Source organism: Leuciscus leuciscus (assembly GCF_965113295.1).
Source record: "Leuciscus leuciscus genome assembly, chromosome: 24".
Taxonomy (NCBI): Eukaryota; Metazoa; Chordata; class Actinopteri; order Cypriniformes; family Leuciscidae; genus Leuciscus; species Leuciscus leuciscus.
The window spans coordinates 15249890-16141678 of NC_138723.1; the positions used below are offsets into that span (position 1 = coordinate 15249890).

At 38.3% G+C, this 891789-nt stretch overlaps 28 protein-coding genes and 3 long non-coding RNA genes across 72 annotated transcripts; 17 read left to right on the top strand and 14 right to left on the bottom strand.

Moving 5' to 3' along the window:
- Positions 1-34705: 34705 nt before the first annotated feature.
- On the top strand, positions 34706-73843 carry kdm6bb (lysine (K)-specific demethylase 6B, b). 6 transcript variants are annotated; one of them, XM_082158349.1, is made up of 22 exons: positions 34706-34939; positions 35540-35713; positions 50999-51081; positions 51185-51308; positions 51443-51523; positions 59913-60096; positions 60204-60416; positions 61680-61814; positions 62035-62391; positions 62696-65199; positions 65655-65781; positions 65989-66094; positions 67441-67646; positions 68006-68112; positions 68220-68288; positions 68436-68584; positions 69188-69302; positions 69419-69606; positions 69718-69859; positions 69946-70072; positions 70162-70332; positions 72166-73843. In XM_082158349.1, the coding sequence occupies exons 4-22, from the start codon at positions 51190-51192 to the stop codon at positions 72187-72189; spliced, it is 5124 nt and encodes a 1707-aa protein (XP_082014475.1). In that variant the 5' UTR covers positions 34706-34939; positions 35540-35713; positions 50999-51081; positions 51185-51189; the 3' UTR covers positions 72190-73843. The 6 variants fall into 6 exon arrangements, with proteins under 6 accessions (XP_082014475.1, XP_082014476.1, XP_082014474.1 ...); XM_082158350.1 differs by lacking the exons at positions 34706-34939; positions 35540-35713 and adding an exon at positions 38690-38840; XM_082158348.1 differs by lacking the exons at positions 34706-34939; positions 35540-35713 and adding an exon at positions 42692-42925.
- Positions 73844-82713: 8870 nt separating this feature from the next.
- On the top strand, positions 82714-87320 carry tmem88a (transmembrane protein 88 a). Its single transcript, XM_082157549.1, has 3 exons — positions 82714-83030; positions 85116-85526; positions 86592-87320. The coding sequence occupies exons 2-3, from the start codon at positions 85146-85148 to the stop codon at positions 86871-86873; spliced, it is 663 nt and encodes a 220-aa protein (XP_082013675.1). The 5' UTR covers positions 82714-83030; positions 85116-85145; the 3' UTR covers positions 86874-87320.
- A 152-nt stretch (positions 87321-87472) lies between these two features.
- Positions 87473-92987, top strand: LOC309488843 (uncharacterized protein). The gene is made up of 2 exons (XM_082157259.1): positions 87473-88456; positions 92290-92987. Exons 1-2 carry the CDS (start codon positions 88216-88218, stop codon positions 92442-92444), a joined length of 396 nt encoding a protein of 131 aa, XP_082013385.1. The 5' UTR covers positions 87473-88215; the 3' UTR covers positions 92445-92987.
- Positions 92988-97168: 4181 nt separating this feature from the next.
- On the bottom strand, positions 97169-104113 carry pcolcea (procollagen C-endopeptidase enhancer a). Its single transcript, XM_082157503.1, has 9 exons — positions 103959-104113; positions 101064-101172; positions 100709-100967; positions 99860-99984; positions 99540-99676; positions 99103-99425; positions 98930-99010; positions 98100-98270; positions 97169-97975 (listed from the first exon to the last, which is right to left on the bottom strand). Exons 1-9 carry the CDS (start codon positions 104045-104047, stop codon positions 97845-97847), a joined length of 1425 nt encoding a protein of 474 aa, XP_082013629.1. The 5' UTR covers positions 104048-104113; the 3' UTR covers positions 97169-97844.
- A 7180-nt stretch (positions 104114-111293) lies between these two features.
- Positions 111294-124754, bottom strand: per1a (period circadian clock 1a). Of its 3 annotated transcripts, none has more exons than XM_082157484.1 (20): positions 124601-124754; positions 122358-122816; positions 121359-121612; positions 121153-121274; positions 120858-121059; positions 119450-119644; positions 118643-118721; positions 118447-118553; positions 118201-118354; positions 117770-118013; positions 116986-117094; positions 116758-116899; positions 116461-116579; positions 116108-116275; positions 115670-115987; positions 114625-115580; positions 114355-114544; positions 113983-114166; positions 113240-113390; positions 111294-112896 (listed from the first exon to the last, which is right to left on the bottom strand). In XM_082157484.1, the coding sequence occupies exons 2-20, from the start codon at positions 122660-122662 to the stop codon at positions 112696-112698; spliced, it is 4200 nt and encodes a 1399-aa protein (XP_082013610.1). In that variant the 5' UTR covers positions 122663-122816; positions 124601-124754; the 3' UTR covers positions 111294-112695. The 3 variants fall into 3 exon arrangements, with proteins under 3 accessions (XP_082013610.1, XP_082013609.1, XP_082013608.1); XM_082157483.1 differs by having other exon boundaries at positions 116758-116896; positions 120813-121059; XM_082157482.1 differs by having other exon boundaries at positions 120813-121059.
- Positions 124755-126965: 2211 nt separating this feature from the next.
- On the bottom strand, positions 126966-136165 carry vamp2 (vesicle-associated membrane protein 2). Its single transcript, XM_082157554.1, has 5 exons — positions 135897-136165; positions 133152-133251; positions 132302-132460; positions 132021-132072; positions 126966-131291 (listed from the first exon to the last, which is right to left on the bottom strand). Coding segments are annotated over exons 1-5 (330 nt in total). The 5' UTR covers positions 135899-136165; the 3' UTR covers positions 126966-131274.
- Positions 136166-139223: 3058 nt separating this feature from the next.
- and3 (actinodin3) lies at positions 139224-143131 on the bottom strand. 2 transcript variants are annotated; one of them, XM_082158370.1, is made up of 5 exons: positions 143032-143131; positions 141151-141205; positions 141034-141075; positions 140739-140893; positions 139224-140037 (listed from the first exon to the last, which is right to left on the bottom strand). In XM_082158370.1, the coding sequence occupies exons 1-5, from the start codon at positions 143035-143037 to the stop codon at positions 139399-139401; spliced, it is 897 nt and encodes a 298-aa protein (XP_082014496.1). In that variant the 5' UTR covers positions 143038-143131; the 3' UTR covers positions 139224-139398. The 2 variants fall into 2 exon arrangements, with proteins under 2 accessions (XP_082014496.1, XP_082014495.1); XM_082158369.1 differs by lacking the exon at positions 143032-143131 and adding an exon at positions 141505-142991.
- Positions 143132-143163: 32 nt separating this feature from the next.
- Positions 143164-148516, top strand: ap4m1 (adaptor related protein complex 4 subunit mu 1). The gene is made up of 15 exons (XM_082158368.1): positions 143164-143373; positions 143797-143882; positions 143988-144094; positions 144338-144434; positions 144536-144646; positions 145702-145782; positions 145868-145930; positions 146023-146089; positions 146183-146236; positions 146901-147007; positions 147088-147179; positions 147470-147514; positions 147655-147705; positions 147794-147911; positions 147987-148516. The coding sequence occupies exons 1-15, from the start codon at positions 143316-143318 to the stop codon at positions 148176-148178; spliced, it is 1329 nt and encodes a 442-aa protein (XP_082014494.1). The 5' UTR covers positions 143164-143315; the 3' UTR covers positions 148179-148516.
- A 1876-nt stretch (positions 148517-150392) lies between these two features.
- On the top strand, positions 150393-157674 carry arrb2a (arrestin, beta 2a). 3 transcript variants are annotated; one of them, XM_082157514.1, is made up of 16 exons: positions 150393-150517; positions 151043-151073; positions 151150-151210; positions 151302-151346; positions 151867-152063; positions 152654-152713; positions 152856-152923; positions 153576-153711; positions 153786-153870; positions 153994-154066; positions 154270-154407; positions 155182-155265; positions 155682-155705; positions 156603-156679; positions 156795-156849; positions 156943-157673. In XM_082157514.1, the coding sequence occupies exons 1-16, from the start codon at positions 150495-150497 to the stop codon at positions 157028-157030; spliced, it is 1245 nt and encodes a 414-aa protein (XP_082013640.1). In that variant the 5' UTR covers positions 150393-150494; the 3' UTR covers positions 157031-157673. The 3 variants fall into 3 exon arrangements, with proteins under 3 accessions (XP_082013640.1, XP_082013642.1, XP_082013641.1); XM_082157516.1 differs by lacking the exon at positions 155682-155705 and having other exon boundaries at positions 156946-157674; XM_082157515.1 differs by lacking the exon at positions 155682-155705 and having other exon boundaries at positions 150394-150517; positions 156943-157669.
- On the bottom strand, positions 157094-160338 carry LOC309489034 (autophagy-related protein 16-1). The gene is made up of 6 exons (XM_082157548.1): positions 160200-160338; positions 160063-160114; positions 159835-159922; positions 158804-158877; positions 158459-158710; positions 157094-158376 (listed from the first exon to the last, which is right to left on the bottom strand). The coding sequence occupies exons 1-6, from the start codon at positions 160285-160287 to the stop codon at positions 158256-158258; spliced, it is 675 nt and encodes a 224-aa protein (XP_082013674.1). The 5' UTR covers positions 160288-160338; the 3' UTR covers positions 157094-158255.
- Positions 160339-160512: 174 nt separating this feature from the next.
- Positions 160513-161990, top strand: med11 (mediator complex subunit 11). 2 transcript variants are annotated; one of them, XM_082157552.1, is made up of 4 exons: positions 160513-160631; positions 160847-160930; positions 161352-161482; positions 161589-161990. In XM_082157552.1, the coding sequence occupies exons 1-4, from the start codon at positions 160553-160555 to the stop codon at positions 161730-161732; spliced, it is 438 nt and encodes a 145-aa protein (XP_082013678.1). In that variant the 5' UTR covers positions 160513-160552; the 3' UTR covers positions 161733-161990. The 2 variants fall into 2 exon arrangements, with proteins under 2 accessions (XP_082013678.1, XP_082013679.1); XM_082157553.1 differs by having other exon boundaries at positions 160600-160635.
- Positions 161991-162135: 145 nt separating this feature from the next.
- rnasekb (ribonuclease, RNase K b) lies at positions 162136-163842 on the bottom strand. The gene is made up of 3 exons (XM_082157555.1): positions 163663-163842; positions 163191-163273; positions 162136-162721 (listed from the first exon to the last, which is right to left on the bottom strand). The coding sequence occupies exons 1-3, from the start codon at positions 163738-163740 to the stop codon at positions 162577-162579; spliced, it is 306 nt and encodes a 101-aa protein (XP_082013681.1). The 5' UTR covers positions 163741-163842; the 3' UTR covers positions 162136-162576.
- A 157-nt stretch (positions 163843-163999) lies between these two features.
- On the top strand, positions 164000-169735 carry bacc1 (BPTF associated chromatin complex component 1). Its single transcript, XM_082157551.1, has 6 exons — positions 164000-164263; positions 164346-164440; positions 164572-164673; positions 166192-166421; positions 166531-166632; positions 167186-169735. The coding sequence occupies exons 1-6, from the start codon at positions 164243-164245 to the stop codon at positions 167248-167250; spliced, it is 615 nt and encodes a 204-aa protein (XP_082013677.1). The 5' UTR covers positions 164000-164242; the 3' UTR covers positions 167251-169735.
- LOC309489036 (P2R1A-PPP2R2A-interacting phosphatase regulator 1) lies at positions 167887-173971 on the bottom strand. The gene is made up of 9 exons (XM_082157550.1): positions 173074-173971; positions 172591-172675; positions 172441-172497; positions 171601-171647; positions 171468-171525; positions 171316-171383; positions 171129-171184; positions 170592-170676; positions 167887-170494 (listed from the first exon to the last, which is right to left on the bottom strand). Exons 1-9 carry the CDS (start codon positions 173157-173159, stop codon positions 170377-170379), a joined length of 660 nt encoding a protein of 219 aa, XP_082013676.1. The 5' UTR covers positions 173160-173971; the 3' UTR covers positions 167887-170376.
- Positions 173972-174987: 1016 nt separating this feature from the next.
- On the bottom strand, positions 174988-177003 carry LOC309489023 (P2Y purinoceptor 3). Its single transcript, XM_082157513.1, has one exon. It carries the CDS (start codon positions 176697-176699, stop codon positions 175425-175427), a length of 1275 nt encoding a protein of 424 aa, XP_082013639.1. The 5' UTR covers positions 176700-177003; the 3' UTR covers positions 174988-175424.
- Positions 177004-178453: 1450 nt separating this feature from the next.
- Positions 178454-182973, bottom strand: LOC309489033 (schwannomin-interacting protein 1). Its single transcript, XM_082157547.1, has 7 exons — positions 182631-182973; positions 180917-181149; positions 180638-180768; positions 180465-180552; positions 180244-180357; positions 179176-179296; positions 178454-179048 (listed from the first exon to the last, which is right to left on the bottom strand). The coding sequence occupies exons 2-7, from the start codon at positions 181112-181114 to the stop codon at positions 178948-178950; spliced, it is 753 nt and encodes a 250-aa protein (XP_082013673.1). The 5' UTR covers positions 181115-181149; positions 182631-182973; the 3' UTR covers positions 178454-178947.
- Positions 182835-191472, bottom strand: LOC309489022 (uncharacterized protein). The gene is made up of 8 exons (XM_082157512.1): positions 191064-191472; positions 190653-190873; positions 189757-189895; positions 188476-188615; positions 188120-188172; positions 187847-187971; positions 186349-186666; positions 182835-186256 (listed from the first exon to the last, which is right to left on the bottom strand). Exons 2-8 carry the CDS (start codon positions 190862-190864, stop codon positions 185924-185926), a joined length of 1320 nt encoding a protein of 439 aa, XP_082013638.1. The 5' UTR covers positions 190865-190873; positions 191064-191472; the 3' UTR covers positions 182835-185923.
- Positions 191473-191555: 83 nt separating this feature from the next.
- Positions 191556-228029, top strand: LOC309489014 (uncharacterized protein). 3 transcript variants are annotated; one of them, XM_082157495.1, is made up of 4 exons: positions 191556-191671; positions 197342-197455; positions 197894-197976; positions 223720-228029. In XM_082157495.1, the coding sequence occupies exons 3-4, from the start codon at positions 197968-197970 to the stop codon at positions 225514-225516; spliced, it is 1806 nt and encodes a 601-aa protein (XP_082013621.1). In that variant the 5' UTR covers positions 191556-191671; positions 197342-197455; positions 197894-197967; the 3' UTR covers positions 225517-228029. The 3 variants fall into 3 exon arrangements, with proteins under 3 accessions (XP_082013621.1, XP_082013620.1, XP_082013622.1); XM_082157494.1 differs by lacking the exon at positions 191556-191671 and having other exon boundaries at positions 194913-197455; positions 197894-197942; XM_082157496.1 differs by lacking the exons at positions 191556-191671; positions 197342-197455; positions 197894-197976 and adding an exon at positions 217939-222727.
- A 4479-nt stretch (positions 228030-232508) lies between these two features.
- LOC309489044 lies at positions 232509-235762 on the top strand. Its single transcript, XR_014202324.1, has 3 exons — positions 232509-234882; positions 235180-235247; positions 235644-235762. It is a non-coding gene; the product is annotated as an uncharacterized lncRNA (long non-coding RNA).
- A 5187-nt stretch (positions 235763-240949) lies between these two features.
- slc25a1a (solute carrier family 25 member 1a) lies at positions 240950-246715 on the top strand. Its single transcript, XM_082157517.1, has 9 exons — positions 240950-241305; positions 241868-241975; positions 243411-243510; positions 243591-243729; positions 244171-244255; positions 245261-245365; positions 245464-245579; positions 245672-245745; positions 245820-246715. The coding sequence occupies exons 1-9, from the start codon at positions 241062-241064 to the stop codon at positions 245932-245934; spliced, it is 1086 nt and encodes a 361-aa protein (XP_082013643.1). The 5' UTR covers positions 240950-241061; the 3' UTR covers positions 245935-246715.
- A 186-nt stretch (positions 246716-246901) lies between these two features.
- nle1 (notchless homolog 1) lies at positions 246902-258250 on the bottom strand. Its single transcript, XM_082157502.1, has 13 exons — positions 258148-258250; positions 257868-258008; positions 256360-256577; positions 256177-256256; positions 256006-256082; positions 255814-255911; positions 254858-255050; positions 254617-254752; positions 254107-254153; positions 253819-254021; positions 252751-252910; positions 247458-247528; positions 246902-247351 (listed from the first exon to the last, which is right to left on the bottom strand). Exons 2-13 carry the CDS (start codon positions 258000-258002, stop codon positions 247339-247341), a joined length of 1431 nt encoding a protein of 476 aa, XP_082013628.1. The 5' UTR covers positions 258003-258008; positions 258148-258250; the 3' UTR covers positions 246902-247338.
- Positions 258228-281502, top strand: ltn1 (listerin E3 ubiquitin protein ligase 1). The gene is made up of 30 exons (XM_082157481.1): positions 258228-258333; positions 258897-259103; positions 261529-261627; positions 261932-262162; positions 262284-262336; positions 262528-262708; positions 263056-263229; positions 264145-264335; positions 264577-264724; positions 264796-265530; positions 265976-266017; positions 266136-266325; positions 267519-267758; positions 267920-268073; positions 268194-268341; positions 268470-268677; positions 269160-269319; positions 269441-269545; positions 270151-270293; positions 270392-270527; positions 272596-272740; positions 272999-273209; positions 275380-275617; positions 276318-276398; positions 277236-277422; positions 277632-277803; positions 278323-278543; positions 278633-278827; positions 279887-280054; positions 280543-281502. The coding sequence occupies exons 1-30, from the start codon at positions 258292-258294 to the stop codon at positions 280603-280605; spliced, it is 5268 nt and encodes a 1755-aa protein (XP_082013607.1). The 5' UTR covers positions 258228-258291; the 3' UTR covers positions 280606-281502.
- Positions 281503-320174: 38672 nt separating this feature from the next.
- Positions 320175-821124, bottom strand: cadm2a (cell adhesion molecule 2a). 3 transcript variants are annotated; one of them, XM_082157509.1, is made up of 12 exons: positions 820644-821110; positions 591429-591446; positions 418918-418944; positions 405800-405949; positions 369476-369628; positions 364120-364257; positions 350756-350917; positions 349764-349854; positions 348288-348466; positions 342302-342412; positions 331712-331831; positions 320175-324827 (listed from the first exon to the last, which is right to left on the bottom strand). In XM_082157509.1, the coding sequence occupies exons 1-12, from the start codon at positions 820702-820704 to the stop codon at positions 324709-324711; spliced, it is 1329 nt and encodes a 442-aa protein (XP_082013635.1). In that variant the 5' UTR covers positions 820705-821110; the 3' UTR covers positions 320175-324708. The 3 variants fall into 3 exon arrangements, with proteins under 3 accessions (XP_082013635.1, XP_082013637.1, XP_082013636.1); XM_082157511.1 differs by lacking the exon at positions 342302-342412 and having other exon boundaries at positions 820644-821124; XM_082157510.1 differs by lacking the exon at positions 418918-418944 and having other exon boundaries at positions 820644-821094.
- On the top strand, positions 434564-470882 carry LOC309489029 (C-type lectin domain family 10 member A-like). 11 transcript variants are annotated; one of them, XR_014202321.1, is made up of 7 exons: positions 434627-434949; positions 435049-435342; positions 435520-435647; positions 435752-435858; positions 435962-436199; positions 436301-436647; positions 436752-437996. XR_014202321.1 is itself a non-coding variant. In XM_082157534.1 (6 exons), exons 1-6 carry the CDS (start codon positions 434772-434774, stop codon positions 460968-460970), a joined length of 879 nt encoding a protein of 292 aa, XP_082013660.1. In that variant the 5' UTR covers positions 434625-434771; the 3' UTR covers positions 460971-462147. The 11 variants fall into 11 exon arrangements, 9 of the variants coding, with proteins under 9 accessions (XP_082013657.1, XP_082013665.1, XP_082013658.1 ...); XM_082157534.1 differs by lacking the exons at positions 435752-435858; positions 435962-436199; positions 436301-436647; positions 436752-437996 and adding exons at positions 443226-443332; positions 443433-443467; positions 460834-462147 and having other exon boundaries at positions 434625-434949; XM_082157536.1 differs by lacking the exons at positions 435752-435858; positions 435962-436199; positions 436301-436647; positions 436752-437996 and adding exons at positions 443226-443332; positions 443439-443467; positions 460834-462147 and having other exon boundaries at positions 434625-434949.
- LOC309489046 lies at positions 457824-458580 on the bottom strand. Its single transcript, XR_014202326.1, has 2 exons — positions 458452-458580; positions 457824-458269 (listed from the first exon to the last, which is right to left on the bottom strand). It is a non-coding gene; the product is annotated as an uncharacterized lncRNA (long non-coding RNA).
- LOC309489032 (CD209 antigen-like protein C) lies at positions 472894-475875 on the top strand. Its single transcript, XM_082157546.1, has 6 exons — positions 472894-473115; positions 473159-473585; positions 473711-473947; positions 475148-475293; positions 475361-475467; positions 475636-475875. Exons 2-6 carry the CDS (start codon positions 473429-473431, stop codon positions 475760-475762), a joined length of 774 nt encoding a protein of 257 aa, XP_082013672.1. The 5' UTR covers positions 472894-473115; positions 473159-473428; the 3' UTR covers positions 475763-475875.
- On the top strand, positions 479131-489144 carry LOC309489027 (uncharacterized protein). 4 transcript variants are annotated; one of them, XM_082157521.1, is made up of 6 exons: positions 479131-479330; positions 482347-482852; positions 483690-483941; positions 484122-484249; positions 487591-487697; positions 488716-489070. In XM_082157521.1, exons 2-6 carry the CDS (start codon positions 482696-482698, stop codon positions 488891-488893), a joined length of 822 nt encoding a protein of 273 aa, XP_082013647.1. In that variant the 5' UTR covers positions 479131-479330; positions 482347-482695; the 3' UTR covers positions 488894-489070. The 4 variants fall into 4 exon arrangements, with proteins under 4 accessions (XP_082013647.1, XP_082013648.1, XP_082013645.1 ...); XM_082157522.1 differs by having other exon boundaries at positions 479132-479330; positions 482728-482852; positions 488716-489069; XM_082157519.1 differs by lacking the exons at positions 479131-479330; positions 482347-482852 and adding an exon at positions 482878-483628 and having other exon boundaries at positions 488716-489144.
- Positions 502693-524677, top strand: LOC309489031 (uncharacterized protein). Of its 4 annotated transcripts, none has more exons than XM_082157543.1 (5): positions 502693-502888; positions 507503-507796; positions 507985-508112; positions 511492-511598; positions 524530-524677. In XM_082157543.1, exons 1-5 carry the CDS (start codon positions 502732-502734, stop codon positions 524660-524662), a joined length of 819 nt encoding a protein of 272 aa, XP_082013669.1. In that variant the 5' UTR covers positions 502693-502731; the 3' UTR covers positions 524663-524677. The 4 variants fall into 4 exon arrangements, with proteins under 4 accessions (XP_082013669.1, XP_082013668.1, XP_082013670.1 ...); XM_082157542.1 differs by lacking the exon at positions 524530-524677 and adding an exon at positions 511702-511895 and having other exon boundaries at positions 502704-502888; XM_082157544.1 differs by lacking the exons at positions 502693-502888; positions 524530-524677 and adding exons at positions 507301-507427; positions 511702-511895.
- On the top strand, positions 514314-776128 carry LOC309489028 (C-type lectin domain family 17, member A-like). 11 transcript variants are annotated; one of them, XM_082157524.1, is made up of 5 exons: positions 514314-515268; positions 515365-515649; positions 515790-515917; positions 555612-555718; positions 775442-776128. In XM_082157524.1, exons 1-5 carry the CDS (start codon positions 515007-515009, stop codon positions 775608-775610), a joined length of 951 nt encoding a protein of 316 aa, XP_082013650.1. In that variant the 5' UTR covers positions 514314-515006; the 3' UTR covers positions 775611-776128. The 11 variants fall into 11 exon arrangements, 8 of the variants coding, with proteins under 8 accessions (XP_082013650.1, XP_082013651.1, XP_082013649.1 ...); XM_082157525.1 differs by lacking the exon at positions 775442-776128 and adding an exon at positions 571576-572253; XM_082157523.1 differs by lacking the exon at positions 775442-776128 and adding an exon at positions 555822-556268.
- LOC309488844 (uncharacterized protein) lies at positions 659248-666504 on the bottom strand. The gene is made up of 5 exons (XM_082157260.1): positions 666448-666504; positions 664983-665200; positions 663785-664855; positions 663518-663686; positions 659248-659898 (listed from the first exon to the last, which is right to left on the bottom strand). Exons 2-5 carry the CDS (start codon positions 665191-665193, stop codon positions 659772-659774), a joined length of 1578 nt encoding a protein of 525 aa, XP_082013386.1. The 5' UTR covers positions 665194-665200; positions 666448-666504; the 3' UTR covers positions 659248-659771.
- On the top strand, positions 817849-853190 carry LOC309489045. The gene is made up of 3 exons (XR_014202325.1): positions 817849-819674; positions 829827-829892; positions 852611-853190. It is a non-coding gene; the product is annotated as an uncharacterized lncRNA (long non-coding RNA).
- Positions 853191-891789: the final 38599 nt, after the last annotated feature.

Below are 891789 nucleotides of genomic sequence, written 5' to 3' on the forward strand. Positions count from 1 at the left end.
ATCATTTAGTAGATGCTTATTCAAAGTGACTTACAAATGAGGAGAACAATAGAAACAGTCAAACCAACAATAGGGCAATATGCAATTGCTGTGACTAGTCCCAGTTAGTCTAGCACAGTACGTGAATAGAATAGAATAGAATAGAATGTTAGTATTAATGGGTCAAGTGTTGAAAATGGCTAAAGACTCGGGTTGAGATAGACAGGTCATTCCACCAGCTTTGAACAGTCCAGGTAAAGGTCTGTGAAAGTGATGTTGTGCCTTTTTGAGATGGCACCACGAGGCGACGTTCACTTGCTTGCAAGCTTCTGGATGGCACGTATAGACTGGAGTAATGAGTTTAGGTATAGGGGAGCAGAGCCAGTGGATGTTCTGTAGGCAAACTTCAGCACCTTGAACTTGATGTGAGCGGCAATTGGAAACCAGTGCGAGTTTATGAGGAGATGTGTGACGTGCGCTCTCTTCGGCTCATTAAAGATCACTCTCGCTGCAGAATTCTGGATCAGTTGCAGAGGTTTGACAGTGTATGCTGGAAGGCCTGCCAAGAGAGCATTACAATAGCCCTGGATAGAACAAGAGCTTGGACAAGGAGCTGTGTGGCATTCTCCGATGGGAAGAGCCTTCCAAATGTTGTATAAGGCAAATCTGCAGGACCGGGCAGTTCTAGCAATGTGGCCTGTGAAGTTTAACTGATCATCAATCACAACTCAAGGTTCCTGACTGTCCTGGATGGAGTTATGGTTAAAGAACCTAGAACCTTGGCTAAAGAATGGAGAAGTTGTGGTGAGGTTGGCTGAGAACAAACAAAGTTTTTATGTGTGAGCCTGACAAATGGATTGGTCGTACTGCACATTATAAAAAATATAGAAAATAATTATTTGCAAATGGCACTCCTTCTGTGACTCCAGTGGTAGAATTTGTTTTGTTGGTGTGCGATTATGAGTAGAGAAGATCATTTTGTGTTTACGAATGTCCACATGTTTGCATGATGTCATACCCACATCTTGGTAAAATGAGGTTGGATTGGCATCTGTTTCCAGTTAAGTACACAGTCTTGTACCTTGGTCTTTTTCAAACTTTCAGTTACGTCGGATCAACATAATGAAACTTGAAAGTGGTTGATTTGGTTCAAGGCTTTTTAAATGTTGAAAAATAGTTCCAGAACCAGGCTGCTGTATATTCTATACTGTCAGGCTCACAATCAGCTTTTTGCTGATGCCGTTAATCCAAAGGTTGGGTGAATTCTCCTCATATAACCTACATGTGATTAGTATCCCTCGGCTCACTTAGACAAAGAATACAGTCTAACATACACTCTCTCTCTCTCTCTCTCTCTCTCTCTCTCTCTCTCTCTCTCTCTCTCTCTCTCTCTCTCTCTCTCTCTCTCTCTCTCTCTCTCTCTCTCTCTCTCTCTCTCTCTCTCTCTCTCTCTCTCTCTCTTTCTCTCTTTATATATATATACTATATATATATATATATATATACCCCTCTTTCTCTACCGAGCTGGATTTGAGATGTGAATGAACTTCACCCGGTCCGTCCCTTTCCTTTTTAACTCATTATTGTGCTTGTCGTGGCCTTTGACCCGGGCACCGTGTGGAATGTGTGTGAGGGGTTTAAAGTGGCCGAGAGGCGGTGCGGGTCAGGGAATAGGGGGTCGCTTTTTGTTATTTCTCTTCACAAAACAAAGCCTGGCAGCCCTCAGACAAAAAGATACACGGAAGACTGTGCACAGAGCCAGTGAACCATGGCCGCGTCTGCGTGTGTGTGTGTGTGTGACAGTTAGAGAGAACATTTGTTTTTGAAAGGGGAGTTTGTGGCAGAAAGAGCGGGGATTTATGAAGGTAATAGTTGTGCGTGTTTAGATTTGGAGGAGTGTAGAGAGGCTTTTGGAGGTGAAGAAACTGTTAATGACCAAGGAACTTGCATAACTCTCTCCTCGCACACATAAAAACACAGACTCTGACTTCCTTAGTGTCTCACGCCCCGTGTTTTCTGAAGCCTGAGTAGGAACGTAAACTTCGGATTATAAATGTCACTGAGGGCAGCTGAAGTTGAAAAGTGGATTAGGTTTTAAGTGTAGATCTGGTTAAAGGGTTAGTTCACCCAGAAATGAAAACCATCACTTACTATCATTCCAAACCCATATGACTTTCTTTTATTCTTGGAAAACAAAAAGAGATGTAAGGCTGAATATTGAAGCTCTTTTCCATCCAATGACATCGAAAGGGGTGTCAAGCTTCAAAAAAAAAAAAAAAAAAAAAAAAAAAAAGTACCAATGTTATTATAAAATTACTCAAATATACAATATATTGGAATCATAACAGTTATTGGTCAATAATATAAATATATATATGTACATGTATCTATCTTTAAAAGAATATCTAATAACTGAATTAAAGTAATGTAATTAAATCTCAAAATGTTCATATTCAGTGTTGTTAACGTCATTTTTGTTAATTGAAATGAAGCTGAAATATAATAAAATATAAATATGAGATTAGAAAAAAATTACTGAAAATAAAACTGAAATAATTATAAATTAAAGCTAATTAAAAAAAAAAAAAAAAAAAAAAAAAAAAAAATATATATATATATATATATATATATATATTTAATGCATATTAAAATGAGAAATGAAGATAATAAAATTACTAAAACTTGAACTAAAATTAAAATGGCTAATTCAAAATATGAATTAATAGGCTAAAAGTCCAAAAATAATACTTTAACACTGTTCATATACTGTGCATTTTAGTTTGATGTTTAAATTCATATGGAACATTTAAAATTATTTTAGTTTTATAATTTATTTATTTGTTTGTTTTTAGGCTTTGTTTGTTTTATGATAATTTATTGACAATAATTTTCGCCTTGCCATATTTTATTCGCTAACATTCTCTCAAAATCGAATTTGAATTTATAAAAACTTAATGGCAATTTGTCTTGTAACTAATACACGTCAACAACTTTGAGTAGGCTATTTGCGGCAAATGTTTTCTTTTTCAGCGAATGAACTTCAGTTGTGGTCTTTTCATCACAAATTTATCATATTGTGTCATTAAATACTTTTATGAAGCTTTTTTCACTTTTTTTGGACAACTTCTTTGACAGCATAGTACGTAGCCTACACCTGCAGTAGCCTATGTGGAAGCTTGTTTCGAAGGGTTGTTTCCCCCACGGAATATGAATATATATATATATATATATATATATATATATATATATATATATATATATATATATATATACTGTATATATATATATATATATATATACATAGGCTATAACTGTGACTTTTTATCTTACAATTCTGACTTTTTTTCTCAGAATTGCAAGATATAAACTCGCAATTGCGAGAAATAAAATTGTGATATAGAAATAAAGTATTTTTCCTCAGAAAGAAAACACACAATTGAGACTTATATCATGCAATTCTAAGAAAAAACAGTCAGTCGCAAGTCACAGTTTTTTTTATTTAGTCAATGGCGAAAACAAGCTTCCATATGTTTCCACCAGGGAATAAATTTTTTTTTAAAGATAATTATGACTTTTTATCTCACATTTCTGACTTTTTTCTCTCACAATTGCGAGTTCATTCGTAGCCTACTTTATATATCCATCTTACTGTATATTCAAAGAAACAAGGAACTCATATTGGTTTGGAATGTGACGGCGAGTAACTGTTGACAGAATTTAAATTTGAGGGGAAACTACTCATCTTAAGGTTGGGAGGTTTGCAATGCGTGGCACAAACAGCAACAGCACACTAGGGCAAATACCCTAAACACACGCACCCTTCCCCACCCAGCAAAAGAGATGTGGTGTAACTCAACCCTCTAGACATACATTGGACACAGAGACTCACATATTTGCTGACTCTTGAATCTGAGCTGTTCAAAGGAATCCCAGCTGTCAATGACTGACTTCAGAGTTCCACACACACTCTTTCTCTTTCCCTTTTTTTCTCTCTCATTCTCTCTAAAAGGTCAGTGTTTCCCATAAGCACAGAGTACCAATCATGCTCTGTGTGACATTAACACTGTTTGCATGTATTATTGGTCCAGGCTGAATGTCCCTCTGGAGTCTCCCATCTCTGTGTTGTCTCCTGTGTCTCTGTTTCCCCTGTCTTTCTGCAGTCTTCTGTCTCCTCGACATGCCCTGCGTCTGTTTTCGCAGTCTTTTTTGAAGTTCTTGCCTCTCTGCAGTGTGTTCATCACCTTCGCATATATAGTGCAGTTATTTTTTATTTAAGGTATGAGAGGTGCTATATTGTGAAGTCTCACCCGTGACTATATTCACAATCAGTCTTGTGCATCATGAGTTCGTCCATTTTGGACAACAAACCAAACTTTCACTATATTACTCTCAAAGGTTACACATGTGAACGCATGAACTGATGCCTACAAAAAATAATGATTTTAGAGCTTTTTCCACTGAAAAACATTTTAGTTATGTGCCTATCCAAACAGGGCTGTTGTCAATATGACATTTGTTGATATTTTGTTCTTCATACCTTGCAAACATTTGGTTTTCTGTGATATATTAAACTTTTTGGTTACAAATTCTGCTGATTTGAATTTATCACCAAGGTAATTTTTTTAGTAGTTGATTTATGAGGTTATGTTGAAATAGTCTTGAAGTAGAAAATCACAGCATATCATCTTCCAGTTAAAGAGTTTTTTTTAGTTAAACATCAATTTACATTGACTTTAATGTATTTTTTCTGTTTAGATATTTCATTGCTCCGTTTATGAATTATTTCAATGTAATTTGGGGGCTTTATGGTATGAGGTCTTTAAAGAATAACTACTTCAATAAAGTATCATCACTGTGGGATATAGCTGAATGTTTTATTTTTAATATTTTTAGTTATCTATTTTCAATAAATGATGCGAGCTGGAATGATGTGCTGCTGTTCTTTGAACAGAAGTGTTATGTCAGGTTAGCTTCTGTTCCCCACTGAATCCGGTTTGCTGTTGCTGCTTCAGTAGTTTGTCCAAATGCATTTACATCTCTTGACTTGCGTGAGTGGTGTGTGTGTGCGTGTGTGTGCGTGTGTGTGCGTGTGTGTGCGTGTGTGTGCGTGTGTGTGTGTGTGTGTGTGTGTGTGTGTGTGTGTGTGTGTGTGTGTGAGAGATGGACTAATGATTTCTGCTCATGGATCTGTGTGTGTGGTGTGTGTATACATGTCTGTGTGGATTTGTCTTTGTATGTCTGAGTATCCTCTCTCTGTCTCTCGCCTGCCGCTCTCTCTCATTAGCACTGTGTATTTTATTTTGAGGATGAGATAAACACATTCTGTGTGTGCGATTGTGTCTCTTTCCACATTAGGAGCGCAGGGGAAATTGTGGATCAGATGAATGGACCTGGGAATTTGGAGAGTGTAAAGATAAATATTTACACAACAGACAATCAGCAGTCCATGGATCCCAAGAAAGTTTACTTGTGCGAGAGGTCTTGTGTGTTTGTGTATGTTTACGCCAGCTTGGTAGGTGATTGTTAATGTTTGTTTGTTTGTGTGAGAGAGTGTGTGGCACGGATGCTCTGGCACCAGCTGCCATTTGTATTTAGTGAAGTGGTTGTGTGTGTGTGTGTGTGTGTGTGTGTGTGTGTGTGTGTGTGTGTGTGTGTGTGTGTGTGTGTGTGTGTGTGTGTGTGTGTGTGTGTGTGTGTGTGTGTGTGTGTGTGTGTGTGTGTGTGTGTGTGTGTGTGTGTGTGTGTGTGTGTGTGTGTGTGTGTGTGTGTGTGTGTACTTGTACAACTATCTTTGTGAGGACCAGTTTGAGTTTTAGACCATTGGAGTGAGGACAAAGAGAGTAAATTGAGGACATTTTGGCCGGTCTTTACTTTCTGGGACCCCTTTAAATGCCTGTTTGAGGGTCAAGATTTGGTTTTAGAGAAAAGGTTATAATTAGGTTAAGGGTAGGTTTAGGGTAAGGGTTCGGGTTAGGCACTTAGTTGTGATGGGTAAGGTTAGGGTAAGTGGCTAGAGATTGCATTGTGGCAATGAATGTCCTCATAAAGATAGATGTACAAGAATGTGTGTGTGTGTGTGTGTGTGTGTGTGTGTGTGTGTGTGTGTGTGTGTGTGTGTGTGTGTGGTGGTTCTGGTTTGGAACTTTGTCCTACATTTAATACTAACCCAGTTCAGTCAGCTGGAGTGTGTTTCTCTCCCGCGGCACATCAGCAGAATTAGCCAAATGTACCCAACTACTCTCAGTTTTCTCTAAACTGTGTCAGTCTATCTATCTATCTATCTATCTATCTATCTATCTATCTATCTATCTATCTATCTATCTATCTGTCGTTCTTTTTTAAGCTATATTTGTGGTGTTTAATGAACTTATTGGATAGGACAGTGTGGAGATCAGAATGGAAAGCAGGGTGGAGAGAGGGGAACAGGATCGGTAAAGGACCTCAAACCAATAACTGAACTCGGGTCGCAGGAGGCAAGTTAGGCAGGTGGTAGAGTGTTCCTGGTGGTTTCTAGGGAGTTGCTAGGCGGTTACTAGGGTGTTCTGGGTGGTTTCTAGGGAGGTGTTGTCTATTTGACTGTGTCTGTCAGGTTATCTGTCCTCCCATCCATCCATGATGCCCTTTTTCTGCTAGGTTCCTCTGCTGGAGTGAGATGGGACTGCACTTGTTTTCTGGGAGAAATATAGAGGCAAATTATGATACAGAGTTCTGAATGTTAGAACATAGGTTTTATGCCATTTGTCATGAAATTCTTTAAAGTAACAGTTCAGAAGAGACAAATCGAGGTGTTAAAATTATGAAATGAATAGAGAGATAGAGAGAATGAGAGAGAGGATAAATAGAGAGAGACGCTGATAGAGAAAAAGTACAATTGAACCGAGAGTATAGGGGTACAGCTGGAGATTCGTATCAAATACTAAATGTACATGATGTCTGAATTCTAAGACAACCAGTCACCTGGCAACGAGATAGACAAAAGATTGGTTACCTTGGAGACCAAATGTGTCTGTCTCTCTCTCTCTCTCTCTCTCTCTCTGTGTGTGTGTGTATTCTGTGTGTACAGAATTTCTTTCAGTAAAATGTTTGAGTCCCTGCAAAGCAAGCAACTCTTTTTTCCAGTCTGCATTCCTCAGTTGTCTCATATGAGAGTCTCTAAACTGTAACTCATTCATTGAAGTGTTATACGAGCAGCGATTAGACTTATGCTAATGTAAACAAATCGGTTAATAAATACAGTCCTTTACAAGTTCCACCTCATTTTTAAGATGTTTAATGACAACAATACATCAGATAATTTTTTCCACTATCGGACTCTACTAACGCAGCTTTGTTCTGGTCTAAGGAATAAACAAAAAAAAGTATTGCTTACATTTATATCCTGACCAGGCGAATAAGGCAAGCAATAAATTGCTTTTCACTCTTATAAATTTGTCCTAAACATGAGAAACTGAAAATTTTATTGCAGATTTATGTTGAAATGAAAAGCCCAAACATACTGAAACTCCAAGCACCACTCTGATAAGCTTTAAAAATGTTGCCAAAGTTGTGCCTGCACACCAATTTCAGATATTAATTATTACAATTATTTAAATTACCGTTATAAGTGCCTGTTTTTTTCTAACTATATAACTATATATATTGTGTCGTCCTTTTTTAATCAATTTAATCAATTCATTAACACACATTCTCAACCTGAAAATGTTCAAATTAAACCAATATCAATACGCTTTGCAATATATATATATTTTCAGTCATTTTCAGTGGCACTTTTCCCCTGATCCCCTATTAATTTGACCATGCTGCACTCACTGAAAGCTTGGAGTATTTCCTGACCTCAAAGGATTTCAGAAAGAGTTGCATTCATGTTCTGAGACATGATCTCTCTTAACCTATCAACAGCATGTCTGTCTTTGATTTCCATAAGTAGTTGCTCATCCACAAAGGTCAAAGTTTATTAGAGATTCTTGCCAAAAAGACCAGCTGAACAAAGAGTTGGTGACCTTCAAAGCTGTTGACTGAATTAGGAGCCATTCAAATATCTGTTATCTGTTTGAACAGAGTGGTATTTGGAGATGTTGTGATGACGGATGAGATCATGAAGAGCAGAGGGTTAGTTTCAGAGGATTAGGTAAGAAAGCACACAAGACACTTTAGAGCAGGACCTTCACTGATTCTAGCTTTATCCCAGGCCTCACTTTTCTTTGCTTCAATCCTTGAGGCAAAGTTCCCTGTGTTGTCAGATAGTACACTGTCAGATCTTAAATAGACACATACAATTCAATCTTTGCATAATCCTTGAAAATTTAAGTGTTAAATTTACTATATAATTGGGGTGTAACTACAGAAAATTCGTACCAACATTTTTCAGTATGGGTCTTTCGGTTTGGTAAACATGGGAATTGAACGAGTGTGTGTGTGTAATTTCAAACTCTGAGTCCTCCAACCAAAGGATGAGACAGTTTCATTTATATCGATATATTTCTATGTTTCAAACACCTCAGAAAAACTTTGAAGGACACAGCTGATGCTGGCCTTAAACATGGGTCGTGCTTTATATTGTTCACCCAAAAATGAAAATTATCCCATCATTTACTCACCCTCAAGCCATCCTATGTGTATATGACTTTCTTTTTTCAGCTGAACACAATCGGAGTTATATTAAATAATAACCTGGCTCTTCCCAGCTTTGAAATGGCATTGAATAGTGTCCGAGTTTTTGAAGCTCCAAAAAGCGCATCCATCCATTATAAAAATGATCCATACGACACCAGTGGGTTAATAAATGATTTTAAAATGAAGTGATGGGTGTTTATAAGAAAAATATCCATAATTAAACATATATTGTATAGTATGGCTGTTGCTGGAAGCCAGCGATTATAGTCTATAAAGTGCCCCTATTATGCTATTTTAAAGGTTCCTAATTTTATTTTTGAGGTCTCCTACAACAGGTTTACATGCATCAAAGTTAAAAAAAACACTTTAATTTTCTCAAATCATGCATTGCACATCACCTCATTTGAAGGTCAGAAGATTCAGTCTCTAAATCCCTCCTTTCCTCAAGCCTGCTCTGCTCTGATTGGCCAGATGGCCCAGTCTGTTATGATTGGTCGACCACTTACAGTGCATGTCGGAAACGATACGGCCATTATCATAACTGAATTTCAGCTCCGGAGGCTTCCTAAAGCTCTGTAATGATGATTTTACCATATCAATACGAGCGTGAGTACGATGATGAAACATTAGAAGAACTGGTTATTCAACCCGAACCTCCATCGCAAAGACGACTTTGCATGTAAACCAAAGAAGTAAGAATAAGAGAAAATCTGCATTGATAGACACAGTTTTAGGTAATAGTGGGCCCACATCTGATTAGCAGAACTATTTCAGTAAGACAGTGATAACGCCGGTTTGCCGGAGACCTAAAGCTGCACTGGGTGTACACAATATAAAACACCTGGTAGAAAATGTATACATCAGTATTTAATCCTACAGGTTGTGATTCAAATTGGTCCAAATTAAGAGGATACTATACCATCTTTAATGGATAAGCGTTTTGCAAATCCCGCGTTGACCTCACAGAGATTTGAGAAACAATCGTCAAAAGATTATGCTGTTGTATCGCTGTGGTATTTAACCACTGACTCTTCCCATCCTCATCTTTTGGAAGTGTAAACAGAAAGAATTTGCTTTTGCAGTACAGATAACAGCATTATCTCGACATGTACACAACACGAACCAGTGTTTGAGGGCGGGTCAAAGTCGAACGTATGAATGTTACTGAAGTAAGACTGGAATTACCGATGACTCGTTTCAGCAGTTCAGAATCGATTCTTTTGGGAGACAATAACTTTATTTATTCTGCGCAACTTGGCAGACCTTTTGCATTCACAAAGAGCTATATTACACACTACATGAAAGGTAATATTTGAAAAAGTGTAATAGGGGCACTTTTAATATGGATATTTCTCCTACAAAAACCCATTGCTTGGCTTTATAATGCATTTATTAACCCACTGCAATCATATTGGTTACTTTTATGATGGATGGATGCGCTTTTTGGAGCTTCAAAAACTCGGACACTATTTAATGCCATTACAAAGCTGTGAGTCAAGATATTATTTAATATAACTCATATTGTGTTCGACTGAAAGAAGAAAGTCATATACACATAGGATGGCTTGAGGGTGAATAAATTATGGGATAATTTTCTTTTTTGGGAGAACTGTTCCTTTAAGTGCTTCAAACTAAACATACATGGCTTGCCCTGTCAGATGCATGTGTTGTTTAATGCATTTGGAACGTTTTCCTCAGCGCATGTTATCATGGCTATACTTACCTGTAAATGTTACAAATTCCCGCAAGTATTTCCATTTCGCATAAAGGATTATCCTCACAGCTTTATCCAGAATCCACATTTAGATTATCCTGAGTCCATGTTTAGTTTATCCTGAGTCCACGTTTAACTTCGCAGACTTCAATGAACAAGTGTCGGCGTGTGCATGCGCTTCAAATAGATGGAGCGAAATATTTTGCCTCCAAAAGTGCAAGCACTTCAAATCTCTTCTCCCATTTACAATAGCACCATATAATAGCACCAGTATGTTGCTGCCAGATGCAACAAAATGTACAGACTTTTTTTATTTACAGACGGACATCATTTGTTCAGTAAACCACAGTTTAATAATACAAATAAAAAAATAAAAAATGGTTTATTATACTGAAAACGTACCAAACTGCTATACATGGCCAGTTTGTGGACTGAAAAATTGTGTGTAGCACCTACGGCTCTGCATATCCTTGCGGTTATCCATATCTGCATATCCAAAGAGGTTATTGAATAGAGCTGTGCAATATTGTTGTGCTATTCACTTGTTAAGAGAACCCTTAGGTTTAAAGGCACAGCAGCAAACAGAATGATCTATTTAATACCAAGGGTCAAAGAATGGTAATGAAATACTAAATCATGATTGGTTTTGGTGCAAAAAAACTTAAATTACTCTATAAGTGGCCTTTATGGAAAACCTAAAATGATGATACGAGCTCTTTAATATAACAGTTGACCCTTAAGACTACATCCGCTTACTTTAAATCAGTCTTTCAGTCAGTCATGAGAGCTTGTATATTCTGGGCTCTCACATCACATGCCTAACTTGACAGATTAAAGCAAATTTAATCACTAGGGAGTTCACAATAGACTCTGAACTACTAAATGCTATTCAAGTCATTCTTCATACTTCTCTATTTTGTATGAAATCCAGTCTAACTCTCAGTTTTAGTCTCTTTGTTCTCGAAATACTAAAAATTATTCCTTAAATAACTGTTGAAAGTCAGAAATACGTTAACCATTAAAAAACCTTAACCTTTAAATCTGAGAGAAACTCCAGAAGATTAAACGTGCTTTAATCGGAGCAGTTAGGAGCTTAAAACCCCCATCGTGAGTGACAGTTTATATGTGAAGTGTAAGCTTGTGTACATGAATAATGGCTATATATTGAGGACTAGCATTGAAAAAAAAAATATATAAACTGCTTAAACAAGCCTAGGATGGTCTTCCAGCTTGTTCAAGCTATGTTTATCTGGCCAGCTGGTCTTCCAGTCAAAACAGACCAGCTTAACCCACTTGGCCATGCTAGAAGAGCCACCTCAGGCTGGTTTTTTTTTTTTGTGTGTGTGTGTATTTTTTGCTGCAGTGCTTTGTAACTGTGGAGTTTGCATATGTCTTGGTTACTGTGCTTCAAGCTGTCTGTTTTGCTCAGCCCTTGTTGTAAAACTCAGACACATTCATGTCTGTGTCTTTACTAATGTCACTCCTGTCAAAACAGTGATAAAACTGACAGGGACAAACTCATGGTGTGTACTCTGCCGCAGATAGCGACTCTCTTACCCCTGAACTCATCAAGTCAAACAGAGAATGGCGTATAAAAGAGAAACAAATGGCAATTTGCTATTTCATTATTTCTCCGCCTTTATCTGGCTGTATTAAGTCATTATTTACCTCAGAGGAAAAGGCTTGAGATTTCTCACGGATGGAGGGAGGTGGGGAAGCGTGAGAAGGTGGTGTGAACAATAGGGGAAAAAAAAAAAATTCATTTAGCCCAAGCTTTAGAGAGTCAGCTTTCATTTATTTGTGGTGACTTTCTCCGGGCCAATTAAAGTGGCACCCGGGAAAAATGTTGCTGGAGAGATGAATGTCAATATTTGCTCTGCCATACCAACACACTTACAACAGCGCACACACTCGCACATCAAGACAGTATTTCCCTGGCAGAATGATCAGGTCAATAAACTACAAAACCTGCTGGGCCTGCTTTAATACACATGCACACACACACACACACTCACAAAAGAACTTTGTCGATTGTGTTGTGTTGTTTTTTTGGCAGTAAAATGGATTGCAGTAAATGTGTAACTTTTTGAAATCTTGCACTTTTTTGTTTCAAATCTGGCATTTATGATTCTGTTTTCAGTCAAATCCAAATCCATAAGACTTTCTTTCTTCTATGGAACAAAAAAGAAATGTTAGGTGGAATGATCATGCTCCATTTTCCATTCAATGAATAGTGAATAGGGATGTACACTGTCAAGTACAGAGGCCGAGAGATCAACGCGCTGCAACTGAAGAATAGAAAAACACCAGCAAATTAAGAAAACATCATCATCAGTTTGACAGCACATGTGCTACAAATACTCACAACGCAACCAAATACAATAAAATGGACAAAAAATACCACTGATGAATAGACACTGAACAATAAACATGTCCCAGCCATGTTCGTCACTTGTCGGGGTACCCTTGTTTTGGTCTGTGCAATTCTGTATTTGGTTGCATTGTGAGTATTTGCAGCGCATGTGCACATAGCTTTGCTAATGCGATAGCTAAAGCTAATCCTATAGCTTCGTGTTTGCAATGAAGATTAAAGGTCGGGTAGGCAACTTCGGAGAGGCTATAGCAATAACACACTAGCTTTGATAGCATAAGATCCACCCTCCCTCTCTCTCAACATGGGCCAGAAGAGCTGTCAGTCAATAAATGGGAAAACAAAGTAACTTGCATTACTTATTTGAAAAAGTAACTCAGATATGTTTAATGTAAAAGTAATTTGTTACTTTACTGATTACTTGAAAAAAGTAATCTGATTACACAACACGTTACTTGAAATGCGTTACCCCAACACTGTTAAATATTTCAAAATGAATATTCAATACTGCACATTATAGAATTGGGATGCCTAAATGTACTTATAGCATTTAAAATGACTGATTTTATTTGTATTGTTTTAGTTTTAATTTATGTAGATTAGATGGTATCGAATTTTTATATCAGTCTTAACCATAGCATAAAAATTTTAATCGACTTATCTGTATCAGACAGAATTGTAATGTGTGCGAAATTGCGAATCCCTAGCAGTAGCAGTTTATCCAGCAAGAATTATAATATTTTTGTAATGTCTGTATAAAAAATGACAAATATTAAAAAAATTGAGAGAGAGAAGAAAGAGGAAAAAGAGACAGAAATGTAGAACTAGTGTAAATTCTTTCCTCACTGCTCAGTTATCTCATCTGCCTGAATAAAACACTTATTCAACCGAATCTCTTCGACACACTTCACTGCACACAAAAACACTTTCACCTTTAGCACACGGCGGGAGGCACAGTTTCCCAAACACGACACTATTTATTTCTGTCTGTAAAGGAGCCGAGGGCAGCTCCCGTAATGATTGTGTTTTTAATTAGTTTGCCGTAAACTATTAAGACGGCACAAAACCCCAAATCCTAATCACAATGAACAGAAGCTTAAACTGCCCTCAGTCCATTAGCGCTAATAATGTACACCTTTGGAGAGGCTTGTTGTGGAAATATGGAGAACTTCTGATTCTTTATCTGTCTTTAATTAAAGTTTTTTTTTTCTCTCGTTCTGATTTCTTGGTGGTGGCTTTACTGGAAGCAGCATTAGAACAAAAAAGGAAGTTTCCGTGTTAAGAAACGTCATTTTTACATCATGTTTGCCTGGAGTTAATTAACCTTTAGGTTTGACAGATATCAGTGTGTACAACATGCTCATCCCACCAAGTCTTGGCTCGGCTGCAGAAATCTATTCTTTTCTCCAGGGTCTGTTGCTGGGAACATTAAGATCATTTTCATGTCAATTCATCGCTTGGATTGGATTGAGGATTTGTCAGCTTGTCAGCTTGTCAATGTTAGGTAGGCATGATGCAAAACAGATTGTTTGGGTTAAACCACGGTGAAAACCCAGAGTGTGAAACTCTCCCCCCCCCCCCCCCCCCCGAGAACAGATAAAACCTCTGTTGTGATTATTGTTTGTTTTGGCATTTTATTGCATTTAAAATTACAATGACAATGTGTCAAGCCGTCGTTATACAAGAAAATGCATGTCGAAACCGTTTCCAAATTCATTGCTTAGATACAGTTGAATAGAACTAAACAGAAGCATTGTTTGATCACAACGGTGCACCTGTCTGGTTTGCAAACCTGTCTACCTGCCCGTCCAGCTTCAATAGGTCCAGCTGCTGTTGATTATACACAAACCTTGTCAAAATGTTCAAATGTTGTGTTGCAGAAGATACCATGTGAGTGGAAGGAGAGAACGAGAGAAGAGAAAGGACACGTAGGCAATTAAAATAGCTCTGGCTAATGTCAAGTAACTTCTTAGTCTTTATAAAAAAGTACTAATCATAAGACATGTCAATCTATAGTTCATAAATCACTCTGTGGTAGTGGTTGAAAATTATGGGTTTCTATGGGTCACGCATCAGTTTATTTCAACTCTTTATTATGGTCTTGTTAAAGGTTGTTTACTCCTGAGAGTGAATGTGCATTAGCAGCTCTTAAGAAAAGAATTCCTCTTAATTGTATTTGAATATGCACTTCTTGTGAACTTCAAATCTTAAAAGTATATTTGTAACACTGTACTTGCAGATATTATAGTATTAGTTAAATAAATGGCTACTTGAGTGAACTTAAAGTACATTTTAAATCATTGTTAATCTCTTGTTGTTTTACAAAAGTACTCTTATTTTAATGTGTTGACTAACATACCAAAGCACTCTTGATTATTTTTAACTGTGTTATTTGATATTAATATATTTTAAATGTACTAAATTGCAACTTCATCAAATGTGACAAATGTGTAAATGCAAATTTGCCAGTTTCGACAGTACATTTTAGCCATATAAAAAAAAATATGCACTTCGTAACGTTCAAGTACTTGCATGAGATTAAGTGTCCAATAACGATGCATTCAGTTCACACTTAAATATATTATTTTCCTTTAAACTGTATTTTGTAAAAATTACTCTTTTTAAAAGTAGCCTATGCTGTTTACTTGTTTTTCCACAATGAAGGACCAGCCTGAAAAAAAATAAAAATAAAATGTTTTTAGCATGATTTGAGCTAAAGAAGCAAAATTGCCAGACGTAATATCTTGAAATGTAATCTTGACAAAACTAATCTCGGATTTTGAGGAGCTGTACGTATATGCCTTATACTTATCCATAGGGGAAAAAAAACTGCCTAGACGTTTTCAAGATGGCCGCCGAGTGAACTTACTAGGATTTTTCTTGTAGCAGTAGGAAAGTGAATACACACATCTTTACACCTTTCTCAGGCTTGTGTTGGTGTTGTTTACTTATTCGTCAATCTCCGTCTTTTATCTGACATGAACTATTTAGACTTCCTGTCATGACAGCGTTCAGTCAGGATTATCGCAGTTTGAACATTATAGAAACACAACAAATAAACTCCTACGCACATAAACCTACAAACATTCCTGACTTTGAAAGGTACCCAGAGTGAATTCTGAAGTAAAGTGTGTGTGTTGAACTTGTGTTGAATGCATAAGGTGATGCTTGAGCACCGTATGGACCGCAAGCACTTTGTGAAGCCTATGAACATTTCAGCTGCCTTTCATCTTCTAGAACAGAGTGAGAGAAAAGAAGGGAGAGAGACAGAGAGCGTAAGAGTGAGACATGTCATACCTGATCCAGTGCTTGGTAAAGATGTTTGTGCATACAGAGGCTGGTGGTTCTTGAAGATGAAGAGATTGTTCTCTGCATCCTCCAGATGAGCTGCTCCTCATCTCTCTCTCTGTCTCTCTATGTATGAGGGAAAAACATTGAGATGAAAGGCTTGCTGAAGTGTTTGAAAAATGGACTTTGAAATAGAAAAGGTCCTGGCTGGCCTATGTAAGAGAGATGAGAGCGAGGATGAGAAAAGAGAAGGATGCAAAATGAGAAACAGATGAGTAATGAAGAAGATGATTGGACAACACTAGCAGTCCATTAGAAATGAGCCATTGTAAAGACTAAATGGATAGAGAGGTGGATATGAGTTGATCTACTACTGATATCATCCTGAGTTCCTATCCATTTCATTTTTGTCCACTTGATTTTGTGTTAATATCTCAGAGGATAGAGCCCTGGTTCATCCAGAAGAGGACATATTGGGCTTTTTTGTGATTTCAGATATTTAGGGGTGCATGTGACCAGTACTATATAATATCAGTGTTATACACTATACGTATACATACATATACATATCACTATACATATCAGTGTATTATTTATATTCTGTTTAGTATATGTATTAATATTTTAAATAAGGTTTTATTTTTATTATTTGAGTTTTCATTTGAATTTAAGCTTTAGTAATGTTGTTGTGCTTTTTTTTTAATTTAGTTTAAAAAAAATAAATAATTATGTCAGTTTTAGTACTTAAAATTATGTATTTAATTTAGCTGCCAAGGCCACATTTCTAATTGTTGTATAGTAAAAAATTAATTTAAAAAAAATAAAAATCTGTTACTGAAATTTATTTTTAAAAGTTTTAGGTAACATTAACAATATCAACACAGATAATATTAATAGAATGGTCCAAAAGACTGACACCAATAGTTACAATAGTTTCTAGAAAAAAATAATAAAATCCATTACAAATGGTATTATCATCATTTGAGTGAATAATGTAAAAATATATAGAAACATTATAAAATTATAATAAAACATTGTTAAAACTTTTTTTCAATTATAATAAAAAAAACGTGAGACTTTAGAAACTTAAATCCAAGATTTTCAATGTGGTATTAGACTTTTCAGACCCCACTATATATGTTATAATAGTGATGTGAAATACCAAAAGGAAATGTCAAGAAAGCAAATACTGTATATATACATATATTTTTTTAGATAACACTTAAGTCTTTGGTTTCTTCTGCATCAGCACCACAATTGTTGTTGTCATGGCAATCGAAATTTCCCTCGCACTGAAATGACTTTTCCATGCAGGCTATTGGATAATGTTAAAGGTAATCCTACAGTATGTAACATTTTTCTTAAAAAATAACCAAATTTAAATAAGTCAGTACTCGTAATAAAACCAGAATCAACATTGGGTTGGCTTTTCGGAAATGAAGAGAACTGAGGGATTTGAAATGTTGTAAAAGCGAAGCAGAGATGCCATTTTTATTACTCAACAGGAGAGTAAGGTATTTTATTGAACAGATAAATTGCCACAAGTAGCTCTCTAACACATAATTCATTGTAAAGCATTATATATTGTAAATATATAAATAAATAAATCTGAATAACTTTCAAAAACACATTCTGTGTAATGTTTTGTGTGCTACAAACACTGTAATGGTGTTAAAAAAAATATGTAAATGGAAACTGTTTCGCAAGGTCTCAGGAGAGGAGAATATGACGATACTGCAGTGTCCTTCCTCAGAGCAGTGAGTGCAGTACACATCTGTTTCTCCAGTCACCTTCATAAAGAACAGAGAAACAACACCACAACAGACATCTCAGGGGGAAAAAAAACATATAATCAGCAATGAAAGTAAGCCTTGGCTGGAAAGATTCATCAGATTACAGCAGTGAACTTGAGTCCGTTCTGTAAACAGCAATCACATAAAGAATCAGAATGGCCAAATAAACGCTTCTGATCTCCCACTCTTCCACTCTAGTTTTCTCGCTCATTAAGGAATTCCACTTGAGTTTGCTATGTGCAGTATTCTTTGCTAATGCCCAAATATCCGGTTGGGTCAACGGCATAGGAGTGGAACTCAAAGCTAACAGAATGTTAGGGAGGTTATGACAAGGGCAAAGCCTCTTTCCCCCTCCGGGTCAGAGGGGATTTAAATAACGATTAAAGTAAATAACTCGGATAGCTTTCTCCACATTTAAGACATTTATTTGCGGATGAAAGGGCATCTAATCCCCTTGTGGCCACCTCACCTGACCGAGACAACGGTCCATCATTAGAAACTGTCACAATTTTCTCACAAATTCAGTTTGCTGCTGTTTTCTATGTCAGAAATGTACTTTTGATGCCTTTTTTGAAAGTCTTGAATGTATAGACTAGACGGGTAAATAAAAATAAAATAAAAAAATGTCAAGAAGAATCTATTATGCAATATGCACATTTTTATTTATATATATAAATTAAAATGCATGAAAAATAAACGTGATTAATATATATATATATATATTTTTTATTTTTATTTTTATTTTTTTTATCAAGTTTATTTTACATGCATTTTGATTTCAGACTTAATGATTTTCAAATATTATAACATTTTATAGATTTTTTCTGCAACGATAATTTAGGGGGGGGAATGTCACCATTAAATCTTAATGGTTCTAAAACCCAGCTGCATTTTCTTTCTTATAAACCAATTATAAATATATATTTGTTGTTTGTGTCTTATAATTTTGGAGTGAAATACAAACCGACCATTTTTTCACGAGGTTCACCGTGAAAAATAATTTGGCCAACTAAATGTTGGCATATATCCTCAGGCAATGTTGATATTGAAATACACTTCAAAACGCTCATAAACAAACAAGCAGCTCTCATATCTGCCAACCAATGTGGTGCTTTATTGTTTTGGTTGAATTATGCTTGCTTTTTGAGTGCTCTCATATGAACATTTTAATTATCTTGGAGAGTGACCGTGGATTGGACGAGTGGTTATTTTTGTCTCCTGAATGCAGGGCTGTATAGTTACGGCTCTAAGGTGCTTGTGACTTCATGAAAAGAGAAGGTCGTAAAGTCAAGCAGGGACTCACCACTCACTGACAGTTCTCACCGCGCAACTGTGACCTCCCTCCACCCAAGCTTGATTTGTGGTCAACTGGAGCACTTTTAAACCCAGGCTTTATGTGTCTGTCCAGAGACTAGGGTGTGTGTTCAAGGTCAGGTGGAGTTCAAGCATCCAGACTGCTCTGGTTTTCACAAGCATCTGCTGCTGTTCTTGGCAGTGTTACTGCAGTGGTCCTAAAGCCACTTCTGTCTTCAGTTCTGATCAGCCGTTCTGTGCCTGATATCTGCTTTTTCACTTCCTCCCTCTCTTTCCTCACATCTCAAGTGGAGACGCGTTCATCTGTCTGCGGTCGTCTCTTGACACAGGGCTTCATCATTATTAATCTTTTGTATCTCTAAACCAAACACTGAGGAATCTGCAAACACATGTCTGCAGTCTTGGATTATTAATTTGCAATATGTAAACATGTCACGGTATGTTTGAGCAGTGCATCTCCTTTGACTCGCTGAGGTTTATCCTGGAGTTGTGCGGCATCGTGTGTAAATTCATTTGCATGATGATTGAAGTCCCTCATCTGTGATGATACCCGGAACCCACTCAGGTTTTTTCCCTGCTAGATTGTGCCAAGATTAATTAAGAGAACATTCGCATTTGTGGTTACTGAGAGCTGACAACAAACAGACAAGCACATATGTTCGAAACAACATACTACAAACTATTTTTGAAGAATGTAGATGCAGTATGCATACAATTAGCAATTATCTATGTGCACGTAATACCTGAACAAAAAACTGATTTTTGAGAAAGAAACTAAATTTATCTCATGTAGATGAACATGCACGAATCAGAATGAATTACAAAAGTCTTTTGAATAAACCAGGAGAAAATCAACAAGGCAACTATACTTTAACATAAACAAGACTGAACCAAGTGAGGGAATTAGCTAGAACTAGAAACAGGTGTGTGATAAATCAGAAACCATGGAAACTAAAGCCTTGTTCAGACTGTCAGTCCAAATACGTTTTTTTGTGCATATCCGATTGAAACCCGATCAGATTTAGCAAGTGTGAACGGCAAAAAATCCTATGAATTACAATTTTTTACAAATCCGTTTCAAGCAACATTCACATGTGGTTTGGAATCCTATTCAAATCGCATTTCTGAAAAAAAAAAATTTGCGATTGGATTTCGCGTGGTTTATTGACTTTCTCATGCACGTAAAACGTAAATGTCAGACTTTGTTAGAGGTAACATGCTGAAAGTCTCTGCAGAAACAAGGTTGTGTTGTTGCAAAGTGCTAAACAGACTCAGAAATAACTCTGATACATTGTTAGATTCTATTGGTAATTTGATGTGTATTTTTGCAACAGAAATGTTTGAGGTATGTCAGTTTTCTCCATTCCAGTACAGTTTGTTAACATTCTCATTAAGTTATGAAAATATTATTTCTGAATGTTCTCTTAACATACAAACCTTTTTTAAACATTATGGGAATGTTAGTTTTGAATGATCTCTGAATGTTCTGAAACAAAAAAACAGACATCCAACCAAAACGTTTCAGAAAAAAACAATGCATGAATAATGTCTTTTTGCTAACGTTTTAAGAAAGTTAGATAGACCAGACCAGATAACTCTGAACGAAAATTCTATTAATTTTACTGGGAGAAAGTTTGATCTTAACTTTGAGAAAACCTTTGCTTAGATGGCCGTAGAGTAAACTGAATAAAGAATAAAAATGTAAGCACGTAGTATTTAAGCAATATTAAACAAGCAATTTTTCTGTTTTTCCAAATATCGGCATGGCTGTTATTACATTCGGCACTCTGCCGTGCGGCTGACTCTTTTCGGAAATGCAGTACACTTGCTCGTTTGATATTTCAAGTGTGATATTGCTTATATACAACATTTCAATAAACAAAATACAATATCAGGCTTATGTTTAGTGTTCTTTCATATTCAATGTTTTCATTCATGTGCCTGTGTTTCTTCCTCGTGTTTCCTTTCAATTTAGTCTAGTTTCGTTAGTTTCCATGGTTCCTAATTAGTTACACCTGTGTCTCATTTAGTTCCCTTGTGTATATACAGTATACTCCATTTTGTAAAAAATGTTGTCGGTCATCGTCTTAGGACCTGTTTACACCTGGTCACTTCATGCGTTTTCTTTGATCAGATGGCTATCTGATCGTGAGAAGACCAGGAGTAAACGCCCTCCAAAACGCTTTCGTATTTAAATCCAATCACTCAAACCACTTCAGGTGCTCTGAGGTGCATTGCAGACGATGAATCATGTATGTGGACGAATCATTCATTGACTCACTCATTAAGACATCATTTGACACTTACTGGTGTAACAATATAACCTGTTTAAGTGACGATGAGAAATTCATATTTAAAATATTTACATATAATGTGGCATCGATGTAGTATAGTACTGTTTAAAACATTTTTGTTGTGTAGTGCATAGTTTCACAAAGATTTTATATAGCAGCCAATTGTTTCCAAAGTCACTTGTTTCTGTTTCCAAAGTAGGAGACAGATGAATGTGATATTAACTAAAATGAAATAGTACAATACCAAGGTTATAGTGTTATAACAAAAAAAAAAGATAATTTCCTTATAGTTGCACTGTAGTTTCATCATTGTTCTGCCTATATTTATGCATAATATCAACAGGGTGAATCTGGAATAAAGCATGTCCAGGACATATCATCCTAAAATCAAAAGAAAATAGTGTTGCATGTATTTTACTTTATGGTGTGCAGTAAGCAGGATCCTATTATTCCATTCTTCACATTTACACACACTGCCTTCTTATCCCTCTGCAGAAATGTTTCACAGTCGTAATTACTCATCATATAGTGTCCAACAGCTGAGGAACAGTTGCAGTGTGAAGGATACAATCTGAGATTAGACACAACATGCATCTAATTCAAAACAGAAAGTGTGTGAGAGAAAATACGATTCAAATGCGGTCAGTCATTGGTTCTCTGAGGACTCCTGATTCTAATCACTGCCTTAATGAATCAAAGTCCGTTTGATGTGCATCTGCAACGCTAATGCGGCTGTGGCCTGAGGTTCTTGTGTGTGTTTGTGGGTGGGATTGTGCACTGTTCTTTAGTAACCTTTGTGTGACCTCTCCGTCTGTCGCTGTCCCTTCTCTCTGCTCCTCTCCTCCTCTGTCCCTCCTATCTAATTACACATCTACTGTACAGTTGTCACGTAGTTCACCCATCTGATGACCTGAATAAAAGCAATTAAATACAGAGCACTCACTCCCATTCCCTCCCTCCTGCGCTCTCTTCTTTCTTTCGGTGCCCTCCTTCTCTGTTTTTACTCAAATGTTAATAACTTTAAACTTGGTGAGAAAACAGGGCTAATGATGTCATTTCAGAAATGTCATTACCTGTTCTCACCCCTGGTGTTTCGTGTTTATTTGACAGTTTTAACTGTTTCCACAGTGGGAAACAAATGCATATAATATTAAATCTAAAAATAAATATTAATTTGACACCAAGATAAATGTGCAAACTGTATTTATTTTTGTACTAGTTGCATTGTGGTTCCATCACTGCTTTGCCAATAAATGCACTAATATTATAAGGGTAAGTATTACAAAAGCATGTCCAGGTCAGATATCATATGGAAAATAATAAAAAAAGCCAATTGTAAGATACATTGAGGCATTTGAAATTTTAGATATATAAAATAGCCAGTATTACTGTCATATTTTTTTGTTGTTGCCCCCCCCCCCCCCCCCCCCCCCGTAAACTCATTACCGTAATGTATATTAAATGTTGTACTCATTAAAATTATAAATGGTAAAAATGCATGAAAGCTGGTAAAACAAATATTACTGTATTTGCTACTGTAAATTCCTCACATTCACTATTGTATTTACTACTTTAGATAAATAATTCCATATTGGTAATGATAATTCACACTACGGTAATATGAATTGAATGGAGGAAGTTGTGTAAAAAAAAATTTATAAAAAGCATAATTTATACACTTTAAAAATTATATGATCAATAAGTTATGACAACATATGTTTATACATTGCTTTAAACTTAATATGTTGTTTATACACAACTTTTTTGTTACACAAGATTCAACTCACTTTTAAGTAAATTTAATGTAATTTAAGTTTAAATTAAACATCCATGTTGATAATACTTAAATAGATAAGGTAGCAACTTTTTTTTACAGTGTTTGATTTCGTGTTGAGTGTTGAATTTTATTTCGATTTTGGGTTGTAATATGACCCGAATGTGACCCGAGCAGGTCCATAAAGGACGAATAATAATATATAATACTATGTAGGACGGTTTTCTTCACTAGACAGACATCTTGTGTGTTCCTCTCTTCAGTATCTCATTCCTTCGGTCTTGTCTTGAAGCGCAGCAGATGGTTCATTCTTCATGGATATCAGGTCACATGTGCGACATCCCTCCTCCAATAGTCTCTTCATCCAAAATGACTATTGTAAACCCATTATGACTAAAGAGCCTGCAGTTGGCAGATTAAAGGGGCACCTGCTCGCCCTCCGAGCGCCGCAGCGGGGGGAAGCTGAGCCGTGCCCTCAGAGCGCTCTGTGCCCGGATGGCGGCAGAGAGACAAGGACTTGACCTTCTGCTGAACAATGAGAGAAATTCGTTAGGAAAAAAAAGACCCGAGAAATAATTATATCAGCTCTCACGGCCAGCCCAAGTGAAAATTGAAAAAGATGGTTGAGTTCGTCTCCTGACAAATCCTGTAGAGTAAAAGAAAAAAGACAGAGAAAATTGGCCACGTTCAAATAATGGAACAGATTTGAAAAGATATTAGATTTGTTTCATTTTGGTGTTCTACTTTTCTCGTCTGCTAATCACCCTGATATGTCTGTCTACAGTGATTTAAATCAGTCCAGAAAAAACAGCGAGGGAACTTTTCCAAATATAACCAACCGTCTAATAAACACATTTTCCCTCTTGTCCTTTGTTTACTTTCCCGTGACAGGCAGTCGTCAAGATTACTAATTAAATTACATGACTGAAAGAGAATGTTGTCACACACAGCTATTATGAGGGTGTTATATATCCACCCCACAGCTGGCTTTTGAACAGGAGAAGCATCTGAGGCCGTGAAAACATCCTGCTGTAAATGCATTTGACTGGATCAATATCATCTCTGTGGTGCTGGAAAGTCATGTAATTGAAGTTACACTTTGTGAGGTTGGGTGGTGGAGATCAGGGGGTTTTAATCAGCTAACCAGCCCGTACGGTCTCAATCAACGGTCTCAGCCGCCAAATGATTACTGAAATCACTTTCTGTCCATCCTGCGCAGTCATGGAAGGGCTCTTCAGCACCGCTTGTTGTTTTATCGCCTCGTTTGTGACAGTAAAAACACTCACAAAAGCACTGTGAAGCGTAAGTCCATGGAGTATTCGTTAAAGCTCCTCAACAGCTGGATAAAAGAGCCTGTGTGTTTTTTGCAGCTGCATCGGAGAGATTTGGGACGTTGGAGCTCCATAAGCTCAAAATTCATCCGTTAAAGTCCTTCTAGTGAACTCGAAACATCCAAGGTTATGAAACCTGACAAGGCAAGGTTACAAAAACCATCTTTGATGTTTTGAGAGCACAATTTCTGACTTGTCCGCCGACCTCCACTTGATAATTGGATAACATGTCTTGGCAAAAACAACATGTCCATGTGTGGCGAATTGAGTGAGATTCAGAAATTGAATTGGGGTGAATTGGCTAGTGAGCTAGTGTCATATGTCATCTTCTTTTTTTTTTTACGCTCAGACTTCATGGACCCAGCAATCTAATATCAAAAGGAACTTTTCTTAAAATACTTGGTCCAAAATAATAATAAAAAAAAAAAAACACGCACACAAACAAACTCTAAACACTGTGGTTCCATGGTGCTTTCAAAAAAAAAATTCTCTCCAACATGTTCTGTCTCAACCAATGGCGTGAGTTTGGGGTGGTGGTTTGAAAACCATTTTAGAAATAATCAATAGTGGTGCTTGCTGATATCTAGGTACCAGACTATCATAGACCAGATTTTTTATTATTATTGCATTGTGCATAATATTTTAATTTCAGGTGTTCTATTTAAAAATGTGTAGGTCAAATTGATAAATTATGCATTTTATTTTTAATTTGTCCTTTTAATAACAACACTGTAAAAAAATGTTTAGTCCAATCTAAAAATTTTGTCCAATCTAAATTTTTTAGTCCAATCAACTTGGATGTTTAAGTCATTTAAACTTAAATTACATTAAACTGACTTGAAAGACAAGTTGAATATTGTATAACTTATAAAAAAAATTAGTTAAAGCAATGTGAAAACATATGTTGTCATAACTTATTGATCATATATTGTGTTATTTTTCATAGTTTTTTTATTTTATTTTATTGTTTTCCATTTGTTTTATCGTTATTATGGACCCTGTTCACAGAATATGACTCTTTTCCAGTTAATAACATTGCAAATCTAGCAAAGTTTTTTATATTTTATTGTTTCTTTTAATTACTGTGCAGTTATGACAACTATAACAACAAACACCATACTTTGAGTTATATTACCTTGGCATAAATTACAGAAAACTATGATAACTACTGCTTCTGAGAACCCTGGAAATATGAAAAGGATCCATAGCTTTAGTATTTTAGAACTGCCAAAGTCATAGTGTTAAACTAAACTGGTGCAAAATAAACTAGTATTATTAAATTAATTAATTAATAACAATTTAATTTCTCAGCAAAATCCATTGTTATTGCTATCCAGCGGTATTTTAATGTTTAACGCTGATGCGTTGTAAAAGTTAAGTTTTAAAATATACCATGGATCAGAAACTTAAATTGATTTATTGTCATTATTATTTAATTTTAGTTAGGCCTACTTCTGAAGTCATAAAACATTTCAGTATAGCTTCATTCTTTTATCAGTAATATTAGTATTTGGTTTTAATTTTTATTTAGTTGCCAGACGTCACTGATTATAGTAGCCGCGACACCCTCGCATTGTGTAGGTAACTTTTCCATGGTCAATACACTCAAACTTTCCTCCGAAAATTGTCCACTCTAGTTATTTTGGTGCCGCTAGTGGTGCAGAAATGACACAAAAAAAGGAAAAAGAAGTGGAACAGCAGTCTAAATTTTCCAGTACAAATCACACTTCAGCAACTCAACACTTTCTTGATGTTTGGGCTTCAGGTCCTAAGAGACCATATATTGCTTGAGGACCGCAGACTGCTCACAGAACTCCTGTCGTCGGCTCCTCAGAGCTGAGGACGCATGTGATGATCGAAGTAAACCGCTTCTTCCTCTCACGGGCCTCTCAGCTTTGCACAGGAACAACTGTGTGAGGGTGTGTGTTGAGAAAGCTGACCTAAATTTTTCTGGTGTGATAGAATTAGCTTGTAAACAGAAATTTTCTCTAATTATCTGTGATTATCTCTGGGTCTGGAGGTAGGAATTCTGATGCCTTGCAGTCTTTCTGGCATGCAGTTTCAAAAGAAAACAGTTTATGTGAATGTCTGTCATAACCTACAATTATGTGGTTAGATAAGGAAGAACACCGTTTATAAAGTGCAGTCATTTCTTTTCAAGTTCCTTTCTTTATTTGAACGTTTCATTATTGCTCTGTCATGCTGTACTAAGCAGAGATTAAATCAACATTGTCTCTAAATTAAATTTACATTGGAAAAGGAAAGTAAAAGGCCAATTGTTTGGACCATCCCGAACTTAATGTGTGCTATAATTTGATGACAGGCGCATGTCTTTCTCTAAACTACAAACTCATCCTCATTTTACCATCCAGATAAGCCTCACTCATCTTTCAGGTGCCCTATATCTATTCATTTTTTCCCCCATTCTGTTATCGTTCATCCTTTTATTCAGTTAACCAAGATGGATGAAGCACCTGTTGACCTTTTATATCGATCGTTTTATTGACATTGAAGGTCTCTGCTTCTAAATATGTCAGTTTTCTTTTTCTTTTTTACCTGCACATAATCTCTCTCTAGGTCTATTTCTTACTCTCTTTTTACTCACTCAACTTTGATTTCTTCTGTAAAAACATATAGTGGATTTTTAGCATGTTAGAAGAATGCTAAATGATACAAGAGTCAAGAAACTACCACACCTATGTATTATATTATATTATATTATGAAATTTATATTTCATATTTTATTATCAAAGGTGTACCTGAAAACAATACTTGAGTAAAAGAACAGATACCTTACAGCAAAAAATTACTCCATTACAAGTTACAAGTCACCAATTTTAACACGACTTAAGTAAAAGTCTTAGAGTATCTGATTTTAACAGTATTTTAATCATACTGAATGTAGGCTCAAAGATGTGCTAGTCCTCAACACCTAAAAAACATGCCAGTGAAAAACAATTATGAGGAGAGCAATCACGTGTTTATTTTCTAAAATAAAAATAAAACTGAACACCTCAAAATTGCAATAAATCAAGGTCGGCACAACAGCATCTTAAATGTCTACAAACACTCAAGTCTTGGTTAAAGGGATAGTTCACCCAAAAATGAAAATTATCCCATGATTTACTCACCCTCAAGCCTCCCTATGTGTACATGACTTTCTTCTTTCAGACAAATATAATCGGAGTTTTATTAAAAACATATCCTGGCTCTTCCAAGCTTTATAATGGCAGTGAATGGAGGATGAGATTTTGAAGCCCAAAAAAGTGCATCCATCCATGAAAAAAGTAATCCATTTGGCTCCATGGGGTTAATAAAGGCCTTCTGAAGCAAAGCGATCTGTTTGTGTTAGAAAAATATCCTTATTTATAACTTTATCGACTAAAAACTAGCTTCCGGCAGACGGCCTAAGCAAGTCGACTTACGCCAAAAGAGTAACACTTGAAGCTTTGATGCCTCTCGCGGTTCAAACAAATAGGGCTGGGCAACAAACTCCTCTGACATTTCTCTTAAAAAAATTATCATTTTAGACTTCTAATTCGTGACCGGTGTTCTGTTTTGCTCTGCGCTTCGGTAATGCATCAGGTCAAGGGTTACTCTTTCGCCGTAAAATGATGCGTACGACCATCTGTCGGATAGTTATTTTAGTTTCTAAAGTTATAAATATTAATATTTTATTAGCAGAATAAACTGCTGCAGAAAAAGTTAGGTGCCATGTGACTGCATTATTCATCACAAATGTATTGGAGTAAAGATTACATACTTTTTCAAAAATGTGATTAGAGAGTAAAAGTTGATACTATCTTTGATACTCAGTAAAACTACAAAGTAGCCAAAAAGACACTTAAGTAGAGTAATTACATTTGCTCAAATACTTTACACCACTGTTTATTATAACATTTTATATGATATTATATTATGACATTTATATTAGGCTACATATTATTATATGGTTAGTTCCAGTCCTTGATTCTGATTGGTCAATAGCTGTTTAATTCATGATAAAACACGGCTATAACCGCTTCACACAACGGTTCACTATATAAGTCACGTCAGAAAGGATAACAGCGCCCTTCAGCCGTGACTTATTCACGATACAGCGCCACCTCTCATACCTTATTGCTTACATATTTTACTATAAAATTTAGCTGTCATTATTTATTTAACTTCAGAATCAAGTATTCCATGCAGAGTTAGTTTACTGTAGATGCCACATGGCAAACATTAATTTATGATAAATCTTTTTATTTAAATTTTTTACATTATCCTCTCTCCACCTCAATATTTATATAAACCCATTCCAGAATAGTTCTATTTTTAGGCCTACATTATTTAGTACGATTGAAGCTGGCTGGTCCCCACAATGTAGTTGACTCCATGTTTTACTATCCATGTGGGGAAATTTGGTCCCTATAATGTAGGTAAAACCTAACCCCCACATAGACTTGGACAGATTAGCACAGTCATTTTTCCCTTTCAAGCAGGGTGGGGTGAACAGGTGCTTCGGCTGCCATATCTAAGCAAACAGGGCGAGCAACAAATCTCTCTAAGAGATCACAGCTCAAGAAGATCTCAGATAACAAGCCACTAGAAATCAACCTTATAAGTCACGTAGTTCAGTATTCGGCCTGTATCATCGCACACTTTAGCGCGATTATACCAAAATGTTCAAATCAACGTCTCAAAATAGTTCTCCTCGCGAAACAAGCACATGTGCTAATCTGACACAGCCGAATGCGGCGGGACCATGACAGGATCTTGCAGCTGTTGGGGAGAGAGAGCTTCTGTCTCTACGGAATCCTATATGAAGAGTCTGACTCACTCCAAAATTTCCCAGACTTCCCTAAGATTTTAGTCCTGAGGTGAAAATCAATACCGGTGCTGTCTGTGTGTATATATCTCCCATCTCCCCCTCTTCATCTCTCCGAGTCCATCCTCATAGTGTTTGTTTTCTACATCTCAGCATGCCCGTCTACGAGATCATTCAAAGACAACCAGCGTCTCAGACAACACTCCTCGTCCCTCTCGTCTTCCTCTTTTCTGCGAGGGGGTTTACATTTGCTGAGCTTTCAATAATACGGATTTGTCAGACTCCTTGAAGACAGCATTTCAAAGGCAGCGGCCACACACACATACGCTGGGATCTATCAGACATTCCCCGTGTGTAACAGGTCTTCTCTGAAATCATCAGGCCGGTATTTAAGACGGATTAAATCAGTCAGTCAGATTCAAATGGCTCCTCTCTGTGTGGAATGCAGACAAATGAGCACCTCAAATATTTGTAGAAAGAACTTAGCTTACAACCGCAGGGACAACTAGCGCTCAAACTGCTGAGCAAGATGCCAGCCGGAGACAGTAAAAGGGAGATACGGTTTTAGAGGGACAGAGAAATTGGCCGAGGGACAGTGCTGTGCGACATGCTGGGGTTATTTGGCCTCTAATGAGGAGTGATGGTTGACATATCGCTTTCTGCCTCCCTCGAGTGTGCACTTTAAAAACACAGCTCTCAAGGTTGGCGATGACCTGTGTGATGCACAAAGTGTGACATCTAATCTTTTATATATCTGTCAGTTGAATTGCGAGGTATCATTATCAATCTTTGTGCTAGCTGTCGGGCCATCGTTATTATGGGATAAAGACAGCTTTATAAGAGAGAAACAGAATCTTAGTTTTTAGGCATTTGGCTCAATGACAGATAAGGATAAAAGATAATGAAAAGGAGAAGGAAGATTAAAAATCTAAAGTTTCAAAGTCTATAACCTTTGTTTTGTGTTGGTGTTATCCCATTTTCAACAGATTTTTTTTAAAGCATAATAAGTGATGTAACCATTTAGTAATATTTTCAATTTTCTTAATCACTATTTATTTAAAGTTTAATAAAAAAAAAAAAATCTGAATGACTTTTAATTCAGAAATTGAAAAGTCATTATCCTGTATGACGCACATGTTTATTAATGTTTTAAAGCCTGACATTTAAAATAATAGTCAGAAAAATCAAGGTTTTTGAAATGGAACAGTGCATTGAACCTTTAGACAAAATATTTCTTAAAAAAAAAAAGTTTTGTATCATATTTGATACACCAGGCTTTTATATATGTTATAGGATAATATAAAGCTCATTCTCGAAAGAGGAAAAAACAGACCCAAACTGAGCAAAAATATGCAATTTGGTGCAGATGGGGATGTATTTTAATTTTTTAATACTTTTTGTTTTATAACAGTACAGCAGACTAATTACATAAATATTATATACAGTAAATATCGGTTGTCGCTCATATGTCTTAGTAAGATGATATTTCAATGCTTAGTTTTATGAGCAAAGCTCTGTAGTTTCGATTGTGGAGGAAAAATATATAATGGAGAGCAATATGATTCAGAGATGTAGAAATAAAGATTATGTACAACAGGTTTTTCAGCAAAGTGTTGATCATGTTGATAATTTAGAAACTTTAGAAGATCATGTGTCAAATATTATACATGCTTTAGGGTTAACTTAATAGATCTGAAAGGACTTTCATATCATTGACCCATCATGTGGAAAGATTTTGTGGAAAAATCTTTGGAATGGATTTAAACATGTTAAAATATCTTAGCTGAGAGTAGGTACTCTTATTGGTAAATCAAAGCTGTATTCAATTCATTTAAAATATGTAAGAATCACATGGGAAGCATGGAATGTGTAGCATTTTATAACTGACAGGCACTCAAATCCTAAGTTCTGTGGGTGCAGATACGTGTGGACCCAGCAATCACTGTCCAATATTACTGCGGCAGAAACTGTTGGAAACAAGTGATACAGTATTGCCACATCTTGCCACATATTCCCCTCAAACCACGACCCTCGTATGTCAGTATGATGTCTCGTTTGGCTCACATCTCAGGCTCAGAAACTTTCTGTCAGCATGTTGTGGAACAAGGAGAGAGTTTGACCTCAGCCAGCTGTGTCCAGAAAGCTGATGCGAGCCATATGACCAGCAGCAGAAAAAAAGCAAAGCTGATGTGCTTTCATAACGGCTTCATAATTAACAAACATATGGTGCGCCTGTCAAACATTTAGAAATAGAGCGTGTTCTGTTTTTTCATGTTCTATCATGCGACTCGGGCTCAGATTTTCAGCCATTCATTCTGACAGCCTTGTTTATTTTTATAGCGGCTAAGTGTGTTTACTGAGATTTTAATTAGGGTAATATATTATGGTTTTAATTACAAATTGTGACAATGAAATTCATTAAAAATTAATTAAAAAGTTAAATTCTAAACTATGCATCTATGCAGCACCATAAATATATTATCACTTTTATATAACTGTGATATGATATGAAACATCACAATATGGGCTGAATTTGCTTGACGACAGTAGACTTTCTAAAGTGACATACTTGCTAAAAAAAAAGGAATTTTGAGAAGAATGTATATCAGGATTTAGTCACATTTCAGACATAAAGCATGATTTTTTTAAACTTTATTTTTATTGCTAGTTGGTAATGTCATTGGTATTAGTGGGCAGGACGTTCTCATTATAGAGCATCTGATTGGATAAAAATCTTTGTAGTGCAGGATGAGTCATCAATTTTTCCCTCAGTTTTCCTGGAAGAGAAAGACCGTAAATTTTAAATGCGTATACATGCAAAATGCGACTCAGAAAGTATAAGGACTTTAAATAGCTGTTGTATAATTCAGTGGCTCAGATAATCTATAATAAAGGCATTTAAAAATACATCATGCACAGTTATAAATTTGTAACAAAGCCATAATGAAACATTAATGCAGGGCTATGGATGATGTCCAGTAATATAACTGTATCCTCACTGGTCTGCATATTTTCAGCTTTTAACTGACTTCAAATCTGATTGATGGATGACATTACACTAGGTTTAAGTGAACTATAATGATCATGTATTTCCTGTTGATGCCGGTAATTGGTGATTTAGAGCTGGGCCGTAAACGAAGTGTTCTGTTGCCCTCTCAGTATGCTTTCAAACAATTTACCCCCATTTCTGTTATATTTTTAATGTACATTAATCAGCTTAAAATATATATTTTGATGAGTCTGCATTTTGCTCTTTTGAACATTTTGAAGTAAATAAACCAAAAATAAATAAGCAATTTGCAACCGCAGCAGGGTCAGACTGAACTTGTTCAATCTGCAATTTTATTTGTATAACGGGAATTTAATGCAATTAAATGGAAGATATTGATCAACAGACTCTCACCAGCATAGAGTCGTAGCTCCCCCTAGTGATTGATATGTTAGTATGTTTATTTAAATTTAATTTAGGAATTCTCTGGGTGTTTATAGATTTTTTTATAGATGTTTGTCAACAAATTAAAGTGTGTGTGTGTGTGTGTGTGTGTGTGTGTGTGTGTGTGTGTGTGTGTGTGTGTGTGTGTGTGTGTGTGTGTGTGTGTGTGTGTGTGTGTGTGTGTGTGTGTGTGTGTGTGTGTGTGTGTGTGTGTGTGTGTGTGTGTGTGTGTGTGTGTGTGTGTGTGTGTGATCGCTCTCATTGGTTCTGAAGGTCAAGAGCTTGCATGTCTTTTGGAGAGGTTCTTCCTCATTTCCTGAAACGCTTGTACTTCTCTTGCCATGCACTACCATGACAACAACATCTCAACAAGTGAAGAAAACCAGCTGCCCTTGCTCTGGTGGCCTAAGTGGAACCCATAAATGCTGCACTGAATATTATTATTAAAAAATTGTGAAAAAAACCATAGATTTTATTCTTGTAACTTATTTACAATTTGGATCTCTTTAATTTATATTACATTCACTGTATGTATCAAAAAGGCAAATTTTTATTTAATATAAAACAATAATTAGCAGTGTACTACATTTTACGTGCTGCCATGATTTTCCTTCATAACAAATGTTATTATATTTTATTATATTTTTATTTTACACCCCAAAAAAAACAGTTTTCTATACAGCATGATGGGAAGACATATGCTATAACTTATCTAAATCCAGTGGTAATCTGGACTTTTATGCAATTCAATAAACTATAAGGGAAAGTGATTTTAGGACAATGCAAATGTCGAGAACAGAACTTGTCATGTCAGTACACACAAGTGATTGTATATGTTAACTTTCGCACTTACAAGTGAGTGAGCTTTCCTCCACTGCTGACTGGTCTGCCCGCCAATGTAAGGTTGACTTGTTGCCATAGTTACCTAGTGGGTGGTCTGCATCCCACTTTTTCTGCTTCCTTTGGCCATAGAATCGACTATGTACGTGGATACCATATTCGACCGCTCTAGACACGTCGGCGCACCCGCCATCTTGGAACGGTCAGCGTGTCGACACTCGCTGTAAGAATCAATGATGCCACAACATTACGCAGCTTCTGGTTGTAAAACCGCAAGGATTTAAATTCCCAAAGATATGGGATAACCTCTCACAGGTGAGAATGTGATGTTTTGTGTTATAATGGGCCTTTGTATTAACTCATTATTACAGGTTTTTGAACTATGGTAACTTTTTATTGCCATGTTAGCTGACGCCTTCATCTTGTTGTATTGTGTTAGTTTAGCATCTGCTAAAGTCTATTCCAGATATAGATAATCATACATGCGTCTAACTACGGCTGCAGACCGATCCAATGTGGCGGACGGCTTACGTACGTTTATATACTGTCTATGCTTACGTATGAGGCATCTATGTTTAAAATCTAAGCCTTTGGCCACTACACTGGATTGCACTGTGGGGATAACACAAACACAAAGTATGCATAATTCACAAATTCATGTGCTATTTTAGGACAAGTGCAGGAATGAATTACTGAACAACCTCAACAACAATATAAAACATTATTCATTTCATGTAAACCTTTATCTATGTTTACTTGACTAGAACTTCAGCCTATTCTGGCTGTTTTTTTGCTAACTTATCTTTTTCCAGTATATAGAGGACAATAAAATATCCCGAAATTCGAGCAGACTTTCTATCTCATCCAAATCTTTGTCTGTCTTTTTTTATGTACAAGGCAGGCAAAACTTAAAGACAATAAATTCCAGAGAACAATTACATATCAACTATCTAATGAAAGTTGTATGTATTTGTCTGTTATAAATGTATTAGCTACCAAAACTGCGCTTGCAGTGGTGTTAGCTTTAGCAAACTAAAAATAATCTACATAAAAAAATGTATTTAAACAAAACGTGTGATGTAGTGCTGCACGAGCTCCATCACGAGCCCAAGTGACACTCCAGCGCGTGGGATGAATTGCGCTGACGTCACTTAGTGACTCAACCACCGCTCATCCTTAGCCTAGTAAAAGTAACGCAGCTGTGAGAAACAAGTCCTCTAGTCTCGGCTCATCAGTAATTAAGCTCTGATGGAGGGGACATGTACAGATGGCGGCGTTACAGGTGGAGGAAGACTCTATGGGGCATTCTTGAATTAATTTAAACTGCGCAACACTTCACCAGTAGCTCATACACCCGGGAAGATCGGTTTCCATTCATTCCGCAGGTAAGATGATGAACATATTTAAATATAGATGGGTTATGAGAACTAGTTAGTTATGTTATTTTTTTTAAGATACTATAATGAGTAAGCCAGTCCAGAGTCACACTCATAAGATTGTTTTTTAATGTTCGTCACTTGTGCGTCTCTTTTGTATTTCTAAAACACACCACTAGATGGCACTGTTTGAATATAAATGTCTAAGCTTGCATGTGTTGTTTTATATGTAACCTCCTTTTAACATACTCATTTACACCCATTTTAATAGTGTTTATGTATTATTTGCTGATTGATGTAGACTGCCTTTCTATTGTATTAAAAATCTCAAATTTATTTTGAGATCTATCTACTATTTTGTGGTTCAGGCAATCTGACATCATGACATCTGGTCACCTTTACTGAAACTAAACATTACGAAAATTCTCATTGGTTGAATCTTTGCTTCCTAGTTTATAGAATAACGGGGGATAAATGAAGTACTATGTACACTGGATGATAATGAATTTGATGTTTAAAAGAAAGCTTTTTTTATGTTTTGTGTTTATTTAAATTAATTGTAATTCAACTCTCTCATCATAATCATCATCATCATCATCATATGCACAGCTGTCAAGCAGCTGGGATTTTTCCTTCATCCCTGCAGTGGGATGGAAAATGGTGTCAGTGATGCCGATGCATCTGCAGCCAGTAGAAATGTGCCATTGGTACCAGTTTGTGAGGAGCTTCTTCCTGATTGAACTGAGATGAACAGCACGGAGAGCCAATCATCATGGAGAAGAGGTGGGTCTTTAAACTCTCTCCTGACCAATAATCATCATGGCTTCATCAGGGTTGAAAGATGATGACACTGAGCATCATATTTCATGTGTGTAGCATGTTCAGACAAGGCTGCTCCCAAGCAGAGAGCTAGTTCTCATAGGTTATGGATTTTCATCTAGTTGTTATCTAATTTTTTATTTATCCTGACACAAATTGTTAGATTGTAACAAATTTCTTATAATTAAAGAAAAAGGTGCATGAAATTGAAATTATTTTTGTAATATTGATTATTTTTGCATTGTCCCACCCAAATTAAATATCTTTAATTTGATGTTTTTAGGGATCTCAACAAACCCATAACACATAAAGTTGGTTTTGTGCTATAGACATGAATGACATGACCTTAAATAGTGTAGTATGCTAATGAAAGGAGTGATTGGGCTTATGATTTTCATTTTGTTTTTTAATAATGCAAGCTAAAAATCTCATAGAAATACATTGCAAAAGGACTTGAGACCATGCAGAAGGACCTATAACACCCTAAAAAATCAGTCAGAATACCATAGCAAACACGCAGCATGCTCAGAATGCAACTCCCTATTTTGTGACGTCAACTTTTGCACATGCAAGCTTCTTAAGATCTAGTTGGAATAATAATTCAGAACCACAGATACCACACTGCTACTCAAAACTAGATTAATCTTTTATGGCTCTGTAGCATCAGTGGAATTCCAATAAGCTATTTCATGCACCACTGTCCAGTATGAGTCTGTCTTCTGTGTGTCCTTGCACTACCATGAACACATAAACAGTGTTGATTTATGACATTTTCTGGTTTTTCTCTTTGCATGGAGTCAGCGGTCACATATGGTTCATGGATGTCAGAATTCCATGTTTGACTGACTCAAGTGTGTAGTTCTGTAACCATGGTGAGCACGGAATCCAGCTCAGCCAGACAGAGCGTCTGATTGGCTGGCGTGCCGACATTGGTATATCATGCAGCCGGCTCCCTCGCCCAATGGAGACTGTGCAGCTCTGGAGCTGTTGCTATGGGCAGTCAGACAGGAATCTGTCGTATATCTTATGGTCTGTGTGTTTCTGTGATGAACCGTCTCTGTCTGTCCATCAAATAGTGTTTGTACTCACCATGAACACTGTCTTCTCTCCTTATTTAAAAGGATGAGGACAGGGCAGATGGGGTACGTGGGTGCTATGCACAGAAAGTCACGTAGGCAAGACCCCCTCCTCTTTTCTCCCTCTGCCTCACTGCCTCAGTCTCAGTCAGAGGCTGTGGGTCTATCCAGCTGTAACCAAATATTTTCAGGAATGCTCTGTTCTTCTATCATCTTTTATCCTCTCCTCTACTATGTCATCCCATACTATCCTATTACTCCAGTCCTATAACTATCATATATCCTATATATATACACCTATAACTATTATGTCCAATCCAATCCATCCATCATATATTTTTATCAGCATCTATTCTCATATATCATCTATTCACCTCTCCTGTTGTTCGATAGAATTCTGTCCTATCCTCTCGGATCCTATCATCCCATCCTGTCCCATCCCATCCCATTCTATTCCTATTCTTTCATTCCTTATCATATCATGTCATAAATTATAACATATCCTATTCCTTTCCTATCCTATCCTATCATATCCTATCCCATTCATATTCCTATTGTTTCCTATTATTTCCTCTCCTATCATATTCTATTCTATTCTATTCTTTCCTCTCCACCCTGCCCTGTCCTATCCATATTCCTGCTCTTTCCTATCCTATCCTATCCTATCCTATCCTGTCCTATTCTATTCTTTCTTATCCTTTAATATCCAGTCCTATCCTATCATATTCACACTCTTTCCTATCCTATCCTATCCTATCCTATCCTATCCTATCCTATCATATTCACACTCTTTCCTATCCTATCCTATCCTATCCTATTCACACTCTTTCCTATCCTGTCCTATCATATCATATAATTTGCATTTCCTGTTCTTATTCCAATTGATGTTCTGTCCTGTCTCCCCTATCCCTGTTCTGGCCCATCCTTTCCTATCATACCTGTTCTATCCTATCCTATCCTGTTTAATCCTGTCCTGTCCTATCAAGTCCCTTGCATTTCTTATTTTTATTCATATTGCTGTTCTCATTTTATCCTGTTCTGTCCTGCCGTATTCTTTGCATTTCATATTCTTTCATATCCTATCCCTTGCTGCCTTTTGCTCCTCTCACTCATCAACTATTAGTGCCTATGATCTCCTATCACCTAATGCAATAGACTTACATTGAACAAGCAACCAAAGCCTTATTGTTGCATGGGAATAGTATATCACAGAGGCTTGTGATGAGCTCTCTTGATTTGGGATGGTATGCAATCTCCTAGAACGCCCAAACATTGCCCTAGCAACCACTTTTACAACCGCATAGCAACAACCTGGTGATGTTATATGTATCAGTATTACGTTGAGCTCAGAATTGTAAGTAAAGTATCAGTGCAGCCTTTTGGTCTATTTAAACCTCAATAGCAACTGTAGCGAGCCCATCCACCTCTACGTCTAGAGACCGTTACATCAAAATACCATCAGAGACCATAATTATCCCATGATGAATTCCACGATTTCATATTTATTTAATAAAAACAGATTTAATTGAGTATATAGATATTTTCAAGGCTTGGAAATATACCCGAGTCTTTCAGAAAATGGAGTCTTTTGCCACCCTACAGTGGGGTTTAAAAATAGCACATAGTGTGTTGGCCTTGTTCCAAAACACACACATACATGGCAGACACACTCTCTCTCCCAGATTTTTTTTCCACAAATTTCCCACCTCCAGGGCTCATATTCGCTGGTATCCCTTGACTGACACAGACTGCCCTCTTCTGATTGGCTGAGATGATATGATTGACAGCTGAGTGCAGGAACAGCAAGCAGTGGCCACGCCCCCAGGCTGTGCACGTGCATGAGTCTGCTGTGAAAATCTGAGAATCGGAGAGAGGAAAGGAAAGGAGAGGGGAAAGAGGGAGGAGAGAAGTGGGGAACAGGCAACAGGATTGACTCTAGTAGGAGAGGAAGGGAGAAGAAAGGTTTGGAATTGCTTTGAAATAAAAAGGAGGAGAAAAGGGGGAGAGAAGCGGAGGTAAGCTGAAGATTTGAAAGAAAAGACCATTATTCAAAACATCTCATAATAGTTAGGGCTACATGCATGTTTTTTTTTGGGGGGGGGGGGAGGGGGTTTGGTGCAAATTAGTATGTGCATGCAGTTCCATATAGGTAAATGTATTGTATGGTAATGGTTGTATTACACACACATTGATCAGCACTAAAGCAGTCATTCATTATTCTGACAGCAGTGTGTGTGCATGTATATGTGTATGTGGTTGCATTACAAATGCATTGCCTCACATCATCGCCGGCAACTGTAGTTACTGGTATCGCTTACATTGGCTCTCTGGTTCCGTGCAATGAAATAAATGCCATCATGATATCACAATCCAAATGGCATGCTAATTTTCATCATATAAGAAAATTTTTTTTTTTTCCAAAATGCACTGGTGGTTTTTACAAAACGGCATCCCCTGTCATGCATGTCAACACATAAAGGAATATGGCTCTTGAAATTACTGTTTACTTAGAAACAATCCACAGTTTACTGTAAACGTTTCCAGGATAAAAAGCATTGGAAGGCTATTGTATGCACAGTCCTGCAGGGGGCTTAATGGCTCACGTGCCATAGTTATCTCCACATACTGACCTACATTCACCAGAGCTTTACCACAGGCAGACAACTGTGAGCTGCTGAAATATCCTTCCAAAAATAGAAGCTTAACCCGAGTCATTTGGTAGAGCTGTAATGAATGAAACCGTGATGTCAGTTAAATGAGATCAGTTGTGTCTTGTAACCTTGTACACTGAAATTAACCTAGAAAAGCGTTCAAACACAGAAACAGGAAGTGTGTAATTGCAGAATTAATTGTTTGTGAGGGCAACTTGGATACTTGAGTCAGCTGTGTTTTTGGAGACCATGTTTGCCTGTTAAAGCACAACCAGATTTGTTTATCCTCACATAGTTACGAAGCGTCTCCTGAAGCCTTTGGAGGATTGTTACTACAAGAAGTCTTGAAGTGCATAGTCTAGTGCTAAATATAAGCAGAAATATTGCAAATATGTAATTATAACACTCTCAAAACATAAACACAAACCATCCTGTTTTAAACTTCTCATGCGTACTGTACACCTTTTACAGCTCTGCAGTAGATTGAAACATTATGCTTAGTTCTGGTTTGGACCACGGTGGTCCAGCTGTGCGAGTCGCAGTGGTGGTGGTTATTATGGTTTGGGAGTGAAGGAAACTTGGTTTTGGAAACATCTTAAAGTTTTGCCAATCCAAGCACTTAAAGACCTCATATGGGAATCTGTGGTTCTGAGGAAACTGTCATTTCTGGACCACCATCGTTTTGGAGCTCTTCGGCTTGCTGTGTACAGTTGTTCTACCCTGTGTCGTATCTGCTTCAGGACTTCTGACAAAGACAAGAGGTACTTGCTGAGGCAGGAATGGTTTACTGTCAAGCTGCCAAGTAACTCCCAGATTAGACAGTAGTCTGATCTCACCAGCCTGAACACAAATTTACTATCTGAAACTTCTGCTTTTAACAGACCTGATCTGCAAATTTCAATTTCAGCAGTCTGAGCTCTTCTAACCTCAACAGTCTGATCTCAAACATCTATCTCCTGTCTGACCGTAACAGTCTGATTTCAGACTTCTGATCTCAAACCTCTGATTTTAACAATCTTATATCAAACATCTGATCTCAAACTTCAAATTTAATTCAGTTCAATTCAAATATTGGTTGCTAAGGCAACAAAGTTTATTTGTATAGCGCTCTTCACAATACTTATTGTTTCAAAGCAACTTTACAGAAAATGCTTGTTTCATTGTTACAATTAGTTATGAGTCAGAGATTAATGTGTCAAAGGTCCATATGACAGTAATATACAGCTATAATGTACATGTTATGTGGTTACTTAAAGTGATTTTCAACACACTTTGTATTGTTACAATGCCAGTAGTATGTAAATAAACAATGTTTACTTTTTCTTCGTGTTACGTGGGCCGAGAAATTCACGTTTATTTATCAGCAAAAGTCCAGCAATTGACCTTTGAGAGCTCCAGGGCTTTCGTGGAAACTACAGATTGTACTTCTGCATTTTTGTATCCCTGCGCAGGAACAGTCCGATTGACAGAGGGTTATTAACAAAACAGTTATTGTAAGGGTAGTTTATCACTCAAAATTGTATCTTATCGCTGCAGCTTTTCGTTTTTACCTGTACACGACATGTTTTGGAAGGTTGGGCGGAACGGACAGAATGGCCGTTTCTTTCAGCTTTTCACCTCCATTTCATTGTGTTTGTGGTCATCCAGTTTGAAATGTTGACTACAAACACACAGGTTATTCCGATTTTCCATTGCGGTGTTCTCTTCATATTTACGATTCATATTTGCCACTGCCTACAACGCACAGGATCCTTTACCGGAAATAATTAATGTTAGCTAAATGTTTACTCTTTGAATTCTTGCACCCTGGAACAATACAACACCATTATGACTAGACGTTTTTATTAGGAAGCATTTCCTAATAAAGCAAGGCAGTCTTTGACTCTGTGTGTGGCCATAGCAGATTGGTGGGAGGGGCCTTGGACTGCAACATACCCAGTGCATTATGGGTGTTGAAGTTTTTTTACCAATATGGCAAAAGGGAAGATAACAAGCCTTTTTTCAATTTTTTCTAGCAAGTAGCACCTTTTTCCAAAAAATACTCGCCTTTCTACTGCATAGACAAGTTTTATTGAAAGTTTGAAGTTTTTTTAAGTACCCCTTTAACTTCGTGTATTGGGTTAAGCTAACACAATGAAAGTGTAAGACAGCAATTACAATTCATAATGATTACAATATAAGGGTGATATTACAATATTTGGATCATTTTTGAAAGTTTTGCCTGTCGTTCCTGAAGTTGCCACCATCTGATATCTTTGCAATTGTCGTCATCACCTGAAAACATTGCAAAGGCTGGATCCAAACTTGAGCTGGCCAATATGTAGCTCCAAGATGGGCCTCTCAAGGCAGAAACAGGGAAGCAAAAGGAGAAGAATGTGCGTAGCTGCTGTTCAAAGCATTTTAGGCCAAAGTTGATCATGTGTATTTGGTACTATTTCCTCAGATATAATTGTAGTTTGCATCTGAAACAGGTAACATGCTCCGTAACTATGTTTCTTAGGTGGAAGAACGCTGTTTTTTGTAACATGGGAAATATGATTTTAAAAAGACAACAGATAACAGAATTTTAGATCAGACTTTTATAGGTTTTTGGAAATACAAAATGACAGTGTATTATTTCAAGCAGAACACATGTTAGGTTCAGTGTTAATAATCCTTTGTTAGCCGTCAGTCTACAGTGATTCCTTCCGATTGGACAGAGATTTATTATTTACTCTGCTGGAGTTTGCGTGTGGTACATGCTAGAGCAGGTAAGTCATCTAACAACATGCCAATCCTCATACAGTATCTGAAGTCACTCAACGAATAGCAAAATAAACTGGGCAATGCAAACCAAACAGATGAATCTTATTAGTAGCCATGCAAACGTCTCAACATAATCTCCCCTTCAGGAACTCCCGTGCTCTCCATGTTTGCATGTGTTTTTTTTTCTCAGGTGAGATCGTTGTTTTGCACTCAGAATGTCTCCTGTAATGTTAAACTGGTGTGCAATGAGCAGAGTTTATGATCGGTTGCCTTGGAAACACATACTGTACTCTTTAGCTGTAGAGAGAGAGAGAGAGAGAGAGAGAGAGAGAGAGAGGAAATGAGGATGGAGTGAAGGAGAGAGAGGCGATGGAGGGTGGGGGAGGGGTCGTAGAGGGAGAAGCAAAAAAAAGGAAAAGAAATGAATGCAGACTGGCTGGTAGAAGGGGGTTGGGCTATTTTCTCTCAGCACCACTCTCTCTACCTCTTTCACTGTCTCGCCCTCTATTTCTCTCTCTCTCTTTCTGCTTTCTCGTACCATTCCTTTCCTCTCTTTGTCTACTGAAGGAGAAGGCAGGAGAGGAGGGTGCAAATGTAAGAGAAAGCGAGAGAGTGTGTGTTGAGAGAGGAGACGGAATGGATCAGACACACTCGGTTTTTTGACAATAGAAGCTCACTTCCTGTCTGTCACTAGCATTTCGTGAGTAAGTCGTTTAACTCTTTTTGTGTGTGTGTGTGTGTGTGTGTGTGTGTGTGTGTGTGCTTGAGACAGAGCGTGTGCACATTTTGTCAGAAGTGTCATCCGGTGCATTTATAGGTAAAGGTTAAACATTTAAAGGGACATTACGCTCCAGCACTGGGCAAGCAGGAAGCAGTGTCCTTCTCTTCCTCTGACCTGCAAGGTAAGAACGCTTGTGTGTCTCAGGCGAGAAACACTCATCTCTTCTCTCCGAGCCACTTAAATACCGGCCCCATCCAGCTCACTTTCTCTGTCGTTGTACTTCATGCGGTTTCTTTTCCTTTTCTTTGTGCTGTAATGTGACTGCCTGTGAATGTTTTGCAATAACTCCCATGCAAGCCTCTACAACTCAAATTGAATTGTGAAGTAAGCTGCAGAGAAGATCCTTCTGTACATAATGCAATTGTGTGTGTGTGTGTGTGTGTGTGTGTGTGTGTGTGTGTGTGTGTGTGTGTGTGTGTGTGTGTGTGTGTGTGTGTGTGTGTGTGTGTGTGTGTGTGTGTGTGTGTGTGTGTGTGTGTGTGTGTGTGTGCGTGTGTGTGTGTGTGTGCGTGTGTGTGTGTGTAATATAATAGCATGCTGGTCTCTATTGAATACTTTTATACAGGAAGTATGGTTATTATAGCCAGCGATCAAGATCTCTGCCATTACAGCTCAGCACAGATCTAATAAAAGACACCGCCTCGGTGTGTTTGTGTCTGCAGTGAACTTTCTCAGACAACCTCCCCACGAGCAGTATCACAGATAACTCTCTTTGTACAAGAGAGATTTCTTCAGTTTGTTATCTGCCAAAGAACACATGCATGCATTACGTTACCCTCCTTCGGGCCCCATGGTCACCTGTCGTCCCTATTGGCCCAATTCATTAGCAGCACCTGCAAATGAAGATGAAATGATAAAAGTGAGAAGAGAAAGAGAAACGGAGACCGAAAGATTGGCATAAATACAGCTGTTGTATTAGTTGTAAAGGAATTGAGTTGAATGAGTAACTTTAAAGGGTTAGTTCATCCAGAAATTTTATTTGTGCCATTAATTACCCTCATGTCATTCCAAACCCATAAGACTTTCGTTCATCTTTGGAACACAAATGAAGATCTTTTGATGAAATCTGAGAGCTTTCTGTATTCTCCATTGACAGCTACGCAACTACCCCTTTTACACTTCAAAAATTTCATAAAGAGAGCGTAAAACTAATCCATATGATTTGAGCTGTTTAGTCCAAGTTTTCTGAAGAGACTCGATCGCTTTATATGATGAATATTTAATTTAGGCTTTTATTCACATAAACATTGATCAGTGAACCTCATTGGTTCTCGCACGTCAAGCGAACATGCTTTAGCTTCGGTTACCACATCTGATGTGTGAGTTGATGAATGTTTATTATGTAAATAAAAGCCAAACTCATTCTGTTCATCATATAAAGCGATCATGTCTCTTCAAATTTTGACTAAACCACTAAAAAACCACAAAATTCATATGGATTCGTTTTATGATCTCTTTATGAACTTTTAGAAGCGTCAAAGTGGCAGTTGCGTAGCTGTCAGTGGAGGGACAGAAATTGCTCGGATTTTATTAAAAATATCTTCATTTGTGTTCCGAAGATGAACGAAAGTCTTACGGGTTTGGAACGACATGAGGGTGAGTAATTACTGACAGAATTTTCATTTTTGGGTGAACTAACCCTTTAAGATCTCTGAACAAATGTGCTTTAGTGAGTTTTACATTTAATGGGACAGTTGACCTGTAAAATTCTGTAATGATTCTATGTAACACAAAATTTATTTTGGAAGAATCATGTCGCTCTTTTACAAATACATTATGTTGACATGGGGATGTAAAGCTCAGAAAGTGACAAAAAGGTGTCATAAAGGTACTGTCATAAAGTGTTATGTTGGACTTGTACATCTTCTAAAGCCATAAAGTAGGTTTGTATAATGAAGTGACTGAAATTTCAGTAAATTTTCAATGAAAATCTCACGCTGCACCAGCTCCCAAATTTGTGCTTGCACATTTTCAGATGTGTCTCATGAAGACATGTTGAGCTAGAATTTATGTAAGTGACGCCAAAAACCATTGATATGCCAAGAGTGCATGATATTTGAGAGCTACAACAGTGAATAATGACTTTGATCTGTCTCTTCGAGTTTTGATCTGTTCTTCACACAAAATCACACAAAACTTATCATGTGGCTTCAAGAGGATTGTAATATAGTGCACAAGCCATATGGAACACTTTATGATCTCGATCGAATGTCATTTGCGCTTGTATTCAAAATTGGTGCATGAAGACGCATCAATACAGTTTTGACATGTTTTTGAGATTCTCTTTTCAAAACTGTAATTCTTCTTGCAACCAATTTTTGTTTTGAGGTCCATTATTCCTTTAATAGTCAGGGGTAAAGAGTGCCTATGTGTGAGTGTGTTTGAAAAGAAGACTTCTTGGAGAGTATGTGAGTTTGTATGTCTTTTTTCTCACATGCTTCCTTTTATCAAAGGTATTATCTATCAAATTAGTTTGTTCCTAGCTGTCCTTTGGTTAATGACCTAAATCCACCCCTATGTGTCCGGCCTGTTACAACACACATTCCACAAACTCTTGATCTGATATAAGCCTCATGTGCGAGAGCTAGTCTCTGTCTCTGTTTATTTAGAGTAATACGAGATATGTGTACATGTCAATATCTGCCTCTCAGATTGGATATCAACTCGTAAACCCACCAACTGTGACCCTAACAGCTGCAATAGCACATCGAGTTTTTAAAGACTTGTCAGCATCAATGGCACTTCTACCTAAGCGTGAAAGCTGAGAATGAGAATGTGAGAATGAGACATAGAGACAGAAATCCCTTGAGAATTACTCGCTGAGAAAATGTGGCTGATCATTCGACAGCGTAGTAAAGAATCACGTTTGTGCGGTTACGACTAGGGTCCCACATCAGCGAACATTGTCTGTTTTACGAGACCGTTGTCTCCACAACAAAGTCCCGCTTGATGTTAAATACGAAAATAAAATGTTTCTTACAGTTTGTGATTTCGGTTTCATCTGAAACTGAAACTGATCAACAAAACCTCAAATCTTCCTGCGTGATCTGTGCTATTTTAGACAGTTGTCTATTTTTTGTCTGTAACACCATCTGCGCTTTGCTTTCAAAAAAGAGACACTCGACATATCTAATTCAGTTGTTTAAACCGGAAACCCCTCATAGCTCGGCCTAGCTGCTTTTGTTTACGTCTGCAGTGTGCGTGTTTTTTCCCCGCTGAATATCGAGTCTGAATTTCTCTCATATATCAGTCAGTAACACAATCTCGATGCTCCCGACAGCAGTGGCGCCCCTATCTTTTCCCTACCCACTCTTCCTCTCCGTTTGATTCCTGCTGTTGTTCCCCTCTGCTCTCATGAGATATCTGTTTCAGATGGACAGTCGCCGTAGACTCTTTGTTTTCAACCAGATTCATGGCTTTAGTTTTGTGAGGAATTTGAGTCTGTGTAGAGGCTATAATAGATTTCAATGTGGATTCTAGACTGTCATACTTTGTTTTTGGTTTTTTAAAGGGGTCATATCATAAAAATGTTCTTGAACTTTAAAAAAGAAAGAGGTCTGAAATGGGCATTCATTAAAATTAGGCATCCAAAATGGCTTATAAAATTTCAGATGTCAAATGTCATTCAATAATTGAATGTGGAAGTAAAGATTATTCCTAAACAACAGAATAAGAAATGTTAAAGAGTAAAATGTGGGAAAGTCTGACCTTACCAGACCTTGTGTTCTTCCTGGCTCTGCATATCCTTCCCAATATTAGGAAAAAGGGCAGAAGTTTATGTTTAACAAGATCCATAAACATTTCAGATTTTATCGCTAATGTGGTTCATTTCAGTTTCGGTCACATTGTAATGTAGGCTCTTATTAAGAAATAGGAAGTGCTAACTAAATTAGAAATCATAACATATACCTGATGTATGTGCAAAAAGACAGTTTACATAGTATTCTTAAAGGAACAGTAGCAAAAAAATGGACCGTTTAATTCAGACAGAGAGTAGACCATTCACTAAACATACACAAACTGAAATTATGAGAGTTTTTGTGCAAAGAATTTAACATCATAAGTATGCCTCAGAGAGAAAAAATATCATGTGATCCCTGTAGACTATGATGTAAAATCAGAATTACTGTGGCTACTGATATGGACACGATTAAATTAAGGAGAGCAAGATATGGGAGGAAAAGAAACAGTGCTGGGCTGCCTTAGGTCCATTATTTTTCTAATGTAATCTCTCCTTAATCTAAGTGCATGTGTGTGAAGCTGGAGAGGCTCATGAAAGCTTATAGTAAAAGGAAGATTCGCGAAGGGAAGCTCTTCTGATGATTCTCCAACTGTCTGCCTGAATCGCCCCTCATTTGAATGTAATGCAAAGAAGCTGTACTCATCCATGTGTGCGATACAATGAGGCCTGATAACAGCCACAATCACAATCCACTTAAAAACATGAAGGGAAAACATTTTCATTCGTAAAAGTGAGATATTTTTCAGCAGTGTGTATATGAGGTCACAACCACAACTGCACAGCAGAGTTACGTTTTAACAGGAAGTCAGAACCACTTCCTTTCCAACGGAACAGTTTTCTGGGTTTCTATGGCTACCTACTTAAGCATTTCATAAAAACGTTGGCATACACAACCCACTCGTGCACATCAGTCTTGCATCATCGTGTTTTGTATCCTCGCTGGTGGAGGTACTGTACACTGTGACAGTTGGACTGAACAGGTGTGATATACCTTGATAGGCTTGTGTAATCTGATACAACTCAACCTGTTTGACAGTGCATTGTTGATCTGCTTTGAAATTTGATTACAATGGAATAGGACGCTTACATGAGCGTTGGCAGAACAAAGGAAATTGCTCTTTCATAGCTCTTCGTTGAAGCATCACCTTTGTCGCTGATGTTTCTTCTAAATTTCCTTATGACAAATAAAAATAGAAACAAATGAGACCATAGTCGGCTATAGACCTTATGTAGCCCCGCCCCTTTTCTGCACTGCGCTTGTTGTCTTTTGTCTTCCGGTTTGTATTTTCCACAGCGATCTTACGTATATTTATGAACTAACTTCTCGTTTTAAAATCTACCTGGTCTACTGACATTTGTTAAGACATGCTTTAAACATTATGATGCTCGTGATAACTTTTGTTAACTCTACAATAAGTAAATCCACTTCAACAGCCAATTACTCTTGGACAGCGATGCCATAGAAATATACAGAGCGACCGCAAAACCGGAAGTTAAAAGACAATTTTATAAAGATGGCTGCACGCTTATTTCTCTGGAGCATAAGGTCTATAATAGCTATAAAATGAATGAGGATTGAATAGCTGAGCTAATTTGATCTAAGGAGATTGAGAAGTTTTTGGGTTTCTATTATTTTTAATTATCAACAGTTTCCGAATTTTATTTAAAGTCGCAATGAAATGGTGGTAGCGACAGATCTTTTCTTCCATATTTAAGTACATCCAAGTGAAAAAAATTAAGGGGAAGGGACTTGGTTGAATTCATCAGAACAGTTCGCTGGGTTTCTATGGCAACCTAGATTAGCATTAGCATTTTATATTGCTGCAGATGCGAGATTGTACTTGTTCCAGCGTTGCAGGTTTCATCTTAGCATTGTTACTGATTGTACAGAGCCAAATCTTAATGCAATGTCAATTGTCGGAACTATACGGTTATCCGGACCACACGTGTGTCTTTTAGTCCCGTATAGTACGTATAGTCATCCCTGATTGGTCTTAACCCCGGTGACGGGTAGGTTTAGGGGCGGGGTTAGGGGTAGGCCATCGTGTGGTCCGGATAACCGTATAGTTCCCAATTGTCTGTCGTTTCACTGGAATTTTGAGTTATGACATTTAATTAAACAATTAAACCTATGCATGGATGAATCATTCACAAGATCAATATTATGCATTTAAAAAATAAATATAGGGTACATTTTTATGTCATGCTGACTTTAAGCAAAAAATCTCGAGTATCGCAAAGACAATTTGTGAATAAAGCATTTGTCATGTGACATTGATGCAGTCACATGACTTATGATGCACATCTAAGAATTTATTCGGTAACCGTGTTTCCATCGTAGTTTATTACCTCAACTGAGCGTGTTTTTATGCACGATTTGGAAATAATATTCACAACCTGGTATTTTTTATGCAGTATTGCAAAATTCGCATAAAATGATGTGGATTGAAATGCCTATTGTTTAGATCTCTTCTGAAATTTCAGAGGAGACACATACGACATTTCTAGGCAAAATGTCTCCATGTGTTCTCCATTTAATCGGTTTGCTGATTATGGGAAACAAGAGCTCTCAATATAAAAGATGTTGTTTGTGTTTTTATGTGCTACTGCAATGTTGTGTATGTGTGTGAAAGAAGCATGCAAATGTTTATAATGCAAAGTTCAAGTGTGTGTTTTAATTAGGTGTGTTAAATTATGAGCTGCAAATAAGAGGTGCAACATCCTTTAGCCAACACAAATAGCCCGCAGTTGCTCTGTTCTGATCTGAACCAGGATGCACAACTGGAGTTATACACTACGAGAGTTGAGCTATTCACATACCAGAAAGAACACAAATGTCCTTCTTTAACCTCTTGTTATGTTCTTTCCTATGATAAAGGACAGTTGGTGTGGGTGGAGTGGAACGTGGGGGGCAGAGATAAAACGAAAACGAGCCTGTGGATTGCTGCAGATGCTTGAGGTTGAACTTGTTCCAGCGTTGCATGTTTGATCTGTTGCCTTGGTCAAATGTAGAGGAAGCGTTAGTCAGGTGCTAAACAATCTTCAGAGATATGTTAGGTGTGGTTGTTGTGAAGATCAGAATTAGATTTATTTTTTTCTTTGACAGTTAAGGATGGACATTGTGTTGTGTTGAGTTATGCATGCAGCACATTATGCATGGTAGCCACTAGCATGCTATTGAGTTAGCATGCTTGTGGCTACCAGAGAGCCATGTTGTCTTTTATCTCAGGAAACTGATATTGACCATCATTTACAAGAGCACATCCTGAAGATTTCCTTTCTACTCTCCCCTCCCTCACTTGCTTTCCGTCTGTCTTTATGTTTCTAGCTTCCTGTGTACTGTACTAAGGCAAGCATTACTATTACTATTGCTCACACTAAGGGTCTGTTCATTTCCCTAAACCCTAATCATTATAATTAAACCAGTAACTTGTCCCGCATTGTTTGTGCTACAAGTTGTTCTGTCATTTAGGCCAGAGAAGAACTTGTTCCCCCTCCAACTGAGCCTGGTTTCTCCTTTTTTAATTTTTTTTATTTGTAACCTGATGGAGTTTGGGTTCCTTGCCACTGTCGCCTTTGGCTTGCTGAGTTGGGGTTAAAAGACACTTGATATATTTACTATTATGTTCGATTTGACTGTACTGACACCAACGGATGTGAACAAAACTTGAACTTAATTGAGCTGAATAATTACACTGTTGTCTTCTGTAGAGCGTCTTCTTTATAGCTGAGTCGAATTTGTTTCAGAATTGATCAATTTTGCTATGTTGACACTGTCATTGAACTTATTTAAATCTGCATGAAACCCGACTCATATTTAATGAAGTTTGCATCATTGATTCTGCTATTTATTACTGTTAAACTGTTTTGAAACAATCTGTATTGTATAAAGCGCTGTATAAATAAAGTGACTAGACAAGAGCAATACCTGTTGGACAATAGAACAGGCGAAAAATCAAATAGATTTACATTAAATGACGATCCGAGTCATGGATGATAATATCTACAGCGACTTGAAGGTGACTTGAAGGCTCTTTTGACCAGAGAGCATCCATCTAGCGACCATGAAGAATGCCCTAGCAACTGCATAGCATGACTCTATGGTGGCGAGTTTTGCATGGAACATGACCGCAAATTTTCTTTAAAAAATGTAGAAGATTACAAAAAACAAGGCATTACGCTTATCATGTCAAATTATGAAAGGATGCTTTCAGTTTTATTTATCCTTGTTATTTTATTCTCTTTTTCATACAGAAAAGCTTCAATTGAAAGCGAGGGAAAGTGTAGTGATCTCTGTTGAGATCTGCAGTGGATGCTTTCTCAGACTCATCAGTGTGGTGAGTATTCACAGGACGCTTCCTTCTCTCCGCAACAAGGTACAGCACAAGTGAACAACTACAGTAATTGCTTTTGTATGTGTGTGTGTTTTTCTTGCCTCAGGCTGAATGTATCACATAGCAGACCAGTATTCTGGACGTAACTCGTGGGACTCCTTCCCCTCTTCTGGGCCGAATCGAGCACCATGGGCCCCAGGCAGCAATCGGCACTGGGCTCCTCCATCCAGGTCTTCTATCCTCCACATACATTTAAAAGCATAACATCTGTTAACTGAGCACTGTTTTATTATGTATATCTTACATTTTCTTTTTTACTCAATGAGTATTACAGTTTTTAAATCCTCAGTTCTTCTATTTTCAGGTGCAGTGGAGGGAACTATCAATCCCCATCCCAAAACTACACAGCAGGAAGAAACTACCCAAACAAACCTTATAACAACAGGTCTATCCTTTTTTTCTGCTATAATAATACTGACTTGTAAGCTGAATCCCAATTTACATAGTACGTATGTTTAGCACTGATAATAGTCAACACGGTCAATGATCTTCTGAAACTGCACCACTTGTACACTTGTTTGATGTATTTTTGCACACACATAGTTTGATTAATTCATGTATTATTATTTTTATATATATATATATATATATATATATATATTGTTGGGGAGACTTATAAGGACTGTATTTTATGCTATTGCTGGAACTACTTTAGTGTGGTAATCACTCTCGGGTGTCGGTCAGAACACATGAACCAGACCAAGATCTGAATGAATGGTGTTTAATAAACTGTTGCAGTAGACATGGGCATACAGTCTTCCATTATGCATTTAGATGAGTGTATGTGTGGTTCTAAATGGAAACAAATAACATATGAATAACAGCATATGAATTAACTATCCATACATTCAATACTAGACAGTAACCGATGCTATTACCATTAACAGTCAGATGCATACGAACCGCCGCTAGGTGGTGTCACGTGTACAGAAACGTGAGTAGCAATAAAACATGTAACAGATTATACTGAAAATAACTACTTAAAGGATTCAAAGTATAAAACGATATAATCCACAATATAGATAATAATATCTGCACTGAACGCATAACGTAAATATACATGGAGAGTAATGAGTAAACGAGGTGATTAGTACCATAACTCTAGCATCGCGTCAGTCAGACATTAGTGATAGGCTAAATATCAAATATAACCCACAAACACGATTATCTTAATCACTAAATAGCAGATGAAGACAAAAACACTTACTATTCAGCAGTGACGCACACAATATTATCTAAACACTCTCCAAACGGAGAATAATCTCAGCCGCGTCGTCCTGTCACACATCTGCTTCAGAATCGTCCGTGAATCTGCGCAGAAGCAGAGCGCTACTCATTGCGTGCGCTCAAGGGTGCGTTAGAGCACATCAATATGCGTCAGAGGTGCGCATACTCGACTTTACAGTCATCTGCGTGACCTTTCTTACAGCCGCCCCCAAATGTGTGCAGCACATTTGTTTCTGAATAGGTGATCAGTCTAGTATCCGGGAACAGGCATAAGGGCTTAGTTATCATCTTCATCTGGAACCTCTGGTAGAACTATCAATCTGGCTACAGGTCTAGTGTAAGTTCTGTTGTTTATCCTTACATCCACTGTCCTTATGTGTCCATCTGCACTTGGGTAAACTTTGGTGACAAGACCAACCGGCCAACATGCTCTGGGCAGTTGAGGGTCCATCATCAGTACCACTGATCCTAGGGTCATTTCCGTAGGGTTGGCATTCCATTTCTGGCGGGTTTGGAGGTTCGGGAGATAGTTCTTAATGAAACTAGACCAAAACTGGTCAGCCAGAATTTGGGAATGTCTCCAGCGACGTCTGCTCAGAAGCTCAGATTTAGGATAGACAACTTGGGGCAGGGACCCGTCCCGCCGCCCCATCAGCAGAACATTGGGCGTCACCGGATCAAGGTCCTTAGGGTTGGAGGACACATATCCCAATGGTTTAGCATTCAACATGCCTTCCACTTCCAGGAGAACAGTATGTAGCACTTCCTCTGTAACAGCTTGACTGCCCACCACTCGGTACAGTGCAGTTTTCACTGAGCGGATTTCCCTCTCCCACGCTCCGCCGAAGTGGGGTGCACCAGGTGGGTTAAAGTGAAACTTAATCTTGTGTTTGGCAAGCTGGAGTCTGAGTTCTGGGGATAATTCTGCAAGGGCCTCCCGCATCTCTCTTTCTCCTCCACGGAAGTTTGTTCCCTGGTCAGAGAACAGCTCGGCTGGTGTCCCTCGCCTGGCGATGAACCTCCTCAAGGCCATCAAGAAGGAGTCAGTATCCAGATTGGTAAGGATCTCTAGATGTACACACCTTGTTGTAAGGCACTTAAAGATAATTCCCCACCTCTTCTCAGTTCTCCTACCCACCTTCACTATAAAGGGCCCAAAACAGTCCATGCCTGTCGAATAGAATGCTGGCTTATACAGGCGTAGGCGTGCTACAGGTAGGTCTGACATCTTAGGAACTTGAGGGCTTGCTTTCCATCTACGACACTCTGTACAAGCATGTTGATACCGTCGAACTGCCTCTCGACCTCGTAAGATCCAAAACTTACGACGGATCTCTGCAAACACTCTCTCAGGGCCAGGGTGGCAAAGCCGGGTATCATAGTCTTGAATCAGAAGCTTAGTGGTAGGATGGCAATGATCCAAGACGATAGGATGCATAGCAGCCAGGTCTAAGTCTTCAGATTGGCGCAATCTGCCCCCGACCTTAATGAGACCATCTGTTTCGTCCAGCTCTGGAGACAGGGAAAGTAAACGGCTACTTCGTTGGACTGGTTTCCCATTTCGCAGTAGTCTGATCTCCTCTGCAAAGCTATCCAGTTGTGCCCCTCTCAGGATAAGAATCTCAGCTGTACGGTAGTTGTCAGCATTAGGGTTCCCACTCTGACCTGCCGCCCCGTGAAGCGTCTGCACTGTGACCTCTAAAAGTTCCTTCCAAGTGGTGTACTGATGCACATTGGGTATGTGCTGCTCTTCATCAGGTGTGGTCGCGACTCCACAGAATACAGACTTGCGAATTTCTGAATGGCACTCCTCAACTACTGTTGCTGGCAGGGTTGGCCATTTATCTGAGCTTTGGAGGAGAAATGGTGGTCCATGGCTCCAACGATTAGGCTTAACCAGCTCCTCTAGCTTCTTACCTCTAGTGAGATCATCCGCAGGATTATTCACAGAGTCAACATATCGCCATGAATGTCGATCGGTGAGCTCCTGTATTTCCGCCACTCGGGTGCCAACAAATACCTTAAACCGGCACGACTCGGATTGTAACCAGGATAAGACCGTAGTTGAATCGGTCCAGAGGGTAATCTGGCTTATTGGCAGGGTAAGTTCTTGCTCCATCAACCTACTGAGTTGGGCTCCGGTGAGGGCAGCACAAAGCTCCAATCTGGGCATTGAATGCAGTCGTTTAGGTGCAATCCTTGAACGGGCCACAACAAAGGAGAGATGAGGCTGATTTTGACGGTCTACTGTCCTCAGGTAAGCGACAGCTCCATATGCTTGCTCCGAAGCATCGCAAAACACATGTACCTCATGAGTAATGTTTCTCTCATCCATGGCAGGAGGTACATATGCTCGGGGAAAGGAGATTCTTGGCAGGACTTGTAACTCTCCCTCCCAGTCTCTCCAAGCTTGCAGCAAATCATGGGGCAGTAGGGGATCGTCCCAGTCCCTGTGTTTGTCCCAAAGCTGTCTCACTAGTATTTTGGCACGAGTGGTATACGGCAGAATAAACCCGAGGGGGTCATACTGACTGGCTAAAACCTTGTAGATGTTCCGCATGGTAGGAGCATCATAATTTACTGGTCGATGTTTGTACCTCAGTGTGTCTGTGGGACAATGCCAGCTGAGACCCAGAGCGGATTCAGGATTATCTGTTAGGTCGTGAGCAAACCAAAGTTCTAGACTGTCTGATCGGGCTTCTTTAGGTAGATGGCTGATGACCTCTGGCTTATTGCTGGCCCATTGGCGGAGTTCAAATCCACCAGAGGCTAGAAGCTCCCTTAGCTTATCTACCAGTGTCCGGGCTTGGTCAGGGGAGGAGAGGCTTTGCAGACAATTATCGACGTAGAAGCATCTCTCAATAGAAAACCTCACATTATCCTCTGGCTGGCTATGACTGATAACGTGGTGCTGCATGGCATAGGTGGCACAGCACAGGCTACACGTGGTACCGAAGGGCAGGACTTGCCACTCAAACACTGATGGACTTCGGTCTACTTCCATGTCACGCCAGACAAATCTCAGAAGGGGACGATCTTCAGGGAGCAGGCGGACCTGGTGGAACATGGCTTTCACATCACCACTTATGGCTACGGTGTGTTCCCGGAACCGCAACAGCACTCCTAAAAGTGAAGGTCCTAAGGTGGGACCAGGTAACAGCCACTCATTCAAGTTCAGACCTTGGTACTGATAAGAACAATTGAACACAATTCGGTTCTTATTGTTGTGGGTCACCATGTGATGTGGGATATACCATGATTCCCCTGACTGTGTCAATTCATGGGAACTCAACTTCTTGACAGTTCCTGCCTGGGTCAGTTTCTGAATTTCAGCACTGTACGCCTTGGCTCGATCTGGGTGTTTAGCGAGGCACCGTTCAGTGTTCCGGAGGCTGGGAATTACCATTTCCTTTGAGGCTTGGAACTGCGGCATATCTTTATGCCTAAGCAGAGGGGTGGCATAACGTAAGACTCCGTCCACCTCAACTCGGGTAGTCTTCGATTCAAGCATGTTAACAGCATATTGGTCTTGTCGAGACCTGGTGACCTCCTTTTCGTTCCTGAAGGGAAGTACGTCAACTTGCCACAGTTTCTCGACGTTCCTGAAGAGCTCTGCCATTTGGGGAATGGTGGAGGTCAACAAACACTGCTGCGGGTGAATGGACTGCTCGACAAGTCTAGTGGGACCCTGCAATGTCCATCCTAAACGTATCTTAAGAGCTGCAGGTCCTCCAGGGGGTCCTAACCTTACTGGCTTGATTGGTGTAATTAAGTGAGGGTGGTCAGCTCCAATGAGCAGCAAGGGCTGCACCTGCTCGAATGACTGTATTGGAAGGCCAACAAGGTGCTTGTACTTCTTCTGCAATCTGTCCATGGGGTAAGAGTGAAGTGCAAGACCCAGTTGTTCTGCGGTGAAGGCACCAGTGATGAGGAAGCTGTGCTGAGGCTTTTCGGCAGGTGAAATACGGAATGACACCATGGACCCATGAAGGATTTGAATGTCATGACGTATAGTCCGCAGAGCAAGGTCTTCTGGCTCCCCTCGGAGGCCCAGGTGGCGTGCTGCAGCCGGTAGGAGCATAGTCCGTTCTGAGCCATCGTCCAGGATGGCATATGTGCTCAGGGTGTGCTTGCCATGGTGGAGTAATACTTGAATAACCTTTAATAGCACACGACTGCCATCTACTGGTCTGTCCACATACAGCACGTCCGAAGGTGTATTCACCAGACAGCTCTCCTCTTTGGTTGTCTTGATCACAGTCTTAGGTGTCATGGAATTAACTTCGTGCAGTACTGGTAAGTGTTTACCTTGACAAATGCTGCAGGGTTTCCGCAGGTTGCACTGCGCAGCTTGGTGGTTTCTAGCGCATCGCCAGCACCTTTTATTTGTACGGATCCACTCTGATAATTGGCTCTTTGTCAGTTTTACAACCTCTGTGCATTGGCTCAAGAAGTGATCTGAGTTGTTACAGAATGGGCAGTAAGACTTAATTCTGTTCTTGACAGGGATATTCGCAGGCATTGGTGAAATTTCTCTCTCCGTCGCCTCTCTGGCTCCATGCAAGACGGTGGTGGTCCACTTCTTCTGGCGATGTTCCTGTCTAGGCCCTTGTCTCTCCTTTGGGATCTTCACCTGCGACGTACCATCATATTCCTGACACCAGGACTCATATTGCAGCCACTCCGAAAGGTCAGTCAGGGTATAGGTTATTCCTGGATGATGGACCTTGCTGCGCCGGAATTCAGCTCTCATCTCTGGCGGCAACTTACTCAACAGACGAGCTACGTGAGATCCACACTGTAGCTCTATCTCTCCTTGGGAGCCAAGGGATTTAAGCATACCCACGAGTGCCTGGATCTGTAGGGCGAACTTCTCGAAGGCAGCTTGATCACCGCGTCGAATATCAGGCGAGTCCATAACACTGGCTATTTTGTTCAATGCCATCTGATGGGGTTGGCCGAACTTCTGGTTAAGAGCAGCCATGGTATTGCTGTAAGGTGTGGGGGAGTTCAGATACGAATCTGCTATCAGCCTTGCCTCTTCCAGCTTCAAGTGATCCACTAGGATTTGGTATTTAAACAGCTCTGTCCCATCTGGGGGTAGTAAATTCTCCAAAGCTATCTTCAATCTAGCAAACTCGCTGGGGTCTCTGTGACTGAAATGGGGGATCGTTGGCATTGGACCTCGGTATGTCGGCTCAGAGAGTGGGACAGTCTGGTGGTGAAGATCAAGTGGGGTTCTTGGCTGAGCCCTCCTCTGCAGGTACGGCTGGGAGATTGCTGCATGCTCACCTTGAAGGTTACTCTCGTACTGCTCTGACTCATAAGCTGGACCGGCTCTGAGAGGTGGCTGAGGATGAAGGCTTTGTCGTTGACTTGAACGGCCCATATGCATTCTACTTGTCTGAGGATCTGAAGGTCTGGAATCTATGACAGGAAGACTCGCTGATGGAACTGCAAGAGGTCTACTTGGATGGCTGACAGCTTGCTTTAATACTTGCAGTTCACTCATCATCTTCTCCAGAATGCCCATGATGGGAGCATCGCCAACAGACCGTGGCTCCTCTGGCTCTGGCCAGGGTGGAGGGTCAGGCCAGTCTACTTCGTCGCATTCGCTGACTTCATCCCTGTCGAGCTCAGAACAAGGAGGAGGCACATATCTGTGGTCTAGGGGGGAGGTAGGGAATTGAGCAGGCATAAGTGGGTCCGATGTACTGGAATGAGAGTGTGTTATAGCTAGTTGAGGGGTCTGCTGAAGACTGCGCACCTTCTCGGTGAATAACTTCAGCTCCGATCTAGTCTGTCGGATTTCTGCTAAGGTGGCACTAAACTGCTCTTCACTGCTATGTAAAGGGTCTGCTTGGGAGGCTGGAGACAGATTTTGCAGTGCCGTAGACCAGACACGTGGTGCTGATTCTATACTCCTTTCAGGATGTGCTCTTTTTGGGTACTGTTCAACTAGCTGACTCTCAGGACCAGGTCTGTAAGTACGCTGTCTCAATTCAGCATATGGGTCTTCTTTTGTATAGCCAGCATCCCTCAGTGTCTGATGGTCGCTGAAAGGAGAGGGTGTCATCTTGGCGGCTCCCTCCTCATACGAATATAACTCCTCTTCTTGCCCATGCCTACTGATTCTTAATTCAGATGGATGTCGTGGTGGCAGCACGTACCCCATCTCATACTCGTCATAATGGCGTGGTGGATAAGTCTGACGCTTAGGTCTGGTTGAAAATCTATCATCCATCTTCTAGAGAGAAATTACCACATATCCGGCTCGAAGGACCATTTGTTGGGGAGACTTATAAGGACTGTATTTTATGCTATTGCTGGAACTACTTTAGTGTGGTAATCACTCTCGGGTGTCGGTCAGAACACATGAACCAGACCAAGATCTGAATGAATGGTGTTTAATAAACTGTTGCAGTAGACATGGGCATACAGTCTTCCATTATGCATTTAGATGAGTGTATGTGTGGTTCTAAATGGAAACAAATAACATATGAATAACAGCATATGAATTAACTATCCATACATTCAATACTAGACAGTAACCGATGCAATTACCATTAACAGTCAGATGCATACGAACCGCCGCTAGGTGGTGTCACGTGTACAGAAACGTGAGTAGCAATAAAACATGTAACAGATTATACTGAAAATAACTACTTAAAGGATTCAAAGTATAAAACGATATAATCCACAATATAGATAATAATATCTGCACTGAACGCATAACGTAAATATACATGGAGAGTAATGAGTAAACGAGGTGATTAGTACCATAACTCTAGCATCGCGTCAGTCAGACATTAGTGATAGGCTAAATATCAAATATAACCCACAAACACGATTATCTTAATCACTAAATAGCAGATGAAGACAAAAACACTTACTATTCAGCAGTGACGCACACAATATTATCTAAACACTCTCCAAACGGAGAATAATCTCAGCCGCGTCGTCCTGTCACACATCTGCTTCAGAATCGTCCGTGAATCTGCGCAGAAGCAGAGCGCTACTCATTGCGTGCGCTCAAGGGTGCGTTAGAGCACATCAATATGCGTCAGAGGTGCGCATACTCGACTTTACAGTCATCTGCGTGACCTTTCTTACATATATATATATATATATAAACAAAAGTTTTTTATTGACATATACGTAGGTCTATAACCAAAAACTAACATAAATCTTAAGAAATTAAAAATTGTAAATGTAAAAAATAGTTGTCTATGAACATTATAAAGAACATTACTGACCTGGTACGAGATAATGCTTCTACTCCTCTTGCTGGGACAGTCCTCTCGTGTATATTATGTTATATTTTATGTTATATATATATAATGTTATATTTTATAATACAATTATAATAAAACTATTATTTCATAGTTTTAATTTAATATTTGTAAGATAAATATTTTGAATTTTCAAAATACCGTGATTTGACACACTAATCTTATATTCTAAATAGTACAGATAATATGCAAATTTTCTATTTGAACACTGCTTTGTGACATTCATGGTTCATATTCCTCTTCGTTCATGGACAGACCTCCAGGTTTTAGCAGGGACAGACCCAGAGACAGAGGCATCGGAAAGGAGCAGAGGGTCCCGAGGGGCTGCGGACCAACACAGAACCAGCACCACAACCCAGAACGTTCCACCCTTAATTACAACTCAGGGTGTGGAGGACACCTCTCTAGCAGCAACAATCACGGCAGCCAGCCACACAGGGTGAGGGACTTTCATTTAAATATATAAAGTTTCAGTGCTGTCAGAGATGAGACAAAACACAAAATAACTTAATTTCCTGTCTGACTTGATGATATTTCCTGTCTTAGTATGGGGGTCCGCACCAGCAGCAGCGTTCCACTGGGCGCCCCCCACAGACCCAGGGAGAGAAGTGGACACAGTCAACTCAGTCCAGGACTTTCCATGGGCCCTCTCTCAAACGTCCAGCACCTCCTCACAATATCTCACCAACCCTCCGTGACCCATCCCCTTCACGAGAGGACTGTCCCAGCAAGAGGAGTAGAAGCATTAGCTCGTACCAGGTCAGTCACGTTCTTTTTAATGTTCATAGACAACTATTTTTTACATTTACAATTTTGAATTTCTTAAGATTTATGTTAGTTTTTGGTTATAGACCTTCGTATATGTCAATAAAAAACTTTTGGTTAAAACACTGTAAAGGGGCAGTAGTCTTTAAAGGGGTCATATAATGCCATTTTTGTACAAGCTAATATGATTCTTTAGGGTCTAAATTAAAAGTTTGTAATATACTTTAATTAAAAATTCTCATTAGTATTGTAAGAAAACACTCATTTTACCTGGTCAAAAACAGCTCTGTTTTCAGCACGCCGTTTAAGTGCATGTGTCTTTTAAATGATAATGAGCTTTGCTCACCCCGCCCCTCTGTTCTGTGCGGACACCGTTTGAAATAACACAATAACACAATAACCATAACGCGTTGTTCATTATAAACGTGGGATTATGAATTATATTGAGAACGTCGTACATAGAAAACGTGCCGTAATGTACCCTGAGTGTAAACAGTCGCATTCATCGTGAAGCGTGCTAGCGATTTGCAAAGATTAATATAAATATTAATATAAAGGTTAATAAAACGTTACACTCACTTCTTCTTCTGGAGGTGCAGCAGGAACACGAATAGTTGGTACCGATCCTTTTTTCAGGAGCAGCTTCTTAGCAAAACCAGCTTTACTGACCCTCGTTTGTAAAGCAGTCTGGTGTGTGAAATTATTCGTGCAAACATGAAAGCATTGACGTTGATTGTGGGGAATATTCCCTTCGAAAACAAACTCAGCCACTGCGTCTTCAGCGGTTCGGATTGAGGAACATCAAAATGACTGCTGTGTTCCTTATTACACCCAAGAACAGAACACCACAATCGCTTAGACGCCATTCTGCTCATAGACAGTGCTCCAGCGTATCAACAATGACCGCGTCAGTCCGCGCTGACTATGATTGACCGCTCGCTCACGAGCGAGGGCGGGTCTGTGTTGAAACGCTGCTGTCAATCAACAATCGTGGGAGGGGCGTCCGACCATGTGACGTCACACGGTCGAACGGCTTGATTTGAGAGAGGGGAAAACATATAAGGAGATTTTTAAAAAATCACTGGATGGATTTTTATCATTTTATGATGGTTGTGTACAGGCACTGCCAACACATATTTCAGTACAATCAACTTGTAAAAGTGCATGTACCATTATATGACCCCTTTAAGCATCATCTGCTAGTCGGAATGAGAACATCCTTAAGATGTAATGCTTCATTCCTGATAAATTCTGCAGAATTTCCACCCGAGAGATAAATATTTCATCAACCGCCCACCTCCATCACATCCACCTCGGCCCTGGAGCCCAGCATACAAAAGCTCAATGCCCTGGAGCCTGTCTGAGAAGAGGTCTTCCCCCTCTCGCTTTCAGGTAGACCAGTGGTCTCAGGTTTTTTGTGTAGTTGATTTTCTCTATATACTTGGAAGACAGCAGCTGTTTTAGAAAGGTTTATAACACTAAACACACACATGTGAATTAAGACTGTCAATTTATTAACAGCCCTAATCACAGACTCATTACTTTAAATATATAATTTACAATTATATACTTTGTTCTGCTCATGATCGCCCTTCTTTCTTTTGTTTGAAAGGAGTCCAGTCATTCAGTCATGAGAGATCACATCTACAGACCATATTCCCTTCCATCACCACCCAACATTGCCCTAAGCCAGGGGACCCACAGCAAGAAACCCACCAAACAGGGGCCACCCCATCATCCGGTCCAAGATCATCCAGGCCCCCATCCCCGTGGGGCCAAAGGGGGCTGGGATTGCCCATCACCAGCAAACCTAACCAGTGTGCCTTACTATCAGCAGCACCAGCTCCCCCCACCACAGAGGCACACTGGCCCCTCCAGCAGCCCAGTCACCTCAGTACCTCAGCCCAGATTCAACACAGCACAGCCTGGCTGGAAAACACAGAGCCGCTCGGGAAAACACGGCAACAGCGTGAGTAAACAAAGGAAGAATTTTTATTTCTGTGACAACTATTCCTTTCAATGTTATGGCCTGTTTACAAAGAACTAGTCTCAGCCTCAGACAACACACCCACAGACTGTCTAAGTGGGCGTTCTTGGCCTGAAAGATTTTCTATCAATAGTCAAAAGTCTAGCAGTGTGAGTCAACCAAGTCCATATAAATTAACAGTAAAAGCAAGAGAAGATTACATTTCAAAAAGCAAATCATGTGTATTAAGGTGCTCTTTCATATAAGTTTAGACTTGAGACATGTTTGGGCATTTGTTTCTCTACAGGAGATGGGGCGTACCACCTCTAGCCTGGAGTCCCAAAAGTCTGAGGGTGGGGACAGAAAACGTCCAAGTGCATCCAAACACATAAGCCGCCAACGGAGTCCCATTCAGCCGTACTGCAGTGCTGAGGGTAGAGTCAGAGATTGCACAGAATGGAGGAACCCAGAGACTGGGTTAAGGAAACATGATCAGAGAGACTCAGATTCTCCTTCTGAGCCCACCACTCAAACCTCAGACAGGGGTCTGAGGGCACAGAGGTCAGAAATGAAGAAGAGCAGACACTCTAAACACCAGACTGAATTCAAATCCACCCACAAGAGCTCCCTCAGCAAGCTGGACACTGAACTCTTGAAACACATTCAGGCCAAGAGGAGGCACAAGGAGCGTTTAAAGAGGAAGGAAAGAAAGGAAGAAGGAGAGCTGTTAGACACAAAGGAAAGGATAGAGAAAAAACTGGAGGACAGGAAAAAGAAAAAGATGAGGGAAGGAAGAAAAGGGCATGATAAGAAAAACATACATCAAAATGGGAGGAAGTTGGGACAGATGAAAAGAAGAGCAAAAGAGGAGAGAAAACGAGGAATGCATAAAGACAGGAAGAGTGAGATGCCCACTTCGAAATCAGCATCTCCCAATTTAGGAACATTGTACCCTATTGATTCTGGACCTCTCCTGGATGACCTACTGTCTGAGCCACTTCATCTCAGTCACAGAGAGGAAGAGTTCTCTCAACATACCTCTGGATTTATCCCACCCTGTAAATCTCATGTCAATAATAACCATTGTTCTCCATGCCAGTCAAACCACAAAGCCAATACTAAAGCCTTAGAGGTTGACAACCAATCAGACTCTTCTGAGCCTGACCATGTAGACACTACCGATGATGACGGTATAGAGACCCAAGATGTTGGTGGGTCCAAACCTACTCTTCCTGATAAGCAGAGGGTTTGCAAAGAAGAACCCATTAGAAACAAGGAGAGTGTCCCAGGGTTGAATAGTGCCCCAGACCTTCTCCCGGCTCACTGCACCTATAGCGAGGAGCTCCTTAGGTTGGACCCACCAACAAGCCCACCTGTTCTGAGCTGGCAGGGCTCTCCAGTGTCGGACTTCAGTGATGATGAAGAAGGGAAAGAGGAAGATATGATTGGAGTTCTGAGAAGGCCAGTGCTACAACCTAGTCCAACACACTCATCTCCACTTAGAGACTCAGTGGAGATCAGCACTGGAGTTGACTATTGCCACAGCGATTTGGCCAAGTTGTATGGCATTTCTGAGTCCTCTAAATCCATGGACACTGAGGAAGAGGATGAAGAAAAGAGAGAAGGAGAGCAGAAAGATAGTAGTCCTAATGCATCAAGCAGCTCTGAGCCCAACAAACCGCACTTGCACCAAATGGACACGTTCAAATCAACAACCTCAGCAATGGGCAGCCATAGATACACTTACAGGGGTGGACCATTTGGTCGGCCTCCCCCAGGTTCTTTAGTTGGGGTGAAATACTCATCATCTCTATCCTTGGGTCCCGAGATCCACCCTCCAGACCAGCATAGTCCACCTGCCACATCTCCAACAACATATATCCCAGATCAGGTCATACCACCACAGATCCAGCCCACAGAGAAGGATAAAGAGAGTCAAACAGAGGAAGGGAGAGCAGAAAATGAAGGAAAAGAGGAAGAAATTGCAGGAGAAAAAGAGGAAACTAAGGTGCAGAAGATGTATGAACAAACAGAGACCAAAGTAGCTGAATCAGATAAAGACCCAACCTGCACATCTCTGGAGGAGAAGGAACCTCTGATGTCTCATGCCACCCTGCAGGCAAAACTAGTTCACAGCTGTGAGCTACTACTCACTCAGAACTCGAGGCCCGTGTCAAAGGCCATGAAAGACAGCGGCCCCATTTCTACTGAGAGAGAAAATGAACGAGACAGGGTCAGACACAAAGATCAAGTGAGGTCTCAAAGAAAAGTTGCTAAGAGCATGAAAGGAGAAAATCGTGAAAAGAGTGAGGGAGGAGAGACTAAAAAGGAAACGGTGAAGAAAGGGATAGAGATAAAGGATTCCTTCTCTAAAGGTTCATATGAGCAACTAATGGAAATCAGGACCAAACAGGTTGTCCCAAAAAATCAACAAATTGACATGAAAGATGGAGAATCAGAACTCAAAGAAGTCAAGAGAGAAAAAGAGACAGATGTTAAAAAAGGGACTATGAAAAAAGACACAGTAAAGGTTGATACATCCTCCAGAGCATCATCCACATCTGCCAGAACCAGCACACAAACCTCTGTTACTGTGAATCTCTCCGACAGACCTCCAATTCTAGACCGGGTCAATCTCCTAAATCTGCAGGAGTTGTCTAAAATTCCCTTGAAAGAACTGACGATCCGTTTGGTCAAGGTTGAGAGCGGAAGTCGGCAGACTTTTATCGCCTCGGAGATCGAGCAGAAGAGCATGCCACTCAATGCCATCAACATCAGTAATAACGCAGCTGAGGTCATTCGAGCCTGCAAGTGAGTTCACGTTTAACCTTTAGACCACAAATGATTCTGATTGACTTATTATTAGTGGTGCTTGCTAAGGCTAAATGGCCAAAGACTAAAAGTCTAAACGCCTTGAACTGACTGACTGAAGGGACCTTAGCCATGTCTAAGAACCAGAACATAATCGGCTGTTTTGATTTGGGGCCAGTAATCAACCACCTAGCAAAAACTCAAAATACTTTAGCAAAGCATACCAATGTGCTAAAAGCCACTCAGAACACCTTAGCAGCCACACATCGCTACCCTAGCAACATTCACAACATGCTACCATCATAACAGCATATTTACCAAACTAATCTAATTGTTATTATTATAATGACTTTGATGGGGAATATGAATCGTGTCTCTTACTTTAGTTTTTCTCTGTTCTTTCTTACTTCTTCCTCAATTTACACATACATCTACTCTCTCTATTTCTGTGACAGAGGGGCAAATATCAACAATAAGTTTCGGGAGTCGTACCTGCTCCCAGCGTTTTCAGTGAAGCCTGTCCTTTCCAGCGAGACTCCTATTCCCAGAGAGAAACTGAACCCTCCAACGCCAAGCATTTATGTGAGTTCAGGCCAATCAGTTTTATTGATGTAATTTGTTGATAATATGCTCTGTCAGACATTAGTTTATATGGATATGTTAGAGCTCTACATGAGGAAAAAAGGCAAGATTGTTGTTGTAACAAAAAACAACAACTATTTAAGCTGTCTGTTTGATTGTGTCACAGTTTGCTATTCTTACTTTGTGTGTATGTTTTTGTATTTTTAGCTGGAGAGTAAAAGGGACGCTTTCTCTCCCGTGCTGCTGCAGTTCTGCACAGACCCTAAAAATGCTGTCACTGTCATCAGAGGACTGGCTGGATCCCTCCGTCTCAGTGAGAAAACACAATCTCTCAAACGCACACACTCGTTTACAGACCAAAGACAGAAGAAAACAGGAAGAACTTTAAGAGACAGCAACTTACCAGTAAAGACACTGTCACAGCAAAAAAAAGTCTTGGAAACTTTAATTAATAAACAAATGAATTACAAAAGTACAGAAGTTAATGTCTTTTACATTTATTGATTATATAATAATTGTAACATTTTTGAAAGGCTTTTATAATCACCGAGGCGAATTCATTTTTTGGTGCTTAAGAAACATTTCTTATTGTCAGTGTTGAAACGGATCATAATGTTTTTTTTTTTCAGGATTCTTTTATAACATTATAGCTGACTTTAAAGGCACAATATGTAATATTTTTTTTATTAAAGTATCCAAAAACCACTAGAACAATGTTTAAATCCAGAAAAATCATCAATTTTATCTAGTGTAACGGCCCTTGTCTTTACTTCGCCTGTCAATGACGTCATACCTGCATTATAGGTATGCCTGCGTCATACCTGCATAACAATTTTCAGTTTTACTTGCGTAAAAACCATGGAAACACCAAGGACGCTATAATATATCATGTTTTATTAGACAGTTGAGCAACTGTTTGGATACATTTATCGACAGAAAACTAATCATTGTTATATAGCTCAACAACATCTCGTTTTCTTGAGGTGAAGATGACAACTGCCATGATTCCACGCTCATTCACGGTGTCATCAAGCTTTTTCTTTGTTTTGAATAAGCAACCTCTAGTGGCCAAACTTACATACCGCGCCTTTAATATTTTCATTCAGCAAGAACGCATTAAATTGATCAAAAAACGACATTAATTTCTTTAAAGGGATAGTTCACATTGAAATAAATTTTTGGTATGTTTTAGCTTACCTCAAGGGCATCCAAGATGTAGGTGTCTTTGTTTCCGCAGTAGTTTCAATTTTGATATTTTTAGGTCAAACCGTTCTTGTCTGTCAGTCATATAATGCAGGTCTATGGTCACCACCTCAAAGAGCATGCACAGAGAAGTCCAAATTAAACAATTCCCCATCGTAAGTACACATTGATAGCCTAAGACACGAAACGAGCGGTTTGTGTGAGAAAACGAACAGTATTTATATAGTTTTTACCTCTTGTACACTTTCCGGCGCTTGCGCAGACTTAAGCCAGAACGTGCGCACACGTCACACACCAGGATGCGCGCGCGCCCTCAGATCACTTGGACGTGGTTGTGTAGAGGTAAAAACGATATAAATACTGTTACTGTTACTAATGCACATCCAATTCATGATAAAATTCTAATAGGAATCTTTTAGAATTTTTCTGACCATGACTTTCTTTTCTTTCTGGTAGACCTGGGTCTGTTTTCCACTAAATCCCTGGTGGAGGCCAACTCCGAGCATGCAGTGGAGGTGAGGACTCAGGTGCAGCAGCCGGCGGACGAGAACTGGAACCATTCAGGATCCGCTCAGACCTGGCCCTGTGAAAGTAGCAGATCTCACACAACCATTGCTAAATATGCACAGTACCAAGCATCCAGTTTCCAGGAGAGCTTACAGGTAGGCATGGTTACTAAGACCGCCTCAGCGATATCAGAAAACAGTGCTATCTCACACTTAACTGGAGTCACGTCTCCTAAGTGTGAGAAAGTCTAGATGGGAAAACACCGTGATGACGGCAAAACGGTGTGCCTCACCCCAAAAAGTCATATTCTATGAAATGACTAATGATTACGTGTAGTGTCCCTTCTCCTCCCCCTAGAGGAAGGGTATTGCAGTTTGATGGTGCTGAATGTCCAGGCAATCGCCTGGAGGTGATAGGTACCCACAGCCACAGTCGCTATAATGACACAGGCACACACACCCCACTCAAAACAAACAAATTTAAGATGAAACTAACATTCTTTTTTCATTTTTAGGAAGAGAAAGACAGTGAAGATGAGGATGAGGAAGACAAATCGGAGAACAAAAATGTGACAAAATCCAACTTACAAGTCAACATTGGGTCTTCTATCACCACAGCCAGGTAAAAGGTTAAACTATGGTTAAACTATCACTCAGCAATGCATAGATTGCTATTACCAGGCCCAGATGGAATTGTATTTATTTATTTTTATGTTATTTTTTTAATAGCTCAGAGCAGAAGGCCGTTGGAAAAATCATAAAATTTGGGACCAACATTGACTTATCTGACCCAAAACGGTGAGAGAAGTTCACTTTGATATCACTGGTACATTAGTTGACAATCGTCCATTAAATAATGTTGGACAGATTCAGTATTTTTCTTTTTATGAGTGCCATTATGACTTGCACTGGTGTGAGTAAAGGATTGTGGGTACTTGTCTTCAGATGGAAGCCGCAGCTGCAGGAGCTGTTGAAGTTGCCTGCGTTCATGCGAGTGTCGTCCAGCACCAACATGCTGAGTCATGTTGGCCACACTATACTGGGTATGAACACAGTCCAGCTTTATATGAAGGTCCCTGGCAGCCGCACACCAGGTCAGTGTACGCACACATGATGTGTTCGTGAGACTTCTCTAACCCTCCCTAACTTGTTTAGAAATAGGACATTATTAAAGGGATAGTTCACCCAAAAAGAACCAAACAGTTGATGGTCCCCATTGACTTGCATAGTATGGGGGAAAAAATACAATGAAAGTCAATGGGGACCATCAACTGTTTGGCTACCCACATTCTTCAAAATATCTACTTTTGTGTTCAGCAGAAGAAAGAAATTCATACAGGTTTGGAAAAATGATGACAGAATTTTTGAGTGACCTATCCCTTCAAATGGTATTTATCAGGTTATTTTCCTTGTGAAGTTTTACTGTTTTTCTGAAGTTTGGTCTCGTTGAGAATAAAAAAAACCTTCTCACACTCTCCCAAACACACACAATAGTATCATAGATAAATATTTGTATTTATTTTTTTAAATAGACTTCATGTTCATTACCAGTAGAGTGCAGTGATTTTTCATTATTATGCAAAATATGACTTGCAATATTTTGTGAAATGTGACCTGGACTAGTATAGTATAGTATAGTATAAAATAAAACAGCACAACCCTTTTAAAAATAAATAAATTATGATTTCTCTCTATAGGACATCAGGAAAATAATAACTTCTCTTCAGTGAACATCAATATTGGCCCTGGAGACTGTGAGTGGTTTGCTGTTCATGAACACTACTGGAAAGCCATCAGTGACTTCTGTGAAAAGTAAGTTTTGGATCACACACACATTAATTCAGATATTTTATGGCTTAGGCTTAGTATGACATTTTAGATGACTAATATATTGAAATATAAAGCTATGTGTCTCTTCTGTGTGTTAGGCATGGCGTGGACTATCTGACAGGCTCATGGTGGCCGGTTCTGGAGGACCTGTACCGTTCAAACATCCCAGTGTACCGCTTCATTCAGAGACCAGGTGACCTTGTGTGGATCAACGCTGGCACTGTGCATTGGGTCCAGGCCGTGGGGTGGTGCAACAACATCGCCTGGAATGTGGGCCCTTTAAACGGTGAGTCAGTAGGAGGCGCCAAAGACATTTGTTAAGCATTTACTTTAAATATATTTGACACATGCTTCATATCAGGACTTCGTTTTCATTATATGCCCTTTGTCTTCCCAGCCTATCAATACCAGCTGGCTCTTGAGCGCTTTGAGTGGAACGAGATCAAGAAAGTCAAATCGATCGTCCCTATGATTCACGTGTCCTGGAACGTTGCCCGCACAATCAAGGTCACAGACCCAAACACATTCAAGATGATCAAGTGAGTGCGGTGTTGAAATTGTTATATCAGGTAGACCTACTTTAAATGATTTTATAGTTCCACCTCCTTCTTGTCTATTCTTTTAGACATTGTCTCCTCCAGTCCATCAAAAACATTCAGATTTTGAGGGACCAGCTGGTGTCTGCAGGGAAGAAGATCTCCTATCAGAGCAGAGTGAAGGATGAGCCAGCGTATTACTGCAACGAGTGTGACGTGAGGACCACAAGACACAATGACGGCAAATAATATCCTGTCATGACACATTGCATTTTCTTAATGTGTCTGTACGCATGTGTACACAGGTGGAGGTGTTTAACCTGCTGTTTGTGACCAGTGAGAACAGCAGTAGGAAGACGTATGTGGTTCACTGTGAGGACTGCGCCCGGGAGAGGAGCCACAGTCTGACCGGGGTGGTGGTGCTGGAGCAGTATCGCGTCGATGAGCTGATGAACACATATGATAACTTTACTCTGGTAAGACAAACACTCTCAGACACAATTATACACATGTGTAATATATAATCATATTTTATTTATTTTATATATAAAAAAAAGGCTTTTTCATAATGAATTTTGTAATATTTTGTGAAATAATAAAACAACCAAAAATATGTACACATATATTAATTTATAAAAAATTCTAAAATGTGACTTGGACTTGTTTAAAGTGCCCCTATTATGGATTTTTGAAAATGACCTTACATGTAGTGTGTAACATAGCTCTAAGTGAATGAAAACATCCTGCAAAGTTTTAAATCTGAAAGTTCGCCGTATATAAAGTTATTGTCTTTCAAAAGTAAGAGTCGACTCTGAGTCAATGAAATTAATCGTTTTTCAAACGAGTCATAATCCGTTTCGTTGTGACATCGAGAGACGAAACATTTAAAAACTTTCAGGAAAACTTGAACCTCAAACACTACAGCTGATTCCTGTGGATACTGGAAAGCATCATGTCCAGAAGACGCCAGGCTCTACAGTGTGAAAGTAAAGCCAGTTTTTTTTTCACTGCCCAAGGACGAGCATGTGAAGAATCAGTGGTTAAAATGAATCTTTACCATGATATCACAGCAGTATAATTAATGTCTATTAATACAGATTGTCTGTCGTTCTCACTACTTTGAGTAAAGATAAAGGATGGAGCAAGATTTGTTTTACCAACCTTTGTTACAATCATTCACGCTAGAACTCGGCTAATGTATACACTGTGACTGATACAGTTTCCACCTCAATAAATTAGAAAAATACTAAGTAAATAAATAAGTATAAGTAAAATAATCGGTTTGTTGATGGACATACACTTGTTAATGCTGATGGTGAGGAATTACAGTTGCAACATCTCATAATGTACCTCAAACTGAGTAGTGAATCACTGAAACGTCCTGCTAGAGTTGTCCTTGCGATGGAGGTTCGGGTTGAATGACTAGTGCTTCCAATGTTTCATCATCGGACTCGTGCTCGCATTGATATGGTAAAATCAACGTCATTGTTCGTTACTGTGTTTAGTTTACGGTGTAGGAAGCCTCAGGTTAAGCAGAGCTGACGTTCTTATGGCAATGGGCATGTAGACCAATTGCAACAGACTGAGTTGGCTGGCCAATCAGAGCAGAGTAGCTCGCAGAAAGGAGGGATTTAGAGAGATTGATTCATCTGACGAGAGAATCATTGAAAATGTGGTGATGTGCAAATGTATATTATGAGAAAATGAAACCTTTTTTACCTTTGATGCATGTAAACCTGTTGTAGGAGACTCCAAAACAACAGTAGGAAACTTTAAAATAGCATAATAGGGGCACTTTAAAATAAAGTATATAATGAAAAAAAAAAAAAATTTAAATGGACTTCATTTTCATTATGCTAAATAGAATTTATAATTATTTCTAATATTTTTGCAACATATGACCTGGACATTTTAAATAAAGTATCAACATGTAATGATTTTTTTATATTATTTTTAATGATTTATTTATTTATTTTAAAAATAGGCTTCATTTTCAGTTCTCAAAATGATATTTACAATGTGTTTTTTTTAAATGCTCATAGAAATGTTAATAATAAAATAGAAAATCATTATATATAATTTTATTTAAAAATAGGCATCATTTTTATAATGAAAAATATAATTTATAATTTTCGGGTGTGACCTGGTCCAAATGTGAACCTGACATGTTTAAAATAAAATGATCCATCAACGACTGCTCTCTAGATATCAGCACTTTCACTGACCACTATAATACCATGTACATTTTACACCTGTAAATTAAAATTATTTTCACATACATTTCTAACGCACGGTTACTCTCTTCCCAGGCTCCCGTTCCGTGCTGTAGGTGAACTTGATGTCTGAAACTACACAGCCATAACCAAATCTCCCACCTTCCTGCCCCAAATCAGCGGCACAAACCTTTCATTCTTTCTTTTTTTTTTCACCAAAACCACTACTGCAGACTTACAGAGCAGCCAATCAAATCGCTGTTTACTTCACATTGTTTACAATACTATCAGCAGATGTCTCTCCAGCTCAGTCGTCTTCCCCTCAGCCAGCTACTGACGGGACATCTGATAGTTCTCATGTTCCTGATTATAGAATGACCAGGGTGGTGCTACATCATTGGACTTAAACAATAACGTGTAACTTGGCTATCAGGTCACCCATCCAAAATGGATAACTGCTGTGATTCCTTTTATAAAAAAAAAAAAATTGTCAACTTGCCGAACATGTGCATTAATTCAGGTACTGATGTAGTTTAATTTTTTTATGCAAATGGAAGACGATTTCACTAGTCCAGTTATTCTTATGTCTGGTTTATCAGAGTGGTGCTTTGATACAACATATATAACAACATGGGATTCATTTCTTTTGGAGCTGATGACCATTGCAGTGGCATTACATTTTTATTTTTATTTTTCTGTTGTTTCGGTCGTGTCATATTTACTACAAGTCTGACCTTTGTAAATGGTATTTGCATATTTTACTGGGTGCTATTTTTTTTTTTTAAGTTGTCAAAGGTTTTCAGAAAGAAAAAAAAACAACTTTTTTAACAGTCTAGATTAACACCATTTGGGCCTTGTGATATGCATTTAGACAAAAGGTGATTTAATGGTATTTGATTAAGTAAATAATTAAATTTTCTTAAAGCATTAAAATAACAGTTTTTCCAAAAAGAAATACGGGTTTAATCTAAAACGTATTTGATTGCATTTGTCTGGAAAACCTTATGTGTGTTAAGTGAATCTTTTCTTGTACAACTCGAGAAAAAAAAAAAAGAAAAAAAATCATTCCTGCAAACTTGTGGCTTTTGATGCATTTCTCAATCCGACTGATTTTATCCTTTTATTTGATTTTCTGAATTAGAATTTCTGAATCATAATTGAATTATTCTGTTTTTTATTTATTTACTTGACTTTTCCTTTTGTATTTATTGATTGTTTGTGATGCTTCATGCGTATTTTGTAATTCTTTCTGTTGTGCTGATGTGGTGAGGCTTACGGGGGAACGTCTGATTCAAAATGGTGCTGATCCCCCTCTCCCTCCCGGGTCTCTCTGTCTGTATAAATGATCTGTAGGTTTGAAAACATGAATTTAATCTCACAAGTTGGTGCTTAGAACAGAGTCAGTACACTTTTATGAACTGAATGTCTTTGTACTGTATATTTAACACATTAAATATGTTTGCTTTACATGAGGTACAGGATATTGTGACACGTGTATGATTCCAGTCATCCTAGCTGTTATATGATTATAATGAGCTTTGATTCGTATCATTATTGATGAATTTCAGATTGTTGAGAGTTTTCAGATTTGCGTTCCATCGATACCTCTCAGAGTTTGTTTTCAGGTTCATTGACATTTTTGTTTGTTTTACTGTATAAAAATAAAAAACATTAAGGATCTGAGCCAAACTTGTCTAAAACATATTGTGATTTTTGTGTGTTATACCTGATATAATGATAACTATAAAAAAAAATAAACATTCTGATAAATTCCCATCTGTTTATGTGTCGTTATTTCTGGATTGTGTGTGGAAGTGTATTAGAGGAAGGTTACAGATTCACAGTCTCCTGTCTGTCTGCGGAGTGGAAGTGGAGGCCTGCAGAGGTCATGGGACAGGAGTAATGTTTCTGCGACACCTCAGCGCTCTCTGCGGACTTTACTGCGGAAATCCTGGCTCCAAGGACAGGAAGACAGGTTTTCCTCTTTTATGGCTCGCAGGATATATCTCGTTTTCCATCGTCTCTCCACACTTAACTTGTATATTTCACCAGCGCCCCTTTTATCTCTCTCTCCTGATAATCCACTGCTGTGAATAAACAAATAAACAACTGTAAATAGTTTATTTACTTACAGATAAAGTCGTCATCCTGTTTTCACTCCTATGAACTCAATATCTTATCCAGTTCACTCACCAGTTCACAGGTCATGGGTCGTGACCTGAAAATGTTTTGCTGGTCTGTTCGGATAAAGTCAAACAGCTGGGAACAAAACAATGTTGAATGCGAATAATAATGCAACTAACAATGATGTAATAGTTTATTATTATATTATATTTTATTTTATTTTATTCTTCTGCTAAACTGAATGCTTGTTTACTAACAACATAATGACATTTAAATAATTAGTGAATACATCATCAATCCTTCTTTCCAAAACTTAGTTTATGTCTTACCCTGATTCACTATGGTAAGCCTATTATAAGTGTTTATATTTCAGACCTAGTAGAGATTGTTTTTCACGGGAAATTGCGTACATACATACATGCGTGTCTCGTCATATCCGTAAATAGAGAAGAGTTGCTACCAAGGGGGCAGTGTTTCGGAAAACATTGAAGCTTCCCCAGGCGCCGCCATTGATTAGCAGCCCCCCACCTGCTGTTAGCATTCCATTGACTCCCATTCATTTTGGCGTCACTTTGACAGCGAATAACTTTACATCTGAGGTGTTTAAAGACTCCATTTGTCCATTATTTATTTCTAAAGAAACATGAAAATGTATAAAAGGCTCCATTACCTTGTATCTTACGTTATGGCCCCGTAGATGCAGTTTTTGTAAAAATAGGCTAACGATTGCGTCATAACCACGCGACTCTCTGTCGCACAGTAGAGAATTACCGTATGGACAGGAGGAGAAGCTTGCGGGCAATCGGGGGGACGTGGAGGCAAAATGACAAAGTAATTAATCAGAATACTTAGCAAAAGTTATTCCTGCTCCTAGCTCATGGACACCTACTCACGCTCTCCGCCTCTGCAAGATTTGGAAGGGAATGATTCAGATTTCTCTTGGCACAGCTACTAGAAGACAGACGGGTTGCTCACGTCACATCTACGTCATCAAGCTCAGTTTGAGGCTGCGCAGTACGCTCGACCATCAGGAAGTGAGAGCTTCTAATTGACTTCACTTTTCTCTGTTGAAACCTATGGGGTCGCTGTGTCCAGTTTATATACTGTCTATGGTAAATAGAGAAGAGTTTCTACAGCATTAGTTAGTTTTTTCCATAGACAGTATACGAGCGAGAAGCTTGACATGGAGTACGCTGACGGCCAGATTTACTTAAAGGACAAGTTCGGTATTTTACACTTAAAGCCCTGTTTACAGATCGTATCTGATGAAATAGAACGGTTAAGATTAAAATTTGGACACATGCTGCTGTCCCGAGAATTTTAGGTTTATTTCGCTTCCCCCCACCACCCCCACAATGGTTGTCTATATGCACTGGAAGATTCCGTCCTAAAAACACATTAAACTTTTGTTTACAAAGACGTGAAACTCACCGAGTGGTCAGGGGGTGTTCACTGATATGTTCCATCAAAAATCGCTGAAAAAGATGCATTCCAACAGGTTTTATCGTAGTTTTTGTCCAACTCCATTGACTTAATAGGACGTGCTGTGAGACCGCAGCACCTTTACGATATTACTCCGCCGCTTCTTCTTCTGCTTCTTCTGTGTATTCAATGAAATGCCCGTGGTTTGCTTGCAATTGGCAAAGGTGCATTATCGCCACCAACTGGGCTGGAGTGTCTATTATTCAAGCTCTCAACGGAAGAATCACGGGTGTGACGCGTTTGGCAAAATAGGTCCACAAAAGCGAAATAAACCTAAAATTCTCGGGACAGGAGCATGTGTCCAAATTTTAATCTTAACCGTTCTATTTCATCAGATACGATCTGTAAACAGGGCTTTAAGTGTAAAATACCGAACTTGTCCTTTAAGAGGGTGAATTAGCGAGAGAGCGCAATAACAATAAAGTGCCGATAGGAGTGGAAAGTTCAGCACGTAATATACTGACGACACGAAATTAGAGAACTCAGGCGTAGCCGGATCATTTCCATAATGACTAACTTAATCTACCAATAGCAGCGCAAATTAGCATCTGGTTTAAAGCAACACTGAAGAACTTTTCCTCTTCGGTCGCCCTCACTATGGCCCTACAGGTTGGAAGCGGAATTGTCCATAACCGTTGTCGTAAATAATTTAGCCTATCGCAGCCTACTGTCACACGCACGCTCGCTGTTTATCCAGCACCGGCTTTGGAAATAACGATGTCCACAGACAAGGTAGAGTTTGTTACATGATTTTATGAAAGTATGATGTATTGCGACATCAGAAACGAAGAAAAACAAAATAATGACAATTGTAACGCTTGCCGTAAAGCAAATCAAATTTGTAGTTTCTTATGTCTCACTCGAACTACAGAAACGCTACCAAATCTGGCAAATTTGCATAGTGGATTATGGCAGATTGTCACATGCCTGTCCTGTCTTGTGCTGCACATGGGTGTTTTGTTATTTTGGGCCATGTGCTCGTGTTATTGTCTGATCCCTCCCCCTTGTTATCTGATTATTGTTTGAGTTCATCCACCTGTTCCCTCCTGATTAGTTTCCCTTTATTAGTTCCCTCTTGTTTGCAGTCTGTGTCGGTACGTTGTCTTCTGTTTCCTGTTCCCCGAGATCTTCCAGAGTGTTCATAGTCTGTTATTGTTTTTGTATTTACTTAGTTCTGTTTTCCCCCTCGTGGGTTTTGTTTTGTGTTTTTATTAATAAATACTTATTTCTCCAGCTTTTGAGTCCTCACACCTTTTGTTTGTAGTCTGCCGTGACAGAACGTACCGACCATTATGAGGACTCAGCGGAGAAGAGAGGCGCAACCAGTCTGTCCGCAATGGGAGCGGATTCTCCGGTTTCAGGAGTTGGTCTCCCTCCGTCAGCAGGGGATGGAGGTGAGGGAGTTCGGTCAGAGGTTCCGTCGCGCTGCTGAAGGGCTGAACCTGGGCGAGGAGGCTTGCAGGGATCTGTTTAATTATGCGCTGGATGAACCGATGGACTGGCTGATCTGTAGAGCTTTTGATCATGTCAGTTTTGAGGCGATGGTGGAGGGTTTCATTCACCATCGGGAGAGGATCGCCAGGGGAGTGGTCTCTGTTCCGGTGATCCCAGTTCCGGTGATCCCAGTTCCGGTGGTCCCAGTTCCGGTGGTTCTGAAACGGAGGAGGAGAAGGAAGAACCCCTCCGTGGCTAGTCCGGTGGTCCCGAGTCCGGTGGTCCCGAGTCCGGTGCTCCCAGTTCCGGTGGTCCCAGTTCCGGTGGTCCGGAGACGGAGGAGGAAGAGAAAGGCCCCCTCAATGACCTCTCCGGTGGCTCCTAACCCGGAGGCCATCCCGGAGGTGACTGCCATCCCTGACGCGTCGCCCTGGTACCTTGCCCTGCCGGTCTCGTCCGAGCTGCTCGCCCTGCCGGCCACGCCCAAGCTGCTCACCCTGCCGGCGCCACTCCAGCGACCTGGCACGTCTGCCGATCCAGAGCCTGTGTCTTCGGACAGGATGGCCTCCGCCGAGCCTGTTCACGTCACGCCAGCCGAGCCTGGGTCTTCGGACAAGAGGGCCGCCGCCGAGCCTGTTCACGTCACGCCTGCCGAGCCTGTGTCTTCGGACAAGATGGCCGCCGCCGAGCCTGTTCACGTCACGCCTGCCGAGCTTGTGTCTTCGGACAGGATGGCCGCCGCAGAGCCTGTTCACGTCACGTCTGCCGAGCCTGTGCTTTTGGAGAGGATAACCGACGCCGAACCTGTGGCTTCTGAGCCGGTGGTGCCTGTTCCTGAGCCGGTGGTGCCTGTTCCTGAGCCGGTGGTGCCTGTTCCTGAGCCGGTGGTGCCTGTTCCTGTGCCGTGGCCGCCCGAGGGGTCATCTCCGCCCTGGCCGCCAGATGAACTGTCGTCTCCACTCTGGCCGTCTGCACAGCCTGCTCCGTCCTGGCCTCCCGAACCCTGTGGGCCACTCTGGTGTCCCAAACATTTTGTTTCTCCCGTCCCGCCCTGGTCTGTCCCGTCCCGTCCCGCCCCGTCCCGCCCTGGTCTGTCCCTCCCGTCCCGTCCGGGTCTTATGGAGCGTCTGTTAGCCGCTCCGTAGGGAGGTGGTAATGTCACATGCCTGTCCTGTCTTGTGCTGCACATGGGTGTTTTGTTATTTTGGGCCATGTGCTCGTGTTATTGTCTGATCCCTCCCCCTTGTTATCTGATTATTGTTTGAGTTCATCCACCTGTTCCCTCCTGATTAGTTTCCCTTTATTAGTTCCCTCTTGTTTGCAGTCTGTGTCAGTACGTTGTCTTTTGTTTCCTGTTCCCTGAGATCTTCCAGAGTGTTCATAGTCTGTTATTGTTTTTGTATTTACTTAGTTCTGTTTTCCCCCTCTTGGGTTTTGTTTTGTTAAATAAATACTTATTTCTCCAGCTTTTGAGTCCTCACACCTTTTGTTTGTAGTCTGCCGTGACACAGATATAGGGCCGCAAAGCGAATGCAGAAGTGCCTTTCACCCTGTTACGACTTGATGAACCACCGAAACGATTTTGGAAACATTAATTTAAGGTAAAAAATTATCTTTAATGTTGCTTCAAGACATGCTTTTTGGGCGGTAAATAACGGCACAAATACCAGTAAATTGACTAGTGCAAACCTTAGTAATCACCTTGCAAGATTCCTCCCATAAATTTTGCGTGTGAAAGGGAAACTGCTACAAATGCATATGCAACAAGATCAGCCACAAAAAGAGAGTCTGCTGGCAAGAAGAGAATGAAACACAGCTCATAATAAAACAAGAATCAATATTGGCTTGGCTTTTCGGAAATGGTGAGACCTGTAAAAGTGACGCGGAGATGGCAGTGAGTATGATTTTTTATTGAACAGATTACCATAAGTAGCTCTCAAACAGAGTTGATTGTAAAGTATTATTGTGAAGGGTCATTTTGTCACAGGTCGGGGTGGGCCGAGCCAGACTGCACCCACCCCTGGAGACCGGGTACCACCTCGAGGAACGTGTCAAGGACCAGACAGACAAGGGAATAAAGGAATAACAGGTTTCTTTATTAAGTTAAGAGCAGTAATTTGAAAGATCCTAATTAAAATCTTCTTCTTGTCACCAGAGGGAATTCGATGGCCCCCTGGACCGTAGAGGGGAGAACGATCGGGGCGGCCCTGCAACTCGTTGGAGAGGGATCAGAGGGAAACTCACACCGTCTAGGTAGGTCACTGGGTAAGTACTCTTTACAGGACTCAAGAGGAAGTCGTGGTTATACGGACCCCATTCGGACTGGAACCTTGGACAACAGGAAGACACTTCGATTTGAGGCACGTGCCGCAGCTATTCCTTTTCCTTCTCAACAGGGGCAGCGGCTTGCAACGTAGGCATGGAGGGCTTCTCTCTTTCTGAACAGGGCGGAGGCCTTCACTGGGGCATGTGGGGACCACCAGGCGGACGAACACTTGGAGCGAAACGCTCCCTTCGGCTGTGTACTGCAACAATACAACAGGGTTCAACGGTTCAACGGTATACAAGCACTCGACAGTGATACCTTCTCTCTTTCTGAACAGGGCAGAGGCCTTCAATAGGGCATGTGGAGACCACCAGGCGGGGAGGACACTTTGAGCGAGACACTCCACTTCGGCTGTGCGCTGTAACCAGGTAGCAGGGTTTAACTATTCAACAGCATATGAAACATTCAGTTGAAATACCTTCTCTCTTTCTGAACAGGGCGGAAGCTTTCGATGGGGCGTGTGAAGACCACCAAGCGGGGAGGATGCTTTAAGCGAGACACTTCACTCCAGCTGTACACTGTAACAATGCAACAGGATTTAACCATTCAACAGTAGATGAAACATTCCGCTGCAATACCTCCTTTCGTTCTGAACAGGGCAGCGGCTTTCGATAGAAGCGTGTGGAGACCACCAGGCAGAGAGGATGCTTTAAGCGAGACACTCCGCTTCAGCTGTACACTGTAACAATGTAGCAGGGTTTAACAGTTCAACAGCATATAAAATATTCAGCATTAACAGAGCCGGGCTGTCTCAAAATGGTAAGTTGGGCACTCGATATATCAAAACCTTCCTTGGAGACAGCGGGTGAAAGACTGTAAGGAGAGAGTGCACAGCAGACTACTATTACTTCTCCACACGATGAACTTCACTCCATAACACAAACCGTGTGAATCGTCACTTCAGGCACTGCATTCCACTCGCACACCGTGCATTCGGGCCAGCACTCACCCACCGGTCTTTCTCCCACCAGATCAACTCTCATCTCTCACAAGGGCTCAACTTCTCTCCGGAGACAGCAGAAGACGAGTGCAGCGATCGTCACATTCAGCGAGGAGCGGGCAAAAGTTGGAGACGGATCAACAATTCACTCGGTGTACTAATTCACTCGTGCCGCACACTTTCCAAACTCTCAACACCACTTCAGTGTTAGTGCATATAAACAACGGATCCAATACTCATCACTTTGCGTCTTTCCCACTGCTGACGATATTCCTTGGGTTTTCGCTGACAAATACTTCACTCTCTTCTCTCTACTTCTCAACTTCGATCTTCGCCCGCTTCATAGCCCAGCCTCAATAAAAGAACAACCCGTCGACAAAAACACAGTATCTCACGGGAGGAGAACCCCCAGGCGGGGAGGAGAACCACCAGGCAGTCTGCTTCCTCTCTATTTTTAAAGCCCCATCTCAATACGTGTCCCTCTCACAACACTCTCTGTAATTACTCCACACCTGCTGTCAATCGGGCAATTGGCCTTGCTGCCATGGCAACAGATTCGCAGTGCAATAGAGACGGGTGTCCACTGGAGGTCTCCACAACAACACTGCATCACAAGGACTTTAGTCTTTTCTCGAATTTTTGTCACACCGTGACAATTTCATTATGGTTGTTGTAGCACTGTGCTGGAATTTTTTTTCAAGGAAGTACTATGTGTATTAATGGGTGTAACTACAGCATACGTTTGCAGATACACTCCAAAAAAAAATTTTTTATGTTCACTTTGTTTAAACCATTCATTTTGATTTAACACCATTGTATCAGGTTTCGTGTTAAAAGAAAAGCTATGTTTAGGTTGATAGTATATTATTTTAACTCTGTGTGTCTATTAAATAGACACAAAAAAAAGAACTCTTTGGCTGAAAATGATTTTAATCATGGACAGTGGTTCCACATGACGGAACCATGTTATCTCAACTCAAATACTTCATGTTGGATGAACTCAAGCGAAGTGAGTAAACTTAATTAAAATTAGACACGTCCAAATAATTTGATTCAGTCGTGTGAATCATGTTCAACCAAAGAGACATTTTTTTTTGAGTGATATAGTCAGCTTGAGATCCTTTTCAAACTGGTTATATCTCTTAAGCCTAGTGTTTTATGAGCAGTAGAATAACCATATTCATCCACACAGTCACGCAGAACCGAAGAACAACCAAAACAACGTTCTTCCGCAAAATGCATGCACTTCTTTTTAACCACTGGAGGGCCATAGTGTACCTTTAAGTATTATCTATCTTATTTTCTTACTTTAGTTTAGTTTTATCTGATATTATATTATCATATATGAATTATTGTGATGACAGAATACTTCCTGATTATAACATTGAAACATTTAAAGCTGCATTTATTATGTAAAAAAAAAATAATAATTTTGTACTCTAAACTAATTTGATCAGCATTTGAATTGGCCCCTGAAGAAAAAAAACTCCAATATCTCACTCAAAAACAAAACCAATCTACATGCCCTCCGCTGAAATCTCGAGAAAACATCCTCCTGGAGCCCTGCGTCTTGACAGCTCTGACACGTCCTGAGAGATATTGAACAGACATGAACTCCCCTCGCTGGAGCTGCAGCTGAACTCAAGTGAAGTGGGAAACATCATACAAAGGGCCAACTGTTTTAGAGAGCCCTTGGTGGTATAGACATAAGTGTAAGCCTTTACTAACTTTATTTCATATTTGTTTTATACTTTAACTCATCAGGGGAAATAGCTTTCTTAATCTTGTTCTGTGCCACTGGAGTTTCCTCGATCTCTTTCATATTTCACAGTTTTTTTTATATGCCCCTTAATCGTGTCAAATATTTTCTTCAGGACATCAGGAGTCCTTTTATTGTGCTTGAGATGCTTGAGTGTCTGATGAGTGTGATGAAAATACAAAGTTCGTGATGTGTTCTTTAGGTAACTGTTAAATAGTAAAATATTTGTAGGATGACGTGCTTCTAAAGATCTTTCCAGTGGACTTCAAAGCACAAATAAAAATGCAATTGCATCAGGAAAAAAGCTTTTTTTTTATTGGAGAACATTTAGCAAGAAAATACTATTTGAATCTTTCTACTTCAAATAAAAAATAGCTAACAATTTCTGAGAGAAATTTGTTTTAAAGTAAACACTCTTTTGTGGAGTGTGTAACATAAGTCCAGGTCATATTCTCATTGGGCAAAAAAAAAAAAGTACTCCTGGATAAGACTACGCCGCCCACCCATCACCCCAAAATGCCCCAGCCAGAGCAGTGTGGGGCCAAAAAGAGAAGTGGGAGTGGAGAGATATAACTGAGTTACCAAGGCAGGACATCTTCGTCAAAGGAAGGAAAGAGCAGTGCAGGAAAGGACGAAGAGAAAAGGCTGAAATAGAGGAGTGACCGTTCCACAGAGGTCAGTTTCACACAGAGCCAGTGGAGATACTACAGACGGACATGAAAACTAGATAAATTGACATATAATAAACATTATAGACCTATATAATCGTCTCAGCCAGTCTTTGAAGGATTTGTCTGTTTCGTTGAGGAAAGAAAATTATAAGTAAAGGGAAAAGTTGTTCTGCAGGAGGAAAGGTGGTTTTTGAGGGAACGAACAACCTACTCTATTACACGAATGTAAGTATAGAAGATTTTGGACTTTTTTAACTTGTTTCATGATTTTTAAGCATATTTGTAAATGTACATTTTTTTATATATATATATGTATGCATATTAGATTTTGGACTTTGTATTGTTTTTGAACTAAAGAAAATAGCACTGTTTCATGATTTTTTTTTAATGCACATATTTTAATATATATGATTTACATGTTTATTTCTGTTTGCATATTTAAATATGCAAATACATAATGTGAATTTTTTTTATCATACAGGCTTTGGATAAATAGAACACAAAGTTATTTCAGTATTTTGCATTAAGTCCTGGTATCTTGGAGCCATGTTAAATATTTACATTTAATCATTTAGCAGCCGCTTTTATACAAAGTTGGAGGAAAAAACTATAAAAAATATAGTCTCAATCTAAAAAGTGTTTTCAATACACCAATGATAAACAATGCAATTCATAGATTAGCTCAGTTTATGCTGTTCTTTTTTCCTGGCATATCTATTGACTTTAATTCCCTAAAGACGGTCTATGTCCTGTCAAAATCCCCTTGATATATTTTGTGGAATTTCCTGATATTCGGAATGTAAGAACAGTCGTGGTGGTGATTTAATCTTGGCAAATTCTTGGACGAAAATCACTTCTAAAAATAAATTATAAATAAAACATTTTACTATTAAAACAAAATACATCAATAAAATAAATTCAATATTAAAATAACTTTCCACCATCACTTGAATTAATACCGTTTGCAGAATTAATAAATATAAAGAATATAAATGTAGAGTCTTTTGGTAATATTGTCACTTAATAAAAACACAAGTGATGTAAAGGTGATTGTGTGGGAAAGGATTTTAAATCAAGGTCTCGATAACATCTGAACTATTAATGGCAGAGTGATATCATACTTGTATTCACTAAAAATTGGGCCCACTCCAAATAAACAACATCTGTCTCTAACATCTGTCATCAATGCTACTACTACTCAGTGCGTATTTTTGATCAAAAGGACTAAACAGCGTAAATCAAGGGAACATTTATATTTTCCTGACATTCACTTGCTTAAGTGATCGTTGTAAACCTGTAACAAGCTGTTAAGGGCTCTTTATGAATGTTTCTTTTTAGGATGTTGCTCTTTTGGCGTTCCGCTGTTTTGTAGGATTTGTGATCTATAGTCAGCATTCAGGGTTTCCTGATGAGCCCGTTCCAAAGTTATTGTTTTGTATTTTTTGGTATCCTGGAGATCAGGGTGGGGTCAGCGGCTTAATTTCCTGATCTTCAGTATAAGTTATCACCATTTACTTTCTATACATTTCACCAGAACTTTTTTGAGAAATACAATCCACACTTTTTAAATGGTTTCCACCAACAAAATCACCTTTATAGGAATATTTTTGGTTGACAGCACATGTGGTATAATGCTGATAACCACAAAAATTCTTTTTCACTTGTCCCTCCCTTCTTTTTTATAAAATAGAGCAAACATTTTCAATAGTTTAGCCACAGGACATAAACATTATCCCCTGGTTTCACAGACAAGGTTTGAGAAGGCTAGTCCCAGACTAAAATGCATGTTTGAGCTGTTTTAACGAAAAGCAGCTTGCACTGACATATCTTAAAATATCTCCAGATGCACACCGGTAATGTTTTTTTCTAGGGCACGTTTATAAAAGCTACTTAAATGTCCTAATTGAACTAAGGCCTAATCCTGGCTTAATCTAAACCCATTCTGTGAAACCAGCCCTATGTGTGCCTATAGTCCTAGACTAAAAATGCTTGTTTGAGCTGTTTTAACTGAAAGCACGCCATTGTTTTGTGTCAACATTCACACTAGTAATGTTTTTTTGGGCACGTTTATAAAAGCTATTTAAATGCCCTAATTGAACTAAGGCCTAATTCTGGCTTAATCTAAACCCTGTCTGTGAAACCAAGCCTAGATGTTACAAAAATATTATTTGATATTCCCTAAACCCTGTCTGTGAAACCAGGCCTAGATGTTACAAAAATATTATTTGATATTGATTAATTTCATTGTTTGTGGCCATTTTAGCCATTACTGTACCATTATTAACCAATAGCCCTTATCTATCTATCTAGACAAAAACTGGACTATCATACCCGACAGGAATGATGAACGGCAAGATGAGTCTTTCCCGTAATGGTTCCTTGGAGAAACCCATCTCTCTTCAGTCCCCCACAGATCGGGGGGAGCTCGAATCCCCTCACCCGCGTCTCCATCACACCGGTTCCATCTCCTCCAGTACTCCAGCAAACCTGTCCAGCTCAGGTGTAGTGGTTCCTCCTCCGTACTCAATAGAAGGCAGTGCAGTGAACGACTCTCCTCTGGAGCTGAGGGGCTCTTTGGACTGTTGGGCCTGTTCTGTTCTGGTTACAGCACAGAATCTGGTCATCACCGCGCTCAACGTAGGTTTGGCTGCATTTATCTTCGGCCTCATCCTCTTGCCAACACTCATCATGGTTGTTTTTGGCTTCCTCTGCCATTCAACGGTAATGTTTTACCTTGTTACGTTTGTATAAGTAATGTTGTCTTAAAGTCTTCCAATCAAAATGCACCATTTCTTTTATAATGTACATTCCTAGTCTAACTGTACGTGATTCAACAGTGCAGGTTAGTACAAATAAAAAAAAGAGGGTAAGATTTGAGCAAAGGAAACTACACAGTTCAAAAGTTTGAGTTAAGATTATTTAAAGTCTCTTCTGCTCACCAATGCTGCTTTTATTTGGTTTAAAATACAGTAGAACAGTCATGTTGTGAAATATTGTTACAATTTAAAATAAGTGTTTTCAATTTTTATATTTTTAAAATACAATTTATTCCTGTGATAACAAAGCTGAATTTTCAGGATCATTACTCATTGCTGCTCAAGAAAGAGTAATGTCAGTGTTGAAATTGGTTGTGCTGCTTAATATTATGCATTTTTACTTTCATATTTCAGAATGATAAACAGAAAAGTTCAAAAGAACAGAGTCTATTTTAAAAATGAAAATATTTTGTGACATTATAAATGTCTTCACTGTATTTTGATTCTTGATGAAGTGTTCATTCCTTTGAAAAATAATCTTACTCTGAACTTTTGAAAGGTACTGTGTGTGTGTATATATATATATATATATATATATATATATATATATATAAATATTTTTTCTGTACTTGTCCTCACATACTGCAGTTCCACCCCAAATGGGTTTCCAAATCACAACTCTCTTCCCTCGAAGGACATTAAAACGTCTTAGATTACTCTAATGTCATCCAAGCACTGATGACTAAACTTCCTATATTTCAGCGCAACTAACACAAAACATCTGGGTAATAAAACTCTCACACATAATACTCTCTTATCATTTCACTGAATCAGTGATAAGTTAACTATCTCCATCTGAGCTGTCAGTCGACTCCCACTGCCTCACCATATGGATACTTTTTTATTAATTATCGCAGGTCAATGTATTCATGCTCTTATCAGATCAGACAATATATTACAGGCACAATTTGTACAGTACTTTGCCCTACCTCTCTTTCTTGCTAACTAACTCTCCCCATTTGTTCCAAAGGTTCAACGCCACGGTACTTCCGTCTACTGTTCAGATCTCTTGGACGATGGAGGTTGTGTGGCTTTGCTGGTGGTGGGGTTCCTGTTGCTGGCTCCGCTCCTGGTTCTTGCTCTGGCCGCTTATTGCAGGATGGCCCGCCACCTCCAGCTGGGCCTGTGCTTCATCCCCTACAGCCGGGCCGTCTACAAGAACCTGCCTGCATCAGGTCATCGAGGCCTGGGGGGCTGCTGTGGCCAGCAGGGGGCAGGAGAGAGCGAGGGAAAGGGAAGCGTGTGGGTTTGAGCAGCCTGAAAAACTTAAAGAGCCGCCTGGTGAATTTAATGTGAATAGCCATTGCAATAGGTGACACACAGAGCCCAAATAATACCAAACAGATGACGATACAAGCAGCACCACGTTCTCAGCAGATTTGTCAAAATGATTTTTTTTTTTTTCAAATTGTGCATTTATTCAGTGTCAGTCTCTTTTCTTTCTTTTTTTAGCTCTTTTTAAGTGATTTTTTTTTTTTTAAACTGGCTCAACCTATACAATAGTGATAAGAGGTGGGACTATTTTTTACAAATGTTTAATGTTGTTTCTTTGTAACATGTTTTTGCATTTTTGTAGGCCTATTTTAGTGAATTTCCGTACATTTAACATGAATAAGAAACTATGAAGTCTTTGTAAAAATGTTTATTACTGTACAAACACCTCTTACTAATAAAATAAACAAAACATTCCAACAATGAATGTATGAATTCAATTCAATCAATTCATTTTCACTTTATTGTTGGAATCTCTTCCAAAAAATGGTCTCGCATCCCACAGCGTTTACTGTCTCACATCAATACACATCCACATCAAATAATAAAACACAATACAATAAACACCACTTGATACAAAAACACATATAAGTATGTAAATACACAACCAGCTACAGTGCATTGACTTATTGCTTTCTATTTTACAGGATCCTAAGGCCTTAAACCTGATTTATTCATTTTACAGACTGATGAACAACATTTCTGTAATCTGTTCATTCTAGCGTATGCTACTCTAAGTCTTCTGTTTGAAGGCAAAAGTTAATATTCTTCATACAAAATATGTCAAAAATGGTCAATGTGTGGCAAGCTATTTAATAATTTTGAGTGTTGATATGCCAGTCTCACATTACACAATCGCACACACACATTTTTTACGCAGTTGCAATGAATTGTATTTAATAGGTAAAGCAGCTGTAAATGATTTCTGTAGCACCAAACAAAATTACAAAAGTAATTCTTTCTAGAAAGAAAAAACATGGTGCCGTTTCCAAATTTTCTGATTGGCTAAAAGGCGCTGGCCGCCATTAACAGCGGTTTTGCACTATTAATTACAATTATATAGTCCCTAAAAATAGAGTTCTCACTTACAATTTCCATGATAGGCTATCTTGTCAGACACAAGGGCAAAAAAAAATCCCTAACAGCTGGTTTAATGTCATTAAAGTGTTTTATGCGTTTATTGCATGCACTTTATGAAGGTTTGTTGTGGCAGCTTCCTGAGAGAAAAAAAATGTAGCCAACTCAGTCACTTCTGAGCTCAGACGCTTTTGTTGTTGCTTTCAGGATTAGTTATTTAAAGCCTCGGCCGGTGGAAATTTCCCATGTCGTTCCGCGCACGCTCATTCAAAGCTTTAATACGCAACCGAGGTAACAGAACAGAGGGGCAGATAAGAGTCAGGACAGCATCATCAGACATTATCCGTCGGGAATGCTCGCTGCTCGCTGCCCTAACACGATCTCTGCAGGGACCAACACGAGCACAATCTCATGGAGCCAGAGTTTCAAACGAAGCAAATCAGTCAGATCATTGGATGAGACGCGCGCCACTTTGTTTCTCTACAGGTACGTTTGGAACAAGCGCTGTTTGAAGTGTCTTTAATTGGAACGTGTGACGTGGGCAAAGTGTTTTGAAAAAAACAACAACTTTTGAACTTATATGCTGTATGCAGAAATGTTTAAGTGCTTGGCATAATAATAGGCTTATTTGAACTAAAATACGGTATTATGCTACTTTAACGTGCACATTTTCATTTCCTGTTACCCGAAATTTTAATGATATAGTACAATGCAGATCTACTAAGTATTTTAAGAGTTTATTATTATTTAGAAGTCTACTATATTTTACTAATTTGTATGTTATAAACCATGTGTTTCTCTCAATGATGGGCTCATGTTTATCTGGATTTGCACCATTTGATCTGTGATGTCACAGTCGCTCTAGTTTGATTTTCTTAAATGAGGGATTAGCCTGTCCTCGGTGGAGTTTTATGTAAGATACCTTTCAGAGAACGACAAAGCATCTTTCTCCTTCATCTCTAGGCTGTCCGGTGCTTAAGGGATCATCGACCACTGGAATGTAAAGGGTCTTGGCTAGTTTCTAACTGCTGATGTCAGGGATGTACACACACACACACACACACACACACACACACACACACACACACACACACATATATACATATATATATATATATATAGATATATATATATATATATATATAGATAGATAGATATATATAGATAGATAGATATAGATATGACATCCCTGACATCAGCAGTTAGAAACTAAATGAAGAGTTCAGATGCAAAAGCCTCGAAGTGCCATCTGAAATTTTCTTATAGAATGATCATTTTTATCAAGTGAAATTACTGAATTTAAATATACAAGCTTGATAAAAATTATCATTCTAGAAGAAAATTTCAGATGGCACTTAGAGGCTTTTGCATCTGAACTCTTCATATACAGTATATATAGTACTATATATATAGTGGCATGCAGTCGTGTTCTGAAAGAGGAGGCAAAGTTCTCAGTTTCTTTTACTTTTGTTTATTTTTTAATCATGTTTTTCAGCATTTTTTACATTTATTAAAAAAATTATAAGGCAATAAGGCAGTAAAATATATTTTTATTTGTGAACGGATGTTCAGCTGTTCTTTTTAATAGAACAAATCATTTTCAGATCATCAGTCATGCTCGGTGAACACAGTCTGTCACAGACACAAAGATGTTTCTTTAATTTCTCCAAGCTGATTGCTCATTAAAAAAAACACACAGTCATCATGTTTTCAGGCCATTTCAAGTTTGATTTTGAAGTGACATAAAGCAGTGGTATCTAAGTGGGTTAGTTGTTTACTTTTTGATTAGTTTTCCCATTAACACCATCATTTTGTTCATTCAGGCCAATTCGAGAACGCACACGAAAACAAGAGGCAGGATTTATCGCACGAACCAATCGTATTCAATCATATCCAATCATTGTGTGATGGAGGCATTGCTCCTTTCCCCCATTCATTCTCAATTACCCCCCCATCAAACTAACCGCACGCTTTAGGGGGTCTGTTGAAAGTCAATGGGCTCAGAGGAGGCAAGAGAGACACAGACTTGCGCTGGAAATTTACCTGCTGGTGTCGGTGTTGGACAGTGTCATTTTAGAAAAACAAGTGATTGCGTTGTTTTATTTTTGTAAAATGGATTTTCTCATCAAAATTTTTGAGGAGACATTGCCTCCCTGGCCTCCTCAGAGGAAACATCCCCTGACATACACTCACCTAAAGGATTATTAGGAACACCATACTAATACTGTGTTTGACCCCCTTTTGCCTTCAGAACTGCCTTAATTCTACGTGGCATTGATTCAACAAGGTGCTGAAAGCATTCTTTAGAAATGTTGGCCTATATTGATAGGATAGCATCTTGCAGTTGATGGAGATTTGTGGGATGCACATCCAGGGCACGAAGCTCCCGTTCCACCACATCCCAAAGATGCTCTATTGGGTTGAGATCTGGTGACTGTGGGGGCCATTTTAGTACAGTGAACTGATTGTCATGTTCAAGAAACCAATTTGAAATGATTTGAGCTTTGTGACATGGTGCATTATCCTGCTGGAAGTAGCCATCAGAGGATGGGTACATGGTGGTCATAAAGGGATGGACATGGTCAGAAACAATGCTCAGGTAGGCCGTGGCATTTAAACGATGCCCAATTGGCACTAAGGGGCCTAAAGTGTGCCAAGAAAACATCCCCCACACCATTACACCACCACCACCAGCCTGCACAGTGGTAACAAGGCATGATGGATCCATGTTCTCAGTCTGTTTACGCCAAATTCTGACTCTACCATCTGAATGTCTCAACAGAAATCGAGACTCATCAGACCAGGCAACATTTTTCCAGTCTTCAACTGTCCAATTTTGGTGAGCTCGTGCAAATTGTAGCCTCTTTTTCCTATTTGTAGTGGAGATGAGTGGTACCCGGTGGGGTCTTCTGCTGTTGTAGCCCATCCACCTCAAGGTTGTGCGTGTTGTGGCTTCACAAATGCTTTGCTGCATACCTCGGTTGTAACGAGTGGTTATTTCAGTCAAAGTTGCTCTTCTATCAGCTTGAATCAGTCGGCCCATTCTCCTCTGACCTCTAGCATCAACAAGGCATTTTCGCCCACAGGACTGCCGCATACTGGATGTTTTTCCGTTTTCACACCATTCTTTGTAAACCCTAGAAATGGTTGTGCGTGAAAATCCCAGTGACTGAGCAGATTGTGAAATACTCAGACCGGCCCGTCTGGCACCAACAACCATGCCACGCTCAAAATTGCTTAAATCACCTTTCTTTCCCATTCTGACATTCAGTTTGGAGTTCAGGAGATTGTCTTGACCAGGACCACACCCCTAAATGCATTGAAGCAACTGCCATGTGATTGGTTGATTAGATAATTGCATTAATGAGAAATTGAAAGGTGTTCCTAATAATCCTTTAGGTGAGTGTATATATATATATATATATATATATATATATATATATATATATATATATATATATATATATAACATATACAGTATATTGTATTTACAAAGGAATATCATCAGTAAAATAAATTGTGCTGCGCATATATATATATATATATATATATATATATATATATATATATATATATATATATATATATGCGCAGCACAATTTTTTTTACTGATGACATTCCTTTGTAAATACAATACATTTGTCACATCTTGAACATTTTAATGATTTACAGATGACAAAATAAATCATAGTCCCATTCTGCTAAATAAACGGGTGGAGCTGCTCATTATTTACGTAACAGAAGTGTTCTATTATATAGCGGTTCTCTTCCTGTAGTTAAGATTTATGTGTTGGACTGACATTGTGGCTAATTGTGGAGTCAGAGCTGGTTGTTCTTGCTCAGTTGTTCCAGCCTTTCAGAGTGGGCCAGGGAACACAACTCTGTGCCCCGCTCAAGTGATATACCGTAAAGTGCAAGTCTCAGACATGACTGAGGATTAATCCTCTCAGGATGAATGAGTTCTTTGTTTCTTTGAGCCATTATTAGCAATCTCCTGCTTTCACCTCTCGGCTAATGTTCCGGTCGGAGAAGCGAGATAAGCTTGAAGAAACAAACACAATGGCATTGAAACTCCATGTTCTTCATTCACTAGATCTTATACATTATGTTCTCTCTCCAGAACTCTAGATTGGGTAAACCATGGGTAAAAAAGTCTTGCAGTGTTTTCCCTGGTACAAGCGCTGTAAAGACCGGGGTAAAGGCAGGCTGTGCCCTCCTCCACCTGGTAAGCTGCATTGTTGACCAAACTTAATGAAGGTATAAGTCAACCCATCTTTCAACACTCGATATTCATTTTCTCTCTCTCTCTGCATTCACAGTGCCATCTGTTGAGGTGCAACCTGGCTTCTCTCCAACAGTCTCCTGGGGTTACGACGGAGAGGAAAGCGCCTCACATCCCGTCTATTTTTCCCACAAAGCACGAGTAGTTTATCGCCACCAGATGGATGGCAATATTATCGATGCCACCTGCTGACCTCTGGGCTCCTTTCCCAGAATCCCTTGCCTTGTACCTGTAGAACTCCAGAACTGTGTAGAGGAGCGTCTACTAGACCCTTTCGTCATGTGTAATTTAACGAAATCTTTTATATTTAGTAAAGATGTCACAGTGTTTCCTCTGGTTCCTCCATCCTCTTGCCAGACCTGGCATTCACCTGTCTTGTACTTACTGTGTTGAAATGAAATGAAATGTTTCAAGGGAGACAGAGTGATGCAGGCCACGTGGAACTGAAAAACAAGGACTGAGCTGGATGTTGTAAATGAATACAATGTATGTGCATTTTGTCATGATATCTGGTCCTGAATGTATGATTTCCTGTTGTTTTTTTAGATGAGAAAATGGGGTTTTCAGAGGTTCATGATTGCATTCAGGAAAAAGATAACATTTTGTACTAATCACTGGAATTCTAATATAAAATGTATGAATGTTTAGTAATTATTATTATATATTTTGTTTTATTGTTCTCTGATTCTGTTAAAGGAGATTGAGTCTTGAATAAAATAGTTTAGAGTGAATATACATTTATTGTTGATTTTTGTCATTGCAGTTTCTGTTTTGGGGATGAATATGTGCTTAATTGTCATAGTTTTTTTCTAAATGGTACAAAAATGCTTTATTCTCTTTACGCAAAATATAATGTCCTGGATATGTTCTTGACAGGCTTTGTGAGATTTCAAATGATAATTTCAAGTTTTAACTTAAGACTACATCAAATGTAAAGGTAGCGATGTATTTTGATGACTAAATACCAATCGATGCATGAGAAAAGTAGCAAATTTGATATTCCAAGATGATAATGTTACCAAATTAAATAATCTGCATTTAGACTGTACTAAATGAAATTATCTGTAAAATGTTTACTTAGTATAACCACTATGAGAGTAATGTTAGATGTATAAACCTGATAAAATAATAGCCTCTAAAAATAAATATTGAAAATAAAATAACTTATTATATAGATATAAATATTCTAATAATAATAAATAATTTTAAAAGTAGGACTACTCTATATGTATCTTTTGGCCCCAAGCGGTTAAATAAACTGCATGTTGATTCTCTTTCCATTACGAGCTCTGTTGACATCTTTTTAGAAGACTCCCCTCCGTTTTTTTTAAACGGGTGATTCAAGTTTCGAGATTTAGCGTGCTCGCATATAAACCTTTCTCTCGCTTGTTGTGACAACCTATGCCACTCCCACACCATACACGCGTCAAAGTAGCAGGAGCAACTTTTCTCTTTTTACAATTATGAGACACGTACGAACGAGTGAAATTTGTTGTACGTAATTTCCCGTCAAAACCACCCCGACAGAAAAATATAAACACTCAATATAGGCTTAGCATAGTGAACCAAGATAAGACACAACACATTTTAGATGACTGATGATGTATTGACTAGTTAAAGGTATAGCGGAGGATCTTTCCAAATTTTAGATAAGACCCGCCCTCTCCACTTTTTGAAAAGTTTGATTGATTCACCAGAATGATTGACAATTAGGAGGACCAATAGTTTAGACTACCCACCAGGAAGTAAAACATCCTCCGCTATACCTTTAATTTTGAACACAAATAGTTATATTGTGTACCTTTAACTGTACAGTTTAGCGAGACCAATTTTAAAAAAGAAAGATTATGCAAAAAAAACATTTAAAATAACTGTTTAAAATTTTACGTTTAAAACATGACCTTGACATTCTCTTTACAGATTTTGTGAGATTCACCCATTTAATTGTGTGTGTGAGTCTGAGTGTGTTTTGCTACATACATATTCAAAGACCTAAATCAGCCATAGTGACTGCTGTGTCTGACTTTTAACTTACAGTAAGACATTATTTGTTTAACCTGTCAGGTCAATGCTTCAAAATAAAAGCCCTCAGACAACAACAACAGGTTACATATTATAGTCTGTGTATGTGTTTTTAAATTATAATATAATAATTTGAACTTTATTCTTTAATTATTTGTTTGTATTCCTATCATTTATGAAAACACAATATATGAACTTATATATTCTTTGCTGGTTTCATCCTCACCTTTAATCTGCAATGTATTGACTCAAGACGAAAGATACCTTGGATGTTTTGGCGCTTCTAAAACGTTCTCTTCATAATCCTAAATCCTGGGATAAACATTAAACTTATCTGGCTGGGTATTTACTGTCATGCAATATCCAATGTTTAATTTCACAGTGTAAACACAAAACCATTACCCAGAGTTCCAATAAGAGTTGGCAGAGTGGCCCTTTGTCGTCAGGGAGGACGCAGAGAGGGCAGACAGGATATAAATTCCCTGGTTGCCAGACATAGGACGCGAATTAGCTTCATTGTGCCTTTGCAAGTCATTATCCGCTTTAAGTAGGTCTAAGTGACGTTGATGGATGTCTCTAAAGCATCTGATGTCTGTGATGATAGGCCTGTAATAGCCTATAACCTCTCTTAAGATTGTATGATGCATATATGAAGCTGACATGTTATTTTTATGCAGAGCTGCAGTTATAAATTGCTCTTTAATAGAGTTTTTGAGTCCAAATTTCAGACACTAGGTGACGCTACAAACCCATGATTTTAACTTGAGAGAGAGAAACAGAAAGGCTATTTAATACTGGGGTACTGCTTTTTGCACAGTAGGCAACATTATGTAACCAGGTACTTTTGCTGTTGGGTTTGTAGAATGATGGGAATCCTTCACTGCCCACAAAGCCTGCATGCATTTTGTTTTGGTTCTGCTTCGACTCTGTGTGACTGACTGTGCGGATGAATATAACCTTTAATGAACTCTGTTAAAGAGCTACTGATGGCAATTAATCTGTTATAAAATAGCCTACTTTACTCTCCTGTTTTGTAATAAACACGGTATCAAACGTCGCTTACAAATCACTCAGTTCTCGTCATCTCCGAAAAAAGCCAAGCCAATGTTGATTCTCTTGTTATTACGAGCTCTGCCGCGTTCTCTTTTTTTGCCAGAAGACTCTCCTTTGTTCGACTATTTTCTAAAAACAGACGTTTGAGATTTTGGGTACTCCACGTCAACCTTTCTCGCTAACAAACCATGCCACTCCCACACCATACACACGTCAAAGTAGCCAGACCAACTTTTCTCTATTTGAGAAACTATTTGAGATTACATAATACGGAAACAGCACTATTAAAGGTAATAAAGGTAATTTATCAGTTTTGGATCTAAGTGCAGCATTCGACACGGTTGATCATTGTATCCTTTTAAACAGACTGGAAAAGCTTGTAGGTCTCTCTGGTAATGTTTTAAATTGGTTCAAAACATATATTACAGAAAGGAACTTTTTAGTTAATATAGGTGACTGTGTCTCAAAGACATATATTACATGGTGTTCCACAAGGATCAATTCTTGGGCCAGTTTTATTTTCATTATACATGCTCCCTTTGGGCATGCATAATTCAGAAATATGACATGAATTATCATCTTGTCATATCATCTATATATCATCTACTGATGATATACAATTATACATTTCAGTTGAGTTCAGAGACTGTTGTATTAGAGAGGTTGTCTGACTGTCTGTCCAGCGTTGTAAAGTGGATGAACACATTTTTTTTTTAATTGAACGAAGAAAAAACTGAAATTCTTATTGTGGGCCCAAAACATGAGCGGGAGAGGATAGAAGCTGGGTTGGGCTCCTTATCGCTACAATCTAAAAAATAAGTTAAGAACCTGGGCGTCATTATTGACTGTGACCTTAGTTTTAAGTCTCATATTAATCAAGTGACAAAAACATGTTTTTATCATTTGAGAAATATTGCCAAGATATGTCCTTTTTTATCTTTGGATGATGCTAGGAAACTCATTCATGCTTTTATCTTCTCTCATCTTTATTATTGTAATGCTATACACTGGCTTACTTAGCGAAGTTGCAATTGATACAAAATGCAGCAGCCAGAGTACTAATGAAATTAAAAAGGAGAGAGCATATTACACTGGTTTTAATGGAATTGCATTGGTTACCAGTTCATCAAAGAATTGATTTGAAGGTTATTTTATTAGTTTATGAAAACACTGCACAATCTGGCATCTCTATACATTTCAGACTGTCTGTTGAGATATGTCCCGAATCGTATAGTTTAAGATCCTCTAGTGCTAGCCTTCTTGCACATTATACAGTAAAGCATAAATGATCTGGTGGTACTTCTTTCAGCCACTATGCTCCAAATTTTTTCTTTTTTTCTACCAGATGAAGTAAAAGAGGCTACTAGCATTCATATTCTTAAAAAGCAGGTTAAGACATTTAAAGTTGCTTATCAATATAACAATATGGTGTTGTAATATAACAAATTTGTATGTAAGTCAGTTTTATGTTCTATTTTACCTTCTATTTTTTTACTCGTTGTTTTATTTTTTATTTTATATTGATATTGAGGTCAAACTTTATTGCCAATTTACTTTATTTTATATGCTGAACCTTTATAGTTGTTTTCGAATATTTTTATATTTACATTGTGTGATTGTTGTATTATTTGATTTTATGCTTGTGAAGCACTTTGAGAAGCATTCTATGTATGAAAAGTGCTATACAAATAAATGTTTATTATTATTATTTACGGATTTGTCGAGACACTCACTGTGACGTACACAATTTCCAGAGAAAACTATCCAGACCTGATCCCGACAGGCTAAAATACTTATAATAGGCTTACCATAACCAGGGTAAGACAAAACACGTTTTAGGATTGATGATGTATTGATTCTTTTAATTTTTTTTAATTTTGAACAAGCTACAGTACCTTGAACAGTACCAACACAGAAGCACATTAGGCTAATATATAGGTAATTTGGGTGTTCTATGCATAAAATAAATGAGCAAAATGACCATGCTACAAAATGTATGGTAGTAAGCTATTCTGAACATAGAAACAGAGAATGGGGAGCAATAGAAAGAGATAAGTGTTATTTTTACCACATCATCAGATTAGTATGAGCTCATAGTTTAAGTCAGTGTCAGTGTATTCTGGTCCAAAAGCAGCTTTCAGTGAAAGGAAAAAGCCCATCCCAATAAAACAACACAGTCTCAATGCGTTAATGTGTTATATAAATCCTGTATTAGAAGACATCATAAATTAGAAATATAATTTGTGACATCTCTGTGTATATACTGAATTGTATGAAAAATATCCTTGCTTTATATAATTCAGTTCTGAGCTGAAGTTTGAATTGCGCCATAGTTTAATGAAAACAGTCCAGAAATTTTGTGTGTAACTTCCTGAGCATTATTTTACAATGACAAAAAAAATACCTCTTAACATCCAAACTAGTTTTGGGCCGTTGTCTAATCACTGTCCTTATGCATTGCATTACATCGAGTGTCTTTGCTTCGAAGGCTGCTTGTGCAAACATGGGTCTGAGCGATCAGCATGGCTGGTTGTTGATGCTGGCCAACATCTTGTGGTGTGGAGTTTTGTACAGGGCAGTGAAACTACCAGGATTGAGAACACCACGGCCTTCCTCGTCCACCTGACCCATCAGGATGTAGTTTTGACCTAGTGAAGAGACAGTTTTTTGTCAATAAATAGATCATTTGCAGATTTGTAAGAAATTAATGACTAATGAGCAATAAAGACCAAATAATTCATATTGGCGATGTGTATTTATGTGGCCATATACCTCTGCGCAGCAAGGGACATTTCTTACAGGGCATCACAAGTTTGACAGACATAGTTTCTCCAGCTTGGGTGATTGTAAGACTACCAGTCTTATAGGCCTTAATTAAGGACACTGTGGCTTGCACACTTCCTCTAGGTCCAGAAGTCACTGCTGTCAGCGTACCGGTGATCACTGAGAAATAGAGAGAAATAAAAGGTTGCTCTTATAGAATGATAGATAGTTCAGCCCTTTACAAACTCTACATATTATATTATAGATCAAAAAGAGGAATTAAAGTAAATGATGGCAGAATTTTCTTCTTTTTTTTGGTGAACTGTCCCTTTAAGACATATACAGTAGGCCTGTACCATTCAGATAAAAAAAAAAAAAAAGAAATTAATACTTTTATTGCATTAAATTGATCAAATGTGACCGTAAAGACGTTTAAATTGTTGATCAATTCTGTCTTTCTGATGATAACAGTTTTAAAATGTTTTCAACACTTACCCTATTAAAAAAATAAATGTTTCTTGAGCAGCAAATCAGCAAATTAGAATGATTTCTGTAGGGTCATGTGACACCCGAATACTGGAGTAATGATGCTGAAAATTCAGCTTTGCCATCACAACATAATATTTAAAATAGAAAACAGTTATTTTAATTTGCAATCATATTTCACAATATTACTATTTTTACTGTATTTGTAATCAAATAAATGCAGCCTTTGTGAGGATAAGATACTTTTTTCAAAAACATTAAACATTATAGACCCCAAACTTTTGAATGGTAGTGTAAAAGTTCCCTCTGTGTGCTTTATGTTTTTTTAATGGTTGTTGTATGAGATGACTTACCAAATTCACTAGCACAGAAACTGGCCTTGATGGTTCCATCTCTTTTACATGCCCTTGGGCACAGTGGGTTTGTGTTTGTGGCTGCAAAAAAAAAAAAAAAATTCTACATTGTCTAACAAGTTATGATCAACTGTAACCATCATAATTTGTTACTGTTATCTTTTCCGGCTTACAGGGTCTGGATCTATCTGGCTCTGGTTTACGGACTGGAGGCCTCACAGGTTTGGGTCGAGGCTTTAGCTCAGGAGCTTTTGTAGTAGTGGTTGTAGTGGTTGCTTCTGTTGTCAACACAACAGGTTTCTCCTGTTTGACTGGAGTGAGACGGGGTTTTGTGGGTGTGGAAGACACTCTAGGTCCTGTCGCAACATCGCCACCTACAGTCGGAGTACGGAGGCCACGTGGGATGCTGTTGTATGACGCCATGAATCCGTCTGAAGTAACACTAAGGTCAGATACGAACTGCACCAATAACACATTGCTATTGGTAACAATGTTCCTGTAGGTGGGACACAAAAAACAGAGATGAATGAATGTGTGTGTGTGATAGTTTTTTTCATAGAAATTATATCAATAATAAAACGACAGTGAAAGAGAATGAGAGATAACTGACTGAGGCGAAGTGTCTCCGCAGAATTTTCCGATGCGCCTCGAATCGTCGTTCTCTCCTCCGTTAAAGAACGCCACATAGTCGAAGCGGCAGTACGTGTCAGACTCCAAATCAAACTTATCGAACTTCACCTCAATCACCTGGAACACAAAACCACAACACTTTACAATAGGGTCCCATTAGATAGCCTAAGTCAATATTTCCCAGCAGACCTATTTCTTATCATTTAACAGGATGCAAAAATGTCTGGCGTGCCGCCACCAATTCAACATTGAAATAATAACTGAAAACCATCACTGCATGTTTATGTTTTTTTTCCTGACCATTTCCGGCTCCACTGTTATAAGCCAGGAACAACTGATGCCCGGTGGATAATTTTTCTCCGGCCAGTTGGGAGTTTTGATTGTGCCCTGAGACTTTGTGAGCTTCCCGCCACAAAACTGATGCTCTGACATAAAGAAAAAGAAAAGAAAGACCATTGAGGCTGCAAACATTCAACTTCTAATATGCAAAACCTTAAGTCAAAACAACACGTTTCCAGCATCAAGTTATTTGTCTGAAAATGAAAAACCTAAACGAACGGCACAGTCAATCGCAAGCAGTGTTGGGGAGAGTTACTTTTAATGCATCATAATAGTGTTACTCTCTTAAAAGTAACGAATTACGTTACTTAGTTACTTTTTATGGGTAGTGATGCATTACATTACTATTGAGTATATATTTTTCTCACCTGGCTTAGACAAGTAGTAATGCATTAAGTAATGCATTAACGCAACCTATATATCATAGCCTACACCATTTTTCATCTTCAAACACATTTAGAATATTATTATTCTGACCACTTAGATATTTCCTGACTGCTAGAGCTGTGTATGCCATACAAAAGATCTCATAACATTACAACTTTTACTGAAAAGTAAGTAATGTGTTTTGTTACTTTTATACATTTTGTCAGTTCCAGCGCATGTATGAGTGTACATTTCTAATTGATTATATTATGGAGAAGAGAGAATTTTAACTGAAATATGAATGTGTAAATGTATAAAGTAATGCGTTACTTTTTAATGCGTTTACTTTTAATCTGACTACGTAATGCGCATTACTTGTAATCCGTTACCCCAGCACTGATCGCAACACATTTGATGTTTAATATTTAATATGTTTAATTTCACCATCCACATGTGGCTTTCCTCCATTGAAGTAACCCAGGAACCCTCTCCCTCCTGTTGCTGAATCTGATACCATCTCTACCATCATGGTGTTGGACGTGGAGATTAGAGCCCCGGGCCGGAACGTTCCGCAGAAACGCCCGAGCTTCTGCACCATGTTAGAGTGTCCGTTGTACACATCCACATAGTCGTAGCGGCAGAGAGGGTCAGCCTCCAGGTCAAAAATCCTGAAGGAGAGCATGACCACATTGCCTTCTGGAACCTAGTACAAAGAGACAGAGACACTTAAAGGCTTTTACTCTGTGATACAGCCCCAGGACGACGAAGAATCTCGAGTGTGAACTCAAAGTGAACTCACTGTGATGTACCAGGTACATTTGCTGTTGGGTTTGTAGAATGATGGGAATCCTTCACTGCCCACAAAGCCTGAGTCTCCAGTCAGATCACCGCCACAGTTAAACACAGGCCTGAGAGAGTGAGGAAGAGTGATTTCTGGTGACTATAATAAAATGCTGATGTGAATGTGTTTATATTGCACAATAAATTGCACAGTGTTTATATCATGAAGGCGAGTCAAAAGCTTGACCAAGGCATAGATTGCACAAGACATATCTCACAAAGTACAAACAGATGCACATAGATGAACCTACAGTACAACAACTCAAAAACTTGAGTTATGGCAAACATCCAGGATGAAAATATTATGCTAACCAAAAGCTATTACCAGTTTTACGATATTATTATTATTCACTACATATAGGCTAAATAAAAAGTCAATGTTTATAGCTTTCATTTTTATCATGAGAAGCATTAGTTAAACTAGATAAATGACTGAAACATTTACAAAATCAATTTAAAAAGTGCTTACAATTGTCCCATAACAAAAATAGTAAATCTGACTGGTTGATGCAATTAGCCATCAAACTAATGTAGAAAACAGGTTTTAAAAGGAGGCTTTTAATAATAATAATATGAATAATGAATTGTTTATGTACAGTATTTCTACCTTTTTAAGAGCAACATATTACTTTGTGCATTTTCAACTCGGTTATTTAAATTAGAATTAGCTTTAGTGTAAATTGATCTGTTCAGGTTGTGGAATACATTTTATCTTTTAAGATGTGTGTGACCATCATATGACAGTAAAAGAGCACACACAAACCTTATTCTAATATGGAATTGTATTGGAAGGGTAAAGCGTGTTGGTACGTGACAGGAGGGCCTCCACTCAAGGATAAAATATGATAAACAAGTCTAAGAATGTTCCATGTTTGGTTGAAAATACCATCATTAGCCTAGAAAGATAACATTCTGCAGTCAAAACTATAAAGGAGGAAGGATGCCCTCCCTTCAGTGTCACACTGTGACTGTGTGACTGCTGGCCTTTTCTTGCAAGAAAATAAACCTCATCAAAGACTATTGGAAATGTTTGTCTCTTATTCAGTGATATAATTTTGTTTGCGACCACAAGGTTTAATGTAATCACCCTAATTATTCATTTAAAAAACTCCTTTGTGCCAGAAAGCTGCACAAGTGATATAAATTACATCATGATAGTTGCATTAAATAGATATTGTCTCCAGTCCGTAGCTTCCAGTTAGTGTTGCTAAGAACTTTTTTTCCAAAAGAACAGTTTGACTGTAGTTTAAATATTTAAAATTATGAGCTTGGCTGGCAGAGAGGCAGACATTTTTATTCAGTGTTTACAACATCACATGCAGGCAGTATTTCTAAGCTCACTGACAACTTAAAATCCCTTTTGAATGTTGAGAAATGTTTCAGACGTCTAGAGCAACATGTTTATAGACTTAAACTCTATGACACTGCAAAATAAAATACAGCTCTTTTGTAATGTAATGGTGCAGAGCCAGAACTAACAAGCAGACCAAAAAACTGTCATTATGCAGTTACTCCCACAGCCCTGTCTGAGACAGATTCTCTTCATTCAGCAATGGGGATGTTTACGGCTTTTTTTATTTTTTTATAAAAATAAATGCATTTGGTTAAAATCACACACATTTAATCCTGCCGCATCATGGTCGAGCACACAAACAATTTGTCATGATTGTGAAGCAACAGTGTCTTTGACTTTTTGTCCTTTTTCAGTCTTTTGACATATTATAGGACTTTGCATAATTAAACACTGGATTGGATGCATAGTTTTATTTGCAAAATATTAATTAGTGCATTGTCAACTAGGATATATAAATTAAAAAAAAATTTTTTATTAGCATTTAGTGTAAACGTGCCTGTTCGAGTTAAAAAAAAAGGTTTCCATACTAAAGTAACATAAAACATAAATGTGTTCCATTTGATTAAAATTATTTAATCACACCCCTTATAAAAAAATAAGTATACCTAAGTAAAGTTGAAGTGTATTTTTAAGTGTACTATTTCGATACTATAGGCTACTTGAGACTAAATTGGCCCTTTTTAGTGTATAAAAGTATACTTTTAGGAGTAATTTAAGTGTAACAGTGGTAAACTTTCACTTTTAAAGTAGTTTATAACTACATTTTTCATTTAAAATAGAATGAAATAATAATTTCTTATTTTTAGTTTAAAAGAAGTACACTTGAAAAAAATTGTTTTTTGCAAGGGATGACATGATTGGACACAAAATTAGATGTTTTACGTTGTGATTGTGAAGCGCATGTTTGGTTTTTTGTACCTTTTTTTAACCTTTTTTCTATTTAATTTCATGATATGGAAAAGAGCAGCATAAACATTCTACTGAATTTCTCCAATGAAGTCAGAAAGTCATATGGGTTGACTAGAAATTTCATTCTTGGCTGAACTATTTCTCCAACAGCCTACATAGCATTAAAAGTTTTCCAGAATTCCAGACCACGGATGTCATAATACTCAGTCTAGTCATTATTTAGAAAATTATCCATCTGTTTTCTTCAGAAAAAGCAATTGCGCTCCCAGCAAAGGAAAGCTGGACCTGATGCAGGGTAAAGCGACCTGATTCACCTTAAAAAACACACTAACTCAAAGAACTTCCATCTGCAACCCTTTATCACTCTTTAATCAATACATTCATCATTATTGAGAATTCATACACACACTCCATGCATTTAAAGAGTATAAAAATGACACTTACAACCAGACATAAACACTTAAAAAAGATAGAACGTTTAAACAGCTCCTGCAGTAGAAAAGGTTTGTAAAAAGAGTTATTTATAGCAGCAAAGAGCTGTCTTGACATGCACACTTAGTTCATTCTCACCCAAAGCCCTATACCGCTCACCTAGTATAGTTGGTGGTCTGACACAAGGCCCCTCCAAAACTCAGACATAGAAGAACCCCCAAATTCCACACAGCAGCCAAACGCTCCATATTCCTCAGCACTGAGATCCACACATGCAAATGCGGCCACGGGACACATGACACAGAGAGGAGGGGGTATGGAGGGAGGGATGCTGAGGAAAGAGAAGAGGGAGTGGGAAAGTGACGCTATATTAGGGGGGGAGGTTTAAATTAGAGCCAGATGTTCAGAGCCAGAGTTAGAGTTAGAGCCAGTATCAGCCTCATTCACTTTGGCCAAAGGGAAGAATGCTGCATCAACAAAATCAGGATAGAAAAGAAATGCAATGCAAACTCTGTAAGGAAGCCATTGAAAATCAAAGCCATTCTAGTAGATCTATGAGTTTAAAGTCGTTTTAATTTTTGGAGAGAAGCTATCCATGCTGCTCTGGTTGTCAGGTTTTAAGTGTGACCTTCAGGCTGCTCCATGTGCTATCATGAAGCGCCAGAGGCTCTTCTGTAGAGATCAAGAGGATGTGTTTACAAACCTTAACAATTGTACTCCAATTACACTTCCTTAGGATATTAGCATATTTGATTATCTCAGCTACAAAAAAAAGTTCAAATATTGTTGGTCGGTTGTAGGTGGTATTGGTGGGAGTAACTAGTATTCTCATTCGAGAATGGACAAAAATCTGTATACAATTTTAAGGAAATTTTCCGTTTTTAAGGAAAAAATAAAAGCAAGAAGGTAATTGCGACTTAAATGTCAAATGGCGTTATTAATGTCAATTTGGCGTTTGATTCTGAAATCAACCTGATTTTCATTTTCAACGTTGGGTTTTGGTTTTTATTATTAATGCAAATGTTGTAATTGTTTTGGAGCACACTAGCTTATAGATAACAGTGAGGCTAACATATTCATACTAAAAGCCAAAAAACTTTAAATAGGACACTATTTGAGGGAACAGCCATTTGGGTGTCTGACACCATTGTGGACGTTATTGAGTGCACATATTCAATCTCACATTCAGTCCCACTACTGGAAATGTGTTCTAGAAATAAATTTGGTATTGATATGAGGGTAGGCAGGCAGGCATAGATTCTTAGGCATAAGGTACTGTATTACATACAACAATGCAACAATAATAAAACAATGCATTGACATTAACTTTTTTGATACTTATACTAAGCCAAACAAGTATTTATTTTACTTAAGTAAAAATTGGTCTTCACAACTTTTACTTGTAACAGAGTAATATTTGACCAGTAATATCTGTACTTTCACTCAAGTAAGGAAGTTGTGTACTTTGTCCACCTCTGAACAAAACACATATGGGCTATTCAAACGTTTCAGCAATCAGACCTCACCAGTGCATCATACAGTGAAAAAATATTTAAAAGAGTGTGAGTTCAATGATTACCAGGTGTGTTTCTCATAACAAGTGTTTCCAAACCAAGTCAACACCAAAAAACAAAAAACTTAAACAAAATAAACAACATACATCAAATCAACAAACCACAAAATATTCAACACATCAATTACAACACATACAATTCATTACAAAAATTACAAAAACCTTAAAAAAATTGTGTACCCTGTAAACAATTTCATGATTTGTTTTCACAACGTTGTATTTTTTTGTCAAATCAACTTAGATAATGAATGTGGTTAAAGGGATACTTCAGGATTTAGCATTAAGCTTTGTATTAGTAGAAAACCCGAAGTATTTTCAAATTACCGTGCTTTCCACCCTCATATCCCCCTGAGATGAGAGATTTATGTATTTTTTGTCTGGAAAAAATCCTCCTATGACGCAAAAATCGTAATTTTGCATAATCGGAGGATTTTTTGGCCAGAGGCTGAAGACTACAGCCAGTAGGAGGGGCTGTCCCGGATGTTTTCAACCCGCCCATAGGAGGTGGGATCTCACTCACAGAATGTACACATAGTGTCAGACGTCTTTCTTTGGAAGCTAAGCTAGCAGGCTCTTGTTCTGTGGAGAAAGCTGAGTAGTAAGGGTTACCATCCTCTTTTTCCCAGACATGTCCGGCCGTCGAGATCGTCAAAAATGTCCGGGATTCGGCTTTTGGTTTCTGCAGTCGCCATTCATTGTTTACATGCAAACCTTTTGTTTCAATCTAACTGAATTCATTCCGATTGGTGAATCTGAATGTAGTGTTTACATGAACGCTAAAGCCCTCAGCCTCGTCCTGCTCGCCACAGTAAACATAATGAATGGCGACTGTAGAACGCAAAAGCCGAATCCCGGACATTTTGGGCGATCTCGAAATACCGGGCAAACTCGTCACGGAGTCTCACTAGTAGCCTAGCCTTCTTGTTTTCAACTGCGCTTTCTAACCGGTAGGCGTGGCTTGGGATTGGCCTCCTAGGGCAGCGAAGCAAGTGCATTCTGGGAGTTGTTGTCTTTCCTCCACATAAGCCAAAAACATTTTTTCTGGCTTTTCTCAGTCTAGAAAGCTCCAAATTCAAAAATAATTTCACATTTCTTCTACATAAATGACCTATTTTAAATACACTTTCATCTTTCGAGAGGTGAAGTATCCCTTTAAGAAAACATAATATTTTGAGTTAATATTTATTAAACCAATCTCCATTGTATTAACTCAAATTTTTTATTTCAATGAACTCAAAAATGTAAGGCAACCAGGTAACTTACCCTTTTAAGTTAAACCAACATATAGTATTTTACAGTGTTTCTTTTGTTTCTGTTTTAGTAATTTTAGTACTTTAACTTATTTCAATTAGTTTTCCATGACAACATTTCTTTAAAGTTTTACATTTTATTTGATCTAATTCAGCCAATGATCAGTTAACAAAAACTATATTGTTAATAGTTAGTTAACAATAACAACATGGAATCCATGTTCTTTGAGTCTTGAAACAGCATCAGAAACTGATGGATGACTGATATAATTGTCTTCAACAACACAGATAATAGATCCAATAATCCAATAAGATCAACAAGATCCAATAATCTTTACTTAAACCCTGAACATTCCTTTAAAATTAAAAGGCACTTCTGGTTGTAATTAGGATAAGTGACCTCAGTGTTGTGAACACATTCATGTTATCTATCTGTGTCTGAGAATGAGTCACGTTGTTTGAAGAATTCCCCCCTTATGGTGTTCTGTTTCAGCTCTGGCCTTTCGATCGACATTACAGGGGCCTGTACAGGGGAACATCCGCATAAAACCTTCAGAAGAAATATAAATCTCATAAAAGATCACAGCAGATCATCAGTTCTAAAAGCAGAACAGCATAAAGATATCTAGTCACCACCATTTAATATATAACAAACAATAAAAACGATCTAAAGCAAAGGATTGTTTGCAAAGTACAAATCCAAAAATATGCGAACACATTCAAACTGTATCATGTGAATCTGTTGTAGATGCTGCTAACTCTGTGTTGTGCTTGGATTCTGGTTGCGTTTGTTCTCTCTGGGATGTGATTGGAGTTGTGATGACAGGCAACAGCACAAGAATGTGGTGACGTGGGACTTTGCTGGGGGGTGGAGGACTGTGAGGTCTGGCTTGAAGACCCGGAGGAAGGTCAAGGGTATCAAAGCAAAAACAATCCATCAAAATGTATTGTTGTCAAAGGGACAGTACAAAATTAGAAACTATATGAGGAATCATTTGAGACAGGGAGGGACTGGGGGGGAATAATAGCTTTGGAAATAATTAATTTGGCAGTAGAACATGGATTTAGAAAAATGGCTTTATATATGCTATTATGCTCCGACTTGTTAAACAAGGCTATATCAAGACTTGTTAAACAATTAGTAATCATTTATTTACCAATAATGTCATTCCAAACCTGTGACTTACTTTCTTCTGTGAAAGATAAAAAATTAGATATTTTAAAGAATGTTCATGTTGCTCTTTTCCAAATAATAAAAGTGAATAGAGATGGTTGCAGCTGAGCTCCAAAATGGACAACAAATCACAATAAAAGTATGTGCTATATTCTGGAGTTTTCTTTTAAGTGCTGAAAAAGAACATAAAAAAGGGAAGTTTATGGTTAAAAAAAAGGCAGCTGTGGTTGCCAGAACTTTACCATAAAAAAATACAATAGAAACTACTTACGTTTAACACATTGAACTTCAATTGCAGTTAAACACACAAATACACACATGACACTAAAATAATGCAATAAACATTAAAGGTAGGGTAGGCAATTTCGGAGAGACTAGCAATAACAAGCTAGCTTTGAAAGCATAAGATCCCACCCAGAGTCTGCAATGCGCCGTTAAATGAAATTAAATTACCTCATGTCTAAAAGCACATAACATACAATAATAATGACCGTAAAACAAGTACAGACCTCTTACTTGTACCACCTGACTGCTGCAGATCAATCTCGGCATTGATAGTGTTGACATAGAAATGCATAAATCCGAGTCTGAGGACGTGAACAGATCCGGAAAGAATGTCATGGGTTGACATCTCGTAATTACGGTGCGTGAACGCAGCACACGCTCGTTGTTTTGGTTCAGGAGGAACTGTAAAAGGCGGCTGCTGTTTGTTTGTGGCACTCGGTGGCTAGGTGCGCGGAGGTGTGGGAATACATATGTTGACAATCAGGTAGGACATCGTATCATTGCATTCAGACCAAGTGCAATGATTGGACGAAAATGTTTTGGTCCTGAGACTTCCACAGAAGATATACGTACATGTTTTGTATAGTTTCAGTATAACAAAAAGTGTTTATAAACAATTGCCTACCCTACCTTTAATTTAACAACATAAAACCCTAATGTACATTATTGATAACAAAAAAGGTAGCATTTTACAATAACTGGGTAAAAGGTACTATCCCTGAACCCACTCCTAAACCTAACCCTAACCCCTGTAGTTACCTTATATTACCCAGTACTTTCTTAGGCAAGTACACATAAGTACACACACTGTAAAATAAAGTGCAACCCAAAAAACTATAGAAACATAATTATTTAAATGAAAAACTATCAAATGTGAGGTGTCACATAGGGAAATATGGAAATGTCAATTTATGTTTTTTCACTGACGAATTATCCTATGAAATGTCCTGTTAGATTTATTATAGCTTTTCACAGTATAGCTACTTACTGTTAACCAATTAGCAGGTTTTTATCGTAGCATTTTTGCAGTTTTATTTTAAAAATTATGATCATGTTTTACAGTGAACAATTGCTTTGTGTGAGGAACAGACATATGTAACCGAGTATGTCATTATTGACAAAAAATATATATATATAGGGAGAGACCGGGGACAGTTGCAACAGGGGATGGTTGCAACATTTCATTTTTCTCCAATCAGAAACAAGCTAGAGTGATGACACTTATACTGTACATGCACAGTTAGACCCTCCACCCACCAAGAAGACAGTAGACATATTCAACTTCTGCTGCTGCATTTATTGAACAAAACTTGTTTTGGAGGTATGAAAGTAAATCTTTTCATGAGATATATTTTTGTCATACTGTCCTGAAATTTTGTATGAATTAATCAAAACTTACTTCGTTTGAATTATTGTTTTGTTGACTTCTAAGTGCCATGGTTAGCATGTGTCAAAGTCAGTGTGTCTAGCAGGCATATGATGTTCTGTCATGGATGATAGGGTTGGGGACGGTTGCAACATGTTATAAATTGCATGTTTAATAAAAGTTTGTTGCATTGCAAATTGTTAAATTCTTCCTGTCTGACACTGAAATATGGAGAGATTGAATACCATCTGTAACTCCTGCACACTGAATCTATGTAGGCCTATGTTCTACACATGAACAAACAAAACTCAATAACTGTTATTTGATAAATATGACTAAATAAATAAATAATAGGCTACAATAATATTATTGAAATAAATAATACTATAATATTATAGTAGGCCTAAAACAGTTCATATTTTCAGAATTCTTTGCTCATTGAGACAAAAAGCTTAAGTTAATTAATGAAATTTAAGGTATTTTTAACATGTTGCAACCGTCCCTGGATTGTGTTGCAACTGTCCCCTGGGTCGGGGTCAGTTGCAACATCTGACTTCTTCCATTCAAATAAATACTGTGAACGATATGTCATAAATAATCATCTTTAAATGGTATGGGTAATTAGCAGACAGATGCAAGTTTAATATATACAAATTTGGTTGGTCTAGTCCAAATAGTCTCTGAGTAATTGAGAGAAATGCAAAAAGTGTTGCAACTGTCCCCGGTCTCCCCCTATGTTGCAACCGGTTTCAAATTTCATAAGTGCTTCAGAAGATTAACTTATATTCAGTAACAAAATTTAAGAGCCAATGATGTTTAGTGTTACTGATGTCAAATATGGCACCATGTATTGACTTAAGCCGGGGACACAATTAACGACTGTAAGGCAGATTATTAATGTAATTTCATACTTACGACTGATAATGCCCAAACGCGCTGAGTCAGAGACAGTTGCGTTCAGTCTGTGTTAACAGTCTGTTTAAAATTTGCTCCAGTCATTGGAAACAGTCTGTAAGAATGTTTCAGCTAGTCGTTAAGTGTGGCATTAGGGTGCCTTTTGGAGCTTGACACCTCACAAGCTCTTTCGTTGTAGGAACAGCATGAACATTCTTCAGAATATCTTCTTATGTGTTTAATGAAAGAAAGAAAACAAGTTTGGAATGACATGAGGGTGATCAAATGACATTAATGGGTGATCATTTTCTTTAACATATGTCATGTAATTCATGAAATTCATTATATTAAAAATCTGTTAAAAAGAGTGGATATGAATGAAACACATCATACACAAACAGCTTGTTGGAATGTGTCATGCCACTACAGACATCTCCTCTCTCATTATGGTTTGAACATGAAACCTTCTATCACACAAAGTCAACAACAAACAGCTCATTGCTTCTCTATATCTCAGGTTTTTCAGAGAGTTCTATGTAAATATTCATAGAGATCAACAAGGAGAGCTTACAGAAACCTGTCAGTTTTGCTAATCTGGAGATATGGAGACGAGAGCCATGAGACAGTCTGAACTGCATTCTTGAGCTGGAGAAAACTACAGATTTAAGCTTTAAAAAGTAGACAGGAAAAGTGGAATGCTTTCTCCTTATGTCACCTTAGACACATATTTCAGTTGGGCTGTGAAAACAGTTTTCCTTTGGAAAATGAAAGAGGAGTCAAAATCTTGGAAATATTTGATTTGGGTGAACATAATTCAAAGCAAAGCTTGAAGAGACAATTGTGGATGTTACCAGATATGTTACAATGCGCCCTCTAGTGGCTATGAAGATCAATTCAGTCATGTTACCAAAAAAATTAATAATAATAATAATTAAAACATCAGATGGTCAAATCAGATTACTAAAAACATAACATGTATTTATTTAGTTTAAAAGTAGAAAAATACAATATTCAAGCATGTTTGAGTAAAAAAATTTGAATCAAGGACTTGGCAAATGTACAAAATCAATTGACAATTCCTGCACATTAAACAGAAACTTTAAACAGAACTGTACTGCATGTAAACTGATTGGGCCTGTCTGCTTTCACAGAAAAGCTTTTGAAAAACCCTCGCTGACAAATCTGAGGGAAACAGAAAACGAGGGAAATAGCTGTCTACAAAATTCTAATTATTATATATATTTTTTAAATATATAATAGAGTCCTGCATTTGTTGAGGAACTGAACAAGACATTGGATGCAAAAAAAGGTACACATAGACTATTCTTGTGCTTCTATGGACCATCTAGTGAAACAAAGGGATTGTCAAGCTCATCCGTGAGGCTTTTAGAAGTAAATACATCTCTATTCAAAATCCATTAATTTACATTTTATGGACTTAAAAGTATCAAAAGCACCTTCGAATACATTGTTTTGTAAACCATATCCAGTTGTTTGAATATGAACAAATAAATAAATCTTAACACTACCAGTAAAAAATGTTGTTTGTGATGGACTGGTGATGTGAGCGCAAATGCTTTTAGCTAAGGAAACTTAATTTTGTGTGTTATTGTATTTTGATTGTCTAAGATTGCAATATATAAACAGACATTTGAAGGTAAATATCGTATAACGGGACAATGGACTTGCAATGCATTGGCAACTTGGTTAGAGAATGTTTCTGGCCATACCTCTTTTCAACCAAAATAGTTTGTGTTTCGGTGCCATAATTCCTGGGAATCGTTCAGAACGGTTTGAGAATTGATACACAGTGTCTGTAAAAAGGGCTATGAATGTCAGACTGTCTTATTTCAAATTTATGTGAAATCAGTAAATTCCTGGTCCAACTGTTCATAATTCTATAAACTCAATAACTCATGGTTAGAAGAACTGCCTGTAATAGGAAGAGGTCACATGGTGTCATGAATAATTCTGAAACAACGCCTGTCATAGGATAAGTCCAGGCAGGCTCATGAATAATTATAAGAACCTGGAAGCAGAATATAGTGCAACAATGTACTAACATCCACCACGTGCAACAGGTTAACATCTCAAAACATATTCCTTTTAAGCTATACAAACAAAAAGAAAGTCTTTCCCTTCTTCTCTCTATTGTTCAGAATGATATACTGATTGAACTGACATCATCTGAGAGGATAAAAGTTCATAAATCTTTCACACTTTCAGCTTGGTCCAAATTCAACTTGGTCCTAAAAGTCTATGAGGCAGCAGCACAACCAATCACTGTCCAGCAGTCAGTAGTCCCTCTTCACTTTCGCTGATTATGTCACTTCCACCTCCTCCATGGCCCACTCCTACGTGCTCGTGCTGGCCTGATTGTCTATCTGTTCACAATCAGATGAAGGGGGGCTCAAGGGAAAGGCTGTTTCTGCAGTGATAAGTTTATCTTGTTGTTTGGCCTCTTCTCTCAAAACCATGCTGAGATCCATCTCATGAAATTCCAATTCGAATGGAGGAGTCAAGAAATCTGGAGGAGTTGCACATCCTGTGCAAGACTGTGAAGAAAAGTGTGAAGCACATTAGAGACGTTAAAGATGTTAGCATGTTGCTAAGCTAACACTCTAAAAGTTAGAAAAATGCACTACCACACAAATGTTGGGTAAAAGTCTTTTTTTTTTCAGTACTTCAGAACACTATATATTTAGAGTTGACATTTCCTTCGTACACCATCTTGAATTAAAATGTTGAATGAGCCTGTTGCAAGGCATTCTGGGTAATTACCTCATTTGTGAAAGATACATGCAGTGAGACCTGCATCAGAATCTGACCAGAACTAGAAAGCAGCAAAATGTTGGTACAGACTTTGCGTCATTTTTGTTAAGAACTCACTGTACTCACTGTAATGTTGATGGCTTTTGGTAGGCAGCCCGTTTGAATCCAGGGGTGGACCTGAGTTAACTCTTTCTTCTGCTCTTCAGTAAAGTGAGGCTGATGGTTCTGAACAGCTTTCAGGGCGTCTCTGTCTTCTTTCAATACTGAGTCTCGGTCTCTGTACACATACACATTCAAATGAATGTACTCTATCTTCTTGCAGAGTTTAAGCTACACTTAAAGGTAAAAAAAAATCTTTGTCAGGGAGGGAAAAAGGTAGAAAAATATGAAATTGCCCAGTGAGTCAGTTTTATTCTCACCAAATTTGCTTTGTAATTATAGTAACGAAACTCATAATTAAAGGGTCGTTCACCCAAAATTTTTTATTCTGTCATTAATTACTCACCCTCATGTCGTTCCAAAACCGTAAGACCTTCATTCATCTTCGGAACACAAATGAAGATATTTTTGATAAAATCTGAGAGCTTTCTGTCCCTCCATTGACAGCAACGTCATTGCAACTTTCAAGGCCCAGAAAGGTGGTAAAGACATAGTAAAAATAGTCCATGTGACTACAGTAGTTACGGGTTTGGAACGACATGAGGTTGAGTAATTAATGACAGATTTCACATTTTTGGATTAATTAACCCTTTAAGGACTTTTTTTTTTTTTTACCTAAATTAAATACACCACAACAAGCTAATCATGGTATATAAGAGACAAAGTTGTAAGAACAGGTTTGGAAGTAACTTTAGTAAAAATGGCCTTACTTGATGGGAATCTGGTATGTCATCATAACCTTTTCATCTGTGTTAGCCATGAGGAGCCAGATGGGGTCCTGCAGGACAAAATTTATGAACTGTTCCCCTCCCAGATCCCCAGGTGCTGGTTTATGAGTGTGATCATTCTCTGACGAGTCAATGCTTCCAAAGTACTTGCTTGTATTACTGCTCCCTGAGATAAAATAAATAAATAAATTGTAACTGCATTGAAAAGAGAAACCAGTACAATTCTTAAAAATGTCTTCATTTTTGTTCACAGAAGAAAAGTCATACAGGTTTGTAAAGACATGAGGGTGAGTATTGGTGAGTTTGGGTGATCTATAACTTTAAGAATGAAGCATACATGAGTAAATTACTCACTAGTGCCACTTCCAGATGTGCTACACCCATTTGATCCAGAGGCAAATGACCCAGACCCAGACCCAGACCCTGAAGACCGAGAGCCTGAGGCGGCGGAGCCAGTTCCTGAGCGGGAGTCCTCTTGCAGCAGTAGGTCCAGCATGTCACTGGAGGTCGACATGGAGTCCTGGTTTGACTCATTGACTTCATGCTAAAAGAGGTTAACTCAAAGTTAGCCAAGAAGCAAGGTAATTAAAAACAAATGAGTTTAAAACGGTTCTTAATTCTTACGCTGTTATTTGGTTTGGCATCTTTGGTGTTGCTGCGATTGCAGGAATTCGGCACCACAGTCCCACCTACTTGTGTTGTGCCTACTCCTGGGGGTGGAGTCTGTAGCGTAGCATCTGTTCCGTTGCTTGGCAGTTCCTCAAGTTGTAGAAGATTGAGTGGGGAGGAGCATCGGGACTGAAAAAGAGGGGATCCGGTCCCTTCTCTCTCGCCAGCCTGTTGCCCGGTGGACTGGGGTGTGCTGGAACGAGACTGTCCATGTAGTGTAGTGTTGGAATTTCCTGCTGGCACTGATGGAGAGTTGGGGAAAATGAAAGGGGGATTTGGGTTGTAGAACTGCTGGGGAATCACTGCAGGCATAGTGGGATTCATTTGAGAGCCCAATGGATGTAACTGCCCTACTGCAGGATTAAACAATGGTATACCCGGGTTCATTTGAACAAAAGAGCAAGGGAACTGGCCCAAGGGGTTCATCTGGACAGGCAGTTGCCCACTGAGCTGCAAGTTGGCTGGGTTCAACTGTGGTCCTGGATTACCAAGTTGTGGAAAAATATAGTTGGGCATCATGAAGGTGACTGGTGGCATCACTGGAGGAAAGCCTTGCATGGGGAACCTAGGAACTCCTGCTTGCAAGGAATGATCCATTCCCATCTGGGGCATCAAGAAAGGTGACGAAATGGGAAACATGTGCATGTAGCCTGGTGGAACGGAGGACATCACGGGAGCACCACTGGTCTGCGATGTCACAGATGGTTGCCAAGATGTGGAAGAGTGCTGAATTGAGGGAAAGTCAGGTCTTATTGCTGCAGGATTAGATCCACTATAGGGGCCAGATCCAGAGAGGGAGGGAATGTCCGGAATGTTGTCTTCTATTTGGTGTTTCCGTTTTTTCCCACCTCTGCCATGCCGACGACTGTTGCTGTTATCTACAGAAGGATAGTTCTGGGAGCTATTCACTCCTAGACAGAACAAGCCAAATAATAAGGGCGTAAGTAAAGGAAGTCAGACAGACAAATGCAACCTATTAACAACTATACAATGCTGTTACCTTTTGTCCCAGGTGTAGACGTGCTTCTGCGCTGTGGTGGCTCGCTGGGTTGGACCATCCGCAGCTGGCTGATGTCTCTAAAGCGGTTGAGGAAGGCTTGCTCTTCTTGCTGGGTGTGTGTGGATAACATCGCCTTTGTGAGGCCCTTTCCTGCACTTCCTCCACCTCTTCTCTCCTTCTCCTTTTCTTTCTCGGGAACAGCAGCAGTGGGGGACGGGGTCTGCTGAGGGTTCACAGGCATGGCAGAGGCAACAGCAGAGGGTGGAAATAACGTGGAAGGTGTTGGGGTGGTTGGTGGCTCCTCCATCATAACAATGTCTGGATGTAGATCGAACAGAGGAGATTGCTTGCTTTTGCACAGTCTGACATTTAATGAAATATAAGACATACCATGTATAGGGCGGTGACAAGAATATACTGGAAAAAAAGTGTTCATACCTGATTCAGGTGGCTTCTTATCACCAACGTGAACGATGGTGCTGCTGAAACTGCACTGGGAAGTGGCAGACACAACGCTTTCTGCCTTACAGTGCAGAGCCAGAGGGGTTAGGGGGTGTCCTGGTGCTGCAGGGACAACCTTTGACCCCTCAGTCACCACAAGAGTCTCTGATATGTCAAAAGAGAAGAGTGAACTTCAGCTACACAGAGAACATTCACAGACATCAGTTGACACGGAAAGAATTCCAATAGTGATCGATTGTATGAGTCTTCCTCTCCGTCCCTTACTTTCTGAATACTTATAGGATGTTTTGGGTAAATATCCCATTACCCTTTAGCAATCCATTACTCACCTTCGGTTGCTCCAGCTTCTTCCCTTTGTTTATCATCGTCAGAGGTAGAAGAGGTTGTATAGGAAGATGAGCCACACTTCCTCTTCACTGTGCCAGGGACATTAAAGCTCTCCAGATATCTGAACAACACAGTGAAAAACATGAGACCACAAATATCCAATAAACAAACTTCAAACATAAACCTATAAAACATCTTTTGTCTCTTCAAATAAGATAAAATTGGAGAAATAAAAATAAATTCACACAAAACAAATCCCCAAATCCTGGTACAAGCAGAAACATAAGTGAGAAAATCACCGTATGATGCTGTCCAGACAGTTGATCTGCTGGTATGAGTAGATGGTGGGCAGCTCCTTCCTAGGTGGACTTGACAGTGCTAAACCTGCCAGACCTTCTCTAGCAGAGGCATCTGCTGTGTCTGCTGCCTTTGCCAGTGCTTCTGAAATATGACAGCAATCATGTCGTGACCTCAGACTAAAGAGATGAAGTCAGGTCATTATTATTTGACATATTCGCAATGTTTACCTAAGCTACCCTGTTTGAGAGCTGGTGGTCGGTTTCGGGATTCAATGAAGACTTGCTGTCCGCTGGCCTTTACCATGTGCATGTCTTTACAAATCTGCTCAAACGTCATCTAGGAAGAAATAAATGAGGAAATAAAGGTTGACATGGTGCATTCTATACAAGGGTATATAATAACATTCATACAAGTGAAAATTATAAGGAATTTCACTAGTCCAAATAATTTTGGGGATAAACATGTACACTACCATTCAAAGGCTTTTTTTAAGTAATGAATACTTTTATTCAACAAGGACACATTAAATTGATCAAAAAAAGAGAAAGAAAGACATTTATAATGATAAAAATGTTTTCTATTTCAAATGAATGCTTTTGAACTTTCTAATAATCAAACAATCCAGAAAATAATGTATCATGGTTTCCACAAATATATTAAACAGCACAACTGTTTTCAAAATTGATCATTTTGTTTCTTGAGCACCAAATAAGCATATTAGAATGATTATTAGAACAATATTAGAATGATAATGGAAATTCAGCTTTGGCGTTACAGGAAAAAAATACATTTTAAATTGTAATAATATTTCACAATATTACTGTTTTTACTGTACAATTTACTGTATTTTTAATCAGCCATGGTGATCATAAAAGATTACTTTCAAAAACATTATAAAAATTGTAAAGACCCCAACCTTGTGAACGGTAGTGTATGCTTGTTTTTATTTCATTATGTAATGTTAAATGCTGTAACGTGTATGTCTGGATTGATAATGATAAACATTCTCACTGGTTTCCTGGGCTTCATCTGGTCCTCGGAAGCATGTCCGTTACTCTCAGAGGAGGAAGTGGCACCTTGCTGGTGCTCGTGTGAGCCGCTGCTCCCCAAGCTGCCGTATCCCTGTGAGCTGCCGGCATGAATGGGCTGCACCAGGTACCTGTGGATCAACTCGTTCAGCTGCGGCACATCTGGGGACATGGTTCTCACCTCCCCGCCCTCCAGGGCAGTGAACACGTCCTCGTTCAATGGACTCCTACAGAAAGGAAGAGACGGTAGACAAGCTTTGTGAAACCACTTAACAGTAGATTAGCTCGTATGAGTGCATGCCCATGCAGAACATACTATCATCATGCCAGAGGGCGTTGCTATGTGGTTGCTGGGACTTAGATTTTTCCTTTAAAGCTGTATGATTTAAGGAGAAAAACTGTGCAGCCACTTACGTTCGAACTTTGTGGCGTCCCACTATGAAAGCCACCTTCCTGCTCCAGGGGTTGATGAAGGATGACCAGCTGGTGTCGAGAGTCAGGTACTCCCCACTTTGTGCACGCATACGCAGGGGCGAGTGGTCAAATGGCTGCCCTGCAAACTGGATAACTGATGAAGAAAGGACGAAAACTAGATCAAAGAATTCCGCTGCACAAATATTCACCATTGAATTGTGTCTGCGTCTAGAATGACCGACTCACTTTTCTTGTGAATGGCAACCATAAGGAGTCTGTCTTCTGGATGCAAGTAAATAAGCACCGGTTTCCCAACCAAGTCCTGAGGCATGTAACCAAGTAACGGCACTGCCCTGCAAATGAGAGAGGAGGAGGTTTATGTAACTGTTCAAAAGAGACATGGCTGGTAAAAATGTGAGACAGCTCTAGGCAAAATGCGAACCTTTCATCAATCTCTTGAAAGAGACAGTTTGGGGTGTGACTGGTGGTAAAAATTCTCTTATCTGCTGGGATACGAGGTGCTGTCATGTGAAAAACAGAAAAATATAAGAACAGACACAAAACAACAGAGAGCACATGATTATTTTATCATGGTGTGTCAATATTACATACTACATACAGTAAGGGTGATTTTTCAATTAAGGGCATTTGACAAGTAATTACAGAGACACATTTTAAATGTTTAAAGCTATTATAATCTATCAGACCAGTTTCTCGTCAACATGCGTAGTGTATTTAAGTGTTAAACTTAAGATTAAGCTTTCATAACAGTGAGATTGGGTTCCACACAGTAAGTACACAACCATTCAAGTTTGAGGTCTGTAAGATTTCAAGACTCCATTTATTTAATAAAAAATACAGTAAATATTGTGAAACATTATTACAATTTCTATTTGAATATATTTTAAAATGTAGTTTATTCCTGTGATGGTAAAACTGAATTTTCAGTGTCGTATGATCCTTCAGAAATCATTATAATATGCTGAGCTGGTGCTTAAGACACATTTCTTATTATTATCAATGTTGATAACAGTTGTGCTGCTTAATATTTTTGTAAAAACCATGATACATTTTTTCAGGATTCTTTGATGAATAGGAAGTTCAAAAGACCAGCATTTATTTTAAATAGAAAACTTTTGTAGCATTATAAATGTTGAATAAAAGCATACATTTCCTTAAATTTTTTTTTTAAACCTTACTGACCCCAAACTTCTGAATGGTAGTGTATTTGACATTGACAGTGTCTTACCCTCGTAGCCAGAGTGAACTCTCTCAGCAATGAGGAGGCAGCAGGGCTCAGGTTGGGATGTGTCGGAGTCCCTCAGGGTTAGCTGATATGGCGTGAGACGGAAGGGGTAATACTTCACTTCATTACCGTCACTGTCCCTACCTCTGCTGATCCGACAAAACATTGACTTTTCCTCGGCACAGTCCACCTGTGAGGCTGTACAAAAATGGAGCTTTAATAAATACTCATTTTTCCCAGTGTAAAAACATTACAGCCAATCAGAACTTGCTGTTTAAAATTATTGATGCTTAAAATGTACACTTAATTTCTGAGCTACTGCCATCTGTTTGTGTCAACAGCAGTGTTGTTTTAGTATCTTTGATATACTAATAGTTATTAATATTTTGAATCTATTTTTATATATATATATACACATATATATATAGTCATTTTGTTGTTTTTGTCATTTTATTGATTTTTATATCAGTTTTAGTTTGAGATATTTTAGTATTTCAAGTTAAACTAAATGAAAATAACAAATGTTGCCTAGGCAAGATGATATAAAATAAGTTTAATATTTGATTTGATTTCAGTTAACGTTTATTTTATTTTAAGTAACGCAAATGTTTTTATGGTTTTAGTTTTAGTTAATGATAATAACCCTGGTCAGCATCCTGGACTAGCGATGTTTGCCCGCATCAGGGCAGGAATACCTGGTTGGAAGAGGAAGGGTGGGGGTGGAGTATTTGTAGAGACCTGTTATTATTTTCTGTTACCAATTCCATTTGGTACCAGTAGTGATATAGAAATTACATACTGCACCTTTAAAATACACCTTTGTGGGACACGATATTGTGTGAGACAGAGTTCAATTAAAAATAAGATAATATCGCTAAAATGTCAAAAAGACAGTCAAGCATATATTCATTTTTCATATCCGGGAGTAAAGCTGATGGTGTTTCTGATCAAAAGAGATAATGAGAAGATGGAACTACACCACTGGACAATTCTACTAATACTAATCAGCATAGCGGGAGACACGAGCAACGGGTGTTAGATTAGTCAGAAATCAAAGAGGCGACGACGTTGTTGGTGAGAGAGAATATCACTGATCAACTGAATGACATTTGGTCTCAACGTAGCTAAATACGTGACAGAATAATAAAACAGGCTGTAGTTAGGGCCATGCAGAAACTTGTGAATGATGCTCTTATTTAGTTGTGCTAGTACCACCATTTAGTGACGTCATTGTACGTTTGGGGAAATCTGAAGATGTATGGTAAGTGTCGGTCAGAGTGCCTTTTAAATGTTGTTTTTGATCAGGCAATTATTCGTTTACAAATTAAACACTGTCTGTAACTGATTTACAAAAGTTTCTACGCACTCTGCTTGGTCACTATGTTCGCACAGTCAAAAAACTTCGACATACTGGTGCCCGCGCAGGAGGACCACGTTGGCAGGCGGCTGGGAGCGGTGCTGCTGTAAAAGGTGCTGACGTCCTGAGGCGCGAGCAGCTCCGAAAACAGAGCCCCCTGAAGCCTCTCGGGTTTACAGCGCAGCAGAGAGGCCGCCTGGGATGTGATGTACACAACTTTACCAGAGAGGAATGACACTGCCACAGAGAACGTGTCCTAGGATGGAATAGAGAAAAAATAAAAGAAGTTCATTAGATTCTTCTAAAGGGTCACAGCCTGATGTGTACGACGTAACCTGTCCAGTCTTACCGTGTTTTGAAGGGTGTACTCTGATGTGATGTTGTCTAGCTCTTCGATAGTAAACGACGACAGGTCCAAACAACAACCATGGCTCTCTTCAACACTCCACTGATGGTAGTACTCTTGATTAGCTACAGAAGGTCACAACGCACCCTTTCATTGGCACACATTCCAGAACAAGGAAATGCAATTTAAGTTTTTGTTTTCTTACTCACCTCTCACTTGCTTGACACAGCTAAGCGCATACTGCAGGGAGGCTAGGGTGCTAGATCGGCCCTTCCTGTGCCGTTCCGCCGGCGTGCGGACCTTTAGCTCGCGCAGGGCCTTCAGCAGCTCTCTCTGGGTCTGCAGCCGGGCCGCCTGGTCACCGCTGGCTGATAGGGAGGTCGGCTGATCCTGCTCCGAGCTGCCACTCAAAAGACTGAATGACACCGAGCTGCTAGGAGGGGAGGGACTGTTTCCATTTGAGCTGAGGAGAGACATTTTTAATGAGGGAAATTAGCCAATATTTTTAAAACCAGTCTGTTACTAAAAATTATATAAATGATTTAATTCTGCCCTGAGCGTAGCATCCTTGTGCCTCGACCGGTTTGAACAAACAGTAACAAGACAAACCTAAATGCTGCAATTAGCTTATTAAACTTAATGTGTGAGCTATTTATATATGAATACTCCTCCCCACAGTTTTTAGCTCTTTGCTGACTAAAGTGGTTCAAAGAGAAGTAACACAGGTTTACACTTGTACATTTGGCTAAGACACATATATAAAGTGACTTTGCAAAGGCATTCAAGCTATTTTTTTCGGTATATATGTACACCCACTGTTCAAATGTTTGCGACAGACATTTATTCGTTCAAAAATACAGTAAAAACTGTAATATTGTGGAATCTAATTACATTTTAAAATAACTGTTTTCTAATTGGCAAAACTGAATTTTCAGCATCATTACTCAAGTCTTCAGTGTCACATGATCCTTTAGAAATCACTCGAATATGCTGATTTGCTGCTCAAGAAACATTTCTTATTATCAATGCAGAAAACAATTGTGCTGCTTAATGTTTTGTGGAAACTTATTTGATGAATAGAAAGTTCAAAAGCCAGCATCTACTTGAAATAGAAATCAATTTTCAACTTAAAATATTCCTTTAACCACCTGCCTACCATATAAAAGTCATTTTGAATAAATTGATTAATTGATTTAAATATCACATACCTCTTGCTTTCTGTAGTCTCTGTGGTTGAACCCTTGCCATTGTGAGAGCTGCAGGTGGATGTTTCTCGCCCCATGTGTCCTTCGCTCTCCCTCTCGGTCGAGTCATTCCCGCTGGAATGGGCATCAGTGTCGTCCGAGTGTGTTAGCTGGGGTACTGTTAGGATGTCCAGTCCGGGGCGGACGGACTGGCTGTCAGTCATTCCGGGAGAAGCATTACTGTGGGTTTCCCTTTCATCCTTATGTGTTCTTCCCGTCCCTGTACTAGTGGTACAGCTCACAGGTGTTTGGAAGTTGTCATTACTCATAATGAAGCAGAATAATTATATATATAACATCTGTTTTGTGCATCTGTAAGGACTTTCTGACAAAGCATGGCATGTGAACTCCTAGGTTATCCTAAATATCTGCTGCCCTAGTCCTGGATGTATCCGCATAATAGATCATAAAGTTGCAAACCATCTGGTGGGAAACAATAAAAACAGGATAAGCATCAACAGAACACTAAGAGATATGAATTTCAACTTTGATTTCAAGAAGAACACAGAGAACAGTGAATAAAAACAAGGTCTTCAGCATTGAACCCCTTGGTGGATAGTCAATGAAATATTTACTTTACTGAACTTTAACTTCTTACAAGTACTGTACATATTCATAGTAGCCTATATTGCACATGTGTGTTTTGATGTATTTTGTCAAAAACATTACATGCAAGTTCATAAGAAAAGTGTTGTTTTGTTTTCTAGAAAGACTATTTATAACAGGTGGATAAATGTATATTGGAAAGCGATGTGGATGGGAAAGCCATAATGCCAGAATAAAGGCCTCTGAATAAAAACAAAAGAATAATAAAGATTAAGTCTCATACCCGGCAGAGGTGGGAAAGGTTTGTCGAGTGAGAACAACAGAAACATGAATGGGAAAGTTTGCCACACCAGACATAGACAACAGACTGCAAGGGAGCAATCATTTTTTTATTAGCCTTCTCTAAAAACACACATGACATGGTCTTAGAAAATGTTTAATAAAATTCCTAGCTTTACAGATAACATCCTCAGATTTGAAATGAAGTAGGAGCAGACTTGTGGCTTCAGTTGCGTGGAAAGGGGTTAAATTAATATTTATGTTCATATATATATTAACCTTAACCTAAGAAGTGTTTATGGCTCTCTTTTCTTTCTCTGGATCATGCAGAAACTATTTCATTGCCAACACTGTGTATCCTAAATGTAAATGTAAGAGGTTTTCAGTTTAAAATTCATTTTAATTTGTAAATAAATACATAAATATTTAATACATTTGATTTCATATGTTTCTAATTAATATTAAATAGTGATTTTCTCACTGATTGTCATTTATAAGTCTAAATTAAAGTGTTAGGATTTGTTTAAAGGCTATAATAAAAAATTCAAAATGATTTTAAATATACCATGGAAACATATTGTTGTAAATAATAATTAAAATCACTAGTAGCTAAACAATTATATAACACATTCACTTCTGTATGGTATAAAAAAGATAAAAGAGTGTGACCTAAAAACACAGGATGTGTGGGAATATGCATGTGTCTGAGTTGAACTATTCAGCATGAAACTGAAATATTAGTAGTTTTCCCCCTCTTTATGTATTGTTTTTCTGTTCTCACCAGTTTTTCCTTACCCTGACAAGTATCACTTCTGTGCATCATGCATAATGAAGTAACCTTTTTGGAATGGCGCTATAAATACAACTTTATTATGGATGGAGTATAGTAAATACAATATTTAAAGTTATCAGAGTTATCTTTACAAGACTCCGTATCTTTCCTTAACAGATTTAAATATATGTGCTTATTTGAATGTGAGTCCTCTACCTGTAGACCTGTGGAATTACCTGACATCATATAAACACTGATTGGAAACGAGAAATATTTTGATACAGTCAAGCACATTAAAACCATACATAGCCTATACTACATATTTGAAACAGACAATCAAGTTAGTTATTAAAATATGCTCAAGTCAAATGACCTTATATACAATGATAATCCCAAGAGCATTCCAAAAATAACCAAATATATATATATATATATATATATATATATATATATATATATATATAATTTATTTTTTTACCAATGATCAGAGCTCCTGTTAAAGGGTTAAACGTTTTTCTTAATAAAATATTAGATTAAACTGACACTTATACACATCCAAGACTATCAACACAATAAGCAAAATATTATGACAACAAGTAGCTTTTCTTACCTTGTTAAAGTATTTCTGCTCATCCGAATTGAGGTTTAAGCTGCTTTTCAGAGCTTGTATCCGAATGACGCCAGTGCAACACAGTAGTTCAGTACAGTAACTATCTTCTTGACGGATATATTAACAACCCGTGTGCGGACACCACTATCGTTCTTGTTTTGGGAACAAATTTCACGTGTTACCAGCAACTCTCTAAACAATCTTTCGTTGGCTACTAGACTGCCATAACTCCGCCTACTGTGCATAAACCCCGCCCATCAACTTGAAATTCGCGCTGCTATTGGACATATGGGCGGGGCCTTGATTGTTCGGCTCTCCTTTGTCACGTTGTAGCAGAGCTTCCCTCTTTAACTGTGTGGACGTCGAGACGGAATTTGCACTTCTCCCAACCGTAATAACCGTTGTAGAGGCGCATGAGGGCTTTTTACTAATGCGATACATGACTAACACATTTCAATTTTTTTTTTAAGTAAAAAAAATAACCCTGAAAGTCTGTGAATAATTCTGTATGCATCGTATGCAAATTATTTCTTGCATTCTACCGTTTGTTTTGCGCGTCTTTTATGTTGATTACAACATCAACACACTCGCGCGGAGCCGTTGTCCCTCGTGCTCGTGCGGTCTGTTCAGTGTCCACCTGACACATGTGGGCGTGTGATGTCTCTCATGCACTCAGTGCACTCCCTTCGTTTGCTGCTCAAAATATACGGTGAGTAAGTGAATCACAGTTGGACACATTTGTGGACAACGTGTTAAACGTTGATCAAATAATCTGATCAATTTATTATTTTATTAATTATTAATAATTTCACATTTGTTCCATGTTTACTGTTTAGGCTGACTTCATAACCCTGACACCCTTTTCAAAATGTTTTATAGTGGTAGGTAGCTATCAGATTATAATACCTTGGCACAGGAGAATGTAGTCATTATCGCAAAAGGAACCCTGACAGGGTCATAAGGTTTTGTATCACCCTAAAGAGGTTATTTTACGATAATAAACCATTTGCTCTCTGTGCAAATGGTGGGGATTTTTCAGTATTGCAGGGTATATTTACGTCAGTAGGTGGCGAAAAATAACCATATTTTGTGTATCAGTGGGTCATTAAATCTAAACCGGGGACGACTGTAAGGCCGATTAAATGAATGTAATTTGATGTACGACTGATCGTGCCCAAACGTGCCATTAACGGATTTATTTATTTATTTATACAAACAGCTGTTCTGTTCTCGGAGACGCGCGAGGATTCATTATGATTGGACAATTTTAAAACGGAGATAAAGATATAATTATGACACACAAAAAATGACAGGGATTAAGTAATCTTTATCTAACTATTTAGATTTTTATGTAATTATAGTTTTGACTTGCACTCATACTCTTGGCAGAGTCGTAGCTTATTATTCTGTTCTGAATTCAGCATTTGTGTCATAATGTTGACCTTTTTTCTGTCTTAATTTCGACTTTTTATCTCCAAATTTTGCTTTTTAGTCTTACTAAATCATGATTTAACAAAAAATACAAAATTACTGTCAACACGTTGTGTCCTAAAGGCAAGTTAAAGGAATAGTTCACTTAAAAATGAAAATTCTGTCATAATTTTCTGTTGATAAATGCATTTCTTCTGCTGAACACAAAGGAAGATATTTTGAAGAATGTCGATAACCAAACAGTTGATGGATCCCAAAATATCTTCCTTTGTGTTCAGCAGAAAGAAATTCAAACAGGTTTAAAACTTGAGGGTGAGTAGGCTAAATGATGACAGAATTTTCATTTTTAAGTGAACTATTCCTTTAAGGCTCTTTATTAACTTGAACTGTTTTATAACAGCAGTATCATACATAAAACGAATACTGTTATTCATAATAAATATTCATGTAAAAAGATATTTGCATAGTTCAGTACTTTACTTCCACCATGAAGCATACCAATACAACTATGGTATTAGTTGTACCGTGTCCACAAAGTACCACTGTACACTTTGGTAACTTTTTTGTTAGTGTTAGTCTTTGTCTCCAAATCTTAGCTGCTTTTCTTGTATGTAGAAATATTTTCATTAAATCCTATGAGGGTGATATATAGTGAATAATTACTTGGCTTGCATTTTTACTGCAGTATAAACATTTTACCTCAGGATTCATTCTGTGGAGGTATAGCTCTGCTGTGCTTATTCACTTTTTCTCCACTCCAGTTTCTCTTTATAAATCTGTTGAGCACTGTGTGATCATGAGGGACGACAAATAATAGGTATAGTGAATACATACTCTCCAAATGCAGGAGCTGGCCTTGTTTTATACTTTATTACAAAAACACAGCTTATGTTCTTGCTCTTAAAAATAATCTTAATATACAATTAAGAAATAATATCTTTGATACATCAAATATTTTATTAAAAAAAAAATCAACACAGACCCACTTTTATTATATATTTATTTTTTTATGTTGTCATTGTTTTCAAACACACACACACATTTTAATTTCTAACTTGGAACAATAAACACAGGTCATCATAACTGTCATTTTTTTGCAATATATATATGTATATTTATATATATATATATTTTCCCAAGATGTTCATCCATATAATAGACATTGACAGATTTACTCTACAATTGGTTACCAAATGGTTTCCTGTTACAATGTACTTCGTTCTGTTTAATGCAGTCCACTATAACTTATGACACAAATAAATACAAAATTAAATAAAATAACATAAAGTCAGATTGTGAAGATCGCATTACCCATTATCCTCCGGCCTAGTCCCTCCAAAAAGGCCAGACAAAAAGGGGTAATTCCTCCCCAAAAAAACCTCCATAAATCAAATAAATAAACAAATGAATAATTATCAATACAGCAACTTGGCTCTTGGTTCGATGCATTTCTAGACCTCCACGAAGCTCTACGGAATCGCCCCCACTGGAATTCTGCTTTTTTATACTCTTTATTCAGTCCCAAAACCCTTCGAAAATGATTTAAACTCTTGTAAAACTCCATAACTTTTCATTTAAAACATCTCTGAACTAATAGCAACCGATTAAAGTTGATATTTCAGTCTGTACAAGCTTTCTGAAAAACTCTTGACACGCTAACCTATAATAAGGCAGGGTTCAATTTCCAGTATTAGCTACTCGGATGTCTTAGGTCACTGTTCTTATATTTAAAATTAAATTATAGAAAGAAAAAAAAGACTAAGCACAATGAAGCTGTGCTAAAGAGCACCCCTGTGAAGCCTTAACTAATTTCTGCTTAAAATAAAGTAAACAACTGAAGACTAAACAACTGTACGATGTGAGGAATGGAGAAATCACTGTCCGGTAAAGTTCTGCGTCTTCATTGGTTCCCTCCCAATAAAGAAGAAGCAGCATCTTTAACAGGCTGGTGTGACAAAACTACTCCCACCATCCCTCTCAACCCACACGGTTTTGAACAAAACATACAGTAAGTGCCAAGACAAAAGAAAATGTCTTCATACACTCACAAAGAAAAACAGTATAGAACATACATTATTTATAGTAGTCCCATATTAGAATCCTTTGATTAATTTGTCATGTTTGAGTCCTACCCCAATGGGTGTAGTTTATTAGTTACAGATCCCTTTAAAATGTTTACAACCCCCGGGAGAAAAATCTTTATATTTGCCTAATATAATATAGAGATTCTCTATTTTGATATTATTAACATCTTATTCTAACTCCAGATTGTTTATGCCTTAAATGTGAAATCTAAAAAAAGGCCCCCCTTCCCCCAGATGAAGCCCACACTACAACACAAAACAATACAGATTTGTTTTTTTTTGCTTTTTTCTTCTTAAACAGCTACAAAGTAATAGTTTCATTTTTTAATACTCAGCATTACGTATACAGACCTAAAGGAGAAGTTGTGCTATCATTGTTTCAGATATCAGGCCTGTGATTTGTCAGTCGGATCGTGGTTTCAAAATCCTTATCTTGTTAGCAATCACCGTCACTTGTTTACGATACTAAATATTCTAGTCAAATAAACATAGAAAACTATGCAGAGCGATAGGGGATTTCTTGAACTTTTGCTGGATGAGGCTTTTAAAAACCAGAGATCTGGGGAAATGTTGTCTCTTAACCTGTTTTTGATGGCAATTGGCAGTATAAGCGAGATATAATAATATGGTCTTTGGTCATTTTTCATTAAAATAGCTCGACGCGAGTGGGACATAGGAGTGAATGAGCATGCAAAGATGAAAAAAATGAAATGAACTAAGGCTATCTCCTTTTAAAGAAGAAAAATGAATGAAATGAAAATGAAACAAGTCGCTTGTTTGTTCAGAAACCATAAATTCTAAATATTACAGTTAAAGGGATAGTTCACCCACAAAATGAAAATTCTGTCATCAATTAGTCACCCTCATGTTGTTCCAAACCAGTATAAATTTCTTTGTTCTGTTGAACACAAAAGAAGATATTTTAAAGAATTAGGGAAACTGAACAGTTCTGGGGCACCATTGACTTCCATCGTATTTTTTTTCCTACCATGGAAGTCAATGGTGCCCCAAAGCGGCCTGGTTACAAACATTTTTTTCCATAATATATTCCTTTGTATTCAGCAGAACAAAGAAATGTATAAAGGTTTGGAGCAACTTGAGGGTAAGTAAATAATGACAGAATTTAAATTTTTGGATGAACTATCCATTTAATTCTGCTCTAATCATCAGGCTTTTCCATAAACACACCAGTGGAATCATTCCTCTAGCCCCACCCCCTCGACCCAGTGGCTCCGCCTCCTGTCACAATCAATCTGCTAATCTATGCCCTCCCCCCAGGTTGCCATGTGAACAGCCTTTCTTTACCTGCAGAGGTCTAAGCAGCCTAATCTCAAAGGATGAAGCTGAAATACTCCACACACAAAATCTATTTTCAGCAACGGGCAGCTAGAGGCAGAATCAAAGTGCGAAAGGAGGAAAGCTAATGGCGCTAACTGAGAAACGAGTAGGGTGGGGGTGTTCACGTGCAGACGCACACTTCACGCCTGGCTCGCTTCTTGTCGACAGATTGGGCGGATGAGACTGAAGGGTGATGCTGATGGAGGCGTAGGCCTATATGTGTGCGAGAGCAAACCGAGAAGGGCACGGTGAAAAAACAAAAACACATAAAGAAAAAAACCGTGCCCTCAGGTGCTTGGCAGTGTGTAAACTACAGCTGAACTCAACAAACAGGCACACAGAGAGGTGGATAATAGCGAGGGACACAAAAGTGCTCGCTGTGCACACGGCAGCAGCGTCAAGTCCTGAAACGACGTGGTCCCTTTCCTGCCTGCTTCACACACAAAAATATAATTTACAAATCTATTACTAAAATTCAAAGAAAGACTAAATAAAAAGGCAGTATCTAGATATAAGAGAGAGAACCACAGCTGTTGAAACTAGCTCACGTTGAAGTAGTAAGATCAACCTGTGTGCTTTTTGAAGGATGAACTCATGCATCGGTTTGGCAGTAGTTCTGCCGCGAGGAAGTAACACAGCGCATGGTTCTCTCACAGTCGGACCTGCAGTCTAACCAGTTAAAAAGCGACATCGAAAACAAGCTTTTTGTGCATGATACTATTTCCCCTTTTCGGTCAGTCCCAGCCCCACACTTTGTATGGAGACTCTCTGGCCTTGAAAATCTTTACCAGCAGAATGAATCAGGTCCTGATTTCGTTTTGTTTCATGTCACTTACAGCGCAATTGAACCATGTGATTTTTTTTTTTTTGTGCGATTAATTACGACCATTCATGTCAAAACATAGTTTGACTGTTACAAATACTTGAGGTTGTTTAAGACCTGTTTTGGAATTCTTTAAGACAAATACACTTACTCTGTTTGATAGACAGCATAATTCTACACTGCTATTAAGGAATGTTTAAGAGATAAGACACTAAAGACATCAAATTAAGATAAACATCTACAGTCATTGGTCTAGTCTGTTGTGGCAGTTTACTAATAGAGTAGGTACTGTTGGTAAGAAAGAAAGATAGAAAGAAAGAAAGAAAGAAAGGGGGTTGAGGGGGCAACGTGTAGGTCTGAGATAGAGTGGATGTGACTTAGGAACAATTTGGGGATAATAATTTAGAACCTCGGTTAAGAGAGTCCATAGCTTGTGCAAAAATACACCAATACTCAGTTAGCAAGAAATAGTGAAATAGAGCGTGCAAGATACAAACATCCAGATTAAGAGGCAGTAGTTTAAACCTGAAGCAAAATAAGTCTTACAAAACTTAAAAAAATATACAAATGCACACTCACACACAAACTACAAAAAACCATTATATCAGAATAAAACTCTACAAAGAACATTTGGAATATATACTGTATAATCTTATCGTATTTTAAGGGTTGTAATTTCTTTTTTATCGGTTGTCGTTGCCACAAGTAATCAGGAGTTTTGAGTATGAACAGTATTTCAGAAAAGCCGGAGGTATTTACAGAGGATACATGGCCACACACTCACTGACAGGACGAACGAGGAGTGACAGGGGCCCAGCTGTGAGGCAGTGGAGGCAGGGGGCAAGAGGGCTCGGGGAAGGGGCTGATTTAGGCTCTTTGAGGGCAAATAATTTGATTGTTGTGAGAAGTCGTTTTTTCTCATCTTTTTTGGGAGGGATTTCTCTGTGGCTTGGAATTGGGCGTTCATGAGCTCAGAGTGGGGTGGGAACATTGCGCTTTTAGGTGCTGAAGTACACTGTGAAGAGAAGGAAATAATTTATAGTCAACACTTGAGAATCACAATAAGAAATATAATTATATAACATGAGTCACTGTGGCCTGGTTTCACAGACGAGGCTTCGTCTTCACAGACGAAGGCTTCGAAAAAAAACGTTTTTCCTTTAAACATTTTTCACGTACAAATCAATCCCCGTTCACACGGATCCACAAAAACATCTAAAAACGCTGTATTCTACTGCCAGGCCAGTAGTTGGCGATGTCGCTTTATAAGGAAACAATACGACCCTATAGACTGAACACGTAACATACTTGTGTATGACGTTAACGTTTTCACAAATTCGCGTTTGTAAAGAAACTAATAATGTTACTTGCACCCTGTTTCCCAGATTATTTGTCAGCTCCTTTGGTTAAAACTACAGATCGTATGTGCGCATTTTTATATCCCTGGATATGCCAGATCGAGCCCAGTGCAGTATGGGTGTTGAACTTTCCCTACTTTTCTGGCGAAGGAGAACACCATAGCCTCTCTCTGTTTTCTCTAGTCGTGTAGCACTTAAATGACCTTTCTACTGCATATATAACCAAATTGTATTTAAAGGCCATCTTGTCAGCGGCAAACAACCCCTTTAAATAAAACTATGGAATACATCTTTTTAAATTACAAACTAAGTCAGAATTATTTTCTGTGTTGTATTTAACCCAGAACATTCCTTTAAAAATGAATGAGAAGATTTTCATTGCTTACCAATGATTATAATGAGGACAATCACACATATCACCCCCAGGATAATCATCATCTAAAGAAAAGAGTTAAAAAGAGGGAGAGGGAGTTAAAAGTAGATTATTATACATGTGATCCAATAATGTGTTATTGGCAGGTACTGTTTTCATTTAAATATTATTTATTATTTCAAAACAGTACACTGATATAAGGTTTACTGTTAGCTGTTTGCTTGATTTAGATGTGTTGTTATGAAATACATTGCCATTTTCAGTCTTACTCAAGGCACTTTGTGTGATGTTTACCTTGGCATTCTTCCACCAGTATTTATTCTTGAGCTTGGCGGCGCTGGTCTCGAACTGTGAGGCTCCAGCCTGCAGGGCATCAGCCCGATCATCCAGTTCTGACAGCTTCTGGTCCCTCTCCAGAACCTTGTCCACGTTCACACGCATAATGTCCACCACCTGAAAAACAATGAAGGGGACTCTTAGTAAAATGTTCCATTTACTGCGTCTGTTGTGCGGTGGTGTTTTAAAATGAGGAGGCAAAGTCCTCACATTTTTATATATAGTCAACTTTTTTTCAGCATCCGTCAAGCTCGGTAAACACTGTCTGTCACAGACACGAAGATGTATCTTTAATTTCTCCAAGCTGATTGCTCATTCAGGCCATTTCAAGTTTGATTTTGACATGACATAAAGCGGTGATATCTAAGTGGCTGAGCTGTTTACTTACTTTTTAATTAGTCTTCGCATTAACAGCATAATTGTCTTCATTTAAGCTGATGCGAGAATGCACACGAAAACAAGTGGCAGGATCTATCGTACGAAGCAATCATAACCGATCATATTCAATAATAGCTCTCTCGTGACTTTCCCCCATTCATTCTCAATTACCCCCCATCAAACTCACTGCATGCATTGGGGGGTCTGTTAAAAGTCAATGGGCTCAGGGGAGGCAAGCCTCCCACTGTAACATTACCTGCGGGTGTCGCTGTTGGACAGTGTTACTTTATAAAAACACTTTTTAATGTCACATTTTGTAATATTTGTGTTGTTTTATTTTTTTAATATCGATTCTTTTCTCATCTAGTTTTTTTTTAGGAGACTGCCTCCCTTGCTTCCTCGGAGGATAGAGAGATGAGGGTCAACTCACCTCATCCACCTGAGCCTGTGTCTGCTGTAAGCGACGGTTGCTGGTGAGGTTAGGAGGTGCGTTAGCTCCTTCTGGAGCACCGGCAGGGGCTGGAGCAGACCTGCAAATCAACATACATAACAGTCACTCCTCTATGATACAATATTACAGTATTACTTATACTACATAATAATACATGTTTGTATTAGTACAGTGATTTATATAACTTATATATGAGGAAAAGAGGACAAGGATTGTCATAAATTTTGCTTGCATTCTTTTTTTTTTAGACTAGAGTACCAATTTGGAATTTGTTTTCAAATTGCAATTTAAATTTAAATTCATTACTAAATCAATTACAATAAAGAGCTATGTGTACAGGAAGTTATGTCTTAATCGTCATGCAAGCAAGATTACATACACAATATTTATTGCACACTCATGCAGACTAGCTGCTGCTGTTCACTCTCTCACCTGCCATTTTTGTAAAGTAAATTAAATGTATTTTAATAATTGTTGTAATTACATTAAAATGTTCTGCCTTTCACTAACAGAAATTAGAAGTTTAAGAAGTAAAAGGATATTTCTGAATAACTCTCCTTGCTAATGCCACTCTCATCCACCAGAGGAAGACAAAACTCTGTATAAAGGTCACCTCTGGAAGATCCCTGGATCTAATCCCTGTTTGCTTTCCTTTCAGGGAAGGAAATACTTTTTCTTACTGGGGATCTTTACCAGCCATTTTTCTCATTCTCATTTACTTCTGCTCCTTCTAATTTACAACAGCCTATATTTAGACATCAATTCTCGGCTCCTCTCACCTTCACTAACAGGAAAATATTTAATTTCAGTATCAGCAGAATTGTTCTTATGGCCAGAATATTAATGTAACATTCTGGCAACTCAGATTTATAAACAAATTAAAACAAATCATGATTCTTTGTAAGTCGACTTTAATCAATTCAACAAATCAGAAACAAATGTATTACTGCTTGTTTTCTGTTTTATTTCAAATACATCATAGGATTTAAGAACAAATAGTCTGTGATTCACATTGAGCCATGATTCAATTCTAAATTAGCAGTAGTCAGATTTAGGTGTAGACAAAATCCTAGTAGTTTCATTATCTGATGGCTGCGATGTAAATATATTAAGTAAAATAAAATGTGTTATGTGTCATGCCTTGACTGATGTTATGTGTCATGGATGAGTTTAATGAAATGACACACCAAACATTGTAATGTGCCATCAGAAAAATTGCCTTGCATAACCTGGCCTTTTTTTCTGGTGCTCACTGAAAAATTCTAATTGTGTGAGTGAGAAAAGCATTGTACATTTACTGTAGTTGTACATGAATATGAGGTTAATCAATTGTTTCTGTGCTCTTCCTTGTACTTGAATGGTAAAGGCAGGGTCATATGAATGATGGGGAACATCCCCACCCCCACACAAGGCCTTCATTAAACGCCTACCTGTATCTCTGTCATCGTTGCGTCACGATCAACATTTTTTTTTTTTTTTTATAACAGGACCAGATGTTTACACTTGCTACCAAATGACATTTATCTATTTTTACATTGTGTAGGCAAATGCTACAACCTTAATACAACAGTAGGCTATTAATCCAAAATGTTATATCAAAATATCACATTCCAGACCCAGTGATGCCTTAATAAAAGTATCCAATAGAGCAGGGACTGACAACATATTATAAAGATGTGCGCCATTTACAGCCTCGATTATTTAAACCAGTTAAACGAGCGTGCCTAGAAAATACTAGTATACACGGCCATCTTTCCTGCAAAGGAACACCTGCGCCCTTTGTGCCAGTCTAACCAAATATCAATGAATATAAAGGCCTGGTTCCATAGAAACGTGCTGAGTGGAATGGAATAAGTGAATAATATAACAAAATATAACAAATTGTATCGCCCCCTTTGACTGAACGCGAGCATATGACCGTCCGTTTACCAACCCCCACGACTCGCGTGGAATATCACGCCTCTAGTTTACTGCCAACGTAAAGGATGTTTTTTTTTTTTTTTTTTTTTTTTTTTTTTAACCGTGTGAGGTATATTTTTCATCATCTTCATCTAAATGTCATTTGTGAAAAAATAGGCCAGGAATGAAATTCAGTGGGCCTTGGGCTAATTGAGACAAATTCCTTTTATTTTTATTTATTTTTTGACATCGAAATTATCATCTGGACAGAGATTAGGGTGGACAAATAGCCTATATTAATTGCAATAGCTACATTATGTTCATTCATAAATGCTTTTCTTTCTAAAAGCGCGCGACCAATTCCAGCCAAACCAGTCCAATCCGGTGTCTAGGCGTGATTCTATCGCTGTCGCTCACTCCAGTCCAAACACCAGAATAAAGCGAAAGATATCTACATTATACTAAATAATTTAGTTCCGTTGTAACAATTGAATAAATAGAGACACATTTAGTATGCCAGTAGTAGCAACTGAAATGGAAAAAAACATTGGCCATTGGGAGCCTATAGACTATATTATATAGCAAGCGCGCTCGTTAGAATTCAGTGGGTCTCCTGAAATACGTAATAGATGTAGAAGAATGCGTATATGCAATCAAATATAAACTCACAATAGACTAATGAAGTATGCTTATTTGTGCATACATGTATTTACGTTTATGTTTGATTAGCCATGGCAGCATAGTAATAACTGAGAAAAGAATGAGGTTCTAAAACTTAATCAGATAATTTAAAAAATAAAATAATTGTAGTGAATTTGTACTTACATTTTAACCGGGTTTTATGTGCGTCTACAAGAAGTGTGGATGAACGCGCTGCTTCAGGCGTTTCTCCCCGTCTCCCGGATAAATAATGCACTCTCCAGGTTATTCCAGTAAAGAGGTATTCCTTGTATATTTGTTAAGGTTTGTATTTATTTATTTCCACCGGTGTGCCGCGCCTCGCTATTATTCCTTTTATAATAAGGGCGCTCCACCGCTACTCGCTTCTGTCACTATGTACACATAAAAAATAGATGCTCGGATTAGGGGAACAAAGATGGCTCGTTGACGTCACTCGTCATCCGGGAAGCTGCAGGTTGGAAGCACTGACCATGAGAGACAGGAGATGGAGGATGCATTGCATGTTGACAGTATGACAAGATGGGACAGGTCACATTTATGCTATACGTGTGGAACGCATTAAGACTTATATGTACGAGGACATGGGAGGGGGTCCATGGATTGTATTTGCACAACATGCCCTGTGTTTAATTTATTTATAAGGATTGCTGAAACAAACAAAATGGCGGTCTAAGAAGGGGGTGAATGGGCTTCGGGCTGCGTATGGTCACTGGTTGGTTACCTTTTGGGGAAAATGGAAACATTTAGATGTCACTTTAAAACGTTGGAAGCGGTATAGTATTATAACGTATCCCAATAGCACATGGGTCACCAATGCAATTTCATTTTAGCACTAGAATTAGTGAATGTTTCTTAATATTTCGGGTCTACTTATTGTGCCTTGCGATGGTATCTACTGTATGACATATATATGTCTTTAAAATGTAATAGTACAAAAGAAAATATGAAAAGTGTTTGGCAGCGGTGGGATTCGAACCCACGCCCCCGAAGAGACTGGAGCCTTAATCCAGCGCCTTAGACCGCTCGGCCACGCTACCATTGATTGTGATAGATAGTCCACTACTGTAAAATATGTAAACATGTATCGATATGTTATATCTTCAAAAGTGTTTTAATTTTGTTGTATATTCAGGCGTATATTACTGTTATCGTTCTTATCAGCCATAAGGAAAAGTACTGATAGTCGTTGTTTATTATAGCAGTCACATATTATGATCATGACACTTACTTAGCAAAGTGACAACATCGCTCTACAGGTTATAATAAAATAATGATAGAATGTATCCTTAATTTAAAATAATACGTGGACACGTTTCAATAACACGATAATTTGGTTATTCGACCACTAGATGACGCTATATGCAAATATAATACTTGCCTACAAGAAAAACGTTATTATAATACAAATGGATGTAACGATAACATAAATGCAAATTTACCATTGTTTTTAAGACTAAAAAATATTTTCACATCATATAATGTAATAGAACGGTGCTTCTACACTCATTTCAAAAAGTGTGTCCTTGATTAGTTCGTCAAGGACTTTTTATTAACATTTAAATTCTTGAGAGTGACTCACTCAGCTTCCGCCTGTGTGTGAACACCCACAGCCCGTCAGCCCCTCCTCTCCACTCATGTTAACTGTTCTTTTTTAATTAAATACACGCACATTTTACGTGTTTTATAAAATACTTTGATGTAAATGTGAAATATTATATGTGTATGTATTAATTTGATGGGTACACGAATCTATTAGTGAATAAATAGCGAAATGACCATCGATTTTAAAATCTACCAATGGGATCGCAAGAAACGCAAGCATGTTAACATGAGAGCGGAAAGAAACTGAATTTAACATCTGTAGTTTACCTTTTAAAAATCACAAAAAGCAATTATCTGCTACTATTCATGAAATGTATGATGATGTACTTGTTTTGTATTTTGAATACTTTAACTGAGTTAGAATCACAACCATGATTTAAAACACATGCTTGGTTCACAAAACCATCTCGAGATCGTAATGGCAACACGTCAGTGAGGTACATCCTTACCTGTTACCTTAGCAATAAGGTTTCAGTACATGATGATTGGATTCTATGAATACGTGATTATTTTCCGTGTTTGTTAAGAGTTGCAACCTCTTAACGAATCCTTTCTGATCCTATTTAAATTAGTAGTACTAAAGTCAGAAGATTGTGTTTTAAGATTGTAATATGTATGCTGATTAACGTAGTCTTGTTGAAAATAATGCTATTTTGTTGAAGAATATAATCGACAAACAACTGCTTTTGCGATTGACCAATTCAAACATATTTTGTATGTGTTAATATCTATTTTTATAATATTTTTGTGAGTCCAGATAGGCGTGTAGACGAGGTGGCCGAGTGGTTAAGGCGATGGACTGCTAATCCATTGTGCTCTGCACGCGTGGGTTCGAATCCCATCCTCGTCGAATTATTTTCAGGAAGTTGTTATGCTACGTGTAATCAGTATCAGGTAACCGGAAAACGCAATGAGTGAGAATGTTTTCCAGCTATCAGTTTCCAAGGTTTATCGTACTTTTATGAAAGGTACACATTTGGGTTTGTGGGAAATCCAATTTGTTCCTGTTCATGTTGCTCTGGTAACCTAGCTGCTCTTGTCACTGATTAAACCACAAATACAAATCTAAAACAGGTGATCATTATGTGTTTTCAAAAAACGACCTTATACGGAAGTGCATACAGGCGCCGTGGCTTAGTTGGTTAAAGCGCCTGTCTAGTAAACAGGAGATCCTGGGTTCGAATCCCAGCGGTGCCTTTTGAATTTCGCTAACCGTGTTTCTTGTATAAGTTTGTACGAAATACGAAACTAGAAAAAAAGACACCAGTAATGCGTTTGTTGAGAACGCAAGATATACTAGGATTTTGTGAAAAGTTGACCAGTTAAAAAATGTCTGAAGACATATGTAAAAAAAAAACAAAAAAAAACTGCGTCAAAGATATGGCACTGTTTGAGATCTGTGCTCTGCAACATGCGTAGGTTAAAAGAGTCAGGATAGCCTCCTAACTTTTGAAAAGATATTTGGCAGCGGTGGGATTCGAACCCACGCCTCCAGAGAGACTGGAGCCTAAATCCAGCGCCTTAGACCGCTCGGCCACGCTACCCTATGCGGCCATCTAGAAAATGGTTAATAAATACATACAATATTCTATTTCCAGTTCTTAGTAATTGATTTACGAATGACCACATGACCAATGTGTTTTGAAATACTAAAGAATCTGTTTTTCTTCCTCTCCATGACATGACCTGATGGTGTCAGTGTCCACATATACTTTTCATGTAGGCTTAAATAGCCTACATATGAAACAAATAAACAAAACGTATAAATAATAGAAATAATTAAGACAACAAATCAATGTTGTTTTTATGTTAAAAAAAAGAAGAAAAGAAGAAGAAGAAGAAGGTGAGCATGTAATAACTTGTGTCCATATTCTTTATTCTGGCCTCCACATTTGTTTTATTTAAATCTAACATTAGCTAGCCTACATATTTTAAACAAGGACATGGTTTACTTTAATTTTAGAAATTATACATCGCTGTGATTAAAAAAAACATGAATGTAAGGGTAAATTAATAAATGCAACAAAAAAATTCGATTTGAAAATCAAGGTGCTGCATGGCGGAATGGATCATATAGATCTTGATTGAAGTCATATGGGTCATAGGTTGGAAATGGAGCATTTAGGATTTCTTTGTTCCCTGTTTCCGGTTTTAACTTCTCAGCTGGGAGCACTGGTTGCGGTTCGATCGTCTTGACTTGCCTGGGAGGACTGTCGATGAGGCAGTCAGGGTCCCAGTAGGGATCACAGTCATACTCCATTCCTTTGATAATTATTGGAGGAGGAGGAGGAGGTGGAGTGGATTTTTGTGGAGGAGGAGGAGGAGGAGGAGGAGGGGCAGACGTCACTGGCTCTGAGGCAGTTACAGGTGGAGACGGGGGCTTCTGGACAGGGCTAAGTTTACAGTTTGGGTGGTAACGTGGATCGCAAAGTACAGGTACCCCACCGGCGGGAAGGTACACAATATGTGGCTTGCATTGGGGGTCTTTTGAATTACACAGGTACATGACATTCATCTTGGAGACCGGTGGTAAGGTAGGGGGTGGAGGCTGGGTTGTGGGTGGAGGCGTAGACTTAAGTTGAAGACCGAGGGTATTCTGGTATTTGGGTGCATCAGGGCCATAAGTGAGCTCCAGATGTCGCATCTGCTGGTAAAGCATTCGAAGTTTGTCTATCTCATAGAGCTAGAAGAGAAAAATGGAAGGTTGAACCAGAGAAAATAAAGCTCTTTTGTGCATTTCAGTAGACAATACTTCTATTTTTACTTATAGTGTATATTGCTGGGTGAGGCAAAAGCTTAAAGGGACGGTTCACCCAAACATGAAAATTCTGTCATCATTTAAATCACAAAATCACAGAGTTTGGTTGATCTTTGAAAACTTAGAAGATCCAACACGGAAGATCCAAAACTTAGATTAAACTGCTCAATTTGATGGTTTCTTTTTGTGATGCCTTTATAACCTATTGGATCTTCTAAGTTTTGGTTACCTGGACTTTCAATAGAGGGACAGAAACTTTTCAGATTTCATTAAAAATATCTTTATTTTTCGTTTCCAAGAGTAACCAAAGTCTTATGGGACGATACAAGGGTGAGCAAATGACATCATTTTCATTTTTGGGTGAACTATCCCTTGAAGTATCGATATAACTTAAAGAACTCAAAACAATATTTTATCAGTTATCAGAATCATAATTTGAGGAAGAATTATTCATATTTTACTAAATGAATATAACTTTGGACTTATTTGATTAGATTTAGACCAATTTATTTAATAGGCGTCATTCATTTGATCAATAACAGCTCTTTACTGCTAATACTACCAGTGGGTTTTTTTTAAATCAGTAATAAGTTATAAAAAAAAAAAATAAAAAAAATTCTTCTTACCCCCTCAGTGTGACCAATACTGCTGTAGTAACGATAGTAGGACTGAAAGTCTGGATTTTTGCGATACCAGTTGGGGTCAGTGGCTCTTCTCGGACGGGCATGTGCCAGAAAATCATGGGCTTGTTCAGAGTAAATGCTGACGGCTGGATTAGATGCTGCAAGATAAATTAGTAATAATGCATAATTAAAATAGCTATTATGATAGAATAGTCTAGAAGACAATTTTCATACGCGAATGGTGTTGCACTGGCAAAAGTGAAGGGACTAAATGTGATTTGAGATATTTCAATCTTACCTATGTCCTTGGAGACTTTTGCTAGAGATGTGGCCTGTGACACTGCGAAAATATTTTATTTAATATATATTTAGCTGAATATTCATTTCTTGAGGGTTTGGATATAAATAATCATACCTGGCAGAATGAACAAGCAGTGCAGAGCCCCAAAAAGGCACAGCAGACATGTCACCTGAAAACAGTTTTTTTTTGTGCTATTAACAATCCTTATTTTACCATACAAACATTGAAATAGATCTCCTACAAAATTTCCTCAACTGATTAGTCTGATCTGTTGAAATGTACTACTAGTCGATGTTAATATAAAAAACATGAACTACATATGTGCACTGCTAGATTAATTGGAATACATACTAATTGCTAAAACAAAATGGCAGGTAAATTAAGGTTTATACATCTAAGCATTTGGTTTTGCATGTAATTTACTAACTTCTTAACTTTGAAAACTGAAAGACACACAAAATCACTCACCTTCTGTCTCATCTTTGGTCTCTGTCCACTGTCCAGATATGAGAATTTCAAATGGCAAAGCCTTTAAATACAGGACTCAATACCAGCAATTGCATCCTTACATTTTATTGGCTGTGGAGATCAAGAAGCTCCTCCCTCCTGTTTTACCACCCAGTTTATTTTTACTCACACTTTAAAATCATTTAAAACTTGTCCCCTACTTTGTGGGCCAAAAAATAAAATAAAAGCTCAACTGAACCTAAAGGTCAAAAACTTAAAACTTAAAAGGTCAAATGTATATTGTGTGTGTTCCCCCTTTTTATTTACAGTCTCAGTTACCAAATAGGTTTTACCAGTAAGGTTTTACAGAAACTTGTTAGAACAGATACATCTGCATTTTGTTTGATTGATCTTATGGCATAAATCACACCATTAAGGGGTCTATTATGTATATGACATGTTGTAAATTTGTTCCCTCAGGCGTGTTTTTGGTACAGGGTCGAGAAGTCATTGCTTCAGCACAACATAGTTTCAACATCTCCGCTGTCTGGTTTGAAAAATAACTCAGATGTGTGTGTTCAGGTGATGATAACATAAGCACCCCTGTCTTTAGAGACGCCGCACAAAATTAAACCTTTACTCCAACAGAAACAGCTGGAGCTCTAATTTTGGACTCGAGAACAAAAAATACATATCTTGAACCAAATACCTCTTGAAAATACCAAATCTTCAGAACTTTTACACTGATTTAAAAATTAGGTAAAGGTTTAATATGTTAATTAAGGAAAGGGGCTATAAGTCACATCTATGTTTTTGCATTTCAGTTTTTTTCCATAATGTATTATGTTGCACATGTGGCGGCAGAAGAGAGGAAAGGATCAGAACACTTGAAGGCGGAGAAAACTAGAGAGCAGTTTGCCAAACAGGTGTGATCGAACAGAGCTGGAATCTGAGATATGCAGGAAAACAGAGGGTAGCTGATGATGATAATGATCAAATAACAGCAGGACTCGGCATCAAGCTGTTATTGCACACAGGTCCTGTACATTCAGCCTCTGTTCACTCTCATCTTCATGAGAAATAATGAAAAATTATCCTGTCAGTAAACCCTATTATTCATCCATTTTTTACATTCACACTTCAGTGCAGTCATTGAACTATCACATGTCTGTATTTGTCAAAAGCAAGATTCAGATTTAAGTTCTGAACATTTTATCTGAAGACAAATGTAATCAACATTTACAAACACTACTGACTCAGTCAGTAGTGTAACACTACTGAGTCAGTAGTGTTTATAAATGTAGTAGTACATTACTTGTAATAGCCTAAGTGTAATAAGTACTACTTATAAATATAATAAATACTACTACTTCCTCAGTAGTGTAAGAACATCGAGCAAGTAAGGCACATTGCAGTGTTTAGTGATTTTACCTGACTGACTACTCGTTCACCTACTACGCATTGTGTGCCACCTATAGACTTTAGAACCTTTCTTCAACATCAAAATACATTTATAAAAACATAAAAGAACTTAAAATCATACTTTACATTCATTTGCTGTTAATTTTGAGAGTAGCTTCAGGCTTTTAGGCGTCGTTGTCGAGGAGCAGTTCATGCTCCAAATCAGTAGATGGCAATAAACGTTCCTGTCAGTACGCGAGAGTTAACGAAGAAGAACAAACCGGCTGTTTACAGTCATAAAGCTAGCAGTGATGAAACATTTGAGCAGTTAAACGGGTTAATGTTGTCCTATTTCAGAATACAAATGACGGCGGAAGAGAGAGCAGACTGATTTCTAATAATATGAAAAAGAATCGTGTGTGCTGAAGAAAATGATAAGTCAAATTTTCATCTTGTCATCAAAGGGAGATCATCTCATATATAAAGACTGTATCCTTACCACTGGCTTATTAATTTGTGAGATGTAATGTGTTTAACGTTACACTACAGGTCAAACATTTGGAATAATTAAGATTTTGTAAATGTTTTCGAAAGAAGTGTTCACCAAGGCTGCATTTCAGTTGGTCTAAAATAAAGTAAAACAGTTAAAATATTTTAAACAATTTAAAAATATAACTATTTGAATTTAAAATGTAATTTATTCCTGTGATGGAAAAGCTGAATTTGCATCATCATTACTCCAGTCTTCAGTGTCACATGAAGATGTTTTTAATGTTTCAAAAACATTAAAATAATATAATTATTTGAATGGTAGTGTGTATCTCTCTGGTTGGCCTGTAGTGCTTTTAAGAGTCATATGCCAAAATCTTTAATAATTTCGACACATTAGTTTTTCTTAATTCTGTGTGTCAGTTCGAGGAGAGACCAGTAAAGACTCCATCAATGTATTCTATGAGATGGTCACAGCTCTTAGTGGGGATCAGCCTCCGGTTGTCATGGTAATGTTTGGGCATCTGATGTCTGACTAATTTCTGACTAAGTTTTAAAAATAGAATGATTTAGCAGTGCATCATTTTGACTTGCAGTTGTTTATCTTGTTGCAGACACACAAAGATCATAATTTCATCCATGTAAGGCAGGGTGGGCTTTACTGGGTAGCGTCCACCAAGACAAACCCATCCCCCTTCACCATTATTGAGTTCCTCAACAGGTTAACAAATCTTTATTTTACCAGTTATGCCATATTATTATTTTTATTATTACAACTATTTTTTGCTCGATGGTGTTTTTAGCCCCCAATGGCTCCTTCCAGGCAGCTAACCCTAACCTCAACCTTAAACCTACCCATCCCCTCGCTGCCTGGAAGGCGCCGTTGGGGGCAAAAAACACCAAACACCCTATTTGTTACCTGTGTAGATGGCAAGATGATAAGCAACTGTTTTATGTCTCTCAGATTAGCAGCTCTTACAAAGGACTACTGTGGCAGTTTGTCAGAGAAATCAGTCCGGATGAATTTTGCTCTAATTTATGAACTGCTGGATGAGATGGTGGTAAACGTTCTCATTCTTTCTTTTTTGTTTTTACATTAAACAAATATGTCTTAAAAGCACAACAACACTCTATATCCTTCCTCTATGTCTCTGATCATCAGGACTTTGGCTACATACAGACGACCTCAACTGACATACTGAAAAACTTCATTCAGACAGAAGCTGTGTCATCCAAACCCTTCAGTCTCTTTGACCTCAGTAATGTTGGTCTGGTAAGTAAGTTATTAACATCATCTTGTTATGTTATGGCATCTTGCTATTAATTTTTGTTCTCTCTCACATGTTTTATTTCTAAATTAATTTCAATTTCCAATTTTTTTTTTTTTTTTTTTTTTTTACAAATAGACTGGTCTCCATTATAATAGTTTATCTTACTTTAAAGCAGTGGTTCTCAACCTTACTTTTATTTAGGAACCAGGAGTGGCAATATATTAAATAAAATCATTAAAATCCATAGTTCAAATAACAATGTTTTTTACGATTTACACTTTTGATTACCAATTAATTTACATGACTTGATTATAGCTTTTTTTTAAATATATTTTTGTACAAATAGCCATTTCTACCCAATAAAATATTTTAGAGCTTGACAAAATGTAAAAACAGTTTCATTGATTAAAGTAAAATAAGATATACAAAAACTTAAACTCATTTTATTTCAGCTAGTGGTCAAAGCAACATTTCTCATTTTAATTTAGTTTTACTTGGGGCACTAAAATAACCTAAACTAAAATAATAATGAACAAAAACTATATAGAAATATTTTTAAAAAACAAATACTAATCAAAATTACTAAAAGTTTAACAAAATTAAAATGAAACTAGAAAATATGAAAATAAAAACTAATTCAAAATATTAATAAAAACTATAATAGTATCTAAATGATGCCAAAATAACACACACACACACACACACACACACATACACACACACACACACATATATATATATATATATATATATATATATATATATATATATATATAAAATGTTCATGACAAAAAAAATAAGTTTTTTTGACTTTTCTTTAAGAAATATGATTTCAGCTTAAATCTTGATTTTTAGCTGTTTTATCATTTTAAATCTTGATTTGTCTTATTTGAATACATTTTAAGCCACCTTGGAAGTGTGCTGAGTCCCCATAGTGGGCCCTGGCCTCTTAGTTCAGAACCACTTCTTTTTAAGGCATTGGTTATTCACCAAAATTAACCATATAACTCTTTTTAAATCTTAATAAGTAAAACATTTACATTTTTATATTTTGTAGTTTGGGGCTGAGACACAACAGAGTAAAGTGGCCCCTAGTGTTGCAGCGAGTCGTCCTATAATGTCCAGTCGAGGAGAGCAGGTGGGTTTTCCTTGATTCGTCAGTTTTACATTATCTGTGATAATCTTAGGAAATTAGTATGGAGTTTCTCTCTCTCTGGCTGCAGGGTGGAAAGAATGAGATCTTTGTGGATGTGATAGAGAGGTTGTCTGTGGTTATTGGCTCCAATGTGAGTACAACTTGAATTATGTTTTAAAATAAAACTTCTAATTGCTTTCTTCAGTTAAATCGCTTATCTTTTACATTTATGCTTCTTTTAAGGGAGTTCTAATGAAAGCAGATATTCAGGGAGAGATAAGAATCAAATGCTTTCTTCCAACCTGTTCAGGTGAGTTGCCTACATCTTGCGGCCCATGTTAATGCATATTGTGAAATGATCTTCCCCTTCAATGATAGTATATTTGTTTTCTTCATCCTGTAGAGATGCGGATTGGACTGAATGAAGAGCTCAATATTGGAAAGTCCCAGCTGAAAGGTTGAGTGTGAAACACTGATCAATACACACACCACACATATCTTTCATTAATGGTGCAGGAAGTGATTTTTGAGAAACGCTGTTGAAAAGTGGGTCGGAATGAACACCACAACATAGTTGTAGCCAATCAGCAGTAGGGGGCGTGTCCACTCAATTCAGTTCAATTCATACACTCATGATGGGTGAGGAGAGACAGTGACTGTAAACAGAGAGATGGCTGAGAGACATTACAAATGAGAAAAGTCAGAGGAATATCACTGGAAAAGCTTTCCAGTGCTGAAGAGACACAGAGATTGCGTTGTTTCTGCTCCATACGTGAGTAACATTGGTTTTGCTATGTTTCTCAGAACCAAGATATGCTGTTGTTGTAATGCTAGCTATTGTAACAGGACAGTTTTTAGTGTCATTGTTTGTCTAGCAACAAACTCTTCCTTGTCATTCGTTATTTATCTTCGCTTTATTTTTTCACGAAGCATTATTTTGCTTCATCTCAGCTATGATAAAGAGACATCCACCTTGCATTGCTCTTTTGTGCATTTTGGGGGTAGTGCAATGAAGGGAGGGGTGTGTTTGTTTGGGCTGATTTCGAATATCAACAGTGTTTCTCAGAAATCTCTTACTACACCTTTAAAAGTGATTAAATCTGTTTCTTTCTATTCTTCAGGCTATAGTTCAGCTGTGCGCGTAGATGAATGCAGATTCCACCAGGCTGTTAAACTGGATGAATTTGATACTTTCAGAATATTGAAAGTTTGTCCCAGCCAAGGAGAGGTAAATTGTCGCTACACACACAGAATTGCACTTTAGTGAAATTCCTGCATGGATAGTTAGTGATGTTTTTTCCTCTTCAGCAAACAGTGATGCAGTATCAGCTGTGTGATGAGCTGCCGTGTGCACCACCATTTCAGTTATTCCCCTCTGTAGAGAAGGATTATGTCAACAGGTCTGTAAACTGATGTATATTTCATACCTAATGTATTCAATTTAAATGAATTTTAATGCAATTGCGAATTAATTTGAAGTTAGTTTTAAATTAAATGACTTTAAATCAAAAATAATATTAATTTAATATTCAGTCATTTATTTTCATTGTGAGTTGGAGATTTAATTATTATTATTAAGATTTGAATTGCTCTATTTATTATAAATTAGTGACTTTGTCATATTGCATAAACACCTCTGGAATGTGGTACAATAACTGTAATTATTGCTTTAATAGATTTTCCTTTGCAGGGTGTTGATCTTTCTTAAACTTCGCTGTGATCTTCCACCTAAAAGGTTAGTCGACATGCTGCATAGTGCATATAATAAGCCATACGTTAGATGAGTGGGGAAAATGGCATAATCAATCCATCAAACTGTATGAATAATAGCCCACAGTATCATCACAAGTAATGTTCTTTACTTTTTTTCTGCAGTACGGCCCTTAATGTTTCCATCACCGTGCCTGTGCCTAAAGGCTCTGTAAGGTCAGAATATGCATCGCCACCATGATTATTAGTGTAATTCCGTTTTATGGACCATGTATAACCTCTCATGCTTCACCATCCTGTACAGTATGTCTCAGGAGCTCAGTAGTCCTGACCAGACTGCGGAACTGCAGCCGAAGAACAAAGCCCTGCTCTGGGAGATCCCACGTTTTCCAGGAGGAGCGCAGCTGTCTGCACTGTTCAAGGTGATGTTATAATACGAATATTTGCTTGACGCAAATTGTCATCAGTCACTGATAATGTATATTCTGATCCCACAGGTGGACGTTCCTGGTCTAAGCTCTGCCTCTTTATTGGAGGTCGGCCCTGTCAGTATGTCATTCGAACTGCCCAAACAAACCTGCACGGGCCTTCAGATCCGCTTCCTCCGACTCTCTCCAACTCAGACAGGACTGTCACAACGTTGGGTTCGATATGTCACTCATTCTGACTCCTACACCATACGGATCTGACCTAACCAGATGGAACAAACATTTAATATGTACAGCACATCACTAGGCATTGAAGAAACCGCTTTTTGCCTCACCCATCCACAGAAGTTTATTATTATTATTATTATTTTGTTGGGAAATCAAATCAGTGATAATCTATGCATATGAACAGATTTACAGGTTTGTTCCTTTTATTTTTTTGATTTGAGAGAGAGTGAACCAACACATCTTTGGAGGTACAACAGTATTGTGTCCAGAATAACTAAATAAAAAGTGAAACACTGTCCATTCCTGTGTTTTAAATAAAATAAAATAAGCCCATTGTGTATAAATATCAAATAAATGACTAAAAACGTTTAGTTTTGTTGTCGTATTTTTAATTAAACGTCATGCAAAAGCAGGTATAAGAGTGTATTCATGATGATTAGAAGCTAAAAAAAAGTCAAAATTATGAGATTAAATTCATAAAGCAAAATTATAAGAGTAAAAATCAGAATTAGGATGTCATATCAATGACTTTGTAAGTCAGCAACTTTGTCATTTTCTTCTCATCTCAGAATTATGACTTTCTCAGAATTTCTCATTACTACATAATTTCACCATTTAGTGTATTCAGTAAGACTTTTGTATCTCAGAATTATGACATTATATCAATTCCTATATTTTAATCTCACTTATGACTTAGTATCTCATTATTTTGACTATTTTATTTGTCAATTTCATCTTTTTATGTCATAGTTATGACCTAGTATGACTTGACTCAGTATTAACTGACTTTTGTATCTTATATTTATTATGATTTACTAAGGCATGTTTTTCTTATTTGGCAGAAAAGGGCTTCATAGTTTCACCGTGAAAAAGTGGATGGTTTGTTTCTCTCTTCGTTTAGGCCTAAAATGCAGTCTGACATCTCATCTGTGTGCAGATCTGTCAAATTCCCTCATCAGTTTAAACCAGTTTGTTGTGAAACCTTTGCAGTGTTCTACCTTCAAACTATATAATTATAAAGAAAACACAACCATCTTCCACATAAATGTCATTAACAGTTTTACTCACTTAAAAGGACTTTGTTGCACTATGCTGGAGTAAAGTTCATAAATGATCGTTCTTTCCCTTAGGATTTTGTGAAACTATGTTGGGTGGACCTCTGTCCCTCTAGGTGGGTTCAGGGGCATGCTCTCCCGCAAGAAAATGTTTTACATAAGGTTAAATGCATCAATCTGGTGCACTTTGAGAGCTCAAAATTAGGAGTTTTAACCGGCTTCAACCCATGAACTATGCACATTGAACAAAGAAAAACCATTGACTTGTACCTGGACATTAAAGAGGGCTCAAACATCTTTTTAGTTATGAAATAGAGTCTCATGATATAGTCTTATGATATAGATAGAGTCTACATTACATTATCACTGGTGTTTATTTATATAAGTATTCCAATCCATATAGCCTATAAATGTAGTGTACTGTTTAAATGAAAATGAATATTTCAAAAGTATATTTTACATTACACTATAGTATAGGAAAATTACAATACTTTTGTCCTAATTTCTTCACTTGCAAGAAGTAAACCATTGAGCTTTTATTTTGGAGAAAACACCAGATCACCATGCTGATCGCGTGAGCAAAGTGCGCACTTCTCTTTAAATCACGCAGCACAAACAGAATACCTATATAGGATACTTAAAGTCTTGTGCTGTTTTATAAAGGCACAAAGCCATATCACAATTTCAATTTTAGTTCGTAGGCAAAATATAACGCTAGAGACCTTTATGTTAGGCTATACATTTTTGGGAAAAGGGAGAAGAGCGAGCGAGTTCGGCAAAAGGCGTCAAAAGCTACTTTAAAACCATGTTTAAAAAACCTCACGACCTATGCCACTTCGTCTTTTTGACAAAAAGACAGGCACTAAGTATATATATATGCTTCGTTATCGGAAATGTAAAAAAATAAGTATTTTCCTTGTGTATCAAAGCTTGGAAGTACCTCACCATTCTCACTGCTATATATTTTAGTTTGGGAAAAAAAGATATTGTGTGACTATACTAAATATACCATAAGTATATAATTAATCATAAAAAAACGTACTTAATATAGTCAATACAAATAAATAGATATGATTAATAAGTATACTTCAATAAGTATATTAATAGATAAATAAATAATGCATTTCTTTACTGTGATTCTGAGCCGTGTATCTACTGCTGCAACTCACGTGACCCGCCCGTAGCTCCGCCCACCGCCAGGGAGTGATTGAACACCTACAGGAGCTTCTGTTTACACTCTGTGCCATAGCTGTGTTTTCCTCTACAAATTCCCACAGCCAATTCCTCCCTCATTATGGGGGACAAGGCAGGCACCCGGTGAGTATTTTTTAAAGCCTCAGGCATAAAAAATATATTTTGTGATCATAATTGTTCAAAATATGAAGCGAACAGTAGGAAAGCTAACGTTAATACTAGCTGGATTGTAAATGGACGTGGTTGGTTAACCTGACTGAGCATGATGGAGAAACAGCCCCTAATATGCACGTTTATTATATTAAAAATGTTCGTTAGAAATGTTTTTTAAGCATTTCCAAAGTCTTCATTAGAAGTCAGTTCATCCTTTAGCACGCATGTGGAATAGCCAGGCAGCTAACAACAGCTGCTCATGTAAGGTCTATGCAGAATTCTCAGAATTATTTCATGAAAAAAACTGTATTATTAGTATTGTCAAGCATGATCGTAGTATTACTGGACTATACGAGCAAGCAAACAAGTTCTCCCATTATGCCATTTGTTGCTCTCTACCATTTGTTTGCTATTTTGGTTCTTGCCATCTGCTTCACTTGATCAACTCTGATAATGTCTGTGATTATTCATGCATACTTTTTTGTTTTTCTAAAGGGTATTCAAAAAGTCCAGTCCTAACTGCAAGGTAAAACCTTTCTCTATCACACTATCACAGTTTTGGTTTCCACAAGTTGTAGTTACAACCCTGTCTGTTTTCACAGCTTACAGTATACCTGGGGAAAAGAGATTTTGTGGATCATCTTGATCATGTAGACCCTGTTGGTCAGTGACTTAAGATAAAAAGTTGTATTTAAATGTAGAAGTAAAGGTATTAAAGTTCACTGACATACAACATATTGTCCTTCTGCCACAGATGGTGTGATCCTGATCGAACCTGAATATCTCAAAGAAAGAAAAGGTGAGCCGGAAAGCATCTTTGGCTTTGCAAATTACAATTCTGACTGATACCGATAAGCCAATAATTATTTGCATGTCATGGCCGGTAACCGATAAATCGAAGATAGTCAAATTTTATATTGTTTTGTCTAAATAATAAAAACCTAAAAATTAAAATCAATAAATAAGTGCTTCAAATGAATTTTTAGCATCTCAAACATAAAGTACAGTATGACAAATGAAATTTGTTGTCTAAAGTATTAATTTAGTAGTGTTTTTAAAGATGTAAGTGAGCATTAGATGACGGCAAAGGTAATCTATATGCAACTATAGGGAAATGAGTGTGCACAATTAAATGATATGATACTGATATATTGTGCATCCCAACTGTTAAGTTTTCCAGTTGCTAAGTTTGTAAAGTCAATCTCATAAAGAATGTTTTTCCATACTTATCTCGTGTTGCTTCACATCATATGCAAATGATGTCCCACTTGTGGTGTTTCTGTAATAATCCCTAATACTTTATTCGATCCTTCTTCCAGTGTTTGTGACTTTAACCTGTGCTTTCCGGTATGGCCGCGAGGACCTTGACGTTTTAGGGCTTTCCTTCCGGAAAGACCTTTACATCTTCACCTTTCAAGCCTATCCTCCTATTCCAGAGGAGTCCAAGCCCCACAGCCGTCTGCAGGAGAGACTTTTGAAGAAACTGGGCCAGAATGCTTATCCTTTCCATTTCACTGTGAGTTTCTCCCTGCCTTTAAGAACACAGGCTATTACTGCAGTTTATATTTGTTAGAGATGTCAGAGATATATTAATAACATATTCATTTATATTATATTATAAATATATTATAAATTAATAATTTAATAACACTGCTAAGTGTTATACTTATTAGCAAGTATTATACATTTTTTTTACATACTGTTAAGATGCATGTAATCTTAGTTAATGTTAATTTAAACATTTACAAATACAATTTTAGGATCAATCGTTGTATCTGTTATAATATTAATAATGCACTGTGAACTAAAATAAACATGAACATTTTTATTAACTAACATTATCAAAGGTTAATGAATGCTGTAAAAATATATTGCTCATTGTTTGTTCATGTTAGTTAATGCATTAACTAATGTTAACAAATTAGACCTTATTGTAAAGTGTTAGTATTGGCCATTTATCAGTAATCAGCTGTAACATGAAGATAATTATGGCTTTTTTTCAGCTGGTAATTTTAATATTGGTACAGCTCTCCTAAATGGGAAGTATTTGATCAGAGGGTGTGTGGAGTGTATATATAAGTGGAAATATATTTTTCTGTTTTCCAGATACCTCAAAACTTGCCATGTTCAGTTACCCTGCAGCCCGGGCCTGAGGACACAGGAAAGGTATTATCACTTATACACAGCTCCTTTTAACGCAACAAACTCCATCTAACACCTTCAGATTTGTCACCCAATTTTGCACACATCCTGTTTGTGAAGCTTGGAAAAACTCTTCCTTTGTTTACCTCCGTCTTTCTCGCTCCAGGCCTGTGGGGTGGATTTTGAGATCAGGGCTTTCTGTGCCAAATCGATGGAAGACAAGAATCACAAAAGGTTTGATTCTCTGCAGTTTCCTTCCTTTTTTTGACCCATTATCATTTGTTTTTAATGGAAGCATTTGTTTCTCACAATTGCTATTTATGTCACAGTTCAGACTTTTTTTTTTCTTACAATTGCGAATTTACAACTCAGAATTGTAAGGTATGAATTCGTACTTGCAAATGTATAACTTGTTTCCTCAGAATTAAACGTTTAAAAAAAAAAAAAAAATTCTTAGTTCATGTCTCGCAATTGTTTTTTGTTGTTTCCGCCACAGAATAACAAAATAAAAAACTTTTTATCACAGTTGAGAGTTTATAACTCATAATTGCAAGGTATAAATTCATATTTGCGAGTTTACATCTTGAAATCCAAATTTTTTCCTCACAACTGTCAGTTTACTTCTCAGAATTCTGAGTTTACACTTCGCAATTTTGACTTTTTTTCTTCAGAAGTTTGATTTTATATCTCGCAGTTCTGTTTTTTTTTCTTCTGCCATGGAATAACAAAATTAAAAAGGTCAATTGTGACTTTTTATCTCACAATTTTCGCTTAATTGCGAGTTTATATCTTGTGGCGGAAACAAACTTCCATCATTTTCAGTTTAAATCATTTTAGAAAAGAAAGTTTAGATCTTATTTGAATATTATTATTTCTTCCTCAACAGGAATTCAGTGCGACTAGTGATTCGTAAAGTCCAGTACGCCCCTGAGAAACCCGGCCCACAGCCGATGGTGGAGACGACGAGGAGTTTCCTCATGTCAGACCGGTCTTTACACCTAGAGGCTTCATTAGATAAAGAGGTAACGCTGTTTAACACAGATCAGTGCTAGTTACAAATAATTAACCTGTAATTAACCTCTATCTTCTCACACAGCTGTATTATCACGGAGAACCCATCAGTGTTAACGTCCATGTTACCAATAATTCAACCAAGACTGTCAAAAGGGTTAAAATATCAGGTGAGTCACAGCCATCAGCCCATCTATTGTTGTTTTTAGTTTGACATTTGTTTCATATCAGTCTCATCATCTATGATCTGTTTACATATTATTACTGTACTATTTGCATTTGTGTCTCTACAGTACGACAGTATGCTGATATCTGCCTCTTCAGTACAGCGCAGTACAAATGTCCAGTGGCTCATATAGAGGCAGAGTGAGCATATTTTATTTAGACTGTATAGATGTTGGTGTTTTGAAATGCTTATCTGAACTTTTAGTTGTCATTTATTCAAGATTTATGATTAAGATGTCATTGGGATAACAAACCTGCCCAAAAGTGACATTACAAAAACATGTCTGTTTGCTGACTTTCTAATGATGTGTACATGGGTAACAATGCATATCCGTGTTCTGCAGCGATCAAGTGGCATCCAGCTCTACATTCTGTAAAGTGTACACACTCACACCCACTCTCAACAACAATCGAGAGAAGAGAGGGCTGGCGCTGGATGGAAAACTCAAACATGAGGACACCAACCTGGCGTCCAGTACTATGTGAGTATTACTGTACTTAACCAGCTCATTTTACCCATATGCTCACTGGCTGGCTACTATGAAAAAAACGTATAATCTTATAAAATTGTAATGTTGTAGAATTACAAACATGCAACATGTTATTAACATATACAGGCATATGTGCAAACCGAATGTTCACAAAATGAAAAGTTTCCTAAATTCTAAAGTATATGAGAGGTAAGAAATCAACTTGTGGTTATAGTCTACTCTATACTACCGTTCAAAAGTTTTTAAAAATGTTATAAATATTCTCACAAGACTGTATTTATTTGATCAGAAATACAATAAAAACAGTAATATTGTGAAATATTATTACTATTTAAAATAACTCTTTTCAATTTTAAATTATTTTAAAATGTATTTTGTTCCTGTGATGGCAACACTGAATTTTCAGCATCATTCCACTCTTTAGTGTCACATGATTCTTCAGAAATCATTCTAATATTCTGATTTGCTGCTCAAGAAACATTGTTTTTTCTCATCCGTGTAGAAAATGTGCTTAATGTTTTTGTGAAAACCGTGATCCTTTTTTATTCAGGATTATTTGATTAATAGAAAGTGCTAAAGAACAGCATTTATTTGAATTAGATTTTTTTGTACCACATGACCCTATTCACTTTCTTAATACACCTTCCTGGTCTTTTTGTATAAAATTCATCAGTCCTTTATTTCAAGAAAGTAGGTTTCGTGTTGACTTGAATTCTTTTTAGGATTGAGTCGACTGACTGATTCTGTTTGTGTGTTTGACTGCAGTGTGAAGGATGTGAGTAATAAGGAAGTTCTGGGTGTCCTGGTGTCCTATCGGGTCAAAGTCAAACTGGTGGTCTCTCGTGGAGGGTGAGTCATGTGTCACACCTGCTTCCTCTCTGCAGTCACACACACTGGGGAGCAGTTTTGATTGGTCTGTCGGACAAAGACCGTTACATGTTGCTGCTGTTTTAGAAATAATAATCAAACAGTTTTTATCTCGCATGTAGTTCATTGTGTATGTATTACTAGTGTAGGTCGACTAGTTCATCTAGACTTTTTTTTCTTTCTTCTATAATTTTCTTGGTTTTGATATTTTCAGCGGAGGTGCTTTAATTAGTTTAAAACTCTCTTCTAGGATGCTGTGCGAGCTTTATATTCCCTCCCTGATCTCTCGCCTCTCTGTGCTGCTTCGTTCTGGTTATTGAAACATTTTGTCACTCTCCCATTGTTTTATGTATCTCTCTCTGTCTGTTTCCTTCCCCTCCATCTGTCTGTCACGTCAGGCTTTTAAGCAGCTTGCTGGAGAGGTAAATACATCCATTGTGCATTCTGATGGCTTGCTGTAGTGTCTCTAGGTTTGCCATTAAAAAGGAGATCTGCATGGTGTTCAATGTTCTGCTCAACTTGACCCTGGTGTTTCCTGTCTGATTTCGATAGTTCGAGCACTAATCTCAACACACACATGACACGCCATGAATGGATGAATCTCACTAAGAAATGTCTAGGTCATATTTTACCTTTAAATCCAAAGAACTACATGTTGTAATGTAAATAGCCTATTTTGGGCCACTGATGAACCTACATTACATTGATCCTGTGTAGAATCAATATTATTTTGTTTACTAAAATAAACAAATTAAATTATGTAAGGTACTTTACAAATGTTTTTAATATTTAAATCTAATATTTGTTTTATTATTATTATTATTATTTATATGATAAAACCCCTTCAACATGATGATAACTGGATGAAATGTTAAGCATGGCAAATTGTGATTTCCAAATTGCAAATATTAAAAAATCAACTTTCCCCTTGAGGATTACAGTATGACATTTTCAATGGAAGTGAATGTGGCTTAATTGTCATGAAAATTTTATAATCTATAAAATCGTATTCACGTATTTCATAATTTTTTCATGATTCTTGAACCGCATCTAATTGAAATAGAAATATTTTGTAACATAATTGCCTTTACTGTCACTTTTGATCAATTTAATGCATCCATGCTGAATAAAAGCATTCTTTTCTTTCCAAACGAGTATGTATGTATACATACATACAAGCACATTACATATTAGTTTTGATTTTGTTGTGAAATACGGCCCAGTCAGTTCTTGAGAGATTTGCCCTCTTAAGAGCTCTTCCACGCCTCAAGTATTTCAAATAATGGCTTTGATGGTTTTGTTTTATCTCTTTCATTCAGGGATGTTTCCGTGGAACTGCCTTTTGTCTTAATGCATCCAAAACCTACAGACTACACCCTTTTCCAGTCAAACTCTGGTTTGTGTCAAACACAAAACACCAAATTGATTTCACTGAACTAGGTTGTGTGTAACTCTCAAAGTCATAACACCTTCATTAATCATTTAATAATAATACTCTTTTTGTTTAACAGCTGCTCCAATGTTGGATCCACCGATTGACACCAACTTGATAGTGTTTGACACAAAGTAAGCACGAATTTTTAATATCAATATCAAACTTAATGATCAGATTTCCCTCTCGTTTTAAGCTTTGTTTTTCCATGTGACTCTTTCTAACAGCAGTTTAACCCCAGATGACGACATCGTGTTTGAGGACTTTGCTCGCTTGCGGTTAAAAGGAATAATCGACAAGGAGGAGGACTGCTGAATTTTTATCATCTCATTCACCAAGAACAGAAGCGCTTCACATCAAATCTCATCTCTTGTCTCCTTAAGGGTGTAACAGAAATAATTATTTTCATCTCATTACGATTCAAGCAGTATTTGGACATTTAACCGGGGGAAAAAGTGGAGAAAAGTAAATGACTTATTAATATACCTGTCTAAAGCTAAGGAGGGGATTCCAGGGAATTTCATACCTTTTTGAATAGGCATGTGATAATTATACTCTATTGTGCCAACTGTTATGTTATGAACAGCAAGCCAATCTGTAAAGATGGCTAAATTGCTCCATATTTATTCCTTTACAAAGACCGTCTTGATTTTCCTGTGATCTGTGTACAATAATAACCCCTGTGCATCACACAAAGATGGACACGGGCCATGCATGTCTCTCTGTGCTGCTGTGAGGATCATATGCGATTGAGCAAATATTGTATTTCTGCAGGTTGTAAATATATGAAAGTGCTGCTTTTAATTTGTTGGGCTGCTGCATTTGGTAAAAAAAGAAACAGCTAATGGATGTATAGAGATTTAACATCCCTCAGGAGAAAGGAAATTTGTTGTTTTAATAGTTTTCATAATCACAGGATACACTGTTTGCCATTTTCTTTTAAATCTGTTTTTTTTATTTAATTTTTTTAATAAAACAAATAAAATACAAAATGGCTGTGTTATTAAATATGAGGTATTAAGAGTAAGCTTTATTACTAACTTTTGAATTTAGCATTTCGCTAAGAAAATTAAAGGTTTTTGCTCTCGCACTGCAAAAGATGATTTTCTTATGGTTTTCCAGCACAAATAAACATTCTTAAATCAAGACATTTACTAGAGAAGCAAAAATACTTAATATCTCAAGTCTTGTTTAATGAACAATTGATCAAAATGAAGAAAGTTTGTTTAAAGCAAGAAAAAACATTGCCAATGGGGTCAGATTTTTTTCCCCACTTTGAATTAAGATTCTTTTTCATCCAAGACTTGATATCTTAAGATATTTTGCATTTAAAGTAAATGTATCTTGATTTATGAATTTTTAGATGTCTGTACTGAAATACAAAAAAAAATTACAATAATATATATAGTAATTTTTTTTGCGGTGCTTAAAAGCTTACTGTAAAATTATCTCCAAGAGTGTAGGCGGAAAACCAACAACAGAAACATCATAAAATTCACATTCCTACTAGATAACTACGTTTGTTTCAAGAACGAGGACGCTAAATGTTCGCCTCAGTCGGTTTGATATCTGAGCTGTTGTTAGTGTTTGCTGCTACACACGGTGGAGGGCGAGACTTGCCTCGATACCGCTTCTTCAGTCGACCAGCCAAACGTTGCCACCTAGTGGACGATATAATGAATTGCAAGTCATTTATGAGTAAAAGCAATGAAGAAGCAATAACAATCACGGTATAACATTCACCTTTCTTGTGTTGCATTGTGCTTATTAATCCTCTCTGCCTCCTGTTTTTTCTCCTCTAACCAGCGGTCTAGGAGTTCCTCCTCCTGGAGTTTTGTGGCAGCCATCTCCTCTGTCAGTGTGCTGTGCTCCCGTCTCAGTGCTGTCAGTTCCTTTGATTGACACTCCAGCTGATACTCATATTCCTCCAGATCTGACTTCAGACAGGAAGCCCCCTGGGCCAACAAAACCGCTTCGGTCCTGTAACGGGCAACTCTACAGCAGGAAGACACGATAGAACCCTATTAGGACTGCTTGTCTTGATGAGTTTATCATCTGTTTCAAGATGTAACTGGCTGTTTGACCTACTGTGAGTGACAGTATTGTAACTCTGCCTCCTTCAGGTATATATTGCTGGTCAGATCTGAGATTTTCTGCTTGAGCTTGAAGAAATACAGATGTGGAAGGGTATTCCATGGTTAGTAGTGAGAGACTGATGTATATATCACGCACACACACACACACACATATATATATGCAAAAGTTTGGAAACAATAATATTTTTTATGTTTTTGAAAGAAGTCTCTTATGCTAATCAAGCCTGCATTTATTTGATAAAAAACAATGCAGAAGAAAACAGCAATATTGTGAAATATTATTACAATTTAATATAATGGTTTTCTATTTGAATATACATTAAAATATAATTTATTTCTGTGATCAAAGCAGGATTATTTGATGAATAAAAAGTTTATATAAATATATATATATATAAGCATATAAGCATTTAAAATAGAAATCTTTTCTAACAATATACACTTCCGTTCAAAAGTTTGGGGTCAGTATTCTTTTTCTGAAAAAATAATAATACTTTTATTCAGCAAGGATGTGTTAAATTGATCAAAAGGTGATATTAAAGATCTACATTGTTAGAAAATATTTCTATTTTGAATAAATGCTGTTCTTTGTAACTTTTTATTCATCAAGAAATCCTGAAAAAAAGTATCAACTGCACAACTGTTCAAACAGCACAACTGTTTCCAACATTGATAATAACTGAGTATCAATTATTAGACTAGAATATTAGAATATTAGACTTTCTGAAGGATCATGTGATACTGAAGACTGGAGTAATGATACTGAAAATTTGCATCACAGCTTTGTATCACAGGAATAAATTATATTTTAAAATATATTCAAATAGAAAAGTTATTTTAAATTGTAATAATATTTCACAATATTACTGTTTTTGTTGTTGTTGTTGTTGTTGTTGTATATATATACACACACACACACACACACACACACACACACACACACACACACATATATATATACACATACACAGTTACACACACATACACACACACATTTATATATTTATTTTTTATTTCTCTCACCTGTTGATTAAGAAATTCCACCTCATTCACTCTCAAATAAAGTGTGCCGCCTTCATTTGGGCATCTAGAGCTTCTATTTTCTTTGGAACTGAATCAAATATAACAGCACACAAAACATAATAAATTGCGATGTGTGTCAAGTACATACACCAGACATGCATAATGTAATTCATGCCAAATAATTCAAGAAATCAAATCAGTAATAATAGATGTCACGCGTTGTGTTACCTGCCTTGCCAGAGTTTGATATGAAAGTCCAGCATCTCCTCCAGCCTGGACACTGTCAGAGCATCCAGTCATTACTTAAGCACAGCAGTACTTATAGCTTGTTTATGTACATTTGACAGCATCTGTATTAAACTCACCTTTATCAAAGAGGCCAGAGAAAGGGTCTCTCTGCCTACAGTCTCTGTGAAACAACTCCGCGCGCACGTGACTCTTCCAAGACTCCATGTCTGCTCGAGCTCAGATGGACAATTCACCTATTTCTCACTTTTTTCGAGTCTCGTCTAATGTATCATTACAGCGTTTTTCACATTGAATGTAACTTGCAGCCCTACGCAACCAATATCCGTGGAAGATTTTCTTCAGATGTAGCGCAAATCGCTTTAATTAGTAGTTAAACATTTCCTTGTTTAGTTTTCTCTACGGTAGTCGGCAGATTTCGCGTTTCTATTTTATTTTATGTTCTTCTGCGGCTTCCGTACTTCCCAACATAATGATATACGAGTGCTTTGTGTATTATTACAGTCAGTGGATTACATATCTCGTCAAGCTTTCGTTGCTTAAATATACATGTAAGTAAGTAGACTTAAATTATTTTACAAACATACATTTCTGAAGTGTGTTTTTAATTTTTCAATAATTAAACTCGTATAGCTAACGTAACGTTATGTGTGTGGTGTTGTCTGTTGCAGTTAATAATTCTGCATGTTCAGGTAACGTTAACTGTTAAGAGTTGAGCGCTTGTCTTTTGTATGTTTGTGCTTTATGTTTTCTCTGTATTCTGTAGGTTGTGTGCTCGGAATGGCTAACGACAGGCTGAGAGCGTTAGAAGATGTGGAGAAGGAGATTGCTTTAGTGCTGCAGAGCGCAGGTTTGTGTAATAAACCTGGTTTGTTAAACCAGCTTAAAATAGTTTTCTAGTCTTCGCTGATTTAGGCTAGTTTCCTAGTCTGGCCAGTCTGATTTTAGCTGGTTTATCTAGAAAAACTAATTTAAACCTGCTTTAAACCCAGTAAACTGACCAACTGGTTTAGCTGATTTTAGCTGGTTTAGCTTGGAAAAACTAATTGAAACCTGCTTTAAACCCAGTAAACTGATCAACTGGGCTAGACCTGGTGACTAGCAAACCAGCTTTGGCCGACACATTTTTTTAATTAGGGGTTTTGTAACTGTCTGTCATTATAAATATTCCTGCTTAAACCTCAACATTACAGCTTTACAATGTTAGGATTTATTCTTTTGTATATGTTTAATCTAGTATACAGTTTGAATAGTAACAATCTGTCTATCAGGAACTATTGTGCTGGAGCTTTCTAAAGAGAAGGCCAATGCCAGTTTATTAGACCGACAGCTGAATCAGTTCCAGACCTCCATCAACAGAGTTGAGAACGAACTGAGTGCACAGATCCGATATCTGACACAGGTGTGTATGTGTGTTACATCTATAAAATTAAAAATTAAAAAACGTGAAAAACTTTGACTGCCTCTGTGATGCACTAACTTTTTTATTTCTTGTTTTCGGAGTAAAGGTGGCAACAGGTCAGCCTCATGAGGGATCGACATACTCGGCCAGAAAGGACTGTCAGATGGCCTTAAACCGTGCAGAATATGCCCGTGTTAAACTGGGAGAGCTGGGACGTACCTGTGAGATAATGCTTGATCCACAGACGTAAAGACACATTAAATGGACTGTTACTTTGTAATATTTGCCAGCTGACTTTATAAGTTTCTATATGTTTCATGACCTGTCTGAATACCATCTACAAACAACACTTTTTTTTCTCCATAATCTTAGGAAATATTGTATGACAAACCCAGTGATTTGCTTTGAATATCTTCCCTGTGTTGTAATAGCACCAACGCTTTTGTCTTGTTGAGGAATGTTATAGGTGTGACAAAAAACAACAATAAAATATATTTTTTCACTAGTATTTTATTGAAGGGAACATAAGACTCTCCATTCACTTATATTGTATTGTTCATCACCGTTGTGATAATATCAAGTATACAGCACAAGGGTTGCAGGGTGTACATCAATAAAATAATAGACATTTATATTACCACACACACACAGAAATTGGAATTCAAAAAATGTCCACCATACACACACATTCAACATGAACACAAGCTACTAACATTGACCCATTGTGTTTTGTGTTTTATAGCTCATTAAATCAGAAGACAACCATTAAAGTGAAGACCTTCAGCTTGTTTTGTTTATTTATTTAATAGGGAATGTGGAGTCAAAGTTCCTTCCCTTAATGGTCTTAATATTTCTGGAATTTAACAACACATAACATGCGTATATGCACACAGCATGTATTTGTGCCTGTTTACTGTATGTCTTGGACACTTTGTCTTCATTAGAATATCAATATATCTAGTATTTAAAGATGAACTTCCAAATATATCAGTTTCAGACAACATAACAAAGCAAAATCTCTTCCTAGGTTGTTGAGGTCTTTTAAAAAATAAATAATTAGGAATAATTGGAGTTGAATTTGAAATGGTCTGGGTTTATGTGACCATGTACTCCTGCCGCTTGTTAAGGCGAACCTGACACAGAGACACTGCGCCAACACCTACGTAGATGGCAGCGGCAATGAAGCAGTTGATTCCAACTTGGTTGTAGAGTCCGTAAATTGTCTGTGGTGGATTCTTACTGTTGAAGAGAAGACACATTCATGAGGAAACATGCATGTAGAAACGTCATATCAGCTCAGGATCTGCCAGTTCTCATTCTACACAAGCAGCCTATTCAAAATGTGAGCCCTGATCATACTTATTATTATTTGATCAAACATATAGTAAAAACACTAATATTGTGAAATATTATTAACATTTAAAAATAACTTTTTATTTTTATTTGAATGTATATTTAAATCTAATGTAGTCCTGTAATGGCAAAGCTGAATATTCTGCTATCATTACTCCAGTCTTCAGTGTCACATGATCCTTCAGAAATCATTCTAATATGATGATATTGCTGCTCAAGAAATATTTCTTATTATCAATGTTGAAAACAGTTGTGCTGCTTAATATTTTTGAGGAAACAGCTATTTTCATTTTTATACATTTATATCTATAGCTATCTGGAACATTATATTCAAAGATAGGGGAGAGAAACTCACTCATCACGGATGTCTTCCTCAGTAAAGGGAACATCTTCGATCAGCACAGCAGATTTTGCACTGAAGAAGATTCCCAACATTGACTGAAAAAAAGAGTGCATAATTATTAAAAACAGGGTTTAAGAATATTTAATATTAAGACATTAATTGTGGAAGAGCACCCAATATGATAGGACAGAAAAAATGGTCAAGTGAAGGAGGTAAAGAATAGCTATCAAGGCCTTTACATCCTATGATCCCTACACCTGCTGTTTTCTGATATATTCTGCTGATAAATAGGTGACTGAACAGATATCTTTATGCAAATGTATAACTACTTTACGCATTTATCTTATCAGGGAAGATCCAAATACACCAATATTTACTATTATGACCTAACGTTATATAGGCACAATATTCCTGTCGTTGGGGGTGAATCCCATTAACGTTAGCTACAACTAGCAAGCGATGTCACGAAGACTATAATCCTTACCAGCATAACGACACCCCAGATGCTTAACACGATCCCACAGGCGGCCAGTTTGGGCCCACAGAATAAAAGCGAAGGCATTTTAACTGAAATCCCCCACAGATTCTTCCTCTCAAAACTGGAAAAAGGATGCTACATCCAGTCGTCATCCAGGATGACAGCCTGCCTCTAGCCTTCTCTCGATCCAATCGACTGGATGTACATCGGCGGCACTCGGGTTTGTTCGACTAGTTCCGTAAGCTTTTTCGGCAACACTCGGCTATTTTCGTACGGATGTTGCGCAGATCGTTTGAAATCATTTGATTGGCCATGGGCTGACCAATTACACGCCTCGTTTTCGAAGCGCATTGTATTCTGGGATCTTTTTAGTTCGAACTAATATGTTGCATTCATGCTTATTATAGATACTTTTTGTTAGATATATAATAAAGTTAGCATTGTTTTTTCGTACACAAGGTCGCTGAATGACTGCAGCGGTCATTTAAAACCGGTAGTTTCAGCTTTTCAGCGCCGCTGATTGAGACTCTACTAGATTGTTTTTGTATTTGTGTCAGTTCTTTTTATTTCAGCTCATCACTCCAGCATGACTTCGGCCTCCACAAAGGTAAAACAATTGCGTCGTTCTGCATCATAAATATTTTTAAGTAATTTATAAATAATAACGAAAACATATAAATGTCTATCAGGTGGGTGAGATCTTCTCGGCTGCAGGGGCGGCATTTTCTAAACTAGGCGAACTGACCATGCAGCTGCATCCAGTGGCTGACTCTTCTCCTGCAGGGTGAGATGCTGAAACGCTGCTGTGTTTCAAATCTATTCTTTGCTTCTCTCCTGTTAAATAGTCGAATTAGTTTCGTTCTATTGTTTAAGTATAGTCAATGTTTTATAAATGACTAATTTTCCTCCTCTCAGAGCCAAATGGACCGACACGGAGATTGAGATGCTGCGATCTGCAGTTCGCCGCTTCGGTGAAGATTTGAACAGCATCAGCTCAGTCATAAAGGAGCGCACAGTGTAAGTGTGTATTAAGTTATAGTTGTGATGGAGTTATAGCTGTATAATTGTCTTTTTTATTATTATTAAAATAAAATATTAAAAAGTTCTCATTTTAATAATAAATTGAATATGAAATACAGTGTTTAAAAAAAGAATAAGTGTTGTGCAGGTATCTATTAAAACATTGTTAGGGCAAATAATAAATGCACTGGGTGTCAAAAGTTTGGAATAATTAAGATTGTTAATTTTGCTAACACCAAGCAACACTCTTATGCTCACCAAGGCTGCATTTATTTGATCAATATATTAATATAGTGAAATATTACATTAAAAAAATTTATTTGAATATGTAATTTATTTCTGTGATATCATGCAAAGCTGAATTTTCAGCATCATTCTTTCAGTCTTCCCTGTCACATGATTCTTCAGAAATTATTCTAATATGATGATTTAGTGCCCAATTATTGATTTATGTTTTATTTGCTATGAATCATTAATAATGGTTCTTAATATTATCAATGTTAAAAATATTTTTTCTGCTTAATATTTTTGTGGAAACTGATTGAATTTTTTTTCAGGATTCTTTGATAAATAGAATGTTCTTTTAACAACATTAACAGTAACATTATAAATATATTTACTGTCATTTTAATCAAATGTGGTGTAATAAAAAAAAAAAATCTTACTTACCCCAAACGATTAAATGATGGGGTATCTTAATTTCAACAAAAATATGAAGCAGGCTAAGCAGCCCAACTATTTTGAACATTGATAATAATAATAAATGTTTCTTGAGCAGCAAATCATCATATTACCAATGGTGTTACTGTGGTGTTTATTCTTTTTATCGTTTATATTTTATATATTTTTTAAACCTGATGTTCTTATTTTGTTTTAATAATTTTATATTAATTGTTTTGTATGTTCTGAGTCTTCTGTGCAGCACTTTGGAAACTTTGTGTTTGTAAAATGTGCTATAGAAATAAAGCTGATTGATTGATATTAGAATGATTTCTGAAGGATCATGTGACACTGAAGACTAGAGTAATGATGCTGGAAATTCAGCTTTGCATCACAGGAGTAAATTACCTTTTAAAATATATTCAAATAGAAAATGCTTGTTAAAAATCGAACATTTGTATTTCACAATATTACTGTTTTTACTGTATTTTTGATTGAATAAATGCATAACATTGCACCACAAATCTAGTCAAGTCACCTTTATCTATATAGCGCTTTTTACAATACAGATTTTTCAAAGTAGCTTTACAGAGATAACAGGAAAATAATGCAACAAAGTTTGTTTCGAGAAGAAAATAGCATCACAGTCCAGCTTAAGGAAGCTCAGTGATGTTTCATTTTTGTTGTAAAAAAGTTATTAATTTAGTTCATTTACATATATATATATAGCCGCTCTTGAGCTCTGGTTCAGCTCTGTTCAGTTCTCGTATAATGGTGCTAATAAAGGCAGATCAATAATATTGTTGAATATTAAATGTCCCCAACCACTCGCTCTTTTTCCTTGTCTTCTTGTAGTGCCCAGATTAAGACCACAGTAAAGAGGAAGCTGTATGAGGACAGCAGGGTTCCTCTCACTGCAGAGTCACCAAAGAAAACTATGAAGAAACCCACAGTGACGCTGGCACCGCCTCCTGCATCCGTGGCCCCCACCGTGATCACTGTTCCGACCACGCAGGTTGTCGTCACAACTGGATTGCAGAGTTCTGCATCTTTACAACCAGCAATAAAAACCCCTAAACCAGCAGGTGACTCACTTTCGGAATACAAGGGATGAAAAATGAAAGCAAATATCATTAACAATATCAGTTTACAAATGCGGTTATGTCTGTTAATGCACTGGCTCTCTATTATCAGATGTGACTCTGAGTGCCCTCAATGACTCCGATGTGAACAGTGATTTGGTGGATATTGAGGGGCTTGGAGAGGGCTCCACTAAAAAACCGAACTTCGACCAAGGTGAGTCCCATTTTAAATGCACTGAAAGGGATGATTACCCAAAAATGACATTCTGACATCATTTATTCGCCCTCATTTCGCTCCAAACCCCCTTTATTATGCTTTTGCCTCAGTTTTGAAGCTTGAAAACTTCCATTCAATGTAATTCTCAAAGAAGAAAGTCATACAGCTTTGGAAAGAAAGGAGGGTTGGATAAATGATGACAATTACATTTTTTGGGGGAAATGATTCCTTTATAGGTGAAGTATGTAGTTTTACACTATGAAAACAATCCGGTCAGATGTGTTTTCGACTACCTCTGGAAGCGGTCGAAAGTGGACAAGCTCAAAACGGTTTAGACCCCATTTACACCTGTATTTTGTGTCGTCCACTTGTGATGCGATCGACCAAAACACATCTTAATACCAGGTGGAAGCAGAGCCATTGGACAATGAACAATAAACTGGGTTAAGATAATGTATTGTAACATAAAAAATGTACATCACCTTTAACAAGTGGAAAAGTGTGTTGCTGTTGACAAACCTTTCTTTTCCTTTTTTTTTTTTTCTGGCAGAGAGCTTGAATTTGGACTCCAGTCTAATAATGAACTCCAGTGATTTGCCCCTGCTGTCCCGCTGATTTTCATTGGTCAGTCAAAGTGATATTCAGGGCAACAGGGACAAAGATCATTAAGGACAACACATGTAAAGATTCTGCAGTTTGATGGTGAGATATACAGAATGGTGAAAGCAGCAGTTGGCACCTTATACCTTTTCCACTGTGGGTCCAAATTCGCCCGACCAAATCTCTTCTACATCACCAACCATTCTCTACCCATTTCAGTGAAGAAGTATTATGAGTATAAAAGTAGAGTTTTTTTTTTTTTATCTAATGGAAGATGGAAAATGTTTGTGTGATCTGCTTTGCCCGCAGTTGAAAAAGGGTTCACAGGACAGTGGTGTCAAACTACTTGTAAAAATACTTTTTATTTGATCTTTTTTGTATTTTAATAGGCCCTTTTTAAATATTTGTGAAGTGACATAAGATGACTGTAATGTAAAAGTTGCAGCATGCAATCAAAAATAGAATTGTACTTTTTTTTCACTGTCACTGTATGCTAGGTGCAGCTTCTATTGTATGTATATATTATTTTAACATTAAATAATTAAACGGGTCAATTCAACAGCAAACACAAGACATACCTGTTTAAATTGTATATGAACAAATCAGCTTGATATACAATGTCTTAGCTCAGCATCAAAGACAACATGCAAATCAATAAAATGAGTTTTTATTATGATCTTGTTCATAATTAGAATATATGGTATCATATACATTTCATTTAATGATAAATGATATTTCTTCTCTGATAATTGGACATTCATCTTGGGTGATGGGGAATAAATGTACTTTTGCTACTAATACGTCAAAAAATATCCATCTTTCACTTACATTTTTTTTTCTGGCTTTTAGAATATATTTACAACTTGAACAACAGATTCTGACTATCGGCTTTGGCATTTCTTTACATTGTTTTTCGTGTGCTCACAATCCATTTAGTAACAGCACTCAATCATTTGAGGAAAACAAAAGACAAATCATGACCATCTCGCACACAGATACAACAGATCTTATGGCAAATCTGAAAAAATAAAAGACATTGTACATATTGAAGGTACTAGAGGGAAATTAATTAAAAAAAAATGATTCAGAACAAACATATCTCAAGTCTTCCCTTCAGGTTCTTGATAAATACATGAAACTGATTATCCCGATGAATGTGACAAATACTAATTCCAGCGACATTAATGCATATTGCACATTTGTAATCACTTTTAAAGACCCATATACATTGGCATCAATCTTTGAAATTTCAAGGACCTTGACTGGAAATTGCTAAATTACAAACAGTGCAAGTAACTTTGGAATTAAAACTTCAAGACTCAAAACCTGTAAGGCATTGTAATCACTGTGAATTAAAATCTAAATGAGTAAAAATACAAGGCAATGACTTTATAGCGAAGAATGGGCCATATTCCTCCTGATATGTGAATATGGAAACAGAGGAACAGCTTCAAATGTCTGACGTGCAGCTTTACAGACCAACAAGCTGCCGGTGTCGAGAAAATAAAGACTTTGGGAATCAAGAATGGTGACATATATCTTTACACTGATATTATATGTACTGCAACCAGAGCCTTTACACATCCATAAATAACAATATTACAGACGCCACAAGCAACATAATTTGCATAACGTTGTGAAGTATCATGGGAAACTTGCTTCCAGTTAAATTAACTTCAGCATGTGACTTCTTCTGGATAATATAATCATATTCAACGAGCCTAATAAAATCCATCCAGCTCAAACACCAGAATTAAAGACACAATCCAGAGCTACTGCATCTGATACTTGCAGATACACAAAAGTAGATCAGCAAGATCAAGCTAGAGGAGAGTAAAAAAACAAGTCAAATCCTTCTTGTGAAGAGCACATTACGATGAAGCTCTCAGGACAGACTGTTCTCGGCTCACTCCAAATGAATGTTTCCCAAGTGAAAGGATTCAAACAAATAAACCTTATGCTTTACAATCAAAGTAAATATGATCCCACTCATGTAACAGCAACTTTGATATCTAACACTGTGCAAATAGTACAAGAGGAAGAGTATGATATCCGCTGAAGCTGTGATTGTATCAATGTAGAAATGGTTAATCGTGTTTTGTAATGCAACAACCCACTTGCATCTCAAATCCTCAATTTCTGTACATAATTCACAACTTAAGGGTCTGGAAAAACAGTTTGACTAATGATTTTCACACTGAATAAAGCATCTTGCCTCAGACGGGATACATTCTCAGGCTCAAGGTCAGTTTTCGATGTGGACTTCTCAATGAAAGTGCTTTGCCTATACGCCAACACTGGATTCTAGTTGCGACGTGAGACGTCTAGTCTTTACAGTACTTGTTTTAAGTAAGCGAATAAAAATGTGGGAGGTATCATTTCAAATGATTTAAAGAATATTTTTCAAACTTAAAAAGTTCAGTCTGAGCTAAAAGCTATGTGGAAAAATAAACATATTTACAGATATCAGACCCCTCGGATACAAGAAAAAAAAAAGAAACATAGGATTAAAACCTACCAAAATAATATTCGATTATTCACATATTTGTACACATTTATACAAAAAGTTGACCTCTACGGCCAACTGATTTTAATACTCTCTATCCTTAGTCATTTTTTCAATGGATTCTGGACATTTTACCAGATTGTTGGACCCCATTAATGGAAGCTGAAGATGTACCAAAATACAAAAGTGTTTTGCCACAACATAAGGAAAGCAAAGAAGAGCAAAACTGGTCTGTACACTGAGGAATGGGTCTTTGTGTCCAGATTCGCCACTTTGATTGCAGCGTGTTATTGCAGATACTATTTCAGATATACAACACACTATTCTGTAGGCACCGAAGATCCATAATTATTCACAAATCACATCATAGCCTGCAGCGTCCATGTTGTCATGTCAGAAACATCCTTGTCTTCTAATATTGCATCTTGATTTCCTCTAAAAATCAAAGTCACAACTAGGACGAATTTCCTTCAGAAGTGATTCAGCTGAAAGACTCATCAAAGCACCAAAATAAAAAGCAGGAAAACAGGGAGAGAACTGAGTTAAGGTTGACGTTTGGTCTTCATTTAACAACACCTTGAGTCCAAAGCTCTATAAGTTGGTGATCTGGACTCTGGTGTGATGAATACTGAGGTTTAGATGCCGGGGTGGTGTGAGGTGAAGGGGGGCGGGGGGGAGAGGGACAGGGGGCTGGCCGGGGTGTTTGAACCGACAGGAGCGCTCCCAGAGGAAGAGTCCACTGACTGGGAAACACTGTATGTGTGAAGAGAGTCATTAAGCGCTGAAGTTGCTACTCATGAGGCATGAGATTCTGTTCAGTTTATTATTGAAACATCTTTACAAGACTCACCTGACTGTGTAACTGGTTATGTGAGCAGGGTCTGTGACACCAGCAACAAAGAGCTTTTTAGGCGGACCGTCCGATTCCACTCCACCTGAGTGGAGAAGATGTAAAGAATAAATAGATCTATTAATCTATTAATAATAATAATAAGAAGAAATGTTTCTCGAGCCCCAAATCAGCATATCAGAATGATTTCTGAAGGATCATGTGACACTGAAGACTGGAGTAATGATTGCATCACAGGAATAAATGACATATTTAAGCAGGTAATATTGTAATAATATTTCATAATATAAATGTTTATTTATATTAAATAAATGCAGCCTTAAGTGAGCATAAGAGACTTCTTTAAAACATTAAAAATCTTACCGATCCCAAACTTTTAAATTATGGTTTAGTTACTCCATGAAAAGAAAATGTTGCTAATAAAACATTCAAAAGTGCTAATAAATTGGAATTATTTCGTTATAATATATATATATATATGTTCTTTTGCAAATGGCTTTTAGAAAAACAACAGGTTATAATTCAGAATATTACTACCTTTCCTTTTCAAAGGTGCAACCGATGGCCATCTCACTCCAGAGCTCACAGATCCTCTGTTCAATCAAAAACACATCAAAAACTTTGTTCAGAAAGGATATTTCTATATCTTACATTTCGAAACAAATAATTATGAGACTTCTGAAGGATATACATTCTAATACTGTGGTTTTATTCACCAACTTACCCTCGAAACCTTCGAGTTGGACTGGGTGAGGAATTAGGAGTGACACCGCTGTCCTGGGAATGGAATCCCTGCGTGGGACATACAGAGAGAGATGACTGAAAAGAATGACAGCGGATAGACACGGATGAACCTGAAGTGAGAGAAATACTCACTGGAGACAGATGGCCATGCCAATGACTCGCAGGAGGGAGGGGAACAGCAGATGAGGCACTAAGATGAGGGGGCACAGAATCAGTTAAAAAGATAATTTGATAATAAACTGTTCATTAATGTATATCTAGCTACCTTAGTCTCTGTAAACTCCCTCTCAAAGTGAGCTCCATGTTCTCAATCTGGAAGAAAAGCATTGCACAATAAAACCTCAATTGATTGAATATTTCTCATGCTCTAAAAAACTTCCAATGCTTATGTTTAAATGCTTGGAATTAAGTTTTGTAGACAAATATAAATTGTCTACTGACGAATCTCTTTACAAAACTAAAATATAGGCTATATAAAAGATCTTTAATATTCAGTTGGATTTTGACCCAGTCTCACTGGTGTTGGGTATCCCTAATGGACGCAGTTTCATCTGCTAATAAGAAATTGTCTAATATTCTATCCTTTGCTGCCAGAATTTTATTTTTATTTAATTGGATCAGTGATAAATCTCCATCTCTTAAAGGTTGCCATAAGGTTATTTTTGAGTTGATTCCCCTGGAGCGTCTTTCCTATGTATTACATTACATCAAAAAGCATGCCCATATCCCCATATCTGGACTATTTGGAAACTCATCTTCGCCCTATTAGATTACAAGGAATAATGTAATTGTATAACTCTTAGGACATTGAATTGTTGTCCTCTTCTGCATCTTTTTGAAATATGTTATTGTTTTATTCTCTAATCTGTTTTATTATGGTGTAGTTCTATATGCAAATATGAGCTATTTTATATTTTATTGTATTGTTTTTTGTGATGTCTTGTTATATTTGTATTATAATGAAAATTCAATAAACATAATAAACATATATATACATATATAGGCTATATAATTTTGTCATTCTTAAAGTAAAATCAGCCAACAAGATACATGTGAACTTTGCTACAGATTAAACGAGTCGCAGTATCGATTCTTTAGTTCTCACCTGTCTCTTGTGTTCGGATCTCTCACATGACAGGGAGAATGGGGACAGAGGGAGGGTCTGCAACACAAATGTAATGGATTGTTTACTTCTTCAAGGTTTTTTTAAAATAAATGTCCAAAACTGATATTCACAGACCATCTGAACACTCACCCGGGAGGGAAAGCTCGGATTTACAGACACGCTGCTCCGACGATACCGAGCCGAACTATTAGAGCTAAACACTGTCGTCCCATCACTGTAGTGCCAGAAATGAAAAGTTAGAAATTTCAAAGAATACATTTGTTTTGGGATCAAATTATTTTGCAGTGTATATTACTATTTTAAACAGCATGGCCCGGTTTCACAGACAGGGTTTAGACTAAGCCAGGATTAGGCCTTAGGTCAATTAGGGCATTTAAGTAGCTTTTATAAACGTGCCCTAGAAAAAAGCATTACTGGTGTGCATCTGAAGAAAAAAACAATGGCACTGAAGATATGATATGATATGTCTTAAGATATGTCAGTGCAAGTTGCTTTCAGTTAAAACAGCTCAAACATGCATTTTAGTCTGGGACTCGGTTTAAACCTTGTCAGTGTGAAACCGGGTGTATATATTCTGTTCCATTCCCTCAGCGATGAGTGCAGTTCCCTCACCTGACGTTCGTGATCATGGGGGCGCTGTTCGACCTTCGGAGGGCTCCTCCTGCGCCTGCGCACTGGTCCACCTCCATCCTCTCCATAGCTCGTCCTCTGGCACCGAGGCTGTGCGTCACTCACGGCCGGGCTGAACGCCCCCTGAAGCGGCCAGAGCACCAACTCTCCCCCGGCAAAAGCCCGACCAGCAGGCCTCACGCCAAAATACCCGATCCAATTTAACTGGTTGACTGCTTTCCCGTGTCTATCGCATTTTGTTGAAGTTTAAAATGAAACACTGTCAGCTTTGTACAGTAATGTGATGAACAGCTGTGAGCTCGCGCTACAGCTGGTTTATCGGTTCGCGCACAAACTTGGTATAAACTCCTCAGGTTGATTTCGTCGGCGTAAACATGAAGCTTATACAGTTATTTCTGTGCATTAAGGAGATTTTTCCTATTCAGACCATTAGTTTAGTACATTCAGCGCTATTTTCAATGCACAGCCTATAACTCGACAAGGTCCTTTGGCTTTTTAATCCAATCCAACTTATCCAAACAGAGTAAATAAAACATCGAAAAGCGCAAACAGCACATAAGCGAATTAACACAGATCAAAGTAGTCCAAAAATAAGCTTTCGGGTCTTTTCGGTCAAATGTCGTGATAAAGGTGAAGCTTTATGCCACGGCTTATTTATCAAGTTTACCTGCTAGATTTTTAAGCAGTCGGAAAAATGACATAACACAATCCCGATCAAACATGTGATCGCCGGCTCTGTCGGTGAAAGCATCCTCATCTGAAAGTGTCTGCTGATACAGTCCGAAACACGGGATACATTAAAAGTTTTCCGGTCATTTCTTAATTTAGAAAATAAAACATATTTCCCGCAACCAAATAGAGATTGTGCGTCCCCTTGTACAACAGCGCCTTGCTCTGGTAGACAAGAGAATTGCACATAGAGATAAAGCACTGTGCTCAGAAGTGAATATGTGGCTTACTGCATATTCTTTTGCCAATTATTTTGCCTTGTTGCAAGATATGTAGAGTTTGCTTTTCAGATTAATCTTTTTTTAATTTAAATTAATACGATTAATGAAAGGAAAATTGCAAAGATTTAAGGTTGTTTTCATTGAGGATTAATCCAAAAGAGTCACCTTGGGTGATGGTGATGGTCATAGTAAGCTATAATACATCAGTAATGCTCTACAAAACTGTATTTAAACTGTATTACAGTTAAATTAAGCTTTTGATGTATGTAAATAGTACCATTTTGAAATACGGTTTCATTTGTTAACATTAGTAATTGCATCATAGCCTATTGTGAACTTTAAATATTTTCACACTATTTATTAATTTTGGTTAATGCTGATTTATAAATGTGCTATTGTTCATTCATGTTTTAAAAAATAATAATACATGAACTAAATGTTAAACATGTATTATGAATGCTATAAGAGTATTTTTCATTGTGGTTCATGATACCTAATGCATTAACCCATTTTAATGAATGACATTTATATACAATAAATATCTGGTTTTCATTTTTAATGAATTCTTATGAATTTTACACTCTTACATGTTCAATATTAACCATTTATAGTGAATCTGTGTATTTTCTTTCAGAACTGTATTTAAGGCAAACATATTTAACAAAATAGAATTATTCATGAAGTTAATTATATTGTACCATTAAGCAAATATCTGGTGTTGCTTATGTATTGGCGAATGCTGAGGAATTACAAATTCAAGCATAAATAAAGCATAATCAATTACAAGGTGCTGAAAGCGTGTGGGCTTTTAAGGTTTCATTTAGACTAAGTGTGTGATTTTATCTTTGAGATGCATTAAAATGACTTTTTATTCACTCCAGGCCTTAAATTTAAAAATACTAAAAATACTAGGGATGTGCAATTCAACCGTTTCAGGATCTCTACAACACACAGATGCCTTGCTATTAGTGTGAGCGAATCAGTTTTATTGTCACAAGATGTAAATTAGTAACTTTTTACTTCCTGTTTATTTTGTTTATTATTTTGGCCTGTTAACAGTACTTCACTTCTGGTCACTCAGCAATTAATAACTTATTTTGTGCTTGAGAAATGCCAATTTCATACTTTGATGAATTATTACTTTATTAATATTTACTGATTTTACATTTTTACTCACCAAATATCCATCACAAACAAACAAACACAAAAACATAATGTTTAAAAGAGGTGGCTGGTTATAACTGCTCGGTCGCATACTAGCATTAAACATGCTGTAATACTCAAGATTGTGTGAAATTACTCAGTAATATTAATGAATAATAAATAATATGAAATCTGGAGCATTTAAAGTAGGTCTGTCCCTTTGTGCATTCCCAACCTCATCTATGTTATTCCTGACGATTTCGAGTCACTTTCCTGAGCTTCGTCTGCTTTATGTGAATTGCCTTGCTCTTGATCCTCAGCCTCTTTCTGTCCTCCAAGAATCTGTAAAGGCCAGAGAAGGTGGGTGTTATGACCGGCGTCGGACCGTCCACAGCAGGCTAAGCTTTTGTCTCCTGTTAAGAAATAAAGGAGCGCATTGAGCCACGAATTGCAGGAAGCCAGCGGCCGAGTGATCTTGTAGCAAATGGAAACCATCCGCATGGTTTGGCACTCGACGGCCTTCGTTTCCTTGAGGACCAGGAAGAGCGTGCGCGTAATGTGAAAGGGCAGAAAACAAAGTGCGAACAGGATGGTGATGGCGATGATGGTTTTGATGGACTTGCGTCGCCTGTTGAGGTACGGCGCGTGTTGAGACCCCGAGATGGACACGGACGCCCTGTCCTTGACCCCTTCCACCCCACCACACATTCCCCCTTCCTCCTGCACCTGTGGCTGGGAATGTAGCGTCAGGAAAATGGTCCGCACCACCTGCGAATAGCACCACGCGATGACGATAAAAGGGAAAAAGAAGCCCAGAAGGTGCAGAACGATTCCATAAGGCACGTATTCGGAAAACTCTGTGTCTATTGCGTCATCCCAGCAGTTCCTGTAAACCTCCACCTTGACTTTTCCAGCATCACCGCTACCTTCCGACCAAGAATCGACTCCTTCATTCACTCCACCTCCTAGTTTCCTCAAAACATCCCCTGTTTTGGCAAACCGGACGATGGGGCACGTAAGTATGAACACTACGACCCAAATGGCAGCGCAAATGCCTCTAACCACCCGCTTGCTCTCCAGGGTGATGGTTCTGATTGGATGGCAGATGCCCATGTAGCGATGGACGGATATACAGGTGAGGAAGAAGATGCTGCAGTACAGGTTGAAGTAAAACAAGAAACGCACCAGCCTGCACATGAAGTCTCCGAAAACCCAGTGGTCACGCATCACGTAGCTAGCCACGAGGAACGGCAGTGAGAAGCTGTACATCAGATCCGTGGAGGCCAGATTGACCATGTAGATCAGCGAAGTGTTCCACTGACGGCCACTCTTGCACCGGTAGGACCGCAGGAGGACGGTGGAGTTCAGGACGAGGCTGAGCAAGAAGGTCAAGGAGTAGCACAGAGGCAAGATGACATACTTGTAGGACTCGTCGATGCTACAGCTGTGCAGCGCGCTGTGGTTTCGAACATCTGCCTGCACTGATGCGTTGGAGACTGAAGCCGTGGTCTTCATGATCAGCTGTCCTTGATCTCGTAACCACAAAGCCACATCACTGTCTTCTCTGGACCTCTTCAACTCAATCTAGAAGCACCACATTCTTCAACCTTCAGGATATCCTGTGAGGACATCGCTCCGAGATAGAGAAAACAGATGAACGTTACATATTTTTACTGTGATTGCACTGTAAATCTGAACTTTCGTGTTTGCAGTCCGTCCTATAGTTTATTTCCAAGCAAACTGCAGGTTGACCAATGACTCAGCCCTTCAACTTTCTCTGTCTATAATGCTGATTCGGCCTCTTCTGGTCTATTGCCCCATCAATCAGTAACAAACCGCTCCGTAAACCCTTCATTCATCTCTCCATCCCCCATTTTTTTGTGTCCCATGTATTAGACAAGTTCTTTTGCTTTGCGGTTTGTCTTTGCACAAATTAAGAGGTATCAACACGCGTCACTTCCTGACCTAACTGACCTCGTTTGCAATGAAAACTGTGTTAAGAGTACCTAATTTATGTCAAGACATGGCTGATGCATTCATCTATATGCATAGTACCTACATAACATGAAGCACTAATGACAATGTCCATGTTTGGTTCATGAATTACTTGAGTTTGTTTCTTAATAAATATTCCTGTGTACTACAGAGGCAGCTTTGGTATTACAGTATCATGTGTTCTTGCAGGTATGTTCCAGTAAATAATTAATACTCATTCATTCAGACAAGAATCGCTGAGCGGAAACCCAATCCAGCGTACAGTTCAACACAAAAGTGTGCATATCAATTATAAACACCATGATTTGAGTATTAAAAGTTTGAAAATGTAAACTAGAGAAATTTGAAAGTATTATTGAGATATATATAAGACTATATAGGTCTTTATTAATTTAAAGCAATCCCCCCCACCCCCACACTAAGTATTAAAGCAATGTTTGTTTTGATAGATCTTTATGAAATATCTTACCTGTTTAAAGGTCAAGGAAAAAAGGTAACTCCAATGTGCAGCCAAAATGCATTAATTTCTTCACGCATCTGATAAAAGGTCAGGATGAAAAGTTCAGTGCTGTGTACGTTTTGCTGCACTGCATCTACAGTCTCTGATTACAAATTACTTTATCAATTTACTATCCAGATCTGCAAAATTTTACTAGTCATGTCTCAATCAATAATTCTGTGTGCTTCCTTCTTTTCTGTCTCACCTCTTTGCCCTCTCTCTCTCTCGCCATCCACTGTGCTTGAATGGTCAGTCAGCAGAGCTGCATGCAGTTGAGTACATTTATGTTCAACACAGGTTCGTTATGTAAAACTTACCAGGGCTAATCAAATCCGTACAAATCATTTTAACAATGTATAACAAGTATAACTTCTTTTGTTTTATTTACCCCCTCAAACCATAATTTATTTTGCAATTCATGTGGCCTTTTTAATCTTTAATCAAACTTACTCTTGCTGCGACATCTCTTCTCTGATGACTCATTTATTGCGTGAGGGCGGGACAACCTGTCATTCACATGAGATCGACCAATAGCAGACCACAACCATCCAATCAATTCCAGATGGACAAAATCAAGCCCCGCCCTACATTTTTTCTTGTTCGAGAAGCAGTCTTACCTGTATATAAGTCACAATAGAGAAGAAAAGACTATCGCAACCTCCGTTTCATACCGACTTTAAGTATCATTTAAATTTTTGCAGAGTATGAATAGCATAACTGTCATGATTCCACTACTTGCATTTCCAATTCCACAAAAAAGGCTGACAACTCTGTATAAAATACAAAATAAATGATTTATTAAATTATTGTGAATATTTAGCACTGAGATATTCATTCTCATGTATAAGTTCGATACACAGGAAAGTTGTAAGGCACATTCATAATTCACACCATTTATATTCTTATGATGATTACTAATACTGTATTTCAATGGAATGCTTATTGTAACGGATGATTAATACATCACAGTTATTGATCACATATGGCTTTGACAGCAGCTTGTTATATTCTCTATTTACAGAAGCAAAACTAAACCATAAGTGATGAGACATGAATCAGAGCCATTAGGGTTTGTTATTAAGGCACTTTTTCCACAATAAAACTTGTGACTATAATCAATGTGACTCACATTTTAGCAAAAGTTTCTTTGAGGGCTACATTTCTTCAAGAACAAACAGGATATTCTGGCCTTGTTAGTCCACAGGATGAGTAACAGTAAATTACTGCTTTCAGAAAGTGCCAACGCTGAACTGCAGTTATGAAAATCATTCACAATGTCGTCATATCCTGTACATCCAGGAGCAAAGCATCTTGCTTATTCCGAAGGTGGTCTCGTACTACAAGATGTTTCACCAGTTCTGAGCTCAAATCTAAAAGCACAAATCAAATTGAGTGGATAAGTGTTTAAAGAAGCATGGAAATTATAACACATTTGTGAGTGGCATTTTTTATTTAAAATGCTGTTCTTGCAAACTGTACGCTTGAGGAAAAAGATACCTTGAATGTCTTCATTCAGTGAGGCCCTGAGCGCATTCAGCTGCAGTAAAGAGCATGTCTGCAGATCACTAAGGCTAAGAATCTTTCTCCTTATGTTCACGTTACTGTGGGTGACTTCTTGCTGAAATTAAAACAAAAATATGAAAAAAAGAAATACGAGAAAAATGAATGACCACAAAGACAGTCGCACAACCCACACCCGACTTGGGTGTTTTAAAATTTTTAAAACGTGATGATACTAGCATGTCCCCTTAGCATTTTGAGCACTTTTGAGCGGATTCTTAAACACCTCTGATTGGTCACTGTGTTCACGCGCTCAACATATATGTCTGTGATTGGCTACAATGATCAACGCTTCAGAAACACACAGGAGCGGTTGAAAGCAGGTGTCTATAAGGATATATTAGGGATCCGCTGATAGACGACTGCCTTCAAACGCTCCTGTGCATACCTGTGTAAGTGCTCGGTTATTAATTAAAACATTGATATTTGGCGCCAGCGTACCGATTATCGTATCGCACGAAGAAGGACAACGATATACCGCCCTATCGATATTTTGACCCACCCCTAGCAATAAATACCATTTTTAAAATAGATTAAAATAGAAAACAGTTATTCGACATTGTAATAATATTTCACAATAATACTGTTTTTGTTGTAATTTTGATCAAATAAATGCAGCCTTGTTGAGCATAAGAGATAAAATATTGCTATATTATATAATTCAAATGAAATGTGACTCATCCCAGAGCTGGTTGGTTTGGTTCATGACAGGAACTCTTTATTGAAGTTTTTTTTTTTGAAGAAGAACATGAAAGAGAAAATTACTTCTGGAAACAAGGCCACTTTTCCGTCATCATCTACTTATGTGATCCTGTCTAACTTTATACTGTGAAACACAAAAGTAGATGCCTTGAATGATACTTTTATGGTGCTTTTGAATCAATTTTGAAACTTGAAAGCTTCAGTCCCCATTACAAGCTCCACTTTTAAAACATCTCCTTTTGTGTTCCACGGAAGACAGACAGACCATACTTTTAGCTGAACTATGCCTTTGAAACCCCTCACCTCTTTCTCTTTCTGTTCGGCCAATAGCTTGTCTCTGAGAGCCCTGAGAGCTGTTTTCACTTCCTGTTTTAGTCCCAGAGAGCAACTCCCACGTACCTCCGCCTCACATGAGCTCTGAGGATGACAAAAACCTAATGCTTTTTTGCAGCGTCATAAATCATGACCTGAGATACAACTTTAAAAAACTCAGCGAAGCTACTATCACGACTATCTGCTCCCACCTCTTTGCTAGATGCTCCTTCGTCATCCTCGCCCTCGCTCTCACTGTTGTTGATGAAACAGAGCTGAAGATTTTTAGGACTATTAAATCTGTTTGATGGAAACACAGTGCACATTTGAATAGAAACATCAGAACAACGCGTCTCAACATTATGAACCTGCTCATGCGTAATACCGCGAGGTTATGACAGGAACGCGGCAGGGACTGTAGTCGTTCTCATCTGCCCATGGCTCCCGGTGGAGTGAATGGTGTTTTGACCCTGTCCAGCATCCAAGTATTCTGTCTCGTTCTGATAAACCCAGACTCTAAAACACAAGGAGGTCAACACTGATAATAATAAAAAATATTTTACTGTATTTTAGGTCAAATAAATGCAGCAAACATTTAAAAAAAATCATAATTATTCCAAACTTTGTGTTGTAGTGTATATATAAAGTCCAGATAAAATGTTACCTCTGCCTTTGTCCTTCTTTCCTCTTCCTGCCTTTCTAGTTCTGCAATCCGTAAACTTAAATCCTCCCACTGCATGATGGGTAGGTCGTGATCACCCAGGGGGGTGTCCTCACTCTTCTGTTTGGTCCTCTGGCCGGAGGGTGAGGGGTCATCTGTGGTCCTCTCATAATGCCTGTCGCTGTCTGGATTCTCCTCCATCCGTTGGAGAGTTATGCTAGTCCAGCATAGACAGGCTAAAAGCACATCCATTTCCACATGCATTTAATGCCACAAAATGAAAAACATAATTAAATAAAAAGAATTAAGATCATTTCCAAAACATTCATAAAGCTAAATTATTTTGAAATATATTATATAGACATACTAGGTCAAAAGTTTCAAAAAATATATATATATATATATTGTTTTTGAAAGAAATCTCTTATTCTTATCAAGCCAGCATTTATTTGATTTGAAAATACAGAAAAAACAGTAATATTGTGACATTTTATTACAATTCAAAATAATGCTTTTCTATTTTCATTTATTTTAAAATATAATTTATTTATTATTAATTTATTTACTTCAGTCTCCAGTGTCACATGTTCCTTCAGAAATCATTCTTATATGCTGATTTATTATCAATGTTGGAAACTGGCTAAAATAGTACTGTACATTTATCTGTTATCCCTCCACAAAATGGGTAGGCTTTTGAGCCTAAAAAAAGTTATTTTAAAGATTTTTAAACATCCTATCAGAAAATCTTTAAGTGATAAAGTTAATTGGGGCAATTCAAGATTTAAAATGTAATAATACGCTATATTGTTCAAAAGTTTGGGTCGGTAAGTTTATTTTTGTTATTGGGTTGTTTTTGAAATTATTTTATGATCACCTAGGCCACATTTATTTGATCAAAAATACAGTATACAGTAATATTGTGAAATATTATTACAACTAAAAATAATGATTTTCTATTTTTATATATTTTATTCCTGTGGTGCAAAGAAGAATTTTCCGCAGGATGATCCTTCTGAAATCATTCTAATATGCAGATTTGCTGCTCAAGAAACATTTTTTATGATCAATGTTGAAAACAGTTTTGCTGGAGCTTAATATTTGTGAAAACTATGATACATTTTATTTATGCATTTAAAAGTTAGGCCTTTAAATGTATGCCTAAAGCAACAGGGTTGACAGTTTTATAGCAAATTTGAAATTTAGCAATCAAACTGGGGCAGATGTCCTAACACGGGAGAATTTGGAAACATGGCTGGGGACATGCCAAAAGAGTCCTCGAGGAGACAGAAGGGGAAAAATACATTTACCACATTTTTGTAAAGTTACATACATAGGCTACAAGAGAAAATGCCTGTATTAACACATAAAAGTTGGTATTCTGCCTTTCATTGTTCGTGTCATTGTTTACACATCATGAGGGACAAAATTAAGACACTAAGGCACTTAATTTCATTCCAGACCTTTAAAGGAAATTCTTATTTTCAAAGAAAACAACTCAGCCCAGTCACATTAAAGTGAAGCAACTTTTCTGTTTGCTTCGTGACGCATGACTAATACGTGCATCTTTAAACACAGATCTTCGGGAAGTGTTTTTTTTAAAAAATATCAATCATACACTTTATACTTAATTTTACAAGTGACAAAGTTGGATCGCTGCTGAGCCCCTCCAGTTCCTGTTTTATTTTCTGAAAGATGTTGATGACATTAATTCACTCACCTTTTATCGTAAAACTGGTGTCGACATCGCGACTGTCACCTAAACGTCAATGTATTTACACTTTTCGCGCAGTTTAGTGAATTATTTCTCCCTATTTCAATGTTTCCTCTGCTGGAGAGGAAACACCCCTTTGGATTTGGCTTTCCACCCGCCCTCCGTCCGTGTTTCTTCTCCTGTTTTCTTAAAGCGCAAGCTAACGGCGACTTTTTATCAATGTCGATCTTCTGAACTTGTGGAGTCAGTTGCTTCTGTTAAAGTTTGAATTGCGCGAATGTTTTGGTATAGCCTACTGTTGTAATGACAGCTGGAAGTGCAGATAAGAAGTTTGGGAAGGGTTGAGAAAGTAGGTGTCCGATTTCACATGTTGTGAGATGAAGACCGCGAGCAGATGGGAAAGTCTGCGGGACTGTGTCGTGTTCACACTGCTGATGAAAGCTGTGATGCAATGCTTCAATTATGTAGAAAATCACATCCTCTTAAACCCTAACATAAACTTCACATCGCATTTCTATGGAAATATTTACACATATCTGGAGGCGCTCGAGGTTGTTGATTTGCCATATAAGATGCAGTGAAAGTAGTAAACTAAAAACATAAAAAAACACACATCAGAAATCATTTTATTTTGCAGGATCAAACAGTAAAAAATAAATAAATAAAAGGAATATTAAGAAAAACTTTAAAAGGTTTAGTGACTAAAATGTAAAGTTGTGTTACCATCAAGTAAACAGTAAATATTTTTCACTATTGACAAAATGGTTTTACTGACTTAAAAAAAGTATAAAAAAGAGAGATTATGAAAAAATTTTTTCTAGCAATATCAGCCTTTTGAGACCCATTTATTTGTTTTACAATCTCTGGACAGTTACATGGACATAAAAAAAGTAGTTTTATGTCACTGACCAATTTATGTTGGCCTACATGTAGCCTAAATGTATAGGCTACGGGTTAGTGAAGGCAATGATCGACCTTAATGATTTATTTATTTTTTAGTCAGGAACTATAAAGTGTGTCTGCTGTATTACTTGCGTAGTTCCTGCGCTTGTATGCTGTCTTTAAAACAAAAGAAAAACATAAGTAGAAAATACTAAGAAATTTTTACAATCAAATGTTTCAATTAAACTTCAGTCAGTGCTAATATTTTATTTCTATTTGTTATGCTAATAATAAAAGAAAACAAAATGGATATAGATTTAGACATAGTAAATTATATACAAACACTCAATCATGGCCACTTCATTAGGTACACCTTGTTAGTACTGGGTTGGGCCCCCTTTTGCCTTCAGAACTGCCGTAATTCTTGGATTTTGGTCCATATTGACATGATAGCATCACGCAGTTGCTTCAGATTTGTCGACTGCACATCCATGAATCTCTCGTTCCACCAGATCCCAAAGGTGCTGTGTTGGATTGAGATCTGTTGAGTGTGGAGGCCATTTGAACTCACTGTCATGTTCAAGAAATCAGTTTCAGATGATTTGAGCTTTGTGACATGGTGCGTTATCTTGCTGGAAGTAGCCATCAGAAGATGATACACTGTGGTCATGAAGGGATGGACATGGTCAGCAACAATACTCAGGTAGGCTGTGGCATTTAAACGATACTCATTTGGTACTAAGAGGCCCAAAGTGTGGCAAGAAAATATCCTCCACACCACCCCTAGCCCCTTGTGATACAAGGCAGGATGGATCCATGTTTTCATGCTGTTTACATCAAATTCTGACCCATCTGAATGTCGCAGCAGAAATTGAGACTCATCAGACTAGGCAATCTTCTATTGTCCAATTTTGTTGAACCTGTGCGAATTGTAGCTCAGTTTCCTTTTCTCAGCTGACAGGAGTGTCACCCGGTGTGTGTTCTGCTGCTGTAGCCCATCTGCTTCAAGGATCAATGTGTTGTGCGTTCAGAGATGCCCTTCTGCAGACCTCGGCTGTAATGAGTGGTTTTTGAGTTACTTTCTATCAGCTCGAATCAGTCTGGCCATTCTCCTCTGACTCTGGCGTCAACAAGGCATTTTCGCCCACAGAACTGCCACTCACTGGATATTTTCTCTTTTTCAGGCCGTTCTCTGTAAACCCTAGAGATTGTGCGTGAAAATCCCAGTAGATCAGCAGTTTCTGAAGTACTTAAACCAGCACATCTGACACCAACAACCGTGCCACATTCAGAATCACTTAAAGGGATAGTTCACTTTGAAATAAAATTTTGGTATGTTTTAGCTTACCTCAAGGGCATCCAAGACGTAGGTGTCTATTTTTCCGCAGTAGTTTCAATTTTGATATTTTTAGGTCAAACCGTTTTTGTCTGTCAGTCATATAATGCAGGTCTATGGTCACTGTCTCAAAGAGCATGCACAGAGTCCAAATTAAAACAATTCCCCATCGTCCAAATTAAACAATTCCCCATCGTAAGTACACATTGATGGCCTAAGACACGAAACGAGCGGTTTGTGTGAGAAAACGAACAGTATTTATATCGATTTTAGCTCTTATACACAGCCATGTCCAAGTGATCCGAGGGCGCGCGCGCATCCTGGTGTGTGACGTGTACGCAGACTGGTGCATAGATATATATACACTAGATGTCGCCTTGTCTACGGCAGTTCATTGGAACGAATGTCTTTAAGGCGACATCTAGTGTATATATCTATGCACCAGTCTGCGTACACGTCACACACCAGGATGCGCGCGCGCCCTCGGATCACTTGGACATGGCTGTGTATAAGAGCTAAAATCGATATAAATACTGTTCGTTTTCTCACACAAATCGCTCTTTTCGTGTCTTAGGCCATCAATGTGTACTTACGATGGGGAATTGTTTTAATTTGGACTCTGTGCATACTCTTTGAGACAGTGACCATCGACCTGCATTATATGACTGACAGACAAGAACGGTTTGACCTAAAAATATCAAAATTTAAACTACTGCGGAAAAAAAGACACCTACATCTTGGATGCCCTTTTAGGTAAGCTAAAACATACCAAAATATAATTTCAAAGTGAACTATCCCTTTAAATCACCTTTCTTCCCCATTCTGATGCTCATCTTCAGCAGATCATCTTGACCTACATGCCTAAATGCATTGAGTTTCTGCCATGTGATTGGCCAGATTAGTTAATTAGATAAAAATTAACTTTGATCTCAATTTTTTTTGTATAATTATTAAGAATCATTAAGAAAATTTTCTTCCTTCAGTATTTCTACAGACTTTCTTTTCCTACAAAAAGAAAGCATCTCAGGTATGACAGGAAAACTGTGTAATTCAATTCATTTTCCTCAAACTCTAGCTAAACTCAATCAGTCTTTTCTGGCGAAGCTTCCGAAAGCTCCCACTGTGTGGCATCAATGAGCCTATAGTTGGTCTGTCTATATTTCTGTGGGTCTTTTTTCCTCTGTCTGCCAGCCTCTTCATATAGACTCCGAAACACTGGCTGAGGGGGTGTGAACCGGGCCACCCTGGCCAGATCCAGATAATAATCCCACTGATCCTTGTCCAAATGGAGCAAGTGCTTCACCTGCACACCTGCGTCTAGTTTTTTTTGCATCTCTCTCTGCACCTCCTTCTCCATCTCTGCCTGGGTGGGCAGCTTTACCGAGCCATCCAGCACAGCAAGAGCAAACTGAACCTATGGATAAAAATTATAATGTTACAGTGAGAATGAATCACATTCACTATTCAAACTGTAATCAAACCATCCAGTTTTTTCTCTCTGCTCACCTGACAGTCAAAATGTATGAAAGGGCAAATAATTTTGCAAATGCCAATAAAAAACATAGACGGGAAGCCAGGGGGCAGCAAGTACTTGTAGAGCGGAGTCACAAAAAGTGCCTGTATGTCCAGGCCTAGCTCTGATGGACAAAGGAAAGGGAAGTTAAAGTTGTATCCCGTACAGAACAGAAGAATATCAGCCCGGGTCACTGATCCATCCTGGAACTGTAAAGATCCATTCTCCAAGACCCCAACAACAGAGGTAGCCTGCTGGATACCCAGAGGCAGAGGTAAGGACATAGTAGGTGTGCTATGACTTAGAATCACCTAAAATGAGAAAGAGAGAAAACTTTTAGCAAAATTTTTAGCACAGGCCAGCTTCTCTTTTCACTCCTTACAGATACTAAGACCAGTTCCAAGTGTTTAAGATTATACATTTGAACTACCGATATGGATAGGATGGACAAATCCTAAACAAAATTAGATTTAAAGGGATATGGCAACCATAAAATCGTTTTTATTAAAATGTATTTACCCTCAAGTTGATCCAAACCCATAAGTCTTTCTTTCTTTTGTGATACTCAAAGGAGAAAAAGTCATGCTGATCTTTTTGATACAATAAAAATGCACAGCGGGAAGGTTTAAAGTAGCGATGAAACAGATGTTGTGACAGATCTTTTCTTTATTGTGACATACATCCGAGTGTAACAGATTATCAGAAAAAAAATATCTTTCTTCTGCTGAACACAAAAGAGTTAATGAGCCCATACATTTTTTGATATCTTTTGTGTTCAGCAGAGGTTTGGAACAACTTGAGGGTGAGTAAATGATGACAGAATTTTCATTTTTGGGTGAACGAACCCTTTAAACACTGCTCTTTATACTTTTATGACTTCAAAAGACTTTGAATCAGAGTTATTATTAAATAAAACTAAAACCATAAAAAAAATGTGTTGCTTGAAATCTAATAAACGTTAACTAAAATAAAATATAATTTAAAAAAGAATTTTTTTATTTCAGCTAGTTGCCAAGGCAACATTTTTCATTTTCATTTATTTAAACTTGAAGTACTAAAATAATTCAGATTTAAATAAAAATGACAAAAAATTATATAGACATATATAAAAAAAGAAACTAATAAAAATGACAAAAAAAATACTAAAACTTTAAAATTAAATTGAAAACAGGAAATATATATATATTTTTTAAATTCAATATTCATTAAAAAATATATAATAGCATAGAAATTATACTAAATAACACTGCTTTAAAGGACTTGAATGGACTTGCTTTTGGTCATTTTTTGGAGCACAGCATTTGTCATCATTCAGAGCTGCACAAACTGACATCTTTTGTGTTTCACGGATGAAAAAATAATACTTCGGCGGGATAATGACAGATTTTCATTTTTGGGAGAACAACCCTCTAATTCACAACCCAAAAAAGCCACTTAAAATGGTTACGTAATATTGTTAAAAAAAAGAAAGAAAGAAGTTAAGCCACAAACCCGAGCATTAACTTGGGCTAACTCAATGGAAATGTCCACACCAGATGCTCTGGCCCCCAAGACCACAACGGACTTGTTGGCGAAGGGCTCTGGATAGCGGTACGAGTGACTGTGTAAGACTTTCCCTGCAAAACAGCGGCGGAAGAAGGCGAAGATAAATGTAAGAAGATGAAAGACCGAGAGAAAAAAGTGGAGATGCAGGGGTGTAATGAGACTAATAGTTGGGGCTTTTAGGGTTATGCATTTGTAGTGATCAGTGATCATTTGTTGTACCTTCAAAATGCTCTATTCCAGGAATGTAGGGCAGGTGGGGGTCGGAGTAATGCCTGCAGAAAGAGGAAGGAAATATGAGTCAGCGCTGAGATGCTAAGGGCTCCTGTGGTCTTCTGAATTCCCTCACACAAATGACACATGAATGCATAACATAATACCCATTCACATCACCTCTGAGAGAATTCAGCGAGATAAAAGCCTTTGGGAATATTATAGGGTAAATGAACATGCCACTATTTGAATAATGCTATGCATTTAGAACATCGCTGCGAAGCTGCAATTGGAGATTAGATGCAATTGTGTCCATTTGAGCATGTCTGGGAGATAAAAGGACTCTTTAAGATGGCATTCCTCACCCGTTGCAGACGAACACTGAGTCGAACGTCTGCGTGTTCCGGTCTCCACATGTGCGGTGTGAAATTACCTCCCACGTCACTGCTCCCCCCGTCTCCGTCTCCATGGAGACGGGCTTCACCTTTTCCACCGCGGTGTTGAACTGTGAGGGACAAAGCAGTCTGTCATAAGCAATATTCTTGCTTCTGTTGGTAAGAAAAATACTAACACTGAGAACGTTTCTACTGTGGCTTCTAGACACACTTGAGGGGTCTTTCGATTTTTGTGGTGATGCTGATGTCTTTGTCTGACAAGCAGAGGTCAGCGGCCCCTACAACCCTGATCAATAGGCAATCAGTATGATCTCAACTTTCTGGCCACTAGTTGATGAACAATTTTACCCTAATAGCTGTTGATACTCAACTAATACAGTTTATATAGAGTTTTATGTAGGAGGACTATGATCGTGTTCCAGCAACTATGAAAAGAGATGTAATACCAGACATTTTTAATGGCATTGCTTTCTCAGACTTAGAATACATGGACACATGCCTTTGTCACCTGATGATTTATCCATATTGTCTGTTAAATGCCACACTGTGTGAAGAAACATTACTATTAAAGGGTTAGTTCACCCAAAAATGAGACTTCTGTCAGTAATTACTCACCCTCATGTTGTTCCAACCCCGTAAGACTTTCGTTCATCTTCGGAACACAAATTAAGATATTTTGGATGAAATCTGAGAGCTGGATCAAAATCCAAAAAGTATTCTCGTCACTTCATAAACTTATGGTTGATCCACTGTAGTCACTTGGACTATTTTAACGATGTCTTTACTAACTTTTCTGGGCCGGCAAGTTTCGATCCCATAGAAGCCTATGGAGGAGTGATCCAGCTCTCAGATTTCATCAAAAATATCTTAATTTGTGTTCCGAAGATGAACGAAAGTCTTAAGGGGTTGGAACAACATGAGGGTGAGTAAATACTGACAGAATTTTCATTTTTGGGTGAACTAACTCTTTAATTTTGTATACTATACTACCCATACCATCAGTTCTCATACTCAAATATTCAATACTCAAATATCTAGAGACATTATGTTTAGGTCTGCAAAATAAACAGTCATAGGAATGGTGATGGACTGGTTTATAACAACACTCTGGATGGTTTGTCTCCTGGTTTAGGCTTTAATAAATCTAAAAATGTATTGTCAACCCACATTTCTTGCATTAAAAGAAAAAATCAGCAGGAGACTGATTAAGTTTCATCAGACATAGAATTTATATTAAAGACAATCACATACCTTGATATGACGGGTGATGTCATGTCTCTCACAGTATTTTTCCAAATACCGCTGAACCGACGTATGGTGCATAAAAGAAGGGAGGTGGTCATCAAAGGGAAATTCAGGGAACATCATAACCTCCTTAGGCAAATTGGTTCTTTAAAACAGATATGGGATTTTATAGTAGGCCTACTAAATGTATACAAAAATAAATAAACAAATAAACAAATAAATTCCCTGCTCAAAATAAAAAGACACATCTTAAACCTAGACTGGTTTGCTGGTCTGTTCTGCCAGCTTGGTCTGTCTATTGCTGACTTTGTTTTGTTGGTGTGCGCTTATTAATAGAGGAGAACATTATTCTGGTAGGATATTTGCTTAAAGTCACCATGAAATCAAAATGGACAATTCTTGTTTTTTTTATGAAATATTTATTATAAATGATTCATCCATGCACATCCTTATTTATATATTTTTAAATCACGTGCCCTCATAATCTTTAATCTTTTTTTTTTTTTTTTTAAACCACAAGAGTCAACAACTGCAATCCAACAATCCAATCAATTACCGATGGGCAAAATCAAGTCCCGCCCTACATTTTTTCTTGTTTGAGAAATTGTTTCACTTGGAATACATCACAACAGGGAAGAAAAGGCTGATCAATACAGAGAAAATGGGTGGAGCTTGACAGTCCAGCCACACCTTAACTCAAGCTCCACCCATTACATCCAAAGAGGGGGAGTTGGAAAACTATTGCAACTTCCATTTCATGGCAACTTTAATAGGGTTCAGATTGTCAGTCTGGGAGATCAGACAATCTAGACTAGTCTAAACCAGCTCAAAAGTGATGAAAACCACAAGGTTTAAAATGCCTTTATTCTCAGCAGGATTATGCACAATTTATTGCTCTCTACCTGAGGTCCCTATACATACTGCTGTGGATGGGATACACATTGTCATGTGGGCCAACTTGTTCCTCATAGAACCAGGTCCCACCAAAATGATTAGTCATTTCATAAACCACGGGTGGATCAAAGGTCTCGGGCCTAGACAGGATGTGTCGAGCGGCGCAAAGCCCTGCCGGCCCTGCCCCTATCACCGCTACACGAGCTCTCCTCCGCTCCATTCTCCAGAGCTACACGAAAACCGACACAGAAATAAACAGACAAAAATAAATGAAGTTTCGGAGTGAGTATCCTCCAATGTTATATAATTTTTCGTAATTTATATAAATAAACAAAGATTTTTATCTTGACAAATGTGCGCATGCGCAGTACATTTATCAGCAAACCTGCAGGTCTCATATGAGTCAGAGAAGCAATTACCTGTTCTGGATCGGAAAACTCACCGCCGGTAATCACTCACACACACTACACACACAAAGCTGTTTACTGCGGAGATTTAGCGAGCATAATCCCCCATTTAGAAGGCCTTTCGAAAAGAAATGCTTGGTCACCACAACAGTTGAATGAATGTGTCACTAATGTGAACTTCGGTCATGTCTTTGAGTCAGCTGCCTCCAATCATTGTGGATTTCTCCTCTGTTGTTTGCTGTGGGAAGGCTGCATTGGCTGAAAGGAAAATCTTCCGGCATGCTCACTTTATAACTGTCCGTTCGTATCAGTAACGAGACACACACTCACACTGTATACGCCACTGCCAATTCTTTAACAGTTTCACGATACCAGCAACGTTCCCAACACATTTCCCTCGTTTCTTTCAGTAGCCTAATGATCTGACTGACTGTAAAAGCGGGGCGGATGATATAAAGCACGTGCAATGAATTCAAAATAAAGGCACACTTTCACTTTCACTCTGTCACTTTTAAAACAACTAATTAAGTTACTATATCTAAAAATTCGATGAAACAGTATAAACATCTCTGAAACTAAGAGCGGTTACCTGAAGTACTCGTAGGTTGACATCAAGTTAAGTTTGTTTGTTTACATCAAGTTAAAGTGTTTTTAGCTAGGCTAGGCTATGCTGGTGCTCTAATGGTATCAGATATGATATTTACATGGCATTTAAAAAGTTAGTGCCATTGTACTTTTTTTGTTAGTGAATAGCCTATTTGTACAATAAGACACTCTTTGTGAATTTACTGAATACAAACATATAGTAAAATGGGTAACACTTCATTTTACAGTCCTGTTCTCCATGTACATAGTATACTATAGGCCTACTTATTATAGTGATTACAATAATGGAGTAATAATTAGGTACCAACCCTGAACCTACCCCTAAACCTAAACTTAACCTATGTAGTTATTACCCAGTACCTTCTTGGGTAAGTACACTGTAAGTACACGTACTGTAAAATAAAGTGCAACCGCAAAATGTTGCATCAGGAGTGTCACTTGGCCCTGTGAAATACTGTGACCCTGTAAAATATTAGTACTGATAAATCCTTGTCTGACGGTGGACAGATTACCATACTGACCATTCAATACTGACATAATCATTTCCCCTGATAATAGGCCTATTTTGTGAATGAAACACTCTTTTGATGTAACGGTTAAAGGGATAGTTCACTTTGAAATACAATTTTGGTATGTTTTAGCTTACCTCAAGGGCATCCAAGATGTAGGTGTCTTTTTTTCCGCAGTAGTTTCAATTTTGATATTTCTGCGAAACCGTAGCCAATGCGACATCTAGTGTATATATCTATACCCGCCCGCGCTCTCAGATCACTTGGACGTGGCTGTGTTCAAGAGGTAAAAACGATATAAATACTGTTCGTTTTCTCACACAAACCGCTCGTTTCGTGTCTTGGGCCATCTATGTGTACTTACGATGGGGAATTGTTTAATTTGGACGATGGGGAATTGTTTTAATTTGGACTCTGTGCATGCTCTTTGAGACAGTGACCATCGACCTGCATTATATGACTGACAGACAAGAACGGTTTGACCTAAAAATATCAAAATTGAAACTACTGCGGAAAAAAAGACACCTACATCTTGGATGCCCTTGAGGTAAGCTAAAACATACCAAAATTTAATTTCAAAGTGAACTATCCCTTTAAACGGGTTTGGGAAAATGTAACGATTCAGACTGTTCACTCACGCACCGAATCATTTGATTTCTCACTTCGAAATGGCAACGGGATACTTTAGGACAGAAAACAAAAAAGAATGCTGGATGAGGTTATTTACCAAATATCCAATGTAGGAAACCAAACTTGTCTTCTATCGTTTCAACAATGAAGCAGCTCTTTATTGCATACAAAGTTTGTCATGGATGCTGTACTAGAGGTGAAAACTATTTATATCCATATCCATAACATTATCAAAAAAGAATATCAAAATATAGGGACAATTCTGAAACACTCCTGGTTGACAGGACAGTGTAACTGATCAGATTGGCTTTTGATGTGGTGGCTGTTGTTGGGCCCTGTTATGAGTGGGGCTTATATCGGATCAGTAACTGTAAACGTTATATCCGTGTTCTTTAGCATTCATAATACTCCGTTCTTCACTTTATATAAAAACTCCATAACTGATGACTACTATTACTGAATTGGATATTAGCACTGAGTGGAGCAATGGATGATTACATTGCAAATCACCATAAAGATTATGTTCAAGTTAATTATATTTAATTAAGTTTAAATTGCATGATTATAATTATGCAGAATTTACCGCAGGCGTTTAGTCTTTTTTGTTGTTGTGTTGGAGTATAATAGGCCTGGCCTATATTATACAAGACCTTCATGAAAATGACATCTAGCAAAAAAACCTATAAACATCTCTACATTTACTACTTGCTAATATTGATGTTAACAGTCTAAAACTTTACTGGCTATAATTGATTGGAAAGCAAAAGTTGTAGATACAACATCAATCACTAGTAGGCCTATACGTATACTTTGAGGTTTATCTTTTCTGTCAAGTACAGAGTTCTTCTGTTTTCTGCCTCTAAATATCATCCTGTTCTTTTATCCAAAGTTATGTCTTTGACTCGAGTAAACTTGGAGTTTACTGACATTTATCACGCTCACTGATCCGATGGTGGCATTTTACCAGAGCTTCTCTGGTCTGAATGTCTACAGAGCAGGATGGACACAGGCCTCACAGATAAAGATGATAAGCTTTATTTCTGCTAATCATTGACATGTTTATACTAGGGGACATTTAACTATTTGCCCCACAGTTATGGTTCATGAATGATTAATCTCAAATAGCTGGTTCAAAATAGTCAAATGAGATTGGAAACGTATAATACCAGTCTATGCTAATGCAGTAGAGTCTCCAAGGCCGTTCATTTTTAGATATTAGCTTTAAAACCTGTGTAGAAAACTATATATGAATATGTGAATAAAACGGAAGTAAACACTGTAACAGGGCACTCAGTAATCTGGTAATTTTGTGCGTACTGGTAATCATATTTTTTTTTAAATAAAGACAAGGTAGCCTAACGCTAATTTTACAAACAGCACACAGTGAAAACAATATGAATATGACACAGTGGGCAACTGGATATAGCACAGCATATTTAAAAATGTATATTTTATAATTCGCACGGACCGACCGTCACTCAAAGTAACATGTTAATGCAGGCTACAAATGCACACTTCACAATATATCACGATTTGATTAAATCTGCAAGCTTTGTGAAATTAGATGTTTGTTAGATATTCAGAGATTTATTTAAATGATTTAGATGTGCACTTGCTGAATATTAACGGTAAATGAGAAAGGATTTTAGCCTGATTGTTTGCCTTTTCTGTTACAAATAATATAAAAGCAAACGCTTTACTTTTTCGCACACTTTTCGTTTATCAGTTCTGTCTAACAAAGTATTTTCTCAATCTTCCATGTAGTGAAACGACAGACTTCTCTCTGGTGACAAATTTCTGAACTTCTCCAAACATTTAGTACAATTAAACACAGCCCCACTCACAATCCACTAAAACATCACATTCAGATCTGCCCCCATCTAATCAACAACTGTCCCCTTTTTTTTCTTTTGCAATATTCAATTCACTCTGATGTACGGCACAATATGGAAGAAAATAACTTTTTCTACTTCATCGATTTTTATACCGTAGCCCAGCGGTTCTCAACTCTGACCCTTGAGGCCCACTTTTCTGCAGAGTTTACACGACACCGTTTTCAACTAAAAACCGAAAACATTTGATGTGTTTTGGTTGTTCATTTACACATCAATGGCATTTTGGGGGCCTGAAAATGCAAACTTTTGAAAACAGGTTTTAAAGTGCAAGTTTTTGAAAACGATACCGTTATTGTCTCCATTTAAACGTAAAATATGCGAATTTGTGAAAACAGTGACGTCATACGCATGCGTGTTACATGTTCAGTCTATTGGAGAGTAGTGTTTCTTTACAAAGTGACATCGCCAGCTACTGACCTGACAGCATTATACAGCGTTTTTAATAGTTTTCGCGGATCTATGTGAACGGCGATCGTTTTGACAATGTTGTCACCTGTACGCGAAAAACGTAAAGGATAAACTTTTCTGTTTTTAATACATCGTTGTTGAGTAAACATACCCTTGAGGGCCAAAGTTGAGTAGCCTCAGGCAATGCATTGTCTCAGTGCTGCTCAAACCTGTCCTGGGAACCCCCCACCACTGTACATTTTGTATGTCTCCCTCAACTAGCACACCTGTTTCAACTCACTAGCTCACTTGTACAGACTGCAAGACTTGAATTGGGTGTGTCCGATAAGGGAGAAAATATGCAGTGGTGGAGGGTCCTCAGGACGGGTTTGAGAAGCACTGTAATAGCTGACCGTCCACTCATCTGATGCTATTGCTCACAAAACTGGTTAGCATTTTCTCAATATAGCAAGCTCTAATCTGATTGGCTGACTTCACCAAACTTCCAGGAATATTTCTTTTCTATATGTTTTCTATATGCGGTTTGGCACACTATTATCAACTCATTCCCGACCAATGTTAAATATTTAAGTTGCTAGTCAGAGCCAGCATTTTTGATCATTTTCACAAAACTTTTATGTCCCTCAGAATATTTTGTTGTATGAATATGTAAACAGTCAATATATCTAAACAGAGCCTCTGCTTTAAAAATCAAAAAAAATTTAAACAACCAACAACATTTCAAACAAAAAGCACGTTTTTGTCAAAGACGTCATCCGGATCGAATTCAGAACAATAATCAAAACACCAACACCCCTAAAGCTTGCACAGTCCTATACCTCTTCCTGGGCTCGACATTTCTCTAACTTTATGCAAATTTAATTTATCTTTGCTTTTGAATGTTTGGTGATCGCGTTAGCTTGATCTTGCATAAACAACTTATATCCGCTCCTGGTTTATGCAGATCTTCTTCTTTGGTTGTTTTTGGATTTGTTTTTGGAATAACATTAATTGCCATTCTTTTTTGTAGTATAATCTATTTGCGATAAACTTGTCCCTTACTGTCATGTAAAAGCAAACTGTGATTGGCTGCTATACATGTTGATTAGGCGTCTATTCTTGTCTAAGTGTGCGGTTTTTAACCAGAGTAAGCTGTTTTGTGGGCCTTATGGCTTTTGTCAAGAATCGGCTGTGTGTTATTAGTACTGTTAGCCTGGTAATACCAAACTCTGCTACTTGCGCTTGTCTGAAGTTTAAAATCATTGGTTACCCGTAAGCCAATCACGCTCATCGAACTTCCACTGTAAACACATGTATGATGCGAAAACAAAACCATCGAGTGAAATACCGGAGTGAACATGGCTGTGAACGACTTTTGCAGATTATGTGAAGTAAATCTACGCATCCACGGTCTACGTGGATGCGTCTACGTCACGGCTCTAGGCCCGCCCTCTGTTCGTTGATTGGCCGGCTGTTTTGAGGCCGGAGGAAAACTGGGAGATAGGTCGCTATCTCAGACTGAGTACAGAAGCGAACTGAAATTGAGCGGAAGTACGAAGTCTGACGTAGTCAGGCTATAGTACTGTAACTATAACTATAACTTATTAACATTGTGCCAATGTTAATGCTCAATTCTTGTCATCGCTACAGAATGATCCTGCCACCCTTGTGTAAGCATGCAGCCCACATCCTGAACCATTCAGCCACCACAATCACATGTCCATATATATATATAGCATTAAAAAATTAAAAAATCAGGTCGTTCTTTAGGATTTAAGTGAATGAGAATGATGCATAGAGAAAGAGAGATAGAAACATGTGGTTGCATTACAGTACACATTTTCATTTCTAACATGTATGTTTATTTTAGAAGACGCCATGACATTTTAATTAGTCTCAGAGGTTTTGTTCAAGGGCTTCTTGATCAGCCATATCCGATGAAGTATAAAAAAATCCCCAAGAGGATTAGGAGTCCTTTCCCACAGGCACGTGAGAGCCAGGAACATAAAGTCATTTTTAATCCAGATAACATATTCTTGTCACATCTCTGGTTTGCATTTTTGTTTCTGAAGCATTAATCTTTCCACCTTTCAGATATGTATCAAGATAATGTCCTCAGATTAGGCAGGATTAGCGTCAAGCACATATGCCAACATTGTACTTAACCTGATTAACCCCACTGGGAAAGATAAACCTCCTGCGTCCACCTCCTCAGTCAATTATGTACTTGACATCCATAATCATTAATGTTGTTTACAGACAGCCTACCCCACTGCTGGAGAGTGTGTTTACTTGAAACCTTGTGAGACCAGGTTATTGTCAACGTTTTACTTTTCTATTGAGAAAACGAGCAACAGCTCTGGGATACCTGAAACCGGTAAGTGCAGTCTCTATTGCTATAAACAAAAATTATTATACTTGCTAAAGGTAATTGCGTCAGAAAGTGAAGTCATCGTGTATTTTATCAAAATTAGTTTAAAATAGCCCACCATATCTAAATGAACTATAGGTGAATCAGATAGGAAATAGATTATAAATTTTAATTAATCCAGATGCTGTTTTGAACATTCTAATGATTTTCTAGGGATATGGAAAACGCAGCACTATTATGCCTCCCTCATTTCCATGTTGTACCCAGAAGAGTACAAATAAATTTAAAAATAAAAGATTTTTTTTTAAATACATGTGAGAATAAAAGCATAAATAAATATAAAAAATAATAGAAAGTAAAATAAATAAATACAGAAAATAATAAAGGTAAAAAAAAAAAAAAAATTTTTTTTTTATTTATCTTAATTTTTTTTTATTTCTGCAGAATTGGGCCTCCATACACTTCAGGTCCATTGTGAAACGTTATGCAACAGGTTAGTTTCCCCAGGAGGCCACTTGATGGCAGCAGTAAGTCACCCTCTCTGGTTTGGCGCCCTAAAGCGTGATGACGGGCATTGTGTGTGGTGTTTGCAGCGATAGGCTGTGGGTTGTCGGAGTGGGAGATGTAAAAAAACAAACAAATATGACGATTCCTTTCTCCCTCCGTTACTTGCCAATCAGAGATAAGATGCTAGTCTCCGAAGAACGCGAATAAACTCTTGCGGGGGTTCGAATGTCGTTCAGAGGGGGAGGAACGGAGAAAGAAAAGGTGTTTGAGAGAGACAAGACAGCCGGTGGTTCATTCAGCCCACCAGCATACAGTGGCGTGGCCCCCGTGATACACATGGCGAGGGGGCGCAAGCGAAGAAAATCGCTGTATGACAGGACATGTAGGTGCTTCATTATGGCACAGTGTCCCAAACGAAGTAGGAGACAGCGCAAATCCTTAAAAAGCAGAGAAATGGATCTGTGCTAGTGCAATAAAAACATAAAATTGAGTAGAAGGGCAAGAACGGCGAGAGGAGGGAGGGGGTGTGGGAGACTGAAAAAGGGAGAGGCAGAGAAATCGGAAGAATAGAGTGAATCAACCCTATTTTCCCCCAGTCTTTGTGTTTTACATTCAGAGCAGGTCGCTTCCTGGCACTTCATGGTTTCGACCCAGCCGTATGACGCACCGCTCCCAGATGAAGGGGACCTGCTGCTGCTCGGGCTGATAATGATAATAGTTATGATGATAACAGTAATAACCAACTTCCCATGTCGCTCTCGTCCTGCCAGCTGCTTACGTGTTAGGATTATCAGCCGTTCTGACACACTGCAGTGGAGATGCTGCGGTACACTGGGGCGTGAGCGCGTGTGCGTTTCTGTGCGTTCGTGCATAAGTGCGTGCATGTGTAGGTGTTTACGTGGTGATGCCCTCAAATCTGTCCCCCTTGCCTGTATTTTCTGCTGATTACACTCTTGCCTGAGGTTGGTGGCCCATTCATCTGTAAGTCCTGTTCTGATGATGCTCAGGAGTGGGCAGTTACCCACTCGCCCTCTCCACATTTAGAGCCCCTCTCTGTTGGACATGTGCATCTAAAGGACAGATAGGACAGGTGGTTTGGTTGATACCCTGTTCTCAATGGCTCTTTGATCTTTTATATTGCTAAATTGCATTTATGATAAGAAAGCAAATGTTTTACCTAAAGAAACATGAAACACTCTTAAAAATAAAGGTTCTTTATTGGCAATGGTTGTTACATGAAGATCCATAGAACCTTTTCATTCCACAGTTCTTCATCTGGAAAAAAAGGTTCTTCTGATTGTTAAAATGGTCTTCGCTCTAAGAAAAAATGGTTCTTTTAAGAACGGTTGACGGTCTGTCTATGGCATGGAACCTTAATTTTTGACGGTGTAGAAAATCTGTACTTGACCAACCTTATTACACCAAAAAAAAAAATCCATAGTAAATAAAGATTATTGGAGTACATTTTACAAGAAAATACAATTCTTGTCTTTCAAATTTCATCATTTGTTACATGCAGTTTCTTTGTAATTATGTGTGAAATTTACTAGCAATTTATAAGTGAAATTATTACAAAGTAAATCCTATACACCAGTTTTTTCTGGTGTAACTATGTAACTGTAACTGAACTTAAACTCACTACATGTTTTTTCTTCAGAGCTGCTTTGGTAAAACAATTGCAACCTTATTGCAAATATAATTTAAAGGGGACCTATTATGCAAAATTCACTTTTACATTTTTTTTTTACATAAATGTGTGCGCAACCAATGGTAAAAACCCACCCATGCAGAAAAACCCACTCATCCTCTTTTTTTTTAACCCTCATAAATCATAAGCAGTGTCTCAGAATAAGCTGTTTGCAGATTCTAGCTTTTGTGATGTCACATATGCTTAGGCCCCGCCCACGACTGCTCTGCCCTATTAGCATTGACTCCGCCCTGAGTGAGCTGTACACAGTCCGCCATGTTTATTTCCTCGCCAAAATATTTAACAGCAGTATTCCAGTAAGAAATTCATTCAAGAGTAGTGAGTGATTTTCTGTTTTACTTTTGTTGTTTGATTCATGTTGACTGCATATACAGCAGTAGGTACTGTATTTCACCGATACACAGATCTAATATACACATGCAATTTCTTTATTTGCTGTTTACGTTCACAGACATAACCGACTGTGTTTATGTAAACTTTGTGTGTTTTTGACATAACCCTGTGTGTATTTGACAGTTTAAGCGCAATAAGACGTAAAAGAGAACTTTACTCCGCGTGACAGCCAGCTTTCTGTGCACGTGCTTTGGATGTGTGCGCTCGGAAAACCATACATCAGAAGTTAGACTGATATGGCTTTAAAACGCATGCAGATAATACACTTTCATGATGATGAAGAACTGCAATGTCACGTGAGCGTGACTGTGATAGAGATGATAATCAAAACCAAACAGATGTTTTAGTTTTTGGCAGAGTATCCAAGGCACGAGCTGTAAAGGCTCCGCCCTCTTCTGGAAAGCAGTGCGGGGAGCAGCAGCTCATTTGCATTTAAAGATACATGCATGAAAACAGCATGTTTTTGTTTGCACTCAAAACTTGGCATTTACAACATGGTATAATAAATTATATGTGGGGTATTTTGAGCTGAAACTTAAGACACATTGTGGACAACTGAGACTTATATTACATCTTGTAAAAATATGAGGTCCCCTTTAATAATTCAACACAAGTTGTTAAAAAAGATTGTTGGTGTTGTAGCTGCTGTATGCTTTGTTTTTAGAGTCTGACTCATGGATACACTTCTGCCTCACTTCACATTCACAGGTGTTTTTGTCATGTCTCATATGCTGATGACTATGACGCTCTGACTCAGTAACTAAAAATGACATCCTTGATTTGTACTCGCACAAATGCGCAGAAAGGACTTCTGGTCTGAGATCATACTAATTTTGAGGTACGAAGATAAGCAATTAAGTCAATTAGCTGGAAGTTAAGCTTCTATTGAATTCCAAGAATAGAATCTAAAAATGCTGCCAGTGAAATGACATGTGAACGCACGTTGCTTGATGGCATTTCGTGGCGAGAATGGCTCTTGCTTTCGTAATTAGCTTTCTTTGAATATGTAAATAAGCAGATGTTACTTTTAGTGAGTAGTTAGCTGCCAAGAATCCCAAACAGGTGTAATCCAGAAAATGTCAATTTGATCTCAATACAGGGATCTTTGTTTTAAGGTTGTCTTTTCATAATGTGTTCATATAAAAGAATGAAAACAATATTGAATATATTATATTATACTCTTACTCTTGTGTGGCAAGGTCACTGATGCTGGTGGAGGAAAACGTTTTCAAAAATATTTTAGATAACTGTGCAGACCATGGGAGATGTTCAAATTCACTTTCATGTTCATCAAACTATTCTGTCACACAAGTCTTGCTGTGTGTATTGGTGCATTATCATGCTGATACACGGCACCCCCTTCAGGGTACACTGTTTGAGCCATTAAGTGCAAATGATCCTGCAGAATGGTTCGGTAGTCCTTGGCAGTGACGCGGCCATCAAGCACAGTAGGGAATGTCCTGATATTGCTGCCCAAACCATCACTGATCCACCCCTGTGCTTCACTCTGGGGACGCAACAGTCCGGGTGTTAAGACTCTTTGGGGTTTCTCACTTTCTCCACACCGTAACTCACATGGATGTGGATAAAAAAAGTGAATGTGGACTCATCCACAATACAAAACATGTTTCACATTTTCCACAGCCCAAGATTTGCACTGTAGGCACCAATGAAAGTGACATTTGGCATTGGCACAAGTGACCAAAGGTTTGGCTATCAGCCCGACCATGAATAGTGAATCTGCTGAGGTCCTGACAAACAGTTTTGGTGGAAACAGGAGAGTTGAGGTGCGCATTTAACACTACAGTGAGTTGGGCAGCTGTGGTTTTATGTTTTTTTGGATACAATCCGAGTTAGTACCTGGACTCCCTTTCAGACAGCTTCCCCTTGTATCGGCAGTTACTCCTGTTGGATGTGGTTGGTGGTTGTATGCCAACATTACCCTGGATACCATAGCTCTCTTGATACAGACTTGCTGTCCTGGCCACAGATGAGCCAGCGAGATAGGCACCAACAATTTGTCCCCTTTTGAACTCTGATATGTCTCCCATTATTTTGTGTGGATTGGAATATTTTATGTACAGCTGTGTTATTGCTTTTGCTAATTCAACTTTCACACTCTGCTCATACTGCTGGAATTTGAAATTGGTGAAGATTGGACACCAGGCTGCGCACATAGGCATGAAACCTTGAACACTATATTGGCCAGTGTTTCAGTTTCATTGTCCATCCGCTGTGTGTGTATAGCCCATATATACGTACTGGTCAAAAGTTTGGAAACACTGAGGTTTTTTAATGTTTTTGAAAGTAGTCTCTTAATCTCAAGATGGATTCATTTGACCAAAAATACAGTAAAAACAGTAATACTGTGAAATATTTGTGTGCGAAATAAACTGTGAAACCAGAAACTGGATTCTGTTGTAATATATTTTAAATTATAATTTATCACTCTGATGCAAAGCTGAATTTTCAGCATCATTACTCCAGTCTTCAGCGTCACATGATCCTTCAGAAATCATTCTAATATAATTTCTATTCTAATATGATAATCTGATTTGGTGCCCAATAAACTTTTCGTTAAACACAGTTGTGCTGCTTAATATATTTCTTTCAGGATTCTTTGATGAATAGAAAGTTCAAAAGAACAGCATTTATTATAGATACAACTTTTTGTAATATTTTATAAATGTCTTTTCTGTCTTTTCTTATCAATCTAATGTGCCTTTGCTAAATAAAAGTATAATTTTCTCTCTTTTAAATCTTAGTAACATCTTAACTCTTTTCAACATTGATAATAATAAGAAATCATCTTAGAATGATCATCTTGAAGGATCATGTGACACTGAAGACTGTAATGATGCTGAAAATTTTGCTTTGCCATCACAGGAATAAATTACATTTTTAAATATATTACAACAGAAACCAGTTCATTTAAATTGTAATCATATTTCACAGTATTACTATTTTTACTAAATTTTTCATCAAATAAATGCAGCCTTGGTGAGATTAAGAGAATACTTTCAAAAACATTAAAAAACCTTAATGTTTCCAAACTTTTGACCGGTAGTGTATGTATGCATACACACACACACACACACACACACTGTGTATATAATAATATATAATATATATTATATTATTTTACTAACACTATAAGACTGCATGTTTGACTGTTGTCCCAGGCAACTGATTTCCTGCATATTCCTTTCAAATTCCTCATATTACTCTGTGTTCCTTTTAATGAAATAATTTAAATTCAAATGAATATTAACACACATTTGTTAAATTTGCATTTCAGACGTTAAATGAAAAGTGTAAACAAACATCTTTTATAGTAATATTAACCTAGAAATGATTATTTGTTATAGACTGGATCGTTTTGTTTGAAGTGATTTAGTGTTGTGGCAGCATGCAGTCCCCCTGGAGGAACCCGAGGTTAAATGCTTTTATGATACAATTATCCTCTTGAGACCCAGCAATTCATTTTTCTGTCCATTCGAGTGGACTTTTTTGTTGTAATATCTCTAAGACTACTCTTTTCACAGTGTTATATTATATAATAATATAATAATATAATAAAATAAAAAATATAATATAATGTAGACCAGGCTGATTGCACATTATCCCACTTATTAAACAGCTATTTAACATACACATTAAAAATGCCACGGGGAAAATCAAACTGAATCCAGATAAAAGATGCAAGCACATTGTGAAATATTTGTGAATTTCTGAATCTGCCTCCACATCATCATGTATCACGGCTGTAGTCCCAGGTGCTTTCTTTTTTTATACAGTAATTAAAAGCCACGTTGTATGAGCACGACATAATTAATTGTAAAAAATTGGGGCTCTTAGTGTGCAAATTTGCCTTGAAACAACAGAGACTTAATTGCTGGTCATAAATGAAGGAAAAGACCCAGTGCCATTAGTTGTAGGGTGACGGGCACCAGGGCCATTAGTGAGGGGCTAAATTGGGCTAATTTTCAGCGAGGGCCATGTGTGTGATGGAGTGATGGAGAGGGAAAAAGGAAGACAAGGAGAGGGGGAGGAGGAGAGAAAGATGGGCTTTAGATGGGGGCGGGGGCTCCATCAGTTTGGAAATGGTGAGTAATGAATCCGCAGCCAAATTAAGTGTATGAGTCAAACATTTAGGAATTAGATGTTCTGTAAATTAAAGATGTTTATCATGACTGCTCTGCTTTAAGCTGCCTTTAAGCGTCTTTCAAACATGTGCCAGTGTTTCATTACGGAGTCACATCGCCCGTCTAATGATAAACATCTGCTCAGTGGGACAGTTCTAATTTATGCACCTTTGTTCTGAAGGATTACTGCTTTCCTGTGCTATTTTTGAAAATCTTGAAGGATTATTTATGTACACCCTACTCTGGCAGTATTAAAACCTCAGACGATTTTATCAGAACATTACAGTAAAATTGGTTGCAATAGTTAGACACCCAAAACCACTAATTTGTCATTTGTATTTGACAAAATACCTCTATATTATATTATATTATATTATATTATATTATATTATATCATATTATATTATATTATAAATTATAAATAATACTTATTTATTACAAATATAATGATAAAAGCAATAGTGACTTTATAAATAAAATAAATTGTATGGCCTTTTTAAATACCTCTAAATATAATATAATATTACATTATCTTTAGATGTATTTAAAAATGGCCATGACACTTATTTTTATTGCTGTATTTATTATTATTATTATATTTTAGTACAAATAATATAATATTATTGCTTTAATATTACTTATTAATAGCAATAGTAATTAATAAAAAACAAACAATAAAAATAAGTCTCATGGCCCTTTTAAATACTTCTAAATAATTATAATATATAATTATTATTAATGCTTTAGATAAAAATGCTAAAAAACAACAATACAAATAAGTTTTTTTTTTTTTTATGTATCTAAATAATTATTGAAACAATATATTAAAATTAAAATATAGTAATCAAGATTAATAGACAAGAAAAAAGCCTCGTACACAAATCCTAAACCTCACACTTTCACATATGAACATGCTTGCTTCTTACATGGTCTTGTCGCAGACGGGCACCTGTGCAGCCAAACACGCATGTGACAGCACTTGCTCGTCATCTCGGCCTCCCAGATAAAGACTGTGCACGCTGTGATAACGGCCATCGTCTCGGCTCTAGTGCCCTTAGGGTTTTAGGCAGAATGGGAGAGGCTAATCTCAGACACAATAACCAGCAGAGATGACAGACCAGCACACTGCAGCTGTGTCACGCCACCATGCACACCACACATTAACCATTCACCGAGGGGGAGAGGAGAGAATAAAACCTCTGTGAATACCAGGATTTGCCAAATGGCTGACTGCTTACGTGTGTACGTCTTAGTTTATACTTTAACATAAACTATAATATAAATGTCTCTCTTTTTTTCATGTTTGTGTCCATTTATGTTATCTTTCAGCCCATGACGGTTAGATTGCCGTGTGCAAGCAGCACGTATGATTATTCCTTTATTGTGGTCCTTTCTGAGACAATTTTCTCCAATCACACTCCTTTTACATCTGTCCCTTTTATGTGCTCTGCCTGATAGGGGACTGTGTGTGTGTGTGTGTGTGTGTGTGTGTGTGTGTGTGTGTGTGTGTGTGTTTGTGTTTGTGCTATAGTAACGGTTTTGTGTGCTTTAATCCTGGTTCTGATGCTATACCTCAAAGCTTAGGATGACAGACCAACTATATAAACAGTTTATGTGTGTATGTGTGTGGGGGGGGAGAGGACTAAGATACCTCTTTTTCATCTCCTTTCATTCTTTAAACCTGTTTAACCTCTACATTTTTGATCCCTTACATCAAAAAGGCTCAGATGAAAGCAAAAATATGTGTGTGTATTTATTTATATATGTGTGTAATTATATGTTCTGTGTTTGTTTATTAACTCAGCAAGAAAGATTAATATGTTAGATCTGTTAACCTCCACTTCAAAGTGTTTAAGCACTGTTGTACGACAACCGAAACGATGACAATGAATGTTTGTCATCAAAAAGCAAATTCCCACTTTGTTGTTTTCGACCGTTGTTTGCTGGTGACTCACCTGCTTCATGCATATTTCTTTGTCTCTTTGTGTCCCCGTCTCTTTCTCTGTATCTGTTTTGTCTGTCTCTTTCACTCTCGCTCTCTCTAAATGTAAAATGAGAGCCCGCCCCCAATAGGTCACTTTACTAATGTGAAAAGACACAATTTCACATGCGTGTTTAGCATCGGAATAACCCGCCATCCAATCACCGGACAATACACATCACCCCTCGCTCTGTCATGATGATGTCACAGGGTGTGTAGAGCGTGTAAGCGTGTTGCGTAGCGAGTGGGCACGCGGCAGTGCAGAGCATCGGCTCAAATCTGAGATTTATTGTGAGTGTCGCCCAGGACTCTTTTAAAAAAAAAATTCTTTCCCACTCCGCCCTTTTTCCATTTAACGTCACATTGGCATCAATCATCACTTTTCTCTCCCTCATCCATCTCTCTGTCTTCTCCATTGCGATTTCTTCTCGCCGTATCAGTCTGTTCATCCTCCCTTTTCCATTTGTCACGTCTACGTGATTGTTATTGCTCATTTGCGCTCTGACAGTATTAAAACACCTCAGGCTTACAACAGCTTGCTGTGCCATTTCATATTTTTCATGAAAACACTGGTGCCTGAAACAACGTGGAAGTGGGAGAGCGCAAAAACGAAAACACATCATAAATGCCACGCGCTACACAGGAATGAAACTGTCAGACGAGTAAGGACTGTGTGCCAGAGCTGCTGCGTGCGGGTCTGTAATCAGCTTCATTATACTTGTATGCTACTCGTCCTTTTGGTGGTCCATCAAGAATTATTTTAAAAGGGCACAAAATGCCTTTATTTCATAGCCAGGGGTGATTGCTGAAGCGTTTCAAAGCCATTTGACTGAAAATGAGTGCAGCTCAAGCGTGGAAATGGCAAGCTGTTTATGATGTCACCTAAACCCTGACTCATTCAGTAGGTTTCTATTCTGTATTTTCTGAAATTGCATGTCGGCCTGCTAGAGTAGATCTCTTTTGAGATAGCGGCAATTAAAAAGTCATTTTCTCTCCCCCCCCCCCCAAACAATTCATAGCAAAATCTGCCTGACATTCGTTCGCCATGTTTTCAGTGACGGAGCCAATAGCTTTGCACTCAGTTCACTCAGTTCTGATTGAACAGTGACCGGAGTCTCGCTGTCTGAGGTCAGTTCATTGGGGTATTTATACCAAAGCACGACAATCCCTTCAGTCCAATCAGCAGCTGCCATATTAGAGCTGAAATGAAATGGTGGTGTGTTATGTTTTGCTCTCGTGTTCTTTGAGAGTGCGCTGCCGCATTGGCCAATCATTGGCGCAGCGTGCAGTCTCTTCCGTCTTTGTGATTTCTTTGGAATGCTGTTGTTTGCTTAAATTGCTCTCTTCTTGCACAAGAAAGCCGGAACAGAGCGCACGGCTCGAGAAAGGGCGGCTGATTGCGGCTATTGTCTAGCGAGTGTGGCTCATGGGCACTCACGGGGTAATTGCCGCTCAAGGAGGCTGAGGCGTGCACCAAAGGGAGAGACCGTATGTGTGCGAGAGTGAGTGCGCTGTGTGTTTAGGAGGATGAGAACAGAGCCGATGGTGTCGAAAGGGTTTCGCTTTATAATTTATGATAATTTTTCCCAACAATGCCCCCCCCCCCTACACTAGGACTCTTAAACTAGCTGTACTAATTCACGCTCCCATTGTTTCACAAAAGACACAGTTTGGAAATGAGGAAAACCAATCTAATGGATTTTATACCAGTTTATTGTGTGCCAAGACTACTCTGCGGGTTATAACCTGAAGTCCCATCTTTCACCGTGATGTGTGTCTTCGCCTTGCTTGAAGGCGATGTCAGCGAGATGGAAATGTTCAGAGAATAGTCTGCGCCATCAGAGCCCCGGAACCATCATGATTTTTAAAAGACGTTATCTGTTAATGCGATGACGATGATCTTTGAGGGTTCATTCCACTTGAAGCACGACTTTTGTCAGATGTTGTTTTTGTACTATCACACAAGATACATTTGCCTTTAAAGCCATTGCTGGGATGTGTTTGCCTGGCTTTCTCCATCCATTTCGTTTAATTTATAGTGTGACACCTGGAATTGTGATGGTTTACATCCTTGTAGACACTCTCTGTCTGCATCTGCATCTCTTTTGATAAAATGCCAAGCTGCCGGAAATCTACACTTGCATTGATGAGTGGTTTTGTGTGCACATCAGTGTGAATGTAGAGATTTTATGGCCTGAAATACTGTCATGTGTATAGATGTGGGGGTCTTTGAACGCTTATGTTATCTTATGTTGGCATTATAGGGGGACAGCAAGGGGAAAGAGAGAGAGACAGAGAGAGAATGTGTGTGTACACTGTATATAAATTGGCAGGTTGTAATTAAATGTGCAGACCTCTCTACTATCTCCTCCTCCAGCCCTGCGCCAGTGACGCACAAACGGCTGCAGCAAAGTGAGTCATCCAGCCCTGAGGATCACCAGCCCTCCCTCTATCTCTATACCCCCCTCTTCCCCAGTCCCCCCTTGTACCTCTTTCTCTTACCCTCCTCCATTCAGTCCCTGCCACTCCATCCCTCGTCTCCTTTCCCCAATGTCCCCCCTGATTTTTCTAGTCACGTTTTTTCACTTATTGACCGATTCCCCCCATATCGCGAGTCTCTCTGCATTTGTCTTTCTGTCTCTCTCCCACAAAATTTTACTACTTTTTCCACTATTCTCATCTTCCATCCTTTTCAGTCACTTTATCATTCTTGCATTCTCTATTATATTTTTTTCCATTCGCATCAAATCGATTGAAATAAAATGGATGCTTTAGATGACAAAGTCCAGATGGTGGTAAGTTTAAGAAAGAAAGTAACATAAAATGGAAAAATGGGAAGGAAGGAAAGAAAGAAACGAAGAAGTCAAAAGTGGATGTTTGTCTTATATGTCCTGCATCAAAGATGCGTCACAAGAGGTGATATACAGGTGTGTATGTATACTGGCAAGTTACCTTATATGAGGTGATCTGCCAAGAATGTGATTGTATGTAATAGTTACCATAAAAGCTAAACAAATGCCTGACTCAATATATGACTCATTTTTAATCACTACGTTATCCAAAGTTGACAGCTGCAACCAAAACAAGCAAGGAGCTGATGCACGAGTAATTGCGCAAACAGAAACGGGTCTATAAATCGATCAGAAGGTTTACACACATGCTTGGTGCTTTGCTGCTGCTTAAATTACAGTATTGTGTAGATTGTGAGGTCATATGCTACTATTCTGTCCTTTTAAGAATTTTTGGAAGAAGTGGGAAGAAGGCCGATCATGATCCATGAGTCATGTAATTGTGAGCATGCCCTGGCTGGCTTTGACTAAAAAAAGAAGTTCATTGCCTAAAAAAAAAAAAAAAAAAGAAGCAATTTAGCACCTAACTTGCCGTGGTTATCCAATTAGCTTCATCTAAAACGCGGATATGCATGGGGAGCAACATACTGATGTAGCCATTTAAACGCTCTCAAAGATTCTGCTGAAACAATCAAATGAAATCTATTCTTTTATTAAAATAAAAGTGGCTGTAGAATAATGGCTGAGTGAGCTGGCTACCCATATAAATAAAGAGGAACCGGAAATTTAACTTTTCAAATTCTGTGACTCATTCAGTTTGCTCAGCCATTGCAGATGTGCCATACCCTAAAGAGTCACACTAAAAACGTTTGACTTCCCAAATTGTCTCTACTCACAATAATGCATATTAATTTGTTTTAAACATGAACAAGAGCGTACATCAACTGTAGGATATTATATTTTGGTTACACTTGTGATGTAATAAAGAATAGGGCTGGTTGTAAATTACATTATATAATCAATATTTTCAACTTTAAAGTGATGCTTAGTATGTTTTGTTTTTGCTCTATGATGTTTTAAAAGTAAATTTTTCTTTAATCGTTGCTAAGTATATTCAAGATGTTCATTGCTAGTATATAATAAGACTCTAATTTGCACTGTTTCTCTAAGTAAACGCAATGAATAATATTATTTTCGTTTACATAAACCAAAAATATTGTCATAAAAAGTGATTACTTAAACATTTTGATACATGAAAAATGCCTCATATATGCCAAATGAGACTTAAATCATAGTGAATACATTGTGAGTTTGTGATATATTGCCTACATCTGTTCATTTAAATATTGCGTGGTTTTGAAATCTGGTCTCCTCATCTTTAAGAGAGGTTCAGAATGGAGAGGCAGTGTGGGCGAGTTAGCGGAGGCGATGGCGTGATGTAGGGGAGCAGGTATGTCCTTATCAAAACATTATCTGGGACAGCAAGGTCGTTGCTTGCCAGAGGACACCTTTCTGTACTTAAACACTGTTTAAAAACCACCCACCAAGATGCAGCTTACAGAAATAATCCGACAGGCAGCCTAGTTGATTCAGACTGTAAGAGAACACAAATGTATTTTGTGTCATTATCTATGTGTGTGTGCGTGTGTGTATTCATACACTACTGTTCAAAAGTTTGAAAGTAGTCTCTTATGCTCACCAAGGCTGCATTTATTTAATCAAAAATTCTGTAAAAACAGTAATATTATGATATATTATTGCAAAATAAAATAACTGTTTTCCATTTGAATATATTTTAAGGATTCACATGATCCTTCAGAAATCATTCTAATCTGATTTGGTGCTCAAGAAACGTTTCTTATCAACAGTGTTGGAGGTAACACAATACAAGTAAAGGGAGTTATTATTAATCATTCAAACTTAAAGTCAGTGCTACCGAAATTTCACCAGCATGTTTCCTGTCACACCAGAGGAAACAAAACCTTAGACCATGTTTACACAAACATGGCTGGAGCTTACGTCGCGACACCCCTCCCCCACCTGGGACAGTCAGATCACCTTTCTTTGTTCCTCACCCCCAAATATGCACCTCTCATCAATCGCGTGAAGCCATCAGTGAAGACCATCAAGGTGTGGCCTGTGGGGGCAGATTCCTCACTCCAGGAAAGGTTTCTACACACAGACTGGAGTATGTTTGCTTCTCAAGCCACCAGTGGCTCTCACACGGACATTGACTGCTACACCTCCTCTGTACTGGATTATATCAATACCACCATTGACAGTGTTACAACCCAGAAGCAGATCACCACATACCCAAATCAGAAGCCATGGATGAACAGGGAAGTGCGACTCCTATTGAAGACACGCAACACTGCCTTCAGATCAGGAGATGCACAAGCCTATAGCACATCCAGAGCAAATCTGAAAAGGGGCATCAAAGAGGCCAAGCACTGCTACAAGCTTAAGATAGAGGGACACTTTTCCAACGCTGACCCTCGGCGCATGTGGCAGGGCATTCAGGCCATCAGTGACTACAAACCCACTCACTCCACCCCCGCAGCCACTGATGTCAACTTCCTGAACGAGCTAAATGACTTTTATGCTCGCTTTGAAAGAGACAACAGAGAAACTGCCACCAAGCTCAAATCCTCAGCTGACCACCCGCCGATCACACTCTCCTCCACAGATGTCTGCAATGCACTGAGCAGGATCAGCGCGCACAAGGCTGCTGGACCAGACAACATCCCTGGACGCGTACTCAGGGCATGTGCGGAGCAGCTCGCTGGGGTTTTTACAGACATTTTCAACCTGTCTCTTGCCCAAGCAGCTGTACCAACATGCTTTAAATGCACTTCCATTGTGCCAGTGCCAAAACACTCCAGCCCGAAGTGCCTTAACGACTACCGCCCTGTAGCACTCACACCCATCGTAATGAAGTGCTTTGAGCGGCTGGTCCTGGCACACCTAAAAGACTCTCTTCCATCCACATTGGACTCACACCAGTTTGCCTACCGTAGCAATAGGAGCACAGAGGATGCAGTTTCCATGGCACTGCACTCTGTGCTCACACATCTGGACAATAAGAACACTTATGCACGCATGCTGTTTGTTGACTTCAGCTCAGCATTCAACACTGTCATCCCAACTAAGTTAATAGCCAAACTTGGAGACCTGGGCATCAACTCCTCCATGTGCAACTGGATTTTGGACTTTTTGACCAACAGACCCCAGAATGTTCGATCAGGCTCCAACTGCTCCACGTCCATCACACTCAACACTGGTGTACCACAGGGCTGTGTGCTAAGCCCGTTTCTCTACTCCCTCTTCACCTCCGACTGCAAGCCTGTGTACGGATCTAATTCCATCGTCAAGTTTGCGGACGACACTACGGTGATTGGTCTCATCAGCAACAACGATGAGACTGCCTATAGGGAGGAGATCAAGCACCTGGCCACATGGTGCACTGAAAATAACCAGCTCCTCAACACCACCAAAACGAAGGAGCTCATCGTGGACTTCAGGAAAGTGTCAAGAGGCACACACGACACCATCCACATCAATGGAATGGCTGTTGAGCGTGTCTCCAGTTTCAAGTTCCTGGGGACCCACATCTCGGCGGACATGACCTGGACAACCAACACCTCCAGCCTGGTCAAGAAGGCTCACCAGCGCCTTTTCTTCCTGAGGACACTGAGGAAGAATCAGCTTTCCTCCACTATCCTGGTGAACTTCTATCGCTGTGCAATAGAAAGCATCCTGACCAACTGTGCTACAGTGTGGTATGGGAGCTGTTCTGTTGCAGAGCGCAAGGCACTGCAGCGGGTGGTGAAAACCGCCCAGCGCATCACTGGGACTCCACTACCTGCCATCGAGCACATCCAGAGGAAACGCTGTCTGCATCGAGCTCGCAGCATCCTTAAGGACTCCTCTCACCCAGCCCACAGACTGTTTTCTCTCCTGCCCTCCGGCAGGCGTTTCAGGTGCCTCCGGACCAGGACCAGCAGACTAAAGAACAGTTTTTTCCCCAGAGCTGTCTCTTTATTAAACTCTAACCCTCATTGATCCCACTCCCCTCATATACTGATTGACTCTCCTCTCCCTCCTCACACCTGCCTCCATTTTGTTATTTGCAATACTATAATGTTCATTTGCACTGCTGACTGTTATTACAGAAACAACTGTTTACATATGCATCTTGCACTACTACCTTGACTGGAATATGCTCAATTTGCACTGCCGACTGTTTATTTACAGTACCGACTGTTTACATATACATTTGCAATACCGTACTTTAACTGTAATATGCAATTACTTCCACTGCACTTTCACTCGGATAGCTTCTGTCCAAACTTTATTTGCACTACTTTAAATCCATTGTTATACTGCTCATTTTAGCCTAACTTATACATATATCTATTTGTAAAATTCTGTTTATAGTAATAGCCATCTGTATATTATGCTCACATTCTGTTTATAGTAACACCCATCTGTATATATATATTCATAGTACATATCTATCTGTAAAATTCTGTTTATAGTAATAGCCATCTGTATATTATGCTCACATTCTGTTTATAGTAACACCCATCTGTATATATATTCAGTACATATCTATCTGTAAAAATACTGTTTATAGTAATAGCCATCTGTATATTAGCCATCTGTATATACATCTGTATATTATATTCAGTACATATCTAGCTGTAAATTCTGTTCACAGTAATAGTTATCTGTATATTATATTCATAGGACAAATCTATCTGTAAATTTTTGTTTATAATAGTATTCAACTCTATATTTATTCAGTACATATCCATGTTCTGCACTTATGGAACCACTGTATATCCTGCACTTGCTGCTATTGCACTTCTGGTTAGACCTAAACTGCATTTCGTTGCCTTGTACCTGTACTTGTGTAATGACAATAAAGTTGAATCTAATCTAATCTAATCTTATGTAATCAAATTACTTTTTCAAGTAACTATAAAGTAGTGCATTACTTTTAAATTTACAAAAAAATATCTAAGTTACTCTTTCAAATAAGTAACGCAAGTTTTTCTGTTTCTATGTTTTCCAATTTATTGACTGACAGCTCTTCTGTTGTTGAGAAATTGAGAGTAAAGGTGCAGAGAGGCGTTGTGTAGTAGTTCTAGACTAAATGTGAGCATACATTTATTGCTTTCACAATGACAGATTCAGGATTCCTCATTATGAAAAAAAACAGTAAAATGCAAACTTATAATTAGATATGTTAAATAATACAAATATACTTGATGAATTTAATCTATTAACCAATGTCTTTACTGCTGACCTTCGATGATCCAATTTAACTATACAAATAAGCAAAAAAAATCACATTTGTGTTTTGTTTTTATTGCTGAAGTAAAAATTTGGAACTTAGAGGATTGTTTGAGCTGCACCTTTACTGTAGAGGCGTGAATTAGCATTTCTTTCAGCCTGAGGACGCTTATTCATTTCACTTTTTGTGTCAAACGGCCTTTATGTTTGCCAAACATAGATGACAAGCAAGCCCAGCCCAGGTGAGAAAAAGTAAAACAAAAGTAATGTAACGCATTACTTTCCATTACATGTAATCAAGTAACTCAGTTACGTCTTTATTAAGCAATATTGTAATGTATTACTTTGAAAAGTAACTTTCCCCATCGATTATCAGTGTTGAAATGTTGTGCTGCTTAAAGGTGAACTAAGTAACTTTTTTTTACCTTAACTGAACAGCTTCGGAGTCATTGGAATGGTTATATTACTTATTTCGGGTTGAATAGTGGTCGTTTCGCACCCCCCTGGTGCCCGTGAGCGGAAAATACGCACTTGCAACTTTGAGCCGGCGGGCCGCCGCGTCAGGAAGTCTCGCGTGATATCAGGTCTCGCGATGTAAACAATTGCTTTACGGCCAAAAGAAATCTGCTAAAATGCTGTCATTATTGCGCTCCCTCACGCTGTCCGAACCCGAATGAAGAAGACGTTTTAAAGAGCGTCCCATCTGCTTTGATGTCGTTGATCTATAGCCTCTGGTGTCTGAGAATCACCAACGAGTTTTTACGACAGTGTTGTCAAATATCTATTCCGAAGCTGTGGGGGGAGCTCTAGAGAGAAACCTGCGAGCAAAAAGCAAGAATACAGCGAAGAAGTCCCGAAGCTACTGAGTGCAAGCGGGAAGGAAGTCGACCGGAAGTTGAAGCCGGCCGCGTGCCACCATCTTGTAGCAGAACTTCACCTGCTGTTAGCATCCCATTGACTCCCATTCATTTTGGCGTCACTTTGACAGCGAATAACTTTACATCTGAGGCGTTTGAAGACTCCATTTGTCCATTATTTTTTTCTAAAGAAACATGACAATGTATAAAATGCTCCATTACCTTGTAGCTTACGTTATGGCCCCGTAAAAACAGTTTTTGTAAAAGTAGGCTAACGAGTGCGTCATAACCACGCGACTCTCTGTCGCACAGTAGAGAGATTACCGTATTGACGGGAGGAGAAGCTCGCGGGCAATCGGGGGGACGTGGAGGCAAAATGATAAAATAATTCAACAGAATACCTAGCAAAAGTTTCTCCTGCTCCTAGCTCGTGGACACCTCCTACTCACGCTCTCCGTCTCTGCAAGATTCGGAAGGGAATGATTCAGATTTCTCATGCCACAGCTACTAGAAGACAGACGGGTTGCTCACGTCACATCTACGTCGTCAAGCTCAGTTTGAGTCTGCGCGTCAGGAACGGAAGTCCTAAAAAATCGCTGAAAATGGGCTTCACTTGCCTCAATTGAGTTCCAATGAGATGACTCTGTCCATTTCTTATACTGTCTATGACTGAGTGCTGCTTTAATATTTTTGTGGGAACAGTGATTATTTGATTAATAGAATGTTTAAAGGAACAGCATTTATTTGAAATAGAAATCATTTGTTACATTATAAAAAGTTTTTACTGTCACTTTTGAATTGAATGCGTCCATACTGAATAAAGGTTCAAACCCACTGCTCTCTCTCTCACAGCTTTATGTTTGCATCAAATATAACTTCCACTGTATGGTTGATTGATATGTACCTGTTAAAATGGATTATATGAGCCTATAGCCACAGATATGCTATCTCTATTTCTTATTATTTGCTTACCTATAGCTCCTACTTTCTATGGCATTTGCATAATCAAATAAATCATATCCAGTGAGGCTGCAAGGAATGTTGAGAAGTCAGTGATCTGAAGACTGAACATCACTAAACATCACTTGCAGGAGAAGCAAGTAGCCTAAGCTAAGCATAAAGAGGATTATTCTGGACATATGTTTACAAATCCTAAGACTGAACACTCTCCTATTCACACAAAGTAATAAAAGAGACTATAATACCTTTGGATTGTGGAGAGGAAAGCCATTATAAACTGAGAGGCAATATTAACGCAATGAATGCAGATGGAATATCATGTTTTATAATGCGGCTCTTGCACAGTTGATGGGTGATATTCAGTCAACAGATGAGACACAAAGGCAACAACAACTACATTCTTTCATCCTCGCAGACGCCGGCCACCGTCTGTTTCATCCAAATATCCTCAATGAATCTTCCATCCTTGTGCCGAGGCTTATGCGCTAATCTCCAGTTATAATAGGCCTCATTATTAAACATATTGCTGTAAACCAACACAGCCATCTGGCTCACTGAGTGGAGCACTGAGTAGGACAAGAGCTACTGTTTCTTTCATGTCACCTAGTCGTAGCACACTGTAAAAACACAATCTGGTACGATGGCTGGTTGGGGGTTGGGGGTAGTGCGATTTGATTGACGAGGGCATGAATGACCTCATAATGTATGAATTTGTATGAGGCGATGCAGAGAGGGCTTTGATGGACTGAATCAGCTAGTGGTAATTAAACGATTAATAGTACTTAGCTCAACTCAGATCATCTCCTGCGCTGGCTCCCGTGGGGCCCGTCATCATGTTGAAATTACACAGATGTTATCGCTCTCCTCGCCTGTAGACAGACACGCAATCAGCGTTTGGTGCGGAGGCTCACTCACGTACGTCCGTACGTACGTATGCCTATGCCACACCAATGTCAAATGAAACAAAAACAGATAATGGTGATGTTAATGTGGTGCCGTCCTCATTATCTGATCAAGTCAACTCTGTATGTGCCATTTCGCAAAGTCTAAAGGCAACAAACATTTTCCTCACACTCTTCTCCACTGAGAGTCTGAGACATCCATTGTAACTGGGGGGCATTAAGAAATATCCATGTTGTTTCCCCTCACACACAGTTTTTGGGAGATTTGCCTAATCAGTTGTCCATGCTTTTATTGCATCCCCTCACTTTTCAAATCGCTCCTGCTTCCTTTACAAATCAATATGAAAGTACACGTATTGCTTTTGGGCAAGTACACTTTTGGAGCAATTTGATCAATAAAACACATTGTGACTAAGTGTAAAATACGAATGCAATACGAATATCAAATTCCTTAGTTGGCCCACTTAGCCTACAGAAATGCATGACATATTTCATTGACGTCTGTGGTCATGTTCACATGTAATAATAGTCTTTAAACATCTGGATTATCAGACATTTGGGGTGTAGAGAACAGCTGTCTAGAGCTCATCGGTGAATTTGAAGAAAACGTGACTCTACATTTCGCTGTTTTAATGTTTCTTTTTTGGCTCAGGGAATGTATCGCATACTGATGGTGTGCTTCCATTCATCTTTTTGCGTTTTCTATCTGCCTCGCTCCCTTTCTCTCTCTCTCTCTCTCTCTCTCTCTCTCTCTCTCTCTCTCTCTCTCTCTCTCTCTCTCTCTCTCTCTCTCTCTCTCTCTCTCTCTCTCTCTCTCTCACAAACACACACACACACACACACACACACACACACACACACACACAACACAAATTCGTTCCCCTCCCTCCCATTCGCTTGATCAGAGGCTTGTGGGTGTCTTGGATGAGTCATATCAGCAATTTACCCAGTTTAAAGTATCTTTCAAATTACTTCCCTTCCAGTTCGGTACCGTGCTGATAACCGATAACAGTTTTAGTTTCTACAAGGAGATTTGGAGGACACTAGTGCGATCGTGTCATCGGGCGCGCGTGTTTATGGCGCGGTGCATGCGTGTAGTGTTGAGCTGCGCATGCGCGCGTCGCGTGCTCCGTAAACACCGAAAGTCATGGAACATGTGGCAGAAAACAGTGACGAAGACGTTACCCTGACCTTCAGGTTTATAAACGGATTACTCCACTCATTGACACTGTCGGGTCTAAATTAATTGAAGGTGACTTAATTTGTGCGGGGGGAAATTGTTTATTTTGAATCATGCGTTTTTACTTGTACAAGGCTGCCTAACTGTTGAATGGCCATAACATTTTCTTGTTGTTGACGTTTTAGACCGCAGTTATCTTTTGTCTTATCTTTATTTTTATGATACTTAACTCGGTCGTTTGAGTATTCCATCGACTTTAATCTTCAAAAGGCTTTATCAAAAGACGCATAGCCTACCTTATCTTTTTCAAATCTCTGGAACGATGAAAACAGTTTGATAGTCTCTCTCTCTCTCTCTCTCTCTCTCTCTCTCTCTCTCTCTCTCTCTCTCTCTCTCTCTCCTAATATTTGCCTTTATGCCAACTTTAAATGTGAAATGGGCAGCAGCATCACAGAGGAGCCATAACGCTTGGTACCACGTAATGTTAGCGCCCTCTACTGGATTTATTTCCAGGAGATGTACACTCAGACAAAGCAGTTTAATAAGCACTCTTGACTATAGGCTACACTAAATTGACTGTTTATTAAAGTCCCTAATGTAGGCTTAAAAGCGGTCTTCATGGAAATAGAAGTACAATTTTGAATTAGGTCTAGCTATATAATTCAATACGTACATTCCCTGACATAAAAATATCAGCATTCCGTGTGGTGTCCTTTGTCTTGCAAAAATGAGAAACAAAGAAAAGAAAAAAGAAATAAATTGGGCTGTAGGCCCATATGACGAATCTACAAATATGTATGAACTCGTATTTTACACTAAATTTGGCAAAACATAAGAGATCTATATTTCTATATGAGTCACTTGTCTTGCCGACTCCATGTCACTGTTTCTCTCCCTCTTTTTATAAATATTATTTATAACACACATATTTTGAGATTTTTGCTAATATAGTCTATGTTTTGAAATAATTTCCTTTTTATTTTCGCATTTATTTAAAGGCTGATCTTTATACATTTTGCGAGCTCATTGATGATTTTCCCTTAATATGCAGGCTAATGGATTTTTCTGTTATATTCTGTTATTTAAGTCTGTGCTAATAGGCTATTCAAAACATATATATTATTGGTAATATAGAGTGAAGACCAGTTAACAGAGAAATGTATTTAATATTTTGTAAGAGGGGACCACACAAAATACGTAAAAGGATTTAAATGTGTTGACTTGTCTCTTAAAATGTCGAGACATCACTATTTTTTAAACTAACTGAACAAATGTAAATGCTTTTATTTGAACATCGCTTGCACCAAGTCCAAATGTTATGGGCGAGCCGATCCATCCTCTCTCCCCGTGAAAGAAAGAGAGATTGATGGCAGGGAACCGTGACTCTCGCTGATATCAATCGGCTCATTAACTCCAAATACGAAGCCAACCTCCGACGTAATATGTCACTGACTGACCAAAGGGATTCATCGCACAATTCGGCGAAAAACAACAACGCACGAGATGCTGAACGTAAATACAGCCTATAAGGAAACGACAAAATTAAGTTTAGAATGAATAGCCTAATATTATTTATATTTTTTAAACAACTGCCTTTTAAAAAGCACAACTGCTAAGCGGGCAACATATCGACTGGATATTTATTACAACGCAAAATGTCGTTTTCTACCACAGAAAATAATGAACATGTTGGTGGTATCATGACCATTTATCCATTAAATATTTTAAATGACAAAAGGGCTTCAATTAACATCGCGACAATACCGGTAAACACTTTTGGTTAACGTGAAGCGCGCGGATGTTACGAACGGATCAAACTGTAAATATTGAGATATTCCAGTCTAACACTCCCCTGGGTCGACATTTTTGAAATGGCACTCCGCAAAGAATAAATAAAGCGAACAGATCATTGCTGCCCGCAAGTTATTATACAGTGACAATGGTCAAAGAGCGCGTGCTGACACAATGAACTGTCTCGATGGGGACGGTTCTTCATTGTCAATATTTACGTGTAATTTTAGCCCACATTGTTGAGTTTGACTCGTCAGCCTCAAGTGATTAAATGTGCCACGGGGCTCACGGACTGAGGCACCTTTCAGTCAGACATTTTCGACAAATCCGAGCCTATAGCCTCAAGAGAGCAGTCGCTTACGAGAATTTGCCATCAAACCAGATGCGATGCTCGTGTGTGGGCGCGAGGCTTGGGCTACACACCATTACGCTCGAGCCGCAGCCGAGTAAAATGTGAAATGGGAGAATTAATCGATCCCAGGACGATGCTTTTTTTCAGTCTCGTGGGAGTATGAATTATTTTATTCATGAGCGTGTTATGTCACTTCCATTAGGCTGTGGACATTTTTTGAGTGCATCTGAACATATATTTTCATAATTGCAGCCAACGTGTCTACAGAACCCTCAAAGTCTTGACGAATCTTTTCCTTGTGCAGGTGTGAACAATAATTCCTATCATCCCATATACCCAAGAAAAGCTTCAAAGGCGCTTTAATCCACTATTTTGGCCATTTCTCTTTGTTCGACCTAAGTTTTAACATATAAAGTATTCATTCTCTTCTTGAGTGGGCATTTTGGGTCCTGTATGAAGTGCATGGGCAGTTAGGAGGAGGTGAGTCAGCGCGGGGGATGGAGAGCGCTGGTTAAGGGTCGCTACTGCGCTAATGCTGAGTGGCAGTCGATAATGCCAAGCCGTATCAAAATCTGACCCTTGGCCCTTGGAGCTCTTAAATTATTCGCCACCAAGGTAGAAAGGACACGCATTCACACTCATAGCCATTCGCGCTTTCCTTTGAAACCTTTTGTTGGATGCCGCATTTTTCTTTAAAGAATAAAAGGTCATTTTCCCTGTAAACTTAAATAACAAAAGTTATTTCTCGGCACTGTATAGCTGTTGAAAAATATTTATACCATCAGGGCGTGCTCGTATAGCCTACCTCTCTGGAGCGTAAAACGCACCATTTGTTTTATTTTTAAGCGCCACCCTTAAAATTATGGTTCTGCATTCATCATTTTAGTTTTCGCAAAGTTGGCTGGTTCTTGGTATGGTGATATGGTTCTTTGGAAATGTAAAGTGTTATTTTTTATGTTTCATTATAGATTCTTTAGATCAGTGTATTTGTTTCATTAACGCTCCACATAAAAAGGCAGGCTACTTACAATTTTAAAAAGGTTGCAATGACACCAGGTTGCAAAGTCTTTTGGTTCTAATTTGAACCTTTTTTCATCAACCTGATTAAGTTGGCTACTTGGAAATAACAGCAATAAAATGAAATAAAAAGCAAACATACACAATAATAGGGTTAGGAAGGGTCTTAACGTTTCACGGCAATTCAAGAACACGATTCTATTGGATGCAACCTTTGAAAATATTGAAATAAGGTTCCCACTCTATAATGAGACAGCTTTGATGCTGCCATTTCGAGTGTGGCTCGTGGGACTTCAATATCCGCACTGCAACTAATCCAATTACACGAATCATAAACTGTGATTGGCGGGATTGCTGTTGGCTCCAATGCCACGCGAGCATTTTTCAATTAGGCCTATTCCTAAAACCTACAGTATTCATGTGAAGGTTCTAAACCACGCCATATACGGAATTCTTATCTCGCATAATTGCAAGAGAAGACAGAACCCCAAAGTATAGGTTGCTCTTGGACACGTCTTGACTGTTTCTGGATTGTTGGTTGGTCAAGGGAGTAACTGTGGCTTACCTGTACAGTGTACACTCATATAATTAAAAAAGACATGTTAATGTGAAAACATGAGAATGACGTAAGAGACAGATGGATGAAAGTCAGGGGCGGCAGGAGACAAAGAGCGGAAAATTGAACGAGCTCGGGAAATTGAGCGGAAGTAGAGCAGTGAAGCTGAACCGCCTGCGTCACGGTGGGTGCTGGGTGTCTCTCCAGCTCTGATTAAGGACACCTCACAAACTATCAACAGGCCATAAGGGTCTGCTAAGTAACTGACAGTGTCAATTTATAGGCTGCTGGATACATAGTATACCCTATAAATACGTCATATGTTTTGTAAATAAACTGATTTTAAAACTTAGATCTATAATGTTCAAAACAGTAAATCGTCTGTTCAATCAACTCCTAGGTTTAGTTTCTGTTTGAGTAAATTTAGCAGTGTTTTCACTGTGTACCACAGGGCTCTGTTTTTAATGGAGAGACTGTTTCATTCATGCAATCTCTGTTCATTCATCAGAGCACCGTAGCGTACCCTCCGAGTTCAAACGAGACACGAAATTCTTATCAATGGAGAGTCTGACGTCAACAGCGGAGTTATGACTCGTCGATCACGTGTCCAGACGCGTCTATACAAATGGGAGTTGCGCTGTCCGTGGTCCTGAAAAAAATACACGCTTCGCATTCATCTCTCAACAGTGCAAGACAGACCGAAGTGTGTTTCGAATAATTGTTTTGGGAAGATAACTTACTTTAACTCAAGTTATAAATGAATTTAAGGATTGCGGTTGTTTCCGAACCTCATCCAAGAAGCACAAGGTTTTGACTTCCAGCTATTTTGTTCGTGAAATCAGGTGAGTAAGTGCACTGACTTTCTTACATTCACCCAATAAATTGTTGATAGTTCCCTGTAAAAAAGAGAGGCTATAAAGGGTTTGAAATAAGTTTCCGCTGATATTTACTTTTGAGATTGCATGCTGTTGAATCTCAGTCATTCAAAGATATAACGTTACAGCTCAACCGATCAACAAGCGTTTCATTCATAAATTTCTAAACGCCTTTTTTTGTTGTTGCAAGAATTCAAGATCCGTATCTGTATCTTTCTGACCATATAAACTTGATATGTGATGTCTATGATTTTCTTTGTTAAACAATACAAAATACTCTATGATTTTGTGCGTAGATTTTAAATAAATCTTAAGGCTAGTTCGCTCATAGTTAATACTTTGAAAATCGAGAGAAGAAAACGGTAGGCTAGTATTCCTTTTATCCAAATCATACTGTGTTTATATGAATGAATAAAAAGAAAATAATTATTGCTTGGATTGACTGACATGGTAGATTTTTTCTCTCTTGCTGCTTACATTTTGAATTGGTGAGAGCACAGGTGAATTTATAATGTTTCATTTATATATACGTTCGAGTCTAGAATTTGTTCAAGAAAGACAATTTCAACTGACAGTGTAGTTTTATATTATTTACCAGATTCAGGCTTGTTGTGGTGCTTCGCTAATCCGACTCAAAAAGTGATCGGTGAAGAGGCATCCAGGGAATCGTCTCGATCTTTCCTTTATACGTGGTTTCTGTTTGGACTCAATTTAATTAAAGCGTCAAAATTAATTTGATTTAAAAAGTGATAATGTATTTTGCTGGCCACGTAGTGCTGTAAAACAACTGCACGATTTAATATCTGATCGTACTAATTAAGTTAAGCAGATTTCCGCGCACGCACGTTGTGCTGCTCTAAATGTTAAAATATAAGACCAATAAACGGTAGTCTTGTTAATGCTCAGAAAAAGAAAAACCACAGAGATTAATCAAATTTTTTTCTTTTTATCTTTGTAAGGTGCTCCCCTCTCCCCCATCCTGTCCTCTCTGCATGGTCATGTTCTGCTGTTGCTACCCCTCCAGCACCTCAGCTCTCCTGTTAGTCCTCCTCAGCCTCACCCCCCTGCTGGCCCTGGCTGCCCCTGCACTTCCGCAGAGATCTTCAGTCAGCAGCAGCATCGATGAGGCTCTCCACTTGGCAAAAGAGGACCCGGGGGCAGCAGAAGGAGCTGCATGGACACATAGGAAAGTGGACAGCCTGCTCCAGAAACCCTTGGGTCAGGAACATATCTCAAATATGGACTCTGCCAGTGCTCTAGCTTCAGTTCTGCTTGAGGCTCTCGACCACCCAGTTAGAGAGAAGATGACCCAAGGGGATTCTGAAGAAGGACTCGCAATGGAGGCAACAAGGAATCAGGGAGACCTTGAGCAGGACACAGAGAAATCATTAGAGGCAGTACAGCCAGGTGAGGAAAACGGAAGGCAAGAAAAGCCAAAGGATGAAAGTGAGATTGAGGAGGAGGACGAGGTGAATGCAGCTAAAGACTGGCAACTGCAGAGTCAGTCTAATGTGGCCACACTCCAGCGCAAAGCCAGGGGCTATTTCCAAAACATTGACCTCGGGCTGCAAGACAATGAGATCCTCCCACCTCTAAAAGGCTACAAAGCCTATAACCAGCAGTTGGCCCAGGCGACCAAGAAGCTTAAGTGGCAGGAGGAGCGAACGAGAAACCCATCCCAGCTCGACAGAAACTTCATGGATGGTTTCGATTTTGTGGAAGAAGAGGAAGAGGAGATTCTGACCGGCAAGGAAGAGGAGGCACAGGCTCGAGCAGAGCAGGAGGAGGTGAGTCGGCAGGAGGCGGAGGCGCAGGAGGCACGTGAGGAGGAGCAGAGATTGGCGGACATTGCCTCTGATATGCTGCTGGAGTACATGGGCAGAAAGCAGAAAGCATCGTCCTACATGAGAGACATGAAGGCGGCGGCTATTCTAAACAATGTAGCCGAGGACAAGCGCTCGAACGAGGTGGAGGACAGCGACGATGACGATGAAATGGATCCCCAGACCATCGACAAGCTGATCGAGATCTCCAGCAAGCTGCACTTGCCTGCTGACGATGTGGTTGAAATAATCAGTGATGTTCAGGAGAAGAAGAAAAAGAGGAAGGATTTACCCCCGAGTAACACCCCTCGTTTCCGCCCTCTAGTTCCTCTCAAAGCCAAGCCAAGGCCTCAGGCGAATCAATATCCTAAGTCACCTAAGAAATCCTCTTATAAAGTTGATCCATATAAGAAATGGTATAAGGAGAAAAACCAAGGCAAGCTCAGCAAGCAGGACTACTGGTTTAAGCCGCAGAAGCAGTTTCTGGCCTATCCCTCATTCCCCTATTATCAGAAGCCATATCGAGCCTATTACCCGGTCTTCTTCCCGCCCCCAAAGCCGCGGTTCTATACAAATCCTGCTCTGTCATTTGACTACAACTTTGGGGGCTCCATGGGATATGGCCTGAAGCCTCCAAACCGTAGGTATAGAGACAGGCCAAAGGCGAGGGACTGGAAATGGGCGCAAGCCCCTCAACGCTCGCAGAGCCAATACCCCCAACCGGGCACTGTCATATCTAATTACATTCTACCCCATCCCCGAACTTACCAGGCTCTCCCCATGCCCAAACCACGTTCTCCTCCAAGTGGGAGAGCACCTTCTTACATCTACCCACCAGACTATGTGTACGATGAGCCGGAGTCCCCGCAGGAAAGTGATGAAGAACTGGAGAACTTCATTGAAAAGATTTATTACAACCGTAGGTTATTTTAGTCTGTCGCGAGTTCAGGATATTCTTAAGCGATGAAACAAGCGATGAAAGAGTGAGGAGAAAAAGCTGACAGGGAATTTGAGTGACAGGGCTGTGAAAAGACAGTTAGGTGTTTCTTCTCCACTCTTGTGTTTTGATACATTCCAAATCAGGAACGGAAGAGACGGTGCTGCTATATCAGAACCTCTCTGCGTGCACTCATTTGGTTTCTCTCGCAGTTTACATTTTAATTTGGTGAGAGAATACACAGGTGAATTTGTAAGGTTTCATTCAGGTATGTTTTTGATTCTCTTGCATGTAAAAAAAAGGACAAAAAAATACACAAAAGAGAAAACAAAAAGAAAACAAAAACAAGCAGACAAAATGGTCAAATGAAAACATTTTCGGTGCCAAATGCAAGAGACCCATGTTTATACAAAGATTTATTTTCTTTAGGAAACACTTGATTAATTGAAAAGCAAAGCTTGTGGTTGAGATCTTGACACTGCAGGGCGCAGTAATAATTGCTATGGCACTAATTACACAAACAAGTTACTGTCCAATTATTACAGGCTTTTCCTGAAGGTCTGTTGGATTGTTTTGATCAATGTTCCTATTGCCTTAATACTGATCACTGTTTTAGCTCATCCATGTGCATGCAGGTCTTGCACCACAAAAAAAAAAAAAAAAGAAAAAAAAAGAATTCTGTCATGCAGGCTGTAAACAATGCTTGAGAGGAAATCTTCCATTTTATTCACAGAAATGCAAAATCTTTGCTAGGTCAGTGCCCTGTCAATCTACTTGGTGGAATACCTGTACACATGTGATTTAATGTCAACTTCACATCTTGACAAAATTTGGAAGACATTTTAAAAAAGCCCCTGTTACTGTGGGCTACCTCCAATGTACAACCACTGAGTACAGGATCTTTGTCTTGGGAGCCAACAGAACGCTGTATAGTATAATGTTTGTTCCTAAAAATGAGTTTTAAAACGTCTGAAGTTTGTGAGGAATACTCTGAGGGTGAACAGTTTGCACGTCTATCTGTATTTGCATCTTTAAAAAAAAAAAAAAAAAAAAGTCTGCCAAATTTGGGGAAAATTTCCTTGATCAAACTGTGATTATTTTAAAAATTATTAATAAAAAAAAAGAAAACAAAGAAAGACAACTCTAATTACTATAGCAAGTGTTTTCATCAGTGAACTGTCTTGTGAAAGGAATTTGTTGTTGTCAACTTTCAGATTGTAAGTTGTACAGTGTCAAATAAACAAATGTGTGTGCAATGTGTAAATAACAGCATGTTGATTACTAGTTTTGCTATATAACAAAAATAAAAGCAATTATTTTATTAAAGTCAGTTTTTTTTAAACAAATGTCTTATTGGAACGTCTTTGATCAGATCCTGAGCAGAAATTAATACATTTCTGTACCACAGAGAGTTCTCGCTAGGACAACATATGCCGTTTCTTATCTCACCTGTAGCAGAGATTGCATTTGACGTCACAGAGAGTTTGAACCAGCATGCTCAGTACTTCTTAGAATTTTATCTGTATTTTCCACAAGCATTTTCTCATGCTGTATTATAACAGAACACTGAAAACACAAACCGATTGACTATAGAGTCACATTTTATTCTCCAATTACTCACATACCTATATGTGCCTGATCTCTAATGAAACAAATAGATATGCTTCTCTATGATTCTTAAAAACCCTTATAAGTCATGACTGCATTACTCATGTTCCGCAACAAACATGTTCATTTGAACAAGTTCTGATTATTAAGATAGAATATATAGAATATAATTACCAAACATAAGACCAAAACATGTATAGAATTATGTGAAAGAAGATCTGAATGCATGCGTCTTTAACTAGCAAAAAGCAAATCCGTCTTTTCAACCTCCTGAGAATGATGCTGCTCAATGAGACGCTGCTAGATGAAAGTCATTCGCTAATAAAAAGAACTTAGAATAATAAAAGGAGAGTAATGTGAAGGGAATAGACATGGAGACACACTGAGACCAAATGAAAGAGAGGGGTGGGGAGAGAGAAAGCTGCAGTGATTAATGAGTCACATGATTGACGGGTGAGTCATCTACTGCCATGCACCACTGCAGAACCTCGAGCACTTATACCCTCTCCCTCTCTTACACACACACACACACACACACACACACACAGGCACAAACACCAGCCCACTCCCCCCACACCCTGACTTTGGACACAATGCAGAACTCAATTATGCTCAAAAAACACCTGCATTAGGCAACATGCAAACACACCTTGCTCTCTAATTCAAACTACACTTGCATTTGGTTAAGATGCTATTAAGACCTTACGCCGGGCAATAATAGTGGGATTTAACCCCAAACAGACGTTCATTATCGTACTGGTGCACTCTAAACGTCTGTGGCTTTCGCTCCATCTGCCTTTAGTGGTCAATCCCACTGCAAATTAACCATTGCGACGGCAGACGACCGCTTGAAAATTTTCCATTAGTGACCAGAGTGCATTGGCTATGGGGGACAGTCGTTTATGAGCCTCTGATGTGTTTCTCTCATTTCTTTCTTTCAGCTTTTGTGTTGGAAAAAACGCAGAGGGCCGTGAATGAGCATAAGTGTGGAGAAGTCTCACGGCGCTGCTGTCGGAGGCTGGTGAGTCATGGCCACTTACGTTCTGCCTCAACCTCCATTTTGAAACAGTTTCATTGAAATATGCAAAGAGTCTGTTAAGTTACGCCGGTAATTACTATAAATGGAAGCCTGACTGTTCAAAACCTTCACACACGAAACGTTCCGAGTCATTAATGTACACTGCGGCCCCATGTTCTCCATCTGTTGCTCGTGATCGCACGCATGCAAAAATCAGGCATAAACACAGCCTGATGCACTGATGACAGTGGCGCCAGTACTTCAGAGGTAAAAAGTGCCTGATAATGACTGTGACTCAGACAGCAGCTCTAATGATGCATTCTGCCAAGCCAAACCGAACAACACAGCACGGGAAAAAAACACTCTCGGATGAAACTTTCTCCGTGACACACGCGCTTTAAGGTGCTTCAAAGTGCCTTGAAGCTCTCTGCTGCCTTTGTAGATAGACAACCCCCATTTATGCCCTTCCTGGATTTCAGTGATTAGCCATAATTGAACAGAATCATTTAAAATCTCGGAGAGGTTGTAAAAAAAAAAAAAAGATGAAATAAAAAATTCCTCTTCCCCCCGATCCTTTTCTGTATGCCAAACCTTTATGCATGATGATAATTACCATGTAATTACCATTCAATTATACCCTCTGCTCTCGCCGTAAGAGCTGTCAGTGTGTCCGTTAAGAGCTGATTGCCAGTGTCTGCCGTTGTGTCTCTTGGGATGTTTTTGCATTTACGCCAGTTTCTGGCATCAAACAGCATTTGTCGATTTCAGATGTAGCTGTTCTGTGATGTCGTAATGTATGGCGGCGGATATGTGGGCATACAGCTTTAATATGTCACGTACTAGAGGTTTCATATTAAAGACCGTGTGAAATTATTTTCTTTCGGAATCAATTCAAAATGTTCCATTTCAGCCGCCGGGGGGAGAATGCTCTTTGACAGCACTGGCAGGGGCGCACAGGCGTCGAGCTCTCGGCTCCCAGCATGCACCAGCACTCATGTTTCCATTAAAGAGCTTTGAATTCTCTGACAGTAAAACAAGAGGAATGCCATAACTATTAAGTGATGTCTGATTAATGTCGCTGGTTATCTTTTCCGAAGTGTATTGATGTAAATAGAAGTATAGAAACTGTGTATTATGACTGTGTCTGCTCCACGCAAGCTAATAGTACCCTGATTCTATTGAAAAGTGTTGATCACGATCGGCTCTGCAGAAACACCTGCAGAAGGTTAACTGTGAGTGGAAAAACAACAACATTTCATTCATCTGCCGGTTGGGTTGGTGCCTGCCGCATTTAAAAAAGAAATGGGGGAGGTGAAGAGGGTTGAGGAGCTGATAGAGTCAGAGAGAATGGAGGGAGCGAGTGAAACCGAGAGAATAAAGGTGGAGGTCTGAGTGACTCACCCTCTATAAGTACTTTTCCAGCAGCTCTGTAAAGTGGTGGACCACCTTCAGTGTAACAAGCTCATTGCCTGCCTCCTCTAGCACTGAACGCTCTCATATACAGGGGTGTTTCTTCAACCCATGTCCCAGGGGTTAAAAAGTAATAGATTTCAATGTTTACTTTTTTGTCACAAAAAAAGAAGAAGATTTTAACGTTTTTAATTGACCCAGACTTTCAGTCTTAAAATACGTTTTTAATGACCGTACTAGTTTGATTAAACCATCAAAGTATGAGTAAAATATTTTATATATTTTTAAATGAGGGAAGGAAAACATGGAAGGAAACTCGATGCATTAAGAGCCAGGGGATGAAATGAAAGGTAAATTGTACCTAATCTTTCTTCCAGGAAACATGTAAGTATATTCTGTTGCTTCCGAAGGGCATTACAAAAAAAAAAAAAAAAAAAAAAAAAATTTGGACATCTTCATCCGGTTAAAAAATGGTCACCCCCTGGCTCTTAATGCATCGTGTTTCCTTCTGGAGCATCTGTGAATGTTTGAAAATGTTTTAGTTGTGTTTGAGTCCCTCATTTGTTCTCAGTGTGAAAAGATATGAATCTCAAAATCAAACAGTTACTGAAAGGGTTCAAATATGCAAAAGATGCTGGAAAACTGAAGAATTTGCAGGACCTGAAGGACTTTTCTGAAGAACATTGGGCAGTTTATCAGGACAGACAAGGCAAGAGGAACAGAACAAAACAAAACCAAACCAAAACACAATGAAACTAAACAAATATATACAGTAGTCAACGTTTGAAGAAGATCAAAACCTTTCATCAAAGTTATACATGAATTTTGAACAAAACCCGTTCTTGTCTTAGGACAACTTTGATCAACTTTTTTGATCCACTTCAAATGTTGACTACTATATATACTATACTATATATATACGCTGTAAACCCGAATAAGTTAGCAGAACTCAAAAAATTTAAGGCAATCGATTGCCTCAAATTTTTTAAGTTTTGAAATTCAAAGTTTAAGTAAGCAGATTTTAAGTTTGTACTTAAACATTTCAAGTTAAGAACAATTAAAATCAGAGTACACTATTTCATACAGTTAACTTAAAACCTTAATGTAATCTCAACGTGAACACTTTCATTAGTATTAACTTATAGTTTTAACAAGCTAGTTTGCTAACATGTTATCATGCTAACAATAGTATGTTATACAGCACTTTCTGTATGAGTACAACAATATAAAGATTTTATTTGCTCTCAAATCAAGCCGCATGCACCACTTGTCACCATGATGGTAACTATCCTAAACTATTCTTCTAAATTAGCATAACAAAACATTAATCACTACTAAATCTCCCACTTAACATTAATCTTGCACAAAAAAACCCCATTATATTACACTTAATTTTAGCATTTACTCTCCCATTCAAGTGACATCGGCAAAGCATGCTGGGAAATAGACATCGCAGCCGTTTCAGTTAAACTTAAGTTTGTTTAAATAAAAATAAATCATTTCATAAAACTCAAAACAATGAAACAGTTCAGTTTACTTAAAATATATCAGTTCTGTGAACTTGAAAGAAAAAGAAAGTGCTAAATACTCATAAAAGTTAATTTGAATGAACAAATTAGTTTAATTTAAGTTTGTCCTACTCAAACCAATTAATTATTTTGTGCTGGATTACAAAGAACCAAGAGAACTAGGGGCATAAATACACAGGGTATAGGGAGCTAAATAAATTGCTAACATTGGATTTGGACGTGCCTTGATGCCTTACTATACATACATACATTTGACATAATTCTTTAAATTTGTATGTGTTTTCTAAGATAATCAGATAGATTAATGTATTTATTTACCAAGGTATGTACTCAATATTTTAAGTAATTTTAATAAATTATGTGAAAACTACTAAATAAATATTATTTAATTGGATGTATTTAGAATACATAAAAATGTAGCTATTAAATAAAATGACACTAATTAAACACAATCCATAATATATACGATGTGACGGATGCAGAACAAATGACAGAATTCTTTTGTGAGTTATGCATATTCACTGTCGGACATTGTTAGGAGACAAATGAAATGAGAGTGTTAAAGTGTGGTTAAAGAAAATCTATTTTCTAAAAGCCCACAGGGACAGACAACACTTGAACACACACTCAAAGATATTGCTCCACATGAACCCACACTCACTCTTTGGTACTATATTAGGTCCACACTGTGTGTGCAAACAGACCTCTTGTCTCTAGGGCGTAATCCATTTGATGTTTACATCAAGTGCTATTGTGGCAGATGGGGTAAAATGTCCCTCAGGGGTGTTTATCCTCAGCTGGGGAGTCCAGACTGCTGACTGACTGAGGCAGACGAGACCTGACACCTGAGCTCCACTGCTGTCACTCTTTACAGCAAATCTGCTTGTGAGCCATTGAGATTCATCAAATATTGAATAGCCACAGTTTCCGTTTCGTTAGAAGAAGGGGTTAGAGAGAGAGAGAGAGAACTAGAGAGCGGATAAAACAAAAAGAGGTTGTCCCACGGAAACGGGAGGTCAGTGAGATGGCGGGGATGGTTAATGACGACCAAGCGGCCCAAGTGGGGTAAGTGAGCTCCACAACACTTAATTGCTGATGTTTTGGCTAGTGTCAGAGTGCGTTAAAAGGTCTCGGCTGGGGATACTCAAGCCTCTTGAGTGTAATTCGTAGACAGATGGATTAATTGATAACCTCCCGGTGAGGGGTAAATAGTAGGAATTGAGACTAAACCGTCTAGGCACTGTGTAAGGAGAAGTTAAGCCATGTGTTAAGGATTTTATTCAAATGTAAAAATAAACAAAAACAAACAATGTGCTTTTAATCTCTACACTCAGTCTTTCTTACACAAATACAGAATGAGTTCGAGTGATCACAGCAACAAGGAACAAAACTCTCCACAGGATCAACAGCAGCAGGTCAGAGTTGTTCTTTATCAATGGACCAATCAGTACAGAGATTAATCATGATAACACTAAGGGATTTTCATGTAGCAGTTATTCTCTACATTATATTAGTTGTGTGTGTGAAAATATTTCACTTTCAATGATTATAATTCCATACAGTTTCAATTAAGATTAACCTTTTGACATTGTTGCTTATTACATGGCGCTGTAGAATTCTTGATTCTGATTGGTCAGAGGAGCATATCACACAGAATGCGTTCTGGCCTCTATATGGTGCTGGCGTTTAAAAAACGCGAAACTCAGCGCAGTGAAATGGAAAAGAACTCAAGGTCAGACGCGTTTTAAACTTTAATGTTAACAACGTTAAACTTTTATTTACTTAAACTTCACAGCGCGCATGTATAGGCTACATAAAACTAATAAAAAAAAATTTTTTTAAAACGCGAGAAAGCACAGTGAAATGGAAGAGAACACAAGATCTCGAGACTCGTTTTAAAAGTTGAACTTCTTTTATTTATCCATGTAGGAAAGACCAGGTATGGTATTAACACTTTTTGCATCTGTAACTCACTGAATTTTTGAGTGCTCAAAGCTTAATACAAAATAGCCTATCCACATTTGTTTACTACAAATGACACCAATTCAAACCTCTGTAAGAACATCACAGCCCTTTTGAGTTGATGTCAAATACATGGTGTGTTTTTGTTCAATACCAGGGTAGGATGTAGGCTAAGTAGTAACAATTCAACTAAACAAAAGATGCAAAAACTGAGGCCACATTATGCAATATGTTTAACAAAATATGTTTAATGATACAATACAAAACAATGTCTCTTTCTCTGTAACTGAACACAGTGTGTAAATGGGTCTAATAGGACAAAATTCCTTAACAATATTGATGCTTAATGAACACTTTACTCAATTGCACCTATGTAAAAAAAACACTGTCAATGTGTGAATCTGTGTATCTATGTGAATATTCTCAAAGTCACAGTGGTGACAGATGAAAGTTGTTAATCCTGGAGTGCAGTTTTGGTGGGCCCAGAAACTGCATAGGGTACCCACATTTCCTTTGGATTTGAGCTGCCAAATGGCTCCATACAAACAACACAAGTTTTCATTGTTTAAGGTCTCATAATTCTCACCACTGGCTTTCAGAATTGTCTTCGCAACTGATCTGACTGCCCTTCTTTGAAACCTCATCAATTCCTTAAAAATAATAATAATATCTATATATATCTGTCTTTATTTTTCATTTTCTAGGAATTCGGTAAAATACTATTCACCGAAATCACATACTTCCCTACTAAATAGGTGAAAAACATTACGTGACATAAAACTCATAAAAGAGTAGGCAAAAAGTACCTGGATGACCTACTACTTCTGGTGAGATTCTGAAGTGTGCATATGATGGACACTTTACTATCCCATGAGGCCACGGGAGAGGATTTGGGAATGGCAGTGAAGCGACACAACTGACACCGTAGGTCACATGATAATGAGAACATGGCGAAAGTAGTACATCCGGATTACATTCATACTACACACACTCATACTATATAGAACGTACTTTTTTAGCGGTCGTCAAGTAATTATAATTATTTATTCAAAATAAGTACCTACTCGAGAGTATGCGATTTCGGATGCAGCCAATCATTATGGGATCCGAGAGGAAGGTAAACACTGAAATGATCATAGGACTCCTAGTTTATCCATGATTGGTGGAATTGGTTGTGTTGTGTTACTCTCCCCATTTTACAACAATACCCTGGCTGAAACTGCATACACACGGCCTTCTTCATGGGATAGTGAAGTGTCCATCGAATGCACACTTCAGAATCCCGCCGGAAGTAGTAGGCCATCCGGGTACTTTTTGCCTACTCTTTATAAGTACTATGAATTTGGACATACTCATTTGTCCTATACTGTTCTTCGCCTACTATCTAGTAGGGAAGTATGCGATTTCGGATGCAGCCCCCGTATTGCCTATGTTTATTGATTTTAACTTGGCGTCTTAAAATGCGAGGGGCATGTTTACATAAAACAATAAAAAATCAACGCAAAATGCAAGACAGCGCTGTGAAATTAAGAAGAATTGTATGGTCGCGAGACAAGTTTCAAAAGTTCAGCTCATTTGTTTTTCTTATTTTAACTTTGCGTCTTTAAACGTCTGAAAAGCATCAAGTATACATTTACGTGGACGCAAAAACGTGTTCTGTGTTAACTGTCCCTAAACTATGCTAATCCTTCTCTTTCTTTGTGCTGCTTGACAGAGCGTTTCCTGCGAGGAAGGGAGCTGTTGTGTTAGTGAGAGTGTTACACAGGAGAAACCTGAATCCGGTCAGACCCCAAACATTACACAAGCCTTGGCAGCGACTCCTGTACACACACAGAGTATGTCTAAACCTGTCACTGTTAACCAGCTGATAAATGCTTACACTGATAATACGGATAAGGAACATTTAAAAATGCTGAACAGTTTGTCCTTGTGTAAATATTCAACCCTGAAATGCAAATGACATTTACTCAGGTGGTGATGGGAAACAATGGCCAGTACACAGGCCTAATTTACTTTTGGCTATTTTGGGCTGTTTGTTCTGTAGTAAACATAAAACTATAGCTAGAGCTAGTGAAATATTGCTCAAATATCTTGTTGGCACAGTAAGTTAATGAGTGTGCACTTCTCTACAGGAGTTGCCCTTGAACTTTGTTGGTACTGCTTGAAATCTCAACCCACTGAAGACCTCAATATTCCTCAGGTACAGTGACAAGCTCATGTTTTTAATATGTGTAAATAGGGCATGCTGTTAATAGATTAATGATCTAGTTTGTCAGCCTTTTTGACACTAGATAGACTCAGGGGTTAGATTTCATTTGACCTGTCATGCTTTCAGGATCTTGTTGCAACCAACTCAGCTGGTTGTAAATTATGTAGCTGAGAGAGTTAGCTTTGCAAAATATAACGTGTCATTCCCGTATCTGTACACTAGATGGGGCAGTTCAGTAACAGTTTTGTTTTAGCTGCAGGTGAACAGTGAGGGTCTAACACTGCCCCCCAGTGGTGAGCGCTTGAACTACCAGCGAGACCCTAGGCCTCATTTTGGAGTAGCCCACTCCTCTCGCTCTGTATCTTTTCCTCTGTGGGACACTGATAGGCCAAGAGAGATGAAGAGGGGGGAAGAGGAGGAGGAGGAGGAGGCCATGGATTCTGTCAGCTGTTGTCCTCACTGCCATCTTGGGCTGCCACGTGATACACTGCGCTGGCATGAAGTAAGTAGACACACTACTGCTTACTGTATATTCATTGCATACTGCAGACTTTAATAATAAATAAATAATATTTTTTTGCTAAAAATAAAAATCATAAGTCATATTTATGAGATGAAAAGTCAAATTCAGACTTTCATAATTATAACATAAGAAGTAAATGCACTAACTGGTCACTTTATTAGGTCAACCTTGCTAGTAATCCTTTAAACAACGCTCAATTGGTACTTAGGGGCCCAAAGAGTGGGGCCCTCCACACCATTACACCACCCCTAGCCTGAACTGTGATACAAGGCAGGATGGATCCGTGCTTTCATATTGTTTACACCAAATTCTGACCCTACCATCTGAATATCACAGCAAAAACTGAGACTCATCAGACTGTGCAATCTTCTATTTTCCAATTTTGGTGAGCCCGTGCAAATTGTAGTTCAGTTTCCTGTTCTCAGCTGACAGGAGTGTCACCCGGTGTGTGTTCTGCTGCTGTAGCCCATCTGCTTCAAGGTTCAATGTGTTGTGCGTTCAGAGATTCAGTTAGTTAGTTCAGAGTGATTGTTGCCTTTCTGTTAACTCGAATCAGTCTGCCCATTCTCCTCTGACCTCTGGCATCAACAAGGCATTTGCTCACAGAAACAGCCGCTCACTGGATATTTTCTCTTTTTTGGACCATTCTCTGTAAACCCTAGAGACGGTTCTGTGTGAAAATCAGTAGATCAGAGCTACTCAGACCAGCCCGTCTGGCACCGACAACCACGCGGTGTGTTTTTTTTTAATGAAATGATTGCACTATATTTTAGTTCGATAATGTTTTTTATTAAATATTTTTAGGGGATTTTATGGTACTTATTTATTCACTTTTTGAGCATAGACCTGTGGGTAACTTAAACTGTGGTAAATCTTGAATGCTTAGAGCACAGACTAAGATGGCACTTGGCAGATTATTGCTATTTTAAAAAAAGTTACAGAATTTTACGTTTATTGTTATGAATAATGCACAAAAATACTATTTTCAATTTTTATATGAAATATATATTTTCTAAAACTGCAAAATCAATGCCCTAAACCTAAACAAGTTGTGTTCCAAATTTGAGGTTGATATCTAAAAAATTTTGCTTTCAGTAAGATTATGTTTGGCCGCAGTACCAAACGGTTTCACTAGATGAAATTCGTCTTCCATTTATTTCCAATGCGGTCATTTTTGACACAAGTGACTATTTTTTTCAGGACCATTTAACCTTTTCGAATCATGCCCAAGATTTATTTTTGTTTTCACATAGCAAGTGCCAAAACCTTTACCAAGTTTCGTACCATTCCAATGAAGTAAAAAAACAAAAAAAAACTAATGTATTGTAGTGTACCTAATAAAGTGGCCGGTGAGTGTTATAACCACAAACACTTTTTGTACTCCTTATTTTACTGAGTTTGCTTCAAGTTATTCTTCATTTAGTTGTTTATGATGTGCAGCGGTTATTGGACACAACATAAAAATAGTATGGTGCAAATAAATGTTCACTATTGTGTGATTTATATAAGAATTGTACATTTTATTGACTTTGCTTGCACTGTTGTTTGATTTCTGTCTTTTTGTGCAGGTAAAATGTCTGTTGTTTGATGAGCAGAGAAACAGTTCATCTTAATAAAACTCCAGTAGCTGTCCCTCCGTCTGTTGATGGAAAACGAAATAAGCTGTGAAATTGTTGATATTTTACCTAAATCCTATTTATAAATTTTAATATATTTTTTAGTAATACAGTGTTAAACAATTTAAGGACAGGACTGTGTGAAATAATATAATTGTATTTCAATAATACAGTATTACTGTTCTTTGAGGTCAAAAACAACGGTCAACTGCTTCACTGCTACCGAGTGAAATCCAATTATTTATTTCAGCATTATATTACATACTTTTTCATTTGTCAGCAGTGAGGAAATCGAATCTTTCAAGAGTCATGGATGTCTTGTCTTTACTCTTCACTGCAGTGCTTATTTTATTCATACTATTATAAGCTTGAAATTATGCTAATGCATTATGTGCAATGTTGTCAAATTGTATTTACCAAGTATGTATGTCAAAAATATTAATATTACATATACATTAAAACTGTCAACAATGTTAAGAGTCTAAAACAGTTTGTTTGTATTTTTATTTAATAATGTTTATTTATTAATACTTAAAAACAGGTCTTGAGGAGGACTTATTGGACCAGATGTCACTGTTTTATGGAGTCTGGCCAGACTTGGCTTTCTCAGTTAAGTAATCTTTATTTCAAGAGTGGTAAACCGATAATGGATTCCATAATCAATGCAGCCTGGTGATTTATATATCAGTGTCTGTTGTGAGTTGTTGAGGCTGGAGAAGTTTGTATTCACTGAACTAAATGTATTTAAATATTTATATAGATCAGAGTTCATATCTCAAGCACAAACCTCATGTTTCAGGTGTTATCTGAGGCAGCCAAAACCTGGGTGACTCAAAGTTGCCTCAAGCTAAGAATTCATACTTGGAGAGAATTGTCAACATGGTTGAGTCTAGCAACATTCTGAAGCCAGAAGTGTCCTATTGGCTTATATGAGGCAAAACAAGAATAACAGCCAACATTAATTTAATTCAAGACAGGACAACTCAATTTCACTTATAAACAAGCCTGCAATGTATTATGTTACAATTAGCATTTTAAAGGGGTGGTATAATGCCCCTTTCACAAGATGTAAAAATAAGTCTTTGATATCCCCAGAGTGTGTATGTGAAGTTTTAGCTCAAAATACCCCACAGATATTTTTATATAGCATATTAAAATTGTCACTTTTTGAGGGTGAGCAAAAACGCACCGTTTCTGTGTCTGTCCCTTTAAATGCAAATGAGCTGCTGCTCCCCGCACAGAGGGCGGAGCTTCAACAGCTCATGTCCTTTTACCTCACACAGATATGCACTGAAAATTTCAAGAACTTTTAGCCTTTTATGTTCAAACCGGAGTCAAACAATGATGGAGAGACTCAAGAAGAAGTGACAACATACAGAATGCAACAGGCCATTTCTGAATGGTTAGTTGATGAATTTATGTAGCTGATGTGGAGTTAACCATCTTCTAGTCATTGATTAGCATATTCTGTCATGACAATCTATAAATCGTGTTCCCGGGGGCGGGGTTTATGTAAATTCTAGGGTTGGTGATGTCACTAACCGTGGAGGAATGTTGTGTTGTCCCTACCAGTCGTTTGTTGTAGTCCTTAAAAAACGATTTCTTTAAAAGCAAATATCTTCCTTTGTTTTGAACTTTGAGCGTTGTAACTTTACAGATGATGTTTATACTCAAACAGCAACATTACACACTAACTAAAGTTAGAAAAATTAAATCATAATCAACGACCCCTTTAAAACCAAGTAACATCAATTGATTTGGAAAGCCATATTTTCTAGGTTTCTTCAAGCGTCTTGGGGACATAACCGCAGTTCTTCTGGATTTAGTCCGTCTCAGTTTTTTCTGTTTCTCTATGTAATGATGAATTGATGAATGGATGAAACAAACATTCAGTGACAGGAATAACACTAGAGAAAGTATAGGTTTTCTGTGAAAAATCCAAACCAACCAATACCAACTATCTATATCAAGTGTGCAGAGTAGCAGTAAACTTAAATGGAGTCAAAGTGAATAATACCTAGAGGCATGTTCGTTGTTTGAATACATTTAGGTGCAAGTTAGATAAACAGGAAAAGGAAGAGCAGTTAGAGGAAGGTCTCAAAAAGTCACATCAAATAATTTGATTCTGAGCTCAAAAGGTCCTGCAGCCTCAGTGAGGGTGCAACAGTAAGATCTCACTGCTAAGACCAATACGTCAAGGTTTCATTTGGAATAGAATACAGATTCCAAAATCCAGAAAATCATATGGAATTGTGTGTGAAACATTTTAAGATAACAGAAATTGTTTGGGTGCATGTGTTATTCAAAGTTTAATTAAATAACTACCCACATGCAAACAGTCTGAAGAAAATCATATAGGAGTTTTAAATTGCTTGACTTAAATACAATTCAAGCCACCTATTCAGTTCTCTTCTCCATCGTAATTTAAGCTCTGCTTCAGTTGATAAAATATAGTAGAAAGATGTCCTTTCACTTGGAGCGACAGAGCAAAACCCGCCTTCATCATTGTCACCCTGGAGCTCTTATCTCCAGTCCTGGTCCTGACTCTCATTTGGCCATGAGATGGGGTGAAAAATTGGGAAATTGCTGGCAGCATTTGAGGGACCTGATCTGCGCTTCATCACCGCAACCACATTCATGTAAAAAGTATCCCTGAAGTATCCTGTTCTGCATGGAGCATCTATACACTACTTTTGTATTAGCTGAATAAACTGTCTCTGTGTCAGTTTTGCATGTGTGTGCAACAAACTTGCAAACAAGCTGAAAATAAAGCTTGCACTCCACATTCACACCGATTATAGCCTCCACCCAACACAAACACCCACAACATTCACACCCTAACACGAGACCAAACCATGTCAAGTAATATAAGAACCATGTGGGACCATAAAATGGCTACAAATGTACAACACAGTAAATGAGGTTTCATTTTCAGAAAATTATAACTAAGCCTTGCTTTCATGAGTTTGCCAATTTCTAGCAAACAAATAAACAAACAAGCATCAGCATAAAAAAATATATATATATATATTTTTTTTTTTCAAACTACTCCGGAATGGGTAACAGGGCCTATTAATAAACACATATTTCTTTGATCATTTGTCTTACCTATAACTTGGATAATAGGATTGAATGGTCGAGCTTGACGAATGCTGTTAACATTTTAGTGCTTAAAATTAGTTATTCGTTTAAAAAAAAAAATTTATTCATTGAATTAATGTAAATTCAACATATTCCATTATTGTTGCATGGTTTTAATTGTGAGATACAGTTCAAGATCTCTGATACTATGCAAAATGTCCTGTTTTCTACAGTAAACTCAAACGTTTTCTGATCAAACATTTATTATTATTATAGTTTTTTAAAGAAACCGCTTGAATGTGGGTGTGGATATAAGGTAATGCAACTGAACCAATTGTTTCGGCTAAAACACATTATTAATATTACATAAGATGAGTAGAGTAATAAATTCATCAAATGTTTAAAACGGACCAATGACTGAGCTCGCTGCATGACCTCTATATTAATATTCATGAGCTCCTCGCCGCGCCACGCCTCGGAGTGGTCTTCCTGTGATTGTGTTGTCTTCGTCCTATTGGGCAGACGCATCCTGCGCGTCGTCACACAGCACAGATTTTCACTTTGCGCTTAAAACATCATTATATCATGTCGTCTTTGTATAAACCGTTTTCTGTTTCGGAGGGACCGTGCAAAGATGCTATACTGAGACGAGGATGCACACCGCAACAGCATCCTGAAGCGCTAACGTTAACCCGGATTGCCTCCGCTGGCGGGGGCTCGACGCGTACTTTTACCCCAATTCCCCAAATTTATCTAGGCCAGAGGAATCTAGCGGCCGCTGCAATCGGAGGGAGAAGAATCACCCATCCGTGGAAGGCTATTCTTGCAGGTACATGCGTATTTGTGTTTGTGTTAGAAGCACACAAGCGCTAAGGTTTGGGTGAATCACGCGATACCCTATTATGCGCGAGCCCACAATAACAGTCATGGTGAATCACGCGATACCCTATTATGCGCGAGCCCACAATAACAGTCATGCGTGACCACGTTGGCACGTCCCCTTCCATACTTACAGTCTGCCATTACTGTGAAACTCACTCTCAGTCCATGACCTGCATGTCTTTCCTGGGTCAACCAAATGGTAGCTTCCAGAAATTTCATTTGTTTACTAATTTGTTTAAATAGGTTTGGACAGTTAAAACAGTATGCTTTATTAATATAAATATCAACTGAGCTACTTAACCATATTCCAACATTCCAACAAAACTAGTTTGGTTACAGTGTTGCATACATTGGGCTTTCAACTAAAACAACATGACCTTATATGAAACTGACTTGTCCTTGATGAAAGTTAAACAACTGTAAGCTTAAACAAATCATAGATTGCCGCTGATGTCACTGAATGCAATATAGGCACGCTTTATTTACTGATGATATTATTTTTTACCCAGGTGGCATTGCAGGAGGCATTGAGATCTGCATCACATTCCCAACGGAGTACGTGAAGACCCAACTACAGTTAGATGAAAGAGCTAACCCTCCTCGGTACCGGGGCATAGGTGAGGGCAACTGGCATGAAATGAAAAATCACCAATATCATTTCTAAAAGCATGATACTGTGTAAATGTTTCTTTTTATCCTCCTAATGTTTAATCATAACTGGACTTTTAGGTGAAAACAACAGATTTCTCTCTTGTTACTTATGCAGGACTTCTCCAATAATGAGTAATTTTTCTCATATGTACGTGACGTCACAATGCAGAAGAAAGATCTGTTGCTACTTTTGTTTCATTTGTCCTGCTTCTGTTACGAGCGACAATGCGGCTGACATTAGGAAATAGAGATATATTGACTAGCATAGGTCATGATTCTTGGTTGGATGGATTCCAGATGTAGTTCTTTTAGCTGCTGGAGGTTGTTGGCATGGTCTTGAGTCTTTCCTCTATATAGATCAGCCCTCCATTTTGCACTGCCTGGGTCCAGGAGTTAGTTGGTATGCTGAAATCTGTCAGATCTCTTTTCAGGACATCTTTATACCTCATTTTTCATCTACCAGCAGTGCGGGAACCCTTCTTGAGCACACTGCAGAACTGCGTGGTATGCTTGAGGGGGGGCATTCTGATGACATGTCCATCCCATCTGACGCAAATTAATTTTAGGTTGGAGGAAAGTGGTTCACTTTTGGTCACTTTGAACTAGGCTCGCTGCGATAGTCTGTGTTACCAGTGTTCAGCCACACAGGTTACATCACTTGCCTACTGCAGCACCGGCCCCCACTGTCGTTTAGATTTTTTTTATAGTAATACAAATTATGTAGTTCAGTTAGAGAACAGACACTACAGTTAAAAACTGAACGACTGAAACTTCTGCTCAGTTCAGCGTGAGCTGAGCGAGATTCGCAGCACAGATCAGCAGCAGGAGTCAGATTTCATTTATCACTTGATGAGAGTGAGGCGAGCTGACTGACAAGACTTGATGGCGGAAGATTTGGTTTCAAAGCGAAATGTAAAAACGCCTATTTGCCAATATTTTGGATTTAAACCCAATGCTCATAGGGAACCTGCAAACATTAATTAGGCAATCTTTAAACTTTGCCTGATGAAGGTGATAGCATCCGGAGGTAACATTTCTAATTCACACACACCTTCAAGCGCACCACAAGAATGAGGTGTTTTACTCGTGTTTGACCTCGATGGACTGAACAGAAGGAAATAACAGAAAAAAAAAATAAATCACGTCAAAGAAGGCGGAGCCCCAGAGCCACATCTACTTATGTAATCATCACGGACCAATAGTAGCTTGAATAATTTTACTAGCTGGAGCAAGCTTTTCCAGAAAGTTCACTTTGGCAAACTATACTCCAAATGAACTTAATTTTGGCCTGATATTGTTCGAAATGACATCACAACTGTTCCTCCTTTGATTTTGCTTAATGTATATAGGGGCCTTAACTGAATATGTAAATAAAATTGTGTAACCTGTATTTTGGCGCAGGTGATTGTGTTAAGCTGACAGTGCAGGATCATGGGTTGAGAGGTCTGTATAGAGGGCTTAGTTCACTGCTTTACGGATCCATCCCGAAATCTGCAGTACGGTAAGAAACATTGGTCTTTACCTGTTTTAGCATGAATAGTGTGTCTTTTGCTTACGCTTTTGTTTTTGATGTTATGGCAGGTTTGGAACATTCGAGGTTCTTAGTAACCCGATGAGGGACGCCACAGGTCGGCTTGACAATAAAGGAAGTTTACTGTGTGGGCTTGGAGCGGGAATTGCAGAAGCGGTGTTGGTGGTCTGTCCAATGGAGACAGTCAAGGTGGGACTGTAACTAGTTATTTTGGTTATACATTAGGGCTGGAACGACACGTCGACATAGTCGATTACGCACTGTTTATGTTCATCCCTAATACCCTATCATGTTTCACACAAAACAAAACTCTAGAGCAAATACTAGCTAGTGGCTAGTATGGCAGCACCATCATACGGTTGGATTCATACAGCATTTAGTTTTTTTATGAGCATGACAGCCTCATTCTTTAACCAAACTGACACTGCACATTTTCAGAACTGCATTCTTGACAAACCTGTGCTGAATGAACAGATCCGCAGTGGACAACTAGTTGTCTCCCACATCATACTGTATATTGTGAGAGCCACAGTGTACTGTATAATCATGACGGATTTACTCGCAGAGAAGGAAAAATGACATTCTGATTTCTGTATCTTAATCAATATATCCCATCTGTATCATTTTCAGGTGAAGTTCATTCATGACCAGTGCTCTCTGAGGCCACGCTACCGAGGGTTCTTCCACGGCGTACGGGAAATCATCAGAGATCAAGGTACTTATGGACCAGTACAAACGTATTTATTAACAGAGACAGTAGGAGGAGATGGACCATTCATAGAAAAATGAATGGGTGTTGTAGAAAATAAAATATAAAAAACTATAACGATTAACTAATATATATGTATGCATGTATGTATATATACATGAATGTGTGTGTGTGTATATATATATATATAATATATATATATATATATATATATATATATATGTGTATACAGTCGTGCTCAGAATTAATCATACCCCTGGTAAATATGATAATATGGCCAACATGGATCTGGGAATCTGGAGAGATTCTGTATGGAGGAATGGTCTCTGATCTCTTGTCAGGTGTTCTCCAAACTCATCAGGCATTATAGGAGAAGACTCAGAGCTGTTATCTTGGCAAAAGGAGATTGCAAAAAGGTAATAAAAGGGTACCAATTTTAATATTTAATAAAAGGGTACCAATAATTGTGGCCAACGTGTTTTGGAGAAAAACATTTATTTCATAATGTGATTTTCCCCCCCACTTTCAATTCTTTTACTTAAATGAAAGGTTCGATTTTTGCTAATTTTTTGAAAGAAAGATCAAAAGGATAAACGATGCAGATTTATTTTTTACAGCCATTTTTGATCATATTTACCAGGGGTATGATTAATTCTGAGCACGACTGTATGTGTATATATATGTGTGTATATGTATACACGTATATATAATATATATATGTGTATATATGTATGTATGTGTGTATATATATATGTGTGTGTGTATATATATACATATAACTATTAAAATATAGTATAAACAATTAAAATATATATAAAAAAGAAATCATTTAATAAACAAAATAATATATATTTTTTAATGAAATATAAAAATAATGCATAAAATAAAAAGGTTTTGAAAAATATGAACATGTATTCTATTTAAAATAAAATTAATCGGTTTTGAAAAATCGAACAAATTTTTTTTTTGTTAAAAAAAAAAGTGTGTAATATATTTATTCCATGTTTGTAGGTGTTCGAGGGACATATCAAGGACTGACTGCTACACTTCTGAAGCAGGGTAGCAACCAGGCGATACGCTTTTATGTTATGAACTTGTTGCGCAACTGGTACAAAGGTGAGGATGAGATCCAACAATAATATAAATATATAATAATATAAATAATTTTAAGTATGGGTGTTCAAGAAAACTGATCATCTTGGCTTTATCTTCAGGCGATGACCCCAGTCGTGACATGCACCCGCTGGTTACAGCGATGTTCGGAGCGACAGCTGGGGCGGCTAGTGTTTTTGGGAACACACCACTTGATGTGGTGAAGACTCGAATGCAGGTTAGCAGAAGCTTCTCAAATAATTCATTAAAATGAATACAAGAAAACTATTAAATACCATTTGTTGACATTTTATAATCCATTTGTCTTAGGGTTTGGAGGCTCATCGCTACAAGAGCACCATGGATTGCGCATTCCAGATTTTGAAGAACGAAGGCCCTCAAGCGTATGTTTCCTCATAAATATTTCTTTTTAACTTCCTTTTCTTCTTCCTTACACTTTTCTTGCTTTGAATCGCAGGTTCTACAAAGGCACAGTCCCACGATTGGGCCGAGTGTGTCTGGACGTTGCCATTGTCTTTGTTCTCTATGAGGAAGTCGTGAAGCTACTGAACAACGTCTGGAGAACAGACTGAAGATAGAACAGGGTGTAGAACTGATCGAGACAGATTGAACTATCCAAACACAGTTGGCCACGTCAGTCAAGTTTAAAGATCCAGACATGAACCGTGACCTCTGGCCCAGAGGATTTAAACCATCCATCTGTGTCTGTATTGTTAAAACCAGGGCCTTAAGCAATGAGAAGGAACCTGTAGCTTACAGTATATTTATTGATGCGCAAAAATATTGATGGATGAAAAGCATATCATCAGTTTGCTCTCTTCGGTAAAATCGTGCAAGTGTCTTCTCACCACCACCATGCTTTTAAAGAGATTGTCGTGAGACAATCCACTCATGTGGCATGAAAACATAAAAGCACTACCAAGTACACAGAAATATCAATGTAATGCTCATGTTTTTTTGCCCTAGTTTACGTGCACAGTTACACTGGAAATGGTTTAAATGTGCTTTTGTAAGAACTTGTATCTTGATGTTGTCATACATCTCAAAACCGGTAAAGGCCAAGACATTCCTGTTGATGTTAAATTTGCATGCATAAATGGCATCAAGACCAGGATGTTGAAGCTTGAGTACCGAGTCAATATAACTCATGTTTCGTTTGCGTTTTTTATAAAATGTAAATGGCAGCTTTTTTTTTTTGTTATTTATTTATAAGCTTTTTCATTAAGACACATTTCCTCACAAAGGTTGCCTGTTCTGTACTATTTACGCTTGTTTGTGTCCCATATATAAGCTGTGCTTCTTCAAAACAGATCCTGAATACGTCACACAGATTCAATAAACCAAATAGGTTCAGTTTCCCGTCCTTGTGACCTTATTGAGTAGCCAATATTGATCAATTGATCCAAACTCTTTGAATTCTATCTTAAGGTTCTTAACGTCATATACCTGTTGTGCGATAACAACAAACTGCTTTTGATGCTACAGTTGTTAATTCAAGATAAGAAAGTCACACACACACACAACACGGACCCATAAAAATCCTTTTACTGCTTGTTTAATGAGAAAACGTCTCTGCTGACGTAGTGCGGTCCACTGTGACGATGCTGGTTATCTCTCGGCACTGGAACAGACCCGGTTAATGCCGCCTGTATCGCAGCATTAGGGATTAAGTTAATTACAAAGAATGTGTGTGAGAAAGATTACACGGATTAGACTGGGTCAGATCGCCTGCACTTCCACAGGGCAGTTGCTCATTTGAGTGGTGTATCGGGCGTTTTATCTTCCCGCTATCTGGCCCGACAACATCAGAGAGCATTATATGTCAGCTATTGTGATGCTGTCAAAGTGGTTTCGTTGGACAAATAGGCTAAGGCTTAGTGCTCCAACACTTGCTGTTCACTGTCCCGTGGGGGTGATGCTTCGAGACGCCTGATTGGCTGTTGCATGCAGAGCCTGGGGCCGCTGGTTTCTCCGGGTTACTTCCTCCATCTAATGGAGAAAAGAAGATAAGACATGCCAAGTGTTCCTACCAGGTGGTGTCGCGCACAGTATTGTGCGGGCATGGAAATAAATCATCTGTGCAGGAGTCACTTACATTCTTAAACACTTGTCTTTCCCACCGCTGGCCACTCTCTGTCCATCGGGACTCCAGTCAACCGCAAAAACCTGAGCAATAAAAGAAAATAGATGAGTGGTGTTTGTCTATGCATAACATGCAGCTCTAACACAAGGGTGGTTGTTGCCAAGGCATTGCTATGCTGTTAAGGTATTCAGAGTTTTTGGCACGTTATGTGGTCGCTAGAGTGTTCTGGGTAGTTGCTAGGTGACTGTGCTTAGAGACCCAAAATAAAGTCATTTCTAAATGTGGGAAATTAAAAAAATTTACAAAAAAAAAATATTTATATTTTTTAATCTTACTCTACTTTTACATGCATTATATATATATATATATATAAATATATAAATAAATAAAAATAAATGTCCATAGTGTTTTAAAGTTAACAACTGTGAGAATCCTAATATTTAATTTTAAAGCTAGTTTTAGAAAAAAAAAAGAAAAAAAAAGTTGTTAGGTTAACTATTTAAACAATTAAATTTAAATTTAAATAAAGCTGATATAAATTTTAGATGAAAAACCTAAATGAAAATGAGAACTTTTGCCTTGTGAACTAACTGAAATAATTAAGTTGAAGTACTAAAATTCCTAAAACTGAAATAAAAAATTGGAGCTATACAGAAATAAATAAATAAAATGAATAAAAATAACAAAAGCATAACAAACTTACTAAAACTGAAATTAAAATAAACTGAAAAATATAAAAATAAAAGCTAAATTAAAAATACTCTATAAAATCCTATAATAGTATATTCAATATATAAATAATACTATAATAACACTGATGTGGCTGTACTCAATAAAAGTCGTTCTAAATCCCTGGTCCTTGTGTAATGCCTGGCTCACACTACAGGAGTTTTAAAATCCTAACCGATTGTGAAATCTGGTTGCAGCACACACTTAAGGAGAATCTTTGCAGATTTTCTTCCCTCGAATCTTAATTCACTGTATGCTTATTTACTGTATTCCCCAGAGTTTTAGAAAAAAACTCAAACTGAAAAAGAATTGCTCAAACTGGCCGTTTACCTCCAGTCTTTGTGCTAAGCTAGGCTAGCGATGGGTGCGTCAGACAGAGTTACGGCACGCACGGAGATGAAAAGGGTATGTAAGGACTTCTCGAACTCTGGGTGATGTGGTGAATAAGCTAAATTCTCAAAAAGTCGGCGTGTTCCTTTAAACATGCTCTATAGATAATGCCATCTTTGTTATCTGTAATATGTATGGGTTTAACTCACACACTATGAATAATTCCTTTTTCACTGACATTTCTCTTATTTTATCTCAATTGCTGAAAACAACCCAAATGCTAAGTTAATAATCGTGGGAGATTTTAATGAAGTCCCTGATGATTTAATGGATAGGTTTCCAAGTAAAGTAAGACCCCACTCTCAAAGCTCTAATATTGATTCCTTATACAAAGATCTATCTTTAGTGGATTCGTGGCGCTACTTTAATAGTAATTAATTTGAATATACATGGAGCAATGCGTCAAGGTCTTTAAAATCGAGAATTTACCTATTTCTTATTTCATCCAGTTTGCTACAACATGTTCAAGATATCACCCATCATCATGCTCCCTTTTCAGATCACCTTCTGATTGAGTTGTCTTTACAGACTGCTCGTAAACCCAGCTGCCTCCGTGGATATTGGAAACTTAACAACTCTATCTTAGAAGATAACATTTTTACAAAAAATATTGAAACGTTAGCCACCAATATCTTTAATTCAGAGAAATCAGATTATGCATCTAAATTGGAGTTATTTAAATTCAAATCCAGGGAATTAGCTATTATGAGATGTAAGGAATTAAGTAAGGACAGAGATTGCATAGAAACAGAACTATTAAACAAAATTGATTCTCTTTGGAAAGTTCAGACACAGGAAAGTGAGCTCCAGTCCTTAAAACAAAAACTTGATGACTTGTTTACCTGCAAGGCTAGTGGAGCTTTTGTGCGTTCAAGAGCTAGATGGATAGAAAAGGTAGAGATGAATACAGCCTATTTTTTTTTTTACCTTGAAAAAAGGAATTAAGAGAAATTCTTTGTCTGCATTATATATTAACAACACCTTATGCAAGGATCCCAAACTAATTTCAGATTTTGTCAGCTCCTTTTATGAAAAACTTTATCGGACTAATTACATTCAAGATTTTATTCCGTTAATTAGTAATGACTTCAAAAACCTTTGTGACTCCGACCTTAAAGGGTAACTCTCGCCAAAATGCAATCTAGGGTCTTTTTGTTAATCTACCCGAGGTAAACAAAAAGCCCCTGGTGATACTTCGAGCAAAGTTTCATGTTGTGTCGAGCCTTCTTAGTGTTTTAAAAATTGCGATTTTTGATGCCATCATAGAAGTGCCCCAAGCACTCCCATTCAAAAGGCAATTTTTTGGTCAATAAGAAAAATTTGGTGGAGTTTCCATTCTAATTATGCTTTTAAACGAAAGTTTGCTTCGGATATATTAACAAAAAGACCCTAGGTTGCATTTTGGCGAGAGTTACCCTTTAAGAAGGAGGAATTACTATCAGCTCTCCAATATATGAAAAAGGGTAGGAGTCCGGGTCCAGGTGGGCTTTCAACTGAATTTTACCAACACTTTTGGAAGGTATTGGAAGATCCCATTTTCTTATTGTTTAATTAATGTATATAATAATAAAATAAAAAAATTGGTCAACTATGAAACAAGGATTAATCTCCCTGATTCCTAAACCAGATATGATGCCCAAAATATAGATAATTGGAGACCTATCACTCTATTAAACAGACTATAAATTGTTTGCACTAGTGTATGCAAAAAGATTCAAATCCAGATTAAATGAAATCATTAATGAGACTCAAACAGGTTTCATGAAAAAGACACACATTAGTAATAACATTCGCCTTATAATTGACCTTCTAGACTATTCTGATCAAATTGATTCATGGGCTCTTATTGTGTTGTTAGATTTTTGTAAAGCCTTTGACACTATCGAACACGGCTTCTTACTCCACTCGCTGAAAGTTTTTGGTTTTGGCAATAATTTTATTGATATTATTGATATTATAAAGGTTTTATAAAGATATTAATAGCTCTATCATTCTTAATATGGGAACCTCTAAAAGATTTGGGATCCATCGTGGGATACGCTAAAGCTGTCCAATCTCTCCCTTTCTGTTTTTATTAGTTTTGAATAATCATAACATTCTGGGACTGAAAATATTTGATAGAGAAATCAAAATTTCTCAATTGGCAGATGACACTGCTTTATTTCTAAGAGATAAAAAGCTATTTAAAACTGCCCTGGAATGTATATCCAAATTTTCCAAATCCTCTGGTTTAATGTTAAATTTAAAAAAAATTGAAATATTATTTATACACGATTCTATAGATCTATTAGTTGAAAGCATACCAGTAAAGGACTCTGTTAAATACCATGGCATTCATATTTCTAAAAATAAACATACACGTGAACATCTGAATTGTATGGCAAAATTTTAAAAACTAAAAATATTCTGAATAACTGGTTACAAAGGGATCTGACTTTGTTTGGGAGAGTTTTGCTTTCCAAAGCTGAGGGTCTTTCCAGATTGGTTTACCCAGCTCTCTCCATTTATGTCAGTGATACAACTTCCAAAGAAAACCTTTCTCGACTTTATTTGGAAAAATAAACCTTGCAAGTTAAAAAAGGAAATTATATCAGGAAATAGAGTTGATGGTGGCTTAGAGATGTTAGATTTTTTTAAAAATATTAACAATACTTTTAAACTTAGGCTAATTGGTTAAGAAACTGCCAAAGAAATGAAAATTCATTATGGTTCTTTATTCCTCAGTCCATTTTCAAAAAGCTTGGAGGCTTATCTTTTCTACTGAGATGTAACTATCTGCCTGGGAAATTACCAATTAAACTATCCAAATTTTACCAGCAAGTGTTATTACAGTAGCTTGGAAAATTGGTTTCCATCACAATTTTTCTCCACACAAAATGCTTCTCTGGAACAATTGTCTCATTACCTCTAGGAATAAATCTTTATTTTTACACAAATGGTTTGAAAAAAAAAATATATACTTTGTCATGGATTTGTTTGATGAAAATGGAAATGTTTTGTCTTATGAAGTTTTTGTTTATCTACAATTTCCCAATTCCATTGAAAGAGTTTCAGCAAGTTGTAAAAGCTATTCCAAATGGGTTGAAACATTTGATGAAAAGTCACCTTGCTTTTGGAAGTAACGAAAGGAAACTTCCTGAGTTAATAGTTAATGGTATCAAACTATTTTCTCATTCCTGTAATATCAGATTAATTTTTCAATCCAATCATAAAATATCTCCTAAAGAGAGGCATGGTTAAATCCATATAAATTTTGTATGCTGAAAAAAAGTTAAAGAGGTACATTTTAAAATACTTCACAAAATCTACCCATGTAAAGCTTCGTTATCAAAATTCATGGACATTGACAACAAATGTTCTTTTTGTACTGTAGACGAGGAAGACTTGGCTCATTTGTTTTACAACTGTGATTTATCTTTAAAATTTTGGTCTGATGTTAGTTCTTTTCTTTTTGCCCCAAGAAAGGTGAATTATAAATTCTCTCTAAAAGATGTTATATGTTCTTTCACACACAGAAGCAAAATGTTTGAATATGTGGTGAACTTCTACATTTTGCATGGTAAATATTACATCCATAAACAAAAATTTGCAAAATGCATACCTAAACGTAATTTATTCTTAATAGAGATGGAATCGCTGAAGAAGTCATTAAAGTTAATAAAAAATAAAAAGAACGAAATTTTGTGAAACTTTATGGAGGAATTCTTTATATTGTAATGTCCCCACTGTGTTTACCAAATTCTATGAATCTTGACCGTGTCAATAGGAAAAAGGAAGAAATATTTAGATTTTTTTTCCTTTACCATTCCAGATTTTTTTTCTCTCTCTTGTTGTTTCTTTTTTTTGTTTGACTTGTTAATTTGTTTGAGGATATGTGATATCTGTCCTGTGAAGCATTCTTGTTGTATGCTGAAATCAGTGATTTGATTCATTTGTTTCCAAAAAAATAAAAAAATAATCCTAAATATCAAACATGTTTGATATGATCGGGGCGGGCCCGATTTGTGTGAGAGCAGATCGGCAGGTGCAAGATTCGATCTGTGAATGCCTCATTACCAGACAATCAGAGGTCCTTGACAAGACTTTTTCCTCAGATTCTCGGCAGGGGAAAATCGGCCTAAAACTCCTGTAGTGTGAGCCAGGCATAGGACTCTAACCTCTGAACAAAATCCATTCACGGTCTTACCTCATCAGCGTGGCCAGGCAGATCAGCGTTCAGTTTGCCCGTCTTGATGTCCCACACCTTCAGAGTGCTGTCACTGCTGCCACTGACCAACAGACGGCTGTCTGCAGACCACGCCACCTGGTACACCGGCCCGACATGACCGCGAAGGGAGGTCAGGTACCTGGAAAACATAAAAAAAAAGATCTTTAATAGACTTTCACAGGGTCAGAGAAAACAGAACGACATATTGTCTGTGCACTGTGTATACTGGCTGGCTGTGTTGTTGCCATGTGCAAACAAGCAAAATATGCCGTGATTTGCTGACGTGATCTGAGTGCCTCCTAGTGTACACTACTGGAAGTACACTATGGTTCTGTGCCACCATGAATCCGTTTACAAAGGCTGCATCTGAAATCACACACTTCTGTACTACATGGTTAGAGAAAAACATTATGTGAAGAGTAGCATTTCCAAATTCACAGTTTACATAAAACATAGGGTCGGAGAGTACCTGAATGACTAACTATTTGCGGTGAGATTCTGTATCCAATTCATATCCAATATACGCTTTACTTTCCCATGGGGCCACAGGAGTGGAGTTTTGAATTGCAGTGAGTGAAGCAACTTCAACAGAGTACATCCGGATTACATTCATACTATACACATTCACAAATACTTTTTTTAGGTTGTAAAGTAATTCATTATTTAAGTACCTATTCAGAAAGACTGTGATTTCAGATGCAGCAACAGGCTGTTTGGAATGGAATACAAGCTTACTGCATACTATCTTGTAAAATGTATATGTGAAGCAATAGTTGATATGTAATTTCAAACAGTAGTTTGTATTACAATGTCATAACTTTTGGAAGTGCATTGCATTGTGGGATACCCAGTGAAGTGAAATGTATTAAGTCATTCTTGGCATATATAATATTCGAATACTAGTCTATGCACAAACTTTACATACAACTATATATACTTATATTAATATAAAATACTGCAGTTATAATACAAAAATGGTAGTATGCTAATCTAAACATAGCCAAAGTCTCAAATCAATCAGGGATCTGTGACCACCACCCTACTTACTTTCCTGTCTTTCCGTCCCAGATCTTTATAGACTTATCAAAGGAAGCGCTGGCGATCAGTCGCGTGTTCGGGGAGAATAGCACCTCATTGACCAGCGCTTGGTGACCTGTCAAACGGGCCACTGGCTTCTTCTCCTCCGCTGGGTTCCATAAGAACATTGTGAAGTCGTCTGATCCTGACACCAGCCTCTCATGACCTTCACCCTTTAGAAGACCAAATGTTTAGTTTTTTTATACATAAATCCCATCTCTCACAAGTCGATACTGCATGTAAACTGGTCTCACTCACTCTGACGTTGTTGTAGCGCTTCAGAGCCTTTTCCTTGATTTCGTCCACTGCGGAAAATTGATTTATATTTACAAAATGATCCTTATTACATTCACTACCATTCAAAAAGTTTGGGCTCAATACCATAAAAAATTAATAAAAATACTTTAATTCAGCAAGGACGCATTAAATTGATTGAGTAAATTGAGTAAAAACATTTTTAATGTTACAAATAAATTCTGTTCTATATTGAACTTTCTATTAACAATTCTGAAAGAAAATGTGTCCGTTTCCACAAAAATATTAAGCAGCACAACTGTTATCAACATTGATCAAAATAAATATTTCTTTTACACCAAATCAGCATATTAAAATGATTTCTGGAGGATCATGTGACAAAATAAATCACAGGAATTTTAAATTGTAATAATATTTCACAATATTACTGTTTTACAAAAAAAAAATCATACCAACCCCAAACTTTTGAACAGCAGAGTATAATAATAAATCCATTGCTATGCTGAAACCTACATGATCCAGTGAGATCCTGAGGGTTTATAGTTGCGGTAGCTGGCTCGAACGCTCCTGTGCGCAGAACGTAGTCGGTGCTGAGGGCCAAGGTGTTGACCCAGTGAGCGTGACCTTGCAATGTACGACACTGAACTCCCTGCGGAAAAGATGAGTGCAGATATTCACACCATAATTCAGACAAAATCCCTAGTAAACATGGTTTTAAGTTATATTTGATCCATTATGAGTGGAAACATCTTACATCTTTGGCTCTCCAGACTTTAATGGTTCTGTCCTGAGATGAGGTGTACAGGAGACCATCACCTCCCCATTTTACACACGTCACAGACTGCGTGTGACTGGTTAGGATCTTATCACAACGGCCCAAAACCGTATCCCATATCCGAATCGTACAGTCTTTACTGGAGCTAGCCAAATACCGACACTCTGGGTTTCTGTGATGGAGTGAAATTTGATACAATTTGTTATTTTGTTATGACATTTCATGAATTATAATTCAATTCTTAAATAATAAACAATAATTTAATCATTTTAAAACATAATTAAATGATAAAAATACAAAAAATTATCATTTTTAATAAATTTTAATGAATTCACTGTAGAGCTAAAATAAAGTAAACATGCAAATTAACAAATATAAAACATAGACATGTATTAATACTTTGATTACAAGTAGTGGCGATATCTTAGAAAGCAGGCTGGCCGATATATGATATCATTCCATTTCATTTAAAAGATAGTAAAAACACATGCATAACAATTGCTGAAATTCAAAATAAATATGAAATACAAAAGCACACCTCACAAGATCTCACAGCTGGATTTACCAAAGTTTGCAAGATACGTGAAATTAAATGTTTATTAAATATTCAAAGGCCTGTTTAAATTATATAAATGCGTATTTGCTGAATGTTGAAGGTAGATGATAGTGTATTAGTGTTTTCCTTTCTATTATGCATACAGTTGAATTTTTTGTTTTTACAGCTTTGTCTAATAATTTATTAGACAGAACTGTTAAACAGAGATATTTAATTAAAGGTAGGGTAGGCTTTTTTTTTTTTTTTCATAAACACTTTTTGTTATACTGGTTGAACCTCTCTTCACATCCTGATCTTATCGGCTGATGCAGATAATAAAAAAATGCCAAATATTGTCCGACCGCTAATTACAACTCCTAAATGATTTTTCAAAACTCACAGGTGGAGAGGTTCCCAGCATAGCCAGGTGATCCACTTTGTATGTCCCGTTAAAGTCTTTCCAATCTGACTTCCTGTGATCGGATCCCACAAGAAGATCTGCAAAACATCAGACACAAAACAACATCTTAGACCTAAATAACTTATATTACACTGGAATTTCAGTGACTTAAAATGAACATGATATGCTCACCTGACTGTTTTTGCACCCTGATGCTAATTTCTTGCCATCTGGAGACCAGGCAATGGATAAAACCCAGTGTGTGTGGCCTTATAAAACATGACGGACAGAATGTCAGATGATTGGTTTAACTTACAGGAGGACTGTATTTAGTAACATCTAAAGGTTATGTGATAAACTGACCCCTAGCAGTGTGGTGTGGTGTTTCTGTGCTCAGATCCCAGAACCTCACTGTCGTGTCTCCAGATCCACTGGCCAGATATCTGAATAAAAAAAGCTTTATCTGGATGCATACAGTCTGATATGTTATATATGTATCTGTCTTTATATAAATTAGCATATAATATTACTGTTTAATCTACTTACTTTCCTGTAGGGCTGAATGCCACAGAGATGACAGCCTCTGTGTGGCCCTCCAAAGAGCTGGTGCATCGAGCCACGGCCCGTACACGGAATACGGCCTGCGGCTGGTACACAACTGGCAGCACCTGCTCAGTCTCCAGGCCCAACGCCTCCACACAAGTGCCCAGGGACGACACCACCTCTGCATCCTTAACAAAGAACAGGAATGGCACAGGCTCCTCCTGTAGACAGACAAAAAGATAGGGGTTATGAAATGATAAAAGCTGCATGATTCATAACCAGCCTCTAGTCATCCAATGTAATGCAAAAAAATAGTTTTCAGGCAAAAGCTATACATAAATCTGTTTTATTGTACAGAATACTCTGTGCAAAAAGGATGGTTATTTAACAATGATTTGTTGATTTTAATTGGTAGCTGACAATTACTTTTTTTAATGGAATATTGCAGTATTTATTATAAATGATTAATCCATGAACATGATTTTTTTTTTTCAGGTTCCCTCGTAATCTTTAACCAAAATAAATTTAGAGGGAATAAATAAATAAATAAATAAATAAAGAGGGAGGGGCCCTCTTACAGCGACATCTCTTCTCTTATGACATGTTAACTGGCGTGAGGGCGGGGCAACAATGACATCACAGCAATAGCAAACCACAACCATCCAATTAATTCCCAATGAACAAAATCAAAAACTGTTCTCTTCCAACAAGCCTTTCACTCAGATATACGTCACATTAGGGAAAAAAAGACTATCACAACTTCTGTTTCATGCCAACTTTAAAATGTAGGAAAAAAGGCAAACTACATTTAACATCCCAGCTAACAATTTTACGTTCTGGGAACGTTAGTTTTTGGTTCCCAAAACGTTCCCATGAACATTCCCTATTGGTTATCCAGGAAAGTTTTCTTAACGTAAATAGAACGTTCCCTTAAGGTTAGGGTAACGTTCCATGAACATTCCCTTTAGGTTATAAAAATAGAACTTACAAATAACCTGCAGGGAACGTCCCCAGAACGTTCTCCTTAGGTTATAAAATTAAACCTAAAAATAACCTATAGGGAACCATACGGGAACGTTAGGGGAACGTTCTGTGTTTGCTGGGATGCTGGTTACGGTTTCTTTTACATTATAATTAACTTTTAGTTTTTTGCAATTCACTCAAATAGTTCAAAGAGACTATACTCCAAGTAACCAATATATATTTAAACATAAAAAAAAATATATGTAATCAAACGTATTTTTTTAGTATTACATTATTTACTATGCAAAAATTTGAAGTATTTTAGAAGTTTGAAGTTTAGATGAAGTATGCCACACTACTATCACATGTTATGTCAAATACACAAATACAAAATGAACATATACAACACATTAGGATACCGGTATATAAGTGTTGTTATACTTTATAGATTGCACAAAACTACGCATACAGGACAGGTATACACTACAGTTCAAACGTTTAAGTTCAGTGAGATGTTTGAAGCACACACTCCAGTCCATCCTTCCTACCTTCTGTAACAGTGCGTTGCAGACCAGCTGTAGTTTGTCTGGGCTGATGTCCAGCGGCACATCGAAGGGGGATCCGAGAACCTCACCGCTCTCATCCTGGAGCTGGATCAACACACGCTCCACGTCCACGCTCATCCTTCCCTTTAAACCCCAAACACATCGACATTAACAATATCAGTTTTAAAGCAGTCAGTAAAACTATTATAAATGTAAGGAATAAACAAGAATTCCATATGTATATACATAACACAACACTATCCATCTAGAAAAACAGAAATACCTGTCGATATTGATCACAACTGACTTCACGTGTGCAGCTAACAGTATTTTGGACGCACGCAAACTGCGTGTGCGTGACATCATAACCGCGCGCCTAGTGTGACTGTACTGAAGTCGGAAAAGCAGACGCTCAACCGACACGAGAATGGGTGGCAAAAATAAACAGAGAACGAAAGGAAATGTTCGAGTAAGACAAATGAAAGTTATTTAATTACTAATCTTTTCTAACTACAAGTCAACTCGAAATGATCTAAAGTCAGTGTAGTTGACTGAATAACAGGCCAGTGTTGTAAACTGTGACAGCATGACAAACTGTACTGTAGCTCGCTAAAACAAATCGTGATTATGTACTTGCTTTATCTTATTGTATAAAAGTAATGTTTATGAAACATTAGATTTGGGAAGATTTTTGTTGTCGTGTCTGATATATAAACCTGTGTTCCTGTTGTCCTGACGTCACGTGTTTGTCGTGTAAACAGGCAGAAAGTGAATTAGTTATCATTAAAAATAAAAACTAGGATCCTGCTGGACTTAGTTGATAAGTTCTAGTTCTTCTAGTTCATTAATTATTCATAAAGCACATTTTAAACAGTAACGTTACTTTAAGGACTGAGCAATGTGCAGTGCATTAGTTGAGCAACCTATTATGATGATGATTACCTGACTATACCATTGGGCCGTAGTCACATGACTATAGATATGAAATGGTCATGAATGTGTAATGACAGCCCTGTGTTTTCTCTCTTTCAGCCGTCCAGCAGTGGCAGAGCTGCTGATCTGTTGGCCAGGGAGAGTGGTGTTGTACCTGGGTTTGTCGGATTCGGTGTCTCAACCTCCAATGATCCAGGATATGTACCTGCAGTACAGGGGGCTGAGGAGATAGACAATCTAGTTGATGCAGACTTCCGCATGGTTCTACGGAAACTGTCCAAGAGAGATACAGTCACAAAATTGAAGGTATCATTTGTTGTGATTGATTGGAGCACTGTTTCACAGTCTAGTGTCACAAATAAATATTGCCTAGAGGGCAAATGTTTGGCCATTGTTTGATCAGGGATAATTAACATTTAAAAATGTGGATCACTAAGGGTCTCCCACACATATTTTCATAGCCTGTTACCTCTCACTGTCCTGATAGTGGGATATTTAGCACACTTTTCAGTCAAAAACAACCCTAGATACCGTTTTGAAATTGAACATGCCGAAACTATTGGAAAAGGTCATTTAAAACCTTTTAGCGTGCTTTTTGTAATATGAATTTCAAATTTGGAACACATCTTAGATATATGGCTTTGATTTCCTATCAATTTTATTTTGTATAAAATATATATATGTTTGAGCAGTAGGCAGACCTAATATATCTATAATACAACAGTATGTTTGAGCAATCTAATACAAATTGTATATCTTTCTTTACATTTTTGCTTAAACTTTTATATATTTTTTGCAAAAATGCTTTCACTTCTGAGTGTACATTTAAAAAAAGAGACCAACCTTAGGTCTGTATTTCAAACCATTCATGAATTTCAACCATTTAAGTTCAGATCTATGCTGTAAAAGGGGGGTGACAGTTAAAGGGGCTATAAGCAATTTCTGAGAAACACTGTTGATATTTCAAATCAGTTTGTTGTCAAATTGTTGTTAAGCCGCGTTTCCACCGAAATTACCTGGAACAATTTGTCCCAGGAACTTTTTTTGCCCCAGACCGGTTGCTTTCTGCGTTTACACCGCGGTCTAAAGTACCGGGAAGGTAAACTGCGCGCAACTGCTCCTCCCAGTCTGCGACGGACAGTAATCAGTTTTGAGCACCACATTTATAATAAGTATGGAGGAGATTCAAACTGTGCTGCAGTTATGTATTGGTTTACTAACGAGGTAATTAACAAAACAAAATAGACGAGCACTGATACTAAAGCGTGTTCAGAAAGCTCGTATGCGTATAAAATTAGACAACGTATGTTATCATTTATTGTGAGATGCCTGGGATGAACGCGCATAAATTTCCTCTTTCGCAAATACGCTTAAAAAAAGCCTGAACCCCGTCTATCAATCATAAATAGTGACAGTCTTGTAAATAGTTGTTTGTTACTAACCTCAAAGCGCTATTTCAATCCTGTTATAGTAAATTTGTAACATGGTTTGGAGTGCCTTGCAATAGATGACAATGTGTAAACATAATGACTTAATAATAAAAGCTGTGGCAGAAAAGAGACGAGCACTGATAAAGCGTGTTCAGTAGCTCGTAATGCTAACGTTAGATATAAAATTAGTGTTATCAGCTATTGCGGACATTGACCGTGAGATGGCTGGGACGAACGCGCAGAAAGGTTCCTCTTCCACAAATACCCTTAATAAAGCCTGAAACTAGTCGCCAGTCCACCAGTTTTTTTTAATAAATTCCATATTTGCAGACAGACAACTCTTACTGCATGAAGCCACGACACGAACCGCAATAGATTTTTTAAAAAGGGAGATTAAAAATAAATAAAATGCTGCGTGGAGTCATCCAACCAAAATGCGGCGTGAGCACAACCAATCAGCTTGTGCAGCGCACAAGTCCCACCCCTGAAAGTTCCTGAACTTTGAAAAAGTACTACCTCATGAGCAGGTAATATCGGAGGGGGAAATATTTACCCGGAACTTCATTTAGACCCTAGTTCCTGCGGTGTAAACACAGAGTACCAGCCCAAAGTTCCTAGTTCCTGGGGAAAGTTCCTGCGGTGGAAACGCGGCTTTAGTCACCAGCAGCACACCAGCTCCAGACAAACAATGACACTAAAAACTGTCCTGTTACTATAGCTAACATTACAACAACAGTATATCTTCAATGCCACTCATGTATGGAGCAGAAGCAACGCAACCTCTGCGTCCGTTTTCAGGCCTTCCTTCTTATCTCTCTTCAGCACTGGAAAGCTTTTCTAATATTAACGCGGGTCCTGAAGCTCTTGCCTGATCATAACCCTTCTTTTTCCAGTGATATTCCTCTGACCTTTTCTCATTTGTAATGTCTCTCAGCCATCTCTCTTTCTACAGTCTTTCTTCAAATCTCCCTCTTACTCACTGTCTCTCCTCACCCATCATGAGTGTATGAATTGAATTGAACTGAATTGAATTGAATTGAATTGAAAGGAGTGGACACTGCTGATTGGCTACAAGTGTTTATGGTGCTCAGCCTGATCCACTTTCAACAGCATTTCTCAGAAATCGCTTTTAATGCACTTTTAATAGGTTAAAGGTTGAAGACTGTGACAAGGTTACATGTAATGTAGTGAAAGAAAGAATGCCACAACACATTGTTTTCCAATATCAATTTATATAAACATTTCATTTCACTGACTCAGAAACTGAATGTCTCATAAATGCTGCTAAATGTGTATTTCAGGCAGTACAGGAGTTTGGAGCAATGTGTCAAGAGCGACAGCCTGATGTTGTAAAAGGTGTCCTCCCATATTGGCCTCGGATATACTGCCGAATATCATTGGTAAGAGAACAATGACAAGCCTGTCGTTATATATGTATTTGTATAATTAGTTTATTTCGATATTTTATTTATTTATTTGTAATATAATTTTTTATATTTGTGTAAATGATAATGTTAATTACATAATTGAATAAAATATTTTTGTATTAAATAAAAAAAGTTTCTAATTTTTGCATGAAATGCAACTAAATGCAAATAGAAACTTGCTTGTCTCAGATTTTTGGACCCCACTGTATTTAGAGGCAGCCATTTTTTTTCTTCTGTTTGCTGAACATAAGTATTTATTATTATATAATTTTATCAGGACCACGACCGCCGTGTGCGAGAGGCCACACAGCAGGCATTTGAGCAGCTGGTTTTAAAAGTGAAGAGGAATCTGGCCCCCTACCTGAAGAGCATCATGGGTCACTGGCTCATCTCTCAGTGTGACACATACTCTCCTGCAGCCTCAGCCGCCAGCGCTGCTTTCCAGGCCGCATTTCCCCTGAATAAACAACCAGAGGCCATCAGCTTCTGTAAAGATGAAGTCCTAAATGTAAGATAAAGCTCATCTTTACGCTTATAGTCAGACAAAATGACACTCTGCAGAATTTTTGATGCTTGTACTTGTACATTGCTTAGCTACAGTTTTTACATACATCCTCTGTGATTATCAGGTACTCCAAGACAATTTGCTGAAAGAAACGGCTAACACTCTCAGTGACCCTCAGTAAGTGTATGATATGTACTGAAATATCCTGATGTGACAGTGGTTTTGTTTTTTTTGGTCATTTTATGATATTTAAAAAATTATACACTGTGTGCGCCTCCCGGATAATAATAGTTTTAGTTTATATGTTGAATGTATATGTTAATTATGTTTAAATATGTATTTTCAGTGTTGTTGTTTTTTTTGTGCAGGAGTGTGCCAGAGGAGGAGCGAGAGGCAAAGTACATCCGTCTGTTGACCAGCTCTCTGCTGGCCCTGAAGAGACTTCTGAGCGTTTTACCTGAGCAAGACAGAGAGCTGCTAAATGAGCGGCTGATCCAACTCATCACACAGGCCAAATTCTGGAAGTACAGCAAACACAAGAGCCCACAAGTGAGCAGTGTAGGGTGTATCTTAAACAGCTGCGACCATGACAAACAACATGTGACAAGACATTTTGTTGTGTATTTAGTTTTTATTTATGATACTTAACACTCCATTACAATCTCACTGGCCCAAAATCCCCCTCAACATAGCTGTATATTAAACAAATATTATCTTAATGGTTGTTAAAATAGATACGCACACTATTTTGCTTTCATTGAGGATCGAAAAATGCAATGATATAAAAATATTGATATTTTTTGTGAGTTATTCTTTGTGCTATTTGTTAGCTGTTTTCTTCATGATTCGCATCAGATGTTTTAACGGGATTCATAGCTGTCTTTTGTTTGTTCTAGGTTCGAGGGGCGTATTTTGAGCTGATTGCCTCTATGTGTGAACAAACACCCCAGCTCATCCAGGCAGAAGCGGCCCGAGCGTGTTCTGCTGTGCTGTTATCAATCGACGACACAGACCCGATGGTGCTGCCGCCTCTGTGGGAGGCGGTCCTCCATATTCTGTCCTGTGTTGATGTGAGACTCATATAATAAAAAATATTACATACACTACCATTCAAAAGTTTGGGGTTAGAGTAAGATTTTAAAAAGAGAAATTAATAAACAAATATAGAAATTAACTTATTCAGCTGTGATCCATTAATTTGATAAAAAATTACAGTAAATACAATTAAAATGTTACAAAAGATTTCTATTTCAAATAAATGCCGTTCTTTTGAATCTTTCTATTCATCAAAGAACCCTGAAAAAAATAGTAATCCCAAATATTAAAGGGATAGTTCACCCAAAAATGAAAATGCTGTCATCATTTACTCTTCCTCGAGTTGTTCCAAGTTATTTTTTTTCCTACTATGGAAGTCAATGGGGTCCATCAGTCGTTTGGTTACCGACTATCTTCAAAATATCTTCTTTTGTGTTCAGCAGAAGAAAGAAAGTCATACAGGTTTGGAACAACTTGAGGAAGAGTAAATGATGACAGCATTTTCATTTTTGGGTGAACTATCCCTTTAACCAGCACAACCTTTCTGAAGGATCATGTGACAATGAAGACTGGAGAAATGATGCTGAAAATTAAACTTTGCCATAACAGGAATACAAATAATTGTATTACCCCCCACCAAATAAATGCAGCCCTGGTGAGCGTATGATACTTTCAAAAACATTGAAAAAATCTTACCGACTTCAAACTTTTGAACGGTGTAAATAAATCATTTTTATATAAAAATGTATTTTAAATAATAACAAAAATAATGTATAATATGATAGACAAATCTCACATTTTAAAGCTCTATCATAAACCCACATTAATTCTAAAATCAATGTGTTAATCTTTTGCCTTCTAATAGAAATGTTATTGCACCTTTAGGCTTTATCTGTTGTCTATTGTCAGTGGTGATTCAATTTCATTGCCATCATGTGAACTCTGTGCAGAACTGTTGGACGCATGTCAGTGCCAGGAAAGGCATGATGCCGAAGCTCTGGGTGCTTCTTAAAGAAGGAGGTCGAGGTCTTGCAACATCTCTGCATCCAAACCTGCTGCCATTTATAAGCAAACTGCCAGCAGAGGTCACACAGCCCGACCTGGAGTTTTCCAGAACATTCCTCACATCCGTCATTCAGGGGTAAAGAATGTCATATTCTTATTTGTATAGTCATTCATTCATGTAGTCATGTCATTGCAATTTGCAGCAGCTTAATTGCCTGCTTAAATTATGTATCCTCCCATGACCCTTAGTATTAAACGGGATGGTGTAGTTTTATAAATGCAAAATGTTTTTAATTCAGAATACATAGCATTAATTATTGTGCTTTGTATTTTATAATTACACTCAGTTTTTATTTACGCTGGTATGTTTGGTCCAGATTGTCGAGTGAGCGTGCCACGTCCAGTCCCTCAGAGAGTGCAGCCATCATTTTTGCCACGATGGAGTGTCTGCGGTTTATCATCCTCCAGAACGCCGGAGACGAGCAGGAGCAGAGAAGCATCCAGAACATGCTGATCTCAGAACAGGTCTGTGGGTCACAAGCAAAATATCTCTCTTAACATGCTGATGTCTCATGCATTGATCTCTTTCTCCACAGCTCCTGCCATTGATTGACAGAGCTCTGGGAAACCCATCGCTGCAGACGGGTCCTCTGTTTCCTCAGGTCTCAGATATGCTGCTTTCCTGGGAAAAGCGGATAGATGGAAAAGAGGCTTCCACCTTTCAAAGACTGATGTCAGACTTCTGGGAGGGTCTGGGTCGTTTGTGCACAACTTGCGTGGACTGCGAGGAGGCCGAGCGAACTGCCCTTAAGGGCATTGCATCGCTCCTGCAGATTATGCATAACCCGAACAGTGCCAGTAAACAGACCAAGAAGAAGAAAACTGTGAAAATTTGCATCACAGACCAGGAAGAAAGAGGCCAAGGGGAGGAACCTCCGATGGAAGCTCCAGCGGTGGAGGAACAAGACCGTCCCTTGAGAAATGGACACCTGCTGGATTTGGTGTGCCAGCTGGCGGAGCTCAACATGGTGTACGTGAGTGAACGAGAGTCGGAAAGGCACCTGCGGTTTTTGTCTCAGCTGCTCGGGGCGTTCCCGAGCCCTCAGGTGTTCCAGGTGCTGCTGAGGCCAGAGGAAATGAAGCCTGAAATGGGGCCGGAGCTCAGGCCGCTTGCTGAGAATGCAGCTGTCCGCTTTCTCCTGCAGAGAGTGGCTCTATGGTTAAAGCAGGACGGCAGGAAGGACACTGACTTCCTGGTGGACATGATTTTCAGTTCCCTGCAGTGCTGCAGCTCCAGTGATGACAAGACACTGATCCTCAACCACATCAGTGTAAGAGACCTACATTGGGATGCTACAGGGATAATATAATATAATATAACTTAATATAACATTAAACATTTATACAAGTATGGCTTTTTTCTGCTTTACCAGACTTAACATACATTTTTATTTTTAGAAATGTATGTTTATATTTGCTAAAAAAATTACATTTACATTGCCGTTAAAAAGTTTGGGGTCAGTAAGATTTAAAAAATAAATTAATACTTTTTTTCCCATCTGGAATTCATTAAATTGACCAAAAGTGACAGTAAAGTTACAAAATATTTTTATATTCAAAATATACTTTCTCTGCATCCAAGAATTCAGACTGTTTTCAGTTATTTACTGTCCCCAAATATTTTTAATTAAATGCCAAGCTTTTTCTTCCATCAAGAGACATTTTCACTTCTACATATGTAACATCAATAATCAAGTATTTGTCTCTTCATAACAGAGGGATTTGAATTGGAACGTGACTCTTCAACTTATTGAAAAGGTACGTGTTTTTATTAAAGGGTTTTTTCAATTAGGTTACATTTAGCTTTACATTTAACAGTGTTTTTTTTATATACTTTTTTTTTTGCTAAATATTCTCCTGACTTTCATGACACCAGGCATGTGCAGATCCTGTCCGTTTGGAGGTGTGTATTGGCTGGCTGAGGGGTCCCGTGTTAGGGGAGAGGTTGGTGGGTCTGGCTGGAGAGCTGTGTGTGATGGGTCTGCATGGATCCCCTTCTTCATCATCCCATCATGTACACGGCTGGCCTCTCATCAGCCTCGCTCTGTCACAGCAGCACAATAATGGTAAGTCTTTATATCATTACTACTCAATTACTACATCCTGATCTACTACCACCTTTTGGAGTTAAAGACAAAATTGACCCTATTTACTTTATTTACTTATTTATTAGAAACATAAGTTTGGGGTTGGTAATATTTTTAAATATTTTTGAAAAGTTATTATGCTCACCAAGGTTGCATATATTTCAACAAGAATACAGTAAAACATTAATATTTATTTATCATGAATACATAATACTATTTTTCAGGATCATTATTCCATTCTTCAGTGTTACATGATCCTTCAGAAATCCTTCTAATACTCCGATTTGGAACATACAAATAAACCATGGTAGTAAATTATCACACTGATTGACAAATCAATATAAAATAATTATTTTAAAGCTTGGCCTATTTTACTTCAATAGGTAACACTATATATCCCAATAATCATTGCAGTGCTGCATTCTAAACAAACTATATTATAAAATGAATGCAGTCAGAATCTTTTAAGGTCTATGTCAGGTGTAAACCATTGCTGTAAAATAGTTTTTTTTGCAGCAGCACTGAAGCCAGACATAAACACAAAATTTGTCTTTTCTGAACTAATGTAAACTCATAAGAAGATTTATCATTGAGCATGAGCAACAAAAGATGAGCATCGAGGTCAAACTGCAACTTTGTGATGTTGTTTAGCACTTTTACTACATGTTTCCACAAATGGGATATTACCAAACAATCCCAAAACATGTGCAAAAAAGTACCTTTAGAATTATTATTACACAAACTGGAACTAGGATTTGATGAGAGTTTCATCAAGTATTGCTTATATGGGGTACAATGCATTTTGTGTATCATTTTGTAATAAATAAGAATGTGCGAGGGGTTTTTGGAGGTGAGGTAGAGATTTAACCAAACTGTATTCCAATCAGGACTATAACGTTACCAGGAGACTTCTCTCTCCCATACAAAATGGACAGAATTTATTTGAAATTAAAATATTTTGTAACATTATAAATGTGTTAACTGCCATTTTTAATCTATTTAATGCATCCTTGCTGAATAAAAATATGAATTAAAAAAAGAAAAACATACTGACCCCAAACTTTTGAACAGTTGTCCATGTCTCATTATGGGAATTAAATTGACATAAAAAGACTTTTTCAACAGATGTGTTTCTTCAAAGAAAATAATACTGTTTCACCCTCTCTTTGCAGAGCCTCTTATTGGTAAGGTGCATGTCGAGAAGATCATTGACAAGCTTCACGCCACCCTGTCAGAAGCAAAGGGCATGTCTGACGCCGGAAACATGGAGCCGCTGGTCACATTCATCTCTGATGTGGCTGCCACCTTCTTTTCTTCAGTTAAGGGCTGCCTGCTGCTGGCGTCTGCAGAGGAGCTGCTTATGACTGTTTTCCAGCTTTGTGCACAAGACCAAACCATCACTCGCCTCTCAGGTGAAGACTGAAGAAAGCGTTTAATTGTAGTCTGTGTGAAAAAACAGCTTTAACAGCTTCTGAATGTTTTAATGAATTCTGAATACCTTCAAATATTACACAATGTTGTCTTCCCATTTGTGCGCATTTCTTTTAAATGCATGTGTGGCGTTTTCCGGCAGATGCTCTTCTTCTGAAGCTTCAGCACGCCTACACTGCCGGCATTCAATCGCTGATCACTCACCTGGGCGCAGGGGTCACAAAGGGTACCTTCCTCCACAACGTTGCTCTCTGGGTTAAGAGTCAGTTGCTCACCACACCACTGACTGTCAAAAGGTTTGGCCTTCTCTAACCATCTGTAGATAAATGTGCTTTCTCCAAAAGCTGTTGCTTTTGTGGTTTGGATGGCTGAATGAATTGTGTGGTAGCTAAATCTCTTTTTGTTATTGATGTCAGTCTGCAGATTCTGGTGCAAGCTGTAGAGAGTCTGGCTCAGACCACCGCCTCGGCCCAGAAGACCAGCTGTCTCCTGTCTCAGTTTGTCTGCTGTCTTACTCCTACCGAAGAGGAGTGGAGCCGCATTAGACGGGCCCTGCCCCCTCAGGTCCTCGGACAATTACAAATGACATTCACACATTTTTAGTGGAAATAATTGAAGTATAGAAGGTAGTTTCTCAACATACAATTTTTTTGTCATTGTTTTTATGTAACTGTCTTCGTGCATCTCTGCAGTGGGTGAGACGCCCTCTGCTGTGTGGTCGTCTCAGAGTCACTAGCGAAAAACTCTGCATGGACGTGTGGAAGTTCAGGGCGTCTAACCGGCTTCCCACGCACCTGTGTGTGAGTGCATTACTGGGAAAAATCATCCTCACTGCAGCTTCACCTGAGGACCTGCAGGTGGAGGCAGACTTCTTCGAAATTCCTGATCTCAAACACATAGGTGAGACTCATTTATTTGTCTAGCTCTTGGTTGCATTGTTTTTGTAAAATAAAAAATGTAGAATAATGTATATATAAATGTATATATTTTAATACAGTAAAACAACAACATATTGTAAAATATTATTGCAATTTTCCAATTGAATATATTTTAAAATGTAATTTATTCCTGTGATGCAAAGCTGAATTTTCAGCATCATTACTCCAGTCTTCAGTGTCACATGATCCTTCAGAAATCATTCTAATATGCTGATTTAATGCGTCCTTGCTGAATAAAAGTCTCTTTCTTTCTTTCTTTCTTTCTTTCTTTCTTTCTTTCTTTCTTTCTTTCTTTCTTTCTTTCTTTCTTTCTTTCTTTCTTTCTTTCTTTCTTTCTTTCTTTCTTTCTTTCTGTGGTAAAATATTTAGACTATTTTACAACTAAAACATTTTTGGACTGAAGAATTCATGTAATCAGTTTTTACAAATATTTGTTTTATGTAGTTTCAGAGATTTTCTATGGACTTCAGTGGTGTGAAGAAATGGAGCTCTCACCCCTCATGGTTTCTGAATATCATAAACTGCTGCAGTCCTGGAGTTTAGAGCAGAGCATCCTCAACAACAGCCTGATCAAAACCACTCTTATAGACATGCTTTTCACAAGGTGAACTCATTCATGTGTATTTTTTATATATTTTGGATAATGGCCTAGATTTTGTATAAATGTTTAATTTGTTTTTTTAGAAAGCAAAGTTTTAGACCCTTTTATCCTTTTTTAATCACAGGTCACAAGAAGAAGGCTCTCTCTGGTCACTGTCTCTGGCAAAATATATCCAGAACAGCGAAATGGACCTAAGTGACATCAAGGGCTTATACGGTAACGTAGAAAGGTAGGAAATTGTTTTTGTTTTTGAAAAAAGTCTCTCATGCTCACCAAGGCTGCATTTATTTGATTTATTATTTAAAATGTAATTTATTCCTGTGATGCATAGCTGAATTTTCAACATTATTATTCCAGTCTTCAGTGTCACATGATCCTTCAGAAATCATTCTAATATGCTGATTTTGTGCTTAATAAGAAAAAGACATTTCTTATTATTATCAGTGTTGAAAGTTGTGCTGTTTAATGTAACCAAAGATAAACTTTTTGGTCAATTTCATGCATTCTTGCTGAATAAAAGTAGTAGTTCCTTTAAAATAAAACGGTAGTGTCTGTAACTGTAATAGCTGATTCAATATTCATAGCACTGGCCTCTGAGACAATTCTAGTAGTTTCTCTTGGCTGTTGCTGCAGCAGTAATGTTAAATAGCATACGTTGTTGTGAGAAATGTGTGAATATGACCCTTCTCAGGACCCAGAGGAACCTCAGCCAGTCAGCTTATACATATACACATGATTACTGCTGGCCATTACCACTGATGTTTTGGTGAAAAATGTCAGCCTAACCAGGTTGTAACGTTCCTGATAATTCTGTGGCTTGTTTGTGTGTGTCAGTTTCTTTCCCCTCTCAGAACACAGTGTGAGTACGGTGCAGGCGCTGTGTCCATTTCTATCCAGTGAAGAGAGAGAATCCCTCATCGCCTTGTGTGTCGCAGAGCTCCTTAACTGGCAGGATGGAGAGCAGGATTGCATTGATAGTGAGATACAGATTATATCCATACTGCACATGATGAGTCACATAGGCTGAGCAACACCAATCTCACTCACATAACTGATGTGAAAAACTAATGTGTAGGTGTGCGAGGCTGTCTGGCCGTGCTGCTCTGCTGTCTACAGGCCGACACGGATGTGGAGGAAGAGATCTTGCTGGCTGTCGTAGACACAATTGCAGAATGGAGGAACAGTAGAGAGGAGTGGTTTCTCTTCAACAGGTGAATCCATGCCTCAGCTATGTGTATATCTGTAATGAGGAAGACGGCAATGGCAGTCATATTTATTATGTCAGAGCTATGGCCGTGATGCTCATGGGTGATGCAGGATTCAAGACTCATTCCCTTTCTGCTCTTCTTTCCACATTTTTTCAGTAAAAAAAATGTATATCTTAAAAGGGGTTATGACATGGATTTTTATTTATTAATTTAATATATTCCTTGAGGTTTACTTATAATGTTATGAAGTTTATTGCACAAAAAACAAATATATATCCAGCTTATAGTGCGATTATCTAAAACTATTTGTAGATTTTTTGCTCTAGAGGCAAATGTATTTGCACACGTGTGACGTCACAGGTTACCCAGTATCAAAACAAGCTGTTTTTGGAGCTTGATTAAATAAATGCTTTGTTTATAATGAGGAGGACATTTTAAAGTGTCCATGAAATCAAAATGGAAGTTTTTGGCTTTTAGTATGAATTTGTTAGCCTTACTGTTATCTATAAGTTAGTGTGCTCCAAAACAATGACAAAATTCACGTTTAGAAGATATAAACATTCAAAACTTAATCTTTCACTTCCGCCAATATGGAACAATGAATCTGATGACATCACTTCAGCTTCTCATCAGATTTTCTGTCCAATCAAATGATCTCTAGGGATAGGGAACGATTCAGACACTGTAAATATGCTTTTGGGGCGAATGAAATCTGGTTTCACGTTAGTGTCACGCGAAGTGCCGCAGCGCGCACATAGTCTGCTCCCGTCCAGAGACATGATAGCACAGAGTGGATCATATGCGCGAGTCGTCGCAGACCAGTAAACGTATCGGACCCATTTGAATTCTGCACAGAGTGCTATATTTTAAAGCGATATGGAGGAGAAACGGTTAGAGATTAGGTGGAAACTGCAGCTTTACCAAGCTCAACAGCTTTGGGCGAGCTGTGATATAAACAAAATGCTATTGGCTATTTAAAAATAGGGGAGGAGCTGTTCGATTATGTCCCACTCTGTCTTTCTGTTTCAGTGGAAATTACATCAACACGTTTTAATGTTTATGCTTTAATGGTTCAAAGACTTCTTATGTGTCAAAAGATCAAGGCAAATTTGATTTTTCATGTCATGGCCCCTTTAAATAATGCATAAAAAATGTGAAATGTGTGTGTGTGTGTGTATATATATATATATATATATATATATATATATATATATATAAATTCTCAAAATGCTTTCAGAAAAATAACATAATGCCAAAAACAGAAAAATCTACAAAAATTAACTATCCCCTTTACTATATGTTTTAAGTAGAAAATTAAAAATAGAAAAATAATTAGCAATAATAAAAACCGCTACCATAACAATTTTAGATGTATCAAGAATGTGATGCAACTTGAAATGATTCATAATAATAATATTCATATAAACATTTTGCTCACAATGCTTTCAGAAAAATAACATGAAAAATACTGAAAAACGGGAAAATCAAAACTATTTCCTATCCCCTCTTTACTAAATCTTTAAAATAAAGAATACAAAATATAAAATGAATTATACATAAATATGTTAATAACATTAATATGTAATAAAAAAGCTATCATAATTTTAGATGATCAAAAATGTGAAGTAACTTGAAATAATACATAACAATGTTGAAACATTTTGCTCAGAATGCTTTCAAAAAATAACATTAATGTAGAAAAACAGAAAAATCAACAATAAAATTCAAAATAAAGAATGAAAAATATAAAATGAATGAATTATATAAAATTAATGCGTAATGAAAAATAATAGCTGTCATCAAAATGTGAGGCAACTTAAAATACAAAATATAAACATTTGGCTTAGAATGCTTTTAGAAAAAAAACAAAAAACAGACAAATAAACAAAAAATATATAATTTTTTATATCTTTCAATATAAAATGAACAAGTAATACAGTATAAGTATAAAATAAATGCCAAAAAGCAACAAAAATCAAGTTCATTGTTTTTACAGTCTTATTTTATATCCATTGATTCAGATAACGCAGGGCCTAATAATCTATTCTCCTTTCTTTGTGTCCATTTGCAGTGACCTTGGAAAAGTTTCCGCTGCAGGGCTCTCATTGGCAGTAGAAATTATGCGCTTCCTGTGCTGGATGGTGGATCATTCTCCCACAGTCTTCAGAAACACTCATTGGGATCTCCTTCTCTGTTCAATGCTGGCATGGCTTGAGGTGATATTTCTCTTTCCATCTTCATTCACACTGTTTTGTGCAATATACAGACTCAAAGTGACACACTCTTTGTCCCGTCCAGATATTTCTACCCCAGAGAAAAATCAAATCTGCATTTTGAACAGATCTTATTTTAACGCCAGTTGTAAATAAGATCTGAGATGCTTTATGGCTGACCTTATAATTAATCACGCCTAATCTGAGAACCGTTCTGCATACGGATGACAATCCAAGCAAATGTTTGTGTCTTTTTCACAGACTGCCAGTGAGAACACCGCTGTTTTCTGGAATCCTTGGGTACAGCTGTTTGTGTGTGCAAACTGTGAGCTGATTGTGAGGTTGAGTGAGTTTTTCACATCGCCCCCTGCTGGTGTGGAGCAACTTCTTCCAGAGCTGACCTCAGAGTGGAAGGAGTTCTTTTTGGAGGGAATTCACAACCTTCTGCTCCCACTGCTTATTAAGATCCCCAGTGAGTCACCTTAACAGGAACCTTTATGTTATGTTTGTAGTTTAATGACTTTTTTATTTTTACACTACCATTCAAAAGTAATTTTGTAAAATATTATTATCATTTAATTTGACATATAATTTAATTTAATTGTTTTATATCTTAAAGGGTTAGTTCTCCCAAAAATGAAAATTCTGTCAGTAATTACTCACCCTCATGTTGTTCCAACCCCCGTAAGACCTTCGTTCATCTTCGGAACACAAATTAAGATATTTTTTATGAAATCTGAGAGCTGGATCACTTCTCCATAGGCTTCTAAGACACTATAACTTGCTGGCCCAGAAAATGCATTAAAGAGATCGTTAATATAGTCCAAGTGACTACAGTGGCTCAATCTTAAGTTTATAAAGCGACGAGAATACTTTTTGTGCGCAAAAAAACAAAAATAACGACTTTATTCCACTATTCATTTCCTTATCTCTGGGCCTCGAGTTTTTTCACGTAGTGTTTTAGCGCAGCGCGTCTGTGTTGTATGTCACACGTAGGCTCACTATTGGCCGACGCTGGTCATGTGTGATGCGTGTGACGTGCAACACAGAAGAGCTACGCAGTTACACTACGTGAAAAAACTCGAGGCCCAGAGATAAGGAGATAAATAGTGGAATAAAGTCGTTATTTTTGTTTTTTTGCGCACAAAAAGTATTCTCGTCGCTTTATAAACTTAAGATTGAGCCACTGTAGTCACTTGGACTATATTAACGATCTCTTTAATGCAATTTCTGGGCCAGCAAGTTATAGTGTCTTAGAAGCCTATGGAGGAGTGAGCCAGCTCTCAGATTTAATCAAAAATATCTTAATTTGTGTTCCGAAGATGAACGAATGTCTTATGGGGTTGGAACAACATTACTGACAGAATTTAAATTTTTGGGTGAACTAACCCTTTAAGTGTCTTCAGTCACATGATCCTTAAAAATCATTATAATATGCTGATTTGATTCTCAAAAAAAAATATAATTATTATCAATGTTGAAAACAGATGTGCTTCTTAATATTTTTGGTGAAATTGTGACATATTAAAAAAAAATCTTATCAAAGCCAAACTTTTGAATGGTATTGTAAATGTTTCATGAAATTCATGTATTAGACATGCCATCTCAAAAAATATGACTGAAAACATAAAGATGAAACTTTTCATAGAAGATTTAACCGTCTAAACAGCTAAGGCACAGCATGCTATCACTATAAAAAATATCCTGTTTACTGTAAAAAACGTATGTTGCAATAATGAAAGTAAGGTGACAATCTTTCTGGGATTACAGGATGGCAAATTGGTGTTTACAGGATGGTATATTTTACAACCTTTAACTGTATATTTATTTCTTAAAATGATAAAATATTAATATACCATTCTACTTGAACGAGTTTTTGCCTTAAAATGTACTGATAACAATACAGGTGGAATAATAAGAAACCCACATGATGAACTGTAAGCGGCCTTTCCATAAAACATGCTGGCGACACTTTACAATAAGGTTTAATTTGTTAACATTAGTTAACTTACATTAGTTACTGTGAAGTGAACTAATAATGAACAATACTTCTATAGCATTAATTATTCTTAGTTGATGTTAATCTCAACACATTTTTAGGATCAAAAGTTGTATATCTGTTATCATTAGTTGATGCACCGTGAACAAACAAACATTTTTATTAACTATCATCAACAGGTAAATCAACACTGTAAAAATATATTGCTCATTGTTAGTTCATATTAGTTAATGCATTAACTAATGTTAACAACTGCAACCTTATTGTAAACTGTTACCAACATGGCTAATACTTGTGTATATATTGATGGATTATACGCAAAAAATCATCAGGGTAACACATATGACACTAAAATACTGCAATAAATATAAGCTAAAGAACACAAAACATCCTAAATTCTAGGAATGTCCTCATGTTTTTCATCATAAATTGTATGGTTATTCATAGTTTCTACTTGCAAAATGCATACATTTGACAGTATTTTACCGTTAAATTGTATATAATGTTAGAATAAACCATTTACAGTTTTTCACAATACAGTTGATGGTAAAGTAACTTACAGTTAAACAATGAACTCCCCCATCATGGAAACATGATGTCTTTTGGTTAACAGACTACTTGAAATGTCAAACTTTTGTCTCAGCGGACTTTACAGAGCCGGATGACCCTTTGTTCCCCCTGCCGGTGTTGAGGGCGATGGGGGAGGCTCTTACCTACATCCCCGTGGAGCTGCTCACTCAGAATAAACTTCCTCCTCGATTCGTAGCCGACCAGAGGAGCAGTCTGCCAGAGCCCCTCCAGACCCTGCTGAATACCCTCTCGCCCCTGCTGCTCTTCAAAGCCCGCCCGTTACAGCTCGCTGTCTACCACATCCTGCACAAGTACAGACTCTATTACCTTCTTTAACTTAAGACTTTAAGACTTACTTTTAGCTCAACATAATACATAGATATACCTTTCACATGATCAGCAACTATGAGCACATTAGCATATGACCGAAGTCTTGAAGGTACAGTAGCAAAAACAACCCGTTTAATACTAAAGGGTCATGTTAAACTAAATAAAAACTGTTTGTTCTGCAAGAAAACTTGTTTAACATTATAATTGGACTTTAGGGCAAAAAATAAAATGCTAAGTGTAGAATACCGCATTAAGGAGTCAGTATGTGTCTTACCACCTAGACATTATCTTTGTTTTCTACCTGTTCTGCAGCGTCTGCAGAAAAGCTATAATGGACTTTCCTGTAAGTTGCTTTGGTGGGAAAGTGTCTGTCGAGAACATAATTGTAAATGTAATTGAAATGAATACTCCAAGGGACGGGCAGTTTTTGCATAGCCTTAAGGTCATATTGTACGGAAAAAGTTTAATCCACAATGCGTTACGCTTTGGCTTTAATTAAATATGCTTCATTGAGAGCACAAGCCTCTGGGAAAGAAACAGTTTTATATTCCAGGGGGTTAGCTGAGATCTCCTCTGTGCTGTTGCTGTAATGCTATGTCCATTACAAGCCTTTGAATGAGCCTCAGCGATGACGTCAAGTCGTCTCAGGAGAAATGTGAGTGATGTGTTCGTGTCTTACAGGGTGATGCCTTTGTTGCCGGAGAGTGACAGCGAGAGTGCCAGCGCTAAATCTGAGGATGAAGATGGAGAAGAACCATGCTTGTAAGACACATGACGACACACACACACACACACACACACACACACACACACACACACACACACACACACACACACACACACACACACACACACACACACACACACACACACACACACACACGTACACGTACACGTACATTGGGTTTTCATGTTTTATGGGGACTTTCCATAGACATAATGATTTCTTTTTTTTTTTGTACTGAAAAAAACCATCAATCTGTATGATTTGTAATTAGTTTTCCTCATGGGGACCAAAAAATGTCCCCACAAGGGCAAGGATTTTAGATATTGCCCTCTTTGCCATCCCCATAAAACAGGGTTTACCTGAACCACACACGCACAGTGGCCCCCAAAAGTCTTTGGACATTTAATGCTAAATAGATGCCATTTGGTTTGATATTTTGACATCCATCCATCCATATTAATATTATTATTATTAAATTATTTTTTTATCAGCTATTTATTTTTTAATTAGTTATTTAATCATTTTTATTGTTTATTAATGCATTATTTATTTATTGTATCAACTAAAATGTACAATATCTAAAATAATGCAATAAAAAATATCTAAATAAAACAAAACACCCTAATGTACATTTATTGATAAGAATAATAAAGACATAAAATTGTTTATATAAAGTATAATCATATGTGACCTCTGGTAATGTCCTTTTACTGTTTTTCACTGTAAATTTATGTTTTTATATTATTATTATTATTATTTTTTTTATATTTATTTTATTTATTTATTGTGTTATGTAATCATCTATCCATCCACAAGTTTTATGGTTGCCCATGTCCCAGATCTAGGAGACTTAATGTGTGCTCTTCCTGCAGGTCTCCTCCGGCAGCGTTGATGAACATCATTTCTGCCACAGAAGAGCTACTGGAGAATATTCTAGGTGGTGTGCAAGTGGGTGAGTTTGCAGTGGTACAGGCCCTCAGTATGGAGCACTGCTGCATTCTGGGATATCTTCTGTCCTGGAAACTCCTTTTTACCTTCTTCAAGGCTTCATCATCTCATGTGAGTTAATTATCAGTGATAATGCTCTGTAAAGCTGTCAATCATTGCCTCATCATTTCTGATACACTTCTAACACAGACATTTTCGAGGTTAAATTGACGTTCAGACATGCCCATTTGATTGTAAATGTGAAGAAAGGCTACAGTACTTATTTGTAATGCAAGCAAGATGTCTTTTGCATAGCGAAAACATCTATCTTTGTGTTTCAGCTGCGAGCTCAATACTCTCTGCACCTGAAAAAGACTCGTTCTCTTCATAAACTACTGCTCCACCTGTTCCGTCTGATGCCAGAGAACCTATCAGTACCCGGACAGCCAGCAGAACCCTCCAGCAAAGAACCAAAAACCTTCTTCACTGAGACTTTGTCTCTCTCCCCTCAGAGTATGTTGCAGATCATTAATAACTGTGGTTCTCACTGCCAAAATTATTTATTGCAAGCAAAAATGTTGCTAAAATCGAACATTAAAATGTAATAAATATATGAATGAAAATGATTTTATTTAAATGATTCATTAAAAAATAAATGTATTTATTTAGTATTGTAACTAGGCGCAATTATTTTATTGTTTGTAAGTATTATTTATATACTATTTTAGTATTTATAAAAAAAAAATGGTTTTCATTTTTATTTTAAAGTTTTAGAATTTAATCTTATTTGTGTCAGTTGTCAAGGCAACATTTCTAATTTCTACATTTTTATCAGTTTGTTTTTCATCAATTTTTATTTTATTTTGGCTTTATTTCAATTATTGAAAACAGTTTTAGTTAACGATACCAACACAGCCTGCTACCTGCGACCCGATCAGAACTGACCAACAGATCAGTTGACATCCAATGATTTATTACATTTATGCATTTCTCTCATATCTGAGATCATCTTACTAAGTGTGTGTGTTGTAGAAACTGAAGGTCTGCAGCTTGAGGTTCCCCATCTGGCGTGCTCCGTGTACTATGGTGCGCTGAAGGACTTGCCCGCAATGGTGCGTCTGTGGTGGAACAGCCAAGAGAAACGTGTCTTCAGCACGGTGGATAAATTCACCAGCAAGTACGTCAGCGGCGTCTTGTCTGCGCAGGAGATCGCCTCTGTGCAGTCCAGCACCCAGACTTTTGAGAACATGATGGTAAGCCAGGGTGGAGAGTTTAGTTCACGAGAAGGATGTGATCTGTGCTTAAGTGTTTTTTTGCATTGTGATGTGTTTTGTGTTCACAGGTGAAAGCACGTTCTACCACGCGGGAGGTGATCGCTACTTACTCTGTCGACGATATCTTCATCGAGCTGGTGATTCAGTTGCCTCAGAATTATCCCCTTGGGTCTATCTCAGTGGAGAGTGGGCGGAGAGTGGGTGTGGCCGTTCAGCAGTGGCGCAATTGGATGCTTCAGCTCAGCACGTACCTCACACACCAGGTACAGGAAGTATAGAATGTCCTCTGTATAAACCTTTTAATAAAAACGGTAATAACATTTAGTTTAATAAAAAAGATTTATAGACTACCGTTGAAAAGTTTGGGGTCAGTAAGATATATAATTTTTTTTTCTGAGGTTGCATTTATTTGATCAAAAATATAGTAAAAACAGTAATATTGTGAAATATTGTTACAAATAGAAAAAAAAAATTTTTTTCCTATTTGAATATTTTTTAAAATATAATTTATTCTTGTCATGACAAAGCTGAATTTTTAGCATCATATCTCCAGTCTTCAGTGTCACATGATCTTTCAGAAATAATTCTAATATGATGATTTGCTGCTCAAGAAACATTTCTTATCAACATTGAAAGTAGTTATGCTGCATGTTTTTGTGGAAACCGTACATTTGTACACCTTGTAAAAAGAAATTCTGCATCATTTGAATCATCATTTCAAAGTTCAAAACAACAGCAAAGAAAAATGTAATTTAAATTTAAATGCAATTTTTGATCAATTTAATACATCCTTGCTGAATGAATATGATTAATTTCTTTTTTTTTTAAATCGTAATGACCCCAAACAATTGAACCTGGTGTATAAAAATATCGAGAAACATTTGGGAACATTTAAGAATTAATTAATATTATTATCTCAGAGTCAGGATATTGTTTTTTCACCTATAAATATTCCTACTTCATGCAGAATTTCACCTTCAGTTTCCTAATTTGACAACTTCTGAAAATCTTGAAAAACAAAACAAAAAACAACTGGCTCTAAAACACTGTCATACTACAAGGTAGTGCTGTTACAGATAAGCTAAAATAGCTTCCCTAAAAGTACAAGAAGGACATCTAAGCCACACAAATTTTTTTTTTTTTTTTTTTTTCTTCAAGTGTCCAAATACTTTTTGAACCCACTGTAAATGTTGCCTTATCTCTTTAGGTTGGAATTGGCCAAGTTGGACTGGTTTATTAGAGAAACAGTCAAATAGTGCTTAATATATGAATGATAACTGAAGATGGCCAAACTAATTTAGATGATGTGTTGTGTCTGGTAGAATGGCAGTATTCTGGAGGGTCTGTCGCTGTGGAAGAACAATGTTGACAAGCGTTTTGAGGGGGTGGAGGACTGTATGATCTGCTTCTCTGTCATTCATGGATCCAATTACTCGCTGCCAAAGAAAGCTTGCCGTACCTGCAAAAAGAAGTTCCACTCTGCCTGTCTGGTGAGTGCTGCATACACCATCTCTTGCTCTTCCATTGTAGTTATTTTTAGATGAATGTTTTTAAACACTGAGAGTAGTAAGTGTAGTTTTGAACATTTAATGTTGTTTTGCGAATTTCCAATTTACATCACTATCTAGAATATCTGCAGGTCAACATGAAACCCGTTTTACTTCTGTAATCTGACTTGCGTATTTCTGAGTCAAACAGGATATTCAACTGTATTCAGAAAGTAAATGGACTCTAAAAAAAAAAAAAATCTTATTTGTACTTTGACTGTTTCATATCAGAGGTTTAAAACCCTATAGAAGGTCACCAATGCTCTTGAAATCGAATCATTTCCCCTCCGCATTGAAGTTCTCAATCCATCTCCATTTATTACTCCATTTCTGTGGATATTTCAGAATCAGCTAAATCTGCAGCCTTGAATGTTCCTGTGCGCTTCTCGTTCCTCACTGACTGGTTGTTTCCATTTTCTTTCATTCCACAGTATAAATGGTTCACGTCTAGCAACAAATCCACGTGTCCTCTGTGCAGAGAAACGTTCTTCTAAGCTCCGTCTCCATGGACACGAATGATAGGTGAATGACGTCCATGGCGAACAGCTGACTCAAAAAGAAATGTTCTGTTTGTTTGTTTTGTACATATGATTTTTGCAGTGCTGCAAATTACCATGACCTTTTAGTTTCTGACTCTGAAGATGTATCCAACAACATCCATCACAAACGGCTAAATCAATGAATAAACAGTCGGAATTCCAGAAAACAAAGACAATAAAGGCTGAACAAACATATTCCTGGCCTTAAAGGAATAGTTCACTCATAATTTGACATTTTGTCATTATTTAATCATCCTCCTGTCGTTCCAAACCCGTTCATGTAATTTTTATTTCTGTGGAACACCGAATTTTGAAGAATCTTGACACTCTTCTCCACAACACATCTGTCAAGCTCCAAAAATGAACATCATTAAAATAGTCAAAGAATGATGTGTTATATTTAGAAGTCATATGACAGATTTGTTAAAGCAATGGCCCAAAATTTAGGTTGTTATTCTCTGAAATAAATATATTTTTTGCACATATAGAGTTGGAATGATCTAGATAAATAATCACAAAATATTCGTTTTTTTGGCATATGAACTATCTCTTTAAATTCAATTTAAATGTCCAAGGTGGGAAGATGGTTTTTCACAAATCTGATGAAATCATACTGCTCATAGCTTCTGCTAATGTGGAAAATAATGTATTTTGCTCTGGTAAATGTGGGACCATATGGATGATGACCTGTGTAGAAATAATTGACATAGTTTTGGCTTTTAATCTTAGTTTGATTATATTTTGTATGATGACGCAATGCTGTATGCTGCAAAAAAATTTGTTTGCTAGATCTTCAGTTGTCATGGATTGTGTTTGACAATCTGTGGTCCAGAAATACAGATGTTTATCATACTTTCAGCCTCACTGTTTATCATATGTTATTTTATGTAATCTGCTTCTGTCAGTCACTCTGTCACATTATCTGTGCGTGTGTCTGTTCCTCAGAGTCATGGTAAATGATCTATTGATGCTCTTGGTCTAGCTGCAGTTTGCATTTACGCAGGGAAGACATATATTGAAGAATAATTTCAGAGGCAAAAAAGGTTGGTGATCAAAGCACATCTAAATCCATCTGTTGCTCAGCTATTAATATTTAATAGACATTCCCACTGAATAGCCACATAATATTGCATGATGCAGAGCACTGCCTGAAACAAATATGAACAAACCCATGTGTCTCCTCTAGCCATGTTTAAATTTTAACGTGTTCATGTTATTGAAGCTTTTGTAAGTATATGACAAGCGGGACAGGCGATTCCTTTGATCCGCAATCCCATATGGTTGTGGATTTCCTCTACACAACCATTGTGACCACGCGGTTTACACATTATGTTGTCAAACCACCACATGACTTTTAATTGGAATATTTTGCGTTACAAATAAGGTTTGTTATAACAGTCTCATAACAGTGTAATTAATCTGTAATTACATTACAACAATCAAATATCTGCATATAGATTATTGTAATGTAATTACAGTGTTGTATGTGTATATGTATGTGTATATATCCATGTACTTAATAATAACACAAGTATTCCCATGTATTTCTTAAATGCAAAGCCTGCACTAGCTGCTATCAGTCATCCTCATTCTGTATTGTTGCCTGTATCTGTTGCCCTATACGCCGTGACTGAGGCTTTTCTCCTCAAGAGGATGGGGCAGAGGTCCCCCAAAACCAGAAAGAAAAGATCACTTTCGGTTGCATGAGAAGGAAGCTAATGCTTCTGGGTGCAGAGAGGAAGGATTTAGAGCTCTCGGGGAGATTTAGTTGCCTTATCTATGATAAAAATCAATAGCGGTAAAGACTACAATGAGCACTGGGGAGACGGGATTGTCGGAAGGCTCAGGATATATTACGCGAGGAAACGCATACGTTTTTGTCCCTCTTATGTGCTGAGAGGACTGCCTTAATGGTTAACGATGTATCAGAGAAAAGTCAGCAGTAAAAACGATGGAATGAGAGGAGGAAGAGAAAAGGTCAACATTCTAGAATTAGTGGGGAAAGTTTCGCAGAGTTCACACATATAACGAGCACTGTCACAACAACCTCTCTTGATTTCCTCTTGCAAAAGCCTTTTATTGGATTTATTAGGCCCAGGATGCCAATAGCAATTTCAGTGTTCCTGTAAAATGCTAACACCATAGCTGCTAGTTCTTGGAAACAGGACCAATTATACGGCAACTGCTGGCGCCAAAATGGCAGTGGTTCTTAGGTCTCAGTTCTGACTCAATTGGCATTTGAGTCATTTATTGTTGTAATGGAGAATTTGATTCTATTACATGCTTGTTTGGAAGTCATTAGGTAATTAAACATGACAGATGCATTCAAAGATGTGGTCTGAGATGATGTGGTGTTTTAAGACCTTGATGTTTAAAAAACTGGCCCATCAGTGTTCATAAGCGTCAAGTGTTCAATTCCACTACCACTAGGTGGCAGCATTAGATGGTGTCAATGTAAGTTTGCCTGGGATTTGATGCTTTTTTAAATCCTCTTTCAGAGATGTTTTATTCATTCCGCTCAGTGTCAAGAGATGGTTATTGCTCTAAAAATGGTCAAACCAAAGCCATCAGCAAAATGTAATTTATTGTATCCTTAATCCCAGATTAATGACTTGTATTGGTAGGTATTGGATGTGGTAGATATGGTAGTTGGTATAGATGGATATTTGTGTGGAGATAGATAGATAGATAGATGGATGGATGGATGGATGGATGGATAAAAATTTAGTAGCTGAACTTTAATGAAAATTAAATGCTGACATTATATCTGAATGTGAACTGAGGGTTGAACACACTCGGGATCATATTGTTCAAACTCCCTTTGTTAAAGCCACAAGGTCTCAGAAAAGTCTCTTCTCTACAGGATATTTTTATAATCTTAATGCAATCAGTGTTCTTCCTGCCTTTTCATAAAGTGTGTGTGTGTGTGTGTGTGTGTGTGTGTGTTACAGAAAGCGTGGGCAGGGCCAGAGCTGCATGTTCAATTTTCAGCATAATGCTGCTGCAAGAACTAGTGCGCAGGGCCTAGTTAATATTCAGTCCATCCTGACCCATTTGAGGACGTCTGGTACTTCCAGAGTTGTCATGCCTCAGTTCAGTGCTGTAGGCTTCTTTTCAGCTCTCTAAATAGCAGCATGTCACTGGCTGCTCTGCCAGTACAATGAAACCAGGCCAGCTCTCCTCCTCCTCCTCTCCACTTTCATTATTGCCATTAAAGTAGCCAATTTGCATGGCCAGTGGTTTGGCTGACCCCTAGTGGAGACCGGCTCTGCTGTTCTGGCTTTCTTTTTCTTTTTTTTGTCTGTTTCCACACTTGGCTATATTAGAAAATTCCCTTGTTTGACGAGGAGGTCACTTTTCCAGTCAGATTTTTTTTTTCTACCCACTGCTGGCAGGGGAGGATTTATCCAATCTCCTGGCTATTGACTGGACAAGAATTAGCCAGTTGGAAGACTTTCAGCTTGCACTAAATTCAGTTATTGATTTCTTCTTCAAAACAAAATATCCTCTGATCTGCTAATGCAGTCAAGTCAGGGATATTTAATGATGAAAAAGCTTTCAATATTTCATGCAGTCACATGGCTCTAGCTCTTAAATCTGATTGGACCAGCCATGTTATAAGTTGCACGGTGATGCACATATTATGTTTTGCCGCATTAACACCATGCCGTTATTACGGTAGATTCTAAATGACAATCTGAGATGTTCTACTCATAGCTGTTCACATCCTCTGACTCAGAATTATAAATGTGTTGTGACAACACTATACAATACTACAAAGTAGTGTAAATGCATTATTGTTATTATATAGTTATTCAACTCCGCTAGATTAAATTGTATTGCATGTCTTTTATTTATGTTCAGATTCTTGCACAATTAAGACAATTATTAAACAAAAATATGACCAAATAACTAACTACATTTTATTGCCGAATCCACTGCCATTTCGAGCATTTCCAGATGGCGTTACATCGATCAGGTGGTTCAATTTAGAAAATTAAGAGTTTACAAGTTCTAATAACAGGTTTAAGGGCATCAGTGCTTTTAATGAAAATCTCATAATTATGGCAATTCTGACATGGTGTGAACCCTTTGTTCTAAATATACATATTAAGCTTTGCCTTAATAATAACACAAGTATTCCCATGTATTTCTTAAATGCAAAGCCAGACTCGCTTGATACTTCAACCCATTGGGTGTAGGTATTGGCACATTTTTCCAATGTTGTGTTCCAACCTCCCTTAACTGTGATAATGCACTCCATGTCTTATTGCTTTATTACAGTTGTCTTTAAATTCTACATGCATTCTGCCATTCTCACCTCTCACTGCAGACATCTTTTTCAGTACATACAGCCGGTCTCCTTTTCTTTCTGACTGGAGGGCGGGAGGAAACCGGGTGGAGAGGCTGCAATATGTACCCAGATGGCTTCTCGCTGTGGCTGTAGGCCGACTCCCATGTGCCACACTCTTTAATCTCCCTCAGCTGTGAAGCCGGGATATCTAAATTAGAGAGGAGAGGAGAGAAGAGCTGCCATTCTCCATGCTTCAGGTTGTTTATTTGCCGTGACTGGGCTGCGGAGGTAGAACAAATGGAGAGCCCAGGGAGAGGCTTAGGACTGCGACTCAGCTAAGAGCCTTTTAAGAGAGGGGTCATTAACGCCAGTCCTTGGCTAAACCAGCTCGAACGGCCCGCCACGTGAAGGAACGGACACGGGCGGGAGAGGATAGGCTGAGGCAAATGCATCATTATTTACCCTAGTGGATTTGTAAACAGAAAACCGGCCCCAGAACAACAACGGTCCCCTTATTCCAACCTCTATTCATTACGAGCAAAACCTCGGTGCCGCTCGCCGTTCAGTGGGTGAGGACGACCTCTGCCCGTATCATCCGCTGTTTGTGCCGAGCCGGGCTGTTGTTTACGGAAAGCGTAGTCTGTTTACGGGAGTATGCTAATGAGGTCATAGCCTCTAGGTCTTGAGATCAGAGAGGCTCAGCGTGGAGCAGGAGCCCGAGGCGGCCGCCTCGCGGGAAGCTGAAGGGAGAGAGTGTCTAACATGACAGTAATGCTGAAAACAATTTTTATAAGGCCCTGTTTATGACATGCTCGGTGGCAGAAAGGCTGTTTGCTGTCGAGACGATTGGAGTACGTATCGTATGAGATGCTACAATCAAAGTCAGCGAGACGGCTGGGGTGGGGGTTGCTTTCTTTTATTCCGAAATGAGAATTATTAGGGTAATCTTAGTAACTTTGTTTTTGTTCTATACCATTAAGCAAATCCTAATTGCCAATTACCTTGATTTATAATCTAAAATGCTCCTCAAGAGTTCATTTAATGGTGCATTGGTAATTGAACATGGTAATTGCTTTCTTCTCAGGTTGTGTTCGGGACATTTTGACCTGGAGAAAATGTTCTTTTTCCCCAAAATACTAGTTAATGTTATCGCATTGGACTGAAACTTAGTGACTTTGTTCACAAAAGGCGTAACTAATTCTCAAAATGTTTTTTGTCAATTTTCGTTACACTTCGTACAAAATAGAAGTTTTTCAAAACAAACTTCCTGAAACATTAAAGTAGACTAGTGTGATCAACAGTGCAATTTTTCTTCTTCTCATATTTTATTTAATATTGTGAAAATTATTCATAAATAATGCTTTTTTTTACTCAAAAAATGTGATGCCTACTCTCAGATAAATCAGGCCTACGATTAATCAGATACAAATAGAAATATAAAACCAGTCCTATTTGAAAGAAAACAAGTTGACAAAAAGATTGAATCCAATATTGGGTGATAATATAGCATAACAAGTGATTTATAAGCAATTTTTTATAGTACGGTCATTTTTGACCGGGAACACCACAAGTGTTATAGGGTTTTGAACGCAACCGAACAGAGGTGTCTCTTTGGTTTGGCACATTTTTCTTGGTTAAACACCAAGAATTAGGAAATCATAGTAGATTCTGGTAGATTCGTTCATTTATTTAGAATGTTATGTTTCACACAGATGAATAAATATGTCTAATGTCTTTTTAGAGCAAACTGAAATCTCTCAAACTGCCAAAATGAACTGAACTTGCCAAGAAGTTCTTTGAATTTCAAGTGAACCCCTTAAAATTATGTTGCCATCATTAAATATAGAAACAAAACTAACAAAAATACTCCTGTATGATCATAGTTTGAGGTTGGTTTCATCTTTTTATATACATGTCTCTCTTTGCAGTTTTTACGACTTGAAAGTGGATGTCTCACTTATAGATTCTAACAAGGTCACAGTTGTCAACAAGTGGCAAGGCCGCAGAGTGATATACTGTGGCCTAAAGCAAACAACATTTCTCATCCTACTGGAATGCTTAGTGTACGAGCGGCCCAGGAAATCTGGACGCCCATCTCTGGGTCGAGATCCAAGGTGCTCCGAGCTCTGTCACAGGCCAACTCATTCTGCTGATATACGACTGGCTCAAAAACAACCTTCAAGCTGTAAGGTATCCAACTATTTCTTTCTCTCGCTGCCTCTTTTCACACTTTTAGTGAATTGTCTAGGTTTAAAAATACATTTGGGGAAATTTGCCATGCTTTTCCCTGTCTAAACGAAAGGAATACAAATGGAAGTCTTTACTGATTACTATGCTGTCAATAGATTATTTTCATCACGATTAATTGCACGCTTTTGATGAAATACATCAACACTTATCATGAAATAAAGTATACACCATTTATCTTGTTTAACACTAGTCATCATTTGCTATATCCAGCAAAGTAAACCGTCAGATTGAACGCTGGTTTGCTTTATCCAGCCGAGAAAAGTAGTTTGCATATCCTCTGGCCTTATGGCGATGGGATGTTTAGATGTTCCGTTCAGTCTGCTTATATGTGAATAAAAGCCTAAATTCAATCTGTTCATCATATAAAGTGATCGAGTGATCGACAATTTTGGACTAAACTGCTCAATTCATATGGATTCGTTTTATAATCTCTCTATGAAATTTTTGAAGTGTCAAAGTGGTAGTCGCGTAGCTGTCAATAGATGGACACACACACATATATATATATATATATATATAAATATAAATATAAATGTTTTATATGTAACCTGTAATTCTATCTGACATGTATTTATCAAAGGAATGCAATTAGTAAAAAAGTCCATGGAGGACCTGCATACTTTGGCACACACCTGAACATAGAATCTCAACAGTTGTTTCCTTGCCCAGGTACATCCCTCTCCCCAGGTCCTAATTAGTTTTAACGGAAAGCCATTATGCCATGACAGTGTAGACGCACTTGCAGGTGGCTGGAATCACACACTAATTGAAAAACAGTAATTAAAACCCCAGGTAGCTGGCCTCTGTGTTCACCAAGAAAGCCAGGGTGATACAAAAAGTTGTGAAGTTGACAGGAAGACTGTCACAAGTTGCTTCGTGAAAAAGAAACCTGTGCCTAAAAGCCTCACTTTTATAACCAGTCTGATATTACTTTGTGTAATTGCCCTCAGCTCAGGAAACCCGGCTGTTTCCAGAGAAAGGGATCAGATGGAGGACGAAGTGGTAACTTCGAGATTGATGGAAGCCAGACAGGCACTGGACTCTACGGAATGAGAAAGTGTCAGTCAGCCAGTTTATTGGTAGTCATTATTGAAAAGTGAGTCGCTCTTCTGCGCTGATTTACAGTTGACAACAGCACATCAGCTCCAGTCACATCCTGTCTAGCAGGGTATCAGCTGTTCTGCGAATTCATGGCTTTTGGAGCTAATGTTTCTCGTCTCTCGTGGCTGAAGTGATGAGGTCTGGACCATCTGATCACGTTGTGCTGTCTTTAGTTGTGTGATGTCAATGGCAGACACGGTTCTCACGTGGCTGTGCTGTCAAGCATCTAAAGTCTCTAAACCTCAGGGACTGGGCCCTAAATTCACAGCCCATATGGTGTGAACGAAGTAAATAATTTGCTCAGTGGAGTGAAAAAGTATCATCGGAGCAATCTGTTGTTATTAAAGTGTGAGCACAGGGTTGAACAGCTATTTTCGCCTTTCAGAACTATTTGGAGCTATTGAACAAAACATGATGTGCTTATTCCACATCTGACATTATAATTGCTAGAGCCAGAGGTTGAACTATAACAATGAACAACACACTGTGAAGTGATGCGATGACTGGTTCTCTCAGATCATTCATTGGTGGCCGGAGCAATCACAGCCAATCGAATTCTGCTCCTTAGACTCTAAAACTGTGTTCAGAGGCTGCATTTACAGTAAGCATTTGTTCATTTTCCAGTAATAATGCTGTGAAAACTACAGAAATTTGTTAGTGTATTATGCAGTTAAATAACTATATCATACACTAGAGTTGTGTGGGGTGGGAGTAAATTAAGCAAGATCTGCTGTGACATTACAATCTTGTTGCATTGTGGTCTTTGGGTCTGCATGAAGTGTACATATTGAGTAGAAACCGAGGGGTCGAGGGTATGTCCAAATAAACTTCCTTCGCCCACTTGACGAAGTTGAACTCACTTTTTAAAATGGCGATGGGGATTCTCCCAATAGTGCAGCAGATTAGTAAAAAAATCGTTCACTTTGGTATAGAAGCATGAAATTTGGCACAGATACTCTCTAAGGGCCACTATTTTGGAAAAAGGCGTTGGCCACTCAAAAATTCAATATGGCGGCCATTTTTCAAAATGGCCGCCATTGCTATTCAATGCTTATTATATCAATTATTCAAACAGTGATCCAAGCATAAAATTTTATACAAATACTCTCTAAAGGACATGTTAATAGAAAAAGATGCTTGTCCCTCAAAAATTCAAGATGGCCGCCATTTTTAAAGATGGCCACCGTTCCTGTCGAATATTAATTATTTCAAGTGTTCAAATGGTGATGCAAGCATAAAATTAGGCAGAAATACTCTTCAAGGAACACTCTTTTGGAAAAAGGTATGTGCCACTCAAAAATTCAGGATGGACACCATTTTCAAGATGGCCACCATTTCTGTCAAATAGTCATAATGTCTGCTTTGTCTGCCTCCTCTCCTTTGACCTGTCCAGCTTAGTTAAACTTGCCAGGGATATAAAATCCCCACCGGCATAGGTCTCAGGTTCATTGGAGTACACAAGCCTCTCCACCACGGCAAGGTGTAGTCCACAGAGAGGAAGTGCCACTGTTAGAAAAAGGATACGCTGCTGGTACAGGTTGCACATACAGTGGGGAGAACAAGTATTTGATACACTGCTGATTTTGAAGGTTTTCCTACTTACAAAGCATGTAGAGGTCTGTAATTTTTATCATAGTTACACTGAAACTGTGAGAGACGGAATCTAAAACAAAAATCCAGAAAATCACATTGTATGATTTTTAAATAATTAATTTGCATTTTATTGCATGACATAAGTATTTGATCACCTACCAACCAGTAAGAATTCCGGCTCTCACAGACCTGTTAGTTTTTCTTTAAGAAGCCCTCCTGTTCTCCACTCATTACCTGTATTAACTGCACCTGTTTGAACTTGTTACCTGTATAAAAGACACCTGTCCACACTCTCAATCAAACAGACTCCAACCTCTCCACAATGGCCAAGACCAGAGAGCTGTGTAATGGGCTACAGGACAATAGGCAAGCAGCTTGGTGAGAAGGCAACAACTGTTGGCACAATTATTAGAAAATGGAAGAAGTTCAAGATGACGGTCAATCTCCCTCGGTCTGGGGCACCATGCAAGATCTCACCTCGTGGGGAGTCAATGATCATGAGGAAGGTGAGGGATCAGCCCAGAACTACACGGCAGGTCAATGACCTGAAGAGAGCTGGGACCACAGTCTCTAAGAAAACCATTAGTAACACACTACGCCATCATGGATTAAAATCCTACAGCGCACACAAGGTCCCCTGCTCAAGCCAGTGCATGTCCAGGCCCATCTGAAGTTTGCCAATGACCATCTGGATGATCCAGAGGAGGAATGGGAGAAGGTCATGTGGTCTGATGAGACAAAAATAGAGCTTTTTGGTCTAAACTCCACTTGCCGTGTTTGGAGGAAGAAGGAGGATAAGTACAACCCCAAGAACACCATCCCAACCGTGAAGCATGGAGGTGGAAACATCATTCTTTGGGGATACTTTTCTGCAAAGGGGACAGGACGACTGCACCGTATTGAGGGGAGGATGGATGGGGCCATGTATCGCGAGATCTTGGCCAACAACCTCCTTCCCTCAGTAAGAGCATTGAAGATAGGTTGTGGCTGGGTCTTCCAGCATGACAACGACCTGAAACACACAGCCAAGGCAACTAAGGAGTGCCTCTGTAAGAAGCATCTCAAGGTCCTGGAGTGGCCTAGCCAGTCTCCAGACCTGAACCCAATAAAAAATCTTTGGAGGGAGCTGAAAGTCTGTATTGCCCAGCGACAGCCCCGAAACCTGAAGGATCTGGAGAAGGTCTGGAGGAGTGTGCCAAAATCCCTGCTGCAGCGTGTGCAAACCTGGTCAAGAACTACAGGAAACGAATGATCTCTGTAATTGCAAACAAAGGTTTCTGTACCAAATATTAAGTTCTGCTTTTCTGATGTATCAAATACTTATGTCTTGCAATAAAATGCAAATTAATTACTTAAATCATACAATGTGATTTTCTGGATTTTTGTTTTAGATTCCGTCACTCACAGTTTTCACAAATTACAGACTTCTACATGCTTTGTAAGTGGGAAAACCTGCAAAATCAGCAGTGTATCAAATACTTGTTCTCCCCACTGTATCTGCGAGACGGAAGGCGGAAGGACCATCAGAATTGAGACTGGTTTCAACAATATAGGTGACCAGTTCAGAAAGAGCCATAGGAAAGATGGCTGGTTGAATCGTTTCACTCTGTGACTCTTTCTCAAGCCTTCTGAGGTTTCTCTCTGTTGTAAAGATGAATGAGACGCAATTGATGGTATTTCAGCTCCTGTGCAATGGCATCAGCACCACTTAGTTGAGACAATAATTTAGCATCATTCAGTGTTTGTGCACATTCATGTAGTCTGTCATTCAGTTGCAGTGTCATTACCTGACGTAGGTCAGATTCAGGAGATATGTTATCACAAAGAAAAGCAAACCTGATCATCTAGACTTTTCTGCATCATGGTTCTGCGATGCTTTGTTTGGCCTTCATCTATCTCACTACATTGAGCATCGGATTGTTGCTTCTGGGCACGAAGTAACTTTGTGTTGTTAAACCGAAGTCGACAATTGTAGTGATACTTCGCTTGGTTCCTTCTCAAAGCTTCTATACCACCACCTTCATCCAGTCGTTCCAGGTCCAGGGTCATTGGCATTTTGTTCATCTTGTGTAAGAGTGGAATGTTGGTGGCAATCAATTTATAGCCATCATGTTGAGAAACATGATGGGTAGGTGGTGATTGGAGGGGTTCCTTTGTGTCTGTCTGACAAAGACAACATTTCTTCCAATCAGTTGGCCTCTTGGCTGACATGGGATTTTCATTTGCCATTTTGGGGGTTTGTTGTCTGATTAAGGCCGAGGGGTTATCCTTTTACCACCTCAATCATAGACATAGTACACATTCAGGTATGGGATACAACTAGGTACGGGTCACCTACACCTAGCCCGATCATTCATCCAGTGCCATTTAAGTCCCGTGTGATCTGTACACCTTCCAGGTAAGCATACATGAACAAGTCATGTATTGCCCCGCTTACCCTTGGCTCAGCTCTCCCGCGCTGGCACAACCTGTCAATTCAGGTGCGGCTATCTAACTACATCTATTACTAGCTAATTGATGAGGGGCTGGTAGACAGCATTTGGGACACTAAACTTAGCTATACTGTTACTACTAGTCAAGAACTACAGTGTAAGTAAAACTAGATCAGCTGACACTGAACCCCATGCTGAGTTCCACAGCAGTTAAGTCACCAGTGTGCCCTGGTTGTGTAATGACGTTCACTCTATTAAACAAAACCTTCCTTAACACATTAAATTGAGCTCTGACAGAAATGGTGGCCATCTTGAAAATGGTCACCATCTTGAATTTGAGCGGCACACACCTTTTTCCATGATAATGTTCCTTGAAGAATATTTGTACCAAATTTCATGATAGCAGCACCATTTGAAAAAAAGATGTAAGGATTCAAGAGAAATGGCGGCCATCTTGAAAACTGGTAGCCATCTTGAATTTTTGAGGGACAAGCACCGTTTTCCAAAAAAACATTCTGAAGAGAGTATTTTCACAAAATGTTATGCCTACATCACTGTTTTAACAATTGACATAATGAGCATTTTACAGAAATAGCGGCCATCTTGAAAAAATGGCCGCCATGTTGAATTTTTCGGTGGCCAACGCCTTTTTCCCAAAAAGTGACCCTTAGAGAGTATCTGTGCCAAATTTCATGCTTCTATACCAATTTGAACGATTCTCTTGAAATATGCCATTAATCTGCTGCACTACAAGGGGAAGTGCTTAGGAAGGTTCCCGAGTGTATTTCGAGTTTTCAACAGAGCATACTTCGGCTACGTACAAAATCACATACTATCTGAGACTGGACATACTATTCTTTAGCTTCAGATGCAGCCTTTTTTTAAATGACTGTATCTTAGTTAAAAGCGTTGAAACTGACCTTCCATTTCCTCTGTGATAAATGAATCACTATTGTACAAGATTCTGTTCTCCTTCCTTAATGGCTGATCAAAAACTATTGTGATGATGATAACTATGCACTATGCTAAGCTAGTAGACTAACTTCTGATTGAAAGGTAAGTGACATGCATAAAGGAAAGGAATGTTTAATTTGATCATTGATAATATAATGTGATAGGTAATTTAAAAGTTATTAATTATCATATTGTCATGATTTAAGAATAATACATCAGTGACTTTCTAACATTTCTAATCTGGCACCCCATACCCATAAAAAGTTGTATCAGCAAATGAAATGGCTTGTTGAGTTAGGAGTATAGGATCTTGCATCGCATCTAAGGGAATATTATCTTTTTTGAATACTGTTTGAAAAATATATTAATTATGCAGAATATTACATACCATTTATTTTATAAGCTGTATTTTATGAATATTTCTGGAGCCAAAAATAAAAGATTTACCTGAAAATCTTAACATTTTAATATTTTATTTTTGTCAAAACGTTAAATATTTGTATATTTATTAATAATAATTAATTGTAATCAAAGTAACTAATTATTATTATTATTATAAATAATAATGATTAATTAATTATAATTAAAGAAACACATTTTTTATCTTTTATTTTTGACACCCAAATATTTACAAAATACCAAACATAAAATGCCAAAAATAAAAGATTTACCTGAAATACCCAATATAACTTTTTAATCTTTTATTTTTGGCACAGTTATTTCACACAGGCCCAGTCATTTATTTTTGTAGCAAAATGGGTCCAGTATTTTTTTTGTCCTGCCCCTGTGGTGATCTCATTTATCTACGAGTGAAAGATGTTTTTTAATAAAAGTCCTACTGGTTTCCTGAACTCTCTTGCACCGTTTGAGTTCCCGGTTCCCGTTCTGCGAAGCGCTCCGAGCAATAATGCTACCGTTGTCAGGTGATTTACGGAGACCGCTTCCAGAAAGCAGGATTAAGTAAGGACACATATTCAGCTGCTGGACACAGATAGCAGCCTCTGCTGTGTTTATGGATTCTTCTTAGCAGTGGCTCAGGAATAGTCAGAGACTCTCAGCTTCACAAGTGCACAAACACAGCACTGAAGTGTAAGCCATCATGTCCTGCTGTGTTACACAGAAATAAAAGGCCTCTGTGCACCACAGATTACAGAATTCAGTATGAGTCTGGAAGTGTTATGGAAAGGGATGAGAAGTGTAAGGAGTTTAACGATTGGTTTCAATTCAGATTCCTAACAGATCTAGTTTGTTAATGATTACATTAATGATTCTTTTATAACTTTTGGGAAAGAAATATATGGGAAGGACATTGACAAGGTCAAATCTTACCTGACCCATAACAAGCACCTTTGTTGGTCTAACCTAGTACAGACACGTTGGTTCAGTGACGTTAAATATAATTTTTTAATTATCATTAATTAATTATAATTAAGGTAACTCACCAGACACAAGTTGTTAATCTTTTATATTTGGCACTAGGATATTCACAAAATACTGCTTACTGTGTAAAAATTACATGTGAAATCATGCACTGTACAATGGTACACAGAATTACCAAGAGCTTTTCGAAAAAGATGTTTCAAAGGGGTGGTATAATGCCCTTTTCACAAAATGTAAAATAAGTATTTGATGTCCCAAGAGTGTGTATGTTAAGTTTTTGCTCAAAATCTTTTCAGATTCATTTTAACAACTCTAGTTAGTTAATGATTCCATTAAAGATTATTTTAGTTCTTTTGATTTTGAAGATGAAATGTACAAGGACACTGAAATTTGAAACTTGTTTTACATATAATGTCAGTTCTCAGTTTCAGACAGATTTCATCTCCAGAACTGACGAGAAGGATCACTTTACATCAATTAACATCAGCATCCCCTATCAACAGTCTTCGTTCTCCATTGACCGTGATGGCAACATTTTAAACTTTCGATTCTGTTCAGGTCAATGACTTTTGATTATTTGACTACACGTTGAAGAAGAATTGATTTTGGAGATGGATGGCTGGCAGGTGGTCTCTTGACTAAACGTCTAACTACTTTTATTGTTCCATATGCCAGGTGGTACTTGTGCCTGCACCCAGAACATTCATACTAATTTGGCTCAGATTTTGGAGTGGGTAATGGTTAGACCCTTGTGTGGTGACTGCGAATGCGCATGTGGAAACCAGCATCCGCACCTGCTACGATTCCCACCCAGTACTGTTCTCCCAACACATTCAAATCTGATTAACCATATTATGATGAATCCACATCCTTATCCATGGCAAACATTTCCCAGATTTTCCAAGCTGCTGTGTAATTTGATTTCCTGAGGCAGTTGGGAGAAAGTTAGAATGCACATGAGGGTAAACCACAGGTGTCATGAGCCTTAAAACATTTTCACTTAACCATTTTACAAAAATGCCATATCCTTTTTCAGAGGTCTGAAGGACTGTGAAGTCAAACAGAAAGACATTGGCTGGAAGGAGCGAATGGCCCAGTTCTCTGTGGTTCTGTCACCCGAGCAGTAAATGTGGACCCCGCTCCGCCTGGGGGGCCTTTAGCCGTATCTGCGCCTGCACGGACCGGGGTGGCCACGCTTTTCCCCTTAGCCACTGTGGAAAATGCACATTTTAATTGAGTCCCTGCTGAGTCTCGGGAAAGATATTCAGACTCTCTTGCTTTAACAGATGGTGCACTATTTTTACCCCCACCTGCTGTTACACTCGGTGGGGAGGAAGGCTGCTGCTTAATGGTCTCCCATGGGCTTCCTTTCTCTGACACGGTCCATGGCAGGTTTGAGCACACCTGGAGGGAGAGGCTTCAGTTGCAACACAGCCCGCTCAGTAACCCAGAAAAGAGAACATGAATCTCAGAGTGTGCTTTAATTGTTCGAGAAAATTGTCGACAGTCAGCAGAAGACCTGGTTATTGTACTTGTTGTGGCGGTGACGGCCGACCAAACCCATGCGCCCATTGACTCAGAATGGAGACGGGGTTGAGAACGGGCTTTATGAAAGCTGAGCGGTGCATGTTCGGAGTGCTGTGCTGGAACTTACTTGACAGCTTAGCTTCAAGAAGTGGATTAGATTTTTGCAATTTGATTCCTTCGAACTTTTTCGTCTCCTTTTTAAGCTTTTAAAGGGATGATTATGTTGGAAAAGTCTAATGCTGCTTCCATCAGCTTTCATAAGATTTCACCCATTTGTAGGGGTTTTTTATTTGATTTCTGTCCCTTCATGCTTTGTAAGGCATCTCTTAAAATATGCGCACAGCTCGGAGGCCAGAAAATGACATAAGTGGTATTTTTATTCATTTCTATTCATTCACGCTGCATGTTCAAAGCAGTGTGTAAGTGAAGAGCAGTATGACTGTAAGAACACATGACTATACTGAAATACATTGCTATAAATCTTTAAGCAACTGTCATTAAATATAAAATTGGAGTTGCTTTGAAAAGTAACACAAACTTGATCATCATGAACTATTTTTTAGAAAAATATTGCTTCATTATCATAATACTGCATACAAATAAATTATGATTAAAAAAAAAGTGACACTGAAGACTGGAGAAACTACTGCAGAAAATGTAGCTTTCCCATCACATAAATAAATTACATTTTAAAATATATTGAATATTTACTAATTATTGAATTATTTCACAATATTACTGTTTTTACCTGACTTTTGACCCCAAACTTTTGAGCGGTAATGTATATCTTATAGTCTAAAATCATATTTACTGTTTTACAAAATTGAAATCTTTCCAAATACCGCCTGAAACCTGATCAAGTGCCTCCAGGACTGAAGGTACTAATAAATAGATGTGTGTGTTGAATCTATGGATATTTAAAAGTGCTTGGCAATTCTCCTCTTAGATCCCTTTATTATTATATGCACCTCGTTCATATTGTTCTAATTTCTCTAACAACGTTTTTGGCATGCATTAAGATCCTTCATTTATGTTGCATTAGCAGGCTCTAAACGCTCATTATTTAGACTTCCAATACTGCTATGTGTTTAGAGAAAAGACATCTCCATCTCCAGTCCTTTTTAATACATTAAAGTATGAGCAACAGATTAAAAGATTCGTGACATAATTTTTTTCAATCTCTGCAAGTCCAAGAGTCCAATTTTTTCTTCGAGCTCTGGGTAGATCAATACAACGCATCAAGAACATCCATCACCATTCAGGAAGTTCGGTGTCACTCGAAATTAATAAAGCAGTGGCAATAAATCAGAGACATGGGGGTGATGGGAATGTGGTAAAAGAAAAAAAGATGGCACGATGGAGACCATCAGCATAACAATCAAACTGTAAAAGATTCAGGGCTTTTCAATTATGAACTTTGCAGCTGAAATAAGCTTACCTATGACTTTCAGAAAACCACAGTCAGCTGATGTTTGATGGGACACTTTAGGTAAAATAGTCTAGATTTTGATTGGACCAGATGTAATGAAACCGAATTGATTGGTCCATGAGATTCCAGCTCTCTGATCTGAAGTAACACTCTAGGCTCTTAGGCTTTACCTTTGAAACCAAATTACTGAGGTTAAACAAGAGCTGTTTACAGATTATATGGGTCTAGGACCCCCATTCATGATCTTAATAGGACATCTTCTATAAATATTTACAAAGGCCATCGGAAGGCCATTACCGAAACATTACTTTCAGATGACTTCAATGCCCTTTGAAAATCCCTCTTGATATGGATCTGAATAGTTATTAGACCATGAAAAATGATGGACTTTTGTTGGTCAGTGCACACTGTCTAGCATGCATCATTCAAAATGTTTACCTGGACAGCCCCTGGTAGAACTACACCATTATGCTAGCAAAAATGTATAAATTGCATCATACTCTATATTTTATTTCATCACTTAGTACCAATGGACAAAGATTCTCCCGGGGCTGCATATGGCAGCCAAACAACCGCCACTGAGATGAATGGGAATGCTAATGGATGGCTTTCTACAGGTATTATAGACCTCTTTGGATTGATGTGGGCAGCCAAGCATTTTTTAAAACTTTCCAGATGACCACTTCTGTGGGAGATCTTTTATTCTCCATTCTCCAAATGCATCAATTGGAGAATCATCCTGGCTGCCCGTTTTCCTGGACAGGTTTCATACTTCTCCCAACACAACAGACGTCAATGGCGAATTATTTTAACTAAGCAGCCAACTTGTTTGCATTCCAGACCTCAAGTCGAGCGGCGTGCTTCAGTCAATAAAACTTAATATCAGAGACATTTCATTCAATCTCATCTCTCCTCCTCTTCCTCCACCTTCCTCCCTTTGTTGAACGGATCACACAGTCATTAATCAGCCAGTATCAACAGAAGCTCAGTGAAGTTTGCTGAGGCTAAATTTGGCCCATCCATCACCCCGCTGAGTTGTCTCATAATAAAAGGCTGCATACATTTTTCTTGTGTTCACTGTGGCAGGCCCTGATAGGATCTCTTTGTAGAGTTTGGTCCACCCCTGATTCATTAGCTTGCAGAGTAGTAGCGACAGAGTAAACGCCTGCTGGATGTAGATGCTATCGGAGCGTGATAGATACCCCTGCCTCTGAAATTAGGCAGGTGGACACAGAGAATTTAGAATGAAGCGGATCTCAATTGTGTGCCAGTCATTCTAACTCAGATAACTGTTGGAGACACTTGAGAAGGGAAATATGACAAAACCTACACAAAAAAACAGCCGATTTAGAACATGTGGTGCAACATTGTTTATATATATTGACTGTACAGATGTGATACAACATCATGGTTTCTTTATTAAATCTATTGTAGATGTGGTACAACATTATGGTTTCTCTTTAGAATCTACTGTATCCTCTTGTTAAGTCTGATGTCATGCATCAGTGCTTCCAGGTCCAAATACTTTATCAGGTGCCAAACGCAAACAACAAACGGTGCTAATACACATTCAAGGTGCTTTAATTCTGCCAAAAATATACTAATCCTTACCTTTATCTCCATACCAGAATCTCAGATAGCCAGACAGTGATTCATCTTTTATGAATTGATCAAATATAGTCAGGGACGCCTGGAAACAACAGTTTTTTTTGTTGTTTTTTTAATGTATGATATGAATAAATAACGCTCATAAACGGCTGTTGAGGCTTGGACCCAGAAACAGTATTCCTTATGTCATGACTTAAAGGATTAGTTCACTTCAAAATGAAAATTCTGTTATCATTTGATCACCCTCAAGTTGTTTCAAACCTGTATGATTTTCTTCATTCTGCTGAACACAAAAGAAGATATTTTTAAGAATGTCGGTAACTAGACAGTTGATGGACCCCATTGACTCCCATGGTATTTTATTTTCCTACTATGGAAGTCAGTGGGGTCCATCAACTGTCTGGTTACTGACATTCTTCAAAATATCGTCCTTTGTGTTCAGGAGAAGAAATTCATACAGGTTTGAAACAACTTGAGGCTGAGTAAATTAATTTTGAAGTGAACTATTCCTTCAATGTGGTGCAACATCATGGTTTCCCTATATCATTTATTATATAGGTGTGTAGCTGTTTTATGCTTTCTGTCTAGAATCTCCTGTCATTTATTTTTAAAGTGTATTATTTTGCATATTGCATTTTTTGAGGCATGAATCTCATACCTTCACTAATCTTCTAAAAGAATATGTTTGATTGAAAAGAGCCTTTCAAACCATAGATGGCAGTAACTTACCACAAGCCTGTGCTGACCTGCAAAAAAAAGGAGACATTCCCTAATGGTTTGTGCAAAAGAGCTATGTCAAATGAATCGCTTATTTCTTCTAAAATTGCCGTCCCAACCCACCATGCTTTGCATTAAGGACTCAAAGAGCCGTCATTTAGTACAAGCAATGTAATTACATGCAAGAGGGAAAAGGGTCTTTCCACATGGAAATGACTTATTTGTGCAGGGTATAAATATATAATGGTTTGATATTTTTTTCAATGATGAAATTACATTTATAAATATATAAAGTATCATTTAAGTGTCCAAAATCTTGGACTTTTTATTTTTATTTACAAGTCAATGTTTTTGTCTAAATAATGATTTATTGAAATTAAATTTATTTAAAGAACTGGTACAATTAATAGATACAATTCAGCAAAATGTGAAATGAATGTGTTACATATCTTCAGGGTTAATTCCATGTGCTACAGTAGCAACTATACACAAAAATAGCAGAATCATTTACACCAGCCTGAACTAACACACATGGCTGTCCAAAATGAACTAACATGCTATACAAAACCATTAGTTCCCAATGAGGAAGCAGCAAGCCCATGATGAATTAGGAAGAACTAGAGAATAGTTTAAATATAGAGATGAGGGGATGGAAGTTCTTCATCTTGTTGACACCACGAATAAGAAATGGAAAATCAAGAGGGAGGATCGATCAAACTGTGCTTGTGTAATTCCAGCCGCCCTCTCATCAGTACGGCTTAAAGGAATGATATTTGACTACTTTCTGAATAATGCCTTGTATACACTGTATACCAACTTCTTTTAAAAAATAGAGTGTGGGGTGATTTTTTGTTGTTGTTATGACATTTTGCTGATAATATTTCAAACCTCACATTACCTTATTTTAGAAATGTTTTATTTATTTATGTTAATTTATGTTGCATCATTATTATTTTTCATTTTAATTAAATTCTATGTTAAATTGTTTTAGCTCTTGGCAGATAAAATAATGAGTGGAAAAAGTATGGGACTAAAATGTCCAATCGAGCCCATTGCATTGTGGGATATTTTGTGCAGTGTGTTGTATAAACTGTATATAGCAAGGTTATCCAGGTATTTGCATTCTGTGAAGATATATACTCCAGAAATAGTTAGCTTAGTATGTTAGTATGCTGTTACAAACATAACCAATGTCAATGATTTGATTACTCACACTGGAAATGGAAAGTACAGAGTGCAGCAGCCATGTTTCAGAGGTAAAATTAATTATCTACGCTTAGACATTTGTGTATAGGTACACTGTGTGTATATAGGTATACTGTATGTATAAGCCAATAGGATAACTATTTGTATAATTACCGTTGTCCGAATTTCAAATACTTTTTTGCTTCAAATCAAAGTTTAATGCTTGTTTCACCTCGTATAGCTGGTTGGTTTTGTTCATGGCTAATAACACGTTAATGAAGACTTTAAAAAAATCCCTATGCGAAAAATATTTTATGAGCCAAGGCCACTTCAAAGGTGTACAGGCACTGGGTCTCATTCGCTTAGCATGCGCACAAATTTGTGCGTGAAATGTGTGTATGAACGATTTTAAGAACAATCACGATTCACCAATTTTTTTCTTTCTAAATTACAGAAAAATATAGGAACAACTAAAACCACATGTAGGCCTACACAAAAAGTACTTGGGGGCCATTCACACAGAACACGTTTTTCCATTCCAACGCACTACTTTTCCATTGTTTTTCTATGTTATTACTATAACTGTTGCGCTCGCGTCTTGTGTCTTTTGCAGCGTCTCCTGAGCGTACAGATTCGAAATAATCCATGCAATTATTAGTGTATGAGACCCACTTTTTGCACTGTATAGACCCTTTTACTGTTTGTACACAATGATGCCGTATGCGCGCGCACATTGGCAACGGAAGTATGGCGAGAATCAACAGCGTGTCAAGCTACGCGAGCGGATTAAACAACAGACGCAAGCATTTTTTATTATGTCCTCGCTCCAATCAACACGTTTAATCGCCTGCAGCCACTCTTCTGAAACGGCCGTGATCCTGTCGGAATAATATAAAACTTAAGCCCCTTGGTGGAATATCGATTAGGGCAACCGTAAACGCAACAACCAGACATTTTGATGCTGGGAAACTGTTTTGATAAACTTTCGGAGTTGCTAACACGTTAGAGCCAGTGGGAGAAACACCACTTCCGTTGCCAAAATGCGCGCGCAGCTATTTGATCACGTGGGCTGTAAAAGGGTCTATAATCAAGCATTTGTGGGATAGAGTGTTCTGTACAGTTTTGGATATTGCATATTTTGGCAATTGCTGTAGGTCATCCAGGCATTCAATGCATACTAAAAAAATGTACACTGTGCACAGTAAACACTTACCGCAGAAACAGTGCCTTTTATGTTAGTATACTATTTTAGTCAATGGTTTACCGGCATTAAAATAGAAAACAGGAAGAGGTTTGAAAGAAAAAGGGAGAAAATAAGTCAAAGGATAATGTGTGCTGGGAAGGACGGCCAAAATGAGGCTTTTCACATTTATTCCCCTGGGAGGGCAATGACTTCCCAAACGTGTGCCGAGGTTTCTGGCAAGCTTGCGTGTTTTGCAGTGCAATGACAGAGAACCGAATTATATAAAAAAGTAAAGGATGGACAGACATGAAAGACCGCAAATAGAGGACGTGACGAACTGGTTTCAATTTCACATAGCGCGGTTTTTACCAGCTTCATCAGCAGCTGTTTACTAAAGAACAAAGTGACTTTGCTTGTTTCCCTCAGGCGAAAAACTAGTTAGATCGATGCTGAATCAACAGCAGTTATTGGCGCATTATCAATGTGAATAAAACGGGTAGAATGGATGCTGAAATGACTTTCGATTGAACACCGGTGGTAGGGAAGGTTAACAAGCATTAAAGCCACTCTGTGGTAATTGATTGAATAAACCCCTGCATGCTAAACCAGCCAGCCAGAAAGAGTCTCCAGCTCGCATCTTGAAAAGACAGTTGAGAGAGTTCAACGCTGAAGGTCACGTCTGGGTTGGGAGTGTCCGACTGAGAGCGGGCTGACACACCTCGGCCTCTGCCAATACTTCCTGCAGGGGGTCTTGTTTCAGGAAGTGATATTCGTCAGGTAAGGGTGTGAGGTGATAAGAAAGGGTGACAAGCCGCCCATATTCATACAGATACCATCTGCTCAAGTCTGACATGCCATACATAAAAATGTAAAATAAGACACTGGCTCCCTAGACAGGCCCAAGGTGAATGAGGTAGACATACGCTCGATGGAGTTGAACTGTTTTAATATTAATGGTTACATCTCTTACGCCCTTTAGAGGGTAATGACTGTAACTGCCAAAATGGCGTCAGTCGGATGAGAGGATAAAGAGAGTGCACTAGATAGGTTTTCAGATTCATCAATGGCTCTAGGGACTACTATGATAAAGGAATGAAAAATATAATAACTTCATGCTGTTTCAAACCCATTTGATCCCCGCTTGGGGATGTTAGCTTGGCTTGGCTTTATTTCAATAACTGAAAATTATGTGTGGAACACAAAAGGAGGATTTTGTGCTTGTGACGGGTCGCTCCTTTCCATCCAATGGGAACTTGAGCTTTCAAGCTTCAAGAAGGACAGCATATATCAGAAAAGTATAATAAAATGTCATAAAAGTTTTCTGAAGTCATACCACAGATTCAAGATCAATTCAGAGTGTGTAAAGTCCTCCTGTGATGAAAATCAAGTTTTTAATATTGTTTATAATTCTGTGGGTGTTTTTAATAAGCTTTAAGACAAACCATGTGTAAATTCATAAGTCAACATCATTTCTTAGTATTTTCTCTTTAAAACAACAGTGAACCAAAGACAGTCTCAAAAATGCGGTTTGAAATTGCTGGTGTTTCTGACGTCACAAACTACCTTGTAACCAATCACGACAACACGTGATCGTCAATGTATGGATCTCTGAGCTGGTGTGAGTGAGTGGAGGCGGGGCTAATTTGCATATTCATAGAACCATGTATACTAAATGAGACAAGGTGTAGAGTTACATTCAAGCTATTTTAAGTTATGAAGAAATAAAAAAAAATTCAAGTAAAAAACGAATAAATACTGTATGTTATCAAAGATGAGTTTTAAGTTATACAATTATTGACTACAGGGGGACTTTAACTAGAGCAAAAGGATCACTGAGTCAGTGAATTTAACGAACCGAATCAATTTAATTAGTGAACAAATCATTCCATCTGATTTTACGATGATCAGCCGATTCATCTGAATCAAAACTACTTCTACTTCTCTCATGAACGTGTCATAGAGAACAACTTATATTTTGCTTTGTTATGGAAACTTATTTGTGCCACGGAATACAAATATAAAAAAAGGTAAAGGTAATAACCTCACAAATTTGACAACATAATTCTGAGTTTCCATGTCGCAATTACCCCAAATATCTAGAGACCTGACCTGACCGCATTCAGATGCAGAATTCTGAAAAAAAGGTAAAGATTGTGAGATATGAACTCGCAACTGTGAGGAAGAAACGTCAAAATTGTGAGATTAAAAAATCGCAATAACCATATATATATATATATATACAGCCCCAGCCCTCATTTAAATTCAATTATGTTGAAAAGAGTAAAAAAATTTGTGTGAACTATCCTTTTAAAGAGTTTTTGTGGATGAGGGAAAATATCTCCACCATGCAGCCTGACATAGGGACACAGCGATGGTTCTTTTTTTTAGCGGAGGATGAATATGTATGACATCATCTCTCATCATGTGTCTGTGCATGTATGGCTGTTTATGACTGAGCAACAAGACTCTGTCCATCTCTTTTATTTATGTGTATGGCGCTCGTTGCTTCAAGCTCAGGCTGAGGGAACATTTCTGGCAGACACACGACTGCATTAACATAGAGTGCAAAGGCAGGCAGGCAGACATTCCACAGGAGACACTGTTAACTTCATGTGCGAGTGAATGTATTATCGCGAGAGTCTACAAGAATGTATTGTCGCGTGAGTCGGCGAGACTTGTTGTTCTTCTATGGTTTTTTGTCTCGTGGGAATGGAGAGTGTGGAGTAATAAAAAAACTTTCTGTGGAACTACGTTGTATCTTTGGCTATTTTCAATGGTAGCAGAGGATGGTTTCCAACTACAGAGTACCGCCTAAGCTTGACGAAGCCCGACCATACGAGTGCTGGAAAAATGAAGTTAGTATGTGGAGACTTGTTACGGACTTAGAAAAGAAGAAGCAGGCACTCGCGGTGGTGCTGGGGCTCGAGGGGCGAGCCAGAGAGACCGCTTTGGAAATACCCGCGAACGATCTGAACAAAGATGACGGTATGGAAACCTTGCTAGCTAAGCTGGACGCGATATTCTTGAGAGAAGAAAAAGACCGCGCTTATGAAGCATACTCTCATTTCGACTCGATTTCTAAAGACAGTGCGGTGTCCATGACGGACTACATCATAGACTTTGAGCAGAGATACAACCGCATGAAGAAGTACAACATGACCCTGCCTGACGCTGTGTTAGCGTTTAAACTCCTGGACACGGCTTGTCTCGAGGAGAAGAGTAGGCAGCTAGCACTAACAGCGTGCACGGATCTGACATTCGCATCCATGAAGTCAGCGTTGAAGCGGATTTTCGGAGGAAAAACCAGTGGAGCAAGCGGCGGCAGCGAGACTCAAGATGCGGCGTTTTTCACGGAGCAGAGGCCACCGGACAAATTCAGACGGAACAACGGCCCGTCACAGAGCAGACAGCGGCAGCCACAGCAAGGTACAAACCCACTCGACAAATATGGTAAGAGAACAAAATGCGTCATTTGTCAGAGCACGTACCATTGGGCCAAAGACTGTCCTCATCGGAGAAATGAAGTAAAGCTAGCAGAAGATGTGGAAGAGTGTAACATTACACTATTTACAAAAGTCATGACGGACTCTGAGATCTTCCTAACTGAATCACTGGGATCAGCTATCATTGACACGGCATGCACACGTACAGTTTGTGGTGAGAAGTGGCTGGATAGTTACATGAAAGACCTGAGCCAAAGCCAAATGAGTAAACTGCTGCAAACAGAATCTTCAAGCAGCAGACCTTTCAGATTTGGTGATGGTCAGGTGGTACACTCCAACAGAAAGGTGAAGCTTCCTGCTAAGATCGGACAAACAAAATGTCACATTGAAACGGAAGTTGTTCCTGTTGATATTCCTTTACTGCTGAGCAAAATTTCTCTAAAGAGAGCAGGAACTGTTTTAGACATGGAGAATGACAGAGTTGTCATGTTCAAACAACCAGTGCCTCTTGAGCTCACTAGTTCGGGACACTATTGTGTTGACATTAGAGATGGTAATACTGAAGCGGACACCAATGAAAGTGAAATCCTTGTCGTTACAGCAGAGATGTCTACAAAAGAGAAGCGTAAAGTTCTCCTGAAGCTTCACAAGCAGTTTGGCCATGCCTCCGCAGACCGGCTGCAGAGGCTCATCCTCAGCTCTGGAAATACTGACAAAGACTGTCCAGTTATTCTGCAAGAGATCATCCATGACTGTGAGGTATGTCAAAGATACAGCAGGACCAAGCCCAGGCCTGCTGTTGGTTTGCCTTTAGCCTCAGAGTACAATGAGACGGTGGCAATGGATCTACATGAGCTGGAACCTGGCGTATGGTACCTCCACATCATCGACCACTTCACACGCTTCAGCGCTGGAAACATTGTGAGAACAAAGAAAGCCTCGGAGATAGTCAACTCCTTCATCCACTCGTGGATAAGTGTTCATGGTGCCCCTAAACGAATATACACAGACAACGGTGGCGAGTTCAACAATGAGGAGGTAAGAGAGATGGCAGAAAAATTCAACACTGAGATAAAGACTACAGCGGGATACAGTCCTTGGAGCAACGGGTTGCTGGAGAGACACAACATGACACTGACTGAGATCCTCCTGAAGGTGAAAAGGGAAAACGGGTGTGGCTGGCAGACTGCTCTAGACTGGGCTCTAATGGCCAAAAATAGTATGATCAATGTGCATGGTTATAGTCCACACCAGCTTGTGTTTGGTCACAGTCCTAATCTTCCCTCCGTTTTGGTTGATAAACTGCCTGCTCTAGAGAGCACTTCTATGAGTACTAGAGTAGGACAGCATCTAGCAGCATTGCATGCTTCCAGAAGAGCATTCACAGAGGTGGAATGCTCTGAAAGAATAAGAAGAGCTTTACGAAAGCAGCTCAGGCCTACAGATGAAAAGTATGAGACAGGAGACAGAGTGTACTACAAACGAGCAGACAGTACAGAGTGGAAAGGCCCTGCTGTAGTTATCGGTCAGGATGGCTCTGTAGTGTTTATCAGACATGGTGGGATTCTTGTCAGAGTACACCAGTCCAGGCTGAATAAAGTCAATGCACAGGATGAGGATAAACCTGTACTACCTGATATTTCTGAAAATAGTAAAGAAAATGAAAATGTAATACACACGGATGTGTCAGAGAATTCAGATGATGAAATGAGTGTTAATGGAGACGTGCAAATCCCTGAAAACACAGAAACAGGTGATAGAGAAGACATGAGACAAACTGATGAGACAGAGAGTGATGCTACTAATACAGTGGGTTCCACTGGTGTCAAACTGAGAACAGGTCAGACAGTGACATTTACAAACAGAGATGATGGTACTAAGCACACTGCCAGAGTTTTAGGCAGAGCAGGAAAAGTAAAAGGGCAATATAAAAACTGGTACAATGTGCAGTATTTTGAACCAAATGGCAGCGAGGGCCAAAAGGAAGCTTTAGACATGTCACAAGTTGATGATCTTCTCACTGAATGTGATAACACCGATGCTGATGTACTCATTACCAAAGACATCTCTTTTGATGCTGCTAAACAGCAAGAGATTGAAAACTGGCAAAATAATAATGTTTACGAAGAGGTCACAGACAAGGGTCAGAAATGTATTTCTACTAGATGGGTCTGTACGTTGAAGGAGACTTCTAATGGTATTGTTCCCAAAGCTCGCCTTGTGGCGAGAGGTTTTGAAGAAGTCAATATTCATGAACTACAAAAAGATTCTCCCACATGTGCATCAGAGTCACTCAGGCTGCTGTTAACTGTTATTTGTCAAAACAAATGGAAAGTAAATTCTATGGATATTAAGTCTGCCTTTTTGCAGGGAATGGAACTATCAAGAGACATTTACATTCGTCCTCCACCAGAAGCAGGCGTGGACAATGCATTGTGGAAACTAAAGAAATGTGTGTATGGACTTGCAGACGCTTCCCTCTACTGGTACAACAAGGTCAAAGAACTCATGCTGAACAGTGGTGGTAAAATGTCACGGGTTGATCCTGCAGTGTTTTATTGGCAGAATGAGCAGTCTGAGGTGACAGGTGTACTGGCATGCCATGTGGATGATTTTTTTTGGGCAGGTTCAGAGCACTTTGTAACTAATGTCATCCCTGTACTTAAATCTGCATTTCACGTGGGTCGTGAAGAGCATGACAGTTTTTCATACGTGGGGATGGACATTGCTACTGTGGGTGATGTAGTGCAGGTGCATCAGCACAGTTACATTGAAAACCTACAACCAGTTCACTTACAGGCAGCACGTGCTGTACAGAGAGAGGCTCCACTAAACGAGAAAGAAAGAGAACAACTCAGGTCCAAAATAGGACAGATTCTCTGGGTTGCTAAACAGACAAGACCAGATGTTATGTTTGACACATGTAGCCTAGCATCCAACATTAAGAATGCTACTGTTCAGTCCATACATGAAGTGAACAAAGTGATCCGTAAACTTAAGTCAGAGAAGGTTACACTTAAGTTTCAACACTTGGGCAACAGTGATGATTTGAGTTTGGTGGTCTTCAGTGATGCTTCACTGGGCAATCTTCCAGATGGAGGTACACAGGGAGGGGCTTTAATTGCCCTCATGGAAAAAACAGGAAAATTCTCTCCCCTGTTTTGGCAATCTAAGAAAATCAGACGTGTGGTAAGAAGCACGCTGGCAGCAGAAACCCTTGCCATGTCAGATGGTATTGACAATGCTATGTTCTTGGCTATGCTCTACTCTGAGCTTACCACTGGTAAAGCTGATCTTAATGCTCTCCCCCTTATTTGTGTTACTGATAACCATTCCCTGTTTGACGCTCTTAAGTCTACAAAACAGGTCACAGAGAAGAGACTAAGATTAGAAATAAGCGGTGTCAAAGAGCTCCTACATGCTAACAAAATCAAAGAAGTGCGTTGGTCAGAAGGCAAGTCACAACTTGCTGACTGTTTGACGAAGAAAGGTGCTTCCTCACTTATGCTTCTTAAAGCGCTGTATGAGGGTGTATGGAAACTGTAATATCTTCACTATTGAGCATTTATCTTGGTACAGTTTTTTTTGTTTAAATACTCAAGCTCATTTAAATGTTACAGTGTTCTGAAAATCGTTTGTATTTGGTGACGATGTTTAATATGTCAAAGTCCCCCGTTCATTTTTTTATTTTAAGAAGAGAGGGAGATTGTTAACTTCATGTGCGAGTGAATGTATTATCGCGAGAGTCTACAAGAATGTATTGTCGCGTGAGTCGGCGAGACTTGTTGTTCTTCTATGGTTTTTTGTCTCGTGGGAATGGAGAGTGTGGAGTAATAAAAAAACTTTCTGTGGAACTACGTTGTATCTTTGGCTATTTTCATTCTCCACCCTGCTTCTGTGGCACAACACAGAGCGAAAGAACAGAGAGTGCTGCAACGCATGAGAACATTAGCTTTCATGCATGTTTATGTCGGAATTCTGAATTCAGTGTTGTTCTGTTCATTTAAATGTGTTTAATCAAAAGCTGTTCTCACATGCTATGTCAGACACATGCCTAGACTACTAAATCAATGCATACATCCATATTGAAAGATGCTTTGTGCTGCTTGGGACACCATATTTAATTTCAGTCAAGTAAAAAAAAATGATGTGTTGAAAAGACTGCCTGAGAGAACAGCGTGGGATGATTGATTGCTTTGGTTACTGAATAGGGCACTGGAAGTCTTTTGTGGTTAAAGGGATGTGACTTCGCTGGGGTCAACTGGTGAACTGGAGCGATATTGAGAGATCTCTATCACCATTGTGCCCTTGAATTAAGCACTTTCCAACAGATTTCTCCAAGGTGAGCACTCCCTGTAGTTAGTGTAAGATGCCTTAAAGAACTGAGAAGTTACAATCACACAAAAGCCATATGCATTTAAAGTGCTGTATTTAGCAATAGATTCAATTAATAAAACCCTAGGAAAGATATGAGGTAAAGATTTTGATGGTTCCCTTTAGACATTCTTTTGACACCAGTACATGTCAACTAACTCCCATTAGAGTATTAGTAGACTGTCTGCTTAATGTCTGCTAACACTTTCATTTGATGCTCCACCAACAGACTTTAGACTGACTAGGTAACTACCAACCCTACCACTAACAGTCTATAATAGTCAACTACACTGCTAAAAAATGCTAGGTTGTTTCAACCCATGTTTCGGTCATATATGGACAAACCCAATCATTGGTTTACAATTTAAAAATAATTTTTTTTGTCCATATTTGATCTAAACATGCAACCCAGCATTTTTTTAGAGTGTAATAGTCTAATGAGAGTTAGTCAACATTATTGCAACATTACTCATAATCAACAGAATGAAAAGGGACCATCAAAGTAAAATGAAACCAGATAGGATCCTATATTATATTTATATATTCATATTTAGTCAATATCATTTTAACACCACACAATGTAAATAAGTATATAGTGTTTTTGAAATAAGTCTATTTTGCTTACCAAGGATGCATTTATTTGAGGAAAAAAAGATAAAACAGTAATATTGTGATATATTATTACAATTGAAAATAACAGTTCTCTTACGAGAGGTCTCTCGTACTGCGTAAGATATCTTACGCTAGGGGAAAATCCTTTTCCGCGAGATATTGAAGCCAAAAATTATCCTTAATTTTGTAATAATGCAAAACGCGTTGCAGCAGCAATGCAGACATAGGCGAGACAGCTCGCGCGCCTATTGGCTGCTCTGCGGCAACTGCAGCAGCCTATCGAGCGAGGCCTGGCGTGACGTCAGACCCAATCAGGGCACTTCGCGCCCGCTGCGTCACGTCCCGCCGAAATGGGCGTGGTCTAGGCCTATAAATATCGCTCGCAGGCAGCTATTATCTGATTTTTCATCCTTCAAGCGAAGCACACGCATCGCTGGAGCTGGAGAAGAAGCCGCGCCGTCTGAAAGAGAGCACCTTCAGCGGGACGAGTCACTGAAGTCGCTGGCCGCGCCGCCTTCCTTGCCTTCCTGCTGCGCTTTCCGGCATTATATCCTTTCTCTGCTACTGTGTTTATGTATGTGTGTGTGCTCGCCGCCGCGACACACACTCCCATTGCACTAAAAGAGCTGGGCGTCTTTTTCAAGACGCCCCTTTTCCTGATCACGCAGCTCTCGCACTCGCTGACGGCGACTGCCCTCACTGCGAGTTAGGTACTGCCTATGGTGACTCTGAGGACTCACCTGGCATCCTTCTCCGAGACTGCTCCTCCGCCCCCACCCCCCCCCCCCCCCCCCCAACCCGCAAAGCTTGCCGGTTCGCCCGCTTGCCTTGCCTGCTTGGGGGACGATACCTGTTCTCCCTCTGTTCGAGCCGCGCACACCGCGCCGCTCACAGAGGATGTCAGGAGCGGGCGGTCACGGGGCTAGCTTTCTCTCTCCCTCTGTTCAAGCCGCGCAAACTGCGCCGCTCAACAAGGGAGGCTGGAAGCGGACGGTCGGGGTTAGTTTTTCTTTACGTTATAAGAAAGCTACCCTGCCTTCTGCGCCCCATTCATGCGTCACTCACCGGCGAAAGGAGAAAGGTGTGTTTTTAGTCCCTCCGAGGATGGACTGACCTTCAATTTCTCATACATATTCCCAGTTCCCTGATCATGCGACTGGAAATATCAATATTGCAGCAGGCGAGCCTGTTTTAATATAAGCGCGCCTGCAAGCATACGCCGAAGAAAGCATGTGACGCTCTTATATGCTCGTGCATCCGAAAACCTTTGCGTTCCCCCCCTGTGGCTCAGTGGCGGAATCATTGGTTTTTCTCACGAGAGACCGGAGTTCGAATCCCGGTCTAGCGGCAGTTAAAATTATGCCGCCAATGCTTCGCTCTGTCAGTTCCCTGAAAAGCGACTGCAGACGTGCATTTTGCAGCCAACGAGCGCGTTGCACAACCCGCTCGCCTGCACCCAAACACCGTTTCTATGGTTTCCGTGCGTCACTGGCGAAAGGAGAAAAGAGCGTTTTCTGGTCCCCCCGCGGACGGACCGACTTCCTCTTTCTCGTACATTTCTCATTCCCCTCTGAAGTTCGGGCGACTGGAAATGTCAGTATTGCAGTGAGCAAGCCTGGTGTAATACACGCATGCCTGCAAACAAATGCCAGCACGTTGACGCTCTCTTATGCCGTCAATGCTTGCTCTGTCAGTTCCCTGAAAAGGCGACTGCAGATGTGTATTTTGCAGCCAACGAGCGCGTTGTACAACCCGCTCGCCTGCACCCAAACACCGTTTCTATGGTGTTCCGTGCGTCACTGGCGTAAGGAAAAAAGGGAGTTTTTCTGGTCCCGCTGCGGACGGACCAACCTCCTTTTTCCTATACATTTCCCATTCCCCTCTGAAATTCAGGCGACTGGAAATGTCAATATTGCAGTGAACAAGCCCGTTGTAATGCACGCAGGCCTGCAATAAACGCCAGCATGTTGACGCTCTCTGTTTCTATGGCAACTTCTCGCTCGTTCAGTTCCAGTAAATGTGACTGTTCCAGTGTATCCTGCAGTAAACAAGTCGGTTCTGTCACCCGCTTGCCTGCACACAAACGCCGTTTTTACGGCTACCCAGATAAATCCCATAAGTGTGAATTTTTCTGGTGTCCCGGCCACGGCCGATGGTGCTTTATGTGTAAGAAGAATGCCCACTGCCCAGTGCCCATCTCTACACACAAGCACAGCCCGTCACACAGGGCTCGCGCACATGAATCGGCTCAGACCGATTGCGCTTCAAACATGGTGAATGTGCCCACTACCCAGTGCCCACTAACACCACGTTATGCATGTCTCACGGTTTCTGTAAAAACGAAACCAACGTGCACTCGCTTCACGCAAGCGAACGATGCTTTCGGTGTGATAAATGTGCCCGCTGTCCCGCGCCCACATCCACACATAGACATGACAGTTCCCACGGGAACCGCCCAGCCCTCCCCCTCGCGGTTAACCACCGCAGAGGAGTCGAGCGCTGGCAATCTGCCCGCTGTCATCAGCGCGCCCCATGCCTCAAATGTCACGAGCGACACGCTTGTGTTGCAGCACACCGAAGCTTCTCCATCGCTGAGCGAGCGGAGCGCGCTTCGTATTCGACCCCTAGCTATCCATGCAGACGCATGGGCAAAGCTACCCGGGGTTTCGAAGTGGGTGCTGAACATTATAGAAAGAGGCTATTCGCTGCAGTTTCGCCGACGCCCTCGTCGCTATGTGGCGCGCGTCGAGACCACGGTAAAAACAGAAGTAGCACATCTACTTCGAGCCGAAGTGACGAAACTATTGAGCAAAGGGGCCATAGAACCTCTCTCTCAAGATCAGAGCGAGGGAGGGCTATACAGCAGATACTTCCTGGTACCGAAAAAAGACGGGGGTCTCAGACCCATACTAGATCTAAGGCAACTGAACAAAGTGCTTGTGAAGCGACAGTTCAGGATGCTCACGACCAGGCAAATCCTTGTGCAGATTCGCCAAGGAGATTGGTTTGTGTCAATAGATCTGAAAGACGCGTATTTTCAAATACAGATAGCGTCACGTCACAGGCGATATTTGAGATTCGCCTTCGAGGGCCAGGCATATCAGTACACAGTCCTGCCGTTCGGTTTGTCCCTAGCACCCCGTACATTTACGAAGTGCATGGACGCGGCGCTCGCACCCCTCAGAATGAGAGGCATGCGAGTGCTGAATTATTTGGACGATTGGCTGATTCTAGCGCAATCTCGCGCAGTGCTCATAGAACACACGACCATTTTACTCGATCACCTCGAGGATTTGGGTCTGAGTGTCAATTGGGCGAAGAGCTCCCTGTCACCCAGTCAGAAAATATCTTTCCTGGGCACAGAACTGGACTCACTATCCATGATAGCGCGACTATCACAACAGCGCGCGGTAGACATTCGACGCACAGCGAACTCTTTTCGCTGCGGCGCGTCTGTCCCGCTCAAAAGATTTCAGAAGATGCTAGGTCTCATGGCCTCAGCATCGTCAGTACTCCAGCTGGGTCTGCTCCGCATGCGCCCGCTGGAGTTTTGACTGAAAGCGCGAGTCCCACGCAAAGCGTGGGCACCCGGTTTGCTTCGCCTCAGGGTCAATCAGAAATGCGTTACAGCTCTGAAACCCTGGAAAGCGAACGACTGGTACCAATCAGGTGTAAGCCTGGGGACTTCCTCGAGGGTGAAAGTGGTGTCCACGGACGCGTCCACCTCGGGATGGGGAGCGCTGCTCGAGGGCAGACCGTTCTTCGGCCAGTGGTCAGAACGGGAGAAGCTCCTGCACATAAACTGCCTCGAAATGCTGGCAGTAGACAACGCGCTGACGCGTTTTTGTCCCCAAATAAAAGGTCACCACGTCTTGGTCCGTTCGGACAACATGTCTGTGGTATCCTACATAAATCGCCAGGGCGGCATCAGATCCGAGAAACTGTACAGGCTGGCAGAACGCCTCCTGGTATGGGCTCAGTGCAACCTGCGCTCGCTCAGAGCAGCGCACGTGCCAGGGATCATGAATATAGGACCAGACAGACTGTCCAGGAACAATGTTCCGGCAGGCGAATGGTCCCTACACCCACAGACAGTCCAACTGCTGTGGAAGAAATTCGGCAGAGCGGAAGTGGACCTGTTTGCGTCTCAAGAAAACGCTCACTGTCAAGAATTTTTCTCCAAGAGCAGGAGCGCGCTGTCCCATGTGTGGCCCCGCCGCCCGCTCTATGCTTTTCCCCCCGTCTCTCTCCTGCCTCAGGTGATAGAACGGATCAGGGAAGAAGGATGCTCAGTACTGCTGGTAGCACCGTTCTGGAAAAACCAACCTTGGTTCCCAGCCGTGATGCAGTTAGCAAGTACTGCCCCGTGGCCAGTACCAGTGAGGAGAGATCTCCTCTCACAGGCCCGCGGCTCGATCTGGCATCCTCACCCGGATCTATGGTCCCTTCATGTCTGGGCCATCAACGGGTACATGTTGGACTCCCTAAAGGAGTATTAAACACGATCACGCAGGCTAGAGCTCCGTCTACAAGACGACTCTATTCTTCGAAATGGTCAGTGTTTTCGGGCTGGTGCACAGCCCGTGGTGTGTCACCCACAAATTGTGATGTGACGGAGGTGCTTTCCTTCCTACAAGAGCTGTTGGATGGGGGCAGGGCCCCCTCCACGCTCAAAGTTTATGTGGCGGCTATAGCAGCGTTCTCAGAAACAACGCTTGGTCAGTCAATAGGAAGGAACGATTTAGTCATCCGCTTCCTTAAAGGAGCTAAGAGACTGAATCCTCCCAGACCTCCCTCAGTCCCCGTATGGGACCTTTCTACGGTTCTGGAAGCCATGAAAGGTGCGCCATTTGAGCCTTTACAGTCAATCGATTTGAAACACCTGTCTTTCAAAACGGTGTTTTTGCTGGCTCTCGCTTCGGTGAAGCGCATAGGGGATCTGCACGCGCTCTCTGTGAGCGCGGCGTGCATGGAGTTTGGGCCCAATGACTCAAAAGTTATATTCAAACCTAAGCACGGTTATGTTCCAAAATCCCTCAACACACCGTTTAGGGCGCAGATTATCTCTCTGTCAGCCCTACCGGTCCCTGATGAGGAAAGAGACGCGAGCCTCCTTTGCCCAGTCAGGGCATTACGAGCTTATGTGTCTCGCTCGTCTGTTTTCAGACAGACGGAACAGCTCTTTGTTTCGTTTAGCGGACGTTCTAAGGGACTAGCCGCGTCGAAACAGAGCCTATCCAGATGGATAGTTGATGCTATAGCGCTGGCATACGCCTCCAAGGGCATGCAGTGCCCTTTGGGTGTCAGAGCGCATTCCACAAGAGGCATGGCCTCTTCGTGGGCTTGGTCAAGTGGGATTGCCTTACAAGATATTTGTATGGCGGCAGGCTGGGCCTCCCCGTCTACATTTATAAGGTTTTGTAACCTAGAGGTTCCCGCCCTGCAGGCCAGGCTGCTGTCGGTCTAAACTACCAGTATTATCTGACCTGATGCGTTCAGCTCAGAATGCTGCGTTTACTGAGCACAGCTCAATTTTCGACAGTTTAAAGCTGGGCAAACTGTGTAAGACCCACATTTTTTCCCATCAGTTCAGGCCGTACCCCGCCCTGTCTGTATGATGAAATTTGCGTCCCTTCAACGCTACTTTATGTGGAAAAGTGAGGCTGCACCCCTCCTTCTTCCCGGACTCTCTGTGAGTTCACTGAGTGATTGTGCACTATATGTACCCCGGGCTTTCGCCCTTGGGTCTTTGGTGTCAGATCTCAGCATGCACGGCGTTTTACACTGGGTCCCCTAGCGTAAGATATCTTACGCAGTACGAGAGACCTCTCGTAAGAGAACGTACTCGGTTACTAACGTAACCTCGGTTCTCTCTAGAAGAGGGAACGAGTACTGCGTATCTTGCCGTGCATGCACACGCTCTGGTTGCTTCGATGATGAAAAACCAGATAATAGCTGCCTGCGAGCGATATTTATAGGCCTAGACCACGCCCATTTCGGCGGGACGTGACGCAGCGGGCGCGAAGTGCCCTGATTGGGTCTGACGTCACGCCAGGCCTCGCTCGATAGGCTGCTGCAGTTGCCGCAGAGCAGCCAATAGGCGCGCGAGCTGTCTCGCCTATGTCTGCATTGCTGCTGCAACGCGTTTTGCATTATTACAAAATTAAGGATAATTTTTGGCTTCAATATCTCGCGGAAAAGGATTTTCCCCTAGCGTAAGATATCTTACGCAGTACTCGTTCCCTCTTCTAGAGAGAACCGAGGTTACGTGAGTAACCGAGTACGTTTTCTCTTTTAATATATTTTAGAATGTAATTTATTCCTGTTATGGCAAAGCTGAAATTTAAGCAGCCATTATTCCAGTCTTCAGTGTCACAATAAAATACAAAATGATTTCTGAAGGATCATATTACATTTTACTTACTTTTCTATGGAAGTTACTTACTTTTCTTTTAAAGTTGGTACAACATCATTCCAAATCCAATTGAACTCCTGCTAACGATTCAATTCAGGATTCCACAGGAAGTCTCGTATATATCTGCAGTCGAGGGCTCCTTTATTCCAATCTTCTGAAAGATTGTGGGTGTCTTAAACCCCTTTAAAAGGTTTCTTGTCATGGATGGCATTCCCATCACTCCAAAGTATCAGTGGAGAAGGTCACATGTCCAGTGAATGATTGATGGGAAAGGTGAAACTCTCATACCTCAGACAGTATATCATTCACTTCTCTCACTTCTGACACAAAACGCATTAAGCTCTGCCTCCATATTCAACAGCATGAGGAAATGCTCTCAGAACAGGCATGAATGCATTTAGAGTTCAGAGTCCTTTAGGAAGACATCTTATCTGGTATTGGAAATTAGACAGGTAAGCTGTCATTTAGTAGATTTAATTCCAGAAATCTTGATGTAATTTACTTTAATTCTACTTTGTCGATTTCAAGGAGCATTATGATTACTCACCCTTACAACAATTATTTTAAGTAATTAAGTTCATTCAACTTGCCTAATTAAAAAGTAGTTGCTTCTCACTCAGATAACAGTCATTATTAAAGCAATCTTCTGGGTTCAAAACAAGTTAAACTCTATCAATGGCACCTGTGGCATGATGTTGATTTACCACAGACCACTTTTGACTCGTGCCTCAGTTTGTTAAAAAAGTTTTTGAAAACCTTGTTCAGAAGTGGAAACGGTTCAGGAGGGGTTTTAAAGCAGAAAAGCAAAGCTTTTATTTGCGTTTAAATGCTTTTATAAGTGATGAGTTCTTATGCACAAATCTGTTTTTTTTTAGCAATAATTTACTCGCAGTAATAATAGATGTTTTTAGAAGAAGATTAACTATTGGTTATGTGATATACAGTGGTGCTTGAAAGTCTGCCAACTTTTTTGAATATTCTGTATATTTCTGCATAAATATGACCCAAAACATCATCAGATTTTCACCCAAGTCCTAAAGCAGACAAACAAATGAAACAAACATGGTCATTTATTTATTCAGGAAAATGATTGAATATTACATATCTGTGATCCTTAAATGACATATTCATGCAGAAACCCGGACAGCAACATAATGTCGGCCCAGATCCGGTACATGTGGATTCACTATGTTCTGGGAATATAGAAAATTCTAAAGGGTTCACAAACATTCAAGCAGCAACATCCAATCAACAGTAATTCCTGTCAATTGTTTTATATGTAAGCAGTCTTACATGTACTCAAACCTACAGAGTTTATAGGCTTACACAGTCATGCGATATTGAATATTTGCAAGATAGGCTAAGTGATTTTTGAGGTGCAATACACTTCCATTGTTCGTGCATTACAGTAAACGCCATTTCTGTCTAAATTATTTTCTGTGGTAATCGACAAAATGCTGTCCATAAATCTTTAATTGTGAACCTGGAACATTCCCTTATGTTGCTATAGATCAGTGTTATTGTTAATTATAATAAAATGAAAATATTTTAAATTAGAAATGTTCGCATTTAAATGAAATGTTAAATTACCAAGGCCTGGTTTCACATACAGGGCTTAAATTAAGCCAGGATTAGGCCTTAGTTTAATAAGGTCATTTACGTAACATTACTGGTGTGCATCTTGACACAAAACAATGGCATTGACATATTTTAAGATATGTCAGTGAAAGTTGCTTTCAGTTCAAGCATGCATTTTAGTCTGAGACTATAGGCTTAAGCTTCATCTGTGAAACGTGATATGTAGAAAAAAAGGGGAAAAAAAAGAATAAAATGACAAGTTCAAGTTCAACTTAAACTAAAATTAAAATGAAAACTGAAAATATACTAGCTATTTTGAAATATTAATAAATACTATTATATAGTATATATTTAATACTAAAAATAACACTGCTGTAGATATTAGAACATAATGTATAATGGTGTATGATGTCACATTTGTGTCTTTGTGGTTGTTCTGGATTTCAAAATATGTCTCATGATAAAAACTATTACAGCAATTGTGTTTCTTTACTCAGCTAAAAATATTGTTTGGCTGTTGTGTGAAGTCTTGATCTTCCTAGTCATAATAGACCCGAGCTATGAGGCAGTTTTGAAATGACAAGAGATGGTTTTTGTGGTGGGCTGACCTCGGTGTGTGTGTGTGTGTAGGAGTGAAGACACGTCCCCTGTGGTGATTTCACAATGATCACGGTTTCCTGCCCTGAGGGCTGCTGTCTCTCTTCCCCTCAGGGCTCTGGTGCAGTCTTTATCTCTCATAGTTTGTATCTGTCTCCATGATAGCAGCCATGTCTGTGTTCTATTACATTCCAGAACATCCTGCAGCTCAGACAAACCTATGCAGTGAGTATGCAAAAACAACATGTTTAAGTCCCGTTTCACACCAAGAACGATAACTATACAGATAAAGATAACTATATTAGCGTCCACACCAGCGGACGATATCACTTTGTTTATTCACACTGCAGATTTGTTGCCTGCCACTTTAAATACTCAAGCTGAGATTGTATACTCAACAATATTTCTCTGGTCTGTTTTAGTTGTGGTGTGGTCTCTGCTGTTTTTTTAATACTTAGAACGATTTTTTAGAACTATCCGAATCATTCTAGTTATCGTTCCTAGTGTGTGAACTGGCCTAAAAGCTTAAGAAAAAAACTTTAGCCATTCAAGGGTGGTTGTTAGGGTGTTGCTAGGCAGGTCTAATTGGCTGCTTGTTGTTATGGTGTTCTTTGCCTGTTGCTAGGGTGTTCTGAGTGGATGCTCGGGTGCTGATAGGCAGTTCTGTGTGGTGGCTTGTTGCTAGGGTGTTGCTAGGCTGGTCATTAGTGTGCTGTGAATAGATGCTTGTGATAAGGTGTTCTGGATGGATATGGTGTTTGGTTTTGCAGATATATGGACAGACATTAAGAAATGAATGGAGAAAATCCAGATTAATTGTGTTGTATTTAGACAGTAAGAAGAACAGACAGGACATTTTGGCATTTATTTATTTAACAATTTCATTCCATACATGTGAATTAGGCTTAAAATTTAATTTCGAATCAAATGAATACACCAAGGAACACATTTAAAAAAAAAAAGAAAAGAAAAAGAAACCAAATGAGGCGTTTTCATTTCAGCTTGCTACAAGAAGCACAAACCCTTCGTGTTCTGAAGTCACTATCATTTCAAGAGCTAGAGAGGCCGATTCGCTTAGAAACCAGGTACTCGATCTACCAGTGCACAGTATGCTACCCACTACATCTGCTTCACTGGCACGCATAATTGTTTTGCAACGTGAGAGGAACGTGGTGAAATTTAAATAGCGTTTGTCTGTTTATTTTTTACAATTCAACTACAGACAATCCTGGAACAGTGCGCATTGTGGTGTCGTCGGTGCAGGTGCTAAATCTAGCAAGGTCATGTGAAAAACTGTGAAAACACCGTTTCCTTCAAACTATTTGATCTTGACCTACATGTAGTGTGTCCTTACTATGACAACAGCCCTCTTAGTGTAACATATTACTAGCTAAATTGGTGTGCATCTTTTTTCTGGTCTAAATTTCACAACAGGTCGTTACAGCAACTGGACAGCTTGTTTAAACAATATACAAGCTTGTGTGTCATGAATTGGAGATATGTGAAGCAACAAGCATATATACACATGAAAAAAGTAAGAGCATCAAATAAACAGTATAATGATGTTGTAAATGCAGTATGATTAAGCAAATAGAAATACATTGGTATGAGCTACCTGCATGATATTAGAAAAAACAAACAAAAAAAACATTTGATTCATACCTGAGATGCAAAAAAAATTATAATATGCAAATTATTAAAATGATGTAATTGGGTGACATAAACTAACAGTTTTTGATTTACAGTGTTACTGTTGTTTCTCATAAACTTGGGGTTTGTTAAAAGAGACTCTTTCTTAGATGCACAAATGCTTTAATTTCAGTCTATGAAATATACTGAACCTAAACCTTTTTAGTAAATAAAAAAGAAGGTCGATGAGAGTGAGTGCATTTTACTATTTCCACATATCACTGTGATCATAAATGCTGTATTTTAGATGGTTCTTTCTTAGGTAAAATTTCAGTATTCTGCCTTTTGATCTGTATGCTAATTGGTATAGTCTGTATTTTTATAGTCTGTCAGGAGGAGAAACAATGTGAACATAATGGAACCTTTTTTTTTCCTCCTGATCATAATGTTCAGTGACATAACAGTTGTACATGAATATTGTTGTCACTTGCAGACTCCAAAAATAAAATATGAGCTCTGTTCCAAAACCTAGTGAGCTGCAGACATAGGCAGCATCATAACTGTAATGGAACCTCATACGTTACCAATTTAGAACACTCAACATTGCCAGCAATTCAGTTGATTTTTAATAGTTTGCAGTTAGCATGCTGCTAAGCTAATGACGTGATACTCTAATAAGCATTAAACTTACTAGTGCAAACAAATATTTAATAAAAAAACAATTTTGTAATTAATTTCAATACTTTTCACCAATGCAATATTAAGTTTATTTTGCATTGGGAACATGTTAACTACTAAGAGTTTTGATAGTCCTTCCACACCAACTACAGTAAATAAACTGGGACAAAAATGGCAAATTGTCACTGATTTACTGAATAAATCCCAGGTGTTATCCAAAACTTTAAATCCAAAAGTTTTAGGCCATCGTTTTAGCTATGAACCATTCCACTGCAATCACTAGCTGAACAAAAAACATCAAACTGGAAATGCATTCTGGTGCATTAAAATGTGAATATGATGTGACAATATAACATGCAAAATGTACAAAGGCAAGTTTGAGGGAAAAGAAACAACAAGACAAGAACCCGCAAGAGCTGAAGTGACAAAACAACATGAAGCTCCCACTACAAACACAAAGGCAATTATGGTGATAAAAGAAGCTGATTTATTAGTTCTTGAAAAGGTTGAGTATGTTCTGTAACGGGTCAAAATCTGAGCAAGTGAATATATTTTCTTGATAATAGCATGTGATTTACTGATCACAAAGGCAGAATTAGGTCAGTGTCACGATCAGACAGACAAGTACCAAACATTAGCGGTTATTATGCCAGACAGACGGCATTGAGCCAATCCACAGAGAGAGAAAGTAGCAAGAAAAGAGAAATAAATGAAAGGTAATTGTGGCTTGAGAAGCACGTCAGCACGTTTCATTTCATAAGGCTTAAATTGATTCTGTGAGCACTGATGAACGGTTTGGCCTTAAGTCGTTTGCAATCTGACTGTTGGCTCTGTCAAAGGATACCATATTCCTAGCCATTAATATATTCACACATATTAGGGATACATGTGACAAGACAATTACATTTGAGTTACATACGTGTATATGGAAGTGATATGTGTCAATGTGGAGCATTAGGACTAAAATGAAAAGATGTTTTCGAGATATTACTATCAAACATGTAAAGCTTGACCATCTGTTGGTTTTATAAGCTTCACTGATATCTTTCCTTTGTGAGAACGGAGACAGACTGCGAAAGCAATGCCAAGTATGAACAATAATCGTCATCATTTACAGGAAACGAACATCAGATAAAAATGTTTTCATTCGACAAATACATAGCTTTGCCATTTTAACAAGTATCCCATTGCTGTCACAATTACCGTCATACTCATTAAGTGGTTTTCAATTAAGCAAAATTAAATAATTTACAGTCAAACAAAAAAAAATGATCTTTCAAAAATGTTTCCCCAAAACGTGATACTTATACAGTATATACATGCCTTGAGCTATAGCAAAGGTTGTGAAGTTGTGAATAATCTTTTAATGACAAATAAGATGAAAAAGAGTTTTTTTTTTCCCCCACCAATATTTAGATCAGCTAATATACAAACTTGATGGAATTAGGGATCCCGAAGTCTAACAACGATTTTCACTAGTTACCACATTTAGCAGATATATTATACAGCCTTAGCAAGGTTGTCTATTCATCATAGAAATCAACAAAAGAACCGAAAAAAAGATACTGTTGTTTCAATAACACTTCCAACCATCAACATAATCCATGACTTTAGTGTACTGATGTCTAGTCTGGGTAATGAAAATCAAAGTTCGTTATTTTTACGTCATGATTGTTGCATTAGACCTCATTCATGAGTTGTTTTGTGCTTATTCATGTGTTTGGCCTAAACCTCACGCTGTGGAATGAGCAGGTGGGTGACACTTTATGAATGTTGCATATCGGCAACGTTCTCTTAGCATTGTTACATAATGTATGTGTAATGTTCAGGTTTGCATACAAAGTTTTTTTTTAGGGATCTTTCATGAACTGTATATTGATCTGACCAATGACATGAAGGTTCAAGAGCACTGAAATAGTAGCGCACTACTTATTTATGTTCCTTTTAAAGTATCACTTTCTGTTTCGTGAGATATCTTGTGTTCGGCACAACGGTTGTGTAAACAGCTGAAGGATGACGTTACGGATGTTTCCCGCCTCGATCGTGGATCTGTTGTTATGGGCCGATCAGTGCAGGAATACAGAAGCAAGTGTCATAAGAACCAAGCAGTGGAGATGCATCATCATACTACACAAACACACACAACTGGGCTTTTTCTTTCTTTCTTTGCCTGGTTGCTAATCCACTAACCCACTATGGTTTATTTGGTAACCAGGGCTGGTTAACCTAACTGCTTATCCTAATTTTTAAAAACACAAGGTGATTTTCGCTGGAACACACTGAGACCTTCTGTGGAGCTATTCATTTACGTACCAATATCTACAGTTCAAGTACAAAATACTGATTTTAGCCATAGTGTGAGCTGTCGGTTTCACATCATGTAATGGTCTTTTGGAGAATGGAGCGTCTCTACGTACCGATAACATTATTAACACCTAAAAATCTGTAGAATAAAAAGGGAACCTCCCTCACTTCAAGTCTGAGTATATTTTCACTACTGTACATCGTTTTTTTTTTGTTTTTTTTGGGAGAAACAGCACAATAAATGGATTCAGCATGAATCACAACCAAAACAAAAGTAGAAATGAATTAAAACAATAACAGACCACAAAACATTTTTCAAAATCATACCGCTGAAGATAAAAGCAAGCAACCAATCAGAGGCCTGACAAACGAAGGCATTGACTGAAATTCAGCGGATATCTGTATATTTAGGCACTGTGAGAAGATGAAGGGCGAGTCCTTACTGAAAGATGGCTGCAGACAATTTTCTTTTCTTTTTTTCATATTTGGAGATTTAGACATTTTTGGACTACTTTGTGGGTGTTTTACAGCTATATAATGATTACAAAAGGTGACATCTTCAGCAAATAAGTTGCTCGTAAAAAAGTAGCAGGTGAGCTGTTATTGAAAAAGGCAAAAGAAAACCAAACTGAAATGAAAAAACAAAACAAAAACAAACAGAATGGAAAAGAAGGGCGAGAAGAAGCTTCCGTTGCTGTCTGAAGAAGTTCCTACACTGTGCAGGGAAGGAGGGAAGGAATAGGAGGAGAGAGAGGAGCGCAGTGCCACTTGCAGTCTAAATGAAATACTCTTTCTTTTCTTCTGCGTGTGCGTGGTTGCCGTCGGCATTGATGATGGCTGTGTCTGCGTCCGGGGCGTCATCCGCTCCTTTGGCCTCGTTTGTCAAATACGTGCCTGAAACACACACACAATTGCTTGATTTAAAAAACAATGTGATTTTCAAAAACTTCAAAATGGCAAGTTTATGTAGGAAAAATAGGTTACACTTTGTTTGAAGGTGTCCGTGTTAAAGTGTAATTATATATTTATGTGAGTAATAATAATTAACTACTGTATGTGTACTTACTATAGGGCTAGGGTTAGTTGCATGTAATTATGCATAATTTATATTTATTACTACATTAGCTACATGTAACAAGGACAGTAAAATAAAGTGTCACAGAAAAATACTATTACTATTATAAGAAGTGATATTAAGTCTTTCAAGTAACTTGAACCTCACTCTATATGCACTTGTGTCCAAAAGTCTGAGACTACTTGTGACAATGCTAATAATTTGTATGCACTACTGATAAAAAAGTAAATTAAGATATTATTGTGAAATATAATTAAAAAATAATATTGAAAACAAGTAAAAATTGTAAAAATAATAAGCTGAATTTTCAGAAGCCATTACTTCAGTGTAGGGTATATATATATATATATACAAACACACACACACAAGTAATGCGTTTTTTTAAGAAAAATATCCATAATTATAACTTTATAAACTGTAATCACTAGCTTCCAGTAATGTCCATCCTTGCGTCGCATGATGCACAGTGCATCCGGAAAGTATTCACAGCGCTTCACTTTTTCCACATCTTGTTATGTTACAGCCTTATTCCAAAATGGATTAAATTCTTTATTCTCCTCAAAATTCAACAAACAATACCCCATAACGTGAAAGAAGTTTGTTCGAAATCTTAGCAAATTGATTGCCTTTGCCATGACACTCAAAATTGAGCTCAGGTGCATCCTGTTTCCACTGATCATCCTTGAGATGTTTCTACAACTTGATTGGAGTCCACCTGTGGTAAATTCAGTTGATTGGACATGATTTGGAAAGGCACACACCTGTCTATATAAGGTCCCACAGTTAACAGTGCATGTCAGAGCACAAACCAAGCCATGAAGTCCAAGGAATTCTCTGTAGACATCTGAGACAGGATTGTATCGAGGCACATAATTGTGGAAGGGTACAGAAAAATGTCTGCAGCATTAAAGGTCCCAATGAGCACAGTGGCCTCCATCATCCGTAAATGGAAGAAGTTTGGAACCACCAGGACTCTTCTTAAAGCTGGCCGCCCTGCCAAACTGAGCAATCGGGGGAGAAGGGCCTTAGTCAGGGAGGTGACCAAGAACCCGATGGTCACTCTGACAGAGCTCCAGCGTTTCTCTGTGGAGAGAGGAGAATCTTCCAGAAGAACAACCATTTCTGCAGAACTCCACCAATCAGGCCTGTATGGTAGAGTGGCCAAACAGAAGGCACTGCTTAGTAAAAAACACTTGACAGCCCACCTGGAGTTTGCCAAAAGGCTCCTGAAGGACTCTCAGACCATGAGAAAAAAAATTCTCTGGTCTGATGAAACAAAGATTGAACTCTTTGGCCTGAATGGCAAGCGTCGTGTCTGAAGGAAACCAGGCACTGCTCTTCACCTGGCCAATACCATCCCTACAGTGAAGCATGGTGATCACAGCATTATGCTGTGGGGATATTTTTCAGTGGCAGGAACTGGGAGACTAGTCAGGATAGAGAGAAAGATGAATGCAGCAATCCTTGATGAAAACCTGCTCCAGAGCGCTCTGGAACTCAGACTGGGGTGACGGTTCATCTTCCAACAGGACGACGACCCTAAGCACACAGGCAAGATAACAAAGGAGTGGCTACGGGACAACCAGGCTTGGGAGGGTTACTTTAAAAATGTATTCCGTTACAGTTACAAATTACTTCATAAAAAAAGTATTCAGTAACGTAATCCAAGTACTATAGTATGAAAGTAATGTAACTGATTACTTTTGGATTACTTCAAGGTCACGTATATAAATAAAGTCAAGCAAGAAGAAATATTATAAAAAAATATAAAAAAAAACTTTTATTTATTAAGAATTTGGTCCAGTGTACAATATTTTCAAAATACACACACAGACAAATTTATGTAACGGGCTATACAGACATCTAGTGGCTAATGTATGGTATTACAGATTATTTTGTTTTATTTTTTAACTTTTTTAACTAAAAAATTAAAACACAACATTTAAAAATTTTACACGATCTACATATTAGTTTATTTTAAAATAGGCCTACATGTTGCCTAAAGCCGTGATCTTTCTTAATTTGCCTGACTGAACTTGGGGCGTCGGCAGTGGGAGTTCCCCTACGTTACCTAGACAGCGAACTTCCCCTTACGTGAGAAAAGATAAGAAAGGACATTTTTGGTACTAAAAAAGCTACTCCCCAAAATAGCAGCGGAATTTCCATGAATTAAAAGCAATTTTACCCACTGGCAGCATCGTTTCTACTAGCAGCAGTGATTCAATCTGCATCTGAGGAGATTGTAGAAAGCTGTTATTTGCACATGCACCAGCGACCGGGTCGCACACGTGAGTCATTACTGTCAACAGAATCAGGAACTACTGTATAATCAAGCAGCGCTTCATATAGTGTTATTATGCCAAAATACTTATTTATTTAGTTTTAAATGAAACCATTGTAATCCTGAAAGTATTCCCTCTTTTTTCAAAATGTAACTATAATCTGATTACTACGTTTTTTGACGTAACTGTAACGGATTACAGTTACTGGATTTTTGTATCCTGATTACATAACGCCGTTACATGTATTCCGTTACTCCCCAACCCTGGGGACAACTCTGTGAATGTCATTGAGTGGCCTAGCCAGAGCCCAGACTTGAACCCGATTGAACATCCCTGGAGAGATCTGAAAATGGCTGGATGGAGCTTGAGAGGTTCTGCAAAGAAGAATGTTAGAAACTGACCAAAAATAGGAGTGCCAAGCTTGTAGCATCACACTCAAAAAGACTTGAGGCTGTAATTGGTGCCAAATGTGCTTCAACAAAGTATTGAGCAAATACATGTACATGAGATTTTAAACAAACTTCTTTCACGTTGTCATTATGGGGTATTGTTTGTAGAATTTTGAGGAAAATAAAGAATTGAATCCATTTTGGAATAAGGCTGTAACAGAAAATGTGGAAAAAGTGAAGCGCTGTGAATACTTTCCGGATGCACTGTAGGATATAGGAGTGGCGTAAGCTTAGCTGAGAGTAGACGCCTCTCGCGGATCAAACAAATAGGGCTGGGCAACAAACTCAAGCTTCTCTGACATTTCTCTTTAAGAATTCTCATTTTAGACTTCTAATTCGTGACCGGTGTTCTGTTTTGCTTGTTATCCTCTGCACTTCCGTGTTAATCAATACTTCATGAGTCGGGTCAGAGTTCACTCTTCGGCCGGAACTTGACTCGCGTACAGAAGCCAGATTCTAGTTTATAAAGTTATAAATATTGAATTTCTGGGCTTCAAAATCTCAAGTGCTATTCACTCCTATTACAAAGCTTGGAAAAGTCAGGATATTGTTTAATATGACTCCGATTGTGTTTGGCTGAAAGAAGAAAGTCATATACACATAGGAAGGCTTGAGGGTGAGTCAATAATGGGATAATTTAAATTTTTGGGTGAACTAACCCTTTAATTTTACATTTCAGAATCAGAATCAGAATCAGAATCAGAAAGAGCTTTATTGCCAAGTATGCTTGCGCATACGAGGAATTTGTCTTGGTGACAGTAGCTTCCAGTACACATACAATACAAAGTGACAAGACAAGTGACAAGTAACAGGTATAAATAAAAAATAAAATAAAAAAATAGAAAAAATAAAATAAAAAGATTATAAATTATAAATATATATAAAGTTATAAGGTGCTATAATGAAATGTCTGAGGGAAGTATTGCACATGTTTGTTCCACAGTAGGGGAACATTTAAGTGTTCATGAGGTAGATGGCCTGGGGAAAGAAACTTTTCCTGTGTCTGGTTGTTTTTGTGCTCGGTGCTCTGTAGCGTCGACCAGACGGTAACAGTTCAAACAGAGAGTGTGCTGGGTGTGACGGGTCCAGAGTGATTTTGCGAGCCCTTTTACTCACTCTGGATGAGTGCAGTACTTTGAGTGTGGGAAGGGTAGTGCCAGTGATTCGCTCAGCAGTCCGAACTATCCGCTGTAGTCTACGGAGGTCGGTTTTGGTAGCAGAGCCGAACCAGACGGTGATGGAAGTGCAGAGGATGGACTGGATGACAGCTGAGTAGAACTGTACGAGCAGCTCCTGTGGCAGGTTGAATTTCCTCAGCTGACGCAGGAAGTACAGTCTCTGTTGGGCTTTCTTCACAATAGAGTCTATGTGAGTGTCCCACTTCAGATCCTGAGAGATGGTGGTGCCCAGGAACCTGAATGACTCTACTGCAGTCACAGTGCTGTCCATGATGGTGAGTGAAGGGAGTGCAGGGGGGTTTCTCCTGAAGTCCACGATCATCTCCACTGTTTTGAGCGTGTTCAGCTCCAGGTTGTTATAACTGCACCAAAGAGCCAGCTGCTCCACCTCCTGTCTGTACGCAGACTCGTCACCGTTCCGGATGAGTCCGATAACAGTAGTGTCGTCTGCAAACTTCAGGAGCTTGACAGAGGTGTCTTTAGAGGTGCAGTCATTTGTGTACAGGGAGAAGAGCAGTGGTGAGAGAACACATCCCTGTGGAGCACCGGTGCTGATGGTGCGGCTGTCGGACGTGATTTTGCCCATTCTGACTAGCTGTTGTCTGTCTGTCAGAAAGCTGGTGATCCATTGACAGATGGAGCTAGGGACAGAGAGCTGGGTCAGTTTGGTCTGGAGCAGTGATGGGACGATGGTGTTGAAGGCAGAACTAAAGTCCACGAACAGAATCCTTGCATAGGTCCCTGGTTTGTCCAGATGTTGTAGGGTGTAATGCAGTCCCATATTGACCACATCATCCACAGACCGGTTTGCTCTGTAGGCAAACTGCAGGGGGTCCAGCAAGGGTCCAGTGATGTCCTTCAGATATGCTAACACCAGTCTTTCGAGTGACTTCATGGCCACAGATGTTAAGGCAACAGGTCTGTAGTCATTGAGTCCTGTGATCTTTGGTTTCTTCGGGATTGGGATGATGGTGGAGCGTTTAAAGCAGAAAGGGACTTTGCACTGCTCCAGTGATCTGTTGAAGATCAGTGAGAAGATAGAGGCCAGCTGGTCAGCGCAGGTTTTCAGACAGGCTGGTGAAACACCGTCTGGGCCTGGTGCTTTCCTTCTCTTCTGTTTCCTGAAGATCTGACGCACATTATCCTCACTGATCTGAAGTGCAGGGAGGGAGGGGAGGGGGATGGCTGGAGGTGTTGATGGCTGTGTAGAGAGATGGTCAGGGCGGGTATGGGGTGTCTGATCGGGGGTCTCAAATCTACAGTAAAAGACATTCAGCTCGTTCGCAAGATGCTTGTTGCTGTCGATGCTGGGGGATGGTGTCTTGTAGTTGGTAATGTCTTTCAGGCCTTTCCACACTGATGCAGGGTCGTTGGAGGAAAACTGGTTTTCCAGCTTTTTGGCATAGCTCTTCTTAGCCACTTCAATCTCCTTTGTCAATGTGTTCCTGGCCTGATTATACAAGATCCTATCCCCACTCCTGTAGGCATCTTCTTTGACCTGACGAAGCTGTCTGAGTTTTGGTGTGAACCATGGTTTATCATTGTTGAATGATAAGTAAGTCCTGGTAGGGATGCATAAATCCTCACAGAAACTGATGTATGATGTTACAGTCTCTGTGAGCTCGTCCAGATCGCTGGCAGCAGCTTCAAAAACACTCCAGTCAGTGCATTCAAAACAGGCTTGTAAGACCTGCTCTGTGTCGTTGGTCCATCTCTTTACAGTCCTTATTACTGGCTTAGCAGTTTTAAGTTTTTGCCTGTAAGTTGGTAGAAGATGAACCAGGCAGTGATCGGAAAGTCCTAGAGCTGCTCTGGCGACGGAGCGATATGCATCCTTTGTTGTGGTGTAGCAATGGTCCAAAATATTATTGTCTCTGGTGGGGCATGTAATGTGCTGTTTGAATTTAGGCAGCTCACGTGTGAGTTTTGCCTGATTAAAGTCTCCGAGAATGATAAGAACAGAGTCCGGGTGTTGTTGTTCTGTTTCTGTGATCAGATCAGCCAGCTGTTGCAGCGCCGTACTCACGTGTGCTTGCGGTGGAATGTAAACACTGATGAGAACGAGCGAGGAAAACTCCCGCGGCGAGTAGAACGGCTTACAGTTAAGGAAAAGCACTTCCACATCAGGACAGCACATCTTCCTTAACACAGTTACATCAGTACACCACCTTCTGTTGATGTAAAAGCATGTCCCACCACCGCGCGTTTTACCCGTTGACTCCATATCGCGATCTGCTCTGAACAGCTGAAAGTCCGGTAGATGTAACGCGCTGTCCGGAATGGCTTCGTTCAGCCAGGTTTCCGTGAAACAAAGAGCAGCAGAGTTGGTAAAGTCCTTGTTTTTGCGTGAGAGCAGAAGTAGTTCGTCCATTTTGTTAGGGAGAGAGCGGACATTCGCCAGATGGATGCTAGGCAGCGCCGTTCTGAATCCGCGCTGCCTGAGCTTAACGAGTGTGCCGGCTCGCTTCCCACGCCTGCGCGTCTTATACTGTTTCCACAGTGCAGCGGCGCAACCGACGACAATGTTCCGCAAAACGCCAGAAGAATCAAAAACTGGTTGGTGATCAGTTGGTGTGCACTGCCGAATGTTCAGCAGTTCGTCCCTGGTATAACTGATAGCGTATGACAAACATAAAACAGGACAAACTAACAAAAACAGTGTAACAACTGGAGAGCTCAACACCGAGGCAGCCATCCGCGGCGCCATCTTGGATGTATTCTGGGCATTTCTAGATCTAGATCTAGATTTACATTTCTGTATCTAGATTTTACAGACAGTAAAGGAAAATCGTACCTTTATGCCGTGCCAGGTAGCGTCCCAATACAATAATTAAGCACAAAGTTGCAAAAACGACAACAGCGACTACTCCTCCGATTAGAGCGTGATCTGGCACATTTTTCTGGGCATTAGGATCTGTAAGAGAGTGAGAGAGAGAGAGAGGAGGAGAAAGCATTGTTGGTAACCTTTCTCATTTATTCATACTTTTAACTTTCAAAATATCAGAAGGTTGACAACAGATAGTTTGGACTAAAGCTTCAGCCCTCTCCTGTCTGCTCAAGGAGTTTAAAGTCTCTGAACCGACAGATCGAGCCATATGGGGGTTGGACAGGGTTTTATGCATGCACAGAATGAAAGTAAAGAGGAAGACATGAGCCATAACAAACACAGTGTTTTCCAGTCTGTCATCAGCTGCTCGTAACTAACACAAATACACTGCATGGTCAAAAGTCCTTTCAACGGGGTCACTGATGCTCCAGGAGCAAATCTCCCAGTGGAACGTCCTCCCAGAAGTGATGAGTCGTTCCTTAGTGTGAAGAAACCCTTTTCCACTATAATAGATCAACTTGTTCATCGAAAAGTTTCCATGGATGTTAAAGGTTAAAAACCATCAATGCTAAATAAAGAACCTTCTTTTTTAAGGGTGTAGTGTAAATTGTAGTGTAGTGTAGTTGTAGAAGACAAGACCTGCTGTTCAAATTGTGGGCGACTTCATTTCATCCCGACCAGAAAACGCTCTCGAACCTCGAGCGTATTGTTAATTTAAAAGATGGGCCCGTCTCCTTTCTCTCTGTGAGCTGTGGTTCTTTATTATTTCCCCGCTTAGTGCCATTTGGAGTGGTATATTATAATTGACAGCATGCGTTGCATCTGCCCCAGCGTGTGCGTTTAATCCGGGCTGTGCTTTGTGCTGCGGGAGCTTCCTAATCACTGCCTGCAATTACAGTATCAGCCGCACAAAGCCGGGATAAACTCAGGGCCAGAGAGCCATTCAAACAGTCCATTTCAGTAATGGAGAATCCCACCTCGGATCGACATCGGCTGGGCGCGCCGACTCCATCCCTCTGATTGACATCTCACAGTCTCTCTCTTTCTCTCTCTCAATAATAGCATTTCTTCTCTTTGTTGTGTTTACAAGAGGAGTATAAAACCTACAAGCTGCATCTGACTTCCCCGTGACAATCAATCACAATAAAAACACAAAATATGAGCAGATCTCTATCACCCTTTTAGCGGCTCGCTGAAATATGAAATGTGGAGCGGCTACTCATATCTGACAGCACATGTTTCTGAATTTCCAACAGTGAAAGGCTGTGGTATTAAACTCTCTCAATTTTTACGACATCAATAAATCAAACTTAAGTCCCAAAAAGTATTTCACCACAGGTGTGTGTGACTTCAGCGTTCGGCTATCAAACGGACTCAGCTTTTTACCCTTTTTCTACCAAAATGGTAGAGAAATCACTAACACCTGTCTAACTAGGAGAAAAATAACAAAGTAACAAAACAAATGCTTGGCATTGCTATTCTAAATCTCTGTACTGGTACGTGTTCAGACACCTTTGTCCCTGAACATTAGACTGTGAATCTCAAGTACATCTCTTGGTGTTGTGATAATTAGCCCTTCTCTGTCCTCGCTCTATTTTTATCAACGCTCAGCGTGGGGTTGCCATGCTGAGTGCTGTCCTAGGGCGAGTCCATTGACACTGTGAGAGGCCTGGTAATCTCTAACTATGCTATCACAATAAGGTTTCATTAGTTAACATTAATTAACTACATTAGTTAACTAATAATGAACTGCACTTCTACATTTATTAATCTTTGTTGATGTTAATTTCATAATTTACTAATACATAATTAAAAAATCTAAAGTTGTATTTGTAAACATTAGTTAATGCACTGTGAAGTAACATGGGCGAACAATGAACGATTGTATTTTTTTATTAACTTTTATTAACAAAGGTATTGCTCATGGTTAGTTCATGTTAGTTAATACATTGAAACCTTATTGTTAAGTGTTACCCTAACTATATTAAGGATCATTTCTACAGTTAGAGAGAAGGAGTTACATAGTTCATCTCATTAGTCAATAACTTTCTAACAATGACTTTCTTTTAAAAAGTAATTTTACGGGGTGTAAAATGAAAGTCATTGTTAGAAAGTATACACAATATACAAGTATAAACTTGTAATACATCATTTATGATAAAGTGAAGGTATAATTTTAAGAAAACTACCCCCCCCCCCCCCCCCCCACACACACACACAATAATACAACTTATTAAAAAAATTCTTTTAAAAAATATGATCAAAATCCCTTCAATTTACTTTTTAAAAATGTAATTTTTTAGGCTGCAAAATTTTAAGGTTTGTATTATGCAACCTGTATCACCTTGTAGTATCCATAGAGTCATTTTTTGTAACTAAATACAAAAGTATACATATTATATTTACAATAACAGTATACATATTGAAAAAAGGCTGCAAAACACAGCAAATGAAAAAAAAAAAAACACTATATTTATACACCACACATTTATATTGTATACATTTTAACCACCATCTAGTTTGAAGCAAACCCCATATTTTTATTAAGTCATGTAAACGTAATTATAAAAAGGCATTTTTATTCCACTAGGGTCAAAAATATGTACAAAGATATAAATCTGTACAATTAAAACTATTTGGATACGTACTTTCCAACTCATCTTTTGTTTTTACTTCCTTCAGTTCATGCTTTATATTCCTCCTCAATCCCCTTATTATTTGATCCTGCTCTTCTTTTTATGTCAGTTTCTCATTTTCTTTCCTTGTGCACACAAATTGAACTCATCGGAGTGTTTGTCCATAGACATGCACAACATAGCGCTTAAAGTAGCGAGATCCACCAGCAGAGAAGTGATATGTTTCCTCTCCCCCAGCACACATTATCTTTTAATAAGGCCTGCGACAGTCCTTCCCTTATGATTTAATATTGAAGCACAGCACACACATTCCTAGTTTAATATTCACAATTGCTTTGCCTGGCCCCTGCATTGTGTGGCTCTGGCAAATGTAACAAATTAACGGCAGTGAAACCACACCGCTCTGATGGTGTGGGATATAAACTCACCAGCGGCACATCTGAGAAGTGGCTTTCAATCCGGCTGTGGCTAAACAATGCTGAGAATGACAACAGCACCCAGTGTGTGAACCCCTGCGGTCACATGAATTCTTAAAGGAAACCGTTTCAGAGGAAAAACATGCAGGAAGCACTCTTTTAACAAACCCACGTGGTAGGGGGTTACGAAGAGGCCTCGGGGGGGGGGGGGGCAGGAGCAGCAGGGGTGGTCATGTTGCGCTCTTGTCGGGATGACATTTCAAGGTGAGCGTTACCATTAACTCCACATGCTAATTCGAGAGACCGGCACATGCTGTCTAGGAGATTATTGTTACGGTAATCTTGATATTTGTATAAATGCCTTAAATGGCGACTGTGAGTGTGGGCTGGGTGTAAAATGGATGTAGGAAAGCGAACGTCAACGCTTCGGTGGTCTTCTTTACATTGGTGGGCTATTGAAGGACAGCGACAGAGAAAGTGGTGAACTGGAAAGCTTCACCTTCATGGTAGGCTACAATCGAACACTGGAAATTAACATTTACAGGGCAAGTACTGATGTGCTTCCAAATTGAAAGGTGCAGAAAGACGGTCGGCCTACCGAAAGAAATGTAACATATCAAAACACCGCCCTCATTCAAAGCACGAGTCTATGCGGAAAGCCAATTGAACGGAAACCTCCCAATAAATCACCTAATATGAAAATCCAGCACAAGCTATTCAATGGCATTTATGATTTGATTGCTGTATGCATGATTTGCTCTGACTCTTGGATTCAAATGTTCCACCACAATCAACCAGAAGCAAACCAAATTACGCATAAATTGTAAAATGCAGTGGAATGGAAAGATGGCGTTATTAACCAAATTATGAGTTTAAGTGTGAGCTCATTAGACTTGATTAGAAACTCGGTTGGATATTAAGCTGTTTACAATGAGATACATCAACATTAGTCCTCAGTGTCTGAGAACATCTGCAAACTTCCACATTTAAATAGATTATTTACAAAATAATTGCTAGGCTCAGAAAAAGGTTTACTTATTTTGCTTAAACATTTTAATATTTTATAAGTTTTTATTTTATGTATGCAAATTTTTTATACAATATGTATATGCAAAGTTTTATACAGTATATATTGAAAAGTGATGTACAACATTTTTGTTACATACTTTTGTCCTATATTTAATTTAAAGGTGCTGTATACTAAAGTATAAACATACAATAATATGTTTTCATATATTTAGGAAAAATGCTAAAAAAAACAATGCTACAGCCAGTTATGCTGCTTTGAAATGTGCGTTCCTTGTCAGAATGTTTGGATTTGTTTTGGTCTGTTTGATTCCGCACACTGCCAATTTACCCAACAGTATTTTGACATCCCGGGTTGCCAGTTGGCGGAAAACACAGCGTATTGTAGCCAGGGAAGCCAGCAAACAAACTAGGTCAGAGATCGCAGATTCTACCCGACTAAAAAGCCTCGTCATCCATCCAAAAAGCTCAATGACCAGAGGCATATTAAAACACGGATAAATCAACTCATCACCTTACGATGTAAGTCTCCTTGGCTTTTATTGTCAATTGCATTTGCTCCTGTTGCATGTTCTCAATCTGGCAACCCGCGTGAGCGTTGAATCTGAGGAGGAGGGGGCGGGGGAAACAATATTTTGTTTTCTCTCCAATATTTTGAATTTGAACTGCAGTATCCATTTCGACGCAAGCTGTCAATATTACATACTGCACCATTAATATGCAGTGATGACTGTAAGCCATTTATTAGTACATTGACTCCACCTGTGGTGTGAGGTTTTCTGTTTAAACAACCGAAGGCAAACAGAGGCGGGAAAGTAACAGTGATTATTTTTGCATACAGAAATGCACATAAAAGTTTAAAAATGGCATATAAAATAAATGCAAATAAACTTTTAAATTTGGAGGTTTGCACATGTTCTATCAGAAACAGAGGATCAATGTTGACATATCTCATGGTAAACGTACTGTACTCTATATGATAATTTGGATAGGTTTTTTGCTTGTTCTGTAGGTAAAAAGCATTTTTTTTATCCATTTATGACCATTCAAAAAGCTACATGAGCTGAAAAACTGCCGTTGAGATGAATGGGAATGCTAATGGTTGACTTTCTCTAGGTATTATAGGCCTTCTTGGGACCCACAAGCCAAACAGGTCAATAAAACATCCTATAAGTATTTCATGAGAATTTTACAGTCTCTTAAACAATCTAAAAGCATAGCTTTGGCTGATTTCCCAGTTAATGGACAGTGTCTTTTTTGTCTGGGAGGGCATATGAATATTCTGCCTCAGACTTAAAGATCCTATAGTTCTTGTTCTCTTCCTGCATGTACATGCTCACTTCTCTTCATAACACTGGCAGCCAGCCAATTAAATTATATTAGAGGTCTCTGACTAAATAAATAAAGACGAATAATGGCTTAATGCACTGTTTAATATAACTATTCCCCATTTTCTTCTGGGATAGAACATTTGATAATTGTGTCTAATGGACATTTTTTACCAGGAAGAAATGGAGGCTGTTGTATTTGAGTTGTGGCCCTCATGGGGGCCCAATCTAGGAAATAAACGTTAAACATTAAATCAACCATTCCATCCATTCTCCATCCACGCAGAAAGGAAAAAAAAGGCTAAATGCTCGTTGTCCATCTTTCACATCCCTTTGCCCAGCACAGCAGCCACTTAAATGACCCGTGAATCTTTAGAGGGCTGATTTACATACCGGATGCTCTTGAGAGTTGATCTAAAGCCAAACGGGGGCAAAGGTGACCGCTGAGTTGGTCAGCCCGGTTTAATTAGATTTTCAAAACAAATTACAGCTTCTAACTGTGCTTGAGTCTGGAGAGAGACACAATGATTGAACCCAAATAGGGTGAAAAAGAAAACAAATACAGGTGTTCTCCACCGAGAGGCACGAGCAGGCAAGATACTGAATGATTTGGAGACTTTACAATGTAACATTCATAATTAGGCTGTCATGCTTCAAACTTGATCTGCAGTGAATGCTGGGAAATGGCGAGAGTGGTTATTTCGGCAAATTAAAGCAGCTCAAGGCTTCCAGAGGATTACTTAAAGTGTCTCCTTTCCACGGAAACTAAATGAATGAAGAGAGTCTTATTCGTAATTCATATTCGGTGGCAGAGTTTAATGATTTTTCTTTTTTCCTTTCCTGTTATATTTTAAATTGTTACCATAAGTCTTCCCTCGACATGACTTAATGTGACAGATCATCAATAACCGTGCCGCGTGACCGAGGAAAAAGACCTTTGTATTACATTTTAATTCCTCCTGTGTTGTGTCATTTTCAGAAAGGAGAGAAAGGAGGGCGCTCAGGACTCCAGTCTCAGTATTTAACTGACCCTCCAGGGACACGGCAGCTGAAACAGCTGAAACTTTGACTTATCCATTTAAACAGAGACCTTTTTTTTCTTTTTTTGCTGGTGTTCTCTGGCAGCCCCTCTGAGGAAAAGCTTTTTCATCCTGGAACACACCTTTCTTGGAGTTCAAATCAATAATTCTAAGATGTTCATTGATATGAAGTTCAAAATCATTTTAATCCTTCTATTGAGAATAAGCAGCAGGATGAATGATTTCCAAGATGAAATCCTCACTCTACACTTCTAAAACCCTATTCGGGATTCGTTTTATGGATATATGTCTCTAAAGTAATTGTCTGTAATGATTATCGTCAATTGAGACAGGATAAGTAATGTCTGTGAAACTGAAGAGATGGATTATACCCCGGAGCACTGCAAATATTATAACGCTTTTAGATATTTCAAAGTGTGCCCCCTCCACTTTTTGGGAAATAAAAATGATATTTTAAGAGTTTTAAGATGCTGTGCCAAGAAAGAAAATTGCAGCCACCTACAATTTAAAGACTTTAAGATCAAGCAAAGCCTCTGTGTAAGTGGTAATTTACTATAGCGGTCACTTTCCTGCTATTTAGCAAGGACAAATGTTAAGTCACCTAACTAATATTAATGATCCAAGCTGATAAGGTCCCTCCTACATTTCAGATTGTTGCTGCACCCCTGGATGTGTACACTTTGCCATCACACATAACGGTCATATCACACATAATTATTTTGTTGTGCTAATTATTACGGCAACATATTTGAGATTATCTGGCAAAATTCATTCAAATTTCAGAAAAAATATAACCAAACTGTTGATATTTGCAAACCTACATTGCACTAAAATACTTCTTGTTCTTAGTCCCTTTTTCAAAAAAAAATTGTTAGGAAAAAAAGTTACAGTATACTGTAATTTCTCTCCATCACTTTGCTTCAATCACAAAATTACAGGCTTGTGCACTTTTTTTTTTGCTTTTTGCTAACCAAACGAAAACACAGTCCTTTCAATCTCGTATACATGGGATGTCAAACGCATTAAGGAACAATATAAAATTACTAATATTAGGTTTAAGGTTGTATGCCATGCAACATTTTTCACTGGCACAGTCTATAAAAAGTCATGAAAATCATCAGGGCTCGTCTGTAATTTTAATCGCGCTGAATCGTGATAACCATTGTCTTGCGATTCACACACTCCAAGTGTTCACATGACTTGAAGAAATAACTCAAGCATCTAAAACATGGCTCTAGACTTCTCATAAAGCACTAATTGGATGAACAAAGCTTTCCAAGGCGAAGGCGGCATGCATTGCTTGCAGACCAGGAACAAAGTGTTAGAACTTGCAAATGATTCTCTGAGGATTGCTCATTTGTTTGCTTCTTACTGGGACTACAGCCCATGAACGAGGCAGTATCCAGGCCACAACTGACAGGCCCACGTCGGCCCATTATGCTCCTGCGGTGTGGCCATGTTGAGTAATTGCTAGGCTTCTGGTCAACGCTTCAAGAAACATATGTTCCACTCCACACTGAGAGACTCCTTGCAGGAGGCTAGTCGTTTCCATGTATAACGTGTCTCCTTTGACAAAGGGTCTTGGAGGAATCCACAGTAACCTACAGCGGAAATAATAGGACATAATTCGAAATAATTGGGTTTTTTTTCAAGCCAACATATTTCAAAGCTTCAAAAACTTCAGCACTTCCACGATAGACCCTTCTCTGTTTATGTCCTGGAGTTAAATCCAATTAAGCCGGATAATTCTTGGCAGACGCTGGACAAGTTTAAAAGTTTTGTAATAATTTTGCAAAACTGCTGCGCTTTGTTGTCCTCTCTTGGCTAATGAACCTAAACCCAGACCCTCCCTAAAACAGATAAATTTCTGCACTTTCCTCTCCCTGTCCAAAGACAAAAGGCATGACCAATCATTATCCCTGTAAAAGTGTCTCAGTGGGACAATAATAGCGCAGGGGTCTACGGCAGGGCGCTTTCATGCTGATTATGAAAAGTGAGCTGTAAATATTTTAAAATTCTCAGCATCCCCAGTACTTTATTCAACCTTTCAGCTTCATAAGGTCAGAGCTAATTTGCAAGCCACAAAAACGCATTTGGCAGATTTAACAGGGACGGGAGGCGCACTGATGGCATCGTCAGGGCCCTCTGTTTCTTTGAGGAAGAGTTATTATTCCCATTAAGCCCGGCAGAACGATGAGGCCAGAAATTCGCCGCTGGTACGCCCCCATTGATCGCAGATAGGAGAATGAGCTGCTAATGCATTTAGAGAAATAAGATCTGTTAACACTGCAGACGTTCAGCATTACAAGCTCAGAGAAAAATTTGCTTCGATGGAAGGCATACGTATGTGTGGTATTTTTTCACAAATAGCTGATTCCATTCTGGTCGACTCTGGTTGTAAACACAATGCAGTTAAAGGATAATTCCAGCATAACCTGGCATATAACTTGGATATCCTTAGGAATAGTCAGCCTGCTGATAACATACAGATGCAGGATAAACTTTAATCTTCTACAAAATCCCATGTTTAGTTCAAATAATCGTCAAATTTAACCAGGTAAGCCTCTCTGAAGAATGGAACGGTGATGCTATCGTGATACAGTACAAACACAGCCATTTTGTTTTTGTGCAGAAACTTCCCTCAAAGTTGCACCAACAGGGCTGTACCCCTCACAAGTAGCACAAAAATAGGTAGACATTCAAACGACCCTTTGTAGAGTCCAGGGGGATTGCGAATTTTTTTATTTTTCGCCTTATAAATCACACTGTCTATATTTAGCTGAAGCATTCATAAACAAGAAACAAAACAGACCCTGATACCCCTGAGACCGGACATTCACGGCTAGGATCTAAAGAACACTTATGTCACATGGTATATGCCTCCAGGCTTGCTGTCTAGGTACTTAACTGATGGGAACCGTTGTCCAGATCCTCTAAAGATGCACAAACTCCAGGGTAGAGGATAGTTAAGGTGACCATTTACTCACCCCCAGAACTTGTCCCAAACCCATATGCTGTTTGACATTGTGGTATACGACATGTAAGAACCAGTAGCAAGGCTCAAAACTCGCATTTGCGACTAAAAATAGATGTGTGGAAACTGTAAAATGTATTTAGGAGCATGTGTGCAAAAGAACCCGCAGGTCATAAAAATAGTCTTAAATGGTATATCAAACGTCTGAATTATTATTTTAAGAGGGCTTAAATTTGGGAATAAAAAAACGTGAATCATGATACGGCCTAATGTGATTAAACTTCAAAAGGTTATGATTTCATCAAATAAATGCGAGCAGTAGCACTGTATGTTTCAAATCAAAATGTATTCTACAGTCTTGTGGTTTAAAATCAATTAATACCATGTGTTTATGCCAATAGATTGCTCGAGATCTACAGCTGATGAATTACGATGAATTTTGATTGAGCAGCCGGCAAAACATTATTTAACATATTATTCAATATACTGTATAGATTTTATTAGTATTGTACTAGTATCTGTTTATATCACTTATTCTATTTGATAATTATTTACTGCACCCCTAAAGTTTTTAATTGCTCTCCTAAATGTTTCAACTTTTCACATGTGCTTCTTGGGAAAAAAGTAAGCATCAAGCCCTGATTGGTATTTTGCTTTACCAAGGTGAAACCAGGCTTAGATGTACTGGAGTCTAAACAACTTTTTTAAGAGCTTCAGCAAAGGGGAATTTCTGTAAAGATTCTTAAATTCTCCTTTTTTGTTCAATGGAAGAAAATAACAGCATACAGGTTTGAAACGACACTAGCATGAATAAACAATGAAACATTTTTGATTCATACCTTTAATAAGATGGGTTGAAAAAAGATAAAGACACATAAAGGCTCAAACTGTCACAGTTGAGATGCTATTCATAGTTAGAACACAAGTGAATGGTGAATGGAAGAGATATGAACTAAGCGAGGACACACAAAGGTGCAGAGAGACTGCAGGGTACAAAAACACTTCTCTCCAGATGTCCTTGGAGCTGCAGACTCGAGTCAGAGGAGACCAGCTTGGGGAGAAGAAAGAGAGATATAGGCATGGAGAGGGAAGCGCGTGAGGAGGATGAGGAGGAAGGGCAGTGGGGTTGTACAGTACCTCTGTTACCGGTGACAGCAGAATTGAGATTCTTGGAGTCTAAGGGACCTGTAGTGTCTGGGAGGGTGGGTGCAGGGGAGGTTGTGGATGGTGACGGTGTGGTGGGGGCATCTGTCATATACGCAACAAAAAACAATGACAACAAACATGTAAACAGAAAGGGACGACAAAAGACAAAACAACAATGACAAGGGGGAAGAAAACATTACCATAACAATGGAACAAATGAAACAATAGTTGTATGCTGACACAATGCAAATAAAAACTGAATGGGTTTAATTTAACAATGCACACATGAATAAACTATTGAAAAAATGTACAGAACATTTCAGAAATGTATGTCTTTCTTCATGATGTTTATGGATAATGGGTTTGGTTTGTGTATAATATATCAAGCCATTCTAGATGATGGCAAAATGACAGTTTTGCTCACAAAAATGATAGAAAAGAGAAAAGCATCAATATTTGATGTGATATCAAAAGCGGGCTGCACTGCTGAAATGATGGATAAAATGTAAAGAACAATCACCGTAACAAGCCTTTTGTTCCTAATAATATATAATGGAAAAAGAGCAGATGCCACTAAAACTGTCTGTATACCTGTATACTAAATACCTATCTGTATCTGTATACAGCATATATATATATACTAAGTAAAGGGGGCCAGGCTAAAATGCAAAAGCAAAGTTCACTCATAATCTTATATAATTTCAAGGTGCAGTTGAAGTTGAGTGATTTATGCTTTTAAAACAGCATGTATCATTTAAGCCTCTTGAATGCGACAGGTTCAACAATCAGTGTAATGCTGGCAGCCGTTATGCATGCATAAGGCATATTTAGTGCAGTGATAAGGACAGGAGAGGAGTTTTGGGCTCAAGTTGATAAGCTAAATCACCAGTCTGCCTTCATACTAATGGACTCAAGCAGACAAGCAGAGTAATCTAACTGATACAGTAGCTCAAAATTGCACAGCAGCCACCAGCTCTGGCTAACTATAAATTAGACAGTGCACAGGTTCCAGGGCAGAGATTAGTTAACAGCAGCTCATGGCTAGACTTGTGCATTCTCTGAGGAAAATTTAAGTGATGTTGAGCCATGTGAAACTCAAGGCATTGCTAGGCTGTTGTCAAGGTGTCATGAGTGTTAGAGCATTGTCATTGCTTATTGGTTTCCTATGAGATTTGTTTCAGCTGGTTTATTGTCCAATCACACAGGTATCATTCACATTTGTTGCATAAATGGTGCAGGAAGACTTTCACATAAAACTTTAATTCTTTCAGTATTAAAAAGGGTTTGTTCATATGTATAGGTTAGGAATATCAACAAAAGCCTAGCTCTAAGTAAGAGCAATAGTAAAAGTTTTGCCTTATCAAACACCACTACTGTTGGCTTGGCTGGAGCCTTGGGAGGTTTTTTTTTGGTTTTTTGAAAAGGATCAGATAAAGTTTGTCTTTGTTTCCAAAGAACATTATTTATAATGCATTTAATAATGAACAAACAAAAGATTTTTCCCTCTGAAAGATAATTAGCACATAACAGTATATTCCTGCTCAGTGATATGGAGAAACACTTCAACTATACAGAGAAATGTGAAAAGATATTAAGATATTATTATCATTCTAATAATAAAATCCGGTGCAAAATTACTTGCTCTTCTGAAATGATCTGCTAGGTACATGTTCAGCTTTACCACATACACACAGCAGCTGATAATTTCTCAAGAGCAAGTCATTTGGCACAAGATTCTATTACTAGAAAAATAATGACTCACAGATGGCAGGGTTGTAAGCATTTCTCTGTATGGTTGAAGTGCTTGAGTGATGTTTTGGATGTTAAAAAAACAGACTACATGTAAATCATTCATTGGCTGATTTCTCCAAAAAGCAGAGGTGGGAGTAAGTCACACATGTGCAAGTCACAAGCAAGTCTCAAGTCTTAACCTTCAAGTCTCAAGCAAGTCCGAGTCATTTTTGTGAAAAGCAAGTCAAGTCAAGTCACTGCTTAATGTCAAGCAAGTCAAGTCAAGTCGTAGCTTGGGTCACAAGTCACTGGCAAGTCATACAAACGTTTGATGATTTCACTGAATTTATATATTAAAATAAGTTAAAACTACATAAGCTGTGGACTATGGTTTTATTTGCAACATTTTTTTTTAAATATGCATTTCCACATACAGCTGAGTGGTTACTACAATAAAAAATAAAAAAATAATAAAAATTTAAAAATTTGAAACTACATAGCCTAAAATGTAAATGTAACTGAAATTAGGCCAACATTAAAGCATGAAAAATAAATATGCCTCAAACATTGCAGAAGACCATTAAAAGGTATTAAACAATTCACAATTCAAGTATAATGGTTCCTATGCCACCAAATGGCATTCTTCAAACTGGCATCCCCTTTATGGAACATGAACACATCCCAACAAGTTAGATCTTTCCTTTTTAACAAAAGAATAACAAGAAAAAAACAGTAATAATTGAATTGACACAAAACTTACACCTGTCAATCAGGTGGATTGACTATTGTACATTATTAATCTGTGTGAGTGAGTGATTTATTAATATTTGTGAATGAATGTGTGTGCATGTGTATGTGTGAAAAGTGTATTGTTTGCATGTCCATGGTTGTGTTTGACTGTGTGTGTGTGTGTGTGTGTGTGTGTGTGTGTGTGTGTGAGTGAGAGAGAGAGAGAGAGAGAGAGAGAGAGAGGTGATTTGATTGAGTGTGATTGATTCATTAATATTTGTGAGTGAATGTGTGTGCGTGTGTATGAGTGAAGAGTGTATTGTTTGTTTGCATGTGTGCATGGTTGTGCTTGCAAGTTTGAATTTTTGTTTTGTGTATTTGTGTATGCATGGTTCGGTTCGAAAGTCTGTATGTTTTTTTTCTTTGTGTGTCGGTGTCTTTTTACAATCTTTTAGTGGTATTAACTAGCGATTTCTTTTTACTTACTCTATGACCTATATACTAGCGTTATAAGCTAAACAGTTTTTAGAGATAAAACTCTTTACATTCGATTATCATGAAAACAAATCCCAGAGAACGGTAGACTGTACCAATGCATTATTAATTATTATTAAATTACAGTTACATTTTTTTTATATTTCTTTTAACATTCAAGTCAACCCTGGGATCATAGCAGACTATATTGGTAGCATATAACTAGACAGTACAAAGGGATGCATGCAGGTAAGAAAAACTGGAATATGGCATATTTTAACCCGATTTTCATTTTCATTTTCAAGAAAATATTTTTTCTCTGTGCTTTTGTATGTAAGGGATTATTCAGATCATTAAGAAAATCATTAACCCAAGGCACTTGAATATTATTAAAAATATATAGAAAGCCTTTATTTCATCATGGCTTTAATATTTTAAAATCAGGTGACAAGTACTTGCACAACTATGCGTTGTGGCTAATGAGCCTTTGTCAGGGTGTGTGACCAAAGCCCCTTTCACACAGAGATTCCGTAAAATACACGGATAAAGTGACCCAAGATTTGACCCGGGTTCGTTTGATATAGGTTCATTCACACTGCCAGTCTGGCAGTGCCAGTGATTTCCCGGAATCAAAGATTGCGTTCACACACAACCCCTAAAGACATGTAATGTCTTAGCAGCGTCTTAAGTTTGCTTATGAGCTGCGATCTCTCTCTCTCTCTCTCTCTCTCTCTCTGAGAGAGAGAGAGAGAGAGAAACCACGCTTGTGCATTTTTTTCTTCTTCTCTGATTCGATCATAAACTTGCGCATTACGTACCGTTTCAAAGCTGGCGAACGATCCCGGGCTTCAGCGTCATCACTACGACACTGCATTATCACGGCTTTTGTTCACACAGCGCGCGTTCCTGCTGCGTCACGTGATTGTTGCGGTGCGTTCAAATACAGATATTTATTTTTAAAAAGACAAGTTATTTCGAGTCATTTACCTCAAGTCCGAGTCAAGTCTCAAGTCATGAATATCAAGTCAAAGTCAAGTCAAGTCTTTTATTAATATTTGTCAAGCAAGTCTCAAGTCCTAAAATTTGCGACTTAAGTCTGACTCGAGTCAAGTCATATGACTCGAGTCCCCCATCTCTGCCAAAAAGTATAACATATAGTCTCTGTTGCTTTCAAAACATTGCTTTGTTTATTTGATCATCCGGCCAGCCCAACATAGCAACACTAAATCAACCAATGGGGTGAGTTTGGGGAGTGGCTATTTGTTTAAACAACCAATGATAGATAGTGGAAGTGTTTGGGAAACTTTTAAAAACATTCATTATTATTTTCTGTTTGATGAGCTAGTACTGCAGAAATTCACCTTAGAAAACCTTAACTTTATAGCAAAAATTGCACTAATTTTAAAAGTACAGCTTATGGAAATAGCAAATCATGAGATTTTGGCTCTTGGCTTTTTTAGTTGGGGGATATAGAGAATTATTAAAGTGTTCAAACCTGTTCAAACAGTCTAGATACTATTGGCCTGCTCTAATATCTTATTTAAATGTCATGGCCCAATTTTAATTAAGGGTGAGATTTGAATAATAATATTGACTATACCTACCTCTCAAGTACCCCACTGACATGGCAGCCCTCTGCCTGGAATATCAAGCATTTGGCTGCATATTGAACAGGTAATATTGCATTTGGAATTGGCACAATACAAGATAGGTGATCTGATGAAGGATAGTGACCATTATATTGCTCCGGGTTCTGTGCTAATCACTGATGGAAGGACGGCATCATGTTTTGCCATTTAAAAAGACAGTAATGAATTCAGACATGGTGCTTTATATTTGTGACACCCAATTAGCTTTTTATTCCTACAGAGAAGGTGTCAGTTTTATAGTATCAACATCATTAAAAGCTTTGGTTCTCCTTGTTGTTATAGTGTCCTGACATTTCAATGAGCCACTGACTGGACCCCTACACTGCACCATAACGGCTAATTAAATCTTCTTAAGATGGCCCGTGGGAGGATACAAAAGCCGAGGTAGAAGGAGAAAGTGAGAGAAAAGTAACTTCTCAAATGGAGAGCCTGAGGAAGAATTTTCCGGACTGGAGGGGTTTAGTGTCAAGAAGGCAGGAGAGACTCTTCCGCTTGATGCTCACAGTCATATCCGTTCTTAGCCTGTGAGCGTTTCCGCACAGCTGCCTCTGATGAAAGAGATGGCAGATGTGGACGCAGTGTAGCCTCTGAACCTCAGGCTGTATCGAGACCCATCATGCTTTACTGTCATGCTAAGTGTGTGAAACTCATTCTCTTAAGTGAAGTCAGAGAACGACAGAGAAAAGTGGGTTGCTGCATACGTACACTTCTTTTGTGCAATATTTATGATGCAGAGGTGATCATACGTCTTTGAAAGATTATCACTAAATTACAGGAATATTTCAGTCAAAATTTAAAAGTCTATCATCATTTACTCATGTTAATAATACCAGCTTTTGCCCATATTATAAAAATCAATGAGACCCAAAAAGTTCAAGTTCCATAAACGTCATACAGGTAATGTGAAATGAATCCATACGACTTGTATGAAGTCTTCTGAAGCAATACAATAATTCTGAATGACGAACGGATTGAAATTTAAGTCTTAATTCACTTTCAAATCAAATCAAAACTAACTTATACAAGGACTACATCAAATACGGCGACAAAAAGTTTGGGGTTCAATTAATTTCCATAATATGAACCAAAACAACTGACATTCTTGAAAATATCTCCTTTTGTGTTCTGCACAATAAAACGTCATATGAGTTTGGAAAAACATTAGGGTGAGTAAATGAGTAAATTATGAATTTTCATTTTTGGCTGAACAATCCCTTTAAGCTAGATATGGTTGATCTATCAAGCCAGCAATCATTTCAAGGCATTGCAGCTTTCAAGTGCTTCACTATAAAACTGACAGTTACTAGCAGGGTAGAAACGTAGGTTTGATTAGCGATGCAGATGCTTCCTGCAAGGGCTGTGCTTGCTTAACATGTTTCTCAGATGTCACTCACCATAAATAACCAGCTTATATTCAGCATGACTGGTGCCGAGGTGATTGGTGGCTTCACAGCGGTAGGTGCCGTTATCTGTTTTGTTCAGTGACGTGAAGGTGAGTTCTCTTCCTTCGACAAACATATGGTCCAGGTCTGGCAGCTCTCCTCCGTCTTTAGTCCAGAGTACTGGGTCTGGCCTGGTGAAACACTGACATTTAGCTTCTAATAAAAGGCATTATTATAGCTTTTTTATAATTTAATGAATTTTATTTTATTATTTATTATAGTTTATTATTTATTTCCCATCCTTTGATAACAACATTTTGCACTTTAGGATCTACAGAACTGTAGATGCTACACACAGCCAGAAACAACACAAGGTTTGGCAGACATACTGTAATAGCATCTATTCTCGTTCCTCATTCTTACATTACTGTGACTGAGTATCTGAACACCAAAAAGGCGTTTTTTACGTAAATATGAGTGGTCATGTGTTTGCATATATTCAAATGTATTTGTCTGATATCGGAATCCAGTATATGGAAATACAGAACAGGCCATTTTTGCAGCTTAAAGAGATAGTTTACCCAAAAATGAAAATTCTGTCGTCATTTACTCACCTTCAAGTTGTTCCAAACCTGTATGCATTTCTTTGTTCTGTTGGACACAAAGGAAGATATTTTGAAGAAAGATTGTAACCAGGCTGCTTTGGGGCACGGACTTCCATAACTTCCATTGAATGAAAAAAAAAATATATACTATTGAAGTCAATGGTGCCCCAGAACTATTCAGTTTCCCACATTCTTCAAAATATCTTCCTTTGTGTCCAACAGAACAAATAAATGTATACAGGTTTGGAACAACTTGAAGGTGAGTAAATAAAGACAGAGTTTTCATTTTTGGGTGAACTATTCCTTTAAGTGGAAAAGTTTTTGAGTTCTGAAAGTTAGTACCTAGTACAATGAAGACTTTTCTCAAAAGATCTCCTCCTTGATCTCAAAAGATCAAGGAAAATTGGATTCCTTATGATATGACCCCTTTAATGCTACAATCAATGGAAAACACCACCACAAAGTTACAGCAATGGCTTTGAGAATACACAAATCATAGAGAGAGTTTTAAAGTTTTCAACTTCAGTTTCAAACATAGAACAGTTCTAAGCTATCTGTATTATCAAAGTTTATCAAAGATTTGTCAACCCTTTTTTTGGGAAATAATATAAAGTATTGGCCTTATTTTAGCTTCACTTGTACCAACATATAAGAGCTTCTTAATGTTGTTTTCCATGTGAATTTATGGTTATTTATTCATAGCTGTTCACATTTATGAGTCATCACATTAATGCAAGCATGTGGTTATAAGCCGCTAGCTGTAGGCCTGCCCACAGGGCAATTTCTCCTTGGTGCAGTAGATATGCAACGCATCTTCCCAAAGCTCTTTGCAAACAGCAAACATTATAATTCAGCGAGATGCTGATAATTTGAGAATGCTTACGAGGGGTTTCCTTGAGGTACACATTCCAGTTTCAGGTACTGCCCCTCCTGTGGGAGGGTTGCGGAGTGTATGATGTTTACAATGGGAGCATCTATAACAGAGATAGAGAGACGAACAAAGAAATATTGTTTCAGACAGCATCCAAGAGGAGGAATGACACTCTATGGAGATCAAAAGGTAAGTGATGTGACGTTACTCAGGCTCAAATGCTCCACTGCGTCTCACTAGATTGATTAAATGTCAAAGCTTCAAAGAGAAACTCTAACTGGTAAATGACATTTTTCTATAATCACTGTGCATAGTTTTTGCTTTACCACCATATATCTAGTTTAATTAGTTAACACCCAATGAACGTCTATTAGTACGTCTTTTAGCTTAGATACAATTTTACTCCTAAAAGTCAACAAAAATAAACAAATACATTTTTAACATTTAAAGTCTTTCTCATTTGGGAAAAGAAATTATACCTTTAATATGTCTAGTCCAAACGTCCTGTTTCAATAGAAATTTCAACATAAGACAGAAAATTGCTCTCATTAAGCATTTTTATGGGGTCATCATTCACTCACCCTCATGTTTAATTTAGGCTTTTAGTCACATATAAACATTCATCAACTCACACATCAGTTGTGCTAAACGGAAGCTCAAGCATGGTTGCTTGACGTGTGAGAACCAATGAGGTTTATTCTCATCATACGCAGCAACTGCTTGATTCATGTGGATTATCTCTTTATTAACTTTTTGAAGCATCAAAGTGGTAGTTGCATAGACTGTAAATGGAGGGACAGAAATCTCTCAGATTTAATTAATCTTCATTTGTGTTCCAAAGATGAACTAGACTTACGGGTTTGAAACGACATGAAGGTGAGTAAATTATTACAGAATTTTCATTTCTTGGTAAACTAACCCTTGAAGGTTTATGTTTTATAGTAAGGAATATGGATGTGAGCATCATGGGACGCTGGCTTGAGTTGGGACCCAGCCATACTCACAGTGGACCTCCAAGACCTGCGTAGTGTCTTCGTGGGTGGCAGTCAGGGCCACATGGTCCACTCTACAAGTGTAGGCCACACCGTCATCCTGCCGGTCCACCTGGAGCCGCAGGGAACTCTTCACTGTGAATGTCTTGCCACTGGCATTCACCTCTTTGGCACCTGAGAGAAGTGGATATGAACAGCATAACAAAGATGAAACGTGTTTTAGAGCTTCACATACATTACAGTCAGAGTTACAGTGAGAACTTGAAGTACTGTGGAACACAGGGGTTCAGAAAGATGCACCACTCTTTTTTTAAGACTTTACGTTTCAATAGAAAACTTCAGTTTTGTGAAGACAGAGTTGAGTTGCATTCATTATTTCCACCCACTGACGCACATCACTGTGTTTGGAATGCTCTTGAATCCTGCCTCTATCTTCTCTCACATCCAAAACTGGATAAAACTGGTGAAAGTAAAACTTTAACTCTTATCTGACTCCGTCAAAGTTGAAAATATTGATCCAATTCTTGTTTTTTTGCATTTGACTGAGCTGAACTCTCATGGCAAATCAAGCAGGATTTATTTTTGCAATTGTGACAGGTTTATTTCATCGGTTTAAAAAAGTAAATCCTCACTGGACGTTAATTAAATTAGCCTACATTTTCTTCTATAGAATTAGTGTTGATGTATAGTGCTGCACTCGAGACATTTATCAGAGCAAAACAGCTCCCCTTATTTTCTCCTGAAAACTCCATTAGTTGAACAACAGATTGTGTTTTGTTTTGTTTGCTTCAGTGTGATAATGACTTCTGCGTTTATAGGCTTATGCTGCATACGTCGCTGTGTAGTAGCACTGACAATACAAATCCAGGGCAATTAATCCACTGCATCTCAATAGGCTTAACAAATACTCCAAATTTCTCATCAAAAGGATATTATTACATCTTTAAGAGTGTAAATTACATATTGTAAATTCACTATTGTCAAACAGTTGTTCAAATAAATGTAAGGACCACAGAACATAATCATGTTATGCAAAACCAAAGAGTATCTAAAATCAGATCTTGCTCATTGAATCACAAGATTTTACAGCGATGCTGTAATTTCAACACTCTTAGGGGATGTTCACAAAGAACACATTTTTGCATTCACTGCGCTATTTTTCCATTGTTTTTCTGTGTAAACATGCGCAAGACGGATGTGTTTGACCATTGTATTCGCATCTTGCGCATAGCACGTCGTTCTAGAAAACGTGCCGCTCAAGTTAGTAGTTCAACTTCACTAGTTCAACTAGTTCAAAAATATATGTATATAGACCTTGTGTTTTTTTTCTGTTCCACTGCCACATGTCATGTATTTAACAGAAAACTTGGTTCTACCGAACTTTAAAGGGATCTATAACTCGCATCATATTTGGAATCAAAATCTATAAAGAACATTTGAAAGATTTCAAAGGATCAAAACAACACAGGATGCATGATCTACCTAATTTTCTTTTCTTTAAAATATAATTTTAACAGTGCCCAAACCAGTTCCCAAAACAGGGAAAAAGATTAGTGGATCAAGAAAATCATGTTTTGTTGATTTGTGTTTGTGGATTTAAAGACAAAATCACAAAAGACTTCACTCCTTCCAAAACCTTCAGATTTAGGTCCAACCGTAAGTACAAATCCACACAATTCTTGTCTATATGAATCATCTTATTCTTTCTCTCTTTCCATTTGCTCCCCCTCACTTTCTCTACTCCCAGCATCACTCCTGCTATCACTGCCAAGCTGTCAATCAGCTTCCTCTGGGGGTGTCGCCACCCGCTCAGGAGCATTTGAGCATGCAGAAGATATCATTTAGAAACCTGAAACACACACACACACACACACACACACACACACACACACACACACACACACACACACACACACACACACACACACACACACACACACACACACACACACACACACACACACACACACACACACACACACACACACACACACACACACACAGAGAGAGAGAGGAAGGTACAGTTCTATGGGTATTCTTTCTTTTTGGGATGCTTATGGGATGCAGTCAAGAGGTTGGGGGTAAATGTTTATTCCAGATATACAACTAACAAACAGACAGATTGTTAGTCTGTTCACAAGAGCATTCAGATGAATAACACAGTATGGCTGTGAACGGAGAAAGACAACTTTCATTTGAGAGTTGACAAACACTCTCAGCAATTAGATGTGGATAGTTTGTTCCACCCCATGGTTAGAGCCAGTGAAGATTCCCAGCATGCTTTAGAAGTTTCTTTAGATCAACTTAAGCGCATTTTACAGTTGGAACAACTCAGTGGCAAGTGGTGGTCTTCTGAAATGCGGAAGCAAAGTCCCCTTACTGCGGTTGAGAATTTTAGTACAACGAAAATCATTCTCCCTGTTGTAATGATTATGCAACCGCCTTCTTCAAATCCCACCAGAGATATTCTATAGGGTTCAAGTCAGGTGACTGTGATGCCACTGTAGAATCTTCCAGGACTTCTGCAACCAAGCCTTGGTGGAATTTGAGGTATGCTTAGGATTCATTGTCCTGTTGGAAGGTCCAATGATGCCCAAGCTTCAGCTTCCTCACTGACGGCATGATGGATTTCCTGATACTTCAATGAATCCATCTTGCCTTCCACATGCTGCAGGTTTCCAGTGCCAGAGGATGCAAAATGGCCGCAAAGCAGACCCAGAGTTTCACCGAGCCACCGCCATGCTTAACTGTAGACAGAGTGTTCTTTTAAGCATATTATTATTATTATTTTCTCCAGACATACTGCTGATCCATAGGGCTGAAAAGTTCCAGTTTTGTTTCATGGCTCCACAGAACAGAACCCTAAAACTTCTGTGGCTTATTTATATGATTTTGAGCACCTTTCTTGTGCTTTTGGGTCAGTAGTGGTGTACGTCTTGGAGTTCTGGCCAGGAAACCAGCATGAGTTTAGTACTCGCCTTACTGTGCAAGCTGAAACCTCAGTGCCAGTTGCCACCAAGTCTTGCTGTCTTCTCAGAAATTTGATTGCAGCGGTTGATATATTCCTTTTTCTGCTCCATCCAGACAGTGTAACCACTGTTCCTTTAACTTTAAACTTGCAAACTATGCTTTCAACTGTGTCTCTAGGAACATTAAGTGCCTTCGCTATATTTTGTATCCTGTTTCTTGTTTGTGAAGGGCGATTATATCTTCTCTTAACTTTTTGGACCATTTTTCTAACATGCAGTCAAATGTGACACTCAACAAGCCTAGCCAGTTCAGATATTTCATGTGTTCTAGCTCAAACACACCTGGTGCAACTAATGAAGCCCTTGATTAGTTGCATCAGGTATGCTTGAGACAACATCTTTTATTGCAAATTTTTACTGTTGTGAGGGATTCTATTCAGGGGGTTGAATAATCCTGAGACTGTAGAAGTCATTAAAAGTAGTATTTTCAGTTGAATTTGGGGAAACCACTTAAAACGTTTGTTGTTTTGAGCTTTTTCCATTACTTTTGTTTGATTTGTTCATTGCAAACAGCTGAACGTTTGTAAATTTTGTCAATACACCTGATTTGCAATGGGGGTTGAATAATTTTGAATAATTACACCTGTATATATTATACCAACCAACATCAAAGTATGTTGTTGACACTCCTGATCGTGTTTTTTTTTTGCATAATAACAGCCATGGAGGTGAATCTTTCATTTAACATTTGTTTGCTTAAAAATGTTTCACTGTCAGATTCTGATTCCCAGGTGGTTTAGTTTAGTTGTTTCGTTTTTATTTTGTCAATTTCTACCAGTTTGACCTATTCAGACCAATTTCTGTTGTGAAAATTATAGGCAGCTATTACTGAACTGACGGTAATCAGCCAATCACACACGCCTTCTCTCATGGGATGTTAAACTGAATTTTGATGCCCACGCCACACTTTAGGATCTCAACGAAATGAGAACATCATCTGCTTTCAACTGATTTGATTGCCTAAATATATTATGCCCATTCACCTACATCATCTATTTATTCATCTACTCATCCATTCATTCAACTATCTTTCCATCCTGGAGGAAAAAAACAGCATAATGAGGGTTTGTTGGCACTGTCTACTTCTATTGTCCCTCTCAGTAAGTTAGTGAGTGGGTGAGAGGGGAGAGCTTTTCCAGCAGACAGAATTGAAATTAAGGTCAGCATGTTTCACATTAATATTTATGAAGGCAAACCAGTAATAGAAACATTATCACAGATGCACACTCACCACAATCTCTGATTTAATGCACACAACAGCATTAAAACTGTATCTAATCTTTATTACACACACATCAGCATGTGTAATTACGTACATAGTTGGACGCAATTCGACGTGACGCAATTTAATGTGAATTATCTCTAATTTTTGGTTTTAAGGCTGAGCACTTTGCTCCTTCTGGAACCGGAATTCTTTCCTGGAACTCTGCGATAGCTACGGCATATGGTGAACCCAGAGAGCAGCGAGAACAGGAAAGAATAAAACGTGGGGTGAGATTAGCATTTCATTTCAGCTGTGAGCAGTTCTGAATTCAAATGCTGTTTTCCACCTAAAAGAGAGGTATTTAGAACAACAGGAGGCACAAAGGTGTGCAGCTCATCTCCGGCGCCTCTACCCCATTCTGCAAGCCCATTAGCGAACGCGCAAGAGGGATATAAAAAGAGAGAATGAAAAAGATAGAGAGAGGGGGAGAGAGCAAAGGCGTTCTTTATCCGATCACCGCGAACTGCTCTCAGGCTAAACACAGTGGTCATTCCTAGTGGATGGAGGGATATTTATGTGTGTATTTGACTGAAGTTAGCTGTCGGGCTGTGCGTTTGCATGGCGAGAGCTTAAATTCGAGGTAGCGGTTTTGAATTTCCTCACAAAAATTGTCAGTTTGTGTTTATTTATGCGGCATAATCTTTCTGCCTGTGGTGAGAGACTCTGGAGTTTCTCCACAAGTGAGTGGAGCTCTGCAGTGAGCAACTGAACGCCTATCTCATCTATCTACCGCTAATCCTAATGTCCCAGAGACATGAGAACCGATAACGACAACATTATTTCAACAAACGCCCCCCAATCCCCAACCAGGATCACTATAAATATCAGTTACTCATTCTGCACGGCTCTCCGCCATGGCTCACTGTTTAAATATCTTTCATAAATGGTCAGTGTGGGTGTCAATGTAAAAGCTCCTTCTGGTGCCGTGCAATTTTATCTCTCTAATCCACGCAAACAGTCTCCCTGCTGGCAGTTCTTTCACTCGGGTCAAATATGCTAGACTGAGATGGGATTTGTTGATGCGATTGTCTGAGCCTGGTTGGAATTAATGCTCCTGTTCTGACACACACATACACGCTGTCTGACTGCTAACAGTGTGATGATATCACCTCCACTAGGACGCAACTGCACATTCACATGATAAGCTGTTTTATCAGTGTCATTGCTTTGGACTCACCACAGGAGACAGAACTCACCTTGCAGTTACAAGCCCCGCCCCCAATTTGTTCAAAGCCACACCCTGTAATCTGTGTGAAGCCCTTTTCAGTTGTCTGTCAATTGTCCCACCAACAGAAATCTGTTAACAGACTTGGGCTGCGTCCGAAATCGCATACGCTCTTGAGTAGGTACTTATTTTGAACAAGTAATTACATAACAATCGCTAAAAAAGTATGTTCTATATAGTATGAGTATGCGTAGAATGAATGTAATCCGGACGTACTACATTCGCCATGTTCTCATTATCATGTGTTGTGTCGCTTCACTGCCATTTACAAATCCTCTCCCGTGGCCTCGTGGGATAGTAAAGTGTCCATCATATGCACACTTCAGAATCTCACCGAAAGTAGTAGGTCATCCAGGTACTTTTTGCCTACTCTTTTATGAGTACTGTGAATTTGGACATACTTCTTTTGTCACATACTGTTTTTCGCCTACTCATGTAGGCCGGAAGTATGTGATTTCGGATGCAGCCTTGGGGTGCATTTCTCAAAAGTATCATAGCCAAGTACCATTGTTCCTTCAATATCACCATATCATCACCAACTGATATTAATTGCAATCTCGAATTGATTCGTAATTACTTGATAAGAGTAATAACGTGACATCATTAATGACAGTCCTATATTTTTTAACCAATGTGAATCAAAGGACCAAGGTTAATTACTTAATTACGTAGCTAATTGCGTAGCTAGTTAATTACTTCAATGATGCATCATACTAGTGGTTAAATAGCGAGTTACAGTATGCCATTGTAGAAGAAACGCACCCCTGACCAGTAATCAAACAAAAGCCCCACCCATAGTAATCTACTATTTTTAGGGTGGAGATAATGGCCATCCCTTGCCTGTCATGAGCCCAGTCCAGAAAAACTGACTAACTGCTGTATTTCAAAAATGCTCTAGTCTGGTACATGTTTATAATCATTTCACAGACACACTGCATCTTATCTTGAAGTGTCTGATGTAGGCCGTGTTGATCAAATACACATAACAAGGCAGACTTCACCGTCTGAATGACCTCTCTTTCTTCACACGTTAGAGATTATCCAGCTCGTGCGCCACTGTGAAGTTGGACTCTGATTCCCGGCCCCCGCAGCCAGGATGAAAGAGGGAGCTTAAACAGCGAGGAGCGCTGTGTGTTCATACTCAGCAGCTACCGTCGGTCTCCCTGCCTATCATAAGCAGCGCTAAGAACTTCTCTCTCTCTTGTTCAGCTGTGAGCTTTTATCTAGGCACCTGGGCGTTTGTTTTCACCAGCCAGGACTGAGCAGATGTTTTGTGTGCAACTTAGTTCTAAAGACAGTGACCATTGTGAAACAGGCAAAGAAAGCAGCTATTTTATTCACGCACACTATGCAATGTAGTTTCAACTAGATTTTTACTTTTTCCAAAGGTCATCTAAATTGTTGTTAGCTTGCATTTGCTAGGGCGTTCTGCTGGTTTCAAGTCACTGTGAAATCAAATTTCTTATTTTTTTTTATATTGCAGTATTTATTATATGAATTATCCATCATTATAAAAAAAAAACCCTGGTGCAAGGGCGGGGCAACCTGTCACTCACATGACATCACAGCAATAGCAAATCACAGCCATCCAATCAATTCCTACGGGACAAAACAAGTTCCGCCTTACAGTTTTTTCGTTTAAGAAGCCTTTTCAGTTGTAAATACGTCACAATAAGGAAGAAAAGTAAATTGCAACTACAGTTTAATGCTGACTTCAAGGCAAGACACCACAGGTGAATAGGGTAAATTTATTTTTACGAATCTCCATACTTTCCCAGTTGATTGATTACATTAAGAATTCTTGGCATTACAAGTTTTCTAAAATGTTATGTTTAAATATGCCAATTATAGTTTTTATAATTAAATACGCACAAATTTGCATACATTCCCAGAACAGAAATCTGAACATTGGATAAAGCCAGGTTCAAAACTTGTTTTATTGTGTTGACATATTAGAGTCAAAGACAGACACTTTTTACAAAGGGGATATTGGATATCTCTTTTTATCACTTAATAGATCAGAAGATTCACTATGTTTTAGGAATTAAATGTTGTATAAAATCAAGCAAATTATATATGAACAAACCCCTCTGTACAAAACTTCTGAATATAGATAGGAATAAAATGGAAAAGTCAGGTGTGTGTAAGAAGTAAATATTTCTGGCTCAGTGCACGAGAAAAAAACAATGTTTGACCTGTACTGTCTTGCCTTAAGAGCTGGATGTTAGTGCATTGTTATGCAGCTACTTTTGTGCTTTATTGAGTGTACATACAATAAAATCATAAGATAATAATAATTTGTAGTCGAACAGTGAGATGGTATGAAAGAGAGAGTTTCTAGCCGAACCCCCGGAGGAAAAAAAAAGAGGATGACTCTCTCTTTCATCTGCTCTGGAGTTTTTCCTGTCGGCTAATCTGTTACATGTTCTCATAGTTCTCCTCGGGGGAGTTATCCTCCCTGAAGGAGGTCTGGGGATGGACATGCACCCTTATCATCCCGGAGGAGGAAAAAAGAAACATTCCCACAGTTCTATAGGAGCTTATTGATATCAGCATAGTGTTTGTAGCCTACTCTATTTAATCACATTTTTTTACAGTAATAAAATCTAAAAATCCTTAAAACAAGATTACTTTAGAAGATAAACTGCATTAGATAAGAGTTTTATCTTGAGTTAATTTTTCTTACCCCATGGACATTTTCTTCTTCTTGTTTTAAGTATAAAACTCACTAAAGCCTCATCTAACTATCTTAGATTTATGTTTAAAACAAAAACGAACAATTTTCCCGAAGGCAAAGAAAACTAAGGCTAAGCAACTTTGCTTTTCAAGTAAATTTATCTTGTTTTAATAACATTAGATATTTTACTGGAAAATAAGAGAATCATTTTGCCTAAGAAAAAGATTCTTTGCAGTTTCTTTGTAAACACAAAGTACACTGTGAGACTTTGGGAACATGGTGCTGTCAGAGGTTTGGGATGAGGGCTGATGGGGGCTGATGGAAAATGTCGTTAGAGAACATGTTTTATTCATGTTTCTGCCAAGACACAGGAGGCATTTTAGAATTCCATTTTTAATGACTATTGATTGATTGCACTCAACATGATGTAAGAGAAAGCTGTGGGGGAAAGAAATCAGCGCACAGGCTACATGCAAATACCTGCACACGTTCACATTATATACATATATGTAGATTTATTAATTTGATCAAAAATACAGTGAAATATACTGAAATATTGTGAAATATAACAATTTAAAATAACTTTTCTATTTTAATGCATTTTAAGATGCAATTTCTTCCTGACATCTGATTTTTCAGTCACATGATCCTTCAGAAATCATTCTAATATGCTGATCGGGTGCTCAAAAAACATTTCTTGTTATTATCAATGTTGAAAACATTTGTTGCTGCTGTGACCGTGATGCAGTCTTTTTTCAGGATTCTTTGAAAGTTCAAAATAACAGCATTTATTTAAAATCTTAATGTCACTAATGTCACTTTTGATCAATTTAATGCATGTTTGCTGAATAAAAGTTGTAATTTCTTAAAAAAAAAAAAAAATCTACTGACCCCAATGATCCATGATCCATTTGACGTAGGGTGTTATGGTGATTCGTAAATTACAATGGGCGTCAGGATGCAAGAATCGATTGTTTTATATATATATAGCAACCCGGTGAGTACTGAAACGCAGTTTCGGTAGCCATTGTTTATTTACGCTCTTGTTTCTAGAAGTCAGTTGCTAGTTCCGCCTTCTTGATGACATCACACACGTCATTAAAGACGGTAAGCAATGATTGGTTGGGAAGCAACGAGTAGTCTGACATGTTTCTTGTCCAAGACAAGAATTTAGGAGTCAAAATCGCATAATCTGATAGTGGCCCTGTTTAAACCTGGTATTAAGATGCGTTTTAGTCGATCGGATCACAAGTAGACGAGGGAGACACATACTCGTTTACACCTGGTATTTTAATCCGTCTCTTTTGTCCACTTTCAACCACTTGTGTCCTAATTTTTTCGAGGGGAGGGTTTATGGGTGGGTATGTATGTTTTTTTTGGTTGCAAAATTGACATATCAACGTGCCCGTGGTGAGAGAACACTTTGCTTAGTACGTTTTTTGTCTTCAAATCAAACTCGGGTCTTCAGTCAACAAAGACTAAATCCCGTCTGGCTAGCGCACTTTTCATAATGTTTACGCATTAGGTCATTAGGTAATCTTTTGTGGCTGTTCGAACACTTTCGAACACAAGAGCATTTACACTACAAAAGCAATACGGTCGAAAGAGTTTTCGACAACCTCTGGAAGTGGTAGAAAGTGGACAAGCTCAAAAGGTTTTAGACCCCATTTACACCTGTATTTAGCATCGTCCACTTGTGATCTGAATGAATAAAATGCATCTTAATACCAGGTGTAAACAGTGACTCATAACAGACAAAAATATTGTGTAGTCTGAACCCAGCATAAGACATTCTAAGCTTTTCAATTCACCTTTTTTCCCTCATATTGTTATGCTGATAATATCATTTGCAATTCAATATTTTTATTAGAAAAATGCAAAATAAAAATACAGTGGTATCAGACTTTTGTACCCACTGTATGTGCAAATGATGCATGGACTGCAGAGAAGGTGGCTGCTAAGATGAGGTCTATGTAAAATATTTGCAGGTTAGTTTAACATGCAATAAACAGATGCCCAATTTTACTCAAATGATGAGAATAAGGAGTCAGAGAGGGGGAGAGGGAGAGAGGGGGAGGGGGGAGAGAGAGAGAGAGAGAGAGAGAGAGAGAGAGGGAGAGAGGGGGGGGGCATGAGAGAATGTGAGAGGTGGTGATATTGGATTCCATTACAGCTGTCAATTTCACACACACAAACGCAGAGCATCTTGGGCTCTGCATACTCGGGGGGAGAAAGTGTGAGATGTCTTGCATCCTGGAGACCAGCACAAATTTAATACCGGGCTGAGCGTTGTTACAGTCCCAGAGATCCCACAATAATGCAACTGCTATTCCCAGTCCATGGTTCCAAAATAAATGCGTTTATCACAGTTCAGCCTCACACGGCGGTGGAGAAGTGCGGAAAACAGCGATGACAACAGCTGCCACGGCTCACAAACACAGCGACAGGAAGGCCGCAAACACAAAGGCAGACAGAAAGAAGCACAACAGGGAAACAACAGGCCGACTAACTGGAGTGAGCAGAGCCAAAAAAGCAATATCCTTTCGTTTACTTACACCTCTCTGCCATGAAACCAAGACAACCAGACTAAAAAAACTGAGCTAGAGTCACTCACATTACCGAATCGTTCCCTGTTTTTTCCTTTGTGCTCAGTATTTTATTATATGTAGGGCTTCAATGTGTATAATTGAATATGTATAAATATATATAATTGAAGTGAAGTCTTAATTATAAGTCAAACATTTTGTGATTTTATATATTATGTGTTTTTCGTCTCTCTGGGGTCCACTCTTTTTCTTGCATCCTTGAAATGTGTTCTTGTCTTATTGGATCCATCCATCACAATACACATTCATGATGAAAATATCTAAGACTGACACTTTGCAATCAACAGAGAGGCTATAATCTTCACACTTTATGAGACTGTGGACTGACGAGACTCAGAGACACCTTAGCAAACCCCTTCCTGAGTTCACGGTACAGGCTACATGCTGCATTATCTAAATATATTTACCATATGCTTTCTCGTTCAAACCACCTGCTCGCAAATCTGTGTTAGGTAATGCTATTCTTGCATTTTTGATGGATGAAATGTCTTTTTCACACACTCGCATATGATAACAGTGCACCTGCATTACAAAACACACCAAAAAAATGAACCGGGGGTCTCAGAGTCGGACAGGGAGCGAAAATTTCAGTGTTAATGGTTATATTAATCTCTGACCTCACAGCCGGAGAAAAATTTAGCTAAATTAATCAAATACCTTCACAGTTAATTAAAAGAAAACAACTGAATTTTGAAGTAATGTGAAGAAATGAACTCCAACGCAGCAAAACATTAAAGATTTCCACATCTATCAAGGTTAAATGCATCTCTTCTTTTATACAAATCTGTTGTTTTGATGCTTTAAATAATCACTGTTAATTAAAGAATACATCCAACCTAGCCTAAACACCACGATTGTTAATGAATACGAAGATTGTATCATTAATCTGGGACTACAGCGAGCCTGAGTCACGCGTAAGGAGATCAGGTATCAGTTTCTTAAAGGAATCTCAAACAAAGCAGCTTACGTTTCCGCCGTTCTCATCTGAAACATCACTGATCCCTTAATGAAATGAAATAAGCTCTGAAAATCCTCCCCTGCCCACAAATTCTGTCTGTTTATCAAATGACCAGAGGGACTGACCGCAGATGTAATATCTGATAAGGAGCCAAATCAGGATCTCAGTTCGAAGTCAAAATTATAAAAACCCTTGACTAGGTACTGATAAGAGGCTAAACTGAGGCTTTAGGTAGGCCTACTTTTCTTATTTCTTTATTTTGGTCATAGATTAAAAGAGTAGTTCCCCGCTAAAAGGAAAATGGTTTTGTTTTTCCAAAACCATATCACTTTTTTTTTTCTTCTGTGGAACCCAAAAGGTGATTTAAAAGAATATTTTGCCCACTTTTTAAGTAATGAAATTCAATGACAACTTAAAAAAAAAAAATAAAAAAAAAATAATCCAAAACAACCACCACAAAGTATGTAAAAGTTCATAAAAGCATCACATATGTTGACCACACAACTTGTGTACCATATTCCAATGCTTTCCTTGGAACATTAATGAAAGTAGTAGCGAATCTTTTAAGTCAGATCTTTTCAGTGAATTAGTTGATCTGGTTCACAAAAATGGTCTGAATGATTTGTTCATTCTTTGATTCGATTTGGTTGCAAAAATTTACTCTGATTAGGGGGAAATTATCTGTGAATATTAACTTAATAATAATATCTGTCCATGACACAAAGCTATCTTTTGACTTAGTGCACAAGTCGTATGGATTTTACATCCTTTTTAAACCTAGAAAGCTCTGGTCTGCATTTGTAGTGTTATTGCACAGAAAAGTGTAAGCAATGCAATATTTATTAGGTTAAGAAAACAAAACAGAATTAGAAGTTATTCACACCGAAATCGCTTTGGGAAAACACGAGAAAAAGTTGAAAAAGTAATTTTAAGAATACCATATTTTGAATGCCATGTCAAGTGTGAGATGCTTCAAAATACATACGAGTGCAATGGTTAAACACATCCGTCTATTGCAAATTTGCATAGAAAAACAATGGAAAAGCAACGCAAAAAAAGTGTCATGTGTAAACAGCCCATTAGGGTAGTATTATTAACATTCATTCAATTTATGATTGCCGTTTAATACAAAATACAGCAATTTACAGATAAACAAGCTAATCCCTGCAAAACAAAGTCATTCCAAAGACACTAAAACTGTTGAGCCATGCTTCATCCTTCGGGGTTCACGTCTTCCTCACTGTAAAGGCCTCTCCCTAAGGTTCCGTCCACCAGAGACACAATAATCAGTCTGCGTGGGAAACGTCGCCTCCATGCTAATTAGAACCGCTGTATTTTTAGAAAATGCAGCAAACACACAAGTCACAACAAAGGCACTCAATGCCATCTGCATCGCACGCATGCTTTCATCCTCTCTCTTCCCGTCTGACTGAGGACATTGTTTATAAGGTGATGGATTTGTGGAGAAGATGCTACACGAGTCGTTAGCTACATATTTCACTGAGCCTAAGCATTCTTCCATACTGAGCTTGAAATATATGCACTCAAATGTAGGAAATATTCATTGTGATTTGTCTTACAGTGTGTTAATGTGAGTTTGATCATAATATTCCTTACCTTTGATCTCCTTCTCATTTCTGAACCATCGGACATCAGCCGCAGGTTTGCTGCCAGAGGTCACACAGGTCAGAGTGATGAGATCGCCCTCCTTTGCAGGCTTGGTGAGTCCATTAATCTCTGGTTTCTTAGGCACACCTAAACATGGAGGGAATAAAGTGACAGAGAGAGAGAAAAAGAAGAGAGATAGCTCAGCACTTTAACAGAGTTCAAAATATTAACAGTAGGAAAGTGTGAATTTAATGGAAAAAAGATTAGAGATTTTATTTATCATCTTATGAACTACTCCAGTCCTTTTATTTTGCCTGGGGTTTTTTTGTCGTTCACTAAGGTTAATTTAAATTTAGACCCTTTTTGTCAGTGGTTATTTGATAATATTATTGCAGAGTTTAACTTTTCCCTCACCACTGATGAAATTTTCTGTCATTATTGAGACAACCCTTTCCCACCATAGAACTTATTCACAGCAGCGCCATCTTTGATTTTTAACTGAAATGAAAGGCTGTGAGGGATAGAAATACATATATTCAGTGGGTTGTACTGTTATTTAATGTGCTTTTAGATTATTCTGCTGATGAAACACTGCAAAAATATCTTTCAGATAAATTTCAGTAGGCAAAAAACTAAAGGCAACATGAGCGGTGGAAAATTACAAGTGATCTAGGAGCTTTATACAGCTTTTTACAGCAGATTCCATTGAAAATAAGTTGAGTCTATCCCTCACAGCCTCGCTTTCATTCATTTGATTTTAGCCTTGATGGCGCTGCTCTGAATAAGGTCTATACGGCAGGGGGCGCTATTTATGTATTTTAAAATGTTAATTATTCAAAGGTGAATTTTCAGCATCATTACTCCAGTCTTCAGTGTCACATGATCCTTCAGAAAGTCTAATATTCTGATTTGGTGCTCAAGAAACATTTCTTATTATTATAATGTTGTAAGCAGTTGTTATGCTTAATATTTTTGTGGAAACCATGCTACATTCTTTATAGGATTCTTTGATCAATAGAAAGTCCAATAGAACAGCATTTATTTTAAATATAATGTTTTTGCAGCAAATGAAAAGTCTTTACTTTCACTGTTTAAACAATTTAATGCACCCTTGGTGAATAAAAGTAATAATTTATGTAAAAAACAACAACTTTTGAATGGTAGTGTATCAATATGAAGTATACTGTCTGTCATTGGCATGCAATCAGCAGCAATTCATTTTGCAATTGAGAAGTCAATCTGTTAGTAGACGTAAGGCTATTCACACAGTATATGTGTTGTTGTATTCCCTCTCCAGTATTATTTAATTGATTTAATCTATTTATACAAAAGTTTCATGCGACACGTTTCAAAGCAATGGTCATAACATATCCTAACATCATCACTTGAAAGAGAAAAGTGAACCTCAAACGCTTGTTTCCACGTACAAAAGCAATCAGCATTTCAATCTTACGAAATTTCAAACACACAGGAAATTCTGTGGCCCACAAATACATTACTGTGTCAGGAGCTTCCTCTCTGAGGTTGTGGGCAGAGACAAAGAAAAATCAATAGGGAACATTAGTCAGGAAAATTAGATATTGGTTTCGCCTTGATTGAAGATGAGATCAGACGTTTGGCATTCAGTTCACAGGCCTTATTGCTCCCCTGAGTAAGAGGCCTTAATCACATTCCTGAGAAATAAATCAAAGCAAAAACAACCACAATGTACTATGCATTAAAAAGCAACAGAGTAAATACATCAGTCATTCTAAAGCAGCGTGACCTGTAACCTCTGCTGAGCGCCATGTTGTTTTTTTAATATTGTCCCAAGATGACAAGAAACCTGAAGATGCCAAGCTGTCGTTTCTGGCTGATTCATTTCTTGATATTTAATACACAAATATTTTAGACAAAACCACTTAGGGTCAAATTCACTTTTTCCACTTTGCTGTTTCATATTTCAGTGTTTGTGCACATTTTCAATTGATCGTGGAAGCTGTAATTCATCAAATGATAGATTAATCGACGTTTAGTCTATACAGTAAAGTACGTTGGGCTGCGCTAGAGTGCTCCAGGGATGATGTCTTTTTTTAGGCCAAAACACAGAAACAAGTTAGCATTTTAGCACTTCTAGTTCCATTGTCCCGAAATCAATAGGTTTCTTGAATGGGTTATTGCCTCTCGAGGCTATTACTTTTAAAAAATAGCTACTGCACGGTGTTGCCATATGGCAACATACCCTTTCTTTGGACATTTCTTGAAATTTGAAAATAAATATGAGCTCTGATTGGTCTTAAATTCATGGTAGAACCTGGTGGTAAAAAATGATATGATTTGATGACATCACATGACACTACACACCCTTGCACTGTCATTCTTTTCACACACTTTTGATGACTCCAGTAGCTGAAGAAGTGCTCGTGAATATGTGAAGATTTTCCTCAATTTTTCATATTTCTTCAGAATTTAAAAATTACATCAAGCATCTGGGATAAGTTCTAATCTTTTTTCAATCATTGTCACATTGTTTTGATACTACTATTACCTTTTTATTCAATAAAATAGGTATGTTGCCATATGGCAACATTGTGCGGTAATGGAACAATATTTTGCCCATGCTAATGCAGAGTAGCTTTGTATGAATGACAATGTATGGATGCACTGATATAGTTGGATGGTTGTATTCTACTCATATATTTATATATATTTGTATATATTTATAAAGTAAAGTAAAAGTAAAGTAAAATATATATATATATATATACGCTTATTTTGTTTAGAAAATTAAGCCGCCAGTGTTCTATGGCAAGGCTGAGAGGAGGGCTGAAATGTACAGGGTACAAGTGGTTATACCATCTCATGAAAGTGAGGATGAGCTAGGGATCAGTGACGAGGAGTATGAGAGGCAGGCAGAATTAGGCCTAGTAGACTCAGAGGATGAAGAGACAGGTATCTATTCCGGTATGTTCAACATTCAGGTTACATGTCGTCCTTTGCACAGTGTTGAGCTGATGTTGGGAAAGGTGTACAGTAGATCAAGAATTTGAGGTTTTTGTCATTCCAAAATCTGTATGGTGAACAAAAAATAACCACATACACAAGTCGCTGTGCAGTCCCCATGCACATGTGCACGCACGCACACACACACACACACACACACACACGCAAAGGCATAAACACATGCATGTTCTATCATCTATGAATTTCATGTCTTTTGGGAGAAAACACATCAGGCTGTTCCATTGTCGCACAATGTTGCCATATGGCAACGCACCCAAAAGTACCCCCCAAAAAATTAAAAAATATAAAAAAAATATAAATATGTTAATTTGAGTCTATTTTATATATAAAAAAACACTGTAACATTTTTTTCCATGATCGCATAATAATGCGTGCAGTAGAGGGTTAAAGCTTCTACTTACTAACAAGTGCCTAAATGGGACTACAATGGCAGCCTGGAAAATCAAACGCCATCACACCGAAACGGTAATCTACTCACTAGTTCGCTATTCTAAATCAAACTTTAAGGATTTTTTAAAAATAATAATCCAAAAGAAAAATCCTATTGGGCTTTTGACGATAGAACCAGGGTGATGCTAACTTGACGGATTGGCCAACAAAAATCATCCCAGCAGCTCGATCAACAAAGGATGTTCATTCTGGATAGGAACTTGTGTTGTGAAAATCACAACCCACAATATCTATTATAAATGTGACAAACATAATATCTATAACAACAATGTTATCAAATATAACAACCATGTAACAAAATGCTTAAATAATAAATAAGCATTGTGTATATTATTGAATATTTTGCCTAGATATTAATTACAACACGGAAATTAATTGCATCCATTTGTGTATTCACAATGAGCAAAACATTATGTAAGGCAGACTTGTTGACAGAGTGTACAACTGAAATGATTTTAATGTTGTACGCCAACTAATTAAAATGAGACTAGCTAATTGGGCTCCTAATTAATGCAGAAATATGGCATTAAGCACTGTTTGTGGACTGTCACAGCTGACATTAACTCTGGTTTGTTTGGGACTTGATTCAAAGTCTGGTTGACTTTTGATTGACACAAGTAGTAAAAGTTGATAGAGGAAACTAATTAAACTTCTTTCTGTGTCATTTCTCAACACTGTTCTGTGATCATCTGTGTCTTTGTTGAAGGCGACCGGGTGAATCCATTTAATTAAATCCTGATCCAGGCCAAAGTTAGATTTGAAACGCCTCCCACTGAGGTAAAATTCTAATTATCTATCTACTTTCTGGAAACTACAAATTTTGCAATTTTCTTTCGACTTGTTAATAAGAGTAGCTCCTTTAAAAGAATCTCAGTGTAATCCGTTTTAGACTGGTTGCAGACATTTAGTAACGATGCAGCAATATTTCTGTCCTCCAAAAGGCATCCATACACATACATACTGTTAAAAAATTGGGGGAATTTTCAGCATCCGGTCTTAAGTGTCAGAAAAATATCCACATTTAAAACTTTTACAACTATAATCACATGTGTTCACGAGAGAGTTGAGTTCCGGAGGAAGGGTGACCTCTGACCCAACATATGACGTAAGACGTACGACGTAGGACGAAGGCGTAGCGTAAGCTTGGGTGAGAAAAGATGCCTTTCCCGAAAACCACGTAACTCTCTTGTGAACGCGCGCGCGGCCTTTGCTAGAAGCCAGTGATTATAGTTTATAAAGTTTAAAATATGGATATTTTTCTAACAAAAAACCATCGCTTCACTTTAGAAGGCATTTATTAACCCACTGAAGTTATATGGATTACTTTTATGATGGATGGATGTGCTTTTTGGAGCTTCAAAAACCAGGGCGCTATTAAATGCCATTACAAAGCTGGTTGTAACATTTATTCTGTTATCTGTGTGTTAAGTTTTGTTTTCATGGACTTTTAGTTTGCATTCATCAGTTCCTGTTTTTCTTTGTTCAGTTTTCCCACTTCTCCTTGGTTGTTATGGTAACTAATATGATTTGCCATCACGTTCAGCTGTGTCGTCGTTGATCACCTCGTATGCCTGTGTATTTAACTTCCTGTGTTTTCAGTTCAATTTGTCCGGTCTCGTCTGCGTTATGCTGAAGCTACCCTATGTTTGAATTACCTGTGTGGCGAATAAAAGACTTTTGGAATCTTCATCTTCGTGCGATTATATACAGCACATGTGACACTGCGAAGAGCCAGGATATTATTTAATGTAACTCTGATTGTGTTTGGCTGAAAGAAGAAAGTCATATACACCTAGGATGGCTTGAGTAAAGTGATTTTTGGGTGAACTATTCCTTTAAGTCTAAATGACTCATCACTCCAACTGGCTGTTTTAGGATGTAATCCCACACGGTATGTAAAATGATGTCTTACCCAGGACGGTGAGGAAAGCCTTGGCTGTTTTGACAGGCATGGTGAAGAGGGAACAGGTGTACAGCCCTTCGTCTCCCAGCGTGACCTCGCTGATGCTGATCGTCAACTCCTGCGCCGTGGCTCGGACCAGCTCAATCCGGTTATCTCTCAGCGCTGCGGGAACAAACAATCAAGAGAGCACCATTTAATTATGACACCTTCATTAGCATTTGCCACACACTAAAGAGCGGCAGATTCTCGTGACATTCCCTCTATTCCTGAAAATTTTAATGCATGAATACCAACCAAAAGGGAAACATTTTTAATTTGACCAAAAACAAACAAAAAAAGAATTAAATCATTCTATGATTATGCTCACATATTGTGCTGAGTATGAAGATCAATTCCATTGCTACAGGGAAAAAATATTTCATGATGGCTTTCAGTCAGAGGGCAAATTGAATATGGATCAGTCAAGATTCAAATCCAACATCACTTCAGTCAATAGTGTTCAGAATGAGCATTGATCGATTTGAAACATACATGCTTGAGCTCTCTAATCCCCATTTACAAACTCTGTATTTGTACATTTGCAGGTTCTTTACCCAGTCGAGTATGAATAAAAGTAAAGTTCAAACTTATTATGAGTGTGACCTCTGTGCGAAAGAGGCCTAAGGATACGGTTTCAGTTATTACACCTTTTAGAGTCCGTCATCACACAGACCTAATGAAAAGGTTAAAGTGCTAATGCAAAAGTCAAAGGCTAACGTCAGAGACGGGCTATAATTCCCGAAGCATCTTCAAAATGCTTTGTTTAATGATAATGACTACAGCAGGAAAAAGTCTGGTAGATCATAAGATATTTGCCATGTGGCGGCACAGTTTAATCAACGGAGACAAGGTCACTAGTTCTAACCTTCTGTTTTCCATAAAACTCCCTCAGACATTTTGAGCCTCATTGACGCTCTGTAACAACCTGCCAGAATATTCGTGGATGAGCTTTATGGATCTTTTTCCCCAGGAGAATAGAAAAAAACACATTCTTATGGTCAATCATAAGTGTGACCTTTCAAAGCTCTCTTAATAAAAAAAAGTTGGTCAATGCCTTAGCCGTTAGCCTTGTCGTACCACCTGAAAACTTTAAATTGAATACAGCAGTGCTAGAGAAGATACTTTAAAACTGCAGATTCCCAAGCTAAAAATCTACTAAAAAAGTAGTTTAACTACAGTCAAGGTTCTCTATTTTAAATAATACACGCTACTAATGAAACTTATGTACTGTACATCGAAAGTATTAATATTTAAGGGGCAATATCTGTTAAATTAATTTAATTTACTTTATTTTTTCATACATAAAAAGAGTATATATGTATATTATTTTGAATTTTTTAATCATCTTGATATAAAATCTTTTTCAATAATTTTTCAATAAAGAAAATAACTGTACAAATGAACTGATGCACTAAAATGAATTAGACTTGCCAAAATCCATTTTAGGAGAGTGCATTTTATTATTCAGCGAGTTTATGTAGTTTTAAATCTGTGTCACAGTTACAGTGTGACCAAGACATATATATTTTTTCAGGTTTCTTCATGTTACTCATTGGAAAAATATTATCACAACAGTAGTCTCACTACTTTTAGTTACAGAAATTGACAAAAATTCAGTCATGATTATCTAAATAGAAGCTTCACTGAGATGAATTTCATTATGCGATCACAGCAGGTTAAAGCTCTCAGCTATACACACCAATTACAACGTTAAAGGAACTTAAAAAGAAGTGTAAAGTGGAAGCATGCAGGCACACTCCGGGTATCCAAACAAGCATCCCACAAACCCACCTCCACACCTCAGCAAGGCCTCTCGTAGCTTTAATGAAACAGCCTAACGGATGTTGTGTGTCAGCATGTGTTTTCAGACGCGTCTCCCCAGAGGTCTGAGTGCAGCTCCCTCTGGACAGCAGCATCTCTGAGGTAATTGAACATAATGAGGTTCATTACATGAAGAGAGGCTTGCCAACGCAGCAATGAAAAAAAACTTGCGGTACACGCTGTTTTTAATGCCTTCCTGTCGTCTTCCCTAAATTAAGGTCATTGTAAATAATGTGACCAACCATGGCAGTGGTGTGTGGTGGATTATGTTAAAAGAAAAAAAGTTCAAAAGTTCAAATTAATTTTGACTCGGACTTGAAAGGGCTGGGTAAAAAAAATAATTGATTTTTAGATGAATCACAATCTTTACTCAATATCAGTTATTAAACTCCCAAGATTGACCTTTTAACTGCACAGCTATTTTCAGAACAAATGACTCTAATAACTATTTTTTTTCTTTTTAGTGAATCAAATACATACAACATGAACAGTGTTGCAGTGTTAATATTTTTTTCACTGACGAAAATGAGCCGATATCTAAATAAAAACCAAATACACACAAAAGTGGCGAGTATTCACGTAACAGTCGTTATATCTTAAGTGAACATAAACAGTAGGGAAATATATTGGATATGTATCAGTGTATTGGATCCGTGCATTCAGCCTTCAACTGACACCAGTCTAATACCCACTGTTGTCCGTCATTAATGTTAATCAAACAACAAAAGGAAAAGAGAAAATCACTCAATGTTCTTGACTGAATGACTTTAACAGCTTTAATAAGGATTAATCTATATTTAATTTATACAAATAAATATGTCTGCTTGAAAGAATGAAGAAAGATGTATGCAAGTTGTTATTAAGAATGCATTTATCTTTATTTAAATCTGTGTCTGTTTTGCATGTTCAAACCTTAATATCATTCATATTAACAGGTTAATATACGTTTTCTCCACGAGTGTATAATACGTTTTCATTACAATTGAACTAAACCCATTTGATCTAGTTTTAGTCAACTAAATATCACTAAATGTACAGTAGATTTAGTGGACTAAAATCTTATGATATTTAGTTGACTAAAACTAGACTAAAACTAAAACAATTCAGATGACTAAAATGGCATTTTAGTCAAAAGAGTATGACTAAAACTAAATCAAAATTATCTGTCAAAATGAACACTGCGATGTAGTCCATCTCTACACACCCATTTCCATTCCCCAAATCCATTTTTTATATTTTTGAAAGAAGTATTTTATGCTCAACAAGGCTGCATTTAATTGATCAAACATACAGCAAAACAGTAAAAAAAAGACCATTAAACTATTAAATTGCTAAACCATTAAGCTATTACCATCTTAATATATTCTTAAATGTGATTTATTCCTAGTCCTACTTCCATTTTATGAATAAATGACTATTATGAACAGGTTCATTTAATCAGAAGTTTAAAAACATCTGTTACTGGTTTGAATCTATCTGAAACACTTCATTTACAGCATTATCAGAAATGAATCAATCAAATCGAGCAAAACTTTTATTCAATGAGGTCGCTGCTGGACAGTTACTTAAGAAAAAATTGTTGTTTACAATCTCATATTTCACTATACTTGTTTAGTTATATTCTTGTACAGTCAAATTTTCTCATTCACGTTTTTCTTTTTCTTTTTTTTGGAGGCACAGCTCAAAAAACACCCCTTGAATAAACCCAAAGAACAGACTTTCAAAGACACCAAAGACGCACACCCCAACACTCTTCAGAATTCAAACCGTAGCATTTCTGATATTTGACTCTACATGAGTTGAGGCGTAAATGCTCTCTCTACTGAATCTAATGCATCACAAGTATTCAGTGGAACGAAGGCTTTGCTGGGCATACACATACATATTGAACAGACTCTGAATTGTACACATGGTCAGATGACCATTGTTCACTCCACAAATATCTGGAAGCTTATGCTGCTTATTCTTGGGCTCTAAGCCCGATCCCACAGCCTGAATCCGACTGCTGAACAGAACTAAGAACTTTAGGAAAATGCCAGTTACTTCTGTCAGTTCTGGAAATGCCAAACAAACATTCTTTTCCGACTGTAAGCATCTCAAACTAAAGCTCTGAGACAGAAATTTTCAATCTTCAAGATGTCACGGACCCCAAAATATAATCATTCTTGTGTGTGGGACCCCCATCCTAAAATTTAAAAGGCAGCTATGTATTTTCATGCATAAAGACCCAATATATACCGTGAAAAAACAAACTTTTTCTGTCTGCTTTTTGCTGTTGGATATTAACAGTATATTGAATATTTCATTTTGAACTGATCATTCCTTGAGATCTAAACTGATCAGCTGACATGGAAAGATGGTCCTGCACACTGCAGAAATTAGAAGTAAACTTCACCATCAAACTTCCTTCAAAACAAGGCAGAAGTGATCACATGTTAAACTGCATTTTAATGCTGCAGCCAAGCTCAGCAAATCAATACACGAAAACAAGCTTGAATCTATAATGATGCTTATTTATCAAAATATAGGCATGCGTTGGCACATCCAGAATGACAGCATTCGACATGATGTGTGTACGCTCACAAGTGATGCCATATTGTCACACCAACCGAGGTGAACGGATAGACAGGCATCTGCGATCTCTCAAGGGAGACATCTGTTTCATTTATTGACACTGTTGATCTTGTAATATTCATGAAGCAGTTCTGATCTTTCAAAAAGCCTCTAATACACACATGATCAAACCAACACACAAAAGGTTTGACCAAAGATCTGGTAAAAATTAGAGAAAACACAGATGCCCTTTGATTAAGACACAGATCTTCCCAAACCGGCAGGGAAACGGTGTCAGCTTGCTCTCCGGTGGATTTCACACTTTGATGAAGTTTCCTGTCGAGTCTCTAAAGTGCTAATTTTGTTGCACCAAAGCCATTAATTAATGACGCGTCTCCTCAATTTGCTGTGGAAGGTCATTAGAGCCGGAGTAAAATAAGACAAGTTGAAGAATGTCTCTTATAATTGATAATAAACTCTCGTAGCATAACGAAGATGCCAAACAAGCCAGTTTTTCATCTACAAAACCTCTCATCAAAGACTGCACAGTTCAAACAGACAGGATTACGGAAGAGAAAGCCGACTGAAGTGAAGAAAAGGTCCTTCGTTCCTCCCTAGAGCTGATGGGAAGCTAAGAAACGCACTTTACAAACAAAAAACAGATAATCTATGCTTGATTTTCATTTCATTGGGGCTAGTAACTTAAAAAACGACTGTTTATTGGTGTGAAAGTGTCAAACCTTTTCATCTTGGAAAAAATTAAACAAGGCGCTGATAACCATATTATATTCCAGCTCGGAAGCACATGGCAGAAATGTGGAGGAATTTAGTCTGGGTGCGATAATGACAGAGGAAATGATCAGAGTCTATGTGAAGTCTGACAAGCCGTTATCATAAAGTTACACCCATTCTTTCCCCTCATTAACAAATGATGTTCGTTAGAAAAATAGTGCCATCCATTCAGCAGTGATTGAACAACCATCTAATTATCATGTTTAATTATACTATAAATCAGAGCATGATTGATAAATAAGTACCACCCTCAGAATCGCTAATGAGCTCTTTCATTACATCTCACTGTATCAAGCCTCTTTTAGAGGAAATCCATCCTGAACCGTGCGGGATTTAACTACAGCGCTGACACGGTCAGAAGGATATGGGAAGTCAAATAGAGGAGGAAGCCTCTTTAACGTTGTATCTCATATTTTCTGGGCTGTCTCACTGACACAAAAGCTCAGGCCTTCAACTCTAACCGCAAGAATCTACCTGTAGCTTAGAACTGTCAGATACATGTCCTGTCTTTTTTTGTAAATGGTTTTAACAAGAAATGATCTTTTATGGCCAATATACATACCATATTATGCAATGAATCCCTTCTTTTATACTAGAAAACTTTTTAGATCTCGCAGAAAACCTTTTCAGATCTCAACGATCTGAGCATCCAGTCATCCTTAAAAACAGGCTCTCTATCACACTGTAAAAATGTTCATCTCCTCCTAACTTCATGAACTCACATTTAATTTCCTTAATAAATGTTACAAGAATATTTTATTCATTAATTGAGAAAGAAATGTATATTGTTTCAGGTTTATTTGAAATTTGATTTAATTATTCATGGTTACTTGATTTAATATTTCTCAATATATTTCTTAATTCTGTTTCACTAATTTCACTTATTCACTTTCGTATTTTCAAACACTTCTTAATTATTAATGCAATTATTTTGCGGCGCTAAATACACGCAGCCATTATGCTATATACAGTGATATTGATATATATATAAATAATACTAATAATAAAAGTACAGAGCAGCAGCTATATATATATATATATATATATATATATAGCTGCTGCTCTGTACTTTTATTATTAGTATTATAATACTAATAATAAAAGTACAGAGCAGCAGCTATATATATATATATATATATATATATATAGCTGCTGCTCTGTACTTTTATTATTAGTATTATAAATGTGACCAGAAGAATCATAAGTACCCCCCTTCATTGTTTCCATGTCTCCCAGTGTCCCTTCTCACAATAAATTCACTACACTAACCTTCCCGGCTCTCCCTGGTCAGCCTAGCTTCTAAATCTCATCTGACGGGACTCTTCCCAAGGCCGTCACATCTCAGTAACTCTAACTGACATCTCAGCAGCCCCTCCACAGGGAAAAGCACCAGGCTTCAGAGCCACTCTGTTTTTATGAGGCTGCCAGTCCAAACAACAGAATACAAGTATTGCGCCTTCTTGCTCTCATTCTCTCTCTATTCTCTCTTGTGGTCTGCCATTCTGCCTACCCATCTTTTTCATTTTTCTTGTCTGGATGACAGACTATATACATATATAGGGTCAACATTATGTGGTTTGCTTAAAACAGAAGAGGATATATTGATTTAGCTTCATAATGACTTTCGCAAAATTATCTATATTGACAATGAACCAATGAACCTACAGTACCAGTCAAAAGTTTGGACCACATAGTCATTTTTCTCTCTCTCATCAAACCAAAACTGTCTTACAGTAAAACGTATTTTCAAAGTTGAGTACCTAACATTGATGGACTTTTTTATTATTATTACATTTTTTGTTTCGTACAAAAAATAAGCATTCACACTTATAGACACAATCTTTTGATATTCAAATTCTGTCAATCTCATCAGGAAATGCCCTTTTAAATGCTCTTTAATGTGGTGCAACATTGTTATAGCCAAATATCTGTTCAAGCAGAAGTGCGGAGGCACACATGAACTGATCATCTCTCCCGCTTTACTACTAGTTACAGCACAAAATAAATATGAATGAACATCAGAAGATATGTTGAAAAATACAATACAACTTACTGAAATAGATCATGCCTCAAGTAGTCATGTTTACACTGCAGAAAGATGTCTATAAAACAGCTTAAGAACAATGACACTGTAGTGCTTTACCCCAGGAAAGCCACTCAATGTCCATAAACTCGTTACTGCGCTAGAGAAATAAAAATTGCACCTACTTGAATTCAAGTTCTTTACTTGTTTTCAACTCATTTTTAGTTGAAAGTTTAAATGTGTATGCTAATGACATGTCCTGAGGAATTCTGCAATAAAACTTAAGTTGTGATATGTTTTGGGTTTAACAGGTAAATTTGCAAATAATCGTAGATATCGTTTCTTTTAGCTTATAGTCAAAAATTCATATTTTGACACCCCTGTTTACAATTTACTTCTACTTATTCCAACCAAGTTTTAGGATCCAGGGTCTCTGAAAGCTATTTAGAAAAAAGCTTAAAAATAGCAATATAAAACATTTAAATTAAATTATATGATATTTTTATTTTTTTTTCTGAAATTTTATTTAATTAATCCTTGATTCAATTATACAACCTATATAAGTCATTACTAGTTTTTTTATATTTCTAACTATTTCTGAACATTTTAGCTTTTTTTTTTTTGTAAAGGTTCAAAACCCTACATCAAAATGCTTTAATATTCACGAGAAACATAATTTCAGTCCAGTGCATCCAAACATTTGACTGGTAGTACATTAAAAACAAGAGTTGCCAACAAGTTTTTCCCAGCATCACAGGCAGTATCATAAACGTTCATGGCCGTTAGCAGGCTGCAACAAAACACAGACGGTTAATATTCTGTTCCAAAGTGCGACCTTGCTCTCTGAATCCGTGCCAACACATCTCTTTGAAAATGACCAGCTAATAGTTTATATTAAATCAATTTCCCACGGGGCAATAGAGATTGCGGCTATTATTGTTGCGGTAAATTATGTTAGCATTGCTGAACTAGCTCTTAGCATGGTTTAATGGTGATTTGTATTCTGTATGCATTAAGCGACGAGTTTGCAGATTGCTCCGGAGCAGAATGATGCTGCGAACATCTCCCCAGCCGAATATGCCTGCCAAACAACCGAGAGGTAATGTTGTTACACGCACTATCCATCAAAGTGCACATGCTCTATATGCACAGACGCATGACCTCAAACACACGCGCCCGAGACGGCAGATCCAGTGGCCAGGGAAGACAGCAGGTGTTGTGGCTGATACCTTGCAAGGTTGAGTCAGGCTGGCAGGGGAATTTACTGCACCATTGGCTGTAATGATGGGGTGTCACAGTGGGATTTGGGTGTCATTCAAAGAGCAGGCTTTGTTAGAGCCTTTCAGGATCGCCTTGAGAAGACAAGCACCACGCTACGCTCCACACTGGCCTTAGGCCATAAAATCTGACAGTACATTGGCCCATTACGATGTGGAGATATTCCTCCTGTGTCTGAGGCTGTTTTGAGCCCGTCGTTTCCCTAGACGCGAAGGATTGGGTGCGGAAGGGACAGAAATATGACATGCTCCTCAAGTTGAGAGACTTCAGAGAGTTTGCTTTTTAAAATCACATTTCATATATGAGAGGAGCCCAAAGTGATACTCAGTTTTTCAGACCGCTGCACTTTTCTGTCTGAGTAAGGTTTAAATAACATGTTTGATGTTTAGTTGCAGTGCACTGAGGCTGTTGAAGTGTGCTAGCGCTGTGATCCCGAATTAACTGTGCTCGTCTTTCCCCGCTGGGCATGCTTAGTTAACCACAGACAGGCTAGCTGGAACTCCGCTTGCCTGTAATGCATCCTGAACATGAGGACGAGGTGAAAAGTTTAACTCTCATTAATAGACTTGAGCTCAGCAGAGATCATATGGATTACGTGGTACATACTGGAAGCATCGTTTGTCGTCAGATCGGCACTCGTTTTACTAACCTGACAGTTAAACGGTGGATTAAAGCGGACATGGGGACAACATTAAGATGCCGTTGTATTAGCAGTGTTAATCGTGTGAAATCAATTAGCCAACAGATGAAAATATTTTTGGACAAAGGGTTTTTTGATTTTGAAAAAATATATATAAAAAATGCACTAAAAATATTTTGAAACTGTTAATTAGCTCACTCAAACAGACCCTGCATATAGTATATGATATTAATTAGCTATATACAAAACATAAAAACAAATATTTAGCTTTTTTTGCCCATACAAATGGAAGTCAATTCTAACCAAAATAAACTAAGATATCTTTTCTTGGGGGGGTTCCACGTTAGAAATAACGTTTTTTACAACATAAGGACTAGTAACTGTTGACAGAATTTAGATTTTTTGGGGGTGAAATACCTTTAACATTAGCTCTGTTTCCATCCAAAATTGGCAATTTAACTTATGCGCAAAACTGGAATATCGCATTAAAACATTTGCAAATAAAGCAAGGTTCCATCCAATGTGTTCAAGATAATAAAATGGTCACTTCCAAGGAAATTCACACAAAATATTTGTAATAAAAATGGAAGTTGCTGCAATCGGAGAAGCCACTGTGGCTCTTTTTTCGTACCTTGTGTCTCAGAGTGCACAGACTAAAGGTCATTATACCCAATCATTCTGATGACAGACTTTGGTCAGGGCATTTCACAACAACTAAAGCAACATTTGAGATGCTGTGCAATGAAATTGGTCTGCTGGTTAGTCCAGTTATCCAATCACACCCTCTGCTGAGAAACATCACATGCAATCTATTTTTTGTTGCACATGGAGGGATTTATTCTGTAAACGTGTTTGCATTGTAGTTTATGCGCATGTCTTTTTTTTTATGAAAAACGCAAGACATATTATTTTTATGAACATTTCTAGAATTTATGCACATCTTGGCGTTTCCAACCAGCGTTTTTTATGCGATAGCTACAATTTTGGATAAAAATAGGTGGACGAAAATGGTGAACATATGGCTACACATCAATGAGTCATAAAAAAGTTTTATTTGGTATTTAAAGACTGATATAATTGTCAGATTGCTCTTTTGCTGAAGACAAACATCATTTTCTTTGCAAAAACATGCTGAATTTGGAAAAATTAAATGAATTCATGTATACACTACACAATCCCAGTTCTTAAACCCATTTAATCTCATGAGCAGACTCACTTAGAGCACAAGCTGCTTTATTTATCCTGTAAAGACCCCATAAAATGGAAGCTGGGGAAAAACCTGAATTCAGGTCGGTGGGAAGTTATCCCTACAACTTTTCTCCAAGTCTAAAAATGTGCAAAATAAACCGCCAGGACTAGATTTGCCTTGGGGAGTGAGAGAGAGATTTCCCAGCAGTATGCAGTGTGTACGTGGAGCCAACACTGAGAGCTAATGAGGCCCTGTCGGTAAGCGTGTCTATTGCAGGGCCACACAACACTGTCAGGAAGTCAAGGAGAAAGAAAAAGAAGCTCTTACTGCCATCACATTATGCTAATCCATATACTTACTACCCAAACCTGTGAGACATTTGAAACTCTATAGGGCCAAGTTAGCAAACTCGCAGTTCCATATTGGCCGTTTAGCTGACGGTAACAAAAAGAGAAGTTTTTCTCCTTGTCTTTCGTCCTTCATACATTGATATGAGGTGAGGGTCGCCATAAAACGGTCATTTAATTTTTTCATTTATCTTTCTTTTGCACCCCTTTTGCGACTGTTTTACAGCCCTGGCTGAGACGAGGGCTTATTTCGCATGCTGAGAGATTTATAACAAAACTAATGCTGGCAAAGTCGAGGCTAAGACAGAGACTACGTCTTTTTAAAACCACCATAAAGAAAGTGTGGGGAAATATACGATAGTTCTATCATACACATGACAGCCAACGTGTCCGGTTTCCAAGTTTTTAAACTTTTGGAAGGGACACTCTCCAACTCTGTTCAGGCAGAGCAAATTTTAAATGCATCAAAGGCCTGACTAATAGATTTCTGAGCAGGATTCAGAGCGCAGAGAGCTGCAGCACAGGGAGATTGATACAGTTGAATTATATATTAGCTTTCTGAAGAGTTTCATATTCAGAGGACTGCTTTGTGATTGCATTTGAGCAGTAGCTTGACCACGCATCTCACTGGTCATCCGTAACTCAAATTCCGATGGTCTGGTTGTGAGAAATATACCATGAAATATTTCAATAAATCTGCCATGACTCACCAAGGGGAGATGCTCGCGGAGGTGAGAGACAGCCAGGCTATCTCCAAATGCATCTATGAATAAAACCTCCTCACCTGAGATTGAAGGAACGTAGAACCGCAATGCAGAGAGACTTTTATCGGAAACAAGGTATAACAAAAAAAAAACCTCAGTGAAGTCGAGCTTATTGTGATGCTTCTCATAACAGTCAAATGCACAAGACTAGACAGAAAAGAGATTGGGTGATTTCGTGGAAAGTTCAGTTCAGGCAAATCTTTTTTGTCAAGACAGGCTCGAGTAGTCTGACAGCTTGTAGTCTGATTGCTTCTGCCTGGGTGCTGTTTAGACTTCTGGGATTGTAGGAGTAAGAATATTCCATCGATCCTTCCTGGTGCTGCTGGTCTTCTTTTAAAATCTTTATTTATCAGCACACAACTGGACACCAGGTATTCCACAATGATACACCACCTACTACAGTTCAAAAAGTCAATGCTGTCAGGTTTACCTCTTACTAAGGCTTTTTAGGAAGAGGACGAACTGTTGTGCCTTTTTCACAAAGCAGTTGGTGTTCAAGGCCCATGAAAGGTTGTCAGTGAAATGGACACCTAACTTGAAGCTATATGTTGCTTCCTCCACCAGACCACTGATGCGCAGGAGACGGTTTAAGGCTTATCATAAGTCTATCTGAAGTCAACAATGATCTCTTTTGTTTTGCTGACAAGTAAAGAAAGAAGATGACAGCCGACATTTCGAGTTTTTGCTTTGTAAAACTACAAGGAGCTTCTTCTAATTGTTTTAAATAATAATGCTGATAATGGTGATACCAATATGGTAACAGGGTTAACGTTTTAAGATTGGCATCATACTCATTGTACATTTTTTTATTTTTTTTATTTTTACATATATGCTACATTTGAAAAGTTTGGAGTCAGTAATTTTTTTTAAAAAGGAGTCTCTTATGTTCTGCATTTTTTCATCAAAAAGCCTACAGTAGAAACATTAATATTGTGAAATATTATTACAATTTGAAATAACCATTTTCTATTTTAATATATTTTAAAATACAATACATTCCTGTCATATATATTACTCCAGTTTTCAGTGTCACATGATGATCTTTCAGAATCATTCTAATATGCTGATTTGGTGGTCAAGACACTTTTCTTAATATTATCAATATTGAAAACAGCTGAGCTCCTAAATACTTGTTTGGAAACCAGGATTCTTTGATGAATAGTAAGATCAAAAGAGCCACACTTATTTATAACATTGTAATGTCTTTACTGTCACTTTTGATCAAATTAATGCATCCGTGGTGAATAAAATAATAATTTCTTACCCTTCACATTTTTTTTTTACCCAAAACCTTTGAACAGCAGTGTACTATATGTATATAAAGGCCAATTCACACTACACTACACAAGACATGACAACCAACGCAGACAATCATTAGATTACAGTACGTCCCTTCTCAGACATTCCAAGACCTGACAAACAAGTGCTGACCAATGCCAATAGATACCGGCGTCTGTTGTTGCAATGTGAATTGTCCTTAAAAGACACAAATGACATGTGTTTTGAAGAATGCCCCGTTGAATGCTAGTCTGAGTCCTCAGGAAGTCTAGGACGCAGCTGCAAAGTGAGGTACTTAGACTAAGTGAAGATCATTTGTTAACTAGGGTCTGGGGTATGATTGTGAGTGAAGTCAATGAGCAGCATTATGATATACGAGTCTTGATGCCCATGTTGTGGAGTGCCACATGGATGGCAGACACAATGGCATCATCTGTGGAGCAATTGTAATTTGGGAATACTGGTCCTCTTCAAATAGGCTAGTTAACTAATGTAGTTAAAGGTAATATTTAGTCTTATGAGACATGAAACGGAAATTAAGAGATGCTAGTATAGAAATCTCCGCTATGGCCGTTCCCAAGCACGGATGCGAAAGGAGGAGGGTTGAGTGAGGAGCTAGCAACCCCTCCCCGTAAAAAACACTGCCGCTACAGAAACGTCAACAAGAAAATCAAAAGACATCAAAGCCCTGGGGAAGGATAGATCCCCCGCCGGAGAACCTATGACGCCTGATAGTAAAAGCCTCCTGGAAGCTATCAGGCCGACGACCATCTTGTCTACCAGGACCACAACTACCATCGGAACATGGAACGTCCGCACCATGTTCGAAGCGGGAAAGACGGCACAAGTAGCAGCCGAGATGAAGAGCTGCAACCTAACGATGTTGGGAATCAGCGAGTCCAGATGGAATGGTGCAGGCCAAAAGAGACTCGGCACCGGAGAGCTAGTGCTGTTCTCACACCCATGGAGTAGCTCTGATGCTGTCCAAGACTGCCCAGAGAGCGCTCATTGGCTGGAAGGCACATGGACCACGGATCCTAGCAGCTTCCTTCAGAACCAGGATGAGGAGAATCAATATGGATGTCAGTGCTACGCTCCAACGAATGACAGCGTCGAAGAAGATAAAGAGGACTTCTACAGAAGACGGCTCGCCATCATCCAGAACCGTCCGAACAGAAACATCATTGTAGTTATGGGCGACTTCAACGCACAGATCGGCAGTGACAACAGAGGATACGAGGAGATCATGGGACAGCAGGGTATTGGTGTAATGACCGACAATGGAAAGAGGTTTGCAGACTTCTGCGCCACAAGCAACCTTGTCATCGGAGAAAGCTTCTTCCAACACAAAAGGATACACAAAGCTACATGAGTGTCACCAGATTTGTCAACAGAGAACCAGATAGACCATGTGTGAATTGGGAGGATGTTCAGACGGTCACTTCAAGAAGTGAGAGTGAGACGAGGAGCAGCCGTCGCCTCCGACCATCGTCTCTTGGTTGCCCGATTGAGACTGAAGCTGAAGAGACGCTGTACAGCTGAGACCTGCCGACCACGATTCAACACCTCACAACAAGGACACAACAAAGCTACAAGAGTTAAAGATCACACTCACAAACAAATTTAAAGTCTTGAAGGAACTGATTGAGGATGAGATCCTAGAAGAGAAGTGGCAAGAGGTGAAGACAACAGTTGTATCAACGTGTCAGGAAGTTCTGGGCCCAAAGAAACACAATCACAAGGAGTGGCTTTCAACAGAGACTCTGAAGAAAATAGAGGAAAGAAAAAGGAAGAAATCAATAGCCATCAACAGCCATACAAGAGCAGAAGAAGTAAGGGCACAGAAGGATAGCAGAAGCATAAAATCAGACAAGAAGAATTATGTGGAGTCCTTGGCTGAGGAAGCAGAAACAGCAGCCTATAAGGGGAACATGAGGGACCTGTACAGCACCATCAAGAAGCTATCCGGCAAGTTCAATAAGCCTGAGAAACCAGTGAAGAGCAAAGATGGGCAGACCATTCCCGAGGAGGAAGGACAGAAGAGAAAATGGGTAGAGTACTTTGAGGAGTTGTTAAACAGACCAGCGCCACAAGACCCACCTGATATCCAGCCAGCGGACAGGCGCTCAAGCCCAAGAAAATGGGACTGTCATGGGGACAACTGGAGAAACTGGCCCTGGACCAGAACTGTTGGAGAGCTCTTGTTGACGGCCTATGTCCCAAACGGGACTAGAGGCGAATGATGATGATGAGTAATAGAAATCACACCAACTTCGCTCAACTTCACCCAAGTAAACAAGTCGCACTGAACCGTTAAATCACTGTAATAAAATGAAGTTTCAGCGTAACGATGTTTGACTGGAGCTGTGAGTGTAGTGCAACAGCTGCTGACTGCTGAAATCAGTGCAGACTAGAGATCAAGCCTTTAAACTGGTGCTTGATGGTTAATTAGCACATGGATGTAGCTAAGAGTTCTGGGACTCCTGCACTGGGCTCTTGAGTCTGACCTGAGTTTCAATATTTCTCATTTTTATCCTAAAGACTTGTAGCAAAGTTTCCACTCTGTTTAGACATATGGCACTGAAGGCTCTTAAAAATTAAGTTTTAATATTGGAATCCAGTGATCCATGAAAAACCTTCAATGCACAAAGTTATTTATACTGGTAAAAGGTTCTTTAAAATAGTTCACTGAAAGGTTATTTGAGGAGCTCAAGATGGTTCATCTGGCATCACAGCAGAAAAAAAGTCTCTCTACAAATTGAAAATAATTTTTTATTACATATTTTGACTTAAATGTATTTGATGTACTGGATTGTACATCCCTGCATTAAAAATGACAATAATAAGTTTGTAATGTAATATTTATTGTATATGAAGTCCACATTCTTAAAAAAATAAATCTTACAAAGGGTTATAAAGAAGCCTTTGTGCATTGAAGGTTCTTCATGGAACCATGGATTCCAGTTAAAAAACTAAAAAAAAGTTATTTTCAAGATATGCTTGTAGTCTGATATTTTATACATCTAAACAGAGGTAAATCTTTTCTATAAGCCATTAGGATAAAAAATTCACACTTGAAATATAAAGAGCGTCTATATTCTGTGACCACAGCGGTGGAGAGTGTCTATCGCTGCAAAACAGCCAGTTTCGGAAAACATTTTCATCTGCTCATGCATGTAGAAACTGAGAAATTACATGCCACTCAGAGAGGCTACACTTACAGCAACCGAGCAATTGTTTCTCAATAAACAACGCTATGCGCATACAGAGGAAAGAGAGAGAGAGAGAAAATGTTGCTCTCTCTGAGTCACTCAGAATTCATGAATGCCAAACCTGCCTGTGAAGAGCTAGCGGGCATTTGTGTAAACAAATCACATTGATAGCACATATCTCTCATACACACACAATACGTATTAAACATGTACTATAATGGCTAATACCTCATTCAATTCCAATACATTATTCATTCAAAAGTTGAACCCGTGAAAAATTATTCATAAGGATGTTGAACCTTTCAGACAGAAAGCTGCTATATAAATGCATGGGCATAACATGAATAGAACAAGCTCTTGAACATACACATCTGCCCATTTAAATCTTCCAGGAGAGCACTTAAGGGGGAAGATTTCAAGCACAAAATGCATTTCTCTATAATCTGCAGACTTAAAGGAATATTCTGGGATTAATGCAAGTTAAATTCAATCAACAGCACTTATGGCACAATGTTGACTTGTCCCTTGCTTTCTTTAAAAAAGCAAAAGTCAAAGTTGCAATGAGACACTTGCTATGGAAGTGAATGAGGTCAATGTTTTATGGATTTAAGAGCAGAAACGTGAAGCTTATAATTTTGCAAAAGCTCTTACATTAATTCTTTTTTGTTAAAACGCATGCATTATTTAAGCTGTAAAGTTGTTCTCGTCATTTTTACAGTTTTAATGTCTAAAACTTTACACAGAAAAGGTTAGTAAGTGATTTCTCATGCTAAAATAATGTTAACGCATTGTTTACATCTTCAAATAATGACTATTTTAACATTTATGAATTGGCTCCATTCACTTCCCTTGTAAGTGCCTCACTGTAAGCTAGATATTTTTGAAGAAGAAAAGAAAGGATGTGTACATTATTATTGTGGTAATCAACATTATGCCACAAGTGCTGTCGATTAAGCTTAACCTGTATTGAACCCAACACATTCCTTTAAATATTTATAAATGTGAGTAAAGAGTTGCTATTTCTATCAGTAAAGTTTTGTTAGAGAAAGTGACAGTTATTAAGTGCTGGAAAAATCGAGTTTCATAACCTTACTAACGAATGCAAGGTATGCTGCAGAACAAAAGCCAGAAAAAAAGAGTAGGATGCGAGGAAAGAAACAACAAAACCAAAACAAACAAAAAAGAAGCCAACAAGCGCACCCACACACACAAAAAATCTACAAAAACAGGTTGCTCATGAGGATGTGGCAACTGTGGATATGTAATTATTTGGATAATTCATATTTCATGCACTTAAGTCTTTGATAGAAAAACCTACATGCATCGAACTGTCTTTGCATCATCCTAAAACAACTTTTCAGCCACAGTTGCCATGGTCACAGAAAGACATCACAGTCCTGAGCAAAGGGCCTTATGGGTAATTAGTCAGAGAGGCAGCGGCTCCGGGGGATTCGGGACTTACGGATCTGCTACCCCTGACCTGAAAGAGTAAGGAAAAGGTAAACAGTGCTCTGCTCTTTCATTCTTTCAGTTTTTCTCTCTCTTTCACCTCTCCCATGCAGCTTTGAAGGTCAGTCAGGCTTGGATGGGGGACAAAGACTGAGAAAGTGAACATGACCATTTTTCTGACCCAGAAAAAGTCACTATAATTAAATTCAGCTTTATTCAAAAGGTCACAGTTGAATATAAAACCAAAATTAAAAGATCCATAGAACCTTTCCTAAGTCCAAGTTTTTATGGTGTTCTGTGTGCTTTTTGCATGGAAAATAGCGACCAGCATATTCTTCAAAATGTCTCTTTTTGTATTTTACACTAAAGTTTGGGCTCAGAACGTTTTTTTTTTTTTGTAATGAATACGTTTATTCAACTTGGAGGCAAAAGTGACAGTAAAGACATTTAAACAATTTCTATTTCAAATAAATACTGTTTATTTAATAAATATCACATTAAGCAGCACAGCTATTATCTGTAACGATGCATCTCTGTGGCTGTAATGAAGCGCTTGAAGAAAGAGAATGAAATGAAACAGTCTTTTAAAAATATTCAATGCTAACAGGAACATTAAGGAGATCTCAGGAGTAAAAGAGCAGAACATAACAAAACATTAACACTAACATAACCTTAAACAATCCTGGACACTAAACTAAGGAAACGCACGCTTAAATACCAGATGAACGTATCAAGATAGAAACAGAACAGGTGTGTGGAAGTAGAGACTATGGAAACAAATTAGAAACTCAGGTAAATGGGAACAGAGTGAAAACGAAACTAAAACATCAAACATAGGACATACGTGTTGCATTATCAAGATTGATAATAATAAGAAATGTTTCTTGAGGATGAAATCAGCATATTAGAAGGATTTCTGAAGGATCATGTGACACTGAAGACTGGAGTAATGATGCTGAAAATTCAGCTTTGATCACAGGAATAAATTACATTTTAAAATTAAAATGGAAAACAGTTGTAAAAAATATTTAAAAAAATTACTGATAAATGCAGCCATGGCAAAAATTTGAGATTTCTTTCAAAAATGTTCAAAAAATCTTACCGACCCCAAACCTTTGAACAGTAGTGTATATAAGAAAGCCGGTCATTTGTGACACAATATTTCTCTTGCACACTTTATTTCAACAAGTTTAGCCTTAAAGAATTAGCATTTATGCTAATGTAAAGAACATCCTTGCTCACCCTGCCACGTGCAATTATGAAACACATGACAGACTAAACAGCCCAGATTCCCAAAGCACAACTGATTTAATAAGGAAGAGCAGGAAGCACATGAGCGCAAACTTTTTCCGCAGGCGGCCTTGTTTAACCACGTTTGTTTATGGGTGCGAGGCAAACGCATTAAATCTAGATGGCTACGTTCCAAGAGAAAATACTGCAAATGTTTCAATGCTGCTAACACCGTTGATAACAAATGCTCCTGCTAACCTTTGCAATTATTTTTTCAATATCGTGCTCTGTTGAGCATTTTTAATGAACGCATAACAGAAGCAATTAGGTGTGTGATGGCATTTTCCTTTTTAAGGAGCTAATTAAGGCCTGACTGTAGATGGTAACCTGTGCTATCGAAGGTGAATGGCAGATGCTAACACAGACAACAACGCATTAGAACGATTACAATGAAAAAAACAGGAAATAAATAAATACAATCACTAAAATGGGAACAGGGAGGGAAAAGCACCAATCTTCTGTGCCGTTCATTATTTTCCTCTAAAATTACATGCATGTGCTGTGCATAAAATAATCGTGAAATGTAATTTAGATGGCATAATGCAGGGTAATGTGAGAAGAAATTGAGGACGAACCGTGAGTGAGGTAGCGGCTAAATAGGAGGCAAAACATGTGACTATTAAAAGGTAATTCAGCTTGGGATATTTGATTTATCACGGCCACATTGGCGCAGGTGGAAAAGTCCCAAAGATGGGAACTGGGTGCAGATAATTATTTTCATGAATTTCATTATATAACAAGTCTATCAAAATACAACAACAGTAAGGAGACAATGCAAGAAGAAAACCTGTGGACATTTGTAAGGTGACGCCTTTGCACTTGATTTTCAAAGAGCAATCGCATAAGCCCACTGCTTATTAGCATTTAGCATAAATTCCAAATTCCCACATTTCTGATTGATGGAATAAGGACAGAATCATGTACTTTAGGGGTAGCTTCATTTGAAATTCAAACAACCTTGGTGCCGTTACAGGAGCGGCACTGAGGAAAATGTCAAAAATAATTTTCCTCAGAGCAAGCGTTTCAAACGCAAACCTCGCTCCCGACATCAAACGTACGAAATGGAGGCAAATTTCTCAAATAACCTGTGATGAAACTATGTCACTGCAAATGTCTCTTTAGCCTGCTCATAAAAATGTATCGTTTAAACAAGCCCTATTAGTTACTTCAGCAGACTGTAGGCAGAGCTAAGTTGTAATCGATACTGTCTCAGGTGACAGAGTATAACATAGACTCATTCAATAACATTAGCACGCAAACGGCTGATGATGGCAACCGGGACCATTTTTCATTCTTTGTTCTGCATTATCAATTATCAAGGCAAGACTGTACTTTCCTGCAAAAGACTGTATGCCAACTAAAGCGTTTTTTCTCCAAGAGTTGAACATTTTTCCACTTTTTAAAAAAAATAAGTGGTTTGAAAGTGGTTTGCCGTACCTCTGTGATTGCAGAAAGCAGACTTTCCTTTGGTTCCTCAAGGCTCATCGTAATAACAGAGGGAACAGACTCGTCTGTGGTTGTCTGTGTTATTACTGAATATAATTTGACAGGGTCTAGAACAGCCTCCACTCTGTTTGAGAGCTGGAGTCCATGACTGTCACTTCTCATGAATAGGGCTTTAATGTCAAATCTCTTCTGTTGTACCCTCTTCATCAGCACTGTTCCCCAGCCGCCGCCGAATCCCAGACTTCGGCTTTTTAACTTAGCTGTCAGCCGTTAAATGCTGCAGTATTTCACTCTGTTCTTTCCGAATGTGACTCGGAGGGCAGAGGAACGTGATGACATTCGGGCCTTGGGGTATCTTACAAGTGACCAGAGAGACTCCAACTTCAGAGAGCGGCTGAACAAAGCTGAAAGAGATTTTCATACCTCTGTTATCACAGAACATCATCTGCCACCTGAAATACACACACACTCTCACTCTCTCTCTCTCTCTCTCTCTCTCAAAAAAACAAAAAAAAAACATTATGAATTCCATCACCTGGCTACAGACCCCATTTCACACACTATAACATTTGGATGTCACGAAAGTGCGTATCTCATTTTCCTTCTCTCTCCACTGGGGTAATGGAAAAGACCGGAAAACTTTTCATTATCTCCGTGTGTCGGGCACAGCAAACACACAATCTACTTCTGGACTTCTTCCATAGTGTTGGTATTCGACACTGAGGTAATACGCAGGATTTTTTTTTTTGCAGTCTCCTCTCTTGAGACAATATTACTGAAAAGATATGACTGCGTCTTTTTTGGGGGTTTTGGGAACTCAATATTTGCAAGTGCGCTGATCCCAAGAGACTGAGACAGTGCGAGAAAAGACAAAGCTGGCTGAAGACAGTGTTCTAAGGACACAGACGCATGTTTTAATGTCAAAGTATTCTATGCTCACCAAGGCTGCATTTATTTGATCAAAAATACAGTAAAATCAGTACAATTTTGAAAGATATTTTTTTTACAACTGTTTTCTATTTACATATTTTTCAAAATGTTATTAATTCCTGTGAAACAATGCTGAATTTTCAGCATCATTACTCCAGTCTTCAGTGTCACATGATCCTTCAGAAATCATTTAAATATGCTGATTTGGTGCCCAAGAAACATTTATTATTATTATTATCAATGTTGAAAATAGTTGTGCTGCTTAACATTGTGATATATTCATTTAGGATTCTTTCATACATAGAAAGTTCAAAAGCACTGAAATATATATTTTTGTAATCAATGTAATAAGTTTAACTGTTTTATATATATTATCATTTTAATGCATCCTTGCTGAATAAATGTATTAACGTCTTCCATTCAAAGAAAAATAACAATGATCTTAAACTGTTGAACAGCACTGTACATTCAATGTGTACAAGAAAATGCAACATTCAGAATGTTTCCTGTGATTGTGATTCCATATACAAATACTTGGCCATTAGTATATATATATATATATATCATGAAAAGTCAGATTAAAGGAGACATATCATGCTTTTAAATTGTTCCTTTTTACATATAAATCATACATTTGTAGTCTATATAAAGCGGAACTGCAATGCTTGGGTCTGAATTCCTCATTATTATAGCTCCACAGGCCCCTTTTTCTACCCCTTTTCTAATGTGCTTCTGAAAGCAACTCGTTTTGGTGCGGTCTCTTTAAATAATATTGAGACACTTCATACCCCGCCCCCTCTCCAGGTTGTAGCGGTGACACTCGGTTCAACTCCACCCCGTTCGGCCATTTTTGTAGTCTGGTAGCAGAGATAGGATTATCTAGCGCACAGAAACTTTTATACACACGTTATTAACAAAATGTCAACAACGGAAGACTTGTCCAGCCAGCCTTACATGTTCGAGCCAGAGCCGGAGCGAGATGAAAATGAAGACGACGAACCTGCAGAACAACGTCTTCATATGGATGTATCGCAATGGTGTGTAAGTTACTGTATTTACACATGAAACTTTGGTCTTCCGACCTTTTACCACCGTGTCGATTTATTTTGATTAATATGTCCGAGGGAGAGAGAGCAAGACAGCGTCTAGTTTGGAGACGGTGATGTCTTGTTTACACTTTCGCCTGGCTCTGAAGAGAGAGAGTGAGCGCGCGCGCGACCGGGTCTCTCTCTCTGCTCGTTCTTTCAGTTAAACATGCTCCTGTCACAAGCGCGGCAGTTCATCTAAATTAGACGGTGTAATGAAGCGTGTGGGTTAAGTTACTACATCCAACAACCGAACATTTTAACTTACCCTCTCGTAACTTCTGCATCCTTTAGCTTGGACTACAAAATTGCAGCGAGAAATAATAATGGCGGATTGCTCGAAGTGTTGGGCCGGAAGTCAATGTCCTTATTTGGCAGTTCCGCTGCAAATACTGTGACGTGATAGTTCAAAAAACGTCATAGATAACAGAAAAATCTGAACCGGTTGAAAAATATGACCAAAACAGAATATAAAGATATCAACGAAGCACCTGAAGAGAATAATTTCATCTTTTCTGTACTTCTAAACACTCCAAATATACAACAAAATGCATTTAAGGGCTAAAAAAGTGCATTTAGCATGATATGTCCCCTTTAAATCTATATTTCAATGCAAGTGACTACTATTACTTCAAAAACAGCTAACACCCAAATGGCAAAATGGTAAATTGTTGGCATCCATGTATCTTGTTAACAGTCATGCTAATTTAAAGGATTTACTCCTGCATTCAAATGTGGCTGTCACTTCCAAATCCCTGCAGTGTGCACCTGTCTTAATGGTATTTTAAGTTACTGGGAGAAATAAAGAAAAGACTTACGGCTTTTATTCTAGAGATGTGTGCCAGGTGCTGTGACAACAGATGTGATGCCCAACTGTCACTTCTTTGAAGCTTTTCAGCATCTCATGACTTTCTAAAGAAGATCCCTGTGTGGTGGAGATTATGCCTGACTCTAACGCCATGTGCTGGAACGACATCCACAACAATCAATCCTGCCCTAAACAGAGATGACCATGATTCAATTAAACTAAAACGACCATGGTAAGACTCAGGCAAAGAGCTGTAGTTCATTTCAAACATTGATATGGCACCATAATAAAGCTAACTTGCATAAATTCCCAGAGCAGTTTATTCAGACAGTTATGGGTCGCAATGATTCAAGCGCTCACATTAAACTAATACAATGCGTGCTGGCTTATTATCCGATACATTTCGAGGTGGTGTATGCTGATCACAGAGATGACTGTGTATCTAAACAGGCAGAAATGAAAGAAGATGGTTGGGGAACAAGTTTACTATGTAACATAATGTTACAGTGTTACTACTTTTGCAGAGTAATGCAAAAACACAGCAATAATGTTCAATATGACCCAATGTTCAACAATGGGAATAAATGCAATTTTATTTTCTTCACTGAAACAAATACAATAGTCCATTGCAGTTCTCATTTGGATATTACTTTCTTTCTCTATTTCTTTCTTGACTTAAAATTTGACTTATTGTTTTACGATTATATATTACTGTATCTAATGAAATCAACCAACCAACCAACACAGAACCCTGGTGAACCTCCTTTTTTATAGAATTGCCACTATGACACAGCTGAAAATACTCATCAGAAATCTAATAGAACAGAAAGGCAATCATAATGCACTGACATGTCAGCTCAATGGAGCGATACAGAGAAAGAGCGAGCAAGGGAGGGGAAGATTTTTTTTTTTGAAAAGAATCTGGAGAAATGAGCCATTCAACTGGTTTGGAACTGTTTTAAATAACAACCGTAATTCGAGATGGCACAACAAAAATCACTTTCATTTAAGCTCATCTTGTCCTGTCCATCCAGTATGGACTCACTTTGCATGACGGTCTAGATCTTTTAGTATATTTTTTGTTTTGTTTCCATATATTTATCTTTACCTATAAAATTAGCATGCCAATAGCATTGGTTGTTAGACAGTTGTGCCTTTAAATATGCACTTTAAAGAAATGACACCACGATCATACAAATTCAAACAGATGTTTCAGACCATTCAATCTTGTCTCATGCTATTCCCTTGTGAAAAAGAAGTGTGCTTAATTTGATTGAATGTGCATTTTTGTTGTGTTTAAAAATAAAAGTATATTTAAAAAAGTGCTTGCAGATAATATAACATTAATGAAATAAAAGGCCACTTACGTGTATTTATAGAAAGTACACTTTCATGACTGTTTCTGGTTACACTATGTTAAGGTGTAATTGTTACAGGGTAATTCTATACCCATCACTTATTGAATCGTAGGCTATGACGCAAGATATTATAGAAGAATCAAATGTCATCAGCAGGTAGCTAATGGTAAACAAATAGAGCAAGATTAATCGCACTTTGGCAATCGTGGTTTTTATGTGTGCTGAGAAAAGAGGAGAAAGTGAAAGAGGAGACTATGGACTCGGTCATGGCTCGGGAAAAGAGGCCAAATTGGCATGGCAATTTTGTAAGTACAGCTTGAGGTAAGCAGTTTTAAGTTTAAGCGCCATGTCGCGTTGATCAATACGTCATTTCATGTTAGATTTTTATTGGCTAGTCAGTGGACCTAGGTTGTAGCAGCAAACACACTGTGATCATACTAAATTTCTGACACTGTCAGAAAATTAACGCAGGCTATCTTTGGTCACAATATATTGAGTGTGTTACGGTACTAGTGTTTATGATATAAAAGTTATCAGAAGTTATGGCTGGCTGTCACGTTGTCCTCCATTAGAAAGGTTATCGTTGTACCTATTAAACAACAGAACATGTACGACATAGGACCACCGTTTAGGAGTCACGACCACAGAAATCGCCACACCATTGGTCATCTTTCGCCCTTCTTAAGTGAGTCAAAAAGCACTCTTAAGTTAAACCAATCGCATTTAATATCAAATTAAACTATGATTATTTTTTCCGTTTAATTCTTAATAACATGCATTTTAGTGTCCTGAAACATTACATTCACACCCAAGTATAATCTTTTTAAAGCATATTATTTCCATAAGTACTCTTTAAAAGTACACTAAAGTGTCATTATTTTTCACAAGGGTTAAAAAAGTATATAAACTAGTTATAAGTTGATTGTTCGGTTTTGAAAAATAGAATAGTTTTACAATTCACACACTAACTACTGGATTTATAAATGGCAGTCAGTTAAGTGCGACAGGAAGTACAATTCATACGGAAACTGTTGCTGGGTTGGTTAAAAACAAGCATGCTGCAAACTCTTCACTCCCAATTCTCCCTCTTTTACTTCATAACTGACAACACCAATGAGCAGCACCGGATGATGATGACTTCATAGGTAGACAGGAAGTGTGAATGTTGTCTGAGTGTGTGAAGGGGAGAGTATTTTTTAAGCGAGATGCATGCTGGTTTTGGCCCGCGCTCCTGAGGAACAGTTTGTGACAGTTTGGCACACACTGTAAGAAAATAACGAATTCCAAATATTTTTCTCCTTGTTTGCCTGATACTGCGAGCTGACAGGTCACTTCTCTAATAAGATACCTGTGACTCAGGCCTGTGTAACAAGACGTTCCCCTCAATCATTTTCAAGTGCCTCGCTTCCTGGAAGAGAAGACGCAGGGGCTTTATGCCCCTCATTTCAGATGTAACTTTCCCCAATCTCACACTCAGAGTGAATCTCTACATCCATACACCAAAATAAATGATCTGAACTTTAACTTCTTAAAGGGACTATATCCTACAATTATAATTTATCAGATATACATTATTGATAATTTCAGATATAGACAAATAAATAAATAAATAAATAAATGTAACGGTAAAGACATTTGTAATGTTAAAAAAGATGCAACAAATGCTGTTCTTTTTAACTTTCTATTAATCAAAGAATTCTGAAAAAAATCAGTTTCCAGAAATATATGAAGCAGCCTGACTGTATTCAACATTGATAATAATAAGAAATGTGTCTTGAGCATGAAATCAGCATATTATGATGCTGAAAATTCACCTGTGCCATCGCAGGAATAAATTACATTTTAAAATATATTCCAATAGAATACAGTTATTATTATTATTATTTATAGTTCATTCTGTATCACGCATCATCCTTTGAAGTCTAATATGTAGCATGTGACATTCACAATATTACTGTTTTCCGTTTTTCTTTTTTTACCAAATAAATGCACCATTGGTTTGCATAAGAGACTCATTTGAAAAACATTTAAAAAATCTAACTAATCCCAAACTTTTGAATGGTAGTATATACACTTCAAATGTCTTTCTCTTTCAGGAAAAAATTTAATAAAAATTGGTGACTCCAGCACTACACAGATTTTTTTGTTTTGTTTCTAAAAACATGTATGACTTTCCTTTCCAGTAAAACACTAAATATATTGTAAAACGTTTTTTTTTTTTTTTTTTTTTTGTCAATACAATGAAAGTCCAGAGTTGTTTGGGCTTCAATATTCTTCAAAATATCTTTTGTGTTCTGCAGAAGACAGAGTTACACAGGTTTTGACCGACAAGAGGCTGAGTAAGTAATGACAGTTTTCATTTTTTGTGGAAACAGTCTCTAAGTAAAATGAACATGTTTGTTTAAGCTTATCTTATCCTGATTATTAAACGTAAATCAAAGAATTTTTTTTTATTTTAAAGTCTTTTCAAAAGACACATTCATAAAGAAAAATCAAAGCAACATTACCCTTTCAACAAACCACAAGTTGATGCTAAATGCTTGTGGCGATCATCGTGTTGTGGTTGCCATTACTCTGAACCAGCTCATCCCAGCGTGAACTCAGGGAGCCACTTTTCTTCCATCGATCTGTGTGTCTGACTGTGAAGAATAACTGCAACAAACACCTCAAACGCACCATCATGGAGAGAAGTTACTTCTTCACCAGCGTGCCAATCACATTCAACTACTGAAACAATTGGATAGGTCAGACGAGATGAGTCATCAGTGTAAAGTATGACTTCTATATACAATTGTGTTCTTTCATATTGATGAAAGACAAGGCAGGATGAGGTCCACATTTAAATGAGCTCATGGACACATTTTCGCACATGGTTAATGGGTATTCTGTGCATTATTCCTGTGTAATATGCCATAACACTTATTCTAAATGAGCTAATTTGTTGGTCTGGTGAGCACACAAATCCTGTTAAGGTGTAATTCGAGAGTGGTCAGACTGTGCAAGCTCAAAGGTGAAGAGAGCGGGAGGAATTGTGGGTATTGACGGGCTTTCAGCGAGCAGAAATATTGAGCAGCAAGAAACTGCTGGAGCCCTTGAGAGAACTATAGAGATAGCTGAACTCTCCGTGAGATGCTAAATGTCGAATTAAACAGTCAATCAATTTCAGGGTGAATAAGAGAGGGGAAAAGTGAGTGAGAGAAAGAGTAAGAATGCATCGACACAAGTCAGGCTGGAAATAAATGAGGTCTCGGCTCATAATAAACTCATATTTGTAATAAACAGATGCTGTAGAGCCATAAAATTGTCTTTTTAAATGGAGAGGGATTTGGCTGATGATGCACCATTACACACAGTGTTAATGCCCGACAAGGCCAGGAAGGGCCAGATAGATAGATGAATAGAAAGATGGCACGCTTCTTTCTCCATCACACTTTCCTGCTCCCGATCTCTTTAGGTCCCTCGCTATGGAATGAACATTGAAGAAAATTTGTAGCGAGAGAAGCTAATTTTATTCATAGGACTGAAAGATGGATAAAAGAGAATGAAAAAGAGAGGGAGAAGGAGAAAAGGAAGAGAAGTCGGGAGAAAAAGACAGACAGCCAGAGAAAAAAAGCAATAAAAGATGTATTGAGATTCAGCTGTGTATCAATGCTGCCACACACCACAGAAACAGAACAGCAACAGCCTGAAGACAATAATGCTACGCTAGTTACACTAATGCTAACAAAAAATGACATGTTTGAAGTTTTTACTGAGAGAAATTCATTGTGTAACCATACCCGTGAATAAAGCTTTACAAAAAAGACCCTCAAATATGATGATTCCTTTGAGAGGACCCCCTTCTATTTTCCATGCATAAAGTAGGCTATTTGTCATGCATTATGCTATAAATATATATTGTGATTAATCTCATGATTTCTGATCAGTTTGTATAATGTAGAATGGAATGATACTAATTTCAAATCTACCAATGATCCATCCATCCATCCATCCATCCATCCATCCATCCATCCATCCATCCATCCATCCATCTGCACGGATCAGCTCTAACACCATGACGATATGGTATTACCAAAGTGTGAGGTAAAAGGACATGAGCTGTTGAAGCTCCGCCCCCTGTGATGGGAGCAGCAGCTCATTTGCATTTAAAGGGACAGGCACAAAAACAGTGTGTTTTTGCTCACCCTCAAAAAATGAAAACTTTTAACATGCTATATAAAAATATCTGTGGGATATTTTGAGCTAAAACTTCACATACACACTCTGGGGACACCAGAGATCTATTTTACATCTTGTGAAAAGGGCATTATACCACCCCTTTAAACAGTAGTGTATTTTGTGACGAGCAGGGCGGTGGAGTGACGGCTAATGAACGACACCTGTGAATCACACCGGTCTTGATGTCCGCCGAGGGGCATCTAGTGCTGCCATCGGGCATCTAGTGCCGCCATCAGGCACTGCGAAGAAGTTCTCCCAGCTGGTGGAGGACCGGATGGCAGTGCATTCTGGGAGCCAGCAACTTTAATAATAAAATAAACATAAACAACAAAACAAGATTAAAGAGGCAGGACTGCCGCATAAACTAAAATAAAACGACAACATAAATGTCCCAGGCCTGGTCCTTTCTCGTCCTTCACTGTCATCACTACTCATTTGATCCTTCCGGAGCTCCTCTGTGGGACTAGAGGCCGGTGTGTATCACAGGTGTTGCTCATTAGCAGGGCTCTCAAGTGTCACGCATTGACAGTCACTCATTTCGGTCTTTTGTCACGCACTCCCGTCACACATTGTATTTCTCACGCGGAAAAACTATTTATAATATATTTAATATGTCGCAGCGCCCAACATTTCTCTGGCCGCGCCGCTCTCACAATCGAACCGGCAGGAATCAAGCGCGTCTCCCCTGGAGTTCTTATTCGAGCCTGCCACTTATCAGCCAATCAAAAAAAAAAGAAAGGGGCTACACAATAGCCAATCAAAAAATAGCACAATTGTATCTGGGTAAGATTTAACGCAACAACCAATGGAAAAAAAAAACATATCCTGGAATTGTTCACGTAATTCTGCCCAAAAGTTTAGTTTACCCATAGAGGAAATCACTCCGAGCATCACTTTGAGCACAGAGTAAGTCATGATCTCCTGTTTTAATGTTACTTACAACAAATTCACAACTTGTTTGACACAAATAGTGACAACTTGACTGCTGTTAGAGAATGTTTCCCAGATAATTAGCATCAGTTTTTCATGAGTGTCTGTAACTTAGCCAACAGTTTTACAGCCTGTTCACTGACAACACCTGCTCAGAACAAGTAGTCTAGGCCTAGTCATATTTTCGTTATCACACGATGACTGACATATTGTCACATTATAAAAATCTCTCACCCAAATAGGCTTAACATTTTTATTAGCACGGTAACACTTTACAGTAAGGTTCATTAGTTAACTACATTATTTAACATTAACTAATAATGAACTGCACTTATACAGCATTTGTTCATCTTTGCTAATGTTAATAAAATACTTTATTAAAATCTTGTTAACATTAGTTAATGCACTGTGAACTAACATGAACAAACAATGAACAGCTTTATTTGTATTAACTAACATTAACAAAGATTAACAAAAACAGTAATAAATGTATTGCTCATTGTAAGTTCATGTTAGTTAATACATTAACTAATGTTTAATAAAGGAACCTTATTGTAAAGTGTTACCATTAGCACTAAATAAATTAAAGTGCATTGCATAGTCTATGTTATAGGTCACTTTTAAAATCATGTCTTTTATAATTATATCCTGGCCATGGATGCATTAATCATTGCATCTGTCTTTCTCTTTCAAAGATGTCAGGTAAAAAGCAATTAAGCATCCTCTCATTCGCCCTGAGAGGAGAGTCTCCTAAAAAGGCCAGGTTAGAGGATGCTGGCCCAGAGAAGGTGGCAAAAAGGGTAGGTCCATTAAAGGAGGAGACAGAGGAAGATGTGGAAGGCAACAAGTCCAAAAAGGCAACAAACACTTTCAATAAACAACACCAGTCATAATCTCTCTCTCTCTCTCTCTCTCTCTCTCTCTCTCTCTCTCTTTCTCTCTCTCACACACACACGCGGAAATTGAATAAATACTTTGTATTTAGTATATGAGCAATTATTAATAACAACAACAAAAACACTAATACTAATATTATTAATGAAACACCCCCATTCTCGCGACCCTTACAACCCCCCCCCCCCCCCCCTCTTTGACCCCATAATTGGGGTGGGGGGATGTCACTCTTGTCTGTCTTCAAAACTTGAGAGCCCTGCATTAGCACTCGCTCCGCTCACACGGCTCTCGGCCCCACCTTGCTTGTCACATATAGCCAGACCCCAGACTAAAAACCTGGTATGAGCTCTTGGTCTAGCTAATTGTGGCAGCCAGACCTCTTTAGCTAAGCTAATAGACGGTTGGTTGAGCTGGTTAACCATGTTTCCAAATACAGCTAGGCCTGATTCACCACTTTAAGCAGGTATGTCCTGTTTTTTTGGGGTTTTTTTTTTTGCAGCAAGGCCTGCAGTTCTGCCCCAAACAACTCGTTTGGAGGTGTCTTATTTCACATTGCATCCAGTTACAAACCAAGAGCCGTGCACACACGCAAAGCAAGTAAAAAATGGAGCAGAAACACAAAGAAAGAGATGCAAGGAATAATAATGTGAACTGGCAGTGGGAGAATAATGGAGCACCTGTAGATGCCAAGAGGAATTATCCTGCTCGTTTTCTCTCTGTTCTGTCTGTTTGAGAATGTGGCAAAAATCAGCGCCGTGGGATCGAAGAAAGATGAGGAGGTCTGTATACAGCCACACTCTCTTTACTCTAGTAATTACGTCCCTTTCTCAAGGGCACCTTGTCCTCCAGCCTCACATTCGAGTCAGAGAGAGTTGTGGGACGGTGTATAACCACACATGTACAGAACAAAAGCGTAATTGAGGCACCACAGTGATTAGCCTCAATGCCATTCGTTGAGAACGCACATCTGCACCTGTGCATGGACTCTATGGGCCTTCACTGGCAGATGATAAAAAAAAAAAAATAGCAGCTGTAAATATTTCCCACAAACCCCCTTTGGCCACAAAATTTCTGAAATCTCCCTTCCTCCCTTCCCTCATTCTCACTTTCCTTGAGGCTGCAAAACTATCCAAAACCTGTAAAGAGCAGCACAATGGAGCACTTTTCCCACACATGCACTTCACACACCCATCACTGAGTGACATGAGAGAGGGACACAACTGCTGGGAGACCAACGGACAAACTTTAAAAAAGGGCTACAGGCTATATTTATTTATTTTATTATTTATATTAAGATTGTAATATTTTATTTAAAAAATCATTCATGATTCATGACTTACAAATTGCCATCATTGTAACAATTACCTATTTAAATTTAGACTTAAAAGACATCTTAAATTGTGCCTACTAAAAAGAGCTCTATGCAAATTGTTTCCTTTGTTTACACCCTTTTTATTGCTCGATATTATGTGCTTCAGTCAGGTTTTCTGAATGTGCATAGAGATATAAAGTGCTTGTTGCTAAAAAAAATGTGACAACATTTTGTATAAACACTCATGAGTAAAAAAAAAACACTCATACAACACTTAAATCACCATATTTAAACAAGCTCAAACTACTCTTTTGAGTAGAGGAACAAACTCACCCTGACACTTCAAAATCAGGATTTCCCCCTCGGCTTTCAATTAAAATGAAAAACTCCAACACAATAATAATAATAAAAGTAAAAAAATTAAAAAACGTAATCCACTTATATTTGTAAAATAGATGTTTACTTAATGCATTTATGTTGGGACTACATGAATCATTTTCTTTGGCATTAACTGAAACTGACCAAGGGACTTGCTTTGCATGAGAATGGATAGGGAGAGTAACAGTTGAAATGAAGTGTTATTTAATATGTTTTTGTTTAAGATGAGACAAGAGGGAAACTGCATGTTCATTTTTGATGTTCTGTTATGTTGAGATTTAGAAGAGTCTGTTATGTTGGCATTTTTATATTTTCCTTAAATTCTAAATTGTTTTATTTTACAGTGAACTATTACAATAGTAACATTTCTTATTTAGTTTTTATTTTAATATTTTGTATCTTTTATTTATTATTTTCATTTATTATTATTATTTTATAGGCATATTCATAAATAATCCCAATATTTTTTTCCAAATTGTGCACAGCAAACCTGATTTTTTTTTTTTTTTGTCTTTTTAATTGCAATCACAATTTTTATTCATAAAAAAATACAATTAGATTTGCCCCCAAATTGTGCAGCCATACCTCTCCGTACAAAAATGTCTTTGCATTGTCGGCTTATGAATGTATGTGATGGTCTGAACTTAAAATGTTTATCGCACGGAACATTCGTCTTGGTATGAACATGCTTTATTTTCTAGAACTAAGAATAATTTTTTTATTTTTTTTGCAAAGAAGAGCCAAATCTGAAACACAATGATCTACATGGCGTAACAGACAATTAAATTTGTGAGTACTTTGAGTGATTGATGTTTTCTGTCAGGACTGAGATCAGATAGACTGACAGCTTGCAAGGATAAACTATTCAACCAGCTCCTGGTACAAACTAGAGACATTTCCTCCTGGTTCAGCTAGATTGCAGCAAGCTCTAAATCAAATCAAAAGCCATCCCTAGCAGGCGGATTTCACAACCCCCCCCCCCCTTATCGCCTCCTCTCCTCTGCTATGGATGTGTTTCTTATTAAACTGTTTCCCAAACGTGAAACTTTTTTAGTCGTATCTGAAGCTCATAGTGTTAATAATTAAGCCCTCGCTCTGGCATGAAAAGCACATTCTCGCGATCGAGTGACTTAGTCTACACACCTTTTTTGCAGTCAACACAGCATATCTAAACAACCGTCCTCTCCAGCTCGGATAAAAACACACATGGACATCCTCGCAGGTGCCGCTCGGCCAATCACAAAGTTCCTCCCACAGAGCCTGCTTCAGGAGAAAGTAATTGTAGGAAACGCTGTGCTGGCACAGCATGAGAGCATATCTGCACAAATTAACCATAGACTGATGCAGAAAAACAAGCAGGTGTGGATGAGTGCTGGGCCAAGGTGAGGAGTTAAATTACAGTAATCATCTGTGACACAAAATATTCAAGCGTTAATAATCAGTGTGGTATTACAACAGCTAATGAAAACATATGGAAGTGCAAAAGAGACTGTCATATCATTTTCAACCGCAAGCCTGAAATCTAACTTTCCTTAAATTAAAAGGTTCATTATATGCTAAGCTCAATCAACAGCATTTGTGGCTTAATGTCAATTAACTCAGACAATTATCTAAATTAATCTAATCTAATCTAATGTGAGTTACATCATAGATTTGTCCCAAACCAGAGTACAGTATGTAATGCATTTGATGAAGAACCTATGGACTCTATGGGCCAGACGTTTGGGTCTGACCTTAAGAACAGTTATAAAGTAATATGAATACAATAAGAACAAACTATGGCCATTTTTGCATAATATGCAATATAGGAATTACATTGGTAACACATAACCAGTTCATCCACATCAGAAAACAATAAACAATAATAATTCATGTAAGTGTTTCAACAAAAAAAAAAAAATTGCTTCAAATGTCTGCTTAAAAAAACAAGAGAGGCAATAATATAATTATCTGTGGTAATCATCATTATGCCAGAGGTTTTGAAACCCCAAACCTAGAACATTCCTCTAAGAACTTGGGTATTATTAACTTGCCCCGCCCCCTGGGAAATCTCATTGGCTAAATTCATGCTTCACATTGCTGCATATTCAACACCAAATATGTTCTGATTGGCTGTGATTAGGGCTGCATGATTTGGGGAAAATTCTAAATAAATTCAGATTCAAAATGCATTAAAAAATAAATATTAAAAATGCATTATTATTACTAAACAATTTTCTTTTTAAATCTAGTCAATAAAAATATTTTTTTTACTTTACAATTAGTATTAGATTAGATTAGAATACTATAAATTAAATTACAATATTAATACTTATAATACATATAAAAGAACACAGTGCCGTGCTTCACTTTGCTTCAATTTCCACTTTCATTGTGGATGTACAAACTACTTGTCGGTGGCAACTTCCGAATACTTCAAACTGTAATCAGAGTGTGTTTCACAATAGAAAAGACATCCAGTTTTGGAACGACATGGGGCCGATTAAATGATGACAGAATTTTCATCTTCTTAATGTAAAATTGTTCAAGACATCAACTAACAAGCCACAATTCTTTCTAAATTGGGGAGAAAATTCTAAATCACTCAGTGGGATTTCATGTTTCTGTCTGCTCTATATAGAGATGGAAGTCAGCTGCCTCTGAACACAAAGTCACCACCTGAACGCATAAATCAGACATTCAAAGCTAATTGTTATTCTACTTCCATGTATTCTCTGATCACGCCATACACGTCAGAGTCTGTGTGGGCCAGGAAACACTAAGCTATCTTTGACACATGGATCTTTTATAAATCAAAGGACATTTATTATCTCCATACAAACAACCTGGGGAATTCTCAGATATGGAGCGCCACAATATCATTATAAAATCCAATCCGCCGGGTGTATCGAATACGTCCCATGATTACTTCCACACGAAAAGCTCTGCTGACATAATGAATGGGGCATTTGCCGAGCCTGTGATAACGCTCCTGCTCTGTATTGATCTGATCTGGGAACAGTAGATATCTTTAACGTTGCAGTGGAGAGTCCCTTAAATGGCTCACCTCCCATACCTCATTTATCAAATGTAATCTGTTAGTATTCCACAACATTAATCAAGCTGCTGTCCCACTTTCCCATGTATGTGCGTTCATGTGCTCTCATGACTGTATGTGTGGGTGTCTGGGAGATTGTCTAGTTGTTGATTTTGCGTCTGCTCTTGATTAAGGGTGTTTACAGGTAAAAGTGTGTCTTATAAAGCTTTGCTGGGCCTAATATTGATTCTCTACAGGGATTTATAGCCAAGCAATCATACAAAAGGTGAACACATAGCCATTTTACAACAACCAGCCCGGTGTGGAAGAAAATCCAGATGATGTATCCACCCTTTAACTCAGACAATGAGATACAGTTGTAAATCTTTGTACATACAAATGGGATTCTGAAGCTTTCTTTCAAGACCGCCTACATAGCCAGCCACCTTCAAAGACAACACCCTAACTGTCATGGAACTTTATAAGTGACCGATCAGGAACACTCTAGATCGGTCCAGCTTACAAATAGAGATTTGGGACTCAATTCAAAGCTGATTTCAAGAAGCGAGAGAGTACTTTAATAAGCTTTGTTGCAATCTTGGTTTTACTTATTATTGTTACTGAACTTACTGTACGTATTTACCATGTTGTATTTAAGTTTTCACTGAGCTTGTCCGCCATATTGGATTACATTTTTTTCCCTCAGTTCTTCCGCCTTCTTGGAGTTAGCTTTTCACTAAAATTGTCTGACGTCTTGAAGTTATTCATTTATTTTTTCATTTATTTTTTTACTGAGCTTATCCATCATGCTGGATTTATGTTTTCACTGAGCTTGCTCGCCATTTTGGGCTTATTTTTTTCCCTCAGTTCATCAGCCATCTTGGAGTTAGCTTTTCTCTGAACTTGTCCGCCATCTTGGATTTAATAGACTTAAAATAGTTAGGCCGAAACAAGGTATCTTACGACTTAGTATATAATTTTAAGGCATCATAGGGGGATTCCTGATATAAAGGCGGTTTCAAAAGGAAGTTAAGAGCACACTTTGTGCACCTATGGTGCCTTAAAATGCTTAAAACAGAGCTGACTAGGTTTTGAAACAGAATTCACACAGTTTATACAAGATTTTAGCAATCTCTCATCACAATCTTAGCAGTAGTAAAAGAGCGCAATCCCTTAAAGTTCCTCCATTAAAAATCTCATTCAGTTGAGGTCCCTCGTCCACCTGATAACACCCAAGACAAAGATACGAATCCCTGTGAGTTTAGTGGCAATCACTCACTCACCTTTCTTGTCCCCAAAGAAGAGTGTCTGTTGTGCAGGGTTTGACCACTGGAGGGAGGTGTTGTCATTGTGTTCCACACGGCAGGTCAAGTTGGCTATCCCTCCTTCTGTCACAGTCATGTTCTGGACGAGAGGGAACTGGCCTTGGGCTCCTGGAAGAGAAAGATGAAACTAGGTGAGAGACAGTTACAACCACAGCAACATATGGAGCATTCAAACTTTAGCAGAAGCACTCAACATGAAGCTATGAATAGAAAGAATAAAGAAGAAAAAGCCAAAACACGCAAAACGCAGCGCTTGGGAAGAGAAAACAGCTCTTTTCACAGAAGTTCTTGTAATATTAATGCCACATAAAAAACTACCAAGCTAAAAACTACCTACTTTACTGACGGTTAAAAATAAAGAATGGCGGAAAAATACAATCCAGTCAGTCAAAGTGACAGATAATGATTATTTGCAACTCCTGGCTAAGATGTGTTTTTCTGAAGCCCAGATCATGTGGTTTGGTTTGTGGAAGAGCTGCTCCAGAAAGAAAGAGTGGAAGGTAGCTATTTACATCTAAACACTGGTGAAAAGTACAGAAGGCGATGAAAGTTACGTGCATCATTCAACACTAATTTAACATAATCTGAACCAGACGATGAGAGCAAGCAACTGCTAAACTCTTGCCTTCAGAAACACAAGATCCGTGAAGGAACATTTAGGTCTATTTTTAAAGGCGATAAGATGACAATAAGCAACTTTTGTGATAGGAATTCTTTCTGGAGGTGTTATAGGAAATGAGGACTCTTCAGAAATGAGAATACATTTTTGTTTCAGACAGCAAAGTCGGCACCATGATGTTAAGGTGTTGTGGAAGCCCAATGTTTTGTAAAAGCCTCCTTAATAAATCCATTTCTTATATACATTATTTTTTTTTTTCATAAACAATAGACTGAAGGCACACATTTTCACAGGCAAAATTCTGCCATTTCACTAAGAATACTATTTTTGTTTTTTTGTTCTCTTGATATTTCGCAACGGGGTTCAATTTGGTCACACTGATTCCATTTGTTGACCAAGCTGCTTGGTTTGAAAGTAACTTCTGTGTGAGCTGTGCTTGAAACATCAATACACCACTGACAACAGAAATTGGACCTTTTTTTCCCCTGCAATATTTCACCAAAATGTGAACTAAGAATGTCACTTGAAGAAGTGTAACCTAAATACCTAAAGACAACAGATAAGAGTCACTCGTGAGCCCTTGCTCACTACGATCTGAGCAGAAGACTGAATAAAGGTTTAGCTCAGTGAGAAATAATTCACAAACTGACATCCATCACGGCACCCCAGGGTTAGACAGGTAATAACAGATCACCTTGTGCAGGGAGGGGACTCATAGGGGAGCTAATGAAAAACTGTACACACACACACATATATAGACAACCCTGGAGAGGACATGATAGATGAATAATCTGTATTTATTTAAAGTGAAGAAGTGATGACTCACAGACCAGAGGTCAACATCTCCAGCACCAGACAACAAGACTTCAGGAGAGATGAAAAATGTTAGAATGTGATGTAATAGGTAAAGGAGAAGGACGATGGCAGGATGGAAGAGAAATGCATGTCCTAACCAGTCAAGTTTCGAGAGTGAATTCATAATTTAATTCTATCTAAAAGGGAAATGATGAAAATAGCAACAAAACACCCAGAGAAGTCATGGATTAAAATGTAATAGATGTGATTTAGCGCATGATTAGGACACGGTGCAGCACAGATTGGTGGTTGATGAGAGAAATAGAGATCGACGGGTATCTAGTTCGATTCAACTCTGCAAATTTAGCATTCTTTTCTGTTCGCTGCTAATTGCAGCGTGTCACAATTAGCCTGATTTGAGGGCCTGTCCAGATATGGTATATTTTCATAAGAGAACCAGGACTACAAGAAAGAGTGAGAGACAGAGACAGAGAGAGAGATCTGCTAAGGGCCTCTCCACAGGCTTCCTGACAGAATAGCACATCGGCCAGCTGTGGTGCTTATTTCTTTTCCGTGCCTCTGGCGGTCACATTACACGCGCGCACACACACACACACACATACTGAAGAGCTGTTGATTTGGGATTTATTTAATTTCCTCGCTTGTTTTAGTGAGACAGAAACACTTGCATATTCCACAGTCATGATTATTACTATCACGCTGTAGCTTAACACTGTAATGCTGATGATGCAACTCAAAAATGATTTATTTGCATCAAACTTGAGGTTCATGTATAATAAAATGTGAAAACATGAGCTACGTTTTTTTGACAAATATTTGGCAAAATGGTTTGGCACGTTCACACAGGAGCTAAACACAGTTCAGTTGTGAATTCAGTTCTGTTTCAGTGCAAAATCTGGATTCTGTAAATGAACCGACTCCCTTGAATTCAAAAGAACTCAAATGGGATTTTGAGAGTTTAGTAAAGCAGAATCGTGATATTTGATCTAGTGGTTGACCAAAATGATATAAAACCAAATTATACTCTTATATTATATATATATTATACTCTTAAAAATAAAGGTGTCAATAAAGTATTTTTGTTTGAATGCAGAAATGCATTAGAAAAAACATTTCAGGTTCCCCCAAACAGTTCTTAAAATACAAAAATATTTCTTTGTGTGAACAATATTTTAATAATCAGAAAACACTTTTTCCATTATAAACAACCTATTGTGCATGGGAAAAGTTCAATGGATGTGAAAGGATCTACATAGAACCACCGATACCAATAACGAATCTTTATTTTTAAAGGCCAATTCACACTGCACCGACCGACACTGACCAATCACCAGATTGCATTATGTCATTTCTCAGATATTCCAGGACCCAACAAACAAGCGCTGACCAACGCCAACAGATGCAGACTAAATCTGACAAAGCGTCTGTTGCCGTCTGTCGGTGTGTTATGAATTGGCCTTAAAAGTGTGGTAAATAGCACATGCATAACAATTTAGGCAATTAAATTCATATTTATTGTAAATAGTAATAAATATATTACATATATATATAAATCTGCACTCAAGTGCTGGTGTTCTCAGCACTGTCAACATAAAAGTCCGGCCAAACAGAAAAGCTTATGCTGATATAAAAATTTTAAAAAGCCAAATATTGGCCCATATATTTCGTCCTTGGCTATGTATAACCAACCACTATTTTGAACACAATTTTGAAATCTGCCATATTTGCTTTTAAGAAAAAGAATCAGGCACTGGTATTTATTATAATAAAATGAAATATTAGGCAAAATTTTGAATGGCCGTTAGTACAAAAGAACTTTATTGGTCCAGATGGTATAGTTGCAGCATGCTAACTAGCCAAAACATGACCCCATGGTTCGTCTTGGCTCAGGGCACATATGAGACAGTAGAGTAGGTCATTTACTACCTGATTAAGGTCTCCAACAATCCACAGCATAAGAGGAGGAGGAAGAAAGAGTCAGAGAAATGGATCTGTATTACTCTAGGTAGGCAGGATACATTATTCATCTGTATTTTGCATGAAGCATGGCCTGCCAGCCCCTGTCTCTAGTTCTCTCTCTCTGCTTTCTTGATCTCTGCCATCTTCTCCTGCCTCATTTTCTCATCCCCATCCCTCATCACTCTTCTCTCTATAATCAGGAGAAAGGGTCAAGATCCATGGGAAATCAGTCATGGGAAACAGCTCCAAAACTGTAGGTGCAAATCTGGTTCTATTTTTACACATATGTGGTTGATGACAAACATTTAAGATTAATGAAACGTGTCAACTTAGGAAATCCCAAGAGGGCCCAAAACTGTGTGAATGCAAAGATGATCACTGAGGTGTCACCATTCAGGAAAAATAGTAAATAATAAATAATATATAAATAATTAATATTAATTACATAGGCCTATATATTATAGTAAATTCTAATAATAAATTGCACAGTAGTTTTAGGCCTAAGACAGGCTCTTCAAAGTCCTTCATGGACAATTCATGCTGTTTCCTTCCTACTCGCTCTACACTGAAAATATGTTAAGTTTTGGACAGGTCTACTATTAATGCAAAGAGTATTTTCGAGATGTGCTTCCAGCTATTCAGAAATGTCTCTTATTTTGCATATTTCCTGCTAAGAGCGCTTATGAATAACAAACTGCTGAGAGACACCTAAAACTACCCACAATGCCACAGTCATCAGCACTGAAGCGGAAAACATAATACTTTAAAACATACACTGGAAAAAAAGGTTTCAAAATGGAGTCAATCCACCAAAATATGCTCAGCTGAAGTTAAAAGTTCAACCCTGAGGTAACTCGCAACACAAAACTTGAAGGAAAATGAATAACGAGTAAAGACGTAAAGCATAAAATGTGCATTGCAGCATTTCAATTCATACAGGAAGTTTCTGAAAAGTGAAAAGGTTCACATTGAACAATGAGCTATTAATGAAGTTTAATTCACTAATTCACTTATTCTGAAGTAGATTTATGAAGTCGGATCATTTTAGCCTTTATTTGACCTCTAAACTTCTTTGTTAGACATTTTTTGGAACAAAAATTTAATTTAGGTCAAAGGATTAGATTTTAAATGTACTGTACAAGAATAAATGTACTTTTTAATGTACATTCCTGATCTTACTGTAAATAGTAAGCTTCACCCAATACATCACATTGCAGAAGTAAAATGGGTTACAAACAGCAATTGACGTTGACTACTTGTACCCTTTTTTTTTTTAAATGAGACAAAATCATATAATTTAATAAATTGGTCCAAGCTTCTTTACTCTGTAGGCTAAAAGGTTATCCAAAGAGGGTCGTTTTTATATCTATCTTCTTGTTCTTTTTGTTTGGTGATACTGCTATTGAGACACTTTGTGTGTGTTGCGATGATTTGATCAAAACCAGCAAGATCATATGTGCACTTAATAGAGCGAAGAGGTGAGTTCCTTCCTCTGTGGTCAGTGGCGTCTGATGGAGACGGGTCTCTCCTGGGGTCTGGTCTGTCTAATGAAAGTTGAGCTCTCTCTCTGTATTTATGTCTCCCATCTCCTCTTCTCCTCTGTTTCTCCTTCCTGTGTGTACATCCCTCCCTCTCTCTAAGCTCAACGAGCAAAATATAAAATTAGCTCCAGTCTCTCCTAAACCGTCCTCAATAACTCTCCCACTGAGAGGTAGAAAACAAAGAGAGAAAAGTCTCATGTGACGTAAAGGAACTGACAAATGAAATATTTCCAACATATTAATTGTGTGAAATCTTAAAGGAATAGTTCTAAAATGAAAACCCTGTCATTTTTTACTTACCTCTTTAAATATGTGAAAACTTTTCAAGTACAAGGTTGAAATCTATTAAAACAATAGACAACACCTCACTTCTTCTTCCACAACATAATTTAAGACACACTGACATTTAGCAGCTGTTTTTTGCTTTTTTGTTTTTCCCACCCTCACTCTGCTAATGTTTAGAGGCTCTCACAACATTTGAGATGACGCAAAACATGAATCAGTTGCATGAGTGATCTGTCTTGGCTCGAGGCCACGTATCTCTGTAACCTTTCAGCGGAGAACTGTAACAACATGACCTTTAGGAAGTTTGCTCTTGCTCGCTGAGACGCCGAGGCCAGCCTGGAGGTAGTCATGCCCTTGACCTTTAGCCCTGACCATGCTAACAGAAGACAGGCGGCCCACATTTTTCAGCACAAATCAGCCATCATAACACTTTTTGCACATTTAAACATATTTAACCAAGTTGTGCTCTCCACAACTCTCTTTCTGTACAGCATCATGAGTAATGTAGCTTTTCACCACAAATCCTGCTGTTAAACATGATTATCTTAAAAATAAGTTGAAATTAAGTGAACGGATGGGATGGCGTCAACAAAAGCATTTACCATCAATTAACAACCTCGAATTTCACAACAGGTCTGTCATTACATGTTAAGAAACTTGCGGTTCTGTGTATTCCTATTGAAATGATTTAAATGCGAATTTTAGCCTAGTAAATGTGACAGCATTTTTACTTTTATCCAACAATTAGTCCAGCCCCTTTTTTTATTTCCAGGAACCCAACTGCTGTAGCCTATAAACACTCTTGGAATACTGCTTGACCAATCAGATTTGAAATAATTTCAATATAGGACTGGGAGGTTTGCATAAGAGCGGAAAAAAACAATTATGCAAATTTTGCTCGTGTTCAAGTTATGTAAAATCACCACATTGATCAACAGAAAGCTGACTTCTGTGTTGCTATAATACGATAGTCCTTTTTTCCCCCGCAAAATTTCACTAGTGTGATCGCACCACTGTATGTAGGTGGGATCATTCCAATATGGACAGTTGCTGATGGAGAAAGAACTAATTAGGGCGTTTTGCCCTGGCACATATCCTCCAGTGTGATACGACACAAATAGAGCGTTAAAAATCCTGTCATATATGTGGACCAGCTCTGTCAAGACAGATGCCTGAAAGTTTGGTTTAATCAACTAGACTCATTCAATCTCATCATTAGCCAGGATTTGAGGACAAACCAAACAGACTAATTCAGGTCTGAGGTCTACCAGACAGAGCAAGCCCAAAAAAGCACATCCATTTGAGTATGATGCCAAGTGTATGTTACCAGGTTGCTGTTTGCCAAACATGAAGTGCATAAACAGGTGCCAATTTGGCAAGCCTTGTCAGGTGCTGACAACGCAATCCCAGACCGATGTACCCAAAATTCAACCTCTGCATTTTAAAATGTGCTGACAGTGTTTCACGGTGACAAAACAGCAAGAACACAATTCAATTAACATTTATTTGTATAGCGCTTTTCACAATACTGTTTCAAAGCAGCTTTACAGAAAAAGCATGTGTCTAAATTACCCTAAATTACACTTTAGGGTAATCTGTTATCAGAGGTGACTGTGTCTAAGTTATGTATTTCAGAAATGTACATGTACAAACATAGCCACGGGAACATATTTTATCAGGGGGGTTCTGGGGGTGTGACTGGACTGGACTGTGTATGTACTCTATGGTAGAGTATTTTAAACAAAATCCTAATATTAAACAGCCCAAGCAAAAAGGTAAGATTAATACATTGAGTTCTCATCGCTGTGGGTGGGGTCTCACTGCTTCCTCCCAGTGGGCATCAGTAGGGGCACTGGCGAAAATGGAGGTGCTAATCTTTGATATTCTTTTCATTCAGCACTCAGAGTCTTTCCCTAGGGCTGAGAATAATGTTTGAGGAGTTAATTAGAGCTGTGGGACACTCTGGTACTGAGCAGAAGAGGATGAAAGACACAGATTACAAATTAATAGTGCGACCTAGCTGATTTCAATACACCCTGACTGCTTTAAACCGGATTACTGCTCTTAAAAATGCCCTCATGTCTGTTTATTTTGTCATTTTGGGTAGTGTTGTGCCTGTCCCTGTCATGATTATCCACCAGTATGGCCTGGTAAATCTGCAAATGTCGCTGTCTAAGACACATTTTGGGGATTGTAAAGGATTTCTTTCAATGAAGGGCAGTCTTAAACTGCTTAGTGTGTCATGCTCACCTACAGAACATTAATTGCCTTTGTCAAATCTTAGACTTTCTTAGAATCTTATCTTCGAATTTCTGGGAAAAATGTAGGTCACAGTCCTGTAGTGTGACCTACAGTATCCTATGATGGCCATCCAAATGAAGAACCAATCAACAACCAGGAGCACTGCCATTTACACAGTCTGCCTGAGGTCAAATTGAATGTGACAAGCAACAATCGCAATGGACAGAAAAAAATTACAGGGTCAGCATAAAAGACCATTAAGATAATAGGCATCACTGAGAACATACTTTGATGAGATTTGACAAGGAACAAACTTATACACTACGTTGTTCTGACTTGGAGTGAAAGTCTCTAATGCTCACCAAGGCTGCATTTTTTTGGTCAAAAATACAGCAAGAAAGTAATACTGTGAAATATTATTACTATTTAAAAGTAAATTTACTTTACTTTATTTGAATATATTTTATAGTAGTTTATTCCTGTGATCAAAGCTGAATTTTTAGCAGCCATTACTCCAGTCTTCAGTCACATGATCCTTCAGAGATCATCTGATTCTGTTAAAAAAAAAAAAAAATTCTTGTTATTATTATTGTTGATGTTAAAAACATTGTGTTTTTTTTTTTTACTTTTTTTTTTTTAAATAAATCTTTTGTACCATTATAAATGTCACTTTTACCAAATTAATGAGATGTTGATTAATAAAAAAAAATACTGACTTATTTTTGGACATTCTGATCCTACAGCCAAAAACATATTTCAAAATTCAGAAGGCATTTAGAATAATATTCTCACAATAAGGCCAAGAACACTAAGAACGTTTTTTATTTACTTATTTATTTTTATGTTGACTTTAAAGATTAATTATGTTATTTCTTTGTCATGGGCGCCAAAAAACTGGCACCAGTTTTTCCAAATACTTCCTCCATCTGCCATGGGTCAACCGAACAGATAGTCCTGCCCCAAACGCACACCATTTGAGAAAACGTTGCCGTAATGGGATGGTTTACCACAGAGACACATTTTTGAGTAAACCATATACAAATAGCTTTGTTATAGTTGTTTCTGCATATTAAGCTGGGAACAGAAAAAGTATTTAACTTATTAAATTACACACATCACCTTTAACCAGTCATAGCACTAATTGCAAAGTGTCTAATGAGCTGGCTGTGCACATCATGTGAATCAAAGCAATTAAACAGAAAAGAGACAAAGCGGATGAAAAGTTTTGAAGACGCACTGCAATTTCTGATTTAGGGAAATCTAATCAATTAGCAAACAACAAATGAACTGGCCTCAGCGGTTCCACTTTCATTTGCACAATTAGACCAGTGTGCAGCTGCTCTTGCCATTGTAAACAAACACCCCAATCACAGTTTTTTAATTGTGGCAAGTTGTTTTTCTCTCTCTTTTTAATGCTGTAATTTACTGCGACAAAAGGGAACAGGAGCGATGCCTATGAAATTGTCGTCGACAAAAACAACTCTGTTACTTGCCGAGCACAAACACACACACACACAACCAAGACGAGGCTGTGCGCGGAGCAGGGAAGGGTCCCACTGCAGGCAGATGGCATGCAGGTAAAATTGCCATCTGAGGTGAGTGTGTGAATAGTACATAGTCTCGTGCATTATTCATGAGGAGAGCAGGTGGTTTAGAGGAGTCAGTCGCTGATAGCGTCTCACTCATTCTGTACACATAGGCCTCATTTCATCTACCTGACTCCAAATATTTGCAGTGATAGTTTTTCTTCCTCCCAAAAAAAAAGAAAAAAAAAGAAAAAAAAAGAGTCAGACCTTTGGGAGAGCTAACAAATGTCACATTCAGATCAATTGCACAGGCAAGATTTTCATTTTTGCGCAGTGTTGGGAGAGAAAGTAACTAAACACAGCAAAGCTGTTCTCAAAACTGTCTAGATTTCTCATAACAAGCTACTTTTTACAAGTAGTGGTATAGTATTACACATAAATACATTGGTGTAACATTTTTATTGTTCCCACAGCTTTTTAACTGTCAAATGCTGCTTTTGCAACAATGAATACTTGGTAATCAGCTGGCTAAAGTGGAGTTGAATGGGGTTTTTTTATCTGATTGATTGTGCGTGTAAGTATTTGTTTGTGGGAAATCAAGGAAATCTCACTTCTCTGTGTCTTAGGCAAGTCTTACAACCTCTGTGAACTTCCCCTTATAAATATTTCACTGCCTCTCTCTGAACCACTTACGTGAAAGTATCTTTTAAATTTAATGTCTAACTATGTGGCAAACAGCAACCGTGAAATTATACAGCCGCATCTGAAGGACACACTGTCACAATAAAGCGAAACGAATACAGCCGTAAACCACAGGGTCAGGTTAATGCTCAGCATACAGTAAACATCTAAGATAAAATGCCTTGTATTTTGACACAAGCACAGGCGATGGAGATCAATCCTTAAAATGGCATGCATTGTTGATTGTTTCTTCAATGAAAAATCTTTCCTAGACACGCATGCTGCTTTAAAGCTTAAACTTTTTGGCATCAGCTAGATCTATGAAATGTAGTTAATATAAAATTCACAATAATTGATTATGCTTAAAAACAAAAATTATTATAATTTTTTTAATATATAAGAATAGGCAAGGTCTGCACTCTCGCAGGACTCGCAGTGTGAGAGGGAATATTGCATCCGCTGAAAGCGGGAGAAAGAAATTATTTTCGGGACTACCGAAAAATATTTCCTACAGTACACTGTAAAAAAAAATATATATATATATGATCGATAAGTCCTGACAACGTATGTTTTACATTACTATACAGGCCATTGCACACCGAGTCCGAAATTTTCGTATGCGTTTTTTCGTGTTCGTCAGCCTTAAAATTCGTCACGCACAGAAACCTTGCACACTGAGTCCGATGCGTATTTATTAAACCTTTGCGGGAAAAAAAACGCACAAAATACAAAATGGATTCGTCAAGGGTAGCAGTGGGGATGATTTTGTTGCCCTCTTTCTTCTTAAAAAGAGAAAAAGAAAGAGGAAATATTGGGTCCACCCAATACTGAGATTGCGCCGAGAGGAAGGAGAGTTTCACCTCCTTATCAAGGAGTTGCGAAATTATCCAGAGCGATTCAAAATTTACCTCAGAATGTCAGTGGAACAGTTTGATGCTTTGCTAGCGATACTGGAGCCACATATTAAAAACAAGACCACCAATTTCCGTGAACCAATCGATCCTGAACAGAGACTGGCAGTATGTCTAAGGTATGGGCGCGCGCGCACACACACACGCAGGCGGCCGGCGGAAGCGCTGGGCAGACAGAACAGCTGTATACAGGTTATATTTTATACCCAAATAATACATGATTAGTGATCGAATTGGCTGCTAAATCCATTGTGGATTTTGTCGTTCGCTTTTAGTTGTACGGTGGCTCTGAATTGTGAAAAAACCTCTCAAAATACTGGCTGTGGATGCGAAAAACGCAGAAAATCGAACCCGATCCGAATTTTTTTATTACGGACGAAAGTTTCGTAGACAGTGTGCAAGCGTGATTGACATAATGTGAGGTCGAATTTTTTTTTTAACGTGCGAAAATTTCGGATGCGAATTTCGGACTCAGTGTGCAATGGCCTTACCTCATCAAAATAAGGTAAGCAATTTTCAAATGATTGAGTTATAATTAAGTTATAAAAGATTCAACTCATTTCTTTTAAGTCAGTTTAATATAACTTAAGTTGAAATGTAGCCAAGTTGGTCGTACTTACAACTTCTTTTACAGTGTAAATAACTTCAAAGTTATAGTATAAAAGTTCAAAAATTACGCGATAGCTGCTGATAATACTGAATGGACCTTATAGAGATGCTGTGATAGGCGTTGTATTCCTAGATAGATGTGGATCAGATGAGAGTCAGCTAATGCAAACTTGGCTGACGTGACCTGCCAATACTAATGCTATGCTTGATTTATGCAATTTAAATATGTATAACAAGTTAATATTGAGTAACTTCCATTTTAGACACAATATTGCCATTTCCTTTGTTATTGCTCCGCCAAACAAAGTCACAAAAGAACCGCATCTCTGAGTAACAAACGGATAGATCAGCGATTCAATGGCCCTGTCCCAAATGGCACACTCCGGACTTGTGGACTTCCTCAGAGTCCACACTTTGGTGACGTCATGGAGTGCAGACCTATCGGGCCCTTGGCGCGAGTCCACGAGGGCGCATTGAGAGGTATTTTTGGGACAGACTCGATCGGCATGCCGGAAATAACGGTCTGGTTGTTGTTGGACAGGAGAAATCACATTTTTGCGCTCCGACGTCTTATCTGCATGTCCACTACACAGCCTAATTTTACAGTTCTATATTTTGATATTATGCATATCACCTGGGCATTAGACAATAGATAAATCATGCTTATTTAAATGATGTATACAGTTGTACATAATAATACATAATGTTCCATTTGAACTAAGATTACAATTTTAAAACATAATTTAAACATATTTTTTTCAATTTACAGGTTTCAATATTCATACTATGTTTACATATGACTCAGTAAAGCCCTGCCATTCAGTTCTATTTATTTAATGAATCATAATGCGATCGTATTATTAAACACGCTATTATTATGTTTGAGACATCAACCACTGGTCGATGACCATAATGTTTGTATAAACTGTAGGTAACAACTGGTAAAATGTACATTTAGGTCATAAAAACAGTAATATTTTCTTCACAGCCATGTCAACAATTATCCGTGAGTGAAATCTCCTCCCATCTGTTGTCTGATTGGCCTTTCGCAAGGATTCCTGGGTAGTTAAAGTGCGTGGAGCCTGCATCTATGCGGGCTTCGTGGAAGACCGCTTCAAGGGTACAAAGGGGGCGCTGCTGAGCACACTTCAGAGCGGTAAAATGCTGAATGGGACGGCCTACGGACTCGTAGACTCAGCGAGCACGCGCAATTCAAGTCCACGAGACCGAAAGTCCGCATGAAGTGCGCCATTTGGGACAGGGCCAGTGACTCACTCATATATGAATGAAGAAACTGAATGGTTCTCTTTTGTTCACTTTTGAACAAATAGGTTGAATGAATGATTCATTGACTCGCTTGCATGAATGAATCAGTGTTGTGAATGAATTATTCAGTGACACTCTCATAAAGACACTTATCGCCACCTACTGGTGTAACGACGTAACCTGCAGAGAGAGAGTCACTGAAAAATACAGACTGACAGTCTGTCTGGAACAAACACAGACAAACCGAGTGATACACAGTGATATTGTCATATTATGTTTTAGAGTCATTTCACACAAAGGTTAGCCATGCTGCAAGTCACTACATGCGACTAAGCTCTGTGGAGCATTGAAGTTCAGAAACTTTCTTGTTAGTTGGAAAAGATGACAAGGAAGAAAGGATGGCAAGGGAAGTAAAGCAAAGGGAGAGAAGGAATAGTTTGAGGAGGGCTAGGGTAGAGAGGGGTAGTAAATAGCAAAAATAATGGCCGTGTGGATAGGAACAGGATGGTGGTACTGCCGGCCTGGCTCATAGCAGTGATAAGGCAGCTATCTCAGCTCAGCTTATTTAGAATGGTGTCTCCCCATTTATCAAACAGCAGGGAAGATGGAGGATCCAACTCACCTCTCACTTTGTTTTTCGTTGCCGCCACTGGTATTGCAGAGCGTGATGGGGAGGGGAAGGATGGAGGGAAGGAAGAAAGGAAGACAGGGAAGGACAGACAGGTTCAGAGGGAGAAAAAGAGAAGGACAGGAGGAGAAAACATTCAGTTAGAACAGGCCAGTTTCAAGAGGGTGAAAAATTTTTCAAACTAGCATACTAATCTTCCAGTTGTGAAAAATCTCATTCGTATCTGTCTGATTCACAACAATGAGCCACTTGAACTAGATGCTTGTCATTTGCAAACACTATCCACTACAGACCACTAAGGTTCACGATACACTGCCGACAACATTCAGCTGCACAGACAGGCCAATGCTTTTATATCAAGCATAACAGCTCATCTAATATTCCACAGAATTGTCTTTGATAACAAGTGTTGTTGCATAAGAGCAAATTTACAACTTCCTGTTACACTCATATGTGACACTCTCTCCTAGCATACATTCACAGCACTTTCCACCAGTAAGGTCCAAAACTCCTTTTCTTTTACCAATTCATCAACCTGAAGGAGGTCAGATTACATATTATATGCGAAAAAAATTAAACCTTGATTTCATTAAATGAACATCAAAAACAAATAAAACTAACAAACAAATAAAAATAGAATGGGCTAGATAATGTGGGGCCAATGGTTGTTTTATAGCCTAGTTCTAAGCATATTTTCCACAAATCAATGAAAAATATTTAATTAAAATTATTTATATTTGTTGTTGATCAATAATTTTTTCTTACAATAACTGAATTTCAAAACTACCTGTCTAAAAATGTAGAAAATATTTTAATTCACTTCTTCGTCTCTCTACTTCTCAACATGTAGAAAATGATGATATACTTCTTGTGTAACAATTTAAATGGTCATTTTATGAACAAAATTATATTACATAGCATACATAATATCATAATTCTTAATAAATGCATAAAATGCAGCCTTTTGTCAATCTTTCAAATAAAATAAAACAAAATGAATCATAATAATTAATACAAAACATACTGATCTTCTGTTTTGGTATACGTATTACAATATAGCATTTATTGTAAAGGAGGGAATCATGCAATACAAAATAAATAGCATTGCATACAAAGCTAAATATAATGGTATTTTGTAATTACAATTACTGTAGTTAAGCTAAATATTAGTATTTTTGTAATTGCAATTAGTTAGTAATTACAATTTTCAATTAAATTCAACAGATTATGTCAAAATGATGACACTGCATGGTTAGATACAGTCTAGAATGTCGAGACCTCTGAGGCAGGACAGGCCAAAACATCAATTTTAAAGGCAGATGCAGACAAACATTTATCTAACATATGTAATTTTTCTAACCACACACACACAAAATGATAGTGTGCATGTAAAACAAATACCGTGCTTTTTTTTCTTCATGGAACACAAAGTGTGCAGTATTGGTGGAAAACCTGCTTTTGTAAAACTAAGATTGACAGCGCTATGAGCACAAGAAAGGTGTTGGACTGTTTTGCGGAATCTGTGTGGGTCTGTCTCAGACGAGTAGAGCCACAATCCTCTGTTATGTTATTGCTTGGTGAATGGCTATTGATCAGACCAAAGAGCTCTCTGCAACAGACTCCCAATTAGCCAGACACAACAAGCTGTCCGTGCCCGCTGAATGACTGAACAAACAAACCAGCCTAATTCAGCCCATCTTCTGACATGTTTGTGCACCAAAAGCATCCACTCAAACAAAGCTATCCATTTACCATTAAGGCTGAGTGCTTATAATGCACAATTATTGTATACAACAACACTATAACATGACACAATACTATAGACTGAAGCTGGAAAATGGCTCCTAAAATGCACAATTACAAAAGCACCTGGCACCGTGGCGTATTTCTATACATTCAATACGTGTTTCTATGAGTTTGACAGACAGTTTGGTGGGGTTAGGGGTCTTTCTGGTAATTGTTGCAATCAGGAGGGAAGTGAGCACTCTTTGAAATTCGATTAGCATAGTTCAAAGACAGGCAGATGATGAGACTTGAACCCAAGTGTGTGCTAAAAAGTCTGAGAGGAAATAAATCAGAAGGAAAGAAAACTTCACAAATCTTTCAGCTTCGCCCTCTGAGCAGAATCCAGAAGTGGTGAAATTCACCTCACAGTGAACTGTGAATCATTTGTTAGTGCTCTGAAGGCATAAATACATCAATTGGTTCTACTTGCTTACTAAAACTAGAAGTAAAAAAAAGACAAATAGTCAGAAAATGTCACCTTAAATTCAGGTCCCAGGAATCAAATTTATCTTAAAGTCTGACCTAGTGTCAATAAACATCCAATGCAATGTGACCTGAACTTCTATTTGATCGCCTTGTATCATCACAATCTCAGGGCAATTCATAATTATTTTACACTTTAGCGAATTGGTGGCAAATTCATATGAATTTGAATGATCATACTATTTCACACAATCTGCCTTACGCCCCATTGACAATTATGACCTTCATGCTAATCTTTTTCTAAAAAATCTAATCGTACAAATTCACACAAAATCACCACATCGTAAAATAGTTCGATTTTCTCATGAGATTGGGTTGCTTGTACACATTCATGAACAAAATGAAGATTTGGTTAGTTTTTGGTCTTAAGTTGGAAATATACAACCCAAATAGTCATTACAACTAAAAGTGGCTAGAAAATGAGGAAGTGAGATTTGCTAAATGCCTTCCACTTTAAACCCATCGTTTCAGGCCAGAAATTGTGGCAAAGTTTTGACTGACACCGACTAAGCAGCATCCTCCAGGGATGCATTACCCAAGTCTGGTTGTGTAGGAGGGAAAATAGGAAGGAGTGGAAAGAGAGGAAAACGGGCCACCAGTCTCCTTCAGCCGAAAAGCTGACAAAAATCCCAGTATGCCATTTTGAGAATTCTGGCCATCAGTTAATAATTCAACACACCTGCATTATTGATGCTGGGAAAAGCTCAGATCAAGAGGGCCGAGATCTTCGAAACAATGCTTGACAACTTGTGGTTGAACAAATATCTGCCATGCACAATACACACTACACCAAACACACAACAACATCCACACACATACACACACAAAAAACAAACAAAAAAACAATAAAGGATGTCCCGGTTGGGCTAGTTTGTGTGCGGGTGATTTATCCACTCAGTTGTGAGCCCTAAACTTTTGTTTTAGTAGGAAAGACCACTCGCTGAATCCAAGCAGTAAATTCTGCTGTCTGTAATACCATTACAATGATTGAACAACAGGAGGAGAAACAAATGGACTTGATTTAAGCCACGTTTTAAAGAAATCACACACCATTGGTGTACCACAGAACGGAACTCATTCCTTAGACGACGTTCCAGAACATTCCTGCGGAGGCATTTTTTTGCTGATGTGAGATCAGTTTTTGAAGTGACTGAGATTTCACGCGGAGCAGACTGAGACAATGGAAGTGAAAAGGGTTGATTAATCTGTGGAAAAAGTTGTGATCCAAAACCAAATGAGTTGCATACCTAAAGCATTTTAAGGCATCATATAGGGACATTTGAGATGTGACAACTGCTTTCTAAGCTACATCATTTTGGCCAGATCCTATAGACCTTATGTAGCCCCGCCCCTTTTCAGAGCTGCGCTCGTTGTCTTTTGACTTCGGGTCTGTATTTTCACAGCGATCTTGCGTATTTATGAATGAACGGCTCGTTTTAAAATCTTCACGGTCTACTGACATTTGTTAAGATATCTGCTTTAAACATTAGGCTACATTCCTCATGATAACTTTCGTTAACTTTACATTAAGTAAATCCACTTCAAAAGCGAATTACTCCTGGACAGCAATGCCATAGAAATATACAGAGCGACTGCGATAATGGAAGTTCAAAGACAATGAGATGGCGGCGCCCTCGTTTCTCTGGCGCATAAGGTCTTAGCAGTATAACATAAATGGTAGGTGGATCCTGTTGTAGAACGAGAAAATCCATGTCCAGGCACTCACATAGTTAGACGGGTAAAAAGCCTTTATTGTAAGACAGGGCTACATCTTAAAATCCCACAACGTCAGGGTCTGTTTGGGCTGATACGCAATAGTGTATTTTAAGATATAGCCCTGTCTTACAATAAAGGCTGTTCTACAACAGGATCCACTTACCATTTTTGATGTTTGATATTTTGTTCCCCTTCTGGAGCACCCATAGTTTTGTTTATGAGCACCAGATGCGCCCTTGGTTGAGATCTTTTCTGTGATTATGATATAGCAGTATAACAGGTTTAGTTCAATCCCAGAATGCACTGCTAAAAACTAAGTGGGGATACATATTTGTGTCCTATATCTTTTGTATGCTTATTCGATTATGTGTGTTGTTATTAACTAAAATAAAAAAATGTTAAAAATAGGTTTCTCAAACACACTCTCCACTTGCTATTGGTTGGCTAAATAGATAGCCCCGCCCCAAACTCAAGGCATTGGTTGAGCTACAGTTATGTTCCCATGATTACATGTTTTTTTCTGGAACTGTTTTTCTACAAATGCTTTCCAATGGAGTTTGATGTTAGCATGTTGCTAAGCTAATACATAATGCCCTACAGTGTTAGTTGAGCATTATTTATATACTGTTATAGTATTTATTAATATCTATGGGCTACTGGGTGATGTAATCTCTCTTTCTCTTTAATTCTATGACTTATGACTATACATCTATTTCGATCCGGCATTTTTTTCTCCTTTGGGCCCTTTAAATATTTAAAGCGAGGTCCTTTACCAACATCATGCCACATGCGGTGCAAATCGCAAGCAGAAGTCAGCGCTCTGCACCTTTCAATTGCTTGAGCGGTGGCAGCGTGGCAATAGCTCCTGATTGCTAATACCCTGTTTGTGCTGTTTCAGAATGGTAATTTGGCAATTTAGCATAGCCGCAAGCACTCGCCGCGCTATAGCGCCCCGGTGAGAGGGAGAAATAAATAGCATAAAATCAAATGAAATAACATGAAATAAAATCAGGAAGAGCCAGCATTTAGGGCTCATTACTTCTCCACTCCTGCAGAGGTTTCTGGTGAACCTAAATGAGGCTAAATAAAATCAGCCTTACACACACACACACAGACACACACACACTCTCTCTCTCTCTCTCTCTTTAAAGATCCACTGTCCTTCCTAGAGTGAGAATATGAGCTGCTATCACAGTTACAAGACTACTGGTACAGACGTGACATCAGACAATACAACTCACAAGATCAGGATGCATTCACTTGTTCAGGATAATTTTTTATTTTTATTTTTTTTAAACGAAGAAAATATAAAAATATTTTTTTTTTTATCATTTTAAAATGTAAAAAATGGGAAGCATCGGCTTCAACTAGGGGAGTTTTAACCCCAAATAATATCCCTCTTCCTCTAATCACCTTGAATAAAACTAAAATAAATATATAAATATATATATATATATATATATATATATATATATATATATATATATATATATATATATATATATTATGTAAAAATGTCTCTCTCTCTCTCTCTGTATATCTGCATAATCTCTCTGTGATCTGCAACATTAATTCTAAACTAAATATTAAAAAGTTTTAACTTAACATTTGACAAATTAAAAAATAGAATTTAAATTATGGATAAATCAGGACAAAAAGGTGTTTAGGAAAGTACTATGATGTTTTTTTTGCCCTTTATTTTGTTCCTTTAAAAAAAAAAATAAGTTCTGAGAAAGTTTTGTTAATGTTTATTTTTTATTTTTTTGGTTATACAAAAGTTTGAGAACATTCCATTTCATAATTTTGCAAAAGAAAATATGGGAATGTTACTTTTGAATGATCTCTGAACATTCTGAACATACCCCTAACACTTTTCAGAAAAAAAAGTTCAATGAATGATGTATAAATAATGTTTATTAATGTTACTGGATGAACATTTGTTCAAAACATTGAGAAAACCTTGCAGAGAGAACCAGAATGTTAACCAAAGTCCTGAGAATGTTCCCTGTTAGTTAGGTTATCATTATACAGTACTGTAAGACAGAAAGGAACTATATAAATAAGAAAAATGACAATGTATATGCTTTATATTCTAAATATTGATATGCTACAGTGATAAAGAAGCATTTGATCTGACGGATTCTCTTTCATTTACTCTCTCTCACACACAAATCTGATTTCCTTTGGTTATATTCTGTTTGTACTTGCATCTTCAGTACCATTCTCATTCTTTTATCCTTCTCTCTCTCTCTCTCTCTCTCACACACACTTCCTCTTTCCATATTTCATGCTCATAATCAAAAGAGAGCAGTGCCTGACACATACAGAGTGTGATTTGGATCCAGGTTCATCCCAGTCACACACTTGAGCTATTATAAATGTCACACGAGGGCTTCTCAAGAATTGCAGGGCTTTCATTTAACCTTGTGTTTAAACGCACATAAATGACACGCTTACCTAAATATGATCTCGTTTGAATCTGCCACCATCCATGAGAAGGAAAAAGTCATTTTTATTCCCAGATAAAATGACTGGAACCAGTGAGTTACATCATGCTAACAAATATTTCTTTAAGAAATATATTTAATGATTCCCATTAGGACTTGCATTAGCCTGAAACTGATCTGCTAGTGAAATACCGCAAAACCTTTTAAATCTATTTCCTGCTTTCAGCCAAAAAAACATTGCAATTTACAGGCAGCAGCCAACTGTTTAAAGGGCAGAAGTAAAAACATTCATTTTCTAATAATAAATAGGGTCAACCGCACCAAAAAAAAAAAAAAAAAAAAAAAAAACTTCTACACAAACTTCTCAACATTCCTAATTAGTTTTTATTGCATTTTTGAAAATGGTTTAACAAACCCGAAACCAACTTCAAGAATTGTGGAATTAAAATGATGTTGTTTCATTGATGTTAGCAATAGTTCACCCAAAAACACAATATATGAAAAATGTCTCATTCAATAGAAGTCATTCTGCAAAATATGTTCTGCAGAAGAAAGAGCGTCACCCATGTTTGAATAATATGAAGATGAATAAATGAAGACAGAACTTTCATTTTTGACTGAACTATCCCTTTAATGGCTGTTAATATCCTTTTCAGAGTGACTGTTTGTAAAGGAAAACCTGATAGGAGGTATCGAATGAAATTATTAATACAATAGGCCAGCTGAATTATAAATGATTTCCTGGAAAATGCTTCTGGCACTTTGATTCAGTTATATTGCAATATCTTTGCAGTAGGTGCCATTGGTTAAACAACGGATGTGTTATGCATAATTCCATTCAAAAACTAACATATTTTGCCACATGGAGCAGCAATTAACATAATTGGACACAAATAAAACTAATTGGATGTGAGCAGGTTGATTCTGTAACAAACACCCCCCACAGCTAACCAATATTCTGGCACCATCCCTGCTTCCGCCCACCTGGGACGGCTGATTTACCGGTACGGCAACATAATTCCTCAAATATTCTCATCTTTTCATCAAATCTTTATCAAGTTCATACATTTAAATTCAGTACATGTGACCTCTTGGAATTTATGACCCCCTACAAGTAATGAATTCAAAGAATATACACACACACATTCTGAGTCAGTTGCTGTGATAAGAAAGCAATATTAATCACTACAACCTAGCTGAGGTTTCATGTACATTTTGCTCACGGGCAAAAAAATAAATAAAAAACCCACTATAAACGCAGAATCTTGTTAAACCTTAATGCACGGTTTGGCATTTTGACATCTGTATAGCACAACACAACTCATCCTGTCAGCATCTTTTCACTCGGTTACATATAAAAGGAAGTCTGTGCCTTAAATATATCCTTTGACCTCAAGATCATGATTTTCATTGGTATGTTAGCATGCTATCACAGGCCTAAATGATAGGTAAACACCCAATATCTGAAGTTTAAAAATTAGATCAAGCGCAATCACATCAATTGGACTGGAAATTATTTCATCTGGGTATTTTCATGTTTCATACCCATGAGTCATTGCTTGATAGGCAAACGGTGACCATCTTCATGCAAATGAGCTAATAAATCTAATCACGCCCACTTAAACGAGCTTTTTCCGAGTCCTCTTTATTACATCCCGTCGAATCTACCTTGTTGTCTCACATTACAAAGAGGCACTGTTGTGTTTGTTTTTCATTTAATCGTGAATATTTGATTTACCCTTCTTAAAGTGATTACGCTGGAATTCTTCGGCACCAACCTGCTCATCATTTAAATAAACAAAAAGGCCCAGCTGAGCAGTAAACGCAATCACCTCCGCACACAATACGTGACTGTGGGCGCTACTATGCAAATCATTTCCTGGATGAACAAGAAAAGTTTACTTTGACCCTACAAATAAATTCTATTCAAAACCAGAGACTTGATTTGAGGCCAATAGACGGATCAAACTTCACTAACTGTCAAAAGGCCAACTAAGAGTAAATGAGGCTTAATGGTTGACTTTTTAAGTGAGAGCACCTCTAGTCTCTCGGATTTGAGCGGTATGCTGGGAAAGGTCACGTCTGCAAAGTATGAGTATTAAAACCTTTCTGACTTTTTTCCTCAAATCAGTCTAAATCAAGAAGGTAAAGAATATGTTAGATTCATCTCAGTGGTAGTCGCTTGACTCGAGTCCTCCCTCTGTATATAGAAAGTATTTCCTGTCCATTTCTATTTTTAACAATTTAGTGATAAAAAAAAATGCCAGAGTGAATCAGGAAGCAAATGTTCTTTCAAATGTATTACTATAAGAAACAAGAAGTAAAACAGATCTGGTTTGTCTCATAAACAAATGATCACATAGAGACCTTCCTCTTTGTGATATAGTCACTTAAACCAAAGTCACACTTTCAAATGTGTGACCTCTTTTATCCGTGTGTAAATGTAGATTGAACTTTAACTAACCATGTATGTGCATGGCTTAAAAAAAGATTTCCTTTTTTTTCCCCACTGGCCCCACAACAAAATAGGACATTTTTATATTGTATATTGTATATATATATTTAATAATAATAATAATAATAATAATAATATTATATATATATATATATATATATATATATATATTTATTTTCTTTCCAAAATTTAATTAAAAATTCTAAAACAATTCTAACAATGTAAGCAGAAAAATTGCAAATGACTAGATATAGTAAAATATATTGCAATAAATTAACTGAGAACAAGTAAATAGATGAAGCTAAATTATAAAAGAGAATGTTTCTGACTCAACAAATGACCAATACAATACACACTCGCACCATTTTACCAAACATTCTAGTCAATATGCAACAATTCAGCCCGAGGTCACAATGTACAAATGCCTCAATCATTCACACATTCTGCCACATTTCTCTTAAAAGACAGAGTGAAAAGGATAGAACTTTGATCTTTAAATATTCCACCCGTCTCCCCAGGCCTTGTTTCACACAGCGGTTCAGTGAAACCCGGGACCCCCTACAGCAACTGGAGCAGTCGGCAGCTCTATAAAACACTGACACTTTGGACATTAAAAAAAAAATCTCTTATGTGCTGGTGTTACATTTTCCAATTTCCAGTAAGCTGAAGGATATAGAAATCATGAATCTTTCAAACGAGTGGAGTCAAACAGGTACTGCTAAGAATGACAGACAGCTGGGGCATGCCCATTACTCAACCACATATATTTTTTCCCACACATTTCGCTCTGTTTCTTCAAATGAATAGTTCTTGTGATCTTGTGAATGATGGATGGATGGATAGATGGATGGGGGATGGGGGGTATATGCAGCATATGCAGAGGCTCGTTGACTATAAAATATAATTTTTCTGCACATCAAGGATGGGAGATATCCACAGACACAATCAGTGTAATAAAATAAGAAGAACCGAAAATAAAAAGTCATTAATTGCTCAAAGAGGGGCTCATTCAGGCTGAATCAGAACAAACCTGTTCAAAAAAGAGATATTTATTGTAGCTATTATTCAAATTATTATATTGTATTATAATTTCAATTAACAAATTATATATATATAATTTTTTATCCAAAATAAAAAAATATTTATTATATTATATTATATGTATTAACATATATTATACAGTATTTTTGAACGGGTTTATTCTGATATTTTGAACAGGTTATAAAAAGACATGAGGATAAATAAAAAAAACTGAATTTCAGTGCACTATCCATAAAAATAAAAAATAAAAAATAAACTATCCCTTTTAAAAAGTTTCTATAAATATTGAAAAAAATATAAGTTGGTTCATAGTGAATGCCAGTAATAGAAAAGATGAAGTGTGGTGTATTCATCTCTTTGGATCTAAAGAGGAAGGAAAGACAGAATGAAAACACAGACCATACAGAGCAAATGTCAGACTGTCAATATTTCATAACAAGACCTGGCCTCTCATTTTCAGGCTACTTTTATTTCTTTTCACTGTGTCACTTTGTGGAAACTCGCTAACAAAGACTTCTGAGCGCAGTTTTGAAGTTTGACGACTCCTGAGGGAAGGCTCTTCATCAATGACCGGTGAAATCGATGCCGATAGAGCAGCCGTGCGACTGTGTGTCGGCTTTTCTGTAATGAGGATACCGTGAAGCCCTCAAAGGGAAAGACAGAGACGGAGAGAGAAAGAGGGAAGATGGTCCGTCGCAGGAGGGAGGTGTTTTCTAAGAAAGCGTCTTTTAGATGACAAGGAAAAAAATATCTCTGCCTTTCACCTTCCATATTTACCATAATAAATTGCGGTTTGTCAGAGGAAGGATGAAGGGGAAGTTTATCCGCCTTCATCCACCCCAAGGCCTGTTTGTATAACTCGTCCATATTTCCCCTTCCACTCCGTCTATTATTCATTTCCCACACAGAAGCGCAGGCCCTCGTTCACGGCACGCGATCCACACACAGAATTCATAAATACATAAGGGGCCACTTGATAAAGCAATTTAGTGTGCGTCTGACAGCATAAAGACACCTGGGATTTGTGCATGAGGATGAAATCGAGGTCAGCAGAAACATCTTTCCAGTCATACTGTAACCACACGCAGTGTCGCTGCGAAAACGGACCCCTCGGATTGTGCATTATTCAGGACATCCTCAGTCTTTTACCATACAACATTAATCACAGCAGAGCAGTGTTTTCAGGCCAGTCTGTGTGTGGTTACTTGCCAAACACTTCCTGAATGGATCAGGCTGATCACACATTGTGATGTTTGGATTGTTTTTTAACATTGTTTGGTCCCACACTTCAATTTGTGCTATTTCACAGGTTTGATGACTTCTTTTATTCTTCTAAACGGCATAAAATAGCAACAGGCCTGGTAAAAACGTTTCTCTAGATGCTACAGCAGGTGGGCTGGAAATGCTGGCGTACTGTTTTCGTGTAAGGGTGGGTGTCTGCAGGCAGCGCTGGGGGACTTTTAATACTTTAAAGCAGATGAGACTCGGTCTAACACTTGATTCACTCTTTTTAGCCTGCAGTTTCAGTTACTGTAGTCTATGGGGCACTGCTGTTTCGCTGACATCTGATATTGCTTTCAACTATGGCTGGAACAGCAGTACTGACTCAGGCAGTCCAGTGAGGCTTCACTTTATGTCTAACACTTGAATTATTGGAATAAAAGACTTCAATAGCTTAAAGTAATATTCAATTGTTATTGCACACTGTGTGCTGGAGAAACATATTGCACCTTTGTGAAATATAATATTTGATTATATCAGACTTAAGAAGAAGCTGAGCATCCCATTATAACACAAGTCATTATAAAGGAGCTCATTAACTGTATTGCTTTTAACTCATTAACAACAACTTCATGTTATTGGTTTGAGTGTTATTACCGATCTGACATTTACGGACAAGTATTAATGATTTAAATTTGTAGGCAAAAGTTCACTGCTACAAATCAGCCCTTCAATATTCTTCAGCACGAACACGCAGTGACCTTTTTGCTGACGTTAAAGGACACTTTGTTTATCAGTTTACCGTTTCGTTTTCTTTTCCAGATGAGTTCTGACCTCTTCAACTCATATACTCATATAAGAAACAGAGTTTTCCATTCACTGACTAGATGTTTATTGCTATGAGATATGACACATCCTCCACCATTATGTTTCCCACAATGCCTTCGTCCATTGCTATATTCTCGTCTAATCGTTGGTTTATTGAGGCAGATTTTTGATCCGGAAAATTACAACCCAGACTTATGAAAAATATGCACCTGTGTCAACATTTTAGCAAATTGATACAGTAATATGTTGCTTCTTGCACGTGTTGTGTGATTCTCCATTGTGTGGCACTCAAAAGCATGTTCAAATTTCTCCAAAACAGATAAACGTGACTGTGCCAACATTTTGTTATGTTAGTTCATGCGCATATCTCAGTAATTCAGAAATGAAATGTCTGATGAGTGGCACTAAAAGGTGAATGTGAATAAAAGGTCGCGTTTGAAAACAATGTGCCCAACCTTAATCACAACCGATAGTGTTCACAAAAGAAACCGTAAGAAAAAAATAAAATAATAATTTGCTGGAGCAAACATGCTATTTTACCTTGTTTCTACAAGTTTACTATTTCAGAAAATGTTAAAATGCATATCTGTCATGACAACTCTCGGAGTGATTGGCATGGTAATGGGTATGACAATGTTGTATGTTGTATGTTTACAGCTTTGTGTCTTGGAGAAGTGCATGACAGTATTACTTTACAAATCATCCACTATGCTAAAAGTGTTTTGAGGTGCAAAGAACTGCGTGAAAATGCATTAATCAATAATCCCCCCCTTTAATCATAATTTGTGTGAAAAAGAATAAAAGTTTTGGCTGTTTTACAGTCTCTAGTGTACATTTCAGTTGGAAACTGCTGTGAATTGTATGCAGCCTATTGTATGTATAGGAAGGTATTTGGAGTTTTGCTACAATTTTGGTAGAACCTGGGCTGGATAATTAGCCACTAATATCTGGGGAAGGAGGCTATGCGATCGGTTAACATTTACCGGTAAAACGCACCGTGTTATCAGATGTTCGTGAGTTGAAAAATCTGTTCTGAGCAACAAAAGCAAGTAACTAAAGCCGCAATGAGTAAAATAATTAATATAGGGAATAAAATGTGTCTCCTGCATTGAGTCCAAACAGAAGCCAAAGCCGTAACAATGATGGATGGCTGCCTGCACCCTTGGCATTTCACATCAGCATAAAGCTCCCGCATTACGCGTGCACGGGGACCCGCTGGGACCGCGAAACTCCCTCTTGGGGTCCTGCTGAAGAGAGCCTGTCTCATCACTTATGTGAAACGCTCTCTCCAGTTGTGTAAAAAGAATGAGAAATAAAGCTGAGGTCTAATCAAGGACCCTCATCAGTGGAGCCGGTGGCATTTTTCCTGCTTTCGGCAAACGAAACAAACTCAATTACCATTAGAAAGCTGCCCCTAATGCGGGCGAACAATGGCAGGAGCTTGATGGATCCACGCGGACTGTTAGCGTCTGCATTCCTACACCAGTCACTCAAACTTCGGCGTGCGGGCCTTCTAATGGCCGCGATAACGGTGACTCATTACAATGTCATATCCTTCATGCCTGACTTCTTGTCAACCAAGACAAAGACCTGATACACGCTCCAGGGTAGCAGCCAATCAAATTGTTGGAAAATAAGCAAGGGGCATTTTAAATTTCCTCTCTGTATAGACAGTGTTTGAGATTGACTGACAGTGAAAAACTGTGGGAAAGGACACTGAATGTATAATTCGGAATAGCTAACACCACACCTCTTAGATTCAACATATTCCATTGAATACAATTTGGTACCGAATGGTAAGATGTGACAATATAAATCCTCTTACGATATTGTTTTCCTATTAGAAAAACACTGTATGAGAAATAGAGTCCTTATCATTTGTAAACAATCAGTCTGTTGTGTACATTGTGAATGGTGCCAAGATCAACTTCCTCTAATTTGTGGTTTACTGTACATAAAGTTAGATCTTATGCAAATACTAGTGAAAAGGGGAAATTGCACTTCTGATACCGTAATATTTTCATGAAATAACCTAATTATATTAACCACATATATTTTTTGAAGCTTTTCACTACATCCTAACTTTATCTAAAATACAGAAAAACAGTAATATTGTGAAATATTATTACTATCTAAAATATGTTTTCAGATTTTTTATTTTTTATTCCTGTGATGCAAAGCTGAATTTTCAGCATCATTACTCCAGTCTTCAGTGTCACATGATCCTTCAGAAATCATTCTAATATGCTGATTTCCTGCTAAAAAAAACATTTCTTATTATTATCAATGTTTAAAACAGTTGCTTAATATTTTGGTGAAAACCATGATGCATTTATGTCAGGATTATTTCATGAATAAAAAGTTTAAAAGAACATAATTTATTTTAAATAGAAATCTTTTTACCAATGTAAAAGTTCTTACTGTCACTTTTGATCAAATAAATTTGTCTGTTAAATTTATTTAAAAAAATCCTTATAACCCCAAATGTTTTGAATGGAAGTGTATACTACTGTATATCACTGACGATTAAAAACCTGCAAATTGTCAGTTTTATTATTTTTGTGCACAGTAGCCATCTCAGGAACCCCAAATATAAAACATAAATAATGCAATTCTCTGATTGTTTATATGATCAAAATAAATAAATAAAAACTGGAAAAGCTTCAATAATAGCTGTCAGGTTATGATTGTCAAGGGAATTATTAAAAAGTCAAAATAAGAAATTAATTTCAAAATTACTATTGTATTTTTCCACATACATTCCAAAAAAAGCATAATACAATAAGTGTTTTGGTCTGTTTAAAGCACAAAGCTTAAAACATAAAGCTTTAAACAGACTAAAAACACTTAGTTCTTGTTTATGTAGATATTGTTTTAAAGACATTCAGATGTTTTACTTTAAAATTGATTAATAATCGGATTTTTCACAATATAGCTCCTTAAGAGACATATAACCCATATGAAGGTGATGACTGAAGCAAAGAGCGCATTTTTCAGGAAGATTACCTTTAATGACTGGGAAGTGTAGAACAATGCTTTTCAGTGACATGCTAATTGTTGGGCCTGTCTTTTGCATACAAACATAATGGACCACAAAATGACTTCTGTCACGTCGCTTCGGTTGCTCCGACAATTAAAACCTCAGGTGGGAGAAATTGCTCTGAGAGACGAAGAGAAAGTAAACGACAGAGAGGAGGGAAAAGTTGTCTGACAGTTTAGCAACATAATAGTTTTAGCTGGCTTGCCTGCTGAGTTTAGCTTTTCTGAAGTCGCAGAACAAAGCGACCATGATGAAGCATCTTGACAGCCGGTAGTTACAGCCATTCTCTAATATAGAAGAATGTCTGACACTGTGTGCGTTCAATATCTGTTTGATTTAAATGAACCCATGAGTCACATGCCATTGAGCAATTGAATAAAAGAGAAATTAAGAGCATTTGCTTCACCAAAATCATAATTTGAGTTCATCTGTCTTATGTGCTTGATCATCTGACAATGGAATGAGAAGTTGTGAAGTTTGTAAAGTATTTTCCCCTGATTCTGATAGACAGCCTTAGAGAAAGTGTTACTGTATATATATATATATATATATACAGTATATATCACATCTGTTAATAAAAGGTGCTGCACAGCCACACTAAAAATGTCACTGCTTCAAGTTAACCAATCCCATTGCAGAAAATTGTGACATTTGCGTTAACTTCCTACATGTTGCAAGTTCCTTTTTACATAAATACATGAAATATTACCAAAGACACACAGACAGACATCAGGAGCACAAAAATGCACTTCGGGTGAGATATTAGTTAGTTAGATTTGACTTTTATAGATTTGAGCTTTAATACTTCCAATACATCCAAACTGCACTAAGAATGTCTGGGCTTGTGAATGATGGTATGGATAAAGGTTCAATGATGGAATCAGAAGACAGAATAGAGAAGACAGTTGATATCTACATCACTGCTGAGGCTGTAAGAGACATGAAACATAAGAAAGACACGGAGGACTTCGACACCCAAACAGCGAAAACCCAAACACCTCAACACACAGGTAACTGAAATTAACTGCTAATACGTTTACTCATAAAAGTTGATGTAAATTGTTTTAAGTGAAGAAGAAAATAGATAGCATAATATCTGCCATTTTCAGGAAGTGATTCTGTGAGAAACAGAAGCTCCAGAGCAGCTGCAGTGTGTTTGGTGTTGCTGTGTGTTCTTCTGCTGACTGCAGTCATAGTGCTGTGTGTTCACATCCATACAAAGAGCACAAACTACACAGAAGAGAGAGATCAGCTACTAACCAACATTACCAACCTCACAGAAGAGAGAGAGCAGCTACTGACCAACAATACCAGACTCACAGAAGAGAGAGACCAGCTAAGCATAAAGAACAAAAACCTGACCAATGAGAGAGACCAGCTAAGAAATTATCTTCAGAGTTATAGTAAAGTTTCTTTAATGTAGTTATTTTCTATACAGCAGACATTTTTTAAATATGATGTAGTTGGGTTGTGCAGTAACATTCAGTGTTCATAATCTATGAGTTTACTATCTGTTATAAGTTACTGATAGGTGAGTGTAATGGGAATAAAGAGCTAACAGCTAAACTGGTTGTTTACAGATGGATGGACTTACTATAAATCCAGTTTTTACTACATGTCGAATGAGTCGAAGAACTGGACTGAGAGCAGAAGATACTGTACAGAGAGAGGAGCAGATCTGATCATCATAAACAACAGAGAAGAACAAGTGAGTGAAAGATAGTGTGTGTGTGACAGCTATAAGAGATGGACAGATGAAATGCATCTTTTGTCTGTTTATGATATAAATGTGCAACTGTTTCATTTGTTCAGGATTTTGTTAAGAAAATGACTGGTTCTGCTGCAGTCTGGATTGGTCTGACTGACAGTGTTGTGGAGGGAACATGGAAATGGGTTGATAACAGCACACTGACCTCTGAGTGAGAAAACACTGAACTGATTCATATCTAATAAATAATTCTTACAGTCAGTATCATATCACACAGAAAGTAGCACTGAACATCTAATGCTGATCTGTTTCAGGTTCTGGGGCAATTTAGATAAAGCTCAAAAAGAGCCTAATGGAGGTACAGGAGAGAACTGTGCTCTGACTGCGTATCATTACCCTACGTGGTCAACTTTAACCGGATGGCTTGATTTTAAATGTGATTCAGCTTTTCAATGGATCTGTGAGAAGAGTATTTCACCACTCACACTGCCATAGGAACATCACACACCTTTTTGACACATTTAACAGTACAACACTTCTGTAATAACTAAATCATCTAAAGCGTTTTTAGGCTTTTCTGCCTCAACGGTCTAACAGCGCTCGTCAATGTCAAAATGATGGACCAATCAGATCAAAGAAGGCGGGGCTTAATGTTCACTGAAGATTAATGTGAATTCCAATGAGACACTTTTAGTTTTTAAAAGTGAAAGAGTGTGTGTGTGGCAGGATATTAGTAGCTAAACATTTAATATCTGACAACAGGTTTAAGATGGATGTGTTTAACGATGCAAACTTTTCAACTTTTTAATGCAATTTCACCATTTTGAATTGAAAATATGCAATCATTTAAATGATGTCATTTATCACTGAATGACGAGACAACCTTTATTTTATTTATTTTTTTACATATTAGACATACAAAAAAGAGTGAATGTGTGCATATTTTTAAATAAAATATTATTAACAAAGAGTTTAGATGGATTACTTCACAACTTTTTTTGTGATGTTTTTGTGATTTCTTTTTATTTAAAGAAATTAAATAATTAAAGGATTAAAACATACTTAATGAAATAAAGAAGAAATAATAACGGTAAAAAGTTGAAGTCAACAATTGAAGTGGATCAAAAAAGTTCATCAAAGTTGTCCTAAGACAAGACCGGATATTGTTCAAAATTCATGTATAACTTTGATGAAAGGTATTGATCCATTTCAAATGTTGACTACTGTATATGCCATAATTAGACCTAGAACTTTTTACTGTTATTATTTCTTCTTTATTTCATTAAGTATCTTTTAATCCTTTAATTATTTAATTTCTTTAAATAAAAAGAAATCACAAAAACATCTTTATGAAAAGAAATAAAAACATCACAACAGACATCAATCTCTCAGTTTAGTCCTTTTAAAAGAGATGATTATATTAATTAAATTAATAATACATTTATATTTAAATAAATATGCATGGATAATTTCATACACATGTATTACACAAACATATGGTAATGTATATGTATTTGTACATTTTGAATATACCACATTTTTTTTTAAATGCAAAAATATTGTACAATTATCCTATATAGAGAAAACTATATCTAATTATTTTATTGAGAAAATGTGCTTGTTGATGTTTTGAAAACGTTGTTGTTCTGAAATAAACTAAATTTAATATAAAACATCTCTTTGTTTTGAATACACACATCTACTCATTCATTATAAAAAAAAAACAAAAAAAAACGATATATATAATCAAAACTTTTACAGAAAAACATGATTGTGAAAAATATTTTTAGAAATTATTATTAGAGTGAAACTCCAAACTCTTCCCACCATTGCCTGGTTGGACTAGATAAATTGAAAAAAGACACAGAGCTGATAACTAGAAGCCTGACGTCGTCATACTCAGATTCTAGTCAGAATGTGAGTCTGATACTGCTCCATTGGGCTGTGATTATGGGGCGTGTTTCAACCGAACCAGGAAAGAAAATGCCTCTGCATATGGCGAGTGGATAGTGCCACGGATAACCTTCCGAAGGAGACAGTCGTGTACTTTTACACGAGAGAAGGGGTACGTCACACCGCAGACGCGTGACACCAACGTCGCTGAGAAGTAGGGCTACATTGTACCACAGATGCAACATGTTGCCACAACAATAAATTAATATCTGTTAATACCCACTGTTTTTTCCCTAACTTTTCTTATCTTTTCTTTGTTATCTTTCTTATCAATCATTGTTTGTTTTATTTTCTTGTGTTCTGATGACATTGCATATATAATTGATACAAATTGTGTATCGTATACAACAGTTTTGTACGTCATTTATGTCATCTCTGAATTGTTTACAAACATAATTTTAAAAAATATTAAAAAATAATTCACTCACTTTCTCCTGGAGATGAGGACTATGCAAATTATACACCATCAAAGTCGCAATTTTATGTCATTTACACAATTTTTAACAACAACTTGTTGAACAGATACATTCATTAATTATAATCTATAAACATAATATTCTGGACTGTGTCATTCTGAGTTTTTACTTTTGATGGTGGTAAGAATTTTAATTAACACAGTTGACCATGGCTGAATACACAACATGAAACTATTCGCCAAATTGTTTTCAGGGGAAGGTGACAAGAAAGTATTTTAATAGCCTATTATTTTCAAGAAATTAAAAATGACTAAATATAAGATAGGAAAATAGTCTGTCACAAAATGCAAAACAATGTAGGTGCATTTTCAAATGTTTTAACTAGGGCTGTCAGTAACAATTATTTTAATTTATATATTTTTTGGTAATAAAGATAGATCTAAGTGAACAATAGCCTTCAGTATGACTTAAATACATATAACACATGAGGCAATAATAATTGGTTCAAATAAAGTATCAAAAGTGATTAAACATATTGTTTTATTCAACAACTATTAAAATACATGAAAAAATGTATAAACAATGAACTTATGTATATTAGGCATTATAATATGCCAGCAGAGGGCGCCAGAGGCCTGACGATTGTTGTTACACTTTACATCAAGAGCAAACCATTGTTTATCTAATGTTTAATTGCACTTAATATGTAATGTTTGGCCACATCTTTGATAGAAATGGTATAGCCAACAGTTTGATTTTGAAACCTCAAACATCAATTTGCATATTTAGAATTATATTGGTTCATTCTCGTGTTGTTGGTGTATGCTTTTACAGTAAGTTGCTAAATCAGTTCAACAGCAAAAGTTTCGTCCATATTCCCAAATGCACGTTAATATGGGGATAATACGAAGCATAGAATAAAATAATTGCACTCAATTGGATAGACCTACAACCAATCAGAGCAATGGAGTGAGTGACGTATGTTTAGCGATGCATATTCTCAACTGCACGCACGCTGGAAAAAGTAGAAGAAGAAGATGAGTGTAAACGATAGGGCTGCAGCTGTCGATTCTTTTTGTAATCGATTAATCTAGCACTTAATCGATCGATTAATCGGATAAAAAATGTTTGTGTGTTTTTAAACAACCAAAACAAATAATGCATAACGAAAATGATGTGGCTGTAAAATGATCAAGCATTTGGCTTTTATTTCTCAAAAAAAAAACAGAGGTATTTATTCCAACTCCAACATTTGGCTCCAAAACTAAGCCTATTTATTGCAATTTTTACCCATTTAGTGTTTATAAGTGCCAGTGCCAACAATTATATAACAATACAGTTAAGTCAACTTACTGTAAAACATGTATAACATGTAAAACTATGAATACAAACTTAAATAGTAAAGGCCATTTGGAGTTCTTATTTCAGAGTTCTTACTAGATCAAGAAAATATGATCATATAACACCAATTTTATCATCACTACATTGGTTAACTATAAAGCTCCGTATTAATTACAAGGTATTGCTACTGACTTATAAAGCCCTAAACGGCTTAGCTCCAGTCTATTTAACGGATCTTCTATCGCCCTATAATCCATCGCGCTCTTTAAAGATCACTAAATTCAAGGCTTTTGGTCATACCTAGGATATCCAGAACCACCAAAGGAGGGAGAGCTTTTTCACATTTGGCTCCAAAACTCTGGAATAGTCTTCCTGATACTGTTCGTTGCTCAGACTCGCTCTCCCAGTTTAAAACTAGATTAAAGACGCATCTCTTCAGCCAGGCATTCATATAATCCTACAGTTCAAACTACAATCCGGCCTCTATCCAATGCCAGAGGAGAACTGGCCCCCGACTGAGCCTGGGTTCTCCCAAGGTTTTTTTTTTTTTTTCTCCATTAGGTCACCTGATGGAGTTTTAGGACACCATTAGGTCACTTGATGGAGTTTTTCGGTTCCTTGCCACTGTTGCCTTTGGCTTGCTCAGTTGGGGATATTTGGGGATATTTAATTTAATTAATCAATCAACAATACTATTTATCAGCATTACCAAACGTGGACGTTTTCCACTAGAAACAAACATTGATGTATTATTTTAATTTAATACTGTGAAGCTGCAAAAAAATATTGTTTGTTATTTGCACAGTGTAATTAGTTACTAATGTTTTCAGTTAGTGCAAATAGCATCTGCCTATAGAAATTCATATGTAGATACAATTTACATACAATTGTATGTACATACAATCAGGCACAATTTATATTTATCTACAAAGATATCTTTATTTTTTTTTACCAAACCGTTTATAGCTAAAACAACCAGCTGCTAACTTTTGGCATATCAGTAATAAAATAATCACTAGATCCTGAGAACGGATCCCTATAGTTCCTTCTATGGTTTTGGTTTAAATATATCAATCACCTCAGAAGCCTTTCACAACAAGAAACCCTGTAACCTTGTGCATATCAAACGTATACTCACAATTCAATTTAAAAATACTTTTTCACAATTTACTTCCATACAATGCCAAAAAACATGTTTCACGTTCAGTTACTATTCAGTGCTGATTGATCAAGCAGTGTAAAACAGGGGGGGAAACACATACCACTATATCTGTAACCAAGGGCATGGAATTTAGTAGGAATGCTATGGGACATGTCTCTATATCCAGCGACTACTGGTTGCACCTATAGCAATAACTGTGATTAAACAATTAAAATATATTTATATGTAACCACTGTTGTTGTAATTTTGGCCGCATCTGAACACATGCTTTGAAAACATCCATTGACATTACCCGAGAAGTCAAAGCAAACGCTTTAGAAAACTGCGCTCTTTCAAGGAAGTGTATTTAGTGCGTGGATGGAGTAAGGGAAGTGTTTGAAACAGTCTACATGACCAGTTCAGCTGAATAATAAAGTTTACCCTCTATAACTTTAACCTAATGTACAAACTGTAAGCTCAAATTAAAAACAGCACTGAAATAAGAGCGCGCAGTTTATCTGTCAATCAGTTACGCATTAAAGTTGTGTTTGTTTCTCCAGCAACAGTAGACTACCGGTCGTATTTCTTTTTTAGAATCATCATTGGTTCAGTAAATTTTTTATATAAAAAAAAAGTGATGTACATCAAGAGTGATCTGACAAGCCAAAAACCCTGTCTATTTCGCTATATACATTATATGTATTATGCTGATATGAGAGTTGTTGACACTGTGGACAGAGTAATGTTAAAGTTAAGCCTCCTTATCGTCATTACCTTTAACTTAGAACATTACAGAACTGATTAATTAAAGACAATATAGACTATAACCTTACTGTCAATCTTTGTTTTGTTTTTGTTTTTTAATGAATGCTTGTTTAAATAAAGTACAGAAAGCTAAATTGTAATGTTGTTGGTTTATATAATCAAAATTATATTATGAGTGGCTTGGATACTATATCAACAATGATGTCTTCAGATGACTCTTTTTAATTAAAAAAGTATTTTAGCCAACTGCACTAGGAACACCAAAAGATTTTTTGGTTTGGATGACCCTAAACAGATATGAATAAAAAGGTATTGACAGTAGTTCTTTTAAGTCTACCTCCTTGAAAATCATCAAATAACTCACAATTATTGAATAAAAAGCAGCCGCTGCTAAAACCATAAACTGATCACCAGTCTGGACTTTTGATGTACCAGCAACAATATAAACATTTAAAAAGCTGCAGAAGTTTTCCAACGGCACCCACTGTCAAAATGAACAGGAATGAATTGAAACAAAGATATTGAATGATTTCTCTTTAATATGTGTATTTAAATCCCATTAAAATGAACTCAAAATCCACATTGTTGAGAAAAAAATTGTGTACTTCTGTGATGGTTTGAAGTTCCTTTCTGCATAAATAATAGAAACATTTCTACAAATAAACAGTTCCTTTCTGCATAAATACTTGACATATAAACACAGATGAGGAACAAAACACAGTCCACTCCAGGAGAGAAACTAGAGTTAGTTCGTCGGCATCTAGACGACACTGAAACTGTCTGAAAGTGTAAATAAATATATAGAAAGGAGTACAACCAGCAAAATGCACAGAAAAGATGGACAAACCACTGATAAGGTCTACGAAAATGATGACTTTATTAAAGGTATAACTGGAAAAGAGATCACAGACTCAACGCAAATTAAACCATCTGAATGCACAGGTACTGAGATTAATAATCTACTTCGTTTTTTAATACTTTCAGTTGATGTGTGCTGTGTTAAATTGATAAAAAAAAGAAAATAACATCATATCTGTGGTGTTCAGGAAGTGATTCTGTGAGGAACAGAATCTCCAGAGCAGCTGCAGTGTGTTTGGTGTTGCTGTGTGTTCTTCTGCTGACTGCAGTCATAGTGCTGTGTGTTCACATTTACATTTACATTTACATTTATTCATTTAGCTGACGCTTCTATCCAAAGCGACTTACAATTGCTATATATGTCAGAGGTCGCACGCCTCTGGAGCAACTAGGGGTTAAGTGTCTTGCTCAGGGACACATTGGTGTCTCACAGTGGATTCGAACCCGGGTCTCTCACACCAAAGGCATGTGTCTTATCCATTGCGCCACTACCACCCCGCCACTACCATCCATTGCGCCACTACCACCCCTCACATCCATACAAAGAGCACAAACTGCACAGAAGAGAGAGATCAGCTACTGACCAACAATACCAGACTCAGAGAAGAGAGAGACCAGCTAAGCATAAAGAACAAAAACCTGACCAATCAGAGAGACCAGCTAAGAAATTATCTTCAGAGTTATGGTAAAGTTTCTTTAATCTATGTAGTTATTTTCTATACAGCAGACATTTTTTAAATATGATGTAGTTGGGTTGTGCAGTAACATTCAGTGTTCATAATCTATGAGTTTACTATCTGTTATAAGTTACTGATAGGTGAGTGTAATGGGAATAAAGAGCTAATAGCTAAACTGGTTGTTTACAGGTAGATGGGCTTACTATAAATCTAGTTTTTACTACATGTCGAATGAGTCGAAGAGCTGGACTGAGAGCAGAAGATACTGTACAGAGAGAGGAGCAGATCTGATCATCATAAACAACAGAGAAAAACAAGTGAGTGAAAGATTGTGTGTGTATGTGTGATAGCTAAATAAGAGATGGACAGATGAAATGCATCTTTTGTCTGTTTATGATATAAATGTGCAACTGTTTCATTTGTTCAGGATTTTGTGAAGAACATGACTGGTTCTGCTGCAGTCTGGATTGGTCTGACTGACAGTGATGTGGAGGGAACATGGAAATGGGTTGATAACAGCACACTGACCTCTGGGTGAGAAAACACTGAACTGATTAATATCTAATAAATGATTCTTACAGTCAGTATCATGTCACACAGAAAGCAGCACTGAACATCTAATGCTGATCTGTAGTTTCAGCTTCTGGGCGTCTGGAGAGCCTAATGGAGGTACAAGAGAGAACTGTGCTCTGACTGCGGATCGTAACCAAAGGTGGCCAACTTTATCCGGATGGGCTGATGTTCCATGTAATTCAGCTTTTCAATGGATCTGTGAGAAGAGTATTTCACCACTCACACTGCCATAGGAACATCACACAATCTGTTTAACAGAACAAAACTTTTGTAATAATTGATTATCATCTAAAACAGTGTGTCTCAACCTTGTTCCTGGAGGACGCCCCACTGATTTATATAAATGACTGGATTGATGTCATAAAAAGTGAAGCCACCATCCAGCCATATTAGTATTCCCTAGTATTTTAATTCACATTCTATTAAATTAAAAGGAAATCATAGGATTTTAATGAGAAAACATTACCTAGCGAGTATCCCTTCTTACAACGCAAACATCCTAAACATTTAAATGTTTTTTTTTTACGTTTATTAAAAGTTACGTTCATCTTCATTACAGTAGATCATTTCAGATCAGCTGATGGACGAGACACCTCAACATTTGTTTTGCAAATAACAAAATGATTCTTCAGAAATCACAGATTTATGTTTTGTAGGGCATACGCATACAACTTAATTCGCCATGTACAGTTATTCACTAGGGTTGTAATTATATGTAGATGTAATTATGTTGTGTGATAAAATATAGGCCTAGGTTTTTTTCATACAATACCTGTAACTATAAATGATTCAACAGTGTTTGCATTAACAGCATGCATTTCGAAGCAGTAAAGATAACGACTTAAATGTGGGTTAAATGGAAAATAAGATAGAGCTGAAGTCTTCAGGATAGTGACCATCCAATAGAGCCCTGGCCACTACCACTGAATTTCTGACCATTACCGCCCACTCCCGCAACATGTGTGCTCCACTCGCGCTCGCACCCGCAACATTCTGTTACAGCTTGTAGAAATTGTGAAAAAATGACACAAGTCATTTTTAAATTAAAAACGTTTAAATAAACTGACCATAAGGTAATGTAGGCTAATGCTAGTCCAAATGACAAACGCATTCGGCCAGCTTTTTATTAGCCTTATAAAACTCTATCAACTGTTAAAACAAATTTAAACATATGTGTAACAACTCACACACAACTAACCATAATAGTTCAACTCTGGTAACCTAACAAGGCACAATATTTCATTGAATAACTTATAAAACAAATAAATATGAAACAAATGAAATATAAAACAAACTAAATAAAAAATAAAATAAATAGGAAATAAAAACCTCCTAGATATCACAGGCATTTATGTAGCCTAGATAATTAACATAGAGCAAAAAGAAAATAAATAATACTAAAAAACATGAATCAATTGGCCTAGCCTGCTATGAATGTTAAGAAAATTTTTACTAATTGACTGAGGTGAACTTTATTTGTTGACTCCTTTCTTGTTAAGCGGAAAATCGCAGGACCAGCCTTGTATTATTTGATCACCCACTTCCACCTGCAGCAAAGGTAAAACCACCCGCTCTCGCCAGATTTGCGTTGGGTCTCAATAAAGCCCTCTACACTCTAGGAGCAGGACTGGGCACCCCTGATCTAAAGTAAATACAGTGCTTTACAAACACATCCTTTACCTGATAAACATTAAAGTTCATCTACAAATAAAAATTGAATTTGAATGGTGATTTTTTTTTTTTTTTTTTTTTCAGATGCAAACCTATTATAAAAGCATCATCATACATAATGAACTATCTCTTCAAGTATTGTGTTGAGAAAATTTGCTTGTTGAAGTTTTGGCAGCTTTTTGTTTTATTGTTATTCTGCAATAAATTTAAAATAAAACATCTATTTTATTTGAATACACATATCTACTCATTGTTTATTACTAAAACATTTTTTTCCCCCACATTTTATAAGAAATCAAGACTATGACAGCACACAAATGGAAATGTGATAATTATTTAGTAACTCCCCCCACCAAATGTAACATATTTAAAACGGTGTGTGTATATTTCAAATTCAAGTTCAAATAGTTCGACATACACTCACTCTGTCCAACTGGTTGGACTAGACAAATTGACAAAAGATACAAAGCTGATAACTAGTGTGAGAGTAAGAACAATGGATATTACTTTTGACATGACTGACCAGATTCAAAAAAAGTTTGAATCTGCCTTTTACCAATTTCCTTCAAAAATCAGCTTGGAGATATGTTTATATATATATATATTATAAACTTGAAGAAAATATTCAAAAAGTGGAAATAAATTGCTCTATTAAACAGTAATTTAATAGAGTAGACCAGTGGTTCTCAACCGGTTTGACCATGGGACCCACTCTTTCCCATGGTCAAGCCGTGACCCACTTTTTTAGGATATATATATATATATATATATATATATATATATATATATATATATATATATATATATATATATATGTATATATATATATATATATATATATATATATATATATGTATACACAGTATTGTGCAAAAGTCTTAGGCATGTTAATTTTTTTCTGTGTGTTGTTTAATTTAATTAGTGATTCTACATTTAAATATTGATGATTACAAGTTTGGGGGAAATGCGATTAATTGCGATTAATCCCAGCAAATTGTGCGATTAATTAGTTAATTTTTTTTAATTGATTCCCAGCACTAATATATATATATATATATATATATATATATATATATATATATATATATATTGATAACTAGGCTGATAACTTTGTCTAAACAAAGCAAATTTATTTCACAAAAATTGTTGACACACATACAAGTACCGTCCCCCTTTACATACATATAAATTGTAAGAATATGAATAATACTGATGAATAGCCTAAACAGTATGCCTATAAGGCAAGGCTTTAAATAGCAGTCCCAAATTAGTTTCTGTTAACACAATGTTGGTATGAGCCACCACAGTCATTTATAAATATGTGAAAATAACATGGCATTTTGGGGTTATGGAAACAGTTGTCATGGTGAATACACAATACTAACAAGAACTGTTAATGAAACCTGCATGCAAATCCTTCCCAGCTAGTTAACACACAATTTACAAGTAACGGGATTTATTAGTACTTTACTTTCATTTCATGACTTACTAATTGACAACGTAACTTCGACGTTGCATGCTCGTCATAGGTTGCGATTTATATAGTGAAGCGATATACAGCGCGCGCCGCCGCATTTGCGCGTGCAATTGAAGAGTGAGCTACAGTGTTGCTAGACGTACGATAATTATCGTATTTTTGTACGATAACTTTGACCTCTGTATGATCAATAATGAAAAAAATTCCATAATGTACGATAATTTCAGAATTTTGTGACACTTCAAATGATGGTTGTTGTAATAATAGCGCTTCTATACTCATTGATCTAGCTGTGGATTCTACTTCTACTGTCATGATTGTGAGGAATGTGAACGTGGTGTTACACATGTCTTCCATCCCATCTCACGTTATGCCTTCTCGGCCAATCACCGTGTAGAAGGACTCATGAGCACAAGTTAACGTTCCTTTTGTATTATTGTATACAAAGTTGTATATCGTAAACATGTTATCTCTGTATGTTTTGCAAGAAAAAAAAAGTATAACAAAAAATTAACACTCCTGCCATGACGCTTAGGTCAGTTCTTTCCAAGCTGAGGTCGATAGTTAAGCAATAAAGTAATTTGCACGTCGTGTCAAAAAGTTTTTGGTCTAGATAAATAGCTGTATTCTGTACTTTTGACTCGTGTACGATCATTTTCTTCCAAATATGATAATCCTGGTAAGATACTTGGACATTTCCAATCTGGCAACATTGGTGAGCTACGAGCACAGTATAATGTCTGACAGGAAAATAAAGTTTGTTTTTCTAAGGTGAGAGACTTTGTATTTCTCTCTCAAAAAAAGAAGCTTTAAAAAAAACAAAACAATAGAATTAAAGCTGCAAGCAGCGATGAAAGGGCCCTCGCACCCATGCCATCAACACTCGGTGGCTTTAGGAAGACAGAGCATGGTTGGGAAATGTACATTTAAGGAGGTATATATAGTAAGAGTATGTCAAAGTCAGTTACAAAATGTTTTGTATAATGGTGATAATAGCATGCTTCATGACTCAGCTAAGTGTTGCTAGCATGTTTAGTCTGTTTCTAGCATGCTTAGTAAACAATAATTATGTGGTTAGTACTGCATTACTGTGTTAACCATGTCAGTTTCTGTTGCCAGTAGGTGGCGTTATGACTATAACTGAATATGACCATGGATGTGTGTTCAGGACAGAACTCTTATCAAACGTGTGAAGTTTGGTGCAAATTGGACATTCCATGCCTGAGTTACAGCAAATTCCTATTTAATTGCAATAATAGCATGCTTTAGCACTTAGCTAAGAGTTTGCTAGCATGTTTTAGCATGTTTGTAGTATGTTGTTAGCATGTTTAGCACTTGCTGGCACTTTTTTATATGTTATTAGGAGTCCATAACAGTGTTAAACATGTCACTTCCTGTTGCCAGCAGGTGGCGCTATGACTGTAACTGAATATAAGCATGGTCATGTGTTCAGGACAGAACGCTTATCAAAAGTGTGAAGTTTGGGGCAGATTGGACATTCCATGCCTGAGTTACAGCAAATTCATATTTAATTGCAGTAATATCATTCTTTAGCACTTAGCTAAGTGTTTGCTAGTATGTTTTAGCATGTCTCTAGTATGTTGGTAGGATGTTTAGCACCTACTGGCATTTTTTTATATGTTATTAGGAGTCAAGAACAGTGTTAAACGTCAATTCCTGTTGCCAGCAGGTGGCGCTATGACTATAACTAAATATGAGCATGGACATGTGTTCAAGAGATAACTCTTATCAAACGTGTGAAGTTTGGGGTAGATTGTACATTGCCTTCTTGAGTAACAACAAAGTCCTGTTTCATTGAATTAGCATGCTTTAGCACTTAGCTAAGTATTGCTAGCATGTTTTAACATGTTTCTAGCATGTATAGAACTCAATGGCATTTTTAACATGTTGCTAGAACGGCATCAAAGTGTTAAACATGTCACTTCCTGTTGCCAGTAGGTGGCGCTATTACTATAACTGAATTTGAGCATAGACATGTGTTCAGGCCATGATTCTTATCAAATGTGTGAAGTTTGGGGCAGATTGGACATTCCATGCCTGAGTTACAGCAAATTCCTATTTAATTGCAGTAATAGCATGCTTTAACACTTAGCTAAGTGTTTGCTAGCATGTTTCTAGTATGTTGCTAACCTGTTTAGCACTTGCTGGCTCTTTTTTATATGTTATTAGGAGACCACAAGAGTGTTAAACATGTCACTTCCTGTTGAAAGCAGGTGGCGCTATTACTATAACTGAATATTCTCATGTAGATGTGTTCAGGCCATGACTCTTATCAAACGTGTGAAGTTTGGGGCAGATTGGACATTCCATGCCTGTGTTACAGCAAATTCCTATTTAATTGCAGCAATAGCATGCTTTAGCACTTAGCTAAGTGTTTGCTAGCATGTTTTAGCATGTTTCTAGTATGTTGTTAGCATGTTTAGCACTTGCTGTCACTTTTTTTATATGTTTTTATATGTCCACAACAGTGTTTAACATGTCACTTCCTGTTGCCAGTAGGTGGCGCTATGACTGTAACTGAATATGAGCATGGTCATGTGTTTAGGACAGAACGTTTATTAAAAGTGTGAAGTTTGGGACAGATTGGACATTGCCTTCTTGAGTAACAACAACATCCTGTTTCATTGAATTAGCATGCTTTAGCACTTAGCTAAGTATTGCTAGCATGTTTTAACATGTTTCTAGCATGTTTAGAAGTCAATGGCATTTTTAACATGTTGCTAGAATGGCATCAACGTGTTAAACATGACACTTCCTGTTACCAGTAGGTGGCGCTATTACTATAACTGAATATTCTCATGTAGATGTGTTCAGGACAGAACGCTTATCAAAAGTGTGAAGTTTGGGGCAGATTGGACATTCCATGCCTGAGTTACAGCAAATTCCTATTTAATTGCAATAATAGCATGCTTTAGCACTTAGCTAAGAGTTTGCTAGCATGTTTTAGCATGCTTCTAGTATGTTGTTAGCATGTTTAGCACTTGCTGGCACTTTTTTATATGTTATTAGGAGTCCATAACAGTGTTAAACATGTCACTTCCTGTTGCCAGCAGGTGGCGCTATGACTATAACTGAATATGAGCATGGTCATGTGTTCAGGACAGAACTCTTATCAAAAGTGTGAAGTTTGGGGCAGATTGGACATTCCATGCCTGAGTTACAGCAACTTCCTGTTTCATGGCGAAACATCGAAATTTGTCAGGCCGCCGAGGACCCGCACTTCGACGAAAACTCAAGATCTTCGCAATTTAACGTCGCAAAGGCCTGAAGATTACACTCACCAAATTTGAAGATGATCAGATTAAAACTGTAGGAGGAGTTCGTTAAAGTACGAGGCCTGAAAATGGCAAAAACTGCACAAAAATCTGAGAGGAAGTTCAAAATGGCTGACTTCCTGTTGTGTTTAGGGCTACGCTCCAAGAGACTTTTTTGTAGGTATTAGGTAATTACATGTATGTACCGAATTTCGTGCACGTACGTGGAACGATGCGGGAGGCGCACTCCGTTGAACTTTTATAGGTGGCGCTATCGAGCCATTTTGCCCCGTCCAATTCTGAAACCTATATCAGATGTAAATTTTCGCCAGTTCTGACGTGTGTGCAAAGTTTCGTGAGTTTTCGAGCATGTTTAGGCCCTCAAAAATGCAATTCAATGCGGAGAATAATAATAATAATAATAATTAAAGCTGCAAGCAGCATTTATCGGGGTTCAAGCATTTAAGGCCTTTAAGCACATAAGCATCAAAAGTTATTAAGTTTTATTTAGCAAGCATGTAACCACTGACATAATAGATGGAAAAGACCATTTACAGCAAATACAGGCAATGTACCATAGGAAATATATGGTTTTAAAGCTTTTTATAGGAGTTATAGTGCCATCTATGGACCGATCTCCATAAAATTGTTTACTGTGAACTCAAATTGAACCCATACACAGGTGTACTGAGTTTGGTGAAGATATCTCATTTACTTCTTGAGTTATAGCCATTTTAGTAAAATAGGTTCCTCCCACAATAATTTACCACATTCTAGTATTATTTACTATGATTCTAGCATGATTGACATAGTTTACCATGATTTTATCTTAGTTTACCTTGATTTACCATATTCTAGTATGATTTACCATTGTTTACTGTGATTCTAGCATGGCTTACCATAGTTTATCATGATTTATCATAGTTTACCATGATTTACCCTGTTCTAGCATGATTTACCATGATATACCACATTCTAACATGATTTACCATAGTTTATCATGGTTTACCATGATACACCACATTATAGTATTATTTACTATGATTTACCATGTTTCTAGCAATTATGTGAAGTGTCAGTGCAAATGAAGTGATAAACACTGACAAAATCTGATTGTGTTATAATAGTTATTGTTATATAAGTGATTTTTAGAGTCTAAATATGAATGTTAGCACATGTGAAAAGCACATGTGAAAAGACTTCATTAATAAGTAGAATGGCCAGCAGAGGGCAGAAGAAGACCACTTATTGGCTCACTTTCACTTTAAACTTCATGATTTTCACCAGTTTTCTGGACTAAAGCAAACCAGTTTTTCCATGTTAACTCAATAATGCTTCACACACACACACACACACACACACACACACACACACACACACACACACACACACACACACACACACACACACACACACACACACACACACACAGAAATAAACATACACAAATACAAATATGTTTTTAATGTTTTGGAATATGTTATTGAGAAAATATATGTATTGGTCTATTAGAATTCCTTTGTGATCTAATAATATAAAAAAGAAAACAAAAACAAAAAAAGATTGCTTTTTAAAGCATTTGTTTGTTTCCCAATACTGAAAACTAATGAAAAGGTCATGCGTAATCCTGCTGCTCCCTCCAGTGGACAGTGGTATTACAGCTTCCATATTACAATTGAAGTGATTGAATGAATTAATGAATGGGAATTTGGTTTTTCACTTATATCTCGGGAACCAGAAGGCGAAAAATTCTGAAACTCAGAGCATAGATAGTGCTTGAGGAGCCCTGTTGAATGAGACCATCAATTATTTACTATGATTTACCATGTTTCTAGCGTGATTTACCACATTACTAGCAATTATGTGAAGTGTCAGTGCAAATGAAGTGATAAACACTGACAAAATATGATTGTGTTATAATAGTTATTGTAATATAAGTGTTTTCCATGTTAACTCAATAATGCATGCTTACACACACACACACACACACACACACACACACACACACACATATACAAATATGTTTTCAATGTCTTTAGGATGTGTTATTGTGAAAAAATATTTTAATGGTCTAACCATTTCATATATTTCATTGTGATCTATATTATCAGTCCAATAATAATAAAAAAAATAGCTTTAACCATTTGTTTGTTAGCCAAAGCTGAAAGCTGATAAAAAGATTAATACTATGTGTAATACTGCTGCTCCCTCTAGTTGACAACAGTGGAATTACAGCCTCCATCTTACAGTTGAAGTGTTTGAATGAATGAATGGGAATTTGGTTTTTCACTTATATCTCGGGAACCAGAAGGCGAAAAATTCTGAAACTCAGAGCATAGAGAGTGCTTGAGGAGCCCTGTTGAATGAGACCATCAATTACTTACTATGATTTACCATGTTTCTAGCGTGATTTACCACATTACTAGCAATTATGTGAAGTGTCAGTGCAAATGAAGTGATAAACACTGACAAAATATGATTGTGTTATAATAGTTATTGTAATATAAGTGTTTTCCATGTTAACTCAATAATGCATGCTTACACACACACACACACACACACACACACACACACACACACACACACACACACACACAAATATGTTTTCAATGTCTTTAGGATGTGTTATTGTGAAAAAAAATATTTTAATGGTCTAACCATTTCATATATTTCATTGTGATCTATATTATCAGTCCAATAATAAAAAAAATAAATAGCTTTAACCATTTGTTTGTTGGCCAAAGCTGAAAGCTGATAAAAAGATTAATACTATGTGTAATACTGCTGCTCCCTCTAGTTGACAACAGTGGAATTACAGCCTCCATCTTACAGTTGAAGTGTTTGAATGAATGAATGGGAATTTGGTTTTTCACTTATATCTCGGGAACCAGAAGGCGAAAAATTCTGAACCTCAGAGCATAGATAGTGTTTGAGGAGCCCTGTTCAATGAGACCATCGCGGTGTTTTTGGGCGATTTAGTTCGGGAGTTATGACTGTTCAAAGGCATGTCTTTTGAGGCTTTTATCTCTGGAATGCCCAGGGCAAATTACACCAGATTTGAATCGAAGCTAGCCAAGGACAGGCCCTTTCCAACGAGCTCTCACACAAGGTTCAGGGTGGTCTGGGTCGGGAGCTACGGCCGTTCAAAGTCGGGGTTTCGCGGTCTACCGATCGCCGGGGGGCGCGCTCCCGAGGCCCGCGATGACACGTTTCGATCAAGAGCGTGGAGAGGACCTTACCATCAAAATTTGAGCGCGCAACGACTTTCCGTTTTCGAGTTATGAGTGAATTTGTACTGGGGGGCGTGGCCTAAATGCCGTTTTACTTTCGTTTTCATGTTAAATGTTAAAATAATGATTTTATAAAGTCTAAATATGAATTATATAACAATATTAGGGAGTAGTATGATGAAATGACAGCAGGGGGCAGTAAAATACCACTTATTGGCTTAATATGGTATTCATTTTAAGGCTACATATTGAAGTGACCCTATTATAGCTATCCAAATGAAGTAATTCAACTTTTTCTGACAATTATTGATCTAGTGAGTCCAGAGAATTGTATTGCACTAGTTTTTAACATTATGATATGAAAATTATATGATCATATATGGAAAAGACCATTTACAGCAATACAGGCAGTTTACCATAGGAAATATATGATTTTAAAGCTTTTTAACAGTTATAGTGCCACCTATGGTCTGATCTCCATAAAAATGTCCATGCTTCTTTAGCATGTTATGTCACATATGCTCATCAATTTTTGTGAAGTTCTGAGTTTTTATTTATGATTTATAGGCGTTTTAATGTATTTTGCCACGCCCCTTTTATAAATTACCCTATTACAGCCACCCAAATGCAAAAGTTCAACTTTTTTTCGATAATTATTTATCTAGAGAGTCCAGAGAATTGTCCTAGACTGGTCTGGTTCCGATCGGGCGAAAAACCAGGGACTAGTTCGCAAAAGTAGGTTTTTAACATATTCATGAATATTTAATGAACGGTTTGATTGACAGCAATGGTTCTTGAGGCAAAGTTGTTCAGCATGAGCAGATCTATCAAATGATATGCATTTTGTGATGATAAGTGTAACACCACGTGATTACAGAGCCATAAAACTCGTTAGCGCCAACTAGTGGCCGATTTCTTTCAAAATTCTTACAGACCTCTAGGGGCTTGAGCCGAACATGCCCACCGAGTTTCGCTCCGATCGGACTTCGTTAACGGTGCTCAAATTTCATTGGCCAATGGCGGCCATGTTTTTCGAGATATGCCAATATCCTTTTAGACATACATGGCCCCTTGGGCCAAGACACTGCATACCAAATTTCAAGTCATTCGGAAAAACGGTCAGGTGTCTATACGTTTTTATTGTTTTATAGCGCCACCATGTGGCCAATCGACGCAATTTTTTTACTGTGACCTCAAATTGACCTCCTACATATATGTACCAAGTTTGGTGAAGATATCTCATTTCGTTCACGAGTTATAACAATTTTAGTAAAACTGACTCCGCCTCCTTCGAACATTTTGGCACCCCATAGCGACCTTGAATCGAAATTTCAAAATTTTTTCGATACTTATTGATCTTCAGCCTCCAGAGAACATTTCTGCACTGGTTTGGTTCTGATCGGACAAAAAACCACAGACTAGTTCGCAAAAGTAGGTTTTTGACAAAATTCAAAATGGCGGAAAAATTTGCATACCGGAAATGAAATCGGAGATATACGTTTTGTCCGTCTTGAGCCAAGGATTACAGTGATATAAGACACTTGAGTCTACGACAAACCGTCTAGGAGTTATTAGCGATTTTATACTTTTGCTTACTATAGCGCCACCTATTGGCCAATCGGGGTCATAATTTGATAACCTCTCCTCGATTTTTGTACTACCTTCTGGCAAAGTCTCAAGTCTCCAGCACTTACGGTTTGGGCTGCACGATGCGTTTTACGGCAGAATAATAATAATAAAAATCCTTACAATTACAATAGGGTTTCAGCACTTCGTGCTTGAACCCCTAATAATAATAATAAACAGAGCAATTCCAAGAGGGTCCTCACACCATCGGTGCTCGGGCCCTAAAAATGACACTGACATCTAGACTGACAACATCTTATCTGACCGCAGATACTGAATCGGGACAACGTGTTTTTCTCAGGCAAGTGTCAACACACGCACGTCTTTCAAAATAAAAATCAGAAAAACATTTAGAATTACGTTTTTTGTTGTTGATGTTGTTTCTTTGCATTGTACACCGATTTATGAGTTCAGTTTTGGACAGATCAGTTGTTTTCAATCAGTCATTAAAGTGAATCGGTTCAAATGAATCATTAGGCTGCAAATTGGACATTAGTTCTGTGTGAACTACAAATCCTGGCTGTTAAGACATCGCGAAAGATTTGTGTCAACACAGAAAACACTTCATCACTGGATATATTTTTTTTCCGTTTATTGAACATGTGGTTTATGTCAGCTGCATGTGTGGACTGCTTGTCAGAGAACAGGCAAGGTTTTTGAGCACAATACACACCCAGCGGTAATTCAGGAAAAAAATCTCAGAATGTGCCACGTGCAACATGGATTCGGTCATTAGACCGTCAGTTAAGTTGATTTTGATTACGGTAATATGTGCGAGGGACAGAGAGCAAAGACAGTGCTGCTTAGTTTGAAGACAGAGAGTGCATGCGTGGAGGAGGGTCTCTTTAGGCCCTGATTACACCAAACGTGTTTTTTGCAGTGAGAGGCATCTTTTTTAATTGTTTTCCTATGGCAGTGAGCGTTCTGCGCGCTATTTATGCGCCCCACGCGCCTCACGTTTTACCGCCTGCTGCGCCTCACATTTTTGCAGTTGAAAAAAAAGCAACTCCGAGCGGAAAAAGCGCCCGACATCATCATGTTTTTTTTCCACTGTCCAATCGAATGCATGGAGAGGTGGGCCTTCCGTTGTAGTGATGAAAGCTACAGTTGCTTTGAACGCCCGGAGAGTGCGATGATGGAGGATAAACTTGTGGTGCTCTTGCGGGTTACCAGGAGCTTAACGACTTCACGAATCGTAACTACCACAATGTTAACAGAAAGTAAATAAAGTTAATAAAAGGCTGATTTAACGTTTACTTGACTGACAGGACAGCTGTTTCGGTGGTTGCCTAGCAACATAAAAAACGCAGCGCACTGCTCGTTCTGTGTGATCGGGGCAGTGTTGTGCGCCTCGCGTTTTCGAACCTGAAAAACGCGTTTTGTGTGATCGGGGCCTTGCTCATTCTCTCCCTCGGTTAACATGCGCCCTATCACAAGCACAGCAGTCATCACTCATAAATCATAATGACTGATCAAATAAGGCTTTGGTGGAACAAAAATTTGTTATGGCGGCCGCCCAAAAAATTTCAGCAGTAAGTGTATGGGCAGCAGTAAGTGTCCGACTTGTCGGTTCCATTTTCAGTTCCGCCCCCGACTGCAAGTGGCAATAGGGTGCTTCTCATTTCTTATTTGTGCATTCTCGTTTTCTTCCCTCACTTCCTTTCCTCGCATCTTAGCTCCACCCATTTAGGGTGCAAGGAAAGGATACACCGGTGTATCCTCGCTTATGACTCCTCGGAAAGCTTCCTCACTCCTCATTGTGTATCTGCGGTCACTGCCTCCTTGCGGTGCAATTAGAGAATAGAGATGTTCTTCAAGATGGCTGAGTACGATCAGTTTCCGTGTCACAGGCTGGAGGACGAAGGAGCGAGGAAACGAAGAAGCATCAATTTGAGTATTGAGAAGCACCCATAGGCTATGTCTACATTTATCCAGATACATTTGAAAACAGCGTTTTCGTTTAAAAACGCTCTCCATCCACACTAGCGTTTTCCGACGTTTCAGTGTGGAGGAGAAACTTTTGGAAAACGCTAAATTCACCTCACTGCGCATGCGTAAAACCTCACAAAAGCTCACTGAGATGATACAGACGGAAAAATAAATGATAAAGTTATCGCGGAATTCTTCTGACAGGATAATTTTATTTAGCAAAATATCTCACCATTCACTGATGCGTCCACGTCGCACTCACTCACCAAATGTTTGGACTAAAAGGCAACTGCTCTCATGTATTGCCGCAGGACAGCAAATGTGAGTAAATTTTCTGTAATCTTTGCAGGACTGTGATATGAAGAGTGTGCAAAGTAATATATTTTAGAACCAGTGTGAAAGTGAATAGCACATAACAGTCACAATACCGGTATAAACATGGATATCTATTGGTACAAAATGCACAGTGGCGTAGCGGACAGGCAAGCAGTGTTGGGGGGGCCCCGCGAAAACCCCCGTGCCAGGTTGTGCCGATAGACGATGATCAGCTGACAATTATATTCAGTTATCAGCATTGATATTTTAAAATGTAAATATTTTAATTCAATATTGTGCGAAAATTTCCTTTATCAACAATTGCTAAGAAAATGATGGATAGAGATGGATTTACGCTACGCCACTGAATATGCGTCACATGACTAAACTTATGTCATCGTTTTTAAATACCTCTGTTTTGACAGTGCACACTACAACAGCGTTTTCAAATTTATCCACTTTGGAGAGTGTTTTCAAAAAACTTTGTTTTCATTAATGAAAATGCCGTCTCAATGTGGATGGAAGGCCAAAACGGAGAGAAAGATATGCGTAAACGATATGTCAAACGAAAACATATTAGTGTGGACAAGGCCATAGTCTGCAACCATCAGGGAGTACAATAAGGAACACATCTTCTGCACATCTTTTCATTGAGAGATCTGATTGCTGCATGATGTCACTGTTGAAACATTCAGCTGACAGACAGTGATGGACCCTAAGGCATGAAGTTTTTTTGTACAATTTGACCTATAAAAGTAAAAAAAGTACTATTTTATATTGGAGTATTTTTGACTCATTCTCCAGTATAAAAATCTAAACATCCCTAAAACAAACAAGATGCATTTCTTTTTATTTAAAAATACTAACTGCACTAGGGACGCCAAAATATATTTTGGTTTGGATGTACCTTAATAGATTTGGCCCAAAGGTTTCTGACAGTAGTTCTTTTAAGTCCACCTTTTTGAAAATCAACAAATAACTTATGCGCAAAATATCGCATAATAAATGCAGCCGCTGCTAATACCATAAACTGATCAGCGGTCTGGACCTTTGATGTACCAGCAACAATATAAACATGTTAAAAGCTGCAAAAGTTCTCAAACAGCACCCACTGTCCAATTGAACAAGCCCCTGATGCATTGAAACAAAGACACTGAATGATTATGCCTTAACTGCATTAAAATCCTATTCAAATGAACCCAATCCACACTGTGTGAAAAAAAAAAAGGAAAAAAAAGGGTACTTTTGTGGTGAGTTAAAGTTCCACAAAAACAGTTCCTTTCTGCATAAATACTTGAAATATTTCCACAAAAGAACAGTTCCTTTCTGCATAAATACTGGGCACACAGATGAGGAACAAAACACAGGAGAGAAACTAGTTCGTTGGCATCTAGACGACACTGAAACTGTCTGAAAGTGTAAATGAAAATATAGAAAGGAGTACAACCAGCAAAATGCACAGAAAAGATGGACAAACCACTGATGAGATCTACGAAAATTATGATGCTATAAAAGATAAAATTGGAAAAGAGATCACAGACTCAATGCAAAGAAAACCATCTGAATGCACAGGTACTGAGATTAATAATTCACTTAGTTTTTTAATACTTTCAGTTGATGTGTGCTGTGTTAAATTGATAAATAAAGAAAATAACATCATATCTGTGGTGTTCAGGAAGTGATTCTGTGAGGAACAGAAGCTCCAGAGCAGCTGCAGTGTGTTTGGTGTTGCTGTGTGTTCTTCTGCTGACTGCAGTCATAGTGCTGTGTGTCACGTTCACTCAAGAGAGACAACAGCTAATATCCAAGAATGAAAATCTGACCAATGAGAGAAATCAGCTAATAAATAATCTTAAGAGTTATGGTAAAGTTTCTTTAATGTATGTTATTTGCTACACAGCAGACATTTTTAAAACATAATGTAATTGGGTTGTTCTCACAATAACTTTCATTGTACAGAATCTACAGTATGAGTTTACTATCTGTTATAAGTTACTGATAGGTGAGTGTAATGGGAATAAAGAGCTAACAGCTAAACTGGTTGTTTACAGGTGGATGGGCTTACTATAAATCTAGTTTTTACTACATGCCGAATGAGTCGAAGAGCTGGACTGAGAGCAGAAGATACTGTACAGAGAGAGGAGCAGATCTGATCATCATAAACAACAGCGAAGAACAAGTGAGTGAGAGAAAGAATAAAGAAGTGTGTGTGTGTGTGTGTGTGTGTGTGTGTGTGTGTGTGTGTGTGTGTGTGTGTGTGGCAGCCAGGGCTGGACTGGGACAAAAAATCGGCCCGGGCATTTTGGCCCAGACTGGCCCACTATATGATCATAAACACCACCCATCTTTGCACGTCCTTAATTATATTCATACCAACTCCTATTCCATAAAACCACTAATGCCATGTAATGAGTGAGTATAGGAACGAGTGAAAATTTGACATTTATTAATTAATAATACAGTTGAACTATACTCCACAGTGATGAATCCTAAAACAAGCTATAAGCTGCAATGGCATAGCAATATGGGGGCATTCGGGGGCATGCCCCCCCGAGAGAAAATTTTGTGCATTTTAATGTTAAATTCATCAATCTGGTGCACTTTGAGAGTTCAAAATTAAAAGCTCCAACCCATATTCAGTGTGCAAATTAAACAAAAAATTCAAACCTCTTTTAGTTACAGTGTCTATTTACATTACACCTACTACATAATAATAGTTATAATATTAATCCAATGACAGTAATAGCCATATTTTGTAAAACAAATACACTAAAAAATAAAGGAAACTTTCATAATTAGTTTCGTACCAATTTCTATACTTGAAAGAGATAAGCACATGATCTTTTATTTTGACGCAAACTGCATCAAGCTTTTATTTTGGCAGAAAACATGGTTTACAAACGCCTCTCATTAAATTTCTAGTGAATTGCGGTAATCGTCAACTACTGTATGCAAAGTGGAAATAATCTGTAACTGGGTTATGGGTTCCTACACTCGATCATGACATAGCTTAAGTGTTTTGAAAGTAGTTCTGCTTACCGCAGGCTCTACACTTTCTCGTCTCTCTCCTGATCCTCCTCACTATCATCATCATCACTGGAGCTGATGAAGGGCAGAAAACATATATTTTGACACATTTTACAGTGTCTGCTTTAAGGGCCTGGTTCTATTTTTTCAAGCTATTTCTCTGCACAATCCTTGCGTTTCTTCTCCATCTCGCAGACTATTTTGACAGATACACACTGACACTGCTGCACGCTCGCTCACTCGTTTAAAGTTGTGATTGGGCAAGCCCAGTGTCAATCAAGAAAAGAACCAATGGGCCACTGATCTACGCGTTTCATGGGCTGGTCTGTCAGAAAAAAATAAACTAACACTGACTTTTTTTTACCACTGCATTACACCGGCACAAACCCAGCGCCGCCAATTAAGCAAAACAAAACAAAACGAATGGGCCGCCGATGTACAAATTTTATGGGCCGTTAACATTTTTTAAAATAATAATAATAATAATAAAAATTATGTATGAGTATGAGATGTATCGGCCCAAAAAGCACGTCGGCCCACCGGGCAAATGCCCGGTATGCCCGATGGCCAGTCCAGCCCTGGTGGCAACTAAATGAGAGATGGTCAGATGAAATGTGTCTATTATCTGTTTATGATATAAATATGCAATTGTTTCATCTGCTCAGGATTTTGTTAAGAAAATGTTTGGTGGTACTTCTATCTATATTGGTCTGACTGACAGTGATGTGGAGGGAACATGGAAATGGGTTGATGGAAGCACACTGACCTCTGGGTGAGAAAACACTGAACTGAACTGATTAATATATAATAAATGATTCTTACAGTCAGTATCATATCACACAGAAAGCAGGACTGAACATCTAATGCTGATCTGTATTTTCAGCATCTGGGGGTCTGGAGAGCCTAATGGAGGTAGAAGCGAGAACTGTGTTGTGATTGTGGATCATGACCAAAGGTGGCCAACGTTATTCGGTTTGCATGATGTTGAATGTAATAGAGTTTTTCAATGGATCTGTGAGAACAGTATTTCACAACTCACACTGCCATAGGAACATCACACACCTTTTTTGGTGCAAGATTAACTGAACAAAACTTGTGTAATAATTGATCATCTAAAGCAGTGTTTCTCAGCCTTGTTCCTGGAGGATGCTCTCAACAGCACATTTTCAATGTACCCTTTGTCAGACACCTATTTCATGTCCTGGAGTTTCTTGTAAAGAGCTGATGAGATGAGTTAGGTTTATTTAATTAAGGAGAAATACAAAATGTGCAAAAATGGGACTACAGTAAATGCTTTCCAATCGACCAGAAAGGACTTGCGAGTGAACATCACAAAGTATTCTGTCATATCAAGTGAGATCCCAGTCTGAAGGGAGTGAACATCTTCAATATATGTACATTATTCAGTTCTACAGTACATCACCAGTCATTGCGCATCAGTCCAGTACTTAAAATAAAGAAGTTTGAATAAAATAAAGGTGTTAAAAAAGATTTTTTGAGTTATTATTGAGTTTAATTAGTCCAAGGTGTGGCTTGTAAAGATTTTTTGAATTTTTTGGGTCTAAAATGCGGACTGTAACGAGTATGTTCGTTTCTTTGTGTTTTAGTTTGGTTTTGTTCTGTTCCTGTTCTTCTGTTCCCCGGTCATTAACTACATTTACCAATAATGCAATTTTTTCTAATAATCAGAGTAAGGTCTTAATCACAGTAAGATGTTTACATGACACGAGCAGAACTCTTCACTCCAGTTTACATGCAATTTTCATTATTCTGATTATTCGCCAATAAGTATGGTTCTACCACACTCAGAATAGGCATTCAGTATGCATGTTACCGGCCATTGTTTTAATCTACTCGCATCAAATTCAAAATAATTTTTTTATGGACGCACTGGATATTATTCGGTGCTGTGATGAACATTGCAATACCAGATTTGCTTACGCTGTCGTCACGTTTTTTTTCGCACCGTCTGGATGAAGATACGGAGGAGAAACTGCACAGCGGTTCATTCATGAAGTTGTGTGAAACGCAAGGTATCCGTGTAGAACCGAGCACATGCGCAGTTTGGTCAGAGCAGTAATAATGTGCTTAAGGTGTTTACATGCCTGTTGTGATTAAAATCAGTGTACACCACATATTTTAATGCGAATATGGTTACTACGATAATGAGTAGTTATCAGACAATGAGTAATTAATCACATTAGTTTGATCGAAGTTTTATGTTTACATTTAGCAAAGCTTAACACACTTTCATGTTCTATTCAGTTTAGCGTTTATTTTCACGCACCGCTTATACTGAGACTTTTCTCGGTGATTTGCAGTCTTTAAATACATATGATTAGTGCTTTCACTGATGGAAAAATCGGTTTAAAACAGTACTTGTAAAAGTAAAGGAAGAACACAAAGTAACCCCAGTTCCCTTTCGTGGTCACTCCGAGTTACGTCGGATGACGACGATTGGGGTTTCGCTTAGAAGCCTATCACCTTCGAGTATATAAAACGAGCCAATGGCAATGAAATGCCATGGGTCTGCGGAATTTGCATAGCGTAACTCCGCCCGCCGCAGGGGGTATATAAGGAAGTACGCTGGCACAATGCAGATATGTTTTCGCTTCGGAGCCGAGAACTTCTCCACTCCTGCAAGCCAAATATTCTGAGTTAGTCTTCTCTTACCTTCGAGACGAGCGAACTCTCCGGTGTTGGTGTGACGGCGTTTTCAGCGAGTGCTCACTACCCTGCTGATCTTGTCAGTGATCTGACAGATAGTGTGTTTCTCCCTGTTCGCTTCAGCATCCGCGGAGTTTTTCCTCTCACAAAAAGAGCATTGCACGTGGCACGTCTTTTTAAAGATGCCTCGCCCGTGCACTTCTGGTTGCGGTGGCGAGATATTTTTCTCTGATGGGCACGATCGCTGCTTAACGTGTTTGGGCGTTGATCACGCTAAAGCAGCGTTCGTGGATGACTCATGTTCTCACTGCGGGAACATGACCATCTCTATGCTGCGGTCGAGACTCAATGAGCTCACTAGAGCGAGAGTCCCCCTACCCACACCCCGATCTACTGGTCCCGAGAGGGCTAGTACTTCGGCTGGTGGCCGGGGTGACCTGAGGGTGACTGTGTGGGACATACCGCCGACACGTCCACGGTCCACACACCCCTCTCCAGCATCAGCACCCGCGAGTGTTCAAACTGAGACCGCTGGTCCCTCTTCGGAGCCCCAGCGCGTCTCGTTTGGAGCTCCAGAGGAAGATACTATGTCCATCGCTGCATCACAAGGTGGGCGCGAGTCCTCGGGAAGTGAGGATTCGGCTGTGTTGCCGCCCTCGGGCGTGCCAGCATTGCCCGAGTCTGATCCCGAGCTGACCGCCATGCTTTCCCGGGCAGCCGCGGCCATTGGTATTGAGTGGTCCCCGCCACCTGATCCAGTGCGCTCGCGGCTGGATGATTGGTTTTTGGGAGCGGCCGCTGACACCCGTCGCCGCCCAACCCCAATACCATTCTTCCCGGAAGTGCATGAGGAAGTCACGCGGTCCTGGAAGGCTCCCATGTCTTCCCGTGATCGTTCGACGGCTTTCTCCGCCTTTCCTCCCCTCGATAGAGCTGATGCTTGTGGGTACACTGGGATTCCCACGGTTGAACGTTCTGTCGCGATGCAGCTGTGTCCGACAAGCGCTTCATCACGTGGTGATCCTAAGCACCCGTCCAAAGCCTGTAGATTCTCGTCTACCATGGTGGCGAAATCTTACAGAGCGGCGGGACAGGCAGCTGCCTCTTTGCATGCCATGGCCATCTTACAGGTCTACCAGGCCAAGATGCTTCGTGACATGCACGAGGGTAGGACAGACCCAGGGCTCTTCGATGAGCTGCGCGCCGCCACCGACCTCGCTCTCCGGGCGACGAAGGTGACCGCGCGCTCCCTGGGTTTGGTGATGTCCACAGCTGTGGTCCAGGAGAGACATCTCTGGCTGAACCTGGCTGATATGCGTGAGCCCGAGCGGACTCGTCTGCTTGACGCTCCCATATCCCAGGCCGGCCTTTTCGGCGGTGCAGTCGAGGACTTTGCCCAACAGTTCTCGACTGCTCAGAAGCAGACTGAGGCGATTAAGCACATTCTGCCCCGACGCTCTGCTGCTCAGCCGTCGGTGCAGAATCCTCAGCCTGCTCGCCGCCGAGGGCGCCCTCCCGCGGCTCCCGCCCCTCCCGCACGGCCCCAGCAGCAGCCTTCATCTGGGCCGCGTCGTGGAGGAAGCCGTAGGAAGGCGCCACAGCCCTCTCCAGCCCCGCAGCCCGCTAAACGCCAGGCTAAGCGGCGCTCCTGAGACGGGCAGCTCAGGATTGGCTTTCTTTTCGCTACAGGAGGTGGTAGCAGGGCCACTCCTTCCCCCGGTGGAGGGCCGGGGGAGAATCTTTTGTTCTCCACTCCCCGCTGCTCGTCTCACGACGGGCAGCACCCTAATGTGGTTAAAGAAAGAATCGAAATCCCCAATCCTGAGCCTACAGACCCAGAGGGCCGCAGTGCGCGCCACCCTCGGGTCCCGCCACTGCCGCCCTCCTCTGTCCCAGAGGTCTGGGATGACAGCACGCGCCGCCCACGGGCCACGCTCCTCTCATCCCCCTCTGTCGCCAGACCCCTGCCAGAGCACGCCCCCGTGGGACGCGCGCCCTCCCCTGGCCTCCTCTGGCAGGACGCGGTTAATGACCGTGCCCCCGCACAGGGCCGCGATGCCACCCTCGCCGGTGCCGGTCATTCCGCCTCGCTGCCCCACCGACGGTACGTCTGTGGTTCGTATGACCCCGCTGGTGCACTTTCTGGAGGCCTGGCTAGAGCTTCCCAGACTGTCCCGCTGGGTCGCGAGAACCATCAGGCTCGGCTACGCGATTCAGTTCGCGCGATCTCCTCCCCGCTTCAGCGGAGTCCGCTTCACTATGGTCGGTGGCAATGCCCCTGTCATGAGAGCGGAGGTCGTCACCCTGCTGGCGAAGGGTGCGATCGAGATTGTCCCTCCAGCCGAAATGAGGTCCGGCTTCTACAGCCCTTACTTCATTGTACCCAAGAAGTCCGGTGGGTTACGGCCAATCCTCGACCTGCGCGTCTTGAACCGCTCCCTTCACAGGCTGCCGTTCAAGATGCTAACGGCCAAACACATCCTCCAGTGTGTGCGGCCGCAGGATTGGTTTGCAGCGATCGACCTGAAGGACGCCTACTTCCATGTCTCCATTTTACCTCGACACAGACCATTTCTACGGTTTGCTTTCGAGGGGCAGGCATACCAGTACGCGGTTCTCCCTTTCGGGCTAGCCCTGTCTCCTCGCGTCTTTACGAAGGTCGTCGAGGCAGCCCTTGTTCCCCTTCGGGAACACGGGGTTCGCATCCTGAACTATCTCGACGACTGGCTTATCCTAGCTCACTCTCGAGACCAGGTTTGCGAACACAGGGACCTAGTGCTCCGGCACCTAGTCCGTCTGGGCCTTCGGGTCAACTGGGAGAAGAGCAAACTCTGCCCCGTGCAGAGGATCTCTTTTCTCGGTATGGAGATCGACTCGGTCGCCATGTGCGCGCAGCTTACGAGCGAGCGCGCGCAGTCACTGCTGACTTGTCTTCGTCAGTTCGAGGACAAGAGTGCGGTTCCACTGAAACTTTTTCAGAGGCTCCTGGGGCATATGGCATCCGCAGCCGCAGTAACGCCGCTGGGATTGCTTCATATGAGACCGCTTCAGCTTAGCTTCGCGATCGAGTCCCGAGGTGGGCATGGCAACACGGCACGCTCCGAGTCCCAGTGACTCCAGCCTGCCGTCAGACCTTCACCCCGTGGGCGAACCTCAATTTTCTACGGGCCGGAGTGCCCTTAGAACGAGTTTCCCGGCATGTTGTTGTGTCAACAGATGCCTCCAACACGGGCTGGGGCGCCATGTGCAATGGTCATGCTGCCGCGGGCTCCTGGACAGGACCCCAGCGCCTTTGGCATGTCAATTGCCTCGAGTTGCTGGCTGTACGTCTCGCCCTGCACCGCTTCCATGCGCTGCTCAGGGGCCAGCACGTACTAGTCCGATCAGACAATACCGCAACAGTAGCGTACATCAACCACCAGGGTGGTCTACGCTCCCGCCGTATGTCGCAACTCGCTCGCCACCTCCTCATATGGAGTCAGAAGCATCTGAGGTCGCTTCGAGCCATTTATATCCCGGGACACCTGAACCAGGCGGCCGACGAGCTGTCTCGAGTTCGGCCTCTCGCTGGAGAATGGCGACTCCATCCCCAGACGGCCCAGCTGATTTGGGATCAGTTCGGCGACGCACAGGTAGACCTGTTTGCCTCCCACGACTCGTCCCATTGCGACCTGTTTTACTCCCTGACCGAGGGCACGCTCGGCACGGATGCACTGGCGCACAGCTGGCCGCGGGGCCTACGCAAGTATGCGTTTCCCCCAGTGAGCCTTCTTGCGCAGACCTTGCGCAAGATCAGGGAGGACGAGGAGCAGGTCATTTTGGTTGCCCCGTATTGGCCCAACCGGACCTGGTTCTCCGAACTACTACTCCTCGCGACAGCACCTCCCTGGCCAATTCCTCTGAGGAAGGACCTCCTTTCTCAGGGACGGGGCACCTTATGGCACCCTCGTCCCGATCTTTGGAACCTCCATGTGTGGCTCCTGGACGGGACGAGGCAGGTTTGAGTACCCTACCACCTGCGGTGGTGGCTACCATCACTTCCGCTAGAGCATCGTCCACGAGACATGCCTATGCGTTGAAGTGGAACCTCTTCGTCAACTGGTGTTCTTCTAAACATCAAGAACCCACGAAATGCCCGATCAGTGTCGTGCTTTCCTTCCTGCAAGAAGGGTTGGAGCGAAGGCTGTCTCCCTCCACCCTGAAAGTGTATGTTGCCGCCATTGCCGCACATCACGAAGCAGTTGATGGTAAGTCTCTGGGAAGGCACGACCTGATCGTCAGGTTCCTGAGGGGAGCGAGGAGACTAAATCCTCCTCGTCCTCCCTTCGTACCCTCTTGGGACCTCTCAGTGGTTCTAACTGCCCTGCAGAGTGCTCCATTTGAGCCTTTACAGTCAGTGGAGCTTAAGTTCCTGTCAATGAAGACAGCGCTCCTGGTTGCATTGGCCTCCATCAAGAGGGTAGGGGACCTGCAGGCATTTTCGGTTGACGAAGCGTGCCTGGAATTCGGGCCGGCTAACTCTCACGTGATCCTGAGACCCCGGCTTGGATACGTGCCCAAGGTTCCTACCACACCCTTTCGAGACCAGGTAGTGAACCTGCAAGCGCTGCCCTTGGAGGAGGCAGACCCAGCCTTGGCACTGCTCTGTCCAGTACGCGCCCTCCGTGCTTACGTAGACAGAACGCGGTGTTTCAGGACCTCAGACCAGCTCTTTGTCTGTCATGGTGGGAAGCTGAAGGGAAAGGCTCTCTCAAAGCAAAGGTTATCCCACTGGATAGTGGATACCATTGCTGTGGCATACCAGCAGCAAGGTCGTCCGTGCCCCCTTGGTGTGAAAGCCCACTCCACACGTAGTGTGGCTTCCTCTTGGGCTCTAGCGCATGGCGCCTCGCTAACAGACATTTGTAGAGCTGCAGGCTGGGCGACACCCAACACATTCGCGAGATTCTATAATCTCCGAGTAGAGCCAGTTTCTTCTCATGTACTCGCTTCAACCAGCCGGTGCTAGATTCTGCTCAGGTGTCTTCGCTTGCTCGCCATTCCTCTCCACGGACGGGATACGTGCGATATTTCTCTCAGGTGAGTCTGATAAGCTCTGAGTTTCCTCCAGCACTGGTTACGTCAACGCCTGAGTTATGCCAATCTGCCATAACGCAGTTTTTGCGCTTGACTAGGTGCCTCCATGTGCATGGTTCCCCCTCTGGGCGACCCCCACATGTGTATTCCACTGTAAGTCTCCTTGTGAGCGTGTGTCTTTCCCTTGGCAAGCCACCTTGCCACCCCTGGGGTTTAAAATTCCACCTGCGGCTGGACACCCCAGTGATTTTCCATATGCAGCCCTCTGGGTCATATGTGTATTCTAAGTCCCCCCCATCAATGGCTGGGCATAATTGCATATTTCTCTCTGGAGATATGCTTCCCAGTGTACCTTGGTATCCCTGTGTTAAGTAGGACTCCTTCGTTCGTGCTAGTCTCACAACAGGGAGCTCAGATTTACGCAGGGCACTGGAAGACAGCCGAGGTGGCGTGATTAGACTGGAACCCCAATCGTCGTCATCCGACGTAACTCGGAGTGACCACGAAAGGGAACGTCTCGGTTACGGATGTAACCCTCGTTCCCTGAGTGGGAACGGAGACGTTACGTCTTCCTGCCACTTCCGCTGTACCGCTGAAAAACGCCTGGGGCTAGTCTCGGCTCCTCAGCGAAGACATATCTGCATTGTGCCAGCGTACTTCCTTATATACCCCCTGCGGCGGGCGGAGTTACGCTATGCAAATTCCGCAGACCCATGGCATTTCATTGCCATTGGCTCGTTTTATATACTCGAAGGTGATAGGCTTCTAAGCGAAACCCCAATCGTCGTCATCCGACGTAACGTCTCCGTTCCCACTCAGGGAACGAGGGTTACATCCGTAACCGAGACGTTTTGCGTGGTGCAAATCTGCGTGGTGGCGCAACTGTTAAACCGAGTGCGCTTGTGTGGCAGCGAATGTACATTTATCTGTTCCCATTGTCTTAATGATGTTCTCCGGATAAGCGAGTTACTGGTATACTGGGGTGTGTCAGTAAAATGCCAGTAAAAGGCAAATTCTTAAGCTATACCATTATTTATAAAGATTACTTTATTGTAACCTATTTGAAGCACACAATAATGATGATATTAGCATACTTCACGTTTACTTGAAATGCCATTGCAGTGTTTTTAAATCACTAAAAGTTTGTTATTAGTATACTATTAATGTATGTTCAACAATCTTACAGTGTAAATGAATTGCAATTGTAATGTCACCAAAATACATTTGAAGTTTATGCTGAGTGAATCCTGCATTTCAAAACTTAAGTACACTTTAAATATACTCTTGTATTTAAGAATACTTGGAATAGTTCCACTTTAGCACAAACAAGTATATTAAATACAACTTTAGTTGAACTTCAGCACTGCTTTTGGACAACTAAAATGCATTTAGTACAAAATTAGTAATCCAATTTAACAGACTTTAAGCATAGGTTACCAATTTATAGTGTGCCACAAATACATTTAGTTATACTAAAGTACATACAAATAAATTGTGCTTATTTTTTTCACTAGGGGTTACACCATGGCTGCGTTCCAGTCCAAAGTTGTCATGCCCTTCACTTGCTAACTTCCCTCCGTCTCGTTCACTCGGATGTACGTCATTGCGAGTGCCCACTACTGGCGGAAACTGCAATGGGCTGAATTGGAACATCCTAAGCCCTTGATCACTTGGAATCAGCTATGTAGTTGATTTATTATTTACATTTTTTTTTCCTTTAAGAATTTGTTTAATGCAGCATCCAAATGTTTGTGTGTTTGGGTTGTTTAAAAAAAAAAAAATATATATATATATATATCATAGAGTTGTCTATTGTGGTGGTGATAAAACGAGATCTGTGGTGACGTCACAATCGTACTGCATTGTGGGACATATAGGTGCCTGCAGTGTACATATGAAGTAGACTCGCTCCCTCGGTCAAAATCGAGGGAACGAGGGTCTGTCCATCTAAACTTCCCTCGTCCACTTCACGAAGTGGAACGCACTTCAAAATGGCGGCAGGTATTCCCCCGAGGGGAAGTGCTTAGGGAAGTTCGCAAGTGCATGTCTAAAAGTGGACTGGAACGCAGCACTGGTTTCGGGGGAGAGGAGAGAATTATCAGATATCTTGAAGAGACACCACAGAAAAAAGAGAACAGTTTTCAGTCGTTCTCATAATACCAGTGACTGTAATAAAATTATACCATTTTACCAATCGCACTTAGACATTTAAAATGATACCAAACATGCAAGGATAGATATATTCTCAGTGAACTTTTAGTGACTTGAATCAGGGGGAAAGGAAGGGAGGGGGGAGAGGGGGATGCACAGATAAGCAAGGAAATACGTTTGGGCAATGTCTGTTGTCTGTTTATGATATAAATGTGCAACTGTTTCATCTGCTCAGGATTTTGTTATGAACATGACTGGTTCTGCTGCAGTCTGGATTGGTCTGACTGACAGTGATGTGGAGAACACATGGAAATGGGTTGATGGAAGCACACTGACCTCTGGGTGAGAAAACACTGAACTGATTAATATCTAATAAATGATTCTTACAGTATCATATCACACAGAAAGCAGCACTGAACATCTAATGATGATCTGTAGTTTCAGCTTCTGGGCGTCTGGAGAGCCAAATGGAGAAGAGGAAGACTGTGTTTTAACTCATTCATCAGGATTGGCTGATTATCCATGTAATGATGAGTTTAGATGGATCTGTGAGAAGACTATTTTTTAAACAACACATTTCAATAAATATGTGCTATGTGCATATTAGCGAACTACTGGATGCATATGATTTATTAAATTGTTAATTAGCATTCAGCTTTGTCAGCATTAGAATTCCATAATTGTCAGCTGTTATTCTGTAATCGCTCCTGCTATTGTCAACACATGAACACACCTGTTGCAACTCATAAGTCAAAATGTAATAATGCATAATGTAATATCTGCAGATAATGTATTAAGTATTATTAATAAAAAAAAACAAAAAAAACATTGATATTCCCTTGCCATATTTTTAAAATCCTAATCTTAAGAAATGCACCAGATTTAAATATTCATGAAATTATTTATCATTATTATTATTATTTCTGTACATTACTTATTATACATAACCCCAAAACATCTGTATAACAACCTGTGAAGAACTAATGTTGCATTTACTTCAGAAGGATTTGGCCAATAATGTCTTTAGCTCATTAGTTCTATACAAAAAAACAAAAACATCATCACTAAAAATATCACGAATATTATAAAAAATTTTTTGTAGAAGTTAAGTCTTTATGACAAACATTTTAATAACTATATCTCAAAAATGATTTATTACACAGAAAGTAAAAGCTTTATTTTTTAATTTAGTGCATACAACTTTATGAAATTGTTGAGTACACAATGTAGTCTAATAAGCCGACTTTTTTTGTAATAGTTTATTTGATAACATTTTATTTTACAATGTTTTAGAATGAAATTATACATTTAGGCCTAAGTACTAAGTAATATCAATTAACAACATGTACTTTCTATATGGCTGGGAATAGAGTTTGGTTTAGGGTTCGTTGCATGTATGCATAATTATGATTATGAATGCATTTAATTATGGATAATTATAATGATGCATAATTTACTGTTATAGCACCATATACATAACATGTGTAACAAAGACACTGTTAAATAAAGTATTACCGCTTGTTTTAGATAAAACTATTATTACATTTGAGCTCAAATTTACAATTAATAACACATTTATTTCCTTATGAACTGTCATTACATTATAATTCGCTATAGTGTGTTCATATACATTTTTCATACAAAAACATTTCATTATGTGAAAAAATTATTACATTGAAAAAAACATTACATGAGCTCAAGATTGTTTTTAGAAAATGACAATGAAGATTTTAATACAATAATAAAGTAAAACTTATTACATTATGTGCATTTATTACATCACGCTTAGTTATGAGTTGATACAACTCCTAAATAAGCCTGCAAAGTCACATTTATTGTGACTTAACACATTCATGTTATTGATTAAAAGGCACCTTTCTTTATTATGCTGTTCTGTAATAAACTAAATGTAATCTTAACGCTTTAAAATTAAACTACCTTTATCACAACAAACTTTTATGTGCTAAAATATGAGATGCATAGTCATTATTAATTAATATAAATCAGATGTAAGTGTATATGACTTTAAACTTTGCTACTATGTGTAATTTGACAATAATTTTATGTATGATTAGTTCCTATTTCACCCTACATCTTCAGAGACTATTTAGTTTTTTTCTATATTACATATTAGTTCCACATGTCTAGTTTACTTTCCTTTGTTCTACACCTGTTTATAAAGCCCTGTGTTTCAGCTGTTCTTGTTTATTTCTCATTTATGCATTGTGTGGTCTGCGTTATTATCCTGCGTGTTCATTCACAATGTTTGGATTATTAATAAAGCATGTTGTGTTTTTGAATCTCCTTAGTCTTCGTGCCTGCTGACCACATCATAAAACCTGACATAAAAATGGCGATAATGTTGCAATATCGCGATATTGAGCCACTCAAAATCTCTGCAAGGGTTCCCTTCACCGTGACCGGCTTCAACCCTAAAAAACACTGTTAAAATCTTAACTTAAACCTTGAATGTATATTATTTAACATCCCTTATAACGTCTTAAAACCCCTACATAACAATTTTTTTATCTCTTTTACCCCCCTGCTCTATATTGACTTTTTTTTTTATACTTGTGTAACATGCCTGTCCTCTTTGCTTTAAATGTATAAAGAAGGGAGCCAATCACCTCAAAAGCCTTTCACGACAGGAAACACTGACAACCTATAACCTATTGTACATTTCACCCCACTTGTATATTTAAATACACAAACGTATCTATCAAGAGATAATATTTCACAAGATGGATAATATTCACTGAGACTTTTTACAATCAACTTTAATAAAACACTATAAACATGCTTGATTTGTATTGTCTTTTATAAAACGTATCAATGTTGACTAAACATGCAGCGTGCAACAGGAAGTAAACCAGACCACTATGTCTGTAAGCTTCAGGAAGATGAAAAATGATGACCCACATTATTAGCAGTGTGAAGTGACATCACATGCATCATTGTGTTGAAAGCTTCAAGTGCATGCTGATGAAACTACTGAAAATTACAAAGGACGGAAAACCATGGACCCCAAATGAGATTGCATGAAGGTATGATGTATCATTTTTAAATGGTTTTGTTTTACATTTCAGAAATATGTAAAATCCGTTATATACGAATTTTGTCTTGTTTTAAGGATGTTTAGATATTTTTACTGGAAAACAATTTTTTTTTAAAAGCACGTTTCAAGATAATTTTTGCCTTGTATCAGCAGAAATCAGCTAAAGAAATATTTGAGCATATTAAGTTAATTTGAATTGATAAACATGTTTTGAACAGAAATCACCATATAAAAAAAGTTTGGATGTTCATGCACATACAAAAAAAAAAAAAAACTTAATTTCCCTAGTTTATGCTGGTGCTGTGCCATTTACAAAGTATCCTGATGAAACTGTTGAAACTGGGAAATGAAGGAGGAAATACAGAATTTGGGAAACATTCAGTAATTTTACCTATTTTGACCTCATCAATTTGTTTTCAATTACGTTTTGTTCACAGGTTGGATGTCACATTATCTGAAATTTCACACTTTTTACTCTCACCTCTTGGAAACTTAAAATTTTAATTTTAATTTTCCTACATTCATAGTGTCAAAATCCATTCTCTCTAAATCAATGATATGAATGCTGCTGGGAAACTGAAGATGGCCAGAGAAGATACTGATGAGATGACCATGGTTATATTTGCTAGTACAGATACTATAGACCTACCACATGACCTTAGAACAAAGTTAGATGACTTAAACCATCCCGGAGAGGAACAGACACAACAAATACGTAAGATTGGGTGCTTAAATGCGCATCTGAAAGTATCATCTTATTTTTAAGATCTCATCTTATCTTGTTTCCTTTATATCTCTGCTGTGGTAAATGGAAAATAAATTAAATCATTACATTTTCAGGAAGTGACTCTGATGAGAAAAAAATCTACAAGACCACCGTGGTGTGTTTGGGGATGTTGTGTGTTCTTCTGCTGGTGGCCGTCACAGTACTGTGTATAAAGTTCACAAAGGAAAACAACATGTTCCAATCTGAGAAAGAGGCAAACTATTGGCTAAGTCTGAGTAAAAACTTGACAGAAGAGAGAGAAGAGTTAAGGAAGGACTTGGCGAAACTCCAGGCCAGGCTTTATGAATACGGTAATCATTCTGTAGAATTCCACAAACTTAAAATGTGCACACAGTAATTTTTTCTTAACAAATTAAAAAAAAGTTTAAGAAAGTTTTACACGTAAAGATTGTTAACTGAAAACAATGGCTGAGTCCGAAAAGTTAAGCAGCTGACTTGTTGCCTCGCTGCCTATTCAGGAAATGACTTTGCAGGTGTTTGTGCATTAAGTACCTCATAAAATACACTGAAAAAAAGTTTTTGCACAAATATTTTTAAAGTAAATTTCACACGCATATTTTTAAAGTAAATTTCACATATGTAATTAAGTAAACTCTACTTAACTACAGTAAGTTAAGTGAAAGTAACAAAGAAAATAAGTAATTTTAACTTGGCTAGTAAAAGGTTGAGTAATATTTATTTAGTTGAAGTTTCCTTTGCAATACATTTCACTCAAACAATATAATATTGAATTAAGTATATGCTTTACTTAAAAATACCTAAGTAATAATACAATAGATATTGTGTAAGACAGCATATATTAGATATTAAGCATTACTTGAACGCAGAGACCTCAATACTTGGTAGACAATACACAATGACGGTAACATTTGATGGATCGTTTTTGTGTTTGAATGTGTCATTTTGAGTAGAAAATGAACTCCAAATGTCACAAAATGGCACGTTACTAATCCTAACAACAAAAGCAATGATGAAACAGTGTAAATACAGTTTGAAAAAAGTGAAAAATCAACCTGATTAATTATTCAAGGCCCAGTGCATGATGGGAACACCAGTATAAGAAAAGTTGAGTAATTTTACTTAATTTTATAACGTTGATATTTACGCTTTCATTTCTACACGCTTGAATTGAGTACTAATATAGAATTTACTTAATTTTTTTTAACTCTTGCCTGAACTAACTTTTTCATGTAAATTACGTTGTTTTTTTTCTGTAGTATTTACTTTACCACAAAATCATTTTGATCAGTGTAGATTTTTGTCAGACTTCTGAGGCAGCGTAATGATTTAATTCTTCAGCTTTCGGGCATAACCTATCCACGACTGTCATATCGGCTAGTGCAATAAAAATGGCTAGCGCAATAAAAAAAAAATTACAGTCTGCTCCTTATTAAAGTAAATAGAAAAGGAAGGAAATTAAAGGAAACTATTTATTTACAATGAATTAGTTGATTTTTCAGGTTTAAAGAGCTAATATCTAACATTAACAGATCAGTGCTTTGACAACCCTAAATGGATAACGCACAACTTCAGTTCCTACTACATTTCCTCCGAGTGGAAGAACTGGACTGACAGCAGACAAGACTGCTTGCAGAGAGGAGCACATCTGATCATCATAAACAACAGAGAGGAACAAGTGAGTGAGAGATTGTGTTTGAATCTGAAAACTGTTTATGATCTATATGGATAATATTTCATTTTAGGAATTTATCAGAAGGGTTACCAGTGGAAATATCGTCTGGATTGGTCTGACAGACAGTGATGAAGAGGGAGTCTGGAAGTGGGTTGATGGCACCACACTGGACTCTGGGTGAGCCGCTTGTTCATACTATTGTGTGTGGAAAAGTGTAGATAATCTAAACCATAAACTCTTCTCAAGCAATATCAAAAACAGTTTCTTGCATTAACTTCCAACATTTAATCACTTGAGCCACATATATTATATGACACAAACTGTAATGTTAATCTGTTGTTGTAGGGTTTGGGAGCCTGGGGAGCCCAACAACAAAATAGATGAGGACTGTGCTGTATCACTCTTTGATTGGGCTGATTATCCATGTAATTACACCTTTGTATGGATTTGTGAGAAAGATTTAGAGGTTTAATGAAACTGTCAAAGCATCAAATCTGTACATTCAAAGCAATGCAGTAACCAAAGTTAGTTTCAACCAAACCAAACATGATGGTTTGATGATATTAAAACAATCGGAAAATCTAATTTTGCACTCATTTGTCAATTATATCTCTTGTGTGTAATGTTTCTTTATTTCTACTTTTATATTATAGTGTAAAATAATATTTTGATTTCAATATATAACTTTATTTAGCAACACTTTCAGTTCTGACGAATATAAGGAATATAAGGAAGGACTTGGCGAAACTCCAGGCCAGGCTTTATGAATACGGTAATCATTCTGTAGAATTCCACAAACTTAAAATGTGCACACAGTAATTTTTTCTTAACAAATTTAAAAAAAGTTTAAGAAAGTTTTACACGTAAAGATTGTTAACTGAAAACAATGGCTGAGTCCGAAAAGTTAAGCAGCTGACTTGTTGCCCCGCTGCCTATTCAGGAAATGACTTTGCAGGTGTTTGTGCATTAAGTACCTCATAAAATACACTGAAAAAAAGTTTTTGCACAAATATTTTTTAAGTAAATTTCACACGGGTGTAATGTTTCTTTATTTCTACTTTTATATTATAGTGTAAAATAATATTTTGATTTCAATATATAACTTTATTTAGCAACACTTTCAGTTCTGATGAATATTAGTTCCCTACTATTTGGATCAGTGTTAAAATACTCCAACCACTTCAATATACAGGTACTGTCACAAGCAGACTGAATGCTGCTGCACCCTTGACATACAAAATAAAGGTTCCAAACGGGTGATTTCTCATTGATGCTACAGAAGAACCATATTTGGTTCCCCAAAAAAAAACTTTCAGGCAACAGTTCTTAAAATTCGAAAGAACCTTCGTCAGCTATAAACAACCTTTTGTTTAATAGAAAAGCTCCATAGATGTTAAAGGATCTTCAAGGAACCATCGATACCAATACAGAACTTTTATTTTTAAGAATGTACCTCGACATTCTATGATAAACTCGGACACAACTGAGTTTATCATAGAATGTTACAACTGGCACCTTCTAAAATTAGAGTGCCAAAAGCAGAAGAGTTCTGAGCAGATCGATCGGCGGACCGCAGCGGTGGCCTGTTTGATGGCCCGGAGGGTGAGATCTGTGGTGCGCCACAACTCAGCCACCGCGCCTGGGGTTAGACCCTGACCCTGGTCCAAGTCCCTCAGCAGATCAGCCTGGTACGCCTGCAACACAGCCATCGTGTGCAGCACAGCACCAGCCTGACCCACCGCCGCGTATGCCCTGCCATTTAGACGTGAGATGGTTTTCAGAGGTCTAGATGGCAGGGCCGGAGTCAATGTCTCCCCCACTGAAAGATAGCTCGCAAATGTCTCTTCAATAGGGGGTATCGACACATATCCGTGCTCTCGCATTCCCTCCACATTCGCATAGTTGGAATGATGTAACCGGTGAATGCGAGAGGAGTACAGGTTCTTCCACGCCTCAGCGTGGAGGTCGGGAAGGAATGGAAGGCTCACGGGAGCTGGTAGATTCTGGCCAGCGAGAAAGCGATCGCTAAGTCTTCCACGAGCGGCTTCCCCTCTGGCGCGCTGCCATGGCAACTCAAGCCTGGCGGTGGCGCGCTCCATCCCCTCCACCAACTCAGCATATGCGGGGCTGGGCGGGTTCAGCCATTTCAGCATCTTCACTCCAACAGCCTCCTCCTGCTCATCCTGGCTCGAAGCCAGCAGAGCACTGGCCGCTGGACCAGAGGACCTGATATGATGATGCATCCTCGCCCAGCAGCTCACCCTCGTCAGCCGCCGAGCGTGAGAGGTTTACACCTCTCTCAAACTCATCGGGGAGCTCCATCTGAGATCCCCACGATCTCAGTCTCCACTCCACCTCAGCGCAAGCAGGATCGGAACCACGGGGTGCAAATGACTGTCCCTCCTCCCTCAACAAGAAGGACAAACGAGAGCGGAGCGCTCTGATAGATAAACGCTCACAGTTTGCGCACACAGCCCCCTCAAGGGCTGAGCTCCTCACCCAAACAAAACACGCACAGGTCGTGAGTGTCACCTGGTGTAAGATATCTCTTACATGGGTCAGCAAACTTCCAGAAATGCTTGTCGCTTGCCATGATAAAATATCTCAATTCACAGTGCCAGCAAAACAGTCCCTGAAGACAAAAAGAGGATGACATGTTCTCTAGGCGCCCTCTTATACTTCCTGGTCGCACTGGCGGTGACGTCATGGCTGTCACCGGCCAATACGATTGCCGTGATTATACAGTACTTCAGTCATCAGTCACGCTGAGGCGTTCCCCAAATGTGTCTCAGGACGCAGTGTGAGTTCCCTTTTGACAGGGAACTATAGTTTTATACAATTGATTATATAGGCTGAAGCCTCGAAAGCAAGATCGTTCCCTTTACAATCACTTAAAAGTTGTCGATTTGTCAGTGTATCGCAATCTCACAAAGTTCCGTTATGATCAGTGAAGCTGCCAACAATGTACAATAAATCTCTTGCATCGTGTTTATACTTTGTTTGTTAATGAGAGGTTTCACAAGACTGCACAGCTCAGCATCACTGAATAAAAACTCTGACTAACTTGAACACCTCTGATTGGCCATTGTGTTCAAGAAATCAACAACTATGTCTGTGATTGACATTGATCACCGCAGAAAAAAACATGTTGAAAATAGATAGATTAATTTGACGTTCTCCAGAGCGCAAACACAAATGCATGGGAGCATTAGCCAAATCTGTTTTGCCAATATATTATTACATTATCAGCTGAGGATGCTCTTGCTTGAGTACCCGTAGAACCCGTCAACCCGTAGAACCGGGACTGGCTAAAGCTGTGTGTAAACAAGGCTTGGCTGCAGAGTGTGAGTTGCTCCGAAGGAGAGAAATTCTCCGGTACAGAAACAGAATTGATTACGTCGGAGCTTATCTATACAACGCAGGCTACTATAATAATTTACCCAGTGGGCTCGTTACCAGGTTTCGTCACGTGTTCCATTACGTTGGTGGAGCAAAAATAGACAAAGTAGGCCTAACTGGCAATACTGTGTCTAAAATGTAAGTTTCTCAATATTAACTTCTTGTTTTTTTCAACTGTTGTTTGAACATGTAGATTCTATAAGCAAATCTTTTATATTATAATATATTCAATTTGCAACCTGTCACTCACAACGATCCAATGTTCCAATCAAGTCCCAGCCAACATTTGTACTTTTTCAAGAAGCTGTTTCACATGAATATAGATCACAAAATGAAGAAAAGACTATTTCAACATCTTTTTCATGCCGACTTTAAGGATCTGATGCAAGTTTTCACATATTTCACACAAGTTTGTTTGCCACTAGTGTTCAAAATAAGATGAGTGCTGATTACTTAAACACACAGGAACAAAATCATTCAATGTGTGAAGGTATATATGATGATGTGATCAAGACTGAGTCTGAGGGAATGAAGATACAGTAGAGCGAGTGTAGATTATGGTGGAAATGAGAGTACAGATTGTGTGAGAGATCATGACTTCAGGACAGAGACGAACACACACCAACCACTTTAGTGTACAGGTAATTATATTAATTTCTTTGATTAAAAAACAACAACATTTGTGTTCTTCTGATACCATTATAGAATTTTAAACTAAAGTTACAGACATTAACTGACCATGTGTGTATGTTTTTTGAATAATCATTACCCTGAGTCGTCCTCCTCGTGTTTATTCAAGTTAGGATGGTCATAATTTAAGGATTGTCATCTAAAGCAGGGGTGTCCATTCCTGCTCATTGACAGCTGAGTAAAGCTCCAGGCCAGTGTTATTTTAGTATCACTGATATCCTATTATTGTTTTTAGTAATATTTGAAGTGTTTTATTTTTATATTTTCCAATTTCATTTACATTTTTGTTAAAGGTTTTGACTACATTATAATTTCTGATCAGAGGCGGTCCTTACAGCCTACAACAGCAAATTAACCATCCAAAACATGATGTTTTGGAATTAGCAGATTTGGGATGAGATGCGTACACACACAAACACACTATGACCACTAGGTAAAAAAAAATACTGAATTTAACTGATTATTCAAAAATGAGTTCTTAAGTTATTAATGACATATGATTCACAGTCATTGTTGTTTCAGAGCAGATGTAGTGTTAGGCCTCGTTCAGACTGTCAGTCCAAATCTGATTTTATGCAAATCCGATTGGAATCCAATCTAATGTTTGACTGTCCACACTGTGTATCGCAACTGTTCAGATCCGATTTGTGCATCCATAATGCTCTTTAGTTTCTATGGCAATGGTGTTGCGTTGGTAGGCATACGCCAAAAACAACAACTGCAACATGGAGGGGTTTGCAATAGAGATGTTGTCTTATTTAAATTTTACAATGCCGTTGCGCTAGACTATGCGTCTTCTGAGGCAGCGGCAGAACCGGAGGCTGGTATGTACATTTTTTTTTTTTTTCACACTGTTTCAAAATATGTCTCCGTTATATTGTCATTTTCTGCTCGTCCGGCACTTTGCAAACACACAGTATTGTTTCAGCAATGACTTTCAGCATGTTTCCTATAACGTCTGACTTTTTTTACGTGGCGTGAGAAATTTCAAACATATTAATGTAGCTTCAAACAGATTTGTAAAGATTGGATTTCAGGACTGACAGTCTGAACGAGGCCTTAGACTTCCACATTGTCTGTCATTTCCGGACAGGGTTGTGAAAATTCCGTCATAATCCATTATTAACCGTCATTTCAATTTTCATATACTGTATGTTAATGATAATAAGCCATTTAATAGGCTCCGTTTTTGTTCACATTTTCATTTTTATTCACAAATTTACAGGACAAGCATAAAGGCTATATTATGAGACTGTGGGTCACTTTTCAGGTTTCATCATGAATGTTTGTCCAATAAATCGCAATAAGCTATGTGCTTTGCTACTTTTGATATGAAACAAAGTTTCATCTTACAAATTTAGTCTATTTTTATTGCATAATTCAAACAATCAATACCTTTCTGGCGCTCTTTAATGTGATGTGAGAGATCACTGTAGAGCAGTTCAAGCGAAGCGGTGCACGATTGAACGAAATCATTATTTATTACATTACAGAACAAAATAAAACAAGAATGAACATCAGATTGAAAGATACAGTCCGACTTAACGAAATCCGTATCATGTCTCTCATGTAATCCCTCAATCACTGTTTCAACCGTAGAAAGACGTCAATAAAACAGCTTGTAGACAATGTCCCGTAACTCAGAAAAGCCATTCATTGACCATTAAAGGGATTGTTCACCCAAAAATTTTAATTAGCCCATGATTTACTCACCTTAAAGCCATCCTAGGTGTATATGATATTTACACTAATAATTATGATATTTAATTAATATTCAAAATAATGAATGAAAATGAGTGAACAAATTCAGACACTGAGTGGGCTAGAAGGGCTGTGGATGTCGTCATCTGCCAGGAAGCAGGGAATTCATTCAACACAAATCTCATGGGTTTCTCTAGCTCTAAAAGTTGATTGTACATTGGTTGTACATCGGTTGCTATTGTGGAGCATAATGGAATTAAATGAGTGCACTCGATAATGTCCACTATGGTTTTGGACACCACTACAAATGCCACTCCCCTCAAATAGTGCACTATAAGGGGCGACACAGTAAGTGAAATCTTAATCCATATATTTGCTCAAAATCAAGGATTCATTCAGGAACGAAACACCACTAATGTGTGTTTCTCTGAGAAGCGGAACGGTTTATTCTGTTTTGGCTTTATTTGGACCTACTTTTGTTGGCGGAGAAAAAATAGACAAAGTAACAGTGTCAAAAATGTAAGTTCCACATTATTAACTTATAGGTCATTCAGCTGTTGTTTAAACATGTTTGAATGCCTGTATCTGATGTTAATCTTGAACATCAGCTATAATGCGTGAGTATGATCTTTTTATCGTAGTTTAAAGGCTGTCATTTATTTCGTGAGAAGTGCTGATATCATATGTCTGGCACTTCTGTATCTGTGCTGTGTGAACAGTAATAATGGCAAGAGACATACTGAACATCATGTCTGACGTGTTCAGGAAGTGACTTCAGGAAGTTGCTGAGCAGCTGCAGTGTTGTTGCTGCTGCGTTCTTCAAAACATCTAGCAAATGAGAATGACATGGTCAGTCAAGACGGTGATGACAGAGGAATGTTTATTAACATCCTTCAAATTCTTCATCATTTCTATCAATTCTATTCACACATTTTTATATTATAAGGTTCATTAAATTATATATAAGACATATTAAATGTACATCCACAAGCACACCTACCCAGGCACACAACACTAAAAGTGAGGTGGCTTTCATTATAATTATACAGTTTAAAATGTCTGTATTGCAAAATAGTCATAGTCATTTTTTTTTTATAAACGTGTATACAGTAGATGTTCTTTACAGATGGTTCTAAACTTAAAGTCACCATGAAATCAAAATTGAAATGTTTTATTTATTATAAATGATTTATTTACACGCATCTTTTTTTTAATGCATATGTCCTCATAATCTTTAATCAAAATAACTTCGCCTCCCTCTTGCAGTGACATCTCTTTTTTTCTATGATGATGTGTTAACTGGTGCGAGGGCGGGACAACCTGTCACTCCCATGACATCACAGCAATAGCAAACCACAACCATCCAATCAATTCCAGATGGACAAATCAAGTCTACATTTTGTTCTAGCTTGAGAAGCCGTTTCACTTGGATATACATCACAAAAAAGAAGAAAAGACTATCGCAACTATGTCAACTGATCTAATGTCACACGTTTTTGTTTTCACACGTTGACCACATTTTTTTTTTTTTTTTTTTTTTTGTCTGACTACTTAAACTCATCTACACAGGAACAAGGGAAAACATTGTTTAAAGTTTGACGGTTAAAGAGAAGAAATGTCTGATAATATTTATGATGATGTGATCAGTGAGTCTGAGGGAATGAAGACAGATAGAGAGGAGATGACGGTAGAAATCTATGAGAGTGCAGATTGTGTGAGAGATCATGACTTCAGGACAGAGACAAACACACACCAACCGCTTCAGTGTACAGGTGAGTACATTCATTTAATTTTTTTTTTTTTTTATCAAAACATCAGAGTTCAGCCATTTAACATCATATCTCCGGTGCTCAGGAAGAGATTGTGTGAAGTTGCCATGTTCTTCTGATGCTATGATAGGATTTTAAGTTAAAATTAGGCAATAACTAACCATTAGTCAATGTTTTTTTTGGATAATCACTAAACCTTCTCATAACTGAAAAAGGAGCAAATATGTTTACTCCATAAATCTGATATCTGAAATGGTTTTATTAACTGACCTGTACACTGACAACCTTAAACACTGAAGCACAGCGTCAGTCCATTGCTTGCCCTTTATCAATGTAGCAAACCTCAGATGAGGTCAGGTGTATTAAGAGTGTCTGCTCAAATCAGAAAAAGAACTACAGAGAAACATCCAGCATTAGTGTGGTGTTATCATAACTGTTTCATGGAGGACCTGAGGCCTTCAAAGAAATGTTCATGAGAATGCTGCTGTATCTTTGTGTTCACACCACCACAATAGTGCCCTTTGTTGTTATGAAAATTAATATTAACAGACAGGATGTCACATGCTCTTGTACTGTGACGTACTTTGCCACACATTGCCCTCATGTACTAAAAAGCAGAGGACTACAGAGTACAAATGCACACAGACAGTTGTCGTCATTTACGTCCATGGCGAAGCAAGCAAACATGTCTCAAATACCTGTTTATGGAAATATAAACACTGCTGGATCGAGGGGTATGAACAGACAAACAGAGATAAACCAATCACCTCAACACACAGGTACAAAGTGAAGTTTCTGTAGAAATTAAGAAACATTTATTTTCATGTCTGCCATTTTCAGGAAGTGATTCTGTGAGGAACAGAAGCTCCAGAGCAGCTGCAGTGTGTTTGGTGTTGCTGTGTGTTCTTCTGCTGACTGCAGTCATAGTGCTGTGTGTTCACATCCATACAAAGAGCACAAACTACACAGAAGAGAGAGATCAGCTACTAACCAACATTACCAACCTGATAGAAGAGAGAGATCAGCTACTGACCAACATTACCAACCTCACAGAAGAGAGAGACCAGCTAAGAAATAATCTTCAGAGTTGTGGTAAAGTTTCTATGTAGTTATTTGCTATACATCTATACTTCTTTTAAAGCATGATAGAGTTGGGTTGTGCTCTCAGTAACTTTCAGGGTTCATAATCTATGAGTTTACTATCTGTTATAAGTTACTGATAGGTGAGTGTAATGGGAATAAAAAGCTAGCAGCTAAACTGGTTGTTTACAGGTGGATGGACTTACTATAAATCCAGTTTTTACTACATGCCGAATGAGAAGAAGAGCTGGACTGAGAGCAGAAGATACTGTACAGAGAGAGGAGCAGATCTGATCATCATAAACAACAGTGAAGAACAAGTGAGTGTGAGAAAGAATAATGTGTGTGTGTGTGTGTGTGTGTGTGTGTGTGCGTGTGCGTGTGTTTTATAGTAAACTTTTTTTTTTATACACTGCGGAAATATAACTAATATGTAGTTATAGGGTAAGTGGTGCTTGTTTACATCTTGTTCTATTCCAGGTACAATAAAAATGCATAAACACAATCTGATATCACTTACTCTGAAACCTTTATTTGAAAAACAACCTTTTTTTTTTCTGTTTTTTTTTTTTTTTTTTTTTACAGATTTACAACATTCATTTAAAACTTTTTTTCTTTCTTTTTTTTCTTAAAACATTTCATTTCATTTCAAATGCTGAAGTCCTAAAAGAAAGTAGCCGGGTTTGTCCCCATTTAATTTTTTCGCTTGCTTGGCTCCTCTTGTTCCTTTTCTTTTTCTTTTTTCCACTGATTAAAGGTGCAGTCTGGAAGAATGACCTAGTGGTGGAAATAGTTACTGCAGTCCAATTCAAAATATTGGAGATATATTATATAAATATATGATTTATTATTATATAAATATCTGAGTCTGCTCCTCAGACTGGACGGCACTCACACGGGTTGCCAGTTTCAGCACACGAACAGGAACGAGCGCAATTCCAGCCTGGAAACACACATTTCAAAGTAAAATAACTGGCTGTAGAAGTGTTTTTCAGAGAAACGAGTATGTGAACTTAGCATGTTTCCACAATATGTGCAAACATATAATGGTATTTTTATACTTTAGTAGAATGAAAAAGTTACATACAGCACCTTTAATCTTAAAAAGGAATCCCATGTCTCTTGCTATTCTGTATTATGTATTAAACCCAGAAATGTTCTCACCATTTAATCATCTTTTACCCTCATGCCATCCAAGATGGATACAGCTTGCTTTCTTCAGATGAACACAAATGAAGGTTTTTAGAAAAATAATGTCTGGGAAATTCCCAGAGATAATTTATCAATAAAAATGTTTTTAAAAAGAAATTAAATTATTAAATAATGTAAAATAAAACTTTAGCATTTGACGAGAAATGTTGTATTCTCAGTGGAAATACATATAATGCAAGCTTATGGGTTCCTAAAAGTTGAAGCATCAAACAGCCCACACACCAATAAAGACGGTAATCCATACGACTCCAATGAATTAGAGGTCTGCAAGACTGTATGAAATATTGTTATATGGATAATATTCTAAAACATTACACATCGCCTACACAATACGCGATTACGCGAGTACGACACGCGTGCAATGCTTTAGCATACAACTGACAGTCGACCATGCAGAGCATCAGGGAGAAGTTGAAGTGGAGTTACTAAGGCTACGTTCACACTGCAGGCTGAAACGACCCAATTCCGATTTTTTTGCCCCTATGCGACCTGTATCTGATCTTTTCATGACAGTCTGAACGACACAGATCCGATCTTTTCAAATGCGACCCAGGCCACTTGGGTATGTGGTCCCAAATCCGATACATATCCGATCTTTTCAAATGCGACTTCAGTCTGAACGGCCAGGTCGCATTTATCCGACCCGCACGTCATTGATACGCGAAAAACGTCATAATCCTGCGTTGAAGTAGTCGTCGGTTTGAAAACGGACTGCATATTCGTCGAGCTGAGGTAAATCTGCCGAACGGGTCGACCTCGACGAGCCCGTTAATTTAAAAAAAAAAAAAAAAAAAAAAGCCCACGGCCATTATACGTCATGTTAACTTATTTGTGCTGAATCTGATATTAGATAGGTCAGCGGCTGCTGTCTGGCTCTTGTGTAACGGTCGCTGCGCGCGCTCGTGTGTGTGTGTGAGAGAGAATCACAGTTAAAGTTTAGCTACTTCCGCAAACAAAAAGTGACGTCGTTGACCGTTGAGTACTCTTCTGCGCATGCGAGTCACTTCTGGGTCATTTCACGTTCACACAGGAGATCACAAAAGGTCGCATTTAATTGGAAATGTGAACGGCCTTGCAAAAAAATCGAATTTTTTCAAAAAATCGGAATTGAGCATTAAGCCCTGCAGTGTGAACGTAGCCTAAAAGTTCCCAATGCTTCGGGAAAAACTGCATTTTAGACGAGTTTTGATTTGATTACCACAACAAACAATGAGCCTGAAATCTTCAACAGTGGATGTTATTCTTTTTCTTCACAACACTCGTGAATAAACAGTGAATGATGACCAATGTACATGTAGCATAACGTCACTCAGTTGAACGGAGTTTTTAAATCTTTGTTTTATTATTGTTAATATAACGTTAGCCAGTTGGCCAAGAGTTCTTTGAAACATTGTTCTTCAGTAACTTAACATTTAAAAAAAAAAAAGGTAAATCTTTTTTTTTTTACATCTTTATTTACTTTTTTGGTGCTGGATCACATAGCTTGGCTATATAATATTCTCTACTGCATGCTTATACTTCTCTGTAATGGACAGTCTATATTAATATTTGTGGGCATTATTGTCAGTGGTGGTAGTTATGTTTGAGGCCTATAATAAAAGTTTACCTCTTAATTGTGTGTGTGTGTGTGTGTGTGTGTGTGTGTGTAGCAGAGACAACAGGCATCAGTGAGAGCTTAAAATGATATTGATGTCGGTCTCGGGCCAGACTCCCATTCATTTTGGCGTCACTTTGACAGCGAATAACTTTACATCTGAGGCGTTTAAAGACTCCATTTGTCCATTATTTATTTCTAAAGAAACACAAAAATGTATAAAAGGCTCCATTACCTTGTATCTTACATTATGGCCCCGTAGAAGCCATTTTTGTAAAAATAGGCTAACGATTGCGTCATAACCACGCGACTCTCTGTCGCACAGTAGAGAATTACCGTATGGACAGGAGGAGAAGCTTGCGGCAATCGGGGGGACGTGGAGGCAAAATGACAAAATAATTAATCAGAATACTTAGCAAAAGTTTCTCCTGCTCCAAGCTCATGGACACCTCCTACTCACACTCTCCGTCTCTGTAAGTTTCGGAAGGGAATGATTCAGATTTCTCTTGGCACAGCTACTAGAAGACAGACGGGTTGCTCACGTCACATCTACGTCGTCAAGCTCAGTTTGAGTCTGCACAGTACACTCAGCCATCAGGAAGTGAGTGCTTCTAATTGACTTCACTTTTCTCCGTTGAATCCAATGGGGTCGCTGTGTCCATTTCTTTTACTGTCTATGCGTGCAACTAGTCTATTAGGCTAGCGTTAGCGTTTCAGGCAGGACAGCAGATTTCACTGTTGTGTGGGGGTGAAATATCATCCTCAAGGAGATGATTTTTGGAATATAATAATTTCCCTGGTTGTTACCCCTTTATTCCCTAAACTTTACATATTGCAACTGTTTCATCTGCTCAGGATTTTGTGAAGAACATGACTGGTTCTGCTATAGTCTGGATTGGTCTGACTGACAGTGATGTGGAGAACACATGGAAATGGGTTGATGGAAGCACACTGACCTCTGGGTGAGAAAACACTGAACTGATTATTATCTAATAAATGATTCTTACAGTCAGTATCATATCACACAAAAAGCAGCACTGAACATATTGGGCCCTATCTTGCACCCAGCGCAAGTGACTTTGTACACCAACGCATGTATCATTCCTATTTTGCACCCGCGCAAAGCGGACTTTTCCCTCCACAGAAGCACGTCGGTTAACTAAGAAATACACTTGCGCTCCCGGGGGCGGATCAGCGCAAAGAGGAGGCGTGTTCCGGCGCAAACGTTCCTTCTTGCTATTTTGCAGGTTTAGAAAACAATTGCGCCACTAACCAGGAAAAAATAGTTTAAAGTCAGTGGCGCGTTGCGCATGTTATTCATAGGCTATTTTAAGGGCGCATGCTTGGCCATAATCAATGTAGCGTGTGCACAACGCGCACTTTGATTCTCTCATCTACACAGAAGCAGCAGTTTTCATTTTTGCAAATCATACATTATTACGATAGATAGATAGATAGATAGATAGATAGATAGATAGATAGATAGATAGATAGATAGATAGATAGATAGATAGATAGATAGATAGATAGATAGATAGATAAACAATTTATTATAAAAGCATACATCTAGCTTACACATTTACCCAAATTAACCGAAGTTAATTTGGGTGGGTTTCTCCATTTCAATGTAACTTCTCTCTTTTACGGCCGTGACGAGAGCGTTGCTCTCCTTGGCTGTGAACCGCTGCTGGCGCGCGCCTGGCAAATCCGCCGTTACAATAGCAATCCGCTATGGAAAAAGCGCATCTGCTCTTAAAGGGAATGTGAGATGACGCTCTGATTGGTTTATTTCACGTTACGCCCAAACCACACCTATGAATAATGAAGCTACTTCAGACCAACCCATTTTAGATTTGCGCCTGGCGCAAGAGTCATTTATCCCGCCGGGAAAATAGCAACAGCGCCGAGACCCGCCCACAAAGTTACTTGCGCTTTGACACTTGCGTTTCAGATCGTTAAAATAGGGCCCCTAATCTGTAGTTTCAGGTTCTGGGGGTCTGGAGAGCCTAATGGAGAAAGAAGAGAGAACTGTGTTGTGACTGTGGCTGTGCCTACATTGCCAGAGTGGGGTACTTTAGTAGGGTGGCTTGATATTGCATGTAATTCAGCTTTTCAACTGATCTGTGAAAAGAGTATTTCACAACTCACACTGCCATAGAAACATCACACACCTTTTTTGATGCAAGTTTAACAGAACAAAACTTTTGTAATAATTGATTATTATCTGAAGCAGTGTTTCTCAACCTTGTTCCTGGAGGATGCTCTCAATAGCACATTTTGAATGTCTCCTTTGTCAGACACCTATTTCCTGTCCTGGAGTTTCTTGTAAAGAGCTGATGAGTTGTCTAAAGTCTAAATAGAGAAAATGTTATTGATGTTTTGACAGCTTTTTGTTTTATTGTTATTCTGTATTAAACTAAATTTAATATAAAACATATTTTTGTTTTGAATACACACATCTACTCATTCAATATTATTAACAAATTACAAAAAAAAATCACATTTTATGTACTATGACAGAACACATCCGATTTTTGGTTCATTTCGAAGTCCATGTTGCATTCACATTTCCGTCTAACTGCGCCAGAGTTAGTTTGGAAGCGGACCGAGACCCCCTGAAAAGAGGATCCACTTGTTTGGTGATTCACTGTAGATATAGCCTATATCAAGTTAGTTCTGGCAGGTCACATTAGTCAAGCTTGCATCAGCTGACTCTCAGCTGATCCACATCTACCTATAGGAATATGACGCCTATACATATATAAGCTCTTTCAGAATTATCAGCAGCTATCGCGTTTCTCAGGAGCTAATTAAATGGCGAAATTCGGCAGGCAAGCAACATCATCAAGCAACATCATCTCACAAGGAATCGTGCAATCAGGAATTTAGCTAGAGGAATTCGATCCCCACAAGGATTTCACCTCAGATTCATCTTAAACTTGAACTGGAACACGAGATTTGCCGCATTGATCATAAGTTGCCTGATTTGGAAGTGACCTCAGTCTGCATTGCTGCTCGCATCGCTGCATTAAGGACTCGACGTGATTCATTCTCCATTCATCTCTGAAAGTCTTCACAAAGCTAAGCTAAGTCCTTTTTAATACTCATTGTTAAAAGCTATCATGGTATTGGCAACATGCTTGTTGCTAATTCTATACGTGTGGCTTGGGCTTATCTAACTTAGTCGTTTTCATTAAAATGCTCTTGCTAGGCTTATGCGATCATATTGGCTATGTGCGTTACTATGTGTTGTCATTGAATCAGAATAAATTCTCGAATTATGTTGTAAAATCTTGAATTAAATATATTTGCAAACATTCATGTTGTTTCTATTCTGTTTACCCTAAGGGGGGTTATTGCTGCTCTCCCTGCTCTTATCCATGCTAGGCTGCATGGATGCGCAGGGAGTTCTTGCCCAGAAAGGAACCATACCGCCAATCCAAACTGTATGATTTTCAATCGTATTTGACGGTAGTGGTCCTGACAGAACTACACTAGTGGCAGTAAAAATTGTATTCCTTCCTTTTCACACAAATTATGGTTGCAGGGGCAGATTATTGATTAATAAAGATTTATTTTTGAGTAGTTCCTTGCAAAATACCATGTTATGACCTAAAAACACTTTACCAAAATATTGTCTGTATGAACAAATAACTGAATTCAAGCCCCTTTACTATTCTCAAGATTTGTTGTAAATAATGGCAGTAACTATTAGGGGTGTGCATTGGCACTGCCCTCACAATTCGATTCGATTACGATTCACCAGGTAACGATTCGATTCAATTCGATTCTACGATGCATTGTGATGCATCAAAATTCTACTGCACACAACAAGGCAAATTTTTCATCAGTCATGAGGCAATACAAGCAGTCAGATATTGAACAACAGATTTTATTGGCTGCTATGTGTGTATTATCACTCTCCTGTATCTTTGATATAAATGTCATTAAATAAAATAAAATTGAATGGTACAGGGTATTGGATATGGCATTTTCAAACCTGAAAAAGAAAACAAATCACTGCTGTCAGTGCTTTGAATGAGACATGTTTCTCTTCTCTCTGCTTGAGAACCATTTGAAATTAAATTTCAACTTTATTGTCCAACTCGAGGCCAGAAAATAAACAGTGTAGGGGTGTAACGGTTCACAAAATTCATGATTCGGTTCAATACGATACACTTGTGTCACAGTTCGGTACGTTTTCGATACAGCAAAAAGAAAGAAATGCCAGAGAAATTTCCTTGATTTTTTTTTTTTATTTTTTATTTATTTAAAACTAACATCATAAAGTATGATATTTTTTTCTTTGAGCAATGATGGAGCTATAATTGACTCTTCTTAGGAGCATCCGAGCATATAAAACAAAACAGCTCCTTGGAAAAAATTCAATGTAGGCTAATATTTTGTGCTTATAAACAAATGTTTATTTTAGTTCAGATTAACATTTGAGGGCAGCAATGTTATTCATAATGTCGAAATAAATCCGACATAACGTTACTTGAAAGCATTATAGCCTACTATTCCTGCCAAACTTCCAAAGTTGCAGTTAGTGTTACTACAGTAAATCCATGGTGAATGTTGCTGATCTGTGGACACTGTATAGTTCATTCATGTCACAATGTTTCTTCCTGGTTTCCACGTCAGCGCAGTTTGATCTGTTAATAACGGAGAAATGTAAATGTTTCTCATTAGATCTCGCAGCGATGTTATTACTTTAGTGGCGAATTCAAATGCTTTCCTCACTGGATCTCTTAGCGCTGTGTAGTATAAGATCGGCTCGCGCTGCTTTGGTCCAAACTGATAAACAGTCCGTCACGAGTAGCTCAGTTTCGTTCCGCTTACATTGCGTTTGCCATTTGATGTTGTGGTCGCGCCAGCGTTTACATTATGAGCGCGCTCGCGACGCGCTTACATTTGAAATAACCGTTCGGTTTGAAAATGCGTGCCTTGTACCGAACGGTTTAATACACCCCTAAAACAGTGACATAATCGATTATGGCACTTTGCCGCATCGATGCCGAATCGTGCATGCCCCGCATTGCGATGCATCGCCGAATCGATTATCGTTGACACCACTAGTAACTATAGTTAGAGTTAAGTAAATATAAAAGTCGACCTTGATTATCTTGTCACAATTAATACAACATGATAAAAAAAAATCAGGAAATAAGTATAATATATATATATATATATATATATATATATATATGTGTGTGTGTGCGTGAATCAGTACACTAATACTTTTATTGCTATTTTACAAAAGTTTTCTTGTTGTTGTGAGTTTACACAAATTAAAGTAGTTGCGACTGATGTATTATTATTTTCTGTATGACCAGAAATGATGGAGTATTTTAAGTTGTTTCCACAGGAAAATGCGAGTGATGGCACCGGCGCCTCCATGTCATGCAGTGCGCGCTCCACACCCGCACAAACACTTGGATATGCGCTTAATGATAGCGAACAATTATAGGTTAACATTAGAGCGAGCAGCCATGCCAGACGGATACGTCCTCTTCATGTTTAACAAATCAAATTCTGTTGCATTTTCTTGCGCCAGTTTGAAAAGGGCGGCTGAAACACTTGGCCTATACAGATAAACGCCCAACGCTGGTGTTTTTCTTTAAATAAATTCGTTTAGGCTTTAAGATAAATATTGTTTGTGGGCTAATTAATGCCACAATAATTTGTTTATTTTATTTTTGTTTTGCATTGTGTAGGATTTGAGGGCGAATCAAACACAAATGAATCTTCCAGGTGATTTGTTCAAACATAATTCCACACAGAACTCAACATTCCAGACCCCAAATCACCAATCCAGAACCATAAAAGAAGGCTCCAGCCAGTCTACCTAAGAACTTTTACGGCCATGCAAACGGAAGAACTTATCAATGTTAGATGGTTTTGAGAAGACTGATTGGTTCAGAGATGGCACCGCTCAGTGCTCGATCAAGATAACAGCAGAAGCTGCTGACCCCCACGACAGATATACAAAACAGACCCATTCTTCTTAAGGACCTCTGAATGACCCAGGGTGTAAAATCTCCTCAAGCCACAGAAAACTGAGATTTTACCTATAACAATACATAAAATCACCCCAGAAATATTTTCAATGGACTTATAATCAAACATCATGCAACTACATAATTCTATGTTGTTTCTACCATCTATGTGTGTCTAATATGCTTAGATCCCATATATAAGTCATGATTTGTTATAACTGTTAGATGTTTGAATGAAAGTGTGTCTTGTTTCATATCAGTATGATCGTATGTGCTTGATTCAAAAGATGGCTTGATTGAAATCTGTGTAAAATGTTTCGTATTCTTATAATACTAATGATGTCTAAACTGTGGCATCTGTTCTCTCTGTTAGTATTGGAGAGCAAGGAGATCACAGATAACGCATGATTTACGATAAGAAGTGAGTAAAGCCACCTACTAAATTAAGCCAGTGTCTAATTGGTCAGATCTCTCTTAGGAGGTTGGACAAACATTTTGAGTTTAAAATCTTAGACCCGAACAAAGCTTTGACAAGAAGAGCAGAAGAGAAAATGAAAAAGTAGATTCGAAAACCATCATGGAGAAGCCATGACGGAGTGACTAGACAGACCAGTAACCATGTAAACACGCAGACGAAATAACCCAAATCAAGATCAGAAGAACATGGGTTAAACAGCTTCACTCAAGTCATCATCTACTCTCGTCTCAATTTCCTTTCTTTTCTTAGTTTCCTTTCTTTTCCGTTGTGAGTCTCGGTTCTAAGTTAAGTTTTGCGGGACAGTTTTGGTCCACGATTCGACTTGCAAAGCCTGCTTTCCAGCTTCAGAGACTTTCATTCATCCGCCAGCACACCACGTGATTGGCCGCCCCAGACATCCATCCCAGCACGAGGACACCCAACTAACGAACTCGGGAAATCTTGAGTTCTCTTACGAGAGGTTCTCTCGTACTGCGTAATAGCTTACGCTAGGGGAAAAACTCTTTTCCACGAGATACTGAAGCCAAAAAATTATCCTTAATTTGTAATGTTGTAAAACGCGTTGCGGCAGCATGCAGACATGGGCGAGACGGCTCGCGCGCCCATTGGCTGCTCTGCGGCAACTGCACCAGCCTATCGAGCGAGACTGCTCATGACGTCAGACCCAATGAGGGCGCTTCGCGCCCACTGCGTCACGTCCCGCCGAAATGGGCGGAGCCTAGAGCTATAAATACAGGCTCGGGAGGCTGGTCTAGCTGATTTTTCATCTCTTCAGCGAAGCTCACGCATCGCTGGATCCTGAGAGGAAGAAGCCGTGCCGTCTGATAAGCCTTCTGCGGGACGAGCTTTCTGCCTGAAGCAGCTGGTCGACTACTCGCCGCCTTCAGCCACCGTTCCTGCTCCCGCTTTCCGCCGTTTATATCCTTTTTCTCCGCTGTGTGTGTTCGCCGCCGCGACAAACACTTTCTCTCTATCTAAAAGAGCTGAGCGTCTTTTTCAAGATGCCTCGCACATCCTGTGGCTCATGCTGAGCTCCACTCAGCGACAGGGACCACCATGTCATCTGTGTTTCCTGCCTGGGTGAGGATCATGCAGCTCTCGCGCTCGCTGAAGGCGGCTGCCCTCATTGCGAGCTTATGCCTATGGTGACTCTGCGGACTCGCCTGGCATCCTTCGCCGAGTCTGCACCATCGCCCGCTGCGTTGCCGCGCCGTTAAAAGCGCCGCGCTCAGCGGGTCCCGGAACCACTTCCATCCCGCGAATGCTTGCCGGTGCGCCCGCCAGCTTCGCCGCCCGCTTCTCCCGAGTCCCTCACTGCCGGTCAGCGGCCGCGGTCCGCCGCCGCTTCCGCCACAGGAGACTGCGAGGAAGCCGTGTGTGTGGAAGAGGATAGCTGCTCTATCCTAGCTTCGGGCAGTGAGGATTGGTCGAGCTCTGCGGATCTCGCACCTTCTTCTCACCGACCCTCTGGGAAGAGAGCGAACATCGAAGCAGAGCTCATGCGTCTGCTCGAGCAGGCCGTCACCAGCCTCGGCCTTGAGTGGTCGACGCCCCCGGCGCCTGCACACAACCGACTGGACGGTTGTTTTCTGCAAGGGGACCGTGCTTCGCCGCCTTCGAGACCAGCGCCCTTTCTTCCTGAGCTTCACGAAGAAGTCGCTAAGTCCTGGGGCGCCCCCTTTTCAGCCAGAATGCGTACTTCCACATCTGCAGCATTCTCCGCAGTCGACGGTGCTAAAGACTGTCATGGCTGTCACCGGCCAATACGATTGCCGTGATTATACAGTACTTCAGTCTTCAGTCACGCTGAGGCGTTCCCCAAATGTGTCTCAGGACGCAGTGTGAGTTCCCTTTTGACAGGGAACTATAGTTTTATACAATTGATTATATAGGCTGAAGCCTCGAAAGCAAGATCGTTCCCTTTACAATCACTAAAACGCTGTCAATTTGTCAGTGTATCGCGATCTCACAAAGTTCCGTTATGATCAGTGAAGCTGCCAACAATGTACAATAAATCTCTTACTTGCATCCTGTTTACACTTTGTTTGTTAATGAGAGGTTTCGCGAGACTGCACAACTCAGCTAGCCTGGCAAGCCAGACCTACATCAAGATGTTAGGTCTGGCAACTCACCATAGACACTGCTCAATCCGAGGGGCGGGATAAACGGCTGTCTTTCAAATTCCCTCTGCACGCAATAGGACAGCGCTTCAACCAACCTGGCTGCAAGGCATGGCTGCAGAGTGTGAGTTGCTCCGAAGGAGAGAAATTCTCCGGTACAGAAACAGAATTGATTACGTCGGAGCTTATCTATACAACGCAGGCTACTATAATAATTTACCCAGTGGGCTCGTTACCAGGTTTCGTCACGTGTTCCATTACATTGGTGGAGCAAAAATAGACAAAGTAGGCCTAACTGGCAATTCTGTGTCTAAAATGTAAGTTTCTCAATATTAACTTCCTGTTTTTTCAACTGTTGTTTGAACATGTAGATTCTATAAGCAAATATTTTATATTACAATATATTCAATTTGCAACCTGTCACTCACAACGATCCAATGTTCCAATCAAGTCCCAGCCAACATTTGTACTTTTTCAAGTAGCTGTTTCACATGAATATAGATCGCCAAAGGAAGAAAAGACTATTGCAACATCTTTTTCATGCCGACTTTAAGGATCTGATGCAAGTTTTCACATATTTCACACAAGTTTGTTTGCCACTAGTGTTCAAAATAAGATGAGTGCTGACTACTTCAACACACAGGAACAAAATCATTCAATGATGATGTGATCAAGACTAAGTCTGAGGGAATGAAGACCCTTTCGAAAAAGAAGTATACTTCAAGTTCATTTTATGAAGTATATTTAGTAATGTTCAAGTATATTTTTAAGTATTGTAGCAACAATGACTATGACATCCTGCCAGATGGGTTCTGCATCAAGTGAATCATGGGGTTATCAAACAGACCCCCTCCTCAAAATCAACAAACCACACCACGCGGTGAGCTTCAAACAAATACAAATCACACATCGGCTCCAGGTAGTCGCAACAAATGGTCGTTTCGCGACACTTTATGGCCCTTTTGAGGGTAACTAGATACAGGACACCACATCCCCCAGCCTTGCAAAGTTTCTGCATTCCAAGCCCCCATTTCTCTCTATGTGCAAAGTGATAACGAAACTCTATGCGACATTCCAGACTGAGAAGTCACCACACATAAACGCACAAATGTCCTTTGTATGTAACTCAGATGTTCTGAAGTAGCGAATCATGATTTTCATACACAACCTCTTTTGTCAGAGGAGAAGACAAGAGCTTCTGTTTTGATTTGTATTTTTATGTGTGTATAATTAGCCAGATAATGTCTGAGGTATCTATGCAAGGTTATTATGATAATCAAAATCACTATGCTAGTGATTATGAGGAAATTATGTAACCCTGTATTTCTTTCATGCAAAAACGTCATTCGAGGTGTCAATGTAATGGGAAAAACATGTCGGAGTCGAATCTTGACTGCAAAGTACAATAATATGCATTTATTCCAGGAAATACCATATTTCTAAATATGAATGTTATTTTCGATCTCTCACATGACAGTCAAAGTGGGCGTTTCTTCACAAACAAAGAAACCTCTTCCCGCTTCAGATCAGAAGATCCGATTCGCTGTTGCCATGAAAAAGGGGACGTGGGACACCGCTCACGGGACACTGATAAAAGTCCAAACTTTCAGTTTGCTCACTCTCTCAACTCTCAGCTCTCAACCCTCATCTTCCTCTTCTCCACGCGCAGTGCTTCTCCTCCCAACGCAACCAGCTGGACAGGCCTTGGCTTCTCCTCTGGGACGCATGCCCGCGTCATGTAGAAGCTGCCGTTCTTTTGCAACTAAGTTCCTGCTCGCCTTTCCCCTCCACAAGGGAAATTATCTGAACTTTCTTGGTAACGTTAAATTCAAGTGAGCCTTTACATCGTCTTGCGAAACGACCCAGAAGACGAAGCTAGACGCAAACCAGCCGGACACGCGCACACGCGCGCCCCCTCTTCAGCACCACACTGAAAGAGCACAGAATCTTGCAAGTAACGTTATCTCTCTCTAAAAGCTGATTTCAGGTGTCCAGCTCTTAGGTCTGTGAATTAAGTTACCCTCTGTCTCTTCTCTCTATTTCTTTCTTTCTTTCTTTCTTTCTTTCTTTCTTTCTTTCTTTCTTTCTTTCTTTCTTTCTTTCTTTCTTTCTTTCTTTCTTTCCTTCTTTCCTTTCATTTTATTCTCTCTATCACGTTATGTTTTATGTTTTTGTTTGGTTAAATGTTTGTTTGTTTTACTGTTTGCATTTTTATGTACGTTTATATTGTAGCTCATATAATCTCTCTAGTTTACATTTATTAAAAATCCATTTATACTTTAACTGTCTCTGTGTTTGAAAACCCACCTTGTAAGTCAATGAAATCAAAGATCTAAGCTACAAGCTCGATATTGACTACCTTGAGTAGTTTTAATTCATAAACTCAGAAAGTTTGATGTTCGTGGCCAGAAGATGAAACTTTCTTGGAGTTTGTAAACAGGGATACTCCTTCTTAACTGATAATCTTACATTTATTCGCTGGACGAATGACTGATGACGAGACCAGTTACAGAACGAGGTATTTCCGAAAATTGATAAAGTAATGTATATGCGATTTATGAATTATGACCATGAGTTATGATTAGTAATATTTCCCAAATTCCCTATATTCTTGAGCTAATTCGCATTGACCCAGAGTCGTTTACGTTACAGTATACATTATGCAGTAAGTATACTGATGTCAATATGTACTTGTAGTAAACTTGTAAGTGTACTATTTTAATACCGCTTGGGGCTAAATTGGCCCACTTTTAGTATATAAAAGTATATGTTTAAGTGTACTAAAAGTGTAACAGTAGTAAACTTTAAGTGCACAACTAGTTCATAATTATGTTTCTCATTTGTACTGGAAGTAAACTTATGGGTATACTAGTAGTTTACTATTTTAACACTTAAAAAAAAAAAAAAAAAAAAAGTTTATGTAAGTACACTTTGAAGTATACTTTCAGTAAACTACTAGTTTAGTAGTTTTATACTACACGTTTTCTTTAAGTGAACTTAACATTATACTTGTAGTTTACTAATTATATATTCTTTTTGCTCCTTTAGTGTACTCTCAGTAAACTACTAGTTTAGTAGTTTTATACTACACGTTTTCTTTAAGTGAACTTAACATTATACTTATAGTTTACTATTTATATACAGTATTATTTTTTGCACTTGCAGTAGGCCTAGTCTGTACCACTATGTTCAAATTGTATTTTTTATACTTGAAAAATACCTTTAACTGTAGCCTACTTTAATTTTAAAAACATTTTATTAGCTTCATGCATCCTTTTTTATCAACACTTGAATGTTGGTGAGTTTCATAAAGAAAGGCAACATTTTAAACAAAAAAGTTTAGAAAATCAAATTACCCCCAAAGCTTCACAGTCGTTTTCTCTTCATGGGTTACGCTTCATTTCATTTGGAAATATTAAGCAGTTTTGATTTACACACTGTTTAATGTTTGATGATCACGTTATTTTACATTTGAGTGAGCAATCTTCTATCACTTGTTTCAGCTTCTTCTTCTCCTGTGTTTTGATCCGGAGATTCTATACTAGAAGATGTCATATTACCGTCTAACAGTGAAAACATGGATAGCTGGAAAATTCAGTCAATGGCGGGGGAAGAGTAAAGTAGAATTAAAGTAAATTTCTATACACTACCAGTGGACTAGCCTAAACAAAAATTCTGATACACAGAATTACGAACATATCTGTTTTATATCAATATTTTAATCAATGTTTTTAAACAATGTAAGTTTCATAAGAAACTTACATTGTTACACCTACACCTAACCCTACACCTAACTCTAACCCTAACTCTAACCCTAACCTAACCTAACCTAACCTAACCTAACCTAACCTAACTAACCCTAACCTTTAATAAGCTACTCAAAAGAGTTAACACAACTACAAGCCAAGTATACTATGATTTAAGTATATCTCGATCAAAAGATTGAGTACAAGTACAGACCAAATATACTTGGACTTTTCTCTCAGTATAAGTCAAGTGCACTTAAGTGTAATATTTCTGATAAGTACATAAAGTATATTTTTGAGAAGTATATAAAATGTAGACTGAAAGTATGCTTTCTTATTTTTAGTTGAAAAGAAGTGTACTAATAGAAAACTTTAATAAACTTTAAATTATTATTATCGCTGTACACAAGATCAGGTTCAGTTCCATGCTCATTTTATTTACTCTATAAGCTATTCCACGAAAGCTTGTTACTATATAAACATGAACATGTTAGTTTATAAGACAGTGTGTAATATTATGTTTTAAAAAAAGTATTTAATAAGCTACTCAATCAAAATAGTAAACACAAGTACAAGCCAAGAATACTTAGAATACTTAATTATACTTTTAAGTATATCTCGATCAACAAGTATAGGCCAAATATACTTAGACTTTTCTGTCAGTATAAGTCAAGTGCACTTAAGTGCAATTTGAAGTATATTTCTGATAAGTACATAAAGTATATTTCTGAGAAGTACATAAAAAGTAGACTGAAAGTAAACTTTCTTATTTTTAGTTTAAAAGAAGTATACTAATAGCACACTTGAATAAACGTATTTTTCGTAAGGGGATACAGTAGAGCGAGTGTAGATTATGGTGGAAATGAGAGTGCAGATTGTGTGAGAGATCATGACTTCAGGACAGAGACGAACACACATCAACCACTTGAGTGTACAGGTAATTATATTAATTTCTTTGATTAACCCCCATTAATTAAGGATTGTCATCTAAAGCAGGGGTGTCCATTCCTGCTCATTGACAGCTAAAGCTCAAGGCCAGTGTTATTTTAGTATCACTGATATCCTATTATTGTTTTTAGTAATATTTGAAGTGTTACATTTTTGTTAAAGGTTTTGACTACATTATAATTTCTGATCAGAGGCGGTCCTTACAGCCTACAACAGCAAATGAACCATCCAAAACATGATGTTTTGGAATTAGCAGATTTGGGATGAGATGCGTACACACACAAACACACTATGACAACTGGGTTAAAAAATTACTGAATTTAACTGATTATTCAAAAATGAGTTCTTAAGTTATTAATGATATATGTAATGATATTAGCTCAAAGGGGAAATATTAATAATAATCCATAATTACCAATTATGATTAACTAATAATATTTGGGTCAGTTAATTAGATTAACTTTGAGGTAAGCTAAATTAAGATTACAATCAATTAATCAGTTAACTCTTTGATTATTCATTTATTCTAAGAAAAGTGTATCTTTCATGGTCACTGAAAACATTTTTTTTCTTAACATGTACAGCGTAAAAGGGACTTTGTATGCAAGCAGAGACACTTAGAAACCAAATCCATATTGTGCACAAGTTTTATTAACTAACTCACAAACATAACTAACACTAAACAAACATACATACATTCATACATGCATAGGTACAGTATCAGCAGAAGCAGTGTTGTAGTGAAGTTGTTCCTCTGTGGTGAAGATTTATAACGCTATCTCAAATCTGCCTTACCTCTTTTCTGTTCATTAATACTAGATATAACAAATCCACACTTCATTCTAAGAGAAGGTGATGTACATCAAAGCGTGAGTCATCAAATGAGGATTAATTAGATAGGAGACATGATACAGGTAAGGTTACATTGACCGTTGGTTGTATAATACAATACATACTATGGTGTATACATAATAGGACACAAAACATCACAATCATTCACACAGTTTCTGGGATGCACGTTCATTTCTAGATCAGTTCGTTTCTGATTAATGCAGTGAAGTCTGCATGGAAGATTGTTTCTGTCTTCCCATTGTCTCTCTCTTGCACATGCGGCCACAGTCCTTTGGATCGTAAAACTCTCTGTGTTTCCTGTAACAAGACACCGTCCTGCCAGTGTGTTAGCTTCATTTGGGATGTTAGTTTTTGGTGAAAGTTTCACAGTGAGTTTCCTGGATTATTCATTAAATAAATTACTTTGTGTGTGTCCGATTGGTCCAGACGCTACAATATGAATCACAGTCATTGTTGTTTCAGAGCAGAGGAAAAGCTTTAGGCCTCGTTCAGACTGTCAGTCCAAATCTGATTTTATGCAAATCCGATTGGAATCCAATCTAATGTTTGACTGTCCACACTGTGTATCGCAACTGTTCAGATCCGATTTGTACATCCATGCTGCTCTTTCGTTTCTATGGCAATGGTGTTGCGTTGGTAGGCATACGCCAAAAACAACAACAACCGCAACATGGAGGGGTTTACAATAGAGATGTTGTCTTATTTAAATTTTACAATGCCGTTGCGCTAGACTATGTGTCTTCTGAAGCAGCGGCAGAACCGGAGGCTGGTATGTACGTTTTTTTTTTTCACACTGTTTCAAAATATGTCTCCGTTATATTGTCATTTTCTGCTGTTGTTCAAACATGTTTGAATGCCTGTATCTGATGTTAATCTTGAACATCAGCTATAATGCGTGAGTATGATCTTTTTATCATAGTTTAAAGGCTGTCATTTATTTCGTGAGAAGTGCTGATATCATATGTCTGGCACTTCTGTATCTGTGCTGTGTGAACAGTAATAATGGCAAGAGACATACTGAACATCATGTCTGACGTGTTCAGGAAGTGACTTCAGGAAGTTGCTGAGCAGCTGCAGTGTTGTTGCTGCGTTCTTCAAAACATCTAGCAAATGAGAATGACTTGGTCATTCAAGATAGTGATGACAGAGGAATGTTTATTAACATCCTTCAAATTCTTCAGCGTTTCTATCAATTCTATACACAAATTTTTATATAATAAGGTTCATTAAATTATATATAAGACATATTAAATGTCAATCCACAAGCACACCCACCCAGGCACACAACATAGTGTAAAAGTGAGGTGGCTTTCATTATAATTATAAAGTTTAAAATGTCTGTATTGCAAATAGTCATAGTCATTTTTTTTTATAAACGTGTATAGATGTTCTTTACAGATGGTTCTAAACTTTTTTTATTTATTATAAATGATTTATTTACACACATCTTTTTTTAATGCATATGTCCTCATAATCTTTAATCAAAATAACTTCCCCTCCCTCTTGCAGTGACATCTCTTTTTTTCTCTGATGATGTGTTAACTGGTGCAAGGGCGGGACAACCTGTCACTCCCATGACATCACAGCAATAGCAAACCACAACCATCCAATCAATTCCAGATGGACAAATCAAGTCTACATTTTTTTTCTAGCTTGAGAAGCCGTTTCACTTGGATATACATCACAAAAAAGAAGAAAAGACTATTGCAACTATGTCAACTGATCTAATGTCACACGTTTTTGTTTTCACACGTTGACCACTTTTTTTTTTTTTTTTTTTTGTCTGACTATAAACTAATCTACACAGGAACAAGGGAAAACATTGTTTAAAGTTTGACGGTTAAAGAGAAGAAATGTCTGATAATATTTATGATGATGTGATCAGTGAGTCTGAGGGAATGAAGACAGATAGAGAGGAGATGACGGTAGAAATCTATGAGAGTGCAGATTGTGTGAGAGATCATGACTTCAGGACAGAGACAAACACACACCAACCGCTTCAGCGTACAGGTGAGTACATTCATTTAAAAAAAATGTTTTTAGCAAAACATCAGAGTTTGCACGTTCAGCCATTTAACATCATATCTCTGGTGCTCAGGAAGAGATTGTGTGAAGTTGCCATGTTCTTCTGGTGCTATGATAGGATTTTAAGTTAAAATTAGGCAATAACTAACCATTAGTCAATGTTTTTTTGGATAATCACTAAACCTTCTCATAACTGAAAAAGGAGCAAATATGTTTACTCCATAAATCTGATATCTGAAATGGTTTTATTAACTGACCTGTACACTGACAACCTTAAACACTGAAGCACAGCGTCAGTCCATTGCTTGCCCTTTTTTAATGTAGCAAACCTCAGATGAGGTCAGATGTACTAGAGTGTCTGCTCAAATCAGAAAAAGAACTATAGAGAAACATCCAGCATTAGTGTGGTGTTATCATAACTGTTTCATGGAGGACCTGAGGCCTTCAAAGAAATGTTCATGAGAATGCTGCTGTATCTTTGTGTTGGTGGATAAAACCACAGACCATAAACAGTTTTTTCAGTCTCACCTTTTTCCGGCATAGTGCTTTTAGTTACAATCATCAGCTTCTGTGGTGCACAAAAAGGCAATGTTTTGAAGATTTCAAAACATGGGAACTTGAGAATTCAAGCTTGAAAAATGACACAAAAGCACCATTAAATATATCATAAAATATTACCACATAACTCTGGGGTTTATTACAAGTCTTTAGTAATCCTACAATAGCTTTGTCCAAAGATCAAACTGAAATGTGAGTTTTCATTTATTGATAATGTTCTCCTGTGAGCTGTCAAATGCTGCAACTGAATCAGAAACAGAATGACACAACACAAGGAAGCTTGATTTCAATCTTTGAAATAAATTGAAAAAAGTAGCACAAATAAATACAATAGAATAAAGATACAAATAAAGTTTAGAAATAAAGAGAAAAGTGTTTTAGGTCTAACACTAGTATTCAGAAATACTACAGAAACTGAATAAAGAAATCAAATGTAAAATAAAACTGGATAGTATTTTAGTCCTGTATAAATTACATACATAGGCAATCTTTATTGCTATCTTTTGTTGTTTTATCAACACAAATGACAGACACATATTAGGCTGCTGTCACTTTAAGAGCTAGTGTCACTTTAAAAGCTAGTGCACGGATCCATTATACTGTTTTCATTTTGTTGAAGCGTGTTTTCTAGGGACGTGACGAGATCTCGCGAGACTAAAATGTCACGAGATTTCTCATCGAGTGAAAAGCTGTCTCGCGATATCGCCACCGCTACATTCACCACTGTCGTTTTGCTGTTTTTATAAAAATAAAAACTATTGCAATTGTGCTCATACAGCACGAGTTGCACAGTACAATGATCGCGTGATGATAGCAGAGGATTCGTTGCACAACAGAGCCTAAGTGTCTGATAAATGTCTTATCTTGTAGAATGCACTCAGCACTGCCGTTCGAGGTCTTCAATCAGAAGTTCTGGAAGCTCATAATTCATTTCCAGTAAGGTCTGAAGAGACTCATGTGAAATCATCCAGGAGAGAAGTCAGTCAGTTGAGTTTGCGGCAATACTTTTTACAGTGCTTGTATATTGTTGTCTTTCAATGCATTTGATAATTCATACTCATAAAGTAGAGCTGAAATAACATTCATTACAAGATTATTAGTTAAAACATTTCAAAATGCACATTTAGACTATTTTTACGGTCATGAAATTTGTCATTGAGGATTTCTATAAAATAGTTGTCGTGAACCCAATGTCGTGTCTCGTCTCGTGAGATAAGTGTCTCGTCACACCCCTAGTGTTTTCTCAGGTTACTGATGTACTTACACTGGTTTATGCACTATTGTAACCTAATTTTCCTAGCATGCACATTAAGGAAATTATATTTTATTTAAGAACAACTTTTTCAAAAATTAATGCACTTTAAAAAGTGAATGTCATTTCATTTCAATAAAAGATGCAATGCTTGATTTGGTTTATATTTGCTTATTGTGCTCGCTTGCACCCTCTTGTGGGCATATGAGACAATACAGTGCTTTTTTCCTGTAACATAAGAATTGCCTTTAGAATTCGAATTTTGCTAATATCTAAGAAAGAAATTTGAATTGAGCTTTTCAGCCATTTTGACAGCCCTACTGCGGAGGAGCGCTTATTAGCTATTTTCACTGCCTAATATACATTTTTTCACTTGTTGAATATCTTCTTTTTTTTTACTGTTGAATTAATATTAAGACATTATGAATGCTTATAATTAAAGCTCTTTTATTATTATTATTAAGCTCAGTGCTTTATTGTCAGCCCCACAGTGCTACCAAACACTTTCTGTAGAATTTAGTGGCTCCGGTGCTGCTGCCCTCAAATGTAAGTCTGGAATGGAGCCCTGTGAACTTTAAAATAGAACTGCACATTGTAATTTCTTTAAGTTAAGTCTACTTATTACCAAGGTATTTGTCTGTAATACAGTCAAAAATCAAGGTACTGATTCTTGAAGCCCACACACACACACACACACGCGCACACGGAAGAATAACACACACCAATACAGAAAAGATAGCACAGGACAGGAGCGATGGCAACAAACACACTTGTGCCATCTTTGATCGAAAAAGGCACATAAACACTTTAATCACATGTTTATCCCACTCTGGTGTGCATGTGCATTTTTGGGGAGCTTAAGAAACTGAGTTCATGTTGACAACGTTACACGACATGAATATATTCATGTCAAAAACACTGAAATTGAGAGATTTTAGGTAGAGCTGCACAATTAATCATTAAAAGATTGCGATCTCGATTCAAACACCCACGCGATTTCATTCCTAAATGACAACGATTCCGCTATGTGTATTACGGCGTGTGTCCACTGGCGCGGAGCGAGCGTGAAGCTCAACTTCCATAGGAATGAATTGCGTCAGTGGACACGCGAGACCTGTTTCACATCGCAAGCATCAGCGGAGTTCAATTATCATTATCATTAATTATCATTAATGATAATGTGTGGTTGAAAAGACTGTTTGTGAAGTGCTGTTTCATACTGTACGTTTACATGGCAGCTGCTCTCTCCGGATGAGTGGCAGCGCAAACACAGATTTGAATGTTGCTGTGATTTGATGTCATTGATATGGGCAGCGACAAAACACGAGCTGCTCACGCTCAGCTGACGCTTGAGATGTGAAACCGTTTAAATCAAAGACTTTAGGGACTTTGGTTAACCTTTGAGAGTACGATGATCACACTGCAACATTCAAATCTGTGTTTGCGCTGACGCTGATCCGCAGCTGCCATGTTAATGTACAGTATGAAGCAGCGCTTCACAGACATTCATTTCAACCACACATTATCGTTATTTATATTACAAACATTCAAAATAACAGGGGATAAAAGTGCCCTGGGATAAAAGTTTGGGTATTTAAATGTCTACGGTAGAGATCAAAATAAGAGAAATTCATCTTTTGAAAGTATTTTGACACATAGTATTTGGCCTATGTATAGAATTAAGGCAGGAGGTGGCAACGAGTGTTTGCCATTGAATCGTCCATTTAAAATATTTATTCACAGACGCTGATTAATCCAATAACAATAGGCCTTTATGACTGAGACATTGACTCCATTCAAATTATTATTTTTAATTATTTCATTCACATTAATATATTTTTCAAATAGACTAAAGCAATGGACATTTTGTCAGAACCACTAGTTTGCATGTTAGCCTACTTTTTTTAATTTTATTTATTTTTTAGAATCATGGGAGAATTGCAATCTCCATTTTACACACACACACAAAAAAATCTTAATTCCCAGAATTGTGCAGCTCTAATTGCTTCATTGAAAAAATTCAAATGAATTTGTGTGCGCTGGAAGAGTTTGGCCAGTCACACACATACTGTGAGTTTGTCATTTGTGCTGTGCACTGGGATATGTAAATAATGTAAATGTAAATGTAAAACTTAAACTTATACCGAATTTGAGGTGTATTACTGATTGTACATACTCATCGAAAGTGTCATTCTGTATCAGCCTCATTTTGTTAATGAAGTTCAAAACCATTATAGCTTCCTAGATCATTGCACCTCACGTGACTTTACACAGTGACCTCAGATCAGTTCCGTTCTCAGTGGCATGTGAATGACATTTAAAAGAAGCATCGCAACCAATAATTCAGTTACATTTTCTGATTAATTTAAGTTGAATTAAGACTTTTCAATCATGTATAATTTTCCTGTGCTAATTTGAAACCACACTACCACAATAGTGCCCTTTGTTGTTATGAAAATTAATATTAACAGACAGGATGTCACATGCTCTTGTACTGTGATGTACTTTGCCACACATTGCCCTCATGTACTAAAATTAGAGTCTCAAAAGCAGAGGACTACAGAGTACAAATGCACACAGACAGTTGTCGTCATTTACGTCCATGGCTAAGCAAGCAAACATGTCTCAAATTCCTGTTTATGGAAATATAAACACTGCTGGATCGAGGGGTATGAACAGACAAACAGAGAGAAACCAATCACCTCAAGACACAGGTACAAATACAAACACATTTTCTGAAGTTTCTGTAGAAATTAAGAAATATTTATTTTCATGTCTGCCATTTTCAGGAAGTGATTCTGTGAGGAACAGAAGCTCCAGAGCAGCTGCAGTGTGTTTGGTGTTGCTGTGTGTTCTTCTGCTGACTGCAGTCATAGTGCTGTGTGTTCACATCCATACAAAGAGCACAAACTACACAGAAGAGAGAGATCAGCTACTAACCAACATTACCAACCTGATAGAAGAGAGAGATCAGCTACTAACCAACATTACCAACCTCACAGAAGAGAGAGATCAGCTACTAACCAACATTACCAACCTCACAGAAGAGAGAGAGCAGCTAAGAAATGATCTTCAGAGTTGTGGTAAAGTTTCTATGTAGTTATTTGCTATACATCTATACTTTTTTTTAAAAGCATGATAGAGTTGGGTTGTGCTCTCAGTAACTTTCAGGGTTCATAATCTACGAGTTTAACTTTACTATCTGTTATAAGTTACTGATAGGTGAGTGTAATGGGAATAAAAAGCTAGCAGCTAAACTGGTTGTTTACAGGTGGATGGACTTACTATAAATCCAGTTTTTACTACATGTCGAATGAGAAGAGGAGCTGGACTGAGAGCAGAAGATACTGTACAGAGAGAGGAGCAGATCTGATCATCATAAACAACAGAGAAGAACAAGTGAGTGTGAGAAAGAATAGTGTGTGTGTGTGTGTGTGTGTGTGTGTGTGTGTGTGTGTGTGTGTGTGTGTGTGTGTGTGTGTGTGTGTGTGTGTGTGTGTGTGTGTGTGTGTGTGTGTGTGTGTTTTATAGTAAAAGTGCAGCTGTTTTAATTTGGGCTTCTATGTTTCATGGCAGGTAAAACTAAAACAATTGCAACTTATTTTTTTTATTTTTTTATTGCGGAAATATAACTAATATGTAGTTATAGGGTAAGTGGTGCTTGTTTACATCTTGTTCTATTCCAGGTACAATAAAAATGCATAAACACAATCTAATATCACTTACTCTGAAACCTTTATTTGATTTTTTTTTTTTTTTTTTTTTACAGATTTACAACATTCATTTAAAACTTTTTTTCTTTCTTTTTTTTTTTTAAAACAACATTTCATTTCATTTCAAATGCTGAAGTCCTGATAGCCGGTTTTGTCCCCATTTTCTTTTTTCGCTTGCTTGGCTCCTCTTGTTCCTTTTCTTTTTCTTTTTTCCACTGATTAAAGGTGCAGTCTGGAAGAATGACAACTAGTGGTGGAAATAGTTACTGCAGTCCAAATCAAAATATCGGAGATATTACATATATATTATATAAATATATGATATATTATTATATCAATATCTGAGTCTGCTCCTCAGACTGGACGGCGCTCACACGGGTTGCCAGTTTCAGCACACGAACAGGAACAAGCGCAATGGACAATGAAAATTGTCATTTGGCGTGCAGTATCACAGACCAAAACAAAAACAAACATTCCAGCCTGGAAACACACATTTCAAAGTAAAATAACTGGCTGTAGAAGTGTTTTTCAGAGAAACGAGTATGTGAACTTAGCATGTTTCCACAATATGTGCAAACATATAATGGTATTTTTATACTTTAGTAGAATGAAAAAGTTACATACAGCACCTTTAATCTTAAAAAGGAATCCCATGTCTCTTGCTATTCTGTATTATGTATTAAACCCAGAAATGTTCTCACCATTTAATCATCTTTTACCCTCATGCCATCCAAGATGGATACAGCTTGCTTTCTTCAGATGAACACAAATGAAGGTTTTTAGAAAAATAATCTCTGGGAAATTCCCAGAGATAATTTATCAATAAAAATGTTTTTAAAAAGAAATTAAATTAAATAATGTAAAATAAAACTTTAGCATTTGACGAGAAATGTTGTATTCTCAGTGGAAATACATATAATGCAAGCTTATGGGATCCTAAAAGTTGAAGCATCAAACAGCCCACACACCAATAAAGACGGTAATCCATACGACTCCAATGAATTAGAGGTCTGCAAGACTGTATGAAATATTGTAATATGAATAATATTCTAAACACAATACATCGCCTACACAATACGCGATTACGCGAGTACGACACGCGTGCAATGCTTTAGCATACAAGTGACAGTCGAGCATGCAGAGCATCAGGGAGAAGTTGAAGAGGAGTTACTAAAACTTACCAATGCTTCGGGAAAAACTGCATTTTAGACGAGTTTTGATTTGATTACCACAACAAACAATGAGCCTGAAATCTTCAACAGTGGATGTTATTCTTTTTCTTCACAACACTCGTGAATAAGCAATGAATGATGACCAATGTACATGTAGCATAACGTCACTCAGTTGAACAGAGTTTTAAAATATTTGTTTTATTATTGTTAATATAACGTTAGCCAGTTGGCCAAGAGTTCTTTGAAACATTGTTCTTCAGTAAAGTAACTTAACATAAAAAAAAAGGTAAATCTTTTTTTTTTACACCTTTATTTACTTTTTTGCTACTGGATCACATAGTTTGGCTATATAATATTTTCTACTGCATGCTTATGCTTCTCTGTAATGGACAGTCTATATTAATATTTGTGGGCATTATTGTCAGTGGTGGTAGTTTAAGGCCTATAATAAAAGTTTACCTCTTAGCAGCGTGTGTGTGTGTGTGTGTAGCAGAGACAGCGCGCATCAGTGAGAGCTTAAAGTGATACTGATGTCGGTCTCGGGTCGGGTCGGGTTTGGGCTGAAAAATTGCAGACGTTGTCGGGCTGGGGTCGGGTTAGGGCTTGAACAACACGGGTCAGGGCCGGGTTAGGGCTGGATTTTTTGGCCCGAGCAGAGCTCTACAATAAATGAATCAATGTCTTCTATTTAACTATTTAACAAGAGGGTCTCAAGCACCACTTTTATTTACAGCCCGTGGATATCACACTTACCCTGTAACTTCATGGAACAAGTGTATATTTTCCAGTAATTAAAAAAACAATAGTAGTAATATTAGTAGAATAAGTATCCCTTAGTTCTAAAATACCTAAGGCATCTTTACACAAAAAAAGCGACACAGAAACCAAATCTGAAGCGGCATAAAATCACAAAATGTGCTTTTACACAGATTTTTCATTGCTTCTCTGAAACGGCATAAATACATTTACACAGGAATTAAAATTACGGGAATCAATGTTTTGAACATTATTATTTTAAAACTACAGTTTTAACAAAGTGTTATAAAATATTTAAAAAATAATTTTAAAAAGGCAAAAAAGAAGTGAAAGAAGAAATTATGAAGTATTACACAGAGTAGATCACTGCAGGAATAAAAGAGGTTGAAAGTTGTTGTTTTTCAAAGATCCAGAAAACATGAACAATTCTGCTAGCGTTAGTGTTTCAGGCAGGACAGCAGATTTCACTGTTGTGTGGGGGTGAAATATGACGTCAAGGAGATGATTTTTGGAATATAATATATCAATGCACAATTACAGTGACGCCAAATAAGCATTTACCGTATCTGAGAGAAATGTAGCAGCGCGTTGATCTGCCAGTCTCTTCAAAGAAAGATTACAAACATTGAAAGCCAATTGATAACACACATCGTCAACTCTGTTATTTTGGTGGTTTGCTTCACTATGTGAGTACAGGACTCTTTTACTTTATTATCACTTGTTGACTGACTTTTTTTTTTTTTTTGGCTAAAACAATATTGAGCTTGGCCTATATGTTTTGTCTCCCTCTTCTTGATTCTCGCACCACTTGAGCTGACAGGTTGCTTTATGTTGTCATGACAATGACGTAGTTTAGGGCGGCACAAGTTTGCGTTCATTTACACTGAACCAAAACAGTAGCAGAGTCGCCTTTGATACTAAGGGGCTGAGGAGGGTGAGACCCAGCATATTTTAAGTCTGCTTTTATGCATCATTGTGTCTTTGCACAGAATTTTGAGCAAACACAGAGCCGCTTTAGAGCAGCCTTAACTCGACTGTGTAAAGATGCCTTTACAGTATAAATAATGTGTTAATTTTCCTGGTTGTTACCCCTTTATTCCCTAAACTTTACATATTGCAACTGTTTCATCTGCTCAGGATTTTGTGAAGAACATGACTGGTTCTGCTATAGTCTGGATTGGTCTGACTGACAGTGATGTGGAGAACACATGGAAATGGGTTGATGGAAGCACACTGACCTCTGGGTGAGAAAACACTGAACTGATTATTATCTAATAAATGATTCTTACAGTCAGTATCATATCACACAGAAAGCAGCACTGAACATCTAATGCTGATCTGTTTCAGGTTCTGGGCGTCTAAAGAGCCTAATGGAGGAAGAAGAGAGAACTGTGTCGTGACTGTGGCTGTGCCTACATTGCCAGAGTGGGGTACTTTAGTTGGGTGGCTTGATGTTGAATGTACTAAAGCTTATCAATTGATCTGTGAGAAGAGTATTTCACAACTCACACTGCCATAGAAACATCACACACCTTTTTTGATGCAAGTTTAACAGAGCAAAACTTTTGTAATAATTGATTATTATCTGAAGCAGTGTTTCTCAACCTTGTTCCTGGAGGATGCTCTCAATAGCACATTTTGAATGTCTCCTTTGTCAACACCTATTTCATGTCCTGGAGTTTCTTGTAAAGAGCTGATGAGTTGTCAAAAGTCTAAATAGAGAAAATGTGATTGATGGTTTGACAGCTTTTTGTTTTATTGTTATTCTGTAATAACTACACTTAATATAAAACATGTTTTTGTTTTGAATACACACTCATTCAATATTATTAAAAAAAAAGTCCACATTTTATGTACTATGACTATGACTATGACAGAACACACATGGAAAGTGGAAATGATTTAATAACCCCCCAAAAAACAAAAAAAAATAATGTTGTCTAAGAATAAGTTGGACCAAATTTATAAATTATCTATTTACACTAACGTGTGTTCACACTTGTAGTTCGGTTTACTTGGTTCTTTTGGTATGGACCAAAAAAAGGGAAACAAAGAAGATACATTTAGTCCTGGTTTGCTTAGTGTTTACACTATCATGTTTAACACCAAACCCAAATATACAAGCATAAACAACTTTTATGAAAAAACAAAGCTTGTGTGTGGGGCTAAATGTGCTTGTTGTATGTGTGTACATTACATATGGTAAGTGAAAACTCATGTAAAGCTTATGAAACGTGTAAAGGAGTCAAAACAGCCTAAGGAATTCCTCTGTCACACACACAAACAAAGATCTGCTGCAAGCACACAGGGTTCCAATGCCTGTACTGAACTGTAATAGGTTGCATCTTGTGAAACAAAATGCGTCTGTATGAACAAATAACTGAATTCAAGCCCTTTTTTATACTCATGATTTTTTGTAAATAATGGCAGTAACTATAGTAAGAGTGAGTTAAGTAAATATAGAAGTCGACCTTAATGATCTTATCACAATTAATACAACATGATTTAAAAAATGAGACTAAATGTGAAGTTTATCAATCAAATCTTAATTAACCAATAACAGCTTTAACCAAGACCACAACATGAGTAGCTCTGGTGGAAGACAAAAACATAAAACCTTCAGATGACACAGATGACACACAGCTCATATACCGAAGACTGACCAGATCAATACAGTGAGAGACTAGTTCAAATGTCAGAATCAGGAAACAAGTATAGGCTAATATATTATGAGTGTGAATCAGTACACTAATACATATATTTTTACATTACATTTTAAAACTGCACGTCTTTCTCTCTCATCAACACCAGAATCATTTTTGCCAGTACTACTACATGTTTTCAGTAGTTTACAAAGTCTAAATTAATTTGGATTAGATTGTTTAACCATTTAAACCCAAAATATACAGCCGGTGGCAGTTTGCTGTTTGTCCTCTATCTATATTTTTTGTAAGTTACTATGTACTGAAATGTGTCAAAAACATCACACAGCTCAAATAGTAATGTGTTTTATGTCATTTGAAAGTTCTCATGGAGTAGACTACAACCAGCATAATTGTTAAGCATAATTGACTAAACGTGAGCGAGTTGTTGTACGCGAAGCCGCGCAAGACCCATATATATGGAAATAATATACGGATGACACGTTAATCACGCTTTCGCTTGTAACTTCATGAAACATGCTCAGATTGTGGAAAATGGCATTATTTTCACAAAACATCATTTACAACGGATTCTCATGATTACGATTGAATCTTTCTTTATCTTTCCTGATAAAGCAGCGTTTATGAGCGTTGCTGTTTGTGTACAGCCGTTACCGAGGAAACCACAGTTTCTGCCACTCCTAAAGCGCCTCCTGCTGGCAACTCTTTGTAAACAGCCTTGCAAACCTGTATTTATACTACGTGGATTTTTTATACAATATTTACTTATGACAGTAAAATAGGGCATTCTAAATCAATCTACAGCAGTATTTCCTCTCTCACTCAGTAGAAAATGTGGTTAACACCCAGTCATGCTTGGAAACAAAAAACAAAATACCGCCATAATACCGTGAAATCGGTATAATTTTGAAAAATACCGTGATATGGATTTTTGGTCACACTGCCCAACTATATGACCAAACTGTCATAAGTAATACTAATTACTTATCATTACTTAAAGTGGATGCTCCCGTTTGAAATGAGTCCAAAATAAACATAATCCATTGTGTCGATCACAAGATATTCTTCATAGAGTAAAAAAATGCCCATTAGGGAGTGTCAAGGGCTAAACAAAAAGGCTACCTGGGTTACAAATGCGGTAACTTTTGATTACTTTATGCTATCACCACAAAATCTGACACAGATGCAGCACACATGTAGGGAAACTTCACAAATTCTTTTTTAAATTTTTTTTATACATTTCCAAACATTGTTTTTGCCATTAATTGTAATAATCCAGTGAGATAATTACAGCAGTTTCTCGAGAATGTACAAATGTAAAATGTAAAAATAGAAGATTTCTATCAAACAATATCTACCTTTTGACTCTCCTTGCTATTGTTTTGGAGTTATGAGTCTTTACTTTTGAGAATGTCACTCAAAAATAAAAATAAAAATAATCTAAAAATGCCTTTAGGGCTGAAAGGGTTAAGGCTCAAATCCTGCAATCCATCTCCTATATCACATGGACCTTTAGCCCCATCTAACTGCAGTTTGGACCAGCAGAAGAAAGTAAAATTGTTCTAAATTGTTTTGGTCACACCTTAGATTACTAACTATTAGAACTAACTATTAACTATGACTTTTGCCTCAATAAACTCCTAATTACTGCTTATTAATAGTTAGTAAGGTAGTTGTAAAGTTTGGGTAGGATTAAGGGATGTAAAATGGTCATGCAGAACAAGGCAATAATATGTTTTTCAAGTAAATAACAAAAAGCAACTAAATAATAGTAAGAATTGGACCCTAAACTAAAGTGTTACGGACGGACGGACGGACGGATGGTCAATCCGATAAATACATTTCCAGACAGACGTATAGATGGATTCACACTGTAGTGCAAGTAAGAAATTTAAATGAAATTGATATAAAAGTTAACTTACAAGAAAAAAAAAAAAAAAACTTTATCTGTATCCTTCACCAAAACATTTTTATATAAGCAGACAGGATATGACTGCTCAGTGTGGTCACATTGCTGTAGATAAAGTTCAGCTTCTAAAAGCATCAGTACACAGCACACGAGCAACTTACACAATGGACTCTAAAAGACAGAAAATCTGCAAGAAGACTCATGTCAATAGTGGCATTGAAGTACGAGAAGATGGTGAGGAGATGATCACTGATGCCAACAGAGACACAACAATCCATCATGATCTCAGGACAGAAACAGAGAACTCAGACACCGCAACACATCAAACACTTCAAGACACAGGTACTAAGACTCATTTCATTATTAACATAACTAAAATGCACATTTAAGTCTAATGAGTGATTAAGAAATATTTATCTTCATATCTGTGATCTACAGGAAGTGTTTGTGTGAAGATCAGAAGCTCCAGAGCAGCTGCAGTGTGTTTGGTGTTGCTGTGTGTTCTTCAGCTGACTGCAGTCATAGTGCTGTGTGTCGAACTCAGTAAAATTATTGACCAGTTTAACATCAAGTACAGAAACCTCACAGAAGAGATAAAAGAGTTAAATGGCAGAAAATCAATCTTGGACGAGAATATTACGAATTTATCAAATTATAATAAAACCCTGATTTTACAAAAACAGAACTTACAACAGGAAATGAGAGAACTTTGGCGTGAAATGGGTAATAAAAAACTACACAAATATTCAATATTAAAAGAATATAGTTTATATGTTTTGGGTATAACCTGTTATAAGTAAGTTGTGTCAGTCAGTGTGGATGGGGGGAAAAAGGGCTAATTGTTGTACTGGTTGTTTTTACAGGTGGATGGAAGTGCTATCAATCTAGTCTTTACTTCATCTCCAATGAGCCAAAGAACTGGACTGAGAGCAGAAGAGACTGTACAGAGAGAGGAGCAGATCTGATCATCATAAACAACAGAGAAGAACAAGTGAGTGAAAGCGAATGTTTGTTTGTGACCATAATCAAGTACTAAATTATAGTTTGCAGTGACAAAGTCTGAGAAAACCTTCAAGGTAATTCTGAGTAGAGTATGCAAGCGGTGTGACGCTCCGCTCAATCTTCAGCTCTATGCCAGTGCGCTCCACTTAATCGCTCAGAATGATCACTAACAGACTACACCGCTGCAAAGTTATTTCAAAATTCGTTTTACCCCTAAACAAAGAAAGAAAAATCCTTTCGCTGTTGGTGTATCACCAAACGGATCTTTGCTACTCTTTCTCCACACTCCCTTTCAATTTCTTCCTCTTCATTCTTAACTTTGAAGATTACTGTGCATTTTGTTATATAAGGTATACAACTTAATTAAAACAATTTGAACTCCATAACCTTAGACCTATTCACATATTCTCGAACCAGCACAAAGATCATTCTGGGTTGAGAGAGCGAGCATATTTATGTAGAAAACTGATTCATAAATTAAACAAACACTAAAACAATAAGTTTTCATTTGGGGGTATGGGTTTTGGTTATAAAGTATATTTGTTGATTCATTAGGAGTTTTTAAAAAGAGTTCCTGGTGGTACTGAAGTCTGGACTGGTCTGACTGACAGTGATGTGGAGGGAACATGGAAATGGGTTGATGACAGCAGACTGGCCTCTGGGTGAGAAAACACTCCTCTAAAGCCACATCCACCAAACTTGGCACAGGCTTACAGCCTGTTCTGACTTTGTCTGTCTGTCTGTCTGTCTGTCTGTCTGTCTGTCTGTCTGTCTGTCTGTCTATCTATCAGCCCTTCTGTAATCTTTCCATCCAAAACCACCAACTACAAAAATACTGGAAATGCCTGAGCAACCACATAACATGCCTTGGTAACTGATCAGAACACTTTAGCTACACCTTTGTAATCACACAGTACATCATACCAACCAACTACAACCACCCAAAACACCATAGCAACCACCTGGCAACACCCTAGCAATGCCAAACAAACAACTTGAGCAACTACGTACAATCATTCTGTATATCTGTGTGACTGTACGGCCATTAAAACTATAAATCATTTAAAACGGTCAGCATCATATCACACAGAAAGCAGCACTTAACATATAATGCTGATCTGTTGCAGGCTCTGGAAGGATGGAGAACCCCTTGATAACACTGGCGATGAGGATTGTGCCATAAATCAGTCATCAGGGTTGGCTGTTTATTCATGTAATAAAACTTCTAAATGGATCTGTGAGAAGAACACATTTTAATTTTAATTGCTATAAGTGTTACAACATGTTTGTCTCATTTCGCTTTTTGTTCTGAAACACAGTTATACAAGTTCCCAAGCAATAAATCATCTTTATCATTAAAACAATGAGTACATTTATTTATGATTCTATTATGTTAAGTGATGTGTGCAGCTTCTCATCCACCAAAATCACAATTAAAGCTGAAGTGTGTTAAACGGCCTCACATTACTGAATGTGTTTATATACATTAACTCAAAAAATGCCTTGAATTCTGTCTGGTGAGATTAGAAATGCAGAGACTACACACTTCACATTTAAAAGGAATCAATCATTTGAACCATAAAAAAATAAATAAAAAAAAAGTGAAAAAAATGTGATTGCATTTATATCAAAAGCCTTAACAACATGACTAGTTATTCTAGTTGTCAAAAAAAAAAAAAAAACACCTTTATAAGTGATTCATTATCTGCTATGTATATATATATATATACATATACAGTGGGTACGGAAAGTATTCAGACCCCCTTACATGTTTCACTCTTTGTTATATTGCAGCCATTTGCTAAAATCATTTAAGTTCATTTTTTTTCTCATTATTGTACACACAGCACCCCATATTGACAGAAAAATACAGAATTGTTGATATTTCAGAATTGCTGAAATATCACATGGTCCTAAGTATTCAGACCCTTTGCTGTGACACTCATATATTTAACTCAGGGGCTGTCCATTTCTTCTGATCATCCTTGAGATGGTTCTACACCTTCATTTGAGTCCAGCTGTGTTTGATTGGACTTGATTAGGAAAGCCACACACCTGTCTATATAAGACCTTACAGCTCACAGTGCATGTCAGAGCAAATGAGAATCATGAGGTCAAAGGAACTGCCTGAAGAGCTTAGAGACAGAATTGTGGCAAGGCACAGATCTGGCCAAGGTTACAAAAAAAAAAATTCTGCTGCACTTAAGGTTCCTAAGAGCACAGTGGCCTCCATAATCCTTAAATGGAAGACGTTTGGGACGACCAGAACCCTTCCTAGAGCTGGCCGTCCGGCCAAACTGAGCTATCGGGGGAGAAGAGCCTTGGTGAGAGAGGTAAAGAAGAACCCAAAGATCACTGTGGCTGAGCTCCAGAGATGCAGTCGGGAGATGGGAGAAAGTTGTAGTAAGTCAACCATCACTGCAGCCATCCACCAGTCAGGGCTTTATGGCAGAGTGGCCCGACGGAAGCCTCTCCTCAGTGCAAGACACATGAAAGCACACCTGAAGGACTCCAAGATGGTGATAAATAAGATTCTCTGGTCTGATGAGACCAAAATAGAACTTGTTGGCCTTAATTCTAAGCGGTATGTGTGGAGAAAACCAGGCACTGCTCATCACCTGTCCAATACAGTCTCAACAGTGAAGCATGGTGGTGGCAGCATCATGCTGTGGGGGTGTTTTTCAGCTGCAGGGACAGGACGACTGGTTGCAATCGAGGGAAAGATGAATGCGGCCAAGTACAGGGATATCCTGGACGAAAACCTTCTCCAGAGTGCTCTGGACCTCAGACTGGGCCGAAGGTTCACCTTCCAACAAGACAATGACCCTAAGCACACAGCTAAAATAACGAAGGAGTGGCTTCACAACAACTCCGTGACTGTTCTTGAATGGCCCAGCCAGAGCCCTGACTTAAACCCAATTGAGCATCTCTGGAAAGACCTGAAAATGGCTGTCCACCAACATTTACCATCCAACCTGACAGAACTGGAGAGGATCTGCAAGGAGGAATGGCAGAGGATACCCAAATCCAGGTGTGGAAAAACTTGTTGCATCTTTCCCCAAAAGACTCATGGCTGTATTAGATCAAAAGGGAGCTTCTACTAAATACTGAGCAAAGGGTCTGAATACTTAGGACCATGTGATATTTCAGTTTTTCTTTTTTAATAAATGTGCAAAAATGTCAACAATTCTGTGTTTTTCTGTCAATATGGGGTGCTGTGTGTACAATAATGAGGAAAAAAATTAACTTAAATGATTTTCGCAAATGGCTGCAATATAACAAAGAGTGAAAAATTTAAGGGGGTCTGAATACTTTCCGTACCCACTGTATATATATATATATCAGCAAAGTTTGTACTATTTTATGTTTATTTTAATAAATAAAGTACATTTATTTTTGTTTAATAAATATATATCATAATGTGCGTGAAAGACAAGAATGGTCGACGACTATATGGTAGGCAGGGCTGTGCGATATGATGATATATATCGTATGGACGATATAAAAAGTATATTGTTTCATATTATGCTCTATCGTTTATATCGTGGTGTCGCAAAAAACATTGTTTATGACAAAACGTTTTCATCATTTGGATGACTGCAATCTTACACGCAACCACGGGGACGCAGGCAGAAACATGAATAATGGCGAGTGAAGGGGAGACAGAACCGGGTGGCTCCGAGCAGGAGGACCAGCCAAGACAAACCGAGGAGCTCGTTCCTAAACGAGGGGCTACCTCTGTAGCATGGACATGGTTTGGTTAACTTTCTATATGTTTGGTTGACTATTTTATTTTGATAATGAACATGGTGCGATGTCAAGTTAGCAATGCTAGAACGTGTGCGCGTGTGAGGCGTCGGCGCGATCACAGGATTTGTTGTCCTTCTGAGGGACCTGTTACTCCGTATGGTCATACGGATAGAAGCAACAACAAAAAAATGATTCAAAACTGTATAGTTTTTGTAAAATACAGAAAACAAGCACGATGCCGTTTTCTGCCCTCTCGGTTTCCTTTACGTGAACTTTGGATCCCGTTGCATGAACCGAGGCCAGCAAAAATGTTCCTTTCGTTTTGTTAATCTGTAATTATTTAAGTGCAATAGCCTATATTTTGCCTATAGGCCTATATATTAGTTTTATATATTTAAGTTTTATTCTGTTTCCTCCGTTCACAGAAGCGCTTTAAGTGCGTGATGTGACATTGTGTGAATCAATGTTCTACACTATCCTGCAATTTTCGCTGGTTTCAAAAACAAAAAGTTGCAAATTACCTGCTATTCATTTTCACTGAAATGTAGGCCTAATTGTTTGACATTTGGTGACATATACAGTAGCATACATCCTCGGGAAAACTAACGCCAGCGCATTGCCATTGCGACTTAAGCCTGGAACACACCAAGCCGACGGTCGGCCGTCGGGCAGTTTCCGTGCGTCGGCCGACTAAATCTTCTCAGTGTGTTCCGCACCGTCGGCTGAAATTGGTCCTCGTCGGCTTTGTAACGGCCGATTCGACATGTTGAATCGGCGTCGGGCCGTCGGTGAAAGAGGGAACTCTGATTGGCTGTTCAGCTTAGTGACCGAGTCAGTGCACGAGAATAATAGCAAAATAGCGAGCAAAGTCAAAACGGTACAGATAGAAGGCTGTTCTAATGATATGTCATCTTATCTGAGTGTTCCTTGGCGAATATTTCAATATTAACACGAGAGGAGTGGAATAAAGACAGTGTTTAGCAGGATTGATATTCAAAACGGTAAGCACGCACTGCTTTGTTTACGGTTTGTGTAACTGCAGCCGGCAGCGCCGGTTTCCCTTTTTGAATGACGAATATAGACGAATATATCTGCAGAAATAGACAGTTGTCTCATTTACACGCAGGCGCAGAACGCGCATTCTAGCTGACAGTCGGCTGTAGTTCTCTCGGTGTGTTCAAGTGCAGCTTTTTACCCCGACGCGAGGCGACAACACAGTCGGCTTTCATCAGCGCTAGTTCGTCTGCGTCGGCTTGGTGTGTTCCAGGCTTTAGGCTACCTACTCTATGACTTGACAACTGAGCACGGGCATTTCACTCACGTTGATATTGGCTATGCGTCAATATCACATTTGCACAGTAGCCTAGCCTACTATTTGAATTCGTGATTGGTTGACTGCCAAATTAAAATATTTAACAGAATTATCAAATAACGTTAATAACCGGTTAATGGCCTTTTCAAATAAGTGTGTCTGTGAACGATTCAATTAGATTTTGTTTCCTTTTCTGGTTATGTTCCTGTCAAAATTTTGTTCGTTTGTTTTCGTTCATTGAACAGATTCTGAGAATTGCTGCTACATTTTAAACTTGAAAGTACAATGTTTACATTTGGCATTTTATATATCAATATTTTATGTTGGGCCTGCAATCATTTGTTTTTGAAAACATTTGCCAAGAAGTTCTAAATAAAGGGAGAAAAATAATCACATATGAATGAGTAAATTTTTGAGTACATATTTATATTATATACTCAATATATAGGCTATATATATATATATATATATATATATATATATATATATATATATATATATATATATATATATTAGGGCTGTCAAAGTTAACGCGTTAATAATGCGTTAACGCAAAATCATATTAACGGCACCAATTTTTTTAACGTGCGATTAACGCAGCGCGTATTTTCTGTTTGACCCATGGCCAAACTTCTAGTTGGAGAAATGGAGATACACAGTGTTGCCAACTTAGCGACATTGCAGACGCCTTTAGCGATTTTTTTCCCTTCAACAAAGCGCCCAAACCTTGTTTAGTTTCTGAGAATCTACCGGTACCGCCGGTACTGCTCTCTCGCTCTCTGGTTATGTCTTAATGGGTCGCGTTTCAGTCACCATTTCAAATTCATTCCGTTGTTTGACAACAGAAACAGTAAAATATACCAATGAAAACAGTTTTATTGAGAATTTAGCTTCATCAAAATGGGCACAGAGAGAGACAAACTACAATGTAATAAATAATAAATGTACATTTAGCATTTTCAGAAGAGCTGCCCTGTCATGCAAAAATCTAAACATGTTTGTGTTAGTAAATTGCTCAGTACAAAGAAAGAGAAGTAATGGTAACCTGGCATTTTTTTGTTCTTTCTACATATGTCTAATAGACATGAACAAGTTCTTTGAAAAACATCTATGACCTTTGAAACATGTCTCGTCCTTATGCTCTATATTGACTATGGTTTCAATAATAAACATACATTTGCATAAAGCATCTATATTTATCCATGCCCACATTGATTAGAGTATTACAAACTTGAAAAGTATTAATTTAAGGTACATTTAAAAAAAAGTGCGATTAAATGCGATTAATCGCGAGTTAACTCATGACAATCATGCGATTAATCGCGATTAAATTTTTTTATCGATTGACAGCCCTAATATATATATATATAAACTATTATTTTAGTTTATATATATATATATATATATATATATATATATATATATATATATATATATATTAAAAGAAAGTATTTTCCATGTGGTAAATATATAAACTATTAATTGATTGAATTTATAGAAAAGGTACTATATCGTTATATTTATCGTTATCGGGATATGAGATGACTTATATCGTGATATGAGATTTTGGTCATATCGCCCAGCCCTAATGGTAGGTATGAGATCTTGAAACTGGCAAGACTATTTCAAGGAAATATCCAACATCGAATTCCCACATTTGCCGATTCCTGAAGGCATCCCAAATGCCGGCCCAATCCCTCGTATTACAACTCAAAGCATGAACTCCAAAGCACCAGGCTTTGACAATCTACTAGTGGATTTTTGGAAAGTGAAGGAAGCGTGTCACCATGATTGAATGGCTAGCAACCTTCTTTTATGCTATCATTGACTTTTGCCATGCACCAACTAACTGGACCACAATCATTACAGTCCCTATTTTCAAGAATAAAGACAACCCAACAGAATGTTCCAATTACTGCCCTATACCCGCCTCCTGAAAAACTCATTAACTGGGTTAAAATGCTCTATGAGAACACCAGCAGTCATGTGAGATGTGCAACTGACATTTCTGATAGCTTTCCTGTGAAGGTTGGTGTACACGAAGTGCTCAGCAGTGTCGCTCGCTTCTCTTCACCCTGGTCATGGACACCATCATTCGAGACCTGGAACAGGGTGTCCCATAGGCCCTGCTATATGCTGACGACATTATGCTGGCTGCCACCATCCGAGAAGAACTGGAACACCAAATCCAGGTATAGAATGACCGCCTCAGCAAATATGGCCTCCGCCTCAACATCAAGAAAACTGAATATTTGGAAACCAATCCTTCTGATGGCAATATCCTGGTCAGTAGCGAAGTCCTGATAAAGAGAAACAGCTTTAAGTACCCAGGATTGCACCTGTAAAGTGACGGTGGTATCAATAGCGAAGTGTTTGGGAAGGTGAACGCAGCCTGGATGGACTGGAAAGAAGTCACTGGAGTTTTATGCGATAAACGTATACCAATCTGTCTCTAGTCAAAAATATATTGAATGGTAGTACGTCCAGTTGCGCTGTATGGAGCCAAATACAGGCCAGTTACCAAAAGCACTGAGCACCCTCTCCACGTTATGAAGATGTGCATGCTCGGCACCGATTACTGATGCGTCTCTCCTTAACCACAGCTGTAATGATACAATCCGGTGGCAAATGGGTGTTGCACGAATTACGGAGAAAATGAGGCAAAGGCGTCTTTAGTGGTATGGCCACTATACCACTGTCGCTAACACCACCTACCACTTAATGGTGGATGGGAAACGGCCACATGGACGACCAAAGCAAAGATGCCGGGGTACAATTGATGGAGATATGAGGATCCCCAAATTACACCCGAACCGGGCGCTCAACCGTGCAAAATGGCATGCCAAGATCCGAAGTGCGGACTCCACACTTGTGGAAAATACATTAGGATGAAGAAAAATATAGATTAAAATAAATATTTAAAAAGTAAAGAATCTGAAAGGTTTGAAGGAGATCCCATAAAAAATGTAATATGGCATTACAATAGTAATATTATTATATAATAGTATATAGTATATCTTTTTTATGATATGACTAATATAATATTTGTATGATATTTTATGTGGCAAGTTTTGTGCCATCTAGTGGTTACAAAGAGAATAAAATCAACTGCGCATTTAGCACCTTTAGCCCTGTTGTACCTTACTTATATATCAAAATGAATCGATACTGAGTAGAGATCAAAATCGAATTGCAAGCTTATAAATCTAATCGTGAATCCTGAAAGTGGAAAAGCGGCTACTGATTAATTGATTCAAATTCATGATTCATTTACTTACGTGTTAGGTGTTTTGTTTTTACATTTTACAAAATGATTTCACTCCTATTCTATTATTAGGAGTTTTTTCAAACTGATGATGGAATCTGGATTGGTCTGACTGACAGTGATGTGGAGGGAACATGGAAATGGGTTGATAACAGCACACTGATCTCTGGGTGAGAAAACTGAACTGATTAATATCTAATACATGATTCTTACAGTCAGTATCATATCACACAGAAAGCAGCACTGAACATCTAATGCTGATCTGTATTTTCAGCTTCTGGGCGCCTGGAGAGCCAAATAGTTACATGGGCAAAGAGGAAGACTGTGCTATGCTGTATCCAACAGGGTGGTATGATTATCCACGTAATGATGTTTTTAAACGGGTATGTGAGAGAAAAGCATCTTAAAAGGCTCAAAGATCGCCGATGGCCCAAGATTATTGTTGTTCAACATCCATTACTATGTGTTATATATCTATCTACCTTATACATTTAAAAGTTATATTCTTAATATTTTTATTTTAGTTTTTTTTATGTTTGAGCTTATATACAGTCTCTCCATATTAATAACAGTCTGAGTAATTCTGAGTCTTGAACTGTAAACTCTCTAGTGTTGACTTTCGAAATATATGTTGGCTATGTGTCGATTCAGAATGACTTATGAGCAGCAACCTCTTTATGTTCGGTATATCATTTATGCCCCATTTGCCAAAATGGGGGGGGGGGGGGGGGGGGTAGAGTAAGGGGTTAAAACAAAATATGATAAAATGTGATTGCTAATAGGAAGCATGTAAAAAATTGTCTGTAATTTTTTTAAACTTTTTTGTAAGCTACAAGTTCTGCTGTAATCATCTTCATTATTAAATCATTAAGCAGAATAATTTGTTTCTGTTATATTTTACAGTTTCATGTGTGTAGATTCTCTGCAGTTTTCTGTTGTTTTAATATGTATAGGCTAGAAGCGTTACTCCACATTTATAATAAAACTGTTATACTTCCGATATCTCAATACCAGTGATGCCAAACGACCAAACGATGAGCTCCAACACATATCAGATCAAGAGTCTGCAGCCTCACACTAGGAACAACAGACTGATGTTAATGCTAGGCTAACGGCTAAATCTGGCTAATATTCACTTCCCAGACAAAAAAATAAATAATTTCCTATGACGTTGTTTGAGGACACAGTAGAAATTTAGGGAATGTTCAGTCTTTATTTCCACTGATACATGACCTGAAAGCAGTTTATCTCTTGATAATCACTTAGTGTGCTTTACAACGACATCAGTCTGCTTTTAACTTATGGCTACCTGACATGAGCATGCAAATGCTGTGATATAGTACTGACGTCTTATGTGAGGAAATGTCTTTTAGTTATAGAAACCACTTATTAGTTTCACATCCTCTAAAAAGTTTTTTTTTTAGTTTTTTTTTTTAGAAATGCTCGTCAAAAATGTTTCTCTTAAAGATGCAATCTTTTTTATTTATTCCGCATCCAAATAGAGAATTTTATAGAGAAATTAATATTATTTTAAATGAGTATTGTCCTGTGTTCAATAGGGTAGGCCTACTCTTGTAAAAAAGCAGCAGTGACTGGGAAAGACTTTAAAATGTCAAATATTTACAATGTTTTTATTATTAAGTATCAATTAAATATAAACACAGCCTGATTCTAATAAAAATGACAGACAATGAATGAAGCTATTTTTCGAATCAACAAATGTACATTTCAAACGAACTATGTTGGCTGGAGAAGGATGAACCTCGAGCCGGGACTCGAACTCAGATCTTTTAAAGCGCAGTTGCGCCATGTGTTTTAGCGCAGCCCACTGGGCCATTGTCTTACCACTGTTAATACTCCCATGCAAAGCTATACTCATTATTACAAGAAGAAAATAACATAATAAATAGGCCTATTACAGTTTTTTCCAACTGCTTACACACAAAATCTTTTCATGTCACACGATTTTTGAAACCTCTCACTCAAAGTGCAAAACTACATACCAAATCTCCAAAACCATAAGCTATTTCTCAGCCTTTGACTCAGTTTTCAATTGCATTAAACACTTTTTTCAAAACACTACACACAATTCTGTACCTAAAACACAAAAATCTAACAGGAAGTGACTTGCTTTCCTTTTCCAAACACAACTAATCAAAATGCTACACTTATTCACCAGGTCACACACACACACTCCTCATATGTGCAAACACTAATTGCTTACAGTTTTTCTCGATTGTTAACACACATTTTCTGAAAGCATGCCTCAAATTCTCAGAACTCTACACACAAATCCAAAAAAACACACACAATGGGCAAAACCCCTCAATTCTCCTGCAAAATTAAACTTTACATTCAAAACAATGTTATTTCTTCTCAAAATGGTATTTTGTTTTCAAATGACACACACAAACCATCATATGAATAGACATTTATAAGAACCAGTTGAACACTGATGTGCTCAATGTAAACACTATGATGAATGGAAAACACTTCTTCTCCATTCATCATAATGACTTAGGCCTTTTTTGGTTCAGTGTTACACTTACTACCGACAGTACATACATAAGTGTGCTGTAAAATATTTGAGAATATTGTTTTTATACTCAGAACACAGAAATACATGGTAACAAATATATTTTATTTTTCCCACAAAAACAATGTACACAGTGTACATCCCAACCAACACAAAGTTGTACATACAGTGGTCTACATACAAAACAACAGAAGAATTAACTGTATATCGTTACAGTAAAAAAAATTAAAAATCCAATGTTGGCATCCATTGCTCCATTGAAGAGCTCACCTGTTGCCCTTTTATGCTAAAGCTCTGATTGCTAATTGTAAAACTGTGTGACGGGTGTTTGCCCATGTGATGAGTCAGTGTGCATATTTGAATGGCAGTGTGTTCCTTGTGAAAACAAGATATTTTCTGCATGAAAATTGTGCCAAAAGCAGAGAATTGTGTGTAGTGTTTTGAAAAAAGTGTGTTTTAGAAGTACAAATTGAGTGTAAAGCAGGAATTGTGCTTGTAGTTTAGCAGAATTGGTTCAGGGGGTTGGTGAATGAGTTACATGTTGTGGTCATTGTGTCTCAAGTACCAGAAAATGTGTGTAAACAATCGAGAAAAACTGTAACTGATCACTAACCAATCACTGCTTTACTGTAGTATAGGCCTAAATAGGTCAAAGGTCAGATGATCTGTTTTGAACAATGGATTCCTGGGATTCATTCTGACTTGTGTTTATGGCATTTTGAATGCAGTGTTACATTTTGAAGGAGATGTGAGGCATTTTGCATTTTGTGTGTGCAGTTTGGGGAATTGTGTGTAGAGTTTTGAAAAAAGGAGACATAGTTTTGAAAACGTGTGTAAGCAGTTGGAAAAAACTGTAAGTATTAGTACTGTATTAAAGCGCAGTCCATGAAAAAGTAAATACAATTATGATATTTACTGTACTGTTTGAATTTGTTCAAAACAGCAAATGACTTACATTTTCTACAATTGGTTATGTGAATGTGATTTACAAAAATCTTATAGATAGTAAATTTTTTTATCTCCACATGGCGCAGTTGACTGCTACTCTCGAAAACGAGCTGTGACACGTCTACTCCATAACATTTGAAAATCTATGGTTATAGCGCCACTTAGCGCTTAAGAGCAGAAATGCATTTCCCGCCACAACTGGTACGGTACCCGCGGCGGTAAAAAACACATTCTGGTTGAGTACCATCTGTAAGCGTTTTAGTTCTGTGACCTAGTTTTCAGTTCATTGCTATGGCTTCTCATTGATTTGGTTATGTTACACCTGTTGTTAATTTGGTTTCATTCATTTGTGCATTTAAGCCCTGTGTTTCTTTCTGTTTATTGTATGTTCTCATCATGATTACACCGGTTATTCGGTTTCCTAGCTCCTATAGAGTTCAGAAAAATCATTAAAATGTATATATATATATATATATATATATATATATATATATATATATATATATATATATATATACACACATATATATTAGGGCTGGGGGAATTAACGCGTTAATCTTTGCGATTAGCCTAATTTGAGATGTTTGTGTTCTGTTTGATGTCTGTGTTCGGACGCAGCTTTCATGAGCGGGTCTTTTCCGCTCCGTGTTTGCGCCGCGCTCTCCGTTGTGTGTTTGTTTGTGTGTGTGTGAGCGCTGCGCTCTTTGATCAATGTTCTGCTATGTCGTTAACGGCCCAAACGCTCGAATCATGTACCGATCACGCACTGGAAAAGCAAAGTCCGCTCAAATAACGTGAAATGTCTCAGTAGTAGACTTCTGTTTGCAATAGCCCTACTGAGCTGGTATAGTCATGCTGGGCAACAATGGTACAATTACCTGCTCTGATCACATGCTCTGGTAATAATAGCTTTGTAGGACTATATTTTATTTGGATAATTAGTTAAAAAAAAAAAAAAAAAAAAAAAAACTGTTTAATTGATTATGTTGATTGATTATTGAAAAAGAATAATATATTGATGTTTAATATTATTTTAATATAGGGCTATTTTCTGTTCCTTTTTTTCCTGTGTTGTTTAATTTAATTAGGTGATTCTAAGATTAAATATTGATGATTACAAGCTTGGGGGAAATGCAATTAATTGCAATTAATTACAGCAAATTGTGCAATTAATTAGTTAGTTTTTTTAAATCGATTCCCAGCCCTAATATTTATATACATATATATATATATATATATATATATATATATATATATATATATATATAGGGTGGTTTTGTTCACCATAATAAATGTAACTATTCCTTAACTAATGATTTTGTTATACAAAGATTATAACTGTAGTGAAGGAGTACATTTATACAAGAGCAACTTTTCATAATGATCAGCAGTAAATGAGGACAAGTACAGTTATTTGTCTAGTCAGCAATTTATTTATTTTTGCACGTTTTTGTTTTCTAACAGGATATCACGTGTTCTTGACCACAGTTGTATAAAAGTAAAGGCTCAAAAGCAGAAGTGCATAAGGGTGCAGTCCATTTGAAGAAACAACTAATAATAATCTCACATTCAACACAAGCAGATTGAATATGTCTTTTTACAGCAATATGAAGATTCCTGGGAAACATGGGATGGACAGAGAAGATGAAGAAGAGATGAATATCTATTCTAATACTGATCCTATAATTAGTTTTAATGTCAGGACAGAAACGGAGAACTCAGAAACCAAGAGTAATTCTGTGAGGAACAGAAGCTCCAGAGCAGCTGCAGTGTGTTTGGTGTTGCTGTGTGTTCTTCTGCTGACTGCAGTCATAGTGCTGTGTGTTCACATCCATACAAAGAGCACAAACTGCACAGAAGAGAGAGATCAGCTACTAACCAACATTACCAACCTGATAGAAGAGAGATATCAGCTACTAACCAAGATCAACAACCTCACAGAAGAGAGAGACCAGCTAAGAAATGATCTTCAGAGTTGTGGTAAAGTTTCTACAGTATGTAGTTATTTGCTATACATCTATACTTCTTTTAAAGCATGATGTAGTTGGGTTGTGCTCTCAGTAACTTTCAGGGTTCATAATCTATGAGTTTACTATCTGTTATAAGTTACTGATAGGTGAGTGTAATGGGAATAAAAAGCTAGCAGCTAAACTGTTTGTTTACAGGTGGATGGACTTACTATAAATCCAGTTTTTACTACATGTCGAATGAGAAGAAGAGCTGGACTGAGAGCAGAAGATACTGTACAGACAGAGGAGCAGATCTGATCATCATAAACAACAGTGAAGAACAAGTGAGTGTGAGAAAGAATAGTGTGTGTGTGTGTGTGTTTGTGTGTGTACTCGTCTATCTATCTAAGAGGGGACCTTGGTGTCGTTACACACTCACTAACAGGGGACCGTCGAGCCAAGTGGGGACATTTTTCAAGTCCCCTGTTGGTCATGCTTTAAAACATGTTAAAATCAGCTAAAACACGCTCTGGTTAATTTTTTACATTTTTGACCAAGTGGGGACTTACATGTGTGTGTGTGTTTAAGTCCATACTCAGCAGCGCTCCTGTAGGCTGGAGCAGGAACTGCAGTGGCCCATTAACACACGTCGTTCACACTTCTCTATTGTCTGAATGGCTGCTGTCCTAGAGAGGCTCTGAGCCTGTAGAGCTGCTGTTTTACTGCTTAGTTCAGGAGCTTTCAGTAACACTTTATAATAACTCCACGCTATTAATCATTAGTTAAGCATTAGTAAACAGTTAATTAATTTATAAAGCATTAATATACACTAATAAGCAGTATATAAATGCAGTTATAAATGCTTTATTCCTGTTTTAAAAGCATATCTATAATGTGTTTAATAATTGTATTTTCATACTTTATTAATGATCAATTTATCATTTCTAAATGAAGTATAGCATCATTTACAAAGCAGTTATTTAGGAGTTGTCAGTGGTTCATAAGATCCCTTAGAAAGTGTGAGTAAATGATTCAACTATTTCAATGTACATTCATACATCATACACTTATTATTCAGACATATAGTAATAGTTACTTAGTGTGTTAATAAATGCTTTATTAACATGTATTTCTACTGTAGTTCAGGTAGTTATAAAGCATTTAGTAGAGGTCAGTTCACTATTTTTTGTGAGCTCATCTAAAGTGAGGACTAGTTATGCTAGTTATGTAGGAGATTTAAAGGCTGTTCATATTTCTATGTTCTCTATCACTGTGTTGTGTTGTGTGTGTTTCCTTTTTCTGTTTAGAAGATAAATTAGTCTTTAAATCTCCTTTATAAATGCTTTAGGCATAACTAGTCCTCACTTTTGCTCACAAAATAGTGAACTGACCACTACTAAATGCTTTATAACTCCCTGAATCTACTAAATTTACTCTCTAAGTGATCTTATTAATCACTGACAACTCCTAAATAACTGCTTTGTAAATAATGCTATACTTCATTTAGAAATGATAAATTGATAATTAATAAAGTATGAAAATACAATTATTAAACACATTATAGATATCCTTCTAAATCAATAATACAGCATTTAAAGCTGTATTTATAAACAGCTTATTAATGTCTGCTTTATGAATTATGATTTAACTGTTTACTAATGCTTAACTAATGATTAATAGGATAGTTATTATAAAGGGTTACCATATATATTATATTATATTTTTCATACTATAACTTCAAATATGCATTTTTTTATATAAAAAAAAAAAAACATGCCAAGAGGGGATCTGCAACTAAATGTCATAATTATAATGTAATTATTATTATATTATTAAGATATTAATAATGTGACTGATAGTATTGGCTGCCTATTAATTAAAACATAATTTCTACTCTTAAAAAAAATCAATAGACATGTCCTTATTTTTCTGTTTCCTTTGTTTCTAGGATGTTGATGTACAGAGATATTCAGTGTTTGAAATATTGCTAAATTTAAATGCAACCAAACATATGTCGTTCGTTACCATCCAACAGTGGACCTTTCTTGATCTAATTCAAAACTTTTGAGTTGACTTGCTGCATCTGGTCATTTTGAAGAAACAAAAATGAAATACACAATTTTCTTTTAAGGTCTTTTTTCATAATATAACTTCAAATATGCAAAAAATAATAATATTTTAAACATGCCAAGATGGAATATCATCTCTGAACGATTTCTACCTATACAAGAGGGGACTCGCAATAGCCTGCAATGGAACTGTGTGTGTGTGTGTGTGTGTGTGTGAACAGTTAAGTCTGTCTTTATTTTGTAACTATAGTTACAAAATAAAGACAGACTTAATTGAATTGAATTGCTTGAGGAAAGACCATTTAAATCTACAACGGGGTAAAAAATACAGACGGTCCGGCAGCAACAGTTCAAAAGCAGAGGCGAGAATATCCTCTTATCATTCATAATATAATTTTTTTACTTTCTATGCTTGGTTATGCAGTCCCTAACAATTTACTTGCCATTGTTATGTGTCATTGCACACACACATACATATCTATATTACTAACAGACCAATGTCGCTCTACACTGGCCGAGAGGGGACTCTCGGAACGATCTCTATCTATACAAGAGGGGACTTGGCTGCAATGGAGCTGTGTGTGTGTGTGTGTGTGTGTGTGAACAGTGAAGTGAACTGGCAGTGAAGTCTGTCTTCATTATGTAACTATATATATATAGTATATTATATAATATATAATATATTACGCCTTTTATCATTCATAACATTATTTTTCTTATTTAACGCTTATTTTCTCTCTTCATAGATACTTTCTATGCTTGGTTATGCAGTCCCTTTAGGGTTTATAGGATTAATCAAACAGAAATAGCTCTTTAAGGTAACGATTTCAGGTCACTATAGTGACCTATATTTAGTATAGCGTAAAGCATACTTTATACAGTGAATAATGATTTTATTAATCAAAATGAACTTCGCGTCCCCAGTTGGATGGTAAAGAACGATACGTGTTTGGCTGCTTTGTACATTTCTTGCCATCACAAACACACTGTAAAGATTTTGGAGGTCAATCTCAAAATGTTATGTCGACTTGCTGCACTGAACATTTTTAGTTGGTTCAGTTGAAATATATGAAGTAGGGATGTTCATTTAACATTTTGTTTTCTGACTGAAAGCTGATGGTTGTTAACCAGTCATCATCAGTTAACTGACATGATTTGAAGGTTAGATTAGAATTAAATGGACTTAGAATAGATAGGTGTCTGTGACCAATTCAAAAACCTAAAAAATGTAGATTTACATGTGCAAATAGCAGCATAAACAACAGAACATGAGGTCCCGCAGTGCTTCTGTGAACACAGTAAACCAGAATAAAAGTGTATATATAACTGTATATATAATAAATAGGCCAACTTAAATGAACAATTAACAAAAATAAAGTGCAATAAAGAATGGACACTTCAGGACATAATTTTCAATTTTCACCTGACAATGCAAGCTTTTGAAAACGAGTTTCAAAGTGCAAGGTTTTGAAAACGATGCCTTTACCATCTGCATGTAAACAACATAAACGTGAATTTGTGAAATTGGTATGTCATTCCAACCCGGTCACACTAAATGTGTCTCTATAGCACACATTGTGTTTTTTGTGCAATTTATACGCGAAAAGGAGTTTCTGTGTGCATATGATACGCATGGGTGGGTTTAGGGTAGGTTTAGTAATGGTGTGTAATATGTAATATGTATTATATGTTTGGTTAGGATTAGTGTTGTAGGGTGCATGACATGTGTATTCACCTTATTTTCCACGAGGGTGACGCCATTACGTTCGTTTTGTCATCTTACTTTGGGCTGAGAGGGACCTCAACTTCCGTCTGAAAGGACGCTAGTTTCTAGACGTAATTCTATTGTTCTAACGGTAAAATATGTCAAGTATTATATGGTCAGTTAGGGGCTGCCATAACAATTGGATTAAGAGGATAGAACAATTTAACCAACAGTGTTACGAACACAATGTAAAGCGATCGGAATGTTGTGGTGTACTTTACGATTTACACCCGGATGTGCCGTGTCAGTTTAGCGGAAGTCGGATGACAAATTGCGGAAGCGCAAAGTATTAAAAGTGGGCGGGGCGGAATAAGGTGAATTACACGCAATAAAGTGCTATCATATGAATGTATTAAATGCATGAATAAGCCTTTCTGCATCTGACAGGGATAAAGAAGTTTGAATTCTGGCAATATTTTTAAGATGGAAAAATGCAGATTTTGAAACCATTTTGATATGGGCATCAAATGACAAATGCGGATCAAAGATAACACCTAGATTTCGCACTTGTGATGCTGGAGACAATAATTCAGAATCAGAAAACAGACTTAGACAGTTATGTTTGTGCAAATCTGTCAGCATACCAAAAAGTAACAGTTCCATTTTTGATTTGTTAAGCTTAAGATAGTTGTCATGCATCCATACCTTTATTTCTTCCAGACATACGGTAAGAGCTGTAATTGCGAGATTTGGATCAGGGAGTGAGCTAACATAGATCTGCATGTCATCAGCATAACAAGGAAAAACCCCGTACCGTACTTTCTAATAATGTCACCAAGCGGCAACATATAGATGCAGAACAAAGTAGGTCCTAGTACTGACCCCTGCGGGACGCCCTGCTGTACTAATGTTGCCTCCGATTTGTTCTTCCCCAAATAAATATACTGCAAAGAGATGCCAGAGGTGCCTAACAAAACACGCAACCTGTCAAGGAGGATGATATGACATATAGTGTCAAAAGCAGCGCTAATGTCTAGCAGAACCAAAATGCTGCAAGCACCCATATCAGCAGAAACATTAGGCGTTTCTCAATAGCAAGTACGCACAGTTTGGACTTGCCAAGTCCAGCTCAGGAGAATGACTCCCGAGGACGCGAGTCCGGTAATTCTGCTAATGGAACAGCACGTTCTTCAAAGCGTCAGTCAGCTCGCTCTGCTACTCCGGTTATCTCTGTATGTACATTTTAGGCAACAATAAAACAAAATATGTTATAAAACACCACACTGCCTCTTTTCGTTTTCATGTAAAGAAATCTTAAACATTATAGCCACACAAATGGTGATTGCCTGGATCAAATTTTCATAAATCTTTATAAATAAACCACAGATTTGAGCTTTAAACAACTACATTCTCGCCTGAAAAACTCTTAAATTTACATTTCGTGACACAGTAACAGTAGTATTATATGTCAACTGTAAATTAAAAGATGGCGCTTCTTATGTTGTCATTCCCCTTGTAGCACGCGCAAGTGACGATTCTCTGTCAACCAATCAACGTCCTGCAGTTAGTCTAGCTCCACCCTTTAGTACCATACCACTGTGCTGGTACCCCAACGGAAGGGTACCCAAAAAGTGTTAAGGTTCGGCTTTTTGGTACCATTCACAACTTTTGACAGTGGAAACGGAAATAAATGCATACCGTACCGTACCGTACCGCTCAGTGAAAACAAGCCATTAGAGATTAGAGTCGAATCTTCCCTAACAATTTTTAAGTCTCTTTTAAAAAGGTATTTGTTTTCTCTGGCGTATTGATTTTTTTTTTTTTAAATGTATATATTATATTATATTTTTGTGTATTAGAGTGTGTATATTTAGGATACGTATTTAGTTGTCTTGTACAGCACTTTGGCCAGTCTTGTGGCTGTTTTAAATGTACTTTATAAATTAATTAAACTTGAAACCACTGATTGTAATAATACATCAAAATTCTTACTGTCAGTTAACCGGTTAGTCATAGTATTCTCAATGTATTTTAACACTGGCACTTTAGTTGAACCATCTGAATATTTTAAATGCAACAATCAACATAAAATTGAGTTTTGACCTTTGTGTATTTTTTTTACAGTGTATTTTTTAGGGCAATAAACCCAGACAGCAACATAGTGTTGGCCCAGATCCGGCCCACATCCGGGCTGTGTGGATTCCAGATGTGGGCCAGATCCGGGCCGATACTATGTAGCTGTCTGAGACTGGTGTTTTAGTGTTATTATGAACATCGCCATCACATTCAGAGATACTGCTAAATGTAAAAGCAATCAAACGTGTCATTCTTTATTATCAAACAGTGGACAAAATAAGTCAATTTGTGTAATGAAATGAATATAACATGTGCATGCATACTGCTGCTGCTTATCTTTAGCATGTACACTAACTTGTGTGGAAATGGGCATGGAATGGTGAAAAAATGCTGACCTAAAAATTGTTACACTTAATTTAAGTGATATTACTTAACATTAATGAACCAACATACAATAAAACTACCAAAACACATCATTCATGTCTCAAATTAAGGCATTCTTTCAGAACTCTAGTGAAGGTTTCAGCCAACAAACATAAATTAAATATACAAAACAAAAAACACACAAACAACAGGCAGCAATATGCACTATTTTCTGCTGTTCAGAATTCAATGCACTTTATGTTACATGGTTCATGTTTACATTAATGTACAAACCTTTTGTATAGATGGTGATGAAAATGAAAGACTAAGACTTGTGTATGTGTTTAGCTACATCTTATTTTTTCTGATTTAAAAAAAATAATATTTCAGAATAATATATATCAATGTGGTATACGGTAGAAATATTACACATTTCAGTCTAGCTTAGGTTTTTAAATTAAATAACACAGTCTTGGAAATAATATGTAAGCATGTGCAAATAAGCCTGTATAGTAAATCAAGTTCTGTTGGTCTTTGTGTTTAAGTGAGAAATTAATTCATTTAAATTGAAAGATCTCAATGTTTATAAGATCTTTCAATTATGTTTAACAGTTTTGAGTGTATAAAAGAGTGTATAAAAATGGGCTCTGAGTTTTGGCAGTGGTTGTGTCTAAGTGAAATATGTAGTTTGGAAGATGTAGTCACTGAATGCATTAATACAACATTGAATGACACAGACATTTGCAACACTTCTACAGTAATACCGTAGTAAAATATATTCAGAATCTAAAAAATTAAATACTATCAAAACAATTAGATGTAGCTGAACACATACAGGTATTAATCTTTCAGTTTCATCACCATCTATAAAAAGGGGAAACTTGGGGGAAAATGTGTACTGTACTGTAAACAATGACCATGTAACATATAATGTTGTGAATTCTGAACAACAGAAAACAGCAGAAATATTTTATAATGCTTCCTGTTATTTGTGTTTTTTTATTTAACGTGTGTTTTTTGGGGGTAAAACCTTTTCTAGTGTTCTGGAAGAATGAGTTGATCTGACACATGAATGAAGTTTCAGTGCATTTTGAATGTGAAATGAACTGCTGTCAAGCTGTAAGTTGGTTTGGAGAAGATATCATGGTCTTTTAACCTGACATCATTTAAGACATCATTTAAGACTGTGGTATAAATGATTGAATGATTTAACCATAACTCATTACTATCCTTGATTTCTAAAATAGGTATTTTTCATGTGTATGTAGACTAGGGTGTGTGAATTGAGTTGTTGCACTTCCCCCCCCCACACACAATTTACATATCAATGCAGGAAGGCCTTAAAGGCCAGTGTTTGTCTCAGGTGAGAGCCAACAACCCCCACAGTCCTGTTACCAATATCTGTGCAACTTCTCAAATACACTAGAATAAACTAGAGAAAACGCTGGGATTTACCCTGCCAAATTAAATTAAATTACAGGTTTTTACAATCACTAGGACACATTTCTCAATATTTAGGTACATTTTCAAAACTCTTCACTCAGTTCTCCTAACCAACTTACAGCTTGACAGCAGTTAATTTCTCATTCAAAATGCACTGAAACTTCATGTCTCAGATCAACTCATTCTTCCAGAACACTAGAAAAGATTTAACAACAAACACACTTTGTCACTCATAAAACAAAACAAAAAACACAAACAACAGGAGCATTACACAATGTTTTCTTTTGTAAAATGCTTTCATAAAACAAGAATGACACTATCTACTGTTTATAATTCACTGCAGTTGATGTTACATGATCCTTTTTGATTACAGCCCAGTTATCATCTATGATAATATTGAGCAGGTGGATACCTATAAGTATCTAGGTGTGGTCATTGATCGTTCATTTACTTGGAAAGCCCACATTGATTATCTTTGTTCAAAATTCCGGCAACGATTGTATTTTCTAAGAAGACTTAGGCTGTTTGGTGTAAATCAGAGAATTATGCAATTATTTCATTATGCCGTTTTAGGTAGTCTTTTAAATTATTGGATGCACACTTCATATGGCAATCTTTTGGTCCAATTAAAATCACAGCTTGTACGTCTTGTGAAAACTGCAATGTAAGTTATGGGTGTAAGAGAGTACTCATCACTTCAATCAATTTACGAATCGTGGATTTTAAAAAAAAATGCACAGACAATAGTGAGTGATTCAAGCCATGTTTTATTTCCAATGTATCAGCTTCTGCCATCAGGGAGAGGGTATAGAGTCCCACTGAGTAAGAGTAACCGTTACAAAAAAATCATTTATTCCTGTATCTATTAATATGTTAAATAGCAAGATGTAGTAATGCCGTTTTTTTAAAACTCTTTTTGGTTTGTGTGTGTATGTATATGTTGTGTACTAATGCAGCTTTGAGTCCAAGACAAATTTCCTGAAAAAGGGCAATAAAGTAAAGTATACTAACAAACTAACTTTTTAACTTTACTGTACTAAAATATTCCTAAGTTTCCCCTTTTGTATAGATGGTGATGAAACTGAAAGACTAACACTTACATCTAATTATTTTGATTATATTATATTTTAGAATCAGAATATCTATTTCAATGTGATTGAAATTACTTGTTATTTTTAACAGTTTAACAGTACTATTATTATTAACAGTTTTAAAAAGAGTATGTAAACATGTGCAAATTAGCCTGTATAGAACATAAAGTTCTGTTGGTGTTTGTGTTTAAGAATAATGAATGTAAATGGAACAAAATGCATTCAATGACATCTTTCAAAGCAGTGATCCACAGTTTAGCTCACATAGACGGAAGGTGTGATCACTGTGTGAAGAGAGTTTTGAAAAAGTGACTTTAGAATTGGGAAACTTACATTTTATTTGTGTTTGGAATAATCATTAATTTAGTTTCATTGCGAACATAGTGCTAAACAAGTAAACAAGATTTTATATTTAAATATTATATTATAATATATAATACTGATTTCAGAAAATCCCTGGGAGTGTGAATGAACAGAAATCAAACAATCGCGGGACAAATTATCAGTGTATTTTCCGGAATCTCTGTGTGAACGGGGCTTATGTGAGCCAAACTGTGGATCATTTATTATTGCTTTGGCAAATTTTTTTATTTATTTCTCACTTAACACAAACACCAAAAGACATTTATGTTGTATACAGGCCAATTTGCAGATGTTTTAAATTCTGAATCTAAAAAAAACAAAAACAAAAAAATTATATTTAACTAAACACCTATACAAGTGTTAATCTCAGTTTCATATTTTTGTACAGTATTGTAAACGTGGATAATGTAACATTAACTGCAGTGAACAGTAGATAGTGTAATTCTTGTTTTATTTATTTTTTAAATACATTTTTACAAAAGAAAACTTTACAAAATAAATTTGGCAGGGTAAATCCCAGCGTTTTCTCTAGTTTATTCTAGTGTATTTGAGAAGTTGCACAGATATTGGTAACAGGACTCTGGGGGTTGTTGGCTCTCACCTGAGACAAACACTGGCCTTTAAGGCCTTCCTGCATTGATATGTAAATTGCGTGTGGGGGGGAAGTGCAACAACTCAATATCACACACCCTAGTCTACATACACATGAAAAATACCTATTTTAGAAATCAAGGATAGTAATGAGTTATGGTTAAATCATTCAATCATTTATACCACAGTCTTAAATGATGTCTTAAATGATGTCAGGTTAAAAGACCATGATATCTTCTCCAAACCAACTTACAGCTTGACAGCAGTTCATTTCACATTCAAAATGCACTGAAACTTCATTCATGTGTCAGATCAACTCATTCTTCCAGAACACTAGAAAAGGTTTTACCCCCAAAAAACACACGTTAAATAAAAAAACACAAATAACAGGAAGCATTATAAAATATTTCTGCTGTTTTCTGTTGTTCAGAATTCACAACATTATATGTTACATGGTCATTGTTTACAGTACAGTACACATTTTCCCCCAAGTTTCCCCTTTTTATAGATGGTGATGAAACTGAAAGATTAATACCTGTATGTGTTCAGCTACATCTAATTGTTTTGATAGTATTTAATTTTTTAGATTCTGAATATATTTTACTACGGTATTACTGTAGAAGTGTTGCAAATGTCTGTGTCATTCAATGTTGTATTAATGCATTCAGTGACTACATCTTCCAAACTACATATTTCACTTAGACACAACCACTGCCAAAACTCAGAGCCCATTTTTATACACTCTTTTATACACTCAAAACTGTTAAACATAATTGAAAGATCTTATAAACATTGAGATCTTTCAATTTAAATGAATTAATTTCTCACTTAAACACAAAGACCAACAGAACTTGATTTACTATACAGGCTTATTTGCACATGCTTACATATTATTTCCAAGACTGTGTTATTTAATTTAAAAACCTAAGCTAGACTGAAATGTGTAATATTTCTACCGTATACCACATTGATATATATTATTCTGAAATATTATTTTTTTTAAATCAGAAAAAATAAGATGTAGCTAAACACATACACAAGTCTTAGTCTTTCATTTTCATCACCATCTATACAAAAGGTTTGTACATTAATGTAAACATGAACCATGTAACATAAAGTGCATTGAATTCTGAACAGCAGAAAATAGTGCATATTGCTGCCTGTTGTTTGTGTGTTTTTTGTTTTGTATATTTAATTTATGTTTGTTGGCTGAAACCTTCACTAGAGTTCTGAAAGAATGCCTTAATTTGAGACATGAATGATGTGTTTTGGTAGTTTTATTGTATGTTGTTTCATTAATGTTAAGTAATATCACTTAAATTAAGTGTAACAATTTTTAGGTCAGCATTTTTTCACCATTCCATGCCCATTTCCACACAAGTTAGTGTACATGCTAAAGATAAGCAGCAGCAGTATGCATGCACATGTTATATTCATTTCATTACACAAATTGACTTATTTTGTCCACTGTTTGATAATAAAGAATGACACGTTTGATTGCTTTTACATTTAGCAGTATCTCTGAATGTGATGGCGATGTTCATAATAACACTAAAACACCAGTCTCAGACAGCTACATAGTATCGGCCCGGATCTGGCCCACATCTGGAATCCACACAGCCCGGATGTGGGCCGGATCTGGGCCAACACTATGTTGCTGTCTGGGTTTATTGCCCTAAAAAATACACTGTAAAAAAAATACACAAAGGTCAAAACTCAATTTTATGTTGATTGTTGCATTTAAAATATTCAGATGGTTCAACTAAAGTGCCAGTGTTAAAATACATTGAGAATACTATGACTAACCGGTTAACTGACAGTAAGAATTTTGATGTATTATTACAATCAGTGGTTTCAAGTTTAATTAATTTATAAAGTACATTTAAAACAGCCACAAGACTGGCCAAAGTGCTGTACAAGACAACTAAATACGTATCCTAAATATACACACTCTAATACACAAAAATATAATATAATATATACATTTAAAAAAAAAAAAATCAATACGCCAGAGAAAACAAATACCTTTTTAAAAGAGACTTAAAAATTGTTAGGGAAGATTCGACTCTAATCTCTAATGGCTTGTTTTCACTGAGCGGTACGGTACGGTACGGTATGCATTTATTTCCGTTTCCACTGTCAAAAGTTGTGAATGGTACCAAAAAGCCGAACCTTAACACTTTTTGGGTACCCTTCCGTTGGGGTACCAGCACAGTGGTATGGTACTAAAGGGTGGAGCTAGACTAACTGCAGGACGTTGATTGGTTGACAGAGAATCGTCACTTGCGCGTGCTACAAGGGGAATGACAACATAAGAAGCGCCATCTTTTAATTTACAGTTGACATATAATACTACTGTTACTGTGTCACGAAATGTAAATTTAAGAGTTTTTCAGGCGAGAATGTAGTTGTTTAAAGCTCAAATCTGTGGTTTATTTATAAAGATTTATGAAAATTTGATCCAGGCAATCACCATTTGTGTGGCTATAATGTTTAAGATTTCTTTACATGAAAACGAAAAGAGGCAGTGTGGTGTTTTATAACATATTTTGTTTTATTGTTGCCTAAAATGTACATACAGAGATAACCGGAGTAGCAGAGCGAGCTGACTGACGCTTTGAAGAACGTGCTGTTCCATTAGCAGAATTACCGGACTCGCGTCCTCGGGAGTCATTCTCCTGAGCTGGACTTGGCAAGTCCAAACTGTGCGTACTTGCTATTGAGAAACGCCTAATGTTTCTGCTGATATGGGTGCTTGCAGCATTTTGGTTCTGCTAGACATTAGCGCTGCTTTTGACACTATATGTCATATCATCCTCCTTGACAGGTTGCGTGTTTTGTTAGGCACCTCTGGCATCTCTTTGCAGTATATTTATTTGGGGAAGAACAAATCGGAGGCAACATTAGTACAGCAGGGCGTCCCGCAGGGGTCAGTACTAGGACCTACTTTGTTCTGCATCTATATGTTGCCGCTTGGTGACATTATTAGAAAGTACGGTACGGGGTTTTTCCTTGTTATGCTGATGACATGCAGATCTATGTTAGCTCACTCCCTGATCCAAATCTCGCAATTACAGCTCTTACCGTATGTCTGGAAGAAATAAAGGTATGGATGCATGACAACTATCTTAAGCTTAACAAATCAAAAATGGAACTGTTACTTTTTGGTATGCTGACAGATTTGCACAAACATAACTGTCTAAGTCTGTTTTCTGATTCTGAATTATTGTCTCCAGCATCACAAGTGCGAAATCTAGGTGTTATCTTTGATCCGCATTTGTCATTTGATGCCCATATCAAAATGGTTTCAAAATCTGCATTTTTCCATCTTAAAAATATTGCCAGAATTCAAACTTCTTTATCCCTGTCAGATGCAGAAAGGCTTATTCATGCATTTAATACATTCATATGATAGCACTTTATTGCGTGTAATTCACCTTATTCCGCCCCGCCCACTTTTAATACTTTGCGCTTCCGCAATTTGTCATCCGACTTCCGCTAAACTGACACGGCACATCCGGGTGTAAATCGTAAAGTACACCACAACATTCCGATCGCTTTACATTGTGTTCGTAACACTGTTGGTTAAATTGTTCTATCCTCTTAATCCAATTGTTATGGCAGCCCCTAACTGACCATATAATACTTGACATATTTTACCGTTAGAACAATAGAATTACGTCTAGAAACTAGCGTCCTTTCAGACGGAAGTTGAGGTCCCTCTCAGCCCAAAGTAAGATGACAAAACGAACGTAATGGCGTCACCCTCGTGGAAAATAAGGTGAATACACATGTCATGCACCCTACAACACTAATCCTAACCAAACATATAATACATATTACATATTACACACCATTACTAAACCTACCCTAAACCCACCCATGCGTATCATATGCACACAGAAACTCCTTTTCGCGTATAAATTGCACAAAAAACACAATGTGTGCTATAGAGACACATTTAGTGTGACCGGGTTGGAATGACATACCAATTTCACAAATTCACGTTTATGTTGTTTACATGCAGATGGTAAAGGCATCGTTTTCAAAACCTTGCACTTTGAAACTCGTTTTCAAAAGCTTGCATTGTCAGGTGAAAATTGAAAATTATGTCCTGAAGTGTCCATTCTTTATTGCACTTTATTTTTGTTAATTGTTCATTTAAGTTGGCCTATTTATTATATATACAGTTATATATACACTTTTATTCTGGTTTACTGTGTTCACAGAAGCACTGCGGGTGCTTGATGTGTGAATCCTCATGTTCTGTTGTTTATGCTGCTATTTGCACATGTAAATCTACATTTTTTAGGTTTTTGAATTGGTCACAGACACCTATCTATTCTAAGTCCATTTAATTCTAATCTAACCTTCAAATCATGTCAGTTAACTGATGATGACTGGTTAACAACCATCAGCTTTCAGTCAGAAAACAAAATGTTAAATGAACATCCCTACTTCATATATTTCAACTGAACCAACTAAAAATGTTCAGTGCAGCAAGTCGACATAACATTTTGAGATTGACCTCCAAAATCTTTACAGTGTGTTTGTGATGGCAAGAAATGTACAAAGCAGCCAAACACGTATCGTTCTTTACCATCCAACTGGGGACGCGAAGTTCATTTTGATTAATAAAATCATTATTCACTGTATAAAGTATGCTTTACGCTATACTAAATATAGGTCACTATAGTGACCTGAAATCGTTACCTTAAAGAGCTATTTCTGTTTGATTAATCCTATAAACCCTAAAGGGACTGCATAACCAAGCATAGAAAGTATCTATGAAGAGAGAAAATAAGCGTTAAATAAGAAAAATAATGTTATGAATGATAAAAGGCGTAATATATTATATATTATATAATATACTATATATATATAGTTACATAATGAAGACAGACTTCACTGCCAGTTCACTTCACTGTTCACACACACACACACACACACACACACACACACAGCTCCATTGCAGCCAAGTCCCCTCTTGTATAGATAGAGATCGTTCCGAGAGTCCCCTCTCGGCCAGTGTAGAGCGACATTGGTCTGTTAGTAATATAGATATGTATGTGTGTGTGCAATGACACATAACAATGGCAAGTAAATTGTTAGGGACTGCATAACCAAGCATAGAAAGTAAAAAAATTATATTATGAATGATAAGAGGATATTCTCGCCTCTGCTTTTGAACTGTTGCTGCCGGACCGTCTGTATTTTTTACCCCGTTGTAGATTTAAATGGTCTTTCCTCAAGCAATTCAATTCAATTAAGTCTGTCTTTATTTTGTAACTATAGTTACAAAATAAAGACAGACTTAACTGTTCACACACACACACACACACACAGTTCCATTGCAGGCTATTGCGAGTCCCCTCTTGTATAGGTAGAAATCGTTCAGAGATGATATTCCATCTTGGCATGTTTAAAATATTATTATTTTTTGCATATTTGAAGTTATATTATGAAAAAAGACCTTAAAAGAAAATTGTGTATTTCATTTTTGTTTCTTCAAAATGACCAGATGCAGCAAGTCAACTCAAAAGTTTTGAATTAGATCAAGAAAGGTCCACTGTTGGATGGTAACGAACGACATATGTTTGGTTGCATTTAAATTTAGCAATATTTCAAACACTGAATATCTCTGTACATCAACATCCTAGAAACAAAGGAAACAGAAAAATAAGGACATGTCTATTGATTTTTTTTAAGAGTAGAAATTATGTTTTAATTAATAGGCAGCCAATACTATCAGTCACATTATTAATATCTTAATAATATAATAATAATTACATTATAATTATGACATTGAGTTGCAGATCCCCTCTTGGCATGTTTTTTTTTTTTTTTTTATATGTAAAAAAATGCATATTTGAAGTTATATTATGAGAAATATAATATAATATATATGGTAACCCTTTATAATAACTGCATCCTATTAATCATTAGTTAAGCATTGGTAAACAGATAAATCATTATTCATAAAGCAGACATTAATAAGCAGTTTATAAATACACCTTTAAACGCTGTATTATTGAGTTAGAAGCATATCTATAATGTGTTTAATAATTGCATTTTCATACTTTATTAAATATTAATTATCAATTTATCATTTCTAAATGAAGTATAGCATTATTTACAAACCAGTTATTTAGGTGTTTACAGTGATTAATAAGATCACTTAGAAAGTGTGAGTAAATATAGTAGATTCAGGGAGTTATAAAGCATTTAGTAGTGGTCAGTTCACTATTTTGCGAGCTCATCTAAAGTGAGGACTAGTTATGCTTTGTAAATAATTTATAAAGGAGATTTAAAGACTCAGTTATCTTCTAAACAGAAAAAGGGAACAAACACACACAGTGATAGAGAACATAGAAATATTAACAGCCTTTAAATCTCCTTTATAAATGCTTTACAAGGCATAACTAGTCCTCACTTTAGATGAGCTCACAAAAACTCGTTTTCAAAAGCTTGCATTGTCAGGCCCCCAAAATGGCATTTTCGTTGAAATGAACGGCCAAAACGTTTTCAGTTTTCAGTTGAAAATGATGTCGTGTAAACAGACCCTAAAGCGTGTATTATTTATTGCACTTTAGTTTTGTTAATTGTTCATTTAAGTTGGCCTATTTATTATATATACAGTTATATATACACTTTTATTCTGGTTTACTGTGTTCACAGAAGCACTGCGGGACCTCATGTTCTGTTGTTTATGCTGCTATTTGCACATGTAAATCTACATTTTTTAGGTATTTGAATCGGTCACAGACTATTCTATTCTAAGTCCATTTAATTCTAATCTAACCTTCAAATCATGTCAGTTAACTGATGATGACTGGTTAACAACCATCAGCTTTCAGTCAGAAAACAAAATGTTAAATGAACATCCCTACTTCATATATTTCAACTGAACCAACTAAAAATGTTCAGTGCAGCAAGTCGACATAACATTTTGAGATTGACCTCCAAAATCTTTACAGTGTGTTTGTGATGGCAAGAAATGTACAAAGCAGCCAAACACGTATCGTTCTTTACCATCCAACTGGGGACGCGAAGTTCATTTTGATTAATAAAATCATTATTCACTGTATAAAGTATGCTTTACGCTATACTAAATATAGGTCACTATATGACCTGAAATCGTTACCTTAAAGAGCTATTTCTGTTTGATTAATCCTATAAACCCTAAAGGGACTGCATAACCAAGCATAGAAAGTATCTATGAAGAGAGAAAATAAGCGTTAAATAAGAAAAATAATATTATGAATGAAAATAGGCATAATATATAATATACTATATATATGTAGTTAAATAATGAAGGCAGACTTCACTGCCAGTTCACTTCACTGTTCACACACACACACACACACACACACACACACACAGCTCCATTGCAGCCAAGTCCCCTCTTGTATAGATAGAGATCGTTCCGAGAGTCCCCTCTCGGCCAGTGTAGAGCGACATTGGTCTGTTAGTAATATAGATATGTATGTGTGTGTGCAATGACACATAACAATGGCAAGTAAATTGTTAGGGACTGCATAACCAAGCATAGAAAGTAAAAAAAATTATATTATGAATGATAAGAGGATATTCTCGCCTCTGCTTTTGAACTGTTGCTGCCGGACGGTCTGTATTTTTTACCCCATTGTAGATTTAAATGGTCTTTCCTCAAGCAATTCAATTTTTGATAACTGATGATGTTCGTCATTCTTTTCTTTTTTTTACTATGCATATTGTGATCTCTGATGCCTAGGCCTATAAATATATATTTTATTTTATTTTATTTTTTTTGCATATTTGAAGTTATATTATGAAAAAAGACCTTAAAATAAAATTTTGTATTTCATTTTTGTTTCTTCAAAATGACCAGATGCAGCAAGTCACCTCAAAAGTTTTGAATTAGATCAAGAAAGGTCCACTGTTGGATGGTAACGAACGACATATGTTTGGTTGCATTTAAATTGAGCAATAATTCAAACACTGACTTTCTCTGTACATCAACATCCTAGAAAAAAAAAAGGAAACAGAAAAAAAATGGCATGTCTATTGATTTTATTAGAGTAGAAATTATGTTTTAATTAATAGGCCACAACAGAGAATGAATTTCTTAAAGCAATAACTTTGCTGTAATGTCCACAACATAACGCTTCTGATGTTTTATAGTGCTTTCATTGAAAGTGTGAAAATGAAAGAAAATGAAAAATATCAAATAATATTCTGTATTATTTATTGGTATGGAACTGCTACTGAGGTACAGACGAAATTATTAAGAAAAGTAGTAACAATAAATTGTTAGGGACTGCATAACCAAGCATAGAAAGTATCTATGAAGAGAGAGCGTTAAATAAGAAAAATAATATTATGAATGATAAGAGGATATTCTCGCCTCTGCTTTTGAACTGTTGCCGTCGGGCCGTCTGTATTTTTTACCCCGTTGTAGATTTAAATGGTCTTTCCTAAAAAAAATCATATTTTTACATTTTTGATAACTGATGGGTTATATATACAGTATATATATACACATATATATGTATATATATATATATATATATATATATATATATATACACATATATATATATATATATATATATATATATATATATATATGTATATATATATATACATATATATATATGTATATATATATATGTATATATATATGTATATATATATATATATATAGTTACATAATGAAGGCAGACTTCACTGCCAGTTCACTTCACTGTTCACACACACACAGCTCCATTGCAGGCTATCAAGTCCCCACTAGTATAGATAGAGATCGTTCAGAGTTTCAGGTCCCCACTTGGCATGTTTTTTTTTAAATAAAAAAATGCATATTTGAAGTTATATTATGAAAAAAGAGCTTAAAAGAAAATTTTGTATGTCATTTTTGTTTCTTCAAAATGACCAGAAACACTAGTCCCCTCTTGGCCAGTGTAGAGCGATAGTCCCCTGTTAGTAATATAGACGTGTATGTGTGTGTGTGTGTGTGTGTGTGTGTGTGTGTGTGTGTGTGTGTGTGTGTGTGTGTGTTTTATAGTAAAAGTGCAGCTGTTTTAATTTGGCCTTCTATGTTTCATGGCAGGTAAAACTAAAACAATTGCAACTTTTTTTTTTATATACTGCGGAAATATAACTAATAGTTATAGGGTAAGTGGTGCTTTTTTACATCTTGTTCTATTCCAGGTACAATAAAAATGCATAAACACAATCTGATATCACTTACTCTGAAACCTTTATTTGAAAAACAACTTCTTTTTTTACAGATTTACAACATTCATTTAAAACTTTTTTTCTTTCTTTTTTTCTTAAAACAACATTTCGTTTCATTTCAAATGCTGAAGTCCTGATAGCCGGTTTTGTCCCCATTTTCTTTTTTCGCTTGCTTGGCTCCTCTTGTTCCTTTTCTTTTTCTTTTTTCCACTGATTAAAGGTGCAGTCTGGAAGAATGACCTAGTGGTGGAAATAGTTACTGCAGTCCAATTGAAAATATCAGAGATATTATATATCATATATTATATAAATATATGATATATTATTGTATAAATATCTGAGTCTGCTCCTCAGCCTGGACGGCGCTCACACGGGTTGCCAGTTTCAGCACACGAACAGGAACGAGCGCAATGGACAATGAAAATTGCCATTTGGCGTGCAGTATCACAGACCAAAACAAAAACAAACATTCCAGCCTGGAAACACACATTTCAAAGTAAAATAACTGGCTGTAGAAGTGTTTTTCAGAGAAACGAGTATGTGAACTTAGCATGTTTCCACAATATGTGCAAACATATAATGGTATTTTTATGCTTTAGTAGAATGAAAAAGTTACATACAGCACCTTTAATCTTAAAAAGGAATCCCATGTCTCTTGCTATTCTGTATTATGTATTAAACCCTTAACTGGTTTTCATGCTAAATTTTTTTACCAAAATATATAAACTAGTATTTGTCCATAAAAAATAAAATAATATTATCCTCTAAAAAGTATAATATATATATATATTATCCTCTAAAATATAATATTATCTTTTTTATCGCCTTTTTTTATACATCACATATTTTAGTAGTTATCATAAATTAGGTATCATTCGAAAGCTTACAAACTCAGAATTCATCCTGTGAAAACCAATTTGAAATTGGACGTTGCATTACCATAGAAACGGTACTCTAAATTATTTTATCTGGCCTCTCCCCTTTTGGGTGTCGTCATGTTTCATAATTTATGATCAAAACCTTTTCTAATCTTGACAAAACACATTGTCAGAAAGGTCTGAGTCTCAAGGTTCCATATTTTGTGATATTTGGACATAAATGTATTAATTTGTTAAGGCAGAATGCATAAAATTAACTTCAAGGGAATGTATGTCACCCAGTGGCTATTTTTGGTACTATGCCTAAACAAAATCTCATGGAAACTTCAATTTTTGTGATATCAACTTCAAATTTCGAACACAACTTGGTTAGATATATGGCTTTGATTTTATAGTAATTTTATAGTAAAAAATATTTTGTAAAATACATATTTTATAAAAAAGAAAAAATATTAAGTACAGTATAATTGATTTACTGTAAGTTTAAACTTCCATAACATTTTCATACTTACATTTTTTATAGTGCTTTCACTTCAGAAATACTCTGCTGAGTGTTTTCTTTAAAGGTCCCATGACATGAAATTTTCAATTTCTGAGGTTTTTTAACATTAATATGAGTTCCCCTACTCTATATATGGTCCCCAAGTTTCTAGAAATGTTAATCGGTGTAAATCGAGCTTTTGCTATCTTTCTCTGCCTTCGAGAAAATGGAAGCTCAACCAGGCTGATCTTGAATCTCCTCCTTATGACGTCATAAGGAGAAATGTTACCTCCCCTTTCTCTGCTTTGCCCGCCCAGATAATATTTTCAGCCCATGAGAAAATGAGCTAGGATGTAGGAACGCGCGCGCACGATTTTAGTTTGTCCACGAGAGAGATATCATGGCTTTTGAGCGAGCAAAGCATAATAATTGCTCAATAACTGGATGTACAAATGAACACTGAAGGGTCAATACAGAGCTGGGCTTGCTGAACGTCTGAAGCTAAAGTCTGGATCAATATCAACTCTCTTTGGCTCAGCTACACACCTCTGACAAGTAAGTCAACTATTATATAAGTGTGTTGCTTTACTGTTTATGGTTAACTTACATAGCTTGTTACACGTAGAATGTGGCTGTAACATTAGCTATGCAGTTACTTGCGCTAATGTAAAGGTAGACAGCATCAAGTATGTGTGTGAATACACACACTGTAACGCGAGTGTTGTATTGTACACTTCTTTGTTATTTGGATAACCGTTTTCCTGTTGGTTATATGGCGCGCGCGATATCCGCATTTCAAGATCGCAGAGCTTGATGTAATTGTAATAAGATAAATTACAGACGTTACAGATCTCTCATGAAAAGGCAACAGTAGGTTAGCGTTAGCTACATGATAATAACTGTAAACCATCCGAATAAAGTACCGTATTCAGACATAATATTTTAAACTAACCATTCGGAAACGTCCTGCTGGAGCCGCTGAGTTGCAAATTCTTCATCCGCTGCTTCTCCATCTGGACCAGATTCTGGGTCAAACTGAAATGCTTGAACGACTGCGTGTCTTCGTGCCATTGCAATATATCCAATGTAAACATGCGCGGTACCGTTGCCGCAAGATGGTCAAGGCCACACCCATCCTCCACCTTGCGCCGCCTTTCTCCTCCTCATCAGCATTTAAAGCTACAGACACCGAAACGGCCCGTCTGAAGAAAGCTCATTCTGGGACTGGCTTGTAGTGGCTATAATTCTGCACCAAGGCTGAATTTTTGGAAAGAGATTTCAGATACAGTACTAGGGACCACTAAGGCCTATATTAAAGCCTACAAAAAGTAGCATGTCATGGGACCTTTAAAACAAGACCAAACTTAAGTCTATATTCCAAAGCATCTAAACCATTTAAGTTTGAATAGTGCACTTTAACGTCCATTCTCAAAAAGGGGGGTGACAGTTAATGTTCTCACCATTTAAAGGAACCATATGTAAGAAATGTATTTCAATTAATCATAAAATGGCCCTGATATGTCACTAGACATTAAGAAATCATGTTCATTTCAAATACTTATATCACTGACAACACTAGTCCGGCCAGGATATTGTCATTTAAAAGTGAAGTTGCAGCCCTCAACTGATGTTGATGTTGTCATATTGTGTTTTGGCCTGATGCTCCACCCTCCACCTATCTACCAATCACGAAGTCAGTAGTGTTTCGGCATCCGGGTTGCCAGATCTGCTCTAGTTACCACAGCTGCAGCTACAAACGAGGGGAAATTCCCAGAGATAATTTATCAATAAAAATGTTTTTAAAAATAAATTAAATTATTAATTAATGTAAAATAAAACTTTAGCATTTGATAAGAAATGTTGTCTTCTCAGTGGAAATACATATAATGCAAGCTTATGGGTTCCTAAAAGTTGAAGCATCAAACAGCCCACACACCAATAAAGACGGTAATCCATACGACTCCAATGATTAGAGGTCTGCAAGACTGTATGAAATAATTGTTATATGGATAATATTCTAAAACATTACACATCGCCTACACAATACGCGATTACGACACGCGTGCAATACTTTAGCATACAAGTGACAGTCGATCATGCAGAACATCAGGGAGAAGTTGAAGAGGAGTTGCTAAAAGTTCCCAATGCTTCGGGAAAAACTGCATTTTAGACGAGTTTTGATTTGATTACCACAACAAACAATGAGCCTGAAATCTTCAACAGCGGATGTTATTCTTTTTCTTCACAACACTCGTGAATAAACAGTGAATGATGACCAATGTACATGTAGCATAACGTCACTCAGTTGAACGGAGTTTAAATTTTTTTTTTATTTATTATTGTTAATATAACTTTAGCCAGTTGGCCAAGAGTTCTTTGAAACATTGTTCTTCAGTAAATTAACATTTTAAAAAAAGGACATCTTTTTTTTACATCTTTATTTACTTTTTTGCTGCTGGATCACATAGTTTGGCTATTTAATATTCTCTACTGCATGCTTATGCTTCTCTGTAATGGACAGTCTGTATTAATATTTGTGGGCATTATTGTCAGTGGTGGTAGTTATGTTTGAGGCCTATAATAAAAGTTTACCTCTTAGCAGCGTGTGTGTGTGTAGCAGAGACAGCAGGCATCAGTGAGAGCTTAAAGTGATACTGATGTCGGTCTCAGGTCGGGTTCGGGCTGAAAAATTGCAGACGTTGTCGGGCTGGGGTCGGGTTAGGGCTTGAACAACACGGGTCAGGGCCGGGTTAGGGCTGGATTTTTTGGCCCGAGCAGAGCTCTACAATAAATGAATCAATGTCTTCTCAAGTGAAACGATAATTGTTTGTCACCTGCACTGAATGTGAGGGTTGAGTTCAAGGTTGACGTAAATGAAACATGAAGCGTGACAAAAGTATGCAGAGAAACTCATGATAAAAGTCATGAGGAAGTCGGATGCCGTCAGTTTTTTAAAAACAGAAATGACAAAATACAAAAATTAACAGATAATAACAAAGAGAAAAATCACAAGAAACCAAGAATGACAGTTCTACCAGAAAGACTCAGGAGGCAAGAGAACGTATGAATAAGATTTAATTAGCAGTTGTATGCAAATTTGAATCAAATAGGTGAAATGATAAAGTTATTTGGCGTAGCCCCCCTCCGTAATCCAGATCCAGAGGGTAGCAGACACTTGCAGTTCCTGCCAGAAGATGAAGGCAGGGGCGGAGCCTACCCCCAATGGATGGACAGGGACCGACCTGGTGGTGGTGGGGAGGATGGGAGTGAACGCCGCATCAGTGTCTGCGAACGTAGTAACGGGTGTTAACCGGACTTATATACTCCATACGTCCAGTGATGATTGGCTAGATCTGTGGTAAATGAATGACGTGACATCTCAGTCTTTCCGGTAGATCTTGCGCTAGAGCTCCCATTTCTTACGTGAGTTTCCCAGCGCGCTTAGGTCAAGCTTATGTTTACATCAAACGTGAACGGGACTCTCATGCACGTGCTGGTGACAGTTAGCAGGAAGCGAAAAGATGAGTAAAGTACGAGAACATTTCTGGGTGTACTTTATTTTCTTTTAATACATTGGCTAATACAGAATAGCAAAAGACATGTGATTCCTTCTTAAGATTCATCATTGGAAATAATGAGAAAGAAGAAGAGGAACAAGAGGAGGAAGAAGCCAAGCAAGAGAAATAAAAAAGGGACAAAACATGCTACTTTCTTTGGTATTTTTATGAAAAGTTGATTTAAAATTATAATTTTTAAATGAATAAGTGTAAAAATCTGTTTTGAATTAAATTTTTCAGATAAAGGTTTCAGAATCAGTGATATCAGATTGCGTGAATGAATTTTATTGTAGTTACTATTTAACTTCATGAAACAAGAGGGTCTCAAGCACTTTCATTTACAGCCCGTGAATATCACACTTACCCTGTAACTTCATGGAACAAGTGTATATTTTCCCAGTAATAAAAATAAATAAAAATAGTAGTAGTAATATTAGTAGAATAAGTATCCCTTAGTTCTAAAATACCTAAGGCATCTTTACACAGAAAAAGCGACACAGAAACCAAATCTGAAGTGGCATAAAATTACAAAATTTGCATTTACACAGATTTTTTATTGGTTCTCTGAAACGGCATAAATGCATTTACACAGGAATTAAAATCACGGGAAACAATGTTTTGAACATTATTATTTGAAAACTACAGTTTTAACAAAGTGTTATAAAATATTAAAAAAAAATTATAAAATAGGGCTGGGCGATATGGTTGAAAACTGTATCACGATATAAGTATTTCATATCGGTCAATATCGATAATTATATATATTTTTTATGACCTATTTAAAATAAGGACCAGGAGACAAAAATATTACATTGTATTACAAAATTACAAATATTTTAAACTGATTATAATCCTCCTCTGATTATAATCCCCTCAGTTATAAAGGCAGAAATGTCAACACAACCATGATGGAAAACACTCAAATAATTCAAATGTAAACATAAGTCTAAAATCACAATGAACACTTAACAATTTTCTCTTAACATTAAGGTGCAAAATTTAAAAATACGTAAGAAATGCTTAATAAAGTGTAATAAAATTGTGCAAAGTGTTAAATATAAACAGAGAAACCGACGACGGTCTTGCATAATTTGCAGACGACATTGGTCTGACTACGGTCAGACTTATAAAATCCCCAAAACTGCCATACTGGCGAGCCGACTTTTCCTGTTTTATCAACAATCGCTGCGGCGCTCATTTTCCACTTATCACTCCAAGCCGGATCTGTTACTGAAGAATCCCAACACGAGACAACAATATGGCGCAACCATACTGTTACATGACCAGCTGTTAGTGTGTCACCCCCTACGTTGCTAGGTTACCAGAGAGTGAGTGCCTTTGTTCATGCAACCAAACTTGATTCGCAACCTCTGGTTTCTTCCGACGAAGAAGAAAAAAAATTATAGAACGTTTTATCGAACGCATTTTTTATTGATATTGATTACGTGTCTATCGCGATACATATCGTTATCGTTTTATCGCCCAGCCCTATAATAAAATAAAAAGAAAGAAGTGAAAGAAGAAATTATGAAGTATTACACAGAGTAGATCACTGCAGGAATAAAAGAGGTTGAAAGTTGTTGTTTTTCAAAGATCCAGAAAACATGAACAATTCTGCTAGCGTTAGTGTTTCAGGCAGGACAGCAGATTTCACTGTTGTGTGGGGGTGAAATATGACGTCCTCAAGGAGATGATTTTTGGAATATAATATATCAATGCACAATTACAGTGACGCCAAATAAGCATTTACCGTATCTGAGAGAAATGTAGCAGCGCGTTGATCTACAAGTCTCTTCAAAGAAAGATTACAAACATTGAAAGCCAATTCATTACACACATTGACGACAATGAGCTTGGCCAATATGTTTTGTCTCCCTCTTCTTGATTATTTTAAGCATATTTTAAGTCTGCTTTTATGCACCATTGTGTCTTTACACAGAATTTTGAGCAGACACAGAGCCGCTTTAGAGCAGCCTTAACTCGACTGTGTAAAGATGCCTTTACAGTATAAATAATGTGTTAATTTTCCTGGTTGTTACTCCTTTATTCCCTAAACTTTACATATTGCAACTGTTTCATCTGCTCAGGATTTTGTGAAGAACATGACTGGTTCTGCTATAGTCTGGATTTGTCTGATTGACAGTGATGTGGAGAACACATGGAAATGGGTTGATAACAGCACACTGACCTCTGGGTGAGAAAACACTGAACTGATTAATATCTAATAAATGATTTTCACAGTCAGTATCATATCACACAGAAAGCAGCACTGAACATCTAATGCTGATCTGTTTCAGGTTCTGGGGGTCTGGAGAGCCTAATGGAGGAAGAAGAGAGAACTGTGTCGTGACTGTGGCTGTGCCTACATTGCCAGAGTGGGGTACTTTAGTTGGGTGGCTTGATGTTGAATGTACTAAAGCTTATCAATTGATCTGTGAGAAGAGTATTTCACAACTCACACTGCCATAGAAACATCACACACCTTTTTTGATGCAAGTTTAACAGAACAAAACTTTTGTAATAATTGATTATTATCTGAAGCAGTGTTTCTCAACCTTGTTCCTGGAGGATGCTCTCAACAGCACATTTTGAATGTCTCCTTTGTCAGACATCTATTTCATGTCCTGGTGTTTCTTGTAAAGAGCTGATGAGTTGTCAAAAGTCTAAATAGAGAAAATGTGATTGATGGTTTGACAGCTTTTTGTTTTATTGTTATTCTGTAATAAACTAAATTTAATATAAAACATATTTTTGTTTTGAATACACACATCTACTCATTCAATATTATTCACAATTTTTATTTATTTTTTATCCACATTTTATGTACGATGACAGAACACACATGGAAAGTGGAAATTATTTAGTAACCAAAAAATAAATAAAACAGAATAATGTTGTCTAAGAATAAGTTGGACCAATATTTAACATATTGAATATTTAAGATACATTTAGTCCTGGTTTGCTTAGTGTTTACACTATCATAAAATACAAGCAGAACAACTTTTATGAAAAAAACAAAGCTTGTGTGTGGGGCTAAATGTGCTTGTTGTATGTGTGTACATTACATATGGTAAGTGAAAACTCATGTAAAGCTTATGAAACGTGTAAAGGAGTCAAAACAGCCTAAGGAATTCCTCTGTCATACACACAAACAAAGATCTGCTGCAAGCACACAGGGTTCCAACGCCTGTACTGAACTGTAATAGGTTGCATCTTGTGAAATCCCATCCGATTTTTGGTTCATTTCAAAGTCCATGTTGCATTCACATTTCCGTCTAACTGCACCAGAGTTAGTTTGGAAGCGGACCGAGACCCCCTGAAAAGAGGATCTACTTGTTTGGTGATTCACTGTAGATATAAAGATATATCTACACTAGTGGCAGTAAAATTTGTATTCCTTTTCACACAAATTATGGTTACAGGGATAGATTATTGATTAATAAAGATTTATTTTTGAGTAGTTCCTTACAAAATACTATGTTATGACCTCAAAACACTTTACCAAAATATTGTCTGTATGAACAAATAACTGAATTCAAGCCCCTTTTCTATACTCAAGATTTTTTGTAAATAATGGCAGTAACTATAGTAAGAGTGAGTTAAAGGTGCAATGCGCAACATTTCATGTTAAAAATACCCGTTTTTCTAACCCATACATGCTTAAACAATTGCCTGATGGGCTGAATGAGCCCTTCTCTGATCACTGCGATTGCCTCTATAATCCTGTACAGTAAAATAAATAAGAGGGATTCGGGACGGAATGACCGTGCACACCTCTAGTTGCAGTTTCGCTTGTCGCCAGAGGGGGCATAGTTCTGCAAAAACTCAGAGACTTGCGCATTGCACCTTTAAGTAAATATAAAAGTCGACCTTGATGATCTTGTTACAATTAATACAACATGATTTTTAAAAATGAGACTAAATGTGAAGTTTATCAATCAAATCTTAATTAACCAATAACAGCTTTAACCAAGACCACAAAAGCTGTGTAGTTCTGGGCTGATCCCTCACCTTCCTCATGATCATTGATGCCCCACGAGGTGAGATCTTGCTTGGTGCCCAAGACCGAGGGATATCGACCCATATGGAAATAATATACGGATGACACGTTAATCACGCTTTCGCTCGTAACTTCATGAAACATGCTCAGATTGTGGAAAATGGCATTATTTTCACAAAACATCATTATTTACAGCTAGGGATGGGGCCGATCCGATCCAGTATCGGTATCGGGACCGATACCAGCGTAATTCACGTATCGGATTTTCCCGATCCAACCTGCGGAGATATCCGATATCCTTGAGTCATGTCTGCGCTTTAACGTTGTCTGCTGAAATGACTCCAAAAGTGATTCCCGCCGGCTAGTCTGCTAGCTGGCTGCAAACTGCGGAATGGATTTCCTGAACGGAGGCGCGGCTCAATGAGACACAGAGTTATGAGACACGCCACCGCTCAGGAAATCCATTCCGCAGTTTGCGGCCGCTGTGTGGAAATACTTCACACTGGAAACACCGCAGAGCAAGACAGCAAAATGCAATGTTTGCAAAGCCGTAATTCAGAGCTCGTTGAAGCTCCCTCGCGTCGTACAACACAACGAATGCAATCAAACATTTGAAAAAGCACCACGTTACTGTGCGTTCACACTAAACGCGAATAGCGCGTCAAATTCGCGTCTGCCGCGTCTAGTTGGACGCTTGAATATTTTGAATCCATTCGCGCGCCCAGAGCGAAATTGACGCTCGTAAATAGCAAAAGTTTGAAGCGAAATTGACGCGCGTCTGAGGCGAAATCCGCTTGTCTGTTTGCACATGGCTGATGTTGATCGAGCATTCATCGAGAGAGTTACAGCATCGGAGCGAGGATCACCCTTTAGATAGTGTGTGTGTGTAAGATGTTTACACTTGCACTTTTCTTATATTTCAAGACTCAAGTATTTGACATTTTGGGAATGTAATAAATATTGACATGACCTACAGTTGCATATTTGTTTTCAGAATGGGATTTTTCCTGTTAACAGGATTTACTGTTTTTCTGACTTCCTTTTCTGACCTTATACTTACCATACATGCATAAATATGTAGGCCTACATATCATACTTGCCTGTTGAGAGGAGTTTATTTCAGCATCATATAAAATAAACAATAATGATAATAATAATATTAAAGCAAACACAGCTCTGGTATCGGAATAGTATCGGTATCGGCCGATATCCAAATTCAGGTATCGGGATCGGATCGGAAGTGAAAAAATGTGGATCGGTGCATCCCTATTTACAGCAGATTCTCATGATTATTACGATTGAATCTTTCTTTATCTTTCCTGATAAAGCAGCGTTTATGAGCGTTGCTAGTTTGTGTACAGCCGTTACCGAGGAAACCACAGTTTCTGCCACTCCTAAAGCGCCTCCTGCTGGCAACTCTATGTAAAAAGCCTTGCAAACCTGTATACTATGTGGATTTTTTCTATTTACTCATGACAGTAAAATAGGGCATTCTAAATCAATCTACAGCAGTATTTCCTCTCTCACTCAGTAGAAAATGTGGTTAACACCCAGTCATGCTTGGAAAAAACTAAATACCGCCATAATACCGAGAAATCTGTATAATTTTGAAAAATACCGTGATATGGATTTTTGGTCATACTGCCCAACTATATGACCAAACTGTCATAAGTAATACTAATTACTTATCATTACTTAAAGTGGATGCTCCCGTTTGAAATGAGTCCAAAATAAACATAATCCATTGTGTCGATCACAAGATATTCCTCATAGAGTAAAAAAATGCCCATTAGGGAGTGTCAAGGGGCTAAACAAAAAGGCTACCTTGGTTACAAATGCTGTAACTTTTGATTACTTTATGCTATCACCACAAAATCTGACACAGATGCAGCACACATGTAGGGAAACTTAAATAAGGCGGTCAAAACGGAGTGGAGTGTGGGAGCATTTCAAATTAATTAATGATGACAAAGACGCCCAATGTAAACTCTGCGACGATTATGTACAACAGCTCTATGAGTTCGCTAAGATACCACCTTCATAACTTGCATGCAGCCGTGTTGCAGGGAGGAAGTCTGTCGCCTTCACAACCTACAATCGCTGCTGTGGTGGGAAGGCGAGTATGTGACCACAGGAAAGCGGAGGGCATTACTCAGAGGATTTGCAGCATGATCGAAAAAGATATGATGCCAGTTAGCACCACTGATGGTGAGGGATTTCGGGAGTTAATACACTTCATGGAGCCAGGATATAATATGCATATGCGCACAGGACTTACTCCTGACCATGTTAATATGCTTATTTTCTTGAACAAAAATATAGGGGTCTAGGTCAGGAGCCTATTCAAAAGACATTGAGACAGGAATGTTTTTGTTTCAGGAGAGGTAGCCTATATCTTCATTTGACTGTTCTAAGGGACGCCCTCTAATTTTACTGTCACCTTCCTCAGGGATGATTTAAGTTGTGTTCAGTTCTATATTTGAAGTTTCCAGGTCTAGTAATCTTACTGTTACCTTTCTCAGACCAAGGGGGATTATAAGTGCTGCTGCTAATGTTTCAAGTTTTTCATACAAGTAGTTTACCAGATAGATTATTATTTGTAGGCTTAATATAGTGTAGGCTAAGCCTACCCATATAGATTTTTATTTAAAATGTATTTTATGTTGCTTAATGTTTCACATGCAACAGGTGAGCCAGTGCACAATTTTTTTTATGTATTTAAATTTTCTGTGCAGAATTTATTTTGTTAAACTACATAAATGCCATTATCTGTACCGTATCCCAACTTTTACAATAAAACATCAATTGAGCAATATAACATGTATTTTTATTCAGTATATAAGCAAAATTTTGCTTTTTATATTAAAGACACTATTGATACCGTGAGAAATTTACATTCTCAGGAAAATAGCCGCTTATCAGTTAATCGATCGATAAGGTCAATCAACTAATGATTAATTAATTAATCGATCATTTGCATCCCTAAAATTACACATATACACATATACATATAAGATATAAGGGCAGGAGAGAGAAAGAGATCGATGACCTGGTGGCAAGCAGAAGGCAGCTTCGCAAACGTTGGAGGAAGGCAGAGGAGTCTGAGAAGGAGGGCCTGAAAGCTCTCTGGGATGAGATCAGAAGACGCCTTGCTAACCTCCGGAGGGCAGAACGCATTAGAAGACGGAGAAAAAGGAAGGAGAAGGAAAGATCGAGTTTCTTCAGGAATCCATTTCGGCATGCACACGGGCTCCTGGAGGAGAAGACAAGTGGAACCCTGGATATCTCTAAAGAAGAACTACAGGAGCACATTCGCACTCAGTACAGTGACCCAGCAAGAAACAACCCCCTAGGCTCGCCAGGGTATGTGCCTAGACCCTCAGAACCATCAGCCCTGTTTGACGTATCACCACCCAAGCTCAGCGAGGTCAGGAAGGTGATCCAGCGGGCAAGATCTGCTTCAGCACCAGGCCCGAACGGAATACCGTACAAGCTGTATAAGAACTGCCCAGGAGTGCTGAAGCTGCTATGGACCCTGATGAGAATCACCTGGACTAAACAGACCATACCATCCGAGTGGCAGAGGGCAGTGGCAGTCTCTATTCCCAAACAACAGAACGCCAAGACCATCGAGCAGTTCAGGAGCATAGCTCTACTGAATGTGGAGGGGAAAATCTTCTTCTCCGTGATGGCAAGGAAAATGTCCATCTACCTCATGGAGAACAACTACATTGATACCAGCTGCCAGAAAGCCGGGATTCCAGGTTTTCCTGGCTGTGTGGAGCATGCTTCCATGATTTGGGAACAGATCCAGACCACTAAGAGGGAGAAGAAAGATCTGCACGCCATATGGCTAGATCTATCCAATGCCTATGGGTCAGTGCCACACCTGCTCATAGCCTACGCTTTGGAATTCTTCTACATCCCAGACAACATCAGGACCATGATCATGAACTACTTCCAGGACATGCACATGTGCTTTGCACTGAAGAAGTTCACCACTTGCTGGCAACAACTGGAAGTAGGGATCGCAATGGGATGCTCCATTTCCCCCATCCTCTTCGTGGCAGCATTTGAGGTCATCCTGATTGGGGCAAGGCAGGTGGTGGGTGGGGTCCGGTTGTCTGCAGGCCAGAGGCTCCCGCCCCTAAGGAGCTATATTGATGACATCACCTGCCTCTTACGAACCGCCCCATGCACATCTAGGCTACTTAAGAGGCTGGATGAGCTGATCACCTGGGCCAGGATGAAGTTCAAGCCGCAGAAGTCAAGGAGCCTCTCATTGCGAAAGGGGGAGAGAAATGACAGACTCACCTTCACCATTAGCGGGGAAGACATCCCCCGCATCGTGGATCAGCCCATCCGAAGCCTAGGAAGACCTTATACATCTGGTCTCTCAGACAAGGATATGGGGAAAATCATCCTTCTGCAGCTGTCAGAAGGCCTATCCAAGATTGACGCAAGCCAGTTACCCGGAAAGTACAAGGTGTGGTGTTATCACTTCACCCTGTACCCAAGGGTGATGTGGCCTCTGAAGCTGTGCGAAGTCACCTCATCAGCCATAAGCCGGATGGAGGCAAAAGCCAACTCCTTCATCCGTAAATGGCTTGGCCTACCACGGTGCTTTTCAGCTGCTGGCCTGTATGGATTGAACTCACTCCAGCTACCCCTGAAATCCATCACCCTGGGCTATAGGCAGGAGAAAGCAAGGCTGGTGATGGAATTAAGGGACTCCTCCGACAGGACAGTGGCTGATGCAAATGCCAGAGTTGAGACTGGAAGGAAGTGGAGGGCCAAGGAGGAGGTGCAGAAGGTGATGGTAAGACTGCAACATCAACAAGTCGTGGGCATGGTCCAGACAGGGCGGGCAGGCCTTGGATGGAGCAAGCCACCCATCCCATGGTCCAAAGCAAGTAGGAAGGAGAGGAAGGACCTTGTTGTTGCAGAGGTCACCAGGATTGAGCAGGAGGAGATCAGAGTTAGGTCTGTGGTACAGGGGCAGCAGGGGCGGTGGACAACTTGGGAGGGTGTTGCGAGCCGAGCAATCAGCTGGGCAGAGTTCTGGAAACTGCCACAGGCTCGGCTCAGTTTCCTCATTAGGGCAACATACGACACCCTCCCGAGCCCTAAAAACCTCCACCAATGGCTTGGAACAGAGCAATCCTGTGACCTCCGTGGGACCATCAATGCCTCACTCCAGCATATTCTGTCGGGCTGTAAAACAGCACTGACACAGGGTCGGCTCAGATGGCGGCATGACCAAGTGCTCAGGAAGCTGGCAGAGGTGCTGGAGGAAAGTCGACAGGAGGCAAACAACCAGAGTCCATCAGGGAGCCAATGCAGGATCCACTTCATTAGGCAGGGGGAACACGCAATGCATACCATCAAGAGACAACCCGCCAAGCTATTAACACCAGGGGTGGTGTGGAAGATGGAAGTAGACTTGGGAAGGCAGCTCCAGTTCCCACAGGAGATATGCAGCACCACCCTAAGACCAGACGTGGTGCTGTGGTCTGCAGCTGTGAAGTCAGTAATACTGATCGAGCTGACAGTGCCATGGGAGGAGGGACTGGAAGCTGCCTATGAAAGAAAGAAGGCAAAGTATGCAGATCTGGTTGCGGAGTGCAGGGAAAGTGGATGGAGTGTGAGGCTGTACCCGGTGGAGGTGGGAGCCAGAGGCTTTGTGGGCAGATCAACATCACGTCTGCTCAAGGACCTGGGACTACGGGGAGCCACATTGAGCAGATCCACCAAAGAGCTCTCTGAGGAAGCTGAGAAAGCAAGCCACTGGCTCTGGCTGAAGCGACGAGACAAGGCTTGGGGTGTAAGATCTAATTAGGTTTTGCTGCAGGGGGTGTCAGGGAGACGTCCCTGTTCACTGCCCCGCCACCATGAGACGTTCTGGGTTAAGGGGCGAAACGTCAATGAGCGGTGGTTCCCAGCTGAAGACCCTGCAGCAAAAACCGTGTGGTATGCGGACAGGTTTAGGCCTGCCTCAGAGAAGAGGATGCCTCTGCCATGCATAGTCCACCAAAAACACCGTTGGAGGTGCGACAGGCCTAAGGCCCAGCAGAAAGACCATCTCGCTGTAATGAATTAATTTTTTTTAAATTTTTTTTTTTTATCAGCAGTTTCTCGAGAATGTACAAATGTAAAATGTAAAAATAGAAGATTTCTATCAAACAATATCTACCTTTTGACTCTGAGTCTTTACTTTTGAGAATGTCACTCAAAAAAAAAAAATCTAAAAATGCCTTTAGGGCTAAGGCTCAAATCCTGCAATCCATCTCCTATATCACATGGACCTTTAGCCCCATCTAACTGCAGTTTGGACCAGCAGAAGAAAGTTAAATTGTTCTAAATTGTTTTGGTCACACCTTACATTTACATTTATGCATTTGGCAGACGCTTTTATCCAAAGCGACTTACATTGCATTATCCTATACATTTATGCATATATGTGCAATCCCCTGGGATCAAACCCACAACCTTGCGTTGTTAACGCAATGCTCTTACCACTGAGCTACAGGAAACCTTAGATTACTAACTATTAGAACTAACTATTAAAGGACAAGTTCGGTATTTTACACTTAAAGCCCTGTTTACAGATCGTATCTGATGGAATAGAACGGTTAAGATTAAAATTTGGACACATGCTCCTGTCCCGGGTGGGGGGGAAGCGAAATAAACCTAAAATTCTCGGGACAGCAGCATGTGTCCAAATTTTAATCTTAACCGTTCTATTTCATCAGATACGATCTGTAAACAGGGCTTTAAGTGTAAAATACCGAACTTGTCCTTTAACTATCACTTTTGCCTCAAACTCCTAATTACTGCTTATTAATAGTTAGTACGGTAGTTGTAAAGTTTGGGTAGGAAGAAATTTAAGGGAAATTGATAAAAAAGTTAACTTACAAGATAAAAAAAAAAAAAAACTTTATCTGTATCCTTCACCAAAACATTTTTATATAAGCAGACAGGATATGACTGCTCAGTGTGGTCACATTGCTGTAGATAAAGTTCAGCTTCTAAAAGCATCAGTACACAGCACACGAGCAACTTACACAATGGACTCTAAAAGACAGAAAATCTGCAAGAAGACTCATGTCAATAGTGGCATTGAAGTACGAGAAGATGGTGAGGAGATGATCACTGATGCCAACAGAGACACAACAATCCATCATGATCTCAGGACAGAAACAGAGAACTCAGACACCGCAACACATCAAACACTTCAAGACTCATTTCATTAGTAACATAACTAACATGCACATTTAAGTCTAATGAGTGATTAAGAAATATTTATCTTCATATCTGTGATCTACAGGAAGTGTTTGTGTGAAGATCAGAAGCTCCAGAGCAGCTGCAGTGTGTTTGGTGTTGCTGTGTGTTCTTCAGCTGACTGCAGTCATAGTGCTGTGTGTCGAACTCAGTAAAATTATTGACCAGTTTAACATCAAGTACAGAAACCTCACACAAGAGATAGACGAGTTAAATGGCAGAAAATCAATCTTGGCCAAAGATATTATGAATTTATCAAATAATAATGAAACCCTGATTTTAAACAAACAAAAATTACAACGGGAGATTAAAGAACTTTGGCAGAAGATACGTGAAATGGGTAATAAAAAACTATACTAAAACTACACAAATATTCAATATTAAAAGAATATAGTTTATATGTTTTGGGTATAACCTGTTATAAGTAAGTTGTGTCAGTCAGTGTGGATGGGGGGAAAAAGGGCTAATTGTTGTACTGGTTGTTTTTACAGATGGATGGAAGTGCTATCAATCTAGTCTTTACTTCATCTCCAATGAGCCAAAGAACTGGACTGAGAGCAGAAGAGACTGTACAGAGAGAGGAGCAGATCTGATCATCATAAACAACAGAGAAGAACAAGTGAGTAAAAGCAAATGTTTGTTTGTGACCATAATCAAGTACTAAATTATAGTTTGCAGTGACAAAGTCTGAGAAAACCTTCAAGGTAATTCTGAGTAGAGTATGCAAGCGGTGTGACGCTCCGCTCAATCTTCAGCTCTATGCCAGTGCGCTCCACTTAATCGCTCAGAATGATCACTAACAGACTACACCGCTGCAAAGTTATTTCAAAATTCGTTTTACCCCTAAACAAAGAAAGAAAAATCCTTTCGCTGTTGGTGTATCACCAAACGGATCTTTGCTACTCTTTCTCCACACTTCCTTTCAATGTCTTCCTCTTCATTCTTAACTTTGAAGATTACTGTGCATTTTGTTATATAAGGTATACAACTTAATTAAAACAATTTGAACTCCATAACCTTAGACCTATTCACATATTCTCGAACCAGCATATCACAAAGATCATTCTGGGTTGAGCGAGAGGCCCTGAGCGAACTGAGCGCCGCTTGGCTCGTATGCTCTGATTCAGAGACATATTTATGTAGAAAACTGATAAATTAAACAAACACTAAAACAATTTGTTTTCATTTGGGGGTATGGGTTTTGGTTATAAAGTATATTTGTTGATTCATTAGGAGTTTTTAAAAAGAGTTCCTGGTGGTACTGAAGTCTGGACTGGTCTGACTGACAGTGATGTGGAGGGAACATGGAAATGGGTTGATGACAGCACACTGACCTCTGGGTGAGAAAACACTCCTCTAAAGCCACATCCACCAAACTTGGCACAGGCTTACAGCCTGTTCTGACTTTGTCTGTCTGTCTGTCTGTCTGTCTATCTATCAGCCCTTCTGTAATCTTTCCATCCAAAACCACCAACTACAAAAATACTGGAAATGCCTGAGCAACCACACAACATGCCTTGGTAACTGATCAGAACACTTCAGCTACACCTTTGTAATCACACAGTACATCATACCAACCAACTACAACCACCCAAAACACCATAGCAACCACCTGGCAACACCCTAGCGATTCCAAACAAACACCTTGAGCAACTACGTACAATCATTCTGTATATCTGTGTGACTGTACAGCCATTAAAACTATAAATCATTTAAAACGGTCAGCATCATATCACACAGAAAGCAGCACTTAACATATAATGCTGATCTGTTGCAGGCTCTGGAAGGATGGAGAACCCCTTGATAACACTGGCGATGAGGATTGTGCCATAAATCTGTCATCAGGGTTGGCTGTTTATTCATGTAATAAAAACTTTAAATGGATCTGTGAGAAGAACACATTTTAATTTAAATTGCTATGAAGGAGTGTTACAACATGTTTGTCTCATTTCACTTTTTGTTCTGAAACACAGTTATACAAGTTCCCATGTAATAAATCATCTTAATCATTAAAACAATGAGTACATTTATTTATGATTCTATTATGTTTTGTAAGTGATACATGTGTGCAGCTTCTCATCCACCAAAATCACAAAAGCTGAAGTGTGTAAAAGGCCTCACATTACTGAATGTGTTTATATACATTAAAGCTCCAATATGTAACAATTTTGTAATAAAATTTCCGAAAATAACTTGTACAGTGTGATATATTTCCTCCAGTTGTGTACTTACAATATCTCAAAAGTCTCCAAAGATTTTTTATTTCAGAGAAATTCCGATTTTAAATAACTGGCCGTCCCGGAAAAGAAATGTCGCCTCTCAGTGACGCAATGTCCGCTTTTTTCCGGTGTGGACCATGTGATATTCCACCACACCGGAATATCACATGGTCAAATGCGGAAGTGGTGGTTATGGGTCCGAAATTAACACCCGCCAAGCGCCAAATGTGGGTAGATTTTCTGTTTGGCTAGTAAATCTCAAAAGGCTATCCACCACACTGGCGGGTGAATGTTCTTACCAAAAATGAAATTAAGCGTGCACGCGCTCTTCTGCCTCTAAGAACGAGCACACAGAGATAGCCCCGGTTGCGCGCGCGCACTCACTCACTATTCAGAGCGGCCAAGCTTCCCCGTACTTTTTGACAAGCGTCCTTGACAGGGCGGCCAGAGCTTCTTTGCAGCTCAAGTCGGCGGCGGTGTGTACGTACAGTTAACGCTCTATCTGTTGACGGCGCTGAGGAAAAAGCTCCCGCCACCGGAAGAAGCTGTCGCCGCCCATTTGTGTCCTGCGCACCCATCAAAGCCGTGCAGAACGTCTTCAGCACTCGCGGGCCGTGCATACTCCGCCGCTGGCCAGGCTGCTTCTGCTTTACACACCATGGTCGTTATTTTCTCGAGAAAAGGAGTTTTCTCATAGCGTTTGCAACCGAGGTTAAAGTAACTGAGTAGCTCTGCCTTCCCTTCCACATGATCGAGTCAGGTAACAAAACTGACAAAAAATGTTTTTTTATTTCACCCCAATGATACCCCGACAATCTTGGACTTGACAGAGACTCTGCTCTCGCGAGTGTATTGATAGACAGGTAAGCAAATTATTTTTTTATTTTTTTTTATTGTACAAGTAACGTAATAGTTACAGTAAAGATGATTTTAATAGATATGAATTAGGCTACACCACATGCCTGTAATAATATAGCATAACATTTCACGTTCCTTGTAGTTCATTAATTATGATGACATAAAATAATACGATCAGACATACAGGTAATACAAAAACGAATAAATTACCTCATCCGTGATCATGATTCATTAATTCCGTTTAGATACATCACTAGATGGTGAAAACGCATTAAAAACGACATCTCCCATCGTCACCTCCATAGCGTCATCAAGCTTCGCCTTTGTTATTGTTGGAAACTGCGCCCTCTTGTGGTGGAAAAATATTACATATTGGAGCTTTAACTCAAAAAATTCCTTGAATTCTGTCTTGTGAGATTAGTGATGCAGAGACTACACACTTCACATTTAAGAGGAATCAATAATTTGAACCATTAAATGTGAAAAAAATGTGATTGCAGTTATATCAAAAGCCTTAACAACATGACTAGTTTTTCTAGTAGTCGAGTATATAGGTTCATACACATTTTAACCAATACTTTTCCATGACTTTTCCATAACTTTTCGGCACATTTCCATGACTATGTATTCCTGAAAATGTCAGTCGACATTATAAGAATAAAAATATGTGTTAAAGTTTACCCTCAGAGGTATTTTTCACAATTAATTCACAATAAAATGGATGACAATTTATGTGGTACAATCCAAAATAAAGTGAAAGATCTTTGAAGGACACAGGATAAAATACATGTACAGTGTCCTCAGTATTAAAGGATACTTTAAATATGAAACTAAAACCACCAGTAGGTGGCGGCAAGTCACTGTCTTAATAAGCGAGTTGTTGGAGTCATTTATTCAACCGATTTGTTCAAACGGCTGATTCAAACAAGTGATTGTTCATTGAATCGTTCAAAACGCGGATTTCATTAAATAAACTAAAAAAAAATCATCGATGTCTGTTGGACTACGGCTTCATTATGAAATTCTCGTCGGCGATATAAAGTGAAAATTGACAATATTGTGTCCAAAAAGTAACTCACAATGTTAACTTTATTGTTAATTTAACTGTTGTATAAAATAAATAGCACATTTGCAATTATGCACAGGAAAACGGCACTCTTGCTCATGTGATATTCTAATATGACAACATAATATAAATATAAGACAAAAACTCATTTGGGGACATCTATAACTCCACTGACACATCACGCAGTGAAAGCAAGCATGAGAGACAAACGCGATGCCAGCTCGCACTCGCAGTGCCTCGTACATACAGTTAAAACAATGATTACAATATCATAGTTCATAGACAATATCGCACACACCTAGGCACATAAAGAATGAACTTACAATTGAACTGACATTTCTCGTTTTCTTCTCTCCTCTCGCGTGCTGGAGACATACGTAGGCTTTTATGCTGCGTATCCTCTTTCCGCTACGTTAACATTCTCGACCCACCGGTGCTTGCAAAACTTTAGCATGCTCGTGCCACTTTCCTGGCATTTCAATTAAATTTCTGTCAGCAGAACTTCGCCTCAAGCAACATCGCAACAAGTGAGTGAATCGGAAGTGAACTGAACGTTATGCCGCCCGAATATAAGGACGTTAAGACAACGCAAAATAATTTTTTTTATTAAACAGTTTTAGTATTAATCACATATTATGCTGTGTTAAAAAAAAATTCCATGACTTTTCCAAAACTTTCTGGGTCTTTTTATTTTTTCAAAACCTTTCCAGGCCTGGAATTTGCATTTTTCAAATTCCATAACTTTTCCAGGTTTTTTCAAAACGTACGAACCCTGTATATATATATGTACTGTATGTAGAAAGGATATGACTGCTCAGTGTGGTCACAGTGGTGTAGTTAAAGTTGATCTCTAAAAGCATCAGTACACAGCGGCGTCCACACGAGCAACTTACACAATTTGACTCTGAACGACTGAAAATGTGCAAGAGGAACAGCACAGGTATTGAGATTAATTTCATTACAACAACAACTAACACACACATTACAGTCATCTGAGTAATAAGGAAACATTTATCTTCATGTCTGTCGTGTTCAGGAATTGGTTCTGTGAAGAACAGAAGATACAAAAAAGTGACAGTGTGTTTGGTGCTGCAGTGTGCTCTTCTGGTTGAGGCGATCATATTGCTGGGGCTCGAACTCAGAACAAAGACTGATGAGTATGAAAACAGTGAGGAAAAATTCATCCAAGACAGGAAAAACCTACTTGTTGAGATCCAAGACTTGTTCAAAAAGAAGGATGCATTAGTGAATAATAATAACAACATTACTAAACAAAATCACCAGTTAAATGAAGAGAAAAAACAACTGTCAAAACACCTTCATCAAATGGGTAATCTTGAACTTCACTACAACTACACAAATGTTTAGATTTCATTAAAATGAAGGAGTGTTTCTGTTGTGTGTACCAGCTGTTATTAGTAAGTTTCAGTTTAGTGTAGAGGAGAACAAACAACTCATAATTAAACTGGTTGTGTTACCAGATGGATGGAAGTGCTATCAATCCAGTTTATACTATATTTCCTCTGAGCGGAAGAACTGGGCTGATAGTAAAAAAGACTGTTCGAAGAGAGGAGCTGATCTGATCATCATAAACAACAGAGAGGAACAAGTGAGTGACACATAAGCCGTGTTTCCATTGACTGTGCAACTGAATATGTATGCATTTTCTTTTGTTATGTGAAATGACAATTACCAGTTTGATTCAGTGATTGATGTGCACTCCTGACACAAATGAACAAATTACTGTCACTGTAACATTTTTTATTGTAAAACATTGGTCAAAATCTTAAGTCTTTGTGTAAAGACCAAACATTTGCTGCTGTCATGCTCATTTTGCCTTCTAGCTAGTTTTCAGTCAGCTGGTGAAATGGTGGGGTTGTGTGACGCAGGGTTGATAACTCACGCATTCAACATGAGATTCAAGCAATTGACACTGTTCTCCCGATCTCACGCCACACATCCTTATCTGACACAGTGAAAAAACATTGCGGGGCAAAGAGGACACGGTCAATGCACTAAATCACTAAAAGTCTTAGCTTTCCAATTTTTCAAGTATTTATAATATGTTGTAACAGATCGATGTAGCACCTCAGATCAAGTGAATCGGGAATGCACTTGAACCAATTATCTCTTCCGTTTTACTACTTGTTACAGGACAAAATAACATACATGAACATCAGAAGGTATATTAAAGAACCAGTACAACTTTCTGAAATGTATCATGTCTCATGTAATCGCTCAATTATTGTTTCAATCGTGGATAAAGCAGCTTGTAAACAGTTAATCAGGATTTTTTTGAATCCCGAAAGTGGAAAAGCAGCTACTGATTAATTGATTCAGATTCATGATTCATTTACTTACATTAGATGAGTCTTAGGTTTTTTGTTTTTACATTTTACAAAATGATTTCACTCCTATTCTATTATTAGGAGTTTTTTCAAACTGATGATGGAATCTGGATTGGTCTGACTGACAGTGATGAGGAGGGCACATGGAAATGGGTTGATAACAGCACACTGATCTCTGGGTGAGAAAACACTGAACTGATTAATATCTAATAAATGATTCTTACAGTCAGTATCATAACACACAGAAAGCAGCACTGAACATCTAATGCTGATCTGTAGTTTCAGCTTCTGGGCGTCTGGAGAGCCAAATAATAACATGGAGGAAGACTGTGCTATGCTGTATCCAACAGGGTGGTATGATTATCCATGTAATGATGTTTTTAAACGGGTATGTGAGAGAAAAGCATCTTAAAGGCTCAAAGATCGCCGATGGCCCAAGATTATTGTTGTTCAACATCCATTACTATGTATTCTACATCTATAACACAGACATGATATTATACATTTAAGTTATATTCTTAATATTTTTATTTTAGTTTTTTTTTTATGTTTGAGCTTATATAGTCTCTCCATATTAATAACAGTCTGAGTAATTCTGAGTCTTGAACTGTAAACTCTCTAGTGTTGACTTTCTAAATTTATGTTGGTTATGTGTCTATTCAGAATGACTTATGAGCAGCAACCTTTTTATTTTCGGTATATCATTTATGCCCCATTTGCCAAAATGGGGGGTGTAGAGTAAGGGATTAAAACAAAATATTATAAAATGTGATTGCTAATAGGAAGCATGTAAAAATTGTCTTTGTAATTTTTTTTAAACTTTTTTGTAAGCTACAAGTTCTGCTGTAATCATCTTCATTATTAAATCATTAAGCAGAATAATTTGTTTCTGTTATATTTTACAGTTTCATGTGTGTAGATTCTCTGCAGTTTTCTGTTGTTTTAATATGTACTGTATAGCAGGGCTGCCAACTCTCACGCATTGAGCATGAGACTCACGCAATTGACACTTTTCACACGCTCTCACGCCACACATCCATTTTCTCACGCACAGAAAAATTGCGGAGCAAAGAGGTACTTTTAATATTAAACTAATTATCAGCTCTTAGATTCCGTCAATTTTATTACGAAATTCAGACAAAAATACGTTTGGCGCTTGTAAATATGACGTGACAGATCGCTGAGCGCCTCAGTTCAAGTGCACGTGAACCGATCATCTGTTACCTTTTTATTTAAAGATGCAGTACAACTTACCAAAAGTATACATAATATCGACCAATTAGTGTTTTTCAACCACGGAAAGAGGTCAATATATAATAGCAGGAGAACAATTATGTCACATAACGTTACATTTACCTCAGGAAAGCCATTTAATGAACATAGCATGTTAATTGAATAGAAAAAATAGCTAGAGAGGAGTTTTTGCTGAGCACTATATTAAATATTTATTATATTTTTACTTATGTCATTAAATAATTGTTATTATAACAAAAAAAATTATAATTTCATTTGTTATTTTTAACCTTTAATAATACCAGCAGATTGGGCCCTCTATGTTTACAGCATTAGGCGAGATAATTTTTTTAAATAAAATTTAAAATAAACATGTATCCAAAGTAGTCAATATTGAATCAAAATCGGAATCAAATCACAAGAATGGAATTGAAATCTTGAAATTTTTGTCAAGCAATAATAAAAACTGTATCCTACCAGTCATTGTACAATGTAAACATTGTAACATGTTGTCACTAAACTTCATAAAATTCTATTTAGTTACCAAATGTTTTGACAATCACAATTACACTTATTGTGATGCAATATTTGTTTTTACATATCTCCCCCCCCCCCAAAAAATATTTATTTTATAATAAAACTGTTATACTTCTGCTATCTCAATTCCAGTGATGCCAAACGACCAAACGATGAGCTCCAACACACATCAGATCAAGAGTCTGCAGCCTCACACTAGGAACAACAGACTGATGTTAATGCTAGGCTAATGGCTAAATCTGGCTAATATTCACTTCCTAGACAAAAAAATAAATAATTTCCTATGACGTTGTTTGAGGACACAGTAGAAATTTAGGGAACATTCACTGATACATGACCTGAAAGCAGTTTATCTCTTGATAATGCACTTAGTGTGCTTTACAACGACATCAGTCTGCTTTTAACTTATGGTTACCTGACATGAGCATGCAAATATGCTGTGATATAGTACTGACGTCTTATGTGAGGAAATGTCTTTTAGTTATAGAAACCACTTATTAGTTTCACATCCTCTAAAAAGTTTTTTTTTTTTTTTTTTCATGCTCGTCAAAAATGTTTCCCTTAAAGATGCAATCTTTTTTATTTATTTTGCATCGAAATATTATAGAGAAATTAAAAGTAATTTTAAAATATTTTACAAATCATGAGATAAAGACTCATACAAGTATTTTAATCATATAGTCTGCAGCTTCCCTAGGCACAAACGGTCTGACTGACATGTACATACTCATTTTATCAACACAAGATGTGAAGATACACAACTCTGCTTCCTGGTTGACTTCACCGCAGCTTACAAGATGGAGATATTGTGAAATTCATGTTAATTTTTAATTCATATTTTACTTTTAGATTGATATCATTTGTAATAAAAACATAATAAACTAGAATGATCAAACTGAAAGCTTAATTAACATAGTCATTCAAGAAAATCAGCAGCATTGCAGACCATCAGCAACATCCAACACGTTTGATATTACCGCTCATTGACCAATGAACTTTAGCATGATTCAATCTGGCTTGTTATCGTAACAGCTCTATCCAGTGTGAGATCAGTTTCTAGTGAAAGTCTCTTGCGCATTCGTGGGCTAAGCAGAATCTATACTAACTGATCACAAATCATTTCATCAATACTGGCACCAAACTTGCATGAAAAAATAAGCTCTTGCAAAGCAGCAATGTAGTGTATAACTGTCTCGTGAGGCGCCTGACAGCGTTTACAGAAGGCACGTTCAGTTATGTTAACTTTTGGCACAAAGTAGGCTTTCAATGTGTTAGGCAATGAGTAGAAAATACCCTGTGTGCCAAGGCAGTGAAGCAGTACAGCTCTGTCTTTCATCCAGCCAGGGATCCCCTGTATCATCAATAACTCGTACTCATAGGTCATTTTCAAAGATCTGCAGCACACTCTGGAAAGGCACGTTAGCAACAGGCATCTTCTTGACCAACGATAGTGAAAAATGCCTAATCATCGTCAATTTGTGGTATCTGTCAGGAGTTAATAAACAAACCACACGAGATGACATCATATTAAAAAAGAAAATCACACATAAAAAACTTGAATTGCTGGACCTTTATAAGGAAACAGTAGTATGATGAGCTGACTGTTAACTACTGAAAAGGGTGTTAATGAACTTCCATATGTTGTGCATTATGCAAAATGGCTGTCATGGCACTATAAAATCAGACGACTTCCTGTAGATGCTTGTTTTAAGAAGAAAAAACAGACAAATTGACGAAAATGACCTATTGATTATTGCTGAGCATACATAAAAAAAATATTTCACCAAAAACAACACTTCTGTCATCATTTTCTAAATTTTTTTGGGTGAACTATACCTTTAAGTTGAAGCTTAAATAAACTCTGCTCTGATCTCCTGACTTCCTTCAGCTATGAAGGTCTTTTAAAGAGGCAAGCATTCAGATGAGACTAGAGCTGTGCGATGGTGTCTCAAAATAGCTTACATTGTTTACGGCAAAACTTTTTCATCATTTGGATGACTGCAATCTTACACGCCACCATGGAGATGCAGGCAGAAACGTGAATAACAGCATGAAGTGAAGGGGAGACAGAACCGGGTGGCTCTGAGTCCGAGCAGGAGAAGGATCAGCCAGGACAAATCGAGGAGCTCGTTCCTAAACGAGGGGCTACCTCTGTAGCATGGACATGGTTTTGGTTAACTTTCTATATGTTTGATTGACTATTTTATTTAGATAATTAACAGGCTGTGATGTTAAGTTAGCAATGCTAGAATAAGTTGTGTGCATATGAGGCGCCGGCACGATCACTGGAACTTTTGTCCTTCTGAGGAACCTGTTACTCTGTCATTTATGGTCATCCGGATAGAAGCTAGACATGATTCAAAACTGTAAAGCTTTTGTAAAATACAGAAAACAAGCAGGATGCCGTTTTCTGCTGTCTGTTTCCTTTCTGTGAACTTTGGACCCTGTCACAATGAACCGATGCTCAGCAAAAATTTTCCTTTCGTTTTGTTAATCTGTAATTATTTATTATATTTTGTTTTTATTCTGTTTTCTCCGTTCACAGAAGCACTTTAAGTGCGTGTGAATCCATGTTCTACACTATCCTACAATTTTCGCTGGTTTCAAAACACACAACAAGCTGCATATTACCCGATATTCATTTTCACTGAAATGTAGGCCTTTGTTTGACAGTTGGTGACGTATATCCTCTGAAAAACAAATGGCAGCGCATTGCCATTGTGACTTACCTATAATGACTTGACAGCTGGATAGGTTATGTGTCATTATCCCATTTGCACAGTCTGTACTATTCAAATTTGTGATTGGTTGACTGACAAATTAAAATATTTAACAGAACGATAAAATAACGTTATTAATTAATTGTTTACATTTGTCATTTTATATAGCAATATTTTATGTTGGACCTGTAATCATTTGTTTTTGAAAATTGTTGTGTTTCATTCATATTTTATATTTCTACATTCTTAATCAAACATTTTCCCAGAAGTTCTAAATAAAGGGAGAGAAATAATCACATATGAAGGAGTAGGCTATATACTTTGAAATGATGTAGAAAATTAATAGTCTTTTCTAGGGCCCTATGAAATCCATTTTATTTTTTCTCAAATTCCGTTTTATTTTTTTTCAAATTCCGTTTTTTTGGATTTATTTTTAGCCCTTTCGGATTTTTCGGATTTGCTTTTTTTCTTTTCACTTCTAAGCAGTATTGACCTTTAAAATTTCAGTTACACAAACTCACAATTCAGCTTTTTTATTTAAACTGTTAATATATTCAGCAAAGCACATTCAGAATTCTCAAAATTTCAGCCAAACCTTCAACAAATCTCTGGCCAAAAATAACAGTAACATGAAGGTAACAGTTACAAGGTAGTATTGATTAATATTAAATTAAAGATTAAATGCAGCCATGCTGCAGGGAGACAGAAACATTGAAACAACGATATGTGCCTGACAGAAAGCCAACACAATGATATATTACAGCCTAAAAGTACAGTGTTAACCCATCATCATCAGTGACCCCTCCATGTAAACAAAAAAAGATAAATTACTGACATTTACAAATACAATGCACATTAGCTTTTTTTTTTTTTTATAAATAGTAAAATTCGGTCCGATTTTCCCGTGGCGTCTGTCGTTGCTATGCAACCATGCACTGCGCTCTCCACAACGACAAAGAAGTTTTAGTAACTTAGCTAATAGATTTCCACCACCGAAAAACGCTTGCTGTAGCTCTGCTACAAGATTTATTTACGGAAATAACAACCGTAGTGTTTGTGGTGCACCCACATCCTTTATGTTGACTGAGATTTCAATGTTGTTATGGAAAGGGTGAAGTTTGTTGGTTCTTGTCACATGACCTGTGGTGCGCTTGCGGCATTCTGAACAGTTGAGGTGTTTTCATCTCGCTGCGCCTGGAAAAAACGAGTGCGTCGCTTCAATTATGAGCGCGCAAATGCCGTGCGCCTACATTTGAAATGACGAACTTGAGCGCGCAAAAGACAGACATGTGAACGAGCTTGACGAGCTCGCTTCGACATTTTTTTTCCTTACGCGGGAACGTCAGGACTTATGGTTACTAGGCAACATGTTTAACAAGGCCACGGTTTAGGTAGAGACCTTTCTACGTTTGTTGTTTTAAACTGAAAAAAGGAAATAAAAAAAAAATCGTTTATTTAATATGTCAACAAAATATATGCAAATTCCCTTGCGATTCCGCGCGTATAAGAGAATTCCGTTTTCATGTGTAAATTCCGTGATTCCGTCCGCGTTTTCCGCATCACGGAAATCATAGGGCCCTACTTTTCCATGTGGTAAATATATATAAACTATTAATTGATTCAATTTACAGAAAAGGTACTATATTGTGATATATATTGTTATCGGGATATGAGATGACTTAGGGTATATTGTGATATGAGATTTTGGTCATATCGCCCAGCCCTAGATGAGACTGTCTCTCCCAATTTGAGACAACCTAAATTATATTTTGAAGGTCATTAGAATGAAGAACATGAAATAAAATATGCTTTTGTATGTGTCTTGGCCAGCCTACAGACAGCTGGTGTCTCATAGAACTGCAGGTGATACTAAGTTTCTTACATTGTAAATCTGTTCTGAGGTCTTAAGCGTTATGTTCTGGAAACAAAGACAGACTGAAATATCAGAATCAATTTCAGGTGACTGTTTACAAAACTGTTAAATACATGTATGCATTAAAACACCTGAAGAAAGCCTGCAGTTGACTTCATCATGACACACATAATGAAAAATATGCTCATTATATCTCTGAAACCATTTGAAACTCATCTAGTCGACTCATTGGGGAAATATGTAGTGAACACACACATTTAATGTCAATACCCAATCAAGTCTAAAGGTAATAGAAACCAGGCACAAGTATTTGGGGCCATGGAAATGCCCTCTGAGGCCCTCACCTCTCTGCTTCATAAATTTACAACCTTTTCCAGGACTTCAGCAACCTTTATTGATTTCCCACTTTGATACAATTATTGGATATTTGTCCTGTACTTGAACTGAGAGACATTCAGGAGAGAAGGGTTCATAAATGGGTTTTGGGACAAAAGAAATTTAGAAATGGCACTAAGGATGGAGGTGAAACTAATACACCAAAAACTCCTGAATATTAAATACATGACATGATAATCAGCCACTAGTACTAACTGAATAACTACAAATAAGTTGGTATGTACAAGATAGCCATAATAGCATTACAGCTTACAGTTGCCATGATGAGAAAAAAAAGAAAGAAAGAAGAAACAATAGAGTTTTGCAGGTATGACATCACTTTGTAGGCCAAAACACGGAAGCGAGTTAGCAATTTAGCATTTCCGGTTTCATCGTGCCAAAGTCCATGGTTTAAAAAAAATTAATAATGTTATGGGTTTTTGGTTAAATGGCTGAAATGTGGAGAACACAAGCTCTTGACACTTTCACATTTTATTCTACAACATAAAATACATCAGTATAACCCCACTCGTGATTTTTTAAGCTGTTACGTGTCTTGAAAAAGGCGGTTGAAAATAAGTGGCTAAATGGGACTACAGAGGCAGTCAGGGACATTAACGTCATCACGCCGAACAGGTTAACTCAGTCCGCTTTTACAGCCTCGATATGCAAAAAATTGTGCTCTTCTCAAACTTTCAGGGAAAATACTTTTAGATAAAAAAAACGATTGGGTTTTTGTTGAGGGAACCAGTGTGATGCTAACTGCCGACTGACTCTATAAAAAGTAAATAAAATGTATACATTTAAAAAATCTTGTTTCTTAATTTAAAAAAAAAAATTACTAAATATTTGCTTCCAAATTGTTCTACAAGAAAAATGTTGATAAAAAATAATAGTGATAAAAAATAAGACTTCTTTAAATACAATAAAATCAAATAAAAATGTTTCCAAAAGACTCTAGAAAAACACTGTTCCTTACATTTTTTTAATAAAATAATGAAATAAACAACTAATGCTGCTTTAACAAAAAAAAAAGAAGAAAAGAAAAGAAAAACAACAGGGAAAAACTAAATACAATAAATAAATAAATGAAACCATACAATTTAATAAAATTGCCCAGGTTCTAAAACTTTGCTTTGTTTGCTTAAGAAACAAACAAATGAATGAATCGATTAATTAAATAAATACATTTAAAAAATCATTTTTGCCTCAGGGTCAGTAAAAATATCACCAGTGCAAGTCAGAATCTGAACTGCTGGCTCGTTTGGGGTGGCTGAAAAAAACACACACAAAAAAAACAACTATGTTGTGATTGTCGAGCCCTGACAAGGTCACAGCAATCAGCATGTACATTCCTGCAGCGTTTTGTGTAATCTTCTTAACCTGAAACAATTTCCGACAATAACATGCGACCATAAGCCAACACTATTAGAGATAATGAGACATTTATTCAAATGTGATTGCATGACTCTCCAACCTAATCTGGGTTAAATACAAACACCCATTAAAAGGCCTTGCAGTGGCTTTGTTTGAACGAGATTGTGACTATAGTGACAGAGTGTGTTGGGTTAATTATGGCCGTCGTCCACTATTAGCAGTGACGAGGCCACATTCCACCGGTCTGTTCTGATAACTTTTGGCCGTCTGTGTAATGAATTGCAATTCAGTGCGGAGAGGAAGCTGTGTATCAAAAACAATTAGACTCGATCACACTGACTCATAATCACCCTAATTATCTGTATTTGCATCCTGATTAAAATATTTATCTGCTATGATAAGATGCCACACCGTATTTATTTGTGACGGACTGCAGCGTGCGGTTTAAGACAGATGGAAGATGGCTAGATAAAGAGACAAATGAAGGAATATCAGGAGGATACAATGACCCGGCAAATCCGGGGAAGTTTTCCGAGGCCTCTCGAGCCCTTGTTGGCAATTACTGACAGCTAAAACACAGCCTGACAACAGGAAATCCTCTTGCCAGATCATTCAGTGTAACACCTCATGATTTGAGATGGCCCGGTCACTTTGTGTCATTCAGTAACTGTCAAGTTCAGACCAAGCAGCCACAGAAATTACTATGGGAAAATGGCATGGACCAAAAAAAAAATATAAAGCTCAAAGAGGAGAAACTTGATTCCATCAGAAAGAGGAGAGATAAATGGATTCTATGTAAAGGTTGTTGAGAGTGAAGCGAGAGAGAGACACGCAGATAAACAGCAGCTCGTGTGTGAGACAGACAGAGTGAGAAAAACAGGAAACGCCTCTCAACTCTGTGATTTAACGGTCCGGAGAGCCGTGCCCGGCGGCAGACGGGGAAACAGTTGGCATGCCTCTCATTACGGTGTCATGCTAGTGTCCCTCTCTCTCTTTGCCACCTGTCCAGCATACCTAATGCCACCCTGGCACTCTGCCACCTCCATTGGCTGACATCATCAAAGCGAGCGAAGGTGGGGCGTCACCCCAGACTGGCAGCAAAGAGATATGAAGTTGTCTACTGCCATATGTTTTTGCCCTTCCAAACCACAGGTCATTACTGCCACTTTTTTTAAATTATTTAAGTTTAATTAACCCGTCTATGTGGTCCCTCTTATGGGCCAATAGCTTGATCCTGACAGAAGCCGAGGGTCTTTAGAAGTGCTAAGCGTTTGTGAGATCACAGAAAAGCAGTCTGTAATCACACCGTCTCCACAGAATGCTCAACACCATGTCTGACAAAACTGTTGGACAGCATCAAACCCCAACAGCTTGACAAAGAGACTGTTATAATTAATGTTGAGAATTGAGAAGCAATTGATTTTCATTACATACTGTACAGCAAATGATTCACATGCAAAAGTCTTACGAGCAGTTCTTTTAAAGTGAATCAAAAACATACATTATGACGAGTAAAGTCTGTTTCCCAAGTTAATTGTTTTACTTTAAAATTTGTATTTTTAATTAATCAAAAGCATACAGCAAATCTGATTCCTGAGTTAGAGACTCTTACAAATGGATCTTTTTTAGGAATCATAAACATTCATAACAACCAGTGAAGTCTGATTCTCAAGCTAATGGCTGTTAAGAGTTGACTCTTTTTAGTGAATCAAAAACATACCTAACTCAGACTCCTTAGCGAATGACTTATGAGAAGGGGTGGGACAATATATCGATAGGGTGATATATCATTGTCCTCCGTGCGATACGAGAATCGATACGCTGGTGCCAAGTATCGATATTTTAATTAATAAAATAATGTGCTCTAAATAGATTTCTCTGCTCCCAGCGTCGCTACTTCACGCTCCTCGAGGTGGCGCTCAACACATAAATGAGAGAAACGTGAACATAAGTTAACTAGCCTAAGAAAAATTGTTTTTTTTAACAGGATGGCAGACAGCAGTGGGAGTAAAATAATACATGCCCCAGCCACGTTAAAGTTCAAAGACTGGATGCACTTCGGCATTTATACCATTGATGGGACAGACATGTTGTAAATAGACGTCTCTGTCGCTCTTCACCGAGCACTTATACAGGTAACCACGGAAGCGTTTGAAAGCAGGCGTCTTTCAGCGGATTCCTAATATATCCACTGACAGACGGCGCTTTCAAATGCTCCTGTGTGTATCTGTGTAAGCGCTCGATAAAGAGTGTCAAAGACAACATGTTTTTGAATCGTTGATCATTGTAGCCAATCACAGACATATAGGTTGAGCGTGTGAACACAATGGCCAATCAGAGGTGTTTAAGAATCCACTCAAAAGTGCTCAAAATGCTGAGGGGAAATGCTGGTATCCTCACATTGTTACAATTTTAAAACACCCAAGTCGGTACCTTTGACAAAACTCTTCCCAGATTTATTTTAAGGAAGCTGGTAAACACTGAGATGTTCCCAGGTTTAAATAAAATAGGTTGGAAAATTTTAAAATGTACCAGGTTTATATAAAACAAGTTGATAAGCAGTTAAATGTGTCAGTTTACACACAAAGTTTAAGCTTAAGTTTAAGTTATAAGCATAAAAGGTTTAATTTACTTAAAGTTAAATTTAATAGACTGAATAAATTAAATGTACAGACTGAACAACTTTTTGTGCTGTTTTATAACAGTTTGGACTTGAATAAAGAGGAAAACCTGCAATTAACTTGGTTACAGGCATTTTATTTTCATTGACAGATATCGTGATGTATCATTATAGGATTGTCTAGCAATATATCGATTATCGAAGAATTTTGAGCCGTGTGTGGCGTTTTGATATTGTGAGCCGTGTAACGAATTCACAAACAAATGTTTTTTTGTTTTTTTTTAATCATAAATATTCAGCACAGCCAATGAAATATGATTCTGGAGTTAATGGCTCTCACTAGCCAGTGAAACCACTTTTAATGATTCAAATTCCCAAGCAAATCACTCTTACAAATGGTCCATTCAGCATGAGCAGTTAAGTATGATTCCCAAGAAAATGAGCTTGGCTGGTAATAATGTACATTTTTGATTCACTAAAAAGCAAATCAAAAATCAAGTGTTTTTGATTAGCATTTTAGTGAATACAGCATAAGCAGTATAGTCTGATTCCCAAACAAGTGACTCTTATGAGTGATTTTTAGTGGTGCACGATATATCGGCCGCCGATATAATATCGGCCGATATGGTCATTTTTTTACACATCGGTATCGTTCCGATGTCAAAATATGGCCGATGTGAACAGGCCGATATTTGACGTGTGAAGTTGAAGATGAAGTTGACCATGCTGACTCGATCTTAGCAGTAGTGAATGTGCCTGAGATAAATACACATTTCATATAGATGACATAAGCAGAGAACAGTCTGTTTTCTTTCGTTTTGAATTGTTCTGTTTAAAAATAGACATTTCAAGCTTTCTATATATGTCTCCGGTCTGTGAGGCAGGTAGATTTCGGTTCATTTATGAGACGCGCTCCACTCCCTGATTAAATATTTTCTACTATACTTCTTATTTAATTCAATCCAGGCAATTGGTTGATGAAACATTTATCAAAATTAAGATACAATTAATACAAAACGAAATTAAATTTAAAGACAGGCTTTTTGTGCTTTCTGTTTGAGGTCTCTGTGAAAGTTTAAAAGCAGTGGCGTTTTCAGAGCGCTCACGTCAACTGTCCCGTCCGTAACATTGTTAACGCAGTCCAGTGCGACTTATGTTTTTTTCCTCTTCATGACACATTTTTGACTGATCGTTTTTTGACTCGTAGATATTTGAATATATTGCTTGATATTTCATACCCGTTCGAATTAGATTTTTCTCAAAAGTGACAGCACGTGTGATTTGTGGATTACTGATAAGCGCGAGTGGAGAAACAGGCGTTTATTGATTCATTCTCAGTGTTGAGAAACATAGCCTTCATGTGTTACGTTATTGTATTAATAATAACTAAAGTAGCCTACCTAATTATGTTACATATTTATTTTGTATGAAAACTAGCGCGTTCGTTACTTATGGATTAAAAAGTAGGCTACCGTTGTATCAGTGCTGCGCGAGCTCTCTCTCTCACAAACACGGACGCGCGCGCACACAGAGAGAGAAGATAATTGTAAAATGAAAAATTGACGGGCTAAGTTTAAATTTTGTTCTTGCTTGTTTTTTTTCTGTCAAAATATCAGAAAGTATTTTGTATTATCCATCCGTGTTTTTAAAATTCGTTAAATGACGGACGTTTTACTGTTAACACAGCCCATGTCGGAATTGTCTTATAGCCTAGGCTACTTGTTATTATTTTTAGAATGATTCGTTATGCTATTATTGGACTCCTGTCTATTCATTGTCAACTGTTTTCTATAAATATGTTTGTATTGGCTAACATTTATTCAGTTAATGAGTGTCCTGTTTAAAATGTGCAATGTTCAAACGCAAAGACAGCACGTCACAAATAGAAGCCCTTTTCCCTGTGGTATTTTTTAGTATCATATTTGGATATTGGAATAATAAATAAAGTAGCCCATCTTAATTTTACACAATGTTCCTGTTTTTGTTCTGTTTTTTTTTTTTTACTGTTTTCTAAGGGTTTCTTAATTTTAGACAAGTTGACCAGCACACATTACTGTATATGCAATGCAGTATAATGCATGTGTGTCGTATGTGACATATTTTGCACACAGGTAAAGGTGCCCAATATCAGTCATTTCTAAAGTAAAAAAAAAAAAAAGAAAAAAGTGTTTTGGAAAATAGCTCTTTATTTGATAATCATTAAAATTTGTTTTCTATACAGAGATATCGACATCGGTAAATATCGGTATCGGTATCGGCCATAACAGCAATTTTAATATCGGTTATCGGTATCGGCCACAATTTTCACATCGGTGCATCACTACTGATTTTTATTCCCTTCCCTACAGAAAATATAATACATGGAAAAAGTTACAGATACCGTAACAAGATTCAGCCAGTCAACAGCAGGAGCTTGTAATCTAACACTAGCGCAACCTATTAATAACCTTCCCACAATCAATATGCACATTAGTACTCCTGTATAATTCAATACAAATATAATTCAATACGTCCCTTGCACTAAAAAGCCCATATTAGGCTATATTAAGAAGGATATGAAACCATATCATACATTTCAGTTCTTAAATTGCACCCCCTATGGACATGAACATCCAAACCTCCATGTAATTAGAAACTTTTTTGTTTGAACTTTCTGCCATGACCTTTTGACAGCCCAGTAAACAAATGAACAAGCATTCCCTCCCCTCCACTATTCCCTTGCAGCAAGGCCTCTTGGGTGATGTAGTCCATACTTGTAATACTGAAGAGCCTGTCTTCTCAGGTGTACATTTTCTTTTTCATTCTCTACAATACTCTGTAAGGCAAAGCTGTCCTAAATGCAATTACTGTACACAGCAGAGCGGAGCGGAGAGTGTCCGCAGGGATCGCTGGTAAACAGGATGCAGTCAGGGGGTGCGGGAGTTCTGCTGCTACCTAATTTAATTGGCGCAGCTACTCAGCTAGCCCCAGGTGACCGCTACATGGAATCTTTATAAAGAATATGGTTAAATCACCCTAGGCTATACTGATACATCTTTTTTTTTTTCAAGATCCCTTCGTGCTGAGATTTTGTTTCTTTTTTTTTATTGCTTTCGCTCCATCCCAGGGAGGAACTGTTGTCGGCATGATGAGTTTATAAGGAAGATATTAAGAGTGTAAACAGTGATGGTACCGCTGAGATGAAAAATAAAGAAGAGAAATGGTTTGCAAGGAAGAGAGAAACCATGACAAAGAAAGAGAGGATGGTAACTGAATCCAAAAAGCCTGCTGTTATTTCTTAGTTGTAAGATGCGGATGAAAAATTATTGCACCAAGGCAGCTCATACTTCAAAATCTTTATGAAGAAGAATTTAAGTGTTAATCACTCAAAATTATCAAGTATAAAATTAAAGCTGTGGGCAATAACTATATACCCTTACATAAGTTGACATATTATAGCTGCCATTAAGATTTTTTATATATAGGTTTAAGCAATTTAATTGCTTATGTTGTTTTTTTGCAGTCAGGTTTTGTGTTGTTTCCTGTTGAATTCAAGCCATTTATCGACATACAAATGTAAATATCTTACAAGTAACGTTTAAGTGTTAAAACAAAACCCTACAAAACGATTATATAAACAACAACAACAACAACAAAAAACATATATTTGGATGTTCTAACAATAATAAATAAATAAGCAAACAAACTGTTCAAAAGTTTGGGTTCAGTAAGATTTAAAAAATAATAATTTAGAAAACTGTTATTCAGCACGGAGACTTTTTTTAAAATAAAAGCGACAGACATTTCTGAAGGATCATGTGACACTGAAGACTGGAGTAATAGTTGCTGGAAATTCAGCTTATTTTTTTATCAAATAAATGCAATGTATGAATTGTACACACACAATCCTACACATTGGTTTGGTTCACATCTATTTACACACACAAAGAGCTTTGTGAACTTTTTAGTATACAATTTCTGAGATCCTAATAATTCATCTTCAGTAACCAACGCAAGTCCTGCTCTTCAGATCACACTCACAGCTCTGGAGAACCTTCATAATAATAATAATAATAATAATACGTTTATTTTATATAGCACCTTTCAGAATACTCAAGTTCGCTTTACAATTAAGTACAAATAAACATGATATAAAAACGATACAAATAAACTGAGATGGATAACATAATAGATAGAGGTACATATTAGACTTGTAGTCAAGACTGCCTAAACCGAGACCAAGACACTACCAAGACCAGAGGGTATTGAGACCAAGACAAGACCAAGACCAAGACCAAGACAGACCAAGTCAAGACCAAGACCAAGACCAAGACCGAGACCAAGTCGAGACCGGAGGGAAAAAAAAACAGACTAGTGTTGAAGCTAAGCAACTTGTATGAATTCAAGAACAGCAGCATACTAGGGTTCAGCCGCAGTTTACATTCAATACATATTAGACGGTATTACTTCAACTACATAGGCAGAACAATACAGAGACAGACCATGTCATGTGTGTGACTGTGAGCTCACTGTAAATGTTTTTGCAGACTGGGTGAGATCAACTATGTGTAGCAATTGCATGACGGCTGTTACTGCACTATTAGAGGATTGAGACTCCCTTAACTTTTGTGTACTGTTGAGGACTGACATGACTGGTACTGATGGTTCATCTGACAAAACATCAAACACCTCCAACACCATCTTGCTCCTCCAACAACTGTCTAAAGAATGAGAAATATGTAACCAATTGAAATTATACTTAAAGGGATATTTCACTTTGAAATTAAATTTTGGTATGTTTTAGCTTACCTCAAGGGCATCCAAGATGTAGGTGTCTTTTTTTCCGCAGTAGTTTCAATTTTGATATTTTTAGGTCAAACCGTTCTTGTCTGTCAGTCATATAATGCAGGTCTATGGTCACTTGTCTCAAACAGCATGCACAGAGTCCAAATTAAAACAATTCCCCGTCGTCCAAATTAAACAATTCCCCATCGTAAGTACACATTGATGGCCTAAGACACGAAACGAGCGGTTTGTGTGAGAAAACGAACAGTTTTTATATCGTTTTTACCTCTTGAACTCAGCCACGTCCAAGTGATCTGAGAGCGCGGGCGGGTATAGATATATACACTAGATGTCGCCTTGGCTACTGCGAAACCGAATTGTTTAATTTGGACGACGGGGAATTGTTTTAATTTGGACTCAGTGCATGCTGTTTGAGACAAGTGACCATCGACCTGCATTATATGACTGACAGACAAGAACGGTTTGACCTAAAAATATCAAAATTGAAACTACTGCGGAAAAAAAGACACCTACATCTTGGATGCCCTTGAGGTAAGCTAAAACATACCAAAATTTAATTTCAAAGTGAACTATCCCTTTAATGTGTAGATGAAATCGTAACATCAAATTAAAGATACACAATTATAAACTTGGATAAGGCCTAATGTTTAGTCAACACAACGGAGATATGCATATGATATTTAAAAGACCATTTATTTAGTCTAACACCAACCATCTTAAATCCAATACTGTAATCAAACAACACACACACACACACACAGAGATATCAAAGTCACAAATTCATCTAAGCAAATGCCTGCCTATCTCTGCTGATTTCGGAGTCTCCAAATGAATCCATTCTGCAACTTTTAAATACATAATTCAATTTTTAAAAACGAAATTATAGGCTTAAGTGCAGGATCCGAACGTTGGTCGTTTTGTCGCTATGGTTACACACACACACACCGTTGGCGGTGCGCTTAAAGTCATCTGTCAGTTGTGCAGTTACCCAAAATCTCCTGAATGAAGTTAAAACCCATCATGTCACTGATATGTGTTTTTTAAATCAAGTGATCAAAAAAAGTGCTCGTTGCCGCTGCGATCAGTGGCGCGGATAAAGTGTTTCTGGTGTGGCTCGCGCACACGCCGCACTTTCACTCGGACGCGCGCTTCAATCCGTTCCGTTGCGGATAATAATGTTGCATTATCGAACGTTGTGTCGTCGTGGATATTGTAGTATTGTATTGCTAAATTCCCCGACCACTATGTCGGTCTGAGACAGCGAGACCTAGACAAGACCAAAGACCGTCAAGGCCGTGACAAGACCGAGACTACGTAAAAGTGGTCTCGAGACCGGTCTCGAGACATACATCACTAGTACATATACATATAGCAGTAGCAAAAATATATATTTTAAGGTGGGTTTTGAAATCGTGTAATGATGAAAGGTCGCGGATGTGTTGGGGAATAGAATTCCAGAGTTGGGGCAGCGGTACAAAAAGCCCTTTCACCAAACGATGATAGTTTGTGCCTACGGATCGTCAACATAGAACTAAGTGTGCAAACTGGGGAGTAGGTATGGATGAGATCAGAAATATAGTTGGAGGCAAGACCATGGAGTGCTTCGAATGTGATAAGGAGTATCTTGTATTGAATACGAAAGCGAACGGGTAGCCAATGAAGTCTGCGTAAAATCAGAGTAATGTGGGAAGATTTCTGAATATATTGGATCTCATTTCTTGATGAATTGGGTAAGCCATAGAAAAGAGAACTGCAGTAGTCAAGCCGTGAAGTGATGAAAGCGTGAACTAGGGTCTCAGCATCGCTGATATTCAGAAATATGACGAAGGTGAAAGAAGGCAGACTTAGTGAGCGAGGAGATGTGGAAGGAAGGAAAGAGAGGAATCAAAGATTATACCAAGGTTTTTGACAGTGGTGGAAGGTTGAACCAAAACTCCAGCAATTTTAACATTGTCAACACAGAAACGGGATGTAATTTGAGATGAACCAATAAGAAGTAGATCTGTTTTATCAGTGTTGAGTTTGAGAAAATTACTGGTCATCCAAGCATTTATATAATCAATATAAGCTAATATGGAATTTGTGGGGAAAGGAGCATTGCGTTGAGAATGGATGTGTAGTTGGGTGTCATCTACATAGCAATGGAATTTAAAGCCATGATGACGGATGATGTTACCTAATGGGAGCATGTAGATGATGAAGAGAAGAAGCCCAAGAACAGAACCCTGGGGAACACCATGTGGGACAGAGGCAGTAGTGGACTTAGCCTGGCGAATAGAGATGTAATGCTGGCGACCAGACAGGTAGGAGGTGAACAGAAATACCAAGAGCAGAGAGTCGTGAAATGAGAATACTGTGAGAAATTGTGTCGAATGCAGAGGAAATGTCTAGAAGAATTAGAATACTGGTGGAGCCGGATAGCCTAAAAATCTAGACGCACCCTAGCGGCAGCAAATTTTATTTTGCAGCCAGGCTAGTCTAGCAACTCTCTGTTGTCTTTCGAGCTGGAAAAATCAAACTCTAGTTAGGCCAATCACATCGTTTACAGAGTTGGTGGGCGGGCTTAACACAATGATGACAGAGTTGTGACGGTTCCGTGTGAATTCCCTGCTACTTGAAAACAAAGAATGGCTGCCGCTGCTGCCGAACAGCAATCTTTCGAATCGGCTTTGGCCAGCTTTTCTTTGAGAAAAGAACAAAGAACGGCACTGAAGTCATTCTTAAAAAAGGAAGATGTGTTTGTAGTTTTGCAGACCAGATACGGCAAAAGTTTAATCTATCAACTAGCTCCGCTGGTGGGAAAACGCTCTGGTTGGCTGTAGCGCTATCTTATTGCGTGCAGAGGGAATTTGAAAGATAATTGTTTATCCCACCCCTCGGATTGAGTTGAGTTCCCAGACCCAACATCTTGATGTGAGTCTGGCTTGCCAGGCTAGGAGCCGGAGTCAGTGGCCATAAGGAGATCATTGACAACCCTAAGAAGTGCTGTCTCAGTGCTGTGGAGGGAGCAAGAACTTTCATAGTGGTTGTTTAGATGTCAAATGTGTTTGAAGTTGAGCAGTGACCACTTTCTCAAGCAGTTTTGAAAGAAATGGTAGATTTGAGATTGGTCTGTAGTTGGCCATGTCAGAAGGGTCGAGGCCAGGTTTCTTTAGGACAGGAGTGACAGCAGCCGTTTTTAGTAGTTTGGAGATGAGAAGTGAAATCGGCAGTGAAATAACAGGTGCACATTTTTTAAGTAAAGCAGTAGGAGTGGGATCAAGATGACAGGAAGATTTGTTTGCTTTTTTGATTAGCTCAGAGATATAAGCAGGGGTTGGGGGGTTGGGGGCAAAATCAGTGAGAGTACCAGATGTAAAAGCAGAGGGGAAGTCGTGTGTGGATACAGGAGAGATCATAGATGGGAAAAGATTATGAATGCTATCGATTTTATTTTGAAAGAAATTCAGGAATGACTCACAGAGGTTTGCTGAGTTACTTATGACAGGTGCAGGAGGGTTGGTGAGTTTATTGACAACAGAAAACAATGTTTCAGGTCGAGAGAAATAGTAGAGTAGTAACTAGAGCGTGCAAGTATTTATAGTAGATTTGTATAACTGAATATGGTCAGTGTAAGCAGTAAGGTGACCAGTCAAACCAGTTTTCCTGTAAAGGTATTCAAGACAACGACCAGCTGTTTTTAGATTGTGAAGTGCAGGGGTAAACCAGGGAAACGTGTGTAGAAGGTACAAATCTACTTTTAAGAGTGGTGTGTAAATCAAGGGTTGTGGAAATACAGGCATTATATTTGGTAAGGATATCGAGGGAGCTAGTGTGTTCAGTAATATCAGAGAGATGAGTTTGTACAGATTCAGAAAACAGTAATGGATTAACAGAATTGAGGCTACGGTAGGTTATCATGCACATTTCATCCATTCTAGATGCCACAAGAGCAAAAGCAGCTTGATTGTCATCAAAAACATTTACAGAAAATGCTTGATAGAAGTATTAATGATCATCAGCCAATGTTAACATTTTTCATAATAAGAAAAAAAAGAAGAAAGCAAGCTAGACCAATAAGTAGTGCCAAAATGTGGCCACAGAAAATCAGATCCTTTAAACCACTGGCACCAACTAATTTCCTCATCCATCAAGTCACATTCTTCACCAACTACATGCATCAATTCATCACACAAAAAAACTCATTTGTTTAAATTTTAGAAAACTTAAAAAAGAAGAAGAAGAAAATCCTCACACGTACGTTAATCTCCCTGACAATGAGATTCAAACCCTGGAAATAATCTGGCCGTATTCTGAGCAGGCTCATTAGCTGATTCTCTGATACATCTAAACGGAATCCGTTCACGTCTCATCTCGAGGCAGTGTTGGCCGTCACACAGTCGTGAGCCCACACTCATCGCTGGAACATTCCAATTACCCCAACAACAAACTCATCGCTCACATCGCCAACTTCCTCCAATTTGAGGTATTGCCAGATTAGCGCTTGACTTCTTGCCTTCCTTAAGTGGCATTCGTAACACAGTTTAAAACCAGTATAGACACAATACAGCCTCAGCAGATGAAGTCTGATGATGTTTCAGCAGGATAAAGGAGGATTTGAAAATGTGCTTACCTGAAACGGCGAGAATATCTGATCAGCCAAACAGCACATGAGAAAAAAGAGAAGGAGAGAGAGAAAGAGATGGTGATTAGACCTGAGGTAATCAATCAATCTTAAACGATTATCACCATTAGATTTAATCACCGTTAAATCTAATTAACTAGCTATTAAAGGGTTTCTTCAGGTGGTCAGCATTCCTGAGATGAAAACTGTCACACATTACAAAAGTACATCAATTATTCTTTGACAATAACTACTTCATTCAACATATAGGAAAAGGAAGACTGCTGCTAATTATTCATGGTGGAACGATTATTTAATTTAATGAAATTGAACATTATTTCCTCTGGAGCGTTATTATTTCTTTTTAAAAAATAGAATCTGTAGATAGGGATATATAAAACTGAAGTTCATCATATTTCCTGCAAAAAGATCCACACTCCAAGTTTAGATGTTGAGACGAATAAGCATGGAAATATGCATGCTGACCCCTTGTGATTATGCAGATTGCAAATTGAATTTAGTTTGCTCATTAACAGAGGTGAAGTCAATGTGCATCTGTTTGGATTAGGGTTAGTTTATGGTAATTATAATTAGCAGTATTTAAATTTTGTTACGAGCGATACACACTTATCAGAGGTGGATAAGTTGAGTCACAGGAGGACCGGGGGTATGTTTCCATTGTGTTTACACCATGTCATAGCCTATTTACCATAATTAAAAGATGGCAACCTGTGACGTTCTACCCGTAAATGTTCGCGTCCTCAGACTCAGAATTATGCATTTCTATGTCAACACTCAACACTATCAACACCTAAGTGAAGCCGCAGCAGTCAGGTGGTACAAGTCAGAGCTCTTTAAGCTGTTTACGTTGTTATGTTATGTGCTTTGGGACATGAGGTAATTTAACGCTGTCTCTCATGAGTCATGACGCTTTGCAGACTCTGCTCTGACTGTGCGCATTCATGTGTTTTGAAGAAGGCATGACTTTGAAGAGCACTCTGAAGGGAGGGTGGGATCTCATGCTTTCAAAGCTAGCTTGCTATTGCCAACCTCTCCGAAACTGCTTACCCTACCGTTTCATGGCCTGTTAGTGACAAAAACTGATGGAAAGAACTAAGGGTGGCATTTAGAGGGCAGGTGGGGGTGGCAACACCAGGACATCAGCCTTCAGGGTAGCATGAGGGAGTCAGTAATCAGGTGGATAAAGCCTGTTTTATGCTTCTGCGTCGAATCGACGGCGTACCCCCGCGGACCCCTCTGCGTCGACGCGAACCTCGACGCGACCCCTCCGCCGTAGCTTGACGTGCACCTCCAAAAAATTTTAACTACGCGTCGCGGTGACGCAGACCGCAGGGGCTGTGATTGGTCAGATTATACATCATTTCCGGAGTAAAATATATTAAAATAGAAAACAGTCATTTTAAATTGTCATAAAATATGTTTTGTTTTATTGTTTTTTATATACTAAACACAGCCTTGGTGAGCAGAAGAGACTTCTTTTAAAAACATTAAAAATCTTACCGATCTAAAACTTTTGACCGGTAGTGTATATGTATATATTTATATATATTCTTTTCTTTTTTTGTTGTTGCTAGAAATAAACTTCAATCAATCAAATCAATGTTTGTTTTGAAAAAAAGTTTGTTGTTTATTTACAATACAATGTTCACGGGTACATCATGGATATCAAGTAATTAACCAAGTCTGCCACGGGACACTACATTATCCTGCCATGGCACCGTGGTCGAACCCATTTTGTAGCCCAACCCGGTGATCTTTGCACCCGAAGATAAAATCTTTAAAGTCACTGCCAGTCTCTGAGCGAGGTCAATAGGCATACTGTGTGTAGTCTGATGCTGTATTAACGGCTTTAAACGATGAACAAGATCGTCAAATCGACCTTTCGACATCCGAAAATACTTAAAGTGCATTTCTTCGTCCAAGTCCCTCAGCGGTCGAACAACCGTAACATATTCGCCAATCCTTCCCCTGTCTTCGTGCACTGGTCGTACAGACCACCTTCGCTGACGTCTTTTTCTTCTACGATTAAACATTTGCAATAAAATCATTTGTTGATTAGCTCCAGCTGCAACAACACTCTCTCTCTTTCGCTCGCCATTGTCGGAAATGAAAAAGCGGAACCGGCGCATGGAACCAAAACAAACTAGGAAAGAGATTCGCGAACCACACCACCCCCCTAGCGTTCTGGCGGTGAAATGCACCGCGATGCAACGCAACCCGACGCAGAACCATAAAACGGTCACGACGCCGTTGGAGTGACGGCGTAGCTACGCCGTGGAGTTGACGCAGAAGCATAATGAGGGCTTAAGGGTAGAGAAAACTCTTTGGTTCTGCAGGATGCCTAGTCCACCAAAAGTTGTGCCCAAAACACAGGGCCATGTGCCCTGACACAGCAATTACCACAGCCATGATTAAAAAAAAAAACAGACTAAAAACTCACTGATGAGTGCACTGTGATGCATAATAATAGAGATGCAATGATACTAAATGTCTCCACCAGTATCGATAGGCAGGGGTCAAATTGGTCCAGGGCTGAGGCACACCAGCTTACACTGGTAAACTCATCAGTGGACTTTCCTCGTACATTTTCAACAATATAGTTTTTTTTGTTGTTGTTTTTTTTACACCTTTCTCGTTCTTACTAATTCAAGCAATGATTCAAGAGCATTGCCTTTTATGGCCCTAAATAATGGACAAGACAGCATGCAAGTAAATGACAGCAGTGTGAGCACAGTGTAAAAGCTTGCACGTAAAATATAAACCTGCAGAAATAACTAACCCCAAATTCGAGCACAAAAAAGATGATCGTGCACACAAATCAGCATGTTGCGAGGAGAAATAACAAAATCACAATCCTTGTGCTACACACAGCCTACGACGTAGCTATGGTGTGAGTTTGACACAGAAGTATAAATTGGGCTTTAGGCTACTTGTGCCTGTCTCAGCTGCAACACGAGTTTCTACTTTCTTGTAGTCTGCCTGGCACAACCAAGCGGCAACCTTCCGATTTCTCTCTTGAAACCAACACGGAAGTGACTTAAACTGCAATTCATCGACTGGCCACTAGAGACAGGCTTCAGAGAGTCAGTCCCATGGCATAGCCCCCCATGTTAAAATGCCCAACTTTACAGCAGAAAAAAATAAATAATATTACAGCCAGGTACAAAAAGTGGTATTGGTCAATAGGTAATTTTGCCCTTCATGACAACTATGAGGAACTGTGTTCTGTATAATTAAGGGCGTGGCCACTTGAGTGACAGGTGGATTGCCGCTGCTGTCACTACTAGCCGTTTGTATGCTGTCTGTTAGCCGTCACGTCATCTCAGCTAATCCCGCCTCTTTGCCCATTTTCGGTTATCGGGGAGTGATGCATGGTGACGCGCTGCCAAGATGCAGTCAGCAAAACAGACAAGTATTGCCTAGTTTTTTCAAAAGGCAAATAAGCTAAGTTGACATAAATTTTATACATGCCCAGACTAGGCCCCTATATGAAATGCCGATTGTCATCATTCCCCCAGATGCCATTTTAGCCATGTTTGTGATGGCCTTAAATTCTAAATGATTTAATCAAAGAGATAATCGTTTAAGTCAGTGGCTCTCAAAGTTGAGTACCTCTAGTGGTATGCAGAGGAATCACTAAATTAAATATAAATTAATGTTAAAACACAATACATTTTAATTTAATCTTTTAGGTAAAACGCATTGTAATTTAATCATTATTTAAGTTTTTTTATTTACCTGTATGTAAGCACAGTACAGTGTTAATGTTTAAACTGTGTATTTACAATGTTAAAGCGGCTGACAACAATAAATATTCTTATTAGGAATAAACTCCCTTGTTTTTTAACTGTGCAGGGCTGTAGCTGAATAGTTAGGCCTACTACGCTAACTATTAAAAAATCCAAAACCTTTTCAGGCATAATCTTAACTAAATAAGTCCTTAAAGCTGCAGTTGGTAACTTCTGTAAAAATGTATTTTTTACATATTTGTTAAAACTGTCATTATGTCCTGACAGTAGAATATGAGACAGATAATCTGTGAAAAAATCAAGCTCCCCAGGCTCCTCCCAGTGGTCCTATTGCCATTTGCAGAAATACACCGCTCCCGGTAAGAAACAACCAATCAGAGCCAGGAGGAGTGTCTTAGCAGTGTCAATCATGCTTGTGTACGCGCTGATCACCCCCCTCTCTCGCACAGCGCCTACAGTCGTTCAAAATCAAGATAGCCGGTGTGCCGCGAAGCTGTGCTAATGGTGGAAAAACAACTAAAACTGCCAATTTCTCGAGTGGCACCAGCTCATACAACAAAGACAGGTAAACGGAAAAAGACCGATGACGATAAACAAGCCCGTCGGAGCCCAATGACTCAGTGTCAAAGCTCTAGCCGCATAGCATACAGATAAAATGTCACACACTGTGCAAAGCAACAATAGAAACCTGCTAATTCACTGGCTTGTCATGTTGCTGAAATAATGTACTAGCAAACCTTATTTAGCATTACACATCGCTAGAATAATTACTTAGATACTGTAACGTTACCATTATTATCTTGCTAGCTATTTATAACTTATAGAAAGAGTGCAACGTTATGAAGTTACATTACATGTATTGCAAAATACGTAATGATTTGAGGACCAAGTTTGTAGTCAAAGTATGGGCAGGCCATAGTCAATGTAAAACATATTGTTGATGTTTCGTCCCTACCAGTGAATGTGCGATAACTGTTTATCCGCCGTCATCAGTGTCTCTGCATGTTTACTAGCCTGCGCGTTCATGGCAGGCTCAGCTGTGGAGGGAGGGCTCCTCTCCGCTCGTCTCAGGTAAATAATGCGTCTTCCAGCTCAGCGGTCGGAGTCGCGCGTTCATGTGTTTTGGGGGCGTGGCTTTGGAAGGAGCCCAGAAGGGAGGGGGTGGAGTGAATGGAAATAATGAGCTGTCTTTAAAACAGTCGTGAGAGGTCTACAGACACTCGATTTTTATACTTTCTTTTTCAGAGTACTTACATTTTAATTATGTATTGATATATAAATATGATGTAGAAAAAAAACAACTTGCATCAGGTGTAATTGTGATTGTCAAAACATTTGGTAACTAAACAGAATTTTACACCATTTTCACGATTTCAATTCAATTCTTGGGATTTGATTTCAATATTGACTCTTTGGATAAATATTAGGTAGGCTACAGTAGATAGCCTACATGTTAATTTTTCTCAAGAAAAAATATATCTCACATAATGCTGTAAACATACAGAGAGCCCTGTCAGCTGGTTTTATTAAAGGTTAAAAATTAACAAATTAAATTAAAATATAATTTGGTTTTCATTATAATAACAATTATGACACATGTAAAAATATAATACAAATGTAATATAGTGCAGTGGTTCCCAATCCTGGTCCTGGGGACCCACAGCTCTGCACAGTTTGCATGTCTCCCTCATTTAACACACCTGATTCAGATCATCATCTCGTTAGGAAAGAGCTCTGAACTGAATTGGGTGTGTCAGATAAAGGAGACATACAAACTGTGCAGAGCTGTGGGTCCCCAGGACCAGGATTGGGAACCACTGATATAGTGCACATATTAAGCAAAATACTCCTCTCTATAAGTTAGCTATTTTTTCTAGTCAAACTAACAAGCTGGTCATTAAATGGCTTTCCTGAGGTAAATGTAACGTTCTGTGACATAATTGTTCACCTGCAGTTTTTATTGACCTCTTTCCGTGGTTGAAAAACACTGATCGATATTATGTATGAGGCATAAATACCTTTCGGTAAGTTGTACTGTATCTTTAAATAAAAAGTAACAGATGATCGGTTTACTTGAACTGAGGCGCTACAGCGATCGGTCACGTCACATTTACAAGCACCAAAACGGTATTTATTGTCTGAATTTCGTAATAAAATGGACAGAACCTGAGAGCTGAGAATTGTTTTCATATCAAAAGTAACCTGCTCTGTCTAGTCTGTCGGTGTCAGTGTACTCTTTGCTCCGTGATTTTTCTCTGCGTGAGAAAATGGATGTGTGGCGCGAGAGGATGTGAAAAGTGTAAAGTGCGTGAGTCTCACGCTGAATGCGTGGAGTTGGCAGCCCTGCTTTTAGAAGGGGGAAACATCGTCGGCAGCATTCCTCCTTCCGCCATGCTCCTTCTCCATGTGAGGATTCATTACATTAGACTAGAGTGCGCACGGCGCCGCATGCACACAGTGCTTCTACATGTGGGGATTGTTTACATCAGAGTGCGCACGTGTTTCGCGCAGCATATACGCAGTGTTTGTTTAAGAGGTTGAAATGTAAAATAAATATCTATAGCAAAAGAAAAAGCAATGCTTTAACAAAACAAATAAAACATACTTTATGCAGAAGGGTGCAGGCTTTTGTGTTTTATATTCAGAAGACATAGGACACCAAAAACAAAGTACAAACACATGGTCAAAGAAAAAAAAAGTATACAATTAAACAATATAGAGTAATATGGGCTAAAAAGACATCTAATAAAGTCAGATTTAAAATAACACTGCATAGTTTATTATAGATAGATTAAAGCTTATATCATTCAAGAGCTGCGACTGATTTTCTCTTTGCCTTTTGTTATTTGATTCACATTAATGGAGCAATAGTCAAAAGAAATCATTTATTTGAAATATAAATATTTGTAAGTGTTTTTACTGTCAATGCTGCTTAATAAATTTAATCATTTCTTCTTTTTTTTTTTTTTACTTGAACAGTAGTGTCTTATATTGCTAATGGATATATTCAATAAATAATTTGTTAAATAAAATAAAAATACACCATTTATAGATTTATCAAATTTAGAAATGCCAATATTCATGCAAGTGTTTTTATTAGTATATGCAGAATTTATTATTAAGGTTAATAAATACTGTAAAAGTTTTGCCCATTCATTTTCATTGGCACTCCTTGGTCTTAATTCTTTCTAATTACAGGTCAATTTGAGTTGCATCTTTGGTCAATTTATTTCTTTATTTTTGAAAAGGTCAACATTCAGTTTGACTCTGTGTAGGATTTGAGGGTGAACTAGACACAAATGACTCTTTCAGACTGATCAAGAAGCAGAATTCCATAGAATCTCCGACTCCACACTCCAGACCCTAAATCAGACAATCAGCCATTTGGGACTCCATTCAGTCTAGATACCCCCAGCTAATTACTTTATAGCCACGCACGCTCGTCAGAGATGATCCTAAATAAAATGAAGAACGTTGTCAATGTTAGGCAGTTTGTAAAAGACGGATTGGTTTGGAGGTGGCGCAGCTTTAGCCCCACGAGGAAAACACCAAAGAGGGTGTTTGTTCCCACAAAAGATATACAGCCTTCTTCTTCTTAAAGACATTTGAGCGACCTCAGGGCTGAAATCTCTTAAAACCACAGAGACTGAGACTTTAGACATCAAATCACATCAGATCATCCCAAAACAATGCCTGACAGACCTACAATCAAACATCGTTCTACTGCATAATTCTATATCAAGTCTACAACCTATGTGACTATTATGCTTAGATCACACATAATTCATGCAATTTTTATAACTATTGAATGGTTTACTGAAAGTGTTTATTGTTTCCTATCCGTATGATCATATGTTCATAATTTAGAAGATGGCTTGATTGAAATCCGTGTAAGATGTATCTTATTCTTATCATGTCTAAACTCTGTGCTGAGAGTGGGAAGTTAAGAGACCATCAGATAGCAATTTATGTGAGAGGAGGAGAAACAGCCACATCTGAGCTAAAGACAAGGTCTAATTGGTCAGAACCACTCCAGGGGGCTGGACAGATACCTCAGGTTTAAAATCTCAGGACACGAACAAAGGATCAGAGTGAGTCAGATCAAGATCAGAAGAACATGGGTTAACAGTTTCATACAGTAGTTACAGTGTTGATAGTTACGGCCCATTCAAATGAACGCTGGACGAGTCATTTGCTCTGCCATAAAATAAGTGACTCTTTCAAAATTCCCTATAAATTAATTCATAATTCCCTTTGAGCTAAATGGACCTGTTTCCGTAACACCTGTATAGATGACTGTGCTCTGCACACAATGGCAGTGGTGTTTAGGTCTTGACTGATATTTCTTCTGACACTAACCATATAATCACACATATTGAGAATAAAGGAAATGACCCATCATTTCTGTGATTGTGCTGCCATTTTCGGACGATAATTCAATTTCCTGTGAACTCTCAAAGCGACTGATCACACACTGAAGAAACGGCTCATAATGCCCAACAGGTGGTCTTCAGAATAACACAAGCTCACAGACATCAGAGGCAAGTGATAAAAAAAATTGTACACGTACTCCATTACTCAATTCTCAACCAGTTGGTTACAACCCCTGGTTTGGGTAGTGTCACAGTCAGCAGGTATAAAACAATACTGAATGCAAATAATAAAATACAACTAACCATATAATTGAGGTTTCAAAAGTGATCAACCTTTGATCTTTCCTTAACACAGAGGGAGAATTCAAGCCATATCAATCTCCATTCCTTTAAACCACACACATTCTCTCATACCGTACATTTCCTTTCTCTTTCATCCCTGGGTCCCCATCATTCCTATTGGCAGAGCCATTACATTGGGCTGGCAGTGGAAACAGCGGATTTTGGCTGTTACCAGACATTTCATCAAGACCAGCAGTGATTCTGAGAGGGTGAGGCTAAACTGCCCATTTCCCACCATGAGCTGGCACCACTTTTAATGCAAAAGGTCTCTAACAGGCGGAACCTGCGCCAAAAGGGGTCCATTGGAGTCCAGGAACACTGAGCGAGAGGGGGTGAGGCTCAGTCCCACAGAACACAGCACCTGCTGGGCACTGGGTGACCTTTAAGGGTGGAGATCCATCACAGCTGCTGGGTACGCAACACTAGCCGCGTTTCCATTACAGATTTGCGCAAATGTTTTGCGCTATTATCTAAATATCGATAAAAAACTATTGCGAAATGACGGCGTTTCCATTAACCGATGTTATGCGACTAAAACGTCTTTTTTTCTCTCGCGATAAGTCATTCCAAAAATCACGGCAACGGACGTTGGTTATAATATCACAGCCACCGCATTAGACATTATTATTATTATTAATGGAAGGAGACGTGGCGTGTTATCCAAGCATTAATGGCAGGGAAAGACCCCCGAACGACACATATAAGGAGTTTCTGGGTGTTTCGCCCTCATTTCTGCTCCGATTGTGGCATTTCTTTGAGATTTAGAATCCAGTATTCCTATAGGCTAATTATTGTTTCTTTTATGAATTTAATAAATAATTCTGTCTCGTGTTCTGTCCAAATGATCCATGTAGGCAACTTTTGTGTCTATTTGTTTTTCCTTTTTTAACCCCTAATTGAAAAACGAAAAATGAACGGTTGTTGTCTTCTTAAAACAAGTTGAACACCAAAATTTTAATTTGAACTGGCTACACACAACTGCTGTGCTTTATTTATGACTTTTTGCCCCTTTATTAAACATTTAAAATATTCACAAATTAATATGGAAAACATGTCGATTTTACTGGTTTTCTAAGGCCAAATTAGAAACTGGAATTGATGTATTTCCCGCAGTGCTGAATGAGAAGAGCCATTAATATAATTAATAAACTATTGTTTTCTAAGTGTCGGCTAAAATCACATCTCCATCTCCGCTGTTATCAGATGCGCTTTTAGAGAGAAATGCAACTTTCATACGGATTAGCCTACATAATCAGAAGGTATTAGCTTTCGATTCGAATTTGTTCGTTTTAAAGTGGACATTTCAAGCTTTAGCCTACACAGGCTATATTTTGTTTCAGTTCTCGCGCCCCAGTTTACGGAGATCATGTGCGTCTGATTGTTTCTTTTATTTTACAAAAGCACAGCATTTTCTTGTTATTGTGAGTTTACACAAATAAAAGTGGTTGAGAATAATGTATTATTATTTTCTGTCTGACCAGAAATGATAGAGTATAAGTTGTTTCCACTGTTGATAGGAAAATGCAAGTGTTTGCGGCCGCGCCTCCGTGTCATGCAGTGCGCGCTCCACGCTCAGCTTTGTTCCTTTTTTGCATAAAAGCCTCTTCTAAATATAGCCTATTAAATGTTATAATAAAATAATATAAAATTATTATTATTTGCGTAGCTATACATGGACTTCAAACACACTGCGTCTTCTAAGTCAGGTGACTGTAAATGCGCAAAAACTGTTTCCATTGCAGTTTTGCGAAATATTCATTTTTCGAATTGCCTGAAAAACCACCTCATGAGAGCGTAAAAACTTTTTTGCGATAAATGGGAGTTTTTGCGAAATTGACGTGTTTCCATTAAGCGTATTTTCAATTCGCAATTTCAATTTGCGCAATTTGAAGGGTAATGGAAACGCGGCTACTGATGCATTATTTCAAAGAGAACATATAAAACATCAACCAATCCAATTTTTAACTAAGTATCCTAATACAAAAAAACTACAAAAAAACAACAACAACGTTTTATAACAATATGTATTAAAATAAAAATATTAAACATTCATTTCACAATATAATAAGAATAATATGTATATTAGATTGTGAAATTGTAAGGAGTCAAATTTCAGGTTAGATTTCAGTTTTTGTTTTAGGGGTGCTCTTAACAGCATTATAAAATAACAATATTAATATTTAAAACATAATTCATTAAAACTCAACTGTCTCCTCAAACCTCTTTGCTTGAATATTAATTTAATTTTGAATATATTAGACATATGAAAGGGTTAAAGGGGTACTTCACCGCCGGAAAAAATGGGCTTTCAATAAAACTGCCTATACAAAAAAAGCAATTTTTTAATATAGAAAACATGCATAAAAAAAAAAAAAAGCTGCTGTCTTCCCTTTTTCCAAATGAGTAGGAAAACTTCAACACCCATAATGCACTGGGCATGTTGCAGTCCAAGGCCACTCCCACCCGTCTGCTATGGATACCACAATCAAACCCCACCTTGCTTTAGGAAATACTTCTTAGCTAACTTTTAGTCAATATTGGTGTTGACTTGTATTGTTCCCGGGTGCAAGAATTCAAAAAGAAAACGTTTAGCTGAAGTGAGCTTTTGGTTTCCAGTTAAGGATCCAGCACATTATAGGCAGTGGCTAAAGGATGCAAAGAATCGCAAATGTGGAGAGAACGCAACACGAAAAATCTAAAAAACCTCTGTGTTTGTGGTCAACATTTCCAACTAGATAAACACAGTGTTTTATAAGCTGCTGTAAAATATAAAATCATATCATCTGTAGTTTCTTTCTGAGCACTCGATGTGACGCCTCATTGATGAAACAGTGCATGATATGATTACAAAGACAGATCTGATATTCAAGCTGACTTTATTCATAACAGTGTAAACAGCCACGGCAACTTTTCAAATACACTTTCAAAGGTTGTTTGGGAATCAACTGAACCCCAGTTTTGAAACGATACACAAAGATGCACTGCAATTTAGTCATTCAGAAATAAATAATGACTCTTGAAGCATAGAAAAACATTATACGGAATGTGATAATTACTTAATTGCAGGTTTATAAATGGAAACAAATTGAGATTTCTATGTTTGTATGCTTTTTTCTTTCTTTCTGGGAACCAGGGGCGTTCCAGTCGAACGATTGCTTTAAGTGCACAGTTATGTAATCTCTCTAAATGACCCTGCATAACAATAATTAAGCAGCAATGTCATCGTTCACATTTCCCAAGGCCGAGGACACAGCAGCACGGGATACAACCACACACTACCAGAATGAGTCATTATAATAGCACTAATTAAGTTTACATACAATCGCAAGATAACTGGAACGATCATTTCCACTTCATTTCACAGGTTTAATGATCTAGCTTTACAAGAAGTGAAATTTGTCCTTTAAAATCAATAAAAAAATCAATAAAAAAAATGGGTTCAATATGTTGCAATATGCAATATGTTATATCATGTCACATGCTATTTTTTGTATTAAATTAGAAATGAAATAATTGGAGCACAAATAAGTGTCCATTTGCATTGTACAGAAACTAGAAAACAGAATAGTCAGGACAAAAAACTAAACAAAACAAAACAAAAAAGACAAAAGCATGCAGATGTTTGAAGATATAAATAAAATGAAAAAGTGATGCTCAAATGTTATTTCACGACAGCACAAGAGTGCTGAATGTTTGCATCCTGGTCACAAAAAGTGGAATTTTCTTGTGGAGGTTTCCCCCACATTTCCAGAATCTAATAAATACACCTTCCGGAGTCATAACAAACCTTAATGGCCAAACTGTATTTATGATGAGCCTGCATCCCACATACTGATAACAAATCCCACATAAAAAATGATCCATCAAAATGTCTAAGTTGCCAACCATAAACAAAACAATTGTTCACGTCAAAGCACCAGACTGATGTTCTCTTTTTATCACAGCAAAAAATGATTTTGCTAAAGCCGAAGAGTTGAGACGCATAATAGATTTGCTTCTTTCCGCCATCTTTCCATTTGCAACAGAAACATAATGGGTTTTGTGAACAACATTGCAAATGGGGAATTACATAAAAGTTACTGAACGACAAACAAACGGACTAGCAGGCAGACGAAATCTCTTTATTTATCAAAAGATTAGAAGGACTGAAAAAAGCAGAGGGGATCCAGATTTATGTTCTGTTTTCAATATCTAAACCGCACTAAATACAAACACACTCTGATTTCAGTGGCTTTAATGGCTTGTGGGGAAACAGGTCTTGTGTGTTCAAACATGCTCTGTTTAATTGTATTGACTCAGGCGCTACTTTTCCATTAAGGACATCTCATCTCTGTATTCTATTAGTGCTGCACGGTTGGGCTGGGTCGGGGTGGAGGATATTACTTTTGGGCTGCACTGAGCAAGACATGCCACATTAGTAGCAATCAAAACAACATTTCCTTGAGATGTGTGGAGATGTGCTTCAGACTCTGTGGATAAATCCACAGTGTTACATAAGACAAAAGTGTTGAACTAAACAAACAGAGACCAGGGACGATCTTCAACTGACTAATCACATTACTGGCTGATGTCAAGAGACCAGAGAACAGCGCAGGAGAATCTCAAGCTGTTGTAGTTTTGGATGATGTTTGTATATGCCTTTGTAGACTGGGCCTGTTCATTTCAGCTTCAGAACACTTTATAATGTCAGTTTAGATCAGCACCAGATTCGCTGGTGTTCCTGCAGTGAAAAGGGTCTGATGAGGCTGAATACAGTCCAAAACATTGGTTAAAGGTTAAAAATGGTTTTTGACTGTACTAAAGCATAAAAAGACCATGATATATTTGCAGACATTTAGGAAACATGCTGTTTCTCTGAAAAACAATGCTACAGTTATTTTACTTTAAAATGTGCGTTCCTTGTCAGCATGTCTGTTTTGGTCTGTGTGATTCCGCACACTGCCAATTTACCCAACAGTATTTCGACACCCCGGGTTGCCAGTTGGCGGTAAACACAGTTTATTGTAGCCAGGGAAGCCAGAAAATATAGGTCAGAGATCGCAGATTCTACCCGATCTAAAAAGCCTCGGCATCCATCTAAAAATCTCTATGAACAGGAGCATATTAAAACATGGATAAATCAACTAATCTACTTACAAATGTGTAAGTCTCCTCGCCTTCCATTGTCAATTGCGCTCGCTCCTGTTGCGTGTCCTCAAACTGGCAACCCGCGAGTCTGAGGAGGAGGGGGCGGGGGAAACAACCCGTCCAAAATTTTGAATTTGAACTGCAGTACCCATTACAACCACTAGCTGTCAATATTACATACTGCACGTTTAATTGTTCACTCAAAAATTTTATTCTGCTAATATAATTTATTAAATAAATTAAATGAATAAATAAGCAAAATAGACATTTTCACTAGTGGTCTCATAATTCTAGAGCTTTCTGTATTGTGGTGTTTTTCCACTGCATGGTACGGCTCGGCTCGGCTCGGTTAGCTTTTCCACTGGAGTGTAGTACCGCTACCACAAACAAACGCACAACACAGGAGCAATGGAGCATTTAAATGGAATGGTGTTCTTGATTCTCAATGTTTTTTCACTGCAAGAAGAAGTTTGTTTGTTCGGGTTTGGTGTCTCGTGTCGCAAATCCAATGACGCTGGTATAGTGACGATTCTCTCTGACCAATCAGTGATCTGCAGTGTTTACACGTCACAGTTTAGTATCGGTACGGCTCGTTTGGAATCTCAACCATGGTGGTACTATTTAAGCGAGGCATATACTGAGCCGTACCATGCAGTGGAAAAGCACCATTGGATACTTATAAAAATTTTATATGCACTATTGTTCAAATGTTTGGGTTTGTAAACATTAAATGGATCAAGTTACAGAAATATTTGTACACTGTTACAAAAATATCTTACTTTGTAATATATATATATATATATATATATATATATATATATTACTGTATTTTGATCAAACAAAAATGCAGCTTTGGTGAGCATAAGACTTCTTTCAAAAACATTACAAGATCTTTGCAACAGTGCAAATCAAATAACATAAACGTTGTATTTCTAAGCTGAAGTATAGAATTCAATGATTAACTATGAATAAAAAATTATAATAATCTTGTTAATAATGCATACACCTTTGTATGTGTGTGTGTGTGTGCGCGCTTATGTGCAAGCATATGAATGTTCCCAGACACACCAGCGCACACAGGCTGTGAGGACAGGCCAGGGGAACAGACGGACAGGGCAGAGGAGACCTATTTGCTGGGGACGCTGCCAGGTTCACCCACCGCTGAGACACATGGAGCATTTACTCTGACGGGGCTCCATCCTTTGATACCACCATGTACTTTTTCCATGTGCTGGGGGTTTGCATATGTCAAAAAGGAATTAATGTGGACGGTTGGGCCGCATGACACCTGCACCAATTTGCCAGTGTTGGCAGGTAAAGCCGATCTCGGCTGGGGCTTCCTGCATGCGAGCGCTATCTGTGACTTTCTGCGACCGCGTTAATGTCTTCATAATGTTCCTGTGCTGATTAATTGCACTGACACTATAAGACAAAGCCCCAGACCAGAGGCATATCAACTTTGGAATTGCCAAATCTAAATGAGTTTATGAAATACCAAATGCCAGAATGGCTTTGGATTTCTCTGTCCTTTCAGAAAGGGCCCTCAGATCCATCATTTTCTCCTATGGTTATTTCTCTCCTTTTCTGTCTCTCCTTTTTTCCCTTTGGTCTGTCCCTGAGGGAAGGAAATTAGCCACAATGATTTACTCCTGTCATGTCTCCAGGGCTATTCTGCTTCTAATGGACTCATTTACCTTGCTTTAATCACAAATTCACAGCTTGGTCTCCTCAGTCCCTTGATGCACTACAACTTTCATTGCTTTGATATTCTCCAGCCTGAGAATGGTGGGATAGGACAGTCTCTCTCCCACTGAGAGCTGGAGTCATCTTCATGGGCTTTTATAAATATTCGGAATTAAAGCGAAGAAGATATTATAAGTTATAAATTAGCCCATCTTGTTTGCCTTTGCGTGTTCAAAGTCAATAATAATAAGCTAAACTAATTCGCTTTTTTTCTGATTGTACACTACCATTAAAATGTTTGAGGTTCGTAAGAATTTTAAATGCTGTTGAAAAAAAAGTTTCTTATGCTCACAGTAAAAAGAGTAATTTTGTGACATTTTATTACAATTAAAAAGAACTGCTTTCTATTTTAATATATCTTAAATTGTAATTTTTTTCCCATGATGTCAAAGCTGAATGTTCAGCATCATTACTCCAGTTGTCAGTGTCACACGATCCTTTAGAAATCATAATATGCTAATTTGGTGTTCAAAAAACATTTATTTTTATTATTAATGTTGAAAACGGATGTGCTGCTTAATATACTTTTGGAAAATGTGATGCATTTTCAGGCTTGTTTCAAACAGATTCATTGCTGCACTGTTCATGATCAATTAAAGCCACAGTGCATTGTTTTTGGTAAAAATACACCCGAGTTAAAATTTTACCATAAAATCAATCAAGTGAGGAGTTCCATGTTTCAATCACCATTTGACATTCTAGTGCTGCAAAAGAAATACATGAAAGCACATAATTGCCAGGAGTTTTTGCCCAAACTTTAAAGGCCTGTTTAAATGATTAAATATTGTATTCAGCCTTCATATAAGCTCATAAACCTGCATGCATAATAATGATAAAATAACTAGCTAAATTATGTTTACTGTGGTTTTAGATGGAGTACACTCCTCCACATGCCTCTGAACATCACTCTCTGAAAAAAAGGTCTGATCAGGGCTACTTCTCCTGATGGTAGTCTTAACCTGAACTCACATTTCAGCTTACGAAACATAAGTACAAGGATCCCGTGGCAGGCTGCAAGATGAGCGATGTTGACGTGGTGTAATTCTCAAATAAAGCTACATGGACAGGAGGAATCAAAGGCGGGATTTAATGTAGCAAAAAGCTTCGTGAACATCACTGCCGGATAACAGCTGCCTCTGACCTTTTTATGAAGCGGTAGGCTAGTATGCATCAAGGCAAAATCTTTGTTTATGTCTCCTCACAACACAGTCCTTTTGGTAGCCGACAGCATTCACATGTTAGACATCAACATGATGACTGAATAGAGGCACGAAGGGATTTTCTGAAGGATCCCAGTTAAGCAGGGGATCACTGCTAAACCAAAACAGCTTGTCAGCGCAGGGCTGTATTTATATTCTTTCTGGCACCTTTATGAAGATGTCTGGCTGCATGATTCACTCCATACTGCAGGAATGGACGCCTGGATTCCCCAGTAAAATATTCTTGCGGACGATACTTGATTTTTTATTAAAATAATGGTGTGTGGTTTGCTGTTTTCTTGAGAGAAAGAAAGAAAGAAAGAAAGAAAGAAAGAAAGAAAGAAAGAAAGAAAGAAAGAAAGAAAGAAAGAAAGAAAGAAAGAAAGAAAGAAAGAAAGAAAGAAAGAAAGAAAGAAAGAAAGAAGAAAGAAAGAACAAATCAACAAAAGAAAACGAACAAACAAGAAATAATGACCAAACAAGCAAACAAAAAAGAAAAGAAAGAAAGAAAGAAAGAAAGAAAGAAAGAAAGAAAGAAAGAAAGAAAGAAAGAAAGAAAGAACAAATGAATGAATGGAAGGACGAATGAAAGAAAGAAAGAAAGAAAGAAAGAAAGAAAGAAGAAAGAAAGAAAGAAAGAAAGAAAGAAAGAAAGAAAGAAAGAAAGAAAGAAAGAAAGAAAGAAAGAAAGAAAGAAAGAAAGAAAGAAAGAACAAATGAATGAATGGAAGGACGAATGAAAAAAAGAACAAACAAACAAGAAAGAAATAACAAATAAAAGAAAAAAACGAACAAAGAATAAACAAACAAGCAAAAGAGAAAGAAAGAGCAAATAAACAAACAAAACAAAGAACAAACAAACAAGAAAGAATGACCAAACAAGAAAGAAAGAAATAAATTAACAAAAATAACAACTGAACGAACAAAAGAAAGAACAAACAAACAAACAAACAAACAAACAAACAAGAACAAAACGAAGAAAGAAAGAACACATACGAACAAACAAGAATTAACAAACAAGCCATCAAGAAAAAAAGAAAATTAACAAACAAGAAAGAATGACCAAACATGCAAACAAGAAAGAAAGTGGGAAAGAAAGAAAAAGAACAACTGAACAAACGAAAGAAAGAACAAACAAACAAACAAGAACGAAAGAAAAAAGAAAGAAAGAAAGAAAGACAAACGAGAATTAACAAACAAGCAATCAAGAAAAAACAAATAAACAAACTAAAGGAAAAAGAAAACAAGAAAGAAAGAAGGAAAGAAAGAAAGAAAGAAAGAAAAAACAAACAAAAAAACACACGAACAAACAAGAAAGAATGACCAAACAAGCAAACAAGAAAGAAAGAACAAAAAGAACAAATGAACAAAAAGAACAAATGAATGAACAAACAAACAAATAAAAGAAAAAAATTAACAAACAAGAAAGAATGAGCAAACAAGCAAATGAGAAAGAAAGAAAAGGCATGCAATCTTTCAACAGCATTAGTCAATTGCAAATGTTCTTGTTCTGATGTATGTTACTCTAGTGAAGCAAACCTACATTCAGACATGATTTCAAATCAACAGAAATGTGATTTTCCCTTCAGAACCAAGTTACTACATTTATCCATAATAAACGTTCTTAGGAGAATGACAGGAACATAAAACACACCATGGCACAGTGTGCTTACAAATCTAATGTGTCATCAAATGCTCTACAGTCTCAGCCAATCAGCAACATAAATCTGATTCATGAGCTCTGATTATCATTTTACCCATATTTCACAGAATGATTAACAAATACAGCCTGTGTCATTTTATCCATCTTTTTTCAGCCAACAGCAAACTCTACAGCATCTGTCATGTTTCTACTGATAAAACAACAAACATCTCAGATTTTGTATTCATGATTTTGTATAGCCTCATTTTACAGTAAAATGCTTTTGGACTATATAAAAATATATATATAAAAAAGAGGAAAAACATATATCAAACCTTACTTCAAATCATTTCTTTTATGAATTTCTTTTATTAATATTGTGCATTGTTTCCCTAGGACCCTCTGATGCAGTGAAAAACAGAATTCTAGGTAATAAAGTTCTTTGCATTGCATTTAAATAAATAAAAAAATAAAAAAAAGCCTTTCAATGCCTTTTGCCTTGAAAATCAAACTGCTCTATCTGCCTTCACACTGAGATAAACCAAGAGCACGCTGTGGAAAATGACTTCCCAGCATCCTCTTGCAAACCACCTACTGATATCTCATATATGTTTTTTCTAAGAAAAAAAAAAGAAACACTTTGAGGCGAACAACCACTCATCTTTTCCCTCCCCTTATAAATGATTGAATAAGCACTTTAAAACGGCCGTCCCAACATGTCAGGCCAGATCTGGTCACTGCGATGAACACAGAGGAACTTGGAACTTGAACATATGATCTTGGATAGAACTACTGGAAAATTTCAGCTCTGTGTGGTTTCGGGTTGTGTTTTATATCCGTGGTGAAACTGCAGTGCCCCTAATTACAGTGTCTTGAATTCACTAGCATGTTTCCCCAGCCAATATTATCATATACTACAGCTTTTGGCTTTGGACAAAGAAACAATTGTGAGAGGAATGTCCCTTGACAGAAGCAAACAAGACTTTGCGGATGCTTGTTTTGTTCAACGAGAAGAACTAATGTGAAATTGTGTCTCGATACTAATATTAGTCTCGGGTTTCGCACCTCAGCCTCTGCGTATGAAGGGGAGGAACTTTGCGACCGAAACCGAAACCATCAGCTCTCGTTTTCAGCCAAACCAAATTTCACTTCTACGGACCGGTTCTGGTAAACAAAACAGAAAGCCAAAGCCACAACTTGAAAGAGCAGATCATCATTTTGCGAATGTATGGTTGGTGTTTTTTATTTTCAAGAAATGTCCGAAATGCTAATTACACAGCAATTTATCGTTTCGTTACAGAATGGTTTGCCCCTTTTAGAATCTCATAAATAGTCACAATATAAGCAGCAGGGCAATAAATATTTCCAATCTCATTTCAATGGCAGCGTTCCAGGAGAGCACTTTACATGTTCATTAGCTTTACATGTGTACTGAACAAGACCATTACCACCTCAATGTATTTCCCTTGTCTTAATACAGTAACTTAATGGCAAGACAATAATAGCACTACATGAGGGTTTTAGTATACGGCTAATTAGTTCATAAGTCATGTCTTAAGATCTCTCATGTCTGCTCAAAACAAGAGGTTGAAGTCAGATTACTGCCACCTTTATAATGAGGCAGGTGGCTATTGGTCATTATTTTCATTTAGACAGTGTTAAACATGATTTAAGACTTAAAGTCCCCCTGTAGTCAATAATTGTATCCCTTAAAACTCATCTTTGATCACCAAAATAACACATTTAAACGTTTTTGTTTGTTTTTTTCTGTGAAAAAAATGTCTCCATGCCTTAAAATAGATTGAATGCAACTCATCACCCTTGCTTCATTTAGTATTATGCGGATTCATGTATATGCATATTAGCCCCGCCTCCACTCACTCACACCAGCTCACAGATTCACTAGGCCAACTTACTGAGGTAAACGCTGCACAATGGTCTCGCTCTTTACAGCGTCGGACACATAACAGTAATTAATATGATTAGCCTGTTGCTTGACTATCAAACAGCTAATAATGTCTTGCTAATGTTATGCCAAATATGTTCCCATTCACCATCTCAGTCTGCCTTCTAACAATCATCAGAAATGCTTTGAACAACTCAGAATGTCAGTAGAGAACGGCATATAGTTTATCATAACATCCTAATATACATCATACACCCGCTATATTGCTAAATCTACCCGATTTTACATATCAACAAAAAAATATATATATACCGGGATAACCTGGCATCTCTCAAGAGTCCCCTGCTAGTTCTCTGTTAGTTATATGCTAAAGCCCGCCGGCACATTGATGTGATTGGTTGCAGCTTGCAAGGTAGTTTGTGATGTCAGAAACTGCGTTTTTTCCATTCATTGTTTGTCTGCGTCTTTTTCTCACTGCAGTTTTAAGGCAAAAATACTCAGCAATGGTGTTGACTTATGCATTTGCACATGGTCTTAAAGCATATTAAAAAACACCAAATATAACATTAAAAACTTGATTTTCACCACAGGGGGACTTTAACAAAAGCCACTAAGGCGCTGCTCTTCTTAGGAGGTTAATGTTTTTTTTGTTTTTTTTTGACTAACCTGGTCAGTTGGAGCTTATTTTACTCTTTATTTCTATTTATTTTTTGCAATGGAGAAGGGAGTTTTTACAGGGGTTGGACAATGAAACTGAAACACCTGGTTTTAGACCACAATAATTGATTAGTATGGTGTAGGTAGGGCCTCCTTTTCACTAAAATTCTATCCAGGATCTGACTGGATGGATTAAATGGTTTAACATGCCTATCCAAAGACTAGCATCATTAAAAGAGACATAGGGCCAGATTTACTAAACAGAGCAAATTAGCGTAAGAGGAGAATTCCAAAAAAATGCAGATGAGAGTGGAAAGTTAATTTACTGATGACACGCAAATTAAAGGAACACTCCACCGTTTTTTGAAATAGGGCTTATTCACTTTCTTTCCTACATTTAGATAGGTGGGCAAATGCATTTTTGTCTCAGTGCATGCATTGTTTTAGTTTGACAGGGTCGGCGCTAGCTTAGCTTAGCACAATGAATGGAATCCTTTGTTGCCAGCTAGCATGTCCTGAGTAAAAGTGATATAAAAAATGTAAAAAACCCACCTAATTACTTCTTGTGGCCTGCGTATTCACAACAAGTACTAATAGTGATGCAGATTAACACTAGGCGATTTCCTAGGCAGATATTGACTTATATATTAAGGACTATATTAGGGGGAAGCACAGGCGAAGCACTGCTACTTGGGCGTGATATCTGTGCGCCCAAGTAGCAGTGCTTCACCTGTGCTTCCCCCTAATATAGTCCCAAGTCAATATCTGCATAGGAAATCGTCTAGTGTTAATCTGCATCGCTGTTTGTACTTGTTGTGAATACGCAGGCCACAAGAAGTAATTAGGTGGGTTTTTTACATTTTTTATATCACTTTTACTCGGACATGCTAGCTGGCAACAAAGGATTCCATTCATTATGCTAAGCTAAGCTAGCACCGACCCTATCAAACTAAAACAATGCATGCACTGAGACAAAAATGCATTTGCCCACCTATCTAAATGTAGGAAAGAAGGTGAATAAGCCCTATTTCAAAAAGCGGTGGAGTGTTCCTTTAAAGAACACAGACATTTCCATAATGACTATCGAAATCTACCAAGAGCAGCGCAAATTAGAGTCTGGTTTAAGACATGCTTTTTTGAGCATTAAATAATGGAGCAAATACCAGTAAATTGACTAGCGCAAACCTTAGTAAATCAGCTTGTGTAACTGTCGTAGGCCAGTAAGAGTAAATACTCTCCTCTAATAAATTTTGCGTCTGAAAGGGAAATTCCTACAAATGCACATTCAATAAGGTCAGCTGCAAAAATAACACTGTCCACGCCCTTTCAGCGCTAATTTTTCATTGCGTGTCTTTAGTAAATCCTGACCGTAGTTTTGACCAAATGAGGATTTGCACTGGCGCAAACTGTAAGTAAATGTGGCCCATATAATGTTAGATTGGCTCTGTTTCAAAAGCCACAGTCTGCGATTTGTGAGGAAAAGCAAAGGCCTCTTCATGATGTCTTCTTTAACCCATCATTACAAGGTCATGTTCACAGGCCAGCACCCTGTGCGACAGAGTCAGAAATAGATCATGTGAAAGATGATTAAACATGGATTAGCTGCAGTGTCACGCTGGACCGCTTCATACCTCACGCCGAGAAGATGAGAGGAGTGAGGGAGAGAGAGAAGGTTGGTCAATAGAAAAAACTACAACTAAAAATCACAGCTAGGTCAAAGGAAGAGGAAAGGCAATTTTTCGATAACTCATTCTGTTAGACTAATGTAAGCTGATGATTAACAGCCGAATTGTGTCTTTGTTTGTGTAATAATCAATCAGCATGTCGAAGCAGTAAATCAACAGACGGCTGCTCGGATTCAGCCAGAGGGATATCAGAGGGAAGAAGGTGTATGGCACTGATGTGAGTTTCACAAGTAAACGATTGATCACTAGAGACAATGTGCAAAATAAATTAATAAATTAATTAATAAAGTGATAGATGGTATATAGTAACTGAACAGTAAATCTACACTAAGAAATTTAAAAACTATGCATGATGAAAAAAAAAAACTATCTACAAGTCTCTGATACTGTACATAGTCACATAACTTGTGACTATTATTTTCCAAGCAATAATAAGATTAGATTGGGCAGGCTGAAATTGGGCAGGCTGAAATGTCCTTAACTCATTCTGCTTCCAATCACATCATTCTATACACAGGGGTTTTCAAAGTGTGGGGCGATGAACGCGAAATATGCTTGATGCTAGCTCTGCGATATAGGCCTATGCAAAGTTCGCAAAGATGCAAAGATGCAAAGATCATCACCATGATTTTGAGGTGGATGAGGACGAAAAGTGCCATCATTGCAGCCTGCGCATATGCTTCAGTTATTGTGTGCGAGAGAGATCTCAGGACTGGTGGGAGCATATTCTGTTTAAATATTGGCTTTAACAAGGAGCAGTGGGTCTGAAATTTTAGGATGGGCAAGCCAACCTTTGATATGTTGTGTCAAAAGGGAGGCTCACCGTCTTAGACTTTGAAAACCCCTGTTCTATAGGGCACAGCTGATTGGTTCCTGCTGTATCAGTAGCTAATGAGCTCACTGCTCAACCTTCAAAAACCTGGTCAGCATTTGCTGTAGCAGTTACAGTATGCTTTCAAAAACAGAGAATTGTAATGACAGAAATTTATTTAATTTTAAAATAAACCATGAAAGAAAAAAAAAATGCAAAAATTTATAAAATAAACTTTTTATTGTATTTATTTAAAATATATATGTATTTAGCATTATTAAAAAAAAATTATCGGATGGTTATTTGCTTTTAAAGCACATATGTATACTGAAAAGAAATTGGTGTACGTGTGGATTTACTTTGAAATTTTCAAATCTGATTTTTTTCAATAGACAGTCTAAAATAGAATTTTCTTGTAAAATGTACACTATTTTATTTACAACTTAGAGATTTTTTTTTTTTTTTTACAGTGTAGCAAAACTTAACACCCTTGTGGTAGCACAATGGATGATAGACAGCTGAAAAGGTGGTTCTTCGACTGTTGTCCGGGACACATCTATGTTTATACTTGACTACCTCTCTGTGGTTTTTAGTGTTCGGATCACAAATGTATATTATACCTGTACTAGAGTAAACCACGCCACACAGTAATACCAGATACGTCAAGCTCAAAAGAAAAGTGAAGATAAATCCAAAAATCCTGTCAACTTTCTCAAGGAAAAGTGTGATCCAATCTGTTTTTCCTCAGAGGAGAGTCTGATACAGCAGGACTGTAGCTGCTCAAATCAAAAGTATTTTTAGGTCTTGTGAAGAGATGTTTTGCTAATTTGGCATTTAATAAATTATGCTTTCCGCCTTCTAAATAAAAATAAAAACGGCTTTTCATTGGACTGTAGTCTAGCTCCAGCTATGCGCAAAACTAAGTTGATGACAACCTAAAAACAAAGCACTGGTTTTTCCAGCACATAACAGCTGTACTGCACTAGTATATTTAAAATGCCCCTATTTTAAAGGTTCCTATAATGTCTCCTGCAATAGGTTTACATGAATCCAAGTAGGGGGCTTCATTGGGATTGGGATCCCACGGGACCCAAAGCAAATCTCGTGGGAGCGGGCGGTTTTGCCGTTGTTGTGGGTGGGAGTGAGCGGTCAAATACAGCGCGAGTCCCACGGTCCCAGTCTCCGAATCACAGCCGTGCTGATATACAGCCCTATCACACTCCTACTCGTGTGATATTGCTCATTTATATCATAGTAGTAAACTGCTAAAAAAACTAACAATTACAGATATTTTAATGTAAAAATTTTTGGAATAATTTTCAGAGAATGTGTTTACTTTAAGCACAATGAAAGAATAAATATTGTGCGGAAGCAGGCCTGGCTAAACCGTCTGCTGTTCTGATGGGTGTGTAACTGCAGGAATTAATGCGAGATTAGAGTGTTTTAACTCAGCAAGGGTGCAAAGAGGACAAACCTCTTGGTTCCTCCTTGCTGATGCCTCTCTGCATAGAGTGCTATTATCTCCATTAAGAGCATTAAGCGCACTGTCATCCATATACATGGATTCTCACTCCATCATAACACTCACATATACATATGAGCAATCTGGGTCAAATATTATAGCAGAAATATTCAGTTTATTCATAAAACCAAAGAAAGTTTGTTCAGTGTGATACTTTTTCTTTTTCTTTTATGAACAGAATGTTCAAAATAACAATATTTACTAGAAATAGAAACGTTTTGTAGCATTATAAATGTGTTTACTATTACTTTTGATCAATTTAACGCATCCTTTCAGAATTTAAATAATCCTTACAGACCCCAAACTTTTGAACCGAATTCTTTATTGACATTTTCCTTACATCGGGTGGTATGAAAAGCTCTTTAAGATATACTTGTTATCCTCAGCTACTGAACTGTAGTTCTTTCACAGTGATTGTTGGACTCAATGGCTTGTTCGTCTGGTGTTCTGAAGGACGACCTTGTTTGGGTGATTTGATAGAGCTTCCAGTTCTTGAGAAATTTAACCAACAGAGTCCACTGGGAGTTGAATCTCATGCTATACTTGTTTGTTTACTTTATCTCTGACTTCTTTGGAATGCTCTTTCGTTTTCATTTTTCACAGCAGTCTTGAATAATAATCCTCTAACCATGAGATGTCACTGAGAAAATGAAAGTTATTTTAACAATTTGCAGGTAGATGTGTGTAAACCTCTTCAGGGACTGAATATTTATGCCAACGGCACATTGTTTTTATTTATTCGGAATATGTGAACAAAAATCATTTTAATTAGTTTCCATACTTGGAAAATAAAACATATTTCTCAAAAAAAAAAAAAAGAAAAAAAAAGAATGTTCAGCCACTAATGAGGTAATAAAAGGTTTTAAAATACATAGTTTAAAATCAGAGATATTCCAGAGTCATCTAGTCCACTAGTTAGATTAGATGAAGCACAATGGAATGGAACACAATGCAATGATTTCATGACGACATCTTAAATATGCAACATCCACAAACATCTGTGTGAATGAAGTCTATTCAAATTTGAATAAAAAAAGATGAGGTCATAATGCACAGAGCCCCTAAACCTAAAGGGACATGGTAAAAAAAAAAGAAAAAAGAAAAAAGAGAGATGGAGGAAACATTATTTGTCAACGCTTTTCCGTTCTCTTGCAAATGCAGTTCCCCTCAGAAACCTTTGTGTTCCCGTTCCCCCGAGAAACTTTGCGTTTCCTCGCAAAAACGTTTGTGTTCCACCGAAAAACTGCGTTCGCTCGCAAAGGGCTCAAAAGGTTTTGTGAGCGAATGCAAAGTTTCTAGGTAGAAGGGAAATGTTTTGCGAGAATATGAAAATATTTATTGGGGTGAGTTTATTTGTGAGTGAAAGCAAAAGCATTGACTCATTGTATTTCCTCCCATCTCATTTTTTTTTTTTTTTTACCGCCATCTCCCTTTAGGTATGGAGCCCCAAAAGGGACATGGTGAAGAAGAAAAAAAACGAGAAGGGAGGAAAAATGTTTTGTTTAAACTTACTCGGGGGAACACAAAACATTTGCGAAAGAATGCAAAAGCACTGCCAAATAATTTCCCCTCCCATCTAATATTTTTCTTCTTCATCATGTCCCTTTAAGGGCTCCATACTTTAGGTGCTCTGTAATAATAACATCAAAATAGAGTGTTTTATATCTTGTAGACTGAAATGAGAAAATGTTCTTTCCCTTTCTCTGTCGCAGATGCCTGTATCACGTCATGATGCAAACAAGTTAACTTCTTCACCATCTAAATCGACCACGCACTTGTGCCCATGAAATATAAATTCTTTTCTATTTCCAAACTCACTGAGTTCTGATGTTTATCAATAATACATCTGTCTGCCTCTCCGAGCTCACAGATGTAACACTCGAGACGCTGTGAGAGCAGACAGGTCAGTGGTTCACTTCTCCAACCCTTTTCATTTTTACTTCTATGTTGAGCTGTATTCTTCAGGAGGAAACCAGATCACATTGCCCACTCTCACTCTTAGAGTTACACCCACTTACACAGAACATGAGCAAGGTTTTCAGCACAGTTTCCAGAGCTCTTTTATGTGCTCAAACCGGTGGTGTGAATGCCAAGACCTGCAGCATTCCCATAAAAAAATGTCACAATACATATACAAGTGCATTTACAATGGCATTTAAAGGCTTCAAAATTGTAGACCACATGCACTACAAAGCAGGTTACGTCTCTGAACATTTTAACAGAAAACAGAAGAATAAACCCCAGTACAGAGTAGATCTGCCAGCAGTGTTCAGAAGTTATTTGTGAGAGGCCAAAACTTCACACAGGAGATCAGATTCACTTTCACCCCATACCTCACGGTCTAGTGTTGTAGAGAATACTAACAAATGTTCCTCTATCCCTTTTCCACTAGTTCTTTCCTCTCGCTCTGTCGATAAAGGTGTGTTAGAAAGAAAGAGTTGCCACTGGCTGAATTACATTATTGACTTGACGTGGCAGTGCAAAATGTCCGAGCAGCGAGCACCGCTGCTGTTTGCCAATGATCAGAGCTCTGTTCTGTGCGAATCAAACAGCTATCGATTTGTCTTTTTGTATTCCTTGCACTCGTCTCACCTTCAGCCCCGTTCCCAGGAACAAGCGCCTCTCAGACGAGGCGGATCCTGCGACGACAAACACGCAGATGTTTAATGGATAATCACTGTGCAATCACAACAGCGGCAGCAAACTATTTGCAAATTCCAGTCTGAGGTAAATACCAGCTAAATCAGAACGGCGACACAAGACTGAGTTCTTATCTACGTCATCTTATTATCTCCGTCAGCTCAGTTAATGACTAAATTAGCCCAGCTCTGAACCCAGAGTGAAGGCCCGCTGTAAGGCTCACGTTCGTCTCCCTCGAGACTCCACTGTAGATGTTATTTTCTCCTAATGAAGATGTGATTCTGGCACTTGGCTGAAGGCTGGTGCATGGAGACCAGGCTGATCCACTTACCGAGTGCTACCCAATGTATGTCAGATAATCCGAAGCTCTTCGTTAACCACAAATGAGCCTATTCCAACATCTGGGTCCCACTGGGAGTCTAACTTATTAGTGTCCGCTGAGTGTTAGTTCCAAGAAGGAGACATGCAATCAGCCTTATGAGCACCCATTGTGTGAGATCTTATGAGGAGATTACAAGAGCATTTGCTCAAATAATGTGTTCAGAGGGGAAACTATATTGATTTGACCCTATATAAGCCACAATGCCAGAGATGTCTTATTAGTGGGAGGTACCATCCTTTGTGGCTCCACCATTGGAGAAAGTGAAAGTGTGCGCTTTGATAACCTATCACATTACAGCCTTGACATCACTGAATTTGAGCCAGTCAATCACTGTTTATGGATAAAATCGGCCCCTATACCCTCATTTACTATTCCCTTCATTAGTCCACTAATATAGGAGGAGAGAATGAAAACGAGGGAGCGAATTCAGACACAGAGTGCGCCGGAAGGGCTGCCGCTTTTGTATAGTTTGAGCTTGCTGTTTAATAATTATTTGAAACTCAGCAAACTGGTAGCTCCAGTAAGATTTATCTTGAACTATGTCATGGAAATGTATGAACCTTATTAAACAATTTAATAATCAATTAAAGGACAAGTGGTTGGACCAGCGGTTTGGAAAATGGATAGATGGATGATTCAGCTGCGGGCCGGGCACCATCAGGAATTCATTCGGCGCGACTCTCACAGTGCATTATGGGAATCAGAGGAGGGTATGCATTATGGGTATTATCTAGCCATTGAGTGTACATTGGTTGTACACTCATTATTGCGGTGCATTATGGCATTGAAGGAGTGCACTTGATAACGTTTTGGACACCACTACAAATGGCTGTCCCCTAAAATAGTGCCCAATTTAGTATAGGTAGACTTCTGACACAGCCAATAAGAAGAGTCATAAACTGAATTCTACCTGTCATAAAATTGTTTGTGACTGGTCTTATAAAACAGCATTTTTGATTAGGTATTAACTAAAAATAGATCAATCCAAATTTAATGTTTAATGGAAAACGTGTTGAAAATTAGCCTATAGGCTGTCAATTCAATAAATAAGCTGATTTTCCACAAAAGCAGTTTATTCAGTGTACAATAAAGTAACTGCATAACGCAGCTTTAAACTTTTTTTTCCGTAAATCATGAAGGCTTGCCTTAAAGTGGCTTTGACACAATTATGCACAATGGAGGACTTAAAATAAACTGAATTTTTTAAATATTTATTTACAGATATATATTAATTACCTTTTAATGTAAACAGTGCATATAGAAGTTGCAAATGGATTCAGGAAAAAAAAGAGCAATTTAAAAATTGTTGCATGTTTTGTTATAAATAAATTAAATTCATTTGATTATAGTTTTAAATATGTCTGACTATTTGAAACATAAATTACAATATCATTTATAAAATTAATAAACTGTTATTTTTTATTATAATTATGTAAATTGTGCATAAATCACTAAGTTGGCCAATTATTTATGACAATTTAAAAATGAAAAGTGTTATTTTGTTACACAAATTACATTGTCATTCAATTAAATGTTTGTTTATGTCTATTAACAGTCTGTTAATAATAATAATAATAATAATAATAATCACTAAGTCATACATATAAATGTATGGGCCTCTGTAAAAAGAGATATATCAGGTCTTTGAGCGAGAAAACTCTCAGGGTCATTCTTTTGCTTTCAGCAATCGAGACTTCTCATGAACTGTTCAGTGATTCACCGACCTTCAAACTAACTCAGTGCTCTTCAAGAATCAGCAAAAGCATGTTGATAATTTCATCATAAACCATATTGAATGTGGGTCACAAAGAGAGGCCATGTATATGCATACACAAATGGTCTCACCACAGCTCATGATAAAGCATGCTGATTTACATATTCAGGCAGAGATTCGTATGTATGAGACACTTTCAGGGAGATAAAACTCAATCAAAGCCTTTGTTGACTAATTGCTGTCTATCACTGAATCCTCAATGTAAAAGTGTCCAGCAACAAGGATTCTCAGTAATTGGCACCATTGAATAGAAGGCCTCGTCAGGCAAGGAGGCTTTATTTCCATACAGACGGCTCATCTGTTGCTATAGTTTCAACACAACTAGCTGCCTCTTCTTAAGGCTGAGGAAAAAACACAGGCAGTGTCCCTGAGGATGTCTTCTGAAGACGACAGGAAAAAAGCAAATATGTTTGCTCTGTCGGAGCCGGGACGACTCATATAAAAGTCAAAGGCTCTCAAGGATTCAAAAGACCAAAAATGAATACTTTGATAAGCCGACACAGTCCACTGTTTTTTATTTGTTTTGTTTTTTATCAATGTGGCTGATTCTAGACAAACCACTAGGCAAAGACACCTATAGTGTGGAAATAAAAGGAGGAGAGTCTTTAGAAAGCCAGACATAACAAATTCAAACAGAAATCTAGATTTATCAACATTTTATTTATCAACATCTAGATTTATCAACATCAATGAACCACAATTTCACAACAAATTTTCATGATTCTCAATACCCTTTTCAATACCACAAAAACAGTTTGAAAACAGTTAATGTGAATCTGAAAAAAAAATCATAATATAATTATTTGTTCAAAGCAATAAAAAAAAAAAAGTGATGTAGCCACTAACTTAATTAAAGTGAAAAATATTTTTAAATTAGGGTAAGCTTTTAATTAACTCTGATCATCGTTCTGAATCAAATCCAAATGTAGTCTTTTTGCTCAAAATGTTTTTTTGTTGTTGTTGTTGTTTTTATGAAACTTACCCATATTCAGTTGTTGATAAAAAATTTTTTTTTTAAAGAATGCAAGAAGCTAGAATACATTTTTTGTTTTGTTTTTAAAGCAGAGGGTCTGTTATTTCTTTAGATATATTGCATTTTCAGATATTCATACAACAAAATATTCTGGGAGCCATGCAACTTTTATGAAAATTATCAAAAATGCTGGCGGTGGCTGGCAACTTTTTTTACGCTGGCGAAAAAAAAAAAAAAAGAAAAAAAAAGTTTCAATTGTTTATTTTAACAGCAGTATCATATAAAGACCAAATAAACTAATTACAAGGAGAAACAATATTAACAACATTATAGATAGTGTCACATGTATATTATTTTGTGCTGAAGTTCTTGTCCCTGTGTTTTGGTTTGACCTAATTCTATTTGTTATCAGTTTTGCTGCCACTTGTTTGTTACTATGGTTCCTGATTAGTCCTCACCTGTTTGTTGTTCTGTTGATTTGGGTATTTAAGCCCTCGGTCTGTTCAGTCCTTTGTCTTGCTTTGATGTTATGTTGATAGTGTTATGCTAGTGTGTAACTCTGTTCATTAAAACTCCTTTTGTTTCATTTCCTCTCGTCTTTTGGATTATCTACACAGCAAATATGACAGATAGAAGCAGGTCAATTAGTTTAGATTTATGCTGCAAGAACTACTACACAGATCCACATTTTGTTCATTTGTTTAAACTTACTTAAACTAAACAACATTAAAGAGAGAGTTTGCCGGAAAATCTAAATTCTGTCGCTAAATAAAATAAGCGCATCCAAAGTTTTAGTGCAAGCCATGTGAGTGAAAGGGATCTTCATCCTCACAATTCCTTATTTAACAATTCACTTCAGCTAATGCCCTGTGCCATGTCTCCAAAGGTGGCAACAAACGAACTAAATGGAAATGGAAATCAATGCTTCATCATGACATAATTAGAGGGGAACAAAGCCACGGGAGTTAAATGAGGACGTGATAGGTCAAATGCTCAATTGAGGAATAAAGATCATTGATATTCAGGTTTGTCAAACGCCTCATCATCGCGTCTGGTCGCCTCCCACAAATTGCTGGAAAACACGGCGGTTGCTGTTTAATGGCCTCAGGGGATGCAGTCAAACAAATGGAGCACGGATGTCACACTGGGTGCATGCATCCAACAATTAAATACTAAAATCATAATCAAAACACTGGTGATGAGTAAGTAGCACATATATGGCGAGCCTGAAAATGTCACGTTATTTAAGACAGAGCTCAAACGTTGACCTTGCCTTGATACAGGCAGTTATAATTGCATTTGAGCTTTGTAAAGGAAATTGAAACAGATTTCTGTTGATGTTTAGACCACTGGGTGAAGTCTCATTACATGGCTATTATAATTCATAAGGAGAGCAGGCTTAAAGGAGTGTTTGAGAGATTAGTTAATGACACCAGGCACTTCGGACCGCACTGATCCGTAATAAACTGACTGAACGGAAATCTGGAGCCATTAATGATGTTGATGTGCCCATTTCCCAAAGTTCCCCAAGGCAATGTCTGGTATGGTAGCATTGCCCTTCGGAAATAATCAAATGAATAAAGGAATTAAACAATGTTTGAACAAAGCTGCACAGTTACAACACCCTAGTAGATTAGTAGACTATTAAGCTAGGGTTGTGTGTAGGGTTTGGGTTAGTAGAATAAGTTAACATGTACTTGCAAAGTCTGTTGGTGTATCATCAAAATAAAGTGTTAGCAGATACCAAGCAGACAGTCTACTGATACTCTAATGAAAGTAAGTTGATGTGTAGTTGCAAAATTACTTATAGTTAGTAGAATGCCTTAAGTAGACAATCGAAATAAAGCGTTACCCTATTTTCATTTCAGAAGTTAAAAGTGCACTTTCAAATAGTGTATAATTAAATGAAATATCACCATGATTCCTGGATTTTAGTTAAGAGTGTATGAACTGAGCCACTACAATTTTGTACAAGTGGTTGCGGCTTCTATATCACTAGCTCTTACAAAATAACCTTAAAATGATTGACTCTTCACTATGCTTCGCCTCCTTGGTTACTGTCACTCACTCACACAAGCTTTGCTGAATTGGAGATTTCCATGAAGAGCATTATTTACAGAAAAACACTCATAAAGTAATACAAACATGATTATGAATGATTATTCTAACGTGACCTAGAATAAACCATGTATTTCAAAACAAATTAATCTTTAAGGGGAAGAAAAAAACTGCAAAGATTGCAGTGTTATTTTAGTATTATTAAAATAACACTGCAATATTTGTTTATTTATAATATTTTATTATATTCAATATTTATAAGTTTTTTCCCCCTTAAAGATTAATTAAAACTGCAAAGATTGATATATATACACACAATACTAAAATAACACTGCAATCTCTGTATTTTTTTCCCTTAAAGATTCATTTGTTTTGAAATACATGGTTTATTCTAGGTCACGTTAGAATAATCATTCATAATCATGTTTCTATTTAATATATTTGCCGTATTAGATTATTTGCAGTTTTCATTTTTAGTCATTTTAGTCATTTTGTTGTGCTTCTGTCATTTTTTTCTCTATATTTTTATTTAGATTCATTTTTATTTCAACTGATGTATTTTTATTACGTTCATGTAGGTGAACAAAACTTTTCCTAGCATTTCTACAACCCAGCTATGAACTCTTTAATCACTAAAATGACCTGAATCAATATGTAAATGAAAAGTATGTGAGCATAAAGTAAATGTAACATTATGTGAGCAAACCTGCTAAAATTATGTGCTTAAGAAAACAATGTTTCAGAATATTTTTGGTTAATATATACAAAGTTCTGTCATGAACCTCTAGATGGCGCAGTCTTAACTCTTATCTGGTTGCAATCACATCATTCTCTATAGGGCACATCTGATTGGTTCCTGCTGTATCAGTAGCTAATGAGCTCACTGCTGTTCAACCTTCAAATACTTGGTCAGCATTTGCTGTAGCAGTTACAGCACGCTTTAAGAAACCCTCCCTCTTCCCCAGCTCCACCTGTATAAATCTGCTATGGGTAATTCAAGTACACTATATTGTACAGCAGCAGCATGTCTTACTTGTTCACAGCAGTGTGTTGTGTATGTACTAGCAGTAGCAGCAATAACTTAAGCAGCAGCAGAAAGACCGAACATATATTCCACCAAGACCAAACATATCAACATTGTCATATCCATTACCATACCAAACACCCCGAGAGTTGTCATGGCAGAACTGTAAGAATCTCCTTAAAATTATTCAAACACACAAATACTGCAAACTTACTTTATAAAAGAGTAAAATTGTACCTGATAAAATGAGCAAGGCAACAGCAAGGTAGGATAATTCAGTATTGTTTTTTAGGCCGTGCTAAATGAAGAGAATTTATGATATACAGTATAACAGTATTATATTTACAAGACAAAGTATGCATTTCCACATTAAATTGTATCAAGCTATTTGCTTTTTGTAAATAAAGTATTAACTTATTTACAGTGAAAACAAGTGAGCCTTCCCTGAAGCCCGTATGCGACTCATTCATCATTTGTTGATATTAATTTAAATACTTCCTTGTTAGTTGTTATTAGTCATGTACCTCAGGGTGTATCTTATGTCAGACAGTTAATGTTTATTTCATTATATTTGTTTTGTGCATTACCCTAATGTTGTTCTGCATTTGTTTATAATTACAAACTGTAAAATATACAGTACGGTATACCAAATGTCATGCAGTGCCGGCACATATGCTGTCATTTCACTCTTACTGTACAGTTCTGTCAAACACAGCTGGTTTTATACAGTAAATTTAACAGCTTTTTTTTCACCTACAGGATACAAATCATGCATCATGTTACATAAAGTGAGAAAAAGAGTCCATGTTTTACCAAACAGGGAAAAAAGCAATTGCATAATTGCCTGCATTGCCTGTCTCAGCACTTAAACACAAACATAATTTGGTGGGTGCTATTTTCTTGAACTCTGCCGTAATGTTTTTAAAAGGGTTTAGTTGCTATGGTGAAGTGAAGGTGACGAGAAGAGATAAAAGAAAGAAAAAAAGAGAGAACTAATGTAATTTCAGTAGCGTTTCCTTTGAGTGATGTGTGTTGTAATGGGGCGGTAATTGAAGAGGCCAGCTCTGAATCAATAGCAAAGCGGAGCATGCGGCATGAATCAGCCAAATCGTCCTTTATGACACGGCCACCGGTCTTCATAATGAACGAGCAGCGATGCTTAAATTGGCAACTGATTTCAGCTGTTACGGATACAGAGTACGCCTGCGGTGTATGAAAGTATGGTGTGTATTGTACACAAATAGGGTAAATGAATAGAAAAGAGAAATAGAAACCACAAAAGAAATCCCCACATGAGGCGTTTCTCCTACATTCTGCGACAGAGAGCAGAAGGGATGTACAGTACTGAAAATCTAGCCCAGACTGCTGGTGGTTCATATTAAGCCAATGCAAACATTATTTGTCTTTCTGTTTGGAACATGAGCTGCGAATGAACACAATGCATTGTTCTGATGAAGTTTAATGCAGTTAGCTCCTGTTCTGTGAGCTTTCTCATCCAAAACTTCCGTCTGTTGATATCATGTGTTCCTCCAAATCTATTTAGGAACAGGTGGCTGCTGTTAAATCAGCATCTCATCCTCTCTGACTGGCAGACACCAATCAGAAGACAAATTAAAAGAGACTACGAGCGCAGTGAGAGTTAGGCCATCTGTAGCGGGTCAGTTTTGTCATCCCCTCCTTGACTGGTCATCTCTGGGTTTGATCAACTTATTGCCAAGGTGAGAAAAAACAGGCTGTTAAACATGAATCCCGTCAGAGACGTTTGACTATCAGCGTTTCAATGCTTGACATTTGAATTGACATGACATGCTTGGCGAAATTTCTTAGCCATAATCCAGTTAATTCAATAGGGATCTGCAGGATTTAAGTTCACCACACAGATTTCTCTCATGTTCAAGTTGGTCAGACGAATTTGAATTAATTGGTTTGAAAGTGACTTCTGTGAACGGACCTTTTTTTGCCTGCAAAATTTTGCTGAAATTTCATTACACGACTGCACCTTTAGAGAGTTTTACATTATGCAAATGACTTTAATGTTATGCAAATCATACTAGCAACCAATAACAACTCAATGTCAGAGTGAATGCTCCATAGCTCCCAGAAGTAGCCAACCAATCAGACTGAAATGTGAATGTATGTAAATTAGATGTAGATTTCATCTGAATATGTTCATATACTATTATTTATCCATCTCCCAAGGACATCAAGGAGGCTGATCGCTCTGTCATCTTTAGAACTGGAAGATGTCTCTGCTCGCGCAGCTTATAACCCAGAACTTTAAGACGGGAGATATCTAATTAAAACAGGAAGCAAGATCTGGGACTGAATCATATATCAGCCTTCGGATCTAAGAGTGGTCGTTTCATTGGGCCAGTGGCTAATGGTAACCCTGGGTTGGACTTTCACTCAAGCGTGAGGGGGTAGAGAGTGAGAACACATTTTTTTTTTGCCCCTTCAGATATAATTGGGAAGATAATTCGCCACGGTTGCCAGTCCACTTGGCCTTGCCGGGGTAATTGCTCCACATTAGTCATCTGCTCAAAACTGTAACTAGGCTCATACATTTTCAGAACATATAAAAGCCTGAGTTTGTGGCGGGTGCTGTTTGATGGGCCAATGGTGGACGAATCACGAACACATGACTCAAATGAGCAGATGCATTTTAGTGAATCTAAAGCAGAGGATAACCAGTGCGGTCCAATTCATAAACAAACAGGCTGGTTCTTTTAATAAAATTAAAAAAGACTAAAACTCAGAAGGTATCATTTGAAATCATTCACCAAATGAACTCACTGAATCCAACAGAGTGGTTACTGAATCAATATTAGGTTATTATTATTTTCAGTGACTTAATAACATATATCCAAATGCAATACACTATAGCAAGGACCTATTAAACTGATGAAAATTAACTGTAAGGATATTTATAATGTTACAAAAGATTCCTGAAAAAAAGCAGAACAAATCTTTTCAACATAAGAATAAGAGTAAATGTTTCTTGAGCACCAAATCAGCATATTACAATGATTTCTGAAGGATCATGTGACACTGAAGACTGGACTAATGATGCTGAAAATTCAGCTTTGCCATCACAGGAATAAATGTTTAAAATATATCAAAATGGAATACAATTTCACATTGTTACTGTTTTTACTGTATCCTTGATTAAATAAATTAGACTTCTTTCTAAAACATTAAAACGTTTTACTACCCCTAACGTTTTTAGTCAAAAATAATTTTTTTCTAATGTGCCAAATTAAAATGTTCCCTGTATAATTTGAGAGAGAATATATACTATTATGTACAAAAAACTGATTTTATAACTGAAATATCCTTCAATGACTCACTGGAACAAACTGAATCCAAATCAGATTTGAATCCACTCGTGTGCTTGTGAATCAGAATCAAATTGGGTTTCCACGTTTTATGGGGACTTTCCATTAGGGCCGTGGACTTGGGAACACTGGAGTAAACGCATCTGAGTCAAGCTGATAAATGGTCCGTGTGGCGCAGTTCAAATGAGTAGCACGGTTTCGTTCCGCTTTTTATTACCCAGCCCTACTTTCCAAAGACATAATGATTTTTTATAGGCCTACTGTACAAACTGTATATTCTATCCCCTAAGCCTAACCCTAACCCTACCCATCACAGAAAAGTTTCAGCATTTTTACATTTAAAAATGTATCATTTAGTATGATTTATAAGCTGTTTTCCTCATGAGGACAAAAAAAATTAAATAAAATCCCAAAAAGTAAGATTTACCAGGACCACACACAGAGCCACATTCACAAACACACATTTAGGCTCTCTCACCTCACTAATAACTTCCTGAGGAGTAATAGCCTCTCTGAAAGATTTACAAAATGAGATATCTCTTTATGTCTCAATTGCCGCTCTTTATCTATCCATCCATCGCTCTGTCGTTCCCGTCCATACACTCATGCCACTAATCTTAAGCTAAATATGAGAGCAAAATGAATTACAGGTGTCATCTTGGAGCTTAAGACCCATGTATTTCTCATCTAGAGTACAGCTCCATCAACAGATCACACTGATGCCTCCAAAATGTCTAACTACAGTTCATCATACACCACCTGCTAATAATTCACACTCTGAGAAAGAGGTATTAGTTGCTACATCGCTTATATACTGCTTCTGTGTGCGTTGTGTGAAACAGAGTGTTACGTAAGATTGGTTCACATGAAAGATGATGCTTATCTTGTGATGTGAATCTCCTCACAACTGCATCCGAGCCCTTTCTGTCCTCGCCAGCAGGGGCTCGCAGCTAAAACACTAAAACAGCACGTCTCAAACATGAGCTCTCCAGCACTCAAACGTTGGGCTCAGCAGGTCAATACCAAGAGCTCTTACCTGTCAAGACAAAAGAGAAAGAAGAAAACCACAGTCAGGCACATCATAACTTCAACTTTTGTGATAATTATGAAGGTTTTACTACAAACTAGGGTTGCATCAATACCAACTTTGATGAATAAAACTGGGGCTGTCAATAGATTTAATAATTCAATGTCAATAATTCACAATTAAGCTATTTTAATCTTAATTCTAACTATTATAAATGTTATTTTTCATATTATCCATTTCTAAAACTGCAAAAAGGCAGGAAATGCACACATTGTACAAAAAAAAAGCAAACAATCCAATGAAAATATTTCCACATAGATAGAAAAGTAGTTATAAAAATTCAAAATCTGTTGAGGTATCTTAAATATCCCACAGACAGACAGACAGACAGACAGACAGACAGACAGACAGACAGACAGACAGAACAATGAAACCTGGTTAATTTTAATAAATCACTCAAAAAGGCTTAAACACATAAATTACACTATGAATCGGTCAATCCTTCACAAATGCATTAATTTTAATAACCACACTGCCAAACTGTGCAGAATAACAACATTGTTGTCAAGGTCAGGTACAAAATTTTACCAGTAGGTGCAACCCCTTACAAACAGAAATTTGAAATTGGAGTAATTTGTATTAAAAAATAATAAAATAAAATTCCACTCTCAAAAATGTATTTCTGCGAAATGCTTTTGTAGTTTAGTGCATTCCAATACGTCTGCTCTTTGTGTATGTGTGTGTATGAGTAGCATAGCAAACACACACTGTGCTCTCCGGGGCCGCTTTAGCCCTCAGGACAGTCCTCATACAGCACTCCTGCTGCGGTCACTCTGTGGAAATGGTGAATAATGACCCTGAATTCGGTGCTGTTATCACAAAAACCTCCCCTTCTCGGCATGATTATAGGCTGTTCCCCTCGCCCCAACAGCAGACATTAAAAAGAAGCGTGCAGCCCCTTAATGAACAGTGACTGTCACAGCGGCCCGTGCATCCAAAGAGCATGCTAACCCTCTGGCTGCTCAACAATCCTCCCCGCCAGGCTGTCAGTACGCCTGAGACCTTATAAGCGCCACTTTTTTTTTTCAATACATAACGTCACATTAAAGCTTTGTAGGGCGAATGGTACCCACACTTATCAGGACTTGGCACGCCAGCTAGCGGGAAGCCTCCGGACACGGAGGACACCTATGGCATGCATTTTTAATGCGCTCATAACTGCCACCCAAAGCCATGGAGTGGGTCTGGTCCTCTGCTAAGCTGAAGATTTACAGCCCTACCTTCCGTTCGCATGCTGGAAATAACTGCTTTAACATAATCCATAAAGAAACACCAATAAAGGCAAAGTGGTAGCCTGCATTCTATTACTTATGCATTTGCCTGTAAAATTTTGTTATTTTCATTGGTTGCAGTAAGAGGGATGATGGGTTATTAAAAAAGCAAAACAAACATTAAAACAGATATAGATATATTATGATAAAAAAGAATTATCTTTATTATTTTAAACCAAAAGAACCTAATATATTGCTTAGAAAAATATAAAAAAAGGCAAAATGTACATTTACAAAACAAGTACACCAATAACTACCAAATGGTATGATATCCATAATTAAATTAACATGATGATGATTTAATTATTATTATTTTTTAATATTTTTGGCAGATATATCATGAGGAAAAAAAAATTATTTGCTCTTCTGAAATGAAATAATATATATATATTTTTTATTATGGTTATGATACCACAGTGTACCTATGATGAAAATTAACATATGACCACACATTTTTACATAAATAGCTAGAATAATGAGCAAGTGTAGGAAATATGACAGCACAGTAAGCACACAGATGTCAGCCAATCATAACAGAGGTTATTTACATATAAAAGTCTTAAAGGAACAGATCACCTAATAATAACTCACTTTGTATTCCACAGCCATTCAGTTTTTGAAAGACTTGAAAGTGGAAAAATTATCAATTATGAATTAATATGAAAAACATATCATTATAAAATAAATTAAAAATATTGATAAAAATATATATTTTTTAAACATCTGAAAAATGATCCCATGGTAGCAGTATGTGCAATTCTAAGGGTCAGAGAGGGGGTGGGAAATGGTCATGTAAAACTAAATCACAAAGTTTTAACAGCAACTGATATTATAAATGTGCTTCAGGCAAAATAACAAAATGCTACAAAAGGGTAGCATATGGCCCTTTAAAAGTACAGAAGGCATTTTGGCTTTTTGCCATAGGACGGCATGTTTTCTAACAGGGAGAGGATAATCTGCAGTTTGTGCACGATGTCCTTCTCCTGGCTTTGCGGATAGCTTTGGGTATATCGATCGAGGGGTGTTTTTAGATGTTTGGGAGCAGGCTGTGAGGAGCCTATGAAAGGTTATGTGTTGGAAAAGGTCTCGGCACTAGAGTGGAGCTGCAGGTTTGTTTAGCTATGCTCGTTGTGAATGCTAAAATAAGAGGGGAGGCTGCAGCATTCCTGGAGTCACTATCAGTGCTGTCAGACCCGAGGCACTGCTGGAACTCTCAAAGTGTCTGTGCTACACGAGCCAATACGCAGCAAAAACAAGCACACGGCTACATGCATATACACATGATAGCTAAAATTCAAACTTCAAATACTTAGTTCAAATGGTTTGATGTGCAATTCTATCCCACCTCTACAGAAGTATTGCAGCAAAATCCTGTGAAAGTACTGCAATGAGCAAGCTAAATCTTTAGAGATTTTCCCATTTTCTGCCTTCATCCAGAGTCAAGCCAGGCACACTTAACATGAATACATCAGCATGAACTGTGCCATAAGCAGGGGTGCACATAACTTTTTTTTTTGTCTGGTTCTCACGGGAGCACCTGAAGATTGTGCTTGGTACTCACACTTTATACGGCACACTTATCCTACAAGCTGTAAGTCATTACTTTCTTCCTGACAGCTCTCCTCACTATAACACTTTGTTCACTGTAGAAATTAAATATAGGTTCAAACTGTATTTTTATTTATTTTATATTAACATTAATGACAGACAACAGCAGGAATATTAAGCTGCTGTCACTTTAAGACTGAATGCACAGAGCTAATATACTGACACACATCTGTTTACTTTTTCAACTGTTCACTTATAACGTAAGTGAGAGAATACTTGCCGAGACGGGTATTTTGACATCATTTTGTGTTTATGTGTCCGTTCAAGCACAAGTAAATGCAAAAGAGGAATCAATTCGCAATTTGATAAATTCTGATATTACTGAAGATTGTCCTTTTTGTTTGCAAAACAAAATGTGTTCATGCATTGTGAAAGATTGAAACCTTTTTTTAATAAATTAAGCTTTTTTATTTACTTTGTGATTTTTCAATTAAAGTGTTTATTTGTGGTTTTAAATATGTAAAATCATCTGACTTCTCAATTGTTGTCTCAATTTCTTGTTAGGTCAAGCAAAAATGACAATTTATACCACTAGAAATGAAAGAGAGCAAAAGAGCAAAATGTCTGTAACAGTTTAGAAGCTGCTCTTGTAAAACTAGTACAATCTAGGATTTTGATTTATTATTATACATTAATACAAAATATTGTATGTAAGAAAGTATAAATGTGATCCTTTGTGAAATTGTTGAAGAAGAGTTGTATTTTTTTCCTTTTTGTTAAGGTGATTCTCATTTTATTTTAATATCAAATGGGTGTTGTTTGATGAGTTTGTTCTTTTTTTAATTTTATTTATTTTTGTTATGTAAATTGTAATAAAAATAAGTTTTGTATAATCAAATCTCTCTCTCTCTCTCTCTCTCTCTCTCTCTCTCTCTCTCTCTCTCTCTCTCTCTCTCTCTCTCTCTCGTAGAAAATGTTAAATGGATTAATATAACTAAACAAACTGAGAGTTTTCTCTTGGTATTATAGACGTCATTTCTATAGGAGGCTTCTAGGGTACTAGTTATTCTGCATCGCCCCCTGTGGCTCAGTGTGGGCGTTGCATGATATTAGCATGCACACAATGAGCCAAAATAAATCTCGTGCCTGCCCTGCTGTGTAACACCCTATAAGTATTAGAGCAGTGTAGTTGTGAGCCCTCTAGAGATGGACAGACTGTGAGGTACTGGGTGAAGGACATTCTGAGAACTGAAATTGCTTTCTTATAAGACTGGACTCAAAGCAAGTAGCTTTGGAAAAATAACTACCATCAACGTGAAGAAGTCTGTGAGCTGTAATCTCAGAAGTCAAATATGTGTGCTCAATCCCGAAGAGCAGAGAGGTCATACTGGGTCTCCTTTATCAATCTAACGTAGAAACGAGCACAGAAATCATCTTACGACAGGGTTCACGTGAGATTCATTAAACATTTGTATGCTGCCAATCTAACATATGATAAATGTACGAATGATCGTACGTTGATAAATGTGGCGGCTGAAAACGATCATCATTTGAATATCACACCCCCTAAAAATTCCCGGTCTAGGAGCCTTGCCCCATAGAGTTTACGACATGAAGAAACGTAACCCTGGCCTTTCTCTAGAAACACCTGTTAACCTTGTAATTTCAAACAATTAAATTAATTTATATAAATATATAAAAATACCGGTAACTCAAACGAAACATTTACAAACATTATAAACACTTTATTACACAGCTCTGTGGAATACTTGATTCTGATTGGTCAATCGCAATGTTGAGTACAGTTATTTAATTACGTCATCCATTATCAAGGACTCGCTCTCTCGTTTCATACAAACTCATCTGCAGCCATTTTGCGACTATTGTTTTATACACTGTTGGATTATAAAATTACAAACAGGTACGATTTTAAAAGTTTCATCTCAAATCTCTAATCCCCATAATTATTTATGGCGACATGCTGTGTAATACGTGGTGTGACTGTACTGTATCCCTTAAATGTCCATCTTGTTTGAACTTGCCGCGCTAGCAACTGCTCCCATTTGAAGCTCATTTGAATTGAATTGAGAGAGAGAGATGGTTTGAAAGATAGGGTTTGCAGGAGATGGTTGCTGTATCTCTTTCAGACACATCGGATAAGGGTGTGAAATGGTTTGCTTGTCTCTTAGCACAACAAGCTCTAACATCTCAGATATTTCATTGCCTCAAGTTTTTTTTTTTTTAAGTGGTTTCTTTTTCTGCAGTTGTGGTTGCCATAGCAATGGTGGGGATGAAGAGTAAGGGAGGATGGTGTGCGTAGGGGGGATGTTTGGAGAGAGTGATAGTGGGATTGCCAAGGTGCTATAAACGTAGGTAATTTCTGCACCTGTTTTAAGTGATAACATACGATCCGAACACACAAACTTGCACATGCTCACATTTTGGCACGTCTGAAACAGAAAAACTGAATCTGAGGTAGCGCCTTCACAGGTATTCCCACTTGCCTCCGAACTCCATGGATTTCACAACCAACCAATCAGCTTAGCTGGAGGAGGCTGGATTTGCTCTCGATAGAAAATCAAAAGTCATGAAATAAATACATTGAGTTGTAAATAAGTCAGAGGACATCTAATCACACGACATCAACGAAATACATTAAACTACAAATTGTGTGTGTTTTTAATATTGTTATTCATGTCATACTATAATAGCGAGAAGAGAAGACAAGACAACAAAAGACAAGGAGGGGAGGGGAAAAGAAAAGAAGAGTAGAGACACGATGATGAGAAGAGAGGAGACAAGATTAGACAAGTCGAGACAAGAGGAGAGACTTGGATAAAAATGTTGAGGAAAGAGACAAGAGATGAGAGGAGAAAGACAAGATTATAGAAGACAAGAGGAGAGAGGAGAGGGAAAAGAAGAAGAGAAAAGAGGAGACAACATGATAGCAGAGACATGAGGAGAGAATAAAAGAGAGGAGGAGATGAGACAAGATTAAGAAGACGAAAGGAGAGAAGAGGTGAAGAAAGCAAAGGAGACAAGACTAGATGAGAAGAGACAAGAGAAGAGAAACAGATGAAACAGTTGAGGAAGTAGAGGAGACTTAAAGAAGACAAGATGAGAAGAGAGGAGACAAGATAAGGCAAGACAAGGAATGAGTTATGAGACAGGTCGAGATGAGGAGAGACATGGATAAAAATGTTGAGGAAAGAAAAGAGACAAGCGATGAGCGGAGGGAGAAAAGGCAAAACAAGAGGAGACAAAACGAGATGAGACAAGAGAGAGAAGAGAAGAAGAGAGAGAGAGGAGACCTACAATAGATAAATTGATAGGAGAAAAGATGAGCCATAAAGAGATTAGAGGAGAGGAGACGAGAGTATTCTATGCCATTTCCATTTAATCATTTAGCAGATGCTTTTATCCAAAGTGACTTACAAATGAGGAGAACAATAGAAGCAGTTAATCCAACAAAAGAGCAACTATATTTAAGTGCTGTGACAAGTCCCAGTTAGTCTAGCAGAGTACACAGAGCAACTTAGGCAGAAAACAGTCAAGGTTATATTCTACACTAATTACTCTATACATACAACTCTCCCTATAATAGTTTCAGTTCCAATACTTTTAAACCATTTACCATTTTTCTTTTTAACTCGTTTGTATCTTTTAGAACAATTTGTGAGCTGGGTGGGAGGTGGTATCTATTTTTAGTTTTACTTGAGCAATTATTTTACTGCACCACAGTACAGCGCGTAGTCAATAAACATTAGTTACCCGCGCACAAATATAAACATACAGAATCCTTAGAACATATATATCACAAAAGCCCTGAACAGTGCTTTTGCAGCTGATCAATGTGGCAGAGAAATTTTCTCTCTATAGTCAGAAAAAGCAATTATTTCCTAAAAAGCAGCATTACAGAAATAATCACCTATTAGTCACAAAATACAAGACTGTGTTTTATACAGACCACTGGGAACTGATCCTCCGTAACTCTTTTCCATAATTAGTGTACGATGGCCAAAAGTGAGTCTCTCTCTCCTCATCTCACACAGCCGCATTTAAAGCTCACCACCTGAGACACAAGACAGCTGACCGCTCTCAATGCTGAGAGCGAGAGAGAGAGAGAGAGAGAGAGAGAGAGAGAGAGAGAGAGAGAGAGAGAGAGAGAGAGAGAGAGAGAGAGAGAGCGAGAGAGAGAGAGACAGAGAGAGAGAGAGAACGCTGTCCTGGCACACCGGCCACACCTGAGGCCCGTACACCTGAGTCTCCACACCTGGGTCACACATTCTCACTTATACTTGGGCTGGCAAGGACAAATGGAGAACAGGTCCAGAATGATCTTCCATGATCTTCCATGAACGACCGGTTTTATTAAGGGACAGCTTTTTTTATATACTTTTGTGAGGATTATTCTATCAATAACTTATTTTTTGTAAGACTATTTAACAATATAAATCACATTGTGGCACCCATTTATTTAAAATTATCTTTAGAAATGAATCAATTGCCTGAAATTAATGATCAATTATCAACAGTTACAACCCTCTACATTGTGAGTAAATCACTCAATTTTTTTTTTAAAAACTAAATTTTGCAATAAGCAACTAAATAAAGGGCACCTAAACTAAAACACTCTGATTGAGCATTTGACTTGGGAAAAAATGCGTGAGCTCATTAAATGATGGCGTGGACAAAGTCATTCCAAATGTAAATAAAAAGGGAGTACAGCGTATTGGACTGGAGTCGGTTAATTTGTATCTCTCTGTCTTGACAGCGCACTATTTTCATTGATATCAAAGCATTTGCAGTTATTACCCTCTTATCACTATGGGGGGAGTGTATTTACAATTAAAATATTTCTGTGGCACTTTTGTCCCAACCACTAGTACATTTCTGGACCTAACCACATTGGTTTGAGATGTAATTTACATGCTCATCACAGCACAGATGGTTGATAGCTACTACCATAAAAGTGAAAGTGAGAGAAAGAAGGGGGCAGAAAGAGATAAACAGAGGCAGAGCAACCGAATGAGAGATAATGACAGTGTCTCGCACCCCAGACTTCCCTACAGTATCAACTTATGTGAGTGTCGACTCCCCTGAGAGCAATCAGTGTCTAAAGAACACATATAAGTGCAAAATCGTTCTTCCTCAAACAGCAGGGTGAAGGTGATACCCGCCATTTTAGCCTACACTGACATCACTGTAATCAGACACTCTTGAGACCTGCTCTCAGACCAGTCATTTTCACATACAAAAAAAAAAAAAAAGAGCCAGTAAACATACCCCCTCCCCTACTCTCTCATTCTCACACACACCTCCTCTTGTCAGGAACTAACACTTGCAGAAAGCCAAACCACACCACATCTGTCAAGACCTAAACATTTGCATTAGCCAATAACGTCAAACCACAGAAAGTAAAAGCTTTGTCCTGCTGTCTTCCGCTGCTTGCACAACAGGCTGGAAAAGCATTGAATGTAATCTTGTTAATCTGGGAAATTCCTGATCTGTTGGCTCTGATAATCTCATCTACAGACACAAACCAAATTTGGCTCAGCCCTCCTCTGTTAATTCTGTTATCATCACAATACCACAGAATGCAGGCATCCAAAACACAGCATCAGTGTACATTGCCTGAGATCTTGATATCTTGCAATGCCGCAGTCCTGAAATGTACAATGTTTTAAGGTTTCTCAGATTAGATTGTCCAAAGTACCTTAAAAAAAAAAAAAGGACTGCAATTTGGTAATGAGTGGCTCTAAGTGAAATGACAGAACCTTTCCATAAAAAATGTAGTAGCAAAATTTTTGGTTTTATGGATTGCACTTACATTTACAGTACAACTGTAAAGTAAAACTCATTAGAACTCATGATGTCAATACACCAACCTAATGAAGTACTAAAACCTGTTTTGTATCTGAGAAACTGAGATAAATACTAGAAGGTGCACAGTATCCTGTACACACAAACACTATCATGATAACAGATAACACCAAAATAATGCAATTAACATTAATTTAACAAGATGTAACATAAAACTCTAATGTACATAACTGATAAAAACAATTAACAGGGTTTTACTTTTTTTTTTTAATTCTGTATTTTACAATTAAAATTACAATCTTTTTTTTACAGTCAACAATCCAGAACACCCTCACAAAACAAAATGTTTAAACTGATAATCACAAATATTGTAGTCAATAATATAGTCAAGTCTCATGTTTAGATTTATTACAGTACATCACTGAGAAATTTTGCTCACTGATTTAGCAGCAAAAAGCACAAGCAACGTCATAAACGTATTACACTTTAATTTAAAGTCCCCCTAGTCAATTATTTTATTGCTTAAAACTTAACTATGATCAACAAAATTATATATTTAAACTTTTTTCGCTGTGAAAATAATTTCTTCAAGCCTTGAAATGGCTTGAATGTAACTCTACACCCTTGCTTCATTTAGTATAAGAGGATTCATTAATATGCATATTAGTCACCATCTCCACTCAATCACATGAGCTCAGAATACCTGACTCACTCAGCTTTACTGTAGTAAACGCTGCAAAATGGCAAGTGGAAATAGTGGTTTAATTCAGACATATGTGTTTGAACCAGAAATTGATTCAGAAGTAGTGAAAGAGCGAATTATGTAGGGTCGTTTTCAACTCGATGTATCATAATGGTAATGTGTTTTATGTATCTCTATCTATATTGCTAAATGTATCAGCAGACAAATATACCGGGATAACCTGGCTTATCTTGAGACTCCACGGCCTTTAATAACAGCAGTTAATGATATGCTAAAGCATGCCTGCAAGATGATGTGATTGGCTACAACATGTTTGTGACATAGAGAACAGGGGCGATTTCAAACCGAGTTTTTGAGGCTGTCTTTGATCAACTGCAGTTTTAAGGAGAAACTACTCAGCGTGTTGACGGATGAATTTGCTCATGGTTTGTCTTAAAGCATATTAAAATCACCACATAGGCATACAAACAATTCAGATTATCAGTGATTTTGAGAGAGTATGTCTGCACGGTTGCCAGTTTGGAAAGATTAAGAAAAACACAAATTTATCCATTTAAGAGTAAAGATCTAATTGGAGGATTTCAAATCTTCACATCTGGAAACCCCAAGCATTAAAGCGTGTGAAGGCTTGTTACCAATGCAAGATAATGGATTTTTTTATTTATTTATTTTTTCATATGAAAGGAAAAAAAAGTTTTCAGGATAAATAACCAGGGGGACAATATCGCAGACAATTATGCTTGATTAATCGAGAGAAGTAGAAATCGAGATCATGATAAAAATACGATTAATCATGCAGCCCTAACACACAGAACACCCGCTGCCATTTTGCAACACCCTAAAATAAATACAGAACACTCTACCAGCCAAACAGTAAAGCCTTGGAAACCATTAGTGAAATTCACCAAATCTGCAGGAAAGGTGGAAGAAAATAAACAGCTTATTCCAGATTTATCTGCTGTAGCTAATCTGAGCCACGTCCCAATGCCAGGGGAAATATCCTCTTCCTGGCAGAGTTAGCACTTTCACACAGCAGATTGGAAAGCTTGGCATGCATTTACACACGTCGATATCCTCAGAGAGTTTCAAAACACCTGCACACAGTCAAACAGGTGACAGTCATTTGGCCCTGTGTTTACAGGTGAGGTCAGTAGATACGTGTGTGTGTGTGTGTGTGTGTGTGTGTGTGTGTGTGTGTGTGTGTGTGTGTGTGTGTGTGTGTGTGCGCGCGCGCGAATAGAACTGGGTGATGTACTGAACATTCACAATGAATTTGCTGGTAATACAAACTTAAGCAACATGATCAATATTATGATTTTAAATAGCTCGATGTTTGGCCATAAGTTTCCTGTTAGACTAGTTTTATGGTCCTTCCTTTATTTCATGAATGATAAATATCAGAGCATTAAGGCAGATATGTTGTAATTGTCTTTGTTTGAAATTCCAGTACACACACACACACAAAAAAAAGAATTTTGTTTAATTAATTTCTGTTAATAAATTCATAACTCTGATTAAATCATTCATTAGCATCACTGTGCTAATGATTAAACTGTTTACAACTCTTTTACATATAATAATACACTATAACATTTAAATGTTTAGGGTTGTTTTAATATCTTTTAAAATGTCATTTATTCCTGTGATGGTAAAGCTGAATTTTCAGCATCATTACTCCCGTCTTCAGTGTCACATGATCCTTCAGAAATCATTCTAATATGCTGATTTCCAGCTCAACAAACATAATAAACAATGTTGAAAAGTCTTATGTCTCTGAATATTCTTTTGGAAAATGTGATTTTTTTTTATATATATTTTTAGGATTCTTTGATTAATATAAAATTCAAAATAGCAGCCTTTATTTCAAATAGTTTTTTTTGTTTGTTTGTTGTTGTAACAACTATAAAAGTATTTTCTGTCACTTTTGATCAATTTTGGATCAACTGAATGTGTCCTGAATAAAACAATGAATAAAATCATAAAAAATAAATAAATAAATAACTGATCCCAAACTTTTGAAAAGTAGTGTAAATATCAAGATATCAAGTATTGCTTGAAAAATATCATGTAGATATACAGCCCATCATGAGTATATATGCAGCAAATATGTTTGTGTGTTTCAGGTTCTTCATAAGTGTAAGACAGACTGTATGTTTGCTTGTATGATGAAGCTGCCAGTGATTGTTTATTTGTGTGTGTGTAGTGTCTGTGTATTTGTGATTGAGCTCTCTCTCTGTGTGTGTGTGTGTGTGTGTGTGTTTGAATGTTTGTATATGTGTAGAGGTTCTCCTCTCCTCGGTGTACATACTCGATTTTAAACAGCTGTCTGAGGTGATGACTCTGAGGAAGATGGATGTGGTTTAGTGCCAAGCTGTCCAGCAGCCAATGTACACAACCGTGTCCCACAGCACCTCACGCACACACTGAAACAGCTTGTCTGACAGCTACAGGCCTTCACTGGACAATGCAACACTACAGAGGTTTGATAGTCTGTGCTGCACGGCACCCACAAAACTGGCTGCGTTCCAGTCTGTGAATGCCTGCGCACCCACTGTAGGACACCCATATGTCTTTCTGCATTGAGAGACTACAACAGGGACCCGCGTCCTGAAGGAAATCCATTCGCCATGATGAAACTCATCAGTGAAGGGTTATAACGGGCAGAAAGAGAGGGGTGACGCAAGCCATGCTGAATCAGACGCCTGCCAATATGTGTATCTGTGTGCATTGTTTAGAGGGTTAGCGGGGTGAGAGTGCTAGACAAAGACAGGGAAAATAAAGGAGAACGTATAGAAGGAAATAAACGATTTGTTTCCCCATCTGTGGCTTTGAACAGCTGACGAAATCTGAATGCAAATACAGTTCTGTCTGTTTTGGACGTGATTTATCATTATGGTGATGGTAGTGCTTGTGGCACGGTAAACACATGCCTTTCCTTTTATTCATAGGTAAACTGTGGACAGAAATTAAACGAAAGAGGATGAACAACAGAACCATGGCTTAGTACATTGACTTGTGGTCAAGGTTCGAATCTGGCTCAAATAGTTTCTGACCAATTTCACCATCTGCTCGCAACTATTATATATATATCATATTTTTTTTAAATGATGTTTTAGACAAAACAAAAACAAAAATAAAGATTATTGGAGTTTTACTTACTATGTAAAATACCATTTTAGTCTTTCTACATCAAAATGTCATGCTTAATTCAAAATGTTGCTTACTTTGTAATTACTGTAAATTTACTAGCAATTTCTAAGTGAAAATTGAGTAAGACATTAGAGTCCTATTCTCACTATTGACTTGCTCAATAGCATGCATATTACTAGGATATTGGCTGTTTATTAGTACTTATAAAGCACGTATTAATGCATTATTCTGCATGGCCATATTCTACATCCCCTTAATCCTACCCAATTATTAATAAGCAGTAATTAGGAGATTATTTAGGCAAAAGTTAATAGTGAGAATTGGACCCTAATCTAAAGTGTTACCGAAAATAGTTTTAAAGGAAATCCTATACCAAGTGTAGCGATGTCCAATAAGTGAATCAATTGATATTTTGAGTGAAATCTTCATAAAACGTACTCGGTTACTAACGTAACCTCGGTTCTCTCTAGAAGAGGGAACGAGTACTGCGTAAGATATCTTACGCTAGGGGAAAATCCTTTTCCGCGAGATATTGAAGCCAAAAATTATCCTTAATTTTGTAATAATGCAAAACGCGTTGCAGCAGCAATGCAGACATAGGCGAGACAGCTCGCGCGCCTATTGGCTGCTCTGCGGCAACTGCAGCAGCCTATCGAGCGAGGCCTGGCGTGACGTCAGACCCAATCAGGGCACTTCGCGCCCGCTGCGTCACGTCCCGCCAAAATGGGCGTGGTCTAGGCCTATAAATATCGCTCGCAGGCAGCTATTATCTGGTTTTTCATCATCGAAGCAACCAGAGCGTGTGCATGCACGGCAAGATACGCAGTACTCGTTCCCTCTTCTAGAGAGAACCGAGGTTACGTTAGTAACCGAGTACGTTCTCTTACGAGAGGTCTCTCGTACTGCGTAAGATATCTTACGCTAGGGGACCCAGTGTAAAACGCCGTGCATGCTGAGATCTGACACCAAAGACCCAAGGGCGAAAGCCCGGGGTACATATAGTGCACAATCACTCAGTGAACTCACAGAGAGTCCGGGAAGAAGGAGGGGTGCAGCCTCACTTTTCCACATAAAGTAGCGTCGAAGGGACGCAAATTTCATCATACAGACAGGGCGGGGTACGGCCTGAACTGATGGGAAAAAATGTGGGTCTTACACAGTTTGCCCAGCTTTAAACTGTCGAAAATTGAGCTGTGCTCAGTAAACGCAGCATTCTGAGCTGAACGCATCAGGTCAGATAATACTGGTAGTTTAGACCGACAGCAGCCTGGCCTGCAGGGCGGGAACCTCTAGGTTATAAAACCTTATAAATGTAGACGGGGAGGCCCAGCCTGCCGCCATACAAATATCTTGCAAGGCAATCCCACTTGACCAGGCCCACGAAGAGGCCATGCCTCTCGTGGAATGCGCTCTGACACCCAAAGGGCACTGCATGCCCTTGGAGGCGTATGCCAGCGCTATAGCATCAACTATCCATCTGGATAGGCTCTGTTTCGACGCGGCTAGTCCCTTAGAACGTCCGCTAAACGAAACAAAGAGCTGTTCCGTCTGTCTGAAAACAGACGAGCGAGACACATACAGATGGTGGACAACCAGAATGCCTATTACCGCCGCGCCAGCTGCCGCGGCGAAATCACCGCGGCAAAAATAAACCAGCCGCATTTCAAAGTCGTTCCCGAAATGACCGCCAGGTGGCGCAAAGGGACATTGTGCAAAACAGCAGCAATTGCCGTATTTTAAAATGTAAGTGGGTTAAATATAAAACCCTAAGCCTAATAGGCATATTGTTCATATATATAAATAGGCCTATTAGGCTACAACAGAATAGAACCAAAGATAGAATCAATTTTAGAACTGAAAAAATAGAATCAAAAGTTAAAAATAGAGACAATATTAGGAGCAATGATGCTGAATATTTTTACTATTCTATTGAGGAATTAGATAAATGAAGAGCTCTCGTGAGCGATACAATTGCATAGTAATTTATAGTGATTTCAAAAGCAGTCGTTAAAAAAAAAATACATGGAGTAGTGTGGCATAATTTTTGAGAGATTACGCGGAACGCGTTTTAGTTAAGATCCTGGTTTCAATGCCCTTATAGGCTAGGCTACTGCTTTAAAAAATGTCACAACGCGTTTTGAGATTGTTTTGAATTAAAAATTGAAGTTTAAAATGTAGTGTTTTGGCACACCAGGTCGAGTGGCGTTACGCATTGTTCAAAAATCAGGTTTTATTCTGGCATGTTGAATTAGCGTTAGAATATTTTTTAGATTTTAGATTTCGTTAGATTTTTTTTCTCATAACAGCTAAAATAACTTAATATATGCCTTGTCTTAATATGACTTAATATAGGCAATAGGCATATAATAGCCTATATAATAAATTAGCAAAACTTGGCCACTAAATATTTAATTTTCAATTATTTTAATTATCACAATTAAAGTTTTAATTTTATTAAATTGAACAAGCAGCATTTAATCAAATATTCTAAAAGATGTATTATTAATAATAATGTTATTTCAACATAATATTTCGTTTTTTCGACATATGTGCGTGCAACAAGCAAGATGTGTATTTGTAAATCCGGTGATGCGTGCATTGATTTTTATCAATAAACTAGTGTTTTCTGACAGTGTCGACTGCAAAGATGAAGTTGACGATCGCCATATTTGTAGTGAACGCACCTAGAGAGAAATGCACGTAAAGACATAATCAGAGAGTAGCCTTTTTCTTTTCGTTTTGAATTATTTCGTTTGAAGACATTTCAAGCTTTGTGTATTTGATGTATTTATCATGTCTGTGTGAGGCATACGCTGAGTTTCGTTAAGTTAGGAGGATGAGATGCGCTCCAGCTGACGTGCAATGCAAGTGACCGCGCGGGCGCCTCCATGATTAGTGTCTGTTATATTTGCTTCTCTTACTTATCTCTTAAATCCAGCAATTGGTTGATGAAAAATTGATTAAAATTAAGATACAATTTATAGAAAACGAAATTCACTTTAAAGAAAGGTTTTCTACTAAACAAAACTTAATGAAGTGGTCAAAATCATGTCTGACCCACTCCATATCCATCTCTCGATATAATGCATCCTATCTTACTCGTGCTGTTCACTTTTCATATTCAACATAGATGGAAAAAAATAACATTAGAATATTTTAACAAATATGATACTAAATGAGATTATTTAATAGCTACAACAGTATAGTAGGCCTATAGACTCTATTTGTACAAATTGCTGCACATTAATTTAATTAAATGAAACCTTGTAACGAATTCACACTGTAGGGTAGACTGTGTACAGTTGAGACACCTTAAATAACTTGCGTTCGCAGCAAGCACAAGTTGTGATTTTTGCTGTGCACTTGCATATTAGTGTCAGCTGGGAAGGAAATATAGAGACCAGACCTCTTGGAACTTTAATTTAATACATAGCGTTGGGAAAGCATACTGAAATTACATCCCTACAAATTTATTAGGCCCTATACTGAAAATAAATGTATCGAATTTAAGCAAAGTAGCCTAAATGTTAAGACTGTAAGCCCTTTGCTTTTTTACGTAGCCTATAAAGGATTCTTATAGCCGACTTTGTGTTAATTTAATCTGTAGAGGATTTTTTAACTCAAACATTAACACTGAAATAAATTAAACTAAAGTATTGTAAAATTTTTGGCACGACGAGTGGCGCTATGCATTGTTCTAAAGCCAGGTTTTATTCTAGCATGTTGAATCAGTGTTCGACAAACGCGGCGGCGCGTTCATTTGAATGTAGAGCGCTTCTCGCTCGTGTGAGCGAACACACACTCGAACGTTAGGCCATGTCGCAACGAGTGAATCGTGGCCGAGTGGTTGAACTTACGTTACGATCAATTAGATGACACGGGTTCGAAACCCGAACTAACTGAGACTATTGATATTTTTATATTAGCCTATTAATGCATTTTATAGTCTATTGTTGATGCAGAGAGATTTGTCTATAGTTCTAAAACATAGTTTTTTGCTTATAGCCTATTTACAAAATAAAATCACCATGCATTTCCATTTTACACCAAGGAACAAATATTATACAATGACTTTACTTCTGTAACCAATAATAATTCCAATCGTAATTTCAAAAGCAGTTCTGTTAAAAAAAAAAATATATATATATAGGCTATACATATATTATATATATATGTGTGACGTTTAAACGACAAACAATAAAATCAGAACCAGTATTCTGTTGCGTTAATGGTTCCAGTGTGGCAGTAATGCATCTACGGCTTTTCAAAATGTCACAAAGCGTTTTGAGATTGTTTTGAATGAAATATTGAAGTTAATAATTAAGTGTTTTGGCACACCACGACGAGTGGCAAACTCTTTGTTTTGTTTTGCAAACTCAGCTAGCCTGTGGGGGGTTTGGAGAAGGCAATAGTTGCTTTATCGTGGGGGTGCAGGACAGAGGTGTTAATGTTCCGTCTTTCATATGGAGAGTGTCGGAGCCAGCCTGGCAAAGGCAAAATTCTAAGGATTATCTCAAAATCTCAAAAAGTCCATAGCCTATGTACAGTAGGCCCTATATCTTATAAAATTTTATATTGTAGTTTTATTGATTGTATTTAAAGGTTTTCCACAAACAATTTCAATTTAGCAGCTCTTTAATTCGCGACCCACCTCGTTTTATTGTAAGGTGAATTCAGCAAGGCATGTTGTATCTTTGAAGGAACAAAAGCTATTTGTTACAGTTTTTTCTTCGTGATTTGTGTGGATGACACACAGCGACATATACAGTATTATCAGCTGTATGGTGGTTTTTTTTTTACGCTGAAATGCTTAATTTCGAGAAAGACCCGCCGCGCGCAGTGAGGGAGACCAAACTAACTAAAAAAATATCCAGCGCGAGAGAGGCAAAGAAAAACGCCTGTTCTTAATTTATGTTGCTTTTAACTTTTTTCGTTTTGTACCGTTTTAATTTTTTAATTTAGCTGCAATTTCTTTGACAATAGAAATTTAAAATGTTGCAAGAATAAGATTCTGTGTTTCTTATTTTGCATCACAAAGGGAATAAACTATCGATGCAACCCTGTTTAAATAAATAAACTGTCCCGACACTTTATTCATAGCCTACCTTGAAATGTGCGATGGGTTTTCAAACTTAATTAATTTTCTTTTACATTTTCATTGTTTATTTTTTAATTGAAAGCAATACTGTATTGAAAGTATTTTTCTGATTTGTTCGATCTGTTTTGAAAAATGTCTTCCGTTGCTATGGCCGGGTATAACTGTCAGTCATCTCAATCTCGTGAATGATTCACACACACACAAAAAAATAATTTAGCAGATTTATATTTTTACATATTCAATCAGTCTAATTTTTGTTCAAATAATGAAATATATATATATATATAATAAACAGATAGGAAACTTATCTTTTAAAATGCCGCAGTTGCTGCTGTTTTGCCCTGTCACTTGCGCCACCCGGTATAGTCATTTCGCGAACGACTTTGAAATTCGACTGGTTTATTTTTTCTGCGGCAGTAATAGGCATTGTGGTTGATTATTTATTAAAGAATTCAATTGATAATCATAACAACAAGTAAGCCTATTTAATTCTGAATATAACAAAGAATGCTTAAACCGACTAACATCGGTTAGTAGCCTAGCCTAACTGCAAGTCCTGAAAATGTTTTAATTTTACGGTAAATTATTTTAATTTATTTCACTGTTATGTTTCAGCTAATAAATCTACAAACACATTAAAATACCACGAAGTAAATGACAAGTAACCTATTGACATAGCCTTTCTAAATAATAGGAAAACTGGGCACACAATGTTAACGTGTGTCTACTTTTTTTAAATTGAATGAATTTGAATTCGTTTAACCACAAGATTTATCTTAAATTTATCTGTGACCTCAGATCAGATTACTGCCGCGGCAGATTACGTCATTAAGAGAATAAACTGACACTTTTCAAAGTCTGTGATTACAGCGCCACTCAGCGGTAAAAGGCAGCAAATACACATCCCAATTTTGCCGCCGCGGGAACGGCGGCGGTAAAAGTCTCATTCTGGTTGTCCACCATCTGTAAGCTCGTAATGCCCTGACTGGGCAAAGGAGGCTCGCGTCTCTTTCCTCATCAGGGACCGGTAGGGCTGACAGAGAGATAATCTGCGCCCTAAACGGTGTGTTGAGGGATTTTGGAACATAACCGTGCTTAGGTTTGAGTATAACTTTTGAGTCATTGGGCCCAAACTCCATGCACGCCGCGCTCACAGAGAGCGCGTGCAGATCCCCTATGCGCTTCACTGAAGCGAGAGCCAGCAAAAACACCGTTTTGAAAGACAGGTGTTTCAAATCGATTGACTGTAAAGGCTCAAATGGCGCACCTTTCATGGCTTCCAGAACCGTAGAAAGGTCCCATACGGGGACTGAGGGAGGTCTGGGAGGATTCAGTCTCTTAGCTCCTCTAAGGAAGCGGATGACTAAATCGTTCCTTCCTATTGACTGACCAAGCGTTGTTTCTGAGAACGCTGCTATAGCCGCCACATAAACTTTGAGCGTGGAGGGGGCCCTGCCCCCATCCAACAGCTCTTGTAGGAAGGAAAGCACCTCCGTCACATCACAGTTTGTGGGTGACACACCACGGGCTGTGCACCAGCCCGAAAACACTGACCATTTCGAAGAATAGAGTCGTCTTGTAGACGGAGCTCTAGCCTGCGTGATCGTGTTTAATACTCCTTTAGGGAGTCCAACATGTACCCGTTGATGGCCCAGACATGAAGGGACCATAGTTCCGGGTGAGGATGCCAGATCGAGCCGCGGGCCTGTGAGAGGAGATCTCTCCTCACTGGTACTGGCCACGGGGCAGTACTTGCTAACTGCATCACGGCTGGGAACCAAGGTTGGTTTTTCCAGAACGGTGCTACCAGCAGTACTGAGCATCCTTCTTCCCTGATCCGTTCTATCACCTGAGGCAGGAGAGAGACGGGGGGAAAAGCATAGAGCGGGCGGCGGGGCCACACATGGGCCAGCGCGCTCCTGCTCTTGGAGAAAAATTCTTGACAGTGAGCGTTTTCTTGAGACGCAAACAGGTCCACTTCCGCTCTGCCGAATTTCTTCCACAGCAGTTGGACTGTCTGTGGGTGTAGAGACCATTCGCCTGCCGGAACATTGTTCCTGGACAGTCTGTCTGGTCCTATATTCATGATCCCTGGCACGTGCGCTGCTCTGAGCGAGCGCAGGTTGCACTGAGCCCATACCAGGAGGCGTTCTGCCAGCCTGTACAGTTTCTCGGATCTGATGCCGCCCTGGCGATTTATGTAGGACACCACAGACATGTTGTCCGAACGGACCAAGACGTGGTGACCTTTTATTTGGGGACAAAAACGCGTCAGTGCGTTGTCTACTGCCAGCATTTCGAGGCAGTTTATGTGCAGGAGCTTCTCCCGTTCTGACCACTGGCCGAAGAACGGTCTGCCCTCGAGCAGCGCTCCCCATCCCGAGGTTGACGCGTCCGTGGACACCACTTTCACCCTCGAGGAAGTCCCCAGGCTTACACCTGATTGGTACCAGTCGTTCGCTTTCCAGGGTTTCAGAGCTGTAACGCATTTCTGATTGACCCTGAGGCGAAGCAAACCGGGTGCCCACGCTTCGCGTGGGACTCGCGCTTTCAGCCAAAACTGCAGCGGGCGCATGCGGAGCAGACCCAGCTGGAGCACTGACGATGCTGAGGCCATGAGACCTAGCATCTTCTGAAATCTCTTGAGCGGGACAGACGCGCCGCAGCGAAAAGAGTTCGCTGTGCGTCGAATGTCTACCGCGCGCTGTTGTGATAGTCGCGCTATCATGGATAGTGAGTCCAGTTCTGTGCCCAGGAAAGATATTTTCTGACTGGGTGACAGGGAGCTCTTCGCCCAATTGACACTCAGACCCAAATCCTCGAGGTGATCGAGTAAAATGGTCGTGTGTTCTATGAGCACTGCGCGAGATTGCGCTATAATCAGCCAATCGTCCAAATAGTTCAGCACTCGCATGCCTCTCATTCTGAGGGGTGCGAGCGCCGCATCCATGCACTTCGTAAATGTACGGGGTGCTAGGGACAAACCGAACGGCAGGACTGTGTACTGATATGCCTGGCCCTCGAAGGCGAATCTCAAATATCGCCTGTGACGTGACGCTATCTGTATTTGAAAACACGCGTCTTTCAGATCTATTGACACAAACCAATCTCCTTGGCGAATCTGCACAAGGATTTGCCTGGTCGTGAGCATCCTGAACTGTCGCTTCACAAGCACTTTGTTCAGTTGCCTTAGATCTAGTATGGGTCTGAGACCCCCGTCTTTTTTCGGTACCAGGAAGTATCTGCTGTATAGCCCTCCCTCGCTCTGATCTTGAGAGAGAGGTTCTATGGCCCCTTTGCTCAATAGTTTCGTCACCTCGGCTCGAAGTAGATGTGCTACTTCTGTTTTTACCGTGGTCTCGACGCGCGCCACATAGCGGCGAGGGCGTCGGCGAAACTGCAGCGAATAGCCTCTTTCTATAATGTTCAGCACCCACTTCGAAACCCCGGGTAGCTTTGCCCATGCGTCTGCATGGATAGCTAGGGGTCGAATACGAAGCGCGCTCCGCTCGCTCAGCGATGGAGAAGCTTCGGTGTGCTGTAACACAAGCGTGTCGCTCGTGACATTTGAGGCATGGGGCGCGCTGATGACAGCGGGCAGATTGCCCGCGCTCGACTCCTCTGCGGTGGTTAACCGCGAGGGGGAGGGCTGGGCGGTTCCCGTGGGAACTGTCATGTCTATGTGTGGATGTGGGCGCGGGACAGCGGGCACATTTATCACACCGAAAGCATCGTTCGCTTGCGTGAAGCGAGTGCACGTTGGTTTCGTTTTTACAGAAACCGTGAGACATGCATAACGTGGTGTTAGTGGGCACATTCACCATGTTTGAAGCGCAATCGGTCTGAGCCGATTCATGTGCGCGAGCCCTGTGTGACGGGCTGTGCTTGTGTGTAGAGATGGGCACTGGGCAGTGGGCATTCTTCTTACACATAAAGCACCATCGGCCGTGGCCGGGACACCAGAAAAAAATCACACTTATGGGATTTATCTGGGTAGCCGTAAAAACGGCGTTTGTGTGCAGGCAAGCGGGTGACAGAACCGACTTGTTTACTGCAGGATACACTGGAACAGTCACATTTACTGGAACTGAACGAGCGAGAAGTTGCCATAGAAACAGAGAGCGTCAACATGCTGGCGTTTATTGCAGGCCTGCGTGCATTACAACAGGCTTGTTCACTGCAATATTGACATTTCCAGTCGCCTGAATTCCAGAGGGGAATGGGAAATGTATAGGAAAAAGGAGGTTGGTCCGTCCGCAGCGGGACCAGAAAAACTCCCTTTTTTCCTTACGCCAGTGACGCACGGAACACCATAGAAACGGTGTTTGGGTGCAGGCGAGCGGGTTGTACAACGCGCTCGTTGGCTGCAAAATACACATCTGCAGTCGCCTTTTCAGGGAACTGACAGAGCGAGCATTGACGGCATAATTTTATCTGCCGGTAGACCCGGGGATCGAACGCGGGTCTCTCGCGTGCAAAAACCTGAGAGTCTGCCACTGGGCCACAGGGGGAGACACATTGTAACTCAGTTAGCGCGAGTATTATAAGAGAGCGTCAACGTGCTGGCGTTTGTTTGCAGGCATGCGTGTATTACAACAGGCTTGCTCACTGCAATACAGACATTTCCAGTCGCCCGAACTTCAGAGGGGAACGAGAAATGTACGAGAAAGAGGAGGTCGGTCCATCCGCGGGGGGACCAGAAAACGCTCTTTTCTCCTTTCGCCAGTGACGCACGGAAACCATAGAAACGGTGTTTGGGTGCAGGCGAGCGGGTTGTGCAACGCGCTCGTTGGCTGCAAAATGCACGTCTGCAGTCGCTTTTCAGGGAACTGACAGAGCGAAGCATTGGCGGCATAATTTTAACTGCCGCTAGACCGGGATTCGAACTCCGGTCTCTCGTGAGAAAAACCAATGATTCCGCCACTGAGCCACAGGGGGGGAACGCAAAGGTTTTCGGCTGCACGAGCATATAAGAGCGTCACATGCTTTCTTCGGCGTATGCTTGCAGGCGCGCTTGTATTAAAACAGGCTCGCCTGCTGCAATATTGATATTTCCAGTCGCATGATCAGGGAACTGGGAATATGTATGAGAAATTGAAGGTCAGTCCATCCTCGGAGGGACTAAAAAACACATCTTTCTCCTTTCGCCGGTGAGTGACGCATGAATGGGGCGCAGAAGGCAGGGTAGCTTTCTTATAACGTAAAGAAAAACTAACCCCGACCGTCCGCTTCCAGCCTCCCTTGTGAGCGGCGCAGTTTGCGCGGCTTGAACAGAGGGAGAGAGAAAGCTAGCCCCGTGACCGCCCGCTCCTGACATCCTCTGTGAGCGGCGCGGTGTGCGCGGCTCGAACAGAGGGAGAACAGGTATCGTCCCCCAAGCAGGCAAGGCAAGCGGGCGAACCGGCAAGCTTTGCGGGTTGGGGGGGGGGCGGAGGAGCAGTCTCGGAGAAGGATGCCAGGTGAGTCCTCAGAGTCACCATAGGCAGTACCTAACTCGCAGTGAGGGCAGTCGCCGTCAGCGAGTGCGAGAGCTGCGTGATCAGGAAAAGGGGCGTCTTGAAAAAGACGCCCAGCTCTTTTAGTGCAATGGGAGTGTGTGTCGCGGCGGCGAGCACACACACATACATAAACACAGTAGCAGAGAAAGGATATAATGCCGGAAAGCGCAGCAGGAAGGCAAGGAAGGCGGCGCGGCCAGCGACTTCAGTGACTCGTCCCGCTGAAGGTGCTCTCTCTCGACGGCGCGGCTTCTAATCCAGCTCCAGCGATGCGTGTGCTTCGCTTGAAGGATGAAAAATCAGATAATAGCTGCCTGCGAGCGATATTTATAGGCCTAGACCACGCCCATTTTGGCGGGACGTGACGCAGCGGGCGCGAAGTGCCCTGATTGGGTCTGACGTCACGCCAGGCCTCGCTCGATAGGCTGCTGCAGTTGCCGCAGAGCAGCCAATAGGCGCGCGAGCTGTCTCGCCTATGTCTGCATTGCTGCTGCAACGCGTTTTGCATTATTACAAAATTAAGGATAATTTTTGGCTTCAATATCTCGCGGAAAAGGATTTTCCCCTAGCGTAAGATATCTTACGCAGTACGAGAGACCTCTCGTAAGAGAACCTGATGAATCAGATAGAATCTAGATTAGAACTGAGAAATAAACAAGTAAAATGTACTGGAAATGGGTTCATGACCTAATTCAATAACGATTAAAACAGTAAATATTAAAAGAGTTGTTTTAATAACTTGCATTTTACAAATCAAGTCAAGTCAAGTTTATTTGTATAGCGCTTTTCACAATACAGATTGTATCAAAGCAGCTTCACAGTATTAAATTAAAATAATACAACAAAGTTTGTTTCAAGAGGAATTTATTGATTGATAAAATTAAATTAAATATCCCCAAAATAGCAAGCCAAAGGCAACAGTGGCAAGGAACCGAAAAACTCCATCAAGTGACCTAATGGTGTCCTAAAACTCCATCAGGTGACCTAATGGAGAAAAAAAAAACCTTGGGAGAACCCAGGCTCAGTCGGGGGCCAGTTCTCCTCTGGCAAATCAGCCAAGAGTATTTTAATACAGTTTAATAAAAATTTACATTCTGTAAATTTCGGTTGTAAATTATGTTAAGCTAAATCGTGGCTGCAACAAACTGAACTTATACACGTGAAATTACAAGAAAACAGCCTCATTTATAAAGCTTAATAAAAATATGCATTGGCATGGCTTTATTGGACCCACAAGACCATTATGGTACAGAATCAAAACCTGTTTTGCTTCATACAAAAAGAGAATGTTTTCTGGGAAATGAACGGTCAGCTTAAGCTGGAAACGTTTCTATATATTTTTTTTTTTTTCCTGTCAAAGCACCGCATGCATAATGATGAGTACAATACAGACCCCATTAGATGCAGATATTGAATTATGCATCTTTTAATGTGACAGCTCTGTGTAAGGGAAAATCACGTAGGCAGCAGAATAACAATGCAATTAAGTTCACATCTGAAGGGGAAAATACATTGACATCAACACAGCTCTAATGATGAAGGCAAATGGATAATATGAAGATAAGGTAAGCCTCAACACTACAGAAAAGCCACGGAGAGTCAACAAAAAGACATAAAGAACACTAATGGAATTATAAGTCCCCAAATCCTTCCCTGAGGAGCACAACTGATCCCAGATCAACTTTAATATGGTGGTCTGATAAACTACAGCAGAACAAATGATGTAAATGCTAAGAGTATGTAGTAAAGAAATCTCTGATTTAGCATTCAGATCCTAACTCCACTTAAAGTGAAGGGGTATCAATTTATGAATGCACAAACAAAAACAATGTTTTTTTATTTTTTTAATGATAAATAAATAGATATAATTCATGTTTAAAAATGTAGTTAATTAACTGTAAAATTATAAATTAAACCCTTTTCAAATTGACAAACAATATTAAAAACAAAAAACAAAAGCATTTTAAACAAACATTGATTATGCTTTTTAAATTGTTTATTGTCTGGTTCCACATGAACATTTAACAATTTAACACTCTCTTGTGTGTTGTGTATTTTATGATCTGGCGAATTTGCCTAATGTCGTACAATCTCATTTGTACATTTTTGTATGAATCAAATCATAACAAATTAATACAAAAAGAGTTACACATGAGATCGGGTTGATTGAAATTAAGTTTTTTTTTTAAATGTAGGGTAGGCAATGTTTTTCATTAACACTTTTTGTTATAATGGTTGAAACTCTCTTCACATCCTGATAGCAATCAATAATAGAAGTGGTCTAAATATATATTCTGAGGAAGTCTCATTCGTCCAATCATTGCATTCGGTCAGAATGTAATGATAGGATGTCCTACACCTGCCTGTCAACCTATGTATTTTCATACCTCCGCACACCCTGCTCGCGCAGACATCACACATCATCAGTGCGTTCCGTAAGCACTGTAAACAATTTCTAGCCTCTCCAAGTCAAAATTTTCTAGTGACTGATAACATCTAAAATTTTAAATTGGCCCAAGTGCAATTCTTGTTGCAATAGTCTGTTAACATTGGCTCAATGAGAAATAATGAGAAATAATACGTCAGACTAATTGAAAAATTTAGATGTAACCAGTCACTAGAAAATTTTGACTTGGGGATGTAATTATTTTTTTTACAGTGAGGCTGTACAGAGTTCACTGACACAGAACGCCGCAAACAAAGAGCAGACACTTTTTTACAGTTCCTCCTGAACAAAAACTAATTCATAATTACCGTGATTAAGAGAAGAAAACCAGTGACTTTCTTCCTTGGAGCTGTTCATGTCCTCGGACTCAGAATTATGTTTTTCTATGGCAACACTATCAACGACAGAGCTCTAAGTTGTTTACGTTCATTATTATTGTAATGTTATATGCTTTTAGACATTTAACGGCATTTTGCAGACTCTGCTGACTGTGTGTTCATGTGTTTTGAAGAAGGCGTGACTTTAAAGAGCGCTCTGAAGGGAGGGTGGGATCTCATGCTTTCAAAGCTAGCTTGCTATTGCTAGCCTCTCTGAAATTCCCTACCCTGCCTTTAAGGCAAGGCAAGTTTATTTATATAGCACATTTCATACACAGTAAAAGTGCTTGACATTTCATGCATTCAAAGAAAAAAAAAAAAAATCATAAAAAAGTTTCATAGAAAATAAGTTTATAAATTTAACTCAAAATAGATAACGAAAAGTATTTAGCAAATGGATAAATGTTTTATACAAAGCAAAAACACTGGGCTCTCATAACTAAACTAAAGTGTTGAGCTGGTTAGCCCTGATTTAGAGTGGTTCTGTGTCCTGCTGTGGTAATGACCGGCCACTGAGAGATCAGCGTTAAAGATACTGTTGACAGAACAGACGGAGACATACCGAAAATGACTGAATCAGTGTGCAACGGTGCACTGTCCCAGTGCCAAAACACACATACACACTTCGACACACTTCTGTTGCTTGGTTACATTGCGAGTGATATCCCAGCTTGCTGTTATATGGCTGTGGGATATTTTTTCTTCATTAAGCAACTGAAACTGATAACAATGACAAGAATACCAAACCATTATCAGCTATTCCACAGGAAGACACTTCTCACAGAGGCACTGTGGTACACACGAGTGGAGTTCACGGCTGTGAGTTTGTTGATGGAGCTCAGACGTGTCAAACGCTGTGGGTCATGTTCTACAATTATGCAAACACATTGTACCTGTGATTTTGTTCTGCTAATGAGACAAAATCAGCACATCGCTCTGTCAACTTTTGCAGATACTCTAGCAGTCAAACATTCTAACTTTTGTTTCTTGTGATCTAAAAAAAAAAGCATTTTTTAACTCTATTTGACTATGCAACAACTTTACAAAACAGAATGAGTTGATACTGAAAAGAATGCAGCCAACAAGTGGCCAGCATAACACTTAAAAATTAAATGATGGAATCGACTCAATTTCTGAATGAAAAATTTACACAAATATCTTCAAAGCGACAAATAAATAGGCATATTTATTTGATTTAATTTCATGTCTTAAAATGTAGTTATAATTTAACAGTAAAATAATGAAATAAATTGAAATCTTCAAAATAATTTAAATCTTGAATTCTTGTTTAAAATGTTAGTTAAATATAACAAAAAATGAATATGTAAATTATGTTTTCATACAAACCAATTGTGCAAATTCGTACAGAATTGTAAAATAGCTACGCTTTCTTATTAGACTGGTTTGGTTCAATTTCACTTTTAACTCTAAATTAATAAAGAAAATGATTTTAAAATCGTTTATTGACTGTTCCTTTGAATGAACTGTCCAATTCAACACAACCCATGACAATTTGTATTTTATGTTTGGCGGACTGGTGCCAAATTCGTAAGATTTTTTACGATATCATTTATAAACTTTTGTACAAGCTGCTTACATTCTTTATCCCCTATTTTATTTTATTTTTTTTCATACAAATTAAATGTGCTAATTCATACAAAATTATCAAATCGTAAAATGTTTTCTCATTAGACAATTCGTAACTATTTCACGTTTTGGCGAATTGGTGCCGAATTCCTATTACTTTGTGCATTTGTATGTTTTTGTATGATATACTTAGTTTTAGGTTAGGATCTTCATGCTTTTTTCCCATAAAAAGTATGTTTTTATACAAATCATTTGTGCAAATTCACACAAAATTGTCAAATTGTAAAATAGTTAAATTTCTCTGGAGATTGCTTTGGTCCAATTACATTTTTAACTCAAAATGGATACAGAATAAAATCAAATGGATAAATCCAATAAAAAAATAAAAAAATTAAAAAAATTAAACAAAAATGATTTATTCAATGTATTATTTATTGATCATTTTTATTCACTGTAAAAACATCCCAGGATGATCTCATGATGCACCTCATGAAGTTTGATGACACACAGGGATGGACATTAGTCATTCTGTCTACTCAAGCACAACAGATAAATATGCATCAGATTACACATCATTTTAGTGTCTTGTACATTCAAGTACAAAAACAGCTAAATGAAAACATAAGGCATCATATTTGGTCATAATACAAAGACTCACTGGGCAACTCAATTAACACAAATACTCTGTCTGGCCTCCTTTTGTGATGCTGAAAGTTTGAGTGAAATTTCTCACCAGCATCCTCCCGGCTCTTTCTTTCTCTTTCCATCACAGCGTTCCCTCTCCTGCCATCGATATAAAGGCCATCTGTCTTGTTCTGCAGCGATTTATTCTATCCAGATCAAGTTAAGGAGCCACGTGGCCCTGGCGCCCTCCTTTCTCTCCCCATAGCGCTCTTGTAAGGGGCTTATTTACAAGCCAAACAACAAGCTTCCTTTTTTCGATTCCCTATAAAGCACACGAGGGGCTAGATAAGATGGCGCATCAGAGATAGGACGAAAGAATAAAATAAATAATGATACAAAAAGGCTTTAAAGTGTGTGCTGCTCTTTTCGGTACACTCTGAGGTCCAGCGAGGGCCAATCAGATCAGAGGAGGTCGGGGAGCCTTAGAAAACTTTCCACAACGAATAAAAGGTGGAAGCTCAGAGAGCCGCGATGCCCCGAACTCTGCGCACAGCTTTATTCTGTAGCTTTTATCTGATGACCCCAATCTGCTAGGGTCGAAGGTTAATCAGGGTCATTTGCTTTTCTAATTACAGATACAGAACTCATCTGCCCAGACGCACACACAGGCCAGAGGTGCCAGACACGCAGGTACACACACGCATAAACACACTTCATTGGCACCTCTAGAAGCTCGGGTATTACTGGAATGGAAAATGCACCCTGTTCTTTTCTTTTGCTCTGATCTGCATTCATTTACATTTGCAAATTAGCTTCTGTCTTTCATCACCTGTTTGTGGCATTGAATCTGTGAGCGTGTGTCTCCCTCACAACCAAGAGTGCATCTTTCGCACAGGGTGGCACTGTGTAATAAGCAGTACAAAAGATGTTATAATTTTTAAATGATTTGTTATAATTTTCTGAAGTAATGTGTACCTGTGAAAACCTCGCTAGCTTAAGTGTAATACTGTGACAGTTTGTGGGTTTGTGACAGATAGTAAGATTTTCTTTTTTAAGATTCAAACATATTCATCAATGATTTAAAAATTATTATTTTTTTACTTTCTATGAAGCCCATGCTTATAAATAAATATTAATGGAGAATTAATTCATTGCATAATTGTATCATTGTACATTGTACACTGTAAAAAAAAAACTGTTGTTTTTACGGGAAAACTCTGGCAGCTGTGGTTACCAGAGAATTCCTGTAAAAAATACAGCAGCACCGTAGATAACTTTACGGACGAAATATGTAAATTGATTTACAGTGAATGAAATGACGGCTGAATCACATTAAAAAACTGTTAAGTCTACAATTTTTGTTTGTTAATTTCACATAACTGTGTTGTATATAAATAGAAAATTTCCTGTATTTTTTACATGTAATAATTGCTTATTGTGCATCAATAAATGATGAAATTAACAGGGAAATATCAAACAAAAAAATAATTTAAACTGGTAAAACAACAGTAAAACTTTGCATTCTAAATGGAGATGTCCTGTATATTATACATAAAATATCCATAATATGCAGTATTTTTATGTTTTAATAATGCAGTGATATTGTGGTAAATTTCAAAAATACACCTTGAAATAAGACAAGAGAAGAAAATATCACTTTTGCAAAATGTATTTAACAGCCATCAAAATAGTTGTAAACAATTGGATGCATTTTCATTTTTCAAACTAAGTTTGAAAAGGTTTTTATTTAATTTTTTTTTAACAAAGTTTAAGTGCCAGGCACACAACAACTCAGTTCACAACAACCCACACTCTCCCTGTCTGGAATGTTCAACAGTATGGCATACAACTACAACAAACAACTAATCTCCATAGAGACAATCAGGTGATGCCAATAGATCAAGTTACAGGTCAGATCTGTGGAGAGGCGAGCCCCCTTACAGTAAGAATGCACGTTGTTTAAGGTATTTTTTGGACATTAAAAACAGTTCTAATTGAATAAATGCAAGATACCTACGTACCCTCTAACAGACAAAGTTACAGTGCACCTTTAAGAGTTTAAAACAAAATTACATAGTGCCTTACTTAACCATAATACACATTGTGGATTTAAAGTGAAAACAGTACCTCTTCTCAAACAAACAGTCAGAGTCAACAGAAAGAGTCCACATTTAGGCTTAACACCACTCGTGATCGGAGAGTTGCTGTATCAGGGTGAGGACTCGAGGGTTCAAGTTGAGAGGGCGCTTGGAGTTTTTATTCTGTACCTTGGTTCCCTTTTCTGGGTTTATTGAGAAAAAACACCTGTAGAATAAAAGTATATTAAGCATTTTAGTTGATCAATAAAAAAACCACAGTATGTACTGTATGCGTGTGTATATATACACTGGTGTGAAAACGTGCTTGCCCCCTTTGTAAATATGATCAAATATGGCTGTAAAAAATAAATCTGCTTTTTTAATCCTTTTGATATTTTATTCTAAAAATGTGCAAAAATCTAACCTTTCATTGAAGTAAAATAATTAAAATTGTGTGTGGGGGGGTGTCACATTATGAAATAAATGTTTTTCTCCAAAACACGTTGGGAAAAATTGTTTGCCTCCTTTTATTAAATACTTTTTGCAACCTCTTTTGTCCAAGAAAACAGCTCTGAGTTTTCTCCTATAATGCCTGAAGAGTTTGGAGAACACCGGACAAGAGATCAGAGATCATTCCTCCATACAGAATCTCTCCATCCTGTTATCCGTTATAAGATTTCTAGAACAAGCGGTCAGGTTTAGATTTTTTATCTGTTGGTATTTGATCGAATCCGTGATGCCATGTATCTGAACAAGATGTCCAGGATGATCTCTTGTCAGGTGTCCTCCAAACTCATCAGGAATTATAGGAGAAACTGTTATCTTGGAAAAAAGATGTTGCAAAAAAAGTATTTAATAAAAGGGGGCAAAGTTGTTTTGGAGAAAAACATTTATTTCATAATGTGATTTTCCCCCCCACTTTCAATTATTTTACTTCAATGAAAGGTTAGAGTTTTGCACATTTTTAGAATAAAATATCAAAAGGATAAATGCAGGTTGATTTTTTTATAGCCATATTTAATCATATTTACAAAGGGGGCAAACACTTTCACACCACTGTGTGTGTGTGTGTGTGTGTGTGTGTGTGTGTGTGTGTGTGTGTGTGAGAGAGAGAGAGAGTCTGTCTCTCTGTCTGTATGTATGTGTCTGTCAGTAATCGGCATGTATATATGAAGAGTTTGGTTCCAAAACGCGATAAATCCATTTTGATTAATTTGAGTAAAAATGTGTTTTCTTTACCAAGAATGTGGCAAGATGAAAACCACTATTTTCTGTTTCAAACTTTCACATAGCATCTTTAGGTTATAATAACAAAAAAAATTTGTTTTGATTTCAAAGATTTATTATAAAAACTGATAATTTTCCCCCCAAAATGCAATAAATTCATGACACTTTTTTTAAAATGCAATTAATCCATTGAATCAATATAAAAGTTATTTTTCATATTGAAACTGTTGAAAATACACAACAAAATAAGTTGATCCACATATGACAGCCTCTGAACTCGGTCAATATCTTATTACAGGCACTGGACTAAAAATACATACAATCAGCCATCGCTAGGAAATACCTCCTGAACTTTTTTGACGGCGATCATCTGTAAAATGGCTTTTCCTGCTCGGTTTTCGTTGACTGAGTAAAACAATTGAACGTTTTTCAAAAGATCCCCAGGGGTTAACGTGTCAGCGTGACTGAAGTTTGATGCTGTCGTGTCGTGTGAGAACAAGCAACAGCCGGCATTTTTCCTCCTCCCGCGTCTTCTTAATCTCCCCACGTAAATGATTAGATTCCGATGGCTTACGTTTCTTCCCTACCGCAGAAACCACCACAGGTTCATCAATGCCGCCAAAATTATACACATTTTTGTTTGATTGTTGATCAAAAAGTACAAAGTAGATAGGAAAAACTAGGATGCCGGGTGTATTCAGAGCGCCGCCGTTACGGTTTACAATGCGTGGAATGGTGCGCTGTGATTGGTTGAGCGGATTTATCGCATTCTGCAGAGAAAGGAGACTGGCGTTTGTCGCGGTTTGGAAAGAAAGGGAGAAAACATGAGAGAATAACACGGCGGATATCGCATTTTACGTAAAATTTAAAACGGACTTTTCAAATGGCGTTTATCAAGTTTTGGAACCAAACTCTTCATATGTGTGTTTGTGTGTCTGTCTGTCTGTGTGCATGTCTGTTTGTGTGCGTGTGTCTTACTGTCTGCGTGCCTGTCTGTCTGCGTGCCTGTCTGTCTGCGTGCATACATGTGTCTGTATGCATGCATGCGTGTATGTGCCCGTGTCTGTCTGTGTGTGTGTGTGTGCGTGTCTGTCTGTATGTCTGTGTGCTTGCCTGTCTGTATGTGTGCGTGCCTGCCTGTGTGCATGTGTCTTGGTCTGTGTGTGTCTGTCTGCGTGCATGCCTCTCTGTGTGTCTGGATGCCTCTGTGTGCGTGCCTGCATGTGTCTGGATGCCTCTGTGTGCGTGTGTGCCTTTCTGTTTGCGTGTGTGTCTCTGCGTCTGTATGCATGTGTCTGTGTATGCACGCATGTATGCATGTCTGTGTCTCTGTCTGTATGTAAATATGTGTGTGTCAATGTGTGAATGCATGTGTGTGTCTGTTTGCATGCATACATGTGTGTCTGTGCATGCGTGCATGCCTTTCTGTTTGAGTGTGTGTCTCTGTCTGTGCGTCTGTATGCGTATGTCTATCTATGCGTGTGTATGCATGTCTATGTCTCTGTCTGCATGCATACATGTGTGTCTGTATGCATGTGTCTGTATGCACGTATGTATGTGTATGTTTATCTATGTATGCATGTATGTCTGTCTCTGTGTGTGTGCGCGTGCGTGTTTGTGTATGCATGTCTGTCTGTATGTATATATGTGTGTCTGTCAGTAATCTGTATGTATATATATATATATATATATAAATAAAGAGTTCAGATGCAAAAGCCTCTAAGTGCCATCTGAAATATATATATATGTGTGTGTGTGTCAATGTGTAAATGTATGCGTGTGTGTCTGTCGGCATGCGTGTATGTATGTGTGTGTCTTGTGTGTATACACGTATGTATGCGTATATGCATGTATGTGCATGTGTGTCTGTGTGTCTGTCTGTCTGTATGCGTGTGTGTGTGTGTGTGTGTGTGTGTGTATGTATGTATGCGTGTCTGTCTGTATGTATGCGTGTCTGTCTGTATGTATATATGTGTGTGAATGTGTTTATCTATCGGTCTGCATGCATACATGTGTCTGTATGCATGCGTGTATGTGTGTGTGTCTCTGTCTGTATGCGTGTGCACGTATGTATGTGTGTGTATGTATGTGCATGTGTGTCTGTCTGTATGCGTGTGTGTATGTATGCGTGTCTGTCTGTATGTATGCGTGTCTGTCTGTATGTATATATGTGTGTGAATGTGTTTATCTATCGGTCTGCATGCATACATGTGTCTGTATGCATGCGTGTATGTGTGTGTGTCTCTGTCTGTATGCGTGTGTATGTGTGTATGCATGTATGTGCATGTGTGTCTGTCTGTCTGTATGCGTGTGTGTATGTATGCGTGTCTGTCTGTATGTATGCGTGTCTGTCTGTATGTATATATGTGTGTGAATGTGTTTATCTATCGGTCTGCATGCATACATGTGTCTGTATGCATGCGTGTATGTGTGTGTGTCTCTGTCTGTATGCGTGTGCACGTATGTATGCGTGTGTATGTATGTGCAATGCATGCATGTCTGTCTGTCTCTCTCCGTGTGTGTGTGTGTGTGTGTGTGTGTGTGTGTGTGTGTGTGTGTGTGTGTGTGTGTGAGACTAGACCAGGGAAAGTAGTAATAAGAAAGCCATGTTTACTCACCTTTGAAGAAACTCCAGAGTTGAAGCCAGCTCAGATGGATAATGGATGTTAAAACAGTAGTAGCTCCCGAACATGAGGCACAATGCAGAAATGAATGAGGAGATGTTTGTGTTGATTAGGATCTGATCCAGACTCAGCATGTACCTTGTTGTGGAATAGCAGGACTGTCCTATGAACAAATTATTTAACAGGTTATATCATTAAGCTCTGCACTTCAATCTGCAATTCTATAAACAGTGAAAAAAAAAAAAAAAAAAAAAAACTTACCACAGACAATAACAGTGGGTGTCAGAGGCACTTGCTCCAGTTGGACCTCTTCTGCCAGACATCCATCTTCTACATGGAAGAACATGGACTTCTCCTCCTCCTCAAAGTAGCTGAGCAGAAGCAGGAGCATCTCTATCACATCATCTGAACAGCCACTCTGCATTCCCCGCATCCTCTGAAGCCTTCCATAATTCTGAAGGAACTTCTTGCTCTTGTTGACACAAACTGTGGTCAAGTAGTCGAGAAGCCTTTTTCCTTTCAAATCCAAATTTCGTGTGAATGTCTCTTTGAGGTCAATTCCAGTGAGTTCCTTGAAGTGGACTGACATGCCAAGTTCATCAAACCAAAACGGCCACTCCTCTCTAAGGCATTTGATACTTTTTCCCTGGTTGACATGTTGACGCTGTGTGTAAAACGTGGACTTCATTAGGCATTTTACCTCCTCTGGATTGGCATCTGAGTTTTGGAACATCACCTGGAGTTTTTCCATCTTGTGCTGCTGGCTCTCTTGAGTTTCTTCAATGGGCAGAAATTTTACATTCCATTTGATGCATCCGTAAGTGTCCTGCATTGCTGCGGTCTCTTCTAATGGGATCTCGTCTGTCTGGTCTGAGACATCAGTCTGATGTTTTCTTTTTCTTATTTTGGGTGTTGAAGTGCGCCTCACATTTTCAATTCTGTTTTGCAACTGTTTGACAAGGGAATGGTAGCCTGTTCCAACAATATCGCCCTCTATTACATCTTGGAGAGAATTTTGATATTTTGCCACCATTTTTGTTGCAACATCAGTTGAATGCTTTTTACCTACATGAGGGCATTTCTCCATCATCTCAGCGACAACAATCCGGACCATTTGCCGCCTCAGTTTTGTGCCGGGCCTTTTTCCCCTCTCCAGAGAATCCATCACTTCCTCAGGAAATTTACCCCATGGAATTTTGAAGTTGTCATCCCACTGTGTGTCAAGTCCTGGGCTGCTGGAGGAGGTTGACGATGAAATTTTGGGTGAAACGGATAGCGATTGGGTAGGTGAGGCTTCAACAGATGATAGTGAGCTGTTCTCTGAAGTGTGGTCTTTAAATTACAAAAAAAGAAAAAAAAAAAGAAAGATTATAATTATTCACACTGTACAATATTACACAATGTCCATGTCTGCTTTTGATTCTGAATAGTTTTGTGGTGGTGTGTGGTGTTTATTTACATTTCTGTTTCCAAACCGAAAGAAGCTTTCTGGCTTGTACAGGTCTTAATGCAGTCATCAAATCAGCCTCCGTTACGAACTTTAGATCCTCATACGTCTCGACTCCAATGGACTGCAAGTGCTCTTCCAGGATGTTTTTGTTTATTGCTTGAAGTTGTGGTAGGACTTCCATGATGGCGACATCTAGGAAGGTTTGGTCTGAGTCACTCATATTTGCTCTGAAGAAAAAAAATGCCACCTTCAAACAGAACAGAAAAAAATATATATATATAGTACATACGCTTAACAGAGCAGGGACATGCATCAGGTAACACTTATATTGATGTCAAACTATTTACAGTGAGAAGTGAGCTTTAATTGGACTTTATTTTGCCACAATACTGTGTTTTAGTGGAATGACTTGGTATCCATCAAGAATGTATGATACCAAAGGATAGAAATCAGGCAGGTCATTAATGTTGATGCACTGTAACCCAAGACTGTCCTTTGTCACAGAATACAGATGGTATTCTGAGAGGAAGATGCCTTTGTGGATATCCATCAAAACATACACCGATGTGTCATTTTGAATCAAGATGAGTAGAAGTTCACCAAACTCCATATACTCATCATTTCCGTACACAAGAAACTGTCCTTTTTTATACGCAGTGCCCTTGTACTGAATGTCTGTGGTAACTGTGGTATTGCTTTCTGAAAAGGCTAACTCCCTGACTGCATGTTTAATAGCGTTACTGTAGAGGTTGGGATAAAATGCACAGCTGTCTTTCACTTGCAGTAGTTTACTGCATTCTTGACCAGCTAAAAGATATGCCTGATACATCTGATGACGCTCTGACAAAGTTTGGCAAATGTTTTTGAAGTTTTTCAAGTGTCTGGCACATCTTTTAAAATAGCTGTGTTTACTTTCAAACCTGAGCGTCCATAATCTTATCAATGGACCAAATTTCAAAAGCAGTGCTGAATAATGCCGCAAATAGTGGTGCTTGGGTTTTAGTTGAGTTTCAGGAAACAACATCTTTCTCAACTCCAAATATTCTTGGATCAAAATATCAAGATATGCTATCTGGGACAAGGAAATGTTCTGAGCACAAATAAGATCCACAATGTCCTTTAGCTGGAGAGCTAACTGCCATACTTCATCCTCGTGGTTTTGCACTTTGTCACCAATCAAAACTGGTAGCAATCTCAAAAGGTTCCAGTTTTGAATGGCTTGCCCTGATAACTTGGCTCCGTCAGGGTTGACAGCACATGGCTTTGTGAGTGCTTCAGAACCTTTATACTTAAACTGTTTGATGCGCCTGTTTAAGAGTGAGTATGTGAACCATTTTTTCTTTTTTATAATGTCCTTCAGGTAGAGTGCTAGATCATATGACAAGACTCCTTCAAAGAGGTCATGACCTAAACAAGGCGGGAGACCAGGCTGGGATACGTGAAAAGACTCAAGGGTATTAAAGATAGAGTTTACCTTTATTCCTCTGACGCTTTGAATGTTTTCAGCCTGGAGATCAGCAACAGCCGCGTCATATGTCACTGGGGTGCGTGGAGGACCACAGACATTCGGATCAGCCTCAAACTCGCTTCTTGTGATTTCACAGTACCTGCAAAAATAATGAGAGCGGCTGAAGTTCTCTGTAAACCCACCTATGCAATGAGAACCCAAGTTATCCCCAGCAATGCAGTAAAGACCCCCTTTTACTGTTTCTCCATCTACATTTATTCCATCTTTCTCCAAGGATTTTAGATCTGCTAACAACTCTGAGAAAACTTTGGCTACTCCAAAATGCTTAAGGTCATTCTCAACACACAACAAGACTAAAAACATATTATCAGTATTTGAACGCAAATGAATGGGTAAATTTGCTAATGAAAGATAAACTGCAAGAACTTTGTGTGTCTTTTTAGCAGAACCCAGGGGATTCACAATTTCAAATGAATCTTGGTACAAAATCAATTTGAGGCTTTCAGGGTTTTCATTAAAGAACTGGTGACATTTGAAATTTTGTCCATCATATAAATCCGTAAAAACCTCTGCATCAGGATCTCCAAACTGTTGTGACTGTGTATTCCTCCCTAAATGTGACTGTAAAAAGCTCTTCAGAGTTTCTGTCACTGGTATGTAGTAAGCACATTTTTGTGTCATGTTTTCATCCATTCCCAGTGTCACTTTTTGGGGTTCCGTGTATTTAAACATTTTTGTGAATGTCTGATTTCTGGAGTATGTTGTTCTTAATTGTCCCTGATGACAGGCAGTGAACAAATCTGACTCTTTAATGCAGTCACATATTTTAGTGACTGTTTCATCTGACAGGCTCATATCATTTTTTAAAAAAGAACTTACTTTAGTTATTGTAAAGGCTTGACCTAACTCGTGCACATTTTGCATTTCCTCAACAATAGTCTGTATAGTAGAGGCAGGAATCAGCAGCTGTCCTTGCAGTTTAAGGTAAAAGAGACAAATGTTTCTAAGATAAGAATGACTATCATTCTCTTGCATATCAGTGGCTGCACTAGCTGTTGGCATGGCTTCATCTGTGTTTTCTGAATCATCTTTACTGGCAATGACAAATGGGGGCTGACGGCGAGTTTCCCTGTACATGTTATCAATACCATCTGGGGAGCATGCTTTATGCTTCCTACACATGTGGGAAGTAAATGATGACTTTTTTGTAAACACGATCGTACAACCACTTACTGGACATGACACAGGCCTGCCCTCTCCAATATGATCATTTAAGTGAGACACTAGTTCTTTCACCGTGTGAAAATGGCGGGAACATAATGAAATGGCGCATTTTAAATCCGCAACAACAGCTATAGGAGCAGCTTGCGGTGCAGGTGCATTGTGTACACGATAATAATGGCCCTTGAAAGCAGAGTAAGTGGTAAATGTTTGACTACAGTTGGCGCCAACACATTTGAAAATACAACGGGGCTCATTCCTATGCACTCTGCAATGTAGTACATACCCTCTTAATGTATCCAAATTCTTTTTACAAAAGACGCAGGTGATCATTTTTAGGGTTTCAAGTGTTTGCCTGTGGTTTTCAGCTGAACTAAGTTATCACAAACTGATCTAGCTAGCTATCTTAAATATCAACTAGTGCTAGCTTAACTGTTAACGTAACTTAGCCTAACGTTAACGTTACATCATTATGGGCTTTCAGCACACATTTTCACTTGGTCTCAAAAAAAGTAGACTAAATGTGAATCTTACCGTGCAAACTTTAGCTTTTCTGGATGAACAGCAGCAGGTCCTCCAAAAAACTTGTTGAAATCGTAGATTTGTCCTAAAAACTTTTAAAATGATTTTGTCCGAAGATTTTCTGCTGCGCTTGTTTTTTGTCTAAATGCAGCTCTGTCGTCTCGTACTTCTCCCGCTCTCCTCCCGTGATTATCCAATCAGAGACGAGCTTCATATATGCGCTATGAAATTCAAAATTAGGTGGACTCAGAGCACAATGAGAAGAACAAAGAGAATTAGAGGCACTGTTAGGTTGTTAAAAAAATAATAGAAAACGTATATTCAAATTTAAAAACTGAAAGAAACATAAAGTGTTCCGAAGATTTCTGCTGCGCCTCTGTTTTTTCTCTAGCAAATGCAGCTCTGGCTCGCTCGTTATTGACGTCACTCCTCCCGCTCTCCTCCCGCGATTATCCAATCAGAGACGAGCTTCAGCTGCGCAGTGCGCACTATGAATTTCAAAATTAGGTGGACTCATTCAGTGGTGCACATTGAGGCACTGTTGGGTTGTTTAGCCTGCGATATAAAATGCTAAATTTTTTATTTTATTTTTATAAAAATAAATAGAAAACCATTAAGCTAAGTATTACATTAAAATTGAAAGACTAAAAGAAACATAAAGCATACAATGATTATGGTTGGGAGTGGGGCTGAAAAGTGTTACTTTGGCCTCAATAATTTAATAATTTTATATAATTTACTGGCATAAATAATATACTGGCATACAAGTATACTGGCATAAATAATATACTGGCATAATTTACTGGCATACAAATAATATAATTATTATATAATTTATATAATTTAATTTATTTAATTTTATATAATTTAAAATATAAATAATTTTAATTCCTTATACACATAGGCTATAAATACAGTATGCTGTCGTTCAGTATGCATACAGTAAGTGAAGGCACTGTTCGGTTGTTTAGCCTGTGATAATGACACAATGCTCAAATTATTACACATAGCATAGGGATTACTGAACAGAAGTATTGCATATCAATAATTTTAATTTATTACACACACACACACACACACACACACACACACACACACACACACACACACACACACAGTAGGCTACAATATGCTACAAATAGCCTAAATTATAAAAACAATATTATAATTGTAGTCATATTTTATATAGATAGGCAACCTCTCAGGTTCACAATTATTTTATTTTTGTGAAGAAAAAATATATATATATTACCTCAATTTTCTTAGTTTCATCAATCATGCTAAAAATAGACTATAGCATATAGTTTTTACAATATTTGCATGTCAAATTAACAAAATTGTTTTGTTATGAGTATTCCAGTATTTCTCTGTTTTTGATACCAATATTTGTAATTTTAACAAATCATTTTGATCATAATCACATATAGTTATTGTAAATATAACAAAATATTATGTTAAATAGTTTACAAAATTTCACTGTGATTTAAACAAAAAAAATACGTTTTGGGGTTTACAATGCTTTTCTGTAGGGATTTTACATAGTTTTTCTGTAAATTTCACGGCCATTTTTTACAGTGTACAAGTATAATTACTATTTTATAAATATATTTATAAAGAATCATTAAGACCTATACTACATTACAAGAACAGTTACAGTTACATTTATATTATTGTTTTATAATTAAAAGTCATGCATTTGATTTTTTTAATGTGCGTTCTCATAATCCATCATACACTGATTTACAAATATAAAATAGTTCCAGAGACACCTTGACCACTTTGCTGTACCAATTAGTTATCAATTATGTCTTTAATGGCGGTCATGGTAATTGCATGGTATTGCTTAAAGCAGTTTGAAATTATACTTTAAAAAGTACTTTTGCAGTGTTTTGTATGTAACATTAAAAAGGATTTGTTTTTCAACTGTTTGATTGAATGATTTTTATCCCCTCATAATTGTATAATACTTTTACTGTTTTACTTTATTTTTGATCAAATAAATCCAGCCTTGAGAAACTTCTTACATAAATCACAAATCTTAATACCTCACATTTTTGAATGGTAGTGTACAGTAAATAGACTATGAATGAATGGAATTCCATAAATCATAATACATATTAAATTACATGAACACAAGCAAAAACATGCCCCTGCTTCTGTTTTGAAGAGGGCATCACTCCAAGGGTCTAGATTTCTCTTTTCATTTAATAAAAACGACATTTTACTGTACGGATCTAAATAAGTTACTGTAACCACACATCCCCCATAACATTTGATATCCAACATAAAATAAATTCACAATTCAATATTATCCAATGACACACACCCACAAAAAAAACAAAAAAAACAAACAAAAAAATTATAAAAGCGACTTTGTGTGGATCTACACTTAGTATATGTTTTCTGTAAAATAATGAGCTCCATTAAATGGTTGGGTTCTCTCTGTATGCTGACTGTATCTGTGAGATACATATAAGTATTTTAATTATCACACAATTAAATGACAAGTTTTATAATACAAAATTTGACAGTCATCTTTCAGCTTGAGCTCATTTGTCTGCAGGCATAGTGTTTCATAATTATGAAATTCATTAGCATTAAACTTCTCACAGAATAGCACTCATGATTCATATTTGAGTACATTTTGCTGTTATACAAATGTTAGGGTTAAGACGTGACTATGCAAATACATAAATGTTGATTTACATAAATGCAAATGATTCAGTCAACACAAATTGGAGTTCACATGCTGTCCTGTACCGAAGTCTTGAAATAAAATAATAACTTAACAAGTATATTTTGCATTCTGAGTGTTGCCACAAGAGGTGCTACAGCGAGAATTAACATAAACTGTATTATTCTTTTATGATGGCATTTCCTTGAATAGGCTTTTATACAATATATTGTGCTTTCTTTTTGTTTATTTGGACTCTGTCTACGCTTTTATTTTGGACAAATTAAAGGTAACACATAAACGCCACAGAATGGGCTCTCAGGTGAAATCAGATGTTTTATAGTAATTGCCTTTTGCTCAGGAATCAGTCTCGCTGGAGGCAGTGAATCTGCTTTCAGAACTGGACTCTTTGTTTACTGCTCAGCGCCTTTCCTGACCTGGTCTAAAGATCAGCAGACCTCTCTGTGATTTACTGCTCGTAGTGTCTTCACACACACACACACACACACACACACACACACACACACACGCAAAACACTCCAGGCCTCACATCCGTAATCTCACTCACAGACACTACAAAAGACAATCTGATTATTGCAGAAAGCCCTGAGCGTCACAGGAAGTAGGCAAATCAAATGTAGTGGGCCCAATTCTCTTTTCTGATTCATGGCAGCCGTAAAAGAGGCGGGTGAGTGTGTGTGTGTAATCTTTTTTTTTTTTTTTTTTCTTATGAGGCTCTTATATCAGGCCTGCTCAGGAGCAGGAGACATCAAGCAGGGTAGCACAAAAGAGAACAGCCTATACTAGTTTCAGTATATTTGAAAATGAAATGAAAATTCTGCCATTGGAAACCATTGTGCAGGGCTCAACAATAATGGGAACTGATAATCCATTTTTCTTGCAAACGTAAGCATCTGGTTTCAAATGATGTAATGTTCTTTCATTGTTATTGCAAAATTATCTGATTTGTCACCAATAAATTGTAGTCAAGCTGGCAACAGATAAGGTTTAGTTGAAATGGCAGAAGCAGTAATGTTTTACATTGTATGGCATTGTTTTTCAGCAAAGTATGCATTATAGCATTGTTTTTTTTCCTTTATAAAACTAATCTTATCCACTTTTTGTACAAATACATTTTTGAAATATATTTGGGATATCATGAACAACCTTCACAAGAAAATCAAATGAGTTTTGCAATGACACGAGGGTGAGCAAATTATGCACAATTTGTACATTTGAATGAACTAATCCTAAACAGTCAACTACATACAAAAGTTAACTAATACGTTGGCGATAACTGCCCTCTGCTTCCAGCCATGAAATAGCTTAAAAAAATAAACGTGTCCACCTTTGCAGGCTTGGTATCGCAATCCCCTTGGGGGTACGAACACACAGCGAGAGAACATCTTGTCTATAGCAGCGAATCGAGTGCACTGCCAAACCACCAGGGACAGCTGAGTGAAGTAACCACAGCATCCAGACATCCCAGCTCACTCTCCCCAGATCTGAGCACCCTACATGGGCCACTGAGATTCTTAGAGGCCATGTCTGGCTCCAAGCACTCCTGGAGGACAGGCTGCAAGCCTCTTCACCATAATAAACCCGTGATGAAGAGAACAGGGCACTAGTGCGACTTTCAATCCAAGAGCACATTGAAGATTTCCCTCTACGAGCACCCCTGAGCATCTTTCCGGCCTAGAATTCCCAGTGTTTTCTGTGTTGTTTTCCGGCACAGGGGCCTGCAAGGTGAAATCGGGCTCCCGGGTGTTATAAATCTCAACCCCGCAGAGCAGGAGGTCATCGCTAACGCTGTTATTGCCTGTTTCATATCGAGGAACCATTTTGTGCTGTTGTTTACTGGCAGAGGAGTAGTTTAGCTTCCTGCTGATGGAAGCACTTTAAAAACACAGCACTTAAAGCGAAACAAGCTCAGGTGCAGAAGAGTAAAAGACTAGGAAGCTCATGACTCATAATACTGAAGGTCTAGTATCGGGGTCAATGATGTGGCCTTTATTTGGTCCATTAAAAGTAGAATACAAAATACATTTATTAAAAAAAATAAGAAAAAAATAATTAAATGGATGAAATTCTTCAACAAAAATTAATGTTTAAATCAAAGTTTTGCATGAGGTGCAAAAATACTCTTTATCTTAAATTAATTAAAAAACTTAATGATTAAAAAAATACTTGTCCACAAGATGTGATGAAAATGTTATTATTATTATTATTAGTTTTTTCTTGGTTAAACACCATATTTAACGTTTTGAAGTTATATGAAGCCAAGAGTCAGTTTCTTTGAATGTGGCACGTTTTAAATTCGATTTGACCTACAGTATTCTTTATCATAGACACTCTAATACATCAGTGACCCACCAGCCCCAGTAGATAAACACCATAATAACAAAAAATAATCACTCACATTGCAAATATTTACTCATGGAATGACTGACTTGTTTTATGTACACACAAACAGCCTTCACAAACCAGCTCAGGGCATTGACATTTACAGAAGAGATGTACGGCACATCCGTCGGTCATAATCGACGTAATTCCCTGCAGACGGAGATTAACACAGTGAGGGGTTTAGCATTACACCCTTTGAACCGGCAATAATTTAAAAACATTGATGAAATATCTGATGTGATTTCTATTTGTTTACTGACATTTATACAATTTGATCTACAGGCATTCCAGTTCAGAAATATTTGGCCGATGTGACCGCTCAACACGGCTGGTTCAATTAGCCGAACATTGTAAATTTTGAATGCACACAAACTCAGGGAGGTCACACAATGTCATGCGGTTTTTCCTTGACTGTATTCTGCCATGCATATTCTGCTCCTCCACTTTTACTGCCTATAGACATCAATCAAATTCGGCAGTTTCAATTATCCAGCAAATGGAATCCCATTTTTTTCATCATTTCTGATGGTGCCAACGGAATATCTCAGAACATGCGTTCAAGGTGCTAATCAAACCTGGGACGGGAAGGCAGACACGGTCGGTGAAGAAATGAGTAGGCCTACCTCTAGAATTTACGTAAGAGCTGGTTTTCATAAAGCTTTACATTACGGATGCCAATGCATACTAAAGTCTGATGAATGTCACCCTAAAGAGTCTTGGGAATACATTTGAGAGACAGATAACTTGTAACGATAGACTAGGAAGACAGGCTGTCACTATTCAAACGAGAACAGAGGTTATGAAAGCATTTGGGGTCGTCATCTGTTTTCGACTGAACAAAACATTTCATTATATAATTTATTTGGCATCTTGCCTCACAGAAATGCACAGTGCCAATGAGAGAGCAAGAGCGGCAGTGCAAATGTGTGTGGCCGTTTTGCTGTTTTCCTGATAAAATGGGTCGTGCTGAGCGATGCCTTCAGCGGTACTGACAGTTTCTCTAATCAGACATAACGGTATTATATCATATGCTGAGGACGGAGTCTATAATTAGAGCACGTCTCTGTAATGGTTCTACACCACTGTCTCTCTGACATGCTTTATAACAAGCTCTGACATAGTAGCGGCTGCTGCTGCAGAGAGAGGCTTCATTTATACTCACACTGATCTGAGCGGCCATTACGAAGGATGTTTGTTCAGGACATCTCATATGGTGGCTCAAAGAGACAGCAATAATAAAGAGCAAACTAGCCGAGGCATTAACAAATCAACTTAAGATAACTGAAAACGCTTCACTACTGTATATACAGTTATTGGTGTTATCACCAAGTAAAAAATGTTCCTGGACCAACGTCTTTGTTGATCCTGGAACAACATTCCAATCAAAACCAAAACCATTGGAACCAAACTGAACAATTAGTTGTTAATGACATATTTAAATGAACAAGAGATATGTTTCTCTCTTCTGTATGTGCAGAGCAAGAAAATCACAAGGAAAGAGTTATGAGTCTTGACTCATTTGTGTTGCCAGATCTTGCTAAAAAACAAAACAACAGTGAACAAGAACAAGCCCATAAAGACACGAAATAAATCCAAATTCTAAAATAAAAACAAAATATTTAACTTTAATTACTCCACAAACTTGATCGTTTTATGAGCCAAAAATTGGTTATAATAAATGGACATGGCAACATTCACTCTGTGAAGCAGCCTACCAGCACACTATAGGGTTATGGTTAATACTGTATATAGTAATATTGATCATGTGGCCATTAAAATAAAGTCTCTTAAACACATTTTTCACACTTCCGCAAGGTGATGGATCATGTCAAATTATGATTTTTCTTCTGCACATCATGTCTCATATTTCATCTCAAGTTCTTCCCTGACACTGTTGTCACCCTGTAAAAAAAAAGTAGACTAACTTTTAATTACACTTTATAAAGTAATAATGAATAATAAGTATGTTTGATATTATTATTTGTCAGGGTTATGTTTGCTTTGTGTTCTAGTCTTGGTTTTGCCTGCCTGACAGACTGTCTGTGTGTTTTGAGTTGTCATGGTTACTGATTTAGTTACACGCCTGTTCTAAGTTTTGTTAATTGACCCGTTGTGCATTTATAGGGCAACTTCCAGTTGAAAGTGAGCAACCCTATGCCCTACTCACTCTGAAGGGCAGAGCATGACCATAAATTAAATTACTTTCTTGAAGGGACCAGTGCATGTTCCCTTTGCTAACGTACCTGTGTAAGGGCCCTTCGAAGGGATTCAGATGTTCATTTTCATTTGGAACACTCCTACAAATGGAGCAAAAATGCTGTTTAGAATTCGCCCAAAGCCTTGGTTTTGGTTCAGTCCTTATCTGTTCTCTTCTATATATTTGGTTGTTCTGTTCCAGTGTTTCATGTCATATTTTAATGAGTATTTTGTTTCTTTTGAGTATGTTAATAAATTGACTGCTGCAATTAAAACATGCTTTTTATTTTCGTGTTCGCAACCCGTGACAAAAGCGTTACATTATTATTATTATTTTATTGTTGTGTAATTTTAATTTGAGCAAATTAAAGAATATGGTTTAACCACAAAATGTTTATATGCACGTTGTGATTAATCCATACATGCCAAGAAACATAATAAATTATGAAAGCATAGTAAAAAGTTTGAGATGATAAATAGTTGAAGTAACACCCTTACATGGAACTGACATCTTCGGATCGGCATTCTCATGGAACATTACGCACAGGCTCATTCAAAGGTGTTGAGCAGGTCATACCTGCTTTATCACAGGACAGCTGCCCATCCATCTCCAGACTGCTCTAAACAAATTAGCTGGCAATTGGGACTGAGGCCAGACACCTGCAGTGACGGATCTCTGAAATAGCAGTTGACACTTCCCACCACATCTCAAATGGAGCATCTCTGAATCATAATGGGGTCACCGTGATATTTTCAAGTAAGACATGTTGATGGATTAAAATATTTTGTTCATCCTGTAACAAAATTCCTGTCCCTAAATTTAGTCCTAACCCTATCCTACCCCTAAACCTAACCCTACCCATAACTCATCCCTAAAATCAGAGAGAAATGATAGGTGAATAAGAATGATGTAGAAGCACCTAACCTGTGGTTGTAAGCCTAAACTTGACAGAAACTGTAAACTTGTCCGTCAAATCTGATAGGTTGATTGGAATGTTGTTCCAGGAAAGTTTTGCTGGGAATGATGCAAGAATCATCACAGCAACTAGAAGGTTGCTCATCTCTCTCGGTTAGGGCATTGTTAGGTGTATAGTTAGCAAGCACCATACTGTATATAAATCCTATAAGCTTCAGATCAATTTAAAAACTGACCCGCTGCTGTGTTCATCTGCTCTTGCCTCATAATATTTCTGTGGTCTTTGGAAAGCAGAGTCTATCCCTGCTGTGCAGCTCTTGGGTGATGTACCTGAGTCCTGATTCACATCAAAGACAAGAGCAGATCCCCAGGACCGAACACCCCAGTGTGCCCTAATCCCACAAAAGACCTCGCAGTCCTGCTTGTGTCCTGGATTCACGTCACACGCTCCATCTCAGCAGGACCTCATGGAGAACAGTCAGATGTTCAGTTGGCTCACAGAAACAAATAAGAAAACTGAAAAAGTGTGTAAACTGAAAAAACTCATCCTGCAGCGTTTGTGCTACGGATATGAATAATACTTCAAAATAATGCAGCTTGTTAAGAAATCAGAAGTTTTTGACATTACAACGGTGAATAAGACCTATAGATAGCAACCATGTAGCAATGCCCTGGCAACCACCCAAGACATGTCACATAGAAACATCCTGGAAACCACCAGTACACCATACCAACTGATATAAATAAACATGCTATAAACACTTAGATCCCCTCAGTAACCACACAACAGCATCTTAGCAACCACAAAGAAATACATTAAAAGCCTTTTTTAACATCGTAGAGCAACACACTAAAAGCGCTAAAAAAATGTACAGTAGCAACTCTCTGGCAACCTCCCACAATGCCTTACCAACCATCTAGCAATGTACCTAAGCAACCACAATTCAACAGCCTGACAGTAGAAACATGCTAAAAACACTCAGATAACCTTACCAACCACACAGCAACATCTTAGCAACACCCCAAAAGCCGCCTAGAACACGACAGTCCGTGCAATGTCTGCTTGACGTAATTTTCATCATCAGGAGGGTCTGCGGATGTCCGCAGACACTGTCCGCGTACTGCCCAATTTTTGTGTCTGCGCGGACAGTGCGCGTACAACAGTTCATGTGTGAATGACTTGTGCGCTTGAGAACAACGTTCACTAGATAGTGCGCACGAATGCCAAATGTGTCCAGGTTCACTGCCAACTTGTACACTCAACGCGAAAAATGACGTATGAAGCACAACACCTTACCAACCGTACAGCAAAGTACTTTTAGCGACTCCATAGCAACGCCCCGGCCACCAATCAAGCATTTCTTTAGAATATATAAAGGTCTAGTTTATTTGTAGAGCAGCATTTAATGTGAAATCACACACATTTACAAAGCTGCTGGGTGTGCCACCCATGTGTCTAATGATAATTGCCTGAGTAAATACATCTGTAGTGAGGGTCTCTCCTCTCCCACCCTGTAGGTTTGTAAACCAATTTGTTGCATGCAAATGCATCTGCGAGTCTCAAAAGGAAAACAGTACAGGGATCCCCACCTGAACATAAACACACCTCCCCCATTAAAGACTTCACCGTTCATGGGAACAGATGTCATCCTGCGCACACAAGAAGATCTCAATCAATTATCAGCCAACAGTGTCTGCAAGCGAACATCATCAATTTCCTATTACGACATGCCACTGAGCTGTCAATCAAGACAAATTACTGCAGGAAATCACATGTCCCACCCAGAACACCTCTCATATCCAATTGCTTCCTATCACTTGATCTGTATTTTTTTTTTTTCCTTTCTTGTCTGTCACTAGTAATCGTAACTGCATTACATGCATCTCTCACACACGTAACGCTATTTCTGAGCCAGAATCCCTAGACACCATTTCAAATTGCAGCTCTACATTACTGTGTGACATAAACATAACCTTGCTGTGAGAGAGCAACCAAAGCTCACTGGCTCCCACTAGACATCAGCCTCTGACAGGATATGACACAACCTTTCTGGCAGATATTAAAAGCTGTCATTAAGTCTTAATATGGAGCATTGTTTATAGACAGTAATAAACAGCAGGGGTATAATCAGATGAAAATTAGTGTTTCCTGCTGTGGTCGATGTCACATTGAAATGACAAGTACAAATTTCTGGGAGCAATACCCCGAAGGGATGGCATTCCGTTTGATATCAGCCATCAAATATCTTCCCCCTCATTAATTAAAGCCTCTCATGCACAAACTTTTCTTAAAAAGAAATGATGCAGCCAGACAAACGGGAAGCAAAAGCCACACATGCATATAGGTTGCTTCAAGGTGAACAGTACCACTGGTTGAGGACAGCTTAAAATAAATTATTATTAAAAATGTATTTAATCAAAATATAATATTTTAACTAAACATATCACTGTCCTCATAAAGGAAGTATGCTTTTTTTTTTTTCTGGCAGTAATTAAATTGAAATTTATCGTTGAAGTCAGTAGACGTGTTCCACAACCAGTGTTTTGATAGTTGTAGCGGCTGTGTTTTTAAACAGGATGAATTTAGAGTTTACCGTAGAGACAGTCTTACAGCAAAACATGCTGTCAGGATGCTAAAACTCTCTCAGAGAAGTTGTGCCTCTGAATCCATCTCCTTTAAAAGGCAAAATCACAAAAACTAGTCAACAACTAAACTACAAACCACCAAGAAGCGGGCTAGCAACACTCAAAACACCTTAAAACAACGTACTGCCATACTGCCGCACTGCCTTGGCATCCTGGCAGCAAGTTTTGAACTGACAGGGACCACCTTCATTTTCATCAGAATAAACTATACTTGTTTAAGGTCAGAGCTAAGGATCTAAAAGCAGACACAGCATGCAAGATGCACTTCACCTGATACACACAACATGAAAAGTGGCTATGTGCTGTGAACATCCACCACTGTTCTGCAAATAAAGCCAATAGTTGATATAATATCTGGGCTTTTTGACATATCTGGGGTGGAAGAAACAAAAAGAAAGAAAAAAATCCCATCTGAAATGTGATTAAGCAGCTTGTGTGTTATTCTTTTCTATTCCATTTTAGACAAAATAGTGATCTTAGAGTCAATAACAACCACTCTTTTTTCACAGTGTGTTTCATATATACTGTAATGCAACACTCAGAAATATATAATGGAGTTAAGTGGTTCCCTGCAATGATACAACATGGCTTAAAAAAAAAAAAAAAATCACATACAAAATTGGAACATCTCTTGATATTATGGGGGAGAATAATCAATGAACTCATAATAAAAGTGAATTTTAAAGCACTTTGTAAAGGACCCAGTTAAAGGTACACTATAACCCCTTTCGCACTAGGCAGTTCTAGGAACTTGGTTCTAGGAACTAGCCATCAGGGTGGTTCCCCGAGAACTAAATGTTCCCGTAGGGCCATTTTCCTGGTTGCATTCGCACCGCCAGTAGGAACTCTGAAGTGATGCAAGACAAGCTGGTTTCAGTAGCTTTTACTTTGACGGCGCTGAGAGCGCCAGAGTCTGAGCACACAGCGTTCCTTTTCTCAGTCATTATTTTACGATCTGTTTACCAGTACTCTAAGTAGACAGTGTATGAAAAAAGTATTAGTGTTTGTCGTGTGGTTGATGCCAAATGTCGCTAGCTGAGCAGAAATACATAATCATGTTTGGCTTGGCTTACATAATCATCCTCAGCATAAAGGTTAAGAGGTCCATCTATCACTGTTTTCCATGTTCCATGTTTCCCTACTGTGAAGTAGTAGCTAATCTAGTTCCTCCAAAAGGCATTACTAGAACTAAAATCATTCCCAGTTCCTGCGGTGCGAACATGTCAAAAGCAGGTACTTCCGCCATTAGTTCTAGGAACTTTGAAAAGGTTCCTCCGGTGCGAAAGCTCATTATGTCACTTGCATTTTGCAGAAGAACATTGTTTTGGTTGTGCTTCAGCACTGCATGACTATGTGGATGAATACGACCCTTCACAATAATGCTTTACAATGAACTCTGTTAGTGAGCTACATTTGACAATTTATCTGTTCAATAAAATACCTTACTCACCTGTTAAGCATTAACACACCATCTCTGCATCACTTTTACAACATTTCAAATCCCTCAGTTCTCATCATCTCTGATTCCTGTTTTATTACGAGCTCAGTCGCGTTCTCTTTTTTCTAGCAGTCTCCTTTGTTTGCCGGGTGATTCCCTGAAGGTTCGAGATATAGCGTGCTCCGTTCTTGCTCGTTGTGATACCACTCCCACACCAAACACGCATGAAAGAAGCCGGAGCAACTTTTCTCCATTTACGGATAGGATGAAAAACGCACGTATGTACGCAATGTCCCGTGGAAACAATTTTGACAGGTCTAAAATAGACTATAAACACTTAAAATAGGCTTACCATAGTCAAGTCAAGTCAAGTCAAGTATATTTGTATAGCGCTTTTCACAATACAGATTGTATCAAAGCAGCTTCACAGTATTAAATTAAAATAATACAACAAGGTTTGTTTCTAGTAAAATTTATTGATTGATAAAATAAAATTAAATATCCCCAAAATATCCCCAACTGAGCAAGCCAAAGGCAACAGTGGCAAGGAACCGAAAAACTCCATCAGGTGACCTAATGGAGAGAAAAAAAAAAGAAAAAAAGGAAAAAAAACCTTGGGAGAACCCAGGTTCAGTCAGGGGCCAGTTCTCCTCTGGCATTTATGAGCTAGAGGCCGGATTGTAGTTTGAACTGTAAGATTAAAAATATTATCTGAATGCCTGGCTGAAGAGATGCGACTTTAATCTAGTTTTAAACTGGGAGAGCGAGTCTGAGCAACGAACAGTATCAGGAAGACTATTCCAGAGTTTTGGAGCCAAATGTGAAAAAGCTCTCCCTCCTTTGGTGGTTCTGGATATCCTAGGTATGACCAAAAGCCTTGAATTTAGTGATCTTAAAGAGCGCGATGGATTATAGGGCGATAGAAGATCCGTTAAATAGACTGGAGCTAAGCCGTTTAGGGCTTTATAAGTCAGTAGCAATACCTTGTAATTAATACAGAACTTTATAGGTAGCCAATGCAGTGATGATAAAATCGGTGTTATATGATCATATTTTCTTGATCTAGTAAGAACTCTAGCGGCGGCATTTTGGACTAACTGTAGCTTGTTTATTGAGGATGCAGGACAACCAGCTAATAAAGCATTACAGTAATCCAGTCTCGAGGTCATAAATGCATGAACTAACTTTTCTGCATCAGAAACTGATAGCATATTACGTAGCTTAGTAATGTTTCTAAGGTGGAAAAAGGCTTTTTTTGTAACATATGAAATATGATTTTCAAAAGACAGGTTGCAATCGAGTATAACACCCAGGTCTTTTACTGTAGAGGATAAAGTAAAGTAGTGAACCAGAAGACAAAAAAAAAAAATGGATTGATGATGTATTGACTCATTTTGTACATTTTGGGACAAATAAATAAATACACATATATAATATGCATTGCACAAAGTTCCTGAGCCTAGTTTTCCACAATGAAGGTGCATAGGCTCTATGAAACACCATCTGTTCGGATTTCACTTCTGAGAGCTCTTCACTTTTATGTAGGTGTCAGCCTAGGCTCAACAGCGCAAGTCCATCTGCGCACACACATAAATGTAGGCATACAGAGAGACAGGTAATTATAAGTAAGCAATGAGAAACCTTTTGTAGATCACAAGTGAAATGAGAAGTGAAATCAGCATGCACTTCCTCTGCACTAGCCGCAATGTCTCATTTGGCCGCCCACTCCCTCTCTGAGCCTGGAACCAACGCACCGGCTCAGCGGAGGAGGAGAGGGCAGCACTCTGAGAGAGAAACAACTTAACAAAAAAAACTCATTTATACTTTTGTCTTCATATACTGTTTACACTCCAACTAAACCACTTAGCCATTAAAAGCACACTCCATTATGGTGCAAAAGTCAATATATGGGGAAATTGTGTTATTCTGAGTCAGCATAACTGATAATGCCTAAAATTTGAACAACACTGACAAAATAATGTTGAAATTGTAGCAGATGAAAAGGCCCCCCAAAAGTTAATTATAATAATAAAGTATAGTGATATAATTATACTGATATTACTTATAAATACATTTAGCAAATTCAGTAACTGCTAAGCAGTTCAGCAAAATGTGTTTTACTATTCTGCATGATTTATTTTTATTAAATTATATATGCAAACAGTTATGAAAACCTTTATATACATATAGGACAGGTGTTAGGAGAATACGTTGACATGCAAAGTTACACATAGTCAGTGGAATGTCTGTTAATGGAGCATCAAAATAAAGTGTTAGCAGACATTAAGCAGACAGTCTACTAATACTCTAATAATGACTGGTAATTGACAATTAGTTGCAAAGTTACTTATAGTTAGTAGAATTTTTAAAGTGGACCATTGAAAGTGTTACCAAATTATTTTCTCTAGTAGACTAATTGATTTTAATTGTTTACATACAGACAATCATTTTTAGAATTCAATTTAATTTATTGTTTTATTGACACGGCAAAGCTAATTTTAATTTAATATTTGTTCATTTTAGTTCCTATAAATGCAGCTTTAATTTTAACAAGACATATTCTTCCTCCTTCCATCTACCAGTAGTTTACACAGTTGCGCAGCCTCCTGGAAATCAGCAGCTGCCACATTTGTGACATTTTTCTTTCCTTCCCGCCCGTCTTCATCTACTCATCCTTTCTCAATATTCTAAGAGGCCTCCAAGGTCACGGCGAAGCAGCTTGACGCCGCGTCTCGTCTCATTACTGAACATACCCACTCATCACAACACTTGAAATATGAATCATTATCCAAAGATGTACGGTAATTATTACTAAGGAGGTGGTATTTTTAGCTGGTAATTAGCCACTTGTCCTAGCGAGAGCCCAGCATGATGCTTATCTATCAAGGTGGGATAGAGAGATGATGCAAGGAGAGAGGAAGAAATTACTGTCATTGGATGCAAAGTGTCAAAACAACATTATGTCACACTTCCAAAGTTATTCACTGACGCTCAACAAAAAAGCACATGGACAGAGGTTTTATGAGCTTAAGTTAGAAATTACTATGTTAAAGCAATTACACGATTATGTCAACCATTATCAGCTGTTCTGCGAAGAATTTCTCCGGGATGGATTTGCCGTATCGCTGCACACCGCTATCTATAGCGAGGACTGTAGAAACTCTGTTGAATAAACACTGATTCAGACTTTATGGATGTGTGTATGAGTAAGTGTGTGTAAGCGAGAGCACGAGAGAGCGTGTCTGCATGTCCTGTTTGCATTAGCATGTCTATTTGTGAAGATGCCACTTATCACTGGCTGCAAACATCTGTGAGGACAGGCACACTGTTTTTATGCATTCCAGTCAGATGAGGTTAACCACTTATGTTCTGCTGAGATTGACAGTGATGCTTTTTTATGATTGGTTCCCCAAAGAAAAAATAATAACATTAATTTCAAAATTAGCATTTTTTTCTTCTTCAAATGATTCTAATAAAATCCTCAGTTCTAAGCAAAATTCAAAAGATATTATTTTATCTCTCTATTTTTCCAAAATTAGTGAAGACTTTTAGCATAACACATTGTAGAAAACACATAATAATATTTAATAGTAATAATAATATTTATTATAAAAGTACAATTATTAATAAAATAAAAATGTATTAGTTTTATTATATATAAATAAATGTAAAAAAATTAAGCCATAAGTTTAGTTTAGTCTTTTTATCTGTGGTCGCTGAGACCCCAACATGTGTAATATTTTTAATGAAGGGTGGTTGGAGTGCTTTTAAAAATGTAATTAAGTTCATAAAGTTTGGTTTATAATCAATTCTAATAATAATAATTATAATTATAATACTAATTGTAATTATTTATAAAATAGTAGTATTATAAATACAAAAATATAAAGAAAGAAAGAAAAATAATGATAAAGAACATTAATAAAGTTTATACAGTTTTGATTATAATCAATTCTAATAATAATAATAAATTACAGTATATAAGTAAAGACATGAAGAATCAACCTGATACATTTTCCAAGCTATTAAAAGGATCCCAGAGCCCAAAAAAGAACATGAGGGCTAAATAAATCAAACAAAAACAAATAAAAAGCCCCTTTCACAGTGTTCTGTCTGGCCTTGGCAGTGGGAAAGCGGGGCAGTTTCATGTGTTTGGCTATAGGCCTGCAGACAGGGGGATTCTCCAAAATGTTGGTGTGTTTACAAGCAGAAAACATGCTGTTCCCCAGCAAGCTGCAGCAACATGAGGGCTTAGAGTTTCTCTCAAAATAAACCCCCAAACAAAACATTCACACGGATGTTGGAGGTCAACGTTCCTTTTGGTGAACTCACATTACTTTCAACCTCCTGTTGAAAACAGAGAGACAAAGCATTATTATTAATATTATTTTTTAATAATAATAATAATAATAATAATAATATATTATTATTATGTACTGATGTATAAAATAAATAAATAAAAACATTGTTAGCATTATGATTTTGTTTTCTACACATATTTGTTTTAAATATTAACAATATTTGTTTATAAATAAATAAACAAATGAACAAACAGGTCATTGCCATTTCAAATTTTCTTTTAGTTCAAGTTTTTTCCCCCTCTAATATTTACGTTTTATTGTATTTCAGCTTTATTTCAATTAACAAAAAAGTTTTCACCTCTTCTCTCTCATTATTTTCTATCTTAACTACACTAACTCAGAGCCGTGGCCGAGCGGTTATGCACTGAAACATGAGAAATGGTGCTTGTGCGGGGAATGATAGTTTAAATATGACTTTCATTTTGTTCTGTTGTTTTCTGTCATCCTTCTTGTACACATTAAATATAAAAAAAGCCCATACGTTCTGACACCTTGAGACACATAGTGAGTTTCAATTTCCCATTCCCATTCCTCAACCTGACAACTTGTTCTCAAAAATGACAAACCTGTTACTAGTTAACTAGTTACATATTCTAGATTGTTTTTTGTCAGTGTTGCAGTGTTACACGCTTTAGATAATTAAACAGAAATGAGAAATATTATAATGCAAATAAGGACAGAGGATGACCATCCCATGATAACTCCAATCGCTACAAGGCTGTTTTCAAAATTCACCCAAGAATCTATAATGTGAATAATTATCATACAGAGTATTACACGTTTGGTCATCGTTTGAAATGTCTCAGTGCAACTGGTACAAAGGTCTCATTCCCAAAGAAGTAAAACAAAAGGTAATAAGGTTTTTAAGAGTTTATAGATAACTGGCACACAGAGGAGGGTGGGTCTCTAGACAAATGGTCTCCTACTCCCAAAAGGTGTCAACTCTGAATGTAAATTCCCATTGTTAGCAGATGTTTCCATGTGAAAGAAGTTTCTGTCTATATAATGAAATGCAACTAGAGGATTCAGCGCGATTCTGTACCTCAGATCAGCCTGTGAATGCTGAGAGCCGCCGGGACTCTCAGCATCATGTATTTCCTAATGTCGGGTTCGCATCTCTTCTCTTTATTCCAGAGCACTTGATGTTTTGTATTGATTATCTTTGAATTGATTATGTAATTGGCATGATACATTTACCTGACATAATAAATTGTAAACATTTGATTTTATTCAACGGACTCTGGCATTATTTTCAGTAAAGAGTTAAAAAAGGATAGTCAAACATTCGCTCACTTTTAATGATGCACAGATATCATTAAAACATTTTCATTTATGGAGTCAGATGAAATAACGAGAAAATACATATGAGAAAATGTATCTAATTTAAAAAAAATACTTTGCCACGAGAAAAGACAGCAACACACAGAACCTTCCCCGCTGACCGGATGCCTCCATTAGGCCGATTTAGCGCGGGCTTACAGTAGGTTAAGAATAATTCAGCATAATTAACAAGCAAAAATCCTCAAAAGAGCGGGCCGGAGCATGGAGGTCAGGTGGAAGAGCGAGGTACCAGCGTTCCTGCCTCCCGGCTGTAACTTTACTGGTCAACACAAACCTATTCACCCTTCCCCTCTTGCCACCCTTCACACCTCACCTCTAACCGCTCCATATTTCAGACGTAATTTGGCACACGGGAATACAATTATCCTTGTGTTCCGAAGCAGAAACAGTGAAAAGGGCAGAGAACAGATAATTGTTAACAAATCTGACTTGCGTGGAGTGTGTTTTTCCTGGCCCGCTGCGTTCCGTCGTGCCGATCTCTAGAAAATCTGTCTATGCTTTGGCAGTCGCCCCAGAGCAAGCATCTGTCAAAACAAATGCTTCTCGTGTTGGCAATAAATAAATGAAAGAATAAATGAATAGATAACACAAGGGGGGAAGACGACACATCAGAGACGGGAGAGAAAGAGTGATCTAATGTCATTATTTAGGAAGTCTAAGAATTAAGAAAGAGTCCTGTCAGGTTAAGCACGGTGACAGTATTAATTCACAACATGCCATAATGACGATGTCTGAACAAAGCCTGTTCATAGTCAGCGCCTCAAATATGAAGTCAAATTATATGAATAACTCGATTTTTACACGTTTCGCTTTCAAAAGTTCATGTTCTAAGTGTGCCGCACAAGTCCTACCAAGTGAAGCCAAAGCATTTCGATCGCCCCCTGGTGGCTGGCTGCAGTATAGGTCTTAAACCCTGCCCTCTCCATGTAATCGAATGAGACACAAGCCAAATAATTTTTTTTTATTACATTTCAAATATAATTTTGGGGGATTTAGGACAGATGGTTTCGGTCATTTTCGGTAGTTCTCATCACACAGATGTATGTTCAAGTGTTTGTTTTCCCAATAAGTTCGGTTTTAGTTACTTTTGGATGCTATAAAAACGGCATGATTGACAGCTGTGCTTGCAAATGGAGTATGGGGTCTCTGCGGAACAAACGTGGCCGTTTCTAAATTTGTGGGTGTTTTCAAACTGGTGGGTGTTTATAAATCATGCAGTTAAAATGATATGCAATATAAAATGAAATAAGATGCTCCCATCTTAGTGAATAATGCATAAAGCTATCGGAGACGCCTTTACAGTGCTAGACTCCTCTGAGTCATTCAACTCTGCGGGTGAGGATCCTCTTTTGATCTAGTTAAAACTTCTATAAAACACATTAGTTATATTATTCATTTGTCTGTCCGAAGTGTGCTGTTTGAAGCTTTTGGCCCAGAAGAATTAGCATTTCATGGCTAAATCAAAAGCTGTGAGAAAAACTATAAGGGAACACTTGTGATATCAAATTGAGGGTAGCATCCAATTGCATTATTTATACATGCCCAAATGATCCAAATGAGTAGCTTACACACAAAACACGACAACACCTAAACTACAGTCACTCCATATGCAATGAGCTGACAGTCAAGAAAACAGCCAATATGTTACACTTTAGGCAACCAGTTTAAGGCCAAGTCAAGCCACCTTTATTTATATAGCACTTTACACAATACAGATAAGTAGCTTTACAGTGACAACAGGAAAATTATGCATTTCAGCTGTTGTTCAGCTGAAGTCAGTTCAGTCATGATTTAGTTTCATTGTAAAGCTCATCAATTATTAAATTAGTTCATTTCATCTATAAAGCAGTTCTGCAAAAAATTATGTCATCGTCCAGCTCAGTTCAGTTCTCATACAACAGTGTCAGTACAGTCATATCTATAATATTGTTGAATATTAAAGGGTTTGTTCACCCAAAAATTATTGTCCCTTAATTTACTCACCCTCAAGCCATCCTAGGTGTATATGACTTTATTCTTTCAGCCAAAGACAATCGAAATTATATATATATATATATTAGGGCTGGGAATCGATTAAAAAAAATTAACTAATTAATTGCACAATTTGCTGTAATTAATTGCAATTAATTGCATTTCCTCCAAGCTTGTAATCATCAATAATTAAACTTAGAATCACCGGAAAAAAAGGAACAGAAAATAGCCCTATATTAAAATAATATTAAACATCAATATATCAATGTATTATTCTTTTTCAATAATCAATCAACATAATCAATTTAAGATTTTTTTTTTCAATTTTTTCTTTTACTAATTATAAAAATAAACTATAGTCCTAAAAAAGCTATTATTACCAGAGCATGTGATCAGAGCAGGTAATTTTAAAGGAATAGTTCAGTGCTCTGCGCAAAGAAATAAAAATTCTGTCATCATTTACTCTTCCTCAAGTTGTTCCAAACCTGTATGACTTTCTTTATTCTGCTGAACACAAAAGAAGATATTTTGAAGAAAGTCGGTAACCAAACGACTGATGGAGCCCATTGACTTCCATAGTAGGAAAAAAAAATACTATGGAAGTCAATGGGGACCAGCAACTGTTTAATTACCAACCTTCTTTAAAATATCTTCTTTTGTGTTTAGCAGAAGAAAGGAAATCATACTCCAGGTTTGGAACAACTTGAGCGAGAGTAAATGACAGAATTTTCATTTTTGGGTGAACTATCCCTTTAACATTGTTGCCCAGCAATACTAGCCTAGAAATCTAGACGCACCCTAGCGGCAGCAAAATTATTTTGCAGCCAGGGTCAGTCTAGCAACTCTCAATAGACCTTTTTGCTGCAAAAACCTAAATTGGGTCAGGCCAATCACGTCGTGTATAGAGTAGGCGGGGGCGGGCTTAACATATGACGACAGAGTTGTGACGGTTCCCTGCTACTTGTCTTGAATACAAAGAATGATGGCTGCTGCGGATGGAGAACAGCGGTCTTTCGAATCGGCTTTGGCCGCAACTCTGGAGGACTTGGAGTTAAGTTTTTCTTTGAGAAAAGAACAAAGAACGGCACTTAAGTCATTCTTAAAAAAAGGAAGATGTGTTCGTTGTTTTGTTGGCCAGATTTAAAAGTTGAATCTATCAACTAACGTTAGCTCCGCTGTTGGGAAAACGCTCTGGTTGGTTGAAGCACTGTCCTATTGTGTGCAGAGGGAATTTGAAAGACAGCCGTTTATCCCACCCATCAGATTGACCGAGTCTATGGTGAGTTGCCAGACTAAACATCTTGATGTACGTCTGGCTTGCCAGGCTACAGCAATACTATACCAGCTCAGCAAACAGAAGTCTACAGAGAAAGTTCACCTTATTTGAGCGGACTTTGCTTTTCCAGTGCGTGATCGGTACATGATTGGAGCGTTTGGGCCGTGAACGACAGAGCAGAACATGCAGCGCAAACACGGAGTCGAACATTGAGCAGAGAGCGCAGCGCGCCGACACCTATGGCCGACACACACACACACACACGCACACGCACACACAGAGACAGACACACGGAACGGAGAGTGCGGCCGCGCACACGGAGGGGAAAAGACCCGCTCTCATTAAAGCTGCGCGAGAATGAAACCCGATCCCCATATTTTCGGCTTTTCAATAGCAGCCGCAACAGGAAATCATTAAAACGAGGCAAAAAAAAAAGTGCTGCGTTAAATGCGTTATTTTTTTTTTACGCGTTAAACATCTCAAATTAATCGCAAAGATTAACGCGTTAATTCCCCCAGCCCTAATATATATATATATATATAATATCCTAGCTCTTCCAAGCTTTATGATGGGAGTAAATGGTATTTTTTGAATACCCAAAAAAGTTGCGTATTGATGAACGCAGAAGCGCAGAGGATAGAGCAAAATAAACACCGGTCACGAAATAGAAATTTCTAATTTCAGAGGAGCTTGAGTTTGTCGCCCAGCCCTATTCGTTTGATTCTAAGCTAAGCTTACGCTACTCCTACATCCTACGTCATGCGTCGGGCCAGATGTCAGATGCCGGAACTAGACTCGCGCACGGCCTTTACTGGAAGCCAGTGATTATAGTATATAAAGTTATAATATGAATATAATATGAATATCCTTGCTTCAGAAGGCATTTATTAACCCCCTGGGGCCGTATGGATTACTTTTATGATAGATGGATGCACTTTTTGGGGCTTAAAATTTTTTTACCATTCAATCCCATTATAAAGCTTGGAAGAGCCAGGATATTTTTTTTTATATAATTCTGTTTGTATTTGGCAGAAAGAAGAAAGTAATTTACACTTGCTTGAGGGTGAGTAAATAACAGGATCCTTTTCATTTTTGGGTGAACTAACCCTTTAAGTGTCCCCAACTAAGCAATCCAGAGGCGACAGTGGCAAGGAACCCAAACTCCAGAAGGTAAGAGAATGGAGAAAAAAAAAAAAAAACTCAGTCGGGGGGCCAGTTCTCCTCTGGCCAACGAACGAACAAGGGTGGATTATGATTCAGGCTGCATCACAAGTCAGAATTAAGGCCTTTTTTTTGCCTCAAATGGTTAGACATTTACATATACGATGCCTCTAAGCCACTTCAACTTGGTGAGGAAATGTGTCCTGTCTTTGCTACCCATGACTATAGTATTGATTTAGTCCAATGTTAGGTTAAATTGACTGAATATGACTAACTTACATTTGCTGCTCCTAAAAGACCTTCCTGCTTAATCAAGCTCTGCTCACTTAAGACGTCATTACAAACGTCATTACTCTATTCTTAAACAAAATTATCATTTAACAAAACAATTTCTGTTCTAGTGGGTCAGACTAATGACTTGTATGTCAGTGTGACTGCAAGTGACAAACACATGCTAGGATGAGCGACAGAACATCTTATAAAATGAAGAATAGGTTGGAAGAGTAGATATTAAAAGGTTTTTATGATGCTCTACAGGTCAATGATAAACAATGAAGTAAATGATGATGAAAATAAAAAAATATATATATCTTTTTAAAAACCTACTTTGCGTCAAGTTCATAGAATCATGTCAGTTCTATAAGGTTTTGAAAACAAAGATTTTATATTAATGCATTTAAATTCATCTTATTACATCTGACAATTTAAATCATTCAAACAATTTCAAGACAATTATACCAGCCTGACATTTTTTACAACCCACAAAAATATCAAAATGAATTCTAATTTAGAAACTTAATGTTGGGATGTCAGCTGGCAAACGCCACAAAACACTGTTGATCTGCACTGGAGTCTGTTTGTTAGCTCATCAGCTTTGCAGAACTTGAACTGACCTCACAACATTATGCAGATCCAGCTGTTTAACATCCTCTCAAGAAGCTCAGAGAAAACAATCATGCTAGCTTGCAACTGCTCTGTCGGTTAATATAGGAAACTTGAGAGCAGTTTTGAATAAAGTACCCACAATCAGCAGCTTCAATCAATGCCGCCCAGAAAGAACAGCCCATGGAACCTCGTCTTGCTATAGCACACAACAGATCAAATACACAAATAAAAGGCTACATACTTTGACCATCAGGCATTTCAGCAAAGGGCATCTCTTACCTAAAAGAGAGAAAACAGAAAAGAATGAGTCCATAAAATTCAGACACCAGACTTCATCTGTACAAGAAAAGGCACAGAAGAACAATGGAGACGGTGTGAGACGTCTCCTCTTAATTATGAGTCCATCACAGCCGAAGACCCGTTTGACACGCAGGAGAAAAAAGGATTAAAGATGAATTAATCTTGCTGATCATTTCCCTGACCGGGAGTGTGACGGCGTGTTAATAAATGTGGACTCCTGAGAGGCGGTGGACCCAGTGCCACTCTGAACAAGAGAGGTCACTCCTCCGTTTCATACCCATTCGTCACGTCTCGCCACTGGCTCAGGTGTGCCGGCGTCGCGGAGGACCGCACGCAGATGTCTGCTGAGTAAGACTGATATCGGAGATTTTCCAGTCAGCTAGTTGTAAAGTAGAATACGAGGGGACAGCAGGTCGGGGACGCAAGCGCGACGGGACATGATTAAGGCGGAGGTGAGAGGTGTAAGGGTCTGCTGGACGCCAGTGATAGATAGAGACCACAGGACTGTGACGGCAACATGGAGCTTGGAGTCTCACAAGTTCTGTTCTAAGACTGACATGATTTGAAACTGTTTTAAAACAATTTTGTACTTCCATAAACTTGTTTTTCTCAATTATGGAGACATTAAAGTTTATTGTCCATTAATAATGCCATGAAAATGTCTAACTCATCTCAGATCACCTTTTGTGTTTAAAAGCATTCTGTGGTGGAAATGATGTTGTGGAAATGACATATTTTTTTTAAATTTTTTTAAATTGGGTATAAAATGGCTTTCAAACAATTAAATAAAATGTTATATTTTTCCCCAAAATTACAGTGTGAATTTATTTTTACCTTGATTTTCCTTTATCCTTCCTTTTTGACAATAATAATTTTTGTCAAAAAAAAATTGAAGGAATGATCAACTTTCCAAGACATTTTAATGTGACCTTTGTATAATAAATAAATAAATAAATAAATAGCTTTTCCACTATGTAAAGTGCCATTCACACTGACAGCGATTTTGTGGCCAAGTAGGAACATGTTCAAGCAAGCAACAGCACAGAGATTCTATGTAATCGGTACAAGTGTGATCGCCACTTAAGTGTAACATTGTTCTCATCTTCCTAAGCAGCAGGTTTCAAGTAAAATGATTTACCCTCTCCGGGGTGTAAGACTCATTCTCAAATTCACTTCACTGGTGTGTGTTCACTGCGGGGAATTTCGGCACTAGATTATAAATGGACCATTGGATGATCCATCTCTAAAACTGCTCATTTCTTAGCCTCCAAGAGTGATGACTGATGTCTTCTGCTCTATTTGCCCCAGTAGGGTCATACAGAAAAATGGCACTTTTCAAAAAAAGGGCCACAGATGTTGCATCTCTGTATCCAACAACATTATCACTAGCCAAATGTTGGCCTGCGAAAAAAAGAGCGAGACCGTGACGTCTAGTCAGAACATAAACTTGACTGGAAGAGAGATTTATATCAGAAGCTCACAGAAAGTGAAGCTCATCTGAGATAAAAACACAGATTTTGTCTAGAACATGAGACATCACATATGGTTCTCCTAAAGCTTATAAAATGTGTAATTCTTCACCCCATATTGCTAATGCTAAAGCTAATATTGCTTTCCTTCTAAAAAGATGCTAGAAGAACAGTGATTTATCACTTCTTGAGACTCATTTGTAATGTTCAAAATTACTTTCTAAAGGATCGTTCCAGTTGAATGCTAATGAGAACAAAAAGACTATTGGAAATAAGGAGCTCAGCTCCAACAACGCTAATTCGACTCAAATCCAGGTTTATTCCCAGCGCCAGAGGTGTGGCGTTGAGCGTCCTAACATTTTGATTCTGTATGCAAGGTCATGTCTGCCATCTCCCCCTCCTGCCGTTTTACACCTGCCATACTTTATTTGCTCCCACATTAACTTTGCCGCCGAATTTCCCTTCCCATCTAAAACGCATTTACAGGTGGAAGAAACGTAAACAGGCTGGAGCTGCCTCATTAAACAACAGCACACACTCTCGCCACCCACACAAACAAACTTTTATTCCTCAATCATCCCCTTATTCTCTCGCCTCCTGAACTCGTTTGTCCTCCATCCTTATGTCTATGTGACCTTTCGGGAGAGCTCTGTAGGTCAAGCAGTGGGCTGATTCTGATTCGGCGAGCATAGGAACATGTGAAGTGCGTCTCGCTCGACCACCTTCCCCCTTCCCAAAGGGGGCCCGCAGATAGTGATGGTGTTCTGACCAGATAACCTTCCCTTTGCTAGCCAATACTTTCAAGGATAATTGTGTTCATGTCAGCTGAAGGCACAGAAAGAGAGAGAGAACGAACATTGCAGACAAATCACAATATTACGTCTGCACTTTAAAAAGAGGGCCTTTCAGATTCGTCCACCCCCTACAATTTGCATTTTGCCCTTAACGTGAGTGACTAGCTGCTAGCGTGTACATAAGTGTGTCTATACATCCCTGGCTGGAGTGTAAAAGGCCGATTTAAGTGTATTTTAATGGCAGTGTGATACAACGTCAGCTGAAAGAGTCTCTGTGTTGCGCTGTGGAGATGAGAAAGGGAAAGAGAGGGACATAAGGAGCTTTAATGGTCTGTGACAGCCCCAAACCCCATCCTCTCTCTCTCTCTCTCTCTCTCTCTCTCTTGCAGCACATTCCCTGCTCTGCACAGTCTTTTACCCCTTTTCTTTCTCTGTTTCTCTGACAGGAATCCATATAGGCCTGCCTCAGTCTCAGTAAAGGTGTCAACTATAAAGCCACTGAGCACCTTATCTGCCCCCTGCGTCTGTCAGTGAGGATTTCTGATCGGTTTCTTCTCACACTTTAGAGCAGCTCAAAGCCACTTCATCTCTTTGGCTGAGAAAAACAGGCCTCAAAACTTCACACTGAGAGTAGGGCCCTTTTTTAGCCCCCAAAAGCCAAATTAAGCCTCCTCATGACTTTCTCTCAGATACGTGTCTAAACTGAAATGTTTCTCAGAAGTCTTACAATCTATCATTCTGTTTGTCCATCCATCTATCCATCCATCTGTTCACCCATCCAATGAGACTCACCCATAATACTCACTCTCACAGTGACACGTTGAGGTCATCTAGTGGACTCCAAAAACTTGACAAAATACACTCACCTTTAGCAGATATACTGTATTTTTCACTACTGGGAAAATTTATCAAAACTATTGATTACTCATCCTGAACTACACATATTTGTTTCCAATCAACAGTTCTCCAGAATAAGAATGTCCCTCCCCTAGTACTACCTCGTGCATATTATATAATGACTCATGTACGATAACTTAAGGCTATTTATTATTATTATTATTATAAAAAATAAAAAAAGCCACTCAAACTACCTGTTGCAAATGGAAACATATGTATGTCATTTTACAATGTCTGTTTTTGCAAAAGGTACAATATTGTACCTAGTAAGTACACAATTTTCACATAGTTTTGCCAATTTTCAGGTCAAAGCAAAGCAATAAAAGTTTAAAAACAGTTCAACTGCATAAAGAGAGCTTTTCCTATTTCTAGTGCGTCAGTTCTTGAACTAATTTAACGGCACCAAGAACATCCTGTGCAGTTTTGTGAACCCACACAAGAGTCCTTTGTGTCTCTGTATGATGCATCACAGCAATCATCACTTTTTCTGTTCTAAGCTCAAATATACTTCCCGCTTTCCTGCTGCCTAGCAACCTAGTCAAATTGTTATTCGCTGAATGCATGGGTTTTGTGGAGGTTGAAGTCCTGTAAAATCCTGACACAGCTCAACCCTATCTCTACAATATAACAAGCAATTATTTCCTGATAAGAGTGATGCTTCAAAACCATCAAAGTATCCAAGAATGAAAAAAAAAAAGTGTCACCAAAACTGTTTGGTTACCAACATTCTTCAAAACACCTTTTGTGTTCTGTAGAAGAAAATAATTCATACAGGTTTGGAACAACACGAGGGTGTGTAAATGATGACCGAATTTTCTATCCCCTTAAACTTGCAAAAATCCCATACATCCATTCATGTTTTTTTTTGTTTTTTTTTTGTTTTTAATCTATTCACACTACCCAAGTTCAAGCTATTCTAGTTTGTCTCAGACTGACTCACTTGTCAGATATTTACAGGAGAGCCACACTCAAATCAACAAATTCCTGAAAGACTTGTAAACTTGCGCGGTTGGTGGCCTAATCTGAATCCCACCACAAATTGAATCCTAATATATTCTCCCTGGGGCCAGTATTTTTTTTGTTTGCTTGTTTGCTTTTGGGAAACCACTTGATTAGACGAGTGCAACAGGCAGATAAGGACCCATGAATAAATGGATATTAATGTCTGTGGTCTTGCAATTTCTAATATTTCCACATTTTAGGCTGCTTTTTTGGTAAAAAAAAACAAACAAAAAAAACACAGTGTTGACTCGTATTAATTCAGCCTTAGAGCCTAATTTTCACAGATGACCACCAATATTGTGACGCTATTTAAATGGACTAAAGCAAATAATTATCCAGGAATTTAAACAGGCCCCCCAGATGACATAACTTGCCTCCCTAATATGGTCATTCAGCAAATTTACTATTGAGAGCAAAATAACTTAATTCTGTGGATTTGGCCATTCTATTCCATAACGACACGTCTTCAGCAGCATTTAGCTCACAGGAACACAAATCTCTACAACAGCAACTTAAAAGAGGTGGCATAATGCCATTTTCACAAGATGTAAAATAAGTCTCTGATGTCCCCAGAGTGTGTATGTGAAGTTTTAGCTCAAAATACCCCACAGATATTTTTATATAGCGTGTTAAAATGGTCACTTTTTGAAAAAACGCACCGTTTTTGGGTCTGTCCCTTTAAATGCAAATGAGCTGCTGCTCCCAGCACAGGGGGCGGAGCTACAACAGCTTGTGTCCTGAAAATTTCAAAAACTTTTAGCCTTTTATGTTCAAACTGGAGTCAGACAAAGATGGAGAGTCTCAAGAAGAAGTGACAACATATAGACAACATTTCTGAATGGTTAGTTGATGAATTTATGTAGCTTATGTGTAGTTATCTTCTAGTCATTGATTAGCATATTCTGTCATGATAATCTATACATCGCGTTCCCGGGGGCAGGGTTTATGTACATTTTAGGGTTTGTGATGTCACTAACCCGGGAGGAATGTCGTGTAGTCCCTACCAGCCGTTTGTTGTAGTCCTTAAAAAGCTATTTCCTTAAAATAAAATATCTCCCTTTGCTTTGAATTGTGAGCGTCGTGACTTTGCAGATGTTGTTTATCCTCAAACAGCAACATTACACATTACTTAAAGTTAAAAAAGTTAAATCATAATCAACCACCCCTTTAAATAACACATTATCGTCAGAAATATGAATCAGAAATTAGTCGGAGCATGTGTAAGGTTGGACTTAGTGTCAAATTTTCTCATTCAATTGCCTAATGCTGCTACTATGAAAGCTTGTTTCCACCAATGAATAATAATAAAAAAAGGAATTTTTTTTTTTCACAATTGCGTATTATAAAGTCAGAAATGTACGATAAAAAGTCGCAATTAACTTTTTTTTTTTTTTTTTTTTTTTTTTTTTATAGCGTAAAAACAGTTCCATAGAGGTAAAAATTACAGCTTTTTAATGATTATAAAAGGAGCGCTCTATTATAGGCCCTGAATTAAAAGTTAATGACTGACCTTGTTTCAAATGAATATCAAACAATCTTAAAAGATTAAGGCCTGATTTCACAGACAGGGTTTAGATTAAGCCAGGATTAGGCCTTATTCAATTAGGACATTTAAATCGTTTTTATAACCATGCCTTAGGAAAAAAAAAAAATTACTATGGCAAACAGAAATAAGGTGCTTTGCTAAAGGTGATACCAAATGTCAGGACTCTTCAGTTCAGGAATCCTCCCCTATTGAGGATTGAACCTGCAACATTTGTGTTGTTAACCTAGATGCTTAACCACTAGCCTGTTATCACCCTTCAAACACTGATTTTTTCCCCAAGTCACTGCCATCACAGCTATATACTCAGAGAACACAACCGTTTCTCGATGTCCATCACAGGCGAGTGGGCCGCTCGGGTCTAGATCACCCTATTGTCAGAGAGCTTTTATACGAATGAGAGTCCACCTTCTCAGGCCCTGCAGAGCAAATAGAAACTCTCAACAAAGGCTTTCTGCTTTTCCCCCAAGTGAGAAATAATCAGCCCCTGATCCTCAGTGCATCTTCAACTCAGCGGGGTAGCAAAAGAAGTCTTGTAAGATGAATTACGTATGGTGAGAGAGGAAAAAAAGCACTGGAGAGAGAATGTGCTTCTTTTTTCTCAGAAAGCATTTCTCTAAGATAAGAAGTGGCCATATCCTGACAGCTCTCAAATCAGCCATTCTGGTTTCCCCTGGACACTGTTACCATGTCAACCGCAGGAGTGCTCTGACCTTGTACTGGTGTTTACAGGCACCAATTAAAAGTCGACATAACGACTGAGGCCCGCGATAGCCTGGACAGGTTGCTGAGTCAGCACAACTCAAGCTCGAGAAGAAAGAAATAAACAATGTGAAGTATAGCCATAAGTTGATAAGTGGTGTTTTGATTTGTATTTTACAAAATTCAGTTTTATTAACAAAGTTCGGGAGGAGCACGTTGAGAATATCAACCCAATCAGCGCAAGATCAGGCTTATACATAGAGCCGACTTCTGTTCCAACATCCCTCCTCCACCCCAACTCTTCTCTCTCAGATTATTCCTATCCCAGCCAGAAATAGGGGGGTGGGTGGCGTGCTCTGGGTTTGGGCATAATTGTGCAAAAGCCCTCTCTTCAGACAGCACACCAAATACACATATTTTATACTATATCTGGTTATATGTGTGAACTCCTGAATAGTGCCAAATCAACAACTAAAGCTTACAGAAATGGATTTCTAGTGTGAAATTGCTTTCACACTGGAACATTTGGAGCCTGTTGTGTTTGATTCATTTTCACTCGGTTGGTGTAAAAGCTATTTCCAAATGTGGACCATCAATCTAAGTGCGCTTAAAAAATTGATGAAAACAAGTGGAACTAATAAGCACAGCAGGAAATGCTACAGCTCTTCCATTTTCAACTAATAATAACAACGGTTTCTTAAAGGTTAGTTCACCCAAAAATGAAAATTATGTCAGTAATTACTCACCCTCATGTTGTTCAAACCCTGTAAGACTTTCGTTCATCTTCGGAACACAAATTAAGATATTTTTGATGAAATCTGAGAGTTGGCTCACTCCTTCATAGACTGCTAGGTAATCAATATGCCATCCCAGAAAAGTCAGTAAAGACATCGTTAAAATAGTCCAAGTGACTACAGTGGTTCAACCTTCAGTTTGTCAAGCGACGAGAATACTTTTTGTGCACAAAAAATTTAATAAAAAAATAACGACTTTATTCAACTATTAATTTTCTTCTGTGTGGGCCTCTGAGTGAGTTCACATAGTGTAACAGTGCAGCGCTTCTGGGTGGTACGTCAGAACGTAGGCTCACTATTGGCCAGCATCACACGCATCACACACATGACCAGCGTCGGCCAATAGTGAGCCTACGTTACTGTATCACTGTAATGAGGATACACACACTTAAACTTAAGACATGTAAAAAAATAAAAATAAAAATAACCACTTTTCCCTTAATAATAAACATAATGAATGTTATTGTTGTTTTCATTGATGTGCAACCTATACATATCTATTAACATCTTAAAAAAGGACCGTTCAAGACCCTTTAAAGCAGGATGAGTCATCAATATGTTCTGTCCGGTCCTGGAGAAAGACTACACATATTAAATGCGTACAGTATATCTGCTGAAAGTGAATTGAGAATGTTTAGGAGCAGACTACCTTAGAGATGACCTCAAAGCTATAGATGTGAACTAAAAGCCACAAAACCCCAATTTTGATTCCTTGGGGTCTTAAACCCAATCTAACTCCAGTAGTACCCCAATCAAAGACATGGCCATTCTGCAGAGTGGTCATTACAGCACGTTGATTTATTATGCTTTCGCCGTGATGTGACGATCTCCCATTTCAATACTTTGTGAGTGAGATTGATGGGTTTCTGCTGCGGTCCCTGACAGAGAGATTTACTGCCTCTGATCAATCCTGCAGGAACACCCACCTCTGTCTACTGTTATTGCACTCTGAGGTCTCTCAAAGTTTAAAATAAATTACTCCGGAGATGGGCCAACCAGCTTGTGTGTGTGTGTGAGGGAAAGAGAGCGAGAAAGAGAGTGTATTTCAGACAGACCAATTACTTGTGCCATATATTTACCTTTCCTAGTGTTTTTGTGAGTATAAGACCCATCAGTCCTTGGCTTTGTGTTGTGCTCCATCTGTTAGTCGGCCAAACTTACAATCCACCAGAGCACTTTCTCCAAACTCAGTCAGAGTGCACTGACATAACCTCCATGGGAAAAAAACATTGAACGCGAGCCAACAGGAAGTCCTAATCTAATGAAGCATGAATGCTCAGCCAACAAACAGAAGCTCGATTCAGACGTCATAAGATAACCTCTCTTCCTGGTTCATTATATTCACACAGTGTGCTGAGTAATTGGCATTTAAGCCAAGAACACTCCCACTTTCCCATGGAAGACACGATACTCAAACTCCCACTTTTACTGACCTTGCTCTGGACAAAAACACACAGCTCACTGTATGTTCTGCTTTTTGTCGCCTTGTTTTTTTCTCAATTTCTTTCTCTTTCTCTGATCCTCTTCAATTTCCTTTAAAATGTCAAGACTGCATGATGGATTCACAGAACTAAATGCATGTCAGAGAAAAATAATGGTCCTGAAAAATTCTGTGAACGAAAACACAGATCAATGTGTTGATTGAAAAGAGAAGGCAACTACAACTAAGTTTCGATTTCACATGTAGAACAAATGCTTTTCAGACAGAATAAGAGTGCAGCTACACCCAAAAGGAGTTGAATTACTTTAGAAATACTTTAGAAACCCACTTATTCCTATAACCTTCCATTATCTGACAGACCTGTGCTGCAGTAAGAAGGTTTCTCAGTTACTCTTTCTCAGATGCCTCCAGACATTGAGAGGATAAGCTGCTTTGAAGCTGCCCAGTCATGTGAACTAACAGAGTAACACAGCAGTTTTGGGGAGGACAAAGAAATGGGATCTAAATATGTGGAGAAGCCATGAAATCTCAGAGATGAAGAGAGGTAAAAAAAAAAAAGTTAAAAAAAAAGAAAGAAAATTGAGATGGATAAAAATAATTACCTAATGCTTATTTTGCTTTTCATTGTGGTTTATTGCTCAAGCATAGTAAGTAATAAAATATAATAATAAAATATTTTTGTATGTGCCACTACACAAGCTTCCTGTACACAGAAACATAGCTAGACAACATAAAATAAAAAAATAAAAATGAACAAACTTTAAATAGTAATATACTTTCAATATATTATTTAAATATTGAATATTATTTAAATATTTAATTTCCATTTATCTGCACTCTGAGAAAAGTCTGTAAAAATAGGGCGCAATGTACTGTGTTAATAAGAAGGAATTTTCTGTATTGTTGTTTTTTTTTTTTTTTACCGTATTTTCAATTGCACATTGCATTGTGTCATGTTTTAGGGTTAAATGCACAAAATGACCTGTACCTTTTCTGCTTTTCTAGACTTTATTGTACTAGAAGTACTAGAAGATTATGTAGTAGTACAGAAATTATGCACTTTTAATGTATGTGTATATATGCTCAACATGCATTGTGCCATCTGGTGAATTAATTCTGGGCTATTAATATTTAACTTAGATGGGCCCTGCAACAGTATATTCATTGAAACGAAAGCTGTGGGCACTCAGAAAAACCCCAGACAACCCCTCTTTCCTTTTCCCCACAGCTGTACATCTGTACCAGCCAAAGGTGGGAATGCTGACATGAGTCCCAAATGAACGTGGTCTTAGAGAAATGGATGGAGCACTTATTAAATTATTGCTTCATTTGGCTTTGAGATTGATTGGATGTAAAATTCAGCGAGAGAGCCGAGAACTCCCGTTTAAGTGGCCATTAGTGTAAAGACACACTTTGAGTTAATCTTTGTCTCAAAGACAGTCATCAACCCTTCTATATCTGTCCTTTATATTTGCTTCATTTCATTCTCTGCTATTCATACATCCATTCTTTGCAAACACACAGGTCATGCATCTGGTACAAGTACTATAATCAATAAAAAAGACCTTTGAAGCACTTGGTGTGTGTTGTAAATCTCTATTTCAAAACCTACTGCATACATAGACAGCTGCATACTAAAGTTGTGTTCACATTTACTGTTGTTTGGTACATTTTCGCAGTCAATTTCCAGTGATTTCAATAGGAATCCAAGCAGTCTGGAATGTCGCATGTGGGTGAAAGATTTCACCATTCAGAGTTTGCTGCAAGTTCAAGTTGGTCACATAAGTTTGCTATATTGACCAACAGAAAGCTGCTTCTATGTGAGATGGTGAAATTACAGTAGCCAAAATTTTGCAAGTAAAAAAAGATCCATTAGCAATAATACAGCGAGGTATAAAGCACAGCTCACACAGAAGTGATTTTTAACCAAAGCAGCTTTCTGTTGATCAACGTGGCAAATTCATGTGACCAACTTAAACCTGATGCAAAATCTGCAAGGGGAAGTATTTCAATTCTCGTTAGCATGGATTCCTATCGAAATTGCTCGATTTAGACAGCAAAAATTCACTGACCTATGGTAAATTTGACTGCATCTTAATTCGACATCCTAACCATCAAGGAACCTCATAAATGTCTAATTTGGAATACTAGAAGGACAGTAACTTTATAATGATATAGTGAAGATCTGTTATGATCTGTTGGGATTAAAAGGGTTTCTGTTGAGTTTTGTGGGTCACCATTGTTGCTTTATTTAAAGGCAGTGACTGTGTAGCTGCTATTACAATTTTGGTTGAATGTTGCAACCAAAATTGCCAGTAAGTTGCTGTTCATTTTACAGTCATTTTTTTACACTGTAGAATTGAGCTAAAATGGAATGTCATAGGAGGCAGTTTGTCGGGAGTTTGCATATGATCCCTCAAAAAAACTAAAAACTAAAGGTGCCTCAAATATCCTGTAGGATACTCAATGAACTTAAAATGTAATTTAAGTGCCTCAAAGCTCTTTCTCCTATAGTAGGGTTACTGGTGGAGCATTGACAATCTTTGCGGTTCTTGCTGGAACTTATGGGATCCTTTAAGCACTTTGTATTCAGTTCAGAGGTTCTGGACTGGAGTCACCTTTTCATTACCATGAGACCTCGAAGTGCTTTGGGGGAAATTAGAGGAACTCGAATTCTATAAAAGGGTTATTGTAAGATCTTTTAAGTGGTTACTGGAAGATCTCTTATGTTAAAGCCAGCATCTAGAGGAACCCAATAGTTGTGAGGCCACAATAAGATTTGTATTATCCTATTATTATTACATATACATTTAATCATTTAGCAGACACTTTTATCCAAAGCGACTTACAAATGAGGAGAGCAATAGAAGCAGCAGAAATGAACTAACGACATGACAACAATAAGTGTTGTGACCCTTCCCAGTTTAGTCTGACACAGTATACGTTTATTTTTTAAAACTGATATAAAGTAGAAGAGAAGAGAAAAGAAAAGAAAGGGTTAGTATTAATGGATCCAGTGTTTATATTTAAGTTTGATTCAGCATACATAGGCTTACATTTATTTAGTATATTTTATTGATTAATTTAAACCTTAAACGACAACAACAATAAATAGTAATAATACTAATAATAATATGAAGAAGAAGCAGGAGGAGAAAAGTTTTATTCTGTAACGAAACTGCTGCTATTCCTCTGCTGTCGTCGCTTCAGTGATCCTCACACTGCTCGCGCGCAAACAAAGCTCAGCTGATCATCATCGGATTTGAAAGTAACGGCTCCTCTCATCAAAGCTTCCGCCGTTTGTTCGGCTCTCCGTCACAAGGTTTGTAAACTCTGCCAAACAAATATATATACAGTCTACTCACTATATATTCAAACACATACATATATAAACTAAATGTAGCCTATTATACATCGCTACATAATGCTAACTAATATAATGAATTTTATGCCACAAATGGAAATCTTTGACTTATTGTCTTAGATTTTTTAGTCATTCAATTCAATGTATTGTGTACAACTGTGTCTTCAAATTGCTGATATAACTAATTTAGCTGAATCCTGCTGTCGTCATTGGCGTTTTTTATGAATAACACAAGTGGTTAATATAGTTTGGTCTGTTTTTGTTTATTTACTACAGGTGCCATTATTCTCTCAAATACCCCTTTAAAGCCCTTTACTGGCCAATAAATATTATGTTGTGAATGGATATAATCAGATTTGTTCTTTTGTTTCCCCAGAACAACCAGTAGGCCTACATTTCTAAAATAATCGGAACATTTCAGAGGCAACATTGAATTACAGTAAGTTACCTGCACCACATGCAAGTACTTTATTACTATGAACTTTTCTGTGTGAAATTGTATTGTTTGACTGTGTACTTGTGTTTTTTTTTTAATCAGTTATTCTCTGAAAATCTTCCCTCATACTCTCAAATCTCATTCATGTTATTTTTACATATAAAATAATATCACAGGTTTGGCAAATTGGCACCAATAATGCTATGCATTTTTTCCTTATACCTTAATCATTTGCATTTGAATATAAGGCATTTGAACTCTGAATTATAACTTCAAGTTTAGTCTTTTTAGATAAAAAAAGAAAGAAAAAGAAGCTATTATATGGCTTCAGAAGACTTACAACACAACCCAAAACACATGAGTTGTGGACTCATTTGATTATTTTTAGGATCTTTTCTGGGACATTTTTTGGAGCTTAACAGAATATTTATCCATTTTTACATAAATTGTACATTTATTTATGACAAGTGTACATAAGAATGGTTTCATGAATGATTTACAAAAAAAAATTTTCTGCCTGTGTTTCATGCAGTGAAAGCGAACGGTGACTGGGGTTGCATTATGCCTGAAATCTGCTTTTAAGTTCCACAGACAGAAAGTCAAACAGGTTTGGAATGTCACAAGGCAGAGGAAATCATTTTAATTTCACAACTATCACTTTGATAACATTACTAACATTACTAACATTATTTGAACAAGAATAAAAACCTGGCCTGGACCATCCACCAGAAAAGAGGAAAAACAAACAGAAACTCGTTAAGAACCTCACATGTCCCTTGTGAAGATTTTATTATTGATTGCATTTTATGTTGCAGCGAGTAAAGGTGTGGTCACATTTGTGAATTTCGTGAAATTACACAGGCAAAAAGGTCTATTGACCATTGTCAGCAGTGTAGCGAGTTAATGTATGAAGCACAGCTCACACAGAAGTCACTTTCAAGCAGCTTTCTGTTGGTCTGTCAAATTCCAGTGACCAACTTGGTCCCGTAGTGAAATTTTTGACGATTCAAAATAGCTCAATAACTAACCATCTGAGATTCCGGTATACAGATAAAAGTTAGGATCATAATTTTCAGGAATATTACAGCACAATGAGTGTATATTAGCACCGTTTGTTGTTTGTTTTTGGCATCTGATAGAGCTGTTGGATTTGGAAACAGTGACGTCAGACTTAACAAGCTTAACAAAACTTAACAAGTTAAGTGAAGATGCACATTTTTTTTTATCATTTTTAATGTTCATGTCAATTTTTTTTTACATTGATTTATTACATGGAACATGTGTTTCCATGCATTTTGTTGAGATGTCTTTCGTTGTATAGTCTATTGTACATACTGTACATGGTTGATTATTCATGTTGCTTATCTATTATAAAAATGTTTTGTGTGTGTATTCTATTCATTGATAACCATAGTAACAACATGAAATTAATAATAATAATAAAAAAAAAGGTTCAGGTTCCTGGAGGCACCTAAAATGGTTCCACACAGTGCCTAATATAAGAGTTCCTCAGGAAACCTGTGTGGTTCCTCAGAGAACCACCCCTTTTTATAGGGTGCCTAGAGGATCTACAGACGGTTCCGCCAGTGTGGCAAAGTGATGAACCCCAAAGGGTTCCTCCAGGCACCTTTTATTTTTGAAGTGTAGGTTTTGGAACAGGGCTTATTTCCTCAGTATAAGGTCATTAGAGAGAGGAAAGGGAATTATGGGCAGACAGCATACATCAACATATCTAGAGCTAGGTCACGGCCAAACTGCAACACACAATAAAGACTTTCAGCATGTAATACATCTATAACAATGACTAGCGCCATCTCTTTTGGGACTTGTTAAGGTGGTACCGTCAAAGTCTGAATTGATTCATTACTACCTGAGGTCTGAACACCTTGTGGGAACCATGGGGAAATCTAGACAAAAAATAAACAAACAAATGAAAGGGACAAACTTTCCATTTGCTGAGCACAGCGGTATGATAATTGTCATGATTCATTTCATGTCACCAAGAGAGAGGTGACGGGTCCGTCCTCCGTGTAATACTTGTGCTTCTGTTCAGCGGACCATGACAGAGCCACAATTACTAAACCCACCACACTAATTTATTCAACTTTGTATGGGGACTAAATCAAATACCCCTTTTGAAAATGTGAATTGAAAAGCTACATATGCAGGTTCAACTGAAATAAGAACCATGCAACTCCTAGTTTTTAGTAATGAGCTTTAGCTGTGCCACTAACAGAAGACATTTGGCCTCCGCAGGTAATTACAGAAACGCATTACATTACCAGCATGGATAGTCTCTCTAAGCTTTCAGCCCTGTCAAATTGATAAAGAAAAGCAGAGAAAAAAGAAATACGAGGAGGGGGAAGAAAAGCAATAAACGCCCAAATAACTCTTAGCATGGTGTTTTGCTTCGAAAGCAAATTATTTTGCCTAAGAATTATTTACTCCAGCGCAATGTCATAGCCTTGAATAAATAACATACTGTAAATTAAGATGAATGCAAATAAGGCCAGAAAATAAATATTGAAAACAGCAGAATTCATTCATCTTCGGATAGTCTGCTGTCTCGTGATTAGCAGCTGCTAGCTGACTCAGATACCCATGAGATGTCCATTTCAACAACAGAGACTTGTGGGAACCGGTAGAGTCATACCAACCAGCTAAAATTATGTGCAAAATTTAACTCTGCAACAATCTTATACTTACAAATTGATAAAAAAGGGAGCAACCTGAGGTTAGTGCTTTCCTCAAGGACACAATGATAATGGCTAATGTTTACCAAGTTGTAGAGTTTGAAGCTACGCCATATTGGTTACCAACTTAGATCACTTAGAACACTAGATTACACCACCCCAATGCCAATTATCTTCAAATATGAATGTTATTTTGCATTTCAGAGCCCTGTTACAGTTCAGAGCAGAATATAGGCAGAAGTCAACAGAAGACACGTTAGCATAAATGGCCATTAGCACAACAGGGTTTGATCCAAGATGAGTCCAAGATCCTATTTTCATGGTCTAAGTCTTCGTGTCCATGTCCAAAGCCATATAGTCATGAGCATGAAAATATGGTCTTGGTCTTGTCATGGATTCAGTCTTGACTCAAACTTGACCCTCTTCTGGACTTGGTCTTGACTCTGACTCGAATGAGCTGGTCTTGACTACAACACTGCTTTAGACACTTTCAAACGGCATATTAAAATCAAACTGCAAATGCACTATTTAGCCTAGTCGGCAAACAAGTTACTCCCTCCGGAATGTGTTCCAACTTGACCACTTACTGTATGAGATTACACAAGGGAACAACCTTATTGCTGCCCATGGAATCAGTTGACTTTGCCTGCAGCTATAAACCTTTATCTTTCAGATATGTCATGTATAGACCTGCACTGTAAAAATAAAAGGTGCCTGGAGGAACCTTTTGGGGTTCTTCACTTTGCCACACCGGCGGAACCGTCTGTAGATCCACTAGGCACCCTTTAAAAAGGGGTGGTTCTCTGAAGAACCACACAAGTTTCCCGAGGAACTCTTATATAAATCACTGTGTGGAACCACTTTGGGTGCCTCCAGGAACCAAATTTCATTTTTTTAAATATTTAATTTCATGTTGTAACTATGGTTACCTTTGACTTCTATTATAATAAAAAAATTGAACCAAATACAAAATAAATGTTTATTACATATTTTATATTCATTTTTATACATACACTTCCATACACATGGGAAAAAAAGCTAACTATAGATTAATATCAATGAATACACAAAAAAATTGTAAAATACATAAGCAACATGAATAATCAACCAAGTATATGCAATAGGCTATACAAGAAAAGACATTTCAACAAAATGCATGGAAACATGGATCCTAACCTTTATCTCTATACAGAAATCTCTGATGATTAGTTATTCAGCTATTTTGAATCATAAAGTGTTGAAGTCTGGGATGCCGTTAGACTGGAGACTGTAATGTACACTATGCCTTTTGAAAAGCTTAAATGTGTGACTTGAATCAACAGTGTTCATAAATGGTTGTTGAGTATTCTCATGAAACAAGATACAGGAAGTAGAGGTAGAGATAGAGAAGTAGAATTCCAGTCATTTCAATAAGAATCCACACGATCAGCAATTTCGTTTGTGGTCAAAAATGTCACTATGGGACCAAGTTGGTTACTGGAATTCACTAGATTTGACCAACAGAAAGCTGCTTGAAAGTGACTCCTGTGTGAACTGTGCTTCATACATTACGTCGCTACATTGCTGACAATGATCAATGGACTTTTTTGCCCGTGTAATTTCACGAAATTCAAAAATGTGACTGCACCTTTACTCGCTGCAACATAAAATCCAATCAATAATAAAATCTTCACAAGGGACATGTGAGGTACTTAAAGAGTTAGAAAAGTGAAAAGGTACAGCAGATTCGTTTTCTGTTTGTTTTTCCTCTTTTCTGGTGGATGGTCCAGGCATTTCAGTGATTTTCGGGTCTACAGGAGGATTTTTATTCTTGTTCAAACTTGTATTTCAGCTTACCGAGATCCCTGCAAAGTACAACATTTACTGTTAATAAGGTTATTAAAGTGATAGTTGTCAAATTTAAATAATTTCCTCAGCCTTGTGACGTTCCAAACCTGTTTGACTTTCTGTCTGTGGAACCCAAAAGCAGATCTCAGGCATAATGCAACCCCTGTCACCATTCAATTTCACTTCATGAAACAAGCAGAAAGAAATTGTGTAAATCATTCATAAAACCATTCTTATGTACACTTGTGTAGTTCAATTCAATGCAACAATTTATGTAAAAATGGTTAAGCTCCAAAAATGTCCCAGAAAAGATCCTAAAAATAATCAATGAGTTCACAACTCATGTGTTATGGGTTGTGTTGTAAGTCTTCTGAAGCCATATAATAGCTTTTTCCTCTTTTTTTTGGCGAAAAAGACTAAAGTTGAAGTTAATTCAGAGTTAAAATGTCTTATATTCAAATGCAAATGATAAAGATATAAGAAAAAATGCATAGCATTATTGGCGCCAAACCTGTGATATTATTTTTCTGAGTAACATGAATGAGATTTGAGAGCATGAGGGAAGATTTTCAGAGAATAACTGATTAAAAAAAACACAAGTACACAGTCAAACAATACAATTTCACACAGAGAAAGTTCATAGTAATAAAGTACTTGCATGTGGTGTATAGGTAACTTACTGTAATTCAATGTTGCCACTGAAATGTTCAGATTATTTTAGAAATGTACTGGTTGTTCTGGGGAAACAAAAGAACAAAGCTGATTATTCACAAATATTTATTGACCAGTAAATGGCTTTAAAATGGTATTTGAGAGAATGAGGGCACCTGTAGTAAGTAAAGTTAGGCTAAACAAAAACAGACCAAACTATATTAACCTGCTTTTGTTATTCATAACAAACGCCAATGGCGACAGCAGGAATCAGCTAAATTAGTTAGGCTATATCAGCAATTTTAAGACACAGTTGTACAGAATATGTTGAATTGAATGATTAAATCAATCTAAGACAATAAGTAAATAATTTCCATTTGTTCATTAGATCAACGTATCTAGCATCGCGGCTAAAACCTTCATACCATACTGTGCAATAAACGAGTGGTAAACACTGTAAAAACGTAGTATTGTATAATAAATTTAGTTTATATATGTGTGTGATTGAATATATAGTGAGTAGACTCTGTATTTATATTTATTTGGCGAGTTTACAAACCTTGTAACGGAGAGCCGAACAAACGGCGGAAGCTTTGATGAGAGGAGCCGTTACTTTCAATTCAAGCCCGGTGACGTCGATCAGCTGAGCTTTGATGCGCGCGAGCAGCGCGAGGATCACTGAAGCGACGACAGCAGAGGAGAGAGCAGCAGTTTCGTGACAGAATACAACTTTTAACTTAAAACTTTTCTCCTCCTGGTTCTTCTTCTTCATATTATTAATATTATTATTATTTAGTGTTGTAGTTTAAGGTTTAAATTAATCAATAAAATAGGCCTAGGTAGGCTACTAAATAAATGTAAGCTACCCAGGTGAAAAGACGTAGGCTACTGTTAAATGTATTACAAATGCATTAAAGTATATTTGTATTGTAGGCCTATACTAAAAACACACTCAAGTACATTTTTAATACATGTAATAGTAGCCTACGTCTTTTTCACCTGGGTATGTATACTGAATCAAACTTCAGTAGCCTATAATAATAATAATAATAATAGGATATTAATAACCTTATTCTGGCCTCACTGAACCATTGGGTTCCTCCAGATGCTGGCTTTAACATAAGAGATCTTCCAGGAACCACTTAAATGTTAAAAGATCTTCCAGTAACCCTTTTATCGCATTCAAGTTCCTCTATTTTCCCCCAAAGCACTTCGAGGTCTCATGGTAATGAAAAGGTGACTCCAGAACCTCTGAACTAAATACAAAGTGCTTAAAGGATCCCATAAGTTCCAGCAAGAACCTCAAAGATTGTCAATGCTCCTCCAGTAACCCTACTATAGGAGAAAGAGCTTTGAGGCACTTAAATTACATTTTGAAGTTCCTTGAGTATCCGACAGGATATTTGAGGCTCCTTTAGTTTTTACAGTGTGGCTTAAGGTTACTCTACCACACTCATTTCACCTCACGTCCACACAGATCTTATGATTTAGGGCGAGGAACCCCAAGGTTTTTTATTTTTCATGCCCGGTGTCTGAGCTGTTTCACAGAGCCACCATGCTCAGTGCTTCCTGATCAGAGGCACATGGGATCGAGGCACTGCCTCCATCTCTTCTCTCTTGCAGGTGAGTGTGGCATTCACAGAGATGCCTGGAGAGAGAAAGGGATATGAATATTTTCACGGCAGACAATGCATATTTCTGACACATAGCGCTTCGGCTCTCTGACACGACTGACAAAATGGAAGAGGAGAGGAAAGATCTGCCTCAGAACTGGGCTGTAAATGAGGAGCCCGACAGCGTGAGCTCACACACACACACAGCCTCGAAAACCTATCTTGCTCATATCAGAACACAAGTAGAACTTTTTATCAACTTTCTGATTGGAGGGAAAAGAATCTCTGGAGAATTCAATGCTTCACTCAGGTCCACTTTTACATTCTGAATAGCACAGCGAAAAAGTTTCTGAATTTCAAATGAGGGGAAGAATTTGAATTAGAAACACTGGATGAGCCATATTCAAATAGCCGATGTATTGGTGAAAAAGGGGAATAAAGTGTCCATGAGGATAAAAGTGTCCAAAATAAATAGGGGATCTGGTATCCTTGTTGTGCTGGGGTACGCGCAGGGAAGGTAGTGCTTAGATGGGTTGGTCCAGGTAAAGGAAGCGGGGTCCCGGCAGCCAGACGCGCCCCCCTTTTCGGTCCTGAGGCACAAGGGGCAGCAGCTTTTCCAGCGGCTCATCTTCCCAAGGGCTGCGGTGCTTGAGGGGAAAGGTGGCCCGGCCATTCTCAGCCTGACTGCGGCAAATCATAGTTTGGCAGCGCTGGAATACCATCCCACTCCCCTCCTGGAAAAGAGACGCGCTCTGCATTTAACAGCGACGTGACGAGGCTCCATTTGATTCAGGTGTGCCTCATCACGCACCGCCAGTCCTGGTTGTTACAGCGCCGCTCTTCTCTCTCACACCCACTCCAGTCGGAAGCTGATGAATTTAAGGGATTCGAGTGATGGGGTGGGGATGATTATAAGGGGGAGGCAGCCGTTCGGTCACAATATATTTGTATAATGTATAATTACTAGTGGTGGGCCGTTATCGGCGTTAACGTGCTGCGTTAACGCGAGACTCTTATCGCGCGATAAAAAAAATATCGCCGTTAATCTGTTCTCCAAGTTGGGTTGGGAGATGGCTCTATACTACACAAGCTATGATGACGCAATCTACCCGCGGCCGCGAGGTAAACCCGGCTGCAACGCATATTCGTCGTCATCTAAGTAAACACGGCTGAAAGTGAAAGCTGGTGAAAAAGATCGGTGCAACATCCATTATTTGGACTTGGTTCGGGTTTAAGCCGTCAGACGAGCAGCAGCAAACTATATACAGAGTGTGTGGGGTAACAGTTCGGTAAGTTAACACACGACTAATCCGTTCTACCACCTCAAATTCAAAACGAAACATGATATCACTGAATACCAGCGCGCGCGTATTATTCCCATTCCAATATATCTTAGTGGTGTAGCACATAATCTCGATTTTAAGAATCGTTGTTGTGTTTCTTTTTAACTGAAAAGACATCAGTTAGACAATATTCTAATTTAAAATTTGGGGTTTCATAAGCTCCAAGCCATAATAAACATTAGACCTACTTAAGTCTCTGCAGCTAGTGTACTTAAATTTTATTTATCTGCAAAATTATGTTGTATACTTACAGTTTTGCACAATATATGTTCTCAAAACTACATACACCCTTTAAAAAAAAATACATTTAGCAGTTGTTTAGCATGGGTCTGTGTATTCTGTTCTGAAATGGTTTTATTATAATATACTGTATATCGTTATCGCAAGAGGCTGCAATGTATATCACAATATAGATTTTAGGCCATATCGCCCATCCCTAATTGATAGCCTATAGTAGTTGATAATAACATAGGCCTACCTAATGTTGCCTACGGACGGTAACAGTACAGTAGTAACCTTTTACAGTCTATGAGTAGAACAGCTTTCTCAAGCAGTTTGTGATGCATTTTGGAAACAGGAGATGAGCCCCTGGTCTAATGTGCCACCTGGCTTGAGAAACCCGTTCTCAAAGACTTCCTTTTATAGTCATTATTTGGGTAGCACACATATTCTGAATGCCTTCGGCAGAATTCAAATGAGCCATTTTAATCTAGATTAATCTAGATTAATTTCAAAATGAATCTAGATTAATCAAGATTAAAAAAATTAATCTATGCCCACCTCTAATAATTACACATAAAAATAAATATATTAAATATTGTTAGCATATCGTCACCTTCCTAAAATAATTGCCTAAGTCATTTTTGCAGGTTTCTCAGAAAACACAAAAAACTGAACCTAACTTTAGAGGTTGAGTAGATTTTCGTTCTTATTGATGCAGCTGCCATCTTGAAAAGCTTGTAAAATTGCCTAAGTCTTTTGACTTAGGCAAAATAAAACGGCCTAAGTCAGACTCTTGACATAGGCCATTATATTACAGGGGTAGAATTGCATGATCTGTTCAACTGAGGATGTGGGCGATTTTACCAGAGGTGGCCAGCATCATGAGGAAATGACTTATGCAAAAAATCATTTTTGTCAAAAAATTACTTAGCCAATTATTTTAGGAAGGTGACGATATTTTGCATTACAGTAATGACAAATTGTTGGTGAAATAAGGTAACATATAATCTAGGTATGTTCTTAACAGATTCACACATACAGTATATCTACACCTCTCACTGTGCGTGTTGAATTCTATATCAATGTGCCAATTATCTCACCTCAGTGACCAGCCACAATGTTGTTTTATTGCACGAACACTCTCAATATAAAACACTGTCCTGCTATTTCCTATTAGACAGAAAACTTGTACAACCTTGACTGAAAAGGCAGTTTTGTTCCTCTTTTTACAATGTTTCCGAAGCACCAATGGGGGCACTAAAACACAGAGTTCTGACCTTATAAGAACAAGCTGGAAAAAGCAAACGACCCCTCACTTCACGGTCCACACCTCACGGGAGCTAAACCTCCATAAAACTCCTGTAAAACATCACGCTACAGAGCACAAGCACTGTGCAGTCAGCGAGAAGAGAAGGGACTCGGAGGCCATAATGCCTCTCGAGTGGAGACAGGGCATGATCTTGGTGTGCTAAATATTTAAAGCAGCCTTGGTCTGCTCCAGGCTAATCTGCAACAGACAGGAGCAAACAGACATTAGTGGCAGTGTTATGTGTTTGTGTGGGCAAGGGCCAAGCTTTTATAAGTCCCACAGGAAAGTCTGAATGCTGTTCTGACTGACATTACACCCTCCATCAAATACCGAATCAGGGGCATGAGATGAGAGGGCAGCATTGTGTCAGACTCACAACAACGAGACGAAGAATTGCCTTATGACAAAACAGAATGATAAAGGCTTTTCGCGTGACTTGCGTCAGGCCTTCAAACACACCTCTCAACACTAGTGCCACTTTGACCTCCACATGAAAAGTGCGGTAGATATGGCGTCACGGAAGGCCGGTTTTACAAGGTTGCTAGCAAGAAAGTGATAAGCATAAAGTAACTTGTTAGCCAACATGCTTCCAATAGCAATAGCAATCAATCAATATGAGTTTTCCAAAGACTGATTCCTTAACTTTTAAATTAGATCCTCCTAAATCTTGAAGCTCTACTTTGAATGGGGAAAGACAGAAATCTCTGAAACTCAAAAAAGTTTGAAAATACCTGGTCTAATAGCATTTTTAAGTGTGACTTGAGCTAAAGATACATATATATACACATATAGTGAAATTATTGAACTTAAATATACGAGCTTGATAAAAAGATCATTCTAGAAGAAAATTTCAGGTGACACTTAGAGGCTTTTGCATCTGAACTCTTCATATATATATATATATATATATATATATATATATATATATATAGAGAGAGAGAGAGAGAGAGAGAGATTTAGCTCAAATCACACTTTTAAAAAAAACATAAGAAAAAATTAATAATGAAAAAAATAAATAAAATAGAATATATAGCTGTATGTTTTCATGTATAAAAATACATTTCTAAATTGTGTGATTGCTGAAGGTGAGCAGAAGGTGAGCAGAATGAGGGATGGGGAAATGTAGTGCTAGATGGGGACTGAGCTGGTGAGAAAACCAGTTATGTATACAATGTACAGTCCAAACACAGAAGAATGTTATTAATTAACTTCTTAAGAGAGCCTATTGTTTAAGGAAAAGCATGCAAAATAAAAGTTTTTAACACAGTGCCGCTGTCTTATTACAAGACACTGTAAGAAAAAAATCGGTAATTACAACCATGTTCAAACAGTGTCAGAAAAAGAAATACATACAAGAATACAAGAAATACATGTGGCCTGTGAGAACAGAAACTAAAGTCCCAATTACAGGATCAAGGAAACCAATTAGCTCAACAAAGCCAAAGTGAACACTAGAGCAACAATGATAAGTAATTAACATTCGGACGGTAGGGGTCAGAGATCACACACAGACACGGACTCTATACCGTAACGCTGGGAGGGCCGACAAGAGAGACAAAACGAGAAAGAGAGGGAGAGAGAGAGAGAGAAAGAAAGAAAGCAGAGCTAGAAAGAATAATCTTTCATTTCCTGTTTGATGAAAGACCAGAATAATTACCTTGACATGAAGGCTAAACTCATTGAAGTAGGACCTGATACACACGCAACTAATACCTCACCCGATACGCAACAAGCCGGCGTCTCTAAATTACTGATTTACTGACACATATTGCAAATGCAAATTGAGAAGAAAAGGCTGACATCTTCGCTCAGTGCTTCTCATAAAAAACATAATGGCCTAGATACACATATATAAATATTCGCTTGCCAAGCACATCCGTCTTAATGGACATCTCATATGCAGAAATAAGCCATAAAAATGCATGACAGAGCCTTGTGTGCGAGATGAGGGAGTGGATTAGCAGATCTCAGGTCTGGGAGAAGACAGGCTTGGACTTGGCTTAATGTAAGCAGGCAGGTGGAGAAAGTCCATAGATCTTTCTGAGAACTTCCGGGAAACGACTGATTGAAACATTATGGAGAGTTGTTTGAGTCCTTCATTCCTGATGTCTCGCTTTCTTTCCTCATGAGATGAATATAGATAACCTTATCAACCGGTAATAACCTCAGTACTTTTCAATGTTCTAGCTCAGAATCAACTGTCTAACTCAAAAAATTCGTAGAATGCAAGTGAAACGAAACGTCTCATTTCATCATCGGCGTCAATACATGCACACAACGGTAGGCAAGCGCTGGATGAATGGATAGACGATGGGATGAATGGATGGATGAAGAATGAGTGAAGATGGAGTGGTATTTAATCTATCATAATTCCACGGGCGCCTGGGTTTATTGATCACAAGCTGCTCAGACAGAGACACCCTTTGCAGAGGGATCAGAACAGATGTTGAACATGGAGTGCCGTGGTAGGGAACGCTTTCGGCTCACACCTGTATACTGTAACAATCTGTTGGATTGTTCAAGATCATTGCATTTCCATCACAAGGCAGAGAAGACTTGGAGGATAGCAGTTAACACATTCTCAGAATTTAATGTCTATCAACTTGAACATTCATTGGTTTAGAACCTTTGAAATTTGAAATGTAAAATATGTCAAACAACAACGTGGCAAAATACTAAAGCTTATACACTTGTACAATCATGAAACGACCCTTTGCATCTTAAGAGGCAATTACATGGTGACTTTTTTACTGATTAGATAGCAATCTTATCAAAAATTATCAAGTGTTCTAAAACATGCTCTAAACGATGCATATAATAGCATCCTCAGGAAATGATCAAAGACGCATAAATGACATGACACTCATCCCAAACAAACCTATAGCAGAATACAGTTTATGAAGCCCAAAGTCTACATGTGAGCAATCAATCACACAGTAAATTAAACAAAAGGATGAAGAAAACCACAAACTCTAATTGCCATATGAGATGAGCATACAAATGTCATTGCCTTGCATTAGCATAATCACATAAACACCATTTTATTTGCATATAAAGCATGAATAGTACCTCAGATTTTTATCAGTTTTGCAAAGTGTAAATACAATGTGCACACCCAAATCAGACCAATCAAGACACATTAATTAACTAAATGTAAATAGGCCCAGTGAATAAATAAATAAAATAGTACTGGACTACAAAATGACCCTTCAAATCTCATTGTACTGTAAGAGCAGAGAAGACCTGAGACTGTATGTGGAAGCGCTTACCTATGCATCTGCTGAGCATATAGGCTTTTGTGCTAGTGTGTATGAGTGGTGGGTGGATTACCTCAAACTCTCTTAGCTCCAGCGGTAACCTCTTCACAAACATCACTTCAATGTGGACAGGAGCAGCGAGTGGGTGGTTGAGAACACAGCCAAGTGCAACTCTCCCTGTCCTACTTTAAAACTTGGGCAAAAAATGTGTGTGTGAGGGTGTGTGATAACAGCAGTACTGCATCTTAGTCTGACTGTCTGCTCAGGTAAATCTTTCTCCAGTACGGATTCTCCAGGTTCTCCTGCAAGCGAGCCCCATGGGGCTTTACCAGCCAGACCCACACAGGTGTCAATCAAACCGGAGGCGCAAATCGCTGATAATGGCAGATCTGTATTGCAAGTGGGCTAGAAAAGTGAATGAGGAGAGGGGTAAAGAGGTACAGGGTGTCTGAGTGTCCTTCAAAGACCCCCAGACACTCCAAAACAAACCCACAGCATTCATAAACACAACAGAGTGATATTAAGATTGACATGCAAGCATGAGAAGGTTGAGCAGTCAGGACACCCATAATTCTAGCTGCTCAAAAAACAAAACAAAACAAAAAACATACCAGTACTATTTGTGCAGTAAGTACTTTATCACAAAATGTAATGTGCTCAACCTAACTTCAAATTTGTAGTTTACATAGAATGTGCTCATCTAATCAGACTGATCAAGACAAATTATAATTTGTACTGTGATGAATACACCAAATTGATAACTCTTACTTTTGAGATTTCGATCTCGAATCATTATTTGCTCGGAACACTTAATAAAAAAATAAAATATTAAAACAATAATATGCATTAAAAATATAGCCATAATTTAAATAAATAAATAAATAGTGATACAAATCTTTATATGCATTTTTTTTTTTTTATATTGGGAGTTATTATTGTTATATTTTATAATATATACTATAAATTATATAATACATCAAATATATTTTAAATCTAAATATTTTCAAAACACTTGTAATCTCTTACAATCAAGAAAAGAGATGTTTAAATGTATTTAAATGTAAATATATACAGAAAAGTTGTCCAATAAAATGAGTTGAGAAATTAAAAAAAACAAAAAAAAAACATATTTGAAGCGTTTAACATAGTATATCACATATGCATATTGCATAATGTTTTGCAAACTTAAATATTAGCTATACAATGTATATTCATTATGCATATGTGAAACATATATATGCATTCAAGAAACACTGGAAACTTTTACAGATATTTTTCTCGTAAGGTCTATTTTTGCAGTTTTGGCAAAAATGTGACAAGCATTCATTTACAAGCGGGAAGGTATGTCACCACTCATAGCAAATGTGTTTCTATGAGCAACATAATGTGAAACGCACATGCAGCAGGTATGAGTCAATGCAGAAGATGTGAAGCCTACTCTGACTTCCTTAGACACAATCATGCACAAAAAGAAATATAGCCAAAGGCAACAGATGAGTGTTGTATATCCCGCAAGGTGTACAGGAGAAAAAAAAAAGTAGGGAAAGAAGCTGGAAAAAAGTGTCAATAACAACAGACGTATAAAATCAGCAGACGTAATAGCAGATGTACTAAAACAAGTGAAAAGCATGAGACGTTTGTACAAGCACACAAGTGGCGAGTTCACTAAACAGCAACACCAATTTTGTACACAATATTGCAGATAACAACCCTCAATCGTTTAACTAGCTTATTTAAGGAAAGTCATTGTCATCCATCCATACATTGTACTTAAATTACTCACAAGATCATTCAAATTACGTTCAGCACAGGAGCTACAGCAATGCAGGCAACGTGTGCCAATAAACAACGCAACGGAGAACAGAGAGTCAGAATTAGAAGAATAAGAATAGAGCAGGGGAGGAAGAGAACGGGATCATTCTTTTAATGCATTGTCAGCCCAGGCTTATGTCCTGACAGACCCCACACTGGGTGAACAAGACCGAGCCCCTGTTAAAAATAACTTCCTTCATCTCTATTTCTTCCCCTCTGTGTCTGCTCCATTCCAGCTAATGCCTGAAATGGATTTGAAAGCAAAGAAACAAGAGAGGAGGAGATTGTCATATCTGCATGCTGCTTGTGAATGAGATTCATATCGGGAGCTTGCTGTGTAAATATCTGCTTTATTTGTAAAGAATGTTCAAAGTGCTGTGCGAAATATTGAATATCTCACAATATTTGCAACTTGCAATTTGCAACGATTTCATAAATATATGCTAAATTTAAAAATATTATACCCAAATAGCTTCATTCACAAAGTAGTCACTAAGCCATACTGCTCTAGTTAAGTTCATAGTTGTAAAAAGCATATTATCCTCAAAAACATTTAAACTGCAAGAGATTTACCCACATAGTGTTTATTTTTCATTTGACGGAACAGAAAAGAAAAGAAAAAGAAATACAATAAAAGATAGGCAGAGGCCGAATGACAAAGTGAAGGTATGAGAGAACAAAAAGGAAAAATAAAAATAAACCCTCTGACAAATCCAATTCCAAAGGGCCAGGCAGACGGCATCCGGACAAAGCCAGATTAGTATTAGTTATATCATCCTCGGCACCAGATCCATCAAGTCCAGCAGTGGAAGTGAGAAGAGGCCAGCCAATTCCCTGCCTTCCTCGCCCCTCTCGCTCTGCTTGTCATCATTCCGGGCATTTTCACACTGGCTTTCTCAGCCTGAAACCACCCGGGGGTTGAAAAGACGAACGTTTTCATGTTGAAATTTTTAACCCAAGCCAACCTCGCATTCTGAGTAGAAAATGTAAGCCTGTATTGACCTGGGCTGAACTTGAGCTGAGGAAGTACAAGAGCCCAGCGAATCACATTTTGATTAGTGACTTTATGATAAATGTGTTTGATCACAAAATCCACCGACCCTCTTGCAGCATAAATAATGAAAACAGCTAAGCATTTCAGAAAGACTAACTCCCATCTGGCATTAACGAAGGGTTTAGGTTTATACAGTTGTGCTCGTAAGTATACATTTCCCTTGCTAGGGGTTTAACGACTAAATCAACATTTAGTCGAGTCGATGTCGACTAGTCGCTGATTGTGTCATTAATGAACAAACAAGCCTGAACCTCGAGCTGAGACTCGAATGCGGGTTGCCTTGTGCACAGCTATGCAATATGACACTGCGCTGCCCACAAGGCTATTGTTCCTACTGTACATAACAGCTTTTATCACTTCTTTTGTCTTTGAGTTGTTATATTTCTCACAGATTTCTGCTCATTCTATATAAGATACAGAATATAGCTGCGGGCAGCAATTATCGGGGTTCAAGCGTTTTAAGGCCTTTAATCACGTGTAAAAAGATTTTATGTTTTCTTTAACGAGCCTGTAACAACCAAGATCATTGAGGGAAAAGACCATTTACAGCCAATACAGGCAATTTACAGAGGAAAATATGGGTTTATAGCTTTTTAACAGTTATAGTGCCACCTATGATCCAATCTCCATAAATGTTTGCATGCTTGTTTAGAAAGAAGTGTTGCATGTGCTCACCTTATTTCACCAATTTCTAAATTACCCAGCTATAGTGCACAGGCCAAAGGCCTAAGTAATAATTTTTTTGGGGTGGGATAAACATTTACCAAGAGAGTGCCGAGAATTGTGCCGCAGTGGTTTTATCGAGGTTGAGCCAAAAGCCTAGGAGTAGTTAGAGAAAGTTGGTTTTTGAAATAATCTTCAATATTTAACAAATGATTCGACTGACAGTGGCGGTCCTAGAGGCAAAGTTGCTGGATGAGTTATACCATGCGGTTTGAATGTTGTGGGTGTGTGCCAAAAATCGCGTGGTATACAATCCTTTACGGATGTGAAAAACACGAAGGTGAATGACAGATTTGTACCATTTTAAACAAAATATTCATATAAATGACTATGACTATACCATTAATAAACATCAATTAATAAACATCATATGGTGTAACCCAGCGGTTCCCAACAGGGGGGTCGCGGCCCACAAAGGGGCCTCAGCGAGCTCTGTAGGGGGTCGCGTCATATTTTGAAAAGTTTTGAGCAATGAGCATTAAATAAAATCATTAACTTTTTTTCTGTTAAAAATGTACAAAATTTATATAATGAGCGAGTTCATCATGAATCCATTTTCCAATCCGTATTTTTGTCTTATCCTGAACCACTATGGTACACCTATAATAAGTGTTTACATTGGGACTATTTAACACTGGTTCGGCCCCAGACAGCAGTCATTTAGTAATAGCCTATATATATATATATTTTTTTTTTTTTTTACCTACACACCAGTATGAATATTTTTGTTATTGCATTTCAAATAGGGCCAATTTATAGGCTACTCCTAAACCTACGTTTTTAAATTACAAAGGGCCTACTGATGTTTTTGTTATTGTATTTTCAATATTATAGGCTATTATTTGTGCATAAGCATATCTGGTTATAGTAAACATACCGTTTGTTTGAAAACAACATATTTTGTCATCCTTGCTGCAAGCTTACAAGAGCGATGACATCATTAAATGTGAAGGGGGGCCCTAAAATATTTTCTTGGGGAAAAGGGGGTCTCAGACAAAAAAAGGTTGGGAACCACTGGTGTAACCAATTATTTTAAAATAAATATCCTCACACTTTGAATACACACATTTAATTATTTTAGAAATTAAATTTCAGAGTAGACATCAAAAGGTAATTTTTGAAGGGATATTTAAAGGGAAAACTAAAAAAATTTACTCAGCTTTTCGAATGATATCATGATATCATTAAAATTTCTTGTGTTTTCTTTACAAAATATCTAATATTCAAAATAATCGACACAGTCAAGAGCATCTACATGGGCCTACATTAATTTTGAGGTTTTGTATTGCTTTTTAAATGTTTAAACAAGTAATTCATGATTATGCCAAACTAGGCCAGTTTTTATTTTTTTCAAGAAAGCCAATCAATCAATCAATCACATTTATGCATTTGGCAGACGCTTTTATCCAAAGCGACTTACAGTGCACTTATTACAGGGACAATCCCCTGGAGCAACGTGGAGTAAAGTGTCTTGCTCAAGGACACACTGGTGGTGACTGCTGGGATCAAACCAGCAACCTTCGATTTACCAGTTCAGTGGTTTAACCCACTAGACCACCATCTCCACAATCATCAATCAATCAATCAATCAAACCGTATTTGTCTAATCTATCAATCAATCAGAATATTCTATGATATGACAAAATATCCTTTTTATTTAAAAATAAAATACAGATTATTTAAGGGAAAGGTAAACTTATGAGCAAGACCGTATTCAGAGATCTAATTGTATGTAGCTGCAAGTTGTTTTTTTACCTTTTCCTCTCCCTTGTTGTGGAGGTTTTCTGTGGCCCCCAACTCTCACTCTCTTTCAACCTGCTGAAAAATCACTAGCCATCTCACACGGCTCATGGTCAACAATGAACCAACACCCCACACACAAACCGTCACCCTGCAGACACATCACCCACCCACCACAGATTCATGCTTGTTGAAGTGAGCATCAATCTTTTATTGGAAGTCAATCAGGATTACTGAACCATGAGAGTCCACGGAGCTGATGTTTGTAAAAAACACACAAAAAAACAGTGGAAACAGTGGGGCACTGCTTGGAGTTTCTTTCAAGTATTTCAAGGTCAGCAAACTGATGTTAAATTCCAGTCTAAAGTGAACAGGAGAGTGCAGTGCAGTTAAATATTTATAATATACATAAAACTGCATATACACTGCCCGGCCTAAAAAAAGTTGGATTTAAATAGGCAAATGCAATTATTATGCAACAACCATGTAGGAAGACATGGATTCCAGGATGACAATGTCAAGATTCATCAAGCTCAAATTATGAAAGAATGGTTGGGATGGAGCATAAAGAATCATTTACACACATGAATTGGCACCTCTGAGTCCTGACCTTAAATTTGGGATGTGCTGGAGTAGACTTTAAAAAGTGCTTGACTCTTGCATTGCCAATACAAGATCTTGACCAAAAATCATTGCACCCCTTGATGGAAATAAATGTTATTTCCATCAAGAGATGCATACATTTTGGGTCAAGATCTTGTATTGACAATGCAAGAGTCAAGCACTCTGTAAACTATGCATTACAGTCTTGATGTACAGATCAAGATTCATATAACACCATGTGCAAGGCATGAAGAGGTGTGGGAGGTGTGGGATGCGGCAGGGCAGAAAAAGACAATCTGTTCCAGGCGGAGAGTGTGAATAACCCTCTTCCACCACTGTAACTCCATTGTCACTCAGAGCGAGGTGCACAAAATGCATGTTAGCTGCCACAGACAGACAGCAGACATGTTAACAGAGCAGTGAGGACAGGGCTGAATGCAATGAGAACTTCTGCTCTACTGTCTTCATGGGTTATTTCGACAAACTGCCTCTGCCCTTTGTCTTTTGGAAAGACATGCGAGAAAATGCAAAACATGGATACACGCACGCACAAACACGAAGAGTCCATCCATCACTGTGGCTGAAAGATCTGATCATGAGGCATGGAGTGAGACTAGTATAATGCATACACTAGCAGTACATTAGCATTCATATTTGTTTGTCAGGGTGGAACGAAGACACAAATGCATGTACAAACACAAAGTATTAGCCATTTTTATAAACTCCTAAACATTCTGGCTAGGCCTTACTGAACATATTTTTGTTGTTATAGGTTTTGGTGCTAGATTGAGGTTTATTGCACCATGGGACCACCCACATTTGAACCACTAACATCAGCAAATGCACTGTAGTTCAAAACTCTAAAAGTAGACCAGCAGGGCAAGCGGAGGACATGCAATTGAAGTCAGATTGAAACGCAAGAAGATGTACCAAAATTATACTTAATGGGGCACTATTATGCTTTTTATTTTTTTCATTTTAGCTTTCTTAGTGTGTAATTAAGTCTAGTAGTGTGTATTAAAGTCTGCATTAATATATTTTAAGATGTAATTTCTGTGATGGCAAAAGATGAATTTTAAGCAGCCATTACTCCAGTCTTCAGGGTCACATGATCCTGCTGAAATCTATGTCAGCCATTACTGAAACTGTATTGGTTGCATGCTGCTTAAAAAAATAAATACTTATGCAAAAGTTAGAAAGGGTTACTTTTTACAGTCAAATACTCGCGCCAGCTCTCACTTCTCTGTCCTCTTATATACACGCAGACTAGATGTCCCAAATTCACCATTTAGAAGCCCATCTGATGAACCACAGTTAATGGTGTTGCGTATTTGCCGCCATCCTTGTGCGGTGACAATCAGTGAGTTTTAAAGGAATTCTCAGATGCAAGGACAAGAGGACAAGGTTTTCCTCTTAGCTTACTACCGGTAGGTCTTTTTTTCTCTCTCTTTTCAGAAAGGAATGCACAACACTGGCTTTTTTTTCACACTGGCTCTCACATAAGGTTTTGGTCACCTTCTCCATCAGTAATACTTGAAAGACACCTAAGCAGCTCATAGAGAATGAGCTAGCAAAACACACCAAACCTTGCCCTCATCAAATCGAACTTCAGCCTGCTGACTTTCTCCAGAGACTGTGTTTATCATCATCGCAGACCACTAATGAAGGCTAATCAAATCCTTCATCCATCTCATTAGCTTTTATAACTCTCTCTGTCTGCTTGTTAACTCATTAGATTCATCAATTCCCTCCCAGCTTCACTGGAAATGAAGAAATATCCCATTATGTTTCAGCACTGTCAAAGGAAGCAACATTTAAAATATTTACTCGACTTCAATCAAACATCAATCTGTGTGATAAAGAGTCACAAGGCCATAATTAGTTGATTATACATTATAAACCTTATAGTACATCCATCCATTTGTCTGTCAACCCAGGCTACGTCTATGATACATCTGAAAATGAATAATTTTTCTTTACGTTTTGCATTCCCTCCACACTAAAAGAGCTTTTTGAAGACACTCTCAGGTGGATAAATTTGAATGTTGTTTTTCGCGCTGTAGTATGGACTGCGAAAATGGAGGTATTTGAAAACGATGACGCATGTTTAGTCATGTGACGCATATTGTACCAATGCTATCTGCTATCTGCTATGCGGTGTTCACATTCCCAGTGTTGCTAAAGATAAATGTTACTTGGTACAATCTTCAAATTACATTCCTGACGTCCGGTATTGTCGCAGTGAGCCTTTATTATGTTTTGCATGTGCAGTAAGATGATTTTAGAATCTTTCAACTTTTTAGTGTGGACGAGAATTTTTTGTGTGGACGGTAAGCGTTTTGAAGTGAAAATGTCATTTTCAAATGTAGACGTAGCCCCAGTTCCATCTTCTCGAAAGTTTTCGAATGTGAAAGTCCTTGAGTGTGTGTCCCTGGCGGCAGTGACCCGGTGTGGTTGGGGGACTGCGGGATGCTGCTCAAGTTAATGTTCACTTACAGATGGATTCCCAGTTCTCTCTATTGAGCCATGAAGGTGCTACCACCCCAGCCATAACGCACCTAGAGCAGAAAATTAGCACGAGCCACAGCTTTCCCCCGAGGTACAAGAAAGGTGGGAAAACTTCTTGAAAGGTAGAACTCTTGATGGAAAGAGCCAACAGTTTATAACAAATTACATTTTCATGAGGACAACCAGAAACTTTTATAGAAGAAACTACGAAACAACAACCATCCTGCTGGCACTCGATGGACCATGTCTAAATTAGTTCAAGCTCATTTGAAGGGTCCCAGTCAATGATCAACTTTCTTTAAATGTACAATATGAACTAAACTGTATTAATCTTATTTCTGCAGTAACCCCTCAGTCTGTGACTTTCACACTGCTTCACAATTTCCTTCTGGCTGATGGTTATTTCTCCTGACTAGATTCTGTTTTATCGATCTGCTAAAGGGCACTGGCAGCCTCTCCCAAAATGCAATGCAGGCAATGGCCATCTCACAGAATGAACATACTGTACTTAGACAACAAATGCAAGTTGTCTTTGTACAGAACTCTACACCCCACTGAATGAAAAATAAAAAGTGAATGGTGCTTTTAAAACTTCACCACAATATATATATGCAAACTGTAATCTTTTCGTTTCAGCATCATTACTCCAGTCTTCAGTGTCACATGATCATTCAGAAATCATTCTAATATCCTGATTTGGTGTCCAGAAATATTTCTTCTTATCATAAAATACTGTGGAAAAGTTTTTTTGTTGTTGTTGATTTTTTTGGTTTTGTTAAAACAGTGTTGTGTGATAAATAGAAAGTTCAAAAGAACAGCATTTATTTGACATAGAAATCTGTTTTTAACATTATAAAACTACATTATAATACACTTTTGCCAAATTTAATGCATCCTTGTTGAATAAAAAGTATTAATTTCTTTAATAAAAGAGTAAAAAATTCATAAAAGGAGCCCAAACTTTTGAACTGTGCAAACATTTTCAAAATATTATAAAAAAAAGTGCACGGATTGAATACAGACTAGCGCGTGTGTCCATTTTACGAGAGCAAATAAAGCCATCTTTAATTTCTATTTGTAAATAATAAAAAATATTTTTTATTATTTTTATTATTGAAATATTCCTGCAAAATGTTGTAACAGCAACTTTCGCAATAAAAAAAAAAATCTTAGAAAACACTAAGCTTGACTGTAAAAATAATGTATTGTGTAAATAAAAAAGTATTTTTATATGTCTTGTGTTTCAAAGTTGTTTTTATATGTGTTGTGTTTCAATAATCAACTATTAAGAATTACAGTAAATAAAAATGCAGGGTGGTACATTATTAATATCTCTTCATTAATATTTGTATCAGATTACCCTTATAGTGACATTTTTATGTGATTATCTGTTATTCAACATGATCCCCCCACGTGAGCAAACACACACACACACACACACACACACACACACACACACACACACACACACACACACACGGAAGGGAAACTTCATTACAAAGAAAAAGCTGTTCTAAATAGTGTCAGCTAAAAATATCCTGTTTAAATTTGAAAGTTGTGGTCAATTTCACCCATCTGGTGTGGAACTGCAGCGCAACACACACTGCCACATTTCCCTCTCTCCAAAACAAACGACCCCCCTCCCAAACAGACTGCACCATATCCTTCAACCACACTTGCTTTGATCTTCATTATATTTCCATCTGTTTCACATCTGGGTCTCTTTAAAGACGAAGCGAAGGACATATTAATGCAATATAGAAGCACAGTACCCATGCCAGCTCTAGCCACTGACTGTTTTCACTCCCACTCCCCGAGACTGTGGCTTTATTTGCTCTTGTAAAAATGGAGTTTGCGAACGCTATAAATACACACACATGCACTGCTGGTTATCTGTATTCGATGTGGCATTTTGAGCTTGGGAAGTGAATCTCATTTGAACTACTAGTTAACAGCCCTGAGACGCTGGAGACTGTGGCCCCTTATGAAATCGTACGCAGTGTGTGTTCCAACATAATCGTGGTTATTTGTCTCTGAGAGAATATGGGACACGCTGACCTCTCTCCGAGGGTCCCTGCTGCTACCCTGAGGGCAAACGGAATGACATCATACACCACGTGTGGTGTGGCTCTGTCTAGGCAAGATTTCTGTAAGGATTATTTTCGAGAAATATGATCGGTATTTTAGGTGGATGACAATGTGCGCCACATTCTACCGACTTTAAGTGTCATGTTTAAGCCTCAGACATGATTTTTGATCATAAACAATGTCTTTGAGGCAAACACCTGATTTGTATTGACCATATATTTATTATACACAATATAATAACATAATACATCAATATGTAAAGTACCAAAATGGCAAAAAATGAGAAAAAAGAAGACGCACTGTATGATTGTAGCGGAAAACCACTTTTCAAGCTTGTTTACTCATAGTGTTAGTTATAGCGTGCTTTTGCAATTCCATCCCTGAATGAGGAGAACAAGGCAAGCGTAATGCAGTACATTCCCAGAGAAGAGTGCATTCCCATCCCTCCTCATAGATTAGGTGTGCTGCAACACTCTGCTGTGTGTGTTTGGACTGAGGGAGATGAGCTGGAACGCCGTAATAGACTAAGCGCTCATGGATCTGGTGTGAGAATAGCAGAGCGGTTTACAATTGTGTGGTGATCGAGTACTTTAAAATGACTCTTTACAGTGTCGGCCAGAGCAAAAAAAAAAATCACTTTTTGCCACACCTACTAATGATGGGTGAATTGGGGAGGGGTAAAACTATATAAATATAATAGAAATTTATAATCTATTTAAATATTTGTAAAAAGCCTAATAATTTTAAATTATATAAAATAAAATAATACTTCCTATATGGCTAAACATCTATATAAATTTAATATAGCTATGTAACTTATTTAAATATTTATAAAATATATTTCTGAAAGCCTAATAATACAAAATAACATATAACATGACATGACATAAGACATGACATAAAACATGACATGAGACATGACATAAAACATGACATAAGACATGACATTAGACACGACATGACATAAAACATGACGTAGCATAAAACATGACATAACATAACATAAAACATGACATGACATAACATTAAATAATATAACATGCATAAAATAACAGCACAGCAAAATAGAGTACTTATATGGTCAAACAGCTACAGTATATAATATAATGTATTATATTATATTATATTATATTATATTATATTATATTATATTATATTACTTTATATGGCTAAAACCTCATATAAAATTTAGGTAAATATAATCAATTTAAAGATTTATAAAAATATAAGCCTAATGATACAATATAACATAAAATACAAGTCTCTGTGAATAATTATTGCAATTTTGTTACTCATTCTTTTGCTTTAGTATTGCTCAATGCAAAAAATTAAATAATGTGTTGCAATACCGGAGGGAAAAAAATAGGCATCCTAAATAAATTTTCCACTAAAGTAAAAGAAGACAGGGAACGGTCTGACAGATGTTTTGTTTAGTAGATGATTTTGTCTTTGCTTTGAGTTTAACACATCTCTCACATCTGCAAGTTAGATTATTGCTCTTAAAATTTGATTTAAAGTTTATATTGCTGTTCCTAATAAAGTTTCAGACACAACACAAGTAACTCAATTTTATTATCTCGCCAAATACGATTTTATTCGCTTGTTGAGTGTTACTTTTGGACCCATGCAGCTACAGCTTACAGTCCCTTTGTGTGTGTGTGTGTGTGTGTGTGTGTGTGTGTAGAAGAAGAGGCTGGTGCTGGCTACTCTTTCAGACAAACTTCATTACTGTATACTGTCACCTCCAGCAGATTGAACACACTACTCTCCCCGAGCAGCAAGGATGTGAGCCTGTTTACTGTTTACCCGGCAGATGAGATACGAAGATATTGATTCAGAAACACAAAGAAAAATGCTGCAAAAATATGGCTAACATATAAAAGTCAAGGAAAATGCAGAGAAAAGCAGCCATATATTTTCACGCCTTTGCTACGACTGGAGGCTTTATTGAAGCACAAAATACTTGTGCTCATCAATGGGAGAGAAAACAATATTTCTCCCCGGCCGTTTCATCAGCCTGCACTGCTAGAGAGACAAGCCTATTGTTTAAAAAAGCATCACGATATCCTTTACGAGGCAGACGGCATTTGGAGTCATGAATCAGAGCTGAAGAGAGTCAGAAAATGCAGAGATTTCCCTGAGAGGATTAGAGGCACATAATGGAGATTATCTATTTAGAAACTCCTACTAGCTGAAGGAAAAACTATGAAGTATGGAGGATACTATACAGACTTGCTCAGATAAACAGCTTTAGAAATGATCCTTTGCTTATGATCTGTGTTTGTGTGTATCTGCAAGAGTGTATTATCGTATTTGTGGTGTGTAACTTGCACCATCCTGCCTATGCCATGTTGAGATACGGATTAATGAAGGAGAAGGCTGTGATTGGTTGAAACATAGGTCAGAGGAGGGGCCTAAGAAAAGAGTTATGTCATGAACAAAAAAAGTCTCATGGGATGAAGGAGAATTTCAATGGGCTAGTTGAATTACTTTTATTTGGGGCAGTTCCGTTACAGTTTGGAGTTGCTTGTGCCTCAGAATGTAAATTAAGGGTCCGTTTATTTGGGCCACTCGGGTGGGACGTCTGACTGCAGATAAAGTAACAGATACTGAGGATACGTTTGGAATAACATATTAGTATACTAACATTTTTTCAAGCACTTAATAAGGTCATGTGACAAACTTAACTCTATAAAGCCTACTGTGTCATATTTTATATGCAACTTTTTAAGGCCTTTAAATTATCAAAGTGATCATAATGTTATTGAAAAACATGCTATACACAATCTTCTATTTGTCTTCTGTCACTTGATTGATAGTTTATACTTCTTTAACAATTAAAAGAGTTTAGTATTAAGAGTATGTAGTATATTTTAAAAAAATGGCCACCGTCAGGTTGTGGTGCATGTGTCTTTTTAATTTGAAATCTAGATTTTTATAAAGTAAACATAAGGATGCATTTTATATTGTTAGCCATATTTCAGGATGAACACTTACTGGACTGAAGCAGCTTAGGTTTATTTGAATATCCATAAATCATCGCTAGATAAATCATGTTAAAACTTTAAACTTTAAAATAAGATAAATCAGGATTTTAGGGTACATCTCTAAATCGTCATTGTATTGCATTGCATTAAATGTTTTGCCCCTCAAAATAAAATTATAGAGCTTTGATCAAATATCATCTTACTAATACATATTATTGGGAAATATAGAGTGATATTTATATGCATATTGTAAGTAGTCGGCTATACTGTTATAGAGATTTAACTGATTTACATTACAAGCTATCAGAATTTCATCTTACTTTTTGGTCATATAAATTTCAGCAACTGTACCAAATTCCAAAACTTTTGATAAGTTTGTGGATCTGAATAAATTTGGGGTGTTTTTTCTTCCTTAAGTATGAGCTACATACTCTCACTATATCATATTATATGAGTCTTAAAACCCTGAAGTAAAAAAAATATATATATATATTCAACAAAAAACACACACAACTTTTTTTTTTTATATTTTTTTTTTAGATTGCCTAAAGATTGAATAAACAGATTTTTAGGACTATTATTTCACATCAGGCTTTACACGAGTCATGCGATAACTGGTAGAAATATTGACCACTATATAATGCATACTGTTTCACATACTATTTTTATTGGTGGAGAGTGTACATTTTATAATGCATAGTTTGCAGTAGGCAGTGTGCTAGTATTCCATTCCAAACAGCCATTTTCTAGCAGAACATTACCAAAAAAAACATTGTTTTTTGGACTTAAATCCAGTCAGTAACAAATTACACAAAGGCAAACAAGTCACAGAGGGGGGCAAACTTACAAGGAAGCCCTCGCCTCTGTGGACGACATTGATCAAGTCTTTAATTCTGATTAACAGCCTGATTCATGCCCTTTGCTCTGTGCTAATTAGCAAGCACTAACAGAGTCAAAGCGGTGCCAATCAGCACAATAAAACAGAGAGGGCTTGAACAATTACACACAGCAATTGCATGTGCTATTCAAGCCCTGTCTGCATCAACAAGGTCAATGAGACAATGGCGTCAAACATATTAAACAAAAGCACTCAGAAATTACGGAAGGTGGATCATAACTCAGACGGCAGATTGATAGGGACTTTTATCACCTCATTCATCAACTGATATTACACAGGTCAATGCCGACACAAAAAGCTGCTCAGAAAGGGCATTTATGAAATTTCTGACATGGTAGCAACAGTGCACAACAACCAATGTGTCTCTCCAAGACCATTTTAACAAGCTAATGACACAACTCTGAATCTGAAAGTGTCATTTAAGCAAATCAAATATTTAACAATAATTTACTTTTTATATAATTAATCTTTAAAATTATATCTATAATTAAGTATGTGGCAAAAAACACCAACCCATATAATTGTTACTTATTTTATACTAAACAACAAATATAAATACACAAACTACTCAAAAGTTTGGGGTAAATAGAAAAGTTATTTTAAATTGTAATGGTATAGTATAATGGTATATTGAATACTTCACCAAAGAAATGCAACCTTGGTGACCATAAGATATATACAGTATATATATATATAACCAAATTCAAACCTATATTACCTATATGAGCACCAAAGCTCAATATGTCTTGAAAGCATTTACTAAGCCCTAGCTCACAACTCTATGAACATTTTACTTTACTACTAAACATTTCTTACTGGATTTTAGGAATGGCTTCAGTCATGGATGGATAGCTGGATGATGGATACAAGACAGATGAATGGATACATTTGAGCTTAACTAATTTTGTGGGGTTATTTTAAGCCTCTGAATATACTCTCCAAGAAACAGATGCAGTACCACATTACTAAATCTAAAATGATTTCAAGCATAAAAGGAAAATAAACCACAGAGATCGCTCTTTCAGAGCATGACCAGTGTCCCTACGCCTGCGAGCAGCATACTAAAATGCCTATAATAACACGAACGCATGTTCAGTGTGAGACGTGGACCTCTGTAATTGTGTACCAACACAAATGTAATTTTAAAAGACACTATCAACTGAAAGGTGGAGGTGAAACTGTTGTCGGGTAAAAAGACTGAGTTTGAGTCTTCTCACAGTGTGTATATGTGTGTGAGGGGGTTTGAGTATGCCTTGTGGCACCCTCTGCCCACTCATCCATCACTCTCTGGAAACAGCCTTGCACTCTAATGAAGCCACAAGGGCAGACACCTACATGTACACACACCCCGTCTGGACCTCCAGTAACTGTACCCTTGGTGGATGGCAACCTCAAGCCCCCTAAAAAATTCAGCAGCAAACACATGGATGAGGATCAAGTTGTTCCTTTCATCTGTGATTGAGGCGGTCCAAAGGCACGACTGATCAGTTCCAGAGGAATGAAAGCTTATGGTTGCGGCTTTTCAAACAGCCCTAGAGCCCACAACAAATCCCTGGAAGGGGCTTCGGTTCTGGGTAATGTGAGTTACACTGGAGCACGGGCAGCCTGCATTTAGAATGTGGTCATGGGAGGAGAAGAGAGAGAAACCGGCATTCAGACTGCCATCTCATCGCAGGCCCCCACCCCAAATTAGATCTGTGTGGTTGGGGAGCGTTCATGGAAAAGAAATGCAGTCCAAACCCCAAGCATACCAACTCAGCCTGTTTTAGAATATGAAAACAGTTCAGGCCTTAACCTCCAAGACATTGCTGGAAATGTCTGTTTCACTCCCAAAAAAACAAGGTTCTTGCCACTAAGAAAAAAATGTGTCTTTTAAGAACTGTTGGGACCCCAATATATATATTTGGGTGTTGTTTTAATAGTGTAATAGACTATCTATTTAACAAGTCATTCTAAAAGGTGCATAGTGTTATTGAAGGTACATTCATCAACAATGACTACGTTTACATGCAGCCAATAACCCGTTCAAAACCGGGATATTAGCAATAACCCGGTCGCGCACGGCCATGTAAACACCGGCAAAAACCCGGATATGCTCATATCCCGGTTTTTAAAAACCCGGATATTATACCTGGGGTACCCCCTTTCTAACCCGAATATTTGGTCATGTAAACGCGTATCGGCATATCCCCATCAAAAGGGACATTGATTTGTGTTCTGCGCATGTTCTATTCGCAAGGAATCTTGGTCTTTTGAGTAGGGACGGCGCATACAGAAACCCGCGTGCAGTATACCGGAAGTAAACAAGAAGTAGAGGTAAACATGGCGAGACGCAGCACAGCACCACACTTTTGGAGCGAAGAGGAAAGCGCAAACAAAGGCGATCGCTATCTGCCCCGAACTATTCATTATCCGCGTGCTGCTGCTGCTGTTGTTGTCTTTGGATACAGGAAAAAGAATCGGAAATGACGCATATTGCGTCTTAAGGAAGTCCGTACGTCCAGACGCTAACCGCGCGTCGCCGTTTACATCGGGATATTGTAAATTCCATGTATACAGGACGGTGCTGATCCACTTGTCCGTGCGACACTTCTGTCGCGCCGCGCTCCACTATATTCCTATGGGTGACGTCAAGCGACTTTGTCGCACCCGCAAAGCATTCCGGGAAGGCGGCGCTTCATTTGAAAAAATGCTGCGCGTCAAAAAGCTGGCCGATGCCCATCTTTATGCAAATGAATTCCGTCAGACGCGACGCGTCTATCCAATAGAAGTAGAGCATATGGAGACGGAGGGAAGTCTCTCGCAGGTCCTCTGTTCTGATACGCTACATTTCCCGCTGGGTCAAAACCACGCCCATAGCGGTAAACCCCCATCAACGTACCAATGTGGGGAGGCGTCGCGACACCACGCGACAGTCGTGTCGGACAAGTGGATCAGCGACTCTCTCTGCTCACGCATGTAAACGCGTTATTCCGAATGTTTCAGAAACCCAAATAGTGACCTTAACCCGACCATAACCCGGATATTGGCTGCATGTAAACGTAGTCATTGACACTGAAAACCAAACACAACCTACTACACTTAGAGTTATGTTGACACAGTGACTACGTTTACATGCTGTCAAATATCGGGTTATGGTCGGGTTAAGGTCACTATTTGGGTTTCTGAAACATTCGGAATAACCCGTTTACATGCGTGAGCAGAGAGAGTTACTCCTGTATACATGGAATTTGTAATCAACTGGCAATATCCCGATGTAAACGGCGACGCACGGTTAGCGTCTGGACGTACGGACAACGTTAAGACGCAATGTGCGTCATTTCTGATTCTTCTTCCTGTATCCAAAGACAACAACAACAGCAGCAGCACGCGGATAATGAATAGTTCGGGGCAGATAGCGATCGCCTTTGTTTGCGCTTTCCTCCTCGCTCCAAAAGTGTGGTGCTGTGCTGTGTCTCGCCATGTTTACCTCTACTTCTTGTTTACTTCCGGTATACTGCACGCAGGTTTTTGTATGCGCCGTCCCTACTCAAAAGACCAAGATTCCTTGCGAATAGAACATGCGCAGAACACAAATCAATGTTCCTTTTGATGGGGATATGCCGATACGCGTTTACATGACCAAATATTCGGGTTAGAAAAGGGGTACCCCAGGGATAATATCCGGGTTTTTAAAAACCGGGATATGAGCATATCCGGGTTTTTGCCGGTGTTTACATGGCCGTGCGCGACCGGGTTATTGCTAATATCCCGGTTTTGAACGGGTTATTGGCTGCATGTAAACGTAGTCAATGACAGCACAAATTATCCCTTGAAACAGTTGATTTTTCGCCCTCATGCGAAATTTCAACTCCTGTGGATTACTATTGAAATGACTGGACTTCTGTGTGATTTGTGCTTCATGCCATCGTGACACTATTGACAATGGACAATCGACCTTTTTTGCCCAAGAAATTTCACAAAAATGTTGCCAATGTGACCACACAGTGATGCATGCTGTAGCAAATACAAATAAAAATAATCTAAAACTACCCAAACTGATGAAAATACCACATTAATGAAATTGTAACACAGTGTGCAAATGTGTATTTGCATTGGCAGTGATTAAATGTCCATGAGCATGATTATGCAGGAGTCTGGCCAAATAAACTTTTAGTTTTCTTAACTTTTTGGAATGAATTCTTCAATGTGATGTTGAACTTCATTAACAGTCATTTCACACCGGTCACTCCAACTTCCCTACTTCCCCACTTCCTTTTCTTTTTCTACCTCCTGAGGGGCAACTTTTAAAACACAAGACATTTCATCTGGCCATTTGGCAGACTGTTTCATTCTAATAATAGCATATTAATAACTCCTATTACAAACAGCACAGACACTCTGGGTTGATAAGTGTGGTTTCACAGTTGCAGTATAACTCTCACAGGAAGTCTCTCCATACAAAATGTGAAAACAAAATACCTGCCAATGTTTATAAGTCTGAGTTTTTCATTTAACACAGTGTTGGCGGAGGAAGGCTCAGAGGAAGAGGCATTGAGGATTTTTTTTTTCGATGGATAGACAGGGAAGGGTCAGGAGAAAGGTCATTGCAATAAGACAGTGGACTGCTAAGGTTTATCTGTGTCAAAGATTCATTATGGCCAGGGTTTCACAGAAAAGACCTCTTAGCTAGCTTTGCCACACAAATACAATTATGTGTTCGCCAAGACAGTCATAAACACAACAACACACAATTCAGTAAGCGTAGAGTTCAAACCACCAAGCCCTTTGTCTACTCTGAACGGAAAATAGTCACACATGCGTACACACTCTGACGCCACAAACTCTCTTCCCCGTTCAGTCTGAGAACGATGGCATTATGTACTGGCACAGCAACTAACAAACAATATTTAAGCAGTCCAAAAGTAGAAAACGACAGGTTATCATCATAGCTCATTTTAATTATAAATATTTTTTCATTGTTTTCATTAGAAAGGACAAAATGTAAGAATGTAAACGTAGAAATGTAAGAAAGAAAGAAAGAAAGAAAGAAAGAAAGAAAGAAAGAAAGAAAGAAAGAAAGAAAGAAAGAAAGAAAGAAAGAAAGAAAGAAAGAAAAAGTACTAAAGACTCACTACACAAGTACCATGTGATGCTTCATAAATCAGTCTGTACCCACCTAAAAAAGAAGAAAGAGAGAAAATCAGGCTTAGTGATCATTTTCAAGGTAAACAAATAACAATATAACTTAGATAAACATTTGATTTCATACAATAATTAAACAAGTTTAAGGTACTTTTCTGGTACTAATCCAGCAAAACATAGAAATTCCTTTTCACAATACCCAATAACTTCTGAAATATCTATTTTCCATCAAAATTCTGTATGCAAATGAGTGTAAAAAAGATGGCATTGCTGGCAGTACAACCTGGGATGCTTTTAAAACAGTGTGGAAGGAGTTTACATGTATGTGGGCACTTGTTGAATACTTGTGATTAACTATCCAGTCTCACTCATCTTTTAAAATAAATGAATAAATAAATAAATTCAGATGCAAGCACTTTATCTTTGTCTACAAAACTAAGAAGGACAAAAATAGAATTGAGGAATATCAATCCATTGCTGCCTTGCAAATACTGTAACAAGTACATCTCCAAGGCTATAAGGAAAATATTTAGTCTTTAGTATAATTTTATATCCCATACAACCAAGGAAAAAAGCATAAGGGAAAAAACGTCACTCTAAAGGGATGGTTCACCTAACAATGAGTGTTCTTCAAATTCACATATTCAAGCTTCTGTTTCCCGTATTTGATGTGCTCTATGTATGTGCATTGATCCTATGTGTGAACCTAAAATAAAATCTCTTTATCATATAAAGCAATCTTGTCTGTTCACTAGACTTGGATTAAACCGATCGATTCATTTTGATCACTTTTATGATGTCTTTTTATTCCTGTTGAATGCTGAAAATGTTGCTTGCCTAGACTGTCAATGGATGTACCAAAAATGATGAGAAGAAAATAAAAAATATATCTTCATTTGTGTTGTGAAGATGAATGGAAGTATTATTGGTTTGGAATGACATGACAGTGAGTAAATGACAGATTTAAAATAAAATAAAAAGTGTTTTTTTGTGGGGGGGGGGGGGATGTGGGGGAGGAGGGTAAACTATCCCTTTAATAAGGCCCCCTGGGAAAACGTATACATCCAGAAATGTCGTTTGTGCTTTCGGCAGAAGTTTTTTTCGGCAAAACATTTTTGAGTGTAAAATGAGCAAAACAATAAATAAGGCTGTGATTGTTTACATTTCACCAGGCTTTTGTTTCTTCCACTCGTAGCTGTTTATAGTGGCACAAACTCTATTAAACAAATAAAGCACATAAAGAAACTGAGATACAGTGTCATACACCACAATCATAATTGTATCATCAGAGTAAAGGCCTGTCATGTGTTATGAATTGCTGCTCCTTCTAACTCCAACAAACTGATGAAACGCATTTAAAAGAAGACCTTTCTTTTCCCTGAGGGTTTAGTTATTATGAGTTATATCTGCATTATTGTTTTTATTGTGCTCTTCATGCTCTGTTGATATTACCACAAACAATGACTTCCAAATACAGATTTAGCATAAATATCCAAAACACATACACATACACGAAGGTCCACCCCTAACCCCACCCCTAAACCTAAACCGTCCGTCAGTGGGGCGTAAGCCGATCATACGAAAATGTACAAATGATAACATAATAATTCAAACAAATTAGCCACCAATTTGCTAAACTGTAAAATAGTTACAAATTGCCATGAGAGTGTGCAAAACAAAACAAAACAAAACCAAAAAATCAGTTTTATTGAGCACATTTACATGCACCCTCATAATCCAATTATAATGGTATTTTAGGAATATTGTGCTGTGCATTGGGGTATGTGATGAATGGCAATACAAATAACCATACTTCTTAGAAAAATAATAGGAATAATGAAAATTTGCTTGTAAATGGGAGTGAAGAGTTTTGAATCACATTATTGGACAAAATTAAAAGTTTGATAAAATGTGGCAGCGCCACAGAATTTGTGGTACGAGTCTTAATTTGAATATACTGTACAATAGTATTTTTAACGCTAGCCTTAGCAAGTAGTGCTAACAAACCAATCTTATTTTTCGAGAAGGTGATGAAGGTTAGTGAGCTCCTTGGCTATATTTGAGCACTGCTCGTCGCGCATTTACAAAATGAACATGAAGACTCTTTTTGCGGCAAAGTGATTTCCCCTGAGGCCCTGGCTGAATCCCTGGTAGTGATGTGTTAGCCAACCAAACAATCCAACCTCTCTGCCTGTTCTGATCACACTAACGACAGTTCATTGTGTCCTCCATATTGGAGTCTGCAGAGGGGTCGGCCTTTCGACTCCCTGATTAATGTGACAGCATTCTACTGCAGGAGTTTGAGTCTGGGAGCCCCAACTCTCCTAGATATTCCATTGATCTGCTGTCACCTCGGACAGACTTCTTTTCACACAGCCTGAGCTTTGTTAATCTACAGAGTACAGTTGCAAAATAATGTCGGAAAATCAAATTAAGGTAACTTTGACAAATCATAATTAGATTTGAACTGCCAAATTAAAACATTTAAAAGCATGGGTTATTCAAAATTTAAAATCATGATGTTCTTTCAAACCTTTATTCTGTGGAACAAATATATATATATATATATATATATATATATATATATATATATATATATATATATATAAACAGCATAAACAGGAAAAAAACTGCTGAAAATGGTTTAAAATATCATATTTTGTGTTCCACAGAGGAAACTCTTATAAGAGACGTGGTGAGTAAATTACATTTGATTTATTGATTTATTGGATGAAATATCTCAATATGCTACTTCAATACAGGCTAAATAAATACAAATACATAAAACCACATTCTAACAACAGCTTTCATGTTAAACCAAATTTAATGTTAGTACTTCTCAAACTTGTGTCCTCTTCAAGGTCCAAAACTGACGCCTTTTAAGTTAACCTAAAAGTGAGTGGAAAACAATCAAGTTCTCTTTGCATTCACATTGTATCTGGATTTGAAAGTGAACTCAGACCTTTTAGGTCCATTTAGGTCCATTTAGGTCCAACATATCATTATATAATATAGGTTTCACATTGTAATATTACACAGAATTATGCTCTGTGGATGGGAGTGTTGCAGGAATGTATTACCATATCAAGATTTCAGTTTGATTAATTGTGCAGCCTTACTTCAGAGGAGAGAAAAGAGAGGCACAGAGAGGAAAAGAGAGGCACACTAGGTAAACATCCCCTCTCTCTTAAATATGCAATGCAATGGCTTGACACTACAAAGACAGTCTTCTGCCTGAGATCTGCTGTGGCCGGCAAGCAAATGTAATTACAGCCGGTGGCCTGGTACACACAATGGGCTTTAATTGTGTTGCGGTAGAACAGCTGCTGAAGTGAAGCCGAGTATCAGTCTTCCTGCTGTTTGGACATTACAGAGCCAGCGGGTGAACCAGGACCTCCCGCCAGCCCCAAGTCCCATGGAAAGACACTGTCTTCTGTGCCTCTGGTTCACCCTGAACCTTCCCTGTGCCATCTGCCTGTTGATGGGAGCTGGTTTTTAGACCTCAAACCAGGGCTGTACAATAGATTTTATTAAAGAGGAAAAGACAGCTATGCCCTAAGGACGCGACCAGACCGAAAGGTGCAGAGCGAAGGGTGTTTGGCACCTCATAGAGAAGTTACTCTTGTTTTGTTTTTGTTTTTTCACTGCAAAGATTGGAAATTGGCTTTGAGGTGCTGTTGGCATGTGCAGCATGTTGAAAATCAATCTTTTGATCCCAGGGACCTATAGCATATTAAAATTGTCTTTGTATCTATGGGTAAATAACAGGTCAGTGTCCATAATAAGTAGGTAAACCGATATCATCACCTCTGGCATTGACAAGACCTCCCCTTACAGGCGAATGTGGTGTTATTTCGTATGTTGACTGACATCGTAAGATCTTGAGCCCAGCAGACACTCAATTAGACTCTCTAGGAAACGGAATCATTTCCATAAATCTGCCCGACTGCTGTAGAGGACAAATTATTGGACCGTCAGAGTCTGTGATGGCGACTGCTGTCGGAGGCGCGTGGGTAAACAATGAGGGTCTCTGCATTAGCCAACCATTTATTCAGACCTGTCAATACGACCTGAATGCTGAGAATGACTGATGCGTCAGGCCTTTCGCTCGATGGAAGACTGTACACAATTAGGACTTGGGTCAACAAACTGCCCAGCACCAGAGACATTAATGTGTTTGCCCAGGTCGAAGAGGACACAAGGTTAATGCTCAGCACAGGCATTAATGTGCTTACTTAAGAAAATGGACAGACTTTTACTCTAATGTGCACAAGGCGGCAAGAGTAAACCTAGCCAGCCTAATATTGCGAAATAGATGCAGAGAGAGAGAGGGGGAAGGTGAGGAACTACAGAATCTGTGGCTTTCCAGAGGTGCAATACAGTTTATTCAGCAAGGATGCATTTGTCACGATCATGTCCTGTTTAGTTTCGTTTGACACTGTTTTGCCTGAGTTCTAGGCTGCATCCGAAATCACATTCTTCCCTACTATAGAGTTGGCAAAAAATAGTATGTGACAAAAGACATGGACACTTTACTATCCCATGAGGCCACTGGAGAAGATTTGTAAATGGAAGTGAAGCGACGCAACTGACACTGGTTGATCACATGATGACAACATGGTGAATGTACACACATTCATACTATATAGAACATGCTTTCTGTGTTCATTGTTAACGGTAAATGTCTAGTTACTCTCACTAAAATCTCCGTATTCCTCGTTCATTATGCATTATGCTCTTTATTGGATTAAAACTACACAGCCCTATGATTGCATTAAATTGATCCAAAGTGACAATAAAGACATTTACATTGTTAAAACTATCTATATTTCAAATAAATGCTGTTATTTCGAACATTCTATATCACAAAAGCATTAAGCAGCACAACTGTAACAACATAGCACACAGCAACACAATATTGATAATAATAATAATAATAAAAATATGTGTTTCTTGAGCATCAGCTTTGCCTTCTCAGAAGTAAATTACATTTTAAGCTACAGGTATTAATAAACATAAATATTTTAATGTGTGTCATTGCGTGTCATGTGTCATTGTTGCTTTCAGTTAAAACAGCTCAAACATGCATTTTAGTCTGGGACTAGATTTATTAAGCATTGTCTGTGAAACCGGGGGATAATTTACTATTATTTCATTGTAAGCATGTTCAATTTAGAGATATACAGACTCTAAATTGCAATTACAAAAAACAAATATCATGAGCATAATTCTTTGCAAAAGAGACAAAACATATACAACTAGTATATATCATCAAAGCAATAATATTATTAGCGCTGAGGAGGGACAAGGGACAGATAACATTTCTTATTTCTTCATTTATTTCAGACTGGTACGCATGCCAGTGCCGTTCATCTAACAGAAGTCAGGCCCCTGCAGGCCTCTCAGACGGAGACCCCTGACAGTCAGACGTCCCGGTGCACTGGCCCCATCGGCCTGATCCTTAATCCCTCCTTAGCTTTGACTAACTTCTCACTCCAGCTCGAGATGTTTAGCTTCATTCTGGCTTATGCCTGGCACTACACAGAGACAAATATGACTGAGACCACGCAGATGCAACTATCATTTATCGGACACAGCAACATCTGGTGTGTCTGCTTCACAGCAACTGCTGATCTACCATGCTCTCAGTGGGAAACATGTGACAAACACTAAAAACAACCATATTTATCAGTTTATATACATGCAGATAAAGTACCACCAAAACAGCCATGTATGCTTACAAATTAAACGGATGAATGAAATGAAATAGATGGGTTACATTTATATCATACTATAATACATGTATAATAATACACCCATCACGTCTCGCTCAGGCCTATTATAAAAGAAAGTCATTTGCATTCCGTTCTTTGTAAAAGTCTAGTATTTATGGATATAAATATGAGATATCAAGAAGAAATATCAAACATCTTTCATGCTTTTGGTGTATAATGATTTCCCACCAGAGAATCTGTAAAAAAAACGCCTGATTTTATCATTTATTTTGTCCTCTAGGCCATATTTAAACAGCTGTATTGTGTGTGTGCCTCTTGTTTTTGTGCATTGTGCGATGCTCTATGCCTCCTCTGGCTCCTCAAGTCAACCTCAGCAAGCAACACAAAAGCAATTCCCAAGTCCAAAATATATCTAAAATAATTGCATCCCTGAAACCATTTTTGATGTTCTCCGCAACAACAGCAACAGGAAAAAAAATCTCTTTGTGTTGCTTTCAGTTTAAGGAGTTATTTTCTCTTCCGAGATTCCTCACATAATGACCATGAGTGTTGTCTGGGTCTCTCCTCGCCTCTTCAAAAGGCAGCCCGGCTGTTTGAAGTCTAGTTAGTATCCTGGAAAGGCTTCATAACTCTCCTCACGTGAGCGACTGGGCAGTGTGACGCGTGACCCTTTTTGTACAGTTGAGAGTGGAATGATCAGTAGAAGATTTAATTTAAAATCCTCTGTAAATAAATATAGAGGCCAGCAAAATAAGTACGCTATAAAATATCAGTTGTAAAATAGTCAGTATTCTTGAAAAAAACATTTATTTAATTAGTTGTTTCTTTAATTTATTTGTGCATTTTTATTTTATTCATATTTTAATTCAATTAAATGTAATTAAGTGTACTAAATAAACACATAAAACCAACAGAGAAAGTGATTTAATGTCCAGAAGCAGAAGACCCAATTCTCTTCTGTTTGCTTGAGGCTATGGTCAACACAATCAAAAAATAAATAAATAAATAAACCACCACATGGGTGCACGCACATGTGTCTGCTCACACATCCGCACGGATGGAGTCCCTCCAGGGGGAAACTGATGGACACATGAGATGACAGATGATTGTGTTTGTTTGTGAGTTCACATTCACTGCTTCTTTTATCCTCAGAGATGCATTCTTTGCAGACATCTTCTAACCGAGGGACAACATTTTTGGAGAAAAACAAATTCTATTGCGTCTTCAATCATAAAATCAATGCAATGTCTAGAAATACAATAATGGAAAACAATACTGACTGAATAGCATTTAATTGACAACACTACAGGAAGACAAATAATAGAAAAAATGCAGGCATTATTGTGTGTTTGTGTGTGTGTTCTTGTATATATGGTTCATGAGGACACAAATGTGTAATGACATGGGTATTACAACGTAAGCATGGTTAATGAGGACATTTTCTTTGTCCTCGTAAACCAAATAGCTTAAAAAAGCACAAACAATGTTATAGAAAGTGTTCTGTGATGGGTAGGTTTAGTGTAGGGGGATAGAACATACAGTTTGTACAGTATAAAAATCATTATGTCTATGGAGAGTCCTGTAGGTTGCGAGGCGGAGCCGCCATGGATCAAACTTGTAGGTCCAGCACATCCAACAGATGCTCAATTGGACTGAGAGGCCAACACTTCGAACACCTCATCATGTTCCTTAAACTATTCCTAATTTTTAGGTAGCTGGCACGTGTCAAACTTTCGTTCACATGAATGACCGGACCCAGGGTTTCCCAGCAGAACATTGCCTAGCCCTAGAGCATCACACTCCCTCCATACTTGTCATCGTCCCACAGTGCACTTTTCTTCTCCAGGTAAATGGCACGTGTGTATGCGGCTGTCCACGTGATGTAAAAGAAAATGAGACTCATCGGACCAGGCGACCTTCTTCCACTGCTGCAAGGTCAAGTTCCGATGCTCATGTACTCATTGTAAGTGTTTTTGAAGGTGGACGAGGGTCATCATAGGCACTCTGATATGTAGCAGAGTGCGATGCACTGTGTATTGTGACACATTCCTCCCATAACAATAACTAACATTTTGTGAGACTTGTGCCACAGTAGACCTTCTGTTGGCTCAGACCAGATGGGATAACCTTCGCTACCCTGGTGTTTGTGGTTTGTCCCTCCTCGGACCACTGTTGGTAAATCGGGATCTGAATCTGCTGATTGGGAACAACCCACAAGCCTCGCCGTTTCAGAGATCTTCTGACTCAGTCACCTTGCCATCGATTTGGCCTTTGTAAAAGTCACACCAATCTTTATCTGAGTCCTCATGATATATTAAATATAGCGTATTGTGCAGAATATGCGCATATCTGGCTTACTTGAATATGCACGTCACTATCCAAAAAATAACGGCGCGCTTGCTTATTTGCATTGAAGCAATAGCGAAGATTAAAAAGCATTTGGTTAACAGAAAAGACATTGTCATTTTCCAACATCCTACTTTTTTTTTTTGTTCTTTGTACTGTATTGATCTGTCCACCTAAAACACATTTTTGGTGAAAAGGATGAGGATGAAAGAGGTAGGAGGAGATGGCTGGATGACAGGATTTTGTTTGAATAAGAAATGAATATATGAAATCTCTATGTATATAAGCATAAGCTGTGACGTAATTAATCTGGTTAATAAAAAAAATTAAAAAAATGTGGCTAGTAGAAGTTCTGAATGGTCAGTAACTTAAAAATTTAGAAGCCAAATTGGCCGGTGAATGAAAAAGGTCATTTTAAACCCTGATTATAAACACTTTATTATTGGCCATGCCATAAAAATGTAAATTAAAATCACCATCAGATTTTTTATGATTCCTAATTCCCAAAATCCAAATTTTACCTGTTACCCTAATGGCTCACGCTTCCATATTTTACATATAGATGCTTAATAACCAGTAGGGGTGCACGATTCAGAAAATTTCACGATTCGATTCGATACCGATTTTTAGTCTCAAGATTCGATTCAAAATCGATTTTCGATTCAAAAACGATTCTCTATTCAAAAAACGATTCACAGTATGTAAATGTAGTTGACTTTTTCCTGTGTGATTGCAGTAGACATACAATTTAAAAGAAAATAAATAACAAATTAAATGAAGTTTGATATTACTGATAAAACTTTTGCAACTAAACAGTGCAAAGTGCCAAGCTTTGGCCAGCTTTCGAATACATTTAATTCAAGTTTAAATTAAAACTTAAATACTTTTTTTTTTTTTTTTTTTACATTTAGCTTTAAAGTGCTGTAGTCAGATTAAACAAACAATACTGCTAAATGTAGTTTAAGGAGTAGGCTATTGACGGCAAAATAGGCTACAGAATATTTCGTTCTGTATTGACAGGTGCAATTTTTGAAAATCGAAAAAAAAAATACAATAAGCCTACATTATATCTGCATTTATGTCAAAACCTAGACTTTCAAACATCAAAATGTCGTTTATTAATATGAATATTCGTGTCAAAATGACATATAAACATTCTATTTTGCCTGGAAACGCTTCCAACACGCTTGCGTGTCGCGAGAAAAATAGGCGTCGGTTCTATTTCTAGCATGCACACGTTTTCCGCACGACTCGGGCCATACCTGAGACGCGTGTGTCACGCAGGCTGTGTGCAAGCTCTAACCTGTTAACATGGGAGCCGAAATAAAAACAGACACGCCACAAAGCCAGCCAGCCAGCCAGCCTTCCTTCTGCTCCGCTTCGCTTCTGCTGCACTTCTTCTTTTGGCTATGACAAGAGTGTGCAGGCGTAAGTGTGAATTCGATGCAGCGCCATCTATGGGAATGGCAAGCTAAACTCATTTCAGGACAATACCAAAAAATGTATATTTCAAAAAAAAAAAAAAAAACAAGAATCGATTTTTGGAATTCTATGAATCGATTTTGAATCGGTAACGTTTGAATCGCGATTCATATGTGAATCGATTTTTTTGCCCACCCCTAATAACCAGTGTGAACTATGCAGGTATGTGGAGGTTAGCCAATAATCAAATTGACATATTATTAAAAGTACAGTAGCAAAAACAGTCCATTTAAGGGCATAAAAAGGCCATTTAGAACCAAAATTGTCTGAAACTTGTTTGAGCTCCATAAGCCATCTCTTAGATAAAACATGGCCCTTTTTAAAGAACAGAAAAAAGGTGAGAGAAGAGTGCAATAGGCATACGTGACTAGAAAAGCTCAAGCACATGAACCAGACTCTAAAATTCTGTAACATGTAGGAGTAATTTCAAAGCACAGAAAGGCCAACTCCTGTCCTCAGCTGCCCTCCACAGATCCTCTCCAACAGAGCAAAACGGCAGGAGTCTTGAGCTTCATTTCACTACGTTACACAAAATGGTGGCAAGTGAGGTGATGTCTCTCGCAGTCAGTGGCAGGTGTACATGCTAAGCTCAGTAATTATTTCCCTTTATCCGAGCAGCAGCATTTAAATGAATTCTCATTCTGTCTGCCTATCTCTGCCTGCCGTGATAGACCTCAGCTTTCCCCTTAATTATGCCTTCAGACCCAACTGTTTACTGAACGACTCCCTCTGACTCACTGCAGTGACGAACACAGAAGAATGCACACGGGCGGCACCGCAAAGCGAAGTCCCACAAATTTCAAACAGGGGTAGATCGTGTGTGACAGCTCGGACAGATCTATTGCGCTGCGAGAGGCTAAAGAAACAACACACTTGCTGTTCCTTGGGATTTCAGACAGTAACTCCCAATTTTATTTTTCAGTGAAAATTGCCTCGTTCTGTGTTTTTAGTATATTATAGAATCATTGAGATCCTATTATATAGTTAGACAGACAGACAGACAGACAGACAGATAGAAAGATAGACAGATAGATAGACAGAGACAAAGACAGACAGACAGACAGACAGATAGTAACTATAATAATAATGGTCTAATGCACTCTGAAAGCATTTGCATATTTTATGATATGCAAATTAGATGGTGTGTAAGCTCAGACTGCACTCACCATGGTACACAAATAATATGCTTATTAGATAGATAACAACAAATGGGGAGGGTTTCAGATAAAATGTTTAAGGGTTCTTTTCCACAAAATTTGACCAACGAGCAGGGCAAAGAGCAGTGCCATTCACGAGTGTGCCATAAATAACAGACGGAAAAAAAGACCGAAAAATGAATGAATAAAACTGTTGCACAGGTGTATCAGCAACATCTGTCTGAAAGGATTCAATCCGTTCAACTGGATCATTCAGATTGAAAGACAGTGAGAGAGAAGGGCAGTGTAGCATGGCCATCTGACAGCAGGTGCTCGGCAGATCAATGAATGAAGGAGAGAAAACAGCTCATCTTTATGACAAGACCCGCTGCGACACACATCCCTCCTAACACACTACTTTAATTAATCTAATCACATCCAGCCACAGAGAGCAAGGGTGAAAAACAGCCCAGCTCTTGTCTCTCCTTGTGCCTTTCCCTCTCTTGCCATATCTGAGTAATGTCACCCATGTGTCCCTGGAGTAGATGAAGAACATGCTGGTGAATTAATCATTTAATACACCTTATTCTCTCACTTTCTGTCTATGAACATACACGCACATTCCGAAGTAATGTTATACACATAATGAAAACCCTACAGCTATGATAACTGTATGTAGAGTGTTGTAAATACACAAGTACGGAAACTAACCACAGTTCTTGATGTTAAAGACAAAAAAAAAAAAAAGGAAAACTTTTGGCTGTGTAAAAAAAAAAGGAAAAAAAGGAACACTACATTCACCAAGTTTCGGGCTGGTAAGATGTGTCTTATGCTCACCAAGGCTGCATCTATTTGATAAAAAATACAATAAAAACAGTAATATTATGAAATAGTATATATTTTTTTCATTTACTATATTTCAAAATGTAATTTATTCATTCTGTGATGGCAAAGCTGAGTTTCAGCATCATTACTCCAGTATTCAGTGTCACATCTTCAGAAATCATTCTCCCCCACACTATCAGTACTTGCAAATGAGTATCAAAATTTTATTAGCAACGTTTCGGTCTCACAACCTTCATCAGGCATATACAAACATTGAAACTCAATCCCATTTAAAATAATTTGACTCCATTCTTTCCTCAATTAATTCATATACGGAGAAATAGCGAGATAATTTAAAGGAGACCAAGTTAAAGAAATATAAACGAGATACGGAGGATTATCTTCAGAATGAGGTATACCCATGGGATATCAGACCAGTAAATACCACGTCTAACATGAGTGACAGCGTGTACCAGTCCGTGGACCATCGGGTTTCTTTTTCAAACGCTGCCTGGTATCGGTTGTTGGTATCGGAGCATTTTTACGAGTACGAGTACATGAGCTCAGTATCGGCCCGATACCGGTGCATCCCTAATATATATATATATATATATAGGTCGGAGCTGTGGTGTTGTAGTCGCCACATTAACCGTGCTCACTTGGGTAATGCAGGTTCAAGTTCCTGATTACAATTTCCCCCATCTCCACTAAATTCCCATCACTATCCACTTTTTTGTCTCATAAAGAGGCAAACGCACAAAATTGGAAATCACTAGTAGAACCAAACTAAATTGCAAAAATAAATGACTAACTGAAATCAAAACTGACCCCATTAACTTTCTAAATAAACATTCCCAGGTCTGTTTTGAATGATTCATCTGTGAAATAATTTTGTCATAATATTCCCTCAAAAACTTTTGGCTGACATTACAAAGTCTTATGTTTCAACCTCTCTGTCTGACCACCTGTCAAACAGAGACAAATAAAATTGTGATTTAGGTATACAATTCTTAGGTTCGATTTGAGGATGTCGATCCGTGATAGGACTATTTATTAAAGGGATAGATCACTTTGAAATTAATTTTTGGTATGTTTTAGCTTACCTCAAGGGCATCCAAGATGTAGGAATCTTTTTTTCCGCAGTAGTTTCAATTTTGATATTTTTAGGTCAAACCGTTCTTGTCTGTCTGTCATAATGCAGGTCTATGGTCACCACCTCAAAGAGCATGCACAGAGTCCAAATTAAAACAATTCCCCGTCGTCCAAATTAAACAATTCCCCATCGTAAGTACACATTGATGGCCTAAGACACGAAACGAGCGGTTTGTGTGAGAAAACGAACAGTATTTATATCGTTTTTACCTCTTATACGCAGCCATGTCGAAGTGATCTGATCTGACGTGTACGCAGACTGGTGCATAGATATATACACTAGATGTCGCCTTAAAGACATTCGTTCCAATGAACTGCCGTAGACAAGGCGACATCTAGGCAAAATATCAAAATATCAAAATTGAAACTACTGCGGAAAAAAAGACACCTACATCTTGGATGCCCTTGAGGTAAGCTAAAACATACCAAAAATTAATTTCAAAGTGATCTATCCCTTTAAAGCATATTTTAGAAAGGGGTGGGATCTTGTGAGAACTCAATTCTTGACTCTTCCAATTTGAGGATATACTCAGATTGGCCTTGTATTCTTACAAAGACTGTAAACTGTGGAACTTCCACAACTCACATATCAGCATGCTCGCGATTAATAAATGCAGTTGTGATTAATAAAATCACATACAAACAAAAAACGAGAAACAAACAGTGTGGAAGAGACAGATTAGACATAAACGGCATCAAATGCACAGCACACCGCACCCCAATTAGAACCCCGCATGCAAATGCAAGAAACAAGTTCACGCAACAGACCTCAGTAAACATCGTGGCTCATTCACAGCTTTCTGGTTAAATATAGCAGCTCTGCCCTCTGGCTTTCCATTTGCTGTTGCAGCGTGTAAAGTCGTTTCACAACAAGCTTCTGACATTACACCAGCACAGAGGGGCGCTGATGAATGGGAGCTATTTAAAGGGTGCAGCCGCAGGTACAATTGAAACCATGTAAAAACACAAAAAGTGTTATGTGGTGGAAGTTGAAACGCAGGAACTGTGTACATTTGGGGTCGGAGAAAGCGCTTGCTCTTCCATTCTGTGAGAAGATATTTTGGATGTCGTGACATGCATGTGGGTACATCTGCCTCACCTCACCACTGTTCGTTACCTCATTTACACCTTTCGTTCGCCCACGGCAAATTGCGACACCATCCTTGAGAGTTTTTCAAATGCAGGCTGCTGGGTAGATGGAAAAGAGAATGGGAACGGTATAGGATGGAAGATGTCTTTAAAGGAAGGATGAATTTGAAGGCTTCGGTTTTACTTTTACTTTTTACAATAATCAACAGAAGCAGAAGCAGCAGCGGAGCAGATAGTCCAACAAGACCAAATACATTAACTTTCCATATTCATTAACATGCTAAAACAATTTCAAGAGTTGTCATGATTAAAATTGTAATATCACTTGTTAAAAATAAATATGTACTGTAGGACCCATATAACACCACAGTCAAAAGTATCATTACTCACACTGATCCACCGATTCGTGAAGTGCATTCAGGATAAACATTCTATCCATAGGAATTGCACCCATGAGCCTGGTGTTGCTAGTGCCATGTTATACAACTTAAAAGTTAAAAAAGCTTGATGATGGTGCAGTAAAAATACACATTTTGTTATGGCAAGTGGAGTGATTACAGAACTCACATAGTCTGGTCAGCAAGCATCCCACCAAAAAAGAAATCTAAAACCAGTCCTAGTCCTCTGTAAAACACGTAATTTCTCACAATTCCAGGATATGACAAGAACAAGCTCCAACTGTCAAGCTCACTGTCATGGTGTTTGGATTTGACACACCGGTATTGGATGTGTGTGTACACAGAGGAAGGACATACATGTGCAGCAGAGAGACCGTGCGCTGTAACCTGACAGCCTGAAATGTCTCTATGGGGATCTGAAGCTTTGAAAGCAAAACTAGCAGGCAGACGGTCAGCCAAGTGAGACACGGTCAGAAGAGCCTTTACACTGCATCCTGTTATGGGTTGACAAGTCGCATGGGACAATACAAAATGTCTGGACACTGACACCAGTAAGGGAAAACCGGGTATCTTACATGGAGCAGAAGCTGTGAAACTATTAGACCAGAGGTGAAGGTGATTTATGAAGTCTGTGTGACACTCCAAAACTTGCTGAATGATTTTTTTCAAATGGGACCAGTAGTGGATTAACCTCGAGTCTGATGGTTGTCCAATGCTACCTTATCTATAAGTTCAATTTCTACCAAAAAGCCTGGTTTAGGAAGAATGGAGTAAAAATGAAATAGGGGAACACGGCCTTCCAGAGGTACTTCAGCTTTTCAATCACATTGCCGGAATGATTAAATGGAAGCGCAGGGATGATAATAGCTCAAGTTCTGCTAAATATAGGCAGAAATGAAAGTGTAAAAGAGTGGTAAGCTCTAATATGCCATTATTATTTCATAATATCTCTGGCAAAGCAAGTAAGTTCATGGATTTAAACAAACCAATCGTGGCATTCTGTTTCCATGATGTCAACATAGATGATTTAACTTATGAGCTCAGCTGATTTCATGCCGTAATTCTCACTCAATCTGTCAAATCTAAACCTTGAATTTTACTGAAATGTGAATGATCAGTGGTTTCCCTACTTCACTTCTGAAAAGTTTTTACAAGAAAAACCATTTATGAAAGTAATAAATTATAGTACATTACAACTTTCTTTTATTTTTAATACAAATAATATATATATATATATATATATATATATATATATATATATATATATATATAGTAATGATGCTGTATTTCAGATACATTTAAAAACCTGTCAAATTGTCTTGAACTACCAGAGAGATGGATAAAAAGGATTTTTTAAAGGTTTTGTCAATTTTCACACCTTAAAAAGTGTGAAAGCCACTGGTTAGTAATGAATGTGGCAGAATAAATTCCCTTTAGTTTTCTTTCCATCCTTCTGTCTTTCTTTGTGTGACTTTTCATTCATTTCCAGCCCAAATGCCACATGCATCAAGTGTCTGAGTAATCACTGCCGCGCTTACTGTGTTTCTGGGCTGAAACTTGGACGTCATGGGGCGTATTGAGACTGTCACTGATTCATTCAGTTATATTATAATTTACTTATTCTTGAGCATTAAGAGCGATACTTTTCATAATTAACTCAACAAATGGACCTTTTACACAGACTGTGATGACACGTTTTAACGGTCATCAGCATCGTAAAGTTAAATAATCCAGTAAAGTTTTATATATATCTTCTTTTTTTTTTTAAATGTACATTTAGATTGTACACTTTGTATTATATTACATTTGCATCAAAAATATATATATTAGGGCTGTCAATCGATTAAAAAATTTTATCGCGATTAATCGCATGATTGTCATGAGTTAACTCGCGATTAATCGCAATTCATCGCACATTTTTTATTTGTTCTAAATGTACCTTAAATTTAAACTTTTCAAGTTTGTAATACTCTAAATCAACATGGGCATGGATAAATATGGATGCTTTATGCAAATGTATGTTTATTATTGAAACCATAGTCAACATAGAGCATGAAGACGAGACATGTTTCAAATGTCATAGATGTTTTTCAAAGAACTTGTTCATGTCTATTAGACACATGTAGAAAGAACAAAGAAATACCAGGTTCCCATTATTCTCTTTCTTTGCACTGAGCAATTTACTAACACAAACATGTTTAGATTTTTGCATGACAGGGCAGCTCTTCTGAAAATGCTAAATGTACATTTATTATTATTATTATTACATTAGTTTGTCTCTCTCTGTGCCCATTTTAATGAAGCTAAATTCTGAATAAAACTGTTTTCTTTGGTACATTTTACTGTTTGTTTTGTCAAACAACGGAATGAATATGAAATAGTGACTGAAATGCAACCCAATAAACATAACCAGCTCTCCCTTCCAAGACGTTAATCTGCACAAAAATCCTGATAATCGAGCCGTCGTCTGATGGAATCAAATACACATAAGATAAAGACAATATTTGCGTTGTGATTTCGGCTATACTTCCATGTAAAATTAGAGAAGCAACATAATATCTGTGTTTAACTGAATTAAAGCGCTGCTCCTCTCTGCCGCGCGCGAACGCGCGAGAGAGAGAGAGAGAGAGAGAGAGAGAGAGAGAGAGAGAGAGAGAGAGAGAGAGAGAGAGAGAGAGAGAGAGAGAGAGAGAGAGAGAGAGAGAGGTGCGCGCGCGTGCTGGGAGAGCAGTACCGGCGATTCTCAGAAACTAAATAAGGTTTGGGCGCTTTTTTGAAGGGAAAAAATCGCTAAAGGGGTCTGCAATGTCGCTAAGTTGCCAACACTGTGTATCTCCATTTTTCTACCTACTTCATCTAATTGAAAAAGCATATTATAACATTTTCTGGGACAGCGAGGATTAGACATGGACACTAATTTCATCCAATACATGATACATCTTTTCATATAGTTAGTAGACAATGCAAATCTACCCAGATCGCCCAAAACAGCTACATTGCTCACACTTGTACTGATACACAGTTTACACAGATACAGAGTTTTTTACAGAAATATAATTATAACATTTTCAATACAATCCAACTGGCTCAAAGCCCAATATCGCAGATACATAATACATTATGGGTACAACTGTGTGGTCGAACAAATACGAAGCTTGGCTACAGCTACTTTTAATATGCTAACGAAGAAACCTTAGTAAAGAAAGCATTGCCTTCGTACCTTGGCTTGTGTTGTCGGGTTTTCCACCATGACAATTTCGGTGTAAACCACACACCCAGATATTTATAAGCATTAACCACTTCAATCTGCTCACCAGCAAATTACCATTTTTCATTCTTATTTAAAGAGCCCCCTCTTCTAAAAAACATAACTTTTGTTTTACTTAAATTCACTCTCATAATGTAAAGGTTACAGAATATTTCCAACTGTTCAATTTCCTTATGTAATTGTATCTGACATAATTTGCCATATCATCAGCATACAACAAGGTCTGCATAGCACAGTGTAAGAGATCATCCATCAATAGCCCTGGTCACCCTTTCATCAATATCCGAGAGTCTGCGATTGGTGTTTTCAGACAAATTTCCTCAAATGAACAGTTCATTCTGTCACCTCTAACTATCGGTGCATCAAAGAGAAGCTATTTTATGCCAACAGTGAGTACATCCTTAGAGAGCCACAGTTCATCCGTCGTAACATGCTTTTGTTCTTTATGATTCTGTCAACTACCTTTTCTGCAGTTCGATAAAAATAATTTTACATCAACATGCAGTTTTATCCACAAACATGAACATATCATGCCATAAAAAAAATAAAAAACATATCTCTGTAGATGTAATTTAAAAGATTTATTTATTGATGTATTTACCGAAGTAGTAGCCATAGTACTTATAAGTAGTAATTTGCTTATTTATATGTTTACTTAGTTACATTTACATCACTTACATTCATTCATTCATTTATTCCAACACGCTAAAAATAATCCACATCTTATATATTATGTTACAACATTTTGAGGCTGAATTATACACAAACATCAAACCTTGAGCCCTATCTTACACCTAGCGCAAAAGTGTTTTTTTGCTAGTTTCAGTCCAACGCAGTTATCATTTGCACGTCCTGCGTCACGTTTTTTTAAATAGCAAATGCATTTGCGCCCATTTGAGCGCCCATGGGCGTGCTGGTCTGAAAACAAGGTGTGTTCTGGCGCATTGTTGGCGCGTTGCTATTTTGAGGCAACAGAAATACATTTACATTTATGCATTTGGCAGACGCTTTTATCCAAAGCGACTTACATTGCGTTATCTTATACATTTATACATAGGTATGTGCAATCCCCTGGGATCAAACCCACAACCTTGCGTTGTTAACGCAATGCTCTTACCACTGAGCTACAGGAAAGCTAAATAGACTGCGTCATTGACCAACTGAAATCTGGTCTAAAGTCAGTGGCGCAATATATATATATTTTTGTTATTTTAATGAGCGTGTTAGTAATGTGCGCCTATAGGCGGGTCTACAACGCGCGTACACTTTGCTTATTAAACACACAGGGATGCACAGCAGCACACAAACATGCCAAATATTTAAAATAAAAGGATTATAATGTAAAAGATTGTGTACATAAAGATATGGTGGAATCCGGCTTGTCCCGTAGATGATCTCCTTGCGCACTTTTACCTCGCGCACGAGCAGTTCCGTTTGCCACTATCAAATTCCGTCATATAAATAGCGAATCTGCCATGGGGCAAGCGCAACTAGCATTTAAAGGGAATGGGAGATGAGACTCTGACTGGTTTAACGCAAGTAAATCCCAAAACACAGCCATTACTCATTATGAGAATAGGGACAACCCTTTTAGACCATGAGCCTGGCGCGCCGACCATTTTTCCCGTCGTTAAACTAGCAAAAGTGGATTCGGACACGCACTAAGTGCACTTGCACCATGCGCTTTCGACCATGCGCTTAGATCGTTAAAATAGGGCCCCTTATGTTTTATTGTAAGATCAGACAAGACTATTTTTAACTATTATCATAATCAAAAACACACTGGCTTTTAGTGCAAAAAGTTTTCCCTTTACTGCACTTTTATTTACCTACAGAGGCTAATTTTTCAGAAATGTTTCTCATTCACAGAAAATACCTTACTTCCATGTTGTGAAATAAGGTGGGTTACCATGATATCCAATCACTCATACCACAATATACAGTACGTGTTTGGTCATACCACTCAGTTATCCAGTGGCGAGATGACCTGCGAAAACACAGCCGAGCGAGCGGCTGCATCAGCAGGTCGTCCGGCCCACTGACGGCAGGTGGTTTGACCCTATACAACCCCGGAGAGAAAGAAGCCTGGGCTATATGAACACTTCTTCTGCCCAGACATGGGCCACAGGTCACACAGGCGCAACGGAGCAGAAAATAGAGGAAAAGAAACTCAGTGCACTGCAGAGTTCGTCTTTCTCACCCTTCTTGCGGTTATCTTTCTCTCTTTTTCCTCATACGACCCTTGCGATGTCTGCCGGACAATACAAGAGGAAGCAGGAATTACACAAGTGAGATGGAGGTGTAGAACGCCAAAACAGTACCCTTGTGGGGATGAGTTTAAAATGTGTGTTTGGTTCTCTGAAAAGGCATGTGCTTTTATCTTTCTTTGATTGGAAGTAAACGCTGAGTTTATGAAGTCACAGAAGGCTGAAAAATAGCCTACTGCAACAAATTATCCGTTTTTTTCCCCTCCTTCACATCATAATTCTTTTATTAATATTGAGCAGGAAAAAACGCATTAAAACTCAATAATATACTCCCACAGCTACACAAAAGACACTTCACAAGTCGAAATATTGGCTCAATGTAGTATTGCAGTTCATTCAAACTGCTATTTTGACAAATCTCCAGCATGAGATTTTAATAGAATTTAATTTAGAAATGATTTATACAAAAATAAAACGTCTGTCATCATGTCGTTCTAAACCCATATGACTTTTTTTGCATGCACACAAAAGAATACATTCTGAATAATGTATTGTACTACAATGAATGAACACTTGAAGCTTTCAAACTTTCAAAAAAAGACACAAAAGCATGAACATAAAATTGGTTCATACTACTAATATTTTTTTGTATTTTGAAGGTGTGGGGAACAAATCAAAATTTAAGTCATTATGCACTGATAATCCTCTCATTCAGTGAACTGTAAACAGCTTTGACTGAATTCACAACTTGAGTCTCAATCAGTCCGATTCATGAACAAATACTTCAAATACTGAATCAACTGATTCACTGAAAAGCTCCAACTTAAAAGTATAATTTATTTGTGAATTGTACGTCACTACTTCTCTTTGGTCTGTTCCTCACAGACCATGACTTCAAAAAACTTGGAAAACACAGTACTTTGTGTTTTTAGTCATTTTGGAAGATGATTATTCATTTTGTGTGAACTATTCCCTTAATATTTGTGTAAATAGAAACCTGTTTTGTTTGTTTGCTCATTTCAAAAGCTTAAATGAAAAGACGACAGCTATTCTGCCAAGCGAGAGAGGAAACGGTGCAAAAGCACACACAAAGGCCCATTAGCGGGTCAGAAAATTCTAGCAGGGTGCACGCCAAACACTGTGTTCTTTTACAGGCTAAAGTGTCTGTCGGAATTACATATCAGCAAATTGCATGAAATCGGTGTATCCACTGAAAACAGACTCATCAAAGAAAAGAGCCTTTTAAAACTCTCTACAGCATGATTGTTGTTCAAGGTTACAGATATTTCCAAATCCATGGGGGAGATAACTATCTAGACACCAATGTGAAGCTCTGAAGATTTTCAGTGAGAAGAAACACAGCCATGGTGAATTATGGGATATATGGCTATTGTTCAGAACAGAACATGTACAATGAGTATTTAGTTTAATCATATTTGAGTGAACAGTGTCTTGACAAACACCTTATTTTCAGTCCATATTAACAGCCTCAGGATAAAAACTAACTAAATCAACAATGACAAAATATTGGCCAATAGCCTATACAAGAGTTTTCAAATTTATTTACCTTTAAGATAGAGCTGCACGATTAATCGTAAAAGATTGCGATCTCGATTCAAACCATGCAATCTTATTCCTAACTGACAAAGACTCAGCTACGTCTATTACACCTTTGACAAGTACGATCACGACAAACATTGTTGGCGTTGACGCTGACATACAGATAGCAGTTATCATGTATAATGTAGGTATGAAACAGCTTCACAAGCAGTCTTTTCAACCACACAGTATCATTTTTTATGTGTTACAATCATTCAAACTATCACAGAGTACTGGGATAAAAGTTTATAGTTCAGATGTAAACACTGATGTCTACGGTAGCGATCAAAATGACCGTGTCGTTTTGGGTTTTGGTTATTTTGCTGTTGTAGGCTGTAAGGAACTAACTGATACCATTTGGCGAAGTGATATGGACATGGAATGCATGTACTTTAGCTGTGCGTTTTCCTGAAAATAATTGCACACCTTAAAATGTTCGTCACCCAACCAGATTCCAGCATTCAACAGCCCTGTAGTACAAGATTGTATCAATTACATCTTTACACCAGTAGATGGCAACAAGGGACTGTTTATTTGTCATTGAATCATTCGTTCAAGAGATTCCTTCAAAAAACGGTGAATCATCCAGTAATGAAACAAGTGAAGTCTTTATGAGTGAGTCATTGAATCATTCATTCAAACAGATTTTTATTAATAATAATAATAATAATTCATTAAAATTTATTTAATATTTTTAAATAGACCGCAGCTATGAACTTTTTGTCAGAACCTCTAGTAAATTACATGTTATTTAGTTTAGTTGTCTATTCAGAATCATGGAAGAATCGTGATCTCTATACAGAAAAGCAGCTCTACTTTAAGACAACACTTTTTCGGCAACACAGAGGGAACCATTAGACACAATGGGATGGAAGTTCCAGTAAGACTGTTTATACATCACCTGCAGAGCCAATTCAACCAGAGCCCAGGCCTGAATGCACCATCAGATCAGATGTAGCACCAGATAAATCACTTTGAATGAGACTGAACCAGTGCTGGATGCTGGCACCAGGCCCGCCTGTAAACGTTTACCAATAGCATTAGGGGACTGTTTCAACACCACTGTGATATTGATTAGTCATTTTTCAAAGCAATGGCCATCGTAATCAGCGTCGACGGTGCTTACGGGAGGGAGTGTGCGCGATGATGCATGGGAAAGGAATAATGCCACGGATAATGAAATCAATGTCACATGATGCCGTGTTGAGAACCCATTGACACAGATCTCACTAACAAGTATGAAGAACATTTTAATAATCTAAAGACATTTTGTCCACTATAAAGAACCTTTTGTGCAATGGAAAAATTATATGGATGTTAAAGAATATTCATGTTATTTATATACATTTTTGTAGTATGTATCATTGTCAGAGTGTAGTATGTATCATCACTATACAAGCACCCTTTGAGTAGCCAGATCCTGACCCTGGATCAGAGGGAAAGGATAACTCCTACACAAAAGCAAAAGGCAACACCGATTGCCTGTAGATAAACTGACGTGCCATTTTGGACTCCATCATTCTTTCACACTCTCCATTGATTCACAGTAAATATGAAGGGGGACCTGACATTTAGTGCCGGCTGTTTCGAGACTATTGACTGTCTGGCTAGATGAGCAATTTTATTTCCATTGATCAAGTGCTGCTGCAAAAAATCAAAATTGCCATACAAACAAGAGGACGAGTTGATTTTAAGCTTCTTATAGTGTGCAGAAATGGAAACTTGAAAGGTGGTTTCAGCCAGCAGCCATGTCACCCTGTAGCCCAAGACTGGTTGCCCACTGAAGCTAAGCAGGGCTGAGCCTGGTTAGTACCTGGATGGGAGACCTCCTGAGAAAACCAGGTTGCTGCTGGAAGAGGTATTAGTGAGGCCAGCAGGGGGCGCTCACCCTGTGGTCTGTGTGGGTCCCAACGCCCCAGTATAGTGATGGGGACACTATACTGCCAAAAGAGCACCGTCCTTCGGATGAGATGTTAAACCGAGGTCCTGACTCTCTGTGGTCATTAAAAATCCCAGGATGTCTTTCGAAAAAGTAGGGGTGTAACCCCGGCATCCTAGCCAAATTTGCCCCTTTGCCTCTGTCCATCATGGCCTCCTAATCATCCTCATATACTGATTGGCTTCATCACTGTCTCCTCTCCACCAGTAAGCTGGTGTGTGGTGGGCGTTCTGGCGCAATATGGCTGCCGTCGCATCATCCAAGTGGATGCTGCACATTGGTGGTGGTTGAGGAGATTCCCCCCCTTCTATGTAAAGCGCTTTGAGTGCCGAGAAAAGCGCTATATAAATATAATGAATTATTATTATTATTATTATTATAAACAATAAAATGTCTTTTTGTTTGCTATCCACAGATATACCCACACATTTATCAAACTTTAGCTACTTATGTTTTATACAGCACTCTATGACCTCTTTAAAATGGTATAATAATGTATTGTTGAGTTAAAGTTTGTAAACTTTAACAAGTTTAAAAAGCCACTTGAGGTTGTGCATCACATTGATTTTACCACAGTTACAATGCAACTACTTTTAATCAGGTTAAATGTAATGAAACACATCGTCTCAAAAGGCTTAAAGAAGAACATGGTAATTGATCAAATACACTGTGTATTCTGAGAAAATTCTGTCAAGTGTCTTACTGTGTTTGTCTTCTCAATAAAGAGAGAAAAGTCAACCCTGTTGTTGGGAGGTCAACTATAATTTACCCTAAATTATATAAAAAAATAATAATAAAAAAAAAAGTTGCCACAGTACTCCAAGCAGTTATTTGTTCTATTTTTAGATATTGTTGATTTTGCTGAGCTGCTGCGCCTGCCTGTAATTGTTTTGTCTGTTTTCAGTGGAAGTTGAGAGGGGGGTCTCGGCATAGATGCACACACACACACAAGCATGCACCAATGAATAGTTTTAGCATGCTAATGAATATGAAAAGTTTATGTATTTGGTCTTGTTGGACTAGATCTGCTCCGCTGCTGCTTCTGCTTCTGTTGATTATTGATTCTGCTGCTGCAGAGCAAGTAAGGACTTGCTACTGCTAACAGATAAACAGACACACAGCTGTGAAGCATGTAAGATATGCTGATGCTGCATAAATACACATTCATGAATCCCGTAGCAGATCTAGGCAGGTGGAACTGGGGGAGGTGGAAGGTTTCAGAGGAACTCTGATAGTGCCCTGCAGGACAAGCAAACACTGAACCAGACTATTTAAATGTTGAGCAAGCAATCTCATTGGCTGCAGGATCAGCATATATACACGCACACGCACCATGGTCTCTCTGAATAATCAATTCTGATAGGCTGTAAGGTGCAAAAAAAAAAAAAAAACTTTTTTGATTTTAGTAAACTAAACTTAATTTGTGTGTTTCTGTGTTTGTCCAATTGATTTGTCCAATGTATTTCAATTGGCAAAAAAAAAAAAAAAAAAAAATAGCCCATGCAAAAAAGAAACAAAATATAATGAGTTGAGACTTTTAAGTGTGTGCATTAAAACTGTAATGCACAGGTAGTTCCACACACACACACACACACACACACACACACACACACACACACACACACACACACACACACAGAAATGGGAGATTGCTTTGCACACACACACAAACTTGCCAGGTTCCCAGAATGTAAGGAAACAGTAACCACTGTCAAGGTGTCATGAGCAGGCCTATCAGAATAAAAGCAAGCGACGAATTACACTATATAGCATCGATTTAGAACACAAGGCTGTGGCATTCTTCAAGTGAGATGGGCTAATTTGCTCATTTGCATAAAAGATTGAAAAGTGACAGCACTCTGTGAGCGTTTGGAAATGAAGCCATTTAAATGCTTCAATTAGAAATGCAAATGAGAGAGAATATTGGCAGATGTTTTCATTTCCTAACTCTGTCTTCTGAAAACTTAAAGCAGGATTTAGAAGTGTTTATATTCCGGCGCGTGTGAGGCGGTGACTTCTACAGCCTAAATTAAAGGGAAAAAGAAGCTTCATGATTTTTTACAATAGACATGATTATCAAAAATAAATAAATAAATAAATAAATGTGCAGAAAAAGGATCAGAGGGAAATTCAGAGCAATGCATCTATTTCAAAATTCTACAAAGTTAAAACTGATTTGTGAAAAGTTTCACTGTGTGTATGTGTAAATATAAACATGAAAGCCCATAACGAACATTATACTATAAACAAAAACTAAAGAAAAGGCTATGCAAATGACAAATACAGATAAAAACAAAGGGAACACTGTTGCATAAGCTTTCACTTACATTTTAAAACTAACTCAGACAAAAATCATCCAATACTGGATCTGTCAGAAAAAAAAACAGTGGTAATTAGTCTGTCTGTTGCAGATGCATTCATGTGATTGCATAAGCAAAGCAATGTGTTAATGGCTAAATTAAGGACATAATGAGAGTCTGAAATGAGAAAACATGTTATGCAACAAACGCCCATTTTTCTCCAGCCTCGGAACTCGTCTGTCCTTGACAGCTTGCAAATATCTGAGCAAATGTTATTAAAGCGTATTTATCACAGAATCTGTAACAAATCACTTGCTTTCAAGACAAAGCTAAAGCTTGCATATTATGAGTCGACATTAGCCGAAAGCTCATTCAATGTGCAGTTTGTTAAGATTTATGAAGCAAGTGGATTTTGAATATAACTTAGTACAATAACAACTACTACTACTATTATTGTTGATAAAAAAAATATACAAATAAAAATCATCTATCCTGTTCACAAACTATATGACAAAGGATATGACCAAACAATTCACTAACTATAAGATGCCTTAATTTAATTCAGTGCTGTTACAACATTTGAGCTGTCAACTCTCTCATGGTCTCAACAACGACGACGTGTTACAACCACCACACTTCAGCATTTTATCCACCCGACTGACACATTGGATCTCTCGGGTTTTTGCAGCAGACTGTAACTGTCTACACACGCTGTCTATCCATACGGACCCCAGCTTCACAAGGTGACGGGGCCCTGACCACTGTCTGTCTGACTGGAACATCAACTGAACTCCTCAGAGATTAGTTACCCCAGAATAAACCCTCATCACACAATCTCTCATATATCAACATCTGTGAGACTGAGAATGAGAGTGAGATTATGCCGTATCATCCTGATCTAAACCAGAGCTAAGAAATTGTACATGTAGGGGGTGGTATAGTAATATCTATGGACAATTTTGTCTTTGGCGCTACCCTTGTAATTCCATTCCAAACTTTAGACTGCTTGCAAAGCAATCTTGTCAAGTTTGCCCATTTCTTTTGTTCTTTCCCTTACTTTTGGAGAGTAATTCAAATTCTGATAGTTTCGTTTCTAAGTCGAGATTAAATTAATTTTGTGAAGAGGTAGACTCAGAGAGACACATAGAGAGGATCGGAGAAAAAAATCAACAAAGGAAGACATAAAAATCAATGGTAGATAAAATATATCACAACTCCTACAGGAAGGTCAACAGGATATGATTCTCCACAACTCGAGCTCTTTTCCTTGCCTTGAGTAAGTCGCATTGTTATTCTGGTGAGGTTGAAGCTGGTGTCTCGGAGCAGGCCTGTTAAGAGGCGGCGTCTCCTCTCACGCATGCTGATTCTGCTCGCTGTTAAAATCCAGCCTCAGCGCCCCCATCTGTACAGGCCAAACTTGCAGACTTAGTATGGCTATGAAATATGAAATAGATGGGATCCTCACGTCTCGGATGACTGTACTAGAAGGTACTGTAGATCAATAAGAGGTTTTATTGATAGGGGTAGGAAAAAACAAGTATGGGGAAATGACACAACAAGCCATTTTTGACCTGAGCACCACTCGTCTATTAACTTAAAGGTACAATATGTACGATTTTTGTAATAAAATATCCAAAAATCACTTGCTCAGTGTGATATATTTCCTGCAGTTGTGTACTTACAATATCCCAAAAGTTCCCAAAGATTTTTAATTTCAGAGAAATTCTAATTTTAAATAATGGCTTGTCCCTGGTCATTGTCGCCTGTCAATGATGTAATATCCGTGTTATCCCTGTTTTCCGCTCTTACTGCCATAGTAACCATGGCGACAGACATGGGCAACTGCGTTACGTCTAGCGGCACGCTCATGCTGTTGTTGTTTCGTTCAAACATTATGGACCATGGCAAGCAGACTTTGAGACAAAAGGAGAACTAAAACAAGGATCAATATCAGCGTGGCGTTTTCGAGATGCCAAGAGCTCCACGTCCGCGACTAACTTCGACTTGACAGAGACGCCGCTCTTGCATGTACTTTATTAAACAGGTGAGCAAATGTACATAAAACAAATCAATGTTATATAGCTCAACATGATGAAATGTTAGAATATGATCAGTTTGTTATTATAATGTTAATGGGGGAGCACGAATAATGACGTTGCTGTCAATGGAGGGACAGAGAGTTCTCAGAGTTCATCGAAAATATCTTAATTTGTGTTCTGAAGATGAACGAAGGTCTTATGGGTTTAGAACGACATGAGGGTGAGTAATTAATGACAGAATAAAAAATTTTGGGTGAACTAACCCTTTAAGGGATATAATTATTGACTACAGAGGGAACTTTAATTTTAAAAACACATACAGCCTACCTTAGAAAAGAGCCATAAAAAAGACAAAAGATGCTGGTCAAGAAAATCAGATAAATCATTTCTATTTAGTCAGAAATTAGTTTTTATATCTATGGAAAACACAGCATATGGACAAAGCTGTCTACCTGAAAAAAGTGCATACTGTTTTTTATATGATTATTATTTTTATTAAAAAAAAATATATATTTTGTTATATTATATATATCAATACTACTACTACTACTACTACTAATAATAATAATAATAATTATTATTATCATTACTACTACTACAACTACTACTACTACATCTATCCTGTTCACAAACTAAATAATTAACACTTAATATGATAATATAGATAAAATACTGCAATAATAAGTAACAAATGTGCACAGCAGCAGATGGGCAAAAGCTGTCCATCCAAAAATACGGCAATAAGTATTAATATATGCAAGTCATTTATATGGCTGAACTCACACACAGAGACTTAATTGTTTGTTTTTATGTTAGAATTTTGTATAGTTTTTATTTTATTTATTTTTTATTGTGCATATTAAATAATTATTATGAGTGAGTGAGTGAGTGAGTGAGTGAGTGAGTGAGTGAATGGTCTCAAACAAAACTGACAAAGGAAAAAAAAAAGAGGTCCCTGAAATGAACTCTTTTCCCTCAGACATTCCGATTTTTGTGGAAGTGTCACTGGACGTTGCTGCTAACCACAGTGCGGCTGAGTAGATTTGGGACTTTGGCCAGGGAGGAGGGAATGGCACTACATTAACATTTAATATGAGTCAAAGGAAGTTAGTCACGCCACACTTAACTTGGCTCTCCTTTTAAAAACAATCACAAAGGATCATTTAAGAAACACAAACTAAGATCAATTTTAAAAGGCCCAGTAGTGAATTATGGTTTCCTGTAGGAGGCCGGAGGCGACACTGCGTTTGGCCTCTCTGTCCTGAACGTGGCACCACATGCATTTTTAATTGCCAATCTCAGACGCCATCATTCAATTTTAATTCATAATCAGGCAAAAGTGGGTCAGCTGACAAACATGTCACAGCTGCTCCCATCACCTACAGACAATATTCTTTTAACATTAATGTTTCAGAGGTGTTTAGAAATGGAGGTAACCTGCCACAAAATGGAATTACAGACTGAAGTAAACAAAAGATGAATTTACAAGTAACAAAAAAACTAATGTAATGCACAAAGATGACAACGGCAAATGCTTGATACAAAACAAGCGATAAAAGCTATCTCTATTCGTGAAATCTTATTGATCTGAAATCACGCTTCACAGCGTGGAAACACAAATTACTTGTCGCTGGAAACATCACTCGCATCGTGCATAGTTAGGACACAGTGTCTTGCTGGATTTTGTTTGCATATGGGACATTTCTCATCTTCAATGATCATAAAGGTTTGAGGAGGAGAATATTAACTTATTTCCTGTGTGGAGAATAACCATGGTCTGTCTCCTACAGAAGCAGATGTCAGTCTGTTACCCAGCATGCAATCAGACCAAAAACACAGCTTTACACACACCAAACAGACTTCATCTGTCAGTGGACTACAACATATCCACCACATCACTAACAAAGCACACACAGAGAGAGAAAGAGAGACTTAGGGAAAGGCAAAGAAAGAGAAAGACAGATTCCTTCCCGCTGCCATTATAATATATTGGAACACCAGATATATGTTGTGAAGGCTCAAAGGTTCAACACTCTGAAGAACACTTGGATAAACTAAAATGCTAAATTACTTTTATACTACTACTGATCAGACTTTAAAAACAAGTATTGTGGTGCTGATATCAAGCAAGCAGGGTGGCTGATATACTACTTTATTTATTCATTTAGATTTAATAATCGAATGATACAAATTATTTTATTTTTGATGGCCAAATGAGCACAGTTAAAATTTCATCAAATAAAAATGATCAAATATTGACTGCTTAGAAAGCCTGTTAATAAATATTTACTGAGCAGTGTTGGGGAAAGTTACTTGGGGAAAGTAACTAATTATGTGACTTTTTTTTTGTGCTGTGGAACAATTAATCGCAAATAATCGCATCCAAAATGTGTGTTTGTGTTTAGATAATATATGTGTGTGTACTGTGTATAATTATTTTGAAGGCTATATATTAATACACACATATGCATGTATATATTTAAGAAATATTTGCATATAATTTATTTATATTATATATAGATAAATATTTTATATATAAATAACACATTTTCTTAAATATGCATATGTGTGTATTTATATATTAAAAAATTATTATACACAGGACACACACATATATTATGTGAACACAAACTTTTATTTTCAATGCGATTAATTGCGATTAATCGTTGCCCAGCACAAATTTTTTTTTTTTTTTTTTTTTGAAAGTAATGCATTACAATACTTTTGCATTACCTTTTCTCACCTGGGCTGGGCTTGCTAGTTTGTTTTTTTAATAACAAAAAAAAACGTTTTGGTAAATATAAAGGCCATTTCTATAAGACTCATGCTGAAGGAAATGCAAATTTACGCCTGCACAGAAGAGGGCGCAGCTCAAACAAACCTTTTAGCTATGTTGCCATTCAGGATTGCAGAAGAATAGGATGCAGGAGAAGAAAGTGTTATGTGAACATCATTATGTTCACAACTTGTTATAATTACTTCAATGAGCCTATTGTTTATGCCATAAATTAATACATTGTTAGCTGACTACGTAATTTGTATATGTGCATTTCTGAAATACATTACTTGGACACAGTCACCTCTGATAACAGATCACTCTAAATTATAATGTGTACACATGCATTTTCTGTGAAGCTGCTTTAAAACAATATGTATTGTGAAAAGTGCTAACCATCATGTTTACACAGTGCACACAACACCGCCGCAACTCACTCTCAATTTTTCTCAACATGGGGACAGGAGAGGTGTCAGTCAATAAATGGGAAAACAAAGTAACTTGTGTTACTTGTTTGAAAAAGCAACTCAGAAATGTTGTTGTAAATATAAAAGTAATGTTACTTTACTCATTACTTGAAAAAAGTAATTTGATTACTTAACTCCCGTTCCCTATCTGTCGGTCACTTTAGCATTATATCAAATTACAGACACTTGGGGTCGCTCTTGGGAGCCCCAAACACCTCTGACATATTCAAAAAAGAGAATTGACAAGTGGAATTTGCATCCCATCCACTCCACCGTACATATGGGTATAAAAGGAGATTGGTGTGCTCCACTCATTCAGCTTTGTTCTTTGGAGCCGAAAGCACTGCGTCTCTTTAGAAAAAGAGATGTAAATTTCTATTCACCTCTACGGACATGCTGCTGTATGCTGAGCACATTTCAGTGGTCTATCTCTCGGTGTAAGCACAGATAAGCGCAAGGAGTTCCCCAGGGTGCTTCAGAAGTGGTCTAGAAGAGCCAATTTCCTTACAGATGGGCCAAATTCCTCTAAAAGAGCTACACGGCAGATTGTGTCTTTTTAAAGATGCCTTTCCATCGGTGTCCTGGGTGTGGTCGATTTCTCTCTCCCTCAGATGGACACGATCACTGTCTTTAATCTCTGGGCCGTGCTCACGCTAAGACAGGATCTGCAGGTGGTGTATGCTCTCACTGCAAAAGCATGGCCATGCGAACGTTGTGGTTGCAACCCATGTATTTTTTCAAAAGGCAGAGAGTCACATCAGCCTTTTCCCGTCTTGGTCCTTCTACCTCCGAGTACAAGGCCTCGGCGACGAGCACTGAGGGCGATCTGGGGGTTACAATGCTTCTGCCAGGTGAATCCCCGCGAGTCGGTCTTCGCATGTCACATCTTGACCGCCATATCCTCCTCTGGAGTTAGCAGTGACTCAAGTTGCTGCGAGCCACTAACATCCCAGGCAACCCCAATCGCACAGTGAACTCGTATGCTCTGCAGAGAGTGGAGACTCCATTCCCAGGTGGTCCAGCTGATATGGAGTCGATTTGGAGAAGCACAGTAAGACCTGTTTGCTTCCCAGGAATCTTCCCACTGTCCCCCTGGTATTCCCTGACCGAGGCCCCTCAGCACGAAGACACTGGCACACAGCTGTCACCAGGTTCTGCGCAAGTACACATTTCCCCCAGTAAGCCTCATCGCACAGACACTGTACAAGATCAGGGAGGAAGAAGAACAAATCCTAATGGTTGCACCACACAGGCCCAACCAGACTTGGTCTCACGCTGATACCATCGGCTCCTCCCTGGCTCCTCCCCCAGAAGAAAGACCTTCTTTCTCAGAGGCAGGGCATAATCTGGCAAACATGCCAAGACTTCTGGAAACTCCATGTCTGGTCCCTGGATGGGACATGAGGAATTCAAAGGGCTATCACCAGCAGTGATAGATACAATCAAAAAGGTTAAATCTTTTGAGACCCTGCCTCATTCCCTCTTGGGATCTCTCCTTGGTCTCACAGGCCCTGCAGAGCAATCCATTTGAGCCCTTACAGTCAGTTGAGCTCAGTGCCTTCTCCATTAAGAGGCCCTCCTGACTGCACACCTCCATCAAGAGGGTTGGGGACCTACAAGCCAAAAGTTCCCACTATTCATTTCAGGGATCAAGTGGTGAACTTGCAAGCGATCCCTCCTAATGAGGGAGACCCAGCCCTATATCTATTGTGCCCTGTGCGAGCCTTAGACAATCAGCTTTAGGTGATCTGAGCAGCTCTTTGTCTGCTTTGGAGGTAAGCAGAAGGGGAAGGCTGTCTCCAAACAAATACTGGCCCACTGGATCGTGGATCAATAAACAAATAGAGCAAGATGAATCGCACTTTGGCAATTGTGTTTTTTTATGTGCGCTGGAAAAAAAAGAGAAGAAAGCGAAAGAGGAGAATATGGAAGCGGTCATTGCTAGGGAAAAGAGGCTAATTTGGCATGCCATTTTTGCAAATAGAGCTTGAGGTAAGTAGTTTTCAGTTTTAGCACCATGTCGCGTTGATCAATAATACGCCAATTCATGTTGGTTTTTTGGCTAGTCAGTGGATGTAGGTCGTAGCAGCAAACACACTGTGAGATGATAAAATCGCAGGCTATTTTGTCGCAAGACCGTAACAACAACCATCTTTGAACCACTCTCATTGTATGATAGGGCCGCCGTTTAGGAGCCACGACCACAGAAAATGACACGATTGGTCGTCTTTCGTCTGGGACAGCCCAAAATCACACAATGTGTAAAGGGCATTATGTCTGGGAGAGTAGCTGGCATGCAGATTCTACCCGCCAATTCTCTTTGGCCTTTTCTGAATATGTCAGAGGTGTTTGGTGCCCCCAAGATCCCAATAATTTGACACAACATCTCGTTCCCTCCATTTTTTCTCAACTCTTCAGTAAAATGGTCACCAACTTTAACATATAGCAAAATTATCAGCTAAAAACTGTTACTAAAAAGTATTTTTGAGCATGATACATGAAGCACACACACACAAACACACACACACACACACACACACACACACACACACACACGAATAACACACACAAATACAGGAAAGATAGCACAGGACAGGAGCGATGGCATGCCAACAACCACAATTGAGCCATCTTTGATCGAAAAAGACATAATAAACACTTTAGTCACATATTTATTCCACTCTGACAAAGTACGCATGTGCATTTTTGGGGAGCTTAAGAAACTTATGTTGACAACGTTGCACGACATGAATGTAATGCAGTAATTGATGTCAAAAACATTGAAATGGAGAGATTTTAGGTAGAGCTGCACAATTAAGCTCAACTTCCATAGGAATTAATTGAAAACGAGCAATCTGTTCCGTCCCAGTGGACACGCGACGCCTGTTTCACATCGCAAGCATCAGCGGAGGATGAACAGCTCGTGTTTCACTGCTCATGTTATGAATGATTGGGCTGGTCGCACGCTTCCAATGTGAACGCTCTCATTCATTATGACACTTTTGTAACGAGTTAGCTCAAAAGGGAAATATTAATAATAACTCATAACTTGTTATTATTACAGTAATTATGAATATTTGGGTCAGTTAACTGAATTAACTTGATGTAGCTAAATTAATATTACAATCAATGAATCAGTTCGTCCAACGAACTCTTGATTATATATTTATTCTAAGAAAAGCGTATCTTTCATGGCCACAGAAAAATTATTATTTCTTAGCATGTACAGCGCTTAGAGCATGTAACAAGATCAAGATCGTAGAGAATCAGAACCAAATACATATTGTGCACAAGTTTTATGAACTAAATCACAAACATAACTAAACTAAACAAACATACACACATACATAGGAAAAATGGTGAGTGATAGAATGGAACCGGAAGCAGGAAATGGAAATGAAGCTCTAGCATAAGTTCTGCCGGGAAGACTCAATTGTTACGTCACTTATTACTTTCTCATCTATCCAATCATATTCCTATACTTGTGGTATAAAAAGATTGGTACTTACACACGTCTGAGTTCGCAGATGCTGACGCTTCAATTCACCTCCATCCCCCCCAACACCACCAGGATGGTCTCTTTCCTCCATCCACCCCACCACCACCAGGATGGTCCCTTCCTATACCTTGCAGGGGGTCGGCTGTGCCCCTGCCTTCATCTTCAGGCAGGATATGCAGATCCGGACCCTCAGATTGCAAGCTACGGACGGGGCCTACGCCGAAGAACTTGATTGATTGTTGGGCTGTTAATAAATGTTAACGTCCCGGGGGGGTCCCATGAATCCATTGTTCAAAACAGATCATCTGACCTTTGACCTATTTAGGCCTATACTACAGTAAAGCAGTGATTGGTTAGTGATCAGTTAAGCAATTAGTGTTTGCACATGTGAGGAGTGTGTTTGTGTGACCTGGGCTGCGTTCAGCCCCGACAAAACGTTGCACGTTTTTTAAACAGAAACGGTGATGCGTTGAACACACTGTTCTGATGACGCAAGAGTTGCAACTATGGCAGCTGAGAAGGCGATTCTTTGTGAAGAATTTTCGGAGCCTGATGAAGTCGGTATAAGTATGTGTTTAATACTACAAAATATGCCCGATGTTACAGTTACTGCACTTGCCGCCCAGAACAAAAGAGAACATCCCAGTCGAGTGAAGGGATTGCTGAAACTGAAATGGAAGCACACATCTTACCTAATTCAGACTAAAACACATCTATTTAGCCTCACATACTGACTTTATTTGTAGTTCATACTGTTTTAATACCCTGTATTTTCTTTCTCATTTTTAGGAAAAGCACTTAATTACCATTGTTTATTTCTATACCAAATGTCATACACTTGCAATGAAGCTAAAAATATAAACAACTACATCATTATGTTGATATCATATATTTTTACAATAAAACTTACGACAAACATGTCTTCTAATATCCTCAGTTGTTGCGTATACCGAGCTGCATCAAACACATTTGTAAATTACTTTCCTTGAACCCATTGTGCGAGTTCACTTTAATACCGCGTGCTTTATATACATGTTGCTGCTGATTGGACTGCAGTTCTGACACACCCACCAAACAAGAGAAAACGTATCTCAAACCCCGTTGCACACCGGTGCACGCCGCTTCCAGGAAACATGACGTTCAAACCGGAAACCGTAGCAAAACGTTGCGCACCGTTTTGAACTTGAACATGCCCCTGGTAAATAAGTGTAGCATTTTGATTGGTTGTGTTTGGAAAAGGAAAGCAAGTCACTTCCTGATAGATCTTTGTGTTTTAGGTAGAGAATTGTGTGAAGTGTTTTGAAAAATGTGTTTTATGCAATTGAAAACTGAGTCAAAAGCTGAGAAATAGCTTATGGTTTTGAAGATTTGGGATGTAGTTTTGCACTTTGAGTGAGAGGTTTCAAAAATCGTGTGACATGAAAAGATTTTGTGTGTAAGCAGTTGGTAAAAACTGTAACAGACAGGATGTCACATGCTCTTGTACTGTGACGTACTTTGCCACACATTGACCACAATTTAAATTAGAGTCTCAAAAGCAGAAGACTATAGTACAATTGCACACAGAAAGTTGTCGCCATTTACGCCCATGTCGAAGCAAGCAAACATGTCTCAAATGCATGTTTATGGCAATATAAACACTGCTGGATCGAGGGGTATGAACAAACAAACAGAGAGAAACCAATCACCTCAACACACAGGTACAAATACAAACACATTCTGAAGTTTCTGTAGAAATTAAGAAATATTTATTTTCATGTCTGCCTTTTTCAGGAACCAAGAGTGATTCTGTGAGGAACAGAAGCTCCAGAGCAGCTGCAGTGTGTTTGGTGTTGCTGTGTGTTCTTCTGCTGACTGCAGTCATAGTGCTGTGTGTTCACATCCATACAAAGAGCACAAACTGCACAGAAGAGAGAGATCAGCTACTAACCAACCTTACTAACCTGATAGAAGAGAGATATCAGCTACTAACCAAGATCAACAACCTCACAGAGGAGAGAAACCAGCTAATATTCAAGAACAGAGACCAGCCAAGAAATGATCTTCAGAGTTATGGTAAAATGTATATGTAGTTATTTGCTATACATCTATCATTTTTTAAAGCATGATAGAGTTGGGTTGTGCTCTCAGTAACTTCCAGGGTTCATAATCTATGAGTTTACTATCTGTTATAAGTTAATGACAGGTGAGTGTAACAGTTTTTTTCCAATTGCTAACACTTAATTTTGCAAACTAGGCTGGTTTTATCAGAATACTTAACACAATTCACAAAACCACACACCCAAACTGCAAAATACCTAATATACCCTGCAAAATGAAGCACTGCAACCAAAACTACATATAGCATTATCAAAATCAAACTTGTCACAAAATGGCACACATTTCATTCATATTACCAGATTTTTGTCTAACCAACTACACACTGTTGGGCATAATGAAAAGCACTCTCATCTTTAGTATGCTTTGCCATAATACTAAAATAGTTCAAATTGTAGACAGTTCTTCAGATTGTTCACATGCACAGAAATATTTGCAGATACACACACATGCTGTTGAAACATTTATTTATTTTATTTTTCACCAAACAAGTCAGTGAAACATATGCCCAGCAGATATATTTATATTGGACTGAACAAAAATATGCTCACAAAAAACAGTAAACTGTAAAAGATTGAAGTGTTAACAATTAACCATTGAGGTGTTTGGCCGTGGCACATGTATTGGCCAATTAGTTCATGTAGTGTCATTTTGAATGGCAGTGTTTTGAAATGGCAAACATGTGACTTTGTGTCAGATTGTTGTGTCTTATGCAGAGAACCGTGTTCAGTGCATTTGGAAAGTGCCATTTTGAATTGCAAAATGTGTGTAAAGCAGAAAATGTGTTAAGACTTTTGGAGACTTGAGAAGAGGTTTTGCTCTCTGTGTGTAAGTTTAAATAATTGTGCTGTGCATGTCATTTTAGTGTGTTAGCAATTGAAAAAAGCTAACAGCTAAACTGGTTGTTTACAGATGGATGGACTTACTATAAATCCAGTCTTTACTACATGCTGAATGAGAAGAGGAGCTGGACTGAGAGCAGAAGATACTGTACAGAGAGAGGAGCAGATCTGATCATCATAAACAACAGAGTAGAACAAGTGAGTGAATGAAAGAATAAAGTGTGAGTGTGCGTGCGTGCGTGCGTGCGTGCGTGCGTGCGTGCGTGCGTGTGTGTGTGTGTGTGTGTGTGTGTGTGTGCGTGCGTGTTTGTAGGTATGATTAATGATTGATGTATATATTTTCTTACACAGGAATTAAAATCACGGGAAACAATGTTTTGAACATTACTATTTTAAAACTACAGTTTTAATAAAGTGTTATAAAAGTGTATTTAAAAATAATTAAATAGTAAACAATGAAATAAAAATATGGAATTTTAAAATTAATTTCCTCTGCGTGGTATATCTCGCACTTTAATGTTTGTCATAATTCTGTGGTATTATTTTCTATTTCTTAATAAAATTGTTCCAAATGGAACAAATGCTACAAAGAAATTATGAATTATTACACAGAGTAGATCACCGCAGGAATAAAAGATTCCTTTTTTTTATTTTTATTTTATCCAGAAAGCATGAACAATTCTGCTAGCGTTAGTGTTTCAGGCAGGACAGCAGATTTCACTGTTGTGTGGGGGTGAAATATGACGTCCTCAAGGAGATGATTTTTGGAATATAATATATCAATGCACAATTACAGTGACGCCAAATAAGCATTACCGTATCTGAGAGAAATGTAGCAGCGCGTTGATCTGCAAGTCTCTTCAAAGAAAGATTACAAACATTGAAAGCCAATTCATTACACACATCGTCAACTCTGTTATTTTGGTGGTTTGCTTCACTATGTGAGTACAGGACTCTTTTACTTTATTGTCCCTTGTTGACTGCCATTTTTTTAATTTGGCTAAAACAATATTGAGCTTGGCCTATATGTTTTGTCTCCCTCTTCTTGATTATTTTAAGCATATTTTAAGTCTGCTTTTATGCACCATTGTGTCTTTACACAGAATTTTGAGCAGACACAGAGCCGCTTTAGAGCAGCCTTAACTCGGCTGTGTAAAGATGCCTTTACAGTATAAATAATGTGTTAATTTTCCTGGTTGTTACCCCTTTATTCCCTAAACTTTACATATTGATCCCTTATATCTACATGTACGTACTTTATAGGTACACTGTAATTACAGAAAGGTACGCTTTAAATTTGTTTTACTTTCGCAGTACTGCGGGCTGTAATCTAAAGTGTTACAGAAATGTGCAAATGTTTCATGAAACATTGCAACTGTTTCATCTGCTCAGGATTTTGTGAAGAACATGACTGGTTCTGCTATAGTCTGGATTGGTCTGACTGACAGTGATGTGGAGAACACATGGAAATGGGTTGATGGAAGCACACTGACCTCTGGGTGAGAAAACACTGAACTAATTATTATCTAATAAATTATTCTTACAGTCAGTATCATATCACACAGAAAGCAGCACTGAACATCTAATGCTGATCTGTAGTTTCAGGTTCTGGGGCACTGCAGCTGGATCTCCAACAGAGCCTAATGGAGGTACATCAGAGAACTGTGCTCTGACTGCGGATCTTAACCAAAGGTGGCCAACTTTATCCGGGTGGCTTGATATTGCATGTAATTCAGCTTTTCAATGGATCTGTGAGAAGAGTATTTAACAACTCACACTGCCATAGGAACATCACACACCTTTTTTTATGCAAGTTTAACAGAACAAAACTTTTGTAATAATTGATTATTATCTAAAGAAGTGTTTCTCAACCAGCATTATTATTGAGTTTAAAGTGCCCCTATTATGCTATTTTAAAGGCTCTCAGTTTGAGATACATTATGAGATGTTTTAACTAATTCCTCACCATCAGCATTAATAAGTGGTGCACATTCGGTGCATTTAAGTGCACATTTAAGTGCATAAATTAGCCTAGCACTAACGTGACGTGAATGACATTTTGCAATGTAAATAATGATTAAGGTTAAATATGATAAAATATACATCTGATGTAATACAACCAAAATACATTTATTTTCATATCAACCATATGTATATATATATATATATATATATTCCTTTAAGTCTATATAGAGAAAATTTGCTTGTTGATGTTTTGATGACAGCTTTTTGTTTTATTGTTATTCTGTAATAAACTAAATTTAATATAAAAACATATTTTTGTTTTGAATACACACATCCACTCATTCAATAGTATTAACAAATAATAAATAAATAAAAAAATTTATAACAAATATATATATATATATATATATATATATATATATATATATATATATATATATATATATATTAATCAAGACTATGGCAGATCACACATGGAAAGTTTAAATAATTTAATATCCAAAAAATCTTTTTCTAAGAATAAGTTGGATATTTATAAATTGTCTATTTACACTAAGGTTGTGTTCATTGTCATGACACAAGTGCCCCCCCTTTGGGCTGTTTGTGCTATCCCTATTGGACTGTACACACTTCATAATCAAATATGTCAAAGACAGTTCCCCCAACAAGGTTAATCGCTTATTGGTGGATGTGTCGACCAAAAAGTATTGTATATAATATGAGGCAATCAGACACTTTAACACTGCAACAGAGACTTGCACAAACTCTCTATTGAGCATAAGATAGGGGCCCACATCTTTTAAGAATCTGTGAAATTAGTCAGAGCTTTCATAATGTGACTAAAGAGGCCAATGTCAGGCCTTTTCCAGTCCCAAAAACGCACACACACAAACACGGACACATACAATCACTGACTATTCTCACTATCAGACGGCAGCAAAAGATCAAGAGACGTTGGCAAAGGTTCATTACAGCCCCATTTAAGCCCAATGAAAAGACGAGCAAATGATATGTAATTTAGCAGCACTTCATGCATCAGGGCCTCTTAAAGGAGCGAGCAGGTCTGCTTCCCGACAGACTATCATACACAAACACAGCTTTCCTCCTCGAAAACGGAGACTCATTGGAGTTTGGAGATAATAAAAAAAGATTTAGATGTACAGAAAAAGATTGTGCCTGTTAATCTGTATGTGGAGTCTGAGCCACCTACATATTGATGTACTTTTGCATGTAAGTATGTGTACAAAATAAAATGTGACCACACTTTTACACAGAAAGAGAACCTGGAGCCATATTTAGGGTCAATCAATAAGTTAACCATGACAATTAGTTAACATTTTGCTGAATTTGTGGCTAATTCATTTAAATCTGTACAATCTTGTGTACATTTTCGTACGATGTGCTTATGCCCAACTGATGGTTATGTTTAGGGTTAGGGGTGGAAATTCATGCTTACTTTTTTTCTAAAAATCACATGTTTTTGTACAAATGACCTTGTTAAATACTTATTGGATCTTTTGATACGGGACAGTAAACAAACAACCCAGAACATCTTAGCAAATCTAACGTGCATCCTATTTAGCATTATACACTATTCAATGCCATTTTGTAGTAATTAGTGTGTTCACACTGTGAAAAAAGCAGCGAAATGTAGTTCAATTAACTTACCTATAAAAAGTGTGGGATATTGGACAATTTATTCAGTGAAGTGGTAGAGAGATAGAAGCTAAACATGCTAAAGCTAACAGCAACTCAAATGCATAGTATACAGTATGTGAACAGTGTATAGTACATCATTTAACTATCACAAAACTGCTCTGAAACACAGTTTTCGTGAAGCTATTGTTTTACCAATGGAGTCAGATAGAATAGAAACAAATGTACAGTGAGGAACATTTTTTTCAAGAACAATCACTAAAGGAGATGACGGGGACCTGAGAGGATAAGAGCAGCGGCCACGGCAAATATGGGCACTCACCTTTAACAAACAAAACAAAACAGCATCAGGTGTGCATGACTGGATGAAATGATTTAAGACAGGAAGAACAAACGATGCTGACGTCTAACAAATCCGCAATTGGTATTCAGCTCACAAAGTGAGAAGGGAGGGTGAGAGGCAGAGAGAGAGAGAGAAGAAAAAAATACCAATCACTGAACACAACAGCAGAAAGCAGCCAATAAAGCGGCAAATGAATTGGTGAGTGTAGAGGTGTACACTATTGTGTGTGTGTGTTGACTGCAACCTACATCATAACATCTCTCTCGTCCAGCCGGATCCTGTCTATTGCCGCTTGATGAGTTCGGCTGGCAGGGCCGTGAAGTAACCTGCGTGGCTGCCCGGGAGAGAGGAAGCACGGCCCGTCTGGGATGGAGAGCTCTCGTTCACAATGGAGCTCAAATGGGAAAACAGAGCGGCATGCCAGGGCCACAAAACCTAATTTCTGCTCTCAGGAAAACAAGTTACGTAAACGCACTGAGGGATCAGAGGACAGTAAACAACCAACAGTTTTTCACATGAGCTGCGATTATTAAAAGCATCTCACCTATATCTGTTTGGATCATTATGTAGAATGTATACAACTGCATGTTTGCGCATAAACATACCCATGTGGTTCTGGGATAACAAGTTATCCCAGATAACTATCCCAGAAAAGTAAACAGCAACAAATTCTCCACCCCAGTGCCCATCAATTACCACTTCATAATGGGTGGAACAAAACAATTACAGCAGCCGTTTATGACAGCGTTCTGGATTATGAACCTTAATTAGGAAATAAACACGACTGTTCATCACACATCTAGCGGAGAGGCAGGTTTAAAACACCTGATGATCCGCAATGAATGAGAGCAGATAAAGTTTCGGCAAAACGATGTATGTTCATTGCTAACCTCCCCTGAACCTTCGCTATCAGTTGTTCCAAAGAAAATATTTGAGCTCTAATCCTCCCCACTCGACTCACTTAATCACTTTCCCGCACATTTGTCTTACCACCTGTCGCCAGAAACCCCAAAACACACATCTCGCCATCTGAGGTCTCGAAATGATAAGAGACTCAGTTTGTCTGCTGTAGATGTTAATTCTTGGTCAAATATTAAAACACTGAGGTTTTAGGGAACAATACTAACCTGCAAAACCTTGTTGTAGATACTGTAATATATAGATGCATATATATTAGGAGTGTCAAAAACGGTGCGCTAATTTCTATGATTAATATTTTCTATTCAATACATTAAAAATATTGAAAACAATTAACACAGCATCCATTTTTTTCTTCTCTGGCATCATTTGGCTACCCTTGCAGTTTCACAAGTTCACACTTACATATAATCAGATAGACTAAAAAATAAACTCGTATTTGGCATGCTGTCCGAGGGGAGGGCTCCGAGCTTGGAATTTGGCCCAAACCCGGAGTAGCCGCTTCTCAGACCGATTTTGAGTTCTCGAGAACTCTTTTTTACAAAATGCCTGTTTTTGGCAAATATCCTTACTTATCCACAGTCTTAAATTAGTTGAAAAAGTTTAAATGAATGTAAAGAGTTGGGACCATAGACTGTAAAAAAAGATGGACGACGCCCCTTCGCTCTCTTCCATTGATGAGAACTGAAGCCGCCAGTGTCCCGATATGGCGCTGACATATTGGAACTTGAGTCTGCGCAGTAGCGATCTCGGGACCAGACCTGCGCAGTAGTGAGCAGGAAGTAAAGCCGCGAAATCAGCGCTCCGCCCTCACTCTCGCAGAATGCACTCAGGGAGAGTGGATTCTGCACACTTTTTTAAAAATTGATTGCAGTACGACAAGAGGCTTGTTAAAATAAAGTAAATACAATCTCCTCAGTCCTCCGAAGATCCCGAAAAAAATGTCCGTTGGTGCTTCAGTGACTACTTCGCTCAGAGAACCTGTCAATCACAGCTGTCAATCATGACGTTACACCACCGCATCACGTAACTAAAAACCAACTTATTTTTGAAACAAACACTTGAACTTACATCAGCGTGATAAAAACGACAGCAAATGAAAGAAACCACCTTTGGAAAAAAGATATTTGAAGTGTAATTTAATTGTTTAGTTGGTCTCACGTCCCGTTGAATAACACGGGGAGGCGGGACTTATGACCTATACTAGGACCAGTCACCGGGGGGCGATCGAGACGTTTTGGCTTCACTTTTCAGGGCTTGTGCGGCACGCTTGGTTGGGACTAAAGTCGTGTCAGATATGCGTCATGTGCATCAGGTCTTAAAGTGACAGCACCCTAATATACCTTCTACAGTCTATGTCAAAACCATCAAAAGCAGAATAAATATGTAGAAATATGAAACTCGTCATGGCCGCACAGAATAGCCGGCAAGTATCAGTCCGGTTCAAACCCTTCAAGCGCACTGACTGAGCCTCACATCATTTAAAATGACGGCACAGATCAATTAGTGACAGAAAATCAAACTCTAGGTCACAGAGCACTACTGTAGGTCAGACAGAATAGAACAATTAGCCATGTGCATTGAAAATAGACTTGAGTGATGAATTCTATTTAGAGGTTCGGTACAAGAGACACTGCTTGCACTGATTCGCACGCAGCAGTCAGGCTGTAGGACTCAGCAGCAGCTGCATGCAGCCACTTGCCATGATTTCTCACATGGCTGCATTGGTGATTCATGCACCACATTAATACAATTATCTGCCCTGTTTGCACAGGTAACGGAAGAGAATAAAATAAGATAAACGAAGACGTGGCAGATCCCCATGAACACAGGAAGGGCAGCAGAAGGACAGACACTATAAAAGCCTACACACAAACGAAGAGTACAAAGAGTTACGGAGGGAGACAGCGAGACCACAGAATGGACTGATGTGATTATTCCAGACTGCTGCGAAGAGTTAGGGATCTCACATGTTTAACAGGGTCATCAGAGCTGGTCATTATCAGTACTACAGAACTATAGGCTACATTCACACTACAGGCAGACAGACAGATGTAGACAGACAGACAGACAGATAGACAGATAGATAGATAGATAGATAGATAGATAGATAGATAGATAGATAGATAGATAGATAGATAGATAGATAGATAGATAGATAGATAGATAGATAGATAGATAGATAGATAGACAGACAGACAGACAGACAGACAGACAGATAGATAGATAGAAGACTTACAAAAATGAAAGTGGACAAAAGCATTGAATCTGATTAAAACATTGGAATCGAGCTTTCCAGCACATAAAGTCAATGTAGCCATAGACACTATCCTGCACCACACACACCACAGCAGGTGCTCTATGAACTAAGAGGCTACACATCCTCAGTGACTGTGCGTGTGTGTATATCATGTGTCGATCGTTTCTATATGATCGAACGTAAGTTGTCCACCAATCATTTATCCCACAAAGCCCACATACTGAGATATTGTTTCCCTGCCATTTTCAGTCTGAATGCAACGATCTTGATGATCTCATGAGGTAAGCTCGGATTAGCTGTCATGCCGATGGTTTTGCACAATGATGATGAAATTAGATGGTGTGTTTTTTAGTGTCACAACGTCAAAAATGAGCTTTCCCTCTTCAGCAAGTGAGGTCGAACAAATCTGCAATGCAATAACAGTAAGGCAATAAACATAAGACACAAGCCTACTATTCTTTTTGGCAGAATTTATCATTATAATCAACTTAATTATTTCCTGGATTTTGTATCACCATAGTCCCTAAATGTATGTAAATGCAGGAAATGGGATTCAAATCGAAAACATTTTCCTCCATTGTGTGTCCCCCCCCCCCTTCTCAAACCAAAGTTACACCCTTGACTCGTAGCATCTGACGTCTGGATATATTTTCTTCATCTTTTTGCAATGAAAACCAACAACATTGACAATAGACAATTATATAGAAAGTAAGGAATCTAACTAGCAATCAACGCTGGTTAGAAAGACTTTGTGTAAAACATTAACACAGAGGTGTGAAGTAAATATAATCGAGGAAGGGCTTTACAGCTTGATGATGGTGGTTAAGCCTACAGCGAACCTACAAACCTCTTCATATCGAGAGGCACTTAGACGACGGGGTCTCTGTATCTCAAAGCATATGAGATGTAAATGTGTAAACACACTCAGCAAGACATGCAAATCACAGTGGCGGCATCTGCATCACACAAACAGAGGCTGCCAAAAACGACTCTGAGCAGGTCGAGAAGATCCGCCCCACTGAATTTGTGTTAGAAGGCTGCATGGAACCCAACAGATACCCAAAGCTGACCCAGTCTACACTGTTTTACACCAAAGATAAAAAATAGCAGTCCATGAATTTCCCTTTCCCTCACTTACTAATTCATACCGCCCCCCTGAAAGCCTTCAAGTGTTACTGCATGTCAAAAAATAAATAAATCTTTCCTGACTCAGACCTGAAAAGGACAGAAGCCACATCTTTGTTTGTTTCATGGATTCTTTTTTGTACTAAAATGCCATCGGCCTAGACACTGGGGAATCTGATATGTCTTTATAAGGCTTCTGCTCTGCTGCTGTGCCCAAAACAATTTATACGGCATATTTTTTTCAATAAAGTGCTCAGCCCAGCTGTCCTGTCGGCAACGAGTTTCGCCCACCAGAGAAAGCAGGTGTTAAAGGGCTAAATGGAGAATAAGGCCCTCTAATCTTCTAGGCGGGCAACCTGGGGATAGCCTAGCGGTGGTCCTGCCGAGCAGGCAAAAAGCTCAGCACGATACATGGTCACGCGCTTTAAATTAACTATAGTAACCTTCATGCAAGTTAAGCTGCTTTCTAACATGTGTGTGCTTTGACAAAAGAAGACTAAACAAAGTATTTTCTGTTTCTCAGACCCATAACATCCTTATTTTATGAACAATAAAGATGCAGTCACATTTGTTCAGTAGATTTCTGTGGAAGAAATCCAGTCATTTTGAAGGTACAGTAAATTATTTCTGGTAAACACTGTTGATATTTGAAATCACCAAAACAAGCACGCCCCTCCCCAAAAGGATCACACCCCTGTATTCATGCCTCCGCCCTCACATTCACATACACACTATGCAACACGGGCAACGACTATGGCAGAATCTGCTATGCCTGCCACCATAGGGTATGATGTCATCAATAAGTGAAAGCAATTTGTGTTACTATGATAATTCAGGTTGAATGTCTAATTGTTATTTAGCTCCTCTACTCTTTCGATGGCAAAGTCATCTTTCCATCCCAAAAACACAAACACAGTTTTCATCAACAACTCCCGACATAACACGATAGTCCAAGTAACTAATATAGTACAAATGTGACAAGATTAAGGGGTTATAGCGATCAATAAAAGAGTAACCCAAAAACACATAGGAAAAGACAGCATATCTTAGTTACGTGAAACACAGCAAAACAACGTTACTCATATATCGAAAAGAAATAAAGCAACCTCGGCATCTGTTTTCAAAAAGTGACTTATATAAAAGTATGTTTCTGGTCAAAAAACATAATGAATCAATCGTCATAACAGAATGAGTTTATACCCCTGTAGAACTCCAAACAATAAGCAGGTTGTCAGACGTGCTGTTCTTTCATCCTTACTCATCATGATTGGCTCCGGGCTTTGCCTGTCAAAAGTTAAATCCTCAGCAACAGGGAATCCTTCACACACACACCAACAAACTGTGTGTGCATCCTGGTATATCAGCGTGTTGATGAAAGCTCAACTGGGGAACTGGCATGACAGAGGCATGCAAGTGGCATTCTTAATCCTGTTACATGGATGTAATCAGATATTGTTAAACTGATATTAAAAGAGGCTGGGGACCACCTGCTGAGACCCTGGAGAATGACGTCACACGCTGGAGAGGAATCATATGATTGAACATATAGGAAAACATGTTCCTATGCCAAGCAGTCATGTTGTGACGTATGACAAATCAAAGACAGACATAATTATTTTGGTACTACAAATCTGATGTTTTTAGGGTGTTCTAATGGCGCGTTTCCACCGAGCGGTACAGTACGGTACGGTACGGGTCGGTACCCTTTTATTTGCGTTTCCACTGCCAAAAGTTGAGAATGGTACCAAAAAGCCGAACCGTACCGTACCACTTTTTGGGTACCCTTCCGTTGGGGTACCTAGCACAGTGGTACGGTACTAAAAGGTGGAGCTAGACTCACTGCAGGACGTTGATTGGTTGACAGAGAATCGTCACTTGCGCGTGCTACGACGAGGGGAATGACAACATAAGAAGCGCCATTTTTTAATATACAGTTTAATATAATACTACTGTTACTGTGTCACGAAATGTAATTTTAAGAGTTTTTCAGGCGAGAATGTAGTTGTTTAAAGCTCAAATCTGTGGTTTATTTATAAAGATTATTTGTTTTTCCCCGGTTGTGAGATCCATGCGATCAGCGGGCGCTCGGCGCTCATGTTTCCCGGCTGGATGAGCCTTTCCTCGGCTAAGTTCTTCTGACGTTCGCCGATGACTCCGACGGTAGTGGTTAAACATGAGATATAATAATTCGTCTTGTGCAGACCTAACGGGCGATCTTTGGTCTCGTGAATATATAATTCGTTCCCTGTCAATCGTTTTGGCCGAGGGCTAAGTTTAGTTTCATATTATAGGCTATTTGTATTTAACTTTACTGTTGTAATGTTAGATTAGAGCGCAGCATTTGGACATTTGACTGAATTGTTTGCTTTATTTCTTATTGTATAGCTTCTTGTACCTTTTACTTAAACTTTTATATTGGCTATTATTGATAAAACTGAAATTTTACAAAAAGAAATATGGTTTCTTGTCATTTTCTTATTACAAGATTAACACTGATGTTTATTGCAACATTTGTACAAATGCATATATTGCCTGTAATATGTGTAATTATTTGTATTATTTAAACGAAAAGAGGTAACGTTAGGGTTGTGTTTTAAATTTCGTTTTGTTATAACGTTAAATAGAATAACGTATAACGTGCAGTGAATAATCAATATGCGTTGTGCATGAACCACATTTGTGTCCCTATAATGTTTAATTTATTTAAATGAAAACGAAAAGAGGCAGAGTAGTGTTTTATAACATATTTCGTTTTATTGTTGCTTAAAATGTACATACAGAGTAACAGAGATAACCGGAGTAGCAGAGCGAGCTGAGTGACCTTTTAAGAACGCGCTGTACCATTTGCATGTAGGAGTCGCACATGGCAAGTACAAACTTTGCGTACTTAATATTGAGAAAAGCCTAATGTCGGCGCTTGTCTTCTTGTGACAAACATGTCGAGGAGCAAGAACAAGATCTGCTGTATATGTCATCCATTGTAGTTTACTATGTTCTTCTTCGCGCGAAAATGACGTCGATCGAAACACCACGCCCATCAAGTAAGGGTACTGTTGGCAGTGGAAACGCTAGCCAGATCATGGTTAACAGACCCGAACCGTACCGTACTGTACCGTACCGTACTGTACTGCTCAGTGGAAACGCGCCATAAGTGGTTACTTAATCAAATGTCTCAAATGTCATAGTCAGGTTTCAATTTATATATCTTCATGCTGCTTGGGAACATTAATAAATGTTTCAATGATATGTTTCAAGAAATACAATTTTAAAATATTTATTCAGTAAGAAGTCAAACTATGCTATAACTAAGACAGAAACATATGTACTAAATAAATTCTTAAATTACTAAATTGTTTTCTGTAATATTGCTATTTTTACGGTAGAAAATGCTGGATGGAAACATTAATATGTGAATACAATTTCCTAAATATGCATTTCAGACATTTATTCTGTAAGGAGACAAATTATGTTAAAACTATGACAGAAACACATTTATCAAATACATTCTTAGAAACTTTCTTAGATAGGCTACTTTTTTTTTCTTTTTTTTTTTTTAATACAGAAATGCTGGATGGAGACATTAAGATGCAAAAAATAATAATAATCCAAATAATTGGATTTGGAAATAATTCTAATCAAATAATCCAAAATGTGCATTAGTTAGATTTACAGAATCAATTCTAATATTACCTAACTGTTTTTGCAATAGTAATTTTTATTTATTTATTTTTTGGTACAAAAAAAAGAAATGCTGGATGGAAACATTATTATGCAAATTAAATGTCCAAAATGCATATTTTTACTTTTTAGTCTGTAAGAAGACAAACTACTTAAACTGTGACAGATCCAAGTCTTAGATTACCAAATTGCTTTTGCAATATTACGATTTGAACGATTTGAGCTTGGTTCCATACTGCAGATATTGCTTGGGTCTCTCCTTTAATGTAACTTTATGGTATTTTTTCACCCATTATTTTTGGTTTAGAGGCTAGGAAAGTTATGACACACCTTTCCTCAACATACCACACGATTTGAGTGGTTTTCTTCAAACCCCTAAACAGTAGCAGTGGAACTTGCTAGTAATCGGCTTGGCAAAAACAGTTCATCATGAGCTTTTAATTCACACAGACTGAAACAGTAACTCAGTTAAGCTGTACAGAGCTCACACACTTGCCGAGATTAAATTAGCTACAATCACATTCAGATCAAAAGATATGTTAACCAGGAAAGACTCATTAAACTGCTACATAGCATACTTTGACACCGCGATGTAAAATACACCAAGACTTACCTTTGATCAAAAACAACCTTTTCATACTGTACATCTATATGCGCAGCATTCACTACAAAATCAGTCCATCTGAAGGCCTATGAATACATAATGCAGATACAGAAAATCTCAGCTCAAACTGTTAACACAAATATGCTAAGTGCAAAAACTCTGTAAATTAATCTGACACCCACATTAATATTCCACAAGCATATGCTTTTATATTAGAAAAAGAATGAAGCCTATTTGGAAAAACTCTTCATTTGGAAACAAAAATTAATGGAAAGAAAGTGACCAAACACCCTTGATGAATTTAAACGAACTCCCATTTCATTGCAATTCACAAGAATACACACAAACACACATATTGCAACTTTCACACACACATGCGTATAGGTCAACTCTGACTTTAAGGGAAAACAAATGTCCAAAAACACCTGACTCCGTTTGCATTCAAAGTCAGGTGTGTGACGGTGGGCCTGACGTCTCAGACAGGTGGCAGGTAGTCAATACGTCTCATTGAATAATGGATGAGCATGAGTGTAGGATTGCACACACACACACACACACACACACAATCTTAGGATAAAGATCAACATCAGTGTTCAGTGGCAGACTATTGCCGTTCTAGAACGAAGACTTGTATTGATGGATTAATGTGGTCTGTGAAGGCACATTAATGTGGAATGGAAAAGACCAGCAGACACAGATCATGACTTATTGCTTCTGCAAATGACCTCTTTGCTAGCAAATATGTTGTAAAAGTTAACAACATTGCAAAGTTGTTAAGATGAATATAAGTTTACGGCACTTCATGAGCCTCTGGAGATTCACACTATCACATTTCCAGTAACCAGCATACAACTTGATCCCACCACAGCACCATCACCTTATGTGCTGACTTCTGACACCCTCATACATGTCATCTGTGGATGCCGTGTCAAATATGTTTATATGGTACATGCTGTACATGTACAAACAAATGCAGCATTTTCTAAATATACACACACATACAAGTGTTGCCCTACAGATATATCATATATATCATATACTCCACTTGGTCTGTGTCAAATTGGTTTATCAGATGTACTGCTCATTCTTGGATACTCTCACTCACAGTCCATCTGATGCTTTTGGCGCACAAAACTGGAATGCACTTTCTCGACCTGGCAAACTATAATCTGATTGGCTGAATTACGCAACTTCCATGGGTAAGGGCAGATTATCAGGCTTTAAGAAAGAACAAATCACTTGATTTGCCAATAAAAAAACGGTCAGAATAAGTGCCATTTATATTCTCAAATATTTGGAAATGTATACAAATATTATACATTTCTGTCCAAGTGGCAACGAAAAGGCTACACTGTGTATAAGACCTTTTGCTGTTTATGTCCAGCAAGACTAATTTATGACAGATAAAACAGTCTTATTCTGCTTAAAAACCTGAAGAAAGAGCAAATTACTCATTTAATTCACTGCTGTAATTGTAAAGAGTAAAATCACGTCAATCATTTTATGTCTGGAATAAAAGCTGTTCATATTTTTTCACAGTAAGTCATGTGATCCAATCATTAAATACCTTTTCTCTAGCAAGGACCACGCCACAACCAAGAATGACTTATTGAAATGATTTATTGAAGAGAGCTGGGGATGAATAGGGAAAATATGCAGTGGAAGAGGAAATGGGGTGGTAGTCAGGTTGATCTGTTATTGAAGAGAGTTGGGGATGAAGAGAGTTGGGGATGAATAGGGAAAAAGGGACGGTAGTCAGGTTGATCTGGGTGTCTGGTGTTGGCGGCCAGGAGACTCAGAGTGGGGGCATCATCTCAGTTCAATGTAGACCAAGTAATTAGGACCCCCCGATACAACCTGGAAGGGAAGAGAAGAGGGGATGATATGGATGGTTGAATGGATGAGAAAAAGGGTTGGGTAGGGAGGGGTCGAGAGAACGAGCCAAACAGCACTGTAAGGGGCAGCCTGATATAAGAAGGTTTTGAGAAGTCAGGTGACTGGTTGAGGCGTGGCCCCGCCTTTGACTTGCACCTATTCATATTTGAAGTCACATTAGTTATTTTAAAAGAACATTCAAGCATATGCCCGTCTTTCTTCATAAATGGAGACCTATCCATAATAGATTAAAAAACAACTTATTGTGTAATAATGCTAGATCCTTTTAAGCATGTGTCTATTTGTGCGTATACATGCATTTGCAATCGATAAATTCATATTCAAACCCAGAGGAGTCTCACAGTCGCATCTGAGCTCAAATTTAAATCCTCTTCAATGAGTTGCATTTTCCTTCATAAGCCTTAAAACTAAAGGTTCGATGGGGACACGCAATTAAAGTGCATCATCTGCTCACAAAAGCACAAGCCTCAATTCCTGTAAAACATCGTGTGCATTTGTCCATTAAAGCATTTGAAAGGAAAAAAAGATGAAGGGTAGGCTCATTCTGTGCATGGATGTTTAAGTATCGATTAAGTCAGAATGCAGCCGTCTGGTGATATGCACAGTGCCAGCTAACCTTCAGGATTCCACTGATATGTGAGATCTACTGTATCTGAATCTATCTGAATCTACTGAGGTTCTGTTCTCTCTCTACTATGCTGCTGGAAAGCATGTCTGGAACCTGGCTGGTTTTTAAATCAGTAGACATTTTTACTGCTGTGAAATTTTAACCAAAAGTGTGGTTATTTTAAACTCTAATCCAAAATGATGTATTACATTGATTGTACAACTAAATATTCTGAATCTGAACACATGAAAAAAATGGGGGAAAAAATGACAAAAGAAACTATTTATAACATTTTCTTTAACATTTTCTTTTAAACTCCAGAGCTATTTTCTGTTATTGACAGTGGCGGAACTAGAGTTTTATACATGGGGTGGCCAGGGGGTAGCCACTGCTACTTTCGGGGGTACACAGTACACACACACACACACACACACACACACACACACACACACACACACACACACACACACACACACACACACACACACACACACACACACACACACACACACAGTGGAAAAGCTTGTGGAAGGAATTGGGTCACTCTGTTTGTGTCTATAAGTGTTGAACATCCAAAATATTTGCAGAAAACAAAGCTGAAGCACCAAGGAGATAAGATACCGCATGTGTCTGTTATGAACTGCTGCGTTTATTTACAAAAAAACTCACATTTACAAAAACATTTAAATGTTTTTTTTTATTTTTTTTTTATTAGATATAGCAGGCATCAAGCAGACATGTCCTTGAAAAATGTAAACAATTGTATTGCCCATCGAAAATTTTATACAACATAATTCTTTCTTTATAATAATTCTTTCTAAATATAATCATTTAATTTATAATTATTTTTTTGTTTTCATTTTTGGGTGAACTATCCTTTTAATCTGGCAAAATCATCTCAACTTAAATTCCTGAATTGGGTATGTGATTGACTGCCTGTGTCTGGTAGATGCTCTGACCTGTTGCTGGTTCTGAAGTCTGACTACACTGACTCTGACTAGCCAGTGGTGATGCAAGGGCTGGGGTCTGTTTGCACCTGATCTGCCTGTTAGTCCAGTCATTTTAAGCCAAAATGGGGGTCAACCTTGAACAAATTGCAACAGAAGCAAACTCAACCGATTTTGTATCCTCAATATGTCCTGAGTAAGGAAAAAAAAGTCCAGAAGAATCCCATTAGGGGAAAGTTTCGAAAAAGACCCAAATATAGCCTATTCATACGCCTATTCATTCTTCTTCTCACGTGAATGGGGTAAAAATTTTAACCTTCAGATATCACCATGACAATTACTGAGTTGATTACTTACATCAAGACAAACAAAAAATGTATTCCAAGTTTTTTGAAATTGTTTGTTAAGATGGACAAACGGTGCATAATCTAATTATGTATGTGCTAATTTGCATAAATACCACCACACGATCTAAACATTGGGTGTAGCCAGGTGAAAATGTCTTGTTGAATCTTGTTGACACATAACAGTAAAATACTTAATGTTAAGGTCTGAATGGAACCCATTTAGGCTACCCATGAGCATTACTACATAGAGGCAGGAAGAAGTACTTTAGAAACCAGCCTTTATTAATTATTAAGAGATGGGGTTTGGGGCTGGCTCTGTGGGACTGTTTCTGGGGGACGAGTCTGAGGGAAGAACTGGAGACAAGGGTAAGGAGAATGCAGAAGACAAAAGGCAGGTAAAATAAAAAGTAAATCCCCAGAAACAGTTTTCGAAACTTTCCCCTAATGGGATTCTTCTGGACTTTTTTTCCTTACTCAGGACATAATGAGGATACAAAATTATTTGAGTTTGCTTCTGTTGCAATTTGTTCAACCTTTTTTCATAAAATGACTGGACTATGTTTGTGCTTATTTAAAAAGAACTTTGATATCTCTCCCTTTCTTTTCATGTTTAATTGAGCCTGTTCAAAAATATGACAAATTTAAAATATGATTCCAATCATATTCATATTCTAATCATCCAATTACCAAAATTTTTATCTTAACTCTCTCTCACAAGTATAAAAAAAAAGAAGGTGTTTTTGGTAATTTTGTTGTATGAATATCTGAACATACCAAAAGAAAGAACAGACCAAAAAAAATAATAATAATGTTTTATTCTAGCTTCGTGCGTCTTTTTTTATCAACACTTGAATGTTGGCAAGTTTCATAAAAAGCAACATGAGCAAAAAGCTGAGAAAATCGCATTTTTATCAAAGACTACATCTAGATCAGATTCATAATGATTATCAAAACACAGTAGATCGAGTCCATCAACACCCTACACCCATAAAGCTGCATAGTCCTATAGTGATCGGCGCTGATCGCATTATGATATCGCTTGTTTCTGCTCTTCTTTGCCTGCGTTTTGATCTCCTATCCTCACATTAGCTAACATTTGTATACTGTAACCAGTGGCGTAACTTTGTTTTAAAAAGTGGGTGGGACAGGTGGGGTGGGGTGGGGTGGGGGGGTTGCTAATAAAATGCTAAATCAGATATATGAACAATAACATTACGATGACCTTCAATCGATTTAAATAGTAGGCTACATGGGGTTTAATTTGTCGTTTAATGAGATGTAACCTGATATATGTATCCGCTGCTTGACTAACGTGTATCTTAATGGTCCAGTGGTAGAACTTTCGCCAACCGTGTCAGAGGTTCTGGGTTCTAATCTGCTCTCGCATAGTTTTTTTTTTTTTTTTTTTTCTTTTCATATAATTTTTTTTTTCTCATCAAAACCGTTTATGTTCATCAGTGGTTGTATATCAAGCAGGGGCACGTTTGTGTGCATTATGTTTTGTGATTTCACCAGAACGAATAGAGAGTATCCGCAACGGACTGAAGCGCGCGTCCGAGTGAAGACAGTGCGGTCCACCGAAAACACTGTATCCGCGCCACTGATCACAGCGCCAACGAGCACTTTGATCACTTGATTTAAAAAACACATTTGAGCACTAGATCGTCTTTTATTTAAAAAACGAACGAAATGAATGCTCTGCCAGTTAACTGGAGATGTTTTATTTATTTGTAGAATTGGTACATTCGTGCCGCGAGATGTTTTAAAAAGTGATGGGGACAATATCGACCCTGGCAAAAAGTGGTGGGGACATGTCCCACCCGTCCCACCCGCAAATTACGCCTATGACTGTAACGTACACACGGCAAGGTACTGTATGTGCGTGTATTAGGCCTAATGTAGGCTATTCGGAGCAAACCACCCTGATGCTAAACCTTAAAAACTTATTTAAAATATGATGTTTTCTTATTCGGTGAAGTTCGGTATCTTGCAACCATCTCTCGTCCCCTGCTCGTCCGTTTGAAAACTGCGCGCGCGCCGCGCTGCCGGCGAACGTCATTTTTTTTATTTATTTTTTTCTATCAGCAACTGCCAGTAGCAAATAAAATTTTGGGGTGGCACCCAGGGTGGCCACCCCGGACCCCCCTCTAGCTCCGCCACAGGTTATTGATCCCCATGTCTTGTCTGGACCTTTGCTGTATTTCCTGTCCTAGTGCCATGTTTTGTAGTCCTTTGTAGTTTTTCTTGTTAATTAGTTATTTGATTGTTTCCAGGTGTTTTGTTTACCACTTGTGTATAATATATCCTAGTGTTTCTCATGCCCCTTGTAGTTTTGTTTGCCTTCCTTGCCCGTGTCTGGATTTACTTTTATTATGTTTGTTTGAATAAATGTTTGCTGCATCTGGATCCTACTCTCGTTCCTCTGAAACAGCCACTGTTACATTTTCATAAACACACTTTAATTGGAAACGATGGTGCTTTCTTGTAAAATTCACACAAACCTAATATTTTATCTAGATAGAATGTGTTACCTAACCTTTGTATGTTAAATTGTCAGAATTCTCAACAACTCACTACACCACTGTAAGCCAAAGTCTGGAAAATGGACTAGAAGTCGAGCCGTGGTTCTCAAATGTCTTTATCAATAAAAATGAATTTGGCTGAAATTAATCAGATTTCACTTCAGTTGCAGTCACAGAGTGTCATTCATATATATATATATATATGACAAAAACATGTTGTCTGAAACAACATTTCGTCTGACAAAGTAAATAAGTGTAATAATAATAAATAGAAAAATGTAAGGTACTATACGGTTATCCGGACCACACGATGGCCTACCCCTAACCCCGCCCCTAAACCTACCCGTCACTGGGGTTAAGACCAATCAGGGATGACTATACGGGACTAAAAGACACACGTGTGGTCCGGATAACCGTATAGTTCCAAATTTATTTAAATAAATTATTTAGACAGACAGACAGACAGACAGACAGACAGACAGACAGACAAGATAGATAGATAGATAGATAGATAGATAGATAGATAGATAGATAGATAGATAGATAGAGCCATAAAGTTTCATATCAAATACTTTCTCTTTTCTGTGTAAAGACGCATGTGGAAGCTCAGAGCCATTAGTCTTCTCTGCAAATGCTGGCTCAAAGCCATTTGTTTATTTATTTTTTGACAGGGTGTCAGGTAAAAAAAAAAAAAAAAAAAACTCAAGACCCCTGCATTCTGTTCCATTCGGCTGCACCAAATTCAGCCCTTTTTTTAAAAGCAATGTCACATGCTTCTGTGCATTTGAAGCAGCAAAAGGACGTCATGTTTACTTCGTCACTGCCGTGTGTGTGTGTGTGTGTGTGTGTGTGCGTGCGTGCACGTGTTTGTGAAATGTCACCATGGTTTTCCTCCCATTTCGGCATGAGACAGGTGGGCAGAGTGGATGTGGCAGCGGCTCCAAAGTCGTGATGTGGGCTGAGAGAGCCTCTCCTCACCTGCCACCATCACTTTCTGTGTCCCGTATCTGACTCTACATCCCTCTCAAAAACATCTCCAACTACAGAGACAGCTACGCTTTCTACACTCCATCTCTGTCCTTCAACATCTTTTCATTCGAAGCTGATTATATACTGCTCCATCTTTCTGTGAAACGAATGAATGCATTGAATATAAACCTTTAAAGAATTTAAAGGTATAAAGCCCATTCGTGATAAATAGTTTAAATAATGGATTCCGTTAATGCTAGGAAGACTAGACATGCTCTGATGGTTGTTACTCTTTGAAAGAGCTTTTAACTACAAGATTCTTTTTTTCTCAACTTCATCTTTATAACCTACCACGGCATCTTGGTCTATTGTGTGGCAAATCGAAAGTCAAAATGTCAGCCTTTACTTTAAGGCCAGACGGGCGACATTTCTGAAAAAGAATCAGAAGTAAGGAATATAAATGACTGATATGTTTCAAGGTCTCTCTTGCAATAAAGACAGACACGAGAGAAGATCATCTGACCTTTTATCTAAAAGTTCGAGCGATTGAACCACAGGGGAACAATGGGAATGTGAGGACACACACTAGAGACGGCCCATCTATCGAGCCGTAATGACTCTCCCATGGCAGCCATTGTGTGTCTGGACAAAGGCAGTTACCAGGTGCTTTTGTATTGGTCATTCTCTTTGGGTGTAGCTCTACCATCTGCCGCTCTGTGGTCGTGACATTCTCCACACTAGTGAACCCTCAGTCCAGTCCTGTTAACGTTTAGGCCAAACGCTCCTCATTTCTAAGAACTTTGTCTTAAAGACCTTCTGAAAAAATACAGCTCTCATAAACTTAAAGGGATCGTTTGCACAAAAATGACAATTCTGTCACCCTTTACTCATCATTTATAGCCTAATGTAGGTCCAATCCCATAAGACTTTGGTTAATCTTCAAAACACAAATTAGGATGAGAAACTATCTATTGAAAGTCCAAGTAACCAAAACGTAGAAGATCCACTGGGTCTCATATATATATATATATATAAGATACAAAAAGGTCATAAAGGCAAAACAAATTCATATGAATAGAGCGGTTTATCCAATATACGAGATACGATCGCTTTATATGATGAACATATTAAATTTAGATTAACAGATTTAACTCATTGATTTGGATTAAACCACTCGATGCATCTACATTTATTTTCAGACACCTTTATGAAATTTTTTAGGATCTTCCACGTTATGTTACATGTACTTTCAATGGAGAGACAGATCATTAAAAATAATCTTAATTTGTGTTTTGAAGATTAACCAAAGCCTTATTGGTTTGGAACGACTACCCCTTTAAGTCTTATCCTGAACTACATTACTATACACACACAAATGCTTTCTAAAAGAGTAAATCAAGATGTCACACTCTGACCCGACAGCATTTAAGAGGCGCTCAGGAAGCCGGCAGGTCAGCGCAAGGCCGACTGGAGGTGTTGTCGATTAGGTTCAGATAACATTATCTCTAACTCTAACAGCTCCTGTCCTGGCTGGTGATAGACTATGAGATTCCTGTATATATCTGTGTACAGTCTTCTTTGAAAAGGAAAGAGAGAGACAGGGAGATACCACACGAGCCGAGCACAGGATATTACATTTTTAATTAATAAAACTAACTTCCTTACCAACTGCACCATAGTATATGAGTTTTAGAAATACGCCTAATTAAACATTTAAATGTTGCTTTATGGAATATTTTGCATTTCATTTTGCATTAGAAATACATTTTTGAGGCATTACATTAAATTTGTGCTCGTTCTCCTTTTATCCTGGACCTCTGCGGTAAGACTACAATAATCATTTATATTCAGAGCAGGAAATGACTGACAGGAAATGTCAGTCTTCCGTCATTGGTTTCCTTTTGTCATGATTTAAAAAAGTACACTTATTTTGATGCATTGACTAACATACTAAAGCATATCTAAATGTACTTGATTATCATTTTAACTCTAATTTGGCAGACCAAATTAAATAAATGTAATTGTTACATTTAAAGTTTATTTATTTTAATCATACTTAACTGCAGCTTCATCCGTACAAATATGTAATTACAAAAACATTTAAATACATGACATACAATTTCAATGACAATAAAGTATATTTTAGTTTATCATAAACAGTTGTCAGTACATTCAGCAGTACACTAACTATATTTGGAAGACCACAGACGTGATTATGAAATTACATGTAAAGTGTACTTAAGTCCTACTTAAGTGTTGTTATCTTAAGTCCTTATGTTGGTAAAAAAAAGCATTCTAAATTTCAGCCATTTAGTTCAGCTTATTAATTTAATTCTGTAAACATTACACTCAGTTCACACTTAAGTATATTATTGTAAAGTACTCTTTTTAAAAGTATGCTTATGTGTACTTCCTTTTCCCAAGATTTGCATGCGTTTATAACAAGGCAAAGGGGGAAAAAGTCCGGCTATGGCAGCAGATATGCAGCTTCCCATCACACTCCATTATTTCTATACGAGCACAAACCAAACTCAGAATGAGCTCCGTGGGTCCAGCATATGAAAGAGAAACAATTCAACAAAAGATTTTCAATAACTACACATTAAACAAAGAATTATCACAACATTATCATATTCATATATCATTTCAGCAGGTCCCTGCTGATTCCCATCTCTGTTAATAAGTCTAAGTTGCCTTTTGCCCTCCATTTCTGCAGACATCCTCCTCTAGTGAGGTTGCCAGGAGATACAACACAATCCAATTAAGCTAAATTTATATTTCTTTGATTTACAGTGTTTGATATACGTGGTCTGAGAAATAATCAGCAGTCAAAGGTAGTAGCCAACCAAATGACAACAGATTCCTTGTGTTTTACGGCTGTATTTGGCTATGCCCATCTGCAGTCACCGTAATGATTCATGGATATGCTCACAGACCCAAACAGACAGACGGTGATCAGACTCCCTGAGCACAGCACAAGAGTCCAGCTCTTGTGGAAGCTTCAGACAGACACACACACACACAAACAGAACAGGAGTTACTGTCTCTCCCGGAGGCTTCAACATTCCATTCGAACAACTGGGGCAGAAAGAAGCCAGCCACAGACACTCAGACAGAAAGAGAAGAGATCAGAAAAAGATGAGAAATCCCCCCCCCCCCCCCCCCAAAAAAGCATACACAACCAACAACGCGTGCCGCTTGGGAGATAAACAGAAGTTTTTTCTCTCTCTTTGATTCAAGGTTAACTTGGGATATACTCCTCATTACATTTTCAAAGGCCAGAAATAACTAGAGTTTTAAAACAACTCCAGGACTTACGCAAGATTTTGTGTACCTTGTGGAATGCTGATATGGAATTTACATAAGAGGAACGAAGTGGGAACAAAATATTGTAGGAGTAAAAAAATTGTTCCTGTCCAAACTATTTTAAAAAATCAGCAGAATAATTACAGTAAAACTAATTGTATCATGATGCATAGATATTGCTTAAATTATTTAAAATAATAATAATGTTGAACTGAACATGTTATTGTTAGGGTTCACCCACAAAAAAAGTACAAATAATTCAATAATTCAAGGAACAAACTAGAGGGCTAAAATGCTAAACTGTAGCATATTGATCCTTAATGTAATGTTTAAAACATCTGTAGTTTGCCTTCATGCAAACCACTCTGCTGGGTCACTTGCGACATCACGTGTGTGGAGTGTGAGTAAAAGCCCAGAACTCCACCATGACCACAGATGGCGGCAGGAATCAACCCGAGCAATATCTGTCCACATCCCTCTGTCTTAAAACTCACTGATGCATATTTAAACCTGAGCTGCTTTGCATTGTCTTCATAGGTGAAACATTATGGAGAAGCTTCCGGAGAACTTCGTAATAGGCCCCAGTGTGTGCGATCACAGTGTTTTTGCTGCCAACCATGGCAGATGGGTGACTGTAATGAATGAGCTGTGTGTGTGGGTTGTGTGTGTGTATTTGTAAAACAGGCTGTGAAATATATTTTTTTTTCTCCATTTCCCAGTCTTTGTCGCCTTTTCTTTCCCTTTCTGAATGGCTCTGTCGTCTACGTGGTTTTTAACCTTGGCTTCATTTAATACAAGCCACTCCAGACAGGGAACAGACACACTTCAGTTTTAATAGTGAAACGCATAGAATGGGTGTAATTACACTTGGGTTTATAATGTCCTCACGATGGGTGCAGCTTTGTTTTTAGATGCTGGATTTCACAGAGAGCAATATATCAACTCAAACATATTGCTCTCTGCAATTAAAACACTCCATAAACTTTTAATGAAATTACTTTGTCCTTATTTTTCTAACAGACAAACTAACCCACAGCATTTAATAGGACTATAAAAAGATAAGTGCGTGAATACAAGGCAATATAAAGAATTCATTAGACTTCGGCAACAGCAAAAAAATATATATAAATAATATAGCCTACACCATTTCAGATTTATGTTTTTAAAAGAAGTCTCTTATGTTCACCAAGGTTGAATTTATTTAATCAAACATACAGTAAAAACAGTAATATGGTGACTATATGCTGATTTGCTGCTTAAGAAAAATTACTTATTATTGTCAATGCTAAAAATAAAAATATCAAAACATTCCAAATTTAAGAGTTTTTTTAAAGAAAGAAAATATTTCTATTTCAACTAAATTATTGTCAGTGAACTTTCCATTTATCATTTCAAAATTGATAATAATAAGAATTGTTATTAATAATTGAGCATCAATCGAAGGAATAATTTTTGAAGGATCATGTGACACTGAAGATTGGAGTAATGGTTAATGAAAATTCAGCTTTGCCATCACAGCAATAAATACATTTAAAAAACATTTTAAATTAGAAAACAGTTATTTTAAATTGTAATAATATTCAACAATATTACTGTTTTTACTGTACCTTGAGAGAGAGAGAGAGAGAGAGAGAGAGAGAGAGAGAGAGAGAGAGAGAGAGAGAGAGAGAGAGAGAGAGAGAGAGAGAAGAGAGATTCTGGATCCAAAAGAAGGTTCTCTATGAGGGTGGCAAGTAAGTAGACAGGAAGAGGAAGTGTCAAAGCACCAGATTGTAAAAGGGATTCAGTCTTTATCAGAGCTTTCAGACTGAACAGATAGAGTCGGTGGATTGATTCTGAAGAGTGGGGAATTAATTGAAGATGGGGTGAGGTGCCGTCACAGTCTGGGCTGCTCGGAGAAGGGAAGCTAAAGGTCACAAGGGAAATGGTATTAGCTCTTCACCTTGAGATTATAGAGCGATCTACCCTATGATAAAGCCAAAGCGTTCTTGACTAGGCTGGGGATGGAGATAGAGATGGCATGATTGAGCAAGATGGATGATAGAGGGAAGATATATTAGTTAATTATGGAAAAAAGAGATGGGGTTCACATGCATTGCATATTAAATGAACAGACATGTTATGAAAAGATCTTGTGAGGTTGAGGCCAGACTGACAGTGTGGGCAAATGAAGAACTGTTGAATAAGTAAATGGAATGCTATACTCTTTGGAAAAAAGAATGAGAGCAGGGCGAGAGGAAGAACTAACCCGGCTCATACCCAACACACAGAACAAGATTGGCCATTTCAATCACTTAGTTTAGTTTGTTTACAGTCCTGCAGTTTTCTGCATTCAGAAGTGCAGGAGTCAACAGCCGGAAAAACAAATGATTAATAATTACAGCTCGCTTCGAGATGTCTTCAAAGTTTGCCCTTGGGGTTAAAACAGCATTCATGAGAAAGACAAAGAAAGAGATACACAGTCAGACTGAGGGAAAATTGTATCAGACCAAATCTCATCTTGTATGCTCTTAAGTCATCAAAAAGGAATCTTTCCTTTCATTTTAACATTTTGAAAGGAATAACGCTGATATTAAATTCTAAGTGGGTAATTTTCAAGCTAATGACATTCCTCAATTAAGCCTGTGAGCTTTAACCAAACAACTACGATCACAGAGTGCAAGAATCAAGTGTTGCACAAGTTTGTCTGAGCCCCCAACTCCCTTTGCAACAAAGAAAAGCTATTGTAACTTTTAAAAAAGACGAAAAGATGTGGATATATGGCATTCACTCTCACAGCCTAGCAGAAAAAGAGCATTTTTAAATTAAGCAGCAATCCAAGCCTCTTCACTTCTCAGAGAGTTTCTGCTTGAATTACTGAACCAAGGTGAGTGAACACACAAAAAAAGTGTTCGGACAAATGCATAAAAGGTGTTGTGTGTGAATGAAAGGACCACAAAGTGAATTTTGGCTGGGGTTGTTTAATTCATCAGCAAAACCTTCCCAGCCTCTACAACCAAGCTATGGAGCTCATATGCCAATGTGTGCCAGTCAGAAAAAAACATTTCTGCCAATCAAGCTGGGCATCCCTCAGGGCTACAAGAGCGCCTGGCATGAGTTTTTCTGCTGCATGTGTGTGTGTCCTTAAAGGGCCTTTGAACATAAATCATCACAACACCTTGAAAATGGAACAGCATGCTTTGGCGTAATAAGAGTGGCAATAAACAAAAATCAATTAATGGTTCTATGAAATGTATCAACCAAAAAAAAAAAAAAAAAAAAAAAAAAACCTCACAGAGAGCGAGTGAGAAAGAGACAAAGAGGGAGTCGAGAGCTGTCTGGCAGTGCGGTCACGTAAACGTTGGCTGAGCGCTGGGCCTCGGCGGGGCTGAGCGAGGGAGAGTGTGGCTAGCTCAGCTCCTTGCTCAGTTTAATTTAGCCAGACGTGACTCACATGAGGGCGATGGGTGCGGGGTGGTGATTAAATCTAACCTGCTTCATGCCTCAGCCGCGGAGACGGCAATGAAGATCACAGCGGCCAGGCAAGGTGCTCATTTGGTTCAGATTAGGGCTAACCTCCTCATCCTGGGGGAGAGATGACACAGTCACCCCCAGATCATCTGCTTCTCCGTTCTGTCTTATTAGGTTAATGGGGCTCCAGCCGGGAAAGAGGGAGAAAGGGTGGACAAGAAGAAAAACGGTAACTAAAAGTGGCGGTGGATGGAGATTACAGAATTACAAATAAAGAAAGGTAATCCAAATATTTTCCGATACATAAAAGCTCTGTTTTCAGAACTCACATGCTGCCTATCTAGTGGGTTACTAAACAGTGAGCTGCCTTCTAATGGGGTCGTCTCGCTACACTTCACAGACAAGTTTTTTTTTATTTTTTTTTTTTTTATATGTAACATACATTTATAACACTATCCACCTTAGTTTTAAAGTATGAGCAGGTGTGGCCATTTGAAACTTGAATGTGCGAGGCTTCTAGCGTCATTCACTAGAATGACAACAGAGTATCCAAAGAAATTTGATGTGCTCTCAGAGTCTGACCATGACTTAAGGCAACATCCCAACTCAAATGGAACTGATCTGGCATGCTCTATGTTGGTAGGAAATCTGCTCTGGAGGTTTGCGTATCATAAAAATAATGTTCCGTATTAGTGAAATTTAAATGAAAATAAAATTTTTCCATTATATTTTTCAGTTCCGAATGAATAATAAGTGTGTCTAACTGATATTTCCTGCATTGTCCATCATATCGGTCATAATTTGATATTGAGTAACCTCTGTCTCTGAAATAAAGCCAAATTTTACCATTCACTTACAATCAATACAAAATCAATCAATAACAGACAAAAACAGTTTATCCCAGAAGGCACCATACCTTGAGGAACATCTGTTGTGTTGAGACCTATGATTTCCACAACTTCTGCCTATGGAGGGAGCTCACTAGGTTTTGGAACAGAGCGAGAGAGCTGGAAACAAGCCGAATATTACACATGTGCAAACATGCATGAAGGAGAAAGAGTTTGAAGCAGAACACAGAACTGGAGCGACAGAGAGAGAGAGAGAGAGAGAGATCCAGAAACATTTGAATTGGTGACTCATGCAGCGGGGACGGTATGGCTCTTCCGATCAGCAGGAAGATGTTCCGTTGGCAGAGATGTGAAAGAGGAATATAATCCAATTACTCTTGTTATCAACATGAATCTGCGCTTTACAGCAGAACCAGCAGGGAGGGATGTGGATTTACCCATCATTGTATGATCCACTCCCTTTTCCCCCGCTCTCACAGGCACATTTACCATCTGATTTATTGACAGAAAGCAGCTCTGTGTCGTTTTTAAGTGGATTTGACTTTCCCTGATTTCATGTGACACTGATGTCAGGTACTGACACACATGAGAAATGTCAAGGTAAAAAAGTAGGTAAAGGTAAGAAAAATGCTTTATTTTGGAGAAGTGACTAAGTCAAAAAGGCAAAAAGCCCACAAATACAATTATATAGCCTATCTTAATTTGTGCCTTAAGGTTAAAAAGGAATCAGATATTAAAATGGGACTTGATATATTCACTGAAAAAAACCATGGGACAAATAAAAGAAAGCAAAATATAAAATAAAATAGAATGTTAATTTAAACAAATCAATATTTGTTTGCAGATTGTTTGCAGAAGTTAGGAAGTCTGTGTCCAGTGAATGTTGTGTCCAGTGAATGTCGTGTTTTCTCGTCATTAGAACGGCTGCATCTGAGGCAGTCAGTCCATCACGTCACGTTTTCATCATCTTAAAGGTTATGAAGATTATTGTAGCTGTAGCATTGTGGGCGCTCGTTTTTTTCTGGTTTTAATCTCACATTATAATGTAGCAATACCCACAGGCTATTTAGGCTGACTCGACACAAATGCAAGATGCTCTTCTCTGCTCCTCAAATACATAAAAGATTACCCTTTATTTATAAAGTGTTACTTAAGTAAAGAAAACACTGTACTTATTCAAAGAACCAGTTCTTTATTTACCCTTGCATTGTAAATAAGCGGAGATGCTCCAAACTGCATGTGGCACTTCATTCACGATAGAGGGGTGGAGTTATGAGGTTTGACTGACAGATTGAGGAGGCAATGGAGTTATGAGATTTGGTCCCAAACTCTTTGTAATACTTCTCATTGGTTAAATATTAGCAAAACCCACAGATAGACGTAAAGGGTGACCATTGTAATGATTTATGTAAAAAAAAAATATAATATTTAAAATTGTATTACATAGTTTTAGCATTAGAGTGAAATAATAATAATAATAAAAAAAAAAAATCTCCTCATTGAAATTGGGCCACCCCTGGACGTGCAAGCATAGGCACGTGTCTAGAATGCCTATGCATAAATCCGGCCTTGGTTATATTAAGTATTAAATCAAGTTATATCCTGCCATGTCTCCTGTTCAGAAAGATTAAACTACAGATTTAGATCTATTCTGTATTCTCTTTCTCTGCGTCTGACCTTGGCCTGCCTTTAAATGTTGCTAGGGCTCTCACAGACGGAGCAGCCCCATAAATGAGCATGCAGAATGAATCTAATGAGCCGTCTAAATGAGCTTTGGATCCTGCTTTAAAGAACATCAGCTTTGAAACGCCACTGGACCACTTCAAGTCCAACTGACAAAAAGATTTGATGTAGAAAATTGACACGACATGCTTTAAATATTTGACTACAGAATGTGATCTATTAAACAAATCTATGAGATTGATCTCTTTAGGGCTTAACATTTCACAACATGTACAAGCAAAAGTTTGGTTAAAAAACACATCAATCTTCCTGTTCGAGCACACAGTCGTGCCTCAGTCGTGCCTCGATGTGCCTCGATGCCTAGGGTGTAAGTATGGTACTTGCGAAAGTCATTACTGATTAACTTGACAGATAAAAGTAAAACCTCATTGTTAAGTTGTAATATTGCACCATTTGATAAGCCCCAATGTAATGAAGCATTTGCATGAGTGCGCAACAACACTGCATTCCAGATCATCACCAGGATACCCTTCTGCTCTGCCCTCCCCACATCTCTCTTGAAAGAGAACCGACTCTATTTGTTTAAGCGGAAAGCTGTTGAAAGTGGGAGCTTGATTTGAACATGTGACATGGTAAAACCCTCAACTAAGGCATCTCCACCCACTGAGTGCCGGTTACCAGCCATGAAACTAAGGAATTCAAAATGTATGTAACGGTTTTTAATTAGGACCCTCTTCCGTAAACCCGGCTGTTGGTCACACACATTAGCGTGGCCTCAGGCTGATGCCAAAGAGCTGGATAAATGACAGAAGACGGCCACGTGAGCCGTAAACGGGGGGCCAGAGTTCGAAAAGCTCATCGAGAGTTCATGGAGACGCAGTGAGGGCCTCTGCTTACTCACGCATGGATGCATCTCAATACACGCCAACACGCTTGCCCTCCGTTGGCCTGGAAACCACCTTACATGCATCAGGATATCTGGAGGGAATCCGTGAATGGTTGAGGGAACTCCAGCAATGTAAGACTCCAAAGCTCTGCAAATCTGGAAATGAGCTTGGGAATTTATATACACATACTGAAAAAAGATGCCACTTTAATTCAATCAAATATAAACTTACTAAGCTTAATGCACAATGACAAACAGCCTGAATGCTGTATCTTGCTGGTCAAGTGACAAATCGTTTTATGAGTCACAGAGCACATCTTTTATGAGTCAACCAGTGAAATATAACAGTGAGTCATTACAACAAATAAATATCAGCAAAGACAAAGTAGACAAATGAGTCAGAGTGAGAATCTTAATAATTAAAACTTAGGGCACAAAGTTACAGCTGCACCTGAACTACGGATTGGGATGATATAAAAAATTCTGTCTGCAAAGTTTATTAAAATATTTAAAAGTTTATTAAAAATTAAAATAATTGAAATGCTACAAGTGAATGTAGGCACCACAACAGTATACAGTATAAAAATGTATATTCATTTTGGGATTTGCTAAAGACAAATTTAATTCACATCTAACAGTGTCATTTAATTAGTATTTTTAAAGCGAGCATTAGGAAATTTGAATGTAAAACAGGACAAGTGTGCATTCACAATTAAATGTCTAATAATTTTCAAAAAACAACAACAAAACCTCTAATATCGGCCAATGACCAATATGGTACCAAACCTATACGGTACCCGGTTCCATCCCATATGGTACGGGCATCAAACACAAACCCAAAACAATGGCTATGTTTTTTAAAAGCATACTAAAATACTATTACCTCAGTGTATAATATGTATACTGTGCCTGTATGACAACAATGTAGCATACTACTGTCTCATAAAATAATTCCTACCATTTCACAGGTAAGGAGTTTATACACTGCTCTGTATTCAGTTAGTAGTTAGCTAGTATTGCATTCTAAAGAAAGCCAATGGATCCAAACTTGTACTTTACAATCCCACTGGACAAATCCTGATGCACAAGATTCCATGAAACATGAGCATTGATTTGTCTCTTCTGCCACGACACGTACTGGTTACAAGAGTCACTGATCGAAGACAAAACAGGAAAACAAGATAAAGTGAGAATGAGCCAAACAGGAAGATCTAAATAGGAATTCAATAATAAAAAATACCTCCTAAGTATTCATGTCTACCAGGTTCATTTCACATTTTCAATTATTTAAGGATGCAGGCACTCTTAACTCAACAGAGAACAATTTAAACCTCTTAAATCTATGTGAAAATCTCAAATTGATTGTGGAGGTAAATAAGACACATTTATCTTAATGAGAATACATCAAACACTAAAAGCAACCAATGATTTATAAGCAGGCAGACCCAATTTCACATTCCCTGCTCGTAAATGAAGCGACACATGTTTATGGAGAACAGGGTATGCAGAGCAGCACACTTTGCAGGTCTTCTTGAGGGAGACCTATGAGCGATGGTAAAATCCATTAGCATTTCAACAGAGATGGCAGAGGAAGTTGTTTATTATTTATTGAATAACATATTGATTGACAACTGCTCATTAGTGGCTATACGAACGTCAGCCATGACATCTGAGGTAAGCAGATACTTTTACCTCAGCTGGGAACTAGTACAAATCAGTTACAGTATATCTATTTGGGTCAAGAAGAAAAACACAAGAACAGGCAGGTCTGTGGTTAAAACAGAAAACCCTCTGTTGCCAAAATGTATTCAACATCTGACTCAGATAATTATGGAAGGAGTATGTTAAAGCTCTTCAGGGCTGTTTGGAATAAGATGCATCTTGTGCTTCTATCTGTCTGTCTCCCTCTCTCCGGAGTATCCGGAGGTAAGAGGCCATCAAGACAAGACCAAATAAAATGTTTGCATAACATCCTGTCATCTGAAATGCAACCATCTGATCAATTTTGAAAAGCTGTGATAACTCACAATCGCAGTGCATGAAATTTGGCATCAAAGAAGAGTGAATGAGAGTGGTTCAGAGCAGATAATGTAAACTACCATTCAAACTTTTTGCGGTCAATCAATTTTTAAAAGAAAGATAATACTTTTATTCAGAAAGGATGATGTTTTCAACATTGATGATAATATTAATTTCAGAATCACCAAATCAGAATATTAGAATGTGTTAAGGATCATGTGACACTGAAGACTGGAGTAATGGAGTAACTAAAAAATTATATTTGCCATCATTGGAATACATTATATTTCAAAATATATTGAAAAATAACATTTTAAATTGCAATAACATTTCACAATATTACTATTTGTATCATTTTTATCAAAATAAAATAAAATTCAGCCTTGGTGAGAAAGGTTTTTTCTTCTTTTAGAATGGTAGTGAGAGTGGGATTAATTAATGGGAACTATTAATTCAGATGTCTCTAAATCTCACTTGAATTTGTTCTAGATAATAGTGTAGTGAAAGAAGCTCTAAAACAAGTTAACAAGAGGTAGCTAACTTCAAACAAAACACAATCTGGCCCACATGGAACGTGTTCCCGCAAGTAAGCTCAGTAAATTTACACAACATTCAAACGGCTGACACATCATCCCATTTGTTTGTTTAAATCAGCAAACATTTTTTTTTTTATGCAACAGCATTAAAGCAACAGCTCAGTTTAACATCTTTAAACATCTTTTTTTTTTATCATTCCACTACTTTCCCTCAACATTCAGTTTAGAAAATGCAGAAAACAGTAGCTCACTAAGCAGGAAATCAGCTGCCGTCTGTTTTGAACGCACCCTACGTCTCTCCCTCCTCATCATGTGCCTTCTTCCCAACCTCCATGACGAAATCTAAAATGGTCTGCTGCAGTTGCAAGCTTGCAGACTGCTGCAAGAAGCAGAGATGGGAGTCTGATAAATATGCTCTGTCCCTCATAATTCCATTCACCTGTGGAAGATGCACAATCCCTGACCCTCATTAGAATAAAGTTGAGCTCAGCAGTTTGGCATTGCTGTGGCCGATGGTACAGCCACTGGACCTGGCACTGAGGACACATGGTGAAGAGAAATTCACTCAGCTGATTTCTCATTGAGTATGTTTCCGGCACTAATGGAAAGGAAGCTGTCGCTTTTTACCGGTGGACACATATATCCATAATGTGACCCTTATAATCCGTCCATCTGACAGCGGCAAACAATTTCCTCCTCAATCTCTACTAGAATTCTCATAGTGTCTGTTTCTCGAGACTCGCTCTCAGCATCTCGAAGGCGTAGCCTGATCTGAGCATCTGAAAGCAAAAGAGTGAGTGGTTTCACTTTAAAAAGGAACAGCAATCTGCAATATATGAAGAGAGATTTTTTGCTTGGATATAGGGTTTGATTAGCAAGCAGAGACTCATAAAAATGGCCTGGATTAATTGAGGGTCCTGTTAATATTGCAGAGCTAAAATTCACCCACCTCCTTTAGGTCCTTAAGAAGCCCTGGCTAACAGCATTTCCACTTCAACCATTTCTATTAATTTGTGATCATTTTCTTTCATATTTCTGTACTACATTTTTATATTTTCTTCCCGTGCTTAATATTTTGTTAATTAAAAGGTTTGATATTTGAAGCAAAGGGAGAAGGACATATACCAGTGTAATTTCCTGTGCTGCAAGAGCTTTGAGAAAGAGCTCAAATATCTCTCATTGTAATATAAAAAGTATGTTCCCGTCTTGCATTATTCAAATGCCGTGCCAACCTGGCAATCAGTCTTGCTTGATGAACCATCGGAATATATCATGACCGTTGTAAGAAATAAGAGCTCGTCAATCAAATGACAAGACAGATTTCAAAACATAGCCCTAAAAGTCCAAAACTTGCCACAACAGAACAAGAAATGATTTAATAACTGAATGTCATTTTACTTCTAACAATCTGGAATCTTTGGAAAATTGTTCTTGATAGTTCATAATAATAATAATAATAATAATAACAACAACACATATTAATATATGTTTTATTATATTTGTAATAAAATGGTAAAACTATTATATTATATTATACTTGTCCATTGTCCCTAATTTCTTCTTCTTTTTTTTGTTTTTTTTAAGTCAAGTAATTGACAAACATTTAAGTGGAAACTGATATTTTTTTTATTTATTTTTTTATCATTGTTCTGTTAATCTGCTTTGGTTTTATATAACACCAGTTTGGTGTGCCAGTGGAGTAGTCCTTATTTGGTGGCTTAATACCCCAAACACAAATCACACAAGCAGATAATACAGCCAAACGCCACCCCCTCCATTCCCTCACAATGCGGCCTGGGGTCTGAAAAAGCGCTGCCCACACGAAGACGACAACTTTCATTTGTGGGGTGGCTTCACGTCAAGCGTGATCCCTGGGGCTGCTGCTGTGATGAGACGGAAACAAACAAACAAGTGTTCAATCTTTCTCCCGCTGCCACCTTTCTTATACCGCTGAGGAAAGCACTGGAAAAGCATGGCAACTCAATTCTGAAAAAGAAAAGAGAAGAACAAGGAGTTTCATTTGTTTCAAACAGCCAGTGAGCCGGGTCTGTCTCTCAGATCCATGCAGAACAGGGGGAGACAATGCAAGAGAATTGAACCCAACATTATCAGCTCGGTACAAAAGCCTGCAGTCATCCCCTTCTTTCCCTCTCGCTCTCATCTTCCCCCTCTAATTCCATTTTGAAAATGCAAACCACTGTAAAACTCCTTGCTCGACTTGCAGTAATGTTATTTTGTATGTGCTTATTATCCAAAGCTGCTTCTTTTCTGTAAGCAGTACAAATTTAGGCACAAGAGACTCTGAGACTTTGAGTTTTGGGTGCTGAACAGAAAGAAACATTCAATGCCAAAGAGCGAAGGCACTCTGACATATGACATCTGAACCACTGGCTAACAATCATCAATTAGCTTGTAGATAATGATAACCTGCCAGTAAGCATGCATAAGGCCTTGAAAGACACTGAACTCCCAGAGGAGCTTGTCATTAAACCCAGAAACCCAAACACATGTGAAACCATGTGCATGTCCTCAGAGATATCAGAACCAAAGATTACATCATTATGCATTTAGGAGATCCAAAAGGGGTGTCCAATCATGCTCCTGGAGGCCCAATGACCAGCAGAGTTTAGCTCTAGGCTGCCCCAACACATTTGCCTAGAAGTTTCTAAGACTGTGTCCAAAATGTCTTTTATACCCTTATATAGAGCACTATTTGAGGGGACAGCAATTTGTTGTGGTGTCCGAAACCATATGGGACATTATCGAGTGCACTCATTCAATCCCATAATGATGTGGATGTCTAGTCCTGCTCCTGGAGGGACAATGTCTTGCACATTTTAGATCCAACCCTAGTTAAACACACCTGAAACAGCTAATCAAGGTCTTCAGAACCTCCACAAGAAACCTTCAGGCAGGTGTGTTGAAGCAGTTTGAAGCTAAACTATCCAGGACGTCAGTCCTCCTGGAGCAGGATTTGACACCCCTGACCTCAATATGAGTGTACAACCGATGCACACACAATTGCTAGGCTAGAGAGTCTCCATGCACTTGAATTCTTGCGTCACACCAGAAGATGCCGTCTGCAGAACTTCTAGTGCACTCAGTGCCCGAATTCACTCATTGTTTTTTATACGCTCTTTCAGTGGACTATATTAGTTGAGTAATGTAGGGAATAGTGAATGAGGGTATATAGCGAGCAATAAGCAACCCTGAAGACCTTGATTAGCTGGTTCGGTGTATTTAATCAGGATTGTAACTAAACTCTGCAGGATAGTGGCCCTCCAGGAGCGGGATTGGACACCCCTGCTCTATACAAAGCAATTTATTTTATTTTAGGTTCAAATGGATTGCTTTGTGTTTAAACCTACAACTTTTGGGTAACAAACCCAGACTTTTAATCCTCAAGCCAGACCAAATGATCTAAATGTCAACCCAACATTTGCAAACCTACATGTACATTTCCAGACATCCATCACACATAAATGCCTAAGTTTCATGTTAAATCCTTCATTATGTGAAGGATTAGCACAAAGAACAGGCCATGCTCCTCATTCTCAGGCTGAGACCCGACTTGCTGCTCTGAAAGCGATGAGAGCTGAAACTCTTGATTGCTGACTTGTCTGGCATTTGAGTTCAAAGCATCTGCAGGAGATGGCAGGCTGAGCGTGAGCTGGCACGGAGGAGCTGGGCTGGGGCGCGAGGCTGTAATGAAGTGCGCTGCCATCTCAGATCAGCCGGCTCCAATCCTCACAGGATCCATCAGCTTGTCTTATCTTTACTCATTAGAGGGAAGAGGCATTAAGAACGGTGGTTGCGTTTTAGAACTACTGTGCCCTCTAAAAACAGGCAATTACACAGACGCCCCAGCATCCCGCAGAGGGATGGAGCCCCAGTCAAACGTACCATCACAAGACCTGAATTACGTGTAAGGAAATCATCCTCTTAAAACATCCTATTTGTGCCAGGTTGCTTATGCTGAATGATCTAGAAATTACCACTTTGTTTACTAACAGATGGAAAAGACAAAAAAGACACTCAATTCTTGAACTGGGGTAGCAGAGCACCATAACAGATGGTGAAAGGTCATTGTAGACCCCTGGATTAGCTAAGCTTAGCGTGTGCAGACAGTCAGACAGTGACAGTAGAGTGTGGTCTGGTTTGGGTGCAAGCGTCTGGCCACATGGCTCTATTTTTAGTAACACATGACAAAAGAGTTAAGCAGGATTGTCTATCTTGTGCTGGTTGTAGAGTTATTGTTAGGTTAACACCTAGAGTTGTGTTTTCATACTTAGCACATAGCTGCAATTGGGTGTGAAACCACAGCTGTTCTGCATCTAAAACTAAACAACTTTCAATGCAAACTACATTCATTTCTAAACAGGTCCTGATCTGCAAGCATTGAGATGTGGCTCCCGAGATCTATTAGCTGAAGCTATAAAGAAGTTGTATTTACCCTACCAAGTGTAAGGGAAACAGGGTCTTTAAAATCAATGACCTGACAATAATAACGCTAAGACTGATTTTGTTCACCGATGCTTGAACGACAAAGCTAACACTCTTTAAGAATAGAAAAAGAAAGTGTAGACAATTCACACAAAAAGCAAGTCTGCCAGACAATTCTTATTCAAAGCTGGTTCCAAATTTGAAAAATTGCTTTGTCGTTTTGAACTCATTAGAGCCATTTGTATATGAGCTGTTCATTGTATTTTTGCTGTATATCAAAAGAAAGATTTATGGTTTATCTCATCATTTGGCATATTGAATCTCTTTTTCTCTTCACATATTCCTTCAATGTTAATGGAATTTGAATAATTAAGGAGAAACTAAACAAAAACAGAATTGTTAGATTCCTTACAATCTAATCAGAAACTTAAAAAACTCAGTCACTAATAGTCAACCACACTTCTGGAATTCTTCCTCCAAAGCACAAAAATGCAATAAAATAATAAGAAAGAACAAATAAAGCACTCTAATTAATTACAGTGCAGCAAACATATAGAATATTGGAATCATGGGACATGATGGGATTAGTTGTGTTGTCATTCGGCAGTCAATTCTGTAATCTGGAAAGCTCAATTTTAAATGACTCAATTAGATCAGCCACGAGTGGAACAATGATCTCAAAATTTAATTATGACAAATCTTATACACTTACAAAATCCTCTTCATGTGGATTTGAGGATATGGACTAGTTCTGTCCTCTTACATTCCATGCGGTTCAACAAACACCCAGTCTATAACCTCAAATTGAGAGACACAATGAGAGTAATAAGCTAGCATTTGCGTGACAGAACTGAAGCAGCATTCAAAGAGACACGTCTTCTCGACAGGGGGGTGAAAACTGGTGAGAACGTCCTTATATCTGGATGTATGTTTTCATTAAAGCTACCGGGCTAATCTTCTGAAACAGAACATAAAAACATAGGAGGTACAATGAGATTGTAGGGATTCAGTCTTATCAGAAAATTACTTCAAGTTAAATATGCAGCCTATATTTGTCTATCTTAAACCTGCACAATTTGAATTCACAGTGAAACAAAATGGTGGAACCCACGACTGAAAGTCATGATCAAATGCTAAACTGCCTCTAAAACAGAGATAGAGTAGGTAAGTTTAGAGAGTGCAAACAACAAGGAAGCTCAACTTCATGTTTATCTTTGAACTGTATCAGCAGCACCATGGAAGGTGAAACACGGTAATCTTCATCATACACATGCCGAGAAACAAAGGCTATATGTCTAATGCACTACAGATTAACGCTGACCTTCTCCGAGCAGGTGGACAGGGCCAGCTGATATGGAAATAGCACCACACTTTATCAACAGTGAGGACGAATTCACATAGCTCGTTTTTATCTTCAGAAATGTATAAACCTGGTTTTTATGTTAACTAACAAGCTCTACTTTCATTCTAACTGGTGGCTGAATGTCGTTCTGTTTTGTTTTGCATTTCCTACAATACTTCACATAGCATTGCTGTAATACCAGGCATAGCACCTGCAATAAAATGGCTAGTACAAAAAAACAGTACAGGTTAATTAGAAGAATTTATTCAACTGAAAGTGTCTGACATAAAGTAGCTAATGCAACTGGTATGGTCAATTAAATGCAATACTGAAAATCTGGAAAACAGACGTGTTTACTGCAACATCAAAATCAAACAAATGCAGTCATATGTAAATGTGGGGAAGCTTCAAGATCCAGTTGGCTGCTGAACGGCTGATGGTCTGTTACTGACTGTGAAAAGGAGGAGGAGCGTGTTTGTGTGTGTGGGGGTGCGTACATGCGCTCAAGTGTGTGTGCACACTTTGGCAGGTGCATATTGTCCTGAGCTGCTGATAAATTGATTGTTTACTGTATTTGCAGGTGTTCAATTCTGTCTCACAAGGGGCAGATGGCATCACACAACCAGTGCAGCATACGAGAAGAGACGAAAGGGAGGTGGAGTGATGGGCACCGAGAGAAATTAAGAGAGGAATTAAAGGAGGAAGGGTAGACCTACAGTACACTGCAAAGATTATAGACAAACAGGTGTCACTTGATTTGAAATATGCCATGAAAATGGCCAAAACACAGATTTAGAGGATGTTAAAATCTCACTGAGGTAAAATAACTAACCGTTTAAAGGCTCAAGTGACAATACCCAGCAATTCCCCGACAAATTTGGTTGAAACATTGTGTCAATTACTGATCTCTACAATCCTGCTCTGAAATGCATGTCCTCTCCCACTAAGCCGGTGTTTGTTGCCAAGCACCTTCTATCCTCAAAACCAGACGGTGTAGTTGTGAAAACCACATCTATTGGAGAGAGTGACAGGCAACAGTGGGCGGAAACGGATCTTTGTAGGTGATCTTTCTCATAGGAGAGCCTGCAGGGGGGTTATTTTCAAGCATTTGATTTACTGACCCTCATTCCACCAAATGCCTCCAGCTCACCGTTTGCAGATGTTCAATTTTACTGAACTAACTATTTCATCTACCTTTGTCAATAAAAGTGATTGATTACCCAATCGCAGAGCAAGCCCGGAGCATGTGTCGTCTCTCGTGAAAGATTGTGTCTCATGCTAGCGAAATCCGAGATTATTTGGAAGAGAGGGTAGCTAATTTTCCATAAAATCCAAATGAAAACAGTAGAGGGCACAATGACAACAGAGAGGAGTGAACTATGAATCAACGACGTCTAGCTGTTCTTTTCCAGATCTGGTGTTCTTTGGTTTGTAATGTAACAAGATTTCACATACTCTCATGCTTTTACTCGTTCCTCATTTATAATTAAATGGACAGTTCACAGACAAATTATCATTTTTTATTTTACCAATCTGTCGTTTCAAATTAATGATGTTCATTCTTCTACAAAAAAAAAAAAAAAAAAAGATATGTTGAAGATTTTTTCAACGAATTTTGCCCATATTATGCACATCAATAGGGTCCAGAACAACTTTGATCCCCACCCCATTGACTTTCATTGAATGAAAAAATAAAAATCCTCTTAAATTTACAGTACACAAAGCAGCAACAGCTGTGGTTGCCAGAAACTAACCGTAAAAATATGATGACAATGTTTTAGGTAGGCGTTTTAGGATTGCATATTGGTGCCTGTACATTTTACAACTAAAGATGCACCAATGTATCGGCCGCCGATATTTGATCAATTTACAACTATTGGCATATCGGCTATAGCATGAAAAAGGCAGATATAACAAACCGATGTTTAAACTAATATTCCTGCTGTGCTGCTGTCTGCGTTTTAATGTTAATCAAACAACAAAAGACCAAAAAAATTATTATAATAATAATCACTCTCACTACTCTTGACTAAATAACTTTTGTAACTTTCATAAGAATTGATATGTATAGGGCCCTATGATTCCAGTCATAAAAAACGGACTTTACTATATAACACGGAATGTCAAGGAATTTGTCAAAGTTTTGATGAATAAATACAAAGTAGATCAGTACACTTGAATAAAATTGTGATATAGACTTAGTGTCTGTGAATATTAAGCCGCAAAAAGACTATTTAAATTTGAATCCTGCATGTTCTGCTCGTCTCTGTATGAATGAATGGCGCAGCCGGCTTCATTTACCTCACACAAACTGAAGCACACGTGACGCTCGCAGTGCTTCATCTCCAGAGTCACTTCGAGAGAATATTACCGATTTAGAAAATCTATTGTCATATCATAAACACACAGAAACTCGAAAGTCTTCACGGCAACATGTCAAAATAAAAGTTCAAGCTCAATGTAATAATAATATATGCATTTAATTTATACAGTGAAGAATATGCAGTGTTATTTTACATTTGTTAACGTTATTTATGTACCTGAAAACTGTTAAACCTACCTAAAAGCACGGTTTATTTCATGTTTTTTTGTTCTGTTGTATTCATGTTGGCCTGCTGAATGTTAAATGGATCCAATCCATGTTCATAAGAAATTATTTGATGATGCAGCAATAAACTATAACTTAATGCAAAGTTTTAAAAAAAACTTTGCTGATTTAAAACATGATCAAAACACTAGGCTATCTATTTTAATGACAAAAGTTCAAACAAGAGAGAATCGGAATCGGCCAATAATTGTTTGTTAAAATCGGTATCGGCATCGGCCCAAAAAAATCCTATCGGTGCATCCCTATTTACAACTTATTACATGGCCAATAACTAACTTACAATAACAGATTTGTGCAAAATTACAAACTTTTTTTACAGTGCATTTTTCAAAATATCTTCTTTTGTGCTCCACAGAAGAAGAAAAAAACGTATACTGTATACATGTTTGAAATAACATGAAAGTGAGTAAATAATGAAAGAATTTCAGCATCATATATTGTTACTTGTTTGACTATATACCTCAAGTCATTTCTTAATCTTGAGCAAATTCCTTTGCGTCTCTTTGCATAAGCTTCAATGAGATTACCAAACATACTGTGAGCTTAAGCAAATCATTTAAAATATCCAACACATATTAATCGGATACAAAAACCCTGAGAAAAGCCCTTATAAAGCCTGTCAGTCATTTACCAATAAAAATCCATCTCAAAGGTCAATCAAGTAGTATAGATGACATGTATATGAGAAAATGATGAATAAAGTTATGCATTATTTTGTAGAAGATATTTCCTCCGAGAATGTTGCAATGATTCAGCATGAGTTTGTGTTATGAAAGCCATTCAAAAATCACTGCAAAAGGCCATCTTCTTTCCAGCACCTTTTGGGAGAAAGGGAAGTGTTTTGCCAAGCCTAGCTGTACCACAGAACGGTTGACAGTTCCACCCACTTTTTGTTTTAACTTTTTCAAACACCTGGAAGAACAAAAGAGGGCCTTTGATCACGGGAAATCCCTCACGATTACAGCAGGGCTTCAGTGGCTTAGCTCCATTCTGAGTCTGGGGGAAACGCTCCAAGGCCTAGATCCTTGTGTGCAAACTGAGAGCAAGATAGAGAGAGAGAAAGAGGGAGATGAGACAGCGGGATGGAGGAGGAGAAAGACAGAAACATGAAATGGAAAGATGGAGAAAGTGAGAGAGAGAGCGCAAATATCTTGGGTGCTCTGTTTAGGAAGCTTCCAGCAACCCAACAAGAGGACAAATACAAAGAAGAGGAGGATATTCACCTCTAATCCTGTTCTCCATCCTGGCTCAATCAGCCAGCCAAACAAACACCCACATACGCAACACAGTGAGAAAGAGGGACACGCTCAGCCTCTTTGCACTCTAAAGAAATGAGAGAAAGAGACTTGAACTGCAATGATACCACACGCACATGACAGAATGGGCCATAGGAAGAGCTCCATATTGCAGCCCAAAGAAAGAGGCTTGAGCAATCCGTGTTGATCCCCTGCTAAATTAATGCCAAACAAATACTTATTCTAGTCAGCAGAAATGGCAGCTTATGCCCGACTCCATTTCTCACCTGTCTGAGCACATTTGCCTGTGCTGCCGCTCACCTGCACAGATGCTTTTCACGCTCCACGACTGACAAAGACAACACGCCGGGAAAGAAAAAAAGGCCATTAACCTCCAGTTTCAACACAAATACGACTGCATATACACACATACGCGCCAGCCCTGTCTTAAAGGAGTGCTTTCCCACGCTACTTCCATAAAAGGGCTAGGTCCGGGAAGGCCAATGCCCAGCTTGGAGTCACTCTGTTGGGATAAGCTGGCTGAGAGGCAGGGGGCCAGAGACTTGCCTCAATGCACAATAGCCCACTCAATGAGGTATGAAAGAAGCATTTTGTGTCATAAATAATGTTTTTCGCCCTAAAAATCGTTCTTTTTTGTTTTCCCTAGCCGGCTGGGTTGGCTTTCGGAATTTGTGTATGCTTTGCATGAGAAGTTTCAAGCAGGGTTTCAGAGCACAGGATTGTCGAAGCCGAGAAAGACAGAAAGAGGATGAAAGATATTGTGTACACAAGCAGTCCATGAAGAGGGAATGTACCCGCAAAAGAGAAACAAGTATAAAGGCGTGCATCCTCTATGAAGCAGGACCACATAGTCCTCCCACTCAGTTCTGGTGTCTCTGAGGAGGGAGCCAAGCTTTGCTATTACTCACAGCAGACGTCCACACAACAGCACTTCACAGGGACTATAGTACTCCACACACAGGGAGGAGTTGCACTGTTTGCCACATGCTTTGCATAACTGCCATGCTCCCCCAAACCCCCAGCTGCTGGCAACATGCAGGGATCCCTATGAACGGATGTGCCAGGGATGTGCCCGCACTTGTGCTTCAAACATTTAACCTCAGCGAGGAAGGCTGGCATGGCTTTAAGAGTAATCGATGACCACCACATAAAAGGCAGCTGGGATTGCATGCCCACTGCAGATGGCCACTGAGAGTTGTGGAAAAGGAAGTCAAGAAATGGGTAGCTGACATATAATACTTTGTTTGGGTTTCATGTATAACATTTTGTGTAAGAGAAAGTGTATTTTAGGTGCCTGAAAGGAGCTAAAAGTTTTGTTTGTTTTTTTTACCATTTTTAATCAGCCACTTTTTGCCTTTCAAATAGCCATGCAGTGCGATACAGGTGCGACATTTAGTTTCTCAATACGACTTAATAGGGATAGAAGTATAGTGGTAAAAGTGGGTTAAAAATACATTTAGATTAATTTTAGGCAGGGTTCTCACACCTTTGACCAATAAACTTCCATGATTTCCATAATTTCCAGTTTTTACAAATAAATTGCATAAAAAGGTACAATTTCATAGAGATTCATAGCCAATGAAATTGTTTTATGCATACCATAACTATAAATTACAAAAAACTTACATGGTCTTTTAGGATTTTCTTATTTTCCCCGACTTTCAATCAAAGTCACTAAATCTTAAATGATATAAATTTCTATATTTAATTGTATTGAAAGTACTCTTTGAGTGTAATCTCAAACAAAATTTAAGATAAAAAAATCAATGAATATCTTTAAAAAATAGAGCGATTACACTTAAAAAGAGTACTTTCAATACAATTAAATATAGAAATTTATATCATTTAAGATTTAGTGACTCTTCCAAGCCTGGAAATGACAATGATCTGATATTTCCAGGCTTTCAATTAGAGTGGGAACCCAGTATAGTATGTCATCCTACAGGAAACATTGCATCAAATCAATGCACATCAAATGATTCGCATCATTTATCTAACTCAACATTTCACATATATGATTAACGCTTAAATTTTCAAACAAATTCAGCAAGTCAAACTGGTTTGTGGGTAAATCAGAAAATGATATGTTGTGACTGTGAGACAATCAATCAATGTACCACTGAAATCAAAATGATCAGACCTATTGATCACCAATTGCTGAACAGACAGGGCTACCAGAACCCTCTGACCTTCATCGTTCAAAAATCAGCATGGTTACCGCACTTTATTAAGCCTATTAACACGCTCACACATGGTAAGCAGATGCAGCCAGAATCTTAGAGGTGTGTTAAAGAACAGAAAGAGGCACTTGCAGCCAGTAGGGCTGTTGACTGGGTGAGAGACACAGGCTCTGTGATTTACGGGCAGAGAGGGAGAAGGCTGGGGGAAATCAATACATTGCTTCAGTCTCACGCTTGCTGCCGACTCATTAGAAGTGAAGCCTTGAGGAATGTGCTTAATTATCTCTGATTATTAATGGCCCACCTCTCAGACTGATTATCAACACACAGCATAGGGTATTTTGTCAAAAGACAGGGCAGAGGAGGGAAGCCACACACATGCATACAGAAGGGCGAATGCAAATACTGTCTTTCTCCTCTATCTCTCTTGCATTCATCCTACGCATTCATAAACTGCCAGATCTTTAAGCCCGACTGTTTGAGATGTAAACACCTCTGGTTGGAAGAGTCATGTTTCACTGATATCCAGACCAAGCCATTTTGGCTTGGAGTATCTGAAATACACAGACATCACATTTTTGGTGACAAGTCTTGACATTACGAGCATGTAACTGATCTAACACAGAGGAAAGATCTCTAGTAGTCAAGTAGGAGTCTTCGTTTATTAACGATTTAATTAATTTATTTTATTTTATTACATTTTGCAGAGCAGTCAACTGCGCTATTGTTCTACAAACAAAAAGACTATTTACTGAAACAATAAAAGATTTTTGTAAACTATAATACAGCAAATATTACAATAGCTATCAGTTGGGGGTGAATTCAGGGTGATTGGGACACTTTTACCATTGAAATGAATTGGAAAAAGTGTCCCAATCATCCTGAATTCACCATTTGCCTAAAGCCTTATTTAAATTTATGAGCTAAGTATTCTCCACTTCGTGACGTCGAAACCATAGCTCACCACTTTGTAAAAAGGGGTGTATGTTCGAGTCACAATGAGCAAATGTTGACGTGAACACAAACGGTTGTTACCTTCAGCAACTTTAAGACAATATATGAGGTTAGTCTTAAAAAAAAATTGATTAAATTATGTTCATAGAAACCGGGCGGTGGCTGCTGCTCACTAGATATTGGCGGGACGGCGTAACCTTACTCTCAAGGGACACAAAACAAATACTTGATACAAATACATTTGAGCAGTCACACACTGAATGTCCTGTTGAGACATAAGCTAACCTCTAAACCCTCAATTAAAGCATATATTGCCTTCCAGTGCGCCTAAAAGCAATAGACACGTTCAGTTGACGACGTTTTCATCAAGTATTCCTGTCACACGGTCACCCCGCGCGAATACGTCGCTCGACCTTGCCCTGCTGATCATGTTTTCAGTGTCGCGCGTGAATGATGAGTACCAGCCGAAACTACTAGACTTGAGGTAGGCTAAACAACACAGAAATGCTGACATATGTGATCTTATATGGCGTAATGTCCATTTTACAGTTTGAAAATATGGGTGAATAATGCATTACACTAACAGATGTAAACTGACAGGTGTACTTGCTCCGCAAATCTTTCTCTGAGAGGAAAAAAGCTGATGCTACTACGACCCCAAGATGCGGATTGCCGCAAATACCATACATCCATTTTTGTCTAAAAAAACACACCTTAGAAACCTGATTAGGGGTGCTAAAAAGCACTTAATCCATTAGCTTCACGCTCCGTACGAAATATAGGGCTTTTCTAACCAGAACAAAACATTATAATAAACGACCACGTTTCAGGAGTAAAAGTGAAAGCTTTATTAGCCTACCTCAACACATCCCTGCAAGAATAAAACAAGTATACCTCAAAATGCACCACAAACTATAGCCTGTAATACAAAATATAAAAATGCACAACATGATTTAATGTTATAACATGCCACTTAGAGACGCATCGCATTTCCAAGCAATATGCCTAAATACGCATGTAAGCGCACACATATGGTTTTAAAATACAATAAAAGCCATGCGTATATTTAAAGTTTCCGATCAGGTGATGCAAAGGATGTATCAATGAAATCGTATTCCCTCTATATGGTGGTGAGTTTGTCTATAACACATTTTGACTGGTAATCCATAAAAGCGGGGCTCTAGCTCAGCAGTGTGTGCAGGCTTATCCGTGATAAGATTCTGTATCAGTGTTGGCCAAACGTGCACCGTTCAGTTCCTTCAGAGCAATGATGACTAACGGGAAACTGTTCCCGTACTCACTCGGGGCCCTTTGGAAATATTATGGAAATGCAAATCATCATCATCATTCCAGGGCATAATGCCCTTCCTACATGGTGCGTAATGATGATGATCACCCCCCCCAAATTGCAATGTACTGCATAGGCTGCTTAAAGTTTGAAGCGCGCTCTTACCTTTAAGGACGATCCCGCAGATGCTGTACAGGGTAAACAGCATATGCTGCTTCACCATCATATTGCCTTCCTTCTATAACAGCTGCCCGGTTGCCGTCAACACACTTTCTTCGCTCTTTCGCTTCTCCGCGCGCTGATGGTGCTTATCCAGGTGCAGGCTGCTGCAATCAATACTACAGGCTCCTTCGATAACTTCTCCTCGGTTGAAGTCCAACTGCGCTTTCCGCACGCCGTTCACTTGACGCTCGGACTGAGCTCGAGAAGTGCGAAGCGCTCCAACACAGTAGAAAAGTACAGCTCGCGCATCTCTCGCCTCCTGGGAGCGCGAGCACAGAGTCCCGCCTCCGCAGATTGACAGATGAGGACGGGGAGCCAATAGCGCGCGCCTCGAATTATTCTCCGCTCAAACTGGTTCTTGACTCCACAGTCCTTGTGGTTAAATGAACGGGGAAAGTAATGCGATCGTGCAATGGCACGGATTGTCTTCTTTCTCGTTTTAACGTAATATTGCGCAATGAAACGATCCTGAGATGGGTGAACTAATGATGATTTAGGCACGTTTTCATGTGGATGTTTTATTACACATACACACACATACTGTACAGCAGTCCTGAATGGACAGCTACTGTGGGATGATAGGATCTACTAGTTCAGCGCACCTCTCACCGGGATCAAATACTTGACTGTGCTCACAGTTTTACTACTGATAGTAACCACTAGGCGGATAATATTGCATTCTGTGTATTATCACCCCAGCAAATATGATTGCCTACCGGTTTCAATGAAAAAATAATGATATGTTTGATATGAAGTCAGCTTAGTTATTGTCATATTTTTAATAAGTCCTTGTATTATAAATGCAGCTACAAAATTACTAAGAAGGCTATGCTAACCATTGCTGCATGTTATCACATTAGGGGCAAGTTGCCAATGGATCCTGCCATTGGGCCATCAATATTTAAACAGTACAATATCTATCATACACAAATATTTATTATTATTATGCCAAAAATGGTGTTAATAAATATATGTAAAATATTTAAAACATGTGAAAACTTGCCCCAACCTGAAACTGAACTGTCCTGAGAGCACAGTTCAAGTTTTCAGTTACAATCACAGGTAGTATCATAATTTTGAACTAGATGTTTGAATGGGTAAAAATGACTGCAGAGAAAACATTTGTGTGATTGGAAATTGGACTTTTGGCTCTAAACCTTACTAAGATATGGCCCACGTGACAACTATCCCCAATCTCCACCACACACACACACACACACACACACAGTATTTGTAGGTCTTGTCGAGACATGCTCCCTTGAGTGGAAATTAAATGTCAGATCTTAATATTTTATATCACACAGTGGCAGCAGTTTTATCTCATCCATTGAGCTGAGGAGAACTTAAAAGAGGCAAATGATGATTTAACCAACCATTCATATGAAAGAGAGATTGTTAAAACGAAGTGGGATTTCTTTTTTAAAAGTTTTCAATGTTTCTGGTGCGATAACTCAGAAAAGTCACCTTTTGCTTCAGAAAATCCAATTTCATTTCATTTTAAATATACGATTCCTCTTCCTGCAGGCAAAGATAAGTTTGATTTCTAAAAAGTTACACACTCCGCAATTCACCATAAAATGTCTATCAAGTCTCTTCTCGTTTTTACTACTTAGCTGACACATGTTCCAAAGGTCAATCTGTACAGCTCACAAGTTAATTCTGCTCTCTGACCCTCATCTTAAAATAAAATCCAAAGTAATACATGTCCTTTTAGTGTAAACTCAATCAGAAGTCATAATTGTGCTATGATTGTGTTATCTGTGCTAACACAATTAGCAAAGTACTTTTAATATGATTCTTACATCAATCTATAGGCCTAGATATCATTTATAATACTTTAAACTAGAAACTTAATCTCATTTTAAAGTATAATAACGTCTCATTATGCCTGTGGTTATGTGAAGCTCACCATTCTTTTCACAATATTTATGTTTAAATCACCCATTAGAAGATAAAGTCACAGTCCAATCTAACCACACTCAATCTCTCTCACTCACTTTCTTTTTTTCTGTCTTTTTATTACACTTCCGCCAGATAGATAAAGATCCCATGGCCTTACTTGATAGCGTTGTAAGAAGATCTCCTCCCAACATGGTTTCCTCCCTCCAGAACAGTAAACACAGATGTCACAGTGAGTAAGAGTGGTTCATCTCATAACGGTCAGCAGGATTGTTTCAATGGCACATCTCCTGCACAATACAATCAAGAACCATGGTCTGTCACGAACTAGCTAACATTAAATCAAAAACACAATCCAGAATCAAATGGCAGGCAGTCAAAGAACCAAAACACAAAGAGCTGGTTCAGTGAAAGACACCGAAAATCATAAGGGTTTCATTAGGAGATGTGGCAAAACAAAGGATTGGATTCAGTAAATAAGATTATGCATTATTTACAATGTGCCTACGGCCGAATCACGGCCATGCTGATATATAGAGCCATTTCACACGGCTATGAGTGTGATATTGTGTTTGCAATTCGACGGCACAAGTGTGCGAATAGGCTAAATAGGAAATAACAACAGAGTGTTCTTTAAAACTCCTCTTTTGTGCCGAACTAATTCCTTCTGATACGGATTCAAATCTCAAGTTGACAGTTTAACAGTTGAGCCCAAGCCTCTGCTACTAATTCTAAAACGTCACTTTAGAACTAGCAACGAAAGAATTCTGAGTTACTTCATTGAAGCTTATTGTATTATGTAGAATAGAGTATTATGAGACAGAGAGAGAGAGAGATCGACTGAGCATTATCTGCATCTAGCTGATATTCTTCAGGTCAATCTTATATTCATAATCACAAAATCAGTTTGAATGTCTGCTGAGGAAAGTAATATCTTTGTCTTTGTCCTTTTAACAGTTAAGGGGATTTCCCATGACAGCTATACAATGCATTTGTTTACAACCTTGCTTCAGTCCCTTAGCCTGGATGCCAGCCGGTCTGGACTTGATTCGTTGAGGAGCTATTATGCCCGAACAAATACTGTTCGGACCAATCGAATTGTCAGGGCGGGCTTTTTACGATGATGGACAGATGATCAACAGTAACGTAATCATCCACATCACCAAAGAGCGCTTGGGTTGAATTCGTTTACAACAAAGATGACTGCCGCTGGAGAATTGAGATTTCACACTTACAAATAAGTCAGATAGAATAAATGCATATTTGGCGATTGGCGTACTGTCCGAGGAGTGGGCTCCGGGCTCGGTATTCGGCCCGAACCCAAAGTACTCCCCCCGTATTCCAGGCTGTGGAAGAACAAGCCGAGAGTGAGTGGAGGGATGCTGAAAACTGTCAAGGAATGTTAGGTGAGTTGACAGAGAGAATAAATATATGCTTCCTCTCATGCTGATAGGGTAGACATGGTAATAGTTTGATGACAAGTTGATTATTTGAACGTGCTTCTCTTGAACTTTGTTTATGAAACATCATGTGTTGATTCCGCCATCGCGTCTGTTATAGAAGATATCGACAGCGCATTCATTTTAAAAGAGGAACAGAGAACCGCGATCAAGGCATTTGTCGATCGGAAACATGAATGAAAAACATACGTCACTTACTCCGTTGCTCTGATTGGTTGTAGGTCTATCCAATTGAGTGCAGAGGCATTTTCTTTCCTGGTTCAGTGGAAACACGCCCCATAATCACAACCCAGTGGAGCAGTGTCAGGCCCTGTCCCAAATGGAACCCTAAGCACTCGCGGCCTGTCGTTGAGTGCGGACAGGCAGGAACTCACCCATTGATCGCTAGACGGCTCGGCAGATCTGGCTGGGCATACTCCCATCGCAGCGCGACGATCTTTTGTGGTGTAACTCCCTAGATGAGCTTTTTCGGTGAATCATCAGATCCTTCTGTCCACCCTCTCATCGCTGGGCATCACAGGAACTTCACTCCACTGGTTTGAGTCCTATCTCACAGGTAGGTCCTTCAAGGTCGCATGGAGAGGCGAGGTATCCAGAGCACATCAGCTGACCACAGGGGTTCCCCAGGGTTCAGTTCTTGGTCCCCTCCTCTTCTCCATCTACACCACATCACTGGGACACATCATACAGGCACACGGTTTTTCCTACCACTGCTATGCTGATGACACACAGCTCTTCCTCTCCTTTCAACCAGATGATCCCACAGTAGCTGCACGGGTCTCAAGCTGTCTGGCGGACATCTCCACATGGATGAAGGAACACCACCTGCAGCTCAACCTGGCAAAGACTGAGCTTCTCGTCCTCCCTGCCAATCCGTCTCTACAGCACGACTTCACCATCCAGCTAGAGTCATCATTAATCACCCCATCAAGATCGGTCAGAAATCTTGGAGTAACGTTTGATGACCAGCTGACCTTCACAGATCACATTTCAAAGACAGCTCGATCATGCAGGTTTGCACTGCACAACATCAGGAAGATCAGGCCTTTCCTAACTGAGCATGCAACACAACTTATCGTCCAGGCCCTGGTCATCTCTAGGCTTGACTACTGCAATGCCCTTCTGGCTGGACTCCCAGCATGTGCGACCAAACCCCTACAGATGATCCAGAATGCTGCAGCTCGTCTTGTCTTCAACGAGCCCAAGAGGGCCCACGTCACTCCTCTGTTCATCTCTCTGCACTGGCTACCTCTAGCTGCTCGCATCAAGTTCAAGGCACTGACGCTTGCTTACAGAACTATCACAGGCTCAGCTCCCTCCTACTTTCACTCACTCCTACGAGTCTACATCCCTACCAGACACCTACGATCGGTCAACGAGCGACGTCTCGTGGTTCCATCACAGAAAGCCACAAAATCACTTTCCAGAACATTCTCATTTACAGTTCCATGCTGGTGGAACGCTCTCCCCACCCTCATCCGGAATGCAGAATCCCTGACAACATTCAAAAAACAGCTGAAAACCAATCTCTTCCGTGAGCACTTAACCTTATAGAAAAAAAAAAAAAAAAAAAAAAAAAAAAAAAAAAAAAAATCCTTTCCCTTTGAAACATCACTTATCAGGCTTAGGCTACTCTGAATAATACCTGAACTTCGTATTTTGAGCACTTCCTGCGTTGTTGTTGCTTTTGCCTCTTTATGATGACTCGCTGAACTTAGTCCTAATTTGTAAGTCGCTTTGGATAAGGGCGTCTGCTAAATGACTAAATGTAAATGTAATGTTATAGAAGATATCGACAGCGCATTCATTTTAAAAGAGGAACAGAGAACCGCGATCAAGGCATTTGTCGATCGGAAACATGAATGAAAAACATACGTCACTTACTCCGTTGCTCTGATTGGTTGTAGGTCTATCCAATTGAGTGCAGAGGCATTTTCTTTCCTGGTTCAGTGGAAACACGCCCCATAATCACAACCCAGTGGAGCAGTGTCAGGCCCTGTCCCAAATGGAACCCTAAGCACTCGCGGCCTTCCTCTGAGTCCGCACTTTCGTGACGTAATGCCGCTTTGACTGTCGGGAAGAAGTCTGCTGTGGAGCCCGCATCAGTGCGGGCTCGGCAAAAGTGTGCATTAAGGGGCACAAATTGACCACATGGGGGCGCTCGCGAGCACCCTTCTGAGATCTAAAAATGACAAATGGGACACACTGCGGTCTCACGGACTTAACGGACACGCGCACGCGGCAGCCATTGTAAGTCCACAAGACCGAAAGTGCACATGAAGTGTGCCATTTGGGACAGGGCCTCAGACTCACATTCTGACTAGAATCTGAGAATAACGACGTCAGGCTGTCAGTCCCTTTCAATATAAAAGTCTTTGCTACTGACTCGCACATAAAGACTTTTCTGCCATCTAATGGTCTAATAATGTAACTTTAACTGATGTCAAAATCACAATCACTAAGGGACCATTTCTCAATATCAAATACGGCATGTTATTTATATAAAATAACATTTTATTTTTGCACAATAGGAAATAAACGCAATTAAATAGTTCAGTCAAAATGACAAAAGCAGCGTTCTTATTGTACAGGATTTCAGTTAAATAAAAATATAAAGTTATGAAACTTAGCCTATTTTGCCCCTATCCATATCGATTTGCTCTGGATCAAGTAATAGTTTAATAAGACCAAAGATTACCCATTTGATATAGCCAAAATGAACTATACCTCATGTGTAAACACTATCTACATATGTAAGAGCCAGCTGTGAATTCCCGAAGGATTGGCTGAGATAAAGCGGTTCTCGGCGGGTACATGAGTGCTGAACGGCTGCTAACTGCCTGGAGCTCATATCTCCAAAAATGTTCAAATAGGTGCTATGTTTATTTATAAAGTCTTTTGTTTGAGGTCTAAATAACTACATTCTAGCCTCTACATTCTGTATCACAACAACAACAGTAGTATTTGTAAAAAAAAAAAATATGGCACTCATGACACTTGCTGCAAGATATGCTATGTGTTAGAAAATCAGAATTGCGAGATATAAACTGAAGTCCGATTCTGAGGAAAAAGTTACTTTTTTCTTGCAAATCTGACTTTATAACTTTATAACTCACAATCGATGTAAAATTGATGTAAACTCAGTTGGGAGAAAAAAAATCAGAATTGTGAGTTATAAAGTCAGATTTGCAAGAAAAAAGTACCTTTTTTTCCTCCGAATCGGACTTTTCAGTTTATGTCTCGCAATTCTAAATTTTCTAACACGCAATTGTGACTTTATAACTCACGATCGATGTAAAATTGATGTAAACTCACAGTTGTGAGAAAAAAAAATCATAACTGTGAGATAAAAAAAAAATCGTAATTACCTTTTTTATTTTTATCAATTGAATTGAATAATCCTTTCATATGCTTCACATTATGAATTAAGAATTTTAAATAAGCAAAAAATTATAGAGCTATAAAAATAGAGCTTAATAAAACATTTTGCATTGGCTAGATCATAAACGGGACATATCATGAACATCTGATTTGTTCCGTGTTTAAGTGCTATAATCGGGTCCTCGGTTGTTTCTACCGACCCAGAAAACGTGAAAAGTGACAACCCAGTATCTTTGTTTAAGTAAGTCTTTCTCTGCAAGCATGTAAAAAAATAAGCCGATCAGATTTCGCTCCCCTTCTGTAGGAATAATATTACCCTCCCTTAATCTGAACATTTCCACCCACGACAGCGCCGCCATTTGGTTTTCAAGCGACAACAGTGTAACCAGTTCTAACGCAATGACAAAAGTTCTAGCAAACATGCAAATTGTTCTGTCGTTCCCTGCACAGACGAGCACAGAACACTATTTGACCAGAAAATGTCACAGCTGTCTTATAAAGACCTCAGGGAACGGTTTCAACTTGTGTAAAAGTTAAACATGATTTGCGAGTCGTGCAAGTCGATGAGATGATGAAACATGTACAACTACATAAATGTATCCACTAACCATTCAGAAAGGTCCAGCTGCAGTCTAAAAGTTGCAACTTCTTCCAGAGTCTCTCAGTAAGGCTGTACTCCGCTGTTATTTCTGAAATTTGACTGAATTTTTTGCATGTTTTTTTATTGCTGGAGTATCCGAAGCTCGTGTAAAGGATCGGCCGTCTTCTGAATGGATGATGAGGGGAGCAGCAGCTCATTTGTATTTAAAGGGACACACAAAAACTGCGCGTTTTTTCTCACACCCAAAAAAGGGCAACTTTGACAAGCTATAATAAATTATCTGGGGTGTATTTTAAGCTGAAATTTCACAGACACATTCTGGGGACACCATGGATTTAAATTACATTTTGTGAAAAGGGGCTTAATATGTCACCTTTAATGGAACAAGGGAATGTTTATTTAGTTTATGTGATTCATTTTCATAAATGTAAACATTTAAAAAATATATATGAATACCAATCACATAAACTGAAAAGGGCAATTCACTTGTTCCATCAATATTCATACAAATTGTTTTATTAAGCTTTAGTTGTTGTTGTTTTTTTCACTCATGTAAACTTAATTCATAATGTGAAGATGTAAGGATTATTCAATTCAATTAGATGGAATTTTACTATACAATTGAAACACTGAGAACTACCAAAATGTATATCATTATTAAAAAGTTTATTTTACATGCAAATCATAATGAGTGCAAGAGAACCACCATAAATTGGAAACAGTCATGCACATGTGAATTAGCCTGCATGGCAATAAAGGCATTTGCATGAAAACCAAAAATGGAAATGTGCAAAAGAATAGGTGTGTCAATCAGGTTTTGCTTGAACACTTTAATATGGTTTCCTGTTAAAAGAACAATATTTAAAACTAGGATAATTTAGTAAACCATACAAGACATGGTCATGTCAACACACTCACAGTAATAATATGAAATTGCCATGCTTTTGAGGATATATGCTGACATAACATATCACAATTTGGGGGATTAATCAATATAAGTAGAGATGTGTATAACATGTAGGCTCTATCTGCAGCTCAAATACACCTCTGTAAAAGAGAGAGGAAGAGAGAGAGCAAGCATGAGGGTGTTTGAATATGAATGCCTCAGTAAAAATGCCTTATTAGCATGCTATTTTTAATTATCCTCAAAGTAGGGACGTGAGGAAACAGGCTACCTCACTAAAGCCATGTTTTGGGACTTGTAAAACCCCCAATCAGCAGAGGAGGGTAAGGTAAGAACTAGATGCTAAGAAAATTAGGATGTAATTTATATAAATAATGGCCCAGTAGTTTAACATATCTCAGAGGACCACGTTTACTTACGTCTGTAAATTCAACACTATAATTTGCTAAGACAATGTCCTGAGCTGTCTTACTTCTCATCAAGGAAAGGATACAATCTAAGTGAAGACAAATAAGCTCATTGGTCAACTTTTACAGTGTTTCCCAACCTCTCCATCCTACCCATCAGTATAAGGGTCAAGTACAGTACCTCTTCATCAACATCAAACTTAAAATATGTTCAGTACTGCATTTCCTTGTACTGAAAGTGTTACTGTATTCACTACAAGAAAAAGTATATGCAACAAAATCATTCCAAGTTAACTGGAATAACTGGAAAAATAACTATAACTGTCCCACTAAAACCAAACAGGTAACTATAAGCACTTCAACAGATGCAACATTAGTATTCCAAAATAGGTTAACCTGTATGGAAGTCAACTAATTTCAATCACATAACAAATAGAGTACTGTATATCTCACCTGTATTTACTTGTTTTCAAGCTGCTGATGTTTACTGGACAAGTGCTGGACAGCCATTGCAGTGGACTGGGGGACTGGGTTTTCCAGGTAAGGCAACATATACAAATTATAATTGAAAATAGAGACAGAATCAGGAATAATCAGACTAATATTTGTTGTTTGGAGTCTGGAGATCAAAGGATACACTTTAAATATCCCGTTCATGCAGTGGTTGTTTGTGGTTCAGTGGTGTGATGATGAACTCTGAATTCAGGCATGTCCCCTGATGATTTTGACTTTGAAAAAAAACATTGGCCTTAATCATTAAACACTCTGGGCTGCACGAACACATACGTCACTCATCATCAGCAATCAGCACTCTTAGTTTCAAATCAGTTTCCTTCAAATAGCTATATAAATACAAATGATGAAGTAATCACGCCCATTTAATCCTTTTCTCTGTCATTCCTGCAGTGTTTTTAAGCCATGCCAAAAGCCTTGAGGCAATTCTTCAATGCAATTTGGCAGAAAAGTGCTGGACATAGATGCTGGAGCTCGGTGTGAAATGATTGGTCTCACTAAAAAAATAACTTGCTGATGAACAAGGGGAGGAAATGAAAGATGCTCAAATGGTGTTTGGCAGGATGAGTAAAGGGTATAATGGGGGGAACGGGCTGATCTGGGCAGCTCTCAGATGCATAAGTGGCCACTCAGTGGCACAAGCACATGGTGAGGAACACATCTCTATTCACCAGCTGAACCCCCCCCCCCCCCCCCCCCCCCCCCCCCCCCAGAGTTCCTCCTAACATGACTACTTAGTTTTGCTAAACAGTTATGTAATGATATAATATAATAATTTAATTTTACAATTTTAACACTCTCTAAAGTGAAATAAAATGCATAAATATAGTCAGTGAATATTAGTTCTCATTATGAAATTTTAACTGTCAGTTCCACACTTTGGGCCAAAAACTTTCAAAGAATCCTAATTATAAAATTGCAATTGCTCCTATACACTTTTAAAAATAAAAGTACCAAAAGAGGGTTTTCCACTATAGACAACCTTTAGTGCAATGGCAAGGTTCTGTGGATTTTAAAGATTCTTCAAAGAACCATCAATGCCAATAAAGAACAGAAAATATTTTTTAAGAATGTATGAATATATAGCATACTCATCTGCTATTTCAAAGGTGAATTATGTCATTTTTTTGTGCCAGTAATGTCACCACACTGTGCAAAAAACCAAAACATTGTCCAGCCCACAGATTCACACCATTGGATGCGCAATCAATTGTCAATTGATCAATTGCTTTGTTGCACACTTTTTAGGATATTAACCTAAAAACACCTTCTCTGCACATCAAATTTGGGTAATGTTTAGGGCTGTCAAGAGATTTTTTTTTATCTAATTAATTACACAATGTGGCAATTAATTAATCGAATTAATCGCATATGCATCACACATCAAATTTGACTGAGAACTAACCCCCAAGGGATCATTTAAAGTCATTATTGTGTTAAATGATAGGAGCATCCATTAGACATTACAAAAATAGCTTTAAAAATGTTTTGTCGTTGTTGTTCAACATAGAATTCATTACACATAAACTTTTCGGTTTCAACGGCCATGATGGTGACTAAATGATGGCAGAATTCAAAGGGGATACCTTTAAACTATTTTTTTAGTTATTATTATTATGGAAATATGATTTTTTTTATTATTTTTTTTTTATGAAATGATACTTTAAACAAGAAACTAAAACTGCCAGTAGGTGCTGGTGCATGTCTTCATGAGTAAGTCATTGACGCACAACCTTTGCAGGTAATATATTTTGTTGGAATTTTTTTTTTTTGGAAAAACAGACACAATATAACACAATATTGACTGAAATGTTGTATAAAATCAATATCACATTTTCACTCATGCTATTCGGGACAAACACAGCGAATCGAATGAATCGAAAGCTCTAGTTTTAACATTAAAGCACACACTTTTAAATACATATTGTTGCTGTTCATTGTGACTGAAAAAATCATCCTTTAGATTTGCCTCCTCCTCAAACAAAAAGATGCATCCAAAATGAAAGTGATCAATCTGTTCCTCTATTCTATCATTTAAATTCCAGAACTGATGCAGGAACAGTACGCCTCAGTGATAATATGACCCATTTGTGGAGAGGGAAGCCGGCCGTCTTCCATATTTAACGAGCCAGCAGTGTTTCCCAGCACAAAAGCGCCGTGCCAACCAGATGGAACCAAACTATGACTGAACCCTCCCAAAGTTTTCGCTTACCAAATGGCAAAGCTAATGAATTCTCCTGACACTGTCAGGCTGTTCCATACCATCCTCAATATGCAAACCACGGCAATGTGGCATGAATTAGCCAAACAGATTTCTCATTTAAACTATGGGCTGATGAAAAATTCTGAGTCTGCCGGTTGTTAAACGCAGTGTATAAACTCAAGTAAATAGAAAAATATGACCGCTTTCCACTTGCTATCAGCTACAGATTCATGTGGCACACAGTACAATGTGAAAAATAAAGTCTGATGTGGTCTATAACACATTGCAATGAGCTGCGTGCTCTACGGGGACGTGTGGATATAAAAGCGTGACGGCCCACAGCTGGGGCTCAGGAGAAAGACCACAGCAATGGGCACTATCCGTTCATTTTCGGTACATATACCGAGGATGTTACACTCGGTTTAACATTCGTGGCAAGTTTCATCTAGCTTTGCCACCATGGCCTTCTCTCACTTCTATTTTATCTGCCACTGAAATGCCAGACTGTCCACCATATCGTCCCATAAATGAGCTTTCTGTACCCCATGACACGGCAGTTCTAGTCTGCTGCTTCTGTCCACCTGAACAGCAGAAGTTGGACAATGAGCAAAATTGGTGTTCTTTCCGTGGCTCTGCTTCATCTGCCCTCAGCGATGTGTTGGACCTTAAACAACCCTGTAATCCTGAATGTCGCTCTGGACTAAGTGTGTCCACCTTCCTAGTGTCACTACTGGGCTATACAGACAAGTCCAGATGTTCTATTTTTAACATATTGGGATGTGTTTGCTAACTATCAATTTTCAGCACTTTGAGTTTTTTTTCAATTTTTTCCTATTTTCTGTGGAACACAAAGTCCAAACCCCACTGACTTTCACTGAATGGAAACGGTTATTTTAAATTATCTTCTTTTGTATACACTCTCAGACATTTTTTGGGGAAAATGTTTACCTTCGGAGGTACAACAGCTTGTCACTAGGGTAGTGCCCTCAAAGGAACAGTTTCCTTACTTACCTCTAGTATCTTAATCATGTTACTATTTTATTAGGTATTAAAATGCACCTTTTACAGGGGCAGATACAAAGTTGTCCCTTTAAGGGTACTGTCCAAGTTACAAGCTGTTGTACCCTAACACTAAAAATGTTGCATATATTTTCAGCATATCACAGATAAAAGAAAGACATTCACTTTTAGAACAGTAACAGGCATTCATATTCAGACCATAGAGTTCGCCAAAATCTAGGCGATTTCTAACGTAATTATTAAGATTGTGTTGACTTGCAGGAATAGAACATCTGTGAAACTTCAATTAAACTGACCACCTCAGGGACAACTAATACTATCAATAGTGTTGGTGTGCATTGTAAATACCAATATTCTCATTAAAAAAGGACGAGCTCAGCATAATGCCTCAATACTTCTTTGACTCATTGTACTTCAAGACATGATGTATGGAAATGAGATGTGAAGTTTATGCCACTCATGCTTGATGGAGTCTCCAGGAGCTAGTTAAAGCTGAGGCATGCATGAACGCTGTGTGAAGTACACACATCTGAAACGCTCAGGAGGACCTTGGTGAATCCAGAGTACTTTTCAATATAGTTAGTTAATATTTCAGGGCACTACTTTCCTGATACCTGTTTATGAGGCTCACAATGCCTGAATTTTTAATGCTTGTAACTCACATCATCTCTGCAAGCCTTCTTCATTTTTTATCATTGATATGCATGTCTATATTTGTAATGCTTGGAAATTTTAGCCTATAATGGCACATTCCATCTAAATAGACAATATCTTGCTGAAATAACTTTTGTCTTCGAAAGTAATGGACATATATTCCTATAATTTGTTTTTGTTTTCATATTTTTTAATCAAGTTTAAGCTATGGTGATTGCAACGGACTAGTCTAGACTTCTGATTGTCCTTGAAGTCTTCAATGTTAAAAATCACATTACACAGCTTATATGTAGACTATAAGCAAACTACTTGTTGGTTGATTAGTTGCCTGTAATACTAACACTTATGATATATATATATAAGGGACTGGGACTATTCACAACACCTGCATATTGTAGCCCTGTTGTTGGTTTGATTGCTTCTATTGTTCTCCTAATTTGCAAGTCTGCTAAATGATTAAATGTAACTGTAAATGTGATTTCACCAAAAAATGTGAACTTGAGTTTCAACCCAACACAGCAACAGTGGGTAAGCCAATGGCATGAGTATGGGGGCGGGGCTCTCTGTTTGGTCGACCAATGGCAAATGGGTGATTGAATGAGAAACCTGTTTGCAAACAGTCATTTGTTTTTACAACTCACCTCAACAATACAATATGAAGACTTTCTGTGGCTACAATCTCCACCCCATTGGTATTAGCTATAGCATACTATATTTTCTCTTCATTCTTGCTAATTTGACTCCTAGTCAGTGCCCATTTCATTCACGTTCTCTCACTCTCTTTTTGTCTCTCCTTTTCCAACTATTTTTACTTCATCATTTATTCTGTCTGCCCCCTGTTCTTCCTTTTATTCTATCCCTTGCTCTTTTTATTTTGAACACTGCATGGCAATCAATTCTCAAGTCACAGGAGGGCTGTTCATTCCCCTTTGCCCAGTGAGGAGATCCATCGGTCTGTCAGTTAAAAGAGCAGAATAAATGTTCTCTCCAGCTTTCAATCCCTTTGCTAACATAGCCTAAAGAAATAATTGCAGGTCTCACTGGGATACCTTTGCATTTAATACCTGAGTTTAAGTGAATTAAAGTACAGATGGAACGTCTCATTCATGGTTTAAAATGAACCTGTTTGTAATGCCTTTCTTAAGTTAATAAGAGATAAAACTAGCTTCGCAGACTTGCAAACAAATCTTTCAGACCACCTTTGTGAACTAAATCAAATGATTCATTTGAATCATTTTTCGCTGAACTATTCCTTAAAGAGTCTACAGCTGTGATTCTCAACAGGGGGCCTCAGTAAACTTCCAGATGACTTAAAATGATTTAGAAAAAAGTCCTGCATTTTTTTTTATAATGAATGTAAATTAAGGTAAATTCATAAAATAAAAATAAAAAAAATTCCAAGAAATCACAAACAAACAGAAAAGTGATGTAATTTCATTGGTAGAATTTTTTTTAAACCTGAAGAACATTCAGTTATTGAAACTGAAAATAAAAAAGCAGATTTGACATTACAGCAGAATAAATATATAAATATATTTTTTTATTCTGATATTATAAAATTTTGTTGTCTGTTTTCCTATACTCCAATGCCTTTGGTTCAGAAATCAAAAATATTGGCCAAAAATGAAAGAGAAAATTATAGCATCCGTGCCAAATCCACACAGCGCTGCACAGATTACTTTTACCTGAAAACGTAATAAACAGGAACACAGCATGTGTAAGCCTCATTAAACTGATAACAGCAGAGACTGAGCATGGCCATCCAAATTAATCCCATGTTACCTCACATCATAACCCATCTGTTAGAGTCAGAATCATAATGCTGTCTCCTCTCTGCTGGACCTGTACACATAATCGCCATTAGTGGAAGCTGAAGATCTAAATGTTTAATAGTACATTAGAGTCCCCATCGACCCTGCGGATGTGCTGAGAAAGACACTTTCCCTTCAGGCAGGCTTCAGGGGTGAAAGCACAGGCTGTCTGGAGCGAACCTGTGGAGAATTTGTATTAAAATGTCGATACTGAGGTGACCGATGCTTGCCTTGAAACCTTCTCAGGTCCAGCTGAAGTGGAAAAATGGGAAAAAGTCTTCTCTTGTAATGCAATATTAAGGCAGCTCTGAACCCTCTGTGAACCGATACATATAAAGGTTTCTTTTTTTAATGGATGCTGAACATTGGATTAAATTCTATGCTTACTCAAGAGTAATGCTGTCTATGGAGCTTTGATGTAAGAATTAATTAAATATTCATAAATGTAATCATTACAAAAAGCAACCATGCGTTTCTCTATGTAAACATACATTTTTGCTTTTAAGAAGAAAAATGCCAGAATATTTTATTTATTAATAAAGAAGAAAATTAATTACATTTATACAAAATAATAGTCATGAATATTTAACACCCATCCTTTAAAGGAATAATTCACCCAAAAATACACAGTTAGTCAGACTCATGTCTTTTAAACCCTGGAACACGTTTAGCAGAGCCGCAATTTTAATGAAAGTGAATGGTGACTATGGCTGTTAAGCACAATTTTCAGTGAATAACAACTGCGGTTTGTTCCTCACACAAAGCTTTTGTATGGCTTCACTGACTTTTAATATGCACATAATCATATGGTTTACTTTTATGATGCGTTATGGTGGGTTTTTTTTTTTTTTGCTTGATAGCCCTTAGTCCCACATCCACTTCCATTGTGTTAAAAAGAACAGCTTGGATGTTTTGCTTAATTTCTTCATTTGCATTCCACTGAAGAAAGAAAGTAATTCAAGTTTGAAATGACATGAGTATCATGACAATTTAGATTTTTAGTAAAATGTCCAACAATTTACAATTTTGTTAATTATCTGGTTCCTATTGAAGTCTCTTTCAGGAATTTCAAATAGTATGTCCTGTATGTCATCACAAGGTATAGTTCCTTGTATCATTGCAGTGAAACATTGACACGTTGCTGTTACTACAGCTCTGCAGCACCACAGTATACTTAAAAAAAAAAAAAAAAAAAAACTTTACACAGGCTCCATTATATATACACAAGACTGAAACAAGACTCCTAAAATGGCCACTTCTGACATCTCAGCCAGGATCCTGACCTTTAAGACTGGAGCATAAATGGGTTTTTCAAAGAATAAATTCTGCAGAGCACTGAGCTAAAGGGTTTCTCATAAAGGTTTTGGATCTGTAAAGTGTGATAACCTAGACTGGTGAATGATCTGAGGAGTATATGTGGATTAATGTCTTTAATTAAAGAGCTAATAATCTTTGTCGAAGACATTTGACTTACCTCTCAATAGGGCGGATGTTCTCATTTAATATTATGGTCAGAAAGCACATACTGTCCAATCTGTGTTTTAGGTCCCACCAGCAATTTAGATTCCTAGAATAGCCTGCAAGCCAATGTAATTCCGTTTATGCAGCAGTGGTAGCATATACATTGATTTAATATAAATATATTATTTAATAGGACTGCATCAATCTGACTACAGGTTGAAAAATGAATGTACCTTTTTGGAGTTGATTGTAGAATGCACGTAACAATCTATAAGGATCTAGTCAAGTCAAGTCAAGTCAAGTTTATTTGTATAGCGCTTTTCACAATAGGCCTACAGATTGTATCAAAGCAGCTTCACAGTATTAAATTAAAATAATACAATAAAGTTTTTTCCAAGAGGAATTTATTGATTGATAAAATTAAATTAAATATCCCCAAAATATCCCCAACTGAGCAAGCCAAAGGCAACAGTGGCAAGGAACCGAAAAACTCCATCAAGTGACCTAATGGTGTCCTAAAACTCCATCAGGTGACCTAATGGAGAAAAAAAACCTTGGGAGAACCCAGGCTCAGTCGGGGGCCAGTTCTCCTCTGGCATTTATGAGCTAGAGGCCGGATTGTAGTTTGAACTGTAGGATTATAAGAATGCCTGGCTGAAGAGATGCGACTTTAATCTAGTTTTAAACTGGGAGAGCGAGTCTGAGCAACGAACAGTATCAGGAAGACTATTCCAGAGTTTTGGAGCCAAATGTGAAAATGCTCTCCCTCCTTTGGTGGTTCTGGATATCCTAGGTATGACCAAAAGCCTTGAATTTAGTGATCTTAAAGAGCGCGATGGATTATAGGGTGATAGAAGATCCGTTAAATAGACTGGAGCTAAGCCGTTTAGGGCTTTGTAAGTCAGTAGCAATATCTTATAATTAATACGGAGCTTTATAGGTAACCAATGCAGTGATGATAAAATCGGTGTTATATGATCATATTTTCTTGATCTCGTAAGAAATCTAGCACAGAGTTTTTTTAACCAGGGTCCAAGGGGCAGCAAGGGTCTGCGGGAAATTTGAGAAAAATGGAGAACAAAAAATTATAATACTAATAAAATGTAAACAAATGTAGCATTTATATACAACAAAATTCCACTTTATATTAAATATAAAAATATTGAGGGGAAAAAACATCTAAATAAAGTTTAAATGTACAGTATTTGACATGGTTAGGGTTCAAAGATCAAAATCTGAAAAAGTAAATATTTCTCAGATAATATTTTAATCAGATAATGAGACACGGGTGGAAGTTATCAAACAACAATGAGTCCAGACAATGGCTGCGTCTGAAAACTGATAAATGCTGCCTTTGGAGGACGCATTCCAAGGTCGGAAGGCATCAAAGCACGTCCGAATGCAATGTTAGTTTCACTATCTCACTATATTCAAGTCTCCTGAGATTCCTTCATAATCAATTTTTGAAGGCAGCATATCCTTCGTTGCCTTTGATATCCCACAATCCTGTGCTTTCCATTCTGTGACAGTTTGAGCTAGAAAAATAAATATGGCGTCTGAAAGTTGCGGCTGGTCATCAGTTTGTGTGTAAATGTAAATTTTTGATGAAAGTTTTTCAGTTATGATGTAATTTCTAGCGAGAAATTGCTATTGTAGTCATTAAATATTCACTTAGTTTTCACCAAAGCTCACTCTATTTTGCAGTAGATCATTAAATCGTAACACTGCCTCAGAAGTCTGTCCGAAATCAGTTTTGTGAGGTACTTTCGTGTGCAAATGCATGCTTGTAAAGTCATTGCCTGATAGGGCAGTGAGGCAACAAGTCAGCTGCCTATGTTTTCAGATGCAGCCAATGGGTTAGGAGAACTGAAGTTCTTGATGAAAAAGCAAGGGAGTCAGGAGGAGAGCCCTCTGGTGGAAATCAAGGAAGTCCTTACTCTTGTGGTACCAACTCTGTGGTATCAAAAAGTTTGAAAACCCTTGATCTACTGTACCACATCTAATAGTGTGATTACTCATTGTTGGCAATGTCTTAAAAAAAAAAAAAAATACAACGTATTATGTCACTGGTCATTTTACCTGTCAGATATTGTTTATGGCTCTTCCTATAATGTTTAATGTGATTTCCTGGTTGTTACTAAACCTTAAGTCACAATAAACCAGGAAGAAATCTCATGTGGAATCTAAAGGAGGTCTAAAACAACCATATATCAGCTTAAATGCAGTGTGTGGAATCATGCACATTATTTTCAATGTTTCTCTTGGCACTGAAGTGACTTGTGGCTTATGTTTGTAGCTCTCTCGTTGCTTCAGGCAACACAATCAAACGTGTTGACTGAGGCAGCATACCTGTGGCCTTATGTCCGCCTTCCCTGTGGCTATCAAAATGCTTAGACAGATACCAGTTTGAGTGGCCTGCGGGACCAGAATATCCTGTAGCTAATTAAGTGACAAATAGCAGCCACGGAAAGCCGGGGGCTAGAAGGTCGTTCCCGGTGGACAGACATATTCTGATTATTTGCCATATAATAATAATGAGATGCCAGAATTATCATTCACTCTTGACGTGACATTATCCATTAAGGAGAGAAAGCATGACACATGAGTGTGCGGTATGGTGACCTGCCGCCTGTTAAGCACATTTGGCTTGCTGCTGGTGTCCTCTCGCTTCAGGAAGGTTAAATGATATAAATCTTTAAATCTGTGTACTTTGAGCTTACTCAAATTGTCTTGTTGCTCAGGGGTTGTACTTTCATTTGAGACATGGTTCATCAATTTATCATCTTTGTCTCCTAAAATCCGGAAAAATTAAAATAGACAAATGAGACAATTCTTGATGTACAGTGACTAAAGCTATTAAATTGCTATTAAATTACACATATCGTGAAGATTCAGATGAGAAACATTGTTATTTCTTATTGAAAGTGCTGACTTTTGATTAAATGCTCTGACATCCTTAACATTATTTAGATTAATTTAGAAACTCCAGAGATGACACATCTGAGATTACAATGCTCTTTGCCCAAAAAAATAAAAATAAAAATAAAATATATATATATATATATAGGCTACTAAACATAAAATAAAAAATAAAAAAATGGTTCTATGGAAAACCTGTGTGGGATTTTTTTATTTTTATAATGAAAATTAAAAAGAAATTTAAGCTTTTTTGCTCTAAAATATGGAAGCTTGTTTCCGCCACGGAATGAAACAATTTAAAAGGTAATTGCAACTTTTTATCTCACGGTTGCGAGTTTACATCTCACAATTCTGAGAAAAGTCAGAATTGCGTAATATAAGAATTGCGACCTTATAACATGCAATTGCGAGTTTATATCCCGCAATACTGATTTTATATCATGCAATTCTGACTTTGTAACTTTATTACTTTCTACAACTTTATAACTCGTTGTAAACTCGCAATTGCAAGAAAAAAGTCAGAATTGTGAGATTAAGTCACAATTACCTTATTTATTTTTTATTCTGTGGCAGAAACAAGCTTCCATACTAAAATATTTTGTTGGTAAATAAGGACAACATAATAATGTCTAGTTTGAGTGAATCGCTCATTTTAGTCAGTTACTTTCAAGGCAAGGCAATTCACATTTCATACACTATGGCAATTCAAAGTGCTTTACAGAAAGGAAATAAAATAATCACAAAATAAAAGCAAGGAACATTAAAACATAACAGAAATTAAAAGAGATATATGATACAGTTATAAAATGAATTAAAAGAGTAAAAAGATGATACATAGATAAACTTCTCATCTGGCAAAACATCCAGTTTCAAATGAACTGAACCTATTCACAAATCCACCTGAATGGTTCATTGCCAAATTAGTAGGAATCAAAACGTTTTCTTTTTTCTTTTTTCAGTTATAATCCTGTAATCACAATCGACTTGAAATGTTGTTGAAATGTAATTGCGGTCTAAATGGTTTATTCTACTTATAATGGGTGACCTGCCAAAACAGAAATCCATTTGAACTCTGTTTAAACTAGTCACAAACTGAACCGGTTTAGCAGGTCCTGTCTTACAATACCAGGACATTCAATATTTACAATAGAGCTATATAAACGTACAGCATGTGTGTTTCTGCTTTAAACAGCATCAAAGCAAGTAACCGTTTTTCAACTGATGTTTACGTTTTGATTTTAGCTCTAGTTCAAATCTTACAGCGGAGGAGAGCATCAGTTCCTCTTCATGATTTTTAACAGATTTCCACAAGAGGTTGTTATTCCTGCTGGTGGTCAAAAAAAAAAAAAAATCCCTCCTACCACTCACCATCCCCGTGTCTCTCTTCATGCATGTATAAGTGAATGAGTGAGTCTATGTTTAACCACAGGGGGTATATATTGCCATAGCAACGCTGAAGGTTCATCAAGATCTCTGTGAAATTGTCTGCAGAAGTTTCCACAGCATTTGAACTGCTATTATTAATTGTTTATTTCTCCATCTGGTGTCAGAGGACAGGGAACGAGTGTCATGCTTTGCCAGTGTGATCTTGAAGGAGTAGCTATTGCCCATGTTTTAGTTAAAGGAATAGTTCATCCATAGAGAAAAGATAGTATGAGCTACATCATTTTTTCATAGTTAAAATAAAAAAAACATTTAGTTTATATGTCAACATTTGTGTTTTGCATGTAATGTAAAACAATCTACCCTACTAAACTCCAAAACAACGAAGTATATCTAATTATAATCTATCCTTGTTTTGACTATATACCAGTTCTGTTTATATATTATACAAAATGAACATGCACGTGCACACACAGGAATACAAAGAAAGAGAAAGGGAAGAAATACATGTTGCTTTATGTTATGCTTTAAACTCTCCTCTCAGAATGAGATGCTTCTTTGTATTCCCCATCCACCTTCACTTATATATTCCCTCCATCATCCCTCCCTCTATATCTGTCTCATTCTTTCTCTCAATAATAAAATAGTTGCCATTCATCCTGAATATCATCCTGGCCAAATTTGCCCCTTGGCCTCTGTCCATCATGGCCTCCTAATCATCCTATATACTGGCTGGCTTCATCACTGTCTCCTCTCCACCAATAAGCTGGTGTGTGGTGGGCGTTCTGGCGCAATATGGCTGCCATCGCATCATCCAGGTGGATGCTGCACATTGGTGGTGGTTGAGGAGATTCCTCCTTCCATGTAAAGCGCTTTGAGTACCCAGAAAAGCGCTATATAAATGTAACAAATGTATTTATTATTATTATAATTAAAAGTATGAACTCATCAGTTTCTCTGGCAAAATGAACCTCGATTAAGCGGTAACACTTTATAATATCTTATATATAGACTGCTTTGTGTTTACTCTTCTGGACATTTTCATGTTTTGTTGTTTAACAGCATTGACAGCACAGTGGACTTAATTTGGCTTTTTATTGCCCCTAATCAACACTCTTAATGCCAAAGTGAAATGGCATCTGCAAAGTGATATATCTAATTTAGAATAAATATCCACAGGATGCTATTTGCTGGTTTGCTGGTCAACAGTATAAGGTATGTTGTGCATGCTGGTAGACCAGGTATGGAGTTAATATTGTGCCATGATTAAACAAACAAATCCAGCATTTTGCAAACAAACTCAATCTGCTTTGCAAAGGAAAACTCGACTCGCAAACAAACAGAAAGCAATGTGCAAGTACAAAGGTCAATTTGAGCAAAAATGCAGTGGAGTAACAAATATGTATTGTGTTTTACAAATATAAATTTCACAAATAAATACAAACCATCCTACAAATTGCATGTAACCTTTGAACAAATACCAAATCTTGTGCATACAAATGCGTATCTGTCTGTTCTGATTGTGAGATACTTGGCTTTTTATGAGATCTCTCAGGCAGATTTTGGGCCCTATCTTGCACCCAGCGCAATTGACTTTGTACACTGACGCATGTATCATTCCTATTTTGCACCCGCGCACAGCGGACTTTTCCCTCCACAGACGCACGTCGGTAAACTAGGAAATAAACTTGCGCTCCCCGGGGCGGTTCAGCGCAAAGAGGAGACGTGTTCCGGCGCAAACGTTCCCTCATGCTATTTTGCAGGTTTAGAAAACAATTCCGCCACTGACCAAGAAAAACCTAGTCTAAAGTCAGAGGCGCGTTGCGCATGTTATTCAAATGCTATTTTAAGGGCGCATGCTTGGCCATAATCAATGTAGCGTGTGCATAACACGCATGCACTTTGATTCTCTCATCTACACAGAAGCAGTTTCCATTTTTGCAAATCATACATTATTACAATAGATTATTACAAATCCGCCGTTATAATAGCAATCCGCTATAGAACAAGCGTGCCTGCTCTTAAAGGGAATGTGAGATATCGCTCTGATTGGTTTATTTCACGTTACGCCCAAACCACACCTATGAATAATGAAGCTACTTCAGACCAACCCATTTTGGATTTGCATCGGGTGCAAGAGTCATTTATCCCGCCGGTATAATAGCAACAGCGCCCAAGACCCGCCCACTAAGTTACTTGCGTTTCGCGCTTGATACTTGCGTTTCAGACCGTTAAAATAGGGCCCATTCTCACAAATGCAGTTGAGCAACTTCCTCTTCTAAAACAGTAGATGGCTCTAAACTAGGGGATTCATTTAGTGCTAGTCTCCCTTAGAAGCACTGATTTGAAACTTGTCTTTGCCTACAGCTGAGGAAAATGACCGGTGAACAGGTGTGTTTCTGTCTTACTTTATCTATACCGTATTTTCCGCACTATAAGGCGCACCGGATTATAAGGTGCACCTTCAATGAATGGCCTATTTTAGAACTGTTTTCATATATAGGGCGCACCGGATTATAAGGCGCATAGAATAGAAGATACTGCAGTCAAACGTTTGACTGGGTTTGCGTTATGCAGTGGTCACCAACCTTTTCAAGCCTAAGATCACATCCAAAGTCCAAATATAAACCAAGATCTACCACTTGCAAAAAAAAAGGAAAAAATAAGTGGCTGAGCTGTAAAACCTTGTTTATACTCGACGCGTCCGCATGAGCGCGAAGGTAATAAAAAAACTAATATCCGTCTGCTCGGGCAGATTCGGCTCAAAGTCGTGCATCTTCGGATGCGGAGGCGCGCGCGCGGAAACATTACGTCAATGTGACAGCGCGCGCGCCTCCGCATCCGAAGATGCACGACTTTGAGCCGAATCTGCCCGAGCAGACGGATATTAGTACATCTCATCACACCGCCGGCACCCAGTTTGCGCGTCTAAATCAGTTGTATGGTCTGGTGTTCAGTCTAAAACAAAACAGTAGCGTCAAGTATAAATACCTTGTCTGTTTGGGGAGGTGCGCGCACAGTCAGCGGAGGCTCGCGCTCCGGTGCCAGGCGAAAGTATAAACAAGGTTTAAGTCAGCGGTTGTTTTACAGACATTAATATAAGGTGCCAGATCCATATATAAGGCGCTCCGGATTATAAGGCGCACTGTCGTTTTTTGAAAAAAATAAAGGCTTTTAAGTGCGCCTTATAGTGCGGAAAATACGGTAATTAACCTTTTTAAGGTTTTCTTTTGTAAAATGTTTATTGCATATCTAGACAGAAATCCACATTAGCACTTAGTAGCAATTCACTCTCTCTAGGATAGGGGAATCTATAAACTGAAAGCTCTGCCATCATATGTTGCCTTTCTGCTAATCTGTCTAGATATGTAATAAACATTTTGCAAAAGAAAACCTTAAAAAGGTTAATTATAGAAAAAAATTTGGGACAGAAACACACCTGTTCACCGGTCATTTTCCTCAGCTGTAGGCAAAGGCAAGTTTCAAATCAGTGCTTCTCCCGGGAGACTAGCGCTAAATTAATCCCCTAGTTTAGAGCCATCTACTGTTTTAGAAGAGGAAGTTGCTGAGAAAATCTGCCTGGACACATTTGTGAGAAAATCGAGCCGAGAGATCTCATAAAAAGCCAAGTGTCTCACAATCAGAACAGACAGATATGCATTTGTATGCACTAGATTTGGTATTTGTTCAAAGGTTACATACAATTTGTAGGATGGTTTGTTGGATGTAGGATGGTTCTCATTGATTTATATTTGTAAAACACAATACATATTTGTTATACTCCACTGCATTTTCACGCAAATTGACCTTTGTACATGCACATTGCTTTCTGTTTGTCTGGGAGTCGAGTTTTCCTTTGCAAAGCAGATCGAGTTTGTTTGCAAAATGCTGGATTTGTTTGTTTAATTATAGCACAATATTAACTCCATAGGACCTGCACTATACCAGATCTAACAAGCATAAACCAGCCTTGACCAACATGGCATTCATGCTGGATTTTCAGCAGGGATATGACCAACCTAAATCATTGTTGGTGCAGCAAATGGTTTAAAAGTAATATTATTAATTAAATGGGAATAATATATGTGTAGTCAAGGTTGTTCAATTGATTGTAACAATTTTTTTTATGCAAACACTTAGTTTTGATGCAAACACTTAGCATATTAGCAACACTTAGTGTGCGATCGCAGGCACTTCACACATGCACACTAGAAAATGTTATCTTTGTTCAGTGTCTGTGCTATTTATCTCTGGAAGCTCTGAGCAATAAATGTACTCTTTTGATCTATTGTTGTTGGGTAAAAAAAACAAAACAAAAAACATATAGTATACAAGTACAAAAAACTAAGTATAATTTGTGGTTAAATGAGTTACAAGCTTTAGTGAGATTAGACAGACTGTTCAAACAACTATTGCCCGGGTGCTTGAACAGCCAGAGCTTTATGGGAGAGTGACAAAGAAAAAGTCACTGTTAAAAAAATGTCAAATGACATCTTGGCTTCAGTTTGCCATAAGGCATGTGGGAGACTCTGAAGCCATCTGGAAGAAGGTTCTGTGGTCTGATGAGACCAAAACTGAGCTATCAGAGTAAAGCATCATCAGAAACACACAATTCTCACCATGAAGCTTGGTGGTGGCGGCGGCGGCGGCATCATGCTGTGCAAATGCTTCTCATCTACAGGCCCTCAGAGGCTTGTGATGGAAGAGGGAGGATTCAGTCAAATACAGGGAAATCCTGAAGGAGTATCTGATTTGGCAAGCAAGCAAAAGCAAAGATAAATGGGAATAGATTAAAAACAAACATTAAAATAAAAAATTAAGTAAATACATTTATTTACTCATTCATTATCCTCAGTGTTTCAGTGTTGTTGAACATCGAAGGAGGTGAATAGGCTACTTTTTTTTTTTTTTTACTGACTCATACAACAAGCTCAATTAATCAGAAAGAAGTGTGAATACTGAAATCTATATTTTTTTGTGTGTTTTGTTGGTTTGTAATATATGTGGAGATATCTCTGTGAGCTTGAGAACTATAATGTAAACATCATTAAGGACTCACAGTTACAGAAAGTCCACTAAGTAACGACACCAGAAATGTTGACACTTGACCTCTCTCTCTCTCTCTCTCTCTCTCTCTCTCTCTCTCTCTCTCTCTCTCTCTCTCTCTCTCTCTCTCTCTCTCTCTCTCTCTCTCTCTCTCTCTCTCTGTGTGTGTGTGTGTGTGTGTGTGTGTGTGTGTGTGTGTGTGTGTGTGTGTGTGTGTGTGTGTGTGTGTGTGTGTGTGGAACAGCACCACAGACATGCCAATAGGCTAAACAAATTTGTGGCTCTTCACTTATGTTGCCGTCCTGCACGCACAATTTTGCATATTGCAGTGGCAGTAAACTATAATGCCTCTTCTCATCTTCCTCTTTGAGTTTCCACAATTACCACACCTAGGGAATAGTAAACAGGCTCGTAAAGTTTTACATGCTTGCATCATATGGGGGTGTTTTTAAAAGCATGTCATTGATGGCAGGCTCTATTTTATTTAGAGATTTAATGACTTGATTGATTCTTGTTTGATGGGAGTACTTCTTTTTGCATTGTGAAGGAAAGACGTAGCACCATTTATCATGAGCACTCTGCTGCTAGTGACTTCATTCAGATGTAGGCATCCACATTTCCTGGTAATAAAGCACCACCACAGCTGAGCTGAATCTTTTTTATGAAGTAGAATTCAAATGTGCGGTGTACCTTAACTGGAACTGACTAAATTTGAAAATTATTATGCAAATGTTCTTTCAGCATAATACTATGAATTAATAAATAAATAAAAATAGTAATAAAAAATAAGAAAAAGAAAATGTTGGATATCCTCAGGAGCTTAAATTAAATACGGATTAATTAACACATACGGATGTGATGGGAAATGCAGTCTGTGACAGTATGCTGATTTGGTGCTCAAGAAACATTTCTAATTATTATCAATGCTGGAAAAACTGCTGTTTGGCTGTTGCTTAATATTTTTATAAAAACCATGATACATTTTTTTTCAGGATTTTGTGATTTATAAAACGCTCAAAAGAACAGCATTTTTTTATTATTATTATTTTTTTTATAATATTTTGTAACATCAAGTCTTCACTGTCATGTTTGATCAATTTAATGCATCCTTGCTAAATAAAAAGTATTTCTGAAAAAAAAAAGAAGCTTTTTTTTTAATGCAAAAGATTTTTTGCATTAAGATATCCAAAAACCACTAGAACAGTGTTAGTATTTTGTTCAATTGTGTACTTACATTATCCCAAATGTTTCCAACTATTTTGCAGTGTAATGGCCCGTGTCATTGCGTCGCCTGCCAATGACGTCGTATCCGCATTACCCTATCCGATTTCCGATATCCGATTTCTGGTTTTCTTCCGTAGAAACCATGTAAACACCAAAGACGCTTTAATATATTATGGGCCCTATCTTGCACCCAGCGCAATTGACTTTGTACACCGACGCATGTATCATTACTATTTTGCACCCGCGCAAAGCGGATTTTTCCCTCCACAGACGCACGTCGGTAAGTTAGGAAATACACTTGCGCTCCCCAGGGCGGTTCAGCGCAAAGAGGAGGCGTGTTCCGGCGCAAACGTTCCTTCATGCTATTTTAGCAGGTTTAGAAAACAATTGCGCCACTAACCAGGAAAAAAAAATTTAAAGTCAGTGGCGCGTTGCGCATTTTATTCATATGCTATTTTAAGGGCGCATGCTTGGCCATAATCAATGTAGCGTGTGCACAACGCGCACTTTGATTCTCTCATCTACACAGAAGCAGCAGTTTTCATTTTTGCAAATCATACATTATTACGATAGATAGATAGATAGATAGATAGATAGATAGATAGATAGATAGATAGATAGATAGATAGATAGATAGATAGATAGACAGACAGATAGATGGACAGACAGACAATTTATTATAAAAGCATACATCTAGCTTACACATTTACCCAACTTATCATACGCCTGTTTAACCAAAGTTAAGTTGGGTGGGTTTCTCCATCCCCAATTTCCCTGACGAGAACGTTGGTCTCCTCGGCTGTGAACCGCTCCTGGCGCGCGCCTGGCAAATCGGCCGTTATAATAGGAATCCGCTTTAGAACAAGCGCGCCTGCTCTTAAAGGGAATGTGAGATGTCGCTCTGATTGGTTTATTTCACGTTACGCCCAAACCACACCTATGAATAATGAAGCTACTTCAGACCAACCCCTTTTAGATTTGCGCCGGGCGCAAGAGGCATTTATCCCGCCGGGAAAATAGCAACAGCGCCCAAGACCCGCCCACAAAGTTACTTGCGCTTTGCTCTTGACACTTGCGTTTCAGTTCGTTAAAATAGGGCCATATGTGTTTTAATAGATAGTTAAGCAACGGTTTGGATACCTTTATCGACAGAAAACTATTCATTGTTATATAGCTCAACACGGTTAGTCTTATTGTTAAATCTCTCATTTTCTTTATTTACCGCGAGTACCATGTTACCCTGCCTCAGAGACCACACTATTTTGTCAAGTGGCTAACATATCAAAAATCAGAAAGAGCTTTATTTTATTAAAGTAATACAGCATTTTCACCACCATACAATATATTTTACAAGAGTAATGTTAACATAACATAACTTTCAACACACTCAAATGCATTTTAGTATGATTGTTTTGACCAGGTAATACAGAGCTGTGTTACCCCACAATTTTAATAAGTCAAATAAAGTGACCTGTAGTAATTCAGCACTCATGGTTATTTCATGAGATAAAACAATGTGAATTTACGTGATCAAATGTAACTGTAACAAAGTGCAAGTTCGGGGAAGAAGGAGACGGGATCCAACAAATGGTAAACGTAAATTTACATGTAATAGACATAAACAACATAACAAGAAGTGTCAGCAGGCAACTATGGCATATAAGCCTAATAAAAACCGCAAAGTAAAATGTCCCAGTCCTGGTCCTCTCTCACCCTTCACTGCCATTATTCCTTCTTATATCCTTCCGGAGCTCCTCCATGGGACTCGAGGCCGGTGTGTCATTCTGCTCTCTCGGCCCCACCCTGCTTCATACCACAACTTACACACTGTGCCTTTAACTGAAGTGTAGTGAATATTTACATTGTTAACACTTCAATTTGTGCAAACATTGGTGATTGATTAACATTTGAAGAGGAAATTGAAGATTATCTACTTCTCTTGCCATATTACTATAAATACACATTGTTTTTCATAATTAAGTGAGTTGGTATGCAAATCAAAAACATTTTAATTCATAATATATGAATAAATAAATAAATCTGATTTATGCTTCCAAAAAAAGTAATGGGACACCAACGTGTACCCTATTCATGGAAAGTGCCGTCATTGTCAATTAAAAGTCATTGCAGTGCCCTGCTTTGAATGAGCTCTGCACCCCATGGTTGTTCAAGAGAAGGCCTCGTCCGCAACATATCTCAGGGGTACAGAAAATAATTACAGTTAATCGAAAGCTTATGAGACTTTTGTTTTGGCCAGAGACAGCTCTAAGTGGATAAACACCTATTATAGAAGTCAATGTCATACCGAGAGACATGGCATTGCAGTGGTCTCCCCGGAGACAGCAGGGCTTTGGTTAGGACGGACTCAGCAATGACGTATTCTCGCTCTAATGTGTGTGCTTTATGGTTTTCTGTAGAGAGATAGCCTCTATTGTGAGACAGTTTTCTAGGCAAATGCAGTGTCCTGTCAAGGGAGCCAGTGTGTTCAGTGACTCTTAAACCATCGACAAACCCTTGTTTGTCAATGACAAAGAAAGATGACTCAGGTGTTTCTCTCATGTAAACGGTCCCTTTTGTAACTTATTACTATCGTACAGGGATAATTCACCCAGAATTTTAAATTCTGTCATAATTTATTCATCTTCAATTCAGTCTTTCATGACTTTCTTAGATAAGATATTTTGAAAAATGCTATGTTTATTTTTATTTTTAATGTGTTGTTTTTTCTCCATATAATTAGTCAAAGGGGGTCCAATGTTGTTTCGGACAACCAATATTTTCGCCATAAGCTTTAATTGTATACTGTATGCAAAAAATAATACAAAATTCTTTAAAATATCTTCTTTTCTTTTGCAGAAGAAAGAAAGTCATACATGTTTATTTTATAAGATTATTTGGTTTCTCAGCCTGTCCTGCGAATAAAATCAGTCAAAAGAGGCTAATTTTATTGCATGTCCATTGAATGTTTTGCTGTCAATGCTTCATGAATTGGTACTGAGATGTTCATTAATTATGAATCATCTGAGCTATTTGTGCACTCTAATCGTGAACGACCATTTTGTTGGCAAAATGCTCTTACCAGATTGTTGTTTGATCTGCCGGCAGTAGGACAACTGCTTCACATTCAGGCCGTGTTAGCGACAGATATCAACAGACTGTAAAATCTTTGTCAAGCCGTAGCATTCATACGCATGATGGTACATGTCAAAACACTGAAGAAATTTCTCATTGAGATTATATGAACAGCTCCTGTTGTGTTTGCCTTGTCTGAATAGTCTTTTAGTAAATTACCCCCCCCCCCCCCCCCCTCCCCCCCCCAAAAAACTTTATCTATGAACAAAGAACAGGATTGAACAGTTAATAGACTGAATGACTGTGAGTGCAGCAATTATAAATCGTTCTATACGGTAGAAAATGAATAATGAAGGTATTGATGGTGACCGAGGCCTTGGATTTCAATTTAATACAGGTGAGAGGCTCGCTTTGCAGATTTTCAATTACATTCTCAAAAGCCTCCTGTGATTACAGATTGTTATGAACCCCACACGCACAGCAAATGACATAAAAGGCTTCAGACGCACAATTACTGTGTCCGCTTGTAAAAGTGCCCCAAAGCCCCAAAGTCCCCGCATGTCTCATTGCCCAGGAGTTTTTCTGAGCCCAGGTCCCCTTGCCTTTCAATTAATACACATGAAAGAAAGAAATTCAGCTCTCATTCACTCCTGGGAATGCGGACGGTCCTCTTGCTCTTATTCTATACAGGGTCTTAATTACCTGAGATAATTACTTTATACACTGAAGCAATTAATGCCATTTCTGCAGGGACGTACGGGTACATCTGACGGGAGCGCCAGAAAAGAATCTAAGAGTAGAGATGTGAGGAGATCAGCTCCATATGGTGTCTCAGGTATCATGGCTACAATAAAGAATGAGAAAGATAAAAAAAAAAAAAAAAAACAGGTTTGCTAATTGCAACATATTTAGCCTCCGTGTGCCCTTCTCTTTCTGTCTCCCTCTTCTAAAGATGGCTCGCTTTCAGATTCGTTAACCTGCTAAGTTTAAATTGTAGATAAAGCGAGCCGTTCGATAACACCTCCAACAAAGTCCCATAAAAGCTAAATTAGCTCTATTAGCAGCTTAAAGAGAACGTGAGACCTCAAAAGGCATCTCGGCCTCTTGTGTGTGTACCTCTGGAGACAGACTCCCGCTCCTCCTCGCGGTGAGATGGATAAGTGAGTACCTTTAATACAGTGAAGAAGGCTCACTCCTAATGATCTCAGACAAATGGCAGAGGGATGAGTGTCAAAAGCAAAAGCATCAATGAATAGAGTGTTCGAGGGAGAAGTGGCGTGCCTGCTGTGTGTTTGTTTAGTGTGTGTGTGTGTGTGTGAGAGAGAGAGAGTCCTTCAAGAACAGCTGCTATTAGGATTCTTTCACTAACAGGTGCCTGTGATCAGAGGTACAACAGCTCTCTCTCTCTTCATGTGTCCATCAATTTTTTCATCTTTTTATCCATCCATTTATCCGCCCATTCGTCCATCCTTTTAAAGTTGATTTTTTAAAGTTAATCCTCGATTTTCTTCTTTATACCAATTTTATAAACCAATATTTTCTCTTTTTATGGCGCGTGAACATATCCCCCATAATTTTCAATAAAAAAAAGGATTGCTTTGATATCACTACTTGTGTCCAACTTACTTCTATCACCCTACAATCCATCACGCTCTTTAAGATCACAAAACTCTGGGCTTCTGGTAGTACCTGGCATAAGTCCAAGGAGGGAGAGCATTTTCACATTTGGCTCCTAAACACTGGAATAGCCTTCCTGATAATGTTCGGGGCTCAGACTCACTCTCTCAGTTTAAATCTAGATTAAAGACACATCTCTTTAGCCAAGCATTCACATAATGTATCTTACAATCTGGTACTCCAGTTATTTCAGATCAATTGCACATGATTATCTTTGCTTAATGTTACGGCAGCAACACTAATTATTTTCCATTTGCTTTTCTGTTTTATCTCAGGATGCCCATCCCGAGGTAACAAGAGAGTATGTCAGCTCAAGTTTGGATCCAGCCACATGTGAAGAGACGACCCAACTCCTGCGAAGACTTCAGATGACCCAACACCTCTGAAGAGACAGCACCAACTCCTGCGAGGACCTCAGATAAAGCAAACTCTGAATCAACTTGCACCAATGCAAAATTTTCTATATATCCTAATCATTTGTTAACAACATGTATCCATTACTTCAATGAGCTCATTGTTTTCTGCCTTAACTTAATACATTATTTAAATTAGTACATTGTTAGCTAAATGCGCGATTTATATGTACATTTCTGAAATTCTTAACTTGGACACGGTCACCTCTGACAACAGATCACTCTAAACTGTAATGTAATCACGTGCATTTTCTGTAAAGCTGCTTTGAAACTATGTGTATTGTGAAAAGAGCTATTCCAATATTTGTGAATTGAAATGAATTGAATCCATCCATCGTCCGTCCATTCATCCATCTGTCCATCCATCCACCTATCCGTTTATCCATCACTGTCCATCCAACCATCTATCCATTCATTCACCCATTCATCCATATATGTGTCCTTCTTTGTCTATTTCCCACCTTTTTTTTTCTTTTCTTTTTTTTTCATTTAAGTGAAAAGAGCTATAAAATGACTTTATGAAAATGTTTACAAATTTCAAAGAGGGCAAACCCTTCTAAAATATAAATGTATGTGAAAATGAGGTTGTATTGCTCAAATTAAATCAAAACATGAATCTAAATCTTGCAAAACATCAGTGAACATCTAATAATACATTCCTCTGATAAACAAATGAATACTTTGCCACAGAATGTATTCTCAACTACAAAGAGACTGAAAATCCTGATTGCAAACCCAAAAGAATGCAAAAAAAAAAAGGAAAAAAAAGACTCCAGGTGGTTTTCAAACTATTGTTCAGAATAAAAATAAAAAAAACGGTTGAAACTCTTATAGGCTCTGTATTTTCAGTGAGTTTAATCCACACTGATGTCTGCTGCTATTCAAGGCACACACACTGTACTTGTTCTCCCAGACCAAACAAGAGGCAGGTCGCCTTTGAAACCCATTCTCCCTCCGAACCCCCCGCCACGTCCCACACTATCCGCACAACGCCATCAAGGGGCATATTTTATTGGGCTTCAGAAATACCACGTGTCATTAATATGCACACATGGGAGAGGCACAAAATGTCACGCACACAAATGCAGTCCTTTCAGTCCCTTTGAGCTGCCGAGCACAGACACACACAAAAGATATTCAAACCACTTTTTGGTGTAGCACACACTCATACATGCATCAGTCACATGGTAAATGCTTCATTCCAAAAGGAGTTTGATTCAGATAATGTGACAACATGAATTTCACAGAGGACCAAAGAGTGCTCGTCCATTGGTTTCCCAAAACGAAGCTGTCAGCTGCACGCCAGTCCTTGCCAAAACCTCAAAAACGATCCGTCCCCTAAGATTTTGATTTGTACTAACGAGCCAATGTTCAATGTTCAATGTCAGTCAATGTTGACCAAGGGAAAAGGATTTAACAGCAGTGCCTGTGAGCATTAGGGGAGATGGCATTTGGAATTCAGGGACTTTATTTATTTATTTACTTCATGCCAGCTTTGGCACTGAAAAACATTAATGCCGTTATTCTGCTGACTTTGAGAATGAGAATCATGCAGAGTTATCACACGCCTCATGCCATGACCTTGACTCGATGTTCTTCATTCACCAATAAGTCCTCTTGTGACCATTGCTTTTTTCCTTTGAGAACATGGTGATGCCATTTTCATTCATTCACATGTAAAAGGGTTGACTATACTTGAGAGGGCCAAAGGTCCTCACTAATAGTAAAATGTCATGATAACCTATTTTCAAGGACATTTTATGTGTCCTCACTAATCCTCATGTTTCGATCTAATTATGTGCACAGTGACTGACGAATGGGGTTTCGCTTAGAAAGCCTATCACCTTCGAGTTCTTACAAAATGAGCCAATGGCAAGGAAATGCCATGGGTCTGCGGAATTTGCATAGCGTAACTCCGCCCCACCTCGTGGGTATATAAGGAAGTACGCTGGCAACATGCAGTTATGTTTTTGCTTTGGAGCCAAGAGGTCCTCTTCACTCCTGCAAGCCTGTTCTCTGAGTGTCATCTTTGAGTATTCTTCGAGACGAGCAGCTCTCCAGTCTGTGTTGGTGTGACGCCGTTATCCAGCGAGTTCCACATTCCTGCCTGCTGATCTGTGCAGTGGTCTGCAACAGTGTGTGTGTTTCTCCCTGGGCGCTTCAGCACAGCTTCTGAGTTTTCCTCTCACAAAAGAGCTTACACGTGGCATGTCTTTTTCAAGATGTCTCGCCCGTATACTTCTGGGTGCGGTCGTTCCGTCTTGCCATCTGATGGGCACGAGCGTGGATGAATCATGTTCTTACTGTAGGAACATGACCATCGCGGTGCTGCGGTCAAGACTCCGTGACCTCAATAGAGGTAGAGTCCCCTCTGCCACACCCTAATCTATCCCCTCCACGAGAGGCGATACTTGGGTGACCTGAGGGTTACGGTGTGGAACAACTCCCCGGCGATGCTTCCTCAGTCCACACCCCCCTCTTGCGCACCGCAACCCGTGAGTCTTCCGAGTGCGATCGTGGGGCCGTATACGGACGTTCCCCATGTCTCATTCGGGGCTCCAGATGATGAGGCGATGTCGATCACCGCATCGCAAAGTGGGCTGGAGTCTTCGGGGCAGCCATGCTTTCCCGGGCCACCGCGAGCATCGGACTAGAGTGGAACCCTCCACCCTGTCCTGAGCGCTCGCAGTTGGATGATTGGTTCTTGGGGGCTGCACGCGCTGACACCCGTCAGTGCACCCCCCCCCCCCCCCCCCCCCCCAGTTCCTTTCTTCCCAGAGGTTCATGAGGAGGTCACGAGATCCTGGAAGTCCCCGTTGTCTTCCTGTGATCGTTCCGTGACCTCCTCCGCCTTTTCTACCCTTGACAGGGCCGCGGCTAAAGGGTACACTGGGATTCCCCCGGTTGAACGCTCTGTTGCGATGCAACTGTGTCCTCAGAGTGCTTCAACGTGGTGTGGCGATCCTAAGCACCCCTCCAAGGCCTGTAGGTTTTCGTCTACCCTGGTGGCGAAATCATAAAGAGCAGTGGGGCAAGCCGCCACCTCACTGCATGCCATGGACATCCTTCAGGTCTACCAGGCCAGGATGCTCAGGGACATGCACGAGGGTAGAGCTGACTAAGCGCTCTTCGATGAGCTGCTTGCCACCACCGACCTCGCTCTCCGGGCGATGAAGGTGACCGCACGCTCCCTTGGTCAGGTGATGTCCACAGCAGTGGTCCGGGAGAGACACCTATGGCTCAACATGGCCGATATGAGAGAGTCTGAGCAAACCCGTTTCCTCGACTCTCCTATATCCCAGGCTGGCCTTTTCAGCAGCGCGGTCGAGGACTTCGCCCAACAGTTCTCGGCTGCCCAGAAACAGACTGATGCCATTAAACATATGCTGACCCGGTGGTCAGCTGCTGCCTCCATCCAGCCGCCGGCACAGTTGCCTCAGTCTGTTTGCCGCCAAGGGCACCCTTCTGGGACTCCTGCCCCTCCCGCTCAGCCCCCGCAGCAGCATCCACCCGGGCCGCGCCGTGGAGGTAGTCGCAGAACGGAGCCCCAGTCCGCTCCAGCCCCGCAGCCCGCTGAACGCCAGGCAAAGCGGCGCTCCTGAAGCGGACAGCTCAGAAATGGGCTTCAGTTCTATAGAGGAGGTGGTAGCAGGGCCACTCCTTCCGGCCAGCGGCCCCCTAATGTGGTTAAAGACAGAACTGACCATCCCCCATCACTGAGCCCCCAGAGCGCACGGATGGCAGTGTGCGCAGCTTACGAGCCTCGCCACTCTCGTCCCTCTCTGTCGCCAGAACCCTGGGCAGAGCAGCAGGCAGAGTGGAACGCATGTCCTTCCCTGGTCTCCTCTGTCAGGACGCGGCTTATGACCGTGCCCCCACACCGGGACGCTCCGCCTCCCACGTCCCGTCCGGTCTTTCTGCCTCGCTGCCCCACCGAGGGTACGTCTGTGGTTCCCATGACCCCGCTGATTCAGTCCTTGGGAGCCTGGCTAGAGCTTCCCAACCTGTCCTGCTGGGTCGCAAGAACGGTCAGGCTCGGCTATGCGACTCAGTTCGCACGATCTCCTCACCGCTTCCGGGGAGTCCGCTACACTATGGTCGGTGGCAATGCCCCTGTCATGCGTGCAAAGGTCACTACCTTACTGGCAAAAGGTGCGGTCGAGATTGTCCCTCCAGCCAAAATGAAGTCCGGGTTCTACAGCCCCTACATTGTACCGTAGAAGACCGGTGGGTTACGGCCAATCCTGGACCTGCGCATCTTGAACCGATCCCTTCACAGGCTTCCGTTCAAGATGTTAATGGCCAAACGCATTTTCGAATGCATTCAGCCCCAGGATTGGTTTGCAGCGATCGACCTGAAGGACACATACTTTCATGTCTCCATTCTTCCTCGACACAGACCATTCCTACGGTTTGCTTTCGAGGGGCAGGCATACCAGTACACAGTTCTCCCATTCGGGTTAGCCCTGTCTCCTCGCGTCTTCACTAAAGTCGTCGAGGCAGCCCTTGTGCCACTACAGCAACACGGGGTTCGCATCCTGAACTATCTCGACGACTGGCTGACTCTAGCTCACTCTCGAGACAGGTTTGCGAACACAGGGACCTAGTGCTCCGGCACCTAGCCCGCTTGGGGCTTCGGGGTCAACAGGGAAAAGAGCAAACTCTCCCCCGTGTAGAGGATATCTTTTCTCGGTATGGAAATCAACTCGGTCGCCATGTACGCGCAGCTTACGAGCGCGCGCACGCAGTCACTGCTGACTTGCCTGAGACAATTCGAGGGCAAGAATGCGGTTCCACTGAAGTTATTTCAGAGGCTCCTGGGGAATATGGCCACACCGCTCGGACTGCTTCATATGAGACCGCTTCAGATTGAGTCCCGAGATGGTCATGGCAATAGGGCACGCTCCGGGGAACCAGTCACTCGGCCGTCAGACCTTCTTCCCGTGGTCAAACCTCAGCTTTCTACGGGGCGGAGTACCCTTAGAACGAGTTTCCAGGCACATTGTTGTATCAACAGATGCCTCTGCCACGGGTTGGGGTGCCATGTGCAATGGACATGCTGCCGCGGGCTCCTGGACAGGACCCCAGCGCCTCCTGCATGTCAATTGCCTCAAGTTGCTGGCAGTACGGTTCGCTCTGCACCGCTTCCTGGCGTTGCTCAAGGGCCAACAAGTACTAGTCCGGACAGACAACACGGCCACAGTAGTGTACATCAACCGACAAGGCGGTCTACGCTCCCGCCGTATGTCGCAACTCGCCCACCTTCTCCTCATATGGAGTCAGAAGCATCTGAGGTCGCTTCGTGCCGTTCATATTCTGGGAGAACTGAACCGTGCAGCCGACGAGCTCTCACAGTCTAAGCCCCTCCCTGGGGAATGGAGATTCCATCTCCAGTCGGTTCAGCTGATTTGGGAACAGTTCGACGATGCACAGGTAGATCTGTTAGCCTCCCACGACTCTTTCTATTGCACAGACTTTGTGCAAGATTAGGGAGGACGAGGAGCAGGTCATTTTGGTTGCATCCCCCACTGGCCCACCCGTGACCTGGTTCTCCGAACTAGCACTCCTCGCGACAGCACCTCCCTGGCCAATTCTTCTGAGGAAGGACCTCCTTTCTCAGAGACGGGAAACCCTCTGGCACCCTCAGGCAGGTTTGAGTACCCTACCACCACAGGTGGTGGCTACCATCATTTCCGCTAGGGCCTTGTCAACTCGACACGCCTGTGCGTTAAAATGGAACCTCTTCGTCACCTGGTGCTCTTCTTGCCGAGAAGACCCCAGAAAATGCCAGATCGGGTCAGTGCTCTCCTTCCTCCAAGAAGGGTTGGAACGAAGGCTGTCTCCTTCCAACCTCAAGGTTTACGTGGCCGCTATCTCAGCCTACCACGACCTCCTGGACTAGAAAACAATAGGTCAGCTCGACTGGTCATCAGGTTCCTGAGGGGAGCAAGGAGATTAAATCCTCCTTGCGCTCCCCTCGTACCCTCTTTGGACCTCGCAGTGGTCTTATCTGCCCTGCAGAGAGCTCCCTTTGAGCCTTGCAATCAGTTGAGCTTAAGTTCCTGTCTATGAAGACAGCACTCCTGGTTGCATTGGCCTCCATCAAGAGGGTAGGGGACCTGCAGGCATTTTCGGTTGAACCGACAATAGAATTCGGAATAGAATAGAATAGAATTCGGGCCAGCTAATTCTCACGTGATCCTGAGACCCCGGCCTGGATACGTGCCCAAGGTTCCCACCACTCCCTTTCAAGATCAGGTGGTGAACCTGCAAGCACTGCCTTTGGAGGAGGCAGACCTAGCCTTGGCACTGCTCTGTCGAGTGCGCGCCCTCCATGCTTACGTAGACAGAACGCAGTGTTTCATGACCTCAGATCAGCTCTTTGTCTGTTATGGTGGGAAGCTGAAGGGAAAGGCTCTCTTCAAGCAAAGGTTGTCTCACTAGATAGTGGACACCATTGCTTTGGCATACCAGCAGCAAGGTCGACCATGCCTCCTTGGGGTTCGGGCACACTCCACAAACAGACATCTGCAGAGCGGGCGACAGCTAACACATTCGCGAGATTCTACAATCTCCGAGTGGAACCAGTGTCCTCTCGTGTACTCGCTTCAACTAGCCGGTAACTAGGATCTGCTCAGGTGTCTTCGCTTGCTCACCATTCCACTCCTCGGACTGGATATGTGCGATATTCTCCTCAGGTGAGTTTCTCAGGGAAGCCCTGAGTTCCTCCAGCACTGTTGACGTCAACGCCAGAGTTATGCCTCCGGCAGCTTTCGTGTTGGCTAGGTGCCTCCATGTGCATGATTCCCCCCCTTAGGCGACCCCCACATGTGTATTTCCACTGCAAGCCTCTTTGAGTGTGTTTCTTTCCCTTGGCAAGCCACCTTGCCACCCCTGGGGTTGAAACCCCCCCTGCGGGCTGGACATCTCAGTGTTCTCCATATGCAGCCCGCTCGCAGGTCATATGTGTATTCTAAGTCCTACCTTCGGGCAGGTATTGTGTTGCATATTTCCACTGAGATATGCTTCCCAGTGTACCTTGGTATTCCTGTGTTAAATAGGAGTCCTTCATCCATGCTAGTCTCACGACAGGGAGCTCAGACTTACGCAGGGCACTGGAAGACAGCAGAGGTGGCGTGATTAGACTGGGAACCCCATTCGTCAGTCACTGACGCAACTCGGAGTGACTGAACGAAAGGGAATGTCTCAGTTACGTGTGTAACCCTCGTTCCCTGAGGAGGGAACAAATACATTACGTCTCCCTGCCACTTACACTGTACCGCTGGAACCGCCTGAGTTCAGTATCAGCTCCTCAGCAGGAAAGCATAACTGCATGCGTACTTCCTTATATACCCACAAGGTGGGGAGGAGTTACGCTATGCAAATTTCGCAGACCCATGGCATTTCCTTGCCATTGGCTCGTTTTGTAAGAACTCGAAGGTGATAGGTTTTCTAAGCGAAACCCCATTCGTCAGTCACTGACATAATGTCTCCGTTCCCTCCTCAGGGAACGAGGGTTACATACGTAACCGAGACATTTCTGTTAGGGTCGGGTTAGTACATACTTTCTGGTATATAGAAAAAATCATTAACCTGATATAAAAACAACAGAAGTTAATAATAAAGACAAACAATCTTGTCTGTGTTTGTGTGTGTGTAAGAAATATTACACAAGCAAGACAGCACGATTGAAAGTGTAACATTGCTTTTTCTTAGTTTTCTTTAGTTATTTTTTGCTCCACCAATGAAAAAAGATCGAGACCACATAGTGGTATTTCATTCTTAAATGAATCATTGTTTTTAAAAGGACGATTCAATGAATGATTGATTCAATATCTCACTCATAAGGACAGTACTGTAGTGGCATTCCTTTCAGTAGTTACATGGACACCTTTTGTTTCAATTGGAATGACTTCATTCCTTTTGATGAATCGGAACGTAGTGTTTAAATGACCGCTAAATAAAGTTATCGAGTTGACGTGGGTGTTTATAATGGGTATGAAATGGGCTGAAATATGGGCCTATTATAGGATTGTCAGCGGGTTCCATAATGGCCATAGGCTAATTGCCCATATGGATTTCATATAGGATTGCACTTGCAACTAGGCGGGACCCAACTGAGCAACATGTGTAAGACCCATCTCGGTCCCAGCTTTATGCCACATTGCATTTAGCAAAATAGTAGAATTGGATAGAATTTAGTCATTCAAGAAAGGATGTATATGACACTGTAAACAGGCAACATACCATACAGTCAAGGTTTGAGTTTTTTTGAGCCGCTGAAACCTGTCATTTAGGCTCAGAGGTAAACACAAGCGAACAAAGCTCTAACTTGAATTTAAGCATATTCAATACCTGGAATTTGCCTTCTTTCTTTCCTCTTACTCTGTTTTCGACAGGAATTCATTTTACACATTCAGTCTTGCAGTAAACAAGGCATGAGGATCACAATTGAAGTGTCAATCCCCCAAGACAGCAGAGCTTCTTCCCATTATATCGGAAATACAAACATGATAACGGTCACAAAGAGAGGATTAGGGCACCACAAAGAAAAGACTGAAAGCTAACATTGGTGAAACTGACGTTGTTGAGACGGAAAAGAGGAGGAAGACAGTTGGAAGGAGGTTTGAAGTCACCAATTGTTCAGTTCAATACGGTTTCATGGGAGGGGGGTAAAACCACATTGATTTGCAGTGCTCAGAGTGGCCGGCCCTTTTGTTGAATGTTAGAATAGCACAAAGGTATTGTGACCACCTTGCATTTCTCTGCAGGCTAACATTTGTCACTGTAATCCTATAAGATGAAATAGAGCCTGCAGTACTGTGATCATATAAGGCCGCTCTGCAGCCACAGAGGGATAATGGTTTAAGTTGAGAGCAATCAAATCTCACCCGAGCAAAAACTGAGTCAATTTCACATTTCTTAAATATCTTTGTGTTTTATTGTGTTGCTGCATTGGGTGGTATTGTCACCTGCTGGCTATGTATTTTGGATCGTGGTCTATTTCACATGTCAGTTAAGCCCCAATTAAATTTAGAACCATTTGTGGACAGTATTTATACTGTATGTGAATGCTTAATAAAATTTCCCTCTGTGGTGGGAATTATTGAAGATGATTTCAGAAAATTTCCCAAGTTATCCCTTGGGCTACAGTTGTTTAATGTTTCTAAATCTGACAGTTTTCAGACTGATTAAGGAAAGTCCAGATTTTACATTGGATATCAAATGAAGATCCAACAGAGTACCAAAAAAAAGTTGGTTATACTTTATTTTAAGGTGTCCATGTTACAGTGAAATTATACATTTAAGTACTGAGTAATAATAATTAACTACATATACTTACTTTAGGGTTCGGTTTAGGGTTAGTTGCATGTAATTATGCACAGTTTATAGTAATTAATATAGTAACTACATGTAACATGTAACAAGGACACTGTAAAATAAAGTGTTACCAAAAGGTTTATCATATATAAAAGAAAACCAAAATGTCTATAAAATCATACACTGAAATTGTCACTGCATACTGTAGGTCAAACAAAATGGGAAATTGACTAACTATCTTGAAATTCAACAATGTCGTGGTCTTGGAAACCAATAATTCATAACACAAAACACTTTGTGGTCAACACAAACCATCTACTGCAAGGGAGCCTGTCTGGTATATGGCTAATTTGCCAGCCCTATGATCGGTTACATGATTAGTTGCATTATATATTTGCATTTACTATTGTTTTTCCCTGCTGGCTGCAATCAGACTTGCAACCCATTTTTGGCTTGAAACTCACCAACTGAGAAACACTGCTCTAGACGGTAGGATGAAAACATTGAAACTGATAACCCTGCTGAAAAATCCAGCATAAACCAGCATGACAGAGCTGGTGAAGCCGTCAGGAACAAATATTGTAGTCAATAGTGATAGCATGCTCTTTCAACAACTGCTGAAAAATAAATAATTCAATGAAAGGCAAGGGCCAAGTGCCCAACTAAAAGTCTCATAATGAAACACTAATCACCATAACAGTGACTTTACAGACTTTTGACACATACACAAGTTTTGTGGTCTTGCTGGAATCGTATTAGCACCTAAAAGACAATATATGCTGGTCCACCAGCATAGCAGACATGGAAGAAACTGCTCTTTTATTGAAAATTTGGGTACCGCTGGTTTTAAGGCCAGCAGTGGAACACAGATAAAAGGGAACAAAGGTCAGCCAGGGATGGCGTTCCTGGACCACCATTGTGGACATCGCACGACCCACTGACCGCGCAGTGACCTTCGTTGCACGAAGCGCGAGGTCCGCTGCGGCACGAAGTTCTTGGAGAACTTGTGGATCATGACCACCCTTGTGCAGGTCCTTCAGAGTACCTGCAACAACGCCATGGCATGTATGGCAGAGGCGGCTTCCCCACAGGCCTTGTAAGCCCAGCCGGTTAGGTCCGACGAGTACTTACAGGCCCGGGAAGGGAGACACAGTTCTCCGCGACAAGTGGAGTTAGGGCACAGTTGCATAGCAACGGCCCGCTCCACTGGTGGGATACGCATGTAACCCTTATCCGCCCCGCCATCATGGGTGGTGAGGGAGGAGGAGCCACTGGGGCGGTTTCTGGCAGTAAAAGGTGCCGTCCATGCCCCCGTTACCTCATGCACCTCCGGGAAGAAAGGCACTGGGGTGGGTTGCTGAGAACCAGCACACGCCACCCCGAGATACCAATCATCCAGCCTCGAGGGCTTGGGACACGGTGGAGGGTTCCACACGAGCCCGATCCTGTTGGCAGCCCGGGAAAGCATGGCCATCATCTCCGGGACTCGGGCCCGAATCGTCATCCGCAGAGAAGTCTGACCCACCCTCCAATGCAGCGATCGACATCTGTTCATCATGGGGAGCGCCGAAGGAAACGACTGGTACACACCTCGTGGATGGTCCTGCACGATCCGTTGGCGGCTCTACTGGCTGCGGAGCATGAGAGGGATGAGGGTTCCTAGGGGGTTGGTCTCCCTAAGGAAGCGCGCTCATTGTAATCCTCAGGTCACCCACACCAGTGCCTGAAGTAACCCTCTGAGGAGCCCCTTTGCAGGAACGAGAGTCTCGACCGAAGCTCCGAGATGGTCATCTTCCAACAATGGGTACATGACTCATCCACAAATGCTGCCTCAGCATGTTCAATGCCAAGACACGCAATGCAGCGTTCGTGACCATCCCGCGATCCCAGGTAACTACCGCATCCAGAAACACACAGGAGACATCTTTAAAAAGACGCGCTCTACCCGTGTAAGCTCTTTTAGGGACTGCTCTCCTTGGTGCTGAAGCACACAGTGGAAAAGTCACAGCGAACACAGACAGGAATGTACACCTGTTGTGCGCTGTCTCTCTCGCTGCCATTCTATACCCGCTCATTATATACCCGCGCTGCGTGGCTGAGCAGCTGATGCAAATGATTGCACGTCAATGTGCATTGGCTCGTTTAGTTTCACTCGAAGTAGATTGACCTCTCTAGCGAGATTCCTATTCGTCGGTCACGACGTACGCCGAGAGTAACCGACTGATAGGGAACTACAAAATCTTACCATTGAAATAACTTGCTATTAAATAAATGTGTTTCCTTTACTATGATCTTTAACATGAAGTGAATGCAAAAGTAATATGTCATAAATACAAGTTTGATATGTAAATGCCTATAGAAATGATTTCTGCTGTAAAAAGTGTTGCAAAGTCAAAGTGATCTCTCTCTAATCGTAGCACACAGCATAACACTGAACTGGTCAAAGATGTGTTTTTTTGTTAACAATGAGGTCCCTGAAATCAAACAAGTCAAAGCCAGACACAATGTTTTTCACTTTGAAGTGCCACATAAAAATACACTGTTTTGACCCTTAAGGTAAATTTGTATTTACAAGCGTTTGCGTCAGTTAATATAGAGGCAGCAAAAAGGCAAAAACTTTCAGCAGACACATAGATTTGTTTGACAACAGACTTTTTTAAAGTATAATTTTACATATTTTAATGGTTTTCCTATACGATTTATACTGGATTTCTGTTCATAGTTAAACAAGGTTTACACTCTTTTTCTGTTCGAAATACAAGCAAGCTTAATTATAAGACCTATTAAAAAATTATAAGAATCTAAGGCAGCAACTCATGAATCATTCACATACTGTAGATGATCTCAAACTGCATTGTGATAAGACCCGAGATGGAGAAAGAGAGAAATGTAATCGTAATTGTAAATAAACATTTCATTCTTTATTTTGTTTTTTTAAAAGCTTATTAGTGGATTGTCCTGTTAGCTTAGCAACATTCTAACATCAAATTATAATCTAAATAAGTATTTTCTCAAGCAGAACACTTGTTGTAACACATTAAGTTGCTATGTAAAGTTCAATAAATCAGTCACTTATGTAGCTCCATGATTAATTGTAAGTAGTTTTAGTATTATTTATAAACTATTATAGCATTTATTTTATATTTTGAATTAGCTTTTATTTTTATAATTATTTTTCATTTTAACTTTAGTTTAAGGTTTAGTAATTGTGTTATGTGCTTTTGCCATTTTTATTAGTTTTAGTTTTTTCACATTTCCGTTTATCTTTATATTTATCTTTAAGTTTTAAGTCATTGTAGTACTTCAATAAAAAAAAAAATGTCATCTAATATTTACATTTTGTTTCAGCTTTATTTAAATTTCCGCAAACGTTTAATAGTTCTATTTTTAGTTTACAATAACAAATGTAAGCTCCCTAACAAGCACACTAGCATATGGAACGATGATATGAGGTTAGTTTAAATTTCTAATCAAAGAAAATTCAACTGGTAATTTACTTGCATCCACTTCTAAGTATACCAACACTAAGTATAATAATTTGTTCGTATGGTGACTTCCTCTAATCAAGGTGCAAAATGCCTCCCACAACACAGCACCTTGAATTTGGATGTTTTTGCAAGTTAGCAGCTGTGAGTTTCACTAAAAGCAGTTTAACTAATTATAGTGTCTAATTAACCTTATTAAATTTAAATCTTATAAGAAGTAATTGAAAACCGGAGCCCAGCAGGTGTTCTATTTCACTCTCTGTCTTTCTAGCACTCATTTCTCTTTTTCTTTTTCCCTGTTTCCACATCACGGCATTTTGCTCCATGCCTGACTGAGAACCTCTTCCCTGCCCTTATCCTTTGGGCTCCGAGTGCATATTTTCTGCGCCTAAAGCTCTGAGAGTATGCTACACGCCAGAGGGAAACTGAGGCACTTGGAAAATCAATGTTGGCCTCTCTTTCTCACAATCCTACTTAGTTTGTGTTTTTTCCTTTCAATAATTAATTAAACTGCCAGCTTTATTCTTGATCTCATTCCGAAAATCAATGAAAACGCAGGGTCTTGAAGAACTATTTAATTTGATTTGTTATTTAATTTATATAATTCTCATTATTTAAATAGAAATTATGAACATTTATTAATTATTTATTTATTTGTGAATGAATGAATGAATGAATGAATGAATGACCATATGCAGGCCTATCACTTGTTTGTCAGAACCTCATAAGTTTAAAATTCTTATGATTTAAACACAACAGTACACATTTTTAAAGAATCTTTACGCAGATCTCTCCATAAAACTATCACGACTAAGCAGAACTGTTGTCTCAGTCAAAAGATCCATGAAAACCCAGTATCTTGATGAACTAATTCATTTTATTTGTTATATAATGTTTACTTATTATAATTTATAGAAATTATTTCTAAATTGTACTGGAGAACACAACAGTAGACATTTTTTAAGACTTTTTATGCAGATCTCCCCATAAAACAACCACAACAAGATATTAAAATTGTTCTTAGGTCTTCATTGGCCATTTACTGTTTGTATGCATTGCATAAGAGCAGTCCTGAGAGATTTCTCTCTAGTCACCGTCTCACTCACATCAGCTCTTTATTACAGACAGTGCAGGTGGGAAAAGCTAAAACACAGGACACACTGCAGCTGTTTGGAAGGTTCCTCCTGACTCGTATGTGCCTGAGCTGGCAGCTTTATTCTTATTCAAACACTCTCATCCTGTAAAACACGATTAGGCATGTTTACTCAAATTATTTATGGCCTAATTGTGCTTAATACCACAGATGACTTAAGGTTGTCATTTTACATCCATGCAGTAATTTTTTTTTTTTTTTTTTTTTTATGTCCTTGCAGTGACTGGGTACATTAACGACAAGAGCTGTCAAGCTCATAAATGATCAAGTCCTCTTACATAATCAGCACAGTGGATTACAAAACACTGAATTTTCAATATTCAAATTGGACTGCATAATTCACTGTTTTCAATGACCTCTCTACTGGAAGCTGAGAGCCGTATCTTTCCTGAAATGACTGTTTATTAGTGGCACTTTGTTAGGCAAGCACCACTATTATTGTTGCTCATACAGTACGTTATAAGCCGACTGATGTATGATTTTCACCTGACAGAAAATAAATCAGGTTAAAAATTCTATAGTCTTACATTAAATGGGAGAAAAAAAGGGACAAACATAGAGACATCTACTAGCAACCACCCATATTGGTGGGTGTTTTACATGGAAAAGCACTATTTATAATTTTTAGACCATCTCTAGGTCCGAAATCAAATACCTCCCTACCATATACTGTAGTATGCAAATAACAGTACACCAAAAATGTTGTAGGCGAACCTATTGTTGGCAAACCTACAACATTTTTTGCGTACTGTTATTCGCCTATTGCGAAAAGCACCCGAATGACCTACTATTTCCTATGTACATCCGATGGACACTTTACTATCCCATGAAGCCACAGGAAAGGATTTATGAATGGCAGTGAAGCAAAGCCACTAACAGTAAAAGTATGTCAGATAAAGTCAGAATTTCATTCATACTTCCCATATTCATAGCCTACTACAGTATATAAACATGGTCACAAAATAAATTCAAATTCAAGTGTAGTACCTACTCGATTTCGATGCTCCATGTAAAAATCAGATAAAACAAAAATTCTAGGGCTGCCCCCCAAAAGTCGACCAAACGTTAATCGACAAGAAGAGGCTTAATTTGGACAAATTTTAATTAGTCGGTCAGTCGCAAAAAAAAAAAATCCTCTATTGGAAGTGGCGAAGTTGCGCAGTCCGTGACTGACATATTGTAACAAGGTAATTACCATATATATATATATATTTTGTCACGGTTAATTAATTCACTGTCTTTTCCTTGTCTCGTGTGATTGTTGTGTTGTGTGTATCATCAGTGTGGGTGTGTCCTCCGATCACCGCTGATCATCAACTCCAGCTGATGCCAATCTACTCACTTATATATTCTCTGTGACTGGTGTCTTCTGTTGTCAGAGCGTTGTGGTGTTACCGGTGTTTTCTTCCTGTCTCCTGTGATCTTCGTTCCTGTTGGATTGTTCGTCGTGTCTTCACCTCCGATGATTTTCGTCACTCTTCTGGATTCGGACTCTAGCTTCATCCACCACCCATCACCAGCCCGGTTGCCCGTCGAAGCCTGCGTCACTCTCCCGCCCCAGTGTGTCGTGTTTGTGTGGACCTGACCTCTCTGTTTATCTCTAAATAAACATACTTTTACCTGCATTTGCCTTCTCTCTCGTGTTCATGACATATATACAGACCCTTTCCAAAAAATTTGAATATCATGGAAAAGTTTATTTATTTCCATAATTCCATTCAAAACGTTAAACTTCCATAGATTATAGATTAAGGGCCCACAACTTAAACGATTTCAAGTATTTAGTTGTTTATTTGTACATAATTTGGGCTTCCAGCTCATAAAACCCATGAAAACAGGATTTCAAAAAATTTGAATATTACATGAAATCACACAGTAATTACACAGTAATACCATGGTCATTGAACCAGGTTTTGGTTATTTTGGCAGTGTGGGCAGGTGCAAATCCTGCTGGCAAATGAAGTCAGCATCTCCCAGCTTGTCTGCTGAAGGAAGCATGAAGTGCTCTGAAAATGTCCTGGTAGACGGCTGCGTTGAGTGGACAGCACAGTGGACCAACACCAGCCGATGACATGGCTCCCCAAACCAACACAGAATGTGGAAACTTCACACTGGACTTCAAGCATCTTGGATTGTGTGCCTCTCCATTCTTCCTCCAGACTCTGGGACCTTGGTTTCCAAATGAGATGCAAAATTTGCTCTCATCAGAAAAGAGGACTTTGGTCCACTGTGCTTTATGAAATCTAGAGTCAACGCAGCCGTCTACCAGGACATTTTCAGAGCACTTCATGCTTCCTTCATTTTCCAGCAGGATTTGCACCTGCCCACACTGCCAAAAGAACCAAAACCTGGTTCAATGACCATGGTATTACTGTGTAATTACTGTGTGATTTCATGTAATATTCAGATTTTTTTAGTCCAAAATTATGTACAAAATAAACAACTAAATACTTGAAATCGTTTAAGTTGTGGGCCCTGAATCTATAATCTATGGAAGTTTAACGTTTTGAATGGAATTATTGAAATAAATAAACTTTTCCATGATATTCACATTTTTTTGGAAAGGGTCTATATATATATATATATATATATATATATATATGAAGAGTTCAGATGCAAAAACCTATAAGTGCCATCTGAAATTTTCTTCTAGAATGATCATTTTTATCAAGCTCGTTTATTTAAGTTCAGTAATTTCATTTAAATGGCAATTAATAGGTAATTTGCATAGCCATTTAAGTGAAATTACTGAACTTAAATATACGAGTTTCATAAAAATGATCATTCTAGAAAAAAATTTCAGATGGCACTTAGAGGCTTTTGCATCTGAACTCTTCATATATATATATATATATATATATATACATGCCTCATTAGTGGCTGTTACTATGGGCAGCAATAAACATGTCATCCGCCATATTGGAACGGTCAAAGCCGGTCCTATTTTAAAGGCTCAATAATTAGAGTTTTGGTGTTTCTCTGTAATGTGGAACAATGTTAGCGATGTTACAAACATAATATTCTTTCTCTGCGATTTGTAGACTAGAAAAAACCTTTAGTCGGGGACAGCAGCAGCCATACATAATTCACTCAAAAATCAAAATTTACTGGACATAAAATAGATTGAACATGATTATTGATTGTGTTTATTTAACCATGAAATCTTTCAGATGGTCTATGTCAAGTATTCTAGCCTTGCAAAGGTCAAAGTGACACCATACTGAAATAGGCACTTATTGAGCAGAAAAACTCACTAGTCGTGGTAATACAGTCAATAAACAATGTAATGTGAAATAATCTGGGAAGTGCAGTTGTTGTAATGGGACTGATTTGGGAATATAAATGCTATTATATAAATTACCTATTTATTACCAGGGCTCTCAGAGTTGAAATTGGAGCCTCCTTTGAGATTGGATGAAACACTGGTGGCTGGCCAGTCAAGCAAGCCAATTTGTGTGTTGTCACATCCTGTTTATGTTGTTTCAGCCAGTTATTAAATAAGACGGTAACGGCACAGAAAGCAGACCTGCCCCAAAAGTGATTCATTCTGACAGATGTTTTGGGCTGTACTGTAGGGAGAAGGTTAGACTGATATTTTACTTCAGTCAACTTATGAAGTGATTTTAATAATTCAGAGTAGGAACTGAGTACAAACCTCAACTGAATTCACTGATGAAATGAGATAACCACATGCTGGTCAAATGCCTTCCAAAATGACACAGACTTTATGGCAGTTCTTTGAAGAGTCATGTAGAAACAATTTTGCAGTGTGTGATTGATCATAAACTTTACCAATGATCCAGGGCAGTAAAATATTCATATGTGCGTTTATGTATTTATTGGACATATTTTCTGATTTTTTTCAAATCATAATGTTTGTGGAAATGACAAGTGTGAGATATAAAGTCAAAATTATGTGAAATTTTCATGTTTTTCCACATTTCTACTTTTTTAATATTAAAAAAAATTGAATATTTTTCTATATTTTTTCAGGATATTTTCAACAATTATTTTATGTGAAAAAGCCACAAATATATAATATACTGTATGTCATAATTATGTTTTTTTTTTTTTTTTTTTTTTTTTTTTGGAACAACTATCTTTTTTTTTTTTTACTTTGAAGCGAAAACGTGCCTCCACATAGAAGATGCATTAACATTCAAAGGTTTGGAGTAAGTACGTTTTTTTTATGTTTTTGAAAAAAGTCTCTTATGCTCACCAACACTGAGTTTTTACTGATCAAAAATACAGTAAAAACAGTAATATTGAGAAAATGTATTGTTATTTAACTGTTTTCTATTTTAATACATTTTAAAATGTAAATTACTCCTGTGATGCAAAGCTGAATTTTCAGCATCATTACTCCAGTCTTCAGTGTTACATGATCCTTCAGAAATCATTATAATATGCTGATTTGGTGCTCAAGAAACATTTATTATTATTATAAAATAATACTATAGGCCTTATTATCAATGTTGAAAACAGTTATAACATTTTAGTTGTAACAGTTGTAACATTTTAAATGTCTTACTGCACTTTTGATTAATAATAACAATAATAATCTTACTTACCCCAGAACACTTTAAATGGTAGCATATCTCAGAAACAAGGGGGAAAAAAGATTGCCTCAGACACTCTTACTTTTCATACAAGTAGCATCATTAGCCCTCCGTCCTGACCCTTGCTGCCGTCACCATTCCAGCAAAGGAATCTCTCTCTCTCTCTTTCCATCTTCAGTTATCCGTCCTGCCCAGTCCTTCTTTGATCTGAGCTCCAGTGTCTGTACCACTACCACCTGCTGTGTAACCATGATGTCTCATTAGACTAATGTGTGTTTTTGCATTGAACCTCAGGCAATCTAGCATAATACAGTTATTTGCATATAAAATCTATCACATATGGAATGAGTTCATAGAACGGTGTGCAGTAAGGTAAAACACGTCTGATCAAAGGACTGCCATTATGTCTGCTCTGTATTGTCAACGTCCCCAATTGAAATTCATATTCTATATGGAAATGTGTGACACTGAATCTCTCTAACTATAAGTACACACTTATTTGTACGTATAACTTGTATGCATTTTCACTCAGAAATCAGGATTTATAAATAAGATAGTAACACACACACACACACACACACACACACACACACACACACACACACACACACACACACACACACACACACACACACACACACACACACACACAGGTCAAAGGTCTGAATAGTTTTTGAAAGTAGTCTCTTCAGGCCTGATCACATTAAGAATGAAACTATAACGATAACTATATTAGCATCAATATCGTTCTGTTTATTCTAAGCGTGTGCTTGTCTGCCACTTTAAATGCTCGTGCTCGTTACAGCAGAATGGATTCTGATTGGATGTCAATGTTTCATCTTTATAGCTGCATTTATTTGATAAAAAATACAGTGTAACTTTGTAATACTGTGAAATATTATTACAATTTAAAATAACAGTTTTCTCTTTTAATATATTTTAAAATGTAATTTGTTCCTGTGACAAAGCTGAATTTCCAGTCTTCACTCTTCAGAATTTCAGTGTCACATGATATAAATCTAATATGCTGATTTGATGCTCAAGAAACATTTATTTCCACAAAAATATTAAGCAGCAAAAGCTGTTTTAACATTAATAAGAACCATCATTAATAATAATTGAACACCAATATAACTTTTTAATAATTGAGTATCAAATCAGCACATTAGAATGATTTTGTGACACTGGATCTTTCTAGCTACAAGTACACACTTATTTTGTACGTATAACTTGTATGCATTTTCACTCAGAAATCATGATTTCTTGTACAACAAAGATAGTTGTACAAGTACATGTATATACATATGTATATATTGATATACAGTGGGTACGGAAAGTATTCAGACCCCCTTAAATTGTTCACTCTTTGTTATATTGCATTCAAGAACAGTCAAGAACAGTCACGGAGTTGTTGTGAAGCCACTCCTTCGTTATTTTAGCTGTGTGCTTAGGGTCATTGTCTTGTTGGAAGGTGAACCTTCGGCCCAGTCTGAGGTCCAGAGCACTCTGGAGAAGGTTTTCGTCCAGGATATCCCTGTACTTGGCCGCATTCATCTTTCCCTCGATTGCAACCAGTCGTCCTGTCCCTGCAGCTGAAAAACACCCCCACAGCATGATGCTGCCACCACCATGCTTCACTGTTGAGACTGTATTGGACAGGTGATGAGCAGTGCCTGGTTTTCTCCACACATACCGCTTAGAATTAAGGCCAACAAGTTCTATTTTGGTCTCATCAGACCAGAGAATCTTATTTATCACCATCTTGGAGTCCTTCAGGTGTGCTTTCATGTGTCTTGCACTGAGGAGAGGCTTCCGTCGGGCCACTCTGCCATAAAGCCCCGACTGGTGGATGGCTGCAGTGATGGTTGACTTACTACAACTTTCTCCCATCTCCCGACTGCATCTCTGGAGCTCAGCCACAGTGATCTTTGGGTTCTTCTTTACCTCTCTCACCAAGGCTCTTCTCCCCCGATAGCTCAGTTTGGCCGGACGGCCAGCTCTAGGAAGGGTTCTGGTCGTCCCAAACGTCTTCCATTTAAGGATTATGGAGGCCACTGTGCTCTTAGGAACCTTAAGTGCAGCAGACATTTTTTTGTAACCTTGGCCAGATCTGTGCCTTGCCACAATTCTGTCTCTGAGCTCTTCAGGCAGTTCCTTTGACCTCATGATTCTCATTTGCTCTGACATGCACTGTGAGCTGTAAGGTCTTATATAGACAGGTGTGTGGCTTTCCTAATCAAGTCCAATCAGTATAATCAAACACAGCTGGACTCAAATGAAGGTGTAGAACCATCTCAAGGATGATCAGAAGAAATGGACAGCACCTGAGTTAAGTATATGAGTGTCACAGCAAAGGGTCTGAATACTTAGGACCATGTGATATTTCAGTTTTTCTTTTTTAATAAATGTGCAAAAATGTCAACAATTCTGTGTTTTTCTGTCAATATGGGGTGCTGTGTGTACAATAATGAGGAAAAAAATGAACAAATGATTTTAGCAAATGGCTGCAATATAACAAAGAGTGAAAAATGTAAGGGGTCTGAATACTTTCCGTACCCACTGTATATATCTTTGACTCTCTGTCTCCAATACAGAGATGGTCGGCGGGGCCTTGTCACATGGTTCAAAATTTGCAGTATGCCACTGATAAGACCAATTGAAGGACCACTCAGTTTGTAGAAATAGGCTAGCTGTAGGTAAATGAATAAATATTGTGATTTTACTCACTCCCACCATGTGCCCTTCCATTTCATTTTATTCTGTCTTCCTGTCAGCCCCTTGGTGGTTACCCTCGTTATTCGGTTCCTACTGAAATATCCTGAGGCAAGTTCTTCTTGGTTCACTTCCCAAGCCATCTTTTCACTCTCCCTTGTTTTGTGTCTTTCTATGCCTCTAGTTCTTTTACTTTACTTTCCTCTGTGACCACCCACCGCCCTCCATGAGTGTGTGTGTGTATGTGTGCCTCTGTTGGACCTCCCCTGAACCACTTGCAGATGAGTTCCCCTAACACATCAAGCCATCTGCCGTTTTTCTCCATCCTCTCGTCTCCTCTGCCAGACAAGGCTGTCGCTCCCCTCCATCTGCCAAAATGACTGCCTTCCTCTACTGTCTGTGTGCAAATCAATGACAACACAAACACCCACACAAACCCACCCCAAAAACTATTTGGACACTTCAGCCACACTTAAAAATGGCTGGATTTTATTTCAATTCAAAACAAAATATCAAAACAAAGTGCATCTGCAAGCAAATTATGCTTTTTTCTCTTTCTCAGAAAGTCATTTTTGTAACTGCTTTTAACCTGTTGGTGTCAAGGTGATTTTAGTGGATGTATGAAGTCAGGTCTCCTATTTTGCTTAAAAAATTTGCTTGTGTTTATATATAATGCAAGGACATTTTTATATTTTTAAGTGTGGCTTAAGTAGCCAAATGCTTTTTAGATATACGGTACATATGGTATGTGCACACATAAACACATAAATATTTGTCTTATCGGCTTAAAAGGATTGCGTGGGAATGCAGTTCCTTTCCTTATGTCTCAAGATGTATTTTCAACAAGAACATATGTTAGGCTATCATGTATCATCTGATTTTTCTGATTTGATTTAAAAATCTTTTTTGTTTAAATAAACAAAGTGTATTTAAACTTTCTATTCATCAAAGAATCCTGAAAAAAAAAAAAAATGTAAGCAGCACAACTGTTTTTTTAATGTTGATAATATTAAGAAATTATTCTTGCGCACCAAATTGGTATATTAGAATGATTTTTGAATGATCATGTGACACTGAAGACTGGAGTAATGATGCTGAAATTTCATCTTTGCATCACAGTCTAAATTACATTTTAAACTATACACTGTAAAAAATGTCTAACCTCTCCAAGTCAAAATTTTCTAGTGACTGGTCACATCTAAATTTTTAAATTGGCCCAAGTGTAATTCTTGTTGCAATAGTCTGTTAACATTGGCTCAATGAGAAATAATACGTCAGACTAATTGAAAAATGTAGATGTGACCAGTCACTAGAAATTTTTGACTTGGCGATGTAATTTTTTTTTACAGTGTAGGCCTATTTAAAAATGTATTTCAAATCGTAATAACTGTATATTTTACAGTATCTTTGATCAAATAAATGCAGCATTGTTGAGCATAAGACCTTTTCTTTCAAAAACGTTTAAAACATTTTACCAACCCCACACTTTAGAACGGTACTGTGGTCAAATTTGTAGTATGTTCAAATACACTATATTCATTAGAAAAATTACCCAGTTGACCCTTTTCTCCCGCCAAGATTTTGAAGTCTGCATCCAATGGATACTTTACTTCCATGAGGCCATGGAAGAGGAGGCAAAAGTACAAACAGTGATATGACAAAGCAATTTAACAGTGGAAAATTACAAGGCCATTTAGTGATGCTGGGAACAATTTCTCCACCAATCATTGACTTAAACTGCAGTACTGGAACCACCATCTGTTTTTTTGTTTTTTTTTAAACCAACCCTGTCTCTCTGACAAATCTGCACTATTTGAGCATATTTATGACACCATATTTCAGCTAATTTTGTAAAACAAACATCACAACACTTCTCCGCCAAATTTCTCAGTGGCAACAGAGAAGTTGCGCAAAATAAAACTGTACCAAACAGATTATTTATGGCCCGGTTCCAGCAAGCCTCCCTGTGCCTAATTAATCCCCAATGAAACACCCAACCGGCGGCCAGCGTGAGTCCACATTGGGAGGAGACAGCAGAGCCCCAGCAGAGGCCCTCTGGTCCTCCAGATGGAGAGGCTGGTGGAGGAGTCTCAGCAGGGGGTGAGAAGAGCAGCATGAGGGCTTGGTCTCCCACCAGGCCTTGGCCCATAGAGTGGCCAACACACCACTGCTTCCTCACAAGCAACAAATGTCAAACTGCCTGTCCATGTTTCTGCTCCGCTCCAACACGTCATCCATACAAACAGCTCTGTCGGCCAGCACAGTGCCCGCCAGCGTGCTTTCTTTCCCCAAATGGCACGAGAAATAGGGCATTGTGTGATGAAACCAAAATGTTTTATAAAAGTTCAGACACTGAATGTAAAATTACATCTGTGATTCGTTACGATGTGTTAAGGCTTATATGAAGCGTTTGACCTTTAAAGGTGTGGAAAGAAACTGCTTTCAGGGTCTATGCATTCTGAAAGAAATAGTGTGAAAGTTTAATTGTTATCTAGAGTAATACAGTCCTCTTTAAGTTCTCTTACAGGTCCCTTCAGAATTCTGCTGAGAATACTCATCTCCAAGAATCTCATTTAGAAAAAAAATACACAAGGGATTTCACTACTTTTATTAATAAGTTGGATATTTGAGCTGATGAATTTCATGAACATTGCAAACCCAATATATATATCAGATCAGAAAACAAGTACGATGGAAACATATTTACCGAATAATAATAATCAACTTCCATTTTTCATAGTGATATATCGCCAGTTTATCAGGATGTGACGATTTTGTTCTTCAACCCACTGGATGGAAACGGTGCTTTATCTGCAAATGTATAAGCCGTATGCCAATTTTGCGTATTTACATTAAATTCACAACTTTGGATGGAAACATAACTATTGAAACTATACGGAGTAAGGGTGAGTGACAAATATATTTTTTGTCTCACAGGAAAATATCTTTAATAATACAATAATAATAATAATGCCCAAAAATGACAATTCTGTCATGTCATTGTCAAATGTTTAATCGTTTCATGTCATTCCAAAACTGTATGACTTTCTTCTGAGGAACATAAAGTAGCCTATTTTCTTTAGAAGTGTTTTTTTTTTATTTTTTTTTTTTATAAAATAAAAGTCAGTAGAGTCTAAAGTTGTTTGGTTGCCAACATTCTTCAAATTATCTTATTTTGTGTTCTGCAGATTATAGAAACGTATACAGGATTAAAACCACAAGAGGATGTTGATGACAGTTGATGACAGAATTTAAATGTTTGGGTGAAGTATCCCTTTAAATCTGCTTACAATTAAAATAGTTTTGTTTTGATTAAATCATTTCAGTTGACTTGCTATTTTCTAGTCAGTTAAAGATGGTATCAGTGGGTGGGTCATTCTCATTAGTGCATCTGATTTGACAAAAAATCTGTGAAGTCCAGGATGAGTCACCAATATTTCTGCCTTGTTTTCCAGGAACAGAAAAATTTAATATAAAATGCTAATGCTAGAATATAGATAACCTCAAATCTAAAACATTTAGCCATAAATGCATCATGAATAATCTCAAAGTACTTTTTGTATTTTTTCCAAGAAAGGAGCCCTTTGTGTACATACACAAAATAAAGGAACAAATGCTGGGATACAAAGTTAGAAACTGTTTTTTTAAAGGCTGATCAAAAGAAAATTTAAAAACATGCATTTAAATGCTGCATTATGCATGAGATTGCATAATTTATGCTACCATACAAATTTAATCAAGGAAACAAGATGACTGAGGTAGCCTTGATTACAAGCTTAACCCACATCAAAAGAGAATAAATTGAATTTAATAAGTCATGATGAAGAGAACATATTTTTAGGTTAATAATGCTCCCGGAAACCAGAGCGCAGGAAATCTATCACCTGTGATGTCATGGAGGAGAATAGGAGAAGACAGGAAGATAAACTATTCCTGTAAAATGCTATAAGTAACTGTCTTGTGCTTTTTGTCTCAAAGACATTTGAAATATTTTACACTTTCAGGGGCAAAAAGAAAGCCTGACTTGTCTGACTTTCCTGTGTTCTGTCCTCTCAGATAAGCTTCTGTGTTTATCCTCCACATTCAACTTCCAGGCAATTAAAACAGAGTTAGTGAAGGACACGAGGGGCACCTTGTCTCTTTGACTGCGGAGGCCATGTAGAAACAAATGACATTGCTCTGGAGCGCTCCGTCAGAGGACACCTGCTCCCATGCCTTTCACAGTCTCGTCACTTTCCTGTCTGCTTCTGAATGGGTCAGCGGCCGAGGTGCTATAGTACACACATGCTCGATTCTGTGTGGCCCGGTGCCAAACACCTCACATATGCCAGCCAGTGCTTTTCTCTATCTGTGCCGGGACTCGTGCCAGGTACTGGACACCGCCACATCCCGCTCCACTCAAAAACACTGGGTAAACTAAGCAAGCAAGACAGAAATACATCCAGCGGATGTCTCCTACACTATCACAAAAAAAGGGTACAACAGCTGTCACTTGGGGTGGTACCGTTTACACATTAGTACCTATTGGAAGGTTTCTAAAAGCAATTTTGCAATTCAGGAATAGCAATAGATACATAGATTGCTTTAAAGCAAGCAGCTTTACAGGATTAAACATAAAAAATTAAAAATAAAAACAGTGTCAGTGTCTCTTTTAGTGAAAATTACAACTTCTTTTTCTTAGCAGCTCTCCAGTGTGTTCATGTTTTTTCTCACATCTGACCTGATGGACTAAACAGAAGAGATGAACCGGAGATTTCCATGATAAAGAAGGCGGAGCCGCAGAGCCACACCTACCTATTATTGGCAATTGACCAATAGTAATTTGAAGGGGGTTAACCGCTGGAGTGTAGCCTGACAAGCCAGACCCACATCAAGATGTTGGGTTTGGGAACACACCATTGGCAGGACTCAATCCGAGGGGTGAGATAAACGGTTGTCTTTCAAAATCCCTCTGCACGCAATAGTATAGCGCTACAACCAACCAGAGCAACAAAGAAGGTGACGTAGTCAGAGAGATTAAACTTTTGCCGTATCCGGTCGGCAAAACTCCGAACACATCTTCCTTTTTTAAGAATGACTTCAGTGCCGTTCTTTGTTTTTTTCTCAAAGAAAAGCTTAACTCCAAGTCTTCCAGAGTCGCGGCCAAAGCCGATTCGAAAGACCGCTGTTCGCCAGCAGCAGCTGCCATCTTCTTTGTTTTCAAGTAGCAGGGAATTCTCACGGAACCGTCGTAACTCTGCAGTCATTATGTTAAGCCCGCCCACCGACACTATACACGATGTGATTGGCCTGACTAGAGTTTTGTTTTTCCAGCTCGAAAGCCAACGGAGAGTTGCTAGACGACACTGGCTGCAAAATAAAATTTGATGCCGCTAGGGTGCGTCTAGATTTCTAGGCTAGCCAGAGTGAACTTTTCTGGAAAATTCGCTTTGGCAGGATGTTTCTAGCCTGACTACGTCAGACTTCGTACTTCCGCTTAATTTCAGTTCGCTTCTGTACTCAGTCTGAGATAGCGACCTATCTCCCAGTTTTCCTCCGGCCTCAAAACAGCCGGCCAATCAACGAACAGAGGGCGGGCTGAGAGCCGGGACGTAGACGCTGATTGTACCGTGGATGCGTAGATTTACTTCACATAATCTGCAAAAGTCGTTCACAGCCATGTTCACTCCGGTATTTCGCTCGATGGTTTTGTTTTCGCATCATACATGTGTTTACAGTGGAAGTTCGATGCGGCTGAGCCGGCGCTAACACACATCATAACCTAACGTTATGCGATTGGCTTACGGGTAACCAATGATTTTAAACTTCAGACGAGCTAAACTGTCACAGGACAGGTCTGGTTTTGCTCAAAACCCATTTGTGACAAAATGCGTGGTTCATTTAGATTTTGTTGGGCAAATTGAGAATATGAAAATTGCTTTGATATAAATAGATTTAAATAGAGTTTCTTTCTTATTGAACATAAAAGGAAGATATTTTGAAGAACATTTGGATCCAAATCTAAAATATATGTCTTCTTTCACATGTTACACATGCATCATCATTGGTGCAAAAAATTAATGAGGAGGATTTAGTTATATCACACTTTATGTTTGGATTTACCAACAAAGAAATGTTGGCTCATCTGCATTATTATTAGCATCCGGACAGTGCAGCATTTATGTAGGGAATTGAAAGATCCAGACAGACATTTAGGAAATTGCCTCTTTTGTGCAATCTGAAATTACAATGCTGACATTTTCCATTCTGAATTGCATCCTAGAATAGTGAAATCAGCTTAGTACAGATTTTCTGCAGATATGCCTCTCCTGACACATGCATGTAAATACACACATTAAATATAAAGTAAATTTACACATTGTAAAGTGGGACAAATCATGCAGAAATGTAGTAGTGTTAAAAAATAGATTCTAATAGCAAGTTCAGCTTCACCATAGTCACGTGCTAATGTATGACTGTGCAACAACACTGCTGTGTTTAGTATGAGGCTCTATGAGGAACAGAATCCCTGTCCCAATCCTTTCTTTCTCTCCATCACTATATCTCTAGTAAGAAGGCAAAAATAACAGAAAATAGAAGATATCTCATAGAAGAGAGAAAGCAGCTACTAACCAACATAACCAATCTAATTCAACTAAATTAAGAGAGAAACATGAACTGTTGAAGTGTTTTAGTGAAATGGGTGAACTTGAACTACACTAAAACAACACAAATATGAACTATATAATCTTTAAGTATACAACCAGTAAAAAACAGTGGGTTGTGTAATTTTTAATGTTGTGTCAATATAGGGATCAAGAGCTAATAGTTGGTTGTATAGGACAACAATATGCAAGTGCTATGACCCTTCCCAGTTTAATCTAACGCAGTACTGTTTTTTTTAGATAATAGATATAGAATAGAAGATAAAGTGTTAGTATTAATGGATCAAGTGTTGCCGAAAAAGATGTGTCTTCAGCCGTTTCTTGAAAATGGCCACGGACTCAGCAGCTCTGGTTGAGTTGGGCAGGTCATTCCACCAGCATGGAACAGACCAGAAAAAGATCAGAGAAAGAGTTTTTGTGCCTCTTTGAGATGGCACCACAAGACGGTGTTCACTTGCAGTGCGCAAGTTTCTGGATGGCACGCAAGTCTGAAGTAATGAGTTTAGGTAGGAGGGAGCAGAGCCAGTGGTTGCTCTGTAGGCAAAAGTCAGTGACTTGAATTTGATGCGAGCAGCAACTGGCAACCAGTGTAATTTTGTGAGGAGAGGAGTGACGTGTGCTCTCTTCGGCTCGTTTAAGACCACTCTAGCTGCACCATTTTGGATCAGTTGCAGAGGTTTGACAGTGCAAGCAGGAAGACCTGCTAGGAGAGCATTACACTAGTCCAGTCTGGATAGAAAAAGTGATTGGACAAGGAGTTGTATTGCATGCTCTGATAGGAAGGGCCTGATCCTCCTGATGTTGTATAAGGCAAATCTGCAGGACCGGGCAGTTCTAGCAATGTGGTCTGTAAAGTTCAATTGATCATCAATCACAACTCCAATGTTCCTGGCTGACCTTGATGGAGTTATGGATGACAAACCTAGCTGAATGGAGAAATTGTGGTGTAGTGTTGGGTTGGCTGGGACCACAAGCAACTCTGTCTTTGCAAGGTTTAGTTGAAGGTGGTTGTCCTTCATCCAACCAGAAATGTCAGGCAGGCAGGCTGAGATACGAGCAGCAACCGTTGGATCATCAGGCTGGAATGAGAGATAGAGTTGTGTGTCATCAGCATAGCAGTGATAGGAAAAGCCATGATTCTGAATCACAGATCCTAGTGATGACATGTAGATGGAGAAGAGAAGTGGTCCAAGCACTGTGCCCTGAGGCACCCCAGTAGCTAAATGCTGGTTCTTGGACACCTCACCCCTCCACAACACCCTAAAGGACCTACCTGAGAGGTACAACTTGAACCACTGGAGTGCGGTTTCCGAGATGTCCTTCGTCTTTAGAATTGACAGGAGGATCTGGTGGTTAACTGTGTCAAAGGCAGCAGACAGATCCAGCAGGATGAGAACTGAGGCTTTGGAAGCTGCTCTTGCCAGTCTCAGAGCTTCAATTACCAAGAGCAGGGCAGTCTCAGTTGAGTATCCGCTTTTGAAACCAGACTGCTTGTTGTCTAGGAGGTTGTTCTGTGTAAGAAAAGAAGATATCTGGTTGAAAATCTCGTTCTAATGTTTTCGCGACGAATGGAAGAAGGCAGGCACGTGCACACATAGACATCAAAGGGGGCTTGAGCACCTGCCCTTTTTATTCCTGGAGAGAAAGTGCCCTTTTTTCTGGGGTGTTTTTTTAATATATATTTTTTTTATAATATATATTCCTGTTTGCGCACAGCTTCCCTGTCAAACAAATATATTTATTGAAGAATAGTAGATCTAAATATCAGGTCAGGAGTTCTGAAGTGCTCCCTCACTCTCTCTCCCATAGCTACGGTTTCCAATGAACTGCAGTAGCCAAGGCAACATCTAGTGTATATATCTATACCCGCACCCGCTCTCAGATCACTTGGACGTGGCTGTGTTCAAGAGGTAAAAATGATATAAATACTGTTCGTTTTCTCACACAAACCGCTCGTTTCGTGTCTTAGGCCATCAATGTGTACTTACGATGGGGAATTGTTTAATTTGGACGATGGGGAATTGTTTTAATTTGGACTCTGTGCATGCTCTTTCAGGTGGTGACCACAGACCTGCATTATATGACTGACAGACAAGAACGGTTTGACCTAAAAATATCAAAATTGAAACTACTGCGGAAAAAAAGACACCTACATCTTGGATGCCCTTGAGGTAAGCTAAAACATACCAACATTTAATTTCAAAGTGAACTATCCCTTTAAATGCTGTGGGAAAAGTACCAATGTGAAGACAGGTGTTTATGATGTGCGTGAGTGCAGGTACAACTGAGGAAGAAATGTCTTGAAGTAGATTAGTGGGAATAGGATCAAGCGGACAGGTAGTGGGCGATTGGAAAGGAGGAGTTTGGAGACTTCTGCCTCTGAAAGCAGAGAGAAGGAGGGTAGAATGTGTGTGTTAGCTAGTAAAATGTGTATGTCAGTTTGTGGTTTGGTAAATTGGCTGATGGTGGTTGTTTTATTAATGAAGAATGTGGCAAAATTGTCAGCTGTTAGGGTTGATGAAGGAGGAGGAGGAGGAGATTTGAGAAGAGAGGAGATTTTGAAAAGCATGCAAGAGTCAGAAGAATTGTTAATTTTGTTGTGATAGTAAGACATTTTAGCAGTAGAGATATTAGCAGAGAAGGAAGAGAGGAGGGATTGATAAAGACCAAGGTCAGTAGGATCTTTCGATTTGCGCCACTTCCTCTCTGCACCCCTGAGTTTAGAATGATGTTTGTGGAGAACATCAGAGAACCAGGGGGCAGAGGGGGTGGCGCAGGATGGCCTGGAGAAAAGGGGGCAGAAGTTGTCCAAGCAGGATGTTAAAGTGGAGAAAAGAGTATCAGTTGCACTGTTAGTATCTAGTGTTGAGAGCTGATCAGGTGGAGGAAGTGTGGATGAGACCAAAGAGGATAGGCGAGAGGGTGAGAGTGAGCATAGGTTTCGCCGAAAGGTGACCTGTGGAGGAGTTTGTGTTGTGTTCTGAGGCAGGTTGAGGTTGAAAGTGAGGAGGAAGTGATCTGAGGTGTGCAGCGGAGTGACCAGTGTATGGTCAGTGGAGCAGTAGCGCGTGTAAATAAGGTCTAATTGGTTACCTGATTTGTGAGTAGCCGCAGTAGATACTCTTTTGAGGTCGAATGAGGCAAGCAGAGTGTGGAAATCAGCATCCTGAGGCTTTTCTAAGTGAATGTTGAAGTCTCCAAGAACTACGAGAGGAGTACCATCCTCATGGAAGGATGAGAGTAGCACCTCAAGCTCCTCCAAGAAGCTGCCAAGTTGACTTGGTGGATGATAGACAACTACAAAATGGATTTTAATAGGCCTAGTGATGGTAATTGAATGGGATTCAAATGAGCTGTTGTCACACAGAGGTCGTAAAGGATAAAATTTCCAATCGTTTGAAATGAGTAGACCAATACCTCCACCCCTTCTGGTCAGGCGAAGGGTGTGTGAGAAAGTGAAGTTAGTGGAGAGGGCAGCAGGTGTGGCAGTGTCCTCTGGTTTGATCCAGGTCTCAGTCAGGGCCAATAGGCTGAGGCTGAATGACTAGAAATAGATGTAATGAAATAAGCTTTGTTTACAGCGGACTGGCAATTCCAGAGACCGATGGGAAAAGAGAATAAAGTACTAGAAGACACCGGAAAGGTACGCAAGTTGCTAGGATTGTGCTGCCTCCTACGTGTGACATTTGATTTACGCGTGTTAGTAATAGTAGGGATTTGAAAACACGTAGCGAAAGAGAGGTCACAAATAGAAAGATGAGAAGAAAAGTTGTGTAGAAGAGAAAATAATAGTCAAGTGCCTTGTCGGTGTCCTTGCTCGGTGGAGTCGCTCAGTAGACTCGCTGGTCTTTACACTCTTCGGTCTTCACTCGATGAGGGCTTCACACGAGGGCTGCCACATCCGCTTCCACGGTAAACTACTTGCTTTATACTCAACTGAAATTACGTTATTGAGTATAGCTGGACACACCTCACTAGCAAAACTGTTTACCTCGTGACTAAACGTGAACAAACGAGACTTCACCAACGAGATTTCAGCTGGTGAGCACAGTAAACAAACACTGTTTCCTAGTGTCACGAATCTGGTCTGTGGCCTTCCGCCCGATAGCCACCAGAGGTCGCTTCTCCATCATATTGAATCTCACACCACACAGCACACTGGACTGCATTTCCCATCATCCATTGCACGGACAACACACACAGCTGATTACACTAATCATGCTCCCAGCTGAGAACTATCTCACAATCACTATCACCCAATCACACACTCCTTTATAAGCCTTGGACATTCTCTCTGTGATCGTTGAGTATTGTATAACGCATATCCTAGCGACAGCTACTCTACGAAGCCCACTCAGTTGTTTTAAATCTTGCCTTGCCTGTTTTGATATCTGCCTGTGTTTCCTGGATTAACCCTTTGCCTTGCCCTTCGGACTCTGTTTGCCCCTCGTTTGGATCATTGCTTGTGTACCTGGATTATCTCTCTGCCTTGCCCTGTTGGATATTGTTCACCGATCGTAGACCCACGCTTGCCCTAGGATCTCTCTTGTGTCTTGCCCGTACCATACCTGTTTACCGTTGTCTGACCCTTGCCTGTTTACCATGTTTATAAATAAAAGCTTGCACATGGATCCACACGCCTCACGTCTTGTTCGCCCTGTTACAGAATACTCGACCCCACAAGGATCCAGCAACTTTTCAGATGGACATTTGTCAGGTATGGACACTACAAGACTATTGTTTGCCCTCAAACAAGGCTCACGATCACTAGAGAACCTTTTTAGAGTTTTTAGCCTTCGCTCATTATTCTGATTTACCGGACATTATCTTGAGTGAGATTTTTTGTGATGGCATTAATCAACCATTGCAATCTCAGCTTAGACATGAGGGTCCACGTTCATCACTGAGTGCTTTTTTTGATTTTGCTTTGACTGTTGGCTCACTATTCAATGTGTGTGTCGCGGATGAGGATCACGTCATGCCACCCATCAGGCCCATCACCGGATTGGTCTCTGGACATCCTAGATTAATGTCCAGCGTGATGGACCCACCGCTCATGTCAGCACGGAGGGCCAAGATGATCGGCCGAATGGGGTCTCATCCTGCCAAAACCACCGTTCCAGAGTCTCTTTCCGTCGAAGTCCCTGCCGAGCCAGAGCCAGTCGCCTGCCCGCCAGAGCCAGTCGCCTGCCTGCCAGAGTCTGTGAGCGTCGTTCTCCCCGAGCCAGAGTTTTCAAAGCCCTCGTCGCTGGTCCCGTCCAGCACAAAACCCTCGTCGCTGGTCCCGCCCAGTTCAAAGCCCTCTTCATCGCTGGTCCCGCCCAGCGTCGTTCTCCCCGAGCCAGAGTTTTCAAAGCCCTCGTCGCTGGTCCCGTCCAGCACAAAACCCTCGTCGCTGGTCCCACCCAGCTCAACGCCCTCTTCATCGCTGGTCCCGCCCAGCTCAACGCCCTCTTCATCGCTGGTCCCGTCCAGCTCAGAGCCCTCTTCACCGCTGGTTCCGCCCAGCCCAGAGCCTTCATCGCTGGTCCTGTCCAGCACAGAGCCTGTGTCTTCGGACAGGATGGCCGCCGCCGAGCCTGTTCACGTCACGCCTGCCGAGCCTGTGTCTTCGGACAAGATGGCCGCCGCCGAGACTGTTCACGTCACGTCTGCCGAGCCTGTGTCTTCGGACAAGATGGCCGCCGCCGAGCCTGTTCACGTCACGCCTGCCGAGCCTGGGTCTTCGGACAAGATGGCTGCCGCCGATAGTGTTCACATCACGTCTGCCGAGCCTGTGTCTTCCGACAAGATGGCCGCCGCCGAGCCTGTTCACGTCACGTCTGCCGAGCCTGTGTCTTCGGAGAAGATGACCGCCGCCGAACCTGTGTCTTCAGACAAGATGGCCACCGCCGAGCCGGTGGTGTCGGTTCCTGAGCCGGTGGTGTCTGTTCCAGTTCCTGAGCCGGTGGTGTCTGTTCCAGTTCCTGAGCCGGTGTCTGTTCCTGTTCCTGAGCCGGTGTCTGTTCCTGTGCCGTGGCCGCCCGAGGGAAAGTCTCCGCCCTGGTCGCCCGATGGACTGTCGTTTCAGCCCTGGCCACCTGCACGACCTCCTGGAAAGTCTGCTTCGCCCTGGTCACCCGATGAGTCGTCTGCTTCACCCTGGGCGCCCGATGGACTGTCGTCTCCTCCCTGGCCTCCTGAACCGTCTGCTCCTCCCTGGCTGCCTGAAGGGTCGTCTCCTCCCTGGTCGCCTGCACTGCCTGCTCCTCCCTGGTCGCCTGCACTGCCTGCTCCTCCCTGGTCGCCTGCACAGCCTGCTCCGTCCTGGCCTGCCATCCTGTCGCAATCTCCAGGCCCTCTTCTGCTCCACGGGCCTGGCCCTCCAGCCCGCCCCCGGGTCCGCCTCCGCTCCACCGCCCTCCTGGATTGTATTGGAGCATCTGGAAGCCGCTCCTTGTGGGGGGGCTCTGTCACGAATCTGGTCTGTGGCCTTCCGCCCGATAGCCACCAGAGGTCGCTTCTCCATCATATTGAATCTCACACCACACAGCACACTGGACTGCATTTCCCATCATCCATTGCACGGACAACACACACAGCTGATTACACTAATCATGCTCCCAGCTGAGAACTATCTCACAATCACTATCACCCAATCACACACTCCTTTATAAGCCTTGGACATTCTCTCTGTGATCGTCGAGTATTGTATAACGCATATCCTAGCGACAGCTACTCTACGAAGCCCACTCAGTTGTTTTAAATCTTGCCTTGCCTGTTTTGATATCTGCCTGTGTTTCCTGGATTAACCCTTTGCCTTGCCCTTCGGACTCTGTTTGCCCCTCGTTTGGATCATTGCTTGTGTACCTGGATTATCTCTCTGCCTTGCCCTGTTGGATATTGTTCACCGATCGTAGACCCACGCCCGTACCATACCTGTTTACCGTTGTCTGACCCTTGCCTGTTTACCATGTTTATAAATAAAAGCTTGCACATGGATCCGCACGCCTCACGTCTTGTTCGCCCTGTTACACCTAGTAACTACAACTGCATTTTAAATCAAAAAAGATTACACTTTATTTTAAGGTAACGTAGTTACATTGTACTTACTCAAATAAGTACTGAGTAATATTACAGTTTTTTTTTTTTATTCACTTTGGTACTATTTTCACAAGTAAGGTGTACATTTTCAAAACTCTTAGTACAAAAATCCAGACTGATCACACTTCAAAACCTGATCTCATGCTTTCATTACAGTTATACACATTTCAGTCCACATAATCATTGTTTCAAACACAAGATTATTGTAATATGTAATGAGAACATTTTGTTTAATCACAGAAACACAACAGTATGATCTTCTTTCAATTTAGTACTTTTAACAGTCAGTTCATTCAACAGCAAACAATGCAAGATACATGTTTCAAATCACCGTTGTTGCTGAAATAATTACAGTAATACAGGCTATGCCACATTAGAAAATACACGTGCATAACCTAACTTATGTAATTGAATCCATAATGTTTGTAATAGTATCTATCCAGTGTGTTATCAAAAGGTGTGATGAAGCACAGCCATGAGGTTCTGTGCAAGAACAGAGTTTGCTGGCAATGAATACAGTAAATGATTTTGACTATTTGACTGAATATACTGTAGTGGACCTTTACAGATGAAGGGTGAGGTACAATAATGTAACAACCATGTCTCTACCATGTTTACAGTATTGCATACATACTGTAATGTAAAATGCTTTATTTGATGCCGTCTGTCTCCCTTCTACTGATGCATCTCTGATCAATCCGATGTTTTACAGTCATTGACTGTTTCCTCTCCCTTATACTCTATTCTGCTTTACAGTATTTTCACAAATGGCAAATTTCTCTGTATCTTTCTCTCTCTCTCACACACACACACACACACACACACACACACGCGTGTGCACACACTTTGAACATCATGGTGGTCAGGGGCGGAGTGGAACCAAAAAATCTACCGGGAAATTTAGTAGACCACCGGCCCTCTGGGCAAATTTAAGCAAATGCTGAAATCTAAAATTACAATAAAATGACTGCACAACCTGAAATGCCATGTGTAATTATTATTATTTAAAAGATCTTGAAGTCAACAACAACAACAACATACAATAATAACAGAAAAAGAAAGCTGCTCAATAGTAAACCATAAATTTTTGTCTCATATTTACCACCGAGCTACTTTCAAATTTCACAAGCTTTTGGCTGACTGGTAGCTGGTGCTATTTCCCATCTGTGCGTAGGTGTGACACTTTGCTCGTTGATGCCCGGAACATGTCCGTTATTTTGGAGCATTTTGCTGCCTCCTCCTCCATAATTTTTCGCCTTTTGAGTCTGACCTTCTCAGCGCCACCTTTCCCTTTTCTTTTTTGTCTTTCCATCATTTGGGGCTGTTTACACCTGGCCACTTCATCCGTTTTCTCAGATCTCTCAGGAATCAAAACGATTCCATTTACGCCTGGTCACATAAATGTGTTTTTGCAAAACGGATATAAATCCGATCTTCAATTCCCGCGCTATATGCAGATTTACAGTAATAAAGTGCACGTCACTGAAAGCAACAGATAGCCTATGAACTGCATTTTATTGATCAGCTAAAATTTCTAAATCAAAGACCGCAATAAGAGAGAGCGACTACAGTCCTGGTAAGATCATTTCAGTTCTTTACTTTTAATGAAGATGATTGTGTTAAGCGTCTGCGACTTACTTTCACTTTGATTCACTTAGTTTGCACGTTGGCACGATATCTGTCCGATCACAGAAGTGGCCAGGTGTAAACAGCCCACTCACTCATACACTGTCTGTTAACGTTAGACTTCCAAAACGTTACGAGAAATAAAAAAGAGGTGTTCGATTATGTCATAGGCCGACAGGCTATGCCATTTGGGGAGGGGCCGCTCACTGATCCCCCTATATTTTTGAAAATCCTAGACATGGTTGGACCTGCCCTTTAGTTAGTGCTTTCTGATTAGCCTGTGTTTCTATTGAAATAAGAGGCTGCTGCGGCCCGCCATGCGGGTTGAGCAGAGAGGCTTCACAGTTTGACCGGATGGTGTTGCTAAGAACTTGCAATGTATAACTATTATCAGACCCTCGCAGCCTCAAAACACTACCGGCCCACCGGGAAAAGTCCCGACTCTCCCGATTGCCACTCCGCCCCTGATGGTGGTTATTTTCTATAAATCACTTATGTAAAAATAATTCATTACATTTGATTATCCATATCGGAAATTGCAAACAAGTTCTATAGAAACTGTATATAGAATCAATATCTATAGAAATCTATGGTGTACCAAATGATTCATTGATTAACCATTACTGTAAGATCAGTTGGATTAAATAATAGACAAATGTAGTAAACTGAACAAGAAGAGATGCAAATCAAAAGTTTGATAGTAAGAGCTTTATGAAAGGCAGTTACTGTGAATGAAACATTTATGTAGACGAAACACTTATTTTGTGTTGTGAAAAGGATACTTTGTGATTTTGTGTATTGTGCTAACACAATTGAAAACATAATGAAATGTTTGAAAAAAGTGCACTTTTGATGATCTGTTGTGATATTAGCACTAGGAGTTTAGAAAATGTACACCTAACTAAGCGAATAAAAAAAACTGTAATTAACTACATGTACTTACTATAGAGATACAGTTGGGGTTAGGGTTTGGCTTAGAGTTACCACAAGTAACAAGTAACTATGCATAATTTACAGTTATTAGTAAGTACATGTAGTTACATGTAAGTATGTCATCTTAAAAATAAATTGTTACTTTTTTTAATGTTGTGGTGACAAAATTACCCCTGTAAGGTTAGATTCAGGGGTAAGGTTGTGGTTGAGATTATGTTACGTTGTGGTTAAGGTTATGTATGTTAAGTTTATAGTTAAAAATTATTATATCTATGCAGAGTCCATATAAAACACATTGTGTGTGTGTGTGTGTGTGTGTGTGTGTGTGTGTGTGTGTGTGTGTGTGTGTGTGTGTGTGTGTGTGTGTGTGTGTGTGTGTGTGTGTGTGTGTGTGTGTGTGTGTGTGTGTGTGTGTGTGTGTGTGTGTGTGTGTGTGTGTGGTTTGTAAAAATTTGTGAAGAGATCACTTGAAATTTGTCCATTTTTTGTTAAATGTGTTATTTTATCTCCTCAGGATTTTATTAGTAAAATTTCTGGTGGTACTTCAGTCTGGATTGGTCTGACTGGAGGACATGGGAAATGGGTTGATAACAGCACACTGACCTCTGGGTGAGAAAACACTGAACTGATTAATATCTAATAAATTATTCTTACAGTCAGTATCATAACACACAGAAAGCAGCACTGAACGTCTAATGCTGATCTAGTTTCAGCTTCTGGTGGTCTGGACTCTGGAGAGCCTAATGGACGTAGAGGAGAAAACTGTGCTCTAACTCTCGTCATGGTAGTATGACTAGTATCCATGTAACAACACTTTTAAGTGGATCTGTGAGAAGAAAGTTTTGCAATGATTTTATTTTAAGCATTTTATTTTAAGCATTAGTCTATATGTTTATAAATGTCTAGGATCTCTATGAAACTATAAAAATAAAAATAAATAAAAATATTAAAGTTTTGAATTGATTCACTTACTGTACGCATGTATTATATTTGTCATCTTGGTCTCCGGCAAAAGTCAGTACAAACATTGTTCCCTAATGCACAGCACTTGACAGCACACACAGAGAGGAACTGTGTTAAGGCTGCTGAGAGGCTTTTTTCTTTTTCTTTTTTTTCTTCTTGTCATAGTTTGAGCATGAAAGATTTACACCTCACTTTGTAAGGATGAAATTCCCTCAGCTAATTCATTATAACAGGAAAGCCAACAATTGCCTTTTCACACAGAAGTTGAGATATTCTTGTACTTAAAGAGGCTTCTTCAGCTCTTTGTGTGAATAATCACATTAAAAATGAAAGTGATGGGAAGGAAAATCTAATTGTTTGGACATTGAGTTGAATAATGGAAGTCTTTGTCAGATTAATTGGGGATGTTTTTTTTATTTTAAATAACTTAGCTGGTTAATTAAGGATGCTTTTTTTGAATACTTTATAGAGAACGTATTAAAATTCTGTGTGAAATATTAAAATGATTTTTTTTTTTTTTTTTTTTTTTGAGTGGTCACTAAAGTTTGGGCATTAATAGGAG

Excerpts from the sequence above, each read along its gene's own strand:
- ltn1 (XM_082157481.1), top strand. The coding sequence starts at position 258,292 with ATGGGTGGCAAAAATAAACAGAGAACGAAAGGAAATGTTCGA. Across the intron at positions 264,725-264,795 it reads ACATGCTGATCTCAGAACAG|CTCCTGCCATTGATTGACAG; the intron begins GTCTGTGGGTCA and ends CTTTCTCCACAG. Across the intron at positions 266,326-267,518 it reads GTCACAGCAGCACAATAATG|AGCCTCTTATTGGTAAGGTG; the intron begins GTAAGTCTTTAT and ends CTCTCTTTGCAG.
- arrb2a (XM_082157514.1), top strand. The coding sequence starts at position 150,495 with ATGGGGGACAAGGCAGGCACCCG. Across the intron at positions 151,074-151,149 it reads AGTCCAGTCCTAACTGCAAG|CTTACAGTATACCTGGGGAA; the intron begins GTAAAACCTTTC and ends CTGTTTTCACAG. Across the intron at positions 156,850-156,942 it reads TTGATAGTGTTTGACACAAA|CAGTTTAACCCCAGATGACG; the intron begins GTAAGCACGAAT and ends TCTTTCTAACAG.
- cadm2a (XM_082157509.1), bottom strand. The coding sequence starts at position 820,704 with ATGATGGTGAAGCAGCATATGCTGTTTACCCTGTACAGCATCTGCGGG. Across the intron at positions 405,950-418,917 it reads AACGAAAAACAAAGTGAGAG|GAGCCCAAGGCCAGTTCCCT; the intron begins GTGAGTTGGATC and ends TTTCTCTTCCAG. Across the intron at positions 324,828-331,711 it reads CTACCTGGCACGGCATAAAG|GCACGTATTTGACAAACGAG; the intron begins GTACGATTTTCC and ends TGTGTGTTTCAG.
- kdm6bb (XM_082158349.1), top strand. The coding sequence starts at position 51,190 with ATGTATCACATAGCAGACCAGTATTCTGGACGTAACTCGTGGGACTCC. Across the intron at positions 66,095-67,440 it reads GGCTGGATCCCTCCGTCTCA|ACCTGGGTCTGTTTTCCACT; the intron begins GTGAGAAAACAC and ends TCTTTCTGGTAG. Across the intron at positions 67,647-68,005 it reads GTTTCCAGGAGAGCTTACAG|GAAGAGAAAGACAGTGAAGA; the intron begins GTAGGCATGGTT and ends TTTCATTTTTAG.
- LOC309489034 (XM_082157548.1), bottom strand. The coding sequence starts at position 160,287 with ATGGAGTCTTGGAAGAGTCACGTGCGCGCGGAGTTGTTTCACAGAGAC. Across the intron at positions 159,923-160,062 it reads ATCAAACTCTGGCAAGGCAG|TTCCAAAGAAAATAGAAGCT; the intron begins GTAACACAACGC and ends TATTTGATTCAG. Across the intron at positions 158,377-158,458 it reads CACAATGCAACACAAGAAAG|GTGGCAACGTTTGGCTGGTC; the intron begins GTGAATGTTATA and ends ATCGTCCACTAG.
- LOC309489029 (XM_082157534.1), top strand. The coding sequence starts at position 434,772 with ATGTCTGGGCTTGTGAATGATGGTATGGATAAAGGTTCAATGATGGAA. Across the intron at positions 443,333-443,432 it reads AACAGCACACTGACCTCTGG|TTTCAGCTTCTGGGCGTCTG; the intron begins GTGAGAAAACAC and ends GCTGATCTGTAG. Across the intron at positions 443,468-460,833 it reads GTCTGGAGAGCCTAATGGAG|GTAGAAGCGAGAACTGTGTT; the intron begins GTACAAGAGAGA and ends AGCCTAATGGAG.
- LOC309489023 (XM_082157513.1), bottom strand. The coding sequence starts at position 176,699 with ATGAAGACCACGGCTTCAGTCTCCAACGCATCAGTGCAGGCAGATGTT.
- LOC309489022 (XM_082157512.1), bottom strand. The coding sequence starts at position 190,864 with ATGGAGCGGAGGAGAGCTCGTGTAGCGGTGATAGGGGCAGGGCCGGCA. Across the intron at positions 186,667-187,846 it reads TAGCCCAAGTTAATGCTCGG|GTGATTCTAAGTCATAGCAC; the intron begins GTTTGTGGCTTA and ends TTCTCATTTTAG. Across the intron at positions 186,257-186,348 it reads TCATACATTTTGACTGTCAG|GTTCAGTTTGCTCTTGCTGT; the intron begins GTGAGCAGAGAG and ends TTTTATCCATAG.
- per1a (XM_082157482.1), bottom strand. The coding sequence starts at position 122,662 with ATGAGTAATGACAACTTCCAAACACCTGTGAGCTGTACCACTAGTACA. Across the intron at positions 118,722-119,449 it reads AGTTCACTCTGGCTACGAGG|CACCTCGTATCCCAGCAGAT; the intron begins GTAAGACACTGT and ends TTCACATGACAG. Across the intron at positions 114,545-114,624 it reads ATGCCAAACCAAATAACAGC|CATGAAGTCAATGAGTCAAA; the intron begins GTAAGAATTAAG and ends AACCTCTTTTAG.
- slc25a1a (XM_082157517.1), top strand. The coding sequence starts at position 241,062 with ATGTCGTCTTTGTATAAACCGTTTTCTGTTTCGGAGGGACCGTGCAAA. Across the intron at positions 243,730-244,170 it reads GTCCAATGGAGACAGTCAAG|GTGAAGTTCATTCATGACCA; the intron begins GTGGGACTGTAA and ends TATCATTTTCAG. Across the intron at positions 245,746-245,819 it reads AAGAACGAAGGCCCTCAAGC|GTTCTACAAAGGCACAGTCC; the intron begins GTATGTTTCCTC and ends TTTGAATCGCAG.
- tmem88a (XM_082157549.1), top strand. The coding sequence starts at position 85,146 with ATGATGAACGGCAAGATGAGTCTTTCCCGTAATGGTTCCTTGGAGAAA. Across the intron at positions 85,527-86,591 it reads GCTTCCTCTGCCATTCAACG|GTTCAACGCCACGGTACTTC; the intron begins GTAATGTTTTAC and ends TTTGTTCCAAAG.
- and3 (XM_082158369.1), bottom strand. Across the intron at positions 141,076-141,150 it reads CTGCTTGTTCATTCTGCCAG|TGTCACAGGCCACATCTCTA; the intron begins GTATGATTATTT and ends ATATTTTCGCAG. Across the intron at positions 140,038-140,738 it reads GTATTGGTCACACTGAGGGG|CTCTATGAGATAGACAAACT; the intron begins GTAAGAAGAATT and ends TTTCTCTTCTAG.
- ap4m1 (XM_082158368.1), top strand. The coding sequence starts at position 143,316 with ATGATAAGTCAAATTTTCATCTTGTCATCAAAGGGAGATCATCTCATA. Across the intron at positions 144,095-144,337 it reads ATTATTGAGTTCCTCAACAG|ATTAGCAGCTCTTACAAAGG; the intron begins GTTAACAAATCT and ends TATGTCTCTCAG. Across the intron at positions 144,647-145,701 it reads ACCTCAGTAATGTTGGTCTG|TTTGGGGCTGAGACACAACA; the intron begins GTAAGTAAGTTA and ends TATATTTTGTAG.
- rnasekb (XM_082157555.1), bottom strand. The coding sequence starts at position 163,740 with ATGCCTTCGCTTTTATTCTGTGGGCCCAAACTGGCCGCCTGTGGGATC. Across the intron at positions 163,274-163,662 it reads TCTGGGGTGTCGTTATGCTG|TCAATGTTGGGAATCTTCTT; the intron begins GTAAGGATTATA and ends TCTTTTTTTCAG. Across the intron at positions 162,722-163,190 it reads GAGGAAGACATCCGTGATGA|TAAGAATCCACCACAGACAA; the intron begins GTGAGTTTCTCT and ends TCTCTTCAACAG.
- LOC309489033 (XM_082157547.1), bottom strand. The coding sequence starts at position 181,114 with ATGGAGGAGAATCCAGACAGCGACAGGCATTATGAGAGGACCACAGAT. Across the intron at positions 180,358-180,464 it reads AAGGAGCATCTAGCAAAGAG|AGCTCATGTGAGGCGGAGGT; the intron begins GTGGGAGCAGAT and ends TGTCATCCTCAG. Across the intron at positions 179,049-179,175 it reads ACTGAATGAAGACATTCAAG|ATTTGAGCTCAGAACTGGTG; the intron begins GTATCTTTTTCC and ends TTGTGCTTTTAG.
- nle1 (XM_082157502.1), bottom strand. The coding sequence starts at position 258,002 with ATGAGCGTGGACGTGGAGCGTGTGTTGATCCAGCTCCAGGATGAGAGC. Across the intron at positions 255,912-256,005 it reads CAGGGTGCAAAAACAGTCAG|ATCTTCTTGTGGGATCCGAT; the intron begins GTGAGCATATCA and ends GATGTTTTGCAG. Across the intron at positions 255,051-255,813 it reads TGCTGGGAACCTCTCCACCT|AAACCCAGAGTGTCGGTATT; the intron begins GTGAGTTTTGAA and ends ACTCCATCACAG.
- bacc1 (XM_082157551.1), top strand. The coding sequence starts at position 164,243 with ATGACTTCGGCCTCCACAAAG. Across the intron at positions 164,264-164,345 it reads TGACTTCGGCCTCCACAAAG|GTGGGTGAGATCTTCTCGGC; the intron begins GTAAAACAATTG and ends AATGTCTATCAG. Across the intron at positions 164,674-166,191 it reads GTCATAAAGGAGCGCACAGT|TGCCCAGATTAAGACCACAG; the intron begins GTAAGTGTGTAT and ends GTCTTCTTGTAG.
- LOC309488844 (XM_082157260.1), bottom strand. The coding sequence starts at position 665,193 with ATGAGTGACTCAGACCAAACCTTCCTAGATGTCGCCATCATGGAAGTC. Across the intron at positions 663,687-663,784 it reads ACCCACTGTTATTGTCTGTG|GACAGTCCTGCTATTCCACA; the intron begins GTAAGTTTTTTT and ends ATTTGTTCATAG. Across the intron at positions 659,899-663,517 it reads ACTCTGGAGTTTCTTCAAAG|GTGTTTTTTCTCAATAAACC; the intron begins GTGAGTAAACAT and ends TTTATTCTACAG.
- pcolcea (XM_082157503.1), bottom strand. The coding sequence starts at position 104,047 with ATGGAGCGTTTGGCTGCTGTGTGGAATTTGGGGGTTCTTCTATGTCTG. Across the intron at positions 99,985-100,708 it reads AGGAAAGCCACATGTGGATG|AGCATCAGTTTTGTGGCGGG; the intron begins GTGAAATTAAAC and ends TCTTTATGTCAG. Across the intron at positions 99,011-99,102 it reads GCCAGATAGATCCAGACCCT|CCACAAACACAAACCCACTG; the intron begins GTAAGCCGGAAA and ends TTTTTTTTGCAG.
- LOC309489031 (XM_082157542.1), top strand. The coding sequence starts at position 502,732 with ATGTCTGATAATATTTATGATGATGTGATCAGTGAGTCTGAGGGAATG. Across the intron at positions 507,797-507,984 it reads AAATGATCTTCAGAGTTGTG|GTGGATGGACTTACTATAAA; the intron begins GTAAAGTTTCTA and ends GGTTGTTTACAG. Across the intron at positions 508,113-511,491 it reads TAAACAACAGAGAAGAACAA|GATTTTGTGAAGAACATGAC; the intron begins GTGAGTGTGAGA and ends TCATCTGCTCAG.
- LOC309489027 (XM_082157519.1), top strand. The coding sequence starts at position 483,316 with ATGTTCATGAGAATGCTGCTGTATCTTTGTGTTCACACCACCACAATA. Across the intron at positions 483,629-483,689 it reads CCAATCACCTCAACACACAG|GAAGTGATTCTGTGAGGAAC; the intron begins GTACAAAGTGAA and ends TGCCATTTTCAG. Across the intron at positions 484,250-487,590 it reads TAAACAACAGTGAAGAACAA|GATTTTGTGAAGAACATGAC; the intron begins GTGAGTGTGAGA and ends TCATCTGCTCAG.
- vamp2 (XM_082157554.1), bottom strand. Across the intron at positions 132,461-133,151 it reads CACAGGCTCAGGTGGATGAG|GTGGTGGACATTATGCGTGT; the intron begins GTGAGTTGACCC and ends ATTGTTTTTCAG. Across the intron at positions 132,073-132,301 it reads ACTGGTGGAAGAATGCCAAG|ATGATGATTATCCTGGGGGT; the intron begins GTAAACATCACA and ends TCTTTTCTTTAG.
- LOC309489032 (XM_082157546.1), top strand. The coding sequence starts at position 473,429 with ATGAATGCTGCTGGGAAACTGAAGATGGCCAGAGAAGATACTGATGAG. Across the intron at positions 473,586-473,710 it reads GGAACAGACACAACAAATAC|GAAGTGACTCTGATGAGAAA; the intron begins GTAAGATTGGGT and ends TTACATTTTCAG. Across the intron at positions 475,468-475,635 it reads GGCACCACACTGGACTCTGG|GGTTTGGGAGCCTGGGGAGC; the intron begins GTGAGCCGCTTG and ends CTGTTGTTGTAG.
- LOC309488843 (XM_082157259.1), top strand. The coding sequence starts at position 88,216 with ATGTCGTTCCGCGCACGCTCATTCAAAGCTTTAATACGCAACCGAGGT. Across the intron at positions 88,457-92,289 it reads GCCACTTTGTTTCTCTACAG|TGCCATCTGTTGAGGTGCAA; the intron begins GTACGTTTGGAA and ends CTGCATTCACAG.
- LOC309489028 (XM_082157523.1), top strand. The coding sequence starts at position 515,007 with ATGACTGCTCAGTGTGGTCACATTGCTGTAGATAAAGTTCAGCTTCTA. Across the intron at positions 515,269-515,364 it reads TCAAACACTTCAAGACACAG|GAAGTGTTTGTGTGAAGATC; the intron begins GTACTAAGACTC and ends TGTGATCTACAG. Across the intron at positions 515,650-515,789 it reads AGAACTTTGGCGTGAAATGG|GTGGATGGAAGTGCTATCAA; the intron begins GTAATAAAAAAC and ends TTGTTTTTACAG.
- med11 (XM_082157552.1), top strand. The coding sequence starts at position 160,553 with ATGATATACGAGTGCTTTGTGTATTATTACAGTCAGTGGATTACATAT. Across the intron at positions 160,632-160,846 it reads TTCGTTGCTTAAATATACAT|GTTGTGTGCTCGGAATGGCT; the intron begins GTAAGTAAGTAG and ends TGTATTCTGTAG. Across the intron at positions 160,931-161,351 it reads TTTAGTGCTGCAGAGCGCAG|GAACTATTGTGCTGGAGCTT; the intron begins GTTTGTGTAATA and ends TCTGTCTATCAG.
- LOC309489036 (XM_082157550.1), bottom strand. The coding sequence starts at position 173,159 with ATGGAGAGGATGGAGGTGGACCAGTGCGCAGGCGCAGGAGGAGCCCTC. Across the intron at positions 172,676-173,073 it reads CCCATGATCACGAACGTCAG|TGATGGGACGACAGTGTTTA; the intron begins GTGAGGGAACTG and ends CTGGCACTACAG. Across the intron at positions 172,498-172,590 it reads ATCCGAGCTTTCCCTCCCGG|ACCCTCCCTCTGTCCCCATT; the intron begins GTGAGTGTTCAG and ends TTTGTGTTGCAG.